The sequence below is a fragment of the Schistocerca nitens genome, unplaced genomic scaffold (genome assembly GCF_023898315.1).
Source record: "Schistocerca nitens isolate TAMUIC-IGC-003100 unplaced genomic scaffold, iqSchNite1.1 HiC_scaffold_465, whole genome shotgun sequence".
In the NCBI taxonomy this organism is placed as follows: domain Eukaryota; kingdom Metazoa; phylum Arthropoda; class Insecta; order Orthoptera; family Acrididae; genus Schistocerca; species Schistocerca nitens.
The window spans coordinates 5,729-1,159,161 of NW_026045998.1; the positions used below are offsets into that span (position 1 = coordinate 5,729).

The window sequence follows — 1,153,433 nt, forward strand, 5'->3', positions numbered from 1 at the left end:
TCCTTATTTATTTATTTATTTATTGTTCGTCTTACTCTTCCGTGCTCTTCAGTCGTGTTGCCTGCAATCTGCTTTCCGTCGTTACATTAAGAAGGTCGAGAAATGTAACCGGCTGACTTACCTCGCCCGCAGGGGTGTTGTGTATGTGCCTCTCTCCGACGGCAGTGTGAGGAGTGAGGCGGATGGAAGCATAATGTTGTGTTTTGCAGGTGTAAATTTACCGGAACAGTGGAAGAAGTCACTTACTTTTTGTAACCGCGCCTTTCGTTTGGCGGCGTGGCGGTTCTCATCGGCACGAGAGACGTTTGCGCCTGCAGAACTGTGGTTTGTGTCTGGTCACACCACAAGGCTTAGTGCAAATTTTCTGGAAGAGTTGTAAGACCTTGGGCCTGCTGCTGTTTCTACAGGTAAAACCGTGAGTATCATTGACGCATTTTCTGTTTAACTGCAAAAGTTGTAAAGACTAGATGGTTAATTCCAGAAAAAAGAAAAAAAAGAGAGAAAAGGGGTATTGTCCTCCTTTGTGTGTGTGTGTGTGTGTGTGTGTGTGTGTGTGTGTGTGTGTGTGTGTGTACCAGATGTCTCAATAAAATATGCGAAAAATCATACATAGTGTTTACATTTAACATCATACCAAGGAGAAAGACCGGATTATTTCTAAACAAGAACTGACACTGCCTCTAGGCAGTGTACGACAGTTTCTCATGTTGACCAAAACTTGGACATTTTTTGTACTTGACTGTGAGATACATTATTTTTTGTATGGCTACTAGTCACATTAATTTTGCTTTAATTTAATACATTGCTATGTGTTTCAGGCATGTTCCGTGCATAATCAAGTCTTCCATTGCATGCACACAAATATACTGTCATCGGCAAAGCTAAAATTTTGTTTCTGCTCCCTGAACTGAACTTGTTGTTCTGAATTCCTGCTTGGTTTCCATTACAGCATGCTGAGTATACAGAATGAATAACATGGGTATAAGCTACAACTCTGTCTCACTCCCTTCTCATCCACAGCTTTCCTTTTATGTACTTTGGCTTTTGTAATTGTAGTTCAGTTTCTGTACAAAATATCCTGTGGATTGTTATTCTTAGTGACTGGGACATTCAGATAGCATTTTCAGTCAACAATATCACACAATATCTATTGTTTTGCTATAATTTAATCGTTAAATTTCTCAACATTCGGTCACATAATCAAAAATTCTCTCATCGGTTGAAGCTCTGTTGATGTCACCAAACTAGGAGTAACACGAAGCTATACGTATGTAGTAGGAGAGTTGGCCAAATTTACAAGGGTTTTCTGTATTCTGCCTGCAAACTGTTTAATGATGGAAAATGCACTTAAAGCTTTTAAATAGCAGCAGAAAGAAGTTTTATGATTGCTGGTGGTAGAAACATTCCGAAAGTTGATGCAATTATGCTCCATCGATTTGGAGCGGCAATATGTGCAATGATTGACATTATTTTCCCCTGCTCCCTTAAACGACATTAAACTTACTCAGAACTATAGAATTGTGGAATGTTTTGCAAATAGGTCCTTATCCGATATCTGGATTGTCGACCATCAGGTTCCTGTAAAATACACTTTCAGAAACTGTTACTACAGTCACAAACTATGACCCAAAGCGCAATAAAATTCTCGTCGAATCTAGTGCCTATTTCATCATATACGAGATAGTCAGCGGGGAGCAGACAATTTGGATTGGCCCTGTGGTGCAATGGCTAACGTGTCTGCCTGCGGGTCAGTAGATTGCAGGTTCGAATCCTGGCAGGGTCGTAGGTTTTTAAAACTGGTACACGATATATGTAAACGGCATTAGCGAGAATTCATTGTGGCAGTTGTTCTGATGGAGGGATAAACTACGTATAGCTTCCCATTAATTTCAATCGGAGAATTCACTTTTACGGAAAGCATTGCTAGTTGTGAAGATAACATCACGAGCCCACAATACGATGATGTGTAGGACGATGAAGTTCTGTACGCCGAGAGATACGAAGCGTGTACAACGTGCAGGTAACACAAACAGTGTGACGTTTGTGAGTAGAAACTGACATTAGTATCTAAAGCAGACTTAAATTGTTCATGTAAGACGATAAAACCGTAAACAAAAAGTGCAACTAGCACTATGTTTCTGATCGTTGTTACGAAGTTTTGTAAATGTAATTTCGTTTTCATACGAGAGGACTGTCGAGTCATTTACAGAAAAGTTAAAATATTATCTGGACCGGACACGAACCGGCGACCTTCGGGTAACTGGACTATAAACTGTAACAGTATACCCCTGTACCGATCCACCTAGCGAACGGTACACGGAACGTCGGATGTAATGACAGTCGATCGTCCCAATTTTCACTGCAAGTTTAATTTTGTCGAACGATGTTGTCCTTTCTCGCGACAGTGGGAAATCGTATATCGGAGACGAATTGACGTCGACTTCAGAGTGCAAGACTTTCGTAATTGTCAGAAAATTTGTTCGTCGATGTGGTGGAATTTTGCCGGTTCTGTGGTAGTGCATTTTATGTATCTTCTCATCCTTTGTAACACTTCGGAACAATTTTACACGAGTTTTTGTATACGCATTTTTATAATGTGAAACTACAAGCTATTTGTAACCCATTTTCTGAAATTTGAAATTTATAAATTCCAAAACGAGACATCGCTGTGAATGAGCTTTACGACAGTCGGAGCAGGAAGCTAGCCAGTGAAGTCTCTGCCAGCACGTGACTCGAATGAAGTGTTTTAGCAGGCTTCCAAATTGTTTGAATTTCATTTTACATCTATCTCGTTTTCTTTCCTGAAACTAAAGATGAGGGGAAAAATTGTTACGAGCATAAAATGACTCGTAGAATTTCAGACGATTTCCACAAAACAGTCAAACGACCTATTCCCGAGACTGCAGAGTGGTTCTGTTCGTCGCAGTACACGAATAATGAATTCGAATGAATTTGTCACTGGCTGCAGAAGTCTAAACACTCTCCCCCTGTGCCTTAGCTGTAACACAAACTATTTCTTCTACACCACAAACATCTAGACAAATAGTTTCAGCTTATTGCATATACAGTGCTAATGTACACAAATTAGGTAGTATTCTATGCTGAGCTATTTTGCATGCACGATATTGTAGTCTTGTAACTTGCTTTTACTTAGTTTCTGCATGTTAGACTGTGCCTTTTAGTAGTTTTTTCACTATGTATGCAGATTGTTAATTTGTACCTTATCATTGTGTACTAATTTATAAAGTTTTATGTTTATATGTAATACGTGTATTTTACTCATACGTATTAGCTAATTTTATTACTATGTATTTTTCAGTGAAATTGTCCACATTGCTATTACTAAGGTGACTGTTGAAAATTTGCACCCGACCGAGACTAAGTATTGGGTTTCCTACTTACGGCGAGCAGTTCGGCTCAACTGTCGGGCTGTCGCAGGATGCCTGTGACTATTACTCGAATTTCCATTGTCGCTTATATCTCTGTCTTTATTTTGGATCTCAACAATCGCAGGGCAAATGGGAATATCATCATTGGGGGGAGAGATTTTGAGGAGGACTGCACCTTACTTCACTACAAGAATACCCGTCACTCGAATTATGCAGTAAAAAGTTTGGGACTGCACAACAATAATACGAGGAGACTGCTACTCGGCGCGTAGAGGAGACGTCGAACGGTAGACAGGCGCTTCGAAAAAAAAAGTGCTTAATAAGCGGTGTTTCGAAAAGAGTGACCCGATTTCAAAACTCCGTATTAGCCTGTGAAAACGTACCACAAACGTGGGACGAATTGCAAGATACTCACAAAATCTTAAATTTTTAGCTATGCTGTGACAAATTATTTGTGCGTCCACCAGATCGACATCTAGATTGATCGTAAACTTTACACAATACAGAACTTACGGCAGCTGTTATTTTGCTCTCCGGTTCTTCCGCGTTGTGAGGTAACGGGGAAATGGACACACTTTCCTTCACGTAGCCTGACGAAAAAAAAAAAAAATCGCACGAGGTAACGTCCGGCCGTCTCGAAGGCCGAACGCGCGTGGCGGTGTGTCGGGGCCCCGTGCGCCGTATCCGGTGTCGAGGCCGAGTCTCGTCGAGAAACTTACGTGTGCCGTGCCGGTGTCGTGGAGATTGATGAAGTCGTCGGAGTGTCCTTCCGAAGTTGAGGAAAAAGCCAGTTCTGCGCATTTGAAGATAGTTCGTTCCAGTCGCAGTGTTTTCGTCTAAAAAGAAGGGACTGTACACTTTTTCACAAGAAGTGGCACAAAAAATTTTCACTTTAGGCTATGTCGGTTTACTCTACTGCTAATACGAAATGTTGCTCTATCTCTGAAAGTCGTAGGTGGTAAAAATTATTGTCTTCGATATCCTCGAGCAGAGCATTGCTGATGTCGGCCCGTTTACTTTACGACTGACCCGAAGAGCTTGCACTGTCTGTAGTCTGTACGGTTTCGAGACAGTTTCAGACATTTGTACGAGGCACTGCCAGTTCTCTGCAGTGAGTAGACTTTTGTGGACTCCGCTCAGATGTCTGCCAAATTCTTTCCGCCGTGTTGTCAGAAGTGGGAGGTCGAACTGAAGCCTTACCTTTGTACGGCATCCTGTCTCGCCAGATTGATGATATCGACGATGAATTTTTTGGGTGTGGGTGGATCCGTGCCGAAACGCCAGCCGGGCCGAAATCGCTCACTTGATCTTTGCAGACTGCTGCACACACAACACCTTCCGTTGAGTGGATATAATATTTCTTCTGACTGACTGCAAACTGAGAAGATGTATCGACTGACGTCTAATGTTGATTTTCTTAAACCCTAGGTCGTGCTCATTCAAACAACACACATTTTCTTGCCAGAATGTCCCATGTTCTGTAATTATTTCCACCCAAAATGGGTCATTCTTTTTTAAATACTTTGTATTCTAAACTATGGAACTAAGCGCCCCCCCCCCCCCATATCTCTCTCTCTCTCTCTCTCTCTCTCTCTCTCTCTCTCTCTCTCTCTCTCTCTCTCACACACACACACACACACACACACACACACACACACACGAAAAAACCATACACCCTGTCATCTCTGGGCACTAAGGCTTGACCAAGACTGTTGTCTCAGGTGAGAAGCAGTTTTTCACTGGTGTGGCTAGCGGGAGTATGGAAGAGGAGTGGCGTGGGGAGGGATAGGGATAACAAAATAAGGGTGGGGTAGTGTTCTAATGCTGCCTGCGTGCGCATGCAGGCATGCAGTAGGGTCAGGATAAGGCTGCTAGCTGCAGCATCAGGAAATTGTGTGGTGGGGGGGGTGGGGTGGCAAAGGGTAGGGGAGAGAAGCAGAGAAGGGGGGAAGGAGTACATAGGTGCGTTGACGGGATGGAAGGTGTGTGTAGGGCTGGAGTGGGAAAACAGAGGAGGACTGCCAAAAGCCAAAAGTTGAGGCTCGGGGAGGGGGGGGGGGGGTGTAAGGGAATGACGTAAGAATCCAGATGTCACAGGCTGTTGTGTAGCAGTCTTCAAAGTTGAGCACGTCGTTTTGGGCAATGCACTTGGCAGCTGGGTGGTCCACATGTGAAAGGGCAGTGTGATATACAGACTTACCTGCAATGGCTGTGCCGCAATCTACGTGGGCGTGAGCACGGGCAAGGTGTGTGTTCTGTACGTGGTCATTGCCAAACTGTGTTAGAGAGAGAGAGAGAGAGAGAGAGAGAGAGAGAGAGAGAGAGAGAGAGAGAGAGAGAGCGCTGCACCACCCAGATTATTTTTGATTATAAAGCTTTACTCACCCTGGAGTTTAATACAATCTGTTCTCACTTATTCTAAACTCGATAAATCAAACTTACTGTCTAGTCCCTCGAGAAAACCTCAGCAGGTTGAAGAAACCGTGTGTGTTTTGGTGCACTGGCGGGGTTGAAGCGATTGCTTCGATAGACTGTCCCACAACACACTATAATTCTAAGTGGTGAAGTGTGTAATACTTTGTAATTCGAACTGTTTTGTCAGTTGCTCAGATAATGATTTCGTCATTCTTCACGATACTTATTTGTTTGAATGACAGTGCGTAACTTGAAACAGTATGTAAATCGCATGTAAAAATGATTAAAAGTGATGTCAAAGGAGCACAACTGGTATGACTTCTGCAGAAAAGTAACTGCCTACTGAAGAAGAAAAAGAATGGAAGTAGTGAAAAGTTTCGGGATTCCATCATCTGCACTGTTGAAATTATCTAGACATAAAAAGATGAGGTTTCGTGTAAACCTATCATAAAGGGGGATGAAGTGCACCCGGCAAGATAAGTTCCCGTGTCTTGCAGAATGCTTACTGAGATAGTGTGGTGTGGTGTGGTGCAGAGGACAAAACATACTTGTCCCTGATTGTCTGGGCACTGAAGGGTTTACAGCTAGTGAGTGGAAGTTCATTAACTTAATAAACAGACGTAACTTTGATTTTCAAGTGATTTGTGGGGAAAATGCGAGCAATGATGACAGTTCATTCAGCACGAAGAATGGATGAAACTGAAGTTTTGTTACATATTCTCAGAAATTTGTACGTGCCTTTCATTTAAACGGTCAGACTGGAACTTTGAATTATTGAGGGTTGACTGTATAGTTTTAGTTATTCAAATCTAAGGTGTAGTCGTGCGTGCTTCGTACAGTGCCGAGGATATATGCGCTCTTCTGTGCTCGAATGCCACAGTCCGTCAAGATTCCGTAATCGCACCAGTATCTCTATGCTACATCCACAATGTCCTGTAAGCGCGGAAGAAGCACGTTGTCCTTGGAATTAATGGACAACTCATTACCCTCAGTAAATTTGCGTTGATTTTATTATTACTTCGTCAGGTGCACATCGACTACCGTTCGGTGGCAGTGAATCGTAATAGATTTGTGCCGCCCGGTTTGTTTAAGACGCGGATCACTATGAAAGATTATGTCATTGAACATGTTCAGATTTAAGAAGAGTGTGAGGAAATACCACAAGCTACAAAATTTATTTCTTTTTTGTAGCAACTCTCTGAACAGTAGAGGTGTTGAGCCGTCAGTACACACACAAGCCAGTGTAGTGGTTAATTAAAAAAGGATAAATGTGAGAAGAGAGACCGTGAAAAAGGGAAAGAATGAAAAGCTAATCGGACTTCGTATTACAGAAAACCTATTGTTGGGGTGGTCCTTGTGGCGTTTTTGAGCAAAAGTTAAACCAATTTCCACTACAAAATTTTTTGAAAAAGAACAGAGAATAACAGAATGTAACTGACAGGGGGAAGTGGCGTAGATAAATCATCCTTTACCAGGTTAACTTGTCTTCTTTCTTGCGGCGTCCAGGTCTTCAAAAATCTCCTTCATTTCTGGGTGAAAAGTCGGCTCCGAAATCTTGCAGTAAGTTTCATTGTCCAGGAATTTCTAATGTACACAAAACCGTCTTGCTATTAAATGCAATTTATTTTAGTTGCTTCTCTCCATCCTCCGAATTTCTCACAACTTCCACAATGTCTACATATTAATAAGTTTTTTTCGTCTTAATCAGCTCACGTCTGCCTTAAGCTTCGGCTATCAAGAGACAATTGAAAACGGAATAAAAAAACAAAAAAGAGTTAACAATTTTCGTATTTTCTCTCTGCCGTCGAGCGCTCATACCGCTGCGACGGGATATTTTTTATCTGAGGGAACGAATGTAGCGCGGCGAAATTCAAAGTCCCGCTACATCGCCCCCTCGACTGTCACGCTAAAACATTTAGCGTGGCAGGCTAGCATACAATAGAATAGATACACCTAAATGTCAATTATACATGTATATTTTCATTGGAAAGGCCACGTGCATCCATAGGGGATAATCTTAACCAACACTTACTTTCTAAACCTATATACTAAATACAATTATTACAGTTTGGATCCTTTTTACACAATTAATATATATATTTACATGCAGTTCGTTTGAAAAAGCTGCTCGCCAGCGCAGTTAATGTTGTGTGCTCCCAGGGTTGGTTTCCCAATGCACCTCTGGCAGCACGCAGTCTTTGCACATGCGCAGTAGCATCACTGAATTTCGCGTGCGGCAGTTTCAAAATTGCTGTGTTATGACAGTCTTCAACAGTATTCACTCTCACATAGTGTTCATTACAAGTTGTTATTCCAGCATAAATGGCGTGTTAAGTCCGGTGACACCATAAGATTGAGCGTGTGCGTGATCTGAAGCAACGTCCATGTCTTCTGTTATGACACAACACTCCAGGTCCTTGTGCGTTTTCATGACTATTGTTCCCGGGGCATATATGGTCGATGTAGTTTTTAGTCTCCACATCGCCTACGACAGGTGCTGAGTTTATTGTCTCTAAAGCATCTGAAGGCCGGCCAGGAACAACGGCGTCGATGTTCGCAAAGGTAGGTGTTTCACCACGTTGTTTACACTTGCCAACAAACGTTCATTTGCAGTGTGAAAATCCTCATTATCGTCGAAGTAAATTGCAGTTTATATCGATTTACAAACAGTTATTTGGTTTATGCACCATAAGTTTCACAAACAACACAAAATTCGTCGTTTATAACGTTCACTGTTTAACACAGTTTGCAACACTTTTTGCCACATTTACATTTTAACAAAGTTCACTTTGTCCATGCATGTTTACATCGTTAATTCTGAAAGCTTACATTTCGTGGTCACATTTCAAAATATGTTGACAATATGCAAAGTTTTTATACATATACAAATACATATAAATTTACAAGAATATGCATGTGAAATATCTATACTAAAAAAAATTATACTAAGTCCCATTGGCTTTCTTTTATTGGGGTATTAATTTTTTTATTCAGGTTTGGGTGTGCCAAGGGATATAAGACTTAATATTTAAAAGCACGGGCTTTCCTTCATTTATTATTTATCTCCTCTTTTTTTTTCCATATCTTGGCTAGTGGTTGACCAGGCTTGTAATGCCATTCTCAATTTTCTTCATTTCTTTTAATTCATACCTGAAAGTTTACTGTCACACAATATATTCTTACATTCCATAAACAAACAATACCCAGCTGCAGGAGGAGGTAGGATAATGGAGAAAGAAAGAAAGATAGACTGGAAGAAACTATTCACTACCTATAAACTACCAAATCCTACAGCTAATACATGAAAAAAGAGAACATAATACATTATAACGTTTGCATCACCTTCAAGGAGTGTTTGAAAGGAGGTGCTTACAATTTACCAAATCATGGGTAAATGTAAGTGTCCTTACGTCAAGTCTGTGTAGTGTAACGTCATGACAGATTCTCTGTTTGTGTTCTGACTGTTCGTATGACTAAGTGTATTATACATTAACAAATCCTTGCATGAGTAAATCACATATCTGCTCAGTACTTCCTCGATATCTCCACTTCTTGTGGATACCGTCTATACAAATGGAAAATATATCTCACAGAGATTGTCTCTCTCATAATGTGTATTATATAATAACATACCAAATTTCCTCTCAAGAGTTCAACCATGAACTTTCTTCTACTTTAGTGAAGGTTAAACATCATGTATGTGGTATATATATATCATTTCTTTGTATAAAACATAAATAAAGAACATAGTATTATAATTGACAGTAAAATGTCTCTTTCTCAGTGTCCGTTGCTCGATGTCGGCTGCACGGGTGGCCACTGCTCCTTTTTACTTACCTTGCATTGCCTGAAAAGGTGGAGGTGTTGTACGAATCGCAAAACGACCTTAATAACTCTATCTTTTGCTTCCTCAGGGTTTTCTGTCTTGTGTAAAAAAAAAAAAAAAATTTCTATACAAATGTATTCACATGAGGGCTGTGTAAAAACTATATTTCAACTTAAGTTCCTTAAAATATCATTCTCCTGTCTGAACACGAACTATAAATGTTTTCTTCCACACAGTGGCTTAACAAAACTTAACAAAAGGTTACCAAGTTACACTTCTGCCATAAATTAAAGCTAATGTGTTTCCAAGCTACGTTCTTATCACACTTATCTCCACAGCTGTAATCATCATTATGTTCACTCTGCTTTTCTTGCATTCATTCATTTTCAAGGGCATTGTAAATAGATTCACATTTAACGTCTTGTACTCACGTGTTCTAACTCATCACAAATTTTTTTCTTTCGAACTGAAATCCTTATGTAATCAGAAGATGTAGACTAGGTAGCACAAATTACCAAAACATTCTCACTCATTCCTTACTCACATATTCATCATAATATATATATTCTTATACATTAAACATATTCCTCATCAAACATTAATATATCACATACGTGGGGCCATTTGGCACTTCCATTCTCTTAAAACTCCAATATCATCTTCCTCAAATAATCTCTTGTCTCCATCAACTACTTCGTAGTAACTTACCTTCTTATATTAACTTAAATATTAACTCATTCATACTGATCACTCATTCTTACGTCCTCATTCATTCTGCTACATACCTATGTCATTACTGATCTCAATAGCTATTATTTCCTCTCATTGTAGTGCCTTGAAATAACTAACTAGTTGTTGATTCACCTTATAATTTACAATTAACAACCAATGTAACCTGCGTAGGTCTCATTCCCATATGAATATCTTTTCTCATTTAGTAAGCGTACTCACCTGGGTTTACCTTCTCTTCATAATTATGTGTACAAGTGTAACTGCAGTATATAATTTCCATAAATTAACGTTTGTGTTTATAGTCTGTAGGCTTAGGCTTGTATTCAATACAAACATTTACGATCTCGTCTTCACAGCAACTTGCTCACGTTCAAATTAGTTGTCATTATATTATGTTGTTTTAGGGCACAAAGGGTTTCAAATGTCTGTGGGGATGCAGCCCCCTCGGCTTGTGAGATAACAGGTATTCTAGGGAGTAACAACCTGGGTGAGGTATGCTTGCTATTCTGAAAGGACCTGAATATAATAGCTGCCATTTTCTGTTCAGTTGTTTTAACTTTGTAGACTTGGGATGTGAACGCAAAAGAAAAAGGTCATCAACCTGATAGGTTTGTGTATTTGTAACATATTTGTCATACTTCTCTTTCCTGATCTTGGCTTTATTGCACAACGTAGTGTATGCCTGTCTTACTTTCTCTTCCAAAGGTGTGTGTGTGTTGTGGATGCGGTTAGCTTTGGAATGGGCATAGCCCACTTGTTCTGTTCAGGTTTGTTTAATAATAATTCCTGTGGTGGGTATCCTGTTGAGGCATGAGGCAAGTTATTTACTATCTGCTCAAAGGGTGCTAAAAATTCGATCCACTTTGTGTGTTTACGAGGTGAATGTATTCTCATAAATTGACCAAACTCTCTAAAAATCCTTTCTACAGGGTTCCCTTCTGGGTGAAATGCTGATGTAAGAATATGTTTGATGTTATGTGTGGCAACAAAAGATTTCCATTTTCTTCCCGTAAAATAGGGTGCGTTATCCGTGATAATGCTGTGGGGTTTGCCAAACCTTGTAAAGTAACTGTTAGTCAAACGTCTAGTAATAGCAGATGCGTTGACAGTGCGGATAGCAAACAATTTTAAGTATTTTGAGAAGACATCAAATACAGCAACGATGTATTTCACACCTCCACGAGCTCTGGGATAAGGTCCGGCGATATCCAACGATACTATCTCCAAAGGTCGGGTTGGTACAATAGGATGTAATTCATTCAAAGATGATCGGTTGGAAAATTTTGCTTTTTGGCAGATGATACATTTACGAACAATTTGCAACACTCTCCGACGCAGATTGGGAAAGTAACAGTACTGTACTATTTTATCAGTGCATTTGGTGACTCCGTAGTGTCCCCAAGTTTTGTGTGTGAACAGAATAAAATCGTCAACATGCGCGTCGGGTAGACAAACACACCAATGGTGCGAGTCCGGGGTACGCCTATGAAAAAGTACATTTTTGTGTATTGTGTAATATTTTTGTAAATGTGAAGAAGGATCTGTACGTAATTTCTTTTTGATATTTGACCACCTGGGGTCGCTGTCCTGAAGTGAAGCAAAGTTCTTGCACATATTGCGGTAGTGTGGGGCGTATGTACCATCATACATAAGTAAGATGTTAAAGTCTGATGTTTGCTCGGAAAGTTCCGAAAAATCCTGTATGCCTTGGGGCAAACGGGACAGGGCATCGGCTACTACGTTTGATTTACCTTTAATGTAAATAATTTCGAAGCTGTATTCTTGGAGTGAAAGGCACCACCGGGTGAGCCGTGAATGAAGCAATTTGCATGATAGCAAGAAAGAAAGGGCTTGGTGGTCTGTGTATATGCGAGTATGTTTACCCCAAAGAAAGTAGCGAAACTTACGGAATGCCCAAATAATGGCAAGAGCCTCCCGTTCCGTCACCGAGTACGACCTCTCGCACTCAGTGAGCGTGCGGCTCGCAAAACTTATCGGTTTGATGACAGATTGTCTTGATTCGGATTGAATTTGAAATAGAAAAGCTCCAAGGCCGTATGATGACGAATCCGTGGCTAGGCAAAAATCTGACGTCATGTCAGGGTGGCAGAGGAGGGGTGCGTTCACCAATGCACCTTTAATAGCTTGAAAATCAGCTTGGCAAAACTCTGTCCATCTCCAAATTGCGTTCTTTTTCAGTAAAGTTAGCAGGTGAGAGCTGTTCAGAAGCTGTTTTGAAACAAACTTCCGAAAGAAAGAAGATAAACCTAAGAATGCTTTCAACTGTTTGCGGTTTTGTGGAGGAGGGAAATTACGAATAGCATCAATCTTCTTAGAATCGGGACGAATACCTTCCGGCGAGACAATATGGCCTAAAAACTTGATTTCACGCCTTCCTACTTTGGACTTAGAAAGATTTACTGTGACTCCAGCTTGTGAAAATTTAAATAAAATTTGCTGTAACAGATCAATATGTTCCTCCCACGTATTTGTTGCCACGACAATATCATCGACGTACGCCGTGACGCGTGACAACAAACACGGGCCGAGAACGGCGTCAAGCGCCTCGATGAACACGCCCGCGCTTACGCGCAAACCAAAAGGCAACACACAAAACTGATAACTGCGTCCTTCACAAAGGAAAGCAGTGTATTTACGACTGTCATTGTGAAGGGACACCTGCCAGTACGATGAGCAGAGGTCAATATTAGTTAGGTATTGTACATTATAAAATTTTAGCAACTGTTCATCCAAGTTGACGGGTCTTGTGTTAACGGGTATAATAATTTTGTTGATTTCACGTGCGTCTAGCACCAATCTGACATTTCCATCTTGCTTGCCTACCGCCAGGATAGGACTGCAATAAGGGGAATGTGATTTTTCTATGACACCCCAGGTCAACATACGCTCGATTTCACGTAAAACTGCAGGTTTCTTCGCCCATGGAATATTATAATGTGTCCTACAATAAGTCTTATGTGGCTTAACATCCATTTTGTAGCTATAACCTTTGATTACACCAGGCCTCTCACTGAAAACTTGTGCATAATCACATAATAATTTGTACAATTCTTCTTGCTGTTGTTTCGTTAAATAGTCAGATTCGACACATTTCTGATACAATAAATCCTGCTCAGTCTCCTGATAGTCTGAATCTTCAGGTGTTAAATTACATACACTAACTATGGTAGGATATATCAATTGAAATTGACTTACTTCGTAATGTTTTTGTCGTGGTTCAATCGTCTTGTTAAGTTCAACATTAATTAGTTGTTCTCCTACAGATAATTGACATATGCCATTACTTAAATCTATGATTGCTTTGTGTTTATTCAAGAAATCCATCCCTAGGATGCAGTGTACGATAAGCTTGTCTACAATCAGAAAATTACACTTGAACTGTGTATTGGAAAATGTGAAGTTAACAAGGGCTTGCATGCGTATGTTCTTAGATTTAGTACCTGTGGCACTAACCACGTGGCAATTCTGTACAGGTAATGTGGGTACGTTTATAATTTGTTTCAATTCCTTATAGAATGCTGTTGACATCACACTTGCAGCAGCACCAGTATCGAATAAAATTTGTACATCATAATCGTTAAACTTAACCCATACCGTAGCTTGTATGAATTCTTTTACACAACTGCCTGATTTAATGTTTATCTCGTCGGTTAATTCCTGTTCTGCTGTCATTTTGTCATCGTACCTGAGGAAACAAACCGTCTCAGCCATTGCGCTCTTACAACACCTCACGGCCGAAGCACGAGCGCTTAGCTCGGTCGGCGACTGTTTTCCGTCGTCTGCTGTGTTTGGCCGGGTTCATTGACCAGCTCCACTATGTTTACATTCTGGCCGGTTGGCGCCCACGCGTCAGCTGATGGCGCGCCGCAATTGTTATTGCTACTTCGTGGCAGGGAGTGCATAACTGTACTAGGGAACGGGGGCGGATTCCGTGGAGGGTTATGATTTGTCATGCGTGAATTTTGTGTGTTCATATTCTGTCGGTGATTGTTGGGATTGCTATTGTTTTGGTGGTAATTATGTCTGTTATATGTCACGTTCCTGTCAAAGTAGCCCGGGTTGTACCGGTTATTCTCACGTCTCCTATTGTTGTTGTACTGTCTGTAATTTTCATTTTGCTTGTAGTTACCATTTTGATATGGGTGATAATTATTGTTGTTATTAATATTATTCCACGAATATCTGCGGTTGTTCCTACCGTCATACACGTTTCCATTTGAATATGTTTCGCGCGCAGGCATCGTATTGTGTCGCGGCGCGGACTGATGGTTCCACCAACCACCGTCACTCCAGTTCCTTTGGGGTGGGTGCTGATTTTGGTTACTAATATGAGTAAAATTTGAATGGCGTGAATCGCCTCTGTAAACTACGTCCATTTGATCTAAGAAGTTTAAAAAAGTCTTAACGTCATTCTCCGGTACTCCTATTAATCTGTCTCTGTATGGAAAGGGTAAGTGGCTCTTTAAAGTGTCAATTATCGCTGGCAAGTCGGCTGGTTTGGACCAGTACAGTGTCTTGTCTAAGTACCTCTCAAAGTATTGTCTTAATGTCTCTTTTTTAGGGTCATAGGTCTCGGGGTTGCACACTTCTCTCCTTAGACTCTGTTGCTCATTCTCGGACCAGAATTCGTCCAAGAAGGCTTGTTCGAACTGTTCAAACGTAAGGCACCGCCGTTTCATAGCGGCACCCCACTTAGCTGCTCGTCCTCTCATGAGATTGGTGACGTATCTGATTTTATCGACTTCTGACCAACTACGTGGAAAAACACCGTCAAATGATCTAATAAACACAATAGGGTGGACTTTGTGCTTGTCCTCACTGGAAAATGTCTGGAAATGCCCATGTCTTACAAACGTGTCATCGGCCATGTCGGTTGGCATAACTGTATTGACGTGGTTTGTGTCACTTGCTACTCTAGGTGTCGTATCGTAATATTGCTCGTTTGGTGGAAAAGAGGGCGGCACATTGTAATTTTGATTGGAAATAGGTGATTTCACAATAGGTGTTCTGTCTGTGTCATTAGCTATGGTTTTAGCTGTTTTGTCGTTTCCTAGCGATGCGTTTGCACCAATCGCCAAACACGGCACAACATTGTCTCGTAATTTTGTCACTTCGTCTTCTGTGTGTTTTGTCTCATCTTTAACATGTGTCTTTGCTTTTGAAAGTATGTCCTGTGTAATTGTTTCAAGTTTTTTGTCCAGATAGTCGTCACAAAATTTACATTCGTGTACAATTCTTTCGGCAATGTCGGTGTCGTTGTTTAGTGACGCGAGGTCCGCTCGTTCTTATAATTTTTCTATCTTTTCTTTGAGGTGGGTTTGTTCGAGAACTACCATTGTGAGTTGTTGGGTAATATTTCCCACTTCTTCAGTCAGCTTTTCTTGGGTGGAGCTAGCTGAAGTGTGGGCCTGAGCTAACTCTTCCACACGAGTGTTCACTTCCTGCTGCACATTAACTATTTGTGTTAACTGATTCTCACATCGAGTGATATTGTTTTTTGTTTCATGTGTGAATGTAACCAAAGTTTCTTCCTGTTTAGTGACTCGATCGGACAATGTCTCAAATCGCTGGCTGTGAGCTGTTGAGTGGTGTTATTCAATTCTGTCATTTGTTTTGTCGACTGTTCAAAATTTTCGGTCATAGTATGGTTTAATATGTCAATTTTCTGACTAACGTCTCGTTTCATGTCTGCAAATAACTCTAATAGTCGGTCCAGTTTGTCAGTTTCCTGTGTCCGATTTGTGTCACATTGCTGAATTTGTCTCATATTCGGTTCTGACATTGATGTTAACAATGGCGCTGACGGTCTAGTCTCGCGTCCATTCCACATTTCGTCATTTAAAGTCGCCATCTGTGTATTATCACAAATGTTGCGAGTTTGAGGCAAAATCATTGCATTGATCTTTGAACTCGTCCATGGAGGGAAACGCGGACTTTCTTGTTGGTTGAAAGATGAATCTACTTCACTTAACTCATCTGCCGAAACTATCTCTACCTTACCGCGTTCCATTGTAATAGGATGTATAATAGTAAGTCAAAAAGGGAATAATATGAGTCTGATTAATAAAGATTTGACTCAAATTTAGGTTGACATATTTCCTTGTCAATGTAAATGATTGCTCTATTGCAAACAATGGTTGAGAAAGATGCAGCAGGGCGGACAAAATTTTTCGTAACAAATGACTGTTTGGCCGTCAAATTTACGATCTTCATATGCAGTTACAACAATACTATAATTACCACAAACTACAATAGAGATAGATAATTTTGGAAAAATCTAGAAGAAAACTACAGGATGTGTGGAAAGGAAAAAATGGATTCTGCAGTTGGCTATTGAATGCTTGAATGAAACATAATTGTGTGACTCACCATTAAATTTTCTGTCCTGCAGCAGCTGGTCAATCATTTCTGCGTAAATCGTATTCGTCAAAATATGGATTTTCTTAATACATCACCATCGGATAATCACCAAAAGGTCTCACAATAACAGTTTTGCATCAATATATGCCATGAAAAGAAAAACAGATTGAATTAGTTACAAAAATTCTTTACAATATTGTTGTATAATCATTTGCTTAGGTACAATAAAGTTGGTGTTTTCGTTACCATTTAAACTTCAGGATTTTTTGTTATTCTCTGTTGGGAAAAAATACAAAGTAAAGTTTCAAATTTGCTCAGAAACGACACATCCGAAAATTGCGTCCTGTCGCGGGAGCCAGTTATAGTGGTTAATTAAAAAAGGATAAATGTGAGAAGAGAGACCGTGAGAAAGGGAAAGAATGAAAAGCTAATCGGACTTCGTATTACAGAAAATCTATTGTTGGGGTGGTCCTTGTGGCGTTTTTGAGCAAAAGTTAAACCAATTTCCACTACAAAATTTTTTGAAAAAGAACAGAGAATAACAGAATGTAACTGACAGGGGGAAGTGGCGTAGATAAATCATCCTTTACCAGGTTAACTTGTCTTCTTTCTTGCGGCGTCCAGGTCTTCAAAAATCTCCTTCATTTCTGGGTGAAAAGTCGGCTCCGAAATCTTGCAGTAAGTTTCATTGTCCAGGAATTTCTAATGTACACAAAACCGTCTTGCTATTAAATGCAATTTATTTTAGTTGCTTCTCTCCATCCTCCGAATTTCTCACAACTTCCACAATGTCTACATATTAATAAGTTTTTTTCGTCTTAATCAGCTCACGTCTGCCTTAAGCTTCGGCTATCAAGAGACAATTGAAAACGGAATAAAAAAACAAAAAAGAGTTAACAATTTTAGTATTTTCTCTCTGCCGTCGAGCGCTCATACCGCTGCGACGGGATATTTTTTATCTGAGGGAACGAATGTAGCGCGGCGAAATTCAAAGTCCCGCTACACCAGACTGAAAACTTTCTAGATTTCTGACAAAAAGTTCTCTAATACATCAACAAAAGTAATACATTTTTGAAAATATAATTGGATAGATAAAGAAATCTGCTCACCAATAGGGATGGGAAAACACGACTGTTTAAGACTGATGCCAGTATTTTAGTTCTGAACAACCAATCAATATCTTTTGATATTTGTGTGGTCTCAATAGTAACGGGTTTTTTACATCTTTACTAATAACCGAGTAAAAAGAAACAGCATATCAGTTTGTCATAACAGCGATGCTAAACATTTTGGTTTTAAAAGGATTTTTTTTTTTTTTTTTTTTTTTTTTTTTTTTTTTATGAAAGATTAATGGTAATCAGTAAAATTCCCATTGTTTTGAACAATTTGATTATTGTGGTAATTGTGAAAAGCGACTTGTGCTATTTTAATAATGAGATTCAAACTCTCGTCTGGCTGCTCAGTTTTAGGTTTAACAGCCACAAAGGGATGTTAAACGCTAATCTCTTCGTCCTATTTTAATAACAAGGCCAACATTTAGAAACTGTCAAAAACACGTGACATAAAAATTGGTACAGGGTTCCTGAGACAACAAAGTACCTGTGGTGAGGCCTGTCGGTTGGGATGCTCGAGTGTGAAATTTGCAAGACTTGGCTTTATGTGGTCTACATCGTAGTTTGTTGCTATCGTTGTCGGATATTGTTTGTATTTCAGAACGGCACCGTCCCTAGTTAGGGAGTATTTTATGAAGTGTCGTACAAGTGGAGTATGATGCTCCATTTGCTTTAAATTATTAAAAACGAGATGAGGCACAACAAGCTGGCAGCATCTTGTAAGGAGAGAACATCCACAGTGTCCGTTGTAAGAGAAGGTAAATTTGATTGACATACCTGTAACTTTATTGACGTGTTGTAAACTTAGGATAATAACAGAACCCTTAACTTTGTGGTTACTGCAGGGTGAAAAAGTGACGCCATCCAAAAGTGGAAAGGCACAAAAATTATCAACTTCTGACCTTTCACTTTCGCTGTCGCCATCTCTGTCTCCTTCACCTTTGCCGTCACTAGACACGGTGAGGCAGATTTCTGCCACAGCCTCAACCTTGTATACATAGATTTCCTACTACTTCACTTTCATTGGAGTTTTTCAGTCTTTGTTTGAAGGCTACGTTTGTTGCTGGAAGTAATAGCAGTAAAGAAACCAAAAAGCAGTTATTTCAGAAACTGGTTATTTTGTGTGGTTTTGACAGTCAGGTTAAAATGTAGAACGGGGGGGGGGGGGGGGGGGCTGGTACAGTGTAATACTTATTATAATCACCATTCCTGTTCACCGAGTGGCGGCAGGAGAAAATGCACGTAAAGGTTAAAGAAATGTCCGAGCTTTAAGAGCCGGTGGCTCCTCCTTTGGGCAGAAGGGTTGAAGGGGGAGGGAGAGAGATAAAAAGGACTGGCAAAATTGAGTCTTTCCCTCTTATTCAGTCCAGGGGTGACATGGGGTTCTGGGTGACTTTTGTGTAAACCTGCCTATTTCCTGAATCTCACCAGTCCTTTGCCTTCATCCGTCTTACTTCGCCTTCAACCCTTCTGTCCAGAGGAGGCACCACTGGCTCCAAAAGTTTGCATGTTTCTCTAACATTTATGTTTTTTGTCCTGCTACCACTTGGTGAGTAGATTTTATCTGTGTTGTTGTACGAGGTTTGTCTGGAAAAAAACATATAAAAGTTGAATAATAACTTTACTTTACAATTATTTAGGTATTACAATACGGTCTCCTTCAAAGTACTCGCCCTGAGATGCTATACACTTCTGCCAACGCCGTTTCCACTGTCGATAACATTGCTGAAAGTCTTCAGTTGTGATGTCGTTCAGTTGCAGTGTCGTTTCCGCCTCGATGGCTTCCCCATCTCCCGAGTGCCGCCCCCGAAGCACCATTTTGCATTTCGGGAATGTGAAGAAGTCACACGGGGCTAAATTGGGTGAATAAGGCGGGTGGTCTGTCACGGGATTGAGCTTCGGGCCAAAAACTCGCGCACAACGAGCGACGTGTGAGCGGGCGCATTGTCGTGACGAAGTATCCACCTGCCCCCTTTTCCCAACTCCGGTCGAACTCGTGCCGCACGAGCTCAGAGACGTGTCAGAACTTCGACGTAAAAATTTCCGTTCAAATCTCCGGCCGGGAGGGACAAATTCCTTGTGAACAGTGCCCCTAGAATCAAAGAAAACAATCACCATTGTCTTCACATTGGACCTCGATTCTCCTGCTAGTTTCCATTCCTCGCTTTGAGATTTGAGCTCCACATCGAATTCGTACTCGTAAAACCGGGACTCGTCTCCAGTGACGACTCTGTCGAGAAAGTCCCCTCGTTCTCTGCTTCCGACCGATCCTCACAGCACTCGACCCTCTCTGCTTTCTGTTCTGGTGTCGAGAGCTTCGGTAAGATTTTCACACACAATTTCTTCATTTCGAGTTGTTGTTGTCAGGATTTCGCGAACGATTGTTTTGGGAATTGACAGCTCGTCAGCAACCATTCTGACTGTCAGTCTACGGTCTTTAAGAACACGAGCCCGAATTCGTTCAACATTTGCGTCGGAACTCGATGTCGACGGGCGTCCCGGGCGAGGGTCACCGTTCACTTCTTCTCGGCTGTCCCGGAACCTTTCTAACCACTCGTTCACGGTCGGTTCCTTCAGAGAATTGTCTCCGTAAACCTGTTTCAGACACTCAAAAATCTCGCGGCCATTCTTGCCTAGCTTTGCTAGAAACTTGATGTTGACGTGCTGTTCCTCAATCGGAGAGAGCTCCGTGCCGACGGCAGGTGAAAAAGGGTGACTGTCGACAAGCTGCCGCACACTCCCACCTTCATGCAGAGTAATCTGACTCGAACTGAGTGTCGATGGGATTGATTACAGCAGTAGTCTCACCTGGCGGTGACGGCAACCTGTAACAAAGACATTATTCAACTTTTATACGTATTTTCCGGACAAACCTCGTATTATAAACCAAGCTAGAGTAGAGGTTGTGTGTGTGTGTGTGTGTGTGTGTGTGTGTGTGTGTGTGTGTGTGTGTGTGTGTGTACACACACAAGAACATCGGAGTCACGACACGGTCTGCCCCTTGCCACAGGTTGTTCGCAGCCATGATGCGGCGGCGGGTGTCGTGCCCGCAGGTGACACAGCAGCTGTGGGACGCCATCGCGACGATCCGCGCCCAGCGCCAGGTGCCCAACATGGACCGCATTTCGCGGTACATGTCGCGCGTGCACCAGATCAACGAAGGTGAGTGCGCCCTTTGCGTACCGCAGAGACCGCCTGCTTGTGCCGCGTTACGCACCGAAGCAGAATTCTGCTGCCGGGCTCTGATAAGTGTGTTACAGTTTATTTTTAAGAAACGACCTTATTTACTTCGTTCTGGAAATACGGATATTGCGGAGACACGGCTCGGCCACAGCTGTGGGAGTATGTTTCCGGAATGAAATTTTTACTCTGCAGCTGAGAGTGTACGGGTAGGAAACCGGGTGGCAGATTTTGTACTAGACAGAGACTCGAACTCGGGACCTTTGCCTTTTGCGAACGAGTGCTCTAGTGAGAGAGCTACCGGAGCAAGACTCGCGACCTGCTCTTACGACTTTACTTCTGCCAGTACGTCGTCTCCTACCTCCTGAACTTGCCAGACTGAAACTACTGGAAGTTCGGAAGGTTGCGTACGAGATACTGGCAGAAGTAAAACTGTGAGGACGGGTTGCGTGTCGTGCTCGTGCGGCTCAGTCGGTAGAGCACTTGCCCGCGAAAGACGGAGGTCCCGAGTGCGAGTCTCGGCCCGGTACACAGTTTTAATCTGTCGAGAAGTTTCGTAATCGGGTTGAACTGCACTGCGGGGTCAGAATTTCATTCTGGATATTTTACAGTCATTTGCAGTGACGACTGCCATCTCTGCCCTCATTTTCTTTCTTTAACTCCTCGTACGTTATCAAATTGGTGTCTTTTTCTCGCCACTCCTCGCGTGCGTCAGTAAATGAGCACACGGGACAGAAAATTGTCGTCCCTAGACATCAGACTAATAGAACATAACTGTGCCTCTGGCCTCGATAACGGGCTCAGTTCGGTGAGGACAATAATCCACGAGTTACTTCAGGATGCCGTATCCAGTTGAAGCCACCGTCGGTGATAACGTCCCGCAGAATTACGAAATTGCAGGGATTTTGATTGCCGTCGCAAATAGTGCGGACATCTTCTATCGGACTAAAATTAGGGGCTTATGCAGGCCAGTCTGTGCATAACAGTGTACAGGGATTGGACGAAAATGCGGAAAAAACCACAAGAAGTACACGCTTGCACCCAAATACAGATGTCAGACGTTCCAGGTTGTGTCGTCGTATGTGACCGTGAACGATACCTGTGCAGTGCCCTCAATATGTTCCGAGTGTTGGAAGACCGTCGTGTGTAGTCACGAGCATATTCTTTCAGAGCTAAGTGAATTCGAACTTGGGCGAAGTGTCGGTGCTCTTACGGTGGCGCTTCTGTAACGGAGGGAGCCGAAGTGGTTTGTGTGCCGAGAGGCACCGTATCGAAGATACGTACCACACGAGGGGAAATCGAAGAAACTTCATCCGTTTTGTCACGGTGTGACCAAAGTGAGTGTCGAGTGATCGTGACGAACGGTCACCGAAGAGGATTGTGACGAAAAATAAAGAGAACATCTGCAGGAGTCACTGCAGAGCGAAATGTCACACTTGCGATATAGCCGGCACCGAAACAACTCGGAGGGAGCTCCGGAAACTTGAAACTCCAGGGCGAGCTGCAATTCCAGAATCGGTCTCGTCAGTGACGCAATGAAACGCAGTGGGGGTTCAGTGACAGTTTGGTCAGCCGTGTCGTACAATTCCGTGGGGCTCGCAATTACTCTGCAAGATCAAATTACTGCCGAGGACGGTGTGACCATTTTGGCCGACGGGGTCCGTCCCGATGTACGACATTCGTTCTCTGAGGGTGATACCCGGATGACAGGGTCTCTGTTCACACGTGTCACATCATTCGGGACTGCTTTTGTGAGCACGAAGACCAATTGACCCACCTTACCTGGCCACCAGTCGGCAGATATCAAAGTTATCGAGCGTTTGTAGTCCTAATACGGAGGGAAGGACGTGTGGTAGCTGTCCACATCCTTCATCGTTACCTGAACTTTCCACTATTTTGCCGCAGAACGGTACGAGATTCCCTCGGAAACCGTACGGGCCGTGTATTTCTCTATTTCGATATGACTGGTATCTGTTTTGAATTGCACTATTTTTCCTACACTGCATGAGCATGGCAAAGTATTACATTTGTGAGGTTCCACCTCAGGTCTGAAATCCATCACCAGACACTGCAGGTCGAATGCCTCACTCGGCCATTGATACACTTCGCAGTTGGCACCTTTCGAAAAGAAGAGGTGAAATGAAGGCTCCGACTACACAACGCGTCCGTGCTACCCCTCTCCCCCACCGCCGCCTCTACTGTCCAGTGTTTCTGTGCTGTTTCTATATTGGCCACGACATCTCGGTAGATGATTGTTGCAGTGTCCGTGTGTTTATGGGTTGCATTTTTTCATGTGACTTGTCAAGCCAGTGGTAGCACGGCATCTCTTGCCGCAATTGTCACGAGTGTATCTGGCTGCTGAGGCAGGAGCAGTGGTAGCATTGCGAAGATTTTTCTGCCTCAATCTAACGAGCCTTTGTCGTGCTTCGACATTCCGGACGATAGATCGTCACGCCACTCTGGTCTCGTGCTAGCCCGTGCCTCCAATCTGTTTGTGTCGATTCCGAAGCTCTCCGTATCTCATTTACAGGAGTCCTCGAACCTCAATACGGGAGGTCCTACAGGTCTTTTGGCTATAGAGATCACTCCGAGCATCACCTCACGTGGTAATCTGTCAGAATCCGTACGGTGGACGTGTCCCAGCCAGCGGAGTCGTCTCTGCTTCGAGATAGCTGAAATACTGTCGCAGTTAGTTTTAGATAGCACTGCTTCGTCGGTCACACGGTCCTTGCACGTTACTCCGAGGACGGATCTCGGGCACCGCATGTGGAAATCATTAAGGCGACGTTCTCGTTTGGCACAGGTAGTCCACGTTTCTGATGCATACAAAAGGATGCTGAGGACGCAAGTTTGACATATGAGAATTTTGGTGGCCAAAGAGAGGTTGTCGTTTTTCCAAACACGTGTAGTGTGTTTGCCGAAAGTTGTCGCAGCTCTTCCAATGCGAGTATCAATTTCCTTGTCAACAGATGTGTTTGATTCTATAGTAGATCCGAGATTGCAGAATTATCTACGACTTGCAGAGTAGTGCCATCTAGTGTGATATTCGGCTTTGTGTTAGCGCCCTGAACCATCATTACGGTCTTACTGCTGTTTACACTCGTCGAGAATAGGTGGCACGCGTGACTAAATCTCGACACTAGCTCTCGCAGCTCTTCTGCGGAGTTCGCAACAATTGCAGCGTCGTCAGCATACGGGAGTTCACGAGCGACTATCTCGTAGCGCTTTGTCTTACTCTTCAGAAGACTGACGTTGAAAAGCCTTCCATCTTTCCTAGTATGCAGATGTACTCCGACATTGCAATTCTCGAAAGCCACTCGGAGCAGACCCGAGAGGAAAATTCCAAAAAGTGTAGGTGCCAACACACAGCCTTGTCTTGCGCCACAGTTCATACTGAACGGTTTAGATGTTCTGCTATTGAAGATTACAGAGCCACGCATATTGTCATGAAAAGATCTTATTAAAGACAGCAAAGTTGAGGGCCATCCAATTTTATCCAGTATGCTGTAGAGTCCCTCCCTACTCACGGTGTCAAAGGCTTTGTCGAGGTCAACAAAAGCCACATATAATGGCATTCCGTGTTCGCGGCAATTCTCTTGTAGTTGGCGCAAGGTGAATATCGTGTCACTCGTGGTGGATCTGGCAGTTCGAAATCCACACTGTGACTCGGGGGTAGATCCGAGCAGCCGAGGTTTCCAGTCTCTTCAGGATTATCGTTGCATACGCTTTCCAGCAATGCCGTTTAGCCCACTTAGTATTTGCAGCTTTGTGTGACATTGTGAGCAGCGGCCTTTTGCGAGGTGCCCGACTTCAGATATCCGTAGTGTGCAGTTCCCTTCGCATTTGATTAGAACTTACAGATGGATCTGTATTCGTTGACAGCAGCAGTTCCTGTCACCTTAGAAACCGTCTGCCACTGACAAGATGTAAAACGATAGCTGCATTCTGACACATCTACACACAAAACTCTATTACTGCACCGATTCCGTACAACTGTCGCACACTCGCCACTTCTCCGCCACAAATTACGTCGGCACTGGAAGGGGAAACGATTGTGCGACACCAATTCTACACGGTCGACAGTACTGTAGGAAACTTGTGTGCTTTTCTAACACTAAAACTGATTTTCTTCCACTAGGGTTAAATTTTTACTACTACTAGCTAGCTCATTTTAAATATATTTGATCTTCTTTTTTTAAGTTTTGATTGGTATCTACTTTTCCTTTCCTTTCTGTGATGTCAGCATTATTGGCAGTTTGAATTTTTGTGCGCGCTTTTGGCAGATGTGACGTCTGTCGAGTGTGGGAGACGTACGACACCCTCGGATGACCTCGGTGCAAATGTAAAAATAGAGTTCTTCTCTGAAGAATTGAAGTCCTGTGTATTAAACTACTTCAAACATCTGATTACTTTACAAAGGAGATAATGTTTTAAATATTTGCCTTTAAGCATGTAACTCAGAAAGAGTTCTGCAGTGTTTGAAACTTTGTAAAGTTTCACATCTACATCTATGTGAGTACTCTGCAAACCTCTGTGAAGTGCATGCCAGAGGGTACATCCCATTGTACCAGTTACTAGGGTTTTTCCCCGTTCCATTTACGTACGATCCACAGGAAACACGTTCGTTTGAATGCCTCTGTGTGTGTGTGCTGTAATTACTCCAATCTTGTCCTCATTAAGCCTATGTGAGTGATATGTGGGGGTTGCAGTGTATTCCTCGAGTCATCATTTAAAGCCGATTCTGGAAACTTTTTAGAAGAATTTCTCAGAATAGTTTCTCTTATCTTCAAGAGTTTGGCAGTTCATTGTCTTCAGTATCACTGTAACACTATCCCATGGGGCAGAGAGACACACAACTATTTGTGCTGCCCTCGCGCGTATATGTTCGATATCACCTGACAGGTCTATTCGTGTGAAGTGACTGAGTGAAGCCCAGGTACTTGTACACTGTCAGTTACGCTGCCTTAAGACGAACTCTCAGTTTCTGACTGTAATACTTGTTTTCCTGTGTCAATGTTTTCACGTGACATTATACCTCTTAATGAGTAGATTTAAATTCGATCAAAAGCTAGACAAAATATTTATTTATTGTAGGAAAGAATATACAGGGTGATTAAACTTTCAAATTGCGTAAAAATAACACCACTGGTCAGAATGACATCAAATTGCAATGGAATGTTGTCTGAGAATGGAAAAACGTATTTAAGAAGAAGAAGAAAAAAGTTACAAAACAGTAATAAATGGTGCTGTTAGCCTAATAATTTAAAATAGTAGACTGCAAAAGACAAATAAATCATACAGCAATGGCTAAGGTGTAAGTTTGATGTCAAACTAACTGTACTACTCTGTGTGTGTGTGTGTGTATACAGACGTGATGACGTGATACTGATAGTTACATAAGCCCATCCACCACAGCAAGGTCATATTTCATCAGATCGCCTTTTAATTGTACTGAAGCAAAAATCAAATCGGATTATTAATTTCCGTGTGACTGGCACTAAACATGTTCAATATGCTGTCCATCATTTTCTGCAACAAATTGAAATTGAGAAACAGCATGTTCCACAGCTGATTGGAGTGTTCGTGAGGTCACGTTCAGAATGTGTAGCGCAACGTGTGCCTTAGGGTGTAGGGAAATGGCGGCTGATAACTGTAGGATTTCCGAAATGGCGCTTCAGCAGCTGCTTAACTGGATTTGATTTGCAATGTGTGGAGGGACCACAGTCTTGCATAAAAATGATCCCATCCAAAAATCCATCCTGTCGGAGAGCTGGAATGACGTGTGAGTGCAGGCTTTCTCAGTGAATTTCACATACGAAGTCTTCACGGGTTGTCAGCTGACAGTCGTCACTCTCGTAATACACCTTTACGAGCAGAGTGCGATCCTGTATCGAGACAGTGGTGGCGAACACGGTAGATGTGAAAGGTGAAAAAGCAGCGTACCTGATGCGTTTATACCAACTTCGGTGGGTCATGTGCGTGACAGGTGTTTTCATTTAAGTATTCTGGCACATACGGCACCATATATTGATCAATTTTCACACAGTTTTTTTCTTCTTATGTCTTCTCTGATAATATTCCATTGCAATTTGATGTCACTCTGATCAGTGTTGATATTTCTGCAGCATTTTGAAAGTTTAAGTTTAATTATAATCACCCCATATATCTCGACAAAGAGTGACGACTGTGCACGTGTCGCTCTGCAAAAGGTGCACGAAGAATTGCCCTAAGATTGGACATACCCGTAAGCAGTTGGCTAGGATCCCACCACCATCGTGCTTATGCCCCAGAAACAGAGGTGAGAGATCACAATAGCACACACACTTCAGCATCATTACATTTGGTGAGACGCTATGTGCTACATGTCTGTACAGCAGTGTGTTGACATCCTTCTATATCACCACGGCTGAAATGCCTAGATTGTCTTCTGTCTGGTTTCAGCAGTTCCACATCTTACGAAGTGTCGTATTCGTGATCTGTGGAACAAGTACTAATCTAATCTAATCGAGCTCGTGGTTGCTCCGTAATGCTGTGGGCTGTACTTAAATGAAATGGACTGGGTCCTACAGTCTGTTCGGCTACTCGGAGACCGTTCGCAGCAGTTTGTGGACTTCGTGTTCCCAAACAGTGATACGATTTGGCAACCTGTCGAACATTTACGGGACGTAATCGAGAGGTCGGTTGCTCGAACTTCTGCACCGGCAACACCTTCGCAATTATGAATGACTCGGAGGCAGCACGGCTCAGTATTTGTGCAGCGGACTTACGACGACTCGTTCGGTCCACGGCACGTCGAGTTGCTGCACTACGCCAGGCAAACCGAGGTCTGGCACGATATTAGGAGGCGTGCTGTGACTTTACTGTGTGTACCGTGTGCATAGTAACATTGTACTTTTGACAAGCAATTTTTCTGAAACAAAGAATTGTGCTATACGTATGAGGGGCATTCGGCAAGTAATGCGACACTTTTCTGAAAGTAGGTTCGTTTTACTCGGGATGGTACAACCTATTGTTTCCCACTCTTTTGGCTAGAAAACCTTATTTTTCAACATACCCTCCATTCACTGTGACGGTTTTACGCTACCTTACTGGCAGGGCCCTTATGCCTGCACGGTATCACTCTAGTGGTAGACATCGTAGCCGACATCTTCTTGTGTCGGTAACCTTCCCGTCGTCCACTTACTGCTTCCTGTGAAGTGAATCCTTCGTCGGACCGAAAGTACAGAACTTGGAAGGTGCGAGATCCGGGCTGTAGGGCGAAGGAGAAAGAACGGTGTAGTTGAGTTTTCTGAGCTGCTCTCGGGTGCCCAGACTTGTTTGAAGCCTTGCATTGTCGTGGAGAAGGAGAGGTTCGTTTGCATTTTTTGTGTCTGTGCATTCCGACACTGTGGGAGTCACAGCTGTGTGTTGCCGGCTGGCACGCAGAGGTCCGACAGGTCTGTACGACCTCATTGCGATCGTAAGACGCCTCGCCCTACGACTCGTCGTGGTGTCGTTTGGTGCCAGATCTTGGTAAAATCTTTTCAAATGCCTATGAATATCTAGTTTTCCTCTAAAAGAAACTCGGTGATAGCTCTCTGCTTAGAACTCTCCTCCGTTAGACACCATTTTGAAAATTGCGTATAGCGCCACCACCTATTGGAATTTGTGGAACTAAAGGGACTGAAGTGGGAATGTTCCACGATGTCCCACAACAAACTCCAAATCTTTACATTCGACATCGGCTGATAAAAAAGGAAGTGTTGCATTATTTATTGAACATACTTCATAATTGGTGTAGGCATAATGGCCTCGCATTGAACAATACAGATGTGTCGTTCAAGAATGAAAAATTGACAGTATTTTTGCTTAATAGCTAATTTCCCACACACATTTACCTCAACTACAGTGTGTTACACAAGTCATGTACAGATCATGGTACTTAGGTTGTGAACTTTCAGCAAAAAAGGCAACAAATGTTGTTTGATGTGTGTATTATAGCAAGTATTTGTGTTTGAAATGTCTCGTAAACAGCTATAAAATGTGGAGGACCAAAAAATCAACTATACTGTTCCAATTACATTAGAATTTATTTTATGCTAGTTTGATGCTTTGTGTACTTTGAACTGGAAGAAGCATATTATTGAGCTTCTCAAATAGTTAAATTCGGCTTCTTTCGCTCTTAAGTATAATCGCTAGTGTTGTTAATAAACAGATTAGCTTCCTAACGTACTTTTCCTATTTCCACTCAATAATGCCTTACGAAATAGTTTTCTGGGGTGACTCACCACTTAGACATAAAGTATTGATTGCAGGAAGGAGAGCAGTGAGAATAATTAGTGGTGTTCACCCAAGGACGTCATGTAGGCACCTATTCAAGGAGTAGGTATTTTAACTGCACCATCAGAGTACATACATTCACTAACAAAATTCGTTATAAATAATCTATCTTAGTTCGCGAAGAACAGTGATGTTCAGACGTGCAACACTAGAGGGAAAAAATGACCTTTCTTATCCATTATTGAAGCTGCCAGTTGCTCAAAAAGGAGTTCATTATTCAGCAACAGAAATCTTTGATCATTTGCCCAACAACAAAGTGTCTGGCAGGCAGCACATAAAGTTTTAAATCTAGCTTAAAATCATTCCTTTTGGACAACTCCTTCTATTCCATGGACGAGTTTCTGTTTCAGAACTGGTTAAAAAAAAACCCACCTCTAAATGTAGTTGCCTGTGTAGAACTAAAAATTTCAGTAATATTAATATTAGCACTATTCGTGTGTGTGTGTGTGTGTGTGTGTGTGTGTGTGTGTGTGTGTGTGTGCGCGCGCGCGCGCGTATCTGGTAATCTGGCTTATTCCACATCATATCAAGAAAATGATCTATGGAACATGACTTAACTAAACTATACACTAAACATTAACTACGAAATGAAATGAAACAATTGAATTTGTTGGTAGAGTTATATGCAATTCTTACTTGGGTGTTTGAACCGTCTGTAGATTAATAAACAACCATCTGTAGACTAACAAAAAACATTAATGCGTGAAGAAATTTAACCTTAAATCATTATCCAGCAACTCCGATAATAAATTTGTTAAAATTAAAACACTGCAGCTCTTTGTTACGTTAAGTCTCAAGATGATTTGATCGATACCCCAAAAATCCATCTTGCTACATCTCTCCCTTCAGTAATAATCCTACGAAGTTCTCATTCCTTCTGCCCTTGGAAAGTTCATCTGAAAACACAAAGCAGTGGCTTATTTAAACGGACGCTTCTGTAAGGTGCACAACACCTCCAGTCTGAACAAAAGTGTGCAAGGGTTGCTACTAGGACAGTGTCAGTCGTATCCCTCGAACGCTGCTGATTCTCTGCAACATTTGGAGCTCAGTACGCTTTTTTTTGGAAGGAGGTGTTGTCTGCTTTTTCGTTCAACAGTGTCAGAGTGCTACCCTATACGGCATGTTTGGCTCTGTTCAAAACTTGGTGTTGGCTACTTTGGTGTCTTAGGGTATTGTCACATACTTATCCCATTATCCAATAAATAATCCTGTTACATTTTTAATAATTATTAATTTCAGCACAAGTATGGGCAGTCATATAAATAAAATAAAAAATTGTGAACACCAGATGGTTTATGTTTAAGTGTGAACTGTTCATTAAACCTATTTGTGAAAACAACATGACAGATAGCCACTTCTTGTTATTATGAAAGCGTTAAGTGTGATTCTCCACATTACTGTTTAGTGCTAAAATTCTTATGTGTAATTGTGGAAGCATCCACAAGTTTGAGACATTGTATTTAAAGGTAATATTCACAAAGGTAACTGTTGAGCATCTGGTCAAAATTTTAAGTGCATCTAGCTATTGAAATACACTGAGGTAACAAAATTCGTGAGATAACTCTAGATATCATATCAGACTTCCTTTTGACCACCGTAGTTCAGCAACGCAATGTGGTACGGGCTCGACAAGTCGTTTGATGACTCCTGCAGAAATAGTGAGCCGTGCTGCCTCTACAGAAGCCCGTAATTGCCAGTGTGTTGCCAGTGCAGGATTTTGTTCACTAACTGACTTCTCTATTATGTCCCGTAAACGTTCGACACTATTAATGTCGGGCAATCTGGGGAGTCAGATCGTTCACTCGAATTCTCCAGAATGTCAAACGAGTCAATCGCAAATGATTGTGTCACGGTGCACTGTCATCCGTAAAAATTTCCCCATTGTTTCGGAACACACAGTCCACAGTCCAGTCAGTGATCGGTTCTCTTGGACCGGAGGGGCCCAGTCCGTTCCGTGTAGACACGGCCCACACCATTACGGAGCCACCACCAGCTCGCACAGTGCCTCGTAGACAACTTGGGTTCGTAGCTTTGAGGGGTGTGTGTCACACTCGAACCCTACCGTCAGCTCTTACCGACCGAAACTGGGACTCGTCCGACCGGGCCACTGTTTTCCAGTCATCCGGGGTCCATTCAAAATGGTCACGAGTCCAGGAGAGCTACTACAGACATCGTCGTGCAGTTAGCAGAGGCACACTATAAAACTTCACAGCAGCCCTAATAATTGTTCATACGATAATTCAACCAGCCAATAGAAGATACTAACTAACAAAGGTGATACGATTTGCCCACCGATTTTGTGTATAACTAGGTGAAGCACTCTCTATGAACAAACCGATTAATTCATTACGTTTGATGGAAAACTTCAAATCTCATATTTTTATCGACATGTACAAATGTTCACCCCCCCGCTCTCTCTCCCCCCCGCTCTCTCTCCCCCCCGCTCTCTCTCCCCCCCGCTCTCTCTCCCCCCCGCTCTCTCTCCCCCCCGCTCTCTCTCCCCCCCGCTCTCTCTCTCCCCCCCGCCCCCCGCTCTCTCTCCCCCCCCCGCTCTCTCCCCCCCCCCCGCTCTCTCTCCCCCCCGCTCTCTCTCCCCCCGCTCTCTCCCCCCCCCCGCTCTCTCTCTCCCCCCCCCGCTCTCTCTCTCTCTCCCCCCCGCTCTCTCTCTCTCTCCCCCCCGCTCTCTCTCTCTCCCCCCCCCCGCTCTCTCTCTCCCCCCCCCGCTCTCTCTCTCCCCCCCCCCGCTCTCTCTCTCTCCCCCCCGCTCTCTCTCTCCCCCCCCCGCTCTCTCTCTCTCCCCCCCGCTCTCTCTCTCTCTCCCCCCCCGCTCTCTCTCTCTCCCCCCCGCTCTCTCTCTCCCCCCCCGCTCTCTCTCTCACCCCCGCTCTCTCTCTCACCCCCCCGCTCTCTCTCTCACCCCCCCGCTCTCTCTCTCCCCCCCCGCTCTCTCTCTCTCTCCCCCCCCCCGCGCTCTCCCCCCCCGCTCTATCCCCCCCGCTCTCTCCCCCCCGCTCTCTCCCCCCCCCGCTCTCCCCCCCCCCGCTCTCTCTCCCCCCCGCTCTCCCCCCCCGCTCTCTCTCCCCCCCCGCTCTCTCCCCCTCCCCGCTCCCCCCCCCCGCGTGAAGAGCAGCACGGTTGGGCCTAGCTATTGTTAGGAAATGTTACCTCAATAACAGCAGTAAATGGTAATCCGTTTACTTAGGAATGAAGACCTGATTAATTTCAAAACAATTGAAAGCCCAGGATGAGAAAGCAGTGAAGTGGAAAGGATAGATTGGTACACACCACATACTAATCGCACACTTCTACTCGACCCCTGAATGGGGGGTGCTGTGAGCGGAAGCTTGCGATCAGTTCGTAGCACGTCGGCTGCCGAGTCGAGCTCTGTCTCCTCCTCCCGGACCGGCGAACTTATAGCTTGTAAAAGAAATGAGCACTTAATGGATTAATGTGTCACCGACGTCAATGGCGAGTCGCTAGAAGGACCGGGTACAGCCTTTTCTCGTATTTCCGTAAGTTATATTAACTATCGCTATGCACACCACACGTGGATCAACAATATGTCACAACAGTTACCTGCTGTTAACAACAACAACAACAACAACAACAACAACAACAACAACAGCGGCAGTAGCCGCTTACATAGTGTTATGGCACACAATACTACTACGTAGTGAAGGTTGGCAACAATCGTAAAGATCGTGGAGTGGTACGGAGACAGCCGACTTCTACTAATCGGAAGGGCTGAGTAAAAGTGTGCAATCAGTTGAGGAGGCATTGAGTGGCTCACAGACACAATGAAAAAGCGTGATAGAAATACTTCAGCTTTTGGACAAAACCCTTCTTCAGAAGTAGAAAACTCCTACACCCAACTCGCACACCCACAGCTTCCGACACCCGTTGGGGGCAGTCTGTCGAGCCATGGTGCCAGGTGACAGACGCTGTGGGTGTGCGAGTTAGGTGTAAGAGTTTTCTTCTTCTGAAGAAGGGTTTTTGATGAAATCTGAAGTACTTCTGGCATACTTTTTCATTGTGCCTGTGAGCCATTCAATGCCCCCTTCTATGTGGTGAGTAGCATTCTGTCCTTCACATATCGTTTATGAACTGATTGCGTTAGTATTTGTTAATGAAAGAGGCACATTTTTGCTGTTGGCAACACAGTCATGTTTTGTACAAAGCTCTCTATTAACCACCCCTTATCCGTGTCTGCTCGCTGCAATGAAAATGGTTTCAATGAACAGTGGCAACATAGCTGAAATAGTTGATAATAGAGACACGCAGGTACACAGAATAAGAGAACAAATTGCCACACTGAGGAAAAAGAGGAAATATTCACTGATATCCCATATGTAAACCCCATTTCACAAAATATTGCTAACCTATTTGGGAAAAAAAAACCCATAACAATTGCTTTCACCATTAACTACAAGTTGGGATACATATTAGTCTACAACGTAAAAACAGTGCCCAAAAAATGCAGCATCAGTGGAGTATACAAAGTTGTCCTGCTTGCTATGTAGGGAAAACAGGCAGAAATTTCAAACATGTATCCAAGAACACATTACTGTCTTCAGTCATTTCACAGCATTTTCTGTAAATGAAAAACATTGTCAACAAGATATGAACCAGATTGGTAATAAAACACAGAGAGGCCAATGCTAATAGCTTAAATCTGTTAAAATAACGTGAAATACACCTCCGTAAAATCAGAGAGATTGAATCAATGTTAAATGAGTAACAGATTTCACTACCAACAGTTATTTTAGTAATTTAAAATACGTATTTAAAATTTCTTTCCTTACATGTTGTTGTTGTGGTCTTCAGTCCAGAGACTGGTTTGATGCAGCTCTCCATGCTACTCTATCCTGTGCAAGCTTCTTCATCTCCAAGTGCCTACTGCAACCTACATCCTTCTGAATCTGCTTAGTGTATTGATCTCTTGGTCTCCCTCTACGATTTTTACCTTCCACGGTGCCCTCCAATACTAAATTGGTGTATCCCTTGATGCCTGAAAACATGTCCTACCAACCGATCCCGTCTTCTAGTCAAGTTGTGCCACAAACTTCTCTTCTCCCCAATCCTATTCAATACCTCCTCATTAGTTACGTGATCTACCCACCTTATCTTCAGCATTCTTCTGTAGCACCACATTTCGAAAGCTTCTATTCTCTTCTTGTCCAAACTGGTTATCGTCCATGTTTCACTTCCATACATGGCTACACTCCATACAAATACTTTCAGAAACGACTTCCTGACACTTAAATCTATACTCTATGTTCACAAATTTCTCTTCTTCGGAAACGATTTCCTTGCCATTGCCAGTCTACATTTTATATCCTCTCTACTTCGACCATCATCTGTTATTTTACTCCCTAAATAGCAGAACTCCTTTACTACTTTAAGTGTCTCATTTCCTAATCTAATCCCCTCAGCATCACCCGACTTAATTCGACTACATTCCATTATCCTCGTTTTGCTTTTGTTGATGTTCATCTTATATCCTCCTTTCAAGACCCTATCCATTCCGTTCAACTGCTCTTCCAAGTCCTTTGCTGTCTCTGACAGAATTACAATGTCATCGGTGAACTTCCAAATTTTTATTTCTTCTCCATGGATTTTAATTCCTACTCCATACTTTTCTTTTGTTTCCTTTATTGCTTGCTCAATATACAGATTGAATAACGTCGGGGATAGGCTACAACCCTGTCTCACTCCCTTCCCAACCACTGCTTCCCTTTCATACCCCTCGACTCTTATAACTGCCATCTGCTTTCTGTACAAATTGTAAATAGCCTTTCGCTCCCTGTATTTTACCCCTGCCACCTTCAGAATTTGAAAGAGAGTATTCCAGTCAACATTGTCAAAAGCTTTCTCTAAGTCTACAAATGCTAGAAACGTAGGTTTGCCTTTTCTTAATCTTTCTTCTAAGATAAGTCGTAAGGTCAGTATTGCCTCACGTGTTCCAACATTTCTACGGAATCCAAACTGATCTTCCCCGAGGTCCGCTTCTACTAGTTTTTCCATTCGTCTGTAAAGAATTCGCGTTAGTATTTTGCAGCTGTGACTTATTAAACTGATAGTTCAGTAATTTTCACATCTGTCAACACCTGCTTTCTTTGGGATTGGAATTATTATATTCTTCTTGAAGTCTGAGGGTATTTCGCCCGTCTCACACATCTTGCTCACCAGATGGTAGAGTTTCGTTAGGCCTGGCTCTCCCAAGGCCGCCAGTAGTTCTAATGGAATGTTGTCTACTCCCGGGGCCTTGTTTCGACGCAGGTCTTTCAGTGCTCTGTCAAACTCTTACGCAGTATCGTATCTCCCATTTCATCTTCATCTACATCCTCTTCCATTTCCATAATATTGTCCTCAAGTACATTGCCCTTTTATAAACCCTCTATATACTCCTTCCACCTTTCTGCCTTCCCTTCTTTGCTTAGAACTGGGTTGCCATCTGAGCTCTTGATATTCATACAAGTGGTTCTCTTTTCTCCAAAGGTCTCTTTAATTTTCCTGTAGGCAGTATCTATCTTACCCCTAGTGAGACAAGCCTCTACATCCTTACATTTGTCCTCTAGCCATTCCTGCTTAGCCATTTTGCACTTCCTGTCGATCTCATTTTTGAGACGTTTGTATTCCTTTTTGCCTGCTTCATTTACTGCATTTTTATATTTTCTCCTTTCATCAATTAAATTCAATATATTTTCTGTTACCCAAGGATTTCTGTTAGCCCTCGTCTTTTTACCTACTTGATCCTCTGCTGCCTTCACTACTTCATCCCTCAGAGCTACCCATTCTTCTTCTACTGTATTTCTTTCCCCCATTCCTGTCAATTGTTCCCTTATGCTCTCCCTGAAACTTTCTACAACCTCTGGTTCTTTCAGTTTATCCAGGTCCCATCTCCTTAAATTCCCATCTTTTTGCAGTTTCTTCAGTTTTAATCTGCAGTTCATAACCAATAGATTGTGGTCAGAATCCACATCTGCCCCTGGAAATGTCTTACAATTTAAAACCTGGTTCCTAAATCTCTGTCTTACCATTATATAATCTATCTGATACCTTTTAGTATCTCCAGGATTCTTCCATGTATACAGCCTCCTTTCATGATTCTTGAACCAAGTGTTAGCTATGATTAAGTTATGCTCTGTGCAAAATTCTGCAAGGCGGCTTCCTCCTTCATTTCTTCCCCCCAATCCATATTCACCTACTATGTTTCCTTCTCTCCCTTTTCCTACTGACGAATTCCAGTCACCCATGACTATTAAATTTTCGTCTCCCTTCACTACCTGAATAATATATGTCGATTTATTTACAACTCTGATGTCTTATACTACATAATTAACTACATCTGGGAAGTGTTTTGAAATGTACAAAAAAGTGTAAGTGTTGAGTGATGTCAATGTGATAAATCAACATCTGCTGACATTAATGTTCTCGGATTTTTTGGCAGTGTCACAGTTTCTCATCGTATCGTCTGTCGTGTGATTCACAAATTTTGGAACGTAACATCTGATGTTCTCACAATAGGAACATATATTTCATATCACTTCACTCGAGATCAGTAGTAAGTGGTGTATTAAAATGATTAGCTCCTGTTCGTGGATACACAGCATCCGACAAGCATTGTCTCCTGAAGGGAAAAAAAAAAGAAATTTTCAGTGACTAAAGGCCTTACTATTCACACTGCCTGTCTATTGAGTACAGTCGTGTCCAGAGGTGCAAAATATTAATAAAACTAGTTTCAATTAAGAATGAGCAAAATATAGTGGGATGGAGGCTGCAAGTGTCACAACACTTGACTTCAGCCAGTCACAAACAGCTGACAGTGGCAAGAGGAAGTGGAAAGAAGGGTCACGCTTTCCCTACACAGAGCTTTGCGCAAGTAGGTCCCCCCCTTGCACCGCCTGCCCTTCTGCTGTTGTAGCTGTGAGGTGCCTCGTATTACATCCTTCGTTCCTAAACTCGACCTAAACAATAAACATCTTTCTATACCTGTTCTTGATTATAATAGGTGGAAACTACTTGTAATACCTCACAATTTTAACTTCTTTTGCGTATTGATTAAAGTGTTACCTGCATGTCGGCTAAATTTTATCATTTTGGTTAACTGTTCGTGTATCTCTTCTAAGAAACATAATAGCATTCTTACCATTGGGAGGGGTGAGGGAGAGAGTAGTCTCGGAAATAAATTTCTGAATGCTATATGAGGATCGATGCACTAATAACCGTGTAGTTAAGCTCCTTTAAAATCACAGTGATCATCATCGTCACAGCATAATCTTAAATATACGAGCCACACATTATAAACACGTACAAGTGAACTGACAGATACGAACTAAACATTGCTTTCAGTGTCACGATGTACGTCTCGTGTTGGAATGAAATTCTTTTCTATTTTGCAGACGAGGTGCGCAGGCAGCTGAATCACTGCGTGCGCGACAACCTGATCCGCATGATCAAGCGCATCGGCTGCAAGGGGTCCAAGATTGGCATTGAGCAGGAGGGCTATGCTCTTCCAAAGGAAGGGGTGAGTGGTAACGTTTTCTCAGTCCGATAGCTGGTTTGGTGCAGCTTTCCACACTATTGTAACCTGTGCAAGCCTATTCCTCTCTGCACTATACTGCAACCTACACCCACTCGAGTCTGCCGACTGTAGTCGAGACGTGGTCTCCCTCTACAGTCTGCACCTTACACACACACACACACACACACACACACACACACCTCCATTACCACATTGACAATTCCTTGATATCTGAACACGTGTCCTACCAGCCGATCCTTTATTTTAATCAAGTTTTACCATAAATTGTTTCCCTATTTACAAAGATGCCGAGTCGCAGATAGCACAACAAAACTTGCTAAGAGTCTTTTTGTCGTGCCTATTTGCAACTGAGCATCTCCGCTACATCGTAAGTAGCAATTATCCTTTTCGTAATGTTCTCAGTACCCCCGTATTAGTTAACTTGATCTACCCATCTGATCTTCAGTATTCTTCTGTGGTTTCACATTTCAGAAGCTACTATTCTCTCGTTGTCTGTATTGCTTATTGTCCGTGCTTCCCTCCAGACAAGTAGATTCAGAAAAGACTACTTAACTCAAATTTATATTGTGTCGAAAAAGCCTTTTTGCATTCTTGTGCTGATATTTCCTTGGGAACTTCCATCCCCAACACATATTTCTTTATATCTAACCGAGAATTGAAATACTAATTTTCATAAATTTAGCTTTAAAAATGTTTTAATTCCCTCGACAGATTGTGTGTTTTTGAAAATGAATAGTAAATTGATTATTTTTTATGGCCAAATGTACAGCATAAGCTGCAGCAAATGTCCAAGTCTTTGATGTGTTACTTACAATCCTTCAATATGTGCACCCTCGGTCACAACACACATTTACACGGTAATCAAATTTGTGCCACAATTGGCGTAGCACTTCCTCTGTGATGGTCTACAGTGTGTGCTTTCTCGCTTTATCCCATCTCACAATGCCTCGAGGGACACGAGCATTGGCAGTACACAAACTCAGTTTTTCACAAATCCCTGCAGGAAGAAATAGCAGTGTGGGTCATTCCATGTCAAGTCACCCGGGCCTTGACACCAACCATGTCAGATTTTGATGAAACTTGGTACAATTACTTCTTTTATCATCCTGAAAGCACTTGTAAAATTTTTTTGCTCTATCTCTTATAGTTTTTTTTTAATAAATTTTTAAAGTTTTTAGATTTGGCGTTGTTTCAGCAGTCGGAAATTGTAACTTAACATGTCCTCACAACTAAAAAAATTTGTATATTAAAGAATACTCAAGATATCAGTATGAAATTTTGGAATAAGTTTGTGTATTATATCTAAATGTTAAAAAAAATTACCATAAAGATATATTAAAATCTTCCAAATGAAAAAAAAAAATTAAAAGTTTTTTATTTTTTTTAGCTAACGGATGTTTAGTTTTACAAAAACTGCAATATCTAGAGTCTCAGACCTGATAGAAAGCTCAAATTTGTTTTAAAATACTCTTAATTGTATAGGCTATTAGATAAAAGAAAAGTTATGTTGGCTTTTTAACCTGTTTAATAGTTATCTAATTTTTAAAATAATATTAATTATATTTTAAAAACAAAAAATACCAAGTGACTTAGACACCGAAAATAAGTTTTTGTCTTCTTGGAGTACCAATGTACACTTGGATTTTGTTTTGTTACTCCTGTGTTTTGAAGTAAAAAATTATTACAGTGTTAAATAGTGCTTGGATAGTATTTTATTAAGTTTATTCGAACTCTCAGTAAGTACTGTTACTTAGTTTACAGAGATTCTTTTCCAATATCCTATAAAAGTAACCAGAACAGTAATCAGACCAAAAGTGAAATCAGTATGTCAGATATTCAAACCTGTAGTGTAGGGTTATTTAAAAAATCTGACTGTTTCCAAACAACCTACACACCTTCAAAAAAGTTACAACCAGTATCAGAATTGAGTGAGGAAGAAAAAGATTTGATCCACTTACGATCTGGAATTAATCTGTGTGAATTTAAGAATATATGTTCACACCACAGCTACTACTTTTTAAATGTTTTTGAAAAGAATCAAACAACATGTGTTGACCCACTAAAAAAACACAAAAAGCCCATCAAAAAATCGTTGAGAAGTGTAGGCTTGGATCTTTCTAAACAATTACTGACAAAAAATATTAGCATAAAACCCGGACAAAAGCTTTGCTCAACATGCCGTAACTTTTGTGAGGAAAAATTAAGAGTTAAAGTCATGAAAGTGAAACAGATGATGAAGTCACGGTTGAATTAGAATCATTGGAATCCAGAAATGAATCCCTCGTACAAACAAACATTGCTCTTGATTATTTAGGTTTAACACCGATAAAGCTTCATGGCTTGTCAGAACAAAGTAAAGGGTCTTATTTTAAAAGGAAGGTTAGCAGTATTGAAAAGACGGCAAAAAAGGCAGTTTCAAAAGTATTAAAATATGATGCACCAAGTTCTGATGATGACGAAGAAGATACAAGTGTGGTTGAGAAAGCAAAGGATTTTGATGTAATGATTTCTCTTATGAAAGAGAAGATTTCATCTGTTGGGAGGTCTAGAAAAATCCAGATTCTGACCTCGGCTCCAGATTCTTGGAGTCGAAATAAAGTGATGAAAGAATTTAATGTAAGTGAGTACATGGTGCGACAAGCTAGAAAGCTAAAATCTGAAAAGGGTATTTTGGAAACTCCTGGTCCGAAAAAAGGTAAAACTCTTTCTGAAAATACAGTAAGACTTTTAACAGATTTTTATGAAAAGGATGAAAGTTCCAGAGTGCTACCTGGAACAAAAGACAAAGTAAGTGTTCAAGAAAATGTGTACATGCAAAAAAGACTCATTTTGTGTAACTTGAGAGAACTCTATTATTATTTCAAATAGGAGAATCCCGAGGTAGAAGTAGGATTTTAAAAATTTTGTTTCTTGAGACCTAAATGGTGTATCCTTGCTGGTGCTGCAGGCACACACACTGTATGTGTATGCAGTATCCACCAGAATGTTAAACTATTACTGGATGCTGTGAAAATGTAAGAATCTTATAAGGACCTAATTAAGATGCTTGTGTGCAACACAGAAAACCAAAACTGCATGCTACACCATTGCAACAGCTGTCCTGCAAATACTGCACTAACAGAGTGCTTAACTGAAAAACTAAGTGAAGATTATGATTTAGAAGAAGAAATTGTAATCAGTCAGTGGGTTAACACAGACAGGGCAGAAATGATCAAACAGTCTATCAGTGTTGAAGACTACATTTCTTTATCGGTTAGGTCATTGGAAAAGCTCACCCCGAACTCGTTTATAGCAAAATCCCAATCAGCAGCTTTTAAAACATTGAAAGAAGACCCACCACCCCAAACAGCAATTATTGTGATGGATTTCAGTGAAAATTATTCCTTTGTTATACAAAATGAGATCCAAAATGACCACTAGAATAGAGATGGTTGTACTCTACACCCAGTTGTAGTTTTTCTAAGAAATGAGGAAAACAATGTTTTTGTTTCCAACCACTGTTTTATTAGTGATGACGAAGAACGTGACACTGGTTTTGTTAACTTTGTACAAAAAGAAATTACAAAGTCGCTGTCATTACATCGTACTGACATTGACTCAGTTCACTACTTTACAGATGGTTGTGCTGGGCAGTACAAAAATAGAAACAGTTTTAAAAATTTGACTGAACACTTGAGAGACTAATTTGAAGGCCCGACACTCTTTTTTTGCAACAAGTCATCGGAAGTCAATTTGTGATGGCCTAGGAGGAACTATTAAAAGAATTTTAAGGAAAGCCAGTCTACAGCTTTCAGACAAAGAACAAATAATGACAGCAATCGATGTGTATAAGTTTTGTGAAAAAAATATTGAAAACATTCATTTTCACTTTATTGACAAAAAAGAAGCTGATTTGCTACGGTTAAAACTAGAAAAACGTTTTTCAGCAACCCGAACCATTCCTGGAACAAGAAGTTTTCATAACTTCAAACCACTTCCAACAAACAACCTTGAAATTAGAAGGACTACAGATAGTGTAAAACCCTCCTTAGTCTTTTCTTTCCATTCTTCTTCTGATTGGGTTTGGGTTGAACCATCCATAAATAGCTATGTGGCTGCAAATTATGATGGTAACTGGTACTTTGGACGGGTAAAAACAATATTCAATGATGAAGAAGATGCAGAAATTCTATTTCTACATCCTTCAGGACCTGCTGCATCATTTTATTGGCCTGAAAGAGAAGATTCCTGCATAGTGCCTTTGGAGCACATAGTCTGTGTAGTAGACGCACCTCAATCGAGCGGCACTGGGAGAATGTATTACTTCAAAAAAGACTGTATCAAAAGAACTGAAAGCTCTTGGATGAAGTGGAAAAACAGTTTGAATCAGCATTAATGTTTATTAAAAAGACAAAATTACTCAAAAAATTCAATGTTTCAAGCAATCAGTTGGGTTATACATAAGTGTCGTAAGTATCTTTGTACATAATTCTAATGTAATCTACTATAATTAATAAACATGTTAAAAAGCCATCATTATTTTTGTTTTATCAAGTAGCCTATATGTTTAAGAGTAAATTAAAACAAATTTGAGCATTCTATCAGGTCTGAGACTCTAGATATTGCAATTCTTATAAAACAAAACATCCGTTAAAAAAAAAAAAAAAGAAAAAAATACATATATATTTTTTTTCATAGAAAATATTAATATATTTTAATAGCATCATTTTTATCTTCAAATATGTATAATAAATAAACTTGCTGCAAAAATTCATGATGTTATCTAAAAGAGTTTTTAAGATAAGCAAATTTAAAGTTTTGAATACAAATTAAATTGACCATTTCCGAAGGTTCAGAAAACGCAAAACATAAAAACTTTAAAAATTTATAAAAAAAAACTGTAAGAGATACAGCAAAAAAAAAATTGCAGGTGTTGTCAGGATGGTATTAGAACCATTTGAGCCAAATTTCATGAAAATCTCAGGAGGTGGGTGTAAAATTTATTTTTTATTGGGTGATTTGATATGGAATGACCCGTGTGTTAAATCTGGCGAAGGTTGCAACTGGGGGAGAACATTATCGTGTGCCGTTGCAGCACATGTGATTCGGCATTGTTGAAGAACACGATTAAGCTATTGCACATTCCTGTGAAAGTGGGATGGGGCACTGTCCAGTTTCAAAATGTAATAATCGTAACTGGTGTTCAGCTGGGCTAACAACGAGGTTTACAATGTGCCCAGAAGTGAGTTGCCCAGTCATATTTTGTTGTTTGAAGAAGAATAAGCCGCGCACTTAACTCGTGCGACACCACACAGGAAATATTCACTTTTGGAGAGTCACGCCGATGCTCTATCGGCGTATGCGGTTTCTTGCTTCCGCTGATACAGACGTCGTGTGTGTTTTCACCTTGCTGCTTGTGTGGAAAGTGTCTCCGTCACAGAAGGTGAATCTATATACGAACCTAGCATTCTCCATTTTTAACTGCAGCTGTTAAGAAAATCACACCTTTTCACTTTGTTTGCCGGTGTAAGGGCATGCACTAATTCCAATTTGTACAGTTTGAAACATATCTGGTTATCCAACACCCTGCAACTGTAATCTTTAGCACAAACAATTCCACACTTGCTCCCTTAAGTGACTTGCGAGGACTGCGGTGAAGCGCCTCGCACACTGTGTCGGCATTTGGATCGGACACGGAAGGTCGAGTGGGACTTGTCACTTTACGAAGGCGTCCAGTTTCCACGAAATGTCGGTACCACCCACCTGCGTCACTCGTGTGTGGTGGGTCATTTCTAAACTGTGCACAAAACTCGCGCTGCTCTGTAACCGCAGATCTGGACACTTAAAACTGAACACGCAGAAAGCCTTTTTGTGTTGTGATGCCATCTCTGAAACAGGCAATATGCCTGCACAGTTAAGCATGACAAATGAACAGCTGGTAGTGCACCAAAAACTTGGACAGTTGCCACTGCTTATGCTGTAAGGTTTGCCCGTACACAATAAGAAGTTGCTTTATTATTAAGCTCGCACCATTCATCTATAAACACACTATATAGACAAGTACACACATAACCGGGAATCCTCATACAGATTAGTCCAAACTTGACTGAATATTGTAGAGGGGCAAGCAGGTGCATGCAGCAATGCTTAAATAATGGAAAGTGAGCACTCTGAATGAAGGCAAGCTATATTACACAGCCATTTTTGAAACTTCCTTCTTCTAAACCAGTCTCTAAACAGTATTCGGAAGGCATCTGAGATGATCCTGGATGTTCATATGTGTAATCACATTTGAAGAAAGCAAATTTAGTCAATTGTTTGAATCTGTTTGCCACTAACTGAAAGTGCACATAACATTATAAACACAAAAGACTTGTTCTCTTTGCCACACTTTAACTGTGGACGATAACAGTATCGTATCTGTAGTAATTCTGAATGGACGGGAAAAGAAAATGTCCTTTGATTGTACAAGCCCAGTACATTTAGCAGGATTACCATTTCAATTCAACATCTGCTGCATCTATCTCATTGTATAGAGCATTGTCGTCATTTGCTGTCAGAGAATCAACTGAAATAATAACTCGACTTCTGCAGTGCGAGTCTGTGCAGGCCTGTTCCAGTAACATTTCTAAGTCCCTTTCTGTCGTGCTTGGTGATTTTCTAGCTTATGCTTTCACAATGGGCAACTAAGGTGTCAAGCTTGCTGGAAATTTCCCACAGTGTTCTGATGCAAGAACAAACGTTTGTGGATGACGAGTGCTATCCATTATAATAGCAGACATTATCACCTATGAATGGGTAGTTGTTGCAACTAGATCCCCACCACCATAAATCGTGTTCACTACCTTAATGGCAGGGGACTCCCAGAACATAACTCTGTAGCAAAGAAAATCTTGACAGATCTAATTAATTATCTGCTCTGGTGTAAAATTAAAATGTGTGAAACGCCTTACTTCCGTAACAAACTCGTCAGCTTTCTTTTCTGCATCAGCAGCAAATCTTCTGCCAACTTTGTGCGATCGTGGGAAAAACGGTCTTGTCTTTTCTCTGGAACCACTGCAGCAACATTTTGGAAGCCTCGAATGTTACGGCATTGTTCGGATCAGTTTGTGCTTCGAAAGACGTCGCCCAGATTTGTAGCCTTCGGTCGTGTATAATTGCACGCTGTATTCGTATTGCAATGTACTGATCACATACCTAATTTTTAGTCATACCGTCTTTTTGAAGTTTTTTAAAAGTATGTTTTTGTGCCATTACGACACAGAATTTGATTCCAGGGGACACGGGTAGGGCGGCTCCAGGAGGGCATTGTTGTGGAGGATCGTTTCCTCGTGGCAGCTTTGTCCGGATTTTGTAAGCATCAGCCAAGTAACCTTCAGGAAATTTTGTTGTATTCTCCTTTGTTGACAGATAATACAAAAATGGTTCAAATGGCTCTGAGCACTATGGGACTTAACATCTGAGGTCATCAGTCCCCTAGAACTTAGAACTACTTAAACCTAACTAACCTAAGGACATGACACACACCAATGCCCGAGGCGGGATTCGAACCTGCGACCGTAGCGGTCTCGCGGTTCCAGACTGAAGTGCCTAGAACTGCAGATAGTACAAGAAACCACTTCCCTCATGACTGTCACATAATGCTGGACCACTTTTTGAAGTCAGCTTATTCTGCATATGTATCACAGGATTGTTCCCAAAATCACTTTTACCACCTTCAGCACTGACTTCCGCATCTACAATAAGAATCCTATACTCTCCCTGTCGAGTAGTCATTTCTAATCTGTTCGAAAACTGTGGTATCTACCCTAGTCGGTCTTTAATCCGAAATACCGAAGAAATCCACTAACAGCTTACTGACTGCAGCAGGTTTCATTGTGTAACAGTCTAAGCATTCACCTCTAGTACGTAACTAGCAGACTGGTTCTGCTCCTGCTCCTACTCCTACTCCTGTCCTCACACTCCGTACTCCCATCTCCCTCCTCCCACTTCCGACCGTCTGTAGCTCGTCAGATTGCACCAAATACCTTTCCTTATTCTCTGACGTACGAGTAAACTGGTCTCGTTCGAAAATCGGCGACGACTGTGCGTACCTTTCCTTGTCACTGTACGTTAAGTAGTGAAATATATCTGCTACAGCAGTAGCGAGAGTGGGAAAAAAGTACTCGTTTCGTGCCGTAGGTGAAGGACGACGGGCACGACTGGTACTGCTTCTCGTGCCACCGCGGCGGCGACGTCATCTGCTGCACGTCGTGCCACCGCGTCTACCACCTGGCGTGCCTGGCTCGCGGCGAGCTGCCGGACGAGGACGTCAAGAACACCTTCGTCTGCTCCGTCTGCAAGGTGAGTGTGTCGAGCGACGTGGCACCCCGTCGTTACGTATTGTATTGAACTGGGGACCTAAAAACGACGGAGAGGGTTCGTCCCGGCTGTAGCAGCCCTCAGTGGTTCACAACAGGCTACAGCAGTCCACTCACCCCTCTGCCGCCCCACACCTAATCCGGGATTATTGTGCGGCATGGCCCCTCGTGGGCCCTTCCCCCCCCCCTCCTGAGAACGTCTCATACCAGACGAGTGTAACCCCAAATGTTTACATCGTAGAGTAATTATGGTGTATGCGTATGTGGAGAAAGTGTTTGCGCAGCAATCACCGACACAGTGTAACTGAGGCGGAATAAGGGGAACCGGCCAGCATTCACCGAGGCAGATGGAAAACCGCCTAAAAACCATCCACAGACTGGCCGGCACACCGGGCCTCGACACCGATCCGCTGGGCGGATTCGTGCCGGGGACCGGCACACCTTCCCGCTCGGGATGCAGTGCATTAGACTGCACGGCTAACCGGTTGGGCACTTGTAGGTTGCCATTTGTACTCGTTCTGCTGATCCTGTAGGTAACTGCCATTAATTTCAGGCTGGCTAAGATCTGTGGATTTGACAAAGTTAGAATTAGTAGTTGTATTTTCTTTCCTTTTTTTGATATTTATTACTTGAAGAGCACTCATTTTTGTATCGATAGCACTGAAACTGGATACACAGGTGAATTAATTCAGTGGAATTTATTACACAAACAGAATTGGAAAAATAATTTCGTTATGTGAGAAACCCATAAAAGAGCATTGCTAAATTTGTGATGCATGAAAGCTGTCCAGAAACTAAGAGATATTTTGAGATAAAAAGTTAATGATATAGAACAACCAAATTTTGATATATATGATTTAAAGGTACAGTCTTAAGCTATTTTTCTACGCAGTCACCATTCCAATTGAGGCACTTACGGTACTGTGGCACGAGTAGAAATGTGGCACTCGCAGTTAAGACCACCGGTTTATACCGGCACGCAGTTCGGTGTCAGTATCGGAGTGCAGTGAGCCGTGTCTTCATTGCCAGGAAGAGGTGGTAATCTCTCGGCACAGAATCTGTTTTGTACGGTGGACGAGGAAACGCCTCCCGTCCGAAACCCCGTAGGAGCTCTCCGGTACAATTTGCTGCACGTGGATGTGTGTCGTCATGAAAAAACGAAACATTTTTGTGCCAAGTTTTCGCTGACACTCGTTTTGTATCGCTCACCCTAATGCTGTCAGTGTTCGACAGTATCTCTACAAGTTTTTGCAAATAAAAACCTAATCGCAGAAAGCACCTCACGAGTGGGATTTTTCTGCTGCAGCACTCAGTTCGACACAGCGCAGAAAACAAAGTAGCAAAGACACAGACCACATGTTGCCACCACTGGATATGCCTACTGATTGTAGGAACATCACTGCACCGAGAGGGGGGCTGTAGCCGTGCCCACTGCTGTCATAGACCAAAACGTGTTACTTTCTTGTAGTTACAGCTACCTCGAATGTAAGCCCCGAGAATGATCGGGTCTTTTGTATATTTTTCAATTTTATGTTAGTCGGCATACATATTTTGTAATTTTTGTTCTTACTGTCAAGGGAATTTATTGTGATATTCATAATTAACCCATTTGCTTATACGCCTACCTCACAGACAGTCGCAGGTTTGAAAGCTCATTATTACGCTACCATCTGTGACACGGGCCGAGCAGATATAGCGTCTTCTTAGTGTTTCTTCTTCTCCGTTAATAGATGGTGTGACATGTTCTATACCAGGAGTTCCCAACAAAATTTTCTCGAGGGCCCCCTCATCGAGCACGATTGGTACCCTGTCGTATCACAATATCGAGTACCTAAAAAAGTCAAATTAAGAGTCCTTTTATATGTTTTCTGTTTTTGGTACTCAGAAAAAACATTGACATATTCATTATTTAAAAAATATTGAGCAGCCAAAACAAAAAAATGTTTTTATATGAAATATATTAAATATATTTTTTATTCCAATAGCATCTTGCGGACCCCTCTGGCATAAGTCGCGGACCCCTGGGGGTCTGCGGACCAGCTGTTGGGAACCACTGGTCTAAACTATCGGAAAGCTATTTAGTGGTTTGTAACACTCAATTTCTTTTAATATTTTGTGAGTTATAAGCAATTGTTTTCAAGTTTTGTTAGGTATTTATTCTCCAATCCCATCAGGAAAACACCCTCCAGAAATTGTCATTTCCAAAGGTAGAAAGAAAAAAAGTGTTGTGGGTGTGAGAAGTGTCTAGTGGTTATGCACATGCTGTATGTTTTTTCTCTCTACCACACCAACAAAAACTTCGGAAACAGTGAATGACCAAGTACACATGCCAAGCAACTCATTATTTACACTAATAGATAAAATAATAGAATAATATATCTAAAAACAAAGATGATGTGACTTACCAAATGAAAGTGCTGGCAGGTCGACAGACACACAAACAAACACAAACATACACACAAAATTCAAGCTTTCGCAACAAACTGTTGCCTCGTCAGGAAAGAGGGAAGGAGAGGGAAAGACAAAAGGATGTGGGTTTTAAGGGAGAGGGTAAGGAGTCATTCCAATCCTGGGAGTGGAAAGACTTACCTTAGGGGGAAAAAAGGACAGGTATACACTCGCGCGCGCGCGCCCACACACACACACACACACACACACACACACACACACACACACACACACACACAGTATAAACATCACAAATAGAAGTTAGTAACGAACATATACGTCATTTGGTTCGCAACAAATTGGTAAACATACCAAAGAAGATGAAATACGTAGTGGAGTCGCAATATTTATGATTTGGAAAGAAGTGTACGACGAAATAGTTGTATCGACTGACAATAGTCCACCACAAAAAAAAAAAAAAAAAGTGAGAAACATGGTGAACAGTGTGTGGAAGGTGAGAACACAAAAGATGTGATTATATGGCAGTGATAAAAGTGGTAGTGCAACCTCCAGACCAGATGTGAGGAAATGCAGATCAGCAAATCCTAAGTAATTACTTTTTTTACAAAAAATTGTGAAGTGAAGTGTTTGATAATCCATAGCTAACAAAACTGTATCGTTATAGGTACCACTATGATGCCTTAGGACAGGAGAAGGCTAAATGCGTATGGGATAAATAAAGTAACTGGCAGCAGGAAAAGGCAGTTTTATTTACAAAACAAGTATGTCACTGCCCGAGTTTCAGTGTAAGACAGCACAGCAGATTTTTTGGTTAGGAGGAAGTTCGTAATGTCTGAGTAATGGTGCACGATTCACTTCCATACAAGGCTACACTCACAGCAAAGACCTTCAAAAGGAATCTCTTAACATTTAAGTTAAGAAATCTGCCCTCCCCCCCCGACCAAAGTTTTCGTACAGTTGCCAACCTGCATTTTATATTTTGTGTATTTTGACAACTGTCGCTTATTTTGCTGCTCAAATAGCGAAAGCCGTCGACTACTGTAAGTGTCCCGTTTCCCAATCTAATTCCCTCAGCATCACCTGATTTCATCTGACTATATTCCATTACTCCTGTTTCACCTAAATTACCATTCCAAATTACTGCTTGCTTTCCGTCACAGCTTGCTCAATATGCGGAGTCAGGAACGTCGGAGATTGGCTACAACCCTCTCTCACTCTCTTCTCAACCTGTGCTTCCCTTTTATGTTTGTTCACGCTTAAAGCTGTAGTCAGATTCCTGTAGGAATTGTAGATAACTTTACAATCACTGTTTTTCTATTGACATCGTTAACAGCTTTCTTGGATTCTGCAATTGCTGTCTTGTTATACAGAAAATTGTATGTTGCCTGACAGCCATGTCTTTCTTTCAGCTTGTTAGTGTTTTGTTCTCAAGACATTGTTTTGTAATGTGAACAGGACATGGGGGTGGAGCGAGACGACAAGAACCGCATGAAGCGTAGCCAGCTTAACCACCTCCTGAGCTTCACCTGCAGCCGGTTGCGTGAACGGGTGAGTGTGTTGTGAATATCTAATTTGTGCTTGTGGGCACCACAGGAAATAGTTTCAATTCAGAATATGATACACCAACTTAAATTATATTTGACACTTAACCGACACGAATCAGGGTGGCTTACTCCACAATCGGGAAGTGTTCAGAGTGAGAGAATACGTCTTTGTCTGTGGTGTTTAAGTTGTTTAATCGAGAGGTTTGTCGTTAAAAATCTCACAGTAGCAGTTTTTTCAAATTTTTCTTACCTTCTGTATCTATTACACAGGGAAAATGTTAACTAACAAATAATTACTGTAATTTTTAATAAAAATATTTATCATTATTTATTACCAATCACTTGAAAATAAATTAAAAATTAATACAGGTATATGAAATGTCTTATTGTAAAAAAAAAAAAAAAAAAAAAATAAAAAAAAAAAAAATAAAAAAAAAAAAAATGTGAACACTACCTGGGGATTAGGTGTCGTGCTCGATTCGACCGGCTGACTGCTACCTACTGCTGCAGTAAGACGAGCAGTCTGCGATTGCGGAACACGAGATCGGCACGTCGTCGATCCGTCCAGTCATTATTGCCGGTGAAGGAATCCTGACGGTGTGGCGCATCTTTCTTCTTGCAGATCCTCGCGTGGCCTCGAGAGGCATAGCGGAGCCCGTCCCGGACCACCTTACCTAAAGCTGTCCTCTCACTCGACGTGAAAACGAACTGGACGAGGAGCTGGCCGTGTGATAGTGTGAAATTCCACATACGAGTACACTGTAAAGTGTGAAATAAAGATTTGAGCGTGTCAGATTTTTGTGTCTCAAACAGGAACTTTGCTAGGGAGATGAGGCATTGTTTTACATTAGAAGTACAACATGGTTGCTGCCGTGTTGTATGGTGTTAAAACATCATATTTGGTGAGTTTTCTTTCTCGTAGAGTACTCGGTACGAATATGAACTGTTTCAAAGCATCCGCAGATTATTGTCACCTGGTTGCGGTGTACAAACTGTAGCGCAGTTCATAGTGTTGTGACTTCTGAAGCTGTGAAGGTAAAGGTAGTAGGTTCCCATCCACCTCCTTCCTTTCCACTCCCAGCCCCCCTCCCCACTACATTTTGTTTTCTAAAAGATTCTGGGTCTATCTTAAGTCATTCAATACAAGTATTACCTCAAAAGTCAAACATATTTATTATAATTCTTCTGGCAAAGGCCAACAAACTGTAATGTTTCCCTGTTGTTGTTGTGGTCTTCAGTCCTGAGACTGGTTTGATGCAGCTCTCCATGCTACTCTATCCTGTGCAATCTTCATCATCTCCCTGTACCTACTGCAACCTACGTCCTTCCGAATCTGCTTAGTGTATTCATCTCTTGGTCTCCCTCTACGATTTTTACCCTCCACGCTGCCCTCCAGTACTAAATTGGTGATCCCTCGATGCCTCAGAACATCTCCTACTAACCGATCCCTTCTTCTAGCCAAGTTGTGCCACAAGCTCCTCTTCTCCCTAATTCTATTCAATACCTCCTCATTAGTTATTTGATCTACCCATCTAATCTTCAGCATTAGTAGCCAGAAATTTTAACGTGACTGCCAGTCTCTGCCTGAAAGTAAACACAAGTTAACGCACTGGAAGTTTTGGCTATCATGAAGCTTTCTGTAAAATATGTGTAACTGTCTCTGGATTTATGGACTGGCTCGTGTTTGTCTCTTGCCAGTGAATATATTTTCCAGTGATAGTGAGCCACTTAGGAAAAATCTCTTCCATTGGATTGAAATAGTGAAATGAATCTTGATCTTGGAATGTATATGATGAAATATGTCATTACAGTGTGTTGGTAGCCAATGCAGCATTGAGAATACGGACATTGTGCACGCACAAACTGTCATTAAACATATACCTTAGCTATATTCACTTTAAAACTGAAAATGGGATGAAAATTCAGTTGAGTTAAGAATAACTGATACCAGTACGTATCTCAGATAATCGTACGACATTATGCAGTGTTCACGTATTAGCAATTTGCCGTTCAATCCGTTGACGTGTCCAGAATCTTCTTCGCAATTTTTTCTGCTCTTATTCGACAGTCACTAACAGAGTTAACACAGCTATTTTACGTGTGTCCATTTTTTGTAAAGAAACTGCACGGTTTGCAAACAGAGTAAAGCCGACAGTGGCCGCCGGAGAGCTCGGACAGCGCGAATCACGTTAGCCAAATCGTCCCGTGTGCCGACTGCACTGTCTCTTCGGTCGCGTGTTCCGTGCGAACCCGCATAATGCTAACTGCCTTTAATTTTCGTTATACTTGTAAATCTAGATTTCGGGTATACGTAGCAATCTTCACAGACTCGCGGACGTTCGTGTGGCCGTATGTTCTTACAGGTGTGTGGACAAAGGGTGTTCTACCCGTACACCTGTAAGAACATACGGCGACACGAACTTCTCAGAGTGTGTGAAGATGGCTACTTATACTCGAAATCTAGATTTGCAAGTATAGTAAAAACTTACGGGATTGCGACAGACCACTGTGTGCCTCTCATTTCTTGCAATCTGCGGTCACTGTGCACAATAGTTCCTGATGGAAGCAAAGCTGCCTTGGCCCTTGTGAGCCTGGCTTAAGGAAAAATCTGAGGAGGAATTTAGAATCAAATGTGAATTCCTTTGCAATGACACTAGTGATTCAGATGCAGAGGCGTTATTGTTATAAGGGGCAGTCAAATGAAGAAAAGAGACAGACGGAACAAGTAAGTAATAACCCTCACCCCCGCCCTCGTAGAGAATTGCTGTAACCGTTAATACATTTCTCCCACTTTGGGACAACATAGTCAATGCCAAAAAAATATTTGCGGTTGCCTGCAGACCCGAGATTGTATCTGAACGTGCACCTCTTCATCCGAAGCAAATCAGTAGCCACAAACGTCTTTCGTCAGGACTCCAAAGTATTGCAATCGCACAGGGAGAGATTGGGATTTTTCGGTGGACGTGTAAGGGCCACCCGACGAAACTTAAGCGAGCCCGTACTTTGCCTCGGACAGTGCCGCAGGAGTTTCTCCGGGAAGCCCTTACACCTACGCTGTGCAGTTCCGGTCTTTCCCTGTGCAGTTTTTATATTTTTAGAGCGGCTTTCGATTTGCAGAAAAATGTCAGAAAGAAACTTTTATTGTAGGATTTCACTATCAAAAATGCACATAATAAGTAAACAATTTTGTAGCAGTCTCTCGCATTCAATGTGGATTTAAAGCAAGTGTTCAAAATTTCCTCCCCGCATTTGAAGGCAAAGATTCGCAAGGGAGTGAACTGCGCAGGTAGCATTCAGTAATTTCACACGCTCATTCCTTACAGACGTCGCGCCATCGAAAATGTGTCTTATCAGTTCTTCTCGTGTTTCCACCTTAACTCTGAACACGACGTCTTTCGTCCACCCGCAGATGCAGTAATCTGGGGATGTTAAATCTGGGGGTCTGGCGGGCCAGACGACAGGGCCCCGTGACCTATCCGTCGACGTGGGAATTGCCGATTGAGATAAGCCGTTACCACACGGTGGAAGTGTGCGGGTCCCCCATTGTGCCGGACGTACGTGTGGCATCTCGTTTACAGAGGGACATCCTCGAGAAGCTGCGGTAAGTCTTCTCGTAAAAAGTTACCGTACATCTGACCGTTCCAGTTTCTCGAGAGAACGAACGGCCCCAGTAACCGGTCACACACGACACCACACCGGACACTGACACTGAATTTGCGTCGAAATCGAGATACTACCGTGGCACGGGGATTTTCATCTGCCCAGACACGCGTGTTACGCGTGTCGTCAATGCCGTCTCTCGTCGAGGTTGCCTCGTCACCGAACACTGTGAAGCGACAGAGCTGCAGATTTCTATTTCAAAAGTGCAAATGGTTGGCACAATCGTGTGGCTGTAAATGGTGAACTTCCTCCATATGAAAAGGATACAGACCATTCTCATGAAGAATCCTGCATACCTTAGATTGAACATTTCACAGTCTGGTAGCTGGGCGTCTCGCGCATGAAAGGGAACTGCGCTCTACCGAATTAAAAATGTTAACCTCGTCTCGAATATCACGATGTCTTGCAGAGTGAATACGAATACTAGGAAGAGTACCAGTTTCTAGCAATGTTCGACTAAACGTTCTGGCACTCGGAATCCTACGATCGGGATACCGACGGTAATATTCGAGAACAGCTTTCGCTTTACCGTCACAAGAGCCCAAAATGTCCACCGTCTCTCCGTACTCCTGCGCTGAAAACTTGTACGGCATTGCAAAGTGCACTGTACGCAGGAGACGGTCACAGTAAACAGTGATCGAAATATCGACAGCTCGGTTGTTACGCTAACGTAACACTCGCCGAATTTGTCTACCTGAGACTGGTCGTGTGTCCTGTGAACACGAGTGTAGCGCTTCATAGACCGTGGCACGTTTCGTGACTGTTGTAGGGATCTGATCACATTACTGTATTTACATTTTTTGCTCCGAATAACCTAAGGAATTACGTCCGGCGGCCGGGGGGAAAACCTCGTGATTCACACTGGTACGTCACTGCCGAGTAACGTAGCTCGGTGACTGAGCGAGGTGGCGCAGTGGTTAGCGGACTGGACTCGCATTCGGGAGGACGGTGGTTCAATCCCGTGTCCGGCTATCCCGATTTAGGTTTTCCGTGATTCCCCTAAATCGCTCCGGACAAATGCCGGAACGGTTCCTTCGAAAGTGCACGGCCGACTTCCTTCCCCGTCCTTCCCTAATCCGACGAGGCCGATGACCTCGCTGTTCGGTCTCTTCCACCAGACGACCCGACCCGTAGCTCAGTGAAACTTTGATCGTAAATAGAAAGAACTCCTACAGTGCAGAAGGTAGCTCAAAGAAATATGCAATGACACGGACAGAAATGACACTTCAGTTGAAAGGCAATAATTACACTGAAGTCGAGGCAATTTGCGGTGGTGGCCTGGACGTTGATCACTGCAGACGGCAGTGTGCGCTCTAAACTGTGCTCCCGTGCTGGCCACAACATCGGTAACGAGTTTTTGTGGTAGCGTGACGTATTCGTCCTCCAGTCCTGTCGACAACTGCCAGACGGTCGATCGTGCGCGAGGACGGTGCCGCGATATGTCTGTCCGATGCATCCCACGTATGCTCGATAGCATTTAAATTGGGGGAAAGTGCAGGCCAGTCCTTTCACTGAATATCCCCCACCTCCACTGTTCCGTGTGGTCGTGGATTGTCATCCGTTTAAATGAAGTGAGACAACTGCATCCCCTGAAATGCTGCACGTGGAGGAGGAGTACAGTGTCACAGTTACGGTTTGCAGGTCAATACGACCGTGTCACATTCTCTCCCCACACCGTAACACCTGGGCCACCAAAACGATCACGTTCGAGAGTGTTCCCACGTCTCGCTATATCAGGGTACGTCCGGCATTGTCATTTTGGTGGTCCAGATGTTCAAGCCATTTCTTCGAATTTGGAAACGTAAAATAATTAGAAAGGGCCGAATCTGGCAAGTAGGGTACACGAAGAAGCAGTTCGAACTTTAACTTGCCGATTTGGGCCGTGGCTAAAGTGCTAACAGTGCAAGTATTTGTGTGATTTATTCAGTGAAATGCTGCAGTAAGTTTATACTGACTGCTTTTCGTTTTTGAAGATAACGGGTGAAAATCGTCCTGTGCGCATTCCGAGAAATTGACGCTGTGACTGTGCGTGTATATCGAACTGTCTTTGCTTTTCTCAGCAGCAGAGTCTCCCCATTTAATCCGCTGTCGTGACTATCTCTTCAATTCAGGTGCGAAGTGACGGATCCGTGTTCCATCCGGGGTTACGAATTGACGTGAAAACTTGGCTTTATTGCAGTAAAACGTCACCACACCTCGAACGAACACAGTCACGGTGCTGTTTTTGTTCTGTTACGAGTAAAAGTGACAATCATCTTGCACACAGACCTCACCTGTTGCGATTTTCAATCGGTACGTGCTGCGTGGTCAACCGATACCAGTCTGTGGGTTTTCTTCACAATTTTGGCATCGTCACCTCGTTTGGTGGACCATTTCGATTTTGATGTCGGCAGCTCGTGCGGCCCGACTTGTACTTCACTACCAAATATTTTACTGTTGTAAACAAAGGAGCAGACTTTCCCTGAGTAGAATCTAGCTCAGTTTTGGTATTAGTTGGACTAAGACCTTTCAGATGAAGGTATTGTATCACATAATTAAGATCAATTTCACTCACGTTTACTGATTTGCTAAAAGCATTTATTATTGATGGGTGCCAAGCAGTTACAAGACAATGTTGTATCGTCAGACTTCGAGCTTGTACTTTATAAGGCGTGTATTTGGTTGGTGCATAAGTGTGTACAGTTTTTCCACAAGTTTAGTAAACTCGGCAGGTACACGTGTATTCTCCTTCACTATTTACAAGTCTGCCGACAGTGGGATAACTTTACGATTCCGTGACTCTAGAAATCTGTGGTTCCAAAGCGAAGAACTTGTCCGTCGAGCTGCGTTCGGAGCGCGTTTTCACCCGGAAAGGAAGTTCCTCAAAGGTTGTTTGACAGATAGAAAAGGTAAAAATCTGAGCACACGAGATGACTTTCCAACTGAATTTCTCTTTAGCGTTTGTCAGTCTAGCAGAATGTGGCCAGGCATTACTGTGCAGTACCCTTCGTGCAGTCATCCCGGTCGTCGTTCTCAGATGGCATCTGCAAGACGTCACAGCTGTTGACCGTAGATGTCAGTAGTGGTGGTTACACCGCAGGGGAGCAATTTGTCACTGTTCCACAGATGCGTAATGTTATCTTATGTGATTGTGCACAGGTCTTTGTATGGGGACTTGCTTTGTTTGGGGATGAACTATTCCTTTCTTTTGCTTAAGGTAGCACGAAGACACCATTTTTTCGTCACCAGTAACGGTACATGAAGGTCAGTGTTATTCACGCGCAGATTGACGATAAGCGAGCAGAGTTGCACGTGTGGCCACTCTCTGATTTTTGTGCGTAGGCTTAGTTTGTGTGGATATCATAATTTTGGAACCTTCCCCATTGCAAGCAAATGTTGCATGATGGTGTAATGATAACAGTTCATCACATTTACCTGTACACTCACATGGATCATGGTGGATTAATATGTTTAAACACTCTTCATCAAACTGTGACTAGCTAATGTCCAAACAATCCTCCTTAAAAAGAGAAAACTATCTCACTCTCTGCCCCCCCCCCCCAAACCGCTCTCCCCCCCTACTTCCTCCCTCTCTCCCCCTCTGCGCCCCCCCCCCACTGCTCTCCCTCCCTCCCTCCCTCCCTCCCTCCCTACTTCCTCCCTCCCTCCCTCCCTCCTCCCTCCCCCCCTCTCTTCATCCCTCCCCCCTTGCTTCCTCCCCCACCTCCCCCTCCCCCTGATTTAGTGGCATTATCCCCAGACATGGTGCAAATATTTCTGGGTGCATCCACTGCTGTCACTTCTCTATTGAACTCAAACACAAGAACACCTCGGAAATGTCCAGATTTCTCCCCTTGTCTCTCCATTTTCTAGTGTCAACAGCTACACTGACTGTTTCCAAATGACAAAATGATGACACATAAACTCAAATAACTACGAACTAACGTACCAACCCAATGCTATGTACGACACACACACACACACACACACACACACACACACACACACACACACACACACACACACACGGGGGGGGGGGGGGGGGGGGTGTAAACAATAACTGTTTATAATGTAGCACAATGCTGTAGGGTAGTTGAAATGGTCTATTGAGCAATTTCAAATTACACTACAGTACATGCGTGCTGCACAAGACCTTTTTTTTTTTTCTGAATTCCCTCCCAGAAAAGGTTAACTTACAGGTGTTAATTAAAGTTGTTGGCATAAGAATAAGCGAGATATTAAAAATCTTTTGCAGCAGGCATGCATCATAACTTAAGTGGCTTTTGCTTGATAGAACAGAAGTGCCCCGTATCGAATTGTTTGTCTTAGTGTCCCCTACATCTCTGTGGTATGTTGTAAACAGTTAATGTTATACCTTATTTATATTTAGAGTGACATTTTTAATTGCATGTGTATTAACAAATAGGAATAATAAGTAACCCCTTGACTGTGCTCGACTGAGTTCTGCCTGCCTGACAGTGCGGAGTTGTGCAGTGGCTCTCGGGCCCACAGTTGGCAGCATCTGGGAGGCTCTAGAAAGTGTATTTAGAATTTCACACTGGCCACAAGGGTCCACTTGGATTTTCACGTCCATTTTCGATGATAGGTTGTTAACAATAATAGTGATTAGTGAGACAAACAAGTATGCTGAACACTTTGTAAGTTCACACGGGTACCAACCGACAACTGAGATTTCTATTCTTTGTTCGCAATTTAATTCTTGCAAGGCATTCTTCAGAAACCTGATTTTTAAATACATCACTTGAGACCCAATTTCGAAATACGAGGGCTATTCAGAAAGTAGAGAACGTTTACGTCTGACACTGCTAGGTGTGCACCTATCGCGTATATTTTGGTATGTGCATGCTCGGAAGCTCAGTCGGCATCCGTCTGTGACAGCGGGAACATCTCTGCGCATCTGGTTTTTTCGATATTCGAATTTGAAATGTGTGTTGCAATCGAAAATCACACCAGTTGTGAGGTGCAGTCTGTGATAAGGTTTTTGTTGGCCACAAACCTAAAACCCATAGAAATGTATCTCGAACTGTGTGAAGTGTACGGAAACAATGCACTGAGTGAAAGTTCTGCCCAGAAATGGCGCATTCGGTTTAAAAATACCCAAACCGGCGTTCACTACGAACAGAAGAGTCGACGCCCGAGCTCTGTGACTGATGAACTTGTTGCAAAAGTTGATGAAACGATTCACTGTAACGGAGCTTTCACTTTCTTTTCCCCAAGTTTTGTGGATTTTGTTGTTTGAAATTGTCGCTCAAAAGCAAGGCTACCACAAATTTTGTGCACTGTGGGTGCCCAAAATGCTTACAGAGCACCATAAAGAACAGCGAATGGGGGCAACGCAGACATTTCTGGAGGCCAACCACAAACATGGTGATTCATTACTGGATCAAATTGTTACTGGTGACGAGACTTGGGTGAAACGTGTCAATTGCGATACACAAGGTCCCCCCTAAAAACTAAGAACATGTTTGCAAACCTTGTCAGCAAGGAAGTTGATGGTGACAGTCTTTTGGGATAGGCAGGGTGTGCTTTTTACTGATTTTCTCGAATGTGGAGCAACCATAAATTCTGCCCAGTTCTGTCAAACTTTGCACAGACTTAGAAGAGCAGTTCAAAACAAACGGCGAGGAAAGCTGACGTCCAAAATTTTGTTTTTGCACGACAGTGCCAGAGCTCACATGGCAAACCACACTAAAGAACTCCATTATTCATTCAAATGGGAAATTTTCCCTCGTCCGCCCTACAGGCCCTATGTCGCACCGAGCAACTTCCACCGGTTTCCCAAGAAGAAGAAATGGCTCGCAACGTAGCGCTTTCATGACGGCACGGAACTCCGGGCGGGCGTGACTCACTGGCTGAAGTCTCAGGCGGCAGAATTTTACGACGGTCTTTCAAAGCTCGTCCACCGCTACGATAAATGCCTCATTGCGTTTGGTGACTATGTTGAAAAGTAGTATGTCAGTTGCTCTTTCAGATGTATATAATAAAATGTATTTCTTGTACTTAGTTTTTTTTATACCAAAACATTCCCTACTTTCTGAATAGCCCTTGTACATCACTCAAGGAATCAGATTCTTGAAACATCTATTTTCCAAAAAGTGTTGTTTGTGTGTTCTCTCCTCCAGTAAAGACTTCCAAGAGACTGGCGGAATAAATCAGTTGTAACGTACTTATTTTCATAGTATACATTTCCGATGCCAGCTTTGAGTTGTTCGCAACTTAAAATTGCAGCAATCACTAGATTTGATAAAAGTGCACCAAAACTTGTCAGATTATGCTGTGCTGCAAGAAAGCGTTGCATGGCACACGAACAGTTACAGGGGCAGGAATGGTAACAGCGTGGGGGGAACAGCCCGATTAAGGGTTAACAAATTTTGAATCGTAATTTTTCAATCAAATTAACATCTTTTATTATGTATTACTAACAACGTGAAATTAAATTTTGATGAAACAATGTGAAAAGCCTGATTACTAAATGGAAAAAAATTACATAAATCAATAATACTGTGCAATCTCTAGAAATGAAAAAGTATTTTCTTTTCTATAGGGTGTTTAGCATTTTGTAACAAATTTTAATATATGGTGAATATTGTCATTTTCCCATGATTAGTAATTAAAAATAAAAATGTTATTTTTATTGAAAAATGATTTAATATTTGTCAATGAACATTAATATTTGTTAATAAATATGGAATTTTAATGTTGCTACTAGTGGCCAAAAGACTGCTACTAATCTCCAAATCCTTGAAGTATGAAGGAAAGGCCAGTCTGTAAGATCCTCTCATGAATAAAACAAAACCTCCAGCTTGCATGGAACCAGTACTACTGGTTATATGTATACATAAACAGACACATTGACTTGACATCGTTTCGGAAGTATCAGGAAAGTGAAGGGAAAAGACTCGAACTCCATCTGCTGCGGGACACAGTTTTAAAGTGGTAGAAAGTTTCAGTATCGTAGTCATATTATTGTACATTATTTTTGCCGTCTGAAGGTTCGAAAAAATAAAACTCGTTCGTATATTGTACACAGCATTCTCCAAAAAATAGTGATTACACGATACGTAACAGAGAAATTCGTGTGCCTGTCGACAGCTCCCGGCGAACCTCTGCGACCGCACGGCAGCGCCGCCTCCGCGGAACCCGTACGCGATCCCCGAGCGCACGTCGGCGGTCGTGCACCACCACCCCGCGGGGTCGCTGCCGGTGGCGCGGACGGACGTGCAGGGGCAGTCGGAGCGGTGGCGTGCCGCTTTCCTCATTTACCGGCCCACGGACCTCAAGACGATGGAGCACAAGGCCAGCGAGGGCAAGTACCGCCTGCTCGAGGAGTTTCGCGCCGACGCCATGACCATCGTGCACAACGTCGTCATCTACCACGGCGGTGAGTAGCCGGCAGTCGCCGCTGCACTGGTGCCCGAAAGTAGACTGTAACTGTGGAATCGGAGCCCGGAGAGGTTGGACATTTCGGGGATGTCGGTTATTGTTCGAATGCTCGGTTTGAAAAGAGTTTATTTTTGAGCACCGAAGCAACCATTTTCAGTACAAAATGAAGTTTCAGACATTGTCGGTCATCTTTGAAACGTGAGACGGGTGCTATAGTTCTCTCTAGAAGGCAAAATGACTGAAACCAGTAATTTATTCATCTACATCTACATCTACATTTACATTTATACCCCACAAGCCACCTTGCGGTGTGTGGCGGAGGGTCTGTATGTGCCATTGTCATTTCCTCCAGTTCCTGTTCCACTCACAAAAGGTTTGCAGGAAGAACTTATCTGTCTCTGTGTGAGCTCAAATTTACCTCTGTGGTCTTTTCGTAAGGTATACAGAGGATTTCGAAATGAAAGTATGGGTTTTCAGCATTTATTACATTCAGCTTAATGCTATAAATAATACTTCAAATGTAAGAGCAACTCAAAATAGTATTGTTTCTGTTGTTGTGCACAAAGAGAGGAGTATGGGACAACAAAGAGTGACTGAAGAATGTTTGAATGGGTGAGAGTCTCCCACTCGTAGGCTAGGCTCGTCTCAAATTTGCAGTTCCCGTGATGTCAGTGCAGAGAATTTTAAGGAGATGCTTGCAACTACATGCTTACTGTTTACTGTTGTTACAAGCTCTGACTACATGCTGGCTTTGCAAATGAGATGTTTCTGCACGACATTGAAGATATCCGGCATCGTATTAAGTGATGAATCGATATTTCATCTAAGTGGTAATGAGAACACCTGTAAGTGTACTTCTGGGGGTCAGCAAATCGCCACAAGATGGTTCAGCTGCAACGAGACTTAACGAAATTCAATGTGAAACTTCCTGGCAGATTAAAACTGTGTGCCGGACCGAGACTCGAACTCGGGACCTTTGCCTTTCGCGGGCAATTGCTCTACTGACTGAGCTACCCTAGCACGACTCACGCCCCGTCCTCACAGCTTTACTTCTGCCAGTACCTCGTCTCCTGCCTTCCAAACTTTACAGAAGCTCTCCTGCGAACCTTGCAGAACTAGCACTCCTGAAAGAAAGGATATGGCGGAAACACAGTTTTAATCTGCCAGGAAGTTTCATATCGGCGCACACTCTGCTGCAGAGTGAAAATCTCATTCTGAAATTCAATGTGTGTTCCAAAATCAACTGTTCACCTATACTACTACTGGTCTGAAATGCTTGTTCCATTTCATACCACTTTCAACATCACACCTAGATATGTGATAATTGTGAGTGAGCCAAGCAGGACTATACTAATACTCTATTAGAACATTATAGGGTTGCTTTTCCTAGTCATCTGCATTAATTTAAATTTTTCTACACATAGAGCAATTCACCATTCATTGCTCCATATAGAAATTCTGTTAAAGTAATCCTGTATCCTCACATACTTGCTCAATGACAGAACTTTACTATACACTGCAGCGTGATCAGAAAATAGTCGTGGATTGGTCCTCACTCCATCTGTCAGATCATTGAAGTGCACAGAGAACAAGAACGGTCCTATCGTACTGCCCAGAGGCACTCGTAATGATGCCCTTATCTACAAAAGTCAGTGTGCGAAGTGTGACACGGGCATATGTGGGCGAAGTCACAGGCATAAAGCTAGGAATAAAAACTTTGCAGTTAAGATGGAAATAAATTTTTGTATTACTTTCACGATACTGTTGTTAGGACAGTGTTCGACCACCTGAAGAACGGTGAAGTTGTCGGCACACGGGACGAGTCTGTTAGTGTCGGTGTGGCTTTTGTAAGAGCTTTGTGACATCACTTCCTTCTGTTTCTCTCTGAGGAGTGATTTTGTCACGTGAAACACGAAATAAGTTGTGTGATATTTCAACGTGCCACGTAAAGCGGAACCACTGAGAAACAAGAACGCACAATCGCAAGCAGGGAGGAAGACGCCATACAGGGAAGACTCTGTACTGTATTTGTCGTGTTCGGTAGAAGCCCGTACTCGGCAGGTTTCTTCTCGTATGTTACACACTGTGAATATACGCTGTTTCTGAGTGCCAGCACATTGACTATCTCGAGAATGAATGGTTGTCAGTACAATTTGTTGTAATAAAATGTTGAGAAACACCGTAGTGCTTCGTTATAGTTAAGTATAACCACATTTCACTGATTAAAATCTTGAGAATATTGTAACAAAAAGTGAGTGGCAGTTGGAAGCTGAGTTCCGACACGGCGTAGGTGGTTGAGGCACCACCATCCGGAACTGATCGTGGCTCAGAAGTGGCTTCACTTCCTGCTGTATTCAATTTTTTTTTTTTTTTACTCCACCTTCGTATTTTCTAAAAGGTAGTTAGAGTTTTCCAGGAAATCGATACATATAATTTCTGCAATATTTCGTGTTATGTAAATGTAAGTGTGCTCTCTATCAGAAGTGAGTTTGTTTGATTCAAAGCACTTTTATAAGCTGATGTGCTTCCCGAGTGGACACGTATCTTTCATTTTTGTCTCATTACACATTCACAGATGCGGAAGTTCTTATATGTGTATTCTGCAGACAGAACGACACGACTAGCACACGGTCGAGAAAGAAAATGTGTGTTTTAATAGATTTACACCTCCCCATTTTCACATATAAACTGTACAGTTTGCTAGTCAAAGAAAGCTGAAAACTGTCACGGGAGAGTGTCAATAGCACGGTCGTGTTAACCGCCTCGTGGCGCGTGCCGCCGGTACTGCATCTCGGGAAGTGCGATACGTGCACACTGGCATTAGCTGCCCCGTCCTGTGTGCTGACAGCTTACGTCTTCACGGTTACTCTGCAATTCACACTCAGTGCCTGGCAGAGGAGTCGTCGAACCATTTTCATACTACTACTCTACCATTCCACTCTCAAATGTCGCTTGAGAAAAACACCTAAATCTTTCCGTTCGAGCTCTGATTGCTCATATTTTATTGTAATGATCATTTCTGCCAACATAGGTGGTTGTCAACAAAATATTTTCCCATTTGGAAGAGAAAGTTGGTGATTGGAATTTCGTAAACAGATCTCGCCGCAAAGAAAACCGCCTTTGTTTCAGTGGCTGCCACCCCAACTCGCGTATCATATCGGTGACACTCTCACAGCTATAGCGCGGATAACACAAAACGGGCTGCCCCTCCTCGCACCCCCTCGATGTCCGCCGTCAGTCCTACCCGGTAAGGATCCCGTACCGCGCACCAGTATTCCGGCAGGGGGCAGACAAGTGTAGTGTTAGGCTGTCTCTTTAGTGGGTTTATTGTATCTTTCAAGTGTTCTGCCAACAGAGCGCAGTCTTTGTTTTGCCTTCCCCACAATATTATCTACGTGGTCTTTCGAATTTAAGTTGCTCCTAATTGTAATTCCTAGGTATTTAGTCAAATTGACAGCCCTTAGATTTGTGCGATTTATCGTATACCCAAAATTTATCGGATTTCTTTTAGTACTTGTGTGAATGACCTTGCACTTTGCTTTGTTTAGTGTGAATTGCCACTTTTTGCTCCATACAGAAATTCTCTCTAGATCATTTTATAATTGGAATTCATGGTCTGCATATGTCGCTATAATTTACTCTCTAGTAAAATCGTCAAACAGTCTAAGGGGGCTGTTCAGGTTATCACCTAGATCATTTATGTAAATCAGGAACAGCAGAGGGCCTAAGACAATACCTTGCGGAACGCCAGATATCACTTCAGTTCTACTCGACGATTTACCATCTATCACTACGAACTGTGACCTCTCTGAGAGGAAATCACAAATCCAGTCACACTACTGAGACGGTAATCCGTATGCGCACAATTTGATCGATAGTCGCTTGTGAGGAACGATGTCAAAAGTCTTCTGGAAATCTAGGAATGTGGAATCGATCTGAGATCCCGTGTCGACAGCACTCATTACTTAATGGGAATAAAGAGCTAGCTGTGTTGCACAAGAAAGATATTTTGTGAATTCGTGTCGGTTATGTATCAATAAGTCATTTTCTTCAACATGATTCATAATGTGCGACTACAGTATATACTCCAAAATCCTATTGCAAATTGAGGTCAGTGATATAGGTCCGTATTTCAGTGGGTTACTCCCTATTTCCTTTCTTGAATATTGGTGTGACCTGTTCTACCGTACCTTCCTTCATCGTCGACGTTGTCATTGTTGCTGTGAAGCACTGTTATACCAAGTGGAAAGGCGCATCTATCTTACAGCATGAGATATGACCACCTTAAGCCACTGACAACACACAACGGTCACGGTAGCACCTGATTCCAGAATAGCTGCAGTAATTAGGATCTACCAACTACCCCCCTCTCGACCAGGTCCCCAAAACTTAACTCGTAACGAGATCCCTTCGAAGCAAATTGTCATAACAATCGTCTATAAAGGCTTCGTACAACGATAAGAAATGTTACAGTTTATGGATACAGATATGACCAAACTGTCTTGATTCTTCTGTTTCATTTAATGTAACTTTGTTGACAGTTTTATTTCACATTCACCACTCATCCACACTCTGATGTGGAGTATATGCGAGTGCCCGAACCCTAACTCCCAAGTGTCATCGAAACCCTTTGACGAACAGTTTTGGTTGCTAGACACCAACAGTCAATGATAATGATACAGTTTTTCTCCTTTTCATAAATTAGAGCCCACTCTCCGCGATATAATAAAACAAACGGTCTCAATACCGCATCCCTCGTAAGATGCGTATAGATTTATCCCGGAATTGACCGCCCTGTAGGTGTAGTCAATTTAATGACCACACTTCGTTATCCGCGATTTCGTGTAACTAAATGTCCTTTTCTTACTCTGATCGTATACTGTAGTTATTTAAAACTCGCCCCTATATTTTTTCACATTGCACAATTAGCACTTCTTTACTTGTTTATTTCTAAGAGTAAACGATAAAAATGATGCCGTATCATCGGCTTTGTTGATATAAATAAAAACACCTCAATATGCCCAATTTGACCTCTTCTTTTAGGATCGGCTACCTTACTCATTAATTTACTACATATTATTTCCAATAACATTAAACAGGTATCGCCGTTATATTTTAATTGTATTCAAAAGCATGTTATTATTATTATGACCGACCAAATCGTAACAAATCGTGTGGTGTGCGTTTTTAATGATAGCTTTATACTCGCCCAGCCTTTATTCAGGCAATATTATATATAAATATACAGACAGGACTGAAAGATCGATCTCTCTACCGTAACCAATAGAGGCAAATACGCTATTCAAGTTCCGTTACATCTATCTTGACTCGGATTGTAACACTGTGCTACTTTCCAGTCTTTAGGAACAGGCCTTTCATCAAGTGGGAGGTTGTATACGATTGCTAAGAAAGGCGTTATCTTGTCTGCATATCCTCCGTAAAGTAAATGTCAGTTGTAAAATGGGAAAAAGAAACGGCCCGACGGTCGGAAACGTTTCGTTCCGACCGACGGTGCCGGGAGGTCGCCGACTCTGTAACGACTGAACGGAGCTGTGCTTTCTCTCGCAGTGCACAGCAGCCTGGCGGACATGGCGCGGCAGATGCTGCGGGACTGCGTCTACGACCTGACGGAGATCCGGCAGTGCCGCGACTGCTACCGGGTCTCCAACGAGAAGAAGGACAAGCACTGGTTCTGCGAGCCCTGCCGCCCGCCCCACCAGCTCGTCTACGCCAAGCAGAAGGGCTTTCCGTACTGGCCGGCTAAGGTACTGCACCGCTCCCGTACTGTCGGAAGGGCGGAGCTGCTGCAGGAGCTCCGGTCGGCAGCTTTAGCTCTTCTCGTGTACAAATTAAGTAATCTGTGGGCATCTGTAACATTCCTCCTGTCGTTAAAATTATTTAATCGGACAGATAAAAAATGTACTCGCCAGAAGAATACACGCGTGAGACGGTTGTGATTGGCGAGCGTTTGGAGCCGGTGGCTCCTCCTTCGCGCAGAAGGGTTGAAGGGGAAGGAAGAAGGGTGCAGGAAAAGAACTGGAGAGGTCTACGAAAAGGGGTAGCTTTTGTGAAAGCCACTCAGAACTGTGGGTCAGGGAAGGGGAGACTTGCCGTACAGGATGAGAAGTAAAGTCCGATTGTTGGGGCTGCGTCGGACGATATTTGAGAACCTGAGAGCTTAAAGGTGGAAGACAGGGTAATATGCAAGACAGAGATTACTGCATAAACATCTTGCACGAGGTAAAAGGAGCGAAAAGCTAAGTGCACTGTACGTAACAGAGGTGGGAGGGGTCGGTGAAAAATAGACGGTGGAGACAATGAAAGATGTAGGAAACTAAAACAGAGTGAAGCAAAGAGTAGTTACAGTGATGAAAAGCTGAGACTGGAGAAATTTACGTAAATTAAGGCCGTGTGGGTGGCGAGAATTAAGGACACGTTGTAGTGCTAGTCTGTTGCAGAGTGTGCGGTACGACGTGACCTCGGAGCCTGTTTCACCACGCGTGCCGTCTGGATTCTTCCCCCAGACACCAGTTTATCAGAACTTAGTACGTGGGAACTAGCAATACAGCACGTCCTCCGTTCCCACCATCCACCTGGCCTTAATTTACGTTAATTCTGCGGTCCCAGCGTTCCATCGCTGTAACTACTCTTTGCTTCACTCTGTTTTAGTTTTCTACATCTTTCATTGTCTCCACCGTCTATTTTTCACCGCCCCCTCCCACCTCTGTTACATACAGTGCACTTTAGCTTTTCGCTCTTATTACCTCATGCAAGATGTTTATGCAGTAATCTCTTGTCTTGCATATTACCCTGTCTTCCACCTTAAAGCTCTCGGGTTCTCAAATATCGTCTGATGCAGCCCCGACAATCGACAATCGGACTTTACTTCTCATCCTGTACGGCAAATCTCCCCTGACCCACAGTTCTGGGTGGCTTTCCCAAAAGCGACCCCTTTTCGTAGGCCTGTCCAGTTCTTTTCCTGCACCCTTCTTCCTTCCCCTTCAACCCTTCTGCCCGAAGGAGGGGCCACCGGCTCCTAAAGCTCGCCAATCACGACAGTCTCACGCGTGTATCCTGCCACTGCTCAGTGAGTAGATACTTTTTTTACCTAGCCAATTAAATAATTCCTTCTGCTGTGATTCACTTGGTATATACAGTATGTTTCAAAATTAGTAAATGTTAGGTTGGTGTGTAAGCTCGTAGTGTTTTTGTTTTGCGTGTTGGTATTAGGGTTGCTGTGGGTTTGTATATTGATTGTAATTTTTTATTGTTGCTCACTGTTGCCAGTTGAGTTCACATATTGCCATTTTGCCATTTGGAGGAAACGAGTGGAGCTGTGGATGCTAGAAAATGGAGTGCCTCGTGCAGAAATCGGAACTTTTGTGACACATTCGTCTGTTTGAGTTTGATAGCAGGGTGGTGGCAGCTGAGGCAGCCAGAAACATTTATGCCGTGTGTGGAGATAATGCCAGTTAGAGCACAGCAAGAAAATGGTTTCCTCATTTCCGGGAGGATCGTTTTGACATTAGTGACTCTCCACATTCACTTTGGGGTTTCGTAAAGATTGTTTAAATGCGTTAATCCACAATGATCCACGACAGTGTACTTGAGAAGTGGTAGATGTGATGAGCTGTTCCAGCATCGTGTGACATTTGGATGCTGCGGGGAAGGTTCAAAAATTGGCACAGCACGGTATAAGCCAAAAATCAGAAAAATCAGTGGGTGCTTCTCTGCTCGCTGGTCATCGACTCGTTAACATTGCCGGCCGTTCCTACGATTTATTGTTACTGGTGACGAGAAATGGTGTGTTTATGCTAACTCGAGGTAAAGAAAGGAATAGTTCAGTTAAAAAAAGAGGCAGCAGTTCCCTGTACAAAGGCCTGTGTGCATCCACAGAAGATCTTGTTCCACATCTGGTGCAACAGCGGGGATGCGGTGTACTACAAATTGCTTCCCCGAGATGTAACTGTCACTGCCGACACTTACTGTTGACGACTGAGACGTCTCGCAGACTCGGTCCGAGAACGGTGTGCGGGAAGACGGTGTGGAGTGACATTAGTCCACAATAACACCCGCACACATTCTGCTAGACTGACAAAAAACACTATACAGGGGTCGGGTTCGGAAGTCATTCCGTACTGACCTCATTCGTCTGATCGTCCGCCCTCAGACAGTCATCTTTTCCGCTCTCTGTCGAACGACCTCGAAGGAACTTCCTTTCGAAATGAAAATATGCTTCAAACACGGATCAATGAGTTGATCGTCTCAAAAGAGAGTGATTTCTACTTTTGCAGAATCAAAAAATTACTCGAGCGATGGCTGACTGTTTTAAATATTGACGGAGAATATATTATTGGAAACTGAAGTCTCTGTTATGTATATCTTTTGTGTTTATTAAACTTTTGGAAAAACATTACAAAATTATGCACCAACCTAACATTTGTAGTGGTATAGACCAAGTATGAAACATTCCACATGACAGTCTAATTTTTATTGTTTACAGACACGCAGTTCTTAGAATGTATCCGAAACAAATGTGCGCAGAAAGTGTTAAGCGAAGACATTTAATAATTTCAAAGTTGTTTCTCATAAATTCCACATCAGACATCAGTGCACTTCCAAATTATCTTGACAACACTGTGTGTAGTTATTCTGAGGCCCTCTTGACCTCAGATTGCTGGCCGTCCTGTCTGCCAGATCATTTGTGGATGTAGAGAACAGTAGCAATCCTGTCACACTTCCGTGGGGCACTCCTGACGATACACTCGTCTCTAGCGAACGTTCGCTGTCGAGGATGGCGTACTGGGTTCTACTACTTAAGAAGTCTTAGAGGCCCTCAGATATCTGTGAACTTATTCCATATGCTTGTCCCATTATTGAACAGCTTGCAGTGGGGCACCGTGTCAAATACTTTTCTGAAAACTCTGATCCGGAATCTGCCTGTTGCTCTTTATCCACGGGTTGCAGAATATCATGTGAGAAAAGGGAAGCCGAGTTTCACGTGAGCGATGATTTTTAAATCTGTACTGATTAGTGGACAAAAGCTTTTCACCCTCAAGGAAATTTACTATACTTAAACTCAGAATATGTTCAATAATCCTGAAAAGAGAGGTTCTGTAAGGGAAAACGTGACAGGCTTAATTATGTACATAGACATACCATCCATCCCGGGAGCTGAGAGTCTCAACAATTTTTGCATGTTCTTGACATTGATACTGGCGAGTTATTGGTCCCTGGAATGTTTTAATTTTAAGTTTGTAGTTGGATAACAAATAATTAAAGAATTTTTTGTGTGATATAAGTACATATTAATCTTGTTCAGATTGTTTTTTCGTTTAGGTGTAGTGCTTCTTGCAAATTTGATGGTTTTAGGTCCGAGGGAAGTACCCTACGAGTGAGTTTTCGAGTATCAAAATATGCGACATAAATGGCCGTATCTTTTGATTGCATTCACTTAGAAGCTTCAGTTTATTCTACCGCCAAGGGATTGTGAACCTTGGTCATCATAATCGTCATCATCTTGGACAGTTTCCAGCCTCTGTCCCGGTCTGTTTGGAACATAGGCCTCTCCATCGTCTTCTGTCTTGCCACCATCTCTCCGTCTTCACCTCGGTCCAGTCTTCTCCTTTCTCCTGGATGCATTCCTCCACTCCTTTCGGCCACCTGTCTGTCTCTGTCTCTTTCCTGCCAATTTCATCTCGTGTATCCTCCTGGGTATTCTTTTCTCCTCCATTCACTTAACGTGTCCGTACCATCTCAGCCTCGATTTCTCTATCTCCTCCTGTAATGGCTCCACCTTCATTAACTCTCTGATCCTCTCATTTCTTAACCCATCTATCTTTGTCACACCAATACTGGTCCTCAAGAATTTCATCTCACTAGATTGTGCTTTGCTTTTCTCTCTCCCTTCCGTAACCCGAGTTTCGGATGCATATGTCACGATCGGGACACAGTATGACCGGACCTCAGTAAGTGGCACGAATTTCAGCTCGATACACCTGCCTGTTCGTGAGGAAAAGGGGTTTTAATAGTCGAACGGACGAGCAGCCGAGTGATCCTGTAAGTGTTCCGTTGCTGATTGAGGTACAGAACCCTAAAAAGGTTATGTAACACCACAGAAAGTACTTCTATTTTATAACTGGGAAGTGATAGATGAGTTTGGATCTCAACTTCACCTGTTATTCTTGTCTGTTTTTATACATCAGTGACAAATGTTTTTATTTGTGTAAATGTATACTAGTTAGAATAAATATTTTTATCAGTCCTTCGTGACTGACAGTAATTTTAATCTGTGTTTGTCGTCTTTTCTCGCCTGTGGTGAGTAGTTGACGCTAACTCTCGCTCACGCTCTCCGCAGGTGATAAAGGTGGAGGGAGACCAGTACGACGTGCGCTTCTTCGGCGGGCAGCACCAGCGCGCGCACATCGAGAAGGTCCACATCCGACCCATCTCCGTCAACATACACACCTTGCAGGTGACATCCCCAAACACTCTCACTATGGTTTGTGAACACGCACTTTTTCGCCGAGGCGCTCTGACGAAATCTTCTCAGGGAATCAGCCGGGTGGAGTCGTGTGCAAGACGTCCCTCTCGTTAACGACTTTTTTTCAGCCGTTCACTTACGAAGATTTTGTCGGACTGTAAGGCAATTATATTGTAAAACTTTTATCTGTTACGGTATTGGAATGCTGCAGCTGTGACATATTAAGAGTTTCAGAACTGACTGCAACCTGTCCCCTTTTGTGCTGTAGAACTTTTATTTTCGTCTTACTGGCTTAGCCGTAAGATTAATCCTGGTGCAAAATCATTTTGTAAAACAGTGTTTATGTTCTATAGTTACTGTTTTACGCAACAGTGCACGTGCTTTGCTGCAGGTAATAACTGCTACATGTTTTACAGGATCTAAATAAACCACTGAGTAACTTCACAAAAGTAATTCTTTGTTTTTTATACACTGTATATATCTTGTATGTATCCTGTAAACCATTTGGGTCTTGTTTCATGCTGCAAAGTGTGTGTAGTGTTGTGTAATTAATATTAATACACTCTGGTGGTGGGGGATGGAAGGCAATTTTTATTCCTATTCTGCCAATGCTATTTTACCCTTTGAATAGGTAGACTTTTCAAAAGAACGATGATGCTGTAACTTACCAAACAAGAAATTGCTGCTATGTTGATAGACACAATAAAAAAACACATACACACAAATATTCAAGCTTTCGCAACCCAAGGTTGCTTCATCAGGAAAGAGTGAAGGAGAAGGAAAGACGAAAGGATGTGGGTTTTAAGGGAGAGGGTAAGGAGTCATTCCAATCCCGGGAGCTGAAAGACGTACCTTAGGGGGGGAAAAAGGGACAGGTATACACACTTGTGCACTCGCGCGTGCCCACACACACACACACACACACACACACACACACACACACACACACACACACACATGTATATATTCATCCGTACATATACAGACACAGGCAGACATATGTAAATGCAAAGAGGGTGGGCAGAGATGTCAGTCGAGGCGGAAGTGAAGAGGCAAAGATGTTGTTGAATGCCAGGTGAGGTATGAGTGGCGGCAACTTGAAATTAGCGGAGATTGAGGCCTGGTGGGTAACGGGAAGAGAGGATATATTGAAGAGCAAGTTCCCATCTCCGAAGTTCGGATAGGTTGGTGTTGGTGGGAAGTATCCAGATAACCCGGACGGTGTAACACTGTGCCAAGATGTGCTGGCCATGCACCGAGGCATGTTTAGCCACAGGGTGATCCTCATTACCGACAAACACTGTCTGCCTGTGTCCGTTCGTGCGAATGGACAGTTTGTTGCTGGTCATTCCCACATAGAAAGCTTCACAGTGTAGGCATGACAGTTGGTAAATCACGTGGGTGCTTTCACACGTGGCTCTGACTTTGATCGTGTACACCTTCTGGGTTACAGGACTGGAGTAGGTGGTGGTGGTGGTGGTGGTGGTGGTGGTGGTAGTAGGGTGCACGGGACAGGTCTTACACTGGGGGCGGTTACAAGGGTAGGAGCCAGAGGGTAGGGAAGGTGGTTTGGGGATTTCATAGGGATGAACCGAGAGGTTACGAAGGTTAGGTGGACGGCAGAAAGACACTCTCAGTGGAGTGGGGAAGATTTCGTGACAGATGGATCTCATTTCGGGGCAGGATTTGAGGAAGTCGTATCCCTGCTAGAGAGCCACATTCAGAGTCTGGTCCAGTCCCGGTAAGTATCCTGTCACAAGTGGAGCACTTTTGTGGTTCTTCTGTGGGAGGTTCTGGGTTTGAGAGGATGAGGAAGTGGCTCTGGTTATTTGCTTCTGTACCAGGTCGGGAGGGTAGTTGTGGGCGTAATAACTTATTACCTTCTGCAGTACCAATTGACCAAATTTCATGTTCCTAACCACATTAGATTATCAAATAATGCTACCTTAAAGTAAAAAAAAAAATGTAGTTTTGAGAAAAATCCATTTAAAGTTTAATATTGCAATTCTAGTATAGTTATTGATGAGAATTACTTACCACTAATAAATATTTTCCTGCACCAAACTGAGCAGCATATGTATCATACTGATGTTCTTTTCTTCTCTTGGTCCCTCTTCTTTTCTGTCTGGCTTCTTTTGTGCATTTTAAATTAGCAATATCTGCTTTACGGATTATCCCTTTATCTATTCGCACCAAGGATTTTCCAGTATTTCGACTAGATTTTATTCCTAATAATTCCAAAACATCCAGTTTTCTAATTACACCATCATTGAAGCATAAAATAGCATCATAAACACCAAATTTGAGGGTTGTAAGCTGAAGAAATAGTTTTTGGTAACCAGTTTCAAATGACAGAATTCACACATTCGTCAAATGAATGAATTTTGGGTTTTCCCATGAAGACATTTCTTCAACAAGGTATCTTTACAAAGGTGTTTAAATATGGGTGTAATTTCATTCATTACTGATGTAGGTAAAGAATGTTTGTGGTCATATCTGGCACTTCTGTACTTTCACCAAGTGTCAGGATCATTCAGGCAAAGACTGTGCACTGGATTTTCATTTGTGGAAAGCTTATGGAAAAAGATAGCCCTTACAGCTTTTTTCGTGCTTTCTATATTCCCTACTTTTCTTCTTATGGCCAAGCCACAATAATTCTGTAATCTATCTATTTCAACATTTGTCAGGCGACCTTTACCACCTATTTTCGTACCGTCTTCCAATACTATTTTTTACTTTTCTTTCAATCATCTTCTGAACCGGGACCCCATTCTCTTCCGGACATGCCCAATGCACTGTAATTTAGAAATTGTGACATTAGGACCATAGGGTAGTTTTGCACATATCTGGTCGTAAGCCTTGCTGTCACAGTCCCCAGATTGCACAGAGCGTCAGGAAAACAGACATCTCACGAAAAAATTATCGTATTTATATAAAACAAAAACTGTTTGACGCACGAAATACCGGGCTTTTCAAATATGCCGAAATCTAAAAATCGAATTTTTGAAGCCCACTCGCCTTCCGTCTCCCCTTAAGACTAAAAAAAACTCGTCGCAAAGGAGTTAGCCGAATGTGACAGAAATTGGTAGATGTGATGTAATACACGGGCAAACAAATGATTACAGTTCCAGAAAAGTTGGGTGACTTATTCAAAAGACGGAGCTTCAGAAATTCCGCAAGTCGATAACACGTCGGTCCCCCCCGTGGCCTTTATGCGAGCAGTTATTTAGCCCGACATCGATTAACAAAGTTGTCGGCTGCCCTTCCGAGGGATACCGTGCCAAATTCTGTCAGACTTGACACGTCAGAGCGTCAGAATCCCGAGCAGGTGGTAGGGCCCTGCCCGCAATGGTCCAAATGTTCTCCGTCGAGGAGAGGGCCGGTGAACTCGCTGACCGAGGTACGGTTTGGCGAGCTCGAAGAAAAGCCGTGTGCTAAGCTCGAAGAAAAGCTGTGCGCGTGTGGGTATCGTCTGGCCTAAATGTAAGCACAGGATAGCTCGCCACGGAGGCCACAAAACGGGACACGGAATATCGAATTATCGGAGACGTACCACTCTGCTGTAAATGTGCTGCGGATGACTACTGAAGGTGTGTTATCGTGAAAAGAAGTGGCACCCCAGACCGTCATTCCCAGATGTCGGGCTCTGTGGCGGGAGACAGTCGGGTCGGTATACCACCGTCGTCTGGTGCGTTCGAGGCGTGTCTTTGGCCCGGAGATGGAGACCTATTGACTGAAGTAGAATTTCTCCAGTGACGAGTCCCGCTTCGAATAGTGTGAAGTGTCCGGAGGTGGCTCGGAAGTGACGGGATAGCTGTCGGACTGTCACTCGCCATACATCCTGACAACCGGGAATGACGATCTGGGGTGCCGTTCTTTTCTGTCGCAGCACCACCGCTCGCAGCACTTCGTAGGCAATATTCGTGCCCCCCTTCGTCGCCTTTCGTGGCGAGCCTCCCCGGGCGTACATTTCGGCAAGGTAATGTCCGCGTGTACTCGGTGAGAGTTTCTGTTGCTCGTCTTCGTGTTTGCAAAACGCTATGTCGGTCAGCAGTGTTACCGGATATCTCCCAATTGTGAACTTTTGGAGCACTGTGGACGGGGCCGTCCGACCGACTCACAATTTTGACGATCCGACGTGCCAGTCGGACAGAATTTGGCAGAGTATCCCTCGGGGAGGACATCAGACTACTCTATTAATCAGTACTGTGCCGAATAACTGCTTGCGTGAGAGACAGGCATGGACCGACGTGTTATTGACGTTCTCAATTTGGAAATCGTCTAAGTTTTCTCAAATTGTAGTCATTTGTCACACCTACCTACTTCCGTCCTATTCGAATAGTTCCTTCGCGGCACATCCCGTTTTTTGTCTTAAGAGTATAATTAATATCAAACAATTTTCTTGGAGATGTGATCTATCTGTGGAACTATACGAAAGGGTATTTGTTTTATACTGTTCACGTTTCACGTCGTGTTTAATTTATGAAGCATCTTCAGTGGCCTGCAATACGTGTTTGTTTTATTTATATAATAATTGTGGCTACATAATGATTCTAGAGTAAAAAAAGAACAGTTTGCAGTTCCCTCCACCCAAAATTCCTCCTGTTTCCCAGAGGAGACTTTACCACATACTATAACGGACATATCTATGTGAACAAATGTTAAACTACACATAGACACTAAACAACAATATCAGATGGGTGAAAAACACAGATAGACCGTTGGCAGTACTGTATACGGTAAACACATTCAGCCGAGACACAGTGAAAGTGAATGTGTTCATAAACGGCAAAAATCCACCGTTCTGGTATACGAAAGCCAGCTAAATACGACCCAAAAAATCGAATACTAATTTTACCTCGTGGAACTTGCACTCAGAAAGCTGTTTCCTCTGTAACAGTATAACAAAAAACTGTATTATAGGTCAATTTTTAGTATCACTGTATGAGGGTCATTCAGAAAGTAAAGAATGTTTTGTTTTGACAAGTGTGATCACTTCTTAGCTGTACAACTTTAAAATGTTTGACAGAATAGACGATCTCGTCACATGTGAGGTGTACTGTATTTTCCACTTTCTAAATGCAGAAAAAGTCTGACCCTTCGAAATATATAGACAGGTAACAAGATTAACGGTAATGTGACGAACAAAGTGTCAGTTCAAAAGTGGCGTATCACGTCTGATGGCGGACGGAAGAATGTTCGTGACAAAAATCACTCTGGGGCCGGCCCTCTGTGGTGAATGACAGACTCAAAGTGAGGATCGAAACAAAAATCCGAGCAGACAGACGTTTCACAGTTAGTGGACTGCAGCGGCCTACTGTCAGACGCCTCAGTGGATTCGCCGAGCCATTAAAAAACGAGCAGTGTGGACTGCTAGCCGGTGAGCCATCCTCCTCCGTTGTAATTCACGCCCACATGCAGCGGGAGTGACACGAGACTTGCTTCAGCAGTTTCGGTGGGAAATGTGTGAACGCCCACTGTACAGTCCCGAGTTAGCCTCAAATGATTCACTCATTCCCCAAATTGAAAGATTGTGTAGTCTACATCACAGTGGAAGTGATCATGAATTTAAGGAAGTTGTTAATCAATTGTTCAAAAATTTGATGGCAACAGAGTATGTAGGAGGCATAGAAAAGCTGCTAAAATGGTATGACGGTGACTATGTAGAAAACTAGCTTAGGTATAGAATTGTATGTAAAATACAGTTTCTTTTAATTACATCAAATAAAAATTTGTGTAAGGAAAAGGTTTTTACTTTCCAAATGACTCTTGTGTAATAAAGTTCTTATACACAATAATTATTATGTGTACATGTGAAACAGACTTGTATTACAGATTAGTGAAAATGCTTTGTAAATAAAAAGAAGTGAATGTGTGTGATATTTAGTAGCACGTGCGGACTGCATCTCTATAAACGTAGTAGCAACTGAGGAATGACAAAATACGTCGACGAAAATCCCTACGAGTCTGTGAAAAATCTTTGAGAACTGTACTATCTGATGAACTGCTAGACGACTTGAAACCAGTGATGGGAAAATTAAAAGTCTACTATAACAAAGGGTGACTGGCTGCTCATTCGTGAAAACGTTTAAATTATTTTGTAATTTAGAATAAGTTAATGTTTTTCTCACATGTCCTGAGGTCAATGTGATGCACTTGCCAGCTATCAGAAGCCCTCTCCATTCCCGCATAACTCGCTCCGTCCCTCACTCCCCGACCTTCCACAATTTTCGGTACTTTGCCTTAATAATAATATTAGATAGGAAACACATCCTAATGTTTTGCAAAATTATATTTATTCGATCACAAACTGTCTTCCGGCTTTGTAGGTCGTCACCAGCTGACAAGTAAATGTCAGTGCGGTCCTAGGCAGTGTGTGCTCTGTATCACTACCGATTATTCCTCTCACTGTTCCACTCACAAATAGTGAGGGGAAAAAGATGGTAAAAAACTCTCCGTATAAGCCCAAATTTCCCCCATCTTACCTTTACGTTCCTTAATGCGAAATGTATATTGGCGGCAACTTACACAGATATTACTTACACGGAGGATACAAAAAAATACGGAAGTTATAACCTTTAGTATGATTGTGTAGGAAAGTAAGACATTTTTTATGCAGCTTGCAAATATATTGCGTGGTAAAAAAAGTGAAGCACCCGGCAGGTGGAGAAGAAGTGAAATGAGCCTGTATGGCTCGAGAGGGCACACTACGTTAATTTGGTGATAGTGAAGTGAAGTGAAATTTAGAAGGAACGTATTTGGTACAAACCCACTCACCAGTATAATGTCAAACCTCTGCCGGTCTAGGTGGATGCGTCGATTCGGTCAGATTCTGTTTTAAAAAGCTGACGCGTCCTCTTACGGGGTGAGTCCGCGAACAGCTGTCGTAACGGGTCCTCGGTATCCCGGATACTGCCACCGGCACTGAGTTGACGCCCGAACCGGTGCCGCACACGTGAAGTCGGAGACAGACGTGGGGATATAGCCGTCCACGGGAGTACTCTGATGTCACGCGGCCGGTCCGTAGCAACGTGTGCACGTGTGGAAAAGCACCGTCCTGTCGAAAAGTGTCACTGCGATAGTATCGCGTTAGAGGTAACGTGCGAGGATGCGAAACGTCCTCTACGTTCCCTCGTACCGTCAGTCTCCCTCGAACACTACCGGCCGTCACCCGAAGTAGTGCCCTACTGCTGCCCACACGTTGTCGCAAGGGGTAATACTTTGTTTCCTCTTCAGTCTGATGGGAGAATGGGATCTCTCCCCAGGTCACTGCCAGACTCACCGACAAGGGTCGTGCGGGATTGTGCGGCGCTGAACACAGTGCCATTCGTCAGTGGTCCAATTTCCCAGTTGTGGCGCAGTTCCATGTGTAGGTATATACACTACTGGCCATTACGGAGTATAAATGTAGATGTAGATGTAAATTTGCTACACCACGAAGATGATGTGCTACAGACACGAAATTTAACCGACAGGAAGAAGATGGTGTGATATGCAAATGATTGGCTTTTCAGAGCATTCACACAAGGTTCGCACTGGTGGCGACACCTACAACGTGCTGACAACAGGAAAGAACTGATTTCTCATACACAAACAGCAGTTGACCAACATTGCCTGGTGGAACGTTGTTGTGATGCCTCGTGTAAGGAGGAGAAATGCGTACCATCACATTTCTGACTGGAACGTTGTTGTGATGCCTCGTGTAAGGAGGAGAAATGCGTACCATCACATTTCTGACTTTGATAAAGATCGGATTGTAGCCTATTGCGATTGTGGTTTATCGTATCGCGACATTGCTACTCGCGTTGATCGAGATCCGATGACTGTTAGCAGAATATGGAATTGGTGGGTTCAGGAGGATAATACGGAACTCCGTGCTGGATCCCGACGGCCTCGTATCACTAGCAGTCGAGATGACAGGCGTCTTACCCGCACCGCTGTAACGGATCGTGGAGCCACATCTCGATCCCTGGGTCAACACATAGGGACGTTTGCGAGACAACAACCGTCTCCACGAACAGTTCGACAATGTTTGCAGCAGCACGGACTATCAGCTCGCAGACCACGGATGCGGTTACCCTTCACGCTGCATCACTGACAGCAGCGCCTGTAACTGTGTACTCGACGACGAAGCTGGGTGCACGAATGGCAAAACGTAATTTTTTCGGATGAATCCAGGTTCTGTTTAAAGCATCACAATGGTCGCATCCACGTTTGGCGACATCGCGGTGAACGCACATTGGAAATGTGTATTCGTCATCGTCATGCTGGCGTATCACGCGGCGTGATGGTAAGGTGTGCTATTGGTTACACGTCTGCCACCTCTTGTTCGCATTGACGGCACTTTGAACAGTGGACGTTACATTTCAGATGTATTACAACGCATGGCTCTACCCTCCATTTGATCCCTGCGAAACCCTACATTTCAGCAGGATAATGCACGACCGGATGTTGCAGGTCGTGTACAGGCCTTTCTGGATACGGAAAATGTTCGACTGCTGCCCTGGCCAGCACATTCTCCAGATCTCTCACCAATTGAAAACGTCTGGTCAATGGTGGCCGAGCAACTGGCTCGTCACAATACGCCAGTCACTTCTCTCGATGAACTGTGGTATCGTGTTGAAGCTGCACGGGCAGCTGTACCTGTACACGCCATCCGAGCTCTGTTTGACTCGATGCCCAGGCGTATCGAGGCCGTTATGGCCAGAGGTGGTTGTTCTGGGTACTGATTTCTCAGGATCTATGCACCCAAATTGCGTGAAAATGTAATCACATGTCGGTTCTAGTATAATATATTTGTCCAATGAATACTCGTTTATCATCTGCATTTTGTCCAATGAATACTTGTTTATCACCTGCATTTCTTCTTGTTTTAGCAACTTTAATGCCCTGTAGTGTATTTTGTATTAACAGCAGTGTTTGTGTGGGGCGGTAATTCCCTAGTTGGGCTGCAGCTGCAGCTGCTTCCCGGTGTTGCTGGATGACACAGATTGTTGCTGGGACTGCATTACTTCTTCTCGGATGGAGCCACAAGTGTGGAGTAGGGCCCAATACGGCACTCCTCCCTCGTGGCGGTCGTCCCCGGTCGACCGGAAACTTCACGAGTGTGCTAAACTCGGTGTTCTCGTGCGGTCCAGTGTCGGGTCACTGTCATGTCCGGATGGCCCGGAAATCTGGGTATCGCTTTACGTGACTGGTAGGCCGAATAGAGACCCACAGTGAGGCTCTGCCAACCTGTGTCTGGTGTCGATAATACTCTCACCGAAGTACGTGGCATCTCTATCGACTGAGGTGCCTCACCTCGGTGCTCGAAGTAAGCATCGGCTGCCCTGCAAAAGCCTGTTATCAACGTTCCGAGAACTGATATTGAATGACAAATCTGGGAATATATTACGACCCCATTGTAGTATACAGAGAAGTTGCAGCATTAGTAAATTGCAGCAAAATGCAGGAAGATCTGCAGCAGATAGGTACTTGGTGCAGGGACTGGCAGCTGGCCCTTAACATAGACAAATATAATGTATTGTGAATACATAGAAAGAAGGAACCTTCATTGTACGATTGTGTGATAGCGGAACAAACACTGGTAGCAGTTACTTCTGTAAAATATCTGGGAGTATGCGTACGGAACGATTTGAAGTGGAATGATCATATAAAATTAATTGTCGGTAAGGCGGGTAGCAGGTTGAGATTCATTAGGAGAGTCCTTAGAAAATGTAGTCCGTCAACAAAGGAGGTGGCTTACAAAAGACTCGTTCGACCTATACTCGAGTATTGCTCATCAGTGTGGGATCCGTACGAGGTCGGGTTGACAGAGGAGATAGAGAAGATCCAAAGAAGAGTGGCGCGTTTCGTCACAGGGTTATTTGGTAAGCGTGACAGCGTTACGGAGATGTTTAGCAAACTCGAGTGGCAGACTCTGCAATAGAGGCGCTCTGCATCGCGGTGTGGCTCGCTGTCCAGGTTTAGAGAGGTTGCGTTTCTGGATGAGGTATCGAATATATTGCTTCTTTGCGTGTGTCAGTTGTGACGAGCTTCTCTAGTGCAAACTGTCCGTGCGATTTTGGTCTGTCTGCATTAGAGTGAGAAGCAGTTCCACCCTGTAGGCATAAAGACGTAACTCCTCAATGGGAGAAGTGACGGAAACAGTAGGCTTTTCAATTCCCTGTCTCAACTCGGGCAAATCGTTAGGTAGTGGTGGAATGTAGACACGATCTTTTATAAATCCCCAAAGGGGGGAAAAAAATAATCACGCGGTGTGAGGTCAGGCGAATGAGGAGGCCAGTGGAAAAGAGCTCTATTGTATTGACCATAACTTCCACTCCAACAGTTACAGACTAACGAGGGGAAGGCTTCAGGCAAAGGCAACCGATTCGGCTCAAATTTGGCACGTCACTTGTGTGCAACCTAAAAGGAGGACTCTTACCGTATTTGAATTTAAACCCCCCACCCCACGTTTTTGTGAAATCACCCCTAAAGTTTATGACGAGCAACTGATCGAAAATTGGCAGGATCGCCAGATAATTGTAAATAGAGCATTCTTCGTCATCCGGTACGGAGTCCACAAATACGTACTTTTCCAGAAATCGAGGAAAGAAACTTTTACAGCTGCCGCTTATTTACTCACACAGTAAACAGTTTTCGGAGAGAATGTCGATAGCGCGACAGTCGAGGTAACTGGCCGGGAAGCGGAGAACCCGTGTTCGAATCTCGAGGAACTGTACGGTTTTCCTATTTTTTAAATTTTAGTTTTTCGTGTGAGAATTTGTAGGGACAGGAGGGTTAATAAGGTAGTACAATATTAAACTTTTCAGCCTCATCACACGAAAACAACTACGAGTAAGAGTGCTGCGAATTCCTCACGAGGGACTACAGCCAGCCGACCACGCGGCGCTCGTTTCCGGCGAGGCACGGGACAGGATGCGTGCGGGTAGAGTGACCTGTCGCAGTTGCCCGTTCGTCGTATCCTAGTTCTGACCTCGAACAGCTAGGGTGCCGACACGAACCTCGTAGAAGTCAGTCGGAAGGAGTTGTTTTCCGTAATTAGGCTGCCGCAAACGTCGAGGATACGTGTAATGATTTTTCGTGATTAATCCGCCAAATAAATAAAATGTGTTTTGTGAAAGAGTACAGTGATCTTCTGTAAATAACGTATGACTTGTACTGTATGTAGCTTGTGATAATTAGCTTTTCTGTTTATCCCGTAGTAACTAGTTATTGTGTTTTGTGTCGTATCTTTCAGTTGCGTAATGTGAATAATCGAGGATGTACACTCTTCGACTCGCGCCGAAATATGTCGTCGGGTGCCTTTCACAGGTGACGGCGAGCGGGAAGCTACAGACGCTGTGTTTTGGTTCGTAAAAGTGTTGGAAGACAGATGTATTATGAATGCACTACCGGAAGCAGGCGGTTCTGTTTCTCAGCGTTTCAGATTTGTAGGAGTGACTATTGTCGAGCGATTTTTGGAGCTGACGAACGAAATGACTTTTGTCGATACCGAATAACTGTACCGTGAAGGTGATCAGTGTAAGATATCACGACCGGTGAATCCCGAAACGATCGTAACACTTTGGAAATGTTTGTGTCGCAAGCAGGGAGTCTGTGCTTCGTCTGTTCCAGATGAATATTACGAACCTGTTACTAAATGATTGAAATAAGACGCCGTACCCCTTGAAGTAAAAGTAAAGGCAGTAGTGCTAGCCAGGAATTGTCCAAATTGCACCCTACAAACACTGCAAAAGAAGGTAGCAACAACAGCCCTGAAAAGGAAGAAGGATCTAAAAATGTGAGAAAATGGTACTGTTCACAGGGAGAAGATACGATAAATAAGTGGACTTACGAACGATTTATCGAATCTCGTCGTCATAACGAGAATACTCCGGCAGTGGGCTGCAGGAGCAGCGCTTCGGTATACTACCGTCGAGGATTTTAAGTTTGCTGCGTCGTTATCCTGGGCAAGGAATTTCAAATCGGAATATAAAATTTGTCAACGGACGTCACTAAATACGTCTCCCACAAGGAGGAAGGAAATATAGAAGATATACAGAAAGTGGCGGCTCTTTTCGGCACGCAAATGGCGTCACTCGTGACCAGTTCTTATTGTGATTACGAGATCGACACCGATCAAACGGGATGCTAGTACCGGGTGAACATTCGACGCCCGTTATCGGGTAAGGGAGAAAAACGAACTCCTGCCGCAGTCGGTAGTAAAACGAAAAACACGTTCGTACGAGGTGCAGTATGCCATCACAGCCTCTGGAAAAGTGTTGCCTAAGGTTTACCTGTGTTTATAAGAAACAAATGTTACATTTAGTCCTCGGGTTGTGTAGAAGAGGTCAGTTGCTTAATTGACTCGTTAAAAAATATTTACATTACTTGCTCCAAATCCGGGAAATTGACAAATGCGATTTACAGAACATTTCTTGAGAATGTTTTAAAACCGTAAGTTGCTGATAACAAGTTGTTTCTAATATTGGATTCCAGGGGTGGACAAACTAATACTCTAATGTATTACACCAAATGTATAGATGACGAGGGTCGACAGACGACCACGGTAAAAGTAATACTGTCAAACTGCGTACCTGCGTGCCAGCCGTACGTGTTCATTTCTATCGCCAGCTTAAAAACTTTATTTCGAGGCTTCACAGTTGCAGTGTGCTTCTGGAAACCGAGTGGGAATTGCGAACCGTACGGATGCAATAACACAGCATAATTCATAACCAACTTTCAGCACCGATTTTTCAGGCAATGATATCGTATGTGTGATACATCACAAAATTAATTCCCAAAAAAGACATATTTTTAAATCCAAACCGAGTTTGTTTTCTACTGACTCTTTGGAAGGAACAGTGTAGCTGTTGAAAGATTGCATTCAGTAGATGTTCTTTGTGCCACTAGTATATTTGTTTCGAATGTTTGTATGACAAGTACCACCCATCTAGTTGTTCGAACAAAAGTGAGGACACGTAACAGTGACTGGAAGAGCCATTGTAAAGTGACCTGGAGTAACGTTTTAGTTGCTTACTATCCCAAGAGGTTTGAGAAATCTATTTGCCTACCTTTTTATCATTTTTATTCAGTTATTTACCTTATTAACCCTCCTATCTCTTATCAATTGAGATACGGAAAAATATACAAATGAGAAGAATAACATCCGCTACGTTTCCTCGAGATTCGAGCTCGGGTTCTCCGCTTTGCAGCCAGTTACCTCGGCATCGTGCTATGTGCGACAAGGCGTAAAAGTTTAATTGTTTACTAATTCACGTCGTTTGGGAAATTAGTTTGCCTACGTTATTACTATTATTATTTTGTTTTGAGTTGCATACCTTATTAACCCTCAATCGCTACGAATTCTGATACTAAAAACTACAGTTTAAAAAAATGAAAACTGTGTAGTTTTCTCGATATTCGAACCCCGGTTCTCAGCTTCCCAGCTAGTTACCTCGGCCGTTTCGCTATCGGCGCTCTCCCTGAAAAGCATTTACCGTGTGGATACATAAACGGCTGTTGTAAAATATTCTTTCCTCGATTTCTGGAAAAGTATACTTTTGTGGACCCCACACCTACTCGTAAAAATTATCTATCGATCCCGCCAATTTTGCATCAATTGCCTGTTGTAACCTTTAGGGGTGATTTTTCTCAAAAACGGGAGGGTGTCAAGCCAAAATATCTCAGAGTCCTTCGTTTTAGGGTGTTCACAAGCGACGTGCCAAATTTGAGTCGAATCGGTCGGCTGTGTCTGAAGCCTTCCCCTTGTAAGACGTTGAACCCGTGTCATACAAAGAGTTGCCAGTGGGGAGGTGCTCCATCTAGTTATCAAATAAAGTTTTCAGCTTCACCTTGTAATTGGGGAAAGAGCCGCTCCTGTCCTGCTACACATTAGTTGAGTAACACCCATTACGGTGGCTTCAGGGGGAAAACACGGTCCATATACATGACGGAACATAGCACAGAAAATGTTTACTTTTGGAGATTCCATTGATGTTGTTTGAGTTCATGAGGACAGTCTGACATTGTGGTTATTTACTTTTCCACTTATATGAAAGTTGCCTTTTCACTGAACATGACACGTTCGAGATGGCCTTCTTACTGCTGGAACACTTTACTTGCAAAGTCACAACATACGCCATACTCGACTGACTTTGAAGTGTGTACCGACCGTAACTCGTACGGACGCCTGTGTAAACATTTTCGTAAAACTTTCCACACTGCCATCTTTGGCAACAGAATTTCAAGACTTGCTGTCTGGACTGACTTTCCTTAGGACTGTGAAGGTAAGATGCTCTGAAATGGTCAACATCTTCACCAGACACTTTTGGTCGTCTCGTTCTTTTCCCTTTACACACACATACTGGATCGGTACATCAGTTCGTAGCGTTTTTCCGCGAGTTTGGTAAACACGACAGATACACGTAACAGGGACTTTAGTCATCGGTAATATTTGTCCTTCACTGTTAACAACTTCATGCTAATGCTGGGGTAACTTTCCAATTCCACAACTGTAGAAATCACACGGTTTTGAGACAAAAAGTCACCGAGCTGTGTTCGGAGTGCATATTGCTCGAAAGAGAGCGGAAAAGGTGAAAATCGGAGTGCACGAGATCAGGTAAACGAGGTACAGTGGTTTTGACAGTCTCGACAGATAGTGGGCAGGCGTTATTGTGGAGTAGCATCGTTTTCGTGCAGTCTTCCTGGTCACTGTTGTGACATTGTGCCTGCAAGACCTGTCGGTTGTTGACAGTAAATGTCAAGGGTGACGGTTAGAACTTGGAGAGGCAATTTGTAGTACACGACACTGTCGCTGCTCCTTCAGGTGCAAAAAATTATCTTTTGTGGCTGCATGCTTGTCTTTGTATGGGGAGTTATTGCTTTGTTGGGGTTAAATGACTCCTTTCCTTTCCTTTCGTTAGCATAGACACACCATTTCTTGTCACCAGTAATGATAAGTGACGAATGTTTGGTGGTGTTTGTGAGCCGATCGATGACAAGCAATCGGAGATGCAAATACGGACACCTGCCGATTTTTGCTGCGCAACCTATACGCCCGATTCTTATATCTTTCCCATTGCGTGCAAATGTCGCGCGATGGTGGAATGACCACAGCTGGACCACTGTGGATGAATGCGTTCAGACAATCTTTATCAAACGCCGAAGGTCTTCTTAAATGTGGAGAGTCACTAATGTTGAAACGGTCCTCTCGGAAATGAGAAAACAATTTTCTTGCCGTGCTCTGCCCAGTGGCATTATCCCCATCACTGTGCAAATGTTTCGGGTAATCACTCTGTTCTACTCAAATAGATGAATATGTCAGAAAAGTTCCAATTTCTCCAATCGGCTCTCCATTTTCCGGCATCTGCAGCTCTACTTGCCATCTCCAAATAACAAAATGGCAGTATGTAAACTCAAATAAGGAACTACTAATAAAAAAAATGAAAATTGATTAATAAACTCGGGGGAACTGGAACAAAAGTGCAACGAACTTGTGCACCAACCAAATATCCGGTTGTTTCAAATCAACTATACCGTCGGCAGATGATTTTCCCACAAGGGGGATTGCAATTAAACATTAGATGGATTGCATGTTGAACTGAAATTACTGTACACTCTCGGCAAACAGCAGAATACAAAATGCTCGATGCTATGGAGTTGCATTTTGTGCATATGGCATTGCAAGTTGGTAAACGACATAGCACCATTAAGTGTGGTTATCTAAAGCTATGGGATTTTAAGATTAACTGTGATCTCAAATCAAAATTGTAAACTGCTCACAATCGATATTATTAAAATTTATAACTCGGACATTCTATTATGCCGACGGCCTGCTGTAGTGGTGACGCAGGCAGGTTCCTGTCAGATCACCAAAGTAAAGTGCCGGTGGCTCGGTTAGCAGACGGGGCGGGGGAGGGGGGGGGGTGCGGGTCTGTCGAGCACTGTCGGCAGGCGAGGTGCACTGGGCCCTCGCGAGGCAAATTGAGGAGCTACTCGAGTGAGGAGTTGCGGCTCCGGCCTCGAAAACTGACAGTGGCCGGGATAGCTCTGTGCCGACCGCGTACCCCTCCCCGACTGCACCGAGTGACGCCTGTCGGCCGAGGACGGCACCGCGGACGGTCGGTGTCGTCGGGCCTTTCGAGGACCGTTTGGATGCAGTAGAGAGTTCTAGGCATTATTTTTGGACATACTGTACTGTGTAACAGACGAATTTGAACTGGCACGACTGTCTCGCTAAATTTTTCCACAAACTCAGGTGAAGCGCACGTCGTCGTGGAACAAGGCGTGCGAGGAGCTGCGCCGCCACCAGGAGCTGCTGAAGAAGCTGGAGAGCAAGGGGCGGCAGGCGTCGTCGAGTGAGGACGAGGACGACGACGAAGACGAGGACGAGGAGTCGAGCGAGGAGGTACGTGCGCTCGCTACGTCTGTTCCCCGTGTACGATAGGAGCTGTAACCCTGCCACGACCTTCAGTATATGCTGCGATCGAATGATAGTGTATGCAACTAATCATTAATTTGGCAGACGGATACACAGCCCTGATGATGGATCAGTATAACATTTTCGTAATTATAAAGATTAATTTGTCATTAGTTGAAGAAACTCCAGTTGAGTAAAATTTTAATTATATAAAGAAATAAGATTGTCGTCAGTCCTAAAGTGGACAGTTAATTCTTGAAAACAGTTGCTCTCCATTGAATTTCAGCCTACGTAACAATTACTAATAAGTGTATGAAGAAACACATTTGTACTGGCAAGTAATCGCGAAAGTTAGTTACTCAAATACGAGAATATGTTACAAACTGTTTAATTCGGACAATGTTTAATGTTCCCGAGTTTGACTGACCGACCCTTCCGAGTATACAATGCTGCAGTGATACTTTCACTATGAATATTTCCATACAGGGGAGACATTTCAGTTGAACGTCGCTCGCCTGGTGTCGGCAGATAAATACCGTATCGCAGTGCCTGTCCTGTTCAGAAGTGTGATGCGATGCCCCTTCAGACGTGCACGCGTGTCCGAAGGAACGGGCACTGCGGCAACTACTCGCCGTTGCAAGTGTGGACAGTTGTCAGGTGTGTAATGGAATGACGGCAATGAAAACTTGTGCCGGACTGGGACGCAAACCGGAATTTCCCGCTTATCACGAGTGGTCGCCTTAGCGTTACGTGCAAGTTTTTGATATGTGGTTGACTCCGTGCAGAAGTTTGGATCCGGCCGTGAGTCGTGCGCGGATAGTCGGAGCGGTTAAGGCTACCACTTGCAGTAAGTGGGAAATTCGGGGCGAAGTCCCAGTCTGGCACAAATTTTCACTGTCGCCATTCCATTATACAACTGTTAATGGTTATCCATATTAGTAACTGCGAATAGATTTTGTGACTTCCAAATATTTGCAAATCACTGTAAAAATATAATAATTAAATACAAATATCGCACAAAGGAAAGGAAATTACAAGGCAGGTCTGGATATGTGAATTTATTAAAAACATAGAAGTGGCTAGTATTTTTTAATAGAGGTTAAAATTCATTCTTTTGCCAGGTTCAGTAATTTCTCAATATTACTTTAAATAATAAAATTGTGGTAGTACAAAATTCATATAATCGCTTTGATTAATCGACAAGGAATGATTTTTCGTGCCGAGAAAGAAATTTAGCTTTACTTTCTGGTGAAGTTAATTTTTTTTTTTTTTTTTTTTTTTTTTTTTTAAATATTACAATATTTCTTTCATTCGTAATGTGCTTCACAATATTTAGGATACTAGGATTCAGACTATATCGTTGACTTCATAGAAACCAACATCTCTGTCATTGCTACTGTTTTTTTTTTTTATGAAATTCGCATAAAAAGTTGTTGCCAATCATTTATAAGAAATTAATATCACAATATTGAAATTGATCATATATGACAGAAAACATTTCAAACGTCAACAGCGTAATGTGGTGATTTTCCGAGTGCTGCTGCTCTGTCATTTATGTATTTCTGAGTGTAGTGCGAGTGTCACTTCACCCACAGAGACAGGGTCGCAGTACGTCCGTCTGTACGTTATTTGACAGCTTACGACACCTGTCCGATTGCAGGATGACGATTCCGAGACAAAATCCCCACCGCCGAAGAAACGCGGTCGGGGCCGCCCCCCGAAGAACCCCGCGGCGGTAGCGGTGGCCGAGGCGAAGAAATTGCAGCGGGCACCTAGGAAGGTGGGGCGGCCGAGGAAGGTGGTGAAGGAGGAGGAAGTGAAAGAGGAGAGTGACGACGACGAAGACGAGGAAGAGGAGGAGCAGGAGGAGGAGGAAGATGATGACGACGACGACGAGGACGAATCGGAAGAGGAGGAGGTGGTGCCTGCCAAGCGACAGTCTGCCCCGGCAGCCGGCACCCGCAGGAAGACGACCACGGCTCTTGCCGCAGCAGCAGGTACGTCTCTCTCTCTCTCTCTCTCTCTCTCTCTCTCTCTCTCTCTCTCTCTCTCTCTCTCTATGAGCTTGTCACATTTTGTAGTTTGCACGAAAAAGGAAGACCTCCAGGGTGTAGAAAGAGTCAAGCTCGAGCTGTGGTGGGTCGACCCAAACTACGCTGACAAAATTTCAAAAGTGGTTCGGGTATAAGAGGACCTTGTGGACTAGCTCTCTCAAATTTTTTGATAATTGTAGTGTTTGAAGATATTCTAAGACATCAGTGTGTAGATTGAATGCATAAAGGCTGTAAAAGGTTGGTCTCGATGAAGTGTAGTCAGTGCTGTTTTGCGATTTACAGTGAGTCTGTAGTGGACAATATACACTCCTGGAAATGGAAAAAAGAACACATTGACACCGGTGTGTCAGACCCACCATACTTGCTCCGGACACTGCGAGAGGGCTGTACAAGCAATGATCACACGCACGGCACAGCGGACACACCAGGAACCGCGGTGTTGGCCGTCGAATGGCGCTAGCTGCGCAGCATTTGTGCACCGCCGCCGTCAGTGTCAGCCAGTTTGCTGTGGCATACGGAGCTCCATCGCAGTCTTTAACACTGGTAGCATGCCGCGACAGCGTGGACGTGAACCGTATGTGCAGTTGACGGACTTTGAGCGAGGGCGTATAGTGGGCATGCGGGAGGCCGGGTGGACGTACCACCGAATTGCTCAACACGTGGGGAGTGAGGTCTCCACAGTACATCGATGTTGTCGCCAGTGGTCGGCGGAAGGTGCACGTGCCCATCGACCTGGGACCGGACCGCAGCGACGCACGGATGCATGCCGAGACCGTAGGATCCTACGCAGTGCCGTAGGGGACCGCACCGCCACTTCCCAGCAAATTAGGGACACTGTTGCTCCTGGGGTATCGGCGAGGACCATTCGCAACCGTCTCCATGAAGCTGGGCTACGGTCCCGCACACCGTTAGGCCGTCTTCCGCTCACGCCCCAACATCGTGCAGCCCGCCTCCAGTGGTGTCGCGACAGGCGTGAATGGAGGGACGAATGGAGACGTGTCGTCTTCAGCGATGAGAGTCGCTTCTGCCTCGGTGCCAATGATGGTCGTATGCGTGTTTGGCGCCGTGCAGGTGAGCGCCACAATCAGGACTGCATACGACCGAGGCACACAGGGCCAACACCCGGCATCACGGTGTGGGGAGCGATCTCCTACACTGGCCGTACACCACTGGTGATCGTCGAGGGGACACTGAATAGTGCACGGTACATCCAAACCGTCATCGAACCCATCGTTCTACCATTCCTAGACCGGCAAGGGAACTTGCTGTTCCAACAGGACAATGCACGTCCGCATGTATCCCGTGCCACCCAACGTGCTCTAGAAGGTGTAAGTCAACTACCCTGGCCAGCAAGATCTCCGGATCTGTCCCCCATTGAGCATGTTTGGGACTGGATGAAGCGTCGTCTCACGCGGTCTGCACGTCCAGCACGAACGCTGGTCCAACTGAGGCGCCAGGTGGAAATGGCATGGCAAGCCGTTCCACAGGACTACATCCAGCATCTCTACGATCGTCTCCATGGGAGAATAGCAGCCTGCATTGCTGCGAAAGGTGGATATACACTGTACTAGTGCCGACATTGTGCATGCTCTGTTGCCTGTGTCTATGTGCCTGTGGTTCTGTCAGTGTGATCATGTGATGTATCTGACCCCAGGAATGTGTCAATAAAGTTTCCCCTTCCTGGGACAATGAATTCACGGTGTTCTTATTTCAATTTCCAGGAGTGTATTTGTAGTAGTTAACTGAACCGAATGTAGTTTACTGTAAATGGAATAGTAAATGGCATTGTTAGATTTTATGTAAATGAGCATTCCTATGAAAGAAGTCTGAGCTTGCTACCTTAAGACCGTAGTGCGAGATTGTATTTTAAGAGACTGGAGACCATATAAAAATAAAAGTAAAATGGGCATTACTTTTGTTGGCATCAAGTACTAAGAGTGATAGTGGAATAAGATGTTTCCCAAGCAAGGTTCAGTGCTTGATTTGTGACGGTATGCAACATCACCTGCTACTGGAAATTGCAACGGGAAGGGGACGAGGGATAAATAAATAAAAAAATATCAGAACTGCAGATCTTGAGAAGTCGTACAATAGAACTTCATTTTTTACCAGTACAAATGTTGTATTCTAATTTTTGAATGTGCAGAGAACTGTTAACAATAACATTTTAAGAAGTCTAAATTTCAGTCCCCCATCTCCACCCCCATCCTCTGGCTCTTGCATCCCCTCCTCCTTGTTGTTTTATTTTCCATTGTTGATAGACTCTAAGGACCCTCCCTATAGTCTTGACGCCCTTTAAGCATGTAAGAAACAAGTCCTTATTAAATGACCTCAGAATACATATGAAAATAAGAAAATAGATACTTTACGAAAATTACTGATAATCTGTTATCTTATACAGATATAAGCTGACTGTACTAAGCTTTGGAGGCTCCACATCAACCGTTGCTAGGCGGTAAGAGAGTATAACAGGTGCAAACTACCTAGATTGCAGGCACTGCAGATCACTACAAATGTAGTTACAATTTATTAATCGACAATGTAAGTAAGAGAGAGTGCTGAATGAGATTTTCACTCTGCTGCGGAGTGTGTGCTGATACGAAACTTCCTGGCAGATTAAAAGTGTGTGCCGGACCGAGACTCGAACTCGGGTCCTTCGCCTTTTGCGGGCAAGTGCTCTACCGACTGAGTTACCCGAGCACGAATCGTGCCCTGTCCCCACAGCCTTACTTCTGCCAGTACCTCGTCTCCTACCTTCCAAAGGTCTCGAGTTCGAGTCTCGGTCCGGCACACAGTTTTAATCTGCTTGGAAGTTTCAAGAGAGAGTGCTACTACTGTTAAGACAACACTTTAAGGTGCAGACTGTCACAATTCAGACGTTTACACATTGGCTTTCGACCACAGCCTTTGTCAGAAACAGAAAGGGAACCACACACACACACACACACACACACACACACACACACACACACACACACACACACAGTAATTCAAACAAGTAAGCACACCTCATATATGCAGGACAGTCATCTCTCTCTCTCTCTCTCTCTCTCTCTCTCTCTCTCTCTCTCCCCATACTCTGTGAATGCACCAATTAATGAACAGAGAAACCATCTCATAGGTGTAGATGTATGACTGCTTCCTGTGATCTTTCACCAGTTCATCCACAGACATGTTAGTGTCAATGTGGCCACAATAAACACAAATGAGGCTCATTACTGAACACCTCAGTAGGCCTCCCAATGTCTTAGCTGACTCTAGCTCTACTCTGTACAAGTATCTGATGTAAGTGATAGGAGATGCACTGCAACTCGATGTCTCGGCTCGGCTTGCAGTAATCTGTATCTCCACTCCGTTTCTGGCCTGGTAAGCTTCTGTGTCGGTCAAAGAAAAGGTATCACCATTTATCTCACATATTTTGCCACTTGCAAACTCGCTGCCCTAAACCTATAAGATATGTCCTGTTGACTTAGACCCGTGAGATATGGTAAGAAGCAAGCCTTCACAGTACAAGTAAAGGAAAAAATTCCAGTATTGTTAAGTTTTTATTATGTCGTGCGGGGAAAAAAAAAAAAAAAAAAAAAAAAAAAAAAAAAAAAAAAAAAAATAATTTGTCAGTAGGTATCTGAGTGACCGTCTGTCTCCTAAGACCCGTCCGTCACCTAAGACAGTTTTTCTGCTGAAGTCTCCTGTTGCCCTCCCCCCCCCCCTCACCCCCCCGGCTAGTCTCCGGAATTAATGTAAAAATTTGGATGCGGTCGTGGAATTCCCAAAACCGAAATCTTGCCAGTACCAATATCGACAAGTCAGTAGTCGTCGAGATTCTCTATTCGCAGGATGCCGAATTGCCTGTGCGCACAAATAAGTTTGTTCGGAACCCTCGGTGCGAGAGTCGTCCTCGCACCTGACGAATTTCTTATTATATTTTACAGCCCCAGCTCACACAAATGCAATCACTGATAGTTTCGACCCATTATCAGTTCGTGATCAGACGATCTATTTAAAAAGAAAAAAATAAAGGCAAACAGTAAAATACAGGGGAACCAAATTGTAAATTGCACCGACACCTGCACACAGCTACATTGACTCGAGTGCCCCCACGAGTACTCTGTGGACTAGACGAGGCGAGAGAGTCACTCGCAGTGCGAACGTGCGTGCTGGTGGTTGGAACTGGAGGCTACAATCAACTGCGTAATAGTACGAAGCTGGTAACGTTCAAACAGAAAATATAAGATTAAAAGTATTCACAAAATACTGTTACAACAATGATAAAGAAATAATTGAACTTTTGTGTTGAATGGAAACGTCCAAAATCTTTAATTCAAAGAAGTAACCTCACTCACAAATCACAAAATTTTGCATTTATTCATTCCAGGTGTAACAGATAAATTAAGAATTTTCCATAGTGATCAATTTCAGTTTGAATGCAAACTATAGTTAAATTCTTTTATCTTGGCGGCTCGCGCATGCCGGCCCAGACGCGGGAGGTAGCTGCGTTGCCAGTTGCACACGACGCACGCACCAATAGAAGCAGCGCCATAGTATAGCATAGTTCGCGAGCTTACGTGTAGGGGGAGGAGCGCGCAGTTTGTGAAGTAAAGCCACCACGGCCGCATTAACCCTTTCGCTGCTACAGAGACGTGCTCTCCGCATTCCGCGCTGTGCACGACTTTGTCATCACTGCACTGCTCGCCTGTACAGACACATCGTGTTCCGACTGCTTTGACACTCTTATCAATCGATTTCACAAAAACTATTTGGCCCAAAAATTAGATCTTTACAAATCTTCTTGACTGATACCTTCCCCCCATAAATGACCTAATTTTGTTTCGATGTTCAATGCAGTTATTGTGCAGCATTAAATGTAGTAAACCATTGCACGAAATTTTGAAGAGTTTGCAGAGGTAAAAGTCCATAGAGTATACTTTCCGTATGGTCGATTTTAGTTGCCACAATGTTGAGAATGAAATGTGGACGAGATACCTAAATTTCATATAAAATTTACTGTATAACAATAGCTTATTTAAGTACCACATAGGTGTCGTATGTAATATTGAGAATATTCCGTCTTTTGTGACTGTACCAAAAGTTTTATTTACACTGAGCACGTTTGGCTTTATTTTAAAGCACTTCAATCAATCAAAAGGAAGTAGACAAAATACATTAAACAAAACTGTGGACTTACAAAAACATTAGGACTTGAATATACCGTCCATCAGTGAAGTGCTCTGAGCTATGTCAAATATAATTTTTGTGTGTGGCACATACAAACATCATTTATTTGCTAAAACACTGATCTGCCAACACAAACGTTGAATATTGTGTTACCGCAGCACAAAACTACGAAAGGTGACTTGGCAATGGAGGAGACAAAATACTGTCCACTGAAGATGCTTCAAAAGAGAGAAACGCGTCTGGTCTAAATAAGCCCCTTATTACAGTTGCAGAAGAGGAATATATTTCAGTACCATTGGTAAAACTGCGACTGTGGAACAAAAACAACAAAGAGAACATGAGTACCATTGTGTATGTGCCATACCTTTCCTTGATTGAAGTGCTTTAAAATAAAGCCAAACGCGTCCGGTGTAAATAATACTTTTATTACAGTCGCGAAAGACGGAATATTTCTCAATATTACATACGACACCTATGTCGTACTTAAATTAAATGAGATATTGTTATACAGTAAATTTTATATGAAATTTAGGTATCTTGTCCACATTTCATTCTCAACATTGTGGCAACTAAAATCGACTGTATGGGAAGTATACGCTATGGACTTTTACCTCTGCCAACTCTTCAAAATTTCGTGCAATGGTTTACTACATTTAATGCTGCATAATAACTGCGTTGAACATCGAAACAAAATTAAGTCATTTATGGGGGGAGGTATCAGTCAAGAAGACGTGTAAAAATCAAATTTTTGGGCCAAATAGTTTTTGTGAAATCGAATGATAAGTGTGTCAAAGCAATGGGAACACCATGTGTCTGCACAGGCGAGCAGTGCAGTGATGACAAAATTGCGCAGAGCGCGGAATGCGGCGAGCACGTGTCTGCAGCAGCGAAAGGGTTAATGAAGAGACAAAGCACTAGAAATTTCAAAAAATTGCATTCAAACGAATATAATTCGTGAAGTAAGGCACTTCGATATTGTTTTTAAATAATGAAAATATTAAGCACCGCACAAGGTTTGAACTCATAACCTTTCACGTAGCAGCCCAACACCTTAACCGTTACGCTAACGCACCTCGTCTGACCACGTAACGCCATGAGGACTCTAACATGTCACGCAAAATATTGACAAACACTGTTGGTATGACTATGAATTACTCACGCTTCGTCGAAGTACAATAGGAAATAAACAATTACCGCTGTTCTTTATTGCGAAAAAGCAGTTCGTGAGAGTGATACAAACATCTTTCCTTGCTATCCCCTGAATTAGGAAGCTTATTGCTTGTTTGGTTTAATTAATTTATAGAATATGAAGCAATTGGTATAAAGAATGCTTTTTCCAAACTTCCTATAAAAAAGTCTGCTATCAAGACATTGCTTTTGTTCAATTATTTTATTTATGACTGAACGTTTCTAAAACTGAAGACACTCGTCTGTGCTCTGCACTGCAGTCGAGCTCTGGCAACGTCGTTCTCTGTTCATTGGCTGACTTTTTTGTGACGTCAGATGCGCAGAACGAACCTAAACTCGGCCACCAACATAAATGACGCGCACTTTAGAGTCCAATCTTCACCATTATAATGCAGCACACAGTACAACAAATATTACATATAACAGTTGGATCTGAACTGTGCTAAGACAATACTGAGCCGTGTGGTCGCAAACACATTTACGGTTGCAACTTTTGACAGTCTACATACTCTCTTCTTGGTTACTGTGTATGTTATAATTATATCTTTCATAATCAAGAAATTTGTAATAGTGTTTTTACTATATGCCGTGTTACTTGGTCTTCTTAACCAACATAACTAAAATTAATTTTTTTTAAATATTAGACCACTATTATTTTCTGACTACATTGCAAAGTCTCCCACTTTTATCTTTTGCTTTTTCCAATTAATAATTTATTATTTGTAAAATTGTGTGACTGAAGTACCGTTAACAATAATATGGTTTGATGTATGCTTGTAAATGGTTGACTTCAACTTCTCCATTTACTGAATAATGAGGTTAAATTAAAGAAAAATTACAAATAAAAAATCAAAATTGAAAAGTGCCAGAGCAGGACTAAAAGGAAATGTAGAGATTAAAAGGTGAAGATAAAGGTAAACCACAAAAATGAAATATAAAAGTGTATCGAGTTAAATTTTAGTTGTGTGTCTTATACTCCAGTACTACACAACATTGGCAGCTATATTACAGCAGGATTTCCTAATCTGTGGCGAAGCAGATAACAATGTAACAATTTTAATACGTCCGTATCAGTACCAGTGTAGTCGAGACCGTTTCTCGTATTCGCACGACGCCGTCCTTCCTCCGCAGATAAGGCGGAGAAGCGCGTGTCGGCTCCCGCGCGCGTCGCCGTGGCGGTTTCCGAAGACGAGGAACACGCGCCGCGCACGCCGGGCTGCGCCACGCCTCCCGCCGAGGCCGAGCCGCCGCCTGCCGCCGCCGCCGCCCCCGCGTCGGCCACGCCCGCGCTCTCGGAGGGCGGCGACAGCTCCATATCCTCCACCGGCAAGGTCAAGGCGGAGGTCCAGGTATGAGGTCTCGGGCCTTGCCTGACAGTGACTTTTGTGACAATTTTGTCATCGTTTACTTAACGGTGCATGAATGTGGGCCATATTTTACAACAGTATTTGGCTGCAATAGCACTGCCATCAGCATTGCTGCAATACGATTGCAATAAATGACAATTTTGAGGTATTGCTGTGTAGTATTCCTGAGGGTGCAGGTATTTGCCGATGTATTGCCAACGGATTACCAGTGTTGTCGACCGAGGAGATTAATATTTCGAATTGCGGGACAGTACGTATCTCTGTCCTCGTCAGTAAATGCTTCTCTCTCGCTCTCATTTCTTACTTCTCTCACCAAAAGTGTTACAGTTGTGTTTGAGTGCATATGTATAGCCACCTGTTTTGTTAGTTGTTAGTTTATTGCACACAGCAGTAGGGAAGTGAGCAAACAAGAGGACAATGAATTTCATTAATACAGTTCGGAAGATGTAGGTCGGTACGGTACTAGACTTTGTTGCCAGCTTCATTGTATTATTTCCATGTGCTGGTGAACAAAAATAAAATATAAATAAATATTTTTTCTTATTTCAGACTTACGTTAATGAAATCCTTCCGTTCTTCAGCCAAAGCACTGCATACTTAGGATTGCAAGTGTTATTGATTAGTAGTGCACTTTAAAGATGTACAGCAAACTACTGAAGGAATCATCTACAGCTGCAAACTGAAAAATGACCACCAGTGTGATTGTAACTGATCCAATCTCTCTCTCTCTCTCTCTCTCTCTCTCTCTCTCTCTCTCACACACACACACACAAAGTTCTGTTGATTTTAGCAATTCTTGGACCATTGACTCGTATGACATATTCGAAATTGTGTAAAATTCTGGAAAAGTTATCTGTTCAGCATCAGTTCATACGATAAATTTTATGAAGCTTTCTACTTGCTTAAAAAAGAATGCCCCACAAAACCCAATTTCTCTTGTTCGTTCCTTGTGTGATGAAAAAGCAGTACGGGTGTGCTCACTTCTACCAGACCATTCTGTGGCACTGTTGTGGTCCCTCGTAAACACCTCTGTCCCGGAAATGTACGGCCGCAAACATTGCTGGGGAATAGTTGGCAGTACATTTGCCTTCAGTTTAAGTGGCCGCAATGTATCCCAGTGACATTGTCAGGATCTGCTGGTGAGAATATGCAGTTTTTATGGCCTTTGTAAATGTACATTTCTACTGGCACCTCACTGAGGTATCCTCCCTTCTCTCGTTTTGTTTCTAGTTGTTCTCCTCCAGTTTTATGTATTCACTATACTTAGTTTTCATTCTTACAACAGGAGCTCCCCAGCGGTGGGATCGACTTCTTCGGAACCGCCAGTACGACGCTGTAGGTTAGGATCCCACGTATTGCACCCTGTAGCCGTTCTCTCCAGTGGACCACTGTCTGCCAGTAATTCACAAAAAAGAATTTCGCGTGACTATCTAGAGTGTTAAAAGTAACGGCGTGATCCGTAGTGATGTCGTGGCGTAGTGATTAGGAGCTGGAAGTTGTGAATTTGAATTCTGTCACACGCTTTTAAATTATTTTTAAATCTCTGTCAAAAAGACTTTTGTCATAGTTTATATTCAGTTAATTGGTGTAAATGTATGTTTTAAATTTATAAATCCTTCGGTGTGTCGTTTTGATAGACATACTTTTTTAAAATTAAACTCTATCTTCTAAATGACACGTATCTCTCTTTAGGGTAGTGTACCTCAGTAACCAAATACAGAACCCTTATTGGATTGCTTTGTCGTGTGTGTGCTGGCGGAAACCCTTTTTCTCGGGGTCAGGTGGATGTATCGAGTTCAAATTTATCACCTACTGAGGTCTGTCCCTTGGCGGTGTAAAAAATTTCTCAGTCAGTGCAGTCAAAAGATGCGGCCATTTGTGTGACATATTTTGATACTCGCAGGCTGACTACCTATAGGGTACTTCCCGTGTAGAATCGTGAAATTTTCCAAGAAGCAAGATTTCTCATTACAAGTAAAGGGGAGAAAATTGTTAATTTGTAATTATATTACACAGAAAAAAATACTTCTTGCATTTGTTATACAACTTCGTAATTAAAATTACAACATTCTCTACAGCCTCGGAAATTGTAGGACTGATATCTTGCCAGTGTTGATGCTCCTAATGGGCAAAAATAATAAAGTTTCCCCGATTCCCAGCACGGATAAACTGTCTGTGTACTTCATTAAGTTTTGTACGGAACGCAAAGTGTGTGTGTCCTGCTCACACCTAGCCAATTTTTTTTGCTTAACCAAAACGTGGAACAATGCCTACGTGCCTGTGTTCCAGTTTATTCCTGTAAACATATTACACGCAGTTGACGTTTGTTTTTCCTATTTTTGGCCTGAACATTACGAGGGGGGACCCAAAAGAAACCGGACTCGGAGGGCGCTGCCACTCGTAGACGTAGTGCAGGGTTCTCACACTGGACGGTGTTAGTAGAGAACTTCGCGAAACAGCTGTGCAGACGGTGTCAGTGTAGAGCTGAACGTGCAAGTGTGGCATTGTGTTTCTCTGACTGTTGGCGGGTTACCTCTGCCAAGTCCTTATGGCAACTTTAAAAGAACAAAGAGTGTGTGTGAAATTTTGTTTCCTGCTTAAAAAAACTGCAACGGAGACACACCAAATGCTTCAGGAAGCTTTCCAGGAGGACGCTATGAGCCGCACACAGGTTTTCGAGTGGTTTGTTTGCTTTAAACGTGGTGAGATGTGTGATAAAGACCGAGCTCGTTCTGGACGCTCTTCAGTATCGCGAAATGAGGAGAACATTGAAAAGGTCCGCCGAAAGATCGACGAGGATCGTCGCCAAACGATCGACCAAATTTCAGCAGAGACAGGAATCAGTTGGAACTCGTGCCAGTGGATTTTGAGTGAGGATATGCACATGAGACGTGTTGCTGCTAAATTTGTTCTGCGCCTTCTCACACAGGAGCAAAAAACCATCCACACGAATATGTGTCAGGACTTGAAAACAGAGATTGCACGTGATCCGACAAAGTCATTACATACAGAATAATACTGCAGCAACAAAACATTAACGAGAGGGGGGGGGGGGGGGGGGAAAACGAAAATTAAAGTTAAGTTGCCAAGGAAATGCGCCATATACAACAACAAAGCAGTGCTCGTACAAGCGTCTGCCAACAGCAAAGCGTGTCAAAGGCTTTAGGAAGACTATGTAATGCTTCATATCAGCAAATTGCCTCCGATGATCGTGATGTGACAACTGTTTAAATTAGATTCGTTTGAGCAGTTGCGGGCGGGCTCTTGCGCATGCGCAGTTGAGTCACGTACGAGTAGTATCTTCTCCCGCTTCTGGTTACAGAAATGTGGCTGGGCGGCACTACTTAATATTCCCCCGGTTCGGAAATATCGTAGATCCGGGGCTGATGCACAGAGCAGTCTGAGTTGTGGTGGAGAGGTGGGTCGTCTCCACGTGACTTGTGTTTATGTTCAGTGATTTTGTTGTTTCCTCTTTGTTTGTTGCTCTCATGTTAAATGAGAACAAACCAGATTTTTGTGTAGTTTGTTAAAATACGTTGGCATAGTTATGGATGGCCAAAATATGTTACTAGTTTCAGATATTATTTCCAGCTTTCTGACAGTCGAGCACTAATCGCCTTGTGGAACATTGAAGTTATTTTTGCTGTTTTGCTAAAGACATTTGGCTTTCATTAATTATTTCTGCTGAGGCAATCAATTTATTTGAAACGAAGTATTTAATTTCATACTATTGGCTAGTTTCAACTGTTCGCTGCATTTCAAGTGCACGTATGGCATTATGCCTAGACTGCACATCTAAAATTCTATCCAAGATCCTACATGAAAGAATCAAGGAGCAATTAGAACAGGAGTTAGGGGAATATCAGGGAGGTTTCAGGCCATGGAGAAGCTGTGCAGAGCAGATAATTGGTTTAAAATTGATTATGGCATACTACAAGAAGCAGAACAAACCTCTGGCAATAACATTTGTAGATTTTAAGAAGGCATATGACCATCTCCACAGACTTTCAGTATTAAAAATTTTAAGAAATCTAGGACTCCATCCAAAACTAATTAAAATAATACAACTCACTCTAACCAACACCAAATCAAAAGTGAAGTTCAGAGGAGAAATTTCGAAACCATTCCTCATAAAGACAAGGTGACTGCCTATCGCCATTACTTTTCAACTGTGCACTGGAATACATAATGAGAGAATGGTACAAAGACAATCCAAAGAGGATAAGAATTGGAAGTGCAAAAGATATTAGCTTAAACTGCTTCGGATTCGCTGATGATCTTGCTCTCCTAGCCAACACCGTTCAAGAAGCCAGGCAACAAGTGAAACCACTACAAGAAATAGCAGAGAAAGTAGGCCTTAGAATATCATTTGAAAAAACGGAGATTACGCTAACTGATCCACCACTTGCAAACAAAATTACAGTAGGAGAACAGGAAATCAAAATTGTTGATAAATTCCACTTGCAAACAAAATTACAGTAGGAGAACAGGAAATCAAAATTGTTGATAAATTTAAATATTTAGGCGAAATAATAACATACAATCTAAATGAGAAGCCATCATGGCAAAATAGAATAAAAAAACTGAACTATGCAAATTACATTACCAAAACTACATACAACAAAAAAGCCTATCTATAGATGCAAAATTAAAACACTATAAAACAGTTACACAACCAGAAATAATGTATGCAGCTGAAACTACCTTCAAAACAACAAATACAGCAGAAATTGACAGAATACTAAAAATAGAAAGAAGAATAATTAGGACATGTATAAACAAACAGTATAAAATAAATGGACATTGGAGAATAGCATTAAATGAAACAGTATATAAGAAAATAGAACCAGTCATGAGCACAATCAGGAAGAAACGCATCTCATTCTTTGGACATCTGATGAGAACTCCAGAAAACAGAATTAGTAAAAAAATAATACAAAAATTGTGGAATAGCAAGAGCAACATTAAATGGATCACAGAAATTAAGGAAGATATAAAAGAACTTCAAATTACAGTAGATGACCTAAAAAACAAGACAGAGAAAACCAGAATACTGCAAGACCCGCAAACCAGACTACAAATGAAAATCAGTAAGAGGAGTACAGGAAGAGTTGTCTCAGATGAAGAAAGAAAGAAAATATCTGAAATAATGAAGAAATATTGGGCAGACAGAATAGCCTCTAACAATTATATTACCTAAATATCATATTAAGTTATTGTCGAACCAAATTGTATCCCTTTGTAACATCTTGTTTAGAACTTTGTATTTTTGACTACAGTGGTCCAATGAAGGACATAAAATAAATAATAAAAAGAGCCAAACACGAGATAATACGGTAACTGGTACTCCAAGAAAATCTACATACGAGTGTGCATTTTAAGCTGAATTATGCATTTTAGTATGGTTCACGAAATTCTGACGCTGTTGAAGTATCCTCTGATGTCTTGTTTCTTTTATGACATAATGTAAGATCTTTTAATGTTTTACACGTACGAACGTGCATATGGGCTTCCTCCGTTATCGTAGCTGCGCAAGCGCGGTGACACCTGTTACCTGGCGCTCTCTTGCTACTGCTGAAATAAACCTGTTTCTAACAGGTTGCGGGAAAATTTTGCGAATGGTGGTTCGAAAACTGTTACATTCAAAGCAAATTTCCTTTCGCGCAAGATGAACTATGTGCGAAAATGTACGATGAATTTCTTAAATCGCAAAGCATTTGACTCTTTGAGGACGACCATTTAGAAGAATTTTCGAGCCCAGAAGGTTATAAATTTACGTCGTTATTAAAAATTTTACTGGCACATTTGTGTGATGTATCTTAAAGTGTAACACGCGCAAAAAAGATCAACATTATATGTGGAAGCTTAACTTTTCTTCCAGCTTATTAATCTTAGAGAACAGTATTATATGTGAATGCTACGTATATTACTTTAAACCATTAACTTTTCTTATTTGTGTGTTCGCGCTACTTAAGAGTATCTTGATATTTGCTGACTATATCACGAGTCCTATGCTGTCATCAGCTGGTGAGATCACGTGACATGAGCTATGACTGGCTTACAGAAGCCCATCGGAAAGTGACATCTGTTGTTTGGCGGAATTCAAATTTGTGCCCTCGTAATTTGAAAATATGCAGCGTACATCTTGCTGGAATACGAAGGTCTTTCAAAACGTATGTACCCCCCCCCCCCCCTCTCCCCCGAGTCTCATTTTCTAAAGTGCCGGGAAATTCTACGTCGGTATATAAAACCATAAACGTTCACAGGATTGATGAGCTTTACAGTGCCGAGGAAGAGTATATTGTCACTTAACATGGAAAAAGTGTATTTTCACCTGGGAGAAAGTGTATTTTTAACCGGGAAATCCAGGAAAAATCCGGGGATTTTTTTTCCTTGTCCACGTATACACCCTGTGTTCCCCCTCCCCCTGACATCCTGTTCCCCCTCCCCCTGACATCCTGTTCCCCCTCCCCCTGACATCCTGTTCCCCCTCCCCCTGACATCCTGTTCCCCCTCCCCCTGACATCCTGTTCCCCCTCCCCCTGACACCCTGTTCCCCCTCCCCCTGACACCCTGTTGCCCCTCCCCCTGACATCCTGTTCCCCCTCCCCCTCATGTCCTCTTTCCTCACATCCTGTGCCCCTCCCCTTCCCCCTCCACTCGTCCTGTGCCCCTCCCCTTCCCCCTCTCCCTTCATTGCTCTCCCATCCCATGCTGTTCTGTCTTCTTCTCCCCTCCCTCCCACTCTTCTCCCCTCCCTCCCACTCTTCTCCCCTCCCTCCCACTCTTCTCCCCTCCCTCCCACTCTTCTCCCCTCCCTCCCACTCTTCTCCCCTCCCTCCCACTCTTCTCCCCTCCCTCCCACTCTTCTCCCCTCCCTCCCACTCTTCTCCCCTCCCTCCCACTCTTCTCCCCTCCCTCCCACTCTTCTCCCCTCCCTCCCACTCTTCTCCCCTCCCTCCCACTCTTCTCCCCTCCCTCCCACTCTTCTCCCCTCCCTCCCACTCTTCTCCCCTCCCTCCCACTCTTCTCCCCTCCCTCACACTCTTCTCCCCTCCCTCACACTCTTCTCCCCTCCCTCACACTCTTCTCCCCTCCCTCACACTCTTCTCCCCTCCCTCACACTCTTCTCCCCTCCCTCACACTCCTCTACGCTTCAGTACCCCCTCCTCAACCCTTCCTCACCTCCTCTCCCTCATTCCCCCTTGCCGTTCCAGCTTTCTGCTCACAGTGTTCCACACGATGATGGTTTTTACCCTATCTAAGTTAAAGTATTTGGTCCCTAACATTGGGTGTTTCCACCTTTTACCTTTATGACAGCTTGAACTTTGCTGGTTATACTATCAGTATGGTGTTCATATATCTATGGAGTAATGTTAACCCATTCTTCCTCAAAAGCTGAAACAAGAATTGGACTGGAGCAAGGCAGCCATTTTATCTCATCCCAAAGGTGCTTCAGTTGGCTCAGGTCAAGGTCCTGGGCAGGTCAGTCCATTTCAACAACATTGTTGTCCACAAAATCTTGCCTTACAGATACTGCTGCTGAAAGGGTGCACTATCGTGCTGACAAATTCATTCTCTCTGAACTGTTCCCCTATTGTACACAGCAAACAGTGCCGTAAAATGTGTTCGTATCTTTCCGCATTTAATGTTTCCTCGAGTGCGACAAGGGGACCACACCGTAACAATGGAAAATGCCCCCGTACTGTAACATCGTCTACTCGGGATGTCTCTGTTGGCACTTCTTGTGATGACAGGTAACTTTCTCCAGGCATTCACCAAACCCGTACCCTTCCAGTTGGAGCACAGCACGAGTCTTCACTATAAATCACTAGCTTCCAGTCGTGCACTGTCCAGTGGTGTCACAGTTTACTCCACTTCGAACACCGTTTAATGTGCCTACAGAGAATGTGTGACACACGAGTAGCTACTTGATCGTCGTACCGCATTCTTTTTATTCCTCGCACACGGTCGTCGTGCTGGCCGGACAGCCGGTAATTCTTCGGAACTCGAGAGTGAGTCCTTCCACTCGATTTCTCGCAGTGTCGTACAACCACCCTCCACAACGCCTTACGATCCCTATCTGTCAGTATGTGAGGTTGCCAGTTCGTAGCTTGCTGTGGTTGTTCCTTCACATTTCCACTCCACACTCACAATACCAGTAGTCGACTGGGACGGAATTAGGAGGATCACTCAGGTTGGTATCGAAGGTCGTATGTCGATAGTGTCAACTGGAGCACAGATTTAGTCTGTGTTGTGTGTTGTCGTCCAGTAGAAGATACGTCATCAGTAATTAAAAGTAACACCAGAACTACAGAGCACAGGTAAAGCGTATCTGTGACAGTCGATTTGAAGATCCTGCATAGGTGAGTTAGTAGAGTGTCAGATCACCGTACCGAGGGTCCTGCATTCAAACTCCATTGATTACAACTTTTTTGAACTGTTTACATGTGAAACTATTATATGGGAGACCATTTTCATGACGCATAAAAGAACTTTTCGGAGTTTGTAGCATTGTTCTTTTGGCAGTTTGCTTTTGCTTCGTTAGTTGAAAGTAGCAACTTTATAGAGTACATTTGTATAGACTGGTGCGGTTTTCTGTCAGACATGTCTATAAAAATGGACTGTATAGGTTTGCTACTTTCAAATAATGAAGCAAAAGAAGACTGCCAAAAGAATATTGCTACAAACTCCGAAAGGTCTTTCGACATGTCAGAGAAATGTTCTTCCGTATAAAGTTTCACACACGAACAGCTAAAAAAAAATTGTAGGAGGGTGGTTTGAAAAAGTTTTCATAGTCACCATGAGAGGTCAGCGCTAGCGCAATGAGTTGTTAACTCGATATTCACTGGACTGTTGCCTGTAAACACACGACACGTCAGTGCTCTTGGAAGAGAGCTGTGGCAGTTTCGTGGCTCTGCTGTTGTTCCCACATACTGATTTGCGAAGGTAGAAAAAATCGAGATTCGAGCAGTGATTAAGTAGTTTGTAAAGAAAGCTATGAAAGCAAAGGACATTCGTGCCGATTTTCAGAGTACACTGGGGGACTCTGCTCCTTCGTATTCAACTGTTGCCAAGTGGACAAATGAATTTAAATTAGGTCAGGAGAGCTTACATGCCGATCCACGCAGTGGTTGGCCGAGATGTGTCACTACTCAAGAAATCGTTGCAAAAGTGCACAAAATGGTCAGGGAGGATCACCGATTGAAAGTGTGTGAAATTACTCCCGCTTGCCAGATGTCATCTGAAAGGGTAAATCATATTTTAACTGAAAAATTAGAAATGGAAAAATTATCTGCGAAGTGGGGTGCCGCGACTCTTGATGCCGGATCGAAAATGCGTGAGAATGGACATACTGGAACAATGTTTGGCCCATTTTAGGAGAAATGAACAATATTTTTGTGCCGGTTTTTGACTACAGATGAAACTTGGCTCCACTACTGTACCCCAGAGACAAAACAACAGTCGAAGCAGTGGAAACGTGCCGATTCTCCACCACCAAAGAAAGCAAAGACAATTCATTTGGAGGGAAAAGTCATGGCATCAGTGTTCTGGGATGCAAAGGCGATTCTGATCGTAGATTCTCCCCACTGGGCAAGCAATTACTGGAGAATGCTACGCTAATGTGCTGGACGAATCGCAACAAAAGATATGGCAAAAAAGGCCAAGTTTACCAAGGAAGAAAGCCATCTTCCATCAAGACAGTGTGCGCCTGCACGTGTGCCGTTGCCACGACCAAATTACACGAACTGAGGTATAAATTGTTACCACACCCGTCTTATTCATCTGATATGACTCCGTCAGACTTCCATCTCTTCCAAAAATTGAAAATTTTTCTTTGTGGACTAAGGTTCACTTCAAATGGAAAATTGATGCCCGGAGTTGACAACTATTTTGCAGGCCAGGACAAAACATTGTGGGACCAAGTGCATTAATCTACAAGGAGACTACATTGAAAAACGAGAAAAGTTTCATTGATGTAAGTACTTTTTTTCTATTTCATTCTGAGAACTTTTCAAACCACCCTCGTAGTCACTGAGGTTAGAGTGTGGGACCTTCAGTGTGGTTAGCCGACGCCTTACCTACTCGTCTGTGCGAGACCTTCCTATCTGTCGCTCACAGATAGGCTTTTCCTGTGCTCTGTAGTTCTGGTGTTACTTTCAATTACTGTTTATGCACGTTCTCGTGGACGACAGCACACAGCTCGAAGTAAATCGGTGTTTTAGTTGGTACTCTTATCGACATACAATAGTTGTACCGTTCTGAGTCTGTCATCGGGAGTCGTGGGTGTGAGCTCTCTCGACTAACCCATTCTGCTGTTGCAGTACTTCCCGCTTCCTTTCATAATGGCAGGTCCGCCTCTCGTGATGTCTCGTACTCATTTCCGCATACTGAAGGGTGGTCTGTATACTTTTCATGAGGTAGTGTGTATTTCTGACTACCACTAACGTGTGTGGGTTCTGCAGACTTCGCAGGTTCTACTGTGACCGCTTGATGGCAGTAGTTGCATCAGTGGAAAAATTCATCATTCTTGAAACCTTTCTTATTGTCGGTTGCTTTGTAGGTGTTAGCTTGTAACATTACACGAGTATGTCCCATACAGTCGGATCTACTTTGTGTCGTGTGAGTGTAGGGGAGTTGAAACCAGTAGTGACCCGTGATGTCGTATCAACTTGAGGATTTTTTTTTAATATGCATTTCATTCATTTCTAAATTTTATTGATTATTTACAGAGTAAAGAATTTAATTATGTACAACATTTAATAGGTAATGAGTTTTAATGAGATAGATATAAATATGTTTTGGTATAGCATATAACCTTGTCGCATTATGCACGATACGTTTTCTCTTTGTAAGAACAAAAACTTCCGTGTTGCTCAAGTAGTCGTCGAGTGCAGATCTGCTTTAACTTTCACGAATGGGCGTAGAATTGTTAATTTACAGCCCGCAGTTATTTAAAAATTATTCTAGGAACCACGACCCGACGTTGGTGCAAACGAATGGCGTGCGAATTCTCAAATATCGGCGTGGAGTGTTAAGATACGCTGCTGGATATCGGACGTTATCGTCGCGTGTGTGATTCGGCAACATTAACCGCAATTTATGGGCATTAGCTTGATAGTAACTATCAAAGACTTGTGTGAGCGGCATAGTAATCGTCGAGATGGTTAAAGCGAGCGAGAAGCGATTTACTGTCTGGATACGACAAATATTAATCATTGCATAGTCAGCTTGTTGATATGTTGTTTAGAAACTGATAAGTGGACAGTGATAGAATTATTGAAATGATCTTTTAAGTATTAATGACCTCTACACACACATCAGAAACTGATTACTCTAACTCTGAGTGACTTCTAGATTGGATGAGTTTTTTTTTTCATTTCAGTTAATTGGGATTTATAAACTTCTTTCAAGGTTGAAACTTCATCAATGGTGTCGCGCTCATTCAGTTTACTAGAATGATAGATAGTACTAGCCATGCTACTGTTTATAGTTTTAAAAGAGGAGAGAGCACGTACCTGTTTTTCTTTAGAGAAATGTTCGGACTTCAGTCGTCAGTCTTCTCAAACCAGAGGCACGAGTGACGCTCCCTCACAGCACTACGATATCGTGAACCACCACGCACGTGTGCCCCCTTCTCACTACATTTCTGCATTGAAAACCCTGAGATATAGCCGCAGTACGAAGAAGGAAGAACGAAGAGGAAAGATCAGTGATAGAAACGGAGCAAAGAGAGAAGGGGAGGACACAAGCTGATGTTAGCACACTGCCTAATACGCTTTCCCTTCCCTGGAGATTAGAAATGCTTGGATCAGATTACACTATGTGAGCATAAGTATTCCGACACCCCCAAAACGTACATTTTTCATATTAGGTGCATTGTGCTGCCAGGTGCTCCATATCACTAACCTCAGTAGTCATTAGACATTGTGAGAGCGGAAGGCGCTCCACAGAACTCAGAGTTTGAACGTGGTCAGGTGATTTGGGTGTCACTTGTGTCATACATCTGTACACGAGATTTCCACACTCCTAAGCATCCGTAGGTGCACTGTTTCCAATTTGATAGTGAAGTGGAAATGTGAAGGGACACGTACGGCACAAAAGCGTACAGGCCGACCTCGTCTGTTGACTGACAGAGATCGCCGAATGTTTAAGAGCACTATGACAGTTAGGTGGGAGGTGAGAAAACTTTGATTTCGTGGTCGAGTTGCTGCTCGTAAGCCACACATCACACCAGTAAATGCCAAATGACACCTCACTCGGTGTAAGGACCGAAAACATTGGACGACTGAACAGTGGAAGAACGTTCTGTGGAGTGACGGTACACAATGTGGCGATCCGATGGCAGGGTCGGGTATGGCAAATGCTCGGTGTACGTCATCTGCCAGTGTGTGCAGCACCAACAGTAAAATTTGGAGACGGTGGTGTCATGAGTGTGGTTTTTCCTGCAGCGGGCTTGCACCCCTTGTTGTTTTGCGTGGCACTATCACAGCACAGGCCTACATTGATGTTTTAAGCACTTTCTTGCCTCCCACTGTTGAAGAGCAATTCAGGGATGGTGATTGCATCTTTCAACACGATTGAGCACCTCTTCGTAATGCACGGTCTGTGGCAGAGTGGTTACACGTCAATAACATCCTTGTGATGGACTGGCCTACACAGAGTCCTGACCTGAATATTATAGAACACCTTTAGTATGTTTTCGAATGCCAATTTCTTGCCAGGCCTCACCGACCGACATCGGTACGTCTCTTCGTTGCAGCACTCCGTGAAGAATGGGCTGCCATTCCCCGAGAAACCTTCCAGCACCCGATTGAACGTATGCCTGCGAGAGTAGAAGCTGTCGTCTAGGCTAAGGGTGGGCCAACACCGTATTGAATTACAGCATTACAGATGGAGGGCGCCACGAACTTGTAAGTCATTTTCAGACAGGTGTCCGGGTACTTTTGATCTCAAAGTGTATGTACAGAGTCCTTGACGAGTGAAGAGGCCGTGAAACTGAAGTAGGATGATTTGGTTTACATGTCATCTGAAAATAGTGGTTAGTCTAGATTTTTTTTGGAGTTGAGTTGCTGAGTACATTTGCTATCTTACTTTCACAGATTGTGTTGTTGGGAATGATATTCCTGCAGGTACATTGCTAAATGAGTCCGAGCTCGTAAGTGTCGTGAATGTAGTTTACTGTTTATCTCTCCAGGCTTCAAGCATACTGTACTTCAATAGGAAATTACTCTGATCCTGTGTTTTGTGTGCGTGTTTGTGATGTAAATTAGCTATATAAGAAGTTGAAACAAAAAGATTTCACAGTTACTTATGTATGTGTTTGATTACTAGAATTTTTCCCCCCTGTAGTGTGTACTACTGCATTGAAGTTTTATCTTTATATTCATTTTCAACACTAGCAATACCAAAATACATTTCTACATACAAGTTCTACCATAATACATTTAACTTGTAACTTCCAAAAGAGGATACGTTTTAGCCAGTCCGCAGGTAATGACAGCTACCAGTGAGACCAGACCAGCATCATAAGTATTAAACAAAACGGAAGGGCCAGTGGACAGCCTGTCGATCCAGTTTGTTAATATCTTTCTCGTTTCACTTCACAGATTTTGTTTATTTGTAATAATATGTTAACAAGTTGTGCTGTAAGAGTGCAAATGTTCTCGGCTCCCATTTGTTATGTCAATGTGGACTTCTCGCAGCAGTCGAATGCCGTCCACGACACTGTATTTCCCGAAAGTTGCTCCCGACAGCTTTATCCGACATTTCCTCAGGTGCGCGAGGAGGAGGAGATGGTGTCCTCGTCGTGCCAGGAGCCGCTGAGCACCGAGACGGTGGGCGTGCAGACACCGCCGCGGCTGGTGCGTGACATGCAGCAGCGGGTGCTCAAGGAGCTGGAGAAGACGCACGCAGACGCCCTCGCCAAGGTATGCTGTACTGGTAGTTATCTATCTCGTTTCTTGGATAACTGAAAAATTGTGGAATCTTACGCGGTATATTGTGGTAGGACCACTCTCACCACGTGTTTTTGAATGAGAATAATACGACTGGTTCCAGCACAATTTCAGCAAGCCTTATTTTTTAGTAGCTGCTGAAAGATTACACACCGCAGATCTCGTTTGTCTGGGGGTTCTCGAAGTTTTGTCTGCAAAATCATCATTCCAACAAGCATGGCCTGGGTTTTCTTCTTGCTTGAAATAAACACTAGCGGAGCTGAAATACTTTCAGCTAAAAATTATACTTATTCCTACTTTTTGTAACTACACCATTTTCACTATGAACATTGATACTCTAAATCCATTATACTGCACTTGTCACATAAACACGTCCATCTCCCTCCAATACAGACAAAGAAGTGGCTGGCAAGCCAACATGTGCCCAGAAGTTGCAGACATGCCTGCATTCTAGATTCTTTGATCTACTGACCTTAATAAACTCTAAAGACACATATAAATAAATACATATAAATATACAGCATTTAACATCTTAAACAAATCCATTATTTATCATAAAAGAAAATATTCACAATTAAATACATTAAACACATTTTCTGGCGACATAATGAAATTACCTTAACTCTTTACTGTGGGCATCATACTTTTCGCATGAGATAAACTTACCTCCGACAGTTAATTACATTACAACGCGCACCGGTTTCTGGCCACTCCGCTTTAGAATATCTCCCCCGCAGCCAAACCCCCCCCCCCCCCCCATTCTCTCTCTCTCTCTCTCTCTCTCTCTCTCTCTCTCTCTCCCCCCCTCCCCCCTCTCTATACTCGACTAGCCACACAATAGCACATGGAAGAGGGTACTTTTAGTACTACTCATTTCCCTATTTTTCTGTTCCAGTCATGTATGGTGCGCAGGAAGAATGACTGTAAGTTAATCTCCATATGAGCTCAATTTCCCCGATTTTCTATTTATGGTGATTCCGTGAGATGTATGTAGTGAGAAGCCATATTGTTGCACAACACTCATCCCTCTCGAGTTTCGACAGAAAACCTCGACCTCTCCATTATGCACAACTCCTTCCTTACAGTGACTGTACTGGGATTTATTGAGCATCTCTGTAACCATCTCACACTGCCTAAGTGACCCTGTGATGAAATATGCCACTCTTGTTCTCGATCTTGTCTGTTCCCCTCTAATAATCCTGCTTGCCGAGGGCCCCAGACGAAGGAAAATGCTCAAAAATCAATCGAAAGTATGTTGTAACTGATTGAGAAAAGCAGTTAACATTTCCTCAGGATTCTCCTACGACTCTCTCTGGCATCTGCTTTTCCTACTAGCGTCGGTATCATTTAGAGTGATGTCACTTTTAACGACGTATTGCCTACAACAGCAGAATCTAGCGGTCCTGTCTGAACCCTATGTGAACGCTAGATTTAAAAAATCGCTTACTGCGACTTATCGTATAAAACGACATATTTTTATTACATTTTTGGATAAATAGATCAGCTATAACGTAGAATGTTCATTTTTGTTTATTATGTATTTGGGGAATATTAACAACACTGTAACAGTTATTTTCGAATTTGTTTTCTGCAGATAGTTGGTTTCAAATCAGAATGCTGAACGCTCTTTTTAAATGAAAAAAGAAAACAAAGATAACTGACAACCTTAATTACATTGCATTACATGTTGCAGAGTAAAGTTGTATCAACCAGTTAAAAAAGTAAATAAGACTGCATTTGCTGCGATTGCAGAAAACTAAAAAATTGAATTCCTTCAAAACACTGAATTGGAATAATAGTATATTCATTATTGTTGTTTTGTGGTTATTTGTGTTAGATATTTTCAGCTTGTTAAGGTACAGTACAACACATTTGCACAACATTTTAAAGGAACATAGGAAAGGTGTAGGCATTTGTCTAATTTATCGATAGACTGCAGTCTCTTCATTTTGCTACTGTTGATTAATTATTGTAATACAGTAACTGCAACAAACTTGTGTCGTTTGTCACTATTATGCTATCCAGCACTTACAGTAAATTTTAAACATTGCTCAACATTTTATTCCATTCATGATCAAACACTGCATCTTAAAGGTTTTTACATTTGTTTAACATTTTATTGCTGTACGTACTGCATAACTATCAGAAAAATTCTCTTCAGTTCCTCTCCAAAAATGCTCTACCGTAAATACAGTAGATTTATTGTATTTGTTACTTTTTGAAGTGTTAACTCTGTGGGAGCCTAAAATTTAAAAATGCAAAATTTCTATCAAGGAAAAAAAGAGCGAAAACCCAATTTGTGTGACTATTGACTAAAACATCAGTAAACAGTCGGCTTATGCCATGCCATTATTATCGGTTTCAGCTGTATTTGCTTTATGCGGTTGTTCCGTGCAGTGTCGTTCGGGATGGTGCGAGCTGACATCCCGAGGATGTTCGGGCTCACATGCGGTTCCCCTTCATTGAAATGTCTAGGGGTTGAACTGTGTGTGTTGCGTAATACACCCTAAATTAGACACTTGTGAGCCTTAGGTTAACTTGTCTGGCTGTTGGCAAGTTTGCTAAATGCAGAGTTAATATAACATACAATAACCGTAATAATAATATTGGGAACCAAATCAACGACCCGTAAATGATGTAGGCCACTCAGTTGCAATTGGGTTAGAATAATGTGTACTCAGAAAGCAAACTGTGAAAGTGGTCGTATTTAGAGTTACTGTTACACTCGAGCGCATATCCATTTGACACAGTTCGATCGTTCAAAATCTCATCGCGAAATACGAGTTATCTACGCCAAAAGTTAGTTCACACCAGGCGCGTGGCTGCTCACTGCTCGGAGACTTAAGTCCTGCGATACCACACAACGCAAAATTTTCTAAGTTATTTCATTTCCTAGATACCTAAAGACTGACAGGCCGCTTTTGCATCTCGATCCGAAATGTACCCTTTGGTGTCTTCAGCCAAAGTGTCCACTTTCGCGTCTGCACCAGCACTGTCCTCTGTCCGTCCCCGGCCGCATTTCCCGCGCGCTGAATATCCTCTCTCAGCTGACTAGGGCAGTTCCCTTTCCTGACGCCGTCCACCTCATTGGCTACAGCGTATTCTACATTATTTTACATTTTAGCATATTTAAATAATCAAATCGTGACCACTTCATGTTCTAATTAAAGTAACAATAATAACCGTTACATAATAATCGTAAAATTCTTTTACGTAAAACCAATACAATTTCCTGCTTAACTTCGAATGTCACGGCCAGAAGCCTTGCACCAATGTGTTGCCTGATAAATAAATAAATAAAGAACAAATGTAACCATTATGCACTAAACTTTACAACAAATATTCTGTTACCTAATGATTCGATAAGGTGTCGTGCTGTCATCGTTCAATGTGTTTTGTGTGGAGAAAATGATGACCAGATGCTTAACTGAAATTACTGATAATTTAAATTTACTATATCTTTTAAACAAATAAAGTTACAGAGTTGATATATACAATGTTTGCCATTTTAATGATGCGTTTTTATATGAAATGTCAATCGTTAAGATCAACCAAAGTGTACAGATTTTAGCATTCCTGTCTTTGCTACAAAACTTGTTAATTTCACTTAAACAATAAATCCTAAACTACTATAGATATGATCAATATTCAAGTTTTATTGGGATCACCAAAAAATTTTTATGTAGGATGGCAGATTAAAATTACTGTGTTTTAATTCCCTGCATTACTACACAATTAAATAGTTTCCATTAATGTTTCCCTTTATAGCCGCGTTCGTAGCTCCACCGTATTTAACACTGCTACGTCTCCTCGGCCAGTAACAGTTTCTACTGGCCTTCCCTATGACGTAGCTCCTCGTCTGTCTCACTCGCACATTACAGCGCGTAGGCCTCAGTGGACAGTAGACGCCTGTGAGTTTCCCCATCTCGTGGTGAATCTGCGCCCTTTTTGACACCCAGTCCTGGACGATAGGATTTGTTTCACAATTCTTGTAGGCTGACTCTTTCGGATATATACTTACACGAGAGCACAATGCTCGTTAATTCACAATGGTTACTCCTGGGTGTTCTGCAGTAGCTGTTATTTCCAGCAATTTGAGACCAACAGTGTAGTTGTGGAGTAGCATATTTCTTCTCCTCTGTATGTGCAATATGTTAGTTTATTTACAACTGCCAGAGCCTGCACCATTCATCAATGCCCTGCAGGTCTTTCTGCAATTTTCTGCAGTGTTCTGTCTCTGTTACTCTCTTACAGGCAACCACGTCATCTGGACACGGCCTCGTGGAGCTTCAGAATGTTGTTCACTGGTTTGTTTATTCGTATTGTAAACAGTAATGGTCCTGTCACACTTCTTTGAGGTACTTATGAAATTACATTTGCATTTGTCAATTTTGTTCCATAGAGAGTGATACGGGGAGTTTCATCTGCAAGAAAGTCTCGAATCCCGTTAACAAATTGGGTCCGATACTCGGTAATTTCGTATTGCTTTTACTAAACGACAGTGCAGAACTCTTATCAGATGCTTGTTACTGTTTCAGGTGGTTGCCCATATTGTAGATTTCTGTGTTTATTTATGCACAGCACATCAAATTTCTTTACATTGAGTGCGAACTGTCAGTTCCTGCACCATTCGTCGATCATTTGCAGACCTTCTGGCAATGCTACCTTCCTCCCGCCAACAGTATTCTACTGTGAGCAGCTTTGAGAAACTTCTGGTGTTATGCACAACTAGTAAACAGTGACGGCCTTGTAAGACCCCTTTTGTATACCCTCCAAATTACCATTACATCTGTCGGCTTTGTTCCATTAGTGAGAATGGAAGCCTGCACCTCTGTCTACGATACAGAATTTCTTAGGTGAACAGAGCGAGCTTAGTTTCGCAAGATCTGTTTTGGTGTTCACATTGATTTTCAAGCTGTTGTGCTCCAGAAAGGTCATAATGTGTGAGCATAAAACGTGCTGGCACAATTCTACGACAAATGTAAGTACACCAATACGTATGTCTGTTTTTCTCGACCGTAGTGCGTACTAATTATGGGCAGAATTGAGAACTTTAAGAATTCTAGTCTCTAGAACGAAAAGGAATCGAATACAGGTCAGAGAAATGCAAGTACAATCCAGAAGTTAGGGGCACCGTACGCTATGCCGCACGACTGGATCGACTCGTAAAATCGAGTGGTGTGGCACATTTGAAAACAATTGGACTCGCATGTGGGACAACGCTGGTTCAGATCCCCATCTGGATTTAGTCTTCCTATTGTTTCCGTAAATTTCTCACAGCCCGTGTTAGATGATGCACCCGAGAGAGCACACTTGTGTAGCAGCATCACAGAATTGCTGACTTATATTGACGTCTCCCAGTTACACAATACGTGCAGAATATTAGTGGCACAAAAACTTGGAATGGAAAATTAAAGTTGCTTTCATTTGTGTGAAACATATCTGCGAGGTCAGTGTTCCTATTTGTTAAGTAATTGTTATTCTATCGTGTACCTATTGCGGAATTGCGTTATTACTGTACTAATCTGTGGGCTCGGCTTTCGTTTTATATCGTGATACTTCTTGGAACGAGTATGTTTTTATCTAAATTTATGTTTATTCAGCATTTTTACAATGGGAGACACAGTTATTTTTGCAGCTGTCGTCCTGACAGTGACCGTAACGACCAAGAGAAAGGCAGATTGATGACGACGAAAAGTCACGTGTAGTTGGGTTTGACCCTGGTTCGGAAGAAGGGACTAAGGCAGGAACGTACAATTCCTGTTAATGAAGAGCCAGAGGCCTATCACGAGCCAAGAACTCTGTGATAATGGAGATTACTTGTTTTGACATCAATACTGTTTCAAGTTCTCTCCACGGTTCTTGAACACTGAAAATTGAGGCTGCCGTGTAGGTAGTTCGGTAAGCCCGGTTTTGGTAGGCCTGTTGTTGTCGTCTTCAGTCAGAAGACTCATGTGGTGCAGCTTGTCTGTCCCGTGCGAGCCTCTTCATCTCTCTATACACACATCAACAAAAATGCCGTACCATCCGGATGCCTTCCAGTGTGTTGCTATTGTCACTGTTCCTGTACTGAATTGTAGGTCACCCCTGACGTATGTAAATACACGTGTGGGGGTAGAATGTCTCGTTAGAGTGGTTTGCAGTATTTCGTTTGAAAGTAAGGCACCGGAAGGTGACCATTAAAGACATCTGTGGAGATATAGAGTGAACATCAGTCTGGCCACGAAGTACAGTCGTAACCAGCGATCGGGTCCACACTGTCACATTATGCACAGAAGGCTTGTGAACCAGGGAAGTTGCTCAACATGCACACCAGATTAAAAGTGACACGGTGCAGACACAAAATTATATCAGATCGAAAGGTAGTGTCGAGGACTTCGACGCAGGCCGTCCACATTCGACAGGCGCACGGACGACCGATATCTACAATTTTTGAATCGAAGGAACTGTGGGCCGAATCCTCCAGAACTGTACTTGTAGTCGGAAGAGACTGCAGGACACCACGTGTCACCTGATCTGTTAGGAGACAATTGCACATTGTGACTGTGGGAAGCACCGTCTAGTACACCACAACATTGTGGACTCCAATATGGAAGGGCAAGAAATCAAGCAGAATGGATGCCTCAGGATTGGAGTCAGTTGCTAAATTCGGATCTATCTGTACACCGATAATAGCAGTGTGTTTGGAGACAACACGGCAATATCGATGTCTCCAGCACTGTGTCCCACATGGGTAAGAAGGCGGTGATAGTGGTGGTGGACTGATGTTCTGGGGTGGCATTACATTGGGCCACTGTGCACCTCTTGGGGTTACTGATAGCAATCTCACTTCTCTAAAGTGTAGGGACGAGATTCTGCAATCAATAGTGGGACCGTATCACCAACATTTTGGTGACAGTATCATCTAGATTTGTGGTAACTCGAGTGCCCGTCGTGCTGTTCTCGTGAACACATCCCTTCGGCACATCAGGATAACCGGAATGGAATGACGTGCTCGTTCCCCGGACACGAACGCGACCGAGCTCGTGTAGGGTCAACTGTTTTTTGGGCACCGACAACTACCGTGCAGTCTGCACGACTTGACGTGGAATTGTCATTGGAGAGTGAGTGTGTGTGGACCGGAGTGGACTCGATGATCTCGTCGGTTCATCGGTGGTATCTCGTGACAGATTAGAGTCTACAGTGGAGCACCTCGTACTGACATTGCTCAGGAGTGCTGTGAAAAACTCCGCTGTCGGAAATGGATAACTTTGTCTCTCTCTCTCTCTCTCTCTCTCTCTCTCTCTCTCTCTCTCGTTTGACACATCACAAATGAGTACACACACATGCCTCAAAGCAAATTTTTGTTTTCCATGCCATGGATTTTGAAATAAAAGGGTGACTCAAAACTTTTGTTGATGTGTAACTGCTGGGACCTACATTCATTTGAACCTGCTTGCTACAGTCAAGCCTTTATCTTCCTTAACTATTTTTACCCCCCTCCCCACCCCACCCTTCTCCCCACCCCACCCTTCTCCCCACCCCACCCTTCTCCCCACTCCACCCTTCTCCCCACCCCACCCTTCTCCCCACTCCACCCTTCTCCCCACTCCACCCTTCTCCCCACTCCACCCTTCTCCCCACTCCACCCTTCTCCCCACTCCACCCTTCTCCCCACCCCACCCTTCTCCCCACCCCCTCCACTTCTCCCCACCCCCTCCACTTCTCCCCACCCCCTCCACTTCTCCCCACCCCCTCCACTTCTCCCCACCCCCTCCACTTCTCCCCACCCCCTCCCCTTCTCCCCACCCCTCCCCTTTTCCCCACCCCCTCCCCTTCTCCCCACCCCCTCCCCTTCTCCCCACCCCCTCCCCTTCTCCCCACACCCTCCCCTTCTCCCCACACCCTCCCCTTCTCCCCACACCCTCCCCTTCTCCCCACACCCTCCCCTTCTCCCCACACCCTCCCCTTCTCCCCACACCCCACCCTTCTCCCCACACCCCACCCTTCTCCACCCCCGCTCCCCCTTAACCCCTCTCCCGTACAAAACTGATGGTTCTTTGATGTTTCAATATGTGTTGCATCAACTGATCCCTTCTTTTAGTGTAGTTATACCAGAAATTACGTTTAATAATTAATTTAGTACCTTAGCAGCTATACGATCTGGCTATATACTGTATTTACTCGAATCTAAGCCGCACTTTTTTCCGGTTTTTGTAACCCAAAAAATCATCTGTGGCTTAGAATCAAGTGCAAAGTAAACGGAAGTTCTGGAAAATGTTAGTAGGTGCCACCACAACTAACTTCTGCCGTCGAATATATGTAGCGCTAAACAGGCATGCTTTGCAGGCACAAAAATAAATACTGGCGCCAAAACCTCTGCGTCAGTAAAAAAAAAAAAAAAAAAAAAAGGTGGAAGACTAGCTTTTTTCTCCGCCCCGAGTTTCGACCACTGCATTTTCATACATTATCCAACGAAGTAAATACAAATTCCGTATTGTTCATCTTCGAATGTAGCAGCATTTGAATGTACTACGAAAATCCGACTGGCAAGACTATTCGGGATGTTTGTCAGTATGGCGAACTCGACGTTCTGAATTTTTTCCTACCTGTGAGAAGAGATGGTTGCTAGTAGGAATGTTTATGAATTGTGAATCACATTCAGTAGGCCTATTCTCTTCACCATAAGAATAGTACGAATATAAACATTTTTCCATGTATCCTTTCATGTTTGCTGCTATCTCATTTAAATCCTGTCCGTGTAATAAACTACGAAGCTAGAGTGAGACAACAGCAAACGCGGAAGAATATACATATCGTGTCATGTTTATATTCGTATTATTTTTATGCCTAATAGTGAGACAGCCAGAAATGAAGCACGGCCATTGACTAGATTTTTAAATCTAAGATGACTCTAATTACTGTCCAGAATGTGTAATGTACTAAAGAGGCGTCTGCAGAGATTTTCAAACTGAGAAAAATTTTCGGTAAAGTCTCATTCAGAACATCTTCTATCATTCGCAGTCTATTATTTGGTTCTTGTTGACAATTATCAAAGAAAGCAGCAGTGTAAGTAACAACAAATAGCAGTCTCTTGCCATTGTTTCGCCAATGAGATGATTCCTCTCTTTTTTTTTTTTTTTTAAATTGTAAGCGGCGGTAGCGCGCACAAAAGCAAGCCATGCCGCGAGCAGCGACAGGCCGTAAACACGCACTATCAATGTGACAAACAATGCACGACACAGTACAGTAATGCATTTTCAGCTTAGTGACATAAACACCTATAACAAAGAGAACAGCACTTATCAGATCAAAGAAAAATATGCAATCAATTCAAACCAGACGAAGCATGTGAAAAAGGAAGGGTACCCGTATAAATACGGACGGAGCGTCTGAGGCATAGCAATGGCTACCTGGTAAAGCTTAACTGCTAACCTTACAACTCGAACCAAACTACTGTAGCTGTATCGTCATTCATTCGACCTAAATTGTGTCTCATATTACAATGGACCAACTTTGTTTAGATTTGGAGGTGCAGCCTAAAACTTTTCTCCCCCCTTGAATTTAGAGTCTCAGATTTCAGGTGGGGCTTGGTAATCTTCAGTATTCTTATGTAGCATTGCAATTCAAAAGCTTTTGTGCTCCTCTTGTCTTCCCATGCACATAAAATGAGCAGACTTCTCTCCAGCTTGTCTGTTTAGCTGACTGAATGCTCTCTCTTGTGTTTTCAGTGATGAGTGTGCCCTTTCTAACCTCCCACTTACTTTATGTAATGTAAAATTACAATTTACAGAAATTGTGATTGGCCATCAAACCTCACACGTGTATTTCTCAATACCTGAAGGCAGAAAGTATGAGAAAAACATTAAATTTTCCTTGACTTTTAAGTTAATTTAACATTTTTGAAAAATTATCTTTTACTTATTAGGTTGTTAATTAGCACTTGTTGTTGTTTGCACAGTTTCCCTAGTGCTTTAATCCAACTTGAAAAAACTATTTCAGGGTTTGGTGTACATCTGTGCACACACATAAATGGAAATGTCACAGGCTATTTGTTTCAGTTTTCCACATTTTATTAATTATTTTTGCTGCTAATCACAATCATATGGCAGGGACAAGCTAGCCACACTACTATTCGTGCCAAAACTTTTTACATCAAAGTACTTCCGTCAAAGACATAAACAAAACTGCTTCTTTCATATTCCACATTTTTTCCATGTTTTATGTCTTCCTTGTTCACAATGCAAGCCTCAGGTTGATAAAGTAGCGATGGGACATCTAGTGTTTATAGAATTTCAATTGTGTTTCTTTAGTTGTCTTTATGTTTGATGTTTTTTCATTTTTCTACAGGGATCCTGTAATTTTTGCAGCTTTATTCTTTATCTCTTTATCATAATTGAAAGAAATGTCATAGCCTAGGTAGTTAGCATAACTTACCTTGATCGATTATTTTGTTTTCTGTCACTCTTGTCGATCACTCTCGTTTTTTCCTTGGAATGCCATTATTTTTGTCATTCTAAAGACATTTTGCAATTATAATTTTGACCAGTTTGGTTTAGTTTAAAAATGTTATTTTGTAGTTGTTCTTCTGAAGTGGCTATTATGGTATGGTTATCAGCACACAAAAATGGTGTTAGGATTCTGTACCACAATCGGTGAAAACAGCACCCTTATACGATAACTTCAATCTCCGTCCATCGGTCTGTGCCTATGTCTGTCCAACCAATTGTCAAAAAAATTTTTCCCAGAAATGGGTAGACATATCAGGTCACTTCGCACTGCAGCAGATGTAAGCCTCTAAGTCAATGCAGTCAAAAGAGACGGTCATTTGGGTGACATAATTCGTTACATACGATCTCATTCATCTCCCATTGGACTACAATCATGAAATTTGACAAGCAGCAAGTCTTCATAGTATAAACAAAGAAAAAAAATTGGAAATTGGTTAACTTGTCATAACAGTGCACAAAAATTTCTTTTGCGACTAGAACTTACAATGGCATCGTCCACCCATCTAAAGCATAAAAGAAAAATTTTACTGCAGTGAAACATAAAATGTAAGTAGTAGTTGTGATTTAGAAAGTAAATAAAACATATTTTATTAAACCTCCTCTCTTTCTGTGTATATAAACTGAAGTCCCATGCTCACTTCTTTTTGTATGTCCGGGCTAATGTGAGAAATTACTGTAGAGATTTTGATAAATTCTTAGATTTCCCAAGACTGATATCTTGCCAGTATCAATATCGATAAAAGGCAAAAGTCATAGCTATGGTATAAATAACCTATCTGTATTTATAATAGTTTGTACTGAACTTTCCAACTTGCACTTGGCCAGTTTTTACATAATAGTCCTTGTCTAGTTTTATTCCTTACTTGTTGTTGTTGTTTTTTTTCATAGTCTCTTTTTTGCAGGGTTTATATCCCCCTGAATATCCATGAAAAATGTGGAAATTTTTTCATCTGGGAAACATTCCGGGAATTTTTCATTGTTTCAGTTTTGCTTTATATTTTTGTAATTTTGATCGGTAAGAACTGATACTCTTAACAAAGAATTTTACTTCATCCCGCTACTGCAGAATAATGCTGTGGCAATAAAACATAAACGAGAGAGTAACACCCAAATAAAACTTGAGTTGCAAAGAAAATGCACCATTTACAACAACAACAAAACGCAACGCACACACAAGCATCTGCTGATGACAAAATGTGCGAAAGGCTTTCGGATGAAGACTGTGCAGTACTTTGTAACAACAAACTGCTTTTATCAAGTGTGACGTCACAACTGTTTACGTCTCTAGCAGGTCACGGGAAAATATTACAAATGGGGGTTTGAGAAGCTTTACTTTCAAAGTAAATTTACTTTTATGCAAGACAAATTATGTTATTTGTGAGAACTTGCAGTGAATTTCTTAAATCATGGATTGTTTGACTCTCACTCAAAACTTACAAGTAACACTTGGAGGGCCAACTACATAGAAAAATTTGGGACTCGGAACACCGGCCACTTATGGCATTATTTGAAATTTTAATGGCACATTCGTGTTTGTTCTATCTTAAAGGTTAACACACACCAAAAAAGAGAAATGTTACATGTGAAAGCTTACCTCTTCTTGCACCTCTACTGTGTATATATATTAATTTAAAGTATTAACTTTTCCTATTTGTGTGTTCGTGCTACTAAACTACGATGTCACTACTGGCTGACGACATCACGTGTCCTATGCTCTGAATATCTGCTGTTATCGGCTGGCAAGATCACGTGATGTGAGCAACAATTGGCTGTCAAAAGCGCACCGTGCTGTGCAATCTCGATTTCAGTGCTTCAAAAGCTACTATGCTATATTTGGTGGAATTCTTATTTTTTCGTAATACTTTTTATGCAGTGTACATGTTGCTGCACATCATAGATCTTTCCAAAATGCACTGTTTTTTGGTGTATTTCGTTTCCAGTAGTGCCAGGAAATTCTACACTGGTGTATAAAACCTTAACCATTCAAAGGATTGGGAAATTTTACAGCTGTAAGGGGAGTTGTATTTTCACTTAACATGGAAAAAAGTGTATTATTGTCACTCAGGAAAAGTGTATGTTTAGTTGGGAAATCCGGATTTAACCCCCCCCCCCCCCTCCCACCCCACCGCAACATTATTTCATTTATGTTAGTTATAATTTCATTATTACTTATTTTGTGTGTAATAATTAATGATGAAAAAAAACCCGCAAAATATGTGTAGTAATTTTTAATAAATATCATGTGAATGTAAATCCAGTTTATATTTGCATTTTATATTGATACATGTGAGAACATCATGTAAGTAATATTCAGGTCATAAATATAGGTATAAAAAAGTACATGGAGTTTTACTGGCTCATGTTGTATGATGTGTAAACAAAAAGTAATGGGAATTTTCGTTTTTTTTAAAGAATCCTTATTTATTCATCATCATCATCTTGTACTACTTTTTCTCCTTCAAAGCAATTCCCCTCAGATATCACACACTTGCAGCAGCCCTTTTTCCAAACTTGGAAGCAGTTCTAGAATTCACTTTTTGTTGTGGTATTCAGCTCATTCAGTATTCTGTTTTTATTTCATCATTGATGGCAAAACAGTTTCCCGTCACGTTTCTCTTCAGCCTCGGGAATAGAAAGTAATCACAGGGGGCAGTGTCTGGCGAATACAGTGGCCGAAGCAGCATAACTGTTTTGTTTTGTGCCAAAAAATCGTGACCAAGTGTTGAGGTGTGAGCAAGAGCATTATCGTGATGCAATTCCCACGAGTGTTTGTGCCACAAATCTGGTCGTTTTCTTCAGGTTGCTGCACGCAAATGATGCATAATTTCTAGGTAGTATTCCTCTGACCATGTGAACATAAGGCAGGAATTCACAATGAGCTATCCCATTGTAATCAAAGGAAACGGTGAGAATAATCTTGACGTATGATTCAACTTGATGATGATAATGATTATTATTATTATTATTATTATTATTATTATTATTATTATTATTCTCTCTCTCTCTCTCTCTCTCTGTCTCTCTCTCTCTCTCTCTCTCTCTCTCTCTCTCTCTGTCTCTCTCTCTCTCTCTCTCTCTCTAGGCAGTTTCCATTGGGACGATTGGGCTTCGGTTTCGACATCGTACGTATACATCAGTATTCGTCACTTGTTATAACCTTTTTTAAAAGTTCTGGATTGTCGTCGACTTCATTCAGCAGTTCCTACGTGATATCGGTATGATGTCATTTTTGGTTGAAATTCGACAGATTTCGGAACAAACATTGCATGTTTTGTGTGCAAAACATCTGAAATAATTACTCAGAATGGGCTGAAGGACGTGCTGACGTCGTCAGCATCCTCTCTGACGGTGATTTGGCAATTTTCCACAACCATTTTCTGTACTTCTTCCACGCTGTTGTCGGTAACTGGAGGGGTAGGAAGTCTAGTGCGGTCGTTATCTTCGATGTCTTCTTGACCCTCTGTGGAATGTTTATTCCACTTTTCGAGCAAAATTCGACGGAAATTCTTCGATCCGTCTTTTTCGAAAGAAAAAATTCACTGAGCTCTCAAAAACACTTACGACCTTTTCGACTGTAGACAGAAAACTAAATATTCGAAACAGCTGAAAAAGCAAATGTGTACCGAACGTGTGTTTCGAGAAGATAAAAAATAATAAATAATTGAAAATTGAATATATAATGCCTGAAAAATTAAAAAATTCCCATTACTTTCTGATCACACCTCGTATATTACGAGTAAATGTTTTTTTGTGTCTGTCAGTAAATATCGAGAGTTTGACCTCGCAGGTGAGGGCGGAGCTGGAGCTGGAGCGGCAGCGCGCCGTGCGGCAGCTGGAGGAGAAGCACGCCGAGGAGCTGCGCGCGCTGGAGGCGCGCCACAAGCAGCAGGTGTCCGAGGTGAAGCGCAAGCAGTGGGTGAGTCCCGGCGGCACTCCCTCCCCGGGTGTCGAGGGTCGCGTACGTCGGCACTGTGCCGGCTTCCGTCCTTCTGCCAGTGTGACGAGTGTGAGGGCGGCACCGTTGCGGTCGCTTCGTACTCGCCAATTCTTTCCGTCTTACTCGAGTGTGTCGTAGCCCAGGGCCGTGAAGAGGCGAGAGAGGCGAGTGCATGACCTCCCCATCGTAAAGTGATGAGGTGAAAAGATAGACTGTCGGGACTAGGTGGCCTCTGATGGGGCTGTGTATCGAGAGATTGTGGAGGATACGAGATGAAAATTAAGGGATCCGGTTTATTCAGTTGCAGGTTTGCTCCATCACAGGAATGCCTGATGTCTGGAAACAGTTTGATGCTATAGTCCGCACTTTAGATTATATATACCAAACGAAAGCGTTGGTATGTTGATAGACATTAACACAAACACACACACACACACACACACACACACACACACACACACACACACACACACACACACAAATTTTCAGCTTTCGCAACCCAAGGTTGCTTCATCAGGAAAGAGGGAAAGACGAAAGGATGTGGGTTTTAGGGGAGAGGGTGTCTGTATATGTGCAGATGGAGGTGCGTGCGCGCGCGCTCTTACCTGTCCCTTTTTCCCCCCTAAGGTAAGTCGCGCGAGTGTATACCTGTCCCTTTTCCCCCCTAAGGTAAGTCTTTCCGCTCCCGGAATTGGAATGACTCCTTACCCTCCCCCTTAAAACCCACATCCTTTCATCTTTCCCTCTCCTTTCCTCTTTCCTGATGAAGCAACCTTGCGTTGCAAAAGATTGAAATTTGTGTGTGTGTGTTTGTGTTTGTTAATGTCTCTTATCAACATACCAATGCTTTCGTTTGGTAAGTTACTGCATCTTTGTTTTTAGATATATTTTTCCCACGTGAAATGTCCCCCCCCCCCTCCCCGCCCTCCTCCAAGCACCATCAGGGAAATTGGGTCGGATTGTTCAAAAAAGAGTTGGCGAATGGACTCATAAATTATATAATTTTTTTATATTTTTTAAATGCATAAACATACAGAGTGTCCATAATGGAAGTTCCAGTTTCCAAACCCTGTGGAAAGAGAACCACTGCTCAGAAAGACGGCAAATTTGAATGGCATATTATTGCCACAGGGGGAAACGATGTGGCGTGGGGGGGAAAGAGAAATTTTGCCAATCAATGGCACTGTAAATGTGTTAACGTAAATGGGATTGGCTGCAAATGACAGCTGAGGTTTGAGTTGCACATTACACAGTCTGTACTGTTCGGCTGCTCGGCCGTATGGGTTTCAGCAGTCGACAGTTGTGGGCCTGTAAGGTAAGCAGCCCACTACAGCAAGATTGTACCACATCAGAGGCGAAAAATCGGTTTTTAATAATTAACTGTCCTGAGGCCAAAAAACACACAAAAAGTAACAGACATCAGTTTTTAATTGTCCTGGAACAAAACTTGCACGAAAAGCTAAATGACATCGGATTTTAATTGTCGTATGGCCAAGAACTGCACAATAAGCAATGTGGCATTTCTTTTGTAATTGGCGTGAGGCTTTTTCAGTACGAAGTCCACTGTTTTCTGCCACAAGTTGAAATTGAGAAACAATGTGTTCAACAACACAGTGGAGTGTCTCAGGGGTCACGTTCGGAATGTGTTGCGTAATGTGTCCCTTCAGTTCAGTGACGTTTTGTAATTTGGTACAGGGATTAGAACCCGCAGGACTCGTCTCCACGAAGCGATACGGCCATGCGATAAACGGTGCCGTGAACCCGCACCTCACAGCCACCTTTACAGAACGAAGTGGTACTGGTCTATGTGCGTGTGGATTTCCTGTTGCCCGTATTCTGCAATTATCTCTATCGGCAGGTCCTCGGAGACGGAAATGGACTTCACGTGACCACAGAGTGTTCCGTGCGAACGAGAAACTCCGGAGTGAACGTTCGTCTCGCCGGCAGGTCGGCAGGAAGCAACTCCCGAACACGGACGATTTTCTGTGCGTAGCGACGCAGTACGTTTAGTTAGGCTCTGTGCTCGCAGGCACGTCTGACATTTGAGCGATTCCCTGTACGCTGCTTGTGTGCACGTTACCACTAGACCTCTCCTGCAGTGCTGTGGCCACATCGTAGACAGATGTCGGATCAACTCCTTCCCTCCCTCAGCCACATTGCACTTCAAAAGACCCCGTCTTTTCAAACTTCGTAATCTGACCCGTAGCAGACACTGGGCCAATATCTTTCTTCATACTCTTGAGTGTCCAGAACTTCTGCAGGGCTACTGGCACACAGTTGACGATCTTGTAAAAGAATTTTACTGCGTCAATAATACGCTGTTCAAATTTGACATCATTCTGAGATTCTGAGCAATGGTTCCCCTTGTAGTGTTTCGGAACTGGAAATTTAATTACGGATACCCGGTAAACGCACAACTACGTAGGCTGGAACTTAAATAGTGGCAACACTGCTGTGGAGACACTGTGCAATCGAATCTACTACTGTCGCCGGTAGCACACGTTGTCGACGTACGTACCTTACCTCCGTCCCACATCACCGGCACACGTGTGATCGAAGGAAACACAGTCACTTGCGAGTGAGCGGTCTTACGTAACGGTGTCGCTATGTTTTCGAAATAGGAACGACGGAGTCGGATCGAGAATGAATGTGCCAGAGGTCGTACGGCACGACAGTTGTCATCGAGGTCATCGAGAGGTGGGCGGGGAATCGGCATTGCCGTACAGAATAGTCTCACTTTGGGTAAAAGCCTTCGACGAAGCTTGGCAAACTGTGTCAGACGTGCATCGGGCGAGTCGTCCTAGCGTCTCTGAAGTAGTAGTGCACGCTGTTGCCGCATTAGCGGACATTGATTGACACTGTAAGATTCGTGAGTTCGCCCACAAAACCAGATTAGCACGTATGACTGTGCTTCGCATCCTGAAGGAACGCCAGGGCGTGCGAAAAATTGCGTCACGACGGGTTCCGCACGAATTGACGGAAATGCAGAAATGGATGCATTACGATGCTGCTCAGACGCACTTGGAGCGCTACGAGCGTGAAGGAGAGGCTTTCTTACGCCGTATTGTAACACTGGATGAGACACGGGCCACATTGTACGAGCCAAAACTGAAACGCCAGTCCAACGAATGGCATAATTATGGGTTGCTGCGAAAGTCGAAAGTGCGTCAGAGCCCCAGTATGGTGAAAGTTACGGTGGTTCTCGTGTACGACTGTGACGGTGTTATCCTAATGCACTACGTTCCTCCACAGCAGACCATAAGTGTACAGTATTACTGTTCGTTTTTGGAGCATCACCTGCGACCAGCTTCGCGAAAGAAGCGGTGACACTTTATGCGCAACCCACCCGTCATTTTGCGCAACAATGCGCGGGCGCGTACGGTGCGAGCTGTGGTTGCTCTGTTCGGTTGTTGGGACTGACTGAGCATTCGCTTCAGAACTCTTCGGAACTGTTCCAGAGATTCTACAGGTAGTAGACCGTTTCACTTCCACCGTCAACAGAACAGGCTCTGCTAATGTTATACTACACCTTCCACATCGCTTGCAACGGATTCTACACAATGCTGGTGACTACTTGGAAGCACAGTAACAGGTGCAAACGTGTAACTGTTTTGTATTGTTTGTGAATAAATAGTTGCCACTATTTAAGTTCTAACCCTCCTATATAGATGAGTGAATGCATCTGCGAGCACGCATGTGTATACATACATATGGTATATACCGAGTGATCAAAAAGTCAGTATAAATTTGAAAACTGAATAAATCACAGAATAATGTAGATAGAAAGGTACAAATTGACACACATGCTTGGAATGACATGCAATTTTATTAGAAACCAAAAAAAAAAATTTTTTTTAAATACAATAGTTCAAAAAATGTCCAACAGATGGCACTTCATCTGATCACAGTAGCAATAACTAGCATAACAAAGTAAGACAAAGCAAAGATGATGCTTTTTACAGGAAATGCTCAATATATCCACCATCATTCCTCAACAATAGCTGTAGTCGAGGAATAATGTTGTGAACAGCACTGTAAAGCATGTCCGGAGTTATGGCTTTGGCGTTGGATGTTGTCTTTCGGCACCCCAACAGATGTCAGTCGATCACGATACACTTGCGACTTCAGGTAACCCCAAAGCCAATAATCGCACGGGCTGAGGTCTAGGGACCTGGGAGACCAAGCGTGACGAAAGTGGCGGTTGAGTACACGATCGTCACCAAACGACGCACGCAAGAGATCTTTCACGCGTCTAGCAATATGGAGTGGAGCACCATCCTGCATAAACATCGTACGTTCCAGCAGGTGTTTATCAGTCAGGCTGGGGATGATGCGATTGTGTAACATATCGGCGTACCTCTCACCCGTCACGGTAGCAGTTACAAAACCACAATCACGCGTTTTCTCGAAGAAAAAAGGCCCGATAACGGTAGATGTGGTAAATCCAACCCATACCGTGACTTCCTCGTCGTGCAGTGGAGTTTCCACGACAGTTCTAGGATTTTCAGGTAGCCCAAATTCTGCAGTTGTGGGCGTTGACAGACCCTCGGAGCGTGAAGTGAGCTTCGTCGCTTCACAACACGTTACTCGACCAGTCGTAATCTTCCGCCATCTTTTGAAACGCCCACACCGCAAATGCCCTCCGCATCACTAAATCACCAGGTAACAGTTCGTGATGCCGATGGATTTTGCACGGATAGCATCGGAGGGTACGCCTAAGTGCCAACCGAACAGTAGTGTACGGAATGCCGGTGCAACGTGCGACTGCACGAGCGCTGACTTCCCCGTCCATAGACGAACCCGCTACAGTCTCCATTTCTTTGTGAACTGTCTCAGCAGCATAACGCCTTGTGCTCGGTCAGCCACTACAGGGTCTATCGTCTAAACAACCCGTGGCTTCGAACTTCGAAATCATTCTCGCCACAGCTGCATTTGTCAACGGATCTTCAAACGTTCGAATCCCCTTCCTGTGGCGATAGGATTGGAACGCTGAACTAGCACATTCCCCATTCTGATAATACAGCTTCACTAAAAGTGCCTTTTCAGGTAACATAAACATGCTGCGACTGCTGGCGCATCTGATTCTCTCTCTCATTACAGCTCCTTTTATACACGATTGTCGTGCGCAGTCACTGACATTTTGCTGTCCAGTGCCATCTGTCGGACATTTTGTGAACTTTTTTTTAAAAACCCATGTCATTCCAAGCATGTGTGTCAATTTTTACCTCTCTATCTACATTATTCCGTTATTTATTAAGTTTTCAAATTTATACTGACCTGAAACTTCAAAGGCGAAGGTCCCGAATTCGAGTCTCGGTCGGGCACACAGTTTTAATCTGCCAGGAAGTTTCATATCAGCGCACACTCCGCTGCAGAGTGAAAATCTCGTTCTTTATACTGACTTTTTGATCGCCCAGTATCAAATTATACCGGTAGATGAGCAAGTGGCCCCCCCCTCCCTCTCTCCCTCTCTCCCTCTCTCCCTCTCTCCCTCTCTCCCTCTCTCCCTCTCTCCCTCTCTCTCTCACACACACACACACACACACACACACACACACACAGAGAGAGAGAGAGAGAGAGAGAGAGAGAGAGAGAGAGAGAGAAGTCAATATGCGTACTTGCTGTCCTTTGTATGCTGGCATAGTCCACTTGCCCTGGACAGCAGACTCGAGTGACGGGTCTTCTGTTAAACAGACAGCTACGGAGACTGGCAAGCCGACTGCTAGTGTGTACGGAGACTGTGTGTTTAAAGGTGATGTCGGAGGATCCACTGGTGGGTTTAAAATGAATTTAGAGACCTCATCTCATTTATTATCTCTAGTTTGGAAACATATGCTCTGACACAAACAGGACACCACTCAATAATTAATAATCTTTCCATATACTTAAGAAATCCTGGGTTCTTCTGTAATGACAAACATACAGCCGAATTCATATTACAGCCATTATTATTGTTTCGAGATTTCTTAAATGTCGGTTGCACGTTAACTTTGTAATATAAATTATAATGTTAAGGAGACTAATAAACAGATGCCGGAAGTACTGAGGTACTGAATCCAGAATTTGATTTTGGTGTGCAGTCACTGTTACAAAAGTTGACAGCTTGCTCAAAATGGTGGTAACGGTTAAAAATACACAAAAGTTGGAACAGCTTCTGTTTTCTTCCCCGTGGAGGTGCAGTAATATGGTGACTACAGTTTTCAGATGATTTGAACTGAGGCAGAATGTGAAACCTATCTCGGCAGAAGACACGATTAGCTCCTGCTCCACGGCAGGTAGTCCCCGGTGCCGGCTCGACGCCACGTTTGGTGTCTGCTCTTTTTTTGGCCTCGTAGGCTAATTAGAGACCGTAAAAGTCCGGAGTACAGCCACCCCTGCCCCATTCTGTTTGCTTCCGTCTGGACTGACGACCGGCTCGCGATGCGGCCGACAAAATTATGCTTTGCTCTCGGCACGTGCTGCCTCAGACGTAGTCACAGTTCGGTTGTTCCTCACTTTGAGCCTTCGTACAGATGTCTATTTTCTCTCGGGGTACTCGTCTCTGCCGAACACCGACGGGACCAGCTGTACGGTAAGAAATCGACCGAAACCTCTCCCTTCGTGACCTCTATCACAATCTCGTGGGTCTGTCTAGGATCTGTTACTGCATCCTCTTCCGAGCACCGAAGTACCGTACTAGGGTCAGTTTAGCTTCAACAATTTACTGTAAAACCTCCTTTTTACACTTTTCAGCGGACTGACCCCCAAAAAAGTGTAAAATACAGGAAAGTGTAGGAAATGCAGCAAGCGAAATGAAGAAACTACTCTTACTGTAATTCTTTTTTATGCTGTTCAAAATATAAGATTAAAACAATTTAAATTCTACTATTTTAAAAAAGCTGAATCATGGAAGCCAAACAATCACATTACTATGAAGTCATTTTACCTGTAATTCCTTAGACATAGGGAGCACAGCAGTGAGAATGCTCCAGTATTTTGTCCACTGTGTGTGTGTGTGTGTGTGTGTGTGTGTGTGTGTGTGTGTGTGTGTGTGTGTGTGTGTGTGTGTGTGTTGGGGGGGGGGGGGGGGGGTTACCAACTTCAGACAATCAGGTAAGTGGAGAACATATTCTCATGTTTTCCCACTGAGAAAGTGTACTATATTTGTAAAACTAAATTGCTCCACATCACAGCAATAGACGTTTTTGTGATTTTGTCTATTTTTACTTGTACTTACAGAATCTGAATATCAGTGGCAAGACATTAAATGGAAATAAATTACAATTAGATACTAAAATGCCTCATTGTTAAAGGAAAAAGTTTATATTAATAATACTGTTAAATATAGGAAAAGATTTTGCTTTCTGTTTCATTATTCACATTTTTATGCAGTTACCAATTGAAAGTAAAAATGTGCTATTCTTATTCAAAGTTATGATTCAGTATTTGTCTATCAACATTCTCATTTGAAAATTAATGTGAAATTAAAAGGAATTTGTTGTTAATTGTTAATGCTGAGAGTCAAACCAGCGATTTTGCCGTTAAAGGACCACACACTCGGCCATTGGGGCTCTGTTAAAAGGCTTGAAATGCATCGTACTTAACAGCGCTCCAAAACTTTTCTTTCTGTGTTAGGGAGGTGGTGTCTATGCATTTACCTTCAAATGCTAAAAGTACGAAGAGAATCTGAAGGCGTCTGTTGAAGATCCGACAGTTTGTCAGACTTTGTGTTTGTCAAATTGTTTGAGAGTTGCCGTTCTGTGTGAGATGTTTGCTGAACATCAGCTGTATTTTGAAATATTGAGGGATATTTTGATTGCCGACCAATTTGACAAACGAGCTTGACCTTTTTAGGCATGTGTTTATTAAATAATAGCTAGTTGCTTGCCAAACTAATATCTGTAACTTTGAGATACCTGGCAACTAGAGCAGATTTCAAGGTTTAAAGTTTATGCCCTGCATTGCACCTCATACAATGCTCACTAGTGTCAAAATAGTTCATGGTGGGATATGTACAGTGTGACAGCTGCTTCAGAAGTGAGGTTAAATTTTACAAATGAGTTGATCATTTACAGAGGCCTTAAGAGGGGCATTTGTAATAGGGATGGTGGTTTTCAGTGGAACAACTGGTTTTCAGTTACACCAGTTATTTTCATCTCCAGTATAACCTAACTGTCACAGTCTCTGAAATAACTGACGTTTTGTTTTTCATTACTATTATTACTTTTGAACAATAAATGTAGACATTGCACAAAGACTGAAAAATTCTATGACCCTCTCAGGCTTTTGCATTCATTATACATTTCAAGATACATAGAATCATAAATCAAATAAAATAGGTAAAAAAAGACTTAGTCCGTCCATCATTTCCTGTTTTTCATGGAAAGTATGAAAAGTATGGAAAGTTTGAATACTACAAAAAATTGACCAGTATTCTACTAATGATTCAAATTTTTTAAATCTCTGTTAAAAATCAGTTGTAATAGAGGATTGTACCACTACTTGGGCGTTGCAAATAGCCAGTGTTAAAGCGTCAAAACTAAGGTTGGAGAAATCTGTTTTTTGTATTAAGTTGTTTCTGGGGGCTACAAGCAGGTGAAGGTATGTTGTATAGGTACAGGCAGCATATGAACTAATTTCTGGTTTTATCATAAATTATTAATTGTTCGTTAAGTTTTCAATTTATTACTCGTCCCACAACATCCTCTTTCTTATTATTTCATAGAAATGGCAGAGAAATAATAAGCTTTTATGTAAAAATAGTAGTGTTCTTTTTCCTTTAACTATTTCAAATGAAACAGCTGTTTTTGTTTTTGTTGTCAAATATGTTATGTATTTTTACTTTTTAATGTGAATATGAATAAAGTGACATTTTGCTGACAAAACCAAAACTGCTCTATTAAAACATTCAAATGAACAGTTTAGATAGTGGCCAAAATATAACAATTTCCAGCCACAATTACATTATAATGGTTAAAATTTCAGTAATGAATGAATGAACCAAACGGCAAATTATTGTCCAGTCTGTTTGTAAATACTCATTCTATAATGTGTTGACCTGTAGGTTGACTCCTTTCACTATCATGCAAAGATGATATCTATCTTTCAGAACTCACAAGGTGCCCTACCAAACTTGTTCTGTGGAGAAAGAAAAATACACTACTGGCCATTAAAATTGCTACAACACGAAGATGACATGCTACAGATGCGAAATTTAACCGACAGGAGGAAGATGCTGTGATATGCAAATGATTAGCTTTTCAGAGCATTCACACAAGGATGGTGCCGGTGGCGACACCTACAACGTGCTGACATGAGGAAAGTTTCCAACAGATTTCTCATACACAAACAGATTTCTCATACACAAACAGCATTGCTTGGTGAAACGTTGTTGTGATGCCTCGTGTAAGGAGGAGAAATGCGTACCATCACGTTTCCGACTTTGATAAAGGTCGGATTGTAGCCTATCGCGATTGCGGTTTATCGTATCGCGACATTGCTGCTCGCGTCAGTCGAGATCCAATGACTGTTGGCAGAACATGGAATTGGTGGGTTCAGGAGGGTAATACGGAACGGCGTGCTGGATCCCAATGGCCTCGTATCACGAGCAGTCGAGATGACAGGCATCTTATCCGCACGGCTGTAACGGATCGTGTAGCCGATCCCCGATCCCCGAGTCAACAGATGGGGACGTTTGCAAGACAACAACCGTCTGCACGAACAGTTTGACAACGTTTGCAGCAGCACGGACTATCAGCTCGGAGACCGTGGCTGCAGTTACCCTTGACGCTGCGTCACAGACAGGAGCGCCTGCGATGGTGTACTCCACGACGAACCTGGGTGCTAGAGTGGCAAAACGTCATTTTTTCGGATGAATCCAGGTTCTGTTTACAGCATCACGATGGTCGCATCGATGTTTGGCAACATCGTGGTGAACGCACATTGGAAGCATGTATTCATCATCGCCGTACTGGCGTGATGGTATGGGGTGCCATCGGTTACGCGTCTCGGTCACCTCTTGTTCGCATTGACGGCACTTTGAACAGTGGACGTTACATTTCAGATGTGTTACGACCCATGGCTCTACCCTTCATTCGATCCCTGCGAAACCCTACATTTCAGCAGGATAATGCACGACCGCATGTTGCAGGTCCTGTACGGGCCTTTCTGGATACAGAAAATGTTCGACTGCTGCCCTGGCCAGCACATTCTCCAGATCTCTCAGCAACTGAAAACTCTGGTCAATGGTGGCCGAGCAACTGGCTCGTCACAATACGCCAGTCACTACTCTCGATGAACTGCGGTGTCGTGTTGAAGTTGCACGGGCAGCTGTACCTGTACACGCCATCCGAGCTCTGTTTGACTCGATGCCCAGGCGTATCGAGGCCGTTATTACGGCCAGAGGTCGTTGTTCTGGGTACTGATTTCTCAGTATCTATGCACCCAAATTGCGTGAAAATGTAGTCACATGTCAGTTCTAGTATAAAATACTCGTTCAGTGAATACCCTTTTATCACCTGCATTTCTTCTTGGTGTAGCAATTTTAATAGCCAGTAGTGTATTTCTAGTAGCAGAGAGCAAGCAAATACCAAAAAATTGCAGTTATCCTGAAGTAAAATACTCGTCGGTCGGTCGGTTTTTCTCGTCCCTAGTCTGTAATGCCCCCTTGTCAAGTGGGAAATGTAAATAGCTAAATTATACTAAACTTCAGTGGACACGTGCGTTTACCGAGCCCCGCACTCCTGTTTCAGTGCTACAATTGCGAGAGCGAGGCCATCTACCACTGCTGCTGGAACACGGCGTACTGCAGCATCGACTGTCAGCAGCTGCACTGGCAGAAGGAGCACAAGCGCTTCTGCCGCCGCAAGCGCTAGACCGCCGCCTGGGCGCGCGGCAGACCCGGACGCGTCGCCTCGGACACTGCTGCAGCTGCTCCGTGTAGTGCGCTCTGGCTGCGGCCGGGCTAGCGATGCGCCGGGGGAGGACCTGCGACCCGAGTGTGCCGCCACTGTGCTCGTACCGAGTACCGAGAAGGGAGTCTGTTTCGGCAGGCGACGTGGCAGTACGCCTCACTCTGGAGCAGTTCGTGTTACCTAAATTTTTATTACAATATTTCCCCGTAACAGGGTGCACGGACTCTGTAGATTGTCAGAGTGACAAATTCTGCCGCATCGGCTGCCGGCGGGTGGGTTAAAGTTTCGGTTTATTTTGTTTCCGTTACTGCACATTTCGGTTAGTAGAGGCTCGGGCAGACTTCACTGTCGATACAGAAGTACAGTGAAAGAGCGTATGTTTGTCATTCTGTGACTTAGAAATTGCTCAAACTTGAGCCGGAGTATCTCAGCTTTGATGAGTTATTGTTATTATTTTTATTATTTCTGTACAGGTCCTGTTGGACCACAGAGTGCAGGTTTTTTCCCGTGTTGTCCAGCAGTTTACCTTTTGGCCGAACAGTTTTGTGTTTACTTCTTCCGTTGCTTCTGTCTGGGCTCTACCTAGGTCCTCTTTAGATTGTCAGATCTGCGGTATATTCTTTAATCTACCTATACGAGTGATATTCTACACGGACCTTTGAAAATGTCTGTCGGAAACAGAAGGGAGGGTGCCCGTTTCTCGGCAGCTGGTCTGGTAGAACATTATCGATCTGATAGTTATTACAGCTCGTCTGAGACTGAACGACACGGTAACCGCAATTTCTTGCTAGTTTCACACATTTTGTAAACCGTGGTGCAGATTCCTTCTCGCAAAGTGGGTACGTCTCGTAAGTTATAAGTACTGCTAACAGGACATTTTTCAATTCCACCGAGTGATTGTGTGGAGCCCAGGTCTGTCGTTATACAGACCAGTAGTCACAGCTATACAGAAAAAATTGAAATTGTGAAATTGAATATGCTTCTTTTCTGGCCAAGGACGGTGTGGAAAATAGTAGCAGATTGTTTACAAATGACACAGTTGTACGGGTACCAAATGAGGGAAACAGGATTTTCCTAGAGTTTTGCGGTGAGCTCGCCATTCGCTCATTTCTGCTTTCTGTCTCCGCTGTATAATTTACCTCTGTGGTAATGTAAATAACACGGTCCCATTTGACACAGTAGGAAATTTAAACTGCTGACGATTGCTGTCGATTAATTACCTTTAGTTGTGCAGATTTAGTAAAATGGCACTTGTTACGTTCTGTGACGTACTGCTCTCAGAGTGCACTGATGTTGTGGTATGTCTGTTGTTGTTATGTTCAAAATGCATTCTGCACACCACCTCTCTGTACATTTTGTCTGTGTGAGTCGGAAAGATAGGAAGAGGATCGCTTCGGCTCCTTTGTCTGTTCACCAGTCATTCACTATTCTCCTAATAAAACTGAGACCTTTTTTCCTTCCACACGATAGCCGACCAGCTCTACGAGCCTGTGACGTGACCCAAAGTTTCCGTAACTGCAACTGTTTTTTGTGTCTAGAACTTGCAACAGTCTTGTCACAGTACACGTGTAGGCATTCCTTACATTTATAAATCCGGTTTCCCTGCAGCAACTCATCCTTCACTGTTTACCTATGTGAGCCAGTTGTGACTGTGTCTTGAATTTAAAACTGTGAGTGACAGTTATACATGGTCAACATGTAGCCACTGACATTTAAAGTGAAGTGTTGTTGTATTACAGGAAGATATTTTGTTTGGACAATGGGCAAGCCCAGGTGTTTATAACAACAATTATTGTATTTCAAAAAGAAACTATAAAGTCAATAAGCAGCATAATTTTTTTATATTAGTCAGGTGTCTTTTTTTTCCAAAGAATATGCATCCGTGTGTATCGATTTGTGCTCTCTCGTATAAGACACTCTCCGCCGCACACCCGGGACGAGTCTGTGCCCCAGAGCAGAGGTCGGTGCATCCCGGCGAGGTGCCGTTTCGGAGGGATGCCTCGGAGGTGCGGGGGTCCAATTGAATCTGTGTAGATATTTATGTAAGTGCAAACTCGTGAATGTGTATATTTATATTTTTTGAAGTGATGTTTGAAAGGAAGAAAGGAGGAGAATTAGTGTTTGCTTAAGAGGAACAATTGTTGTTGCCCCGAGAATGTGACAATTATGTGATGGACAGTGTCACTGTTATTTTTGAAGTTCTATTTTGCTTGGCCAGAACAGTGAGATTTGTGGGTGTTGTCTCCATTAGGTCAGATGATGTCGGTGCTGTTATGCCATGTGGGGCAGTTGTCCGAAATGGGTGGTACCAGATTGTGTTGTGTAGCTACCATCATAGCTATCATCATCACTTCATATGATGATGATGATGATGATGATGATGATGATGATGATAAATCAAGTAGTCCTGTCAAAAAGGTTCCCTAACGAGGTTTTTCCTCCATTTTCAGTTTGCATACTGCCTCATCATTAACATTCATCTTTCCATTCTTGAATAAACAACATGACTGTTCGTATGTGGCACGAATTTTATGATGTAATGTTAACTGCATTGAGATCTTTTGCTACTAAGAGCAGCATTACATAGCAGATTTCACATTCGGCAGGATTTTAAATTGCAGCGCTTATTTTGAAAGGCTACTGTTAGCGAATAAGAAGCGACTTGCCTTTCTCACTGTTGCAGCATAACACACTACACCAAAACAGAGGTTATTTTCTGGATATTCCTTGTTAGTAGAACATCACAGGCAGGAGAGGTAGCAGTGAACGGGTTGTGAGGTTATGGGTTATTAGTAAAAGTTGTATGAAAACTATGAAGAGGAGACAAATGTTAATTGAAATGCAAACTAGTTTCTGCCATATATACTCATCTACTTCGCTTCCATTCTGTTGTAAACTGCTTTTTAAGTGTGGTCCTGTGGTGTTTTTTCAAAACATGTGTCATGGTTATTATTATTATTGTTATTATTACTTTTTAATCTCTTTAATGATGGTGATCTGGAACCATGTAACTACTTTCTTTGTCGTTTCCTATTTCCCCAGTACTCCTTCATCTTCTGTCTCTTGACTTCTTAATACGGTCTTTTGCCCATGTTGTTCTTTTTTCTCATATCTTCTGCTTCTAAATTTACTACGTTATTCTTAAAAAAAGTTTCCCACTGTTATTTGCGAACTGTGATGTTTTTTGTTGTTCTTCTCTCGTTTCTGTAATTATGCTATTGTTGTTCCTTTTTCCATAAATACATCAATATTTTGTTTCATTAGCCAGTTCTCTTTTATTTGGTAGAAGTGTCCAAAAGAAATTAATTTTTGCTTTGCCATTACTTCTCATTTTCCAGCCATGTGTAATTTAAATTGCACTCATTATTTTTATAATTATCCGTCTTTCAAGTACCTCTCTTCTTTCCTGCTTATAGTTCATCATTGTCATTCGTGTGTATATGTTGTTTCCATTTTATGAGGTTGTAGCATCTATTGCAAATTTTTCTAGCCCATTCTGCTGTACGGTTTCTCCAAGATATTTAAATTAACTATTTCTCTTTATTTTACCCGTCTGTTTTTCTGTGTACTTTGGTGCATTTGTTGTAATTGTCATGAATTTGACTTTTTCTGTTGAAATTTTGGAACGACTTTTATTTGCTATTTTTTTTCCAGAAGATTTATTTGAGTAACTGCTTCTGTTGGATTTTCTGAAAGTATTGCAAAATTGTCTGTAAAAGATTGATTAATTCTCTTGGTTCCATTTCTTTTCTCAGAATTATTGATCCAGTTTTGTCCTTTCTTTCCTCCTCCTCCTCCTCCTCCTCCTCCTCCTCCTCCTCTCTTCTTTTAGCTCCAAATTCCACATTCTTACTTTTTTTCTTCTAAAACACACATACACAGTAAAGGTGATAAAACTGTCTCCTTGTCTAACACCAGGTTTTATTTCAAAGGGCTGAGATATTTCTCTCATGAATTTCACTTAAGATAATGTATTTGTTGGAGTTTCACAAATTGTGTTTACTAATCTCACTTCAACACTAATTTCTCTAATGATTTTGTCTATTATTTCTCTGTCTACCGAATCAAATACTTTCTTGAAATATGTAAAAGATATCATAATAAATTTGCTGGTTAACATTCCCTGGCAGATTATTGATTTTAAATTTAAAAACTCTGTTCTGTGTAATACCTTTCCTTTTGAAAGTCTTGATATTCTCCTAGTTGTTTGTCTAAAGTTTATTCAATTCTATTCAGGAGAATTTTTGATAATATTTTATATGCCACAGGAAGAGATGTAATTGTTGACAAGTTGCCTATCTCACCCTCTTTACGCAGCAGATTTATTATTGCTATTTTCCACTCCTATTTTAGTGACTCAACAGTGGTAATCCTGTTAATGACACAACAATGGTAACCCTGTTAACGACACAAAGCAGCATAAGATTTCTGGATCTAAGATTTTTGTTATGATAGTTTATAATCTTTTGCATAATCCCTATCTCCATCAGATGCCTTTCTTCACGGTTTTTTTTCATATCATGCTTTACTTGTGTACTTAGTTACTAAACAATGGGAGCTCCAGGTAGGAATATCAACAATATAGGAAGACAGATTGCTACTTATCGTAAAAAATACACATTAAGTTGCAGACAGGAAAGATGAAGACACTTCCGTAAAATATACTTGGAAGGAGAGACAGTTTATGTGATCGCTCTAAGCTTGTTGACACCAGTGCCTAACAATTTAAATTGTATATTACAGCACTGAGGACGGTCACTGAGTGACCAAAAATCGATTTTGCGGTTAATAAAACAAAAAAATACGACCAGTGCTGTCTCTCCTTCCAAGTATATCCATTATCTGGTCGTGGTGCACAGGACACTCAAAGGAGCCGCCAATCCACTTCCATAAAAAACACACACACACACACACACACACACACACACACACACACACTTACGTTCACTGCTGGTGCTTCCACATATCGGACAATTGTCAGGCAGGGCACTTTGACATTTTCTGAACCTGCAGCAAGGAGATTTTGTAAAAAACGAAATATGGGAAAAAAATGTAACACAATTTCTTTTGTAGTGAGTTGAGGCATAAGTAGTTGTTTTGAACATAGAGTTTAACTGTCATTTTAGGCGTAGTAGAGGGTAGTCACTTATGAAAATATTGTACGTCGGTCATTGTACCTATGATTAGAGGTAGAGAAATATTTATATTCGCCATAGCAGTTTGTGCACAGATTTTGAAAAATTAAAAAAGTAAAAAAAAAAAAAGGGGGGGGAGAGAGAGAGAGAGAGAGAGAGAGAGAGAGAGAGAGAGTGTGTGTGTGTCAGAGGCAGAAGGCAGGGAGGGAATTTGGATTGTTTCAGAAGATGGGAATTTGTTATGAAATTTATAGACTCGGGTGTACACGGCATTGCTGCTTGTTAATTTTTGACTCGTAATTGTGGCATCATTCACTTGGTGACCCGGTGGATGTACGGTTTCGGCAGTGTTCTTCTGACACCTCAGCTGTTTCAGGAATGATTGATAACCAAACAGCAGTAATGTTAGTGTTCGGGAGAATGTCGTGGCATTGCGAGTTCTTGCTGTGCTCCCCACTGTGATATCGAGTGTTCTGCCTGTCTTCGGCTCTTTCCGTGCAACTGTGCTCTCTGGGCCAGTCACCCTTTTTTTTTTTTTTTTTTTTTTTTCTCCCCCTGTTCTCATCTTTTTGTGCGGGAAAAACCTGCTAATTTCCCATGTGGAGAGTGCTGTAGGTACTACTGTGGAGTGCCAGGAAAAAAGATAGACAAGACCTAAAAGAGATTTTATATGAATTAGGAACTATTAAATGGTGAAATGAATGCCAAAATACAGGGAAAAAAAAAGACTGTGGACAACTGAATTAAAAAAAAGTAATATTTTGTGCACTCTATACTGATATTTTCCTGCACCTGTCATTGATCAGAGGAAACTATACTGGTTTTTAAACTAGTTGTAGTCGATATTAAAGCAACGTAGGTATTTATGTCGTATCTTTGTCTACCGAGAATGCTCTCTGGGTTATTTTACTATAGTGATTTCTCGGTTAAATGTTTATGAACTGTAGTTGTGGATAAAATAATATTCGTATATGTGAATTTACTTTCGATGCTGCGTGTGCTCTTTTATCCAGATTAGGCCACAAACTTTTAATTTAATACTGAAGAACAAAATTCGTCCCCGAGCTTAGTAATTTGTCGTAATCTAGTTTCGATGTATTTTCATTTTCTATTGGTGCCACAGATAACATTCTGTATATTAGTGTCTTAAAGAGTGTACTTCCATGTGGATCATCTCAGTCTAAAACAAAAATTAGAGTTTTTAAAAAATATTGGCGAGGCAAATTAATTTTCTCTGTTCTTCGACAATTGCTCCAATTAAACTGTCTTCACTTCAACCTGATGTCATTTCCGGTATTAAAAAAATGTAAGTTATCGTAATTGGTGACGGTCAGATATACAGTACTTCATAAGGAACTGCATTACATAAATTGTAGTGAGTTACTGCCACACTCTACTCTACTGAAACTGAAAAATTGAAATAGCAGCATTCTTTCTAGCAGGTACACTTTTTTAAATAAATATTCACAACTCCATTATATTCATTTTGAAATGTAATCTGTTTCCACCAATTTAATTTCTTCAGCGAATATACGTGATGTTATGCCACACACATAAAATGTACGACGTTATACGATTGTAGGTTGTTGCGGCTGAAGACAAAAAGTGACTTACTCGAAGCTGAAATCCAGATATTCTTTTTCCCCATATCAACAAAATTATTACATTATCAGATAATAAATGCAGCAAAGAACATCCACAGTGATGATGGCTTATTCTTCCGGGGCACGACTGTCTGTGACGTGACAGCGATATCCGGTTCTCCGCGTGCCGGACCCCGGTCGGAAAGCTCGCCAATGTTGTGCCTGCTTCCACTTGTGTACTGAACAATTAAAGACAGGCCAATCGTACAGGCATATTTATCATTACGAATTGATGTTCGTAGAATGAATAACGTGTTCCGTACGTCGTGAATGGGTCTTCGAACCCGGACACGCGGTAATCTCGATATATGTCAGCACGACACGCACTTTGGTTTTTCCTTTTTGTGGGAGACTTGCCGTACAAGTGACATTGCGCCCGGCAGCCTGCTGCTGCTCTGTGACAATGTGGAAAGCATTACTGTGTCTCTGGTTGTCCTTTCTTCTATCCTCTGTATTTTGACTTGTTGCTCGGCACGTCAAAATGCCGTCTTTCATTGTTGATAGTTGACCATTATCGTCTCAGTTTGGACATTTGCTCCGGCTGCTATTGTTTTGATGTCGGTAGCACTGCCGTAGTTTTTGAAAGAAATCTATTTCACAAAGTAACAAGTTGTCCACTGCATGTGATAGTGAGTATTATTGGTTCAGATTGTAAAATCGGTGTTATTTGTTGGTTGTGAGAAGATTTCCTGTCTCTGTGCGTGCTGTTTACTTTTTGGAGCTCTACTAACAACTAAGCTTTCAGGATTGTTACCTAAATTCACACGGATACAATTCGTATATTTACCATTGAACAGTGTGTATGTCCTGTAGTCTTAAATGCCAATGACCAACAGACGTGTGACAGTCACATGACCCCAGTAACTGTAAGTTTTTTTAACGTGCAATGTGTTTGTGAAACAAACTGATGAGAACACACAGAAATACAATTGTGTCTCAAAAATTTAACGCACAGTTACAGAAATAAATATATCTGTTGACAGATTTTATTAAATTTTGCCATAATCCAGTGGGGAACTTTGCATCAGTCACCTTACAGCAAGAAGCTGTTTGTGGAGAGTGACCCGAAAGACTCACCTCTGTACGAGGTGTTCGGTATGTCGTCTTTCTGCGTGTGATTTGCTTCCACTTGGTCCTCTGTTTGACTTGTTCCTTTTTCAGCTAAAATATCTTTCAGTTCTTGTCTTGTTATTTCTCTGGCAGTTTCCGGTTATTTCACCCGATTGTTACAACTGTAGATGCCAAATGTTAATGTCCAATGTTCACACGAGAAGGAAGTAGCAGTTTTGCTTTCCCCTTCTGTCTGAAGTGGAAAATGTGTCGTAACAGAATTAAAAATCTCTCCGTACACTTTGCAACAGTTTCTGCCTCGTTCGTATGAGTTTCAGCTCACGAGAACGTGGCGGATGTCTGTGACCGTACTGCCCTCTGATCTGCCATTCATTAGTACGTGAATCGACACAGTTCTGCCCTCGGTTAATCTCTGACTACTAAATTTGTCTGCCCTAATCTTTATGTAGACTACCCTTTCTCCCGTTACGAGGCAGGCAGAGTAGAGATTTTTGTGTGTCGCTTTCTCGTGTGATTCATTCTAGAACTCGCGCTCGACTCGAGTGAAAGGGTAAAGCTTGCGATCTTAGCACCTGTATCTGATATGTATATATGCACAGTGTTGAATATTGTTGAAATGTTGTAGTGAACTAGTTCCTTCATATGATTTCAGTGGAAAATTTACTTGCGTTAGGTGTTTCCATTTGTTAATCATTTATATACTGAATTGTTAGATTATGTTGTACTGAATAAGGAAAAAGATAGCAGCCATGGCTAATGATTCTTTATGAACATGATGTGCTAGTTGTTTTGTGCTTTTGCTTATCAGCAGTGTGTATTGGTGTGCCCCAAATTTCTGATTCCATAAATATTTGTACTGTATATCTTTTTCTTTTTTGTAATCACACTACCTGGTATGTAACAAATGAATCAATAAAGAGCTATTTGTGTGTTAAATAGACTTATTGTTGTACCACTGCTCTCCTCTTTTCCCCTTTCCAACCTTTGTATTCTGGAGTACCACCCACTGCAGTTCGATACTCCCGATCTATAGTCCCATTAAAATTACTCGATAGTTGACACTTCACACTTTGTAGCTGGTTTCATTCAGGCAGAGCCCGAACTGTTTGCTGTCATAACAATTGGGCAGTTCTCTTCCTATTTCTTATCTAGCATTCTTTCTTGATGTGTTTGGATCCCAAATCATGGGATTGGTACCTTTATTTCCTATTTAATCACAAATGATAACCACACACATGCACACGCACGCACACACAGTGGGTGCATATTAATGTGTTGTGTTGAAGGTAACAGGTTCAAATCTCGTTAAATGCAGCAAAATTATTTTTTGTTTCTAAACCTAATCAAAAGACTTTCATTATTATTTTTATTAAATTAATTAATTGATTGAAATGTAATTTTTTATTTATAATTCTTTGCCTTGTCATTTTCATCACCATACTGACATTTTTATTTGCTCCTATTTTTTTTCTTTTTTCGTTTGTAACCTGTGTGTGCCGCCTATAACCTGGAACCGAGTGCCAACGAGAGCTGCTCGTCATTTGGTGACACGGCAGCTCGTGTAACTGGTGTGAAACTACTTCCAGGTAACCGATGATAGCCAGAGATTACACTTTGTGTTTTAGTGCTGAAACTGAAATTTACCTGTCTCGAGTTTGCTCACGGAGGTTAGCTTTAATCTCTGTGAACTAACTGGTTGCTATTTCAGTTCTGCTGCAGGTTGTTAATTGCCATTTTCTCGGATACATTTTGCGTAATAAGGTTGTGGTTAGGTCAGCACACAAGGTGAAACTCAGGGCTACAAAACACACCATCCACCGCAGTTCACTCGTTGGTCGTTTAAAATATTGTGTGTCTTGAGTGACACGTATAACCTAGTGGGTAGTTGATGTAGCAAGTGACATACATCAGCTATCGTGTAATTGTAATCGGACTTCAGATCTTTTGTACAAACAAAGCTACTGTCATAAACTTTTTTATTGGAAAATAATATTGCAGGTTGGCTGACAGAGGTATATTGTGTGTTTGCATATTAGTTGCAAAAAAAGATGCTAGTTATAAAATTATTAATTATCATGTTAATACATATAATGCTATGATATTTAACCAATTATAAGATGTATTTTTTTTTCTCAATTTTGTTATTCGAAAAATACAGGATTGTCTCGGATTTGCAGATTTATCGCTGCTGAGGTCAACATTTTTACACTGTTTAATACAGTATATAGGTGTTGCCTTATATTTACAGATGAAGTTTTGGCTATAGAGGTCAGGTGCAGATTTATTTGGAAGGGCAGAGCAGGTAAACGATACTCCCATTCGAACGGGCCGGAGATTTCTCGACACGTCAAAGCGTTCGTCCCTGTTCTAATAAGTGTGTCATTTGAGTCGCACGATGCCAGTGCAAAAAAATGTGAGGTTCAAAATGGTTCAAATGGCTCTGAGCGCTATGGGACTTAACATCTGAGGTCATCAGTCCCCTAGAACTTAGAACTACTTAAACCCAACTAACCTAAGGACATCACACACATTCGTGCCCGAGGCAGGATTCAAACCTGCGACCGTAGCACTCGTGCGGTTCCGGACTACAGCGCCTAGAACCGCACGGCCACCGCGTCCGGCAAAAATGTGAGAAACAACAAACTAGTCACTACAACAATCTTTTGCTCTGCTTAAAATTTGACAGTTTTGTGAAACACTGGAGCAAATAGTATTGAACTCTATCAACTTAAAAACTCCAATTGTATTTGAACAGCTCTGTAATAAAACTTTGTACATGTATTTGTGACATATTTTCTAGCGCCCCCCATAACTGGAACCTCAGAAGTCACATCATATTTGGAAGAAATTGCCAAATATTTGTAACATAGAAGATATAAATTTCTGAGCTGCAGTATTAGGAGCAGCATAAAAATGGTCCGAAAATCAATGTATTTTTTTTCTCTGTGTATTATCAAAATGTGGATAATAAATAGAATAAATGTAGAATACGTATATTATTATTTTCTTAGGCAAATACTTTGTCGATAAAATAGTTTGTCGAACAGGAACAATAGTAAAGATCGCAGAATATCTCATTTATTAAAATTACTCGTTTTGGGACATTTAAACGGCTATCTTAAGGTTGTGAGCACTGTAAATAAATTAAAGTGCTCGTTAATTAGGGAAGTCGGCCTTCACGTAACATACAAAAGCTCAGAAATACTGTGGCGTTATGATTACCCGTTTGGCTGCAGCTGACAATGTGACGTCAGTTGCGTGTGGTCAAAGCTGCTAAAGGCTGTTCTGGCACAGGTTAGATAGCATACGAAGGCTCGAGCATTTGCTGCATCATCTCAGCTATAGCCAGTGAGAACAGAACTTAATGTAAAAAATGTTAAAAGTTGTGAATAAAATGTAAAAATAATAGGAGAGTCGTGCACTGCTAAGGCAGAGCCTTAGGACCTCCTACCTAATACCCATTATGTCTATCTTTGGCACAGATATCACAGTGCTCCATCACGGTGTGGGAGCAGTGAGGCCTCGGTAGGGAGCTGCCCCCCCCCCCCCCCCCCCACACACACACACACACACCTAATTCCCGTAAATTGTGAGTCGGAGGGTGATGAGCTCTGACGCCAGGTTCAATTATCCCAAATGTGTTCGACCAGATTGAGATCTGGCGAGCTGGGGGCCACCACTTCAATTGGAACTCGCCACTGCATTCCTCCGGCCACTCTGTCGTGCCCCTGGCCTCGTGACACGGTGCATTATCTAGCTGAAAAATGCCAATGCTGTCGCAAAATGTGACCGTCCCGAAGTGGTTTATGCGGTCTGCGACCGGTGTACGGTACTCCTCGATCGTCACAGTGCCTTTCACGAGCTCCGGTACATCCTCGGAAGCCCACACGAACGTTCCCCGGAGCACGGTGGAGCCGCCGGCAGATTATCTCCGTCCAGCGGTACGGGTGTCGAGGAGCCGTTCCCCCCGGAAGGTGACAGATCGCGCCGTCCCGTCGGCACGGTGAAGGTGGTGTCGCGATTCGTCAGACCGTGCAGTGCTCTGCCACTGTCGCGACGTCTAGCACCGACGGTCACGAGCCCGATTCGGTCGTCGTCGCCGACGTCGCGGTGTCGACGTCGGCACGTGCGCGGGTCTCCAGCTGTGGAGGCCCGTCGTTAACGGTGTTCGGTGCACGGTGCGGTCGGACCCACTCGTACTCTGTCCGGCATTAAAGCCGGATGCCGAGGGCCCGGCCCCACGACTTCTGGACTCGGTTTCGCCACCTGTCGAGGACTGGCCACGGCACACCTCGAAAACTTGACAAGCCGTGCAGTTTCAGAAATGCTCGTGTCGAGCCTCTGGGCCTTCACACTCTACCCTCGGTAAAACTCAGATTGCTTGCACCTTCCGTGTGCTACACGGGGACGGCACATTCACTGATACTAGGTGACACTGCTGTCGCGCGGATGGGTTTATATCGATAGTAGGTCGGTGGTCGTAATATTCTGGCCAGTCGTTGCACGTATACCATTGTACAAATGTAACTGTTCAAACGAGTAATAAAAGTCTTCAATAATTCTGCTATAATTTTATGAAATACTTTAAAATAGAAATGCCGTTAGAAACATTTGTCACGTCATCTTCTACGTTAGATGTGATGCATTTGCCGAAGTATTTTTGGCAATGCGTCTTCAGCTCCACACCGCACGTAATTCGACACGTACTGGAAGCGAGTGCGTTTTTCGGTCACTATAGTGGCATTTACATCTCAATTTTGTTACTGCATAATTTCGAGTACCAGTATTATAAAGGGCGTCATTGCTCTGTGTAAAAGCAAAAGTAGTAACTGTGATGTTAAGTTGAGTTTAACGAGGCAGAGTAGTGCGTATCTTTAATACTTCCCTTTGTTGCAGTACTAGAGCAAAATTTGTTTTTGCATTAAGTGTATTTCCTTAAAATCGTATGAAAGTTTCGAGAGTAAATTATCTTGTAAATTATCTTCATCCAAATGACAACTATCAACTTTAAAGGTTCCTTGAAAAGTCTTAGTGTAAGAAAAGGAAGTTGGTAAATGTCTCGTCAGTTTCGAATCTGGTTCTATTGAGCAAGTTTCAGTTTCGTTAAAACATAATTTAAATAACTGTTTCGAGATGGTTGGCAACTTTACATTCTCAAAATTTGTCCCATCAGCTGAAACACTAGATGGTCTAGTTAACTTTCAGGAGGAAGTTCTCGAGGTAAGTTCAGTCACTGTTCTCGATCCTGTGGTGTATGAAGTCACAGTGTTTAATGGAGGATATAAAATATCGAACCGATAATTCGAGATAGGCAGTAAAGTGCAGTGAATACTTTGTTGCTATGTACAGTGGCCCAATAGTGTGTCTAATAAATGCACTAGAAGATAGCCAAATTAAAATTCAGTCCGGTAAACAATCAGTCGACGTAGTGTTCGAAATGTTAATACTGTTCCGAAAGTATGTGCCGCAGAAGGTAGGTCACGCTGCTTCGGACTATAGTGAATGTGGAAGTAATGAAAACAGTTAATTTGAGAATAGGAAAGAGGGGCTGTTTCTTTGAGTGATCAGTCTTCGGACCGGTCTGATGTGGCATGCCACAAATTTCTCATCTGTCAACCTCTTCATCTCAGAGCAGCACTTGCAACCCACGTCCTCAATTATTTGCCGGACGTATTCCAATCTCTGTCTTCCGTTACAATTTTTACCCTCTACAGCTGCCTCTAGTAACGTGGAAGCTATTCCCAGATGTCTTACCAGACGTCCAGTCGTTCTGTCCCTTCTTCTCGTCACTGTTTTCCAGATACTCCATTCGTCTCTGGTTCTGCATAGGATTTCTTCATTCCTTACCTTATCAGTCCACCTAATTTTCACCATTCTTCTGTAGCACCACATCTCAGATGATTCAATTCTCATCTTTTCCAGTTTTCTCACATTCCGTATTTCACTATCCTACAGTGCTGTGCTCAAAACTTACATTCTGAGAAATTTCTTCCTCAAATTAAGGCCTATATTTGATACTAACAGACATTCTCGTGGACAAGAATGCCCTTTTCTCCAGTGCTAGTGTACTTTTCGTGTCGTTGCTCTGTCTGTCTGCAGTTTATTTTGCTGCCTAGGTAGCAGAATTTCTCAACTTTTCCCCGCTTCGTGGTCTTGTGCGAGTTCCTCACTGTTCCAATTTCTGGTACTCGTCACTGCTTTCGCCTCTGTCTGTATTCTGTACCAGTTAGACTACTCATTCCGTCCAGCAGATCCTGTGATTCTTCTTCACTTCCACCGAGGATAGCACGTCGTCAGTGAATCTTATCCTCGAAATTTAACTCCACTCTGGAACCTTCCTTTTATTTCTATTATTGCTTCCTCAATGTACCGGTCGAACGACAGGAGCGAAAGACTGCATCTCTGCCTTGTACCCTTTTTGATCCGAGCAGTTCGTTCTCGGTCTTCCCCTCCTATTTTTCCCACTCGGCTCTCGTACACATTGTAAAGTCACCAGAGAGGCAGTTCCGATGTTGTGGTCGATAATGGATACGAGACTAAAGAAAAATACACTTGTCAACTTGTAAAAAGAATTCGATAATGTAAAATGGTGCAAGATTTAGAAATCCTGAGAAAAATATGGGTGAGCCACAAGGAGAGATGATATACAATATGTACATGAATGTGGTCCGGTCTACAAATCTGTAGTAGTGGCACACATTGAGATTCTCTCACCACAGGAAGCCGCTCGTGGAGAAAAATGGAACAGCCGATCGATACAGTGGAGTATTGTGCACTAATCAATTTTTGGCAGCAGTAGGAAACTCCGGCTAATAAAATCGTCCGGATCGGTCCGTCTCGGCGGCAATATTTTCACTGTTGCCGAAAATGAATTTTCGCACAATGTTCCGCTTCATCGGTGGACTGCGTCATTGTCATTTGCTTTCTCTGGCCACATGTTACGCTGCTGTGATGTGAAGGTTGCAGTGGGTACCAGGAGTGCAGGCACGTAGCTGTAAACAAATAAATAACTGAAACGTTCCGACAGTAGAAATGTGTGCACGACTGGGACTCGAACCTGGGACCTTTGCATTTTTAGGGCTAGTGCGCTACCGACTGAGGTACCCGAGCTCCACTCACGACCTGCCAGTATGCCAAACTGCGAGCTGCAGATCACCTGTGTCTACACGTACATCTAAATATACGTACATGTTCTGTAAGCCACCAAACAGTGTGTGGCAGAGGGCACTCACTATCACTACTGTTCGTATCGTCTCCTGTTCCACTCCCAAAGAGCGCGAGGGAAAAACGGATGTCTGTATGCCTCCGTATGAGGCGTAATTCCTAATACCGTATCTTTGCAGTACATTGGCGGCAGCAAAATCGTTCGGCAGGTAGCTTCGGTGCGAATTAATGAAGCATTTATCTAATAATTGCTTGATGTTCGAACCTACCGGTAATAACAAATCTGACAGCCCGCCTCTGAATTGCTCCAAAGTCGGAGTGGATCCCAAAGCTCGAGAATAGGTCGCACTACTGTCCTACGTGTGGTATCCTTTACAAATCTACCACGCTTTCCAAAAATTCTCCCAATAAACCAAACTCAGTCATTCACTTTTCCTCTGACAGCATTCACACGCTTGTTCCGTTTCATATTGCTTTGTAAGATTACGCCCAGATTTGTTGTTGTTGTGGTCTTCAGTCCTGAGACTGGTTTGATGCAGCTCTCCATGCTACTCTATCCTGTGCAAGCTTCTTCATCTCCCAGTACCTACTGCAACCTACATCCTGAATCTGCTTAGTGTATTCATCTCTTCGTCTCCCTCTACGATTTTTACCCTCCACGCTGCCCTCCAATGCTAAATTTGTGATCCCTTGATGCCTCAAAACATGTCCTACCAACCGATCCCTTCTTCTGGTCAAGTTGTGCCACAAACTTCTTTTCTCCCCAGTCCTATTCAACACCTCATTAGTTATGTGATCTACCCATCTAATCTTCTGCATTCTTCTGTAGCACCACATTTCGAAAGCTTCTATTCTCTTCTTGTCCAAACTATTTATCATCGACGTTTCACTTCCATACATGGCTACACTCCATACAAATACTTTCAGAAACGACTTCCTGACACTTAAATCTATACTCGATATTAACAAATTTCTCTTCTTCAGAAACGCTTTCCTTGCCATAGCCAGTCTACATTTTATATCCTCTCTACTTCGACCATCATCAGTTATTTTGCTCCCCAAATAACAAAACTCCTTTACTACTTTAAATGTCTCATTTCCTAATCTAATACCCCCAGCATCACCTGACTTAATTCGACTACACTCCATTATCCTCGTTTTGCTTTTGTTGATGTTCATCTTATACCCTCCTTTCAAGACACTCTCCATTCCTCCCAGATTTAAATGATGTAAATGTGTCAAGCAGGACACTAATAATGCTATATTTGAGCATTACATTTTTCTCCCCTACTAATTCACATTAATTTATATTTCTACATTTAGAGCTAGCTGCCATTCATCACATCACCTACAAATTTTGTCTAAGTCGTCTCGTTTCCTCTTACAGTCATTCAGCTTCGACAGCTTACCGTACGCCACAGCATCGTCAGCAGATTTTTGCTCCCCCTATCCGAAAGACCATTGATATGTGTAGAAAATAATAGCGGTCCTATCGCACTAACCCCCCCCCCCCCCATGAACCATGGACCTTGCCGTTGGTGGGGAGGCTTGCGTGCCTCAGCGATACAGATGGCCGTACCGTAGGTGCAACCACAACGGAGGGGTATCTGGTGAGAGGCCAGACAAACATGTGGTTCCTGAAGAGGGGCAGCAGCCTTTTCAGTAGTTGCAGGGGCAACAGTCTGGATGATTGACTGATCTGGCCTTGTAACATTAACCAAAATGGCCTTGCTGTGCTGGTACTGCGAACGGCTGAAAGCAAGGGGAAACTACAGCCGTAATTTTTCCCGAGGACATGCAGCTCTACTGTATGATTAAATGATGATGGCGTCCTCTTGGGTAAAATATTCCGGAGGTAAAATAGTCCCCCATTCGGATCTCCGGGCGGGGACTACTCAAGAGGACGTCGTTATCAGGAGAAAGAAAACTGGCGTTCTATGGATCGGAGCGTGGAATGTCAGATCACTTAATCGGGCAGGTAGGTTAGAAAATTTGAAAAGGGAAATGGATAGGTTAAAGTTAGATATAGTGGGAATTAGTGAAGTTCGGTGGCAGGAGGAACAAGACTTTTGGTCAGGTGATTACAGGGTTATAAATACAAAATCAAATAGAGGTAATGCAGGAGTAGGTTTAATAATGAATAAAAAAATAGGAGTGCGGGTTAGCTACTACAAACAGCATAGTGAACGCATTATTGTGGCCAAGATAGACACAAAGCCCATGCCTACTACAGTAGTACAAGTTTATATGCCAACTAGCTCTGCAGATGATGAAGAAATAGATGAAATGTATGACGAGATAAAAGAAATTATTCAGGTAGTGAAGGGAGACGAAAATTTAATAGTCATGGGTGACTGGAATTCGTCAGTAGGAAAAGGGAGAGAAGGAAACATAGTAGGTGAATATGGATTGGGGGGAAGGAATGAAAGAGGAAGCCGCCTTGTAGAATTTTGCACAGAGCATAACTTAATCATAGCTAACACTTGGTTCAAGAATCATGAAAGGAGGCTGTATACATGGAAGAAGCCAGGAGATACTGACAGGTTTCAGATAGATTATATAATGGTAAGACAGAGATTTAGGAACCAGGTTTTAAATTGTAAGACATTTCCTGGGGCAGATGTGGATTCTGACCACAATCTATTGGTTATGAACTGCAGATTGAAACTGAAGAAACTGCAAAAAGGTGGGAATTTAAGGAGATGGGACCTGGATAAACTGAAAGAACCAGAGGTTGTAGAGAGTTTCAGGGAGAGCATAAGGGAACAATTGACGGGAATGGGGGAAAGAAATACAGTAGAAGAAGAATGGGTAGCTCTGAGGGATGAAGTGGTGAAGGCAGCAGACGATCAAGTAGGTAGAAAGACGATGGCTAATAGAAATCCTTGGGTAACAGAAGAAATATTGAATTTAATTGATGAAAGGAGAAAATATAAAAATGCAGTAAATGAAGCAGGCAAAAAGGAATACAAACGTCTCAAAAATGAAATCGACAGGAAGTGCAAAATGGCTAAGCAGGGATGGCTAGAGGACAAATGTAAGGATGTAGAGGCTTGTCTCACTAGGGGTAAGATAGATACTGCCTACAGGAAAATTAAAGAGACCTTTGGAGAGAAGAGAACCACTTGTATGAATATCAAGAGCTCAGATGGAAACCCAGTTCTAAGCAAAGAAGGGAAGGCAGAAAGGTGGAAGGAGTATATAGAGGGTTTATACAAGGGAGATGTACTTGAGGACAATATAATGGAAATGGAAGAGGATGTAGATGGACGAAATGGGAGATAAGATACTGCGTGAAGAGTTTGACAGAGCACTGAAAGACCTGAGTCGAAACAAGGCCCCGGGAGTGGACAACATTCCACTAGAACTACTGATGGCCTCGGGAGAGCCAGTCATGACAAAACTCTACCATCTGGTGAGCACGATGTATGAGACAGGCGAAATACCCTCAGACTTCAAGAAGAATATAATAATTCCAATCCCAAAGAAAGCAGGTGTTGACAGATGTGAAAATTACCTAACTATCAGTTTAATAAGTCACAGCTGCAAAATACTAACGCGAATTCTTTACAGACGAATGGAAAAACTGGTAGAAGCCGACCGATTCCGTAGAAATGCTGGAACACGTGAGGCAATACTGACCTTACGACTTATCTTGGAAGAAAGATTAAGAAAAGGCAAACCTACGTTTCTAGCATTTGTAGACTTAGCGAAAGCTTTTGACAATGTTGACTGGAACACTCTCTTTCAAATTCTGAAGGTGGCAGGGGTAAAATACAGGGAGCGAAAGGCTATTTACAATTTGTACAGAAACCAGATGGCAGTTATAAGAGTCGAGGGGTATGAAAGGGAAGCAGTGGTTGGGAAGGGAGTGAGATAGGGTTGTAGCCTCTCCCCGATGTTATTCAATCTGTATATTGAGCAAGCAGTAAAGGAAACAAAAGAGAAATTCGGAGTAGATATTAAAATTCATGGAGAAGAAGTAAAAACTTTGAGGTTCGCCGATGACATTGTAATTCTGTCAGAGACAGCAAAGGACTTGGAAGAGCAGTTGAACGGAATGGACAGTGTCTTGAAAGGAGGATATAAGATGAACATCAACAAAAGCAAAACGAGGATAATGGAATGTAGTCAAATTAAGTCGGGTGATGCTGAGGGAATTAGATTAGGAAATGAGACACTTAAAGTAGTAAAGGAGTTTGGCTATCTAGGGAGTAAAATAACCGATGATGGTCGAAGTAGAGAGGATATAAAATGTAGACTGGCAATGGCAAGGAAAGCGTTTCTCAAGAAGAGAAATTTGTTAACATCGAGTATAGATTTAGGTGTCAGGAAGTCGTTTCTGAAAGTATTTGTATGGAGTGTAGCCATGTATGGAAGTGAGACATGGACGATAACTAGTTTGGACAAGAAGAGAATAGAAGCTTTCGAAATGTGGTGCTACAGAAGAATGCTGAAGATAAGGTGGGTAGATCATGTAACTAATGAGGAGGTATTGAATAGGATTGGGGAGAAGAGAAGTTTGTGGCACAACTTGACTAGAAGAAGGGATCGGTTGGTAGGGCATGTTTTGAGGCATCAAGGGATCACAAATTTAGCATTGGAGGGCAGCGTGGAGGGTAAAAATCGTAGAGGGAGACCAAGAGATGAATACACTAAGCAGATTCAGAAGGATGTAGGTTACAGTAGGTACTGGGAGATGAAGAAGCTTGCACAGGATAGAGTAGCATGGAGAGCTGCATCAAACCAGTCTCAGGACTGAAGACCACAACAACAACAACATCGCACTAACCCTTTGGCGCTCCTGGCAGTACCCTCTCATCTCTGACGAACACTCGCCACAGTCGAGGGCAACGCACTCGGTCCTGTACTTAAGAAGCTGTAGATTCACTCACATATGTGGGAACCTGTTCCGTATGCTTGTGCGTTCTTTAACAGCCCGCAGTGGGGCACCGGGTCAAATGGTCAGGTGGTTGAGTGTCGCTTGTGTCGTACGTCTGTACGCGAGATTACCACACTCCTAAACATCCCTAGCTCCACTGTTTCCGATGTGATAGTGAAGTGGAAACGTGAAGGGACACGTACAGCATACAAGCGTACAGGCCGACCTCGTCTGTTGACTGACAGAGACCGCCGACAGTTGAAGAGGTCGTAATGAGTAACAGGCAGACATCTATCCAGACTGTCACACTGGAATTCCAAACTGCATCAGGATCCACTACAAGTACCACGACAGTTAGGTGGGAGGTGAGAGAGCTTGGATTTTGTGGTCGAGCGGCTGCTCATAGCCACACATCACGCCGGTAAATGCCAAACGACGCCTCGCTCGGTGTAAGGTGCGTAAACATTGGACGATTGAACAGTGGAAAAATGTTCTGTGGAGTGACGAATCGCGGTACACAATGTGGCGATCCTATGGCAGGGTGTGGGTATGGCGAATGCCCGGTGAACGTCACCTGCCAGCGTGTGTAGTGGCGACAGTAAAATTCGGAGCCGGTGGTGTTACGGTGTGGTCGTGTTTTTCGTGGAGGGAGCTTGCACGCCTTGTTGTTTTGCATGGCACTATCACAGCACACACCTACATTGATGATTTAAGAACATTCTTGCTTCCCACGGTTGAAGAGCAATTTGAGGATGGCGATTGCATCTTTCAATACGATTGAGCTCCTGTTCATAATGCACGGCCTGTGGCGGAGTGGTTACACGACAATGACATCCCTGTAATGGACTGGCCTGCACAGAGTCGTGACCTGAACCCTACAGAACGCCTTTGGAATGTTTTGGAACGCCGACTTCGTGCCAGGCCTCACCGACCGACACCGATACCTCTCCTCAGTGCAGCACTCCGTGAAGAATGGGCTGCCATTCCCCGAGAAACCTTCCAGCACGTGACTGAACGTATGCCAATGAGAGTGGAAGCTGCCATCAAGGCTAAGGGTGGGCCAACACCATACTGGATTCCAGCATTACCGATGGCAGGCGCCACAAACTTGTAAGTCATTTTCGGCCAGGTGTCCGGATACTTATGACCACGTAGTGTACCTCTGTTACAGAAGCAGCCACCGACAGTTTGCCCTAGGTCAACTTCAGTTACCTCCGACACTGCACTCACGACTACACGGAACACTGTTATGACGACGACTGACATTTCCGACATATTGAGGACACGGCATAGGTGCCATTTGCTGTCAAATACTTTAGAGTGGAAACTAGAGGTTTGGATAGCATCCACATTTATGTTCGAGCACGCATCTCTCGTGGTGTCTCCGTATTTTGGCCAACCCTTGTATTTCTGTCAACTATGACCAGTGGTGTAACAAAATTCCAAGAATTTTTGTCTCAGAAATTTTTCGACAGAGAATCCGTCGATTATCAGGAAAGAGAGGACTGTTCTGTGGACACCTCATTCGCCGTACACAATTTCGAACATTATTCGAGGGCACGTCGAATGTTTCCGTAATCTATTTTATTTCTTACTTTTAGGCAGATTATTGACAGTTCTTCTTTTCTTTTTAAATTTTATTTTAGTCGGACTGATACTCCCAATTTTTCACTTTACGCTTGTCGAATACGTTCCGAGCGGGTACGTAACTCCACTCTGGTTCGCCGCGAGAAGGCAGAGTCTGCGTGAAAATTGTGCTACTGTCTTATGGTTGTGTATGTCACAGTTCATTTAAAATATTGTCTGCAAGAAAAACCGTGAAAAAGGAAATTTAATGGGGTAGTTAGTGCAAGAATACCAATATTCTTAAAAAGTCTCGTACAAGGAGTGCAGTTATCTACTTAGCACAGTAGCCTCGCAGCAAACTTGTGCTAAACAAGCATTTTACTTGCTTAAGTCTCAGTGCTTTATTTTGTGCCGACTCCGTTATCATTCTGTCTTATAACCTGCTGTCCCCTAAGGCATCTGTACACGTGTCCAGGTAGCACCCCACATTCATTGGCAGATCACTAGCTGCCTCCCATAATGTTCTATTTTATTTTTGCACCCTACACTTTTAAGTATTGCGATTCTTTACATACTTATTTTCAGCATGTACCGTAGATATTATGACTCGCTTGATTTACGGTTAAGTAGTTATAACGGGCCTTTCGACTGACTTTTCAAAATTTTATGTAATATGTTACATAGGCGGTCACAAACATAGAGCATGAGCTCATAAATGTTAATCGGTCAGGGTTCGTTAAAGTGTGTAGAGACAAAAGAAAACACTATTCTAGTTATTACTTATGAAATGTTTCTGAAATAACAAAATAGAGGTGATTTGTTGTCAGGTTGCTACGTAAAAACGTACTCAGCTTGTGTACCCCGGTATGGACACACTGACAATTATTAAAATTATTGGAACACGTGAGGCAATACTGACCCTACGACTTATCTTAGAAGCTAGATTAAGAAAAGGCAAACCTACGTTTATAGCATTTGTAGACTTAGAGAAACTCTTTTGACAAGAGAAACCTTTTGACAGTGTCGACTGGAATACTCTCTTTCAAATCCTGAAGGTGGCAGGGGTAACATACAGGGAGCGAAAGGCTATTTACAATTTGTACAGAAACCAGATGGCAGTTATAACAGTCGAGGGACATGAAAGGGAAGCAGAGGTTGGGAAGGGAGTGAGACAGGGTTGTAGCCTATCCCCGATGTTACTCAATCTGTATATTGAGCAAGCAATAAACGAAAAAAAGAAAAATTCGGAGTAGATATTAAAATCCATCGAGAAGAAATAAAAACTTTGAGGTTCGCCGATGACATTGTAATTCTGTCAGAGACAGCAAAGGACTCGGAGGAGCAGTTGAACGGAATGGACAGTCTTGAAAGGAGGATATAAGATGAACATCAACAAAAGCAAAACGAGGATCATGGAATGTAGTCGAATTAAGTCGAGCGATGCTGAGGGAATTAGATTACGAAATGAGACACTTAAAGTAGTAAAGGAGTTTTGCTATTTGGGGAGCAAAAAAAACTGATGATGGTCGAAGTAGAGAGGATATAAAATGTCGACTGGCAATGGCAAGGAAAGCGTTTCTGAAGAAGAGAAATTTGTTAAAATCGAGTATAGATTTAAGTGTCAGGAAGTCGTTTCTGAGAGTATTTGTATGGAGTGTAGCCATGTATGGAAGTGAAACATGGACGATAACCAGTTTGGACAAGAAGAGAATAGAAGCTTGCGAAATGTGGTGCTACAGAAGAATGCTGAAGATTAGATGGGTAGATCACATAACTAATGAGGAAATATTGAATAGGATTGGGGAGATGAGAAATTTGTGGCACAACTTGACTAGAAGAAGGGACCGGTTGGTAGTGCATGTTCTGAGGCATCAAGGGATCACAAATTTAGCATTGGAGGGCAGCGTGGAGGGTAAAAATCGTAGAGGGAGACCGAGAGATGAATACACTAAACAGATTCAGAAGGATGTAGGTTGCAGTAGGTACTGGGAGATGAAGAAGCTTGCACAGGATAGAGTAGCATGGAGAGCTGCATCAAACCAGTCTCAGGACTGAAGACCACAACAACACCACCACTCATGAAATGTTTCTGAAATAACAAAATAGAGGTGATTTGTTGTCAGGTTGCTATGTAAAAATGCACCCCGGTGCAGACACACTGACAATTATTAAAATGTTTGCACAGTATATCCAGATGTTTACCATATTTAGAAAATCCACTATTAATCTTTAGTGTAACTCGTGCCCTCAGGCTGTATTTAATAAAAATCTCTCCATAACGGTGGACAAAATGAAATTTATTTAAACACTCGTATTACGGAGTTATTCGATTTAGGATACTATTTCTGTACAAGTTAAAGGCTTTTGTAATTAACAAGACCTCGTGTATTTCAAACTCACTTATCACTACAATGCTTCGTCTGCTGGTTGTTGACAGTTCTTTGACCTCACAACACTGCACATTCAACCCATTTATGGAGTTGTTTTAAAAAATGGTTGAAATTGCTCTGAGCACTATGGGACTTCACATCTGAGGTCACCAGTCCCTTAGAACCTAGAACTACTTAAACCTAATTAACTTAAGGACACCACACACATCCATGCCCGAGGCAGGATTCAAACCTGCGTCCGTAGCGGTCGCGCAGTTCCAGACTGAAGCGTCGAGAACCGCTCGGCCACACGGCTGGCGAGTTGTTTTATTTAGATATTCCAGCAGATGGTACAATTTGAAAGAAAGTGACAGTATGAACGTTTTCTAAAAACTTCAGGATGGTATCTACACTACTTTGTGAGTCATTGTTTCGGGATTTACACTTCTGTTGTTCGCCGTAAGGCTTATTTTCCTTTAGATTTGCATATAATCGTGCACGAACCTCGATCAGTGTTGTAACTGTCCCACATAAAAATTAAAATTTTTGTATACAAGGCGTGAAAAGTATTACCTATTTTGAGAGGTTGTAGCATGGACGAAAACCAGAAAAAAGTTAGTAAACGAGCTCTGAAAAGCATAACTTACGAGCTGTGACCACTTTTTCATCTTCGCTACTGTGAAACACACCTACTGTAAGCTCTTTGCCAATCCTTACGAACTATCTTTAGAACGAAGTAAACAATTGACACATCCCTCGATTATTGCGCACGGATACGGCCATGCAGTACACTCATTAGTGTCATTACTGTAAACTGTATTCGTGGTTCTCTGTAAGTGCAGCGCGTGTATTAGTTCTAATGGAACGGGTTTGTGTTTCCACTGTGCTGGAAATTCAGAGATGAAATAAAGTGTAAAAGCTTTTCACACACTTATCAAAACACAAACTGGTTTCATTAGACCAGTTGTTCCAATACTTTCTGAGAATTACCGCAAGATGAGATCGTGTAGAACCCAATACCCTCAACAGAGTTTATCAAATAACAAGTCTGGATTGGGAAAACATTTTTTTGACGACCCCTATTTTTAAAATTAATGAGAAATGCATAATATCTCATTAATGTTCTTGATTCTTAATGCTTTTGCTTTGCTGCTCCAATTTTAGTTCCTGCTTTGTCCGTGGGTGACTGGACACAAACTTTTGTGGATCTAACAGCCTTTACATACGACCAGAATTTCTTTGTAAGAAAATGAAACGCCTACCTCCGTCCTTGTGATCTCGGGCCTATTTATTGTGTAGCTACCAGTTTCGGCACTTCTATGTGCCGTCCATCTTCAGGCCTTATGGGTGCTGAAGGGATTATCACAAACCGTGTACAGGTTGACTGCAAATATTTCAAAATGTTATTCTGCAAGCAAAACTAAAGAAAAAATTTCAATAAATATAGCTCCGCAATTGTTTAGTAACGAAGTTATGGCTAATAAAAGATTTTGTCTGAAATTTAGCAACTTCGCTAATGTGAAGCCATCGCAAAACTGTATTTTGTTATTGGTCTGGTGAATCTAATCAAACATGACCCAGAAGTGTATCTGCAGAAGTTTTCCAGAACATTCAGAGAAACAAACACTATTGTAGAAGTAAATTTGTTTAATTTCCGTTAAGAATGTAGAAACGTTTATGTCATTGTTGGGAACAGAGTTGTTTAAGAAGTTTCTCAGTCTGGAAACGAGTAAAGTTTTCTGTATTGTTCAATGAAAGAACATAACAAAAGTGTATTTAAGTGAAACCATATAATAACTGTTGTTTGTCTCGCGTGTGCCATGGTATTGATAAAAGCAGATTATCTGACACATACATACAGTTTCTGTTAACGTTATTGCCATCATTTTTCCAAAATTAAATTCTCTACAGCTTCTGTTGAAAACTTTGTGCAATGGTTTGGAATTTGAAAAGCAGATTGGGCCAAGTAGATAGTGAATTAAAAATTTTACCAAATTACTTTTTTGCTTCTGTGGATGTTCTGGAAAAAGTACTGCAGATACGCGTTTGAGACAGGTTTTATTAGATTCACGAAAACAATAACAACAAAATAAATGGAAATCGTGCTTTACTTGAACCTCGTACAGTTTTGCAACGGCTTCATTTTAGGGAAGTTGCTAAATTTCCGGCAAAAATCTTTTATTAGTCGTAACTTCGTAACTCAACACTTGCGCACCTATGTTTATATGAATTTTTTTTTTTTTTTTTTTTTTTTTTTTAGTGGTAGCCTAACAAATGTTTCCATATCTTCTTCGTGAATCGCCCTCTATACGCTCGCAACAGTGAGTGGCCAACATAACTGGTTTACGCAGACTGTGTGCAACTGTGGTATCACCCATCAGCTACCACGAGTTTTTAGCCAATCAGCAGCACATGTGTAGAGTTAGCTAGCTACCAGTCAATCCCGAGGGCAGCGTTTACGAACAGGCCAAGGAACCGCACCGCACATGTCAGCATTGCCAGGGAAATAGAGAAGTGAAGGAGGTAGTGATGCAATTTGCATTGTAGTACAAGGCGCCGCCGGCAGTCTTCTGCCATCTGAGTAGTGCTAAACACAGACAGACAGATGGCACGGCGCGCAGTGACTCACTTCCTTTACGCCACCTCTTCCAGTGCTCTGCTCTCCTACTACCCGCACCGGCTCGGCGAATTCGTCAGTCATGACAGGTGTTATTATTTATTATTTTTTTCTACCAGTTTAATCTGACCGTTAAAATCGCTTAAAGTAACCAGTTTGTGAAATAACCGAGCTTCGATTTTTGATTCCTATTGTTTCCTGTAAGACACGTAGAAATAGAAAAAATTTTGAAAAAAAAAATTATGGTTCTTTTAGTTTCAAGATACATACAGAAGTATCCAAGTATTAAATTAAATAGGCAAATAAACGAAAATTTAGTCCTCCACCGTTCGCTGCTTTCCTTGAAATGTGACAACGTGTTTGCATAGTACTAAACAAGTATTCGATTGATCCTAATTTTTTGAGACGGTGCTCAAAAATCATATTGTAATTGTGTATCGTACCGTTCTTGGAGCATTACAAATAGTCAGTGCTGAAGGGTGAAAAGTGAAGTCGAACTCTTTATCGTGTTATAAGTTCGAAGGCTTCCACGCCCGGTGTCAATTTGAATAAAATAATGTAGGGTATTCGGCCGCGTCAAGGTAAACAGTTCACGATGACCCAAAATTATTTTATCGAAAATGTTTTTCATGTTAATTTGTCAGTCTGGGCTACGAGCAAACAGAAGGCGTAGTGTATTATGTAGACAACAGTTCAGTTACTTTTCATTTTTAGTGTATACTTTCAATCAGTTGTTGTTAACAATCATTTTTTGATGTTATACAATAATTTTTAAATCAACACACTGCCAATTGTCTGTATTGTTGTTTATTTAGTTAAGACTCAAGTTTCGGCTTTTTATCCAAATTTCAAGCTACTGAGTTTGTCATTAACATATATTGCAGGACATCCGGCCAATTTTGAGCTTCATATCCTGCAATGTACGAGCATGTTAATGACATAAACTCAATTATTTGGGAGTGGCACAAATTTTCACTGTCACCATTCTCGTATACAGCCTAAGGTAGTCCACATTCCTAACTGCAAGCGCATTTCATCAGAAATTATCGTGTTCACGAAGTGTTTCAATTTGTGAAGGACCACTGAGTTGAGACGGGCATTCGTATGGAAAAAAGAAAAAAAAAAAAAATTACGCTTACACAGGCGGCGGCACCAGGAACTGAGAAAAGCGCGCAACAGATGTCAGATAGTTCTGCTGTTTTACAGCCCAGAAATGGAGCTTCCCACGACTGTAAAAAGTTTGGTTGAAGATTTCTGCCAAATGCCAAAGCTCTAAAACAAGTATCTCTTGATTCCACATCCATAATGTTCTTGCAGTTCGTGAATGGATGTGTTTCCCAAATCCGTTCCATCCTCACTGTGGCGTTAAGATTTTTCTTAGCTTTGTTCATTCCGGTAACGTGGCGCGTAACAAAAGTACCTCAATACTCAAACTACGAGGAACGTTCAGCAAGTAATGCAACACTTTTTTTTTCCTGAAACCATGGACCGCAATATGATGCTAAAGTGCACTTGAGGTAATACGAAATAATCGTAAGAAAGAAAAGAAATAGCTCGCAAAATCATTATACACACGGACACAGTTGAAAAAGTCTTCCAGACCATATAATACTGGTTTCGTACGTGTTGCCATACGTATCGCAGAATGGTTAGCTGAAACAGAGCTTCCAGCCATCTGGCGACCATCTAGGGAAACGGGGCAAATAGTTCCTCACGCAGCCGCTGTTGAGCGCTGCATGTATGTGCGTTTTACACCTGATGTGAAAAAAGCTGGAAATTAAACCATAAGCGAGACGTCGCTTTATCAACTTCTCTATGTAGCAGTAATCTTAATTTTAATTGTTTTTAGCGTAATTGATTTTATTACTGACGCCAATCAAGCTGTCAGTGACAGGACGTTCTCACTTTGTGTTTTATCACATCGAAGTAATATTAACCAGAGTGCGCTGTTGACATTATTTTCAGGGTCATCAGGCAAGCACCAGCGCCAGATTAACACCTCCAAAAGCAGCAACATTTTTAAAATTTTTGACAGCATTTCTGGTTTGCCAGTAATGCTCACGTATCAATAAGAATTGTACATCTGGAAGTGATTACTTGAACGGCCATGCACTAGTGATGGGCTGAACTGTGATTTTCCGATTTGAGTGAATTGCGAATGCTAATTTTCAGTATCTGATATTCTTCATCGTGATTTGTCGCAGTTAAGGAACCCAGGCAGCACCCCCTATAGAGGATCCAGGTCGTGTATCCCTCCGCATTCTACCACTGGGATTTCTGTGACACCACCGTATGAAAAAGGTAAATCTGTCCACACAGAAAATTGCATCTCAACAAAACTGTCATTAGTGAGTTTTACGTTTGTTCTTCCGTTGGCTTTAATTTTGTATTAAAGAAACGACTGTGAAAATATTAATAGTGTAATTAATGTGTAAGTAGCCACACAGTACCGTAATAGTTCGTGTTTAGAAAATGAATTCTGACATATTGTTATGTTCAAAGGTACCCGAACTACATTTCAGTCACTCATTGTCAACAGATCTGGAGAAATTGCCACCCTGTAGACTGTCTTCGTCAAACAAGAGATCAGTTTCTAAGTGTTTTGATGAACTCAATTACTTATGTGAGATTGTTCTTGCAAATGTGAAATATACCCCATTGGGTGGCTTTCAATTCAGCGAATATTAGCAATCTACTCTGTCAATTACATTGCTTGTAATTTGTGACAGCAAAAATGTTTGATAATCCTTGTGATTTTGCAGACTCAGTTCTGACTCTGATTACTGGTTACTGTACGTATCTATCCATATCAAGGCTCTTGAGAGAGACTCATGAAGATTCAAGACAGCTCTTAAGAGGATTTGCAGCTTAAAAGTGCCATAATTATGAAATAAGTGTGCAGAATGAGTGATTAAACTGTGTTGTATTGAAGTTGTTATGCGATTTTAAAGGAATGATAAATATTAAATACAGTGAGTGAATAATGAAAATCTCATTTTTCTCATGTTAAGCCGTCCTATACCCGTAAATTTTCCGCCATTTATTTATTGGTAAACACTTGTTGGAGAGTGACATGCCGCCGCCCCCCCCCCCCCCCCCCCCTTTCTCCACAATCTTGGTGTGACACTGACCTGTAACATATCCCGAAGTCTGGAATATGCATTTTGAGGCTGTTGATATGAAAGTGGGAAGTACAGATCTTGCTGTTAAATCAGGAATAGTTTAAGTGCATTACTTGAAAGTAGCACAGAAAAAGCTTTCTTTATGTAGGTGGTGGTAGTGTCAGCAAAAAGTTCTTGTGTGTGAAGTTGCCATGTAGAACACCAGGTGTAAAACTTTTCTGCAGAGACTTCAACTGTGTTAGAACAAAAGTGAGGCGTTCATATGATTCAATACTACTGTTTTCATTTCATTACACTTATGCAGATGTCTGAGTTCTGCTGTGTTAACATTGCAAAGTCCTGTAGGCATGTGGAGTATTAACCAAAACTGTCATATTGGAAGCAGAATCAAACACACTTTTTTAGGTTACTTGATGTTTTCAGGAGAAAAAGGCAGTGTTGCTTGTTGTTATTATATTACATTCAGAGTCACAGCTATGTTTGATCAACCATAACTGATGCTGAATGTGCATGCCGTCATATAATATGAAGGGCTTATTTCAATAGTGGTACAAGTCCATTACCTCCACTTTTCTGTCTATAATGCTTCTGAAATTAATAGGTTAGATTAGATTTACTTTCATTCAAATTGATCCGTAGTGAGGAGGTCCTCCAGGATGTGGAACATGTCAGAAAAACAGCAATACATGACAAATATTTACAACTAAAACAAATAAGCTAATGTACCATTCCACAGGTCCCAAGTGGAATGATTGTCATTTTTTAATGAACACTATATGAAAGAGTAATTTTACAAATTCTAATGCACTGAAATTAAAATAAAGTTTTGTATTTATTTATAATGTAATAAACATGTAATACAACTACTATAATACTTATTTACAATGAACACATTACTGCACTGAAATTGTGCAGAAGTTATATTGTACTTATATACAAATCAGTTGGTTTTACTGAGAAATTCATCAATGGAGTAGAAGGAGTTGGCCACCAATAAATCCTTTAGGCTTCTCTTAAACTGAATTTCATTGGTTGTTAAGCTTTTTATGGCTGCTGGCAAGTTATTGAAAATGTGTGTTCCTGAATAATGCACACCTTTTTGTGCTAGACTAAGTGACTTTAAATCCTTGTGAAGATTATTTTTATTTGTAGTATTGATTCCATGAATTGAGCTGTTGGTTTGAAAAAGTGATATATTTTTGATGACAAATTTCATTAAGGAATAAATATATTGGGAAGCACTAGTTAGTATCCCTAGTTCACTAAACAGGCTTCTGCAGGATGTTCTTGAGTTCACACCACATATAACTCTTACTGCACGTTTTTGTGCCCGGAAAACTTTAGCTTGGCTTGATGAATTACCCCAAAAAATAATCCCATATGACATTATGGAAGGAAAGTAAGCATATTATGCCAGCTTTTTCATTTTTATATCCCCTATGTCTGACAAAATTCGCATTGCAAACAGAGATTTGTTAAGACGCTTCAGCAGTTCTGTGGTGTGCTCCTCCCAGTTGAATTTATTATCGAGCCGTAATCCCAAGAATTTAACACTGTCCACTTCTTCTATCTGCTTGTCATCATATGTTGGCGTATACTCGTGGGACGCCCCTTACAAGTTCTGAACTGCATGTAGTGTGTTTTTTCAAAGTTTAGTGACAAAGAATTGGCTAGGAACCAGTGATTAAAGTGCACAAATATTTTATTGGCTGATCTTTCTAAGACTACACTTGATTTGCTATTTATTGCAATGCTTGTATCATCGGCAAACAAAACAAACTTGGCATCTGGTAATGTTACTGATGAAAGGTCATTGATATACACAAGAAAAAGTAAGGGCCCCAAAATGGAACCTTGTGGGACCCCACATGTAATTAGTTCCCAGTTGGATGATGCTTGATACAAGTCTTTCCTAATAACACCCTTTGTTTCCTGCCAGAGATATAAGATTTGAACAATTTTGCAGCATTTCCTGTTACACTGTAATATTCTAATTTACTTAAAAGGATATTGTGATTTTCACAGTCGAATGCCTTCGGCAGATCACAAAATATACCACTTGCCTGCAATTTTTTGTCTAATGAATTAAGCACATTTTCACTGTAAGTGTAGATAGCCTTCTCAATATCAGAACCTTTTAGAAATCCAAACTGTGACTTTGACAGTGTGTTATTCGAGATAAGATGGTTATAAAGCCGACTGTACATTACTTTTTCGAAAAATTTTGAGAATGCTGGCAACAGTGGCTTAACTTCAGCATATTTCAGCCATTCAGGAAATATTCCTCTGATAAACGACTGGTTACACAGATAGCTTAATATGTTACTTAGCTCAGAATCACATTCTTTAATTAACTTTGTTGATATTTCTTCATACCCACTAAATGTTTTTGATTTTAAAGATTTTATGATGGACATTATTTCTGTTGGGGTAGTGAGGCTCAAATTCATATTATGGAAGTTGCTTGAAATGTCTGGTCTGAGGTATTCCATAGCAGCATCTACCGAACCTGACAACCCCATCTTTTCAGTAACAGTTACAAAATGTTTGTTAAAACGTTCTGCAACACATCTGTCACCAATGTATCATTTACTCTTAAAGCTATTTGTCCCTGTTCATGTCTGGTTCTACCGGTCTCCTCCTTCACTATATCCCATATTGTCTTCATTTTGATATCTGATATGACTATCTTTTCCTTGTAATATATTTACTTTGATGTCCGTATTGCAGTCTTTAATATTTTACAGTATTTCTTATAATGTGCTATAGCATCAACATCGGAAATGTTTCGAATTGACAGATACAGTTTTCTTTTTGTTTTACAAGGTACCCCTATTCTTAGAGTAATCCGTGGCTTCTTTGTAGACTTTGCTCTAACCTTGGTAAGTTTTGGGGGAAAGCAGTGTTCGAATAAGGTAAGCACTTTATTAGCAAAAGTGTTATATTTTTCATTCGTGCCATGAGCACTGTAAACATCAGTCCAGTGAATGTCTCTGAGGAGTGTCCTAAAATAATCAATTTTTGGCTTACTGATTACTCTCTTGAGCTCAGATTTAACAGATTTTATATCCTGTTCAGTATTAACATTTAACAGAAGGAACTGCATGTCATGGTCTGAGACGCCATTGACTATTGGTTTTGTAATATAATTTTGTTCATTGGACTTTTCTATAAAGATATTATCAGTGGCTGTTTGTGAGCAAGTGGCTATCCTAGTGGGGAACTTTACAGTGGGAATTAAGTTGAATGGTAGTGTTACTAACTCAAATAAGTTCTTATTGGGAGAGTCTTTAAGGAAATCTACATTGAAATCACCAGCAACCACTATTTCTTTGTTTTTGGTTGTTAAATGGGCCAGTACAGCTTCAAGGTGGTTTACGAACAGATTAAAGTTACCTGCAGGTACTCGATATACACTTAATATTATGAAGGATTTTTTGTGAAATTCTACTTCTGTTGCACATGCTTCCGTATGCTGTTCTAGGCAAAATGTATGAATGTCTGTGTTCTTAAATTTATGACAGTTCCTGATGAATGTGGCAGCTCCTCCTTTCTCCATTTCTGATCTACAAAATTGAGATGCTAACCTAAACCCTGTAACACTTAAAAGTTCTATAGCAGTGGTCACATGATGTTCAGAGAGGCAGATTATGTCAGCTGGGTTTGAAGACTCTAATTCATCTATGCAGATAGTTAATTCATTAATTTTATCTCTCAGTCCTCGAATATTCTGATGCAAAAAAGATAGCTGACATTTCAGATTGACTGAGTTAAAATTGGGTAGAGTTAAAATATCTGCTGACTGTTGATGATCCAAACAAACAGAATGAAAGGTTCATCTCTAGTAAGAAGCCATAAGCTTGAATATTTCATGTATCTCAACTGCAGATTTTTCAGCGCTCATTTAACTTTAGGACTCTGTATCTCAAAATGAACAAAAGTGGACTTGTACCACTATTGATCTCGTGAGGCACAAGGCTCTCATAACGAAGTACGTACGTCGGTCAACAGATGGCACTAAAAATAAGCCCTTCATATGCGCACACGGCACATCGATCTCGTGAGGCACAAGGCTCTCATAACGAAGTACGTACGTCGGTCAACAGATGGCACTAGGCAACGAATATTAACTGCGCTGTTTAGTTGCTACTTGCGACTTCTAGCCGCGACTTGTCACTGAAATCGTACCTAATTCCATAGAATGTTACCAAGTTTTCAGAAAGCAGTACGAAATTTAGCAACAGATGGTAAATGTGATATCCGTGACTTTTCAATCAGTGTGATTTCTAATAGATACGCGATTTCCTGTCCACCACTACTTGAAAGCTTTCAGTTTCATTTGGTTAGTGGGAGAGTGGAACGATAAATTAATGTTTTAATGTTATGTAATTGCAATAATTGAAGTTTCCTCGGAATCTTAGCTAAATGGACGCCAACGGTTTTTTTAATTCTTGGCATAGGGTGGTAATATAGTGCGTGTGGATTAATTACAGCCGATCACGGATTTCACAGAGCGCGTGAAAGGTATTTTCTGTTTGTTTTAATTGCGATCCCGGGTGACTGTTTGTAAATTGACGAACCCATCGAAGTATTCTCAAGAGGATTATTTTCACACATTCGATGAGTACTTTATGTTCTGCATGTTATTGATGATGTCAATCAGACGAGTGTCGGCAGGTTCAATGTTTCTGCGACTGTAGTTATGTGTATGCCATCATTTCGCAATGATGTCATTAGTGTACTTTTGACTGAATAAAAATTAAATTCGTGAAGTTTTTTCCCAGTTAATGCGACTCTGTGAGTCATAAGAGGAATAAAGGTTAATTTTGAAAATGTTTTGAGCTGTGTTACTGTGCGGCCATCTTTGTTCTGTCACCATAGTATTTATATATGTAGTCGGCTGCGTCGGCGTTATTCATATGACAGGTCAATATTTTTACCTGTTGGTATTTTGGTTCCTGCAGACTGGTGTATTGTTTGTCTTCAGTAGTTGAAATCATGATTTATGTGGCAAGAATTTAATGAAGCATTTAAGGGTTTGCATATGCGAAAGTACAATGACTGCAATGGAACATATTGCATTGTATGCACCTACACAGGATCTGTATTGGTAGTTTATTGTACAGCAGTGGACCGCTCGAGGATCGTATTACAAAAATGGACTTAAAAATTTAAAGCGAGGGAAATGTACTTAATGTAAACAGATTATTTATTAACGTCATTACGATAATTCATCTGTAGGCAATTTTCGCCGTATAGATGCAGTCAGGGCATACAGTTTCAGTTGTATTTATGCGTGTATATAACACAACACTGACATATCTAGTTTAATGAATACTTAAATGTAATCGGCCTTGTACAAATGCGTGATTTCTTTAACGTATGTTGGATGACGTTTCAAAAATGTCATATTACCACCTTGAGCTGCTGGTAAACTGCGTTTGTTGTTTGGCCATCATGAGGTAGGCCCTCATAAAATTATTCACAGAATCATGTTAGACGAAATGTAAAATCATGAATAATAATGCACTATTGTTTCATAACAGAAATTACTGTTCTAGGTTGCGTGCTCATTCATCTTACAACTGTGGTCGATGTTACGACCATTATACAATAGTGTATAATTCATTGTTTTATATTTCGCCTAACACGATGTTGTGAGTACTTTTATGAACCTGGTGATGGTTAGACTGAAACTGGTTGTGTAATAAAGTCTTGCATCAGGAGCTGAAGCCGGTAAGAGCTATGGAGCCACCACCTCCTGAAAATAAGGTGGATGAGATAAAAACATGAAATTTAAGGCCTTAATGTCGACACAAATTGACGCACTTATTTTCACAGTTTTGCACTTCCATCATTTCACTTTTGTAATGTAGGCCTACATCATGCACCCATTAGACTTCTATCTTGCAATCGGGCAGGTTCGCCTTGTCATGCCTCGTCTGTCTACGGTACTCGGAGCAAACAACAGGAACGATCAGCAGCAGGATAATTGGTCTAAATCTTTCACAGTTAACTTGAGTGGCCTGTTATGTAGACAGTAACCTTCCCTATTTCTCATATTCTAATTTTGTATGTGTATTTAAATACACATTACTATATGCTTTTAAGTGCATACTGTTGGGAAATATGGAAGCGTCCGATCCCGCCCGTCTGCTTTGACCCATGACGTCACAAATATGGCGGAAACAAAAACACACACACTTTCCACAAGAAGCCTAATGACACTAACGGGACAAGCGCGGGAAATGGGGTGTTTTGGGGGGGGGGGGGGCAAACTAAATATAAACAAATTTAGCCGCCTTGCGTAGCTACAACGTGTAAGTGAAGACAGCCATGCATGAATACCCACCCACCTACCCAGGGGTCGTAACCCCTGCAACCCATAGAAGATAAAGATGTTTCAGTAGCTGATTAGTGTTTTTTGTCTTTTTTTAAAAAAAAATCTCACGGCATAAAGCGAACAGATCAGAAAGATAAATATAATAAACTAAAACAGAAATTGGAGGAAACATAATTAAAATAAGTAATAAGTGTTTTTAAATTTAAAAAAAAATCCCACGAGATAGAACGAACAGATCAGAAAAGTAAATAAAATAAGATAAAACACAACTGGAGACAGCCTCACACAAACCAAACTCCGCACCGTCATGACGTCACATACGACAACACCCTTACGTCACGGGTCAAAGCCGACGCGTGGGATCGGACGCTTCTGTCGACCCTACTATTGTTGCAAATATATGTAGTGAATGACAGTTATGATATTAAGCTCTCTATATTTGTTGGATTATATTAGGGTCAAATTTGTAACTCATCTAACAGTCTTGTTTCGAAGCACAAATACCGAATAAACTCACATTTATATTCCATTAAAAATTACATGTACCAGTCTTTGCTATTTAAGGTTCCCAAACCAAATATTTCAGTTCTTATTAACTCATTTGCTGAAATTTGTTACTAATAGCAATCATAGTTGATTCGAACAAGCTACAATATCGGTCCATTCTTGTTGCTGATGGAGCTGGAATGACAGACATAATGTGCAGAATGAATGTGCAGGTCCATTATGGTGCATGAAACTGACTAAAACATCATTTTCTTCTTCTGAAACTTCAGACACATTACCAATCCACCATTTTCCGTCATATAGGCAATGTATTGGCCCAGTTGTGTAAGGCTAGAATATTTCTGAATGAAGTTGTTGCTTGACTTTGGTCAACATTTGCCATAAAAAAAATTGTATCATTGGATACTCTTCTAATATAAGCTTGCTTTTCATTTAATGGCACAAAATGGTGATTCTCTCGTGTTCCTGATACTGTGCATTTTTGAACTTTGCTTCCTGCTCAGTTTTTAATGTTTCATTTTCTTCTTTTAAAGCAAAAATCAATTGTATTCCTCTAATATTCTTTGTGCAGTATTTAAACAAATCAGTGGTGTCAAAATCTGGTCTTTGAAGGTTTGCTCTTGCTGCCAGGCACTTTACAGTTCCTCCAATTTCATCACGTGGAGATTTTCCATGGCTTCTAGCAAAAAAGTTCCAAAGTCATTTTGATGGTGGCAGAGATTCAGAAAATTTTTGAAGTTTTTGTACTGCGCTGCTGACCCATCACTGAAGTAGTAAATGTGTGTGATTTTTCCAAGGAGACACTTTAGATCTAATATTAATTTCACTATAAAAGCAAGTACAGCAGTTGTATCATGTTTCAGTCTGTTGCTTATTATACACTAGCTGATGCTGCTGATGTCCAAGTTATTTCTGAAGTACACAAAAAGTGGGTGAAAAGTTGCTTGGCTGTTATTCCAGTGAAAACTTTGAGCTGCATCCTGGGCAATGAAGGAATAATTGTCAGCAAAGTCCATTAATATGTCAGTTCAGTCGGCTTACAGCTTTCTTTTACGCATTTTAGGTGCTTGCTCTGGTGCTTTGAAAACATAATGATAGTGGAAAGTTTGTCAGTTTTTGAAATCAGATCTTCAATAAAATCCTCAGTGGTCATCTGCTCGGTTTCTAATGTATCTTCATCACAGTGCACGCCACTGTCTGAACCCAATCGCATCATCTGGATCACTGTCTTCAAAACTACTTTCTAAAAACTGTTCCAGTAGTTCTTTCCCAGACAGATTTCACAGTGATGAAGCATGCAGTCTGTGGATTCCAAATTACGCACTGTTTTAGCAATTAAAGTGCTTGCGAGCATCAGTTTCACATTTTGGTGTAAAGTGCAAACACAGGTCCCTGCAGCACCCCCCTGTGATGCACCATTTTGGACTCGATTCGCAAAATTTGGAAAATCCAATTTCAGGCCCATGCTGAAGTTGATGTGCAGCAAACATTTCTTTCGAATTATTCAGAAGGTATTTTTGCATCAAAACTTTCCTTCCTTCTATTCTAATTGATACACAGTCCTTTTTTTACCTGGACAAATTCGGCTAAATTCTCCATTCTGAAAAAAATGTTACCAATCTTTCTTTTACAGCATCTTTAATCTTCTTGTGCCACTTATCCTTTGGCAGAGCTAATACACCATTTTCGGCCTGTAGCTTCCTAGCTGCTTTTACCACCCTCTCTGAAACACCCAGCCTTGCAACGACAACGCGTCATTTGCAACTTACTCTTAGACGTCCGGTCGACTGGGCGCAGAAGAGTGGTTTTAAGTTTTCCACCGAGAAGTCCGTATGTGTTCTTTTTCACCGTTCTCGTCGGATTTTAACCTTTCCCGAGTTGAGGATGAGGGACGCTATTCTTACTTTTAAAGACACGGTGAAATTTCTGGGGCTCATTTTTTACTCGAAGCTTATGTGGTTACCTCATCTTAAAGACCTGAAACGACGGTCACTTGAGGCTCTGAGTATTTTAAAATGTCTTAGCCACAGTACACGGGGAGCCGACAGGACTTGTCTGCTCCAGTTTTACAGGGCGTTCGTGCGATCTCGGCTCGATTACGGGTGCACGGTGTGTGGGTCTGCGAGGCTTTCTTACTTAAAGTTGTCGGACGTTGTGCACCACGAAGGGCTTCGGTTGGCCACTGGGGCATTCCGAACTAGTCCCATACCGAGCCTCTGTGCAGAGGCTGGTGAACCGCCACTTCGTATGCGACGACGGCTACTTACAGTGCGCCAGGCGTATAAAACTTTGTCCACACCGTACACCCCTGGGATTCGCACACAGGATTGCCTCGGTGCGATGTCTCTGGCTGGTCTTCGTGTTTTACGTCGCGGTTGGAGCAGATCTCCACCTCGGCTCCTCTGGCGACCCAAACTTATTTTAGATTTGACTACTTTTAAGAAAGATAGCACACCAGATTTTAGATTTGAATCTCTGTTTTTTAACATTTTAGACGTGTATCACAGTTTCACCGTCGTATACACTGATGGCTCCAAACAGGAGAATTTCCTCGGCTGTTCTGTAGTGTTCCACGATCACGTTACCCGGCTTCACCTCCCTGACGAATATACCGTTTTCGCAGCGGAGCTCCGCGCGATCCCGAAGGCACCGGAGCAGACGAATCGTGTTCGGGGTGATCGATTTCTTCTCTGCTCCGATTCTCTTAGTGCCTTACGATCACTGCAGAACCTGTACCCGACTGAGGAAGTGGTCCAGCTGATACGTGACCGACTGTACCTGCTCCGACGGCGGGGTAAGGAGGTGTCCTTCTGCTGGGTTGCTGGTCTTGTAGGAAAATGGGGCAATGAACGGGCCGATCTGGCTGCCGAGGAGGCCCGCAGAGAGCAGGATGTGGCCCAGTCTGTCATCTCTGCACTCCACAGGAAGTGCACGGAGTTGTGGGAGGACGAATGGCTGGCGGTGACGGCCAATAAACTGCGGTCGGTAAAGTCGACCACTCGGCCGCGGCGTTCCTCCTGCCGGTTGCTCAGGTGGGAAGAGGTGGCCCTCACACGTCTTCGGATCGGGCACTGTCCTCTGACGCGTAGCTATTTATTACGGCGGGAGGATCCTCCGTTTTGTGATGCTTGTGGTGTGCACATCTTTGTCTGCCACATTTTAACACACTGCATTTTATACCGTGGTGCGAGGGCGGAAGCACAAGTTGATGGGGATCTGCCCTGTGTTTTAGCTAATGATGAGACGTGTGTGTCTAGGGTTTTAAAGTTTTGTGATGTGTCTGGAGTCTCGCCTAAACTTTTAAGCTGGAGGTTTTAGTGTACTGCAGAGTGGCTGGCTGCTCCCTTTTTTCCCTGCAGTCAGCCAGCCACTTCCATCTGCTACATTGTTTTAGCTCCCTCTACCACTTTCTTCCTGTGTTGTCCGTGTTTTACTGCTGACACCCTGCTTCATCCGACACTTCGGTGTGGGTAGGCACATATTTTTCACACCTTGTTACCTGTGTTTTATGTTCTGTTTTATATTACTGCTCTGAGTTTTTTCTTGACACCCGTCTGACTATGTTACTGAACGGGCGCTGAAGATCCTGCTGTCGTGCGCCAAAAAAACCCTCTACTACTACTACTACTACTACTACTACTACTCTGAAACACCCAATTCTTGCATTGTCTCTTTTACAGTCCAGCTTAGTGGTAATAATGTCAGTATTTGCAGTTTCTCAGGCTACCTTGACAATTGCAACTTCTCTTTCAGTTTTTTAATCAGCTGCTTATAATCTTCACAGTCACGACGTGTCTTGCTCGTACTAGGTGTTTGAAGACCTTTTGGGGCGAATCCTCCAGCACCGGCAATGTTATTCGCAATTTGCTCTCGAGCTTCGCACATTTTTATTTTCCGTAACCTTTCACGTCCCTTTTTGATACGCACTAAAATTTTAGAGCGGACACCCCAAAAGCGTTTACACTTGAATCGATTGATACTTCTGGATACGCTTTATCTTCTGACTACTTTGAAGTTGACTGATTTTTCTGCTTTCTGTGCTAAAAATTGTTTTCTGCAAGTTGGACAGATCTTCTGACCGGGTTTCACATTGCTCTTAGTCACGGCTTGTAATGGTTTTGCTGTATCCACATTGACAATCTGTAAATCCTTTTTAACAGAATGGTTCTTTGCACCAGAAGGATTAAAAGATCTCTCTAGAAAGTCATATTTGTCCACAAGTATTGCTTTGTGATGAAAGCATATTTGTGCATTTCCGGTAAGACATATGTCGCTTCATTGCTTTATTAATTCCTGTTGCTCTACTGAAAATTCTTTGATTGGAATGAAGCCTTGTTGTTGTGTGTCTGTTTTCAGATGACGTGCAGAATTATCTGCAAGGCCAATTACATACGGTACTGAAACCTCGTGGATATCCATTACACTACAATTAAATTTGTGCTTCCAATTGTCATTTGTTTCAATATTAGATAAAGTAGAAGTTGTGTATATTTCCAACTGAAAAATATTAAACATAGATAATGGGAACTTCCTTGAGAATACAACAGAAAAAAATTAAATAACCTGATAAACATTTCTAGAGTGTCACCCCGTACCTTAAAATAATGTTTACTTACCGAAAAAAGATGTTTATCCAGTAATGGCAACACACTTTACATCATTTAAAAAGGCACACACCTCATCTAGATGTTTATCCAGTAATGGCAACACACTTTACATCATTTAAAAAGGCACACACATCATCTGAACACTCTTCGCTGCACAACAGTATGCTTCAGACTGATTGTTGAAGCGTGTTACCAAACTCCATTGTTGACACTAAACTGGTCTGTCTGCAAAATAAAAACAACTTTTTATGATCAGACAAGGTGAGCTCAGATAACTCACTTGTTATTTGTGCAATCCGGGTGCCACTCGCAGAGCTTTGACGTGCTGACAGGTTGCAGATAACTAAAGTATCAGCTTCAGAAAACTATTCTTTCAGTAGATGCTTGGCAATAAAGTATAGTCAAAATATGGTACTGCAAGATTTATGAGCCACTTTGATAGCACACTATGATGAATTTACCGTAGTTTGACCTTTTGTTTTACAGCTAAGATATTGTACCCAAATGTTGAACAGGATCACAAAGTTTCAGCATGGCAGGTCTCTTACATCCCGAGTAATGGTAAATCAAAGTTGATCATTTATTCATTTAAGTCACTACATCGAGAAATGTAGTGTAATGAAAATATAGGTTTATGTGTTCTTACAGGCAAAGTCTCTGAAATAAAAACAACTTTTTCTGATCAAACGAGGTGAGCTCTTTCCAGTGGTGCAGACAAAAATCAAATTTGAGTGACCCCTTTTGAGATATGACCTTTTGAAAGTGAACCAACATTGATTGATTAAATTTTTTTAGCAAACTTTGGACTTCGATAACTCAGTTATTATTTGAGCAATCTGGATGCCACTTGCAGAGCTTTATGACATGCAGGCGGGCTGCAGATAACCAAAGTATTAGCTTGAGAAAGTTACTCTTTCAGTAGATATAATGCAATAAAATATAGCCAAAATTTGATACGACGAGATTTATGAGCAACTTTGATAGCACACTATGATGAATTTACCGTAGTTTGACCTTTTGTACTACAACTGAGCTATTGTACCCAAAAAGTTGAACAGGATCACAAAGTTGATCATTTATTCATTTCAGTCGCAATGTCAAAAACTGAGCCTTTATGAAAAGGTGGCTAGTGGCCCAACCGTACTATGTATGAAGCTGTAATTTGGTAGTGCTTCATGTAAGGTGTATGTGTACATCCTGTAAACATTTCATCGAAACTGGAGATGGTCGAGTGGGGACCCTTACGCCACTTGATATGGAATGACCCCCTAACTTTTTTACTGGTATATGCATACATGCTACATTTCTTTGGACTGTAATGAAATATAAGTGGGAGTAGATGTTGTCATAGTATATTAACTGCATGTCTGTCTATACTGTTCTAAATAGCTCTCTCATGAAGAATGTGTAGTACTTGTTTTTGAACATACTTTGCTGGTATGGTCCTACCATGTCAAGGGTTTATCAACAATAACACCCAGGAATTAGTAATTCCCGGTCTGCCCCCGGTAGCTGAGTGGTCAGCGTGACGGACTGTCAATCCCGAGGGCCCGGGTTCGATTCCCGGCTGGGTCGGAGATTTTCTCCGCTCAGGGACGCGCGAGTCGCCGAAGTGGCGTCAAATTGAAAGACTTGCACCTGGCGAGTGGTCTACCCGACGGGAGGCCCTCGTCACGTGACGTTATTACAGTAATTCCCTATTTCACTGAGATCTGAGTTACATAATTCTAGACATACATTGTTAGTGTTGTAGTTTTATTTGCTTGTAATTGTATCTAATCTAATATTATTTGCACTTACAAAGAAGTTGTTTTGCGATTACTGGAGACTGGGATACCATCTGTCAGCTCTGACCAATAAGTCATCACAGTGCCGAAAACCCCTGTTTCGAGCATATCTGACGTGGCAACCAAAACATAGATCATATCGCCTGCAAATACAAATGCTATGTGAACCAATATGCCGACTAAAGCCAATTAAATTAGTGGGACACCCATGGGAAAAGGTTTTGTGTGGGGACAGACTAAAAATTCAATAATAATAAAACACCATTCGAGACCCGACACAAGCAAACAACGAAATAATCTAAACTGCCAAAAAAAATAAAATCTAACAAAACTATACTAAACACACCATAAGATAATGGTATCCCAATCTCCAGTTCTGCTATATAGCTCAACACTAGAGTGAAAGTGCATTTGCAGTGTCGGTGGCTTTTCTGTTGCATACTGCAGTCAGTAACAGTATGCATGGTGAATGATGGGAAGTGGATGTGACGAGTGATGAGTCAGATAGAACAAAGAAACCCACGAGAAAATAGTTTTGAATAATCTTTGTAATGGGATCAGTGTTTATTAATGATAGTCACATGTTTGATATAGTATTAAGAAACATTGATCCACATACCTTCTCCCATGATTTAAATAAAAAGTGATCCACCTACTCAATGGTGTGCACAATATATCCATTGTGCTACCGTGTAATTTCACACACTTTGGCACACCGTGATGACTGTAGCACACCAAATGACACAATAACATTCCTCACAAACACATCGCTACCACGTAATTAAACTGCTAGAACACACCAGCTTTTCATACACTGTATCATCTACAACATTATTTCACTTCCAATCCGAAACACACACAATGTGACTTGATAATGTCACACAAAACTTCGAATCACGGCACAAGTACGTCAACGGTCAGAGTAGGTGGGTGGTACCTCACAACTAGTATGCCCGCTGTTTTCACTGAAATATTTATAAACCTGCCTCGGATTCTCAGAGATGCTCGATTCCAGGTCTTCTGCTGGGTCACTTTTTCCTGCGGCTGAAGTATTGTATGATGGGGAGCTGTACTGGCCCCGGATCGAATCTGCCTGTCGGATTAATGACGAGGAGCGGTGTGTCGGTCAGCCTGGGTCCCGGGTACGGTTTTTAGGTGGTTCCCCACATCCCACTAGGCTACAACTGATGCTTCGGGCACACGAAACTTGACTGGCCGTAAGTTACGGTATTTGTTTATGGAGTTCCATTTATTTTATGCTTTACTTCTACACACTGCTATCTGTTTTCCACAAATGATGATATCTCATCTGATTTTCCCCTGATACTGTAAGTTTAGTTTGTGTATTTGTCTGTAGTGACACGCACAATCGGTGCCTTTGTAAGGTCCAGGAAAACAACACAGGCTCTTCTTCGCTCATCTAATGCCCCAATAACATAAGCTACAATGTTAGCTGTGACTGTAATGGTAGCCTTACAGCTTCTAAAGCCTGTGCTGTGCCTCATTGATCACGTTACTCTTCTCTATAAAAAGCAATATTGTATTTTATTCTGTTCATCTTATATCGTACATTTTGCAGATAAGCTGATCATATTGTACACAAAGCATGTCGGCTGTTCTCTTATGATGTACATAATTACTTACTTCTCTAATGCATTTTTCGAAGCACAGTTTTCGGTTGAGCACAGTTACATTAAATTGTTTTTCTTATGATGTACCACCACTTAGTGTCTAAATTTCCTGGGCATTAAACATTCACACTGTTCAAATGATCATCCCATTATTCATAAATTCCTCCATTGAATAGTAGCATTTTTCCACCAGAAGATTGTGTGGTTTCCTCTTCAGTGAACCTGTCTCAATGTCCAGTTTTTATTATAGATTTTCATTCTCATGTACTGGTTTTGTGTGTGTGTGTGTGTGTGTGTGTGTGTTTATATTTGTTTGTTTGTTTGTTTTTGGAGTTTCAGGTGGTGTTTTGTAAGCATGAAATCTCCTTTGTGTCCGGTGTTGTACGTATGTTTGAAATGATTCTGCAGCTAGTCTAACTCGTGAATGCTGGTGATTTGACAGGTCAAGGCATGGGCAGGGATTGCACTGTTTCCACCTCCGAGCAAAAGTTGCAGTATGTGCACACACATGCTATGCGCTTGAAGAAAGTGTGCATCCTAAAATTATTTCCTTCACTCGCGTATGTAGAATTTATGACTTAGCACGACAATCGCAGATGACAACTTGCAACAGATGGAATAGAAATTCACCAAATAATGTGCTATGATCACATTTAATGCTTACATTGGCAGTGACATTCACAGCAGATTGCTTTGAACACTATTGAATGCTCTTCGGCTGTGAGAAAATGCTTGACGTATATGCAGAGAACGAGCCTTAAGGGGACCACAGCCTACCTATCTAACCCATGTTAATTTAGGCAAGTATATGACCCATTTCCGAAAAAACTATTTGATGCAGGACCTTAATATTTTTACTGTATGTTACATGATGCTAATAGAGTCAACTGTACTAAAATCTACTTTATTCTTTTTATAGTTTTTAAGAAATACTTTTTTAAATTTATTAACAAAAGATATCAAGTTTTCTCTACAGAAAATATTTTTTTGTGGACTTCCTAATGGAGTAATATTAATGAATGTAGTACCAGAGGTGGCTTTTTATGTTATGCAGAGTCTCTGAAAATTTCATTCATTTGTCTATGATAGTTTCTGATATAATGGGCATATGTACTGAAAATTTTAGTTTGTGGGAAATTCACTTAAAAGAAAAAAACTTTTTAAATTTGTTACTTACAGTTAATTAAAACTGTCCTGTTGCATATGATGGCCCTTCTTTGGCCTCTAGCAGGTCTTCCAGCTTCTTTTTCACCTTCCTCGATGTCTGTCTTGCTTTCTTGGCCATATTAGATGCAGACCTGTCTGCATCGGCTATCCTCATTTTATCACAGTGTTGCAGCCCAGTGATCATATTTTCACCAGGATTAATTCCCAGCTTTTTCAGTACCCAACACTTTCCAATATTACCACAGTTGAATGTAACAACAGCATCATGAACGCCTAGTTTCATTGTATGCATGGCTACAAAATACAGTTTTAGGAAGGCAGTTCCAAATTATGCTGTTGAAACATTCATTTGGGTTCTGTGTCTGCCCATGCAGACATTTCCTTGGAAGGTCAGGATGAGCCAAGTCTATGAAAACAGGTTTAACTGCTCTAATAACAGCAGCAGGAAGAGAATACTGGTGAGAATAAGATTCTCCAGTTGCCTGAGCCCTATTGTATTTGCACCCCGGATTTTCTCCCGATGGACACGATCCGTGACACGGTTTATCATCAGTAGATGACATATGGAAGAATATGACTCAATCATCTCTTTTCATTGCCTCCAGATTTACTTAATTTTTCCTAATTGCCTGCCCCTCGAACAAAACTAACCTCGTGTTTGAAAGCGTGTCGTTTACAAGCAGCAGAAACAAAAGAATACCGACCGTCGCATTCCGAGGATAGCCAACACACTCGGGAACCCCCAACATGTAATGTAGGGGATATAAAGATTTAAAATATATGTAGAAAAGTGGGCGAGGCACATAAACACACGTTGTAGGAAAATACTCTATAAATGCTCGAAAAAAAAATTTTTCAGCATATCCTTTCCAGAGTACTTAAATAAAACCTTAATCTATCGAAATACGATGAAAACTGAAAATAGATTTTTTTCGACCTGAACCACGGTGTGGTCCCCTTAACTCGATCGCCATTGTTCGCTGCTCCAGTTACAGCTGGGAATTACTGTGTAAAAACAATGATCGTCTGAAATACGAACAACACAGATACGTGTAATATTTTTATGTTCTTGAAAATTCGTCTACGGGATGTTTTTAGAGAGATATTACACGTATTTCTAATGATTCTTCTTTGAAGTGGCAGGATTCGTGATGTGACACGAATTCCCCCCAAAAATCAAACCGTATCTAACGATGGCTTCAGAAGTTGGTGTTGTACACCATTTCCTTACTGCAGATAGTATGCACATTGCAAAAACAGGGCTGTCTAATTTAGTAGCTAAATAATGTGTGTGTTTGCCAGCATAGCGTTTTTGTCAAAGTTTAGTCCCCAGGATTTGATGTGATGGACTGAGCTGAGCTGAGCTGAGCTGCTCCCATAACTGGTGTCACTGACCTGTGATTGTTTGGTTTCAAATTGTGTAGAGAGTCTTTGAGGTGTTAAGTTTAAGGTTGTCCTGTTGAAGCTGTGCACTTAGATTGTTTAGTGTGTTTGACACTGTTCAGAATTCCTCCCCCATTTTCTTACTCAATAAGTAATGCGGTATTGTTGGCAAATGTGAGTGGTTGGACAGGTAACTCGTTTCTGTTTGAGGAACAAGATTGGCTCTGAGAGATAGAGCCCTAAGAAACTCTGTGAAATTGTATTCCACTGATTTATAATTGAAGACTTGAAATAAAAAAGGGCTCTAAGTGCCCTTAATCGGGCACGTAGGTTAGAAAATTTAAAAAGGGAAATGGATAGGTTAAAGTTAGATATAGTGGGAATTAGTGAAATTCGGTGGTAGGAGGAACAAGACTTTTGGTCAGGTGATTACAGATTTATAAATACAAAATCAAATAGGGGTAATGCAGGAGTAGGTTTAATAATGAATAAAAAAATAGGAGTGCGGGTTAGCTACTACAAACAGCATAGTGAACGCATTATTGTGGCCAAGATAGACACAAAGCCCATGCCTACTACAGTAGTACAAGTTTATATGCCAACTAGCTCTGCAGATGATGATGAAATTGATGAAATGTATGACGAGATAAAAGAAATTATTCAGGTAGTGAAGGGAGACGAAAATTTAATAGTCATGGGTGACTGGAATTCGTCAGTAGGAAAAGGGAGAGAAGGAAACATAGTAGGTGAATATGGATTGGGGGGAAGAAATAAAAGAGGAAGCCGCCTTGTAGAATTTTGCACAGAGCATAACTTAATCATAGCTAACACTTGGTTCAAGAATCATAAAAGAAGGTCGTATACCTGGAAGAATCCTGGAGATACTAAAAGGTATCAGATAGATTATATAATGGTGAGACAGAGATTTAGGAACCAGGTTTTAAATTGTAAGACATTTCCAGGGGCAGATATGGATTCTGACCACAATCTCTTGGTTATGAGCTGCAGATTGAAACTGAAGAAACTGCAAAAAGGTGGGAATTTGAGGAGATGGGACCTGGATAAACTGAAAGAACGAGAGGTTGTAGAGAGTTTCAGGGAGAGCATAAGGGAACAATTGACAGGAATGGGGGAAAGAAATACAGTAGAAGAAGAATGGGTAGCTCTGAGGGATGAAGTAGTGAAGGCAGCACAGGATCAAGTAGGTAAAAAGACGAGGGCTAATAGAAATCCTTGGGTAACAGAAGAAATATTGATTTTAATTGATGAAAGGAGAAAATATAAAAATGCAGTAAATGAAGCAGGCAAAAAGGAATACAAACGTCTCAAAAATGAAATCGACAGGAAGTGCAAAGTGGCTAAGCAGGGATGGCTAGAGGACAAATGTAAGGATGTAGAGGCTTGTCTCACTAGGGGTAACATAGATACTGCCTACAGGAAAATTAGAGAGACCTTTGGAGAGAAGAGAACCACTCGCATGAATATCAAGAGCTCAGATGGCAACCCAGTTCTAAGCAAAGAAGGGAAGGCAGAAACGTTGAAGGAGTATATAGAGGGTTTATACAAGGGCGATGTACTTGAGGACAATATTATGGAAATGGAAGAGGATGTAGATGAAGATGAAATGGGAGATCCAATACTGCGTGAAGAGTTTGACAGAGCACTGAAAGACCTGAGTCGAAATAAGGCCCCGGGAGTAGACAACATTCCATTAGAACTACTGACGGCCTTGGGAGAGCCAGTCCTGACAAAACTCTACCATCTGGTGAGCAAGATGTATGAGACAGGCGAAATACCCTCAGACTTCAAGAAGAATATAATAATTCCAATCCCAAAGAAAGCAGGTGTTGACAGATGTGAAAATTACCGAACCATCAGTTTAATAAGTCACAGCTGCAAAATACTAACACGAATTCTTTACAGACAAATGGAAAAACTGGTAGAAGCGGACCTCGGGGAAGATCAGTTTGGATTCCGTAGAAATGTTGGAACGCGTGAGGCAATACTAACCTTACGACTTATCTTAGAAGAAAGATTAAGAAAAGACAAACCTATGTTTCTAGCATTTGTAGACTTAGAGAAAGCTTTTGACAACGTTAACTGGAATACTCTCTTTCAAATTCTGAAGGTGGCAGGGGTAAAATACAAGGAGCGAAAGGCTATTTACAATTTGTACAGAAACCAGATGGCAGTTATAAGTGTCGAGGGGCATGAAAGGGAAGCAGTGGTTGGGAAGGGAGTGAGACAGGGTTGTAGCCTCTCCCCGATGTTATTGAACCAGTATATTGAGCAAGCAGTAAAGGAAACAAAAGAAAAATTCAGAGTAGGTATTAAAATTCACGGAGAAGAAGTAAAAACTTTGAGGTTCGCCGATGACATTGTAATTCTGTCAGAGACAGCAAAGGACTTGGAAGAGCAGTTGAACGGAATGGACAGTGACTTGAAAGGAGGATATAAGATGAACATCAACAAAAGCAAAACGAGGATAATGGAATGTAGTCAAATTAAATCGGGTGATGCTGAGGGGATTAGATTAGGAAATGAGACACTTAAAGTAGTAAAGTAGTTTTGCTATTTGGGGAGTAAAATAACTGATGATGGTCGAAATAGAGAGGATATAAAATGTAGACTGGCAATGGCAAGGAAATCGTTTCTGAAGAAGAGAAATTTGTTAACATCGAGTATAGATTTAAGTGTCAGGAAGTCGTTCCTGAAAGTATTTGTATGGAGTGTTGCCATGTATGGAAGTGAAACATGGACGATAAATAGTTTGGACAAGAAGAGAATTGAAGCTTTCGAAATGTGGTGCTACAGAAGAATGCTGAAGATAAGGTGGGTAGATCACGTAACTAATGAGGAGGTATTGAATAGGATTGGGGAGAAGAGAAGTTTGTGGCACAACTTGACTAGAAGAAGGAATCGGTTGGTAGGACATGTTTTGAGGCATCAAGGGATCACAAATTTAGCGTTGGAGGGCAGCGTGGAGGGTAAAAATCGCAGAGGGAGACCAAGAGATGAATTCACTAAGCAGCAGATTCAGAATGATGTAGGTTGCAGTAGGTACTGGGAGATGAAGAAGCTTGCACAGGATAGAGTAGCATGGAGAGCTGCATCAAACCAGTCTCAGGACTGAAGACCACAACAACAACAACAAGTGCCAAAATCATGAATTTGAGGAAAATGAGTTTTAAGTATGCTAGATAATTATTGGTCATAATTGTAATACCTTGTTAATGTATTTTATTTGGAAGTTTAGCGTGATATGGATTTAGTTTCCAAAGGAAGTTACAAACCTTGTATAATAAAAGTATGGAAAAACATTCTGAAAGTAGAAATGCAGTGAGAAGCTCTTAAGTGCCACAGTTCAGTACTCAGCAAAAAGATTGTGAAAGTTCATTTCGATTTTATAAAACAGTGTATGGTAATTATTTGTCAGATGCGGCATCATTTCAATCAAATATTTCTTCTTTTCTCTGCAGATGTGGCTTGTACATCCAGGGCAGGTAGTTCAGTTTTTCGACGTCCTGCACTCGTTCAACTTGTCTCAAAATAGGGATGTCTTCCCGAGCCTCACTTTCACTTGAGCGTCTCCTGGTCTAAACTGCACGTGCCTTATGTTTGTCTAACCACAGCCACTGTACTTTAAATATTTTTAGATTGCTGTGTTTGTGCAATATGCTGCTATCTAGGAATATAAGAAATCAGATTACTTTATTTTACTGACGATAAATGGTATCGTGCTCTTTACGTCTTCTGGAACAATACATTTGTCATCTCGAGAATTAACATCCTGTCCAGTTATTGTCGGTGTAAGTTAGTGATTAATGATGCGACTTACCTCCTGTGCTGTGTGAGCTTTTGCAGCAATACATTTATTACGTTGACTTATGAATTCATTCCATCCCCGATTTTTCACCTTTTTCCTCATTGCTGTGACAGTTCTTTCTCATTTATACATCTTTCCTGCCCACTCAAACTGTTACAAACATCCATTGTCTCTATCATTTTATCTAGCACAGGGGAGTAAACGTGTAGACCGTAGAGCCTGTCATATGTTAAGAGCAGTGGCTGTTAAACCCGTACCATCTGTCGATTGCATTTGGTACTACTTTTTCAATGTGGCAGTGAGCTTTTTATATGTTATTGAGTTTGAAATGTCCCACTTCACACTAAACTTCAAAATCCCTTATTATGGCACTTGGAGCCTGTTATTTAAATTCTTCAATCTGCAGTATCAGATTATATTCGATTAGTGCTTTTCCATAGATCATGAATACGACACTTCGTAATGATGTGGAACGTGTCAGGTTAATAAAAGGTGTCTATACAAGATATTACATTACACAGAATATTACACGACACTTAATATTTAATTTTTTTTTTTTTTTTTTTGTGGGAGTTGGGGAAATTACCCACTTACTATATCCAAAAATTCGTCTAACGAGTAGGAGGATTGCCATTAAGAAATTCTTTTAATATCCTTTTAAATGCTATGTGGCTATTTGTCAGACTTTTGATGCTATTAGTTAAGTGACCAAAGACTTTTCTGGCAGCATAATTCACCTCCTGAGCCAAAGTTAGATTTAACCTCAAGTAGTGAAGATCATCCTTTCTCCTAGTGCTGTGGCCATGTACACTGCTATTACTTTTGAATTCGTTCGGATTGTTAATAAATTTCATAAGTGAATATATATATATATATTATTATTATTATTAGCGAATGTCCCCATGGGAGAACGATAAGCAGGTGATTAACATTTCTTAATGTTCTTCTTATTTTCCCAGTATTTCTTCATTGCCTCCCCAAAGGCCTTCTTCCTTTCTTCGGTCCACTTTGGTCGGAAAGGTTTAGATTCCGTCTCTGGAGTAAACTTCCACTTGTCGATTTTTCTTCTGAATGTATCCCGGTCTGATGTGTTTGTTATGTCAATTTTTGCCTTTTTCAAATCCTTCTTAACTTCAGTTACCCAGGGTATTGTTGCCTTAAGTGATGTCATATAGTCCAATAGACGTTTAGTTAACCTGTTTCCAGGTAATCTGTCTATATGTCCATAAAACTTCATCCGCCTCTTCCTGATATTTGCCTCGATGTTTGATATTTTTTCGGTTGTCTCGGTAGTCTGCAGCCTGTATCCATCTTGTGTGTATCGTGGTCCTAGGATTTTTCTAATAATTTTTCTCTCTACTTTCTTAATTTCGTGTAAATCTAATTTTCTATTCAGGGAGAGTGTTTCACTTGCATATGTGACTGTTGGTTTGATGACTGTGTTGTAGTGTCTGATTTTAGTGCCTTTTGATAGACATTTCTTGTTATATATATTTTGAATAAGTCCGAATGCTTTCTTGATTTTCTGTAATCGGTTTTTTTGTGCTATTTTCTCAAGTCCTGTTGGTTCAATAACTTCACCGAGATACTTAAAGTGCTTGACTCTAGTTATTTCACCATACTTTGTTTTTAGTTTCGAAATATCTAATTTTGAGCAGATGAATTCTGTCTTCTCAAAGGAGATTTGCAGGCCAACCTTCTCAGCACATTCTTTAAGTGTCTCAATTTGTTTTACTGCTGTTTCTTCACTGTCAGTTATAATTGCCAAGTCATCTGCAAACGCTAAATAAGGGATGTTCAATTTTCCTTTACCTCTTCCTAGTTCAATTGGCTTCCACAAGCTTTGTTTCCTTAGTGTTACTTCCCACTCTTTCATAACTTTGTCCAAAACTATATTGAATAATAGTGGTGAGATCCCATCTCCTTGTCTTACTCCTGTTTTAATTGAGAATGGTTCCGAAATTTCCCCTCTGAATTTAATTTTTGATTTGGTTTCTGTTAGTGTTTGTTCAATTAGTTTTCGGGTTTTAGTGTCTAGGCCTCGTTCTTCGAGAATGTGACATAGAGACTGTCTGTCTATGGAATCGTATGCCTTTTTGAAATCAACGAATGTGCAGATTATTGGTTTTGACCTGATTGCTTTAATCTTTAAAATAGTTTTAAGGTTGAATATCTGTTCCGGGCATGATCTATTAGGACGAAAGCCTGCTTGGTAGTCTGAAATTGTATGTTCTAGTTGTTCTTGTGCCCTCTTTAGGAGACATGCAGATAGAATTTTGTAGGTAACTGGTAAAAGTGAAATGCCTCTGTAGTTGTTTACGTCTGATCTCTCTCCCTTTTTGTGCAATGGGTGAATTAGTGCACACTTCCACTCCTCTGGGATATTTTCTGTCTGCCAAATTTCTTGGATGATGCTAGTGATCTCTTTTAACGAATTTGGACCAAGGTTTTTCAGTAGTTCAGCTACAATTCCATCTTCTCCTGATGATTTATTATTTTTGAGTTTTCTAATGTGACTATAAATTTCTTCTTGAGATGGTGGTAGTGAAGTCTCATTCGTGTGTTCTGGTTGTAATCTGGGGAATCTTGTACTTGGTTGTGGGCAATTTAGGAGTTGTGAGAAATATTTAGCTAGTTCTTGGCAATTTTCTTTGTTAGTTAGTGCCAATTTTCCATTCTGTTTCCGGAAGCAGAGGTTTTGTGGAGTGTATCCTTTGATTTGATTTGCGAATATTTTATAAAAATCTTGAGTGTTGTGGTTCTTAAAGTTTTCTTCAATTGTGTTTAGCTGTTCATTAAGGTATTTTCTTTTAGTTTGTCTAAGTATTTTAGCTGTTTGTTTTCTCACTTTGAAAAATGTTTGTTGTGTGGTTTCTGATTTGTCACAATTGTAATTTAAAAAGGCTTGTTGTCTCTCTTCTAATGCGTTATCACAATTCGAATCCCACCATGGATGCTTGGATATTTTCTTTAACGGAATCAAATCTCTTGCTTTCTGTATAATTTTCGTTCGGAAATCTTTCCAGTTGTTTGTTGGTTGTTTATCCCATGCTTCTGTAATTTCTGATTCCTTGATATTTTTCAAGTCAAATTTGGGAATTAGTGGTGATTTCCTTTGGCGTTTCCTTTTTGGAGTGAATTTAATTTTAATATATATATATATATATATATATATATATATATATATATATATATATATATATATATATCCTTTCGTCTTTCCCTCTCCTTCCCTCTTTCCTGATGAGGCAACAGTTTGTTGCGAAAGCTTGAATTTTGTGTGTATGTTTGTGTTCGTTTGTGTGTCTGTCGACCTACCAGCACTTTCATTTGGTAAGTCACATCATCTTTGTTTTAGATATATTTTTCCTACGTGGAATGTTTCCCTCTATTATAACCGTATCATTAATTTGAACCCAACAATTACGTTTGTTATTGTCGCTGTTGCATTTCGAAATCTTTCCTGTCGTCTTATTTTCTCTTTCTGTAAAGCTCTTTGTCTTTAAATATGTCTGCTTGTGAGATGTCTGCTTGTGTCTGTATATGTGTGGATGGATATGTGTGTGTGTGTGCGAGTGTATACCCGTCCTTTTTTCCCCCTAAGGTAAGTCTTTCCGCTCCCGGGATTGGAATGACTCCTTACCTTCTCCCTTAAAACCCACATCCTTTCGTCTTTCCCTCTCCTTCCCTCTTTCCTGATGAGGCAACAGTTTGTTGCGAAAGCTTGAATTTTGTGTGTATGTTTGTGTTCGTTTGTGTGTCTATCGACCTGCCAGCGCTTTCATTTGGTAAGTCACATCATATATATATATATATATATATATATATATATATATATATATATATATATATATATATATATATATATATATATATATATATATATATAGTGAGGCTACAGTGAAGATCTGTAGCTCTTTAAATAAGTGTCTGCAGGATGATCTTGGATGAGCTCCAGCAATTATTCTGATTACATGCTTTTGTGCAATTAACACTCTTTTCCTCAATGATGAGTTACCCCAGAATATGACACCATACGAAAGCAGAGAATGAAAATAGGCGTGGTAAGCTAATTTACCGAGATGTATATTGCCAAAATTTGCAATGACCCCAATAGCATAAGTAGCTGAACTCAAACGTTTCAGCAGATCCTCAGTGTGTTTTTTCCAGTTCAAACCCCCCCATCAGTTAGATGTTATGATTGCCTTTTGCTTCCTGTTTTTCAAATAAGTCCTGAGCCGTTGCTCAGCGCTTTAACTTATGCCGTGTCTGTCTATTTTAAGCAGCATCATGGAGTAATTCACTGAATTGAATATTTTTGTGAGATTGCAGAAGATTCCGGCCAGCCAACTGCTTTTGTCTAGTGATGAGGTGATTTTTTTTTCCAATGAATCTATTAACTGCCTTCAAGGTACTTTTCTCTTTTTGGAATACGAAATAGCTGTTAAGAATAATGTCATGTTTTGAGGGAAAATAAAATGGATAAGACTGGGATGATAGAGATAAGACGGTAATTTCTCATGTCCTCTTTTAATACTTTTTTGTGTAGTGGTTTTACCTCTACATACCAGTGCTTAAAAAGTACATCCAGGAGTTTGGCTTGTTCAGATGATCGATTATTAAATATAGAGGGTGTGCTGTCTTATCATACACAGTTTTAGTTACCTGGATATTTGATTCCTTTTTTCAGCGTTTTTGTTGTTTGACAATGTCTTCAGTTGAAACTACTAAATGTCACAAGGGGACCACTATTCTGGTCTAGGCCAAAGAAATTCTTGCTGTAATCATGTCTATTAGATTTTGCTGGGTTTATAATAAATTTATTTAAGACTGAGGTATTGAAACGGGGTTCACAATAGTGTAGTTGTTTCATTTATTTTTTATGCCACAGATTTATTTTGTGCCCTAAAATCAACTTACTTGTCATTCCTTTGGCAGCTGGTACTTTTAACAACACTTTTTAATTTAACTTTGGAATGTTTCATATGGTTAATCGTCACGGTTTTTGTGTTTCAGCTCTTTATGTAGCTCTTGTTTGCTTGAACTAAATATTCTTAACCCTGGAGTAATCCTGTGTAGTTTACTTTGACTTTTCTTTGCCAGGTACTATGTAGTTGTAATTCATTGAATAACTTTAGAAAGCTTTTTAGAAATTTATCAAAGTTATTGGTGCTTGAAAACACTATTATCTGTGGGCCATTTTAGCTGCATCTATTTTATTACTGTACTATTTTCAGAGAAAGTAAACTACTGCAAGAAATTAAAATAGTTCGGAATGAGAAACAGATGTGCCTATGAATATGTGTTTGGTCTGTATTAGGTCATACATGCTGCACATGAAATGCTGCTAACATATTGAATTATTCTTTAAACTTGGGAAAATTTCTCTATCTGTGTCCAGTCTCGAAAAAATGGATTGTATATAACATACTGTTTCAGCTGCACAACAATGAAATATTCATAACACCCCTTGTATCTCATGAATGGTTTGAGATATTGAAAGGAGATTTTGATAAATTATAGCATGATAAGAGAGAGTATTTTGTCATGTGGTTAATTTGCGAAACATGTTTACCTACCACAGTGTTGAAGTATTTACAGACTTTTTCAATGAAACAATGATTTTTAAGGGCCATTGGTAGGAAGTGAAATGACAGTTGTAGTGGGTTTCGTAACAACATAGGTGAAAGAATTATTAGTTCAATTTTATAACGAGAATGAGCTTTTCATAAATTGATCAGTCTTGTGCCAGCTGCAGATTTATTATTAAATTGTTTCAGGATTCTGTCACAATTACAACTGCACTGAAATGTTAGTGAGATGAATATCTGTAAACCCTAGAATAAGCAAATCAAACATGACATGAAGGGAAGATAGGTAGTAATGAAAATAATGGGACTAATGCAGAACTCTCTCTCTCTCTCTCTCTCTCTCTCTCTCTCTCTCTCTCTCTCTCTCTCTCTCTCTCTTTTTTAGGGGGTTAGCCAAACGTACAACCATCTGCAAATTAATAATATATAAGAACTCTAGCTAAGAAAGTTGAAAAAACACCACCGTTATTTATGGTGTAAATGAGTTAAAATAACCTTTATGCCTCAAAACAACTACCTGATACCATTACGAGATACGAGAAATCAAAATAATCAAAAATATGACTTATTGATGATGATTTGAATTAAACTACATAGCCCAATTCCAAAGAAAGCAGGTGTTGACAGATGTGAAAATTACCGAACTATCAGTTTAATAAGTCACAGCTGCAAAATACTAACGCTTCTTTACAGACAAATGGAAAAAGTGGTAGAAGCTGACCTCGGGGAGGATAAGTTTGGATTCCATAGAAATGTTGGAACACGTGAGGCAATACTGACCTTACGACTTAGCTTAGAAGAAAGATTAAGGAAAGGCAAACCTACGTTTCTAGCATTTGTAGACTTAGAGAAAGCTTTTGACAATGTTGACTGGAATACTCTCTTTCAAATTCTGAAGGTGGCAGGGGTAAAATACAGGGAGCGAAAGGCTATTTACAATTTTTACAGAAACCAGATGGCAGTTATGAGAGTCGAGGGGTATGAAAGGGAAGCAGTGGTTGGGAAGGGAGTGAGACAGGGAGACAGGGTTGTAGCCTCTCCCCGATGCTATTCAATCTGTATATTGAGCAAGCAGTAAAGGAAACGAAAGAAAAATTTGGAGTAGGTATTAAAATCCATGGAGAAGAAATAAAAACTTTGAGGTTCGCCGATGACATTGTAATTCTGTCAGAGACAGCAAAGGACTTGGAAGAGCGGTTGAACGGAATGGACAGTGTATTGGAAGGAGGATATAAGATGAACATCAACAAAAGCAAAACAAGGATAATGGAATGTAGTCAAATTAACTCGGGTTATACTGAGGGAATTAGATTAGGAAATGACACACTGAAAGTAGTAAATGAGTTTTGCTATTTGGGGAGGAAAATAATTGATGATGGTCGAAGTAGAGAGGATATAAAATGTAGACTGGCAATGGCAAGGAAAGCGTTTCTGAAGAAGAGGAATTTGTTAACATCGAGTATAGATTTAAGTGTCAGGAAGTCGTTTCTGAGAGTATTTGTATGGAGTGTAGCCATGTATGGAAGTGAAACGTGGACGATAAATAATTCGGGCAAGTAGAGAATAGAAGCTTTTGAAATGTGGTGCTACAGAAGAATGCTGAAGATTAGATGAGTAGATAACATAACTAATGAGGAGGTATTGAATAGAATTGGGGAGAAGAGGAGTTTGTGGCACAACTTGAGTAGAAGAAGGGATCGGTTGGTAGCACATGTGTTGAGGCATCAAGGGATCACCAATTTAGTATTGGAGGGCAGCGTGGAGGGTAAAAATCGTAGGGGGAGACCAAGAGATGAATACACTAAGCAGATTCAGAAGGATGTAGGCTGCAGTAGGTACTGGGAGATGAAGAAGCTTGCACAGGATAGGGTAGCATGGAGAGCTGCATCAAACCAGTCTGTGGACTGAAGACCACAACAACAACAACAACAACAACCCAATACAACTACTGTCTGATACCAGAACAGATTATTTATGTATTCTTGCCAGTATACATCTGTTCATTGCATTTTTCTACTACAGTTCAGTGCACTTAAACAACCGTACACATTTGTAAGACTCAAAATGCTGTGTGGGCAACACAACAGCTAACGGTATTGTATAAGTCTGCAGCTGCTGTGAAACATTTTGTCAAGTTTTAGAGCATTAAATCTGTTCTTGGAGCATGTACTTACAGCCCACTCATAAACGTAAGTACGCAATTGATTCACAAACTGCATTCGCACTGACAACCTACAGAATTGCACTTTTTCCACATCATTGTAATTTCATTCCCCTAAAGTGGCTAGCAGGTAGGAGCCTCAGATTTTCCCTTTCACAGTAGTGCAATCCGCAAGATGCGTTACAGATGTCTGAGGAGTCCTGTCACTGAGCATCGAGCCCCGTCTCGTGCGTCACGTCAAAATATTACACAGTGGGTCGTGTGAATAAACGTGAGAGTATTATCCAGAAGAGATTCTCGGGGCAAGAGAACATTCTCAGAGTAAGTTTTTAATTTCGTACGAATAAAAAGTTCGGAGCATATTTTCTGACTAGGAGTGCTTCTTCGTTACTGCCCCACCTTTTGAGTCAGTTCTCAGCAAGGTGATTAAAATCTGACCTCTTTGGTTGTCACGTTGTTTACATTTGTATGCCTTAAGTTTGTTGTGATTGTTTGTGAAGTGAAAGTGTGTGTTGTGTTCACAAGTTGGAGGACTCGGAATTGCACTGGTTAGCATAATAAAAGATTATCCAGTTATTGTCCCCAAATCTCAAATGCCTATTGCTAGGAAAAAGGAAAATCTGATAGTTTTACATAAATTCAGTTATGGCACGTGTCAAGTTTTGGAAAAGACATTACAGATAGCCACATATTTTTTTTAAAAAAAAGTGCACAGTATGGAGCATGATTTAAGTGTAAAATGGATTCAAAGAAGACAAGGAATGTGAAATAATATTAAAAAAGTGGGAGGACTTTTTTGATGGGATTGACTGCAACCCTACGATATACCGTTAGCATTCCTGATAAGTTCTTCCCCCCACCCCTCATTTATTATTATGTGCTTAACACATTTTTATTATAAATTAGCAAACTATTTGTTTTTATTCTGCATAAATGAAATGACATTCGGTAAAAGTTGACGATCTGTGATGAGGGTTAAGAATCTGCATCACACCTAATCTTCGAATGCATGGCACTGGAGAGCAAAAGATACAGAGTCTTCGGTACAACTAGACCTGAAGAAATTGTGTCTTAACAAAAAACTGGCAAAGGGGCTCCTTGCACTATTTGAGGGCACTGGTTGGCTTTACTGGATACACAGGGAGCGATACCGCACAATAAACTGAGTTTAAGTGTGGGCAGTGGCGGGTTAGACCTAAGCTGTTTTAGCTTCCCCGTCAAAATCAAATCAAAAGTTGACTATATTTTCAGTAAACCTAGTGCATTGGAGCATGCATAAAATTGGACGGACCCCTCCCATGTTCTGCATAATCCTGCTTGCTACATGTACTCATTTCAAAAAAAGTTGTGACACACTCTACTACTGTTTTCCTTTTTTCTTTGTTTCAGGGGCTTTTGCAGTAGGGGTGTCGTCATCGAAAAGTGTGCCGTACCCTGATGGTAATTTCAAAGTTGTGGTATCCCACAATTCTGATACTATTTTCTTTGATCTGCACTCATTTTTACAAGTGTCACCAATTGTAGTTGAAGATCTGTCAGATGTAGTGGGCTCTGAGGTGACAGCCGTTGCTTTTTCTCCTCTTTTGGCTACAAAATGATGGTTATTAACTACAGAAACTGAGAAACCCAAAAATTTATCAGATGTAGAACTAAAGAGACTGGTTTTGCTCTACCTGGTCGATGTTTTAAGTCGAAAACAATGAAAATTCATGTGAGAGGAAGAAAAAGAGAAATAGTGGTTTTCATTTCCTTATGTAACAAAGAACAATTTTATTTTCTTCACATCTGATATTTTGTTATGTAGTATTTGTAAAATTAAAAATTAATTTTTAAGTTAAATGTTTGTCGTACATCGTCATAAATCCGTATCCTCGTACAGAAACGATTTGAGTTCAAATTTCTTTTCACTGACGCCGTAAGAATAACATGTTCCATACTGAAATGTTAAAAGTTAAATGATTTGTGCTTTTATTTACTGTGATTTCTAACAATTACATTCACCACACCTTTGAAACAATTTATGGTAAAGTAGAACAAAAAGAGTAATATGTTCCCGTGTGAAATATTAAAGGCTAAACAGTTTGTACAATTATTTACTGTAGTATTTGGTAAATACCTTCACCATACCCTTGACACAATTTTTGGTAAAGTAGAACTGTAAGAATAACATGTACCTGTTGGAGATGTTACAGCTTAAACAATTTTTGGTGAAAGTAAAATTAGTGAGAGAGGAGGAAGAAAACACTAAATTGCATATTCTTATGTGAGAGCGGAACACTATTTTTTTATTTCCATGAAAATGGTATTTTGTTGTATTTGAAGAAGTAAAAATTATTTTATTTACAAAAAACACGTGGATTATTTTTATTTGTACAATGTTTGGAACAAACTCCCGCACGCTACAGTTGACATATTACACTAAGAATTTCCAGTTTTCTGTTTGTATTGTGTACATGTATGATTGCTGTTTTCTCTTCTCCCTGTAATGAAAGATTATCTTCACTAAGTGCCTCAGAATTATCATCCCCAGTTTGTTTTGCTACAGTGTGCAAAACAAAACAGGCTATGATCGCTTTGGATTTTTGTTTGGGCAACACTTATTTTGTTTTGCAGACCTGGGAACGCCTTTTCAGCTGTCCAAAGCACCTTTCGATTATCACCCTTCCCGTAGAGTGTAGTCTGTTGTACGCCCTCTCATCAGATGTTTCAGGATTCTGGAATGGTGTCATAAACTGCAGTGCTGCACCATATCCTTCAGCTCCTAAAAGTAAACCATTGCACATTTTCTCATGAGGAATACATCTGAGTTTCTCATTGCCCTAGCATCATATACTGTGTCAGGCCATGAAGCAGCAACACAAGTGAACATTTCACTATAACCACGTGTCACCTGCACATTTATGGAAGGAAAACATTTTCAATTAAGGTGACATTGTATGTCCTATGCCGCCAGTGTTAAGTTATCGAATTTTGTGACCCATTATATTGGAAACTTTTTAAGACACCTACTTACAATTTTCCATAATTATTGAATGCACCTTTCTAGATACACTGAACTAGAATTATTACTAAAATTGTCTCACCGTCTGTGACATGGTTGTGTATACAAACAGTGATCCAATACTGTCAAATGTTTTTTTATTCCAGTCTTTGATCACAATATGAATTCTTTAGACGATGACTGGTTTCAGTCCTTAATGACAATCCTCAGATATTTTTTACACCCTGTCGTAAAGTGATAAGGCCATAATGGCATCGTCAAAACACGTAAATATAATCGGCACGGTATAGTCTCGTAGATCTAAAATAAGGTGTAGAATAGGCCGCATCGTCCACACAGTCATTATTGAACTGCAATAATGACTGTGTGGACGATGCGGCCTATTCTACACCTTATTTTAGATCTGTATGACGATGCCATTATGGCCTTATCACTTTAGGACATGGCGTGAAAAAGATCTGAGGACGGTCATTACGGACTGAAAGCGGTCATCGTCTAAAGATTTCGTATTGTGGTCAAAGACTGGAATAAAAAAAATTTTACTGAAATTGTATTGTGAGGTATGTTATCTTTTTTTCAAACACTCAATTTTTTGACAGAATTTTGTAAATAAATGAACACGAAAACAAAACAACTCGGGATATTTCTATTATTGTAGTTCCATATGTGTTGAATCTCGCACTTGGCATGCTGTGAAAATTTCACGTCTCTACTATCAATACCTTTTTACAAAATAGGTCATATATTGCAAAAAATGTATTTCAGAGATATTGAGCTTTAAAACTCTTTTATTACAAGTTCTTACACAGACGTACATTTCTGCGTCTTTTATGCACTAGAATTGCCCTGGCCCATGGTCTGTACCTCCTCCTTCAGTGTCACAACAGCCCAGTGCTTGCCTCCTCCTCTTCTTCCTTGCTTCTTCTGTCATTTGCTGAGCAGCTAACTCTGTATCGCGTACACGAAGCTCATCCAGTTCCCACAGTCCTTTAGCTGTGTTTTGTCCAATTCTTACCCCTAACTTCTCCACAACCTTTAGTCTTTCATAGCTCCCACCATTTAAATTTATTACAGCATCAGACACTGCTACCTTTAGAGTCACAAGGCCAACAAGTATATTTTTAGGCACATGCCACCATACATTATTGAAGGTCTCATTCACATTCTGTGTCTTCCCATGAAAACACTTGTTTTGTAGCTCAGGATTTGCCAGATATCTGTAAACAGATTTTATTGCCTCCATTACTGCCAAAGGAAGAGAATGTTTGTGTGTAAATTCATGCAGAGTGCCAGAAAATCCAGCTTGCCTGTATTTACATCAAGTGTTTGGTGGAGGTGGACACAAAGCACGACATGGCTTTTCATCGGTTATATTCGATGAAGGAAAGTGCTCCACACAGTTCTTTTCATCTTCTCCGAACTGTCACAGTTATCTCTAATGGCCTTCCCATAATATTCCTGTAATTCCTCAATTACTTTGTCCGTTAGTCTTCCAGCACATTTCACTGTCTTGCCATCAGACAATTTTGTGTTACCCAGCTTGGTTTTTAGGTTAAGCAGACGTGTTCCCATCCTTTCCTTGACATGTTCTACACACTCAAGTTTTTGTACGAGGTGCATTCGAGTTCTAAGGCCTCCGATTTTTTTCTAATTAACTACTCACTCGAAATCGATGAAACAGGCGTTACTTCTCGACGTAATCGCCCTGCAGACGTACACATTTTTCACAACGCTCACGCCGTGATTCCGTGGCAGCGGCGAAGTCTGTTTTGAGCACTGGAAAATCGCTGAGGCAATAGCAGCACGGCTGGTGAATGTGCGGCCACGGAGAGTGTCTTCCATTGTTGGAAAAAGCCAAAAGTCACTAGGAGCCAGGTCAGGTGAGTAGGGAGCACGAGGAATCACTTCAAAGTTGTTATCACGAAGAAACTGTTGCGTAACGTTAGCTCGATGTGCGGGTGCGTTGTCTCGGTGAAACAGCACACGCGCAACCCTTCCCGGACGTTTTTGTTGCAGTGCAGGAAGGAAGTTGTTCTTCAAAACATTTTCGTAGGATGCACCTGTTACCGTAGTGCCCTTTGGAACGCAATGGGTAAGGATTACGCCCTCGCTGTCCCAGAACATGGACACCATCATTTTTTCAGCACTGGCGGTTACCCGAAATTTTTTTGGTGGCGGTGAATCTGTGTGCCTCCATTGAGCTGACTGGCGCTTTGTTTCTGGATTGAAAAATGGCATCCACGTCTCATCCACTGTCACAACCGACGAAAAGAAAGTCCTATTCGTGCTGTCGTTGCGTGTCAACATTGCTCGGCAACGTGCCACACGGGCAGCCGTGTGGTCGTCCGTCAGCATTCGTGGCACCCACCTGGATGACACTTTTCGCATTTTCAGGTCGTCGTGCAGGATTGTGTGCACAGAACCCACAGAAATGCCAACTCTGGAGGCGATCTGTTCGACATTCGGCGATCCCCCAAAACAATTCTCTCCACTTTCTCGATCGTGTCGTCAGACCGGCTTGTGCGAGCCCGAGGTTGTTTCGGTTTGTAGTCACACGATGTTGTGCCTTCATTAAACTGTCGCACCCACGAACGCGCTTTCGACACATCCGTAACTCCATCACCACATCTCTCCTTCAACTGTCGATGAATTTCAATTGGTTTCACACCACGCAAATTCAGAAAACGAATGATTTCACGCTGTTCAAGTAAGGAAAACGTCGCCATTTTAAGTATTTAAAACAGTTCTCATTCTCGCCACTGGCGGTAAAATTCCATCTGCCATACGGTGCTGCCATCTCTGGGACGTATTGACAATGAATGCGGCCTCATTCTAAAACAATGCGCATGTTTCTATCTCTTTCCAGTCCGGAGAAAAAAAGTCAGAGGCCTTAGAACTTGAATGCACCTCGTATAGGAACATCATATGGCTTAGTGTTTTGTACTGCAATGAAAGCCTTGCTGTCTCCATCATCTAAGTAATTCACATATCTGACACCTCTCTCCTTCTGCGAATGCTGGAAAATTTTCACTGCTCCTTGTACCTCCATTCCTCCACTTGTGCCATCGTAATTTATTATACACTGCTGCTTACGAAGTAATCTGTTCTGCTTCACTGTACAACCTTGGCAGTACTTGCTGAGAACTTCAAAATCCAAAACTTTTCCAGTGTCGATACTTACTGCAGATGATTTTTAGAACTAAACCCGTGCTTTTTCCAGGATCCGTCCGCAGCATTGCTGATGTCTGTGTCACCTTCATTTTGTCCAACAGCTTCTGATGTAGCAGCAACCTTCCAGAATCTGTAGTTCCCAAGGTATGACTGCTTAACTGTGGCAGTAGCTGCAAAATTTGACAGTCACACGTCAAATTTCAAAATATTACTTGAAGGTCTCACAATTGTCTGACTTTAATGTATTATATACCAAAATGTTCAGGAAAGTCCAAAGTACATTATGGAGTAGAAAACAGAAAATATCAAATTTCTACGAATTTCACGTACACTGTCCCCTTAATTTATTAACTTCCAAGAGCAGAAGGTTTTATTATTGGTAAGTTTGTGCAATCGAGTGCCCCCACCACCCGTGGAAACTGGTATCTCGACTGCCGCTTAACTTTTGCTGTTTTTAATTCGTTTACGTTTCTCTGAAATTGGATTTGCAACAGGGTTTTTTCTGTTAATTTTGCTGAAGGACTTACGAAAATGTTAGCCACACAGTTGTCTAGTGTGTTCCTAAGTCTTCTACACAAGTCTGAAAGCTCGGGTCTGCTAAATAGCACAAAAATGTTTTCATTTTACATTCATTGGAAAGGCACACCTTTTTTCGTGATTTTCATGTAGAAAGTGATTTGTGAATCGAATTAAGTTTTCACTGTCAAATCTGTATAAACCACAGTTTTTTTCTTCTGTGTTCCTTTGTGCTGCATATATCTTTTTTTTTTTTGCCTTTTGAGCACCATAAAGTTTGCTGTTATCACTAAAAACACTTGGTAACACATAAACAAAACATAACTTACTCAGCTCAAAGTATGCTATGCAACTCACATCAGAAAAATGGAGAATGTTCTCCACTTGTGAGAAACTTTTCTAGTTTTATTCGTACGAAATTGGAGAATGATCTCGATGTTGAGCAACTTCCCCCCCACCCTTTTACTCGAGCTGAGAACATTCTCGGGTGGAGTATATTTGCAGACTCACTTTATTTGTGCAAACCTAAGAATATTCTCTGAAATTCAGAGTATAAAGTATATTCTCTGTTTTATTCGTGTGACCCGATGTATTTCAAGTAGCAGTTTCATAGAAGATTTGGCCGAAAGGAATATAAATTCTTTTTGTCAGAAAGGGTTGTGCAGATCCAATGATACCAGTACAGATTAGTGAAGACTTTTTGTATAATTTCAACTGTTGGCATTGCATGTTTTGGTCCTGAGATTCAAGCACAGAACAGTTGAATGCATTGGAACTTTATTGTGAATTATCGAGTCAGATGAGCTTTGTTTTTTTGTTTTGTTTCTTTCTTTTGTGACTGAGCTGGCTGTGGATTTAAATATCGTCACCTAGAATGTATTTAATGCTGTAGAACGTCTGCAAGTGTTTCATAACAGATTTGTGGAAAATGCTACGTTTATAAACAGCTCGGTGATATTTTACATCCTGTAGGGGAAAGGCCTCGGATACGACCGACCAGTTTGGCTCGTACTTGGCAGGTCACTTGTGCGCAACCTAAAATAGAAGACTCAAAGATATTTTGGCTGAACAGCTGCATTTTTTTTTTTTTTTTTTTTTATTAAAGTGCACTCGGAGTTCGTGATGCGTGATCAACTCAGAATTGACAGGATAAGTAGATAATAGACAACTGAGCATTTTTCATCACCATATACACCGACAGAAAAAGTGTCGCAACACCAAAAAATGTAGAGTAATGAAATTTCAGGAATACATTTGTGTACGTAACATGTGTAAGTGATCAACATTGCGGGAGCACACCTTAATGTAAGCACAATATAAACCACTGTAAATGTGAATTGCTGGTACATTAATAACAGGTTTAACCGCCAAAATTTTGAATGTGAGAATGCAAACGTGCATGTGTCGTGTTGTTCAGGTGCCGGATGTCAATTTGTGGGCTGGAGTTCCACGCCCGTTGCACTCGATCGGTCGATGTAGGGACGGTTTGTGCCAGTTGTCGACCACTCTGGAGTCGTCGTCTGATGACGTCCCATATTTGTTCAATTGGAGACAGATCTGGGGTCGAGCAGGCCGTGGCGACATGCCGACACACTGCAGACTGTGTCGGTGTCGCACACAGCGGTATGTTGGTGATATCGTGTCGGACAACAGCCCCTGGAATGCTGTTCGTGAATGTCTATATCCACATCTATACTCTGCAAGCCACTGTGAGGTGCACGTCAGAGGGTATGTCCCATTGTACTGGTTATTTGGATTTCTCCCTGCTCCATTCATGTATCCTCACGATCCCTGTGTGTGCGATACAAAGAAGTTTGTAGTATATTCCTAGAGTAATAGACTACTGGCCATTAAAATTGCTACACCAACAAGAAATGCAGATGATAAATGGGTTTTCATTGGACAAATATGTGATACTAGAACTGACATGTGATTACATTTTCACGCAATTTGGGTGCACAGATCCTGAGAAATCAGTACCCAGAACAACCACCTCTGGCTGTAATAACGACCTCTATACGCCTGGGCATTGAGTCAAACAGAGCTCGGATAGCGTGTACAGGTACAGCTGCCCGTGCAGCTTCAACACGATACCACAGTACATGAAGAGTAGTGAATGGCGTATTGTGACGAGCCAGTTGCTCGGCCACCGCTGACCAGACGTTTTCAGTTGGTGAGAGATCTGGAGAATGTGCTGGCCAGGGCAGCAGTCGAACATTTTCTGTATCCAGAATGGCCTGTACAGGACCTGCAACGTGCAGTCGTGCATTATCCTGCCGAAATGTAGGGTTTCGCAGGGATCGAATGAAGGGTAGAGTTACGGGTCGCAACACATCTGAAACGTCCACTGTTCAAAGTGCCGTCAATGGGAACAAGAGGTGACCGAGACGTGTAACCGATGGCACCCCATCTATCACGCCGGGTGATACGCCAGTATGGCGATGACGAATACACGCTTCCAATGTGCGTTCACCGCGATGTCACCAAACACGGATGCGACCATCGTGATACTGTAAACAGAACCTGGATTCATCTGAGAAAATGACGTTTTGCCGTTCGTTCACCCAGGTTCGTCTTCGAGTAGACCATCGCAGGTGCTCCTGTCTGTGATGCAGCGTCAGGGGTAACCACAGCCACGGTCTCCGAGCTGATAGTCCGTGCTGCTGCAAACGTCATCGAACTGTTTGTGCAGATGGTTGTTGTCTTGCAAACGTCCCCATCTGTTGACTCTGGGATCGAGACGTGGCTGCACGATCCGTTACAGCCGTGCGGATAAGATGCATGTTATCTCGACTACTAGTGATCTCGACCGACGTGAGCAGCAATGTCGCGATACGATAAACCGCAATCACGATAGGCTACAATCCGACCTTTATCAAAGTTGGAAACGTGATGGTATGCATTTCTCCTCCTTACACGAGTCATCACAATGACGTTTCACCAGGCTACGCCGGTCAACTGCTGTTTGTGTACGAGAAATGGGTTGGAAACTTTCCTCATGTCAGCACGTTGTAGGTCTCGCCACGGGCGCCAACCTTGTTTGAATGCTCTGAAAAGATAATCATTTGCATATCACAGCATCTTCTTCCTGTCGGTTAAATTTCATGTCTGTAGCACATCATCTTCGTGGTGTAGCAATTTTAGTGGCCAGTAGTGTATTTCAAGCCGTTTCTCAAAACTTGGTTAACAGGCTCTCTCGGGATAGTTTGTCTATCTTCAGGGATCTTCCAGTTAAGTTCCCTCAGTATCTCTGTGACACTTTCCCACGGATGAAACAAACCTGTGACTATTCGTTCTGTCCTTCTCTGTATACATTCAATATCCCCCGTTAGTCCTATCTGGTATGGTTCCCACTCATTTCAGCAACATTCTAGAACCACTTGTGCAAGTGATTTGTAAGCAGTCTCCTGTGAAAACTGATTGCCCTTCCACAATATTCTACCAGTAAACCAGAGGCTACCACCTGCTTTTCTCCCGACTGAACCTGTGTGATCATTCAATTTCAAATCCCTACAAAGTGTTTCACACAGGTATTTGTATGGGCTGGCAGATTCAAACAGTGACTCGTCGATATTATAGCCGTAGGATACTACTTTTTTCGTTTTGTGAAGTGCAAAATTTTACATTTCTGCACATTTAGAGCAAGATGCCAATCTCTGCACCACGTTGAAATCTTATCGAGATCTGACTGAATATTTATGCAGCTTCTCTCAGATAGTACTCCATTATAGATAACTGCACGATCTGCAAAAAGCCTGATTATACTGTTAACGTAGTGTGCAGTGTCATTAACACGTAACACGAACAGCAAGTGTCCCAACACGCTACCCTGGGGCGCACTTGAAGTTACTTCATCCGACACTTACACTCCATCCGAGATGACACGCTGCATCCTCCCCACCAAAAACTCCTCAGTCCAGCCACAAATTTCACACGGTATGCCATACGATCGTATTTTTGACAATAAGTATCGGTGTGGTACCGTGTCAAATGCTTTCCAGTAGTCGAGAAATACTGTACCGATGCGGTTGCCGTGAGCCGAAGATTTCAGTGTCACGTGAGAAAAGTGCAACTTGGGATTCACACGATCAGTGTTTTCGAAATCCGTGCTGGTTGCCATTGAGAAGGTATTTCTGTTCGAGATACCTCATTATGTTTGAACTCAGAAAATGTTCCAAGATTGTACAACAAATCGATGTCAAGGACATTGGACAGCAGTTTTGTGGATCACTTCTACCACCCTTCTTGTAGACGGGTGCGACCCTCTTTTGTTTGAGGGATCTACGCCAGATTATATTTAGAAGAGGGCCTAACTGTCCCTGGAGCTTCATTCGAGTTTAACGACTTCGATAGTTCCCCAACACCAGTGACACTAATAGTGAGGGGCCATTCTCCTGGGTTTTGCTTTGTAAAGCAACATTTGAAAACGGAGTTAAACATTTCTCCTTCTGCTTTTGCTTTGCTACCCACAATTTTAGTTCCTGTCTCATTCATAGGGATTGCACACTAAGTTTGGTGCCACTCACAGTTTTTAAGTACGAGTAAAATTGCCCGCCCCGTTAGCCGTGCGGTCTGACGCACTGCTTTCTGCGCGGGGAGGCCGGTCCCCGGCAGAGTAGTGGCGAGGTGCGGTGTGCCGGCCAGTCTGAGGATGGCTTTTGAGGCGGTTTTCCATCTGCCTCGGCAAATGCGGGCCGGTTCCCCTTATTCCGCCTCGGTTACACTATGTCGGCGATTGCTGCGCCAACACTTTCTCCACGTACGCGTACACTGTAATTACTCTACCACGCAAACACTGGGGTTACACTCGTCTGGTGTGAGATGTTCCCGAACCGAACAGTAACCCTGGGTTCGGTGTGGACGGCGGTGGGGTGAGTGGACTGTCGTAGCCTGTCGTGGGTGGGGATGTGAACCGCTGAGGGCTGTGGCAGGGACGAAGCCTCTCCGTCGTTTCTAGGTCCCCAGTTCCATAAAATACAATATAATGACTGGTATTTATTTGGGTTCTGTGAAAGATCACTTGACAGTATTATGCTACGGTAGTTACTGAAAATTTTACACACTGCACTCTTACAGCCAAATGTGTTTCATTTAGCACATCTCTATCTATAGCCCTCTGCTTCCTTTTACACGTATCGTGCAGTAATCTCGGCTTCAGAAGTTTCTTTACAGTGACAGTATACTGTGGAGGTTCCTTCACATTATGAACTCGTCAACTGGGTATATATCTATCCAGTGCACGATCAACTATTCTTTTAAACTTGACCCAGAGCTCCTGTTCTCCGCCGAAAGTTTCAAGTTACACGTTGAAATACGACACTACTGATTTTTTATCTAGTTCAATGACCTATATACCTTTCTGGATCTTGTAGCCATCCTTTGTACTTTGGTAATCATTGTTCCCACAACTGCATCACTGTCACTGATACCAGTTTCGATGTGGACTCCTCGACGAGGGCAGGTCTCCAGAATGAGATTTTCACTCTGCAGCGGAGTGTGCGGCGATATGAAACTTCCCGGCAGATTAAAACTGTGTGCCGGACCGAGACTCTAACTCGGGACCTTTGCCTTTCGCGAGCAAGTGCTCTACCATTTGAGCTACCCGAGCACGACTCACGCCCCGTCCTCACAGCTTTACTTCTGCCAGTACCTCGTCTCCTACCTTCCAAACTTCACAGAAGCTCTCCTGCGAACCTTGCAGGACTGGCACTCCTGGAAGAAAGGATATTGCGGAGACATGGCCTGGCCACAGACCAGGGGGATGTTCCCAGAATGAGATTTTCACTCTGCAGCTGAGTGTGTGCCGATATGAAACTTCCTGGCAGATAAAACTGTGTGCTGGACCGAGACTCGAACTGGGGACCTTCGCTTTTCGTGGGCACGTGCTCTACCACGCACACGCCCGCGAAAGGCAAAGGTCTCGAGTTCGTGTCTCGGTCCGGCACACAGTTTTAATCTGCCAGGAAGTTTCATATGAGGGCAGGTCTATTTATTGCCATTAGATTCAGTATATTTCCATCATAAGTGGGTTCCTATCAGTTCCAGATAGTTTGTGCGAAGGCATTTAGTAATGTTTCACAGAATGTCTTGTCACACCCACCTCTGCCAAAACTGCAGTTTTCCCATGTAATTGTTGGACGATTAAAGTCTCCACCAATGTTTACTGTATGACTGGGGAACTTACGTGCAAGTGAACTGAGCTTCTCTGTAAAGTTTTCGGTTACATCAGAAAATGAATCTATTGAGATATAAGTTTCCAGTTATCATTTTATGGTCACCCATGATACTGAGTCTTGTCCAAACACTTTCACATGTAGCTTCAATTTCTACCTCGGTGGTTTGATTTTCTTGTCTACTGTGACAAATACACCACCTCTATTCCACACCTGCCTATCCTGTCGATATACACTTAAAATTTTCACAAAAATCTCACTGCTGTCAGTTTCAGGATTCAACCAGACGGCAGCACAACAGCTCGAATCATGAGACTGGTGTAGAAATTTGCAGTCGCGGTGTGTGAGATAGCGACGAGAACATTCCAGCTGTCGTACGAAATCGCACCCCGGACCGGGCGTAGGTCCGACGTGTCGAGCAGGCAGACAGGTCGGCTGCAGGCCTTCCCTGACCGACATAGGCTATTACTGACGCCGAGGCAAAACTGGCTCCGATCGGAAAACACGACAGACGCCCTCCCTGCCCTCTAATGGGTTCTTACTCGACGCTACTGAAGTGTAGACAGTGGGTGCGACCACTTCTGACACCAAATCTGTTGGTGGTGGACACGACCACTTCTGACACCTAATCTGTAGGCGCCCCGGTGGTCCCGGTCACCTACGGTGGACTGGATGGCCGAGCCGTGACCTCTCCAGTTGTCAGGATGCTAGGAAATGGCTGTGGAAGCGTCAGAAAAGCCAAAGAAACATTATTAATTCATAACACCTTTATTTCTGCCGAGTACAGTGTGGCTCGGTGATATCGATATCGACGACCTTCCCCGAGTCCTCGCTGACTCGTAGCGACGACACCAGATCCGCGCCGCACCAGTCTCGCTAGCGCAGCGCCGCGTGCCGTGACGTAGCGGAGGAATGTCCTTACTTCGGCCGCGCGCGGCTGGCGGCGCTCGGCTGGCCGGCCCGCTCGGCAGCGGACGGCAGGTGGCTCCGGGTTCGAGTCCCGGTGCTGTCGGCACGAGAGGTGTTCTCGTAGTGCGGAGTGTACTCTACCCCACCCCGTCTTCTTCCCTGATCCTCTCGGTGGCTCGTCCGCTGTGGACGGGCGGAACGGGCCGCAGTCCCCCGGTGTCGTCGGTGTGACGGCGGATGCACGGGGCCTCGGTCCCGCACGATCTCGACGACGGCTCGCCGGTGTGGTCGGCATTGGCGGCGACCGAGTCTGCCGCGATGTCTGCCGATCCCGGGTCGACGATTGACGGCGGCAGCAGAGAGGACCGGAGCCGGTACCGTCCCCTCACGTCTGCTGCCGGATGGACCGCCCTTACTGCAACATCTGCTCAATAAAGATTAACATGTCGATGACCGAGCTGAGTGCTATGCAGCGACCCGGTACACATCTAACTGCAAGTCTGACTGCGAGTGTGAGTGCGAGTGCCTCGTTGCTATCAAAGCTGGCGTATTCAAAGGAAGCACGAGCGACGTCCTGACATCGTGCCGATTCGTCTGTCGTACTCGCCCCTCGGGTGTTCTCGCGACAGAGTTACGTGTCGTTGCGGCAGACTTGTGCGAAGTTGCGAAATGCAGTGCAGCTGACACTATACCTGTCTCACACTCTACGAAAGTCTCCGTCTGACACGAACCCGCGCGCTATCAATTCTCTCTCGCCCGTCGTGCGTAACCGGGCCGTCGCCCCTGCGTGACGACACGTTCCGATATATGTGAAATCCTCCTACCTCTCGGCTAACGTACTGCCTCTGGCTCTCGGCATAGGGAACGAAACTTTGACAGTATTTCACGTTTCCGACTCTTTACTATTCCGCGACACTGCAGAAGTTGTAGACAGTGGCGTTTGATGTCAGTGGGATGCACGCCGCAGGGCATCTGCCCCGGAGCTGACCTCCGAGTAACCGATTTGCGACAGTTCGTTGTGTCACTGTGGTGTCAATTGCTGCTCAGACTACTGACGTAGCTCGAGAACAACACGACAGAGCCGCACGCTGAACACGACGGTCTTTCCTCTCGGTAGTGCCACGTCACCATCTGAGACCCGGTTTTTTGTGACCGTACATTCTCGTAACCACCGCTGCAAGCAGTCGTTACATTGGCTACATTCCTGCCCAAGTCTCACTGCTACATTGCAGAAGGATCGTGCAGCTTCTCGTAGCCCTACTACGCGACCTCGTCCGGACTCGACGGGGTGTCGATAGCGGCATCTTTCTCGTCTTAAAGACATTCTCGACTGACGTGAACTCACCGTGTGCAATATCGGAGGTAACTGACACTTAACAGCTGTTACAGTGTCTATTTGAAGAAACCCGATTTGCACCCTCGTAGTGTCGCTGCTAGCAATACTGTTATACGAATGGTGCAAAATTTGGGCAGACGTGTAGAAACAGGTCCACCGAGCAGAGAAGCTGTTAGATTCTTGGACGTAATTGGCAGTTGTTTTTTTCCCATTTGTGTTTTTTTCCACGTCCAGATGGGTAGTGATAGGAGGGTTAATTGAACAATAAATCAGTGATGACGATGTCGTGCAACGAGGGCTTCCCGTCGGGTAGACCGCTCGCCCGGTGCAAGTCTTTCGATTTCGTGCCACTTCGGCGACTTGCGCGTCGATGGGGATGAGATGATGACGATTAGGACGACACAACACCCAGTCCCTGAGAGGAGAAAATCTCCGACCCGGCCGCGAATCGAACCCGGGCCCTTACGATTGACAGTCTGTCGCGCGGACCACTCGGCTATCAGTAAAGAGTTATAACAAAGTAGACAGCACGAATTAGTGAAGAATTAGAATTTTAAGGCCTATTGTATGAAAACAATTCAGAGTAACGTTTCTGCGAATAGGAGCATTCTGTGTGTATTATCCGCATAAGGGAGAGAATTTAATGGTTGTCACAGTTGTTGGTATACATCAAATAGTGCATTCATTGGAATGTTACCACTGGTATTTGCTGCTGGAAAGTTTTTAACCGGAGTATCTATTCAGTGATCTGCCAGTTGTATGTCTGTAATTACCATCAGATCTTCTCTTTGTGCACTTATGTCACTCCTCGAAGTTGTGGTTCTGCTATGCAGTGAGACTCGTAGCTATATCAAACTTCTTTACCGTCTAAAGGAACGCACTGTGATAATGAAAGATTACGTTTGCTACCCGCTACAAAACCACTTTTCAAAATCCTTACATATTTGACAGTCACAATAATACTCTCAGCATACCAGTTAAACATTCTCATTTGAGCTTTTAATAAGCAGACTTGTCGATAGATAGTTGTTATCCAAAAGTCAAGATGTACATATGTAATTAATTAACTCACTTCAAACCATCTTCTCTGGAACAACAGCCATTGCTTTGTCGACATCCACGGACCGCCAAGTTGCGACGTCAAAGTGTAAACGTCTCCTCCCCACCAGTAAAAGACTCTCCCTCAATTGTGTCTCGTGGCTGTTCGGTGCTCACATTTGCATTTCGTATCTGCGCATAAATAAAAACTGCGTGCACAGTATATGGTGTTTCCTCTGTCACTACTACCGTAAATTAATGTTCCTACACATCTTTTGTGGCACAGTAGAAAGGAAGTGGGACACGTTACTACCTCGAATAGCAGCATATACCACCGCTTCATCCGCGGCACAATGTTCCGTCGCAGCATCCGAAAAATTGTTGTATAAAGTTTTCTTGTGCTTGTAAGAAACTGACGATTAATTTGATCCTCGGCATATTGTATAACTGACTTGCTTAAAAATTGTCAGTTGCTCCAAAATAGTAAACTGACAAATTCAGTATCCTGAGAACATTGTAAACCCATACATTGCTGATAAGGAGTTTTGTCTGATATTGTATACCTGGAGTGGACAGACTAATACTGTGATGTGTGATGGCACGTGGATAGATAACAGAGGTCAACTGTCTCGCACGGTCGAAGGTCGACACTTCAAAACTGCATTCTGCTGTAGGAATTGCACAACTGCACAGCTGCAATGATAATTGGCAGCTTAATTTGTGATCAACTTTCAGCATTGATTTTTCAGACAGCGCACGATAAGCATCAAAATTAATTCTGAAAAAAGAAATATTTTTAAATGTCAACAAAGACTTGTTTTCTGCCAAATCTTTGGAAGGAGCAATGTAGTTGCGTGAAGACTGCAGTCGTTACATATTCTCGGTGCTGCGAGTGTGTTCGATTTACAAGTACTGTCCGCGTAGTTCTTTGAAGGAAACTGAGGACACGTAACGGAGTGAGTAAAAGAGCTGTTGTAAAGAAACCGGGATAAAATTTTTATTTCTTTAGTAATTAAAGTTGTTTGAGAAGTTTATTTGCCTATGTTGTTGTGATTTCTTATTAGATTACTTATGTTGTTAAACCTCCTATTACTACCAGTTTAGAAAGGGGGTGGGGGAACAAAAAGAACCGGCAGCGCACACTGCCGGAAAAAATACCAGTACACGCTTTTAGAGGTTTCAAATTCACTCAAGATTTATTGTTGCAACAGTGCATATTGAGTACATAAAATGGCGACATTTACAGATCAGTAGCACAGCAGTTTTTGCGTACCAGACATTGACCTGTCCCGTGCCGAATCATCGATATTAATACGTGCTGTAGCCTCCGCACGTGGCAATGTAGGTGCCGACTGTGGTGTCCACCCGATGATACAGACGGTGAATACTGTCCTGGGATATGTTATGCCACGCCTGCTCAACCTGTTCGTGTAGTTCAGTAAGAGTTGTCGGTCGACGACTCTCGAGAGTCTACTCTCCCCTCGTTGTACCCCCCACCTGCTCGATTGCAGACGAGTCTGGAGATCGTGCCGGCCAGGGGTGCACGTCGAGTTCCCCGGGCACAGTGTTTTTGCAAGCATTATTCTGGTGGTACGAGATATCACCTTGCTGTTGCGAGAACGGCAAAAGAACGGATCTGACAACATCCTCGTGTGCCGAGTGCCGGTTACCGTCCTCTCTAGGAACGTGAATGTGAACCAGAGTTGTAGCTTACTGAATATTGTGAGATCCACAGTATCAAATGTGTGCCGAGAATACCAAATTTTGGGCATTGCTTCTCACTGCAGACAAGGCAGTGGTCAGCAGCTTTCACTTAACTGAGAGCAGCAGTGTTTATGTAGTTGTCAGCACTAACAGACGAACGATGCTGCGTCAAATGCCCGCAGAAATCCGTGCGGGACGTAGGACGTCGAGGTCTGCGGTGGCCCCGGTGTGTCTCGGACGAATACGCCGTACGACACGACACTGGCCGGGTCTGTGCGGTACGTGCGAACGACCGTCACTCGCTTGCGGGCAGAATACGTTTTTGTCGCCGAAGACCGAGGGGTGCCGTTCCGTCTCCCGAGTGATCCTCTGACGGCAGCTGTGGAGCTGTGCACGTCGACGCTTCGGGACGAGTGGAAGACGGGACAGAGGTGTGCGGGTCCGTAATCTCACTGCTAGTAGACATTTCGCAGCAATTCGTGTCGACTCGTCTGGGCTCGCGAGCTCACTCGTCTCTGTCGCGGTGGCTGTACGGTCTCTCAGTACGACCGTCGTGGCAGGTGTCTCGTGTCGTGCGGATGTCCGGAACCTCGTGTACGGGTGTGAGAATTTCCACGTGACCACCGATACCGGCACCGTTGCACGACTGACGCACCACGTCCGGCTCGTGTCGTAATTCTCCAAAAGGACCATCCCGCTACTCAGAGGGCCACAGTTTGACCCCTTTGAAACTTGCTCGGTCGGCTGTAGTAATCTCGAGTTTGTCTCCGTGGCTAGGTTGCTTCGCACATTTGCACCACACTGAACCTTCTGGGTGTGAGCATTCCCCGTCGAACGGTAGACACAGATAGCGGCCCAGTATGCCGGTATGCTATCTGTCGGCAGATGACGTTCGAACCGTTATCGGTACGTCTACTATCTCCCAGGTGGCATATGCCGTCATTGGAGCAAAATCAATTTTGTATTTCAATCTGTACTATTTCTTTTTTATTTTCAGGGCAGCATATATGTGAAAATCGTATGTGGGTTCTCTGCTCCGTAGCCAGGTGCTTCAGTTGCTACGACAACAGCACTTTCCTTGTACAGTGTGTAACATTACGAGTCAAGACAGCTGTAACGGAACTTGAATAGCGTAAAGTTATCGTTAAAAACGCACGCCGCGTGATTTGTTACGATTTGGTCGGTCATAATAGTAGTAACATGCTTTTGAATACAATTAAAATATAACGGCGATACCTGTTTAGCGTTATTGGAAATAATATGTAGTAAATTAATGAGTAAGGTAGCCGATCCTATAAGGAGAGGTAAAATTGGGCACATTGAGGTGTTTTGCTTTATATCGACGAAGCAAATGATACGGCGTCTTTTTTTCCTTTTTCTCTTAGAAATAAACAAGTAAAGAAGTGCTAATTGTGCGTTGCGAAAAGTATAGGGGCGAGTTTTTAAAGAGCTACGGTGTACAACCAGACTAACAAATGGACATTTAGTTACACGAAATCGCAGATAGCGAAGAGTGGTCATTAAATTGAGTACACCTACAGGGCGGACAATTCCGGGATAAATCTGTACGCATATCACGACGGACGCGGAACTGAGACAGTTGTTTTTTCTTTTTATTATATCGCGGAGAGCAGGCTCCAATTTATGAAAAGGAGAAAAACTACATCATTATCATTGACTGTCGGTGTCAAGCAACCAAAACTGTTCATCCGAGGGCTTCGGTGAAAGAGTGGTGAATGCGAAATAAAACTGTGAACAAAGTTACATTAAATAAAACAGAAGAAACAAGACAGTTTGGTCATATCTGCTATTATTCCATAAACTATAACATTTCTTGTCGTTGTACGAAGCATTTGTAGACGATCGTTGTGACAATTTGCTTCGAAGGGATCTCGTTACAAGTTTTGGGGACCTGGCCGAGAGGGGGTAGTTGGTAGATCCTAACTACTGCAGCTATTCTGGAATCAGGTGCTACCGTGACCGTTGTGTGTTGTCAATGGCTTAAGGTCATCTTGTCTCGTGCTCTAAGATCGACGCGCCTTTCCTCTCGGTATAACGGTGTCTCACGGTAACGACGACAACGCCGACGGCGAAGGAAGATACGGTAGAAGTGTTCACCTTTTGGTTGCATAAGCAGCAGTCATAATAGTTCCTTTTCCTGATTTCTATGGAGATATGTGTATATGTGAAACCTGTATATGATGAAGAATGCTCAGTTTTCAATTATCTATTCGATTCTGTCAATTCTGAGGCGATTGCGTGTGGTGAACTTCAAATGTCGTTTTCTCAAAAATGGGGTGTTGAGCCAAAATACCTTAATCATTCATTTTAGGTCATATACAAGTGACCTGCCAAATAAGAGGCAACTCAGTTGGTGTTGCCTGAAGCCTCACCCTCTCGGAAGTACGTGTGACTGGTCGTACTCAGTCAAATTCGAAACAAAATTATGATAAATCTGTGTCTACTGGCAGTTCGTAGTTATGAAAGCTACGTGATTTGGTTTTAATCTTTGTTACAATATTTAGTTTACTTGCTGTATATGGAGTTGATGATTCAACTGTCTGTTCTTATATCAACAGTCCCTACAAACACGAACCAGTTCTGAGAGGTTGACACCCGTGAACATCAATCATCTGCCCACATGTCGTCTCCACGTGTTCCCGTGAAGGAAGAGCCACTGGACGCTTTCACAGCGGTCGACATGGTGAGACGCATCCCTTTTCTTTACATTTTTTCCCATTCATCCATTATGTTCTGTATCGAGAAGGACAACTTTCAGAGACGTGTAACGCGTCAAAGTACGCAGCAACAAAAGAAGGAACTCGTGGAAACTTAATCTGTGCCTGTATTGCTATAGTGGATTGGACCGCTTTGCATTTTTGAAAGTATATAAACAATATGCATCAGAATACTCATCACAGACTCGTATATTACGTAATATAGAAGGTATCAGATAGATTATATAATGGTAAGACAAAGATTTAGGAACAAAGTTTTAAATTGTAAGACATTTCCAGGGGCAGATGTGGACTCTGACCACAATCTATTGGTTATGAACTGTAGATTAAAACTAAAGAAACTGCAAAAAGGTAGGAATTTAAGGAGATGGGACCTGGATAAACTGAAAGAACCAGAGGTTGTACAGAGTTTCAGAGAGAGCATAAGGGAACAATTGATAGGAATGGGGGAAAGAAATACAGTAGAAGAAGAATGGGTAGCTTTGAGGAATGAAATAGTGAAGGCAGCAGAGGAACAAGTAGCTAAAAAGACGAGGGCTACTAATAATCCTTGGGTAACAGAAGAAATATTGAATTTAATTGATGATAGGAGAAAATATAAAAATGCAGTAAATGAAGCAGGCAAAAAGGAATACAAACGTCTCAAAAATGAGATTGACAGGAAGTGCAAAATGGCTAAGCAGTGATGACTAGAGGACAAATGTAAGGATGTAGAGGCTTATCTCACTAGGGGTAAGATAGATACTGCCTACAGGAATATTAAAGAGACCTTTGGAGAACAGATAACCACTTGTATGAATATCAAGAGCTCAGATGGAAACCCAGTTCTAAGCAAAGAAGGGAAAGCAGAAAGGTGGAAGGAGTATATAGAGGGTCTATACAAGGGCGATGTACTTGAGGACAATATTATGGAAATGGAAGAGGATGTAGATGAAGATCAAATGAGAGATATGATACTGCGTGAGGAGTTCGACAGAGCACTGAAAGACCTGAGTCGAAACAAGGCCCCGGGAGTAGACAACATTCCATTAGAACAACTGACGGCCTTGGGGGAGCCAGTCCTGACAAAACTCTACCATCTGGTGAGCAAGATGTATGAGACAGGCGAAATACCCTCAGACTCCAAGAAGAATATAATAATTCCAATCCCAAAGAAAGCAGGTGTTGACAGATGTGAAAATTACCAAACTATCAGTTTAATAAGTCACGGCTGCAAAATACTAATGCGAATTCTTTGCAGATGAATGGAAAAACTGGTAGAAGCCGACCTCGGCGAAGATCAATTTGGATTCTGTAGAAATGTTGGAACACGTGAGGCAATACTGACCCTACGACTTATTTTAGAAGCTAGATTAAGAAAAGCCAAACCTACGTTTCTAGCATTTGTAGACATGGAGAAAGCTTTTGACAATGTTGACTGGAATACTCTCTCTCAAATTCTGAAGATGGCAGGGGTAAAATACAGGGAGCGAAAGGCTATTTAAAATTTGTACAGAAACCAGTTGGCAGTTATAAGAGTCGAGGGACATGAAAGGGAAGCAGTGGTTGGGAAGGGAGTGAGACAGGGTTGTAGCCTCTCCCCGATGTTATTCAATCTGTATATTGAGCAAGCAGTAAAGGAAACAAAAGAATAATTTGGAGTAGGAATTAAAATCCATGGAGAAGAAATAAAACCTTTGAGGTTCGCCGATGACATTGTAATTCTGTCAGGGACAGCAAAGGACTTGGAAGAGCAGTTGAACGGAATTGACAGTGTCTTGAAAGGAGGATATAAGATGAACATCAACAAAAGCAAAACGAGGATAATGGAATGTAGTAGAATTAAATCGGGTGATGCTGAAGGAATTAGATTAGGAAATGAGACACTTAAAGTAGTAAAGGAGTTTTGCTATTTGGGGAGCAAAATAACTGATGATGGTCAAAGTAGAGAGGATATAAAATGTAGACTGGCAATGGGAAGGAAAGCGTTTCTGAAGAAGAGAAATTTGTTAACATCGAGTATAGGTTTAAGTGTCAGGAAGTTGTTTCTGAAAGTATTTGTATGGAGCGTAGCCATGTATGGAAGTGAAACGTGGACGATAAATAATTTGGACAAGAAGAGAATAGAAGCTTTCGAAATGTGGTGCTACAGAAGAATGCTGAAGATTAGATGGGTAGATGACATAACTAATGTCGAGGTATTGAATAGAATTGGGGAGAAGGGGAGTTTGTGGCACAACTTGACAAGAAGAAGGGATCGGTTGGTAGGACATGTTCTGCGACATCGAGGGATCACAAATTTAGCATTGGAGGGCAGCGTGGAGGGTAAAAATCGTAGAGGGAGACCAAGAGATGAATACACTGAGCAGATTCAGAAGGATGTAGGCTGCAGTAGGTACTGGGAGATGAAGAAGCTTGCACAGGACAGAGTAGCATGGAGAGCTTCATCAAACCAGTCTCAGGACTGAAGACCACAACAACAACAACATAATGTAACAGAAGTTAATAAGTATAAACTACATTGTAAATTACTTACAGAGGTTTTCTCTGTACATAAATTCAATTTTGCCAGAGACCAGATCTCTTGCAGAGAGGTGTCTGCTCTCAAATTTGGTGCTTTATATTAGCTGGTCTCAGGTATATTAGTGACTTCTCAGTTCCAGAAACTAGTTTTATCAGGTTCCATTCCATCTGAATATATTGCATGCACAATCATTTGAATCAGAGTCCTTTTACCTTAAACATTACATGTTACCTATTTATCATATATCGTCCCTCACAATATAATGAACACTTTTTTGCGTAATGTCTTTTGTTCTGGCACGAAATCAGCCAGACTTGCCAAATCCAGGTATACATACAAAATATAGAAAAGACACTAACCAAGATAAATGGCACAAGATACAAATAAGAAAAATCATCGTAGGATAGTCCTCATTCTGACATGTCCTCCTCAGTAATTATGGAGGAGTCAAATCCAGGTATGGTATCAAATATCTAAGTCAACACAATCTCAAAAGCCCAAATTTAAATAGCTTGCTCAACTCATCTCTACCAAAATTTTGTGTAAACGGTACAGACAGTGTAAATGTGGATTTATTATAATCAATGTAGTTAATGTGAGTGTGTATTTAGAACCAATAACCACAACATTGTTCCCAACATGTGTTAAACTTGTTCCTCTAAGGAAATCATTTCCTCTAACTCACAGTATCTCTCGTATGTACTAAGCAAAGTTAAAATCATCTAATCTGAAAACATCATATTTCCTTAAGTTAAAACTACCCACCCCCCCAGCCTGTTGATAAGGGTGGAACAAGATGCAGACTATATATATATACTTACACACACACACACACACACACACACACAAATGAACCAATACTAAAAAAAAAGACCCCCAAGTGATACCCACCAATGTCACCTCAATCTCCCCTATCTGCTGCTGTCCCCCTGGATCGAGTATCAATAATATTCTCAAACCCAAGGCGTAAGAAAGATCAACCCTTCATAATATCATAAAATAACTGTAATATATGCTAAAATATGCATGGAATATGTAACACTCAACAACTCATCTTCACCATAAAGCAGTGTGTTCAAGCAAGCATAGAATCATGAATGTGTTGAAAAGCATCATCCGAGTCAGGTGGATCTACGTAAAGATTTATTATTATTATTATTATTATTATTTCTATTTTTCTCAGACGTTATGTCTGGTTAAAAATGGAAAGTGACGCGGACCTTGATCAAGTGTGACTTCCTTTTAACTGTACGGTATACGTTACATTGCATTTAGAAACTTTCGGGTAATTGAACATGTATCAATAATTACAGATTTCTGTAGTTGTATATATAAGTTTGGATGTAGCTGTATTGCATTGATGTACTGGTGGATATTGTGTGGTATGACTCCTGTAGTTGATAGTATAATTGGTATAATGTCAACTTTATCCTGATGCCACATGTCCTTGACTTCCTCAGCCAGTTGGATGTATTTTTCAATTTTTTCTCCTGTTTTCTTCTGTATATTTGTTGTATTGGGTATGGATATTTCGATTAGTTGTGTTAATTTCTTCTTTTTATTGGTGAGTATGATGTCAGGTTTGGTATGTGGTGTTGTTTTATCTGTTATAATGGTTCTGTTCCAGTATAATTTGTATTCATCGTTCTCCAGTACATTTTGTGGTGCATATTTGTATGTGGGAACGTGTTGTTTTATAAGTTTATGTTGTAAGGCAAGCTGTTGATGTTTTATTTTTGCTACATTGTCATGTCTTCTGGGGTATTCTGTATTTGCTAGTATTGTACATCCACTTGTAAAGTGATCTACCGTTTCTATTTGTTGTTTGCAAAGTCTGCATTTATCTGTTGTGGTATTCGGATCTTTAATAATATGCTTGCTGTAATATCTGGTGTTTATTGTTTGATCCTGTATTGCAATCATGAATCCTTCTGTCTCACTGTATATATTGCCTTTTCTTAGCCACGTGTCGGATGCGTCTCGATCGATGTGTGGCTGTGTTAGATGATACGGGTGCTTGCCGTGTAGTGTTTCCTTTTTCCAATTTACTTTCTTCATATCTGTTGATGTTATGTGATCTAAAGGGTTCTAGAAGTGGTTATGATATTGCAGTGGTGTAGCCGATGTATTTATACGAGTGATTGCTTTGTGTATTTTGCTAGTTTCTGCTCGTTCTAGAAAGAATTTTCTTAAATTTTCTACCTGTCCATAATGTAGGTTTTTTATGCCGATAAATCCCCTTCCTCCTTCCTTTCTGCTTAATGTGAATCTTTCAGTTGCTGAATGTATGTGATGTATTCTATATTTGTGGCATTGTGATCGTGTAAGTGTATTGAGTGCTTCTAGGTCTGTGTTACTCCATTTCACTACTCCAAATGAGTAGGTCAATATTGGTATAGCGTAAGTATTTATAGCTTTTGTCTTGTTTCTTGCTGTCAATTCTGTTTTCAGTATTTTTGTTAGTCTTTGTCTGTATTTTTCTTTTAGTTCTTCTTTAATATTTGTATTATCTATTCCTATTTTTTGTCTGTATCCTAGATATTTATAGGCATCTGTTTTTTCCATCGCTTCTATGCAGTCGCTGTGGTTATCCAATATGTAATCTTCTTGTTTAGTGTGTTTTCCCTTGACTATGCTATTTTTCTTACATTTGTCTGTTCCAAAAGCCATATTTATATGATTGCTGAATACTTCTGTTATCTTTAGTAATTGGTTGAGTTGTTGATTTGTTGCTGCCAGTAGTTTTAGATCATCCATGTATAGCAAATGTGTGATTTTGTGTGGGTATGTTCCAGTAATATTGTATCCATAATTTGTATTATTTAGCATGTTGGATAGTGGGTTCAGAGCAAGACAGAACCAGAAAGGACTTAATGAGTCTCATTGGTATATTCCACGCTTAATCTGTATTGGCTGTGATGTGTGATTATTTGAATTTGTTTGGATATTAAGTGTGGTTTTCCAATTTTTCATTACTATGTTTAGGAACTGTATTAATTTAGGATCTACTTTGTATATTTCCAATATCTGCAGTAACCATGAGTGGGGTACACTATCAAAAGCTTTTCGGTAATCAATGTATGCGTAGTGTAGTGACCTTTGTTTAGTTTTAGCTTGATATGTCACCTCTGCATCTATTATCAGTTGCTCTTTACATCCTCGTGCTCCTTTGCAGCAGCCTTTTTGTTCTTCATTTATAATTTTGTTCTGTGTTGTATGTGTCATTAATTTCTGTGTAATGACTGAAGTTAATATTTTGTATATTGTTGGTAGGCATGTTATGGGGAGATATTTTGCTGGGTTTGCTGTGTCTGCTTGATCTCTAGGTTTCAGATGTTATTATTATTATTATTATTATTATTATTATTATTATTATTGTTATTTACTTGTGTTTCAGTAGTTCAAAGGATAACAACATGCTGTAGTGGAAAGTGAGGTTCATAAAATCATACACCAAGCACGTTGCCTTTCTTGTATCCTTGTTTACTACAAACGTGTGAAGAGTAGTATGTCTTTTTTAAATGTTTTTACTTGGTAATCCACTTCCTCTTCTTAACACATGTTAAAAAATGTATCACCCTGTAGCTTTAATGTAAATGTGACATTACTAAAACACAATACAAGATTGACTCTTCTCTACTAGCACTATCGAGGCTAACATAATTTGTCAGCTGTGACTGTACACAAATGGAAAAAACACTGCTGAGTATTGATAAGATTTTAGAGTGAAGCAAAAACTGGCAATCGGCTTTAAATGTTCAGAAGTGCAAAACTGCTCACTTCACGAAAACTGCTGCCCTGTTTCTACGCTATCAAAGAGACACAGTTGGCACCAGTCAACAGCACAGGTGTTCTGTAAACAGTCTCCTCGCACACCGATTGGATGGCCGTAGTATTCCACCAGTGAACTGATGTGCGCCACAAGCTTTCCCTGTGGCTAATCGTATGTGACAGTTTTACTTCGTATCCCCACAAATTCTTATATCAGGGTGTATACAACCTGGAACAACCGGGAGATCCGGGAAAAACTCGGGAATTTTTTCATCCGGGAGAAAACCTGGAAAAACCCGGGAATTGTTTAGAATTCCGGCAATTTTTCATTGTTTTAGTTTTCATTTAAATTTTTGTGATTTTGACTGGCAAGAACCAATACTTCAACAAAGGATATTAGTGTATCCCACTATTGCAGAATAATGCTGCAGCAACAAAACGTGAACAAGAGGTAAAAAAAAAACGAAAATAAAACTTAAGTTGCAAAGGAAATGCGCTGTATACAACAACAAAACACAGTGTTCATACAAGCGTCTGCCAACAGCAAAGTGTGTCAAAGGCTTTAGCAAACTATGTAATGCTTTATTACGACAAATTGCCTCCGATGAGGGTGACGTGACAATTGTTTTAATTAGATTCGTTTGAGCAGTTGCGGGCGGGCTCTTGCGCATGTGCAGTTGAGCCGCGCATGAGTTTTACCTTCTTTCGCTTCTGGTTACAGAAGTGTGGCTGGGCACCACTACTTAATATTGCCCCTGTTCGGAAACGTAGTAAATCCGGAACTGATGCCCAGAGCAGTCTGAGTTGTGGTGGTGAGGTGGGTCGTCTCCATGTGACCTGTGTTTATTATGTTCACCGATTTTGTTGTTTCCTCTTTGTTTGTTGCTCTCACGTTAATTGATAACAAATGTATTTTTGCGGCCGCGAGTTATCAAATTAATTAAAATACGTTCGCATAATTACGGAAGGCTAAAATATTTTATTAGTTTCAGATTTTATTTCCACCTTCCTGACGGTCGAGTACTAATCACCTTGCAGAACAATGAAGTTATTTTTGTTGGTTTGCTAAAGAGATTTGGGTTTCATTAATCTTTTCTGCTTTATTTGAAATGAAGTGTTTAATTTCACATTATTGCCTAATTTCAATTGTTCGCTGCATTTCAAGTGCATGTATGGCATTATGCCATAATAAAGAACCAAACATGAGATAATACAGTACTGGTACTCCAAGAAAATTTACATACGAATCTGGACATACGAATGTGCATTTTAAGCCGAATTTTGCATTTTAGCATGGTTCACGAAATTCCGATGCTCTTGAAGTATCCTCTGATGTCTTCTTTCTTTTATGACATAATGTAAGATCTTTTAATGTTTTACACGTACGAGCGTATGGGCTTCCTACGTCATCGTAGCTGCGTAAGCGTGGTGACGCCTGTTATCTGGCGCTATCTTCCAACTGCTGAAACGAATCTACACTCCTGGAAATGGAAAAAAGAACACATTGACACCGGTGTGTCAGACCCACCATACTTGCTCCGGACACTGCAAGAGGGCTGTACAAGCAATGATCACACGCACGGCACTGCGGACACACCAGGAACCGCGGTGTTGGCCGTCGAATGGCGCTAGCTGCGCAGCATTTCTGCACCGCCGCCGTCAGTGTCAGCCAGTTTGCCGTGGCATACGGAGCTCCATCGCAGTCTTTAACACTGGTAGCATGCCGCGACAGCGTGGACGTGAACCGTATGTGCAGTTGACGGACTTTGAGCGAGGGCGTATAGTGGGCATGCGGGAGGCCGGGTGGACGTACCGCCGAATTGCTCAACACGTGGGGTGTGAGGTCTCCACAGTACATCGATGTTGTCGCCAGTGGTCGGCGGAAGGTGCACGTGCCCGTCGACCTGGGACCGGACCGCAGCGACGCACGGATGCACGCCGAGACCGTAGGATCCTACGCAGTGCCGTAGGGGACCGCACCGCCACTTCCCAGCAAATTAGGGACACTGTTGCTCCTGGGGTATTGGCGAGGTCCATTCGCAACCGTCTCCATGAAGCTGGGCTACGGTCCCGCACACCGTTAGGCCGTCTTCCGCTCACGCCCCAACATCGTGCAGCCCGCCTCCAGTGGTGTCGCGACAGGCGTGAATGGAGGGACGAATGGAGACGTGTCGTCTTCAGCGATGAGAGTCGCTTCTGCCTCGGTGCCAATGATGGTCGTATGCGTGTTTGGCGCCGTGCAGGTGAGCGCCACAATCGGGACTGCATACGACCGAGGCACACAGGGCCAACACCCGGCATCATGGTGTGGGGAGCGATCTCCTACACTGGCCGTACATCACTGGTGATCGTCGAGGGGACACTGAATAGTGCACGGTACATCCAAACCGTCATCGAACCCATCGTTCTACCATTCCTAGACCGGCAAGGGAACTTGCTGTTCCAACAGGACAATGCACGTCCGCATGTATCCCGTGCCACCCAACGTGCTCTAGAAGGTGTAAGTCAACTACCCTGGCCAGCAAGATCTCCGGATCTGTCCCCCATTGAGCATGTTTGGGACTGGATGAAGCGTCGTCTCACGCGGTCTGCACGTCCAGCACGAACGCTGGTCCAACTGAGGCGCCAGGTGGAAGTGGCATGGCAAGCCGTTCCACAGGACTACATCCAGCATCTCTACGATCGTCTCCATGGGAGAATAGCAGCCTGCATTGCTGCGAAAGGTGGATATACACTGTACTAGTGCCGCCATTGTGCATGCTCTGTTGCCTGTGTCTATGTGCCTGTGGTTCTGTCAGTGTGATCATGTGATGTATCTGACCCCAGGAATGTGTCAATAAAGTTTCCCCTTCCTGGGACAATGAATTCACGGTGTTCTTATTTCAATTTCCAGGAGTGTATTTCTAACAGGTCGCAGGAAAATATTGCGAATGGTGGTCTGAAAAGCGTTATTCAAACCAAATTTCCTTTTACGCAAGATTAACTATGTGCGAGAATGTACGATGAATTTCTTAAATCACAAAGCGTTTGACTCTCATTTAAAAATCAACTCTTTGAGGACGACCATTTAAAAGAATTTTGAGCCCAGAAGATCAGACATTTACGTTGTTATTAAAAAATTTTACTGCCACATTTGTGTGATGTATCTTAAAGTGTAACACGAGCAAAAACATCAACATTATATGTGGAAGTTTAGCTTCTCTTCCAGCTTATTTATCATTGAGACCACTATTATATGTGAATGCTATGTATATTAATTTAAACCATTAACTTTTCTTATTTGTGTGTTCAAAAGCGCATCGCAATCACAATTTCAATGCTTCGGAAAGTGACATGCTGTGTTTGGTGGAATTAAAATTTATACCTTCGTAATACGGAAATATGCAGCGTACATGTTGCTGCACATCAAAGGTCTTTCAAAACGTGTGCCGCCCCCGCCCCCCCTCCCCCCCGCCCCTTAAGTTTCATTTTCTAAAGTGCCGGGAAATTCTACGTCGGTATATAAAACCATAAACATTCAAATAATTGATGAGTTTTACAGTGCCGAGGAAGAGTGTACAGTCAGTTAAGATGGAAAAAGTGTATTTTCACCCGGGAGAAAGTTATTTTTAGCCGGGAAAAATCCGGGAATTTTTTTTTCCTTGTCCACGTATACACCCTGTATATAGATATCTTGGTATTTGTATGAGTTACCCGATTCCAGCTGTGACTCATTGATGTTGTTGCCATAGAATTATATTTTTTTTTCCTTATGTGAAGTGCAAAGTTTCACATTTGTAAACATTCAAAGAAAGTTGACAGTCTTTTCACCACCTTGTAAATTTATCAAGATCAGATGGAACTTTGTGCAGGTTTTTCATACTGTACCTCATTATAGGTAACCGCATCATTTGTAATGAGTCTGAGGTTGCTATTCAATTGATCCACCAGCTCATTAATATACAATACGCACAGTGAGGGTCCCGACACACTTCCCCGGGGCATTACAGAAGTTACTTCACCCATCGATGACACCCCGTGTAAGATAACGTACTGCATTCTTCCTGCCAAGAAATCGTCAATCTAGTCACAAAATTAGAATGATACACTTGCCTACATGAAAGAAGGGTAAAGACAGTTCAGGCTGCAGTATGTTTGGTAGTAGCATTGCTATACGTATCCACTGCTCGACTCCATTTGGAGAAGACATTAATTTTTGCATTGCAGTTTTCAGAGTGTGATTCTTTGTATTGTGTGGTTCTTTACAGCAAAGTAATGTCTTTTGCAGGATCCTGTATGTATCAAAATTGAACCGGGACACGATCAATGTGCAGCTACACTTCCGCTCCCAGAAGCGACAAAAATTAAGGTATGCACCACATTCCTGTTACTGCTTCCTGGCACAGAGAGAGAAAGAAGGTGAAGTGATTGTGACACCACTCTGTTCACATCATTGGTTCCTTAGTGCCTCTCCTCACATATTAAATACTTGCCCTCATTCCAAAACTGCAGTGCCAGATTTCATACGTGCGGCATCTCGACTGTGCCTTTGCCTGTCACCAAATCGTTCTCCAGTTCCTGCATTTCATCTGTGTGGCTGTGCAACAAATTACCCTGTAAAACGTTTCTTACTGAAAGACCTGCACATCCAAGAGGAGGATAAAGCTTGTTTGTCCTCTCACTTTTTGTCCACTTTTACTCACAAATAAATGTATTTTGTTGAAGGTTTTAATCTGGAGTGTGCAGGGGCGTCTGTCTGTCTATATATATATTTTGTAGTTCTCAGTCTAAAGACTTGTCGTCTGCAGCTGTCTGTGATGGTCTCTCTTCATCTCTATGGTTGTGGTCTGTGGTCTACTTGTGCAACCTTTATCCCCCCACCCCCGTCCCCCTTTCCCTTATTAAAGTGACTGCTTGTTGATGTTTCAGATGTGTTGTATCAGCTGATACCTTCTGTTAGGATGTGCCGTAATACACACACCAAAAAGAGTTTTGCATCACCCCGGTTCCCAGAACTCCTGAAGACAGACGTTGACTGTGGATATTGTACCACAGACACAGTCCCTTTGACTATTCAGAGAGGTCACTAAACCTGCCCAAAGATGTAAACAACCAGGCACGAGCAGCGCCTATTAGACGGAGGGGGTCCGACAGCCGATCAGTTCCAGTCATTCCACCAGGAAGGAGGTACACGGCTCGTGTTGTCTGTAGTTCAACCGTGCCCAGACGGCCAATACCGCGGTTCGATCGCGTCCGCATTGTTACTTTGTGCCAGGAAGGGCTCTCAACAAGGGTAGTGTCCAGGCGTCTCGGAGTGAACCAAAGCGATGTTGTTCGGACACGGAGGAGATACAAAGAGACAGGAACTGTCGATGACATGCCTCGCTCAGGCTGCCCGAGGGCTACTACTGCAGTGGATGACCGCTACCTACGGATTATGGCTCGGAGGAACCCTGACAGCAACACCACCACGTTGAATAATGCTACTCGTGAAACCCCAGGACGTCGTGTTACGACTCAAACTGTGCACAATAGGCTGCACGATGCGCAACTTCACTCCCGACGTCCACGGCGAGGTCCATCTTTGCAACCACGACACCGTGCAGTGCAATACAGATGGGCCCGACAACATGCCGAATGGACCGCTTAGGATTGGCATCACGATCTCTTCGCTGATGAGTGTCGCATATGCCTTCAACCGGACAATCGTCGGAGACGTGCTTGACGCAACCCGGTCAGGCTGAACGCCTCAGACCCACTGTCCAGCGAGTGCAGCAAGGCGGAGGTCCCCTGCTGTTTTGGGGTGGCATTATGTGGGGCCGACGTACGCCGCTGGTGGTCACGGAAGGCGCCGTAATGGCAGTACGGTATGTGAATGCCATCCTCTGACCCATAGTGCAACCATATTGGCAGCATAGTGGTGAGGCATTTGTCTTCATGAATGACAATTTGTGCCCTCATCGTGAACAACGTGCTCGACTAGAGTGGCCAGCATGTTCTCCAGACATGAATCCTATTGAACGTGCCCGGGATAGATTGAAAAGGGCTGTTTACGAACGAAGTGACCCACCAATCATTGTGAGAGATCTACGGCGAATCACCATTGAGGAGTGGGACAGTCTGTACCGGCAGTGCGTTGATGAACTTGTGGGCAGTATGCCACGACGAATACAGGCATGCCTCAGTGCAAGAGGATGTGCTACTGGGTATTAGAGGTACCAGTGTGTACAGCAGTCTCGACTACCATCTCTGAAGGTTTCGCTGTATGGTGGTGCAATAAAAGCAATAAAAAGGGCAGAAATAATGTTTATGTTGACCTCTGTTCCAATTTTGCTGTACAGGTTCCGAAACTGAGGTGATGCAAAACTTGTTTTTGACGTGTGTAATTCTGCGTCTCTGTGCACGATAGAAGTTATTTCGTCCGTTGGTGACTCCACATGGAAGATAACATGCTGCATTCTTCCTGCCAAGAAATTGTTAATCTGATCACAAAATCTGAATGATATATGTGTCTACATGAAAGAGGGTTAAAGACATTTCAATATGCAGTATAGTGATAGTCTACACCACCTCATAAGCTATACAATCTGCCCATCCAATCTTCTGAATTCTTCTGTTACACCGCATTTTAAAAGCTTCTGTTCTCGTCTGCTCTGAACTCTTTATCATCGGTGTTTCACTGCTGCAGAAGGCTGGAATTCAGACAAATACCTTCAGGAAAGACTTCCTAATATTTAAATTTATATTAGACATTAATAAATTCCTCTTCTACATGAATGCATGTCTTCTCAGTGTCAGACTGCATTTCACTTCGTATATCCTCTCTACTGTAGCCATTATCAGTTACTTTCCTGCCCGAGTAGGAAAGTTACTCATCTGTAATCTCAGCATCGACTTATTAAATTTGACTGCATTCCACTACCCTCGTCTTACTTTTACATTTAATCGCTTTTCGAGATACTGTCCATTGCGTTCGACTGCTCTTCCAACTATTTCACTCTTTTGCCATTGTAGGCAGAATTACAGTGCCAGGAAACCTTAAGCTGTTTATTTCTTCTTGCTGAACATTGGTCTTCTTCCAGATTTCTCCTTGGTTCTCTCTCTCTCTCTCTCTCTCTCTCTCTCTCTCTCTCTCTCTCTCTCTCTCTCACTCTCTCTCACTCTCTGTTTTCCACACCTTGCTCAATGTACAGATAACACTGAAGATGGGGTACAACCGTGACTCACTCCCTTCTCAAATATAGATTCCCTTCCATGTGCTTTGGACATTATTGTTATTATTATCACTGTATACTGTCCATGTACTATACATGTTGTAATGTTGACTCACTAAAGATATTGGTTAGATGTAAGAGATGGTTTGAAGATGCTAATTGTGCTATGTAAAGTATGAGGGCTGTTTTTTAAGTAAGGGCCGTTGGCGCGTATAGTCCCGTAGTTCGCGCGGACGCCGCAACAAGCCACTGCGCCACTTGCCGGCATCCTTCCCGTTCACACTGATGCAAGTTGCAGCTCTGTAGCTGACGTGTACGCATCGCTGTGCTACTTTATAATGTTTACAATTATTGAATCGCCTGCCGCGTGTGAGATACGGTCAGTGATACGTTTTTTGACCGCGAGAAGCCTATCAGCTGCAGAAATTCATCGTCAGTTAACAGAAGTTTATGGCTGGAATGCAATGAATGAAGGTAAAGTGCGTCAATGGGTTAGAGAGTTTAAAAATGGCTGTCAAAACGTCCGTGACGAAGAACGCTCGGGCCGGCCCACTGTGATCGCAGATGATTTGGTGGCTGCAGTCGAAACAAAGATTCGTGACAAAAGATTCACAATTTCCACTATTTCTTTGGAATTTCCACAAGTTTCGAGATCGGTTTTGTACAAAATTGTGTCTGAAAACCTAAACTTTGAGAAACTGTGTTCTCAGTGGGTACGCAGACTCCTCACAGAGGACCACAAAGGGAAGAGATTTGCCACTTCATTGGACTTTTTGATTCGTTACAAGGAAGAAGGGGATGACATGTCGAGTCAAATTGTCACGGGAGATGAAACGTGGGTATCCCGTATCACTCCAGAAAGCAAGCGACAATCGACGGAATGGCGAAAGATGACCTCACCCGTCAAGGTCAAAGCCAAACAGACACTGTCAAAGCGCAAGATTGTAGCAACTGTGTTCTGGGACCGGCGCGGTGTTTTGCTAGTGGACTTTATGCCACAAGGAACGGCAATCAACTCGGATGCCTACTGTGCAACTCTAAAGAAGCTCCGCAGAGCAATTCAAAACAAAAGGCGCGGCACGCTGACTAAAGGAGTTTTGCTCCTGCACGATAACGCTAGGCCTCACACCTCTCAAAAGACTCTGGATTTGATTGATTCTTTTGGCTGGGAAGTTTTGGACCGTGCACCGTACAGCCCCGATCTGGCTCCTAGCGATTTTCACCTTTTCCCGTACCTGAAACACCATCTTGGCGGGCAGCGCTTCAATGACGACGACGAAGTGAAAGCGGCCGTGAACTCTCGGCTGTCGGAGCAGGCGGCCGAATTCTTTGAAGAGGGAATTAAAAACTTGGTTGTACGGTATGACAAGTGCTTAAATAAACAAGGCAACTATGTAGAAAAATAGGTAAAAGTGTGTAGAATCAGAAAATAAAAGTTTTTTACAAAAGTATTTGTATCTTTTTTTTTAAAAAAAAAACGGCCCTTACTTAAAAAACAACCCTCGTAAATGCATAAATACCTAAATAATAAATGGCTTGTGTTGCAGGTATTTGATTTGGAAGGTTTGAAGAGGGAATGGATTGAAGACAATGTGAAGAAATGTGGCTGGGATGAAGCTCAGGTAGGTCTTCGCACTGTCGAGAGTTACCCGGGTGTTTAGTCTCCCCTCGGTTTAATACAGAATTTCACGGATTCTGTTACAGGTGTGCGAAAAAACAGCTCCAGAGAAAAATGGGGTTAAGTTACACGTGTTTGAGAAAGCAGCTGCAGAGAAAGATGCGGTCCACGCCAAAAGAGGGCCGTGTAAGCTGTGCGTATCAGAGGTAGGCTAGTTGGGAACCTTGTGTTTCCAGGTATTTTCTTGCTGCTATTATTGCTATTATTATTATTATGTGCAACTGAAGCCATATTGGATCACAGTAAATGAAAATTGACATCAACGTTGTGCACGAATTCTGTGCTTAAAATGACAGTGGCTGTGAAATATTAGAAACGCTAAAATACCGAGGAGTTATCTTGTTGTTTATGTGAGCTTCAGTTCGCCTCTGCGTAACTACTGCAACCTGCCACTTCCCTCCATTACGAAATTCATTTTGTTTGTGTACAAAAATTTAAATATCACACAATAATAATAATATGGAAAGTGTAGATTCCGACTCACCACATAAAGGTGCACTGTGTTGCAGACAAATAATGCTAGAAATATGTCAGCTTTTGGACAGTGTCCTCTTCTAGAAGTAGAAAATTGACCACATACACCCAAGAACATTACACACACACACACACACACACACACACACACACACACACACACACACACACACACACACACACACAGGCATTGTCTCGGAGCACTAAGGCGACACCTTCTCGTACGTAGTATGTAGCAATCTATCGTTTCCATATTATACGGTGTCCCACTCAAACCTCTCTGATTTCAAAGACCCTGGAGAGAAAAACCACAGTAGATACGACAATGAAAAATGCACCACATTGTAGAGCATCTCATAGAATTTATTCATTTATCGTCAATACACCTCTGCATGTGAACCGTTTGTAGCACGAATATTGGTATATTCAATTTCTTACCAAGTTCCTTGTAACATTTCGTCTGTTATTGTTGCAATCGCATTAGTGATACTATGTCGCAACGTAGGAATTTCGCCCACTTTGGTCGCAAACGTGCCATCCTTCACGACTCCCCACACGGAGAAATCGAGCGGCGTAATGTCTGCTGAACGTGGTGGCCAGGCATTGGGTCCTCCGCATCCGATCCGACGATTGGAAAATTTCCTATCCGTGAACTTGCAAACAGCTGTTGACTAACACGGTGGAGCTCCATCTTGTTGAAAAATGATGTTGGGTTGCAAGTCTTGTATCTGAGGGTACACAAACTGCTCCAACGTGTCCAGATACACTGACCCATTCACTGTTTGTTGCGCAAAAAAGAACGGTCCAACAATTCCGTCGTGCAATAGCCAGCACCGGACATTAATCTTAGGGCTATCACGAACATGTTCAATGTGCGGATTTTGCAAACCACAAATCCAAACATTATGCCTATTAACCCTTCCTGATAGATGAAAGGTTGCCTCATCTGAGAATAAACATCTTTCCGGGAAGCTGGCATCCCTATCGACACACTGCAGCATATCTGCAGCAAATTGTTGTCGGCGAGGTTTGTCGTTCGGCGTCAGATGTTGCAGAATTTACACTTTGTAAGCACACAGACGGAGATGCTGGTGAACTACACGATGCAATGTTGATGGAGGTACATCAAGTTGCTTAGACGCTTGACGAATTGACTTCCGTTGGCTTCTGAGAAATGTTTGTCTGATGTCCTCCACTGTCTCGTCTGAAACTCCGTAACGTGCACCACCGGAATGTTTCAGAACACTTCCTGTTGCCACAAACTCCCTATACCGTCTGTTAACTGTTTTCACATCAGGTGGATCACATTCGTACACAGGACGATAATTTCTTTGCACAGTAATCGGCAATTTTGTTTCTTCAAACCACACTACTGCTGGCATGCGCTGCTGTGGAGTTGCCATTTTCACTTTGTGCGACCGTGCTGCACTCTGGTGACGATACTTGGCACTTCTGATGTGGGAATATAAATTCTTTGAGATGCTCTACAATGTGGTGCCTTTTTCATTGTCATATCTACTGTGGTTTTTCTCTCCTGGGTCCTTGAAATCAGGAGAGTTTGAGTGGAACACCCTGTATTGTTATTCCATACTGGACTTTCCATAACAAGTAAGTAGATATGATACATAAAAATATTTATATCAATCAAAATAATCAAATTTTGAAAATATAGTGTAGTTGGAGAAATAAAAAATCTGCTCACCAAGCAGTGGCAGTAGAACACACTTAGGTACTTAAATTTGCAAGCTTTTGGATGCAGTGGCTCCTTCTGGCAGATGGGTTGAAGAGGAAAGAAGAAGAGTAAATGAAAAGTAGTGGCAGAGTTTAGGGAATTTTGAGAGTTCGGAATAGCTATCCAGAACCCCAGGTCAGAGAATACTTATCAGACAGGATGAGAAGGAAAGACTGATTGTAGGAAACAGCACTGGATGAGATATGAAAACCTGAGGGCTTAAAGGTGGAAGATAGGAAATATGCAAACCAGACATTACTGCCAAAATGTCATGCATGAGTTAATAAGAGCAGAAAGCAAAGTACATTGTATGTGTGTGTGTGTGTGTGAGAGAGAGAGAGAGAGAGAGAGAGAGAGAGAGAGAGAGAGAGAGAGAGAGAGAGAGAGTGGTGGTGGGGGGGGGGGGGGGGGGATAGACAGAGCATGTTCTGCAACAGGATATTGCGTGTTGCCAAATACACCCTCTGCCTATGCCCATTTGTTGTAGTTGATAGCTTGGTAATAGTCGTGCTGAAGTAAAAGGTGGAATTGCATTTACATAACAATTGGTATATGACGTGTTGTTTCACATTTGATAGGCTATGTTTTGCCACTTACGGGGCTGGTATAGGTGGTGATAGGAGGGTGGTAGGGCAAGTCTTGCAGTAGGGCTGGTCACAGGGGTAGGAGCTGTGGTGTAGACAGATGGCTGGCACGGTATTCGGAATAGGGTGATGTGAAATTTAAGTGGGAGAATGTGCTTATAAATCCCAAAAATTTTTACCGAACAGGCTCACCACGAGTCCATATATCAGAGACATCATCAGTATATCGAAACCGAACCGGGGGCTGAAGGCTGGAGACCTGGAGCCAAACAATCCTCTCTCTTTGTGTATACGTCGGACCGTTTGTCACGTGCCGGGACATGTCCTCGTTTGTGATGCCTCTTTAAGTTCACGTCACAACCGGATGTACCGGTGTTGAAACATTTCCTCACCCAGTAGATAGTGCGCAGTGTTCTCGACCTACCTCGCTTTGCTTATTCGATATTGTCTTCCCGGTGGCTGTGTCCGTCTCACCTAAACACACTGAATTTAAGAAGCCAGGATCCTACATTAAGTTTTCCAAAATCAAATGTCAAGATCGCATTCATTGTCGAACATTTATGTCGACCACTGTCCGATTTATTTGTTATCACTCACACATACAATTTTCGTGTGACCGGGCCTCTTACACTTAATAATCGTCACATTAGGTAGGTCAGAAACTTCCAGTCTTTAACAAAGTTCACAATTACAATTACCAAAAAATTAACCAACTTGCTGCACTTTTGCTCCGAGAGAATCTGACCGAGAATTAACTTAGAACTGCACCAGCTCGGACCTTATATACACGAGCGCTTGAATATTTGACTATTTCTGTTAATAAATTATAGTTTATAATTTCCCAGGGTTAAAATGATCCTTTCTAATTGGTTTTGAAGTTAACTATTGGGTTTTATTATTTAAATAACACGAGTGAGCTGTATCAATTGAAATACGCAGAACTAACTTATGCCTCCGCCGTGGGAATTCACGACTTATAACCGTGGCAGCCCTCTTGAACAATAATTTTTACATATTAAAATTTACTTAATTCTTGATTAATGCACTTACAAAGTTGAGCCCGGAGTCATTTTACGTAGAAAAATAAAGGTAGCAACGTATCGAAGCAGATCTCAGAATTATTCAGTTGTTCGGTCAAAATTGGCACTGAAAGTCATACAGGCTACAGGTTTCAAGTCTTAAGATCTATTTAACTAATAGACTTTAGGTTAATTTAAACACTTTGCTGGAGTCAGTAAAATTTAGGCTTTCTTTTGGATGCAGTCTTATAGCTGAATTCAATCTATTAGCTCACTCGAATTTTACTTAATGTGTATTGCACAACATACGTCATTGTTTATAACTTTTAATAGGATGCATTTCCAATCAAATTAATTAGCTCATTACTTTCGGAATAGACATTAGAATGTACTGAAATAATAGATTTTACTAGGGGAATTTTATTTAAGCTATTTCTGAATTCTGTACTATGAGGCTGAAGGCCACAGAATCTGTAGTCGGAATCTGAGTAGTGAAAATGAAAAAAAATAAAAGTTCATTGCTTAACTAAGTTACTGAAGGAGTGTAAAACCAAAACAGGATAGCAGTGGACAACCCTGCCTCGTTACACGTTTTCCAGTGCTCGTGAAAAGTCATTGTAGTTAGCAGGTGAAGAGGGCAGCCTCGTGCCGTACACGGCTGTCGTGGAGGGTAGTACAACCGTTGTCGTAGTCTTATGTTGTGGCAAGAAAGAAAAAACAGAAAGTGCTGGTGGTATACCTTGCTCCTCCTGTGATGGCGTTTTTTATTAAAAAAAGTCTTGCTGTCAAAGCTGACAGTACTGACAGTACGGAGGCAGATGCCGAGTAAGTGCTCCAGGAGACCAAACAGTGAAGGTCACCGTTCAACCTGCCCCTCGCCACCCTGCCCACCTCTGCCCCCACTCTGCCTGTGTATAGAAAAGAGTGAGGAAGTGTTCTAAATGTTTGTGTAATACACGTTTGCAGTGGAACATGGGAACCGGCCTAGTACTCGCCAAAAACCACCTGAAAACCGCATCCGGGCTGGCTCGCACACTGACCCCTCGTCATTAATTTGCTGGGCGGGAACGTGGGAGATCGGACAATCTGAATGTGGTCAGACATCTGGTCCCACGCTCTCTAAATACGTGTCAAACACTTGTCTGCATTGTATAATAGAATAAGAAATCCGGTGCCCCATCATGTTTTTCACTAATGGTCACGTATGTCACGTGACCTAACACCTGCCTCATTTCCGGTTTATGCTTATTGCATTGTTCCCTAACTCATTGCGCATTTTTGTACCCTAATTTCAATTGAAAGGCTCAGAAGCTTTTGGGTCTATTTTCGGTAACTATCAGCGAGTGGCACACATTAGTGTTCGTGACCGGTACATGTGAAAACCTTGTGTGGCAGACGGGTTCGACTGATTTTCTAACGGTTTTCGAACTACGGGAGGCGGTGTGGTATCGGGTTACGAGGCACAGACGTCTCTCAATTCGGTTAACGTTGTGTGTAGCCGGTCCTCTTCTCGGGGTAATCGGCGACATCGATCTCCCGAAAGCTTCTTCTCCGAAGACTGTAGCTGGTTAAAGGAATTTACTAAAATACTTCTCTATCCGTGGAATAATTTTGGTACTCGTAAAATACTTTCCAGTTCAGTCACCGTATGTTTTCAACTTTCACAGACAATAACTTCTGCGAGCTTTTATTCGTTAAACATTAGACTCATTTACACATATTCCAATAGTATACACGTGTCTTGCTTCGTTCGTAGCCGAGACTTGAAGTAATGCAAAAGTCTGTAGTCTCAAACGAGTACAATACGTCAACGAACATAAAAATCTATATTAGTTTGTTCGTTAGTCTTTTTACAATCGGCAGAGACACTAAAGAGCACAGAGTACTACACAAAGTTTCCTTTTTCTTCTCGACCCGTACACGAAGGCTCCGTGGACTGTACAGCAGGTACTCGGCTTCCACCGTTCGGCTGCCGGGTCCCTCTTTTCCTCGTAACAGTTTTTCTCTACCTGCACGTACAAATAGACGTGTGCAGTAGGGTGTATTCGTTTCTCCCACTCACTTCTAAAATATCGGGTGGTGAAAATGCTGGAAGACAGAGTCGTTCTAGAATTTACTCCGAAATTCTCGAAGCACTACAATTTGGCCTAACCGTATAGGAAATTCGTGGCTGTTCTCAGTGCGTTGTGAAAGTTAGTGCATCTTCCTTACAAAGGGAGGCCACAATGTTTGGAATGCAGATTTACTTCAAACTTTGTACACTCGTAGTACTCGATGAGCACAGCAAAATGTGTAAGCAGTAGCGCGTACTTCTCGAGCGTTATTGAGAAAATCGCAAGATAATTTCGGTCGTCCAATATATGCCTATGCGTGGCCATTTTTAACGTGAAGCGGCGGAAGCCGAGTGGTTTGCGTTCGAGCCCCGTAATTATGGGATCGCTGGATCGAGTCCCGTTCGTCAGTTTATCTTTTATTTTCGACACGGTAATTTTGTTTACTATTTATATTGCAATTGATATAATGGGAAAAATACGTGTAATCGGATGAACTTGTATTAATTTTACAATGTTATTTGGCAGTCTACAATTTTTTTGTTATCACAAATAATATAATATTCGTAACTATCGACTAGTAAACGACCAAACGCATAAAGTGATACTGAAAATGTACGCTTGCCCGTGTCTTCAAAATTGTTCATATTTAATCGAAAGAGAACGACAAATAGCTTTTCCTGAAGACGCTATTAAAATACACTCGACCCTGCACGACCAGTTATCGGCACCTATATTTAAGGAAATACTGCGTTATGCATGGTTTGCTTCCAAATTATCAGCTGAAAGAGACGTTTCTGAAAATGTTAACGAGGTTTGCTTTTCCGTGGAAAACCTCGAAAGACCTTGCGTATGCGGAAACATAGCATTTACTCAGTGCAGCTGGTGCCGTTTAACTTTATGTTTTCCATGTTTTTACGAAAAATAACCTTGTGCAACTTGTACTCGTAATGTCGAAAGCGACTATTAATTGTACATCTTTCGAAAGCCGTCTGTGCCGGTCAAAACTTGGAGGTAACAAGTCGCTACTGGCTCCTTCCAGGTATGAGGGATTTCTCAAATCGTGGACAGGCATACATTTTCAGTATCACTGTATGCGTTTCGTCGTATACTAGTCGCTAGTTATGAATATTATATTATTTGTGATAATATAAATTTGTAGACTGCCAAATAACATTGTAAAATGAATAAAAGTTCATCCGATTACACGTACTTTTCCCATTATATCAATTGCAATATAAAATTACCGTGTTGAAAACAAAAGAAAAACTGGCTAACGGGACTCGATCCAGCAATCCCGCGATAATGGGGCTGGAGCGCATATTTTTTTTATTTTTATTTATTTATTTTTTTATCTAATTTTGTTCATTGTATCTGCTCAGGGCAGACGTGGAAAGACACCCATTTCAGTTCGTTGTTGATCTGTTAACTCAGTTTTTTTATTACAGAGGGCAGCTAACCCTCTGACTGAACACGCCGAGTTACTGTGCTGGCTCCCCTCGGCTGCCGGCGCTTCATGTTGAAAATGGCCACGCACAGGTATATATTTGACGACCGAAATTATCTTGCGATTTTCTCAATAACGCTTTAGAAGTACACGCTACAGCTTACACATTTTGTTGTCCTAATGGAGTACTACGAGTGGACGAAGTTTGAAGTAAATCCACGTTCCAAACGTTGTGGGCTCCCCTTGTTAGTGTTGTACATTTCAGAGCTGTGGAAGGAAGATACTGCAGAAAGATGAAGGGAAAAAAAAAAAAAAAAAAAAAAAAAAAAGATTCAAAAAGTTTTATGTGGAATGATAAATATGTCATTCCTATTACTATTATTTACTTGTGATTTTCCTATGTCCAACAAACATTTTGTAGATATTTCTACAGTTCAAAGAATAATTGCCTCCTGTTAAAAAGTGAAAATTGGCATTCATAAAATCATACACTTTGTTCCAAAAGTAATGGGATACATTCTAATATCGTGTCTAACATCCTTTTGCGTGGCACAGTGCACCGACTCGACGTGCAGAAATATTGAGGCGTGCCGCATCTGAAGCTGTCTGCAGTTGCGAAAGTTTTGGCTGTGCTGTACTTCGTCCACAAACTGACCTGTCGATCGTGCCCCTCAGGCGTCGGACGGTGGCCGTACCGTTTGCTCGAACTGTCCAGATAGTTCTCCCTACTGACTGCAAACAACTGTGGCCCAGTAACACGGTGCACTGTCATCCGCAAAAATTCGATCGTCGACTGGAAATGCGAAGTCCACGAATGCCCGCAACTAGTCCCCGAGTAGCCGACCGTGACGAAGTCGGCCACTCATCGGTTCAGTTGGACCGGAGCCCATTTCATTCAGCTCGGCGCACACCTATATCGAGCCAACACCCACTTGCACAGATCGGATCTGTCGCATTGTGGGATCTGAGCCACACTCGTACCCTGGCGTCTCACACCGATACGGTCAGGAGCAGTGGTTGGGAAGGGAGTGAGACAGGGTTGTAGCCTCTCCCCGATGTTATTCTATCTGTATATTGAGCAAGCAATAAAGGAAACAAAAGAAAAATTCGGAGTAGGCATTAAAATCCACGGAGAAGAAATAAAAACTGTGAGGTTCGCCTGTGGCATTGTAATTCTGTCAGAGACTTCAAAGGACTTGGAAGAGCAGTTGAACGGAATGGACAGTGTCTTGAAAGGAGGATATAAGATGAACATCAACAAAAGCAAAACGAGGATAATGGAATGTAGTCGAATTAAATCGGGTGCTGCTGAGGGGATTAGATTAGGAAATGAGACACTTAAGGTAGTAAAGGAGTTTTCTATTTGGGGAGCAAAATAACTCGAGTATTGATTTAAGTGTCAGGAAGTTGTTTCTGAAAGTATTTGTATGGAGTGTAGCTATGTATGGAAGTGAAACGTGGACAATAAATAGTTTGGACAAGAAGAGAATAGAAGCTTTCGAAATGTGATGCTACAGACGAATGCTGAAGGTTAGATGGGTAGATCACGTAACTAATGAGGAGGTATTGAATAGGATTGGGGAGAAGAGAAGTTTGTGGCACAACTTATTTAGAAGAAGGGATCGGTTGGTAGGACATGTTCTCAGCCATCAAGAGATCACAAATTTAGCATTGGAGGGCAGCGTGGAGGGTAAAAATCGTAGAGGGAGACCAAGAGATGAATACATTGAGCAGATTCAGAAGGATGTAGGTTGCAGTAGGTACTGGGAGTTGAAGCAGCTTGCACAGGATAGAGTAGCATGGAGAGCTGCATCAAACCAGTCTCAGGACTGAAGACCACAACAACAACAACAACAACAACAACGACACTGTCAGGAGCCCGGGAGAGGCACTGCCGGCGACGTCGTGCCGTTAGCAGACACACTCGTGTCGGCCGCCTGCTGCCGTGGCGTGTTAACGCCAAATTTCATCGCACTGTCTTGACGGGTACGGTTGCCGTGTGTCCCAAGTTGATTTCTGCAGTTACTTCACACTACACGGTGAGAGGTAATGCCCGGAATTTCATATTCTCGGCACAGTCTCGACACCGTGGATCTCAGAATATTGAATTCCGTAACGATTTGCGAAGAGGAATGTCCCGTGCGTGTAGGTCCGGCTACCAAGCTATTTGAGATGCTGTTAATTCCCGTAGTGCAGCCGTAATCACACTGGAAGCCTTTTCACAGGAACCACCTGAGTACATAGGACAGCTGTGCCAATGCACTGCCCTTTTATACCTGTTGTACGCCGAACTAATGCCATCTGTATGTGTGCGTATCGCTGTCCCACGGCTTTGGTCACCTCATTCTGTGACGAGAGTGTAAGTGCTGTTATAAATACTGTCTCGTCTATCTTGACCACCACAAATAACTTTATGTCCAGAAATGAAATAAAAAACAATTGTCGAGCAAATACCACTTAGCTGCCAGTAGGTACTGACCGTCACGATTGCCTTTCGTGCATTGTTCTTTGCTACAAATATGTGAACAGCAATACGTCTTTTTTAAATGTTATTATATGGTAATCCGCTTCCTCTCCTAAAGACGTGTACCTTTCGTATAAAAGTGACATTACTAAAAAATGGTACTGAAACAGAGGATGACAGACTAAAGGCTGAAATACTAAATGTCTTTTTCCAAAGCTGTTTCACAGAGGAAGACTGCACTGTAGTTCCTTCTCTAGATTGTCGAACAGATGACAAAATGGTAGATATCGAAATAGACGACAGAGGGATAGAGAAACAATTAAAATCGCTCAAAACAGGAAACACGGCTGGACCTGATCGGATACCAGTTCGATTTTACACAGAGTACGCGAAGGAACTTGCCCCCTTCTTGCAGCGGTGTACCGTAGGTCTCTAGAAGAGCGTAGCGTTCCAAAGAATTGGAAAAGGGCACAGGTCACCCCCACTTTCAAGAAGGGACCTCGAACAGATGTGCGGAACTATAGACCTATATCTCTAACGTCGATCAGTTGTAGAACTTTGGAACACGTATTATGTTCGAGTATAATGACTTTTATGGAGACTAGAAGTCTACTCTGTAGCAATCAGCACAGGTTTCGAAAAAGACGATCGTGTGAAACCCAGCTCGCGCTATTCGTCCACGAGACTCAGAGGGCCATAGACACGGGTTCCCAGGTAGATGCCGTGTTTCTCGACTTCCGCAACGCGTTCGATACAGTTACCCACAGGCGTTTGATGAACAAAGTAAGAGCATACGGACTATCAGACCAATTGTGTGATTGGATTGAAGAGTTCCTATATAACAGACCGCAGCATGTCATTCTCAATGGAGAGACATCTTCTGAAGTAAGAGTGATCTCAGGTGTGCCGCAGGGGAGTGTCGTAGGACCGTTGCTGTTCACAATATACATAAATGACCTTGTGGATGACATCGGAAGTTCACGGAGGTTTTTGCGGATGATGCTGTGGCGTATCAAGAGGTTGTAACAAATGAAAATTGTACTGAAATGCAGGAGGATCTGCAGCGAATTGACGCACGGTGCAGGGAATGACAAGTGAATCTCAATGTAGGCAAGTGTAATGTGCTGCGAATACATAGAAAGAAAGATCCCTTATCATTTAGCTACAATATAGCAGGTCAGCAACTGGAAGCAGGTAATTTCCATAAATTATCTGAGAGTAGGCATTAGGAGTGATTTAAAATGGAATGATCGTATAAAGTTGATCGTCGGTAAAGCAGATGCCAGACTGAGATTAATTGGAAGAATGCTAAGGAAATGCAGTCCGAAAACAAAGGAAGTAGGTTACAGTACACTTGTTCGCCCAATGCTCGAATACTGCTCAGCAGTGTGGGATCCGTACCAGATAGGTTTGATAGAAGAGATAGAGAAGATCCAACGGAGAGCAGCGCGCTTCGTTACAGGATCATTTAGTAATCGCGAAAGCGTTATGGAGATGACAGATAAACTCCAGTGGAAGACTCTGCAGGAGAGACGCTCAGTAGCTCGGTACGGGCTTTTGTCGAAGTTTCGAGAACATACCTTCACCGAGGAGTCGAGCAGTATATTGCTCCCTCCTACGTATATCTCGCGAAGAGACCGTGAGGATAAAATAAGAGAGATTAGAGCCCACACAGAGGCATACCGACAATCTGTCTTTCAACGAACGATACTAGACTGGAATAGAAAGGAGAACCGATAGAGGTACTTGAGGTACCCTCCACCACACACCGTCAGGTGGCTTGCGGAGTATGGACGTAGATGTAGATGTAGACTCTTCTCCGATTGCACTATCCCGGTAGCATAACTCGTCAGCTTGCTAGTGGTGACTGTAAGCGAATGGAAAAATCCTGTTCAGTATTGGTAGGATTTCAAATTGAAGCAAAGACTGACGACTAGCTTCGAGTGTTGAAAAATACAAAATTGCACACTTCACAGAACGTAAAAACCTGGTATCCTGTGACTACAATACCAAATACACACAGTTGGAATTCGTCCACAGCACAAGTGTCGTGTAAACAGACTCCTTCACAGACTGATGGCATCGTCTTAGTTTTCTACCGATGAGCCAAAGTCTGCCACCTGTTGTCCTATGACTGATCCTTGTGTGACGGTTTTACTTCACATCCCCACAAACTGTTACGTCTCAGTATTTGTACGAGTTGCCCGATTCCGTTTGTCACTCATTGATGTTTTTGTCATAGGATGCTATGGATTTCTTTTCTTCTTTTTTTTTCTCTCTTCCTTTTGTGAAGTGCAGATTTTGTGAAGTGCAGAGTTTCATATTTCTAAACATTAAAGGAAATTGACAGTCTTTACACCACTTTTAAATTTTAACAAGATCAGATTGAACATTTGTGCAGCCATTTTGTACTGTACTTTGTTACGGCTAACCACACCATTTGTAATGAGTCTGAGGCTGCTATTGACACAATCTGCCAGCTCATTAGTATAGAGTAGGAACAGCGCAAATGTCTGAACGCACTTCCGGGTGCACGATAGAAGTTACTTCACCCGTCGATGACCCCCCGTGTAAGATAACGCGCTGCATTCTTCCTGCCGAGTAATCGTCAATCTAGTCACAAAATTAGAATTATATACTTGTCTACACGAAAGAAGGGTAAAGACAGTTCAGGCTGCAGTATGTTTGTTAGTAGCATTGCTATACGTATCCACTGCTCGACTCCGTTTGGAGAAGACATTAATTTTTGCATTGCAGTTTTCAGAGTGTGATTTTTTTGTATTGCGTGGTTCTTTACAGCAAAGTAATATCTTTTGCAGGATCCTGTATGTATCAAAATTGAACCGGAACACGATCAATGTGCAGCTACACTTCCGCTCCCAGAAGCGACAAAAATTAAGGTATGCACCACATTCCTGTTACTGCTTCCTGGCACAGAGAGAGAAAGAAGGCAAAAAGTCTTATAACTTGTTTTGTTCAGTCATCTCCTTACTGTGCTGTTAATGGAGCCAATGATCATATGTTAAAGAAAATACACAACACAGAAGGAAATTAATTTTGATATATTCCTATTTATTGCACAGAGTTTTAAACCTAAAACAGTAAGTTACAGTAATTAACAATCATTCACTCGTGTCAGACTAATTTATTTCTCACAATTCTGATAGGACAAATGGGTTCAAAATTTAAACAGTCCAGTAGTGCATGACTAGGAATATGTGAGGTTGTATAGAGTAATGGAGATGTGGAAATTGCAAAAATTAAGTACAAAGAAATTACATAACCTCCCCCCCCCCCTTTCTCTCTCTCTCTCTCTCTCTCTCTCTCTCACACACACACACACACACACACACACACACACACACACACACACACACACACGTGCGCCAATTTACCAAGGCAATCACAAGTAATGTATCCTCACAACCATTGAGAAGAAATATTTTTGAACACAACTACAATAACCTACTATACAAATATTAAAAGATAATTATGAGAGTAGTATTGACAGCAGAAAATAATGTACAAATAATTATACAAATAATTGCAGTAAGATAATAGAACAGTAACAGATGTGTTTCACGAATCAGATGTCAAACTGTACCACGAATATGAGCTGCACTGCAGTCAGGCAGTTGCAGTGTGTGTTTTTTGGTAGATATTTCATTGAAATGTTCTAAATATAATGACTACAGTCGCAGCAATGTACGTCTTGTTATGCACGTATTTAGCTTTTGCTCTACACGAAATAAAATGAACCCATTGATGGTGGTGAATCTCCAACAAAATATGAATGGCTGAAAAAAGAAACAGTCTTATTTGTTCAAGGCAGAATCCTCCTCAAAAGCTTTATTGAGTATCAGTGATGTAGCTCGCTTCTCGAGGTTTTGGAGCTGCCTTCCTTCTGTGTGACAAGAAACTTGCATTCCTGGCATACTGTAAACTATCTGTACTTTTCATATACCTTGCTGTTTTTGTTTTCCTCCTCCTATATCATCAGCTAATCTAAAGCTGTTATTTCTCATTCCTTCTCCGACAAGTCAACTTTTTCATGTCACTGTTCATTCTGTGCTGATGACGCATGTTGGACAGGAATATGATGTGGAAATTTTGTAACACAATGTTTATAAGACAGACATTTCTTAAATTCTGTGTAAGTAGAGGGAAACATTCCACGTGGGAAAAATATATCTAAAAACAAAAAAGCTGTAACTTACGGAACGAAAGCGTTGGTATGTTGATAGAGACAATAAAAAACACACACACAAATTTCAAGCTTTCTCAACCCAAGGATGCTTCATCAGGAAAGAGGGATGGAGAGGGAGAGACGAAAGGATGTGGGTTTTAAGGGAGAGGGTAAGGAGTCATTCCAATCCCGGGAGCGGAAAGACTTATCTTATGGGGAAAAAACGACAGGTATACACTCTCTCTCGCTCGCTCGCTCGCGCGCACGCACGGACACACACACACACACACACACACACACACACACACACAGGTATATATCCATCCGCACATATACAGACACAGGCAGACATATGTAAATGCAACTATATGGAACTAAATCTATGTGTCTGCTCTGATCCCTGTGAGAGCTTAGAGTTTGAAGCATATGCATTTCAGTGCAAATGAATGAATGTTAATGTGATAACTCATGTCTCATGTTTTAATCAATGGTATTTGCGGATCCTATTCCCAATTTACTATATTTTTGGTGTTCAGTATTTTGATTTGATTTACATAATGCCCATGTGATGTCATATCCATATCGCAATTTATTACATTTTGGCACCCAATGTAGGGCGTAATTTAATGTACACAGTAAATTCTTTTTTTTTATTTTTTGTGTTTACTGGATACTTTGTTGTTGTGTGTGACCTGATACTTTGTTGTTTTGTGTGACTTTTACTAAGCTAAGCAACTACTGTTTCTCAGTTTTAGATATATGTGTCTGTATATGTGCGGATGGATATGTGTGTGTGCGCGAGTGTATACCTGTCCCTTTTTGCCCCTAAGGTAAGTCTTTCTGCTCCCGGGATTGGAACGACTCCTTACCCTCTCCCTTAAAACCCACATCCTTTCGTCTTTCCCTCTCCTACCCTCTTTCCTGATGAAGCAACTGCGGGTTGCGAAAGCTTGAAATTTGTGTGTGTGTGTGTGTTTTTTATTGTGTCTATCTACCAGTGTGTGTGTGTAATCATTGTTACTGTTTTCGAGGTGCTCAGTCCAAAGACTCGTTGTTCAGCTCTCCGTGACACTCTGCCGTCCTGTGCGAGCACCTTCACCTCTACAGCTGTGCCCTGTCTCTGCAGTCTTCACACCACATACTTGCCCCTGCCCTTTCCATCAGCAACGTGACTTATTTGTCGACGTCTCGTTACGTGTCGGCATAGACTGACACTTATTGTCAGGATGTGCCCCGATTGTTCCCCCCATCCCACCTCGTTAGTTAATTCATCTACCTGTCCAGTCTTCTGAATTCTTCTATGGGACATTTGAACAACTTCTATTCTAGTCTGGATTTTTTGTTGCCAACGCTTCACTTCTGGACGAGGCTTCAATTCAGACAAATACCTTCAGAAAAGACTTCCTAACATTTAAATTTGAAACAATGGAAAATCCAGGATGGAATGTAACAATACCAGAAATGTAAAGTAGCTACTCACCATATAGTGGAGATGCTGAGTCGCAATAGGCACAATAAAAAGATTCACACAATTAAAGCTTTCGGCCACTAAGGCCTTTGTCAGCAGGACACACACACACACACACACACACACACACACACACACACACACACACACACACACACACACCTGCATCACAGGCTGTGAAGCGGTCAGTAAGATGAACCTGTGCCATACGGATCCTTCCCACCAACACCAGCTTTTCTGAATTGCGCAGGTGGGAACTTTCCCTGCGGTACATCCTACGTTCCCGTAACCCTCCTGGCCTCGATCTTCGTCAGTCACTGTCCTCACCTATCCGGCTCCCTCCCTGTTCCCATTCCGGCACTACACAGCTGTCATTTCACGGTCACACCCAGTCTATTAATTTCTTTTATTTCTCCCCTTTTCGCTACTTACCCCCTCCCACCTCCGCACCTTCTCTCCTGCCCTCCGTCTAAACTGCAACACTCAACTGTCTGACACTCCCGCCGTACTCTCCCTCCCTCTCCCCGCCCCAGCCTCCTCCTCACCCCTACCCAGTCGCCACTCCCACCGTGCACTGGTGCTGCTGTTTGCAGTCTGGTCTCAGCTCTCTGAGACTGCTGAGGTGTGTGTGTGTGTGTGTGTGTGGACTGCTGACAAAGGCGTTAGTGGCCGAAAGCTTTAATTGTGTGAATCTTTTTATTGTGCCTGTCACGACTCGGCATCTCCGCCATATGGTGAGTAGCAACTTTACTTCTCTGGGATTGTAACATTTAAATTTATATTAGACATTAACAAATTTCTCTTTTACAGAAATGTGTACTTGTATACCCTGTCCCACTGTGGCTGTGGTCATTTATTTTGCTGTCCAAATAGCAAAACTCGTGTACTGTTTTGTGTGTCTCATTTCCTTGTCTCAATTTCCTCAGCATTGACTTATTTAATTCCACTACATTCCACTGCCCTCGTTTTATTTTCTGATCATCACCGTATCATCTCTTACCGATACAGTCTCCATTTCGTTCGACTGCTCTTCCGAGTCCTGTGCTATTTTAGACTGAATTGTAACACCGGCAGGCTTCCGAGCTTTGATATTTTATTGTGAGCGTCAATCCTCTTTCCGAATGTGTCCTTGTTTTTTTTTCCACAGTTTCCTCAATCTACAGATAACGTGGGAGACGGATTACAACCCTGCCTCACTCCCTTCTCAGTCGTCGCTTCCCTCTCGTGGACTTTGAAGATCACTGTTATTGTTACCACTGTGTGCTGCCCGTGCACTGTACATATTGGAATGTCGACTCGCAAAAGATATCGGTAGATGTGAGACAGCTCCTAATCTCGCTGTGTAAAGTAAATGCATAAATACGTAAATAATAAATTGTTTGTGTTGCAGCCATTTGATTTGGAAGCTCTGAAGCAGGAATGGAGCGAAGATGATGTGGAGGAAGATTTCTGGGACGTGGCCCAGGTGGGGCTTCACACTATTGAGTGGTACACAGTTACCTAGTCACCCCTCGGTTTAATCCAGAATTTCGTGGAATCTGTTACAGGTACCTGAGAAAGCAGCTGTAGAGAGGGATGGGGTTATGTTAAAGGTGTGTGAGAAAGCGGCTGTAGAGAAAGACGGGGTTCGTGCCGAAACACCCAAAGCGGCACAGTCATCCGAGCAGTGCGTACAGGAGGTAGGGTAACGGGGAACCTTGTGTTTCCGTGTATTTCTTGCCATTATTATTATTATTACTATTACTATTATTACTGCTACTGCAGTACTACTATTGTTATTAGGTACAACTGGAACCTTATTAGATCACAATAAATGGAAATTAACGTCAGCCTTCTGCAGAAAGTTCGTGCCAAAAATGACAGCTGCCATGAAATATAAAATTGCTTAAACACACAGTGGCTATCTTCTTGTTCTTGTGGTTTTCAGTCCAATGCCGGTTAGATGCAGCTCTCTATACTAGTGTGTGTCTTCTGTAAGCCTCTCACCTGTGCATTAATGCCATGACTTACATCCATTTGAACATGCTTCCTACTCAAACCGTGATCTCCAATTACAATCTCCCCCCCCCCTCCCCCCCTCTGTTTCCCTCCATTATGATATTATTGACTTTGTTAATATACAAACACTGGAAAGTCCAGGTTGGAATACAAACAGTATAAGGAAAGGGGAGATTGCTACTCACCGTAAAGATGACATGTCGCGTTTTTTGTGTCACCGTTGCCGCTGTAGAGTCTCGTGTCGTGGGTAGCGAGGAGAGGATGCTGTTCAGTGGCTAATATTCTCTTCCTACAACACAGGGTTCTTTATTCGTAATAATACTGGGTGTATACGACATGGAAAATCCGGCAAAAACCCGAGAATTTTTTCATTCAGGAGAATACCGGGAAAAACTTGGGAATTTTTCGGAATTCCGGAAATTTTTCATTGTTTTACTTTTCAGTTAAATTTTTGTAGTTTTGACTGGTAAGAATTGATTCTCTACCAAAGAATGTTACTGTCACCTGCTACTGGAGAAAGATACTGCAGCAATAAAATATAAATGAGAGGAAAAAAAAAAATAAAACTTTAGTGGCAAAGGAAATGTGCCATTTATTTCGTAACAATAAACTGCTTTCTATGGGTGTGACAACACAACTGTTTACATTAGCAGTGGGTACTAAAAGAAATCCGATAAAATTTTGGGTGTACGATAAATCGCATAAATCTAAGGGCTGTCAGTTCGACTAAATACCTAGGAATTACAATTACGAACAACTTAAATTGGAAAGGCCACATAGATAATATTGTGGGGAAGACGAAACAAAGACTGCGTTTTGTTGGCAGAACACTTGCGAGATGCTACAAACCCACTAAAGAGACAGCCTACAATACACTTGTCCGTCCTCTGCTGGAATATTGCTGCGCGGTGTGGTATCCTTACCAGGTAGGATTGACGGAGGACATTGAAAAAGTGCAAAGAAGGGCAGCCCGTTTCGTGTTATCGCGCAATAGGGGTGAGAGTGTCACCGATAAGATACGCGAGTTCGGGTGGCAGTCACTGAAACAAAGTCAGTTTTTTTTGTGGTGAGATCTATTTATGAAATTTCAATCACCAGCTTTCTCTTCCGAATGCAAAAATATTTTGTTGACGCCCACCTACGCTACGGTCGCAGGTTCGAATCCTGCCTCGGGCATGGATGTTTGTGATGTCCTTAGGTTAGTTAGGTTTAACTAGTTCTAAGTTCTAGGGGACTAATGACCTCAGCAGTTGAGTCCCATAGTGCTCAGAGCCATTTTGACGCCCACCTATGTACGGAGAAATTATTGTCATAATAAAATAAGAGAAATCAGAGCTCAAATGGAAGGATTTAGGTGTTCCTTTTTCCCACGTGCCATTTGAGAGCGGAATGATGGAGAAGTAGTATGAAAATGGTTCGATGAACCCTCTGCCAGGCACTTAAGTGTGAATTGCAGAGTAACCGTGTAGATGTAGATGTAGCAGCAAGCAGCAAAACATCTAGGGCGAGGTTTCAGTAAATTCACTGGCCCGTTTACATATCTACGTGGCTTTCCACGTGGTCGTGTACGCACTCATTGTTGTGGCTGCTCGGGGTGGTCGCGCCCGAGGGGCGACTCGACCCGACAAATTGGGGCCTCGTCAGACTTATTGACCGCTGTGGCACCCGAATCGTATTGCTCTCAGATTTGCTATACTTGAGGAAGTGTTGGATCAGAATACTTTAAGATCTGTTCCTGTATTCTGCTATCTGGGACACTGAATGTTATCGCATCTCTAATCGTTAAATCACTGTAAAAGTTGCCACAACTACACTTAAATTTATGCTCCCTAGTCGTGACCATTAGTTCTCTGTACCACTGGCAGTATGTCTGTTCCGATTTTTTCTGCAAACGAAAAAACTGATATCTGCTTGCAGCTACTCGGAATTACTGATCATTGCACACGGTTAATGTACCAATTACCTCATCGTAACTCGAGTCCGTTGGGAGACGCAGTTGGCAATAGTTTTTGTATTAACCTGAACACTCAAAATCCCCCAATCGAAAGAAAGTATCGTATTCGTACAGTACCTCGAACACAATGAATTTCACAATGTGCTTGGAACTGTGTTAGGTATTTGAGCCATTCCTCTTCTGTGTCATTAACTTTCCGGTACATCGGTATGCTGGTCAACGGCACTTGTCGCTCTGATTTGTCGGTCTGTTGTGCGGCTGACACGGCTCGTGCAGCCACTAGTTGTTGTACCGTCGTCAGTAAGGTAGCAATTTGTCGGTTCTGAAACTGAAAAGCTCGTGTCTGAGCCACCACATTGTCCATCAGCGGCTGTAGCATGGGGGCAGGGGGAGGAGGTGGTGGGGAAGCCACGGTTTACACAAAGACGTTATAGCGAGAAACAGGCGAAGCGTCCGAAAAGAGAAATCTGATTACTTTTGCGGCTCCCCTCGTGGAATACGTGCAAGAATACAACAACAGATTAGGAAAATGATCACCCCTGCAAGTTAAAACACAAGAGAAGCAAGCAAGATCAGTGATCAAGTCGATTAACTCGGATCTGCACCGAATTATCCTCGTCGCCAGTTTTGTGTCGTCGTTGCCCCTGTAGAGTCTCGTACCGTAGGAAGCGAGGAGAGGATGTCGTGTGGTGGCCGGTATCCTCTTTATATAACACAATTGCACATGTGTAAGGGTTCTTTGCTCACAAGAACAAGAAGAAACTTAACTTTAACCGAGCTGTTGTGGTACAAGCTTCATAGCCTCACTGCTGGTGAAGTACAAGTCCTGCTACAAATGGTCACCTAAACTGACAGACGCCAACTAGAACAGTGACCGAGCTAGTAATTGAGCTGACTGCGACTGCCTGTGTCTGAAACTCGGCCGACTGTCTGTGACCGACTCCAACTGACCGGCCGTCCGGTCCTCGGCTGCGATCTAAAATACTGGCGGTCGAGAGGGTGTCGGCGGCGTGTCGCTCGCGAGTCCGCCTTCGACCTCTCTCGGTCCGACGCCTACTGTCGATCTTCTCGCAACCTCTTTGCCGACCGGTGTGCCGGTGGGTGACAGCTTACTCCGGCACGGCATCAAACACGAGCGCGACAAAAAGACAGCTACACATTTAACTTTCGACCGAAGCTTTCTTCAGAAAAGGGAAGACACACATTCGATCACACGACCGAGTACAACTCACGCACACACGGCCACCACTCCGGCAGCTGGGACCGGAATGCCCTGTCGCGTGGAACGAAAGCGGCAATCTGGAGTGGGTGGGTAAGGGGAAGGGATAGCACGGTACAGGTATCTGCCAGAGCGTGCAGGGGCTGGAACGGCAACAGGCGCAGCGTCGGCATGATGGGGGGGGGGCAGGGAGGGGGGGGGGGAAGAGGGGAAAAGGAGAAGAGTGGGGAAGGGAAAGGACGGGCAGGTGAATTGGCAGAGGGCGGCTCACAGTGACGGTTACAGGACGATAATAGGGAGTACGTGACCGTCTACCGTATCTTCCTTCGTCGTCGGCGTTGTTGTTGTTGCCGTGAGGCACCGTTATACCAAGAGGAAAGGTGCGTCGGTCTTCGAGCGACAACACACAACGGTCACGGTAGCACCTGATTCCATAATGGCTGCAGTAGTTAGGATCTACCAACTACCCGCTCTCGACCAGGTCCCCAAAACTTAACTCGTAACGAGATCCCTTCAAAGAAAATTGTCATAAAGATCGTCTATAAAGGCTTCGTACAACGAGAAGAAATGTTGTAGTTTATAGAATAATAACAGATACGACTAAACTGTCTTGTCTCTTCTGTTTCATTTAATGTAACTTTGTTCACAGTTTTATTTCGCATTCACCACTCATTCACACTCTGATGTGGAGTATATGCAAGTGCCCGAACCCTAACTCCCAATTTCCAACAGTTTTGGTTGCTAGATACCAGCAGTCAATGATAATGATACAGTATTTTGTTACTGACTCTTCTAGTTTAGCCACCGCCCTCCAGGAATGTTTGTTAGGCGTAAGACAATTACACACTTTTCTCCCCGGTCCGCTATTATTAAGGGTTCGCATTAAAGTTAACGTTTTTCTCCTTTTCATAAATTGGAGCCCGCTCTCTGTGATATAATAAAACAAACGGACTCGATACCGCGTCCCTCGTGAGATGCGTACAGATTTATCCCGGAATTGACCGCCCTGTAGGTGTACTCGATTTAATGACCACACTTCGCTATCCGCGATTTCGTGTAACTAAATGTCCTATCGTTACTCTGATCGTATACCGTAGTTATTTAAAATTCGCCCCTATATTTTTTCACAACGCACAATTAGCACTTCTTTACTTGTTTATTTCTAAGCGTAAACGGAAAAAATGACGCCGTATCATCGGCTTCATCGATATAAAGCAAAACACCTCAATATGCCCAATTTCACCTCTTCTTATAGGATCTGCTACCTAACTCATTAATTTACTACATATTATTTCTAATAACACTAAACAGGTATCGCCGTTATATTTTAATTGTATTCGTAAGCACGTTATTATTATTACGACCGACCAAATCGTAACAAATCGCGCGGCGAGCGTTTTTAACGATAGCTTTACACTCGCCCAGCCTTTATTCGTGCAATATTATATATAAATATGCAGTCGGGAGCGAAAGACTGATCTCTCTACCGTAACCGATAGAGGCAAATACGCTATTCGAGTTCCGTTACATCTATCTTGACTCGTATTTGTTACAACTGGTGACAGTGGGACGGAAACTGTGGGGTAAGCCAGGTCATCTGGATGCTGCCCTCCACAACCGGGCTTTTCTGAAGTGCACAGATGGGAGTTATCCTCAAAACAGATACTCCACTCCAGAAACTGTCCGAGCCTCGACCTACAGTAACCTACCGTTCCCACTCCCTCCACCCGACAGTTTTCGTCCCCTCTGACGTATCGTCTCCACCCTACTCTCGTCCTCTCGCTCTCGTCGAGTGTCACCCTCTGCCGACGCGCCTCCCCGTCTTTGCCCGCTCCTCTCTTTTTTCGCTCCCCCCCACCCCACCCCCCACCCCTCTCCCCCGCCCACCTCCCTGCCCCACAACCTCCTGACACTGTGCTCGTCAGCATTCTAGTCCTCGCACACTCTGCCGGACAGCGTTCCTCTCCCCACCACCCGTACACCACTGTTTCTTCCCATTCCCCTTCCCGACCCGTCTACATTGCTGCTCCCATCTCAAATGGTAGGTGGATTCTGGCCCGAGGTGCCGGAGTTGGCAGTTGTGTGTGCGTGAGGTGTGCTCGCCTCTGTCAGTGAGTGTGTGTCTCTTCTTTTCTGAAGAAGGTTTGGCAGAGAGCTAAATGTGTAACTGTCGTTTTGTTGTCCTCGCGTGCAATTGACGCGTCATCATTACGGTGAGTAGCGATGTATCTTTTGTTAATATACAAAAATATAAACAATACGCACTGATACGTAACGACACTGTGGAAAGGATGGATTGGTACCTGCCCCATAAGTGACGTGTTAAGTTGCAGACAGACACAGTGAAGGAGAATGTTAGAAATATTTCAGCTTTTGAACCGAATCCTCCTCTAGAAGTAGAAAATTGACACAGATTCGCCCAAGAGCATCTCACACACACATGACCACTGTGTGTCTCTCTCTAGATACTAAGGCTACACATTCTCTATGTGTTGTTGTTGTTGTTGTTGTTGTTGTTGTCTTCAGTCCTGAGACTGGTTTGATGCAGCTCTCCGTGCTACTCTATCCTGTGCAAGCTTCTTCATCTCCCAGTACCTACTGCAGCCTACATCCTTCTGATTCTGCTTAGTGTATTCTTCTCTCGGTCTCCCTCTACGATTTTTACCCTCCACGCTCCCCTCCAGTACTAAATTGGTGATCCCTCGATGTCTCAGAACGTGTCCTACCAACTGGTCCCTTCTTCTTGTCAAGTTGTGCCACAAACTCCTCTTCTTCCCAATTCTATTCAATACCTCCTCATTAGTTATGTGATCTACCCACCTTATCTTCAGCATTCTTCTGTAGCACCACATTTCGAAAGCTTCTATTCTCTTCTTGTCCAAACTATTTATCGTCCCTGTTTCACTTCCGTACATGGCTACACTCCTTACAAATGCTTTCAGAAACGACTTCCTGACACTTAAATCAATACTCGACGTTAACAAATTCCTCTTCTTCAGAAACACTTTCCTTGCCATTGCTAGTCTACATTTTATATCCTCTCTACTTTGACCATCATCAGTTATTTTGCTCCCCAAATATCAAAACTCCTTTACAACTTTCTAAGTGTCTCATTTCCTAATCTAATTCCCTCAGCATCACCCGACTTAATTCGACTACATTCCGTAATCCTCTATGTACTGAATAGTAATCTATCGTTCCCATATTCTTGTAGTTTCATCCTAGACTGTCCGTAACACACCAACAGGTTGTGATACGTATTGATTCGTACATTCTCCCGCTCTCTTCCTTTCTATCTGTCTCTTAGACACAAACTTACAGACCGGCCTTTGTCATACTTACAGGGTTTTCTAACACTAGATGACACAATTTTTAAGGAACCTCGAAAAATTTTCACATTTCTTTTTGTATCAGTAGGGAGCCAGAGATTGTGACAATAACCACATGTAGAAGTACCAGAATGTTTTGTCACTGGTTATCGCACTCTGATAGTGCAGTGCACTGTTGATGTAATTTGTTTGTTTTACAGCCGAGTGTCAGCTAATAACGTTATAAATCTGTTCCAGGGACTGGAGAGTGCAAACACAACAGTGGACACCGTAAGGTAAGAGGAACATTATTTACAACACATACACAATTCTCTTCACAGGAAAAATTTTAGTCCAAACAAAAAATAGATTCTTCATCTTTGTGCAATATTCCTTTTCATCACAAAAACATTAACATTGGACAGAATATTTATCACTCCACTAGAAGAGCCACCTGCTCACTTTGGCGTACAGTAGACGGTGTATAACTGCTGCTGGGTTGTCGTGTGACCCTCCAGAGCTGACAAGTCGTGGCGGGCGAAGCGTTCTGCCTGTGACCGTCAGTTGTACGGAATCGGTGCAGTTAGACGAGTCGACGTGGTCGTGTGGCGGAACGACAGAAAGGGACTGCGCTGTGACCCTGCTTTTTATGTTCCAGAATTAATGTTTTCTAACCGTCCGTGACATTTTTTTATCGCTTTTATCAAAGTTCCTATCTTCACAATGTGAATTTGCACCTGATTTCACATTCACACATTTTTAATTTTCGTGAGACTTATACTTCACGAACCGATGTTTCGGAGAAAAAAACTGACACAAATGATGTTGGTACGGCGTGGGTCTTCGAGTAATGTACGCAAATGTTGTGCGGTAAGTTTGTTGACACCGGAGCACTCTGTTCAGCAGATCTGAATTGGTAAACGTGAGAGCAGTTGGTGCCGCTCCCGAGCTGTACTCGGTGTCGTGGCTGCTGGGAGTGTGAGCTAGGTTCGCTCGAGTAAGGGTGTCGCGACTGATCACAATTGTTTTCGTACCGTCTCTACTGCACACGCCCAGCTTCGTCACTGTTGTGATTTGCATAAACTCGAAGGCTTATTTTGTGTGTTTCAGTGTTCGACCACTTGTAACGCTAGCTCACACCTTTGCTCTCTCTCAGCACTACTCAAATGTTTTTGGTTTCAACTAACCTCCTCTTTGGTTTAAATTGTGAAACACAGCACCAGGTACATATTTTTTCAGACTTGCCAAGATGCATTTCAAGAATTTATTCTCCTTGTTGAATGCAGATATTTACGTAAGTAGTTCTTGTGATGGTTTACACGTGTGTGTGTGTGTGTGTGTGTGTGTGTGTGTGTGTGTGTGTGTGTGTGTAACCTCAGAAAGGTGGCTACTCTTAAAGAGACATAGAACTACACATTTGCAAATATCACAAAAAAATACTTTTGTAAATACTAGTACTCGACAATGGGAGTAAATTCTCTAAATGTGTCATGCCGAGCTTTAAAAAATATGAAACCTCTGTAATGTTTCGTTATTTAAATAATGAATGATTTCCAAAAATAATTGTTTTGATGCATGAAGCTAAGTCAAATGTTCCTAGATCTCAGACAGTGGTCTATTCCAGTTACATCAGCAGCTGAACAATATAAAATTCAGATAATGGAAAATCCAGGATGGAGTAATGATAGTATTATGAAAAGGAATCCAGATCACTGAGTCACCATTTCGCCTCTTTTTGCAAATGGTGTGACGGATCGATAGCGACGATGCCCGGTGAGGCTTTTTGTGTGGTTCAGGCCGGAGGTGGTTGTGTGGTGTTTTTGGGGTGTCTATGCGACAATAAGAAGAGGTTGTAGCAGTGGTTTTTATTACTTATTGAAAAAGTGTTTGTTTAGAGTGTGAATGTTCTTTGCAAACTAAATGAAAAGGCTGATATCGTGTTACTGAAAATTAAAATTTTACTTAACATTATAGAAACATTACTTTTCTTAATGTGACTACTATTTATCTGACCCTTAGAAAATAGTGACTCCGGAGTTTAACTCGCCCCTTTTTATCGTAAACTAGCTGTACGTGGCTGTGTCTGAGGTCTGCTTAAATGGAAAAGAAACGAACGAGGAAGCGCACATTTTTGGAGTACATCCTAATCTCCTCCCCCCTCTCTCTCTCTCTCTCTCTCTCTCTCTCTCTCTCTCTCTCTCTCTCTCTCTCCATCCCCTCCTTCCTGTTTTCTCTGTCACCCCTCTTCCCATCTCCTCTTCACACTCCTCTCTCACCCCGAGTCTCGTTTATTGTTACTGCAAATTCAGATTCTGTAGTAGTATTCTAATCATAAAGCAATAAGCCATAAACGCAACTTTCCTCTTTGCTAACAATGTGAGAAACTGTGAATGTCCATTGAGTGCAAATCTCTGAAAGATTTTGACCAAATGCTGTCAAGTTTTAACACGACATTCTGTTAGAATGGATGTGAGTTAATATGCCTGTTGTTTTTTTTATACAGGATGTACATAAAGTATGGGGACACTTTAAATTATTTATTGCAGAAGAACCAATCATTGTACAGATATCATACATATGTCATTTTGAAGAGGAATCCTGAGTTTCTTTTTCATGTACACCGCCACACCGTAGTTTGGTAATTTCCCGATAGTCAGCGCTAGTCGCAAATGTGGCGAGTTCAAGTGCAGAGTGAGCTTTCTGTGTGTCGGAGTTCGACAAAAGCACCAGATCTCAGTTCGTGTGACTTTTGTACCACCTCTACCACGTGATGTAGCAGAGCTCCGGGAGAGAATACTGGAAGCTGCAGAGTGAAAATCTCATTCTGGAAATATCACCCAGGCTGTGGCTAAGCCATGTCTCCGCAATATCCTTTCTTTCAGGACTGCAAGTTCTGCAAGGTTCGCAGGAGCTTCTGTAAAGTTTGGATGGTAGGAGACGAGGTACTGGCAGAAGTAAAGTTGTGAGGACGGGGCGTGAGTCGTGCTCGAGTAGCTCAGTGGTAGAGTACTTGCCCGCAAAAGGCAATGGTCCCGACTTCGAGTCTCGGTCCGGCACACAGTTTTAATCTGCCAGGAAGTTTCATATGAGCACACACTCTGCTACAGAGTGAAAATCTCATTCTGGAATACGGGAAGTGACTGCCATAGTCAACGAAGAATTTCATTACCGTATTGACGTCTCACTCGTGGTTCGCATATCGAATGTTTAGGGGGGGGGGGGGGGGACTTTCAGAGTTTCTCTTCAAAATGCAATATGTATGACATCTGTACAATGTTTAGTTCTTGTGCAATAAATAATTGGAAGTGTTTCCAAACTTTATGTACACCCTGTATATGCGATTATAATTTTTTATAAATTTAATAGTAGGGAAACATAGTCATATATATATATATATATATATATATATATATATATATATATATATATATATATATATATATATATATATATATACACTCCTGGAAATTGAAATAAGAACACCGTGAATTCATTGTCCCAGGAAGGGGAAACTTTATTGACACATTCCTGGGGTCACATACATCACATGATCACACTGACAGAACCACAGGCACATAGACACAGGCAACAGAGCATGCACAATGTCGGCACTAGTACAGTGTATATCCACCTTTCGCAGCAATGCAGGCTGCTATTCTCCCATGGAGACGATCGTAGAGATGCTGGATGTAGTCCTGTGGAACGGCTTGCCATGCCATTTCCACCTGGCGCCTCAGTTGTACCAGCGTTCGTGCTGGACGTGCAGACCGCGTGAGACGACGCTTCATCCAGTCCCAAACATGCTCAATGGGCGACAGATGCGGAGATCTTGCTGGCCAGGGTAGTTGACTTACACCTTCCAGATCACGTTGGGTGGCACGGGATACATGCGGACGTGCATTGTCCTGTTGGAACAGCAAGTTCCCTTGTCGGTCTAGGAATGGTAGAACGATGGGTTCGATGACGGTTTGAATGTACCGTGCACTATTCAGTGTCCCCTCGACGATCACCAGTGGTGTACGGCCAGTGTAGGAGATCGCTCCCCACACCATGATGCCGGGTGTTGGCCCTGTGTGCCTCGGTCGTATGCAGTCCTGATTGTGGCGCTCACCTGCAAGGCGCCAGACACGCATACGACCATCATTGGCACCAAGGCAGAAGCGACTCTCATCGCTGAAGACGACACGTCTCCATTCGTCCCTCCATTCACGCCTGTCGCGACACCACTGGAGGCGGGCTGCACGATGTTGGGGCGTGAGCGGAAGACGGCCTAACGGTGTGCGGGACCGTAGCCCAGCTTCATGGAGACGGTTGCGAATGGTCCTCGTCGATACCCCAGGAGCAACAGTGTCCCTAATTTGCTGGGAAGTGGCGGTGCGGTCCCCTACGGCACTGCGTAGGATCCTACGGTCTTGGCGTGCATCCGTGCGTCGCTGCGGTCCGGTCCCAGGTCGACGGGCACGTGCACCTTCCGCCGACCACTGGTGACAACATCGATGTACTGTGGAGACCTCACGCCCCACGTGTTGAGCAATTCGGCGGTACGTCCACCCGGCCTTCCGCATGCCCACTATACGCCCTCGCTCAAAGTCCGTCAACTGCACATACGGTTCACGTCCACGCTGTCGCGGCATGCTACCAGTGTTAAAGACTGCGATGGAGCTCCGTATGCCACGGCAAACTGGCTGACACTGACGGCGGCGGTGCACAAATGCTGCGCAGCTAGCGCCATTCGACGGCCAACACCGCGGTTCCTGGTGTGTCCGCTGTGCCGTGCGTGTGATCATTGCTTGTACAGCCCTCTCGCAGTGTCCGAAGCAAGTATGGTGGGTCTGACACACCGGTGTCAATGTGTTCTTTTTTCCATTTCCAGGAGTGTATATATAGACAAACACACACACACACACACACACACACACACACACACACACACACACACACACACACACACACACACACACACAGTTGTGTCAAAATTTCAATGTATTCAGTCAAGAACTTTCAGAGGTACACAATTTTGAACAAACAAATAGTTACATTTTTATTTGTATAGATTTGTAATTTTTGAACATCACAGTCACCATATTTTCACAAAGCTGAAGGCAAAACATTGTGACTTGAAGATTCTCTTCTGCTCAGTTTCGTTGTCACCGATACCTGCAACTTAATCCCTTGTTATTCAATATTTACGCTAGAACTGGAAGTCACGCACAGTAGGTAGGTGCAGTGTAGTGCCCTCCGGGAATATTTAATGCTGGCTTCTGATTGAGAAAAATGTTTTACTATTTATAGACAATTGTGTTGAAAAGGGACCTAATTTGTTGGAACTGGATCGTGTGCAGGCTCAAACTGGCATTGTGTGTGCGTGCATGTATGGATGCTTTCACACTCCAGCAGTACTCCACAAAATGATAAACTTCTCACCTTTTACCACAAGTTCTTCATTTGAAATTCTTACTGTTGCCTAAGAACATTAACTTTTTTTTTTTTTTTTTTTTTTTTTTTTTTTTTTGTACACAAACTTAACACTTACCCTTTAAATAAACTTCTAGGTTTAAAATTTCTGTGCACGAGAGATGTAGTCAAAAAATAACTCTTTCCACAGAGTTTATACGCCGTTTCTCGCAGTCGGGTTTCTTTTTTATTGCTGCTGAAGGTTAAGTGGGAACTGCTATATAAATCAGTTTTCTATTTAACATTTTCGTAATGACACAAACAGACACGTGCTAGCTGCACAGATAATTGTCAGTTACCCAACACAGTTGAGGTAATGCAATGACCCTCGTGGGAACATTTTTAAAAAAGAAAACAACTTTCACTACCACTCAGACTGTTTAGAGACAAGCAAATTTCTTAATGCTGCACAGGAAGCAGTAACAGCAAAAACGATAACGATACTTCAGCAGAGGTAGCACAAATTAACGGACTACCTGTTATGCGAGGTGGACTGGACTAATCGTCTGTTTAACGACAGAACAGCTAGTTTGCCGGAGCGCAGTTATTCTCGATTCTACCCATTTGGACAAGTGTCAAAGGAAAACCGTGGGAAACATTGAAAGAGATTTACCTTGTCCTCTTCAGTTACTAATTTTAGTGAGTAAATGAAATCTTTTGAACATTTCCTAATGCCACAAACAAATGGGTGCCCACCGCACAGCTGATCGGCAGTTACCTGACACAGTTCATCTGTTAGAATGGCCTGAGCCAACTCATTCAGTGTTACTCTGAACTCAAACGGGAAGATTACAAACACTCGGCCACCGATCGCGTTTCCGTTGGCCCACTGCACCAAAAATGGCTCTGAGCACTATGGGACTTAACATCTGAGGTCGTCATCTACCGTGTCTTCTTTCGCCGTCGGCGTTGTCGTGGTTACCGTGAGACACCGTTATACCATGAGGAGAGGCGCGTCGATCTTAGAGCATGATATATGATGACCTTAAGCCACTGACAACACACAACGGTCACGGTAGCACCTGATTCCAGAATAGCTGCAGCACGTAAGATCTACGAACTATCCCCTGTTGACCAGGTCCCCAAAACTTAACTCGTAACGAGATCCCTTCAAAGCAAATTGTCATAACGATCGTCTATAAAGGCTTCGTACAACGAGAAGAAATGTTACAGTTTATGGAATAATAACAGGTACTACCAAACTGTCTTGTCTCTTCTGCTTTATTTAACATAACTTTGTTCACAGTTTCATTTCACATTCACCACTCATTCACCGAAACCCTTTGATGAACAGTTTTGGTTACTTGACACCAACAGTCAATGATAATGATACAGCTTTTCTCGTTTTTTTGTAAATTGAAGCCCGTTCTCCGTGATATAATAAAAAAAAAAACAGTCTCAATATCGCGTCCCTCGTGAGATGCGAATATACTTATTCCGGAATTTACCGCCCTGTAGGTGTACTCAATTTAATGACCACACTTCACTGTCCGCTATTTTACGTAACTGAATGTCCATTTTTTAGTCTGATTATACACTGTAGCTATTTAAAATTCGCCCCTATATTTTCCACAACGCACAATTAGCACATCGTTACTTGTTTTCTTTTTTTTCTTCTAAGAGTAAACGGAAAAAAAAGACGCCGTATCATCGGCTTAGTCGATATAAAGCAAAACACCTTAATATGCCCAATTTTACCTCTTCTTATAGGATCGGCTACCTTACTCATTAATTTATTACATATTTTTTCCAATAACGCTAAACAGGTATCGCCGTTATTTTTTTTAATTGTATTCAAAAGCATGTTACTACTATTATGACCGACCAAATCGTAACAAATCGCGCGGCGTGCGTTTTTAACGATAACTTTACACTATTCAAGTTCTGTTATAGCTGTCTTGACTCGTAATGTTACACGGCCCCCCAGACTGTGATGTCTTGAAGAGGGTTCCAGACAGAACAGGCTTATTTTTTTTTTTTTTTTTTTTTTTTTTTTTTTTTTTTTTTTTTTTTTTTTGTGTACTGTGACAGGAGAGGGTATTTGTTTCGGCGAATACACTCACTCTCAGATTCACTCAACAAGTCAGTACATACATTCTACAATATTTAAGTTGAGTTAATGGGCCTAGACAAAATGCCCTTAACTAAATTCCACATTTGTTTATAGGTTGTCTTAGAAACACTTCGCACTAATCACTTCATATTCACACCACACTTTTTTTTTTTCTTGGATGAAGCCCTCAGTTCTTCAACCGACTGTGCAAGGCAGGGATCACAGCCGGGTTCGACGATTGGCATCCCAGGCCAAAACCCTTATTAGGCCACTTGTTTAACCAGAAAGGATTTGGTCCTTTTCTTTTCCTCTTAATTCCACTTTTAAATCATCCATCCTCGCTGTTCGGTGAGAGGATAAATCGTATTTCAGCGTTGTCATTGTTGTTGATACCAAGAAGGTATCTCATGGAAATCGTCGGTACATTCTTCAATTTTCTTTGTAAGTTAGTATAAGTACGTATTTATCCATTGGTGCTTTTATTTAGTCCACTGAGTGTAGTCTTGGTATCATTCAGTGTTTCTTGAATCTATATTTTGCTCTTTATTGATAATACTTCTTCAGGTCTATGTGAGGGAACAAGCCTTTAATTACATCAGTATCACAATCTGCCAGGAGGTAGCTCCCTTCATGAGGTATTTTCATTATTTTATATGGACCTGTATATAAATATTGCCATTTCTTATTCAGTCTTTTCCTGGTTGATGCTTTTGGGTGATTTCTCAATAAAATTTCTTCCCCTACATCATATGTGACTACTTTCTTCACATTTTTATCAAAACGGGTCTTTCTCAATTGTGCTTGATGCTTCAGGTTTTCGTAGACCTTCTTCACCATATCTTCTTTCTTGGTAATCTTTTGTTCTATCGCAGGTAATTTCTTCATCCATTCTGGCACAATACTTTCACCAAATACTATTTGGTTAGGTGAATAACCTGTCGATAAGTGTGGCAAGTCATTATACACTTTCTCAAATTCATAAATCCAATCGATCCATTTATAATGTTGTTTGGGTATGTACGTCCGTAAAAATCGGTTCAACTCTCGGAAGATTCTTTCAACCGGATTTCCACAAGGGTAAAATCTTGAGATGTAAATGTGCTGGATTCCTTGTTCTTTCATAGTGTCTCTCCATACTTTGCTTGTATAATAAGCAGCGTTGTCTGTCAAGATCATTATAGGTTTGCCAAGCTCAGTTATATAGTTGTTGATAAATTTGCGTAACATGGGTCGAACGTGGAGATTTTTCAAAGGATATAATTTCACATATTTTGAAAAGAGATCATAGAAAGCCAATACATATTTGAACCGTCCACGTGTCACGGGACATGGCCCACAGACATCACATGACACCAACATTAAAGGTTGTTGTGGGATGATAGGATGTAATTCTATCTTCCGACAATAGTTTATGGGTTTCGCCTTCTGACATATTTTGCACTTCTTAATAATATTTGTAGCTATACGTCCCAAATTTGGATGATAGCAGTATTGTGCTATTTTGGCTGTACATTTAGCGGAACCAAAATGACCCCAATTCAAGTGAGTGTACCATACTATTGATTCTAAATATTTATTTGGAACACAAACTTTCCAAACATCTTCTTCATCCTTCCTCCGATACAATATTCCGGATTTTAATTGATACTGTTCTTGAGAGTGACTTAGCGTTTTGCTTTCAACAGCATGCCTAATGGCTTTCCACAACTTATCATCTTCTTGCAGTTGTGGAAGACTTCGAGATAGCTGTGAAATCTGCCTCTCACAATATTGTCTTGATAAATTCATGACTTTAAAGTCAATAGTCCGTTCTTCACACTCGTCATTCTTTCATTTCGGTAGTCTTGAAAGAGCATCGGCTATGATGTTGTCTTTCCCTCTGATGTATTTGAGCGTAATATCATATTCTTGCAGTAGCAAGGCCCACCGGGTTAAACGTGAATGGAACATCCTTCCTGTTAAAATAAAAGATAAAGCTTTGTGGTCGCAGAATACAATGATCTTCTTTCCATATACAAAATAGCGAAACTTCCTAAGGGACCAGACCACGGCCAGTACTTCCAATTCAGTAGTACAATATGCACGTTCACAGCTAGAGAGTGTTCTGCTGGCAAACCCAATTATTTTGATGGTATTGATATCTTCTGGATTGTCCATCTGGAAAAGAGTGGCACCCAATCCTGTTTCAGAAGCATCCGCAGCAATATAAAAATCTTGATCAAGTCTCGGATGATGTAACAGTGGAGCATTAGTCAAAGCATTGCGGATGTTATCAAAAGCTTGCGTGCATTCGGAATTCCACTCCCACATGACATTTTTTCTTAACAGCCGTAACAAACAGTCTTGGCTTCCTAACTGATTGGGTAAGAATCGTCGAAAAAATGAAACTAAGCCGATAAATGACTTTAATTCCGTTCTATTCTTTGGATAAGCACATCTGTTAATCGCATCCATCTTTTTAGGATTTGGTTTTATCCCTTCAGGAGTGATTATATGTCCAAGAAATTTCAATTGGTTATGAGCAAACTTGGATTTTCTCAAATTTACAGTAACTCCGTATTCCAAAAATTTCGCAAAAACTCTTCTTAATAAGTCCAAATGTTCCTCCCAGGTTTCAGAAGCAATTAGCAAATCATCCACATATAAAGTAACGTCATTCAAAAGGTCTCTGCCCAGTACAGTATCTAAGGCCGATATGAAAACACCACCGCTTATTTTCAACCCAAATGGCATGACAGTAAACTGGTAACTTCGGCCCAGAAAAACGAATGCAGTATATTTTCTAGATTCTTTAGATATTCTAGTTTGCCAATATGAACTACGCATATCCAAAGAAGTTAAGAAGCGGGCACCATAAAACTTTTGTACTAACTCTTCTAGGTTCTCCGGTCGCGTTTGTACAGGTATAATGATCTTATTGATCTCTCTGGCATCCAACACCAATCTGATGTCACCATTGGGTTTAATTACCGCCACAAGAGGGTTACAATATTCAGAATCTGAGGGCTCAATAATACCCCATTCTAACATTTTATTGATTTCCTTTCTGACTACTTCTTTCTTTGCCCATGGGATAGAATAGGAAGTACGACAAAAGGGTTTATGTGCATACGTCTTTATATGGTATTCAAAGTCTTTTATTATACCCGGACGTTTACTAAAAATTGACTGATATGCTTCCAACAAGTAGTACAGTTCATCCCTTTGGATAACAGATAAATATTCTGATTCTAACACCTTTTCCTGCAATGATATTTTATCCATCATTTCTTCAGAACATTCAATAAGGCATATATCATACACATTTTCATCATCAATACTGACATATTTTACCACTAGATTCATACACAATTGATTTGGAATTACTCGGCCCTTTCTCAGGGTGGTTGTCAAAACGTTACCATTGGAATTAAATATACATTCACCTTTCTCTAAATTAATTATTGCACCGGTCTCACATAAAAAATCCAAACCCCAGATACATGGTACTGTCATTTTAGGAACAACCAGGAATGTACTTTCTATTTGAGCCCCCTGTATTGTAACGTCAACACGTACCTGTTTCACAACTTTTTGCATTTTTGCGCTGAACGCGCCAGACACGGTACATCCTGTGATAGGAAAAGTGGGCATTTTTACCCCTCGGCTTATCTGTTTTAAACAGTCCAACGTCATGACACTAATAGTTGCTCCAGTATCAATTAATATTTCAACATCAACATTATTTATACTTGTTGGAATTATTGCCTGTAAAATTTGTCCGCATTTATTAGAAACTTCAGGTTTTTCTTTAATTAACTCATTCCTTATATCCTGATCATTATTGTACCTTAATACTCTCACTTCAAATTGATGCCTGCCTTCCTTCTCCTTTCCAGTCATCCTAGGAAGGCATTTGGTGACTGGTATTAGTTTAATCTATCTCGTTGAGTCATCGGTGGGGGTTCATGAACTTCCACAATCCGTACAGTATGATCCGAGTTATGGTATTCACCCCGTCGCACATTGGAGGCTCCTTCGCCCATTGGTATAACTCCTTGTGCTGGATGAGGACTCGAGGCATTTGTTCCATCCTGCCGATGAACATTATGCTTCGAATTATCTTCCCAAGGTCGAATGCAATTGGGTTCATCACTTGGGTACCTGTTACTCTTATTAATATCACTACTATGCACATTCGCGTCACCATATCGAGGTTTACCTCTAGCACAGTAAGTATCTCTTCTATATTTATTATAATCATTGTTTTTATTGCAACCATAGGATGAAGATTGTCCACGTTCCTGTGATGCGGGTTTGACCTGGTTTTCGGTATTATTATTATCATACGTTAAATTATTATTATAATTACTCGTATTACTATGAGTGTGAGTCGACATTTGATTACTACTCATTTGTCTTGCGTCTTCCATAATCATATCTACAGAGTCAATCACCGACAAGAATTGTTCTACATCGTGGTCAGGAACATTTATTAACTTTTCACGTATATTTATGGGCAACCTTCCCTTCAAAATTCTGATCACTTCCTTGTGAGAAATTGGATCACTCCAATAACGTGTCTTATTTATGTACTTTTCAAAATATTGCCTTAAAGTACTCCTTTTACTGTTAAAATACTCAGGTTGGTAAACCTCTTTTCTTAATTTCTCTTGTTTACTCGACGACCAGTATTTAGCCAAAAAATGTTGTTCAAACTCAGCGCAAGTATGGCAACTTTCACTTACTTCGGCGGCCCATAATGCGGCTTCTCCGGTGATTTTGGATACTATAAATTGAAGTCGGTCGTGTTCTGACCAGCTACGTGGAAATATTCTTTTGAAATTATTGATAAAGATTTTCGGATGCAGGTTGTTCTTTTCAGTGGAGAATGTTGGGAATTGTCTACTTTTAAAAATGCTGTTCTCCACCTTTAAAGAAGACAAATATCCTCGCTGACCAAAAGAATCATCATCTTTACCAACCGAATCATCAACTTCCCAATGCAAATTTGCACCACAATTGTACTTCGTATTATCACATGTTCGGTTGTTTTTCGACCTATTCTCCGAACGTTCGTCCTCTGTCAACAAATTTTGTGATGACTTTCGTTCTAACTCCGCCAATTTATGATTGGTTTCCTTTTGCCATTTAGGTAACTCATCAACTATTTTGTCTTTTATTTTCTGAAATTCGCTAGTGAAGAGCTTAATTAATTCATCATTTCTACTTAGGTGATCATTGATATTTTCATTTGGCTGGGATCCAATAGTAGTCTTAACCTTGTCTACAATTTCATTTCCTTTTATTTCTATCCATTCAGATAGATCTTCGTCAAGTCTTTTAGTTTGATCTACTAAATACTTGTCAATCCCCTTACGAGCATCAGACTCAAATTCGACTATTTGTTTCGAAAGCTCTTCTATCTGTGCGCTAGCATTGAAACAGCTGCTTTCACACTTAACCATCCTATTGGACAGGCCATCATAACTCTTCGAAACTACCTCATATTTCTTTTCTACGTCATGAAGTTTTCCCATTAAATTATTATATTGCCTTTCTAAGGTGTTAGAAAACTCTACATCTAGTTCTCCAAATTTCGCATTTAATTGAGTCTCCCAGTCCGTCTTTAATTCTTTCTTAGTATTTTCTAGTTTATAATCAAAGGTGTTCAGTTTGCTTTCCAAAGAATCCATTTTAACTTCTAATGAACCAAATTTGGCCTCAAATTTTTCATTTAACTTTTGATTGTCCTCTTTTAATTGCTTATTATCTCTTTCTAGTGAACCAAATCTTCCATTCATTACACCCATTTGAGTATTTATTGATACCAGCATATCAAATATTTTTTGATTAATATTTCCATTTTGAGGATCAACTTGCTGATCTACTTCCGAAACCTCAAGATCTTTATGTTCTCCCACGCTGCTTACCTTACTTATCATTGTATTTGAATCTCCTAACGGCTCTAAATCAATAACTGTATTATTATCTGTACATGTCTCCTGTCCCACATTGAGCTCATGGGATGCATCATCCCTATCCTCTTCACTTTCCTCTCTCTCTCTACTCATTACTCTACTCAACTGCACATTATCATGTATTCTTTTCGTTCGTTTTGACATGATTATTCTCTACCAAGACATACACTTATTTTCACTATGTATTTATATATATTTATCTACCGAAATCACAAGTCTCAACTTCCTTTTTTTTTATAATTATACAGTTATTTTAATCATACCTGGTAGTATCGCTCACTTTTAGCGATTATTGAAGAATACCTCTTTCATTGGACAGACTCACTGGCTGCTACAATATTTTCCAACTCTAGGGTTCGTGAATCCGGATGACACTCGACTCGATGCAGCAATCCTCCTCGATCGAGCCGCACGTTGTGGCGCCACTTCTACCGTGTCTTCTTTCGCCGTCGGCGTTGTCGTGGTTACCGTGAGACACCGTTATACCATGAGGAGAGGCGCGTCGATCTTAGAGCATGATATATGATGACCTTAAGCCACTGACAACACACAACGGTCACGGTAGCACCTGATTCCAGAATAGCTGCAGCACTTAAGATCTACGAACTATCCCCTGTTGACCAGGTCCCCAAAACTTAACTCGTAACGAGATCCCTTCAAAGCAAATTGTCATAACGATCGTCTATAAAGGCTTCGTACAACGAGAAGAAATGTTACAGTTTATGGAATAATAACAGGTACTACCAAACTGTCTTGTCTCTTCTGCTTTATTTAACATAACTTTGTTCACAGTTTCATTTCACATTCACCACTCATTCACCGAAACCCTTTGATGAACAGTTTTGGTTACTTGACACCAACAGTCAATGATAATGATACAGCTTTTCTCGTTTTTTTGTAAATTGAAGCCCGTTCTCCGTGATATAATAAAAAAAAAACAGTCTCAATATCGCGTCCCTCGTGAGATGCGAATATACTTATTCCGGAATTTACCGCCCTGTAGGTGTACTCAATTTAATGACCACACTTCACTGTCCGCTATTTTACGTAACTGAATGTCCATTTTTTAGTCTGATTATACACTGTAGCTATTTAAAATTCGCCCCTATATTTTCCACAACGCACAATTAGCACATCGTTACTTGTTTTCTTTTTTTTCTTCTAAGAGTAAACGGAAAAAAAAGACGCCGTATCATCGGCTTAGTCGATATAAAGCAAAACACCTTAATATGCCCAATTTTACCTCTTCTTATAGGATCGGCTACCTTACTCATTAATTTATTACATATTTTTTCCAATAACGCTAAACAGGTATCGCCGTTATTTTTTTTAATTGTATTCAAAAGCATGTTACTACTATTATGACCGACCAAATCGTAACAAATCGCGCGGCGTGCGTTTTTAACGATAACTTTACACTATTCAAGTTCTGTTATAGCTGTCTTGACTCGTAATGTTACAGTCAGTCCCCTAAAACTTAGAACTACTTAAACCTAACTAATCTAAGGACATCACACACATCCATGCCCGAGGCAGGATTCGATCCTGCGACCGTAGCGGTAGCGCGGTTCCAGTCTACCGTATCTCCGTATCTTCCTTCATCGTCGGCGTTGTCGTTGTTGCTGTGAGGCACCGTTATACCGAGTGGAAAGGCGCGTCGATCTTAGAGCGTGAGATATAGTAATGTAGTGGTTAATAAAAAAAAAAATAAATGGAAAGAAGAGAGACCGTGGAAAAGGGAAAGAATGAAAAGCTAATCGGACTTCGTATTACAGAAAATCTATTGTTGGGGTGGTCCTTGTGGCGTTTTTGAGCAAAAGTTAAACCAATTTCCACTACAAAATTTTTTGAAAAAGAACAGAGAATAACAGAATGTAACTGACAGGGGGAAGTGGCGTAGATAAATCATCCTTTACCAGGTTAACTTGTCTTCTTTCGGGCGGCGTCCAGGTCTTCAAAAATCTCCTTCATTTCTGTGTGAAAAGTCGGCTCCGAAATCTTGCAATAAGTTTCATTGTCCAGGAATTTCTAATTTATACAAAACCGTCTTGATCTTAAATACAATTTATTTTAGTTGCTTCTCTCCATCCTCTGAATTTCATAATAACTTCCACAATGTCTACACATTACAATCAGACTAGCTATTAAGTTTTTTACGTCAGCATCAGATCACGTCTGCCTTCAGCTTCGGCTAACAAGAGACAATTGAAAACGGAATAAAAAAACAAAATAGAGTTAACAATTTTCGTATTTTCTCTCTGCCGTCGAGCGCTCATACCGCTGCGACGGGATATTTTTATCTGAGGGAACGAATGTAGCGCGGCGAAATTCAAAGTCCCGCTACATCGCCCCCTCGACTGTCACGCTAAAACATTTAGCGTGGCAGGCTAGCATACAATAGAATAGATACACCTAAATGTCAATTATACATATTTTCTTAGGAAAGGCCACGTGCATTCATAGGGGATTATCTTACTTTCTAAATCTATGTACTACATACAATTATTACAGTTTTGATCCTTGTTACACAATTAATATATATTTACATACAGTTTGTTTGAACAAGCTGCTCGCTAGCGCAGTTAATGTCGTGCGCTTGCAGCGTTGGTTTCACAATGCATCTCTGGCAGCACGTAGTCTTTGCGCATGCACAGTAGCATCACTGAATTTCGCGTGCGGCAGTTTCAAAATCGCTGTGTTATGTCAGTCTTGAACAATATTCACTCTCACATAGTGTTCATTACAAGTTGTTATTCCAGCATAATTGGCGTGTTAAGTCCGGTGACACCATAAGATTGAGCGTGTGCGTGATCTGAAGCAACGTCCATGTCTTCTGTTACGACACAACACTCCAGGTCCTTGTGCGTTTTCATGACTATTGTTCCCGGGGCATATATGGTCGATGTAGTTTTTAGTCTCCACATCGCCTACGACAGGTGCTGAGTTTATTGTCTCTAAAGCATCTGAAGGCCGGCCAGGAACAACGGCGTCGATGTTCGCAAAGGTAGGTGTTTCACCACGTTGTTTACACTTGCCAACAAACGTTCATTTGCAGTGTGAAAATCCGCATTATCGTCGAAGTAAATTGCAGTTTATATCGATTTACAAACAGTTATTTGGTTTATGCACCATAAGTTTCACAAATAACACAAAATTCGTCGTTTATAACGTTCACTGTTTAACACAGTTTGCAACACTTTCTTTTTTTTTTTTTGCCATATTTATATTTTAACAAAGTTCACTTTGTCCAAGCATGTTTACATCGTTAATTCTGAAAGCTTACATTTCGTGGTCACATTTCAAAATATGTTGACAATATGCAAAGTTTTTATACATATACAAATACATATAAATTTACAAGAATATGCATGTGAAATATCTATACTAAAAAAATTATACTAAGTCCCATTGGCTTTCTTTTATTGGGGTATTAATTTTTTATTCAGGTTTGGGTGTGCCAAGGGATATAAGACTTAATATTTAAAAGCACGGGCTTTCCTTCATTTATTATTATTTATCCATATCTTGGCTTGTAATGCCATTCTCAATTTTCTTCATTTCTTTTAATTCATACCTGAAAGTTTACTGTCACACAATATATTCTTACATTCCATAAACAAACAATACCCAGCTGCAGGAGGTGGTAGGATAATGGAGAAAGAAAGAAAGATAGACTGGAAGAAACTATTCACTACCTATAAACTACCAAATCCTACAGCTAATACATAAAAAGAGAACACAATACATTATAACGTTTGCATCGCCTTGAGCGTGTGCGAAAGGAGGTGCTTACAATTTACCAAATCATGGGTAAATGTAAGTGTCCTTACGTCAAGTCTGTGTAGTGTAACGTCATGACAGATTCTCTGTTTGTGTTCTGACTGTTCATATGACTAAGTGTATTATACCTTAACAAATCCTTGCATGAGTAAATCACATATCTGCTCAGTACTTCCTCGATATCTCCACTTCTTGTGGATACCGTCTATACAAATGGAAAATATATCTCACAGAGATTGTCTCTCTCATAATGTGTATTATATAATAACATACCAAATTTCCTCTCAAGAGTTCAACCATGAACTTTCTTCTACTTTAGTGAAGGTTAAACATCATGTATGTGGTATATATATATCATTTCTTTGTATAAAACATAAATAAAGAACATAGTATTATAATTGACAGTAAAATGTCTCTTTCTCAGTGTCCGTTGCTCGATGTCGGCTGCACGGGTGGCCACTGCTCCTTTTTACTTACCTTGCATTGCCTGAAAAGGTGGAGGTGTTGTACGAATCGCAAAACGGCCTTAATAACTCTATCTTTTGCTTCCTCAGGGTTTTCTGTCTTGTGTAAAAAAAATTTTTTTTTTCTATACAAATGTATTCACATGAGGGCTGTGTAAAAACTATATTTCAACTTAAGTTCCTTAAAATATCATTCTCCTGTCTGAACACGAACTATAAATGTTTTCTTCCACACTATGGCTTAACAAAACTTAACGGAAGCTTACTGAGTTACACTTCTGAAATAAATTAAGGCTAACGTGTTTCCAAGTTACATTCTTATTACACTTCTTTCCACAGCTGTAATCATCATTATGTTCACTCTGCTTTTCTTGCATTCGTTCATTTTCGAGGGCACTGTAAAGAGATTCACCTTTAACGCCTTGTACTCACGTGTTTTAACTAATCACAAATGTTTTCTCTCAAACTGAAATTCTTATGTAATCTTAAAGATGTAGACTGTTTACTCACTTATCTATGTAGCACAATATTACCAAACATTCTCACTCATTCCTTACTCACATATTCATCATAATATATATATCCTTGTACATTAAACATATTCCTCATCAAACATTAATTTATCACATACGTGGGGCCATTTGGGACTTCCATTCTCTTAAAACTCCAATATCATCTTCCTCAAATAATCTCTTGTCTCCATCAACTACTTCGTAGTAACTTACCTTCTTATATTAACTTAAATATTAACTCATTCATACTGATCACTCATTCTTACGTCCTCATTCATTCTGCTACATACCTATGTCATTACTGATCTCAATAGCTATTATTTCCTCTCATTGTAGTGCCTTGAAATAACTAACTAGTTGTTGATTCACCTTATAATTTACAATTAACAACCAATGTAACCTGCGTAGGTCTCATTCCTATATGAATATCTTTTCTCATTTAGTAAGTGTACTCACCTGGGTTTACCTTCTCTTCATAATTATGTGTACAAGTGTAACTGCAGTATATAATTTCCATAAATGAATGTTTGTGTTCTTAGGCTGTATAACTTAATGTTCGTGTATTCAATACAAATATTTATGATCTCGTTTTCACAGCAACTTGCTCATGTTCAACTTAGTTATCATTATATTATGTTGTTTTAGTGCACAAAGGGTTTCAAATGTCTGTGTGGATGCAGCCCCCTCGGCTTGTGAGATAGTGGGTATTCTAGGGAGTAACAACCTGGGTGAGGTATGCTTGCTATTCTGAAAGGACCTGAATATAATAGCTGCCATTTTCTGTTCAGTTGTTTTAACTTTGTAGACTTGGGATGTGAACGCAAAAGAAAAAGGTCATCAACCTGATAGGTTTGTGTATTTGTAACATATTTGTCATACTTCTCTTTCCTGATCTTGGCTTTATTGCACAACGTAGTGTATGCCTGTCTTACTTTCTCTTCCAAAGGTGTGTGTGTTGTGGATGCGGTTAGCTTTGGAATGGGCATAGCCCACTTGTTCTGTTCAGGTTTGTTTAATAATAATTCCTGTGGTGGGTATCCTGTCGAGGCATGAGGCAAGTTATTTACTATCTGCTCAAAGGGTGCTAAAAATTCGATCCACTTTGTGTGTTTGTGAGGTGACTGTATTCTCATGAATTGACCAAACTCTCTAAAAATCCTTTCTACGGGGTTCCCTTCTGGGTGAAATGCTGATGTAAGAATATGTTTGATGTTGTGTGTGGCAACAAAAGATTTCAATTTTCTTCCCGTAAAATAGGGTGCGTTATCCGTGATAATGCTGTGGGGTTTGCCAAACCTTGTAAAGTAACTGTTAGTCAAACGTCTAGTAATAGCAGATGCGTTGACAGTGCGGATAGCAAACAATTTTAAGTATTTTGAGAAGACATCAAATACAGCAACGATGTATTTCACACCTCCACGAGCTCTGGGATAAGGTCCGGCGATATCCAACGATACTATCTCCAAAGGTCGGGTTGGTACAATAGGATGTAATTCATTCAAAGATGATCGGTTGGAAAATTTTGCTTTTTGGCAGATGATACATTTACGAACAATTTGCAACACTCTCCGACGCAGATTGGGAAAATAACAGTACTGTACTATTTTATCAGTGCATTTGGTGACTCCGTAGTGTCCCCAAGTTTTGTGTGTGAACAGAATAAAATCGTCAACATGCGCGTCGGGTAGACAAACACACCAATGGTGCGAGTCCGGGGTACGCCTATGAAAAAGTACATTTTTGTGTATTGTGTAATATTTTTGTAAATGTGAAGAAGGATCTGTACGTAATTTCTTTTTGATATTTGACCACCTGGGGTCGCTGTCCTGAAGTGAAGCAAAGTTCTTGCACATATTGCGGTAGTATGGGGCGTATGTACCATCATACATAAGTAAGATGTTAAAGTCTGATGTTTGCTCGGAAAGTTCCGAAAAATCCTGTATGCCTTGGGGCAAACGGGACAGGGCATCGGCTACTACGTTTGATTTACCTTTAATGTAAATAATTTCGAAGCTGTATTCTTGGAGTGAAAGGCACCACCGGGTGAGCCGTGAATGAAGCAATTTGCATGATAGCAAGAAAGAAAGGGCTTGGTGGTCTGTGTATATGCGAGTATGTTTACCCCAAAGAAAGTAGCGAAACTTACGGAATGCCCAAATAATGGCAAGAGCCTCCCGTTCCGTCACCGAGTACGACCTCTCGCACTCAGTGAACGTGCGGCTCGCAAAACTTATCGGTTTGATGACAGATTGTCTTGATTCGGATTGAATTTGAAATAGAAAAGCTCCAAGGCCGTATGATGACGAATCCGTGGCTAGGCAAAAATCTGACGTCATGTCAGGGTGGCAGAGGAGGGGTGCGTTCACCAATGCATCTTTAATAGCCTGAAAATCAGCTTGGCAAAACTCTGTCCATCTCCAAATTGCGTTCTTTTTCAGTAAAGTTAGCAGGTGAGAGCTGTTCAGAAGCTGTTTTGAAACAAACTTCCGAAAGAAAGAAGATAAACCTAAGAATGCTTTCAACTGTTTGCGGTTTTGTGGAGGAGGGAAATTACGAATAGCATCAATCTTCTTAGAATCGGGACGAATACCTTCCGGCGAGACAATATGGCCCAAAAACTTGATTTCACGCCTTCCTACTTTGGACTTAGAAAGATTTACTGTGACTCCAGCTTGTGAAAATTTAAATAAAATTTGCTGTAACAGATCAGTATGTTCCTCCCACGTATTTGTTGCCACGACAATATCATCGACGTACGCCGTGACGCGTGACAACAAACACGGGCCGAGAACGGCGTCAAGCGCCTCGATGAACACGCCCGCGCTTACGCGCAAACCAAAAGGCAACACACAAAACTGATAACTGCGTCCTTCACAAAGGAAAGCAGTGTATTTACGACTGTCATTGTGAAGGGACACCTGCCAGTACGATGAGCGGAGGTCAATATTAGTTAGGTATTGTACATTATAAAATTTTAGCAACTGTTCATCCAAGTTGACGGGTCTTGTGTTAACGGGTATAATAATTTTGTTGATTTCACGTGCGTCTAGCACCAATCTGACATTTCCATCTTGCTTGCCTACCGCCAGGATAGGACTGCAATAAGGGGAATGTGATTTTTCTATGACACCCCAGGTCAACATACGCTCGATTTCACGTAAAACTGCAGGTTTCTTCGCCCATGGAATATTATAATGTGTCCTACAATAAGTCTTATGTGGCTTAACATCCATTTTGTAGCTATAACCTTTGATTACACCAGGCCTCTCACTGAAAACTTGTGCATAATCACATAATAATTTGTACAATTCTTCTTGCTGTTGTTTCGTTAAATAGTCAGATTCGACACATTTCTGATACAATAAATCCTGCTCAGTCTCCTGATAGTCTGAATCTTCAGGTGTTAAATTACATACACTAACTATGGTAGGATATATCAATTGAAATTGACTTACTTCGTAATGTTTTTGTCGTGGTTCAATCGTCTTGTTAAGTTCAACATTAATTAGTTGTTCTCCTACGGATAATTTACATATGCCATTACTTAAATCTATGATTGCTTTGTGTTCATTCAAGAAATCCATCCCTAGGATGCAGTGTACGATAAGCTTGTCTACAATCAGAAAATTACACTTGAACTGTGTATTGGAAAATGTGAAGTTAACAAGGGCTTGCATGCGTATGTTCTTAGATTTAGTACCTGTGGCACTAACCACGTGGCAATTCTGTACAGGTAATGTAGGTATGTTTATAATTTGTTTCAATTCCTTATAGAATGCGGTTGACATCACACTTGCAGCAGCACCAGTATCGAATAAAATTTGTACATCATAATCGTTAAACTTAACCCATGCCGTAGCTTGTATGAATTCTTTTACACAACTGCCTGATTTAATGTTTATCTCGTCGGTTAATTCCTGTTCTGCTGTCATTTTGTCATCGTACCTGAGGAAACAAACCGTCTCAGCCATTGCGCTCTTACAACACAGCACGAGCGCTTAGCTCGGTCGGCGACTGTTTTCCGTCGTCTGCTGTGTTTGGCCGGGTTCATTGACCAGCTCCACTATGTTTACATTCCGGCCGGTTGGCGCCCACGCGTCAGCTGATGGCGCGCCGCAATTGTTATTGCTACTTCGTGGCGGGGAGCGCATAACCGTACCGGGGAACGGCGGCGGATTCCGTGGAGGGTTATGATTTGTCATGCGTGAATTTTGTGTGTTCCACATATTCTGTCGGTGATTGTTGGGATTGCTATTATTTTGGTGTTAATTATGTCTGTTATATGTCACGTTCCTGTCAAAGTAGCCCGGGTTGTACCGGTTATTCTCACGTCTCCTATTGTTGTTGCTGTTGTTGTACTGTCTGTAATTTTCATTTTGCTTGTAGTTACCATTTTGATATGGGTGATAATTATTGTTATTGTTATTATTCCACGAATATCTGCGGTTGTTCCTACTGTCATACACGTTTCCATTTGAATATGTTTCGCGCGCAGGCATCGTATTGTGTCGCGGCGCGGACGGATGGTTCCACCAACCACCGTCACTACGGTTCCTTTGGGGTGGGTGCTGATTTTGGTTACTAATATGAATAAAATTTGAATGGCGTGAATCGCCTCTGTAAACTACGTCCATTTGATCTAAGAAGTTTAAGAAAGTCTTAACGTCATTCTCCGGTACTCCTATTAATCTGTCTCGGTATGGAAAGGGTAAGTGGCTCTTTAAAGTGTCAATTATCGCTGGCAAGTCGGCTGGTTTGGACCAGTACAGTGTCTTGTCTAGGTACCTCTCAAAGTATTGTCTTAATGTCTCTTTTTTAGGGTCATAGGTCTCGGGGTTGCACACTTCTCTCCTTAGACTCTGTTGCTCATTCTCGGACCAGAATTCGTCCAAGAAGGCTTGTTCGAACTGTTCAAACGTAAGGCACCGCCGTTTCAAAGCGGCACCCCACTTAGCTGCTCGTCCTCTCATGAGATTGGTGACGTATCTGATTTTATCGACTTCTGACCAACTACGTGGAAAAACACCGTCAAATGATCTAATAAACACAATAGGGTGGACTATGTGCTTGTCCTCACTGGAAAAGTCTGGAAATGCCCATGTCTTACAAACGTGTCATCGGCCATGCCGGTTGGCATAACTGTATTGACGTAGTTTGTGTCACTTGCTACTCTAGGCGTCGTACCGTAATATTGCTCGTTTGCTGGAAAAGAAAGCGGCACATTGTAATTTTGATTGGAAATAGGTGATTTCACAATAGGTGTTCCGTCTGTGTCATTAGCCACGGTTTTAGCTGTTTTGTCGTTTCCTAGCGATGCGTTTGCACCAATCGCCAAACACGGCACAACATTGTCTCGTAATTTTGTCACTTCGTCTTCTGTGTGTTTTGTCTCGTCTTTAACATGTGTCTTTGTTTTTGAAAGTATGTCCTGTGTAATTGTTTCAAGTTTTTTGTCCAGATAGTCGTCACACAATTTACATTCGTGTACAATTCTTTCGGCAATGTCGGTGTCGTTGTTTAGTGACGCGAGGTCCGCTCGGTCTTCTAATTTTTCTATCTTTTCTTTGAGGTGGGTTTGTTCAAGAACTACCATTGTGAGCTGTTGGGTAATATTTCCCACTTCTTCAGTCAGCTTTTCTTGGGTGGAGCTAGCTGAAGTGTGGGCCTGAGCTAACTCTTCCACACGAGTGTTCACTTCCTGCTGCACATTAACTATTTGAGTTAACTGATTCTCACATCGGTTGATATTGTTTTCTGTTTCGTGTGTGAATGTAACCAAAGTTTCTTCCTGTTTAGTGACTCGGTCGGACAATGTCTCAAATCGCTGGTTGAGCTGTTGAGTGGTGGTATTTAATTCTGTCATCTGTTTTGTCGTCCGTTCAAAATTTTCGGTCATAGTATGGTTTAATATGTCAATTTTCTGACTAACGTCTCGTTTCATGTCTGCAAATAACTCTAATAGTCGGTCCAGTTTGTCAGTTTCCTGTGTCCGGTTTGTGTCACATTGCTGAATTTGTCTCATATTCGGTTCTGACATTGATGTTAACAATGGCGCTGACGGTCTAGTCTCGCGTCCATTACACATTTCGTCATTTAAAGTCGCCATCTGTGTATTATCACAAATGTTGCGAGTTTGAGGCAAAATCATTGCATTAATCTGTGAACTCGTCCATGGAGGGAAACGCGGACTTTCTTGTTGGTTGAAAGATGAATCTACTTCACTTAACTCATCTGCTGAAACTATCTCTACCTTACCGCGTTCCATTGTAATAGGATGTATAATAGTAAGTCAAAAAGGGAATAATATGAGTCTGAATAATAAAGATTTGACTCAAATTTAGGTTGAAATATTTCCTCGTCAATGTAAATGATTGCTCTATTGCAAACAATGGTTGAGAAAGATGCAGCAGGGCGGACAAAATTTTTCGTAACAAATGACTGTTTGGCCGTCAAATTTACGATCTTCACATGCAGTTACAACAATACTATAATTACCACAAACTACAATAGAGATAGATAATTTTGGAAAAATCTAGAAGAAAACTACAGGATGCGTGGAAAGGGAAAAATGGATTCTGCAGTTGGCTATTGAATGTTTGAATGAAACATAATTGTGTGACTCACCATTAAATTTTCTGCCTTGCAGCGGCTGGTCAATCACTCTGCGTAAATCGTATTCGTCAAAATATGGATTTTCTTAATACATCTCCATCGGATAATCACCAAAAGGTCTCAAAATAACAATTTTTTGCATCAATATATGCCATGAAAAGAAAAACAGATTGAATTAGTTACAAAAATTCTTTACGATATTGTTGTATAATCATTTGCTTAGGTACAATAAAGTTGGTGTTTTCGATACCATTTAAACTTCAGGATTTTTTGTTATTCTCTGTTGGGAAAAAATACAAAGTAAAGTTTCAAATTTGCTCAAAAACGACACATCCGAAAATTGCGTCCTGTCGCGGGCGCCAATTGTAGTGGTTAATAAAAAAAAAAAAATGGAAAGAAGAGAGACCGTGAAAAAGGGAAAGAATGAAAAGCTAATCGGACTTCGTATTACAGAAAATCTATTGTTGGGGTGGTCCTTGTGGCGTTTTTGAGCAAAAGTTAAACCAATTTCCACTACAAAATTTTTTGAAAAAGAACAGAGAATAACAGAATGTAACTGACAGGGGGAAGTGGCGTAGATAAATCATCCTTTACCAGGTTAACTTGTCTTCTTTCGGGCGGCGTCCAGGTCTTCAAAAATCTCCTTCATTTCTGTGTGAAAAGTCGGCTCCGAAATCTTGCAATAAGTTTCATTGTCCAGGAATTTCTAATTTATACAAAACCGTCTTGATCTTAAATACAATTTATTTTAGTTGCTTCTCTCCATCCTCTGAATTTCATAATAACTTCCACAATGTCTACACATTACAATCAGACTAGCTATTAAGTTTTTTACGTCAGCATCAGATCACGTCTGCCTTCAGCTTCGGCTAACAAGAGACAATTGAAAACGGAATAAAAAAACAAAAAAGAGTTAACAATTTTCGTATTTTCTCTCTGCCGTCGAGCGCTCATACCGCTGCGACGGGATATTTTTATCTGAGGGAACGAATGTAGCGCGGCGAAATTCAAAGTCCCGCTACAGTAACCTTAAGTCATTGACACCACACAATGGTCACGGTAGCACCTGATTCCAGAATAGCTGCAGTGGTTAGGATCTACGAAATACCCCCTCTTGACCAGGTTCCCAAAACTTAACTCGTAACGAGATCCCTTCGAAGCAAATTGTCATAACGATTGTCTATAAATGCAACGATAAGAAATGTTACAGTTTATGGAATAATAGCAAATACGACCAAACTGTCTTGTCTCTTCTGTTTTATTTAACGTAACTTTGTTCACAGTTTTATTTCGCATTTACCACTCACTCACAATCTGATGTGGAGTATATGCGAGTGGGTGAACCCTAACTCGCAAGTTCCATCAAAACCGTTTGACGAACACTTTTGGTTGCTCGACACCAACAGTCAATGATAATGATACAGTATTTTGTAATTGACTCTTCTAGTTAAGCCACCGCTTCCACGAATGTTTGTTGGGCGTAAGACAATTACACACTTCTCTTTCCGATCTGCACTTATTAAGAGCTCGCGTAAAAGTTGACGTTTTTGTCCTTTTCATAAATTGGATCCCGCTCTCCGCGATATATTTAAAAAAAAAAAAAAAAGTCTCAATACCGGCGTCCCTCGTGAGATGCGTATAGATTTATCCCGGAATTGACCGCCCTGTAGGTGTACTCAATGTAATGACCACACTTCGCTATCCGCGATTTCGTGTAACTAAATGTCCTTTTGTTACTCTGATTGTGTACCGTAGTTATTTAAAACTCGCCCCTACATTTTTTCACTACGCAGAATTAGCAATCCTTTACTTGTTTATTTCTAAGAGTAAACCAAAAAAATGACGCCGTATCATCGACTTCGTCGATATAGAGCAAAACAGCTCAATATGCCCAATTTTACCTCTTCTTATAGGATCGGCTACCTTACTCATTACTTCACTACATATTATTTCCAGTAACACTAAACAGGTATCACCGTTATATTTTAATTGTATTCAGAAGCATGTTATTATTATTATGACCGACCAAATTGTAACAAATTGCGCGGCGTGCGTTTTTAACGATAGCTTTACACTAGCCCAGCCTTTGTTCAGGCAATATTATATATAAATATACAGACAGGACCGAAAGATCGATCTCTTTACAGTAACTGATAGAGGCAAATACGCTATTCGAGTTCTGTTACATCTATCTTGACTCGTATTGCTACACCAGACTGAAGCGCCTAGAACCGATCGGCCACTCAGGCCGGCCCCATTGCATCACCTAATCCTAGTGTCGTAGAAAACGCGTGGGAATACTTGGAATGATGGGTGAAACATAGCAATAAACATCCTCAAAATTTGATAGCTGCGTGGGATTCGGTGGTCAGTGAGTATTTTTTGTCGGTTACGGCATACCTTGAAGGCACTCTCTTCTCCGCCAAGTTGAGGCCGTTATCGAGGCTCTCGGTGGTGCTACACAGTACTAGCAGTAAGTCCAGCAGGCAGTGGCTGTTTGTGCAATGCACCACATACAGTATTACAAAAATACATAGATTGTGAACTAAATATTTTGTGTTTCACTACGTTGTCACGAAAAGCGTGACTTAATATTGTTGCGTACTGCCTTTATCTAATGCACTGAGATCGAGTATGTCGTTTATATGTTCACGATTTCTGCTAGGTGTTTGTATTACTGCATCGATATGTCCTAGATCTTTTATGCCCCCGTACCACCACGTCGTTGTCGATTTCACAGTTCAGCCGATCCACCTCTGTGTTGCAAATGTTTTGAGTGAAATGCGCAGTCGATGTGCTGCTGTTTTCACGTCAATTCTACCACCATTGAGAGTTATTTAGTTCTCGGGGATTTGTAAAATTCCCGGATTCGTGTCTCGTCGCTGTGCAGCCTATGGAAAGGATTGCGGAAGACTCCCAAATAAATTCCAAAGTACGGTGCAGTTTTAATACCAATATACAGGGTGATTCAAAAAGAATACCACAACTTTAGGAATTTAAAACTCTGCAACGACAAAAGGCAGAGCTAAGCACTATCTGTCGGCGAATTAAGGGAGCTATAAAGTTTCATTTAGTTGTACATTTGTTCGCTTGAGGCGCTGTTGACTAGGCGTCAGCGTCATTTGATGCTAAGATGGCGACCGCTCAACAGAAAGCTTTTTGTGTTATCGAGTACGGCAGAAGTGAATCGACGACAGTTGTTCAGCGTGCATTTCAAACGAAGTATGGAGTTAAACCTCCTGATAGGTGGTGTATTAAACATTGGTATAAACAGTAACTACCTGAACGTCAACTACCCGAGGCGATGGATCGGCCGCCAGGCAGCCCGTGACAGAGCACTTCATCACTGGCCTCCAAGAAGCCCTGATCTTACCCCCTGCGATTTTTTCTTATGGGGGTATGTTAAGGATATGGTGTTTCGGCCACCTCTCCCAGCCACCATTGATGATTTGAAACGAGAAATAACAGCAGCTATCCAAACTGTTACGCCTGATATGCTACAGAGAGTGTGGAACGAGTTGGAGTATCGGGTTGATATTGCTCGAGTGTCTGGGGGGGGCCATATTGAACATCTCTGAACTTGTTTTTGAGTGAAAAAAAACCTTTTTAAATACTCTTTGTAATGATGTATAACAGAAGGTTATAGTATGTTTCTTTCATTAAATACACATTTTTAAAGTTGTGGTATTCTTTTTGAATCACCCTGTATGTCCGAGCCCGGTGAACTGTACCGGTTACATCAGATGTACCCAAAGTTGACATCAAACGACACAGAGTTCACAACAATCAACAAACCAGTGAGCCTACAATACATTTGCTGGCAACCCTAGCCAAAAAACGAGTGCCCCCCCCCCCCCCCCAAAAGGCGCCTGCCTGACCTCTGTTTATACATTTGTTAATAATTACCTAAAATGAAAATTACAATTTTATGTAAAATCACAATTAAAAGTTAAACCTAATATGAGCTACACATTGCTAAAAATTTACAATCTCAGTGCTGAACAAGGTAAACCTATTTTCAACTTAGTTACGAGTTAATATAGCATTTTCTGACTAATTTTGTTACAGGTAACAATTACATTTCTAAATTTGTTTATAACAAATCAAATAGTGCCTGAATTTTAGTGCTAACACATGTCGGAGATTCAATTAACGTGCTTTATTTACATGTTCTATTTAACTTGCTGTAGTGATTTTATAATTATAGGTTTACTGGTACATCCTGACCGTGTGCTCGATTTCTTTCGATTAGTTACAGTATTAATTTCACATTTATATTGCGTTTCTCACATAAGAACAATGTTAAATGCTTTTGGCACATTCAAAATGCACACGGTGGCTTTTACACGTACGGTTTCAGCAAAGCATCGTTTTCGAATTATATGTATGCTGAAATAGAATATTGTGTCTGCCCAATTCTCCCTTCCACAAATGCTATATTACACATTAGACATTTACATTTATCATGACAGTGTTGTTTTATATATCACGGTGGTTATTTATGTATGTAATTTGGAAACAGGTCACTTTACATTTTGTTCTTTGTGTCGAAATGACTGCATTTGAAACAGTTATTTAGTTATTCACATTGGACAATTATGACTGGTGTTTATCTTTAATGCTTGTTTAGCATTTGAGAAATCTTTCACGCAGGAGGATCGTACGAAAATACCGCCATTTCAGTCTCGTACAGATTTCCGTATGGAGGACATAGTGATAGACATCCCTGGGGTTGTGAAGCAGCTGAATGGGTTGAAAAATAAATAAATCGCCAGGTCCTGATGGGACTCAAATTTGGTTTTACACAGAGTACTCTACTGCAATGGCTCCTTACTTAGCTTGCATTTATCGAGAATCTCTTGCCCGACGTAAAGTCCCGAGCGACTGGAAAAAAGCGCAGGTGACGCCTGTATATAAGAAGGGTAGAAGGACGGATCCTGAAAATTAAAGACCAATATCCTTAACATCGGTTTGTTGCAGGATTCTCGAACATATTCTCAGTTCGAATATAATGAATTTCCTTGAGACAGAGAAGTTGCTGTCCACGCATCAGCATGGCTTTACAAAGCATCGCTCCTGCAAAACGCAACTCGCCCTCTTTTCACACGATATCTTGCGAACCATGGATGAAGGATATCAGACGGATGCATTATTCCTTGACTTCTGGAAACCGTTTGACTCGGTGCCCGACTGCACACTCCTAACAGAGGTACGAGCATATGGGATTGGTTCCCAAGTATGTGAGTGGCTCGAAGACTTCTAAAGTAATTGAAACCAGTACGTTGTCCTCCGTGGTGAGTGTTCATCGGAGGTGAGGGTATCATCTGGAGTGCCCCAGGGAAGTGTGGTAGGTCCGCTGTTGTTTTCTGTCGACATAAATGATCTTTTGGATAGGGTGGATAGCAATGTGCGGCTGTTTGCTGACGATGCTGTGGTGTACGGGAAGGTGTCGTCGTTGAGTGACTGTAGGAGGATACGAGATGACTTGTACAGGATTTGTGATTGCTGTAAAGAATGGCAGCTAACTCTAAATATAGATAAATGTAAATTAATGCAGATGAATAGGAAAAAGAATCCCGTAATGTTTGAATACTCCATTAGTAGTGTAGCTCTTGACACAGTCACGTCGATTAAATATTTGGGCGTAACATTGCAGGGCGATGCAAAGTGGGACAAGCATGTAATGGCAGTTGTGGGAAAGGCGGATAATTGTCTTCGGTTCATTGGTAGAATTTTGGGAAGATGTGGTTCATCTGTAAAGGAGTCTGCTTATAAAACACTAATACGACCTATTCTCGAGTACTGCTCGAGCGTTTGGGATCCCTATCAGGTCGGATTGAGGCAGGACATAGAAGCCATTCAGAGGCGAGCTGCTAGGTTTGTTACTGGTAGGTTTGATTATCACGCGAGTGTTACGGAAATGCTTCAGGAACTCGGGTGGCAGTCTCTGGAGGAAAGGGGGCGTTCTTTTCGTGAATCGCTACTGAAGAAATTTAGAGAACCAGCATTCGAGGCTGACCGCAGTACAATTTTACTGCCGCCAACTTACATTTCGCGGAAAGACCACAAAGATAACATAAGAGAGATTAGGGCTCGTACAGAGGCATATAGGCAGTCATTTTTCCCTCGTTCTGTTTGGGAGAGAAACAGGGAGAGAAGGTGCTAGTTGTGGTACGAGGTACCCTCCGCCACGCATCGTATGGTGGATTGCGGAGTATGTATGTAGATGTATATATATAGATGTAGATGGGTTCTGATAGGTAGCAGCGAGATACAGTAATATTTCAGGTGACACAATGAACTGCTACAAATCGGCTTCTTCGAGATCAGCTTCGAGCCAGACACCCTGTCAGTGGTGTCGAGCGAGAGCTCACTGGAGGTCCGCCGTGTTTTCTGGTGAAAGCTGGATCTGCCTCGGTGCCAGTCGAAGGCCTGCATCCGGCCTGTCCGTGTAATAGACACGCCGGACCTACACCCGGAGTTACGGCCCGGGGTGCGATTTCGTACGACAGCAGGAGCACCCCGGCTGCAGATTTGTACGTCACTCTGGTGATTCGACGTGTCGTTGTGCCATTTGTGAACAGTGTTCCAGGGAGTGTTCAGAATCTAAATGCTGCTTTATTTACCATTAGAACAGTATCTGAAATAAGTGACACTTCAACACGAAAAGTAGTCTACTTCGCATATTTTCATACGCTTATGTCATACGGTATTATTTTTTGGGGTAATTCTTCTGATTCGAAAAGGGTATTTTTGGCTCAAAAACGGTTCGAGAACCTCTTGTCGACCCCTATTCAATAGACTGGGAATTCTGACATTGCCCTCACAGTATATATTTTCTTTAATGTCATTTGTTGTTAGCAATATTAGCTTATTCCCAAGAGTTAGCAGCTTTCACTCGGTTAATACTAGGCAGAAATCAAATCTGCATGTCGAATGCACTTCCGTGACTTTTGTGCAGAAAGGAGTGCAGTATTCTGCTGCATCCGTTTTCAATAAGCTACCACAAGAACTAAAAAGTCTTAGCAGTAGCCCAAACACTTTTAAGTCTAAACTGAAGAGTTTCTTCATTGCTCACTCCTTCTATTCTGTCGAGGAGCACCTGGATGAGCTGAAAAATTAAGCAAATTCCAGTGTTACATTGTTGATGTTCTTTATTTAAACTTACGAATTGTCGCCTGAATATGTTCCTTGCATTTCATTTTATCTGTTTCTACATTCGTGTTATAATTTCATGTATTGACTCGTTCCATGACTGTGCAGACTTCTCCTTAATTTGGTCCCACGGAACAATAAATAAATAAATAAAATACTGCTGTCGTAATCGTACACACTCTGTGGGGTCTCGACATTTCCGTCGGCCTGCTCATTCGCGAGATCTGTCTCCGGTTGAACACGTATCGGACTTCGTCGAGTGACAACTCCGCTGTCATCCGTAGACAGCATTAACTGTAGTATCCTCTACAACACTCTGTTGGCGTACTCGAAAAATTACTTTACATATCTTTCCACTGAGAACCTTGTATCGAGTTCTGTCTGTCGGGAGGTTTCGAATTCGGTCGTAAATCTGGTCCAGTACTCGCTAAGCTTGTATTTTGTTCACCGAACAACAGGAACACTACCGAATGTCTCCCAGGTGTCTAACAGCACGGCTCGAACACACGGCACTCTGGATCGTGTGGACAGACGGAGCTAGTCGAGTTTTGTGAGATCTCTGTTTGCGGAAACTGTTTCGATTTTTATAGAAATTTTCATTCTATGAAGATAAACATAGCCCACGCCTTGCAGACAAACGACAATTACGCGAAGCGAAATGTAATGTGAGGAGGGCCATGCGAGAGGCGTTCAATGAATTCGAAACTAAAGTTCTATGTACTGACTTGGCAGAAAATCCTAAGAAATTTTGGTCTTATGTCAAAGCGGTAGGTGGATCAAAACAAAATGTCCAGACACTCTGTGACCAAAATGGTACTGAAACAGACTAAAGGCCAAAATACTAAATGTCTTTTTCCAAAGCTGTTTCACAGAGGAAGACTGCACTGTAGTTCCTTCTCTAGATTGTCGCACAGATGACAAAATGGTAGATATCAAAATAGACGACAGAGGAATAGAGAAACAATTAAAATCACTCTAAAGAGGAAAGGCCGCTGGACCTGATGGGATACCAGTTCGATTTTACACAGAGTACGCGAAGGAACTTGCCCCCCTTCTTGCAGCGGTGTACCGTAGGTGTCTAGAAGAGCGTAGCGTTCCAAAGGATTGGAAAAGGGCACAGGTCATCCCCGTTTTCAAGAAGGGGCGTCGAACAGATGTGCAGAACTATAGACCTATATCTCTAACGTCGATCAGTTGTAGAATTTTACAACATGTATTATGTTCGAGTGTAATGACTTTTCTGGACACTAGAAATCTACTCTGTAGGAATCAGCATGGGTTTCGAAAAAGACGGTCGTGTGAAACCCAGCTCGCGCTATTCGTCCACGAGACTCAGAGGGCCATAGACACGGGTTCCCAGGTAGATGCCGTGTTTCTTGACTTCCGAAAGGCGTTCGATACAGTTTCCCACAGTCGTTTAATGAACAAAGTAAGAGCATACGGACTATCAGACCAATTGTGTGATTGGGTGTAAGAGTTCCTAGATAAAAGAACGCAACATGTCATTCTCAGTGAAGAGAAGTCTTCCGAAGTAAGAGTGATTTCAGGTTTGCCGCAGGGGAGTGTCGTAGGACCGTTGCTATTCACAATATACATAAATGACCTTGTGGATGACATCGGAAGTTCACTGAGGCTTTTTGCGGACGATGCTGTGGTATATCGAGAGATTGTAACAATGGAAAATTGTACTGAAATGCAGGAGGCTCTGCAACGAATTGACACATGGTGCAGGGAGTGGCAACTGAATCTCAATGTAGACAAGTGTAATGTGCTGCGAATACATAGAAAGAAAGATCCCTTATCATTTAGCTACAATATAGCAGGTCAGCAACTGGAAGCAGTTAATTCCATAAATTATCTGGGAGTACGCATTAGGAGTGATTTAAAATGGAATGTCCGTATAAAGTTGATCGTCGGTAAAGCAGATGCCAGACTGAGATTCATTGGAAGAATCCTAAGGAAATGCAGTCCGAAAACAAAGGAAGTAGGTTACAGTACGCTTGTTCGCCCACTGCTCGAATACTGTTCAGCAGTGTGGGATCCGTACCAGAGGGGGTTGATAGAGAAGATCCAACGGAGAACAGCACGCTTCGTTACAGGATCGTTTAGTAATCGCGAAACCGTTACGGAGATGATAAATAAACTCCAGTGGAAGACTCTGCAGGAGAGACGCTCAGTAGCTCGGTACGGGCTTTTGTAGAAGTTTCGAGAACATACCGTCACCGAGGAGTCGAGCAGTATATTGCTTCCCCCTACGTATATCTCGCGAAGAGACCGTGAGGATAAAATCAGAGAGATCAGAGCCCACACAGAAGCATACCGACAATCCTTCTTTCCACAAACAATACGAGACTGGAATAAAAGGGAGAACCGATAGAGGTACCAAGGTACCCTCCGCCACACACTGTCAGGTGGCTTGAGGAGTATGGATGTAGATGTAGATTTTGTAATGGGTGACAATAAATCACATTCTACTCCAGACTGACGTCTGCGACATACGACTGTAATTATGTGTGTCTTTATTGGAATACTCTTTGAAAATTGAAATTAGCAGCACTTCTGCCCAGATGTTTTTCTCTGTTGCTGTCACCGGTCATTAATCCGAAGACTATTTTGATGCAGCTCTCTGAGTTAATCTATTCTGTGCAAGTTCCTTCATTTTTGCACGACTACTGCAACTTTAATTTCCGTAATGTTCTCGTGGCAAGCTTCTCACTATAATCACTGCTCTTTCTTGGATCTTCTCTGCCTCTCCTGTTAATCTGACTCGGTCAAGGATGCTGCATTTGTCCCGTGGACTGCTCCCTCCGTTGCCAAACTGACAATTCCGTAGGTGCCTCGGGATGGTCCTGTCGAAAAGTAATAGTTTTTGTAACCGCACCAAACCGTTTTTAGATGACAGCTTCTAGCATATCCTGCTTCATCAGAAAATCACTAAAAATTGATCCTTTCGTGAAAAATTAATTCGGAGGGCAATTTACCTGGCCAGACGACGCAAAACACATCGCCACCTGCCGGCAGTGAAGTGGACGATGTCAGATTAATCGTGAAAGACTTCTCGTAACTGTATTGTGTGCTTACTTAATGCTGGCTCGACAGGTCTCGGGTACTTAATTTGTCTCATCCGGACACACTTCCTTCCCAACTTTTATTTTATTATTTGGAGACACAAACCAAAGTTGTAAATGTCAGGCACTGCTGTAGATACATTACCCACTAATATACAAAGTCCGACTCATGTATTGACTGCAACAGTCACTTACTGGTAGTCTCACCCACCCGCCTGTTATTATGATTATGATTATCAGCTTATTATGGTGTATTGTTGTTTAGATTGCTTACCACTGCTACTGTAATTTTACATCAGTTTTGTATTATTTGCTATATGGTAAAATACTCAGTTTTTTTGTTTTTTTGTTTTTTTTTTTTTCTTCCATTTCTTCTTAAGAGTCACAGTTTCTTGTGAAAGAATAGTATTGCTTATAATGAATTTTAAATTTGTTGCGTCACTTAACATTTTCTGGAATATTATAACTTTACCGAGCGAGGTGGTGCAGTGGTTAGCACACTGGACCCGCATTCTGGAGGACGACGGTTCAATCCCGCGTCCGCCCATCTCGATTTAGGTTTTCCGTGATTGCCCTAAATCGTTTCAGGCAAATGCCGGGAGGGTTCCTTTGAAAGGCCACGGCCGACTTCCTGACACGTCCTTTCCTGACCCCGTGAAACCGATGTCCTCGCTGTCTGGTCTCCTCCCCCAAACAACCCAACCCAACCCATTATAACTTATTTCATTACTGTCCAGCTTGTACAGTTACCCACATGATTTTGGTTATTTAACATTGATTGGAACGTGAAAGTAATTTTGTTTTTAATACTAGAGCTAGAGGTTATGCTAAATTTGAAATTTAGTTAGTAATTTAGTTAAAGTAAACAATGGACTGCCCCACGCATCCGTATTTTTACTAGACATTATTATTTTAGTCGATTATTGCATTCGAGATTGTTGTTGTTGTTGTTGTGGTCTTCAGTCCTGAGACTGGTTTGATGCAGCTCTCCGTGCTACTCTATCCTGTGCAAGCTTCTTCATCTCCCAGTACCTACTGCAGCCTACATCCTTCTGAATCTGCTTGGTGTATTCATCGCTTGGTCTCCCTCTACGATTTTTACCCTCCACGCTGCCCCCCAATACTAAATTGGTGATCCCTTGATGCCTCAGAACATGTCCTACCAACCGATCCCATCTTCTAGTCAAGTTGTGCCACAAACTCCTCTTCTCCCCAATTCTGTTCAATACTTCCTGATTAGTTATGTGATCTACCCATCTAACCTTCAGCATTCTTCTGTAGCACCACATTTCGAAACCGTCTATTCTCTTCCTGTCTAACCTATTTATCGTCCTCGTTTCACTTCCATACATGGCTACACTCCACGCAAATACTTTCAGGAACGACTTCCTGACACTTAAATCTATACTCGATGTTAACAAATTTCTCTTCTTCAGAAATGCTTTCCTTGCCATTGCCAGTCTACATTATATATCCCCTCTACTTCGACCATCATCAGTTATTTTGCTCCCCAAATAGCAAAACTCCTTTACTACTTTAAGTGTCTCATTTCCTAATCTATTTCCTTCAGCATGACCCGAATTAATTCAACTACACTCCATTACCCTCGTTTTGCTTTTGTTGATGTTCATCTTATATCCTCCTTTCAAGACACTGTCCATTCCGTTCTTCCAAGTTCTTTGCTGTCTCTGAGAGAATTACAATGTCATCAGCAAACCTCACAGTTTTTACTACTTCTCCATGGATTTTAATACCTACTGCGAACTTTTCTTTTGTTTCCTTTACTGCTTGCTCAATATACAGATTGAATAACATCGGGCAAAGGCTACAACCCTGTCTCACTCCCTTCCCAACCACTGCTTCCCTTTCGTCTCCCTCGACTCTTATAACTGCCATCTGGTGTCTGTACAAATTTTAAATAGCCTTTCGCTCCCTGTATTTTACCCCTGCCACCTTCAGAATTTGAAAGAGAGTATTCCAGTCAACATTGTCAAATGCTTTCTCTAAGTCTACAAACTATCTATGTAAAATTGAAAGACAATGCAAAGCATGAGGAATTAAATTATGAATATGAAATACTGTATATGTATCAGATTGTATATTAGCTTTGCATATCCTGTTGCATTACTACTACTACTTCACATTGCAAGTTACGTTACAAGCAAAAATATGAAATATGCACGTGTTACCAGATTTTCTAATGGACTTTCTCCGTAATTTTGCAGGTTTATCGTGCAAGGCCAGGATAGGCCTCCTCCTATCGACAAATGTACCTCGGTACGGACCAGAATTGACGGGACTGCAGGCACACGAGGGATCGGTGGCGGCCAGCAGGTACGCGAGAGGAACGAAAGGAACACGCGCGTACTGTTGGTAAAGGTAGTGTTCGCACAGAAGCGGGGTCGAGTCGATACCCCCGAGGAGACCCGTCCCGCACCGAGTGCCGCAGTAAGTGACGGGAGGCGCGGGGAGGTGTCCGAAACCAGTCGCGGCCGCTGTCCGGTCGACGGCGGCCGCGAGGTACCGTCCCGGTCGGAGAGAGACGCGGTTCCGCCTGCCGGACGCGAGACGTACACGTGCACCGACGAGGTGGTCCCGAGTACGCCCCCTACGCCCACGCGGAGGCACCGGTGGACCTGCGAGACGTGCCACGCGCCCTGCCGCAGCCTCCACGAACTCAGGGTGCACTGCTGGAAACACGAGGGGAAGCAGGTCTATGGCTGCGACCACTGCACCAGGAAGTTCGCACGCCGCAACAGCCTGAAGCGGCACTCGCTGCAGCACATGCTGCTGTGGCCCTACGAGTGCGGCGTGTGCTACAGGCGGTTCGTCAACAACACCCACCTGGCACACCACTCGCTCGCGCACGAGGGGAGCCGCCCCTACCAGTGCGACTCCTGCGGCAGGACGTTCTCGCGGAGCAGAGACTGCAAAATTCACTACCGCGCGTGCGTCGGGGAGCGGATCTACTGCTGCGACGTCTGCGGCAAGAAGTTTGCCAGCGAGAGCGGCCTCCGGCACCACGGGCGCCTCCACTCGCTACGGCAGTGTTGAGACCGCCTCTCCGGTCTCTCTGCACGGTCGGGAAGGCGACCGTCGGGGGGAGTCTGGCATTCTGCCGACGGTGCGAAAATGCGCGCTCGTAAACCTGCCGTGTGTGTTCGCACTGTAACGTTCCCTTTCGTATAGCCGTTGTTGTAATAATATTTCTGTAGTAAAGTCAGATTGTACCGAACTAATGAATTACTTCGACAGAAATAATCAATTTTTGAAAATATCGTGCAATCGGTTATATAAAATAATTTCGCCGAGCGGCAGCAGGCGAACACGCCGTATAAAAAGTATTACAGTTTGCGAGCTTTAAGAGCTAGTGACTCCTTCTGCAGAGGGGTTGAAGGGGAACCGAGAGGGGTGAAGGAAACGGACCTGTGAGGTTTAGGAAAAGGGGCAGTGTTTGGAAAAGTTGCCCGGACCGACGGATTCTGAACAGATGGGATGAGTAGGAAAGACTGATTGTTGGGGACTGTCAGTACTAGAAAAGATGTAGGAGCAACCTGTCTGTTAATATAGGTGGTACAGACAAATAAACGAGTGGACTAGCACGTAATGTAGAAAACAGACAACAGAGACAGACGAGAGGGTTACATATAGGAGGAACGGTGGCCACACGGGCTAATATATCGACGGAAATAATCAATTTTTGAAAATACAGTGTAATTGGATAGATGAAATACTCTTCGAGCAGTGGCGGGAAACTAAAACTAAATATAAGTCCGCCCGAACGGGCCACGAAGACCCGACGGTACCGACCGGCCGCCGTGTCGTCTTCGGTCCCCAGGTGTATTTGGATGCAGATACAGAGGGGCACGTGGTCGGCACACCACTCTCCCCGGCCATACGTCAATTTACGATATCGGTTTCGCTATTTCTCAGTCGAGTAGCTCCTCAGTTTGCGTCACGAGGGCCGAGTGTAACTCTGCTCGCCGACAGCCTTCCGCAGACCGCACGGTCGCCCATCCGAGAGGTAGCCCAGCCCGGCGATCTGTCTGGAAACGGTATTACTACTGCAGCGAGGCCGTTGGTGGTGGCAGGAAACACACGTTTAAAAAGTATTCCAGTTTGCGAGCTTTTGGAGCCAGTGGCTCCTTCTTCTGGCAGAAGGGTTTAAGGGGGGGTAGGACGTCAAATGGGCCGACTTGGAGCAGGAGAGGCCCCACAGGATGTTTTAATTTCCACTATCTATACTTTTACAAGTAAATTCCTAAAACTTTGCCAGCATGACCAGGAAGGATTCAGGATTCACACTCATAGCAGCGGAAGTTCAAAAAAAAAAGTTTTTTTTTTTACATGTGAAATTTCATCATTTTTTTCACTTACTATTGGCTGCATTTGTTGCTATAGGTACACTTTTCTTCATAAGTAAGAGACACTGTTCGATGAATTTTGCACGACATACAAACCCTACTTACAGGTGTCCGAAACTCTAGAATTTATTTAATTTATGAAAAAATGAATGAGCTGTTACGTTTTAAACTTTATGTTTAGAAAAAACACAAATTTGGTAGTTAATTACCTCAATTTTTCCTACAGTTTTTAATAGATTTGGAAAATTCTAGAGTTTCATTCACCTGTAAGTATGGTTTGTATGCTGTGCAAAATTCATCAAAGAATCTCTGTTACTTGTAAAGAAAAATGTACCTATAGCAACAAATGCAGCAAATAGTAAGCGAAAAAATGATGAAATGCCACATGTAAAAAATGTATTTCGTTATGTTTTTGAACTTCCACTGCTATGAGTGTGAATCCTGAATCCTTCCTGGCCGTGCTGACAAAGTTTTATGAATTCATTTGTAAAAAAAAGTATAGAGAGTGGAAAGTAAAATGTCCTGTGGTGCCTCCCCTGCTCCAAGTCGGCCCGTTTGACGTCCTACCCCCCTTAAGGTGAAGAAAGAGTCTCTCCTTCTCATCCTGTTTGCCAAGTCTCCCCTGAAACGGGGTTCTAGCCAACATTTCTGAATTCTGCCCCTTTTCCTAAACCCTCTCCAGACCTCTTCCTTCACTCCTCTTCCCCCTCGACCAGAACAAGGAGCTTGCAAACTGAAATGCCTTTTAAATGCGTGTTGTCCTGTCACCATTTGGTGAGTAGATTTTTTATCTATCCAATTACAAATTAATGAATCGTAATTCGTGTGAAATACAAAGCTTATTTGCAAGTTTAAATTTTTTTTAGAACTAGAGATGTCACACTGTGATCAAAACCACTTTGCTTTGTATGTTCAGGTGTGTAATAATGTTGATGATCACATCTGCTCATTGTTAAAAAGTAAAGTCCTAAGTTCTTTCTGTTTGGAGCATTTAAGTTTGCACTACCTATGCACCCGGAAGACACGAACAGCACTTTAAAATTCACTTCTACACAGACTGACTGACATACTGTGTCTGTCCCGTAATGATACGAACTGAACTGCCGGTCTGCATTGTACTTTATTGGCTGTCAGTCTGCAGCTCGCGCTGTAGCGCTAGAGGTGCCACCTCTAAACCGTGGGGTCCAGGGCTCGATTCCCTGCCGGGTCAGAGATTTTCTTTGCGCAGAGTCTGGGTGTATCTGACGTCTTAATCATTTCCTCACAGAGATGCACAATTTGCCGTCACGGCGTAAAATAGAACAACTCGCACCGGGCATTCGAACGACCCCAGACGAGATCTCGAGGCTGGCAGTGTTGTGCTGTCATTTTATTTCAGTTCATCTGGTCGGTGGACACAGCGTACCAGTTTGACAGGCAGACGTGCATTATTACAGGGTGTATACGCCCCAGGACAACCGGTAAATCTGGGAAAAACCCAGTGATTTTGTCATCCAGGAAATACCTGGGAATTTTTCGTTGTTTTAGTTCCCAGTCAAATTTTTGTAATGTTGACTGGTAGGTAATGTTACATAAATGAGAGAATAACACAAAAGGAAAACTTCAAATGCAAGGAAAATGCGCCATTCACAACAGAAAAACACAGTACATACACAAGTGTCTGCCGACAGCACAATGTGTCAAAGACTGTGCAGTACTTCGTAACAACAGACTGCTTACGATGAGTGTGACGTCACAACTGCTTACATTTTGAACAGGTCACTTTTAAGATGTTGCAAATCGTTTTTTTTGAGGGGTGTTACTTTGAAAGTAAATTTCTGTTTACACAAGATGAATTACATTACATGTGAGAATGTGGGATGAATTTCTTAAATCGTGGAGTGTTTGATTCTCATTCAAAACGTAACACTTCGAAGACCGGCCACTTAGAAATTTCGAGCCCGGAAGACCAGCTATTTGTGCCGTTATTTAAAAGATTGCTGCCGCATTTGTGTTTGATATATCTTAAAGGGTGACACGTGCTAAGAAAGACCAAGTTTCAAGATTAGTTTTCCATTTTTATTTTAGTTCTTCCATAGGTTACAAATTATGCAATACTGATAGCAAAAAGTATAATTATCCTACAAAAAACAGCGCAAAGTGAGTTCTCGAGCAGCTTCACCCGTAATTGGCTTTTCTATGGAAAAGACGCTGCCGTGGTCTTGCGGTAGCGTTCTCGCTTCCCAAGCACAGAGTCGTGGGTTCGATTCCTGGCGGGGTCAGGGATTTTCACCTGCCTCGAGATGACTGGGTGTTGTTGTATCATCATCATCATCATCATCATCATCATCAGTCATCCCCGTTACAGTCGGAGGAAGGCAATGGCAAACCACCTCCACTAGGACCTCTCCTGCATCGTTCCCCTACGCTCCGTCACGGAGTATGGGACTTCATCATCATCATCATCATCATCATGGAAAAGTCAAAGTGCTCGAAAGAACTTATATTCAGCCAGGTAACACACACAATTTTTGGTGCACAGTAGTGAAATTTATAATTGTGCTTGTCAGAAAAATTCAGCTGCTGCAGTTCAAGCTGTACTCCAAGGATCCTGCCTAACTACACTCTCAGAAAAAAAAACAGCAAAAAATTAAGTGTTGCCACACATTAAAGATTTTTCCAAAATGGGATATTTTTGCTGCTTCTCATTTCTCAAAGTGTGTAAAACCTTCACCATTAAAAGGATTGGCAAGTTTTACAGTTCCAATGGAAAGTACATTGTCACTTACTTTGGAAAAAGGTACTTTCACCGGGGGTATAGTGTACTTTTGCCCAAGAAAAAGTGTATCTATATCTGGGATCTGCGGGAATAATCCGTGATTTTTTTTTTCCCTGTCCGTGTATACACCCTGTATTAACAATAACATTTTAATGATTTCCAGTTACAAGTAGTAGTTATAAAGTCATCTAAATGCTGCATGACAAAATATAATTGCAATTTATGGCAAAATATAACTGTAATTTATGTACTAGAGTTTAATAAATTTCCATGCCTTCAAATTGTAAGTGTAAACAATTAATTTTACAAAAGTTAATTTTAAACATAAATTATAATTTCACTTCTCTCCAAGTATAATGATTTCTTATGATGGTTCACATTATTTTATATAAATTACTTTGTTTCACTTTGTACTGAAGATAATGTGATAGCTGTTTACATAATAAGCAATTATACATGACCTTTTACAAAATTTGGTTGGTTATAGATTCAATTAAAGAATTTCTGTGTGGAGCTATAAATATCAATAATAATAATAATTAGTGAAAAATTGAAAATGTAGAAATACAACTAATGTGTACTGGAAGTGAATGAGATCGTGATGCGTACTCAACTGATGTATCGTATACTACAATACCTGTCTCAATATGTTACGTTGCAATACGAGTGAGCACTCGGACGGAGCTCACGTTATTGAGTGCAGTGTTACAGAATAATTGGTGATCGGTTTGTTCCCATATTAGGATTCATTTGATTTTACAGATTTTTTCTAGAAGTTTTGAGAATAAAGTTTTCCAATGAACCAGAACGGTTGAAGTGACGTTTCCAGAGCGAACTGTGAAGAGGGGTCTCGGATAACACAAAACGAGACGGTTGCCATCTGTGCGGGTGACACCACCACCGTAGGGCGCAATCGGAAGCCGTCTAACGCGAACTCACGACTACAGGTAGAATTCGGAACTGCCGAGCCTCGGTCGGAACGGTGGTGTATTGAGGGAAAAGTCAAGAATTGTGAAGTAGTTCTCTTAACCTGTAGACTGAAGCAACTACAGAAACACCGCCACTGCAGACATATGACATTACACACATACCAAATACATTTCTGTGAGAAAGTCAGTTACATAGGCGTCCGGCTGCACCAGAAATATATTGCCGACAGAGCACGTGCGATGCTCCGACAACTATACCTGATACTTAAGAGGCAAAGCACACCGAATAAGAGGGTGTCGGAGTCCGTGTACGTTACACTAATTAGACCGCTGATGACGTGTGCAGCTCCAGTCTGGAAAGACACGGCTCCAACACGCCTGCAGTTCGTACAGAACGAAGTGCCAGGTATCGTAAGCCACGCTCCACGATACGAGCACACCGTGGACCTCCACGACGAATACCACCTCGTGACTGTCACTGAGGTATTCGAGAAACACGCCACGTGACTGTATTGGAACTTAGAGACACTCGAACGACGCATCCGTCCGAAAGCGGGGAAACCTCAGTCGCTGCTGGAGGTGGAAATGTAAGCGCCCAAAGGAGCTCCTTACTAGGGACGTTTAACGACCTACGGCAAGCTAAAGAAACACAAACGGTGCACATACTGGCGAACCCCTGAACTCGGCAAAGTTGACTGGAACTACTGGATGAAAGAACACAGCCGGACAACCTGCAACAGCAGGAAAGCAAATTTGCACTCTAAAAATAAAGAAAACCCACACAGCCTTCACACTGTTTACGACCTATCGGCCACTCGAATGACGACTGTGGCACGTTCGTTTCAGCTACTGCCCGGAGGCAACGGAGCCGAGACGTCGGAGCCCCTCCGAGTCCACACAATCACAGTGGCCGCCATGCTTCATGTGAGCATTTCCGAGAGGCAACAATACCTTGCATGTCGCATAATACTTGGCAGCCAGTTGGGACCCGTGCTGGGATTCGATAGACGTACACGACAGCCCGACACGAAAACTAACTTGCTCCGTATGAAAGTTAGCCTTTTGTATATGTGGATCCGTAGCTGCAGTGAATTTCATGATGGAAATCATTTTTCTGTGTAGGCTGCCGTTTTATTTTCAAAATAAAGACTTTATTTCATACTGTAGGAATTAATCTTGTCCGTTTGTGCATTATCTATCAACTTATTTATTTTTTGAGTCATCAGTCTTCTGATTAGTTTGAAGTGACACACAACGAATTCCTTTCCTGTGCTAACCTCTTCATCTCAGAGTAGCACTTGCAACCTACGTCCTCAACTATTTGCAGGATGTATTCCAGTCTCTGTCTTCCTCTACAGCTCCCTGTAGTACCACGGAAGTCATTCCCTGATGTCTTAACGGATGTCCTACCATTCTGTCCCCTTCTCCTTATCAGTGTTTTCCACACATTCCTTTCCTCTCCGATTCTGCCCAGAATCTCCTCATTCCTTACTTTTATCAGTCCACCTAATTTTCAACATTCTGCTGTAACTCTACATCTCAAATGCTTCAATTCTATTTTGCTCCAGTTTTCCCACCATCTGTGTTTCGCTGCCATACAATGCTGTACTCCAGATGTACATTCTCAGAAATTTCTTCCTCAAATCAAGGCCGATATTTGATATTAGTAGACTTCTACTGTCAAGGAATGCCCTTTTTGCCATCGCTAGTCTGATTTTGATGTCCTCCTCCCTCCGTCCGTCATTGGTTATTGTACTGCCTACGTAGCAGAATTCCTTGATATCATCTACTTTGTGACCATCAATCCTGATGTTAAGTTTCTCGCTGTTCTCATTTCTACTACTTCTCATTAACTTCGTCTTTTTTCGATTTACTCTCAAAATCATTTTCTGTACTTACTAGACTGTTCATTCCATTGAGCAGATTGCATATTTCTTCTTCACTTTCACTCAGGATAGCAATGACATCAGCAAATCTTATCACCGATACCCTTTCACCTCGAATTTTAATTCCACTCTCGAACCTTTCTTTTATTTCCACCATTGATTCTTCGTTGTATAGATTGAACACTAGGGCTAAGAGAGTACATCCCTGTCTTACAGCCTTTTTAATCCGAGCACGTCGTTCTCGGTCTTCCACTCTTATTGTTCCCTCTCGACGCTTGTACATGTTGTATATTACCCACCTACCCCCTACTTTCCTCAGAATCTTGAAAAGCATGGCTGTACTTTTCCCATTTTTACATACACAGTTCATAAATGGGATAGCGTGCCAGTAGATAATCTGGGTGTGTAAAACACTTTATTAGGGATTGTATCACATGCTATTCTGTGCACACCAATGTGATAAGGACTATATCGTGCTGTTAACAAATAATTTGTTCTGTGATACTGCTCGATAATGCCCGAGGAGTTAAAATCGGCTAATTGCTAAACTATGTAATGCAGTGTTTCCTCTCAAAATAGAGCAAAAGCCTACACAGGAAAATGACTTCACTCGAGAAATTCCAAAGTCGCTATTCACGGTTCGTCCGCAACTGTTCTTCATTGTCAGTGATAAAACCCATTACAGGTGTAAAAATTATTTATTTCTGAAAAGTTGGAAGGAAGAAAAAAAAGGGGGGGGGGCTTTGGGTGTGTTGTACAGGTCTGATGGGTTTCTACGAAGCAATGTGTTCGAAAGCCCGTGAACTGTCTACTTGTGGATCCGCGTGTGGTGCGTCTCCGACCCTGGACCGTTGCCCTCCTCTGCAAGAAGCTTTCTGGCAGGCCGAGTACTGAAGAGGATATTCTCTTGTGTGGAATGTACCGGGGATATGCACTGTTTTAACCTTAGTTTTGCATCCTTTTGGTCTCACATTTTAATATGCTCCTGAAGATGGAACATATGACTTAAAACTGGATAGTGCTTTTCTTTCTAGAAATAAATAATTTTTACAACTGTAGCAGATTTTAACATTGAGTCTAAAGTTAGCCAATATCTTTAATCACAACTGAAAATAGCAGTCTGATACAAAAATTCACTTTCAAAAATATTTGTCTCTAATCACAAAATGGAACGCAGCGTAACAGTTAGTACCGTACCGTCGACAAGAATAAAAAAATAAATACGGAAATAAAAATGCACATTTAAACAGAAAATGGAATATGGCAAAGCACAACAAAAAATACAGTGCAAACAGTATTTAGTTAAGTCCATACACTACTGAGAGAGTATCCAGTACACAACACTCATCTGCCAGGAAGTTTCACGATATTCATCATTGGCTAAGTTTGTAAATGGAATATGACAAAGTACGTGCCACTTTTAGAGGGAGCAGCACACTATCTTCCGTAATATTGTCGGTGTTCCGACCCGGTTTCTCCGTTGACACATTTAATCGAGTATGAAGTTGCTGTATTGGCAAGTGTTTGGAAGTTGTGACATCCTTTTTTATGCAAATAGTTTGACAATTTATGCAGAAGATGCGATTCTCTCACTGTGACATTTGTTCGAGTAAGGTAATTACTACGGATTGCAGTGTTACCGGAGCAGTCAGATGTTGTGGTAGGCAGTGACCGGGTGCGACAGACCCGAGGATGAGGTTCGGAAGACGACATCGTAAGCTGTGGGATGACCTATCTTAATGATCGGGTTACATGAAACAGTTGTAAAGTGGAATTACTACTATGTAAAGCATTACCTATACAGGTCACACTGAAAGAAATACTTGTAAAGACACAAGCAAAATATTTACATAATTATAAATAACAAGTTATAACTTTAAAGTACTGGATGGATACGTGTTTAGCACGGGGAGGCGGAGAATGGTTCACATTTTATTTTTTAAAGCATTTAAAGTCCATTCCGCAGTGATTTAAACTACTAAAGAGTATGATGAATGAGTTTATTAGAGAAAAATCACTTTCGAAACATGTTCTCAACATGCACAGTGTGTGTGTGTGTGTGTGTGTGTGTGTGTGTGTGTGCGCGCGTCTGCTGGTCAAGTTTTATTCTTTTAAACAAATAGTTCAGTTCAATAATGACGGTGTGATGAGCATTTGTAGCGGCAAACAGGACTTGCTTTCTGCCTCGTAGGACAGTTGGAACATGCCAATGTACCATACACTTAACTCGCGTCAAAATTGTGAACTCTTTAGCTTGAGGATTTGTAAAGTGTGTGTGAAACAGGCGTCAATTTCGCCTCTGCACCACATCAGGAGCGGTTAGCGTTTTGGTGAGTTCGTTCCGAGGTAAGTGCAAAATTCACTGTAGTGTGTGTGCTGGCATTTTAGTTTTGAAGTGTATATCAGCATGCTGCAAGGTTTCCTTACAAAATAATACTAATAATAATGATAATAATAATATTTGTACGGTCTTTAAGGTAACTGAAACTGGCTAGGATCAAATACTTTAAAGTCAATTATTGCACTGAACTTTAGTGGTTCCTTTTCATCCTTTTCCCTGCACCTACCTGTCAACTCGTCACAGCAGATTGCCGGTAGGAAAGCCGAGCAGAAACCTACAGTACTGTGACTCGCACCAGGCTGTGTACGACGTAACTATCCTAAAAACCGGGAAAAGGTCTTAATCTTGAGTGAAAGGTGGAAATACTGGCAAAACTTTGGTGTAGTCTGAAGTTGAGAGTTACAAATTCAATGCCAAACCCGTGCCAATACTAACTCGGTCACGCACAATCTCTTACTGGATTACCTTCGTATAATGCTGTAATAAAAAAATTCTGGAAGCTATCCAGTTAAATATTATGAGTATCTGCACAGAATGAAGAGGCAGTTGAACATATACTGAGTATGCTGTTACGGAAATGTAAGTCCAAATCTGGGTATAAAAACAGCTGACCAGTACGTGTGATACAAATTTACACAATCGGAATCCCAGCGGCATAAACATTTCTTTGAAACTTTTCTGTGAGCAAAAGATAGGTTGTAAGTTTCTAAATTGGGACAAAGTTTCAAGACACACTGGTGCACAAAACATTAAGTATTACATCAGATGTATTTTACTTTCTCAACTAATTCAGGTGCACCGGTACAAATCTTAGCCCTTCAAGACAGAAAGAAATAAGCTTCGACATTTCCAGTTTACCAATATGATACAAAATTGAAAGGCAGTGACGACAGTATTTAAGACAAAATAAAGTACGATTAGTGGTAATGTTTTGCATAAACAGGTCTACAAGTCATAATGCAATAATACACTTACAAATAGTAAGTAAGGATTTCACAAAATAATACATTATGTATGCAGTTCCTCAGTTGCTAATTAGATTTCAGGTAATATATGCCACTGTAGCTCAATTGACAAGACATTTCAATATGCTAACAAATACAAATGTCAATCGTAAAATAAATTATTCATAGTAACGCAGTTTTCATAACGTGACACAGGTAATTTGTCCTGACACAAATGAAAGCAGTAGTTCAATTACTGTAGCCAAAATAACACTATTTTTACTCACTAATTATGATTCCCTTTCTGTACTCATTTTTGAATCTTTGGAGTCTGACGAGGCAAAACTTCTAACTATGACTTTAGTCACTGGTCATCTGTAACATTTAATTAGGCCTATACATCATTTGTCCACACATTTATGAAGTGTATTTTTCATCTGCACAATGTATATTCATCCTCCATGTAACGGTACTTTGACTACCGTGCCTCCGCCACAGCAAAGATGTCATTTACGATCACGCGTGCAGAAGACTGCTGCGCCAGCGACAGATTTTCATAAGTAAATATAATTTTTTTTTTTTTTTTTTTTTTTTTTTTTTTTTTTTTTTTTTTTTTGCGTAGGTGCTTGTTTTAACAACTAGTTCATTACTCTCCTGTTATCTTGTCTCCATACGTTTAAGACGTGTATTTTTTGGCGCTGATGTTAAAGAATGATTTTAAGTGGAAATTAAAACTACATTATAAAACGAACACACGGTGTCTTCACGTTATTTCAGTAGTGATTTGCAATGGTTATCCTCAAATTTATAAATTAATCCAGACAGTGAGAACATCAAGAAATTTTCATCACACGGAGAACAAGAGGACCAGCGAACAATAAAAAAAAGAACATCCTGCAAGAAAATAGAGAAGTATTCCAGATGCAGCCGCGAAGACTATATTATAATAGATACTACGTTTGACGGAATTATAAGGTAAATTGCAACTGATGCTATTTCCTTACAGTCGCTTTTTGTAGTGTAACCGATCCGATCTGCCATTCACGGTCAAATTACAGCACTCAGTAATACGAAGTCCGCCTTATCCGTAACTTATTCCATCTTAATTCAAAACCCAATCAGATTTTCTATTTTGTATTTTCACGGCAGAACCCCGAGGAAAGGAAACACTACATCAAGTATAATTGCTGAACTAAATATTACATACTAAAACACGTTATATCCTAATAGTATCTTCTTCAAAGTGATGCTGTTGCATAATACACTATGTGATCAAAAGTATCCGGACACCCTCAAAAATGTATGTTTTCCATATTAGGTGCATTGTGCTGCCACCTACTGCCAGGAACTCCATATCAGCGACCTCAGTAGTCATCAGACATCCTGAGAGAGCAGAATCGGGCGCTCCGCCGAACTCACTGACTTTGAACGTGGTCAGGTGATTGGTTGTCACTTGTGACAGACGTCTGTACGCGAGATTTCCACACTCCTAAACATCCCTAGGTCCACTGTTTCTGATGTCACAGTGAAGTGGAAACCTGAAGGGACTCGACAGCACACAAGCGTACAGGCCGACCTCGTCTGTTTACTGACAGAGACCGCCGACAGTTGAAGAGGGTTGTAATATGTAATAGGCAGACATCTATCCAGACCGTCACACAGGAATTCCAAACTGCATGTGATCCACTGCAAGTACTATGACAGTTAGGCGGGAAGTGAGAAAACTTGGATTTCACGGTCGAGTGGCTGCTCATAAACCACAAATCATACAAGTAAATTTAAAATGATACCTCGTTTGTTGTAAGGAGTGTAAACATTGGACGATTGAACAGTGGAAAAACATTAAGTGGAGTGACAAATCACTGTATACAACATGGCGGTCCAATGGCGGGGTGAATGCCCGGTGAATGTCATCTGCCAGCGTGTGAAGTGCCGACAGTAAAATTCGGAGGCGGTGGTATTTTGGTGTGGTGGTGTTTTTCATGGAGGGGGCTTGAACCCCTTGTTATTTTGCATGGCAGTATCACAACACAGGGGTACATTGACATTTTAAGCACCTTCTTCTGTTGAAGATTAATTCGGAGATGCCAGTTGCATCTTTCAACACAATCGAGCATCTGTTCATAATGCACAGCCTGCGGTGGAGTGGTTACACGACAATAACATCCCTGTAATGGACTGGCCTGCACAGATACACAGAACACTTCTGGGCTGTTTTGGAACGCCGACTTCGTGCCAGGCCTCGCCGACCGACATCGATACCTCTCCTCAGTGCAGCACTCCGTGAAGAATGGGCTGCCATTCCCCGAGAAACCTTCCAGCACCTGATTGAACGTATGCCTGCGAGAGTGCAAGCTGTCATCGAGTCTAAGGGTGGGCCTACACCATACTGAATTTCAGCATTACCGATGGAGGGTGCCACGAACTTGTAAGTCATTTTCAGCCAGGTGTCCGGATACTTTTGATCACATAATGTATATCCCTTTTAAATTTAAATCAACTTTTTCCGATCATGGGCAAAATTCAAATATTTCCCTACTTCTATTATTCTGATCATTATTTCTGGTCAGACATGGCTTAGGTCAAATCAAACTTCACTTCTTTCAGTATTTTACTTTCATCATAGTCACAATCTCAATCAGTACAGAGACAGAGTGTATTCATTCACACTCTGGTGCAACGACAAATGTAGAAGTGCAATGACATGTTTTAGTCAAGTTTGAATTTAGCAAGAAAATATCAACGTAGACATCGGAGCGTACACGCAGTCCACACTAGTAGTATTAACCTTACAGCAATCCTACCATGGCAAGTAAACATAAAATCATATGACTTTTTAAACATTTATGCAAATAATGTTGCAATTTCTCAATCCAGTATTTCATTTTCAACTCGCAATTGTGTAAAATTGCTAAATACAACTCATGTGTGCACACCAGCAAGTATGATTCTTGTGTGTAATATGTAAAAGCAAGATGGGAATGTTAATAAATTCTTGTATGTAATGAAGGTTGGTTGGTTTAAAGGGGGGGGGGGGTACCAAACTATGAGGTCATCAGTTCCTTGTTCCTAATAAAACAATGCCACAAGTGTGAGAATAAAACAGATCAGGCATATAACACAAAATGGAAAGAAAGGGAAGACTACAAGAATGAAGGAAAGGAGACATACACTAAAAGGAACAAAAGAGGACAAGAAAACAACAGATTCAAGAAACAGAAGAGAGTAAAACAAAGAAGCAGATTACAGTGGCTGGCCGACCACGAAAATAAAAAGGAAAAGCCAGCCACCCTGCAACACATTAAAACCTCCACCCTAAAAGCACTAGGGTGAAGGACACAGAGGGACAAAAGACATGTGCTAAAACTAAGATTGAATTATAAAAAACACCCCGACGAATCAAATGCAAAACCAAATCAGCCAGTGAGGCATCGTCTGCTAAAATCGGGTGTGGCCGATGCGGAGCCGGAAGACGACAACAGAGTCTGCGCAAGAGGCCCCTGTCGAGGACTTCCGTACCTTCGTGGTCCCCTAAATGGCTCGCAGTTTGTCGTGTGTACTGAGATTTTGCCATTCCGTCTCCCAAAGCTGAAAAACCTCGTCACATAATAACGAACACAGGTCATTTGCGGGGATGCCGTTCTCCAGAAGTGGTTTCCGTGTGGCCCGTTTGGCCAGCCTGTCGACAATTCATTTTCCTGGGATTCCGACGTGACCAGCGGGTCCAGCCAAAGACCAGTGAACGACTGGACCATTCCGGGGCACAAATAGAGTCCCGGGTGGACACTACCGGAGGATGGCGAGGGTAGCACTGGTCGGTAGCTTTCAGGCTGCTCGAGGAGTACATAAAAGGAAAGACTCCCCACGGCACGAACGGAGGTACCGAAGTGCACGAGAGGTGGCCACCAGCTCTGCAGTGTATACGCTGCTGCCATCGGGTAAGGCATACTGTTCAATGCGGCCACCGCGAGCGTACGCAAAGCCGACACGACCGTCAGCCGTCGAGCCGTCAGTGTAAACCTCTTCGCAGCCCCGGAACACGTCGAGATTCGAGAGGAAGTGACAGCGGAGAGCCACGGGGTTAATGCAGTCCTCAGGGCCACGTGAAAGGTCCAGACGAAGCTGCAGCCGAGGCGTACACCGTGGAGGCGTACGTGAACGGACCGCAAGGAGAGGTGGTAAAGGGAGGGACGCCAGTTCGGAGAGAAGGGACCGCAGTCGTCAGCCCCGACCCGGATCGCCGACGCGGGAGACGGACTGCCACGGGTGGGAAAAGGAGACGGTAGTTCAGATACTCGGGAGAACTGCAAGTGGGTGCTGCATAACTGGCGAGCAGTTGGGCACGTCTGATATGCAACGGAGGGACCCCAGCCTCCACCAGTACGCCGGTCACCGGACTCTTCCTAAAAGTTCCTGTCACTACTCGAACCCGACAGTGGTGTACAGGGTCGAGAAAATGTAACGGAGAGGGCGCTACCAAACCGTAAACCACACTCCTGTAGTCAATTCGGGATTGGACGAGGGCTCTGAAGAGCTGCTGCAACGTAGAGCGATCTGCACCCCAGTTGGTGTTGCTCAGGCAACGGAGGGCATTGAGGTGCTGCCAGCACTCCCGCATAAGCTGACGAAGGTGAGGGAGCAGAGTCAATCGAGTGTCAGAAACCAGTTGTAAGAATCGATACGTCTCCACTACAGTGAACGGATCGTCACGAAGGTAAAAGTTCTGGGTCCGGACAAACGGTACGACACCGACAGAAGTGCCCGATGCGCAACTTTGCGACCGACAACCGGAAACTGCGGGCTTTGTGGACGACTCCCCGTAGGCGACACTCGGCGACACCGGTACCGGAGCAGCAGTAAGAAATGCAGAACTCGTCTGCATAAAGAGAGGGTGAGACAGGGCGGCCCGACAGATGCTGCTAGACCGTTAATGGCCACTAAAAATAGAGAGACACTCGATACGGAGCCCTTCGGGACTCCGTTCTCCCGGATACGGACGGAACTGTGGGGGGCCACCAACTTTGACACGGAAAGTACGGAGCGACAGGAAGTTTAGGGTAAAAATCTGGACTGGGCCCCCGAGACCCCACTCGTACAATGTGGCGAGGATATGATGTCGCCAGGTCGTGTCGTATACTTTACAGAAGTCGAGAAAGACGGCAACCGGGTGTTGCCGTCTGGAAAAGGCTGTTCGTATGGCAGACTCGAGGGACGCAAGATTATCAGCGGTAGAGCGACCCTGGAGGAAGCCGCCCTGACGCGGAGCCAGTAGGCCTCGTGACTCCGGGACCTAAACCGACGGCCGACATACCGTACCGGCAGCTTACAAAGAACGTCGGTGAGGCTGATAGGCTGATAGCTATCTACATCGAGAGGGTTTTTGCCAGATTTGAGCAGCGGACCCACGGTGTTCTCCTGCCATTACGACGGAAAAACGCCATCGTACCAGATCCGGTTGAAGACGACGAGGAGATGTTGCTCGTAGTCAGATGAGAGACGTTTAATCGTCTGCCTGTGGATCCGATCAGGCGCAGGAGCTGTCTCGGGGCAACGTGCGAGGGCACTGAGGAGCTCCCACTCTGTAAACGGGGTGTTACAGGATTCACTGTGGTGTGTAGTGAGCGAGACGACAGTCGCTTCCAGCTGCCGGTCGAGAGTGCGGGGGTAATTCTCCGACGCAGGGGCTCTAGCAAAGTACTCGGCAAAGTGTTCGGCAATCGCATTTGCGTCGGTAGATAACACACCGTTTACGGTAACACCGGGAACACCTGCCGGGGTTCTCGTACCCAAAAAGACGTCTGATCTTTGCAGAGACTCGGGAAGGTGACACACGACAGCCAACGGTCGAGACGTATCTCTCCCGACACTCCCGCTTCTGTCGTCTGATAAGTTGGCGAACACGGGCACGGAGCCGTTACGGGCTGTGAGGTGCTGCAGGGAAGGTTGCCGCTGTAGAGCTCGCCGACGCTCCTCAATTGCTTCAGCGACCACCGAGGGACCGCCTTACGCCTCGGGCACCCTAAAGAGCGAGGGATCGCGTTTACTGCTGCAGAACGATTGTTGTAGCCACCTGCTCGACCGTCACATTGACTTCACCTTGTGGCGGAGATTCAGTGGTGACAGCAGAGGTGGAAGTTTCCCAGTCCGCCTTGTTCAAAGCCCATCCGGGCAGGCGTCCGTGGGCCTGACGCCGGGGCAGTGACAGGAAGGTGGGGAAGTGGTAACTACCACACAGGTCGTCATGTGCTCTCCAGTGGATAGGCGGGAGAAGTCCTGGGCTGGAAACTGATAAATCAATGACCGAGTAACTACCACGAGCCACACTGAAACGTGTGGCGGACCGGTATTTAAGAGGCAGATGTCGAATTGAGACACAAGAGTTTCGACATCTCTGTCTCGGCCAGTAAGCACGGTGCCACCCCACGAGGGGTTATGGGTGTTAAAATCTCCAAAAAGTAGGAAAGGTTTAGGGAGTCGATCAATCAGTGCAGCTAATACATTCAGGGGTATTGTACCATCTGGAGGAAGATACACATTACAGACAGTTATTTTCTGTGTTGACCTTATTCTGACAGCCACAGCTTCAAGAGGGGTTTGAAGGGGTACAGGTTCACTACATACATAAACACAAACTTCACCTGACACTCGATTATAGTCGCACAGTTCCTGTAATATACCTTATAGCTGCGGAGGGCAGGGTTCTGTATTACCAGGAACCAGGCTTCCTGGAGGGCAATGCATATAGCAGGTGTAAAGCTTAACGGTTGCCGTAGCTCAGGCAGGCGGTGGAAGAAACCGCCGCAATTCCGCTGGAGGGTGACATCATCGTGAGACTGGGAAGCCACGGAACATTCGATGAGGTAGTTTACGCCTCAGAGTCACCTGTTGCCACTGACTTTTTGCCCGAGCAGTCTATATCCGTCGTGTCTGAGGGTCTGGCGAGATCTAGGTCCTCAGCGGACGCCAGAATCTCCACCTCATCCTCAGCCGCAGAGCTTGTAGGTAGCGGTGGTGTGGGTGCCACTGCAATTTCCTCGCTCTTAGCGGTTTTCTTCTGAGATTTCTCTCTCTGTTCCTTGTGTGTCCCTGGCAGGGAGGACTTCACTGGCTCAGTCTCCGGGACTGAGGACGACTACGACCACCTGCTTTTGGGGTCTTCAGCCACTGACGGGTGTCATCTTTCCCACTGGCAGAAACGTGGGAAAGGAGTGACTCGAAAGACCCCTTCCTAGCAAGAGAAGCCAAAGAAGACTTACGCTTCTCCGGCTTAGAAGTGGGGACAGACGTCGCCGATGGTTGGGGGGCAGTGTTCCCGAAGTAGGTGGTGCACGGGCAACAGGGAGGCAAATGACCCCCACCACCAAGTGGGCAGGTGGCGTCTTCCGGCTCTGAGAGGTTACTGGGATTGGCGGAACTGACGGTGCCGGAACTGTCGTGGCGGCGGCGTAAGACGATATCGTATGCACGGGATGCGGGCATTCAAATTTTCTCCTAGCCTCAGTGTAGGTCAGTCAGTCCAGGTTCTTATACTCCACGATTTTCCTTTCTTTCTGGAGAATCCTGCAGTCTGGTGAGCAAGGCAAATGGTGCTCTCTGCATTTGACACAGATGAGAGGCGAGGCACGTGGAGTTTTGGGACGTGACGGGTGTCCGCAATTTCGACACGTGATGCTGGAAGTACAGAGGGAAGACATATGACCGAACTTACAGCACTTAAAGCACCGCATCGGGGGAGGGATATAGGATTAGATTAGATTAGTTATTCATTCCGTAGATCCATAAAAGAGGGAATCCTCCTAGGTGGGGAACATGTCAGATAAACACATTACAAAAATGTAATTAGAAAAGCTTGAGTTTCATTAATTTTAATGATCCTCAGTCAATAAACAGTAAAATTATGTACACGAATTAAATTTAAACCTCTAATATTTGCAGGTTTAATACTTACATCTGCTTTCATTACATCTATCATTCAGACATTTGCTAGTTTCTTGGCCGTTACAACCAAGTATTATCAAAAATTAAAGTATAATAAATTTTCATTAAAATGGTCTACTGCACTTGTTGAGAAACTCATGGATGAAACAGGAGGAGTTGGCCACCAAAAATTCTTTTAAATTATGTTTAAACTGTGCCTCGTCTGAAACTAAACTCTTAATGGGTGCTGGTAACTTATTGAAAATATGCGTTGCTGAATACTGGACTCCTTTGTGGGCAAGAGTAAGTGATTTTAAATCTTTATGTACATTGTTCTTATTCCCAGTGTTGATAGTGTGTACTAAGCTGTGGGGCTTGACATCATAGCAGTAGACCATCACCTCGGCCTTCGAGTGTGATACGTCGCCTGAGAAGACGAATGCACCGGTGGCAACCCGATTATCCCTCAGACGCCAGTGGACACGCCCGACAAAATGTCCCCCTCGCCGCTCTAAATTGGCGCGCAGCTCACTGTCAGACTGCAAAAGAAGGTCCTTGTGAAGTACGATACCCTGGACCGTATTTAATCTCTTGTGGGGCGTGACGGTTACAGATACATCCCCCAGCATGTCACAATCTAGTAACGCCCGTGGCTGGGCAGAGGGTTGGGTTCTTTGGGAGAAGAGACCAAACAGCGAGGTCACCGATCTCATCGGATTAGGGAAGGACGGGGAAGGAAGTCGGCCGTGCCCTTTCAAAGGAACCGTCCTGGCATTTGCCGGGAGCGATTTAGGAAAATCACGGAAAACCTAAATCGGGACGCGGGATTGAACCGCCGTCCTCCCGAACGTGGGTCCAGTGTGATAACCACTGCGCCACCTCGCTCGGTCACTGGGCAGAGAATGCCGTTTCGATCGAGACTGACCGAGATCTCATTTTGGACGAGCCCTCCACCTCCTCAAACTTGTACCTCTAAATGCTCGACAAAAAACTAAAGCTCTATCGTCACGAAAGATTCCCCGTCAGCTCCCAAACGTACGAGGTAGCGGGGCGAATACATCCCGCTGTTATTCGTAGCCTTTCATTCCTCCCACGGTGTGGCCAGGGAGGCGAACGATTTGGGGTCATACATCTTTGCATTAAAGTGAGCCCTCAAATGCTTATAGACTGCTGGTGGTTGGCCGCCAGCAAGAGAACGTGTGCCACACTTCATTGCGTCTCACCTACTCCGACCGAAGGCACTTCCTGCGGGTGCCACTCGGCCGCAGCGAGGGCCACCTGGCAGGACGGCCACTGCCGGGAGTCCCGATGCCCCGGGGAGACGGGCATCTACCCCTCGGCACACGTGGGGAGTTAACGGCACCAGTTCCGTGTGGCTTTTCGTGGATGATGCTGTAGTAAACAGAGAAACTGCAGCGATAGAAAATTGCAGCGAAATGCAGGAAGATCCGCAGCGGATAGGCACTTGGTGCAGGAATTGGCAACTGACCCTTAACATAGACAAATGTAATGTATTGCGAATACATAGAAAGAAGGATCCTTTATTGTATATATGATAGCGGAACAAACACTGGTAGCAGTTACTTCTGTAAAATATCTGGGAGTATGCGTATCGAACGATTTGAAGTGGAATGATCGTATAAAATTAATTGTCGGTAAGGCGGGTGCCAGGTTGAGATTCATTGGGAGAGTCCTTAGAAAATGTAGTCCCTCAACAAAGGAGGTGGCTTAAAAAACACTCATTCGACCTATACTCGAGTATTGCTCATCAGTGTGGGATCCGTACCAGGTCGGGTTGACGGAGGAGATAGAGAAGATCCAAAGAAGAGGCGCGCGTTTCGTCACAGGGCTATTTGGTAACCGTGATAGCGCTACGGAGATGTTTAGCAAACTCGAGTGGCAGACTCTGCAAGAGAGGTGCTCTGCATCGTGGTGTGGCTTGCTGTCCAGGTTTCTAGAGCGTGCATTTCTGGATGAGCTATCGAGTATGTTGCTTCCCCCTACTTATACCTCCCGAAGAGATAACGAATGTAAAATTGGAGTGACTCGAGCGCGCACAGAGGCTTTCCGGCAGTCGCTCTTCCAGCGAACCGTACGCGACTGGAACAGGAAAGGGAGGTAATGACAGTGGCACGTAAAGTGCCCTCCACCACACACCGTTGGGCGGCTTGCGGAATATAAATGTAGATGTAGAGCGATCCCTGTGTGGTCAGGGGGCTACAGCCGACAGGGTACATGGTGGCCCCACCACAACGGACTGGCTACCGTGCTGGATATGAGGTGCAAAGAAGTCCACGGTCATCGTCTATGCAGAAAGTGAAACTGCATATTTCATGGTGGAAAACACACCCTGCAAGGTGTACTCGCACAAGAGATGGAGAATGGGTGGGACTGCAATGCAACAATGAGAAAGTGGGCTAAAGATCTCAATGCATGATGGACACGATGCACCGTGTAAGGCACCCTTCCCCAATTGGCTTGTGCTCTTCGTGAAAATTTTGAAGAATGGAGATCAAACCGTACATGGGACCATCACGTAAAGGCCCAAACGTGTGAAACTCCTTTTAGTCGCCTCTTACGACGGGCAGGAATACGTTGGGCCTATTCTTACCCCCGGACCCATAGGGGGTTGCAATGAAGGTGGCAAAAGCCCATTCATAAAGGTAATCAACATTCCACTTGAGCCCAATTTTATATCATTCAAGTAAATATCCCTGCACTGTAACAAATGTAAGTTTTTGCAAGTAGGTTCATAATTAACAGGGACACTAGGACAAACAGCAAGTGTAGGTTCATATAAGCTACCCAAATGAGAAATGTAGGTCTGACTAACCAAGAATGTAAACTAAACAACATGGGTAAGTTCTCATAAGCTTGTGAATAATAAGAAAATTGCTACTGAACTGAAATGAAATGTTGTGTGGCTATGGCCCTCCATCGTGTAGACCAGTCGCCTGGTGCAAGTCTTTCGGGTCGATGCCAGTTCGGCGACTTGCAAGTCGATGGGGATGAGATGATGATGATGATGATGATGATGATGATCGTGTGGACAACACAACCCCCAGTCCCTGAACAGAGAAAATCTCCAGTCCAGCCGGCCATCAAACACAGGCCCCTTTGCACAGCATTCCATTGCGTCGATCACTCGGCTATCGGGGTGCACATTACTGAATTCATTTAACCACATAAACTGACTAACAATAGGCAAAGTGCCAAGTGTTGGTTCCTAAAGACAATGTAAAGAATAAGCAAAGTACTGTTGAATCCATACAACCACACTTACAATAAATAATGAGTGACAATAAGCAAAGCGGCCAGTGTAAATTTATATAAGCATGTGATGAATTGATGTTGCAAACTGTTTACCAGACACTTAGGTCGGTAAGTATAAATGGTTTATTGTAAGTTTTCTCATGTCTAAAGGGAAATACATCAGGAATTTTCTTCCTTCTTGACACAAACAGCATACCAGCAGTTTACATCCAAAGGAATACAGAGTTTGGTGTAATAAGTAGGCTGATAGTATAGGTGGGAAATGAATGTTAGGAGTTTCAAATAGGTATGTACATGACAAAATATGTGTATGTAAATCGTATATTGCAAGTTTTGTATGCGATGTGAACTGTTTGTGTATAGAAAGGCTATAAAGAAAAGAATAGAGGAATGTGACATCAGAAACTGTGTTTATGTTGAAGAAAATGTCACATGGGTAGAGTCCTGCTCTTGCCACACACAATGCATAAAGAGTATGCATCTCCCTGAATGTACTTTTTCCATTCTCTACAGGGTGCATGTAATTATCAAATGTGCCTGAAACAAATTTCAAATTGGTATAATGTTTGAATAAACAAATTGGAGAGTAAATAGCATCAGCCTAGTCTGAATTCCTGTATTCAAAAATTTCGACAGGCCCAATGCAAATACAAAAAAATATCTTAATTTCACTATTTGCTGCTTTAGATTTAATATAACGTTTTGCTAGAACTAAATCTCCAATTTTAAATTGTGTGCCCCTGCTTTCTCCTATAATACTGTTTTATAGTTTCTCTTACAATATCATCTCTCAGTGAAATGCTTCTGCATGCTGGGAATTCAGCGAGTTCACTGAGATAAACAGGTTTCTTGTTATACAAAAGTTCACAGGGTGAGAATCCTTTTGTGGTATCTTGTAAGCTATTTAACACGTCACATTCTAACCGATTTGAATGACCCTTGCTGAGTAGGTTCTACACAAACGGTTTATTTCTCTCACGTATTGCTCAGCTGGATTACAACTTGGTAGGTACAAATGATATTTTATGCTGTAGTGTTCAAAAAATTCTTTACATAATTTTGATGTGAACTGCCTCCCATTATGAGAAAAATATCTTTCGGTATGCCTACTGCGTGAAAATAGCCCTTTGCGATTTTAGTAACAATTTTCTTGCTGGCTGCTTTCTTCATAGGCTATAGTTTTACACATTTTGAAAATTAGTCTACCATGGCAAATATGAGGTCTGTTCAAAAAAATCCAGAAAATTTGTAATTTCACAGCTACGGTTTGTCGGAGCGAAATGCAATTGGCATCCCTGCACACGCCTGTATTTAATACGTAGCTGCCGGAAGTTTTACAGTCGTATACCTGTTAGTTATTGTTTTGTTTTTTTGATGGAACATTGTGATTCAGTTTGTGAATTTTGAAATGGTAAGAGTTAGAAGAGCAACGTGTCTGCAGTAAATTTTGAGTGGATCTCGAGAAAGCCTTTACAAAGACGCACCAAATGATGCAGGAAGCCTACGGCGGTGAGTGCTTAAGCCGTACTCAGTGTTACAAATGGTTCACACGGTTTAAAAATTGCTGGACCTAAGTTAAAGATCACCCACATTCGAGAGGGCCTTAGACATCTAGTGATGACACTCGTGTCAGGAATGTCAGTGGCTGTCTGACTGGCAGAGACGGCAGCAGAGACTAACATTTCAGCACTGCCTGCCGTGTCCTGGGGCGTCTGCCGCCAGTTGTCCCTTACTTCGACACCGGCACCCGACTCCGGCTGTCAGTTCACGGCCACGGTGCCGCCACCTTTTGCCGTCCCGTGCAGTGCAGTGAAGCCATTTTCACAACGGCTGTCGACATTTATTCCCCGCGCCAGGATCTCGAGAAGTTCGGCCACGTTCTCGCGCTCTGCAGCTTCCCGCGTCCACTTCTCGGCAGCGCGCTCCTTTGCGGCACTGTGGCAAAAATTGGGATTTATTATTTTCCACAGAAATTTACTACCACAGTAGATAATCACAAAATCAGTAACTACACCGACTGAGTAATATAAACTTCAACGATTAGCGTGCAATGTGTATGTAAGGCTTACAGTTTGTTCCAGTAATGGGAAGGAGATTTTGAGGTTACACAGAATTATTTTACAACATTTTCAGAAAAGAATCATCAGAGGGTGGTGTACTACATTAGATCTGACACGGGAAGCACGCGTGCGACAGGTCACTAATTTTGTCGAAGTTTTGCACTGACTTAGTCTGTAGAAATGTGACAAATATCCCTCCAGTAGAAAATACTGCTCGAGCAATTTTTAGAAATTGACATTCAAAATTTCACCAGCCAGTCAGGTACAGTACAAGAAAGTCAGCCGTCTGACAGTCATATTAGCACACCCAGTTATGGCAGCATTTCCTCATACTGCACATCAGCCTAGTCCTTTTTTATGCTACTCTTCCACCAAACATATTCCTACAATGAATGAAGTTTCACGTTCAACCTGGGAGGAGGCACACCTACGTACAAAGTGCGCCAACCGTAAACGACACTGTCTTTTACCGTTCGGTCGGCGTTTATAATGGCAAGCCCGTATCTACACTCCTGGAAATGGAAAAAAGAACACATTGACACCGGTGTGTCAGACCCACCATACTTGCTCCGGACACTGCGAGAGGGCTGTACAAGCAATGATCACACGCACGGCACAGCAGGCACACCAGGAACCGCGGTGTTGGCCGTCGAATGGCGCTAGCTGCGCAGCATTTGTGCACCGCCGCCGTCAGTGTCAGCCAGTTTGCCGTGGCATACGGAGCTCCATCGCAGTCTTTAACACTGGTAGCATGCCGTGACAGCGTGGACGTGAACCGTATGTGCAGTTGACGGACTTTGAGTGAGGGCGTATAGTGGGCATGCGGGAGGCCGGGTGGACGTACCGCCGAATTGCTCGACACGTGGGGCGTGAGGTCTCCACAGTACATCGATGTTGTCGCCAGTGGTCGGCGGAAGGTGCACGTGCCCGTCGACCTGGGACCGGACCGCAGCTACGCACGGATGCACGCCGAGACTGTAGGATCCTACGCAGTGCCGTAGGGGACCGCACCGCCACTTCCCAGCAAATTAGGGACACTGTTGCTCCTGGGGTATCGGCGAGGACCATTCGAAACCGTCTCCGTGAAGCTGGGCTACGGTCCCGCACACCGTTAGGCCGTCTTCCGCTCACGCCCCGACATCGTGCAGCCCGCCTCCAGTGGTGTCGCGACAGGTGTGAATGGAGGGACGAATGGAGACGTGTCGTCTTCAGCGATGAGAGTCGCTTCTGCCTCGGTGCCAATGATGGTCGTATGCGTGTTTGGCGCCGTGCAGGTGAGCGCCACAATCAGGACTGCATACGACCGAGGCACACAGGGCCAACACCCGGCATCGTGGTGTGGGGAGCGATCTCCTACACTGGCCGTACACCACTGGTGATGGTCGAGGGGACACTGAATAGTGCACGGTACATCCAAACCGTCATCGAACCCATCGTTCTACCATTCCTAGACCGGCAAGGGAACTTGCTGTTCCAACAGGACAATGCACGTCCGCATGTATCCCGTGCCACCCGACGTGCTCTAGAAGGTGTAAGTCAACTACCCTGGCCAGCAAGATCTCCGGATCTGTCCCCCATTGAGCATGTTTGGGACTGGATGAAGCGTCGTCCCACGCGGTCTGCACGTCCAGCACGAACGCTGGTCCAACTGAGGCGCCAGGTGGAAATGGCATGGCAAGCCGTTCCACAGGACTACATCCAGCATCTCTACGATCGTCTCCATGGGAGAATAGCAGCCTGCATTGCTGCGAAAGGTGGATATACACTGTACTAGTGCCGACATTGTGCATGCTCTGTTGCCTGTGTCTATGTGCCTGTGGTTCTGTCAGTGTGATCATGTGATGTATCTGACCCCAGGAATGTGTCAATAAAGTTTCCCCTTCCTGGGATAATGAATTCACGGTGTTCTTATTTCAATTTCCAGGAGTGTATTTCTCAATTATTGCTTCACCTAACGCAGTGGTAAGTTGTGTTGTCTTATGTCCAAGTGAGCAGTAGTAATGAACCAGGTGAGAAAACATTTAGGAACTGTTCGAGAAAATTTCTCAGATTCTGAGCTAACAACACAATAACACAACGAGTAAGTTGTGTATGAGGTAATAAGTAATCAAATAAGTTCTTGGCTGCAATCTGATGCAACTGCACTGTTTAATGGTTCGAGTGGTTCATTTTCACTACAGTGGGGCAACACTTGTACATGGTAACAGTGTTATATCATGAATCTCTATTTTATCATTGTTTGATTAAATTAAGACTGAACGGTGATTGCGCTCATGCACGTTTATCTTGTACTATATGAAGAGGCATTATTTACATGTAAACAAAGTATGCCACATGCCTGCTCACGTTATGAATGTCTGCGTGCCACCTCGAGGGTTAAGTGATCACAGTAATGAATGAGTCGCCCTGGGGGAGTTTCTGTTTCCCTAGCAGGCAGTTAGGGGAAGGCTCTGCAGATATGCAAGGTAGGTGGCGAGTCATTCCGTGTCAAAACACAATTTTCTATGGAAATATACCTTAACATCTCAAATTTTGATGAAACATTTTATACCTAGTGCCCCTACATAGTTATTAATGAAAACCATGAAAAAATTTTTCGCAATTTAATTAAATATTTATTAAGCCACGAATTTTCAAATTTTTGTTAAAAATTGCTACACCCTCGAGTAGTAGAATGCCATTTTCTCAGGAACCAGATGAAATACAGACCTGGCAAATGTGTGATTTTAAATCACTCTAGATAGCCTTGCATTTGGTATGCATCTTTGTGTTTAAAAATTAGTTCTCTGAAAAATTTAAATTTTATATCTGACTTTTCTAATAAAGCCATATTTTTAAAATTTTGAAAAATCACACAATTTCCTTGGCCTATACTCTTACAGCTCCGAAAGTTTCATTTTCGGATCATGGGATCACTTCATCTACTATGTTAACGCCTGCCTCAGTCTCGTCAGGTTTGTTTGATTTATTGATCGATTGATTTCTTTATTAATCCATGTTACAATTTACATTGTGTGGATTTCGTCAGCAAAATCATGTACAATGTACCTACAATTTATACACATAAAATTAATATTTAGAAACATTTTTAAAGTATGAATAAAATAGATAGAAACATTCCACATGGGAAAAATATATCTAAAAACAAAGATGATGTGACTTATCAAACAAAATCCCTGGCAGGTTGATAGACACACAAACAAACACACACACACACACACAAAATTCAAGCTTTCTCAACCCAAGGTTGCTTCATCAGGGAAGAGGGAAGGAGAGGGGAAAGACGAAAGGATGTGAGTTTTAAGGGAGAGGGTAAGGAGTCATTCCAATCCCGGGAGCGGAAAGAGTTACCTTGGCCTTACCCTCTCCCTTAAAACCCACATCCTTTCGTCTTTCCCTCTCCTTCCCTCTTTCCTGACGAGGCAACCGTAGGTTGCGAAAGCTAGAATTTCGTGTGTATGTTTGCGTTTGTTTGTGTGTGTATCGACCTGCCAGCACTTTCGTTCGGTAAGTCACATCATCTTTGTTTTTAGATATATATGCGAGAAATGTGGAATGTTTTCCTCTATTATATTCGCACACTATTTATGTGTTTCACAAACTAAGGCACTTGGCTCCCTGAAACAGTAATCATACCAAACTGTCTTATTTGTTTCAAAGCTTTTGAGAAAAATTTAAATTTTGGATGCAGTGAGAAAAATGTTTTTGTTTTCTTGAAGTGTTCAGGGTTTAATATTTGATTTAGTAAGCACTGAAAACCAGTTGATTGACTATTTTGAACTACAGATATCTGACATGATGTCACTCACAACTTATTTCCACATTTGTTTTATTCAAATGTCTTTAATAGTTAGAAGAATTTTACTGAGTCAATAAAAGTATATCCTTACAGAATTTATTTCTTATTGATTACCTTATCCATTTTACTTAATTGAAATTACCCACTGGAAATATGAAAGGGTACCATTGAAATCTCATCACTTGATAAGTATTTGTTTGTGAAATGGTCATCCTAGCGATGTTACGTAATGATATACTTCCCACAAATGGTCCCAGCTCTCAACCATCACAAAAATCTGACTGTTTTATAATGTGCTGCCTGTATCCTTCTCAGTACCTAGGGCTGCCCAAGTTGTGAACTAGTGTTGGCAACTGTCAGTGCTATTTCACGAGTTCTATGTTGTACGTACTTCTTCACGTGCAGTTTTACACTGAATGCCCAAGATGATTTCATCACAAGGATTCTTTCTGGCTAATCAAAAATGTACCGCAGTGTGAAAGAACTTTCAAAATTGAAATCGAACAACGGATAATCCAGGATGGAATAACAGTTTCAGGGTGTCCGAAAAGTCTTTCCCTGATTACATAAATTGATAACTCAGGCTAGAAGTTAAGATACAAACTATCAAAGTTTTTTTCACACATCAGTAAACTTCTACATGAGCACCTTTGGTAGCATGTAGCACATCTAGGCGATATTCAATTTCCGTCCACACATTAGCCAACTTCACTGGAGGGATCGATTCGACGACTGTGGTTATCCGTTGCCGCAGGGTTTCGAGACCTGGTACACGTGTTCGGTAGAGCTCGTCCTTGACATAATCCCCATATAAAGAAGTCTGATGGGGTTATGTCAGGAGAGCGTGGAGGCCAAACCGTTGGCCCATCACGACCAACCCGTCACCCAGGAAAGGTCGTATCGAGACAGGCGCGGACGTCCAAACGCCAATGAGGCGGTGCACCGTCTTGCTGAAACAAGACATCGGGCAGCTGAGGAACAGCATACAGCTGCAACATGTCCAGATACACTGCAGATGTGACGGTAGCCTCAGCAAAGAAGAATGGCCCGATAATTCGATCGTGCAATAGTGCGCACCAAACATTCACCTTTGGACTGCCTCTGGTGCACTCCGTGACCTCGCCAGGGGGCTGTGAACCCCAAATGCGCACATTATGGCGATTCACTACTCCACTGACAAAAAAGGTCGCTTCGTCGGAAAAGGCAATTCGTCTGATAAAACCATCATCGTCCTCAATACGTGATAGGCGACCGCAAAGTCATGTCGACGTGTACTGTCACTGGGCAACAATGGAAGTGGAAGTTTACTGATGTGGGGAAAAAAACTTTGATAGTTTGTAAACAATTAGACACCAGTTTCATATTTGTATCTTTCTTCTAGCCTGAGTTTTGAATTTATGCAATCAAGGAAAGACTTTTCGGACACCCTGTATAAACTGGCGGAATACGGCGTTGCGATCGGCAACGCCTACACAGGGTGCATCACAATTAATGGCGTAAACGCCAATAATTGCCTAAAACATGCTGTAACATCCAACAAATAAGGTAGCATGAAAGTATCAATAGAAAACTGTATTTCAAAAGACGAATTGTAAAAATTTAATAATGTTTTACTGTGTTTGTACAACCATGCCAAATCCTGCATATCTTGTATATGAAGAATATAAATATTTACAAAATGGACTCATTCGTCATACGATTTGTTTACTTCACTAAATGGAAACAAACACTTCAAGTGTCAGTGAGTACTCTGTATAGTATAGCATTTAGTATTGCAGTTGTGGGCAACCTGTTTTTCCAGTTGGAAAGGAAGTTGCTACGGGCCTTTCTGGATACAGAAAATGTTCGACTGCTGCCCTGGCCAGCACATTCTCCAGGTCTCTCACCAATTGAAAACATCTGTTCAGTGGCGACCGAGCACCTGGCTCGTCACAATAGGCCAGTCACTACTCTCGATGAACTGTGATATACTGTTGAAGCTGCACGGGCAGCTGTAGCTGTACACGGCATCCGAGCTCTGTCTGACTCAATGCCCAGGCGTATCGAGGCTGTTATTACGGCTAGAGGTGGTTGTTCTGCGTACTGATTTCTCAGGATGTATGCACCCAAATTGCTTGAAAATGTAATCAAAAAATGGCTCTGAGCACTATGGGAGAAAATGTAATCACATGTCAGTTCTAGTATAATATATTTGTCCAATGAATGCTCGTTTATCATCTGCATTTCTTCTTGGTGCAGCAATTTTAATGGCCAGTAGTGTATGTGCCTCCCAGAATGTGAATGTATGTAACATTTCTTATTCTCTCTCCAACAATTTTGCTTTCCACTTTTCGTCTCTTAGAAATCGGTTCAGTACAAAGCCTATTGCTGTGTTACTACTACAGTTCAACGCTGCATCAACATATCTTGACGAGAACAATAACAAAGATAGATCTTTCTGCCCGCCAAAAATGTCGTCTTCAAAGATAATACTCACGACGCCTTCTACCGGATGTGGTAACTCCTGTGAACAACGTCACTTCCCGTGTTTTATTGCCGCCAGCCTTGTCAAAGACTCTACATCTACGGTTATGTACATACTCCGAAAGCTACTGTAGAGTGTGTAGCGGGGGTTACCCTGTACCACTACTAGCCATGTCCTTCCCTGTCCCACTCACAAATGGAATGAAGGAAAAGCCGCTGTCTATATGCCTCTGTAGGAGCCCTATTGTCTCTAATCTTATCCTCGTGCTCCTTATGGGAAATGTATGTGGGCAGAACTAGAATCTTTCGGCAGTCAGCCTCGAGTGCCGGTGCTTAAATTTTCTCAACAGTTAACCAAAGTCGTCGATTCGCCTTCCCACCTACAGTTCACACACGCTCGTTCCATTCCATACTGCCTTATGCCCAGATATTTAAAGGACTGTGTCAAGCGGAACACTATTAATTCTGTGTCCGAACATGAAGGGTTTCTTCTTCCTACCCATCGCCTAATCTACTGCTCAGGGTACGCTGACTTCAACATAGGCTTTTTTTTTTTTTAATTCTTACTGTGCAGTATTGTTATGTAGCAATTCCCATCAGGTTCATGTCTATGCAACGCTACAGAAAGCTAGTAAGAAAGATTACGAATTTCTAGCAAAAATTAAAAATGTAATAAGGCAGTTGCTCATGTATATCAGATCTAAGAATAATAAGTTATTTATGACAGATTGGCAGGGAGGGGGCTAGACGTTGGCATATGAGAGTATTATTGATATCTTCGAAGATAAATGGCGACTTGTAAGTAGTCATAAACGGTTCCAGTTACTGCCGTGTTAATAAACCTGCACAATACCGACTTTTAGATCATTTTCATGACAGAAATTCACCTGACTACGCTATGTCCCCCCCCCCCTCCCCCCCTTCATTGTATTTCAGTTCCCCATCGGGGCGGGCTGGCAGCAGCATATGCGCTGCTCTTCAGCCGAAAGGCAAGAACAAACGATAGAAGACATTTAAAAAAACAAAGGAGAAAAGATGGTGAACATAGATATAAAAAAGGGGGAACATCATGGATGACAATAGACAAAACAGGGGCGACTGTAAAATGGAGATAAAAACCGTAAAAGAATAGCGCACACAAAAAACCACACACTGGGACAATTAAAAGAACACAAGGCACAGTATGACCGGCGCGTAGTGGATCCCCCTCTATGGGTATCAATATAAAGCCATGTGAGGAGCTACAATGGTAAAAAAAACGTGTGCTGCCAGTCCGTATTTTGCCAAGGAATAGCATTCGGTAAATTTCACCTCAGCTCTGCGCATGCGCGTGGAACCGCCGGCGACTGCTTAAAAGAACCTAAAACCGTACGCCGCCAATAACTCGTTTTCGGCCAATCAGGAACCGTAGACGGCGATAAGAGACGGGGCTGAAAGGATCACCACATTATCTGAGGCAGCGTCTTTGGCTGACATCTGTTGGCAACACCGAACAACACTACAGTATTGAAGCGCTGCATATTTTACTTCGAATCGACTAGTGTAACACGAAAACATTGGAATTAACATACATTTTTGCAGGTATATCACTTGCTTGTTTGTAGTTTGCTAACAAAATAGCAATAAGCGCCCACGTATTTTTATTATCTGTGAACAATATACTTCATACCCACAAAGTTTCTTGGTAAGGTGTGCCTTAGATACGGTAACTGGCGCGAAAATGTTCACTCTTTTCCTCGTCGCCAATTTATGAAATATTTGGACGGCTCTGATAATGAAATCGGAGCCTGTTAGTATAATGTAAACTTTGGCGTGATGGAGGTCCCCGTGCATCAAAAGCACAGCATGGGGTGACATTAGTTACAGCAGTGGAATTGCCGTACGCATAATTTTCCGTTCGCTACCCGTACTTAGCAGTGTATCCAGGAACTTCCTCGGTTGATCTACGTGCTTGGTTACACACTTTTTTGGCTTAGTTTTTTGTATCGAATTTCGAGCATACTTTCCAACTTGATTCTTCCTTCGACTGTACTTCAGGTTTCTGTGGACTACATGTAAACAGCGCAATGACGTCAGTCAAAGCAGGGTGCCTCACGTAAAAATTCTTCCCACGTTTCGTCTTACCCAGTGGAACTCTCGAATTAAATGCCAACAAATCTGCTTTGGTACTATCTGGGTTGGGATTAGTCTTCCCTCTCTCCATTATTGATATGACAATTTTTTCGTTCGCCTAGGGCGTCAGACTGTTCGTTGCGCTCAGCACTTTCCTTTTTTTTTTTTTTTTTTTTCAGGTTAGCGTGAACGCCATCGCGACTTTCAAAAATTGTGAGCCAGAAGGTCGCGCTTTTTTTGTAATTTATTTATTTATTAACACTACAAATAACATTTTTACAACAATACATGAACAGAAATGTAATTGTGAGTGCAGGCCATATTATACAGAATCGAAATCCCTTAAAGAAAACAGAAATAAAGACAATTGTAAACTGTGACAAATTATTCACAGAGTACTTTTGGTAACAGTCCTAAAGATACGTGTATGAGTTGTGAAATTTAAACGAATTGAAGTAAGTGTATCATATAGTAAAGTAAAGAGAAAATGGACAACTCTAATGAGAAATGGGAAACAAAATGGATACTTTGGAAATCCAAGCAAGCAGAAGACGGCAGGAGGTGTATGGAGGAGATTCGAACCCATCCGGCTGCACGTAGTGTACAAGAGTGACGCGAGAGAGCAGCAGCTGGGCGCAGTGGAGAGTAGCCGGACTCGAGTAGTACGGACTGCCACCGACAGATGGTAGGCGCGAGCTACAGAGCATGAATCTCTGTATAGGCAGGGAAAGTATGGCCGCCTGCTGATACATTGACTGCTGCAGAGTATTTAGCCGTGGCCCGTGTTTATTAAAGAAGTACACTTAGCTCTCTAATGCAGTGCTAAAACTGATCAGTGGCTTCAAACGGAACATGTCGGATATTTTGCAACAAAAAATCTCAACAAATTAAAGCTAAATGAGTCGAAAAGCATTTGTTGTGGTGAGCATAACAGCTTTTTTTGCCTGCTATTCTTTATTAATAGCGAATGCAGAATTCGCAGTTCGTGATCCGGTATCGAGTTGTAACACCTGTTTTCGTAATTAGCGTTAAATTGGCCCTATCCAATAGTCGGGACAAAAGGGAACCAATATTAGGTCGCAAGTGCAGGGTAAAATCAATCACTAATTTAAAGCTCTATATCAACTTACTTCTTGTTCCTGCTACTCCGTAGTACGAAAATTCGCCCAATGTCTCGTTTGTTATACGAAATAAAGCATTGCATATTACGCATGCCTGCCTCACAAAATATTTTCTGCATTTCCTTCATGTCATTAGGAGAATGATTACGAAAGTATCAGAGAATACAATATGTTTAAAATGTGTTCAAATAAAACTAGTCCTATGATTAAAAGTTGGCTGTAGGAAACAGTAACAACTCTACTCTTATTAGTATACTACAGATCTTCGGCAACGTTGCACCACAAATAATAGTCTCCCAGTAACGTTAATGTTCACTGAATGTAAGGTTGTACTTGCATAAATTTTTTTTTTTTTTTTACTTTATATTGTGTTGAAGAAAGTACAATTTATTGCTGTGAGCATCCTAAATCTACGTTTAAACAATAATCTACACTCAGTCAGGTTATATTTTTACCAGTCATTACAACTTTGTACGGTCCCACTCACTATTTTTGTTTTATCTGCTAGCAGAGGCAATTTTGTCTCTAAGACTTCTATTTTGTTTTTAAATTATTATTAAACCATCCTATTACCTCTTCTGACTTTTCTTTGCTGTTCAAATGGATTGGAAAACAAGTAACAGAAATGTAAAAGAAGACAAAAGGACAGAAATGACTAAAATTAACTGAATGGTTAAGTCGAGTTCCTGCAATCTTTCCCATTGGGACCAAGATAAACCCAAAACCAAGAAAATGTATAAAAACTCTAGCTGCAGTGTTCAGACATTGAAATTGAAATACTGAGCCTGGAGATGCTCCTGACAGTAGCATGAAATTAGCTGAATTAGATATAAACAGCAGTCTGATGCTCATGGTCACAGGGAACTTATAAACATCATTTCTGTCACTACCAATAAGGGAACATGGTTCTAGGCTTGCTGATAGATTTGTTCATTATATTTACATTTATCTTTGAATGTAGCTTCCAAATAAATGATTTGTCATTAGACTGTATGAAGGTAAATCGTAAGCTGGAGAAGTCACTGTAGCAGATATTTAATGCAAGTATATCTCATTTAAAATAAGTTGCAATTGCAGGATCAAGAAAGGGGAAAAGAAATAGGTTTTGGCTTCAAAGCTAAGGTGGAGTCTTGTACTGTAAAGACAGTGTATTAACAGAAAAGCTGAATCTCGCCCAATACCTGTTAACAGAAAGGGGCGTGGTCCATAATAGCAGTGAACATCTACGCTAAATATCTGAAAATGTTTGACGGAATGTATTTAATATATGGTATTACTTAAAGTGTTGTTCTACTTTGAAGACAATGTGTGCACTATTATTTGTAACACGTGTTATCAAAAATATCCTTAACGAATGTGTTATTTTTACATTTACAACCCCTTAGCCTAAAAACTGTTAATAACAGATCTATATAAATATCTTTAAATTTCAAAGTAAACCTGCATTACTGAAGTAGAACAATTTATTTAGGCTTCTTATTAACCACCGATTTACTTTTGGAATGGCTTAAAATTACCCAGAGTATTTTATGTAGGTAAAATAATGTGTTGCCCAAGACTGACATAAACTTAGCCAGAATAGCAGAGCAACTTTATCAGTATAAATATTAAAATATTACAGCAGACAGTCAATTTGTCTATATTTTACTATCAGAAATGCTCAGTAACTGTAACTACAACATGTGTTGCAACAAGTAACATATTTTGTGGGCAGTATTTTCAAAAAATGGTCTAAAGTGGGGCAAAGTAACCCCAGTTGACTGCATTTTCATTCACATATTCCCGGTCTTCAACATAAAATGCTAAATTTTGATAATAAATAAAAATAGCAGTTACAATACAAAATATGCACGACATTTACTTGTAATGACATTTACTTTTTACCGTGATTGGAAACAAGTATTCTTCAAAAAATAATCTTCTTCAGCAGATTTTGCATATGTGCTATTTCATTCTGAACTAGAAAAGAGTATAGAGGACAAGCTAATGTTCTTACTGAGTGAATGTATACTTTTTTCCTCTCTACAATATTATATAAAATATAGGTACATTGTATGTATAAAAAGCTATTAAAATCCAGAGAAAAAAATAAACGACATAAATGAAGCACACGGAAGAAACAAAGTTGGTGGCAAAGCACAGAAGTCAAATATGTACACAGGTCGAAAGGTGAAGTTTTTATTTTTATATGCATCAATCTGAAACCTGGAGAGCAACATAGTTTACTTGCAAATAATATACGAATTAATAAAAACACTCCATACCTAGAAAGAAACATGGAACAAAAATTTATAAAAATCACTGTGATTTAAACAAAAAATGAGACCACTTGAAGAGAAAATGGCAACCAAATGAAGTTTGGATGTAAATTTTTCAAATCATTTACTAAAGAGTGATTTTGGAAATCACAGTTTCTGCAATAACTTTGTCATGGCCTGCTTCTACTGCCTTGTGTCACTACACCCTGATATCTTTTATTTCCCTCCCTTGGAACCAGATGAATTCTTGTTGCCAGGAAACTGAATTATTTTCTCCTGTACACTGTGGCAGGCTGGGAAAACTACTTTCTCCTTCACTGATGCAGGCACGGCAGTGGCTACATCAGAGAGCAACAATTCACTTGAGAGTAATTTCTTCTTGTTGCTTCTCAAACACATCTCTGCCTTTTGCAACACACTGAAAAACCTCACTTGATGGCTCAATAAGTGAGGTATCTGAAGGACTTCAGACGTAAAAGCACGTTCACACACGTACAGAGATTTTCTTTGCACGCTATTAGGCGCCCCTCGCAAAATTTGCAAAGTGCATGACACTTGATAACCTGCCTGACAGCGTGACCACACACCATGTTACAGGGTGGCTCACCAACTTCCTCAGCACACACATCCCCATCTTCACTTACAGATTCCCCCAGTAGTTCTGCCTGGAAACTACTGCCTTCATTTCCATAATTATCAGTGGCAGTATTAAAGAACTGAGAAAGAGTAATAACCCTCAGTGCCGATTTCTATTCTCGTGGTGTTGGTACTGGATGTTTGTAGCGGACAATTGAAATCAGATTTTCTAAGCCATCTTGCATAAATCTACTTGTCAGCAGAAATTTAAATTTCTTCTCATTCAGGAATGTGTCCTGCGACTCCAAAATACCTCCAGCTGTCAAAACTACACCAGCCGGGGTGGCCGAGCGGTTCTAGGCGCTGGGGTCTGGAACTGCGGGACCGCCACGGTCGCAGTTTCGAATCCTGCCTCGGGCACGGATGTGTGTGATGTCCTTAGGTTAGTTAGGTTTAAGTAGTTCTAGGTGACTGATGACCTCAGAAGTTAAGTCCCATAGTGCTCAGAGCCATTTTTGTCAAAACTACACCAGGCACCCTTCAGCCCAATTTTCAAGTTTTGAAATAAACACAGAGTGTCCTTAAGATGACAGAGAGCCTCGCCGCATGTTTGTTCATCAGAACGACTCGGAATCATACTTAAAGCTCTGTATGTTACGAGGCACAACCACTTATGAACATGCTTTAGAAACCGTGCTGTGGTTAAAGTATTTTTCTGCAGTTTCTCTGTCTTGACACCATACTCACTGGCTGCTGCAGTCTGGCTGTTAATTAGGGCAGTAGACGAGCCAACTTTCATTTTCTCGTAATGGTTTGGAATCAAACGCTTCTCACGCAGTTGTGGTGCCAGTTAAAGACTTAAACCACTGTCCACCTCAAGCAACTGTTCTACACGATTTATTTGTACCTCATTGCGAGGCAGATCACGTTCCTTGACAACATTTTGTCGAAGGAAGACTCATTGCCCATTGAATAAGTGGTTCCTCATGTTTTTCAAAATGTGTGGTGTATCTGCGAGGAAAATTAGTTTCCTATTATCATTGATTGATTTTTATTGTTGTAGAGAAATCAGAGATCATCTGAGGCATTACAAAAGTCAATAGTACACAGTATAAATGTTACACAAATAATTACAAAAACAAGAAAAATATTACACAATATAAATATTACACAAATAATTATGGTACCTTCACACAAATACAAAACAGAGAAACTTCTGGTACAAATTGATATTGCATAGTAAATTTAACCAATTACAGAGTTACTCATGTATAGAAGCACATGAAAACTGATCACAAAGTGTAGTCATAGCCTATTCTTTGCCTCCCTTAAAAATTCATCAGTTTCATAAATGCTGAGCTCAAGAAGAAATGCTTTTACTTTTTTTTTTTTTTTTTTTTTTGAATTGTTGAATTGGAAGATCCCTGATATGTTGGGGTATGGCATTAAAAATTTTGATGGACTTGTATAAGAAGCACTTTTGTGTTTTTTATAGTTACAAGTCCATAAAATTTTTTAATGCCATATCACAAGATATCAGGGATCTTCCAATTCAACAGTTCAAAAAAAAGGATACTGGTAGAAACTAAATTTGAAAACCTTTCGACAACAATTCCAAATTCTCGCCACTCAGCTCAATTTTGCCCAGCCGTATCTGACACGATGCAGTGAACATTGTTCGAGTGCCCGAGATTCTCTAATAATTTTTATAATGATGTCTTTGACATGAGAACTGGAAAAAAGATGGCCATGTGTAATGGTAAAATGACTCAAAGCACTATGTGACCTAACATCTGAGGTAATGGTAACCTATGATTTGTTTCCATCTTGAGGTGGTACCACCCAGCATAAAAACTAATACATGAGAAGCTATAGTAGTTGCAAAGGCAAGATTTGATGGAGGTGTGTCATATCATTACCAATGAAGCAGCAATTGCTTCAATCGTATTCGAATGGGAGCACGATGTTTCTCCACCGGTAACATGAGGGCAAGCTCGACTTTCAAGGAACTCATTAGCTCCTCCAGCACACCAGGTCTACATTTTACATTCAGTAGTGAACTTCTCAGGGTTCTGTCTGAAGGAAATGGAAATTTATTTTCCAGCAGGACTTTGTACCCCATACCACCACAAACTAGTCTAATATTTAGTCCTCTCTGCAGTGTTTCCACTGACCATTTGCTACCTTTACGTGCCCCCTTTGTTCACACTGCAAACTGTTCTGCACCAAATAAACCGTGCACACTGGCGAGGAGGTTGTCTTTTTCTGAACACACTCCTCTCTCCCTTTTCTGAGAGAGGTTGAGTTTTCTCTTTAAAGCTTCAATTGCAGCCTGAAGCTGTTGTACTAGGTTCTTCAGGGTGGTGACTTCATCTTCTGTTGTGTCCAAGTTCTTTGCAGGACTGATGTCATTGGGCACATTTGAAGGCTCTCCAACCTCTGGAACACAAATTTGTAAAATTACAATCTTCAAAAATAAAAAAGTATTTAATACTATAATATGGTTATAAGTTGCCAGTGATTGATTCTCAGTAGGTTGTGTATGTGATTGAAAGATTCATAAGATGCCAAAATCGTAGTTTCAAGGGACAGAAGCAAATCCATGACAATCTGAGTGGTAATATTCCAGGTATGCTCTTAATACTATGAAAGGGAAAAGTAATGCCATATACTAAACTGAAATTGTAGGTGGCCAATTATATTTAATTCCCAACAAACACTACTATAGTGTTTCAAAAAATCTGTAAGATCTTTGCTAGGCACCACAGAAATCTGACTGCAATAGAATGTAACACAGCTTCACCGTGCAACACTTCAATAGCAGTGGAGCACGTGAGGCTCGAATACTTGAATCACAAGAGCTGTGAGACCAGTGGTACTTACCGATGTGGGTAGTAGTGTGAGTTATTTTTAAGTGCAAATAAATATTACTTACAATAAAAGATTAAATAATCACGACCAAACCTAACCGCAACATTAGACGTATTAGCACCTGTTGTACCACATATTGCCAACAAATCCAAAGCTCTGTATGCAGAGTTTTAAAAACATAAATGGTACGGGAAAGCCACAGGCTTTGAAGTAAACTTCAAGCAGCTGTGGTAACAAATCAAAGTATCTATTTTCTCAGATAGGTATAATGTTTAACTGCAAATTAGAATACGGTATACACAGTGTCCAATGGCAAGCAGTAGAAACGATGTAGCTGAAAGGTATGAGAAAAGACATTGGTTTTTATTTCCATCAGATACCAATACAAGTGAACTGTGTGTGTAAGAGATTGAGCCGTTTCTGGCTCGTGTTATGCTTTGCATTAAACCTCGGTCGCTATTCTGTCATTAGTCTCCCGCCGTTATTGAGATTGTGGTGTTATCCCCTCTCTCCGCAAAGTGGCAGCAGCAGCGTGTACCGATATTCGCACCCTCGTAATATCTTTGGCCCCGCGCTTACAGTTTCCGACTGGGCCACGTGCGGGAATCGGTCGGTTGGCGTGGAGCATCGAGGAAGTCTCCGTGGCGCGTGGTTCGGCCGGGGCCGCTGGCGGTGTCCACAGTGTGGGGGGCTGCTCCAACTCCCACGAGGTCCGTGGCTCACCGATCCCGGACACGAAAGTTGAGTCTTTACTTAATTTACCAGCCAGCCCCAACTGTTCACCTTGTGTCGCTTGAATTTCATTGTGGGCTGTTGGACCATTTGCGTGAGCAACAGTTTTCGAGTTGGCAAAATTCTAGCCCATCCTTCTGTGGAGTTTAACTTAACTCGATTATTTTGAATCGAAGTGCACTATCGGAATCTTCTGCATTGTGCCCGTTAACGTTCCGGTTACCTGCCCTGGCCGTAGACGTAAATTCGGGCAGTGCATTTTCCTCGTCGTGTCGTGGCTGTCCAGCACGGCGTGTAGTTTGACAGCTGAATGTGTAATTCGTTGTGGGCGCCGATACCTTCGGCGTTGTTCCACTGAACTCCTCGTCGTGTGCTGGTCGGGTGGAGTGTAAGTTATCCCAACACTTGGTCCATTGACTGTCTGTCGGTTGGGTTGCCGTCAGTTTGAGAGTTGTTGGGCCGACTGCCTGCCTCACCTAAGCGAGTGTTAGTGTTTGAATTCCATGCTAGCCCTTGGAAACTTCCGAGTGCTGTTCGATGTACTGTCTTTTCTTATTTGTCCTTGTTGTTTGTTTCCGTATGGCTCCCAGCCCATTTTAAGTTAAAGTTGTTTGCCCTTAAGGCGTGACATTGTTTGGGCATTCAGCCTGATTTTAAGAAATGCTGTAAGATAAGGCCTTCTGCCTTTTAAATTCAAATTCCTGTTTTGGGTTTTAAGTTATTGGCCTTCAGTTAGTTTTAAATTAGCTTTCCCCTGAGGGGATTGAATGGTGCATTTAGTCAGGAATTAAGTTCTAAAATAAATGTTTGGCTTGGTTTGTTTTTAATGTTTTCTTTACTCTTGTAATGTTTGTCAAATGAATAAAGTACTATGTTTGAGTGCAAACTGACAGCCATTCATTTTGGCCCCTTTCCACAAATTAAACTATCTGTCCTGTCCTGAGGGTATAGCAGAGGATTTCAGAGATGTGGTCCCATTCGCTAAATTACCGTGTGACAAAGTATTTTGTTCCCACCGTCAACAGACCCTGGACATGTCAGTTTGAAAAATATACAGCTGTTATAAATGAAATGTTTGAGTCTGCTTCTGTACACAACTGATTGTTAGAATGGGAGTATGATATATGATTTCTAAAGAAGAAACTCTAAGCTAAATGTTTAGAACACCTTTTAAAAGTATATGCTTATTGTACTCAATTGACAAAGTAGATCCTACGACAACTTCTACGTTACAAGTAAGCCGACTGTTTGCAAGAATAGTGCTCTGAAGGGAAACTCTGTGTGTCCTACTGATGAAAACAATAAATGTGAACTGTTAGCAGTCACACAAGATTTTCAAAGTGTGATAATTCAGCAGCAAGTGACAGCTTACCGCATGTAGAAATCTGTTGAAGCAGGGAACCTTATTTTCCAGTTACATTCCAGTACGTTTCTCTAGTAGGCCAACAGTTTTCCTCTCAGCAGGACCTTTATGTACCACTGGTGGCTTGTGATCACCAAAAATGGTTGGCACAGCATTTGGTTTGCGTTTTACCACTCCACCAGCTCTGTTGGTTTCAAACTGGTCTGGAGTGAAGTCATTCTGGTAAACAGAAACAGTACTATCAGTCAATTTATCTACAAACTTCCTTATTTAAGCAATATAAAAACTTCAAAACTATACATTATAACAATATATTATAATATAAAATATGTTGTTGTTGTGGTCTTCAGTCCAGAGACTGGTTTGATGCAGCTCTCCATGCTACTCTATCCTGTGCAAGCTTCATCATCTCCCAGTGCCTACTCCAACCTACATCGTTCTGAATCTGCTTAGTGTATTCATCTCTTGGTCTCCCTCTACGATTTTTACCCTCCACGCTGCCCTCAAATACTAAATTGGTGATCCCTTGATGCCTCAGAACATGTCCTGCCAACCGGTCCCTTCTTCTTGTCAAGTTGTGCCACAAACTCCTGTTCTCCCCAATTCTATTCAGTACCTCATTAGTTATCTGATCTACCCATCTAATCTTCAGCATTCTTCTGTATCACCACATTTCGAAAGCTTCTATTGTCTTCTTGTCCAAACTATTTATCGTCCACGTTTCACTTCCATACATGGCTACACTCCATACAAATACTTTCAGAAACGACTTCCTGACACTTAAATCTATACTCGATGTTAACAAATTTCTCTTCTTCATAAACACTTTCCTTGCCATTGCCAGTCTGCATTTTATATCCTCTCTACTTCAACCATCATCAGTTATTTTGCTCACCAAATAGCAAAACTCCTTTACTACTTCAACTGTCTCATTTCTTAATCTAGTTCCGGCAGCATCACCTAATTTAATTCAACCACATTTCATTATCCTCGTATCCTCGTTTTGCTATATATATAAAATATATGCAATATCAATAGAACTGAGTGCATGCTACTCATAACTACATACAGTGCAAGAAGCTCAGAGACCTATGAATTAGGTACTGTAGCTATATACAAACATTGTAACACTCAGCTTTTAGCTGCAAACTAACTGAAAAGTTTAATTTTACATGACACAACTAACATCTTTTAGGTAATGTATCTTTATACAAGTTTAATTTTCATTAGGTTTAGGTTTCCTGTGTAACAACATAACCTAGTCCTACCTACACTATGTGATAAAAAGTATCCAGACACCGCCAAAAATATACGTTTTTCATATTAGGTGCATTGTGCTGCCACCTACTGCCAGGTACTCCATATCAGCGACCTCAGTAGTCATTACACATCTATAAGAGAGCAGAATGGGGCGCTCTGCGGAACTCACAGACTTCGAATGTGGTCAGGTGATTGGGTGTCACTTGTGTCATACGACTGTACGCGATATTTCCACACTCCTAAACATCCCCAGGTCCACTGCTTCTGATGTGACAGTGAAGTGGAAACGTGAAGGGACACGTACAGCACGAACGCGTACAGGCCGACCTCATCTAGAATTCACTGCAAGTACTATGACAGTTAGATGGGAGGTGAGGAAACTTGGATTTCAAGGTCGAGCAGTTGTTCGTAAGCCACACATCACGCCTGTAAATGCCAAACGACGCCTCGCTCGGTGTAAGGAGCGTAAACATTGGACGATTGAACAGTGGAAAAATGTTGCGTGGAGTGACAAATCGCGATGCACAATGTGGCGATCCGATAGCAGGGTGTGGGTACGGCGAATGCCCGGTGAAAGTCATCTGCCAGCGTGTGTAGTGCCGACAGTAAAACTCGGAGGAGGTGGTGCTACAGTGTGGTCGTGTTTTCCGTAGAGGCGACTTGCACCCCTCGTATTGTGTGGCTGTATCACAGCAGAGGCCTACATTGATGTTTTAAGCACCTTCTCGCTTCCCACTGTCGAAGAGCAATTCGGGGATGGCGATTGCGTCTTTCAACACGATCGAGCACCTGTTCATATTGCACGGTCTAACAACCCTACCACAACAAAGGTCAAAGTTTAATGATTGTGGTGTTGCTCACACTGCTAAATATTGCATTTTTGGGCAACAGCAGTCCTATTATGTGGCAGGTGTCATTAGAGCACAGTTAATAAAGTCATTTCATGTAATAATCAAAAAACTAGGCACTCATCTTTTTGTGTTTCCCAAGCCGGTCTCGTCGTAAAATCGTGGCTCAATCATTGAAAATCTAGGTGGTTACGATTCCAAGCTCGGATGCAAAGAGGCCTAGGTTTTATAGTGCTATATTCAAAAGTTTTGTAGATGTTCTTCACAAACCGTTCTTGAAGAGTACACTTTTGCTGGACAATGGTGATGTAAAAAAATAATCAGCACTCCGAAATTAAGTTCCACTTCCTTTTAATTGCTTTTATTGCAATATCACGTGACACACTAACATCGCTTCACAATACAAAACATACTGGAAAACATCTTCCTCACAGTCACTGTTAAAGTTCACATTTTATAAGCGGACGACAATATTCGCCTTTCCAACATGACGTCCACGACTTTACTTTCTCAAGGTCCGACTCTCTAACAAGTTAACAACCAACTAACAATCACTTACGCACCCAAAAATCAGAGTTAAAAGTACGTCAAAGATCATAGTGACAAAAGAAAGAATACACATAAGAATAATATCATTGCAATATAAACATATCGATGTATCAAAAGTGAAACGAAATCTGAATGTTGTCTCAGAAATATGTTAAGTAGTTAACAGAAATACAGTAGAAAATTACTGGTATCGAGAGGTTCAGGTGAGGTACCATAATGGTTACATAATTCAAGTACCATTACAACGGCCTGTGGCAGAGTGGTTGCACGACAATAGCATCCCTGTAATGGTCTGGCCTGCACAGAGTGCTGACCTGAACCCCCCCCCCCCTTTGCAGTGCACCCCTCCTGTGTGTCCGTACTCCCTGCTGACTTGCCCTCCCTCTCCATCTCCCACCCCACCCTTCTCCTGCCCCTCAGGGCGCCCCCACCCCCTTTTCATTTCACCCCCACTCCTCCCCCCTCCCCATTGCACCTTCCTCTCCCCTCTTTTCACCTCCTCTCAAAACTCCTTCTCCTCAGCAGGTACATCTCGGCAGTTTTTATTCTTCGTCGTGTGCGCTCTCTCCCTTACAGTGGTTTTTTAAGTGTCTCCCCCATTTTGGAGTGTTTTTATACTGTGGCCAACTTTTAAACTTGTGCGCGCGACTGCAATGTACTTTATGTGCTCCGTGAATCGCCAACTGTGTTTTTAACTCTATGTCGACTTTTATAACTGTCCCACAATGAACATCTTCGTGTCAGTGTATATTTTCCCCCCATCGCCTCCACTTGTTATGTTTTTATGTCCCCCTTTCTAGCCCCTTTTCTGTGTATAGTTTCCTCTTTTTTAACTGTAATGTCACTCGGCTGAAGAGTGGCAGATTGTGCCACTGAGCCCTCCCCTGCTCGTACGGGGTAGGGGAATGAAATCACTTTCCCTGTCCCTAGGGGAGGTTAATGAGGTAGTGCGGGTGGGGGTGATTTGCTTGGAAGAGAAAGAACCCTCAGGGGTGCTCTCTTTGCAATTGAAGGAAAAAGACCTTCAAAAACTACTGTTTTAAGCTGGTTGGATATTCAAAAAAAACCAAACAATTACAAAAATATGTCTTATTTTAGACAAAAAAAGTTTCAAATTTCCTGTATCATACAGAAAACAAATGTAGTTAATGCGTATCTTTGGTCAGAAGAAATTAGATTCAGTAATTCTCATCAGGTACCGTATCCTGTCATTCGGTTGGCTACGAGTGTCATTAATGACTTGACCGTAATAGGCATGCGACGAATGAATTCCTGACACTGTGAGAGCACTTTAGCTGAGACAAATGCTGAAATATGATACTGCACTGCCTGTGTTATTCTGACGACAATGCACTGTGGTGACTACAGCCTTTATGAAATACATCAGATGAATTTGTAATTGCAAATAATGACTGCCATCAACTGCAGAATGTAATGGCGACAATGAAAATTTGTTCAGGTCCGGGACTCGAACCCGGACTTCCCACGAGTGGTCGCCTCATCGTTTGGCTATCCGTGCACGACTCGCGGCCGGACCCGAACTTCCGTACGTCGTCGACCGTCCGTCTACGATCTGTACTCACACGTCCGTTATGTGCGGGAAGTTCGGGTTAAAGTGCCAGTCTGGCACAAATTTTCATTGCCATCATTCCATTCTACAGCTGACAGTAGTCATTATTCGCAATTGCGAATTCGTCTGATGTAAAGGCTAAAATGGTTCCACCGTCGAGTGGGAAGAAGCGGTGGAAGCTAATACAAACTGAACTTGAGATTTCAACTACAACTGCTCTACAATTATTTGTGGAACTCTGTTCTAAATGGTCGTTTCATTATGTGCTAGCCGGTGCATCGTGAGCAAACTGTGCTGAATGTTTTTTTTCCGTAAGTTATTGCCCAGCACTGACATATACCACGGTCATCCAACTGGCACATTATTTTAATGAAACAATCAGGATGCTATGTCTGGGTTCGTACCCTGAATATCAGATCCTGTAAATGTCAATGTTATCTGCAAACCAGAACTGTATTATTTAGCATGTCGGATTGTGTATAATCTTACAAGTGTTTGTAAGTCAGTCACACACATTAAATCACTTCCAGTGACCCATCCCTGTGAGCGAACTTGAGCTGTAAGGAAAGTGTGCTTCTGCATCCTACTTAGTGTGCTTTTACCATTGTGTGTCACAATGAAGAGCTCTTTCAGAAATATGAACTGTTAAAGCATAATTCAAATATGCATTGAATGAAAATTTCTTAGTGCTGTTGAATGCGTGAACTGCCCTTTCAGTCCGGTTCATAAGATTTTTCTCTCTGTCAGGCTGCATATTTTTGCTGAAGATTTAAATGTACATTTCAGTGACGAAAAACCTATGCCAGTAGAAGTCCATACAACACAGATTTGTCAGATTTTAGTTAAAGGATGTAATTAAAGTTTTCATGTGGTATCAACTTTCTTACTGTTTAGTTTGTATTACATGTAAATGAGTGGACGAATAAATGGGCAGGTACAATACTTTTAAGTTTAGTGGAGTAGCAAAACGAATTTTAGACTTTTTTACTGCCACAGTTGCTATTACATGAGTGTATGTACCATATACAGCATTACTTTAGTGCTATTGTAATTTAGTGCAGCTCACTTACAGTCTCCTTATTTATGTCACACAGATCATCTCATCAGTTGATTCAGTTAACTGTTGTTTATTTCCTTTTTCTTTTTTTCATTGTCACTATGCATTTTTCAGCATGTTCTCATATTTTTGTTTTGGAATAATGTACATTCTTCATATGTGGCATTTAGCTTCAGGATGTCAACTTCTGTTTCTTATTGTTGGCACTAATTTTTGTGATGAAAATGGATTTCTACTTTTAATCACAAATTTTGCAAAATATTTTTATTGAGGCTCGTCTGCTGCAGGTTTCCATACTTGTGAGGAACTGCTGTTTTCTGTTAAAAGTGAAATTCAGTTCCATCCATGAATTGTTATTAAAGAACTCTGTAAATAATATTTACTTTGCTTCTGTAATTTAGTTGTAAAGCTATAATGTACAGTTTTGAAAAAACAATATGTAATGCAATAAAGGTTTTTACAAATTTTTGAAAATTTGTGTGAACCGAAACTTGGCCCATATCATTGGTGTTGTAACTAGGTGTAAGTATGGCATGAGCAGTAGACTGAAGTTTAACTTTATTTCATGAAAACAGTATCTAAGTAACATTCAGCAGGAAACAATTACGTACACAAAGAGCTGTAGCAGCACACATAGAGAACTGTTTGTGACTTGGAAACAATTAAAGCTGCATACCTAGGATATTTCCATTCGTCTATCAGATTTGGCATCATATTTTGGGATAACCAGTCGTGAACAAACAACCCCAGATGCTCTTGCAGGAACTTATTCAAACAGCTCAGTATCCTCACCTACATTTTTTTCAATAATGTGTTTAAAGAAACAGTGAATATCATGGTCATGATACAAAAAGTAAACACGATCTTCACAAAGATATAAAAAATCTGAGCATGGTGAACAAAAGTGTACATTATTCAAGCATAAGAGTATACAAAAAACTTTCATTTTATGTTAAATCTCCCATTAGTGATATTACTAAATTAAAAAGCCAGCTGAAACTTTATCTTTTAAATAGTTCTTTCTATTCTTTACAGGAATTCTTGGAAAGTGTGTAACAATTAGTACAATGTATTTAATTTTAAGCATTCCTATAAGAACCGATTATGTATCACTGCCATATTAAATGATGACAATGCTTTTTATATGTATTAGAATAGAAGACTCATAATTTTTTGTGTAATCATTATTACTGCTATAACCTGTGACACTTGAACCTCATGCATCTGTGTATATATGATTTATTTTGTGAGCCTCATTACCATTTCAGATATGGTTATTACTGTAATAATCTGACACGTTTTATATTCTATCAAGGATCTATGAAACATGAAAATAAAAGAATGAATGAGACTAAGCACAGCTCGGCTAGCCTCGAATAGACTGAGGCCCGTAGTGGACTCTGACGGTGATCCACTCCCACACGTACGAGGCGTCCTCTGCGGATGACACAGCACTGCTGCACGGTTCAGGTGACACGTTGCAGTGGTAGTGTACAGCCTGAAGTGATTCGGGTGTGGACACATTCCGTGTCAAACTGTACGGCAATCCCGGTGCTGTCTCCGTGTCGACCTCACGCGTCGGCTCCAGTCACAGTGTTTACGGCGCTCGGCAACAGTCGACACGACTCCCCGACTGTGGTGTATTAAGCGATAGAGGAACTTCCGGTACAGCCACTGAGAATATTTGCTCTCGCTCACGCAGAATTGGAGAATCGTTCGCAGCAGGTGATGTGACACCCGAAGTGGATGGGATCGGAGTGTGACGTCAGGGGGCACCCGGCCCTCCGTGAAGCCGACTGCAGTGCCTCGAGCAGAGGCCGTCCTCTGCACGGGTGTCACAGAGACGCCACCCCCGGCACCTGACGATGGCAGCTGGAATCCGTTTAGGGCGACGCCTGAAACCACGTGCCGAGACGGCCGTAGTAGTGGAGGAGCTCTGCCCGACTCTTATCGCCAAAGAGTGTGGAACGCCACGAGGAGAGAAACCGATCTGAGGGTCGAGTTCTTCGGGGAAGGAAATCGGCCGTGCCCTTTCCGAGGAACCGTCCCGACATTTGCCCGGAGCGATTTAGGGAAATCGCGGAAATCGTACGTCTGAGAAAGGTCATCTACAGTGGCAAACAGTAGGTGACGTTATAACAGAAAAAGAAGTAACAGCTCGTATTAATGTTTTCAGTGTCACAGTCACATCAAAATTAAGTCTGCTGGTACTGATGGTTTGCAAATAAGTTATAGTTGCAAACTGCTATAGAAGTTGGCCAGCAGATATTGGAAATAAATTATGCTGAAACGCTGCATAGATAGACACTAGACTTTATTTTTTCCTATTTTGATATGAGCCAGCTGAGCCTGCCTCACAAGGCACAGCCTGCACCTCAAGTGGGGGTGGGCAGAGTTTACAGGTGACACTATGGGGCGGGGGAGATCACTCACTGTACAATTCCTGCAGCAGTTTGTATTAGAGCTGCCCTTTTGTAGACTGAACTCAGCTATAGGCATCCCTGTTTAAGGGAAAACTCTTGCAAAGGGGCCACCTTCAAAAAAGGCCGGGTATCCAAGTAATGAAGAAATTAGCATATTCCACCAAAATATAGGATGTAGTAGAGGTGAAGTTAGTGAACTGCTTGATGACTTTGATTAAACAATTCGACAATTCAGAGGCTGAATGAGATTTTCACTCTGCAGCGGAGTGTGCGCTGATACGAAACTTCCTGGCAGATTAAAACTGTGTGCCGGACCGAGACTCGAACTCGGGACCTCTGCCTTTCTCGGGCACACTCAGCTGCAGAGTGAAAATCAAATTCTGGAAACATCCCCAAAGCTGTGGCTAAGCCGTGTCTCCGCAATATCCTTTCTTTCAGGAGTGCTAGTTCTGCAAGGTATGCAGGAGAGCTTCTGTAAAGTTTGGAAGCTAGGAGACGAGGTACTGGCAAAAGTAAAGCTGTGAGGACGCGGCGTGAGTCGTGCTCGGGTTACTAGCTCAGTTGGTAGAGCACTTGCCCGCAAAAGGCAAAGGTCCCGAGTTCGAGTCTCGGTCCGGCACACAGTTTTAATCTGCCAGGAGGTTTCAATTCAGAGGCTTTCCATACCAGGGGATTCATTAGCTATTTTTCAAGGAGCACTTGGCAGCATGGGGGGAGAGGCCGTGCACATGAAAAATTGTATTCCATTTGAATTTATTGACGTATCAAACACTGCAGTCAACAATTCATTGAATATTATGCAGAAGTAGTTGAATATAGTAAAACTACACTTTTGGTTATAGTTGTCTATAGATCCTGTAGCTGTAGTTTCAGGACATTTCTGTTTAAGCCAGAGAGAGTTCCAGTTTCACTTTATAGAAAGTACCAAAAATTAATGAATGTGGCTACTTCAGCGTTAATTTTGTAAGTGGTTATGCAAGGAAAAGAATGTTGGAAGATCTCCTAAATTCACATTTGATACAGAATGTATTCTTTCCATCCACAGAGCAGGGCAACAGAAGGACAACTATAGACAATATTTTCATGAATTCTTCCTTGCTAGAGGGGAACTCTGTTCATAAAAGGGCTTCAGACCATAATCCACAAGTTTTAACACTAAAAGGAATTTTTATACTCTTTCATGGTTCATATAATTACAAGCTATTTACAACTGTTAATCCAATGGCAACAGAACGTGTTTTAAGCCTTATTAAAGAAGATGAATGGTGGTAAGTTTATTGTGCAGGTAACACAGAAAATATATATAATGCTTTCTCCCACAAATATCTCACACTCTTTCAAACTTGCTTTCCATTAGAACGTTTAGAACAGGGTACAGGCACTAACAAGTAACCTGGGTGGCTGACTGAGGAGACAAAGATATAATGGAGAACAACACTAGTGATAGTAAAAATCGAGATGCAGTAGTCCAATTCAAGAAGTACTGTAGGTGCATAAAGATGTCATCAGGAAGGCAAAAAGCATGTGGTAGCAGTATGCAGATACAATAACCAGTTCTCAGGATAAAATTAAAACCAAATGGTCAGTCATATTGGGAGTGTCTGGTAAACAGCTTAAGTAATTACACAGTAAACGTATTTTTTGTTTACTTGTTTAACAATCTCTGAATAAAGCATGTGAATTAAATAAAAACTTAAGTTTCTACAGGTAACCACATAAATCTGTTAGAAAATGGCTTCCCAAGGCTGCTATCTGAAGTACATTTCAGTGGTACTGACATGGGGGAGACTGAGTGAATAATTAAATTGTTCAAGACTCTCATCGGATACGAGGTGTCGAAGATAAGTGACTCTAGATTGATACGAGATGACCTACACAAAATTTCTAGTTGGTGCAATGAATGGCAGCTGGCTCTTAATGTAGAAAAATGTAAGTTAATGTGTATGAGTGGGAAGAACAAACCAGTGATGTTTGGATACAGTATTACTAGAGTCCTGCTTGACACTGTCAAGTGGTTTAAATGTGTTGGCAGAACATTTTGAAGCAATATGGAATGGAACAATCCTGTGCGGATTATGGTAGGTTAGGCAGAAGCTCAACTTCGTTTTATTGGCAGAATTTCAGGAAAGTATAGTTCATCTGCAAAGGAGCCTCTAGTATAAATTGCATTTTTTATATATGTGTGGCATTTATACGTGATGATGATGAAATATTATATATTGCTGATAATCTCAAGAATACAATTTACACTAGATTCCATACTCACGGCAATTGTTTTACTGATTTTGGTATGGGTCGGAGAGAGAGAAAAAGCAGACGATCTGCGTCATGTCGGGTCTCGATTGTGTTCAGGAGGAATACAGCTCAATTACGCGAAGGTGGTTTGAACCTGACATTTAATCCGGATTGCCTTCACGCAATTTGAATCTCTGATGGAAATACCTAAGGGACCTAACTGAATATTAAAAAAGGAAATGAATGCACGAAAGTGGATTTTTGGTATTGGTTATCAAGTCTGGGGTTGGACACATTAGTCACCTCCCGAAAACAATCAAGATGCCACTATAAAGAGCTGACCTGTAATGTAGCTTACATACATCGGAAAGCCACTGAGGTTATTTAAAGAAAAGAATAGAAAGAAGAAGATTTCATTATGACATCAACATATTCTTAAAGAGGTACAAATATTCGAGAAACATGAAACTTACATCACGATGTTCAACAATGTCTTCTCTTGTCTGTCCAATAGTTCTTAAAATTAAATGTACTGGCACGTGCGTGAGTATTTCATTATGTCACACGTTTTTTGAAGCGTCTGTTCAATGATTTACATTTTTCAGTACTCAAAATAAAATATAACTCGTGGGGATACTACACAGCGCTTCTTAACATGTCGGGGACCAAACAGTAAAAGGTAATTGAGTCTCTAGAACTAAACATAACTATGTATACAAATTTTCATCATTCGTACATTTCACATCTTATTAGGATCGAGCGTTGCAGCAATGATTTAAATATCGGTGCCCAGCAGATCATAGTGTGCATTTGAAGTAGTTTCTGCTGGACAGACGTCTTAGTGTAGACGTACGTTACAAAAATGTAACATTTTACCAACTACAGCTCAATGGCTGTTCTTCTCTTTTATGACAAATATTCCATAAACAGAGCATCGGAAACCCAATAATATTACAGACCGCATATAGGATGCTAATGCAACCTATTCTTGAGTACTGCTCAAGTGTTTGGGATACACAGCAGGTCAGAATGGAAAAAAAAACATTGAAGCAAGTCAGCCACAATCTGCTAGATTTGTCACCAGTAGGTTTGATCAGCATGCTCGGTAACTCAAGAGCCGTTTCCCTGGAGACATTCATTTTGATGAACACTACTGAGAAAGTTTAGGGAACCAGCATTTTAGGCAGACTGCAGGACAATCCTGTTACCACCAGCGTACATCTCGCATAGGGATCGTGAAGATAAGATATGAGAAACTAGGGCTCATAAGGAGTCATTATTCCCTTACTCTACCTGCAAGTGGAATAAGAAAGAAATGACTATTGTCGTACACGGTACCCTCTGTCACGTACCGTACAGTGACTTGTGGAATATGTATGTAGATGTACATGTAGACAATGGAGTATGATACTAATGTGCCATGCTGCATGTGCCCAGCACTTAGTCAAATTTGTTAATTTTGCCTTTGGGAATGGTCAGCATCTTGAATGATGGTAGGGACAATGTAGACAATTTTAGACCTACTCCTATGCCTTCAGTGCTTGCAAAAGTTGCTGAAAAGAGAGTATATCAGAGAATTGTTCATTTCAGTTCGCATAATTTGCTGTCAAACATATAGTTTGGTTTCAGAAGTAGTTTAACAACCCGAAAATGCTGTATTGTCTTTTCTCAGTGAGGCATCTTTGGTTTAACCAAGGTGTATGCCTTTATCACAGAACATTTCTACAAAAGATGGACCATTATGGAATACAAGGAGTCACTCCTCTCATACTTTAAGAACTGACAGCAAAATGTCCTCCTCCACAGCAATGACGTGGAGTCTGATGAGGGTACAGTGAAGTAGGGTGTGCCTTGGGGGTCAGTGCTGTTTCTTTATACCATCTAATCGCTTTGCTGACGGCACTAGCTTGGTAGTGAAGGATGCTGAGTGCAACATAGTCAGTGTATGAGATAATTAATTGCAACACATATGAGTTCATGACTAGTACCAAATAAATTGATTCTAAATCACAGTGGAAAATACAGGATGGAATGTAGCAATACTGTGAAAAGGAAAGTTGTTACTCACCATACAGTGGAAATGTTGAGACGCAGATAGGCACGACAACCAAACTGTCCCAAGTTTACATTATATTTTACTTTTCTAAGTTACAGCTACACGTGTACATAAAATAATACGTGTAACACAATCCCTGTGTTCAGACTGTGAAGCCGTCCTCAACGAATTCGTCGACAGAATAATAACACTTTTCCACCGGAAGAGTAAAGAGCAATCTTTTGAGTGAACCAATCTCCATTTTAAATATATTACTGCCTTTTATTTTATTGAAAATTTTTAACCCCATATACTCTGGCGTTTGGGCATAAAGTTTTAAACGATGTGTTGGAAGTTTGGAGTTGTCTCTGTGGCGAGTGCTGTAGATGTGGTCAAAAAGGAAAGTGTCTAGTGTATGTTGATTTTTATATAGGAACACCACCATCCCATATATGTAAAGTGAGGGGATAGATAGCATTTTTAAATTTTTTAACAGTGGTCTACAGGATTCCCGTTTTTTATTTTTTTTGCTGAAGAGGGGCAGCAGCCTTTTCAGTAGTTGCAGGGGCAACAGTCTGGATGATTGACTGATCTGGCCTTGTAACATTAACCAAAACGGCCTTGCTGTGCTGGTACTGCGAACGGCTGAAAGCGAGGGGAAACTACAGCCGTAATTTTTCCCGAGGACATGCAGCTCTACTGTATGATTAAATGATGATGGCGTCCTCTTGGGTAAAATATTCCGGAGGTAAAATAGTCTCCCATTCGGATCTCCAGGCGGGGACTACTCGAGTGGACGTCGTTATCAGAAGAAAGAAAACCGGCGTTCTACGGATCGGAGCGTGGAACGTCAGATCACTTAATCAGGCAGGTAGGTTAGAAAATGTGAAAAGGGAAATGGATAGGTTAAAGTTAGATATAGTGGGAATTAGTGAAGTTCGGCGGCAGGAGGAACAAGACTTTTGGTCAGGTGATTACAGGGTTATAAATACAAAATCAATTAGGGCTAATGCAGGAGTAGGTTTAATAATGAATAGGAAAATAGGAACGCGGGTAAGCTACTACCAACAGCTTAGTGAACACATTATTGTGGCCAAGATAGACACGAAGCCCACACCTACTACAGTACTACAAGCATATATGCCAACTAGCTCTGCAGATGATGAAGAAATAGATGAAATGTATGACGAGATAAAAGAAATTATTCAGGTAGTGAAGGGAGACGAAAATTTAATAGTCATGGGTGACTGGAATTCGTCAGTAGGAAAAGGGAGAGAAGGAAACATAGTAGGTGAATATGGATTGGGGGGAAGAAATGAAAGAGGAAGCCGACTTGTAGAATTTTGCACAGAGCATAATTTAATCATAGCTAACACTTGGTTCAAGAATCATAAAAGAAGGTTGTATACCTGGAAGAATCCTGGAGATACTAAAAGGTATCAGATAGAGTATATAATGGTAAGACAGAGATTTAGGAACCAGGTCTTAAATTGTAAGACATTTCCAGGGGCAGATGTGGATTCTGACCACAATCTATTGGTTATGAACTGCAGATTGAAACTGAAGAAACTGCAAAAAGGTGGGAATTTAAGGAGATGGGACCTGGATAAACTGAAAGAACCAGAGGTTGTAGAGAGTTTCAGGGAGAGCATAAGGGAACAATTGACAGGAATAGGGGAAAGAAATACGGTAGAAGAAGAATGGGTACCTCTGAGGGATGAAGTGGTGAAGGCAGCAGATGATCAAGTAGGTAAAAAGACGAGGGCTAATAGAAATCCTTGGGTAACAGAAGAAATATTGAATTTAATTGATGAAAGGAGAAAATATAAAAATGCAGTAAATGAAGCAGGCAAAAAGGAATACAAACGTCTCAAAAATGAGATCGACAGGAAGTGCCAAATGGCTAAGCAGGGATGGCTAGAGGACAAATGTAAGGATGTAGAGGCTTGTCTCACTAGGGGTAAGATAGATGCTGCCTACAGGAAAATTAGAGAGACCTTGGGAGAAAAGAGGACCACTTGTATGAATATCAAGAGCTCAAATGGAAACCCAGTTCTAGGCAAAGAAGGGAAAGCAGAAAGGTGGAAGGAGTATATAGAGGGTCTATACAAGGGCGATTTACTTCAGGGCAATATTATGGAAATGGAAGAGGATGTAGATGAAGATGAAATGGGAGATACGATACTGCGTGAAGAGTTTGACAGAGCACTGAAAGACCTGAGTCGAAACAAGGCCCCCGGAGTAAACAACATTCCATTGGAACTACTGATGGCCTTGGGAGAGCCAGTCATGACAAAACTCTACCATCTGGTGAGCACAATGTACGAGACAGGCGAAATACCCTCAGACTTCAAGAAGAATATAATATAATTCCAATCCCAAAGAAAGCAGGTGTTGACAGATGTGAAAATTACCAAACTATCAGTTTAAAAAGTCACAGCTGCAAAATACTAACGCGAATTCTTTACAGACAAATGGAAAAACTGGTAGAAGCCGACCTCGGGGAAGATCAGTTTGGATTCCGTAGAAATGTTGGAACACGTGAGGCAATACTGACCTTACGACTTATCTTAGAAGAAAGATTAAGAAAAGGCAAACCTACGTTTCTAGCAATTGTAGACTTAGAGAAAGCTTTTGACAATGTTGACTGGAATACTCACTTTCAAATTCTGAAGGTGGCAGGGCTATTGAAAGGCTATTTACAATTTGTACAGAAACCAGATGGCAGTTATAAGAGTCGAGGGGCATGAAAGGGAAGCAGTGGTTGGGAAAGGAGTGAGACAGGGTTGTAGCCTCTCCCCGATGTTATTCAATCTGTATATTGAGCAAGCAGTAAAGGAAACAAGAGAAAAATTCGGAGTATGTATTAAAATTCATGGAGAAGAAGTAAAAACTTTGAGGTTCGCCGATGACATTGTAATTCTGTCAGAGACAGTAAGGGACTTGGAAGACCAGTTGAACGGAATGGACAGTGTCTTGAAAGGAGGGTATAAGATGAACATCAACAAAAGCAAAACGAGGATAATGGAATGTAGTCTAATTAAATCGGGTGACGCTGAGGGAATTAGATTAGGAAATGAGACACTTAAAGTAGTAAAGGAGTTTTGCTATTAATGAGTAAAATAACTGATGATGGTCAAAGTAGAGAGGATATAAAATGTAGACTGGCAATGGCAAGGAAAGCGTTTCTCAAGAAGAGAAATTTGTTAACATCGAGTATAGATTTAAGTGTCAGGAAGTCGTTTCTGAAAGTATTTGTATGGAGTGTAGCCATGTATGGAAGTGAAACTAGGACGGTAAATAGTTTGGATAAGAAGAGAATAGAAGCTTTCGAAATGTGGTGCTGCAGAAGAATGTTGAAGATAAGGTGGGTAGATCACGTAACTAATGAGGAGGTATTGAATAGGATTGGGGAGAAGAGAAGTTTGTGGCACAACTTGACAAGAAGAAGGGACCGGTTGGCAGGACATGTTATGAGGCATCAAGGGATCACCAATTTAGTATTTGAGGGCAGCGTGGAGGGTAAAAATCGTAGAGGGAGACCAAGAGATGAATACACTAAGGAGATTCAGAAGGATGTAGGTTGCAGTAGGTACTGGGAGATGAAGAAGCTTGCACAGGATAGAGTAGCATGGAGAGCTGCATCAAAACAGTCTCAGGACTGAAGACCACAACAACAACAACAACAACATTTTTTTTGCAACACACGTTTCCAATTACTTTCTTTTGTAATACTAGAAGCCTAGTGACATTTGCTGAATTTCCCCAGAAGATTATGCCACAACGAATAACTGACTCAAAGTAGCAGTGATAAACTATTTTTCTGGTAACCATGTTTGTGGCACCTGAAAATACACCTTGCAAATAGTAAGTTGTTCAGTTTATTTGCTAAGTAATCTATGTGTACCCTCCAATTTAAATTTTTGTCAAGATTTAGGCCTAAGAATTTCACATGGTTTGCCTCTGTGATATCCTGATCATTGCAAATTATCTGTATTTCTCTCCTTTTCTACTGATTTAGCTTCAAATTGCATCTTTTTGGTTTTAGTTACATTTAGTTTTAGTCCATTTTGATAGAACCAAGATTCAAGTTTTTCTAAAGTATTTTTGGCTTTTTCTTGAATATTTTCAAATATCTCATTTTCAATTAGAACTGATGTATCATCAACAAATAAGACTGAATGAACATCAATAGCAAGTAGTAGGTCATTCACGTAAAAAAGAAACAGACAGGGACCCAATATCGAACCTTTTGGGACTCACAGTAAGACTCAGTTTTTATAGTTTCTAATACATAGTTAACTAAAACTGACTTTTTCATTACTCATAATGGGTAAAAGATTAGGGAGTCTTGAACAGTTCAAGTAGCTAGGTGTTCATATAGATAGTTATCTGTTAAAGGAAGCTCATGTTCAGGACCTTGTTAAAAGGTGAACACTGCTGTATTTACCATTATAATCAGCATATTTATCTGCAAGTGATAGTCCAACACAAAAATTAGTCCAATTATCTTTTTTCAAGCAATGTTAGGTCCAGGATGGAATAATGACAATATTTTGAGGAGGATAGATTGCTACTCACCATTTAGTGGAGATGTTTAGTAGGAGCCAGGCACAACAAAAAGACTGCTAGATGTGTAAGCTTTGGGCCAAAAGGATCCCCCCCCCCTCTCTCTCTCTCTCTCCCTCCCTCCCTCCCTCCCTCCCGCCACCCCCCCCCCCCCACCCGGCTGTTGAGTTTTTTTTTTTTTCAGTTGTTTAGGACTTTGTATGGTAATGCACTGTGTGGTAAGTCTTCCCATATACAAAGGGTATTTTTGGCTCAGGAACAGACGATTTGAGCAATATGTGGTATAGGTTTAGGAATCTCTTGTTCGGAATCCGAGAATTCTTACAATGACCTCTCAACATATAAAACATTAAATGTTGTTTGTTAATAATATGAGCATATCCCAAAGAATTAGCAGCCTTCACTCAGTTCATACTAGGCAGAAATTCAGTGAATGTGGAACTCACCTCCTTGACTCCTAAGCAGAAAGGAGTGCAGTATTCTGCTGCATCCATTTTGAATAAGCTGCCTCAAGAATTTAAGAAAAAAAATCTTAGCAGTAATCCTTACACTTTCATTTCCTTATGGCTCACTGCTCCTATTCTGTTGAGTTTCTTGGGGGGGGGGGGGGGGGGGGGAGCTAATTCCTCTATTATATTGTCAAATATGCTAATATATACTCAGAGCTGTCATCTACATAAAATTCACGTACATTTTATTTTATTTACCATTACTTTTTTGAAAATTTAGAGATATTTGCTTCAGTTTTACTAATAATTATTTATTCAAACCATGACCACTTTTGGGATTTTAAAATTCAGCTGTATGAAATTATTGTCTTTGGTAACACACAAAATGCAGTCCACGCTAGTTAGGATTCCTGCCGTGTGGCGTTTTTGCGCCTTCTTGCTAGAGCCGGCAGTGTTATTCAGCAGCCTCTGCCAGTGCTACGAATTGAATGTTTACGTACTTGTAACATTCAGCCGCTATCATGTAAAAAAAAAGTCTACAATTATTTTGAGGGGAATTGCACAACGATCTCCAAATTCCGTGATGGTTTTCTCAACTTTAATATCTGTCATTCTGGCTGTTTACATAGCTACTCGGATGGAACATTGCTTCATCAGAGTAGAAAACACAATACAGTACCCAAACATTGTTGCGAATAAAATGCAGACACTACAGAAGTAATGTCTTTCTCCTCTTATCAGGTTCTCAAAGCTCATGCACAATTTGAATGCCACACGGATGGTGTTTGAGGTGCTTTGTAGCTCTGAAAAAACACCCAAGAGAGATTCCAGTTTGCTGACACAGTTTTAATATTAAGTTTCTTTGTGAACCTACCGAGCGAGGTGGCGCAGTGGTTAGCACACTGGACTCGCATTCGGGAGGACGACGGTCCAATCCCGTCTCCGGCCATCCTGATTTAGGTTTTCCGTGATTTTCCTAAATCGTTTCAGGCAAATGGCAGGATGGTTCCTTTGAAAGGGCACGGCCGATTTCCTTCCCAATACTCCCCTAACCCGAGCTTGCGCTCCGTCTCTAATGACTTCGTTGTCGACGGGACGTTGAACACTAACCACCACCACCACCACCACCACCATCTTTGTGAACATAGCAGTGCTGCACAGACATTTTCCAATGAAGCATCACTCAACACTGAAGTCGGCTGGAACGATCACATCCATTCCCACCAGTTTTTCTGAAATGTTGCAACTATCCATCAAGTCTGAGTTGTTAGGCACCCTTCTTTCAGGAAAAACTAGCCTAAAGTCTTCCTGAGGTTTTAAGAAAAATTTCGATTTGAAGTAACTTTGAAGAATGAACATATGTCGAGCAAGAGAAAACTGCACATTTGTTGGCAGACAGCTAACTCTACTGACATCAAAAGAAGTAGTAGTAGTTTTATTCATCTGTAGATCTGTTTTTACAAGAATATAGGATATGTCAATGTACTTAAAAGTTTAGCACAATTTAAAATAAGGTAATTCATATACACATCCTTTCGTCTTTCCCTCTCCTTCCCTCTTTCCTGACAAGGCAACCGTTGGTTGCGAAATCTAGAATTTTGTGTGTATGTTTGTGTGTCTATTGACGTGCCAGCGATTTCGTTTGGTAAGTCACATCATCTTTGTTTATATATATATATATATATATATATATATATATATATATATATATAATGTGACGTACCAAATGAAAGTGCTGGCAGGTCGACAGACACACAAACGAACACAAACATACACACAAAATTCAAGCTTCCGCAACAAACTGTTGCCTCATCAGGAAAGAGGGAAGGAGAGGGAAAGACGAAAGGATGTGGGTTTTAAGGGAGAGGGTAAGGAGTCATTCCAATCCCGTGAGCGGAAAGACTTACCTTAGGGGGAAAAACGGGCGGGTATACACTCGCACACACACACGCACATATCCATCCACATATACACTCCTGGAAATGGAAAAAAGAACGCATTGACACCGGTGTGTCAGACCCACCATACTTGCTCCGGACACTGCGAGAGGGCTGTACAAGCAATGATCACACGCACGGCACAGCGGACACACCAGGAACCGCAGTGTTGGCCGTCGAATGGCGCTAGCTGCACAGCATTTGTGCACCGCCGCCGTCAGTGTCAGCCAGTTTGCCGTGGCATACGGAGCTCCATCGCAGTCTTTAACACTGGTAGCATGCCGCGACAGCGTGGACGTGAACCGTATGTGCAGTTGACGGACTTTGAGCGAGGGCGTATAGTGGGCATGCGGGAGGCCGGGTGGACGTACCGCCGAATTGCTCAACACGTGGGGCGTGAGGTCTCCACAGTACATCGATGTTGTCGCCAGTGGTCGGCGGAAGGTGCACGTGCCCGTCGACCTGGGACCGGACCGCAGCGACGCACGGATGCACGCCGAGACCGTAGGATCCTACGCAGTGCCATAGGGGACCGCACCGCCACTTCCCAGCAAATTAGGGACACTGTTGCTCCTGGGGTATCGGCGAGGACAATTCGCAACCGTCTCCGTGAAGCTGGGCTACGGTCCCGCACACCGTTAGGCCGTCTTCCGCTCACGCCCCAACATCGTGCAGCCCGCCTGCAGTGGTGTCGCGACAGGCGTGAATGGAGGGACGAATGGAGATGTGTCGTCTTCAGCGATGAGAGTCGCTTCTGCCTCGGTGCCAATGATGGTCGTATGCGTGTTTGGCGCCGTGCAAGTGAGCGCCACAATCAGGACTGCATACGACCGAGGCACACAGGGCCAACACCCGGCATCATGGTGTGGGGAGCGATCTCCTACACTGGTCGTACACCACTGGTGATCGTCGAGGGGACACTGAATAGTGCACGGTACATCCAAACCGTCATCGAACCCATCGTTCTACCATTCCTAGACCGGCAAGGGAACTTGCTGTTCCAACAGGACAATGCACGTCCGCATGTATCCCGTGCCACCCAACGTGCTCTAGAAGGTGTAAGTCAACTACCCTGGCCAGCAAGATCTCCGGATCTGTCCCCCATTGAGCATGTTTGGGACTGGATGAAGCGTCGTCTCACGCGGTCTGCACGTCCAGCACGAACGCTGGTCCAACTGAGGCGCCAGGTGGAAATGGCATGGCAAGCCGTTCCACAGGACTACATCCAGCATCTCTACGATCGTCTCCATGGGAGAATAGCAGCCTGCATTGCTGCGAAAGGTGGATATACACTGTACTAGTGCCGACATTGTGCATGCTCTGTTGCCTGTGTCTATGTGCCTGTGGTTCTGTCAGTGTGATCATGTGATGTATCTGACCCCAGGAATGTGTCAATAAAGTTTCCCCTTCCTGGGACAATGAATTCACGGTGTTCTTATTTCAATTTCCAGGAGTGTATAAAGACACAAGCAGATATATATATATATGTATATAACTCAGTCAGCATCCCTCTGTAATGTGAGATGTTGAGCTCAGAAAGACGAAGAGTTGTTAGTATTGTGCTATGCATGGGGATAAGTTTTTCTAGAAAAGGAAAAAAGAAAAATCAAAACACAGTGTGAAGGTTTATGTGGAATGTTTTATAATCATTGTCAGTATTTATTTGTATAACATTTTTTTTTAGCAAACCCATACTCTCTTTCATCTAAGTAATCTTTTAATGTATAAAATGTATTGCATAACAGGTACAAGGGTAATCCCAAAAGTAAGTTCTATTCTTTTATAAGTCTATAGACCTGTTTATTTCTACAATGGTTTACAACAGTTTAGAGCTTGAACATTTACCTATTTTTCGACATAATGACCATTTCTGTCGATGCAGTTTTGTAGACGCTGTGGCAGTTTTTGTATGCCAAAGTCATACCAGCTCGCCGGCCGCCATGCTGTTCAGAAAATTATGAACCTCTTCTTTCACCTTGTCGTCGGAGCTCAATGGCTTTCCAGCAAAATGTTCTTTTAACTTAGGGAACAGGTGATAGTCACTGGGTGCCAAGTCAGGACTATAGGGTTGGTGGGGGATTACGTTCCACTGAAACTGTTGCAGGAGAGCAACGGTTTGCTGAGCGATGTGTGGGCGAGCGTCGTCACGGAGAATGTGTACGACCTCGGTCAATATTCCTCTTCTCCGGTTCTAAATTGCTCGTTTGAGTTTTTTCAGAGTCTCACAGTACCTGTCAGCGTTAATTGTGGCCCCAACGATTCAGCTCCGACGACGAGGTGAAAGAAGAGATTTATAACTTTCTAAACAGCATGGCAGTGAGCTGGTATGACATGGGCATACAAAAACTGCCACAGCATCTACAACAATGCTGTGACAGAAATGGTGATAATGTCAAAAAATAGCTAAATGTTCTAGCTGTAAACTGATGTAAACCATTGTAGAAATAAACAGGTCTATGTACTTATAAAGAAATAGGGGACCTTACTTTTGGGATTACACTCATATTTTTTTGCTGCCTTTTTAAATAAGTGTATTTTTGTAATTTCTTTAATGTCTTTTGGTAACTTATTGTACAGTTTTATTCCTTGGTAGAAAATGCTGTTCTGAGTTTTATGTTTATTTTTTTCTTGGTAAATGTTGAGTGTAGCTCTTGTTCCATGGACAGAGTTATTTCTTCAGTAATTATCAATGTTATTTTTGATGTATACAACTGACTGCTAAATGTACACACACAGAGCAGTCAAAATCTCCAGTGTTTTGAACAGATCTTTACAATGAGCTCTACTACTATTTTTGGTTATTGTTCTTATGGTTCTTTTTCTATAGTTTGAAAATTGTGTTTATATTTTGTACATTTGTTCCCCAAAAAAGACGGCTAAGAACTGAGTGTACATACGAATAGTATCTAACTAAAAGACATTTCGTGTTACACACTGATGATAGGATTGTAAGAGCATTACCTGCTAATGAGATTCTGTTTGAAAGTACCTTTGTGTGCTCACACCACTTCAACTGAGAATCAATATTCATTCCTGGGAAGTTTGCATTTGTTATACAGTTTATAGAGGTGCTGTCTACCTTTAATTTAACACTGTTATTTTCCCTCTTCAAACAAACTCACGACATTAGTTTTCTTTATGTTAAATGTCACTTTATTGCTTATTGACCAATCGTAAACTTCCTTCAGAGTTTCATTTGCTTTCTCTGCAAGGTGTTCTCTCATTTTCTCAGTGACTATAACATTGGTGTCATCAGCGAAGAGAATTTTTTCGCCACGAGTAATACTACTGGGAAAGTCATTGATGCATATCAGGAATAGTACTGGTCCTAATATGCTATCTTGCAGAACCCTAGATTAATGTATTTTGGTTCTGATAAGTGTTTTACTAAATGTTTAGATCTATTTGAAGTATGTGTTATCTCTACTGTTTGTACCCTATTCGTTAGGTATGATCGAAACCAGTCATTAGCTACCCCTCTTACTCTTGATGCTTCTAATTGTATTTAATAGAATCTTGTGGTCGACTGTATCAAATACCTTAGAAAGATCCAAAAATATGGCTATGACACACTCATCTTTGTTAAGAGCATCAAGTACAACTTTTGTGAATTCTACTATGGCTGACTACATATTTTTGCCACTTCAGAAACAAAACTGATTCGCTTAAAAGATTGTACTTATTCAGGTAATTCATTAATCTATCTTTCATACTTGCTTCTATTTTTTTTGTGAATGGTGACAGCAGAGAAATGGGCCACTAATTTTCTGTGTGTTCTGCTTTATCTTTCTTAAGCAAAGGTACAACTCTTGCCTGTTTTAACTGCTCTGGAAATGTCCCTGATGTGAAGGATTCATTTATTATAAATTTGGACCAAGGCTGGGAATTTTACTCAAGTCTGCTCCTTACTAGGGTACATGAGATCAGTAAAGTCTCTGAAATTGTGTCACATCACTTTTATAAGAACCTGCACCTCAGGTTCAGGCTGGATCACCCATTTACATTCGATGCTGAGGAGCTTTTCCAGAACGTGGATAGCCTCGGCAATTCTATTTGTGTGTAGGGGGGAATTTAAAGTAGACTGAAGTAGCAGTGAGAATTTTGATTGAGGGGGGGGGGGCATGCCAGGGTGACCTGTGCAGTTTTGTGACCTGCTGTCCCAACGTGGCTTAGTCGCTAACATGCCCGGCTAGTAAGCAGGACTCCCGGGTTCGATTCCCGGGCTCGGTACAAATTTTCACTCGCTGCTTCTGTCTGTATACGTAAATTTCACAAACATTCCTACTGATAAGAAGCTCAATTTCCCCACCCCATTATGTTTTTGAACTTAGGGTTATGTACCTTCTGGCTCTCCCTGTTTGTGACCTGTTTCCTGTACTACACATGTCTATAAAAAGGCACGGCAACAACAGCCTGAGTGAACAGACATTACACAATCTACCTCTCTTTATGTAAATTCCAGTGCAGTTCGTGCTATGTAGTCTAAATGTAACCGACATGTAATTTTCAGTAGCATTTAGTAGTCTACACGTGTATATCTACATGAGTAAGTTAGAGCTGAACTGTTAAAAAAGGAGTTATTACGTCTCTCCGAGTTGTGTAACGCGGTACGTTAAACTGTCACCCGTGAACTGTGTGAATGTTTTCTAATTGGCACAACTTACTGATCTGACTTAGTTTTTCAGGCTAGGAAATGCCAAACTGCAGCCAAACATAGTCACTACGATCCCATCATCTGCTGACAGTGTGTGTAGTGTTAAGAGAGGACTGTGTGCCATGACGGAGTGAGAAATAAATGAACAGTGTAGCACCAGCCTCTCACGCTATTAAAAAACGTCTTCACAAACAGTAACGTACACAGTTCGTAAACTATTAGAGGCGGCACTGTTTTACACAGAGTGGCCCCGTGTTTGGGAATGTGGAGGCTGCCGTCTCCATCCAGCCGTCCCGATTTCTGTGGCTCTGCTAAGTTACCTCGGACGAGTTTTAAGATTGTAAGTGAAGGCATCGAGGAGTTACGGGCGTTTATGCAGCGTGTTTTGAAACACGAAGAGCGCAGACGCGCCGCGCCGCCCGGCCCAGTAAGCGTAGTTTGCTTTGATATAGGACCGTTTGGCGACGTAAAAAAATACTAGTTTTCCACAGTGGAATGAAAGGAGAGTAACGGAAAGTGTTTAATATGTAATTAAATGTGACGAAAAAGTAGCTTTCGCGCGAGTTTGTGTAATCCGTTTTTCTTTTTGGTTTGTATTTGCGTCTTTGAGTCTCAGGACTGAAGAGCACAACAACAACAACATGTTTTGTGAAGTTGCCCTGCTGTTTTAGTTTTATGACAAAATGTTAAATATTAAGGCACACAGTGTGGTGTATGAAGTCACGGGATACCTCCTAATGTTGTGTTGGACGTCCCGTTTCCCCGTGTAGTGCAGGAACTTGACACGGCACGGACTGAACGAGTCCTGCAGAAATATTGATGCACGGTGCCTCTATACGTCTGTAATTGCGGAAGTATTGCGGGTCCAGGATTTTGTGCACCGACTGACCTCTGAATTATGTCCCGTAAAGGTTCGGTGGGGTTTGTGTCGGGCAATGTGGGTGGCTAAATCGTTCACTCGAATTGTTCGGAATGCTCTTCAAAACAACTGCAAACAATTGTGGCCTGGTGGCCCATTGTCGTGGGAATGTGAGGTCCGTGAATGGCTGCAAATGGTCTCCGAGCAGCTGAACGTAACCGTTCACAGTCAGTCGTCGGCTCAGTTGGACCACAGGTTACAGTCCATTCGATGTAAACTCAGCCCATACTATTATGGAGCCACCACCAGCTCGCACCGAGCTTCGCAGACAGCTGGTGTCCACGGCTTCACGCGGTCCGCGCCACATTCCGGCCCTACCGTCGGCACTTACCGACTGGAATCGGGACTCCTCTGACGGGCCACGGTTTTCCGGTCGTCCGGAGTACGGCCGGTGCGCTTCACGAGCCCAGGAGAGGCGTCTGCTGCAATAGCCCATTATTAAGGCTAAATTTCACCACACTGTCGTAGTGGATACATTCGATTTACGACGCACATTGATTTATGCAGTTATTTCACACCGTGTCACCTCTTTGTCAGCACTGACGACTCTTTGCAGCTGCCGCTGCTCTCAATTGTCGAGCGAAGTCAGTCGGTTCCTATGTTGCTCGAACAGTCCACGGGTGTACTGCCAGTTCACAGTGTCCGACGGGCACAACATTTCGGCGATCAGACACGTCGCCGTCGTCAGGTGCGCTGACAAACTGAGCTCCGACGCTCCGACAGATTCCGATGCCCACGTCTTTGCGACGCGGCCGTGGACGGCGAAGAGAGCGGCTCGCGTGGGGAGGGGATTAAATTGGCCGCCCGCCCTCAGGACCTCTGTTCGTCAGCGCACCTGACGACGGCGACGTGTCTGATCGCCGAAATGTTGTGCCCGTCGGACACTGTGAACTGGCAGTATACCCGTGGACTGTTCGAGCGACAAATACGCCCAGAGAAACTGAAGGTTCCTGTGTTGTCCGTGGTGAGAGGTAATGGTATTCTTGGCATAGTCTTGAGACTGTGGATTCAGAATATTTAATTACCTGACGATTTCTGAAATGGAATGTCCTATGCGTCTAGCTCCAACTACTCCTGTCGTGCAGCCATAATTGTGTCGGAGACCTTTTTGACGGATCACTTGATTACAAATGACAGCTCCCCCAACGCACTGCCGTTTCATAACTTGCGTACCTGATACTACCGCTGTCAGTGTGCATATCGGTATCCCGTGTCTGTCACCTCAGTATATTACAGACCAGTCTGTTACCGTAGCTTATGTTCCACATGCACATTCGTCGGTTGTGCCGTCTCGGAACCACATTATCAGCATACAACCTAAACTAGATCTTGGACTATGTTACAGGTAAGTCTGTCACCACAACCAGCATATCGAGGGGGCAGGCAGGGGAGGGGGGCCAGGGGGGGGGGGCAATATCACACTGTAGTCCCAATATTTCTTAATTCTAATCACAGTTATGGCATCTAAATTTAATCGAGGAAATTAAAAAGTTTAATATCTCCTTAGGAGAAAAGTCTGAAACATATTAAGTAGCTAAAATTCTAGAACACTCAACGAGTTGCATGTAGCTTTTTTATTTTTTTGATGTTTCAGTCGAGCAGCATGAGCGTCTTCAGAAATTATACAGCCGAGGGTGACACGTTACGAGTATTGGGCCGTGTGCAGTGCCGCTGTCATACATAAAATTATAAAAAACTAGTAATATAATGAATGAAACTTGAAACTTCCTGGCAGATTAAAACTGTGTGCCGGGCCGAGACTCGAACTCGGGACCTTTGCCTTTCGCGGGCAAGTGCTCTACCGACTGAGCTACCCGAGCACGACTCATGCCCCGTCCTCACAGCTTTACTTCTGCCAGTACCTCGTCTCCTACCTTCAAAACTTTACAGAAGCTCTGCTGCGAACCTTGCAGAACCAGAACTCCTGAAAGAAAGGATCTTTCGGAGACATGGCTTAGCCACAGCCTGGGGGATGTTTCCAGAATGAGATTTTCGGTCTGCAGGTAGAGAACTTGCCTGCGAAAGGCAAAGGTCCCGAGTTTGAGTCTCGGTCCGGCACACAGTTTTAATCTGCCAGGAAGTTTCGTATCGGCGCACACTCAGTTGCAGAGTGAAAATCTCATTCTGGAAATATAATAAATATTTGTAACATGTGGCCCTGAGCTACTTAATTTCTGACGATGCTCACACTGGTATTTATTTATTCCATGTGATCTGATGGTACACAGTGTGTTGCAAATGTCGGAAAATGTCATTTAACATTGTTAACATATATTGACGTAGGCCTATAGTATCTAATGTATTATATTGCTCAGTGTTTTCAATTTAACTCAAACAGCAAGATTACTGATCTAAGTATTCATTTACAGAGTAAAAACAGTGACACAACAAATATGACTTCACAGCTTTGCTAAAATTTATGTTGTCTTTGAGGGACTTAATACTAGTGGGAAGATTGTTGAACAGTTGGAGGCCCATGTGGAAAGCTCCCTTTTTATACAGTTGAGTGTTTGTACGTATAACATACAGGTTTACGTTTTTCCAGGTGTTGTGTTCATGTATTTCATTATTTTTCACGACTCTGGGGTCAGTTGGCACTATGTGGTTTCTGAAAAATTTTAGAGTCTCAAGAATGTAGAGGCAAGGCGGTGTAAGGATTTCCAACTTTCTGAAGATAGGTTTGCAGGAGTCTCTTGGTTTGCTACCAGTAATAATCCTCATTACTCTCTTCTGGATTCTGAATGTGCTCAGAACAGTTGGAGAATTTCCCCAGAATATTACACCATATTTTAGGTGGGCTTGTATGTAAACATAGTACACACTGGTTAATGTTTTCAGGCTAGCACATGTTTCCAGTACACTCAATGCATAACAGCCAGAACAAATCCTGGCATTTACCTTTCCTGTATGTGTATTCCATTTGAGGTTATCTTGAACCCACATACCTAGGAATTTGAAAACAGTGTCAGTATCTATTGACTGGTTATTTATAGTGACAAATGGCTGAGAGGAATTTGCATTTTGTCTTGTGTGAAAGTTCATGGAAGCTGTCTTTTTGGTGTTGATAGTTAATCTGTTGATTTTTGCCCAGTTGCTGAGTTGTTCAGTGGCCAAGTTCACAGCTTTCTGCACAGCCTCTGTATTCATGTTAAAATAAAGTAAAAGTTACATGTAACCTGTGGTTGCTCCAGAATATTAATTTGTAATGGTTGCTGTTCCCCTGGATACAAATGCTTTCATTTGGTATATTACCATATTTACCCAAGTATAAGATGATGCCCCCCCCCCTCCCAAATTTCTTTTCTTTTTTCTTTTCCTTTTTTCAGTAAATTGGGTCTTTGATAAAATTTATTTTTTAACAATTCTTACTAATCAAAATTACAAACTCTTATTGATGTAAGAGGTCTGTCTGAAAAGTTAACGTTATACGTATTCTAAGTTTATTTCTTTTATTAATTCACTGCATTTTGATAATACAAAGGGAAATAAAATAAACAAAAAGGAATAGTGTACATTAAATTTAATCTTCACTTCCTTCTTTATTTGCTTAGTATGTTGTCTCTGATGTCACTATTTGTTATCATTGTCGTTCTAGGAGAACAGCTGTGAAGCAGATATTTGGCTGTTTCTTCTGAATATGTTGCAATTTCTGAGGTTGTAGTTACTGCAGGGCATGAGAACAGCTGTTTTTTTTTTGTGAGCACATAGCTGACACGAGAGTGTTACGGTGTGTCTCGCTTCCAAACGTATCTTCTGCCCACCTCTCTCTCACTGGCTGTGTAGGACCAGCAGCTGATATACCCCCTCAGTCATTCCCATCACACGTTACGGCGAGTGTCGACAACATTGCTGCACGAAACACCTAAGTACGCCACTGTCGCATTTGTCCAATTTTAAAGTCAGTTCGATTCAGAGTGCAAATGGATTCAAGAAAACAGCAGTTTAAACGTGTTGAATGTTCATAAAAACCCACAGTACACAGTATACGTTCCCACAGTTGGCTGTCCAACGAAATTTCTGCCTGTGCTCGACACTCTCCGCCCCGCACTCCTAGCTCTCAGTCGAGATGCCGCCACTGTAACCCCCCACCCCTCCAATTTTCCATAGTGTTGTGCTTCAGCAACAGTGAAACGTGGACGGCAATACCTTCTAGGGTTCAGGTCGTATGTGTAAACAGTGACTAATGTATAAAAAAGATCGCAATCACTATTCAGTCCAATTCTCAAACTTTTGCTCATCCTGTGATTTAGCAAAGTGTGTTCGTACTATCTTGACGGTGGTACTTTCCAATATATTGTATTCCCGTGACAATGATTACAGTCAGTTTAATATGATTTATGTTGTTTGTTAGACATTTCATTGTGGATTAATTCTTCTCGTTTCATCGGAATGTCATATATTGTTCTAAAGCTGATTAAAAGCTCATAACAGTCTGGCATTGTAATAGGTGTACTGCAAGCAAATTTCTCACTTGCAACCCACTCGGTAAATCGTTAGTTTCTTATAACCGAACAAGATATTGACTCGGGTTCAGAATCAAGTAATGATTATCGAAGAACAAGATTTTCGCATGCGGGTGTTACTTTTACTTAAAAAGCTACTTAAGTGTGTGTATCAGTATCCGTACATCTGTGAGAAGTTTTATTGCAGACCTGTTCAAATACAATAAAACTTTGTAAGTCGATAGAATGTTATGTTATTTCCTACTGTGTTCCAAAAATTTGTATCGAGCTCTTCGTTGTACTGGGAAATCCCGAGCTTATCCGAACACAAATATTGTTTGATTGTGCCCATCTCTTCAGGGTTGTTCAAAATAAATTTGTACAAAATCTTCAAAGCTTCGTCTGCAAATGTAATACGACCCCTGTATTAATCTATTAAACAATGTAAAAACGTTGACCTCGACAGCAATAGTTTAGTCGCCAAATGTTGGACAAAAACCTCGTCTTTTAATTGGGTAAATCCGGTAAATAGTTGATGCATATTTCTTATTGGTAGTTTAATGTTTACCTGAATGTACTGATATTTTTTGAAGAAAATAGCTGCTTACAAATTTAAATACAGAGTCGTATTTACAGTACATACCGCCACTACTTAAATCATTTTCTTTGATGAAACCCATTATGTCAGTAGCTGGACTTCTGTAGTCTATCAGGATATGCAGTGGCAACTTAGCACGTTGCAGATTCGAGACTTTGTCTCTGTCGAGACATCAGTTTGTGTCGGGATGGTCGACTGACAGTCATTTTTTTCTCACTTGTGCAAAGTTCAGATGCGCATTTGTCCATCTCGTCAGTTTGTGCGTGTAATTCATTCTGTGTAAATACAGGAACTGTGACAATTGCCACAAAAAGCTCTCCGGCTTCTAGGTATTTTGTAATATCGAAATACCACGGCATCCGTTTTTGCCAGAAGACTCTGTCTGTGATGCGGCAGTGTTTCAGCATTGCCACTCACCTGGAAGCCAGAGCCCTTTGTGTCAGTAGTGTATGCTGTTAAAGTCTGCATATGTGAGTGTGCAGGAAGTGGTACTCCCCACCGTATCTGTTACTAGGGATTATCCCGTTGCATTTGTGTACTGAGTGTGGGAATAATGCCTGTTTAAGTGTCTGTGTGTGGAATGTGTAAGTTTCATTTTGTCTTCGCAGTGCTTACAGGAATAATATGTAGGGGGTTGTAGTGTACTGATAACCGAGTGTGTCAATGTAAACCAGATTCACTGTGCCTCTTTCTTATTTGTTTCCTGCCCGAGGCTCTCATTTTGAAAGAAATTAGTCTTCGAGTCGCAAGTGCACTGCCTCGTTGTTGCAACACAGTAAAAACAGTAGCTACAAATAATGAATTTAAATCCAAAATTACAGACGTGTTCAAATTATTAAACTGAAGACATTTTTTCCAAAACTTTACGTTTACTACACATTTGCATCCACATACAATTCGGGAGGACAACGGTTCAATCCCATCTCTGGCCATCCAGATTTAGGTTTTCCGTGATTTCCCTAAATCGCTTCAGGCAAATGCCGGGATGGTTCCTTTGAAACGGCAGCCGATTTCCTTCCCCACCCTTCCCTCACCCGAGCTTGCGCTCCGTCTCTAATGACCTCGTTGTCGACGGGACGTTAAACACTAACCTCCTCCTCCTCCTCCACATGCAGATTATGTTTGAACATTCAATACTTTGTATGCGTGCCTTTGTTCTTAATCAACGTTTTGATCCTGTTTGGCATAGTTTTTACTAACTTTTCACATGACATTTTAATATCATTGTCATGGTACCAGATTTCCTCTAGTTTCTCCATGAGATCCTGTTTGGTGGTTATTGTAAATTTCCTTGTCCTCAGTTTCACAATAGCCCATAAATTTGCAATTGGGTTCATATCAGAGCTATTCCCTGGCCAGGGCAACACTTCCAGTTGCTTTCCTTCCCAGTACTTGGAACCGCTTTTGGCTTTGTGTCAAGGTGCCCCATCAAGCATAAAAATGGCATCTTTATTAGGAAACCACTCATTTATTTGGGGGAAAAGTTCCGTGTCATGGATTTCTGTACATTGTTCTTGCCTCATTGTCCCTTCAACAGTGTGTAATCTGCCAGGACCTTTTGCCAACATCACACTCCAGACCATAACGGAAGTCGGATGCTTCACACATTGCTGCACACACTCAGCTCTGAACTGTTCTCCAGGTCTGCAACGAACATACTGGCTGCTGTCTTCCATCACAGTGAATACAGACCCATCACTCAAGCATACCTGAAGCATGTGTACAAAATTGCAAGTTGGAGAAGCTGGGAATAGTAGTATAGGAGACCTCAACAGTCCCAAAATTCAGATGTGCATTCCTTCAATATCAATACAAGATCATAATTTCAACCCAAAATTTCTATCTTCAGAGATAAGGACCACTTAATTTGCCATATCATTGCACATACTTAGCCCAGTCCTCATTTGTCCACTCCCGAAGTTGTTTAGCCCACTGCAATCTTTCGGTTTTCATCGTAGGTGTGATTTTCTGTTCTTTCCTTGGTCGGCGCACCTTTAAACTACATTCAAACAGCCTCCTCCTCACTGTCATAGGTGAAACTTCAACTCCCAAACCTTTCAGCTGATGGCTCATGTCTGTAGAAGTAAGTTGACGGTTCACTACTGCCATGTTTGTAAGCTTCTCATTGTTCTAGGACTGATTTTTCTGTTACGTCCACATTTTCCTTTCCTGTTTCGCTTGTATTCACCATCTTTCTGCACTGAAAGTTTGAGTCTTCTGACAGTTCTTTGTGATATTCTCATTCTGTCAGCAATTTCTTGCTGTGTATAGCGATTTTCAGCAAAAAGTATTAGCACAGCCGAAACTTTCCGAAGTGAAACATCATTTGTCTTCCACGTAACCTCACTTTATTTGAAAAGTCCACGATTTATTGCTATAGCTAAAAAACGTGCAATTTCACAAGCTGTATAACACCTTGTTAATGTAGCAAGAAGTTGATAGAATAAATAACAACCTGAAGTACACCACAGAAACATAAAACATTAGTGTAAACACAATTTCAAACCGTGTACAGACACAACTAACACCAACACGATTTGGAGTGAAAATGACAAATGCTACCAACTGTGAAAAATTCAGTGATCTGTGAGTTGCTCAGAACGGAACCATTAAAACCGATCAATTAAGAGTATCAAAAATAATCGTTTAGTCTAATAATTTGAACACATCTGTATAGTGAACACACTTTTTAAAAAAATCTGAAGGAGCAAGTCAGATTCAAAGACAGACCAAAAGGGAAACTGTGCAGTTAGTTGTAGTTGTAGTAAGTGCGTCGGACGTGACTGGTATGACAAATAGAGAACAGTGAAAATAACATAATTCACGTACCGGATGTCTCCCCTACGGGTCGTCAGGCGTATTTTCCCTGGTGTTACGACAGGTATTTGCAGTTTCATTTTGGCAGTGTATGGCCGAAGCTGGCCCAAACGAATCCCATTCGTCGTGTCTTAGGAAAGACGCCGAGCGTCGAAGGAAAGTGTCAGTTTGTTTCCCATTTCAAATGAGGTGATTTTTAAAGCAGAATTTTACGTGCCCAATTAACAGTGCGCTTCCAAATTTGTTTACTGCGTTATTTGTTTTGTTGTTGTTGTTGTTGTTGTTGTTGTTGTTGTGGTCTTCAGTGCTGAGACTGGTTTGATGCAGCTCTCCATGCTACTCTATCCTGTGCAAGCTTCTTCATCTCCCAGTACCTACTGCAACCTACATTCATCTCTTGGTCTCCCTCTACGATTTTTACCCTCCACGCTGCCCTCCAATACTAAATTGGTGATCCCTTGATGGCTCAGAACATGTCCTACCGACCGATCCCTTCTTCTAGTCAAGTTGTGCCACAAACTCATCTTCTCCCCAATTCTATTCAATACCTCCTCATTAGTTATGTGATCTACACATCTAATCTTCAGCATTCTTCTGTAGCACCACATTTCGAAAGCTTCTATTCTCTTCTTGTCCAAACTATTTATCGTCCATGTTTCACTTCCATACATGGGTACACTCCATACAAGTACTTTCAGAAACGACTCCCTGATACATAAATCTCTATACTAGATGTTAACAAATTTCTCTTCTTCAGAAACGCTTTCCTTGCCATTGCCAGTCTACATTTTATAGCCTCCCTATTTTGACCATCATCAGTTATTTTGCTCCCCAAATAGGAAAACTCCTTTACTACTTTAAGCGTCTCATTTCCTAATCTAATTCCCTCAGCATCACCCGACTTAATTTGACTACATTGCATTTTGTTTTATCGACACGTATTAACAGGATCAGGAAAACACAGAGGATCACGAGCACTCCAGCGGCGACTGCTGCACAGTGGTAGCGGTCAGTGCGGTACTGTCGCCGGAGTACTGATCGTCCTTCGTGTTTCACTGTTCCCGTTAATAAACGTTGATAAAACTAATATCTCACGAGACTAATTTTTGATTCGAATAAATGATTCTAGCTTCGTCATAGGTTGCGCTGAGAAGTATCCATTTCTTATTTCCTGACGGTGACTGGTGTCGGAGACCTGTGTCCGTTTGCAAACCGTCCTACAAAGAAGATTACAGCTGACACTACAATCTCATAGAAATGAGGCACATATTTGTAATACTATTGTAGAACACTAATATCTGTGAAAGTTATAGAAATTTGTCACGGTTCTGTTTTATAAGTTGCCTTACCAGTTACGTACCGTGCTGTAAGTATGACCGACACGGGTCCCTGGCCCTGCAGTAATCAAAGCAGTATACGGCTGACTTCAGGGGAGGTTCAAAAAATTGATTTTTTTAAAATTGCGTTTTTGGATCCATAAAAGTGTTTACAATCCACCCCTGAAATGGTTTTTCCGGATACGGAACGGAAATGTTTGTTACTCGTGGTCGAACAAAAAAATGCACCTGCCTGAAATCGGCCTTTTTCACGCACCAGTTTTTTTCTTTCGGAAGACAAGTTATTGTACCGGTGCTTGGGAGGAAAAAAAAGGACTCCGTCGTCGGGCCACGAGTGGCCTACCGGGACCATCCGACAGCCGTGTCATCCCCAGTGGAGGATGCGGATAGGAGGGGTGTGGGGTCAGCACACCGCTCTCCCGGTCGTTATGTTGGTATTCTTGACCGAAGCCACTACTATTCGGTCGGGTAGCTCCTCAATTGGCACCACAAGGCTGAGTGCACCCCGAAAAATGGCAACAGCGCGTAGCGGCCCGGACGGTCACCCATCCGAGTGCCGGCCATGCCCGACAGCGCTTAACTTCGGTGATCTCAGGGGAACCGGTGTATCCACTGCAGCAAGGACATTGCCCACTTGGGAGGAAACACACAAAAATTCAAATGAAATTTTGAACGGGTGTGTTTGGAAGTTAGCCCCCAAGCATTTGCATTCTGGTGCGAAGACTGTGGAGATCGCAACTTTCCCGGCAGTGAGCAGCTTCGACGAAGGGTATTCAGCAAATCTGAAGACCGTGACAACAACGGACGTCACCCTGGGACTCTATTCGAGGCAGTTCGCCGAGCATTCGGACAACCACCGGATTCGAGCGGCCAAGAACTGCTTGTCACCGACCGTACGAGCGGCTCTGGAACAGCGCAGGATGGCCCAGATCGAGCAGAACACCTTCTGTGAGGAAGAGGAAGGACTAGTTTATCGACCTGGAATAGCAGATTCAACGTGCGTTGCATAATATTGCATTTATGTGTAGTCAAAACTTCAAACGTGTTTTTCTTGAAATGACCTTTTTTTTTTGTCACGCGTTATGGTAACTTCAAATCTACTGAACTGATTGGCACGATTCTGTTTCTGACGAAGCTAACTAAATTGTCTAGGAGTTGTACCACTTTTATTCCGACCCATCAACTATAAATATTTTTACTTGACCGATGAAATCAGAAAATCGATGAAAAAAACTTTTTTTCCCAAATGGCCGCCATTTTGTTTCCTATCATCCAAATAACTTAAGCGAGGTATAACTGCTAAAGAATCTTACATACTTCGCTAATGTCAACTCAATTTCAATTTCAGACGAACCGGCTGATCTGTGACATACCGCGCTTGGAGGTCTACATCAAAATTTTGTTTCGTTGCGATGGCACTTCCGCCCTTGCTCTTCGACATTTCCGGTTGAAAAAATTCCGGTTTGTAGAGGAAATATCAATAAACATTTTGACCCAATTTGACATTGATATCTATGACACATCCCGAGAAAAACATTCTCAAAGAACATGCTTTTTTCGGGACAAAGATAGTAAACCTCGCATTAACGACAGCTAATTGCGCCACTCGGGATGTACGTTAGGGAACTGGCTTGCACACACACCGGTGGTTGCCACATAAAACTCTACACCTACATCTACATCTACATTTATACTCCGCAATCCAGCCACACAGCCGGTCTGACATTCCGTAGGCTCTTACTTTGTTTATCAGGCGACAGTGCGGAACTGTATCGAACGCCTTCCGGAAGTCGAGGAAAATGGCATCTACCTGGGAGCCTGTATCTAATATGTTCTGGGTCTCATGAACAAATAAAGCGAGTTGGATCTCACATGACCGCAATTTCCAGAATCCATGTTGATTCCTACAGAGTTTCCAGAAACGACATGATACGACGCTGACAGTGGTGTGCGTCAAGTATAAAATATTTGCTGATTGAACACTACATTATTTTTCTTTTTATGAACTTAATATAGATTTTAAGATCCTACAGTACCAAAAATTCTTTATTATACGACCACTCGTCAGTCCCCGTCGAGTCGAATCGCACCGAACTCGTGTGTGTTACGTCACTTGGAGGTGCTGCAGTTGCCTGAGCTATGCTGGGTAGTTATACTGTTACACATAATGTGTCCAGACCCTAAAAAACTACATGTCTGCATTACAACCCAAAACCAAAAAAATGCAGCAGCCCCCACTCCAAAAATAAATAAATCAACCTGCCAGTCTACAAGAAGACCGATCACCGCCACAGTAATTCGTGGTATTGCGGAGTGAATAAGTGCCGTCATTTGTGCCACGTACACGGCAGTTTGGGTTGGCCTTTAAGTGTCTTTTCTGTAAGCAAATTAGCTGCTGTTAAGTTGGCCATATACCTCTTGATCAGTGCAGGGTAGTTTCTGTGCACGGGCTATCACCTGTATTTGCAGCAGTTAAAGCACGGTTTGTAAATGGTTAGACAACGTGTAAAACAGATCCAGGACAAATTTGTATACCTTACACGTACATCTACATCTACATCCATACTCCGCAAGCCACCTGACGGTGTGTGGCGGAGGGTACCTTGAGTACCTCTATCGGTTCTCCCTTCTATTCCAGTCTCGTATTGTTCGTGGAAAGAAGGATTGTCGGTATGCCTCTGTGTGGGCTCTAATCTCTCTGATTTTATCCTCATGGTCTCTTCGCGAGATATACGTAGGAGGGAGCAATATACTGCTCGACTCCTCGGTGAAGGTATGTTCTCGAAACTTCAACGAAAGCCCGTACCGAGCTACTGAGCATTTCTCCTGCAGAGTCTTCCACTGCAGTTTATCTATCATCTCCGTAATGTTTCGCGATTACTAAGTGATCCTGTAACGAAGCGCGCTGCTCTCCGTTGGATCTTCTCTATCTCTTCTATCAACCCAATCTGGTACAGATCCCACACTGCTGAGCAGTATTCGAGCAGCGGGCGAACAAGCGTACTGTAACCTACTTCCTTTGTTTCGGATTGTGTTTCCTTAGGAATTTTCCAATGAATCTCAGTCTGGCATCTGCTTTACCGACGATCAACTTTATATGATCATTCCATTTTAAATCACTCCTAATGCATACTCCCAGATAATTTATGGCATTAACTACTTCCAGTTGCTGACCTGCTATATTGTAGCTAAATGATAAAGGATCATTTTTTCTACGTATTTGCAGCACGTTACACTTGTCTACATTGAGATTCAATTGCCATTCCTTGCACCGTGTGTCAATCCGTTGCAGATCATCCTCCATTTTAGTACAATTTTCCATTGTTACAACCTCTCGATATACCACAGCATCATCTGCAAAAAGCCTCAGTGAACTTCCAATGTCATCCACAAGGTCATTTATGTATATTGTGAACAGCAACGGTCCTACGACACTCCCCTGTGGCACACCTGAAATCACTCTTACTTCGGAAGACTTCTCTCCGTTGGGAATGACATGCTGCGTTCTGTTATCTAGGAACTCCTCAATCCAATCACACAATTGGTCCGATAGTCCACATGCTCTTACTTTGTGCATTAAACGACTGTGGGGAACTGTATCGAACGCCTTGCGGAAGTCGAGAAACACGGCATCTACCTGGGAACCCGTGTCTATGGCCCTCTGAGTCTCGTGGACGAATAGCACGAGGTGGGTTTCACACGATCGTCTTTTTCAAAATCCCTGCTGATTCCTACAGAGTAGGTTTCTAGTCTCCAGAAAAGTCATTATACTCGAACATAATACATGTTCCAAAATTCTACAACTGATCGACATTAGAGATATAGGTGTACAGTTCTGCACATCTGTTCGACGTCCCTCCTTGAAAACGGGGATGACATGTGCCCATTTCCAATCCTTCGGAACGCTATGCTCTTCTAGAGACCTACTGTACACCGCTGCAAGAAGGGGGGCAAGTTCCTTTGCGTACTCTGTGTAAAATCGAATTGGTATCCCATCAGGTCCAGAGGCCTTTCCTCTTTTGAGTGATTTTAATTGTTTCTCTATCCCTCTGTCGTCTATTTCGATATCTACCATTTTGTCATCTGTGCGACAATCTAGAGGAGGAACTACAGTGCAGTCTTCCTCTGTGAAACAGCTTTGGAAAAAGACAATTTAGTATTTCGGCCTTTACTCTGTCATCCTCTGTTTCAGTACCAGTTTGATCATAGAGTGTCTGGACATTTTGTTTTGATCCCCCTTCCGCTTTGACATAAGACCAAAATTTCTTAGGATTTTCTGCCAAGTCAGTACATAAAACTTTACTTTTGAATTCATTGAACGCCTCTCGCATATTAGTGTAGATTGATTATCAATCTATTCGGAATTACACAGTTGCTGTTTCGCAGCCATGTCTAAGATTTTGGTATAGTACTGTATTAGTTAGTTACGTGTTCCATTGATCAATCTCACCGTAACCGTGTGGAATGTGTCAGGTGTGTAAGAAAGGCACACATGATTCAAGGGTTTTTTAAGCTTAAAATTTGTATTACCTACCATATTCCCTTAAATGGCACAAAATGCATATATTATACCTATAGATTTATTTATTCCTATTCAAGAATTCATCTATGGTATATAAGGAGTTGTCAAGGAGATATAATTTCAGTTTATTTTTGAAACTATTACTGCTGTCTGTCAGACATTTTATTTCATGTGGTAATTTATTGAAAAGTTTTATAGCAGCATATTTTACCCCTTTCTGTGCCAAAGATAGGTTAAGTAGAGGATAGTGTAAGTCTTTCTTTCTTCTGGTATTATAGTCCGCCCCCGGTAGCTGAGTGGTCAGTACGACGGACTGTCAATCCTAAGGGCCCGGGTTCGATTCCTGGCTGGGTTGGAGATTTTTCTCCGCTCAGGGACTGGGTGTCGTGTTGTCCTAATCATCATCATTTCATCCCCATCGACGCGCAAGTCGCCAAAGTGGCGTCAACTCGAAAGACTTGCACCAGGCAAGCGGTCTACCCGACGGGAGGCCCTCGTCACACGACATTATTATTATTATCTGGTATCGTAATCATGAATGTCACTGTTGTTTGTAAACTTGTCCATATTGTTGCAAACAAATTTCATTGCTGAGTAAATGTACTGTGAGGCTGTTGTAAGAATTTCTAACATGTTAAACAGGTGCCTACAAGATATGCAACTACGAGGCCAGCACGTCATTCTAAACACTTTCTTTTGAGTTGTGGATACTTTTTGCCTGAGTGTTGAGTTACCTCAAAATATTATTTCATGTGACATCAGAGAGTGAAAGTATGTAAAGTATGTCAGCAGGCTAATTTCTATATCTTCAAAATTAGCAAAGTCACTTTAGGAGATCCAAAATATGAATTTTCCAATTAAGATTCTCATCTGCGTGTACACCCAGAAACTTAGTTGCTCTTCCCTGGCCACTCACTTCTGTTGATGTGTTATATTTATTGTAGTGCAGTAGAAAATTGGATTACTGTGTCTTTTCAAAGTTCAGAGCAAGCCCATTTGCAGAAAACCAATCAAGAACTTTTCCAAAGACATTATTTGCATCATTTTCTATTGGAGTCTCTTTTACTGGATTAATAATGATGCTTGTATCATCAGCAAACAGTGTCAGTTTAGGTTCTTGTTTGAGATAAGAAGGGAGGTCATTCACATGTATCAAGAACAGAAGGGGACCCATGATTGAACCCTGTGGAACACCTAATGTAATTTCACCCCAGCTAGATGAAGTGGGAAACATCCTTAACTCACTAAAAGCATATAAAGAAACTTTTTGCTTCCTGTTCTGTAGATATGACTTAAACCACTCATACGCTGTTCCATTTATACTGTAGATTTGTAATTTCCGTGATATAATGTCACGGTTCACACAGTCAAATGCTTTGGATAAGTCACAGAAAATTCCTGTTGGTGACATTTTACTATTTAAAGGCTCTATTATGTGCAGTGAAACTGTATATTGCTATTTCAGGAGAACAGCGTTTTCGTGGTCCAAACTGTGATTTACTAAGTATCCCATTACTGTTGAGATGGCTAACCTCTTTTGAATACATTACTTTCTTGACGATTTTTGAAAATGTTGTAGGCAAGGGCACTGGCCAGTAATTATTGACATCTGTGGTGTCCCATTTTTTGTAGAGACGCTTGACAATGGCATATTTTAACCTGTCTGGGAAAATACCTTGAGTTAGTGATGCATTACATATGTGGCTCAGAACATCACCTGTGACTGCTCCACATTATTTTAATATCTTGTTAGAGATGTCATCTACTCCAACAGAACATTTATTTATCAAAGATTTGTTTGATGAAAATTAATCTGACAAGGATTTCCCAAAACTGAGTCTTCCATGTACTGCCTGGCTTTTCTTTTAACTATTCTCACCAATTTTTTCATGTACACTTAAGAAATGGTTGTTAACTACATTAGCTACTTGTGTACTGTTGGCTAAGATGGTCTCATTCTCTTTAATAGTAATACTACCTACCCCAGTTGTTACTTTTCCTGTGACTCTTCTAACAACGTTCCATATTGATTTGATTTTATTACCCGAGTTGTTAATTTCATCTGTATATTACATTTTTTTTTCTGACAACTTTTCTCAGTATGTTACAATAGTTATTATAGTGTAAAATTACTTTTGAGTCTTTACTAATTCTTGCTGACTCATACAATTTTCTTTTTCTTTCTGAAGACACTGTAACACCCGTAGTAATACAAGGTTTCTTTCAAAACTGTTCGGTGTTAGATTTAGTAATTTTTCTGGGGTAACAATGTTCAAAAAGGGGTATAAATTTGTGAAGAAATATGTTGCATTTATCATTAGCTTTTGGATCATTATGTACATCTCCCCAATTAAACTATCTCTGAAGTACTCTATGGATACCGTGTTGACCAGCCTTACACTTTTACTTAATGGTTTCTGAGCTGTGCCCACTGCTAGGTTTTGTAAGTTAATCAATTGTGCATCATGGTCTCATAATCCATTTGTCACAGGGAAAGCATGTACTAGTTTTACATCCTCCTGTGGTACAAATACATTATCTACACTTCTGGAAATTGAAATAAGAACACCATGAATTCATTGTCCCAGGAAGGGGAAACTTTATTGACACATTCCTGGCGTCAGATACATCACATGATCACACTGACAGAACCACAGGCACATAGACACAGGCAACAGAGCATGCACAATGTCGGCACTAGTACAGTGTATATCCACCTTTCGCAGCAATGCAGGCTGCTATTCTCCCATGGAGATGATCGTAGAGATGCTGGATGTAGTCCTGTGGAACGGCTTGCCATGCCATTTCCACCTGGCGCCTCAGTTGGACCAGCGTTCGTGCTGGACGTGCAGACCGCGTGAGACGACGCTTCATCCAGTCCCAAACATGCTCAATGGGGGACAGATCCGGAGATCTTGCTGGCCAGGGTAGTTGACTTACACCTTCTAGAGCACGTTGGGTGGCACAGGATACATGCGGACGTGCATTGTCCTGTTGGAACAGCAAGTTCCCTTGCCGGTCTAGGAATGGTAGAACGATGGGTTCGATGACGGTTTGGATGTACCGTGCACTATTCAGTGTCCCCTCGACGATCACCAGTGGTGTACGGCCAGTGTAGGAGATCGCTCCCCACACCATGATGCCGGGTGTTGGCCCTGTGTGCCTCGGTCGTATGCAGTCCTGATTGTGGCACTCACCTGCACGGCGCCAAACACGCATACGACCATCATTGGCACCGAGGCAGAAGCAACTCTCATCGCTGAAGACGACACGTCTCCATTCGTCCCTCCATTCACGCCTGTCGCGACACCACTGGAGGCGGGCTGCACGATGTTGGGGCGTGAGCGGAAGACGGCCTAACGGTGTGCGGGACCGTAGCCCAGCTTCATGGAGACGGTTGCGAATGGTCCTCGCCGATACCCCAGGAGCAACAGTGTCCCTAATTTGCTGGGAAGTGGCGGTGCGGTCCCCTACGGCACTGCGCAGGATCCTACGGTCTCGGCGTGCATCCGTGCGTCGCTGCGGTCCGGTCCCAGGTCGACGGGCACGTGCACCTTCCGCTGACCATTGGCGACAACATCGATGTACTGTGGAGACCTCACGCCCCACGTGTTGAGCAATTCGGCGGTACGTCCACCCCGCCTCCCGCATGCCCACTATACGCCCTCGCTCAAAGTCCGTCAACTGCACATACAGTTCACGTCCACGCTGTCGCGGCATGCTACCAGTGTTAAAGACTGCGATGGAGCTCCGTATGCCACGGCAAACTGGCTGACACTGACGGCGGCGGTGCACAAATGCTGCGCAGCTAGCGCCATTCGACGGCCAACACCGCGGTTCCTGGTGTGTCCGCTGTGCCGTGCGTGTGATCATTGCTTGTACAGCCCTCTCGCAGTGTCCGGAGCAAGTATGGTGGGTCTGACACACCGGTGTCAATGTGTTCTTTTTTCCATTTCCAGGAGTGTATTAAGAGTGCTACTGTCTTGAGATATAAGTGTAAGGAAGTTGATCATTGATTCTAAGTTATATGTCATTAATAACACTTCTAGTTCACTTTTCCTTTCAGAATTGTTTAGAAAGTTTACATTGAAATCACCACAGATTAATAACTTCTTCTTTTTGTCTGACAGACAGTGTAGTAGGGGATGAAACTTTTTTATGAATAGCTCCCAATCTCCTAATGGGGACCTGTACCTCTTGCTAATATCAACACTATGTTATCTATCTGTAGTTCACACGCACAAACATCAAAGTGCTGATCGACACAAAATTTGCTTACTTCTACAGTTTTGCACTCATACCCTTGTTTTGTGTAAAGGGGAACTCCTCCTTTACCCATGCTACATCTGCCAGTATAAGATGCTAAATTATACCCATTTATACTGACATTTTCCATCCCCACAATTACATGGTGTTCAGACAGACAAAGTATATCAATCTCATTCTTATTTTTGAGATCGTCTAAACAAACTGACAGCTCATCTACTATATTTTTTATTCCTCTGATATTTTGATGAAGTAAATTGATACTGTCTCTATTTAGTGTTCATGAACTTCTTTTATTCTATTTTTCTTGAATGTGGTCTGTCTGGACTTCAGCTTTTGCTTTAACCTTAAAAAGCTGTCTTACTGGTCCCATAAACCACAAGGATCATCCCTTGTGTGACGGTGGCCCCGCTTACATTATCTGCTAATAGAGAAGCTAATTTATCTTTCCCCTTCCTATTTAGGTGCAGGCCGTGTGTAATGTACTGCCACCTACCAATAGCCTCGACTGGAACAGTGCTTAACTATATCTTGGATTCATTGACAGGCTGTTTCCTGCTAACTCCCGTAGCCTACCTGATCTTCTGTCTCAAAGTCTGTGCATAGCTGACCTAAGTTTTCTATCACATAGCTAAGACTCGCTCTTGGTTTCACAAAACTTGTGGCCTGGTACCCTGCACCTAATTTCTCCTGAAGCTGCTGGCCTACACACCTCCCATGACTGCTGCCTAGGAGCAGAATTCTTCTATTCCTATCCTGATTTGAATCTGACCTGTCTTTTTATTCTTTAAGCTAATATTCTGCTTCAAACTACATCTGGATGAGGCCCTTCCGCCACTTCTTCAGATAGCAAGTCAAACTGATTTACTAACTGAGTTTCTAAAGTTTTTTCAACAGTTTCCCTTTTTTGCCCTTTGCTTGCTGCCTTTTCCCAGCACCCTGCCTCTTCGTTGCCCCGTAGCCTACATAATTCCAAATCGTATTCTCTAATTCAGCCTTAAGGACACAAATTTTTGCCTCCTGTTCAGCAATTTTTCTGTCCTTTCTACATAACCTACACTGCCACTCTATCCTGTTCAAGCTTCTTCATCTCCCAGTACCTACTGCAACCTACATCCTTCTGAATCTGCTTAGTGTATTCATCTCTTGGTCTGCCTCTACGATTTTTACCCTCCACGTTGCCCTCAAGTACTAAATTGGTGATCCCTCCATGTCTCAGAACATGTCGAAAGCTTCTATTCTCTTCTTGTCCAAACTATTTATAATCCATGTTTCACTTCCATACATGGCTACACTCCATACAAATACTTTCAGACTAAACACTAATGTAAACAAACTTTCAAACTTACTTTCGAAAGTTTTAATCATCTACCTCAATTCTATATGACAGACACGAATTAATTTAGCTTTGAACCACTAAGACTAGTAAAGATACATATATATGTTTGTGTTTGTTTGTGTGTGTATCGACCTGCCAGCGCTTTTCCACGTGGAAAAAATATATCTAAAAAGAAAGATGATGAGACTTACCAAACAAAAGCGCTGGCAGGTCGATAGACACACAAAAAACACAAACATACACACAAAATTCTAGCTTTCGCAACAAACGGTTGCTTCATCAGGAAAGAGGGAAGGAGAGGGAAAGATGAAAGGAAGTGGGTTTTAAGGGAGAGGGTAAGGAGTCATTCCAATCCCGGGAGCGGAAAGACTTACCTTAGGGGGGAAAAAAGGACGGGTATACACTCGCGCGCACACACACACACACACACACACACACACATATCCATCCGCATATATATATCCTTCCCTCTTTCCTGATGAGGCAACAGTTTGTTGCGAAAGCTTGAATTTTTGTGTGTATGTTTGTGTTTGTTTGTGTGTCTTTCGACCTGCCAGCGCTTTTGTTTGGTAAGTCTCATCATCTTTCTTTTTAGATATATTTTTTTCCACGTGGAATGTTTCCCTCTGTTATATATATATATATATATATATATATATATATATATATATATATATATATATATATATATATATATATATATATATATATATATATATATATATTATCTTACCTTAGGGGGAAAAAAGGAAGGGTATACACTTGCACACACACACATATCCATCCACACATACACAGAAGTCTTTCCGCTCCCGGGATTGGAATGACTCCTTACCCTCTCCCTTAAAACCCACATCCTTTCGTCTTTCCCTCTCCTTCCCTCTTTCCTGATGAGGCAACAGTTTGTTGCGAAAGCTTGAATTTTGTGTGTATGTTTGTGTTCGTTTGTGTGTGTCTGTCGACCTGCCAGCACTTTCATTTGGTAAGTCACATCATCTTTGTTTTTAGATATATTTTTCCTACGTGGAATGTTTCCCTCTATTATAACTATATATATAAAAAGAAAGATGATGAGACTTACTGAACAAAAGCGCTGGCAGGTCGATAGACACACAAACAAACACAAACATACACACAAAATTCAAGCTTTCGCAACCAACGGTTGCCTCGTCAGGAAAGAGGTTGGGAGAGGGAAAGACGAAAGGATTTGGGTTTTAAGGGAGAGGGTAAGGAGTCATTCCAATCCCGGGAGCGGAAAGACTTACCTTAAGGGGAAAAAAGGACGGGTATACACTCGCACACACACACATATCCATCCACACATATACAGACACAAGCAGACATATTTAAAGACAAAGAGTTTGGGCAGAGATGTTAGTCGGGGCAGAGGCAAAGATGTTGTTGAATGACAGGTGAGGTATGAGTGGCGGCAACTTGAAATTAGCGGAGATTGAGGCCTGGTGGGTAACGGGAAGAGAGGATATATTGAAGAGAAAGTTCCCATCTCCGGAGTTCGGATAGGTTGGTGTTAGTGGAAAGTATCCAGATAACCCGGACGGTGTAACACTGCGCCAAGATGTGCTGGCCGTGCACCGAGGCATGTTTAGCCACAGGGTGATCCTCATTACCAACAAACACTGTCTGCCTGTGTCCATTCATGCGAATCGACAGTTTGTTGCTGGTCATTCCCACATAGAATGCATCACAGTGTAGGCAGGTCAGTTGGTAGATCACGTGGGTGCTTTCACACGTGGCTCTGCCTTTGATCGTGTACACCTTCCGGGTTACAGGACTGGAGTAGGTGGTGGTGGGAGGGTGCATGGGACAGGTTTTACACCGGGGGCGGTTACAAGGGTAGGAGCCAGAGGGAAGGGAAGGTGGTTTGGGGATTTCATAGGGATGAACTAAGAGGTTACGAAGGTTAGGTGGACAGCGGAAAGACACTCTAGGTGGAGTGGGGAGGATTTCATGAAGGATGGATCTCATTTCAGGGCAGGATTTGAGGAAGTCGTATCCCTGCTGGAGAGCCACATTCAGAATCTGATCCAGTCCCGGAAAGTATCCTGTCGCAAGTGGGGCACTTTTGGGGTTCTTCTGTGGAAGGTTCCAGGTTTGAGGAGATGAGGAAGTGGCTCTGGTTATTTGCTTCTGTACCAGGTCGGGAGGGTAGTTACGGGATGCGAAAGCTGTTTTCAGGTTGTTGGTGTAATGGTTCAAGGATTCCGGACTGGAGCAGATTCGTTTGCCACGAAGACCTAGGCTGTAGGGAAGGGACCGTTTGATGTGGAATGGGTGGCAGCTGTCATAATGGAGGTACTGTTGCTTGTTGGTGGGTTTGATGTGGACGGACGTGTGAAGCTGGCCATTGGACAGGTGGAGGTCAACGTCAAGGAAAGTGGCATGGGATTTAGAGTAGGACCAGGTGAATCTGATGGAACCAAAGGAGTTGAGGTTGGAGAGGAAATTCTGGAGTTCTTCTTCACTGTGAGTCCAGATCATGAAAATGTCATCAATAAATCTGTACCAAACTTTGGGTTGGCAGGCCTGGGTAACCAAGAAGGCTTCCTCTAAGCAACCCATGAATAGGTTGGCGTACGAGGGGGCCATCCTGGTACCCATGGCTGTTCCCTTTAATTGTTGGTATGTCTGGCCTTCAAAAGTGAAGAAGTTGTGGGTCAGGATGAAGCTTGCTAAGGTAATGAGGAAAGAGGTTTTAGGTAGGGTGGCAGGTGATCGGCGTGAAAGGAAGTGCTCCATCGCAGCGAGGCCCTGGACATGAGGAATATTTGTGTATAAGGAAGTTGCATCAATGGTTACAAGGATGGTTTCCGGGGGTAACAGACTGGGTAGGGATTCCAGGCGTTCGAGAAAGTGGTTGGTGTCTTTGATGAAGGATGGGAGACTGCATGTGATGGGTTGAAGGTGTTGATCTACGTAGGCAGAGATGCGTTCTGTGGGGGCTTGGTAACCAGCTGCAGTGGGACGGCCGGGATGATTGGGTTTGTGAATTTTAGGGAGAAGGTAGAAGGTAGGGGTGCGGGGTGTTGGTGGGGTCAGGAGCTTGATGGAGTCAGGTGAAAGGTTTTGTAGGGGGCCTAAGATTCTGAGGATTCCTTGAAGCTCCGCCTGGACATCAGGAATGGGATTACCTTGACAAACTTTGTAAGTGGTGTTGTCTGAAAGCTGACGCAGTCCCTCAGCCACATACTCCCGACGATCAAGTACCACAGTCGTGGAACCCTTGTCAGCCGGAAGAATGACGATGGATTGGTCAGCCTTCAGATCCCGGATAGCCTGGGCTTCAGCAGTGGTGATGTTGGGAGTAGGATTAAGGTTTTTTAAGAAGGATTGAGAAGCAAGGCTGGAAGTCAGAAATTCCTGGAAGGTTAGGAGAGGGTGATTTTGAGGAAGAGGAGGTGGGTCCCGCTGTGACGGAGGACGGAATGTTTCCCTCTGTTATATATATATATATATATATATATATATATATATATATATATATATATATATATATATATATATATATATATCCTCTCTTCCCGTTATCCACCAGGCCTCAATCTCCGCTAATTTCAAGTTGCCGCCAGTCATACCTCACCTGTCATTCAACAACATCTTTGCCTCTGCACTTCCGCCTCAACTAACATCTCTGCCCAAACTCTTTGTCTTTAAATATGTCTGCTGTGTCTGTGTATGTGTGGATGGATATGTGTGTGTGTGCGAGTGTATACCCTTCCTTTTTTCCCCCTAAGGTAAGTCTTTCCGCTCCCGGGATTGGAATGACTCCTTACCCTCTCCCTTAAAACCCACATCCTTTCGTCTTTCCCTCTCCTTCCCTCTTTCCTGATGAGGCAACAGTTTGTTGCGAAAGCTTGAATTTTGTGTGTATGTTTGTGTTCGTTTGTGTGTCTGTCGACCTGCCAGCACTTTCATTTGGTAAGTCACATCATCTTTGTTTTTATATATATATATATATATATATATATATATATATATATATATATATATATATATATATATATATATATATATATATATACACACACTTACTTACTTACTTATCGCGAATGGACCCAGAAGGATCACGCAAAGCTTTCTGACGTCGTTTCTTCCATACTTCTTTCATTCGTTCTCCATGTTTTTTTTTTTTTTTTTGCTGGTCTCTTTAGTGCTTCCTTCTCCGACAATACAATCCACTTTTCCACCTTATTTCTAAACGTTTTTCTATCTTTGACATCGTTAAGTTCAATATTTGATTTTTGTAAATCTAATTTTACTTGGCTAATCCATGGTGTTGTTGATTTGACTTTTTCTATGTAAGTAAGGATTCTGTTGGTGAGTCGTGTGGGGGGAAGTCTAGTGACATGTCCATAAAATTTTAATCTTCGCCTTCTTATGTCTGCTGCCAGGTTTGATATAGTTTCTGTGGTTCTTCTTGATTGTATCCGGTATCCTTCTTCTGTTAATTTTGGACCTAAAATCTTTCTCATAATTTTGCATTCTTCTTTTAGTATATTTTCTAAATCACATTTTGTGTGGAGTGTGAGCGTTTCACTAGCATATAGTGCTGCTGGCTTAATTACTGCGCAGTAGTGTCTGATTTTTGTGTTCAAGGAGATGCATTTTTTATTGTATATTTCATGTGTCATACCATATGCTCTCTTCATTTTCTGTTGTCTGATCTTCTGTGCAACTTTCTCTCCTCGGGTTGGCTCCAAAATTTCACCTAGGTATTTAAAATGTTTTACTCTATTTATTTTTCCATATTTTGTTCAAACTGTGTATATGGAATTTCGTACAGAAAAATTCTGTCTTTTGAAACGAAATTTGTAAACCTACTTTATCCGCTCATTCCTTAAGGATCTCTATTTGTTTGGCGGCGATTTCTTCATCATCTGCAAGTATGGCCAAGTCGTCCGCGAATGCTAAACAAGATATCTCCACGTTGTCTTTGGTTCTACCAAGATGGATTGGTTTCCAGTAGGATTGATTTTTTAATTCTTTTTCCCATTCCTTAATGACTTTATCCAGGACTATATTAAACAGAAGTGGAGATAGCCCGTCACCTTGACGTACTCCAGTTTTTATGAGAAAAGGTTCAGAGATTTCTCCCCTGAATTTAACTTTAGATACAGTGTCTGTCAGTGATTCTTTGATAAGCCTTAGTGTTTTGGAGTCAAGTCCAAGTTCCTCTAAAATGTTAAACAAAGATTGCCGGTCAATTGAGTCATAGGCTTTCTTAAAATCTACAAATGTACAAATTATGGGGGCATTTCTAATTGCTTTGTGTTTTAATATTGTCTTTAAATTAAATATTTGTTCTATGCATGAGCGACCGGGGCGGAAGCCTGCTTGATAATCACCAACTTGGCGTTCCAGCTGCTCTTGTGTTCTTTTCAGCAGGCATGTTGAGAGAATTTTATAGGTGACTTGTAAAAGTGAGATTCCCCTGTAGTTATTGACATTTGTTCTGTCTCCTTTTTTATGTAACGGGTGAATAAGGGCACATTTACAATCCTCTGGTAATTTTTCTGTTTCCCATATTTTTGTTATTATTTTTGTGAGCTCTTGCAACGTCTTTGGTCCTAGGTTTTTTAATAGCTCTGCAACAATGCCATCTTCGCCAGATGTTCTATTATTTTTTAAGTTTTTAATGTGACATTTGATTTCTTCCTGTGTTGGTGGTAATGAATCCGGTTGAGCGTTGGCACTGATTTCTTTGGGAAACCTTAAACTAGGTTCTGGGCAATTTAGTAGGTTAGAAAAATATTGAGCCAATACTTGACAGTTTTCCTGGTTTGTTAGGGCTAATTTACCATCTAGTTTTCTGAAACATAAATTTTGAGGGATATATCCTCGTATTTTATCTGCGAAAGTTCTGTAGAAGTCTCTTGTATTATAGTTTTGGAAATTTTCTTCTATGGCATCCAGTTGTGCCTTTGTGTACTTCCTTTTTGCTTGCCTAATAGATTTTGAAACCTGTTTTCTAACCTCGTTAAATAAATGTAGACTTTCTTGTGATTTTTTACTGTTACATTCTTGAAATGCCTTTTTTCTCCTTTCCAATGCATTTTCACAGTCTGAATCCCACCAAGGGTGTTTGAATATCTTTTTCAAGGGAATAGTTTCCTTAGCTATTCGCGTGATTTTAGAATGAAATTCTTCCCATGTGTTTGCCTTTTCCTTCTCCCATTCTTCTTTTACTTTAGATTCTTTAATCTTCTTGGTGTCATATTTCTGTATTTCTGTTTTCTTCTGATGACTTCTTCGTGCTGTAAACTTGATTTTAATTCTAGTTAGGTAATGGTCTGAATCAATGTTTGCTCCTCTGCGTACTTGGACGTCGTAAATTTCTTTTTGTACTGGGTATGAAATCGCCACATGATCTATTTGAAACTCGCCAATTTGTTGTATAGGAGATCTCCATGTCTTTTGCTTTCTTGGACATTTTCTTAGAGATGTTGACATTATCTTCAGGTTATTCTGCTTACATAGTTCGACGAGCCTTGTACCATTTTTATTGGTAAATTTATGTGCAGGATATTTGCCTACGGTTTTTAGGTGGATTTTCTCTCTACCAATTTGGGCATTAAAATCGCCGAGTAGAACTTTTGTATCATCTTTTGGAATCTTGGCCATTATATTCTCCAAATTTTCCCAGAACTTTTCTGTTTCTATGGGGTTTTTCTTGTTGTCTCCGTTTGTGGGAGCATGAACATTAACCATTGTGTATGTTTTGTTGGCACATTGTAAGCGCATCGTCATTATCCTATTATTTACGGGAGTAACTTCCTTGATGGAGCTGAGCACGCTCTTGTGTATGATAAACGCCATCCCGAGATGGGGGGCTCCTCTTCCAATTCGTTTATCCGTCTTGCTCTTAAAGATGCGATAGTTGCCATAATCTGATGTTTCTTCATCTGTAAAACGTGTCTCCCGTAAAGCTAGTATTACTATCTTTTGCTTTTCAAGTTCTGTTGTAAGGTTTAGAAGTTTTCCTGGTTGGATTAATGTATTTATGTTAAAGGTTCCAATGTATGTAGGTGTTTTAAGTGGAAGTTTGCCAGAGAGCTCCGACTTTCTCTGATGTAATCGTGTAAGTCCAGGTTCCCCAGAATCCGAATTCCTGGTTGCCATCTGTTGATGGGTGGATTGGTTACCACCTGGGGTAATGTTGTTATTACTTGCACGAGTCATACTTGCTTGTAATCAAGTTGGTCCAGTGTTTCCACTGGGTGTTTAGAACCAGGGATTGTTAGTTCCTGGCGCATTATGACCAGCCGCACATTGCGTGAACAGACGCTGACCAGGATGCCGATGGTTCCCACTTCAGACGCGTCCTGGATTTGGGTGTTGACAGTGCTTATTGTAATGGCGGCACTTACTCGCCATGACACAGCAACGTCTTCGGGTTCTGTGGTTTTTGAATGAGTGTGACCCTTGCCAAGAGTCACCCTCCCACACCCTCGTGATGCTGCCGCCTCGGTCCGGGACTGCTTATTTGGGTTTCCCCTTATTCGCAGCTGTCCACCATATCTGATGGATCATTCGCTATCCGCCACCTGCGACCCGCCCTGTACCTGAGGCTTGGCTAGGGTGTGTATATATATATATATATATATATATATATATATATATATATATATATATATATATATATATATATATATATATATATTTCTAAAAACAAAGATGATGATGTGACTTACCAAATGAAAGTGCTGGCAGGTCGACAGACACACAAACATACACACAAAATTCAAGCTTTCGCAACAAACTGTTACCTCATCAGGAAAGAGGGAAGGAGAGAGAAAGACGAAAGGATGTGGGTTTTAAGGGAGAGGGTAAGGGGTCATTCCAATCCCGGGAGCGGAAAGACTTACCTTAGGGGGAAAAAAGGACGGGTATACACTCGCACACACACACATATCCATCCGCATATACACAGTCCGCTCCCGGGACTGGAATGACTCCTTACCCTCTCCCTTAAAACCCACATCCTTTCGTCTTTCCCTCTCCTTCCCTCTTTCCTGATGCGGATGGATATGTGTGTGTGTGCGAGTGTATACCCGTCCTTTATTCCCCCTAAGGTAAGTCTTTCCGCTCCCGGGACTGGAATGACTCCTTACCCTCTCCCTTAAAACCCACATCCTTTCGTCTTTCCCTATCCTTCCCTCTTTCCCGATGAGGCAACAATTTGTTGCGAAAGCTTGAATTTTGTGTGTATGTTTGTGTTTGTTTGTGTGTCTGTCGACCTGCCAGCACTTTCATTTGGTAAGTCACATCATCTTTATATATATATATATATATATATATATATATATATATATATATATATATATATATATATATATATATATATATATATATATATATATAAACATTCCAAGCAGGAAAAATATATCTAAAAGCAAAGATGATGTGACTTACCAAATGAAAGTGCTGGCAGGTCGACAGACACACAAACATACACACAAAATTCAAGCTTTCGCAACAAACTGTTGCCTCATCAGGAAAGAGGGAAGGAGAGGGAAAGACGAAAGGATGTGGGTTTTATGGGAGAGGGTAAGGAGTCATTCCAATCCTGGGAGCGGAAAAACTTACCTTAGGGGGAAAAAAGGACGGGTATACACTCGCGCGCACACACACATATCCATCCACACATATACAGACACAAGCAGACATATTCAAAGACAGAGATGTCAGTCGAGGCGGAAGTGCAGAGGTAAAGATGTTGTTGAATGACAGGTGAGGTATGAGTGGCGGCAACTTGAAATTAGCGGAGATTGAGGCCTGGTGGGTAACGGGAAGAGAGGATATATTGAAGAGCAAGTTCTCATCTCCGGAGTTCTGACAGGTTGGAGTCAGTGGGAAGTATCCAGATAACCCGGACGGTGTAACAGTGCCGAGATGTGCTGGCCGTGCACCGAGGCACGTTTAGCCACAGGGTGATCCGACACGGACACAGGCAGACAGTGTTTGTCGGTAATGAGGATCACCCTGTGGCTAAACATGCCTCGGTGCACGGCTAGCACATCTCGGCACTTCCTCTTCTTAAGACATGTTAAAAAACGTATCACCCTGTAGCATTAACGTAAACGTGACATTACTGAAACACAATACAAGATTGACTCTTCTCTCCTTGCACTATTGAGGCTAACATAATTCGTCAGCTGGTTGGAAGTGACTGAACACAAATGGAAAAACACTGCTGAGTATTGATAAGATTTCAGAGTGAAGCAAAGACTGGCAACCAGCTTTAAACCTTCAGAAATGCAAAACTGCTCACTTCATGAAAACTGCTGCCCTGCGACTACGCTATCAAAGAGACACAGTTGGCACCAGTCAACAGCACACGTGTTTTGTAAACAGTCTCCTCGCAGGCTGATCGGATGGCCTCAGTATTCCACCAGTGAACCAATGTATGCCACCAGCTTTCCCTCTGGCTAATCGTATGTGACGGTTTTACTTTGTATCCCCACAAATTCTTATACAGATATCTCGGTATTTGTGTGAGTTACCCGATTCCGGTCGTGACTCGTCGATGTTGTCGGCATAGAATTCATTTTTTTTTTTTTTTTTCTGAAGTGCAAAGTTTCACATTTGTAAATATTCGAAGAAAGTTGACAGTCTTTTCACCACCTTGTGCATTTATCAAGATCAGATGGAACATTTGTGCATGTTTTTCATACTGTACTTCATTATAGGTAACCACATCATTTGTAATGAGTCTGAGGTTGCTATTCAATTGATCCACTGGCTCATTAATGTACAATACGAACAGCGATGGTCCTGACACACACTTCCCCGGCGCATTACAGGAGTTACTTCTCCTGTCGATGACTCCCCGTTGTAGTGTTACCTTTTATTATCTTCTTCTCATTAGCTATTGAAACAACATCGCTTTGTAATGTAATTTTAATTTTCACCAAAAGCACATTCAACACATCGCGGAAAAATACACGTCTTTCGTATCAACACAAGAGAGAGAGAGAGACATCCATTAGTTCTTAAAAACAAAAAAAAAACACGCAAAAAAAGAACAAAATTATTTATAAAATCGGTCGCTGGCGCAGCTCTCTTCTGCGTGCGCGATCGTAAATTATAACTTTGCGGAAGTCAAAGTACCATTACAATGCCTCCTCTACTGACACGCTCCGCAAGCGAGCGTGGCAGTATAGAATAAATAAATAAATATATATATATATATATATATATATATATATATATATATATATGAGAAAATAAGAAATTTACATATTACAAAAAATATTTCTGTGCACAATGCTCTTTGCATATCAGTCTTTGTATAGAGTCTTTTTGGTGTGTATCTTCTTTAGGAGTCGTAACATGAATGTCTTTGAATTACAGCGTATTATCGTTGCTTGGCACAGCGTTTGAATGCAGTTCACATGATTCGTGTTTACAATGGAATTAATTCGAAGAATAAATGTTTCTATTATATTGCTCCAATGTCTTTAAACGTAGTATCGGATTCTGAGTGTGTGTGTACTGCCTGGATCTCTTGCGTGTGACTTGAAGAAAATCCAAAGTTTGTTCAATGTGTCAACACGAAATTGTGATCTCCAGCAGTCGAATTTTGGTGGCGTCTACCGGGGTATAAATGGTCAATGAGGGCACAGGAAACACCTCACTGCCTACGACAGGTGATGAGCTTGTCTTTTACACCAACCTGAAGACCTGCCGGCTTCAACAACATCATACACTTCAAAGCATATTGACACTACGTTAATATTGCTTGACCAGTGTTCCATCACGTTGGTTTCTTCTTTGCATTTTCAGTTCCATTTATATGAATCATGTGCTACATGCACAAGTCCTTTGCAGCTCATTAACATCTCCTTAAAATACATTTCTTGATGTAGTAAGTACATAAATATACAACTATTTACAATTAATCATTACATGAGATAGTTACATTGTTGTCACATACTACATATACAGAGTTAAATGAGAAAATATAGTAATTTTTTTTTTTTTTTTTTTTTTTTTTTTTTTTTTTTTTTTTTTTTTTTTTTTACATTCAATATCATTGTGCTGACATGTGAATTACATTACATTCAGATTGAATTATACATTTTATTTGTTAGCTTTTTTTTCCGTTACAGTTGCAACATTTGAAGATAATTGTGGCAACTCGCTAGAATATTCAACTTAAAATTCATCCTGCACCCTGGAATAAAATTTACACATATTTCAAGCTTCAAGACAACCCTCTGTAGGAGGATAGGTTCATGGGATGGTTGCTGACGACTTCATAAATACTAGTAAAGTCATCCCCTACAATGGACTACACAAAATAAAATATGATAAATAAAATACATGTTAACTTAATATAACGTAGAAGTTCCTATACCTAATACCATTTCTAAGTGTGGTGTCCCCACTATTGCTATTTTAGGATCCTACAAGTATATACATCAGTGTGGTAAGTATATATATATATATTGCTGCTGCGTTCCATGCTGTATATCCATTCCGTATTTACCTTGTGGTACCTGTAAAATTCTATTCATAAATAAATATATGTGTATGTCTCTCCATACTGTCAGATAATCACGAATTATATAATGTCCAATATTTCATCAACATGTATAAATTTTTCTAAGGGAGGGATGAGAGTATGAGCCGCAACAGAGGACTGACGTTTTGTTTTCTCCTTTCTATTTAATGGTGCATCAGTTCAGTTCAGTAGATGAGCTTTAATTATGTCATTAGATGACAGCTAAATATGTTCTCTTAAATAATTCTTCCAATCTGAAGTGTCAAGCCTACATAGCTCCAAAAATTTCATTACAAGTTCCCATTAGATTAGTGTTAAAGTGTTATAGATTTAAATCTTCTGGTATATTTCCAACAGTGGCTGCTGTAAATAATTCTTTCCACATAAATCTATACTTTCACCTTTAGTTATGACACCACATAAGTTATTATCTCAGGCATACCAATCTTTCAATAAATAATATTCTTTCCACTACTTTCATTCTGTATTCCATGAGTATATATATATATATATATATATATATATATATATATATATATATATATATATATATATATATATATATATATATATATATAGTTTAAGTCAATCATGTTCCTATAAAGTTTGTGTAGTTCATCTCCTTCCTTTCATGAGTATCAAGCAATATAAATAAATCTTTTACGTCTTATATTCCATTTACCTCTCTCCATATTACTATTTATCCTCTTATTAAACTAAAATTACATTCACTCATCTCATTCAGTCACTCACATCACTCATATCAACATTACTATTATCACATGCCTCCTCAAGAAAATAATTCTGTTCAGTTCTCTGCCTCCTCTAATGTGTATATGCCTCAATAGCAACTCCTCTTATAACCAAATATCTTATTAGCTATTGGATGTTCACATTGCTTTCTAGACTTACCTGCATTCATCAGATTGTAAGTACAGTGAAACCTCTTTATAACGTTCCTCCATATAATGTTTTCCTCTATGTTACGTCTGTTTTCTTCGGTCCTGACTAAAAGCCCATTTAAACAATGTTAAATTTTCCTCTTTACTGCGTTTCCTCTATATTACAATTTTCTCCATGTAATGCTCATATTTTTGTAACTCTGGTCAATTATTTACCTCTTTATAATGTTTAAGTGACTGGATGTAGACGCATCGTTTTCTGTTCTGTGGATCACAGTTTGCACTGGCTCAGAAAGCCCGCGTTTAGCGTGTTTCATATGTCAGCAGCAGAACCCGGTCACGTGACATGTGACACACAATCTGCTTGTGATCTTTTTGGCGCCATTTCAGTCAATGCTTTGTATTCGTAGTGTACTGTGTGAGCTGAGCAGCAGACAGTTAGTATGTCTAGTAAGAGTGTGTCTTCGATATAACTTTATTTAAGGTTTCATCAGTGGACATGAGTGAAAAGTGGAAGAACATTTCTCTGGAAGAGAAGGTTTCTGTTATTAAAAAAGTGGAGGCATCTCCTCGTGAGTTGTGTGAAGCTAGCGAAGCAATTTGAACTGGCCACCCTCAACACACAACACTATTACGAGAAACAGATTGTCGATAATGGAAGGGTTTGGCAATTGTGGAAATTCGAAACGTATGCATTTGAAACCATAGACTTGATTTGCAAGAATTTCAGGAATTAATAGGCAGTGATTCTGTCACTTTAGAGGACTTTGTGGGTGTGGATGACAATATGGCAACCATAGGAGTACAAAGTATTGAGGACTGGCTCATATTCTATAATTGGGTCAACTGAAGAACAGGATACCACCTGTCAACTTTGGACAATGATGTCATATCTTAAGAATCTGTTATAACTTTTTACAGTACAAACTGATCCATTTACTTTCAGCCATCCACCTACCAGGCCCCATGTTTTAATTACAAAAAACTAATCATTTGATACATTGATCATTTGCAATGAGTATCATATTACAGTGTTATGAAAATTTAAAATGTCATCTATGGCACCATTTGTCAAAGCTGATTAGTGGTATCCCGATCTTCAGTAATGCCCTATAATTATTATTTGGAAGCCTTCCTCTTTATAGTGTTTTCCTCTATACAGTGTTCAGAATTTGTGGTCCCTTGAAAAACGTTATATAGAGGTTTCACTGTATCTGTATAACTTAAATGTAGGCTCATCATAACTGTATATCATATTAATTATCTTCTCCTCATTAGCTAACATTTTACTGTATGTATTTTTTCAAATGTATGTGTGGATGTAGACCTCTGGGTTTATGTGTTAATGGATATTCTAATGAATAACAGCCAGGGTGTGGAATATTTGCAATTCGGTATGGTCCAGAGTATAAGATCTGCCATTTCCTGTTTAAATGTTTCAGTTTTGTGGGTTTAGGATGTGTTCTTAGTAAAACTAACTCACCAACTTGAAATGTTTGTGCTTTCCTGACACCTCTGTCATATTTCTGCTTTCTTTCCTTAGCTTTGTCACATAATGTTGTGTAAGCTTGTCTTACCTTTTCTTCTGAACTAACATGATTTGTTGTTGCTGTAAATTTAGGTAGAGGGTCTGTCCATTCATTTCTTTCTGTTTTATCCATAACTAATTCAGTTGGTGTGTATCCAGTAGAAATGTGAGTTAAATTGTTCACTATTTGTTCAAATGGTGCTAGGTATTCTACCCATTTTGTGTGCTTCTCTGGTGTGTGTGTTCTCATAAACTGTCCAAATTCACGAAATGTTCTTTCTACTGGGTTACCTGCTGCGTGAAATCTTGAAATTGAAATATGTTTAACATTCTGTTTTTCAATAAATGTCTTCCATTTTAAACTGGTAAAATATGCTGCATTATCCGTGATCATAACTTCAGGTTTTCCTATTCTTACAAAATAATCTGTTAATAGACGTCTGGTAATAGCAGTGGTAGAAACTGAACGTAAAGCATATAATTTTAAATACTTTGTGAAAACATCTAACACAGCAAGGATGTATTTCATTCCTCCACGTGCTTGTGGATAGGGTCCTGCAATATCTAAAGAAATTAGCTGTAATGGCCTCTTAGGTATGATTGGGTGCAATTCATTCATGCTTGTGCGATTAGAATATTTGGCTTTCTGACATATGATGCATTTCCTAATATTACTCAATACTCTTCGCCTTAAATTTGGAAAATAGCAATATTGTATAATCTTGTCTGTACATTTGGTTACACCATAGTGTCCCCAAGTTCTGTGTGTAAATAAAATAAAATCATCAACATGAGCTTCAGGTAAGCAAACACACTAATGCTGTGATTCAGGGTTTCGTCGGTGAAATAATACTTCTTTGTGTAACGTGTAATATTTTTCAAGATGTGGGTCTGTTCCTGCACGTAATTTATTCTTTATCTGGATCCACCTGGGATCATTGTCCTGCAATATGGCTAACTTCTTGCACATGTTTTTGTAGTACGGTGCAAATGTACCATCATACATGAGTAAAATTTTAAAATCTGATGTTTGTTCTGTCACATCTGAAAATTCTTGTAGGCCTTGTGGCAAACGAGATAGAGCATCGGCTATAATGTTGGATTCTCCTTTTACTTGTTCCTTTGTCTTATCTAAAATGATCTGTGTCATTGTCTCAAACTTCTCATCTAAATAATCATCACATAATTTGCATTCATGTACAAGTTTTTCTGCTAGAGTTGTGTCATTCTTTAAAGATGCTACATCTGCTCTGTCTTCAAGCTTTTCTAACTTTTCCTGTAAGGATTTCTGCTCCAATGTTACATCATTTAATCTGTCTGAAAGGTCTGTAATAGTCAGGTCTAAGTGTTCTTGGTTTTTTTTTACGGAATTGTGTGACTGTCGTAATTCGTCAACTTGGGTACTGGTTTTCTGTTGTTCAAAAACTACTGTTAACAATTTCTCATTACATCGTTGTAAGTAATTTTTTGTCTCGTCACTGAATTCCACAAACACCTTTTCTTGTCTCGTAACCTTGTCTGATAAGTCAGTAAATTTCCTTCCAAGACTACTGGTGGTTTCTGTCAAGTCGGCAATTTGTCTCGATTGTTTTTCAAAATTTTGTTTTATGTCCCGTGTCAGTTCATCGAATTTAGTGTCAAATTTCCCAATGTCACATTTTAATTGTCATTTTTCTCGTCTACAACGTCAAATCTTTTGTCTAAAGTGTCAAATTTTCTGTTTTGGTCACCAAGTAACTTCAGAATCTGGTTGAGCATGTCAGAGTCCTGTGTCTTAGTTTCGTCATCTTTTCGTGTCTGATTGATGTCTGGTTCTGAAGTTGACGTTGTCAATGTCACGTTTTGTCGCGTAGTACTCACTCTCCATTCGCCTGTATATCTGTTTAAATATAGGGGTTGTTGTCTTAATCGATCCGGTAAAATTATGTCTTGAACATCCTCCCTATTAAGTTCAATATTCATTTGACTGTCGGACATGTTTTGCAATGTGTCACTTTCACTAAGCTCGTCCGCGGAAACAATTTCTACGCGTCTAGCGTCCATCTTGCGATTTTCATAATTAATTGCAAATAAAATTTTCCAATGGTAAAAAAAAATTTTTTAAATATGATATGTTGAAATCTGAAATTTCTCTTATGGAAATGGATATTTCTATATGATTTCTAATTAGAAATAGAATTATTAAATTGGCACTGAAATTTCCCTCTCACAAATAAATGACTGTGAATATGCTCTTCACTTATCATTTGCAATAATAGTAGTAAATCAATTTTAACTACAATTTGAAAAAATAATTTCGAAATAAATGGATCGGAATAAAGGAAGTACAGATGGCTGCTTGAAACTGGAAAAAATGTAAATTTTTGTACTCACCATTTTTTTTTTCAGCCTTATGTTGCACATGGAGCGTCAAATATACTGTTTTCAATCCAAAATTTTTCTTTCGCGTCCGTGCAAATTATTTTATGGAACGTTATCCTTTTCCCTTTTCTTTTTACCAAATTAATTTCCTCAACATGAAAATGAAAATTAACACAAATTAATAACAGGGAAAACAATATTGTTGTCAATTTCATGCACGTAACATTACATTTGAAATGAATGAGACTTAGTCCAAATTCATTTTCTGATGCTATTAAGTGGTTAAAATTAGATAAAATGTCCAAAATTTATAATAACTGCACTTGTATCAAATCCAAACTGCACTTGTATCAAATCCAAACTGCACTTGTATCAAATCCGAAGATTGCAAGTCCTGTCACCAGGACGCCAATTGTAGTATTACCTTTTATTATCTTCTTCTCATTAGCTATTGAAACAACATCGCTTTGTAATGTAATTTTAATTTTCACCAAAAGCACATTCAACACATCGCGGAAAAATACACATCTTTCGTATCAAGACAAGAGAGAGAGAGACATCCATTAGTTCTTAAAAACAAAAACAAAAAACCACGCAAAAAAAAAAGAACAAAATTATTTATAAAATCGGTCCCTGGCGCAGCGCTCTTCTGCGTGCGCGATCGTAAATTATAACTTTGCGGAAGTCAAAGTACCATTACTCCGTGTAAGATAACGTACTGCATTCTTCCTGCCAAGAAATCGTCAATCTAGTCACAAAATTAGAATTATATACTTGTCTACATGAAAGACGGGTAAAGACAGTTCAGGCTGCAGTATGTTTGTTAGTAGCATTGCTATACGTATCCACTGCTCGACTCTGTTTGGAGAAGACATTAATTTTTGCATTGCAGTTTAGAGTGTGATTTTTTGTATTGTGTGGTTCTTTACAGCAAAGTAATATCTTTTGCAGGATCCTGTATGCATCAAAATTGAACCGGAACACGATCAATGTGCAGCTACACTTCCAGTCCCAGAAGCGACAAAAATTAAGGTATGCACCACATTCCTGTTACTGCTTCTGTCATGAACCCGCCCTACTGTGCAGGAAAAGTTATCTCCATATGGACACCATTACGGTGTGGTTAATGGCTGTATAGTACTTTAGTAGAGCTGGCCATGATGTCTCCTTTGTTGATGCTGCCGAGTCTGCGTTGTCCATGTGGCTTCTCGTTGTCTAGGCGATGATTCCTTTGCTGCCCTGAGTCCAAGAAACTGTGCGGGTTCTTTAATTATCACTGGACTATCGAAAAATGATGCAGTATTCCACGGTTTCTTTGTATCAAAAACACATTTATTGCCAAAACTAGATACACAACTACACTCAACCGCGGCCAACACTCAAGTGGCCGAAAACCCGTTGTAGACCAAAGTTCACGGTCATAAGCTACAAAGAACATACAATTCCAATATCGATTATTGATCGCAACACCTAACTTAGTATTATCTTAAGCAAAAGCTTTTTTAACATTTTTTAACACGACTTTAGTGTATAATATAACAAAATGATGTCTATTTGTCAGTTCCATTACACTTCCTGGCACGGAGAGAGAAAGAATGTGAAGTGATTTTCACACCACTCTGTTCACATCATTGGTTCCTTAGTGCCTCTCCTCACATATGAAATACTTGCCCTCATTCTAAAACTGCAGTGCCAGATTTCATATGTGCGGCATCTCGACTGTGCCTTTGCCTGTCACCAAATTGTTCTCCAGTTGCTGCATTTCTTCCGTGTAGCTGTGCAACAAATTACCCTGTAAAATGTGTCTTACTCAAAGACCTGCACATCCAAGAGGAGGATAAAGCCTATTTGTCCTCTCACTTTTTGTCCACTTTTACTCACAAATAAATGTATTTTGTTGAAGGTTTTAATCTGTAGTCCTCAGTCTAAAGACTTGTCGTCTGCAGCTGTCTGTGTTGGTCTCTCTTCATCTCTATGGTTGTGGGTTGTGGTTTGTGGTCTACTTGTGCAACCTTTATCCCACACGCCCCCCCCCCCCCCCTTTTCCCTGATTAAAGTGACTGTTTGTTGATGTTTCAAGATGTGTTGTACCAGCTGATACCTTCTGTTAGTATGTGCTGTAATTCTTCCCATGCCCCCCCCCCCCCCCCCCCCAACACCTTCAACTGATACCTTCTGTTAGGATGTGCCATAATATACACATCAAAAAAAGTTTTGCATGATACTGTATCACAGGCACAGTCCCTTTCACTGTTCAGAGATGTCACTAAACCCGCCCAAAGAAGTAAACAACCATGCATGAGCAGCGCCTATTAGACGGAGGGGGTCCGACAGCCGATCAGTTCCAGTCATGCCACCAGGAAGGAGGTACACGCCAAGTGTTGTCTGGAGTTCAGCCACGCCTTTGAGGTCAATACCGCGGTTCGATCACGTCCGCATTGTTAGTTTGTGCCAGTAAGGGCTCTCAACAAGGTAACTGTCCAGGCGTCTCGGTGTGAACCAAAGCGATGTTGTTGGGACATGGAGGAGATACAGAGAGACAGGAACTGTCGATGACATGCCTCGCTCAGGCCACCCGAGGACTACTACTGCAGTGGATGACCGCTGCCTGCAGATTATGGCACAGAGAAACCCTGACAGCAACGCCATCATGTTGAATAATGCTTTTCGTGCAGCCACAGGATGTCGTCGTTATGACTCAAAGTGTGCGCAATAGGCTGCATCATGCGCAACTTCACTCCCGACGTCGGTCGCGAGGTCTATCTTTGCAACCACGACACCACACAGTGCGGTATAGATGGGCCCAACAACATGCCGAATGGACCGCTCAGGATTGGTATCACGTTCTCTCCACCAACGAGTGTCGCACATGGCTTCAATCGGACAATCGTCGGAGACGTGTTTGGAGGCAACCCGGTCAGGCTGAACACCTTAGACACACTGTCCAGCGAGTGCAGCATGGTGGACGTTCCCTGCTGCTTTGGGGTGGCATTATGTGGGGCCGACGTACGCTGCTGGTGGTCACAGAAGGCGCGTAATGGCTGTACGTTATCTGAATCCCATCCTCTTTCCAATAGTGCAACGATATCGGCAGGATACTGGCGAGGCATTCGTCTTCATGGACGACAATTCGTGCCCCCATCGTGCACATCTTGTGAATGACTTCCTTCAGGATAACAACGTGCTCGACTAGAGTGGCCAGCATGTTCTGCAGACATGAACTCTATCGAACATGCCCGGGATGGATTGAAAAGGGGTGTTTATGGACGACGTGACCCACAAACCATTCTGAGAGATCTACGGCACATCACCGTTGAGGAGTGGGACAATCTGGACCGACATTGCCTTGATGAAATTGTGGATAGTATGCCACGACGAATACAGGCGTGCATCAATGCAAGAGACGTGCTACTGGGTATTAGAGGTAGTGGTGTGTACAGCAATCTGGACCACCACCTCTGAAGGTCTCGCTGTATGGTGGTGCAATAAAAGCAGTAAAAAGGGCGGAAATAATGTTTATGTTGATCTCTGTTCCAATTTTCTGTACAGGTTCTAGAACCGAGGTGATGCAAAGCTTGTTTTGATGGATGTAATTCTGCCTTCCGGTGCCCGGTAGAAGTTATTACATCCGTCAATGACTCCACGTGTAAAATAACATGCTGCATTCTTCCAGGCAAGAAATTCCTAATCTGATCACAAAATCTGTGTCTACATGAAAGAGGGTTAAAGACATTTCAGCCTGCTGCATAGTGATAGTCTACACCTCCTGATAAGCTATACAATCTACCCATCCAATCTTCTGTTACACCGCATTTTAAAAGCTTCTGTTCTCTTCTACTCTGAACTCTTTATCATCAATGTTTCACTGCTGTAGAAGGCTGGAATTCAGACAAAGACTTCCTAATTTTTAAATTTATATTAGACATTAATAAATTCCTCTTCTACACGAATGCATATCTTCTCAGTGTCAGAGTGCATTTCACTTCGTAGATCCTCTCTACTGTAGCCATTATCAGTTACTTTCCTGCCCGAGTAGGAAAGTTACTCTGAACTCTTTATCATCAATGTTTCACTGCTGTAGAAGGCTGGAATTCAGACAAAGACTTCCTAATTTTTAAATTTATATTAGACATTAATAAATTCCTCTTCTACACGAATGCATATCTTCTCAGTGTCAGAGTGCATTTCACTTCGTAGATCCTCTCTACTGTAGCCATTATCAGTTACTTTCCTGCCCGAGTAGGAAAGTTACTCATCTGTAATGTCAGCATAGACTTATTAAATTCGACTGCATTCCACTACCCTCGTCTTACTTTTACATTTAATCGCTTTTCGAGATGCTGTCCATTGCGTCCGACTGCTCTTGCAACTCTTTAACTCTTTTACCATTGTAGGCAGAATTACAGTGCCGGGAAACCTTAAGCTTATTATTTCTTCTTGCAGAAGATTGGCCCTCTTCCAGATTTCTCCTTGGTTCTCTCTCTCTCTCTCTCTCTCTCTCTCTCTCTCTCTCTCTCTCTCTCTCTCTCTCTCTCTCTTCCACACCTTGCTCATGTACATATAACACTGAAGATGGGGTACAACTGTGACTCACTCCCTTCTCAAATATAGATTCCCTTTCATGTGCTTTGGACATTATTGTTATTATTATCACTGTATACTGCCCATGTACTGTACATATTGTAATGTTGACTCACTAAAGACATTGGTTAGATGTAAGAGATGGTTTGAAGATCCCAATCGTCCTATGTAAAGTAAATGCATAAATACCTAAATAATAAATGGTTTGTGTTGCAGGTATTTCATTTGGAAGGTTTGAAGAGGGAATGGATTGAAGACAATGTGAAGAAATGTGGCTGGGATGGAGCTCAGGTCGGTCTTCGCACTGTCGAGAGTTACCCGGGTGTTTAGTCTCCCCTCGGTTTAATACAGAATTTCACGGATTCTGTTACAGGTGTGTGAAAAAACAGCTGCAGAGACAGATGGGGTTAAGTTACACGTGTTTGAGAAAGCAGCTGCAGAGAAAGATGTGGTTCACGCCAAAAGAGGGCCGTGTAAGCTGTGCGTATCAGAGGTAGGCTAGTTGGGAACCTTGTGTTTCCAAGTATTTTCTTGTATTTTCTAACTATTATTATTATTATTATGTGCAACTGAAACGATATTGGATCACAGTAAATGAAAATTGACATCAACATTGTGCACAAATTCTGTGCTTAAAATGACAGTGGCCGTGAAATATTAAAAATTCTAAAATACCGAGGAGCTATCTTGTTGTTTTTGTGATCTTCAGTTTGCCTCTGCGTAACTACTGCAACCTGCCACTTCTCTCCATTACGAAATTCACTTTGTTTGTGTACAAAAATGTAAATAACACACAACAGTAATATAGAAAGGGTAGATTCCTACTCGCCACATAAAGGTGCACTGACTTGCAGACAGGCACAGTGAGAAATAATGCTAGAAATACGTCAGCTTTTGGACAGTGCCCTCTTCTAGAAGTAGAAAATTTACCACATACACCCAAGAACATTACACACACACACACACACAGGCATTGTCTCTGAGCACTAAGGCCACACCTTCTCGTGCGTAGTATGTAGCAATCTATCATTTCCATATTATACGGTGTCCCACTCAAACCTCCCTGATTTCAAAGACCGTGGAGAGAAAAACCACAGTAGATACGACAGTGAAAAATGCACCACATTTTAGAGCATCTCGTAGAATTTATTCATTTATCATCAATACACCTCTGCATGTGAACTGTTTGTAGCACGAAGAATATTGGTATATTCAATTTGTTGCCAAGTTCTTTGCAACATTTCGTCTGTTATTGTTGCAATCGCATTAGTGATAATATGTCGCAACGTAGGAATATCGCCCACTTTGGTTGCGAACGTGCGATCCTTCACGACTCTCCACATGAAGAAATCGAGCAGCGCAATGTCGGCTGAATGTGGTGGCCGGGCGACGGGTCCTCCACGTCCGATTCTACGATTAGAAAATTTCCTATCCGGGAACTTGCAAACAGCTGTTGACTAACACGGTGGAGCTCCATGTTGTTGAAAAATGGTGTTGGGTTGCAAGTCTTGTATCTGAGGGTACACAAACTCCTCCAACATGTCCAGATACGCTGACCCATTCACTGTTTGTTGCGCAAAGAACTGTCCTATAGTCCCGCCGTGCATTAGCCCGCACCGGACATTAAACTTAGGGCTATCACAAACATGTTCAATGACAATGTGCAGATTTTGCAAACCACAAATCCAAACATTATGCCTATTAACCCTTCCTGATAGATGAAAGGTTGCCTCATCTGAGAATAAACGTCTTTCCAGGAAGCTGGCATCCGTATCGATACGCTGCAGCGTATCCGCAGCAAATTGTTGTCGGCGTGGTTTGTCGTTCGGCATCAGATGTTTCAGAATGTGCACTTCGTAAGCACACACACGAAGATGCTGGTGAACTACACGATGCAATGTTGACGGAGGGACATCAAATTGCTTAGATGCTTGACGAATTGACGTTTTTTGGCTTCTGAGATATGTTTGTCTGATGTCATCCACTGTCTCTTCTGAAACTCCATAATGTTTCAGAACACTTCCCGTTGCCAGAAATTCCCTATACCACCCCTTAACTGTTTTCACGTCAGGTGGATCACATTCATACACAGGACTATAATTTCTTTGCACAGTAATCAGCAATTTTGTCTTGCTGTCAAAGCTGACAGAGTACTGACAGTATGGAGACAGATGCTGAGTAAGTGCTTAAGGAGACTAAACAGAGAAAGTCATCGGTCAACCTGCCCCTCGCCACACCTGCCCACATCTCCCCCCAGTCTGCCTGTGTATAGAAAAGAGTGAGAAAGTGTTCTAAATGTTTGTGTAGTACATGTTTCCAGTGGAACATGGGAACCGGCCTAGTACTCACCAAAAACCACCTAAAAACCCCATCCAGGGTGGCTCGCACACTGACCCTTCGTCATTAATTTACTGGGCGGGAACATGGGAGGTTGGACAATCTGAATGTGGTCGGACATCTGGTCCCACACGCTCTAAATATGTGTCAAACACTTGTCTGCATTCTATAATAGAATAAGAAATCCAGTGCCCTATCATTTTTTTCATTAATGGTCATGTAAATCACATGACCTAACACCCGCCTCATTTCCGTTTTATGCTTATTGCTGGTCCCCCCCCTTATCCTTTATGAGTAGGCCTCATGGTTCATTTCCCTAGTATACATCTTTATGAACACTATAATTAAATGTTTTCTGGTAAAGTTACAAATCTATTTTACACCTCAACTCCACTTCTCGATACTTCATTTAGTCCCCGCAGTCCTCCCCTACTTTTTTACTTATACATACTTGATATATTCTATGTCTCTATACACCATTCAATATATAGTATGTTTACTTAGGTTATTAGAGTCCCACTATCCTACAAATCATCAGAATATTTATTAGACAAACATTCCTTAATAACTATCACAATTAGTTCCTCCCTGACTTATGCTCATTAGTTATGCTCCTTATCAACATGATAGTTTTTTTTTCCAAGTACCTAGACGATGTAGAACCGTCACAATGAACAACGATAAGTGTGTATTTCTCTATGTGCAGTATGGCCTTGATATCAATGACTTGCAGTAGCCTTTGCTTGTCGGCCAAGTAAAGACGAGGATGCAGAAGCAAGAGAAAACTGATCAACTTATATGTCTCTCTAAAGGTGGATAATAGGATAGTGTAAGAATTCAAGAATAGATTACAGAATAGTTTAAGATTTGAAGGGAATTCGGTGCAGGAAAAATAGTACAGAAGAAACACCGAAATCAACTAGGGATCTGACGGTCGTCACTCCACCTGTTAAGACAGAACATTAACGTCCCTGGGAGACAGATGTGACTCCACCCGGATCCCACGGATCTAACGTTAACCTCACTCGATTACTTACACACCAATACTTCTCGTTAAATTTGGTGTGAAAGTCCCCCTACAACAAAACAATTACCACTTTACTAGAAAACACAACATTAAGTTTTCTACCCTGTCACGGACAAGTTTGAGTTCTTCGCACAAGTCGTCCGTAACCTTGCTAGCATCACTAAGTTCAGAAAAAGCAATTGACGAAATGTTTCCGGAGATTATACTCTCGGTAACTTCCCAATCTTTAATTAGTTCAAATGGTTCTGCCAAACTACATACATTTATAATATCAGAGCTGGATATATTCTCTTTGAAATTGTGTCCTGCATTATCTACTCGTGAACTGACAAGTCGGTACTGACACGTGTAATTTGCAATTGAACAATTGACATTAACCGCACAGGCTGATTTACACTCTCTTTCAAAGCATTCAGTTCCTGTCTTACATTATTGTATTTAACGTTACACACATTTTCACAAGATTCTAACTTTTCATTAAGATCGGGTTCTTTATTATTTTATTTGACGTCGCATTCAACCTCCAAACTAACTACGCTTTCGCATCAATTACTAGATTCTTTGTTTTCGGCGTGTATTTTGACGGGCCGTAAACCTATACTTGTCTTTTGGATAACTGAGGTTTCATTCTGAGCCTTTAATTTAGAATTCATTGTGTTTATTAAGTGTAGGTTTTTTTTTTAACATCTCACCTCGAGCATTCAATTTAGAATTTATTGAATTCATCAAGTCTAGGTTTTTCTCGAATTTATCGTCTAATGTTTTATTCGAGGCCACGAAGCGATCGTCTAAATCTTTCCTAAAAGCATTAAAAAACTCATTATGGGCTTTGAATTTGGCATCTGGTTCCTTTCTTAAAGAAGCATTTTCAGCATTTGACTCTGTTCTCTGGCCATCTTCCTTAGCATCTAATCTAGAATGTACTGAGCCTATCTCCTTTCTTAAAGCGGCAATTAGAGTGTTTACAGCTTCGGAATCCGCTCGCTGGGCTTTAATTAAATTCACTAATTCAGACAGGTCTTGCATTTCCCTAGTCACTTTAATAGCTGTGACTCGTTCTGCTAGTTGCTGTTTTTGATCCGTATTTGTTTTACTATTAGCTCTGGTGATCATTAAAAAAAAATTCACCTCTATGTATAATAACTGTACTAACAGTTTATCATGCAACAGTTCCCTCAACTTTACCAAATAATTATTGTTTTTCGGTGTCGGTGGCTGGTTACTGCGTCGGTGTCAGCACGATGTACGTGTGTGAAGACTGCTTACTGTCCACACTCAGTTGAAAGGCTGAGGTCTTCTCCCCAGTTTTTTGCCGCTATCACCTTCTCTCGTCTTTTACTGTGGTGCACTTCGCGACTTTCTTCCGTTGGTTTATTGGACTCGATACAATTACTGGAAACAGTTCTCGTATCATGTTAGGCCCGGTTGCTATGGCAACTCATAATATCTTTTTCCCGTTTCTGTCTTAAAATTCCCATTTTCTTTGGGTCCTGTCGCTACGGTTGCCACATTCTAACATTTTTCAGCGACAGAAAATAGTATCTGCTTATTTCTGTAATCTATTGATCACGTATATGAACTGTAGTGTCAACGTACTTGTCGATTAACGATGTACTAGAACTGCTATGCTGAACAAAATTATCTTCTTAGATATATAAATATCTTCGTCGCCTCACTCGTGTCTCGAGCTTTAGAAATAATTAAGTACATTGAGACACACGAGTTGGTTTAAAAACCGTATGAAAACATGAAAGTGCGTCTTCACTCCTCCGAGTCCAGGACGTGAAGTTAGTTAAAAGTCTCTAGTCTCAAAAGAGTCCAGTACATGAACGAACATGAAAATCTATATTCAGTTGTTCATTAGTCTTTTTACAATCAACAGAGACACTAAAGAGCACAGAATACTACATAAAGTTTCCTCGTTCTTCTCGACCTGTACACGGAGATTCCGTGGACCGTACAGCAGATACTCGGCTTCCACCGTTCGGCTGCTGGGTCCATCTTTTCCTCGTAATTGTTTTTTTCTACCTGCACATACAAATAGACGATGCGCAGTAGGGCGTACTCGTTTCTCCCACTCACTTCTAACATATCGGGTGTTCAAAATGCTGGAAGGCAGATGGTTCTAGAATTTACTCCGAAATTCTCGAAGCATTACAATTTGGCTTAACCTGATAGGAAATTCATTGTTGTTCTCAGTGCGTTGTGAAAGTTAGTGCATCTTTCTTACCAAAGGGGGGCCGCAATGTTTGGAATGCAGATTTACTTCAAACTTTGTACACTCGTAGTACTCCGTGAGGACAACAAAATGTGTAAGCAGTAGCGCGTACTTCTCAAGCGTTATTGAGAAAATCGCAAGATAATTTCGGTCGTCCAATATATGCCTATGCGTGGCCATTTTTAATATGAAGCGGCGGAAGCCGAGTTGTTAGCGTTCGAGCCCCATCATTGTGGGATCGCTGGATCGAGTCCCGTTCGTCAGTTTATTTTTTATTTTCGACACGGTAATTTTCTTTACTATTTATATTGCAATTGATATAATGGGAAAAATACATGTAATCGGATGAACTTGTATTAATTTTACAATGTTATTTGGCAGTCTACAAATTTTTTGTTATCACAAATAATATAATATTCATAACTATCGACTAGTAAACGACCAAACGCATAAAGTGATACTGAAAATGTATGCTTGCCCGTGTCTTCAAAATCGTTCATATTTAATCGAAAGAGAACGAGAAATTGCTTCTCGTGAAGACGCTATTAAAATACACTCGACCCTGCACGACCAATTCTCAGCACCTATATTTAAGGAAATACTGCATTACGCATGGTTTGCTTCCAAATTATCAGCTTAAAGAGACTTTTTTGAAAATGTTAACGAGGTTTGTTTTTCCATGGAAAACCTCGAAAGACCTTGCGTATGCGGAAACATAGCAGTGCAGCTGGTGCCGTTTAACTTTGTTTTCCATGTTTTTACGAAAAATAACCTTGTGCAACTTGTACTCGTAATGTCGAAAGCGACAATTAATTGTACATCTTTCGAAAGCCGTCTGTGCCGGTAAAAACTTGGAGGTAACAAGTCGCTACGGGCTCCTTCCAGGTATGAGGGATTTCTCAAATCGTGGACAGGCATACATTTTCAGTATCACTATATGCGTTTCGTCGTATACTAGTCGGTAGTTATGAATATTATATTATTTGTGATAATATAAATTTGTAGACTGCCAAATAACATTGTAAAATTAATAAAAGTTCATGCGATTACACGTATTTTTCCCATTATATCAATTGCAATATAAAATTACCGTGTTGAAAACAAAAGAAAAACTGACTAACGGGACTCGATCCAGCAATCCCGCGAAAATGGGGCTTGAGCGCATATTTTTTTTATTTTTTATTTTTTATTTATTTATTATTATTTTTTTAAATCTAATTTTGTTCATTGTATCTGCTCGGGGCGGACGTGGAAAGACACCCATTTCAGTTCGTTGTTGATCTATTAACTCAGTTTTTCTAATACAGAGGGCAGCTAACCCTCTGACTGAACACGCTGAGTTACTGTGCTGGCTCCCCTTGCCTGCCGCCGCTTCATGTTAAAAATGGCCACGCACAGGTATATATTTGACGACCGAAATTATCTTGCGATTTTCTCAATAACGCTTGACAAGTACACTCTACTGCTTACACATTTTGTTGTCCTCATGGAGTACTACGAGTGTATGAAGTTTGAAGTAAATCCATGTTCCAAATGTTGTGGGCTCCCCTTGTTAGTGTTGTACATCTCAGAGCTGTGGAAGGAAGATTCTGCAGAAAGAGGAAAAAAAAAATTCTAAAGTTTTATGTGAAATGATAGATATATCATTGCTATTACTATTATTTACTTGTGCTTTTCCTATGTCCACAAACATTTTGTAGATATTTCTACAGTTCAAAGAATAATTACCTCCTGTTAAAAAGTGAAAATTGGCATTCGTAAGATCATACACTTTGTTCCAAAAGTAATGGGATACATTCTAATATCGTGTCTAACATCCTTTTGCGTGGCATAGAGCACCGACTCGACGTGCAGAAATATTGAGGCGTGCTGCATCTAAAGCTGTCTGCAATTGCGAAAGTTTTGGCTGTGCTGTACTTTGTCCACAAACTGACCTGTCGATTGTGCCCCTCAGGTGTCGGATGGTGGCCGTATCGTTTGCTCGAACTGTCCAGATAGTTCTGCCTACTGACTGCAAACAACTGTGGCCCAGTAACACTATGCCCTGTCATCCGCAAAAATTCGATCGTCGACTGGAAATGTGAAGTCCACGAATGCCTGCAACTAGTCCCCGAGTAGTCGAACGTGACGAAGTCGGCCACTGATTGGTTCAGTTGGACCAGAGCCCATTTCATTCAGCTCGGCGCACACCTATATCGAGCCAACACCCACTTGCACAGATCGGATCTGTCGCATTGTGGGACCTGAGCCACACTCGAACCCTGCCGTCTCACACCGATACGGTCAGGAGCAGTGGTTGGGAAGGGAGTGAGACAGGGTTGTAGCCTATCCTCGATGTTATTCTATCTGTATACTGAGCAAGCAGTAAAGGAAACAAAAGAAAAATTCGGAGTAGGCATTAAAATCCATGGAGAAGAAATAAAAACTGTGAGGTTCGCCTATGGCATTGTAATTCTGTCAGAGACTTCAAAGGACTTGGAAGAGCAGTTGAACGGAATGGACAGTGTCTTGAAAGGAGGATATAAGATGAACATCAACAAAAGCAAAACGAGGACAATGGAATGTAGTCAAATTAAATCGGGTGCTGCTGAGGGGATTAGATTAGGAAATGAGACACTTAAAGTAGTAAAGGAGTTTTGTTATTTGGGGAGCAAAAAAACTCGAGTATTGATTTAAGTGTCAGGAAGTTGTTTCTGAAAGTATTTGTATGGAGTGTAGCCATGTATGGAAGTGAAACGTGGACAATAAATAGTTTGGACAAGAAGAGAATAGAAGCTTTCGAAATGTGATGCTACAGACGAATGCTGAAGGTTAGATGGGTAGATCACGTAACTAATGAGGAGGTATTGAATAGGATTGGGGAGAAGAGAAGTTTGTGGCACAACTTATTTAGAAGAAGGGATCGGTTGGTAGGACATGTTCTCAGCCATCAAGGGATCACAAATTTAGCATTGGAGGGCAGCGTGGAGGGTAAAAATCGTAGAGGGAGACCGAGAGATGAATACATTGAGCAGATTCAGAAGGATGTAGGTTGCAGTAGGTACTGGGAGTTGAAGCAGCTTGCACAGGATACAGTAGCATGGAGAGCTGCATCAAACCAGTCTCAGGACTGAAGGCAACAACAACAAGACGGTCAGGAGCCCGGGAGAGGCGCTGCCGGCTACGTCGTGCCGTTAGCAGAGACACTTGTGTCGGTCGCCTGCTGCCGTGGCCTGTTGGCGCCAAATTTCATTGCACTGTCCTGACGGGTATGGTTGCCGTGTGTCCCAAATTGATTTCTGCAGTTATTTCACACTACACGGTGAGAGGTAATGCCCGGAATTTCATATTCTCGGCACAGTCTCGACACCGTGGATCTCGGAATATTGAATTCCGTAACGATTTGCGAAGAGGAATGTCCCGTGCGTGTAGGTCCGGCTACCAAGCTATTTGAGATGCTGTTAATTCCCGTAGTGCAGCCGTAATCACACTGGAAGCCTTTTCACAGGAACCACCTGAGTACATAGGACAGCTGTGCCAATGCACTGCCCTTTTATACCTGTTGTACGCCGAACTAATGCCATCTGTATGTGTGCGTATCGCTGTCCCACGGCTTTGGTCACCTCATTCTGTGACGAGAGTGTAAGTGCTGTTATAAATACTGTCTCGTCTATCTTGACCACCACAAATAACTTTATGTCCAGAAACGAAATTAAAAAAATGTGTGGAGCAAATACCTCTTAGCTGTCAGTAGGTACTGACCGTCACGATTGCCTTTCTTGTATTGTTATTTGCTACAAATATGTGAACAGCAATACGTCTTTTTTAAATGTTATTATTTGGTAATCCACTTCCTCTCCTAAAGACATGTACCTTTCATATAAAAGTGACATTACTAAAAAATGGTACTGAAACAGACGATGACAGACTAAAGGCTGAAATACTAAATGTCTTTTTCCAAAGCTGTTTCACAGAGGAAGACTGCACTGTAGTTCCTTCTCTAGATTGTCGCACAGATGACAAAATGGTAGATATCAAAATAGATGACAGAGGGATAGAGAAACAATTAAAATCGCTCAAAAGAGGAAAGGCCGCTGGACCTGATGCAATACCAGTTCGATTTTACACAGAGTACGCGAAGGAACTTGCCCCCCTTCTTGCAGTGATGTACCGTAGATCTCTAGACGAGCATAGCGTTCCAAAGGATTGGAAAAGGGCACAGGTCATCCCCGTTTTCAAGAGGGGACGTTGAACAGATGTGTGGAACTATAGACCTATATCTCTAACGTTGATCAGTTGTAGAATTTTGGAACACGTATTATGTTCAAGTATAATGACTTTTATGGAGACTAGAAATCTACTCTGTAGGAACAGCATGGGTTTCGAAAAAGACGATCGTGAGAAACCCGGCTTGCGCTATTCGTCCACGAGACTCAGAGGGCCATAGACACGGGTACCCAGGTAGATGCCGTGTTTCTCAACTTACGCAACGCGTTCGATACAGTTACCCACAGACGTTTAATGAACAAAGTAAGAGCATACGGACTATCAGACCAATTGTGTGATTGGATTGAAGAGTTCCTAGATAACAGAAAGCAGCATGTCATTCTCAATGGAGAGAAGTCTTCCGAAGTAAGAGTGATTTCAGGTGTGCCGCAGGGAGTGTCGTAGGACCGTTGCTATTCACAATATACATAAATGACCTTGTGGATGACATCGGAAGTTCACTGAGGCTTTTTGCGGAAGATTCAGTGGTATATCGAGAGGTTGTAACAATTGAAAATTGTACTGAAATGCAGGAGGATCTGCAGCAAATTGACGCGTGGTGCAGGGAATGGCAATTGAATCTCAATGTAGACAAGTGTAATGTGTTGCAAGTACATAGAAAGAAAGATCCTTTATCATTTAGCTACAATACAGCAGGTCAACAACTGGAAGCAGTTAATTCCATAAATTATCTGGGAGTAAGCGTTAGGAGTGATTTAAAATGGAATGATCATATAATGTTGATTGTCGGTAAAGCAGATGCCAGATTGAGATTAATTGGAAGAATCTTAAGGAAATGCAATCCGAAAACAAAGGAAGTAGGTTACAGTACGCTATTTCGCCCACTGCTCGAATACTGCTCACCGGTGTGGGATCCGTACCAGATAGGGTTGATAGAAGAGAGAGAGAAGATCCAACGGAGAGCAGCGCACTTCGTTACAGGATCATTTAGTAATCGCGAAAGCGTTACGGAGATGATAGATAAACTCCAGTGGAAGACTCGGCAAGAGAGATGCTCAGTACGGGCTTTTGTTGAAGTTTCGAGAACATACCTTCACCGAGGAGTCGAGCAGTATATTGCTCCCTCCTATGTACATCTTGCGAAAAGACCGTGAGGATAAGATCAGAGAGATTAGAGCCCACACAGAGGCATACAGACAATCTCTCTTTCAACGAACGATACTAGACTGGAATAGAAAGGAGAACCAATAGAGGTACTCGAGGTACCCTCCGCCACACACCGTCAAGTGGCTTGCGGGGTATGGATGTAGATGTAGATGTAGACTCTTCTCTGATTGCACTATCCCGGTAGCATAACTCGTGAGCTTGCTAGTGGTGACTGTAAGCAAATGGAAAAATCCTGTTCAGTATTGGTAGGATTTCAAATTGAAGCAAAGACTGACGACTAGCTTCGAGGGTTCAGAAATACAAAATTGCACACTTCACAAAACGTAAAAACCTGGTATCCTGTGACTACAATATCAAAGACACACAGTCGGAATTCGTCCACAGCAGAAGTGTCGTGTAAACAGACTCCTTCACAGACTGATGGCATCGTCTTAGTTTTCTACCGATGAGCCAGTCTGCCACCTGTTGTCGTATGACTGACCCTCGTGTGACGGTTTTACTTCACATCCCCACAAACTGTTACGTCTCAGTATTTGCACGAGTTGCCCGATTCCATTTGTCACTCATTGATGTTTTTGTCATAGGATGCTATGGATTTCTTTTCTTCTTTTTTTTCTCTCTTCCTTTTGTGAAGTGCGGAGTTTCATATTTCTAAACATTAAAGGAAATTGACAGTCTTTACACCACTTTTAAATCTTAACAAGATCAGATTGAACATTTGTGCAGCCATTTTGTACTGTACTTTGTTACGGCTAACCACATCGTTTGTAATGAGTCTGAGGTTGCTATTGACACGATCTGCCAGCTCATTAGTATAGAGTAGGAACAGCGCAAATGTCTGAATGCACTTCCCGGTGCACGACAGAAGTTACTTCACCCGTCGATGACCCCCCGTGTAAGATAACGTGCTGCATTCTTCCTGCCGAGAAATCGTCAGTCTAGTCACAAAATTAGAATTATATACTTGTCTACGTGAAAGAAGAGTAAAGACAGTTCAGGCTGCAGTATGTTTGTTAGTAGCATTGCTATGTGTATCCACTGCTCGACTCTGTTTGGAGAAGACATTGATTTTTGCATTGCAGTTTTCAGAGTGTGATTTTTTGTACTGTGTGGTTCTTTACAGCAAAGTAATATCTTTTGCAGGATCCTGTATGCATCAAAATTGAACCGGAACACTATCAGTGTGCAGCTACACTTCCGGTCCCAGAAGCGACAAAAATTAAGGTATGCACCAAATTCCTGTTACTGCTTCCTGGCACAGAGAGAGAAAGAAGGCAAAAAGTCTTATAACTTGTTTTGTTCAGTCACACTCCTTACTGTGCTGTTAATAGTGCCAATGAACGTATGTTAAAGAAAATACACAACACAGAAGGAAATTAATTTTGATATATTCCTATTTATTGCACAGAGTTTTAAACATAAAACAGTAAGTTACAGTAATTAACAATCATTCACTCGTGTCAGAGTAACGTATTTCTCACATTTCTGATAGGACAAATGGGTTCAAAATTTAAACAGTCCAGTGGTGCATGACTAGGAATATGTGAGGTTGTATAGAGTAATGAAGATGTGGAAATTGCAAAAATTAAGTACAAAGAAATTACATAACCCTCCCCCTCCCCCCTTTCTCTCTCTCTCTCTCTCTCTCTCTCTCTCTCTCTCTCTCTCTCTCTCTCTCTCACACACACACACACACACACACACACACACACACACACACACACACATGCGCCAATTTACCAAGGCAATCACAAGTAATGTGTCCTCACAACCATTGAGAAGAAATATTTTTGAACACAACTACAATAACCTACTATACAAATATTAAAAGATAATTATGAGAGTAGTATTGACAGCAGAAAGTAATATACAAATAATTATACAAATAATTGCAGTAAGATAATAGAACAGTAACAGATGTATTTCACGAATCAGATGTCAAACTGTACCACGAATATGAGCTGCACTGCAGACAGACAGTTGCAGTGTGTGTTTTTTGGTAGATATTTCATTAAAATGTTCTAAATATAATGACTACAGTCACAGCAATGTACGTCTTGTTATGCATGTATTTAGCATTTGCTCTACACAAAATAAAATGAACCCATTGATGGTGGTGAATCTTCAACAAAATATGAATGGCTGAAAAAAGAAACAGTCTTATTTGTTCAAGGCAGAATCCTCCACAAAAGCTTTATTGCGTATCAGTGATGTAGCTCGCTTCTCGAGGTTTTGGAGCTGCCTTCCTTCTGTGTGACAAGAAACTTGCATTCCTGGCATACTGTAATCTATCTGTACTTTTCATATGCCTTGCTGTTTTTGTTTTCCTCCTCCTATATCATCAGCTAATCTAAAGCTGTTATTTCTCATTCCTTCTCCGACAAGTCAACTTTTTCATGTCACTGTTCATTCTGTGCTGATGACGCATGTTGGACAGGAATATGATGTGGAAATTTTGTAACACAATGTTTATAAGATAGACATTTCTTAAATTCTGTGTAAGTAGAGGGAAACATTCCACGTGGGAAAAATATATCTAAAAACAAAGATGCTGTAACTTATGAAACGAAAGCGTTGGTATGTTGATAGAGACAATAAAAAAAAAACACACACACAAATTTCAAGCTTTCTCAACCCAAGGTTGCTTCATCAGGGAAGAGGGAAGGAGAGGGAAAGACGAAAGGATGTGGGTTTTAAGGGAGAGGGTAAGGAGTCATTCCAATTCCGGGAGCGGAAAGACTTATCTTAGGGGGAAAAAACAACAGGTATACACTCGAGCGCCCCCCCCCCCCCCCCCCCCCACACACACACAGATATATATCCCTCTGCACATATACAGACACAGGCAGACATATGTAAATGCAACTATATGGAACTAAATCTATGTGTCTACTCTGATCCCTGTGAGAGCTTGGAGTTTGAAGCATATGCATTTCAGTGCAAATGAATGAATGTTAATGTGATAACTCATGTCTCATGTTTTAATCAATGGTATTTGCAGATCCTATTCCCAATTTACTATATTTTTGGGGTTCAGTATTTTGATTTGATTTACATAATACCCATGTGATGTCATATCCATATCCCAATTTATTACATTTTGGCACCCAATGTAGGGCGTAATTTAATGTACACAGTAAGTTCTTTTTTTTATTTTTTGTGTTTACTGGATACTTTGTTGTTTTGTGTGACCTGATACTTTGTTGTTTTGTGTGACCTGATACTTTGTTGTTTTCTGTGACTTTTACTAAGCTAAGCAAATACTGTTTTTCAGTTTTAGATATATGTGTCTGTATATGTGCGGATGGATATGTGTGTGTGCGCGAGTGTATACCTGTCCCTTTTTGCCCCTGGTAAGTCTTTCTGCTCCCGGGATTGGAACGACTCCTTACCCTCTCCCTTAAAACCCACATCCTTTCGTCTTTCCCTCTCCTACCCTCTTTCCTGACGAAGCAACTGCGGGTTGCGAAAGCTTGAAATTTGTGTGTTTGTGTGTTTTTTATTGTGTCTATCTACCAGTGTGTGTGTAATCATTGTTACTGTTTTCGAGGTGCTCAGTCCAAAGACCTGTTCTGCAGCTCTCCGTGACACTCTGCCGTCCTGTGCGAGCACCTTCACCTCTACAGCTGTGCTCTCTCTCTGCAATCTTTACACCACATACTTGCCCCTGCCCTTTCCATCAGCAACGTGACTTATTTGTCGACGTCTCGTTACGTGTCGGTATCGACTGACACTTTTTATCAGGATGTGCCCTGATTGTTCCCCCATCCCACCTCATTAGTTAATTCATCTACCCGTCCAATCTTCTTAATTCTTCTATGGAACATTCGAACAACTTCTATTCTAGTCTGGATTTTTTGTTGCCAACGCTTCACTTCTGGACGAGGCTTCAATTCAGACAAATACCTTCGAAAAATACTTCCTAACATTTAAATTTGAAACAATGGAAAATCCGGGATGGAATGTAACAATACCAGAAAAGGAAAGTAGCTACTCACCATATAGTGGAGATGCTGAGTCGCGATAGGCACAATAAAAAGATTCACACAATTAAAGCTTTTGGCCATTCAGGCCTTTGTCAACACACACACACACACACAAATATGCAACTTGCACACGCATCTCCATCACAGGCTGTGAAGCAGTCAGTAAGATGAGCCTGTGCCGTACGGATCCTTCCCACCAACACCAGCTTTTCTGAATTGCGCAGGTGGGAACTTTCCCTGCAGTACATCCTACGTTCCCGTAACCCTCCTGGCCTCGACCTTCGTCAGTCACTGTCCTCACCTATCCGGCCCTCTCCCTGTTCCCATTCCGGCACTACACAGCCGTCAGTTCACGGTCACACCCAGTCTATTAATTTCTTTTATTTCTCCCCTTTTCGCTACTTACCCCGTCCCACCTCCGCACCTTCTCTCCTGCCCTCCATCTTAACTGCAACACTCGACTGTCCGACACTCCCGCCGTACTGTCCCTCCCCCTCCCCGCCTCAGCCTTCTCCTCACCCCCAGCCAGTCGCCACTCCCATCGTGCACTGGTGCTGCTGTTCGCAGTCAGCTCTCTGAGACTGCTGAGGTGTGTGTGTGTACTGCTTACAAAGGCCTCAATGGCCGAAAGCTTTAATTGTGTGAATCTTTTTATTGTGCCTGTCGCGACTCAGCATCTCCGCCATATGGTGAGTAGCAACTTTCCTTCTCTGGTATTGTAACATTTAAATTTATATTAGACATTAACAAATTTCCCTTTTACAGAAATGTGTACTTGTATACCCTGTCCACTGTGGCTGTGGTCATTTATTTTGCTGTCCAAATAGCAAAACTCGTGTACTGTTTTGTGTGTCTCATTTCCTTGTCTCAATTTCCTCAGCATTGACTTATTTAATTCCACTACATTCCACTGCCCGTGTTTTATTTTCTGATCATCATCGTATCATCTCTTATCGAGACAGTCTCCATTTCATTCGACTTCTCTTCCGAGTCCTGTGCTATTTTAGACTGAATTATAACACCGGCAGGCTTCCGAGCTTTGATATTTTGTCGTGAGCGTTAATCCTCTTTCCGAACGTGTCCTTGTTTTTTTTTCCACAGTTTCCTCAATCTACAGATAACGTGCAAGATGGATTACAACCCTGCCTCACTCCCTTCTCAGTCATCGCTTCCCTCTCGTGGACTTTGAAGATCATTGTTATTGTTACCACTGTGTGCTGCCCGTGCACTACACATATTGGAATGTCGACTCACAAAAGATATCGGTAGATGTAACACAGATCCTAATCTCGCTGTGTAAAGTAAATGCATAAATACGTAAATAATAAATTGTTTGTGTTGCAGCCATTTGATTTGGAAGCTCTGAAGCAGGAATGGAGCGAAGATGATGTGGAGGAAGATTTCTGGGACGTGGCTCAGGTGGGGCTTCAGACTATTGAGAGGTACACAGGTGCCTGGTCACCCCTCGGTTTAATCCAGAATTTCATGGAATCTGTTACAGGTGCCTGAGAAAGCAGCTGTAGAGAGGGATGGGGTTATGTTAAAGGTGTGTGAGAAAGCGGCTGTAGAGAAAGACAGGGTTCGTGCCGAAACACCCAAAGCAGCACAGTCATCTGAGCAGTGCGTACAGGAGGTAGGGTAACGGGGAACCTTGTGTTTCCATTATTATTATTATTATTATTATTATTACTATTATTACTGCTACTACAGTACTACTATTGTTATTAGGTACAACTGGAACCTTATTAGATCACAATAAATGGAAATTAACGTCAGCCTTCTGCAGAAATTTCGTGCCAAAAATGACAGCTGCCATGAAATATAAAAATGCTTAAACACACAGTGACTATCTTTTTGTTCTTGTGGTTTTCAGTCCAATGCCAGTTAGATGCAGCTCTCTATACTAGTGTGTCTTCTGTAAGCCTCTCACCTGTGCATTAATGCCATGACTTACATCCATTTGAACATGCTTCCTACTCAAACCGTGATCTCCAATTACAATCTCCTTCCCCCCTCTCCCCCCTGTTTCCCTCCATTATGAAATTATTGACTTTGTTAATATACAAACACTGGAAAGTCCAGGTTGGAATATAAACAGTATAAGGAAAGGGGAGATTGCTACTCACCGTAAAGATGACATGTCGTGTTTTTTGTGTCATCGTTGCCGCTGCAGAGTCTCGTGTCGTGGGTAGCGAGGAGAGGATGCTGTTCGGTGGCCGATATTCTCTTCCTACAACACAGGGTTCTTTATTCGTAATAATACTGGGCATATACGACATGGAAAATCCGGCAAAAACCCGGGAATTTTTTCATTCAGGAGAATACCGGGAAAAACTTGGGAATTTTTCGGAATTCCGGGAATTTTTCATTGTTTTAGCTTTCAGTTAAATTTTTGTAGTTTTGACTGGTAAGAATTGATTCTCTACCAAAGAATGTTACTGTCACCTGCTACTGGAGAAAGATACTGCAGCAATAATATATAAATGAAAGGAAAAAAAATAAAACTTTAGTGGCAAAGAAAATGTGCCATTTATTTTGTAACAATAAACTGCTTTCTATGGGTGTGACAACACAACTGTTTACATTAGCAGTGGGTACTAAAAGAAATCCGATAAAATTTCGGGTGTACGATAAATCGCATAAATCTAAGGGCTGTCAGTTCGACTAAATACCTAGGAATTACAATTACGAGCAATTTAAACTGGAAAGGCCACATAGATAATATTGTGGGGAAGATGAAACAAAGACTGCGTTTTGTTGGCAGAACACTTACGAGATGCGACAAACCCACTAAAGAGACAGCCTACAATACACTTGTCCGTCCTCTGCTGGAATATTGCTGCACGGTGTGGTATCCCTACCAGGTAGGATTGACGGAGGACATCGAAAAAGTGCAAAGAAGGGCAGCTCGTTTCGTGTTATCGCGCAATAGGGGTGAGAGTGTCACTGATATGATACGCGAATTGTGGTGGCAGTCACTGAAACAAAGGCGGTTTTCTTTGTGGTGAGATCTATTTACGAAATTTCAATCACCAGCTTTCTCTTCCGAATGCGAAAATATTTTGTTGACGCCCACCTATGTAGGGAGAAATTATCGTCATAATAAAATAAGAGAAATCAGAGTTCAAACGGAAGGATTTAGGTGTTCCTTTTTCCCACGTGCCATTTGAGAGTGGAATGATGGAGTAGTAGTATGAAAATGGTTCGATGAACCCTCTGCCAGGCACTTAAGTGTGAATTGCAGAGTAACCATGTAGATGTAGATGTAGCAGCAAGCAGCAAAACATCTAGGGCGAGGTTTCAGTAAATTCACTGGCCCGTTTACATATCTACGTGGCTTTCCACGTGGCCGTGTACGCACTCATTGCTGTGGCTGCTCGAGGTGGTCGCGACCGAGGGGCGACTCGACCCGACAAATTGGGGCCTCGTCAGACTTATCGGCCGCTGTGGCACCCGAATCGTATTGCTCTCAGATTTGCTATACTTGAGGAAGTGTTGGATCAGAATACTTTAAGATCTGTTCCTGTATTCTGCTATCTGGGACACTGAATGTTATCGCATCTCTAATCGTTAAATCACTGTAAAAGTTGCCGCAACTACACTTAAATTTATGCTCCCTAGTCGTGGCCATTAGTTCTCTGTACCATTGGCAGTATGTCTGTTCCGACTGATATCTGCTTGCAGCTACTTGGAATTACTGATCATTGCACACGGTTAATGTACCGATTACCTCATCGTAACTGGAGTCCGTTGGGAGACGCAGTTGGCAATAGTTTTTGTATTAACCTGAACACTCAAAATCCCCCAATCGAAAGAAAGTATTGTATCCGTACAGTACCTCGAACACAATGAATTTCACAATGTGCTTGGAACTGTGTTAGGTATTTGAGCCGTTCCTCTTCTGTGTCATTAACTTTCCGGTACATCGGTACGCTGGTCAGTGGCACTTGTCGCGCCGATTTGAGGAAGTGGGGAAAAGGAGAAGAGTGGGGAAGGGAAAGGACGGGCAGGTGAATTGGCAGAGGGTGGCTCACAGTGACGGTTACAGGACGAGAATAGGGAGTACGTGACTGTCTACCGTATCTTCCTTCGTCGTCGGCGTTGTCGTTGTTACTGTGAGGCACCGTTACACCAACTGGAAAGGCGCATCGATCTTAGAGCATGAGATACGATGACCTTAAGTCACTGACACCACACAACGGTCACGGTAGCACCTGATTCCAGAATAGCTGCAGTAATTAGGATCTACCAACTACCCCCTCTTGACCAGGTCCCCAAAACTTGTAACGAGATCCCTTCAAAGCAAATTGTCATAACAGTCGTCTATAAAGGCTTCGTACAACGACAAGAAACGTTACAGTTTATGGAATAACAACAGATACGACCAAACTGTCTTGTTTCTTCTGTTTTATTTAACGTAACTTTGTTCACAGTTTTATTTCGCATTCACCACTCATTCACACTCTGATGTGCAGTATATGCGAGTGCCTGAACCCTAACTCCCAAGTTCCAACAGTTTTCGTTGCTAGACACCAACAGTCAATGATAATGATACAGTATTTTGTAATTGACTCTTCTAGTTTAGCCACCACCCTCCACGAATGTTTGTTAGGCGTAAGACAATTACACACTTTTCTCTCCGATCCGCAATTATTAAGAGTTTGCGTAAAAGTTAACGTTTTTCTCCTTTTCATAAATTGGAGCCCGCTCTCCGCTGCGTATAGATTTATCGTGGAATTGACCGCCCCGTAGGTGTACTCAATTTAATGACCACACTTCGCTATCCGCGATTTCGTGTAACTAAATGTCCTTTTGTTACTCTGATTGTATACTGTAGTTATTTAATACTCGCCCCTATATTTTTCACAATGCACAATTAGCACTTCTTTACTTGTTTATTTCTAAGCGTAAACAAAAAAAAAAGACATGATATCATCGGCTTCGTCGACATAAAGCAAAACACCTCAATGTGCCCAATTTTACCTCTCCTTATAGGATTGGCTACTTTACTCATTAATTTACTACATATTATTTCCAATAACACTAAACAGGTATCGCCGTTATATTTTAATTGTATTCAAAATCATATTGTTATTATTATTATTATTATTATTATTATTATTATTATTATTTATTATTATTTATTATTATGTGCGATTGGACCCATACGGATCACGCAAAGCTTTTCCGATTCAATTTTTTAATTCTCCAAACTTCTCTCATTCTTTCCCCATGAATTCTCTTTCTTTCCCCTGTCCATTTTGTCCCCTGTCTTTTGCAAACTTCATTCTCGGGTTGTACTTTCCAACTATTGATTTTTTGCCTGTATACATTTGTTTATAACTTCTGAAGAATTTATTTGTGCATTTCCTAGATCTGTTTTGGTTTCTTTTATCCAGGGTATGGTTTTCAATTTTTCAATGTATATTAAAATTTTGTGGGGGAGTCTGGGTATTGGGAGTCTGTGGATATGACCGTAAAATTTTAGTCTTCTTTTCCGGATGTCTGCGGCGAGGTTAGATAATTTTTCTGTAGTTTTCCGAGACTGTAGCCTGTATCCAGTTCTTTTTGGGCCAAGAATCTTTCTGATAATTTTGCGTTCCTCTTTCAGGATGCCTTCCAGGTCGCCTTTTCTATGGAGTGTGAGTGTTTCGCTGGCATATAGTGCTTTGGGCTTGATTACTGTATTGTAGTGTCGTATTTTTGAGTGAATGGAGAGACACTTTTTATTGTAGATGTTGTGGGTTTTCCAGTATGCTCTTTTCAGTTTTTGCAGTCGAACTTTTTGTGCAGTTTTCTCTCCCCCTGTGGGTTCTAGGACGTCGCCTAAGTATTTAAAGAATGGAACTCACTCAATTTGTCCATATTTTGTAGTCAGTTTTTGAGTTTCAAATTTTGAGCAGATGAATTTGGTTTTTTGGAAGGAAATTTGTAGCCCAACTTTTTCGGTGCATTCTTTGAGAATGTCTATCTGTTTAATTAATAATAATAATAATAATAATAATAATTATTATTATTATTATTATTATTATTATTATTATTATTATTAAGAACGACCAAATCGTAACAAATCGCGTGGCGTGCATTTTAACGATAGCTTTACACTCGCCCAGCCTTTATTCGTGCAATATTATATATAAATATACAGACAGGACCGAAAGATCGAGCTCTCTAGCGTAACCAATAGAGGCAAATACGCTATTCGAGTTGTGTTACATCTATCTTGACTCGTACTGTTACTCTGGTCAGAGGGGGCGGAAACTGTGGGGTAACCCGGATCGTCTGGATCCTCCCCTCCACAGCTGGGCATTTCTGAAGTGCACAGACGGGAGTTATCCTCAAAACAAACACTCCACTCCCGAAACCGTCCCAGCCTCGACCTACTGTGACCTACTGTCCCCACTGCCTCCACCCGACAGTTTTCGTCCCCTCTGACGTTTCGTCTCCACCCTGTTCTCGTCCTCTCACCCTCTGCCGACACCCCTGCCCGTCTTTGCCCGCCCCTCTCCTTTTTCGCTCCTTTCCCACCCACCTCCTCGCCCCACGACCTCCTTGACACTGTGCTCGTCGGCATTCTAGTCCTCGTACACTATGCCGGACAGCATTCCTCTACCCCCAACCTGTACACCACTATTTATTCCAATTCCCCTTCCCATGCCGCTACATTGCTGCTCCCATCCCAAGCGATAGGAGGATTTTGGCCCGTGGTGCCGGAGTCGGCGGTTGTGTGTGCGCGAGGTGTGCTCGTGTCTGTCAGTGAGTGTGTGTCTTTCCTTTTCTGAAGAAGGTTTGGCAGAGAGCTAAATGTGTAACTGTCTTTTGTTTGTGCTCGTGTGCAATTGACGCGTCATCATTACGGTGAGTAGCGATGTATCTTTTGTCGATATACAAGAATGTAAACAATACGTAATGATGCGTAACAACAGTACGGAAAGGATGGATTGCTACTTGCCCCATAAGTGAGGTGTTAAGTTGCAGACAGACACAGTGAAGGAGAATGTTAGAAATATTTCAGCTTTTGAACCGAATCCTCCTCTAGAAGTAGAAAATTGACACACATTCGCCCAAGAGCAACTCACACACACATGACCACTGTGTCTGTGTCTCTGTCTCTAGGTACGAAGGCTACACATCCTCTATGTGTTGTTGTTGTGGTCTTCAGTCCTGAGACTGGTTTGATGCAGCTCTCCATGCTACTCTATCCTGTGCAAGCTTCATCATCTCCCAGTACCTACTGCAGCCTACATCTGCTTAGTGTATTCATCTCTTCGTCTCCCTCTACGATTTTTACCCTCCACGCTGCCCTCCAGTACTAAATTGGTGATCCCTTGATGTCTCAGAACATGTCCTACCAACTGATCCCTTCTTTTTGTCAAGTTGTACCACAAACTCCTCTTCTATTCAATACCTCCTCATTAGTTATGTGATCTACCCATCTAATCTTCAGCATTCTTCTGTACTACCACATTTCAAAAGCTTCTATTCTCTTCTTGTCCAAACTATTTATCGTCCACGTTTCACTTCCATACATGGCTACACTCCATACAAATACTCTCAGAAACGACTTCCTGATACTTAAATCTATGCTCGATGTTAACAAATTTCTCTTCTTCAGTAACGCTTTCCTTGCCATTGCCAGTCTACACTTTATATCCTCTCTACTTTGACCATCATCAGTTATTTTGCTCCCCAAATAGCAAAACTTCTTTACAACTTTAAGTGTCTCATTTTCTAATCTAATTCCCTCAGCATCACCCGACTTAATTCGACTACATTCCATAATCCTCTATGTACTGAATAGTAATCTATCATCCCCATATTCTTGTCGTTTCATCCTGGATTGTCCGTAACACACCAACAGGTTGTGATACATATAAATTCCTACATTCTCTCGCTCTCTTTCTTTCTATCTGTTACTTACGCACAAAGTTACAGACTGGCCTTCGTCATACTTACAGGGTTTTCTAACACTAGATGACACAATTCTTAAGGAAACTTGAAAAATTTTCACATTTCTTTTTGTATCAGTAGGGAGCCAGAGATTGTGACAATAGCCACATGTAGAAGTACCAGAATGCTTTGTCGGTGGTTACCACACTCTGATAGTGCAGTGCACTCTTGATGTAATTTGTTTGTTTTACGGCTCAGTGTCAGCTAATAACGTTATAAATCTGTTCCAGGGACTGGAGAGCGCAAACACAGCAGTGGACACTGTCAGGTAAGAGGAACATTATTTACAACACACACAGGAAAACTTTTAGTCCAAACAAAAAATAGATTCTTCATCTTTGTGCAGTATTCATTTTCATCACAAAAAAATCACATCGGACAAAATACTTACCACTCCACTAAAAGAGCCACCTGCTCCCTTTGGCGCACAGTAGACGGTGTACAACTGCTGCCGGGTCGTCGTGTGACCCTCCAGAGCTGACAAGTCGTGGCAGGCGAAGCGTTCTGCCTGTGACCGTCAGTTGTACAGAATCGGTGCAGTTAGACGAGTCGACGTGGTCGTGTGGTGGAACGACAGAAAGGGACTGCGCTGTGACCCTGCTTTTTATGCCCCAGAATTAATGTTTTCTAACCGTCCGTGACATTTTTTTATCGCTTCTATCAAAGTTCCTATGTTCGCAATGTCAGTTTGCACCTGATGTCGCATTTACACATTTATAATTTTCCTGCGACTGACGCTTCACGAACCGATGTTTGCGGAGGAAAAAACACACAAATGTTGCCGGTACGGCGCGGGTCTTCGAGTAATGTACGCAAATGTTGTGCGGTAAGTTTGTTAACACCGGAGCACTCTGTTCAGCAGATCTGAATTGGTAAAAGTGAGAACAGTTGGTGCTGCTCCCGAGCTGTACTCGGTGTCGTGGCTGCTGGGAGTGTGAGCTAGGTCCACTCGAGTAAGGGTGTCGCGACTGATCACAATTGTTTTCATACCGTCTCTACTGCACATGCACAGCTTCGTCACTGTTGTGATTTGCATAAACTCGAAGGCTTATTTTGTGTGTTTCAGTGTTCGACCACTTGTAACGCTAGCTCACACCTTTGCTCTCTCTCAGCACTGCTCAAATGTTTTTGGTTTCAACTAACCTCCTCTTTGGTTTAAATTGTGAAACACAGCACCAGGTACATATTTTTTCAGACTTGCCAAGATGCATTTCAAGAATTTATTCTCCTTGTCGAATGCAGATATTTACGAAGTAGTTCTTGTGATGGTTTACACGTGTGTGTGTGTGTGTGTGTGTGTGTGTGTGTGTGTGTGTGTGTGTGTGTAACCTCAGAAAGGTGGCTACTCTTAAAGAGACATAGAACTACACATTTGCAAATATCACAAAAAAATACTTTTGTAAATACTAGTACTCGACAATGGGAGTAAATTCTCTAAATGTGTCATGCCGAGCTTTAAAAAATATGAAACCTCTGTAATGTTTCATTATTTAAATAATGAATGATTTCCAAAAATAACTGTTTTGATGTATGAAGCTAAGTCAAATGTTCCTAGATCTCAGACAGTGGTCTATTCCAGTTACATCAGCAGCTGAACAATACAAAATTCAGATAATGGAAAATCCAGGATGGAGTAATGATAGTATTATGAAAAGGAATCCAGATCACTGAGTCGCCATTTCGCCTCTTTTTGCAAATGGTGTGACGGATCGATAGCGACGATGCCCGGTGAGGCTTTTTGTGTGGTTCAGGCCGGAGGTGGTCGTGTGGTGTTTTTGGGGTGTCTATGCGACAATAAGAAGAGGTTGTAGCAGCGGTTTTTATTACTCATTGAAAAAGTGTTTGTTTAGAGTGTGTAATTTAAATGTTCTTTGCAAACTAAATGAAAAGGCTGATATCGTGTTACTGAAAATTAAAATTTTACTTAACATTATAGAAACATTAGTTTTCTTAATGTGACTACTATTTATCTGACCCTTAGAAAAGAGTGACTCCAGAGTTTAACTCGCTCCTTTTTATCGTAAACTAGCTGTACGTGGCTGTGTCTGAGGTCTGCTTAAATGGAAAAGAAACGAACGAGGAAGCGCACATTTTTGGAGTACATCCTAATCTCGTCCCCTCTCCCCTCTCTCTCTCTCCATCCCCTCCTTCCTGTTTTCTCTGTCACCCCTCTTCCCATCTCCTCTTCCCATACCTCTCTCACCCCGAGTCTCGTTTATTGTTACTGCAAATTCAGATTCTGTAGTAGTATTCTAATCGTAAAGCAATAAGCCATAAACGCAACTTTCCTCTTTGCTAACAATGTGAGAAACTGTGAATGTCCGTTAAGTGCAAATCTCTGAAAGATTTTGACCAAATGCTGTCAAGTTTTAACACGACATTCCGTTAGGATGGATGTGAGTTAATATGCCTGTTGTTTTTTTATACAGGATGTCCATAAAGTCTGGGGACACTTTAAATTATTTATTGCAGAAGAACCAATCATTGTACAGATATCATACATATGTCATTTTGAAGAGAAACCCTGAGTTTCTTTTTCACGTATACCGCCACACCGTAGTTTGGTAATTTCTCGATAGTCAGCGCTAGTCGCAAATGTGGCGAGTTCAGGTGCAGAGTGAGCTTTCTGCGTGTTGGAGTTCGACAAAAACACCAGATCTCAGTTCGTGTGACTTTTGTACCACCTCTACCGTGTGATGTAGCAGAGCTCCGGGAGAGAATACTGGAAGCTGCAGAGTGAAAATCTCATTCTGGAAATATCACCCAGGCTGTGGCTAAGCCATGTCTCCACAATATCCTTTCTTTCAGGAGTGCTAGTTCTGCAAGGTTCGCAGGAGAGCTTCTGTTAACTTTGGAAGGTAGGAGTCTAGGTACTGGCAGAAATAAAGCTGTGAGTACCGGGCGCGAGTCGTGCTCGGGTAGCTCAGTGGTAGAGTACTTGCCCGCAAAAGGCAAAGGTCCCGACTTCGAGTCTCGGTCCGGCACACAGTTTTAATCTGCCAGGAAGTTTCAAAGGAGCACACACTCCGCTGCAGAGTGAAAATCTCATTCTGGAATACGGGAAGCGACTGCCATAGTCAACGAAGGACAGGTATGGCAAGAATTTGATTACCGTATTGACGTCTCACTCGTGGTTCGCATATCGTAGTTCGGGGGGGGGGGGGGTGGGAGGCGGGGGGAGGACTTTCAGAGTTTCTCTTCAATATGCAATATGTATGACATCTGTACAATGTTTAGTTCTTGTGCAATAAATAATTGGAAGTGTTCCCAGACTTTATGTACACCCTGTATATGCGATTATATTTTTTTATAAATTTAATAGTAGGGAAACATATATATATATATATATATATATATATATATATATATATATATATATAAAAAGAAAGATGATGAGACTTACCAAACAAAAGCGCTGGCAGGTCGATAGACACACAAACAAACACAAATATACACACAAAATTCAAGCTTTCGCAACAAACTGTTGCCTCATCAGGAAAGAGGGAAGGAGAGGGAAAGACGAAAGGATGTGGGTTTTAAGGGAGAGGGTAAGGAGTCATTCCAATCCCGGGAGCGGAAAGACTTACCTTAGGGGGAAAAAAGGACAGGTATACAGTCGCACACACACACATATCCATCCACACATACAGACACAAGCAGACATATTCCGGGAATATATATATATATAGACAGACACACACACACACACACACACACACACACACACACACACACACACACACACACACACACACACACACACACACGGTTGCGCCAAAATTTCAATGTATTCAGTCAAGAACTCTCAGAGGTACACAATTTTGAACAAACAAATAGTTACATTTTTATTTGTATAGATTTGTAATTTTTGAACATCACAGTCACCATATTTTCACAAAGCTGAAGGCAAAACATTGTGGAACTTGAAGATTCTCTTCTGCTCAGTTTCGTTCTCACCGATACCTGCAACTTAATCCCTCGTTATGCAATGTTTACACTAGAACTGGAAATCACGCACAGTAGGTAGGTGCAGTGTAGTGCCCTCCGGGAATATTTAATGCTGGCTTCTGATTGAGAAAAAAGTTTTACTATTTATAGACAATTTTGTTGAAAAGGGACCTAATTTGTTGGAACTGGATCGTGTGCAGGCTTAAACTGGCATTGTGTGTGCATGCATTTATGGATGCTTTCACATTCCAGCAGTATTCCACAAAATGATAAGTTTCTCACCTTTTAACACAAGTTCTTCATTTGAAATTTTTACTGTTGTCTAAGAACATTAACTTTCTTTTTTTTGTACACAAGCTTAACACTTACCCTTTAAATAAACTTCTAGGCGTAAAATTTCTGTGGACAAGAGATGTAGTCAAAAAATAACTCTTTGTACCACGGAGTTTATACGCCGTTTCTCGCAGTCGACAAAATTCGGCTGACTTTTGAACGGGTTTCTTTTTTATTGCTGCTGCAGGTTAAGTGGGAACTGCTATATAAATCACTTTTCTATTTAACATTTTCGTAATGACACAAACAGACACGTGCTAGCTGCACAGATAATTGTCAGTTACCCAACACAGTTGAGGTAATGCAATGACCCTCGTGGGAACATTTTTAAAAAAGAAAACAACTTTCATTACCACTCAGACTGTTTAGAGACAAGCAAATTTCTTAATGCTGCACAGGAAGCAGTAACAGCAAAAACGATTACGATACTTTAGCAGAGGTAGCACAAATTAACGGACTACCTGTTATGCGAGGTCGACTGGACTAATCGTCTGTTTAACGACAGAACAGCTAGTTCGCCGGAGCGCAGTTATTCTCGATTCTACCCATTTGGGCAAGTGTCGAAGGAAAACCGTGGGAAACACTGAAAGAGATTCACCGACCTTGTGCTTGTCCTCTTCAGTTACTAATTTTAGTGAGTAAATGAAATCTTTTGAACATTTCCTAATGCCACAAACAAATAGGTGCCCACCGCACAGCTGATCGGCAGTTACCCGACACGGTTGAATTGTTAGAATGGCCTGAGCCAACTCATTCAGTGGTACTCTGAACTCAAACGGGAAAATTACAAACACTCGGCCACTGATCGCGTTTCCATTGGCCCACTGCATCAAAAATGGCTCTGAGCACTATGGGAGTTAACATCTGAGGTCGTCAGTCCCCTAAAACTTAGAACTACTTAAACCTAACTAATCTAAGGACATCACACACATCCATGCCGGAGGCAGGATTCGAACCTGCGACCGTAGCGGTAGCGCAGTTCCAGTCTTCCGTATCTCCGTATCTTCCTTCATCGTCGGCGTTGTCGTTGTTACTGTGAGGCACGGTTACACCAAGTGGAAAGGCGCGCCGATCTTAGAGCACGACATGTGGTAACCTTAAGTCACTGACAATACACAACGGTCACGGTAGCACCTGATTCCAGAATAGCTGCAGTAGTTAGGATCTACCAACTACCCCCTCTTGTCCAGGTCCCCAAAACTTAACTCGTAACGAGATCCCTTCGAAGCAAATTGTCATAACGATGGTCTATAAAGGCTTCTTACAACGACAAGAAATGTTACAGTTTATGGAATAATAGCAGATACGACCAAACTGTCTTGTTTCTTCTGTTTTATTTAACATAACTTTGTTCACAGTTTTATTTCGCATTCACCACTTACTCACAATCTGATGTGGAGTATATGCGAGTGCGTGAACCCTAACTCCCAATTTCCATCAAAATCCTTTGACGAACACTTTCGGTTGCTCAACACCAACAGTCAATGATAATGATACAGTATTTTGTAATTGACTCTTCTAGTTTAGCCACCGCCCTCCACGAATGTTTGTTAGGCGTAAGACAATTACGCACTTTTCTCTCCGATCCGCAATTATTAAGAGTTCTCGTTAAAAAAAAAAAAAAACACGGTCCCAATACCGCGTCCCTCGTGAGATGCGTATAGATTTATCCCAGAATTGACCGCCCTGTAGGTGTACTCAATTTAATGACCACACTTCACTATCCGCGATTTCGTGTAACTAAATGTCCTTTTGTTACTCTGATTGTTTACCGTAGTTATTTAAAACTCGTCCCTACATTTTTTCACTACGCACAATTAGCACTTCTTTACTTGTTTATTTCTAAGAGTAAACGAAAAAAAATGACGCCGTATCATTGGCTTCATCGATATAAAGCAAAACGCCTCAGTATGCCCAATTTTACCTCTTCTTATAAGATCGGCTACCTTACTCATTAATTTACTACGTATTATTTCCAGTAACACTAAACAGGTGTTTCTGTTATATTTTAATTGTATTCAAAAACATGTTATTATTATTATGACCGACCAAATCGTAACAAATTGCGCGGCGTGCGTTTTTAACGATAGCTTTACACTAGCCCAGCCTTTATTCAGGCAATATTATATATAAATATACAGACAGGACCGAAAGATCGATCTCTTTACAGTAACCGATAGAGGCAAATATGCTATTCAAGTTCTGTTACATCTATCTTGACTCGTATTGCTACACCAGACTGAAGCGCCTAGAACCGATCGGCCACCCAGGCTGGCCCCATTGCGTCACCTAATCCTAGTGTCGTAGAAAACGCGTGGGAATACTTGGAATGGTGGGTGAAACATAGCAATAAAAATCCTCAAAATTTGATAGCTGCGTGGGATTCGGTGGTCAGTGAGTATTTTTAGTCGGTTACGGCATACCTTGAAGGCACTCTCTTCTCCGCCAAGTTGAGGCCGTTATCGAGGCTCTCGGTGGTGCTACACAGTACTAGCAGTAAGTCCAGCAGGCAGTGGCTGTTTGTGCAATGCACCACATACAGTATTACAAAAATACATAGATTGTGAACTGAATATTTTGCGTTTCGCTACGTTGTCACGAAAAGCGTGACTTAATATTGTTGCGTACTGCCTTTATCTAATGCACTGAGATCGAGTATGTCGTTTATATGTTCACGATTTCTCTTAAGTGTTTGTATTACTGCATCGATATGTCCTAGATCTCTTATGCCCCTGTACCACCACGTCGTTGTCGATTTCACAGTTCAGCCGATCCACCTCTGTGTTGCAAATGTTTTGAGTGAAATGCGCAGTCGATGTGCTGCTGTTATCACGTCAATTCTACCACCATTGAGAGTTATTTAGTTCTCGGGGATTTGTAAAATACCCGGATTCGTGTCTCGTCGCTGTGCAGCCTGTGAAAAGGATTGTGGGAGACTCCCAGATAAATTCCAAAGCACAGTGCAGTTTTAATACCGATATATTTCCGGGACTCTTGCCTGGTGAACCGTACCGGTTACGTCACGTGTACACAAAAGTTGACATCAAATGACACAGAGTTCACGCCACAAAAGTCAGCAAACGAGTGAGCCTACAATACGTGCGATCACAGCCGTAGCCAAAAAACGAACGAGTGCCCCCCAAGAGGCGCCTGCGTGACCTCTATTTATACATTTGTTAACAATTACATACAATGAAAATTACAATTTTATGTAAAATCACAATTAAAAGTTAAACAGAATATGAGATACACATTGCTAAAAATTTACAATCTCAGTGCTGAACAAGGTGAACCTATTTTCAACTTAGTTACGAGTTAATATAACATTATCTGACCAATTATGTTACAGGTAACAATTACATTTCTAAATTAGTTTATAACAAATCAACTAGTGCCCGAATTTTAGTGCTAACATATACCGGAGATTCAATTAACGTGCTTTATTTGTATGTTCTATTTAACTTGCTGTAGTGATTTTATAATTATAGGTTTACTGGTACATCCTGACCGTGTGCTCGATTTCTTTCGATTAGTTACAGTATTAATTTCACATTTATATTGCGTTTCTCACATAAGAACAATGTTAAATGCTTTTGGCACATTCAAAATGCACACGGTGGCTTTTACACGTACGGTTTCAGCAAAGCATCGTTTTCGAATTACATGTATGCTGAAATAGAATATTGTGTCTGGCCAATTCTCCCTTCCACAAATGCTATATTACACATTAGACATTTACATTTATCATGACAGCATTGTTTTGTATATCACGGTGGTTATTTATGTATGTAATTTGGAAACAGGTCACTTTACATTTTGTTCTTTATGTCGAAATGACTGCATTTGAAACAGTTATTTAGTTATTCACATTGGACAATTACGACTGGTGTTTATCTTTAATGCTTGTTTAGCATTTGAGAAATCTTTCACGCAGAAGGATCGTACAAAAATACCGCCATTTCAGTCTCGTACAGATTCCCGTATGGAGGACATAGTGATAGACATCCCTAAGGTGGTGAAGCAGCTGAATGGGTTGAAAATAAATAAATCCCCAGGTCCTGATGGGATTCCGATTCGGTTTTACTGAGAGTACTCTACTGCATTGGCTCCTTACTTAACTTGCATTTATCGCGAATCTCTTGCCCGACGAAAAGTCCCGAGCGACTGGGAGAAAGTGCAGGTGACGCCTGTATATAAGAAGGGCAGAAGGATGGATCCTCAAAAATTACAGGCCGATATCCTTAACATCGGTTTGTTGCAGGATTCTCGAACATATTCTCAGTTCGAATATAATGAATTTCCTTGAGACAGAGAAGTTGCTGTCCACGCATCAGCACTGCTTTAGAAAGCATTGCTCCTGCAAAATGCAACTCGCCCTTTTTTCACATGACATGTTGTGAACCACGGATGAAGGGTATCAGACAGATGCCATATTCCTCGACTTCCGGATAGCGTATTTGGGCGTAACAGTGCAGAGCGAAATGAAGTGGGACGAGCACGTAATGGCAGTTGTGGGGAAGGCAGATAGTCGTCTTACGACCTATTCTCGAGTACTGCTCGAGCGTTTGGGATCCCTATCAGGTCGGATTGAGGGAGGACATAGAAGCAGTTCAGAGGCGGGCTGCTAGATTTGTTACTGGTAGGTTTGATCAACACGCGAGTGTTACGGAAATGCTTCAGGGACTCGGGTGGGAGTCTGTAGAGGAAAGGAGGCGTTCTTTTTGTGAATCGCTACTGAGGAAATTTAGAGAACCAGCATCTGAGGCTGACTGCAGTACAATTTTACTACCGCAAACTTACATTTCGTGGAAAGACCACAAAGATAAGATAAGAGGGATTAGGGCTCGTACAGAGGCATATATGCAGTCATTTTTCCCTCGTTCTGTTCGGGAGTGGAACAGGGAGAGAAGATGCTAGTTGTGGTACGAGGTACCCTCCGCCACGCACTGTATGGTGGATTGCGGAGTATGTATGTAGATGTAGATGTAGATGGGTTGTGATAGGTAGCAGCGAGATACAGTAATATTTCAAGTGACACAATGAACTGTTACAAATCGGGTACTTCGAGATCAGCTTCGAGCCGGACACCCTGTCGTAGCTCGCATTCCGTCGACAGCTGACCGCCACCGTTGGCGACTTGAGTGGTGTCGAGCGAGAGCTGACTGGAGGCCAGGGTGGAGGTCCGCCGTGTTTTCTGACGACAGCTGGATCTGCCTCGGTGCCAGTCGAAGGCCTGCAGCCGGAGTTACGGCCCGGGTTGCGACTTCGTACGACAGCAGGAGCACCCCGGCTGCAGATTTGTGCGTCACTCTGGTGATTCGACCTGCCGTTGTGCCACTTGTGAACAGTGTTCCAGGGAGTGTTTTCGAATGCTCGCCAACATACGAAGGCTTTTGACTGTGTTGGCCACAAAATATTACTGCAGAAGTTGGACCATTATGGAGTAAGGGGAGTAGCTTACAATTGGTTTGCCTCTTACTTTAAGAACAGAAAGCAGAAGGTAATTCTCTGCAATATTGAGAGTGGTAGTGATGTTCAGTCCCAGTGGGGCACTGTTAAGTGGGGCGTTCCCCGAGGGTCGGTGCTGGGGCCACTGCTGTTTCTTATTTATATAAATTATATGCCTTATAATATTACAGGCGATTCAAAAATATTTCTGTTTGCTGATGATACCAGCTTGGTAGTGAAGGATCTTGTGTGTAATATTGAAACATTATCAAATAATGTAGTTCATGAAATAAGTTCGTGGCTTGTGGAAAAGAATTCGTTGCTAAATCACAGTAAGACTCAGTTTTTACAGTTTCTAACTCACAATTCAACAAGAACTGATGTTTTGATCAGACAGAATGGGCATATTATAAGCAAGACGGAACAGTTCAAGTTCCTAGGCGTTCGGATAGATAGTAAGCTGTTGTGGAAAGCCCGTGTTCAGGATCTTGTTCAGAAACTAAATGCCGCTTTATTTACCATTAGAACAGTATCTGAAATAAGTGACATTTCAACACGAAAAGTAGTCTACTTCGCATATTTTCGTACGCTTATGTCGTATGGTATTATTTTTTGGGGTAATTCTTCTGATCCAAATAGGGTAATTTTGGCTAAAAAAAACGGGCTGTTCGAGCTATGTGTGGTGTAAGTTCGAGAACCTCTTTTCGACCCCTATTCAATAGTCTGGGAATTTTGACATTGCCCTCACAGTATATATTTTCTTTAATGTCGTTTGTTGTCAGCAATATTAGCTTATTCCCAAGAGTTAGCAGCTTTCACTCAGTTAATACTAGGCAGAAATCAAATCTGCATGTGGAATGCACTTCCTTGACTCTTGTGCAGAAAGGAGTGCAGTATTCTGCTGCATCCATTTTCAATAAGCTACCACAAGAACTCAAAAATCTTAGCAGTAGCCCAAACACTTTTAAGTCTAAACTGAAGAGTTTCCTCACGGCTCACTCCTTCTATTCTGTCGAGGAGCTCCTGGAAGAGCTGAAAAATTAAGCAAATTCCAGTGTTACATTGTTGATTTTCTCTATTTAAACTTACGAATTGTCGCCTGAATATGTTACTTACATTTCATTTTATCTGTTTCTACTATTGTGTTATAATTTCATGTACTGACTCGTTCCATGACCATGGAGACTTCTCCTTAATTTGGTTCCACGGAACAATAAACAAATAAATAAAAATAATGCTCTCGTAATCCTACACGCTCTACGGGGTCTCGACATTTCCGTCGGCCTGCTCCTTCGCGAGATCTGTCTCCGGTTTAACACGTATTGGACTTCGTCGAGTGACAACTCCACTGTCATCTGTAGACAGCATTAACTTTCCCCGTATTGACCGACCGAGTGCAATATTCAATCCCACAAACTGACATCTGTACAACAAAATGCATGCACGTTTGCATTCTCGCACTTAACATTCTCAAAGTTGCACCAGTTATCATTGTACCGGCATTTCACATTTCCAGCGGCTTTTCTCGTGCTTACATTAGCATGTGATCTTGCAGTGTTAATCAGTTAACTGTGTTACCTAGACAAATTTATTCCTAAAATTTCATTACTGTACATTAATTATCTTTTGGTGTTGTAATCCCCCTCCCACCTGTCAGTGTATCTGCGTTCGAGGTGAACCGACAGTCTCTCTACAACTCGTCGATTGTCCACTAGTATTCCTGTCTGGTAGTTCTGAAGTCTTCCAGTAGACAGCAGCGTCTTCTGCAAAAAGCCTTCTGGAGCCTCCAACAGGCCAGTAATAATTTGTAAATGATAGTATCCTCTACAACACTCTGTTGGCGTACTTGAAAAATTACTTTACATCTCATTCCATTGAGAACGTCGTATCGAGTTCTGTCTGTCGAGAGGTTTCAAATTCCGTCATAAATCTGGTCCAGTACTCGCTAAGCTTGTATTTTGTTCACTGAACAACAGGAACACTAGCGAATGCCTCCCAGGTGTCTAGCAGCACGGCTTGAACACACGGCACTCTGGATCGTGTGGACAGACGGAGCTAGCCGAGTTTTGCAAGATCTCTGTTTGCGGAAACTGTGTCGATTTTCATAGAAATTTTCATTCTATGAAGATAAACATAGCCAACGCCTTGCAGACAAACGACAATTACGCGAAGTGAAATTTAATGTGAGGAGGGCCGTGCGAGAGGCGTTCAATGAATTCGAAAGTAAAGTTCTACGTACTGACTTGGCAGAAAATCCTAAGAAATTTTAGTCTTGTGTCAAAGCGGTAGGTGGATCAAAACAAAATGTCCAGACACTCTGCGACCAAAATGGTACTGGAACAGAGGATGACAGACTAAAGGCTGAAATACTAAATGTCTTTTTTCAAAGCTGTTTCACAGAGGAAGACTGCACTGTAGTTCCTTCTCTAGATTGTCGCACAGATGACAAAATGGTAGATATCGAAATAGATGACAGAGGGATAGAAAAAAAAATTAAAATCGCTCAAAACAGGAAACACCACTGGACCTGACGGGATACCAGTTCGATTTTACACAGAGTACGCGAAGGAACTTGCAGCGGTGTACCGTAGGTCTCTAGAAGGACGTAGCGTTCCAAAGGATTGGAAAAGGGCACAGGTCATCCCCGTTTTCAAGAAGGGACGTCGAACAGACGTGCAGAACTATAGACCTATATCTCTAACGTCTATCAGTTGTAGAGTTTTGGGACACGTATTGTGTTCGAGTATAATGACTTTTCTGGAGACTAGAAACCTACTCTGTAGGAATCAGCACGGGCTTCGAAAAAGACGATCGTGTGAAACCCAGCTCGCGCTATTCGTCCACGAGACTCAGAGGGCCATAGACACGGGTTCACAGGTAGATGCCGTTTTTCTTGACTTCCGCAAGGCGTTCGATACACTTCCCCACAGTCGTTTAATGAACAAAGTAGGAGCATATGGACTATCACACCAATTGTGTGATTGGATTGAAGAGTTCCTAGATAACAGAACGCAGCATGTCATTCTCAATGGAGAGAAGTCTTCCGAAGTAAGAGTGATTTCAGGTGTGCCGCAGGGGAGTGTCGTAGGACCATTGCTATTCACAATATACATAAATGACCTTGTGGATGACATCGGAAGTTCACTGAGACTTTTTGCGGATGATGCTGTGGTATATCGAGAGGTATCTCAATGTAGACAAGTGTAATGTGCTGCCAACCATAGAAAGAAAGATCCCTTATCATTTAGCTACAATATAGCAGGTCAGCAACTGGAAGCAGTTAATTCCATAAATTATCTGGGATATGCATTAGGAGTGATTTAAAATGGAATGATCATATAAAGTTGATCGTCGGTAAAACAGATGCCGGACTGAGATTCGTTGGAAGAGTCCTAAGGAAATGCAATCCGAAAACAAAGGAAGTAGGTTACAGTACGCTTGTTCGCCCACTGCTCGAATACTGCTCAGCAGTGTGGGATCCGTACCAGATAGGGTTGATAGAAGAGGCAGAGAAGATCCAACGGTGAGCAGCGCACTTCGTTACAGGATCATTTAGTAATCGCGAAAGCGTTACGGAGGTGATACATAAACTCCAGTGGAAGACTCTGCAGGAGAGACGCTCAGTAGCTCGGTACGGGCTTTTGTTGAAGTTTCGAGAACATACCTTCACCGAGGAGTGAAGCAGTATATTGCTCCCTCCTAATCTCGCGAAGAGACCGTGAGGATAAAATCAGAGAGATCCCGACAATCCTTCTTTCCACGAACAATACGAGACTGGAATAGAAGGGAGAACCGATAGAGGTACTCAAGGTACCCTCCGCCACACACCATCAGGTGGCTTGCGGAGTATGGATGTAGATGTAGATGTAGATTTCGTAATGGGTGACAATAAATCACGTTCTACTCCAGACTGACATCTGTGACATACTATTGAATTACGTCTGTCTTTATTGCAGTACTCTTTGAAAATTGAAATTAGCAGCACTTCTGTCCAGATGTTTTTCTCTGTTGCTGTCACCGGTCATTAATCCGAAGACTATTTTGATGCAGCTGTCTGAGTTAATCTATTCTGTGCAAGTTCCTTCGTTTTGGCACGACCACTGCAACTTTAATTTCTGTAATGTTCTCGTGGCAAGCCTCTCACTAAATACACTGCTCTTTCTCGGATCTTCTCTGTCTCTCCCGTTAATCCGACTCGATCAGGGATGCTGCATTCGTCCCGTGGACTCCTCTACGATGCTCCCTCTGTTGCCAAACTGACAATTCCGTAGATGCCTCGCGATGGTCCTGTCAAAAAGTAATAGTTTTTGTAACCGCGCCAAATCATTTTTAGATGACAGCTTCTAGCATATCCTGCTTCATCAGAAAATCACCAAAAATTGATTCTTTCATGAAAAATTAATTCGGAGGGCAATTTACCTGGCCAGATGACACAAAACACATCGCCACCTGCCGGCAGTGAAGTGGACGATGTCAGATCAATCGTGAAAGACTTCTTGTAACTGTATTGTATACTTACTTAATGCTGGCTCGACAGGCCTCGGGTACTTAATTTGTTTCATCCGGACGCTACTTTTATTTTATTTTTTGGAGACAGAAAACAAAGTTGTAAATATCAGCCACGCTGTAGATACATTGCCCACTAGTATACAAAGTCCGACTCGTGTATTAACTGCAACACTCACTTCCTGGTAGTCTCGCCCACCTACCTGTTTATAAAAATCTAACTATCAGCTTATTATGGTGTATTGTTGTTTAGATTGTGTGCCATTGCTTCTGTAATTTTACATCAGTTTTGTATTATTTGCTATATGGTAAAATACTCAGTTTTTTTCATTTTTTCTTAAGAGTCAGTTACTTGTGACACAATAGTATTGCTTATAATGAATTTTAAATTTGTTGCGTCACTTAACATTTTCTGGAATATTACAACTTTACCGAGCAAGGTGGCGCAGTGGTTGGCACACTGGACTCGCATTCGGGAGGACGACAGTTCAATCCTGCATCCGGCCATCCCGATTTAGGTTATCCGTGATTTCCCTAAATCGCTCCAGGCAAATGCCCGGATGGTTCCTTTGAAAGGGCACGGCCGACTTCGTTCCCATCCTTCCCTAACCCCGAGAGACCGACGACCTCGCAGTTTGGTCTCTTCCCCCAAACAACCGAACCCAACCCATTATAACTTATTTCATTACTGTCCGGCTTCTACAGTTACTCACATGATTTTGGCTATTTAACGTTGATTGGAACGTGAAAGTAACTTTGTATTTAATACTAGAGCTAGAGTTTATGCTACATTTGAAATTTAGTTAAAGTAAGCAATGGACTGCCCCACGCATCCGTATTTTTACCAGACGTTATTATTTTAGTCGATTATTGCATTCGAGAGTAAAATGACAAAAAACTTTTATGAAGAATAATCAGAAGTGATAACTGTTGTTGTTGTCGTCTTCAGTCCTGAGACTGGTTTGATGCAGCTCTCCATGCTACTCTATCCTGTGCAAGCTTCTTCATCTCCCAGTACCTACTGCAACCTACGTCCTTCTGAATATGTTTAGTGTATTCATCTCTTGGTCTCCCTCTACGATTTTTACCCTCCACGCTGCCCTCCAGTACTAAATTGGTGATCCCTTGATGTCTCAGAACATGTCCTACCAAACGATCCCTTCTTTTTGTCAAGTTGTGCCACAAACTCCTCTTCTCCCGTATTCAATACCTCCTCATTAGTTATGTGATCTACCCATCTAATTTTCAGCATTCTTCTGTAGCTTCTATTCTCTTCTTGTCCAAACTATTTATCGTCCACGTTTCACTTCCATACATGGCTACACTAGGTACAAATACTTTCAGAAATGACTTCCTGACACTTAAATCTATACTCGATGTTAACAAATTTTTCTTCTTCAGAAACGCTTTCCTTGCCATTGCCAGTCTACATTTTATATCCTCTCTACTTTGACCATCATCAGTTATTTTGCTCCCCAAATAGCAAAACTCCTTTACTATTTTAAGCATCTCATTTCTTAATCTAATTCCCTCAGCATCACCCGACTTAATTCGTCTACATTCCATTATCATGGTTTTGCTTTTGTTGATGTTCATCTTATATCATCCTTTCAAGACACTATCTATTCTGTTCAACTGCTCTTCCAAGTCCTTTGCTGTCTCTGATAGAATTACAATGTCAGCAGCAAACCTCACAGTTTTTATTACTTCTCCATGGATTTTAATACCTACTCCAAATTTTTCTTTTCTTTCCCTTACTGCTTGATCAATATGCAGGTTGAATAACTTCGGGGATAGGATACAACCCTGTCTCACCCCCTTCCCAACCTCTGCTTCCCTTTCATGTCCCTCGACTCTTATAACTGCCATCTGGTTTCTGTACAAATTGTAAATAGCCTTTCGCTCCCTGTATTTTACCCCTGCCACCTTCAGAATTTGAAAGAGAGTATTCCAGTCAACATTGTCAAACGCTTTCTCTAAGTCTACAAACTGTCTATGTAAAATTGAAAGACAATGCAAACGATGAGGAATTAAATTATGAATATGAAATACTGTATATGTATCAGATTGTATATTAGCTTTGCATATCCTGTTCCATTATTACTACTACTACTACTACTACTACTACTACTACAACTTCACATTGCAATTACGTTACAAGCAGAAATATGAAACATGCACCTGTTACCAGATTTTCTAATGGACTTTCTCCGTAATTTTGCAGGTTTATTGTGCAAGGCCAGGATAGGCCTCCTCCTATCGACAAATGTACCTCGGTACGCACCAGAATTGACGGGACTGCAGGCACACGAGGGATCGGTGGCGGCCAGCAGGGACGCGAGTGGAACAAAAGGAACACGCGCGTACTGTCGGTAAAGGTAGTGTTCGCACAGAGGCGAGGTCGAGTCGATACCCCCGAGGAGACCCGTCCCGCACCGAGCGCCGCGGTAAGTGACGGGAGGCGCGGGGAGGAGTCCGACAGCGGTGGCGGCTGCGACCCGGTCGACGGCGGTCGCGAGGTACCGTCCCGGTCGGAGGGCGACGCGGTTCCGCCTGCCGGACGCGAGACGTACACGTGCGACGACGGGGAGCCCCCGAGTACGCCCGCACGGCAGCACCGGTGGACCTGCGAGACGTGCCACGCGCCCTGCCGCAGCTACCACGAAGTCAGGGTGCACTGCTGGAAACACGAGGGGAAGCAGGTCTACGGCTGCGACCACTGCACCAGGAAGTTCGCCCGCCGCAACACCCTGAAGCGCCACGCGCTCCAGCACATGCTGCTGTGGCCCTACGAGTGCGGCGTGTGCTACAAGCGGTTCGTCAACAACACCCACCTGGCGCACCACTCGCTCGTGCACGAGGGCAGCCGCCCCTACCAGTGCGACTCCTGCGGCAGGACGTTCTCGCGGAGCAGAGACTGCAAAATGCACTACCGCGCGTGTGTCGGCGAGCGGATCTACTGCTGCGACGTCTGCGGCAAGAAGTTTGCCAGCGAGAGCGGCCTCCGGCTCCACGGGCGCCTCCACTCGCTACGGCAGTATTGAGACCTTCTCTCTGCACCGTCGGGAAGGCGACTGGGGGGGATTCTGCCGACGGTGCGAAAATGCGCCCTCGTAAACCTGCCGTGCGTGTTCGCACTGTAACGTTCCCTTTCGTATAATCACTGTTGTAACGATAAGTCTGTAGTAAAGTCAAATTGTACCGAACTGATGAACTACTTCGACAGAAATAATCGATTTTTGAAAATACGATGCCATCGGTTATATAAAATAATCTTGCCGAGTGGCAGTGGCAGCGTATAAAAAGTATTACAGTTTGCGAGCTTTAAGAGCCAGTGACTCCTTCTGCAGCAGCGTTGAAGGGGAAGCGAGAGGGGTGAAGGAAAGGGACCTGTGAGGTTTCGGAAAAGGGGCAGTGTTTGGAAAAGTTGCCCGGACCGGCGGATTCTTAACAGGTGGGATGAGAAGGGAAGACTCATTTTTGGGGACTGCCAGCACTAAAAAAGATGTAGGAGCAAGCTGTCAGTTAATATAGGTGGTACAGACAAATAAATGAGTGGAGTAGCTCATAATGTAGAAAACAGACAGCAAAGACAGACAAGAGGGTTACATGATGGAGGAACGGTGGCCACACGGGCTAATATGTATCGACGTAAATAATCAATTTTTGAAAATACAGTGTAATTGGATAGATGAAATACTCATAGAGCAGTGGCGAGGAACTAAAATTAAATTGAGGTCCGCCCGAACGGGCCACAAAGGCACCGACCGGCCACCGTGTCGTCCTCGGCCCGCAGGTGTATTCGTATGCAGATACGGAGGGGCACGTGGTCAGCACACGACTCTCCCCTGGCCGTGTGTCAGTTTACGAGACCGGAGCCGCTATTTCTCAGTCGAGTAGCTCCACAGTTTGTCTCACGAGTGCCGAGTGCACTCCGCTTGCCGACAGCCCTCTGCAGACCGGACGGTCCCCCGTCCGAATGCTATTCCGGCCCGCCGATCTGTCTGGAAGCGGTATTACTATTGCAGCGAGGCCGTCGGCTGTGGCAGGGAACACACGTATAAAAACTATTACAGTTTGCAAGCTTTTGGAGCCACTGGCTCCTTCTTCTGGCAGAAGGGTTTAAGGTGAAGAAAGAGCCTTTCCTTCTCATCCTGTTTGCCAAGTCTCCCCTGACACGGGGTTCTGGCCAACTCTTCTGAATTCTGCCCCTTTTCCTAAACCCTCACCAGTCCTTTTCCTCGACTCCTCTTGCCCCTCGACCAGAACAAGGAGCCACTGGCTCTGAAAGCTCGCAAACTGAAATGCCTTTTAAATGCGTGTTCTCCTGTTGCGACTTGGCGAGTAGATTTTTTATCTATCCAATTACAAGTTAATGAATCATAATTCGTGTGAAATACAAAGCTTATTTGCAAGTTTAAATTTTTTTAGTACTAGAGATGTCACACTGTGATCAAAACCACTTTGCTTTGTATGTTCAGGTGTGTAATAATGTTGATGATCTCATCTGCTCGTTGTTAAAAAGTAAAGTCCTAAGTTCTTTCTGTTTGGAGCATCTAAGTTTGCACCCGCAAGACTCGAACAGCACTTAAATATTCACTTCTACACAGACTGACTGATATACTGCGTCTGTCCTGTAATGACACGAACTGAACTGCCGGTCTGCAGTGTACTTTATTGGCCGTCAGTCTGCAGCTCGTGCTGTAGCGGTAGTGGTGCCACCTCTAAACCGTGGGGTCCAGGGTTCGATTCCCTGCCGGGTCAGAGATTTTCTTTGCGCAGAGACTGGGTGTATCTGACGTCTTAATCGTTTCCTCTCGCATTCCTCACACAGATGCACAATTTGCCGTCATGGCGTAAAATGGAACAACTCGCACCGGGCAGTCGAACGACCCCAGACGAGATCTCGAGGCTGGCAGTGTTGTGCTGTCATTTTATTTCAGTTCATCTGGTCGGTGGACACAGCGTACCGGTTCGACAGGCAGATGTGCATTATTACAGGGTGTATACGCCCCAGGACAACCGGTAAATCTGGGAAAAACCCAGTGATTTTGTCATCCAGGAAATACCTGGGAATTTTTCATTGTTTTAGTTCCCAGTCAAATTTTTGTAATGTTGACTGGTAGGTAATGTTACATAAATGAGAGAATAACACCAAAGGAAAACTTCAAATGCAAAGAAAATGCGCCATTCACAACAGCAAAACACAGTGCGTACACAAGTGTCTGCCGACAGCAAAATGTGTCAAAGGCTGTGCAGTACTTCGTAACAACAGACTGCTTAGGATGAGCGTGACGTCACGACTGCTTACATTTTGAACAGGTCACTTTTAAGATGTTGCAAATCGTTTTTTGAGGAGTGTTCCTTTGAAAGTAAATTTCCGTTTATACAAGATGAATTACGTTACATGTGTGAATGTGGGATTAATTTCTTAAATCACGGAGTGTTCGATTCTCATTCAAAACGTAACACTTTGAGGACCAGCCACTTAGAAATTTCGAGCCCAGAAGACCAGCTATTTATGCCGGTATTTAAAAGATTACTGGCACATTTGTGTTTGATATATCTTAAAGGTTGCTGCGTGCTAAGAAAGACCGAGTTTCGAGATTAGTTTTCCATTTTTATTTTAGTTCTTCCATAGGTTACAAATTATGCAATAATGATAGCAAAAAGTGTAATTATCCTACAAAAAAACAGCACAAAGTGACTTCTCGAGGAGTTTCACCTGTAATTGGCTTTTCTGTGGAAAACTTATATTTGGCCAGGTAACACACACAATTTTTGGTGCACAGTAGTGAAATTTATAATTCTGCTTGTTGGAAAGATTCAGCTGCTGCAGTTCAAGCTGTGCTCCAAGGATCCTGCCTAACTACACTCTCGGAGAAATACAGCAAAAAATTAAGTGTTGCCGCACATTAAAGATTTATCCAAAACGGGATATTTTTGCTGCTTTTCATTTCTCAAAGTGTGTAAAACCTTCACCATTCAAAGGATTGACAAGTTTTACAGTTCCAATGGAAAGTACATTCTCACTTACTTCGGAAAAAAGTACTTTCACCAGGGGTATAGTGTACTTTCGACCAGGAAAAAGTATCTATATCTGGGATATGCGGGAAAAATCCGTGATTTTTTTTCCTGTCCGTGTATACACCCTGTATTAACAATAACATTTTAATGATTTACAGTTACAAGTCGTAGTTCTAATGTCATATAAATGCTGCATGACAAAATGTAATTGCAATTTATGTACTAGAGTTTAATAAATTTGCATGCCTTCAAATCATAAGTGTTAACAATTAATTTTACAAAAGTTATAATTTCACTTCTCTCCAAATATAATGATTTCTTATGATGCTTCACATTATTTTATATAAATTACTTTGTTTCACTTTGTACTGAACATAATGTGATAGCTGTTTACATTACATGCAATTATACATGTCCTTTTACAAAATTTGGTTGGTTATAGATTCAATTAAAGAATTTCTATGTGGAGCTATAAATATCAATAATAATAATAATAATAATAATAATAATTAGTGAAAAATTGAAAATGTAGAAATACAACTATTGTGTACTGGAAGTGAATGAGATCGTGATGCGTACTCAACTGATGTATCGTATACTACAATACCTGTCTCAATCTGTTACGTTGCAATACGAGTGAGCACTCGGACGGAGCTCACGTTATTGAGTGCAGTGTTACAGAATAATCAGCGATTGGTTTGTTCCCATATTAGGATTCATTTGAATGTACAGGTTTTTTCTAGAAGTTTCGAGAATAAAGTTTTCCAGTGAACCAGAATGGTTAAAGTGACGTTTCCAGAGCGAACTGTGAAGAGTGGTCTCGGATAACACAAAACGAGACGGTTGCCATCTGTGCGGGTGACACCACCACCGTAGGGCGCAATCGGAAGCCGTCTAACGCGAACTCACGACTACAGGTAGAATTCGGAACTGCCGAGCCTCGGTCGGAACGGTGGTGTATTGAGGGAAAAGTCAAGAATTGTGAAGTAGTTCTCTTAACCTGTAGACTGAAGCAACTACAGAAACACCGCCACTGCAGACATATGACATTACACACATACCAAATACATTTCTGTGAGAAAGTCAGTTACATAGGCGTCCGGCTGCACCAGAAATATATTGCCGACAGAGCACGTGCGATGCTCCGACAACTATACCTGATACTTAAGAGGCAAAGCACACCGAATAAGAGGGTGTCGGAGTCCGTGTACGTTACACTAATTAGACCGCTGATGACGTGTGCAGCTCCAGTCTGGAAAGACATGGCTCCAACACGCCTGCAGTTCGTACAGAACGAAGTGCCAGGTATCGTAAGCCACGCTCCACGATACGAGCACACCGTGGACCTCCACGACGAATACCACCTCGAGACTCTCACCGAGGTATTCGAGAAACACGCCACGTGACTGTATTGGAACTTAGAGACACTCGAACGACGCATCCGTCCGAAAGCGGGGAAACCTCAGTCGCTGCTGGAGGTGGAAATGTAAGCGCCCAAAGGAGCTCCTTACTAGGGACGTTTAACGACCTACGGCAAGCTAAAGAAACACAAACGGTGCACATACTGGCGAACCCCTGAACTCGGCAAAGTTGACTGGAACTACTGGATGAAAGAACACAGCCGGACAACCTGCAACAGCAGGAAAGCAAATTTGCACTCTAAAAATAAAGAAAACCCACACAGCCTTCACACTGTTTACGACCTATCGGCCACTCGAATGACGACTGTGGCACGTTCGTTTCAGCTACTGCCCGGAGGCAACGGAGCCGAGACGTCGGAGCCCCTCCGAGTCCACACAATCACAGTGGCTGCCATGCTTCGTGTGAGCATTTCCGAGAGGCAACAATACCTTGCATGTCGCATAATACTTGGCAGCCAGTTGGGACCCGTGCTGGGATTCGATAGACGTACACGACAGCCCGACACGAAAACTAACTTGCTCCGTATGAAAGTTAGCCTTTTGTATATGTGGATCCGTAGCTGCAGTGAATTTCATGATGGAAATCATTTTTCTGTGTAGGCTGCCGTTTTATTTTCAAAATAAAGACTTTATTTCATACTGTAGGAATTAATCTTGTCCGTTTGTGCATTATCTATCAACTTATTTATTTTTTGAGTCATCAGTCTTCTGATTAGTTTGAAGTGACACACAACGAATTCCTTTCCTGTGCTAACCTCTTCATCTCAGAGTAGCACTTGCAACCTACGTCCTCAACTATTTGCAGGATGTATTCCAGTCTCTGTCTTCCTCTACAGCTCCCTGTAGTACCACGGAAGTCATTCCCTGATGTCTTAACGGATGTCCTACCATTCTGTCCCCTTCTCCTTATCAGTGTTTTCCACACATTCCTTTCCTCTCCGATTCTGCCCAGAATCTCCTCATTCCTTACTTTTATCAGTCCACCTAATTTTCAACATTCTGCTGTAACTCTACATCTCAAATGCTTCAATTCTATTTTGCTCCAGTTTTCCCACCATCTGTGTTTCGCTGCCATACAATGCTGTACTCCAGATGTACATTCTCAGAAATTTCTTCCTCAAATCAAGGCCGATATTTGATATTAGTAGACTTCTACTGTCAAGGAATGCCCTTTTTGCCATCGCTAGTCTGATTTTGATGTCCTCCTCCCTCCGTCCGTCATTGGTTATTGTACTGCCTACGTAGCAGAATTCCTTGATATCATCTACTTTGTGACCATCAATCCTGATGTTAAGTTTCTCGCTGTTCTCATTTCTACTACTTCTCATTAACTTCGTCTTTGTTCGATTTACTCTCAAAATCATTTTCTGTACTTACTAGACTGTTCATTCCATTGAGCAGATTGCATATTTCTTCTTCACTTTCACTCAGGATAGCAATGACATCAGCAAATCTTATCACCGATACCCTTTCACCTCGAATTTTAATTCCACTCTCGAACCTTTCTTTTATTTCCACCATTGATTCTTCGTTGTATAGATTGAACACTAGGGCTAAGAGAGTACATCCCTGTCTTACAGCCTTTTTAATCCGAGCACGTCGTTCTCGGTCTTCCACTCTTATTGTTCCCTCTCGACGCTTGTACATGTTGTATATTACCCACCTACCCCCTACTTTCCTCAGAATCTTGAAAAGCATGGCTGCACTTTTTTCATTTTTACATACACAGTTCATAAATGGGATAGCGTGCCAGTAGATAATCTGGGTGTGTAAAACACTTTATTAGGGATTGTATCACATGCTATTCTGTGCACACCAATGTGATAAGGACTATATCGTGCTGTTAACAAATAATTTGTTCTGTGATACTGCTCGATAATGCCCGAGGAGTTAAAATCGGCTAATTGCTAAACTATGTAATGCAGTGTTTCGTCTCAAAATAGAGCAAAAGCCTACACAGGAAAATGACTTCACTCGAGAAATTCCAAAGTCGCTATTCACGGTTCGTCCGCAACTGTTCTTTATTGTCAGTGATAAAATCCATTACAGGTGTAAAAATTATTTATTTCTGAAAAGTTGGAAGGAAGAAAAAAAAAGGGAGGGGGGGCTTTGGGTGTGTCGTACAGGTCTGATGAGTTTCTATGAAGCAATGTGTTCGAAAGACCGCTGATCTGTCTACTTGTGGATCCGCGTGTGGTGCGTCTCCGACCCTGGACTGTTGTCCTCCTCTGCAAGAAGCTTTCTGGCAGGCCGAGTACTGAAGAGGATATTCTCTTGCGTGGAATGTACTGGGGATATGCATCCTTGTGGTCTCACATTTTAATATGCTCCTGAAGATGGAACATATGCCCTAAAACTGGATTGTGCTTTTCTTTCTAGAAATAAATAATTTTTACAACTGTAGCAGATTTTATCATTGAGTCTAAAGTTAGCCAATATCTTTAATCACAACTGAAAATAGCAGTCTGATACAAAAATTCACTTTCAAAAATATTTGTCTCTAATCACAAAATGGAACACAGCGTAACAGTTAGTACCGTACCGTCGACAAGAATAAAAAAATAAATACGGAAATAAAAATGCACATTTAAACAGGAAATGGAATATGGCAAAGCACAACAAAAAATACAGTGCAAACAGTATTTAGTTAAGTCCATACACTACTGAGAGAGTGTCCAGTACACAACATTCATCTGCCAGAAAGTTTCACGATATTCATCGTTGGCTGTGTAGCAGCCACTAAGTTTGTAAATGGAATATGACAAAGTACGTGTCACTTTTAGAGGGAGCACCACTCTATCTTCCGTAATATTGTCGGTATTCCGACCCGGTTTCTCCATTGTCACTTTTAATCGAGTATGAAGTTGCTGTATTGGCAAGTGTTTGGAAGTTGTGACATCCTTTTTTATGCAAATAGTTTGACAATTTATGCAGAAGATGCGATTCTCTCACTGTGACATTTGTTGGAATAAGGTAATTACTACGGATTGCAGTGTTACCGGAGCGGTCAGATGTTGCGGTAGGCAGTGACCGGGTGCGACAGACGCGAGGACGAGGTTCGGAAGACGACATCGTAAGCTGTGGGACGACCTATCTTGATGATCAGGTTACATGAAACAGTTGTAAAGTGGAATTACTACTATGCAAAGCATTACCTATACAGGTCATACTGAAAGAAATACTTGTAAAGACACAAGCAAAATATTTACATAATTATAAATAACAAGTTATAACTTTAAAGTACTGGATGGATCCGTGTTAAGCACGGGGAGGCGGAGATCGCTTCACATTTTATTTTTTAAAGCATTTAAAGTCCATTCCGCAGTGATTTAAACTACTAAAGAGTATGATGAATGAGTTTATTAGAGAAAAATCACTTTCGAAACTGATGTTCTCAACATGCACAGTGTGTGTGTGTGTGTGTGTGTGTGTGTGTGTGTGTGTGTGTGTGTGTGTGTGTGTGTGTGTGTGTGTGTGTGTGTGTGTGTGTGTGTGTGTGTGTGTCTGCTGCTGGTCAAGTTTTATTCTTTTAAACAAATAGTTCAGTTCAATAACGACGGTGTGATGAGCATTTGTAGCGGCAAACAGGACTTGCATTCTGCCTCATAGGACAGTTGGAACATGCCAATGTACCATACATACACTTAACTCGCGTCAAAATTGTGAACTCTTTAGCTTGAGGATTTGTAAAGTGTGTGTGAAACAGGTGTCAATTTCACACCCTGATAACTTCGTCACCCTACACCACACCAGGAGCAGTTAGCGTTTTGGCAAGTTCGTCCCGAGATAAGTGCAAAATTCACTGTAGTCGGTGTGCTAGCATTTTAGTTTTGAAGTGTATATCAGCATGCTGCAAGGTTTCCTTACAAAATAATACTAATAATAACGATAATAATAATATTTGTACGGTATTTAAGGTAACTGATTCAAATGGCTCTGAGCACCATGGGACTCAACTGCTGAGGTCATCAGTCCCCTAGAACTTACAACTACTTAAACCTAACTAACCTAAGGACATCACACACATCCATACCCGAGGCAGGATTCGAACCCGCGGCCGCAGCGGTCTTGCGGTTCCAGACTGCAGCGCCTTTAACCGCACGGCCACTTCGGCCGGCTTAAGGTAACTGAAACTGGCTAGGATCAAATACTTGAAAGTCAATTATTGCACTGAACTTTAGTGGTTCCTTTTCCCTGCACCTACCTGTGAACTCTTCACAGCAGATTTCTGGTAGGAAAGCCGAGCAGAAACCTACAGTACTGTGACTCGCACCAGGCTGTGTACGATGTAACTACCCTAAAAATTGGGAAAAGGTCTTAATTTTGAATGAAAGGTGGAAATACTGGCAAAACTTTGGTGTAGTCTGAAGTTGAGAGTTACAAATTCAATGCCAAGCCCATGCTAATACTAACTCAGTCACGCAGAATCTATTACTGGATTACCTTCGTATAATGCTGTAATAAAAAAATTCTGGAAGCTATCCAGTTAAATATTATGAGTATCTGCACAGAATGAAGAGGCAGTTGAACATATACTGAGTATGCTGTTACGGAAATGTAAGTCCAAATCTGGGTATAAAAACAGCTGACCAGTACGTGTGATACAAATTTACACAATCGGAATCCCAGCGGCATAAACATTTCTTTGAAACTTTTCTGTGAGCAAAAGATAGGTTGTAAGTTTCTAAATTGGGACAAAGTTTCAAGACACACTGGTGCACAAAACATTAAGTATTACATCAGATGTATTTTACTTTCTCAACTAATTCAGGTGCACCGGTACAAATCTTAGCCCTTCAAGACAGAAAGAAATAAGCTTCGACATTTCCAGTTTACCAATATGATACAAAATTGAAAGGCAGTGACGACAGTATTTAAGACAAAATAAAGTACGATTAGTGGTAATGTTTTGCATAAACAGGTCTACAAGTCATAATGCAATAATACACTTACAAATAGTAAGTAAGGATTTCACAAAATAATACATTATGTATGCAGTTCCTCAGTTGCTAATTAGATTTCAGGTAATATATGCCACTGTAGCTCAATTGACAAGACATTTCAATATGCTAACAAATACAAATGTCAATCGTAAAATAAATTATTCATAGTAATGCAGTTTTCATAACATGACACAGGTAATTTGTCCTGACACAAATGAAAGCAGTAGTTCAATTACTGTAGCCAAAATAACACTATTTTTACTCACTAATTATGATTCCCTTTCTGTACTCATTTTTGAATCTTTGGAGTCTGACGAGGCAAAACTTCTAACTATGACTTTAGTCACTGGTCATCTGTAACATTTAATTAGGCCTATACATCATTTGTCCACACATTTATGAAGTGTATTTTTCATCTGCACAATGTATATTCATCCTCCATGTAACGGTACTTTGACTACCGTGCCTCCGCCACAGCAAAGATGTCATTTACGATTTACGATCACGCGTGCAGAAGACTGCTGCGCCAGCGACAGATTTTCATAAGTAAATATAATTTTTTTTTTTTTTTTTTTTGCGTAGGTGCTTGTTTTAACAACTAGTTCATTACTCTCCTGTTATCTTGTCTCCATATGTTTAAGACGTGTATTTTTTGGCGCTGATGTTAAAGAATGATTTTAAGTGGAAATTAAAACTACATTATAAAACGAACACACGGTGTCTTCACGTTATTTCAGTAGTGATTTGCAATGGTTATCCTCAAATTTATAAATTAATCCAGACAGTGAGAACATCAAGAAATTTTCATCACACGGAGAACAAGAGGACCAGCGAACAATAAAAAAAAGAACATCCTACAAGAAAATCGAGAAGTATTCCAGATGCAGCCGCGAAGACTATATTATAATAGATACTACGTTTGACGGAATTATAAGGTAAATTGCAACTTATTTCTGATGCTATTTCCTTACAGTCGCTTTTTGTAGTGTTACCGACCCGGTATGCCATTCACGGTCAAATTACAGCACTCAGTAATACGAAGTCCGCCTTACCCGTAACTTATTCCATCAAAATTCAAAACCCAATCAGATTTTCTATTTTGCATTTTCACGGCAGAACCCCGAAGAAAGGAAACACTACATCCAGTGTAATTGCTGAACTAAATATTACATACTTAAACAGGTAGGTTTTCACGTTATATCCTAATAGTATCTTCTTCAAAGTGATGCTGTTGCATAATACACTATGTGATCAAAAGTATCCGGACACCCTCAAAAACGTATGTTTTCCATATTAGGTGCATTGTGCTGCCACCTACTGCCAGGAACTCCATATCAGCGACCTCAGTAGTCATCAGACATCGTGAGAGAGCAGAATGGGGCGCTCCGCGGAACTCACGGACTTCGAACGTGGTCAGGTGATTGGTTGTCACTTGTGTCATAGGTCTGTACGCAAGATTTCCACACTCCTAAACATCCCTTAAGTCCACTATTTCCGATGTGATAGTGAAGTGGAAACGTGAAGGGACACGTGCAGCACAAAAGCGTACAGGCCGACCTCGTCTGTTGACTGACAGACACCGCAGACAGTTGAAGAGCGTCGTAATGTGTAATAGGCAGACATCTATCCAGACCGTCACACAGGAATTCCAAACTGCACCAGGATCCACTGCAAGTACTATGACAGTTAGGCGGGAGGTGAGGAAACTTGGATTTCACGGTCGAGCGGCTGCTCATAAGCCACACATCACACCGGTAATTGCCAAACGACGCTTAACTTGGTGTAAGGAGCGTAAACATTGGACGATTGAACAGTGGGAAAACGTTAAGTGGAGTGACAAATCACTGTATACAACATGGCGGGGTGAATGCCCGGTGAATGTCATCTGCCAGCGTGTGTAGTGCCAACAGTAAAATTCGGAGGTGGTGGTGTTTTGGTGTGGTGGTGTTTTTCATGGGGGGGGGGGGGGGCTTGAACCCCTTGTTATTTTGCATGGCACTATCACACAACACAGGCGTACATTGACATTTTAAGCACCTTCTTCTGTTGAAGATTAATTCGGAGATGCCAGTTGCATCTTTCAACACAATCGAGCATCTGTTCATAACGCACAGCATGTGGTGGAGTGGTTACACGACAATAACATCCTGTAATGGACTGGCCTGCACAGAGTCCTGACCTGAATCGTATAGAGCACTTTTGGGCTGTTTTGAAATGCCGAATTCGTGCCAGACCTCACTGACCGACATCGATACCTCTGCTCAGCGAAGCACTCTGTGAAGAATGGGCTACCATTTTCCAAGAAACCTTCCACTACACCATACTGAATTCCAGCATTACCGATGGAGAGTGCCACGAACTTGTCATTTTCAGCCAGGTGTCCGCATACTTTTGATCACATAATGTGTATCCCTTTTAAATTTAAATCAACTTTTTCCGATCATGGGCAAACTTCAAATATTTCCCTACTTCTATTATTCTGGTCAGACATGGCTTAGGTCAAATCAAACTTCACTTCCTTCACTATTTTACTTTCATCATAGTCACAATCTCAATCAGTACAGACACAGAGTGTATTCATTCACACTCTCCTGGTGCAACGACAAATGTAGAAGTGCAATGACACGTTTTAGTCAAGTTTGAATTTAGCAAGAAAATATCAACGTAGACATCGGAGCGTACACGCAGTCCACACCAGTAATATTAACCTTAAGGCAATCCTACCGTGGCAAGTAAACATAAAATCATATGACTTTTTAAACATTTATGCAAATAATGTTGCAATTTCTCAATCCAGTATTTCATTTTCAACTCGCAATTGTGTAAAATTGCTAAATACAACTCATGTGTGCACACCAGCAAGTATGATTCTTGTGTGTAATATGTAAAAGCAAGATGGGAATGTTAATAAATTCTTGTATGTAATGAAGGTTGGTTGGTTTAAAGGGGGTGGGGGTACCAAACTATGAGGTCATCAGTTCCTTGTTCCTAATAAAACAATGCCACAAGTGTGAGAATAAAACAGATGTGACATATAACACAAAATGGAAAGAAAGGGAAGACCACAAGAACGAAGGAAAGGAGACGTACACTAAAAGGAACAAAAGAGGGCAAGAAAACAACAGATTCAAGAAACAGAAGAGAGTAAAACAAAGAAGCAGATTACAGTGGCTGGCCGACCATGAAAATAAAAAGGAAAAGCCGGCCACCCTGCAACACATTAAAACCTCCACCCTAAAAGCACTAGGGTGAAGGATACAGAGGGACAAAAGACACGTGCTAAAACTAAGATTGAGTTATAAAACCCACCCTGACGGATGAAATGCAAAACCAAATCAGCCGGTGAGGCGGCGTCTGCTAAAATCAATGACGACGAGTCCGGCAACCGAAGATGAATTCGCAGGGCGACCAGAGGAGGACAGAGCAGAAGAATACGGGCCACTGTGAACCGGGAGCCGCGCCAACACTAAGGTGGGTCTTCACGACGCAGGAGGGACCCACGGGTCACCCGGGCGTGGCCGATGCGGAGCCGGCAGAGTCCCCGCAAGAGGCCCTCGTCGAAGACTTCCGTACATTAGTGGTCCCCTAAACGGCTCGCAGTTTGTCGTGTGTACTGAGATTTACCCCCCATGAACCGTGGACCTTGCCGTTGGTGGGGAGGCTTGTGTGCCTCAGCGATACAGATGACCGTACCGTAGGTGCAACCACAACGGAGGGGTATCTGTTGAGAGGACAGACAAACATGTGGTTCCTGAAGAGGGGCAGCAGCCTTTTCAGTAGTTGCAGGGGCAACAGTCTGGAAGATTGACTGGTCTGGCCTTGTAACATTAACCAAAACGGCTTTGCTGTTCTGGTACTCCGAACGGCTGAAAGCGAGGGGAAACTACAGCCGTAATTTTTCCCGAGGGCATGCAGCTTTACTATATGCTTAAATGATGATGGCGTCCTCTGGGGTAAAATATTCCAGAGGTAAAATAGTCCCCCATTCGGATCTCTGGGCGGGGACTACTCAGGAGGACGTCGTTATCAGGAGAAAGAAAACTGGAGTTCTACGGATCGGAGCGTGGAATGTCAGATCCCTTAATCGGGCACGTAGATTAGAAAATTTAAAAAGGGAAATGGATAGGTTAAAGTTAGATATAGTGGGAATTAGTGAAGTTCGGTGGCAGGAGGAACAAGACTTTTGGTCAGGTGATTACAGGGTTATAAATACAAAATCAAATAGGGGTAATGCAGGAGTAGGTTTAATAATGAATAAAAAATAGGAGTGCGGGTAAGCTACTACAAACAGCATAGTGAACGCATTATTGTGGCCAAGATAGACACAAAGCCCATGCCTACTAAAGTAGTACAAGTTTATATGCCAACTAGCTCTGCACATGATGAAGAAATTGATGAAATGTATCACGAGATAAAAGAAATTATTCAGGTAGTGAAGGGAGACGAAAATTTAATAGTCATGGGTGACTGGAATTCGAGAGTAGGAAAAGGGAGAGAAGGAAACATAGTAGGTGAATATGGATTGGGAGGAAGGAATGAAAGAGGAAGCAGCCTTGTAGAATTTTACTAACACTTGGTTCAAGAATCATAAAAGAAGGTTGTATACCTGGAAGAATCCTGGAGATACTAAAATGTATCAGATAGATTATATAATGGTAAGACAGAGATTTAGGAACCAGGTTTTAAATTGTAAGACATTTCCAGGGGCAGATGTGAACTCTGACCACAATCTATTGGTTATGAACTGTAGATTAAAACTGCAAAAAGGTGGGAATTTAAGGAGATGGGACTTGGATAAACTGACTAAACCAGAGGTTGTAGAGAGTTTCAGGGACAGCATAAGGGAACAAGTGACAGGAATGGGGGAAAGAAATACAGTAGAAGACGAATGGGTAGCTTTGAGAGATGAAGTAGTGAAGGCAGCAGCGGATCAAGTAGGTAAAAAGATGAGGGCTAGTAGAAACCGTTGGGTAACAGAAGAAATATTGAATTTAATTGATGAAAGGAGAAAATATAAAAATGCAGTAAATGAAGCAGGCAAAAAGGAATACAAACGACTCAAAAATGAGATCGACAGGAAGTGCCAAATGGCTAAGCAGGGATGGCTAGAGGACAAATGTAAGGATGTAGAGGCTTATCTCACTAGGGGTAACATAGATACTGCCTACAGGAAAATTAAAAAGACCTTTGGAGAAAAGAGAATCACTTGTATGAATATCAAGAGCTCAAATGGAAACCCAGTTCTAAGGAAAGAAGGGAAAGCAGAAAGGTCGAAGGAGTATATAGAGGGTCTATACAAGGGCGATGTACTTGAGGGCAATATTATGAAAATCGAAGAGGATGTAGATGAAGATGAAATGGGAGATAAGATACTGCGTGAAGAGTTTGACAGAGCACTGAATAACCTGAGACCAAACAAGGCCCCGGGGGTAGACAACATTCCATTAGAACTACTGACAGCCTTGGGTGAGCCAGTCCTGACAAAACTCTACCATCTGGTGAGCAAGATGTATGAGACAAGCGAAATACCCTCAGACTTCAAGAAGAATATAATAATTCCAATCCCAAAGAAAGCAGGTGTTGACAGATGTGAAAATTACCAAACTATCAGTTTAATAAGTCACTGCTGCAAAAAACTAATGCCAATTCTTTACCGACGATTGGAGAAACTGGTAGAAGCCGACCTCGGCGAAGTTCAATTTGGATTCTGCGGAAATGTTGGAACATGTGAGGCAATACTGACCCTACGACTTATCTTAGAAGAAAGATTAAGAAAAGGCAAACCTACGTTTCTGGCATTTGTAGACTTAGAGAAAGCTTTTGACAATGTTGATTGGAATACTCTCTTTCAAATTCTGAAGGTGGCAGGGGTAAAATACAGGGAGCGAAATGCTATTTACAATTTGTACAGAAACCAGAGGGCAGTTATAAGAGTCGAGGGGCATGAAAGGGAAGCAGTGGTTGGGAAAGGAGTGAGACAGGGTTGTAGCCTCTCCCCGATGTTATTCAATCTGTATATTGAGCAAGCAGTAAAGGAAACAGAAGAAAAATTGGGAGTAGGTATTAAAATTCATGGAGAAGAAGTAAAAACTTTGAGGTTCGCCCATGACATTGTAATTCTGTCAGAGACAGCAAAGAACTTGGAAGAGCAGTTGAACAGGATTGAACAGTGTCTTGAAAGGAGGATATAAGATGAACATCAACAAAAGGAAAACGAGAATAATGGAATGTAGTCGAATTAAGTCGGGTGATGCTGAGGGAATTAGATTAGGAAATGACACTTTAAGTAGTAAAGGAGTTTTTCTATTTAGGGAGTAAAATAACTGATGATGGTCGAAGTAGAGAGGATATAAAATGTAGACTGGCAATGGCAAGGAAAGCGTTTCTGAAGAAGAGAAATTTGTCAACATCGAGTATAGATTTAAGTGTCAGGAAGTCGTTTCTGAGAGTATTTGTATGGAGTGTAGCCATGTATGGAAGTGAAACGTGGACGATAACTAGTTTGGACAAGAAGAGAATAGAAGCCTACGAAATGTGGTGCTACAGAAGAATGCTGAAGATAAGGTGGGTAGATCACATAACTAATGAGGTGGTATTGAATAGGATTGGTGAGGAGAGGAGTTTGTGGCACAACTTGACTAGAAGAAGGGATCGGTTGGTAGGGCATGTTTTGAGGCATCAAGGGATCACAAATTTAGCATTGGAGGGCAGCGTGGAGGGTAAAAATCGCAGAGGGAGACCAAGAGATGAATACACTAAGCAGATTCAGAAGGATGTAGGTTGCAGTAGGTACTGGGAGATGAAGAAGCTTGCACAGGATAGAGTAGCATGGAGAGCTGCATCAAACCAGTCTCAGGACTGAAGACCACAACAACAACAAACTGAGATTTTGTCATTCCGTCTCCCAAAGGTGAAAAACCTTGTGGCATAATAACGAACACAGGTCATTTGCGGGGATGCCGATCTCCAGAAGTGGTTTCCGTGTGGCCCGTTTGGCCGGCCTGTCGGCAAGTTCATTTTCCTGGGATTCCGACGTGACCTGGGGGTCCAGGCAAAGACCAGTGAACGACTGGACCGTTCCGGGGCAGAAATAGACTCCCGGGTGGACACTACCGGAGGGTGGCGAGGGTAGCACCGGCCGGTAGCTTTCAGGGTGCTCGAGGAGAAAAGACTCCCCACGGCACGAACGGAGGTACTGAAGTGCACGACAGATGGCCACCAGCTCTGCAGTGTATACACTGCTGCCATCAGGTAAGGCATACTGTTCAATACGGCCACCGCGAGCGTACGCAAAGCCGACGTGACCGTCAGCCGTCGAGCCGTCAGTGTAAACCTCTTCGGAGCCCCGGAACACGTCGAGAATCGAGAGGAAGTGACAGTGGAGAGCCACGGGGTTAATGCAGTCCTCAGGGCCACGTGAAAGGTGCAGACGAAGCTGCGGCCGAGGCGTGCACCGTGGAGGCGTACGTGAACGGAGCGCAAGGAGAGGTGGTAAAGGGAGGGACGCCAGTTCGGAGAGAATGGACCGCAGGCGAACCGCAATCGTCAGCCCCGACCTGGATCGCCGACGTGGGAAACGGACTGCCGCGGGTGGGAAAATGAAACAGTAATTCAGATACTCGGGAGAACTACGTATGTGTGCTGCGTAACTGGTGAGCAGTTGCGCACGTGTGATCTGCAACAGAGGGACCCCAGCCTCCATCAGTACGCCGGTCACCGGACTCGCCCTAAAAGCCCCTGTCACTACTCGAACCCGACAGTGGTGTACAGGGTCGAGAAAATGTAACGCAGAGGGCGCTACCAAACCGTAAACCACACTCCTGTAGTCAATTCGGGATTGGACGAGGGCCCTGAAGAGCTGCTGCAACGTAGAGCGATCTGCACCCCAGTTGGTGTTGCTCAGGCAACGGAGGGCATTGAGGTACTGCCAGCACTCCCGCGTAAGCTGACGAAGGTGAGGTAGCCGAGTCAATCGAGTGTCAGAAACCAGTTGTAAGAATCGATACGTCTCCACTACAGTGAGCGGATCGTCACGAAGGTAAAGTTCTGGGTCCGGACGAACGGTACGACACCGACAGAAGTGCCCGATGCGCAACTTTGCGACCGACAACTGGAAACTGTGGGCTTTGAGGACGACTCCCCGTAGGTGACGCTCGGCGACACCGGTACCGGAGCAGCAGTAGGAAAACACAACTCGTCTGCATAAAGAGAGGGTGAGACGGGGCGGCCCGACAGCTGCTGCTAGACCGTTAATGGCCACTAAAAATAGAGAGACACTCGATACGGAGCCCTTCGGGACTCCATTCTCCCGTATACGGATGGAACTGTGGGGGCCACCAACTTCGACACGGAAAGTACGGAGCGACAGGAAGTTTCGGATCAAAATCTAAAGTGGGCCCCCGAGACCCCACTCGTACAATGTGGCGAGGATATGATGTCGTGTCGTATACTTTACAGAAGTCGAGAAAGACGGCAACCGGGTGTTGCCGTCTGGAAAAGGCTGTTCGTATGGCACACTCGAGAGACGCAAAATTATCAGTGGTAGAGCGACCCTGGAGGAAGCCGCCCCGACGCGGATCCAGTAGGCCACGTGACCCCGGGACCTAAACCGACCGCCGACATACCGTACCAGCAGCTTACAAAGAACGTCGGTGTGGCCGATAGGCTGACAGCTATCTACATCGAGAGGGTTTTTTCCGGATTTGAGCACCAGACCCACGGTGTTCTCCTGCCATTACGACGGAAAGACGCCATCGCACGAGATCCGGTTGAAGACGACGAGGAGATGTTGCTTGTAGTAAGACGAGAGACGTTTAATCGTCTGCCTGTGGATCCGATCAGGCGCAGGAGCTGTCTCGGGGCAATGTGCGAGGGCACTGAGGAGCTCCCACTCTGTAAATGGGGTGTTACAGGATTCACTGTGGTGAGTAGTGAACGAGAGGACAGTCGCTTCCAGCTGCCGGTCGAGAGCGCGGGGGTAATTCTCCGACGCAGGGGCTCTAGCAAAGTACTCGGCAAAGTGTTCGGCAATCGTGTTTGCGTCGGTAGATAACACACCATTTACGGTAACACCGGGAACATCTGTCGGGGTTCTCGTACCCAAAAAGACGTCTGATCCTTGCAGAGACTCGGGAAGGTGACATACGACAGCCAACGGTCGAGACGTATCTCTCCCGACACTCCCGCTTCTGTCGTCTGATAAGTTGGCGAACACGGGCACGGAGCCGCTACGGGCTGTGAGGTGCTGCAGGGAAGGTTGCCGCTGTAGAGCTCGCCGACGCTCCTCAATTGCTTCAGCGACCACCGAGGGACCGCCTTACGCCTCGGGCACCCTAAAGAGCGAGGGATCGCGTTTACTGCCGCAGAACGATTGTTGTAGCCACCTGCTCGACCGTCACATTCACTTTACCTCGTGGCGGAGATTCAGTGGTGACAGCAGAGGTGGAAGTTTCCCAGTCCGCCTCGTTCAAAGCCCATCTGGGCAGGCGTCCGTGGGCCTGACGCCGGGGCAGTGACAGGAAGGTGGGGAAGTGGTCACTACCACACAGGTCGTCATGTGCCCTCCAGTGGATAGGCGGGAGAAGTCCTGGGCTGGAAACTGATAAACCGATGACCGAGTAACTACCACGAGCCACTCTGAAACGTGTGGCGGCCCGGTATTTAAGAGGCAGAGGTCGAACTGAGACACTAGAGTTTCGGACATCTCTGTCTCGGCCAGTAAGCACGGTGCCACCCCACGAGGGGTTATGGGTGTTAAAATCTCCAAAAAGTAGGAAAGGTTTAGGGAGTTGGTCAATCAGTGCAGCTAATGGATTCAGGGGTATTTCACCATCTGGAGGAAGATACACATTACAGACAGTTATTTTCTGTGTTGACCTTATTCTGACAGCCACAGCTTCAAGAGGGGTTTGAAGGGGTACAGGTTCACTACAGACTGAGTTTAGGACATAAACGCAAACTTCACCTGACACTCGATTATAGTCGCACAGTTCCTGTAATATCCCTTATAGCTGCGGAGTGCAGGGTTCTGTATTACCAGGAACCAGGTTTCCTGGAGGGCAATGCAGATAGCAGGTGTAAAGCTTAACGGTTGCCGTAGCTCAGGCAGGCGGTGGAAGAAACCGCCGCAATTCCGCTGGAGGATGACATCATCGTGAGACTGGGAAGCCACGGAACATTCGATGAGGTAGTTTACGCCTCAGAGTCACCTGCTGCCACTGACTTTTTGCCCGAGCAGTCTATATCCGTCGTGTCTGATGGTCTGGCGAGATCTAGGTCCTCAACGGACGCCAGAATCTCCACCTCATCCTCAGCTGCAGAGCTTGTAGGTAGCGGTGGTGTGGGTGCCACTGCAATTTCCTCGCTCTTAGCGGTTTTCTTCTTGGATTTCTCTCTCTGTTCCTTGGGTGTCCCTGGCAGGGAGGACTTCACTGGCTCAGTCTCCGGGACTGAGGACGACTACGACCACCTGCTTTTGGGGTCTTCAGCCACTGACGGGTGTCATCTTTCCCACTGGCAGAAACGTGGGAAAGGAGTGACTCGAAAGACCCCTTCCTAGCAAGAGAAGCCAAAGAAGACTTACGCTTCTCCGGCTTAGAAGTGGGGACAGACGTCCCCGATGGTTGGGGGGCAGTGTTCCCGAAGTAGGTGGTGCACGGGCAACAGGGAGGCAAATGACCCCCACCACCAAGTGGGCGGGTGGCGTCTTCCGGCTCTGAGAGGTTACTGGGATTGGCGGAACTGACGGTGCCGGAACTGTCGTGGCGGCGGCGTAAGACGATATCGTATGCACGGGATGCGGGCATTCAAATTTTCTCCTAGCCTCAGTGTAGGTCAGTCGGTCCAGGTTCTTATACTCCACGATTTTCCTTTCTTTCTGGAGAATCCTGCAGTCTGGTAAGCAAGGCAAATGGTGCTCTCTGCATTTGACACAGATGAGAGGCGAGGCACGTGGAGTTTTGGGACGTGACGGGTGTCCGCAATTTCGACACGTGATGCTGGAAGTACAGAGGGAAGACATATGACCGAACTTACAGCACTTAAAGCACCGCATCGGGGGAGGGATATAGGATTAGATTAGATTAGTTATTCATTCCGTAGATCCATAAAAGAGGGAATCCTCCTAGGTGGGGAACATGTCAGATAAACACATTACAAAAATGTAATTAGAAAAGCTTGAGTTTCATTAATTTTAATGATCCTCAGTCAATAAACAGTAAAATTATGTACACGAATTAAATTTAAACCTCTAATATTTGCAGGTTTAATACTTACATCTGCTTTCATTACATCTATCATTCAGACATTTGCTAGTTTCTTGGCCGTTACAACCAAGTATTATCAAAAATTAAAGTATAATAAATTTTCATTAAAATGGTCTACTGCACTTGTTGAGAAACTCATGGATGAAACAGGAGGAGTTGGCCACCAAAAATTCTTTTAAATTATGTTTAAACTGTGCCTCGTCTGAAACTAAACTCTTAATGGGTGCTGGTAACTTATTGAAAATATGCGTTGCTGAATACTGGACTCCTTTGTGGGCAAGAGTAAGTGATTTTAAATCTTTATGTACATTGTTCTTATTCCCAGTGTTGATAGTGTGTACTAAGCTGTGGGGCTTGACATCATAGCAGTAGACCATCACCTCGGCCTTCGAGTGTGATACGTCGCCTGAGAAGACGAATGCACCGGTGGCAACCCGATTATCCCTCAGACGCCAGTGGACACGCCCGACAAAATGTCCCCCTCGCCGCTCTAAATTGGCGCGCAGCTCACTGTCAGACTGCAAAAGAAGGTCCTTGTGAAGTACGATACCCTGGACCGTATTTAATCTCTTGTGGGGCGTGACGGTTACAGATACATCCCCCAGCATGTCACAATCTAGTAACGCCCGTGGCTGGGCAGAGGGTTGGGTTCTTTGGGAGAAGAGACCAAACAGCGAGGTCACCGATCTCATCGGATTAGGGAAGGACGGGGAAGGAAGTCGGCCGTGCCCTTTCAAAGGAACCGTCCTGGCATTTGCCGGGAGCGATTTAGGAAAATCACGGAAAACCTAAATCGGGACGCGGGATTGAACCGCCGTCCTCCCGAGCGTGAGTCCAGTGTGATAACCACTGCGCCACCTCGCTCGGTCACTGGGCAGAGAATGCCGTTTCGATCGAGACTGACCGAGATCTCATTTTGGACGAGCCCTCCACCTCCTCAAACTTGTACCTCTAAATGCTCGACAAAAAACTAAAGCTCTATCGTCACGAAAGATTCCCCGTCAGCTCCCAAACGTACGAGGTAGCGGGGCGAATACATCCCGCTGTTATTCGTAGCCTTTCATTCCTCCCACGGTGTGGCCAGGGAGGCGAACGATTTGGGGTCATACATCTTTGCATTAAAGTGAGCCCTCAAATGCTTATAGACTGCTGGTGGTTGGCCGCCAGCAAGAGAACGTGTGCCACACTTCATTGCGTCTCACCTACTCCGACCGAAGGCACTTCCTGCGGGTGCCACTCGGCCGCAGCGAGGGCCACCTGGCAGGACGGCCACTGCCGGGAGTCCCGATGCCCCGGGGAGACGGGCATCTACCCCTCGGCACACGTGGGGAGTTAACGGCACCAGTTCCGTGTGGCTTTTCGTGGATGATGCTGTAGTAAACAGAGAAACTGCAGCGATAGAAAATTGCAGCGAAATGCAGGAAGATCCGCAGCGGATAGGCACTTGGTGCAGGAATTGGCAACTGACCCTTAACATAGACAAATGTAATGTATTGCGAATACATAGAAAGAAGGATCCTTTATTGTATATATGATAGCGGAACAAACACTGGTAGCAGTTACTTCTGTAAAATATCTGGGAGTATGCGTATCGAACGATTTGAAGTGGAATGATCGTATAAAATTAATTGTCGGTAAGGCGGGTGCCAGGTTGAGATTCATTGGGAGAGTCCTTAGAAAATGTAGTCCCTCAACAAAGGAGGTGGCTTAAAAAACACTCATTCGACCTATACTCGAGTATTGCTCATCAGTGTGGGATCCGTACCAGGTCGGGTTGACGGAGGAGATAGAGAAGATCCAAAGAAGAGGCGCGCGTTTCGTCACAGGGCTATTTGGTAACCGTGATAGCGCTACGGAGATGTTTAGCAAACTCGAGTGGCAGACTCTGCAAGAGAGGTGCTCTGCATCGTGGTGTGGCTTGCTGTCCAGGTTTCTAGAGCGTGCATTTCTGGATGAGCTATCGAGTATGTTGCTTCCCCCTACTTATACCTCCCGAAGAGATAACGAATGTAAAATTGGAGTGACTCGAGCGCGCACAGAGGCTTTCCGGCAGTCGCTCTTCCAGCGAACCGTACGCGACTGGAACAGGAAAGGGAGGTAATGACAGTGGCACGTAAAGTGCCCTCCACCACACACCGTTGGGCGGCTTGCGGAATATAAATGTAGATGTAGAGCGATCCCTGTGTGGTCAGGGGGCTACAGCCGACAGGGTACATGGTGGCCCCACCACAACGGACTGGCTACCGTGCTGGATATGAGGTGCAAAGAAGTCCACGGTCATCGTCTATGCAGAAAGTGAAACTGCATATTTCATGGTGGAAAACACACCCTGCAAGGTGTACTCGCACAAGAGATGGAGAATGGGTGGGACTGCAATGCAACAATGAGAAAGTGGGCTAAAGATCTCAATGCATGATGGACACGATGCACCGTGTAAGGCACCCTTCCCCAATTGGCTTGTGCTCTTCGTGAAAATTTTGAAGAATGGAGATCAAACCCTACATGGGACCATCACGTAAAGGCCCAAACGTGTGAAACTCCTTTTAGTCGCCTCTTACGACGGGCAGGAATACGTTGGGCCTATTCTTACCCCCGGACCCATAGGGGGTTGCAATGAAGGTGGCAAAAGCCCATTCATAAAGGTAATCAACATTCCACTTGAGCCCAATTTTATATCATTCAAGTAAATATCCCTGCACTGTAACAAATGTAAGTTTTTGCAAGTAATTGTGAATAATAAGAAAATTGCTACTGAACTGAAATGAAATGTTGTGTGGCTATGGCCCTCCATCGTGTAGACCAGTCGCCTGGTGCAAGTGTTTCGGGTCGATGCCAGTTCGGCGACTTGCAAGTCGATGGGGATGAGATGATGATGATGATGATGATGATGATGATCGTGTGGACAACACAACCCCCAGTCCCTGAACAGAGAAAATCTCCAGTCCAGCCGGCCATCAAACACAGGCCCCTTTGCACAGCATTCCATTGCGTCGATCACTCGGCTATCGGGGTGCACATTACTGAATTCATTTAACCACATAAACTGACTAACAATAGGCAAAGTGCCAAGTGTTGGTTCCTAAAGACAATGTAAAGAATAAGCAAAGTACTGTTGAATCCATACAACCACACTTACAATAAATAATGAGTGACAATAAGCAAAGCGGCCAGTGTAAATTTATATAAGCATGTGATCAATTGATGTTGCAAACTGTTTACCAGACACTTAGGTCGGTAAGTATAAATGGTTTATTGTAAGTTTTCTCATGTCTAAAGGGAAATACATCAGGAATTTTCTTCATTCTTGACACAAACAGCATACCAGCAGTTTACATCCAAAGGAATACAGAGTTTGGTGTAATAAGTAGGCTGATAGTATAGGTGGGAAATGAATGTTAGGAGTTTCAAATAGGTATGTACATGACAAAATATGTGTATGTAAATCGTATATTGCAAGTTTTGTATGCGATGTGAACTGTTTGTGTATAGAAAGGCTATAAAGAAAAGAATAGAGGAATGTGACATCAGAAACTGTGTTTATGTTGAAGAAAATGTCACATGGGTAGAGTCCTGCTCTTGCCACACACAATGCATAAAGAGTATGCATCTCCCTGAATGTACTTTTTCCATTCTCTACAGGGTGCATGTAATTATCAAATGTGCCTGAAACAAATTTCAAATTGGTATAATGTTTGAATAAACAAATTGGAGAGTAAATAGCATCAGCCTAGTCTGAATTCCTGTATTCAAAAATTTCGACAGGCCCAATGCAAATACAAAAAAAATATCTTAATTTCACTATTTGCTGCTTTAGATTTAATATAACGTTTTGCTAGAACTAAATCTCCAATTTTAAATTGTGTGCCCCTGCTTTCTCCTATAATACTGTTTTATAGTTTCTCTTACAATATCATCTCTCAGTGAAATGCTTCTGCATGCTGGGAATTCAGCGAGTTCACTGAGATAAACAGGTTTCTTGTTATACAAAAGTTCACAGGGTGAGAATCCTTTTGTGGTATCTTGTAAGCTATTTAACACGTCACATTCTAACCGATTTGAATGACCCTTGCTGAGTAGGTTCTACACAAACGGTTTATTTCTCTCACGTATTGCTCAGCTGGATTACAACTTGGTAGGTACAAATGATATTTTATGCTGTAGTGTTCAAAAAATTCTTTACATAATTTTGATGTGAACTGCCTCCCATTATGAGAAAAATATCTTTCGGTATGCCTACTGCGTGAAAATAGCCCTTTGCGATTTTAGTAACAATTTTCTTGCTGGCTGCTTTCTTCATAGGCTATAGTTTTACACATTTTGAAAATTAGTCTACCATGGCAAATATGAGGTCTGTTCAAAAAAATCCAGAAAATTTGTAATTTCACAGCTACGGTTTGTCGGAGCGAAATGCAATTGGCATCCCTGCACACGCCTGTATTTAATACGTAGCTGCCGGAAGTTTTACAGTCGTATACCTGTTAGTTATTGTTTTGTTTTTTTGATGGAACATTGTGATTCAGTTTGTGAATTTTGAAATGGTAAGAGTTAGAAGAGCAACGTGTCTGCAGTAAATTTTGAGTGGATCTCGAGAAAGCCTTTACAAAGACGCACCAAATGATGCAGGAAGCCTACGGCGGTGAGTGCTTAAGCCGTACTCAGAGTTACAAATGGTTCACACGGTTTAAAAATTGCTGGACCTAAGTTAAAGATCACCCACATTCGAGAGGGCCTTAGACATCTAGTGACGACACTCGTGTCAGGAATGTCAGTGGCTGTCTGACTGGCAGAGACGGCAGCAGAGACTAACATTTCAGCACTGCCTGCCGTGTCCTGGGGCGTCTGCCGCCAGTTGTCCCTTACTTCGACACCGGCACCCGACTCCGGCTGTCAGTTCACGGCCACGGTGCCGCCACCTTTTGCCGTCCCGTGCAGTGCAGTGAAGCCATTTTCACAACGGCTGTCGACATTTATTCCCCGCGCCAGGATCTCGAGAAGTTCGGCCACGTTCTCGCACTCTGCAGCTTCCCGCGTCCACTTCTCGGCAGCGCGCTCCTTTGCGGCACTGTGGCAAAAATTGGGATTTATTATTTTCCACAGAAATTTACTACCACAGTAGATAATCACAAAATCAGTAACTACACCGACTGAGTAATATAAACTTCAACGATTAGCGTGCAATGTGTATGTAAGGCTTACAGTTTGTTCCAGTAATGGGAAGGAGATTTTGAGGTTACGCAGAATTATTTTACAACATTTTCAGAAAAGAATCATCAGAGGGTGGTGTACTACATTAGATCTGACACGGGAAGCACGCGTGCGACAGGTCACTAATTTTGTCGAAGTTTTGCACTGACTTAGTCTGTAGAAATGTGACAAATATCCCTCCAGTAGAAAATACTGCTCGAGCAATTTTTAGAAATTGACATTCAAAATTTCACCAGCCAGTCAGGTACAGTACAAGAAAGTCAGCCGTCTGACAGTCATATTAGCACACCCAGTTATGGCAGCATTTCCTCATACTGCACATCAGCCTAGTCCTTTTTTATGCTACTCTTCCACCAAACATATTCCTACAATGAATGAAGTTTCACGTTCAACCTGGGAGGAGGCACACCTACGTACAAAGTGCGCCAACCGTAAACGACACTGTCTTTTACCGTTCGGTCGGCGTTTATAATGGCAAGCCCGTATCTACACTCCTGGAAATGGAAAAAAGAACACATTGACACCGGTGTGTCAGACCCACCATACTTGCTCCGGACACTGCGAGAGGGCTGTACAAGCAATGATCACACGCACGGCACAGCAGGCACACCAGGAACCGCGGTGTTGGCCGTCGAATGGCGCTAGCTGCGCAGCATTTGTGCACCGCCGCCGTCAGTGTCAGCCAGTTTGCCGTGGCATACGGAGCTCCATCGCAGCCTTTAACACTGGTAGCATGCCGCGACAGCGTGGACGTGAACCGTATGTGCAGTTGATGGACTTTGAGTGAGGGCGTATAGTGGGCATGCGGGAGGCCGGGTGGACGTACCGCCGAATTGCTCGACACGTGGGGCGTGAGGTCTCCACAGTACATCGATGTTGTCGCCAGTGGTCGGCGGAAGGTGCACGTGCCCGTCGACCTGGGACCGGACCGCAGCTACGCACGGATGCACGCCGAGACTGTAGGATCCTACGCAGTGCCGTAGGGGACCGCACCACCACTTCCCAGCAAATTAGGGACACTGTTGCTCCTGGGGTATCGGCGAGGACCATTCGAAACCGTCTCCGTGAAGCTGGGCTACGGTCCCGCACACCGTTAGGCCGTCTTCCGCTCACGCCCCGACATCGTGCAGCCCGCCTCCAGTGGTGTCGCGACAGGCGTGAATGGAGGGACGAATGGAGACGTGTCGTCTTCAGCGATGAGAGTCGCTTCTGCCTCGGTGCCAATGATGGTCGTATGCGTGTTTGGCGCCGTGCAGGTGAGCGCCACAATCGGGACTGCATACGACCGAGGCACACAGGGCCAACACCCGGCATCGTGGTGTGGGGAGCGATCTCCTACACTGGCCGTACACCACTGGTGATGGTCGAGGGGACAGTGAATAGTGCACGGTACATCCAAACCGTCATCGAACCCATCGTTCTACCATTCCTAGACCGGCAAGGGAACTTGCTGTTCCAACAGGACAATGCACGTCCGCATGTATCCCGTGCCACCCGACGTGCTCTAGAAGGTGTAAGTCAACTACCCTGGCCAGCAAGATCTCCGGATCTGTCCCCCATTGAGCATGTTTGGGACTGGATGAAGCGTCGTCTCACGCGGTCTGCACGTCCAGCACGAACGCTGGTCCAACTGAGGCGCCAGGTGGAAATGGCATGGCAAGCCGTTCCACAGGACTACATCCAGCATCTCTACGATCGTCTCCATGGGAGAATAGCAGCCTGCATTGCTGCGAAAGGTGGATATACACTGTACTAGTGCCGACATTGTGCATGCTCTGTTGCCTGTGTCTATGTGCCTGTGGTTCTGTCAGTGTGATCATGTGATGTATCTGACCCCAGGAATGTGTCAATAAAGTTTCCCCTTCCTGGGATAATGAATTCACGGTGTTCTTATTTCAATTTCCAGGAGTGTATTTCTCAATTATTGCTTCACCTAACGCAGTGGTAAGTTGTGTTGTCTTATGTCCAAGTGAGCAGTAGTAATGAACCAGGTGAGAAAACATTTAGGAACTGTTCGAGAAAATTTCTCAGATTCTGAGCTAACAACACAATAACACAACGAGTAAGTTGTGTATGAGGTAATAAGTAATCAAATAAGTTCTTGGCTGCAATCTGATGCAACTGCACTGTTTAATGGTTCGAGTGGTTCATTTTCACTACAGTGGGGCAACACTTGTACATGGTAACAGTGTTATATCATGAATCTCTATTTTATCATTGTTTGATTAAATTAAGACTGAACGGTGATTGCGCTCATGCACGTTTATCTTGTACTATATGAAGAGGCATTATTTACATGTAAACAAAGTATGCCACATGCCTGCTCACGTTATGAATGTCTGCGTGCCACCTCGAGGGTTAAGTGATCACAGTAATGAATGAGTCGCCCTGGGGGAGTTTCTGTTTCCCTAGCAGGCAGTTAGGGGAAGGCTCTGCAGATATGCAAGGTAGGTGGCGAGTCATTCCGTGTCAAAACACAATTTTCTATGGAAATATACCTTAACATCTCAAATTTTGATGAAACATTTTATACCTAGTGCCCCTACATAGTTATTAATGAAAACCATGAAAAAATTTTTCGCAATTTAATTAAATATTTATTAAGCCACGAATTTTCAAATTTTTGTTAAAAATTGCTACACCCTCGAGTAGTAGAATGCCATTTTCTCAGGAACCAGATGAAATACAGACCTGGCAAATGTGTGATTTTAAATCACTCTAGATAGCCTTGCATTTGGTATGCATCTTTGTGTTTAAAAATTAGTTCTCTGAAAAATTTAAATTTTATATCTGACTTTTCTAATAAAGCCATATTTTTAAAATTTTGAAAAATCACACAATTTCCTTGGCCTATACTCTTACAGCTCCGAAAGTTTCATTTTCGGATCATGGGATCACTTCATACAAGGAGTAAATCTACTATGTTAACGCCTGCCTCAGTCTCGTCAGGTTTGTTTGATTTATTGATCGATTGATTTCTTTATTAATCCATGTTACAATTTACATTGTGTGGATTTCGTCAGCAAAATCATGTACAATGTACCTACAATTTATACACATAAAATTAATATTTAGAAACATTTTTAAAGTATGAATAAAATAGATAGAAACATTCCACATGGGAAAAATATATCTAAAAACAAAGATGATGTGACTTATCAAACAAAATCCCTGGCAGGTTGATAGACACACAAACAAACACACACACACACACACAAAATTCAAGCTTTCTCAACCCAAGGTTGCTTCATCAGGGAAGAGGGAAGGAGAGGGGAAAGACAAAAGGATGTGAGTTTTAAGGGAGAGGGTAAGGAGTCATTCCAGTCCCGGGAGCGGAAAGAGTTACCTTGGCCTTACCCTCTCCCTTAAAACCCACATCCTTTCGTCTTTCCCTCTCCTTCCCTCTTTCCTGACGAGGCAACCGTAGGTTGCGAAAGCTAGAATTTCGTGTGTATGTTTGCGTTTGTTTGTGTGTGTATCGACCTGCCAGCACTTTCGTTCGGTAAGTCACATCATCTTTGTTTTTAGATATATATGCGAGAAATGTGGAATGTTTTCCTCTATTATATTCGCACACTATTTATGTGTTTCACAAACTAAGGCACTTGGCTCCCTGAAACAGTAATCATACCAAACTGTCTTATTTGTTTCAAAGCTTTTGAGAAAAATTTAAATTTTGGATGCAGTGAGAAAAATGTTTTTGTTTTCTTGAAGTGTTCAGGGTTTAATATTTGATTTAGTAAGCACTGAAAACCAGTTGATTGACTATTTTGAACTACAGATATCTGACATGATGTCACTCACAACTTATTTCCACATTTGTTTTATTCAAATGTCTTTAATAGTTAGAAGAATTTTACTGAGTCAATAAAAGTATATCCTTACAGAATTTATTTCTTATTGATTACCTTATCCATTTTACTTAATTGAAATTACCCACTGGAAATATGAAAGGGTACCATTGAAATCTCATCACTTGATAAGTATTTGTTTGTGAAATGGTCATCCTAGCGATGTTACGTAATGATATACTTCCCACAAATGGTCCCAGCTCTCAACCATCACAAAAATCTGACTGTTTTATAATGTGCTGCCTGTATCCTTCTCAGTACCTAGGGCTGCCCAAGTTGTGAACTAGTGTTGGCAACTGTCAGTGCTATTTCACGAGTTCTATGTTGTACGTACTTCTTCACGTGCAGTTTTACACTGAATGCCCAAGATGATTTCATCACAAGGATTCTTTCTGGCTAATCAAAAATGTACCGCAGTGTGAAAGAACTTTCAAAATTGAAATCGAACAACGGATAATCCAGGATGGAATAACAGTTTCAGGGTGTCCGAAAAGTCTTTCCCTGATTACATAAATTGATAACTCAGGCTAGAAGTTAAGATACAAACTATCAAAGTTTTTTTTCACACATCAGTAAACTTCTACATGAGCACCTTTGGTAGCATGTAGCACATCTAGGCGATATTCAATTTCCGTCCACACATTAGCCAACTTCACTGGAGGGATCGATTCGACGACTGTGGTTATCCGTTGCCGCAGGGTTTCGAGACCTGGTACACGTGTTCGGTAGAGCTCGTCCTTGACATAATCCCCATATAAAGAAGTCTGATGGGGTTATGTCAGGAGAGCGTGGAGGCCAAACCGTTGGCCCATCACGACCAACCCGTCACCCAGGAAAGGTCGTATCGAGACAGGCGCGGACGTCCAAACGCCAATGAGGCGGTGCACCGTCTTGCTGAAACAAGACATCGGGCAGCTGAGGAACAGCATACAGCTGCAACATGTCCAGATACACTGCAGATGTGACGGTAGCCTCAGCGAAGAAGAATGGCCCGATAATTCGATCGTGCAATAGTGCGCACCAAACATTCACCTTTGGACTGCCTCTGGTGCACTCCGTGACCTCGCCAGGGGGCTGTGAACCCCAAATGCGCACATTATGGCGATTCACTACTCCACTGACAAAAAAGGTTGCTTCGTCGGAAAAGGCAATTCGTCTGATATAACCATCATCGTCCTCAATACGTGATAGGCGACCGCAAAGTCATGTCGACGTGTACTGTCACTGGGCAACAATGGAAGTGGAAGTTTACTGATGTGGGGAAAAAAACTTTGATAGTTTGTAAACAATTAGACACCAGTTTCATATTTGTATCTTTCTTCTAGCCTGAGTTTTGAATTTATGCAATCAAGGAAAGACTTTTCGGACACCCTGTATAAACTGGCGGAATACGGCGTTGCGATCGGCAACGCCTACACAGGGTGCATCACAATTAATGGCGTAAACGCCAATAATTGCCTAAAACATGCTGTAACATCCAACAAATAAGGTAGCATGAAAGTATCAATAGAAAACTGTATTTCAAAAGACGAATTGTAAAAATTTAATAATGTTTTACTGTGTTTGTACAACCATGCCAAATCCTGCATATCTTGTATATGAAGAATATAAATATTTACAAAATGGACTCATTCGTCATACGATTTGTTTACTTCACTAAATGGAAACAAACACTTCAAGTGTCAGTGAGTACTCTGTATAGTATAGCATTTAGTATTGCAGTTGTGGGCAACCTGTTTTTCCAGTTGGAAAGGAAGTTGCTACGGGCCTTTCTGGATACAGAAAATGTTCGACTGCTGCCCTGGCCAGCACATTCTCCAGGTCTCTCACCAATTGAAAACATCTGTTCAGTGGCGACCGAGCACCTGGCTCGTCACAATAGGCCAGTCACTACTCTCGATGAACTGTGATATACTGTTGAAGCTGCACGGGCAGCTGTAGCTGTACACGGCATCCGAGCTCTGTCTGACTCAATGCCCAGGCGTATCGAGGCTGTTATTACGGCTAGAGGTGGTTGTTCTGGGTACTGATTTCTCAGGATGTATGCACCCAAATTGCTTGAAAATGTAATCAAAAAATGGCTCTGAGCACTATGGGAGAAAATGTAATCACATGTCAGTTCTAGTATAATATATTTGTCCAATGAATGCTCGTTTATCATCTGCATTTCTTCTTGGTGCAGCAATTTTAATGGCCAGTAGTGTATGTGCCTCCCAGAATGTGAATGTATGTAACATTTCTTATTCTCTCTCCAACAATTTTGCTTTCCACTTTTCGTCTCTTAGAAATCGGTTCAGTACAAAGCCTATTGCTGTGTTACTACTACAGTTCAACGCTGCATCAACATATCTTGACGAGAACAATAACAAAGATAGATCTTTCTGCCCGCCAAAAATTTCGTCTTCAAAGATAATACTCACGACGCCTTCTACCGGATGTGGTAACTCCTGTGAACAACGTCACTTCCCGTGTTTTATTGCCGCCAGCCTTGTCAAAGACTCTACATCTACGGTTATGTACATACTCCGAAAGCTACTGTAGAGTGTGTAGCGGGGGTTCCCTGTACCACTACTAGCCATGTCCTTCCCTGTCCCACTCACAAATGGAATGAAGGAAAAGCCGCTGTCTATATGCCTCTGTAGGAGCCCTATTGTCTCTAATCTTATCCTCGTGCTCCTTATGGGAAATGTATGTGGGCAGAACTAGAATCTTTCGGCAGTCAGCCTCGAGTGCCGGTGCTTAAATTTTCTCAACAGTTAACCAAAGTCGTCGATTCGCCTTCCCACCTACAGTTCACACACGCTCGTTCCATTCCATACTGCCTTATGCCCAGATATTTAAAGGACTGTGTCAAGCGGAACACTATTAATTCTGTGTCCGAACATGAAGGGTTTCTTCTTCCTACCCATCGCCTAATCTACTGCTCAGGGTACGCTGACTTCAACATAGGCTTTTTTTTTTTTTAATTCTTACTGTGCAGTATTGTTATGTAGCAATTCCCATCAGGTTCATGTCTATGCAACGCTACAGAAAGCTAGTAAGAAAGATTACGAATTTCTAGCAAAAATTAAAAATGTAATAAGGCAGTTGCTCATGTATATCAGATCTAAGAATAATAAGTTATTTATGACAGATTGGCAGGGAGGGGGCTAGACGTTGGCATATGAGAGTATTATTGATATCTTCGAAGATAAATGACGACTTGTAAGTAGTCATAAACGGTTCCAGTTACTGCCGTGTTAATAAACCTGCACAATACCGACTTTTAGATCATTTTCATGACAGAAATTCACCTGACTACGCTATGTCCCCCCCCCCTCCCCCCCTTCATTGTATTTCAGTTCCCCATCGGGGCGGGCTGGCAGCAGCATATGCGCTGCTCTTCAGCCGAAAGGCAAGAACAAACGATAGAAGACATTTAAAAAAACAAAGGAGAAAAGATGGTGAACATAGATATAAAAAAGGGGGAACATCATGGATGACAATAGACAAAACAGGGGCGACTGTAAAATGGAGATAAAAACCGTAAAAGAATAGCGCACACAAAAAACCACACACTGGGACAATTAAAAGAACACAAGGCACAGTATGACCGGCGCGTAGTGGATCCCCCTCTATGGGTATCAATATAAAGCCATGTGAGGAGCTACAATGGTAAAAAAAACGTGTGCTGCCAGTCCGTATTTTGCCAAGGAATAGCATTCGGTAAATTTCACCTCAGCTCTGCGCATGCGCGTGGAACCGCCGGCGACTGCTTAAAAGAACCTAAAACCGTACGCCGCCAATAACTCGTTTTCGGCCAATCAGGAACCGTAGACGGCGATAAGAGACGGGGCTGAAAGGATCACCACATTATCTGAGGCAGCGTCTTTGGCTGACATCTGTTGGCAACACCGAACAACACTACAGTATTGAAGCGCTGCATATTTTACTTCGAATCGACTAGTGTAACACGAAAACATTGGAATTAACATACATTTTTGCAGGTATATCACTTGCTTGTTTGTAGTTTGCTAACAAAATAGCAATAAGCGCCCACGTATTTTTATTATCTGTGAACAATATACTTCATACCCACAAAGTTTCTTGGTAAGGTGTGCCTTAGATACGGTAACTGGCGCGAAAATGTTCACTCTTTTCCTCGTCGCCAATTTATGAAATATTTGGACGGCTCTGATAATGAAATCGGAGCCTGTTAGTATAATGTAAACTTTGGCGTGATGGAGGTCCCCGTGCATCAAAAGCACAGCATGGGGTGACATTAGTTACAGCAGTGGAATTGCCGTACGCATAATTTTCCGTTCGCTACCCGTACTTAGCAGTGTATCCAGGAACTTCCTCGGTTGATCTACGTGCTTGGTTACACACTTTTTTGGCTTAGTTTTTTGTATCGAATTTCGAGCATACTTTCCAACTTGATTCTTCCTTCGACTGTACTTCAGGTTTCTGTGGACTACATGTAAACAGCGCAATGACGTCAGTCAAAGCAGGGTGCCTCACGTAAAAATTCTTCCCACGTTTCGTCTTACCCAGTGGAACTCTCGAATTAAATGCCAACAAATCTGCTTTGGTACTATCTGGGTTGGGATTAGTCTTCCCTCTCTCCATTATTGATATGACAATTTTTTCGTTCGCCTAGGGCGTCAGACTTCGTTGCGCTCAGCACTTTCCTTTTTTTTTTTTTTTTTTTCAGGTTAGCGTGAACGCCATCGCGACTTTCAAAAATTGTGAGCCAGAAGGTCGCGCTTTTTTTGTAATTTATTTATTTATTAACACTACAAATAACATTTTTACAACAATACATGAACAGAAATGTAATTGTGAGTGCAGGCCATATTATACAGAATCGAAATCCCTTAAAGAAAACAGAAATAAAGACAATTGTAAACTGTGACAAATTATTCACAGAGTGCTTTTGGTAACAGTCCTAAAGATACGTGTATGAGTTGTGAAATTTAAACGAATTGAAGTAAGTGTATCATATAGTAAAGTAAAGAGAAAATGGACAACTCTAATGAGAAATGGGAAACAAAATGGATACTTTGGAAATCCAAGCAAGCAGAAGACGGCAGGAGGTGTATGAAGGAGATTCGAACCCATCCGGCTGCACGTAGTGTACAAGAGTGACGCGAGAGAGCAGCAGCTGGGCGCAGTGGAGAGTAGCCGGACTCGAGTAGTACGGACTGCCACCGACAGATGGTAGGCGCGAGCTACAGAGCATGAATCTCTGTATAGGCAGGGAAAGTATGGCCGCCTGCTGATACATTGACTGCTGCAGAGTATTTAGCCGTGGCCCGTGTTTATTAAAGAAGTACACTTAGCTCTCTAATGCAGTGCTAAAACTGATCAGTGGCTTCAAACGGAACATGTCGGATATTTTGCAACAAAAAATCTCAACAAATTAAAGCTAAATGAGTCGAAAAGCATTTGTTGTGGTGAGCATAACAGCTTTTTTTGCCTGCTATTCTTTATTAATAGCGAATGCAGAATTCGCAGTTCGTGATCCGGTATCGAGTTGTAACACCTGTTTTCGTAATTAGCGTTAAATTGGCCCTATCCAATAGTCGGGACAAAAGGGAACCAATATTAGGTCGCAAGTGCAGGGTAAAATCAATCACTAATTTAAAGCTCTATATCAACTTACTTCTTGTTCCTGCTACTCCGTAGTACGAAAATTCGCCCAATGTCTCGTTTGTTATACGAAATAAAGCATTGCATATTACGCATGCCTGCCTCACAAAATATTTTCTGCATTTCCTTCATGGCATTAGGAGAATGATTACGAAAGTATCAGAGAATACAATATGTTTAAAATGTGTTCAAATAAAACTAGTCCTATGATTAAAAGTTGGCTGTAGGAAACAGTAACAACTCTACTCTTATTAGTATACTACAGATCTTCGGCAACGTTGCACCACAAATAATAGTCTCCCAGTAACGTTAATGTTCACTGAATGTAAGGTTGTACTTGCATAATTTTTTTTTTTTTTTTTACTTTATATTGTGTTGAAGAAAGTACAATTTATTGCTGTGAGCATCCTAAATCTACGTTTAAACAATAATCTACACTCAGTCAGGTTATATTTTTACCAGTCATTACAACTTTGTACGGTCCCACTCACTATTTTTGTTTTATCTGCTAGCAGAGGCAATTTTGTCTCTAAGACTTCTATTTTGTTTTTAAATTATTATTAAACCATCCTATTACCTCTTCTGACTTTTCTTTGCTGTTCAAATGGATTGGAAAACAAGTAACAGAAATGTAAAAGAAGACAAAAGGACAGAAATGACTAAAATTAACTGAATGGTTAAGTCGAGTTCCTGCAATCTTTCCCATTGGGACCAAGATAAACCCAAAACCAAGAAAATGTATAAAAACTCTAGCTGCAGTGTTCAGACATTGAAATTGAAATACTGAGCCTGGAGATGCTCCTGACAGTAGCATGAAATTAGCTGAATTAGATATAAACAGCAGTCTGATGCTCATGGTCACAGGGAACTTATAAACATCATTTCTGTCACTACCAATAAGGGAACATGGTTCTAGGCTTGCTGATAGATTTGTTCATTATATTTACATTTATCTTTGAATGTAGCTTCCAAATAAATGATTTGTCATTAGACTGTATGAAGGTAAATCGTAAGCTGGAGAAGTCACTGTAGCAGATATTTAATGCAAGTATATCTCATTTAAAATAAGTTGCAATTGCAGGATCAAGAAAGGGGAAAAGAAATAGGTTTTGGCTTCAAAGCTAAGGTGGAGTCTTGTACTGTAAAGACAGTGTATTAACAGAAAAGCTGAATCTCGCCCAATACCTGTTAACATAAAGGGGCGTGGTCCATAATAGCAGTGAACATCTACGCTAAATATCTGAAAATGTTTGACGGAATGTATTTAATATATGGTATTACTTAAAGTGTTGTTCTACTTTGAAGACAATGTGTGCACTATTATTTGTAACACGTGTTATCAAAAATATCCTTAACGAATGTGTTATTTTTACATTTACAACCCCTTAGCCTAAAAACTGTTAATAACAGATCTATATAAATATCTTTAAATTTCAAAGTAAACCTGCATTACTGAAGTAGAACAATTTATTTAGGCTTCTTATTAACCACCGATTTACTTTTGGAATGGCTTAAAATTACCCAGAGTATTTTATGTAGGTAAAATAATGTGTTGCCCAAGACTGACATAAACTTAGCCAGAATAGCAGAGCAACTTTATCAGTATAAATATTAAAATATTACAGCAGACAGTCAATTTGTCTATATTTTACTATCAGAAATGCTCAGTAACTGTAACTACAACATGTGTTGCAACAAGTAACATATTTTGTGGGCAGTATTTTCAAAAAATGGTCTAAAGTGGGGCAAAGTAACCCCAGTTGACTGCATTTTCATTCACATATTCCCGGTCTTCAACATAAAATGCTAAATTTTGATAATAAATAAAAATAGCAGTTACAATACAAAATATGCACGACATTTACTTGTAATGACATTTACTTTTTACCGTGATTGGAAACAAGTATTCTTCAAAAAATAATCTTCTTCAGCAGATTTTGCATATGTGCTATTTCATTCTGAACTAGAAAAGAGTATAGAGGACAAGCTAATGTTCTTACTGAGTGAATGTATACTTTTTTCCTCTCTACAATATTATATAAAATATAGGTACATTGTATGTATAAAAAGCTATTAAAATCCAGAGAAAAAAATAAACGACATAAATGAAGCACACGGAAGAAACAAAGTTGGTGGCAAAGCACAGAAGTCAAATATGTACACAGGTCGAAAGGTGAAGTTTTTATTTTTATATGCATCAATCTGAAACCTGGAGAGCAACATAGTTTACTTGCAAATAATATACGAATTAATAAAAACACTCCATACCTAGAAAGAAACATGGAACAAAAATTTATAAAAATCACTGTGATTTAAACAAAAAATGAGACCACTTGAAGAGAAAATGGCAACCAAATGAAGTTTGGATGTAAATTTTTCAAATCATTTACTAAAGAGTGATTTTGGAAATCACAGTTTCTGCAATAACTTTGTCATGGCCTGCTTCTACTGCCTTGTGTCACTACACCCTGATATCTTTTATTTCCCTCCCTTGGAACCAGATGAATTCTTGTTGCCAGGAAACTGAATTATTTTCTCCTGTACACTGTGGCAGGCTGGGAAAACTACTTTCTCCTTCACTGATGCAGGCACGGCAGTGGCTACATCAGAGAGCAACAATTCACTTGAGAGTAATTTCTTCTTGTTGCTTCTCAAACACATCTCTGCCTTTTGCAACACACTGAAAAACCTCACTTGATGGCTCAATAAGTGAGGTATCTGAAGGACTTCAGACGTAAAAGCACGTTCACACACGTACAGAGATTTTCTTTGCACGCTATTAGGCGCCCCTCGCAAAATTTGCAAAGTGCATGACACTTGATAACCTGCCTGACAGCGTGACCACACACCATGTTACAGGGTGGCTCACCAACTTCCTCAGCACACACATCCCCATCTTCACTTACAGATTCCCCCAGTAGTTCTGCCTGGAAACTACTGCCTTCATTTCCATAATTATCAGTGGCAGTATTAAAGAACTGAGAAAGAGTAATAACCCTCAGTGCCGATTTCTATTCTCGTGGTGTTGGTACTGGATGTTTGTAGCGGACAATTGAAATCAGATTTTCTAAGCCATCTTGCATAAATCTACTTGTCAGCAGAAATTTAAATTTCTTCTCATTCAGGAATGTGTCCTGCGACTCCAAAATACCTCCAGCTGTCAAAACTACACCAGCCGGGGTGGCCGAGCGGTTCTAGGCGCTGGGGTCTGGAACTGCGGGACCGCCACGGTCGCAGTTTCGAATCCTGCCTCGGGCACGGATGTGTGTGATGTCCTTAGGTTAGTTAGGTTTAAGTAGTTCTAGGTGACTGATGACCTCAGAAGTTAAGTCCCATAGTGCTCAGAGCCATTTTTGTCAAAACTACACCAGGCACCCTTCAGCCCAATTTTCAAGTTTTGAAATAAACACAGAGTGTCCTTAAGATGACAGAGAGCCTCGCCGCATGTTTGTTCATCAGAACGACTCGGAATCATACTTAAAGCTCTGTATGTTACGAGGCACAACCACTTATGAACATGCTTTAGAAACCGTGCTGTGGTTAAAGTATTTTTCTGCAGTTTCTCTGTCTTGACACCATACTCACTGGCTGCTGCAGTCTGGCTGTTAATTAGGGCAGTAGACGAGCCAACTTTCATTTTCTCGTAATGGTTTGGAATCAAACGCTTCTCACGCAGTTGTGGTGCCAGTTAAAGACTTAAACCACTGTCCACCTCAAGCAACTGTTCTACACGATTTATTTGTACCTCATTGCGAGGCAGATCACGTTCCTTGACAACATTTTGTCGAAGGAAGACTCATTGCCCATTGAATAAGTGGTTCCTCATGTTTTTCAAAATGTGTGGTGTATCTGCGAGGAAAATTAGTTTCCTATTATCATTGATTGATTTTTATTGTTGTAGAGAAATCAGAGATCATCTGAGGCATTACAAAAGTCAATAGTACACAGTATAAATGTTACACAAATAATTACAAAAACAAGAAAAATATTACACAATATAAATATTACACAAATAATTATGGTACCTTCACACAAATACAAAACAGAGAAACTTCTGGTACAAATTGATATTGCATAGTAAATTTAACCAATTACAGAGTTACTCATGTATAGAAGCACATGAAAACTGATCACAAAGTGTAGTCATAGCCTATTCTTTGCCTCCCTTAAAAATTCATCAGTTTCATAAATGCTGAGCTCAAGAAGAAATGCTTTTACTTTTTTTTTTTTTTTTTTTGAATTGTTGAATTGGAAGATCCCTGATATGTTGGGGTATGGCATTAAAAATTTTGATGGACTTGTATAAGAAGCACTTTTGTGTTTTTTATAGTTACAAGTCCATAAAATTTTTTAATGCCATATCACAAGATATCAGGGATCTTCCAATTCAACAGTTCAAAAAAAAGGATACTGGTAGAAACTAAATTTGAAAACCTTTCGACAACAATTCCAAATTCTCGCCACTCAGCTCAATTTTGCCCAGCCGTATCTGACACGATGCAGTGAACATTGTTCGAGTGCCCGAGATTCTCTAATAATGTTTATAATGATGTCTTTGACATGAGAACTGGAAAAAAGATGGCCATGTGTAATGGTAAAATGACTCAAAGCACTATGTGACCTAACATCTGAGGTAATGGTAACCTATGATTTGTTTCCATCTTGAGGTGGTACCACCCAGCATAAAAACTAATACATGAGAAGCTATAGTAGTTGCAAAGGCAAGATTTGATGGAGGTGTGTCATATCATTACCAATGAAGCAGCAATTGCTTCAATCGTATTCGAATGGGAGCACGATGTTTCTCCACCGGTAACATGAGGGCAAGCTCGACTTTCAAGGAACTCATTAGCTCCTCCAGCACACCAGGTCTACATTTTACATTCAGTAGTGAACTTCTCAGGGTTCTGTCTGAAGGAAATGGAAATTTATTTTCCAGCAGGACTTTGTACCCCATACCACCACAAACTAGTCTAATATTTAGTCCTCTCTGCAGTGTTTCCACTGACCATTTGCTACCTTTACGTGCCCCCTTTGTTCACACTGCAAACTGTTCTGCACCAAATAAACCGTGCACACTGGCGAGGAGGTTGTCTTTTTCTGAACACACTCCTCTCTCCCTTTTCTGAGAGAGGTTGAGTTTTCTCTTTAAAGCTTCAATTGCAGCCTGAAGCTGTTGTACTAGGTTCTTCAGGGTGGTGACTTCATCTTCTGTTGTGTCCAAGTTCTTTGCAGGACTGATGTCATTGGGCACATTTGAAGGCTCTCCAACCTCTGGAACACAAATTTGTAAAATTACAATCTTCAAAAATAAAAAAGTATTTAATACTATAATATGGTTATAAGTTGCCAGTGATTGATTCTCAGTAGGTTGTGTATGTGATTGAAAGATTCATAAGATGCCAAAATCGTAGTTTCAAGGGACAGAAGCAAATCCATGACAATCTGAGTGGTAATATTCCAGGTATGCTCTTAATACTATGAAAGGGAAAAGTAATGCCATATACTAAACTGAAATTGTAGGTGGCCAATTATATTTAATTCCCAACAAACACTACTATAGTGTTTCAAAAAATCTGTAAGATCTTTGCTAGGCACCACAGAAATCTGACTACAATAGAATGTAACACAGCTTCACCGTGCAACACTTCAATAGCAGTGGAGCACGTGAGGCTCGAATACTTGAATCACAAGAGCTGTGAGACCAGTGGTACTTACCGATGTGGGTAGTAGTGTGAGTTATTTTTAAGTGCAAATAAATATTACTTACAATAAAAGATTAAATAATCACGACCAAACCTAACCGCAACATTAGACGTATTAGCACCTGTTGTACCACATATTGCCAACAAATCCAAAGCTCTGTATGCAGAGTTTTAAAAACATAAATGGTACGGGAAAGCCACAGGCTTTGAAGTAAACTTCAAGCAGCTGTGGTAACAAATCAAAGTATCTATTTTCTCAGATAGGTATAATGTTTAACTGCAAATTAGAATACGGTATACACAGTGTCCAATGGCAAGCAGTAGAAACGATGTAGCTGAAAGGTATGAGAAAAGACATTGGTTTTTATTTCCATCAGATACCAATACAAGTGAACTGTGTGTGTAAGAGATTGAGCCGTTTCTGGCTCGTGTTATGCTTTGCATTAAACCTCGGTCGCTATTCTGTCATTAGTCTCCCGCCGTTATTGAGATTGTGGTGTTATCCCCTCTCTCCGCAAAGTGGCAGCAGCAGCGTGTACCGATATTCGCACCCTCGTAATATCTTTGGCCCCGCGCTTACAGTTTCCGACTGGGCCACGTGCGGGAATCGGTCGGTTGGCGTGGAGCATCGAGGAAGTCTCCGTGGCGCGTGGTTCGGCCGGGGCCGCTGGCGGTGTCCACAGTGTGGGGGGCTGCTCCAACTCCCACGAGGTCCGTGGCTCACCGATCCCGGACACGAAAGTTGAGTCTTTACTTAATTTACCAGCCAGCCCCAACTGTTCACCTTGTGTCGCTTGAATTTCATTGTGGGCTGTTGGACCATTTGCGTGAGCAACAGTTTTCGAGTTGGCAAAATTCTAGCCCATCCTTCTGTGGAGTTTAACTTAACTCGATTATTTTGAATCGAAGTGCACTATCGGAATCTTCTGCATTGTGCCCGTTAACGTTCCGGTTACCTGCCCTGGCCGTAGACGTAAATTCGGGCAGTGCATTTTCCTCGTCGTGTCGTGGCTGTCCAGCACGGCGTGTAGTTTGACAGCTGAATGTGTAATTCGTTGTGGGCGCCGATACCTTCGGCGTTGTTCCACTGAACTCCTCGTCGTGTGCTGGTCGGGTGGAGTGTAAGTTATCCCAACACTTGGTCCATTGACTGTCTGTCGGTTGGGTTGCCGTCAGTTTGAGAGTTGTTGGGCCGACTGCCTGCCTCACCTAAGCGAGTGTTAGTGTTTGAATTCCATGCTAGCCCTTGGAAACTTCCGAGTGCTGTTCGATGTACTGTCTTTTCTTATTTGTCCTTGTTGTTTGTTTCCGTATGGCTCCCAGCCCATTTTAAGTTAAAGTTGTTTGCCCTTAAGGCGTGACATTGTTTGGGCATTCAGCCTGATTTTAAGAAATGCTGTAAGATAAGGCCTTCTGCCTTTTAAATTCAAATTCCTGTTTTGGGTTTTAAGTTATTGGCCTTCAGTTAGTTTTAAATTAGCTTTCCCCTGAGGGGATTGAATGGTGCATTTAGTCAGGAATTAAGTTCTAAAATAAATGTTTGGCTTGGTTTGTTTTTAATGTTTTCTTTACTCTTGTAATGTTTGTCAAATGAATAAAGTACTATGTTTGAGTGCAAACTGACAGCCATTCATTTTGGCCCCTTTCCACAAATTAAACTATCTGTCCTGTCCTGAGGGTATAGCAGAGGATTTCAGAGATGTGGTCCCATTCGCTAAATTACCGTGTGACAAAGTATTTTGTTCCCACCGTCAACAGACCCTGGACATGTCAGTTTGAAAAATATACAGCTGTTATAAATGAAATGTTTGAGTCTGCTTCTGTACACAACTGATTGTTAGAATGGGAGTATGATATATGATTTCTAAAGAAGAAACTCTAAGCTAAATGTTTAGAACACCTTTTAAAAGTATATGCTTATTGTACTCAATTGACAAAGTAGATCCTACGACAACTTCTACGTTACAAGTAAGCCGACTGTTTGCAAGAATAGTGCTCTGAAGGGAAACTCTGTGTGTCCTACTGATGAAAACAATAAATGTGAACTGTTAGCAGTCACACAAGATTTTCAAAGTGTGATAATTCAGCAGCAAGTGCCAGCATACCGCATGTAGAAATCTGTTGAAGCAGGGAACCTTATTTTCCAGTTACATTCCAGTACGTTTCTCTAGTAGGCCAACAGTTTTCCTCTCAGCAGGACCTTTATGTACCACTGGTGGCTTGTGATCACCAAAAATGGTTGGCACAGCATTTGGTTTGCGTTTTACCACTCCACCAGCTCTGTTGGTTTCAAACTGGTCTGGAGTGAAGTCATTCTGGTAAACAGAAACAGTACTATCAGTCAATTTATCTACAAACTTCCTTATTTAAGCAATATAAAAACTTCAAAACTATACATTATAACAATATATTATAATATAAAATATGTTGTTGTTGTGGTCTTCAGTCCAGAGACTGGTTTGATGCAGCTCTCCATGCTACTCTATCCTGTGCAAGCTTCATCATCTCCCAGTGCCTACTCCAACCTACATCGTTCTGAATCTGCTTAGTGTATTCATCTCTTGGTCTCCCTCTACGATTTTTACCCTCCACGCTGCCCTCAAATACTAAATTGGTGATCCCTTGATGCCTCAGAACATGTCCTGCCAACCGGTCCCTTCTTCTTGTCAAGTTGTGCCACAAACTCCTGTTCTCCCCAATTCTATTCAGTACCTCATTAGTTATCTGATCTACCCATCTAATCTTCAGCATTCTTCTGTAGCACCACATTTCGAAAGCTTCTATTGTCTTCTTGTCCAAACTATTTATCATCCATGTTCCACTTCCACACATGGCTACACTCCATACAAATACTTTCAGAAACGACTTCCTGACACTTAAATCTATACTCGATGTTAACAAATTTCCCTTCTTCATAAACACTTTCCTTGCCATTGCCAGTCTGCATTTTATATCCTCTCTACTTCAACCATCATCAGTTATTTTGCTCCCTAACTAGCAAAACTCCTTTACTACTTCAACTGTCTCATTTCCTAATCTAGTTCCGGCAGCATCACCTGATTTAATTCAACTACATTCCATTATCCTCGTTTTGCTATATATATAAAATATATGCAATATCAATAGAACTGAGTGCATGCTACTCATAACTACATACAGTGCAAGAAGCTCAGAGACCTATGAATTAGGTACTGTAGCTAGATACAAACATTGTAACACTCAGCTTTTAGCTGCAAACTAACTGAAAAGTTTAATTTTACATGACATAACTAACATCTTTTAGGTAATGTATCTTTATCCAAGTTTAATTTTCATTAGGTTTAGGTTCCCTGTGTAACAACAATTACTCTGTGATGCACATAACCTAGTCCTACCTACACTATGTGATAAAAAGTATCCAGACACCGCCAAAAATATACGTTTTTCATATTAGGTGCATTGTGCTGCCACCTACTGCCAGGTACTCCATATCAGCGACCTCAGTAGTCATTACACATCTATAAGAGAGCAGAATGGGGCGCTCTGCGGAACTCACAGACTTCGAATGTGGTCAGGTGATTGGGTGTCACTTGTGTCATACGACTGTACGCGATATTTCCACACTCCTAAACATCCCCAGGTCCACTGCTTCTGATGTGACAGTGAAGTGGAAACGTGAAGGGACACGTACAGCACGAAAGCGTACAGGCCGACCTCGTCTAGAATTCACTGCAAGTACTATGACAGTTAGGTGGGAGGTGAGGAAACTTGGATTTCGAGGTCGAGCAGTTGTTCGTAAGCCACACATCACGCCTGTAAATGCCAAACGACGCCTCGCTCGGTGTAAGGAGCGTAAACATTGGACGATTGAACAGTGGAAAAATGTTGCGTGGAGTGACAAATCGCGATGCACAATGTGGCGATCCGATAGCAGGGTGTGGGTACGGCGAATGCCCGGTGAAAGTCATCTGCCATCGTGTGTAGTGCCGACAGTAAAACTCGGAGGAGGTGGTGCTACAGTGTGGTCGTCTTTTCCGTAGAGGCGACTTGCACCCCTCGTATTGTGTGGCTGTATCACAGCAGAGGCCTACATTGATGTTTTAAGCACCTTCTCGCTTCCCACTGTCGAAGAGCAATTCGGGGATGGCTATTGCGTCTTTCGACACGATCGAGCACCTGTTCATATTGCACGGTCTAACAACCCTACCACAACAAAGGTCAAAGTTTAATGATTGTGGTGTTGCTCACACTGATAAATATTGCATTTTCGGGCAACAGCAGTCCTATTATGTGGCAGGTGTCATTAGAGCACAGCTAATAAAGTCATTTCATGTAATAATCAAAAAACTAGGCACTCATCTTTTTGTGTTTCCCAAGCCGGTCTCGTCGTAAAATCGTGGCTCAATCATTGAAAATCTAGGTGGTTACGATTCCAAGCTCGGATGCAAAGAGGCCTAGGTTTTATAGTGCTATATTCAAAAGTTTTGTAGATGCGCTCTCACAAACCGTTCTTGAAGAGTACACTTTTGCTGGACAATGGTGATGTAAAAAAATAATCAGCACTCCGAAATTAAGTTCCACTTCCTTTTAATTGCTTTTATTGCAATATCACGTGACACACTAACATCGCTTCACAATACAAAACATACTGGAAAACATCTTCCTCACAGTCACTGTTAAAGTTCACATTTTATAAGCGGACGACAATATTCGCCTTTCCAACATGACGTCCACGACTTTACTTTCTCAAGGTCCGACTCTCTAACAAGTTAACAACCAACTAACAATCACTTACGCGCCCAAAAATCAGAGTTAAAAGTACGTCAAAGATCATAGTGACAAAAGAAAGAAAACACATAAGAATAATATCATTGCAATATAAACATATCGATGTATCAAAAGTGAAATGAAATCTGAATGTTGTCTCAGAAATATGTTAAGTAGTTAACAGAAATACAGTAAATATTACTGGTATCGAGAGGTTCAGGTGAGGTACCATTATGGTTACGTAATTCAAGTACCATTACAACGGCCTGTGGCAGAGTGGTTGCACGACAATAGCATCCCTGTAATGGTCTGGCCTGCACAGAGTGCTGACCTGAACCCCCCCCCCCCTTTCCAGTGCACCCCTCCTGTGTGTCCGTACTCCCTGATAACTTGCCCTCCCTCTCCATCTCCCACTCCACCCTTCTCCTGCCCCTCAGTGCGCCCCCACCCCCTTTTCATTTCACCCCCCCTCCCTCTCCCCATTGCACATCCTCTCCCCTCTTTTCACCTCCTCTCAAACCTCCTTCTCCTCAGCAGGTACATCTCGGCAGTTTTTATTCTTCGTCGTGTGCGCTCTCTCCCTTACAGTGGTTTTTTAAGTATCTCCCCCATTTTGGAGTGTTTTTATACTGTGGCCAACTTTTAAACTTGTGCACGTGACTGCAATGTACTTTATGTGCTCCGTGAATCGCCAACTGTGTTTTTAACTCTATGTCGACTTTTATAACTGTCCCACAATGAACATCTTCGTGTCAGTGTATATTTTCCCCCCATCGCCTCCACTTGTTATGTTTTTATGTCCCCCTTTCTAGCCCCTTTTCTGTGTATAGTTTCCTCTTTAACTGTAATGTCACTCGGCTGAAGAGTGGCAGATTGTGCCACTGAGCCCTCCCCTGCTCGTACGGGGTAGGGGAATGAAATCACTTTCCCTGTCCCTAGGGGAGGTTAACGAGGTAGTGCGGGTGGGGGTGATTTGCTTGGAAGAGAAAGAACCCTCAGGGGTGCTCTCTTTACAATTGAAGGAAAAAGACCTTCAAAAACTACTGTTTTAAGCTGGTTGGATATTCAAAAAATACCAAACAATTACAAAAATATGTCTTATTTTAGACAAAAAAAGTTTCAAATTTCCTGTATCATACAGAAAACAAATGTAGTTAATTCGTATCTTTGGTCAGAAGAAATTAGATTCAGTAATTCTCATCAGGTACCGTATCCTGTCATTCGGTTGGCTACGAGTGTCATTAATGACTTGACCATAATAGGCATGCGACGAATGAATTCCTGACACTGTAAGAGCACTTTAGCTGAGACAAATGCTGAAATACGATACTGCACTGCCTGTGTTATTCTGACGACAATGCACTGCGGTGACTACAGCCTTAATGAAATACATCAGATGCATTTGTAATTGCAAATAATGACTGCCATCAACTGCAGAATGTAATGGCGACAATGAAAATTTGTTCAGGTCCGGGACTCGAACCCGGATTTCTCACGAGTGGTCGCCTTATCGTTTGGCTATCCGTGCACGACTCGCGGCCGGACCCGAACTTCCGTACGTCGTCGACCGTCCGTCTACGATCTGTACTCGCACGTCCGTTATGTGTGGGAAGTTCGGGTTAAAGTGCCAGTCTGGCACAAATTTTCATTGGCATCATTCCATTCTACAGCTGACAGTAGTCATTCGCAATTGCGAATTCGTCTGATGTAAAAGCTAAAATGGTTCCACCGTCGAGTGGGAAGAAGCGGTGGAAGCCAATAAAAACTGAACTTGAGCTTTCAACTACAACTGCTCTACAATTATTTGTGGAACTCTGTTCTAAATGGTCGTTTCATTATGTGCTAGCCGGTGCACCGTGAGCAAACTGTGCTGAATGTTTTTTTTCCGTAAGTTATTGCCCAGCACTGACATATACCACAGTCATCCAACTGGCACATTATTTTAATGAAACAATCAGGATGCTATGTCTGGGTTCGTACCCTGAATATCAGATCCTGTAAATGTCAATGTTATCTGCAAACCAGAACTGTATTATTTAGCATGTCGGATTGTGTATAATCTTACAAGTGTTTGTAAGTCAGTCACACGCATTAAATCACTTCCAGTGACCCATCCCTGTGAGCGAACTTGAGCCGTAAGGAAAGTGCGCTTGTGCATCCTACTTAGTGTGCTTTTACCATTATGTGTCACAATGAAGAGCTCTTTCAGAAATATGAACTGTTAAAGCATAATTCAAATATGCATTGAATGAAAATTTCTTAGTGCTGTTGAATGCGTGAACTGCGCTTTCAGTCCGGTTCATAAGATTTTTCTCTCTGTGAGGCTGCATATTTTTGCTGAAGATTTAAATGTACATTTCAGTGACGAAAAACCTATGCCAGTAGAAGTCCATACAACACAGATTTGTCAGATTTTAGTTAAAGGATGTAATTAAAGTTTTCATGTGGTATCAACTTTCTTACTGTTTAGTTTGTATTACACGTAAATGAGTGGACGAATAAATGGGCAGGTACAATACTTTTAAGTTTAGTGGAGTAGCAAAACGAATTTTAGACTTTTTTACTGCCACAGTTGCTATTAGATGAGTGTATGTACCATATACGGCATTACTTTAGTGCTATTGTAATTTATTGCAGCTCACTTACAGTCTCCTTATTTATGTCACACAGATCATCTCATCAGTTGATTCAGTTAACTGTTGTTTATTTCCTTTTTCTTTTTTCCATTGTCACTATGCATTTTTCAGCATGTTCTCATATTTTTGTTTTGGAATAATGTACATTCTTCATATGTGGCATTTTGCTTCAGGATGTCAACTTCTGTTTCTTATTGTTGGCACTAATTTTTGTGATGAAAATGGATTTCTACTTTTAATCACAAATTTTGCAAAATATTTTTATTGAGGCTCGTCTGCTGCAGGTTTCCATACTTGTGAGGAACTGCTGTTTTCTGTTAAAAGTGAAATTCAGTTCCATCCATGAATTGTTATTAAAGAACTCTGTAAATAATATTTACTTTGTTTCTGTAACTTTAGTTGTAAAGCTATAATGTAGAGTTTTGAAAAAACAATATGCAATGCAATAAAGGTTTTTACAAATCTTTGAAAATTTGTGTGAACCGAAACTTGGCCCATATCATTGGTGTTGTAACTAGGTGTAAGTATGGCATGAGCAGTAGACTGAAGTTTAACTTTATTTCATGAAAACAGTATCTAAGTAACATTCAGCAGGAAACAATTACGTACACAAAGAGCTGTAGCAGCACACATAGAGAACTGTTTGTGACTTGGAAACAATTAAAGCTGCATACCTAGGATATTTCCATTCGTCTGTCAGATATGACATCATATTTTGGGATAACCAGTCGTGAACAAACAACCCCAGATGCTCTTGCAGGAACTTATTCAAACAGCTCAGTATCCTCACCTACATTTTTTTCAATAATGTGTTTAAAAAAACAGTGAATATCACGGTCATGATACAAAAAGTAAACACGATCTTCACAAAGATATAAAAAATCTGAGCATGGTGAACAAAGGTGTACATTATTCAAGCATAAGAGTATACAAAAAACTTTCATTTTTTGTTAAATCTGCCATTAGTGATATGACTAAATTAAAAAGCCAGCTGAAACTTTATCTTTTAAATAGTTCTTTCTATTCTTTACAGGAATTCTTGGAAAGTGTGTAACAATTTGTACAATGTATTTAATTTTAAGCATTCCTATAAGAACCGATTATGTATCGCTGCCGTATGAAATGATGACAATGCTTTTTATATGTATTAGAATGTAAGACTCGTAATTTTTTGTGTAATCATTATTACTACTATAACCTGTGACACTTGAACCTCATGTATCTCTGTATATATGATTTATTTTGTGAGCCTCATTACCATTTCAGATATGGTTATTACTGTAATAATCTGACACGTTTTATATTCTATCAAGGATCTATGAAACACGAAAATAAAAGAATGAATGAGACTAAGCACAGCTCGGCTAGCCTCGAATAGACTGAGGCCCGTAGTGGACTCTGACGGTGATCCACTCCCAGTCCCACACGTACGAGGCGTCCTCTGCGGATGACACGGCACTGCTGCACGGTTCAGGTGACACGTTGCAATGGTAGTGTACAGCCTGAAGTGCTTCGGGTGTGGACACATTCCGTGTCAAACTGTACGGCAATCCCGGTGCTGTCTCCGTGTCGACCTCACGCATCGGCTCCAGTCACAGTGTTTACGGCGCTCGGCAACAGTCGACACGACTCCCCGACTGTGGTGTATTAAGCGATAGAGGAACTTCCGGTACAGCCACTGAGAATATTTGCTCTCGCTCACGCAGAAGTGGAGAATCGTTAGCAGCAGGTGATGTGACACCCGAAGTGGATGGGCTCGGAGTGTGACGTCAGGGGGCACCCGGCCCTCCGTGAAGCCGACTGTAGTGCCTCGAGCAGAGGCCGTCCTCTGCACGGGTGTCACAGAGACGCCACCCCCGGCACCTGACGACGGCAGCTGGAATCCGTTTAGGGCGACGCCTGAAACCACGTGCCCAGACGGCCGTACCGGACTACAAGAGTCACGGCGGCTGCACGAATCGATTCGCAGGTGGAGGACGCGGGACGCGTAGTAGTGGCCCGAGTGGAGGAGCTCTGCCGGTCTCTTTATCGCCGAAGAGTGTGGAACTCCACGAGGAGAGAAACCGATCTGAGGGTCGAGTTCTTCGGGGAAGGAAATCGGCCGTGCCCTTTCCGAGGAACCGTCCCGACATTTGCCCGGAGCGATTTAGGGAAATCGCGGAAATCGTACGTCTGAGAAAGGTCATCTACAGTGGCAAACAGTAGGTGACGTTATAACAGAAAAAGAAGTAACAGCTCGTATTAATGTTTTCAGTTTCACAGTCACATCAAAATTAAGTCTGCTGGTACTGATGGTTTGCAAATAAGTTATAGCAGCAAACTGCTACAGAAGTTGGCCAGCAGATATTGGAAATAAATTATGCTGATATGCTGGATAGATAAACTCTAGACTTTATTTTTCCTATTTTGATATGAGGCAGAGGAGCCAGCTGAGCCTGCCTTTAGGTTGAGCCTCACAAGGCACAGCCTGCACCTCAAGTGGGGGTGGGCAGAGTTTACAGGTGACACTATGGGGCGGGGGAGATCACTCACCGTACAATTCCTGTAGCAGTTTGTATTAGAGCTGCCCTTTTTAGACTGAAGTCAGCTATAGGTATCCCTGTTTAAGGGAAAACTCTTGCAAAGGGGCCACACTCAAAAAAGGCCGGGTATCTAAGTAATGAAGAAATTAGCGTATTCCACCAAAATATAGGATGTAGTAGAGGTGAAGTTAGTGAACTGCTTGATGACTTTGATTAAACAATTTGACAATTCAGAGGCTGAATGAGATTGTCACTCTGCAGCGGAGTGTGTGCTGATACGAAACTTCCTGGCAGATTAAAACTGTGTGCCAGACCGAGACTCGAACTCGGGACCTTTGCCTTTCGCGGGCAAGTGCTCTACCGACTGAGCTACCCGAGCACGACTCACGCCCCGTCCTCACAGCTTTACTTCTGCCAGTATCTCGTCTCCTACCTTCCAAACTTTACAGAAGCTCTCCTGCGAACCTTGCAGAACTAGCACTCCTGAAAGAAAGGATACTGCGGAGATATGGCTTAGCCACAGCCTGGAGGACGTTCCCAGAATGAGAGTTTCCACTCTGCAGCGGAGTGTGCGCTGATACGAAACTTCCTGGCAGATTAAAACTGTGTGCCGGGCCCAGACGAGGTACTGGCAGAAGTAAAGCTGTGAGGACGGGGCGTGAGTCGTGCTCGGGTAGCTCAGTCGGTAGAGCACTTGCCCGCGAAAGGCAAAGGTACCGAGTTCGAGTCTCGGTCTGGCACACAGTTTTAATCTGCCAGCAAGTTTCAATTCAGAGGCTTTCTGTACCAGGGGATTCATTAGCTATTTTTCAAGGAGCACTTGGCAGCATGGGGGGAGAGGCCATGCACATGAAAAATTGTATTCCATTTGAATTTATTGACGTATCAAACACTGCAGTCAACAGTTCATTGAATATTACACAGAAGTAGTTGAATATAGTAACACTACACTTTTGGTTATAGTTCTCTATAGATCCTGTAGCTGTAGTTTCAGGACGTTTCTGCTTAAGCCAGAGAGAGTTCCAGTTTCACTTTCTAGAAAGTACCAAAAATTAATGTGTGTGGCTACTTCAGCATTAATTTTGTAAGTGGTTATGCAAGGAAAAGAATGTTGGAAGATCTCCTAAATTCACATTTGATACGGAATGTATTCTTTCCATCCACAGAGCAGGGCAACAGAAGGACAACTATAGACAATATTTTCATGAATTCTTCCTTGCTAGAGGGGAACTCTGTTCATAAAAGGGTAAACGGGCTTCACACCATAATCCACAAATTTTAACACTAAAAGGAATTTTTATACTCTTTCATGGTTCATATAATTACAAGCTATTTACAACTGTTAATCCAATGGCAACAGAACGTGTTTTAAGCCTCATTAAAGAAGATGAAGGGTGGTAAGTTTATTGTGCAGGTAACACAGAAAATATATATAATGCTTTCTCCAACACATATCTCACACTCTTTGAAACTTGCTTTCCATTAGAACGTTTAGAACAGGGTACAGGCACTAACAAGCAACCTGGGTGGCTGACTGAGGAGACAAAGATATAATGGAGAACAACACTAGTCATAGTAAAAATCGAGATGCAGTAGTCCAATTCAAGAAGTACTGTAGGTGCATAAAGATGTCATCAGGAAGGCAAAAAGCATGTGGTAGCAGTATGCAGATACAATAACCAGTTCTCAGGATAAAATTAAAACCAAATGGTCAGTCATATTGGGAGTGTCTGGTAAACAGCTTAAGTAATTACACAGTAAAAGTATTTTTTATTTACTTGTTTAACAATCTCTGAATAAAGCACGTGAATTAAATAAAAACTGAAGTTTCTACAGTTAACCACATAACTGTGTTAGAAAATGGCTTCCCAAGGCTGCTATCTGAAGTACATTTCAGTGGTACTGACATGGGGGAGACCGAGTCAAAAATTAAATTGTTAAAGACTCTCATCGGATACGAGGTGTCGAAGATAAGTGACTCTAGATTGATACGAGATGACCTACACAAAATTTCTAGTTGGTGCAATGAATGGCAGCTGGCTCTTAATGTAGAAAAATGTAAGTTAATGTGGATGAGTGGGAAGAACAAACCAGTGATGTTTGGATACAGTATTACTAGAGTCCTGCTTCACACTATCAAGTGGTTTAAATGTGTGGGTAGAACATTTTGAAGCAATATGGAATGGAACAATCCTGTGCGGATTATGGTAGGTTAGGCAGAAGCTCAACTTCGTTTTATTGGCAGAATTTCAGGAAAGTATAGTTCATCTGCAAAGGAGACCTCTAGTATAAATTGCATTTTTTATATATGTGTGGCATTTATACGTGATGATGATGAGATATTATATATTGCTGATAATCTCAAGAATACAATTTACACTAGATTCCATACTCACGGCAATTGTTTTACTGATTTTGGTACGGGTCGGAGAGAGAGAAAAAGCAGACGATCTGCGTCATGTCGGGTCTCGATTGTGTTCAGGAGGAATACAGCTCAATTACGCGAAGGTGGTTTGAACCTGACATTTAATCCGGATTGCCTTCACGCAATTTGAATCTCTGATGGAAATACCTAAGGGACCTAACTGAATATTAAAAAAGGAAATGAATGCACGAAAGTGGATTTTTGGTATTGGTTATCAAGTCTGGGGTTGGACACATTAGTCACCTCCCGAAAACAATCAAGATGCCAGTATAAAGAACTGACCTGTAACGTAGCTTACATACATCGGAAAGCCACTGAGGTTATTTAAAGAAAAGAATAGAAAGAAGAAGATTTCATTATGACATCAACATATTCTTAAAGAGGTACAAATATTCGAGAAACATGAAACTTACATCACGATGTTCAACAATGTCTTCTCTTGTCTGTCCAATAGTTCTTAAAATTAAATGTACTGGCACGTGCGTGAGTATTTCATTATGTCACACGTTTTTTGAAGCGTCTGTTCAATGATTTACATTTTTCAGTACTCAAAATAAAATATAACTCGTGGGGATACTACACAGCGCTTCTTAACATGTCGGGGACCAAACAGTAAAAGGTAATTGAGTCTCTAGAACTAAACATAACTATGTATACAAATTTTCATCATTCGTACATTTCACATCTTATTAGGATCGAGCGTTGCAGCAATGATTTAAATATCGGTGCCCAGCAGATCATAGTGTGCATTTGAAGTAGTTTCTGCTGGACAGACGTCTTAGTGTAGACGTACGTTACAAAAATGTAACATTTTACCAACTACAGCTCAATGGCTGTTCTTCTCTTTTATGACAAATATTCCATAAACAGAGCATCGGAAACCCAATAATATTACAGACCGCATATAGGATGCTAATGCAACCTATTCTTGAGTACTGCTCAAGTGTTTGGGATACACAGCAGGTCAGAATGGAAAAAAAAACATTGAAGCAAGTCAGCCACAATCTGCTAGATTTGTCACCAGTAGGTTTGATCAGCATGCTCGGTAACTCAAGAGCCGTTTCCCTGGAGACATTCATTTTGATGAACACTACTGAGAAAGTTTAGGGAACCAGCATTTTAGGCAGACTGCAGGACAATCCTGTTACCACCAGCGTACATCTCGCATAGGGATCGTGAAGATAAGACATGAGGAACTAGGGCTCATAAGGAGTCATTTTTCCCTTACTCTACCTGCAAGTGGAATAAGAAAGAAATGACTATTGTCGTACACGGTACCCTCTGTCACGTACCGTACAGTGACTTGTGGAATATGTATGTAGATGTACATGTAGACAATGGAGTATGATACTAATGTGCCATGCTGCATGTGCCCAGCACTTAGTCAAATTTGTTAATTTTGCCTTTGGGAATGGTCAGCATCTTGAATGATGGTAGGGACAATGTAGACAATTTTAGACCTACTCCTATGCCTTCAGTGCTTGCAAAAGTTGCTGAAAAGAGAGTATATCAGAGAATTGTTCATTTCAGTTCGCATAATTTGCTGTCAAACATATAGTTTGGTTTCAGAAGTAGTTTAACAACCCGAAAATGCTGTATTGTCTTTTCTCAGTGAGGCATCTTTGGTTTAACCAAGGTGTATGCCTTTATCACAGAACATTTCTACAAAAGATGGACCATTATGGAATACAAGGAGTCACTCCTCTCATACTTTAAGAACTGACAGCAAAATGTCCTCCTCCACAGCAATGACGTGGAGTCTGATGAGGGTACAGTGAAGTAGGGTGTGCCTTGGGGGTCAGTGCTGTTTCTTTATACCATCTAATCGCTTTGCTGACGGCACTAGCTTGGTAGTGAAGGATGCTGAGTGCAACATAGTCAGTGTATGAGATAATTAATTGCAACACATATGAGTTCATGACTAGTACCAAATAAATTGATTCTAAATCACAGTGGAAAATACAGGATGGAATGTAGCAATACTGTGAAAAGGAAAGTTGTTACTCACCATACAGTGGAAATGTTGAGACGCAGATAGGCACGACAACCAAACTGTCCCAAGTTTACATTATATTTTACTTTTCTAAGTTACAGCTACACGTGTACATAAAATAATACGTGTAACACAATCCCTGTGTTCAGACTGTGAAGCCGTCCTCAACGAATTCGTCGACAGAATAATAACACTTTTCCACCGGAAGAGTAAAGAGCAATCTTTTGAGTGAACCAATCTCCATTTTAAATATATTACTGCCTTTTATTTTATTGAAAATTTTTAACCCCATATACTCTGGCGTTTGGGCATAAAGTTTTAAACGATGTGTTGGAAGTTTGGAGTTGTCTCTGTGGCGAGTGCTGTAGATGTGGTCAAAAAGGAAAGTGTCTAGTGTATGTTGATTTTTATATAGGAACACCACCATCCCATATATGTAAAGTGAGGGGATAGATAGCATTTTTAAATTTTTTAACAGTGGTCTACAGGATTCCCGTTTTTTATTTTTTTTGCTGAAGAGGGGCAGCAGCCTTTTCAGTAGTTGCAGGGGCAACAGTCTGGATGATTGACTGATCTGGCCTTGTAACATTAACCAAAACGGCCTTGCTGTGCTGGTACTGCGAACGGCTGAAAGCGAGGGGAAACTACAGCCGTAATTTTTCCCGAGGACATGCAGCTCTACTGTATGATTAAATGATGATGGCGTCCTCTTGGGTAAAATATTCCGGAGGTAAAATAGTCCCCCATTTGGATCTCCGGGCGGGGACTACTCGAGAGGACGTCATTATCAGGAGAAAGAAAACCGGCGTTCTACGGATCGGAGCGTGGAACGTCAGATCACTTAATCAGGCAGGTAGGTTAGAAAATTTGAAAAGGGAAATGGATAGGTTAAAGTTAGATATAGTGGGAATTAGTGAAGTTCGGTGGCAGGAGGAACAAGACTTTTGGTCAGGTGATTACAGGGTTATAAATACAAAATCAGTTAGGGGTAATGCAGGAGTAGGTTTAATAATGAATAAAAAAATAGGAATGCGGGTTAGCTACTACAAACAGCATAGTGAACGCATTATTGTGGCCAAGACAGACACGAAGCCCACGCCTACTACAGTAGTACAAGTTTATATGTCAACTAGCTCTGCAGATGAGGAAGAAATTAAAGAAATGTGTGACGAAATAAAAGAAATATATTCAGGTAGTGAAGGGAGACGAAAATTTAACAGTCATGAGTGACTGGAATTCGAGAGTAGGAAAAGGGAGAGAAGGAAACATAGTAGGTGAATATGGATTGGGGCTAAGAAATGACAGAGAAAGCCGCCTGGTAGAATTTTGCACAGAGCATAACTTAATCATAGCTAACACTTGGTTCAAGAATCATGAAAGGAGGCTGTATACATGGAAGAAGCCTGGAGATACTGACAGGTTTCAGATAGATTATATAATGGTAAGACAGAGATTTAGGAACCAGGTTTTAAATTGTAAGACATTTCCTGGGGCAGATGTGGATTCTGACCACAATCTATTGGTTATGAACTGCAGATTGTAACTGAAGAAACTGCAAAAAGGTGGGAATTTAAGGAGATGGGACCTGGATAAACTGAAAGAACCAGAGGTTGTATAGAGTTTCAGGGAGAGCATAAGGGAACAATTGACAGGAATAGGGGAAAGAAATACAGTAGAAGAAGAATGGGTAGCTCTGAGGGATGAAGTGGTGAAGGCAGCAGATGATCAAGTAGGTAAAAAGACGATGGCTAATAGAAATCCTTGGGTAACAGAAGAAATTTTGAATTTAATTGATGAAAGGAGAAAATATATAAATGCAGTAAATGAAGCAGGCAAAAAGGAATACAAACGTCTCAAAAATGAAATCGACAGGAAGTGCAAAATGGCTAAGCAGGGATGGCTAGAGGACAAATGTAAGGATGTAGAGGCTTATCTCACTAGGGGTAACATAGATACTGCCTACAGGAAAATTAAAGAGACCTTTGGAGAGAAGAGAACCACTAGCATGAATATCAAGAGCTCAGATGGAAACCCAGTTCTAAGCAAAGAAGGGAAGGCAGAAAGGTGGAAGGAGTATATAGAGGGTTTATACAAGGGCGATGTACTTGAGGAGAATATTATGGAAATGGAAGAGGATGTAGATGAAGATGAAATGGGAGATAAGATACTGCGTGAAGAGTTTGACAGAGCACTGAAAGACCTGAGTCGAAACAAGGCCCCGGGAGTAGACAACATTCCATTAGAACTACTGATGGCCTTGGGAGAGCCAGTCATGACAAAACTCTACCATCTGGTGAGCACAATGTATGAGACAGCCGAAATACCCTCATACTTCAAGAAGAATATAATATAATTCCAATCCTAAAGAAAGCAGGTGTTGACAGATGTCAAAATTACTGAACTATCAGTTTAATAAGTCACAGCTGCAAAATACTAACGCGAATTCTTTACAGACAAATGGAAAAACTGGTAGAAGCCGACCTCGGGGAAGATCAGTTTGGATTCCATAGAAATGTTGGAACACGTGAGGCAATACTGACCTTACGACTTATCTTGGAAGAAAGATTAAGAAAAGGCAAACCTACGTTTCTAGCATTTGTAGACTTAGAGAAAGCTTTTGACAATGTTGACTGGAATACTCTCTTTCAAATTCTGAAGGTGGCAGGGGTAAAATACAGGGAGTGAAAGCCTATTTACAATTTGCACAGAAACCAGATGGCAGTTATAAGAGTCGAGGGGCATGAAAGGGAAGCAGTGGTTGGGAAAGGAGTGAGACAGGGTTGTAGCCTCTCCCCGATGTTATTCAATCTGTATATTGAGCAAGCAGTAAAGGAAACAAGAGAAAAATTCGGAGTAGGTATTAAAATTCATGGAGAAGAAGTAAAAACTTTGAGGTTCGCCGATGACATTGTAATTCTGTCAGAGACAGCAAGGGACTTGGAAGAGCAGTTGAACGGAATGGACAGTGTCTTGAAAGGAGGGTATAAGATGAACATTAACAAAAGCAAAACGAGGATAATGGAATGTAGTCAAATTAAGTCGGGTGATGCTGAGGGAATTAGATTAGGAAATGAGACACTTAAAGTAGTAAAGGAGTTTTGCTATTTAGGGAGTAAAATAACTGATGATGGTCGAAGTAGAGAGGATATAAAATGTAGATTGGCAATGGCAAGGAAAGTGTTTCTCAAGAAGAGAAATTTGTTAACATCGAGTATAGATTTAGGTGTCAGGAAGTCGTTTCTGAAAGTATTTGTATGGAGTGTAGCCATGTATGGAAGTGAAACTAGGACGGTAAATAGTTTGGATAAGAAGAGAATAGAAGCTTTCGAAATGTGGTGCTACAGAAGAATGCTGAAGATAAGGTGGGTAGATCACGTAACTAATGAGGAGGTATTGAATAGGATTGGGGAGAAGAGAAGTTTGTGGCACAACTTGACTAGAAGAAGGGATAGGTTGTTAGGACATGTTTTGAGGCATCAGGGGATCACAAATTTAGCATTGGAGGGCAGCGTGGAGGGTAAAAATCGTAGAGGGAGACCAAGAGATGAATACACTGAGCAGATTCAGAAGGATGTAGGTTGCAGTAGGTACTGGGAGATGAAGAAGCTTGCACAGGATAGAGTAGCATGGAGAGCTGCATCAAACCAGTCTCAGGACTGAAGACCACAACAACAACAACAACAACAACATTTTTTTGCAACACACGTTTCCAATTACTTTCTTTTGTAATACTAGGAGCCTAGTGACATTTGCTGAATTTCCCCAGAAGATTATGCCACAACGAATAACTGACTCAAAGTAGCAGTGATAAACTATCTTTCTGGTAACCATGTTTGTGGCACCTGAAAATACACCTTGCAAATAGTAAGTTGTTCAGTTTATTTGCTAAATAATCTATGTGTACCTTCCAATTTAAATTTTTGTCAAGATTTAGGCCTAAGAATTTCACATGGTTTGGTTCTGTGATATCCTGATCATTGCAAATTATCTGTATTTCTCTCCTTTTCTACTGATTTAGCTTCAAATTGCATCATTTTGGTTTTAGTTACATTTAGTTTTAGTCCATTTTGATAGAACAAAGATTCAAGTTTTTCTAAAGTATTTTTGGCTTTTTCTTGAATAGTTTCAGATATCTCATTTTCAATTAGAACTGATGTATCATCAACAAATAAGACTGAAGGAACATCAATAGCAAGTAGTAGGTCATTCACGTAAAAAAGAAACAGATAGGGACCCAATATCGAACCTTTTGGGACTCACAGTAAGACTCAGTTTTTATACTTTCTAATACATAGTTAACTAAAACTGACTTTTTCATTACTCATAATGGGTAAAAGATTAGGGAGTCTTGAACAGTTCAAGTAGCTAGGTGTTCATATAGATAGTTATCTGTTAAAGGAAGCTCATGTTCAGGACCTTGTTAAAAAGTGAACACTGCTGTATTCACCATTATAATCAGCATATTTATCTGCAAGTGATAGTCCAACACAAAAATTAGTCCAATTATCTTTTTTCAAGCAATGTTAGGTCCAGGATGGAATAATGACAATATTTTGAAGAGGATAGATTGCTACTCACCATTTAGTGGAGATGTTTAGTAGGAGCCAGGCACAACAAAAAGACTGCTAGATGTGTAAGCTTTGGGCCAAAAGGACCCCCCCACTCTCTCTCTCTCTCCCTCCCTCGCTCCCTCCCTCCCGCCCCCCCCCCCCCCCCCCACCCGGCTGTTGAGGGTTTTTTTTTTTTTTTTCAGTTGTTTAGGACTGTGTATGGTAATGCACTGTGTGGTAAGTCTTCCCATATACAAAGGGTATTTTTGGCTCAGGAACAGACGGTTTGAGCAATATGTGGTATAGGTTTAGGAATCTCTTGTTCGGAATCCGAGAATTCTGACAATGACCTCTCAACATATAAAACATTAAATGTTGTTTGTTAATAATATGAGCATATCCCAAAGAATTAGCAGCCTTCACTCAGTTCATACTAGGCAGAAATTCAGTGAATGTGGAACTCACCTCCTTGACTCCTAAGCAGAAAGGAGTGCAGTATTCTGCTGCATCCATTTTGAATAAGCTGCCACAAGAATTTAAGAAAAAAAATCTTAGCAGTAATCCTTACACTTTCATTTCCTTATGGCTCACTGCTCCTATTCTGTTGAGTTTCTTGGGGGGGGGGGGGGGGGAGCTAATTCCTCTATTATATTGTCAAATATGCTAATATATACTCAGAGCTGTCATCTACATAAAATTCACGTACATTTTATTTTATTTACCATTACTTTTTTGAAAATTTAGAGATATTTGCTTCAGTTTTACTAATAATTATTTATTCAAACCATGACCACTTTTGGGATTTTAAAATTCAGCTGTATGAAATTATTGTCTTTGGTAACACACAAAATGCAGTCCACGCTAGTTAGGATTCCTGCCGTGTGGCGTTTTTGCGCCTTCTTGCTAGAGCCGGCAGTGTTATTCAGCAGCCTCTGCCAGTGCTACAAATTGAATGTTTACGTACTTGTAACATTCAGCCCCTATCATGTAAAAAAAAAAGTCTACAATTATTTTGAGGGGAATTGCACAACGATCTCCAAATTCCGTGATGGTTTTCTCAACTTTAATATCTGTCATTCTGGCTGTTTACGTAGCTACTCGGATGGAACATTGCTTCATCAGAGTAGAACACACAATACAGTACCCAAACATTGTTGCGAATAAAATGCAGACACTACAGAAGTAATGTAGTCTTTCTCCTCTTATCAGGTTCTCAAAGCTCATGCACAATTTGAATGCCACACGGATGATGTTTGAGGTGCTTTGTAGCTCTGAAAAAACACCCAAGAGAGATTCCAGTTTTCTGACACAGTTTTAATATTAAGTTTCTTTGTGAACCTACCGAGCGAGGTGGCGCAGTGGTTAGCACACTGGACTCGCATTCGGGAGGACGACGGTCCAATCCCGTCTCCGGCCGTCCTGATTTAGGTTTTCCGTGATTTTCCTAAATAGTTTCAGGCAAATGCCAGGATGGTTCCTTTGAAAGGGCGCGACCAACTTCCTTCCCAATACTTCCCTAACCCGAGCTTGCGCTCCGTCTCTAATGACTTCGTTGTCGACGGGACGTTAAACACTAACCACCACCACCACCATCTTTGTGAACATAGCAGTGCTGCACAGACATTTTCCAATGAAGCATCACTCAACACTGAAGTCGGCTGGAACGATCACATCCATTCCCACCAGTTTTTCTGAAATGTTGCAACTATCCATCAAGTCTGAGTTGTTAGCCACCCTTCTTTCAGGAAAAACTAGCTTAAAGTCTTCCTGAGGTTTTAAGAAAAATTTCGATTTGAAGTAACTTTGAAGAATGAACATACACTCCTGGAAATGGAAAAAAGAACACATTGACACCGGTGTGTCAGACCCTTGCTCCGGACACTGCGAGAGGGCTGTACAAGCAATGATCACACGCACGGCACAGCGGACACACCAGGAACCGCGGTGTTGGCCGTCGAATGGCGCTAGCTGCGCAGCATTTGTGCACCGCCGCCGTCAGTGTCAGCCAGTTTGCCATGGCATACGGAGCTCCATCGCAGTCTTTAACACTGGTAGCATGCCGCGACAGCGTGGACGTGAACCGTATGTGCAGTTGACGGACCTTGAGCGAGGGCGTATAGTGGGCATGCGGGAGGCCGGGTGGACGTACCGCCGAATTGCTCAACACGTGGGGCGTGAGGTCTCCACAGTACATCGATGTTGTCGCCAGTGGTCGGCGGAAGGTGCACGTGCCCGTCGACCTGGGACCGGACCGCAGCGACGCACGGATGCACGCCGAGACCGTAGGATCCTACGCAGTGCCGTAGGGGACCGCACCGCCACTTCCCAGCAAATTAGGGACACTGTTGCTCCTGGGGTATCGGCGAGGACCATTCGCAACCGTCTCCGTGAAGCTGGGCTACGGTCCCGCACACCGTTAGGCCGTCTTCCGCTCACGCCCCAACATCGTGCAGCCCGCCTCCAGTGGTGTCGCGACAGGCGTGAATGGAGGGACGAATGGAGACGTGTCGTCTTCAGCGATGAGAGTCGCTTCTGCCTTGGTGCCAATGATGGTCGTATGCGTGTTTGGCGCCGTGCAGGTGAGCGCCACAATCAGGACTGCATACGACCGAGGCACACAGGGCCAACACCCGGCATCATGGTGTGGGGAGCGATCTCCTACACTGGCCGTACACCACTGGTGATCGTCGAGGGGACACTGAATAGTGCACGGTACATCCAAACCGTCATCGAACCCATCGTTCTACCATTCCTAGACCGGCAAGGGAACTTGCTGTTCCAACAGGACAATGCACGTCCGCATGTATCCCGTGCCACCCAACGTGCTCTAGAAGGTGTAAGTCAACTACCCTGGCCAGCAAGATCTCCGGATCTGTCCCCCATTGAGCATGTTTGGGACTGGATGAAGTGTCGTCTCACGCAGTCTGCACGTCCAGCACAAACGCTGGTCCAACTGAGGCGCCAGGTGGAAATGGCATGGCAAGCCGTTCCACAGGACTACATCCAGCATCTCTACGATCGTCTCCATGGGAGAATAGCAGCCTGCATTGCTGCGAAAGGTGGATATACACTGTACTAGTGCCGACATTGTGCATGCTCTGTTGCCTGTGTCTATGTGCCTGTGGTTCTGTCAGTGTGATCATGTGATGTATCTGACCCCAGGAATGTGTCAATAAAGTTTCCCCTTCCTGGGACAATGAATTCACGGTGTTCTTATTTCAATTTCCAGGAGTGTATAAAGACACAAGCAGATATATATATATATGTATATAACTCAGTCAGCATCCCTCTGTAATGTGAGATGTTGAGCTCAGAAAGACGAAGAGTTGTTAGTATTGTGCTATGCATGGGGATAAGTTTTTCTAGAAAAGGAAAAAAGAAAAATCAAAACACAGTGTGAAGGTTTATGTGGAATGTTTTATAATCATTGTCAGTATTTATTTGTTTAACATTTTTTTTAGCAAACCCATACTCTCTTTCATCTAAGTAATCTTTTAATGTATAAAATGTATTGCATAACAGGTACAAGGGTAATCCCAAAAGTAAGTTCTATTCTTTTATAAGTCTATAGACCTGTTTATTTCTACAATGGTTTACAACAGTTTAGAGCTTGAACATTTACCTATTTTTCGACATAATGACCATTTCTGTCAATGCAGTTTTGTAGACGCTGTGGCAGTTTTTGTATGCCAAAGTCATACCAGCTCGCCGGCCGCCATGCTGTTCAGAAAATTATGAACCTCTGTCACCTTGTCGTCGGAGCTCAATGGCTTTCCGGCAAAATGTTCTTTTAACCTAGGGAACAGGTGATAGTCGCCGGGCGCCAAGTCAGGACTATAGGGGGTTGGTGGGTGATTATGTTCCACTGAAACTGTTGCAGGAGAGCAACGGTTTGCCGAGCGATGTGTGGGCGAGCGTTGTCACGGAGAATGTGTACGCCCTCGGTCAACATTCCTCTTCTCCGGCTCTAAATTGCTCGTTTGAGTTTTTTCAGAGTCTCACAATACCTGTCAGCGTGGCCCCAACGATTCAGCTCCGACGACGAGGTGAAAGAAGAGATTTATAACTTTCTAAACAGCATGGCAGTGAGCTGGTATGACATGGGCATACAAAAACTGCCACAGCAACTACAAAAATGTTGTGACAGAAATGGTGATAATGTCAAAAAATAGCTAAATGTTCTAGCTGTAAACTGATGTAAACCACTGTAGAAATAAACAGGTCTATGTACTTATACAGAAATAGGAGACCTTACTTTTGGGATTACACTCATACTTCTTTGCTGCCTTTTTAAATAGGTGTATTTTTGTAATTTCTTTAATGTCTTTTGGTAACTTATTGTACAGTTTTATTCCTTGGTAGAAAATGCTGTTTTGAGTTTTATGTTTATTTTTTCTTGGTAAATGTTGAGTGTAGCTCTTGTTCCATGGTCATGGACGGAGCTATTTGTGCAGTAATTACCAATGTTATTTTTGATGTATACAACTGACTGGTAAATGTACACACACAGAGCAGTCAAAATCTCCAGTGTTTTGAACAGATCTTTACAATGAGCTCTACTACTATTTTTGGTTATTATTCTTATGGTTCTTTTTCTATAGTTTGAAAATTGTGTTTATATTTTGTACATTTGTTCCCCAAAAAAGACGGCTAAGAACTGAATGTACATACGAATAGTATCTAACTAAAAAACATTGCGTGTTACACACTGATGATAGGATTGTAAGGGCATAACATGCTGATGACATTCTGTTTGAAAGTACCTTTGTATGTTCACACCACTTCAACTGAGAATCAATATTCATTCCTGGGAAGTTTGCATTTATTACACAGTTTATAGAGGTGCTGTCTACCTTTAATTTAACACTGTTATTTTCCCTCTTCAAACAAACTCACGGCATTAGTTTTCTTTATGTTAAATGTCACTTTATTGCTTATTGACCAATCGTAAACTTCCTTTAGAGTTTCATTTGCTTTCTCTGCAAGGAGTTCTCTCATTTTCTTAGTGACTATAATATTGGTGTCATCAGCGAAGAGAAATTCTTTGCCACGAGTAATACTACTGGGAAAGTCATTGATGCATATCAGGAATAGTACTGGTCCTAATATGCTATCTTGCAGAACCCTCGATTAATATATTTTGGTTCTGATAAGTGTTTTACTAAATGTTTAGATCTATTTGAAGTATGTCTTATCTCTACTGTTTGTACCCTATTTGTTAGGTATGATCGAAACCAGTCATTAGCTACCCCTCTTACTCCTGATGCTTCTAATTTATTTAATAAAACTTGTGGTCGACTGTATCAAATACCTTAGAAAGATCCAAAAATATGACTATGACACACTCATCTTTGTTAATAGCATCAAGTACAACTTTTGTGAATTCTACTATGGCAGACTACATATTTTTGCTACTTCAGAAACCAAACTGATTCGCTTAAAAGATTGTATTTATTCAGGAAATTCATTAATCTATCTTTCATAATTGCTTCTGTTTTTTTGTGAATGGAGACAGCAGGGAAATGGGCCGCTAATTTTCTGCGTGTTCTGCTTTATCTTTCTTAAGCAAAGGTACAACTCTTGCCTGTTTTAACTGCTCTGGAAATGTCCCTGATGTGAAGGATTCATTTATTATATTTGTTAAGGGGCGGTGAACTGCTTGGATGCCACAAGCTGTACATCTATCCCCAAAGTTGTGTGTTGCCAACACACACACACACACACACACACACACACACACACACACACACACACACACATTCATAAACATACAAATGAAATGACGCAATTTCAGAGACTTCACTGGTCTCTGACAGGTATGATTTTATGTATACAGACCGAAGTGGTGAGTGGAAATTTGGACCAAGGCAGGGAATTTTACTCAAGTCTGCTCCTTACTAGGGTACATGAGATCAGTAAAGTCTCTGAAATTGTGTCACATCACTTTTATAAGAACCTGCACCTCAGGTTCAGGCTGGATCACCCATTTACATTCGATGGTGAGGAGCTTTTCCAGAACGTGGATAGCCTCGGCAATTCTGTTTGTGTGTAGGGGGGAATTTAAAGCAGACTGAACTAGCAGTGAGAATTTTGATTGAGGAGGGGGGGGGGCATGCCAGGGTGACCTGTGCAGTTTTGTGGCCTGCTGTCCCAACGTGGCTTAGTCGCTAACATGCCCGGCTAGTAAGCAGGACTCCCGGGTTCGATTCCCGGGCTCGGTACAAATTTTCACTCGCTGCCTCTGTCTGTATACATAAATTTAACAAACATTCCTACTGATAAGAAGCTAAATTTCCCCACCCCATTATGTTTTCGAACTTAGGGTTATGTACCTCCTGGCTCTCCCTGTTTGTGACCTGTTTCCTGTACTACACATGTCTATAAAAAGGCACGGCAACAACAGCCCGAGTGAACAGACATTACACAATCTACCTCTCTTTATGTAACTTCCAGTGCAGTTCGTGCTATGTAGTCTAAATGTAACCGACATGTAATTTTCAGTAGCGTTTAGTAGTCTACACGTGTATATCTACGTGAGTAAGTTAGAGCTGAACTGTTAAAAAAGGAGTTACTACGTCTCTCCGAGTTGTGTAACGCGGTACATTAAACTGTCACCTGTGAACTGTGAGAATGTTTTCTAATTGGCACAACTTACTGATCTGACTTAGTTTTTCAGGCTAGGAAATGCCAAATTGCAGCCAAACATCGTCACTACGATCCCATCATCTGCTGGCAGTGTGTGTAGTGTTAAGAGAGGACTGCGTGCCACGACGGAGTGAGAAATAAATGAACAGTGTAGCACCAGCCTCTCACGCTATTAAAGAACGTCTTCACAAACAGTAACGTACACAGTTCGTAAACTATTAGAGGCGGCACTGTTTTACGCAGAGTGGCCCCGTGTTTGGGAGTGTGGAGGCTGCCGTCTCCATCCGGCCGTCCCAATTTCTGTGGCTCTGCTGAGTTACCTCGGACGAGTGCCGGCACGGTTCCCCTGACGAGGCGCAGCCCACTGCCTATCCCACCCTTGTCGTACTAGGCGTGTACAAAAAGTTTCACTTCGACAGCTTATAGCTATGGTGATCACAAATTCACACAAAAAATGAGACTGCATTTCTTTAAACCCTGCTAATTCCCTGCAGTAATGTGGGTTGAGAGTGTGTGTGGGTTGGGCTGTATGTTACAGGTTAGTATTTATACAGGGTGATTTTGCTGAATGGGAAGAGACTACAAGAAACGGTTGCCGAGAGAATAATGAGCAAAAGAGGTCCTACGGAGATACGGTCAGAATTGCACTTCCAGTGAGGTACACCCACATGAAGGTGGACCACACACGAGAGCAGACCGGGCAACTGGAAATGTACTGTTTGTATCAGTGACCCACAAGGGTACTAATACTGTCCGACTCGTGTGACCAGTCGTCCCCGCAAAAGGCCTATGGGGGCCACTGCAAACACCTCGTCTAATGGCAGTCTCCTAACAGCGTGTTGTGTGCTGCACTGTTACTGTGCAGGTATGATTAATTAATAAATACCTTGTAGTGCAGACACCGTGCATTTCCAACCTCAAGTTGTCCTCGGCAGTGAGTGTTTGTCAGAGGCAAAGGTATCATCAGGAGTGCCCAAGGAAAGTGTGATGGAGCTGCTATTATTTTCTACATACATAAATGATTGACGACAGGGTGGGCAGCGACCTGTGGTCATTTGCTGACGATGCTGTGGGGTACGGTAAGGTGTGAAAGTTGAGTGACTGTAGGAAGATGTAAGGGGACTTTGACAAAATTCTAGTTGGTGTGATGGATGGCAGATGGCTCTAAATGTAGAAAAATTTGTGTTATGTGGATGAGTATGGGGAATAAACATGCAACACTCAGCTACAGCATTAGTAGTCCCATTTGGGACAATCAATTAATTTAAATATGTGGGTGTAATGCCGTAGTGTGATATGAAACGGAATGACCGTGTGAGTATTGCAGTAGGGACCGTGAATGGTCAACTTCAGTTTATTGGGAGGATTTTGGGGAGTGCAGTTCATCAGTACATAAAGGATGCTAGTGCAACCTATTCTTCAGTACTGCTCGAGTGTTTGGGATCCGTACCAGGTGGCATTAAAAACACTGAAGGAATTCGAAGGCAGGCTGCTAGATTTGTTACGTTAGGTTCAAACGACACGAGGCATCGGGAACTCGAATGGGAATCCCTGGCGGGAAGGCGACATTCTTTTCGTGCAACGCTATTGAGAAAATTTAGAGAACTGACATCTGAAGCTGACAGCAGCACTATTCTACTGCAAACCGACATATTTTGCATAAGTGCCACAAGGACAAGATTCAAGAAATTAGAGCCATACGGAGGTATACAGACAGTCTTTTTCCCTCGCGCTATTTGCGAGTGGAACAGGAAAGGAAATGACTAGTAGTACACAATACATTCCGCTGTATGGTGGCTTGCAGAGTATGTATGTAGATGTACATATGTTCATATGACGTTTTTTCTCCATATTCTCTCAGGGATCATTTCCTCCAGTTCGTCACCATTTAGCAAAACCACCCTGTACAGTGGCATGTCACTATCATTACAAATGTGCACATTGCAGGTATTCTATGAAGTCTCAAACATACATACATACATGACTTGTGTCTTCTATGAACCAGAAGGTATCAGTACTCTATGCTATTCAGTCTTAGCACATGGCACAGATATGCAATATGATCAAGTCAACTACCCCTCACCTATTCAATGCAGCAGTTGCAAAATGCTGTATTTTGAAAGAAATTTGTTAATATTTAATAACCTTCAAACTTTTTTATTTTACTAATAAAGTTCTTACGAGTTGATGGGATTCACATTGTATGAAAACTCTTCAAACTGCTTTAGCTGTTGTTTAGCCCTTTATTGGGAACACTGCTGGTTTCATACTATTACAGATGGCAGCTGTCCAAGTGAGGCATTGCTGGTGGTTGGTAGGTTTGATGTGGACAGAGGCACTGGGTTGACTAGGGCCAGGTGATGCAGATGGGGCAGAAGTTGTTGACGTTCTGGAGGAATGCGGATAGGGCGTCCTCACCCTCGATCCAGATGGCAAAGATGTCATCAGTGAATCTGAATGAAGTGAGGGATTTACGATTCAACCCCTTACCTCATGGCTCATACCCCTGTAATAGACATAGATGCAAGGCCTGTCCCATACATCCTCCCACCACCACCACCACCACCACCACCACCACCACCACCACCACCACCACCTACTCCAGTCCATCACAAACATCACCTATCCCATTAAAGGCAGGGCTACCTGTGGAACCAGTCCTGTGATCTAGAATCTAAGCTGCATTCTATGTGGGCACGACAACCGACAAGCTGTCTGTCTGCACGAACGGCCACCGACAGACTGTGGCCGAGAAACGAGTGGACCACCCTGTTGCTGAGCGTGCTGCCAAACACGATATCCTTCATTTCGATGACTGCTTCACCGTCTGTGCCATACAGATCCTTCCCACCGACACCAGCTTTTCCGAATTTCGCAGGTGGTAACTTTCCCTGTAATACATCGTAGATTCCCATAATACTCCTGGCCGCAACCTTCGTCAGTCGTCGTCCTCTCCCATCCCCCCTTCCACCATCACATCCAGTTCTTTTACTTCTCTCCCCTGTCCTCCGTCTAACCTGCAGCACTTCACTATCCACCACCCCACCATACAATCCCTCCCCCTCCCCCTCCCTGTATCACGGTATAAGTGTATATGTGGATGTGTGTGTCTGGGTGCACTTTATCATGGGATAATTATATATTTTTATAATTATGTATTTTATGATTTTGGTTTGGGTTGGCTTTAAATACTGTGGGCTAGCATGAGACTTAATTAACTTACACCGCAATAGCACTCTTACGGACATCGGCTGCCCTGAAGTACATATGTCATAATATTTTTTTAAACACGGCACACAACTCACCGCCTTCTAATAAATAGTTTGCGTGTGCGCTGCTATTTAGAAAAGAAAATATGTGTATTCTTACGCAGACTGTAATTATTAATATGGGTCTCAGGGGTACTGGTTATTTATGTACCAAATTACATAAAGATTAACTGAGATATTGCGGAATGTAATGATTTTCAGTATTTATTGTTCATTATTTGCAAGGCAAAACTGGAGAGAATCTCGTCTGCCGTTAGGCGGCCAAAATGGAACACATTGAACTCATTCAGAGCTGTGAATTTTTGTAACCGAAATTAATTTTAACTTCGAAATTAATGGAAGATCAAAATTGAGAAGTCTCTCGTATTTTCATTTAATAACACGAATCGTCAGCGTAATGGCCGACTAAATCCTGCTAGGGCAGATGAGCTCCCTGCAGTACGAAGTTCTGTAAAAACTTTGTTAATTATAATTAATGGTTGCGATCATGAGAGGTGACAAAGTCAATAATACACACTTCTAACAACAATTTCTATTATATTTTTCAAAAATACATATACAACTTACGTCAATTATCAGACAGCACTAGAATGGTGGCCTACTGCCAGACGAAACAAAACAGAGCTAGTTCAATCAAAGCATTTTCTCTGATCTTCATGTCTTATGTTACACAGAGATTATACCAGAAAAACTGTTTTGTTAATTACATCAATTAATATTTGTGTTTTGATAACAACTTACATTATTATTTGTTATACACCGCACACACGTACACAGTCTTGAAAATTTATAGTCCACACGTCTCATAACAAAAACTTCCTTTCCCTTTATCCAAATGTCCATTAATGTGACGTACCGTCACACCTGCCCTAGCCTCCTCCTTACTCTCCCCCCCCCTCCCTCCCCTCCCCCCCATCACCGCTCCCATCATACACTGGTGCTGCTGCTGCTGGCAGTGTGGTTTCTGCGCGCGCGCGTGCGTGCGTGTGTGTGCGTGTGTGTGTGCGTGTGTGCGTGTGTGCGTGTGTGCGTGTGTGTGTGTGTGTTTTTTTTTTTGACAAAGGCCTTACTGGGCGAAAGCTTTGTGACAGTTTTTTTTTGTTGTGCCTCTCTGCGACTCAGCATCTCTGCTATATGGTGAGTAACAACTTTCCTTTTCGTAATACTGTTACATTCCATCCTGGATTTTTCATTGTTTGAGTAAGTTCTCGTAAGCCTGTGAAAAATAAGAAAATTGCTAGTGAATTCATTTAACCACAGGTGTAATAAATTGGCTAACAGTAAGCAAAGTGGCAAGTGTTGGTTCATACAGACAATGTAAGGAATACACAGTGTTGAATCTGTACAGCCATGCTTGTAATAAATTGACTGACAATAAACAAAGTGACCAGTGTAAATTTATGTAAGCATGTGCGCAATAGATGTTGCAAACTGTTTACCAGACACTCAGATAAGTAAGTATAAATGATTTATTGTAAGTTTTCTTATGTCTAAAGGGAAATACATCAGGAATTGTTTTCATTCTTGACACAAACAGCATACCAGCAGTTTACATCCAACAGGAATACATAGTTTGGTGCAATAATAGGCTGATAGTATAGGTGCAAAATGAATATTAGGAGTTTCAAATACGTATGTGAATGATAAAAATAAGTGTATGTAAATCATATATTGCAAGTTTTGTACACAATGTGTACAGTTTGTGTATAGAAAAGCTATAAAGAAAAGAATAGAGGAATGTGACATCAGAAACCGTGTTTATGTTGAAGACAATGTCACATGGCTAGAGTCCTGCTCTTGCCACAAACAATCCATAAAGAGCGTGCATCTCCCTGAAAGTACTTTTTTCCTTTCTCTACAGCGTGTATGTAATTATCGTATGTGCCTGAAACCAATTTCAACTTGGTATAATGTCTGAATAAACAAATTGGTGAGTAAATAGTATCAGCCTAGTCTGAATTCCTGTATGGTTTCCATTGTGTTACATTTCTGAGCCCATAAAGTTTCTTTGATTTGACGTAAATGATCCAGTAGCAGTAGGGTGGGGGGTATTCAAAAATTTTGAAAGGCCCTATGTAAATATAAAAAAAAATTCTTAATCTCACTATTTACTGTCCTTGCTAGAACTAAAACTCCAATTTCAAACCGTGTGCCTTTTACTTTCCTGTCAGGTCCCTGCTTTCTCCTGTAACATTGTTTCATAGTTTCTCTTACAATATCATCTCTAAGTGACACCTGCTTTTGCATGCAGGGAGTTCAAGCAGTTCACTAATGAGGTAAGCAGGTTTCTTGTTGTACAAAAGTTCACATGGTGAGCTATTTAACACATCTTCAAAACTACTGATACATTCTAACGCATCTGAACGATCCTTGCTGCAGTATATTCTACACAAACGGCTTATTTCTCTCATTTATCACTCAGTTGGATTACAGCGTGATAAGTACAAATGGTTTTTTATGTTGTAGCCTTCAAAAAATTCTTTACATATTTTTGATATGAATTGCCTTCCAGTATGAGAAAAATATCTTTTTGTATGCCTACAGCATGAAATCAGCCCTTTGTGATTTAGTAACTATTTTCTTGCTGGCTGCATTCTTCAAAGGATATAGTTTTATACATTTTGAAAACGAGTCTATCATGGCAAATACGAGATCTGTTCAAAAATTCCAGAACATTTCTAATTTCGCAGCTACGGTTTGTTGGAGCAAAATGCGATTGGCATCCCTGAAAATGCCTGCGTTTAAAATCTAAGTGTTGGAAGTTTTGTCGCTGTATACCTGGTTAGTTTCTTTTTTCGTGCTTTATTGAGTAGAACATTGTCTCTCTCTTTGTGAATTTTGAGATGGCAGAGTTAGAAGAGCATTGTGCCTGCATTAAATTTTGAAACTTCAGCAAACCTTTACAGAAACACAACAAATAATGCAGGAAGCCTACAATGATGAGCGCTTAAGCCATACTCAGTGTTACAAATGGTTCACACGGTTTAAAAACGGCCGGATGGAAGTTAGAGGTGAGCCACGTTAAGGAGGCCTTCAACACCTAGTGACAGCATTCGTGTCGGGAACCTCGGCGAAACTGTGCGTGCCAATCAATGAGTGACTCAGATAGAGATTGCAGAAGAATGTAACATTTCGGTTTGTTTTATCTATTTTTTTATTTTTATTTATTTATTTGCCTGTAGACAACTGTTGTGTTGTATAGGCATCATCAGACGGTTACAGAAATGATTATACATTAGGTCAGTAGTTACATATTTGTTCAGATTGTGGTACAAATGATTACACAAAAGGTCAGTATGGTTGTATGACATAAATTACAGTTCCTTTGATCACAATCACATATATAATAATAGAGAATCATTTTTTCATTATGTAGGAATTCACTTATGCTATAGAATGCTCTCTCTTTCAACCATGTCCCTACCACCATTTTAAATCTATTCTCGTGCAATTCCCTCGTTCCATGTGATGTATTGTTGTAAAATGTTTTGCCAGCATGTAAACAATTATTTTGGATTTTACTCAAACGTGTCCAAGGAATGTCTAAGTTCCTATTTCTGGTTTCATATGAGTGCACATCTGACCTGCTTTCATACATGTGGGCTTTCTATTTGGCATGCATAAGTGCTTTAAGTATGTATAGACTGGGAACTGTAAGAATTTTGTGCTCAATGAAGTACTGTCTGCAGGAAGTTAAATTGCTCACACCAAAAATACATCTAATGGCTTTCTTCTGCCAGAGGAAAACATCTTTTGCCCCAGCAGAGTTTCCCCAAAAGAAGTATTCCATAATGCAGATGAGTATGAAAATAGGCATGGTATGCCATAAGTATGCACTCCTTACTGACACAATGCTTCAGTTTCCTAAGGAGATATAGAAATCTTGCCAACCTACTGCACAGCTTTTCTGTGTGAGTATTCCAGCACCATTTGGTATCGAGATAAATGCCTAGCAATTTTACTGAATGTCTGATTTCATTAGGTCCATCATTAATATCTCTAAGGGAAGAAAGGATGTGTTCAGTTTTATTTTTATTTAATGACAGCCTATTTTCATGGAACCAGTGAGCTGCCTTTTTCATCATGGATTTGTTCATTTGTTTGACAACATTCACATCATTATGTGACGTGATAAAAGTTGTGTCATTAGCATACATGACAGCTTTATATGGTAATGTGTTGGGCACGTTATTCACATACACAGTGAATAAGAAAGGTTCCAGTGGGACTCTGTATTTTACCTTGAGAAGGTCAGATTTGTTGTTTGAATTTATATAGACCATTTGGTACCTGTTTGTCAAATATGATTTCAGCAGTAATAGTTCTGTTTCAGTTATTCCATATTTTTCTAGTTTCTTAATTAAAATGCTATGTGACGCAGTGTCAAATGCCTTGGTTAAATCAACTAAAGTTGTATAGGTATGTTCCCTATTTTCAAAACCTTGTAATATTGATAAGACAACTTCCTGAACTGCTTTTATTGTTGATAGCCCAGTTCGGAATCCATACTGAGCCTTATAGAGAAGGTTGTGACACCCAAAAAAAATCGTTTAATTGGACTTTCAATAATTTTAGATAGTTTTGGTATTATTGCTATAGGTCTGTAATTTTGGGGTGAATTTCTGCCTCCCTTTTTGTATATGGGCAATACAATTGTCAGTTTAAGGCAGTCTGGAAATGTCCCCTCTGTAAACATCCTATTGATTAATCAAGACAGTGGAATGCATATATAGTGTCTTATTTTCTTTGTGGTAAAATTAGAAAAACCATGGATGTCCTCAGTTCTGGAATTGCTTAGTGATCTGACTACATCCAGTATATCCTTAAGATAAATGGTTCTCCAATCAAATTTTGGCAAGTCTCCTGTCAACTCTGTTTCCTGAAATTTGGAAAGTCTGTCCTCACTATCATCTAAATTACTTTCATCTGTCATAGCTAATTCTCCAGAATTTATGAAACTATTATTTAGTTCAACTGCACTTAGAGGAACAGGTAAATTTTCTGACATTAGCCCTGTTTCTGTTTTAACTATTTTCCATTCTGCTTTATATTTGTTGCTAGACTGATAAATATAGTTTTCATTAGCTTTTTTCTTTGCAGAAATGATTTCTTTTCTGTACAGCTGTTTTGAATTGGCATATGAGTGTGTATACTCATTATTCGAGCAAGATTTATCATAGTAAATTCTTAACAGAATCCTTAAGTTATTTAAGTAAGGTGTATACCAGTAAGTTACTTTTCTTTTCTGTTTTCTCCTTGCATTTAGTCTATTGTGTTTAATGATGAGGGGGCAATATTCATTTAAGATAGCAGTAATGGTGTGTAAGAAATAATCAAAAGCAACACTTAATGACTCATTTTCCATGACAGCATTACACCAGTCCATGATCATTAAGTCTTTGTGTGAGATTTGTTATATTTGATGGGTTGAACTACTTCCTGTCCTGGGTTCTATTGGTTGAGCCTGTTCTTTTTTGAATGCCATTAATTTTAGGAAAATTCCATCATGGTCAGAGAGCATCGGTTTAACAACATTTAAGATTACATCATCTTTGCAAATGTTTGATATCACATTATCTAGGCAGGCATTCTGCCTGGTAGGCTCATAGTTAAGGCAAGCATAACTGTATGACTTGAGGGTATCTAGCAGCAATCTACTTTTAGGATTTTGCACCAACACATTAGTACTGACGTCACCAAATATTAAAATTTTATGCTTCTTATATCTAACTAAGTACATTAAGAGATTATCTACATGCTGGACAAAAACTTTGGCACCAGTCTTGGGGGCACAGTACATGGATACTACAACAATCTTGCATTTTCAGGGAAGTGAATGGCAGCAATTTCAATTTCTCCTTCGTGGACTAAGTGCTTGAGATCTATTATCTTAACTGTTTGGTTTAGTTCACTTTTCATTAGTATTGACACTCTTCCATTTTCCATAGCTGATCTAAAATAGCCAGTTAAAAATTGTAAACCAACAGGAGTATACATCTTGGATTCATGTTCTTTAAGCCAGTGCTCATTTAGGCACAGAATATCACAATGCAAGTCTTCTAATAGCAGTTCAAATTAATGAAGTTCATTTCTCACTGACTGTATGTTTATATGAAAGAAGGACAGATAATCACAATCTTTAACTTTCGATTTTAGCACAGAGTTACAATCATTTGACTTTGTAGTTAATGGTGGTGGTTGCAGTTTAATAGGCCTAGACCAAGACTTGTAAGGGCAGGTCTTGGTCATCACTGCAAGTTTCCCTGATGGAGACATTTATATTCAAGACTGGATTGTTTTCAGCAGTTTTATCTTATCAATGACAACTTCTTCAATAGCCTGCCATAAAGGTAATTTACCAGAGTAATTTAAGTGCTGCCCATGTTTTGTATAACGATCCCTTTTGAAAGTGCTTACATTTATTAGTGTCACGTTATTGAAATGATCACAGATTTGTTTACATCTATTATTCGTATTTAATACTTCCTTGTTTACACATGAAGCTTCTGTCAAGTCATGTCGATGTGGTATGTTCACTATGATAGTATTTGTATGTGTGAGGCTTGCAGTTGGATCATGTCATGAAATTCTGACAGCATCTTTGAATGCATCGTGTTGCCGCCAAGATCGTTTTTACGTGGCTCATGGACCAAGACCACGAAGACTTTTGCCTCGCAATCTGTGAAGAGCTTTTGGATCACGCAAATGAGTACACGATGTTCTTTAAGATAATCGTAACTAGTGATGAGACATGGGTCTACAGTTGTTGTTGTTGTTGTTGTTGTTGTTGTTGTTGTCGTCGTCTTCAGTCCTGACACTGGTTTGATGCAGCTCTCCATGCTACTCTATCCTGTGCAAGCTTCTTCATCTACCAGTACCTACTGCAACCTACATCCGTCTGAATCTGCTTAGTGTATTCATCTCTTGGTCTCCCTCTACGATTTTTATCCTCCATGCTACCCTCCAATACTAAATTGGTGATCCCTTGATGCCTCAGAACATGTCCTACCAACCGATCCCTTCTTCTAGTCAAGTTGTGCCACAAACTCCTCTTCTCACCAATCCTATTCAATTCCTCCTCATTAGTCATATGATCTACCCATCTAATCTTCAGCATTCTTCTGTAGCACCACATTTCGAAAGCTTCTATTCTCTTCTTGTCCAAACTATTTATCGTCCACGTTTCACTTCAGTACATGGCTACACTCCATACAAATACTTTCAGAAACGACTTCCTGACACTTAAATCTATACTCTATGTCAACAAATTTCTCTTCTTCAGAAACGCTTTCCTTGCCATTGCCAGTCTACATTTTATATCCTCTCTAATTCGACCATCATCAGTTATTTTGCTCCCCAAATAGCAAAGCTCCTTTACTACTTTAAGTGTCTCATTTCCTAATCTAATTCCCTCAGCATCACCTGACTTAATTCAACTACATTCCATTATCCTCGTTTTGCTTTTGTTGATGTTCATCTTATATCCTCCTTTCAAGACACTGTCCATTCCATTCAACTGCTCTTCCAAGTCCTTTGCTGTCTCCTGACATATTTACAATGTCATTGGCGACCCTCAAAGTTTTTATTTCTTCTCCATGGATTTTAATACCTACTCTGAACTTTTCTTTTGTTCCCTTAAAACTACTTGCTGAATATACAGATTGAATAACATCGGGGATAGGCTACAACCCTGTCTCACTCCCTTCTCAACCGCTGCTTCCCTTTCATGCCCCTCGACTCTTATAACTGCCATCTGGTTTCTGTGCAAATTGTAAATAGCCTTTCGCTCCCTGTATTTTACCCCTGCCACCTTTAGAATTTGAAAGAGAGTATTCCAGTCAACACTGTCAAAAGCTTTCTCTAAGTCTACAAATGCTAGAAAAATAGGTTTGCGTTTCCTTAATCTTTCTTCTAAGACAAGTCGTAAGGGCAGTATTGCCTCACGTGTTCCAATATTTCTACGGAATCCAAACTGATCTTCCCTGAGGTCGGCTTCTACCAGTTTTTCCATTTGTCTGTAAAGAATTCGCGTTAGTATTTTGCAGCAGTGACTTATTAAACTGATAGTTCGGTAATTTTCACATCTGTCAACACCTGCTTTCCTTGGGATTGGAATTATTATATTCTTCTTGAAGTCTGAGGGTATTTCGCCTGTTTCATACATCTTGCTCACCAGATGGTAGAGTTTTGTCAGGACTGGCTCTCCCAAGGCTGTCAGTAGTTCTAATGGAATGTTGTCTACTCCCGGGGCCTTGTTTGGTCTCAGGTCTTTCAGTGCTATGTCAAACTCTTCACACAGTATCATATCTCCCATTTCATCTTCATCTACATCCTCTTCCATTTCCATAATATTGCCCTGAAGTACATCGCCCTTGTATAGACCCTCTATATACTCCTTCCACCTTTCTGCTTTCCCTTCTTTGCCTAGAACTGGGTTTCCATTTGAGCTCTTGATATCATACAAGTGATTCTCTTTTCTCCAAAGGTCTTTTTAATTTTCCTGTAGGCAGTATCTATCTTACCGATAGTGAGACAAGCCTCTACATCCTTACATTTGTCCTCTAGCCATCCCTGCTTAGCCATTTGGCACTTCCTGTCGATCTCATTTTTGAGACATCTGTGTTCCTTTTTCCCTGCTTCATTTACTGCATTTTTATATTTTCTCCTTTCCTCAATTAAATTCAGTATTTCTTCTGTTACCCAAGGATTTCTATTAGCCCTCGTCTTTTTACCTACTTGATCCTCTGCTGCCTTCACTACTTCATCCCTCAGAGCTACCCATTCTTCTTCTACTGTACTTCTTTCCCCCATTCCTGTCAATTGTTCCCTTATGCTCTCCCTGAAACCCTGTACAACCTCTGGTTCTTTCAGTTTGTCCAGGTCCCATCTCCTTAAATTCCCACCTTTTTGCTGTTTCGTCAGTTTTAATCTACAGTTCATAACCAATAGATTGTGGTCAGAGTCCACATCTGCCCCTGGAAATGTCTTACAATTTGAAGCCTGGTTCCTAAATCTGTCTTACCATTATATAATCTATCTGATACCTTCTAGTATCTCCAGGATTCTTCCATGTATACAACCTTCTTTCATGATTCTTGAGCCAAGTGTTAGCTATGATTAAGTTATGCTCTGTGCAAAATTCTACCAGGCGGCTTCCTCTGTCATTTCTTAGCCCCAATCCATATTCACCTACTATGTTTCCTTCTCTCCCTTTTCCTACTCTCGAATTCCAGTCACCCATGACTGTTAAATTTTCGTCTCCCTTCACTACCTGAATAATTTCTTTTATCTCATCATACATTTCATCAATTTCTATGTCATCTGCAGAGCTAGTTGGCATATAAACTTTTAGTACTGTAGTAGGTGTGGGCTTCGTATCTATCTTGGCCACAATAATGCGTTCACTAAGCTGTTTGTAGTAGCTTACCCGCGTTCCTATTTTCCTATTCATTATTAAACCTACTCCTGCATTACCCCTAATTGATTTTGTATTTATAACCCTGTAATCACCTGACCAAAAGTCTTGTTCCTCCTGCCACCGAACTTCGCTAATTCCCACTATATCTAACTTTAACCTATCCATTTCCCTTTTCAAATTTTCTAATCTACCTGCCCAGTTAAGGGATCTGACATTCCACACTCCAATCCGTAGAATGCCAGTTTTCTTTTTCCTAATAACGACGTCCTTTTGAGTAGTCCCCGCCCGGAGATCCGAATGGGGGACTATTTTACCTCCAGAATATTTTACCCAAGAGGACGCCATCATTTATCCATAGGTCTACAGTTATGATGTGGATATTCAATCTTCACAGTGGATTGGGAAATTTTCTCCGAGATCAAAAAGAGCTTGTCACGTCAGGTCAAATGTCAAAGCCATGCTGACAGATTTCTCTGACATTTTTGGGGAGGAGAATGTGGTGTAGGACTTTTTAAAATGACTTCAAATATTAATTATTGCTGCTCTACAGCACTAGTTTGCAAGACCTATCCTGGAGCAGACTAGGGCAGTGACCATATCATGCTGTATATGAAAATGAAGATTAAACAAAGTGACCAAAAAGGAAAGAGTAAGGCAGATTCGTCTCACAGATAAAACTAGTCTCAACGAATTTGGAGAAAGAATAAGACCCAAATTCCAAAAACTAACAGAGCAGTAGCTCCCAAAATATGGGACAAAATGAAAGAAATCATCAGTTCATCTCTCCCTGAACAGGTTACAAAGACCTCTCAAGCAAAGAATCCCTGGATTTCGAACAATACTCTACTGCTCATTGAAGAACGGAGCACACTAGAACGTAGCATACAAACCGCTGAAGATAAATAAGCATACAAAGAACTTTGCCGCAAAATACAGCGCAGCTGCCAAACTGACGAGACACGGTATCTCACCAGTATTTGTGATGACGTAGAACAACATCAAAAATTAAATGAAATGCATGACCTATTCAAGAAGATAAACAGCATCACCCGAGAGTTCAAGTCACGCACGTGGATGGTAGAAAATATAGATGGCACTATTATTAGTGACAAGCAATTAGCAATAGCTAGATAGAAACAACACTGTGAAACACTGTATTGCAACGGAAACAACAGAGAAGAAGAGAACATTTGTACGGAATCAAATAAAGAACCTGATATTCTATACAGTCAAACCTAAAATGCCATCAAGCACCTAAAACACAACAAATCCCCAGGTATAGATGGTATTTCGAGAGAAAAATGGCCTTAAGACTGGACTACATCTGTCCTAACTCCTCTGCACAAATAAGGATCAGTTAGGGACAGCTCCAAGTATAGTACCGTAGCATTAAATCAACACCTAAAAATTTTTCTGCAGTCTCAGATTTCTGCAGAACAAGCAGGTTTCTTGTCGGGTAAAGGTACTCGAGAGGCAGTCTTGAATTTAAGGCAGATAATTGAAAAATGTTACGAGTTCTGTGTCCCTGCCTACATCTGCTTCCTAGATTATAGAAAGGCCTTCGATTGTGTCATGTGGGACAAGTTGTGGCATGTGCTCAGCCAGTCTGTGGTTCCAAAACACCTGGTATCCTTACTGAAAGGTCTTTAGAATAGCCATACTGAAACCATAAAAGTAGACGGTGAATACTCTGAATTTTTCGACGTAACAAACGGCGTCAGACGAGGTTGTGTACCGTCACCTCAGCTCTACAATATCTATGCAGAGTGTGTAATCAGGAAAGTGCCGGATGGCTGGGACGGTGGGATTTCTATCGGCGGCAGGAAAATCGACAATTTATGCTTGGCAGATGATACTACAGTCATAGAAGGAAGTAAGGAAGAACTTGGTAACCTGTTCTCAAGAGTAGAAGATATTAGTCTAAACCTTGGCCTAGAGATAAACATGAAAAAACCAAGCTAATGGTTATAAATTGCCAAGGCATCCATCAAAACCAGCTTACAGGATGCTTAAGGAATCTGGAGATAGTGATTATTTATATCTAGGCTCTCTGATCAATATCACAGGAAAATATGATAGAGATAAGAGAAATTATTCTTGGCTGAGCCACAATGGTCAAAGTCACTAAGGTATGGCAGAATCGGGCAATAACTGAGACAACGAAGATGCACTCGGTAGAAGCATCCTGTATTCTTATACAGATGCGAGATCTGAACCGTGAATGGTAACGGTAAGAGCCAAACCGATGCCTTTGAGACGTGGTGTTGGTGGAGGATGCTACGTGTACCGTGGACACAAAAAGAACAAATAGTTCAATAACAGAATAACTTAAAATCACAAGAAGGTTATCTTCTCGTGTCAGCCAAAGACACCTTCAGTTGCTCGGGCACGTCTCGAGAGGGGATAATTTAGAGAAGACCATCGCAAAGGGAAAAATTGAGGGCAGAAGATAACGTGGGAGAGCAGCAAACAGATGGTCGGATTAAGAGAAGAAGATTGCCAGCCTGCCTCTTCACACCATATTAAGAAAGGCTAAAGATCGCTGTGGACGGAGACAGCTGTCTGAATTTTCAACTACGTAAGAACGAATGAGGAAATGAGGACGACAACAGCGCTTTCAATAAAGTTCTGCACTCTTCTGCCAGCCAATCACCGGACGTATTGCCAGCAGGCTAAGTGTGAAGACGAACTACTATTGCAAAGGTCAAAGAACTTGTGAACAAAGTTGAAGGCAGTGGTCTCACAAGCAGAAGGGAGACCAATATTATGAGGAGGAGGAACATGGAGGGAGTAAATAGTTGAGTAATTTTCTGGCACTTGTTTTGAGGTATACCAGGATTTTATATCGGTTTATTTTTGTATGACAGGCCCACGTTACATGGGACAAATTCCTCTCAGTATGTCTACGACCTGTAATGGTACTTTAATTACGTAGCCATTACGGCAGCTCACCGGAACCTCTCGGTACCAGCAACATTTTACTGTCTTTCTGTGAAGTAGTTAGCATATTTCTGAGACAACATTCAGATTTGATTTGATTAATGTAGAGGTACTTTGATTTAGCGATATGTTTATATTGCAATGATATTATTCTTACGTATATTCTTTCTTTTGTTATTATGATCTTTGACGTACTTGTAACTCTGATTTTTGGGCGCGTAAGTGATTATTAGTTAGAGTCGATCCTTGGAAACGTCAAGTCTTGAACGTCATGTGGGAAAGACGCATAACATAGTCAGCTTATAAAATGTGAACTTTAACAGCGAGGGAGATGTTTTCAAGTATGTTTTGTATTGTGAAGTGACGCTTTGTGTGTTACGCAATACTGCAACAAACGCAATAAAAAGGAAGTGTAACTTAAATTTGGAGTGCTGATTATTTTTTTTTTATATCACCATTGTGCTAACTTTCAAAGGTTTAATCATCAAGAATGGCTTGTGAAATGCATCTACAAAACTTTTGAATATAGCTTAGTAAAACCTAGGCCTCTTTGCATCCGAGCTCGGAATCACCACCACCTAGATTTTCGACGATTGAGCCACGAGTTCACAACGAGACCAGCGTGGGAAACATGAAAAGATGAGTGCCTAGTTTATTCATTGTTATACGAAATGACTTTATTAACTGTGCTCTAATGACACCTGCCACATAATATAACTTTGTTGTTGCCCGAAAATGCAGTATTTAGCAGCGTGAGCAATACCACAATCTTTATTAAATTTTGACCTTTGTTGTGGTAGGGTTGTTAGAGACCAATGTCCTGTTGTAGGCCAGGCCGAGCTCGAGGGGTGTTCTGCCGTAGCCGGCGCCAGACCGGTCCGCCCCCACACACAAAAGCAGGTTCGCCACAGCCGCTTCGCCACACGCTGCAGCGACGTGCAGAGCTGTCTGCCCACCGCCACCCCACACCACAGGACAGCGGCACCCCGCCTGCCGTATCCTGCCGCCGTGTGGAGGGGCGTCTGCTGCCAGTCGAAGTCGGCACCCGCCTCTGGCCACGGTGTCGCCACCCTTTGTAGCCCCGTGCAATGCGGTGCAGCTATTTTCGCACCGGCTGTCGACGTGTATTCCCCGGGCCGGGATCTCGTAAAGTTCGGAAACATTTCCGCGCTCGGCACTTTCCCGGGTCCACTTCTCGGCAGCGCACTCCTTCGAGGCACTGTGGCGAGCGTAGAGATTTATTATTTTCCACAGAAATTTACCGCCACAGTAGATAAACACAAAATCATTAACTGTTGTTGTTGTTGTTGTGGTCTTCAGTCCTGAGACTGGTTTGATGCAGCTCTCCATGCTACTCTATCCTGTGCAAGCTTCTTCATCTCCCAGTACCTACTGCAACCTACATCCTTCTGAATCTGCTTAGTGTATTGATCTCTTGGTCTCCCTCTACGATTTTTACCCTCCACGCTGCCCTCCAATGCTAAATTTGTGATCCCTTGATGCCTCAAAACATGTCCTACCAACCGATCCCTTCTTCTAGTCAAGTTGTGCCACAAACTTCTCTTCTCCCCAATCCTATTTAGTACCTCCTCATTAGTTACGTGATCTACCCACCTTATCTTCAGCATTCTTCTGTAGCACCACATTTCGAAAGCTTCTATTCTCTTCTTGTCCAAACTGGTTATCGTCCATGTTTCACTTCCATACATGGCTACACTCCATACAAATACTTTCATAAACGACTTCCTGACACTTAAATCTATACTCGATGTTAACAAATTTCTCTTCTTCAGAAACGATTTCCTTGCCATTGCCAGTCTACATTTTATATCCTCTCTACTTCGACCATCATCAGTTATTTTACTCCCTAAATAGCAAAACTCCTTTACTACTTTAAGTGTCTCATTTCCTAATCTAATCCCCTCAGCGTCACCCGATTTAATTAGACTACATTCCATTATCCTCGTTTTGCTTTTGTTGATGTTCATCTTATATCCTCCTTTCAAGACACTGTCCATTCCGTTCAACTGCTCTTCCAAGTCCTTTGCTGTCTCTGACAGAATTACAACGTCATCGGCGAACCTCAAAGTTTTTACTTCTTCTCCATGAATTTTAATACCTACTCCGAATTTTTCTTTCGTTTCCTTTACTGCTTGCTCAATATACAGATTGAATAACATCGGGGAGAGGCTACAACCCTGTCTCACTCCTTTCCCAACCACTGCTTCCCTTTCATGCCCCTCGACTCTTATAACTGCCATCTGCTTTCTGTACAAATTGTATTTTACCCCTGCCACGTTTAGAATTTGAAAGAGAATATTCCAGTCAACATTGTCAAAAGCTTTCTCTAAGTCTACAAATGCTACAAATATAGGTTTGCCATTCCTTAATCTTTCTTCTAAGATAAGTCGTAGGGTCAGTATTGCCTCACGTGTTCCAACATTTCCGCGGAATCCAAATTGATCTTCGCCGAGGTCGGCTTCTACCAGTTTCTCCATTCGTCGGTAAAGAATTGGCATTAGTTTTTTGCAGCAGTGACTTATTAAACTGATAGTTTGGTAATTTTCACATCTGTCAACACCTGCTTTCTTTGGGATTGGAATTATTATATTCTTCTTGAAGTCTGAGGGTGTTTCGCCTGTCTCATACATCTTGCTCACCAGATGGTAGAGTTTTGTCAGGACTGGCTCACCCAAGGCTGTCAGTAGTTCTAATGGAATGTTGTCTACTCCCGGGGCCTTGTTTGGTCTCAGGTTATTCAGTGCTCTGTCAAACTCGTCACGCAGTATATTATCTCCCATTTCATCTTCATCTACATCCTCTTCGATTTTCATAATATTGTCCTCAAGTACATCGCCCTTGTATAGACCCTCTATATACTCTTTCGACCTTTCCGCTTTCCCTTCTTTCCTTAAAACTGGGTTTCCATTTGAGCTCTTGATATTCTTACAAGTGATTCTCTTTTCTCCAAAGGTCTTTTTAATTTTCCTGTAGGCAGTATCTATCTTACCCGTAGTGAGACAAGCCTCTACATCCTTACATTTGTCCTCTAGCCATCCCTGCTTAGCCATTTGGCACATCCTGTCGATCTCATTTTTGAGACGTTTGTATTCCCTTTTACCTGCTTCATTTACTGCATTTTTATATTTTCTCCTTTCATCAATTAAATTCAATATTTCTTCTGTTACCCAAGGATTTCTATTAGCCCTCGTCTTTTTACCTACTTGATCCTCTGCTGCCTTCACTACTTCATCCCTCAGAGCTACCCATTCTTCTTCTACTGTATTTCTTTCCCCCATTCCTGTCAATTGTTCCCTTATGCTCTCCCTGAAACGCTCTACAACCTCTGGTTCTTTCAGTTTATCCAGGTCCCATCTCCTTAAATTCCCACCTTTTTGCAGTTTCTTCAGTTTCAATCTGCAGTTCATAACCAATAGATTGTGGTCAGAATCCACATCTGCCCCTGGAAATGTCTTACAATTTAAAACCTGGTTCCTAAATCACTGTCTTACCATTATATAATCTATCTGAAACCTGTCAGTATCTCCAGGCTTCTTCCATGTATACAGCCTCCTTTCATGATTCTTGAACCAAGTGTTAGCTATGATTATGTTATGCTCTGTGCAAAATTCTACAAGGCGGCTTCCTCTTTCATTTCTTCCCCCCAATCCATATTCACCTACTATGTTTCCTTCTCTCCCTTTTCCTACTGATGAATTCCAGTCACCCATCACTATTAAATTTTCGTCTCCCTTCACTACCTGAATAATTTCTTTTATCTCGTGATACATTTCATCAATTTCTTCATCATCTGCAGAGCTATTTGGCATATAAACTTGTACTACTGTAGTAGGCATGGGCTTTGTGTCTATCTTGGCCACAATAATGCGTTCACTATGCTGTTTGTAGTAGCTAACCCGCACACCTATTTTTTTATTCATTATTAAACCTACTCCTGCATTACCCCTATTTGATTTTGTATTTATAACCCTGTAATCACCTGACCAAAAGTCTTGTTCCTCCTGCCACTGAACTTCACTAATTAACTACACCAGTTGAATGTAATAAACCTAAATGATTAGTAAGAAATGTGTAACTAAGACTTGACAGTTGTTCCAGTAAGGGGGAGGAGATTTTGAGGTTACACACAATTACTTGACTACATTTTTACAAACGAAAATCGTCAGAGGGTGGTGTACTACATTAGATCTGACATGGGAAGCACACATTGTAACACCTCCATTCAGTTTACAGTGATAAAAGCTATAGAAAGAATAATTTAAAATTAAGAATAGTATAGGTGAAAATAGTGTAGAATCAGAGTTCGGTAATTGCAGATCAAAATTATAGTATATCAGCAAGTAGTTTAACGACTAAGTAAAGCAAAGCCACGCAGCTCCATCACTGATATATATATATATATATATATATATATATATATATATATATATATATATATATATATATATATATATATATATATATATTTTTTATTTTTTTTTTATTGGGTTTAAGGGCGCTCAACTACTGAGGTCATTAGCGCCCAGTCACTGTTGTTAGAGCACATGGAATCTAGTAAAACTCAAGGGGGACACCAGAAAGACCTGACAAAGATGCAGATAAAATAAGTAAAAAGGTTAGATGTCTTTGGACAAGCCAGTCAAAGTTATAAAACGCAGAACACGAGCAGCTGCTCGAGCGTCATCAGCTAAAATATCCGGTAAGGTAGACGGCAGGGACAGGACAACACGAAATTGACTAAAACGGGGACACGACAATAAAACATGGCGCACTGTTAAGGCCTGTCCACAAGGGCACTGCGGGGCTGGGTCACCGGAGAGCAGGTAGCGGTGGCTAAACTGGCAATGCCCAATTCTCAACCTGGTCAGAAGGACCTCCTCGCGCCGAGATGGTCGGGAGGATGTTGTCCACGGAGTTGGGAGCGGTTTTACTGCCCGGAGCTTGTTTCCTTGGAGGGATGACCAAGCATCCCACCACAACGACACAAGCCTCTTACATACATCCCCCCGAACGTCCGATGACGGGACACAATGGGAGGCTGGCCGAGGCAGGAGGACTGCAGCCTTGGCTGCAGCATCCGCAGCCTCATTCCCAGGCACTCCTACATGTCCGGGAACCCACAGAAAGCTGACAGAACCACCATTACCAGCGAAAGAATGGAGGGACTGCTGTATCCGTTGAATCGAGGGATGGACCGGATAGGGAGCTCCAAGGCTCTGAAGAGCACTGAGTGAGTCAGAGCAGAGTACATACGATGAATGGCGGTGGCGGCGGGCATACTGAACGGCCTGATGGAGAGCAAAAAGCTCGGCCGTAAAGCTGGAACATTGGTCGAGGAGCCGGTATTTGAAGGTGGCGGCCCCGACGACAAAGGCACAGCCGACACCATCGTCAGTTTTGGAGCCATCGGTGTAAATAAAGGTGTGTCCGGCAAGTCGAGCACGAAGTTCGACAAACCGGGAGCAATACACTACAGCCGGAGTACCCTCCTTCGGGAGTGAGCTGAGGTCGAGATAAAGATGAACCGGAGCCTGGAGCCAAGGTGGTGTCGGGCTCTCACCCTCTCTAAAGGTGGTAGGGAGGGCAAAATCCAATTGTCGAAGCAAGCGACGGAAGCGGACTCCGGGGGGCAGCAGGGCAGACACATACAACCCGTACTGACGATCGAGAGAATCGGCGAAGAAGGACTGGTAAGAGGGGTGGTCGGGCATAGACAACAGCCGGCAGGCATACCGACACAGCAGTACATCGCGCCGGTAGGTCAATGGTAACTCGGCAGCTTCAGCATAAAGACTCTCGACAGGACTAGTGTAGAAGGCTCCGGTCGCAAGACGTAACCCCCGATGGTGGATGGAGTTGAGCCGGCGTAAGAGGGACGGCCGAGCGGACGAGTAGACGAAGCTCCCATAATCCAGCTTCGATCGGACTATGGACCGATACAAGCGAAGCAGGACAGTGCGATCCGCTCCCCAAGATGAACCACTAAGAACTCTGAGGACATTAAGGGAACGTGTACAACGGGCCGCCAAATAAGTGACATGTGGAGACCAACACAGTTTCCTGTCCAACGTGAGCCCTAGAAACTTAGTTGTGTCCACGAATGGGAGAACTACGGGACCGAGATGTAAGGATGGCGGAAGGAACGCTTTATATCGCCAAAAGTTGATACAAACCGTCTTCTCTTCAGAGAACCGGAAGCCATTTGCCACGCTCCATGAGTAGAGGCTGTCGAGACAACGCTGAAGGCAGCGCTCCAGGAGGCATGTTCTCTGGGCACTGCAGTAGATCGCGAAGTCATCGACAAAGAGAGAGCCTGAGACATTAGGTGGAATGCAATCCATAATTGGATTGATCGCGATGGCAAAAAGGGCTACGCTCAAGACGGAGCCCTGAGGCACTCCGTTCTCCTGGAGGAAGACGTCGGACAATACGGAACCCACACGTACCCTAAACGTTCGATCCGTTAAAAAGGAATCAATAAAAAGGGGCAGGCGACCGCGTAGGCCCCACCTGTGCATAGTGCGGAGGATACCTCCCCTCCAACAGGTATCATAAGCCTTTTCCAAGTCGAAGAACACGGCTACCGTTTGGCGCCTTCGCAAAAAGTTGTTCATGATGAATGTCGACAAGGTCACAAGGTGGTCAACAGCGGAGCGGCGGCGACGAAAGCCGCATTGGACATTAGTAAGTAGTCGTCGAGATTCAAGAATCCGGACTAACCGAGCATTAACCATGCGCTCCATCACCTTACAGACACAGCTTGTAAGAGAAATGGGGCGGTAACTAGAAGGAAGGTGTCTATCCTTCCCGGGTTTGGGTATAGGAACAACAACGGTGTCACGCCAACGCATGGGGACTTGACCTTCGGTCCAGACGCGATTGTAGGTACGAAGAAGGAAGCTTTTGCCCGCCGGAGAAAGGTGTGCCAGCATCTGAACGTGAATGGCATCTGGCCCCGGAGCAGAGGACCGGGACAGTGCAAGCGCACGTTCGAGTTCCCGCATAGTAAAGGGGGCATTATAAGTTTCCAGATTCAGCGAGTGGAAGGAAGGTCGCCGAGCCTCTTCTGCCTCTTTCCTGGGAAGGAAGGCAGGATGGTAATGGGCGGAGCTTGAAACCTCCGCGAAAAAGCGGCCAAAGGCGTTGGAGACAGCCACAGGATCAACATGGACCTCATTACCTGAGGTCAGGCCAGGTACCGAGGAGTGGGCCTTAATGCCCGACAGCCGGCGCAGGCTACCCCAAACGACGGAAGAGGGAGTAAAACTGTTAAAGGAGCTGGTGAAAGAGGCCCAACAAGCTTTTTTGCTGTCTTTGACGACTCGACGGCATTGCGCTCGGAGTCGTTTGTATTCAATACAATTCGCCAACGTAGGATGGCGGCGAAAGGTGCGTAAAGCACGTCGCCGAGCACGGATAGCGTCCCTACAAGCCTCGTTCCACCAGGGGACGGAAACGCGACGCGAAGAAGAAGTTGTACGAGGAATGGAACGTTCGGCAGCATTGATGATAACGGCCGTGAGGTATTCGACCTGACTGTCACAACTAGGAAAATCGTGGTCCGGAAAGGTCGCCAGGGAGGAGTAAAGTCCCCAGTCAGCTTTCAGCATGTTCCAGCTCGAAGGACGTGGGGATGGGGTGTGGTGCAGGAGACGAACGACACAGGGGAAGTGGTCGCTCGAATAGGTGTCAGAAAGGACATACCACTCGAACCGACGGGCAAGAGTGGTAGAACAGATCGAGAGGTCCAAGTGGGAGTAGGTATGAGTAGAGTCCGAGAGGAAAGTCGGGGCGCCGGTATTGAGGCAGACAAGATTGAGATGGTTGAAGACATCCGCCAAGAGTGAGCCTCATTGACAGGATGCAGGAGAGCCCCAAAGGGGATGATGGGCATTGAAGTCGCCAAACAATAAGAACGGCGGGGGGAGCTGAACGATCAGGTGCATCATGTCAGCCCGACTAACAACAGATGATGGTGGAGTGTAGATGGTACAAACTGAAAAAGTAAAAGCAGAAAGAGTAATGCGGACAGCTATTGCTTGGAGTGTGGTGGCCAATGGGATGGGATGGTAATAGACATCGTCCCGAACGAGCAACATGACCCCAACATGAGCTGGAATACCGTCCGCAGGGGTGAGGTCATACCGCTCCGAGGTATAGTGGGTAAAGGCAATACGGTCAGTCGGGCGCAACTTGGTTTCCTGGAGACCAAGGACGAGCAGACAGTGCAGGCGGAGGAGCAGTTGTAATTCCTCCTGAGTAGATCGAATACCTCTTATGTTCCAGTGTAACAAGGCCATCGCTAGTCAAAAAAGAGGGGGAAGAGCTGGTCACCTCGATGGCCGCGGAGGGCCAGGTTTCGAGGGAACAACGCTACAACCGGCGGGAGGCGGATCCTGTTCCATCGAGTCGTCGCCAGCTGCGGCCGCTGTCCCGGGTTGTGTAGTTTGGGCAGCTGCATTTGCCGGCGAGGGGCCAGCTGAGCGCCTGGCAGCTGAGCGTCCCGGCGAAACTGAGGATGGCCGGGAGCGGCGACTTACGGATGGAGCGTCAGACGAAACGCGCCGGGATGGAGATGGGGTAGAGATTTCTTCTTGGAGGCCTTCTTGGAAGGCCGAGGAGGCACAGGGATGGTGGGCTGGACCCGAAGAAGGTCCTCACGCGCGGGGTCCGTTTTGGAACGCCGGACCTCGGAAGCTGGGGTCCGGGACGTTTCCCCGATGGACGCCTGAGAAGAGGAACGCTTCTCAGGTGGCGTGGGGGGAGGACGAGGAGGAAGGGTGGCCCCTGGGGCAGAGGGGGTGGGGGCCACGGGGGAGGAGGATTTGGAAGGGAGGGAGTTGGGAGGCGGAGGCGGAGCCCCCTGATGAGCGGAGGAGGCGTAGGGGGGACTGGATAGGGGTGAGGATACCGCGGAAGGAGTGGACACAACTGAGGCAAAAGAAGTAGTCAATGGCACAGGATGGAGACGGTCATACTTCTTCTTGGCCTCAGTATAGGAGAGCCGATCCAAAGTTTTGATTTCTTGTATCTTCTTCTCCTTCTGATAGGCAGGGCAGTCTGAGGATCTAGGCGAGTGGACGCCAGGACAATTAATGCACCGAGGTGGTGGGGTGCATGTATGTTCCTCACGAAGAGGGCGGCCACAATCGCCACAAAGGGGCTCAGCCTCACACCGTGACGACATGTGCCCAAAACGCAAACACCTAAAACATCGCATAGGAGGCGGGACGTAGGGTCGCACGTCACACCGGTAGCACATCACCTTTACCTTCTCTGGGAGAACGTCCCCCTCGAAGGCGAGGATAAAGGCCCCAGTGTCAATGCGACAGTCTTTGGGGCCGCGCTGGACTCGCCGGACGAAATGCACGCCTCGGCGCTCCAGGTTGGCCCTGAGCTCCTCATCAGATTGTAGCAGGAGGTCACGATGAAAAATCACCCCCTGCGTCCTATTTAGTGCCAGATGTGGGACAATGGATACTGGGATGTCCCCTAGGCGGTCGCACGCCTGGAGCGCCGCCGACTGTGTGGCGGAGGTGGTCTTGATAAGTACGGACCCGGAACGCATCTTGCTGAGAGCCTCGATTTCCCCAAAGACGTCCTCAATGTGCTGAACAAAGAACATCGGCTTGGAGGTGGCGAATGTCCCCCCATCGGTTCGAGAACAGACCAAATAGCGGGGGAAGTACTTCGCCCCAAGCCGGCGGGCCTGTCCCTCCTCCCATGGAGTGGCCAAGGGGGAAAGGGCAGGAGAACCAGGACTTGAAATGGTACCTTTTCTTTTGAAAGACTCGGCCGCAGAGCGACCTGATACGTGTTGACGTTTCATCTGCGAAACGTCCGCCCCGATACCACCCACTCCGACCAGGGGCTCTCCCCACGGGCGCCACCCAGCCGCAGCAAGGGCCACCTGGCAGGATGACCGTTGCCGGGAGTCCCGATGCCCCGAGGAGACGGGCATCTACTCCTTGGCCGACGTGGGGAGGGTGCAGCTCAGGTATCGGCAGTACGATCCCTGTGTTGTCAGGGGGCTACAACCTAGAGGGTACATGACGACCCCACCACAACGGGCTGGCTACCGTGCTGGATTTCTGGTGCCACGGAAAGTCCATCATGATCGCTGGTGCAGATGGAGATGCACTACGGGCGTAACTTGGACAACCCATCAGGCGTTTAGGCCCAATTGGAGGAATAGTGGGTATGGGTACAACGCCGGTGCAATACTGAGTGCCAAGGTCTGAGAGCACTTAGGACCAGTGGTACACCACGTAAGGTGTCCTTCCCCAAAAGGCTCGTATTTCAGAAGAATTTTGAAAAATGTAGGTCAAACCCCGAGGGGGACCATCACATGAAAGGCCGAAACGGTTGAAACTCCTTTTAGTCGCCTCTTACGACAGGCAGGAATACCTCGGGCCTATTCTTACCCCGGACCCGCAGGGGGGAGCTCCATCACTGAGGAGGCAGTGACGTTAAACTCTTGTGATGAAAAACCAATAAAAAAGGCCCGATCGTCACTATTGCCGCCTTTTTTTTCCTCGATTGTTTTGTTAAAGGGCGGGGAACCCGTGTCAGTCGGCGAGACAATAATTAGATTGGACTTTATCGTGTTAAGATTCACGATAAACTGTTAGAATGTTACGGAGATTAAAAGTGATGTAGTGTACGATCTCTAACTATCGGTAGCAATGGAGTATTAAGGGGATTTTAGGACTTTAGTGCTAGACTGGAACTTTACGGACATATGGATGACAGAAACTCAAATTATCTGCTGATACGAGTGAATTCAGAGGTACCGGTATTTAGATATTAACGTGTGGACTTTTGAAAGTGTCGTGTGCCGTTAGTTGCGATTCTGGACGTAGAGCGGGTGGATATAGGCATTTGCCGACTATTTAGATTCCTCCAGGCTAGGAACCTTTTAAATAGACCATCATCCATCACCATCTTAATCCTCGAATATAGAGTGAAAGTGAAATACAACAGTGTTGTACTTATTCCATTTACCTAGTGTTAATCAGTGAAGGTTTTACGCAACCAAAGCTATTCAGCAGTAAGTCAGCAGCGTCTAGCGGAAAGCGTAGGCATTAACTAACACGCTAACTGAAGTGAATGTTTACGTGTTTTACGGACTGCTTAAAACGAACTTGTGACTCTTTGGCATCCCCACTCCCTCCGAAAGGTGGCGCAGTCTGTCAATCGTAAAAGGGGAGAGTTATAGCCGGGCAAATTACTAAACAAAAGCGATATTTACAAGACTCGCAGTAATAGCAAAACACGAGGCCCGCACCTCATCAGAGAGTCGTCGCTGTCACGTCGGGAAGTGAAGACGGAAAACCTACCGACGATACATATCTACAAGCAGACGTCGTCGTGGAGTACCTAAAAAGGGAACCACAAGAGAGTTGGGGATCCTCTGTTATGCCAGCGTTGCCTGGATCTCCGCCCCCACCCGCTTTTACAAGGCCCTCCAAATCCTTGAACGCCATGCGCTCCGCCTTGCCTTCCGTATCCGCCTTCCTTCCCCCACACGGCTCCTGTATGAACTGATCCCCTTCCCCCACCTCCTCCTGTTCCTCCAACATCACCGCATCCTTTACATTGTTCACAGGCTTGATCCCCCCCACCCTCTGGTTTCCTCCATCCTCTCCAGCCCCCGCCCGTTGCTGCGCCTCTATCGCTGTATCCCTCCCTCTCTCCACCTCCACACCCTCCATCTCCTTCATCAGGGCAATTTCCAATGCCTCCCCCTCCCAGATGACGAACTTCGCCAGGACATCTACCCTTCCTTCCAACTATAACCTGGCCTTGTTCTCCCCCCCCCCCTGCCCAGGGCCCCCTTTTCCTCTTTCCTCCTCCTCCTAGAGCGGATTTTCCTCCGTCCCCCCCTCCCGAGACTCTGCACCCCATACTTGCCTCTCTCCTTCCCACATCCCTCCTTACCTGGCCCTCCTCAGCGCGCCCCCCGCTTTTCTCCCCCATCTCTTCCCCTCCTTCCCTTCTTCCGGTCTCCCTCATCTCCTTGCGCCTGGTAGATCCTCTGTTTCGATCATTGTCTGTGTGCCACATCAGTGTTGTGTTTAGTGCCGTTTCTCCTGTGCGTCAAGAGGTGTGATTTTAATTGTGTACTGCCTTGAGGTTCGCCGTCAGTGTTTGTTATGTGCTACGCCATCCGTCGATACCTTTTATGCTCCAGTCATACTGTGCCTTGTGTTCTTTTAACTGTCGCAGTGTGTGGCTTTTCGTGTGTGCTACTTTTAAACAGCTTTTTATCTCCATTTTACAGTCACCCCGTTTTTTTTTCTATTGCCTTCCATGATGTTCCCCCTTTTTTTATCTACGTCCCCATATTCTCTCCTTTGTTATTTTTAAATGTCTTCTATTGTTTGTTCTATGTCTTTCAGCTGAAGAGCAGCGCATATGCTGCTGCCAGCCCGCCCCGATAGGGGGGGGGGGGGGGGGGGGGGGGGGAAAGAAGAGAGAGAGAGAGAGAGTTGAGGATGTTTCAACATGCAACAGGTCACTAATTTTATCGAACTTCTGCACTGACTTAGTCCATATAGATGTGACAAATGTTCCTGAAGTAGAAAGTGCTGCTCAAGCATTTTTTAGAAATTGACATTCAAAATTTCACCAGCCAGTCAGGTACAGTACAAGAAAGTCAGCCGTCTGACAGTCATATTAGCACAACCAGTTATGGCAGCATTTCCTCATACTGCACATCAGCCTAGTCCTTTTTTATGCTACTCTTTCACCAAACACATTGCTACAATGAATGAAGTTTCACGTTCACCTGGGAGAAGGCAGACCTACATACAAAGTGCGCCAACCGTAAACGACACTATCTTTTACCGTTCGGTCGGCATTTATAACTGCGAGCCCATACCTATTTCTCAATTATTGCTTCACCTGACTAAGTGTGTTGTTGCACGTCCAAGTGAGCAGCAGTAATATTACATAAATTGTGAACTAGGTGAGAAAAAAATAGGATCTGTGCAAGAAAATGTCCCAGATTCTGAGCTAACAGCACAACACCACAATGAGGACGTTGTCCATGAGGTAATTAGTAATCAAATAAGTTCTTGGCTGCAATCTGATGCAACTGCACTGTTTAATTCTTCAAGTGGTTCATTTCCACTACAGTGGGGCAACTCTTTCACATGGCAACAGAGTTATATAATGAAAGTTTATTTTATCATTGTTTGAATAAATTAAGATTAACTGTGACTCTGCTCATGCATGTTTATCTTGTACTACACAGAGTATTACGAGTATTTACATGTATACAAAGTACGCAACATGTCCACTCACGTTATCAAGATTGGAGTGCTACCTCAACACACAATAATAAACAGTCACCGAGGGAGAGTTTCTGTTCCCCTGCCGGGAAGGTAGGCGAAGGCTCTGCAGATATGCAGGTGGCGAGTCATTCCGTGTCAAAACACAATTTTGAATGGAAATTTACCTTAAGCTCTCAGATTTTGATGAAACTTTTTATACCTAGTGCCTCTACATAGTTATTAATGAAAACCATCGAGACTGTTTTTGGGTGTAGAATCGTGATAAATGTAAAATCCAACTTCTGCTGTAATTATTTAATTTTTTCTCGAAATCCCTGGTGTTGCTGATTTAAGACATTAACATAAAAAGAGGGACAAATGTGATGTGTAATTTGCAGTGTTTCAATTCCTTGGGAACAGTGAACCATAGTTGGCAGACAAAAGGACTGAGAAATGTTTCCGAATGAATGTGTACACTTTTTCCTGAAATGCCAAAAGTTGCAAAAGTTTGTGACAGCCGTAGGAAAAAAAACTTGTATACTTTGAAAATAACAGGAGGCTACAATAGATGCTGACCACAATATGATGTCAGACTCAAATCAGATCCCATTTTTACTTCTCAGGCACAGGTTTTGCAGCCCCTTAAAACATGTCTTCAAGAGGTAGGAGAGTCTACTGCACATGTGAAAGAGATATCGTCTAAGAGACATTCTGCAGGAAAGAGAAACAGAATTGATTCTGCTACGAAAAGGAATCTATCAGCAATGTCTTCTGAAAGTGACACTGCGGTGTGAAAGAATGCAGTTTTAAACAATCTGAGACCGATTTAAGCAGCAGGAAGGAGAAAATCATAATTTTAACTTGCCTGCCTGAACCAAAGTGTAAGGGAGAGAACACAGCGTGTTCAATACCCCAAACTACATGGTTCGTTAAGTGATGCAGCTATTATAGAACATAGGTATTTTGGAAAATCCAGATCAAATACCAGGGAAAAGACCAATCCATTTGGTCATTTTATGAGTGTGGCGGCATAAACAGGGCCATGTCTAGAATAGAAGATTGTGTTCAATGAAGGACAGAGGTGATCAGAAAATTGAAGTTTCAAAGAGACTTGTTCTTTGTAATTTAAATGAGGCATACAGAGTGTTTAAAGAAAATTTTCCTAAAATGCATGTTAGTTTTTCCAAATTTGCAGAGTTGAGGCATAGAACCTGTGTGACAAACGAGATACATAAGTGGCATTCGCCGAAATTTGAAACTTACAACTGAAAATGCAAGGCTAAACTCCGTAACAAGTGGAGAAATAAGACATATAAACATTGTCTTGCAAACATTCTGTGCAAGCCACCATCAATAGTCTGTCAGTTGGGAGACTAACTCGTGCCCTGGGAATAAGGAAATCGAGACCATACTTGAGAAGGCATTGGAAGAAATGTGGATAGATAATGTCACCTTCTGACAGAATTTCTGTGGACAGGTCTAAATTGGAAACATTCAAAAATCAACTACAGACATCATCAATTTATTTTGCAATAAGCTGTCTATGTTGGTCCTCATGATTTATCGCAAAAACAACAAAGTTCATTTATGAAACATTACAGACAGCCTACACGATTCACAGTTTGCTGTGTACTGTGATTTTTCAGAGAACTACTCATTTTTGATGCAGGATGAGGTCCAAGTCAGCAAGCCACTGTTCACCCATTTGTTGTGTACTACACAGGAGAAACAGAGTGTGTCAGTTATGTCGTTATTCCAGACTGTGGCCATCAACAGCTACCAGAAAAAGCTCACTGAATCCTTGAGAAAGCACTCTGAACCCAAAGAAATATACTATTACTATTCTGTTAGTGCCAATCAATACAAAACAAGAAAAACTTTAGATCTATATTTCCATCAATATGATTTTGGCATAGAAGCTGAATGACATTTTTCACCAACAGCTCACAGAAAAGGGCCTTGCGATGGAGTTCGTGGCACAGTCAGGAGGTTGGCAGGATGAGAAAGTTTGCAACATTTGTATGAAATTCTTACAGCCCAGCAGCTTTTCAACTTGGCAGTGGAAAACATCTCTGGACTACATTTTACATTTGTAACTCAGGATGAATACACAGACAGCCACATTTCTAAACAGCCACTTCAGCAAAGCGTTAACGATTCCAGGGACTCCAACGTTTCACGGATTCACCTCTGTAGTTCCAGATACGACAAAAATCTCTGTTGAGATATTCACATATGCTCAAAGTTCATTACAACAACTGACCATCAAACCTCAAGATACGCTGCCACTGACAGTTATAAATAGGTACATGACTACAGTGTACAACAGGTGGTGGCTTGCACACATTTTTGGAAAAAGACAAACAAGATTAAATAAATGTGACATTCCTTGCTCCGTGTGGCCCATCTCCTCCTCTTGTATAACCAGAGAAGCCAGACGCTATGTGGATTCGTGTGGTGGATGTTCTGTGTGTGGAGAACCCAGTGACTCCAACAAGGCAAATATTCACCTTGCCTAGAAACGGCATGGTCAAAACCGACACAGCCTTTACAGTTTATTCCAATCTATAAGAAGTTGTGAGAGACAGCTGCTCATAAATGTCATGTTGTAACTCATTTTTTTAAATTAATTTGATGATTTCTTCATGTAGAACTGCTATGAAAGTCATGTTTCACACAACACATGGAACTTGAAAATTTTGCAACATGTGATGCCATGATGATCCCAAAATGAAACTTTCAGAGGTGTGAGAGTATAGTGCAAGAAAACGGATTTTTTCAAAATTTTAAGAATATTGCTTTTTAGAAAATTAAAATATATTTAATTTTTAAAATTAAAATATATTCAATTTTTAAAAGAAATAATTTTTATATGCCATCATGTTTTATATCAAATGAAAGCTCATCTAAAGAGCCTTAAAATGCCTTTTCCAGGTCTGTATCTTATCTGGTTCCTGAGAAAATAGCAATTTACTACTTCAGGGTGTAGCAATTTTTAACTAAAATTTGAAAATTCTAGGCTTAGTAAACTTTTAATTAAATCACGAAAATTGTTGTTGTTTTCCTAACTATGTATGGACACTAGGTACACAATTTCACCAAAATCTGGGAACGTCACACTTAATTAGCTTGTGCATTTGACACGGAATGACCCTTGAAAATAAAATACCACCCACAGACCAACACAAGAATCCAAAGATGGCCTTTGACCAGCTCTGACAATAGGAGCCACCCCATAATATTATTAATTATGGAAGAAAGTGATGTGAAACAGATTAGTCAAGGTGGACAATCCACTGCACCACAGTGTGCAACCAGACAATCTGATTCTGGGGCGTCTGCAGCTTTATCAGACAGAGATGAGTCAGACATCTTGGAAGCTTAAGCAAGATGAAGCATAGAAGACCAGGTTACACAGCTAATTTCAGTGTAAATAATCTACTAAAAACCGGAAAATTAAAGTGTCTTACAGAAACCCTCAGAACCACAAAATTCTTGTAATGGTCCTACAAGAAACCAGATTCCTGAATGATAACTTTGATCTGGAGGTTTCAGAATATAGAAATGAGAGGTATGCAAAAAAATTTGAAAAACACATTGTACTTTGGGAACTCACTTCATAATAGACAAAAATATTTTGGACTCCATTATCAACTTGGAAACACAATCCTAAAGACTCTCCACACTTTACTTTTAAAACTGCTAACAAAATATACACCATAGTGAATGCACATGCCCCCATAAATGAAGAGAATTGAAAGGACAATGAAAAGGTAGAATGTTTCTGGGACCAATTCATTGGTGATGTGCAAAAATCCCAGAGGGGGGAGGGGGGAAGGAAAAAAGGTCCTACTTATGGTAGACTTCAATGCCCAGAGGCAAGAAATACAGCAAAATTGTTGGAAACTACCCAGCACATAACAGAACTAATCAAAATGCCATAAGACAGATAAAATTACACTAAGCACACAACATGAACCCGAAATCCATAGCATCTAGAAAGCTACCTCAAAAACAGAAAACATGGATCTTACCAAACCACCACATATGTGAATTTCAACTTTATCATGTGGCAATCAAACTAGAGTTCCATGAAAAAATGTTAAAGTCCTCAGAGGTGACAGCCCACCTACCTTTCCCAGAAAGGAAAAACAGAACCAACAATCCCAAAAGAAGAAACATAACTTGTCGGAGATTCACAAAGCCAAAAAGCATGAGCCCACTAGGGTACTCAATGGTCAAAGCGATTTTGTGCCCAACGCCTACTCTGCTTTGTTTGATAATGTACTACGATAACCAAATAATGCCTCGCATATTTATACCTAGCCTTACTTGATGATTTATGTCGAGAACAGTAGGCATTTGCCTTACTTGCATACATTAGTCCCTCTAATCCTGTAACTGATTATGTGCTACCTATTCATGGAATGTATAGCCAGACTATATAATTTTATTTCTTGACTGTTAATATGTTGTTTAAACGTTTTCTGTGGGAGACATAACACGACATGCGTCAAGCCCTCTAGTGGTTAAGTTCTGGCCGACCCAACAGAGGGCGCTGATCATTGATCTGTCTTTCCTTCAGCTGTCATATAGACATTTTATCTTTCATAGGCAAGTTATAGTTTGCTACAGGCAATGTATTACGTATATTGTTGACCGTAAATTCACCATAAAAAGGGTCGGACCTATCCTCTTCGTGTATTTCCTTTTAATAATTTTATATGGGTAACTGTATTCATCTTGTAATGTATCACAATTGATTTCTATGATAGTTATCAGTTTTAAAAGTCTGCTACATGTATTTTACCTAATGCGTTTTTATCAGATTATGTTTTTTGTGCAAATGATGACTACATCTAAGCCAACAGTAGTGACATCTAGGGAAGATGTAGGTAAACAGATTCTGGTGGCTACTGCACTTCAGCAGCCAGTTGCAATAATGACTGTGTGGACGACATGGCCTATTCTACACATTATTTTAGATCTATGTGACGATGCTGTGCTGATTATATTTACATGTTTTGACGATGCCGTTATGGCCTTACCACTTTAGGACATTGTGTAAAAAATGAACGTTTTACCGTATTTTATCTGTACATTTCCCTGGTTGTATGATAGTATATTGTGATACGTATTGCTGTATTATGTTGAAAGACACTGCTCACTACGTGTATATATTTGTATATTGTAGATTGTAGATCTGAGGATGGTCATTACGGACTGAAAGCTATCATCGTCTAGAGAACTGATATTGTGATCAAAGACTGGAATAAAAAAACATTTAAAGAAATAAAACGCAGAAAGGTAACAAACCACATGGAGTTTCCCCTTGCAACTGAAGACCTGTAAAACCAAACCTAGGATCAAATATAAGAAAGCTTAGTAAGTAAAATCAAACAGTAAGCTCCCATAACAAAAGGAAAAAAAAAAAAAAAAAAAAAAAACATCTCACCTGGTGAACAGAGGAACTGAGAAGAGAAGCATGGAAACAATGTCAGTCACAGAGAAATGAACATAACAGACAAACATGCGAGCAAAAATATCAAAAGAATAAAGAAAGCACAAGAAGCCCAGATCCTCTTTCAAATCAATGAAGAATTCATCAAAAACAAAGATCTTTTACAATACTTTTAAACAAAAAATAATCAAATACAGCCCACTGGCCCTACAGCTCTAAGACAAAAACAGAAATATTTCCCATAACAGCAGGACAGAATATTTCAGGAACCACAACTGTGAATAACCCATAGAAAAAAATGGACTATCAAGACCTCAACAACAATAACCAACACAAAATCTGAACCACCCTCCATTCACGAATTACAGTCATTCATTTCAAGTCTCGATAACAATAGAGCCTTGGGAGAAAACCAAATCACAGCTCAACTTTGGAGCAAATAAAAAAACTGCCATACGCACTCTCCAAATTATCTTAGAAGAAATATGGACAAATGGAAGCATCCCACATGAATGGAAGACAGCTCTCATCCACCCAGTCCATAAGAGAACCATGACTACAGAGGGATTGCACTCCTAGACAACACACAAGATATTCTCTACAGTACCATTAAACAGGGCAGAACCAACTAGTCCATGAATTAAACCTAGACAACAAAACCACTAAATCAGACAATCCCACGTCCAGCCATCCTCATTTAGGTTTTCCACGATTTCCGTAAATCGCTCCAGGCAAATGCCGGGATGGTTCTTTTCAAAAGGCACAGCCAACTTCCTTCCCCCTCCTTCCCTAATCCGATGAGACCGATGACCTCTCTGTCTGGTCTCCTCCCCCAAAACAACCAACCAACCAACCACTAATTTGGAGAAATCCTTACAAACTTAATCTGCAGCCAAATTCTTGGGAGAATTCTGACCCTTTTGAAATAAAAGCTGGTGTACGGAAAGGAGAAGGGCTCTCTCCAAAGCTCTGTAACTGTGCCCTTGAAGTAGAGTGCGGAAAACTAAGATCCATAGTAGAATCCAACTAGGAACAAACAGCAAAGTCAAAGTCAACTGTCTAGCTTTTGCAGGTGATATGGCCCTACTAAGCAGAGACCTGGAAAGAAGCTGAAGAACTGACCCTCAAACTACAAAAAAGGTCTTTAAATCTCCTTTGTAAAGCTCAGGATAATGAAAAACCCCACCAAGAAGGAGAATGAAAAAAAATAGAGATTGTCAAAGAATACAAGTATCTTTGAGAACGGATCATCTGGAATGCCCTCGAGGGAAAGGCAATGGAAGCTAGAAGAAGTAAAGCTGAACTGGCCTTCCAAATCACCAAGAACACATAACAAAAAGTCCCTCTCATGGAATCCAAATGTAAGACATTACAATGCAATAATCAAATGAAGAGCCCTTTGTGGAGCTGAAACATTGTCCATCACCAACCACGGCCAGTTGAAAGTCTGGAGATCAAAGAAGGGAGATCTCACACAATAAAAAAAAAAGAAATTATGTTTATGGACACATCCTCACAATGAACCCAAACAGATTAACATAGAAATTTTTTTGACTACTTCTGCAGGGGAAAAAACAACCAAACTGGTTTAAGGAAACGAAGGAGGACTTAAGAGATATCCAAATCAAAATATGCTCATAGACGAAACTGCAAAAAAGTAATCAAACACAAGGAAAAAGTTCCACGTCAAAATAAAAACCAAAACAATCAATCCAAATCTCTGAAGAAGGAAGTAAAGCAAGATCAGAAATAATGAAACAATACTGGGCTAATAGAATGGCACAGAACATTAAAAAGTGACTAGTAACAATGAAATCATCGTCGTCGTCGTCGTCGTCTTCATCGTCATCATCGAGGTACATATGTGGAAAGGTACAATCAAGGTCTAAAAAGGCATTGTGACAAAATTATCGTTTCTCTCTCAATACACCCTTGAGCATATCACAGTGAAGTTATACCTGACTATATAATGTATAGATAAACAAATATTTGTATATCTCAACCCAACATACCACAATGACTGTAGGTACAATATTTGTTCCTTTCCAAAGAAATGTGAATCGTAGTAATGCAAGACATTCATGAAAGCTCAGAAAAAACTAAATATATCAGGCTTGTTGGCTGCCACCTTCTCTACTTGTGCTAATACTGCTCCTCGTGAAACCTGGCAAACTATTTCTTGAAAATGCTGAAAAATGAAGAGAATCAGTGTACCATTTGGTGTATCCAACTGTAGTGGCCAATCTTCCCCAACTACAGACATCAAAGGTAACCAGCCTGCATAAAGCAACAGGAATTGTGAAAGGGAACAAATCATTCTCTCAGGTTGATTTTATATGGAGGCATTCTTTAAATAGCCAAACCTTTGTAACCTTTATAGACCACTACTAATTTGGGCTAACATTATCCAAAATTAAATCCCAGCCACAAACACAGTGGACTTTTACACAATGTTTTCTATGAAAAATGTTAAACCATTTTAAATTGCTACATTCAGTTAATATACAGAAATGAAAAAACAATGAATGTGCAAGATAAATTACCACCCATAGCAGTCAGATTAAGGCTACAGTAGAGCCCAAACAATTTGAGCTAATTGGGGCTTAGCCTACCTTGAATTACAAAAATCTCAGATAGTATGGAAATTCCACTAAATACAATGGGTAAATCATGAATAAATGTTTAACGAGAACAATAACTGTTAAAAATAAATAAAATACACTACTGGCCATTAAAAGTGCTACACCACGAAGATGACGTGCTAGAGACGTGAAATTTAACCAACAGGAAGAAGTTGCTGTGATATGCAAATGATTAGTTTTCCAGTGTGCTGACATGAGGAAAGTTTCCAACCGATTTCTCATACACAAACAGCAGTTGACCGGCGTTGCCTCCTCAAATGTTGTTGTGATGCCTCGCGTAAGGAGGAGAAATGCGTACCATCATGTTTCCGACTTTGATAAAGGTCAGATTGTAGCTAATAGCGATTGCGGTTTATCGTATGGGACATTGCTGCTCACATTGGTCGAGATCCGATGACTGTTGGCAGAATATGGAATCTGTGGGTTCAGGAGGGTAATACGGAACGCCGTGCTGGATCCCAACGGCCTCGTATCACCAGCAGTCGAGATGACAGGCATCTTATCCGCACAGCTGTAACTGATCGTGCAGCCACGTCTCGATCCCTGAGTCAACAGATGGGGATGTTTGCAAGACGACAAACCATCTGCACGAACAGTTTGACGATGTTTGCAGCAGCACGGACTATCAGCTCGGAGACCACGGCTGCGGTTTACCCTTGACACTGCATCACAGGCAGGAGTGCCTGCGATGGTGTACTCGACGACGAATGTGGGTGCACAAATGGCAAAATGTCATTTTTCGGATGAATCTACATTCTGTTTACAGCATCATGATGGTCGCGTCCGTGTTTGGTGACATCACGGTGAACGCACATTGGAAGCGTGTATTCGTCATCGTCATACTGGCGTATCATCCGGCGTGATGGTATGGGGTGCCATTGGCTACACGTCTCTCATCTCTTGTCTGCATCGACGGCACTTTGAACAGTGGACGTTACATTTCAGATGTGTTATGACCCGTGGCTCTACCCTTATTCGATCCCTGTGAAACCCTACATTTCAGCAGGATAATGCATGACAGCACGTTGCAGGTCCTGTACGGGCCTTTCTGGATACAGAAAATGTTCGACTGCTGCCCTGTCGAGCACATTCTCCAAATCTCTCACCAATTGGAAACGCTTGGTCAATGGTGGACGAGCAACTGGCTCGTCACAATACGCCAGTCAGTACTCTCGATGAACTGTGGTATCGTGTTGAAGCTGCACGGGCAGCTGTACCTGTACACGCCATCCGAGCTCTGTTTGACTCAATACCCAGGCGTATCGAGGCCTTTATTACGGCCAGAGGTGGTTGTTCCGGGTACCGATTTCTCAGGATCTATGCACCCAAATTGCATGAAAATGAGATCACATGTCAGTTCTAGTATGATATATTTGTCCAATGAATACCATTTTATCATCTGCATTTCTTCTTGGTGTAGCAATTTTAATGGGCTGTGGTGTATAAGTACATATCTGTCATGTACATATATGGGCATGAATTTTCAAGTTGCAAAAACCCAAGTTACATTTTAAAGAAACTATCCATAGTCCTTTATTTTAAAATAGAACCTCTTCTTAGCGGCAATGTTGCGCCATCATCTAAGAAGCACTGTGTCAGTTGGAGAAGCTTCCACCTGCTGTATGATATAACAATGTAAAATCTAGCATTGCCAAATCCTTGGTGTGAGTGATCAGTGGTACAATTTCTTCAGGCATTTCCTTGTCAGTGTCTTCACTGGAGCCACTAATCATTTAAACTGCAAGATCAGTCATTTAGCAATGTTCATCCATTCTGAAACAACACCTGTATTTGCATTTTCACATCCAGCACACTTTCATCAGTTCTTCCCATGACAGACGACGACCACCACCACCACCACCACCACCACCACCACAAGTACTGGAGGAATCTATTTCATTCCGTAAAATCTGGTACCAAGAATTTTAGTGTCTCCTTTATTTCAGGCCATGATTTGGCTATCAATAAATTATGTCTTTTACTGTATTTTTTTTTTTTTGAGTTCTTTGATGGTTCCTTCACCTGTTGATTGTAGAAGTGTCTGAAGCAAACAACATCAATGCCTCTCTTTCCAAGTGTTGTAAAATGTCTCCATCCATAGCTGTATTAAGCTCATTATTTCAGGGGGTAAGAACAATGCACAAATATGGCCACACTGTAATTCTTCCTCATCAGGGTGTGATCCAGCGTTAAGCCTTAAGACTGTGTTGGAAGGCGAGCACTTTTTCCTTCAGGTATCTTTTGGTCTCTGGAACAAAATCTTCAAGAAACCACTTCTTAAAAATATTTTTGTGCACCTAAGCAGATTTTTGGTGGACATATGTAACAGGCCATGCAGGAGCAGTTATATTTTTTAAAGCTCTACACTCAGCATACTTCCCTATTATGAGCAGCTTCAGTTTATGCTGACCACTCTTCCTGAGTAGACAATAGGGGTAACAATAAGGATGGTGTCCCAATTAGTGACCTAGAAAGAGCAAGAGCACTCCTCAGAACATAATGGTACCTGTCCATCAATAATTTACAAACAACCTGGTAGGTAGGACTCTCACTCTCTCCTGGAAGCACGATTTATATCCCGTATTTATATTAAACTGTCTCCATAACTGACTGTAGATCACAGGACCGCCTTCTAAAATACAGCAAAAGGGTATGAAAGTTTCACTGTATCTTCAAAGCAGAGAAATGCTGATAAAGTGTTTCCTTACTGAAAATGTGTTGTTTTAGGGTGCAAAAACAACAAGGGCCACATGCGGCCTTGTCAGAAGCGGACAACACGGAGAGGGGGTGGGGGGTGAGAGAGAGAGAGAGAGAGAGAGAGAGAGAGAGAGTGAGTTATAAGCAACTACACATTAAGCCTAATCAATAGAAAAAAAAAGAACTAAAAACAGCTACTTGGAGAAAGGTCCATAAAATGAAACAAACCATAGAGAAACAGAGGTCCTGAACTAAAGATTAAACATCCTTCACCAAATTGCTACGACAGATAAGAAGTAAAAAGCAATCGACGGCCCACGCAAGTTTGTTGACACCGGAGCACTCTGTTCAGCAGATCTGAATTGGTAAAAGTGAGAGCAGTTGGTGCTGCTCCCGAGCTGTACTCTGTGTCGTGGCTGCTGGGAGTGTGAGCTAGGTTCGCTCGAGTAAGGGTGTCGCGACTGATCACAATTGTTTTCATACCGTCTCTACTGCACACGCACAGCTTCGTCACTGTTGTGATTTGCATAAAATCGAAGGCTTATTTTGTGTGTTTCAGTGTTCGACCACGTGTAACACTAGCTTACACCTTTGCTCTCTCTCAGCACTGCTCAAATGTTTTTGGTTTCAACTAACCTCCTCTTTGGTTTAAATTGTGAAACACAGCACCAGGTACATATTTTTTCAGACTTGCCAAGATGCATTTCAAGAATTTATTCTCCTTGTTGAATGCAGATATTTACGTAAGTAGTTCTTGTGATGGTTTACACGTGTGTTTGTGTGTGTGTGTGTGTGTGTGTGTGTGTGTGTGTGTGAGTAACCTCAGAAAGATGGCTACTGTTAAAGAGACATAGAACTACACATTTGCAAATATCACAAAAAAATACTTGTGTAAATACTAGTACTCGACAATGGGAGTAAATTCTCTAAATGTGTCATGCCGAGCTGTAAAAAATATGAAACCTCTGTAATGTTTCGTTATTTAAATAATGAATGATTTCCAAAAAAATAACTGTTTTGATGTATGAAGCTAAGTCAAATGTTCCTAGATCTCAGACAGTGGTCTATTCCAGTTACATCAGCAGCTGAACAATACAAAATTCAGATAATGGAAAATCCAGGATGGAGTAATGATAGTATTATGAAAAGGAATCCAGATCACTGAGTCGCCATTTCGCCTCTTTTTGCAAATGGTGTGACGGATCGATAGCGACGATGCCCCGTGAGGCTTTCTGTGTGGTTCAGGCCGGAGGTGGTTGTGTGGTGTTTTTGGGGTGTCTGTGCGACAATAAGAAGAGGTTGTAGCAGTGGTTTTTATTACTTATTGAAAAAGTGTTTGTTTAGAGTGTGTAATTTAAATGTTCTTTGCAAACTAAATGAAAAGGCTGATATCGTGTTACTGAAAATTAAAATTTTACTTAACATTATAGAAACATTAGTTTTCTTAATGTGACTACTATTTATCTGACCCTTAGAAAAGAGTGACTCCGGAGTTTAACTCGCCCCTTTTTATCGTAAACTAGCTGTACGTGGCTGTGTCTGAGGTCTGCTTAAATGGAAAAGAAACGAACGATGAAGCGCACATTTTTGGAGTACATCCTAATCTCCTCCCCTCTCCCCTCTCTCTCTCCATCCCCTCCTTCCTGTTTTCTCTGTCACCCCTCTTCCCATCTCCTCTTCACACTCCTCTCTCACCCCGAGTCTCGTTTATTGTTACTGCAAATTCAGATTCTGTAGTAGTATTCTAATCATAAAGCAATAAGCCATAAACGCAACTTTCCTCTTTGCTAACAATGTGAGAAACTGTGAATGTCCGTTGAGTGCAAATCTCTGAACGATTTTGACCAAATACTGTCAAGTTTTAACACGACATTCCATTACAATGGATGTGAGTTAATATGCCTGCTGTTTTTTTTTATACAGAATGTACATAAAGTCTGGGGACACTTTAAATTATTTATTGCAGAACAACCAATCATTGTACAGATATCATACATATGTCATTTTGAAGAGAAACCCTGAGTTTCTTTTTCGTGTATACCGCCACACCGTAGTTTGGTAATTTCTCGATAGTCAGCGCTAGTCGCAAATGTGGCGAGTTCAGGTGCGGAGTGAGCTTTCTGTGTGTTGGAGTTCAACAAAAACACCAGATCTCAGTTCGTGTGACTTTTGTACCACCTCTACCACGTGACGTAGCAGAGCTCCGGGAGAGAATACTGGAAGCTGCAGAGTGAAAACCTCACTCTGGAAATATTCCCCAGGCTGTGGCTAAGCCATGTCTCCGCAATATCCTTTCTGTCAGGAGTGCTAGTTCTGCAAGGTTCACAGTAGAGCTTCTGTAAAGTTTGGAAGGTAGGAGACGAGGTACTGGCAGAAGTAAAGCTGTGAGGATGGGGCGAGAGTCGTGCTCGGGTGGCTCAGTCGGTAGAGCACTTGCCCGCGACAGGCAAAGGTCCCGAGTTCGAGTCTCGGTCCGGCACGCAGTTTTAATCTGCCAGGAAGTTTCATATCAGCGCACACTCCGCTGCAGAGTGAAAATCTCATTCTGGAAACATTCCCCAGGCTGTAGCTATGCCATGTCTCCGCAATATCCTTTCTTTCAGGAGTGCTAGTTCTGCAAGGTTCGCAGGAGAGCTTCTGTTAACTTTGGAATGTAGCAGACGAGGTACTGGCAGAAATAAAGCTGTGAGCATGGGGCGTGAGTTGTGCTCGGGTGGCTCGGTCGGTAGAGCACTTGCCCGCGAGAGGCAAAGGTCCTGAGTTCGAGTCTCGGTCCGGCACGCAGTTTTAATCTGCCAGGAAGTTTCATATGAGCACACACTTCACTGCAGAGTGAAAATCTCATTCTGGAATACGGGAAGCGACTGCCATAGTCAACGAAGGACAGGTATGGCAAGAATTTGATTACCGTATTGACGTCTCACTCGTGGTTCGCATATCGTAGTTTGGGGGGGGGGGGTGGGAGGCGGGGGGAGGACTTTCAGAGTTTCTCTTCAATATGCAATATGTACGACATCTGTACAATGTTTAGTTCTTGTGCAATAAATAATTGGAAGTGTTCCCAGACTTTATGTACACCCTGTATATGCGATTATATTTTTTTATAAATTTAATAGTAGGGAAACATAGTTATATATATATATATATAGACACACACACACACACACACACACACGCACACACAGTTGTGTCACAATTTCAGTGTATTCAGTCAAGAACTTTCAGAGGTACACAATTTTGAACAAACAAGTAGTTACATTTTTATTTGTATAGATTTGTAATTTTTGAACATCACACTCACCATATTTCCACCAAGCTGAAGGCAAAACATTCTGAAACTTGAAGATTCTCTTCTGCTCAGTTTTGTTGTCACTGATACCTGCAACTTGATCCCTTGTTATTCAGTGTTTACGCTAGAACTGGAAGTCACGCACAGTAGGTAGGTGCAGTGTAGTGGCCTCCGGGAATATTTAATGCTGGCTTCTGATTGAGAAAAAAGTTTTACTATTTATAGACAATTGTGTTGAAAAGGGATCTAATTTGTTGGAACTGGATCGTGTGCAGGCTCAAACTGGCATTGTGTGTGCGTGCATGTATGGATGCTTTCACACTCCAGCAGTACTCCACAAAATGATAAGTTTCTCACCTTTTAACACAAGTTCTTCATTTGAAATTCTTACTGTTGTCTAAGAACATTAAGTGTGTACACAAACTTAACACTTACCCTTTAAATAAACTTCTAGGCGTAAAATTTCTGTGCACGAGAGATATAGTCAAAATATAACTCTTTGTACCACGGAGTTTATACGCCGTTTCTCGCAGTCGACAAAATTCGGCTGACTTTTGAACGGGTTTCTTGTTTATTGCTGCTGCAGGTTAAGTGGGAACTGCTATATAAATCACTTTTCTATTTAACATTTTCTTAATGACACAAACAGACACGTGCTAGCTGCACAGATAATTATCAGTTACCCAACACAGTTGAGCTAATGCAATGACCCTCGTGGGAATATTTTTAAAAAAGAAAACAACTTTCATTACCACTCAGACTGTTTAGAGACAAGCAAATTTCTTAATGCTGCACAGGAAGCAGTAACAGCAAAAACCATTACGATACTTTAGCAGAGGTAGCACAAATTAACGGACTACCTGTTATTCGAGGTCGACTGGACTGATCGTCTGTTTAACGACAGAACAGCTAGTTCGCCGGAGCGCAGTTATTCTCGATTCTACCCATTTGGGCAAGTGTCGAAGGAAAACCGTGGTTTGGGCAAGTGTCGAAGGAAAACCGTGGGAAACACTGAAAGAGATTCACCGACCTTGTGCTTGTCCTCTTCAGTTACTAATTTTAGTGAGTAAATGAAATCTTTCAAACATTTCCTAATGCCACAAACAAGTAGGTGCCCACCGCACACCTGATCCGCAGTTACCCGACACAGTTGAGCTGTTAGAATGGCCTGAGCCAACTCATTCAGTGTTGCTCTGAACTCAAACAGGAAGATTACAAACACTTGGCCACCGATCGCGTTTCCGTCGGCCCACTGCATCAAAAATGGCTCTGAGCACTATGGGACTTAACATCTGAGGTTGTCAGTCCCCTAAAACTTAGAACTACTTAAACCTAACTAATCTAAGGACATCACACACATCCATGTCCGAGGCAGGATTCGAACCTGCGACCGTAGGGTTATACCAAGTGGAAAGGCGCGCCGATCTTAGAGCACGACATGTGCTAACCCTAAGCCACTGACAACACACAACGGTCACGGTAGCACCTGAGTCCAGAATAGCTGCAGTGGTTAGGATCTACGAAATACCCCCTCTTGACCAGGTTCCCAAAACTTAACTCATAACGAGATCCCTTCGAAGCAAATTATCATAACGATTGTCTACAAATGCAACGATAAGAAATGTTACAGTTTATGGAATAATAGCAGATACGACCAAACTGTCTTGTTTCTTCTGTTTTATTTAACGTAACTTTGTTCACAGTTTTATTTCGCATTTACCACTCACTCACAATCTGATGTGGAGTATATGCGAGTGCGTGAACCCTAACTCCCAATTTCCATCAAAACCCTTTGATGAACACTTTTGGTTGCTCAACACCAACAGTCAATGATAATGATACAGTTTTTCTCCTTTTCATAAATGAGAACCCACTCTCCGCAATATAATAAAACAAACGGTCTCAATACCGCGTCCCTCTTGAGATGCGTATAGATTTATCCCGGAAATTGACCGCCGTGTAGGTGTACTCAATTTAATGACCACACTTTGCTATCCGCGATTTCGTGTAACTAAATGTCCTTTTGTTACTCTGATTGTATACCGTAGTTATTTAAAACTCGCCTCTATTTTTTTTCCCCTCCGCACAATTAACACTTCTTTACTTGTTTATTTCTAAGAGTAAACGAAAAAATGACGCCGTATCATCGGCTTCGTCGATATAAAGCAAAACACCTCAATGTGCCCAATTTTACCTCTCCTTATAGGATCGGCTACCTTACTCATTAATTCACTACATATTATTTCCAATAACACTAAACAGGTATCGCCGTTATGTTTTAATTGTATTCAAAAGCACGTTATTATTATGACCGACCAAATCGTAACAAATCGCGCGGCGTGCGTTTTTAACGATAGCTTTACACTAGCCCAACCTTTATTCAGGCGATATTATATATATGGTTATAATAGAGGGAAACATTCCACGTAGGAAAAATTATTCTAAAAACAAAGATGATGCGACCCACCAAACGAAAGCGCCGGCAGGTCGACAGACACACAAACAAACACAAACACACACACAAAATTCCAGCCCTCGCAACCAACGGCCACCCCGCCAGGAAAGAGGGAAGGAGAGGGAAAGACGAAAGGATGTCGGTTCCAAGGCAGAGGGCAAGGAGCCACTCCAATCCCGGGAGCGGAAAGACCCACCCTAGGGGGAAAAAAGGACGGGTACACACACACACACACACACACACACACACACACACACACACACACACACACACACACACACACACACACACACACACACACACACAAACACACACACACACATCCATCCACACACAGACACAAGCAGACATCTTTAAAAACAAAGCTTTGTTTTTAAAGATGTCTGCTTGTGTCTGTGTGTGTGTGTGTGTGTGTGTGTGTGTGTGTGTGTGTGTGTGTGTATACCCGTCCTTTTTTCCCCCTAGGGTGGGTCTTTCCGCTCCCGGGATTGGAGTGGCTCCTTGCCCTCTCCCTTGGAACCCACATCCTTTTGTCTTTCCCTCTCCTTCCTTCTTTCCTGGCGGGGCGGCCGTTGGTTGCGAGGGCTGGAATTTTGTGTGTGTGTTTGTGTTTGTTTGTGTGTCTGTCGACCTGCCGGTGCTTTCGTTTGGTGGGTCGCATCATCTTTGTTTTTAGAACAATATTATATATAAATATACAGACAGGACCGAAAGATCGATCTCTTTACAGTAACCGATAGAGGCAAATACGCTATTCGAGTTCTGTTACATCTATCTTGACTCGTATTGCTACACCAGACTGAAGCGCCTAGAACCGATCGGCCACCCAGGCTGGCCCCATTGCGTCACCTAATCCTAGTGTCGTAGAAAACGCGTGGGAATACTTGGAATGGTGGGTGAAACATAGCAATAAACATCCTCAAAATTTGATAGCTGCGTGGGATTCGGTGGTCAGTGAGTATTTTTAGTCGGTTACGGCATACCTTGAAGGCACTTTCTTCTCCGCCAAGTTGAGGCCGTTATCGAGGCTCTCGGTGGTGCTACACAGTATTAGTGGGAAGTCCAGCAGGCAGTGGCTGTTTGTTCAATGCACCACATACACTATTACAAAAATAAATAGATTGTGAACTGAATATTTTGTGTTTCACTACGTTGTCACGAAAAGCGTGACTTAATATTGTTGCGTACTGCCTTTATCTAATGCACTGAGATCGAGTATGTCGTTTATATGTTCACGATTTCTGCTAAGTGTTTGTATTACTGCATCGATATGTCCTAGATCTCTTATGCCCCTGTACCACCACGTCGTTGTCGATTTCACAGTTCAGCCGATCCACCTCTGTGTTGCAAATGTTTTGAGTGAAATGCGCAGTCGATGTGCTGCTGTTTTCACGTCAATTCTACCACCATTGAGAGTTATTTAGTTCTCGGGGATTTGTAAAATACCCGGATTCGTGTCTCGTCGCTGTGCAGCCTGTGAAAAGGATTGTGGGAGACTCCCAGATAAATTCCAAAGCACAGTGCAGTTTTAATACAGATATATTTCCGGGACTCTGGTGTCGGAGCCCTGTGAACTGTACCGGTTACGTCACGTGTACACAAAAGTTGACATAAAACGACACAGAGTTCACGCCACAAAAGTCAGGAAACGAGTGAGCCTACAATACGTGCGATCGCAGCCGTAGCCAAAAAACGAACGAGTGCCCCCCCCCCCCCCCCCCCCAAGAGGCGCCTGCGCGACCCCTATTTATACTTTTGTTAACAATTACCTACAATGAAAATTACAATTTTATGTAAAATCACAATTAAAAGTTAAACAGAATATGAGATACACATTGCTAAAAATTTACAATCTCAGTGCTGAACAAGGTGAACCTATTTTCAACTTAGTTACGAGTTAATATAACATTATCCGACCAATTATGTTACAGGCAACAATTACATTTCTAAATTAGTTTATAACAAATCAACTAGTGCCCGAATTTTAGTGCTAACATATACCGGAGATTCAATTAACGTGCTTTATTTGTATGTTCTATTTAACTTGCTGTAGTGATTTTATAATTATAGGTTTACTGGTACATCCTGACCGTGTGCTCGATTTCTTTCGATTAGTTACAGTATTAATTTCACATTTATATTGCGTTTCTCACATAAGAACAATGTTAAATGCTTTTGGCACATTCAAAATGCACACGGTGGCTTTTACACGTACGGTTTCAGCAAAGCATCGTTTTCGAATTACATGTATGCTGAATATTGTGTCTGGCCAATTCTCCCTTCCACAAATGCTATATTACACATTAGACATTTACATTTATCATGACAGCATTGTTTTGTATATCACGGTGGTTATTTATGTATGTAATTTGGAAACAGGTCACTTTACATTTTGTTCTTTATGTCGAAATGACTGCATTTGAAACAGTTATTTAGTTATTCACATTAGACAATTACGACTGGTGTTTATCTTTAATGCTTGTTTAGCATTTGAGAAATCTTTCACGCAGGAGGATCGTACAAAAATACCGCCATTTCAGTCTCGTACAGATTCCCGTATGGAGGACATAGTGATTGACATCCCTGGGGTTGTGAAGCAGCTGAATGGGTTGAAAATAAATAAATCGGCAGGTCCTGATGGGGTTCCAGTTAGGTTTTACAGAGACTACTCTACTGCATTGGCTCCTTACTTAGCTTGCATTTATCGCGAATCTCTTGCCCGACGTAAAGTCCCGAGCGACTGGGAGAAAGCGCAGGTGACGCCTGTATATAAGAAGGGCAGAAGGACGGATGCTCAAAAATTACAGGCCGATATCCTTAACATCGGTTTGTTGCAGTATTCTCGAACATATTCTCAGTTCGAATATAATGAATTTCCTTGAGACAGAGAAGTTGCTGTCCACGCATCAGCATGGCTTTACAAAGCATCGCTCCTGCAAAATGCAACTCGCCCTTTTTTCACACGACATGTTGTGAACCACGGATGAAGGGTATCAGACAGATGCCATATTCCTCGACTTCCGGATAGCGTATTTGGGCGTAACAGTGCAGAGCGATATGAAGTGGGACGAGCATGTAATGGCAGTTGTGGGGAAGGCAGATAGTCGTCTTACGACCTATTCTCGAGTACTGCTCGAGCGTTTGTGATCCCTATCAGGTCGGATTGAAGGAGGACATAGAAGCAATTCAGAGGCGGGCTGCTAGATTTGTTACTGGTAGGTTTGATCATCACGCGAGTGTTACGGAAATGCTTCAGGAACTCGGGTGGGAGTCTCCGGAGGAAAGGAGGCGTTCTTTTCGTGAATCGCTACTGAGGAAATTTAGAGAACCAGCATTTGAGGCTGACTGCAGTACAATTTTACTGCCGCCAACTTATATTTCGCGGAAAGACCACAGAGATAAGATAAGAGAGATTAAGGCTCGTACAGAGGCATATAGGCAGTCATTTTTCCGTCATTCTGTTTGGGAGTGCAACAGGGAGAGAAGGTGCTAGTTGTGGTACGAGGTACCCTCCGCCACGCACCGTATGGTGGATTGCGGAGTATGTATGTAGATGTATATGTAGATGTAGATGGGTTGTGATAGGTAGCAGCGAGATACAGTAATATTTCAAGTGACACAATGAACTGTTACAAATCGGGTACTTCGAGATCAGCTTCGAGCCGGACACCCTGTCGTAGCTCGCATTCCGTCGACAGCTGACCGCCACCGTTGGCGACTTGAGTGGTGTCGAGCGAGAGCTGACTGGAGGCCAGGGTGGAGGTCCGCCGTGTTTTCTGACGACAGCTGGATCTGCCTCGGTGCCAGTCGAAGGCCTGCAGCCGGAGTTACGGCCCGGGTTGCGACTTCGTACGACAGCAGGAGCACCCCGGCTGCAGATTTGTGCGTCACTCTGGTGATTCGACCTGCCGTTGTGCCACTTGTGAACAGTGTTCCAGGGAGTGTTTTCGAATGCTCGCCAACATACGAAGGCTTTTGACTGTGTTGGCCACAAAATATTACTGCAGAAGTTGGACCATTATGGAGTAAGGGGAGTAGCTTACAATTGGTTCGCCTGTTACTTTAAGAACAGAAAGCAGAAGGTAATTCTCCGCAATATTTAGAGTGATAGTGATGTTCAGTTCCAATGGGGCTCTGTTAAGTGGGGCGTTCCCCAAGGGTGGGTGCTGGGGCCACTGCTGTTTCTTATTTATATAAATGATATGCCTTCTAGTATTACAGGTGATTCAAAAATATTTCTGTTTGCTGGCGACACCAGCTTGGTAGTGAAGGATCTTGCATGTAATATTGAAACAGTATCAAATAATGTAGTTCATGAAATAAGTTCGTGGTTGTGGAAAATAATTTAATGCTAAATCACAGTAAGACTCAGTCTTTACAGTTTCCAACTCACAGTTCAACAAGAACCGATATTTTGATCAGACAGAATGGGCATATTATAAGCGAGAGGAACAGTTCAAGTTCCTAGGAGTTCGGATAGATAATAGTGAGCTGTCGTGGAAAGCCCGTGTTCAGGATCTTGTTCAGAAACTAAATGCTGCTTTATTTACCATTAGAACAGTATCTGAAATAAGTGACAGTTCAACACGAAAAGTAGTCTACTTCGCATATTTTCATACGCTTATGTCGTATGGTATTATTTTTTGGGGTAATTCTTCTGATCCAGATAGGGTATTTTTGGCTCAAAAACGGGCTGTTCGAGCTATGTGTGGTGTAAGTTCGAGAACCTCTTGTCGACCCCTATTCACTAGTCCGGGAATTCTGACATTGCCCACGCAGTATATATTTTCTTTAACGTCGTTTGTTGTTAGCAATATTAGCTTATTCGCAAGAGTTAGCAGCTTTCACTCAGTTAACACTAGGCAGAAATCAAATCTGCATGTGGAATGCACTTCCTTGACTCTTGTGCAGAAAGGAGTGCAGTATTCTGCTGCATCCATTTTCAATAAGCTACCACAAGAACTCAAAAATCTTAGCAGTAGCCCAAACACTTTTAAGTCTAAACTGAAGAGTTTCCTCACGGCTCACTCCTTCTATTCTGTCGAGGAGCTCCTGGAAGAGCTGAAAAATTAAGCAAATTCCAGTGTTACATTGTTGATTTTCTCTATTTAAACTTACGAATTGTCGCCTGAATATGTTACTTACATTTCATTTTATCTGTTTCTACTATTGTGTTATAATTTCATGTACTGACTCGTTCCATGACCATGGAGACTTCTCCTTAATTTGGTTCCACGGAACAATAAACAAATAAATAAAAATAATGCTCTCGTAATCCTACACGCTCTACGGGGTCTCGACATTTCCGTCGGCCTGCTCCTTCGCGAGATCTGTCTCCGGTTTAACACGTATTGGACTTCGTCGAGTGACAACTCCACTGTCATCTGTAGACAGCATTAACTTTCCCCGTATTGACCGACCGAGTGCAATATTCAATCCCACAAACTGACATCTGTACAACAAAATGCATGCACGTTTGCATTCTCGCACTTAACATTCTCAAAGTTGCACCAGTTATCATTGTACCGGCATTTCACATTTCCAGCGGCTTTTCTCGTGCTTACATTAGCATGTGATCTTGCAGTGTTAATCAGTTAACTGTGTTACCTAGACAAATTTATTCCTAAAATTTCATTACTGTACATTAATTATCTTTTGGTGTTGTAATCCCCCTCCCACCTGTCAGTGTATCTGCGTTCGAGGTGAACCGACAGTCTCTCTACAACTCGTCGATTGTCCACTAGTATTCCTGTCTGGTAGTTCTGAAGTCTTCCAGTAGACAGCAGCGTCTTCTGCAAAAAGCCTTCTGGAGCCTCCAACAGGCCAGTAATAATTTGTAAATGATAGTATCCTCTACAACACTCTGTTGGCGTACTTGAAAAATTACTTTACATCTCATTCCATTGAGAACGTCGTATCGAGTTCTGTCTGTCGAGAGGTTTCAAATTCCGTCATAAATCTGGTCCAGTACTCGCTAAGCTTGTATTTTGTTCACTGAACAACAGGAACACTAGCGAATGCCTCCCAGGTGTCTAGCAGCACGGCTTGAACACACGGCACTCTGGATCGTGTGGACAGACGGAGCTAGCCGAGTTTTGCAAGATCTCTGTTTGCGGAAACTGTGTCGATTTTCATAGAAATTTTCATTCTATGAAGATAAACATAGCCAACGCCTTGCAGACAAACGACAATTACGCGAAGTGAAATTTAATGTGAGGAGGGCCGTGCGAGAGGCGTTCAATGAATTCGAAAGTAAAGTTCTACGTACTGACTTGGCAGAAAATCCTAAGAAATTTTAGTCTTGTGTCAAAGCGGTAGGTGGATCAAAACAAAATGTCCAGACACTCTGCGACCAAAATGGTACTGGAACAGAGGATGACAGACTAAAGGCTGAAATACTAAATGTCTTTTTTCAAAGCTGTTTCACAGAGGAAGACTGCACTGTAGTTCCTTCTCTAGATTGTCGCACAGATGACAAAATGGTAGATATCGAAATAGATGACAGAGGGATAGAAAAAAAAATTAAAATCGCTCAAAACAGGAAACACCACTGGACCTGACGGGATACCAGTTCGATTTTACACAGAGTACGCGAAGGAACTTGCAGCGGTGTACCGTAGGTCTCTAGAAGGACGTAGCGTTCCAAAGGATTGGAAAAGGGCACAGGTCATCCCCGTTTTCAAGAAGGGACGTCGAACAGACGTGCAGAACTATAGACCTATATCTCTAACGTCTATCAGTTGTAGAGTTTTGGGACACGTATTGTGTTCGAGTATAATGACTTTTCTGGAGACTAGAAACCTACTCTGTAGGAATCAGCACGGGCTTCGAAAAAGACGATCGTGTGAAACCCAGCTCGCGCTATTCGTCCACGAGACTCAGAGGGCCATAGACACGGGTTCACAGGTAGATGCCGTTTTTCTTGACTTCCGCAAGGCGTTCGATACACTTCCCCACAGTCGTTTAATGAACAAAGTAGGAGCATATGGACTATCACACCAATTGTGTGATTGGATTGAAGAGTTCCTAGATAACAGAACGCAGCATGTCATTCTCAATGGAGAGAAGTCTTCCGAAGTAAGAGTGATTTCAGGTGTGCCGCAGGGGAGTGTCGTAGGACCATTGCTATTCACAATATACATAAATGACCTTGTGGATGACATCGGAAGTTCACTGAGACTTTTTGCGGATGATGCTGTGGTATATCGAGAGGTATCTCAATGTAGACAAGTGTAATGTGCTGCCAACCATAGAAAGAAAGATCCCTTATCATTTAGCTACAATATAGCAGGTCAGCAACTGGAAGCAGTTAATTCCATAAATTATCTGGGATATGCATTAGGAGTGATTTAAAATGGAATGATCATATAAAGTTGATCGTCGGTAAAACAGATGCCGGACTGAGATTCGTTGGAAGAGTCCTAAGGAAATGCAATCCGAAAACAAAGGAAGTAGGTTACAGTACGCTTGTTCGCCCACTGCTCGAATACTGCTCAGCAGTGTGGGATCCGTACCAGATAGGGTTGATAGAAGAGGCAGAGAAGATCCAACGGTGAGCAGCGCACTTCGTTACAGGATCATTTAGTAATCGCGAAAGCGTTACGGAGGTGATACATAAACTCCAGTGGAAGACTCTGCAGGAGAGACGCTCAGTAGCTCGGTACGGGCTTTTGTTGAAGTTTCGAGAACATACCTTCACCGAGGAGTGAAGCAGTATATTGCTCCCTCCTAATCTCGCGAAGAGACCGTGAGGATAAAATCAGAGAGATCCCGACAATCCTTCTTTCCACGAACAATACGAGACTGGAATAGAAGGGAGAACCGATAGAGGTACTCAAGGTACCCTCCGCCACACACCATCAGGTGGCTTGCGGAGTATGGATGTAGATGTAGATGTAGATTTCGTAATGGGTGACAATAAATCACGTTCTACTCCAGACTGACATCTGTGACATACTATTGAATTACGTCTGTCTTTATTGCAGTACTCTTTGAAAATTGAAATTAGCAGCACTTCTGTCCAGATGTTTTTCTCTGTTGCTGTCACCGGTCATTAATCCGAAGACTATTTTGATGCAGCTGTCTGAGTTAATCTATTCTGTGCAAGTTCCTTCGTTTTGGCACGACCACTGCAACTTTAATTTCTGTAATGTTCTCGTGGCAAGCCTCTCACTAAATACACTGCTCTTTCTCGGATCTTCTCTGTCTCTCCCGTTAATCCGACTCGATCAGGGATGCTGCATTCGTCCCGTGGACTCCTCTACGATGCTCCCTCTGTTGCCAAACTGACAATTCCGTAGATGCCTCGCGATGGTCCTGTCAAAAAGTAATAGTTTTTGTAACCGCGCCAAATCATTTTTAGATGACAGCTTCTAGCATATCCTGCTTCATCAGAAAATCACCAAAAATTGATTCTTTCATGAAAAATTAATTCGGAGGGCAATTTACCTGGCCAGATGACACAAAACACATCGCCACCTGCCGGCAGTGAAGTGGACGATGTCAGATCAATCGTGAAAGACTTCTTGTAACTGTATTGTATACTTACTTAATGCTGGCTCGACAGGCCTCGGGTACTTAATTTGTTTCATCCGGACGCTACTTTTATTTTATTTTTTGGAGACAGAAAACAAAGTTGTAAATATCAGCCACGCTGTAGATACATTGCCCACTAGTATACAAAGTCCGACTCGTGTATTAACTGCAACACTCACTTCCTGGTAGTCTCGCCCACCTACCTGTTTATAAAAATCTAACTATCAGCTTATTATGGTGTATTGTTGTTTAGATTGTGTGCCATTGCTTCTGTAATTTTACATCAGTTTTGTATTATTTGCTATATGGTAAAATACTCAGTTTTTTTCATTTTTTCTTAAGAGTCAGTTACTTGTGACACAATAGTATTGCTTATAATGAATTTTAAATTTGTTGCGTCACTTAACATTTTCTGGAATATTACAACTTTACCGAGCAAGGTGGCGCAGTGGTTGGCACACTGGACTCGCATTCGGGAGGACGACAGTTCAATCCTGCATCCGGCCATCCCGATTTAGGTTATCCGTGATTTCCCTAAATCGCTCCAGGCAAATGCCCGGATGGTTCCTTTGAAAGGGCACGGCCGACTTCGTTCCCATCCTTCCCTAACCCCGAGAGACCGACGACCTCGCAGTTTGGTCTCTTCCCCCAAACAACCGAACCCAACCCATTATAACTTATTTCATTACTGTCCGGCTTCTACAGTTACTCACATGATTTTGGCTATTTAACGTTGATTGGAACGTGAAAGTAACTTTGTATTTAATACTAGAGCTAGAGTTTATGCTACATTTGAAATTTAGTTAAAGTAAGCAATGGACTGCCCCACGCATCCGTATTTTTACCAGACGTTATTATTTTAGTCGATTATTGCATTCGAGAGTAAAATGACAAAAAACTTTTATGAAGAATAATCAGAAGTGATAACTGTTGTTGTTGTCGTCTTCAGTCCTGAGACTGGTTTGATGCAGCTCTCCATGCTACTCTATCCTGTGCAAGCTTCTTCATCTCCCAGTACCTACTGCAACCTACGTCCTTCTGAATATGTTTAGTGTATTCATCTCTTGGTCTCCCTCTACGATTTTTACCCTCCACGCTGCCCTCCAGTACTAAATTGGTGATCCCTTGATGTCTCAGAACATGTCCTACCAAACGATCCCTTCTTTTTGTCAAGTTGTGCCACAAACTCCTCTTCTCCCGTATTCAATACCTCCTCATTAGTTATGTGATCTACCCATCTAATTTTCAGCATTCTTCTGTAGCTTCTATTCTCTTCTTGTCCAAACTATTTATCGTCCACGTTTCACTTCCATACATGGCTACACTAGGTACAAATACTTTCAGAAATGACTTCCTGACACTTAAATCTATACTCGATGTTAACAAATTTTTCTTCTTCAGAAACGCTTTCCTTGCCATTGCCAGTCTACATTTTATATCCTCTCTACTTTGACCATCATCAGTTATTTTGCTCCCCAAATAGCAAAACTCCTTTACTATTTTAAGCATCTCATTTCTTAATCTAATTCCCTCAGCATCACCCGACTTAATTCGTCTACATTCCATTATCATGGTTTTGCTTTTGTTGATGTTCATCTTATATCATCCTTTCAAGACACTATCTATTCTGTTCAACTGCTCTTCCAAGTCCTTTGCTGTCTCTGATAGAATTACAATGTCAGCAGCAAACCTCACAGTTTTTATTACTTCTCCATGGATTTTAATACCTACTCCAAATTTTTCTTTTCTTTCCCTTACTGCTTGATCAATATGCAGGTTGAATAACTTCGGGGATAGGATACAACCCTGTCTCACCCCCTTCCCAACCTCTGCTTCCCTTTCATGTCCCTCGACTCTTATAACTGCCATCTGGTTTCTGTACAAATTGTAAATAGCCTTTCGCTCCCTGTATTTTACCCCTGCCACCTTCAGAATTTGAAAGAGAGTATTCCAGTCAACATTGTCAAACGCTTTCTCTAAGTCTACAAACTGTCTATGTAAAATTGAAAGACAATGCAAACGATGAGGAATTAAATTATGAATATGAAATACTGTATATGTATCAGATTGTATATTAGCTTTGCATATCCTGTTCCATTATTACTACTACTACTACTACTACTACTACTACTACAACTTCACATTGCAATTACGTTACAAGCAGAAATATGAAACATGCACCTGTTACCAGATTTTCTAATGGACTTTCTCCGTAATTTTGCAGGTTTATTGTGCAAGGCCAGGATAGGCCTCCTCCTATCGACAAATGTACCTCGGTACGCACCAGAATTGACGGGACTGCAGGCACACGAGGGATCGGTGGCGGCCAGCAGGGACGCGAGTGGAACAAAAGGAACACGCGCGTACTGTCGGTAAAGGTAGTGTTCGCACAGAGGCGAGGTCGAGTCGATACCCCCGAGGAGACCCGTCCCGCACCGAGCGCCGCGGTAAGTGACGGGAGGCGCGGGGAGGAGTCCGACAGCGGTGGCGGCTGCGACCCGGTCGACGGCGGTCGCGAGGTACCGTCCCGGTCGGAGGGCGACGCGGTTCCGCCTGCCGGACGCGAGACGTACACGTGCGACGACGGGGAGCCCCCGAGTACGCCCGCACGGCAGCACCGGTGGACCTGCGAGACGTGCCACGCGCCCTGCCGCAGCTACCACGAAGTCAGGGTGCACTGCTGGAAACACGAGGGGAAGCAGGTCTACGGCTGCGACCACTGCACCAGGAAGTTCGCCCGCCGCAACACCCTGAAGCGCCACGCGCTCCAGCACATGCTGCTGTGGCCCTACGAGTGCGGCGTGTGCTACAAGCGGTTCGTCAACAACACCCACCTGGCGCACCACTCGCTCGTGCACGAGGGCAGCCGCCCCTACCAGTGCGACTCCTGCGGCAGGACGTTCTCGCGGAGCAGAGACTGCAAAATGCACTACCGCGCGTGTGTCGGCGAGCGGATCTACTGCTGCGACGTCTGCGGCAAGAAGTTTGCCAGCGAGAGCGGCCTCCGGCTCCACGGGCGCCTCCACTCGCTACGGCAGTATTGAGACCTTCTCTCTGCACCGTCGGGAAGGCGACTGGGGGGGATTCTGCCGACGGTGCGAAAATGCGCCCTCGTAAACCTGCCGTGCGTGTTCGCACTGTAACGTTCCCTTTCGTATAATCACTGTTGTAACGATAAGTCTGTAGTAAAGTCAAATTGTACCGAACTGATGAACTACTTCGACAGAAATAATCGATTTTTGAAAATACGATGCCATCGGTTATATAAAATAATCTTGCCGAGTGGCAGTGGCAGCGTATAAAAAGTATTACAGTTTGCGAGCTTTAAGAGCCAGTGACTCCTTCTGCAGCAGCGTTGAAGGGGAAGCGAGAGGGGTGAAGGAAAGGGACCTGTGAGGTTTCGGAAAAGGGGCAGTGTTTGGAAAAGTTGCCCGGACCGGCGGATTCTTAACAGGTGGGATGAGAAGGGAAGACTCATTTTTGGGGACTGCCAGCACTAAAAAAGATGTAGGAGCAAGCTGTCAGTTAATATAGGTGGTACAGACAAATAAATGAGTGGAGTAGCTCATAATGTAGAAAACAGACAGCAAAGACAGACAAGAGGGTTACATGATGGAGGAACGGTGGCCACACGGGCTAATATGTATCGACGTAAATAATCAATTTTTGAAAATACAGTGTAATTGGATAGATGAAATACTCATAGAGCAGTGGCGAGGAACTAAAATTAAATTGAGGTCCGCCCGAACGGGCCACAAAGGCACCGACCGGCCACCGTGTCGTCCTCGGCCCGCAGGTGTATTCGTATGCAGATACGGAGGGGCACGTGGTCAGCACACGACTCTCCCCTGGCCGTGTGTCAGTTTACGAGACCGGAGCCGCTATTTCTCAGTCGAGTAGCTCCACAGTTTGTCTCACGAGTGCCGAGTGCACTCCGCTTGCCGACAGCCCTCTGCAGACCGGACGGTCCCCCGTCCGAATGCTATTCCGGCCCGCCGATCTGTCTGGAAGCGGTATTACTATTGCAGCGAGGCCGTCGGCTGTGGCAGGGAACACACGTATAAAAACTATTACAGTTTGCAAGCTTTTGGAGCCACTGGCTCCTTCTTCTGGCAGAAGGGTTTAAGGTGAAGAAAGAGCCTTTCCTTCTCATCCTGTTTGCCAAGTCTCCCCTGACACGGGGTTCTGGCCAACTCTTCTGAATTCTGCCCCTTTTCCTAAACCCTCACCAGTCCTTTTCCTCGACTCCTCTTCCCCCTCGACCAGAACAAGGAGCCACTGGCTCTGAAAGCTCGCAAACTGAAATGCCTTTTAAATGCGTGTTCTCCTGTTGCGACTTGGCGAGTAGATTTTTTATCTATCCAATTACAAGTTAATGAATCATAATTCGTGTGAAATACAAAGCTTATTTGCAAGTTTAAATTTTTTTAGTACTAGAGATGTCACACTGTGATCAAAACCACTTTGCTTTGTATGTTCAGGTGTGTAATAATGTTGATGATCTCATCTGCTCGTTGTTAAAAAGTAAAGTCCTAAGTTCTTTCTGTTTGGAGCATCTAAGTTTGCACCCGCAAGACTCGAACAGCACTTAAATATTCACTTCTACACAGACTGACTGATATACTGCGTCTGTCCTGTAATGACACGAACTGAACTGCCGGTCTGCAGTGTACTTTATTGGCCGTCAGTCTGCAGCTCGTGCTGTAGCGGTAGTGGTGCCACCTCTAAACCGTGGGGTCCAGGGTTCGATTCCCTGCCGGGTCAGAGATTTTCTTTGCGCAGAGACTGGGTGTATCTGACGTCTTAATCGTTTCCTCTCGCATTCCTCACAGAGATGCACAATTTGCCGTCATGGCGTAAAATGGAACAACTCGCACCGGGCAGTCGAACGACCCCAGACGAGATCTCGAGGCTGGCAGTGTTGTGCTGTCATTTTATTTCAGTTCATCTGGTCGGTGGACACAGCGTACCGGTTCGACAGGCAGATGTGCATTATTACAGGGTGTATACGCCCCAGGACAACCGGTAAATCTGGGAAAAACCCAGTGATTTTGTCATCCAGGAAATACCTGGGAATTTTTCATTGTTTTAGTTCCCAGTCAAATTTTTGTAATGTTGACTGGTAGGTAATGTTACATAAATGAGAGAATAACACCAAAGGAAAACTTCAAATGCAAAGAAAATGCGCCATTCACAACAGCAAAACACAGTGCGTACACAAGTGTCTGCCGACAGCAAAATGTGTCAAAGGCTGTGCAGTACTTCGTAACAACAGACTGCTTAGGATGAGCGTGACGTCACGACTGCTTACATTTTGAACAGGTCACTTTTAAGATGTTGCAAATCGTTTTTTGAGGAGTGTTCCTTTGAAAGTAAATTTCCGTTTATACAAGATGAATTACGTTACATGTGTGAATGTGGGATTAATTTCTTAAATCACGGAGTGTTCGATTCTCATTCAAAACGTAACACTTTGAGGACCAGCCACTTAGAAATTTCGAGCCCAGAAGACCAGCTATTTATGCCGGTATTTAAAAGATTACTGGCACATTTGTGTTTGATATATCTTAAAGGTTGCTGCGTGCTAAGAAAGACCGAGTTTCGAGATTAGTTTTCCATTTTTATTTTAGTTCTTCCATAGGTTACAAATTATGCAATAATGATAGCAAAAAGTGTAATTATCCTACAAAAAAACAGCACAAAGTGACTTCTCGAGGAGTTTCACCTGTAATTGGCTTTTCTGTGGAAAACTTATATTTGGCCAGGTAACACACACAATTTTTGGTGCACAGTAGTGAAATTTATAATTCTGCTTGTTGGAAAGATTCAGCTGCTGCAGTTCAAGCTGTGCTCCAAGGATCCTGCCTAACTACACTCTCGGAGAAATACAGCAAAAAATTAAGTGTTGCCGCACATTAAAGATTTATCCAAAACGGGATATTTTTGCTGCTTTTCATTTCTCAAAGTGTGTAAAACCTTCACCATTCAAAGGATTGACAAGTTTTACAGTTCCAATGGAAAGTACATTCTCACTTACTTCGGAAAAAAGTACTTTCACCAGGGGTATAGTGTACTTTCGACCAGGAAAAAGTATCTATATCTGGGATATGCGGGAAAAATCCGTGATTTTTTTTCCTGTCCGTGTATACACCCTGTATTAACAATAACATTTTAATGATTTACAGTTACAAGTCGTAGTTCTAATGTCATATAAATGCTGCATGACAAAATGTAATTGCAATTTATGTACTAGAGTTTAATAAATTTGCATGCCTTCAAATCATAAGTGTTAACAATTAATTTTACAAAAGTTATAATTTCACTTCTCTCCAAATATAATGATTTCTTATGATGCTTCACATTATTTTATATAAATTACTTTGTTTCACTTTGTACTGAACATAATGTGATAGCTGTTTACATTACATGCAATTATACATGTCCTTTTACAAAATTTGGTTGGTTATAGATTCAATTAAAGAATTTCTATGTGGAGCTATAAATATCAATAATAATAATAATAATAATAATAATTAGTGAAAAATTGAAAATGTAGAAATACAACTATTGTGTACTGGAAGTGAATGAGATCGTGATGCGTACTCAACTGATGTATCGTATACTACAATACCTGTCTCAATCTGTTACGTTGCAATACGAGTGAGCACTCGGACGGAGCTCACGTTATTGAGTGCAGTGTTACAGAATAATCAGCGATTGGTTTGTTCCCATATTAGGATTCATTTGAATGTACAGGTTTTTTCTAGAAGTTTCGAGAATAAAGTTTTCCAGTGAACCAGAATGGTTAAAGTGACGTTTCCAGAGCGAACTGTGAAGAGTGGTCTCAGATAACACAAAATGAGACGGTTGCCATCTGTGCGGGTGACACCACCACCGTAGTGCGCAATCGGAAGCCGTCGAACACGAACTCACGACTACAGGTAGAATTCGGAACTGCCGAACCTCGGTCGGAACGGTGGTGTATTGAGGTAAAAGTCAAGAATTGTGAAGTAGTTCTCTTAACCTGTAGACTGAAGCAACTACAGAAACACTGCCACTGCAGACATATGACATTACACACATACCAAATACATTTCTGTGAGAAAGTCAGTTACCTAGGTGTCCGGCTGCACCAGAAATATATTGCCGACAGAGCACGTGCGATGCTCCGACAACTTTACCTGATACTTAACAGGCAAAGCACACCGAATAAAAGGGTGTCGGAGTCCGTTTACGTTACACTAATTAGACCGCTGATGACGTGTGCAGCTCCAGTCTGGAAAGACGCGGCTCCAACACGCCTGCAGTTCGTACAGAACGAAGTGCCAGGTATCGTAAGCCACGCTCCACGATACGAGCACACCGTGGACCTCCACGACGAATACCACCTCGAGACTCTCACCGAGGTATTCGAGAAACACGCCACGTGACTGTACTGGAACTTGGAGACACTCGAACGACCCATCCGTCCGAAAGCGGGGAAACCTCAGTCGCTGCTGTAGGTGCAAATGTAAGCGCCCAAAGGAGCTCCTTACTAGGGACGCTTAACCACCTACGGCAAGCTAAAGAAACACAAATGGTGCAAATACTGGCGAACCCCTGAACTTGGCAAAGTTGACTGGAACTACTGGGTGAAAGAACACAGCCAGACAACTGGCAACAGCAGGAAAGCAAATTTGCACTCTAAAAATAAAGAAAACCCACACAGCCTTCACACTGTTTACGACCTATCGGCCACTCGAATGACGACTGTGGCACGTTCGTTACAGCTACGCAGATGCTGCAGCTGGCCCAGGAGACGGAGTCGGTGCCCGGTGTGAGCAGTCTCTCTCATCGATTCGGACCGATACTCTTTATGACGAACCTAAGATGTGACATTGGTACCGAGCTCACACGACTCCCAATAATAAACCGTAACCTTACCCTCGCACGACCTCTTGCATCGAACTAGAAAACACATCCCATTGAGACTGCAGTGGAGGTTTTTGTAGCGGGACTTTGAATTTCGCCGCGCTACTCTCGTTCCCTCAGATGCAGCTCTACTGTATGATTAAATGATGATGGCGTCCTCTTGGGTAAAATATTCCGGAGGTAAAATAGTCCCCCATTCGGATCTCTGGGCGGGGACTACTCAGGAGGACGTCGTTATCAGGAGAAAGAAAACTGGAGTTCTACGGATCGGAGCGTGGAATGTCAGATCCCTTAATCGGGCAGGTAGGTTAGAAAATTTAAAAAGGGAAATGGATAGGTTAAAGTTAGATATAGTGGGAATTAGTGAAGTTCGGTGGCAGGAGGAACAAGACTTTTGGTCAGGTGATTACAGGGTTATAAATACAAAATCAAATAGGGGTAATGCAGGAGTAGGTTTAATAATGAATAAAAAATAGGAGTGCGGGTAAGCTACTACAAACAGCATAGTGAACGCATTATTGTGGCCAAGATAGACACAAAGCTCATGCCTACTAAAGTAGTACAAGTTTATATGCCAACTAGCTCTGCACATGATGAAGAAATTGATGAAATGTATCACGAGATAAAAGAAATTATTCAGGTAGTGAAGGGAGACGAAAATTTAATAGTCATGGGTGACTGGAATTCGAGAGTAGGAAAAGGGAGAGAAGGAAACATAGTAGGTGAATATGGATTGGGAGGAAGGAATGAAAGAGGAAGCAGCCTTGTAGAATTTTACTAACACTTGGTTCAAGAATCATAAAAGAAGGTTGTATACCTGGAAGAATCCTGGAGATACTAAAATGTATCAGATAGATTATATAATGGTAAGACAGAGATTTAGGAACCAGGTTTTAAATTGTAAGACATTTCCAGGGGCAGATGTGAACTCTGACCACAATCTATTGGTTATGAACTGTAGATTAAAACTGCAAAAAGGTGGGAATTTAAGGAGATGGGACTTGGATAAACTGACTAAACCAGAGGTTGTAGAGAGTTTCAGGGACAGCATAAGGGAACAAGTGACAGGAATGGGGGAAAGAAATACAGTAGAAGACGAATGGGTAGCTTTGAGAGATGAAGTAGTGAAGGCAGCAGCGGATCAAGTAGGTAAAAAGATGAGGGCTAGTAGAAACCGTTGGGTAACAGAAGAAATATTGAATTTAATTGATGAAAGGAGAAAATATAAAAATGCAGTAAATGAAGCAGGCAAAAAGGAATACAAACGACTCAAAAATGAGATCGACAGGAAGTGCCAAATGGCTAAGCAGGGATGGCTAGAGGACAAATGTAAGGATGTAGAGGCTTATCTCACTAGGGGTAACATAGATACTCCCTACAGGAAAATTAAAAAGACCTTTGGAGAAAAGAGAATCACTTGTATGAATATCAAGAGCTCAAATGGAAACCCAGTTCTAAGGAAAGAAGGGAAAGCAGAAAGGTCGAAGGAGTATATAGAGGGTCTATACAAGGGCGATGTACTTGAGGGCAATATTATGAAAATCGAAGAGGATGTAGATGAAGATGAAATGGGAGATAAGATACTGCGTGAAGACTTTGACAGAGCACTGAATAACCTGAGACCAAACAAGGCCCCGGGAGTAGACAACATTCCATTAGAACTACTGACAGCCTTGGGTGAGCCAGTCCTGACAAAACTCTACCATCTGGTGAGCAAGATGTATGAGACAAGCGAAATACCCTCAGACTTCAAGAAGAATATAATAATTCCAATCCCAAAGAAAGCAGGTGTTGACAGATGTGAAAATTACCAAACTATCAGTTTAATAAGTCACTGCTGCAAAAAACTAATGCCAATTCTTTACCGACGATTGGAGAAACTGGTAGAAGCCGACCTCGGCGAAGTTCAATTTGGATTCTGCGGAAATGTTGGAACATGTGAGGCAATACTGACCCTACGACTTATCTTAGAAGAAAGATTAAGAAAAGGCAAACCTACGTTTCTGGCATTTGTAGACTTAGAGAAAGCTTTTGACAATGTTGATTGGAATACTCTCTTTCAAATTCTGAAGGTGGCAGGGGTAAAATACAGGGAGCGAAATGCTATTTACAATTTGTACAGAAACCAGAGGGCAGTTATAAGAGTCGAGGGGCATGAAAGGGAAGCAGTGGTTGGGAAAGGAGTGAGACAGGGTTGTAGCCTCTCCCCGATGTTATTCAATCTGTATATTGAGCAAGCAGTAAAGGAAACAGAAGAAAAATTGGGAGTAGGTATTAAAATTCATGGAGAAGAAGTAAAAACTTTGAGGTTCGCCCATGACATTGTAATTCTGTCAGAGACAGCAAAGAACTTGGAAGAGCAGTTGAACAGGATTGAACAGTGTCTTGAAAGGAGGATATAACATGAACATCAACAAAAGGAAAACGAGAATAATGGAATGTAGTCGAATTAAGTCGGGTGATGCTGAGGGAATTAGATTAGGAAATGACACTTTAAGTAGTAAAGGAGTTTTTCTATTTAGGGAGTAAAATAACTGATGATGGTCGAAGTAGAGAGGATATAAAATGTAGACTGGCAATGGCAAGGAAAGCGTTTCTGAAGAAGAGAAATTTGTCAACATCGAGTATAGATTTAAGTGTCAGGAAGTCGTTTCTGAGAGTATTTGTATGGAGTGTAGCCATGTATGGAAGTGAAACGTGGACGATAACTAGTTTGGACAAGAAGAGAATAGAAGCTTTCGAAATGTGGTGCTACAGAAGAATGCTGAAGATAAGGTGGGTAGATCACATAACTAATGAGGTGGTATTGAATAGGATTGGTGAGGAGAGGAGTTTGTGGCACAACTTGACTAGAAGAAGGGATCGGTTGGTAGGGCATGTTTTGAGGCATCAAGGGATCACAAATTTAGCATTGGAGGGCAGCGTGGAGGGTAAAAATCGCAGAGGGAGACCAAGAGATGAATACACTAAGCAGATTCAGAAGGATGTAGGTTGCAGTAGGTACTGGGAGATGAAGAAGCTTGCACAGGATAGAGTAGCATGGAGAGCTGCATCAAACCAGTCTCAGGACTGAAGACCACAACAACAACAAACTGAGATTTTGTCATTCCGTCTCCCAAAGGTGAAAAACCTTGTGGCATAATAACGAACACAGGTCATTTGCGGGGATGCCGATCTCCAGAAGTGGTTTCCGTGTGGCCCGTTTGGCCGGCCTGTCGGCAAGTTCATTTTCCTGGGATTCCGACGTGACCTGGGGGTCCAGGCAAAGACCAGTGAACGACTGGACCGTTCCGGGGCAGAAATAGACTCCCGGGTGGACACTACCGGAGGGTGGCGAGGGTAGCACCGGCCGGTAGCTTTCAGGGTGCTCGAGGAGAAAAGACTCCCCACGGCACGAACGGAGGTACTGAAGTGCACGACAGATGGCCACCAGCTCTGCAGTGTATACACTGCTGCCATCAGGTAAGGCATACTGTTCAATACGGCCACCGCGAGCGTACGCAAAGCCGACGTGACCGTCAGCCGTCGAGCCGTCAGTGTAAACCTCTTCGGAGCCCCGGAACACGTCGAGAATCGAGAGGAAGTGACAGTGGAGAGCCACGGGGTTAATGCAGTCCTCAGGGCCACGTGAAAGGTGCAGACGAAGCTGCGGCCGAGGCGTGCACCGTGGAGGCGTACGTGAACGGAGCGCAAGGAGAGGTGGTAAAGGGAGGGACGCCAGTTCGGAGAGAATGGACCGCAGGCGAACCGCAATCGTCAGCCCCGACCTGGATCGCCGACGTGGGAAACGGACTGCCGCGGGTGGGAAAATGAAACAGTAATTCAGATACTCGGGAGAACTACGTATGTGTGCTGCGTAACTGGTGAGCAGTTGCGCACGTGTGATCTGCAACAGAGGGACCCCAGCCTCCATCAGTACGCCGGTCACCGGACTCGCCCTAAAAGCCCCTGTCACTACTCGAACCCGACAGTGGTGTACAGGGTCGAGAAAATGTAACGCAGAGGGCGCTACCAAACCGTAAACCACACTCCTGTAGTCAATTCGGGATTGGACGAGGGCCCTGAAGAGCTGCTGCAACGTAGAGCGATCTGCACCCCAGTTGGTGTTGCTCAGGCAACGGAGGGCATTGAGGTACTGCCAGCACTCCCGCGTAAGCTGACGAAGGTGAGGTAGCCGAGTCAATCGAGTGTCAGAAACCAGTTGTAAGAATCGATACGTCTCCACTACAGTGAGCGGATCGTCACGAAGGTAAAGTTCTGGGTCCGGACGAACGGTACGACACCGACAGAAGTGCCCGATGCGCAACTTTGCGACCGACAACTGGAAACTGTGGGCTTTGAGGACGACTCCCCGTAGGTGACGCTCGGCGACACCGGTACCGGAGCAGCAGTAGGAAAACACAACTCGTCTGCATAAAGAGAGGGTGAGACGGGGCGGCCCGACAGCTGCTGCTAGACCGTTAATGGCCACTAAAAATAGAGAGACACTCGATACGGAGCCCTTCGGGACTCCATTCTCCCGTATACGGATGGAACTGTGGGGGCCACCAACTTCGACACGGAAAGTACGGAGCGACAGGAAGTTTCGGATCAAAATCTAAAGTGGGCCCCCGAGACCCCACTCGTACAATGTGGCGAGGATATGATGTCGTGTCGTATACTTTACAGAAGTCGAGAAAGACGGCAACCGGGTGTTGCCGTCTGGAAAAGGCTGTTCGTATGGCACACTCGAGAGACGCAAAATTATCAGTGGTAGAGCGACCCTGGAGGAAGCCGCCCCGACGCGGATCCAGTAGGCCACGTGACCCCGGGACCTAAACCGACCGCCGACATACCGTACCAGCAGCTTACAAAGAACGTCGGTGTGGCCGATAGGCTGACAGCTATCTACATCGAGAGGGTTTTTTCCGGATTTGAGCACCAGACCCACGGTGTTCTCCTGCCATTACGACGGAAAGACGCCATCGCACGAGATCCGGTTGAAGACGACGAGGAGATGTTGCTTGTAGTAAGACGAGAGACGTTTAATCGTCTGCCTGTGGATCCGATCAGGCGCAGGAGCTGTCTCGGGGCAATGTGCGAGGGCACTGAGGAGCTCCCACTCTGTAAATGGGGTGTTACAGGATTCACTGTGGTGAGTAGTGAACGAGAGGACAGTCGCTTCCAGCTGCCGGTCGAGAGCGCGGGGGTAATTCTCCGACGCAGGGGCTCTAGCAAAGTACTCGGCAAAGTGTTCGGCAATCGTGTTTGCGTCGGTAGATAACACACCATTTACGGTAACACCGGGAACATCTGTCGGGGTTCTCGTACCCAAAAAGACGTCTGATCCTTGCAGAGACTCGGGAAGGTGACATACGACAGCCAACGGTCGAGACGTATCTCTCCCGACACTCCCGCTTCTGTCGTCTGATAAGTTGGCGAACACGGGCACGGAGCCGCTACGGGCTGTGAGGTGCTGCAGGGAAGGTTGCCGCTGTAGAGCTCGCCGACGCTCCTCAATTGCTTCAGCGACCACCGAGGGACCGCCTTACGCCTCGGGCACCCTAAAGAGCGAGGGATCGCGTTTACTGCTGCAGAACGATTGTTGTAGCCACCTGCTCGACCGTCACATTGACTTCACCTTGTGGCGGAGATTCAGTGGTGACAGCAGAGGTGGAAGTTTCCCAGTCCGCCTCGTTCAAAGCCCATCCGGGCAGGCGTCCGTGGGCCTGACGCCGGGGCAGTGACAGGAAGGTGGGGAAGTGGTAACTACCACACAGGTCGTCATGTGCTCTCCAGTGGATAGGCGGGAGAAGTCCTGGGCTGGAAACTGATAAATCAATGACCGAGTAACTACCACGAGCCACACTGAAACGTGTGGCGGACCGGTATTTAAGAGGCAGATGTCGAATTGAGACACAAGAGTTTCGACATCTCTGTCTCGGCCAGTAAGCACGGTGCCACCCCACGAGGGGTTATGGGTGTTAAAATCTCCAAAAAGTAGGAAAGGTTTAGGGAGTCGATCAATCAGTGCAGCTAATACATTCAGGGGTATTGTACCATCTGGAGGAAGATACACATTACAGACAGTTATTTTCTGTGTTGACCTTATTCTGACAGCCACAGCTTCAAGAGGGGTTTGAAGGGGTACAGGTTCACTACATACATAAACACAAACTTCACCTGACACTCGATTATAGTCGCACAGTTCCTGTAATATACCTTATAGCTGCGGAGGGCAGGGTTCTGTATTACCAGGAACCAGGCTTCCTGGAGGGCAATGCATATAGCAGGTGTAAAGCTTAACGGTTGCCGTAGCTCAGGCAGGCGGTGGAAGAAACCGCCGCAATTCCGCTGGAGGGTGACATCATCGTGAGACTGGGAAGCCACGGAACATTCGATGAGGTAGTTTACGCCTCAGAGTCACCTGTTGCCACTGACTTTTTGCCCGAGCAGTCTATATCCGTCGTGTCTGAGGGTCTGGCGAGATCTAGGTCCTCAGCGGACGCCAGAATCTCCACCTCATCCTCAGCCGCAGAGCTTGTAGGTAGCGGTGGTGTGGGTGCACTGCAATTTCCTCGCTCTTAGCGGTTTTGTTCTGAGATTTCTCTCTCTGTTCCTTGTGTGTCCCTGGCAGGGAGGACTTCACTGGCTCAGTCTCCGGGACTGAGGACGACTACGACCACCTGCTTTTGGGGTCTTCAGCCACTGACGGGTGTCATCTTTCCCACTGGCAGAAACGTGGGAAAGGAGTGACTCGAAAGACCCCTTCCTAGCAAGAGAAGCCAAAGAAGACTTACGCTTCTCCGGCTTAGAAGTGGGGACAGACGTCCCCGATGGTTGGGGGGCAGTGTTCCCGAAGTAGGTGGTGCACGGGCAACAGGGAGGCAAATGACCCCCACCACCAAGTGGGCGGGTGGCGTCTTCCGGCTCTGAGAGGTTACTGGGATTGGCGGAACTGACGGTGCCGGAACTGTCGTGGCGGCGGCGTAAGACGATATCGTATGCACGGGATGCGGGCATTCAAATTTTCTCCTAGCCTCAGTGTAGGTCAGTCAGTCCAGGTTCTTATACTCCACGATTTTCCTTTCTTTCTGGAGAATCCTGCAGTCTGGTAAGCAAGGCAAATGGTGCTCTCTGCATTTGACACAGATGAGAGGCGAGGCACGTGGAGTTTTGGGACGTGACGGGTGTCCGCAATTTCGGCACGTGATGCTGGAAGTACAGAGGGAAGACATATGACCGAACTTACAGCACTTAAAGCACCGCATCGGGGGAGGGATATAGGATTAGATTAGATTAGTTATTCATTCCGTAGATCCATAAAAGAGGGAATCCTCCTAGGTGGGGAACATGTCAGATAAACACATTACAAAAATGTAATTAGAAAAGCTTGAGTTTCATTAATTTTAATGATCCTCAGTCAATAAACAGTAAAATTATGTACACGAATTAAATTTAAACCTCTAATATTTGCAGGTTTAATACTTACATCTGCTTTCATTAAATCTATCATTCAGACATTTGCTAGTTTCTTGGCCATTACAACCAAGTATTATCAAAAATTAAAGTATAATAAATTTTCATTAAAATGGTCTACTGCACTTGTTGAGAAACTCATGGATGAAACAGGAGGAGTTGGCCACCAAAAATTCTTTTAAATTATGTTTAAACTGTGCCTCGTCTGAAACTAAACTCTTAATGGGTGCTGGTAACTTATTGAAAATATGCGTTGCTGAATACTGGACTCCTTTGTGGGCAAGAGTAAGTGATTTTAAATCTTTATGTACATTGTTCTTATTCCCAGTGTTGATAGTGTGTACTAAGCTGTGGGGCTTGACATCATAGCAGTAGACCATCACCTCGGCCTTCGAGTGTGATACGTCGCCTGAGAAGACGAATGCACCGGTGGCAACCCGATTATCCCTCAGACGCCAGTGGACACGCCCGACAAAATGTCCCCCTCGCCGCTCTAAATTGGCGCGCAGCTCACTGTCAGACTGCAAAAGAAGGTCCTTGTGAAGTACGATACCCTGGACCGTATTTAATCTCTTGTGGGGCGTGACGGTTACAGATACATCCCCCAGCATGTCACAATCTAGTAACGCCCGTGGCTGGGCAGAGGGTTGGGTTCTTTGGGAGAAGAGACCAAACAGCGAGGTCACCGATCTCATCGGATTAGGGAAGGACGGGGAAGGAAGTCGGCCGTGCCCTTTCAAAGGAACCGTCCTGGCATTTGCCGGGAGCGATTTAGGAAAATCACGGAAAACCTAAATCGGGACGCGGGATTGAACCGCCGTCCTCCCGAGCGTGGGTCCAGTGTGATAACCACTGCGCCACCTCGCTCGGTCACTGGGCAGAGAATGCCGTTTCGATCGAGACTGACCGAGATCTCATTTTGGACGAGCCCTCCACCTCCTCAAACTTGTACCTCTAAATGCTCGACAAAAAACTAAAGCTCTATCGTCACGAAAGATTCCCCGTCAGCTCCCAAACGTACGAGGTAGCGGGGCGAATACATCCCGCTGTTATTCGTAGCCTTTCATTCCTCCCACGGTGTGGCCAGGGAGGCGAACGATTTGGGGTCATACATCTTTGCATTAAAGTGAGCCCTCAAATGCTTATAGACTGCTGGTGGTTGGCCGCCAGCAAGAGAACGTGTGCCACACTTCATTGCGTCTCACCTACTCCGACCGAAGGCACTTCCTGCGGGTGCCACTCGGCCGCAGCGAGGGCCACCTGGCAGGACGGCCACTGCCGGGAGTCCCGATGCCCCGGGGAGACGGGCATCTACCCCTCGGCACACGTGGGGAGTTAACGGCACCAGTTCCGTGTGGCTTTTCGTGGATGATGCTGTAGTAAACAGAGAAACTGCAGCGATAGAAAATTGCAGCGAAATGCAGGAAGATCCGCAGCGGATAGGCACTTGGTGCAGGAATTGGCAACTGACCCTTAACATAGACAAATGTAATGTATTGCGAATACATAGAAAGAAGGATCCTTTATTGTATATATGATAGCGGAACAAACACTGGTAGCAGTTACTTCTGTAAAATATCTGGGAGTATGCGTATCGAACGATTTGAAGTGGAATGATCGTATAAAATTAATTGTCGGTAAGGCGGGTGCCAGGTTGAGATTCATTGGGAGAGTCCTTAGAAAATGTAGTCCCTCAACAAAGGAGGTGGCTTAAAAAACACTCATTCGACCTATACTCGAGTATTGCTCATCAGTGTGGGATCCGTACCAGGTCGGGTTGACGGAGGAGATAGAGAAGATCCAAAGAAGAGGCGCGCGTTTCGTCACAGGGCTATTTGGTAACCGTGATAGCGCTACGGAGATGTTTAGCAAACTCGAGTGGCAGACTCTGCAAGAGAGGTGCTCTGCATCGTGGTGTGGCTTGCTGTCCAGGTTTCTAGAGCGTGCATTTCTGGATGAGCTATCGAGTATGTTGCTTCCCCCTACTTATACCTCCCGAAGAGATAACGAATGTAAAATTGGAGTGACTCGAGCGCGCACAGAGGCTTTCCGGCAGTCGCTCTTCCAGCGAACCGTACGCGACTGGAACAGGAAAGGGAGGTAATGACAGTGGCACGTAAAGTGCCCTCCACCACACACCGTTGGGCGGCTTGCGGAATATAAATGTAGATGTAGAGCGATCCCTGTGTGGTCAGGGGGCTACAGCCGACAGGGTACATGGTGGCCCCACCACAACGGACTGGCTACCGTGCTGGATATGAGGTGCAAAGAAGTCCACGGTCATCGTCTATGCAGAAAGTGAAACTGCATATTTCATGGTGGAAAACACACCCTGCAAGGTGTACTCGCACAAGAGATGGAGAATGGGTGGGACTGCAATGCAACAATGAGAAAGTGGGCTAAAGATCTCAATGCATGATGGACACGATGCACCGTGTAAGGCACCCTTCCCCAATTGGCTTGTGCTCTTCGTGAAAATTTTGAAGAATGGAGATCAAACCCTACATGGGACCATCACATAAAGGCCCAAACGTGTGAAACTCCTTTTAGTCGCCTCTTACGACGGGCAGGAATACGTTGGGCCTATTCTTACCCCCGGACCCATAGGGGGTTGCAATGAAGGTGGCAAAAGCCCATTCATAAAGGTAATCAACATTCCACTTGAGCCCAATTTTATATCATTCAAGTAAATATCCCTGCACTGTAACAAATGTAAGTTTTTGCAAGTAGGTTCATAATTAACAGGGACACTAGGACAAACAGCAAGTGTAGGTTCATATAAGCTACCCAAATGAGAAATGTAGGTCTGACTAACCAAGAATGTAAACTAAACAACATGGGTAAGTTCTCATAAGCTTGTGAATAATAAGAAAATTGCTACTGAACTGAAATGAAATGTTGTGTGGCTATGGCCCTCCATCGTGTAGACCAGTCGCCTGGTGCAAGTGTTTCGGGTCGATGCCAGTTCGGCGACTTGCAAGTCGATGGGGATGAGATGATGATGATGATGATGATGATGATGATCGTGTGGACAACACAACCCCCAGTCCCTGAACAGAGAAAATCTCCAGTCCAGCCGGCCATCAAACACAGGCCCCTTTGCACAGCATTCCATTGCGTCGATCACTCGGCTATCGGGGTGCACATTACTGAATTCATTTAACCACATAAACTGACTAACAATAGGCAAAGTGCCAAGTGTTGGTTCCTAAAGACAATGTAAAGAATAAGCAAAGTACTGTTGAATCCATACAACCACACTTACAATAAATAATGAGTGACAATAAGCAAAGCGGCCAGTGTAAATTTATATAAGCATGTGATCAATTGATGTTGCAAACTGTTTACCAGACACTTAGGTCGGTAAGTATAAATGGTTTATTGTAAGTTTTCTCATGTCTAAAGGGAAATACATCAGGAATTTTCTTCATTCTTGACACAAACAGCATACCAGCAGTTTACATCCAAAGGAATACAGAGTTTGGTGTAATAAGTAGGCTGATAGTATAGGTGGGAAATGAATGTTAGGAGTTTCAAATAGGTATGTACATGACAAAATATGTGTATGTAAATCGTATATTGCAAGTTTTGTATGCGATGTGAACTGTTTGTGTATAGAAAGGCTATAAAGAAAAGAATAGAGGAATGTGACATCAGAAACTGTGTTTATGTTGAAGAAAATGTCACATGGGTAGAGTCCTGCTCTTGCCACACACAATGCATAAAGAGTATGCATCTCCCTGAATGTACTTTTTCCATTCTCTACAGGGTGCATGTAATTATCAAATGTGCCTGAAACAAATTTCAAATTGGTATAATGTTTGAATAAACAAATTGGAGAGTAAATAGCATCAGCCTAGTCTGAATTCCTGTATTCAAAAATTTCGACAGGCCCAATGCAAATACAAAAAAAATATCTTAATTTCACTATTTGCTGCTTTAGATTTAATATAACGTTTTGCTAGAACTAAATCTCCAATTTTAAATTGTGTGCCCCTGCTTTCTCCTATAATACTGTTTTATAGTTTCTCTTACAATATCATCTCTCAGTGAAATGCTTCTGCATGCTGGGAATTCAGCGAGTTCACTGAGATAAACAGGTTTCTTGTTATACAAAAGTTCACAGGGTGAGAATCCTTTTGTGGTATCTTGTAAGCTATTTAACACGTCACATTCTAACCGATTTGAATGACCCTTGCTGAGTAGGTTCTACACAAACGGTTTATTTCTCTCACGTATTGCTCAGCTGGATTACAACTTGGTAGGTACAAATGATATTTTATGCTGTAGTGTTCAAAAAATTCTTTACATAATTTTGATGTGAACTGCCTCCCATTATGAGAAAAATATCTTTCGGTATGCCTACTGCGTGAAAATAGCCCTTTGCGATTTTAGTAACAATTTTCTTGCTGGCTGCTTTCTTCATAGGCTATAGTTTTACACATTTTGAAAATTAGTCTACCATGGCAAATATGAGGTCTGTTCAAAAAAATCCAGAAAATTTGTAATTTCACAGCTACGGTTTGTCGGAGCGAAATGCAATTGGCATCCCTGCACACGCCTGTATTTAATACGTAGCTGCCGGAAGTTTTACAGTCGTATACCTGTTAGTTATTGTTTTGTTTTTTTGATGGAACATTGTGATTCAGTTTGTGAATTTTGAAATGGTAAGAGTTAGAAGAGCAACGTGTCTGCAGTAAATTTTGAGTGGATCTCGAGAAAGCCTTTACAAAGACGCACCAAATGATGCAGGAAGCCTACGGCGGTGAGTGCTTAAGCCGTACTCAGAGTTACAAATGGTTCACACGGTTTAAAAATTGCTGGACCTAAGTTAAAGATCACCCACATTCGAGAGGGCCTTAGACATCTAGTGACGACACTCGTGTCAGGAATGTCAGTGGCTGTCTGACTGGCAGAGACGGCAGCAGAGACTAACATTTCAGCACTGCCTGCCGTGTCCTGGGGCGTCTGCCGCCAGTTGTCCCTTACTTCGACACCGGCACCCGACTCCGGCTGTCAGTTCACGGCCACGGTGCTGCCACCTTTTGCCGTCCCGTGCAGTGCAGTGAAGCCATTTTCACAACGGCTGTCGACATTTATTCCCCGCGCCAGGATCTCGAGAAGTTCGGCCACGTTCTCGCGCTCTGCAGCTTCCCGCGTCCACTTCTCGGCAGCGCGCTCCTTTGCGGCACTGTGGCAAAAATTGGGATTTATTATTTTCCACAGAAATTTACTACCACAGTAGATAATCACAAAATCAGTAACTACACCGACTGAGTAATATAAACTTCAACGATTAGCGTGCAATGTGTATGTAAGGCTTACAGTTTGTTCCAGTAATGGGAAGGAGATTTTGAGGTTACACAGAATTATTTTACAACATTTTCAGAAAAGAATCATCAGAGGGTGGTGTACTACATTAGATCTGACACGGGAAGCACGCGTGCGACAGGTCACTAATTTTGTCGAAGTTTTGCACTGACTTAGTCTGTAGAAATGTGACAAATATCCCTCCAGTAGAAAATACTGCTCGAACAATTTTTAGAAATTGACATTCAAAATTTCACCAGCCTGTCAGGTACAGTACAAGAAAGTCAGCCACCTGACAGTCATATTAGCACAACCAGTCGTGGCAGCATTTCCTCATACTGCATATCAGCCTAGTCCTTTTTTATGCTACTCTTCCACCAAACATATTCCTATAATGAATGAAGTTTCACGTTCAACCTGGAAAAGGCACACCTACGTACGAAGTGCGCCAACCGTAAACGACACTGTCTTTTACCGTTCGGTCGGCATTTATAATGGCAAGCCCGTATCTATTTCTCAATTATTGCTTCACCTAACGCAGTGGTAAGTTGTGTTGTCTTATGTCCAAGTGAGCAGTAGTAATATTACACAAACGGTGAACCAGGTGAGAAAACATTTAGGAACTGTTCGAGAAAATTTCTCAGATTCTGAGCTAACAACACAATAACACAATGAGTAAGTTGTGTATGAGGTAATACGTAATCAAATAAGTCCTCAATCTTTCCTCTCCCACATCCACACCGGCTATTCAGAGCATCCTCCTACAGGCCAACCGTAAATTAGAACAGCATGCCACCCTTCACCTCAAAAAACTATCCAGTCTCCTGGTTTCCCACCTCCAGAAAGGCAACTCACTCACCCTTCACAACCTTTCCAGCAAACCTCAACCACCTCTCATTGCACACAAACCCAGTCTCTCCCATCTACTCAATCTCCCACTTCCAGCTCCACTCCCTCCAAAACCTCAAAATTCCAATCAACACAATCTGGTACCACAACACCGTAATTCAGTAGTTAACCTTTCCTCCAAACCTCTCTCCCAATCCGAAACCTCTGTCCTATCCAAATGCCTCACCTTCAGCCCCACTCCCAGATTCAACCAAACAGCCCTCGTCAAAGATTTACTGTCCTACACTCGTACTCTCTGCTGGAAGTATCACTTTGCCACGAAGAAATATGATCCTAATCCTACCCCTAATGATCCACCTCCCCAACACACTATCCAAACTGAACCCTGCCTGGAACAGTTCTGTCCTCCGTCACAGCGGGACCCACCTCCTCTTCCTCAAAATCACCCTTTCCAAACCTTCCAGGAATTTCTGACTTCCAGCCTTGCCTCTCAATCCTTCTTAAAAAACCTTAATCCTACTCCCAACATCACCACTGCTGAAGCCCAGACTATCCGTGATCTGAAGGCTGACCGGTCCATCGTCATTCTTCCGGCGGACAAGGGTTCCACGACCGTGGTACTTGATCGTCGGGAGTAGGTGGCTGAGGGACTGCGTCAGCTTTCGGACAATACCACATACAAAGCCTGCCAAGGTAATCCCATTCCTGATGTCCAGACGGAGCTTCAAGGAATCCTCAGAACCTTATGCCCCCTGCAAAACATTTCACCTGACTCCATCAACCTCCTGACCCCACCGACACCCCGCACCCCTACCTTCTACCTTCTTCCTAAAATCCACAAACCCAAACATCCCGGCCGCCCCATTGTAGCTGGTTACCAAGCCCCCAAGAACGTATCTCTGCCTACGTAGATCAACACCTTCAACCCATTACATGCAGTCTCCCATCCTTCATCAAAGACACCAACCACTTTCTCAAACGCCTGGAATCCTTACCCAATCTGTTACCCCCGGAAACCATCCTTGTAACCATTGATGCCACTTCCTTATACACAAATATTCCGCACGTCCAGGGCCTCGCTGCGATGGAGCATTTCCTTTCACGCCGATCACCTACCACCCTACCTAAAACCTCTTTCCTCATTACCTTAACCAGCTTCATCCTGACCCACAACTTCTTCACTTTTGAAGGCCAGACATACCAACAATTAAAGGGAACAGCCATGGGTACCAGGATGGCCCCTCGTACGCCAACCTGTTCATGGGTCGCTTAGAGGAAGCCGCCTTGGTTACCCAAGCCTGCCAACCCAAAATTTGGTACAGATTTATTGATGACATCTTCATGATCTGGACTCACAGTGAAGAAGAACTCTAGAATTTCCTCTCCAACCTCAACTCCTTTGGTTCCATCAGATTCACCTGGTCCTACTCCAAATCCCATGCCACTTTCCTTGATGTTGACCTCCACCTGTCCAATGGCCAGCTTCACACGTCCGTCCAGATCAAACCCACCAACAAGCAACAGTACCTCCATTACAACAGCTGCCACCCATTCCACATCAAACGGTCCCTTCCCTACAGCCTAGGTCTTCGTGGCAAACGAATCTGCTCCAGTCCGGAATCCCTGAACCATTACACCAACAACCTGACAACAGCTTTCGCATCCCGCAACTACCCTCCCGACCTGGTACAGAAGCAAATAACCAGAGCCACTTCCTCATCCTCTCAAACCCAGAACCTCCCACAGAAGAACCGCAAAAGTGCCCCACTTGTGACAGGATACTTTCTGGGACTGGATCAGATTCTGAATGTGGCTCTCCAGCAGGGATACGACTTCCTCAAATCCTGCCCCGAAATGAGATCCATCCTTCATTAAATCCTCCCCACTCCACCAAGAGTGTCTTTCCGCCGTCCACCTAAACTTCGTAACCTCTTAGTTCATCCCTATGAAATCCCCAAACCACCTTCCCTACCCTCTGGCTCCTACCCTTGTAACCGCCCCCGGTGTAAAACCTGTCCCATGCACCCTCCCACCACCACCTACTCCAGTCCTGTAACCCGGAAGGTGTACACGATCAAAGGCAGAGCCACGTGTGAAATCACCCACGTGATCTACCAACTGACCTGCCTACACTGTGACGCATTCTATGTGGGAATGACCAGCAACAAACTGTCCATTCGCATGAATGGACACAGGCAGACAGTGTTTGTTGGTAATGAGGATCACCCTGTGGCTAAACATGCCTTGGTGCACGGCCAGCACATCTTGGCACAGTGTTACACCGTCCGGGTTATCTGGATACTTCCCACTAACACCAACCTATCCGAACTCCGGAGATGGGAACTTGCTCTTCAACATATCCTCTCTTCCCGTTATCCACCAGGCCTCAATCTCCGCTAATTTCAAGTTGCCGCCACTCATACCTCACCTGTCATTCAACATCAACTTTGCCTCTGCACTTCCGCCTCGACTGACATCTCTGCCCAAACTCTTTGTCTTTAAATATGTCTGCTTGTGTCTGGATATGTGTGGATGGATATGTGTGTGTGTGCGAGTGTATACCCGTCCTTTTTTCCCCCTAAGGTAAGTCTTTCCGCTCCCGGGATTGGAATGACTCCTTACCCTCTCCCTTAAAACCCACATCCTTTCGTCTTTCCCTCTCTTCCCTCTTTCCTGATGAGGCAACAGTTTGTTGCGAAAGCTTGAATTTTGTGTGTATGTTTGTGTTCGTTTGTGTGCCTGTCGACCTGCCAGCACTTTCATTTGGTAAGTCACATCATCTTTGTTTTAAGATACATTTTTCCTACGTGGAATGTTTCCCTCTATTATAACTATATATATATATATATATATATATATATATATATATATTTTCCATTCCATTCCAATCCCGGGAGCGGAAAGACTTACCTTGGCCTTACCCTCTCCCTTAAAACCCACATCCTTTTGTCTTTCCCTCTCCTTCCCTCTTTCCTGACGAGGCAACCGTTGGTTGCGAAAGCTAGAATTTCGTGTGTATATTTGCGTTTGTTTGTGTGTGTATCAACCTGCCAGCACTTTCGTTCGGTAAGTCACATCATCTTTGTTTTTAGATATATATGGGAGAAATGTGGAATGTTTTCCTCTATTATATTCGCACGCTATTATATGTGTTTCACAAACTAAGGCACTTGGCTCCCTGAAACAGTAATCATACCAAACTGTCTTATTTGTTTCAAAGCTTTTGAGAAAAATTTAAATTTTGGATTCAGTGAGAAAAATGTTTTTGTTTCTTGAAGTGTTCAGGGTTTAATATTTGATTTAGTAAGCACTGAAAACCAGTTGATTGACTATTTTGAATTAGATATATCTGACAGGAGTTCACTCACAACTTATTTCCACATTTGTTTTATTCAAATGTCTTTAATAGTTAGAAGAATTTTACTGAGTCAATAAAAGTATATCCTTACAGAATTTATTTCTTATTGATTACCTTACCCATTTTACTTAATTGAAATTATCCACTGGAAATATGAAGGGGTACCATTGAAATCTTATCACTTGATAAATATTTGTTTGTGAAATGGTCATCCTAGCAATGTTACGTAATGATATACTTCTCGCAAATGGTCCCAGCTCTCAACCATCACAAAAATCTGACTGTTTTATAATGCGCTGCCTGTATCCTTCTCAGTACCTAGGGCTGCCCAAGTTGTGAACTAGTGTTGGCAACTGTCAGTGCTATTTCATGAGTTCTATGTTGTACATACTTCTTCACGTGCAGTTTTACACTGAATGCCCAAGATGATTTCATCACAAGGATTCTTTCTGGCTAATCAAAAATGTACCGCAGTGTGAAAGAACTCTCAAAATTGAAATCGAACAATGGATAATCCAGGATGGAAAACAGTTACAGGGTGTCCGAAAAGTCTTTCCCTGATTACATAAATTGATAACTCAGGCTAGAAGTTAAGATACAAATATGAAACTGGTGTCTAATTGTTTACAAAGTTTTTTTCACACATCAGTAAACTTCTACATGAGCACCCTCGGTAGCACGTACCACATCTAGGCGATATTCGATTTCCGTCCACACACTAGCCAACATCACTGGAGGGATCGATTCGACGACTGTGGTTATCCGTTTCCGCAGGGTTTCGAGATCTGGTACACGTGTTCGGTAGACCTCATCCTTGACATAACCCCCATATGAAGAAGTCTAATGGGGTTATGTCAGGAGAGCGTGAAGGCCAAACCGTTGGCCCATCACGACGAATCCGTCGCCCGGGAAAGGTCATATTGAAATAGGCACGGACGTCCAAACGCCAATGAGGCGGTGTACCGTCTTGCTGAAACGAGACATCGGGGTGGTACTGAAGCAGCTGAGGAACAACGTACAGTTGCAACACCTCCAGATACACTGCAGATGTGACGGTAGCCTCAGCGAAGAAGAATGGCCAGATAATTCGATCGTGCAATAGCGCGCACCCAAACATTCACCTCTGGACTGCCTCTGCTGCACTCCGTGGCCTCGCCAGGGGGCTGTGAACCCCAAATGCGCACATTATGGCGATTCACTACTCCACTGACAAAAAAGGTCGCTTCGTCGCAAAAGGCAATTCGTCTGAGATAACCGTCATCGTCCTCAATACGTGATAGCATTTCGATTGCAAAGTCATATCGACGTGTACTGTCACTGGGCAACAATGGAAGTGGAAGTTTACTGATGTGTGAAAAAAAACTTTGATAGTTTGTAAACAATTAGACACCAGTTTCATATTTGTATCTTTCTTCTAGCCTGAGTTATCAATTTATGCAATCAGGGAAAGACTTTTCGGACACCCTGTATAAACTGGCGGAATACGGCGTTGCGATCGGCAACGCCTACACAGGGTGCATCACAATTAATGGCGTAAATGCCAATAATTGCCTAAAACATGCTGTAACATCCAACAAATAAGGTAGCATAAAGTATCAATAGAAAACTGTATTTCAAAAGACGAATTGTAAAAATTTAATAATGTTTTACTGTGTTTGTACAACTATGCCAAATCCTGCATATCTTGTATATGAAGAATATAAATATTTACAAAATGGACTCATTCCTCATATGATTTGTTTACTTCACTAAATGGAAAGAAACACTTCAAGTGTCAATGAGCACTCTGTATAGTATAGCATTTAGTATTGCAGTTCTGGGCAACCTGTTTTTCCAGTTGGAAAGGGAGTTGCTACGGGCCTTTCTGGATACAGAAAATGTTTGACTGCTGCCCTGGCCAGCACATTCTCCAGGTCTCTCACCAATTGAAAACATCTGTTCAGTGGCGACCGAGCAACTGGCTCGTCACAATACGCCAGTCACTACTCTTGATAAACTGTGATATACTGTTGAAGCTGCATGGGCAGCTGTAGCTGTACACGGCATCCGAGCTGTGTTTGACTCAATGCCCAGGCGTTATTACGGCCAGAGGTGGTTGTTCAGGGTACTGATTTCTCAGGATGTATGCACCCTAATTGCTTGAAAATGTAATCAAAAAATGGCTCTGAGCACTATGGGAGAAAATGTAATCACATGTCAGTTCTAGTATAATATATTTGTCCAATGAATGCTCGTTTATCATCTGCATTTCTTCTTGGTGCAGCAATTTTAATGGCCAGTAGTGTATGTGCCTCCCAGAATGTGAATGTATGTAACATTTCTTATTCTCTCTCCAACAATTTTGCGTTGCGTTTTTCGTCTCTTAGAAATCGGTACAGTACAAAGCCTGTTGCTGTGTTACTACTACAGTTTAATGCTGCATCAACTTATCTCGACGAGAACAATAACAAACATTGATCTTTCTGCCCGCCAAAAATTTCGTCTTCAAAGATAATACTCACGACGCCTTCTACGGGATGTGGTAACTCCTGTGAACAACGTCACTTCCCGTGTTTTATTGCCTTGTCAAAGACTCTACGTCTACGTTTATGTACATACTCCGAAAGCTGCTGTAGACTGTGTAGCAGGGGGTACCCTGTACCACTACTAGCCATGTCCTTCCCTGTCCCACTCACAAATGGAATGAAGGAAAAGCGGCTGTCTATATGCCTCTGTACGAGCCCTATTGTCTCTAATCTTATCCTCGTGCTCCTTATAGGAAATGTATGTGGGCAGAACTAGAATCTTTCGGCAGTCAGTCTCAAGTGCCGGTACTTAAATTTTCTCAACGGTGCTCTCAAAAAGAACATCGCCTTCCCTCCAATTATTCCTGTTTACTTTCCTGAAGCATCTGCACAACACTTGCACGTCGTTCGAACACACCGGTAACAAATCTAGCAACCCGCCTCCGAGTTGGTTAGAAGTCTTCCTTTAATCTGACCTTGTACGGATCCCAAACACACGAACAGTACTCGAGAACTGGTCTCCTTTACAGATGAACCACATTTTCCTAAAATTCTCCCTGTTAACCAAAGTTGTCGATTCGCCTTCCCACCTACAGTTCACACATGCTCCTTCCATTCCATACCATCTTATGCCCAGATATGTCAACGACTGTGTCAAGCAGGGCACTATTAATTCTGTGTCCGAACATTAAGGGTTTCTTCTTCCTACTCATCGCCTAATCTACTGTTCAGGATATGTTAGCTTCAAGATAGGTTGTCTTTTTTAAAAAATTCTTACTGTGTAGTACTGTTACGTAGCAATTCCCATCAGCTTCACGAATATGCAACGCTACAGAAAGCTAGTAGGAAGGATTACGAATTTCTAGCAAAAATTAAAAATGTAATAAGGAGATTGGCGTGGAGGGGGCTAGACGTTGGCATATGAGAGTATTATTGATATCTTCGAAGATAAATGACGACTTGTAAGTAGTCATAAACGGTTCCAGTTACTGCCGTGTTAATAAACCTGCACAATACCGACTTTTAGATCATTTTCATGACAGAAATTCACCTGACTACGCTATGTCCCCCCCCTCCCCCCTTCATTGTATTTCAGTTCCCCATCGGGGTGGGCTGGCAGCATCATATGCGCTGCTCTTCAGCCGAAAGACATAGAACAAACAATAGAAGACATTTAAAAAAACAAAGGAGAAAAAATACGGTGAACATAGATATAAAAAAGGGGGAACATCATGGAAGACAATAGACAAAAAAGGGGCGACTGTAAAATGGAGATAAAAACCGTAAAAGAATAGCGCACACAAAAAACCACACACTGGGACAATTAAAAGAACACAAGGCACCTATGACCAGCGCGTAGTGGATCCCCCCTTTTTTTTTTCTTTATTGATTTTCAATTCCCCCCAAAGGGGGCGGGCTGCAGCAGCTTACTACGCTGCTCTACAGCCTACAGACTTTTTTAAAATAAAGGAAGAAGAAAGAAACAAGGAAAAACAGGCGATAAAATGGTGATTTAAAGAGTAAAATGGCGTAAAATTGCGGAAAGTTAAAACAGAAAGCAAAAGGGGTTGGTAATGTAGATAAAATACACAGGAATCAGACAAGTAACATAGTAGACACACAATTAAAAAACATGGCAACAGTCTGGTTTCTGTTCGCAAGAGATAAAAGGCACACCCAGCGACAGTATGATGGCCATTCGCAACAAATCCAAAAAAAAAAAACACAACACGGAAAACGCACTGTAAAACACGCACTGTAGAGCACTGCACGCAAGTGGCAGCACAAAGACGACACTCCCGAGCCAAAAGCAGATGGGGGGGGGGACCTTCAGGAGGGGGAAAAACAAGGAGGGAGGAGAGGAAAAAAAAACGAAAAGGAGGGGGGGGGGAACCAGGGAGGGAGAGGACTAATAAAGGGGGAGAACGGCAGACCCGAGAGGGAACGAGAGGAGGCAGAGGAGGGAAATGTAAAAGGACGCGGGGTAGAGAAGGGGGCAAAGAGTGGTGAGGTGGGGTGGAAAGAGGAGGGAAGGGGGATGGATCCCCCTCTATGGGTATCAATATAAAGCCATGTGAGGAGCTACAATGGTAAAAAAAAAAACGTGTGCTGCCAGTCCGTATTTTGCCAAGGAATAGCATTCTGTAAATTTCACCTCAGCTCTGCGCAATCGCGTGGAACCGCCGGCGACTGCTTAAGGGGCTCCGGAAAGGCTCAAAATCATGAAAAGTTCAATTTGTACTTTTTTGCGTTTTCTGAATCTGCAGACTATTACCTTTTAATAGATATATAATTTATTCAATTCCGAAGACTACAACTATTTTTAAATTTTTTTTGAAATGTGTTCTACATGAGCGTGACCCACTGTGGCGCTGTTAAACTGCTGTCAAATGGTGTTATTATTAACGTCCTTGTTCATCAGGTACATTTTAGTGATGTGAGATAAAGTATGTGTTGTGGCTAACCTGTGATGGTTCAATATATATCGCTGGTGTGATTGTTGATTGTTTCATCATTCATGTTTATTTACTCTGTCGTTATCTCGAAAATATTCGTAATTAATTCTGTTTCTTGAGTCTCTGTTTTGTTGAAGTATAATAATGAGTAAAAGTAAAGTTATTAGAAATCCTCTGAAAGCTTTTAAGAAAAGGAGAAATGTTGGAAAGCCAAAGGTATGTGTTATTACTGTAAACAATAAAGACGATAACCAAGAGAGTGAACCTAACCTCTCAAGTACACCTGCCCATAGCAAAGTAGGAAAGAAAATACTTCACTGAAGAAGCTTGGTTCAATGAGTGAAAACTATGAATGTTTTATGGGCGAATCGGATGTGAATGAAATATTTGATATGTCGGTTCTCAAAGGAATTTTTTCAAACTGTGTAAGATGTATTCATTGTAGTGAAGTTGGTCTGGAACTCTCCATAATAAAGCACGTAGGACTTGCTAGTGAAATACAACTGAAATGTGATAAGTGTTCATACATGACCACCTTTTGGAACAGTGTTGCAGTAACTGCAACTGAAGAAAATGGTAGCAAAATCTACGAACACAACAACGATCGATGCTTGCTTTAGACAAGGAACGCCTTCGGGCTGCAGACAGGGCTGTAAAGAGTCTAGAAATACAAGCAAGAGTAAACAGGAGGAGGAACAAGAGGAAGCTGGAGGAGGAGTTTGCAGAGGATGAAGATAATCCATCCCATGGACCTGGAATGCACTAAAAAGTTAATCCAATCTTTGTCGCTCGATTCCCAAAACTTTTATTTTCTCATACTAATTACATGTTTTCTAAGGATCTTCCAAACATATTTGTTTCCAACTTTCAGTAAATGTTACACAGTACCTTCTTCATAATTTAACACAGCCTTTTTCCAAAAAACTGTATATTTTTGAATATATAAATAAAAAATTGCAAAAAAATGTTGTGAATTTTCATTACAATTGAAAAAAAAAATCATCTTTAATAACTGAACTAAAATTTTGTAAAATCCCTGTGTTAAGTTGTAGCCCATATGCCAATAAATAATCTGTAAAAAGTTCAACTTCCTACCTCAAATACTTTGTGGGGATAGATGTAATTTATAAGCGTTATTTTAACATTGCAAGTATAGGGCGTTCCGTAGCCCCTTAAACGAACCTAAAACCGTACGCCGCCAACAACTCGTTTTCGGCCAATCACGAACCGTAGACGGCGATAAGAGACGGGGCTGAAAGGATCACCACATTATCTGAGGCAGCGTCTTTGGCTGACATCTGTTGGCAACACCGTACAACACTACAGTATTGAAGCGCTACATATTTTACTTCGAATCGACAAGTTTAACACGAAAACATTCGAATTAACATACACTTTTGGAGGTATATCACTTGCTTATTTGTAGTTTGCTAACAAAATAGCAATAAGCACCCACGTATTTTTATTATCTGTGAACAATATACTTCATACCCACAAAGTTTCTTGGTGAAGTGTGCTCTAAATACGGTAACTTGCGCATGTGTAATCGCAAAACGTTGAAGCCTTAAAAAGAGTTCAATTTTTGGACGGCTCTGATATTGTTATCGGAGCTCTTTAATTTAATTTAATCGTTAGTGGTGAATTGACTTCAGTCAAAGGAGGATGCTTCACGTAAATATTCTTCCCACGTTTCGTCTTACCCAGTGGAACTCTCGAATTAAATGCCAACAAATGTGCTTTGGTACCATCTGGGTCGGGATTAGTCTTCCCTCTCTCCATTATTGTTATGACAATTTTTTCGTTCGCCTAGGGCGTCAGACTGTTCGTTGCGCTCAGCATTTTTTTTTTTTTTTTTTTTTTTTCAGGTTAGCGTGAACGCCATCGCGACTTGCAAAAATTGTGAGCCAGAAGGTCGCGATTTTTTTGTAATTTATTTATTTATTAACACTACAAATAACATCTTTACAACAATACATGAACAGAAATGTAATTGTGAGTGCAGGCCATATTATACAGAATCGAAATCCCTTAAAAAAAAACAGAAATAAAGACTATTGTAAACGGTGACAAATTATTCACAGAGTACTTTTGGTAACAGTCCTAAAGATACGTGTATGAGTTGTGAAATTTAAACGAATTGAAATAAGTGTATCATATAGTAAAGAGAAAATGGACAACTCTAATGAAAAATGGGAAACAAAATGGATACTTGGAAAATCCAAGCAAGCAGAAGACGGCAGGAGGTGTAATGGCGGAGATTCGAACCCGTCCAGCTGCACGTAGTGTACAGGATTGACGCGAGAGAGCAGCAGAGTAGGCGGACCCGCGTAGCACAGACTGCCACCGACAGATGGTAGGCGCGAGCCTCAGAGCTTGAATCTCCGTATAGGGAAAGTACGGCTGCCTGGTGATACATTGACTGCTGCAGTGTTTATTAAAGAAGTACACTTAGCTCTCTAATGTAGTGCTAAAACTGATCAGTGGCTTCAAACGGAACATGTCGGATATTTTGCGTCAAAAAATCTCAACAAATTAAAGCTAAATGAGTCGAAAAGCATTTGTTGTGGTGAGCATAACAGCTTCTTTTGCCTGCTATTCTTTATTAATAGCGAATGCAGATTTCGCAGTTCGTGATCCGGTATTGAGTTGTAACACATGTTTTCGTAATTAGCGTTAAATTGGTCCTATCCAATAGTCGGGACAAAAGGGAACCAATATTAGGTCGCAAGTGCAGGGTAAAATCAATCGCTAATTTAAAGCTCTATATCAACTTACTTCTTGTTCCTGCTACTCCGTAGTACGAAAATTCGCCCAATGTCTCTTTTGTTATACGAAATAAAGCATTGCATATTACGCATGCCTGCCTCACAAAATATTTTCTGCATATTCTTCATGGCATTAGGAGAATGATTACGAAAGTATCAGAGAATACAATATGTTTAAAATGTGTTCAAATAAAACTAGTCCTATGATTAAAAGTTGGCTGTAGGAAACAGTAACAACTCTACTCTTCTTAGTATACTACAGATCTTCGGCAACGCTGCACCACAAATAATAGTCTCCCAGTAACGTTAATGTTCACTGAATGTAAGGTTGTACTTGCATCTTGCATAATTTCTTTTTTTTTTACTTTATATTGTGTTGAAGAAAGTACAATTTATTGCTGTGAGCATCCTAAATCTACGTTTAAACAATAATCTACAGTCAATCAGGTCAAATTTTTACCACTCATTACAACTTTGTACGGTCCCACTCACTATTTTTGTTTTATCTGCTAGCAGAGGCAGTTTTGTCTCTAAGACTTCTATTTTGTTTTTAAATTATTATTAAACCATCCTATTACCTCTTCTGACTTTCCTTTGCTGTTCAATTTTTTTTATTTTTTTTATTTATTTATTCTTTGCCCATGGACTCCAGCTGAAAATCCAGCTGAGAGTATTGGGTGTGTCATACAATAGCCTATTAACATCAAACTTGATTTCAATAAATATATAAATGAAACAAATGATTAAATCCAAATGGATTGGAAAACAAGTAACAGAAATGTAAAAGAAGACAAAAGGCCAGAAATGACTAAAATTAACTGAATGGTTAAGTCGAGTTCCTGCAATCTTTCCCATTGGGATAAAGATAAACCCAAAACCAAGAAAATGTATAAAAACTCAAGCTGCAGTCTTCAGACATTGAAATTAAAATAATGAGCCTGGAGATGCTCCTGATAGTAGCATGAAATTAGCCGAATTAGGTGTAAATAGCAGTCTCACAGGGAACTTATAAACGTCATTTCTGTCACTACCAATAAGGGAACATGGTTCTAGGCTTGCTGATAGATTTGTTCGTTATATTTACATTTATCTTTGAATGTAGCTTCCAAATAAATGATTTGTCATTAGACTGTATGAAGGTAAATCATAAGCTGGAGAAGTCACTGCAGCAGATATTTAAGGCAAGTATATCACATTTAAAATAAGTTGCAATTGCAGGACTAAGAAAGTAAAAAAGTAATAGGTTTTGGCTTGAGAGCTAACATGGAGTGTTGTACTGTAAAGACAGTGTATTAATAGAAAAGCTGAATCTCGCCCAATACCTGTTAACAGAAAGGGGCATGGTCCATAATAGCAGTGAACATCTACACTCAATCTCTGAAAATGTTTGACGGAATGTATTTAATACATGGTATTACTGAAAGTGTTGTTCTACTTTGAAGACAATGTGTGCACTATTATTTGTAATATGTGTCATTAAAAACATCCTGAAGGAATGTGTTATTTTACATTTATACCCCATTAGCTTAATAACTGTTAATAACAGGCCTATATAGATATCTTTAAATTTCAATGTAAACCTGCATTACTGAAATAGAACAATTTATTTAGGCTTCTTATTAACCACTGATGTACTCTGGGAATGACTTAAAATTACCCAGAGCATTTTATGTAAGTAAAATAATGCGTTGTCCACAACTGACCTAAACTTAGCCAGAATGGCACTGTAACTTTATCAGAATAAATATTAAAATATTACAGCAAAAGGTCAGTTTGTTTATATTTTTACTATCAAAAGCACTCAGTAACTTTAACTACAACACGTGTTGCAACAAGTAACATATTTTGTGGGCAGTATTTTCAAAAAATGGTCTAAAGTGGTTCCAAGTTACCCCAGTTGACTGCATTTCCATTAGATTTTCATGGTTTTCTACATAAATTGCTAGATTATGAAGATAAATAAAAATAGCAGTTACAATACAAACTGTGCATGACATTTACTTGAAATGACCTTTACATTTTACCTTGTTTGGAAACAAGTATTCTTCAGCAGATTTTGCATATGTGCTATTTCATTCTGAGCTAGAAAAGGGTATAGAGTACAAGCTAATGTTCTTCCTGGAAAAATGTATGCTGTTTTTCCTCTCTACAATATTATATAAAATGTAGGTACATCATATGTATAAAAAGCTATTAAAATCCAGAGAAAAAATGAAGAACGCAAATGAAGCACAAAGAAGAAACAAAGGTGGTGGCAAAGCACAAAAGTAAAATACACACACGTCGATGGATGAAGTTTTTATTTATATATGCATCATTCTGAACTCTGGAGAGGGACATAGTTTACTTGCAAATATTATACGAGATTGCAAATATTATACAATGCTTGCAAATATTATACACTCAAGACTCGGAAAGAAACATAGAACAACAATTTATAAAAATCACTGTAATTAAAACAAAAATGAGACCATTTGAAAAGAATAAGGCAACCAAAAGAAGTTTAAATGTCAATTTTTCAAATCATTTACTAAAGAGTGATTTTGGAACTCACAGTTTCTGCAATAACTTTGTCATGGCCTGCTTCTACTGCCTTGTGTCACTACACCCTGATATCTTTTATTTCCCTCCCTTGGAACCAGATGAATTCTTGTTGCCAGGAAACTGAATTATTTTCTCCTGTACACTGTGGCAGGCTGGGAAAACTACTTTCTCCTTCACTGATGCAGGCACGGCAGTGGCTACATCACAGAGCAACAATTCACCTGTGAGTAATTTCTTCTTGTTGCTTCTCAAACACATCTCTGCCTTTTGCAACACACTGAAAACCTCACTTGATGGCTCAATAAGTGAGGTATCTGTGAAGGACTTCAGATGTAAAAGCACGTTCATACACGTACAGAGATTTTCTTTGCACGCTATTAGGCGCTCCTCGAAAAATTTGCAAAGTGCGTGACGCTTCATAACCTGCCTGACAGTGTGGCCACACAAATAGTATTGAGACTGCTGCTCTTCATCACACACCATGTTACAAAGTGGCTCACCAACTTCCTCACCACACTTATCATCTTCACTTACAGATTCCCCCAGTAGTTCTGCCTACAAACTACTGCCTTCATTTTCATAATTATCAGTGGCAATATTAAAGAACTGAGAAAGAGTAATAACCCTCAGTGCTGATTTCTATTCTCGTGGTGTTGGTACTGGATGTTTGTAGCGGACAATTGAAAACAGATTTTCTGAGCCATCTTGCATAAATCTACTTGTCAGCAGAAATTTAAATTTCTTCTCATTCAGGAATGTGTCCTGCTACTCCAAAATACCTCCATCTGTCAAAACTACACCAGCCGGGGTGGCCGAGCGGTTCTAGGCGCTGGGGTCTGGAACTGCGCGACCGCCACGGTCGCAGTTTCGAATCCTGCCTCGGGCACGGATGTGTGTGATGTCCTTAGGTTAGTTAGGTTTAAGTAGTTCTAAGTTCTAGGTGACTGATGACCTCAGAAGTTACGTCCCATAGTGCTCAGAGCCATTTTTGTCAAAACTACACCAGGCACCCTTCAGCACAATTTTCAAGTTTTGAAATAATCACAGAGTGTCGTAAAAATGACAGAGAGCCTCACTGTATGTTTGTTCATCAGAACGACTCGGAATCATACTTAAAGCTCTGTATGTTACGAGGCACAACCACTTATGAACGTGCTTCAGAAACCGTGCTGTGGTTAAAGTATTTTTCTGCAGTTTCTCTGTCTTGACACCATACTCACTGGCTGCTGCAGTCTGGCTGTTAATTAGGGCAGTAGACGAGCCAACTTTCATTTCTCGTAATGGTTTGGAATCAAACGCTTCTCACACAGTTGTGGTGCCAGTTAAAGACTTAAACCACTGTCCACCTCAAGCAACTATTCTACACGATTTATTTGTACCTCATTACGAGGCAGATCACGTTCCTCGACAACATTTTGTCAAAGGAAGACTCATTGCCCATTGAATAAGTGGTTCCTCATGTTTTTCAAAATGTGTGGTGTATCTGCGAGGAAAATTAGTTTCCTATTATCATTGATTGATTTTTATTGTTGTAGAGACCTTAGAAATCATCTGAGGCATTACAAAAGTCAATATTACACAGTATAAATGTTACACAGATAATTACAAAAACAAGAAAAATATTACACAATATAAATGTTACACAAATAATTATGGTACCTTCACACAAATACAAAACAGAGAAACTTCTGGTACAAATTGATATTGCACAGTAAATTTAGCCAATGACAAACTTACTCTTATATAGAAGCATATAAAAACTGACCACAAAGTGTAGTCATACCCTATTCTTTGCCTCCCTTACAAATTCATCAGTTTCATAAATGTTGAGCTCAAGAAGAAATTCTTTTACTTTTTTTTTTAATTGTTGAATTGGAATATCCCTGATATGTTGGGGTATGGCATTAAAAATTTTTATGGACTTGTATAAGAAGCACTTTTGTATTTTTTTTAGAGTTACAAGTCCATAAAATTTTTTAATGCCATACCACAAGATATCAGGGATCTTCCAATTCAACAATTCAAAAAAAAAAGGATACTGGTAGAAACTAATTTTGAAAACCTCTCGACAACAATTCCAAATTCTCGCCACTCAGCTCGATTTTGCCCTGCCGTATCTGACACGATGCAGTCAACATTTTTTGAGTGCCCGAGATTCTCTAATAATGTTTATAATGATGTCTTTGACATGAGAACTGGAAAAAATATGACCACGTGTAATGGTAAAATGGCTCTAAGCACTGTGTGACCTAACATCTGAGGTAATGGTAACCTATGATTTATTTCCATCTTGAGGTGATACCACCCAGCATAAGAACTAATACATGAGAAGCTATAGTAGTTGGAAGGGCAAGATTTGATGGAGGTGTGTCATATCATTACCAATGAAGCAGCCATTGCTTCAATCGTATTCGAATGGGAGCACGATGCTTCTCCGCCGGTAACATGAGGGCAAGGTCGACTTTCAGGGAACTCATTAGCTCCTTCAGCACACCAGGTCTAAATTTTACATTCAGTAGTGAACTTCTCAGGGTTCTGTCTGAAGGAAATGGAAATTTATTTTCCAGCAGGACTTTGTACCCCATACTACCACAAGCTAGTCTAATATTTAGCCCTTTCTGCAGTGTTTCCAGTGACCATTTGCTACCTTTACGTGTCCCCTTTGTTCATACTGCAAACTGTTCTGCACCGAATAAACCGTGCACACTGGCGAGGAGGTTGTCTTTTCCTGAACACACTCCTCTCTCCCTTTTCTGAGAGAGGACGGGTTTTCTCTTTAAAGCTTCAATTCCAGCCCGAAGCTGTTGTGCTGTTGTTCTTCAGGATGCTGACCTCATCTTCTGTTGTGTCCAAGTTCTCTGCAGGACTGATGTCATTGGGCACATTTGAAGGCTGTCCAACATCTGGAACATAAATCCGCAATATTGCAATCTTCAAAAATAAAAAGCATTTAATACTATGTTTTTAAGTAGCCAGTAATTGATTCTCAGTAGGCTGTGGTATACGACTTGAAGATTCATAAGGTGCCAAAACTTAGTTTCGAAGGACAGAAGCAAATTATGAAAATCTGAGTGGTAATATTCCAGGTGTCCTCTTACTACGCTGTAATGGAAAGTAATGCCATATACTAAACTGAAATTGTAGGTGGCCAATTATATTTAATTCCCAACAAACACTACTATAGTGTTTCAAAAAATCTGTAAGATCTTTGCTAGGCACCACAGAAATCTGACTGCAATAGAATGTAACACAGCTTCACCATACAACACTTCAATAGCAATGGAGCACGTGAGGCTCGAATACTTGAATCACAAGAGCTGTGAGACCAGTGGTACTTACCAATGTGGGTAGTAGTGCGAGTTATGTTTAAGTGCAAATAAATATTACTCACAATAAAAGATTAAATAATCACGACCAAACCTAACCGCAACATTAGACGTATTAGCACCTGTTGTACCACATATTGCCAACAAATCCAAAGCCCTGTATGCAGAGTTTTAAAAACATAAATGGTACAGAAAAGCCACAGGCTTTGAAGTAAACTTCAAACAGCTGTGGTAACAAATCAAAGTATCTATTTTCTCAGATAGGTATAATGTTTAACTGAAAATTAAAATACGGTATACACAGTGTCCAATGGCAAGCAGTAGAAACGATGTAGCCGAAAGGTATGAGAAAAGACATTGGTTTTTATTTCCATCAGATACCAAAACAAGTGAACTGTGTATGTAAGAGATTGAGCCGTTTCTGGCTCGTGTTATGCTTTGCGTTAAACCTCGGTCGCTATTCTGTGATTAGTCTCCCGCCGTTATTGAGATTGTGGTGTTATCCCCTCTCTCCGCAAAGTGGCAGCAGCAGCGTGTACCAATATTCTCACCCTCTTAATATCTTCGGCCCCGCGCTTACAGCTTCTGACTGGCCCATGTGCAGCAGTCGGTCGGTTGGCGTGGAGCGTCGAGGAAGTCTCCGTGGCGCGTGGTTTCGGCCAGGGCCACTGGCGGTGTGCACATTGTGAGGGGCTGCTCCAGTTGCTACGAGGTCCGTGGCTCACCGATCCCGGACACGAAAGTTGAGTCTTTACTTAATTTACCAGCCAGCCCCAACTGTTCACATTGTGATGCTCAAATTTCGTTGTGAGTTGTTGGGAGATTCCCACGAGCAACAGCGTGTGTTTTGAAGCTGCCGACATTCTAGCCATCCTACTGTGGAGTTTAACTTAACTCGATTATTTTGAATCGAAGTGCACCAGCGGAATCTTCTGCATTGTGGCCGTTAACGTTCCAGTTACCTGCCCTGGCCGTAGACGTTAATTCGGGCAGTGCATTTTCCTCGTCGTGTCGTGGCTGTCCAGCACGGTGTGCAGTTTGACAGCTGAATGTGTAATTCGTTGTGGGTGCCGATACCTTCTGCGTTGTTCCACTGAACTCCTCGTCGTGTGCTGGTCGTGTGGAGTGTAAGTTATCCTAACACTTGGTCGATTGACTGTCTGTCGGTTGGGTTGCCGTCAGATTGAGAATTGTTGGGCCGACTGCCTATCTCCCCTAAGCGAGCGTCAGTGTTTGAATTCCATGCCAGCCCTTGGAAACTTGTGAGTGCTGTTTGATGTACTGTCTTTTCTTATTTGTCCTTGTTCTTTGTTTCTCTATGGCTCCTCGCCCATTTTAAGTTAAAGTTGTTTGCCCTTAAGGCGTGACATTGTTTGGGCCTTCAGCCTGATTTTAAGAAATGCTTTAAGATAAGGCCTTCTGCCTTTTAAATTCAAATTCCTGTTTTGAGTTTTAAGTTATTGGCCTTCAGTTTAAATTAAAGTTGTCTTTCCCCTGAGGGGATTGAATGGCGCATTTAGTCAGGAATTAACTTCTAAAATAAATGTTTGGCTTGGTCTGTTTTTAATGTTTTCTTTACTCTTGTAATGTTGTCAAATGAATAAAGTACTATGTTTGAGTGCAACTGACAGCCATTCATTTTGGCACCTTTCCACAAATTAAACTATCTGTCCTGCCCTGAGGGTATAGCAGAGGATTTCAGAGATGTGGTCCCATTAGCTAAATTACCGTGTGACAAAGTATTTTGTTCCCACCGTCAACAGACCCCGGACATGTCAGTTTGAAAAATATACAGCTGTTATAAATGAAATGTTTGAGTCTGCTTCTGTACACAACTGATGGTTAGAATGGGAGTATGATATATAATTTCTAAAGAAGAAACTCTAAGCTACATATTTAGAACAACTTTTAAAAAGTATTTGCTTATTGTACTCAATTGACAAATTAGATCCTACGACAACTTCTGCGTTACAAGTAAGTCCACTGTTGGCAAGAATAGTGCTCTGAAGGGAAATTCTGTGTGTCCTACTGATGAAAACAATAAATGTGAACTGTTAGCAGTCACACAAGATGTTCAAAGTGTCGTAATTCAGCAGCAAGTGACGGCATACCACATGTAGAAATCTGTTGAAGTAGGGAACCTATTTTCCAGTTTCATTCCAGTATGTTTTTCTAGTAGGCCAACAGGTTTCCTCTCAGCAGGACCTTTACGTACCACCGGTGGCTTGTGATCACCAAAAATGGTCAGCACAGCATTTGGTTTGCGTTTTACCAGTCCACCAGCTCTGTTGGTTTCATACTGGTCTGGAGTGAATTCATGAATTCAATTCAATTCAATTTGTCCTTGTAGTACATCATCGAAATGACATAGGACTTGTCAATAAACATTACAATTTAAAATACATATACATGAAAATTTATAATTGAATTTACTTGTCACTTAGACATTACAATTTTAATAGAACTTTTAGAACATTAACATAAAAATATACAAGTAGGATAACAACGTACAAAAACAAAAAAAACAAAAAAAAGTTATTCTCACATCAAAGATTATTTACATTCTTACATTAACACTGTTTCACACTTTCATAGAAACAGCAAGTATTTAAATGTGAGCAATTACACATATTTATTATGTCAGGGAAATATTAACTGCGCTTTTATTGTCAACGATTCATAAACTCTTCAATACTGTAAAAACTATTGCTCAATAACATGTTTTTTAATTCTCTTTTAAATATGTACAGTTTTGGTATTATTTTTAGTTCTTTGGGGAGAGCACTGTAGAGGATTTTGGGTTGGTATAGTACACTTTTGTGATACATAGCTGTTTTATGAATTTCTCTGTGGAAATCATTCCTATTCCTTGTTTCGTAGTTGTGAAATTCTCTGTTTAATGTAGAAAATTCCTCGTGTTCTTTTAAGAAGCAAATGCTTTCATATATGTATAAAGATGGTAGTGTCATGATTTTTAGTTCTTTGAAAGCTTGCCTACAAGAGTCTCTATATCCTATACCTTTTATTATTCTGACTGCCTTCTTTTGTAGTCTAAATGAGTGTTTTGTTAGACTGATGTTCCCCCAGAACTGTACGCCATATCTTAATAAACTGTGCATGAATGAGAAATAAACACATAACACTGTTTTAATATTACATGAGCTTTTAAGCATTCTAAGTATATAACATGTTTGACTTAATTTTTTGTTCAATGATATTACATGCTTTTCCCATCTTAAGTGTTCATCAAACCATACTCCCAAGAATTTAGTGTATGATGCTTGTTCAATCTTACACTTACCCAGTTCTACTGTAAGGTTAGTTTTTATTTTATTTGTAATATGTCTGAAGTTGATCCACATTGTTTTTTTGGCATTCACAATGAGTCTGTTTTCATTAAACCATCTGTCTGCTTCGTCTGTTGCTAATGTGACTTTTTCCTGTAAGTCAGCTTCACTATTTGCTTTAACAAGCAAACTTGTATCATCAGCAAACAGTACTGCCTCTGCTTCAGATAGTTGACTTGGTAGGTCATTGATAAATATTAAAAACAGTAATGGCCCTAATACAGATCCCTGGGGTACTCCATACAAAACTCTCTCGAATCTTGATGAATATGTCCTATCTGCCTGGCTTATCTCCACCTTCTGATACCTGTCTGACAGATATGATTCAAACCATTTGTGGGCAACTCCACGTATCCCATAGGCATATAACTTCCTAAGCAGTAACTTATGGTCGATGACATCAAAGGCCTTTGATAAGTCTAAAAACAATCCACAATTTAATTCCTTTCTGTTTATGGAATTTAGAACAAGTTGCAAAAAATTGAAGATAGCTGTTTCAGTTGATTTCTTTTTACGGAAACCATTTTGCGCATTAACCAATATTCTATTCTTAATAAGAAATTTGTATAGTCTCTGATACATTATCCTTTCTATTATTTTTGAGAAACCTGACAACATTGATAAAGGCCTAAAGTTACTAACATCATATTTATCACCATTCTTGTAAAGTGGCTTTATAGTAGACATTTTAAGTTTTGATGGAAACACCCGTCTTAAAAGATTCATTTATAATTTCAGTGAGATGCGAGGCTATGTTTCTTGCACTTTGCTTAATGACTTTGTCAGGAATCCCATCACACCCACATGACATTTTATTTTTTAACTTATTTATAGCATTTAGTACCTCTGAATCAGTTACTGGATAAAGGAACATTGTCATGTCATTCATGAGGATTTTTTCCTTGCTATTGGAATTGCATTTAGTTTTAATTAAATTTATGGCTATATTTGTGAAATGTTCATTAAATATGTTGGCAATCTGAAGTGGGTCCTTAACAGTTTTACCCCCACTTTTAATGACAAAGCTGTTATCTTTTCTTTTGTGTCTACCTATATTTTTATTTATTACCTCCCAAGTTGACTTCATTTTGTTGTTACCTTTCTCAATATAGGTATCATTATCAAGCTTCTTAGCTGCAATTATTACTTTCTTGTACAGGCTTCTATAACATTTCACATGTGCTTTCAGTACTACATTCTTCCTGGCTGATTTATTTAACTATCTGAGAGTGTCTGATGACTTTCTAATCCCCTGTGTAACCCATGTTTTGGTTTTATGTTTAGTTTTGACTCTTTTTATAGGAAAGGCAACATCGAAGCAGTGTTTGTAGCTTTCAAGGAATGAGTCAAACTTTCTGTTGACATTACCACTTGATTCACTACCCCAGTTGTTATTTTCCAGAATGTAATTAAAAATTCTTATGCTGTCATCATTTATAAATCTCCTTTCTCTGTAATTGTTATTGATAACAGGGTCCTTGTAAGATGTGACATCTAAACTCAATTTGATACCCTTGTGATCTGAGAAACCAGTGTCAATTACTTCAGTGTTATATTCACACTTGTCTTTGTTTATAAATACTTGATCTATTATAGTTTCAGACATATTTCCACATCTGGTAACTTCATTTACAGTTGCCATCATATTATGACACAAAAACAGATTGCACAGTTGCTGTTGTTTACTACAATCATTCTTAAAGTTAACATTAAAATCACCAAGAACAATTACATTTTGTTTAAGTTCATTCAGCAGTCCCTCAAGGTTTTCCATAAAAATGGCAAAGTTGCCCAGTGGTGATCGGTACAAACACACAATAGTAATTTTTAATTTGGTTAGCTCACATATACTGTATTCAAAATCTTTTTCTATGCATTTTAGTTTACATTTAATTTCTTTTGATTCTACCCCTGTCCTAACATAAATACATGTCCCACCCCCTTTATGGTTGATTCTACAAAATTTGCTAATCATTTCAAAATTTGGAATAATTATGCTAGACGCTTGCATTTCTTTTATCCAGTGCTCACTTATGCATAGTATGTTAATGTCTTTTAGATAGTCAGTTAATAGAACTTCTATTTCAGCTAATTTACTTTCTAGTCCTTGCACATTTTGGTATACAACTGTTAAAGTTTCATGTAGTGGATTTGCTGCACTATTTACCTTTGTACTTTCTTGTTGCTGACACTGTAAAGATTCTGCCTTTTCTTCTTCTTCAAATTGCGAAGGTCCCATAAAAAATAGTCACTACGCACAGCAGCTCTTCTTATCCTGAGGCTCTTCCTTTGAGATGTCTGCAGAGCAGCTGATGAGTTTCTGGATCTAATTGAATGGTTCTTGGCTGTTGGTGTGGTTGCAGTCTTAGTTACAAGTGAGCATGAAGCATTAAGTGTGTCAAATGTGCTGACAGCTTCATCCTTGGAGGTTTCAGGTGCACATGAGTTTACACTAGGTTTGTAGGCTTTCTCATCTGAAGAAATTGTTTCCTCTTCAACTCTGCTGAATGTTCCTGACATTTCTGCTGGTACCCCATATTCTACCACCCCTTCAGATACTGGTACCGGTATGTTAGGTATCTCTCTCATCTTAGACGTTTCCTTGCAAATTTCCATTTGCTCAGTTACTGCTATGGCGAGGATACCAGGCAGTTTGTGTTGATCATTGAAATTATTTATTGTTTTCATAATTTGAGCACAGACATACAGTTGTCCTGCTCTATTTAGGAGATCTCCACTGTTTATGAAATGTTGTTTTCTGAAATCTAGCTGGACAAATGTTGAATTTGGGTAGCACTTTGTTATTTTGTGAAGCAGTCTGTTAGTTTTTTTTATTTCTTCGTTAACACGAGATTTCTTTAAAAAATCGTATGGAATGCTGGTTACCATCACATGTACATTTTTGAGCTTTTCGAGCGTCTCTCTTAGCGCTCGTCTTGCTGATAATACATCATTGCAGCGGACGTCTACTCTGCCCCCTAGGATTAGAACACAATTATTTTTCTTTATCTTGATACTCAGATTTTCGCAGTTGTCGACGATCTCTTTAAGTGGAGCATCAGGTTTTATTACGCTAGTAACACTGCATCCTGAGTTATATAGGGTTTCTGCCAGTCTTTTTCCGAGACTGTCGGCAAGTATATGTACAGTAAAAGCATTATTTGTTGTGCTCAAGTCTTCTGAAGTTTTGCAGTCTACTATACGATCTTCTTTCTTTTCACAGTCTCTATGTATTACATTATTAACAGATTTTAACGTTTTTAGCACATTATGGGCTGAGTTGTTAAGTTTTCGCTCGAGGTTTCTGTTAACAGTTGCTTGTATGTTAGGTGTAACAAGCTTTTCGGAGGCTTGTTTACTTTCAGTTCTCACGACACTTACTGCTTCCACTCTCTCTCCGCAAGATTTTATTTCGTCACATATTTCCCGAGCATTGAAATGATTCTTGTAAACAGAAACAGTACTATCAGTCAATTTAGTTACAAACTTCCTTATTTAAGCAATATAAAAACTTCAAAACTATACATTATAACTATACATTACAATATAAAATATGTTGTTGTTGTGGTCTTCAGTCCAGAGACTGGTTTGATGCAGCTCTCCACGCTACTCTATCCTGTGCAAGCTTCATCATCTCCCAGTACCTAATGCAACCTACATCCTTCTGAATCTACTCAGTGTATTCATCTCTTGGTCTCCCTCTACGATTTTTACCCTACACGCTGCCCTCCAGTACTAAATTGGTGATCCCTTGATGCCTCAGAACATGTCCTACCAACCGATCCCTTCTTCTAGTCAAGTTGTGCCACAAATTTCTCTTCTCTCCAATTCTATTCAATACCTCCTCATTAGTTATGTGATCTACCATCTAATCTTCCACATTCTTCTGTTGCACCACATTTCACAAGCTTCCATTCTCTTCTTGTCCAAACTATTTATCGTCCATGTTTCACTTCCATACACAGCTACACTCCATACAAATACTTTCAGAAACGACTTCCTGACACTTAAATCTAAACTCGATGTTAACAAATTTCTCTTCCTCAGGAACGCTTTCCTTGCCATTGCCAGTCTACATTTTATATCCTCTCTACTTCGACCATCATCAGTTACTTTGGTCCCCAAATAGCAAAACTCCTTCACTACTTTAAGTGTCTCATTTCCTAATCTAATTCCCTCAGCATCACCCGACTTAATTCGACTACATTCCATTATCCTTGTTTTGCTATATATAAAATATATTGCATATCAATAGAACTGAGCACATGCTACTCGTAACTACGTACAGTGCAAGAAGCTCAGAGACCCATGAATTAGGTACTGTAGCTATGCACAAACATTGTAACACTCAGCTTTTATCTGCAAACTAACTGAAAAAATTTCATTTTACATGACATAACTAACATCTTTTAGGTAATGTATCCTTATACAAGTTTAATTTTCATTAGGTTTAGGTTTCCTGTGTAACAACAAATATTGTGTGATGCACGTAATTAGGCCTACCTACACTATGTGATCAAAAGTATCCAGACACTGCCAAAAATATATGTTTTTCATATTAGGTGAATTGTGCTGCTGCCTACTGCCAGGTACTCCATATCAGCGACCTGAGTAGTCATTACACATCGTGAGAGAGCGGAATGGGGCGCTCCGTGGACCTCACAGGCTTCGAATGTGGTCAGGTAGTAAAGTGGAAATGTAAAGGGACACGTACAGAACAAAAGCGTACAGGCTGACCTCGTCTGTCGACTGACAGAGACCGCCGACAGTTGAAGAAGGTCGTGATGTGTAATAGGCAGACATCTATGCAGACCGTCACACAGGAATTACAAACTGTATCAGAATCCAATGCAAGTACAATGACAGTTAGGCGGGAGGTGAGGAAACTTGGATTTCAAGGTCGAGCAGTTGTTCCTAAGCCACACATCACACCTGTAAATGCCAAACGATGCCTCGGTCGGTGTAAGGAGCGTAAACATTGGAGGATTGAACAGTGGAAAAATGTTGTGTGGAGTGACGAATCGCGATGCACAATGTGGCGATCAGATAGCAGGGTGTGAGTACGGCGAATGCCCGGTGAACGTCTTCTGCGAGCGTGTGTAGTGCCGACAGTAAAACTCGGAGGCGGTGGTGTTACGGTGTGGTCGTGTTTTCCGTGGAGGCGACGTGCACCCCTCGTATTGTGTGGCGCTATCACAGCACAGGCCTACACTGATGTTTTAAGCACCTTCTCGCTTCCCACTGTCGAAGAGCAATTCGGGAATGGATTTTCACCACTGGAGGGTACACCTTCAAACCTCACACTCCAGACCTAAGCAAATGATAGCACGTCTCACCATTTGAACACCGCACGACTCATTTTGCACACCGGACACAAAATGCGACGATGACAATCTGTGGAGTTCAGGATTGAAGCAGTTGCTTCCTACGACAGTAAAACTCGACCAGGGATGCAGTACTGTGGGTGTGTCTATTTACTCGAATCTAAGCCGCACCTGAAATTTGAGACTCGAAATTCAAGGGTAGAGAAAAGTTTTAGGCCACACATCCAAATCGAAACAAAGTTGGTCCATTGTAATATGAGATACAATTTTGGTCGAATGAATGACGATACAGCTACAGTAGTTTGGTTCGAGTCGTAAACTTAGCACTTAAGCTATACCAGGTAGCCATTGCTATGCCTCAGACGCTCCGTCTGTATTTATACGGGTACCCTTCCTTTTTCACGTGCTTCGTCCGGTTTGAATCGATTGCTTATTTTGCTTTGATCTGATAAGTGCCGTTCTCTTTGTTATAGGTGTTTACGTCACTCTAAGCTGAAAATGCATTACTGTACTGTGTCATGCATTGTGTGTCGCATTCTGATAGTGCGTGTTTACGGTCTGTCGCCGCTCGCAGCATGGCTTGCTTTTGTGCGCGCTACCGCCGCTTACAATAAAAAAAAAGAGAGGAATCGTCTCATTAGTGAAACAATGGCAAGAGACTGCTATTTGTTGTTACTTACACTGCTGCTTACTTTGATAATGATCAACAAGAACCAAATAATAGACTGTGTATGATAGAACGTTCTGAACGAGAGTTAGGTGAAAATTTTTCTCCGTTTGAAAATCTTTGCAGACGCCTCTTTAGTACATAAAATTCTGCACAGAAGTTAGAGTCATCCCAGATTTAAAAATCTAGTCAGTTGCCGTGCTTCATTCCTGACTGTATCACTATTAGGCATAAGAATAATACGAATATAAACACGACACGATACGTATATTATTCCACATTTGCTGTTGTCTCACTCTAGTTTTGTAGTTTATTAGGTAGACAGGATTTAAATGAGATAGCAGCAAACACGAAAGAATGCATGGCAAAATGTTTATGTTTGTATTAGTCTTATGGTGAAGAGAATACTGCAGGTGATTCACATTTCATCAGGGTCCTATTAGCAACCATCTCTTCTCACAGGTAGGAAAAAATTCAGAACGTAGAGTTGGCCATATTGACAAACATCCCGAACAGTCTTGCCAGTTGGATTTTGTAGTACATCAAAATTCTGCTACATTCAAAGATGAACAATATGGAATTTACATTTACTTCGTTGGATAATGTATGAAAATGCAGTGGTCGAAACTCGGGCGGAGAAAAAAAGCTCGTCTTCCACCTTTTTTAAAAAATTTATTTACTGACGCAGAGGTTTTGGCGCCAATATTTATCTTTGTGCCTACAAAGCATGCCTGTGTAGCGCTACATTTATTCGATGGCAGAAGTTAGTTGTGGCAGCACGTACTAACATTTTTCAGAACTTCTGCTTGCTTTGCACTCGATTCTAAGCCGCAGGCGGTTTTTTGGATTACAAAAACAGGGAAAAAAAGTGCAGCTTAGATTCGAGTAAATACGGTACATTACTATTCTGAAAGATGTTCACACATTTGGTCAAACGTTAAAGAAGACAGATCCTGCAGAGGGGCGAGTTGACACAGGACTCGATACATCCACATTCGTCCTCGGCCGTATCATCAAAAGGAACGAGGCACGATGTGAAATAGAATCGGTAATCCCAAAAGCTTTGAAGTGTTGTTGCAGAAGTTTCTCTCACGTGTCCCATTCCTCCACAGACTTGTCGTATGTAGAAAATTGAGGTGGATTAGCCGTGCGGTACACGCAGGGCGAAACAGGGTGACGAGCGTCCCGACTAGACAAAACAGAAGCCAGTGACTGAACTACCCGAATTTGATTCTTTACTGCCCGAGATTGACGGTGTTACATCACGGCGAACGATTCTCGCCGTTCGACCGACCTGACGTAAAATGTCCTCCGTGACACCGTCAGCCGTCACGAGAATTTACAGTTGAACTTCATTTTTTTAGAAATATCTTGGAAATGTATCTCCTATAAGTGTTGCCCTTTCATAAACGTAAACGCAAAAACAGGAAGACTTCAGTAGCAATATGTACAATATTTAAAACTTTATCCTGGTGCTGCAGCAAATGTGGGTATTCTTAACAAAGTTTTGCACGATCTTCTCAAAGTAAATTGCCAATATGAGCTTACCATACAGAACACACGTCAAGTTGCAGACATGCACGATTAAAAGACACTCGAGTGTAGCTTTTGGCTGTACATTTGTGTGTGTGTTTACTGAAGAAGGCTGTGGCCGAAAGCTATACGTGAGTGTCTTTTAATCGTACCTGTTTGCAACTTGACGTATCTTCTTTACGGTACGTAGCAATCTATCTTTTCCTACATTGTTGATACTCACCAGGAGTTTCTATTGTCTAAATTATCAATATTAGATGTGTGTCCTCTGCTGCAGCCCCCCATATGTCAACTCCATAAAGAATACTCACTGCTTGTGTCCAGACCGCTGTATAAAGACCGAGGCCCCACAAACTCCAAAGTGGTCTGCTGTGAACAGCACACAAACTGAATAGGCTCTCGGTGGCCACTGTGTTGGTAAACTTATGCACAAACTTTGAATGTATTTACAGTATATTTGATTCTATCACAAACAAAGTGTCTCATTTAAGTACACAGCTACAACACAGTTGTTTAATTTATGAATAAACAGAAAGCAGTCATGGTTTATCAATGTATTTTATGTGGTACAATAAATTCACAAAAACTGTGTCCCCAACTAAATACAGCTTACTACGTTAGCACGAGTAGGAATTGTAGCATTTTAATATTTACTTCTCCAAATTTATGAAGCAAAATGTATTTTGCATCACATTATTCCTCTGGTATACTACATTACAACCATTTTGTGCCATATGTTAAAAGCTGGTGAATGCTGTGTGCAAATGTACGAATTTCGGGAGGTACAAAGTTCAGTCTATACCTGACTGTAGTGGATGATGCACATTTCAGTCTTTACTTGACGTTGATATTTCCAACAATATGTTGACTACCAGCACCACATAATAAAATCTTTTGAGACTCATATCCATCAGTACTGCCAGAGAACAGATATATTTTTTTTTTTTTTTAAAGAAGAAGTTGTGTGAAGTACCCTTCTGAAAAGGTAAGTGCTAAGAAGTAAAGTTCCTAATATAGTCTTACTTTACAGCATGTTGAATAATTTACACTTTCTGTTATCCACAAACCAGAATAACAGCTACTTCCCTATGAAGGCTAGATTTACAGTATGTAAAGTAGTTTTTACCTTCTATTATCCGTGAACAGGAATACATACCACCCATCCAGGCTATCGAACTTAAGCTTGTTAAACAGTATCTTCTTTTCTTAACTGCATTATTGTATCACTTACTTAGGTCTAAGAAAGGTCATCTAAAGTGGCAAACAGTAGGTGACGTTATAACAGAAAAAGAAGTAACAGCTCTTATCAAAGTTTTCAGTTTCACAGTCACATCAAAATTAAGTCTGCTGGTACTGCTGATTTGGAAGTAAGTTATAGTAGCAAACTGCTATAGAAGTTGGCCAGCAGATATTGGAAATAAATTATGCTGAAATGCTGCATAGATAGACACTAGAATTTATTTTTTCCTATTTTGATATGAGGCAGAGGAGCCAGCTGAGCCTGCCTTTAGGTCGAGCCTCACAAGGCACAGCCTGCACCTCAAGTGGGGGTGGGCAAAGTTTACAGGTGACACTATGGGGCGGGGGAGATCACTCACCGTACAATTCCTGTAGCAGTTTGTATTAGAGCTGCCCTTTTTTAGACTGAAGTCAGCTATAGGTAGCCCTGTTTAAGGGAAAACTCTTGCAAAGGGGCCACCTTCAAAAAAGGCCGGGTATCTGAGTAATGAAGAAATTAGCGTGTTCCGTCAAAAGTAGTAGAGGTGAAGTTAGTGAACTGCTTGATGACTTTGATTAAACAATTCGACAATTCAGAGCCTGAATGAGATTGTCACTCTGCAGCGGAGTGTGCGCTGATACCAAACTTCCTGGCAGATTAAAACTGTGTGCCAGACCGAGACTCGAACTCGGGACCTTTGCCTTTCGCGGGCAAGTGCTCTACCGACTGAGCTACCCGAGCACGACTCACGCCCCGTCCTCACAGCTTTACTTCTGCCAGTACCTCATCTCCTACCTTCCAAACTTTGCACAAGCTCTCCTGCGAACCTCGCAGAACTAGCACTCCTGAAAGAACGGATATTGCGGAGACGTGGCTTAGCCACAGCCTGGAGGACGTTCCCAGAACGAGATTTCCACTCTGCAGCGCAGTGTGCGCTGATACCAAACTTCCTGGCAGATTAAAACTGTGTGCCGGGCCGAGACGAGGTACTGGCAGAAGTAAAGCTGTGAGGACGGGGCGTGAGTCGTGCTCGGGTAGCTCAGATGGTACAGCACTTGCCCGCAAAAGGCAAAGGTCCCAAGTTTGAGTCTCGGTCCAGCACACAGTTTTAATCTGCCAGGAAGTTTCAATTCAGAGGCTTTCTATACCAGGGGATTCATTAGCTATTTTTCAAGGAGCACTTGGCAGCATGGGGGGAGAGGCCGTGCACATGAAAAATTGTATTCCATTTGAATTTATTGACGTATCAAACACTGCAGTCAACAATTTATTGAATATTATGCAGAAGTAGTTGAATATAGTAAAACTACACTTTTGGTTATAGTTGTCTATAGATCCTGTAGCTGTAGTTTCAGGACGTTTCTGCTTAAGCCAGAGAGAGTTCCAGTTTCACTTTCTAGAAAGTACCAAAAATTAATGAATGTGGCTACTTCAGCATTAATTTTGTAAGTGGTTATGCAAGGAAAAGAATGTTGGAAGATCTCCTAAATTCACATTTGATACAATGTATTCTTTCCATCCACAGAGCAGGGCAACAGAAGGACAACTATAGACATTATTTTCATGAATTCTTCCTTGCTAGAGGGGAACTCTGTTCATAAAAGGGCTTCAGACCATAATCCACAAATTTTAACACTAAAAGGAATTTTTATACTCTTTCATGGTTCATATAATTACAAGCTATTTACAAATGTTAATCCAATGGCAACAGAACTTGTTTTAAGCCTCATTAAAGAAGATGAACGGTGGTAAGTTTATTGTGCAGGTAACACAGAAAATATATATAATGCTTTCTCCAACACATATCTCACACTCTTTGAAACTTGCTTTCAGTTAGAACGTTTAGAACAGGGTACAGGCACTAACAAGCAACCTGGGTGGCTGACTGAGGAGACAAAGATATAATGGAGAACAACATTAGTGATAGCAAAAATCGAGATGCAGTAGTCCAATTCAAGAAGTACTGTAGGTGCATAAAGATGTCATCAGGAAGGCAAAAAGCATGTGGTACCAGTATGCAGATACAATAACCAGTTCTCAGGATAAAATTAAAACCAAATGGTCAGTCATATTGGGAGTGTCTGGTAAACAGCTTAAGTAATTACACAGTAAACGTATTTTTTGTTTACTTGTTTAACAATCTCTGAATAAAGCATGTGAATTAAATAAAAACTGAAGTTTCTACAGGTAACCACATAAATCTGTTAGAAAATGGCTTCCCAAGGCTGCTATCTGAAGTACATTTCAGTGGTACTGACATGGGGGAGACTGAGTGAATAATTAAGTTGTTCAAGACTCTCATCGGATACGAGGTGTCGAAGATAAGTGACTCTAGATTGATACGAGATGACCTACACAAAATTTCTAGTTGGTGCAATGAATGGCAGCTGGCTCTTAATGTAGAAAAATGTAAGTTAATGTGTATGAGTGGGAAGAACAAACCAGTGATGTTTGGATACAGTATTACTAGAGTCCTGCTTGACACTGTCAAGTGGTTTAAATGTGTTGGCAGAACATTTTGAAGCAATATGGAATGGAACAATCCTGTGAGGATTATGGTAGGTTAGGCAGAAGCTCAACTTCGTTTTATTGGCAGAATTTCAGGAAAGTATAGTTCATCTGCAAAGGAGACCTCTAGTATAAATTGCATTTTTTATATATGTGTGGCATTTATACGTGATGAGGAGATATTATATATTGCTGATAATCTCAAGAATACAATTTACACTAGATTCCATACTCACAGCAATTGTTTTACTGATTTTGGTATGGGTCAGAGAGAGAGAGAGAGAGAGAGAGAGAAAGCAGATGATCTGTGTCATGTCGGGTCTCGATTGTGTTCAGGAGGAATACAGCTCGATTACGCGAAGGTGGTTTGAACCTGACATTTAACCCGGATTGCCTTCACGCAATCTGAATCTCTGATGCAAATATCTAAGCGACCTAACTGAATATTAAAAAAGGAAATGAATGCACGAAAGTGGATTTTTGGTATTGGTTATCAAATCTGGGGTTGAACACATTAGTCACCTCCCGAAAACAATCAAGATGCCACTATAAAGAGCTGACCTGTAACGTAGCTTACATACATTGGAAAGCCACTGAGGTTATTTAAAGAAAAGAATAGAAAGAAGAAGATTTCATTATGACATCAATATATTCTTAAAGAGGTACAAATATTCAAGAAACATGAAACTTACATCACGATGTTCAACAATGTCTTCTCTTGTCTGTCCAATAGTTCTTAAAATTAAATGTACTGGCACGTGCGTGAGTATTTCATTATGTCACACGTTTTTTGAAGCGTCTGTTCAATGATTTACGTTTTTCAGTACTCAAAATAAAATATAACTCGTGGGCATACTACACAGCGCTTTTTAACATGTCGGCAACCAAACAGTAAAAGGTAATTGAGTCTCTAGAAGTAAACATAACTATGTATACAAATTTTCATCATTCATACGTTTCACATCTTGTTAGGATCAAGCACTGCAGCAATGATTTAAATATTGGTGCCCAGCAGATCATAGTGTGTATTTGAAGTAGTTTATGCTGGACACGCGTCTTAGTGTAGATGCACGTTACAAAAATGTAACATTTTACCAACTACAGCTCAATAGCTGTTCTTCTCTTTTATGACAAATATTCCATAAACAGAGCATCGGAAACCCAATAATATTACAGACCGCATATAGGATGCTAGTGCAACCTATTCTTGAATACTGCTCAAGTGTTTGGGATCCACAGGAGGTCAGAATGGAAAAAAAAAAAAACATTGAAGCAAGTCAGCCACAATCTGCTAGGTTTGTCACCAGTAGGTTTGATCAGCATGCTGGTAACTCAAGAGCCGTTTCCCTGGAGACATTCATTTTTATTGAACACTACTGAGAAAGTTTAGGGAACCAGCATTTTAGGCAGACTGCAGGACAATCCTGTTACCACCAGCGTACATCTCGCATAGGGATCGTGAAGATAGGATATGAGAAACTAGGGCTCATAAGGAGACATTATTCCCTTACTCTACCTGCAAGTGGGACAAGAAAGAAATGACTATTGTCGTACACGGTACCCTCTGTCATGCATCGTACAGTTAAGAACTGACAGCAAAATGTCCTCCTCCACAGCAATGACGTGGAGTCTGATGAGGGTACAGTGAAGTAGGGTGTGCCTTGGGGGTCAGTGCTGTTTCTTTATACCATCTAATCGCTTTGCTGACGGCACTAGCTTGGTAGTGAAGGATGATGAGTGCAACATAGTCAGTGTATGAGACAATTAATTGCAACACATATGAGTTCATGACTAGTACCAAATAAATTGATTCTAAATCACAGTGGAAAATACAGGATGGAATGTAGCAACACTGTGAAAAGGAAAGTTGTTACTCACCATATAGTGGAAATGTTGAGACGCAGATAGGCACGACAACCAAACTGTCACAAGTTTACATTATATTTTACTTTTCAAACTTACAACTACATGTGTACATAAAATAATACATGTAACACAATCCCTGTGTTCAGACTGTGAAGCCGTCCTCAATGAATTCGTCGACAGAATAATAACACTTTTCCACCAGAAGAGTAAAGAGCAATCTTTTGAGTGAACCAATCTCCATTTTAAATATATTACTGCCTTTTATTTTATTGAAAATTTTTAAGCCCATATACTTTGGCATTTGGGCATAAAGTTTTAAACGATGTGTTGGAAGTTTGGAGTTGTCTCTGTGGCGAGTGCTGTAGTTGTGGTCAAAATGGGAAGTGTCTAGTGTATGTTGATTTTTATATAGGAACACCACCATCTCATATATGTAAAGTGAGGGGATAGATAGCATTTTAAAATTTTTTAACAGTGGTCGACAGGATTCCCGTTTTTTTTTTTTTTTTTTTTTTTAACACACATGTTTCCAATTACTTTCTTTTGTATTACTAGGAGCCTAGTGACATTTGCTGAATTTCCCCAGAAGATTATGCCACAACGAATAACTGACTCAAAGTAGCAGTGATAAACTATCTTTCTGGTAACCATGTTTGTGGCACCTGAAAATACACCTTGCAAATAGTAAGTTATTCAGTTTATTTGCTAAGTAATCTATGTGTACCTTCCAATTTAAATTTTTGTCAAGATTTAGGCCTAAGAATTTCATGTGGTTTGCTTCTGTGATATCCTGATCATTGCAAGTTATCTTTATTTCTCTCCTTTTCTACTGATTTTGCTTCAAATTGCATCATTTTGGTTTTAGTTACATTTAGTTTTAGTCCATTTTGATAGAACCAAGAATCAAGTTTTTCTAAAGTATTTTTGGCTTTTTCTTGAATATTTTCAGATACCTCATTTTCAATTAGAACTGATGTATCATCAGCAAATAAGACTGAATGAACATCAATAGCAAGTGGTAGGTCATTTACGTAAAAAAGAAACAGATAGGGACCCAATATCGAACGTTTTGGGACTCACAGTAAGACTCAGTTTTTATAGTTTCTAATACATAGTTAACTAAAACTGACTTTTTCATTACTCATAATGGGTAAAAGATTAGGGAGTCTTGAACAGTTCAAGTAGCTAGGTGTTCATATAGATAGTTATCTGTTAAAGGAAGCTCATATTCAGGACCTTGTTAAAAAGTGAACATTGCTGTATTCACCATTATAATCAGCATATTTATCTGCAAGTGATAGTCCAACACAAAAATTAGTCCAATTATCTTTTTTCAAGCAATGTTAGGTCCAGGATGGAATAATGACAATATTTTGAAGAGGATAGATTGCTACTCACCATTTAGTGCAGATGTTTAGTAGGAGCCAGGCACAACAAAAAGACTGCTAGATGTATAAGCTTTGGGCCAAAAGGCCGCCCCCCCCCCCCCCCCAGTTGTTTATGACGTATGGTAATGTACTGTGTGGTAAGTCTTCCCATTTACAAAGGGTATTTTTGGCTCAGAAACAGACGATTTGAGCAATATGTGGTATAGGTTTAGGAATCTCTTGTTCGGAATCCGAGAATTCTGACAATGACCTCTCAACATATAAAACATTAAATGTTTTTTGTTAATAATATGAGCATATCCCAAAGAATCAGCAGCCTTCACTCAGTTCATACTAGGCAGAAATTCAGTGAATGTGGATCTCACCTCCTTGACTCCTAAGCAGAAAGGAGTGCAGTATTCTGCTGCATCCATTTTGAATAAGTTGCCACAAGAATTTAAGAAAAAAAAATCTTAGCAGTAATCCTTACACTTTCATTTCCTTATGGCTCACTGCTCCTATTCTGTTGAGTTTCTGGGGGGGGGGGGGGGGGGGGGGAAGCTAATTCCTCTATTATATTGTCGAATATGCTAATATATACTCAGAGCTGTCATCTGCATAAAATTCACGTACATTTTATTTTATTTACCATTACTTTTTTGAAAATTTAGAGATATTTGCTTCAGTTTTACTAATAATTATTTATTCAAACCATGACCACTTTTGGGATTTTAAAATTCAGCTGTATGAAATTATTGTCTTTGGTAACACACAAAATGCAGTCCACGCTAGTTAGGATTCCTGCCGTGTGGCGTTGTTGCGCCTTCTTGCTAGAGCCGGCAGTGTTATTCAGCAGCCTCTGCCAGTGCTACGAATTGAACGTTTACGTACTTGTAACATTCAGCCCCTATCATGTAAAAAAAAAGTCTACAATTATTTTGAGTGGAATTGCACAACAATCTCCAAATTCCGTGAATGTTGAAAGTGATGGTTTTCTCAACTTAAATATCTGTCATTCTGGCTGTTTACGTAGCTACTTGGATGGAACATTGCTTCATCAGACTAGAAAACACAATACAGTACCCAAACATTGTAGCAAATAAAATGCAGACACTACAGAAGTAATGTAGTCTTTCTCCTCTTATAAGGTTCTCAAAGCTCATGCACAATTTGAATGCCACACGGATGGTGTTTGAAGTGCTTTGTAGCTCTGAAAAAACACCCAAGAGAGATTCCAGTTTGCTGACACAGTTTTCATATTAAGTTTCTTTGTGAACATAGCAGTGCTGTACAGATGTTTTCCAATGAAGCATCACTCAACACTGAAGGTCGGTTGGAACGATCACATCCATTCACACCAATTTTTCTGAAATGTTGCAACTATCCATCTTATCTGTGTTGTTAGGCACCCTTCTTTCAAGAAAAACTAGCCTAAAGACTTCCTGACGTTTTAAGAAAAATTTCAATTTGAAGTAACTTTGAAGAATGAACATATGTCGAGCAGGAGAAAACTGCACATTTGTTGGCAGACAGCTAACTCTACTGACATCAAAAGAAGTAGTAGTAGTTTTATTCATCTGTAGATCTGTTTTTACAAGAATATAGGACATGTCAATGTATTTAAAAGTTTATTACAATTTAAAATAAGGTAATTCATACACACATACATCTGCAGACTTCTAGTTAGAGACAATCATCAAATTTACTGCTGGTATACAATACTTTCCTTACAAACAACTTATTAAGTAATGTAATGCCACACTGTTGCCACATACTATACACACATTGTTTCATAACACTTCACTCACTCACTCACTCACTCACTCACTCACTCACTCACTAAGAGGTTACGAAGGTTAGGTGGACGGCGGAAAGGCACTCTTGGTGGAGTGGGGAGGATTTCATGAAGGATGGATCTCATGAACCTCTTGGTTCATCCCTATGAAATCCCCAAACCACCTTCCCTACCCTCTGGCTCCTACCCTTGTAACCGCCCCCGGTGTTAGACCTGTCCCGTGCACCCTGCCACCACCACCTACTCCAGTCCTGTAACCCGGAAGGTGTACACGATCAAAGGCAGAGCCACGTGTGAAAGCACCCACGTGATCTACCAACTGACCTGCCTACACTGTGACGCATTCTATGTGGGAATGACCGGCAACAAACTGTCCATTCGCATGAACGGACACAGGCAGACAGTGTTTGTTGGTAATGAGGATCACCCTGTGGCTAAACGTGCCTCGGTGCACGGCCAGCACATCTCGGCACAGTGTTACACCGTCCGGGTTATCCGGATACTTCCCACCGACACCAACCTATCCGAACTCCGGAGATGGGAACTTGCTCTTCAACATATCCTCTCTTCCCGTTATCCGCCAGGCCTCAACCTCCGCTAATTTCAAGTTGCCGCCGCTCATACCTCACCTGTCTTTCAACATCTTTGCCTTTGTACTTCCGCCGTGACTGACATCTCTGCCCAAACTCTTTGCCTTTACAAATGTCTGCTTGTGTCTGTGTATGTGCGGATGGATATGTGTGTGTATGTGAGTGTATACCTGTCCTTTTTTCCCCCTAAGGTAAGTCTTTCCGCTCCCGGGATTGGAATGACTCCTTACCCTCTCCCTTAAAACCCACATCCTTTCGTCTTTCCCTCTCCTTCCCTCTTTCCTGATGAGGCAACAGTTTGTTGCGAAAGCTTGAATTTTGTGTGTATATTTGTGTTTGTTTGTGTGTCTATCGACCTGCCAGCGCTTTTGTTTGGTAAGTCTCATCATCTTTCTTTATATATATATATATATATATATATATATATATATATATATATATATATATATATATATATATATATATATATATATATATATATATATATAGAGGTAAACATTGTTTGTGTGTCTGTTATATATATATATATATATATATAAAGGGAAACATTCCACGTGGGAAAAATTTTATAAAAACAAAGATGAAAGACTAAAAGTCTTTCCGGCAAAATGTTCTTTTAACCTAGGAAACAGGTGATAGTCGCTGGGCGCCAAGTCAGGACTATAGGGTTGGTGGGTGGTTATGTTGCACTGAAACTGTTGCAGGAGAGCAACGGTTTGCCGAGTGATGTGTGGGTGAGCGTCGTCACGGAGAATGTGTACGCGCTCGGTCAACATTCCTCTTCTCCGGTTCTAAATTGCTCGTTGGAGTTTTTTCAGAGTCTCACAGTACCTGTCAGCGTTAATTGTGGCCCCAACGATTCAGCTCCGACGATGAGGTGAAAGAAGAGATTTATAACTTTCTAAACGGCATGGCAGTGAGCTGGTATGACATGGGCATACAAAAACTGCCACATCAGCTACAAAAATTCTGTGACAGAAATGGTGATTATGTCAAAAAATAGCTAAATGTTCTAGCTGTAAACTGATGTAAACCATTGCAGAAATAAACAGGTCTATGTACTTATACAGAAATAGGAGACCTTATTTTGGGATTACTCTCATACTTTTTTGCTGCCTTTTTAAATAAGTGTATTTTTGTAATTTCTTTAATGTCTTTTGGTAACTTATTGTACAGTTTTATTCCTTGGTAGAAAATGCTGTTTTGAGTTTTATGTTTATTTTTTCTTGGTAAATGTTGAGTGTAGCTCTTGTTCCATGGTCATGGACGGAGCTATTTGTGCAGTAATTACCAATGTTATTTTTGATGTATACAACTGACTGGTAAATGTACTCACACAGAGCAGTCAAAATCTCCAGCGTTTTGAACAGATCTTTACAATGAGCTTTACTACTATTTTTGGTTATTATTCTTATGGTTCTTTTTCTATAGTTTGAAAATTGTGTTTATATTTTGTACATTTGTTCCCCAAAAAAGACGGCTAAGAACTGAGTGTACATACGAATAGTATCTAACTAAAAGACATTGCGTGTTACACACTGATGATAGGATTGTAAGGGCATAACATGCTGATGACATTCTGTTTGAAAGTACCTTTGTGTGTTCACACCACTTCAACTGAGAATCAATATTCATTCCTGGGAAGTTTGCATTTGTTACACAGTTTATAGAGGTGCTGTCTACCTTTAATTTAACACTGTTATTTTCCCTCTTCAAACAAACTCACGGCATTAGTTTTCTTTATCTTAAATGTCACTTTATTGCTTATTGACCAATCGTAAACTTCCTTTAGAGTTTCATTTGCTTTGTCTCCAAGGAGTTCTCTCGTTTTCTCAGCGACTATAATATTGGTGTCATCAGCGAAGAGAATTTTTTCGCCACGAGTAATACTACTGGGAAAGTCATTGATGCGTATCAGGAATAGTATTGGTCCTAATATGCTACACTGCGGAATCCCTGTATTAATGTATTTTGGTTCTGATAAGTGTTTTACTAAATGGTTAGATCTATTTGAAGTATGTGTTATCTCTACTGTTTGTACCCTATTTGTTAGGTATGATCGAAACCAGTCATTAGCTACCCCTCTTACTCCTGATGCTTCTAATTTATTTAATAGAATCTTGTGGTCGACTGTATCAAATACCTTAGAAAGATCCAAAAATATGGCTATGACACACTCATCTTTATTAATAGCATCAAGTACAACTTTTGTGAATTCTACTATGGCAGACTACATATTTTTGTTACTTCAGAAACCAAACTGTTTCGCTTAAAAGATTGTATTTATTCAGGTAATTCTTTAATCTATCTTTCATAATTGCTTCTGTTTTTTTGTGAATGGAGACAGCAGGGAAATGGGCCGCTAATTTTCTGCGTGTTCTGCTTTATCTTTCCTAAGCAAAGGTACAACCCTTGCCTGTTTTAACTGCTCTGGAAATGTCACTGATGTGCAGGATTCATTTATTATATTTGTTAATGGGTGGTGAACTGCTTGGATGCCACAAGCTGTACATCTATCCCCAAAGTTATCTGTTGCCAACACACACACATTCATCAACATACAAATGAAATGACGCAATTTCAGAGACTTCACTGGTCTCTGACAGGTATGATTTTATGTATACAGACCGAAGTGGTGAGTGAAAATTTGGACCAAGGCTGGGAATTTTACTCAAGTCTGCTCCTTACTAGGGTACATGAGACCAGTAAAGTCTCTGAAATTGTGTCACATCATTTTTATAAGTACCTGCATCTCAGTTTCAGGCTGGATCACCCATTTACATTTGATGCTGAGGAGCTTTTCCAGAACGTGGATAGCCTCGGCAATTCTGTTTGTGTGTAGGGGGGAATTTAAAGTAGACTGAAGTAGCAGTGAGAATTTGGATTGAGGAGAGGGTGACCTGTGCAGTTTTGTGGCCTGCTGTCCCAACGTGGCTCAGTCGCTAACATGCCCGGCTAGTAAGCAGGACTCCCGGGTTCGATTCCCGGGCTCGGTACAAATTTTCACTCGCTGCCTCTGTCTGTATACATAAATTTCACCAACATTCCTACTGATAAGAAGCTCAATTTCCCCACCCCATTATGTTTTCGAACTTAGGGTTATGTACCTTCTGGCTCTCCCTGTTTGTGACCTGTTTCCTGTACTACACATGTCTATAGAAAGGCATGGCAACAACAGCCTGAGTGAGCAGACATTACACAATCTACCTCTCTTTATGTAACTTCTAGTGCAGTTCGTGCTATGTAGTCTAAACGTAACCGACATGTAATTTTCAGTAGCGTTTAGTAGTCTACACGTGTATATCTACGTTATTAAGTTAGAGCTGAACTGTTAAAAAGGAGTTACTACGTCTCTCCGAGTTGTGTAACGCGGTACGTTAAACTGTCACCCGTGAACTGTGTGAATGTTTTCTAACTGGCACAACTTACTGATCTGACATAGTTTTTCAGGCTAGGAAATGCCAAACTGCAGCAAAACATAGTCACTAAGATCCCATCATCTGCTGACAGTGTGTGTAGTGTTAAGAGAGGACTGTGTGCCATGACTGAGTGAGAAATAAATGAACAGTGTAGCACCAGCCTCTCACGCTATTAAAGAACGTCTTCACAAACAGTAACGTACACAGTTCGTAAACTGTAAGAGGCGGCACTGTTTTACGCAGAGTGGCCCCGTGTTTGGGAATGTGGAGGCTGCCGTCTCCATCCAGCCGTCCCGAATTCTGTGGCTCGGCTAAGTTACCTCGGACGAGTGCCGGCACGGTTCCCCTGACGAGGGCGCAGCCCACTGCCTATCCCACCCTTGTCGTACTAGGCGTGTACAAAAAAGTTTCACTTCGACAGCTTATAGCTATGGTGATCACAAATTCACACAAAAAATGAGACTGCATTTGTTTAAACCCTGCTAATTCCCTGCAGTAATATGGGTTGAGAGTGTGTGTGGGTTGGGCTGTATGTTACAGATTAGTATTAATACAGGATGATTTTGCCGAATGGGAAGAGACTACAAGAAACTGTTGCCGAGAGAATAATGAGCAAAAGAGGTTCTACGGAGATACAGTCAGAATTGCACTTCGAGTGAGGTACACCCACATGAAGGTGGACCACACACGAGAGCAGACCGGGCAACTGGCAATGTACTGTTTGTATCAGTGACCCACAAGGGTACTAATACTGTCCGACTCGTGTGACCAGTCGTCCCCCCAAAAGGCCTCACAAGCGAGGCACATCTGCTTTTCCTACAGGAAAGCCTGACCCCCCCCCCTTCCCCTTCTGGAAGATATGCCTTTTGTAGTATGAATGGTAATGTGGCTACTGCGTGATCTCGAGCCTTTGAATTTCTACCGGTGGGGCTACCTGAAAGAAGTTGTGTACGTGGAGCCCATTTTAGACGTGCAGACACTGGAACAATGCGTTTTTGCTGCCTGTGATGCCATTTGTTTGCAAGAGGGCACATTTGAGAACGTTTGTCACTCGCCACTGCACTGTGTTCACACAAGCTAAGAGGCCTATGGGGGCCACTGCAAACACCTCGTCTAATGGCAGTCTCCTAACAGCGTGTTGTGTGCTGCACTGTTACTGTGCAGGTACGATTAATTAATAAATACCTTGTAGTGCAGACACCGTGCATTTCCAACCTCAAGTTGTCCTCAGCAGTGAGTGTTTGTCAGAAGCAAAGGTATCATCAGGAGCGCCCAAGGAAAGTGTGATGGGGCTGCTATTATTTTCTATATACATAAATGATTGACGACAGTGTGGGCAGCGACCTGTGGTCATTTGCCGACGATGCTGTGGGGTAAGGTGTAAAAGTTGAGTGACTGTAGGAAGATGTAAGGGGACTTTGACAAAATTCTAGTTGGTGTGATGGATGGCAGATGGCTCTAAATGTAGAAAAATTTGTGTTATGTGGACGAGTATGGGGAATAAACCTGCAACACTCAGCTACAGCATTAGTAGTCCCATTTGGGACAATCAATTAATTTAAATATGTGGGTGTAATGCCGTAGTGTGATATGAAACGGAATGACCGTGTGAGTATTGCAGTAGGGACCGTGAATCGTCAACTTCAGTTTATTGGGAGGATTGTGGGAAGTGCAGTTCATCAGTACATAAAGGATGCTAGTGCAACCTATTCTTCAGTACTGCTCGAGTGTTTGGGATCCGTACCAGGTGGCATTAAAAACACTGAAGGAATTCGAAGGCAGGCTGCTGGATTTGTTACGGTAGGTTCAAACGACACGAGGCATCGGGAACTCGAATGGGAATCCCTGGCGGGAAGGCGACATTCTTTTCGTGCAATGCTATTGAGAAAATTTAGAGAACTGACATATGAAGCTGACAGCAGCACTATTCTACTGCAAACCGACATATTTTGCACAAGTGCCACAAGGACAAGATTCAAGAAATTAGAGCCATACGGAGGTATACAGACAGTCTTTTTTCCCCTCGCTCTATTTGCGAGTGGAACAGGAAAGGAAATGACTAGTAGTACAGGATACATTCCGCTGTATGGTGGCTTGCAGAGTATGTATGTAGATGTACAAATGTTCGTGTGACGTTTTTTCTCCATATTCTCTCAGGGATCATTTCCTCCAGTTCGTCATCATTTAGCAAAACCACCCTGTACAGTGGCATGTCACTATCATTACAAATGTGCACATTGCAGGTATTCTATGAAGTCTCAAACATACATACATACATGACTTGTGTCTTCTATGAACCAGAAGGTATCAGTACTCTATGCTATTCAGTCTTAGCACATGGCACAGATATGCAGTATGATCAAGTCAACTACCCCACACCTATTCAAGGCAGCTGTTGCAAAATGCTGTATTTTGAAAGAAATTTGTTAATATTTAATAACCTTCAAACCTTTTTCTTTTACTAATAAAGTTCTTACGAGTTGATGGGATTCACATTGTATGAAAACTCTTCAAACTGCTTTAGCTGTTGTTTAGCCCTTTATTGGGAACACTGCTGGTTTCATACTATTACAGGTGGTAGCTGTCCAAGTGAGGCACTTCTGGTGGTTGGTAGGTTTGATGTGGACAGAGGCACTGGGTTGACTAGGGCCAGGTGATGCAGATGGGGCAGAAGTTGTTGACGTTCTGGAGGAATGGGGATAGGGCGTCCTCACCGTCGATCCAGATGGTAGAGATGTCATCAGTGAATCTGAATGAAGTGAGGGATTTAGGATTCGACCCCTTACCTCGACATAGATGCAAGGCCTGTCCCATTCATCTTCCCACCACCACCACCACCACCACCACCACCACCACCACCACCACCACCTACTCCAGTCCGTCACAAACATCACCTATCCCATTAAAGGCAGGGCTACCTGTGGAACCAGTCCTGTGATCTAGAATCTAAGCTGCAACCACTGTGCTGCATTCTATGTGGGCACGACAACCGACAAGCTGTCTGTCTGCACGAACGGCCACCGATAAACTGTGGCCGAGAAACGAGTGGACCACCCTGTTGCTGAGCGTGCTGCCAAACACGATATCCTTCATTTCGATGACTGCTTCACCGTCTGTGCCATACAGATCCTTCCCACCGACACCAGCTTTTCCGAATTTCGCAGGTGGTAACTTTCCCTGTAATACATCGTACATTCCCATAATACTCCTGGCCGCAACCTTCGTCAGTCGTCGTCCTCTCCCATCCCCCCTTCCACCATCACATCCAGTTCTTTTACTTCTCTCCCCTGTCCTCCGTCTAACCTGCAGCACTTCACTATCCACCACCCCACCATACAATCCCTCCCCCTCCCCCTCCCTGTATCACGGTATAAGTGTATATGTGGATGTGTGTGTGTCTGGGTGCACTTTATCATGGGATAATTATATATTTTTATAATTATGTATTTTATGATTTTGGTTTGGGTTGGCTTTAAATACCGTGGGCTAGCATGAGACTTAATTAACTTACACCGCAATAACACTCTTACGGACATCGGCTGCCCTGAAGTACGTATGTCATAATATTTTTTTAAACACAGCACACAACTCACCGCCTTCTAATAAATAGTTTGCGTGTGCGCTGCTATTTAGAAAAGAAAATATGCGTATTCTTACGCAGACTGTAATTATTAATATGGGTCTCGGGGGTACTGGTTATTGATGTACCAAATTACATAAAGATTAACTGAAATATTGCGGAATGTAATGATTTTCAGTATTTCTTGTTCATTATTTGCAAGGCAAAACCGGAGAGAATCTCGTCTGCCGTTAGGCGGCCAAAATGGAACACATTGAACTCATTCAGAGCTGTGAATTTTGGTAACTTCTAAATTAATGAAAGTTCAAAATTGAGAAGTCTCTCGCATTTACATTTAATAACATGAATCATCAGAGTAATGGACGAATAAATCCTGCTTAGGGCAGATGACCTCTCTGCACTACAAAGTTCTGTAAAAACTTTGTTAATTATAATGAGTGGTTGCGATCATGAGAGGTGACAACAAAGTCAATAATACTCACTTTCTAATTACAATTTCTATCATATTTTTCAAAAATACAGATACAACTTACGTCAATTATCAGACAGCACTAGAATGGTGGCCTACTGCCAGACGAAACAAAACTGAGAGCTAGTTCAATCAAAGCATTTTCTCTGATCTTCATGTCTTATGTTACACAGAGATTATACCAGAAAAACTGTTTTGTTAATTACATCAATTAATATTTGTGTTTTGATAACAACTTACATTATTATTTGTTATACATCGCACACACGTACACAGTCTTGAAAATTTATAGTTCACACGTCTCATAACAAAAACTTCCTTTCCCTTTCTCCAAATGTCCATTAATGTGACGTACCGTCACACCTGCCCTAGCCTCCTCCTTACTCCTCCCTCCCCGTCGCCACTCCCATCATACACTGGTGCTGCTGCTGCTGGCAGAGAGAGAGAGAGAGAGAGAGAGAGAGAGAGAGAGAGAGAGAGAGAGAGAGAGAGAGAGAGAGAGAGAGAGTGTGTGTGTGTGTGTTTTTTGGCCGAAAGCTTTGTGACAGTTTTTTTTTTTTTTTGTTGTGCCTCTCTGCGACTCAGCATCTCTGCTATAAGGTAACAACTTTCCTTTTTGTAATACTGTTACATTCCATCCTGGATTTTTCATTGTTTGAGTAAGTTCTCGTAAGCCTGTGAAAAATAAGAAAATAGCTAGTGAATTCATTTAACCACAGGTGTAATAAATTGACTAACAATAAGCAAAGTGGCAAGTGTTGGTTCATACAGACAATGTAAGGAATACGCAGTGTTGAATCCGTACAGCCATGCTTGTAATAAATTGACTGACAATAAACAAAGTGACCAGTGTAAATTTATATAAGCATGTGAGCAACAGATGTCGCAAACTGTTTACCAGACACTCAGATAGGTAAGTATAAATGATTTATTGTAAGTTTTCTTATGTCTAAAGGGAAATACATCAGGAATTGTTTTCATTCTTGACACAAACAGCATACCAGCAGTTTACATCCAACAGGAATACATAGTTTGGTGCAATAATAGGTTGATAGTATAGGTGCAAAACGAATATTAGGAGTTTCAAATACGTATGTGAATGATAAAAATAAGTGTATGTAAATCATATATTGCAAGTTTTGTACACAATGTGTACAGTTTGTGTATAGAAAAGCTATAAAGAAAAGAATAGAGGAATGTGACATCATAAACCGTGTTTATGTTGAAGACAATGTCACATGGCTAGAGTTCTGCTCTTGCCACACACAATCCATAAAGAGCGTGCATCTCCCTGAAAGTACTTTTTTCCTTTCTCTCCAGGGTGTATGTAATTATCATATGTGCCTGAAACCAATTTCAAATTTGTATAATGTCTGAATAAACAAATTGGTGAGTAAATAGTATCAGCCTAGTCTGAATTCCTGTATGGTTTCCATTGTGTTACATTTCTGAGCCCATAAAGTTTCTTTGATTTGACGTAAATGATCCAGTAGCAGTAGGGTGGGGGTATTCAAAAATTTTGAAAGGCCCTATGTAAATATATAAAAAAAATTCTTAATCTCACTATTTACTGTCCTTGCTAGAACTAAAACTCCAATTTTAAACCATGTGGCTTTTACTTTCCTGTCAGGTCCCTGCTTTCTCCTGTAACATTGTTTCATAGTTTCTCTTACAATATCATCTCTCAGTGACACCTGCTTTTGCATGCAGGGAGTTCAAGCAGTTCACTAATGAGGTAAGCAGGTTTCTTGTTGTACAAAAGTTCACATAGTGAGCTATTTAACACATCTTCAAAACTACTGATACATTCTAACCCATCTGAATGATCCTTGCTGCAGTATATTCTACACAAACGGCTTATTTCTCTCATTTATCACTCAGTTGGATTACAGCGTGATAAGTACAAATGGTTTTTTCTGTTGTAGCCTTCAAAAAATTCTTTACATATTTTTGATGTGAATTGCCTTCCAGTATGAGAAAAATATCTTTTTGTATGCCTACAGCATGAAATCAGCCCTTTGTGATTTAGTAACTATTTTCTTGCTGGCTGCATTTTTCAAAGGATATAGTTTTATACCAGTCTATCATGGCAAATACGAGATATGTTCAAAAATTCCAGAACATTTGTAATTTCGCAGCTATGGCTTGTTGGAGCAAAATGCGATTGGCATCCCTGAACATGCCTGCGTTTAAAAATCTAAGTGTTGGAAGTTTTGTCACTGTATACCTGATTAGTTTCTTTCTTCGTGCTTTATTGAGTAGAACATTGTCTCTCTCTTTGTGAATTTTGAGATGGCAGAGTTAGAAGAGCATTGTGCCTGCATTAAATTTTGAAACTTGAGCAAACCTTTACAGAAAAACAACAAATAATGCAGGAAGCCTACAATGATGAGCGCTTAAGCCATACTCGGTGTTACAAATGGTTCACACGGTTTAAAAATGGCCGGATGGAAGTTAGAGATGACCCACATTAAGGAGGCCTTCAACACCTAGTGACAGCATTCGTGTCAGGAACCTCGGCGAAACTGTGCGTGCCAATCGATGAATGACTGTGATAGAGATTGCAGAAGAATGTAACATTTCAGTTTATTTTATCTATTTTTTATTTTTATTTATTTATTTGCCTGTAGACAACTGTTGTGTTGTATAGGCATCGTCAGATGGTTATATAAATGATTATACATAAGGTCAGTAGTTACATAGTTATACAGATTGTGGTACAAATGATTACACAAATGTTAACATATGGTATATGATTATACAAAAGGTCAGTATGGTTGTATGACAAATTACAGTTCCTTTGATCGCAATCACATTTATAATAATAGAGGATCATTTTTTCATTATGTAGGAATTCACTTATGCTATAGAATGCTCTCTCTTTCAACCATGTCCCTACCACCATTTTAAATCTATTCTCATGCAATTCCCTCGTTCCATGTGATGTATTGTTGTAAAATGTTTTGCCAGCATGTAAAAAATTATTTTGGATTTTACTCAAACGTGTCCAAGGAATGTCTAATAAGTTCCTATGTCTGGTTTCATATGAGTGCACATCTGACCTGCTTTCATACATGTGGGCTTTCTATTTGGCATGCATAAGTGCTTTAAGTATGTATAGACTGGGAACTGTAAGAATTTTGTGCTCAATGAAGTACTGTCTGCAGGAAGTTAAATTGCTCACACCAAAAATACATCTAATGGCTTTCTTCTGCCAGAGGAAAACATCTTTTGCCCCAGCAGAGTTTCCCCAAAGAAGTATTCCATAATGCAGATGAGTATGAAAATAGGCATGGTATGCCATAAGTATGCACTCCTTACTGACACAATGCTTCAGTTTCCTAAGGAGATATAGAACTCTTGCCAACCTACTGCACAGCTTTTCTGTGTGAGTATTCCAGCACAATTTGGTATCAAGACAAATGCCTAGCAATTTTACTGAATGTGAGTTCATTAGGTCCATCATTAATATCTCTAAGGGAAAAAGAGGATGTGTTCAGTTTTATTTTTATTTAATGACAGCCTATTTTCATGGAACCACTGAGCCGCCTTTTCCATCATGGATTTGTCCATTTGTTTGACAACATTCACATCATTTTGTGGCGTGATAAAAGTTTTGTCATCAGCATACATGACAGATTTATATGGTAATGTGTTGGGCACGTTATTCACATCCACAGTAAATAAGAAATGTTCCAGTACAGATCCTTGTGGGACTCCATATTTTACCTTGAGAAGGTCAGATTTGTTGTTTGAATTTATCTAGACCATTTGGTTTCTGTTTGTCAAATATGATTTCAGCAGTAATAGTTCTGTTTCAGTTATTCCATATTTTTCTAGTTTCTTAATTAAAATGCTATGTGACGCAGTGTCAAATGCCTTGGTTAAATCAACTAAAGTTGTATAGGTATGTTCCCTATTTTCAAAACCTTGTAATATTGATAAGACAATTTCCTGAACTGCTTTTATTGTTGATAGCCCAGTTCGGAATCCATACTGAGCCTTATAGAGAAGGTTGTGACACTCAAAAAAAATCGTTTAATTGGACTTTCAACAATTTTAGATAGTGTTGGTACTATTGCTATAGGTCTGTAATTTTGGGGGTGAATTTCTGCCTCCCTTTTTGTATATGGGCAATACAATTGTCAGTTTAAGGCAGTCTGGAAATGTTCCCTCTGTAAACATCCTATTGATTAAGTAAGACAGTGGAATGCATATAGTGTCTTATTTTCTTTATGGTAAAATTAGAAAAAACATGGATGTCCTCAGTTCTGGAATTGCTTAGTGATCTGACTACATCCAGTATATCCTTAAGATAAATGGTTCTCCATTGAAATTTTGGCAAGTCTCCTGTCAACTCTGTTTCCTGCAATTTGGGAAGTCTGTCCTCACTATTATCTAAATTACTTTCATCTGTCATAGCTAATTCTCCAGAATTTATGAAACTATTATTTAGTCCAACTGCACTTAGAGGAACAGGTAAATTTTCTGCAATTAGCCCTGTTTCTGCTTTAACTATTTTCCATGCTGCTTTATATTTGTTGCTGGACTGATAAATATAGTTTTCATTAGCTTTTTTCTTTGCAGAAATGATATCTTTTCTGTACAGCTGTTTTGAATTGGCATATGAGTGTCTATACTCATTATTCGAGCAAGATTTATCATAGTAAATTCTTGACAGAATCCTTAAGTTATTTAAGTAAGGTTTATACCAGTAAGTTACTTTTCTGTTTTCTCCATGCATTTAGTCTATTGTGTTTAATGATGAGGGGGGCAATATTCATTTAAGATAGCAGTAATGGTGTCTAAGAAATAATCAAAAGCAACACTTAATGACTCATTTTCCATGACAGCATTACACCAGTCCACGATCATTAAGTCTTTGTGTGAGATTTGTTATATTTGATGGGTTTAACTGCCTCACTGCCCTGGCTTCTATTGGTTGAGCCTGTTCTTTTTTGAATGGCATTAATTTTTGGAAAATTCCATCATGGTCAGAGAGCATTGGTTTAACAACATTATAGATTACATCATCTTTGCAAATGTTTGGTATCACATTGTCTAGGCAGGCATGCTGCCTGGTAGGCTCATAGTTAAGGCAAGCACAATTGTATGACTTGAGGGTATCTAGCAGCAATCTACTTTTAGGATTTTGCACCAACACATCAGTACTGATGTCACCAAATATTAAAATTTTATGCTTCTTATATCTAACTAAGTACATTAAGAGATTATCTACATGCTGGACAAAAACTTTGGCACCAGTCTTGGGGGCACAGTACATGGATACTACAACAATCTTGCATTTTCAGGGAAGTGAATGGCAGCAATTTCAATTTCTCCTTCGTGGACTAAGTGCTTGAGATCTATTATCTTAACTGTATGGTTTAGTTCACTTTTCATTAGTATTGACACTCTTCCATTTTCCATAGCTGATTTAAAATAGCCAGTTAAAAATTGTAAACGAACAGGAGTATTCATCTTGGATTCATGTTCTTTAAGCCAGTGCTCATGTAGGCACAGAATAACACAATGCAAGTCTTCTAATAGCAGTTCAAGTTCATGTATTTCTCACTGACTGTATCTTTATATGAAAGAAGGACACATAATCCCAATCTTTAACTTTCGATTTTAGCACAGAGTTACAATCATCTGACTTTGTAGTTAATGGTGGTGGTTGCAGTTTAATAGGCATGTCTTGGTCATCACTGCAAGTTTCCCTGCTGGAGATATTTATATTCAAGACTGTGGATTGTTTTCAGCAGTTTTATCTTATCAATGACAACTTCTTCAATAGCCTGGCATAAAGCTAATTTACCAGAGTAATTTAAGTGCTGCCCATGTATTGTATAACGATCCCTTTTGAAAGTGCTTACATTTATTTGTGTCACGTTATTGAAATGATCACAGATTTGTTTACACCTATTACACTTGTTTACACATGAAGCTTCTGTCAAGTCATGTCGATGTGGTATGTTCACTACGATAGTATTTGTATGTGTGAGGCTTGCAGTTGGATCATGTCATGAAATTCTGACAGCATCTTTGAATGCATCGTGTTGCCGCCAAGTTCGTTACGTGGCTCATGAGCCAAGATCACAAAGACCTTCGCCTCGCAATCTGTGAAGAGCTTTTGGATCAAGCAAATGAGTATACGATGTTCTTTAAGATAATCATAACTAGTGATGAGACATGGGTCTACAGTTGTAGTTGTTGTTGTTGTTGTCGTCTTCAGTCCTGAGACTGGTTTGATGCAGCTCTCCATGCTACTCTATCCTGTGCAAGCTTCTTCATCTCCCAGTACCTACTGCAGCCTACATCCTTCTGAATCTGCTTAGTGTATTCATCTCTTGGTCTCCCTCTACGATTTTTACCCTCCACGCTGCCCTACAATACTAAATTTGTGATCCCTTGATGCCTCAGAACATGTCCTACCAACCGATCCCTTCTTCTTGTCAAGTTGTGCCACAAACTCCTCTTCTCCCCAATACTATTCAATACCTCCTCATTAGTTATGTGATCTACCCATCTAATCTTCAACATTCTTCTGTAGCACCACATTTCGAAAGCTTCTATTCTCTTCTTGTCCAAACTATTTATCGTCCATGTTTCACTTCCATACATGGCTACACTCCATACAAATACTTTCAGAAACGACTTCCTGACACTTAAATCTATACTCGACGTTAACAAATTTCTCTTCTTCAGAAACGCTTTCCTTGCCATTGCCAGTCTACATTTTATATCATCTCTACTTCGACCATCATCAGTTATTTTGCTCCCCAAATAGCAAAGCTCCTTTACTACTTTAAGTGTCTCATTTCCTAATCTAATTCCCTCAACATCACCCGACTTAATTCGACTACATTCCATTATCCTCGTTTTGCTTTTGTTGATGTTCATCTTATACCCTCCTTTCAAGACACTGTCCATTCCGTTCAACTGCTCTTGCCAGTCCTTCGCTGTCTCTGATAGAATTACAATGTCATCGGCGAACCTCAAAGTTTTTATTTCTTCTCCATGGATTTTAATACCTACTCCGAATTTTTCTTTTGTTTCCTTTACTGCTTGCTCAATATACAGATTGAATAACATCGGCGAGAGGCTACAACCCTGTCTCACTCCCTTCCCAACCACTTCTTCCCTTTCGTGCCCCTCGACTCATAACTGCTGTCTGGTTTCTGTACAAATTGTAAATAGCCTTTCGCTCCCTGTATTTTACCCCTGCCACCTTTAGAATTTAGAGTATTCCAGTCAACATTGTCACAAGCTTTCTCTAAGTCTACGAATGCTAGAAACATAGATTTGCCTTTCCTTAATCTTTCTTCTAAGATAAGTCGTAAGGTCAGTATTGCCTCACATGTTCCAATATTTCTACGGAATCCAAACTGATCTTCCCCGAGGTCGGCTTCTACCAGTTTTTCCATTTGTCTGTAAAGAATTCGCGTTAGTATTTTGCAGCAGTGACTTATTAAACTGATAGTTCGGTGATTTTCACTTCTGTCAACACCTGCTTTCTTTGGGATTGGAATTATTATATTCTTCTTGAAGTTTGAGGGTATTTTGCCTGTCTCATACATCTTGCTCACCAGATGGTAGAGTTTTGTCAGGATTGGCTCTCCCAGGGCCATCAGTAGTTCTAATGGAATGTTTCCTACTCCCGGGGACCTGTTTCCAGGTCTTTCAGTGCTTTGTCAAACTCTTCACGCAGTATCGTATCTCCCATTTCATCTTCATCTACATCCTCTTCCATTTCCATAATATTGTCCTCAAGTACATCGCCCTTGTATAGACCCTCTACATACTCCCTCCACCTTTCTGCTTGCCCTTCTTTGCTTAGAACTGGGTTTCCATCTGAGCTCTTGATATTCATACAAGTGATTCTCTTTTCTCCAAAGGTCTTTTTAATTTTCCTGTAGGCAGTATCTATCTTACCCCTAGTGAGATAAGCCTCTACATCCTTACATTTGCCCTCTAGCCATGCCTGCTTAGCCATTTTGCACTTCCTGTCGATCTCATTTTTGAGACGTCTGTATTCCTTTTTCCCCGCTTCATTTACTGCATTTTTATATTTTCTCCTTTCCTCAATTAAATTCAATATTTCTTCTGTTACCCAAGGATTTCTACCAGCCCTCGCCTTTTTACCTACTTGATCCTCTGCTGCCTTCACTACTTGATCCCTCAGAGCTACCCATTCTTCTTCTTCTGTATTTCTTTCCCCCATTCCTGTCAATTGTCCTCTTATGTTCTCCCTGAAACTCTGTACAACCTCTGGTTTAGTCAGTTTATCCAGGTCCCATCTCCTTAAATTCCCACCTTTTTGCTGTTTCTTCAGTTTAATCTACAGTTCATAACCAATAGATTGTGGTGAGAGTCCATATCTGCCCCTGGAAATGTCTTACAATTTAAAACCTGGTTCCTAAATCTCTGTCTTACCATTATATAATCTATCTGATATCTTCTAGTATCTCCAGGATTCTTCCATGTATACTGTGGTGTCACCGCCAGACACCACACTTGCTAGGTGGTACCCTTTAAATCGGCCGCAGTCCATTAGTATACGTCGGACCTGCGTGTCGCCACTATCAGTGATTGCAGACTGAGCGCCGCCACACGGCAGGTCTAGAGACACTTCCTAGCACTCGGCCCCAGTTGTACAGCCGACTTTGCTAGCGATGGTTCACTGACAAAATACGCTCTCATTTGCCGAGACGATAGTTAGCATAGCCTTCAGCTACGTCATTTGCTACGACCTAGCAAGGCGCCATTACCAGTTACTATTGATGCTGTAAAACATGTACCATCAAGAGCGATGTTCACCAATTATGGATTAAAGTTAAGTATTCCAGCAGCTACGTACGTTTTTTGCTAGTCTCATTTCCTTGACCTGTTCCAACCTCACGCCAGCCTGCGTGAGCTTAAACGTATGCCTTTCGGCTTCCTCTCATAGTGGGTTGGCTGTCTTGCCAATCCACAACATATACAACCTTCTTTCATGTTTCTTAAACCAAGTGTTAGCTATGATTAAGTTGTGCTCTGCGCAAAATTCTACCAGGCGGCTTCCTCTTTCATTTCTTAGCCCCAATCCATATTCGCCTACTATGTTTCCTTCTCTCCGTTTTCCTACTACCAAATTCCAGTCACCCATGACTATTAAATTTTCGTCTCCCTTCACTACCTGAATAATTTCTTTTATCTCGTCATACCTTTCATCAATTTCTTCATCATCTGCAGAGCTAGTTGGTATATAAACTTGTACTACTTTAGTAGGTGTGGGCTTCGTGTCTATCTTTGCCACAATAATGCGTTCACTATGCTGTTTGTAGTAGCTTACCCGCATTCCTATTTTCCTATTCATTATTAAACCTACTCCTGCATTACTCCTAATTGATTTTGTATTTATAACCCTGTATTCACCTGACCAAAGGTCTTGTTCCTCCTGCCACCGAACTTTGCTAATTCCCACTATGTCTAACTTTAACCTATCCATTTCCCTTTTCAAATTTTCTGATCTACCTGCCCGGTTAAGGGCAGGTAGACATTCCACATTCCGATCCGCAGAATGCCAGTTTTCTTTTCCTGATAACGACGTCCTTCTGAGTGGTCCCCGCCCGGAGATCCGAATGGGGGACTATTTTACCCAAGAGGATGCCATCATCATTTATCCATAGGTCTACAGTTATGATGTGGATATTCAATCTTCACAGTGGATTGGGAAATTTTCTCCGAGGCCAAAAAGAGCTTGTCATGTCAGGTCAAATGTCAAAGCCATGCTGACAAACTTCTCTGACATTTTTGGGGAGGAGAATGTGGTGTAGGACTTTTTAAAATGACTTCAAATGTTAATTATTGCTACTCTACAGCACTAGTTTGCAAGACCTATCCTGGAGCAGACTTTGCCAGAGACCATAACATGCTGCATATGAAAATGAACATAAAACTGAAAGTGACGAAAAAGAAAAGAGTATGGCAGATTTGTCTCACAGATAAAACTAGTCTCAAAGAATCTGGAGAAAGAATAAGACCCAAATTCCAAAAACTAACAGAGCAGTAGCTCCCAAAATATGGTACAAAATGAAAGAAATCTTCAGTTCATCTCTTCCTGAACAGGTTACAAAGACCCCTCAAACAAAGAATCCCTGGATTTCGAACAATACTCTACTGCTCATTGAAGAACGGAAGCACACTAGAACGTGGATACAAACCGCTGAAGACGAATAAGCATACAAAGAACTTTGTCACAAAATACAGCGCAGCTGCGAAACTGACGAGACACAGTATCTCACCAGTATTTGTGATGACGTAGAACAACATCAAAAATTAAATGAAATGCATGACCTACTCAAGAAGATAAACAGCATCACCCGAGAGTTCAAGCCACGGACGTGGATGGTAGAAGATATAGATGGCACTATTATTAGTGACAAGCAATTAGCAATAGCTAGATGGAAACAACACTGTGAAACACTGTATTGCAACGGAAACAACATCGAAGAAGAGTACATTTGTACGGAATCAAATAAAGAACCTCATATTCTATACAGTCAAACCTAAAATGCCATCAAGCACCTAAAACACAACAAATCCCCAGGTATAGATGGTACTTCCAGAGAAATGATGACTGCGGTGGGAGAGGAAAGCATGCATGCCCTACATTTAATATGTAGTAAGGTATGTAAAACGGGTGAATGGCCTTAAGACTGGACTACATCTGTCCTAATTCCTCTGCACAAATAAGGATCAGTTAGGGATTGCTCCAACTATAGTACCATAGCATTAATATCACGTGCTAGTAAAGTCCTCCTGCACATAATAAATCAACACCTAAAAAACTTTCTGCAGTCTCAGATTTCTGCAGAACAAGCAGGTTTCGTGTCAGGTAAAGGTACTCGAGAGGCAGTCTTTAATTTAAGGCAGATAATTGAAAATTGTTACGAGTTCTGTGTCCCTGTCTACATCTGCTTCCTAGATTATAAAAAGGCCTTCGATTGTGTCATGTGGGACAAGTTGTGGCATGTGCTCAGCCAGTCTGTGGTTCCAAAACACCTGGTATCCTTACTAAAAGGTCTTTATAATAGCCATACTGAGACCATAAAAGTAGACGGCGAATACTCTGAATTTTTCGACGTAACAAACGGCGTCAGACGAGGTTGTGTACTGTCACCTCAGCTCTACAATATCTATGCAGAGTGTGTAATCAGGAAAGTGCCGGACGGCTGGGACGGTGGGATTTCAATCGGCGGCAGGAAAATCGACAATTTATGCTTCGCAGATGATACTACAGTCATAGAAGGAAGTAAGGAAGAACTTTGTAACCTGTTCTCAAGAGTAGAAGGTATTAGTCTAAACCTTGGCCTAGAGATAAACATGAAAAAAACCAAACTAATGGTTATAAATTGCCAAGGCATCCATCAAAACCAGCTTACAGGATGCTTAAGGAATCTGGAGATAGTGATTATGTATATCTAGGCTCTCTGATCAATATCACAGGAAAATGTGATAAAGAGATAAGACGACAAATTATTCTCGGCTGACCCGCAATGGTCAAAGTCACTAAGGTATGGCAGAATCGGGCAATATCCGAGACAACGAAGATGCACCCGTTAGAAGCACTGGTGTTTCCTGTATTCTTATACAGATGCGAGATCTGGACCGTGAATGGTAACGGTAAGAGCCGCACCGATGCTTTCGAGACGTGGTGTCGGTGGAGGATGCTACGTGTACCGTGGACACAAAAAAGAACAAATATTTCAATAACAGAATAACTTAAAATCACAAGAAGGTTATCTTCTCGTGTCAGCTAAAGATACCTTCAGTTCCTCGGGCACGTCTCGAGAGGGAATGGGGATAATTTAGAGAAGACCATCGCAAAGGGAAAAATTGAGGGCAGAAAACCAAGTGGGAGAGCAGCAAACACACGGTTGGATTAAGAGAAGAAGAGTGCCAGCCTGCCTCTTCACACCATATTAAGAAAGGCTAAAGATCACTGTGGACGGAGACAGCTGTCTGAACTTTCAACTACGTAAGAACGAATGAGGAAATGAGGACGACGACAGTGCTTTCAATAAAGTTCCGCACTACTCTGCCGGCCAATCACCGGACGTATTGCCAGCAGGCTAAGTGTGAAGACGAACTACTATTGCAAAGGTCAAAGAACTTGTGAAGGGAGACCAATATTATGAGGAGGAGGAGAAACATGGAGGGAGTAAATAGTTGAGTAATTTGCTGGCACTTATTTTGAGGTATACCAGGATTTTATATCTGTTTATTTTTGTATGACAGGCCCACGTTACATGGGACAAATTCCTCTCAGTATGTCTACGTCCTGTAATGGTACTTTAATTACGTAGCCATTACGGCAGCTCACCGGAACCTCTCGATACCAGCAATATTGTACTGTGTTTCTGTAGAGTGGTTAACATATTTCTGAGACAACATTCAGATTTGATTTGATTAATGTACAGGTACTTTGATTCATCGATATGTTTATATTGCAATGATATTATTCTTATGTATATTCTTTCTTTTGTTATTATGATCTTTGACGTACTTTTAACTCTGATTTTTGGGCGCATAAGTGATTATTAGTTAGAGTCGATCCTTGGAAACATCACGTCTTGAACGTCATGTGGGAAAGACGCATAACATAGTCAGCTTATAAAATGTGAACTTTAACAGTGAGGAAGATGTTTTCAAGTATGTTTTGTATTGTGAAGTGATGTGTGTGTTACGCAATACTGCAACAAAGGCAATAAAAAGGAAGTGTAACTTAAATTCGGAGTGAAGATTTAATTTTTTTTTTATGTATCACCATTGTGCTAACTTTCAAAGGTTTAATCATCAAGAATGGTTTGTGAAGCGCATCTACAAAACTTTTGAATATAGATTAATAAAACCTAGGCCTCTTTGCATCTGAGCTCGGAATCAGCACCACCTAGATTTTCGACGATTGAGTCACGAGTGCACAACGAGACCAGCGTGGGAAACACGAAAAGATGAGTGCCTGGTTTATTCATTATTATATGAAATGACTTTATTAACTCTGCTCTAATGACACCTGCCACATAATAACTTTGTTGTTGCCCGACAAATGCAGTATGTAGCAGCGTGAGCAACACCACAATCTTTATTAAATTTTGACCTTTGTTGTGGTAGGGTTGTCAGAGACCACTGTCCTGTTGTAGGCCAGGCCAAGCTCGAGAGGTGTTCTGCCGTAGCCGGCGCCGGACCGGTCCGCCCCCACAAACAAAAGCAGGTTCGCCACAGCCGCTTTGCCACACGCTGCAGCGACGTGCAGAGCTGTCTGCCCACTGCCACCCCGCACCACACCACAGGACAGCGGCACCCCGCCTGCCGAATCCTGCCGCTGTGTGGAGGGGCGTCTGCTGCCAGTTGTTCCTTACATTTACATCTAAATCTACATCCATACTCCGCAAGCCACCTGACGGTGTGTGGCGGAGGGTACCTTGAGTACCTCTATCGGTTCTCCCTTCTATTCCAGTCTCGTATTGTTCGTGGAAAGAAGGATTGTCGGTATGCTTCTGTGTGGGCTCTGATCTCTCTCATTTTATCCTCACGGTCTCTTCGCGAGATATACGTAGGAGGGAGCAATATACTGCTTGACTCTTCGGTGAAGGTATGTTCTCGAAACTTCGACAAAAGCCCATACCGAGCTACTGAGCGTCTCTCCTGCAGAGTCTTCCACTGGAGTTTATCTATCATCTCCGTAACGCTTTCGCGATTACTAAATGATCCTGTAACGAAGCGCGCTGCTCTCCGTTGGATCTTCTGTATATCTTCTATCAACCCTATCTGGTACGGATCCCACACCGGTGAGCAATATTCGAGCAGTGGGCAAACAAGTGTACTGTAACCTACTTCCTTTGTTTTCGGATTGCATTTCCTTAGGATTCTTCCAATGAATCTCAGTCTGGCATCTGCTTTACCGACAATCAACTTTATATGATCATTCCATTTTAAATCACTCCTAATGCGTACTCCCAGATAATTTATGGAAGAAACTGCTTCCAGTTGCTGACCTGCTATTTTGTAGCTAAATGACAAGGGATCTATCTTTCTATGTATTCGCAGCACATTACACTTGTCTACAATGAGATTCAATTGCCATTCCCTGCACCATGCGTAAATTCGCTGCAGATCCTCCTGCATTTCAGTACAATTTTCCATTGTTCCAACCTCTCGATACACCACAGCATCATCTGCAAAAAGCCTCAGTGAACTTCCGATGTTATCCACCAGGTCATTTATGTATATTGTGAATAGCAACGGTCCTACGACACTCCCCTGCGGCACACCTGAAATCACTCTTACTTCGGAAGACTTCTCTCCATTGAGAATGACATGCTGCGTTCTGTTATCTAGGAACTCTTCAATCCAATCACACAATTGGTCTGATAGTCCACATGCTCTTACTTTGTTCATTAAACGACTGTGGCGAACTGTATCGAACGCCTTGCGGAAGTCGAGAAACACGGCATCTACCTGGGAACCCTTGTCTATGGCCCTCTGAGTCTCGTGGACGAATAGCGCGAGCTGGGTTTCACACGACCGTCTTTTTCGAAACCCATGCTGATTCCTACAGAGTAGATTTCTAGTCTCCAGAAAAGTCATTATACTCTAACATAATACGTGTTCCAAAATTCTACAACTGATCGACGTTAGAGATATAGGTCTATAGTTCTGCACATCTGTTCGACGTCCCTTCTTGAGAATGGGGATGACCTGTGCCCTTTTCCAATCCTTTGGAACGCTACGCTCTTCTAGAGACCTACAGTACATCGCTGCAAGAAGGGGGGCAAGTTCCTTCGCGTACTCTGTGTAAAATCGAACTGGTATCCCATCAGGTCCAGCGGCCTTTCCTCTTTTGAGCGATTTTAATTGTTTCTCTATCCCTCTGTCGTCTATTTCGATATCTACCATTTTGTCATCTGTGCGACAATCTAGAGAAGGAACTACAGTGCAGTCTTCCTCTGTGAAACAACTTTGGAAAAAGACATTTAGTATTTCGGCCTTTATTCTGTCATCCTCTGTTTCAGTACCATTTTGGTCACAGAGTGTCTGGACATTTTGTTTTGATCCACCTACCGCTTTGACATAAGACCAAAATTTCTTAGGATTTTCTGCCAAGTCAGTACATAGAACTTTACTTTCGAATTCATTGAACGCCTCTCGCATAGCCCTCCTCACACTTCATTTGGATTCGCGTAATTTTTGTTTGTGTGCAAGGCTTTGGCTATGTTTATGTTTGCTGTGAAGTTCCCTTTGCTTCCGCAGCAGTTTTCTAACTCAGTTGTTGTACCACGGTGGCTCTTTTCCTTCTCTTACGATCTTGCTTGGCACATACTCATCTAACGCATATTGTACAATGGTTTTGAACTTTGTCCACTGATCCTCAACACTATCTGTACTTGAGACAAAACTTTTGTGTTGAGCCGTCAGGTACTCTGAAATCTGCTTTTTGTCACTTTTGCTAAACAGAAAAATCTTTCTACCCTTTTTAATATTTCTATTTACGGCTGAAATCATCGATGCCGTAACCGCTTTATGATCGCTGATTCCCTGTTCTGCGTTAACTGTTTCAAATAGTTCGGGTCTGTTTGTCACTAGAAGGTCTAATATGTTATCGCCACGAGTCGGTGCTCTGTTTAACTGCTCAAGGTAGTTTTCAGATAAAGCACTTTAAAAAATTTCACTGGATTCTTTGTCCCTGCCACCCGTTATGAACGTCTGAGTCTCCCAGTCTATATCCGGCAAATTAAAATCTCCACCCAGAACTATAACATGGTGGGGAAATCTACTAGATATATTTTCCAAATTATCCTTCAGGTGCTCAGCCACAACAGCTGCTGAGCCAGGGGGCCTATAGAGACATGCAATTACCATGTCTGAGCCTGCTTTAACCGTGACCTTCACCCAAATCATTTCACATTTCGGATCTCCGTCAATTTCCTTCGATAGTATTGCACTTCTTATCGCTATAAACACGCCTCCCCCTTCACTGTCCAGCCTGTCTCTGCGGTATACGTTCCAATCCGAGTTTAGGATTTCATTACTGTTTACGTCTGGTTTCAGCCAACTTTCTGTCCCTAGTACTATATGGGCGTTGTGACCGTTTATTAATGAGAGTAGTTCTGGGACCTTTCTATAGACGCTCCTGCAGTTTACTATTAGCAAATTAATATTGTTATTCCCTGTTGCATTTTGCCTACTCCTACCTTGTCGCGTCTCAGGAGGCGTCTTGTCGGGCCTAGGGAGGGGATTCCCTAACCTAAAAAACCCCCATGTGCACTCCACACGTACTCCGCTACCCTTGTAGCCGCTTCCGGCATGTAGTGCACGCCTGACCTATTCAGGGGGACCCTACATTTCTCCACCCGATAGTGGAGGTCGAGAAATTTGCACCCCAGATCTCCGCAGAATCGTCTGAGCCTCTGGTTTAAGCCTTCCACTCGGCTCCAAACCAGAGGACCGCGATCGGTTCTGGGAACAATACTACAAATAGTTAGCTCTGATTCCACCCTGCGAGCGAGGCTTTCCGCCTTCGCCAATTCCGCCAACCGCCTGTACAAACTGAAGATGACCTCTGAACCCAGACGGCAGGAGTCATTGGTGCCGACATGAGCAACAATTTGCAGTCGGGTGCTGCCAGTGCTCTCTATCGCCGCCGGTAGCGCCGCCTCCACATCTCGGATGAGACCCCCGGCAAGCAGACAGAGTGAACACTGGCCTTCTTCCCCGACCTTTCCGCTATTTCCCTAAGGGGCTCCATCACCCGCCTAACGTTGGAGCTCCCAATAACTAATAAACCCCTCCCCCCGTGTGCCTGCTTGGACCTTGCTAAAAGAGCAGCCACATGTCCACTCACAGGCAGAGCGGGTGATGCCACACGGCCAGCCTCCACATTGACCCTCCACCTCGTGCGCTGCGAACGCCGCTGAACCCGCCACTCCCCTCGGGGAGAGGGTGGCCCAACCGCGCCCGGTACCCGCGAAGATGTCTCGACAGCAGGGACAGTGGGTGAAGCATGTAACACTTGGGGTGTACCTTGCAACGCACCAGACTCCCCACTGCCACTACACTCCGAGGTAGCAGCCCGAAGACGGCTGACCGCGGCCATGTTTACAAATGCAGAGTTGGCAGATGCCCATTTGATGTATGGATTAGCACGGGGCAATAGCCGTGGTGCGGTACGTTTGTATCGAGACAGATTTCCAGAACGAAGTTGTTCCGACAGGAAGACGTTCGAAGCAATTGATCGGCGTCTTAGGGAGCACGGAACATTCCAGCCTATGACTCGCATCAACACACTCAGCTGTTCGCGAACAGTGGCCAGCTCCTGCTGCGTCCGTACACAGCAGTCACACATCCTATCCATCCTACGGAATCAATTTACTGAAGGCATTGGCACCCGCCTCCGGCAGGTAGTTCACGGCCACGGTGTCGCCACCCTTTGCAACCCCGTGCAGTGCGGTGCAGCTATTTTCGCACCGGCTGTCGACGTGTTTTCCCCGCGCCAGGATCTCGTAAAGTTCGGCAACATTTCCGCGCTCGGCACTTTCCCGTGTCCACTTCTCGGCAGCGCACTCCTTGGAGGCACTGTGGCGAGCGTAGAGATTTATTATTTTCCACAGAAATTTACCGCCACAGTAGATAAACACACAATCATTAACTACACCAGTTGAATGTAATAAACCTCAATGATTAGTAAGAAATGTGTAGCTAAGACTTGACAGTTGCTCCAGTAAGGGGGAGGACATTTTGAGGTTACACACAATTACTTGACAACATTTTTACAAACAAAAATCGTCAGAGCGTGGTGTACTACATTAGATCTGACATGGGAAGCACACATTGTAACACCTCGATTCAGTTTACAGTGATAAAAGCTATAGAAAGAATAATTTAAAATTAAGAATAGAATAGGTGAAAATAGTGTAGAATCAGAGTTCGGTAATTGCAGATCAAAATTATAGTATATCAGCAACCAGTTTAACGATTAAGTAAAGCAAAGCCACGCAGCTCCATCACTGAGGAGGCAGTGACGTTAAACTCTTGTGATGAAAAACCAATAAAAAAGGCCCGATCGTCATTATTGCCGCCTTTTTTTCCTCGATTGTTTTGTTAAAGGGCGGGGAACCCGTGTCAGTCTGTGAGACAATAATTAGATTGGACTTTATCGTGTTAAGATTCACAATAAACTGTTAGAATGTTACGGAGATTAAAAGTGATGTAGTGTACGATCTCTGACTGTCGGTAGGAACAGAGTATTAAGGGGATTTTAGGACTTTAGTGTTAGACTGGAACTTTACGGACATATGGATGACAGAAACTCAAATTATCTGCCGATACGAGTGAATTCAGAGGTACCGGTATTCAGATATTAACGTGTGGAGTTTTGAAAGTGTCGTGTGTCGTTAGTTGCGAATCTGGACGTAGAGCGCGTGCATATCGGCATTTGCGGACTATTTAGATTCCTCCAGGCTTGGAACCTTTTAAATAGGCCATCATCCATCACCATCTTAATCCTCGAATATAGAGTGAAAGTGAAATACAAGAGTGTTGAACTTATTTCATTTACCTAGTGCTAATCAGTGAAGGTTTTACGGAACCAAAGCTATACAGCAGTAAGTCAGCACCATCTAGTGGAAAGCGTAGGCGTTAACTAACACGCCAACCGTTTACGTATTTTACAGACTGCTTAATATGAACTTTTGTGACTCTCTGACGTCTCCACTCCCTCCGAAAGGTGGCGCAGGCTGTCTTAATCTTAAGAGGGGAGAGTTTTAGCCGGGCAAATTACTAAACAAACGCGATATTTACAAGACTCGCAGTAATAACAAAACACGAGGCCCGCACCTCATCGGAGAGTCGTCGCCATCACGTCAGGAAGTAAAGCCGGAAAACCTACCGGCGATACGTGTCTACGAGCAGACGTCGACGTGGAGTACCTAAAAAGGGAACCACAAGAGAGCTGGGGGCTCTAGAGGGTTGGATCCCCTCCTTCGAAAGCGTCAGATTGCAAAGCCTGGGTTACTCTCAGGGTGGAATCTCCGTCTTCGAAGCTTGTGTTTGTCTGTCTGTCTGGCTGTCTGCCTGCCCGCTGCTGTCGCTGTTCGTTTGTCCGTCCATCCGCCTGCCTGCTCGCTGTCCATCACCGTCGTCGTAACCGCTGCCGCCGCCGCCGCCCATCGCGACGCCGACTGCTGTTCGTCTGTTCGCCGCCGACCATCGCCGACGCCGCCTCCTGTTTCATCCGTCTGTTCGCCGCTGCACATCGCCGCCGCCGCCTGCAGCACGTCCGTCTGTTCGCCGCTGCACATCGCCGACGCCGCCTGCTGCACGTCCGTCTGTCCGTCGCCGTTCGTCAGCAATGAGTACTCCCACCCCCACCGTCATCTACACCTCCCCCTCCCCCTCTCCCACAGTCACTTCCTGGAGTGCCGCCCCTGGCCTCCCTCCTTCCCCCTCCCCTTCCCTTCCCCCACTTACCCATCCCCCTATCTCCTCCCCTGCTGTATACCCCCACCTCTACACCCTTCCTCCAGCCTCCACACCATCAACGGCTCCCACTACTACCCCCGCCCTGACGTACGCCTCTGTTGCCGCCTCTGCTGCCGCCCCTCAGATGGTTGGCTTCCCCTCTCTCGCCGACCCCGCCGCTTCGTCTTCTGCATCTCCCGCACGCATCACATCGCGCCGAGCCACCATCGCCACCACTGAACCAGCTGCTTCTCCCAGTGCCTCCACTACGCCACAGGGATCTGCCACCCGCCACCTCCCTCTCCTCCCCGTCCCTCTCCCCTCCTCCCAGCCTCCAGTCTCCAAAAAACCCCAAAAGCACGTCCTTACCGACTCTACTCCCGCCACTTCCCACAAAAAATCAACACCACCTCCCCCTCCCCCTGCCGTCACCATGGACACCACCCCTCCTCCTGCCGCCCCTACCTTGGCCTCTACCCTCCACACCTTTGTCCTGTCAACTCCCGATCCTAAGTTCCTCGACGCTCGTACCCTCACCGAGGAAATACGAAAGTACTTACCTGGTGCTCCCATCTCCCAACTCATTCCCCGCAGGGACTCAGTCCTTATCGAGTCCCCGTCCCCATCCTTTCACACAGACCTCCTGCGAAAACTCCCACGAGTTATGTTTGGCCCCCACGCCTCTCTGACACCCTTCCTTTCCGCTTCCACTCCTCGTCAGCCCCAGCCTCCCGGTCGCCCCCCCCCCCCACCTACACCGCTGTGATCACCAAGCTCAGCCCGGTGATCACAGAGGATGAAGTGTTGGTAGAACTGAACTCCCACCCGGACTTAGACATCCGCTCTGCCCTCCGTATCCACAATGGCTCTGGTCCCACCTACCTCATGCGGGTATTCTCCGAGTCCGCCCCATCCATAGACCATCTCCTCACCCAGGGTGCCCCGATATACCACCGTCGCCACCCTGTCGAATCCTCCAAATCCCCTCCCCAATCCTACCGTTGCCAGCGGTGCCTGATGTACAATGACCACCTGACTCCCAACTGCAAAAACCCCCCGACCTGTCCCCATTGCAAGGCCTCCCACTTTCTTAAGAACTGCCCCAACCTCGATGCTCCTCCTTCCTGTAATACCTGCAACGGCCCCCATCCCACATACTCCCACAAGTGTAAGGCTAAACCCCCTCCAGCCACCCCTGAACTTACGGTCCCAGTTCGTCCCGTCGATCCCCCTGTCCATACCAACAATTCCCTCCGTCCACCCCCCCACAGCCGAGGACGTCATCCGGTTCATTACCGTTGTACTCCAAAACATTCACCCTTTTCAGCGCCCCCACACCTTCCAACAAATATCCCTTGCTGCTCGATCTGTTTTCCACCTCAACACCTTCGCCACTTACTCCCACAACCAAGCCCACTTCACCTTCACCCGCCTCGACACCCTAGTTTAAGTCTCTTCCCTTCCCTCTCTTCCCCCCCTCCTTCCCGTCACGGCGCGGCACGAGTCTCGCATCCTCTTCCAGAACATTCGCTCCTTCCGCTCCAACAAATACCTCCTCGTGCACACCCTCTCCCACCACCGGGTCGACACCTTCCTCTTGAACGAAACCTTTCTCCAGCCTCACCATTCTATCCGCACCTCCCCCTATATCCTCCACCGCACTGACGCTCCTGGTCCTCGTGCGCAAGGTGGAGTCGCAATTGGTCACCTTAAGCATATCCCTGTCCGGCCGCAACCTCTCCTCAATGACCCCACTTAACACCTTATCCTTAGCGTCTTCTTCCCCTCCCTCGCCATTACCTGTGCCACCATCTATGTCCGCTCCACTGCTCCTCTTCCTTATGACTTCATCTCACACATTGATCACACCTTCTCCACCTATGTGATTGCTGCCGACCTCAATATCCATAGCCGCACTCCTGCTGCCCTTCAGCGGTGGCATCAGTTCCTCTCCACCCTCCAAGGTGACCTTGTTCCTCTTCCCCAGCACACCCGACCTGAAAGTAACACCACCCCCGATGTTGTTATTGCCTCCGCCAACCTCCTTGGGCGTATCACTGTCGCCGTCCTTGACCCCACAGGTAGCGATCACCTCCCTGTCCTTCTCACCATAACGTCTGCACAACGCCCCCCTCCGGCTCCGCACCCTGCACCCCCTCCCAAGGTCGTCCATGACTATCGCCGTGCCAACTGGGATGCCTGCCGGGACTCCATATCCGCCCAGGTCGAAAGCCACCCTCTTACCTATCGCCATCCTGACGACATCAACCACGCCTCGTCCTTCCTTCAGCAGGTAATTACTGACGCCGTGGAGGCCCATGTTCCTACTAAAACCATCCACCCACACCGTCCCACTCTCCCTCCGTGGGCTGTCCTCCTCCTCCGTGAATCCCGCCGCCTATATCGCTCCTTCCTACGCACTCGTGACAGGGATACACTCCAACGCCACCGGCAACTACAGCGACACGTACGGAACCTTATTACAGCAACGAAACGCCGAGACTGGCGCCAGACCTGCACACGACTCAACGCCACCCTTCCTATCAACTCCTCCGAGTACTGGTCCGCCTTCCATCGTCTTACTGGTTCCCTTTCCGCTCCCCTCTACCCCCTTCTCCATAACGATCGCCCCCTTCCTGACAACCTCAGTAAGGCTAACCACTTCGCTTCCCACCTTTCCGAGGTCTTCTCCATCCCCGATGATCCCCACTTTGATTATTCTCTTTTCCCCACGGTCATGGAACGTGCCGATACCTCGGTCGCTCCACTTGCTCCTAGTCTGCAGTACTTGGGGCAGTTGCCCCCCTCCGACGTAAACACTCCCATCACAGCACAAGACATTAAACTTATCCTCCGGTCCAAACGCAACACGGCCCCTGGTCACGACTGTGTCACCTACCGTCACCTTCGCGAAAGCCCCTATTCCTTCCTGACTGTCCTCGCCCATCTCTATAATGTCGTCCTCTCTACTGGCTTCTACCCTGACCTGTGGAAGACCTCCCGTGTCCTCTTATTCCTCAAACCCGACAAACCCCCTTCTGCCGCCTCTTCCTATCGTCCCATCTGCCTCACCTCCGTCTTCAGTAAGGTCTTTGAATCCATCCTCTCCCGCCGTATCCATCAGCACCTTGCTCAACACCACCTCCTCCCCCTTACCCAGTGTGGCTTCCGACCCTCCTTCTCTGCTGACGACCAACTCCTCAACCTTGTTCACCTTCTGTCCCTCCAGCTCAACTCCCGTCGCTCCGTCATTTTTGTTTCCCTTGACCTCCAAAATGCCTATGACCGTGTACGGCATCCCGGTCTCCTCTTTAAACTCCAAACCTACGCCCTGCCTATCAATTTTGTCCGTCTGGTCACTTCCTTCCTCTCGCACCGTCCTTCCTATGTCACCCTCCACAACACCAACTCCCGTATCTTTTATCCCACGGCTGGCGTCCCCCAGGGTTCTGTCCTCTCCCCTCTCCTTTATCTCTTGTATACAGCTGATATGCCCAAGCCACCCCCACCAGTCCACCTTCTCCAGTATGCTGATGACACCGCCTTCCTGGCTCTCTATCCTACCCTTCAACGGTCTCAACGTACCCTCCAAACCCACCTTAACCAGTTCACCACTTGGTGTAACCAGTGGTTCCTCCGTCTCAACCCCTCCAAAACCCAGGCAATCATCATAGGCCGCACCACTCGCTCCTTTCGCCTCCATGATTTCTACCTCACCCTTTATGGTCGTCCTATCCAACTCACCCCCACCCTGAAATACCTTGGTCTCACCCTTGACCGACACCTCACCTGGACCCCTCATCTCCTGACCATCCAGCAGAAAGCCCATTCCCGCCTCCGCCTTCTGAAACTCCTGTCTGGGCGGACATGGGGATTGCATCCTTCTACCATCCTCCACACCTACAAATCCCTCATCCGTCCAATCCTCTGTTATGCCAGCGTTGTCTGGATCTCCGCCCCCACCCGCTTTTACAAGGCCCTCCAAATCCTTGAACGCCATGCGCTCCGCCTTGCCTTCCGTATCCGCCTTCCTTCCCCCACACGGCTCCTGTATGAACTGATCCCCTTCCCCCACCTCCTCCTGTTCCTCCAACATCTCCGCATCCTTTACATTGTTCGCAGGCTCGATCCCCCCCACCCTCTGGTTTCCTCCTTCCTCTCCACCCCCCGCCCATTGCCGCGCCTCTATTGCTGTATCCCTCTCTCTCTCCACCTCCACACCCTTCATCTCCTTCGTCAGGGCAATTTCCAACGCCTCCCCCTCCCGGATGACGAACTTCGCCGTGACATCTACCCTTCCTTCCAACTATAACCTGGCCTTGTTCCCCCCCTCCCCAGGGCCCCCTTTTTCCTCTTCCCTCCTCCTCCCAGAGCGGATTTTCCTCCATCCCCCCCCCCCTTCCCTGAGACCCTGCACCCCATACTTGCCTCTTTCCTTCCCACATCCCTCCCTACCTGGCCTTCTTCAGCGCGCCGCCCGCTCATCTCCCCCATCCCTTCCCCTCCCTCCCTTCTTCTGGTCTCCCTCATCTCCTAGCGCCTGGCAGGTCCTCTGTATTCATCATCATCAGTGTGCCACATCAGTGTTGTGTCTAGTGCTGTTTCTCCTGTGCGTCAAGAGGTGTGATTTTAATTGTGTACTGCCTTGAGGTTCGCCGTCAGTGTTACGTTAATGTGCTGTGCCTTGTGTTCTTTTAATCGTCGCAGTGTGTGGCTTTTTGTGTGTGCTACATTTAACCAGTTTTTTTATCTCCATTTTACAGTCGCCCCGTTGTTTGTCTATTGCCTTCCATGTTGTTCCCCCTTTTTTATATCTATGTTCACCTTATTCTCTCCTTTGCTCTTTTGTTTTGTTCTGTCTTTCGGCTGAAGAGCAGCGCATATGCTGCTGCCAGCCCGCCCCAATGGGGAATTGAAAAAAAAAAAAAAAAAAAAAAAAAAAAAAGAGCTGGGGATGTTTCAACACGCGCTGAATTTCTGCACTGACTTAGTTCATATAGATGTGACAAATGTTCCTGAAGTAGAAGTGCTGCTCAAGCATTTTTTAGAAACTGACATTCAAAATTTCACCAGCCAGTCAGGTACAGTACAAGAAAGTCAGCCGTCTGACAGTCATATTAGCACACCCAGTTATGGCAGCATTTCCTCATACTGCACATCAGCCTAGTCCTTTTTTATGCTACTCTTCCACCAAACACATTGCTACAACGAATGAAGTTTCACGTTCACCTGGGAGAAGGCACACCTACGTACGAAGTGCGCCAACCGTTAACGACACTATCTTTTACCGTTCGGTCGGCATTTATAACTGCGAGCCCATACCTATTTCTCAATTATTGCTTCACCTGACGGAGTGTGTTGTTGCACGTCCAAGTGAGCAGCAGTAATATTACATAAATTGTGAACTAGGTGAGAAAAAATTTAGGATCTGTGCAAGAAAATGTCCCAGATTCTGAGCTAACAGCACAATACCACAATGAGGACATTGTCTATGAGGTAATTAGTAATCAAATAAGTTCTTGGCTGCAATCTGATGCAACTGCACTGTTTAATTCTTCGAGTTGTTCATTTTCACTACAGTGGGGCAACACTTTCACGTGGCAACAGAGTTATATAATGAAAGTTTATTTTATCATTGTTTGAATAAATTAAGATTAACTGTGACTCTGCTCATTCATGTTTATCTTGTACTACACAGAGTATTACGAGTATTTACATGTATACAAAGTACGCCACATGTCCACTCACGTTATCAAGATTGGAGTGCTACCTCAACACACAATAATAAACAGTCACCGAGGGAGAGTTTCTGTTCCCCTGCCGGGAAGGTAGGCGAAGGCTCTGCAGATATGCAGGGTAGGTGGCGAGTCATTCCGTGTCAAAACACAATTTTGAATGGAAATTTACCTTAAGCTATCAGATTTTTATGAAACTTTTTATACCTGGTGCCTCTACATAGTTATTAATGAAAACCATCAAGACCATTTTTGGATGTAGAATCATGATAAATGTAAAATCTGGAAGTGTAAAATCCAACTTCTGCTGTAATTATTTAATTATTTCTCGAAATCCCTGGTGTTGCTGATTTAAGACATTAACATAACAAGAGGGATAAATGTGATGTGTAATTTGCAGTGTTTCAATCCCTTGGGAATAGTGAACCATAGTTGGCAGACAAAAGTACTGAGAAATGTTTCCGAATGAATGTGTACACTTTCTCCTGAAATGCCAAAAGTTGCAAAAGTTTGTGACAGCCGTAGGAAAAAAACTTGTATACTTTGAAAAGAACAGGAGGCTACAATAGATGCTGACCACAATATGATGTCAGACTCAAATCAGATCCCATTTTTACTTCTCATGCACAGGTTTTGCAAAGGTTTCTGAACAGCCACTTCAGCAAAGCGTTAACGATTCCAGGGACTCCAACGTTTCATGGATTCACTTCTGTAGTTCCAGATGCGACAAAAATCTCTGTCAAGATATTCTCATATTCTCAAAGTTCATTACAACAATTGACCATCAAACCTCAAGGTACGCTACCACTGACAGTTATAAATAGGTACATGACTACAGTGTACATCAGGTGGTGGCTTGCACACATTTTCGGAAAAAGACGAACAAGATTAAATAAATGTGACATTTCTTCCTCTGTGTGGCCCATCTCCTCCTCTTTTATACCCAGAGAAGCCAGACGCTATGTGGATTTGTGTGGTGGATGTTCTGTGTGTGGAGAACCCAGTGACTCCAACAAGGCAAATATTCACCTTGCCTGGAAATGGCATGGTCAAAACCAACAGAGCCCAATCTATTAGAAGTTGTGAGAGACAGCTGCTCATAAATGTCATGTTGTAACTAATTTTTTTAAATTAATTTGATGATTTCTTCATGTAGAACCGCTATGAAAGTCATGTTTCACACAACACAGGGAACTTGAAAATTTTGCAACATGTGATGCCATGATGATCCCAAAATGAAACTTTCAGAGGTGTGAGAGTATAGTGCAAGAAAACTGATTTTTTTCAAAATTTTAAGAATATTGCTTTTTAGAAAATTAAAATATATTTAATTTAAAAAAAAAATTAAATGTCATCATGTTTTATATCAAATGAAAGCTCATCTAAAGAGCCTTAAAATGCCTTATCCAGGTCTGTATCTTATCTGGTTCCTGAGAAAATAGCAATTTACTACTCCAGGGTGTAGCAACTTTTAACTAAAAATTTGAAAATCCAAGGCTTAGTAAACTTTTAATTAAAATCACGAAAATTTTTGTTGTTTTCCTAACTGTGTATGGACACTAGGTACACAATTTCACCAAAATCTGTTAACGTCAAACTTAATCAGCTTGTGCATTTGGCACGGAATGACCCTTGAAAATAAAATACCACCCACAGACCAACACAAGAATCCAAAGATGGCCTTTGACCAGCTCGAACAATAGGAGCCACCCCATAATATTATTAATTATGGAAGAATGTGATGTGAAAAAGATTACTCAAGGTGGACAATCCACTGCACCACAGTGTGCAACCAGACAATCAGATTCTGGGGAGTCTGCAGCTTTATCAGACAGAGATGAGCCAGAGCATCTTGGAAGCTTAAGCAAGATGAAGCATAGAAGACCAGTTTACACAACTAATTTCAATGTAAATCCTCTACTAAAAACCAGAAAATTAAAGTGTCTTACAGAAACCCTCAGAACCACAAAATTCTTGTAATGGTCCTACAAGAAACCAGATTCATTAATGATAACTTTCATCTGGAGGTTTCAGAATATACAAATGAGAGGTATGGAAAAAAATTTGAAAATCACATTGTACCTTGGAACTCACTTCATAATAGACAAAAATATTTGGGACTATTATCAACTTTGAATCACAATCCCAAAGACTCTCCACACTTTACCTTTAAAACTGCTAACAAAATATACACCATAGTGAATGCACATGCCCCCATAAATGAAGAGAATTGAAAGGACAACGAAAAGGTAGAATGTTTCTGGGACCAATTCAATGGTGATGTGCAAAAATCCCAGAGGTGTGGAGGGGGGGGGGGTAAAAAAGTCCTACTTATGGTAGACTTCAATGCACAGAGGCAAGAAATACAGCAAAATTGTTGGAAACTACCCAGCACATAACAGAACTAATCAAAATGCCATAAGACTGATAAAATTACACTAAGCACACAACATGAACCCGAAATCCATAACATCTAGAAAGCTACCTCAAAAACAGAAAACATGGATCTTACCAAACCGCCACATATGTGAATTTCAACTTTATCATGTGGCAATCAAACTAGAGTTCCATGAAGAAATGTTAAAGTCCTCAGAGGTGACAACCCACCTACCTTTCCCAGAAAGGAAAAACAGAACCAACAATCCCAAAAGAAGAAATATAACTTGTCGGAGATTCACAAAGCCAAAAAGCACGAGCCCACTAGGGTACTCAATGGTCAAAGCGATTTTGTGCCCAACGCCTACTCTGCTTTGTTTGATAATGTACTACGATAACCAAAGAATGCCTCGCGTATTTATACCTAGCCTTACTTGATGATTTATGTCGAGAACAGTAGGCATTTGCCTTACTTGCATACATTAGTCCCTCTAATCCTGTAACTGATTATGTCCTACCTATTCATGGAATGTATAGCCAGACTATATAATTTTATTTATTGACTGTTAATATGTTGTTTAAACGTTTTCTGTGGGAGACATAACACGATGTATGTCAAGCCCTCTAGTGGTTAAGTTCTGGTGGCCGACCCAACAGAGGGCGCTGATCATTGATCTGTCTTTCCTTCAGCTGTCATATAGACTTTATCTTTCATAGGCAAGTTATAGGTTGCTACAGGCAATGTATTACGTATATTGTTGACCGTAAATTCACCACAAAAAGGGTCGGACCTATCCTCTTCGTGTATTTCCTTTTAATAATTTTATATGGGTAACTGTATTCATCTTGTAATGTATCACAATTGATTTCTATGATAGTATCAATTTTAAAAGTCTGCTACATGTATTTTACACAATGTGTTTTTATCAGATTATGTTTTTTACATAAATGATGACTACATCTAACACAACAGTAGTGACATCTAGGGAAGATGTAGGTTAACAGATTCTGGTGGCTACTGCACTTCAGCAGCCAGTTGCAATAATGACTGTGTGGACGACGTGGCCTATTCTACACCTTATTTTAGATCTATGTGACGATGCTGTGCTGATTATATTTATATGTTTTGACGATGCCATTATGGCCTTATCACTTTAGGACATGGTGTAAAAAGTATTTTTTGCCGTATTTTATCTGTACATTTCCTTAGTTCTATGATAGTATATTGTTATACGTATTGCTGTATCATGTTTAAAGATACACTGCTCACTAGGTGTATATTGTAGATCTGAGGATGGTCATAACGCACTGAAACTGATCATTGTCTAAAGAATTGATATTGTGATCGAAGACTGGAATGAAAACATTTGAACAAATAAAACCCAGAAAGGTAACAAACCCCATGGAGTTTCCCCTTGCAACTGAAGACCTGTAAAACCAAACTTAGGATCAAATATAAAAAAGCCTAATAAGTGAAATCAAACACTTAGCTCCCGTAACAAAAGCCAAAAAACACACTTCACCTGTGGACAGAGAAACTGGAAGAGAAGCATGGAAACAGTGTCAGTCACACAGAAATGAACATAGCACACAAAACTTCTCAAACATGCAAAAATATCAAAAGAATAAAGAAAGCACAAGAAGCCCAGATCCTCTTTCAAATCAATGAAGAATTCATCAAAAATGAAGATCTTTTACAAGACTTTTAAACACAAAATAACCAAATACAGCCCACTGGCTCTACAGCTCCAAGACAAAAACAGAAATATTTCCCATAACAGCAGGACAATATTTCAGGAACCACCTCAACTGTGAATAACCCACAGAAAAAAATGGACTATTAAGACCTCAACAACAATAACCAATACAAACTCTGAACCACCCTCCACTGAGGAATTACAGTCATTCGATTCAAGTCTCGATAACTATAGAGCCTCGAGAGAAGACCAAATCACAGCTCAACTTTGGAGCAAATGAAAAAACTGCCATACACTCTCTCCAAATTATCTTTTGAGAAATATTGACAAATGGAAGCATCCCACACGAATGGAACACAGCTCTCATCCACCCAATCCAGAAGAGAACTAGAACGACTACAGAGGGATTGGATTCCTAGACAACATACAAGATATTCTCTACAGTACCATTAAACAGGGCAGAACCCCAACTAGTCCATCAACTTTGATAATACCAAGCACGTTCTGAGATCCTCCCCAGAACAAATCCTAAATCTAAAAAACCTCATGGCCTATCAGAAAACAAACAACTCAAATAAATCAGGAATCCCTTATCACTGTACTAAAAGAATTAAACCTAGACAACAAAATCACTAAATCAGAGAAATCCTTACAAACGTAATCCGTGGCCAAATTCTCAGGAGAACTCTGACCCTTTAGAAATAAAAGCAGGTGTACGGAAAGGAGAAGGACTCTCTCCAAACCTATTTAACTGCGCCCTTGAAGAAGTAGTGTGTGGAAAACTAACATCCATAGTAGAATCCAACTAGGAACAAACAGCAAAGTCATCAAAGTCAACTGTCTAGCTTTTGCAGGTGATATGGCCCTACTAAGCAGAGACCTGGAAAGAAGCTGAAGAACTGACCCTCAAACTACAAAAACAAGCTAAAAATAGGTCTCAAAATCTCATTTGAAAAGCTCCGGATAATAACAAACCCCACCAAGAAGGAGAATGAAAAAAATTGAGATTGTCAAAGAATACAAATATCTTTGAGAATGGATCGTCTGGAATGCCCAACTGGCCTTCCAACTCACCAAGAACACGTAACAAAAAGTCTCTCTCATGGAATCCAAATGCAAGACATTACAATACAATAATCAAATGTAAAGCCCTTTGTGGAGCCAAACATTGTCCAACACTAACCATGCCCAGCTGAAAGTCTGGAGATAAAGAAAGGGAGAAGTCTCACACAATAAAAAAAAAGAAAGAAGAAAGCAATGTTTATGGACACATCCTCACAATGAAACCAAACAGATTAAAATAGAATTTTTTTGACTACTACTGCAGGAAAAAAAAACAACCAAATTGGTTTAAGGAAATGAAGGAGGTCTTAAAAGACATCTAAATCACAAATTGCAAAAAAGTAATCAAACACAAGAAAGAAGTTCCAAGTCAAAATAAAAACCAAAACAATCAATCCAAATCTCTGAAGAAGAAAGTAAAGCAAGATTAGAAAGAATGAAACAATACTGAGCTAATAGAATGGCACAGAACATTAAGTGACTGACTTTTTATACCCCAAAGTAGGGTGTAAAAATACTAATAACAATAACGATGTGATCACACCCACCACCACCACCACCACCACCACCACCACCACCACCACCACCACACCACGTAATATCATCGAGGTACATATGTGGAAAGGTTCAATCAAGATCTAATAAAACATTGTGACAAAAGTATCGTTTATGTCTCAAACACCCTTGAGCATATTGCAGTGAAGTTATACGTGACTATATATTGTATAGATAAACAAATATTCGTACATCTCCCCCCAACATACCACAATGATTGTAGGTACCATGTTTGTTCCTTTCCAAAGAAATGTGAATCGTAGTAATGCAAGACATTCATGAAAGCTCAGAAAAAAACTAAAAAATGTCAGGCTTGTCGGCTGCCACCTTCTCTAATTGTGCCAATACTGCTCCTCGTGAAACCTGGCAAACTATTTCTTGAAAATGCTGGAAGATGAACAGAATCAGTGTACCATTTGGTGTATGCAACTGTAGTGGGCAATCTTCCCCCAACTACAGACATCAGAGGTAACCAGCCTGCATAAAGCAACAGGAATTGTGAAAGGGAACAAATCATTCTCTCAGGTTGATTTTATATGGAGGCATTCTTTACATATCCAAACCTTTGCAAGCTTTTTAGAGCATTGTTAATTTGGGCTAAGATCAGTCACAAATCTCAATTACAAACACAGTGAACTTTTGCACAATGTTTTCTATGAAAAATGTTAAACCATTTTCAATTGCTAAATTCAGTTAAAACACAGAAATGGAAAAACAGTGAACGTGCAAGATATATTACCACCCATAGCAGTCAGATTAAGGCTAGGGTAGAGCCCAAATAATTGGAGCTAATTGGGGCTTAGCCTACCTTGAATTACAAAAATCTCATAATATGGAAATTCCACTAAATCAATGGGTAAATCATGAATAAATCTTTAATGAGAACAATAATTGTTAAAAATAAATAAAATATATAGTACATATCTGTGATGTACATATAAGGGGAAGGATTTCCAAGTTGCAAAAATACAACCTACATTTTAAAAAAACCATTCATAGTCCTTTATTTTTAAAACAGAACCTCTTTTCTTAGCAGCAATGTTGTGCCATCATCTAAGAAGCATCGTGTCAGTTGGAGAAGCTTCCACCTTCTGTTCAAAATAAGAAGTCACGTCTTGGTTTAAGTGATCAGTGGTACAATTTCTTCAGGCATTTCCTTGTCAGTGTCTTCACTGGAGCCACTAATCATTTCAGCTGCAAGATCAGTCATTTCTAAATGTTCATCCATTCTGAAACAACAGTTATTTGCATTTTCATATCCAGCGCACTTTCATCAGTTCTTCCCATGACAGACGACCACCACCACCACCACCACCACCACCACCACCACCTTTTTTTAATTCTTTGATGGTTCCTTCACCTGTTTGTAAAAGTGTCTGAAGCAAACAACATCAATGCCTTTTTTTTCAAGTGTTGTAAAATGTCTGTCCATTGGCTGTATTAAGCTCAGGGGGTAAGAACAACACACAAATACCATCACACTTTGTGATCAGGGTATGATCCAGAGTTAAGCCTTAAGACTGCTTTGGAAGGGAAGAACTTTCTTAAGGTATCTTTTGGTCTCTGGAACAAAATCTTCAAGAAACCACTTCTTAAAAATATTTTTGTGCACCTAAGCAGATTTTTGGTGGACATATATAACAGGCTGTGCAGGAGTAATTATATTTTTTAAAGCTCTACACTCAGCATACTTCCCTATTATGAGCAGCTTCAGTTTATGCTGACCACTCTTCCTGAGTAGACAACAATACGGGTAACAATAAGGATGGTGTCCCAATTAGTGACCTAGAAAGAACAAGAGCACTCCTCAGAACCTAATGGTACCTGTCCATCTATAATTTACAAAGAACCTGGTAGGTAGGTCTCTCTCTCTCTCTCTCTCTCTCTCTCTCTCTCTCTCTCTCTCTCTCTCCCCCTCTCTCTCTCTCTCTCTCTCTCTCTCTCTCTCTCTCTCTCTCTCTCTCTCTCCCCTGGAAGCACGATTTATATCCCATGTCTATATTAAACTGTCTCCATAACTGACTGTAGATCACAGGACTGCCTTCTAAAATACAGCTAAAGGATATGAAAGTTTCACTGTATCTTCAAAGCAGAGAAATGCTGATAAAGTGTTTCCTTACTGAAAATGTGTTGTTTTAAGGTGCAAAAACAACAAGGGCCATATGCGCCCATGTCAGAAGCGGAGAACACGGAGGGGTGGGGGGGTGGGGGGTGGGGGTGAGAGAGAGAGAGAGAGAGAGAGAGAGAGAGAGAGAGAGAGAGAGAGAGAGAGAGAGTGTTATAAGCAACCACACATTAAGCCTAAGCAATAGAAAAAAAAGAACTAAAAACATGTACTTGGAGAAAGGTCCATAAAATGAAATGAAACATAGAGAAACAGAGGTCTTGAACTAAAGATTAAACATCCCTCACCAAATTGCTACGACAGATAAGAAGTAAAAAGCAATCTACAGCCCACGTGTCGTTCGCTGAAACAGCCGATAACTCAGGTGGTAAAAATAAATTGGAAGGAAAGTGGTTAAAAAAAGGCATTCCGTCAGGAAATAGCGGACCGTCAAAGGTTGGCAACGAATGCACAGTGGTGTGTAAGTACCACTTAAACAGCGATGGCTAAAAACACCGTACTCGATACACAACCTAGCTAAAATGACGATCTCACAGCAAGAGGGCCTCGAGCAGGTCGTTCGAGCTGCTGCGAGAGGCTCAATTTCCTAGAGCTCGTCCCCACGAAGGGGAGACCAGTGGTGACGCCGAAGTGATATCACCTGCCGCGACACGGCAACACAGACATCTGAGGGAACGTAAGAACTGGCGGGCCGAGGTACGACGACTGCAGCAGCGTCGTCAGCAGCCTCGTTTCCCGTCAGACCGACACGACCCGAAACCCACATACAGCGCCGTGGCTCCACCGAAACCGAGCGAGCGACAGCTTTCCCCGACCCGTTACGACGAGGGACAGACTGTGTACGGCACACTGAGGCTCCGAAGGGCAGAGTGTCGGAGCAGAAGATGCAATCAAAAAGCCCGTCTCTACATGTACTGCGTGGCCCCAAACGGGGCAAAGAGCTCTGCTGTACATACAGGGCAGTGTTTCAGACACCGATACTGAGAAACGTCTGTGCCAATGACGAAGGCACACCCGACACCAGTCAGAGCCACCAGTGTACGCAAAGGTACTATTGAGAAGTTACTCGCAAAGGCCGTGAAACTGAAGGCGGTAGAGCAAGGCTGGAGTAGTGTCTTTAGGAAGCGAACAAACACGAGCCACCGCACGAAGCGAAGGTGGTGAAGGGTTTACACCCACCGGGAAAATTGCGCATAGCGTGTAGTTAAGCTGCCGGAGCAAGAGTCACAAGTGAACTCCAGGAGGTAACGGAAGAGGGACGCACCCCATACTGGCGATCAAAGGAGTCACCAAAGAAGGAAGCACAGGTCAGGTCGCTACGAATGGCAGACAAACGGCACGCGTATCTGCCGAAGAGGAAGTCACGGCAGTAGTTTGGCAGCTTCTGCGTACGGACTCTCACCTGGACTAGTGTAAAACATGCCAGTGGCCCAACATGTGCCACGATGGTGGATTGTATTGAGACGACTTAAGATGAACAGACGTGCAGATGCATAAATGAGACACTCTTAGTCTAGTTTCGAATGGACAAGGAAGCTGTACAAATGGAGGAGGGCAGTTCGATCCGCTCCTCGGGAAGTACCACCGAAGACACGTAGGGCACTCAGGGCCGAGGTATAGCAGGTGGACAGGTAAGACGTGAGGGAGGACCGACGAGGTTTCCTATCGAGCACGAGCCCCGGGAATTTCGTAGTTCCGACGAACGGAAGAGCGACAGGCCCGAGACGTAAAGATGGAGGAAGAAACCAATTGCACTGCCAGAAATTTATACGAACGGGTTTGTCGGCGGAAAAGCGAAAGACATTATTGACGCTCCACGAGTCGAGACAATCGAGATGTCGCACGAGACGCTGCTCGAGAAGAAAAGTCCGTGGAGAACTGCGACCGACACCCAGTGGGAGACAGCTCACAATAGGGGTAATGGGAAATAGCAAAGAGAAAGAGGCTCAGATCACACCACTGAGGCATAACGTTTTCCTGGATAAAGGTGTGACAAGGCAAAACCCACACGTACCTCAAAAACTGTCTTAAAAATTCCTGAAGGAAATGTGGCATGCGAGCAAAGAAGCCCCATTTGTAGAGTGAACGGAGGATACCAGTGCTCCGGCAGGTGTCGTACACCTTCTCCAAACTGGTGTCTCGGATTTGCACAGAATACCATTCACGACACGGGTGGACAAAGTGACGAGACGGTCAACTGCAGAACGACACACTCAAAATCCACACTGTGAGAGGTCGGTAAATTGCGAGACTCGAGCCACCGTACCATCCGCGCACGAAACGTACGTTCTGTCACCTCGCAAATACAGCTGGTGAGAGAAACGGGGCAGTAGCAAGGAGGACAGTGTTTGTCCTCACCGGGCTCTGGTATGGGTACGATAGTGCCTTCACACCAGTGACTGGGAAATGTGCCATCTGCCCAGATGCAGTTGTACGTAGTAAGCAGAAAGTACTTGCCGCAACAGAAAGCTGCTCCCACATCCGAATGTTAACAGTGTCTGGCCCTCGGGCGGAGGATCGGGACGAAGTGGGAGAATTCTCTAGCTCTCTCACAGTAAGGCGGCATTTTAACACTCACGATTCTGAGGAGAGAAGGGTATCACTCGAGCCGCCACCTCTGCTCGTTTCCGACGGAGAAAGACGAAAGGGAAGAGCTCAAAATTTCCGCAAAATGGCGGCCCGAGGTGTCGGAGACAGCAATAGGGTCCACAATGACATCGTCTGCTACTGTCACGTCAGAAATTGGGAAACGGATCTCGGTCCCAGAGAGGTCGGCTTACACGACAGGAGCGGGGGGTGGGGGGAGTGGGGGAAATGTTGAAAGAACTAGTGAATGGAACACTGCTATCTTTTCTGCTATCCTGAAGAACGCGACGATACTGTGCGTGCATTAGTATATAATGAATGCAGTTTGCCATCGTAGGGTGACAGTTAACCTGTCAAGTGGGTAGTTTGCGCGTGCACACGCGCCTCTCCCACACTGGGTAATATACGTCACCGTGCCCGTTTCACGGTGGTGCCGGGCACTGTTCTCACGTTTTCCTTCACGTTTTCATTGTCGAATTTAAATTTATATTGGGTGGAAATGAATAAAATAAATTGCAGAAGTTAACAGAACAGTATTTTCACAATATTACATATCATTTTCTGTGTGAAACGTTTTAAAACAAGGTGCTGCAGACAAGGAAACTTTGCATTCTGCGCATCAGTATGAAGTCTGTTTGCGAAGGCCTTTTCTCGTACACACCACACACCTCCTTGTTGGTCTTTTCTTCATTGTGGGTGGCAGAAGGTCTGGAAAATGCCCGGCTGTAAGGCGTGTCGCTTTTGGTGTTCGAGGTGGGCGTCCTACTGGTGTTCCCTGATGTGGTGAAGACACGGTATAGTGTTCACCGAGACTAATCACGAAGCTCATTCTACTTTGCTTGCCACCGTGCTTCTTGTACAGAAGGTATGCATTGTAGCACGCAATGTCCGACAAGTGGCGGAAAGGCTTCTGATAGTAATTTTTCAGCCTGATTCTGGCCACCTGGTAGCTTTGTAACTGAGAATTGCACCTATCCACGCCCCCTATATTCTTGTTGTAGTCAACGACAACTTGTGGCTTTCGAACGATTCCCTTCTTCGAGTTTACATTTACAAATGTATAGTCGTGGAAGGTGCTGACCGTAACGACGTCTCTCGTCTTTCCATTTCATTACCACCTGCTTGCCTTTGTACCCTGTTATGTACTCCCTTTCTTCAGTTTTTCCTGTTTTACAAAGTCAGGGAACCCCTTCCTGTCTCACTGCATTGTGCCGACAACATCGGTGTTATTGCTGGTTAGTTTGTCCACCAAATCTGTACTGGTGTACCACTTGTCAAGACAAATACAGTGGCCTTTCCTGAGTAGAACGTGTGGAAGCTCCAAAACAATTCGAGAGGTTATTTTTTCGTCTGGATAGTGGCTACCACAATTAGTGTCCTTTCCAGTGTAAACAATAAAGTCCCATACATACCCGGAACTGCTTTTACAGAGTTCTTACAATTTGATGCCAAATCTGCTACGCTTTGATGGAATATATTGCTTCCATCCGAGCCGTCCTTTCCAGAGCACCAACGATTCGCCAAAGGTTTAGTTCCTTTCTGGCATGTAAACTGATCTGAATTTATGTCGCAGATGCTCCATAGTGCGGTGAATTTTGAATACTTTTCTGCTGATAGTGCCTAGTGGATCATATGAGGTATTGTCAGCAAAGTGGAGGAATTTCAATAGAAGATGAAACCGCTTTTCACTCATCACTTTCCTGAAAAAAAGTGCGTCAACTGATTCCCTCTTTGAAAAGTTAACTTTGTGGTCTCGTTTGTGAAGAATTCCTTGAAGTACAAGCATTCCAATGAGTGTTTTTACCTCATCGCGTGTAGTATTCTGCCAACTGTGCTGCTAAATTGGGATGAGAAGCTATGAACTGTTCTGCATACAAGTTCGTCTGTTCAGCTATCATTGTGCACAAAGCATCATCCACAAAACACACAAAACAACTCATCACATTGTTTTGTTTTAGAGGCACAACTGTACCACTATAACCACTGAACAAATATTGAATACGAACTGAACTAGCACGCACAAATTCACTACGTACTGTCTGCTGCAATAGTGTCTCGTCGTCAGATGTTTCTGAATCGAAGTCACTTTCACTAGCCTCAACATCCGTATCCTGAAAACTTCCAGAACTGTCACTGAAATTATCATCACTTTCTAAAAGCAGCTTCTCAATCTCCGAATCTGATAAACTACTTCTTTCCACCATTGCAAAAGATCACTCACTAACGCTGCGGTAAACACAGACGAAAAAGGCACGCTTTTGCGGCTGCTTCACAGGACGCATTTTCTCGATGCGCGCTCGGGTGGACAATGTTATAACTAGCCTAGAACATGCTGCGTTGCGTGACAAGAGCTGCCATCTAGTGGACGAAGCTCGACTAATACCACGGTGTCAACGGCAGGGCAATAACTCGTCATGCCCACTAGCTACTAGCCACAGAACGCAGTGGACCGATATATCTGTCGAACCCACTGTGCAATAGCAGAGTACGGACGGATATATCCGTCATGCCCACTTAAAAGGTTAAAAATAGGGAGAGCACCTCTCCGCGCACGAATTGCAATGCGACATGCCTCAGTCCACCGAGGTACTGGGACACGGAGCAGTAAAGAAAAAGTGTGAGGAATGGAACATTCTGCAGTGGTAAGGATAAAGTTTGCACAATATTCTACCCGGTCATCACAACTGGAGAAACGTGGTATGTCGAGCGTTGCCAGGGAGGAATAAAGTCTCCAGTTGGCCTCAGAAAGCTGCCATTTGGGTGTGCATGTAGGTGGGGTAGGAGTCAGCAAACGGGTAGCACACGAGAAACGGTTGTTCGAGTATGCGTCAGAGCGAATGGACCACTCTCGATTGATGACGGGCAAGCTGGGCCGTGCAGGAGGAGAGGTCCAAATGGGAATAGGTGTGCGTGGAGGCTGAAAGGAATGTGGGTGCTCCTAGCATTTCTTTTTTCTCTGATCTTGCTACAGCTTGACACACCGCGCTTTCCTTTCTGTGACAGAATCTATTACCTCATCGAAGTTCGTCAAACGCTTTGCTACACGAAAAATCAAAATATCGCTGTCTAATACTGCGTAACCTGTTAATACATATAGTACCCGAGACTGGTGTGGTTTCTCGATCTGATTACATCTCTTGTCACTGTCTGCTACGTAAAACAAAATAGGCTTTTCTAACACACACCAAACAAACGAGACCCTTTTGGCACAAATTGTCATTTTTATAACACGGCAGAATATAATTCACGAATACTGACATAAAATGCCTATTACGCCTAAGACAAGCAAAAAATAGTTTCGTATTTCATTTATACGCTCCAGTTTCTCGAGCGCGAGACCGAAAAAGTAGTAGTACGAGATTTTTATACGAATTTGGAATTGCCATATTCTTTCCTAATTTGTGTGATGTCCCCGTTTCTTCTCCTCCCTCGTTCTAACAAACGATCTTGTCAGCACTAATTTTGGAACTATTCCTGCCGTTGTCAAAACTTATTCGCCGGTGAACTTACTAAGCCTGCCAGAATCACCAGTTTAGTTATCTCCGATTATTCTCGGGTTACGTGTCATTATGTGTTCGTACCACGCGTTTTCCGTGCAAACCTCGACACATCGCCTGAGACCACACGGCTACTCCATGTGGCATATGATTCAGTCAGAAATCCACTTACAGAGTATTCAAAAACCCGACAGGGATGCGCACCAAAATCGAATGAGTAAATCGATAGACCAACATGCGCTGGATGCTAGGCACTTTGTGAAACAAGTTGCTCTCCTCCACAATATGAATTTGGCGTCCCCCCCTCCCTCCCACATACAGCTGGGCCCGCTGCGCGTGTGTGAATCTGGCAGGTTGGGCACGGCAGTAAAATTTTTCCCAGTAGCATCTAGCTGCTCGCTGCAACTGCTTACACAGCTGACAGCCACATTTCTGTAGCCAGAAATGGGAGAAGGTGCTACTCGTACGCCACTCAACTGCACGTGCGCAAGGAGCCCACTCTTAACTGCTAAAACGAATCTAATGTAAACAGCCGTGACGTCACCTCGTCAGAGGCAATTTGTTATGAAGCATTGCATAGACTTTCTAAAGCCTTTGACACATTTTGCTGTTGGCAAACACTCATATGAGCACTGTGTTCTGTTGTATATGGCACGTTTCCTTTGCAATTTATGTTTTATTTCCCTTTTTTTCTCATTCACGTTTATTGTTGCAGTATTATTCTGCAGTAGCTGGATACGGCAATATCCTTTGTTAGAGTATAGATTCATACCAGGCAAAAATAACAAAAATTTAACTGAAAACTGAAACAACAAAAATTTCCCGGGTTTATCCCGGATCTTCCGGGTCGTATACACCCTGCTACATGTGAACCCCACCTGTCAACCCAGGGTTTGGAATTATGCATTACGCAATCACATGTTACGTGTCAGACTTCAGGAGTGCACAGGGATGAACAAGAAAAAGCAGAGTCTCAAACACCGAAGTGAAGGAAGGACAGAAGGTGAACGAAGAAAGGAAAAGGGAACGAAAAACAGTAGTGAGACTGCGCTTATGTCAGGTATGGACAATGAGGAACATTCCCGTAAACACCCCAGACATGTTCCCCAAAGGAGGGGACAAGGAACAACAAGAGGACAGACACGCAGAACGGAAGGGAAAAGATGCTGCAATGGCTGGGGCCCACTGGTAACCAAGCACGAACCCGCTAAAGAGTCGCGAGCTCCACGAGGTGTAATGTAACTGACTACTGAAACTACCGATACCACCGGCTGGCGACGTGTGTGGTGCTGTCAATCGACTTGAAGGAGCAAGTGAACTTTAACTACATAAACATAAAGCGAAATAATATTTTGTTACAAAACTGTTGTTTTTTTTTTGGGAAGGAGACCAGACAGCGAGGTCATCGGTCTTATCAGATTAGGGAAGGAAGTCGGCTGTGCCCTTTTAGAGGAACCATTCCGGAATTTGCCTGGAGTGATTTAGGGAAATCACAGAAAACCTAAATCAGGATGGCCGGACGCAGGATTTAACCGTCGTCTTCCCGAATGTGAGTCCAGTGACAAAACTGTTAATATGACGACAATAATGAGGTATATGGCCACAGAACTATATTACAAACACTTAATTCTTCATACCATGTTTTTCATATATGTATACGTGCGATATACAACCGAGGCTGGCAGTACTGCACAGTTTGTAAGCTCTGTGAACAGGAGCCAGTGGTTGACGGGTGTAGAGACAATGGGCAGTTGGCGTAGAGACGTCTTAATACGCGTGCTTTGAGAAGGTCAAGGATAGAGGGAACGAAATGATGTATTGGAAAAGCTGTTACATTGAAAATTATTGAATATCATCACAATCAGCATTTATAAAATAAAAGTTGGAAGTTTAACTATGTGCCAGTTCTTACACAGCCGAATACACACCCTGGACCTCAAATTGATTTAACAAACAGCGGATGGCGAGATTCGTCACTGGACGACGACGACGTGCAACACCGACCAATAAAGGTAAGAAAGTTATATTACTCTAAATTCAAATTGTGATTATACACCTATCTTTCTCCACGTCTTCAACCCTGTATGTACTCTGAGTGAGCAGCGTGACGGGGACTTGTGGTCGACTAGGCACGCCAGGGAGACCACACAGGTTTAAAATGATAATTTGTAGCTTAATATACTACTACTGATAATTAATATTTGTCCCCCAGAGAAAGAGGTCCATTACAGAGGGAATTTATGGATTGTGCGAGACGTGTGAGATTTACATTAGTAAAATATCGATGGAAGGAAGCCTCAATGTTTTATCAAACTATTACTTAACAGAAGTGTTTGAAAGGTGCTACTTACAAGGAGATAAGAAAGTAGAACTGTATGCTAACCTGATTTTTGTTTCCACTAACTGGAACACCTCTGCCACAATCTGTGGGCAGCTGGCCACCCCGTCTCACCAGTCTTTCATCCTCCACACATCCAGAGAGTCCCGCGAGATCAGATCAAATTACATTCATTGTTCATTCTGTAGACCCATAAAAGAGGGAATCCTCCTGGGTGTGGAACATGTCAGATAAACACATTACAAAAATGTAATTAGAAAAACTTGAGTTCTATTAATTTTAATGATCCTCAGTCAATAAACAGTAAAGTTATGTACATGAATTCAATTTAAACTTCTAATATTTGCAGGTTTAATACTTACATCTGCTTTCATTAAATCCATCATTCAGACATTTGCTAGTTTGTTGGCCATTACAACCAAGTACTGTCAAAAATTAAAATAAAATATTCATTTCAGTGATCCACAGTTAAGAACAGTCAGATTATGTACAAGATTTAAAATTAAACTTCCACTATTTACAGACTTAAGACTTACATCTGCTTTCCACACATCCATCATTCACACAGTAGGTAGTAACTTGGCTATTACAAACAAGTATTGTCAAAAATTAAAGTATAATAAATTTTCATTAAAATGGTCTACTGCACTTGTTGAGAAACTCACAGATGGAAAAGGAGGAGTTGGCCACCAAAAATTCTTTTAAATTATGTTTACATTGTGCCTTGTCTGAAACTAAACTCCTTATGGTTGCTGGTAAGTTACTCAAAATATGCGTTGCTGAATACTGGACTGCTTTCTGGGCAAGAGTAAGTGATTTTAAATCTTTATGTATATTGTTCTTATACCTAGTATTTATGCTGTGAACTGAGCAGTTGGTTGGAAAAAGTGATGTATTATTTACAACAAACTTCATTAAGGAATAAATATACTGAGAAGCTGTGGTTAATATGCCCAATTCTTTGAATAGCTTTCGACATGATGCTCTTGTATTTACACAACTAATTACTCTTATTACACACTCCTGTACTCTAAAAATTTTTTTCTGTTTGTGGAGATACCCCAAAATATGATACCATATGACATAATGGAGTGAAAATAAGCAAAATATGCCCGTATTTTTATATTGATATCTCCTATGTCTGACATCATTCGCATTGCAAACACAGACTTGTTTAGGCACTTTAGCAGTTTGTTAGTATGTTGCTCCCAATTGAATTTATTATCAAGTTGTAATCCCAAGAATTTTACACTCTCAACTTCTATTTCCATGTTGTCATATTTTATACACACACCAGAAGGAAATCTCTCTTAAGTTCTTAACTGCATATAGGGGGTCTTTTCAAAGTTTAATGACAGTGAATTGGCTATGAACCACTTATTAATGTCAGTAAAAATTTGATTAGCTGCCCTTTCTAAATTTATATTTGATTTACTATTTATTGCAATGTTTGTATCATCTGCAAATAAGACAAACTTGGCATCTGGTAATGTAACAGATGACAGGTCATTGATATACACAAGAAACGGTAGTGGACCTAGTATGGAACCTTGGAGAACACCACATGTAATTTCTTCCCAGTCAGATTATGTCTGATTGCCTACTGCTGAAGTAATGACGCCCTTTGTTTTCTATTAGTAAGATATGACTGAAACCACTTTGCAGCACTACCAGTGACGCCATAATATTTTAATTTACTTAAAAGAATGCTGCGATTCACACAGTCAAACGCCTTTGACAGGTCACGGAATATGCCAGTTGTCTCCAATTTGTTGTCCAATGAACTAAGGACATTTTTGCTGTAAGTGTAAATAGCTTTCTCAATATCAGAACCCTTAAGAAACCCAAACTGTGACTGACAGTGTGTTATTTTCGCTAAGGTGCTTAAGTAGACACTTTAACATAACCTTTTCAAAGTCTTTTGAAAAAGCTGGCAGAAGTGAGATCGGTCAGTAATTTGACGGCATTTCTTTGTCCACTTTCTTGTGGAGAGGTATAACTTCAGCATATTTAAGCCATTCTGGAATGTTCCTGTGATAAGTGATTGATTACACAAATAACTTGAGATATGACTAAGCTCACATGAATGCACTTATTAACTTTGTTAATACGTTATCATAACCACTAGAATGCTCTGATTTCAAAGACTTTATGATGGATTCTATTTCTTTGGGTGAAGTAAGTGTCAATTCCATTTTACTGAGATTGCTTGTGTGCACTGGTCTCATATTCCTTTGCATTATTTAATGAACCTGACAACCCTATGCTATCAGTAACAGAGACAAAGTACTTGTTTAGATGGTTTGCAACACAACATGCGTATGTTACCAGAGTTTCATTTATTTTTTGGGCTATTTGTTCCTTCTTATTTCTGGTTCTACCTGTCTCTGACTTAACTATATCCCATATTGTTTTTATTTTATTGCTGGATGTATTTATCTTCTTCTCATAATGCAGGTGTTTAGATTTTGGGATAACCTTCAGTATTTTGCAGTAATTTTTGTAATGAGCTATAATGCTAGTGTCAAATGTGTCCCTACGTATCAGAGTTTGCTTTTTGTCTCACATATCTTTATCCCTTGTGTGATCCATGGTTTCTTATTAGACGTCTGCTTAATTTGAGTTACCTTCAGGAGAAAACAATTTTCAAATAAGGTGCTAACTTTATTAATGAATGTTTTGTATTTTCCATTTGTGTCTTGGATGCTGTAAAAATCCATCAAATTAATTTCTTTGAGTAATCTCTTAAATTTCTCAGTTTTTGACTGTTTTGTTGGCCTTCTGTACTCAGTTTAGATAGATGTTTTACCCTGACAATTTTCAAAATTTAATGTTACATGTAGCATGTCATGGTCAGATAGCCCATTTACTACAGGTTTTGTAATGTGGCTTAGTTGGCTACAATTGTCTATAAATATATTATCAATGGCAGTCTTAGAACATTTGTACACCCTAGTTGGGAAATTTACAGTAGAAATTAAACTGAATGACAATGTAACTGATTTCAGTAACTGTTCACTGACAGTGTCTTTCAGAACACCTATATTAGGATCACCAGCAACCACAAGTTCTTTGCTTTTCAATTTTAGATGAGATAATAAATCTTCAAGACCATTTATAAACAGGTTGAAATTTCATGAAGGTGCTCTGTATATGGCTACTATTATAAAGAACATATTATGAAATTCTATCTCTGTTGCACATGCTTCTAAGTGCTGCTCTAAACAAAATTTATTAACATCAATATTCTTAAATTTAAAACTTTTTAACAAATGTGGCAACTCCTCCTTTCTCCATCTTTTGTCTACAGAAGTAGGAGGCTAACTTAAATTCTGTAAGGTTTAACATATCTATACCAGTGGTCACACAATGTTCAGAGAGGCAGATTATATCAACAAGGCAATAGGCACTTTCCTAAATATGAGTAAAACCTTTGATACTGTGAATCATACAGTTTTTCTGTGTAAGCTAGAAGAGTACGGGTTGACAGGACTAGCCTTGGAACTACTTACCTCCTATTTGAAAGACAGGAAACAGTGTGTAAAGCTAACTTATCAAAATGATCAGATCCTAACAACCAAAGCAAACTTCAGGACACTTCACTTCAATGTGGCTAGCCTCGAGGAAGCTGGTCCTCGTATATGTAAATAACTTATTTGAACCCCAAAATTGCACGGTTGTAAGCTATGCCGATGCCATATCCTTCATCAGCTGTGGCAGTGATATGCAGTCTGCAGCTAACAGTAGCGAGATCAGTTTCAATACTCTGTCCGCATACCTTACAGCAAACAAGCTTCTTGTAAATAAAGACAAAACTGTGATAATGAAGTTCATCCTCAGTTATAATGCTGCCATAACTGATACTGTATTTACATCCCCATTGGGTCTTGCAAATGCAAATTCACATAAATTTTTGGGCATCGTTGTTGATGAACACTTATCATGGGAAGACCATGTAGATAATATTTGCAAGAAAATCAGTAGAAATGTATCTACTGAAACGGGTCTCAGCCTTCTTGGACCATGATACCTTAAGGCAAATATATTTTGGGTTCATTCATCCGCACCTTCAGTATGGTATTGAGATATGGGGTGGGGCATCAGCAGTTCATATAAATAGACTTTTTAGATTACAAAAAAGGAAGTAAGAATGGTATCCAAGGTAAAGAAGAGAGAGCCTTGTAGAGACATCTTTAGAAAATATAAAATTCTTACGGTGTACTATATGTATATACTGCAGACAGTCATGTTCGTGAAACAAAATCCCGAATTTAATATGAGAAACAGTGATGTACACAACTACACAGGGAAGGGAAAATTTTCATAGAATTGTGACAAATAAAAAGACAACTGACCACAGCCCACACAGAATGGGAGCAATTTTCTACAATGCACTACCCTGTGAACTCAAGAAAGTAAATTTAAATATGCTAAAGAGTAGACTGAAGCAATTATTAATAGAGAAGTGTTGTTACTCTATAGAGGACTAAGCTGTAGTGCCATCTTGGAAAACAGTGTATATGGACAATGTCTCCGATCTATCAGTGGTATAAAAGAATGTAATTGTACACTGTATTACGTGTACTGTACTATTATAAATATAAGCTAAATTGTGTTACACTATAGAAGAATCTACTTGTCATGCCCTTTTGAAAAATAATGTGTACAGACATGTGTCTGATCCATATGTTGTTATGAAAGAATGTAAATATTTTACTGTATATGTGTAATGTAATCTAAATTTTCCTGACAATGTCCGAAAACTGTTATATGGACAGAAAACAAATAAAAAAATAAAAAATTGGGTTTGATGACTAATTCATCAATGCACATAAGTAGTTCATTAATCTTACTTCAAAGCCCTCAAATATTTTGATGCACTAAAGGTAGTTGGCATTTCATATTTGTTGTTGTTGTTGTTGTTGTTGTTGTTGTGGTCTTCAGTCCTGAGACTGGTTTGATGCAGCTCTCCATGCTACTCTATCCTGTGCAAGCTTCTTCATCTCCCAGTACCTACTGCAACCTACATCCTTCTGAATCTGCTTAGTGTATTCATCTCTTGGTCTCCGTCTACGATTTTTACCCTCCACGCTGCCCTCCAATGCTAAATTTGTGATCCCTTGATGCCTCAAAACATGTCCTACCAACCGATCCCTTCTTCTAGTCAAGTTGTGCCACAAACTTCTCTTCTCCCCAATCCTATTCAATACCTCCTCATTAGTTACGTGATCTACCCACCTTATCTTCATATTTACCGAGACGAAATCGGGTGCAAATAAAATTTCTGCCGATCGCTGTAAATTTTTAACCGACAGCTGTGCTCACTGATCCAATGTGCCAGGATTATGCTGTTCGATTTCTTTATCAAACTGAAGGTTTGTTTCAATCTTAGCTTCTCTCAAAACTTTACTCCATTCCGTCCCGCCAGCAGCTCGACGGCAGCGTCCGGCAGGCACGAGCAGCACTGCCGCACACCCCACCACATTCTCCAGTGTCAGTTCCTGTACCAACCTGTCTTTACGAGGCTCCTTAAGGAGATGGAGGTCATATTTGTCTGCAGCTGCCAATAGTTGTACCACAGACACGTAACGGACAAGGTGGTTCACAGCGGTGGTCTCTATGTCCAGTATGTGGACACAGTCACTGGCAGTTTCTGCTGCGTCATGCGACACCAGCACAGCTGTGACAACAGGGTTTCTGGCAGCCAGTATTACACCGTGTGCCTCTATTTTACCACCTCCGGTACACAGCATTAACATCGGCACCTGTGCTCCACGCGAGGAGCTCCGACACCGCACCGATCGAGTTCCCTTTCCTCTCTGCCACACTCAGGCACCTGAAATTACAAAAGGAAAAAGAAAAAAAAAAAACACATTAAAAGCTGCCCAATTTCCGATACAGTCACTTCACACTACTCGGTAGAGCCACCGACTTTATTTACGATGATTACACTTCAATTTTACACGTATGATATTCTTCATACAAGTAAAATTAAAGTCACAAAGCAAATTACACAGGTCCTGATGATTCTGGAGCTAGATGACAATCCACTGTAAAGACCACTGTCACCACAAATCTAAAAATCCTCCAGTTTTACAAGAAAGGTAAATGTACATACCATATTCAACATGTATAATTCTCCGGCTTAAGGCACAAGCCGTTCAGAACGTTATTAAACAAGAAATGGAAACAGAAAAGCTAATAAAACTGACACAAAGACAATAGCTCGGCCAAAAACAGTGAAAATTCAAATGACTGGCCAAAAAAGACACGATTACTTCAACATGGTGGCAAGCAATGGACGCAGTAATAAACTGACAATTGCAGATGTGTTGATGCATTAGTTTTACTTTTGACACAGGGCATGCACTGTCAACAGTTAATCTCAAAATTACATTGAGCAACTAAAGTATTGAAATTCTGACGGTCGTAATGGGGTTCGTAGCAGATTTAAAATGTTGTGGAGGTTGCTAGGACTAATACTAAGGTGTGTCAGACAATTTCCACAGAGGCTGTGCCTGTTTCTAATGTTCACAGTGCAGTTATGTACTGTGCAGAAAGACCTCAGACACACTCCCATCACACAAAGCAATCTGGAATCCCTACCGGTTCAGACGAACACCAGATACGTGCCTCGTCACTCTTCACACAAATTACCCAATTATCTAGAGTCAGGGACTGGAAGGTTCTGTTAGCTACACGGCAAGTAGCAGTGTTCACTGTAAACCTTCTCAACCAGTGACAACATATTGTGGAAAGGACTGTTTACTGATACAGGTACATACTTACTTCAATGAATACCATTGTAATGAAGTAAATACTAAGCCGCCAACAGCACACGAATGGCTGCTATTTAACGGAAGTGAGCAGACAGCAGTAGCAGCTTTCTGTCCAGTTCACTCATTCATATTTAGTCGGCATACTGCGAACAGTGAGTGTTACCTGCCAGGATAGCCGAGAGCGCTAACTCGCTGCTTCCTCGGCTCGGGAAGGCGCGCCGGCCCCGGATCGAATCCACCCGGCAGATTAACGACGACGGCCGGTGTGCAGGCCAGCCCGGATGTGGTTTTTAGGCGGGTTTCCACATCCTCCTAGGTGAATACCGGGCCAGTCCCCACGTCCCCCCTCAGTTACACGACCCGCAGACATTTGAAACATTCACACTATTTCGTGATTTACACTAGAAGCAGACAGCTGAGGTCCACTACTTCCGTCCTGGGCGGTACGGGGTGGCGGCAAGGGGGGGGGGGGGGGGCACCCGGCCACCCCTTAACCGTGCCAAATCCGTACTTAACCCTGCCGACTGGTAGAGAAAGAAAGAAGAAAGACTGCAAATAGTGAGTGTGCAGTACACACTCAACTTTCTATTATTTGCTTGTCTCATTACTGTATACAATGCGAATTGACAGACTTTGAATGTGGAGGGGTAGTCAGATCTAGAGAGCCTGTCTGTATAGGGAGAGAGTGGCCAACCGGACGATACGGCGGCCACGTTTCTGCCAAACTGCGCGCGGGACTTTTGAATGGCCAGTAGTGGAATAGTGGAGTACACGCTCACCAAATCAAAAACACAAGACAAAGACAATATGGCGAAATCATTCGTTAAATGCCTTTCTTTACAGCTATAATGTACTCTTAGTAGCCAACTACGTACAGCACAGGAAAATTTGATACAGTGGCTGTAAAAATTATTTGTTACTTGCATTTATCTCATTTAAAATTCGTTTACTAGACATATTGCAATGAAAGTAACGTAAATAAAAAAATATAGTGTATAGCATTTGTTTTGTATTGGAACTGCATAACGCTAACTATTTAATTTACCTGTATTACGGGAGATGAATGAAAGTCGTAAGCAGTTGTTTACTTGTGACATGCAAAAAGTGTGAGTCGTATTAGTACTTCTTGTCACGTCTTCAAACTTTTTGCATGTCACAAGTGAACAACTGGAATACCTCTCTTAGATAACAAACGAAAAAGATTACAAAAATCAGGTAATGTTAAATGTAGGCTACTGTAATAACGACCGAATATAATATAACAAGAAAACTACCGTATCCCTTCTACCCCACAGTAAGTAGGCCTATTAAAAATTATCTTCAAGAGTACCTAAAATTATTTATCACGAATAATGTTTCAGCAACCACGACTACTGTGGAAAACGTGCTTACAACTTGCCTGCATCAAAAGGTCAGGCAATAATACTGAATCCAAAATATAGCCTAGTGTTCTGATTCGGAACGAAATAAAGTTTGACACTATAAAGTCTAATGAGCACGGCACAACAGTTACAGGAACTTTCCGTTTCCAGCAAGGACTGTCAGATATTGGCTTCAGAAAAGCTTGTGATGCTACCAGTATGCACGCAAACGCTAATTACGTACTCACGAGTTCCTTTGCTGACAGCGTGACGTCGCCTGCAGCACTTCTGCTGGGCTCGTGACCGTATCGGTTGGACCCTAGACTGGCGGACTAGCCTGGTCAGACGGGTCCAGCTTTCTGTTGGTAAAAGCTGACGGTAGGGTTCGAATGTGGTACACACCCCACGAAGCCGTGGACCCGAGCAACCCGGTGGTGGCTGCATAGTGGTGTGGGCTGTATTTTCATAAGATGGAAACCGATCATTAAAAATACTTACGTTTGGCTACTTAGATCATTGCAGCCATTTGTGGACTTCAGAGTTGCCGCAAGTGAAATTCCCTGATATTTCCGCGACTTCCACACAAGTTTTAGCATTTACCCCTGACAAATTCTGAGATCTCAATGGTAAGTAAAGACCTAAGTTGACAAAAAGTTTAAGGACTTCTGTATTTCTCCTGCAAAAATCTTAAGTACTAACACAAAAATCTTTTGTAATGAACTACTTTTAGATGCAGAAAGCAAGCCAAATGGTATGCGTGTTTCATTAAGACCACTTATTTTATTTCAATAACATGAAATACATTTGGTGAGAAAAATAGGCATTTCCTTGGAATTGCAAGATAGATTTAAAATACCTTCACTGATTTCAGAAAGAACCTCATGTGTCTAAAGAAGTGTATAACATGGGGAAGAGTTGTGTAAACCAATAATTGTCAGTTATTACGCACTGTTATGTCTATTATTTTACAGGGATTGTGTGATTTTTTCGAGAAATAAATGAGTAAATAGCATACAAACTTCCAGTCACTGCCACATTTTCTTTTTCTTACCATCCATATTTTCTAATATTTAAACTACTTTTGAGGTGCCAAAATGTACTATAATAAATAAAATATCTACGAAACACTGCACTGTACAATGCACTCAGGGTGAGAGAGCCTCAATTCCCGAACTCCATCGCCCGCGGCCTCCGGCCTGCCGAGGAGCACCGCAGTTCTAGGTCCACGGATCAACCACGAAAATCCACCACATTGTGCCACACACGAACAGACCCAGCCTGTGCGTAGCTCGGTGAGACCAGATCCGACAGGCAGGGCTCACACATTACGGGGAAACGGTGGGCTTCAGAGTGGCAGCCCCGATCCGTTAGAGATACCCGCAGAAACGGCCTGCAGTTTTGGCCCGTTGTCAAAGTCCACTCGTGTGGCCAACTATTCACACGTCACAGACACCGTGTCGAAGTGAGACTGCAGTGAACAACCCGTGCAGCAGAACTTGCACAAATACTCAGAATCAGTACTAATGAGGATAGGGAGAACTCACCGTACAGACGATTGCCGAGCTGCAGAGAGGCCAGTAGAAAAGACAACCGCACTCTCTCAACTAAATTTCTGACCATATACTTTGTCAGAAACGAGAGCGTGCACACATTCAGGCAACTCGTGCACGCACGACCGCCGTCTCTGGCCGCCGCGTCGACAATCTCTGAGTATCGGATCCAAACGAAGCACTCCTCACGCTTCCCTGCCTCTCGTCAGCAGCTGCTAGGCTAGTGGCAAGAAGGGGTGCAAGCACTGACTGCAAGCCAAGGGGAGTGGTAAGAAGGGGAGAAGCCGTAAGAACTAGGGAGAAGGGAAGTGGCACCCAGCCAGTGACAATGCTTGATATCTCAGTAAACAAATCATTTCATCTACTGAGACAAAAACTAAATTTTCCACTGTTTTTTTTTTTCAGATTTAACTCATTTTCCTGACATTTGAAATTCTCTGATTTCCAGAACTTGTGGTAACCCTGTTGACAGTCCCAAACAATGGTGGAATTTTTATGGATGACAATGCATCACGTCATCAGGCTACAATTGTTATGGACAATCCGAGGAAATAATTTGACCGTTCAAACTGTCCAGTATGAATCCCATCAGAGATTTATGGAATCTAATCGAGAGGTCAGTTCGTGCACAATCCAGCAACAAAAACACTTTCACAATAATGGACAGCAATAGAGGCAGCACGGTTCAATATTTCCACAGGGGACTTTGAACAACTTGTCGAGACAACGCCGCTTCGAGTTGCTGCAACTGTGCTCGGCAAAAGGTCCGACACGATATTAGGAGGTCTCCCACGACCGGCCTCCGTATATGCTTTCACTAATGTTACATCTCCCAAAGTTTTCCATCTTGGTAAATTATTCAAACCACACATGCATGAATTCCATTTATAATACAATTTGCATTACAAATAAACTGCACAATACAAGTAAATTATATTAGATATAAGACAAGTCCCTGTAGAATATTTTGATTCCTGTCAAACACACACAGCTCAACATCGAACTATACAACATACTTGAGATGTCTACAAAGCTCTACGCCTAACTGGTACTGGAGAGGAGAATACTGTATCTCACCTCACACAAACTAGTCGGTAGTAAAACTTAACATCCGGTCTGTCAATCTTGAATAACAACTCAGAATGGAATGAAATTTTAACAGTTACAGGTAACTTAATTGTATCAGATTCGACTGATATATCCCGAATATTATAAAAGGAGCACAACCAACATGTTTAAGAGAGCCATATTCTCAACCAGCAAGCACATAAATTGTTCTAACAAAGTGAACATAAAGTCAATAAAATGTCCTCTTGTACCTCGGACCCAGTAAAACCTCTCAATACTCCCGCAACTGAAGTGATGCGATGTACTACAGTAGACAGTGACAAATTGTATTTGTATAGACCAGTAGCAAACAGGGAGATGTGAAGAAACATTGCCTGCAAAAAGTGGGAATGACCTCCACAGATAGACAGCAGCCTGCGCCAGAGACTACCTGGTTTGTGTTTGCAGTACACAGTGGATAAATGAACATAGGGGGGTACTGAATTTAATTCACGAAAGGAAAAACACAGAAATAAAGCATATGAAAGGGGTAAAAAAGACAGAAAATGCCAAACAACTAAGAAGGAATGGCCAGAGGACAGATGCAATTGTGCAGAAACATGCTTGTCTAGGGAAATGATAAATTACACCTACAGAAATCTTAAAGACCCCAAAATTGTGAAAAGAGAAGCATCTGTATAAATATTAAGAGCTCAGACGGTAAATCACTACCAGTCAAAGAGGGGAAGACTGGTCAGTGCAGGGCATATATACACAGTTTACGTCAGGAGACAAAACTACAAGATAATACTGTTAACCCAAAAGAGGAAGTAGGTAAGCATGAAGGAGGAACCTTGATACTTCAAGAATTTCACAGAGCACTGGAAGACCTAGGCTGAAGTAAGTGCACAGGAGTAGATCACGTCCCCTCTGAATTACTGGCAGCCTTAGGAAAACCAGTGAGAGATAGCAAACTGCAACGAAAATGGTTCAAATGGCTCTCAGCACTATGGGACTCGACTTCTGAGGTCATCAGTCCCCTAGACTTAGAACTACTTAAAGCTAACTAACCTAAGGACATCGTAAACATCCGTGCCCGAGGCAGAATTCGAACCTGCGACCGTAGCAGTCGCGCAGTTACAGACTGAAGTGCCTAGAACCACTTGGCCACAGAGGCCAGTAGCAAGCTGGAACAATTCCATCTGTTATGACTTCAGCTCCTGAAAATATCTGGATTTTCCCCCCTTTGTGAATTTCTCAAATTTTGTACTTTCTCTAAATAGTATACATGTGGAAGGTGTTCGGATTCTCCAAAACATCAAATCATTTACCTCTTAGATTGATTGTTCAAGATAATATTTTCAATGTGCTTATTCTAATACTGGTCATAGCTTTACTGAGACCTCAGTTAAACACAGACGAAAATTCTAATACATAACATAAGAAAAACAAACTAATGTATTCCTGGGTACAGTGATAACATTAGGTTTAAGGACTAGCAGTTCAACTTCTAAGTAGGCCTAACGTTTCCCATATTCTGTTAGACTCATTAATTTACAAGATATTCAATATCAGAAATAGCTGCATCTTCACTAGCAGACATTGCCTCGGGGCTTATAAAACTCCAACCTCTGTCTTCATTTCTTTAGGCCAGAATTTTATGCACTAGTTCACATACTTCATTAATTGATACATTAAGATCCCTAAATTGCCATATTTTTCATAATTTAAACTGCTGTCAGTTGTTATAGCCCATTGTTTTCTTCAATCCAAAGATTGGTTTGATGCAGCTCTCCATGCTACTCTATCCTGTGCAAGCCTCTCCATCTCTGAGTAATTACTACAACCTACATTATTCTCAATCTGCTTAATGTATTTGTCACTGTCTCCCTCCACAATTTTTACCCTCCATGCTTCCCTTCAGTAGTAAATTGGTGATCCCTTGATGCCTCAGAATGTTCATACCAACTTATCCCTTCTTCTAGTCAATTTGTGCCACAAATTCCTCTTCTCCCCAATTCTATTCAGTACCTCCTCATTAGTTATGTGATCTACCCATCTAATCTTCAACATTCTTCTGTAGCATAACATTTCGAAAGCTTCTTTCTCTTCTTGTCTATACTGTTTATCGTCCATGTTTCACATCCATACATGGCTACACTCCATACAAATACTTTCAGAGAGCACTTCCTGACAAATCTAAACTCGTTAACAAATTTTGATTTTTTTGTCCTCAAATGGGCAGAAATGGAGCACTAAGCAACAAAAATAACTGCTACTAGTTCCTCTGCTATCAGCAGATTTTCATAATCATTAGATATTTAATGTAATTGTGTCAAACAACAATATGCGTACACACATAGTAGTATGTATAAAAAAAAATTATGCATCAGTAGGCAACAGGAACAACATTGCAACTTTCACGCATTCACCCCATAACACTGTTTACAGTGCCTGGGTTGTTGACAGTAAAGCCGGATTCACATGCAACACAAGTATTGAGACAGCTAGTGGCATACTGCAGTTGCAAGTGGAAACTCCCACCTTCTGTGGTGTAACTTTTCTTGTGCCACAAAAGTTCAACTGGGTTGTATATTGTTACCCCAACTTCCTTCTACCACTGCTCCCTGGTGGCTGTACTTCGAAACACAAGCTTTGTCACAGTTTGCATGGAGCAATTATGAAGTACTTCATTTGACTTCAATGTGTTCCCATTTTATTACTGAAAAAAAAAAAAAAAAAAAAGTTAGAGAACAGTGGCCAGTAGGTTCTGGAACAAGAACAGTAGGACAGAACTGTGTGTGTGGGCACGTGCATAGAGGGGAGGCATCTGCAATATTTGCAAACCAATAACGTAGGCCTATCCCACAATCTTCAAAGATGCTGGGTGGATAAATAAAGTTAATTTGTAGCCAAAAAAGTGAGTCATATAAACTGAGACCAGCCACTGGATAAGTTGTGGATTATTTGTGTGAAATAGCTGCTGTTAAACTAAAGATTAATTATTTTAAATGCTCACATCAACAAATGAAATGAGATCCTAAACTCTTGGAAGAGTGCCAACGTCTGCAGATGATATTTACATACCAGCTGTTCATTATGTTGCCACAGCAGACAGAATTCTAATTTTCGAGCATTATTCCTTTTATAAAAAATGTGTTTGGGGCTCCTGACTTATTTCTGGATCTAACATTTGGGTTTGTGTTCCATGTATTTACCATAAATTGTCACAACTATAATGTCATAACATGCACTGTAAGTTTAATATCGATCCATATGATTTCAGTTTGCAACAGTAATATTTTGAATCAAGTTTACACATTCAAAGCATCAATGCGAGAAGTACACTAAGAAGGATCACAAATTTCTTGCAAAAATAATAAAATACAATTATTTGTATCCACCAGAACTAGACAATAAGTTACTTCAGGACAATTTCAAAATTTATAAAAAAAATTGGTAAGAATCTGCGAAGCCAAGAATATGCACAACTGGCAATTTAAATTTATTTCTGGAGAAGAATACTAAGGCATGTGATAAATCACTGCCAATCTATAAATAACCAACAAACACCATTCTGTACATATAATACAAAGACAAACCTAGAAATAGCATGAAGCCTAGAGAAGGTGCCAGATAGGTGTGGAAATGTCTTGTCATAGAAAAACATTGTTTTTCACAGAAAGCAGATCAGTAAAAGAACCATTTATTCTGCTAAAGCTGTCAACAAATTTGAAGAAAAAATATATTTTTGCACTGCTGATCACATTCAACTGTTTACTCATCCTCAAAGGACACTAACGTGTTCATATGTTTAGTATTACACGGTCTTACAAAGCACCATAAAAAAAAAAAAAAATCAAATCACAAAATACTGAAAGCATCAATTTTATAAACCACACTAAAAAACCATTCAGCCTGACGTGGACATTCTGATTTCTAGATTCACACTGAAGAACAGTTCATTTTACCTGATTAATAAAAACTGAATATCTTTAGCTAACAGACAAAATTAACTTTAATGTTCTGCAAGATGGTTAATGTTTGATTTGCAAATAAGGTGGAAATAAAACGAAACCAGAAAACAAACTAGTAGTCAAGCACAATTACCCCAGTCACAGAAGACCATTGTTTTCATATGAAGTGAAGCTCTACAGAAAATAAAAACAGAAAACAGCAACATCACAAAATCAAGATAGGCCCGAGCTCACTTGCTCACTCAACTCAGCAGACAAACTGCATTTCTACATCTGTTAACTTTTAACTAGGCACGTACATACAAACGAGAATTGCACTGTACATAATGTATGCGCCACAGCCCGTCTTTCTCTTAGGCCTTGATGTATGTAAATTACATTACTGGCCAGTAGCAGCCTTACGTCTTTTCAGATGTACGATATTGGTGAAGTGCTTGTTACATTTAAACATTTGTTTGGTGTTAGCTGACACAGGACATGGGATGTTAGGATAGACTAGCACGAAGTCTATGGATCTGAAGACATACATCTCGCTCCAGCAGTTAATGCAGCACATTTTACATCATCACAGACTGCCATAGCTATGGGATAACACTTGCTGAACTGACACACATCACATATTCGCCTATAATTCTCGAATCGAGAACTTCGCAACATATCTGCTACACTTTGGCACAATCACCATAAATCCAACCCCCGTTCCCTATCTCAATGTTTGTTGTGGTCTTCAGTCCTGAGACTGGTTTGATGCAGCTCTCCATGCTACTCTATCCTGTGCAAGCTTCTTCATCTCCCAGTACCTACTGCAACCTACATCCTTCTGAATCTGCTTAGTGTATTGATCTCTTGGTCTCCCTCTACGATTTTTACCCTCCACACTGCCCTCCAATGCTAAATTTGTGAGCCCTTGATGCCTCAAAACATGTCCTACCAACCGATCCCTTCTTCTAGTCAAGTTGTGCCACAAACTTCTCTTCTCCCCAATCCTATTCAATACCTCCTCATTAGTTACGTGATCTACCCACCTTATCTTCAGCATTCTTCTGTAGCACCACATTTCGAAAGTTTTTCCATTCGTCTGTAAAGAATTCGCGTTAGTATTTTGCAGCTGTGACTTATTAAACTGATAGTTCGGTAATTTTCACATCTGTCAACACCTGCTTTCTTTGGGATTGGAATTATTATATTCTTCTTGAAGTCTGAGGGTATTTCGCCTGTCTCATACATCGTGCTCACCAGATGGTAGAGTTTTGTCATGACTGGCTCTCCCGAGGCCATCAGTAGTTCTAATGGAATGTTGTCTACTCCCGGGGCCTTGTTTCGACTCAGGTCTTTCAGTGCTCTGTCAAACTCTTCACGCAGTATCTTATCTCCCATTTCGTCTTCATCTACATCCTCTTCCATTTCCATAATATTGTCCTCAAGTACATCTCCCTTGTATAAACCCTCTATATACTCCTTCCACCTTTCTGCCTTCCCTTCCTTGCTTAGAACTGGGTTTCCATCTGAGCTCTTGATATTCATACAAGTGGTTCTCTTTTCTCCGAACGTCTCTTTAATTTTCCTGTAGGCAGTATCTATCTTACCCCTAGTGAGACAAGCCTCTACATCCTTACATTTGTCCTCTAGCCATCCCTGCTTAGCCATTTTGCACTTCCTGTCGATTTCATTTTTGAGACGTTTGTATTCCTTTTTGCCTGCTTCATTTACTGCATTTTTATATTTTCTCCTTTCATCAATTAAATTCAATATTTCTTCTGTTACCCAAGGATTTCTATTAGCCCTCGTCTTTTTACCTACTTGATCGTCTGCTGCCTTCACCACTTCATCCCTCAGAGCTACCCATTCTTCTTCTACTGTATTTCTTTCCCCCATTCCTGTCAATTGTTCCCTTATGCTCTCTCTGAAACTCTCTACAACCTCTGGTTCTTTCAGTTTATCCAGGTCCCATCTCCTTAAATTCCCACCTTTTTGCAGTTTCTTCAGTTTCAATCTGCAGTTCATAACCAATAGATTGTGGTCAGAATCCACGTCTGCCCCAGGAAATGTCTTACAATTTAAAACCTGGTTCCTAAATCTCTGTCTTACCATTATATAATCTATCTGAAACCTGTCAGTATCTCCAGGCTTCTTCCATGTATACAGCCTCCTTTCATGATTCTTGAACCAAGTGTTAGCTATGATTAAGTTATGCTCTGTGCAAAATTCTACAAGGCGGCTTCCTCTTTCATTCCTTCCCCCCAATCCATATTCACCTACTATGTTTCCTTCTCTCCCTTTTCCTACTGACGAATTCCAGTCACCCATGACTATTAAATTTTCGTCTCCCTTCACTACCTGAATAATTTCTTTTATCTTGTCATACATTTCATCTATTTCTTCATCATCTGCAGAGCTAGTTGGCATATAAACTTGTACTACTGTAGTAGGCATGGGCTTTGTGTCTATCTTGGCCACAATAATGCGTTCACTATGCTGTTTGTAGTAGCTAACCCGCACTCCTATTTTTTTATTCATTATTAAACCTACTCCTGCATTACCCCTATTTCATTTTGTATTTATAACCCTGTAATCACCTGACCAAAAGTCTTGTTCCTCCTGCCACCGAACTTCACTAATTCCCACTATATCTAACTTTAACCTATCCATTTCCCTTTTCAAATTTTCTAACCTACCTGCCCGATTAAGTGATCTGACATTCCACGCTCCGATCCGTAGAACGCCAGTTTTCTTTCTCCTGATAACGACATCCTCTTGAGTAGTCCCCGCCCGGAGATCCGAATGGGGGACTATTTTACCCAAGAGGACGCCATCATCATTTAATCATACAGTAGAGCTGCATGTCCTCGGGAAAAATTACGGCTGTAGTTTCCCCTTGCTTTCAGCCGTTCGCAGTACCAGCACAGCAAGGCCGTTTTGGTTAATGTTACAAGGCCAGATCAGTCAATCATCCAGACTGTTGCCCCTGCAACTACTGAAAAGGCTGCTGCCCCTCTTCAGGAACCACATGTTTGTCTGGCCTCTCAACAGATACCCCTCCGTTGTGGTTACACCTACGGTACGGCCATCTGTATCGCTGAGGCACGCAAGCCTCCCCACCAACGGCAAGGTCCATGGTTCATGGGGGGGGCCCTATCTCAAATAGCACAATTTACTACAATCACCAAAAATTTAAATCGTCTAAAAAGCAGATGTAACAGTGGACAAGGAATGTTATACCATATCCTGCACTACAGCGCATTTAAAATTAGTTGCAGCTTGACGTTTGGCTGACCAGAGGGGGACACGACGCCGTTTTCCAGGTAACACCAATGGCGAGGCGGCTTTCCCTGCCGTGCCGGCAGCAGTCTGGCTGGTAAAGTGCCCCAGTTGCCAAAGCACAAGTAAAAAGTATTGAATGGCATCACACAGTAGATTCAGCAGTGTCAGCTCTTATTAAGTCTTATTTTATGGCACTGAAATGTTGTGTAGTCCTGTATTCTGAAGAAGTGTTTTGTATGTAAATTATAATAAATAGACACCCTAGCTGCAAAGAGGCGTTGATATATTTCATTGGGGACATGTTCAAAAATGTGTGCCCCGACCGGGACTCGAACCCGGGATCTCCCGCTTACATGGCAGACCCGGTAGTGTGGACATGTTGTGAATGTGGGTCTCCTGAGGAGCGTGCAAGGGATAAGTCCCTGCAGGTGCACTATCCTCTGTGCCCTCAGTGGCTCAGGTGGATAGAGCGTCCGCCATGTAAGCAGAAGATACCGGGTTCGAGTCCCGGTCGGGGCACACATTTTTCAACATGTCCCCAATGAAGTATGTGAACGCCTCTTTGCAGCTAGGGTGTCCATTTAATCATCATTTCATTCTAGCAAAGCTGCAAGGTCATCAACGGTAACTGTTCTTTCGGGAACAGATACTAGCATCATATATATGTTTTGTATTCGTGTTTTATTAACAGCAGCAGTGCAACACATCTGAATAAGAGATTCGCAACAAAAGTGTCGTCCAGGGTCACTGTTCCCGGCTAGGAAACATTGTGCTGTAAAACATTCCTCAGAATTTGAAAATAGTAATGGGCAGAATGCCATACCACACTGTTGTGTTGCATCCCCAGTGTCAAACTGGCTAAACGTGAAGGGCGTAGTTTAATCATGCACCCTCCATATCGTGCCCATTTAAATCCGACAGAGTATATGGGCCTAGGTGAAAAGTACACTGGCAAAAAGCAACAGGAAGTGTACGCTCACTGAGATTGAAATGCTGACAAAAGAAGCCACTGCAAATGTTACACAACAGGACTGGTCTTGAGATGTCAGCCATACCAAGGAGGTAGTTGAGGGAACACTGATTCATGAAGGACTGTGGCAAGCTTCGAGGAATATGTAACTTCTCTTGTTGCCCTGTTAAAATCTGCTTCTTTTGTCAAAACATACCAGAGTGTAGAAATATTCATGTCACTAACTTTCAAATGCATTTGAAATTGTTACAGAATCCTGAGGCAGTGGATTATTAAATTAACAACTGAGTGCGCGTCAGGTCAATAGTTAATGAAACAGCCCATCCTCAGTATAAAAATAAACAGTAACCTCTTCAGCTATACAGTTGCAAAAACCACAGCAGTTCTCGTTTCACCAGCTATTGGGGGCCCTAAGTAATTACATTAAATCACTGAAAAATCTGTAGTCACTTTAATATCGTGGTAGATATGGATGTTTGCATATTAATCATATGGCAAAACACTCATCTTTGCGTGCTGTCATTTGCCAAAATCTTGTTTCGATATCTCAAACTATTTATGAGATACGAGGAATTTGTGAATATTTCATTCTACTTTTTTCCACCGACACCCGAGTTCGTGACTGAGTACTTTACATACATTGCATTTCCAGACAGCTTTCCTTCAAAATATAAGAAATAATTCAACATATTGTCAACATTTAATACATAGCAACACACAACCTAACACACACAAAAAACAATTTCATTGCGGCACCTATTTTTCGCTGCAAACTAAGGATTTCTCTCTGGAGTTTACCTACTATGGATATAGCACAATAATTATGCCACCAACAAAATGATAGGGGGTTCACCATGAAGCCGACAAATTAAACTACAAGATATGCGAGAATCAGTTTTTTGTTACAGAATAGTTTCTTTAAAGTAATTTTAGAAAAATCGCAGACCCATCGGTTTGCTGTTCACACAGTCAAGCGAGTGTGCCAGGTTCCACACTGAGAAGGCCTGACAATATACTGTCGTCACCTGTCGATGCGCCCCGCACATGCTGGCAAATGCGGCTCCCTCCACTCACTCTGTACTGAACTGTCAAAAGCTGCAACTCATTTTAAACGCACTATAACTCTTCCCCAGATAACAACAAACTGACTGCAGACAATCACTTAACAGCCTCACACCAGCAACACAATGCTAGCAGCTGGTATCACCTGCAATCTGTCAATGTCTCAGCTCCAACAAATGAGCCATTTACCAACCAATTTCAATAAGTATTTCTACCAACACCATTACATCGAGGTCTACAGTGAACAGCTACATTGACCAATAGGGGCAATGGCAGTTGATCTATGGATATCAAACAATGACAAAAGGGTGAAATTTACTAATCTTATTCTGAGACACAGATCCTGCTAACTAAATATCGGCTATATTAGGGAACACATTTTTGATTAATTCCAAATGTTTTACATATATGTGTCCTCAATTCTTGTTACATTACAATTCCTGCTTAACTTCAAGTAGGACCTACTTACATTTGCACTTTCCAATCTGTTACCTCATTTGTTACTGTATCAATAGCAGAACATAGCAGGGACATTTGGTTCCCACAAGAGTTGTGAATCGTAGTAGAGTGAGATTATATCAGGCGAAAAGGGATTCGAGTAGACTGTAGCCTACCTGTAGAATATGTACCATTTTTATACTACCTGAATAACTACGAATTTCAACAAAGTTCTCACTACAAGTAACATACTGAAACAAAACCTAGCACATATGGGTGATTTGTCAAACTGCTTCTGAATTACGAGAGAATACAGATCCATCGTTGCAAACTGTATCCAATCATACAATGCCATCATGTGTCAGCTGCTTCAATACAGTATGCAAATAATGATGCAGAGCTTTCAGCATGTGAGCTACAGTGTGACACTGCCGCCTCCTGCCGCCGCCGCCCCCCCCCCCCCCCCACACACACACACACACACACACACACACACACACACACACAAAATGTTTTTCTTCGTGCCATATTTAACACATTTTTCATTACAAAAGAGTAAATTGTAAATTCAGAAAACCCATATTAAACACTGGATACGGCCTGACGAATATTTTTACGCATAACACGTACACACACTGCACAAACTACAAAAATTCAAGGGAGCCCATTATTATTACTATTATTATTACTATTATTGTCTGTTTTATGAAACCAAAACTATTTATGAAAGCAATGCCTTACTGCAAACGCATTAAAGCTAACTTCATTCTGTACATGAATAAATGAATTCTTAATCTTTACGAAAATCCGCCTAGTTCACATATTCAACCTCATCTCCGCTTAAGCGAATTTGAAGACCACAAACTGTTCGAAACCACTTGGCTGTAAAATTAATGCTGCCGATTACAAGTTTGCAAGGAAGGCCAACAAAATAACTATTGTTACCTACAAAAAATTTGCATCAATATTACCTTTTCCGTATCCTACTATTAGGACGCACAACTTCCTTGAGCTGACATACATCACATCATCTATAGTAACTACTACGAACTACAAAGCGCAAACACACTGTCTCGTTAACGTACCATAATCTTGCAGCGGACGAATCTATAATGTATTTCATGCAGAATACTAAAGTAAGTTCTCGCATCAGAGAAAAATCCTTCGTAGTTCGACTACAAAAATTAGGATTTAACAGTTTCAATGGCTGACGAACTCAACCACCAGATAAATGAACGGCAAACAGTAGCTTCTTTTCCGCTACTCAAACCGAGTACCAGAAGACAAATGAACACCGATGACTACGAAATGACAGCAGTGCCCTGCAGCACCGCGAATTGCTAGCAACTTTTCCCGGTATGGTCGAACTTATAGGTACATCTTTGGTTCTTTGTTGCGGCAAATATAAAGGCCCGTCCACACGTTACGATCTGTCTGCGCAAATGTCTGCGCACATCACATCTGCGCAGACAGATCGTTGCGTGTGGACAGAAGATTTGCACCAACCTGAGGTGTGTGCAAACATGGAAGTTGGAGTTGGAGGTTTGAGCGAAACCTCTCAAATCTGTGGGTTCAAACCACATCTGCGCAGACAAGTTGGAGCGTGTGGACAGGAGATCGCCGCAAATCTGGCGCGAAACAGCTGTTTGCTCAGTCTAGTGTTTGTGTGCACAGGGCATTAAATTGGCTGATACTCGTCAGTGTTCTCGAGAGTTTGTAAGTGAATTCATTGAAATATGTAGAAACCACCCATGTTTGTGGAAGATTAAAAGTAAAGAATATAGTGACTGAGACAAAAAGAAGCAGCATACAAAGCTCTAATTGAGTTATCCAAAGTTCAGAAATCTAGATCTGGTGTAGGAGTAGATCAAGTACACCAGCCAACGTTATGGTATTTTGATCTGCTTGACTTTCTTAGTGATCAAGAACCGCCAAGACCAAGCAGGAGTACAATTGAAGATGCTATTGGAGTGTCAACGCTACCGCCAGCCATTCATGAGGAGAAATTGCCCTTCTCATACAAATATTTTTTCTCATAATATGAAGGGTTACAAGCTTTAAGAGATGATTATAAGTTTCGACATCCATCTGCAAATAATTTCGCCAGTCGTTAGGTTAGTCCTGCAACTCTCTCAGTAAATTTACGTGAGAAAACTGCTTTCGCTTTAGCAGCCACTGTCTAGTCCATTTTGCCCGCTGTCTCTGTTTCCTGCGGTTGGTCTGAATGTTTTTTGCAACACAAGTTGCGAACACAGACCACAACAGAACTTCCTCCATTTCTATATTTGAAAATAACTGAATTAAGTGTTTGACGTTTACGGGGAGCGTAGTCGCTTGCCACTGATATTTCTTTTCTACACCGACAGATGGCGGGCGAGTAGTAGATTGGGGTTTGTGTCGTGTGAACACACCACATTTGCAGCGATCTTTTGCATGTACAGACATCTGCACCGATGTCTGCGCAGACAGATCGTTGCGTGTGGACCGGGCTTAAGGGCAGACACACTCCGACAGCTGTAATATACATATATATATTTTTAATTATTAATTTGGCCAGCTATGGACCGCATACAACTTAAGACTTATGGTGTTTCTTTTTCTTCCGTTCTTCCCAGTACTTCTTCATTTTCTCGCCAACTGCTCGTCTCTGCTCATCTGTCCACACTCTCTTGGGTCGAGGGTTTGGCGCATCTTCTTCATAGTTTGCGTTTTCTATAAGTAGCCTAAAGTTATTCCTGTCACGTATTATTTCTTCTGTAACACCTATTTTGTTGGCGTCTTTCTTTACTGCTTCTATATATATATATATATATATATATATATATATATATATATATATATATATATATATATATATATATATATATATACGGGAAATGTACAATCATAGAAAACAGAACTACACTTAACAGGCACATAACAGGTTATTAAATACTTTCAGTTACAATATAGCCTCGAAGATTTAGTTCCATTTTAGCTACTTCCACATGTTACAGACATTTCACATTTTTTTCATAACTGATTTCAGTTGCTTATTAAAGAGTATTTTGACTGCTCCACCAGGTACACTCATCGTTGGTTTCACATTCATCTGTCTAGTGCAATAATTTCTTTATTAGGACCCATAGTACCGAGATATCCAATTTATAAATGGAAACGTATTTTTCTTGCTGCAATCTTTATTTGCCTATACTCCACTACAGTTTCGCCTTTTAAGGAATCTTCAGTGGATTTATTCTGGAACTACACAGTTTTGCTTTTATACACGATACTGGTTGATCAGAAAATAGTATGCAACACAATTTTTACATTAATGAATTACTGCTTACAGTTGTACGTATTTCCAGCCGATATCTACTCTCCTGTCATCTGGTCACACTCAGTGAAGTGATTGTTCCCCTAATGTATAACGAGGGCAGAGAAAATCCAGATTTTTGGCTGGAAAACAAATTTGTTGGTGTGTGTATAATCCACAACAAATATATACTTATTTGTCTTAGAAGTTAGAAAGTCTTTTTCTTGCGGTATCTACGTATATTTATGTTTAGACGCGTTTTACATGAATACATATTTTTGTGTCATATTTGCCACTGTAGAGTCTTGTACCATGGGAAGCAAGGAGAGGATGTTGCTTGGTAGCTGGTATCCTCTTTCTATAACACAACTGCACACATATTTTAACAAGGTTCTTTATTCATAAGAAGAAGGAGCTACTTATCTTTAACCAAGTTGTTGTGGTACAAGCTCTTCTGTAATAATCCACATTAGCCTCACTGCTGGTGAAATACAAGTTCCACTATAAATGGTAATGTAAAACGGCAGACGCGAACCAGGATAGTGACTGAGCTGACTGTGACTGACCGACTTGGTTGACCGTCTGTGACTGACTGGGCGCGGCGGCGATCTAAATACTGACGGTCGAGAGGACTTCGGCGGCGCATTGCTTGCGAGTCTGTTTTTCCCCTCTCTTCTGATAAGTGCGCTTGATTCATCGCCTATTATCGGTCCTCTTGCACTCTCTTTGCCGATCGGTGTGCTGGCGACAGCTTATGCCAGCAACACATAGTGTGTATGTTGTCAGAATACGGTGCTGGAACAAGACTGTGGCACCCTCAGTGACAAGGTCTTTCTAATGATAAGTGAGATGATAGATAATTCATCACTGTAGCAGTATATGACAACAACGTCTGACCAAATAAAACACATATATCACAGTAAAATGTGCCCAAACAGTCGCATCAATACATGCACTATGTGATCAAAAGTATCCGGACACCTGGCGCCCTCCATCGGCAATGCTGGAATTCAGTATGGAGTTGGCCCACTCTTAGCCTTGATGAGAGCTTCTACTCTCGCAGTCATACGTTCAGTCAGGTGCTGTAAGGTCTCTTGGGGAACTGCAGCCTATTCTTCATGGACTGCTCCACTGAGGAGAGGTATAGATGTTGGTGGATGAGGTCTGGCACAGAGCCGGCATTCCAACACATCCCAAAAGTGTCTATAGGATTCACGTCAGGACTCTATGCGGGCCAGTCCATTACAGGGCTGTTACTGTCATGTAAGCACTCCGTCACAGTTTGTGCTTATGAACAGTTGCTTTATTGTGTTGAAAGATGCAATTGCCATCCCAGAATTGATCTTCAACAGTGGGAAGCAAGAAGGTGCTTAAAACATCAGTATAGGCCAGTGCTGTGATAGTGCCACGCAAAGTAACAAGGAGTGCAAGCCCCCTCTTTGAAAAACATGACCACACCACTACACCACCGCCTCCAAAACTTACTGTTGGCACTACACACGCTGGCAGATAATGTTCACTGGGCATTCGCCATACCCACACCCTGCCATCGGATCGCCCCATTGTGTACCGTGATTTGTCACTCCACTCAACATTTTTTCACTGTTCAGTCGTCCAATGTTTATGCTCCTTACGCCAAGCAAGGCGTCATTTGGCATTTACCCGTTTGATGTGTGGCTTATGAGCAGCCGCTAGGCCATGAAATCCAAGTGTTCTCACTTCCTACTTAAGTGTCATAGTACTTGCAGTGGATGCTGATGCAGTTTGGAATTCCTGTGTGATGGTCTGTGTACGTGTCTGCCTATTACACATCACGACCCTCTTCAACTGTCGGCGGTCTCTGTCAGTCAGCAGACGAGGTCAGCCTGTACGCTTTTGTGCTGTACGTGTCCCTTCACGTTTCCATTTCACTATCACATTGGAAACAGAGGACCTAGGGATGGGCCGCGGTGGTCTAGCGGTTCTAGGCGCGCAGTCCGGAACCGCGCGACTGCTACGGTCGCAGGTTCGAATCCTGCCTCGGGCATGGATGTGTGTGATGTCCTTAGGTTAGTTAGGTTTAAGTAGTTCTAAGTTCTAGGGGACTGATGACCACAGATGTTAAGTCCCATAGTGCTCAGAGCCACCTAGGGATGCTTCGGAGTGTGGCAATCTCGCGTACAGACATATGACACTGGTGACACCCAATCGCCTGACCACGTTCGAAGTCCGTGAGTTCTACAGAGAGCCCCATTCTGCTCTCTCATGATGTCTAATGACTACTGAGGTCGCTGATATGGAGCACCTGGCAGTAGTTGGCAGCACAATGCAACTAATATGAAAATCGTATGTTTTTGGGGGTGCCCTGATACTTTTGATCAAATGGTGTACTGTACCCCTACTTGGTGAATGCACAGACGTGTACTCTTGAGTCCAAACTATCATAAAGGTGCCAAGTGATGTCCTGTGATAAACTGTGCTGAGTATCTTTTGCCTTTTGTTGTAATCTGGCAATGGTTCTTCCAGGCTCTGGAGAATGAGTAAGTTATTGCAATTGACTAGAGATGAGGGCAGTTGATGCACATGACGAAGAGCACATTGCACCAAAGCACCCATACATTATCCTGCTAAAAAGCATATCACCTTCCTGTCGAAGAAATTGTCTGTGCCTGTGCAATGTATTGGGCACTGGTTACTTTATCTTTCAGAAACACCAGATATGACCACTAACTTAAGTGATTGCCTCTCTCCCACCACTACCATCAACTCTGGAATGAGACGTATGTGTCATAGGTGACTGCACTCTAGAATAGGCAGTTCATCAGGTGTACAGCAGAAGCATGTCCATCACTTGCATATAGACAGAACCTACTCTCTAACCACTGAAGACAACAGCTCCATTCCACTCTACAGTCAACACTTTAACGACACCAGAGTGCTGGTAGCCATGATTAGTGGTGTCATGGAGGCTGTGGTATGGTGGCCAAAGATGCATGTGATCTTAATCCTGCTGCAAGCTGATGGTACCCAATTATCCCGGACGACACAGCAGATGCAACATGAGCCCTGATTTCGATCCTTCATGATGTTCGGCTGGCCACCACTCTTCACTCAATGCGTCGACATTGACATTCATCTGTACTAAGTCGAAGTCCAGAACATGGTCTACAGACGTGGAAACGTTCCACAGCCCACTGATGAAAGCAGCGACGCATTACGAATACATTGTGCCCAACATGTGTAGCAATCTGTCCATCCATCTTCCTGCTGGCTGTAACTGTTCAGCAAGAGTATGCCCTCTTTGGTGAGGTACGGTTGTACGCCAGAATGAATGTTTCAAACACTTTTCACCTCTAAACTCGACACAGTTATTGCATGCTTAGTCAGAACCTAGGGTCCTCAAATAGCCCTACTGAGCATCAAGAATCTCTAACACTACAGCCCCTCAGAATGCACATCTTATACGCTGTGTGTCTGAACACAGTTCTTGAGAGTATCGGATTTTGTTTTCTGGCAGTGTATTATGCTGCACAAAGCCTTCCGTACATGTTCATCTGTGCCATATTCTTTACAATTGCCTCACTACTCTTTTATGAACTACAAATATTCTGTTTTAATTAGGCAACATGTAGACTGCACTGTATATTAACCGAAGAGAATAGTTTGGTAAACATATGTCCACAGAACATTTTTCAGATAGCTTTGTCATCAACACACAGGCACGCTTGTCTAACACGTTTTTCAGAATATTGATTTAGTTCAATCATCAAATCACTGACTAGTGTAGTGACATCGACGTAACACTGTTGCTAATTGGAAAAAAAAGTAGATCATCCACTTTCAAACTGTTAGACGTATCAGTGGACGTATTAACACAGCCCATGGATGCTTCTGTTACAGGTACTATTCTTGTAGTTGATGCAATGATAGCATACTCGTTCTGAAGTACTTGTGCAGCGTTCTCTGCCTCTTGAAATGTCCTGAAACAAGTTTTTAAACCTAGGGTGTAATAACGTCACCAGCATATTAACAGTCAATGTGTTAAATGATTTCACTCTTTCATCGACTAATCAAGGAATCCAGAACACTTTGTCCTTCATTACTTGTTAAGTTGCTTTACAAGTCCGAAAATTTTGCAGCGACACCTCATATAAGAGGTATAATTAAAGAAGCAGTGATGTATGACTTCCCCGAGATTGTTGTTGCTGCTATTTCAAAAGGTTCAAAAAGATCTATTATCTCTTGTATAGCTAGGTAATTTTCTGCTGTGAGGGCAGTGCTTTTGAACTTTCATTTCTCACAATGCCAAGCTCACTTCGTACTTCCAAAATTCTTTTGAGCATGTGGCATGAGCTGTTCCATCAAATCAGCTTCTTTTTTGTTTGCCCTTTTTGAACGTTGCACAGTTTGTCACTGGCTAGTTTAGAGCTATGGAGGAAAGTCACAATAGCCTTTATTTTCAATAAAACTTTGGAAAATGTTACTGCTTAGAAACAATCTTCACTGTTACATCTACATCTACATCTACCTCCATACCCCGTAAGCCACCTGACGGAGGGTACCTTGAGTACCTCTATCGGTTCTCCGTTCTATTCCAGTCTCCTATTGTTGTTGAAAGAAGGAATGTCGGTATGCCTCTGTGAGGGCTCTAATCTCTCTGATTTTATCCTCATGGTCTCTTCGCGAGATACACATAGGAGGGAGCAATATACTGCTTGACTCCTCGGTGAATGTATGTTCTCGAAACTTCAGAAAAAGCCCGTACCGAGCTACTGAGCGTCTCGCTTGCAAAGTCTTCCAATGGAGTGTGTCTATCATCTCCGTAACGCTTTCGCGATTACTGAATGATCCTGTAACGAAGTGTGCTGCTGTCTGTCGGATCTTCTCTCTCTCTTCTATCAAGTCTATCTGGTACAGATCCCACATCGGTGAGCAGTATTCGAGCAGTGGGCGAACAATCGTACTGTAACCTACTTCCTTTGTTTTCGGACTGCAATTCCTTAGGATTCTTCCAAGGAATCTCAGTCTGGCATCTGCTTTACCGACGATTAATTTTATATGGTCCTTCTATTTTAAATCACTCCTAATGCCTACTCCCAGATAATTTATGGAATTAACTGCTTCCCGTTGCTGACCTGCTATATTGTAGCTAAAAGATGAAGGATCTTTCTTTCTATGTATTCGCAGCACATTACACTTGCCTACATTGAGGTTCAATTGTTATTCCCTGCATGATGCCTCAATTCGTTACAGATCCTCCTACATTTCAGTACAATTTTCCGTTGTTACAACCTCTCGATATACTACAGCATCATCCACAAAAAGCCTCAGTGAACTTCCGATGTTATCCACAAGGCCACTTACATATACTGTGAACAGCAACGGTCCTAAGACACTCCCCTGCGGCACAACGGAAACCACTCTTACTTCGGAAGACTTCTCTTCATTGAGAATGACATGCTGCGTTCTGTTATCTAGGAACTCTTCAATCCAATCACACAATTGGTCTGATAGTCCATGTGCTCTTACTTTGTTCATTTAACGTCTGTGGGGAACTATATCAAACTCCTTGCGGAAATCAAGAAACACAGCATCTACCTGGGAAGCCGTGTCTATGGATCTCTGAGTCTCGTGGACGAATAGCGCGAGCTCAGTTTGACATGATAGTTTTTTTCGAAACCCATGCTACAGCGTAGATTTCTAGTCTCCATAAAAGTCATTATACTCGAACATAATACGTGTCCCAAAATTCTACAACTGATCGACGTTAGAGATACAGGTCTATAGTTCTGCACATCTGTTCGACGTCCATTCTTGGAAACGGGAATGACCTGTGGCCTTTCCCAATCTTTTGGAACGCTACGCTCTTCTAGTGACCTACGGTACACTGCTGCAAGAAGGGGGGCATGTTCCTTGGTGTACTCTGTGTAAAATCGAACTGGTATCCCGTCAGGTCCAGCAGCCTTTCCTCTTTTGAGCGATTTTAATTGTTTTTCTATCCCTCTGTCATCTATTTCGATATCTACCATTTGTCATCTGTGGGACAATCTAGAGAAGGAACTATGATGCGGTCTTTCTCTGTGAAACAACTTTGGAAAAAGACATTTAGTACTTCTGCCTTTAGTCTGTCATCCTCTGTTTCAGTACCATTTTGGTCACAGAGTGTCTGGACATTTTGTTTTGATCTTCCTACCTCTTCGAAGTAAGGATTTTCTGCCAAGTCAGTACATAGAACTCTACATTTAAGTTGATGCAGTGGGCAAAACAGGGTGAATGTCGAATCCTTAACATTTAGACAGCTTTTTCGTAATTGCAGTGTTGTCTGTAACCACAACTACTGTCTTATCACGGGTATTGTGTTCTAGTAAGATTTGATCTGAAAATATGTAATGTTAATGTAACCTGCAAAAATGTCCGAAATTTTGCATAATATTGTCAAAAAATTTATTTCTTTAGCGTCTTGTTATCTGAAAAATTACTTTCATACGTAAAAAATAATTCACATAAAAATTTGGCCAATATATTATTTGTCGATGTTACATCGAGCTTCAGAGTCTTAGAAGCATGGGGAAAACAGGAAGAGCAAGAGGAAGAAGAAGGTGGTCGTAAGGAATAGGGATGTGAGAGGGGAAATGTTCACCGTTCAGCTACGCAGTGTTGCTATCTTAGGTGTGCATGCTTGCTCATGAACTGCAGCAGTTATGGTATAAACTGGACATTGGAATAACAAGGCTGAAACTGGGTTGAAGAGATCAAGGGTGGCTCCCTCACTCATGTTTTTTCTCGGTTGAGTTGACACTCAGTACGAAACAAAAGGGCCATCACTCTACTGCAGTGCTACAGCCGCTATATCACAGAGATCGGCAGCACTTGTGATCTTAGTGCAGTTGACATAAAGTGTGTAGCTTGTAGAAGTTTTGTTGGGTGTTTTGCCTTTCGTCAGGGGGAAACACACGGAGCCGTATAAAGAGCACGGTATTAATGAAGGATAAGGTAAGGTGCAGTGAGAGACCGATGTATTCCTATAATATACCCACGTTGCTCGAATTATGCACTTGACAGAACCTGAGAGATAGCGTTTCGTCAGCTTCACTGCAGGGGCGATACGACAGCTTCCATTACTCAATAGCTGAGAGTTTTCCATCACCACCGGAAAGTTTCGATTCGTTAGTAAGGCTTATTTTTACAACTTGCTATGGTTAGTCTTTTTTGGCAAATATATGTGTAAATTTTTGATGCCATTTTATAAGCACCGAAAGTTTTAATTCTTTCCAATTCGCTGACATAAGGGAAACACTTCCACATAAATCGCCACAAAAGCAAGTTGTTTATATACTCAGAAGACAGCAACATTGTAATTGTAATGCCACTGCAGCTGATTTTTCTATGCTATATTAACTTTGGTTCAGATCGTGTTGGGGTTACCATTCATTTCTCACTTGTTAGTCTGTTATTGCACGAACCCTCAAGAGAAAACTATGGGCGTGGAAGTAACAATATTTTGAGAAAGCGCATTACAGAGACATCTATGTTCAAATGTGTTGTTTATTTGTAGTAATGAATAAGAAAATATACCATGCCTGTTGTAACACAATTACTCAATGATCTGTTGCAGCTGGAAGTGTCTAAACAGAACACAAATACACGATAACTTCAGATTTCTATCGACAAGATTGGTGAGTGTAGTGGGGGCGGGAAGGGGAGGGGTGAAACTGCCAAGAAATACCTTACAAGCTACGCCGACTTGACTTATACCGACATGTACCGATCACAAGAACGAAACGAAACTCAGCATGGCATTGGCAAGTTAAAGGAGGAAACGTTTTTAAAAAATGTTAGTTGCATGTGCATAGATTATGCATTGTGTGGCCTGTAGTTTTTGTCACTTTTAATATGGGTGAAACTAATTTTTCGTTTATTATAGAGTGGCAAGTCAATGGCAGTATGAGTTATTTGTGTCGCTTTTCCACATGTCTGTTATAACACTAAAAAATTACATTTTGTAAGGGCTTACTCCGATTTATTTTTTATCGCTTCTTATAGTTTTGAGATCGGTAAACATTTAAGTGTGGTTTTTATCCGCTGTCTAAGGCACAACCAATTTTTTTCAAACATTGATGGTCGGAAGTTGTGTATGGCAGAATGTAGATACCAGTCATTTGTGCATAAAGAGAACCAAGTTCTTTTTTTTACATTTGAACTGGCATCGTACAACTGTCTTGTGTTAAAATAATTGGTTGTAGAGGTTTTCGATGTTTTTGGTTGCACCTCTTGCACTTGATCTAGCTCACAACTCGATCCCTTCCCTTTCGCTTCTATTGCTAATTCATGGTTCCTAGTTTTCACCATGATTTCTTTTTAGTGGTCTCTTAAATTAGTCCTATTCGCTGATCATGTTTATTATCTCAAATGCAGTTGGTACACTTTACAAACTGACTATTATCCCTCGCTTTCTTGAAAAAATTCCACATGGATTATTGATTTTTACGGTTCATTTTCAGAACAATAAGACGCAGCTCTTACATAAACAAAAGCGCGGAATTTCCTCAGCCAACAGAGACTGTCGCTGGCATGCAAAAAGTACTGATCGCTTCATGTCAGCACCATTCGGAACACTTCTTCGCTACTGTGCTCTTTGTCTCACTGCTGCCGACAGAGGTTGAACAGTTGTGGCACTATAGTTGCATGATCAATAATAATGTTGTGTGGCGTTTAAATAACGAAGTGAATGACGAAGAAGCGATTGTTGGCATATTGTGGTCGCCCCCTATGGTACCTCGTAGAGCGAGAAGCTTAAGCGATAGAATTCTTTCTCGTGACGTTCGAAAAATTATTCATCAGGTTGCAGAAAGATGTAAACGCGAAAAATGAAAAAAAAAATGGTGAGCTTATTCACCTGCTGCACAAATTTCAAACAAGGGGTTTCAGCATTAACGAGCAAGAGCTTAAGAAATATATACAGGATTTGGAGCTTTGCAAAAACAGCCGTGGACATTCAGTCAACTCTTGGCAAGAAGTGATTAGTTTTATCTCACATCCACTAAAACATTCACATTTCGCCCGAATTACTTATGAATACGCCCTACAATGCTGTGAAAGCATATAGCATGTAAATACAGCTGTATATTTTAATGTTTATGTCCAGCCATCACTTTACGTATTAATATGTACAACTGAAAACACTTGTAAGTGCAATGAGGACTCAGAAACAGAAGAGGGCAGTAGCAGGTGTGTTTACTTGATAACGACAATAATTGTATTTATTTTAAAATGCATTACTCGTTACAATCAGAAATACTTAAAAAATCTTTAAAATGTCATATTTTCCTCTACTAACTGCGTTGTATTACAACAGCATTATTTACATTTGTATTCCATTTTACAAGTAAGTAAGCCCACACATTTGAAGATGAAAATCAGTATAACGCACATTCACGATTACGTGTTATTTAGCTGTGTAGTTTTCGCCATAAGCATCTGATCGGTACGAGACACACGACCATGAGTTGTCATCATTGGAAGACAAACAAGAAAATTAAAATTCCCTTTTTCACGAACCCCTCTCCCACAGCGAACAATCCATTAACAACATAGCTTATAAACAACTTAGACTGGCTTAGGCGCCACCGTATTTGTTGTTGATTAAATACCACCATACAGTCTACATTTCCTCTGCACTCCAAACGCCATGGAGGTAATAGGAACCAACAATTTTTCAGGCGCCAATTACATTATAAAAGATAGGACTAACGATAGTTAAATCAGACTACCGATAGCGCATATACTATCGATTAATCGATAGTCTGACGATGTAAGTAACACTGTCGAATCTTAAGATCATTCCCACCAGGATATTATGAAGGTATTCGTTACTCATTAGCTTGTTGTCGAAACGAACGGATAGGATTGTCGCAGACATAGGTAATTCATCTTTGGTCGCAAGTCCCCGTGGGATGGAAAGAAATGAATTAAATGTTATCAAGGCAACAGAAGAGTGGAAATTTAATTATTCTTTTTCTTGTGCCGCGGTATCTTTGTACACGTATGTTTGCGACAGGACCAAATGTGCATTTAAATGCATGCTTGTAGAATGTATTTAATGCGGAACTCTTAAAACTTGCCCACAAAAAGTCCAGGTCTAGTTTAGCAGGGGATACAACCCGTCGGCTTTGACCAATGGCTTCGGAATTGGCCAGAAATCATGTATTATAAAGATGAAAGAGCTGAGAAGAATGTTCAGAAACAAAGGAATGCAAGACAGAAAGACTGTACTTCACATATATAAGGGCCAGTAGTATTTTCACGTTAATGATATCGCGTGTTTGTATCTTAGTATTTCTCCGCAAAATACAATGGAAATACATGAATGAAATATATTACTAGCAAAGAAGACATCAAGTTACATGTACGTCAGTTGTATGTCGAAACTCTTTCGAACTGTATTGCTTAAGTGCAGTACGGGATACAAATTTAGCGTATGTCGATTTCTTAATTTCAACTAGCATTGCTGTCCTGTTGTTCACTTGAACTATGTATCCCCTGCTTCACTAACCATAAATGAAAAACCCGATACAAATTAAAAGCTCATCGGAAGTGTGTTGCTTAAGTACAGTACGGAATACGAGTTTGTCATAAGTCGATTTCCTCGTTTTCACTAGCATTACTGTCCTGTTCTTCACTTGAACGATGTATCCTCCGCTTCAGTAAACCCTAAGTGGAATACAGGATACAAATTGTAGATGTGTTGTTTATTTAGTCTATTACTAACAGTCTTTTCTTATGTACATATCAGTACCACTGATGACAGAAGGACCTACGTATGTAATATATGTATACCAGACTTCCGTTGACCTCTATATATGTACACTGGTGACGAAACGGTGGAAATAGACGTACGCTACATTCGCAACTGTACCTCAATTGTACTACACGGAGACAAGAAGACGACACATGTACAATTTGTATCCCGTACTTCACTTTGGGGTACAGTTTCCTTGTTGCCTTGGAAGCTAATGGTATCCCATTCGTTACTTGAGCTATATAGCTATATGCAACATTTGTATCTTGCTCGCCAATTGACATATATAGTGTCAGTTAAAGGCGAAGTGAAGGATGGGATACAAATTTTCGTTGTGTCGTCAGTGTTAATGCGAAGTGAAGGACATGATAGAAATTTTAGTTGTGCCGGGGGTTTCGCCTGTAATATAGCAAGTACACATTCGAAAATGTCGTACTGATACTAGTGCTGGGAAACGAAAGAAGATCGACAGCTGAGAAATTTCTATTACGTACTTTACAACACGAAAATACACATATTGGTGGAATAAAACAGTGAAATATGTCAAAATAGTGAAATACAGTGAAAGAAGCAAATGGAAAAGTGAACTTACCACACGGAAATATCGAGGAATAACCGAAGCTCACCTAGACAGACAGTAACGAAAGTTCCATACCCACAAAGAAACAAATCCATTCCTATAAACGAAAATAAGACACTAAAAATTTTTCTACAATAACAAACTAATACTCCAAATTACCTCAATATCATTACGAATAATTATTTTAATGTACAATGATAGCGCTTATCCGGGACACAGAACTGTTTTATTATCTATGCCTCGAAGTGAAGACATTACTATCTCTGACTAATGCATGACGATTGACGTTATTGGTCAAAGCCGACAGATTATAATATATTCCCTGCTTCACTAGACCAGATGTGCTACGCTTGTGACCGGCTTGACGATAAATTACGTCTTGCAAGCGTGTGTGGTAGGATGTGCTCGATAAAATTCAAAACAAAATTGTGATACTTAAATGTCTACTGGCAATTTATAGTTACGGCAGTTAGATGAATTGGTAAGAATCGTGAATGATTTGTCATAACACACTAATTTGTGTTAAAATGTTCAGTTTACTTGGTGTATGTGGTAATGAAGATTCTAGTGCCTCTTCTTATGTCAACAGTTCCTGTGAACACGACTCTATTCCAGGAAGTGAACATTGGTGAACGTTAATTATTAGCCCATTTGTCGCTTCCTCGTGTTGCCGGGAAGGAAGACCCACTGGTTGATTTCGCTCCTGTTTATAAGGTGAGAACGCGTCCCTTTTCATTCGTTATTTTTTTCAACGTGTTCCCTAGCTCCCATCGAAAATGAGTTCCATCAGGGATGCAGAATGGACGAGATATATGGAACAAAAGCATGAGAAACGTAGAAACTGTCTGTATACAGTATTAACAGTAAGCTAACAATATTTGAATGCTGTTCACACATATGAGATCAAAACTTAGTCGAGTAAACTAGTAAGTGACTAGTGCCTATATACCAGTACTGTGAGCAAATCAGCAAATTCCTTAAGCTTATCAAGTAGTTCACTGCATATTTTATATTGCTAGTTTAGTATTTGCGTGACAACACAGGAAGATAATCGTTGGCTTACAAATTTAGTTATCAAGTCACATTTTTGCAGTAGGGCAATTCCATAGTTACGGGTGTTACATGTACACACCTTAAAATCAGGAAAAATAATGTAAGGAATAATATTTGTTGAATTTAATAATGAAAACTTTTAAGGCTTACATTATATTTCATGTGACAAATGTTGATACTGGAATTGTTTTATTATTCTCCTGGTTATTAATCAAAAAAGTAGTGTTACGGGTGTTACCAAAAGTAGACGTGGCCCCTGTTATGAGTTAGGGAATTCTCTAATTTCTGCAAACTTGATGAAGCTTTTATTCTTGTAAAACAACTGTTAAGAGATATTGCCCCAAATTTTATTTTGAAATATAAATTTTTATTTTTTTGGACATCATAACTCAGTATATATATATTTTTTTCTGTTACGGGTGTTACATTAAATGTTATGGGTGTTACATAGATGCATCAGATTTGATTCTTGAGGAATAAATTTACCTCTTACAATTGCATCAAAATAAAACAAGTACTGTAGTTTATTTGGAATAAAAGTATGTACTTAAGGAAACATATTTGAAGGATAAAGCTATTTATCACACAAAAAATTTTGTTACAATTTTATAGTACAACTAGGCCAAGATATCATTGCTTACATTTACCTAATTTTGTAGGCCTAATAAATTTGACAAAAATGTTTTCTTATTATTGATAGGTTTAAAAACTTCATTTAATAATCTTTTTCAGCAACATCCAACTCAAAATTGAACTCAAAGTACGAACGGTTACCTTGTTGTTTGATTTCTGGTGTTACCTTAGATAGTACTTGACTGAATTTCACAAAACAAACATCAGTTTCATCTAATTTAAAAAGTGTTTTACTTTTTCCTACTGACTTCAGAAACATTATTTTCACATCCTCCTCTTCATCAACCTCACTCTGGCAGACTCCCAAGTAACAGTATTGACTTTTGGATAGGGTTGGCTTCTTTTTATCACTTGCAATGTCAACCAAGACAAATAACCCAAATTTTAAATCAGACTTTTCAATTTTATTAGTTAGGCTTAACTCACAAGCACTTCCAATATTGTCTTGTGATTCAGATAGTGAAGCAGTCTCCTGATCAGAATCATCAGAACTGCACACTTCATAGAAGTTTATGCATCTTTTTGCATGTAATGTTTTAACTTTGGCGTTGTCAGAAATAAATAATGACACCCTTGTCATTAATGACTCTGCTGTTTTTGAAACGAGCAAATCAGTTGTGTTATAAGGCCAAAAGTGATGTCAGCCCTGGATTTGAAGAATCGCTTGTAAATTTTTCCACCTTTCATCCAAAATAGGAATGTTATGCTCCTGAACTCTTACAACTTGGCTGCGATGGTTACCTGGCCCACTAGAGTTACAGAAAATTGCAAGAGCCTTCTAGATAATATTTTCATTGACAAGAATAGAGTCAACAGTGCTAGTGTGAGCAAAGTAATTTATGGCCTGTCTGACCATGATGGACAACTTCTGAAAGTAAATAACATCAGTTTGTGCAATAAAATCTCCCACACCTATAGGTCCTATAGATGTATAAACACTGAAACTGTGTCTGCCTTTAATGACTATTTGTCACAGATAGATTGGGAGCCAGTGTACAGCACATCAGATGTTAATGATAAATTTAACCTTTTTTTAAATGAATTTATATCTGTATTTGAAATGGCTTTCCCAAAAAAAACTGTCAGAAAGAACAATGAGGTTTCTTCCAGTAAACCATGGATTACTGGAGGTATAAAAATTTCTTGCAGGACTAAGAGGGAGTTACATGCCTCACTAAGAGTATCAAATGATCCCCTTGAAAGGTCTCATTTTAAGTTATATTGTAAAATTTTAAAAAGGGTGATAAACAAATCCAAGAGCCTGTATATTAAGTCTGAAATTGATAAATCTGAGAACAAAATAAAAGCAGTTTGGAATGTTATAAAGAGAGAGTGTGGCAAGAGTAACAAGAATGTTAATACCACAGAGATAAGCTATAAGGATGAGGTTATTCATAATCCTGTAACAGTTTCCAACATATTCAACAATCACTTCATAACTGCAGCAGAACAAGTAGGTTGTAACGGTTCCTTAAATGCTGCTACGCATTTATTACACAGAGCTAACCCTAACACGTATGACCCAATTTGTATTGCCCCAGTTACTATTACTGAAGTTAAAAATACCATCAAGGCCTTAAAAAATAAAAATTCCACTGGTATTGACAACATTTCACCAAAAATACTGAAGCATTGTAGTGACCACATATGTCAAGTCCTGTGTCACATTTTTAATGAGTCTATCCAGCAAGGTGTTGTCCCAGAGAGACTAAAGCTTGCCGTTGTGAAACCACTTTTCAAGAAGGGTGACAAAACTAATTTATCTAACTACCGTCCAATATCACTACTAAGTAGTTTCTCAAAAGTATTAGAGAAACTAATGTATACAAGAATTGTAGAACATCTTAACAGCCACAACATACTCAACAGAAACCAGTTTGGTTTCCAAAAAGGTAGATCAACTGAGCAGGCTATTTTTTCTCTCACAAATGAAATTTTAGAGTCAATAAATAATAAAATGTCACCTATTGGAATTTTTTGTGACTTGTCTAAGGCCTTTGACTGTGTGGACCACAACATTCTCTTACATAAGGCTAATTTTTATGGCTTGCGAGGTAGCATTGGTAGATGGATAGAATCATATCTGCAAAACAGAAAACAGAAAGTGCTAATTAATGGTGCCAATGATAGTCCCATTTCTTCTGATTGGGGCACATTAAAGTGTGGTGTGCCTCAGGGGTCCATCCTAGGACCTTTGCTTTTCCTTATCTTCATCAATGATCTCCCACTTTGCACAGACACCGAGTGTAAATTTACTCTTTTTGCCGATGACACCACTATTCTGCTTGAAAGTCGAACTAACAGTGACCTAGAAAATAAATGTAATGCTGTACTCGTTGACATCCTACACTGGTTTAAGTGCAACGGACTAACTCTAAACATTCAGAAAACTCAGTATATGCAATTTCACACATCTCAACAAGAAAATGAAGTATGCCACTTAAACTGTGGTAACCAAAATATACTACACTGTGAATCATCTAAGTTCTTGGGCATTCTAATTGATGGCAAGCTGAACTGGTCTGAGCATATCTTAGACCTACATAGAAGGCTCAGTGTGGCAACTTATGCTCTGCGTGTAATCACCCCCATTGGTGATGAGGACGCTACTAAAGCTGCCTACTTTGGTTATTTTCATTCTATCATGTCGTATGGCATAATATTTTGGGGCAACAAGCCTTTAGCCAAAAAAATATTTACTGCACAGAAGAGAGCTGTTAGAATCATGAGTGGTGTTCATCCAAGATATTCTTGCAGAAGTCTGTTTCATAAGTTACAAATATTAACACTTACCTCTCAATTCATATTTTCTTTGATGATTTTTGTTTCTAACAACCTATCTCTTTTTAAAACTAATAGTGAATGTCATGATCATAATACTAGGTCTAAAAATGATCTACACAGGGATCTGAAACATTTAAGTCTTGTTCAGAAAGGTGTTCATTATTCAGCCACAAAAATTTTCAACTCCCTTCCATCAGGTATTAAAGATCACATTAATGTCTTACCTACTTTTAAAAGTAAATTGAGAGAATACCTAATGGTAAATTCCTTCTATTCTCTTGATGAGTATCTACAGATAAAGCAATGATTTTTTATACTGATAAAAATTTGTTTGCTATAGATCACATTAACTGTTTAATTTGGAAAATGTACTATATTTCCTTTTTAGGTATTGTTTTATATTACTTGAGCTATACCTTTGATTTGATTTTAACCTACAAACTTATTCATAATCTTATGGTACATTTTTGTCATTTTTTATATGTGTATTATATCTGTTGTATGTAATCATGACTCATTCCACATCCTTGTGATTTATCACAATACAGATTAATGGAATACGAAATAAATAAAATAAAATAAAAAATAATATCTTATCAACCCATAGTACCGTAAATTTAGAAAAATTCTTCAGAGTGTAGTCATAAAACTCAATTGTGTTGTTAATAATAATTTTCCTAGATCTAACAGCATGTCCACATGCTCCTCTTCAGGGCACCTCCAATGCCATCCATGGCTCCTTTACCATGTGAACTGGCAAAAAAATTCCACTCAACTGTCAATCCAAAGTCTCTCTCAAAATAACATAGCTTGGACAAAGTATATTTATTTTTGAACTGCCCAGCACAGTACATTGTTAAACATAGGCTCTTATGAATGACTAGAATTTTTACTGGGCCTATATAAAGTTTAAAACTGAGGTTATAAATATTGTTGTTCTTGGAAAAGTTAGAATGGAAAGCATAAACTATATGTAAAGAATTTTGGGCTTAATTAACTTTTTAGGAGAAGATCAGTTGAGTCAGGGTAATGCTCTAATTAACTTTTATAATGTAGGTGTAGTGCTTAAAAAATGTATGCAGAGGAATAAAAATTTTAGTTTTCATGCTTAAAACTGTTTTCATATGTAATAAACATAGTTAAAAACTTTTTTCATTCATAATAATACCCTTTGGTTATAATTTAAATGTAGGGCCTAGGCCTACTAAAGATGAAGGTGGCATTAAACCTTCAAATTCAAGTTATGGGTGTTACGCATGTGTTAAGTAACACCCGAAACGAAAATTAGTAACACCCGTAACAGCTCTAAGTGTTAAATAAGATTTCAAAATGCCATGTAATGGTATATTGTAAAACATGTGCATAACCTTACTTTTACAGAAAGGTATTGTACAGAACAAATTTACTAGATTACAAATTAAACTTTAGTATCTTTTTTGTTATGGGTGTTACAAGCTGCATATATGTTATAAAACTAACAAAATAAAGAAATGCAATTAGCTTACTTCAACAAAACGAATTATTATGAGCTATAACAATGTTGACTTCAATATTCTTTGCAACAATAGAACAATCAGCCATAGATAACACAACTAATACTCATCTGGAAATAGCATAAAACATAACTCTTTGTGAGTAGTGCACTTTAAACGCTTAGTGAAGGTAGAAATTTATTTTTTTCATATTCATGATTATTTTGCAATGAACAAATGTACTTTTAACTTGGCATTTTTAAGGTTATATTTGTAATATTGTCATTTTAATTTGTTTGTCACAAAGTCTCTTTAACATGGAATGACCCAGTACATTATTACCAACACTCCGATGAAATATGTGATAGAATACGCAAGTCCAACTATTGCTATCAGGACGGGCAGTATCATCTTGGTACATAACAACTTCAAAGAGTTTGTATTTGTCATACATCCGTTTGACTTAAAATTAGATGAGAAATTAACAAGAATGTTTCTTAGTTATGCAAAGTTCATACACATTTTCCTGTTTCCAGTCACTTTCTGTTGCAAGAGAAAAGTGACAAGTGTCGTGAAAACCTCTCAGGTTTCTGGTCATTTGGAAATATTTAAATACCATGGCTTTTTGTCGTTGCTAGAAGACATTCTTTGAAACAGTGTATTGTCTCAGCATTGACACTCACCAGTAAGGTGGAGCTCTTTCTGTCACTAGTATACACAGGTGCATGGCAGAGGGTACCTCCTACCTTACCAGGTATCAGGCCTTCTTCCTATTCCAGTTGTGATTGTGGGAAGAATGCCTGTTTAAACACCTCTGTATGCACTGTAATTGATGGGCTTCTCTCTTTGCTGTCCCTAAAAAAGCTGATGCAGTTTGTGCTCTAGTACATTTCTCATATTCTGATAACTGGTTGTTAACTAAGCTTGCGTGTGCCTAATTCTTTATTTCCTCCCAAAGTCCACTTGCCTCGAGTGTATTGTGAAATGGTCCACTGTGAAAAAGGTAGCTAAAAATAATTAACATAACCCAACATTATGGTGAACATTGTTTGTTTTATTTATTGGTGGATTATTGTTGCAAGGGTGTTGTACACGTACAGCAGTGCAATTTAAGAACAACACCGTATAGGTTAGAGAGGCAGTTACATTCTTACTGGTCTAGTTTCACAAGGATGGGGCAGGTGACTGGCCTTAGCCTCATAGTAGGAAACATCCTGAAATTGACTTTGAGATAATTTAGGGAAATGACACAAACCTAAATGGGCCATTCCGTGCCAAGTGGTCTAATATCGAGAAATGTTCCCACATGACCATCATGGATTTTGATGAAATTTTGTATGAACATTCACACATGTTCTCAATGAACACTGGTAAAGTTTCAGTTTCAGAAATTCAATACTTTCGGAGATACAGTCACTTGTTTAAGACCATAGCACAGCTTTCTATAGTGCGTCCTTGAATTTGCAGCAACTTTGAGATGAGATATCTCTGTAAGTATTTGCATGAAAGAAACAAAACTTGGCCATCTTATACAACTTTTAGAGCTCTTTAAAGGAAAATATTAAGAAAAGGATATCTGAGCAATTTTCATATAGATAATTTGAAGCAAAGTTGGGCAAAAAATAGCTGTTTAAAAAAAATGCGAACTTTAGTTTTTTACATCTCCAAAAGTAATTGTGGGATGTACATGAAACTTTGCACACCATAACTCGCCAACCCAAGGTCTTAGGATATAAAATGTCATTCTCCTATTGCTTTCCATTATTTCACAAATCTAGGGTAAAGTTGACAATTTTTCAAAAAGTGCTAAAAATGGGTATTTTTAGACAAAATTTTTGAAAAAAGTGTTTTCTCCAAACTCTTATAAACTATGGTCATTAGAAAGAGCATATTCTAAACTATCTAGAAAAGTGGATTTGGTTTTGCAATGCAAGCATATAAGGCCCTAAAAAGTAGCATCATCAAAGAGGTGCACTGGAAGTTTGAACACATCTTTCTGGCACTCAAATTATACCTGAAACCTTTTATTATGCCTAATAAATGTTTATTAGTGCCTTGAATAATTGAAATAAAGAGTCTGGTAAATAGGCAATGAGACTGTCAGAAAAACTTGAAAACTATGAGAAGTAGCCCTTCTGCTTTTATTGTAAGTGTTCATCTGCATAAAACTCTTGCCATTTGTAGTAAATTTTCTAATCAGTATTGCAGAGATGTTAATACCTAGGTGTTGTAAACTGTGAATTTTCGTCTTAAAGTTATTAGGGAAACTGTGAAATTGGTTGGTTAAATATCTGAGTTTTAATTTTATATTTAATCACACTTAAATGTAGCTTACTGCCTTGGTAAATACGTAACCACTAGCTTCACAGAGAAAATCACAAGACTCACTGTTTATAGAAAATATAATGGCAACAATTACTTTAACAATCAGATTGTTTCATTATTGTGAGCCTTGTTTGAACAATCAGTATTTCAGTGGTGTGTTTGCAGCATAGTGAGTGGGTTCTCTCAACTGAGTGTGGCTTGTTAAGTGATTCGTAAGACCATCAAAGTTTGTAATCTAATTTACAAAAAATTGGTTTTGATTGTGTCTTTTATAGCATATATCTCTTATTAGATTTTTTTCATTGGTATTATACATTGTGTATAACTTCATTCAGTAGCAATTTGTCTGAAATTTAAGCAGATTATAATTTGCACTTAGAGGCCAAATACATAATTTAGTTGCTGATTAGAGACGGATGCGGAAGGGAACAGCATACCTTCCTGCTCAATTGGGCAAGGAGATAGTGGAACAAAGTGTCATTTCACTTTCTTTGCCAAAAAAGCTGCTTTAAAATGGTTTGCGGATTTTAGTGATGAGGAAAAAGAGTTGTTGTTCCGACGTTCTGAAGCAAAGCTGGACAGTACCTCTCAAGTTTGCCTACACCATGAAGCCTTGTTATTGACACAATATGAGAGGTTACAAAAAAAATGCTTCAATCCCTTTGGGAAGGTGAACCATAATGTTAAGGCAGGAATTCACACTCTTGATGCTGAAACAGCTAATAAGGCTTCTTCTATGTTGAAGCAGCAGCTTGTTAATAACATAAAGCCAGGTTAGAAAATTTGTCCAGCTTGCAGGACTACCTTAAATAAACGCTTGGACGAAGCTTTATCAGCCTCATCACATTCTGATGAGGACTTTACACCAAAAGAAGAATTAAATAGTAGCTTATTGTCTATCGGCATTTCACCCCTGAAGAGAACAGTAAGCTACAGAGATAAGCCCCAATATGTGAAGAAGAAAATTCAAAAGGCTCAAAACGTGATTAAAAACAGAATTGTAAATGCAATGGGAGTAAACCGACAAATTGAAGAACTAGTGAAATTAAGGAATGTGGAAACTGTGCCGATGATGCACATTTGCTGACTGAACTGAAAGCCAAGATGCAGAATGCAATTCATAAAGAACAGAGGCAAATTTTAACCTTGGCACCTGTAAGTTGGACAGTCATACAGCAGCTCAGTTCGGCGTGTCCGAAAGAATGGTGAAGAATGCTCGGAAGCTTAAGGCAGAGAAGGGCATTCTGGCACTTCCCGAAAATAGGCAAAGCAGGAAATTGCCAGCAGACATTGCTAGTAGAGTGCGAAATTTTTTTGAAGATGAGTATAGTAGAGTGTACCCTGGAAAAGAAGATAGTATTTCAGTTAGACTTAAATAGAAAGACATTCATGCAGAAAAGATTGTTACTTTGCAATTTACGGGAAATGTATGTTATCTATAAGAATATAAATGGTCCAGAAATGGGTTTCTCAAAGTTTTGTGAACTTAGACCCAAATGGTGTGTAACAGCAGGATCAGGTGGAATGCATGCATTTTGCATCTGTGCAATTCACCAAAATGTTAAGCTTATGCTTAACAGAGCTGGTATATGTGAAAATTATAAGGAGATTCTCAGCAAGGCAGTTTGCAGTTTGACCTCTAAACAGTGCGTGCTACATCCCTGTGAAAGGTGTCCTGGGCCCGAAGCTATAGCATCTGAAATTGCCAGCTATTTCCTAGGTCATGAGCCACAGGAAGTTATTGTGTTTAAGCAACGGATACATACCGATCGGGCCACACTGGACACGAAGCAAATGGTAGTGGATGAATTTATTGAAGATGTAAAAAATAAAATATGGAGTCTGTCATGCCATCATTACATTGCCAAGCATCAAAGCTTGCATCTTAAAGGCCTTAAATGTCATCTGAAAGACGAAGACCTTGTTGTCCTAATGGATTTTGCAGAAAATTATTTTTTTATCATTCAGGATGCTGTGCAAGGCTTCCACTGGGACAATAGTCAAGCAACAATTCATCCATTTGTTATCTACTTTCGTCAAAATGAGAAAATAGAATCTTTGAGTTTTTGCATTATCAGTGATTGTTTGCGGCACGACACTATTACAGTTCACGTTTTTATCAAGCAGCTCATCAAATATATAAAAGCACGGTTTGCACAGATATCCCACATTCATTATTTCAGTGATGGCTCCAGTGCTCAATAGAAAAATTTCAAGAATTTCCTAAATTTGTGCTATCATAAGACTGATTTTGGAATGACAGCCGAATGGAATCTTTTTGCTACTATCACAGGAAATCACCTTGTGATGGGATTGGAGGTACAACAAAGTGGTTAGCACCAAGAGCAAACTTGCAACGTTCACTTAATGGACAAATTCTTACTCTCCTAGATCTGTTTCACTTCTGCTCTGAAAACATTAATGGAATTAAAATTGTTTTCATCAATAAAGATGAAATTGAAAAAAATATTGTCACAAGAAGAGAGGTTTAAATTTGGACAAACTGTAGCAGGCACTAGAGAAAATAATCACTTTGTACCTATTGTTCATCTTTTCTAGCTAAAATGGGTCACAGTAATGGAAGAGGCATATTAATGTCTGCTCTCCAGCCAGGACAATATGTTGCATGCATCTATGAAAATGAAAATGTGTGGTGGATCGGGAATATCTGTGAGACCTCCACAGAGCAAAGGGATGCATTAATAAACTTTATGCACCCACATGGTCCAGCAAATTCGTTTTATTGGCCACCAAGAAGTGATAAGTGCTGGGTTCCGGTACACAACATTATTCAGTTATTCCAGCTCCATCAGTAAATTCGTCTGGCCGGCAATACACCATTCCTCTTGATATTCATAAGAAAATTTATGTAGCATATCAAAAATTGAAATAGTTTAGAGGAAACAATCTAAGGAACACGAGTGCCTTCTAATTTTACACAGGGCACTTAAATAATTTTACTATCAGGCTTGGGATCCTGTGGTAAAGAAACCGACCCGTGGCTGGTGTTGCTAAGTTATCGGGCGGTGCCCCTATGGAAATGGGAATGCTGGTTTTCTCAGGTGAAATGAAACTAGCAGTGGTTAAGCCACCATGGACCATAGCAACTCATTTATACACTTCTTTTCCATCAGTAAGCTGGTGTTGTTCATTAAACAGGCAACTAATAATTAGATGATTATGCAAATAAATTTTACGATTTACATTCATTCTTAATAATACTTGTGTGTGTGTGTGTGTGTGTGTGTGTGTGTGTGTGTGTGTGTGTGTGTGTGTGTGGGTAGATTTCGGGTATAATTTGAGTGCCAGAAAAATGTGTTCAAACTTCCAGTGTGCCTCTTTGATGATGCTACTTTTTAGGGCCTTATATGCTTGCATTGCAAAACCAAATCCACTTTTCTAGATAGTTTAGAATATGCTCTTTCTAATGACCATAGTTTATAAGAGTTTGGAGAAAACACTTTTTCAAAAATTTTGTCTAAAAATACCCATTTTTAGCACTTTTTGAGAAATCGTCAACTTTACCCTAGATTTGTGAAATAATGGAAAGCAATAGGAGAATGACATTTTATATTCTAAGACCTTGGGTTGGTGAGTTATGGTGTGCAAAGTTTCATGTACATCTCACAATTACTTTTGGAGATGTAAAAAACTAAAGTTCGCATTTTTTTTTAAACAGCTATTTTTTTGCCCAACTTTGCTTCAAATTATCTATATGAAAATTGCTCAGATATCCTTTTCTTAATATTTTCCTTTAAAGAGCTCTAAAAGTTGTATAAGATTGCCAAGTTTTGTTTCTTTCATGCAAATACTTAGAGATATCTCATCTCAAAGTTGCTGCAAATTCAAGGACGCACTATAGAAAGCTGTGCTATGGTCTTAAACAAGTGACTGTATCTCCGAAAGTATTGAATTTCTGAAACTGAAACTTTACCAGTGTTCATTGAGAACATGTGTGAATGTTCATACAAAATTTCATCAAAATCCATGATGGGTCATGTGGGAGCCTCTAGACCACTTGGCATGGAATGACCCAAATCTGGATGGTCAGATGGAGATGGGAACCTCCACCCACGCAAATACACGGTCAGTCCACTTAAAACAGCAAGACCTCATTTGGTTCACCCCTACCGTGCAGGGGTTTGTTTGCAAAGAAGTAAAAGGCTGGTGCTTCACTGTTTAGTCATACCTCACTACCAGTCCATGTTCACATTATGCACAAGACTTCATAATGTAGTAATACTACAGGTTATCAACTGACATCTCAACTGCAGTGGCATTATTTGGTTTCCATTTTGTGAACTGCAGCTTTCCATTTGCTACTTTGGAGAAGGAGAAGGAGAAGAAGAAGAAGAAGAAGGGGGGGGGGAGGTGGCTCACCATCCATCTGTAATGAGGGATATGTTGGGCTTAGAGATGGTAAAGTGTTAAGGTAGAAGAAACAGCCCTTTACATTTATCTCAGTTTCGATTAGTAGTAGAGACAGTAGGACCATTCTCTGTGGTGTGGATGTGAAAGTCTAATGCCTTACGGTGTGGCAAAATTGTAGGTTAGCAGGTCCTCAACACAGCTTTGTTCTAGTGGAAGAGTAAACTATGAAGTGATTGTTGGTGTTCTGAGACCAGTTTTCAATATTTTTGCAAAGGCAAATGTTACGTCAACTGAAGAATGGTGCAAAACTTACTAGCTTTGACCTGTGATGTCATATTTAACTCATAGATGATATTTTATTTTTGAGTCATAGAGAGGAGCACACATATCTGCAAATGTCACAGCTCAATGGCTGTTGGAAAGTGAACTTCTTATAAATCTCAAGACTATGTATGTAGTGTTTAAAAACAAGCAGGCTGTAGACGTGGATTTAGAGGTTGATGGAACAAGGCTGGAAGAACTAGAATCTACTAGATTCTTAGGTATTAGTGTGGCTAATGAACTAAAATGGAAAAAAATATATTAATAATGTCTGTAAGAAACTGAGCTCTGTCATATTCTTAATGATGCAGCCTTCACAGTATTAAGACAAGATTCTTCTGTGCGGTGTATCATGGACTTTTCAAACCATACTTACTGTATGGAGTGACTGTGTGGGAAAACTAAAAAGAGACAAAAAGAGTGTTCACATTACAAAAAAAAGCAATTAGGACCATTTTAAGAAGAAAGACCTCTGAAACGTGCAGAAACTGTTTCAAGAAGTTAGCTATCTTAACTATTTCATTGTTGTATATATACAAAACAATAATGCACATGACAAAATATAGTGAGGACTGGATTACAAATGCTAGGGTACACACCCACAATACAAGAAGGAAGAATTAAGTACGGAGCATACTCCGACTGGCAATGCTAGAAAAAGGACCCCAGTACTCTCGTATCAGACTACTAAGAAGTCTGCCTAAAAACGTGCAACGTAGTGTACTTGACAATTTTCCGAAGAAACGTAGACTCTCTCATTGCAAAATAGTTTGTTATTCATTATCAATTATGTAAAAAAAAAGCTAAAGGGGTAGAAAAAAGTGATAATGAATGTTACTACTTTGACATGTCCTATATTAAACGTACATTTACTGTACACAATGCAATCTTACAGGATCAGATAAAATTCAGTTCAATTCAGTAGTAAATTGGATAGCTTGGGAAACTGAAGTGTCAAGTTGAATGAATGAATGAATGTACCCTTAAAAGAAAGGAAGAAAGAGTGTGTGTGTGTGTGTGTGTTTGTTGTTTAAAGGAATTTGTGTACACGTTTACTTTACCACGGTCTCTTAATGAATAAGACACTTATGTCAGGTTTGTCATTCTTTTTGCTGGGGGTAACACTAATATCATATTTTTCAGTTGACCTGTATAGGATACCAGTGTTAGAGGTGTCATTTTCTGCCCATCAGTTAATATACATGTGACCTGAAATGAGATACCGTGGTTGCTGTTTCCTCCACAACAGGTAATGTCAGCTCACCTACAGGATACCAATGGAAGACTTACAGTTTTCTTCGCAATACTTAATTCGTAGATGAACTGAAGTACACAATACCAGTGTTAGGTATGTTGTTATTTTGGCTGTTGGTAATACCAGTGTTTGGTTGCTTGCTTGCTTTTTCCTTCATGGCTAACACTGGTATTTTCTTTCTCAGTTGAACAACACAATATCAGTGTTCAGCTTGGATTAGATTAGATTAGATTGGTACTTGTTCCATAGATCATGAATACGACACTTCGTAATGATGTGGAACGTATCAGATTAATAAAAGGTATCTATAAAAGATATTAAATTACACAAAATATTACATGACACTTAATCTTTTTATTTATTTTTTGTGGCTTTTGGGGAAATTCCCCACTTACTATATATCCAAAAATTCACCTAATAAATAGGAGTTGCCATTAAGAAATTCTTTTAATTTCCTTTTAAATGCTATATGGCTATCTGTCAGACTTCCGATGCTATTAGGTAAGTGACCAAAGACTTTTGTGGCTGCATAATTTACCCCCTTCTGAGCCAAAGTTAGATTTAACCTTGAGTAGTGAAGATCATCCTTTCTCCTAGTGTTGTAGCCATGTACACTGCTATTACTTTTGAATTCGTTCGGATTGTTGATACCAAATCTCATAAGTGAATATATATATTGTGAGGCCACAGTGAAGATCTGTAGCTCTTTAAATACGTGTCTGCAGGATGATCTTGGATGAGCTCCAGCAATTATTCTGATTACACGCTTTTGTGCAATGAACACTCTTCTACTCAATGATGAGTTACCCCAGAATATGATGCCACACGAAAGCAGAGAATGAAAATAGGCGTGGTAAGCTAATTTACTGAGATGTATATCGCCAAAATTTGCAATGTTCCTAATAGCATAACTAGCTCAACTCAAACGTTTCAGCAGATCCTCGGTGTGTTTTTTCCAGTTCAACCCCTCTACAATGCTTGCACCTAGAAATTTTGAATATTCTTCCTTAGCTACAGATTTCTGATCGAAGTCTATATTTATAAATGGTGTCATTCCATTTACTGTGTGGAACTGTACATACTGTGTTTTGCCAAAGTTTAATGAGAGCCCATTTGCAGAGAACCACTTAATGATTTTCTGAAAAACTATGTTTACAATTTCACCAGTTAATTCTTGTCTGTTGGGTGTGATAGCTACACTTGTATCATCTGCAAAAAGTACCAGCTTTGCATCTTCGTGAATGTAGAATGGCATGTCATTAATGTATATTAAGAACAGAAGAGGACCCAAGACCGAACCTTGTGGCACCTCATTCTTGATTGTTCCCAAATTTGAGAAATCGCTAGTTTTTTGCCTATTATGTGAACTGCTTATTTCGACTTTCTGCACTCTTCCAGTTAGGTATGATTTAAACCATTTGAGCGCTATCCCATTCATACCACAGTACTTGATCTTATGTAGAAGTATTCCACGATGTCATATTTTTCATGTGGCATAGTATGTTTCCTGATAATTTGGTTTCTATTTTCTTTTGTGGTAATTTTTGTGGTTCTGCTTTTAGGTTGTGCCCACCCGGATCCCCCTAATTCTCATGTCAGTCTTGTTAATTTCATCTATTCTATAGATTTTGATGAGTCGTGCTTTCTAATTTTGTTTCTTTACACAAGATTCTTTTACATTTATGGGGCACATGATGTGCATGTATGATATGTTCTCTGTGTGACATTACTTTTTTCTGAACATTCATTCATGCTTTCAAATGTTTGTCACCTATCATCTGTGGCTGACCTATGTCATTGGTCGAAGCTGACAAGGTGTATCCCATACTTCAGTATTCCCTGAATGTTAAGCTAAGGCTGCCCTTGAATTGACAATGTGTAACATTATAAGCTAAATTTGGTACACAATAGTGCTATACTGGACTGACCCCTGATATTTTTGGAAGTAAAGCAACTCTTTAAAAATATCATCATTTCCATCTGTTAATTTTAAGGTAAGGTGTAGAAGACTGTTGCATAATTTTGTCATGGTCCAGTCTTTCATACCACCTAACAGTGACTGGCTCCAGGGTCTTATTTATGGTTTGAGTTCAAAACATATGTGACCAAAATTAATTACATTAAGAATTGCTCTTGGAAATTTATGTTTGTGAATTTGGGTTCCAATGTCTGGTGTGGTCAGCAACTGGAGCACCTTTTTCCAGGAATGAGAACCAATAGAAATGACAGGCCCAAATAAAGGGCAAAAGCCATAGAACCTGTCCTGGCAGGCAACTTAATGGCTGCCACAGCCAAACAACTTAGTGTGCCAAGGGTTGGTTAACGGAAATGTCAGATTCCACCCATCTGCTTTGACCAATGACGTCACCAATATGGCAGAAACGACCATTCACAACTACTCCCATATCGCGACCATGACATAACATAAACATAACAAACACAAAAAATAGAGCAAAAAATGATCAAATACATATTCCTCCAAAAATATAGTGAAACTAAAGGGACAAGCGAGGGAACTTGGGGGTTTTTGGGCGGGGGCAAACTAAAAATAAACACACGCCGCTAAACCAAAACAATAAAATAAAACCACGACAACCTTCCCAAAATCAACTAAAAACACTGGAATCGAACACTTCCCTTGACCTATATAGGTCAACAGCAACTACTGATACCACTTAAGTCTCAGTACTTTCACCACCACCACACTTAACCCTAAAAAAAATGCCTAGAAAATCAAAATGAGAATCGACCAATTCTCTTGACCTGTTATCCTGAAGACATCACCACATATAGCTGTCCCTTATCCGAGACACCAGAACTTTAGTTAGCCTGATTTCTGCACGACACACTGAACACTTCGCAACTTGAGCCAACAGGCCGAATAGCTGAAGTAGTTTTATTAGAGACAACGCTCTGTCCCCCATCATCGACGACAACCGAAAACTGTTCACCTTGTCAGTCATATCAACACCTAGCAAAGACATAAACAAAGCGATTTACATAAATTCACACACGACGAACAGAAAAAAACTACAATAACGTCGACATAACAAAACCAAAATCGTTAACTCACTGAAAAATATTCCGCTGGAAGCACAGTCACTACCGATACCACACACGTGCAATGCTACCATGCAAATGAACCCCATACGCCTCATAAAACACTAACTGTAAACACACCACCAGAGAGAACCACCGACCACAACAATATGCTGCCTATAAACATGCCACATACACAAACTAAACCAAAAGCATGACCTAATACACAACACATAAACACACCACCAGAGAGCATCACCGACCATATCAAAACGACACACATGCGAACACGCCACTCTCACAGACTAAACTCCGTGCCATCGTAACTTCACACACAACAGCTTTACGTCACGGGTCAAAGCTGACAGGTGGAATCGGACGCTTCGGTTAACCCCCAAGGGTGACAGTGCATTACGAAGTGGCAAAAGTACCAAATCACGAGGCATCAGTCCTTATGTTGTACTGACTGGGGATCAAGAGAATATTGGTGTCAAGTGGCTTCTGTAAACAGCAATAGTGCGCTACCTGGTAAGAAAATAAATGTTCTTTGGGCAGTTTCAGCAAATTATAAGTAAAGGGAACACACACAATCTGCCATCAGTCACTGTTTGAGGTGGTTTATTTAAATCAGGACCAGTTTTGTACGTATGCTGATCTTCAAATGACTGTACATTCAGTTTCATGTTGTGACATTCGATTAGAGTTAATTGTTCACTGTTAGATGGAATATCCGTATCACAATTGAGCATTTCTCACCAAAGTATTCACTTGCACCGCCATATTCGGATTTCCACACATTAATGCCACTTAAAATGTTGTTACCTGCAGACGAGACATGAACTCACACATTCAAAATGCTTACTAAATTTGAAAACAGAATTTATAACATTTAAGGTATGATTACTTAAAGATAGGCGTAAGACTGAAAATGGTTGTGATCTAAATAACCCACCTCTGATTGTGGCTGGCAGCAGATTTTATTCAACATGAGCTGTGCCCAGCATGCATTGCGATGGCTCTTTTTCTTTTGAAGTATGTACATTCATGTGAAGTGATCACATTTGCATGTCCAAAATAATGAAAGACAATGATTCTTTGTGCAGTAATTAAATTTGAAGTTTATTTGTATACTTTTGAGCACAGAGTATTTTTGTCTTTCTGTCTTTTGCGATAACAATTTTTTTGGCACACGCTCTTGAGCGTGCGACATATAATTGACTGTTCGAAAAGCCTACACGTACCTAAAACGTCTGACTTGGCATTCGATGGTCATTATGAATGCAAGATGAATAGGGAGCTCTAGTCTTCTGAAATCAAATGGCACGTTTCCTTTTGACTTGCCATTCAGAATTGTTGCTTCGATGACATTTGGGATCGGTGTTTTGACAATGAGCCTGGTTCCACTGCACAACTGTGTCATCTCTTCTCTCTCCAAAACCCTCGGTGAAGGTTTGCTAGGGGTATTGTGTTACTGCCACAATTTTTCCAGGTAACAAGCAATAAAATTACCAATCTCGATAGATGTTCCTTCAGGTGCTAGAGATACATCAGTGGTAGGCAACAAGAACCTCATAAGTCTCTTTCTTTAAATTTTACAGATAATGTGAATATTAAGTGAAATCAAATAATGGAAACTCCAGGTAGGAGTATCAACAGTATCGAAAGAGATAGATTGCTACTTACCGTAAAGATAACACACTAAGTTGCAGACAGGCACATTTAATGGGAGTTATAATGTTGTTAATAACAAATTTCATAAGTGATATATATATTGTGAGGCCACAGTGAAGATCTGCAGCTCTTTAAATAAGTGTCTGCAGGATGATCTTGGATGAGCTCCAGCAATTATTCTGATTACACGCTTTTGTGCAATGAAAGTGAAAAGAGTGTGGACTGGAAAACCAGAAGACTTATAAACTCATTATACCTTAATCAAAAAGTTTCAGTTAAAGTGAGAGTAGAAAGTACAAATTGCATCAGACTAGGGAAAGGAGTAAGACAAGGATGCTGTTTATCACCTACTCTTTTCAACCTGTACTTGGAAAATATTATTGACCAATGCTCATTAGATGACAAAGAAGTAGAAATTGGAGGAAGAAGAGTAGGGTGTTTGAGATTTGCTGATGACATGGTCCTTCTAGCCACAGGGGAAAAAGAATTACATGATTTGGTGGACACCATTGCAACTAATGGAAAAAAATATGGAATGAAAATTAACACAAATAAAACAAAAGTATTGGCAATAGGAGGAAATAAGGAAATAAAAATTGTGCTGAATGGAGAAACACTAGAACAGGTGCAAAATTTTAAGTATCTTGGAAGCAGGATAGACACCGACTGGAAGTGCACCAGAGAAATTAAAACAAGGATAGCCATGGCAAAAGAGGCGTTTTATAAGAAAAGGAGAATCTTCTGCACCGGTCTGGACAGAGAACTCAGAAAGAGACTCATAAAATGTCTTGTATGGAGTGTTCTTCTATACGGCGCTGAAACATGGACTATGAGGAAAAAATAGAGAGAAAGGCTGGAGGCTTTTGAGATCTGGAATTGGCGGAAGATGGAAAGAATAAGTTGGATGGACAGAGTAAGAAATGAAGAGGTACTGAGAAGAGTGGGAGAGAAAAGACAGTTACTAGATGTAATAAAGAGAAGAAAAAGAATGACGGACTGATAAAAACAGTTTTAGGTTACGTAGAAGGGAAAAGGAAGCGAGGAAGGAAGAGATTCCAGATACTGGATGACATGATGGACGGTACAACATACAGCAGCCTTAAGATGGAAGGAATGGATTGCAGAAAGTGGAGAGGCAAAGGACCTGCTAATATAGCAGATAACTGATGATGATAATGATGATAATGGAAAAAGAAAATTTTCCCAGATTTTCAGATTTTTCTCTCTTTATAAAATTTGCAATTTTCTGAATAAAATGATGTATGTATCACTTATAAACTCACATGGGAAGTATTTTCTTTTCTAAATATAATGTACACCAGTTGAAAATGTTAAAATTTTTACTTGTATTACTTCAAGATGTAATAAAATCGGTAATTTTTTTATATGGAAAGCTATGGATTGCTGTGTTATAAAGGTCATGTCCAGAAGAGGATGGGCACCAAGTTGAAGTTGAAACAAAGTTTGAGAGACAAGGAATTTTGAGATGGTAAAACCAGTAAAACCATAACAGGCAGGCTGACAGTGATTAACTACAGCAGTATTATGGGATGACCATTAAAATTAATACTGAGGATTTGTTGAAAATGGAGCAGGCAGTATGCCACCTCTGCTCTCCTGGACCCGATTCATGGCACAGTTGCCACAGTGCTTCATGGCGCAGTTACCACAATGCCCAGTACACTCAATTCATACAGCCATAAATATTCCATACCAGCAGCAGTCATGGATATCATAAAACCTACTTAGAGACCTGGTAAATCCTGAATTACTGGTCAGACTCAAAATCCCGAGTCGTTCAATAATCTTACATGGACTCGCTAACCAAAAAATGTTTGTTTTTAAATGAAGAAAGTGGGGGGTCATTGATGCTGTTATTGCTTTTAATGATGGCAGCATTTGTGGGGTGAAAGTGCTGTAGCATATGGGAATAAATCCTGGAGCAAACTGCATCAGAGAACTTGAATTGATGGACAAGGTTCACATTGATAAAGCAGAGGTGCAGCACAGTTGGCCACTAAGGAGTCCAGAGAGCAGAAAAGAAGAAAAAAACTTTGAGAAAGATCAAAAGGATGATATTCAGTATGGTGCAGGGTGCTTCAGTGAGACTAAAAATAAAAAAAATTAAGCATTTATTGAGTTAGTCTTTTGAAACTTTAGAGACCGTTCCTGAAACTTTACATTTTCTGTTGCATTTTTCCATAAATCTCAGAAAGCATGTCGAGTAGAGGATCCAAATTTTCAGGGAGTAGTAACATACGTATCCTGAATCTACTGAACTAAAAGGACATAATGTCACGTATAATTAAAATTATTTGGGATAACATACAAAAACAGTACACAAATTTTTAACTGCGTAATTAAAAAATTGTATTTCTGAAAGCGTTGGCTGAAATGCAATTATTATAGTTCAGTAGAATCAGAACATACATTTTAATGTCCTGTAAAAGTTTCATGCCAATGACTGCAGTGGTTCCTGAAATACAGGGAAGCCAAGTCACTAAATTTGACATTGTTGGGAAAGGGTGTTCAAACTCCCCTTAAGAAACTCGCACTCGAGCTTTCGGCCGTGGCCTACATCGGAAGAGATAAACGGAGATACGCACAGTTCATTCTTAAAAGCGAGCACACCTTACCCTCATGTGGCCACCGACTCTGGGAGCTCTGGCCACAGTGTGACTGTCACGTGGTATGGTAACAGCAACCTGTAGGAGGTGGGAAAGGCGGAGGGGGATAGCAGTGTACGGGTGGGGGAGAGAGAGAGAGAAATGCCGTCTGGCGGAGTGCGCAGGGACCACAGTGTCAGTGGGGACAGCGTCCGGAGGCCGTGAGGTGAGGTGGTGAGGAAAACAGAGCGGAAAAGGAGGAGAGTGGGGGGGAAAGCTAGGTGGGTGCATTGGCAGTGGGCGGCAAACGAGAATGGAGAGGAGATGATAGGACAGAGGGGGTGGGGACAGTATGTTAACATAGGTTGAGGCCGGGAGCAGAGAATGTGTTGTGAACGTAACTCCTGTCTGCTCAATATATCAGAGAGGTGACCCAGAAATCATTGAAAATTATAGACCAGTCGTGTTACTGTCATCCTTTTCAAACGTCAGAGACCGTAATGAAAAACAGGCTCATGGGGTTCAATGTCCTGAGTAAAGGGCAATTTGGTTTCTGGGCTGGCGAAAGCACAAATTCAGCTGTAGCTCATTTCTCAAATGTTGTCCTCAAAGCACTAGACAAAGGAGGCCACAAAACAGGGATCTTCCTTGACTTGACCAAAGCATTTGACACAGTAGACCACACAATTTTCCTAAACAAACTAAATGCACTGGGAGTAAGAGGAGTAACTGACTTGAGGTTTCGTTGATACCTGCATACCTCTCAAACCCAAAATAAAATATAGGAGTCCCCCAAGGAAGTGTACTGTGCCCAATCCTCTTTCTAATATACATCAACGATTTTCTACAAAGTGTCAAATGTGGTGAATCAGTACTGTTTGCTGATGACAATCACATCTTAATCGAAGCTGAGTTGGCAGGTGTACTCAGTGGAAAAGCTGAGGAAACACTTAACCATGTATTCCAGTGGATAGAGGCTAATAAATTAACCCTAACTGTAAAAACAAAAACAGTATTAGTTTCCACCTAAACAGAAAACTGAACAGTACCGAGCTAAAAGTTGATGACGAGCACATAGAATGTGTACCGTCAACAAAATTTTTAGACACGCATGTTGACTCTCGACTAAATTGGACCCAGCACACTGTGGAACTTGGAAAGTGAATAGCTTCAGCATGCTATGCACTTAGTATAATAAACTCGGTTTGTAGTAACTCGTGTACTAGAACTGCATATTTTGCTTATGTCCATTCTCTAATTAGTTATGGCATATCCTTCTGGGGATCAACGGAGCAGAAAGACAAACAATATTTAAGTTGCAAGAAAGGGCTGTACGAATCGCAACGAAAAGTAGCAATAGATCCCATTGCACGGAGTTATTAAAATCTTTCGGTATATTTAAAATTCTGTGTGAATACATTTTGCAGTCCGTAATATACATAAAAAAAAACGCGTTGACCAGTTCCCAATAAACAGTTCCATACGTGCACATGAAACCAGACACAGACAAGTTACACCTCTACAGGAAAAAAAATCAAAAACTCAAAATAGTATGTTATATAATGGAATTAAATTGTACAACAAACTTCCACAAGGGATCAAAGCACTCCGTCTGTAGGCCACAGGTGGCCCACCGGGACCAGTCGACCGCCGTGTCATCCTCAGCTGAGGATGCAGATAGGAGGGGCGTGTGGTCAGCACACGGCTCTCCCAGCCGTTATGATGGTTTTCTTTGACCGGAGCCGCTACTATTCGGTCGAGTAGCTCCTCAATTGGCATCATGAGGCTGAGTGCACCCCAAAAAATGGCAACAGCGCGTGACGGCCCGGGTGGTCACCCGTCCGAGTGCCGGCCACGCCCAACAGCGCTTAACTTCGGTGATCTGGCAGGGGTGTATCCGCTGTGGCAAGGCAGTTGCCTACAAGGGTTCAAAGACATGAGCAAAATAGGGATTTGCTAAAAAAATATTTCTTGGAAAAGCATTTTTATACTTCAAAGGATTACTTTAATGATGTAAATATATAGTTATTTGTAAAGATTATCAACTGTGTTATTAAGTGGTTTAATGATGTATCTTTGTTACAATGTTCATGAATATAGTTTGTGATACTTATAAATTTGCCTAACTATTGAATATACTTATGTTGACATCATCGATTGCTCTGAACACAGCGACAAATCAGCATGCGCGTCATGCAAACTAATAGGGTATGTGAGTTCTGCCTCCACAACATACCCTACATGAGAATCGGCGGCCATACCCCCCCCCCCCCCCCCCTGATTTTTCCACTTCATCCCGTGCATTCATCTTCGGACAGCCATGTAAACTCGTCAATCGGCAGCGATTGCATCATAGCGTGCCCGTATAAATTATTGATGTCTAGATACATTATGTAACTTGAATCAAGGGATGCTTTGAACCTGTCATCCATCCGTGGGTTATTTGCTTTCACGTGTCTATGAAGACATTGGCAAAGCCCCCCACGGATCCCCTGCTCGAAGACAAGAAGCATGTCAGAATCGGTCAATAATTCGATGCTGCGGTTCGTTTTCTTGAGCATCGCATCCCAAGACAACCCAGGTGCCATGTAATAAAAGGCGGGGTGCAGAGAATATGTGGTCAAACATAGACTCCGCAACTTCTCGAAAACGTCCGCAAGCAAGCGCATGTCTGTGTACTCTCCTAAATTAGGAATATTGAATTCCCGCCAGACATTCACAGCATGTTCATACTCTGCATTCGTTACTGTGTCGCCTGTGAGGTTGCTGGAGAATGCAGTTATGTCGGTAGACTGGTTTTGTCGAGTTTGGCCATGCTATCCACATACTCGTATGGGAAAACCCCTTTCCTAGTCACAAGTTGAAACTTTTCCTCATCGGGAAACGCAGCTCGAGTGATATGCATTTCTCCCTGAGCTAGAGTCTCAACAAGTTTCTATAGTGGTGCCTGCATAAAACGTAGTGTATCGAGGAAGCACAGCGTAATTCTCGGCGTCATTCGTTTGGAGAATGAAATACACTTCTCAACGCTCTCAGCTGGGACACTGACCTGATCTTTCTCCAAACCGAAATCGTCCAAGTGCTCAACTAGAAAGTGAGTGTCATACCCACTTAAATTATGGAAGAAAACTGGTATGTGCGTAGGTGATTGGTACTTCAAATTGTATGCATTGTGAGCTGCACCGCGGAATTTCCCTGTAAGGTGACAGTGATCCCTACGAGGAGTTTCCGCTTTTCTGTCTAAAGGCAGCCCACAAATATGACACTCGGTGGCGTTATTATACAAATCTTCATTCTCCTTCGATTTGGTAATGGGAACGTTGCCGCTGTACAGTGTATCAACTTCCAGTAAAAATTTTTCGAGCTGAGAGAGCAACCAAATCGATGGATTATCCCCGACGTAAGATTTGTATCGGTTAAGGTTGGTGTCATATGACGATACAATTTGGTACGCTGCAGTATATGGTACGTGTTTCTCTGTAAAGGTAGTGTGTGAGGTCGTAGGATCGCCTTCACAGCGAGTCACAGGAGCGAGGAGGCACTCAGTCGGCGTACACAACAAATAGACACCGCTCATGGTGGTTTGTTTTCCTCGCTAGGCATGATAACCCGTACCGCATCCTTGGAGGTACAGTCTACTAGATGCGTAGTTAATAACTGTTCAGATGAGAAATACTGAAGGCACCTTAAACAAATATGTTTTACACAACAATCAGGTGATAGTTGGGAGGAAAGGAGCTGGGACATGTCCTTGATCCAGACATAGTGATAATTGTCACCTTAAGAAAAGAGAAGCATATTTACATGCTCACTCTCAAATTTTGAGAAATGGAGGGGGCTCATCTGACTTGCTTTCCTTCTCCAGGCCATAAACGTGTACCCATATTCCAGGATTTTGTGCCTCGAATTTAGGTATGTCCTGGACCTTGACGGGGAACTCAATACCATTAAAGTTATAATATGTGTTAATATCGCTGACTTTGTATGTACCTGGATGATGAGGGCAATCTCTGTAATTATACTTTCTTTCGCAAGCCAGGATTGACCATGCAAAACAAGCGTGATCTTTATTTTGGACATAAATGCATGCATGTTTATTTGGTATATGTTTAGGGAGCTTGATATAGCTACACCCTCCATTTAACGGATCATGGACGCGTGTATGGATGTCCATGTGTAGAACTCTGCTGAGTGCCTTAGCTGAGCCATTGACTTCCATCTCGGAAAACCGGCCCAATATGACACTCGAGGTGAATTTATGAAACCATTCGGCGATTGATGTGCTCTACGTTATCACGTCATTATCCCCCCAAAGATGATGGATGCTGGTCTCTCCATCAGCAGACTGAACTTTGAGGGGGAGGGGGTGATAACTCAATGCAGAGCACTGCACTGCACTTAACAGCGGGATAACGCGGATTTTGGACGACCTCGAGAAGCTCAGTTTCTAGGACAGGGAGGCACAGGTTTTCAGAGTCCTACAGGATCGCCGTACCCCCCTGCCCGGTTTTCGATCCTAGTGATCGAGATTCGCTCCTCGAAGGCGTCCGCAATCGCAGAGTACTGCAGCTGAGGTACGGTATCGCCGACCGGACCTACTTCTGTAAAAGGGCGGTAGAGAGGACTGCCACTAGCGACAGGATCACTAACGCTAGAGCTATAACCAGGTGAGGCGTGCTGTAGCTCACACGATGGTGGTGGTGCACGTGCTGGCTGCTGTGAGGGACCAGTCTGAGCAGGCGGGGTCGTGCTCTGTGACCTTGGTAGCGGCTGGAGGCGCAGGTGATGCGCGTGGCGGCCGGCAGGCGCCAGGCTGCGTGACCTCGGCGACGGCAGATGCAGCTCTGCGCGCAGTGGCGGGGGTCGTTTTAGCCGGAGAGGTACGTCCCCGCGAGCGTTGTTGACGGTCCAGTTTGGCCACGACAGGCACGCGCGCGACTGCCCAGCTGGGAGTCGACCGCTGTAGAGATAAAATTAAATAAGTACACTGTCTATGGCGATTAATTCTAACGAACACAAACGTGGTTGTAACGAGAGTGAGTAATTACCTTTCTGGCACTGACTCCAGGGCACGAATAATTGATCTGGGCAGTCTATTGCCCCCTCAAAAAATTCATCGAGTCCATCATCCGATAAGGACTTAGTCACCTAGAACAAAAAACGAACGATGCGGCCGACGATGGACGAGTGAGAAAGATGAGCAGGGGGTGGCTCCTTACGTGAATGAGTTCACTAACAACTCTGGTGGCTGAAAGCTGAACTACGCAGATGCTTCCAGCACATGGGGGAGGGCTGAGCATTTTATAAAATTATAGAAAAGTAATTCATCGTATTTAGAATGGAGAGTGAATTGAGGACTTGAGATCATAAAGAGTGTTGGGATGGGTGATTTATTATTAAAAGTATGTTATATAGGTGTAACTGGATGTTCACGGTATCAAGAAGGGCGTTAGTAAGGCTGAAGGACACGATTTAAAAAGTATGGAGATGATTATCGTTAGCTATTTTTTTTTCTTCGTAAAGGGAAGGTTAAGTATTTATATAAAATTTTGTTTAGTCCTCATTTTGTGTAGATATGGATCTGAGTTGCGAACTTCGCGTTAGATCGACTTCCGGAGGGGATTAGCTACGAGCGCGCGATGGATTGCAGTATTTCGCGGTAAAGTAGCGAGCGATGTTCTCGTCTTAGGTACTGGAGGGCGTGCTCCGGCCATGTTCTAGATCGCGTGGATTGAACAACAGTATTCAGTTCGTAGTTAGAATATTTACGGAGGAGTATGTCAGACAAGAGTACAAAGGTGGCGACTGTGACGTGGGCGGCCTCGCGCTTGTGGCACGAGAGAGAGAAGCAAAGGTGACTTAGGTTAGCGGCTTTGTTTGCTAGAAGTGGAGTGCACATTAGTACATGTTAGCGAATAAACATGGATCGGTAAAGGGACGTAGTGGTCAGTAGAGAGCTTAACTACTTCATTCGTCCAGGTGGACGAAAATTGATTTGAGGTCGAGGTGGACTTTGCATTTTCGGACGAGAGACGTTAATTAAGTGGTCGATTCAATTAAATAGTGATGGGCACTTTATGTTATACTAAATTGATTGTGCACACGACTAGGGACATGCAATCGCTCTTGTATACAGGAGTGTGTTGCTAATGAAAGGATATTGTTTGGATAATGAGAATAGGGTGATTAGTTAAGTTAGGGCCGAACACACACGCTGTTGTGGAAGCTTCCAGTCTTAAGGAAATAGCTTTTGGCGCAAAAAGCGTGGCAGGGCATTCTTTGTCCGAGAAATACACGTGGTAGATGGTGAACGGTTGGTCTTGGCAGGTACTAACTTGTTCGGGAAAAACAATTTTGGCGGGAAACGTGTAGGCAACGGACAGTTGGAACGTCAGCAAGTGTGAGTAAAACAAGTTTTTACAAGGGCAGTCGTGAGGTAGGTGTGGACAGGGAGCAACGTGTCCTGCAGAAAGAAAATTGGCGGGAAACGTGTGGCATGGCTTTCTTTCTTTCTTTCCTAGAGATGTGCAGGTTTCAACATGCTGCTTTGGGCAGGGGGTAGACTCTCCTGTCTGGGATAATATGTTGTTGTTGTTGTTGACGAGAACGCTGGACCGGCCGTAACGTGGGGGTACGCGGTCGCTCCCTTACCTGTGGCGACCGTGGCAGGTAGGAGTAGGACCCTCTGCTGCCGACGATTTCAACTAAACCAGTTCTCGTGTGAATATCGCGGTGAGCGCACTGGGTGCAGCTGCCATCTCCAAGATGTGTGTACTAAGTGAGATGGAGAACAAGTGACGACCGTACTTATTGAAATGAAGACTTGCATCATCCTTTCCTGCCAATTCACAGGAGGTGACTTATGTTAGTACAAGTGCCATTTATTATTATTATTATTATTATTATTATTATTATTATTATTATTATTATTATTATTATTATTTGACATGGTTACGATAGGCAAGCAGTGAAAAAAAATATGAGTGGGAATGTGGGCTATTTCGTACATGTGATAGATTATGGTGTTGGAATTTGAAGTTGGGACAGATTTTTGTTGTGAGTGTAAAGGAAATGATTTTCTGACTGCAGATATTGGACATTTTGATTCTATGTTAGTGGAGGCAGGCAAATAATAATAATAATAAATGATAAATAATAATAAAGGCCAGTACGGTTTTGCATGCATTATCCTGTTGGAATTTGAATTTCGCGCCTATTTTTTCTGGAGACTTAGGTTAGTGGACGTAGCCCAATTGGTCTATTTTCCCGCCAAAATTCAAAATTCCCGCCATTTTTTCTGGAGGTTACGTTAGTGGACATAGCACAGTTGGCCTATTTTCCCGCCAAAATCGGCCATCTTGGATGATGTCATCGCCGCCATCTTGAATAAATTTGGCAACAATACAGCGTGTCGTAGCACATAGTTTGATATTCCGTGAGGAGAAAATTTATTTTAGATTCTTTATAGGTATTTTGTATGAAGCCCTTGCCGACACACAGTATGTAAGCGACAACATTTCGTAACATACATTTAGAAGCGTATGTGGATTAATTGATGCATCAGAAATGAGCGATTTGTGTTGTGGAATGGTTTTGGACAAAGGTATTTCACATAACCCCTGGAAAAGAAATGAGTCGGTGTCAGGGCCAGAACTGTAGCGGGCAGGGAACGCAGTGCCGTCGTGGCAAGGACGACGGATTCAACGATTTGGGAGGTGCTGATTCTAAAGTGTGCAGCGGCTTCGGATTCGCAGCTCTTGCATAACGATGGAAATTCTGAAGTTAATTTTACATTGTCTGTACTGGTAAGTGTTAGCTGCAGTCACGTGTCACCGCTGTAGTGATTTTGGGTTGGCCCGTACGGTGGGCCCCAAACTGTACGGTCTCGGTCCGTGTCGCTGGCCTCGCACGCCCTGCATTATAACGCCCACAGCCGCGCTGTCGCAACCGGGACTCAGTTTGGAGCACAAACAGGATTTCAGCTGACCGCAGACCTCTAACCGCCTGCGGTCACAGCTGGGATATGACGTCAGTACTCGTGTCCGCTGTTCCAAGACACACACGTAAACACGTGGAGCTTCCCGGCGCACATCCGCAATGATGTCGGTACGCAAATACGCGTTCCTGCGACAGTGGCTTTCCGCTAAAGGCGAAACATACCCTTAAATGGCAAGTACGTGTATACTGGATGGAGGCCACGTCTGCGACAGGTCGTGTCACTTAACACTAGCCTTAAAATGGTTATGCAGGTTCTTAGCTAGGACTTCAAAGTGTCAGGAAAAACATTCACAAGCTCCACTGACACACGTGTGAAGAATGTGAAATATGCATTTGAGAATAATTAGTCCACGATATTTTTCAGTTAACCGAGTAGCAACAGAGTTTCTCAATCGCATCATATAACTGGCCATCACGAGAAGCAAATCTTATAATACTGTTTTCAGAAACATTGTATTCAGAAAATGAAAGCATTAGATTAGAAAAAGGTTTTTACTTCTTGCACCTTCGTTTCCCTTATCATATTCACCATGTTTTGAAATTTCACAAAGGTTGCAAAATATACTTTCAATTTTATTTGTGTCGTTAACAAAATATCAAACCAGAACACACGACGTTTTAACAGATTCTACTTTTGTTTACTCATCAGTGAGAACAGTGAATTTCGTGTGTCTCAGTTTTCCTGCAAGTTCGTTCTACGTTGTTATGGCTCTCTGCTATCACATTATTTATGATCTGGAGAGATTTAGTCCAACGCAGTTAGCCGCGTGGCCTGAGGCGCGTTACCACGGTTCGGGCGGCTACCCCCCGCCGGAGGTTAGAGTCTTCCCTCGGGCATGGCTGTATGTGTTATCCTTAACATAAGTTAGTTTAACTTAGATTAAGTAGTGTCTAAGCCTAGGGACCAATAACATCAGCAATTTGTTTCGATAGGAAGGTATCACAAATTTCCTTTTCAACGCAATTGTGTAGCGTCACAAATTTTAGAATCAGGAAAGCGACTCTGAACTACACCCGCCAGGTGATTTTGCAAGAATGAAACGAAGGCTGTTCTGCCACGAATCCTGCCAAGTCAAGGTGGGCATGATTATTTAAAGACACATCATTTGTTGCTCGTGTACTCAAAATTGTCTACCTTTTATATGACGCCACCTCAATTTTTTTGACATTATTTTCAGTTATAAAATGTATTTTGACACACATCAATTCAGTCACAACATTTACGTTACAGGTGCTACATACAGCCCTTTCTGAGTACGATTCAATAGCGCCGAACCAACCTTTACAGTCACGAGGCGTTTCCCACACTTTCCGTATTTTTGTTTTTCAATCTTACATTTAAACAAGGCCGCTGTACATTTCTTGGGAGTACTAGAACCTCTGTCGCTGTCTTCTATTTCCACTGAGATCGTTTTGCACTACTTAACACCTTATAAATCGCTCACTGTCTTCACCTGAACCAGTCACTTAACCGTAATGGATTTCACTCCCGTAAGAGCGAGCCAGTGCGCACAATGCGAGGCAGTCACTGCATTCAATTCCCCAGCGGATTCACCACGGGGAATGACCTAAATTTACTTACGCAGCTGTAGCATAAGGAAATTGGGTAATGCCACGACCAGACAGACTGACATGTAGGTTGCTCAGAATCGTATTTGTGAAATAAACTGCCATAAATTAAAGAAATCGTAAAAACTAAAATAATAAAGATGAAATCTTGTCAAAAGTAAGCGTTTAAAGAGCATGATCCGAAGGGTGGGTCGTAACGTCCGTGCGCCATCGTAAAGTATCGTACATGCGCGATCCAGATCGTACGGCTCGAAAAATTGCGCGCCAGCCGAAAATTCCAATTGTCGCCGGACTTTTGTTAATAAATGTTTCAAATGGCTCTGAGCACTATGGGACTTAACAACTGAGGTCATAAGTCCCCTAGAACTTAGAACTACTTAAACCTAACTAACCCTAAGGACATCACACACATCCATGCCCGAGGCAGGATTCGAACCTGCGACTGTAGCGATCGCGCAGTTCCAGACTGAAACGCCTAGAACCGCTCGGCCACCGTGGCCGGCCGCACTGTACATTATTGATAATATAAAATGTACACGCTCATAAGCTTACGACGAAACAAGAGATCCGGCCACCTGATATTCGTGTGAACTCAAAAACTCCTAAGTCTTGCAGATAAGCAAATTATTCTGCAAACAGGGAACAAACATCCAACTTTGTCCGAATGTGTATAAAGTCAAATTATTCCTACGCTATGAACAATTTCCAAGCCTTTCCCTTGATAAAATACGACAGAGTGATGGGTGGTTGTGGGGTGAGACCACGAAGACAACACAATGTGTGTGCTCTGCGAGTGTCCCAAGGAAATCTTATTAGCTGGTCAACTTTGTGTCACTCACGTCATGTTGGTGAGGGACAAGCCCGTGCCAAAGACTTCACTGTGATTAACTGTACATTTAATGCAAGTGTTTTTGTCGAATAAGAAAGAGGAATGTACCTATCAACATCTCTTACCGGTGTGTAAAGGCTGAATGACTACTCACAACGGAGCTACGCATTGTATCGTAGTTATTCAGGGGGCATTGTAACACCCCACATTCAAAGTAACTGTGTTTTTTTCCAGAACCTTTGTATTAAGATTGTGACCACAGAGTCGAAGTTTTTCCTTGTATTATCTGTGTAATAAAAGACGGCGCGGCCTTCAAATTTTTTGAGACCAGCTAGGAGAAGCCAGTGTGTTCACACGTGCCTTTCTGCTGACCAGCTTCCATGATATGAGCAACAGGGACTGTAATTGTAGTAATATTACAACATACTAGCTTGTCTTGAGTTACTTAAGTGCTGTTTTATTATAAATAATCCAGTTCACGTGTTTAATTTCATCATTCACTGTGTAACAACTTCAATTTTCAGCGTATCTAGCAGGGAAGTCGCAACATTTCTATGTGTTACTGATCCGTCACTGGCGTGATTTTATTGCTAATTTAAAATGTTCTTTCTTATTGATTACATGTGCGGCTCCTGCAAATGTTAAAAAAAAAGTTTGTGTTTTCCCAAACCAATCATACACCATAGAACGACTACCGAACCGCGATATGCAAATTACGTGTACTAAAATTCGGTCTGTCTACATCCTCTTTTGTGCTGCGCCAAACACTAATCTCAGACGACATTCTTCATTCTGATAGCACAATTCTGAAATAGCTCATTTGGCGAAAGTAGAAACGCCAACTTACATTTTCATAACAGTTTGTGATTCTGATACTGTATTCAGCCCTCTCCTCTGCATTTAACACTGCAATCCCCAGTGCACTCTTAATTCTACCACCCTTCCTTTTAATATAACCGAAAGTTGTCTTGACTTTTCTATTTGCTGAGTAAGTCCTTCTGACATTTATATATCACTTTTTCGATTTATTCACATTTAATGCAGCCATTCTGCCTTAGTTTTCATGCTTTTCCCGTTTACTTCATTCCTAAATGATTTCTATATCTTTATTCCTCAATTTCACTGCACGTTTTTGTACTTCCTCCTTTCGCCAATCAGCTGAAGTATTTCTTCTGTTACCTTCTCTGTGTTTCCTCAGTTACCTACTTTTTATCTATGTTTCTCTTTCCAAATTGTGTAGTTCCTCTTTCTATTAATGTCCATTCCTCTTCAATTGAATCTTTATTTCTTAGCATTTGTGTATCCCAGTTCTTGGCGCATTATTTCTTCCTGACCAACTGTTAAACTTCAGTCTAGTCTTCGTCGTTACTAAATTGTGATATGAGTCTACATCAGCTTCTGCGTGTACTTGATTCCAGTACTGGATCCCATGTCTCCTCTGATTTCGGAATCTCTGCCTGGCCATGATGTCATCTAACTGGACACACCCCACATCACCCAATCTTTTCCAAATACATGCCTACCTCTACCACTCGTAAATACTGAACAGAGCACTCGCAATTGCTACCTGCAAGCTATTGAAGAACACAATTAGTCTTTCTCCTCTCTCATTATTACTGCCAAGCCCATATTGTCCCGTAAGATTATCTTCTACTCCTTCCCCTAAAACACATTCCTGTTCCTCATGACTATTAGATTTTTACCTCCCTTCCATACTTAATTACCCGTTCAATACACTCACATACTTGCTCTATATCTTCGTCTTCTGCTTGCGACATCGGCGAGTATACCTGAACTATCGTCGTAGGTATCGGTTTGCTGCCGATTCTGACGAGGAAAACCATATCAATGACTATTCACACTAGCTCACTCCGTGGCCTGTCTTCCTATTCATAACCTGTTATACAACTCCTCTACTGCTACACTCGCCAGACCATAAACCCTTGTCTTCCTTCCATTTCACTTCACTTTTTTGTTCGTGTTAAGGGCACGAATTACAAGGGAATTAACAGAAATTAATAGTTATAAAACGTGTAAGTAGACCATGGACATTAACATGTAAACATGAAAAGGAGAAAGAGATGTATAATTAACTTGCTTTTGCCCAAAAGTCAGCTACGTTCAAAGCATTACAGTTAGCATACTGTTAGAAGTAATTGTGCATAAATGAAAATTCATAAATATACTTAAGTATGGAATAACAGACACGAATTAAATTGTTTTCGCCCAAAGCGTTAGAATTGGCCAGCATTAAATCTTCTTCAGTGCATGACGACGGGTACAGACGTCAGTTTCGCAGACATCATCTCCTCCTCTCCACACTCACAAGGTGAGGCTCCTCTAGCGTATCCCCATTTTTCAAGAGTTTCTTTACGCCGCCCAACACCAGCTCGTAATCTGTTGAGGGACTTCCAGGTACACCAGCTCCCATTATCACCGAGAGGTTGTCTCCAGTCTAGAGGAGCAGTCTCTGCTCTCTTTCTCCACGTGTCTAGCCTTTGGTTTTTGTTGTTGTTGTTTACATAGACCCTTACAAAACTTGAAGAGAGACGGTGCTGGCTGAGTGTCAGATGCCAAGGCTCTAAGTCACTTCACTCACCCGCACTATATCTGTACTGAGCCTTAGGATTTCATTTTTGAGTCTGCTGACGTTCAACGCACCGACTCGTAGAATATTACCCTTTCACTGCATAATCAGTCTCTTTCTCATGGTCTCCTCACCCTAGGCAGTCCCTCCCCCCCCCCCCTCCCCCAAGAGATCCGAATGGCGGATTAGTTTGAAATATTTTGCCAATGCAGAGACAGTCATGACACTTTTTCAGTTACATGCCACATTTCCTGTTGATACACTTTGTGTCTTTAATGCAGTGGTTCTCATTACCTTCTGCATCCTCATACTGTTGATAACTGCTGATTCTTCCGCCTTATAGGGGCACTTTCCCACCCCTAGGCTAAGAGAGGGTCCTGAACCACCGGCTGTCCACAGTCTTCCGTCTTTGACAAGGCCATTGGAGAAACGAGGCTGACTTGACTTCTTATGCCAGAAGTCTTCAGCTGCAATTGCTGTTGATTTTTATTCAAAAATTAAGCAGAGCCGAGGTCAGAACCAGCGACACAGGACGTTTTTATTACTAATAGAAGACCCTAACCCACTTTATTGTAATTTTATTACGGGAGGTTTTAAAGTGCTTAGTAAACTAAGGGATCGAGCACCTACTGCTTATTTTTCTTTTTTTTTTAACAGACTGGAAAAAAATTATACAGGCGGGATTAGATCCTGTGATCCTACGATTCGTAGCTAGACGGTCTACCACTTTTACTTTTTTTTTAATTTCATTACACATTTTCTATTCCAAAGAGAATAAAACAATATCGTAGTTAGCTGGACACGGTACTGTCACTCTCCGTTTCCAGACGTATTTCTTATTTTTTTAAATTGAAACGAGACCAAGAATGTCAAAAGATTTGATAAACTGTGAATTAACATACCTGAAAACGGGCCATGACGAGAGTACAACAAGGACTGGCTAACTCAACCGATACCTTGACGACAAAATGCAAGGCTCAACATATTGGCAAGTATGTCGCTATGCCGCGCAGGCGCAGACACTTCCAGTATGCAGTGCTCATGAAATGGTAGAAGGCAAGTGCTTCCACACGGACTCTTCATCTACACTGTACTGAACATAGTGTATTTGACTTTGCCCTTGGCAAGTAGGAGGAGGCTGAATGCAAGAGAATATCACCCAAAATGGCAGTCTCACCAGATAAGGTTGGGGATGCTTATAGTTTTTCAAGCCAGTTCGATTCGTGACCGTAACAGGTAAATCTATCTTGTAGCGTGTCTACTGCAGGAAAGCGACTGCCCTGGTCAGTGACTCTAAATCCATTACGGAATTGACGCTCATCGGCGAACAGAAGGCCACGCACAACGTGCTACCACAAGGACGCCACCGCCACCGTAGAACTGGAAGGCTAAGACGAAGCAACACCGTCTTTCAAGAAGACTGCTGCGATGACTGTTCACCAGCTGCCATAAAGTCAGTCCTCCACGTCACATTAACAAAAATGTGGTAGAGCGACGCTGCTTCTGTAGAATCTGAGCCCCGAAATGTCTAACAGCAATATAAAATTCAACGGTCACGTTCTAACTGGAAATTCAATAGACCAACATCTACAGGCATACCTAGACTCCCAGGCCAACATTTTTAGGCTAATAGCGCATTCAGACGAACGCCGAATGAGGAGTCCTGAACTCTTCAATTACATTAGAAGATAATTTATCTCAAAGATTGATCCGAAATACGAGGGCCGTTCAGAAAGTAACCTCCGGTTGATTTAAAAAAAATACACCAAGTTAAATAAAAATGTTTTAATATATACATCTTACAACTACATCTTCGCACTATTTTTCTACATAGTCTCCATAGCTATTGAGGCACTTATCGTATCTCTTCACAAGCTTTGAAATTCCTTCTGCATAAAAATCACCCGCTTGTGCCTGGAGCCAGCCTGTGACCGCATCTTTGAGCTCTTCGTCGTCATCAAACCGCTGTGACCCGAGCCATTTCTTCAAATGCATGAAGAGGTGATGATCACTTGGCGCCAGGTCTGGGCTGTAAGGTGGATGGTTGATAACGTCCCACTTGAAGGACTCGAGAAGGGCCGTTGTTCTGCGAGCAGAGTCAGGACGGGCGTTATCGTGCAAAAAAACGATACCGGAAGTCAGCATACCACGGCGTTTGTTCTGTATAGCCCGTCGTAACTTTTTTATTGTTTCACAGTACACGTCTCGATTAATGGACGTACCACGTTCCACGAATTCAACCAACAACACCCCTTTGGCATCCCAAAACACCGTTGCCATCAGTTTTCTGGCAGAAAAATCTTGCGAGGCTTTTCTTGGTTTGGTAGGCGAATTTGAATGTGCCCACATCTTTGATTGTTCTTTTGTCTCAGGGTTCACGTACTTAATCCAGGTTTCGTCACCGGTCACGATTCTGTTTAACAATGGTTCTCCTTCGTCCTCATAACGTGACAGAAAGTCTGATGCAGAGGCCATTCTTTGAGTTTTGTGGTGGTCGGTAAGAATTTTGGGCACCCATCGTGCACAGAACTTAGGGTAACCCAATCTTGCTGTCACTATCTCGTACCAGTAGACAACTCCGACATTGAGAAACGTCGATTTTCACGAACTTTTGCATCAACTGTCTGAACGAGTTCGTCAGTCACCAATGATGGTCTATCACTCCTCTCTTCATCACGAACGTTTTCTCGTCCACTTTTAAATAAACGTACCCATTCACGGACAACTCCTTCACTCGTAACTCTCGGTCCGTACACGGCACAAAGCTCACGATGAATAGCTGCTGCAGAATATCCTTTGGCTGTAAAAAACCTTATGACAGCACGCACTTCACATTTGGCGGGGTTTTCTATTGCAGCACACATTTCAAACTGCCACAAAAACTAAACTAGCGCAGGTACGACGTTCACTCGACCACGGCTTGATGCCGACTGACCTGTTGAGTGCGTGAACGCACAGATGGCGTCGCTACTCCCCCCGCAACCCGCACTGTGACCAATCGGAGGTTACTTTCTGAACCGCCCTCGTATTATAATCCATCCACTGCTACCATACTGTGTTTATGCTGTAGAAAGCTTGCTATCAAATTTTATTACACACTTACGTCCTACTTACACTTCTTGTCGATACATTACACACATTAAATTTGCATGGTGAAACCTGAAGCATAAATGTTACCACCGGTCACACATGTACACACAACTCAAATGGCGGTCACAAAGACAGACCCGATAACAATCGTTACAATATGAACATATAAAATAGACAGAACACTACCGCTTGTTACTGTTCTCACCCTATGCGACGTATTAATTTTCAGCGCTGCAGTAGTCATTGTGTTATTACGCAGTGAGAAGATAATTCCTTCTTCTTTTCTTTGTCGCTGTGTTGTGCTTCTATCGCCGGCCAAAGTCGCCGTGCGGTTCTAGGCGCTACAGTCTGGAACCGCGAGACTGCTACGGTCGCAGGTTCGAATCCTGCCTCGGGCATGGATGTTTGTGCTGTCCTTAGGTTAGTTAGGTTTAACTAGTTCTAAGTTCTAGGGGACTAATGACATCAGAAGTTGAGTCCCATAGTGCTCAGAGCCATTTTTTTGTGCTTCTATCGAAATGCAGAGTGTACACCGCTCTACTGTCTGCTGTTGTCATCTGAACGAACGAACGTGGAATGCCACATTCACGCTGAGGAGAAAGTGGAACAGGGAAAGAAATGAAAAGAAAATGTAAAGTTTGACTCACCAACCAATACAGGAAAAAATACCAGTGTTCTACCACCTATTTAATTGACATTCAAACACTTATGTGACGAAATGGCGCATAAAACCATGCCCATTAGCGTAAATTCACTTGCTTTTCTTCATCACTGGACCCCGACTTGGCTATGTCTTCAACCGTGTGTCTGCTATCCCTGCACTCGTACATACGTTGTGTATATTCCCGTACAGGGGAGACATGTTTACTGACAGTCGCTTGCCCGGTATCGACGGATAAATGCGATGCTGCAGTGCCTGTGTTGTTCAGAAATACGATGCGTTGTTTCTTCGGACATGTAAGCGTGCATATATGTATGCATGTCCGAAAGAACATTGCACTGTACTTCTGAAGAACACAGAATAGTTTGGGACTGACCGAAGAAAATCTCTATCTCGAAGCAAAACGTTGACCATTATTTTAGTAACACTCTTTGCACAGTCGTTCGTAATCTAAAGGAGTGGATATCATGGGCAATGTGTCTCAAATTGCCCTGCGAATCAGTATTAAACCTATGGATGCTAATATCTGTTAGTAGTGTTTTCAGTTGTAGCTAATGACGTAAAGAATTCCTGATAGCTCCAACCATTCACTGTTCTGCTTCTTCACGTTTTCTGTACTACCACACACTTTGTTCCGTTACCTGACTAACGATTCCTTGATACTTGAAGACGTTTGCTGTCAGTAGATTCCTTCTATATGTTTCATCCATTCAATTATGTAACTTTTCGTTAAGAACTGAATTTACCCATCTTGTTATTGTTGTTGTGGTCTTCAGTCCTGAGACTGGTTTGATGCAGATCTCCGTTCCACCCTATCCTGTGCAAGTTTCTTCATCTCCCAGTACTTACTGTAACCCACATCCTTCTGAATCTGCTTAGTGTATTCTTCTCTTGGTCTCCCTCTACGATTCTTACGTTCCACGCTGCCCTCCAATACTAAATTGCTGATCCCTTGATGCCTCAGAACATGTCCTACCAACCGATCCCTTCTTCTAGTCAAGTTGTGCCACAAACTCCTCTTCTCCCCAATTCTATTCAATACTTCATCATTAGTTATGTGATCTACCCATCTAATCTTCAGCATTCTTCTGTAACACCACATTTCGAAAGCTTCTATTCTCTTCTTTTCCAAACTATTTATCGTCCATGTTTCACTTCCATACGTGGCTACACTCCGAACAAATACTTTCAGAAACATCTTCCTGACACTTAAATCTATACTCGATGTTAACAAATTTCTCTTCTTCAGAAACGCTTTCCTTGCTATTGCCAGTCTACATTTTATATCCTCTCTACTTCGACCATCATCAGTTATTTTGCTCCCCAAATAGCAAACCTCCTTTACTACTTTAAGTGTCTCATTTCCTAATCTAATTCCCTCAGCATCACCCGACTTAATTCACTACATTCCACTATTCTCGTTTTGCTTTTGTTGATGCTCATCTTATATCCTCCTTTAAAGACACTGTCCATTCCGTTCAACTGCTCTTCCAATTTCTTTGCTGTCTCTGATAGAATTACAATGTCATCGGCGAACCTCAAAGTTTTTGTTTCTTCTCCACGGATTTTAATACCTACTCCGAATTTTTCTTTTGTTTTCTTTGCTGCTTGCTCAATATACAGATTGAATAACATCGGGGATAGGCTACAACCCTGTCTCACTCCCTTCCCAACCACTGCTTCCATTTCATGCCCCTCGACTCTTAAAACTGCCATCTGGTTTCTGTACAAATTGTAAATAGCCTTTCGCTTCCTGTATTTTACCCCTGCCACCTTCAGAATTTGAAAGAGAGTATTCCAGTTAACATTGTCAAAAGCTTTCTCTAAGTCTACAAATGCTAGAAACGTAGGTTTGCCTTTCCTTAATCTTTCTTCTAAGATAAGTCGTAAGGTCAGTATTGCCTCATGTGTTCCAATATTTCTACGGAATCCAAACTGATCTTCCCCGAGGTCGGCTTCTACCAGTTTTTCCATTCGTCTGTAAAGAATTCGGGTTAGTATTTTGAAGCTGTGACTTATTAAACTGATAGTTCGGTAATTTTCACATCTGTCAACACCTGCTTTCTTTGGGATTGGAATTATTATATTCTTCTTGAAGTCTGAGGGTATTTCGCCTGTCTCATACATCTTGCTGACCAGATGGTAGAGTTTTGTCAGAACTGGCTCTCCCAAGGCCATCAGTAGTTCTAATGGAATGTTGTCTACTCCCGGGGCCTTGTTTCGACTCAGGTCTTTCAGTGCTCTGTCAAACTCTTCACGCAGTATCGTATCTCCCATTTCATCTTCATCTACATCCTCTTCCATTTCCATAATATTGTCCTCAAGTACATCGCCCTTGTATAGACCCTCTATATACTCCTTCCACCTTTCTGCTTTCCCTTCTTTGCTTAGAACTGGGTTTCCATCTGAGCTGTTGATGTTCATACAAGTGGTTCTCTTATCTCCAAAGGTCTCTTTAATTTTCCTGTAGGCAGTATCTATCTTACCCCTAGTGAGATAAGCCTCTACATCCTTACATTTGTCCTCTAGCCATCCCTGCTTAGCCATTTTGCACTTCCTGTCCGTCTCATTTTTGAGACGTCTGTATTCCTTTTTGCCTGCTTCATTTACTGCATTTTTATATTTTCTCCTTTCGTCACTTAAGTTCAATATTTCTTCTGTTACCCAAGTGTTTCTACTAGCCCTCGTCTTTTTACCTACTTGATCCTCTGCTGCCTTCACTGTTTCATCCCTCAGAGCTACCCATTCTTCTTCTACTGTATTTCTTTCCCCCATTCGTGTCGGTTGTTCCCTCATACTCTCCCTGAAACTCTGTACAACCTCTGGTTCTTTCAGTTTGTCCAGGTCCCATCTCCGTAAATTCCCACCTTTTTGCAGTTTCTTCAGTTTTAATCTACAGTTCATCACCAATAGATTGTGGTCAGTCCACATCTGCCCCTGGAAATGTCTTACAATTTAAAACCTGGTTCCTAAATCTCTGTCTTACCATTATATAATCTATCTGATACCTTTTAGTATCTCCAGGATTCTTCCATGTATACAACCTTCTTTTATGATTCTTGAACCAAGTGTTAGCTATGATTAAGTTATGCTCTGTGCAAAACTCTACCAGGCGGCTTCCTCTTTCATTTCTTAGCCCCAATCCATATTCACCTACTATGTTTTCTTCTCTCCCTTTTCCTACTCTCGAATTCCACTCACCCATGACTATTAAATTTTCATCTTCCTTCACTACCTGAATAATTTCTTTTAACTCATCATACATTTCATCCATTTCTTCATCTGCAGAGCTAGTAGGCATATAAACTTGTAGTACTGTAGTAGGCATGGGCTTCGTATCTATCTTGGCCACAATAATGCGTTCACTATGCTGTTCGTAGTAGCTTACCCGCGCTCCTATTTTCCTATTCATTATTAAACCTACTCCTGCATTACCCCTATTTGACTTTGTGTTTATAACCCTGTAGTCACCTGACCAGACGTCTTGTTCCTCCTGCCACCGAACTTCACTAATTCCCACTATATCTAACTTTAACCTATCCATCTCCCTTTTTAAATTTTCTAACCTACCTGCCCGATTAAGGGATCTGACATTCCACGCTCCGATCCGTAGAACGCCAGTTTTCTTTCTCCTGATAACGACGTCCTCTTGAGTAGTCCCCGCCCGGAGATCCGAATGGGGGACTATTTTACCTCCGGAATATTGTACCCAAGAGGATGCCATCATCATTTGTCCATACAGTAAAGCTGCATGCCCTCGGGAAAAATTACGGCTGTAGTTTCCCATTGCTTTCAGCCGTTCGCAGTACCAGCACAGCAAGGCCGTTTTGGTTAATGTTACAAGGCCAGATCAGTCAATCATCCAGACTGTTGCCCCTGCAACTACTGAAAAGGCTGCTGCCCCTCTTCAGGAACCACACGTTTGTCTGGCCTCTCAACAGATACCCCTCCGTTGTGGTTGCACCTACGGTACGGCGATCTGTATCGCTCAGGCACGGAAGCCTCCCCACCAACGGCAAGGTCCATGGTTCATGGGGAAGGTTACCCACCTTACCTTCACCATTATTCTGTATAGGCTGCTGCCCCTCTACGGGAACCATATGTTGGTGTGGCTCCTGCACAGACGCCCCTTCCACGTTGTTGGATCTGCAGTACGGCTGTGTGCATCACTGAGGCACGCACGCCACCCCACGGCGGCGAGGGTCTTTCCGCCAAACAGTGTAGGTGGAGGAGGGATTGGAGTACTTTAGTGTACATTGTCGGATATTTCACTTCGTACATAAACGACATGAGGGTACCACAGATTCTCTGTATTCTCTGTATTCTCCGTTGTACTGATAATCACCCGGTAAAATTTGCTACTTTGATATCTATATGCCTACTTAATCGATTTAATCTTCTCCTTATATTCTTATATAAAATTTATAAATCAGTTATTTATATCTTTAAAACTTAATGAAACAGTTACCAATGGGTGTAGCTATTCGAAACGGACGAAATTTATTTTAAATTCTTTGTAGGTATTTGGCATGAAGCCATGGTGAGACTCGCATCATGTAAAAGACATAGCGTATCAGGCCATACATTTAGGTTCAAAATGGCTCTGAGCACTATGGGACTTAACACCTGAGGTCATCAGTCCCCTAGAACTTAGAACTACTTAAAGCTAACTAACCTAAGGACAGCACACCCATCCATGCCCGAGGCAGGATTCTAACATGCGACCGCAGCAGTCGCGCAGTTCCAGACTGAAACGCCTGGAACCGCTCGGCGACACCGGCCGGCCATAGATTTAGGTCTAGATGGCAGAGAGCGCAGTGGCGCCATGGCAAGGACGACGGATTCCGCGTTTTGGAAGGTGCCGATTCAAAAGTGTGGAGCGCCTTCCAATTCACTGCTCCTGCACAACGATGGAAATTCTGAATTCCATTTTTCGTTTTCTGTACTGCTTCCTTCACTAATACAGTAAGGAAATAAGGTGAAAATAATACTGAATTGAGGCATCAACCCCGTAGTGGGACTAAATATCTGAACAGCTATCATTTCTTTCCTTTTGGAACTTAGAATCAGTCAGATATAAATGCCCTTCCGCCGCGTACTTTTAAACTTTGCAAGATTGTATCGACGCTGTTCACTTGATGAAACTTACTCAACACCGAATTCAGTACCTGTGAAAGACAGAAAGGACAGACTAATGCTCTTCAAGTAAACAAAACGAATATTTTCATTACAATGTTCATACGACAAATCAGGGTCAAATATTTTCGTTATGGAGTCGAAATGTTTCCTCTAGAGTCAGCCTTGAATCTAACTAGTCAGCTAGATAATTTCTACCTGACTGTCTGTTGACTATCTCTTGCTTTTTTTACCAGACCAGGATGTTTCGTAATATTAACCAACCAAAAATCTTATATTCTTTTCACAAAACTCAAATTATCCCTGATCATATTCATAACTATTTCATATATTAGTACACCTGGAAGGGGCCAAATTGTCGTCCTTTTACAGAACTGCCGCATAAGCTGCACGTGCTGCGCCACTCTGTGATGCTGTCAGTGGTCACGTGATCACTCTCGCACTCGCAGACGCCCTGACGCCCGCCAGAATCGTCTTAGTCCAGGGGCAGCGGCGACAGGGCGTACAGCTACCACAGCACAGGTAACGCAGCTCGTGAGACCAGACACCTCAACACAAACTGTTGCGAACCACCTATTAGCAGTGAGACAGTGGGCACCCACACTTCTAGCTCGTCTCCCCCCCCCTCCCACCCTCCCACCCTCTCTCCCCCCCCCCCCCCCCGCCCGTACACGACAGCATCGGCTGGTGCCGCCAGCGCTTCCTTCACCTGGAAGAAGGAATGGCGCGCCCTGGTCTTCAGCGACGCCAGCAGATACTGCCTGCATCCAAGTGGCGGTCGTTTGTGCATGCGAAGAAGAGCTGGTGAGTGCTGCCTCAAAGAGGGTACACACTGGCCTTACTGTGCCGTTCCTGGAGAGGACATGCAGAATGTTGTTACACCTGCTCTTTTGCTTTTCTTGTAACAGAAAGATGGCGCGTTGTTCCAAGAGGATAATGCTCGTCCACATACTGCTCATCAAACTCAATGGCCGTGCAAGACGTGTGGCAACTTCCCTGGCTGGCAAGATCTCTGTACTCCTCTGCAGTCGAGCAGGTGTGGGGTATGATGGGACGACAAGTGACAGGTGCGACGTGTCAAGCGAGGACTCTTACACAACGACGTGACATCACGTATCCCAGGGCTGTATTCGCCACCCATACTATCGACTCGATGACAGAGTCAGCGCCTGTGTTGCCGCCCGTAGGAGCTACGCCACGTGCTAGTATGGATGTCTCAGGTTGGGTCGATGCCTGGTTCGTCCAACCGTGTGTGCTATTCGTCCGTATGTGTTACCACTTCACGTACTGCATATGCACCATTGCAACAATAAATCTTGAGTGACCTATTAACCTCCAAAAGCACCAATTTTCTTTTCTGGCAGTGTATTAGCATCCATGAGTTGCAACATTTGGAGACAATAATCCTATACTATGAGATCATCAGCGTCCATCTTCCACCTCTAGTCCACGCTCGCCATCGACATTAAATCACGAGTAACTTTTAATTAAAATAGATAACTTCACACAGAAATGTCCGTGGAAGCCCTGTAGGCTTGTTCTAGCTCTACTACTGATGTGGCGACAATGGCTTGCAACTCACACAGGGTGTGGGGTTACAAGCTCAGACGTCTAGGTTATAATTAATATGTATTAAGGAAGAATATTTAGAAAATGGCAGTTCAAATTTGCCGAAACTAGTCATCACTGTACGATCAATTGCGATTTCGGCAAATATAGTTTTCGAATCACAACACTTCATCATTTAAAGCTACAAGACTCTCTCTGTGCCAGGTAATCCAATAGATGTGACTTTAATTATAACGAATGTAATCGAAATAGACATGTACAGGGCGAGACAAAAAGGAATTTGCAACTTTAGAATGATATAGAAATGTATTGAGACAACTTATAGAATCGGTAGGTGTATGATTATGCATGTACTTCAGTCCATCAGTGCCCCATTCCACCACCAGGAACGGCAGCGTTGTGCACAGTTAGGATGGCTGCTTTCACTGGTGTGGAGCGTGCGCGCTGTGTGTCCTGGTACCATGAAACGAACTCTGCAATAACTGTTCGGCGATTTCATTAAAGACCGTGCCTATGTTCCTCCCATTGCAAACAATTTGGCCGACCCGAAAATCGAATCTACGCTGCTGTTGCACAAGTTTGGCCAGTTTTGCCACAGTGAATGTGGGAAGCGGAAATTGACTACCAGTGGAATGTGTCCCACATCATAATTGGTATTTACATCGAAACGAAATGACACTTTTAGGTGAAACTTGATGTTCTTTGCTACAAACTAACACGTCAATCGACTCTGCAAGATATCTCAATATATTTCTGTATTTCTAAAGCTACAAAGTCCTTTTTGACACACTCTTTATTGTTAGCGTCTTCAGTGTGCAGTTTTCTAGAATTCTACTGCTGACCAAAGATAAGTTCCTTCCAAACGCAACATCTTTGAACCTTAGCCTCAACCACACTCTTTGGTTTGTCTACACCCAGTGGAACAAGTGGGTGTTGCTGGCTGTGGCAAAGTTTGTGTATTGCTGTGTGATCAGTCCAACTGGAGAACATGAACTACGTTCTCCAGTGTGGCTTGTGAGCAATGGGTAAATTGGTGGATGTTAATTACTGCAAGTAATACCATCAAGCTGACCTTGCACAGTAATTCTGGATACCTCGCCACATTCTGTGCTTCTTTCTATCGTCTTTCGTGTCCTTCCTTGGACTACATTTAGACATTAGAACAGTTATGCGAGGGATGACTGCTCCCGTGACATTCGAGGCGTGAAATATCTCATGTGGTAAACAAATAATGGGAGGTGCCGCCCAGGGAGGTCGGGCTCGAGGACACGGTCCGAGACCGCGTTCCTCAGCAGCGTTGTTGAGGCCACAACTACCAATCATTCCCACTTTGCTTTTTTTTTCTTCTCAAGAATTAAAAATGTTATAATTTTCGATCTGTAAATTTCATGTATTATAATTTCGAGAAGTGATTACAGCTGTATGTTATACAAAAAATCACAAAATACCTCCACGCGGCAGTGCACAGGCAACGCTGCCGCAGAAAGTTATCAGATGGCGGACCCTGGCTGTGCAAATGCAGGCTCGGAAAAGAAAGAAAATGCAGCCTTTGCTGGAGTCACTCGCGCCGGTCTTCCAGGACGCTTAGCACGATGCTGCCTCGGCAGTGAGCGCTCAGCCCCCACTGCCTGAGAGGACAGCGCCGGCCGCCACCGTCAGCTGCCGTCAGCCTCCGAGGCTCCCACTCGGCCGCCCACTACGTGTTTTCACGCGGCTGCACAGACAAGTTGTTGCACTGCATTTGCGGCATTCTTAGTGGCCTTCCCTGCACCGAAAGCGAGCTGCCAGTAGCTCGTACCGCTCAGAAGCCGGTAAGTCGACTTCTGGCGCCAACCAGCTTTTCAGATGCTTTTTTACAGAACAGCCAGCAACCAAGTAGATCTATCGGACTTCCTTGATTGTAACTACCTCCGCGATTTTCCATGGCCAATTTCTAGAGATCGATTATAAGCGAGACATAAACATGGAGCTACCTTTGGCGCCATAAGTTATGTAATTTCTTCTGATAATCCGATAGGACATTGACCTGTGCCTCAAACAAGACTATTTAAGGGTATGGAGACAACCTCATGAATACATGTCAGCAGGAGACCGACCGTTCGAGGGGCTGGAGGCTCAGGAATGGTGTGGAGCGTTTTCGGTTGCAGTGACATGGGACTCCTGATATGTCTATATACAATTGTGATAGCTGACACGTACATAAGCATCCTGTTTCATCATCTGCATCCAATCGTGTCCATTGTAAAGTCCGACTGGTTCGGGCAATTCCAGCGGGGCAATACGGCAACCCACATGTCCAGAATTATTACAGAGTGACTCCAGGAACTTTCTTCTGAATTTAAAAACTTCCGCTAGCCACCAAACTCCCCAGATGTGAGCATTATTGAGCATATCTTGAACGCCTTGCAACGTGCTGTTCAGAAGAGATCTCCACCCTCTGGTTCCCTTATGGATTTACGGACAGTCCTGCAGGATTGAAGGTGTCAGCTCCCTCCAGCACTACTTCAGACATTAGTCAATTCTGTGCCACATGAACCAATTTCTTTTACTCTTCAGTGCCTACAAGTGTGCACGTGTATATGTGTGGTTCTTTTTTCACCTACGCATATTATGTACAGGCAAAAACAAATTAGAAACGAAAAAGTGGTTGACTGGGAAAACAGAGTGCTTATTATTAGTTTTCAATTTGTACATGGAATTAAATGCAAATATGGCACATAATTAAACGGAAAAAGCAGATAGTTTATTAATTTAAAAATGTATATGGAATTAAATGTGAAATTATATATGTGATTAAATGGTGTAAATGGTTCAAATGGCTCTGAGCACTATGGGACTCAACATCTGAGGACGTCAGTCCCCTAGAGCTTAGAACTATCTAAACCTAACTAACCCTAAGGACATCACACACATCCATGCCCTAGGCAGGACTCGAACCTGCGATCCTAGCGGTCGCGCTTTTTCAGACTGAAGCACCAGAACCGCTCGGCCACACCGGCTGGCTTAAATGGTATAGAAAATGAATATATTAAAAAATACACATCGATCATTTTTTTTACAAAAAAGATTCTCAACAATATCATTGTTATTTCATAGAAAAGAACCTAATCACTACAAATGACTAGCCAGATGTAAAGGATGAAAAAGGAGGATTTCCTTAAATCAATATTGTAAGATGTGGCTAGTTATTTACAGTGTGCTGCATTACACATGTATTTTCTTCTATAATAGACACCTTTACCTATAAAGCATAAAGTGTGTTCAGTAGCAAACTTCAAAGTAAAGAAGTAGCAATTAATAATATTATCTACAGTCACAGCAGCTTCGTGAAACACTGCCGCTCAGTTACAGTAACTACACGTAATTCAGCATTAACATTAAAGTGGTGACTGCTGCCGGCCACTCTCTGTGGCGTGCCACCCCTCTGGCTGCCATCCCGCGTGCACCACCAGCTGCGGCGCCAGCACTGCTGTGGAGGCCGTGGCTGGCTGGCTGGGTGCGGAGCTGGCTGCTGGCTGCGGCCCCGCCTCTGCAGGTCTCCCCTAGAGATGGGGGATCCGCTCTTGAACTAATTCATAGAGTTGAATCTTTCAAAGGAGTGAACAATCAGTGATTCAGAAAAAAAGAACGGTAGCTCCAAACGTTTCCCAGGCAGAGAGAGAGAGAGAGAGAGAGAGAGAGAGAGAGAGAGACGGAGCATATCAGCAGCGCCTCTGCTGGTCAGAGCACAGTGCACGCCACACAACACAGCCAGCGCCGGCCTCTGCCCTGCTTCTGCCTTGGCTGCCTGCATTGTGCAGTGCCCCATTGGATTTTGTGTTTCACATATGCCGTGCCCTCTCTGTGCGTCGTCTGTCGTGTGCAGTGTCTGGCGCAGCTTAACTTCGCATCGCACTCTGTCGGCGATCGTTTGAGTCGCACGTCCTGCCCTCTGGGCAGTTGATGCAAGCAACAGGACAGAGAGCCACCTAGCGGATAACATAGGAACTACTTGCAACAACCTGCTCGCAAGGGAGCGGACGATTTGTCTCGGAGCGGGTGAGTTCACCGCTCCCCCCACCCTCGGAACTCGCCCGCTCAACGCTCACCCCACCGTCTCGACTCTAGCCAGAGCGTTGAGCAAAGCGACTCAGGTGTCACTCTGGTGTCACTCTGGTGTCTGCGTCTCAGCTCACGCAGTAATAAAGCTCGCGGCTCGACCTGCTCGACTCAGCGCCTCTGCATCGGAGTTCGTCCCCACTGGATATTGTTCTTCGTAGTAATACCGCTATGTATATTACATTATTATGTTATGTATACATCAATCGTTTTTATTTTATTTTTATTTGTTTAAACTGATTAGATTAGGTTCCTGATGACTCCTCTTACCATAGGATTTTTATTATGGACACTCGAATTTACGCTTTAATTACGAGCGAACCGATAAACGTATCGCAAAATGTGATACACCAATATTTTCCTTGTTTTATTCTGCGTAAGGCTATATGCAGCACTTTCGTTTTACAGTCAAATTTTTTTTTCTTATTCTGGTACGGATTTTGCGATTTTAGGCGTCTTCGGAAGGAAACGTTCACTTTAAAAAGATATGGCTTGCGATGTATTTGTATGAGGTTAATGAAATTTTAATACATTATAGCCAAATATATTGTTAATGTAGATCTCAAGTTACAACATTTTCCGATCACCCAAAAAACCACGATAGTGCAAAATAAATCATTAATCAAAAACTTTGTCATATCGTGGAAATTTCAATAAACAATACAAAATTCTTACTCATAATCTGTGTTACTTCAAAATAGGATAAAATAAGATCAAAATACAGGTACAGTACTGGAATAAACCAAGTTTAAAGGGCAATGTGCCTTCCATTTATTTCCTATTGTAAATGAGTGGTGAGTCATGAAAAAGAGCTAATTCATTTCAGGGAGTGAACAGTTCTGATCCAATCTCTGAAAAGAACAGTTTTGCCCATCTCTAGTCTCCCCTGGAGGCGGCCTGGCGGCTCCCCACCCAGCCAGTGGCCACGTGGGGCCCGCGGCGGCAGCTCGCCACAGCACTGCCCGGCCGACACGTGCGCCGCTGCCCCACAGAGGCGTCTCGCGCACAGTGCTGCAGACTCCCGAGTAAGCACCGGCTCATGGGACGTTTATGTGCAGTACAATGGTGCGGACTGGGATGCGGTGGGACAGAGACAACAATTTATTTTGTATTTTCTTTATTTACATTTACACATTCGATACTCGTTGTGTTGAGCATTGTTTTCCGGGAAATTGCTTTATATTAGCGTTAAATTCAGCTTGTACAGTGTTCAGCCCAGAAAGTAGCACATATATGAGTAGATATACCATCCCTAAATTCTGCTTCAATGGACTTGATACTAATGGCCTCTCTCCTGGCACAGGGAGAGTACATCAAGTTATAACCTGCTGCTCCTACATTCAGATACCAGCATGTTAGCCCGTCTGTAGCAGTCGCTAACAGGTATTATAAAGCACCCAAATTCCCCACACCCAAATGTTTTATTTAAATTCGCATATCCCCTGAAGTTAATTCAATCATAGCTTCCTATTATATATCCACTATTAAAACTCTCCTCCCATACATTTCAATGTCGGTTGGTGATTTAAATGCACCACACTCTGTTGTCATCTACTTCTTTGAATACTCCCTCATGCTACACAGATAGTCCTTTCGTGCCAAAAACACTTCGAAAGTTTTGTACTTCTACAGCCATCCCAAAGTCACTGCCGGGTTCTGGATCTACATTCACGGGTTTAGATAGACTAACAGTCAAATTATATGTGTTGGTGAAAAGCGAAACAGTTCTACAACTTAACTGAGACTTAGTGAGTTGAGGAAGCTGTAATGTCTGAGTATAATAATAGAAAGACTGCCGGCCGCTGTGGCCGAGCGGTTCTAGCTAATAGTCTTAGGCATAGTATAGGAGATGTTAAAAACAAGATGCTTCCTAAATCAGGAATTTATAAATTGACTTGTAAAGACTGTAGCAAAATTTACATCGGGGAAACAGGGAGAAGTTTTAATACCAGATTTAAAGAACATACTACTGGAACAGCACGTAATAAATCACTCTTTGGACAGCATTTAGATATGGAAAAACGTGCAGAAATAAATATAAGGGATAATCTGAAGATACTGCATGTAACTCAAAAAGGACCTATGAAGGATATCCTAGAGAGCCTGGAAATTTTTATACATAATAAACGGAATCCGGCAGCGATGCTGAAAGAAAAAATAGAGCCACGATAAAAAAAATTTCGAGCTATTCCAAAATAGTATTTGTACACAAAGATGCTACTTTTCCTTTTATTATTTCAATAATTTAATTCCTTTGATGGGTACTACAAACGTGTGATAAACTTTTATCCTATCTTTAGATTTTTTAGGTTATCCTTGATTGTCGATATTTCCATAATCTCAAATAGGTGACAACTTCTCTGTGAATGAAGAGCCATGACATACCGCTACCACGGCAACGGACGCCGTGACCAGGGCAAAGATAACACCATATTTTCACACCAGCTGCTACCATGACGACGGCGTCCTCGCTGCACAGACTAGAGGGCGCCTGATATACGCTTTGTAATCCATGGCAACGGCGTCCTCACCACAAGGAGTAGAGGGCTCTGTAGTCCATCCGTATTAGCCGTTTTAGTAATTGACTCAAATGTTTTCTACGCACATCTACGAATAGATATAATACAAGACGACACCAGTTTTTGTGTGTCACAAATTGTTTTACTTTATATTATGGCACATAATGTAATATACTTTTACGAATTTTACGAGTTGACTACTGAACATATGTTATTATTTTATGATTAACAGTATAACTGTAACTCTTTTTAAATGGAATGGTTCCGTTTTCCGTTATTTACTGTCACATTTATGTTAAACCAAGGTGACTAGTATGTACATATAATAAACTGTATTTATTGCCGTTGATCGCCGCTGGGGCTGTTACCATCTATTCGCGTGATCTCAGCACGCTATTTAAGTCCATACGAAGGGTTAGTCTCGCATAGTTTCCTCAGTTATGTAGACAGGAGTGACACCACCAGCAGTCGACCAATGGGTAACATGTTTAAAATTTACGTAATTTCAGCTGTTGTGTAATGGAGTCTTTGTGACGGATATCTATAATTTCCCGGTGTAGACGCCCAGAAGATGACCCCTACGTCGGCTTGAAACCGGTTGGCGATATAATAATGATAAATGCGATTAAGACTGTTTTTGAATAATTGCTTCAGTCTGGAATCGCGCGACCGCAGGTTCGAATCCTGCCTCGGGCATGGATGTGTGTGATCTCCTTAGGTTAATTAGGTTTCAGTAATTTTAAGTTCTAGGAGATTGATGACCTCAGATGTTAAGTCCCATAGTACCCAGAGCCATTTGAACCATTTTGAATAGAAAGACTGCAGGTCTGATAAATCTGGAAGGTAGTCTGTGGCCTGCTGATACATTTCAGCTGGAGTTTGCTACCCTGCTGAAGAAAGACATAGGTATAATCGAATATATTTGGTTTTTGGCCCATCTCTGATGATAGCACTTCGCAACGTTCTTTTCACTACTGTATACAGACCTGAAGCGATCCTTAATGGGGCGAGAGCAGTGAGGCGGAGGGGAATGGAGGGGGAGGGAAGGGTGAGCGCACGTCTGCTGTAATACGACACCGGAAGAAAACTACTGACAGATCCTGAGGCAGCGATTTGGCTCGCAGTCCACAGTGATTAAGTGCTAAGGTGCCTCAGTACAGTTTGTTAACGAATGGACGAGCGTATACAATAGGTTTCTAGATATGTGAGTGGTAGAAAAATTTCTTAATAACAGAACCGCTTACATTGCACTCGAGAGAGCTTGGCGTGCTGCAGAACATAATCTGACAGACAGGATGAACGGATGATGCTGTGGTGTCCGGGGAGACGTAATTCTTGAGTGACTGTGCTACGGTACAAGTTGACTTACACAAAATTTCTAGATGATGAGATGAATGGCAGTTGGATGTAAACGTAGAAATACTGGAATACAGCATTAGCAGTCACATCGATGAAATATCTCTGTGTAAGGTTGCAAAGCGATATGAAATGGAATGAGTATTTAAGAATAAGGTGAATGCACGACTTCGAGTGGGGGAATTTTAGGAAACGTAGGGTTAATCTGTAGAAGACAGAATATAGGACAATAGTACAACCCATTCTTGAGTGCTGCTTGAGTGTTTTGGATCCGCACCAGGTCGTATTAAAGAAAGACATCGAAGCAATTGAGAGGTGTGCAGCTAGATTTGTTACCTGTAGATTCGAACAACACGTTGTAGAGATGGTTTGTGAACCCAAATAGGGACCCCTGTAAGGAAGACAATGTTATTTTCGAGGAACACTGCAGAAAAAAATTTAGAGAACCGATATTCGTAGCTGACTGCAGAATGATTTCACGGGCATCAACGTCCATTTGGCGCAAGAAGCACTGTACAGAGAAATTATGGTGTCCGTGGGGGCAAATATAGTCGTTTTTCCCTTGCCGTATTTAAGAGCGTAACAGGAGAGGAAATGACTAGTAGTGGTGGAAGGCAGCTTCCGCCATGCACCATATTGTGACTTATTGTGAGTATAGGGAGATGTTCATGTATATCTACAACAATGCTCAGCATGCCAGCAAGCGGTGTGTGACGGAGCGTGCTTCTAGCACCCCTAGCTGACAGTCCCTTTAGTGGACTTGTTGCATCTTCTAGGTGTCCTGCAAACAAAACACAGACTTTGGCTCGTCTTCCACTCAAGATTTTCTGCTTGATCGTTCCTATTTGTTGGCCCTAATTCTAATCCCTTGGCATTAGCTGAAATGGCTCCCTTTGAATTGTGTGACTCATCGAGCAAAAGAAATATAACGGAGTCCTTCTAGTTCGTATGTGGGTGACAAAAGACTTTTCATTGTTTAGAATCAGCTGCCACTGCCGCGCGGGGTTGCTGCACGGTCTGTGGCGCCTTGTCACGGTTCGCGCGGCTCCCCCTGTCGGAGGTTCGAGTCCTCCCTCGGGCATTGGGGTGTGTGTGTGTGTGTGTGTGTGTGTGTGTGTGTGTGTGTGTGTGTGTGTGTGTGTGTGTGTGTGTGTTGTCCTTATCATGAGTTGGTTTAAGTTGGGTTAAGTAGTTTGTAAACTTAGGGACCGATGACGTCAGCGGTTTGATCGCACAAGCTATTACCACAAATTTAATTAAAAAAAATTAATGTTCAACTGCCTCTTTGCGTACCGCACCGATAAATCCTCTAAATCATTTTGCCATTGCTTTGATCTTCTGATGACTTTACTAGATGCTAAAAGACAGCATCATCTGCAAACAATGGCTGCTCAGATTGCCTCCTAAATCGTTTTTATAGATTAGGAACAGCACAATGACTATAACACTTCCTTGTTTTACTCGACGACTTTCGCGAGCTCTCACCAGGCAAACAGGAATACGGCGGTCATCCGGATGGGAGGCGTCACGCTTCCCGTGGTTTGGCCGTCCTGCGGCAGACTTCCGCTGCGCCCGCCGTCATATTGAGCGCGCGCTCCCTGCGGCGCGCACTGCTTCTGTTTGCTCCCCGGTGTCGACAGCGGACAATGCAGCCGGCGGGCGTATTTGCCACAGTGGCAGCTCTGCTTGCAGCAAACGGGACGTCGGTGCTGGACTGCGTCTGCAGCCACCTCAAATCTGGCACATTCTCTCAAAGTTTCCGTCTAGCTCTCATAGTAAGGGGCTACTGTGTTCATGAAGGTAAGTGCTTTTTCTTGCAGTACAGACTGAAAAGACGTTATGCACAGTGCAGTTTTCACTCACGCACAGGCGCCTTGGCTTACATATACTCGTATCAAAGATTGTACGTTTTCTCCCTGACAGTGAAGGACTGCATTGGGGACAAACTGCACTTCATTCTCACCCTTTTCGGTCAATGTACTTTGTAACACCCATTTGCAAGTGAAAAAATATCGTACAGTACGATTTGGAAAGACGGTAAATTAAGCATCTATATTTCCGAACTGAGCCCAAAATGTTTTTCATAGGTGTGAGAATAGATGGAAGTAAGATGCTGCGAAATACAACGAGTAGATTCTTTAAAACCTAAGCACCTTCGTGCAGAATTTCTGACGTACCTCGTAATAATAGCACCCTTTCCGTATTTTCCGTAGTTCTGTATTCTACATAATCGTGGACATTGATATTACAATAAAAAACAATTCACAATGAACATAGTGATGTCAAATGGCTCTTAACTACTTAACGTACAGTGATACATCGATAAGAAAGAGAATGAAATACAAACCAAGAACAAAATTTCGATCGTTGCTAAGCACAATGAAGAGTGGAAAGTTCCGAGTGATAAGAGAAAATGGTGGACTGTATTCTGCGCTTCAGAAATTAACATTCGTTGTGTCATCGCGGTGCAGAGGACGTATCCTTAGCGGTACAGCACAGACATCGGTGGCTGATGCCTCAAGTGGCTGCGACGGACTTCACTACCTTCACTGCACTGTACAACTTACCTTTCCCAACCGTTTAGTTTCCTAAATTAAGTAAAATATTTTTGTAGCTCTAAAATTACCTTGCAATGAGCCTGACAACGTTCGTAGGGTTGAATCGCCTGTAGACGTAAAGAAAAAGTCCATCCTCCTTTCCTTTTTCCTGATGAATCTATGACTCCGTCGTTGAAATTTGGAAACCTGTGAATCGTTTTCTTTGCAATAGATAGCATGGCAAGACGAGACAGCCTATCTTCATCTCTGGTACTTCTAAGAAACTGTTTGATCCGCGACAACGTGCGGAAACACGTCTCTGCTTCACAGCTTCTCATGGGACAGCAGCCGCTAATTTCTGCAGATTCCTGACGTCGCCAAAAGGTTCTTGCAGATTATTTTCAATGACAAACTTTATAAGGGCTCCTGCGGTTTTTTTTCTTGAAACCTATTTCGAGAATAAATGGTCTGTAGCTCTGTTTTTAACTCAGTTTTACTTAAAAAATTGATAGGGCTGTGTAACAGCAGATAGCACATTTTCGGGACACTAATTTTTCAACGAAAGAAAGAAGCGGTGTTTGAGTAAATTAGAGGGCAACAAGTGGCTGCAGAATTCAAACGTCTGTTTCTTCTGTGATATCATTAACATTGTGTCTAATTTTAAAAATTTCGTTTCGGAATGATGCTGCTGCTTGCTTTATTGAGACGCGACCAGTGGTATACTTTTGAAATTGGCTGTACTAGATGTTCACGTAGGGCATACATACATATTATAAAAATGGATATATGTGTGTGTGTGTGTGTGTGTGTGTGTGGTTTGCACATGTACCACATCCCCTCCTGAACCGATTTCAACCAAACTTGCTACATACATCCCTAACTGCCAGCAATGAATTGCTGTGGGGGTAATAACTACTCATCTATCATAGTTCAGGACACATAACGTCATAAACAGTGAGATGCACGACAAATTGCCTCATAGTGCATGACGTCTAAATTTACTGCTTCTTCCCTACCACCTCTGTTCGCAGCACATTCTGCACACAGCACCGACGTACACCAGGGAATGTACCTGCAAAGTCGTGTCATTGCATGACGCAAGGCCCAGGAAATGTGGCGTCACGAGTGATGAGCTGTGTGAAGAAATGCCGCGTCATGTATGAATTTTTAATGCATTTATTCGCTAGAGCTGAGACACACACAGAGTCGAGTCCGCTTAAGAGAAATCCCCGATACCTGGCAGAGCTTTCAACATCTTTCAGCTGCGAAGCGCAAACGGCTGTAGGCGAGAACATTAGCCACCTGTAGGGCTGTGAAGAGTCTGTGCAGACGTTTACAGAATCGCGGTCTAGACATGAAAATAAGCTGTGCTTACACTTCTGGAAATTATGCATATTTCGTTTCGTAGTTTTAAGTGTTTTCACGTATAAATGAAATTTTTTCCATATTACAGAAAAACACAGTTCAATTTTTGTTTTCATTTCTCACAGAAAATTGCCAAATGAATACCTGTACATTGCTGGGTTTGTCAGCTAGTTATTTTTATAAGATGTCCCTAACCGAAAGGAAAATTTTGTGTGATAGAGTTTTATCCTTAGACCATATGTTTGAATCACATTTGTTGTCTGGCTGCTGGTATCTTCAATGTGTTTAAGACATTCTGGAGTGGCCTCTCTGTTCTCATTAACTGTGAGCGCTTTCCACGATTTAAACTTCCCTGTAATGGCTGATCCGTGTGGGATTGTTTGTTTCACAACTGCATCTGGAACAGCCACTTTTCGAGGTGAATGACAGAAAAGTATTGCTACCTCTGCAGTAGTTCCGAAAAACTGTTTCATTTGTTTGTTTCGACTTGTCGCTTGGGCAAAAATTAAGTTCAGTGAGTGTTCATAACGATGTACGTAATACACGAAATTATGCGCTTATATTACAGTTGATTGGATTTCTGTATGATGGTCACGCATGACGCTGGAGCCATCATAAATTTGAAATATTACGTTTTCTCTCGTTTCTTGGACAACATGGGCGAGTACATCTTTAATTGAATCAGCCAAGGAGGTACCACTGATAAGCGATTGATTTGAAAACATGCGAAATGTTTCAACCGGCTCTTCAGCAGATAAGAGAAAACGAAATACTACCAGTAACTGAAATTTAGAAGCTACATCAGATGTTTCATCTGCTAACAGAGACACAAAAACTGTCTTCGCTAGTTCTGCATTATCTTCGTCCTGCCACACATGTAACGTACAGTCCAATAAATTCTTCTGTATACCACTGGGTGCATGCACCTAAAAGACAGCAGCATTGCTCACGTGCTCTTTCACATCCGCAGATGACGCGGAAGTGAAGTTTACCCGTTCCCTAAGTATTCTAGGACTGTTAGATTCTACTGTTTCATCATGTACACGTAGCGCATGTTCAGACTCACTGCAGAACTTTATCTTGGAAAGAACATAGCGAGTTTGTCTTATATCGCCGTTCTGTCTTCCTGTATTTCGCCTGAAAGCTAAGATGTTGCATAATTTCTGTTTTTCCAACGACTGATAAAGCTAAAAAAGCATTCTTGTGTCTAATAGATTTCCCACGCTTCTTAACCTTCTCTGTTAGATGATTTACAAGGAAACTGTTAAGTGCGACGTCGCAGGAACAGTCTTTAGTAAGGCTTACAGTGGAGCTTACCGTGAAACTGGCTGTCCTTTAAGGCGTTGATGCAGATAGTGCAATAATATGTTCTATACGCACGGAAAAGACAAACATGTGGAGGTTGAATTAATCTGGTGGTTCCAGGTGGTATGAACTGCAATGTCACACACTTTCCAGGAGCGATAGTTTGTTCTTTAGGAGTATGACTTTTATACGCAGACTACGAATGAAACAAAAGCAACTTATTTTGACGAGCTATTAGCCAAATGCAGTGTTCATACCATAGTTGCAGTTATCTAACGCCCGTTCTCCCACTCTTGCTTGCTATGATGTTAAAAAATGGTTCAAATGGCTCTGAGCACTATGGGACTCAACTGCTGTGGTCATCAGTCCCCTAGAACTTAGAACTACTTAAACCTAACTAACGTAAGGACAACACACACATCCATGCCCGAGGCAGGATTCGAACCTGCGACCGTAGCAGTCGCACGGTTCCGGACTGCGCGCCTAGAACCGCGAGACCACCGCGGCCGGCGCTTGCTATGATGTAAATATCCCCTACTGTCCTTGCCAAAATCACTCACATGAGAAAGAATCAAGGGGCGCAAAGCACCTCTTAGTTCTTGCACAGCAATGAATAGCGTTCCAGCATATTTACCATCTGGTTAAAGAGTCAGTTAATTGTATACGAATTGATATTCCATGATCTTGAGAGAATTCTCTTGATACTTTTAATTTCCAGGGTCCCTTTCATATGTGTTTCCTCTTCAAATGCAGATTGGTTGCAGTTGAAAACAAATTCCTTGCTCAACAATAGGATAAGTTTGAATATCTCCCCCACAAATTTCTGGGCCGATTCCGTAGTATGCTGTGCATCGTCAAGCTTCGTTCGAAATTTCATTGTCCTACAATTCTGTAGCACAGTCTGACGTTAAGCAAGCATCCAACGCTTCTCTTGAAATCACTATATGTATGTCGGGCGCAGTTTGATGTGGATGACGTAGTAGGTCACCATCATCTACATCCCGTAAATTGTATCGAGCATCCTTGAAACGCGAAAACATCAGTTTTTGTGACAAGTGCGTCTTGTCTGTTCAATAATCGTAGTTTTTCTTATGCACTAACGGTCATATTTCTGCGAACTTCTTCAGAATACACTACTGGCCATTAAAATTTCTACACCGCGAAGATGACGTGCTACAGACGCGAAATTTAACCGACAGGAAGACGATGCTGTGATATGCAAATGATTAGCTTTACACAGCATTCACACAAGGTTGGCGCCGGTGGCGACACCTACAACATGCTGACATGAGGAAAGTTTCCAACCGATTTTCATACACAAACAGCAGTTGACCGGCGTTGCGTGGTGAAACGTTGTTGTGATGCCTCGTGTAAGGAGCAGAAATGCGTACCATCACGTTTTAGACTTTGATAAAGGTCGGATTGTAGCCTACCGCGATTGCGCTTTATGGTATCGCGACACTGTTGCTCGCGTCGGTCGATATCCAATGACTGTTAGGAGAATATGGAATTGGTGGGTTCACTAGAGTAATACGGAACGCCGTGCTGGATTCCAACGGCCTCGTATGACTAGCAGTCGAGATGACAGGCATCTTATCCGCACGGCTGTAACGGATCGTGCAGCCACGTCTCGATCCCTGAGTCAACAGGTGGGGACGTTTGCAATACAACAACGATCTGCACGAACAGATCGACGACGTTTGCAGCAGCATGGCAAAACGTCATTTTTTCGGATGAATCCAGGTTCTGTTTACAGCATCATGATGGTCGCATACGTGTTTGGCGACATCGCGGTGAACGCACATTGGAAGCGTGTATTCGTCCGCCATACTGGCGTATCACCCGGCGTGATGGTATGGGGAGCCACCGGTTACACGTCTCGGTCACCTCTTGTTCGCATTGATGGCGCTTTGAACAGTGGACGTTACATTTCAGATGTGTTACGACCCGTGGCTCTACCCTTCATTCGATGCCTGTGAAACCCTACATTTCAGCAGGATAATGCACGAGCGCATGTTGCAGGTCCTGTACGGGCCTTTCTGGATACAGAAAATGTTCGACGCTGCACTGGCCAGCACATTCTCCAGATCTCTCACCAACTGAAAATGTCTGGTCAATGGTAGCCGAGCAACTGGCTCGTCACAATACGCCAGTCACTACTCTCGATGAACTGTGGTATCGTGTTGAAGCTGCATGGGCAGCTGTACCTGTACACGCCATCGACGCTCTGTTTGACTCAATGCCCAGGCGTATCAAGGCCGTTATTACGGCCAGTGGTGGTTGTTCTGGGTACTGATTTCTCAGGATCTGTGCACCCAAACTGCGTGAAAATGTAATCACTGTCAGTTCTAGTATAATGTATTTGTCCAATGAATATCCGTTTATCATCTGCATTTCTTCTTGGTGTAGCAATTTTAATGGCCAGTAGTGTATATTCGTAATTGTTGTTTTGCTATGCCACGGATGATTTTCCAAATACAAAATTACGTTTAGTACCAACTCCTAGGACAGCGACTGTCCTTCAGTACGTTTCACTGGAAACGGGAACTGGGGCACCCTGTCCGACAGCGTCGATGAAGTGCCCCACACCTGTCTCAGTAACACTTTCTTTCTATTGCCGTGCACGTGTCACCACCACTATACGCCTTTTGTACATTGTTCGCACGACACCACCCATTCCACTGACTCATTTGCAGAATGGCTAATCCTTCATCCGCCACTTCTTTCTCACTCAGCAAAATTTCTTGGGATTCTTTCTGACGGAATCTCAACTTCGGCTACTGTTACTGAAGATATCGTTGCCATTGCTCTGCTTTGTATCAACACCATTAGCACTGTAGCACTATCGTGAGTTACTCGTCGACTAAACAGTTCAGTTACGCTCCGTAGCCTCGTGCTGTCGACAGCATTTGATACCTTCAGTCCCACCCCCTGTTGGCATCTGCAGCCAGTGTTGTGTTAGCACGGTAGGCAAAATGTGGGGCGTCGAATGACGTTAGATCTGACATGCCTACCCTTAGCTAAGAGCAAACACGGAACACAAAATGGGCTATTGGTAGGAGTGAAGCAGGAAATGCAAATGTTGCTTTTACGTCCATTTACATTAACACACCTGGAGGATGCCTTACCTCGGCTTCTTTACGCTTGCCTTTAACTCGAGCTGAGGCGGCGGCCTCTGAATTTCATAGTTCCCTTCGAAGCTTTAAGGTGTTTCATCTAGAGAGATACTTTTTGTGTGTCCAGAGACCATGCCGCAAAGTTTCTGGCAGGTGAGAACAGATCAGCGCTTTTTAGTGCAAAGCCACTCTCTGCCACTCAGTGCCTTCATTGCTGCTTTATTTACGGCGAGGAACCGTATGTCCACCGTACTTGCATATCGGTCGACAATTTCAGTTCGATTATTTCTAAAATGATGTCAACATCTGATGAGTACTTAGCTATTACATTTGTTTTCTGCCTGTTCCGTAAGCGCTGAACGTTCCTACACAAGTACAAAGGGACAGAAGTGCAACTACTGCCTCGGAAGTGTACAGAACAACGAATGGCAGCGCCTCTGCTGCTTACCTAACGAGATACCCTGGGTAAACACGGCTACAGCTAAGAGGAAAATACAGCTCAGAGGCGGATCCCAGAGATTAAAGCGAGAGGAGAGTGGTGTGCCGATTACATAATTGGGAATTCCAGCTTTTCTGGCTGCAGTTATTTGACTGTGACGCAGTACTTGGCAGGTAGACTGTGATGAGACAGGCTAAGTATGCGGCGCTCCAGGAGAGGAGAGTACAGAATGCCCGGGGTCGTGATTCACGGCCCAGCCTGGACTGGAGCTCTGAAGTCACCAGGAAAGGCTCCCACCGGCTGCCGCTCCAGTCTGGAGCGCCCTGCCGCCTGCAGCCCAGCTGCCTCTCGGCCAGCCTGGAGTCTCCTCTCCAGCCCCGCACTGCCAGCTCTGACACCAACGTGAGACTGTATCTGCTCTGGCGTTCTGCAAAGATCTATGAGCACGGGTCCATATGTCTTATTCCCAATCTCGCCAATCAAACAAGTTAACGATAAGTGTGATTTTCACTTAAATATTACTGTATGCGCCTAGCCAGGTACATCGCACGTTCCTGTGGTAGCGGTGCTAACTCTGTCAAGCTGGGGCAGAACAGCATGGCTGACATGCGACATTAAATTATTTTGTTGAAAGGACAAGGGGAGCCGCAGCAGTGGCCGCCGTGCTGACAGTCGGCTGACTTGTTGACCTTTTGCTTGTAGAAGTGTGCAGCACACCTCACGCCGTGTCCATTATCGTTCGCTGCAGCTCTCTTAGTGTTTCACTTTCAGTAGCTGCTAGTAGTGATGAGCATATGAGTAGCCCGTGGAAGCTCGTGAGTCAGAGTCCAGACCTCGAGGTGACTGAAGAGCGTTTTGCAGATTGGTCACTGGGGCTCGGACCGTGCGGCACCGCGGAGGAGCCGCTCCCCGCGTGGTCAGCTGCGCGACGCCTGGCAGTCCGCCTCTGGGACTCCGAACTGCCGCCGCCGCCAGCAGGTGGAGCGGAGGAGGGAGGGGGTTGCGCCGGCGCCCTGGCGCAGATCCGCCGCCTCACGTGGAACGAAACCTTCGAACTCCTCGTGGACCTCGACTGCCGGATCGCTGACGACTGTATCGACTCCCGCTGTGTACCGACGTATGTAGACCACTCGACGCCATTACTACTAACCGTACAACTAATTCTTTCCTTAAATTTATTCTCAATGCTGTCACCTACTTTTCCTATTTTGCGATACTAACTATCTGTCAATAAGGGCACATTTGTGAGACCCAAAAAGGAAGCGCGCTAATACCTTCTGCCGCCGCCTCTTCTCTTGACACTTCCCAGCGAGCAGTCAACGGAACGTGCCTCGTGGCATACGTCTCTCTCCGCTCGCTGTCTCCGCATATCGCTAGAGCAGACAGTAAATCATCTGGTGATGACAATGAAAGACTGAAAGCGGCAACTGACAACAAAAGCTTTTGCGATCGAGACTGCTAGCCTTACTAAAATTGAATTTATATCCCTATTTCCCAACCGTATTATCAAAAATCAATAAAAGTACAGCGTCGTTTGAGATGACAACAGCAGTAGCTCGATGTCGTTGTTAGTTGTAAATCAGTTCAAAAGTGAACAATAAACACTCCAAGTGGGTAAATTAATTACTTTTTCGAAAGAAGCAATTATAGAGTCAACACCCTCCACCACCAGATTACAACATTTGCTGTATATACGTAATTAAAATCTCTAACATGGCAGCAGTCAGCAACAGTAAAATTATGGAAGCCACAGGAATCGTACAGCCAACCAATGGCACGTCAGATGTTTATTCACTCTTTTACCTTGCTTTACTCTTCATTAAGCCACGTGGCTATACCTTAGCATTTATATGGGTCATTTTAATGTTGACTGAGCTTTATGACCTGTTTTCTCTTTTCACACAATAAGTTTACACACGTTACTACTTCTTGCAAGGAAGAAAGGTTTATATCTGTTTAAACCTAGGTAAGGATTCGAATAAACTTGTGAAGTACAACTAGCTGGTGCACGATTCCCATTCTTTCCATACATCATTAACTTATAGCAAGACAGTCACATGCAAGCCAACTTTTGCTCCAAGCATCATGAAATGGTATCACGGTATTACCGTCTCTAGCCTCGAAGACTTCGTCAGCTCGGCGGGAAAGATAGTTCCGAAAGTTTCTTCAGATACGCAGCACCTGCCCGAGGCCTCCCACTGCTGCATCAGATCCCGCAGAGCTGCCAGTGTGTGGGGATGTCGGCTGCCACGTCTCAGCCGCTGTTCCAGACAGTACCGTACAACGCCTGCGGCTCTGAGACCGGGTTGTCTAGTGGTCGCCTCGAGGTGCTGTAGGGCGCCTGAGTGTTCGTGAAACCGGGAGTGTATGCACGCAGCCCTGGGAACACGACTGTGTGTCTCATCTTCTACAACGCAAGTGTCCAGAGAATGGGGCAACACTTCGTCACCGACAATGTTGAAATAAACGTGCTGGTTCAGGTTCACATTAACCTCGGTGACTGAATCCAAGTCACGGCGACAGAAACACCCGTATGACACCGTGCAACCACCAGTGGCTCGAACTGCATCCTCTATAGGCCGTCGCTCCCATCGCCACCTCCATAATTTCAGAAGAGGCGAAATCGCGCGGCTCGTGTGACGCACCTCCACCCAGCCACTGTCCGTCTCTGTGTGGCGCAGCTGTGTGTGTCTGTGTGAACGACGGCCGCCGACTCCAAATGTCGAGTCTGTGCAGCCGCCTTCCGAACGATTGCTAGGCAGCTGGTTCAGATGGAGCTGCTTTGCCAGGCATTGGCAATTTGCGTCTGGTTTGAAAGTGATCGCCAGTCACTTGGAGTGACACTCGTCAACAGCCCTGTCGGCTAGGATCTTTTTACGCCACTGCCTCACATCACTACGAGTGGTTCACCATTCGTTGCAGATACTTGGACAGTCCACATTGATAGACCGACATATCGTGTAACTTTACTAGTGGTGTGGTCGTGGACACGTCGAAACGCAAAAATTCCTTTCTGCCAATTCTCGACATCTCCACGTCGACGCAGGTGACCGCCCTGATCCCACGCGATCGACTGGCACGTACACACCGGATTGTCACCTCACCGTCACCACTGACGTCAACGGTGGAGCGTCACGTGACCGCCTGGTTCCTCACCTGCACCGCGGCATCCAGCCCTCCAAAGCGACCTCTGTGCTCAATTAAGTGGAGGCATAGCATTTCGTCTGATGACATTAGTTCATGCTTTCTAGAAGGTCTGCGTTTTGTACACTTTTAGCCAACACTTAATTCGTCTATGATAGGCATCAGGTGGGAAATAACTTTGTAGTTGGCGACTTCAAGCACACTTTGTTCGTTTTTAATAGTTTTACGATCGCCACCCAAGTGTTGTTATTGCTGTTAGAGGCATATGTGTACTGTTCACTGAACATACACAAATTTCCAGTCTTAGTTCCTCATTTGCATATAATGCCATTTTAATATCATAAAGGAAAACGTTCCTGATGTTCTGCAACTACTATTTACACAATCACGGACTAGGATTCATGTTCTTATGCTGAGATATGATGGGTTGTGATTAAATTCGTAACATCTGCACAACATTGGGAAAATGTTTCCGTTGTGATATTATTTTCGTGCTCTGTCGATGATCGAACGATAATTCATTTACTTAGTTTCATTTTCTGTCAAATATGGTTATGTCTCCCTCATACAAACATGAAAAAAGTTTTGCATCACCCCGGTTCCCAGAACTGCGAAAGACAGACGTTGACTGTGGATATTGTACCAAAGACGGAGTCCCTTTGACTGTTCAGAGATGTCACTAAACCCGCCCAAAGACGTAAACAACCGTGCATGAGCAGCGCTTATTAGACGGAAGGGATCCGACAGTTCCAGTCGTTCCACCAGGAAGGAGGTACACGGCTGGTGTTGTCTGTAGTTCAACCAGGCCTAGACGGTCAATGCCGCGGTTCGGTCGCGTCCGCATTGTTACTTTGTGCCAGGAAGGGCTCTGAACAGGAGAAGTGTCCAGGCCTCTTGGAGTGAACCAAGGCGATGTTGTTCGGACATGGAGGAGATACAGAGAGACAGGAACTGCAAATCACATGCCTCGCTCAGGCCGCCCAAGGGCTACTACTACTTCAATGGATAACCGCTACCTACGGATTATGGCTCGGAGAAACCCTGACAGCAACGCCACCATGTTGAATAACGCTTTTCGTGCAGCCACAGGACGTCCTGTTACAACTGAAACAGTGCGCAATCGGCTGCATAATGCGCAACTTCACCCCCGACGTCTGTGGCGAAGTCCATCTTTGCAACCACGACACCGTGCAGCGCGGTACGTGACCCACCAACCAATGTGAGGGATCTACGCCGATTCGCCGTTGAGGAGTGAGACAATCTGGACCAACAGTGCCTTGAAGAACTTGTGGATAGCACGCCACGACGAATACAGGCATGTATCAATGTCAGAGGACGTGCCGCTGGGTATTAGAGGTACCGGTGTGTACAGCATCTGGACCACCACCTCTGAAGGTCTCGCTGTATGGTGGAACAGCGTGCAACGTGTGGTTTTCTTGACCAATAAAAAGGGCGGAAATGATGTTTATGTTGATATCTATTTCAATTTTCTGTACAGGTTCCGGAACTCTCGGAACCGAGGTGATGCAAACTATTTTTTGATGTGTGTATTAAGTAGTGAAATGCATCTCAACATATCCATATCTTACAAAGCGAGCTAATAAGACTCCTGAAACGTTGACCTGTCACATTCAAAAGGGTAATTAGATTAGGAAGGAAGACTCTAAAGCAGTAGATGAGTTGTCCTATTCAGGCAGCAACATAATTGTTTGCAGACGAAGTAGACAGGACATAAAATACAGACTCGCTAGGGCTTGGAAAACATCTCTGGAAAAGAGTAATTATTCTACTGTTAAACATAAATTTGACCTTTACGCTGTCATTTCTTAAGGTACTTGTCACGAGTGTAGTCTTGTATGGAAGTGAAACATGGATGGTAAGCAGCTGACACAAGAAGAGAATATGAGGTACTGAGATGTAGTGCTAGAGCAAACTGCTGAAGAATTAATTATGAGAAGATACTGAATCGAATTAGAGACAGTAAAAAATATGCCACAAGTTGACTGAAAGAAGGGATCAGTTGACAGAACACCTCCTGGGACGTCAGCGAATCGTCCGTTTGGTAATGGAGAAGTAGTGTGGAGAGAAAAAACTTGTAGAGGGACACCGAGTGATGAGTACAGCAAACAGGTTCAGACGAATGCAGGCTGCAGTAGTGGAGGGGCTCGCACAGGATACTGTAGCATGGAGAGCGGCATCAGACCGGTCTCCGAACTAACAATGACAGCGACAAATAACTACGACAATTGTAATGATAACAGAAATAACGTTATTTCTCACTAATCTGAAACCTGAATCTTGCTGACAGACGGAAACTGCGTGTCAGGCTGGCACTCAAACCCAGTCCTCCTCCTTCTGCGGACACCTCTCACACCAACTGTAGTACCGAGGTATGAACAACAATGTGGGCATTGTCGGTCCGCCTTTGTGCAAAATATTTTTGTTGTTCATTTATTTATTTATTCATTGCCCATGTTAGTTTCAGAGACAAATATCGCCATCAATGTAAAACATGCAGAAAATAGCACAGTTATAAAACGGTGTAAAACCTTATTACATGTCTACTGTTCGTTTTTTAAATACTGTGTTCTGTGGGTACTTTAATAATACCTTATTTATTATACATTACAGCGTGGTTTTAAGATTGTTGTTGGTGTTTGGGGCATATTTTCTGTGTTTTTCTGTTGCCGTTTTTCTCAACATAAATCATGTCATTTGCAACTGTGTGAGCGACTATTAGTAAACAAATACGAAAACGTGAACTTACGTATGTCAGCGTTATGCGGTTGGGACTACGGTAGTGTTGTGGATACAGTTTTGGTGTGTACTAGGTTGTTACATAGTTTCTCTGTACTCATGTTCGCTGGACGGCTTGCAGCTAGTTCTATACACAGAAAAACATAACTGTCGCACTTCTTTCATAATGCATAACGTTACGCCAACTTGCCGCTGGCGTGTCTCGTGAGAAATGTATCACACGTTGCTAGAAGGTTATGAAAATTTAAGCGCGAGTTCTGACGACTTCCGTTCCTCATTTATGTGTCTCTGTCTGATGGTGTGGTTCTTTTGCAAGTGTGTGCTTTCTGTTGTGTGTCGTGCGTCAGTTCTCTCAGAGCAGTGAAGATTGTGTCGATGAAAAGTGTTGTTTCTTCGTTTATTACGTTTTTCCCTTCCACTATTGCTTTTTGTATATAATAATTTTCTTCTGTTGTTGTTGGTATAAACAAAAAAACTTCTGGGATAGAATAAAATGACCAACCTAAGTGATTATCCAACACAAAGATATCAAAGGAACCCAGAGACATTAATAAAAAGCATCACACGCATAATCACGCAGTACCACACAAAAAGAATGATACAAAGGAGTCCTAAAGCTCCACTCTTAACAGGCCTCCCAGAGGTCCACAAACTTCTCATTCTAGTCAGGCCAGTGGTGGACTTCAGAGAGACACATGTACACATTCCTAGAGAAAACATACAGATACACAAACAACACAAGCTTCAAAACGCCAGAAGACATAATAGAGAAAATTAAGAACATCCCCCCAACAGCAAAACTTGTATCTTCTGACATTACATCCATGTACACACACATACTCACAGAAGAAACTATAAACACTATAGAACAACAGCTAAAGTAAAAGAAATTCCCAGAAAGACAAATAAATGAAATCTCATCCATTCTTAGTCTAATCACTGAACAAAACTATTTCACTTTCAGCAACAACTTCTGTTTGCAAAAAGAGGGGTTATCCATGGGATATCCCCTCAGTGGGAAATTAGTAGGCATATTCTTGGATCGTATAGAGAACACAATATTCAACAACTTTCTAAAACAAGATGAGTACAAAATAATTGACTGGTACCGATACGACAATGACATAATTGTCTTATAGATGAAACACAAAACAGTTGAAGAGCTACACAGTAACATCAACACAGTACCACCTCAGTCCCACTTCACAAAGGAAAGAGAAAAAAAACAAGAATCTAAATTTCTTGAATCTTACAGTTACAAGAAACAAGCACCAGCATTATTTTTCCATCTTCAGAAAACCCACATCCACAACCACTGCTACCAATATCTCATCCAACCACTATACATTCAGTAAATATGCCAGCTTTGCACCCATGCTCCACAGGATAAACAGAACACGTCTTAAACTGAAGAGTACACACAGGAACTAAATATAATCAAACACAGCAGGCCGGAGCGGCCGAGCGGTTCTAGGCGCTACAGTCTGGAACCACGCGACCGCTACGGTCGCACGTTCGAATCCTGCATCGGGCATGGATATGTGTGATGTCCTTAGGTTAGTTAGGTTTAAGTAGTTCTAAGTTCTAGGGGACTGATGATCACAGCAGTTAAGTCCCATAGTGCTCAGAGCCATTTGAACCATTTATAATCAAACAAATTGCTGTTGAAAATGACTACAAAACAGATATCATAAACAAGCTCAACAGCAAGGTAAATATGAAACATAAAAATAGTGGCCACCCACTCAAAAGCACAAGCAAAGAATCTGAAAACCCACAGGCCAAACACACATACAACACAGCAGACCACATCACTTCAGGAAACGGAAACATACGGTACACACTCACATACAGTAATAAAATATCACATAGAACTGGAAACATCTTGAAAAAGCAAGGGATCCCAATAACATTCTAAACAAACAACATAGTTCATAAAAGGCTAAGACCAGACAAAAGAATCTCAGAAAAATTCAGCATGCTGGAATATACCAGCTCACATGTAACTGCTATCACGCCTAACCCATAGGAGAAACAATCAAAAATATCCGAAGTGCACAGTCCTAAAAAGTGACAGCACACATTCCACTTTCGCAAGACACCCAATGAACAAAAACTGTACCTCTACTAATATTGAAAGTGATCTACACATAACAGAATGCACACACACGCAAAAAGACGTAAACGAACAGAACTTCCGCTACAATTTTCATAGCGTCCTTGTAACATGCGATACATTTCTCGCGACACTTGCTAATGGCTAGATGGCGTAATGTTTTGGATTATGAACGAAGTGCGAAACTTAAGTTTTTCTGTGTGTAAAATTAGCTGAAAGCCTTGGCGCGAACGTAAGTACACGCGAAACTATGTAACAACCGAGTACACATCAAAACTGTATCCACAACACTACGGCAATCCCAACTGTATAACGCTGACATACATAAACATACAAAAACATTTTGTATTTTTTTAGTAATAGCCGCTCATACAGTTGCAGATGACATAACCTGTGCCGCGAAAAACGGCAACAGAGGCACACAGAAAATATGCCCCAAACACCAACAACAGTCTTAAAACCATGCCGTACTGTATAATAAGGTATTATGAAAGTACTCACGGAAAACAGTACTTATAAAACAAACAGTACACATATAATAATGTTTTACAGTGTTTTATAACTATGCTATTATCTGCATGTTTTAGATATAAAGACCCCATGACCCATTAATGATGGCGACATTTGTCGCTGAAACTAGATTGGGGAATAAATAACTCACCTCTCAAAAAATCTCCGGGACTTGGTGGCCTCCCTGTGGATTTTTATGCCCGCTACTGGTCTATAATTGGGGACAAAATCACTTCCATGGCGAATGAGGTCCTGACCGGAAAAGCGGTCCCTGCAGAGTTTATGGAAAGTAAAATAGTACTGATTCCTAAGAGTAAAGGCAAAACCAACTTAAACAATTATCGGCCTATTTCGCTACTAAATTCTGATTACAAAATAATTTCGCGTATTATCAACAAAAGACTCCGTGCCTTTTCCAACAAAATATATTGAGTCATCATTAATCTTGTTCTCCAATCAGAACGATATTCGAAAGTCTATCTGCATACAGATACGTCATTGCAATTACGTCAGTGGCAAGTATAAAATGTGCTTCAATCTTTATAGATTTCAACAAAGCTTTTGTCAACATGCTAATAAATATTGCAACAGGTATAAATGCGAAAATAGCAATCAATGGCCAAACATCTAAACCCATACAGATACGGCGAGGGGTTCCACAGGGCAGTCCCTTATCTATGTTTTTATTTTCCGTACCTTTAGAGCCTTTTCTCCGCACTGTCCACGCAAGATTAACAGGCATAACATTGAGTGGTGAGAAAACCGTCATACGAGCTTATGCTGATGACGTGGGTGTTTTAATAAGGAATAAGGAGGAGACAGTTACACTGGAAAGAGAAATCCAAAAGTATTGTCTAGCGTCGGGAGCGACAACCAATGAAAACAAAAGTAAAATATAGAATCTGCGGGGCCTAGATCACCTCCGACTGGCATGGGCAAAACAAGACAACAAACACAAGACTTTGGGAATAACCTCAATGGCATGTCCGATGAGGATGGCTGCTTTTAACTGGACGGAAGCTAGGAGGAAAGTTCATGGTGCTGTAATGGAGAACATCCATCGAACTGTGGACCAGGTGCGAAAAGTCATTCATGAACTCCTGCATTTTGTCTAAAGCGTATTTCACTGCACAGGTATTTGCAATCCCCAAACTAGTAGCGAAAGGCATCGTGTCCACTGTTACCAATTATTTATGGCGAGGAGACATATTCAGGGTCGGTGCGACTACCGTTATACTGGATGTCAGAAACGGGGGCCTCGGTTCGGTGGACATTCGAAATAAAGCGTCTGCTCTGTTCCTCAAACGGACTTCCCATGTACTCCGAGAGCTTACACAATGTATAACCGCAAAGCTCTTTGAGGCTGTGACACCCCATAGCCTGCAAGCACCGATTGATGTGCGAAGGATTAATGTCCGTCTGCAGTATGTGAGCAACTTTTTCCTCGAAGCAAGTTACCTTAGTGACGAAATCAGAAGCAACACACGTATCACCGCGCGCGACATCATACTTGAAAGGAAGTTAAATGAGGGGCAGAAACAAAATTGAAAAGAAATTCCCTAATTGTGACTGGAAAGCTGTATGGCGGAACATCAACTATGCCGGGCTATCTGCAGACGCTATTTCCGCATGGTACAAAACAGTTAACAATGTCATCAGCACCAACGAGAGACTGTATGGGATCGGTTTAAACCAGACACACCTTTGTGGAAAATGCAGTCTGGAGGATACACTCATCCACAGATTCACCTGTGGCGGCAGTGTGAATAACTGGAATTGGATCAGGCAACAAATCGCCTTTCTCGCCAGATCCTCCGCCGAGTATATAACGCAATCGCTCCTCCTGAGACCAGACATGACATACTTTCCGAAGTTAAAAACCAACGCCATTAGCTGGTTACTGGGAAAATATGTTAGTTATGTCATCAACAAACTTGGGTCGGACAACGAGATAGAATTCCGCGTTTACATGAAGTGTGAAGACGCAAAAATCAGCACGTATCGCAACCACAAGAAGCACTACGGCAACATGCTGGAGATCATTTTTGAAAGAATGGGTGTCGGTTAAATATGTGGCACCACTACAACACCTTGAACGAGAACGAACAGAAGAAAATTAAAAGTCACTTCTGTTCTTATTATTATTTACTATTACCTTGCTTCCGAAACTTCTATGTTACACGAAGAGTTTTCTCAAAACATTTTGTTCAGAATTACTCGTGCTCGACTTCCAAAGTATTTGTGTGATTCAAGAAGAATTGTTAAGTTTTTATAAGTGTTCAGTTCCTACTCAGAGAAGAGGTTTCTTTGTTTTTCTTACATCGGAGAATGGGAATTTTGTGTTAAGATTTCTGCACACTTAGTGCTATGACCCAACTGGGGACATGAGAAAAGGGGTGGGAGGGGTTTGGGCCCCGACGCACCGGCAGTGCCGTGAAGAGACTCCACTGCTAGTGCGGCGTGTACCACGACCTGTGACCTTCCTAAAAAAAAAAAAATAAAAAAAAAATTGTTAGCGCGCGGGAATAGGATACGGAAGCTCATGGGTTCGCGCCTGGGTGGATGCGAAAAATTTTCTTTTCCTCTTCATAAAGAAAGAAAATAAAAAAAAAAGTTGGTAGAGCACTTGCCCGCAAAAGGAAAAAGTCTTGAGTTCGAGTCTCGGTGCGGCACACAGTTTTAATCTGCCAGGAAGTTTCATATCAGCGCACACTCCGCTGTAGAGAGAACATTTCATTCTAGAAAGAATATATTGTTACAATGGGAAACGTATAATTTTAGAATTGTACATTTGCATTCAAAACGCACTCAGAAAGATGTATGCGTTAATGGCACATGCTGTTGCTGATCTCCATGTCTGCTATTTCCAGTTTGGCTGGTATCTCGGTATTGCAGATGACGTGCAGCGACATGAACAACGGCATGTGTTACTATGGTATACATGTCTGTTATAACGTTCTGAGCAAAAATAACACATTCCCAAAAATATGCGTATCCCAATGCGACAGTTTACTCTTTACTCTGCAGAAGAATAAAGGAAACCCGCTGGTGATAATGAAATATGGCCGAAATACGTGTCGGCAAAAAGAGAAGAAACCGTGTTTGTTCAAGGTTGAATCTTTTCAAATTTTTGTTCTTAAATCAAAGACGAGATAAAAAAAGTGAGATTTCATGTCGAGAAATCACCTCAAGATGAATACCTACTCACAACATTCCAAGAAGCTGTATGAAGCGAAGAATCTGAGAATACAAGACGGACGCCTGGCTGTCGCTCTCGTAGGGCCGGCAAAGACGAGGTCGCACTAATTACAGGGCGCACAGGAGCGAAGTGGCCGGGGAGACGGCCCAGTGCGTGCTACTGCAGGAAAAACCCTCTACCACGCACTTCGCAGGGGTTTGTGGAGTATGGAAGTGGAAGTTGATTTAGATATTACCAACATGTTATTTTTACAGCCTTATGACTGAATATTTACTTTCGCACAGGAAAAAATAAATTTCACGAGCTAGGTGACTGACGCAAAAGCGGTAGTGCATGATATAGAAAAATATACTGTCGCAAATAATATATGATCTCAAGCACACTGCGTAATTACTGGTTCCGTTTCCTTGCAGTTTGCATCCTTCAGCTTTACCTTTAGTTGCCAACATTAAAAATGGTGTTACAAGCAATTTGAGTGAGTGAGGCGCAGGAGTTTGAACTTTCTTCGACGTACAAGACTTTATTGTTTAAACGTTTGCAAATCCCGTTAACGTTGGTAACGTCTTCACACTACGACATTCAGTAAACAGATAACAGAAGATTTCCGCTGCTCGTCTGGCATTGTCCTCGTTATATACCAGCGTAATTTGATGTTATTTTGAGATATGTACATACTACTCTCACAGCTGATACTATCAGCTGGTCTAATGACATTTCTCAAAATATTGCAGTGTTCTCTGTAATTATCTCTAGTTGATGGCTCTTGATACTGCTGTATTCCTTGGTAATATTAAGCTTTTAATATTTGTTATTCTGGTGCGTTGTGTTTTACACGGTTGCTGTTTGTCACTTTTAAAAATGGACATCTTTTTCCTGGAATATATGAAACGAACACACGTGAAGTATTACATCTTACATCCGACCTGTGGCCACCGGTGACGCCTCAGGAGTTGACTGAACGACTTCGCCGCAGCTGGGTAGGGGCTCGTAATGACGGCCGGCCGCGCCGTGCCACAAGTCACGCGTGCAGCGTGTCTGGGCCACGGGCCCGGCCTGCCTGCCGCTCGCCTCCGCTCGGTCCTTCTCGGAGGCGCCCGGAAGAGCGCGGCGCTTCACCCGGCGTCGCGGTGCTGCGTCTTCCGGCCGGCACGAGTCTCTCGAGTTCGGCAGACTCGCGCTGTCAGCGCTGTCTACCCTTCGCTGTGTGATCTCGGTACGGTGGAGGTCCACTGGGCCAGTGGCTGTTTGCACGAAGGAGGCAGTCGAGCGGTCTACCGTCGCGATTCTTTAAAATGAGTGGCAGTGACAGAAGAGAGCGAAGAGGTTTCTCAATTCATATACGTTACAGGTAGTGCATATCCACTGTGAAACGACATTAGATGTACATGTATATGGATGCTCTGCAGATCACACCTAAGTGCCTGGCGGAAGGTTCATCGAATGACCTTCACAACAATTCTCGATTATTCCAATATCGAACAGTGCGAGGAAAAAACGAATGCCTATACTTTTCGCCGATAGCTCCCGTTTCCTTTATTTTATTACGACGATCGTTTCTCCCTAAGTATGTCTGCGTTAGCAAAATATTTTCGCATTCGAAGGAGAAAGTTGGTGACTGAAATTTCGTGACATGATTCTGCCGCAATGAAAAACGCCTTTTTGATGTCCACCACAAATTCTGTATCATGTCAGTAACACTGTTTCCACTATTTCGGGGTAATACAGAACGTGCTGCTCTTCTTTGAACTTTCTCAATGTACTCCATTAACCCTATCTGGTGAGGATCCCACACTGTGCAGCGGTACTCCAAAAGAGGGCATACAAGCGTAGCGTAGGCAGTCTCTTTGGTAGATCTGTTACATTTTCTAAATATTCTGCTAATGAATCGCAGTCTTTGGGTTGCCTCCCCCTCAACATTTTGTGTTCTTCCCAGTTTAAGTGGCTCGTAATTGTAATTCCTATGGTTTTAGCTGAATTTGCGGGCTTTAGATTTAGTGATTTATCGTGTAACCGAAGTTCAACAGATTCCTTTTAGCACTCATATGGAGGACTTCATTATGTAAGATCAATTGCCACTTTCCAAAATATACAGGTATACATGAACTGGTCACACAAATGTGGTGTCTGTGGAGGTCTTTCAGCGCCGTGTTCGGTCCTGCGTAAACACTGCTGCAAGGCGTGTTAACACTCTGGCTTGCTATCTGAACTAGTGGAGGAACGGGATGTTCCAGATACCGCCAAAACCTCACATATGCGACGTTCCTGTTGACACTCCTCGTAGGTGAGGATACACTACGCATGGCCTGCACCGAAATAGGAAGGGGAAAGATAAGTCAGCTTCTCTATTAGCAGATACTTTAAGGGGGAGCCTCAGCCACACGAGGGTGGCCCCTGTGGTTAATGGGACCAGGTAGACTGGTTTTTTATGTCAAGGTCAAAGTCCAAACAGATAACACTCAAGAAAAATAGAATAACAGAAGCTTCATGTACAGTAAATAGGGATGAAGCTAAGGGTAGTATCAACTTACTTCATCAGAATATCAGGGGAATAAAAAATAAAGTAGATGATCTGTTAGTATGTGTAGATGACCTCACAAATAACAATGAGATTGATATACTTTGTCTGAACACCATGTAACTGTGGTGATGGATAGTCTCAGTACAAATTAGTATAATTTAGCCTCTTACACTTCCAGATATAGCATGGATAAAGGAGTGGTTGCCGTTTACAAAAACAAGGATATAAATACAAAACTGGAGAAGTAAGCAAATTCTGCATTGATCAGCACTTTGAAGTTTGTGCATATAAACTACAGCCTTAGGAGATTGGGAGCTACTCATAAAAAAGTTTGACTACCTATTACGCTATCAGACAAAAACAGGAAGTTATTAATCTGTGATGATTCCTATGTAAACTTTCTAACCAGTTCAGATGGGAAAACTGTAAGTGTTATTAATTACATATAGCATCAGCTATCAATTTCCCTACACGTATAGCTCAAGACAGTAGCGCTCTAATAGATTATGTATTTGTGCAGCAAGAGGGTGTAAAACTAACACATGCTTTCCCATTGATAAATGGATTATCAGCCCATGATGTACAATTGATTAAATTAGAAAACACAGCAAGGTGTACAGTTCAGAAACCATGAAATAAAACTGTAAGGTTGCTCGGCCCAGTGTTTATTGAACACTTCAGAGAAAATTTAAGAAATGTTAATTGGGGAGATGTGTATAATGAGCCAAATGCACTTGTGCCCGGGCATGGCCCGTGAGCTGATGTCTTGGCCACCTCTTCTCTAAGGATTTCTCCCATTTCTACACTCCTCATTTCTTTCGTGATTCCTACAAACACTAACACATGTACTCGTACTGATAAATAATTAAAATACAAACTACTGGTCAATTTTGATTAATGGGTATTAGGCCACGTTCCATAGCGTATTTCTGTGCCAAAGACTTGGTCCCCTAAATCTGGAGGCAGCACCAGAGACACTACCAGAGGCAATAAGCACTGAGACATCAGTACCTTAACGAAACGTGAAAAGAAACCTGTCCGAGATTTCAATTTTTATGTATTCTAGAGCTTCCAGCAGATAAGGGCATTGCTACAATGCTAATGAAATAACGAACCTACTGCAGTATAACTGGCGTTGTATAACAACCAGGAAGGTACAGGGAGTTCAAAAGCAATCCTCCAACAGCAATACTTTGGGAAATTCATCAGCTAGTGAAAGCCTCCTCGATTTCTCCCACAGACTATAAATGTCTTTTTAAATCAGATCTGGTCCCACCAAGATTGTGTGGTGCACCAAAAATTCACAAACCCATCATTCCATTAACACCAGTTGTTAGCGCTATGGACTGTTCGAGAAGCACGGCTGCCAAACACTTAGCAAGTCTTCTACAGTCCTCTGTAGCAAGAAAAGACATATAAAAGGCTTAGTTCATTTATGCAAAAAATAGAATCCTTCATGCTAAGCCCATCACATATTAGCCTATTTAGACATTCTATCACTGCTTACTAGAAGAAGGGATCGGTTGGCAGGACATATTCTGAGGCATCAAGGGATCACCAGTTTAGTGTTGGAGGGCAGCGAGGAGGGTAAAAATCGTAGAGGGAGCACGATGTCACATATAGAAATTACACTCTTAGACAAAAAAAAGGGAACTATCTGAAAGGTCCAGAAACTAATAGATGTTCCGTACATGAACAGACAAACAAGTGGATGACTTATTCGAGAGAGAAGCTTCACAGATTAAGCAAGTCAATAATGCGCCCTTATGTAAGCAATGCATCCTGATGTAAGCAATTTTTCAGCTTCGCATTGATTGACAGAGTTGTTGGATGTCTCCCTGAGGAACATCATGCCATATTTTGTCCAAATGGTGCGTTAGATCCTCAGAATCTCGACCTCGTTGGAGGTCCCTGTCTATTTGCTCCAATTATTCTCAATTGGGGAGAGGTCTGGCAAAGTTATTGGCCAATGTAGGGTTTGGCAAGTCCAAAGACAAATAGTAGAAACTCTCTCTATGTGTGAGTGGGCGTTATCTTGGAAAAAAGTTAGCCAACGATGGCTAACGTAGAAGGGCAGCACAATAGGGTGTAGAACACCATAGGCGAACTGGTGTGCTGTAAGGGTGCCACAGATGACAACCAAAGAGGTCCTGCTGTGAAGACAAATGACACCGCTGAGCATCAATCCAGGTGGTCAGACCATATAGCGGACGACAGTAAGATTGGTATCCTACGACCATCTGGGGCATCTCCAGACGCGACTTCGGCCAGGAATCTCATTGACTGTAACAATGATGAGCCTCACTTCTAATTGAGCCCCAATGTCCAGCAAAGATGTGTCTGGAGATGCCTTGGAGACTGGGGGGTATCAACCTGACTGTCGCCCACCATAAGTCCCAACAACCGGGAGTGATGGTCTGGGGTGCCGTTCACTTTCATAGCAGGACCACTTTAGTAGTCACCCACAGAGCAGAGCGATATGTCCACGTCCAGTTATGTTGCCCGTCATGGCAAGCCATACTGGCCTTACATATCAGCAAGGCAATGCCCGCCCACACACACAATGAGTGTTTCTATTGCTCGCCAAACATACCTTGACTAGGAAGGGCGCCAAACCTCTCCCGAACTGACAACGTTTGGGGCATACCGGGCAGGGCACTCCAACCATCTCGGGGTTTTCATGACTTAACCTGCCAGCTGGAGGACATTCAACAGCTCTGCCAATAGATGCGAAGCCGAATAACTGAGGCGGACCAAAGCGTTACTGACTTCGCTCAGTTTGTGAGGCTCTGGAATAAATCATCCAGTTTTCTGAAACTGTATTCATTACAACATTACAGGAAACACACTCAGCACAGTTACAACGGAGTTCTATATGTAAAACTGGAAGGAACAGCTCATCAGCCCAGCAAGAAAAATCACTATCGTTGGTTTTGTTATATTGATGATACTCACACTTCGTTATATAGCCTCATGGACAAAAAGAACACAGAATTTCTAAACTTTCCGAATGATATTAGTTATAATATAAAATCCAGTCTAGAAAAAGAGAAAGAAGTTGAAATATTTTAAAATGTACAGCTACTTAGAAAATCCACAGATGTTAGGCACAGAAGGTCTGCAAAAACCTCACTCATTCACAAAAATTCCAGTCATTGTCCCTAACTGAAAAGAGCGGTAATGAGAACATTAGTCGGCTTCACTTAAATAATGTGTCACCAGAGTAGTTGGAGGAACGCTCCGACCATTTAAACACTACTTTAAGAAGAAATCATTAATCTGAGAAAGAGATAAATAGGGCAATAAGTCCATAAAGGTATGGAGCTTCTCATGAAGAAGAAACAAAGATTTACTCTCATTCGTAAAAGCAGTCACGGTTCACATGATCAGAGTACGAGGAATACATAGTATTGATGCAGTGTTTATACCAATTACGAAGGAGCGTGAATGTTTCGAACACTGTAAAGAAAGTACGGCCAGCACTTGCCACCGGAGGAATATATAAATTGTCTTGCACACACAGTGAAGCACACACGTGTAGTACAAACAGAAGTACTCATTTCTTGCTTAAGGAACAGAAGAGCAGTTGTCATTTGAGAAATAGCAATAAATCGGCAGTTGCAGAATATCCACTCGGACCAGGGAAACTAAAAATTCGTCTCTGCAATACAGAACCAATATTACTCTGCTTGAATTTACAGAGAGGGCATTCAAATACCAAAGCACGAAAGCAACTTTAACGGAAAGAAGAATGAGAGAAATTAGACTAGTTGCTGACCTCAGTGCTGAATACAGAAACCAGCGCCAAGTGTTCCCCAGCAGAAGCTCGACAACACACGCACTCGTGACTCTGCGCTCTTAAGCAACCGTCAGACGACATCACAGCCCGACTGTGGCAGGGATCCGAACAAACAGTTCAGCTTGTAGAGTTTATAGAAGTTCCAAACTGCTGCCTGAGCCTTTATAGCCTCTGAAGATGTCTCCAGCATTTGGAGACGAAACGTTAGAGACCTTTCCATTTTTTTTTATTTTTATTTTTTTTTTGAGCCATCTGTCTTCTCATTCGTTTGATGTGGTCCACTACAAATTCCTCTCCTATGCCAACCTCTTCACCTCAGAGCAGCACTTGCGACCTACGTCCTCAATTATTTGCTGGATGTATTCTCCAATTTCGTACCATGGAAGTCATTACCTGATGTCTTAGCAGATGTCCTATCATCGCGTCCCTTCCACATATTCCTTTCCTCTTCCATTCTGCGCAGAACCTCCTCATTCCTTACTTTGTAAGTTGACCTAATTTTCAGCATTCGTCTGTAGTACATCATCTCAAATGCTTTGATTCTCTCCTGTTCCGGTTTTCCCACAATCCATGTTTCACTACCATTCAAGGTTCTGCTCCAAACGTACATTCTCAGAAAATTCTTCCTAAAATTAAGGCCTATCTTTGATACTAATAGACTTCTCTTGGTCAGGAATGCCTTTTTTGCCGGTGCTAATCTGCTTTCGATGTCCTCCTTGCTCCATCTGTCATTGGTTATTTTGCTGCCTAGGTAGTAGAATTCCTTAATTTGATATACTTCGTGACAATTAATCCTGATGTTATGTTTATCTCTGTTCTCATTTCTCCTACTTCCAATTCCTTTCGTCTTTCTTCGATTTATTCTCAACCCATATGTTGTACTCATTACTGTCCATTCCATTCAGCGCATCATGTAATTCTTCTTCACTTTCACTTTCAGGATAGCAATGTCATCAGCGAATCGTATCATTCATGCCCTTTCAACTTGAATTTTAATCCCACTCCTGAACCTTTCTTGTATTTCCATCATTGCTTCATCGATGTACATACTGAAAATACGGGTGAAACACTACATCCCTGCCTACATCCTTCTTAATCCGAGCACTTCATTCTTGGTCATCCACTCTTATTGTTTCCCTCTTGGCTTTTGTACATATTGTGTATTACCTGTCTCTTTCTACAGCTTACCCCTGTTTGTCTCAGAATTTCTAACACTTTGCGCCATTTTACATTGCTCAACATCTTTTCCAGGTCGACAAATCCTATAAACGTAACTTTATTGTTATTTAGTCTTGCTTCTATCACCGACAGCAACGTCGGAATGGCCTCTCTGTTGCATCTACCTTTCCTAAGGCCAAATTGATAGTCATCTAACTCATCCTCAATTTTCTTTTCCATTCTCCAATATGTTATTCTTGTCAGCTATTTGGATGCATGAGCTGTTAAGCAGACTGTTGGATAATTGTCGCACTTGTCAGCTCTTGCAGTCTTAGGAATTGTGTGGATGATATTTTTTCGAAAGCTAGATGGTATGTCGGCGGACTCATATATTTTACACACCAACATGAATAGTCGCTATGTCGCCAGTTCCCCCCAATGGTTTTAGACATCCTGATGGAAAGTTATCTACCCCTTCTGCTTTATTTGGTCTTAAGTCCTCCAAAGCTCTTTTAAATTCTGATTCTATTACTGGATCTCCTATCTCTTCCAAATCGACTCTTCTTTCTTCTTCTATCACATCAGACAAATCTTCCCTCCTCATGGAGGCCTTCAATGTACTCATTCCATATATCCACTTCCTCCTCCTTTTTTGACGGTGAAATTCCCACTGCACTCTTAATATTACCACCCTTTGCTAACAATTTCACTCAAGGTTGCTTTGAATTTCTTATGCGTTGACTCAGTCCTTCCAACAATCATTTCTTTTTCGATTTCTTCACATTTTTCAGGCAGCCACTTCGTCTTAGCTTTCCTACCCATCCTGTCTATTTCATCCCTCAGTGACTAGCATTTCTGTATTCCTGAATTTCCCTGAACATTTTTGAACTTCCTTCTTTCATCATGGGTAATAAAAGAAATACTTCAGTTATTTATTTTATTTCCCATGGTTTCTTCGCAGTTACTTTCTTTGTATCTATATTTTTCTTTCCAACTTCTATTATTGTCCTTTTCAGAGATATCCATTCCTCTTCAAGTGGACTGCCTACTGGATTATTCCTTGTTGCTGTATCCATAGCCTTGCAGATCTTCAAGAATATCTCGTCATTCCGTAGTACTTCTGTAACTGACACATTTGCGTATCGATTCTTTCTGACTTATCTCTTAACCTTCAACGTACTGTTTATCATTACTACATTGTGATATGAGTCTATATCTGCTCCTGCGTATGCCTTACAATCCACTATATCTTTTCAGAATCTCTGTCGGACCATGATGTAATCTAACTGTTGTTCCCCATATCACCCAGCCTTTTCCAATTATACATACTCCTCTTGTGATTAAGAGTATTCGCTATTACTAGCCGAAATTTATTACAGGACTGAGTTAGTCTTCCTTATCTCTCATTCCCTATCCCAACCCCACATTCTCCAGTAACCATTTCTTCCACGTTTACCCCTACAACTGCATTCCAGTCTCCCGTGAGTATTGGAGTTTCATCTCCCTTTACGTACTGTATTACCCTTTCAATACCTTCATATACTTTTTCTGTCATCTTAAGCTTCCGACGTCGGCATGTACTATCTGAACTATCGTTGTCGGTGTTGGTTTGCTGTCGATTGTGATAAGCGTAACTGTATCACTGAACTGTTCACTGTAACACACTCTCTGCTCTACCTTCCTAAAGAATCCTACTCCCGTTATACTGTTTCCTGCTACTGTTGATATTACAATAATAGAAGCCCAAAATACGACCGTCCCGCCCCACAGCAGAACCCATGGATGGAGACCTGCACCGGTGCCTGGTCACCTACACAGCCTTGTACGACGATCCCCAGTCGACAATCGAAACCTGTACTCGCCGGTGAACACAAGCCCACTCCACTGATCCAGGTTCCGTTTCACGTGTCCCCTTAGGCAATTTCTTCGCACTCCAAGGTCCCAGGTAGTTTTTTATTGCTGTTCGTAGTGGTCGCCTAGTGACCAAATTCATCGAGTGAAACTGGCTACTTACTGACTGTGTCGACGAGCCTCCGAGTTGACACCAAACTGAGGGAGTACTTTTACAGATAGAGACTCCTGCAAAACACAAGCGGAACTGAGCCCACAGAGGCACACAGGCAGTCATGTGTGTCCCTGGATAGGACCAAAATTTCCTGCAGCTACTTCCTTAATTACCTTGGTGTCTCCCTCTTCCTGTCACTGTCATTTATGCAGCACTGCGCGGACCTGTGAAAGTCGTTTGGTTCTATTCTAAATCAACTGCACTACATTCCTGCAAAAAAACTGGGGAGCAAATGGAGACAAACAAAACAACACTGCAATTTCCATTGGTTATTGAGCTGTTGTATATTGTGCTAAAGCGTTAAGGAGCCATGTTGACTCTTAATGACATTGCTACAACAGCTCCCACTTAGGGGTTGCATGTTCTGTCCAATTTTGTCCCTGCTAATCTCACAATCGAGGATGCCAATGTGCTAATTCCTAAGACAGAGTGCTATAAGAATTCAGTCCAGCTGAGTAAGGTAGCGCAGTATGGTCTTTCTTGTCACGAAAGACCAAGATTCAACCTCATCCAAATGGCACAAGAGAGACATGGCAACGTCTTGAAAACGTGGTATTACAGTGGAAGTGCCGCTCGTGACTATGGCGCCAAGGAGCAGACGGTGAGCCATGTTGTGGGGGAGCGCCCACTCCATGCCTTTGAACGCGGTCTGCCGTGCTTGTCCAATCAGAGTTCTGGCTCCATGTTTGTATGTGAATTCTTGTATTTCATCAGAAATTATCAGTTCACCAGAATATGTTAGCAGACTCGCATACCAGCCGTAATGTACACAACAGTTCCTGTCTGACACCTCGATTCGTCTCTAATGGGCTGGCGACCTCTATCAATGGGAAACTTAAAAGCTGGAGAAGGGCAGGTTGACTTTAGTTTTCACTATTCTAGTCTACAAAATACAGTCAAGTTTCAGAATATCATCTGTCACATAAGCTGACTCCATTTTATTTTGAAAGGTTGAACAACATGGAATGGAACATGACAGCGCTGCAAACGGATGATCTGAGGCATCATATCGTGTCCCAGTCAGCGCATGCTGTTCGACGCATCACAAGAGCCACGTTCAGCAGGGTGAGATGTGAGGCGCGGCGTCATGTTCAGTTTAAGTGGAGGAATAAACCTGGTGAGTATATTATTTGGAAGTTCGTTATTGTTAAATAAAGTGTAATGTGCTCATTTAGGTATTCTATAAAAACTCTCGTCGATGCTTATGAACACATGATGATGGAGTTGCACCACATTTGAAAATTCAGTCCTAATAACAGTGCATAGAAATAAAAACATCAGAAGTAAATAATAATCACACTGGAGAAAAGAAACAGTTATCTAATCACAACCGATTGCATCTAACAAGAGATGATCGCCAAGCTGGTCTCACATACAAAACGCACACTTGCAAGGTGTGAGCCCCAGCTGTCTATGTCGCGCGGAGATTTGCGCCACGATTATGACTGTACGCAGTTAAGACCTTCTGACCACATAGGTTTTTAACGCTCGTGTACCACTTGTTTGTGGCACGCTCCGCTGCGTTCGTCCATTGTCGGAGCTCGAACTACTGTACGGTACGGTGAGTAAGAGGTTTGCGTTTATAGTGCCGGTAAACCGACAAGCGACAGTGTGGCAGCTCCAGGAGCAGTATACAGCGACGGTCAAATTGCCACGTTCAAACGTCAAAGCTCGCGACAGTTGTGACCGGTAAGCGTCGTTATATGTGGCTATTCGACTAACTCTTACACGAGGCAAAATAAACTCTATGAGCGTTTCTTTGTGCTACTATTTGTACCTTGCGATTTAGTTGCGGCAGCCATAGAGAAGACCCGTTAAATGGAGAGAAGAATAGTTGATTGACGTTAGACTATTCTTTATGAGAGGATGGTGGTGACAATCATGACGATACCCTTTCACCGCGATCATTTTCGTCAAACAACTTCATTGGCACAATGCGACGGAGGCGTAAAATCACGAACTGACTGTTTAGGAAGCTTGCTTTGAAGAGGTAATATTGTTAGATTTCACGTTGCCTCTGTCTGTAACAGAGATCTGTGTGTGTGTGCGTGTGTGCGTGCGTGTGTTTTATGAAAAACTGCTGCAGAATATGTCCTAAAATATTGGTAAACAGTGTTGACCATATATGCGCATGGCATTGAAATACTATCTGCTCATATTGCTTACCCGTTTTTCATGTTAAATAACATGTGTTCTAGTTGAAGAACAAAGTTTCGAAACACATGGGGCAGACGTGACCGGCTCCACGCACGTCTTCCCACACTTGCGACATGAAGCGGGTATGAGGGCTCTGGACGTCACCCCGCTGCACAGTACTCTGCACAGATAGGGTTGATAGAAGAGACAGAGAAGATCCAACGGAGAGCAGCGCGCTTCGTTACAGGATCATTTAGTAATCGCGAAAGCGTTATGGAGATGACAGATAAACTCCAGTGGAAGACTGCAGGAGAGACGCTCAGTAGCTCGGTACGGGCTTTTGTTGAAGTTTCGAGAACATACCTTCACTGAAGAGTCAAGCAGTATATTGCTTCCTCCTACGTATATTTCGCGAAGAGACCGTGAGAATAAAATCAGAGAGATTATAGCCCACACAGGGGCACACCGACAATCCTTCTTTCCACGAACAATACGAGACTGGAATAGAAGGGAGAACCGATAGAGGTACTCAGGGTACCCTCCGCCACACACCGTCAGGTGGCTTGCGGAGTATGGATGTAGATGTAGATGTAGATCAGGCAGCTGCAGTGGGGCGGAGCCAGTGGCAGGCAACCTGCACCTACAGAACTTTAAAAACTCTGCATTCAAGACGTCTAAAATGAGTATTATCATAAGTATGGCCCTTTATTTTAAGAGAGGGCGGGTGTTTGGTATCTAGGGTTGAGATCTCGCAAGTGTACGTTTTTCTCCTTACAAAACAAGGTCGAGTTAATTATGTTTATGTGGAAGGTTACAAGTAATAAACATGAAGGTTGAGGACAGATTTCATTCGATGTCAGATAAGGAGAGATCATGCTGACACAGGAGTAGAGCACACCGCCTCTAGCCTCGACAAGGGCCCGAGTTGGCCGACAAAGAGAGTCCACGAGTCTCTCCAGTTGTGTCGTGTTCAGCTGACGTCACTCAACAGGTCCCGTAGAGCCGCCAGACCGCAGCGACGTTGAGACCGCCGCTGTCCACACGCTGGAGCCAGACATTTGCTGTGAGGCTGAGACCGGGTGGCTTAGCGGGCATGTCGGGATGCGGCAGGACGGCTGAGTGGTCGTCCAGCCAGGAGCGTGTCCACGCGGCCTGTGAACACGGCTGCTGTCTTGGGAGCGTCCCCAGGGCACTCAGCACGAAGGTAGCGCACAGGTCCGGATTAAAAAATCACTATGCGATGTGATGCGATCTAGACTGCTCGCTCACTGAACTTCAGCACAGATCTCTGACACGTGACGTTTTAAGACTCCCGTTCATTGTCATTGCGATAAAAGTGACAATGCAGGAACGTACTGCAACTTTTACGAAATTTTTAGACCTTTAATGCCACACGCTACAGAGCGTACGGGGATCCACTACACGATGCCAACCCCAGCAGAACAGACACTAAGAGTCGCAAGAAACGACAGAGCCCGTGTCCGTAGAAATAGTGTAATGTGCGTTATAAAAAGTGGCGGAATTTGGCACATTGTGTACATTTATTTACTTCTTTATGCGTTTATGCCACCTGATAAAATTAAGGCATTCGTGCACTCTTTTATATATAACCTGACATCTCAATGGGTCAACATTATGACATGCTTAGGACACGGGCAGCTTACGGTGGTGATAATTATACTACTTCTGCTAACAACAACAACAACAACACTGGAGACACATAAGAACACACGTTTCTCTTGATGGGACATGCACAACTGTTGATACACATCCCAGTGATAAAATCAACTGCTGATGTACAATTTTGCAACTGTAGCAGGTATTATCACTGATGACAGAAATTAATGTATGGGGTTTCATAAATTCCACATGTTATGCTTCATATCAGAATACACATACTACAAAAATTGCAGCTCTGCATCTTCAAGTTGAGTTAGATGTAAAACAGTGTAACTGTTTCAAACTGTGGATGCATTACTTTTACATGTTTGTTCGCCTTTCTTTTAACAAATTACACAATGATAAAAATATCAAAACTTCACGTACTGCAATTACATAACATTATGGCTTCAGTACAAACAGTCATGATTGCACACGACGTTTGGCCTTGGAGCGGAGTGGAAGAGAGGGGAGTCGCTTTCTCTCTCCTTCTGTCGCTCTTTGTTTTAACTCGCAACCGTCGGTAGCTACAGAAAACTCTCGCTTCCCCACGGGAGGTATGCTTCGAAAAGGATCGAGGCACAGGAAAGTTCCATCTGAGGTTACGTCCTGGCGAGACTCTTCTTAATACTCGCACATCTGTATTTATGGGAAGAATTGTCCGATTATCTATGTCTAGAAGTCGAAATCTATCGTTTTCTAAATCCTGCTCTTCGATTGTGTGGCACACCTAGGGCCAGATATAAGCTCAGATGTCAGTTGAATTGCGATGAAGGGTGGATTGAAGTTTAAGAGAATGGTCTGGAAGAACAAAATGCGGAAAGGAGTGGGACACAAAAGTGCAAAGCAATCACGAACTTCATTTGAATTTCTCTTGGGCTGTAGATATTACGTTGATGAATACCACACAGGCAGTTCATTTGAACAGAAATGGACACCTATGAAAAGGGCATCGTAGGAATTGGACAAACAAAGATAGATATAAGGAGCTAACGGAAAAGAAACCTTGGGAAACAGAAAAAAACACAGCAATTGATCAGCAAATCATTGGCGAAAGTGTCAACCAAGAATTATTGAAGTTGGCGTCTAGAATACACGAGAATGGCGCTATAGCATTAGATACAACCCTGAAGATATAAGCAGATAGTTGCGAGGCCTACCGCACAATGAGCATAACACCTCATGTATGGAATTTGACGACAGGAATAATATATACAGAGGAATGGAAAAGATAATAGAGGATATGATAGATGACGATCATTTTGACTGTCAGAAGGCTAATAGCACAAGAGGGCGGCACGTCTGACATTGTAACTGATGCGGGAAGCAAAACTTGGAAAATAAAATGGACACATTCATAGGCCCTGAAAGGAAAAGCATCCGGAAATGTAAAATTCTGCAAAATGTTCGGAATATTGAGAAAAATAAGAATAAGTTGCAAAGAAAGACGGGTAATACGTACAAGAACCAAGAGGAAACAATAAGGTTGCATGACCAACAACAAAATACTGTCCCATCTTCCTACCAAAGCGTTTGGTATGTTTCATTCTTCACCGATACTCCTGAGAACCTAATCATTTTTTCTTTTATCAGTCCATCTAATTTTCGACATTCTTCTCTAGCACCACATCTCAAACGCTTCGATTCTCTTCCGTCCCGGTTTTCCCACTGTCCATGTTTCACTTTCACAGAATACTGTGCTCAAAACTTAAGGGGTAGATTTTGGGAAAGTCACCCAGAACTGTGGGTCAGGGGAAACTTACTGTAAGAGATGAGAAGGGAAGACTAATTGTTAAAGGACTGCATCGGACGAGATTTGAAAACCTAAGAGCTTAAGACAAGGTGATATGCACGACAGAGATTACTGCTAAAACATTGATCACAAGTTATTAAGAGTGAGAAGGTAAGCACATCGTACATAACAGAGATGGGATGGGGCGGTGAAAAATAGTTGGGAATGACAATGAAAGATGCAGGAAACTGAAACGGAGTGAAGCAAAGAGTAGTTACAGTGATAGAAAGCTGGATGGCGAGAACCAAGGACACGTAGAGTTAGTTCTCACCTACGGAGTCCTGAGATACTGGTGCCTGGGGGAGGAATCCAGGTGGTGAAACAGGCGCTGGTGTCACGAGTGTCATGTTGTAGAGCACGCTCTGCCACAGGATATTGTGAGTTACCAGTATATACCCTCACCCTATACCCATGCATGCTAATTGATAATGTGATGGTACTCATGCCTATGTAGAAGGCTAAACAGTGTTTACGCAGTAGCTGGAATATGACTTGTATCTTTTCGCAGCTGGCTCTCCCTTTGATAGAATATGTTCTGCCAGTTACAGGGCTATTATAGGAGGACACATTCTTGTTAACTCGAGATCAATGTTTTAGCAGTAATCTCTGTCTTGTATATTACCCTATCTTCCACCTTTAAGCTCCCTGGATGCGGTCCCCAACATTCCTTCTCATCTTGTACGGTAAGTCTCCTCTGACCCGCGGTTCTGGGTGACTTTCCCAAAATCTACCCCTTTTCCCCCTTTCCCTAGACCTGTCCAGTCCTTTTCCTTAACCCTTGTCCCTTACGTTTCAAACCTTTTACCTGCAGAAGGAGCCACTGGCTCCGAAAGCTTGCCAATGACAACAGTTTCTATGTGTGTTCTGCCGCTGCTTCGTGAATCGATTCTTTTATCTATCCTATAAAATAATTTTATCAATGATTGTTTGATTTCGTTGTTACAAAACTGACAGTTGATGTTAGTTGACTTCGTTTGGCCGTAAACATCCTCTTTGAATGTTCTTCTCTACTCTTCATGTTCTCTTTCATTTTTCCATTAAGAGTTAGTTTTTCCTTGGTTAAAATGGCTCTGAGCACTATGGGACTCAACTTCTGAGGTCATTAGTCTCCTAGAACTTAGAACTAGTTAAACCTAACCAACCTAAGGACATCACACAGATCCATGCCCGAGGCAGGATTCGAACCTGCGACCGTAGCAGTCTCGCGGTTCCAGACTGCACCGCCTAGAACTGCACGGCCACTTCAGCCGGCTACTTTGTCCTCAAGGTAGCAGAATTCTTTCAGTTCGTCTTGATCCTCGTCTACAATTCTGACAAGTTGAACACTGATCTGATTTCTGCTAGACCTAATTAATTTAATCTTTCTTTGGTTTAGTCTTAATTCATAGAGTCTACCCATTAGATTGTTCATTCTACTCAACATCTCCTACTGTTACCTCTGACTTCCATTGAGAACAGCAATGACATCAGCTATTCCTGTCACTGATAACCTTTCGACATGAATTTTAATTCCATTTCTGAACCCCATTTTTAATTCCGTCATTGCTTCTTCGATGTACAGATTGAATCGTAGGGGCGATTAGATGTATGTCTTTTACCTTTCCTAACCCAATCTGTTTGTTGTTGGTCTTCCTACTTTATCCTCTTGTTTGATGCACAAATTGCACGTAACCCTTCTTTCCCTAGACGTTACACCCATTTTCCTTAGAGTTTCGGAAATCCTGCAACATTTTCAATTATCGTAGGATTTTTATCTAACTACAAATCCTACGGACGCTTCTAGATTTGTCCTTAAGTCTCGCTTTAATCATCAATCGCCAACCCAGAAGTCCTTCTCTGATGCCTTTACCTTTCCTAAAACCAAATTGATCGTAATCTAGCACTTCCTCAATCTTCTTTTTCCTCTTATACACATATTCTTGTCAGCAACTTGAGTGTGAGAGCTCTTTAGGTAATTGTGCAGATGTCCTCGCACTTATGTGCCCTTGCAACATACAGAACTACGTGAGTGATATTTTCCAGAGATACTGATTGTTTATCCCGAGAACCAATTTGAATAATAATTTGGCTTCCAAATTTCTCAAGAATTTTCGAAATTCCTAAGAACTGTTCCACATGCCTTCCACATGATTTGATCGCGAGTCTTTCTAACCCCTGTTTGTTTCTGTGGGCTGGAGAGGTAGCCATCTCGACGACCGCTGCTTCCCGTGACGTCTCACGAGGCCACCTGAGGACAGAGCAGCGTCGACCTGACCACCACAGGCAAAAGCGACTCCCGCCGCTGAACACCACAGAACGCCCTACACTATGCTGCTTGTGGTGTGGTATCAGTGGTAGCCACAGATCTCAACCCAGGTTACATCGGTTTGTCTGTGATGGCTGGTGAACTTCTCCCAACCCGTGGCTATACATTCTGCAGTCGTTGCCCTACAGCCAGATGCCAGTGTAATGTGTCGGTACGATGCTCTCGAGTCCCTCATGCCGAAGATTCGTTTTTTTTACAAAGTCATTAAGATGCACGTTCTTTGGACTTTCTCTTTTGCGATTTGCACTGAGTAATTCCAATAGCATTAGGAACAGAACAAACATCGTGTACACACATCATTCTCCATCTGTAGCAATGTCTTTTTTGTACTGAAAGTAGGCTCGCATAAGAACGAAATGCCAAAAATCTGGCACAGGCATAAAAATAATGAAGTATTTTTCTTAAAGACGTTGTGTCTTCCATTAACTGTAACATTATTTGTTTTCACGACTACATTTTCGATCCTGTGCCCTTCATACACGTATACAGCAATAACCGAAAAGTGAAGTGCAGATGGCATGTATAGAACGCCACTATCCTCCCATACATGAGGCAGTTATATTACAAAAAATGCTAAAAACAGCACGTCACTTGCATCGGGCCACTGGAGGTGTCAAAATTTACAAATCTTCTGACGTGTGTATATCTCACTGTTGTCTCTGTATGTTGAGCCTCCTAACTCCGAGTGTACATCAACTTTAGATGAGCGTAAGGATCATAGCAATGGCATAAGGTAAATTTATTGTTACTGATGTTAACATCACTAACATGAATCTCCTCAAATCACTGTTCATGATGTTTATACGACAACTGAGGCAGTTGGTGGGGAACATATTCACAAGTCGTTTCTTCTTTGCCCTTAGCAGTGATTGTACATGCCACAGTAAACGTTTTATACCAGAGTATCTTAATATCGTGTTTACATTTGTTAACAAAATTTGGCATTCTGTTTACGATACAAGCATTTGGCGTAAAGAAAAAAGATAAGACATTTCTTTATTGTGATAGTGCGTAATAGTACGTATGGTATCCATCGTCAAAGGCTTACAGTAGCTTGGCTGCTCATAAAAACATGGCAGTAATAATTATATATCACAAAAGTATAAATCGCATTCACAACTCTCGTACATGAATTGATCCGGTGGACAAATAAAAAGAAAAAGGAGTACAAAAAGTGAGATAAAAACATGTGATGGGATACTTGTCACAAATTACAGAACGTTATGTGTATCATCATGTAATTGTAAAATGTACTGTTAGTATGTAAGGTACTGTACCAGTACAAATGTAGTCATACATTTCCATGGTCCTTAGAAAGTTTAGGCCGAGAATGGCTTCTTCAGCTACACTTGCAAAACACCTTATTCAATTTTTTACTGAATTACTAAAATATATTACTTATGTTAAAATAAATACATCCTAAATATAAAAACGTTTATGAGTAGACGTAATTCTTCCTCATTTCCATACATATCATACAACTCACGGGAAACGTTGTAAAGACTACTCATATTATGAAACCAGCATAGACACGATTCTGTGCAAATCGTTACGTCCTATGCTTGTCAGTACGTCAAGGTGAAATAGCCAAACTATACATTCTTATTTGTGTTACTTTCTATTATTAGCACATAAAACTGACTGGAATTTATCTCGAGGTCTCTTATTTCTTAAATCTGTCTCATTGCTGGGCCAGTCGTGTGGGTGATTTTTAAAATAGTTGTATATTTCCACTTCTTCGGATATTTTGATACTTCTACCCTTAGGCAATGTATCAAGAATTTTTATGACTGGATTTACGTTAGGTGATGGTACTCCTCTCTCTTTGCCAGATATCCTTTTTAAATTTGTCGCTGGAATATGAGCTTTGTAACGTCCGGTCAAGATGTCCATGCTGTAACTCATACGATTACTGACATTGTATATTGATCTAGTTTCAAAAGGTAAATGCTACCTGCATACACTTTGTGGGGGAGAAAGTGAAAGCTGTGCTTCTACACAAATCTGATCCACTGGCTTGTTCACCAGTCCGTCGTCTCCCGTCTTGTGCAGAGCTGCAGGCCCAGGCGGCTGTTTTCCGGGAACGACTCTCCAGCTACAGGCGGGACTTGGCGCAGCTGCTCTCACTCGGTGTGACGCACGCCTCACAGCTGTTGGTTCCCCTCGCATTCGAACGTATGGTAAGTGGAGTTTTTCCCTCTTATAAACTGTATTATACGTACAGGGGGTGAGAAAATGACACACACCACCTGGCCAGTTCTTGGGGAGTGTTTCCCAGTTTACCTTCTTCACACCGTAGCTATCTTTGGCTCTCCAGTTCTAATACTAACCTTCTGGAAGAATTCTGAACCAACCTCTACTTCTGTGAGCCTTTTGGGGCTATGATACAGGGAGGCTAAGCTCGGAATTGTTAGAGATCGAAGAAAATCGTCTGTATCTTTCTTTTCTCGTATTTGCTAGCTACTTCTTTAACAGATTCAGATAACTTTGTATCCAATCCTGCTTTACAAGCTGAAGCATGTTAGCTTCATATTTAGTGCAGAGTGGTCTAGAGTCTCAGTTTGGCATTTCAAGTTTCCATCAGCATCTTCTCTTCCTAAGAATCTCTACTCCATATGGAAGGCCTATAAAATTACTTCTCTGAACATGGAGGTTCGTCAGCTTCAAATCTCGTAATGAACCTGTATACATACCACATAATTTATACAGTTCGTTACAACTGCTCAAACTCTTCCCACCTTAACATTCACGTGGCCATTTCCCACGACTCCATGACAAGACGATAGCGCAGCTGACACTTGTGGCTCGACACCATTGGTGTATGTGCTCACCACTGCCAGCCAGCACTGTCCGTGTGACACGGCAATGCCCCAGCCGCCGCAGCCACAGAGGACGCGCGTCAATAACGAAAACCTGCAGCTGGGGTCCACGAGTTAGCGCGTGTTGCGTCAGCGAGTGGCTTTGTTAAAGGCACTGTGCTACTACAGTCACAAACGGAATATCTATTGAATGTGTCAAGGCCAATGAAAATCTGTGCCAGACTAACGTGAAACCAGATGCTGCTTTCTGAGAGCATTCATCTCAGTCGTTATCCTTTCTGCACGTGTCTCGTGGCCTAACTCGAACCATTATCGAGTCTGAATTCTCTGTCTATGATTTATGAACACTACCACCAGTGATTTTCCCACTACCGGGAATAAAAGCTATGTGGTCTTAACACATACACTGGACTCGCATTCGGGAGGACGACGGTTCAATCCCGTGTCCGGCCATTCTGATTTAGGGCACGGCCCGACTTCGTTCCCCATCCTTCCCTAATCCGATCAGACCGATGACCTCGCTCTCTGGTCTCCTTCCCCAAACAACCCAACCTTAACACATAGAATGGCCACTGTGCATTATGACTGTTTGGATTCTGACAGTAGTATACATGGAAAGCAAAAGGACGCAGTATGATCTGTGTCTTTGTGTAACTTTTTGTGGCGTATGTAGCAACGTGCCAGTCCCTAAAGTGTCGTGTGAGCCTCATTTTGGATCATTTGAGAAGAGAATTAGGCGATACCTGTTTTAGTGAACTGAAAAGGTTCTGGGTAGATTAAATCTTTTTCCTATAAATATTACGGACGTTTGCTGGATGGTAATTTCAACGATTGATAGTAGCGGGTTCCGTATTTAAGCATGATTTCTGCCGACATCGTATCATGTCCTGTCATTGCATCTTGTTTTCGTTACCATCATCCAAGCATTTCACTGCAGCAAAGGCAATTTACCTGATACGTATCCAATATTTTGTATAGTACCTCACAGCTTGCGAGAATGTTTAAAGGACGACTTCTTTATTACATTTGCGGTGCAGATACGCTTCGTTGATCATACACTGCACCTGCTTAGGAAAAGTGTAATTGCGAAAAGTTATTCCGTGAAACCAATGTTGTACAGATAGTTTCGATTTAAAGACACACTTTGCTTTCTGAATGAAACTTAAGTCTTCAGACAGCTGCAGCAGTCTTGAGGTATTCGTATTCGAGATAATTCCTCTCGTGGTTCTTCACTACAGCCCTGCAGAGTAGTACGGCAGGGCGTGCTGTGGCCCAGGTAGCGACGCAGCTTACGATTTTGACCCTGTGCCCCTGGTAACTGGGCTCTCACATAATACTGTGTGCAAATATGTATGTATGTATGTATATATGTTCAGAATAGTTCAAATGGCTCTGAGCACTATGGGACTTATCAGGTCATCAGTCCCCTAGAACTTGGAACTACTTAAACCTAACTAACCTAAGGACATCACACACATCCATGCCAGAGGCAGGATTCGAACCTGCGACCGTAGCAGTCGTGCGGTTCCAGACTGAAGCGTTTAGACCCGCTCGGCCACACCAGCCGGCATGGATTAGGTCTAGATGGCAGAAAGCGCAGTGGCGCCATGGCAAGGACGACGGATTCAACGTTTTGCAAGGTGCCGATTCAAAAGTGTGCAGAACCTTCCAATTCACTGCTCCTGCACAACGATGGAAATTCTGAATTTTATTTTTCGTTTTCTGTACTGCTTATCGACGTACGGGTAAGAGTCGACTGCAGCCACGTGTCACCACTACAGTGATTTTAGGTTCGTCCGTACGCCGGGCCTGCTACTGTGTGGACTCGGCCCGTGTCGCTCGCTGGCCTCCCTCGCCCTGTGTTTCTGTGACGCCCACAGCCGGGCTGGCGGAAGCGCGAAGCGGCTCAGACTGCAAACGGGATGTTAGCTGCCCGGTGACCGCTAACCGCACGCTGTCACAGCGAGGACGTGACGCACTTGAGAGACACACACACACACACACACACGTAAACGCGTGCAGTATTCCTGGCGCACATCCGCAAAGCTCTACTCACGCAAATACGAATTCGAGGCGATAAATCGCGATCCCGCCTAGAACCGGTCGGCCATGTATGTATGTATATAAATTTAAAAAATATAGTATTCGAAAAGGATTTCTTTTTTCTCTGGCTCCTGCCATCAATATAAAACTGATAAGGGAGGTATTTCATTTAAAAAATATGAAAAAGAACAACAACTGTATTGTGAAAACTGAAAGCTTTTTAATTTCCATTTTTTCTCGTATTTGTTATATACGTAACAGTTTTGTTATTTCGTAATTGATTCATTACAATATACACATTCTTTTGTGAATAAGGTAATTTTTTAATTTCCAATGTCTATTAAACACTTATTAGTAACTCAGAGATAGATAGATAGAGAGAGAGAGAGAGAGAGAGAGAGAGAGAAGTTTTCAGTGTGTACATACTTAGAACAGCAAAAGCAATGGCAGCTCAAAAACAACACACACACACACACACACACACACACACACACACACACACACACACACACACACGGACGCACGTAGTGTGCAATGAAACATTCATCATCTCAAACATGCAGTCAGAACTATGACAAACAGTTCATCAAACTATTCCACACACACCCAGTCAAGTGGAACACCTTTTTACTAACAAATAAACCCACCCAGACACATCAGTAAATAGTGTGGGTGCAGCAGATTTCCACACCTATGCCCCCCGATGAACCACTTGTGATCGTGGTAGGACACCCCTGCTTCCAGCTGGAATTGCAGTATACACCTCAGTATATAACCTCAGTCGGAAGGTCTCCTGATAAGCATTTGTGGTGCAGCGCCAATGCCCTAGAGGAGGCACCTGTTGAAGTCCCTGAACGTCTTTCAGGCTGTGCAAATCACCGTGTTTGTCATGCAGACTTGTGGGACAGTCCAGCTCTACCTCTCGGACACATCCCTCAACAGCATCTGCAGCCACATATTTGATCTCTTTCCTCAGTCTGGTCATTTCCCCTTTGGACATCCATGAGAGCCCTTGAAAAGGGAGACTTTGTTGCATGGTTTGCCTTTAGAGACAGTTTACATCCAGGTACAGGATGAAACTGAAATCGTCAGACAACCTGTACTGCCCCTCGATTATTTGCAAGTTATTTGCCTTGGCATACCTGTGCACACATTGGCAAAGTCACTCGTGGACCGCATGTTCCAGGAAGACATGCATCTCAACGTTGGTCAAGAATTCCCTGCTGGCTTGTGTCTTTCTTAACATGGGATCCCACGAAATCTCAGCCATATGCTACAGAACTTCTCGAAGATGTTGCCGTGTTCATCATTTTACATGTTCTGATAAATCAGAGATGCCGAAGTCGTGCTGTTCATTCACCAAGTGCCCGTTCTTTCCATTCATTATGGAAATGCCTCTTAGTTTACTAGAGAGTCCAGATATTCGTATGGAAAGACCCCTTCTCCGTCACAAGTTGAAACTCTTGAAACTCTACATCATCGAGATAAGTGGCTCCCTTTGCTGAGAATATCTTCAGGACGCGTTGGTTCAGCAAATTTCTAAAGAGACGTCAGCATGAAGCGTTGTGCATCCAGGAAGTGGTGTGATCCTCTTTGAAGCGGCATGTATCTGTCAACGGTGTCAGCAATGACAATGATCTTATCATCCTACTACCCAGACTCGTCAAAGTGCTGAACTAGAAAGTGGCCATCATGCTCACTGAAATTGTGGAAAAGATGGCTGTGTGCTGTGGCAGTTGGTACTTAAAGTTACATGGGTTTTCAGCTGCACTCTGGGACTTCCCCGTTACGTGGCAACAGTCTCTACAGGGAGCTTCCTCACCTCTGTCCAGTCACAGTCCCCAGGTATAACGATCAGCTGCCTGCTTGTACAGTGCATCATCATTCTCCTTCACGTTGGTCATGAGGACGTTTTCACTATAAATGTTATAAACATCCCGTACAAGACTTTCAAGCTCAGTGAGCAGCCATCTCGCACTATTCCCTTGACATACGATTTTAATTTTAGTGCGCAGAACTTGATGGGTAGCCACATATCGTATGCATCATTTTGTGACAGTGATACGGGAGGCAGAGGCACCACGTTCACACTGTACCTCAGGAGCTAGGAGGCGCTCTAAATCGACGTAAACGACGAAGGGACAGAAGTGTTGGTGAGAGGTATTCTTAAACTTCGAGAACCGTTTATCCTTGATAAGCATTTCCACACCTATTGTTTCCTGGCTCTAGCAGTCAATCAGGTGTCTTTCAAGATACATGCTGTCGGTAAACGACTTGAGACATCTACAGCAAAAATATCTTGCACCTTTTTTGTTTTCATTTCAGAGGAACGTAGGTGGGACATGTATTTTATCCAAACGTTGTGTTGCTTATCGCCTTCAGAGATTAGCAGCAGGTCTACACTTTTTGGATGTTTCTCGGCTAATATGGACAAGAAGAGGGGACCACCTAATTTACGCTCGACTTCTTTGTCGATGTGCCACACAGCGTGTTAATGTTTGTCTTCTTCTTATGGCTTTCCTACATTCGTCCATAAACGAGAAATTAGAACGTCAGTGGACATCTGGTGTTTGTTGTGTATCTGTATGCCCTGTATTTTTTGGTTAATTTCTATCAGTAGTGAGAAGCAACCGTGGAAATCACTTTAAATTCCTCTCGTCATGATTCTGGGCATTAGGACATGATTTTTGTTAGCAGTATATACTGTACTTTTGAAGAGAGATGTGACTGGACCCCACAATAAGTTGATCAAAATCTTATGAACATAAATCAAGGCAGAGCATACAGCTGAGTGTCTTACAGGACTCCCTTTCCTGCACCTCAGAAAAGTGACTCAGTACGACCGCTCTGGTACCGACTCACCCCATGACGTCACGACAGCTCTCCCCCTAACCTGGACAAAGCTCTTCCCCTCAACAACACGTCCAACTCCTAATAACTCTGGACACGAGAAGGAGAAAGAGACGCAGTTGATAAGTGTCTAAGGAAGGGGAAATAGAAATCCGTATTCGTATAATAATAAATTCTGAGTACTTACACGTAAAACTGTTGTTGTCTTCATTATTGGAATACACTTCCAGCAACTCATCACCAGTGGGCATGTTTGTCATTATGGGCATATCCAGCATGGGTACTAGAGGAGGTGTATGACGTCGGTAGGTGAATGTGTCTAAGAGAATATGAACAAACCCAAACGAAAACACAGGTGCAAAAGAACTAGTAGCTGGTAGTTGTGTCACAACACCGATATTCGCATTGAGCACATCTACAAACAAGAGCATCTCAAAAGTAACAACAACAAATTTAATACTGTAGAATAAGCGATATCTGCCTCTGAACAATCGAAGTCGTTCCCCAGAGATCATCATCATCGTCATCATCATTATCAGCTGCTGGGTTCAGCTCCCACAGCGAGTGACGCCAGGTCGTACCTAGAAAAGAAGAAGTAGAACCCATAAGAATCACTTACACTACTAGCCATTAAAATTGCTACACCAAGAGGAAATGCAGATGATAAACGGGTATTCATTGGACAAATATATTATTCTAGAACTGACAGTGATTACATTTTCATGGAATTTCGGTGCGTAGATCCTGAGAAATCAGTACCCAGAACAACCACCTCTGGCCGTAATAACGGCCCTGATACGCCTGGGCATTTAGTCAAACAGAGCTTTGATGGCGTGTACAGGTACAGCTGCCCATGCAGCCTCAACACGATACCACAGTTCATCAAGAGTAGTGACTGGCGTATTGTGACGAGCCAGTTGAGAGATCTGGAGAATGTGCTGGCCAGGGCAGCAGGCGAACATTTTCTGTATCGAGAAAGGCCCGTACAGGACCTGGAACATGCGGTCAGGAATTGTCCTGCTGAAATGTAGGATTTCGCAGGGATCGAATGAAGGTAGAGCCACGGGTCGTAAGTCATCTGCAATGTAACGTCCACTGTTCAAAGTGCCGTCATTGCGAACAAGAGGTGACAGAGACGTGTAACCAATGGCACCCCATACCATCACGCCGGGTGATACGCCAGTATGGCGATGACGAATACACGCTTCCAATGTGCGTTCACCGCGATGTCGCCAAACACGGATGCGACCATCATGATGCTGAAAACAAAACCTGGATTCATCCGAAAAAATGACGTTTTGCCATTCGTGCACCCAGGTTTGTCGTTGACTACACCATAGCAGGCGCTCCTGTCTGTGATGCAGCATCAAGGGTAACCGCAGCCACGGTGTCCGAGCTGATAGTCCGTGCTGCTGCAAACGTCGTCGAACTGTTCGTGCAGACGGTTGTTGTCTTGCAAACGTCCCCATCTGGACATGGCTGCACGATCCGTTACAGCCGTGCGGATAAGATGCCTGTCATCTCGACTGCTAGTGATACGGGGCCTTTGGGATACAGCACGGCGTTCCGTATTACCTTGCTGAACCCACCGATTCCGTATTCTGCTAACATTCATTGGATCTCGACCAACGTGAGCAGCAATGCTGCGATACGATAAACCGCAATCGCGATAGGCTACGATCCGACCTTTATCAAAGTCGGAAACGTGATGGTGCGCATTTCTCCTCCTTACACGAGGCATATTAACAACGTTTCACCAGGCAACGCCGGTCAACTGCTGTTTGTGTATGAGAAATCGGTTGGAAACTTTCCTCATGTCAGCACGTTGTGGGTGTCGCCACCGGCGTCAACATTGTGTGAATGCTGTGAAAAGCTAATCATTTGCATATCACAGCATCTTCTTCCTGTCGGTCAAATTTCGCGTCTGTAGCACGCCATCTTCGTGGTGTAGCTATTTTAATGGCCAGTAGTGTATAAACAAAAACACTATAGAAAATATGTATACTTGCTTTCATCCTCAGCCAAGGTGACCACGATGAATGACGTCATACCGTCGTCGGTAAACAGTGACAACAGTGCGGCGTCATCATTGTTGTCCAACGTGTGTGGCCATGACTGCAGTCACCATCGTTGTCACGGATACCGCACGAGCGCTTGACTCCGGTATCAGGGCTGGCTGGCAGTCGGAGAGAGAGTAAGGCTCGGGTCGCCCTCCGCAGGGCTGTTTACAAACCCCTTCAGCCACGCAGTGTGTGCTGATCAGCAATTCAAATCGCAATCCATCACGCTTCTTCTCTCACCACTAACATTACTTACATATAGCGCATTGCGACAGTGCCCAGCGTGTTGGTACACATTTGAACATGCCTCTCTCAACTTGCTACTACCCTCATTACTTACCAAGTGTGGACGCAAGGCAGCACAAACGGGTTTATTTCTCGTAAGAAGAAGAACTTCCACATATTAAACGAGTGGGATTCTGCTGTGACAGAAATGCACGAAATGGAATATGCTGGCTGCAAGTAGCTGCTGATCGGTTACGTTTTGAGTGACACATTGTAGAAACTTGGGAAATCATCTCGACAGTTCTCCAAAAAGAGTGTAGATGTCACCTGGTAAATAAACATAGCTGACAAAAGAATTGTACAAAATGAGCTCGGAGTATCAAAATAAGTACAAAAATTTTATTAAGAAAATAATATTTGCACATATCTGCAACACAAGTAAATCCGTTTTTCTCTCCACCACCGTACACTTGCCTAAGGTGTCGGACTGACATACAGTTGAATGATTCCAAATTCAGGATGGCAGTGTTCTTGAAAATATCCCACATTCTTGCCACCACCTCACGACCTTTGACGTGCATGACGCTCTCTCTGTGATCACAGTTTCGGAGTGACGTCAGCATATCCTCACAGGTCATTCCTGTATCGTGGCGGCTACTGCGATAGTGGAATCGAGTCAATCAGGCTACTGTCTTCCAAGACATGTAACACTTCGTTGTTCTGAGCAGCTGGGCAGAAGTGACGACTGTGTAGAAACTTGTTGAAACACAGACTGAGTCGATGCGTGTGACAACAGCTACATCTTCAATCATCTTTAAACATGAAGCGGCCGCACTCGTCGTGGAGGCCTCGCCCGTGAGCAACAATGTTGTACCAGGAGACAGGCAGCTTGGACCCTGGCAAGCAGGTCTTCAGCTGTATCTACAGGTGTTTCGTACACCTACATCTTGGCATAACCTCAGAGAATGCAGTCGATGGTTGTAAGATCCAGCGATCGCAATGGCCATCAGAGAGGACCCCCCTTTCCAGTCCTACAATGAGTGTGAGTATTCTTCAGGTGCTTGGTGCTTGCAAACATTAACATCAAAGTGGAATGATCTTGGATAATGCCCTAAAATACCTTGACTGAGAATCTTTGCTGTTGGCCTCCGATATGGGTGGTGTGGGTGTTGTCCTCATTCTAGATCTGCCTGTTTGGCTTTTGAAAACATCACGCTTGAATGAGGCCTCATCCACAAACAATACAAACTGTATGAAGTTGGACAGTACAGCGCTGTGAACGATACTGGATTGACACAAGCAGACTTAGGGCTCAAAATCCGTTTGTCCCAGTGCTTGCACATTTCATCTTTGATTACTCATTGTGCACTGTACACAGCAACACACCTCACCATGAACACGACACAAGCTATCTGATGCAATGGACAGCTGACAGCAGGGTCATTGGTGTGCTTGCGGCACAGGTTAATGCGCCACTGCGATGCTTGAGTGCTACGAGCCTAGTTGTGTACAGTAGGTCCGTTTGGTGGTCAGGTGTGTACACTGTTTATCAGCTGCTACTGTTAGAGTGCACAACGGACACCCGAGATCTTTGCCAGAGTGTGAAGAACTGCAGGCATCATTGCAGTACATGCATTCATTCAGACTGACAGTCGTTGCTCTGAAGAATTACTATGAGCTACATTGTTGTTAGGTGGTGTATGCTGTGTATGTCCTTAACACAATAAATATGCACTTTCGAGTGTTGGTTCCCTATCTCAATATAATCTATTGTGCAACCAGTCACCTGTTTCAGTGTGACCCAAAAGGATTGGGGACCCCACGTACAGAGAACAAGAGCAGTTCTGTCCCACTTCCCTCAGACTCTCCCGACGGCACCCATGTCTGTGGTGAGCACTCACCTTCCACAACAACATACTGGGTGATGCTAGGGTAGATAGAAGAAAGGAAAACAGAATGGGAAAGTGCGAGAGGGACCCACGCACTAAGGGTTCTGTACAAACTCCCCATCCTGGGAATCGAGATTCCCAATACTTTTTGCCTGTTATCGACGCTTTGTAACTTTACTGGCAAGATACTGGTCCCAGGAATACCAAGATCGGTTCAAAAATTCTACGTTATTTCCTCAGCTCCCAGGAATACCAAGATCGGTTCAAAAATTCTACATTATTTCTTCAGCCCAGCCCAAACAAACAAGAACAAGCAAGCAGAGGACTTTAGTTTATGTATGTAGGGAGAGAAGATTTAATAACACATTTCTGTTTACGTACTAAATCATGAATACAACATACATTTTATCTTTGGATGCAGTAATGTTCGTATGTTATACTTTCAACAGGTGATGAATACAATGTATGTCCAAATCGAAAACGACATTTTTGTGTGATATAATTACAAGTTAACAAGTTTCAGATTTTTTGCTTTACTTGCACCGGAAAACTTAGTTGTTGCCAAATCTCATGATTCCAAGTCAATGGAGGGCACCCTATAGGTTTCGATGAGTGAGTTTTCGATTGTAAAACACGAGACATAAACAGCCATATCTGTTGACTGGAGTCAGTTACAAGCTTACAATTTTTACGCCGCCAAGGGTCCGTATACCTTTGTATGTGACATAATTTGAACATGATACCCAGAACTGATCCAGAGAAAAAGATTCCCAACAGATGGACAGACAAATAGACAGACTGATAAAAAATAATAAGTATTTTCTAGAGTTAAATAGTTACCAATTATGGATTTTAAGATTTTTTCTTTTATTTGCACTGTGAAATCTGGCTTCTTCCAAAATGTCATGATTCTAAATCAACAGGGAGCATCTTATAGATCTTTGTGAGTGATTTTTCAAGTATGAAAATGTGTAATTAAATGGCCATATCTTTACTGCATTGACTTAGAAGCCTACAATTTGTACAACGCCAAAGGAGCATAGACCTTAATGTGTGACATAAATGTGAACTTCGTACCCGAAAATGGTCCAGAAAAAATGATCTTAACACTCGGACAGTCAATACATTCCTTCAAATCTGCAATATTCGAGACGTGTTCAGATACAGACGACATCGTGTTAGATGACGAGCAACAAACGCAAATTTTCGGCAAAAGCGATCAGCCAGGCAACAGACAAACGCTACAACATTTTGAGTCAAACTGACATTTCGTGTGTGCACAACTACCTCAGATAATGTTTCAGATATGGAGCGGCTGATGTCTATCGTTGCATTTGTAGAAGGTCATAACATGTGTTCAGGTTTCTCACAGCGTTGGTAACGAGTAGGATTTTGACGGATTTGTCAACAGTCTGGCCATTCTATTTTCGAAAATCGTTCAAAAGTTTGAACAGAATCTCGTCAGAGTTCCAGCCACGCCATGTGGCTTTACACGTAGGAACTCGACGCTGCTGGCAGCTCCAGAACATTTCAGTTGGATACATCGTCACGGGAGTATACATTCATACATTCAGACATCTGTAATGTCAACTAGCAAGAAATATCTGCACCTCTCTTATCGGATGTCACAGTTTGAGAAATGTATTTATTTAATAAAACCCCACTAGGCATCTGCTGTGCATTAATGTTTTTATGCCTGTACAAAACTGAATGTGCTACACTCATGCGCTGGCAGTAATTTCAGTGTCATGTAATAGTGCTACACGTAACTGTATATTAAAGACAGGCTGCTGCTTGTGGATGTTACGAAAGTAATTTGAACTATTTTCTGTGTGTCTCAGGGTAACCACGCAAGTGATCAGCAACTCCACGGTTGGATTAAGGACATGAAACGTGTGAAAGACATGCTGCGCACGAAATTAACCAGATGGTTACAGGACTTGCAATTCTCCAGCAAACAGGTGGAGCACTACGAGGTGGAAGAAGAGAAGGACAGGCGATGGCACTTGATACTCAGGTATAAACCAGTGTACACTGAAATGTCTGTCGTACTCACTATGGTTTATTGGAGTTTATCTCACTTTTATCCATGGAAGTATTCATTAAAGTTATAGAAAACACAGGGATCATTTAATTCAAAATGGAGTAAAGAACTAGCATTAATAGACAGTAGTGAAGGACATGGTTACAGAAACTCGTGATTTACAAAGGTTTTTGACTCCGTTTAGCCTTCGATTTTTTTATTCGCATTGTGCCTTAAAATGTGCCACGTATTACGTAACAGACCAGCGGAGAAAACTGACACAATAAACGGATGTTACTGCATTTACTAGAGAAAGTATTGATGGTTACAGACACTTCCGAAGTTTTCATAATTTGTGGAAACAATGATGTGGAACCTGACACGAAAAGTGAGCGTGTCCTCGTCTTATTCGGGACAAAAAACTTCGGGAGAAATTACGGTAATACCATGTAGTAGCGACTCTAGTCCAGATACTGGCATCCAGTCGGTGAGGAAAGGAGGCCACAAGTCATGTTCATCTCAATACATGGAGGAAAAATGTAAACAGCGATGAGGGAAGGAAGCGGATAGCCATCGTTCTTATATTTTGTCCTGTGGTTGGTGTGTTTAAATCAGTCCGTAGCATAGAGCGTAAATACTGGAGGTTGTGAGCGGGAGGAAAGCGGAATAGTCTCTCGAGTGGTTGACATATGGGGCCGTGGAATGGAGTATTGTAGGAGATATGTTGGCACTATGGAGGGTGACCAGGTGGCTTCCTGTGTGGGAATGGGCAAGCTGCCAGCAGGCACCCCAGGTCTTGTGGCGGTGTTGTTGGATTCTTTTAGGTGGCTTATTGTGAGGTAGCTATGGAGGTGGAGAACATGGATTAGGATGGACAATTAGACTAAGTCGTGATTACTATCAATAGGATGAAAGACGTTTGCAGTTGTATCTGAAGATGTCGGTAGGGGAGCTACTTTGGGATGAGTGTGTCTGGGAAATGGACTAGGTCTTCTGAAACGAAGGTAATCAACCGACATCCACAGTTAAGTTCATCATGAGAATTGATGTGGGTAAACAGCTGTGGAGAGGCAGTGGTCAGTGTGAGGAACGAAATTATGTGCTATAGGATGATGACAGAGACAGGCAGTGGCACAGATCACGGTCAGGGTGGTAAAATACACACTCAGGATAAAGTATTGTGCAGGATGATTGAATATGATTTGTAGCCAACTGGAGCTGTTTTCGAGGAACTGTATTGCTACTACACAACGTTTATTGTTTGGGGATTTTTGGTTTGCTACTCCACATCTGTCATCAGAACTGTGAGTGGGTTACCGGTTCACTGTGTACGGACACATGCAGATAGTGTGGCGGGATAAAACCATCGATATTGTGTCAGGCAGTGGGAATGAAGGTAACAGTGGTTGGGAAGGTGAACTGAAAATCGGAGATGGGTAGATTTGAAGACACGGGTGCACTACACAAAGGAAGCAGCTAATCGGATAGCAGAGTACTTGTGGAGTGCACATGGGGGGTTTCAGGCTGGCCAGTAGTTTGAGGTACTCTCATGAACAATCGCCAGTTGGTACACCTTTAGGGAAATCAGATAGCTTTCAGGGTAAAGTTAGTTCGACTCTGAAACTTTTATCAGTCAACTGTAGAAGTATTTGTAACATAGTTCCCAAATTTGCTCTCCTCCATGAACGTTCTCAGCCTCAAATTATTCTTGAATTGAGAGCTGGCTAAGACCCAAAGTAAAAAAACTCTGAGATATTTAGCGAGTCTTGGAATGTTTATCGGAAAGACATATTCGACGCCGTAGGAGGGGAAGTGTTTATTGCAGTTGACAAAAAATATTCTCTTTACTGAGGTTGAATTTGAGTGCAATAGTGAAGTTACGTCGTCGCACATAGCAGGACTAGGTGAAACCGTATCAGTTGTTGGATGTTTTTACCACCCACCCGACTCCGCTGGGACAGATGTGGAGCCATTCAAAGAATCAGCATTGCATAAATATCCAGATCACGCGACACTAGCTGGCGGTGACCTTAACCTACAGAGTATAGGCTGGGACGTCTATGGATTCACTGCAGGTCGTGCAGACAGACAGTCTTGTGAAGGACTTTTGAACACATTTTCCGAAAACTGTGTCGAGCAGCTAGTTCGGCAGCCAGCACAAACAGGCACGACCTTATCGATGGCGTCACCATAGAGATGGGGATTAGTGATCGTGATGTCATCATAGCGACTATGGTTACGAAAGTCAGTAAATCAGTCGAGAACGCTAGGAGAGTTGATATGCAGTTGTCAGCGTCTCACTTAGACAGTAAAATACAATCATTTAATTCCAGAATTATGGCCATAGAGGAATTATGGCTAAAGTTTAAAGAGATTGTAAATCGTGATCGGGAAAAGTATGCGCCTACTAAGTGGATCAAGGGCGGAAAAGACTCATCGTGCTTTAATAACAAAATTCGGAAAATGCTGAGGAACGAAAGGCTGTTACATTCTCGGTTCAAAAGAGAACGCGCAAATGAGGACAGCAGGGTTTGTAGATATTCGTGCGTCTGTGAAAAGATCTGTGCGCGAATCATACAACAGCTACCACCGGAGAACCGGAAAAAGTTTTGGTCCTCTGCAAAATCGTTAAGCGGATCTAACGCTTCTATTCAGTCACACGTTGACCAGTCTGCTTTGGCGCTAGAATATTCCAAAAGGAAGGCTGAAGTTAAAAATTCCTCGTTTAAGAAATCGTTCACGCAGGAGAATGGTACAAACGTGCCGTCGCTTGACCGTCGCAAAGAGTCCCGTTTGGAAATCATAGTAATGAGTACCCCTGGCGTAGAGAAACAGCTGAAAATAAATAAGTGGCAATGCCTAGGTGGAATGCCAGTTTGGTTTTACAAAGAGTAGTGTACGGCATTGGCCCCTTACTTAGCTTGCATTTACCGCGAATCTTGTGATCAGCTCTAAGAACCAAGCGAATGGAAAAAAGTGCAAGTGACTCTAGTGTATAATAAAGGTAAAAGAACGGACCCACAAAATTACAGACCAATATCCCTAACACTTGTTTGCTGCAGAATGCTTGAACATATTCTCAGTTTGAACATAATCAACTTTCTTCAGACTAAGGAGCTTATGTGCACAAATCAACACGGTTTTGGTAAGCATCGCTTCTGTGAAACTCACCTTTTCCTTTTCTCGCATGATGCACTGAGAGCTATGGATGAAGGGCAACAGGCAGATTCCATATTTCTAGATTTCTCGAAAGCATTTGTCACGGTGTCCCATTGCGGGGTGATAACGGAAGAGCGAGCATATGGAATAAGTTGAGTGACTGCAGGGTGACTCAAGATGACCTAATTTCTAGTTGGTGTGATGAATGGCAGGTGGCCCTTGCTGTAGAAGAAAGCGGATGAGTAGCAAAAACGAACCCGTAATATCCGGATACAGCATTCCAAGTGTCCTGCTTACCACAGTCGCTTCGTTGAAATATCTGGCCGTAATGTTGCGAAGCGAGATGAAATTGAATAAACGTGTGAGGATTCTGGTAGGAAAGGTGAACGGTCGACTTGGGTTTATTGGGAGAGTTTTGTGAAAGTGTGGTTCGTATGTAAGGGAGACCCCGTGTAGGACGCCAGAGCGACTTCTTGTTCAGCATTGCTCGAGTGTTTGGGATCTGCTCCAGGTCAGATAGAAAGAAGACATCGAAACAATTCAGGGGGAGCAGGTAGATTTCTTACCGGAGTTTCGATCAGCATGCAAGTGTTACGTATATGCTTCTGGAGCTCAGCAGGGACGAAGACACTCATTTCGAAGAAAACAACAGAGAAAATGTAGAGAACCTGGCTGCAGAACGATCCTAATGACGCCAGCATACATTTCTGGTAGGGACCACGAAGACAAGATACGAGGTATTACGGCTCCTAAGGAGGCATATAGACAGGCGTCTGCCCCTCGCTCTGTCAGCAAGCGGAACAGGAAAGGAAACTACTAGTTGTGGAACAGGGTACCCTCCGCCACGCACCGCACGGTGGCTTGCGGATCATGTATGTAGATGTAGATACAAAAGACGATAGTTGAGAGGAATTGTTGGTTTCATGTCCGTAAATTTAGTGAAATCATTTTTGGCTTTATTTCATTTGAAATCGTGAGGTTTTATCTATTCTATTTCATTTGTTTGGTCTTATGACTGCATGCATGAGGGTTGTGGTGTAATAGGTGGCCCCAGTTGTGTGTAGATAAGGACATTGACAGGAGTTTACGACGGCGTTGACAAAGCTACAGTGGTGGTGGATGTGGTTGGAACTTCTGGCTCCGGCAGTGGTGGGGGCGATGGGGCGGGCCGCGGTTTGGGGCTGGCGACGGTGTTGGCGACAGAGCCAGCGACGCTGCTGGCGAAGGAGTCGACGGTGGCGCAGGTGGCAGCGACGATGGTGGAGCATTTGACGGAGGCAGTGGCGAAGGGGCTGCCAGACTACGGCTCTCTGTGAGTGGTGAAGCAATGAAGACGACGACGAAGGGTGGGAGATGATCGGCGAAGAACCACTGGGAGAGTCCAGGTGAGAGCTGAGGTGCTGGCCAAGTATAGTGGGGCGTGTCAGTAAAACGGAGGATATACTTCATACTGGAAATTTTGGGAGGACATTTTGAGGTTCACATGAGTAAAGCGAGTCAGAATATACTCCAGCCGAGATAGTGCTCATCGCGAGTAAAAGGGTGAGGGATGTTGCTCAAAACAAAGAACGTTCTCAGATTTCGTGTGAACAAAACTAGAGGAGCTTCTCACAACCGGAAAATATTGAAGCGAGATCTGTAGCAGTCTTCGGGCTGAGTAAGTTCTGTTAAGTTGTACCTACATTTTGGCAATGATGGCAGAATTCATATTGCTCGAGAGGCAAAAAAAGAAATATACAGCCCAACGAAGTGCTGAATTGAGGAGCTGTAGAAGTTTATATAGCTTTGGCGATAATAACATTATCTGCGGACTACCTCTCAAAAGAAGTGAAAATTGAAACATTTTTATTGCTATTTAGTAGACCCAAGTTTTCAGACTGACGTACGAGAACATTTAGGTGTAGGCCTACACCAAACAACCGTGTCGCTGACTGTGTTGCAACGCGCTTGCTCCTAAACTGAATATGGCAGTCAGTGTTGTATCATTATAGCTGTGTAGTACATTCGCAACTGTCCAGAAGTTTCGAGATTTTCTTTAGAGCTTGTTTCAGTGGATATTGTTTGTTCACTTCTTTGCTGCATTTCAATCCGTTCTTTCGTTGCCTTATGGAATGAACGGCTCCATTGTGTTAAAAACAGCCCTTTCCTGAAATTCTTCCCCAACCAAATGTTTATTCAGATCATTGTCAGTATGCACGTACATCCTCCATCTGGGGCGTAGAAATGATGACTTCAATCACGGCACGGATTCTGAGTCCCAGCTTGTCAGTGGAGTAGGTGTGGTACTGTTCCTCCAAGCAGAACAGCGTGCTGGTGTACGTGGCGTGGAAATGATTTGCGAGCCTTAGCACCATGGCATCACATGTCGTATGGGAGGGACTGCTTTCCGGTCAAACTGGGGACCCAGACATCACACGGAACTCATTATGATGCAGCTTCATGCTTTAATTGGCAACGTCGTTGTCAAGTAACAGTGATAACCGAGGGCCATACTACAAGGAGTAGAGGGAGTACGGATTGTTCTGCATTGTATCTGGCAGTATGGAAACTTTCCATCGTTGATGGGCTATAGGGAATGCAGTCGTAGATTAATCAGGAAAAAATTGTCTCACACCCGATTCTGAGGGCTCCATTCTCATCACAACATGTACCCGACACATATGTATCGAATCGATGTACGGAACACTGACCTTAGGACAGAGTTTTACGGCCAATAATTTCTATATGATAATTTTCACTGCCAAACGAGAGACCCGCACCAACCACTCACGAAGCGAGTCCGAGCGAATTCTTCAGAGCCAAGTAATCAAACATTTTTATGCAATAGTGAAGCGTCATTTTGTCAAGTTTTACGTCAGCAGACATGTACTTCTGCACGTCAAGCATAGCAGTGCGAGGTGGTGGGATGCACACTGCCGGATGTAAGTGGAAACATTATAAAAATGCCACAACTGATAAGGGTATAATGAGTAAAATGAAAGACCTATTGTGAAATAAAAACACATGTTTGGTATTTGCAAAGACGGATTTGAAATAGTTTAAGTCATCGTATCGCGCTGTCCTTAGCCGTTGGATTGGCTGAAAGGGACTGAATAAGTGGACCTGCTTGACGGTACATTCACGTTTGTCCACTGAACTCATCTTCCTGTGTCATACAGTCTTTACGGAAAATTATCGCAGATGTCACATCACCTAATGCAGATAGGAAACTCCCTGGCAGGTCAGAGCCGTGTGTCGGATCCCCGACGTTTCAAGTGACTGCACTCTCCACTGCAGAGTGAGGATTCGTCCAGGAAGCAACTCCCGAGGCCTCTGGTCACTGCAGTGCCCATCCTTCCGGGAGCGCTGGTCCCACCAGCCGTGCAGGGGAGCTTCTGTGACAGCTGGAAGGCAGCGGCTGAGGTACTGGCGGAAGTAAGGCTGTGACGGTGGCTCTCAGTTCGTGCCTGGCTAGCTCTATGTCTATCTTTTTAAGGGCGGCATATTCACCATTGACTTTAAAAATTATTTGTTTTAATATTGCAAGAAAAATTCGGAGTAGGTATTAAAATTCAGGGAGAAGTAGTAAAATCTTTGAGGTTCGCCGATGACATTGTAATTCTGTCAGAGGCAGCAAAGGACTTGGAAGAGCAGTTGAACGGAATGGACAGTGTCTTGAAAGGAGGATATAAGATGAACATCAACAAAAGCAAAACGAGGCTAATGGAATGTAGTCAAATTAAATCGGGTGATGCTGAGGGAATTAGATTAGGAAATGAGACACTTAAAGCAGTAAAGGAGTTTTGCTATTTGGGGAGTAAAATAACTGATGATGGTCTAAGTAGAGAGGATATAAAATGTAGACTGGCAATGGCAAGGAAAGCGTTTCTGAAGAAGAGAAATTTGTTAACATCGAGTATAGATTTAAGTGTCAGGAAGTCGTTTCTGAAAGTATTTGTATGGACTGTAGCCATGTATGGAAGTGAAACATGGACGATAAATAGTTTGGAAAAGAAGAGAATAGAAGCTTTCGAAATGTGGTGTTACAGAAGAATGCTGAAGATTAGATGGGTAGATCACATAACTAATGAGGAGGTACTGAATAGGATTGGGGAGAAGAGGAGTTTGTGGCACAACTTGACTAGAAGAAGAGATCGGTTGGTAGGACATGTCCTGAGGCGTCAAGGGATCACAAATTTAGCATTGGAGGGCAGCGTGGAGGGTAAAAATCGTAGAGGGAGACCAAGAGATGAATACACTAAGCAGATTCAGAAGGATGTAGGTTGCAGTAGGTACTGGGAGATGAAGCTTGCACATGATAGAGTAGCATGGAGAGAGCTGCATCAAACCAGTCTCAGGACTGAAGACCACAACAACAACATTGCAGTTTCGGCCTTTTGAGCCATTTTCAAGTGGTAATGTGGAAGATTTTGCTTCAGCTCATGACAGACATGTCTACATGTCAGCGTCTAAAATCATCTATAACAAATTTGAACAAGTCATTCATATCCTTAACATAAATATCACATGTTCACTCTCTTGCAATGCATACGAAATTCTTCTTTGAAGAAAAGAGGTATTCTGCGGGAAGCGCTGCAGTTCTGCTGTTTGATGTGGATGATCTGCAAGAAATAGTTACAATCGGTATATCACTCAAGTATTCTGAAATCTAAAGTTGAAACCTCGATGCGCTAAAATGCTAAAAAGACCAATGGGTTTGCGATTGTTTGCTGTGTTTCTATGCATCCTTTAAAGAATGAGAAAGTTCCAGGTTTGTGTCCCAGTCTCGAACACAGTACTGACCTGCCAGGAAGTTTCTAATCCACTGCTGAGTGGAAATCCGTTCTGAATACTTGTACGTTCTTGCATAAACTATACATGCTAGGTTTTTAACTTTTAACCTCGCACCTTGTGTGCTACAGGCGGCCGCTGTTGAGTGAACGCCTGCTGCGGTATCAGCCGTGGAGACTCTCCTCTGACGACTACTTCAGTGCGCTGTGCAAGGAGCGGCAGCCAGAGGCGTCGCAAATGTTCAGCCTTGCTGACGATCTGTACGCTTTCCATCGTGTCCACTGGGTCACTACAGCTGAGTACATCGATACATTCTACAAAGATGTTTTCAAGATTGTAGGTAAGTTTAATACTGGGACCCGGCCACTTCACGGTTATGCGCTGACAACTGTTCAGTTGTTCGAGGAATGAGATTCAAATATGCTTCTGAACATGTAGTTTTAGCTCTTGCGTGATTTTGCACGCCATGCAAGATAATCTCCGGTGCTCTTTCCAAAGTCAGTTTTTAGATTCCTCGGCAACTCTCCGTCTGGGTCCATGACAAGCTAACTACTTCATTTCGATGTATTAGTGACTTCTTCATTATACAGGGACTAAAAAAAGACTACGTACAGAAGATTAAAAAAAAAAAAAAATTTTATGTGACACAAATGTCACAGGTGTACCCTCCACCTGCACGTGACCCATGAAGGTTTCGACGCCAGTTATGTACAGAGGCTGTGTGATGTTTTAGAGACGTTAGTGAATATTCAGCTGGGCACTAACACACTCGAAACAAGTGGGTGTCTCACAAATAATGTTTGCAGCCTCAGCCTGAGAGGCAACCACCTCACCTGGGGTGTCTGCCAGTGTCTGGTACACTGAACAACTCGTCTCCCTCCCGTAGGAGGCACGCAGCACCTCTAAAACAGTGCCCATCCCACAGCACTTTGAACACCGTCTCTGAGCGCCAGTGAAGATAAGACCTTCATACGTGTGCGACACGTGCCTCATATAAAAAAGTGTTCCTCTTTATCTTCTAGTAACACTCTAAAATTCTGTACATGTAGTTTTTTTCAGACCTAGTCCAAGGCTTTTTAAAAATGGCGAATGGTCTCTGCAGCATAACGGCTACAGACAAGCTAATTTTCTGTCAATACTGTAACTGGTGTAGTGATCTACATTTCTCATGTGTGATCCTAGCACGATACTGTTCGTATTCACTAATTTTCTTTGACGAACAATATTTCGATCTGTAACTGAACAGTTAATTGTATGAGGTACACTGTTAATATTATCCTTAGAAGTGTTAATACTATGAACTGTAGTAGGGCTAAGGAAACACAGCTATCGCACCTGTCTGCTAAACAACTCTATTTGTTCGAATCACTACATTTTTTAAATTTATTATTTTATTCTCGTTGTTGGACTTTATCTCTTACTCGATCATCTATCTATCGTGCACCAGACATGAAACGAGTTCTAATCGTTTGATTCTCTCTTTGTACCTCCCTGATAGCTACTTGTTCGGTAGGGAGTAACTCCATTTAAATGAGAGGAAGGGAGGACAGTGGGCTTGTGCTCTCTCAGCGGAAAAATTATTTATGCCTGCCGTTATCACTCTTGACCGCTTCAGGCAATCGAACTTGCAGGATTCTAATTGGTAGTAAGCCGACTAATTAAGAAACTAAGGTGGTCGAAAAGGGTTACAACACATAAAGAAGTAAGTTATCATAAGAATATGCGTATATTAGAACCAGGGGCTGTAATACTGCGAAGAACGGTCTTTCCAAAATTTCGGCTGCAGCCGATAATTTACTGCAGACACTCATACAAATAATACTGGCACATAAAAGGAAATACGCATTGTTAGCAAGTTACTAAACAAGCAGACTCTTACCCCATCTGTTGCCAGACTGAGCTGCACTCTGCAGCAAGTCTACGAGGTGTGGCTAGAAAAAAACCGGACTAGTACTGGTGAAACAATAAAACGAATGCAATAAGGCTGAAAGTCGCGTGGCCTGTCACGTGACTCTCGCTCCGCCTACTGCTCGAGTTTCATCTGCCTATCTGCCTCCTGCACTCAGTCTGCCCGTGGCGTCTGTTTTAAGTAGTTGACGTTTTGTCTGTGCGTCGGAAAATGTTGAGTGTACAGAAAGAACAGCGTGTTAACATCAAATTTTGTTTCAAACTAGGAAAATCTGCAAGTGAAACGTTTGTAATGTTACAACAAGTGTACGGCGATGATTGTTTATCGCGAACACAAGTGTTTGAGTGGTTTAAACGATTTAAAGATGACCGCGAAGACACCAGTGATGACACTCGCACTGGCAGACCATTGTCAGCAAAAACTGATGCAAACATTGAAAAAAATCGGTAAACTTGTTCGACAAGATTGCCGTTTAACAATCAGAGCAGTGTCTGAGTTAACAGGAGTTGACAAGGAAAGTGTTAGGCAGATTCTTCATGAATGTTTCAACACGAACAAAGTGTGTTCAAAAATGGTTCCAAAGTGTCTCACAATTGAACAGAAGGAACGCCGAAGAATGATTTGTTCTGACGTCCTGGAAAACATTGAAAGTGATCCCACCTTCTTACAAAATGTTATTACTTGTGATGAATCGTGGTTTTTTACTTACGATCCCGAAACTAAACGCCAATCGATGCATTGGAAAACTCCTGGTTCTCCACGACAAAAAAAAAGCACGAATGTCAAAATCTAAATTCAAGGCAATGATTGTTCTTTTTGACATCAAAGGGATTGTGCACATTGATTGGGTACCAGAGGGACAAACAGTGAATCAGCATTACTACATTAGCGTCCTGGCTACCCTACGTGAGCGAGTACGGAGAAAACGGAACGATTTGTGGAGAAAAAAGTCACGGATCCTTCACCAAGACAATGCCCCAGCTCACAGTGCGTTGTCAGTGAAGACGTTTTTGGCAAAACACAACATTCCCATCTTAGATCATCCGCCCTACTCACCTGATTTGGCCCCCTGTGACTTTTTTCTTTTCCCTAAAGTCAGGTCAGCTTTGAAAGGAACTAGATTTGAGACTGTTGAAGCAGTAAAAGAAAAAGCGACGGAAGTAATGTATGGACTTACCGAAAATGATTTGCAGCATTGCTATGAATAGTGGAAAATTCGTATGGAGCGGTGTAGAGACCGAGGAGGAGAGTACAATTGAAGGAGATAACATGAAATTGTAAATAATTGTAAATAAATGTTTTTTCCAGCATCAGTCCGGTTTTTTTCTAGCCGCACCTCGTACATTTGAAAGCGTCGCGTTAACAGTTACGACAGGAAAAATACCAGCTGCTAATGACCCACCACGTGCATGAAGAGGGCGACAGAAAACGAATGTCTGGGAGCAGGAGAGATCGACCTTCTGTCGGATGTATGTATTACACTTCACAAAATAGACATCGTCGACATTCGAGAAATGTTGGAAATATACCATTCACTTGCACCCTGAACACGGAATGAAAAACGACGCGTCACAGTGATCACGAAGGTTCGCACCATCGAGATCGAAGTCCTTGGGAGTTACAAACCGCGGAGGGCGTTCAGCTAGATATCCACTCCTTTCAAAAAAAAAATGCATATACGAGGTGCATTCAAGTTCTAAGGTCTCCGATTTTTTTTTCTAATTAACTACTCACCCGAAATCGATGAAACTGGCGTTACTTCTCGACGTAATCGCCCTGCAGACGTACACATTTTTCACAACGCTGACGCCACGATTCCATGGCAGCGGCGAAGGCTTCTTTAGGAGTCTGTTTCGACCACTGGAAAATCGCTGAGGCAATAGCAGCACGGCTGGTGAATGTGCGGCCACGGAGTGTGTCTCTCATTGTTGGAAAAAGCCAAAAGTCACTAGGAGCCAGGTCAGGTGAGTAGGGAGCATGAGGAATCACTTCAAAGTTGTTATCACGAAGAAACTGTTGCGTAACGTTAGCTTGACGTGCGGGTGCGTTGTCTCGGTGAAACAGCACCCGCGCAGCCATTCCCGGACGTTTTTGTTGCAGTGCAGGAAGGAATTTGTTCTTCAAAACATTTTCGTAGGATGCACCTGTTACCGAAGTGCCCTTTGGAACGCAACGGGTAAGGATTACGCCCTCGCTGTCCCAGAACACGGACACCGTCAATTTTTCAGCACTGGCCGTTACCCTAAATTTTTTTGGTGGCGGTGAATCTGTGTGCTTCCATTGAGCTGACTGGCGCTTTGTTTCTGGATTGAAAAATGGCATCCACGTCTCATCCATTGTCACAACCGACGAAAAGAAAGTCCCATTCATGCTGTCGTTGCGTGTCAACATTGCTCGGCAACGTGCCACGCGGGCAGCCGTGTGGTCGTCCGCCAGCATTCGCGGCACCCACCTGGATGACACTTTTCGCATTTTCAGGTCGTCGTGCAGGATTGTGTGCACAGAACCCACAGAAATGCCAACTCTGGAGGCGATCTGTTCGACAGTCATTCGGCGATCCTCCAAAACAGTTCTCTCCACTTTCTCGGTCATGTTGTCAGACGGGCTTGTGCGAGCCCGAGGTTGTTTCGGTTTGTTGTCACGCGATGTTCTGCCTTCATTAAACTGTCGCACCCACGAACGCACTTTCGACACATCCGTAATTCCATCACCACGTGTCTCCTTCAACTGTCGATGAATTTCAATTGGTTTCACACCACGCAAATTCAGAAAACGAATGATTGCACGCTGTTCAAGTAAGGAAAACGTCGCCATTTTAAGTATTTAAAACAGTTCTCATTCTCGCCGCTGGTGGTAAAATTCCATCTGCCGTACGGTGCAGCCATCTCTGGAACGTATTGACAATGAACGCGGCCTCATTTTAAAACAATGCGCATGTTTCTATCTCTTTCCAGGCTGGAGGAAAAAAATCGGAGGCCTTAGAACTTGAATGCACCTCGTACAATCATATTGGAGTAACGGGCTGATGAGAAATGGTGATATGAGAAACAATCTGTCTTGGAGTGGGGGGGGGAGGAAAGAAGAAACTGGTGCGAATCTCTTCTGAGCACGTGGCGATGTTCGAAATGGTTTGCACCATCCAGCAGGCTGCTACAACGGCCCTGTCTGAAAGAGTTGCCCTCGCCACTATTAAAACCGTGGCGCTTCTCTGCCGGCTGTTTTACGCATCACTGTCCAGCAGAACTAGATGCTTGCCCACAACAGACCAAAGTATCAAAGGAACTGAGCCCTGATCTGTTGTCGCTGCCATTGTGTAAAATCACCTAAATCGCAAATCCAAGCCTACACATCTCACAAATACTTCCTGTGTGACGACTATCTGACCCAGTATCGCAGAACCACCTGACCTATCCCAATTACAAACAAGACCACCCATCAGTAGGACGAAAAACCCGTCCAAGTTGCAAATTTTTATTTTTTATTCATTCGATGATTTGTTTCGGACAGAGACCCATTTTCAAATCACCATAACATAGTCGAAAATGGCATTTCCGAAGATGTCAAAAATGTGCAATGAACATTTACAGTGCATACAGGTAACTCATTGAATGAACAAAACCTTGGGACGGTTTTTCGTTCACTGATTACCAAAAGTTGCTGACCCAAACTACTGCAGCATACTGGAAGTTCGTAAAACCACCCATGTTAACTATGCCAAATGTACAATCCTAGCACAATTGTATCATCTACACAGCCTCAACTCGAATGATCTAATAAATATAAAGTAAACGCATTATTCACGACACTAAACTTACATTCCGCATCCCAACAACTACATGCACTGCATCCTCACCATCAAAGATATTGAGTTCAGATCCACAGTTTTCTACACCGTCAGTCGAGCTCACAGTCATCATCCCAACAGTTTTTTGTGTCGCGTCCCTAACATGAAAGACATCCAGTTTAGAACCACTGTTTTCCACAACATTCACTCTCTTTCAACGTCCACATATCGTCCAACAGATGACGATAACAGCCACAGTCACCTTCCATTTTAACATCCAAGTCACTTATTCCAAAAAGCAATCCAACTTTATCTTCAGCCACACCAAAACATCAGCTTAAAACCTATACCTAACCTTGTTTCGCCACATAAGACATCAAGACAAAGCAGCAGCATAGCATTCCATCCATATGTCTGTTCCATCAAATCAAAGAGATCTTCATCACTCACATGTTATCTCAATGCTACAACTATACTTCAATGAAAATTGTTACAGTCACGTAACACAGTCCCAGTCATTCTACACTCTACAAAGCACAGATAATTGCTACAACACACAATCAGATGGTATTGCCAATGGGTGCTTGTGAGACATCCTGATACCAGCACCTCATTCTGCAGATCAGAAACCCTGGGATTGCTGATACACATGAACAAAAACACTGCCACATTTTACATAAACTGAACAATCTATTGAAAAAGGATTCATTCTCCACTCATCCACAACAACCACACGTTACCAAACAACCTCAACAAGCCAGACTCAGTGTTTATATCTTAAAGATATACTCACTGTATCTAATGACTGCTCGGCAATTCGGTACATACAATGTCACACAAATACGACCACCATATCTCTTGGGCCCAGTTTAAAATACCTGTCTATAACGCCACAAAACGAATTAAATATAGCATTTACAACACAAGACTATAAAGCCACACATTTTGTGAGCGTGTGGGTTGGTGCTATTCTGTCATTCTGCGCAACAGATTTATCTGAGATTTACCCTTTGGCCCCTGCAAGATGCAATTTCCACCCCCACACTACTACAGAAGTCAGACACACTCCTAACGTTCTAAAGAGAAATGCCTGAAAAACTTTCAGCAATAAATACCTTCTGGAGTTGTCGACTGTAAAGAAATGACACAAAAATTCACAAAATTTCTTATGTAACTAGTGGGATACTTGGGTACTGGAGTAGTGCTAGTTAGTGTAAGAAAAACAGGAAAGTAACGAAAATTATTATTCATTTTGCAAAAATTCTGAGAAATCACAATAGCACTTTTATTTATGAATTGAACACGTTATCTGCGGGTTCTTTTCAGAATGTGAAGTTACCTCTTAAGGATAGGATTCGCTAATGAAATTTCTATACAAAGTTTAAGATTGTTATTGACTTGGCAGAATGGCTGAGAGCCGCACCTACTCAACTTGAATAATTATCGGTTAGAATGTTGCTAGGTACAGTCGAGTCTGTCACGTGTGATATGCAGTGAAGGGTACTGTTGTGGAGGAAATGTGGGGGTGGCAAGAGCTGTAGCTGTGATGACTGCTGTCTGCGCCGCTCGCTGCCGACAAATAAGATAACTCTCGTTCTATCTGGATTGACCTTAGCCAATCAAACTCTCCCTACGCCTTGATGACGTCAAGGACTCCTATTCACCCCTAGTCTATTGGCGTGCGACAGAGGTGCTCTCCCAGTGAAGTACTGAGGAGAGACTTGTTCCTCACTCTTTGAGTACACGTACGAGCGCACACGCTCTCGTTACGTGTTCTCGCTCCAAGAGCGACAACGGAATGGCCCCTCTGCACGCCAGACGTGAAGGAGTATATCTTTCGATCTCTTCCATTACTCCTTCAGCTCAAGGCGTCAGAAATATCGTCTGCCAATCAACATTGCTCTTCTAAAACGGGAGAATGACGTTTTGTTTAAGGTGACCAATCCGGAAATCTGTAGTATGGGTGTTTGGCGTTTGCTGTCTCCCTGTGAAAATCTCTGAAAGTGCGTGCTATGTGTAAAGAATGCGTAGGCTGGCCGCTCCCACACAATGTAGCGGAAATTGCTTTTAAGCCAAACACGGGGTTGTCCTTTCACTCGGGCAAACGCTGTCTGCTCTACAGGCGGTCACTGGCCGACGTAGATAGCTTGGGGACCGGCCTCCTGGGGTGTAGTTGCCTCTCTCCAGCTAGAAGCTCCTGTGACCGTCGTGTCTGGAATGTATGTGTGTACGCCAGCCTCGAGTATTTCAACCACAGTGCGCACTTGCGATTTATTAGTTATTTGCATATCGTTTACATATATTCATACAATACTGACTTTATCTTATCGAGTTTGGGCTCGAATGAAGCATATTGATGTGCAGAATATGATTGTGAGGGCGGAATATGTAAGCAATGAAGGAGACCACGACGCCTTACAATTTCAGGAAATTCTTATGAGAGGCTGCTCATGACTCCGTTACTTTCGACCTAATAAAAAAAAATAAAATTAAAAAAAAATAAAAAAAACATCTTATTTCCTACTAGCTCTAGTCAAGTTGTGTGATATCACACTGTATGCAAGTTTATATCCCACGGCTCACCTATGATTTAAGGGTAGTGTCCTTGTATACTAATCAAAACGTCATGGAACCCAGGTTCAAACCTCGCTACTGCTTAAATTTAGAACAAAAATTGTCAGTAATGATGGATGGGCGGATAGAGCTTCAAGGCACTTTTTTCCCCTGCTCCTAAAACCCTGAAGAGTCAGCAGTGCTCAAAGGCATGAGAATGCAGAAGGTAATAGGAACCACTGGTGTCTGTCCACAGGACATGTGGCCTATAATTGAAAAGTGGTATGATGACTCCTCCATTAGCGAAATATTCCGCACTAGTCGCACATTCGGATCTCCGGTAGGAAACTGGCAAGGGCCAGGTGTCCCAATGAATTATGTTTCCTGTATAGCTCCTTGTCTGGCACACCATGCTTCTTTTGTCACTGTAAATCTTACTCAACAGCATATCTCCATCTGCCTCGATAACTTCACCTCTTGGTGTAGCCTCTACTACATCAAAATCACTTATGTTAAAAACCCAAGGAATTATTACAATAAACACCACCAATCATTTCTCTCTCCCTAACTTCCACCATGGCACACATAAACATGACTGTGTGGTGGTACTCTCTTCAAAGGTAAACTGATTCGAATCCAGGTGATGGAAGAAATTTGCATTGCTGGTATTTCCCCAGTAATGGGAGGGGGAATTGAAGCACAAAGTTTCTCATCACCAGACCTCGTGTCAGTGTTCTACAGTACATTACCTCTCCTCAATGTATCATGATACACTGACGAGGCCTGTGACACTGTTGAGGGTGACATGTGGTGTCGACGATAATCGCCTGCAGCAAATTGTCAATCGACCACCGCAGAGATGCTGTACACCTAAGCAGCATCGCCACCGCCTATGAGAAACAAGTAGTAAGCCACTCCTCCTGTAGCTTCGAGGCGCCACACACGACAAGTATTTCCAGCTCTGCCAGTGCCTGGTACGAGTTCTGCCAGAGTCCAGCCTGAGTTCGGTTCTGTCTACGAGGGTATCAACAGTTCCATGACGACTGCAGAGAAGCGACGAATTTCTGCCTTCAGAGTGCAGTGTCGGCGTAACGTCACTCAGTCAAGCCTAGGCCAAGCATGCACGTACAGAGAGTCGAGGGCCAACAACAGACACATATTTGGCACAGTTGTAGTAAACGTTCAGTGCTCATCATGTGCAGACTTGCACTGTAATGCCGCTCAGTGTTTCCAGCAGCTCCTGTGTATTTGGACCCCAATTAATACCACACGTGCTCGCACAGCCACAGCGACGAGGAGCTAAAGATAAGTGTATTGCTTTCCAAACAATAAGGCGCTCTGATCATTGACTGTTTCATCTATCTACTTGTAAATTTATTAAAAGCATGATACAACAACGTGTGTCAGATGTGGATGTTAAGCTCTTAACGCATCCATTACAGTCATGTACACTCAACAGATAACTCCGGGTCACAGTTCTCTCACAATGCAAGGACAGTGTCCAATTACGTGGAGGAAGATAAGCGCCTGCAGTAAGGCGGTGGACCTGCTGCTCCATTCCTCTCTGCTGACATGGGCAGAGGACTCTCACTTTCTCATATCTTGGACTAATCACGCATCCCCAGCTTACAACAAACTCAAATTAAGAAGACAGGAAACTCGACAATGTGGGGATTCCATCATTCAGCCATCCTCTGTACTTGGGTAAAACCCACTGAACGAGGCGATGCTGTGGTAAGCTGTTGGCTCCAAACTTGATTTTCGACCATATTTAGTTTCTCTGCGATGTCCCTACACAGCTTAAGGTGAATGACATGACGGTTCCTATGGATGGACGCAGCTGTCCTGCTTCCCCGTTCTTCCTAATTCTGGGTTATGCTGTAATTGCTGTTTCACCAACAGGACGTTAACCCCTGATCTTGTTTCTTCCTTCGTCTTTCCAAAAGCCTTAGTGGCCCCAGTGTTACTTTCGCCAATATGGCTTGGATCTCAGCACTCTAAAAAATTTACCATCCCTTACAGTCTTAGAACACCTTGCACTCTGTATCATATTTGCCGTCTCAGACGCAACCTCTACCAGCTGATTACATTGCCCTCTCTTCTGAAGTTCCTCAGACTGTCACAAATTGTAAACGTCCCATAAACGTGGGGAACAAAAGCAATTTTTCTTGCCTATCCTCTGGATACCTAGGCTTCTGGTGCGCCCTTCTGTATTCTTTTCGAGCGGAACTTCAGCTGGTTGGTTCTTCCTGTTCCAGAATAGTATGTAGACACTTACTCCTCCAACCAGCTACAATCCTAGCGTATATGCCTCTTCAGTATGTAGATGACCCCGCTTCCAGCCTCCTGACCACTGTCATCCCTCCCTCACACCTCCCTCTACCCACATCAACTTGTCAATCATACTTCCCAGCCCACTCCAACACCTTGAATACATACACCCTTTCTGGCCGGCACCTGCATCATACTGTATTACCCTCGTAGTAGTTAGTGGGAACTGACTGCCAGTGACTTGCCAGAAGCAAGAGCCTTATCTTCACCATAGCGCCATCATCAACTTCAATGTACATGTGTTTATGCAGAGACGCTATGGCTTTTATTTTTTTGAAACCTATCATTTTATTCATTCTCCCCAAAAAGCAGCAAAGTGTCCGAACCTTGCGCACCACACGATAATGTGGTGGGAGTGGAATGAATAACAAAGAAAATGGAGTGTTTACGACAAAGTCGTGCATTCGGCTTTTCACAGACTGTGCCTGTGTATAAGAATCTTTCAGAACTTATTCGTCATACTGGGTATACATTTGCACTCAACACGCCAATGAGGTATACATTGGATGACGTGTAGCTTATCAGTATCACTCTCCTTTGATTTGTACTCTGAACAGGAATAGTGCTCGAGGAAAACGACCATCAGGACTTCTCAGAATGCAGTAGGTAAAGCCGTCATCAAGCTGAAGCCTGGTTTGGTCACCACAGTGCTTCGCGAGCCACTGTCCTACTGCAGGTTGTGGTCACTCGCCGTCTTCCTACTTCTGAACTAACTTACCCAGTTAATAATTGTGGGACAGTTAATTATTGGGTCTCCGAACAATTCTACAGTTCCAACATTTTCGATTTCCATAAATCAATGTCAGAGGTGAAAGAAGAGATAAGTGACAGAAGGAATCTCGGGAGCAATGCCTGAATCCCAAATCTCTGTCTGCATCTCGTGGTCGTGCGGTAGCGTTCTCGCTTCCCACACCCGGGTTCCCGGGTTCGATTCCCGGCGGGGTCAGGGATTTTCTCTGCCTCGTGATGGCTGGGTGTTGTGTGCTGTCCTTAGGTTAGTTAGGTTTAAGTAGTTCTAAGTTCTAGGGGACTTATGACCACAGCAGTTGAGTCCCATAGTGCTCAGAGCCACCCAAATCTCTGGAGTTGTAATGCCACATTCATCCACTCAGCAGCTGAGACATATATGTCCCAATCACATTTATTGCTGCATTATTATCATTACACTAGGTACAAGTGAGGTGAAGTAATTACACTTTTCTGCGTGTTTTTGAATGTATGCAAACAGAGTATTAACAGTAAATCGTTCATTGTGGTAAAGGTACTTCCAAAATCGTCAGTTACTGTATTTTGTTGTGCTTTTTCTCGACAATCTCGTGCTAACGAAACAAACTGGTGACAAATATGCTCCATCACTTTTTTTTACGCTGCGTGATGGGGTCACTAAGTTCACGGAGGAAAGTGAAATATCACAAAGACGAGAATTCAGCCTGCATCCTATTTCTTTGTACAGGACGCCTATGGAGTTATGTCAAAAGAGTATATTCTATATGGACGTAGTTAGATATATATATAAAAAAAATACGTATCCAACGGATCAGTGTATGGACGATCACACCTTCCTCAGATATCTGTGTGTCTCGTTGTCCCCCTTGCTTTATTGCGGATCGTTCTAGTAATTCTGTTTAGAAAGACTTCCTCAACACTTGTGTCAATTTTCCATTAATCTTTCAACGTTGAGCCACATGCGGCTTTATTATTCTTCATATTCAGTTATTTGCGCGGTAAGATCAAAAGTTTGTCATGACGATTTCAAAAGGTTGTTGAGGTGGTAATGTTGGGATTTCGTGGTAACCATTTTAATGTGGCTTTAAATGCTGCAGAACCAAATACAATCCGAGAATAAGTTGTTCATTAAGAAACCCACACATCTGAACAACAAAACGAGACTCAAGCTCCTTCCTTCTACAACCACACAAGATCCGTGACTGCCTTGTCACGGAGCTGAGATACTGAAAACTTCTGTTGTACAGAGAAATGGAAGTTCCCATTCGTGTAAGTTTCAAAAGAATGTGGTCCTAAGAGGTATTCTGATCACACAATGGCCCACAAAGGTGAGGTAGGTTCCTTTCCAACTCTTGCTGATAATGGGTACTTCCCTTAGACAAGAAAACAATATTTTTCCTGAGCAGACAGTGGTACATGGCACATTTATACGTAAACAACACTCTTGAGCGAGACATGGCAGAAGTCGCCACAACGAAGTACGGTAGGTTACAAATCGTTGCTCCACACCATTGTCAGATAATTCAGTAACAAACATGGGCCTAAATCCTTTCGCATTCATATTTTTTCAATATGGTCGTGCATTCTTGAACAAGATGCTTGAAGTCGAACCGCTCTTTTGCAAATGGTTTTCATTGGAGACTGCTCATCTGATTAAGAGTGGGTGACACACGTTTCCTGTCACTTTTTATTGCTTCCAATATGTGGTCTGGCTTTGAGACAGCCTAAAAATACAGGACATTTATCACAATCAGGCATGGCTACTTTACGAGGGGGACTGAGGCAAATGGTCTCATCATACCTTACATAGTTTTTCCTATCTGCGGATGTTCATGCACCCACGAATCCTCCACTAATCTCTCCTTTACAAGATAACTGTTGGTCCATGGATTCGGAACTCAAAGACTGCAGTGGTGAAACAAAAATATAATTCTGATAACATTGTTTTTTTTTCCATCTCCAATGCAGGAATATCAATAAAACCTATTTACTTCCTCATTTTTACTATGCCAAGAGCGATGCAGGGACTTCTTGGACACCCTGTAGATGAAATAGATGTGAATTTTAACAATATCTGTCTTTGTTAATACTCTTACTTTGTGTTGACATGCCGCCTTACATAGTTCTGGATAACTGAACCTGGATAATGTGGGTAAACGACGCCCAGGCTCGTCAGCCAGAGAAGACTTTGGATTCAGCTGCCTGCAGTGCACGGGCACCACCTACTTGCTGTCGTTTTCTTGCAGACGAGGAGTGGCAGCTGGAGGACAGAAGCCACGCTACGCTCTCTGTGAACACTGACTGCGTGCAGCTGTTGGTGAACGCCCTGGACCACCCCACGTGTCCGCTGGAAGACCTGCCACTGGAAGCCGTGAAGCAGCGCGAGCGGTGCCGCGTGCAGCTGTGGGACGACGTGGTGCAGAGGTCGCCCCACATACCCGTCACCAGCTACCTGGCCTACACGCAGAGGGTAAACGTCAACCTCTGCCTGCTGGCCTGGATGGCTGTCAACTCGTACGGCATTTGTCAGGACGTGCCGTTCAGTATGACACAGTCCGTGCACGATGCTCGCTGCTATTTCAATAGTCCTGATGATCAATCGTGTCTGCAGTCGAACGCTACAGACGCCATCTGCTCTGTTTCCAGAGCTATTCTGTTGCTAAAGTGTCGCGACTTCTCCTCCATTAGGACATCCCATAATTGTAAGTTCGCTAGTTTCGCATTTGGATTATTGCTTAGTAGTAGGAGTGTACTGTATGAAAAACTAACAGAAGAAACAGTGAACTACAAAAACAGTTTAACCGACGCCACCTTGAAATACAAGGATTTCAAAATAGACAGCTTGAAGCCTTTAGAAATCTCATTTATATCGGTAAATATCATTTTCCGTTTTTCGACTGCCGGAGTATACTTGTATCTTCCCCAGTTACGTAACTTGCCTGGAAAGATATTCTTGTCCTTTCAGATCACGTGCATAACCCAGATCCTGTGTTCTGAGGTCGTGTATCGTATGGCAGGCGTCCCTGACTTACCTACAGCAGTGCTGATAGACAGCGCCCTCACACTTCTCAGCTGTATCTGGCTGAACTCATTCTGCTACCAGATGTATGCTTGTGTTCGCCATCTCAGGCTTCCTGACCAGCTTCTACCTGCTGAAGTAAGCCAGTTATTCTGTCGTGAGGTGCTGTGTGTGCTTATACCGTGGAGTATAGTATGTGTGGCAACTGTTGCTTTGGAAAAGACGAGTAAATATCACCTGATCCACAGTCGCATAGTAGTCCTTGCAGGGATTTCAGTGTCTGTGGCATTCAATTTGGTTTGTCTCGGACTGCTTGGATACATGTACCTACGTACTCGGTGCTCCATGCGGCGACTCAAAATTGTTGATAACAAGAAATTTGCCACAAAGAAGCAATGTCTTTTTATGTCAGTTAAGGCCATTATATTAAGTGGAACAGGAATTATTATTAGAATTGGGTTCCACCAAGCTCAGGGAATAGCGCAGTTAGTGTACTATACACATCTAGTTACGATGGTGCAAGGACCAGTGCTCTTCGTCTGTTTCGTTTGCAATGGAACGACGCTCCCCGTACTCAAGAACAGGATACTTCTTTGGTGGAACCCAACCAACATCCCTGCAGGTCTAGAGCTGTGTTCAGCAGCCGAGAGGAATCTGGCCAGGAGAAACAATGAACAGTCTCCCTTTTCAGAATCCTCGCTGTAGCCTCCTTCAGTATTTTTCGCAAATAACTGTCTCCACACTACACTGCATTAAGCCCAGCAATAAAAATGGACTCTACCTGGTATGACAATATTAAATGTCATTAAATCTGATATCGTACAGCCAGTACTTTTCCTTCCTAACGTCTCCTTCATTTATAACTGTGTGCTTATTTGTGAGTGGTAGCCTCTGTCTGCCTATTCTAATGCACTGAGACTACTCACTAAAATTGTTGGGATATGCTTTGTGTATACAATAGGCTGCGTCAATCACACGGCCTGTTATATACAAGGAAAACGCAGCACGTTGTCGGAGGAATTCCCGTTCGTCAGTGTCATCTACCGTGGCGTTGGTGCATTTCTTGACACATGTTCGTATGACGTCTTTTCTCCGTTTTCCGTCGAGGGTCTGTCTTTGCAGTTTGTCGATTTTATTAATGTATAATGTATGATATTAGTATATATCATATTATGTCTGAAACAAAGAAATTTTCCATATGTGTGTGAAAGATGTACTTTTACATGATTTGTAATTCAAGTACCATGACAAGAGACATTCAGATACTTATAAAATCAAAAGAGAGGGGTCAATGACTGAAGTGGTGTGTGCATGAAAGTGTAAATGGGTTTGTTGAGCTTATTAGTGGTTCGATTACATAGAGTGGCTCAAACAGGTATAGTAATAAAGTAACACATGACTTGTGTGAAATGTGGCTCGAAGTGAACGCAAAGTGTCGAATGGCAGAGTTATATGAGATTAGCATTATTGGGTTTGTGAGACAAGATGGTGATTTGTTAAGCTAGAGGTTTGTAAGGGTACTATGGCAGATGTTAAAAGTTAATGTTCCATGTGCCACTCTTGAGCAAGGAAGAACATTACTTAAAGGCGTATTTACAGAAACAGTACTGTGGAAGGATAAACTTGTGCAAGTACTGTGAGTCCTGGAAAACATGTGCCATAGTAGCTTCACTAGAAGCACACAGTACGCCGAAATTGTTGTGATTCGTAATCAATAGACGATCTCCCATTTGTTCAAATAAAACCTGAGTGAGCAAAGTAAAGGAGTGTCTGTGTGAATTTAGTATCCAGCCCAACGGAAAATCCTGTGATAAATAGTACTACGTGGAGTGATTTTCGTGAATTGTGAAAGTACACCCATCATCGCGCACTTAGCAGGCACCCGCAGTGTTAACCGCGATTTCCGTACTGGACGCAGTGGAACCAGAGGGAGGCAAGGTGCCGGGTGCAGCCCGCCTGGCCACAGGGGGGCACCGGCAGCTCAACACATTCTGTAAAACCGTTTGACGAAGATTTGCAGGCCGTGCACCTCGATTCTTTCAGCGCAGCACCAAGCCAACCCTGGCCCGCTCTGCATGACGCCACGAGAGCGCGCCGCGGCCTTCTCTTTAGGTGGCGGCGGCCAGAGCCGACACGGGGCCCACCCAGACAAGCGTCCTGCGCCACTGGGACACGCGTAAAGCCAGTCCGACACAGTGGTCGCCTGCCGAGCCTCGACCCGCTGGAAAGTATCGAACCTCATCGCTCGAAAGCCAGTAGTTAACGGCCCTCGTGCTACCTACTTACCCCCAGGCAAGATCCCGAGTTCCGACTGCAGTACTGGGGACATTCACAGCCGAGTCCAGGAAATTACTTTCGACTGGCTGTACGAAATACACAGTTCAAACTCAACAGGAAGACGGTCACTCAAAAAACATTACTCCCAGATTTGGATAACAAACTGAGATTATCGCTATCCAATTACCCCAGCCAAGTCAGTCATTTGAGTCGGAGCACCACTGCCACTTAGCTAACATCACCGAGTTTTCCCTGAGCTACAATTCGCCGTGAACGCCCACACTAATTACTATGCAACATTCGCAGATAACGACAGGAAAGTTCTTAAGCGGTAATGGAAGCGCGCAAACGAGAACGCGTTTGGAAACTCGAGAACACTGTGCGTCGCGACACAGAACTCCGCTCCAGAGCACCCGCGACCCACCACGTCGGCCACACGGGCGCCGACGGCCAGCTTTCGATTCCCCGAGCTCCGGGCCTCTCCACCAAATCCTTCTACACTTGGGCCTTTCAGCCAATCAGGAGCAGCAGAGGACTGCAAGCCCCACCACTGGCCACTCCCTGCTGCTGCTTACAGCCGCTGCTGTCACGTTCTGATCTTCAAAAAGGCGAACCAGCGAGCAGATATGGGTGGTCAGGGAATCACCTGTTACAACCCTTTCACTCGTGGGGTATCAAGCATTAACTTCTGCAACCGACATACCTATTAAGGGCTTTCCTCTGATATATCTGGAGACAAGCATTCTCGCAGCCGAAACTGCTTGAACTGTTGTTACATGTACGTCGTTGTTAAACAGCACACGTGTTACTCAAACGATGTCCCCTGCAAAGTGCATCATGCGTAACTCGCGCCACTGTCGTCAAATGCAGCATTGTCAGAGCGACTCAGACTTGGGATCAGCAGTCTGCACAACCGCCACACTTTGGAACAGGGACGAACAACTCGCATCTGCTGAGGCTAAAGGCACAGAACTCAACGCTGACTGCGAGCGTTCTCAAGCAGGGCGTCCTGTTTCCGATATGCAACAACAGTTTTCAGCGCACCAGACTGAAGCAGAGAACTCTGTCTCCAGCAGATCTCCAGAAACGCAACGCTACGCGAACTAGCCGAAAACCCGGACAAGAAACCCGAAGTAAACAGGCAAAGCCGCCACAAACACGATACCCCAATTACAAAAAGTTTACACTCATCCAAATACATCTGACGAAGAACAAGGTTTACAACTGGTTGGGTGCAGATGGAATTAAAGCACATCTAACACAACTTATGGCACTTTTGCAAACCCTACAATAAACTATAAACTAAGAAGGTGGCAAAGAAACCGCCAAATCGTTGTAACCTGCACTAAAACAGTTGCCTGGGCCAACAAGTCGTTCACAAAAAAATCCGAAAAAATTTGCCAACATCACAACACATCCATAAGATATCTAAACCCGAGAGAACAGTTTGAGTTACTTACCGATGTGAAGCAACAGTAACAGAAATCACACCGCACGCCAAACACTAAGCAAAAGAGAAACCACACAGACTCATGCTCGCCTTTGTGATAACCAATTTTGACCGTGATACAACAAACTAAGAAACTGAAGGGGACCTAAAGGTACCGGGAAACTAAATCAGAATTCCCCGCTATTCCTTCCGGTCATCTATAGTTACAAAGAACCAACTAACAAGCTACTCGTTCACCATTTCAGAATGCACTGTGTACCTCACAAGGTTGGACTATTCAAACACTACCTCCTCAATAACAGCAACGTCGATATTGCAACACTTTCCAATAAGCCACGAAAAGCTGCGATATAAATTGAAATGTGAAGAACGGAGTCGAGCACAGCCTATCTCAACAAACAAAACTGAAAACATTAAGCGCATTTATCAAACTATCACGGTCTTCGTCCAAGAATGACACGAAAACAATCAAACGGAAAACATACTCTTGAGTCTTCACTACAGCCCTTCCCAACATGATATTTGAAAGAAGGGAAATAATAACAGCAGCTTCTAAAAAGCTCCTACTACGTTCTTTGGTGAACACGGATCCACATCTATATCGCCATATTGATAGACAAGGAGGCCTATGCCCAACCTAGCCTGAGACACCAGGAAACAAGAATTAACCTTCACATTCAAGCCTAAGAAAGATATTGCCACTATCTGCATTGTCAACACACTAGGTTTCTGCTCTAAAAACAAACTCACTAAAGGCATAGTAAGAGAAAAAGAAGTTGGTATTATAGTCGCAGCACGTACCTCATGAGCAGGTAGAGAAATCAATCTAGGTAACTGTCACGCAAACCAGACCGTAGTAGAATCTGAGATAGATGCTTCAGAGTCTTTCATATAAAACACCACAATGATGTATCCTGCCAAGGAACTGCCAACTGATCTCGTTAATTATATACCCTCATTTTGCCCAGCTAAAGGAACAGGAGGCTCAGTACTAGATCTGCGATATTTGCTAAAAAATTGAACAAGAAAAATATTAAACTTGTTGTAGCCATTTTGAATCACGCAAGACTCAGAAATGACTCTCCGCCTTTTATCAATCACTATGGCACTTCTATCTTAGAACATATACCACGTACAACATAGCTACCCAGATTCTGAAGCTACACTGAATTTGGCGACTGCATAGCAAACGAATACCTCACATTTATTATGCTGTGAACCACAAAAACTAGGAAAAAATTTAAAACGATCATAAACTCACGAAATCGGATAGTCGAAAAATTCAGATTGATACGTTTTAACACAAAACCTAACAAATCAACTATTCAAACCACTCCTTATAACATATTGTAATCACCAAATACAAGTGGAAGCAATACAACCTGCTATACCTAAAACTACCCTAAGAATAAAATAACATAACAAAGAGAGAGACTCCTGACGTACATAAGAAACAAAATTAAACAGTAGGGAAATTCTATAGACCATACGGCACTAACCAAATGGATATTCTACGATTGGCTTGAACGTTTTCAATGACCTAATAAGAGAAACCCACCAAATGATGCGCGAGGTAATCACAAGAATTAGGTCCCACAATAGAAGTAGTTTTTGGAAAAAAGTTCCAACAGGTCATAGCACACCATTTGCGAACAGCCATCCTTAATAGCAGATGAGAATGTCATTCATTACTGACGACCTCAAGAAAGTTCCTCAAAGTGCTACAAAAACATTCACAGTCATCTATGGTATCCAAAATTCGATGAAACCGACGAAGAAATAATACTCGAAAATCCGAATTCAACTGCTTAACATCCACTACTTTTTAAGATTGACGAATATGAAATGGAAAGAAAGCACCTCAGAGACTGGAAGATAACAAAATAAATCACTCCTTTCACAAGACACCTGCCTCAAACACATCAGACGTTTCTTCATCGCGGCCATGAAACTGAAAATAGTCTCTCTAAAATAGAAGCAAGCTAAAATCGATGATTTCCCAACCCGAAAGACCAAAAAACAACACCAAATCATAGGTTACCGTGCTCTCAGTGACAGGGAAAGCTTTCGAGACAGACTAAAATTATTCAAGGAATAGAGCAACATAATCGCACAAGAACAAGCCGGGTTCAGCGGCAACCACAGCACAGGCGACCCGGTCCCAGGACTGAGCAGCAGAGCGACGCAGGCTGAACGCAACACGGCAGGCGCGACGCCAGCTCGCTTTCTCGTGGACGGCGAACGCGCCTTGCATTGGTTGTGGCATGCTGGGCTGCTCTTTGAAACGTTGCTTTTGAACTTCGCATGCCAAAGTGTGCAGCTTACTAAAAACGTTGCTGGAAACAGGTAAGTACAAGCGCTGCTTGGTGATCACCATTCGACAAGTAAGCCAGCCGTAGAGACGTCACGTGGGACAGTCACGTCTGCACTGCTACACACCAACAACACGGCTGACATCGCTAAAGGTCGAGGATCGAAACAACAGCCCTGTACACAGATGACACTGCGTACTGTTGTCGCGGCCCGACATGCGGCAGAATTAATGAGCAGGTCAGCCCCTTCACAAACAAGCAGGAATCATCGCTAAGCAAGTCGAGTAGATTAAAATACAGTGGATCCACAAAATCTATCCTTCATCACCAACCGGTGATATAGAACTACCCCCTACTTTAAATAAATATGTATTCCTCACGTCATCTTCAGAGGTACTCTGACAGTCAGTTATAAACAATGAAGAAATACACCAACTGGAAAATAAGATGTTATAACAGACAGATGTTGTTGCGCTCCTTAGTGTGAAGAGTGGTTTAAAAAATAGCTCTCCATTCTACTGTATAACTTGCAGGCCTCTTCATCTCCAAGTACATACTGCAGCCCACATCCATCCCAATCTCCTTACTGTATTCAGCACTTGGTCTTCCTCTACGATTTTTACCCTCCACACTTCACTTCAAAACTAAATTGGTTACCTGTCGACGTCTCGGAACGTGTCCTACCAACCGACCCTCCATTTGGTCAGGTTGCGCCTCGCATGTTGCCATGTTTCTCGGGAATCCAAACTTATCTTCCCTGAGGTCGGCGTCTACCAGTTTTTACATTCTTCTGTAAATAATTTTAAATAATTTGTGTTGGTATTTTACAACAACGAGTTATTAAACCGATAGTTCAGTAATTTTCACACCTGCCAGTAACTGCTTTCTTTGGAACTGATAACATTACATTCTTCTTAAGGTCTGTGGGTACTTCGCCTGTCTCATACGCCGGGCAAAACAGATGGGAGAGCTCCGCCGTGGCCGGCTCTCCCGAGGCTGCCTGTAATCCTGCCAGAAGACTGTTTACTCCCTGGGTCTCGTTTCGACTTAGATATTTCAGAACACTGTCAAATTTGATCTCGCACTGTTACATCTCCCACCTCATTTACATCCATGACAGATTCACTCATGCGGATGCAAACTGTAACTCCACCACAGCAGATAGGTGAATGAAAGTATTGGGACACCCTTCGTTCTGGCACGAAGTACCGTTATCCCAGACGGCGGCGATGACGTGATCAACTGACGTCAGCTGATGACGTTATCCAAGATGGCGTCTGTCACGTCAGTTGTTGACGTCATCCAAGGTGGCAGCTGTGTCGTCACCCAACCAAAGGCAGTTTCTGTGCCAAAGTACCGATGGCAGGAAAGTGCCACGCCCTCCCCCTGGTGGGAAATTCAAATTTCATCAAGAGAATGCAACCTCAACTAACCTAAGAAAATCGTCGGAAGATAAGTCACTTGGGCTATCTCCACTAACCTATGTTACCCGACCGCCACCTCAGCCTAGGAATTGCTGGGAAAAGGACTCAGTGTGCACTGGGATGATGGAGAGAGGAAGGAGTGTACTTTATTTATTTATTTTGAAGCAGTTTATTTAGGGATGCGGTATATTTATCACAATGATACAGAACATGTTGTGGATTGGCAAGACAGCCAATCCACTATGAGAGGAAGCCGAAAGGCACGCGTTTTAGCTCACGCAGGCTGGCGTGAGGTCTGGAACAGGTCAAGGAAATTATACTAGCAAAAAACGTACGTAGCTGCTGGAATACTTAACTGTAATCCATAATTGGTGAACATCGCTCTTGACGGTACATGTTTTACAGCATCAATAGTAACTGGTAATGGCGCCATGCTAGGTCGTAGCAAATGACGTAGCTCAAGGCTATGCTAACTATCGTCTCGGCAAATGAGAGCGTATTTTGTCAGTGAACCATCGCTAGCAAAGTCGGCTGTACAACTGGGGCGAGTGCTACGAAGTGTCTCTAGACCTGCCGTGTGGTGGCGCTCGGTCTGCAATCACTGATAGTTGCGGCATGCGGGTCCGACATATACTAACAGACCGCGGCCGATTTAAAGGCTACCACCTAGCAAGTGTGGTGTCTGGCGGTGACACCATATTCCTCCCCCGCAAATCGGCGGACGGTTGTGGCATAAGGCTTCCGCCCGCCGTGGGGAGGACACCATGTATGCGACGAGGTGGGGAGCCTAACGACAGGCGAGGCTGTGCCACCCGCACCCTGCCATTCGGACCGAGGGGAGCTAGGAAACGCCTGAAAACCTGCTCCAGGGTGCACGCCAACATGCGGTGTATGCGCCCATAGAGAGACGGGAGGGGCCGAAGGGTCGACCTCCATCGGGCCGGGGCACCCGACGGGCGAAGACGACATATGCTCCGGAGTGGGCAAGAGTTCCATGGCGGAGGACAACTGGGCATGGGAAGCGATCGGCGGCACGTGACTCAGGGAGGCGCCCGGCGGTTGCAGCGAAGCGCCCACTGCGGGCGTCGCCGGCGGGAGAACAGGCGGCGTCGCGTCGCCATGGGGCAAATGGGAAGGCAGCGTCGGTAACACCTGGGGCTGAGGCGAGCCAGTAGATGGGTCCCCAGGGCACTGATCGGACGGCACCGTCGCTGAAAGCGGACGGGGAGCGGCAGATCCCGTGCGACGACCGAGGCGCAGCTGATTGAGATGCCGACGCACCTCACCAGAGGCCCCCAAAACCAGATACATTGCGCGGCCGAGGCAGCGAAGAATGCGCCCTACGAGCCAACGCTGTGAACCTTGATAGTTGCGATACTAGACAACGTCGCCTGGGGCAAAAGCAGGTGTCTGCCGCTGCACAAGAACCTGATGCGGCGGATGTAGCAAAGACATCAAGGTTCGATGAGGGCGACCGTGGAGCAACTCAGCTGGCGAGCGACCATCTCGGGGCTGAGAGCTATACGAGGACAAAAAGAGCAATAACGCGTCCTCCCGAGAATGCGACTCTTTCAACTTCAACATCTGTGACTTGAAAGTCCTGACCAATTGGTCAGCGGCACCGTTTGACTGTGGCGAAAACGGCGCGGACGTCAGATGTTGAATACCATTGGCCTTGCAGAATGACTGAAATTCTGCGGACATGAATTGTGGGCCATTGTCGGAAACAATAGTCTGTGGAAGACCTTCAATGCAAAAGATAGCAGATAACACTTGGATGGTGGCAGATGACATCGTGGAAGACATCCGGACAACAAAAGGAAAATTACTGAATGAATCTACCAAAACCAACCATCGAGCATTCCAGAATGGACCAGCAAAATCGATGTGTAAGCGTTGCCAAGGGGAACTGGCTTTTGGCCATGCAAAGAATTTCCGCGGTGGTGCTGATTGTTGTTCGGCACACACCATGCAAGAAGAGCACATTTTCGTAATCGTGGCATCGATTCCGAACCAAGTACAGTGCTGACGAGCAAGTTGTTTCGTTCTCACTATACCCCAATGTCCTTGGTGGAGAAGCCGTAAGAAAGAGGACTGTAACGAACGTGGGACCACGACCCTGGACTGATCATTATCAGAACGCAACAGCACAACACCACGTCATACAGAAAGTCTCTCCTTGTGAGCAAAAAATCGGCGAACCAACGGATCCCCGATCTATGACTTTGACAAGGGCCATTGCGTAGGAACGAAATGCAGAATGGTAGCCAGGACAGGGTCGGCAGCTGTGGCTGCAGCTACATGACGAAAATCAATCGGAAACGATTCGACCACATCATCGGTTTCCGAATCAATGAACATGCAAGCAAGTTCGGAAGAATCGAATGCTCTATCCTCAGCAACAGGCAAACGGGACAATGCATCGGCGTTTCCGTGCTTAGCAGTGGACCGATACAAGATATCGTAGCGGTACTGGGAGAGGAAAATTGACCAGCGAATGAATTTCTGCGCTGTACGTGGAGGTACAGGCTTGTTCGGATGAAAAAGCGATGTCAAAGGTTTGTGGTCTGTGATGATGGTAAAGGGACGACCATACAAGAAATCGTGAAACTTTGTAACACCAAAGACGACAGCCAAAGCTTCTTTCTCGATCTGTGAATAATTTCTTTGCGCAGACGAGAGCAATTTGGACGCAAAGGCAATAGGGCGATCATGCGATCCATCTTTGTGCGCAAGCACAGCACCGATCCCGAAATCCGATGCATCTACCATAAACAAAAGGGGTTTCTGGGGATCGAAGGGCGTAAGGCAAGTAGTGGAAAGCAACGCCGATTTCAACTGGCGAAAAGCGCGTTCGCATTCCGTCGTCCAGACGAATGGAACACCTTTACAGCGTAAGCGATGAAGCGGAGCTGAAATGGAAGAGGCATGTGGAACAAATTTATTATAATAATTAATTTTTCCCAGCACACACTGTAGCTGCTCTGGACTCGGATGTATGCCTTGTGCATTGATTACATGTCCCAAACATGGTAAGTCACGAGCAAAAAACACACATTTGTCCTTCCGCAAGCGAAGACCATTTTGTCGCAAGACCTGAAATAATGTGCGGAGATTGGCTAAATGTTCTTCTTCCGTCTTTCCGGAGATCACAATATCGTCCAGACAGTTTGCTGCAGTAGGGACCGACGCACAAACAGTTTGCAGATATTGCTGAAACAATGCAGGGGCGGATGCACACCCGAATGGCAGTCTCTTGAATCGATACAAACCAAGATGCGTGTTAACCACCAAGACGCGCTGGGATTCGTCGTCCACTGGTATTTGCAAGTACGCATCTGCTAGGTCCAACTTCGAAAAATATTTACCCGGGCACAGTTTGTCAAAAAGATCTTCCGGGCGGGGTAAAGGATAAGTTGCAATCACTAGTTGTGGATTCACCGTTGCCTTGAAGTCCACACGAAGTCTCAATTTTCCGGAAGGTTTTGGCAAAATTACTAAGGGTGAGGCCCAGAGAGAAGCTTGCACACGTTCAATCACACCTTGTGATTCCAAATCGTGTAACGTTCGTGAGACCTCATCACGCAATGCGTGGGGAACATTGCGTGCTCTGAAAAATTTCGGTTGCGCATTTACTTTCAGTTCCAAATGTGCTTTATAGTTCTTAGCGCAACCTAGGCCCGGTGCAAAAATGTCTGCAAATTCTTCACATAGACGAGAAACACTGGCTGAAGGCACAGTCTGGTTCACTGATAGGACCTGACTGACTATAGACAAGTTAAACAACTCAAATAAATCTAAACCAAACTAGTTCACTGCAGCAGAAAAACGAAGTACGTAAAATGACACAAGTTTTGTTTGTCCCTTATATGTTGCAAGAAGGCTGCACTGTCCTAACACGGGGATCTTGTGACCTGAATAGGTAGTTAGCGTAACATTTGCAGCACGCAAGGGAGGTGTGCCCAGTTTTTTGTACGTGTCTTTATTGATCAAGGAAACTGCAGCTCCGGTATCGAGCTGGAATGGTATCACGTTGCCATTTATTCTACAAAAAGTTTATTGTCCTGCTGACGACAAGAGCGACTGTCTCGTGCAACGTGAACTGACACTGGTACAGAAGCACTTGCGACTTTATGTGATTTCAGTCTATGTCGACGCACACTTTTTGTGGGACGAACACAGTCACTGTTAGAGAGATTGGCACTGGGCGGAGTGGAATGAACTACATGAATGTCCATGGGCGAAGGTTCACGAGCCCGAGTATTCTCGGTTCGATTCCGGCGTGAAGCAAAGGGCCTGGAACGGTTTTGAGTGTCCAATCTAAGCTTTTTCTGGCAAACACTCTGAACATGTCCTGTTTCATTACAGAAAAAGCAAATAGCTTGGCATAACGGGCAATTCTCACGCGAATGTCTAGTTGCACACCGCGGGCATGACTTAAGCACTGCATTTGCGTGCTTGCGTGGCAAACGTAGTGGAGAGCTCGGCGGCAGTTGCGCGGACGAGCGAGAGGGCTGTTTACTGTTCCGTGCAGAGCGCCCGGCGGGCTGGTTAACGTGACACGGCTGGCGAAGTTGCAAATGATGCCTGAGCAAAGTCAAGTGTGTCTTGCCTATCCAATATGTCTATCACTTGTTGAAGGGAGGGATTGACGAGTTTCAAAATCTGTTCCCTTATACGAACATCAGAAACGTTCTGTGCAATTGCATCACGCACCATAGTATCTGAATAAGGGAGACCACATTCACACTCAAAATCACAATCCCTAGTAAGGCCTTGCAAAGTTGCAACCCACTCCGTATTAGTCTGACCGGCCGTACGTTTTGTACGAAAGAAAGTTTTCCTTTTTGCAACTACATTGACTAATTCTTTGAAATATGCATCTAATGCAGACAAAATTTCTTCTTAGGACAGAGTTTCTACGTCGCGTCGGGGAAACAATTTCACTATCACATGGTACGTGTGCACGCCGACACACGATAATAAGTGAGGCTGCCGCTCATTACCTTGAATTCTGTAGGCGGCGAGATGGAATCCAAATTGGCGTGACCACTCTGTCCAGCTTTCCATGGCCGCATCAAAATGCCGAAAAGGGGTGCAACTGCGTGTTGTGGCTGCGTGAGTGGTGAGGCGGCAGCTGCCGCATCGTTTTGCATTGCACGTTGACCCTGGACGAGCTGTCCAAGGGCATCCAATAACGCCTGCGTCTGCTGATTCTGCAAGCGATAAAATTCGGACAGTACATCTGGAGAATGTGGCGAAGCCATGACAAGCAATGTAAGCAAGGATATAGTTGGGAACCAAATATCCTCGGCGCCAAAAACGTTGTGTCTAGACAAGACAGCCTAGACACAATGAGAGGAAGCCGAAAGGGACGCGCTTAAACTCACGCAGGCTGGCGTGAGGTCCGAAACAGGATACGTAATGAATGCTATAAAGAAAAGTACGTAGCTTCTGTAATACTTAACTTTAATCCATAATTGTAGAACATCGCTCTTGATGATACATGCTTCATATAATAAATATCAATTGAATACGGCGCCTTGCTAGGTCGTAGCAATTGACTTAGCTGAAGGCTATGCTAACAATCTTCTTCGCAAATGAGAGAGTCTTCGTCAGTGTCTGTTGCTAGCTACGTCGGCTGTACAACTGGGGCGAGTGCTAGTACGTCTCTCTAGACCTGCCGTGTGGTGGCTTCGGTCTGCAATTACTGACAGTGGCGACACGCGAGTCCGGCGTATACTAATGGACCGCGGCCGATTTAAAGGCTACCACCTAGCAAGTGTGGTGTCTGGCGGTGACACCACACAAGCCACCATCAATAGACTGTCAGTTGGGAGATTAATTCATGCCCTGAGAATGAGGAAATTGAGACCATACTTCAGAAGGCATTCGAAGAAAAGTGGATAGATAATGTCAACTTCTGGCAGTGAATTTCTGTGGACAGGTGTAAATTGGAAACATTCAAAAATTAACTACAGTAATCATCAATTTATTTTGCAATAAGCTGTCTATGTTGGTCCTCATGACTTTATTGCAAAAACAACGAAGTTCATTTATGAAACATTACAGACAGCCTACACGATTCACAGTTTGCTGTGTACTGTGATTTTTCAGAGAACTACTCATTTTTGATGTAGGATGAGATACAAGTCAACAAGGCACTGTTCACCCATTTGTTGTGTACTACACAAGAGAAACAGAGTGTGTCAGTTATGTCGTTATTTCAGACTGTGGCCATCAACAGCTACCAGAAAAAGCTCACTGAATCCTTGAGAAAGCACTCTGAACCCAAAGAAATATACTACTACTATTCTGTTACCGCCAATCAATACAAAACAAGAAAAACTTTAAATCTATGTTTCCATCAAGATGATTTTGGCATAGAAGCTGAATGACATTTTTCACCAACAGCTCACAGAAAAGGGCCTTGCGATGGAGTTTGTGACACAGTCAAGAGGTTGGCAGGATGAGAAAGTTTGCAACATTTGTATGACAAATTCTTACAGCCCAGCAGCTTTTCAACTTGGCACTGGAAAACGTCTCTGGACTACATTTTACATTTGTAATTCAGGATGAATACAGAGACAGCCACATTTCTGAACAGCCACTTCAGCAAAGCGTTAACGATTCCAGGGACTCTAACGTTTCATGGATTCACTTCTGTAGTTCCAGATACGACAAAAATCTTTGTCGAGATATTCTCATATGCTCAAAGTTCATTACAACAACTGACCATCAAACCTCAAGATACGCTGCCACTGACAGTTATAAATAGGTACATGACTACAGTGTACATCAGGTGGTGGCTTACACACATTTTCGGAAAAAGACAAACAAGATTAAATAAATGTGACGTTTCTTCCTCTGTGTGGCCCATCTCCTCCTCTTTTATACCCAGAGAAGCCAGACGCTATGTGGATTCGTGTGGTGGATGTTCTGTGTTGAGAACCCAGTGACTCCAACAAGCCAAATATTCACCTTGCCTTGAAATGGCATGGTCAAAACCAACAGAGCCTTTACAGTTTATTCCAATCTATTAGAAGTTGTGAGAGACAGCTGCTCATAAATGTCATGTAGTAACTAATTTTTTTAAATTGATTTGATGATTTCTTCATCTAGAACCGCTATGAAAGTCATGTTTCACACAACACATGGAACTTGAAAATTTTGCAACATGTGATGCCATGATGATCCCAAAATGAAACTTTCAGAGGTGTGAGAGTAAACAAAACTGATTTTTTCAAAATTTTATGAATATTGCTTTTTAGAAAATTAAAATATATTTAATTTTTTTAAAAAAAATTTAAATGTCATCATGTTTTATATAAAATGAAAGCTCATCTAAAGAGCCTTAAAATGCCTTTTCCAGGTCTGTATCTTATCTGGTTCCTGAGAAAATAGCAATTTACTACTCCAGGGTGTAGCAATTTTTAACTAAAAATTTGAAAATCCAAGGCTTAGTAAACTTTTAATTAAAATCACGAAAATTTTTGTTGTTTTCCTAACTGTGTATGGACACTAGGTACACAATTTCACCAAAATCTGAGAACGTCAAACTTAATCAGCTTGTGAATTTGACACGGAATGACCCTTGAAAATAAAATACCACCCACAGACCAACACAAGAATCCAAAGATCGCCTTTGACCAGCTCGAACAATAGGAGCCACCCCATAATATTATTAATTATGGAAGAATGTGATGTGAAACAGATTACTCAACGTGGACAATCCACAGCACCACAGTGTGCAACCAGACAATCAGATTCTGGGGAGTCTGCAGCTTTATCAGACAGAGATGAGCCAGAGCATCTTGGAAGCTTAAGCAAGATGAAGCATAGAAGACCAGGTTACACAGCTAATTTCAATGTAAATCCTCTACTAAAAACCAGAAAATTAAAGTGTCTTACAGAAACCCTCAGAACCACAAAATTCTTGTAATGGTCCTACAAGAAACCAGATTCATTAATGATAACTTTCATCTGGAGGTTTCAGAATATACAAATGAGAGGCATGCAAAAAAAATTTGAAAAACACATTGTACCTTGGAACTCACTTCATAACAGACAAAAATATTTGGGACTCTATTATCAACTTTGAATCACAATCCTAAAGACTCTCCACACTTTACCTTTAAAACTGCTAACAAAATATACACCATAGTGAATGCACATGCCCCATGAATGAAGAGAATTGAAAGGACAACAAAAACGTAGAATGTTTCTGGGACCAATTCAATGGTGATGTGCAAAAACCCCAGAGTAAAAAGAAAATCCTACTTATGGTAGACTTCAATGCCCAAAGGCAAGAAATACAGCAAAATTGTTGGAAACTACCCAGCACATAACAGAACTAATCAAAATGCCATAAGACTGATAAAATTACACTAAGCACACAACATGAACCCGAAATCCATAGCATCTAGAAAGCTACCTCAGAAACAGAAAACATGGATCTTACCAAACCAGCACATATGTGAATTTCAACTTTATCATGTGGCAATCAAACTAGAGTTCCATCAAGAAATGATAAAGTCCTCAGAGGTGACAACCCACCTACCTTTCCCAGAATGGAAAAACAGAACCAACAATCCCAAAAGAAGAAATATAACTTGTCGGAGATTCACAAAGCCAAAAAGCACGAGCCCACTAGGGTACTCAATGGTCAAAGCGATTTTGTGTCCAACGCCTACTCTGCTTTGTTTGATAATGTACTACGATAACCAAAGAATGCCTCGCGTATTTATACCTAGCCTTACTTGATGATTTATGTCGAGAACAGTAGGCATTTGCCTTACTTGCATACATTAGTCCCTCTAATCCTGTAACTGATTATGTCCTACCTATTCATGGAATGTATAGCCAGACTATATAATTTTATTTATTGACTGTTAATATGTTGTTTAAACGTTTTCTGTGGGAGACATAACACGATGTATGTCAAGCCCTCTAGTGGTTAAGTTCTGGTGGCCGACCCAACAGAGGGCGCTGATCATTGATCTGTCTTTCCTTCAGCTGTCATATAGACTTTATCTTTCATAGGCAAGTTATAGGTTGCTACAGGCAATGTATTACGTATATTGTTGACCGTAAATTCACCATAAAAAGGGTCGGACCTATCCTCTTCGTGTATTTCCTTTTAATAATTTTATATGGGTAACTGTATTCATCTTGTAATGTATCACAATTGATTTCTATGATAGTATCAATTTTAAAAGTCTGCTACATGTATTTTACACAATGTGTTTTTATCAGATTATGTTTTTTACATAAATGATGACTACATCTAACACAACAGTAGTGACATCTAGGGAGGATGTAGGTAAACAGATTCTGGTGGCTACTGCACTTCAGTAGCCAGTTGCAATAGTGACTGAGTGGACTATTCTACACCTTATTTTAGATCTATGTGACGATGCTGTGCTGATTATATTTACATCTTTTGATGATGCCATTATGGCCTTATCACTTTAGGACATGGTGTAAAAAGTATTTTTTGCCGTATTTTATCTGTACATTTCCTTGGTTCTATGATAGAATATTGTGATACGTATTGCTGTATCATGTTTAAAGATACACTGCTCACTAGGTGTATATCTATGTATATTGTAGATCTGAGGATGGTCATAACGCACTGAAACCGATCATTGTCTAAAGAATTGATATTGTGATCTAAGACTGCAATGAAAACATTTGAACAAATAAAACCCAGAAAGGTAACAAACCCCATGGAGTTTCCCCTCGCAACTGAAGACCTGTAAAACCAAACTTAGGATCAAATATAAAAAAGCCTAATAAGTGAAATAAAACACTTAGCTCCCGTAACAAAAGCCAAAAAACACACTTCACCTGTGGACAGAGAAACTGGAAGAGAAGCATGGAAACAGTGTCAGTCACACAGAAATGAACGTAGCACACAAAACTTCTCAAACATGCGAAAATTAGTGAGCAAAAATATCAAAAGAATAAAGAAAGCACAAGAAGCCCAGATCCTCTTTCAAATCAATGAAGAATTCATCAAAAACGAAGATCTTTTACAAGACTTTTAAACAAAAAATAACCAAATACAGCCCACTGGCTCTACAGCTCCAAGACAAAAACAGAAATATTTCCCATAACACCAGGACAATATTTCAGGAACCACCTCAACTGTGAATAACCCGCAGAAAAAAATGGACTATTAAGACCTCAACAACAATAACCAATACAAACTCTGAACCACCCTCCACTGAGGAATTACAGTCATTCGATTCAAGTCTCGATAACTATAGAGCCTCGAGAGAAGACCAAATCACAGCTCAACTTTGGAGCAAATGAAAAAACTGCCATACACTCTCTCCAAATTATCTTTTAAGAAATATTGACAAATGGAAGCATCCCACACGAATGGAACACAGCTCTCATCCACCCAATCCAGAAGAGAACTAGAACGACTACAGAGGGATTGGATTCCTAGACAACATACAAGATATTCTCTACAGTACCATTAAACAGGGCAGAACCCCAACTAGTCCATCAACTTTGATAATACCAAGCATGTTCTGAGATCCTCCCCAGAACAAATCCTAAATCTAAAAAACCTCATGGCCTATCAGAAAACACACAACTCAAATAAATCAGGAATCCCTTATCACTCTACCAAAAGAATTAAACCTAGACAACAAAATCACCAAATCAGAGAAATCCTTACAAACGTAATCCGTGGCCAAATTATCACGAGAACTCTGACCCTTTAGAAATAAAAGCAGGTGTACGGAAAGGAGAAGGACTCTCTCCAAACCTATTTAACTGTGCCCTTGAAGAAGTAGTGTGTGGAAAACTAACATCCATAGTAGAATCCAACTAGGAACAAACAGCAAAGTCAAAGTCAACTGTCTAGGTTTTGCAGGTGATATGGCCCTACTAAGCAGAGACCTGGAAAGAAGCTGAAGAACTGACCCTCAAACTACAAAAACAAGCTAAAAATAGGTCTCAAAATCTCATTTGAAAAGCTCCAGATAATAACAAACCCCACCAAGAAGGAGAATGAAAAAAATTGAGATTGTCAAAGAATACAAATACCTTTGAGAATGGATCGTCTGGAATGCCCTCGAGGGAAAGGCAATGGAAGCTAGAAGAAGTAAAGCTGAACTGGCCTTCCAACTCACCAAGAACACGTAACAAAAAGTCTCTCTCATGGAATCCAAATGCAAGACATTACAATACAATAATCAAATGAAGAGCCCTTTGTGGAGCCAAACATTGTCCAACACTAACCATGCCCAGCTGAAAGTATGGAGATCAAAGAAAGGGAGAAGTCTCACACAATTTAAAAAAAAAAAAAAAAAAAAAAAAAAAAAAAAAAAAAAAAAAAAAGAGAGAGAGAGAGAGAAGAAGAAGAAGAAGAAGAAAGCAATGTTTATGGACACATCCTCACAATGAAACCGAAAGCAATGTTTATGGACACATCCTCACAATGAAACCAAACAGATTAAAATAGAATTTTTTGACTACTACTGCAGGAAAAAAACAACCAAATTGGTTTAAGGAAATGAAGGAGGTCTTAAAAGACATCTAAATCACAAATTGCAAAAATGTAATCAAACACAAGAAAGACGTTCAAAGTCAAAATAAAAACCAAAACAATCAATCCAAATCTCTGAAGAAGAAAGTAAAGCAAGATTAGAAAGAATGAAACAATACTGAGCTAATAGAATGGCACAGAACATTAAAAAGTGACTGACTTTTTATACCCCAAAGTAGGGTGTAAAAATACTAATAACAATAACGATGTGATCACCACCACCACCACGTAATATCATCGAGGTACATATGTGGAAAGGTTCAATCAAGATCTAATAAAACATTGTGACAAAACTATCGTTTACGTCTCAATACACCCTTGAGCATATCGCAGTGAAGTAATACTTGACTATATAATGTATAGATAAACAAATATTCGTACATCTCCCCCCAACATACCACAATGATTGTAGGTACCATGTTTGTTCCTTTCCAAAGAAATGTGAATCATAGTAATGCAAGACATTCATGAAAGCTCAGAAAAAAACTAAAAAATGTCAGGCTTGTCGGCTGCCACCTTCTCTACTTGTGCTAATACTGCTCCTCGTGAAACTTTCAAACTATTTCTTGAAAATGCTGAAAGATGAACAGAATCAGTGTACCATCTGGTGTATCCGACTGTACTGGGCAATCTTCCCCCAACTACAGACATCAAAGGTAACCAGCCTGCATAAAGCAGCAGGAATTGTGAAAGGGAACAAGTCATTCTCTCAGGTTGATTTTATATGGAGGCATTCTTTACATATCCAAACCTTTGCAAGAGAGCATTCTTAATTTGGGCTAAGATCAGTCACAAATCTCAATTACAAACACAGTGAACTTTTGCACAATGTTTTCTGTGAAAAATGTTAAACCATTTTAAATTGCTGAATTCAGTTAAAACACAGAAATGGAAAAACAGTGAACGTGCAAGATATATTACCACCCATAGCAGTCAGATTAAGGCTAGGGTAGAGCCCAAATAATTTGAGCTAATTGGGGCTTAGCCTACCTTGAATTACAAAAATCTCATATAATATGGAAATTCCACTAAATCAATGGGTAAATCATGAATAAATCTTTAATGAGAACAATAATTGTTAAAAATAAATAAAATATATAGTACATATCTGTGATGTACATATAAGGGGAAGGATTTCCAAGTTGCAAAAATACAACCTACATTTTAAAAAAACCATTCATAGTCCTTTATTTTTAAAACAGAACCTCTTTTCTTAGCAGCAATGTTGTGCCATCATCTAAGAAGCATCGTGTCAGTTGGAGAAGCTTCCACCTGCTATATGATATAACAATGTAACATCTAGCATTGCCAAACCCTTGGTTTAAGTGATCAGTGGTACAACTTCTTCAGGCATTTCCTTGTCACTTTCTCCATTAGAGTCACTAATCATTTCAACTGCAAGATCAGTCATTTCTAAATGTTCATCCATTCTGAAACAACACTTATTTGCATTTTCACATCCAGCACAGTTTCATCAGTGACGACGACCACCACCACCACTTTTAAATTCTTTGATGGTTCCTTCACTTGTTTGTAAAAGTGTCTGAAGCAAACAACATCAATACCTTTTTTTCCAAGTGTTGTAAAATGTCTGTCCATTGGCTGTATTAAGCTCAGGGGGTAAGAACAACACACAAATACCATCACACTTCCTGATCAGGGTATGATCCAGAGTTAAGCCTTAAGACTGCTTTGGAAGGGAAGCACTTTCTTAAGGTATCTTTTGGTCCGTGGAACAAAATCTTCAAGAAACCACTTCTTAAAAATATTTTTGTGCATCTAAGCAGATTTTTGGTGGATATATGTAACAGGCCGTGCAGGAGCAGTTATATTTTTTAAAGCTCTACTCTCAGCATACTTCCCTATTATGAGCAGCTTCAGTTTATGCTGACCACTCTTTCTGAGTAGACAACAATAAGGATGGTGTCCCAATTAGTGACGTAGAAAGAGCAAGAGCACTCCTCAGAACCTAATGGTACCTGTCCATCTATAATTTACAAAGAACCTGGTAGGTAGGACTCTCACTCTCTCCTGGAACCACGATTTATATCCCGTATCTATATTAAACTGTCTCCATAACTGACTGTAGATCACAGGACCGCCTTCTAAAATACAGTAAAAGGATATGAAAGTTTCACTGTATCTTCAAAGCAGAGAAATGCTGATAAAGTGTTTCCTTACTGAAGATGTGTTTTAACGTGCAAAAACAACAAGGGCCACATGCGCCCATGTCAGAAGCGGAGAACACGCAGAGGGGGTGGGGGGTGAGAGAGAGAGAGAGAGAGAGAGAGAGAGAGAGAGAGAGAGAGAGAGAGAGAGAGAGAGAGAGAGAGAGAGATAAGCAACTACGCATTAAGCCCAATCAATAGAAAAAAAAAAAAACTAAAAACAGGTACTTGGAGAAAGGTCCATAAAATGAAACGAACCATAGAGAAACAGAGGTCTTGAACTAAAGATTAAACATCCTTCACCAAATTGCTACGACAGATAAGAAGTAAAAAGCAATCAACAGCCCATGCGTCGCTTGCTGCACAGCCGATAACTCAGGTGGTAAAAATAAATTGGAACGAAAGTGGTTAAGAAAAGGCATTCCGTCAGGAAATAGCGGACCGTCAAACGTTGAGGGCAACGAATGCACAGTGGTGTGTAAGTACCACTTAAACAGCGACGGCTAAAAACACCATGCTCGATACACAACCTAGCTAAAATGACGATCTCACAGCAAGAGGGCCTCGAGCAGGTCGTTCGAGCTGCTGCGAGAGGCTCAATTTCCTAGAGCTCGTCCCCATGAAGGGGAGACCAGTGGTGACGGCGAAGTGACAGCACCTGCCGTGACACGGCAACACAGACATCTGAGGGAACGCAAGAACTGGCGGGCCGAGGTACGACGACTGCAGCGTCGTCAGCAGCCTCGTTTCCCGTCAGACCGACACGACCTGAAACCCACAAACACCGCCGTGACTCCACCGAGACCGAGCGAGCGACAGCTTTCCCCGACCCGTTACGACGAGGGACAGACTGTGTACGGCACACGGATGCTCCGAAGGGCAGAGTGTCGGAGCAGAAGACACAATCGAAAAGCCCGTCTCTAGCTGTACTGCGTGGCCCAAAACAGGGCAAAGAGCTCTGCTGTACATACAGGGCAGTGTTTCAGACACCGATACTGAGAAACGTCTGTGCCAATGACGAAGGCACACCCGACACCAGTCAGAGCCACCAGTGTACGCAAAGGTACTATTGAGAAGTTACTCACAAAGGCCGTGAAAGTGGAGGCGGTAGAGCAAGGCCGGAGTAGTGTCTTTAGCCATCCTACGAAGCCGAGGTGGTTAAGGGTTTACACCCACCGGGAAAGTTGCAGGTAGCGTGTAGTTAAGCTGCCAGAGCAAGAGTCACAAGTGAACTCCAGGAGGTAACGGAAGAGGGACGCACCCCATACTGGTGATCAAAGGAGTCACCAAAGAAGGCAGCAAAGGACAGGTCGCTATAAATGGCAGACAAACGGCACACGTATCTGCCGAGGAGGAAGTCGAGGAAGTCACGGCAGTAGTTTGGCAGCTTCTGCGTACAGACTCTCACCTGGACTAGTGTAAAAGATGCCAGTGGACAAACGGACGCCACAATGGCGGATTGTATCGAGATGACGTAAGATGAACAGACGTGCAGATGCATAAATGAGACACTCTTAGTCTAGTTTCGAACGGACAAGGAAGCTGTACAAATGGAGGAGGGCAGTTCGATCCGCTCCTCGGAAAGTACCACCGAAGACACGTAGGGCACTGAGGGCCGAGGTATAGCAGGTGGACAGGTAAGGCACGCGGGAGGACGAACGAGGTTTCCTATCGAGCACGAGCCCCGGGAATTTCGTAGTTCCGACAAACGGAAGAGCGACAGGCCCGAGACGTAAAGATGGAGGAAGAAACCAATTGCACTGCCAGAAATTTATATGAACGGGTTTGTCGGAGGAAAAGCGAAAGACATTATCGACGCTCCACGACTCGAGACAGTCGAGATGTCGCACAAGACGCTGCTCGAGAAGAAAAGTCCGTGGAGAACTGCGACCGACACCCAGTGGGAGACAGCTCACAATAGGGGTAATGGGAAATAGCAAAGAGAAAGAGGCTCAGATCAGACCACTGAGGCATAATGTTTTCCCGGATAAAGGTGTCTGACCACGCAAAACCCACACGTACCTCGAAAACTGTCTTAAAAATTCCTGAAGGAAATGTGGCACGCGAGCACAGAAGCCCCATTTGTAGAGTGACCGGAGGATACCAGAGCTCCGGCAGGTGTCGTACGCCTTCTCCAAACCGGTGTCTCTGATTTGCACAGTATACCATTCACGACACGGGTGGAGAAAGTGACGAGACGGTCAACTGCAGAACGACGCACTCAAAATCCGCACTGTGAGAGGTCGGTAAATTGCGAGACTCGAGCCACCGTACCGGCCGGGCACGAACCGTACGTTCTGTCACCTCGCAAATACAGCTGGTGAGAGAAATGGGGCAGCAGCAAGGAGGACAGTGTTTGTCCTCACCGGGCTCTGGTATGGGTACGATAGTGCCTTCACACCAGTGACTGGGAAATGTGCCATCTGCCCAGATGCAGTTGTACGTAGTAAGCAGAAAGTACTTGCCGCAACAGAAAGCTGCTCCCACATCCGAATGTTAACAGTGTCTGGCCCTCGGGCGGAGGATCGGGACGAAGTTGGAGAATTATCTAGCTCTCTCACAGTAAGGCGGCATTTTAACACTCACGATTCTGAGGAGAGAAGGGTATCACTCGAGCCGCCACCTCTGCTCGTTTCCGATGGAGAAAGACGAAAGGGAAGAGCTCAAAATTTCCGCAAAATGGCGGCCCGAGGTGTCTGAGATAGCAATAGGGTCCACGGTGACATCGTCTGCTACTGTCACGTCAGAAATTGGGAAATGGATGTTGCTCCCAGAGAGGTCGGCTTACACAACAGGAGCTGGGGTTAGGAGGGGGTAAATGTTAAAAAAACTAGTGAATAAAACACCACTATCTTTTCTGCTATCCTGAAGAACGCGGCGGTACTGTGCGTGCATTTGTATATAATGAATGCAGTTTGCCATCGTAGGATGACAGTTAACCTGTCAAGTGGGTAGTTTGCGCGTGCACACGTGCCTCTCCCACACTGGGTAATATACGTCGGCACGCCAGTTCGCGGTGGTGCTGGGCACTGTTCTCACGTTTTCCTTCGCGTTTTCATTGTTGAATTTAAATTGATATTGGGTGGAAATGAATAAAATAAATTGCAGAAGTTAACAGAACAGTATTTTCACAATATTACATATCGTTTTCAGTGTGAAACGTTTTAAAACAAGGTGCTGCAGACAAGGAAACTTCGCATTCTGCGCATCAGTATGAAGTCTCTTTGCGAAGGCCTTTTCTCGTACACACCACACACCCCCTTGTCGGTCTTTTCTTCATTGTGGGTGGCAGAAGGTCTGGAAAATGCCTGGCTGTAAGGTGTGTCACTATTGGTGTTCGAGGTGGGCGTCCTACTGGTGTCCCTCGATGTGGTGAAGATACGGTATAGTGTTCACCGAGACTAACCACGAAGCTCATTCTACTCTGTTCGCCACCGTGCTTCTTGTACAGAAGGTATGCATTGTAGCAAGCAATGTCCGACAAGTGGCGGAAAAGCTTCTGATAGTATTTTTTCAGCCTGCTTCTGGCCATCTGGTAGCTTTGTAACTGAGAATTGCACCTATCCACGCCCCCCATATTCTTGTTGTAGTCAATGACAAATTGTGACCTTTGAGCGATTCCCTTCTTCGAGTTTACATTTACAAATGTATAGTCGTGGAAGGTGCTGACCATAACAACGTCAGCTGTCTTTCCATTTCATTACGATCTGCTTGCCTTTGTACCCTGTTATGTACTCCCTTTCTTCAGTTTTTCCTGTTTTACAAAGTCAGGGAACCCCTTCCTGTCTCGCCACATTGTGCCGACAACATCGGTGTTATTGCTGGTTAGTTTGTCCACCAAATCTGTACTGGTGTACCAGTTGTCAAGATAAATACAGTGGCCTTTCCCGAGTAGATCGTGTGCAAGCTCCAAAACAATTCCAGAGATTTTTTTCATCTGGATAGTGGCTACCACAATTAGTGTTCTTTCCAGTGTAAACAATAAAGTCCCATACATACCCGGAACTGCTTTTACAGAGTTCGTACAATTTGATGCCAAATCTGCTACGCTTTAATGGAATATATTGCTTCCATCTGAGCCGTCCTTTCCAGAGCATCAACGATTCGTCAACGGTTAAGTTCCTTTCTGGCATGTAAACTGATCTGAATTTACGTCGCAGATGCTCCATAGTGGGGTGAATTTTGAATACTTTTCTGCTGATAGTGCCTAGTGGATCATATGGGGTATTGTCAGCAAAGTGGAGGAATTTCAATAGAATATGAAACCACTTTTAACTCATCACTTTCCTGAAGAAAGGTGTGTCAACTGATTCCCACTTTGAAAAGTACATTTTGTGGTCTGGTTTGTGAAGAATTCCTTGAAGTACAGGCATTCCCATAAATGTTTTTACCTCATCGCGTGTAGTATTCTGCCAACTGTGAACCCTGGAGCGTGCTGCTATATTGGGATGAGAAGCTATGAACTGTTCTGCATACAAGTTTGTCTGTTCAGCTATCATTGTGCACAAAGCATCATCCACAAAACACATAGAACAACTCATCACATCGTCTTGTTTTAGAGGCACAACTGCACCACTATTACCACTGAACAAATATTGAATACGAACTGAACTAGCACGCACAAATTCACTACGTACCGTCTGCTGCAATAGTGTCTCGTCGTCAGATGTTTCTGAATTGAAGTCACTTTCACTAGCCTCAACATCAGTATCTTGAAAACTTTCAGAACTGTCACTGAAATTATCATCACTTTCTAAAAGCAGCTTCTCAATCTCCGAATCTGATAAACGACTTCTTTCCACCATTGCAAAAGATCACTCACTAACGCTGCGGTAAACACAGACGAAAAAGGCACGCTTTTGCAGCCGCTTCACAGGACGCATTTTCTCGACGCGCGCTCAGGTGGACAATGTTATAACTAGCCTAGAACATGATGCGTTACGTGACAAGGGCTGCCATCTAGTGGACGAAGCTCAACTAATACCACGGTGTCAACAGCAGGCCAATAACTCGTCATGCCCACTAGCTACTAGCCACAGAACGCAGTGGACCGATATATCTGTCGAACCCACTGTGCAATAGCAGAGTACCGACGGATGTATCCGTCATGCCCACTAAAAAGGTTAAAAATGGGGAGAGCACCTCTCCGCGCACGAATTGCAATGCGACATGCCTCAGTCCACCGAGGTACTGGGACACGGAGCAGTAAAGAAAAAGTGTGAGGAATGGAACATTCTGCAGTGGTAAGGATAATGTTTGCACAATATTCTACCCGGTCATCACAACTGGAGAAACGTGTTTTGTCGAATGTCGCCAGGGAGGAATAAAGTCTCCAGTTGGCCTCAGAAAGCTGCCATTTGGGTGTGCACGTAGGTGGGGTAGGAGTCAGCAAACGGGTAGCACACGAGAAATGTGTTGTTCGAGTACATATCAGAGCGAATGGACCACTCGTGATGATGGGCAAGCTGGGCCGTGCACAAGGAGAGGTCCAAATGGGAATAGGTGTGCGTGGAGGCTGAAAGGAATGTGGGAGCTCCTAGCATTTTTTTCTCTCTCTAATCTTGCTACAGCTTTACACGCCGTGCTTTCCTTTCTGCGACAGAATCTATTATCTCATCAAAGTTCGTCAAACGCATTGCTACATGAAAAATCAAAATATCGTCGTCTAATACTGCGTAGCCTGTTAATACAAATAGTACCCGAGACTCGTGTGGTTTCTCGATATGATTACGTCTCTTTTGTCACTGTCTGCTACGTGAAACAAAATAGGCCTTTCTAACACTGCAGAAATTGTAACACACACCAAACAAACGAGACCGTTTTGGCACAAATGGTCATTTTTACAACACAGCAGAATATAATTCACGAAGACCGACATAAAATGCCTATTACGCCTACGACAAGCAAAAAATAGTTTCGTATTTCCATTTATATGCTCCAGTTTCTCGAGCGCGAGATCGAAAAGTAGTAGTAAGAGATTTTTATACGAATTTGGAATTGCCATATTCTTTCCTAATTTGTGTGATGTCCCCGTTTCTTCTCCTCCATCGTTCTAACAAACAATCTTGTCATCACTAATTCTGGAACTATTCCTGCCGTTGTCAAAACTTATTCGCCGGTGAACTTCACTAAGCCTGCCAGAATCACCAGTTTAGTTACCCCCGATTATTCTCGGGTTAGGTGTCACTACGTGTTCGTACCACACGTTTTCCATGCAAACCTCGACACATCGCCTGAGACCGCACGGCTACCCCATGCGGCGTACGATTCGGTCAGAAATCAACTTACAGAGTATTCAAAAACCCGACAGGGATGCGCATCAAAATCCAATGAGTAAATCGATAGACCAACGTGCGCTGGATGCTAGGTGCTTTGTGAAACAAGTTGTTCTCCTCCACAATATGAATTTGGGGTCCCCCTCCTCCCTCCCACAGAGCTGGGTCCACTGCGCGTGTGAGAATCTGGCAGGTTGGGCGCGGCAGTAAAATTTTTGCCAGTAGCATGTAGCTGCTCGCTGCAACTGCTTACACAGCCGACAGCCACATTTCTGTAGCCAGAAACGGGAGAAGGTGCTACTTGTACGCCACTCAACTGCACGTGCGCATGGAGCCCAATCTTAACTGTTAAAACGAATCTAATGTAAACAGTCGTGACGTCACCTCGTCGGAGGCAATTTGTTATGAAGCATTGCATAGACTTCCTAAAGCCTTTGACACATTTTGCTGTTGGCAAACGCTCGTATGAGCACTGTGTTTTGTTGTATATGGCACGTTTCCTTTGCAATTTATGTTTTATTTCCCTTTTTTATCCATTCACATTTATTGGTGCAGTATTATTCTGCAGTAGCGGAATACAGTAATATCCTTTGTTAGAGTATCGATTCATACCAGCCAAAATTACAAAAATTTAACTGAAAACTGAAAGAACGAAAAGTTCCCGGGTTTTTCCCGGATGAAAAATTTCCCGGGTTTAGCCCGGATCTCCCAGGTCGTATACACCCTGCTACATGTGAACCCCACCAGTCAACCCAGGGTTTGGAATTACACATTACGCGATCACCTGTTACGTGTCTGACTTCAGGATTGCACAGGGAGGAAGAAGAAAAAGCGGAGCCTCAAACACCAAAGCGGAGGAAGGATAGAAGGTGAACGAAGAAAGGAAAAGGGAACGAAAAACAGTGGTGAGACTGCGCTTATGTCAGGTACGGACAATGAGGAACATTCCCATAAACACCCCAGACATGTTCCCCAAAGGAGGGGACAAGAAACAACAAGAGGACAGACATGCAGAACGGAAGGGAAAAGATGCTGCAAAGGCTGGGGCCCACTGGTAACCAAGCACGAACCCGCTAAAGAGTGGCGAGCTCCACGAGGTGTAATGTAACGGACTACTGAAACTACCGATACCAACGGCTGGCGAGGTGTGTGGTGCTGTCAATCAACTTGAAGGAGCAAGTGAACTATGTAAACATCAAGTGAAATAATATTTTGTTACGAAACTGTTGTTGTTTTTATTTTTTGGGGAAGGAGACCAGACAGTGAGGTCATCGGTCTTATTGGATTAGGGAAGGATGGGGAAGGAAGTCGGCCATGCCCTTTTAGAGGAACCATTCCGGCATTTGCCTGGAGTGATTTAGGGAAATCACAGAAAACCTAAATCAGGATGGCCGGACGCAGGATTGAACCTCCTTCTTCCCGAATGTGAGTCCAGTGACAAAACTTAATATGAGGACAATAATGAGGTATATTGCCACAGAACTATATTACAAACACTTAATTTTTCATACCATGTTTTTCATATATGTATACGTGTGATATACAGCCGAGGTTGGCAGTACTGCACAGTTTGTAAGCTCTGAACAGGAGCCGGTGGTTGGCGGGTGCAGAGACAATGGGCAGTTGGCGTCGAGACGTCTTTTAATACACTTGCTTTGAGAAGGTCAAGGATAGAGGGAACGAAATGATGTATTGGAAAAGGTGTTACATTGAAAATTATTGAATATCGTCACAATCAGCATTTATAAAATAAAAGTCGTAAGTTTAACTATGTGTCAGTTCTTACGCAGCAAAATACACACCCTGGACCTCAAATTGATTTAACAAACAGCGGATGGCGAGATTCGTCACTGGACGATAACGTGCAACACCGACCAATAAAGGTAACAAAGTTATATTACTCTAAATTCAAACTGTGATGATACCTATCTTTCTCCATGTCTTCAACCCTGTATGTACTCTGTTAGAGTCAACAGCGTGACGGGAACTTGTGGTCGACTAGGCACACCAGGGAGACCACACAGGTTTAAAATTATAATTTGTAGCTTAATGTACTACTACTGATAATCATTAATATTTGTCCCCCGGCGAAAGAGGTCCATTATAGAGGGAATTTATGGATCGTGCGAGACATGTGAGATTTACATTAGTAAAATATCGATGGAAGGAAGCCTCAATGTTGTATCAAACCATTACTTAACAGAAGTGTTAGAGAGGTGCTACTTACAAGGAGATAAGAAAGTAGAACTTTATGCTAACCTGATTTTTTGCTTCCACTAACTAACACCTCTGCCACAATCTGTGGGCAGCTGGCCACCCCATCTCACCAGTCTCATCCTCCACGCATCCAGAGAGTCCCGTGAGATCAGATCAGATTACGTTAATTGTTCATTCCGTAGACCCATAAAAGAGGAAATCATCCTGGGTGTGGATCATGTCAGATAAACACACTACAAAATCTTAATTAGAAAAACTTGAGTTTCATTAATTTTAATGATCCTCAGCCAATAAACAGTAAAGTTATGTACATGAATTAAATTTAGACTTCTAATATTTGCTAGTTTGTTGGCCATTACAACCAAGTACTGTCAAAAATTAAAATAAATTATTCATTTCAGTAATCCTCAGTTAAGAACAGTCAGATTATGTACAAGATTTAAAATTAAACTTCCACTATTTACAGACTTAAATACTTACATCTGCTTTCCATACATCCATCATTCACACAGTAGGTAGTTACTCAGCTATTACAACCAAGTATTGTCAAAATATAAAGTATAATAAATTTTCATTTAAATGGTCTACTGCACTTGTTGAGAAACTCACAGATGGAAAAGGAGTTAGCCACCAAAAATTCTTTTAAATTATGTTTAAATTATTGTCTGAAACTAAACTCTTAATGGTTGCTGGTAACTTATTGAAAATGTGCATTGCTGAATGCTGGACTCATTTCTGGGCAAAAGTAAGTTATTTTAAATCTTTGTGTATATTGTTCTTATTCCTAGTATTGATGCTGTGTACTGAGCAGTTGGTTGTAAAAAGTGATGTATTATTTACAACCAACTTCAGTAAGGAATAAATATACTGAGAAGCTGTGGTTAATATGCCCAATTCTTTGAATAGGTTTTGACATGATGCTCTTGTATTTACACAACTAATTACTCTTATTATACACTCCTGTACTCTAAAAAATTTTTTTCTCTGTTTGTGGAGTTACCCCAAAATATGATACCATATGACATAATGGAGCGAAAATAAGCAAAATATGTCAATTTTTTTATATTTATAACTCCTATGTCTGACATCATTCGCATTGCAAACACAGACATGTTTAGGGGCTTTAGCAGTTAGTATATTGCTCCCAACTGAATTTATTATCAAGTTGTAATCCCAAGAATTTTACACTCTCAACTTCTCCTATTTCCATGTCATCATATTTTATACACACACCAGAAGGAAATCTCGAGGAAGTTCTTAACTGCATATAGTGGGTCTTTTCAAAGTTTAATTACAGTGAATTGGCTATGAACCACTTATTAATGTCAGTAAAAATTTGATTAGCTGCCCTTTCTAAATTTATGTTTAATTTACTATTTACTGCAATGTTTGTATCATCTGCAAATAAGACAAACTTGGCATCTGGTAATGTAACAGATGGCAGGTCATTGATATACACAAGAAACAGTAGTGGACCTAGTATGGAAGCTTTGAGAACACCACATGTAATTTCTTCCCAGTCAGATGTCTGATTGCCTACTGCTGAAGTGTTACATAATGACACCCTTTGTTTTCTATTAGTAAGATATGACAAACCACTTTGCAGCACTACCAGTGACGCCATAATATTTTAATTTACTTAAAAGAATGCTGCGATTCACACAGTCAAACGCCTTTGACAGGTAACGGAATATGCCAGTTGCCTCTACTTTGTTGTCCAATGAATTTAGGTTGTAAGTGTAAATAGCTTTCTCAATACCAGAACCCTTAAGAAACCCAAACTGTGACTTTGACAGTATGTTATTTTCACTAAGGTGCTTAAGTAGACACTTGAACATAACATTTTCAAAGTCTTTTGAAAAAGCTGCAAAAAGTGAGATCGGTCAGTAATTTGACAGCATTTCTTTGTCCACTTTCTTGTGGAGAGGTATAACTTCAGCATATTTAAGCCAGTCCGGGAATGTTCCTGTGATAAGTGATTGATTACACGAATAACTTAAGATATGACTAAGCTCACATGAACACACTTATTAACTTTGTTAATACGTTATCATAACCACTAGAATGCTTTGATTTCAAGAACTTTATGATGGATTCTATTTCTTTGGGTGAAGTAAGTGTCAATTCCCTTTCACTGAGATTGCTTGTGTGCACTGGTCTCAGATATTCCATTGTTTATCAGGGTTTCATTTATTTTTAGAGCTATTTGTTTCTCCTCATTTTTGGTCCTACCTGTCTCTGACTTAACTATATCCCATATTGTTTTTATTTTATTGCTGGGTGTATTTATCTTCTTCTCATAATGCAGGTGTTTAGATTTCGGGATAACCTTCAATATTTTGCAGTCATTTTTGTAATGAGCTATAATGCTAGTATCAAAGGTGTCCCTACGTATCAGAGTTTCCTTTTTGTCTCACATGATATCTTTATCCCTTGTGTGATACATGGTTTCTTATTAGACTTCTGCTTAATTTGAGTTACCTTCAGGAGAAAACAATTTTCAAATAAGGTGCTAACTTTATTAATGAATGTTTTATATTTTCCATTTGTGTCTTGGATGCTGTAAAAATCAATGAAATTAATTTCTTTGAGCAATCTCCTAAATTTATCAGTTTTTGACTATTTTATTGGCCCTCTGTACTCTGTTCTGATAGATGTTTTACCCTGACAATTTTCAAAATTTAATGTTAGGTGTTGCATGTCATGGTCAGATAGCCCATTTACTACTGGTTTTGTAATGTGGCTTAGTTGGCTAGAATTGTCTATAAATATATTATCAATGGCAGTCTTAGAACATTTGTATACCCTAGTCGGGAAATTTACAGTAGAAATTAAACTGAATGACAATGTAACTGATATCAGCAACTGTTCACTGACAGTTTTTTTCAGAACATCTATATTAAAATCACCAGCAACCACAAGTTCTTTGTTTTTAAATTTTAGATGAGATAATAAACCTTCAAGACCATTTATAAACAGGTTGAAATTCCATGAAGGTGCTCTGTATATGGCTACTATTATAAAGGACATATTATGAAATTATATCTCTGTTGCACATGCTTCTAAGTGCTGCTCTAAGCAAAATTTATTAATGTTAGTATTCTTAAATTTAAAACTGTTTTTAACAAATGTGGCAACTCCTCCTTTCCCCATCTTTTGTCTACAGAAGTAGGAGGCTAACTTAAATTCTGTAAGGTTTAACATATCTATACCAGTGGTCACACGACGTTCAGAGGGGCAGATTATATGAACTCGGTTCGATGACTAATTCATCAGTGTACAGAAGTAGTTCATTAACTTTACTTCTAAGCCCTCAAATATTTTGATGCACTAAAGATAGTTGGCATTTCACACTTACCCAGACAAAAATCAGGTGGAAATAAAATTTCTGCCGATCGCTGTAAATTTTTAACCGACAGCTGTGTTCGCTGATCCAATGTGCCAGGATTATGCTGTTCGATTTCTTTATCAAACATGAAGGTTTGTTTCAATGTTAACTTCTCCACTGTCAGCTCCTGTACCAACCTGTCTTTACGAGGCTCCTTTAGGAGATGGGGGTCATATTTGTCTGCAGCTGCCAATAGTTGTACCACAGACACGTAACGGACAAGGTGGTTCACAGCGGTGGTCTATGTCCAGTATGTGGACACAGTCACTGGCAGTTTCTGCTGTGTCATGCCACACCAGCACAGCTGTGACAACAGGGTTTCTGGCAGCCAGTATTACACCGTGTGCCTCTATTTTACCACCCCCGGTACACAGCACTAACATCGGCACCTGTGCCCCACACGAGGAGCTCCGACACCGCACCGATCGAGTTCCCTTTCCTCTCGGCCACACTCGGGCACCTGAAATTAGAAGGGGCAAAGAAAAAACACATTAAAAGCTGCCCAACTTCCGATACAGTCACTTCACACTACTCGGTACAGCCACCGACTATTTACGATGATTACACTTCAATTTTACCTGCAGCACATATGGTATTCTTCGTACGAGTAAAATTAAAGTCACAAAGCAAATTACGCAGGTCCTGATGATTCTGGAGCTAGAAGACATTCCACTGTAAAGTCCACTGTCACCACAAATCTAAAAATCCTCCAGTTGTACAAGAAAGGTAAATGTACATACCATATTCAACATGTATAATTCTCCAGCTTAAGGCACAAGCAGTTCAGAATGTTATTAAACAAGAAATGGAAACAGCAAAGCAAATAAAACTGACACAAAGAAAATAGCTCGGCCAAAAACAGTGAAAATTCAAATGACTGGCCAAAAAAGACACGATTACTTCAACATGGTGGCAAGCAATGGACCCAGTAATAAACTGACAATTGCAGATGTGTTGGTGCATTAGCTTTACTTTTGACACAGGGTATGCACTGTCAACAGTTAATTTGAAAATGACATTGAGCAACTAAAGTATTGCAATTCTGACAGTCGTAATGGGGTTCGTAGCAGATTTAAAATGTTGTGGAGGTTGGTAGGACTAATGCTAAGGTGTGTCCAGTATGACTGTAGGCATAACTAACAGGCCATAGTATCATGTAATGACAGCCACCTGTAAGTCTTTTGAAAAGATTGTTCGAGAACGGCCTGCGATAGAACACGCACTCATTCACCGAGTAGAAACTTAACTGTCTGGCTCTCGTACAGCATTCTTCACACCCATTCGTAATGGGTCTACACGGAAAATAAATGTTACACTAACAACTTATCGTATTTCGTGTAAATCAATGTGTCAAGAAATTAAGAATCAGAAACAGGGTCCCCAACATTCCTTGTGAGCTAAGCAAGTCTATTTTATGGCAACAGCATTGCAGGTCTACACTGATCTGGAGTCTGCACAAACTTACCAAGCACTTTTGTACAGGCTGTTCCAAACTTAGATACATCTCTGTTCCCATCACATTTACTCCGTAATGCTGTTTGTTACCACTGACAGTAAGTTTCTGCTTAACGATGATGGTCGAAATCACAGTGCAAGACAATTTCCACAGAGGCTGTGCCTGTTTCTAATGTTCACAGTGCAGTTATGTACTGTGCAGAATGACCTCAGACACACTCCCATCACACACAAAGCGAGCGATCTGGAATACCTACCGGTTCAGACGAACACCAGATACGTGCCTCGTCACTCTTCACACAAATTACCCAAATATCTAGAGTGAGGGACTGGAAAGTTCTGTTAGCTGCACGGCAAGTAGCAGTGTTCACTGTAAACCTTCTCAACCAGTGACAACATATTGTGGAAAGGACTGTTTACTGATACAGGTACATACTTCAATGAATACCATTGTAATGAAGTAAATACTAAGCCGCCAACAGCACATGGAATGGCTGCTATTTAACGGAAGTGAGCAGACAGCAGTAGCAGCTTTCTGTCCAGTTCACTCATTCAAATTGAGTCGGCATACTGCGAACAGTGAGTGTTACCCGCCAGGATAGCCGAGAGCGCTAACTCGCTGCTTCCTGGGCTCAGGAAGGCACGCCGGCCCCGGATCGAATCCGCCCGGCGGATTGACGACGACGGCCGGTGTGCCGGCCAGCCCTCCTAGGTGAATACCGGGCTGGTCCCCACGTCCCGCCTCAGTTACACGACCCGCAGACATTTGAAACATTCACACTATTTCACGATTTACACTAGAAGCAGACAGCTGTGGTACTCTAATTCCGTCCCGGGCGGTATGGGGTGGCAGCAGGGAGGGCATCCGGCCACCCCTTAACCGTGCCAAATCCGTACTTAACCCTGCCGACAGGTACAGAAAGAAAGAAGAAAGACTGCGAATAGTGAGTGTTATTAATGCAGTACACACTCAACTTTCTATGATTTGCTTGTCTTATTACTGTATACAATGGGAATTGACAGACTTTGAATGTGGAGAGGTAGTCAGAGCTAGAGAGCCTGTCTGTATATGGAGACAGTGGCCAACCGGACGATACGGCAGCCATTTTTCTGCCAAACTGCAGGCGGGACTTTTGAATGGCCAGTAGTGGAGTACACACTCACTGAATCAAAAGCACAAGACAAAGACAATATGGTGAAATCATTCGTTAAATGCCTTTCTTTACAGCTGTAACATACTATGTAGAGCACAGGAAAATTTGATACAGTGGATGTAAAAATTATTCGTTACTCGCATTTATCTCCTTTAAAATTCGTTTACTAGACATATTGCAATGAAAGTAACGTAAATAAAAAAATATAGTGTATAGCATGTGTTTTGTATCTGAAGTGCATAACGCTAACGATTTAACGTACCTGTATTACGCCAGATGAATGAAAGTCGTAAGCAGTTGTTTACTTCTGACATGCAAAAAGTGTGAGACGTATTAGTACTTCTTGTCACGTCTTCGACCTTTTTGCACAAGTAAACAACCGGAATACCTCTCTTAGGTAACAAACGAAAAAGATTACAAAAATCAGGTAATGTTAAATGTAGGCTACTGTAATAACGACCAAATGTAATATAACAAGAAAACTACCGTATCCCTTCTACCCCACAGTAAGTAGGCCTATTAAAAAATTGTCTTCAAGAGTACCTACAATTATTTATCACGAATAATGTTTCAGCAACCACGACTACTGTGGAAAACGTGCTTACAACTTGCCTGCATCAAAAGGTCAGGCAATAATGATGAATCCAAAATATAGCCTAGTGTTCTGATTCGGAACGAAATAAAGTTTGACGCTATAAAGTCTAATGAGCATGGCACAACAATTACAGGAACTTTCCGTTTCCAGCAAGAACTGTCAGATATTGGCTTCAGAAAAGCTTGTGATGCTAGCAGTATGCACGCAAATGCTAATTATGTACTAAAAACGATATACAACTAAATCGAACATGCATGCACAACGCATAACAAGTCTAAATGGTTCAAATGGCTCTGAGCACTATGGGACTTAACATCTATGGTCATCAGTCCCCTAGAACTTAGAACTACTTAAACCTAACTAACCTAAGGACAGCACACAACACCCAGTCATCACGAGGCAGAGAAAATCCCTGGCCCCACTGGGAATCGCATAACAAGTCTCTCAATAATTCAAATACCTTTTAATCATAGCTCCGTAGCGGTGTGGAGTTTATTTTCCGAAGATGGAACCGATCATTAAACATACTTATGTTTGGCTACTTAGATCATTGCAGCCATTTGTGGACTTCATCAGAGTTGCCCCAAGTGAAATTCCCTGATATTTCCCCGACTTCCACACAACTTTTAGCATTTTCCCAACAAATTTTGAGATCTCAATGGTAAGTAAAGACATGTTGACAAAAAGTTTAAGGACTTCTGTATTTCTCCTGCAAAAATCTTAAGTTTGTTGTTGTTGTTATCGTCTTCAGTCCTGAGACTGGTTTGATGCAGCTCTCCATGCTACTCTATCCTGTGCAAGCTTCTTCATCTCCCAGTACCTACTGCAACCTACATCCTTCTGAATCTGCTTAGTGTATTCATCTCTTGGTCTCCCTCTACGATTTTTACCCTCCACGCTGCCCTCCAATACTAAATTGGTGATCCCTTGATGCCTCAGAACATGTCCTACCAACCGATCCCTTCTTCTGGTCAAGCTGTGCCACAAACTCCCCTTCTCCCCAATCCTATTCAGTACCTCCTCATTAGTTATGTGATCTACCCATCTAATCTTCAGCATTCTTCTGTAGCACCACATTTCGAAAGCTTCTATTCTCTTCTTGTCCAAACTAGTTATCGTCCATGTTTCACTTCCATACATGGCTACACTCCATACAAATACTTTCAGAAACGACTTCCTGACACTTAAATCTATACTCGATGTTAACAAATTTCTCTTCTTCAGAAACGCTTTCCTTGCCATTGCCAGTCTAGATGTTATATCCTCTCTACTTTGACCACCATCAGTTATTTTGCTCCCCAAGTAGCAAAACTCCTTTACCGCTTTAAGTATCTCATTTCCTAATACAATTCCCTCAGCATCACCCGATTTAATTCGACTACATTCCATTATCCTCATTTTGCTTTTGTTGATTTTCATCTTATATCCTCCTTTCAAGACACTGTCCATTCCGTTCAACTGCTCTTCCAAGTAATTTGCTGTCTGACAGAATTACAATGTCATCGGCGAACCTCAATGTTTTTAAATAGACACCCTAGCTGCAACAGGCGTTGATATACTTCACTGGGGACTTGTTGAAAATGTGTGCCCCGACCGGGACTCTAACCCGGGATCTCCTGCTTACATGGTAGACGCTCCATCCATCTGAGCCACCGAGGGCACAGAGGATACTGCGTCTGCAGGGACTTATCCCTTCCACGCTCCCCGTGAGATCCACATTCCCAACATGTCCACACCACTACATTCGTAGTGCGCCTATTTAATTATCATTTCATTTCTAGCAAAGCTGCATGGTCATCCACGGTATGTGTTCTTTCGGGAACAGATACTACCGTCATATATATCTCAATGTTTTTATTTCTTCTCCATGGATTTTAATACCTACTCTGAACTTTTCTTTTGTTTCCTTCACTGCTTGCTCAATATACAGATTGAATAACATCGGGGACAGGGTACAACCCTCTCTCACTCCCTTCCCAACCACTGCTTCCCTTTCATGCCCCTCGACTCATAACTGCCATTTGGTTTCTGTACAAATTGTAAATAGCCTTTCGCTCCCTGTATTTTACCCCTGCCACCTATAGAATTTGAAAGAGTATTCCAGTCAACATTGTCAAAAGCTTTCTGTAAGTCTACAAATGCTAGAAATGTAGGTCTGCCTTCCCTTAATCTATTTTCTAAGATAAGTCATAGGGTCAGTATTGCCTCACGTGTTCCAACATTTCTGCGGAATCCAAACTGATCTTCTACCAGTTTTTCCATTCGACTGTAAAGCATTCGCGTTAGAATTTTGCAGCAGTGACTTATTAAACTGATAGTTCGGTAATTTTCACATCTGTCAGCACCTGCTTTCCTTGGGATTGGAATTATTATATTCTTCTTGAAGTCTGAGGGTATTTCGCCTGTCTCATACATCTTGTTCACCAGATGGTAGAGTTTTGTCAGGACTGGCTCTCTCAAGGCCGTCAGTAGTTCTAATGGAATGTTGTCTACTCCCGGGGCCTTGTTTCGACTCAGGTCTTTCAGTGCTCTGTCAAACTCTTCACGCAGTATCGTATCTCCTATTTCATCTTCTTCCACATCCTCTTCCATTTCCATAATATTGTCCTCAAGTACATCACCCTTGTATATCCCCTCTATATACTCCTTTCACCTTTCTGCTTTCCCTTCTTTGCTTAGAACTGTGTTTCCATCTGAGCTCTTGATATTCATACAAGTGGCTCTCTTTTCTCCAAAGGTCTATAATTTTCCTGTAGGCAGTATCTATCTTACCCCTAGTGAGATAAGCCTCTACATCCTTACATTTGTCCTCTAGCCATCCCTGCTTAGCCATTTTGCACTTTCTGCCAATCTCATTTTTGAGACGTTTGTATTCCTATTTGCCTGCTTCATTTACTGCGTTTTTACATTTTCTCCTTTCATCAATTAAATTCAATATTTCTTCTGCTATCCAAGGATTTCTACTAGCCCTCGTCTTTTTACCTACTTGATCCTCTGCTGCCTTCACTACTTCATCCCTCAGAGCTACCCATTCTTCTTCTACTGTATTTCTTTCCCCCATTCCTGTCAATTGTTCCCTTATGCTCTCCCTGAAACTCTACAACCTCTGGTTCTTTCAGTTTATCCAGGCCCCATCTCCTTAAATTCCCACCTTTTTGCAGTTTCTTCAGTTTAAGCTACAGTTTATAGCCAATAGACTGTGGTCAGAGTCCACATCTGCCCCTGGAAATGTCTTACAATTTAAAACCTGGTTCCTAAATCTCTGCCTTACCATTATATAATATATCTGAAACCTTCTAGTATCTCCAAGATTCTTCCATGTATACAACCTTCTTTTATGATTCTTGAAAAAAGTGTTAGCTATAATTAAGTTATGCTCTGTGCAAAATTCTACCAGACGGCTTCCTCTTTCATTTCTCTCCCCCCATCCATATTCACCCACTATGTTTCCTTCTCTCCCTTTTCCTACTCTCGAATTCCAGTCACCCATGACTATTAAATTTTCATCTCCCTTGACTATCTGAATAATTTCTTTTACCTCATCATACAATTCATCAATTTCATCATCATCTGCAGAGCTAGTTGGCATATAAACTTTTACTACTGTAGTGGGCATGGGCTTCGTGTATCTTGGCCACAATAATGCATTCACTATGCTGTTGGTAGTAGCTTACCCGCACTCCTATTTTTTGTATTCATTATTAAACCTACTCCTACATTACCCCTATTTTATTTTGTATTTATAACCCTGTATTCACCTGACCCCAAGTCTTGTTCCTCCTGCCATCGAACTTCACTAATTCCCACTATATCTAACTTCAACCTATCCATTTCCCTTTGTAAATTTTCTAACCTACCTGCCCGATTAAGGGATCGGGCATTCCACACTCCAATCCGTAGAATGCCAGTTTTCTTTCTCCTGATAACGACGTCCTCCTGAGTAGTCCCCGCCCGGAGATCCGAATGGGGGACTATTTTACCTCCGGAATATTTTACCCAAGAGGACGCCATCATCATTCAACCATACAGTAAAGCTGCATGTCCTCAGGAAAAATTAGGGCTGTAGTTTCCCCTTGCTTTCAGCCGTTCGCAGTACCAGCACAGCAAGGCCGTTTTGGTTAGTGTTACAAGGCCAGATCAGTCAATCATCCAGACTGTTGTCCCTGCAACTACTGGAAAGGCTGCTGCCCCTCTTCAGGAACCACATGTTTGTCTGGCCTCTCAACAGATACCCCTCCGTTGTGGTTGCACCTACAGTACGGCCATCTGTATCGCTGAGGCACGCAAGCCTCCCCACGAACGGCAAGGTCCATGGTTCATGGGTAAGTACTAACATCAAAATCTTTTGTAATGAACTAGTTTTAGATGCAGAAAGCAAGCCAAATGGTATGTGTGTTTCATTAAGACCACTATTATTTTATTTCAGTAACATGAAATACATTTGGTGACAAAAATAAGCATTTCCTTGGAATTGCAAGACAGTTTTAAAATACCTTCATTGATTTCAGAAAGAACCTCATGTGTCTGAAGAAGTGTATAAGATGGAGAAGAGTTGTGTAAACTAACAATTGTCAGTTATTACACACTGTTATGTCTATTATTTTACAGGGATTGTGCAATTCTTGTTTTGAGAAATAAATGAGTAAATAGCATACAAACTTCCAGTGACTGCCACAATTTTCTTTTTCTTACCATCCATATTTTCTAATATTTAAACTACTTTTGAGGTGCCAAAATGTACTATAGTAAATAAAATATCTACGAAACACTGCACTGTACAATGCACTCAGGGTGAGAGAGCCTCAATTCCCGAAATGCCTGCCGAGGAGCACTGCAGTTCTAGGTCCACAGATGAACCACGAAAATCCACCACATTGTGCCACACACGGACAGACCCAGCCTGTGCGTAGCTCGGCGAGACCAGATCCGACAGGAAGGGCTCGCACATTACGGGGAAACGGTGGGCTTCAGAGCGGCAGCCCCGATCCGTTAGAGATACCCGCAGAAACGGCCTGCAGTTTTGGCCCATTGTGAAAGTCCACTCGTGTGGCCAACTATTCACACGTCACAGACACCGTGTCGAAGTGAGACTGCAGTGAACAACCCGTGCAGCATAACTTGCACAAATACTCAGAATCAGAACTAATGAGGATAGGGGGAACTCACCGTAAAGACGACTGATGAGCCGCTTACAGTCACGTAGAAAAGACAACCACACCCTCTCAATTAAATTTTTAACCATATACTTTTTCAGAAACGAGAGCACACACACACATTCAGACTATCACTCAGACAACTCGTGCACACACAACCATCTTACCTGGCCACTGAATCGACAATCTGAAAATCAGATTGAAACAAAGCACTTCTCATGCTTCCCTGCCTCTCATTGGCAGCTGCTAGGCTAGTGGCAACAAGTGGTGCAATCACCGATTGCAAACCGAGGGGAGTGGTAAGAAGGGAAGAAGCTGTAAGAAGGGAAGAAGCTGTAAGAAGGGAAGAAGCTGTAAGAATGAGGGAGAAGGGAAGTGGCACCCAGGCAGTGACAATGCTTGATATCTCAGTAAACAAATCATTTCATCTACTGAGACAAACTAAATTTTCCCACTTTTTTTTTTTTTTTCCTCTCCTCAAATTTCACTGATTTTCCTGACATTTGAAATTCCCCGCTTTCTAGAACTTGTGGTAACCCTGTTCATAATCCCCAACAGTGGAATTTTTATGGATGACAATGCGTCATTGTTCTGGACAATACGAGAAAGTAATTTGACCATTCAGACTGTCCAGTATGAATCCCATCAGACATTTATGGAATCTAATCGAGGGGTCAGTTCGTGCACAATCCTGCAACGACAACACTTTCCGAGTTGCTGCAACTGTGCTCGGCAAAAGGTCCGACACAATATTAGGAGGTGTCCCACGACCGGCCTACGTATATGCTTTCACTATTGTTACATCTCCGAAGGTTTTCCATCTCGGTGAAATACACAAACCACACGTGGATGAATTCCATTTATAATACAATTTACATTACAAATAACTGCACAATACTAGTAAATTGTATTACATATTAGACAAGTCCCTGTAGAATATTTTGATTCCTGTCAAACACACACAGCTCAACAACAAACTATACAACATACTTGGGATGTCTACAAAGCTGTACTCCTAACTGGTACTGGAGAGGAGAATACTGTACCTCACCTCACACAAACTAGTTGGTAGTAAAACAACATCCGGTCTGTCAATCTTGAATAACACAACTCAGAATGGAATGAAATTTTAACAGTTACAGGTAACTTACTTTTATCAGATTGAACTGATATTTTATCAGATTGAACTGATATATCCCGAATATTATAAAAGGAGCATAACCAACATGTTTAAGAGAGCCATATTCTCAACCAGCAAGCACATAATTTGTTCTAACAAAGTGAACATAAAGTCAATAAAATGTCCTCTTGTACCTTGGACCCAGTAAAAACCTCTCAGTACTCGTGTAACTGAAGTGATGCGATGTACTACAGTAGACTGTGACAAATTGTATTTGTATAGACCAGTAGCCAACAGGGAGATGTGAAGAAACATTGCCTGCAGAAAGTGGGAATGACTTCCACAAACAGCCAGTAGCCCGCACCAGGGACTACCTGGTTTGTGTTAACGGTACACAGTGGATAACTGAATAACATAGGGGGTACTGAATTTAATTCACAAAAGGAAAAACACATAGAAATAGAGCACATGAAAGGGAAAAAAGACAGAAAATGCAAAACAACTAAGAAGGAATGGCTAGAGGACAGATGCAATTGTGTAGAAACATGCTTGTCTAGGGAAATGATAAATTACACCTACAGAAATCTTAAAGATCCCAAAATTGTGAAAAGAGAAGCATCTGTATAAATATTAAGAGCTCAGATGGCAAATCATTACCAGTCAAAGAGGGGAAGACTGGACAGTGCAGGGCATATATATACACAGTTTATGTCAGGAGACAAAACTACAGGATAATATTGTTAATCAAAACAAGGAAGTAGGTGAGCATGAAGGAGGAACCTTGATACTTCAAGAATTTCACAGAGTACTGGAAGACATAAGCTGAAGTAAGTGCACTGGAGTAGATCATGTCCCCTCTGAATTATTGGCAGCCTTAAGAAAACCAGTGAGAGATAGCAAACTGCAACAAAAATGGTTCAAATGGCTCTCAGCACTATGGGACTTTACTTCTGAGGTCATCAGTCCCCTAGACTTAGAACTACCTAAACCTAACTAACCTAAGGACATCGTACGCATCCGTGCCCGAGGCAGGATTCGAACCTGCGACCGTAGCAGCAGCGCGGTTTCGGACTGAAGCTGTTGTGTCGATTCCCTAAGGTCTCGACACAATGAGTTGCTAGAAGCACGCGAAACTAACGCAGACGGGCGTAAATTCTGAAACAGGAGACTGGATGAAAAACTATAAAGAAAAGAAGAGAGATTGTCATATACTTAACTTTTAATGATGTTCTTCTTGTTGAAATACATCTCTTGCATAGTAGTAAGCTATTAGCACTGATACAACTGGCGCCTTGCTAGATAGTAGCTATGGAATAAGCTGAAGGCTATTCTATCAGTCTCTCGGCAATTGAGAGGAATACTAGGTAGGTCTAGTCGCAAGCTATGTCGTCCGTACAACTGGGGCGAGGTCAAGTCCGTGTCTTGTGACCTGCCATGTGGTGGCGCTAGGTTTGCGATTACATAGTGGCGACACGCGGGTCCGACATGTACTACAGGACCGCGGCCGATTTAAGTTACCACCTAGCAAGTGTGGTGTCTAGCGGTGACACCACAGAAGCACCTAGAACTGCTTGGCCACAGCAGCCGGCTAGCAAGCTGGAACAATTCCATCTGTTATGACTTCAGCTCATGAGAATATCTGGATTTTCCCCCCTTTGTGTATTTCTCAAATTTTGTACTTTCTCTAAATAGTATACATGTGCAAGGTGTTCAGATTCTCCAAAACATCATATCATTTACCTCTTAGATTCATTGTTAAAAATATTATTTACAATGTGCTTATTCTAATACTGGTCATAGCTTTACTGAGACCTCAGTTAAACACAGATGAAAATTCTAATACATAACATAAGAAAACAAACTAACGTATTCCTGGGCACAGTGATAACATTATGTTTAAGGACTAGTGGTTCAACTTCTAAATAATGTTTTCCATATTCTGATAGACTCGTTAATTCACAAGATATTTTATCTCAGAAATAGCTGCATCTTGACTTGCAGACATTGCCTCGGGACTTATAAAACTCCAACCTCTGTCGCCAGTTCTTTAGGCCAGAATTTTATGCACCGGATCACATACTTCATTAATTGATACATTAAGATCCCTAAACTGCCATATTTTTCATAATTTAAACTGCTGTCAGTTGTTATAACCCATTGTTTTCTACAATCTAAAGATTGGTTTGATGCAGCTCTCCATGCTACTCTATCCTGTGCAAGCCTCTCCATCTCTGAGTAATTACTAAACCCTACATTATTTTCAATCTGCTTAATGTATTTGTCACTGTCTCCCTCCACAATTTTTACCCTCCATGCTTCCCTTCAGTACTAAATTGGTGATCCCTTGATGCCTCAGAATGTTCATACCAACTTATCCCTTCTTCTAGTCAATTTGTGCCACAAATTCTTCTTCTCCCCAATTCTATTCAGTACCTCCTCATTAGTTATGTGATCTAATCATCTAATCTTCAACATTCTTCTGTAGCATAACATTACGAAAGCTGCTTTCTCTTCTTGTCTAAACTGTTTATCGTCAATGTTTCACATCCATACATGGCTACAGTCCATACAAATACTTTCAGAGAGCACTTCCTGACAAATCTAAACTCGTTAAATTTTGATTCTTCAGAAACGCTTTCCTTGCTATCACCAGTCAACATTTTAAATCCTCTCTACTTCAAACATCAGTTATTTTACTGCCCAAATCATTTCCTAATCTAATTCCCTCAGCATCACCTGATTTAATTGAACTACATTCCATTATCCTCATTTTGCTTTCAAGCCTCTGTCCATTCCGTTCAACTGCTCTTCCAAGTCCTTTGCTGTCCCTGACAGAATTACTATGTCATTGGCAAACCTCAATGTTTTTATTTGTTTCCCCGGATTTTTATTCCTACTCCAATTTGTTTGTTCCTTTACTGCTTTTCTAATGTACAGATTGAACAACATTGGTGATAGTCTACAACCCTGTCTGACTCCCTTCTCAACCACTGCTACCCTTTCGCTCCTTGTATTTTACCCTTGCCACCTTCAGAATTTTAAAGAATGTATTCCAGTCAGCATTGTCAAAAGCTTCCTCTAAGTCTGCAAATGCTAGAGACATAGGTTTGGCTTCCCTTAACCTAACTCCTACAGTAAGTCATGGCGTCAGTATTGCCTCATGTTCCTACATTCCTATAGAATCCAAACTGATCTTCCCAGAGGTCAGCCTCTATCAGTTTTTCCATTTGTCTAAAGAATTCATGTTAGCATTTTTCAACCGTGACTTATTAAACTGATAATTCATTACTTTTCACACCTTTCAGCACTTGCTTTCTTTAGAATTTGAATTACAGTTTTTTTGAATGGTTCAAATGGCTCTGAGCACTATGGGACTCAACATCTTAGGTCATAAGTCCCCTAGAACTTAGAACTACTTAAACCTAACTAACCTAAGGACATCACACACACCCATGCCCGAGGCAGGATTCGAACCTGCGACCGTAGCAGTCCCGCGGTTCCGGACTGCAGCGCCAGAACCGCACGGCCACCGCAGCCGGCAGTTTTCTTGAAGTCTGAGGGTATTTCGTCTGTCTCATACATCTTGCCCACCACATGGAAGAGTCTGGTCATCGCTGGCTCTCCCAAGGCTATCAATAGTTCTAGTGGAATTTTGTCTCCTCCCAGTGCCCAGGGAAGAATGGCTGTTTAAATGACAGTGTGGTGCAATTAGATGTCTTCACTGTCCCCACAGCATGGATAAGCAGGGGGCTGAGGAATCTATATTCTCAGTTTAGGACCCGTTAATGAGACACTGTTTCCAAAGTTAGTCATTTTTCTACTGCTGTGGTGTTTAGATTTTAATATTTAGGTTAAAAATTACTTGAACTTTTCGGGTCTATGTGCGTTTTACTGAACAAAGTCACTTCAGCATTAGAGCACAAAACAATTCCTCTTGCATACACACAAAATACTATAATTTTGTGCTTTCTTCCAAAAGCTGAAAAACATTAAGGAAGTTTAGACCTTCAAATATTCTCAGAAAACTATGCAGAAAATGTAGAGTTTCTCTGTGTAGCAGACCACTAGTTCACAGATGAAGTTGCCTACTTTTCCCTTCCAGGCTGCCGCTGTGTTAATTATTTTTGCTGAACTACCAAAAAGGGAGGTTGGTGACTAATAACTGAAGATTTACACCTCAAAGTATCGTAATATTTTTCTATGTGGTGACTTAGCAGATTTTTTTTGTCCTCAAATGGGCAGAAACGGAGCACTAAGCAACAAAAATAACTGCTACTAGTTCCTCTGTTATCAGCAGATTTTCATAATAGTTAGATATTTAATGTAATTTTGTCAAACAACAATATGCGGACACACATACTAGTATGTATAAAAAAAAATTATGCATCAGTAGGCAACAGGATCAATATTGCAACTTTCACACATTCACCCCATAACACTTTACAGTACCTGGGCTGTTGACAGTAAAGCCGGATTCACATGCAACACAAGTGTTGAGACAGCTAGTGACATATTGCACTTGCAAGTGGAAACTCCCACTTTGTGGTGCAACTTTTCTTGTGCCACAAAAATTTCAACTTGGTTGTACATTGTTACCCCAACTTCCTTCTACCACTGGTCCCTGGAGACTGTACTTTGAAACACAAGCTTTGTCACAGTTTTCATGGAACAATTTTGAAGTACTTCATTTGACTTCAATGTTTTCCCATTTTATTACTGAAAAAAAAAAAAAATGTTATAGAACAGTGGCCAGTAGGTTCACTTTCACAGCTTCTGGAACAAGAACAGTGGATTATTTGTGTGAAATAGCTGCTGTTAAACTAAAGATTAATTATTTTAAATGCTCACATCAACAAATGAAATGAGATCCGAAACTCTTGGAAGAGTGCCAACGTCTGCAGATGATATTTACATACCAGCTGTTCATTATGTTGCCACAGCAGACAGAATTCTAATTTTCGAGCATTATTCCTTTTATAAAAAATGTGTTTGGGGCTCCTGACTTATTTCTGGATCTAACATTTGGGTTTGTGTTCCATGTATTTACCATAAATTGTCACAACTATAATGTCATAACATGCACTGTAAGTTTAATATCGATCCATATGATTTCAGTTTGCAACAGTAATATTTTGAATCAAGTTTACACATTCAAAGCATCAATGCGAGAAGTACACTAAGAAGGATCACAAATTTCTTGCAAAAATAATAAAATACAATTATTTGTATCCACCAGAACTAGACAATAAGTTACTTCAGGACAATTTCAAAATTTATAAAAAAAATGGTAAGAATCTGCAAAGCCAAGAATATGCACAACTGGAAATTTAAATTTATTTCTGGAGAAGAATACTAAGTCATGTGATAAACCACTGCCAATCTATAAATAACCAACAAACACCATTCTGTAAATATAACAAAAACAAACCTAGAAATAGCATAAAGCCTAGAGAGAAGGTGCCAGATAGGTGCGGAAATGTCTTGTCATAGAAAAACATTGTTTTCCACAGAAAGCAGATCAGTAAAAAACCATTTATTCTGCTAAAGCTGTCAACAAATTTGAATAAAAAATGTATCTTTGCACTGTTGTTGTTGTTGTGGTCTTCAGTCCTGAGACTGGTTTGATGCAGCTCTCCATGCTACTCTATCCTGTGCAAGCTTCTTCATCTCCCAGTACCTACTGCAACCTACATCCTTCTGAATCTGCTTAGTGTATTCATCTCTTGGTCTCCCTCTACGATTTTTACCCTCCACGCTGCCCTCCAATGCTAAATTTGTGATCCCTTGATGCCTCAAAACATGTCCTACCAAACGATCCCTTCTTCTAGTCAAGTTATGCCACAAACTTCTCTTCTCCCCAATCCTATTCAATACCTCCTCATTAGTTACGTGATCTACCCACCTTATCTTCAGCATTCTTCTGTAACACCACATTTCGAAAGCTTCTATTCTCTTCTTGTCCAAACTGGTTATCGTCCATGTTTCACTTCCATACATGGCTACACTCCATACAAATACTTTCAGAAACGACTTCCTGACACTTAAATCTATACTCGATGTTAACAAATTTCTCTTCTTCAGAAACGATTTCCTTGCCATTGCCAGTCTACATTTTATATCCTCTCTACTTCGACCGTCATCAGTTATTTTACTCCCTAAATAGCAATACTCCTTTACTACTTTAAGTGTCTCATTTCCTAATCTAATCCCCTCAGCATCACCCGATTTAATTTGACTACATTCCATTATCCTCGTTTTGCTTTTGTTGATGTTCATCTTATATCCTCCTTTCAAGACACTGTCCATTCCGTTCAACTGCTCTTCCAACTCCTCTGCTGTCTCTGACAGAATCACAATGTCATCAGCGAACCTCAAAGTTTTTACTTCTTCTCCATGAATTTTAATACCTACTCCGAATTTTTCTTTTGTTTCCTTTACTGCTTGCTCAATATACAGATTGAATAACATCGGGGAGAGGCTACAACCCTGTCTCACTCCTTTCCCAACCACTGCTTCCCTTTCATGCCCCTCGACTCTTATAACTGCCATCTGGTTTCTGTACAAATTGTAAATAGCCTTTCGCTCCCTGTATTTTACCCCTGCTACCTTCAGAATTTGAAAGAGAGTATTCCAGTTAACGTTGTCAAAAGCTTTCTCTAAGTCTACAAATGCTAGAAACGTAGGTTTGCCTTTTCTTAATCTTTCTTCTAAGATAAGCCGTAAGGTTAGTATTGCCTCACGTGTTCCAACATTTCTACAGAATCCAAACTGATCTTCCCCGAGGTCTGCTTCTACCAGTTTTTCCATTCGTCTGTAAAGAATTCGCGTTAGTATTTTGCAGCTGTGACTTATTAAGCTGATAGTTCGGTAATTTTCACATCTGTCAACACCTGCTTTCTTTGGTATTGGAATTATTATATTCTTCTTGAAGTCTGTGGGTATTTCGCCAGTCTCATACATCTTGCTCACCAGATGGTAGAGTTTTGTCATGACTGGCTCTCCCAAGGCCATCAGTAGTTCTAATGGAATGTTGTCTACTCCCGGGGCCTTGTTTCGACTCAGGTCTTTCAGTGCTCTGTCAAACTCTTCACGCAGTATCTTATCTCCCATTTCATCTTCATCTACATCCTCTTCCACTTCCATAATACTGTCCTCAAGTACATCGCCCTTGTATAAACCCTCTATATACTCCTTCCACCTTTCTGCCTTCCCTTCTTTGCTTAGAACTGGGTTGCCATCTGAGCTCTTGATATTCATACAAGTGGTTCTCTTCTCTCCAAAGGTCTCTTTAATTTTCCTGTAGGCAGTATCTATCTTACCCCTAGTGAGACAAGCCTCTACATCCTTACATTTGTCCTCTAGCCATCCCTGCTTAGCCATTTTGCACTTTCTGTCGATCTCATTTTTGAGACGTTTGTATTCCCTTTGGCCTGCTTCATTTACTGCATTTTTATATTTTCTCCTTTCATCAATTAAATTCAATATTTCTTCTGTTACCCAAGGTTTTCTATTAGCCCTCGTCTTTTTACCTACTTGATCCTCTGCTGCCTTCACTACTTCATCCCTCAGAGCTACCCATTCTTCTTCTACTGTATTTCTTTCCCCCATTCCTGTCAATTGTTCCCTTATGCTCTCCCTGAAATTCTCTACAACCTCTGGTTCTTTCAGTTTATCCAGGTCCCATCTCCTTAAATTCCCACCTTTTTGCAGTTTCTTCAGTTTCAATCTGCAGTTCATAACCAATAGATTGTGGTCAGAATCCACATCTGCCCCTGGAAATGTCTTACAGTTTAAAACCTGGTTCCTAAATCTCTGTCTTACCATTATATAATCTATCTGATACCTATTAGTATCTCCAGGATTCTTCCAGGTATACAACCTTCTTTTATGATCTTTGCACTGCTGATCACATTCAACTGTTTACTCATCCTCAAATGGACACTAACATGTGTTCACATGTTTAGTATTATACAGTCTTACAATGCACCATAAAAATAAATGAGACATCACAGAACACTGAAAGCATAAATTTTATAAACCACACTAAAAAACCATTCAGCCTGACGTGGACATTCTTATTTCTAGATTAACACTGAAGAACGGTTCATTTTACCTGATTAATAAAAACCGAATTTCTTTAGCAGACAGACAAAATTAACTTCATTGTTCCCCAAGATGATTAATGTTTGATTTGCAAATATGGTGGAAATAAAATAAAACCACTAAACAAATTAGTCAAGCACGATTACCCCAGTCACAGGAGACCATTGTTTTTATTTGAAGTGAAGCTCTACAGAAAATAAAAACAGAAAACAGCAACATCACAAAATCAAGGTAGGCCCGAGCTCACCCGCTCACGCAACTCAGCAGACAAACTGCAATTCTTTATCTGTTAACTCTTAACTAGGCACGTACATACAAACGAGAATTGCACTGTACAAAATGTATGCGCCACAGCCCGTCTTTCTCTTAGGCCTCGATGTATGTAAATTACATTACTGGCCAGTAGCAGCCTTACGTATTTTCAGATGTACGATATTGGTGAAGTGCTTGTTACATTTAAACATTTGTTTGGTGTTAGCTGACACAGGACATGGGATGTTAGGATAGACTGGCATGCAGAGTTTCATCAAACCAGTCTATGGATCTGAAGACACACATCTCGCTCCAGCAGTTAATGCAGCACATTTTACATCATCACAGACTGCCATAGCTATGGGATAACACTTGCTGAACTGACACACATCACATATTCGCCTATAATTCTCGAATCGAGAACTTCACAACATATCTGCTACACTTTGGCACAATCACCATAAATCCAACCCCCGTTCCCTATCTCAAATAGCACAATTTACTACAATCACCAAAAATTTAAATCGTCTAACAAGTAGACTTAACGGTGGACAAGGAATGTTATACCATATCCTGCACTATAGTGCATTTAAAATTAGTTGCAGCTTGACGTTTGGCTGACCAGAGGGGTACACGACGCCGTTGTCCAGGTAACACCAATGACGAGGCAGCTTTCCCTGCCGTGCCAACAGCAGTGGCTGGTAAAGTGCCCCGGTTGCCAAAGCACAAGTAAAAAGTACTGCATGGCATCACACAGTAAATGCAGCAGTGTCAGCTATTATTAAGTTTTATTTTATGGCACTGAAATGTTCTGTAGTCATGTATTCTGAAGAAGTGTTCTGTATTTAAATGATTGATAAATGGACACCCTAGCTGCAAAGAGGTGTTGATGTATTTCATTGGGGACATGTTCAAAAATGTGTGCCCCGACCGGGACTCGAACCCGGGATCTCCCGCTTACATGGCAGACCCAGTAGTGTGGACATGTTGTGAATGTGGGTCTCCTGAGGAGCGTGCAAGGGATAAGTCCCTGCAGGTGCACTATCCTCTGTGCCCTCAGTGGCTCAGGTGGATAGAGCGTCCGCCATGTAAGCAGAAGATACCGGGTTCGAGTCCCGGTCGGGGCACACATTTTTCAACATGTCCCCAATGAAGTATGTGAACGCCTCTTTGCAGCTAGGGTGTCCATTTAATCATCATTTCATTCTAGCAAAGCTGCAAGGTCATCAACGGTAACTGTTCTTTCGGGAACAGATACTAGCATCATATATATGTTTTGTATTCGTGTTTTATTAACAGCAGCAGTGCAACACATCTGAATAAGAGATTCGCAACAAAAGTGTCGTCCAGGGTCACTGTTCCCGGCTAGGAAACATTGTGCTGTAAAACATTCCTCAGAATTTGAAAATAGTAATGGGCAGAATGCCATACCACACTGTTGTGTTGCATCCCCAGTGCCAAACTGGCTAAACGTGAAGGGCGTAGTTTAATCATGCACCCTCCGTATCGTGCCCATTTAAATCCGACAGAGTATATGGGCCTAGGTGAAAAGTACACTGGCAAAAAGCAACAGGAAGTGTACGCTCACTGAGATTGGAATGCTGACAAAAGAACCCACTGCAAATGTTACACAACAGGACTGGTCTTGAGATGTCAGCCATACCAAGGAGGTAGTTGAGGGAACACTGATTCATGAAGGACTGTGGCAAGCTTCGAGGAATATGTAACTTCTCTTGTTGCCCTGTTAAAATCTGCTTCTTTTGTCAAAACATACCAGAGTGTAGAAATATTCATGTCACTAACTTTCAAATGCATTTGAAATTGTGACAGAATCCTGAGGTAGTGAATTATTAAACTAACAACTGAGAGCGCGTCAGGTCAATAGTTAATGAAACAGCCCATCCTCAGTATAAAAATAAACAGTAACCTCTTCAGCTATACTGTTGCAAAAACCACAGCAGTTCTCGTTTCACCAGCTATCGGGGGCCCTAAGTAATTACATTAAATCACTGAAAAATCTGTAGTCGCTTTAATATCGTGGTAGATATGGATGTTTCGCATATTAATCATATGGCAAAACACTCATCTTTGCGTGCTGTCATTTGCCAAAATCTTGTTTCGATATCTCAAACTATTTATGAGATACGAGGAAGTTGTGAATATTTCATTCTACTTTTTTCCACCGACACCCGAGTTCGTGACTGAGTACTTTACATACATTGCATTTCCAGACAGCTTTCCTTCAAAATATAAGAAATAATTCAACATATTGTCAACATTTAATACGTAGCAACACGCAACCTAACACACACAAAAAACAATTTCATTGCGGCACCTATTTTTCGCTGCAAACTCAGGATTTCTCTCTGGAGTTTACCTACTATGGATATAGCACAATAATTATGCCACCAACAAAATGATAGGGGGTTCACCGTGAAGCCGAGAAATTAAACTACAAGATATGCGAGAATCAGTTTTTTGTTACAGAATAGTTTCTTTAAAGTAATTTTAGAAAAATATCAGATCCATCGGTTTGCTGTTCACACAGTCAAGCGAGTGTGCCAGGTTCCACACTGAGAAGGCCTGACAATATACTGTCGTCACCTGTCGATGCACATGCTGACAAATGCGCCTCCCTCCACTCACTCTGTACTGAACTGTCAAAAGCCGCAACTCATTTTAAACACACTATAACTCCTCCATCCCCCCCCCCCCCCCCATGTAACAAACTGACTGCAGACAGTCACTTAACAGCCTCATACCAGCAACACAATGCCAGCAGCTGGTATCACCTGCAATCTGTCAATGTCTCAGCTCCAACAAATGAGCCATTTACCAACCAATTTCAATCAGTATTTCTACCAACACCATTACATCGAGGTCTACAGTGAACAGCTACATTGACCAATAGGGGCAATGGCAGTTGATCTGTGGATATCAAACAATGACAAAAGGGTGAAATTTACTAATATCATTCTGAGACACAGATCCTGCTAACTAAATATCGGCTATATTAGGGAATACATTTTTGATTAATTCCAAATGTTTTTCATGTATGTGTCCTCAATTCTTGTTACATTACAATTCCTGCTTAACTTCAAGTAGGACCTACTTACATTTGCACTTTCCAATCTGTTACCTCATATGTTAGTGTATCAATAGGAGAACATAGCATAGCAGGGACATTTGGTTCCCACAAGAGTTGTGAATCGTAGTAGAGTGAGATTATATCAGGTGAAAATGGATTCAAGTAGCCTGTAGCCTACCGGTTGAATATGTGCCATTTTTATACTACCTGAATAACTACAAATTTCAACAAACTTCTCACTACAAGTAACCATACTGAAACAAAACCTAGCACACATGGGTGATTTGTCAAACTGCTTCTGAATTACGAGAGAATACAGATCCGTCGTTGCAAACTGTATCCAATTATACAATGCCATCATGTGTCAGCTGCTTCAATACAGTCTGCAAATAATGATGCAGAGCTTTCAGCATGTGAGCTACAGTGTGACACTGCCACAGCCGCCTCCTGCCCCCCCCCCCCCTCCCCAAATCCAGAAACACCGCACCCAGAAATATTCGTAGTAGTAATAGTACTAGTAGTGACAGACTAATCTGTAGTCTGGCCAAAAGTTTTTCTTCGTGCTATATTTAACACATTTTTCATTACAAAAGAGTAAATTGTAAATTCAGAAAACCCATATTAAATACTGGATACGGCCTCACGAATATTTTTACGCATAACACGTACACACACTGCACAAACTACAAAAATTCAAGGGAGTCCATTACATAACATTTACTATTATTGTCTGTTTTATGAAACCAAAGCTATTTATGAAAGCAATGCCTTACTGTAAACGCATTACAGCTAACTTCATTCTGTACATGAATAAATGAATTCTTGATATTTACGAAAATCCACCTAATTCACATATTCAACCTCATCTCCGCTTAGGGGAATTTGAAGACCACATGCTGTTCGAAACCAGTTGGCTGCAAAATTAGTGCTGCCGATTACAAGTTTGCAAGGAAGGCCAACAAAATAACTATTGTTACTTACAAAAAAAAAAAAAATTGCATCAATATTACCTTTTCCATATCCTACTATTAGGACGCACAACTTCCTTGAGCTGACATACATCACATCATCTATAGTAACCACTACGAGCTACAAAGCGCAAACACAGTCTCGTTAACGTACCATAATCTTGCAGCGGACGAATCTATAATGTACTTCATGCAGAATACTAAAGTAAGTTCTCGCATCAGAGGAAAATCCTTTGTAGTACGACTACAAAAATTAGGACTTCACAGTTTCAATGGCTCACGAACTCAACCACCAGATAAATGAACGGCAAACAGTAGCTACTTTTCGGCTACTCAAACCGAGTACCAGAAAACAAATGAATACCGATGACTACGAGATGATCGCAGTGCCTGCAGCACCGCGAATTGCTACGAACTTTTTTCCAGTATGGTCGAACGTATAGGTACATCTTTAGTTCTTTGTTGAGGCCCAACTCTTAGTTTTCCAGTGAGAGTATTGGATGCATCATACAAATTTAAGGGCAGACACACTCAGACAGCTGTAATACATGTCTCCTGACAGTATTTACCCTGCAATATTAAATCAAATATATATATATATCAGGGGAAATTTACAATCATAGAAAACATAACTACACTTAACAGGCACATAACAGGTTATTAAATACTTTCAGTTACAATATAGCCTCGAAGATTTACTTCCATTTCAGCTACTTCCACATGTTACAGACATTTCACATTTTTTTCACAACTGATTTCAGTTGCTTATTAAAGAGTATTTTGACTGCTTCACCAGGTACACTCATCGTTGGTTTCACGTTCATCTGTCTAGTGCAATAATTTCTTTATTAGGAGCCATATTACTGAGATATCCAATTTATAAATGGAGACGTATTTTTCTTGCTGCAATCTTTATTTGCCTATACTCCACTACAGTTTCGCCTTTTAAGGAATCTTCAGTGGATTTATTCTGGAACTACACAGTTTTGCTTTTATACACGACACTGGTTGATCAGAAAATAGTATGCAACACAATTTTTACATTAATGAATTACTGCTTACAGTTGTACGTATTTCCAGCCGATATCTACGTCTCCTGTCATCTGATCACACTAAGTGAAGTGATTGTTCCCCTAACGTATAACGAGGGCAGAGAAAATCCAGATTTTTGGCTGGAAAACAAATTTGTTGGTGTGTCTATAATCCACAACAAATATATACTTATTTATCTTAGAAGTTAGAAAGTCTTTTTCTTGCGGTATCTACGTATATTTATGTTTAGACGCGTTTTACATGAATACATATTTTTGTGTCATATTTGCCACTGTAGAGTCTTGTACCATGGGAAGCAAGGAGAGGATATTGTTTGGTAGCTGGTATCCTCTTTCTATAACACAACAGCACACACATTTTAACAAGGTTCTTCATTCATAAGAACAAGAAGCTACTTATCTTTAACCAAGTTGTTGTGGTACAAGCTCTTCTGTAATAATCCACATTAGCCTCACTGCTGGTGAAATACAAGTCCCACTATAAATGGTAATGTAAAACGGCAGACGCGAACCAGGCTAGTGACTGAGCTAGTAACTGAGCTGACTGTGACTGACCGACTTGGTTGACCGTCTGTGACTGACTGGGCGCGGCGGCGATCTAAATACTGACGGTCGAGAGGACTTTGGCGGCGCATTGCTTGCGAGTCTGTTTTTCCCCTCTCTTCTGATAAGTGCGTTTGATTCATCGCCTATTATCGATCTTCTTGCAAACTCTTTGCCGATCGGTGTGCTGGCGACAGCTTATGCCGGCAACACATAGTGTGTATGTTGTCAGAATTCGGTGCTGGAACAAGACTGCGGCCCCCTCAGTGACAAGGTCTTTTTAATGATAATTGAGATGATAGATAATTCATCACTGTAGCAGGATATGACAACAACTTCTGACCAAATAAAACACATATATCACAGTAAAATGTGCCCAAAGAGTCGCATCAATACATACACTATGTGATCAAAAGTATCCGGACACCTGGCGCCTTCCATTGGCAATGCTGGAATTCAGTATGGTGTTGGCCCACTCTTAGCCTTGATGAGAGCTTCTACTCTCGCAGTCATACGTTCAATCAGGTGCTGGAAGGTTTCTTGGGGAATGGCAGCCCATTCTTCATGGACTGCTCCACTGAGGAAAGGTATCGATGTTGGTGGATGAGGTCTGGCACAAAGCCGGCGTTCCAACACATCCCAAAAGTGTCTATAGGATTCACGTCAGGACTCTATGCGGGGCAGTCCATTACAGGGCTGTTATTGTCATGTAAGCACTCCGTCACAGGTCGTGCTTATGAGCAGTTGCTTTATTGTGTTGAAAGATGCAATTGCCATCCCAGAATTGATCTTCAACAGTGGGAAGCAAGAAGGTGCTTAAAACATCAGTATAGGCCAGTGCTGTGATAGTGCCACGCAAAATAACAAGGAGTGCAAGCCCCCTCTTTGAAAAACATGACCACACCACTACACCACTGCCTCCAAAATTTACTGTTGACACTACACACGCTGGCAGATAATGTTCACTGGGCATTCGCCATACCCACACCCTGCCATCGGATCGCCCCATTGTGTACCGTGATTTGTCACTTCACTCAACATTTTTTCACTGTTCAGTCGTCCAATGTTTATGCTCCTTACACCAAGCAAGGCGTCATTTGGCATTTGCCCGTTTGATGTGTGGCTTATGAGCAGCCGCTAGGCCATGAAATCCAAGTTTTCTCATCTCCTACTTAACTGTCATAGTACTTGCGGTGGATCCTGATGCAGTTTGGGATTCCTGTGTGATGGTCTGTATAGGTGTCTGCCTATTACACATCACGACCCTCTTCAACTGTCGGCGGTCTCTGTCAGTCAACAGATGAGGTCAGCCTGTACACTTTTGTGCTGTACGTGTCCCTTCACGTTTCCATTTCACTATCACATTGGAAACAGAGGACCTAGGGATGCTTCAGAGTGTGAAAATCTCTCGTACAGACATATGACACCGGTGACACCCAATCGCCTGACCACGTTAGAAGTCCATGAGTTCAACAGAGAGCCCCATTCTGCTCTCTCATGATGTCTAATGACTACTGAGGTCGCTGATATGGTGGCAGCACAATGCACCTAATATGAAAATCGTATGTTTTAGGGGGTGCCCAGATACTTTTGATCAAATGGTGTACTGTACCGCTACCTGGTGAATGCACAGACATGTACTCTTGAGTCCAAACCATCATAAAGGTGCCAAGTGATGTTCTGTGATAAACTGTGCTGAGCATCTTTTGCCTTTCGTTGTAATCTGGCAATGGTTCTTCCAGGCTCTGGAGAATGAGTAAGTTATTGCAATTGTCTAGAGATGAGGGCAGTAGATGCACATGACGAAGAGCAGATTGCACCAAAGCACTCATACATTATCCTGCTAAAAATGCACATCACCTTCCTGTCGAAGAAATGGTCTATGCCTGTGCAATGTATTGGGCACTGGTTACTTTATCTTGCAGAAACACCAGATATGACCACTAACTTAAGTGATTGCCTCTCTCCCACCACTACCATCAACTCTGGAATGAGACGTATGTGTCACAGATGAATGCACTCTAGAATAGGCAGTTCATCAGGTGTACAGCAGAAGTATGTCCATCGCTTGCATATGGACAGAACCTACTCTCAAATCACTGAAGACAACAGCTCCATTCCACTCTACAGTCAACACTTTAACGACACCAGAGTGCTGGTAGCCATGATTAGTGGTGTTATGGAGGCTGTGGTATCCTGGCCAAAGATGCATGTGACCTTAATGCTGCTGCAAGCTGATGGTTCCCAATTATCCCTCACGACACAGCAGATACAACATGAGCCCAGATTTCGATCCTTCATGACGTTCAGCTGGCCACCACTCTTCACTCAATGGGTCGACATTGACATTCATCTGTACTAAGTCAAAGTCCAGAACATGGTCTACAGACGTGGAAATGTTCCACAGTCCACTGATGAAAGCAGCGACGCATTACCAATACATTGTGCCCAACAGATTAGATTAGATTAGATCAGATTAATACTAGTTCCATGGATCATGAATACGATATTTCGTAATGATGTGGAATGAGTCGAATTTTCCAATACATGACATAATTAGGTTAATTTAACAACACACTTAAGTTAATATAACAACTTTATTTTTTGTGTGTTTTTTGTTTTTATTTTATTTTTTCTTTTTCTTTTTTATTTTTTTTATTTTTATTTTTTTAAATATTTTTTTTTCCTAATTTATATCTAAAAATTCCTCTATGGAGTAGAAGGAGTTGTCATTCAGAAATTCTTTTAATTTCTTCTTAAATACTTGTTGGTTATCTGTCAGACTTTTGATACTATTTGGTAAGTGACCAAAGACTTTAGTGCCAGTATAATTCACCCCTTTCTGTGCCAAAGTTAGATTTAATCTTGAATAGTGAAGATCATCCTTTCTCCTAGTATTGTAGTTATGCACACTGCTATTACTTTTGAATTGGGTTTGGTTGTTAATAACAAATTTCATAAGAGAGTATATATACTGAGAAGCTACTGTGAATATCCCTAGATCCTTAAATAAATGTCTGCAGGATGACATGTGTAGCAATCTGTCCATCCATCTTCCTGCTGGCTGTAGCTGTTCAGCAAGAGTATGCCCTCTTTGGTGAGTTATGGTTTTACGCCAAAATGAATGTTTCAAAAACTTTTCACCTCTAAACTCGACACAGTTATTGCATGCAATGTCAGAACCCAGAGTCCTCAAATAGCCCTACTGAGCATCAAGAATCTCTAACACTACAGCCCCTCAGAATGCACATCTTATACGCTGTGTGTCTGAACACACTCCTTGAGAGTGTCGGATTTTGTTTTCTGGCAGTGTATTATGCTGCACAAAGCCTTCCGTACATGACCATCTGTGCCATATTCTTTACAATTGCCTCACTGCTCTTTTATGAACTACAAATATTCTGTTTTAATTAGGCAACATGTAGACTGCACTGTATATTAACTGAAGAGAATAGTTTGGGAAACATATGTCCACAGAACATTTTTCAGATAGCTTTGTCATCAACACACAGGCACGCTTGTCTAACAAGTTTTTCAAAATATTGATTTAGTTCAGTTATCAAATCACTGACTAGTGTAGCGACATCGACGTTACACTGTTGCTAATTGGAAAAAAAGTAGATCATCCACTTTCAAACTGTTAGACGTATCAGTGGACGTATTAACACAGCCCATGGATGCTTCTGTTACAGGTACTATTCTTGTAGTTGATGCAATGATAGCATACTCGTTCTGAAGTACTTGTGCAGCGTTCTCTGCCTCTTGAAATGTCCTGAAACAAGTTTTTAAGCCTACGGTCTAATAACGTCACCAGCATATTAACAGTCAATGTGTTAAATCATTTCACTCTTTCACTGACTAATCAAGGAATCCAGAACACTTTTTCCTTCATTACTTGTCTAGTTGCTTTACAAGTCCGAAAATTTTGCAGCGACACCTCATATAAGAGGTAAAATTAAAGAAGCAGTGATGTATCACTACCCCGAGATTGTTGTTGCTGCTATTTCAAAAGGTTCAAAAAGATCTATTATCTCTTGTATAGCTAGGTAATTTTCTGCTGTGAGGGCAGTGCTTTTGAACTTTCATTGCTCACAATGCCAAGCTCACTTCGTACTTCCAAAATTCTTTTGAGCATGTGGCATGAGCTGTTCCATCGAATCAGCACCTCTTGCATCAGTCTCGCTTCATTTTTGTTTGCTCTTTTTTGAACGTTGCACAGTTTGTCACTGGCTAGTTTAGAGCTATGAAGGAAAGTCACAATAGCCTTTATTTTCAATAAAATTTTGGAAAAAGAAACAATCTTGACTGTTAGATCTACATCTACGTCCATACTCCGCAAGCCACCTGACGGTGTGTGGCGGAGGGTACCTTGAGTACCTCTATCGGTTCTTTCTATTCCAGTCTCGTATCGTTCGTGGAAAGAAAGATTGTCGGTATGCCTCTGTGTGGGCTCTAATCTCTCTGATTTTATCCTCATCATCTCTTCGCGAGATACACGTAGGAGGGAGCAATATACTATTCGACTCCTCGGTGAAGGTATGTTCTCGAAACTTCAGAAAAAGCCCGTTCCAAGCTACTGAGCGTCTCTCTTGCAGAGTCTTCCACTGGAGTGTATCTATCATCTCCGTAACGCTTTCGCGATTACTGAATGATCCTGTAGCGAAGTGTGCTGCTGTCTGTCGGATCTTCTCTCTCTCTTCTATCAAGCCTATCTGGTACAGATCCCACATCGGTGAGCAGTATTCGAGCAGTGGGCGAACAATCGTACTGTAACCTACTTCCTTTGTTTTCGGACTGCAGTTCCTTAGGATTCTTCCAAGGAATCTCAGTCTGGCATCTGCTTTACCGACGATTAATTTTATATGGTCACTCTATTTTAAATCACTCCTAATGCCTACTCCCAGATAATTTATGGAATTAACTGCTTCCAGTTGCTGATCTGCTATATTGTAGCTAAATGATAAGGGATCTTTCTGTCTATGTATTCGCAGCACATTACACTTGCCTACATTGAGGTTCAATTGCTATTCCCTGCACGATGCGTCAATTCGTTACAGATCCTCCTGCATTTCAGTACAATTTTCCATTGTTACAACCTCTCGATATACTACAGAATCATCCGCAAAAAGCACCAGTGAACTTCCGATGTTATCCACAAGGCCACTTACATATACTGTGAACAGCAACGGTCCTACGACACTCCCCTGCGGCACACCTGAAATCACTCTTACTTCGGAAGACTTCTCTCCATTGAGAATGACATGCTGCGTTCTGTTACCTAGGAACTCTTCAATCCAATCACACAATTGGCCTCATAGTCCATGTGCTCTTACTTTGTTCATTTAACGTCTGTGGGGAACTAAATCAAACTCCTTGCGGAAATCAAGAAACACAGCATCTACCTGGGAACCCGTGTCTATGGATCTCTGAGTCTCGTGGACGAATAGCGCAAGCTGGGTTTCACATGATAGTTTTTTTCGAAACCCATGCTACAGCGTAGATTTCTAGTCTCCATAAAAGTCATTATACTCGAATATAATACGTGTCCCAAAATTCTACAATTGATCAACGTTAGAGATACAGGTCTATAGTTCTGCACATCTGTTCGACGTCCCTTCTTGGAAACAGGAATGACCTGTGCCTTTTTCCAATCTTTTGGAACGCTACGCTCTTCTAGTGACCTACGGTACACTGCTGCAAGAAGGGGGGCATGTTCCTTGGTGTACTCTGTGTAAAATCGAACTGGTGTCCCGTCAGGTCCAGCGGCCTTTCCTCTTTTGACCGATTTTAATTGTTTTTCTATCCCTCTGTCATCTATTTCGATATCTACCATTTGTCATCTGTGGGACAATCTAGAGAAGGAACTATGATGCAGTCTTTCTCTGAGAAACAGCTTTGGAAAAAGACATTTAGTACTTCGGCCTTTAGTCTGTCATCCTCTGTTTCAGTACCATTTTGGTCACAGAGTGTCTGGACATTTTGTTTTGATCTTCCTACCTCTTCGAAGTAAGGATTTTCTGCCAAGTCAGTACACAGAACTCTACATTTAAGTTGATGCAGTGGGCAAAACAGGGTGAATGTCGAATCCTTAAAATTTAGACAGCTTTTTCGTAATTGCAGTGTTGTCTGTAACCACTACTACTGTCTTATCATGGGTATTGTGTTCTAGTAAGATATGATCTGAAAATATGTAATGTTAATGTAACCTGCAAGTATGTCCGAAATTTTGCATAATATTGTCAAAAAAATTCTTTCTTTAGCGTCTTGTTATCTGAAAAATTACTTTCATATGTAAAAAATAATTCACATAAAAATTTGGCCAATATATTATTTGTCGATGTTACATCGAGCTTCAGAGTCTTAGAAGCATTGGGAAAACAGGAAGAGCAAGAGGAAGAAGAAGGTGGTCGTAAGGAATAGGGATGTGAGAGGGGAAATGTTCACCGTTCAGCTACGCAGTGTTGCTATCTTAGGTGTGCATGCTTGCTCATGAACTGTAGCAGTTATGGTATAAACTGGACATTGGAATAACAAGGCTGAAACTGGGTTGAAGAGATCAAGGGTGGCTCCTTCACTCATGTTTTTTCTCGGTTGAGTAGACACTCAGTACGAAACAAAAGGGCCATCACTCTACTGCAGTGCTACAGCCACTACATCACAGAGATCGGTAGCACTTCTGATCTTAGTGCAGTTGACATAAAACGTGTAGCTTGTAGAAGTTTTGTTGGGTGTTTTGCCTTTCGTCAGGGGGAAACACACGGAGCAGTATAAAGAGCACGGTATTAATGAAGGATAAGGTAAGGTGCAGTGAGAGACCGATGTATTCCTATAATATACCCGTGTTGCTCGAATTATACACTTGACAGAACCTGAGAGATAGCGTTTCGTCAGCTTCATTGTAGTGGCGATACGACAGCTTCCATTACTCAATAGCTGAGTTTTCCATTACCACTGGAAAGTTTCTATTCGTTAGTAAGGCTTATATTTACAACTTGCTAGGGTTAGTCTTTTTTGGCAAATACGTGCGTTAATTTTTGATGCCATTTTATAAGCACCGAAAGTTTTAATTCTTTCCAATTCGCTGACATAAGGGAAACACTTCCACATAAATCGCCACAAAAGCAAGTTGTTTATATACTCAGAAGACAGCAACACAGTAATTGTAATGCCACTGCAGCTGATTTTTCTATGCTACACTCCTGGAAATGGAAAAAAGAACACATTGACACCGGTGTGTCAGACCCACCATACTTGCTCTGGACACTGCGAGAGGGCTGTACAAGCAATGATCACACGCACGGCACAGCGGACACACCAGGAACCGCGGTGTTGGCCGTCAAATGGCGCTAGCTGCGCAGCATTTGTGCACCGCCGCCGTCAGTGTCAGCCAGTTTGCCGTGGCATACGGAGCTCCATCGCAGTCTTTAACACTGGTAGCATGCCGCGACAGCGTGGATGTGAACCGTATGTGCAGTTGACGGACTTTGAGCGAGGGCGTATAGTGGGCATGCGGGAGGCCGGGTGGACGTACCGCCGAATTGCTCAACACGTGGGGCGTGAGGTCTCCACAGTACATCGATGTTGTCGCCAGTGGTCGGCGGAAGGTGCACGTGCCCGTCGACCTGGGACCGGACCGCAGCGACGCACGGATGCACGCCGAGACCGTAGGATCCTACGCAGTGCCGTAGGGGACCGCACCGCCACTTCCCAGCAAATTAGGGACACTGTTGCTCCTGGGGTATCGGCGAGGACCATTCGCAACCGTCTCCATGAAGCTGGGCTACGGTCCCGCACACCGTTAGGCCGTCTTCCGCTCACGCCCCAACATCGTGCAGCCCGCCTCCAGTGGTGTCGCGACAGGCGTGAATGGAGGGACGAATGGAGACGTGTCGTCTTCAGCGATGAGAGTCGCTTCTGCCTTGGTACCAATGATGGTCGTATGCGTGTTTGGCGCCGTGCAGGTGAGCGCCACAATCAGGACTGCATACGACCGAGGCACACAGGGCCAACACCCGGCATCATGGTGTGGGGAGCGATCTCCTACACTGGCCGTACACCACTGGTGATCGTCGAGGGGACACTGAATAGTGCACGGTACATCCAAACCGTCATCGAACCCATCGTTCTACCATTCCTAGACCGGCAAGGGAACTTGCTGTTCCAACAGGACAATGCACGTCCGCATGTATCCCGTGCCACCCAACGTGCTCTAGAAGGTGTAAGTCAACTACCCTGGCCAGCAAGATCTCCGGATCTGTCCCCCATTGAGCATGTTTGGGACTGGATGAAGCGTCGTCTCACGCGGTCTGCACGTCCAGCACGAACGCTGGTCCAACTGAGGCGCCAGGTGGAAATGGCATGGCAAGTCGTTCCACAGGACTACATCCAGCATCTCTACGATCGTCTCCATGGGAGAATAGCAGCCTGCATTGCTGCGAAAGGTGGATATACACTGTACTAGTGCCGACATTGTGCATGCTCTGTTGCCTGTGTCTATGTGCCTGTGGTTCTGTCAGTGTGATCATGTGATGTATCTGACCCCAGGAATGTGTCAATAAAGTTTCCCCTTCCTGGGACAATGAATTCACGGTGTTCTTATTTCAATTTCCAGGAGTGTATATTAACTTTGGTTCAGATCGTGTTGGGGTTACCATTCATTTCTCACTTGTTAGTCTGCTATCGCACGAACTCTCAAGAGAAAACTATGGGCATGGATGTAACAATATTTTGAGAATGCGCATTACAGAGACATCTATATTCAAATGTGTTGCTTATTTGTAGTAATGAATAAGAAAATATATTAAGCCTGTTGTAACACAATTACTCAATGATCTGTTGCAGCTGGCAGTGTCTAAACAGAACACAAATACACGATAACGTCAGATTTCTATCGACAAGATTGACGAGTGTAGTGGGGGCGGGAAGGGGACGGGTGAAACTGCCAAGAAATACCTTACAAGTTACGCCGACTTGACTTATACCGACATGTACCGATCACAAGAACGAAACGAAACTCAGCATGGTATTGACAAGTTGAAGGAGGAAATATTGTTAAAAAATGTTAGTTGCATGTGCATAGATTATGCATTGTGTGGCCTGCAGTTTTTGTCACTTTTAATATGGGTGAAACTAATTTTTCGTTTATTATAGAGTGGCAAGTCAATGGCAGTATGAGTTATTTGTGTTGCTTTTCCACATGTCTGTTATAACACTAAAAAATTACATTTTGTAAGGGCTTTCTCCGATTTATTTTTTATCGCTTCTTATAGTTTTGAGATCGGTAAACATTTAAGTGTGGTTTTATCTGGCAACTTATATCTGCTGTCTAAGGCACAAACAAATTTTTTCAAACAGTGATGGTCAGAAGTTGTGTATGGCAGCACGTAGATAGCAGTCATTTGTGCATAAAGAGAACCAAGTTCTTTTTGTACGTTTGAACTGGCAGCGTACAACCTTCTTGTGTTAAAATAATTGGTTGTAGAGGTTCTCGATTTGTTTTTGGTTGCACCTCTTGCACTTGATCTAGCTCACAACTTGATCCCTTCCCTTTCGCTTCTATTGTTAATTCATGGTTCATAGTTTTCACCATGATTTCTTTTTAGTGGTCTCTTAAATTAGTCCTATTCGCTGATCATGTTTATTATCTCAAATGCAGATGGTACACTTTACAAACTGACTATTATCCCTCGCTTTCTTGAAAAAATTCCACATGGATTATTGATTTTTACGGTTCATTTTCAGAACAATAAGACGCAGCTCTTACATAAACAAAAGCGCGGAATTTCCTCAGCCAACAGAGACTGTCGCTGGCTTGCAAAAAGTACTGATCGCTTCATGTCAGCACCATTCGGAAAACTTCTTCGCTACTGTGCTCTTTGTCTCACTGCTGCCGACAGAGGTTGAACAGTTGTGGCACTATAGTTGCATGATCAATAATAATGTTGTGTGGCGTTTAAATAACGAAGTGAGTGACGAAGAAGCGATTGTTGGCATATTGTGGTCGCCTCCTATGGTACCTCGTAGAGCGAGAAGCTTAAGGGATAGAATTCTTTCTCGTGACGTTCGAAAAATTATTCATCAGGTTGCAGAAAGATGTAAACACGAAAAATGAAAAAAATGGTGAGCTTATTCACCTGCTGCACAAATTTCAAACAAGGGGTTTCAGCATTAACGAGCAAGAGCTTAAGAAATATATACAGGATTTGGAGCTTTGCAAAAACAGCCGTGGACATTCACAGTCAACTCTTGGCAAGAAGTGATTAGTTTTGTCTCACATCCACTAAAACATTCACATTTCGCCCGAATTACCTATGAATACGCCCTGCAATGCTGTGAAAGCATATAGCATGTAAATACAGCTGTATATTTTAATGTTTATGTCCAGCCATCACTTTACGTATTAACATGTACAACTGAAAACACTTGTAGGTGCAATGAGGACTCAGAAACAGAAGAGGGCAGTAGCAGGTGTGTTTACTTGATAACGACAATAATTGTATTTATTTTAAAATGCATTACACGTTACAATCAGAAACACTTAAAAAATCTTTAAAATGTCATATTTTCCTCCACTAACTGCGTTGTATTACAACAGCATTATTTACATTTGTATTCCATTTTACAAGTAAGTAAGCCCACACATTTGAAGATGAAAATCAGTATAACGCACATTCACGAATACGTGTTATTTAGCTGTGTAGTTTTCACCATAAGCATCTGATCGGTACGAGACACACGACCATGAGTTGTCATCATTGGAAGACAAACAAGAAAATTAAAATTCCCTTTTTCACGAACCCCTCTCCCACAGCGAACAATCCATTAACAACATAGCTTATAAACAACTTAGACTGGCTTAGGCGCCACCGTATTTGTTGTTGATTAAATACCACCATACAGTCTACTTTTCCTCTGCACTCCAAACGCCATGGAGGTAATAGGAACCAACAATTTTTCAGGCGCCAATTAAAAAAGAATTACATTATAAAAGATAGGACTAACGATAGTTAAACCAGACTACCGATAGCGCATATACTATCGATTAATCGATAGTCTAACGAAGTAAGAAACACTGTCGAATGTTAAGATCATTCCCACCAGGATATTATGAAGGTATTCGTTACTCGTTAGCTTGTCTTCGAAATGAACGGATAGGATTGTCGCAGACATATGTAATTCATCTTTGGTCGCAAGTCCCCATGGGATGGAAAGAAATGAATTAAATGTTATCAAGGCAACAGAAGAGTGGAAATTTGATTACTCTTTTTCTTGTGCCGCGGTATCTTTGTACACGTATGTTTGCGACAGGACCAAATGTGCATTTAAATGCATGCTTGTAGAATGTATTTAATGGGGAACTCTTAAAACTTGCCCACAAAAGGTCCAGGTCTAGTTTAGCAGGGGATACAACCCGTCGGCTTTGACCAATGGCGTCGGAATTGGCCAGAAATCATGTATTATAAAGATGAAAGAGCTGAGGAGAATGTTCAGAAACGAAGGAATGCAAGACAGAAAGACTGTACTTCACATATATAAGGGCCAGTAGTATTTTCACGTTAATGATATCGCGTGTTTGTATCTTAGTATTTCTCCGCAAAATACAATGGAAAGAAATGAATGAAATATATTACTAGCAAAGAATACATCAAGTTACATGTACATCAGTTGTATGTCGAAACTCTTTCGAACTGTATTGCTTAAGTGCAGTACGGGATACAAATTCAGCGTACGTCGATTTCCTAATTTCAACTAGCATTGCTGTCCTGTTGTTCACTTGAACTATGTATCCCCTGCTTCACTAACCATAAATGAAAAACCCGATACAAATTAAAAGCTCATCCGAAGTGTGTTGCTTAAGTACAGTACGGAATACGAGTTTGTCGTAAGTCGATTTCTTCGTTTTCACTAGCATTACTGTCCTGTTCTTCACTTGAACGATGTATCCTCCGCTTCAGTAAACCCTAAGTGGAATACAGGATACAAATTGTAGATGTGTTGTTTATTTAGTCTCCGCTATTACTAACAGTCTTTTCTTATGTACATATCAGTACCACTGATGACAGAAGGACCTACGTATGTAATATATGTATACCAGACTTCCGTTGACTTCTATATATGTACACTGGTGACGAAACGGTGGAAATAGACGTACGCTACATTCGCAACTGTACCTCAATTGTACTACACGGAGACAAGAAGACGACACATGTACAATTTGTATCCTGTACTTCACTATGGGGTACAGTTTCCTTGTTGCCTTGGACGCTAATGGTATCCCATTCGTTACTTGAGCTATATAGCTATACGCAACATTTGTATCTTGCTCGCCAATTGACATATATAGTGTCAGTTAAAGGCGAAGTGAAGGATGGGATACAAATTTTCGTTGTGTCGTCAGTGTAAATGCGAAGTGAAGGACGTGATAGAAATTTTAGTTGTGCCGGGGGTTTCGCCTGTAATGTAGCAAGTACACATTCGAAAATGTCGTACTGATACTAGTGCTGGGAAACGAAAGAAGATCGACAGCTGAGAAATTTCTATTACGTACTTTACAACACGAAAATAGACATATTGGTGGAATAAAACAGTTAACTATGTCAAAATAGTGAAATACAGTGAAAGAAGCAAATGGAAAAGAGAACTTACCACACGGAAATATCGAGGAATAACCGAAGCTCGCCTAGACCGACGGTAACGAAAGTTCCGTACCCACAAACAAACAAATCCATTCCTATAAACGAAAATAAGACACTAAAAATTTTTCTACAATAACAAACTAATACTCCCAATTACCTCAATATCATTACGAATAATTATTTTAATGTACAATGATAGCGCTTATCCGGGACACAGAACTGTATTATCTATGCCTCGAAGTGAAGACATTACTATCTCTGACTAATGCATGACGATTGACGTTATTGGTCAAAGCCGACGGGTTGTATCCCCTGCTTCACTAGAGATTCTATGTTCTTGACTAGAGCAGAACAGAAGTGCGACGCTTGTGACCGGCTTGACGATAAATTACGTCTCGCAAGTGTGTGTGGTCGGATGTGCTCGATAAAATTCAAAACAAAATTGTGATGCTTACATGTCTACTGGCAATTTATAGTTACGGCAGTTACATGAATTGGTAAGAACCGTGAATGATTTGTCATAACACACTAATTTGTGTTAAAATGTTCAGTTTACTTGGTGTATGTGGTAATGAAGATTCTAGTGCCTCTTCTTATGTCAACAGTTCCTGTGAACACGACTCTATTCCAGGAAGTGAACATTGGTGAACGTTAATTATTAGCCCATTTGTCGCTTCCTCGTGTTGCCGGGAAGGAAGACACACTGGTTGATTTCGCTCCTGTTTATAAGGTGAGAACGCGTCCCTTTTCATTCATTATTTTTTTCATCGTGTTACCTAGGTCCCATCGAAAATGATTTCCATCAGGGATGCAGAATGGACGAGATATATGGAACAAAAGCATGAGAAACCTAGAAATTGTCTGTATACAGTATTAACAGTAAGCTGACGTAATATTTGAATGCTATTGACACACATGACATCAAAACTTAGTCGAGTAAATTAGAAAGTGACTAGTGCCTATATACAGGTACTGTGAGCAAATCGGCAACTTCCTTAAGCTTATCAAGTAGTTCACTGCATATTTCATATTGCTAGTTTAATATTTGCGTGACAACACAGGAAGAAAATCGTTGGCTTACAAATTTAGTTATCAAGTCACATTTTTGCAGTAAATTATTACCAACACTACGATGAAATATGTGATAGCAGTAGTTGGTCTTGCGTATTCTATCAGGACGGGCAGTATCATCTTGGTACATTACAATTTTAAAGAGTTTGTATTTGTCAAGACATCCGTTTGACTTAAAATTAGATGAGAAATTAACAAGAATGTTTCTTAGTTATGCAAAGTTCATATACATTTTCCTGTTTCCAGTCACTTTCTGTTGCTAGAGAAAAGTGACAAGTGTCGTGAAAACCTCTCAGGTTTCTGGTCATTTGGAAATATTTCAATACCATGGCTTTTTGTCGTTGCTAGAAGACATTCTTTGAAACGGTGTATTGTCTCCGCATTGACACTTGCCAGTAAGGTGGAGCTCTTTCTGTCACTAGTATACACAGGGGGAGTCTGCAGCCGTACGCTACAAACCCCAAGTGCATGGCAGAGGGTACCTCCTACCTTATCAGTTATCAGGCTTTCTTCCTATTCCAGTTGTGATTGTGGGAAGAATGCCTGTTTAAACATCTCTGTATGCACTGTAGTTGATGCGCTCCTCTTTGCTGTCCCTAAAAAAGCTGACTTGCGTGTGCCTAATTCTTTCTTATTTCCTCTACAAGTCCACCTGCCTCGAGTGTAATGTGAAATGGTCCACTGTGGAAAAGGTAGCTAAAAGTAATGAACATAACCCAACATTATGGTGAACATTCTTTGTTTTATTTATTGGTGGATTATTGTTGCAAGGGTGTTGTACATGTACAACATTACAATTTAAGAACAACACCGTATAGCTTAGAGAGGCAGTTACATTCTTACTGGTCTAGTTTCACAAGGATGGGGCAGGTGACTGGCCTTTTCCTCATAGTGGGAAACATCCTGAAATTGACTTGGAGGTAATTTAGGGAAATGACACAAACCTAAATCTGGATGGTCAGATGGAGATGGGAACCTCCACCCACGCAAATACAAGGTCAGTCCACTTAAAACAGCAAGACCTCATTTGGTTCACCCCTAGCGTGCAGGGGTTTGTTTGCAAAGAAGTAAAAGGCTGGTGCTTCACTGTTCAGTCATACCTCACTACCAGTCCATGTTCACATTATGCACAAGATTTCATAATGTGGTCATACTACAGATTATCAACTGACATCTCAACTGCAGCAACATTATATGGTTTCCATTTTGTGAACTGCACCTTTCCATTTGCTACTTTGAAGAAGAAGAAGAAGAAGAAGGGGGGGGGGGGGGAAGGTGGTTCACCATCCGTCTTTAATGAGGGATATGTTGGGCTTAGAGACAGTAAAGGGTTAAGGTAGAAGAAACAGCCCTTTACATTTATCTCAGTTTTGGTTTGTAGTAGAGAAAGTAGGACCATTCTCTGTGGCATGGAGGTGAAAGTCTAATGCCTTACTATGTGGCAAAATTGTGGGTTAGCAGGTCCTCAACACAGCTTTGTTCTAGTGGAAGAGTAAACTACGAAGTGATTGTTGGTGTTCTGAGACCAGTTTTCAATATTTTTGCAAAGGCAAATGTTACGTCAACTGAAGAATGGTGCAAAACTTATTAGCTTTGACCAGTGATGTCATATTTAATTCATAGATGATATTTTATTTTTGAGTCATAGAGCAGAGCATACACATCTGCAAATGTCACAGCTCAATGGCTGTTGGAAAATGAACTTGTTATAAATCTAAAAAGACTGTGTATGCAGTGTTTAAAAACAAGAAGGCTGTAGACATGGATTTAGAGGTTGATGGAACAAGGCTGGAAGAACTAGAATCTGCTAGATTCTTAGGTATTCTTGTGGATAATGAACTGAAATGGAAAAAACATATTAATAATGTCTGTAAGAAACTGAGATCTGTCATTCTTAATGATGCAGCCATCACAGTATTAAGACAAGAACCTTCTGTGTACAGTGAATCATGGACTTTTCAAATCATATTTACAGTATGGAGTGACTGTGTGGGGAAACTCAAACAAACAAGAGACAAAACAAGGTTCACATAACAAAAAAAAAACAAAAAAAAGCAATTAGAACCATTTTCAGAAGAAAGACCTCTGAAACGTGCAGAAACTGTTTCAAGAAGTTAGGTATCTTAACTTTTTCATTGTCGTATATATACAAAACAATAATGCACATCACAAAAGGTAGTGAGGACTGGATTACAAATGCTAGTGTACACAACCATAATACAAGAAGGAAGAATGAAGTACAGAGCATACTCCGACTGGCAATGCTAGAAAAAGGACCCCAGTACTCTGGTATCAGACTACTAAGAAGTCTGCCTAAAAACGTGCAACGTAGTGCACTTGACAATGACTTTCCGAAGAAACTTAGACTATCTCGTTGAAAAAGAGTTTCACAGTGTTGCTGAATACTTGTTACGATTGTTATTCATTATCAATTATGTAGAAAAATAAGTGATAATGAATGTTACTACTTTCACATGTCCTATATTACACGTACATTTACTGTACACAATGTAATCTTACAGGACTCAGATAAAATTGAGTTCAATTTGGTAGTAAATTGGATAGCTTGGGAAATGAAGTGACAAGTTGAATGAATGTACCCTTAAAAGAAAGGAAGAAAGTGTGTGTGTGTGTGTGTGTGTGTGTGTGTGTGTGTGTGTGTGTGTGTGTGTGTGTGTGTGATTGTTGTTTAAAGGAATTTGTGTACACGTTTACATTACCACGGTCTCTTAATGAATAAGACACTTGTCAGGTTTGTCATTCTTTTTGCTGGGGGTAACACTAATATCCTATTTTTCAGTTGATCTGTATAGGATACCAGTGTTAGGTGTCATTTTCTGCCCATCAGTTAATATACATGTGACCTGAAATAAGATACCGTGGTTGCGGTTTCCTCCAAAACAGGTAATGTCAGCTCACCTACAGGATACCAATGGAAGACTTAGTTTTCTTCGCAATACTTAATTCGTAGATGAACTGAAGTACACGATACCGGTGTTAGGTTTGTTTTTCTTTTGGTTGTTGGTAATACAGTGTTTGGCTGCTTGCTTGCTTTTTCCTTCATGGTTAACACTGGTATCGTCTTCCTCAGTTGAACAACAGGATATCAGTGTTCAGCTTGGATTAGATTAGATTAGATTGGTACTTGTTCCATAGATCATGAATACAACACTTCGTAATGATGTGGAAAGTGTCAGGTTAATAAAAGGTGTCTATACAAGATATTACATTACACAAAATATTACAGGACACTTAATCTTTTTATTTATTCATTTATTGTGGCTGTTGGGGAAATTACACACTTACTATATCCAAAATTCATCTAATGAGTAGGAGTTGTCATTAAGAAATTCTTTTAATTTCCTTTTAAATGCTATATGGCTATCTGTCAGACTTTTGATGCTATTAGGTAAGTGACCAAAGACTTTTGTGGCAGCATAATTTACCCCCTTCTGAGCCAAAGTTAGATTTAAGCTTGAGTAGTGAAGGTCATGCTTTCTCCTAGTGTTGTAGCCATGTACACTGCTATTACTTTTGAATTCGTTCGGATTGTTAATAACAAATTTCATAAGTGAATATATATATATTGTGAGGCCGCAGTGAAGATCTGTAGCTCTTTAAATAAGTGTCTGCAGGATGATCTTGGATGAGCTCCAGCAATTATTCTGATTACACGCTTTTGTGCAATGAACACCCTTTTGCTCAATGATGAGTTACCCCAGAATATGATGCCATACGAAAGCAGAGAATGAAAATAGGTGTGGTAAGCTAATTTACTAAGATGTATATCGCCAAAATTTGCAATGATCCTAATAGCATAAGTAGCTGAACGCAAACGCTTCAGCAGATCCTCAGTGTGTTTTTTCCAGTTCAACCCCTCATCAATGCATACACCTCGAAATTTTGAATATTCTACCTTAGCTACCAATTTCTAATCGAAGTCTGTAGTTATTAATGATGTCATTCCATTTACTGTGTGGAACTGTATGTATTGTGTTTTCTCAAAGTTTAATGAGAGCCCATTTGCAGAGAACCACTTAATGATTTTATGAGAAACATCATTTACAATTTCACCAGTTAATTCTGGTCTGTTGGGTGTGATAACTATAGTTTATCATCGGCAAAAAGTTCCAGCTTTGCATCTTCATGAATATAGAATGGCAAGTCATTAATGTATATTAAGAACAGAAGAGTACCCAAGACTGAACCTTGCAGCACCTCATTCTTGATTGTTCCCCAATTTGAGAAATCACCAGTTTTTTTGCATATTATGTGAACTGCTTACTTCAACTTTCTGCACTCTTCCAGTTAGGTATGATTTAAACCATTTGAGTGCTGTCCCATTCATACCCGCAGTACTTTAGCTTATCTAGAAGTATTCCACGATGTCATATTTTTCATGTGGCATAGTATGTTTCCTGATTATTTGGTTTCTATTTTCTTTTGTGGTAATTTTTGTGGTTCTGCTTTTAGGTTGTGCCCACTTGGAACCCTCTAATTTGCATGTCAGTCCTGTTAATTTCATCTAGTCTATAGATTTTGGTGAGCCATGCTTTCTAATTTTGTTTCTTTACACGAGATTATTTTACATTTATGGGTCCACATGATGTGCATGTATGATGTGTCCTGTGCTACATTACATTCATGCTTTCAAATGCTTGTCACCTATCATCTGTGGCTGACCTATAATGTCATTGGTCGAAGCTGACAAGGTGTATCCCGTACTTCAGTATTCCCCGAATGTTAAGCTAAGGCTGCCCTTGAATTGACAATGTGTAACATTATAAACTAAATTTGGTACACAATAGTGCTATACTGGACTGACCCCTGATATTTTTGGAAGTAAAGCAACTCTTTAAAAATATCATCATTCCCATCTGTTAATTTTAAGGTAAGGTATAGAAGACTCGTAATACTTGTCATGGTCCAGTCTTTCATACCACCTAACAGTGACTGGCTCCAGGGTCTTATTTATGGTTTGAGTTCAAAACATAGGTGACCAAAATTAATTACATTAAGAATTCCTATTGGAATTTTATGCTTGTGGATTTGGGTTCCAGTGTCTGGTGTGGTCAGTAACCGGAGCACCTTCTTCCAGGAATGAGAACCAATAGACATTACAGGCCCAAATAAAGGGCAAAAGCTATTGAACCTGTCCAGGCAGGCAACTTTATGGCTGCCACAGCCAAACAACTTTGTGTGCCAAGGGTTGGTTAACGGAAATGGCAGATTCCACCCATCTGCTTTCACCAATGACGTCGCCAATATGGCAGAAATGACCATTCACGACAACTCCCATATCGCGACCATGACGTCATAACATAAACATGACAACAAACACAAAAATAGATCAAAAAACCATCAAATACATATTCCTCCAAAAACATAATGAAACTAACAGGACAAGTGAGGGAACTTCGGGGTTTTTGGGTGGGGGCAAACTAAAAATAAACACACGCCGCTAAACCGGATGACAAAAACAATAAAATAAAACAACCACAACCTTCCAAAATCAACTAAAAACACTGGAAGCGAACACTTCCCTTGACCAATATAGGTCAACAGCAACTACTGATACCACATAAGTCTCAAAACTTTCACCACCACCACACTTAATCCTAAAAAACTAGAAAATCAAAATTAGAATCGACCAATTCTCTTGTCCTGTTATCCTTAAGACATCTCCACATACAGCTGTCCCTTATCTGAGACAACAGAACTTTAGTAAGCCTGATCTCTTCAGGAGACACTGAACACTTCACGACTTCAGCCAACAGGCCGAATAGCTGAAGAAGTTTTATTAGAGACAACTCACTGTCCCCCATCATCGACGACAACCGAAAACTGTTCACCTTGTCAGTCATTTCCACACCTACCAGAGACATAAACAAAGTGTTTTACAAAAATTCACACATGATGAACAGAACAAAACTACAATAACGTCGACATAACAAAACCAAAATCGTTAACTCACTGAAAAATATTCTGCTGAAAGCACAGTCACAACCGATACCACACGTATGCAATGCTACCATGCAAATGAACCCCGTGGCAAAAGTACGAAATCACGAAGCATCAGTCCTTATGTTGTACTGACTGGGGATCAAGAGAAACTGGTGTCAAGTGGCTTCTGTAAACAGCAATAGTGCGCTACCTGGTAAGAAAATAAATGTTCTTTGGGCAGTTTCAGCAAATAAGGGAACACACAAAATCTGTCATCAGTCACTGTTTGAGGTGGTTTATTTAAATCAGGACCAGTTTTGTACGTATGCTGATCTTCAAATGACTGTACATTCAGTTTCATGTTGTGACGTTCGATTAGAGTTAATTGTTCACTGTTAGATGGAATATCCGTATCACAATTGAGCATTTCTCACCAAAGTATTCACTTGCACCGTCATATTCAGATTTCCACACATTAATGCCACTTAAAATGTTGTTACCTGCAGACGAGACATGAACTCGTACATTCAAAATGTTTACTACATTTGAAAACAGAATTTATAACATATAAGGTATGATTACTTAAAGATAGGCGTAAGACTGAAAATGGCTGTGATCTAAATAACCCACCTCTGATTGTGGCTGGCAGCAGATTTTATTCAACATGAGCTGTGCCCAGCACGCGTTGCAATGGCTCTTTTTATTTTGGAGTATGTATACACATGTGAAGCATACACACATTTGCGTGTGCAAAATAATGAAAGACGAGGATTCTTTGTGCAGTAATTAAATTTGAAGTTTATTGGTATACTTTTGAACACGGAGCATTTTTGTCTTTCGCAATAACAATTCCTTTGGCAGACACTTTTGAGCGTGCGACAAATAATTGACTGTTCGAAAAGCCTACACGTACCTAAAACAACTGACTTGGGATTCGATGGTCATTACGACTGCAAGATGAATAGGGAGCTCCAGTCTTTTGAAATCAAATGGCTTTGATGACGTTTGGGATTGGTATTTTGACAATAAGCCTGGTTCCACTACACAACTGTCATTTCTTCTCTCTCCAAAACCCTCGGTGAAGGTTTGCTAGGGGTATTGTGTTACTGCCACAATTTTTCCAGGCAGCAAGCGATAAAATTACCAATCTTGATAGATGGTCCTTCAGGTGCTATAGATACATCAGTGGTAGGCAACAAGAACCTCATAATTCTGTTTCTTTAAATTTTACAGATGATGTGAATATTAAGTGAAATCAAACAATGGAGGAAACTCCAGGTAGGAATATAAACAGTCTCGGAAGAGATAGATTGCTACTTACCATAAAGATAACACACTAAGTTGCAGACAGGCACATTTAAGGGGAGGTATAATGAAAAAAAAATTGTTCCCCCATTTTCAGATTTTTATCTCTTTATAAAATTTGCAATTTTCTGAATAAAATGATTTATGTATCACTTATAAATTCACATGGGAAGTATTTTATTTTCTAAATATAATGTACACTAGTTAAAATGTTTACGTGTATTACTTCAAGATGTAACAAAATCGGGAATTTTTTTTTTATGTGGAAGGCTACTGGATTGCTGTTATAAAGGTCATGTCCAGAAGAGGATGGGCACCAAGTTGAGAAAGTTGAAACAAAGTTTGCGAGACAAGAAATTTTCAGATGGTAAAACCATAACAGGCAGGCTGCCAGACAAAATGATTGATGAACTACAGCAGTATTATGGGATGGCCATTACAATTAATACTGAGGATTTGTTGAAAATGAAGCCGGCAGTATGCCACTTTTGCCCTCCTGGACCCCATTCGTGGTGCAATTTCCACAATGCCCAGTACACAAATTCATACAGCCATAAATATTCCATCCCAGCAGCAGTCATGGATATCATAAAACCTTTTTACAGAGACCTGGTAAATCCTGAATTACTGGTCAGACTCAAAATCCCAACGAGTCGTTCAATAATCTTATATGGGCTTGCCAACCAAAAAATGTTTTTGTTGAAATGAAGAAAGTGGGGGTCAGTGACGCTGTTGTTGCTTTTAATGATGGCAGCATTTGTGGGGTGAAAGTGCTATAGCATATGGGAATTAATCCTGGAGCAAACTGCATCAGAGAACTTGAATGGATGGACAAGGTTCACATTAATAAAGCAGAGATGCAGCACAGTTGGCCACTAATGAGTCCAGAAGGAAGAAAAGAAGAAAAAGACTTGGAAAAAGATCAAAAGGATGATTTTCAGTACGGTGCAGGGTGCTTCGGAGTGATTAAAAATAAAAAGTTAAGCATATATTGAGATACAGCCTTTTGAAACCTTGTAGACCATTCCTGAAACTTTACGTTCTCTGTTGCATTTTTTCCATAAATCTCAGAAAGCACGTCGAGTAGAGGATCCAAATTTTCAGGGAGTAGTAACATATGCATCCTGAATCTACTGAACTAAAAGGACATAATGTTACGTATAATTAAAATTATTTGGGATAACATACAAAAACAGTACACAAATTTTTAACTGCGTAATTAAAAAATTGTATTTCTGAAAGCACTGGCTGAAATGCAATTGTTGTAGTTCAGTAGAGTCAGAGCACACATTTTACTGTCCTGTAAAAGTTTCATGCCAATGGCTACAATGGCTCCTTAAATACAGGGAAGCCAAGTCGCTAAATTTGACACTGTCGGGATAGGGTGTTCAGACTCCCCTTAAGAAACTCACACTCGAGCTTTCGGCCGTGGCCTCCATTGGAAGAGATAAACGGAGATACTCAGAGTTCATTCTTGAAAGCGAGCACACCTTACCCTCACGTGGTCACCGACTCTGGCAGCTCGGGCCACAGTGTGACTGTCACGTGGTATGGTAACAGCAACCTGGATGAGGTGGGAAAGGGGAGGGAGAGAGAGAGAGAGAGAGAGAGAGAGAGAGAGAGAGAGAGAGAGAGAGAGAGAGAGAGAGAAACGCCGTCTGGCGGAGTGCGCAGGGACCACAGTGTCAGCGGGGACAGCGTCCGGAGGCCGTGAGGTGAGGTGGTGAGGAAAACAGAGCGGTAAAGGGGGAGAGTGGGGAAGGCTAGGTGGGCGCATTGGCAGTGGGCGGCAAACGAGAATGGGGAGGAGATGATAGGACAGAGGGGGTGGGGACAGTATGTTACCGTAGGTCGAGGCTGGGAGCAGAGAACGTGTTGTGAAGGTAACTCGTGTCTGCTCAATATATGAGAGAGGTGACCCAGAAATCATTGAAAATTATACACCAATCTTGGTACTGTCATCCTTTTCAAACATCAGAGACTGTAATGAAAAACAGGCTCATGGGGTTCAATCTCCTGAGTAAAGAGCAATTTGGTTTCCGGGCTGGTGAAAGCACAAATGCAGCTGTAGCTCATTTCTCAAATGTTGTCCTCAAAGCACTAGACAAAGGAGTCCTCAAAACAGTGATCTTCCTTGATTTGACCAAAGCATTTGACACAGTAGACCACACAATTTTCCTAAACAAACTAAATGCACTGGGAGTAAGAGGAGTAACTAACTTGCGGTTTCGTTGATACCTGCGAAACAGGGTCCAACAGGTGGAGATCACGCAAACTCCAATCATACCTTCCAAACCCAAAATACAATATAGGAGTCCCCCAAGGAAGTGTGCTGGGCCCAATCCTCTTTCTAATATACGATAACGGTTTTCTACAAAGTGTCAAATGTGGTGAATCGGTACTGTTTCCTGATGACAATAGCATCTTAATCGAAGCTGAGCTGCCAAGTGTACTCAGTGGAAAAGCTGAGGAAACACTTAACCATGTATTCCAGTGGATAGAGGCTAATAAATTAACCCTAACTGTAAAAACAAAAACAGTATTAGTTTCCACCTAAACAGAAAACGAAACAGTACCGAGCTAAAAGTTAATGAGGAGCACATAGAATGTGTACCGTCAACAAAATTTTTTGGCACGCATGTCGACTCTCGACTAAATTGGACCCAGCACACTGCAGAACTTGGAAAGGGAATAGCTTCAGCATGCTCTGCACTTAGGATAATAAACTCGGTTTGTAGTAACTGTTGTACTATAACTGCATATTTTGCATATGTCAACTCTGTAATTAGTTATGGCATATTCTTCTGGGGATCAACGGAGCAGAAAGACAAACAATATTTAAGTTGCAAGAAAGGTCTGTACGAATCATAACGAAAAGTAGCAGTAGATCCCATTGCCCAGAGTTATTCGGTCCGCGCACGGGGTCCCGGGTTCGATTCCCGGTGGGGCCGGGGATTTTCTCTGCCTCGTGATGACTGGATGTCGTGTGTCTTTCGTAATCATTTCATCCCCATCGACACGCAAGTCGCCGAAGTGGCGTCAACTCGAAAGACTCGCACCAGGCGAACGGTCTACCCGATGGGAGGCCCTAGCCACACGGCATTTCCACAGAGTTATTCAAATCTTTGGGTATATTCTGTGTGAATACATTTTGAAATCAGTAATATACATAAACACCTTGACCAGTTCCCAATAAACCAGACACAGACAACAGTTACACCTCTACAGGAAAAACAAATCAAAAACTCAAAATAGCATGTTATATAATGGAATTAAATTGTACAACAAACTTCCACAAGGGATCAAAGCACTCAGTCTGTAGGCCACAGGTGGCCCACCGGGACCGTCCGACCGCCGTGTCATCCTCAGCTGAGGATGCAGATAGGAGGGGCGTGTGGTCAGCACACCGCTCTCCCTGCCGTTACGATACTTTTCTTTGACCGGAGCCGCTACTATTCGGTCGAGTAGCTCCTCGATCGGCATCACGAGGCTGAGTGCACCCCGAAAAATGGCAACAGCGCGTGGCGGCCCGGGTGGTCACGCGCTACGGTCGCAGGTTCGAATCCTGCCTCGGGCATGGATGTGTGTGATGTCCTTAGGTTAGTTAGGTTTAACTAGTTCTAAGTTCTAGGGGACTAATGACCACAGATGTTAAGTCCCATAGTGCTCAGAGCCATTTTCGGGTGGTCACGCGTCCGAGTGCCGGCCACGCCAGACAGCGCTTAACTTCGGTGATCTGGCGGGTGTATCCGCTGTGGCAAGGGTGTTGCCTACAAGGGGTCAAAGACATAAGCAAAATATGGATTCGCTAAAAAATATCTCTTGTAAAAGTGTTTTTATACTTTCAAGGATTACTTGGAATGATGTAAATATATAGTTATTTGTAAAGATTATCAACTGTGTTATTAAGTGGTTTAATGATGTGTCTTTATGTTACAATGTTCATGAATTCAGATTGTGATAATTATAAATTTGCCTAGCTATTGAATATACTTATGTTGACAACATCGATACAATCGTGATTGTTTAGGGCTGGAGAAATGGATAAATAAGCAGTTCAGAAAAGCTCGTGATGGGGGGGGAGGGGCCAGATGGCTCGGGTAGTGAAGCAGCCAATGAAATAAAGTGTGTTAAGTTCAGCTGCACGGTGTGCCACAGGGAGGTCTACTCTGCTCTCGGCCACAGTTTGGGGGTGGCCGTTCGTCCCGGTGGACAGCTTGTCGGTAGTCGTAGCAATATAAAACACTGTGCAGTGGTTGCAGCAGAGCTGGTAAATGGCACAGCTCCTTTCACAGGTGGCCCGGTCCCTGGTGGGGCAGGATAAATGTGTGGCAGGACACGAATAGGGAGTGCAGGGTCGGTCGATTGGGCAGCTCTCACACCTGCGTCTTGCAGGTGGATATTTATTTATTTATTTATTTATTTATTTATTTAATTGAGGAGCAAACCTCCAAGGTCTTGGAACATATCAGTACATGAAATTACAACAGATAAAAATAAAATGTTTCTGAAACCGAAAAAGTCAATCCATAAGTTTAAGTAAATGCTATCAGCAATACAATAGGAATCAGCTTAATTTTTCAAGAAACTCCTCGACAGGATAGGAGTGACCCATGAGGAAACTCTTCAGTTTCGATTTGAAAGTGCGTGGATTACTGCTAAGATTTTTTAATTCGAGTGACAGCTTATTGAAAATGGATGCAGCAGTATACTGCACACCTTTTCGCACAAGAGTTAAGGAAGTCCGATCCAAATGGAGGTTTGATTTCTGCCGAGTATTAACCGAGTGAAAGCTGCTTTTTCTTGGGAATAAAGTAATATTGGTAACAAGAAACAACAATAAGGAATATACATATTGAGAGGCCAGTGTCAAAATACCCATACTCGTGAACAGAGGTCAACAAGAGGTTCGTGATATCGGACCACTTATTGCCCGAATTGCCCGTTTCTGAGCCAAAAATATCCTTGTAGAATGGAAAGAGTTACCCCAAAATATAATACCGTACGACATAGGTGAATGAAAATTAGCGAAGTAGACTAATTTACGTGTCGAAGTATCACTCACTTCTTATATCGTTCGAATAGTAAAAATGGCAGTATTAAGTCTTTGAACGAGATCCTGAATGTGGGCTTTCCACGACAGCTTAGAAATATGAACTGTTCAGTTTCACTAGTCATATGCCTTTCCGTGAAATTAAAACGTCAGGTTTTGTTGAATTGTGTGTTAGAAACTGTAAAAACAGAGTCTTACTGTGATTTAACGTTAATTTATATTCTACAAGCCATGAACTGAGGTCATGTACTGCACTACTTGAAACAGTCAATGTTGCACACAACATCCTTTACGCCCAAGCTAGTGTCATCAGGAAACAGAAATATTTTAGAGTTACCCGTAATACTAGAGGGCATATCATTTACATAAATAAGGAACAGGAGCAGCCCCTGCACAGAACCCTGGGGCACCTTCCCCCCCCCCCCCCCCTCCATCTCCCACTTGTCAGTACCCCACTCAGATCCCACATCACAGCCGTTATCAACATTGTGAATAATGATGCTGATGATGATCAACATTGTGAATACGATACTTCTGGCAAGGGGTTGGGATTGGGATTGGGAGTGGCATAGGGACGGAATACGATGTTTGGGTGGGCGACAGATCACCACTATACGAAGGCTAGGAAGGATCTCGGGTCAGATGTCACTCGTTTCAGGGCACGACTGTAGGTAATGAAAGTCCCGGCAGAGGATGCGGTCCGGTTGTTCCAGTGTGGGGTGTTACTGGGTGACGAGGGGGACACCCCTTTGTGGCTGGTTCTCGGGGGTGGTGGGAGGATTAGGGGTGTGAGGGAACACGGGAGATGTGTTTGCAGACTAGGTCTGCGAGATAGTGCCCATCTGTGAAGGCATCGGTGAGACCTCAGCGTACTGGGCAAAGGCAATTCGTGTCACGGCATATATGCCGTCCCCGGGTAGACGGGCTGTACGGGAGGGATTTTTTGGCGTGAAAGGGAATACAGCTGTCGAAATGCGGGTGCTTTTGGTGGTCGGTGGGTTTAATGTAGACAGAGGTGCGGATGGAGCCATCAAAGAGGAGGTGGTCAATGTCTAAGATGGCGGCATGCTGCATTGAGGAGGACCAGGCGAAGCGTATGGGAGAGGAGGTGTTGATGTGAAGAAATAAAGCTAGGGTGTCTCAGCCCTGAGTCCAGATGACGACACTCTGTTACCTTCCCCCGTGATAGCTGCATAGTGCTCAGAGCTACTGGAGTTGCTATTCATGTATGCCTGAGGTATCCTTGTTTGTGAGAATGCCTCTGCATCTATGCTCAACAGTGCAAACAGTCATGAGGTGCATGGCAGAGGGTACGTACCATTGTATTAGTTATTAGGTTTTCTTCCTGTTCCGTTCCCATATCGAGTGTGGGAACAATGATTGTTCGAATGCATCTGTGCGTGCAGTGTTGTTCTAATCTTATCCTCAGTATCCCTGTGTGAGCAATTGTTGCACATTGTAGTACATCCTTAGATTAATCATTTAGTCCTTACCTACATAAACAGTTTGGGAGGCAATCTGAGCAGCCGTCTTTGGTTGTTTGCAGATGACGCTGTCATTTATTGACTAATTAAATCCTCAGAAGATCAAAACAAATTGCAAAAAGATTTAGAATAGAGATGTGAATGGCGCGAAAATTGGCAGTTAACAGTAAATAACGAAAAATGTGAGGTTATCCACAAGGAATTTAAGCTTTGGTTACACAATAAATCAGTGTAATCTAAAGACCATAAATTCAACTAAATACCTAGGAATGACAGTTGCGAACAACTTAATTTGGAAGGAACGTACAGGAAATTTTGTGGGGAAGGCTAACCAGAGGCTGCGTTTTATTGGCAGGACGCCTACAGATCTACTAAGGAGACCGCCTACACGACGCTTCTCCATCCTCTTAGAATACTGCTGCGCGCCGTGGGATTCTTACCAGATAGGACTGACGGAGTGCATCAAAAAAGTTCAAACAAGGGCGCCACATTTTGTATTATTGCGAAATATGGGAGTGTGTGTCACGGAAATGATACAGGATTTGGGCTGGACATCATTAAAAGAAAGGCGTTTTTCGTTGTGACGGAATCTTCTCACGAAATTCCAGTTACATAGGGAGAAAATATCACCACGATAAAGTAAGGGAAAACAGAGCTCATATGGAAATATATAGCTATTTGTTCTTTCTGCACACTATACGAGATTGGAATCGTAGAGAGTTGTGAAGGTGGTTCGATGAGCCCTCTGCCAGGCACTTAAATGTGATTCGCAGAGTACCCAGGTAGATGCAGCTGTAATGCCGGTTCTTGAAACTTCAAGAGGCTTTCTTGGGATAGTTTTTCTTCAAGAGTCTGCCATTTCAGTTCCTTCAGTATCTCTGTGACTCACTCTCACAGATAAAATAAACCTGTGACCATTTGTGCTGTCCTTTCCCTTATCTGTTCAGTATCCCCTGTTAGCCAGAATGAGATTTTCACTCTGCAGTGGAGTGTGCGCTGATATGAAACTTACTGGCAGATCAAAACTGTGTGCCAGACCGAGACTCGAACTCGGGACCTTTGCCTTTTACGGGCAAGTGCTCTACCGACTGAGCTACCCAAGCACGTCTCACGCCCCGTCCTCACAGCTTTACTTCTGCCAGTACCTCGTCTCCTGCCTTCCAAACTTAACAGAAGCTCTCCTGCGAACCTTGCAGAACTAGCACTCCTGAAAGGAAGGATATTTTGGAGGCAGGGCTTTGACACAGCTTGTGGGATGTTTCCAGAATGAAAATTTTTGTAGAGCACTTGCCTGCGAAAGGCAAAGGTCCCGAGTTCGAGTGTTGGTCCGGCACACAGTTTTAATCTGCCAGGAAATTTCATCCCGTTAGTCCTATCTGGTATGGGGTCCCACACACTTAAGCACTGGTCTGTAAGCAATCTCTTTTTGTTGACTGATTGCATTTCCCCAGTATTCAACCAATAAACTGAAGTCTACCACCCGCTTTACCCACAACTGGACCTATGTGTTCTTCCATTTCATGTCCCTACAGAGTGGTACACCCAGGTATTTGTATGAGTTAGCCAACATTTTCCTACATTGATAGTATAAAGTGATACAGATAAAGTTGATACATGTTTAACTACGTAGCAGAAGCTTAGTTATTGAGCAGTTAGAGAAATCCGTGTAGTTTCAAGTCTCTTTGATTATGGATTGCTGGTTACTGGAATCAAGGTTCTCATAGACAGATGGTGTTAAAAGGTTTTCATTGCCTATTGCCATTGCCATATGCTGATGCATCGCTGTCTTTGGATCCCTGCCTCCTCCCATTCCCATGAAGCCAACTCTAGGAGTGAAACATCTTGACTGACACCAATAAGTCCCATGACTATGAAAGTTACGTATTTGATATGGATGCAATCCCAAAGAAAGCGAGTGTTGACAGATGTGAAAATTACCGAACTATCAGTTTAATAAGTCACAGCTGCAAAATACTAACACGAATTCTTTACAGACGAATGGAAAAACTGGTAGAAGCCGACCTCGGGGAAGATCATTTTGGATTGAGCAGAAATGTTGGAACACGTGAGGCAATACTGACCCTACGACTTACCTTAGAAGAAAGATTAAGGAAAGGCAAACCTACATTTCTAGCATTTGTAGACTTAGAGATAGCTTTTGACAATGTTGACTGGAATACTCTCTTTCAAATTCTGAAGGTGGCAGGGGTAAAATACAGGGAGCGAAAGGCTATTTACAATTTGTACAGAAACCAGATGGCAGTTATAAGAGTCGAGGGACATGAAAGGGAAGCAGTGGTTGAGAAGGGAATGAGACGGTTGTAGGCTATCGCTGATATTACTCAATCTGTATATTGAGCAAGCAGTAAAGGAAACAAAAGAAAAATTCGGAGTAGGTATTAAAATCCATGGAGAAGAAATAAAATCTTTGAGGGTCTCCGATGACATTGTAATTCTGTCAGAGACAGCAAAGGACCTGGAAGAGCAGTTGAATGGAATAGGCAGGGTCTTGAAAGGAGGGTATAAGATGAACATCAACAAAAGCAAAACGAGGATAATGGAATGTAGTCGAACTAAGTCGGGTGATGCTGAGGGAATTAGATTAGGAAATGAGACACTTAAAGTAGTAAAGGAGTTTCGCTATTTGGGGAGCAAAATAACTGATGATGGTCGAAGTAGAGAGGATATAAAATGTAGACTGGCAATGGCAAGGAAAGTGTTTCTGAAGAAGAGAAATTTGTTAATATCGAGTGTAGGTTTGTCAGGAAGTCGTTTCTGAAAGTATTTGTATGGAGTGTAGCCATGTATGGAAGTGAAACGTGGACGATAAATAGTTCGGACAAGAAGAGAATAGAAGCTTTTGAAATGTGGTGCTACAGAAGAATGCTAAAGATTAGATGGGTAGATCATATAACTAATGATGAAGTATTGAATAGAATAGAAAAGGGTCGGCATAACACATTTGAGCTAGAATGTGATAGTGGAACCCACATCCTCCAAAAAGTTGGTTAGTGGGACAGGTTTAACTGTAGCAGTCAGTCTACATTAGTTTAAAAAGTGATGATTTTGTTGTCAGTTGCGGAACTCGGTGAATGCAAAATAGATTGCGGTAACACTGACGTGTGGCATAGCCTAATAAATACACTTGTGCCATAATTAAATGCACTTTGCCATATTTAATGCAGTTTTCTTGTTTTGATGCCTTTATACACATGTATATTATCAAAAGAATAGTTGCTACTCACCATATTGAAGAGATGCCGATTCGCGGATAGGCACAGCAAAAAGACTGTCAAACAAGTAACCTTACACACACACACACACACACACACACACACACACTCTCTCTCTCTCTCTCTCTCTCTCTCTCTCTCTCTCTCTCTCTCTCTCTCTCTCTGTGATCAAAAATATCCGGACCCCCAAAAAGTGGAAGAACGTTTTGTGGAGCGACGAATCACGGAAGGCAATCTGATGGCAGGGTGCGGATACAGCAAATGCCCATTGAACATCATCTGGCAGCATGTGTAGTGCCAACAGTAAAATTTGGAGGTGGTGTGGTATGGTATGGTGTGGTCGTTTTTTTTTTTCATGGAGGGGTCTTGCACTCCTTGTTGTTTGTCATGGCAATATCACAGCACAAACCTACATTGATGCTTTAAGGGGAGATGGAAGGCAGTTTTTATCCCTATTCTGCCAATGCTATTTTACCCTTTGAATAGGTAGAGTTTTCAAAAGAACGATAAGTGATAAAACAATGAAATTTTTACTGTGTGTGTGTTTATATATTTCAATATACAAGTAAAATGAACATAATACCTCGTATGGTTTCGAAGGAAAAAAAATTATTCTTTTACTAGTAAAATTTAACTTTTTTGTACATTAATTATTATAAAACAGTTTCTGATTGTTTGGTGGTTCTCAATTCACTTGTAATAACTTACTACCATCTGCCGTGCAAATTGACCAAATTTCATGTTTCTAATCCCATTAGTTTATCAAATAATGGTACCTGAAAGTAAAAAATGTAGTTTTGTGAAAAATCCATTTAAAGTTTAATATTGCAATTCTAGTATAGTTATTGATGAGAATTACTTACCACTAATAAATATTTTCTTGCACCAAACTGAGCATCATCTGTATCATACTGGTCTTCTTTTCTTCTCTTAACCCTGTTCTTTTCAGTCTGGCTTATTTTGTGCATTTTACAGTAGCCATATGTTTTGCGGATTCTCTTTATCTATTTGCACCATGGATATTGCAGTATTTCCACTAGATTTTATGACCAATAATTCCAAAACATTCAGTTTCTAATTAAACCATCATAAACACCAATTTTGAGGGTTGTAAGCTGAACGAATACAGTTTTCAGGAACCGGTTCCAAATGACATAATTCACACATTCATTTAAATTTTGGGATTTCCTGTGAAGACATTTCTTCAACAAGGCATCTTTACAAAATAAATATGGGTTTAATTTAATTTCATTTAATTAAATGCTGTGCATTATCTCTGCATGGCGCAAAAAGAAAGGTGTGGCATTTCAGTGCCGGATTGCACAGAGCGTCAGGAAAACAGTCACGTCTCACAAAAAATTGTCATATTTATATGAAATAAAAACTGTTTCACGCAGGGAAGACCAGGCATTTCAAATATGCTAAAATCTAAAAACCAAATTTTTGAAGCCCACTTGCCTTCCGTCTCCCCTTAAGCACCTTCTTACTTCCCACTGTCGAAGAGCAGTTCGGGGATGGCGGTTGCATCTTTCAGCACGATTGAGCACCTGTTCGTAAGGCACGTCCTGTGACATAGTAGTTACATCTACATCCATACTCCGCAAGCCACCTGACGGTGTGTGGCAGAGGGTACCTTGAGTACCTCTATCGGTTCTCCCTTCTATTCCAGTCTCGTATTGTTCGTGGAAAGAAAGATTGTCGGTATGCCTCTGTGTGGGCTCTAATCTCTCTGATTTTATCCTCACGGTCTCTTCGTGAGATATATGTAGGAGGGAGCAATATACTGCTTGACTCCTCAGTGAAGGTATGTTCTCGAAACTTCAGAAAAAGCCCGTACCGAGCTACTGAGCGTCTCCCTTGCAGAGTCTTCCACTGTAGTTTATCTATCATCTCCGTAACGCTTTCGCAATTACTAAATGATCCTGTAACGAAGCGCGCTGCTCTCTATCGGATCTTCTCTATCTCTTCTATCGACCCTATCTGGTACGGATCCCACACTGCTGAGCAGTATTCGAGCAGTGGGCGAACAAGCGTACTGTAACCTACTTCCTTTGTTTTTGGATTGCATTTGCTTAGGATTCTTCCAATAAATCTTAGTCTGGCATCTGCTTTACCGACGATTAATTTTATATGGTCATTCCATTTAAATCACTCCTAACGCGTACTCCCAGATAATTTATGGAATTAACTGCTTGCAGTTGCTGACCTGCTATATTGTAGGTAAATGATAAGGGATCTTTCTATGTCTCGTGGATGAATAGCGAGAGCTGGGTTTCACACAATCGTCTTTTTCGAAACCCGTTCTGATTCCTACACAGTAGATTTCTAGTCTCCACAAAAGTCATTATACTCGAACATAATACGTGTTTCAAAATTCCGCAACTGATCGAAGTTAGAGATAAAGGTCTATAGTTCTGCACATCTGTTCGACGCCCCTTCTTGAAAACGGGGATGACCTGTGCCCTTTTCCAATCCTTTGGAACGCTACGCTCTTCTAGAGACCTACGGTACACCGCTGCAAGAAGGGGGGCAAGTTCGTTCGCGTACGCTGTGTAAAATCGAACTGGTATCCCATCAGGTCCAGCGGCCTTTCCTCTTTTGAACGATTCTAATTGTTTCTCTATCCCTCTGTCATCTATTTCGATATCTACCATTTTGTCATCTGTGCGACAATCTAGAGAGGGAACACGACAATAACATCCCTGTAATAGACTGGCCTGCACAGAGTCCCGACCTGAATGCTGTAGGACACCCTCGGGATGGTTTGGAACGCTAAATTCGTGCCAGACCTCACCGATCGACATGGGTACCTCTCCTCAGTGCAGCACTCTGAAGAACGGGCTGCTATTCCCCGAGAAACTTGCCCACACCTGATTGAATTTATACCTGTGACAGTGGAAAGTGTCGTCAAGGCTGAGAGTGGGTTAACACCGTACGGAATTCCAGCTTTACCGATTGAGGGCGCTACGAACTTGTAAGTCATTTTCAGCCGTGTGCCCAGACGCTTTTGCTCACACAGTGTACGTGACCACGGTCTCTGGCCAGCAGGGCCAGACTGCGAGCAGCAGTACACGGTGGGAGAAGCCCCACAGGACGTTCTTCACTTCGGTGACTGCCTCACAGGCTGTGCTGTGTGGACCCTCCCCACTGACACAAGTTTTTCTGTATTGCAAAAGTGGGGAATCTCCCTGTAATATATCCTATGTTCCCGTAACCCCCCTCATCTTGACCTCAGTCATCATTCTTTTTCCCATCTGTCCCCTTCCTGGTGTCCATTCCGGCACTACACAGCACTCTATTGCATCAAAACACACAGTGCTTTCACTTCTCTCCTTTTGCTTTACCTCCCTCTCTTCCATCCTCTGTCTAACCTCCCGACGGCACCTAGTTGCCCCACTCTCCCCCCACCTCGTCCCTCCCACAATGTGGCTTTGGCAGCCATACAGTGGTGTGTGTGTGTGTGTGTGTGTGTGTGTGTGTGTGTGTGTGTGTTCCTATGATTGCCATTTTGGCTGAAAGCTTTCTTTGTTTGACAGCATTTTTGTTGGGCCTATCTGTGATTCAACTCCATTATGAGGTTTGTCCGGAAAATACGTATAAAAGTTGAATAATGTCTTTGTTAAAAGTTGCATTCACCACCAGGTGGGACTACTGCTGTAATCAATCCCATCGACGCTCAGTCAGAGTCGGAGCACTCTGCGTGTGCGGCAGCTTGTCGACAGTCACCCTTTTCCACCTGCCGTCGGCACGGAGCTCTCCGAGAAACAGCGCGTCAACATCAAGTTTCTTGCAAAGAAGCTAGGCAAAAATGGCTGAGGTTTTTGAGTGTCTGAAAAAAGTTTACGGAGACAATTCTCTGAAGGAACCGACCGTGAACGAGTGGTTAAAAAGGTTCCGAGATGGCCGAGAAGTAGTGAACGGTGGCCCTCGCCCGGGACGCCCGTCGGCATAGAGTTCCGATGCAAATGTCGAACGAATTCGGGCTCGTGTTCTTAAAGACCGTAGATTGACAGTCAGAATGATTGCTGACGAGCTGTCAAGCCCCAAAACAATCGTTCACGAAATTCTGACACAAAAACTTGAAATGAAGAAATTGTGCGCGAAAATCGTACCGAAGCTCTCGATGCCAGAACAGAAAGCGAAGGGGGTAGAGTGCTGTGAGGATCAGTTGCAAGCAGAGGAACGAGGGGACTTTCTCGACCGAGTCATCACTGGGGACGAGTCCTGGTTTACAAATTCGATGTGGAGCTCAAATCTCAAAGCGAGGAATGGAAACGAGCTGGAGAACCGAGAACAAAAAAGTCGCAAAAATCGAGGTCCAATGTGAAAACAATGTTGATTGTTTCCTTTGATTCTAGGGGCATTGTTCACAAGGAATGTGTTCCTCCTGGCCAGAGAGTGAACAGAAATTTTAACGTCGACGTTCTGACACGTCTCAGAGCTCGTGCGGCCCGAGTTTGACCGGAGTTGGCAAAAGGGGGCATCACGACAATGCACCCGCTCACACGTCGCTCGTTGTGCGCGAGTTTATACGTATTTTTCGGACAAACCTCGTACGTGGCGAGTAGCGACTATCCTTTCCACAATGCCAATTTTCCGTCCTGGATTCTCCATTGTTCATACATATCATACATAAACTGCAACAAAATTGCAAGGACCATACCACCATCTCATTTTTCTGCATTGCTACGGTGCAGTGAACGTAAAGGCAAATTTGTAGTCAAGTGCCACAAATGTCAGAGTGTAGTTAAATTAGTAAGCATCACTTTAGATGTTGGAAAAATTGACACACATTGTAATGATAGCATAAATTGTGTTCTTTGCTGTAAATCACTCTGCCATTCTGTTAATAATTCATAGCTGCTTCATTGGCTTCGATCAATTACCCAACACTCTAGTCTGTGACTACGTTAACGATTAACCTGTGCCCAAGATTGAGATTGTTCGTGTTCGAGCCTGATTTCTACATTAAATTCTCGTAACCGAAGCTCTCTCCTGCAATCTGTATTGTCTCGACAGCTGTGGGCAGGACTGTATTTGAAGGCCTTGGTCAACAGGTGAGTGACCTCATTTGTGTCGACAGATCTCTTTGTGGGCCGAGTCACCGGGCAGTTCTGTGACACTTTTGGCTACTCTGATGACATAATGAACCAGTTCTCTGACATCCCACAGAGACGAGACTGTATCGGTGGCAGTCCGTACCGACCTCTGCTGGCAGCTTTCACCACCTTGTGTTACTTTTGCGTGCCGTGTAGATCTGATCAGATGCAGAATCCTGGCCGCCTCCTACGGTGTTCTGACCGCCCGGCCCCCCATTGTGAAACGTGAGGAAGATTCACAGCAAACTTACTTGGCAGTTTGTGTGACTGCTTCCCATCTTCTACCTGGCTCGCTTGTAGAAGTTTCGTATATTCTCCCTGAAGGTTCTGGAGCAATAAGAGTACATGAATGCTACCTGCACTGTCCAATAATGCACCCTGTACGGCATCTGACACCACGGCCTGCAAGACGGGAAGCCACAGAGAACGCCAGTTAACGTGAGACACGAAACAGAATGTCGAGGTTTGGAGTCTTTCTCAAACTACTGAGTAAAACCGATTGATTCTCTCTCGTCTAATAGCCTCATTCGGCAGGTTCGTAATGAAGTAACGTCTATCATTTTGTTAAAAAACCAGAATTATTGTGATGTTTTCATGTTAAGTAAACTATTGCAAAAAATTGAATAGTTTGGATAGGAAAACAAGGATTGCTGTGAATTTGCGTTTTATTTGTGTTGCATACTTTCTGCATATGAAAACGCAGCTAATGTATTGAACTAGTCTGTAAACTTGACAAAATGGACTGTATGAAATGGACTTGGTTCAGATTGTGCCACATCATCTCATCTGTATCTTACAAATGGTTTGGGATATAGAAACAAAATTTTGGCAAATGATAGCATGCAAAGAGAAGAGTATTTTTCCATATAGTTAAAATGCAAAACTTCCTTATCTTCATGATATTTAAATAACTACAGATTTTTCAATAAAATAATATAAATTTTTAAGGGACGTTGGTAGGTGGGGAGAAGTGAATTGTTGTGGGGTTTTCCAACAACGTAAATAAAGAAATTAAATGTTTCATGATGGACTGTTGTAAGCTCTGCTGTTTTTTGGTAAAAGGAGGAAAAGAAGTTAGGTACTGTCAAAACCAGCTGTCATATTTTCCCTGCCATGACAGTACAAACAAGAAGATGTGTTGACATTATCTTAGAAGACGAGTCATTGAGGATTGTGCCTTATCTGGTACATTACATCAGTGGCAGACAAGGGGAGGAGGCTGCAAGTGGAGGGGGCCGGGTTGTCTCTGTTTGTGGATGGAGGGAGGGGGTGTCCAGATATTTTTAATAAAGTCCCAGACAAGTCCAAATATGTTGAGTATATAAGAGACAGTGTTTAGTTAGTGCGTGACAATTGTCAGCAGGTCTGTTGACAATTTTTAGAATATTTGGGAAACACGGCTTGGAACTTAAAAGCTGCAGTGTGAGAAGTGATTATACTGCTGCCAACATAATTCTGCGTAAGAAAGACAAAGATGAGGGATATTAGGGCTTGTGTGGTGGCCTGTATAGGTGATCTTTCCCTCCCTCTGTTTACGAGGAGGGGAGGGGTTCAGTAAGTAATGCAACACTTTTTTCTGAAAGCAGGTTGATTTTATTCAGAATTCTAGTACACCATATTATTCCCCACTTGCTCAGCTGCAAAACACTATTATTCAACACGATCTCCATTCAGTGTGACAACCTCGTGTCACCTTACTGGAAGGGCTTATAAGCCCGCACGGTACAACTCTACTCGTCGACATCGGAGCCATTGCCTCGCTACATCCGTGTACCGCTTCCTGTGAAGTGAAGTGCGTCCCCAATCGGACGAAACAGACGGGAGTCGGAAGGTGCGAGATACGGACTGTAGGGCGGGTGAGGAAGAACAGTCGAACGAAGTTTCGAGAGTTTCTCTCAGGTGTGTGGGCTTGCGTGAGGCCTCGTGTTATCGTGGAGAAGGAAAAGTTGATTTGCATTATTGTGGCAGTGAACATGCTAAATTAATTTCTTTAAAGTGTGCAGCCAGGTCAGCACACAGTAGGTCGGACAGGTTTGTGCGACCTCATTGCGATGAGGACAGATACCTAGCTCAGTGGCTCACGTGGTTTTGTTCACTGCCAGGTCTCTGTAGACATTCTGCAAGCACCAAGGAGTGTGTGCGCGCTGCTCTGGTTTTGCACCAAAAGAAGCTCGATGACAGCTCTCTGCTCGGAATGCATGTCCGTTACAGATGCCATTTTGACGGCTACATGTAGTGCTGCCAGCTATTGGAACTTCGTGAAAATATAGGGACTGAAATTCTGTGATGTCCTTCAACAAATTCTGAATTCTTTCCAACTGATATTGACTGAGCAAGTGTTGCATTACTTATTGAACACCCCTTGTATGAGTGGAACAGAAAAGGAAATGATTAGTAGTGGTACAAGATAAGCTCTGTCATACGCCATACCGTGTCTTGTGGCGTATGTATGTCAATGTAGATAATGAGCTGGATGCAGCTATTCTGCAGGAAACATTTTGATGACTGTACCATCTACACAGGTTTACTGTAATTACAGTTAAGTCAGTATAGAAGACATGATTGTGGAAGTTGTGGAACCCATTTTAGCTTTTTATCTATGTTGGGAAAAACTGCAGAGGATATATGAAAATATATTCAACAGCACCTGGGAAAAGATGGGCTGGATATTGCAGTGAACGGATGAAGGTTAACATGATGCCATGTCTGTCTGATGTACATGGAGAAGTAAAACAAACAATTCAGAAAAGTCAATCCACAAGCTGTGTTCAGTCTCTGTGTCAATCGTTTCTTAAATATCTGTGGAGTTTCTGCACTCGTGTCTATTCCTGTTTTGGAATTGTAGAGAATTTGTCATTCTTTTTGTCATGTACTTATAGATTGTAATTACTTGTAGGAAAAAAAAAAAAAAAAAACCGACAGTTTGAAATAATTGCCTGGTATTTGCTGGAGTGCTCAATACTATTCCCAGTCATAATAGGGAAAGGGGAAAATAATTGTAAGCCGTTTGGAAGGTATGAAAGATCCATCTATGGCAAACCTTAATAGACGTGCAACAAGCTTGCTCTTTCCAGCTGCATGCGATTTTTATCTTTATGACCTACACCAACTTTAGCTGTACAGCACTGGAGGAAGTAAATTTAGTCCGACAATATGTGCAGTAGCCAAAAATGACTTTGGATTAAAGACTTGGCAAATTTAAAACCCCAGTTGAGTTTTTAGTGATGGAAGGAACTGTTACACACAATGCTGTTAACTTTCAAAAAATTACTTGAGAATGTGCTTATAATGTTAATGTAATGAAAGTTAGGTGATGTTATTTCTACTGAAGAAGACACCTGTAGTGACACTGAAACCCAGTCATTGCTTATTACAATAAACTTTATGTAACCAATTTGCTGTAAACATCATTTGTTGCAAGTTTATACACACTTGGTGCTGTCAGCCGTGTTTAAAATTGTGACAGTTCTGTCACTTTTTGCTTCAAAAAATGCAATGATATGGACATTGACAAAGAAGGAAGGGGGAGGGTAAATAAAACAATGCCATGTGAACTAGCGTCATGATGCTAGACACAGGTCGGCGATATAAAGTCAGTTCGTAGTAAAAGCATGTCTGTTACTGATAAATCGGATATATGCACAGTATGTGACAACTATTTTATGAGCATTGCTGGTGAATTAAATAAAAATATATTTTCTGCAGGGAGTCGTATAACACTCTTGGCAAATGCCTTTCTGAGATTGATTATCTGAAATACTGTGATACAGACAAGGGGAGATTGAGTCAATAGTTAAATCCCTGAACACGAAGGACTCATGGTTATCATGGAGTGCCTAGCAGAATATTAAAGTACCGTGCTGCACATTTTAGCCCTGTACTTAGCCATATTTGTAATTTTTCCTTTAGGAATCATCAGTTTTCTGAACGATTAAGGTACTCGTAGTAAAGCCACTTTATGAAAAGGAGAAAGGAATAATGTAGAAAATTTTGGACCCATTTCTATGCCATCAGTGTTTGCTAAAGTTATTGAAAAGGCTGTGTATGTAAGGATAATAGATCATTTTTATCACACAGTTTGCTACCAAATGTATGGTTCGGCTTCAGTAGTCCTTTAACAACTGAAAATGCTATATTCTCTTTTCTCTGAGGTGCTGGATGGGGTAAACAAAAGGTTTCAGATGCTAGGCATATTTTTTGATTTAACTAAGGCATTTGATTGTGTTGATCACAAAATATTGCTCCAGAAGTTGGACCATTGCGGAATACGGGGAGTAGCTCACAATTGGTTCACCTCTTACTTTAGCAACAGGCAGCAAAAGGTCATTATTCACAATGTTGATAACGGCTGTGATTTGGGATCTGAGTGGGGTACGGTGAAGTGGGGGTTGCCCCAGGGATCAGTGTTGGGGCCACTCCTATTACTTATTTATATAAATGATATGCCCTTTAGTATTAAGGGTAACTAAAATATTTGTTTGCTGAGTACACTAGCTTGGTAGTAAGGGATGTTGTGTGCAACACTGTCGTAGTTTCAAATAGTGCAGTTCATGACATAAGTTCATGGCTTGTAGAAAATAAACTAATGCTAAATCACAGTAAGACTCAGTTTGTACAGTTTCCAACACAACATTCAACAAATTCTGATGTTTTAATTTCACAGTATGGACATACGATAAGTGAAACTGAACAGTTCAAATTTCTGAGTGTTCAGATAGATAGTAAACTTTTGTGGAAAGCCCACATTCAGGATCTTGTTCAAAGACTTAATGCTTCAATTTTTACTATTGAAATGGTATCCAAAGTAAGTGAGCATTCAACACGAAAATTAGTCTACTTTGCTTATTTTCATTCGCTTATGTTGTATGGTATTATATTTTGGAGTAACTCTTCCCATTCTTCTTGTTAACAATATTACCTTATTCCCAAGAATAAGCAGCTTTAACTCTATTAATACTCGGCAAAAATAAAACCTGCATTTGCATTGGACTTCCTTAACTCTTGTGCGGAAATGTGTGCAGTATACTGCTGCACCCATTTTCAATAAGCTACCACAAGAATTAAAAAATCTTAGCAGTAATGCACATGTATTAAAGTCGAAACGTGAAGTTTCCTCATGCGTCACTCCTTCTATTCTGTTTAGGTTTTCCTTGAAAGCTTAAGCTGATTCTTGTTGTATTGTTGATTGCATTTACGTAAACTTACGGATTGACTTTTTTCGGTTTCAGAAACATTTTACTTTTATGCATTATTACTTTTATGTTGTAATTTCATGTACTGATATGTTCCATGACCTTGGAGATTTGCTCCTCAATTTGGTCCTATGGAACTTGACTTGTAAATAAAAATAAATAAATGCTGGATTATCAATTCAGGAAGTTCGTCAATCATCGATTAAATGCATTGACAGAATTATAAAGAAAATGTTGCAATGCTATTTAACCATGAAAAAATGGCCAAACTGTTCCAAATGGTTGAAACTAAATTTATGCTTGAAGCTGCTGATGTTCTGGCTGTAGCACTGGAGTATTTGGTAGAAATGTAAGAGATTGATAAGGAGCATGTGCTGAAAGAAATAAAGAGATTTTAGGCATCTCTGTACAAATCGATAAGTGTGTGGAAGTTGCTCTTAGGTTGATGGCCTGGGAAACCTTCAAATTTATAATTAGATGGGACTTCCACGAATCATTACTCTGTGTGTCACTTACAGTGCAATACTTCTGGACCATTTATCTCTGTCGCATCATCCGAGACCAGTTTCTCTGAAACTAATGATGAATCTAGAATGACTAGCCAGTCGAGCCATTTTATCAATTGAAAGGAGATGAATTTAAATGACATAATTGAGAATGTTGTTAAAATGAAGGCACAAACATACGTACAATAGCAATATTTATAACAACTAGTGTCTTGTACTGTGGTTACCAAACTGATACTGTAATTTTACAGGCTTTGTTTTCAGGCATCAAAATAAATGGTAATTTTCTTATTTTGTTGCTCTCTACCTGATAATTGCTGTGCTAAATGCTGATATACACTGAAAGTTTCGACCGATATCTTTGAGTATGTATATTACTGTTCAGGCCAGTTCAGTTCAATTACGGTTACATAAATATGTGGATGCTGGATACCACATTTGTATGGAAATGACATCTGTTGGACTCAAATGGTTTTCAGCTTGCAGGGATAGCTTGTATATTAGAGAAAGAAGAGAGAAGTGTGAAACAGTGCAGTGGGTCCAAAAAATGTTATTACGTGGTACAGAGGGGGATTTCTCACTCTACAAAGAGCCCGAGGAAGAGGAATCTGCATTTTTTAAATATTTTAGAAAGTTGAAACACAATTTTTTGTTAAAACAGACTGTTGTGACCTGCCATCACACCCTGTGAGAAACAATTTGTTCAAGGTTAAGTTTAGTTACTGGTTCGGTGCAAATTTTTGTGCAATAGTGATATTGTCCTCAATACCTTTCCCTTAAAGATTTAGAAATTTTCTTTACATTGTGTCTTTGGCTTTTAATAGTTAAACTGCATTGCAGTGAACTAGTGAAACCACGTAAATGTTGACCACTGATGCTTCCAAAACTGTTTCACACACAGTCCAGAGTGCTATTTTACAGTAAATAAGCCTGCCACAAATATGTATGTAAACAAGACTCTGATACATTAGTTGTTGTTATTGTGGTCTTCAGTCCTGAGACTGGTTTGATGCAGCTCTCCATGCTACCCTGTCCTGTGCAACCTTCATCTCACTTTACGTACTGCAACCTACATCCTACTGAATCTGCTTAGTGTATTCATCTCTTGGTCTCCCTCTACGATTTTTACCCTCCACGCTGCCCTCTGGTACTAAATTGGTGATCCCTTGATGCCTCAGAACATGTCCTACCAACTGATCCCTTCTTCTAGTCAAGTTGTGCCACAAACTCCTCTTCTCGCCAATTCTATTCAATACTTCATCATTAGTTATGTGATCTACCCATCTAATCCTCAGCATACTTCTGTGGCACTTCTTGTCCAAACTATTTATCGTCCATGTTTCACTTCCATACATGGCTACACTCCATACAAATACTTTCAGAAACAACTTCCTGACATTTAAATCTATACTCGATGTTAACAAATTTCTCTTCTTCAGAAACACTTTCCTTGCCATTGCCAGTTCACATTTTATATCCTCTTTACTTCGACCATCATCAGTTATTTTGCTCGCCAAATAGCTAAACTCCTTTACTGCTTTAAGTGTCTCATTTCCTAATCTAATTACCTTGGCATAACCCGACTCAATTCCACTACTTTCCATTATCCTCGTTTTGCTTTTGTTGATGTTTATCTTATATGCTGCTTTCAAGACACTGTCCATTCCGTTCAACTGCTCTTCCAAGTCCTTTGCTGTCTCTGACAGAATTACAATGTCATCGGCGAACCTCAAAGTTTTTACTTCTTCTCCATGAATTTTAATACCTACTCCGAATTTTTCTTTTGTTTCCTTTACTGCTTGCTCAATATACAGATTGAATAACATTGGGGAGAGGCTACAACCCTGCCTCACTCCTTTCCCAACCACTGCTTCCCTTTCGTGCACCTCGACTCTCATAACTGCCATCTGGTTTCTGTACAAATTGTAAATAGCCTTTCGCTCCCTGTATGTTACCCCTGCCACCTTCAGAATTTGAAAGAGAGTATTCCAGACAACATTGTCAAAAGCTTTCTCTAAGTCTACAAATGCTAGAAACGTAGGTTTGCCTTTCCTTAATCTAGCTTCTAAGATAAGTCATAGGGTCAGTATTGCCTCACGTGTTCCAATATTTCTACGGAATCCAAACTGATCTTCCCCGAGGTCGGCTTCTACCAGTTTTTCCATTCGTCTGTAAAGAATTCGCTTCAGTATTTTGCAGCTGTGATTTATTAAACTGATAGTTCGGTAATTTGCACATCTGTCGACACCTGCTTTCTTTGGGATTGGAATTATTATATTCTTCTAGTACACACAAAATACTTTGCCATTGTTGCAGCCAAAATGCTGCCTCACTGTGAATGTTGTTCTCCAACATGGAATGAATTGGCTGACATTCATACGCAGCTGGAAATCGTCCAGAGTATTGTCAAAAGATAGGCAGTTGCTGCGAAGCGGTGCGTCGGGAGAGCTGCCGAGAGCTGTGTACCTCCTGTACTGGTACCGGAGGTACCTCGAGTACCGTCCTCTCCTGTGAGTCGAGTCTCCTCTGCAGAAAGTACAGGAGCTGCCATTACTCGTCCACTCAAATGTGAGTGGCACGTCAGTCGTAGATCCGGGCCTGCCGTACAACGTGGAAGGGGACCGGGGAGGACTCGGGGTGTCGTACCGATCCCCGTAACCGACGAGTTGGAGTTGAAGTTTTTCACTGAAACTGGAACTGACTCTGTGGGACTCACTTCACCTGTTTGTGGGGAAACCTGTTTTATCCGAGTCAGGAGGAGCCAAACGCAAAAGTGTAGGGGTCTACTAATTGTAGGCAGTTCGAACATACGGCGAATGATGGTACCACTTGGAGAAATGGCTGCAAGAATCGGGAAAGGACACCGGGAGCCCTCAGTGTGTCTGCCCGAGGGTGTTACTCAATATGCTGAAGAGCCTATTCCAGCAGCCATTGAAGGGACGGCATCCAACAGACTGCACGTTATCCCACACTTTAGAACAAATGCCTGTCCGGGCTCTGAGGTCATTCTTGGGTCATTCCAGTGACTGGAATAGACAGCTGAGAAGACCCGACTTGTGCTTAGTTTGTAATGGAGCTCACCAATAGAGCCCATTTTTTTGTGAGACATTATACGATAATTAAAGTAGTTTTCGAAAACTGATCACTTAGTATGATCGTAAGGTAGGTCTTGCGATCAATTCAAATTTGGAAGTATATTTAAATTGAAACTTTTATTATTTCTAAAAGTTTGACTTGCATTATTTATATGTACAATTTTCTCACTCGTATTATTATTGTCACTGAATGATCCTTTATGCTATTTGATATTTCACGCAACTTCAAAATGTAGTATCAATAATCGATACAGAAATTGTAAGTTCTTTGTCGATATAACTCTGAGGTCATTGGTCAGCAACGTGATTTCGGCCACTCGCGTTTTGGCTGCGGTCGAGAGTTGTTGTTTCTCTGTGTGTTTCTCGATAAATATGTGGTATCCACAGCGTACGTGGTACTTTATTTTTGTGATCAGAGATTTTCTAAACAAAAATCGTGGACTCCTGCTTCGTGATTTCGGTCGGTCTAGTAATAGTCAAAACCCACACCTTTTTCATCTGGAGCAGCAAAGGAATCGATCGTCGCCTAGACGACGAAGCCACGTGCACGGTGGCTATTCGGCATCGTCGAGATAAGTGACATCGTGATTATCTCTACAGATTACTTTACATCTGTCAGCCACATCGTGACGGTGTCTTTACGGGAATAACTTTGCACCGTAGTAGTGAGGGTCCGTGATAAGTTTTAACGAAGCTCACAATTTGCGGCACTGTTCGCAGAACTGATCGTGGCCGCTCGTTTCCGAGTCGAGTGGAGGACTGAACCGGAGACTCTGAAGATTGTGTGACAAGCTAGGCTGTCACTTCCTGGACCTGTGCTGTAGGGCTGAGAACTGCAGGGTCCCCTTAAAGGAGTGAGGTGTGGCCTACACGGCAGAGGGCGGTAGGTAGCAGACTGTGTGTGGGGTGCGATTTTTAGATTAGACGGCTCTCCGTCCAGTCCAGACAGTGATACTTGTACGATACGGGGAAGTATCAGTGTAAGATAGAAAGAAATGTCTCCCGCAGGTGAGAGTATTAAAATCTTAACGGTTAACTCTCGAAGCATTCGCAACAGAGTGCCAGAGTTGGAAGTGCTCGTGAAAAGTGGTGAAGCTCGCGTAACACTAGGTACAGAAAGTTGGTTGAAAACTGAAATTGATGGCAGTGAGATTTTTGGGAAAAATTTGAGTGTATATTGACAGGATAGGCAGATGCGGAATGGAGGTGGTGTATTTGTTGCTGTAGAAGAGAGTCGTATCCACTGAGATAGAAATTGAAACTTCATATTGTTGGAGCGAGGCGCAGTATCGAGGGTGGGTGTAAAATACTTTTATCCATCTGTCGCCCACCAGACTCGTCTCCTGATGTAACAGAAACCTCCAGAGAAAGCTTCGGTTCACTTGCACGTCAGAGTTCCCCGATCGTACTGTAATCGTCGGTGGAGACTTTAATCGTCCGACAGTTAATTGGGAAAATTAGTTCTGTTTCTGGTGGGCACGATAAGACGAGCTGTGAAAATTTACTAAATGCCTTAACTGAAAACTACTAGAACAAATAGTTAGGGGCACCACTCGTGATGGAAATGTGTTGGATCTAATGGGAACAAGCAGATCTGACTTCTTCGAGGATGTCAGCATCGAAACTAGTATCGGTGAGCGTGATGCAGTTGTGGCGACAGTGAGTACCAAAGTAAAAAGGACAACTAAAACTAGCAGAAACTACATAAAAAATCAGTCGTGTCATCTCACTGAAGAACTTCAAACTTCCAGCACAGTGCAGGAGTGTGTACAGGAACTACGGGTAAAGTTTAAAAGAACAGCTGACCATGTGCTGGATGGATATGTACCCAGTAGAACAGCTAATAATGAGAGAGAACCTCCACAGTATACAGCTACTGTGGAGAAACTTGTAAAGAAACGGAGTTTACTATGTAATAGGCATAAAACAAAGCATCAGTCTATAGATAGATGCCAAATGAAATGTGTCAGCTGTTAAGAGCAATGTGTGATGCCTTCAGTGACTGACAGCAGAATGTTGTAGCGTGATATTTCACAAAACCCAAAGAAATTCTGGTCATATGTAAAGGCTGACACCAAAGTTGTGTCCAGCCCCTAGCAAAAGAGCCAGGGACTGTAATTGAGGGCAGCAAAGCAAAAGCTGAAATGCTTAACTTCATTTTCAAATGTTCTTTCACAAAGGGAAATCCAGGAGAATTACCCCAATTTAATACTTATAACACAGAAAAGGTGAATGGAAGCAAGTATTAATGGTGTTGAGAAAAAAATCTGAAATCCTTAAAATTGGACAGCTCTAGTGCCCTATGGAATCTTTCTGATTCTATACTGAATTTGCTGCTGAGTTAGCCCTCTTCTTACTATAATCTATTGTACACTCCTGGAAATGGAAAAAAGAACACATTGACACCGGTGTGTCAGACCCACCATACTTGCTCCGGACACTGCGAGAGGGCTGTACAAGCAATGATCACACGCACGGCACAGCGGACACACCAGGAACCGCGGTGTTGGCCGTCGAATGGCGCTAGCTGCGCAGCATTTGTGCACCGCCGCCGTCAGTGTCAGCCAGTTTGCCGTGGCATACGGAGCTCCATCGCAGTCTTTAACACTGGTAGCATGCCGCGACAGCGTGGACGTGAACCGTATGTGCAGTTGACGGACTTTGAGCGAGGGCGTATAGTGGGCATGCGGGAGGCCGGGTGGACGTACCGCCGAATTGCTCAACACGTGGGGCGTGAGGTCTCCACAGTACATTGATGTTGTCGCCAGTGGTCGGTGGAAGGTGCACGTGCCCGTCGACCTGGGACCGGACCGCAGCGACGCACGGATGCACGCCAAGACCGTAGGATCCTACGCAGTGCCGTAGGGGACCGCACCGCCACTTCCCAGCAAATTAGGGACACTGTTGCTCCTGGGGTATCGGCGAGGACCATTCGCAACCGTCTCCATGAAGCTGGGCTACGGTCCCGCACACCGTTAGGCCGTCTTCCGCTCACGCCCCAACATCGTGCAGCCCGCCTCCAGTGGTGTTGCGACAGGCGTGAATGGAGGGACGAATGGAGATGTGTCGCCTTCAGCGATGAGAGTCGCTTCTGCCTTGGTGCCAATGATGGTCGTATGCGTGTTTGGCGCCGTGCAGGTGAGCGCCACAATCAGGACTGCATACGACCGAGGCACACTGGGCCAACACCCGGCATCACGGTGTGGGGAGCGATCTCCTACACTGGCCGTACACCACTGGTGATCGTCGAGGGGACACTGAATAGTGCACGGTACATCCAAACCGTCATCGAACCCATCGTTCTACCATTCCTAGACCGGCAAGGGAACTTGCTGTTCCAACAGGACAATGCACGTCCGCATGTATCCCGTGCCACCCAACGTGCTCTAGAAGGTGTAAGTCAACTACCCTGGCCAGCAAGATCTCCGGATCTGTCCCCCATTGAGCATGTTTGGGACTGGATGAAGCGTCGTCTCACGCGGTCTGCACGTCCAGCACGAACGCTGGTCCAACTGAGGCGCCAGGTGGAAATGGCATGCAAGCCGTTCCACAGGACTACATCCAGCATCTCTACGATCGTCTCCATGGGAGAATAGCAGCCTGAATTGCTGCGAAAGGTGGATATACACTGTACTAGTGCCGACATTGTGCATGCTCTGTTGCCTGTGTCTATGTGCCTGTGGTTCTGTCAGTGTGATCATGTGATGTATCTGACCCCAGGAATGTGTCAATAAAGTTTCCCCTTCCTGGGACAATGCATTCACGGTGTTCTTATTTCAATTTCCAGGAGTGTAGATCTCTTGAACAAAAGAACTCTGCCCAGTTCTAGGAAAAAAGCACAGGCCACACCCGTGTACAAGAAGGGTAGAAGTGATCCACAAAACAACCGTCCAATATCGTTGACGTAAGTTTGTTGTAGAATCTTAGAATGTATCCTGAGTTCAAACATTATGAGGTATTGTGAACAGTGTGACCACCTCAATGCCAGGCAGCACGGATCCTGAAAATGTCAGTCACGAGTAACCCAACTCGCACTTCTCTCGCAGACGTACTGAAAACTTTTCATCGAGGTAATCGGGTAGTTGCAGTATTTCTCCACTTGTGAAAAGCATTTGACTCGGTACCACAGCTCAGGGGTGTAAAGTGAAATTTGTCACCGAATTGGGGACCTTTTCGTGTGGAGGACACAGTGTGTTATCTTGGGTGGAGAGTTGTCATCTGATGTAGATTTACTTCAGGGAAATGTGTTGGGACCACTGCTGTTCATGTTGTGTATTAATAACCGTACAGACAATGTTAATAGTAAAATCAGACTTTCTGCAGCTGATGCAGTTATCTACAATTAAGTACTATCTAAGAGAAGCTGCATATTGATTTATTCAGTAAGATCCTGAGAAGATTTCAAAGTGGTGCAAAAATTGTAAACTTGCTTTAAATGCTCAGAAATGTAAAATTTTGCAGTTCACATAACGAAAAAAATAGTAGTACCCTATGACTATAATATCAGTGTCTCACAGCTGGAATCGGCCTACTCATACAAATACCTAGGTTTAACACTTTGTAGGAATATGAAATGGAAAGATCACATAGGATCAGTTGTAGGCAAAGCAGGTGGTGGACTTCAGTTCATTGGTAGATTACTGGGGAAGTGCAGTCGGTCTACAGGCGAGACTGCCTACAAACCACTCATCCGACTGGTTCTAGAATATTGCTCAGTACTGTGGGACTCATACCAAATACGATTAGCAGGGTATGTCGAACGTGTACAGGCCAGCACAAATGGTTTCAGGTTTGTTTGATTCGTGGTAGTGTGTCGCAGAGACTGGAGGAACCGAACTTGGAGACTCTGGAAGACCGATGTGAAATATGCCGAGAAAGTCTACGGACAAAGTTTCGAGGACTCACTTTAAATGATGACCCTAGGAATATACGACAACCCCCTACGTATCGCTCAAATAGCGATCGTGAGGATAAGATTAAAATAATTACTGTAGGTACAGAGGCATTCGATCGTCTCGCACTGTGTACGTGAATGAAATGGGAAGAAACCCTAATACTGGTACAGTGGGACGTACACTCTGCCATGCACCTCACAGTGGTTTGCTGATGCGATGCCTGAAGGTTTCAGTCCATTTCTTTATCGAACATTATAAATGCCTGACCACTTCCAGATATATTCCACTTAATTCCGGTACTCTGGTTTTAACCATAGTATCTCTTCCACTTAAAGTTGCATGCATACTGCCATCCATTTCATTGTAAAATATTAAATAATATAGCGGTATGTATAGAAGTCCACTTTAGAAATGTAGTATAGAGCAAGTAATTAAGTACACTCGTGTTCTACAATTCGTAAGCTGCCTCATTGCTTCAATTAATCTTTTGTCATTCATTATAGAATTAAACATTTTAACAAAATAAACAACAAAATGGAACAAATTATAGCAAATAACAAAAATAATTATAGCAATAACACAAAATGTGTGACAAAACAAAGTTAGGAGATCCGTGTGTCACTGTATATCGGAAGGAAGTGCGTTTCGGGATCGTGTGATAAATGCGTGATGTCAGGCATCAAAGCTTTCTTCCTGAGAAACCTCGACGGTGATGCGACGGCCGGTGCGGACGCCGCCATTTGAAATGCATTGTGGAATGTTTAGACACGACATGACATAAGGTGACGTGATGGGCAGTGAAAACTGACCTTCATTAGAGCATAGACTACATACATTATCAATACTTCACTCTTTTCTGAAGCATCCGACTCATTTTGTACAGAGTGGACAAAAGTCCGACTGGGGACCTCGTTTAGTTTTGTTACCCTAGGCCTGCAGTAGTTTAACTTGCCACTGCATCTCAAAAAAACCTTGAACTAATGGCAGTTTTCATACCAAGTGTTGATGGAAAAGCACATCAGCCTCACACTGTCAAAATTAACAGATCCAGTGATGTTTCTAGAGATTATTGAACATTTCTTGTCACTTCAGATTTTGGTGATGCCTGCTTTGGTCCAGACTGCCCCAAGCAGATAATACTTGAATGTAGTGTGGCACTGTAAATGATTGACTTTTGCTTATCCTTTGTGTAGCTGCCTCATTATCATATGTATGCGATTGGACTGTGTGTGGATTTAAATACATATTACTAAAATGTATTCAGTGTTGTAGAACTGCCGTTACTGCGACACAGTGGGTGCAGATGCGTAGAAAATGCTGTGCGTGTACTTCGCTTGACAATATTTTATATCTTAGAAGCATGTCCAGTTGTTTGTGCTCAATAAAAACAGAAAACAAAAAATGTGATAATTACATGTTTACTGACAATTCATAGTTAAGACAGCTATGTAAATTAGTGTGAATCTGTGTGTGAATGATAATTAATGTGAAATTAATCTGTGTTAAAATGTTCAATTCGCTGTTAAGGTGTTAATGATCCAAATATCTGTTTATGAACAGTTCCCTGCAGCACAAACCAAATCGGAGAAGTTGACGCCTATTTGTTGCCGCAATGGAAGAATCGCTGGACGCTTCGTTGCCGGTTGACACGGTAAGAATGGATCCCTTTTTATTTCGTTCTTTATTTCATTAATTTGTCCATTGTGATCCGTAGATTTCCTCGAGGCCAAATTCCAGGTCGTTGTATACACCAACAAACTCAATTGGTACCCTGATGCATTTTTCATAATTTATGTGCAACATACGTGAGTAATACAAGGTGTAAAACTTTGCTTCTGCCATTTTTTTCCCCCTGCATTTGAGGCTTTAATGAAACAAATTGGTTACACACGTATCATTCGAAGTATTTTCCATCACTGGCCACTACGTTCTCCCATCTTCCGGGCAGTGTACGAATCCCACGTCGAAAAAATGGTTCATCTTTTGAAGTGATCCACGAATTGATCCAATTTGTGACTTCTTTGTGAGATCTGAAGTGTTGGTTAGCCAGGCCGTGCGCCATTGATCTAAACAGGTGATAGTCAGAGGGAGCAATGTCAGGACACTACGGCAGGTGGGGTAGGACTTCCCATTTTAACGTTTCAAAGTACGTTTTGACCCTTTTGCAATGTGGGGTCGAGTGTTGTCATACTGCAAAATCACTTTATCGTACCTCCCACTGTATTGTGGCCGTTTCTCTTTGGAACGCTCTGCTCAAACATATTGTGTTCGATAACGAGCACCTGTGATTGTTCAACTTGGTTTTGACACCTCATAGTACACGACACCGAGCTGGTCCCAACAAATGCAGAACACGATCTTGGAGCTATGAATATTCGGTTTGCCCCGGTCACAATGCGATGCAGAAATCCTTTCAGTTTTTTGCCTCTGCAACTGTTCACAAACGCCATTCAGTCTTTCTCGGTTTCAGCTCACACGGGACCCCAAGTTCCTTCTTTCTGAATCGTGCCCATAGCCTCGAGACGTTTTGAAATGGCTCGCTGTGTCACTCCCACTAATCGTGCCAATTCTACCAGAGTTTGACACGAGTGTTCACTCGGCAGTGTCTCCAATTCCGCATCTTCGAAAACATTCTCTCTTCCACCGCTATGCCGGTCTGTGAAGTTAAAATCACTCGAGACACGTTCTTTCACTAATACCGTACGTAATAGAGAGCGTTCGATGAGACTAACCTGCAGTTTTCTTCATATTGAAACTAAACAGTAACATCTCCCGCAAATGACTAGAATTAGGCTCATAAACTGACATTTTCAGTCGAGAAAAACTTTATGGTGCAGACACAAATCGACTAATGTTTGAACGAGGTTATGTTGACCGAGGTCTGAGCTAACTGTCTGACATCTGCGATCTGTTTCTTTCGACCACTACTTCCCATTGTCGCCACCTATCGGCAGAAGCAAAGTTGTACACCTAGTACGTATTGGAATACGCGTCTCAGACGTGTCTGTTATGATACAGCTTTCCTGAATTTACTTTGCAGTTTCAGTTTTTATGATGAAAAGTGCATTTAATGTGTGTGTGTGTGTGTGTGTGTGTGTGTGTGTGTGTGTGTGTGTGTGTGTAAAAGTTAGGTTATGCCACAGATCACTCCTGTTACCACACACTATATCCCGTATTCACGTTCGTTGGCTTCGTTAACTTCATAGTCAGATTATTACTACTACCTAACCTAGACCTTGTGCTATGCAACAGATCAGTCTGTGCACACCACCGAAAAACACCTAAAGGTTCAACTGTTAATGACTGATATTCGAGAGGTGTGAACACGAACTTCTGTCCGGAAAGCCCGAGAGATTTTTGAACAAAGTCAAAGGCAGTAGTTGAGGAAGTCTCACGTGTGAAAGGAAGACAGTATGAGGAGGAGAAAGGGTGGGTGTGGAAGGGGGGGAAGACGAGTGGATACATATTTCAGTAATTTGGTGGCACTTGATGTGTGGCATACCAGTCTTTTGTTTTACTTACAGCATCGTATCGCAGGCCTGCGTTACATGGCACGAATCCCCCTCAGAGTGTGAATTACTACCTTCCTGTTGCAGGCTGTGGCGAGCTCGAGAGGTCTTCAGCAGCAGCAGCAGCAGCAGCAGCAGCAGTCACCGGCGGCCGCGGACTCGACCACACCCACCCGCAGCGTCACTCCCACCGCGGCCGCTTCACCACGCGCCGCAGCGGTCTGCAGAACTGCCTGCCTCTCGCTGTCCCTCACATCTCTGTCCACTCTGGGGACGGGCAGGAGCTTTGCGGCACCCTGTCTGCTGTATCCTGCCGCTATGTGGAGGCCGCCCTGCTGCCACTTGTTCTGCACGTTGACGTCGGCCCCCGACTGCGGCAGAATTCCGCTGTACAGTGCGGTGGAGTGTAGCCGCGTTCGCGCCGGTTGTTCGCGTCTGTTCCCCTGGCAGAGACCTCGAGGACTTTGGCTGCGTCTCCGTTCTCTGTGCATTTTGAATCTGCTTCTCGACGCCTTGCTCCTTTGCGGTATTATTTTCCACGGAAATGTGTTGCCGCAGTGGAAAATCTGAAAGTCTTTATAACCGTGCCAATTACGTGCTAAAAAACCAGTACTGTGAGCAGCGTGTAAGACTTGACAACTTGGTCCAGTATGGGGAAGGACATTTTGAGGCTACACAGAATTACTTGTCAACATTTTTAGAACTGAAAGTAATGTCAGAGGGTGGTGTTCCACATTACATCTGATTTGGGAAACACCCTACAAAATCCCCTGTTCAGGGTTACCTTTCCTAACCCAGAAAACTAATTTTTGCCAGGCCACATATTCGAGGCATATCCTGTGATTTTAATGTGCGGAATTTCAAATTGAACTGTGGCCTCGGGCGTAGATCATTAAGTGGGGATTTGCATATTATTTAATGTGATTGAAGATATCGGAGTAAAACAAATTTTCATTTCGACACGTAAATGTATTCACTAAAACCATCTATTAACTTCACGTACAAAAATTGACTGTCAAAACTGTTAACAAGTCTGTTGGTGTTGAAATTCTGTTTGACTGAGTGTATAGCAGTGTTACTGGTTCACCTGTGAATTTACACACTGATAAACCACAGTGAAAACTGAAACTTTGAGATGGGATCAAAAAATACCTGGAATGGTGCAGTTGGGTGTGCACACTTTGTTGTTACGTGTTGTGGTACTAGGTGGTGTCGGTTAGGGGTATTCCACGTTGCTCAGGAAGCTGGCATCAGTTGGAGTTCAGTGGTTTGTTTGTTGTGCTCTGTTGTTAGTGTTTCTGTTCGCTTCCTTTGGCATTTAATGACACGGTTGACACCGAGCAGAGAGTCTGCGTGAAATTTTGTTTCCTGTCGGGGAAAACTGCAGCAGAGACTATTGGGATGCTTCGGCAAGCCTTTAGTGACGATGCTTTGGAGAAATCGCAGGGCTAAGAGTGGTTCTGGCTACTAAACTCCGTACGTGACGCGGGGTCTCATTCCTGTAAGTGTTGCACAATCTGCAACTTACAGGGATGGAAGTCTAATTTGTGCAGTATTCTCTGTAAGCTTCGTCGCTTAATCCCTAGCGAAGATGCGTGCTGTCGAACAGAGCGGCGAGGACTTCTCTCGATTGTAGCTCTAGCAGCTGCAATATTCTCTGGGGGTGCGTACCCTTGGAATGCCACCTGGAGGTTTCCTTTCCAGGCAGATCCTGTTCCTTCAAAATTACGCACCCACGTTGTAATCGCGTGTGCAGATGGGACACGTCCGTGACGTCAGAGCTGGTAGGGCTGTCGGAATGTTCTCTGCGCGGCAGTCGCACTGTCACCATTTTTGTAAAACGCCCTCACAGCTACTGCACGTTCCGCACCAGTCTAGTTCTCCACGATTACTAAATGGCAATGCGTTCACATCAATTGTGCAAAGTTTCGAACATCTGCCGGCGCTACAGTGCTGCCAACTGTAACGTTCAAAATTTCCCGTTCCCCTGCGCCACCCTGTACAAACATAAAAACAGTGCATGTGCGAGATATACCTAGTGGCGACGTTAGTCAGTTTAGGAATATTAGTGTCTCTAGAAGGAAGCACAATGCTTCACGTTCGGATTTTGTCGGTGGAACTGACAGTCTCTCTCTACATGTCTATCCCTTTTCAGCATTAAGTCACCACCACAATGGGTTGTAAATCACGAGACTGACTTCAAAAATATTGCACGAGGATATGAAAATTTCAAAATACCTTCAAAGAAGAAATCCTTTACGGAGTGTGTCTGTCGAGAAAATACACGTGTATTGACGGTGCCGATTGTGGACCGTGTGAGATTTACATTACTGCATTACGGATGGAAGGAAACTTGAGGGTCGTCTCAAACCGTTACTTCGAAAGTGTGAATTTTATGCAAACTCGATTATTTTTCTTCGACCGACTGCGAAACTAGTGCCGTCGGCTGTGGGCAGCTAGCCGCCCCGTCTCGTCAGTCTTCCGTTCTCCAGACGTCCGGGGAGGCCCCGGGAGATCGGCTCGACGGGGGTGTCCGGCAGGCGAGAGTACGCGTGCCGTGAGGCCGGCACTGCACGGTCTGCCACGTCCTCCGGTGTCGAACCCCGGACCGATTAGTCTTGACGAGCCTCCTTGTGGAGAGGGAGCTCACAGTTGTCTGCAGCTGGCAGTAGTTTCGCCCACTCCCACTCCCCTCCCCCTTCCCCTGCGGCAGCTCGCCCGTGTACACTTCACGGAGGAGATGGTGCCTGACGACAACCTCAGTGTCCAGTATGTGGTCACAGTTTCTGGCGAATTGTGAGGCACTGGTCTGCAGCCGCACGAGTGCGAAGACGGGGCTGTTAATGACAAGCGGTGCTCTTATCTTGCCGTATCTGGTAATCATTTTATGGAACGTAACATAAAACTGCTGAATTTCAGGTGGAATTTTATTAAATTAAATCAGATACAGAGTAAGGAAATAAACATTTGAATTTATTACATTCTTACACGTTCGAATGAATGTTGGAGGTTGGCTTCGTGTGAAACCACTGTGGCAAATCTTAGAGATATACACAGTGAATAGAAAAACATAAATCACAGCCTGGATAGACTCAAAATAACTAATTATGGAAAGGAATGAAACCGGTGTTGTCAGGTGACAAGCATAATTATACATAGTGTTTTAAGTGTTTTTTCATACCACAGTTTGCACGACATTTTAGAGGCCCCTGCTGCAGTGTGTGTGTGTGTGTGTGTGTGTGTGTGTGTGTGTGTGTGTGTGTGTGTGTGTGTGTCGCTTCTGACTTTTCCTTTTCTGTCGGCACCTGTCGTTTGAATCTGTCTGGATGTGATGTATTACGTGGTAAACCTGTCACATTTCTGGTACGTATTTAACCAGTTAAAACATTAACTCTAAATTCCTAGTCGTAATCTCCTACCGGTATATATCGCAACTGATAAATGGACAAAATACAGAAACAATTCTTAATCGCGGCCTTCACGATTTTCTGTCAGTTGTATAGAACGGTGTCAGCTTTCAGTGCATCCTGAATTTGCACGATGTGTGTTAGCTGTGTCAGGATAAGAAATTTGCTTCATGCTGCCGTCAGTCTCGTTTCTGTTCACGACAGAAACGTCATGTGGAGAATTGATCGTAGTTAAAAAATTCTCCTTCCATTGTTATACAGGATGTACCATCATTCCTTACTGGCCAATTAGATTCCGTTCTGCTGAGTTCTTAATACTTCATTTGTGCCAAACCTTTGTGGTCACACATGAAGGTACCACAACTGTGTATCCCATGTTTTAGCTTTCTGCTAGTGGCAAACTTGTAAGGCAGTTGTCAGAAATCGTGTGGTAACCTTCCCCTTCCAGACCCTAGCACAAGTCAGGTACAGCTCTTTGCCCTAAATTATCCTCAGCTGTATCTATTTTTGCGGTGTACACTTAAAAATCACTAAAACTATTCATCGGCCTGAAGCCTTACTGTAAATGCGCTTCTGGTGGGTTTTTTGGGCACGTATTATTTATAAATAATACTACCTTTGAATGTCGCCTTGCATTCAACTGCTTGATGTGGTCAAACGTAGCTCTTACTTTATAAAAGTATACCATAATTTGGAGACTCTCTTCATGGCGTCATGTTGTCGTTGTTGAAATGGATGTGTGTTAGTAGCCCTCCAAAACTTTTTAGGGGCACGAGTGAACTTGTACAGTTGTCCCTCAACTCTTTACAGCAAGACCAAGTGTCACAGTAACTAAGGGGGCATTTTATTCCCACGACAATATTATTTGCTAGAAAAACACTTTGTTTTTGGTTACACGTGTGGCTTTTTAGGTGGCATGCAAGTTAGTTTGAAGTGTTAAATGTTCAATCAAATCATAACCGAAAAACAGAAAGCAAATTATGCTGTGCCATGTTGCTACCTTCATCTTCCAATTTGCCCGTTACACCAACATAAACATTGAAGTTGGGACACTTTGTACTACCACAATAAATTTTGCTCCATGTATTAGTGGCAAGAGAAGACAAAGGCAAGCCATCACCACTGCTAAAACTATGATGATCATAATCACTTCACTCTCAGAAATGATTAGGTCTCCCATTTTTATATTTTGTCTGATCAGTTTTACAATGATTTTAGGTGTGTTATGTTGCAAATTTATACAGAAAGAAACAAATTTCTTGCAAATTTGTCATTTGACACATGAAATAATGCTGTAGTAATGTTTACTGATAATATTTTTGTTTGGTGATATATGATAGCCTGTGTTCATTTACACAGCAGTCTAGCACACATAGGGAAAATCTACAATCTAATTGTTGTTGTTTTCTGACATACTGATGATGATAATAATAATAATAATAATAATAATAATACATGTAGAACAACTGAAGACTTTTTTAGTTCATCTATGTTAAACTCGCTGCATAGAAAAATTAGGAAATTTATACATTATTGCAATTCTGCATCTTAGTCTGCATGTTTTCTTCTGTATTTTCAGCACTACACTTAGTTTTATTTTTCCTTCTTTCAGGAAAATTAGACATTCCAACTAGTCTTGCGCATAACAGTTTGCGACTGGGAATGTTCAGTTTAGCTCAGTTCTGTTGTGAACTAGGTCGCTCTTTTAGTTCATTAGCTCCCATCTCGATTTCTGGAAAGACAGTTCGCTCGCTTTGCTACCGCTGCTGCACACGCTCTTTTATTTGTTATGCTAGTCTTTTAAATAATGACCAGTGTTACCAATGCCTGTATTATTACAGTTTTATGTCGAGTAATTAGACTTCGAAAGGGCAAATAAACCAGTTCCTTATACAAATGGGTAAAATTGGGTAGTAAACTACTTTACTTTACATACAGTGTACTTTTAGTATTTTAATTTTCAAATATATTTATTTATTTATTTATTTATTTATTTATTAGTTCAGTGTAGGAATATTACTTACAGAATATGCTAAATGCTTTTTTAAATAAAAATACACTTTCATAAATTGACTTTTTTAAAGTTTTGGAAATAACCAACAAAAAATATTTCTGCTCTAGGTACAGGTTAAGTACTATATGGCACAAGCAATAATACTTTTATCATTAACAGAAGAAACACTAACACTTATAATTTGCTACCAAACAATTAGACATAGAAAAAATAACTATGACCCCTGAGTGAGATCGTATTCTAAAGCATACATTTTGTGCTTTGCATTATCATTCTTTAAATAATCAGTCTTCTAATTTTCAAGTGAAATATTACAAAAATTTACATATTATGTAAAAACATTAATTTGGAAACTTTGTTCATTGATAATGTTATTCGTTCATTAAGGACTTGTCCCATCGCCGAAAAAACGCGTTCACAGGGCACTGATGTTACTATTATGCAAAATCTCTCTAACACACATGCATGTACATGAGGATGTAACTGAAGACGCTCGTGCCACCACTCGAGCGGATCTTCTTTTCGATCTAAATACTCTTCGTTGAGGTATTTATAGAGTTTGCGAATACCGGCAGCAAGTTGGTTATCTGGTCAAGTGATTTTTCGTATTTCTTGGTCATACTCGTCCCATATAGTCTTTTTTATTTTCATTACTGCTGCTACTAGAACAAGACGCCAAAGGGTCACTAGCAGTAGGATCGGCCACTAAAATATCTCGATTCTCCCTCTGAAGTAACTGCACTCTGCCAACTTTATTCTTGATTTCTAAGCACGTGATTTTTTTTTTAAAGCCAACTGCGGGCTCTCTCTCCGTCTCGCTGTTGTCCGTCGGTCTTCGGAAAAGAGCAAACGAACTAAGGAGCTAGGTTATCCGTGAACTGTTTCGTGTACTTCACCTGTGGGAGTGCTCTCCCGAACTAGTTCGTTTGCGAACTACACGAGACTAATTCCAAATAACATTTGTCCTGCTGATTTGTCAGCAAGTACTGTTTAACCTTATACCAGCATTCAGAGGTGAGGTGTCCCTTGAGTTTTCTTTTGAACATGTTTAGTTCCTTGATGCTCTTGATACTAGGTGGTAGTCTCTCTGTTTAGAGGTGCTGTACACTTTACCATTAGGAGAAGTATTCTCTCATATATGTACAGACTTGGTACAGTTAATATTTTAAATTCCTCGAATTTGTTTTTGCAGGATTCTCGAGGCATTAGTTTAGCTGTGCATGTAATGGCTTTCTTTTGAAGCTTTAGGATTTTTTTAACTCGTGGACATCTGCTGCACCACCCCATGTTGGGTACAGTAAAATACGTGTGAGAAGGAAAGTTCATAGTACATATTAAGCAAGGTTTCTGTGTCCACTGTACAGCAATTTCTTTTTTCATTACAAATATATTTGTACTTATTTTGGAACAGATCCTGTCAGTGTGGTTTCCACATGAGACATTTGTCCACATCTACACCCAGAAAACTGTTACAGTCCACTGATTCTAAGTGTACACCCCAATACACTCTGTAAATTCCTCTGATCTGTTGGTTTTGTTTGTTTCAAAATTTGTAAACATAGTTGTCTTCCTGTTGACCAATAAGTCAGTATCTGTAAAATATCTTTCTGCCATTTGTAAGTTTTTACTGGCTCTTTTTTCCAACTCCTTCACGGAGTCACTACGTACTAGTGAAGTTGTCATTGGCATGCATGATCACTTTATTTACAGCAGTGGGCATATCATTGATATAAAGAGCAGAGATTGTTGTACTGAATCCTGACCTACTGCACAATTTACCTGCAGAAAATCAGAGTAAACATTTCTCTCTGTATTTCCAGATTTTTATTTTATTTCAGTACACTGTTGTCTGTTTTCAGCAGCTTTCTCTCTTGTGCCGTAGCAGTCCAGTTTCTGGAAGAGTTTAATGGCAGACACAATCAAAGGCTTTTGAATGGTCTAAATAGACACTAGATACTTTCTTTTGATGATCCATTGCCTCACTGATGTGTGTTACGAAGTTTGTCATCTGTAATCACTGCTTTTACCATTTAGACAAAACAGGTGCGACGGTTATGGGCCCACAGTTTCCGCTGTCTCTTATATCCCCTCCTTTGAACACTGGCACAACTTAACTTCAAACATTGTGGGAATACTCGTTGCTTCATTACTAAATGTATCAGGAATGCTATAGGTTTAGCAACATATCTAGCACAGTGTGTGACTGTTTTTTCTGAAATGGCATCCACAAGTCCTGTATTTTTATTTTTCAGTGCTACAATTTTTTCAAGGTTCATCTGTAGGAAGGACATATCAAGTCTCAGCCACATTTTTAGGACTTCCCAATCTTTTTGGTGCTGATATGTTTTGTTTTAGAAGTTTCTCCAGTATAGCTATATAGTGCTGGTTGAAAATATTGCACACTATTTGTGGATAGGTCACTTATTTCCCTTCTCTTGTCAACTATATTTGTATTTTTCAAGGCATCCGATTCTTTTCTGTTTCCATTTATATACTTGCAGACTGTTTTAGAGATGTTAGATTGTATTTTAGATTTTTTGTGGCTTGCCTTTGCTTATCTTATCCCAGTGTATGCTTCGTTCTTATACTTGTAAGCCTCAAGACTGACCTGACCTTTTCCTTTCTGATATGTTTCAAAGAGTTAAATCAGTTCATCTCTTGCTTTTTAATTTTTGTAGTAAACATTTTTTTTGGTGTGGTCTAACCCTAGTAGTTCTGTATATTTTAGGACAATCTGTCCCTATGTAGTGTCGTAATTCGAGATTCCCAGCTCTTTTTTGCACTCCGTTCTATGTACACATCGTACCACGCTATTCTTCTAGCAAAAATTCTAGCCTGCTCAGATTTCTAAGGTTAGTTTGTCTAAATTCAGCCACTTCCTTTTTCCTCTGTTTTTATGTGATCTCGCAGTTAAATTGTTTGTCCAAAATGGTCTGCAACAACAGTAGTAATAACCTGTCTGTAGGTGTATTTGACAGATCGTGGTCTATTAATGTGCCAGATGTGTCTGTAAGCCTTGATGGATTTGTCACATGAAACTGGAGGGTGTCTGTCCTTACGATGTCTTGAAAACTCCTCGGGTAGCCACTGACTTTAAGGATATCTACAGGGTTGAGTCACTAACTGTTGCCACAGTAACAACTCAAAGTATGATAGGAGCTGAAAAGTTTGTGGGACAAAAGTTGCCCGGGGCAATGGGGGCCACAATATGACGTCGGTTTTTTGTTGCTAGGTGGAGTTGTCATAGATATGAAGGTCAACTTTGCCATTTCAAATGGGATGCTATAGTTCGGTACTTATTTTCTGATAGTGGCTTTAGAGACAAATTCAATGGTGTGGAACAGTAAGGTCTTTGGAGATCAATGAAGGTCACAAAGTTGGTACGAACGTCCATTTACAGAAGGTGTTCAAAGCGATGACCGTCGGTATCGATGCAGTGCTACAATCTTCGTATCGTGGACCGAGTGGTATTCCTTATCACACAGTCACAGGGGTTCGAGCACATTGTCGGCCGCTGTCGAGCACTCGGAACACGTGGAAAGTTCGTACTCGACGTAAAATGTTCGAATTCAAAGTTTTGTGCGCGAAAAACGTTGTGTTGTTACGGAACACCGGCACACGACGCCCGAATCACGTACAATAACTGTAAGTTACTGTTCGTACCTGATGCCGGCATTTGTGGCTGTGGGAATGCAGATGCACTCTCCTGTCGAATACTGCCAGTAGGTGTGTGCGGGAACTGCGTCGAACTATTGCGAACACGACGTGGATAGTTGGAAAACTGTGCCGAGGCATCCGTTGGCCAACTTAGTTGGCACGTGTGTGGTGTAATGGGCGGCAAGCGATCCACTGTGTACTGCTCGACGGTACAAAAGTTTGTTGTAGCTCTCGCGGACAAAATTCGGGGTCACCAGTCTGGGTTTTAGCGTTGTAAGACTGCCGAATCCAATGGTGCACACTATACCACGTGTAATAAACACTATTTTATTAATCAGAAGTGCACACATACAGTAGATACATTCGTGATTCTCTGTCCACGTGTGTAAACTTCCGCGCCCGGCAACAGACTGCCGCAAAGAGCTTGGCGAAACGAAGATATTACACGCGACTCGGTCGATACTTGCCACACGTCTCTCTCCGTAAGAGTCGGAGATAATGAACTGGCGACAGGGTAGCCAACTTATGGGAACACGGTGGCCACAAATGTAACCACTGCCCATTACAGGACCTCGTTTCCATCAATATATTCAGCATAAGGTTAATCGCCACATATGTGCAAATATCCCTGGAGAGGTGAAAAAAACAAAGTTTAGCTTGATATCTCTGACGTGATCCCACCTAGCAACGAGAAACCGACATCATATAATTGCCCCCGTTGACCCGTGCAACATTTGTCACACCAACTTTTCGGCTACTATCATCTTTCAGGAGTTACTCTAGGTGGCAATACTTAGTGACTCGCCCTGTATATTTAAGTCACTAGCTAGTATTACATAAGTGTATTGATTCGTGACTTTGAGCAGTAGCACGTCAATTTCCAGTAAAAATCTTTCAGTGCATGAGGTAGGTGGTGGATATATTCCTATTACAAGGCATCTTTCCCCGAGATCTTTATTCGAAGCAAGATTCTGTGCAGTTTATCTTCCAGGGAGTGTAATTGCTCTACTGTGCTCTCTACATACATTGCTACTCCCACACTTCCATGTGCAGTTCTGCAGTAATATGCTACATTTATATATACTGTTACACTGAAGACCTATAGTTCATTCTCCTTAAAACCGTGTGCAGTCATTATGAAAATGTTGGGCACTTCAGCAGGTAATAACACTTCTAATTCTTCCGATTTGTTAGATGCACATTTAACATTTTGATGCAGTATTTTTAAATTGAATTTCTTTGATTCTATTGTTCTACTTGTTACACTGGTTTTTCCCTACCTTTGGGAATAAAAATTTTTGGGCCTTTTGTGAGGGCTTCCTGTTCTCCGTGGTTCTTAACATGGATCCAGGTGCTACTGCTGCTGTCAGAAGATCTGCAGCTGATGTTTGCACTGCTTTTGCTGTTGATGTTGGAAATACTACTTCCCTGGACACTGGTGTGATGGCCGTGTAGTATATAATGTGTGTAAATGCAAAGAGGTTGGGCAGAGATGTCAGTCTGCCTGTGTCTGTATATGTGCGGATGGATGTGTGTGTGTGTGTGTGTGTGTGTGTGTGTATATATATCTGTCCTTTTTTCTCCCTAAGGTAAGTCTTTCAGCTCCCGGGATTGGAATGACTCCTTACCCTCTCCCTTAAAACCCACATCCTTTCGTCTTTCCCTCTCCTTCCCTCTTTCCTGATGAAGCAACAGTTTGTTGGGAAAGCTTGAATTTCGTGTGTATGTTTGAGTTTGTTTGTGTGTCTATCGACCTGCCAGCATTTTCGTTCGGTAAGTCACATCATCTTTGTTTTTAGATATATATATAGTACAAGGTCATCACACCAGTGTCCAGGGAAGTAGTATTTCCAACATCAACAGCAAAAGCAGTGCAAACATTAGCTGCAGATCTTCTGACAAATCTTGCTTGTGATCTAGGGCGACACATCCTTTACTTTGCTACGTTTGTAGAACAGTTCACTTGACTGCGAAAGTAGCTTAACCTTCCTTTTCCGTTTAGGTGCAGGCCACGGCTTGTTTAATTACCACGGTTCATTTCCCTAAAGTCTACCGATTGTACGTAGTTAAATTTGTCGCACAATTTTTTAGCTCGGGATTGTACAATTTCACTTCATTTACACAGGACCATATTGGCAGATCATGTCGCACTGGAACAGTTGTGATGACGACATTTGTATTAAACAATTTCGGCAATATGTTACGGAAACATTGCAGGGCAGTCTTGCTTACGTTTGTATATACATCGTTTCCGCCACCAATAATTAAGAAGTGATAACGTTTTTTGTTGGCTTGCATCTGTTCCAATATTTTTGACCATTACATATAACTTGGCACCAGGCTTTACTGCCACCGAATGTTTTGAATGTGTTACTCACGCATAAGCATGTAGAGAGGTCTTTTGTGTGACGATCAGTGTACGTTAGGAGACCTTTGGCGCATTTTTGCATCGAAGTTCATTTTTGAATTTTTTCGGACTATTTCCGTTTTTTCTGATTTTTCTGCGCTGGTTTTATCATCGTAGTCAACGTAAAGTGCTGAAAATTTGTTTTTCAGTGCTATCACTGGAACTGTACTTATGTGCTGAAATTCTTTTCACATTCTGCTGAGCACATGCCACTCTCTCTGTGTAGAGTAACCGGAAACAGTAACATTTTCTTGTGACAAGTGGTGTTTCTTAGAGTGTGCGTAATATTTCATGTCCCGCTCTTGATACTTCGTCTGAAGTCCGATTGTGTCCAGATCTAGTGTTAAGACACTTTCAATTTTTTCTTTTGAGATTAGTGCGTCCATTACTTCATTTTTTACGGGACTTACTAGGCATTGGCAGGACGTGCACTCGTGTTCGTCTTGTATATATTTCAGGTCCAGGTACACACACGTCCTGATACCAGCCCTTGCAGTCAACACACAGTGTACCTCTTTTCCCTTTCTCGACACGTTTTACACACATTACTACCGCATTTTCAAGTTACTGAGACATCACTACGTGAATGACTTTCACTGGACCATCTTGCTCATACACTCAGTGATGCCTTATCAGTGTCTCTTTCTTCAGCAGTAATATCCAGAACAGGATCAGGATTGGCATTGAGGCTACTTTCATCACTTCTTATTAGAGTTCAGATGTAATGTCGTCCAAAAGACTAAAATTACTTCCACAGATCGTGATTTCCCAGTCATCTTGTTCTGGGGAGGAAAAGACCCAGCAACACAACACTAAAACCAATGACACCGAGCTTTGTCAGCCATTTTGCCTGGGGCATTATCAGTAACCTTACACGATTTCGGTACATTCATTTCCTGTACGTTGAATCGGAAGGCACTCCTTAGCTCACCAAAAATCATTAGTCAAAGTATGGATGCCTATAACTTGTTGACGGATGTAACCACTGAAATAAGTAGTCATGGTGATCACTAATACAATACCAGAAGAAATTTTTACATGCGGCGTTGTCAAATGGGTTGACATTGTCAGCAAATGGTTCTGAACCTTAAGACAGATTGTTTAAATATGGTTTCCATTAGACCACCTGTAAATCAGACAGCTGTGCAAGTACATTTTTTGATCAGTTTGGAACCTGACAAAAGGAGATTCTAGATTGAAATCTAGTTACAGTAATACAGGAGTGCATAGTTTCACGGCAATATGTAGTAATGGAAGTTCCTCAGGCTTCCAGGCGCATCAAGTGGTTTAAAATCCACGAGCTTTTGGTCGAGTTCTCCTCGGCCATTGTCGAGTGGTGACTGTCTTTCGGTTGCTGCTGCCGTCCTTAAATAGCCACACTGCCTTCTGTGACGTCACAGCTACCTGCTCCGGCACCGTATACGGTATGCGCTTAGCTGCAGGCCGCCGTCTCCATTGAGCGTGTTTTTAATTTGATCGCTTCTTTCACTGTGCTATCCCAAAAGCGTCTAGTCCGTGTGATAATTGATGCCTTGTCGAATGCAATACGATGACCGTTTTATAGTGCGTGCTCTGGTACCGCCGATTTGTCTGGCTACCGTCGACGTAAACAACTTTAGTGTTCTACACAGTGCCGTTCAATGGTACGCACAGTCTGTCCGTTACATTACTGTCCACACCCACGTGGTATTTTATACGCTCCTGTCAGGCCTACGTCATCTTTCACAGGCCTCAAGATTTCTTGGATTTTTGCTGCAGCCCTGAAGACCGAATCGATTTTATGCCTCTTTAGGAGTTGGCTCGTCTTTCCTGTTATTGAGTCACAGAACGGCAAGAACGCGACCTTCTCGGAGTCCTCCTCAGAGTAGTCTTTCTGCTTACACATTTTCAGAAAGATAGCTTGCGCAATCTGGCGGTTGTTGCAGCTGTTTTCCTTGAATACTTCTCGCAAGTGGCTCAGTTCCTTCCGCAAGATTTTCAGAATCAGAGACAGCCACCAATTGACAATGGCAGAGGAGTATTCGGCCGAAAGCTCGTGGCTTTGACGCAGCTGGAAGCCCGAGAAACTTTTATTACTATTTCCAGTAGTCACCCTTCACATCAGACACTGTGTGGCAACAGTTGTTTTTTTCCAATGGTTTTGTTCCGTGGTGCACAATGCGAAAATTTAAGATTGCTAAACTACTTAGAAAGCTGAAAAGGAAGCTTTTGCTTTCACCAAGAACACCTGTCACTGCTTTCTCTGCAAGACCCAGACTTGTCAGTACCTTCTCATAGATTTACCGAACAAGATTTCTCCTTACAAGAAATCAGTCAGCATTGCACAAGTTGCCTCCCACTCTGGTGTACGCTGATGGGCTACAGTAACAAGACACCTAAGAATAGGGACGTCTGTGCCGATATGAAAATGCACACACCAATTTCAAAGTGCTGGGCAGTCCTGGGAAGAGAATGTGGTGTAGGAGTCCTGAAAATGGCTTTAAAGTATACCACACTCGAAGTTTGTTGAAAATGATCGTGTCTATTTGGAACGTAGTGAAGTTTGAACGTTAACGATTGCTACTGCGGAGCAGTTTCAACAGAGCTCGGCACTCCTGTGCCAGTCAAACATTTGATCAACTACCGGCAGACTAAGTGTAAGAAACTACCGTTTCGAAAGCTCGAGGCAGTTGACGGTAGTAGTTCAGAAAGTCTCACCTGTGGAAGGAAGATGAGTATGAGGAGAAGAAAGAAGGGGAGGGAGATTTGAATAATTCGACGACACGTATTTCACAGTGTCTCGGAGTTTTACTTGCTTCGTCTCCAAACGGTAGGACAGGTCCGTGTTACACGGGACAAATCTCACTCGGTATATCTACGACTGCGACCCCCCGTTGTACGCCGGGGCCAGCTCGAGGGGCTTCCTACCGTATCGGGTAAAGACCGCTCCGCCACCGACCGCAACGGCAGGTTCGCGACTGCCGTTTCGCCACGTGCGGCGACTCGGCAGAGCTGTCTGCCCGCTGCCGTCCCGCGCGTCCTCGTCCGCACTGTAGAACAGCGGGACAGTCGCGGCGCCCCGTCTGCTGTATCCTGCCGCTGTCAGGAGGGGCGTCTGTCACCGGTTGTTCCGCACACTGACTTCGTCACCCGACTCCGGCAGGCAGTTTGCGACGATGTTGTTGCCGTCCTGTGAAATGCGGTGTAGCTGTTTTCACACTGGCTGTTAGCGTCCGTTCCCTGTGCCAGGATGTCTGAGCAGTTCGGCCACGTTTCCGTATTCTGCAACTTCGACCATCCACTTCTCCGTGGTGTGCTCCTTTGCGGCACTGTGGCAAGAGTGGAGATTTATTACTTTCCACAGAAAGCTATTTCCACAGTGAAAAGCGGCAAAAATCATCAACTACACTAATTGACTACTATAAACCCAGTTGATCAGTGAGCAGTGTGTAAGGCTTGACAACTTGTTCTAGCGTGAGCAAGGAGGTTGAGGTTACACAGAATTACTTGACAATGTCTTCAGGACTGAAAGTAATGTCAGAGGATGGTGTTGCACATTAGATCTGACGTGGGAAGCACACGCCCTTCAAAATCTCGTTCGGTATTACTTCCCCTTAGCCATAAAACTAATTTTTGTCAAGCACAGTCTTTACGACCCTTCTTTAACTTTAATGTTCAGAATTTAAAGTTGAACTATGGCCTCTGGCATAGATCCTTAAGCGGGGATTTGCACACGACTTAATGTGATTGAAGGTATGTGAGTAAAACAGTTTCATTTAAATACTTAAATTTATTCACTAAAACCATCTATTAACTCTGAATATGAATATTGGCTGCCAAAACCATTAATAATCCAGTTGGTGGTGAAATTCTATTTAATGAGTAAATGTATATTCAGCATTACAGGCTCGCCTATGAATTTACACACTGATAAAGCACCGTGACAACTGAAACTTTATTTACAAGAGGAGACCCAAAAATAACCAGAATCAAACCATTGTGTGTGCACGCTTTGTAAGTACACATTGTGCCGCCAGGTGGTGTCGGGTCGGGATCTCCCGCGTGGCTCAGTTAGCTGTCGGCAGTCGTAATTGGGAGGTTTGTTTCTGGCGCTCTGTTTGCGTTCCTGTTCCGACCCTTTGGTGTTTAATGATGTGGTTCACAAGGTGTAGAGTGTCTGAGTGAAATTCTGTTTCCTTTCGGGCAAAACCATAGCCGAAACTGTTGGGATGCTTCGGCAAGCCTTTAACGGTGCCGCTTTGCGGAAGTAGCAGGTTTGAGGGTGTTTTGCTCGTTTCAAATCTGACAGCGTGTCAACTGAAAATATCGCGTACCGTGGTCATTATTTTGACAGGAAGAAATGACAATAACATTGGCACAATCAAACGTGCAATTGATGAAGACCGTGGAAGGACCGTTGACCAAATTTCTGAGGAAACAAGTGTCACACAGCACGTCCAGCAAATTTTAACTGTATATTTCCACGTGAGCTGGGATCTGCAAAATTTGTTCCTTACTCGCTCACAAATGACGGAAGAGAAAACAGTGTGAATTTCTCTTACAGGTTCTTATCACTGATCATTTGCTGATTTGTAGAGTGGCTGCAGTTTGCTCCACCACTTTATCCAAATAAGTGGACGTGCTCCTGCATCCCTCTCTCTCAAAATACTCCCTCGCATAACATGCGAATACTCAAGACTGACTGCGTGTAATCGTGCCACGTTAGACATGTTTTGAAAAGTGTCCTAGAAGCGTGCAGTCTGTCTGCCTTTCTTTAGACTACTTTCTGAAAGCAGGTTAATTTATTCAGGATACCAATTCACTATATTATTCCCCACTTTTTTGCCTACGAGACCCTATTTTTCAACATACCCTCTATTCAGTGTGCCAGCCTTACACGACCTTACTGGGAGGATCTGTATGCCTCCATTCCACTGGCAACATACAAGCCTACAACTTGCTGTGTCAATATTTGTATTGCTTCCCATGTGTAACGTGCCGGGCTGAATCCTTGTATTAGTGCCACTTAAAGTTCACGTCACAACCGCATGTAGTGAAACATTTCCTCACCCAGTAGATAGTGCGCAGTGTTTCTGACCTACCTTGCTTTGCTTATTCAATATCGTCTTCTCGGTAGCTGCGTCCATCTCACCTAAATCCCACTGCAATTAAGAAGCCAGGATCCCAGATTATGTTTTCCAACATCAAAAGTGAAGACCGTATTCATTGTCGAACACTTATGACAACCATAGTGCGATTTATTTGTTATCACACACACGCACAATATTCGTGTGACGGGGCCTCTTACACTTAATAATCGTCATATTAGATAGGGCAAAAACTTCCAGTCTTTAACAGTGTTCACAATACACGTTAAATGTTCAAAGCCGAATAGTTACAAATTTTGCTACCGACCGGGTCTGTGTAGATGTTCCCCGAGTGCCTGTGAATATCTGCGATCCTCTGGTTTTCACCAAAAGTGACTCGATGACAGATCTCTGCTCGGAGCACGCCTCCATTACGGACGCCATTTTGAAGGCTGTGTTAAGTGCCACCACCTATCGGATCTTCGTGCAACTATGGGGACTCAAGTGGGAATATTCCACAGTTTCCCATAACAGAGTCAGCACTTTTTCAACTGAAATTGGCCGAGAAAAAAATGTTGCATTACTTACTTAATGCCCCTTGTATAAAATACAGGTGTGCCTAATGGATTAATACAAGATACTAAAGTAGTTACGAAAATGCACCGCTTCTCCACAGTATAAGTAATATATTAAAACATTTTTAGGCCATAAATATTAGTTATCCTAAAGATTCTACTTTACAAATATTTTTCCAAATATAATTTTTCATGAAGTAATCAGAATAATATTGTTATGTTTCAAAAATGTGTTTAGCTTTTTCATAAAGATATCTATAGTTTTTACAAACTAAGTGTACACTGTCATTTACTCATGGCATATTTCGAAATTATTAAATTTTCCTAACTATGTAAGCATCTTTTGTTTATGTTATGTTTCAAAAGTTTGTAATCATAAAAATGTAAGTTCATTTAGATTTATCTGTACTCCTAAAAGCAGAAACTGCTCTATTTATGTTTAATGACTAAGAAGTTTGTTGACACTTTTGGAATGAACATGGTTTAACTTTTGAGTTTTGTGTCAAAAACAACACTTTAGTACACTCTTCTTGTGAGCTTTTTCTAATACTGCTAATAAACTGCGCATTTTGTGTTAGTTTCCCCATATGCACCTTCATAGAAAACACTCTTCAATTCTAGGAGATGAACAATTTAAATTTTTATTGTTGTAATAAATCAGCATGTGCAATACACCTTGTGCAATGGTAGTGTGAAGGATTTTCACTTTGTTATTTAAGAGCCAAAGAAAATACAATAAGCCTGAATCGTGGACAGCACGTATACAATCATTTGTAACATTGTTATTCATCAAACTTTTATTTAACATTGACCAGGACAGGTGTGCACTGAAATAGCAGTGACAAATGCTAGAAGAGTACAATATTAAAATACCAAACTCCAAGAATGATTTTTACGTAATACTGGAAAGACCGACATTAAAAGTATGATCAAACAGTGCCAGTTCAGTGTCCAACGGACATGTGACAAAGCAATCTGGGATCTTTTTATTTCCTCTCTTGTTTTCCCATCTGCCTCCTTAAATTCATTTTTGACTAATTACTATTGATATATATATCAGAATAATCTTCGTCGATCCATTATGGATCGTGGGACAACAGCTGGCGTGAACTTCTTGGTAAAATAATTTACCAACAGCAGTGTGTATTGTAGAAACTTATTTTATTTTATGAACTTGTATGTGCCACCAGTTTTGGCATTATATTGATGCCATCTTCAGGCCCCACTCGTCATAGTCGTAAAATTTCTATACACGGAAGGAGCCATATAACTGGATCCGTGAATCAATTTGTCCTGCAACAGCTCTTGATCGCCATGCAACACAGCACCAGATCTAATTTTGTGCTTAGTTTTGCATATGTTATCAATTCCCTAATTTATTTCGACCATTTAATATCTTTTGTTATAGGGGGAAATCAGTAATTGTTCCTTGACTTAGACTATGTTGTCGACTTATAAACAAATATAAATTCTATACTAATTATAAAACATTTGGAAGACAGACCACTGGCATTCCTAAAGTATTTATTTGGCTCCATTTGAAAACCTGCTATCAAAGCCAGCCCTTATTTATTTCCAAAATAATTACCAGGTTTGTCAAAAGTATTGTTTGTATAACTATATCCGTTAATTTCATTATTTAAACAATGAAGTAGGGCTAGTAGAAGAAACTGTTAAAAAGAAAGAATTTAGATATATTCAGTTAATTGAATGAGTTATGTTTGAATTGTAATTTCTGTAACCTAAACATCGAACAGTGTTTAGTTTCAGCTCCTATTATTGTGAGGATATATTAAGGCCCAATTTTTGGTCCAGAGACAGTAGGTCCACAGCCTCTTAGAATATTGGACAAAATGACTGAGTATTTTTAGGTGCTAATGTTGGAAATGGCATTTTTGTTTGTCTACCTAGGGGTATAGTGCTGCTGCCTCCGTTACACAGAATGTCACCCGTGTGCAAATTATCACTTTCACTGTTTTACTGAACAAAACAATCTACAGAGATACTATGGTTCCACCGAGTTGTTAGTGTTTTTGATTACATTGCACAGCCTATACAGAGTTGTCAGTTAAAAATCTTATTTTAGCTCTAATAACTACAGAATTATGCATCAAAGTTTATGTGTCTGTGGAAATACATATTTATAAAAAATAGTTGTCATATGAACAAGAAAGAGTGACCTTTTTTTCTTCCTAAGGTAAGTCTTTCCACTCCCGGGATTGGAATGACTCCTTACCCTCTCCCTTAAAAACCACATCCTTTCGTCTTTCCCTCTCCTTCCCTCTTTCCTGATGAAGCAACCTTGGGTTGCAAAAGCTTGAAATTTGTGTGTGTGTGTGTGTGTGTGTGTGTGTGTGTGTGTGTGTGTGTGTGTGTGTGTGTGTGTGTGTGTGTGTGTTTTTATTGTCTCTATCAACATACCAACAAAATCTAGAGCTGCAGTAAAAACAATTATGACTGATGCTGACCACCTTTCTGTCCTGTGTCATATATGTCAGAAGTAAGTTTGGTGTAGAATGTTTGGAACAATATTTCCTGTCACACTAATGGCATGTCACATTTGTGTTCCCACATCTCATAGTCTCCCAGTGGAGCTGACGAGAATATTGAGAACTCCAGTCGACTGTTCAGTGTGTTCACATAAGCTAATAAATGCAGCTGTGCCTCGATGTAGAAAAGGAACGAGCGTGTGTGGACCGAAGTTCCAGCATTAAAAAGCTGCAGCAGCCAGTCACATAACTGACACTAAACAACAGTGTGTGAATGGCCGGTCGCTCTGTAAGGTTTCAGTATGAGCCAGTACTGCCGACCCAAAGCCCGGAACAAATGACGCTGTGACTTCTCCCTCCCTACTCACCTAGTTTGTCAGTTAGAACTGGTACACATTCCACGGCATACGACCAGTAAGATTGTAATTGGTCTTCAAAAAATAAAATGTTGGAGCAAATTAATCATTTTAAACATAAGGTGCTACATCACATAGGAATACATCCACAATGTTAATGAAATATTAAATCAATTTCCATATGTGGAACAACTGTTAAAAAATTTCAGAAGAAAGCTGGGAAACAGATGCAGCTGCAGATTTACAGAAAGAAACCACTGAATATAGTAAATATAGAAAAGGTCAGTAGATTGTCCTTCCTGTTCTAAACCTCAACTGTTTTCACATCATATCTGTGGAGCCCCCTTCCCACGTACAAGTGATCTTTGTGTGTGATTTGAATGACATCCAAGGTGCACTCCAGTTAACTTGTAAATAGTTCTCTCCCTAACTCCTGTTAAATAAACTTTCATTTCCATTCCTGTTCAACACATTATTATGCTGGAGTAATTACCCGTATGATTCTGCTGGACTGGTTCCTCCAGTCACATCAGTGTAGGCATTTATATCAGTACGTACAAATCCAAAATTCCCATCATCGTGATCTGTGTGCTGGCAGTGACATACACAGCAATTCTGTTACATTTTGTCAGTCACTTCTTGTCCCACTTGAAAACCGTGTTGATCTCAATGATTTCTACTCGTAACTGAGAGTTCTGTTTTATCCCTGTTGTTGTTGAAACTCTGCTCGTAGTATTCATTTAAACTTAACTGGTCAATGCAATGTATGAGTGTGTAATATCACCTAGCCTGTATTAGCAACAGTTCTATAAAGTAATTTTTATTTGCAGTATCAAAATTAAGTTGCAAAACATAGTATAATGGTTACATAAAATGCTGTTAATACAGTTTACTGTTGCAAAAATGGTTAGACTTGTTCACTACCAAAAAAGAGATAATTGACAAACACTGAATCGTTTTGTGAACAAATGACTAATTGAAACCCTCAGCTGTCGACAGGTGTTCTCGGTAGCTCAGATAGGAGCGTCTGCCACGTAAGCAGGAGATCCCGGAATTGCGTCCTGGTCGGGGCACATTTTCAGCTGTCCACATCGAGGTATATCAACAACACCTGTCGGCAGCTGAGGGTTTCAGTTAGTCATCATTTATGACAGGGAAAAGCTGCAGAGTCATCTACAGTATCTGTTCTTTCGAGGACAGTTATTGTCTTCATGTATATAGTTAAAAGGCTACCCAGTCATTGACCTTCATCTGTGTGAATGCGCACAGGTTGCCCAAACTCTTACAGGAATTGCCAAAGCATGTGCGAGTAATGAGTGAATGGGCAAATGTCTATAAGGTACATTACGTAGGTAGAATTGTGGACAGTTGGGAATGTGAGTCTCACGGGAAGCGTGCAAGGGATAAGTCCCTGCAGTCGCGCTATTCATCTGTGTCCTCGATGGCTCAGATGGATAGAGCGTCTGCCATGTAAGCAGGAGATCCCGGGTTCGAGTGCCAGTCGGGGCAAACATTTTCAGCTGTCCACTTCGAGGTTTCAACACCACCAGTCGGCAGCTGAGGGTTTCAGTTAGTCATCATTTATTCCAGGGAAAAAAAGCTGCACGGTCATCTACAGTATCTGTTCTTTCAAGGACAGTTACTGTCTTCATGTATATAGTTTTGTGAACAGTCGGAATGACACAAAATTGGAAACTGCCAAAACACTAATTCATAACTTAATTGAAACTTCACCAGTGTTGAGAAATATTTTTCATTATTTAACAGAGGTGCTCATCAGATCCAACTACACCAATTTTATTAGGCTGACCAGAGATCCTGCTGCCCCGAGAAAATCATTTGGGATACAATTGTCCTGGTTTTTAACTGAGAAACAAAATGAGTGCAATAATTTATTTCTCACTTAAGCACTCGTGAAAACGAGTTTCCTACTACTAGAACATTATAGAAATGTATATTTTCACAATATATAGGCCTACCACATTTAACTAGTCTTATGCCTGAAGATAGAGTAAGAGATGCTCAAAACAAAAGTGGGTTCTACCTACCCTAATATCTAACTTACTGACCGTCCACTTTATGATCATCAAAAACAAGTAAAAGTAAACTCAAAGGAGATCAATTAAACTATTTGTGCTAATGGAACTGCAGCCATACGGAAGTTAATATTGAGTGATGCAGTGTGTGTTAGCAGTGCTTTTCGAATATCATTTAGCACGTCCGCACGCTCGCCTCGACCGTCCGCAGTCAGACGATATGTTAAATTTTTGTAAGAAGTACATAAGGTAAACATAACCGTAGTACTGAAGTTACATATAAACCCAAGTGTCCCGGATTTCTCTTAGAAAACTGATTATCCTAAATGTTACTGGAGATGGAAAATGCACCAACAGCACTGCAGCAGTACCGAGCCTCGGCTACAGAGGCGAGGCACGAGTGGTGGCGACACAGGCGGGACGTCCGGGCAGTGCCGGTCCACCCGTGTGGCTGTCCAGGAATAAATAACCCAAATGGAGGAACACTTACACCGTGTGGGTAGACAGAGGTCCCAGCAAATGCTCAAAATTATAAATGCCCTGGGAGAAGTGTTGGGGAGTCATACCACCCCGAGTGCAGTGGAAGACAATTTGCCTAATACACGAAACAAACTAGAGCAACCACCACCACCGATACGTCACCTGCCAGTGCCGCCCGAGCAGCACGCGGCGGCCACAGCCGACCTGCGGCATCGGTGGCTCCCCGCAGTCCAAATGTCGGCACTTGTCGTACAGGAAAATACCCCGTGTGTAAGTCTAGTACGTATGGCTCCTCTGATCTCTACTTGCTGTGAGACAATAGACTAATCTGCATTGTGGGGTAGATGCGATATTTTTTATATTCCAATTTTAACTTGCATGTTGGTTTTGGCACGTGTGCAGAGCAGCAAATAGTGACACCTTTCCATTAACTGTAATTTACTTTTCAATTCCTAAACATTTCGCTAGACTGTTTAAAGAAATTGTGAGACAAGTCTCGTCCAGTGTCCATCCTTCCACAATTTCCAATTTAAGCCAATAATAACTTGCAAGGAGTTTTATGATACCTTTAAAACCATTACAATTACACATGCAGTTCTTGACACAAGGAATAACTGTACATTATTGAAATATTCGTAAATATAATAAAATGTCTGATGCAGCTTTCCACAATCTTTTGATTTTAAAGCTTTTATTGCATTTCTGTCTCCAGTAATATTGATGTACTTGAGCCCCAATAGTACCTCTGTTAAATAATGAGAAATGCAGAGAAAGTTCTATTCGACAATGGTCAAGTTGCAGTTTAAGGTATGAATTACTGCACATTTCTGTAATTATCAACTTTGTTACTTCACTTTTCACAGCTCAGTTGTTTGTAATTTCTCTCTTTTTGGCAATTGTGAGCAAATCTAAACCTTTTTTGCAGCAGTATATATTGTTTTAACAACATTTTATGTACCAGTTATACTATCTTTTGTAAGTTAAATTTTTCATAATAGAACTGTTGTTGAATAACTTCTATTTGTGACCAATGTTGGCCAAGTGCCAAAACTATGTACTCATTCATTTTGTTGATCAATTACCTTTAAATGAATATTATGAGCAAAGTATCACTAACAGGTAAGAAACTGAAAATGTCTATTAGCCATGAATGGAAATCACTGAGACAGGATTGTCATTTCATGTCTCACATGAAAACTGACACACAGTAATGGTGTTGCAGTTGTAAGTTACTGTCATCATACAAATGACTAGGATGGGGATTTAGTATTTTTTTTGTACTGATGTAAGTGTGCAAACTTGTTACTCTGATTATTAATGACTTTAGATGTTAGATTTTCAGAAATAGTTTATGATTTATTCCACAAGTCTATACAGAAGGTCCAGGTGAGAGATGAGGTAGGAGCTCTTGCGAACAAAGATTAGTCGACGAACGGAGAGACTCTGCAGTCTACGGGGTGGGCCTTAACACTGTAGCTGGAAAATCTTCCAGGAGACGTGAGTAACAGGGCTGACTGTGTAGCGAGCCCATCTGCAGCATTCAGCATTCCTTCTAAGCCCGTAATGTTTTAACTGAAACCTTTATTCATTAATAAAATAAGTAGTTGATACAATTTGTCTCTCACCAGCCACTTCAGGATTTACTAGACCCCTTCCTCTTAACAATCCATTTCCATTCAATTAACACAACAGAAAGACTATTGCCCAGTTAATAACTCTTCATGACCCATCTCTATTGAGATGATAGAAAACATGAAAACTCCCAGTTCCATACACGGATGTCTCCCAATACATAATACCAAACAATAACCAGCACACAGTGTCCATTAGAGTTATGAGTCAATTGTTGGCAACCAGTTGCACACTGCCAATATATTTTATTAACCCAGTTAATAGTCCAGGTGAGAAAATGTGTACCATACACTGATGTAGATGTTTAAGATTTTTCTGCAATCTGATAGAATCCTACAGGTAAAAACTCAGGGCATAGTAATGGTGTGGGACAGGGAAATGGAAATAAAAGTTCAGTGGAGAGAGGTTACGGAGAGAGCTATTTACAAGTTACAGTAGTATACCTTCTAATTCAAAGCATACCCACTCATTTGTGGGAATGACACTCCATAGAGATAATCTGAAAGCAGCCAAGACTAAAAAGGACAATCCTCTGACTATTTCTATGCTGGAATGTAACTGGTTTCCTTTTCTGCATTGGCTACTAAAAGTACTGATAGTGTTAATGGGGTACATTGAGAGAGGTCACAGAAAAACAGCATGTTTTGTATTATCACAAAATGGGGGATTGTGTCAGACATTACACAGGATTTGGGATGGACACTGTAAAAACGGCATTTTTTGTTGCAGCAGTATCTTCTCACAAAATTTCAATCACTAGCTTCTTGCCCAAAAGCAAAAATATTTTGTCGCCAACGTACACAGGAAAAAACTGTCACAATAAAATGAGTGAACTCTGAACTCGCATAGAAAGATAGGCGTTAATTTTTTCTGTGCACTGTTGGAGAGCGGAGTAAGTTAAGTGTCATTTGCAGAGCATCCACGTAGGTACAGATTTATAAGATAGAAGCATTGCATTATTTATGTAGTTTAAATACTCATATTTAACATTCAAATAAATGTTTCTTTCCCAAAACTGAAGATTTGAAAAAAAGTCACTAATTGCTCCAATCAAACAAGAGTAAAGAGATTTGGCGCAGTGCTTAATCTGAAGGCCACTCCCATTTGTAAGACCTATTGTTATGCATGTGCGGCATATGTTCCACATTCACATCTTGCTGAATTCCTGCCAAATTACTAAATTTAGAAATTTATGGCTGTAGAGGTATCAAATGATTACATTATTTTCCCATATCTAAATGAGTGGTGACTATTCTTAGCTTGACATTTTTTATTTCCACTGTTTCGTTTCATGTGTGTTACTGCTCTGTGATAAATCCACAAGGTTTAAACATCAACAGTTTGTCGTCGGTCTTGTGTTGATGTGGCTTATAGAAGTAGAATTGTAAATATTATCATGCTGTTTAGACCGTTCATTCCCATGAAGCCTTAAGTGACAACAGTCTCGAAGCAATAGACATAATGACCCGAGTCAGACAACTCACCGTTTCAATAATATTCATGTTGTGTGCAGTTAGTAAGCAAGTGGAGCTTCCACAAATGTATCTGTCCCAATAAATACTCAAGTCATTGTTGTTGTTGTTGTTGTTCTTGTTGTTGTCCTCAGTCCTGAGACTGGTTTGATGCAGCTCTCCATGCTACTCTAGCCTGTGCAAGCTTCTTCATCTCCCAGTACTTACTGCAACCTACATCCTTCTGAATCTGCTTAGTGTATTCATCTCTTGGTCTCCCTCTACGATTTTTACCCTCCACGCTGCCCTCCAGTACTAAATTGGTGAGCCCTTGATGCCTCAAAACCTGTCCTACCAACCGATCCCTTCTTCTAGTCAAGTTGTGCCACAAACTCCTCCCCAATTCTATTCAGTACCTCCTCATTAGTTATGTGATCTACCCATCTAATCTTCAGCGTTCTTCTGTAGCACCACATTTCAAAAGCTTCTATTCTCTTCTAGTCCAAATTATTTATCGTCCATGTTTCACTTCCATACATGTCTACACTTCATACAAATACTTTCAGAAACGGCTTCCTGACACTTAAATCAATACTCGATGTTAACAAATTTCTCTTCTTCAGAAACGTTTTCTTTATGATAGCCAGTCTACATTTTGTATCGTCTTTACTTTGACCATCATCAGTTATTTTGCTCCCCAAATACCAAAACTCAATTACTACCTTAAGTGACTAATTTCTTAATCTTAATTCCCTCAGCATCACCAGATTTAATTCCACTAAATTCCATTATCCTCGTTTTGCTTTTGATGATGATCATCTTATACCCTCCTTTCAAGACCCTGTCCATTCCGTTCAACTGCTCTTCCGAGTCCTTTGCTGTCTGTGACAGAATTACAATGTCATTGGCGGACCTCAAAGTTTTCATTTCTTCTCCGTGGGTTTCAATACATACTCCGAATTTTTCTTTTGTTTCCTTTACTGCTTGCTCAATATACAGATTGAACAACATCAGGGAGAGGCTACAACGCTGTCTCACTCCCTTCCCCAACCACTGCTTCCCTTTCATACCCCTCGACTCTTATGACTGCTATCTGCTTTCTGTACAAATTGTAAATAGCCTTTCGCTCCCTGTATTTTACCCCTGCCATCTTGAGAATTTGAAAGAGAGTATTGCAATCAACATTATCAAAAGCTTTCTCTAAGTTTACAAATGCTGGAAATTGTAGGTTTGCCTTTCCTTAATCATTCTTCTAAGATAAGCTGTAAGGTCAGTATTGTCTCACGTGTTCCAACATTTCTACGGAATCCAAACTGATCTTCTCCGAGGTTGGCTTCCACCAGCTTTTCCATTCGTCTGTAAAGTCCTTGAGGGAAAATATTGTTTCCCCCCAAAAGACTCAGTTGCACAGATTTTCCCATTAGGAAATGGACACACCTGCCCTGCCAGTCTGGCAAGTGAAGAAACCGCTACCCGGTGCCACCGTATTTCACATCTCGACGGCACGTCGTGCCCGCTGTATCTCTGCTTTGACAACTGCCAGCACTGGCTACAGATGTGACACTGCAGTTCCTTTTCTAACCTGTACACCGCGCTCTCAGCACCAGTCTCCTCCTCTTACACGCGAAGCTGGCTTAACCCTCAAACCGATACATCGGTCTCTCGTACCCGTCACTCGTTGCGAACATCGACTGTCTCTGCACTGCGAGAAACGAAAATCTTTCAGAGTCTTCATTTTAATGTAATGTGCCATATGTAAAGTAACATTCAACAATTAGCTCAACTTTGTAATTTTAGTGATAAAGTATATTGCTCGGAAGGCAGTGTGAAATATTGTGCCTATTAACGTTTTGCTTTTAGCTGTGTTCTTTCGGATTTTCTTATTTTATAGCATTGTTTTATGTGCAAGAAACTTATTTTTGGCTATAGCACGGAGTGGCTTTCTAAGACAAATAAGACTTCTTCAGTTTATCCAAATTCTGAAGCTCAGGTGCAAATCAGTTACGATGTAGGTGAAGTGGAACACTGGAATGATGACATTTTTGACAATTCCGATTCTGTGGCGGCTGATGGTCACCACGAAACACAGGGATACTAGCAGAGAAAACGGTTTGTTGGTAAAAGGGGCTGTTGTGACCTGAAACTTCCTGGCAGATCAACACAGGGTGTCGGTCCAGTGCTAACTCGGGAGCACTATCAATATCAGAAACAAAGCCACCACCATCAGCTGATTCAGCACAGCAGTCACCAGTGGCAGAAAAACCAGCGTCGGCTGAAGCGAGACAATCCTCATCAACAGCAACAGTAGGCATAGTCACAACATTAGCTGACAATCCACCATCAGTCATGGCAGAACCACCTCCACCACCACCAGCAGCAGATGAATCAGCATCGTCACTAACCCCAGTAACGAGACCAAATACTAACAGGGTGAGTAAACGGAAAACAGTGCTTCCCTCCCATCTAAATGATTTTTTAGTGGTAGGCCGAAGGGGGAGGAAGATCTCGAGGTAAACAGACTCGGGCACAGATCAGACAATTTTAATGTCCTTCACTGGAATGTACAGTGTTTATCTAACAAGTTGGAAGTAGTGGAAGGTGTCATAGAGACTTATCACTTAGACGCAGTCTGCCTCGTAGAACGCTGGTTAAAGCGTGATGAAATAGATCTACACTGCCCTGAGGGCTACACCCTAGCTGACAAATATTGTAGAGCTAATAAAAATCGTGGTGGGTGTGTTATATTTCTAAAAGAAGGGATTAAATATGAACCAATAGCAAAAGTTAAAGCATTCTCTCTAGAAATGTTATGTGAAATTGCAGCTGTTAGGTTAACAGATTTAAATGTAATAGTTGTAGCTTTGAACTCAACTAAGACTGGAGGCAATTCAACAGATGATTTTGTTAACAAGTTGGTGTCTTTATGTGAGACAGTCTGTAAGTATAAGTGTAGGATACTAATCTGTGGAGATTTCAATTTGAATTTTCAGTTGTCCACTATCTATAACTCATATGTAAATAATTTATTAAATTCTTTTGGTCTTTTATATTACAACCACTGAAATAACAAGGCCACGTTGTAAAGGTACCGGTAGCTGTATTGACAATATAGTTGTATCAAATTAGTAAATGCATCTCAAGTCAGAGGTAATTAAGGTCGACTGATTGATTGATTGAAATCAATCGATCGACCTTTGCCTTCTGTGGTAAAGGGCTGTACTGACTGAGCTAACCTGTGCTCCTCACAGATTTACTTCCGCCAGCATCTCGTCTCCTACCTTCCCAACTTCTGGCAGAGCCAGTTTGTCAGTTGGCTGGATTCAGGAGTACTACTCTTGCATTTGTCTCGAGAGAGCTTCTGTGAAGTTTGGAAGGCAGGAGACGAGGTACTGGCAGACGTAAAGGCAAAGGTCTCTAGTTCGAGTCTCGGTCTGGCACACACTTAATCTGACACGAGGTTTCGTACGGCACACTCTCCACTGCAGAGAGTGATAATTTCATTCTGATAGGACCAGTTCCATAGATAATTACTCTTAGCAGGGACAGTCTTTCATAGCAAAAATAATTTGAAGTGAAAACATTCAGAACTGTTTTGTAAGAGCAAGAAAAAACACAACACAACATTTTCAAAGGAGGAATGCTTGGACTACAAGGAAAAGTTGAATTTTGGTACAGATGCCATCCAAATCTCAAATATAGAGGAATCATGCAAAGACATGTATGTATACCAACTGACAGAATGGAAAAGAGTAAGTGTATGAGGTACTGTGCATAATAGGAAAGGAAATCACCAACCGAGGTCAGACAATTTGTGTGAAATGTAGTAAAAAGATGGGTGTCCACTGTGCAAAAGTTGTGCAAATTAAAACCTTCAGATAATTTGATTTTACTTACATTTACACTTTCTGCATTCTTTCATTTAATTCTACACCTACATATATACTTGGCAAACCACCATGAGGTGCATTGCAGAGGGTACATCCCAATGTACCAGTTATTGGGTTTCTTCACTCTATTGATGCATGGAGTGCAGGAAGAATGATCCAGTGCCTTTGTGCACACAGTAATTTTTCTGATTTTATCGTCATGATTCACATGTGAGTGATACATAGTGGATTGCAGTATATTAAGTCATTTCAAGACTAGTACTAAGTGATTACACTCACAGTGATTCATATACATGTCGATTAATGTGAACAACGAAGTCTTTACACAGGGTTGCCACAACTTTCCCGAAGTGAAATTTCCTGATTTCTAGAGAAGTTGTTGTGTTTTTCTCTGATATATTCTGACATCTCAAGGGTAACTAAAGACATAAGTTGAGAAAAAAGTAAGCACTTCTGTATTTCTCTCCTGTCTGAGCAAAAATCTGAAGTACTGACATCAACATCTCTTGTAATGAACTGTTTTTAGATGCAGAAAGCAACCCAAATGGTATGTGTGTTCCATTAAGACCATTTATTTTATTTCAATAAAACATTTGGCAACAAAAATACACATTTCCTTGGAGTCGCATGACAAGATTTAAAATACCTTCACTGATTTCAAAAATAATCTCAGAAAAATGTAGGCCTTTAGAAAGAAGGGTAAAGTGGGGAAGAGGTGTGTAAATCAACAGTACAGGGTGCTCGCCGAAAAGATGTCGGTTGTACTATATTTTTTGTTATCACTTATCACCACAGTGTCATATCTTACTTTATAGGTATCGTGTAATCTTTCTTCGAGATACCTGACTACATAGCATACAAACCACCAGCGACTGCCACAATTTTCTCATCGTTCATACTTTCTAATATATTAAACTACTTTCGTGGTGGCAAAATACATTATAATTAAAAAAAAAGGCTATAAAACACTGCACCGTACAATGTACTTGCGGTGAGACAGTCGAAATCCGTCGTGTGGGGCCCCTGACCCACCGAGGAGCCCCAGTCCTAGGTCCACGGATAAACCACAAAAATCTGCCCCACTACAGCACACCCGGACCCGTGGCTACGTCGGCGAGACTAGATCCGACGGGCAGAGCTCGCACGTCGGTGGGAAATGACTCGCTTCGTATCGGCAGGCCCGATCCGTGAGAGATGACCGGCAGAAACGGCCCGCGCTTTTAGCCCGTCCCGGAAGTCCACTGGTCGGGCCAGCTGTTCACTCGGACACCGTGTCGACGAAATGAGACCGCAGTGACCAGTCCGCGCAACAGATAGCGTGCGCAAAGACTCTGAGAGTCGGTACTGGTGGGGACAGGTAGCAACTCACTGCGGAGATAATCACCGAGGTGCAGGCAGGCACGCAGTAAGGACAACCGCACACTGTCAACTAAATTTCCGGCCGTATTCCTCGTCAGAAAACGCGAGCGCACACACAATCACTCGGAGAACTCGCGCACACGTGACCACCACCTCCGACCGCCGTGTCGACAGCCTCCGAGAATCGGATCCGAACGAACCACTGCTCACGCCTGCCTGCCTCTCGTTAGCAGCTGCTGGGTTGGCAGCACTGACTGCCTCCTGAGGGAAGTGGTAGGAGGGGGGAGGAAGGGGAGAAGCAGTAAGAGTGAGGGGGTACGGAAGAGGCATGCCATCCCACTAAACAAACCATTTCATCTACTGAGACAGAGGCGAGAGGTCTATTCCCCCCGACACATTTGAAATTCCTGATTTCCAGAACTTGTGGCAAACCTGTTATAAGTGCTAAATAGCATTTCATCTGCTCTTAATAGTTTACTATTCAACTAATGTATCAGCTTATGTACTTATCTGATAAAAGTACCGGGTGATCAAAAAGTCAGTATAAATTTGAAAACTGAATAAATCACGGAATAATGTAGATAGAGAGGCACAAATTGACACATATGCTTGGAATGACATGGGGTTTTATTAGAACCAAAAAAATACAAAAGTTCAAAAAATGTCCGATAGATGGCTCTTCGTCTGATCAGAATAGCAATAGTTAGCATATAACAAAGTAAGACAAAGCAAAGATGATCTTTACAGGAAATGCTCAATATGTCCACCATCATTCCTCAACAATAGCTGTAATCGAGGAATAATGTTGTGAACAGCAGTGTAAAGCATGTCCGGAGTTACGGTGAGGCATTGGCGTCAGATGTTGTCTTTCAGCGTCCCTAGAGATGTCGGTCGAACACGATACACTTGCGACTTCAGGTAACCCCGAAGCCAATAGTCACAAGGACAGATGTCTGGGGACCTGGGAGGCCGAGCGTGACGAAAGTGGCGGCTGAATGCGCGATCGTCACCAAACGACGCACGCAAGAGATCTTTCACGCGTCTAGCAGTATGGGGTGGAGCACCATCCCGCATAAACATCGTACGTTCCAGCAGGTGTTTATCAGCCAGGCTGGGGATGATGCGACTCTGTAACATATCGGCGTACCTCTCACCCGTCACGGTAGCAGTTTTGCTGTCCAGTGCCATCTCTCGGACATTTTGTGACCTTTGTTTTTTTTTTTTTTTTTTTTTTTTTTGTTTTAACGAAACCCCATGTCATTCCAAGCATGTGTGTCAACTTTAACCTCTCTATCTACATTATTGATCACCCGGTATTAAGAGGATTGTGAGATGACTCATCTTTCTACTTACACACATTTAAGAGATGTTTTGCACGAGTGTTAAAATTGCATTCAGTTCATATGGTCCTTACTTCGATAGACCTGTCAGATTCAGTGATATTAGGGATGTCTTCGAGTGCGTAATGTGATGTTGCAGTGTCTGCAGTTCACAGAAAAATTTAAACATTCATATTCACTCACTTCGAAGATTTGCTAGAGCGCCAGGTCCTGCTCGTGTCAGAACCTTACGAGCAATCGAACATTGATTTCTGCACTACGATTTGCAGTCTTACAATCGTATCGTTATAACAGCTCTGGAATTTGGCATGTTATCTTCATTATGCTAGTTGTCAAAATGTATTTAGTATGTTAAGCAAGTTGGCAAACTGATTCACATTTCACAATTATTTCTGTCCGGTGTTTGAGAATAATTTTCATGACGTCTGTAACTTCCAGTAACTGAACTGTTTGTGGTTGGCCATTACTCATCTCTCGATATCGAATATAATGATCGATTGAAGAATGTGTTATGTCCAATCTGTCGATTAACCTTCCAGCGACAGTCACAATATCCCACGACAGTACGCTTTGTCAGCCGTATTTACATTTACTGTTACAAAATTAGATCAACAAACCAGGCAGCCTGGGGCATTGTCAGTAACCTGGCGTAGTTCCAGTAGATTAGTGTCCTATATGCTGAAGTTTGCAGCAACTCCATATCTCGTAAGAAAGTGTTGACAAAAGTACGGGTACCTGTATCCTCTTCACTAACCGTCGGATTAATAGTCACGGTGTTCACAAATACAAACAGTTACACGCAACGTTGCCAAGTGACTTCACGTTCAATGTCTACAACTAGTTCTGAACCTTACAGAGAGCCGGCCAGTACGGCCGTGCGGTTCTAGGCGCTTCAGTCTGGAACCGCGTGACAGGTTCGAATCCTGCCTCGGGCACGGATGTCCTTAGGTTAGTTAGGTTTAAGTAGTTCTAAGTTCTAGGGGACTGACGACCACAGATGTTAAGTCCCATAGTGCTCAGAACCATTTGAACCTTACACAGATTGTAAAATACGTTTTCCTTTAGGCCACCTGTAAATCGGACAATCGTGCAAGTTGTTTCTGATCAATTTGGAACTCGATCAAATGAAATTGTAAATTGAAACTTAGTGTGTGATATGTGGTTAGTCTCCCTTCACAACAAACTATATGCGAGGCAAGTCACTTTCCTTTTTGTGACAAATCCAAGACCAATAATTTTTTCAGCTGTTTTGTTCCATGCCGCACAGCATAAAACTTTATTTACCATTGCTAAAATTTTTTGAACAGTTGGAAAGGAAGCTTTTCCTTTCGACAGGAATATCTGTCACTGCTTCATGTGCAAGACCCAGACTGGTTAATACCTTCTCACAGGTTTACCAAACAAGATTTCTCCTTACAGGGAATCAGTTAACATTGCCAACTGGTAAGTGGAGTACGCACTCTGGTGCACGCTGCTTCACCGGTGGTAACCTGACCACGTACTCCCCAGCTGTCTCTCGCACTGGTGTAAGCTGACGGGCAACAGTAATTCGCCACCTAAGAGCAGGGATGTGTGTGCCGACATGAAAATGCACACACAAATGTCGGGCTGTGTTAACACAAGTGCTGGACACTTCTGGGAAGAGTATGTGGATAAAGAGTCTGGAAGCTGGCTTCAGAGTATACCACACTGGAAATTTATTGAAAATGATGTGTATTTGGAACACAGTGAAGATCGAATGTTAATGACTGCTACTCTGGAACAGTTTCAATAACGCTCTGCTCTCCTGCACCAGTCAAACATTTGATCTACTGCCTGCGGAAGGAAGACGAGTATGAAGAGAAGAAAGAAGGGGGGGAGGAAGAGCAGGTAAATATTTGAATAATCCAATGACGCACGTTTCACAGTGTAATGCACCTCTTTCACCGTGGGACAAATATTAATTATTATCAGTAGTAGTATATTAAGCTACAAATTATCATTTTAAACCTGTGTGGTCTCCCTGGCATGCCTAGTCGACCACAAGTCCCCGTCACGCTGTTGACTCTAACAGAGTACATACAGGGTTGAAGTCATGGACAAAGATAGGTATCATCACAATTTGAATTTAGAGTAATATAACTTTGTTACCTCTATTGGTCGCTGTTGCACGCTTGTCGTCCAGTGACGAATCTCGCCATCCGCTGTTTGTTAAATCAATTTGAGGTCCAGCTTTGTGTATTCTGCTACGTAAGAACTGACACACACTTAAACTTCCAACTTTTATTTTCTAAATGCTGATCACGACAATATTCAATAATTTTCAATGTTACAGCTTTTCCAATACATCATTTCGTTCCGTCTGTCATTGACCATCTCAAAGCACGCGTATTACAAGACGTCTCCGCACCGACTGCCCATTGTCTCTACACCCGCCAACCACCGGCTCCTGTTCACAGAACTTACAAACTGTGCAGTACTGCCAACCTCGGTTGTATATCGATTTTTTACACATCACACGTATACATATATGAAAAACATAGTATGAAAAATGAAAAGTGTTTTAACAGTTTTGTAACAAAATAATAATATTTCACTTCATGTTTACGCGGTTAAAGTTCACCTGCTCCTTCGAGTCGATTGACGGCACCGCACACCTCGCCAGTCGGTGGTATCGGTAGTTTCAGTAGTCCGTTACATTACAACAGATTTTACTTGCTTCAGTCTCCAAACGGTAGGACAGGCCCGTGTTACACGGCACTAATCCTGCTCAGTATGTCTACGACTGCCCTCCTATTATATGCCAGGGCAAGTTTGAGAGGTGTCCTAGCGTAGACGGCAGCACACCGTTCCGCCTCCAGCCGCAACAGCAGGTTCACGACAGCCGCTTCACCACACGTGGCGGCAATCTGCAGGGCCGCCTGCCCGCTGCCGTCCCATGCGTCCTTGTCCACACCGTAAAACGGCAGGACTCCCGTCTGCCGTGCCCTGCCGCTACGTTGCCAGTTGTTCCGCGCACTGACGTCGCCACCCCACTCCAGGAGGAAGTTAGGGTCCAGACGTCGCCACCTTTTGCCATCCAGTGAAGTGCGGTGTTGCCGTTTTCACACTGGCTGTTGACGTCCATTCCCTGCGCCAGGATCTCAACCAGTTCGGCCACATTTCCGTACTCGGCAGCTTCGTGTATCTGCTTCCTCGTGGCACGCTCCTTTGCGGCACTGGCAAACATGTTGTTGTTGTTGTTGTTGTTGTTTTTGCGGTCTTCAGTCCTGACACTCGTTTGATGCAGCTCTCCATGATACTCTATCCTGTACAAGTTTCTTCATCTCCCAGTACCTACTGCAACCTACATCCTTCTGAATCTGCTTAGTGTATTCATCTCTTCGTCTCCCCCTACGATTTTTACCCTCCACACTGCCCTCCAGTACTAAATTGGTGATCCCTCCATGTCTTAGAACATGTCCTACCAACCGATCCTTTCTTCTAGTCAAGTTGTGCCACAAACGCCTCTTCTCCCCAATTCTATTCAATACCTCCTCATTAGTTATGTGATCTACCCATCTAATCTTCAGCATTCTTCTGTAGCACCACACTTCGAAAGCTTCTATTCTCTTCTTGTCTAAACTATTTATCGTCCATGTTTCACTTCCATACATGGCTACACTCCATACAAATACTTTCAGAAACAGATTTCCTGACATTTAAATCTATACCCCATGTTAACAAATTTCTCTTCTTCGGAAACGCTTTCCTTGCCATTGCCAGTCTACGTTTTATATCCTCTCTACTTCGACCATCATCAGTTATTTAGGTCCCCAAATAGCAAAACTCCTTTACTACTTTAGGTGTCTCATTTCCTAATGTATTTCCCTCAGCATCACCCGACTTAATTCGACTACATTCCATTATCCTTGTTTTGCTTTTGTTGATGTTCATATTATACCCTCCTTTCAAGACACTGTCCATTCCGTTCAGCTGCTCTTTCAAGTCCTTTCCTGTCTCTGATAGACTTACAATGTCTTCGGCGAACCTCAAAGTTTTTATTTCTTCTCCGTGGATTTTAATCCTTACTCCCAACTTTTCTTTTGTTTCCTTTACTGTTTGCTCAATATACAGATTAAATAACATCGGGGACAGGCTACAACCCTGTCTCACTCCCTTCCCAACCACTGCTTCCCTTTCATGCCCCTCGACTCTTATAACTGCAACCTGGTTTCTGTACAAATTGTAAATAGCCTTTCACTCCCTGTATTTTACCCCTGCCACCTTCAGAATTTGAAAGAGAGTATTCCAGTCAACATTGTCAAAAGATTTCTCTATGCTAGAAATGTCATAGAGATTAGTTATTTTCCACATAAATTTATCATCACAGTAGACAATGGCAAAATCGTCAGCTACACGAATTGAATGCTATAAACCGACACGATCAGTGATAAATGTGTATTAAGGTTTGAAAGTATGCTCCAGGGTGGGGAAGGAGATTGTGAGGTTACACAGAATTACTTGACACTTTTAGAACTCTAAGAAACGTCTGACGGTGGTGTACCACATTAGACCTGGCACAGGAAGGATAAACCGCACATATATACAGATTTGGCAACCACTCCTCTGGTACAAAGTGCTCTCTGAATTTCACCAGCCTGTCGGGTAGCGTACGAGAAAGCCAGCCATCTAAAAGCCACAGTAACACTACCAATTACGGCAGTGTGCCATCGTACTCCTTGTCAGTCTTGTACTTCGTGCAACCCTTACCCCGAAAACTCGTTGCTATGACAGATGATGATGAATCTTAAATAATAGTGAAAATACACCTGTGGGGAGGTACTGTCAAGTTCTACTGAGGAGACGTGACAAAGTTATCATTTTTCTCTCGAAACACCTGAGCAAATCGTGCTCAAGTTATACCTCAGTACACGATTTATAGATAAATATTCATTCCATTGTGATCTATTAGGTCAACTATACATGTCTACAAATATACCACAAGTAGCTGACTCAGCGAACTCTGTTCCGCCTTAAAGCCAATAAATAATCAGATTTTGGATGTCAAGTTCAATTTTTTATTAGGAAATACATATAAAAAATTAAGTATTTTAATGATTCTTTCTTTTTGGTGCATAGCTTCCACTCTTCAATTAGGTACCTTGTGACACGCGACATTTTTTGTTTTATAATCAGGCGCAAGAACATACAATGCAGATGGTCTTCCGACCCGTGAACGTGCCACATATAACTGACTGTGTGAAAGACGTGGATATTCCAGATTTAAACCGCAACGTCCATTGGCCCAATGCAAATGCAAGGATACAAGCAGTAATCAGTGCTGCAGTCGTACCTAAATGCTGCTCGATTCAAATCATCACGTGGTAAATCCCTTCTTGTGCGTCGAAAATTATCTGCATGTCGATCTCTGTTGTTCGCTCGACGATTTTGCGCATTGCCAACCGAGCCGCTTAACGGGCTGCCTCACTTTGCTCTCGTGATTGAGAAGCACCAAGTCGAGCCGTACTAACGCGACACTCTTCATGGGCAATTTGTTGTACTTCTCCAGTCCTTTCATTCGCAATGTTTTGTATCCTTCCTGCATTACGGCTTTGTCGAGAAATATTCGATCGTCTCGGTCGCGGAATTGCTAATGATGATTCAAAGAAAATACAAATTATTTCTTTAAATTTTATAATTAGTGATATATACTGATACTTAACCATAGACGTTTAGCTGTCACTTGGGGACTTATGACCTCAGCAGTTGAGTCCCATGGTGCTCAGAGCCAGCCATTAGCTGTCACTTGCGTTTTGTTATTCCATGCCAGGTCCGTTTTTGTTATACCACGTTTTATAGCAGTCGAACGGGATAAAAAGTATCCTATGTCCTTCTTCTGGTTTTGGAGGGGTATCAATTGAGAGGCCAGACAAACGTGTGGTTCCATTTCAGTAGTCACAGGGGCAACAGTCTGGATGATTGACTGATCTGGCCTTGTAACACTAACCAAAACGGCCTTGCTGTGCTGGTACTCCAAAAGCAAGGGGAAACTACAGCCATAATTTTTCCCGAGGACATGCAGCTTTAGTGTATGATCAAATGATGATGGCATCCTCTTGGGTAAAATATTCCAGAGGTAAAAAGAGTCCCCCATTCGGGTCTCCGGGCGGGGAGAAAGAAAACTGACGTTCTACAGATCGGAGCGTGGAATGTCAGATCACTTAATCGGGCAGGTAGGTTAGAAAATTTGAAAAGGGAAATGGATAGGTTAAAGTTAGATATAGTGGGTATTAGTGAAGTTCAGTGGCAGGAGGAAAAGACTTTTCGTCAGGTGAATACAGGGTTATAAATACAAAATCAAATAGGGGTTATGCAGGAGTAGGTTTAGTAATGAATAAAAAAAAAAAAGTGTGGGTAAGCTACTCTGGACTCTGACCACAATCTATTGGTTATGAATTGCAGATTAAAACTGAAGAAACTTCAAAAAGGTGGGAATTTAAGGACATGGGACCTGGATAAACTGAAAGAACCAGAGGTTGTACAGAGTTTCAGGGAGAGCATAAGGAAACAATTGACAGGAATGGGGGAAAGAAATACAGTAGAAGAAGAATTGGCAGCTTTGAGGGATGAAGTAGTGAAGGCAGCAGAGGATCAAGTAGGTAAAAAGACGAGGGCTTGTAAAAAATATTTGGGTAACAGAAGAAATATTGAATTTAATTGATGAAAGGAGAAAATATAAAAACGCACTAAATGAAGCAGGCAAAAAGGAATTCAAACGTCTCAAAAATGAGATCGACAGGAAGTGCAAAATGGATAAGCAGGCATGGCTAGAGGACAAATGTAAGGATGAAGAGGCTTATCTCACTAGGGGTAAGATAGATGCTGCCTACAGGAAAATTAAAGAGACCTTTGGAGAGAAGAGAACCACTTCTATGAATATCAAGAGCTCAGATGGAAACCCAGTTCTAAGCAAAGAAGGGAAAGCAGAAAGGTGGAAGGAGTATATAGAGGGTCTATACAGGGTTGATGTTCTTGAGGACAGTATTATGGAAATGGAAGAGGATATAGATGAAGATGAAATGAGAGATACGCTACTGCGTGAAGAGTTTAACAGAGCACTGAAAGAACTGAGTCGAAACAAGGCCCCTGGAGTAGACAACATTCCATTAGAACTACTGACAGACTCGGGAGAGCCAGTCCTGACAAAACTCTACCATCTGGTGAGCAAGATGTATGAGACAGGCGAAATACCCAGAGACTTCAAGAAGAATATAATAATTCCAATCCCAAAGAAAGCAGGTGTTGACAGATGTGAAAATTACCGAACTATCACTTTAATAAGTCACAGCTGCAAAATAATGACGCGAATTCTTTACAGACGAATGGAAAAACTGGTAGAAGCCGACCTCGGGGAAGATAAGTTTGGATTCCGTAGAAATGTTGGAACACGTGAGGCAATACTGACCCTACGACTTATCTTAGAAGCTGGATTGAGGAAAGTCAAACCTACGTTTCTAGCATTTGTAGACTTAGAGAAAGCTTTTGACAATGTTGACTGGAATACTCACTTTCAAATTCTGAAGGTGGCAGGGCTATTTGAAAGGCTATTTACAATTTGTACAGAAATCAGATGGCAGTTATAAGAGTCGAGGGACATGAAAGGGAAGCAGTGGTTGGGAAGGAAGTGAGACAGTGTGGTAGCCTATCCTCGATGCTATTCAATCTGTATATTGAGCAAGCACAAAAGGAAACAAAAGAAAAGTTCGGAGTAGGTATTAAAATCCATGGAGAAGAAATAAAAACTTTGAGGTTCACCGATGACATTGTAATTCTGTCAGAGACAGCAAAGGACTGGGAAGAGCAGTTGAACGGAATGGACAGTGTCTTGAAATGAGAATATAAGATGAACATCAACAAAAGCAAAACAAGGATAATGGAATGTAAGTCGGGCGATGCTGAGGGAATTAGATTAGGAAATGAGACATTTAAAGTAGTAAAGGAGTTTTGCTATTTGGGGAGCAAAATAACTGATGATGGTCGAAGTAAAGAGGATATAAAATGTAGACCGGCAATGGCAAGGAAAGCGTTTCTGAAGAAGAGAACTTTGTTAACATCGAGTATAGATTTAAGTGTCAGGAAGTCGTTTCTGAAAGTATTTGTATGGAGTGTAGCCATGTATGGAAGTGAAATGTGGACGATAAATAATTTGGACAAGACGAGAATAGAAGCTTTCGAAATGTGGTGCTAGAGAAGAATGCTGAAGATTAGATGGGTAGATCAGATAACTAATGACGAGGTATTGAATAGACTTGGGGAGAAGAGAAGTTTGTGGCACAACTTGACAAGAAGAAGGGACCAGTTGGTAGGACATGTTCTGAGGCATCAAGCAATCACAAATTTAGCATTGGAGGGCAGCGTGGAGGGTAAAAATCGTAGAGGGAGACCAAGAGATGAATACACTAAGCAGATTCAGAAGGATGTATGTTGCAGTAGGTACTGGGAGATGAAGAAGCTTGCCTAGGATAGAGTAGCATGGAGAGCTGCATCAAACCAGTCTCAGAACTGAAGACCACAACAACAACAACAACAACAACATTTCTGCCACGTCCATTTGCTGCACCAGCGTGTTGTTCAGAGGCGACGTGTGGAGTCACTGTATTTAGGGCAGCTGTTTCATCACATGCAATACGGTTCAGGAATACTAAATAAGGAAGCGTTTCTGGGTATAATATTCAATTCAAATCTAAACTCTACATCTACATTTATGTAGATACTCCGAAAGCTATTGAGCAGTGTGTAGCAGAGGGTACCCTGTACCACTACTAGCCATGTCCTTTGCTGTTCCACTCGCAAATGGAACAAAGGAAAAACGGCTGTCTATATGCCTCTGTGCGAGCCCCTCTAATCTTATCCTCGTGCTCCTTATGTGAAATGTATGTGGGCAGAACTAGAACCTTTCGTCAGCCGGTACTTAAATTTTCTCAGCAGTGCTCTCAAAAAGAACATCCGCTTCGTTCGAGTGGTTCCTATTTGGTTTCCTGAAGCATCTGCATAACGTTTGCGCATCGTTCGAACCCACCGGTAACAAATCTAGCAGCCCGCCTTTGAGTCGCTTACAAGTCTTCCTTTTTATTTTTATTTATTTTTTTTTAAACAATTTCGTCAGGTTGGCGCGAACGCAATCCCAGCTTCCAAAAATTATGCGCCTGAAGAACACTTCATTTTGTTTACATTTATTTATTTATTAACTTTACATCATTACAAAAATACATGAGAGAAATGTAATAGTGAGTAGCAGGTGAATATTATACAGAATCGAAATCCTTTAAAGAAAACGGAATGAAAACAAAAACAAATGAAATGTGTGACAAGTTATTCACAGAGTTCTTTTGGCAACAATCCTAAAAGAAATGTGTATTAGTTGTAGAGATGGGCAAACTGAAACACGTAACTGTTTCGAAACAAATGAAACAGTACAATGTAATGTTTCGATAAGCTGTTTCGAAACAGTGAAACAGTTTGTGTTTTGTTATCTAATAAATCTACACATTTTATCATCTTGAATGTCTACTGTGTAAGTATGGACATACTTATGCAGTATATAAACACAAATGAGGTGCGCGAGCGCTAATCATATCGCAGAAAGTATGAAACTATCACTTGGGCGTCTTGGCAGTTTCGTATTTCCTGCAGCCAATACGCTGCTTTCGTGTCGTGTGACTTTCATACTTTTCGATTTTGTCTTTCTAGGTGTTTCGAACCGTTACTATAAATTCACCATGCTTGGCAGCCCTTCCCGTTCACCATTACACTATCAGTGATATGTCAAACAGATTGCTTGCAATTATACCTACATCAAATTTATGTGTATGTCTAATAACTGTCACTCTACGCCTTTTTTTATTCGAAATGTTGTAGGCTTACTTGCGTTTCTTAATATGATTACTGTACATGAACAGAGAAGCGTATGTTACAAAAAAAGTGTCATTTAACTGAATGATTTTCACTTATTTATTATTTTGAATGTGAATAGTATGCGTAGTTTTGTTGTTTGGTTAGTGTTTATAAAGCAGATGTTACGCCATTTCGGAATAGGACAGTCAGCCAGAAACGAAGCTTTATTTTCGGATATCTTAAGCTTCATGCTATTGCTTGTCAAAAAGATTTCGACACTCTTGAAAGTGTTTCACGAAGTGGTATGTTGTGTTTCAGTACCTGTGCCGAGCCCGAATCTCGCCCGACACAGAGCGGAATGAAACATCACTGTTTCGATACAATTAGTCCTTTCCAAGCACAAGTGGACTGAAACAGCCTTATTTTGAAACAACGATACAGTTTCTGTGTCTGGCTCGAGATCGAATCTGGTCCGGTTATCCGAGACAGGGGCGGAATGAAACACCACTGTTTCGAAACAGTGAACCACAGCCGTTCCGAAACACTGAAACAGTTCCACGTATCGATACACTGTATCGAAACATAGAAACAGTGGCCGAGTCTAATTAGTTGTGAATTTTAAACAATTTAAAAAAGTGTATCATGTAAAAAACCAAAAGAAAATGGAAAAATCTAATGAAAAAGGGAAATAAATGGGTATTTCTAACAAGGATATCACTGTAACTGGAACATCCTCTGATGAACATACAGTAACGCAACAGATAAACATACAATAACGCAACAGATAAACTGTTTGGAAAACGTTTGCTGTACTTCGGTGAATGGTTCAGCCGTTGCAAACTCTGGGAGGTTGTAAGAGACATCAAAACAAATATTTTTCCCTAAAGTCATTTTTTCATACGAGGAGTATTTAAGGCAGTAGAAGAAGATTTCTCTGGCGTCAAATTAATTAAACCAACAAACACTTTTCCATTTTTTATGACCAAGAGACAACAACTAGGTAGCAGATGCGGCCCAATTAAACAATCCCCAACAACACCGACCCACACATTAACGAAGAACCGCACTTGATGAGCGCTAGTAACTGTGGCATGTGGGTTATCCTCACTCCAAACATGCGAACTGTGCATCTTGAAGACTACATCACTCTCGAACGTTGCTTCATCGGTAAACAACACAGAGGATGGAAATGTATGACGCATTTCACACTGTTCCAGATACCACTGCGAAAACTGTGCTCTGGGTGGATAATCAACTGGTTGCAGGTTGTGGACACGCTGTAAGTGAAATGGACGTAACAATTGCTCTCGAAGGACTGTTCTTACATTGGTCTGATTCGTCCCCGTGTTACGTGCAATTGCACGAGTGTGGATTGAATGATCCCGCTCCACATGCTGCAAGACAGCTTCCTCAACTTGCAGCGTTCTTACCGTGCGACGGCGTCCCTGTCCAGGTAATCTGCTAAGTGACCCGGTCTCACGCAGACGTCGGTACACAGCAGCAAAGGTCGTATGATGCGGGATACGTCGATTAGGATATTGTTGTTGATAAACCCGCTGTGCAGCTCGTCCGTTGTGGTGCGCTACGTAGTACGCACCAACCGTAACAATGTACTCGCTCCAGGTGTATCGCTCCATTAGTAAACAGAGACAATGCACTACTACACTGGTGGACAGCAGTTGCCTACAACTGAAGAGCGTAATACGCCCTCTAACAACTGAAGATAGTAATACCGCCTCTAACAACTGAAGAGTATAATACGGCCTCCACCGATTTAAATAATCCTGATAGGAAAAAATGACATTAGGGAAAAATATTTGTTTCGATGTCCCCTACAACCTCCCAGAGTTTGTCGGTTTAAATACATTTCACTCTGTTGTTAAATCAAAAACAGCGTAGGCACTGTGTCCCTGTAGCCAGGCCGCGGCGTTGCTCTTCGCTCTTGGGTACAGTTTAAAATTTTAATCTGATGACGGACGCTCGAGCAGTACTCGAGAACTGGTCGCACCAGTGTCCTATATGCGGTCTCCTTTGTAGATGAACCACACTCTCCTAAAATTCTCCCAATCGACCAAAGTCGGCCAGTCGCCTCGCCTACCACATCTAACACGCTCGTTCCATTCCATATCGTTTTACGCCCAGATATTTAAACAACTTGACTGTGTCAAGCAGGACACTATTAATCCTGTATCCGATCATTGCCTGTTTCTTCTTCCTACTCATTGCCTGCTCTACTGCTCAGGCTACACTAGTATTTTGCTTTTTGCTGACTTTAACGTAGCCTTTTTCTTTAAATTCTTACTGTGCAGTTCTCTTATGTAGCAATTCCGGTCAGGTTCATATACATGCAACACTGCAAAAAGCTAGCAAGAAGGAATACGAAATTCTAGAAAAAAAAAAAAAAAAACAGTTACTCATGTGTACCAGAACTAAGAACAATAAGCTATTACATGGCCATTTTAAACTGCATAAAAAATGAACAAGGTTATTTGAGAAGCTGGGAAACTGTAGAACTGGCGCTTTGTATTCTTTTCTAGGGATAACAGAGGCCATATGACAGTTTGGTGGGAGAGCAGGGCTCTACACCTTGGCGTATGGAATATTTTTAATATCCTGGAAGATAGACGGTGACTTCTAAGAAGCCATAAAAAGTTCCAGTTACTGTTCTGTTAATAAACCTGCATAATACCGACTTTTAAATCATTTTCTTGAAAGAAATGCACCTGACTGCGCTATATTTTTAATTCTTCCCCTGACAGCTATTGGACGGGGGACCTGACCCCGAGTATGGATCCCCTTCTGTAGGTATCAAGAGAAAGCCATGTGAGAAGCTACAACCATAAAAAAAAAATAAAATAAACGGTGTGCTGCCAGTCCGTAATTTGCCAAGCAGTAGCTTTCTGTAAATTTCGCCTCAGCTCTGCGCATGCACGTGTGGTCGCCACGAATGCTTAAACGAACCTAACCGTACACCGCCAATGCGACTCGTTTTCTGCCAGTCACGAACTGTATATGGCGATTAGAGACGGGGCTAAAAGCAAAGCCGTATCTTGAGGCAGCGTCTTGTGCTGACATCTGTTGGCAACACCGAGCAACACTGCACTATTCGAGCGCTGTTTATTTTACTTCGCATTAACAAGTTTAGCAGGAAAATATTGGAAGTAACAAACATCATCGCAGGTATATCATTTAGTTATTTCTAGTTTGCTAACAAAATAGCAATAAGCCCCCATGTCTTTTAATTATCTATAAAGGATGTACTTCACACCCATAAAGTTTCGTGGTAATGTGCTCTTTAGATAAGACAACGTCGCAAATTTGTTGGCCGTTCGTCGCCGTGTCTACTTCTTACAATTTTTGAGGGGCTCGGATGAAATAATCCGTGCCTAAGGAATACAATAATAATAATAATAAAGGTTTCGTTGTCTGATATGAATCGTGGTGGGTTAGGTACACAGCGAGGAGTGATGTACTCATAATTTTCCATTTCAAATGCAGCCAGGAACTTTCTCGGTCGATCTATCGTCCACGGCTTGCTACACATATATATCCTTCTTGCAACACATCTTTATCACAGCCGCAAATTGCGTCTTTCGCATTGTTGCATCTTGTTTAATTTTTTGTATCGAATTTTAAAGCATACTTTCAAACTTGCTATTTTAGATCCTTACTGCGACTATCCTCCAGGTTTATGTGAACTAGATGTAAACAAAGTGAAAACGTATTACGAGTGCCACTAAAAAACAGTTTCAATGTTTTAGATACAGACAAAAGACCAGAAGATATTTATGCAAATGAAAACACAACAAAGAGTGCGTCTGTTATTACGACGAGAAAAAAATGAAAGAAATTTCCTGATGTAAACATACACCCAGAAAATGACACTAGTGGACTCCCAAACACTTTACGTTAAGAACATGGTGTAAATACATGTAGTTATGTGCAGCGAAGAATTAAACATCGAAATCAAAAGTAGATCACACAAGGAACCTAAAATGTTTGTTTTGGCAGATAGTCATGGCAGGGGTATCGTAAATATACTAAGAAGCATACAACCAGACACAGAAATAACCGGTATCATTAAGCCTGGAACACCTCTCTGTGCAGTTGTAAGATCTTGCGAAAAAACAGTGACGCCTGGCAGTAACTGTGTTATAATTGGTGGCTCAAATGACTTGTATCATAATGAAAGCGAGCATGCAACGAGAGCTCTGAAGGAAGAAATACAAAAACTACCTCTTGTAAACTTTTATGTGGTCAGCCTCCCATTGAGACATGATTTAATACCAAAGTCATATGTAAAGACGGAGTTAACAGCCACAAACAGAAAGTTTGGGAAGATCTGTAAAAACTTCCCAAATGCTATCTTTATAGACATAAACAGTGATGTGAGGGAGTGTTTCCCAAGACATGGTCTCCATAGAAACACCAGAGGAAAGAGGGAAATGTGTTCGGAGATACTGAGGAAGATAAAAGGTGAAACTGCTGTGAAGAAAGCCACAATCTCACTTCCTGCAAAAACCGAATCAGTACAAAACAGGACACTGTCAAACTCAGACTTAATATCGACAGAGATAGCTAAACCACTGCAGTCAGTGGAAATCAGTGTGGGCCTATCTTCCCCAACAGGACCTGTGGGAGATGCTGTCACAATTAATAGTGAAGTGAACACAGATGCAAAAGCAAATGGCAGTTTTACAGTCACAGATAAAATATTAAAAACAAAAACTTCAGCAGAAACAAGATCACCACCTGAAAAAGGAGCAGTGTAGTGGTTAATAAAAAAAGATAAATGTGAGAAGAGAGACCGTAAAAAGGGAAAGAATGAAAAGCAAATCGGACTTTGTATTACAGAAAAGCTATCGGACTTCGTTATTCGGAAAAGCTATTGTTGGGGTGGTCCTTGTGGCGTTTTTGAGCAAAAGTTAAACAAATTTTCACTAAAAAAGTTATTGAAAAGAAACAGAGTATAACAGAATGTAACTGACAGGGGGAAGTGGCGTAGATGAGAGATCATCCTTTACCAGGTTAACTTATCTTCTTTCGGGCGGCGTCCACGTCTTCAAAAATCTCCTTCATTTAAGCGTGAAAAATCTGCTCCGAAATCTTGCAATAGGCCAGGGATCACTAATTTATACCAATTAAAATCATCTTGATACTGTATGCAATTTAATTCACTTTGCTACTTCCATCCACCGAATTTCTTAATAACTTCCACAATGTCTACACATTACAATCAGATCAAGATTAGCCATTAAGTTTTTACGTCAGCATCCGATCACCCCTGCCTTAAGCTACCGCTATCAAGAGACAATTGAAACGGAATAAAAAACAAAAAAGAGTTAACAATTTTAGTATTTTCTCTCTGCCGTCGAGCGCTCATACCGCTGCGACGGGATATTTTTATCTGAGGGAACGAATGTAGCGCGGCGAAATTCAAAGTCCCGCTACAGCAGCAACAGGCAGCCAAAAAATGTCTTTAAGGTCAAGAAGAGCAGCAATGCAGGAAAAGGACTTCCTGTGGTGTTGTCGCAGAACAATGAGAGTGTCTTCCCAAAATCAAACTGCAAAAACACCACCTACTAGGAACACAAAGCAGCCAAATCACCAGAAGGATTTTTTATTAACAAGAGGAAGCATGCAACACGTAAGCAGAAGGCCACCGCATCGGTGTCCGAGTTACCTGCAGTCACATCAAATGACAAAGACTCAAATATCGCACAAAAAACAGTGAACAAGGAAAATTGCAAGATAAACAGCCAATCGTGGGTAAATACATCTGCTAATAGGTATACTAACGTGTTAAAACTCTTACACCACAATGTTCAATCTCCAGAAAATAAGTTATTTCTGTTTGAATTAGTAAATCTTGAACTAAAAATTCATATTCTATGTGTAACTGAACACTCGTTAGACAAAGACCAGATTATGTCAACTATGATTCCGGGTTACAAGCTTGCCAGTTATTATTGTAGAAGCAATAGTAAATGTGGTGGAGCAGCTATTTCTGTAAAAGATTATTTAAAATTTACTGCAGTAGAAAGTTATCAGAGCTTGGCAAGAGACAAAGCCTTTGAGCTGTGTGTTGTGGATTTGACAGATGTTAATATTTTTGTTGTAACACTATATAGGTCTGGGGACTGGGAAATTTTCATTAAAAATTTTGAAAGGCTGCTAAATTTTATAAAGAGTGAGAGAATGAAAGTGGTTATTTGTGGAGATGTAAATGTAGACGTTTTACAAGATTCAAATTATAGAAATGAAATGTTAAATATAGTCAATAGTTTTGGTTTTAAACACACAGTCAATTCCCCAACTAGAATTACTGCCGATAGTAAAACTGCAGTTGACCAAGTTTTTATAAGACTATGTGACCTAAATTATAGCACTAATGTTATAAATATGGGTTACAGTGACGATGAAGCTCATCTCCTGTCTATTGAACTGAAATCAGACACTAAGTGTGGACTAGAAGCTAAAATAGTGGAACAAAGAGACTTCAGTGATGACAACATTAGAGTGTTTAATTTTATGCTGTCAGGGGAAACATGGGACGATGTCTTTAGTAAAACTGAAGTAAATAGCATCATGTTCGACAGTTTCCATAATATATACCCTCACTACTTTCATATAGCGTTTCCAGTGAAAAAAAGGAGGATTAAGATAGTAAAAAATAAATGTTGGCTAACGAAAGGCATTATAACTTCCAGTAGAAAGAAAAAAATACTTCACTGTCTTATTAAGCACAGAAATACTACTCCAGAATTCAGAAATTATGTGAAAAAATACAACCAAATATCCAGCAAGGTAATAAAAGAAGCCAAAAAACGAAAGAAATGATGAGTACTTCTCAAATGCAAACAATAAAATGAAAGCTGTATGGAAGGTTATTAGAGCAGAAACTGGTACAGAACAGTCAACTTTACAAAATATCTCTCCTCCAATTGAAAATAACAGACACTCAGATCCAAAACAGGTAGCTGAAAAGTTAAACATGTACTTTACTAATATAGCAAAGCAGTTAATCGAAAATCAGTATGACGATGGACCTGCGTGCCTACCAAATTATTTAAATGCTAGTGTTAAGTCTATGTTCCTTCAAACAGTCACGGAAACAGAGGTGAAACAAATAATAAGGTCACTCAAAATCAAATATTCATGTGAACTGGATGGTGTGCCAGACTATGTCTTTTAAAAGTAATCTGATAAGGTATTAAAACCTCTAATATATATATCCCCCCCCCATGAACCATGGACCTTGCCGTTGGTGGGGAGGCTTGCGTGCCTCAGCGATACAGATGGCCGTACCGTAGGTGCAACCACAACGGAGGGGTATCTGTTGAGAGGCCAGACAAACGTGTGGTTCCTGAAGAGGGGCAGCAGCCTTTTCAGTAGTTGCAGGGGCAACAGTCTGGATGATTGACTGATCTGGCCTTGTAACACTAACCAAAATGGCCTTGCTGTGCTGGTACTGCGAACGGCTGAAGGCAAGGGGAAACTACGGCTGTAATTTTTCCCGAGGGCATGCAGCTTTACTGTATGATTAAATGATGATGGCGTCCTCTTGGGTAAAATATTCCGGAGGTAAAATAGTCCCCCATTCGGATCTCCGGGCGGGGACTACGCAAGAGCACATCGTTATCAGGAGAAAGAAAACTGGCGTTCTACGGATCGGAGCGTGGAATGTCAGATCCCTTAATCGGGCAGGTAGGTTAGAAAATTTGAAAAGGGAAATGGATAGGTTAAAGTTAGATATAGTGGGAATTAGCGAAGTTCGGTGGCAGGAGGAACAAGACTTTTGGTCAGGTGACTACAGGGTTATAAACACAAAGTCAAATAGGGGTAATGCAGGAGTAGGTTTAATAATGAATAGGAAAATAGGAATGCGGGTAAGCTACTACAAACAGCATAGTGAACGCATTATTGTGGCCAAGATAGATACGAAGCCCACACCTACTACAGTAGTACAAGTTTATATGCCAACTAGCTCTGCAGATGACGAAGAAATTGAAGAAATGTATGATGAAATAAAAGAAATTATTCAGATAGTGAAGGGAGACAAAAATTTAATAGTCATGGGTGACTGGAATTCGAGTGTAGGAAAAGGGAGAGAAGGAAACGTAGTAGGTGAATATGGATTGGGGGGAAGGAATGAAAGAGGAAGCCGCCTGGTAGAATTTTGCATGAAGGTCTCTACAATGCAATTTTTGTAAGGTGTGGTTGGTCAAACCACGTCATATGTTGTAGATGAAAATGTATTGCAATTGTGCGCATCACATATCGTGGAACAATGCGAGGGTGTTTCTCACTGTCTATGAATGCGCGAAAGATCTTGAAAAGTCATAACTGCTAATCGTAGTGCTCCCTAACTTCCTTTTTCGCACAAATCGGAGGCTCAGTATACTCGCTTAGTGTTGGAAACTCTGCCGAGTAGGCCAGATTTTCACTCTCCTAATTATTTCATTCCCTGTCCATGCAGTCGATAATCATTATCTTCAGTTCCCACAAATGAAAAAAGTCATTGTTGTGATGTTTAAAGCTTTCCCGGCGTACTGATTGTTCCATAAAAACACGGGAGAACTGCCGGATATCAGTAACTTCCTGCCACGATATTTCGGCGCAGAGTCTTCTGGCCATCTTTAGGTGAATGCCACTGTAGTAGTACTGGCGAATACGCGCTGAGCTCCGCTATTTAAAGCCTTCTGAGGTGACACTGCGCATGCGCAGCTCAGCTTGCGCGTTCATAACGGCTCCGTGCGCTGCGCCTCATGCCCTCCACTGTGAAAGCCTGGCGTATCGGTGTCAGGTCGATTTCCATCTTTATGCAGATAACTACGTCGACTACGAAGTTTCTCTATAACAGGATTCCAAGCAGAGTTCAGCTGATAACCGCTATCTCGATTGATGAGAGTCTCGTTGTCAGACAAAGTTATTTCCACAGCTTCATTGATAATCGAGCTCCAAAAGTTTGATGTATGGGCCAAAATTTTTGTGTCGTCGTAATTCATGGAATGGTCTGTGGAAATACAATGTTCGGCGATTGCGGACTTGGTGGGTTGGAGAAGGCGAGTATGCCGTTGGTGTTCCACAATGCGTTCCTGCACAGTTCGTGTTGTTTGCCCTATATATGATTTGCCGCATTCACACGGAATTTTGTAAACACCTGGTTTACGCAGGCCCAGGTCGTCTTTAACGGATCCCACCAGTGATGAAATTTTGGAAGGAGGACGAAAGATGACTCTCAGTCGATACTTTCTCAATATTCTGCCTATCTGTGAAGAAATATTCCCAATAAATGGAAGATAAACAGTCGACCTGAAGGCCTCTTCCTCTTCCTTGTTCCGTTGTTTGTAGGTCTTCATCACTGTGTTCACCTGCCTAGGCGAAAAGCCATTCTTCAAAAATACTTTTTGCAGGTGTTCCAGTTCCGCTTGAAGACTGTCGGCGTCAGAGATAGTATGGGCACGGTGGACCAAGGTTTTGAGAACGCCCATTGTTTGTGCTGGATGGTGGCAACTAGTAGCTTGTAGATACAGGTCTGTATGAGAGGGCTTTCTGTACACCGAGTGACCAAGTGTGCCGTCACTCTTCCGTCGCACCAAGACGTCTAAAAATGGCAGAAAACCATCTCTCTCTATCTCCATGGTAAACTTTATGTTTTCATGTATGGAGTTCATGTGACGTAAAAATTCTTGGAGACGGTCCAGGCCATGAGGCCACACTATAAAAGTGTCGTCAACGTACCGCCAAAATACTGTCGGTTTAAAAGTGGCAGAGTCGAGTGCTCTCTCCTCAAAATCCTCCATAAAAAGATTGGCTACCAGGGGAGACAAAGGACTCCCCATGGCGACACCATCAGATTGTTCATAAAATTCGTTGTTAAATATAAAATATGTAGAAGAGAGAGTGTGCTCAAACAACGCTGTAATGTCTGCACCAAACATATTGCCAATGAGGTGTAGTGAGTCCACCAGAGGCACCTTTGTGAACAGTGAAACCACATCAAAACTGACCAATAAATCACTACTTTGCAGTTGTAGTGACTGAAGTCGACTGATAAAATCACCAGAATTCTTTATGTGATGTGCACACTTGCCTATTAAGAATCCACAACCTGGATGGTGCATAAATAACTCAAGAGTTCATGCATGCAATTAACTCGCAAAAAATGCGAGGGCAAAGCCGTTTCAGTAGGTTAAACATAGTAACTTATAAACTGGAATTATGTTAAATAATTGTTAATGAAGTTGAATTCCTATTTAGATGTAAGTAATGCTCTTTTTGAAATTAAAGTTCTGATGGTAGCGTACAGCCAGCGCAAACAGTTGAAAATAATTAGCACCTAATAGCACAAGGGCAAGAATTTATTTGGAGACTGCTGTAGGATATACTATCAAGTTCTGTATGTGGGTTGTTTATAATGCAAAAGGTGAACGTTGAATCCTTACAGAATCTGTTCCACATACAAGTGTCGTACTATCTTCTCACTTGTGAAACTTTGCTGATCTATCCGATTGCACGATTGAAGGTTTTAAACACACGTCCCCGTTCTTCCACGAGGAAGCCGTTTTGCTAGCAAGTCCAAAGTTGGCAGCAGTGCAAGTCGAGATGCACTCCACTTTGCAGCGCTGGAGTCGTGGCGTGTTTACCAGGGCAGTACAGCCTCGTATAAAGGGAAGTACGGCCATCGTATTCTGCTGCGTTCGCCGCCATCCACAGTTGGCTGAAATCACATCGTGTAACATTAGCAGCCGTCGTGGGCCCAAGCATTGTGTGAGAAGCATGGGCAGTGTTGTGTATTTTCAAAGTTCTAAGTAGAATACTACCTCAGTGCTGTGCTTTTCGCTTTTTGTTCTGAGGCAGAATGGGAGGTAAACTGTACAGAATTCCTTCTGAAGGTAGAGATGCAGCAAGAAGGAGAATATGACCGATGAAAACCAGCAGAGCCAACTGGCAGCCCACATGAGACTCTCGCTTGTGTATGGAAAGTACAGTTTTCATTCATTAGTGCAAATAATCTTAAGGTTTAACATTCGCTGTCTAACAGACTTGCTGTATTTCGACTCGCTTAGTGATCAGATTTGGTGTGTCATTACATGTGGTTCGTCTCAAACCGTTCACATTTGTTTGTAAAAGGTACGCTGTGTGCAAGTCCGTTTTTTTGGACAAACCATAGTGAAAGCTACACGTCTCTGGTTAATCTGTAATGTACTGACTGCTATAGAGGCATATTTTTGGCAACACGAAAGGTGTAATAGGTAAACACGGTATTTCGTTTCGTATTCAGTGTGTAGGCCCAATTGTTGAAGATGGGAAGTACAGTATTTGGATGTTTTAATGTATGTTGTTGGCAATGGCTATGTGTACTTCAAAGATCAATTAACAGTGCCTCATTTTCAGTAAATTTTGTGAAAATAATTGGCGTGATACTGACGTGCCTCTGTAAAATACCTGTTACTTGCATTTAATAGTGTAGGCCTACCGTTTCGACAAACGTTGAAATAAATAAAAAGAATAGCATAGTTGAATTGTATCGTCAGTCGTAACAGTACAGTATATTTATAATTAACTCTTTTAATACGGCATCTTGTATATTCAACAGTCTCAGATACAAATACTACACTATGTGATCAAACGTATCCGAACACGTGCCTGAAAATGACTTAGAAGTTCCTGGCGCCCACTCTTAGCCTTGATGACAGCTTCCACTCTCGCTTGCATACGTTCAATGAGGTGCTGGAAGTTTTCTCGGGGAATGGCAGCCCATTCTTCACGGAGTGCTGCACTGAGGAGGGGTATCGATGTCGGTCGGTGAGGCCTGGCACAAAGTCCGCATTCCGAAACGTGCCAAAGATGTTCCCTAGGATTCAGGTCAGGACTCTGTGGCAGGCCAGTCCATTACAGGGATGTTATTGTCGTGTAACCACTCCGTCACAGGCCGTGCAATACAAACAGGTGCTCGATCGTGTTGAAAAATGCAATCACCATCCCCGACTTGCTCTTCAACAGTGGAAAGCAAGAAGGTGCTTAAAACATCAATGTAGGCGTGTGATACTGCCACGCAAAACAACAAGGGGTGGAAGCCCAGTCCATGGAAAACACGACCACAGCATATAACACCGCTGCCTCTGAATTTTGCTGTTGACACTACATATGCTGACAGATGACGTGCACCGGGCATTCGGAATACCCACACTCTGCCTTCGGATCGCCACATTGTGTACCGTGATTTGTCTCTCCACACAACGTTTCTCCGCTGTTCAATCGTCCAGTGTTTACACTCATTGCACCGTGCGCTCAACCTTGAAATCCAGTATTTACTGTCAAAAACAGTCTTGATCACAATTTATTTATTACGGTGAGTACTGATTGCTGGTAGTGATTTACCACCAAAAGGAGGTTCTTACTCATTGCTCTAAAGATGACCACAGTAGTGGTCGAAACCGGACACCGCAATAAATAAATCGTGATCGAGACTGTTTTTGATAGTAAATATTTGTAACACATTGACCACTGTTCACTCCCATAATGTACTTAAAAGTAACTTGAAATCAAAGTTCCCAAGTGTCATAGTACTTGCATTGGATTCTGATTCTGATGCAGTTTGGAATTCCTGCGTGACGGTTTGGACAGACCCTCTTCAACTGTCGGCGGTCTCTGCCAGTTGACACAAGAGGTCGACCTGTACGCTTTTGTGCTGTACGTGTCCCTTCACGTTTCCACTTCACCATCACATCGGAAACAGTGGCAGTAGGTGGCAGGACTATGCACCTAATATGAAAAACTGATATTTTTAGTGGTTTTTAGTGGTGTCTGGATACTTTTGATCACACAGTGTAGGCAGGCGTAGACAACGTGCATCGTACAATATTTGTTGTTACACAGGAAACCTAAACCTAATGAAAATTAAACTTCAATGAAGATACATTCCCTAAAAGATGTTAGTCGTATCATGTAAAATGAAATTGTTTCAGTTAGTTTGTAGATAGAATCTGAGTGTTACAATGTTTGTGTATAGCTACTGTACCTAACTCATACGTCTCTTGATTTCTTGCACTGTATGTAGTTACGAGTAGCATGCGATGAGTTCTATTGATATTACAGATTCATATATTTTATGTTACAAAATATAGTTATAACGTATAGTCTTGAAATTTTTATATCGCTTAAATAACGAAGTTGGTAACTAAACTGACTGATAGCACTGTTTGTGTTTACCAGAATCACTTTACTCCAGACCAGTTTGAACCGACAGACTTGGAGTGGTAAAACGTAAACCAAATGCTGTGCCAAAAATTTTTGGTGATCGTAAGGCTCCTGCCGAGAGGAAACCTGTTGGCCTACTGGAGAAACGTACTGAGGATACAGGTAACTGGAAAATAAAGCTCACAGCTTCAATTGCTATCGGCATACGAGATGCTGTCACTTGCTCTTGAATTATGACACTCTGAAAATCTCGTGTGACTGCTAACAGCACAGATTTGGTGTTTCGATCAGTAGGACACACAGAATTTCCCTTCACAGCATTATGCTTGCAGAAAGTAGGCTTACTTGTATCGTAGTAATTGTCGTACGAAACACTTTTGTCAGTTGAGTACAGTAAGCATATACCTTTTCAAAGTTGTTGTAAATGTGTTGCTTAGAGTTCCTTCTTTAGAAGTTATATTTTGTACACTCATTTTAACCCTGAGTTGTGTACAAAAGAAGACTAAAACATTTCATTTGCAACAGCTGTATATTTTTGAAACTGACATGTCCAGGGTCTGTTGATGGAAGGAACAAAATACTTCACCACAAGGTAATTTAGTGAACAGGACCACATCTCTCACACACACAGTCCACTTGTATTGGTATCTGATGAAATATAAAGTAATGTAATTTCTCGTACCTTTGTGCTATATCGTTTCTACTGCTTGCCATTGGATACTGTATATACCGTATTTCTAATTTACAGTTAAATGTTATACACAAATGGGAAAACTGATGCTTTGATTTGTTACCACAGCTGGCTAAAGTTTCCTTAAAAGCCTGTGGTGTTTCCCATACCATTTGTGTTTTTCAGACTCTATATACAGAGCTTTGCCTTTATTGGTAGTATGTAGCACAATAGGTGCTAAGGTGTCCAATGTTGTGGTTGGGTCTGGTCCTCATTATTTAATCTTTTATTGTAAATAATAATTACTTGCCCTTAAAGGTAATCTCCACTAAAACCCACATCAGGAAGTAACACTTGCCGCACAGCTCTTGTAATTTAAGTATTCAGTTCTCACGTGCTGCGTTATTATTGAAGTGTTGTATAGTGAAGCTCTTTTACATTCTATTGCCGTCAGGTTCCTGTGATGCCTAGCAAAGAGCCTACAGGTTTTTGGAAACACTATAGTAGCGTTTGTTGAGAATTAAATACAATTGGTCAACTACAATTGCACTGTAGGATATGACATTACTTTACCATTTCATAGTATTAAGAGCATACTGGGAATATTACCACTCAGATTGTCATAGACTTGCTTCAGTCCTTTGAAACTAAGATTTTGGCATCTTACGAATCTTTAAATTACATACCACAGCCTACTGAGAAACAATTACTGGTTACCTAAAAACATATTACAGTATTAAATGCTTTTTATGTTTGCAGATTGTAATATTGCAAATATGTGTTCCAGAGGTCGGAGAGCCTTCGAATGTGACCAGTGACATCCGTCCTGCAGAGAACTTGGACACAACAGAAGATGAAGTCACCACCGTGAAGAACCTAGCTTCAGGCTGGAATTGAAGCTTTCAAGAGAAAACTCACCCTCTCTCAGAAAAGGGAGAGAAGAGTGTCTTTAGAAAAAGACAGCCTCTTTGCGAGTCTGCACTGTTTATTCGGTGCAGATCAGTTTGTAGTATGAGTGAAGGGGACACGTGAAGGTAGCAAATGGTCAGTGGAAAGGGCTAAAAATTCGACCACCTTGTAGTAGTAAGGGGTACAAAGTCCTGCTGGAAAATAAATTACCATTTCCTTCAGATAGAACCCCAATATGTTCGCTACAGAGCATAAAAGTTAGACCTGGTGTGCCGAGGGAGCTCGTGAGTTCCCTGAAAGTCAAGCTTGCCCTCATGTTACCAGTGGAGATGCATGCTGTTCTCCTGATGGATGAGGTTAGTATCACTCACCATTGGAATGTGGTTGAGCATTGGCTGCACCATTGATAATGATACGACACCTCCACCAGATCTCGCCCTTGCAAAAACTATAGCTTCTAATGCATCAGTTGTTATGCTGGGTGGTATTACCTCAAGATGGAAACAAACAATAGGTTACCATTACACAGGGCCATCTTTTTCCAGTTCTCACGCCAGACATTACTATAAGCTTTATTAGGGAATCTTAGGCACTCGTACAATGTTCACTGCATCGCGTCAGTGACGGGGAGGGCAGAATTGAGCTGTATGGCGAGAATTTGGAATTGTTGTCGAAAGGTTTTCAAAATTAGTTTCTGTCAGTGTCTTTGTGATGATAATTGGAAACTAATTTTCCTCACAGATACACCACACATTTTGAAAAACGAGGATTCACTTAGTCAATGGGCAATCGGTCTTCCTCTGACGAAATGTTGTCGAGGGACGTGATCTGCCTTGTAATGAGGTACATATAAATCGTGTATAACAGTGGCTTGAGGTAGACAGTGGTTTAAGTCTTAAACTGACACCAAAACTGTGTGAGGGATGTCTGAGGCCAAACCATTACGAGAAAATGAAAGTTGGCTCGGCTACTGCCCTAATTAACAGCCAGACTGCAGCAGCCAGTGAGTATGCTGTCAAGACAGAGAAACTGCAAAAAAATACTTTAACCACAGCACGGTTTCTAAAGCACGTTCATGAGTGGTCTTGCCTCATGACATCCAGAGCTCCAGTTATGCCTCTGAGTCGTTCTGATGAACAAACATAAAGTGAGGCTCTCTGTCATCTTCAGGACACTCTGTGATTATTTGGAAACTTGAAAATTGGGCTGAACAGTGCCTGGAAACCAGTTCAGTGTGGTGTAGTTTTGACAGCTGGAGGTATTTTGGAATTGCAGAACACATTCCTGAATGAGAAGAAATTTAAATTTTTGCTAATAAGTAGATATACACAAGATACCTTGGAAAATCTGTCAGCAATGCTCCACTTCCAAAATCCAGTAGCAACACTACGAGAAGTAAAATCTTCACTGAGGGTTATTACTCTTTCTCAGTCCTTTAATACTGCCACTGATAATTATGAAAATGAAGGCAGTAGTTTGCAGGCAGAACTAGTGAAGATGGGGATGTCTGTGCTGAGGAAGTTGGTGAGCCACTTTGTAACACTGTGTGTGATGAAGAGCAGCAGTCGCAATACTATTTGTGTGGTCACACTGTCAGGCAGGTTATGAAGTGTCATGCACTTTGCAAATTTTGCGAGGAGAGTCTAATAGCACCTGAAGAAAATATCTGTAAGCCTGTGAACGTGCTTTTACATCTAAAGTCCTTTATAGAGACCTCACTTATTCAGCCATCAAGCGAGGTTTTCAGTGTGTTGCAAAAGGCAGAGATGTGTTTGAGAAGCAACAAGAAGAAATTACTCACAGGTGAATTGTTGCTCTCTGATGTAGCCACTGCCGTGCCTGCATCAGTGAAGGAGAAAGTAGTTTTCCCAGCCTGCCACAGTGTACAGGAGAAAATAATTCAGTTTCCTGGCAACAAGAATTCATCTGGTTCCAAGGGAGGGAAATAAAAGATACCAGGGTGTAGTGACACAAGGCAGTAGAAGCAGGCCATGAGAAAGTTACTGCAGAAACTGTGATTTCCAAAATCACTCTTTAGTAAATGATTTGAAAAATTGACATTAAAACTTCATTTGGTTGCCATTTTCTCTTAAAGTGATCTCATTATTGTTTCAATCACAGTGATTTTTATAAATTTTTGTTCTATGTTTCTTTCTGAGTATGGAGTATTTTTATTATATCATATATTATTTGCAAGTAAACTATGTTGCTCTCCAGGTTTCAGATTGAGGCATATATAAATAAAAACTTCACCCTTCCGACCAGTGTACATATTTGACTTCTGTGCTTTGCCACCAACTTTGTGTCTTCCTTGTGCTTCATTTATGTCGTTTATTTTTTTCTCTGCATTTTAATAGCTTTTTATACATACAATGTACCCATATTTTATATAATATTGTAGAGAGGAAAAAAGTATACATTCACTCAGTAAGAACATTAGCTTGTACTCTGTACTCTTTTCTAGCCTCAGAAAGAAATAGCACATATGCAAAATCTGCTGAACAATACTTTTTGAAGAATACTTGTTTCCAAACACGGTAAAAAGTAAATGTCATTACAAGTAAATGTCGTGCATATTTTGTATTGTAACTGCTATTTTTATTTATTATCAAAATTTAGCATTTTATGTTGAAGATTGGGAATATGTGAATGGAAATGCAGTCAACTGGGGAACTTTGCCCCCCATGAGACCATTTTTTGAAAATACTGCCCACAAAATATGTTACTTGTTGCAACACATGTTGTAGTTACAGTTACTGAGCATTTTTATAGTAAAAATATAGACAAATTGACTGTTTGCTGTAATATTTTAATATTTATACTGATAAAGTTGCTCTGCTATTCTGGTTAAGTTTATGTCAGTCTTGGACAACACATTATTTTACCTACATAAAATACTCTGGGTAATTTTAAGCCATTCCAAAAGTAAATCGGTGGTTAATAAGAAGCCTAAATAAATTGTTCTATTTCAGTAACACGTTTACTTTGAAATTTAAAGATATTTATATAGACCTGTTATTAACAGTGTTTAGGCTAAGGGGTTGTAAATGTAAAAATAACACATTCGTTAAGGATATTTTTGATAACACGTATTACAAATAATAGAGCACACATTGTCTTCAAAGTAGAACAACACTTTCAGTAATACCATATATTAAATACATTCCATCAAACATTTTCAGATATTAAGCGTAAATGTTCACTGCTATTATGGACCACGCCCCTTTCTGGTAACAGGTATTGGGCGAGATTAAGCTTTTCTGTTAATACACTGTCTTTACAGTACAAGACTCCACCTTAGCTTTGAAGCCAAAACCTATTTCTTTTCCCCTTTCTTGATCCTGCAATTGCAACTTATTTTAAACGAGATATACTTGCATTACATATCTGCTACAGTGACATTTCCAGCGTATGATTTACCTTCATACAGTGTAATGACATATTTATGTGAAAGCCATACTCAAAGATAAATGTAAATTTAACGAACAAATCTATCAGCAAGCCTAGAACCATGTTCCCTTATTGGTAGTGACAGAAATGATGATTATAAGTTCCCTGTGAGACTGCTGTTTACACCTAATTCAGCTAATTTCATGCTACTATCAGCAGCATCTCCAGGCTCATTATTTTAATTTCAATTTCTGAACACTGCAGCTAGAGTTTTTATACATTTACTTGGTTTTGGGTTTATCTTGGTCCCAATGGGAAAGGTTGCAGGAACTTGATTTAACCATTCAGTTAATTTCATTCATTTCTGGTCTTTTGTCTTATTTTACATTTATGTTACTTAGTTTCCAATCCATCTGAACAGCAAAGAAAAGTCAGAAGAGGTAATAGGATGGTTTAAAGGTAGTCCAATTACAAAATAGAAATCTTAGAGACAAAACTGCCTCTGTTAGCAGATAAAACGAAAAATAGTGAGTGGTGGTGTACAAAGTTATAATGACTGGTAAAAAAATTTGACCTGGTTGACTGTAGAGTATGGTTTAAATGTATATTTAGGATGCTCACGACAAGAAATTGTTTTTGTTCAACACATTGTAACGTAAAAAAAAAAAAAATGCACGATGCACGTACGGAACCTACAACCTTATATTCAGTGAATATTGACGTTACTGGCAGACTATTATTTCTGATGGAACCTGGCCAAAAATTTGTAGTATACTAATAAGAGTACAGTTGTTACAGTTCCCTACAGCCTACTTTTGATCATACGACTAGTTTTACCTCAACACATTTGAAACATATTGTATTCTCCTGTACTTTCGTCATCATTCTCCTAATGCTATGAAGAATTTGCAGAAAAAATTTTGTGGGAAAGGCCTGACAAAGATATAAAGCATGCCTAATCATAAAGCCTCGTTTGTCAATTCTATTTACTAGGGTACCGCGCATATATATGTGAATGCAATGCTTCATTTCATATAACAAGAGACATTGGGCGAATTTTCGTACTACGAAGTAGCAGGAACAAGAGGTAAGCTGATATAGAGCTTTAAATTAGCGACTTCTACTTCCCTGCACTTGCGACCTAACATTGGTCTTACTAACAGTTGGATAGGACCGATTTAATGCTAATTACGAAAACAGGTGTTCAAACTCGATACCGCATCAAGAACTGCGATATCTGCTTTCGCTACTAATAAAGAATAGCAGGCAAAAAACTGTTGTGCTCCCAGCAGCAAATGCTTTTCGACTCATTTAGCTTTAATTTGTTGATTTTTTGTTGCAAAATATCCGACATGTTCCGTTTGTAGCCACTGATTAGTCTTAGCAGTGTATTGGAGAGCTGAGTGTACTCCTTCAGTAAACACTGCTAAATACGCTGCAGCAGTTAATGTATCACCATCGGCGCAGTCGTTCGAAAATGGCGCCCAATTTCAAGTTGGCCATAATTTCTCTTTACAGAGATTTATGCACTGCAGTTCGCACCTGCCATCTGTCGGTGGCAGTCCATACTATGCGTGTCCGGCTACGCTGCTGCTCTCTCGCGTCACTCCTCTACACTACGTGCAGCTGGCTGGGTTAGCATCGCCATTACATCTCCTGCCGTCTTCTGCTTGCCTGGACTTCCACTGGGTAATACGAAACGTGGGAAGAATTTTTACGTGAAGCACCCTGCTTTGGCTCACGGCATTGTGCTGTTTACATCTAGTCCACATAAACCTGGAGACACTCGAAGTAAGACCCTATAACAGCAAGTTGGAAAGTATGCTTGAAATTCGATACAAAAACTTAACTAATATGCAGCGAACAAATCGATAAAGTTGCGGGTTGGGCAGAGAAGAAAATTAAACGGGAAAATAAAAGTAACCTGGGCTGCTTTACTGTAAACTCGATATAGGTTTCCCATAACGAAATTTCCTGCTGTTTCGAAAGGCGAAGTTAAGAAATGTTAACCTTTTTCAGTTTCGTGTATGTATTGTGTGTGTGTAGCCAAGCACATAGATGATAGATCATTTATCGACCGAGGAAGTTCCAGGCTGTAGTCGCAAGTACGGCTAACGAATGGAAAATTATGGGTACAGCAATTCCGATGATGTGTCAAATCCCACTGCGCGCTGTGCTGTTAGAACACGAGCCCTTACGCCGCCAATACTATTGCATTTAGAGCATGTGCTCGGATAATATTATCCGAGCCTCCCAAAAATTGATTCCACGTTCTAAATAAGCAAACATCAATCATTAAACATCATACCAAGTTATCATATCTAAAGAACGCCTTACCAAGAAACTTTGTGGGCATGAAGTATACCCTTCACAAATAATGAAGATGTTGGCACTTATTCCTATTTTGTTAGCAAACTGTAAATAAGAAATTGATATACCTGCAAAGATATGTCTTACTTCCAACGTTTTCGTGCTAAACTTGCCAATGCGAAGTAAAATACGCAGCGCTTGAGTACTGTAGTGTTGCTCGGTGTTGCCAACAGATGTCAGCTCAACACGCTGCCTCAGAACTGGGCTAGTTCGTTCGGGCGAAAACAAGGTCTCCCATCTTTTACCGCCATCTACAGTTCGTGATTGGCTGAAAACTTGTTGGATTGGCGGCGTACGGTTAGGTTCGTTCGAGCAGTCGCTGGCGGTCCCACGCTCTAGCGCAGAGCTGAGGTGAAATTTACAGAATGCTATTCTTTGTTAAACTACGGACTAGCAGCACACCGATTTTTTTTTGTCATTTTAGCTCCTCACATGAGTTTACGTTGATACCTACAGAAGGAGATACATATTCGGGGAAATATAACGTAGTCGCGTGCATTTCTTTCATGAAGATCATTTAAAAGGCGTTATTGTGCAGGTTTATTTACAGGACAGTGAGTGCAACCCTTTATGGCTACTTACAAGACGCCATTTATATTCGAAGATACTAAAAGTACTCCATACGCCGAGGTCTAGCCCCCTCCCCCCAAACTGTCATAAATAACTTATTATCCTTAGTTTTGGTATACATAGGCAACTGCTTTATTACATTTTCAATTATTGCTAGAATTTCGTATTCCTTCTTACTAGATTTTTGTAGCGTTGCATAGACATCAACCTGACGGGTATTGCTACATAACAGTACTACACATACACAGTAAGAATTAAAAAAAAAAAGTCTATGTTAAAGTGAGCACAAAGCAAAATACTAGCGTACCCTGAGCATTAGAGTAGGCGGTGAATAGGAAGAAGAAACACGTAATACTCGGAAACAGAATTAATAGCGTCCTGCTTGACACAGTCAAATCGTTTAAATGTTGTTGTTGTGGTCTTTAGTCCTGAGACTGGTTTGATGCAGCTCTCCATGCTACTCTATCCTGTGCAAGCTTCTTCATCTCCCAGTACCTACTGCAACCTACATCCTTATTTTATTTATTGTTCTGTGGGACCACATTTAGGAGAAGTCTCCAGGGTCATGGAACGAATCAATACATGAAATTATAACACGATTGTAGAAACAGATGAAATGAAATATAAGAAACATATTCAGGTGACAAGCCGTTAGTTTAAATAAAGAAAATCAAGAATGTAACACTGGAATTTGCTTAATTTTTTAGCTCTTCCAGGAGCTCCTCGACAGAATAGGAGTGGGCCATGAGGAAACTCTTCAGTTTAGACTTAAAAGTGTTTGGGCTACTGCTAAGATTTTTGAGTTCTTGTGGTAGCTTATTAAAAATGGATGCAGCAGAATACTGCACTCCTTTCTGCACAAGAGTCAAGGAAGTGCATTCCACATGCAGATTTGATTTCTGCCTAGTATTAACTGAGTGAAAGCTGCTAACTCTTGGGAATAAGCTAATATTGCTAACAACAAACGACATCAAAGAAAATACATACTGTGAGGGCAATGTCAAAATTCCAAGACTATTGAAAGGGGTGGACAAGAGGTTTTAGAACTTACACCATACATAGCTCGAACAGCCCGTTTTTGAGCCAAAAATACCCTTTTTGAATCAGAAGAATTACCCCAAAAAATAATCTGCTTAGTGTATTCATCTCTTGGTCTCCCTCTACGATTTTTACCCTCCACACTGCCCTCCAATGCTAAATTTGTGATCCCTTGATGCCTCAAAACATGTCCTACCAACCGATCCCTTCTTCTAGTCAAGTTGTGCCACAAACTTCTCTTCTCCCCAATCCTATTCAATACCTCCTCATTAGTTACGTGATCTACCCACCTTATCTTCAGCATTCTTCTCTAGCACCACATTTCGAAAGCTTCTATTCTCTTCTTGTCCAAACTAGTTATCGTCCATGTTTCACTTCCATACATGGCTACACTCCATACAAATACTTTCAGAAACGACTTCCTGACACTTACATCTATACTCGATGTTAACAAATTTCTCTTCTTCAGAAACGATTTCCTTGCCATTGCCAGTCTACATTTTATATCCTCTTTACTTCGACCATCATCAGTTATTTTACTCCCCAAATAGCAAAACTCCTTTACTGCTTTAAGTGTCTCATTTCCTAATCTAATTCCCTCAGCATCACCTGATTTAATTTGACTACATTCCATTTTCCTCGTTTTGCTTTTGTTGATGTTCATCTTATACCCTCCTTTCAAGACACTGTCCATTCCGTTCAACTGGTCTTCCAAGTCCTTTGCTGTCTCTGACAGAATTACAATGTCATCGGCGAACCTCAAAGTTTTAACTTCTTCTCCATGAATTTTAATACCTACTCCGAATTTTTCTTTTGTTTCCTTTACCGCTTGCTCAATATACAGATTGAATAACATCGGGGAGAGGCTACAACCCTGTCTCACTCCTTTCCCAACCACTGCTTCCCTTTCATACCCCTCAACTCTTATAACTGCCATCTGGTTTCTGTACAAATTGTAAATAGCCTTTCACTCCCTGTATTTTACCCCTGCCACCTTCAGAATTTGAAAGAGAATATTCTAGTTAACATTGTCAAAAACTTTCTCTAAGTCTACAAATGCTAGAAACGTAGGTTTGCCTTTTCTTAATCTGTCTTCTAAGATAACTCGTAGGGTAAGTATGGCGTCACGTGTTCAAACATTTCTACGGAATCCAAACTGATCTTCCCCGAGGTCCGCTTCTACCAGTTTTTCCATTCGTCTGTAAAGAATTCGCGTTAGTATTTTGCAGCTGTGACTTATTAAACTGATAGTTCGGTAATTTTCACATCTGTCAACACATGCTTTCTTTGGGATTGGAATTATTATATTCTTCTTGAAGTCTCTGGGTATTTCGCCTGTCTCATACATCTTGCTCACCAGATGGTAGAGTTTTGTCATGACTGGCTCTCCCAAGGCCATCAGTAGTTCTAATGGAATGTTGTCTACTCCCGGGGCCTTGTTTCGACTCAGGTCTTTCAGTGCTCTGTCAAACTCTTCACGCAGTATCTTATCTCCCATTTCGTCTTCATCTACATCCTCTTCCATTTCCATAATATTGTCCTCAAGTACATCGCCCTTGTATAAACCCTCTATATACTCCTTCAACGTTTCTGCCTTCCCTTCTTTGCTTAGAACTGGGTTGCCATCTGAGCTCTTGATATTCATACAAGTGGTTCTCTTCTCTCCAAAGGTCTCTTTAATTTTCCTGTAGGCAGTATCTATCTTACCCCTAGTGTGACAAGCCTCTACATCCTTAAATTTGTCCTCTAGCCATCCCTGCTTAGCCATTTTGCACTTCCTGTCGATCTCATTTTTGAGACTTTTGTATTCCTTTTTGCCTGCTTCATTTACTGAATTTTTATATTTTCTCCTTTTATCAATTAAATTCAATATTTCGTCTGTTACCCAAGGATTTCTATTAGCCCTCGTCTTTTTACCTGCTTGATTGTCTGCTGCCTTCACTACTTCATCCCTCAGAGCTACCCATTCTTCTTCTACTGTATTTCTTTCCCCCATTCCTGCCATTTGTTCCCTTATGCTCTCCCTGAAACTCTGTACAACCTCTGGTTTAGTCAGTTTATCTAGGTCCCATCTCCTTAAATTCCCACCTTTTTGCAGTTTCTTCAGTTTTAATCTACAGTTCATGACCAATAAATTGTGGTCAGAGTCCACATCTGCCCCTGGAAATGTCTTACAATTTAAGACCTGGTTCCTAAATCTCTGTCTTACCATTATATAATCTATCCGATACCTTTTAGTATCTCCGGGATTCTTCCATGTATACAACCTTCTTTTATGATTCTTGAACCAAGTGTTAGCTATGATTAAATTATGCTCTGTGCAATATTCTACAAGCCGGCTTCCTCTTTCATTTCTTCCCCCCAATCCATATTGACCTACTATGTTTCCTTCTCTCCCTTTTCCTACCGACGAATTTCAGTCACCCATGACTATTAAATTTTCGTCTCCTTCACTACCTGAATAATTTATTTTATCTCATCATACATTTCATCTATTTCTTCATCATCTGCAGAGCTAGTTGGCATATAAACCTGTACTACTGTAGTAGGCATGGGCTTTGTGTCTATCTTGGCCACAATAATGCGTTCACTATGCTGTTTGTAGTAGCTAACCCGCACTCCTATTTTTTTTATTCATTATTGAACCTACTCCTGCATTACCCATATTTGATTTTGTATTTATAACCCTGTAATCACCAGACCAAAAGTCTTGTTCCTCCTGCCACCGAACTTCACTAATTCCCACTATATCTAACTTTAACCTATCCATTTCCCTTTTTAAATTTTCTAACCTACCTGCCCGATTAAGGGATCTGACATTCCACGCTCCGATCCGTAGAACGCCAGTTTTCTTTCTCCTGATAACGACGTCCTCTTGAGTAGTCCCCGCCTGGAGATCCGAATGGGGGACTATTTTACGTCCGGAATATTTTACCCAAGAGGACGCCATCATCATTTAATCATACAGTAAAGCTGCATGTCCTCGGGAAGAAATACAGCTGTAGTTTCCCCTCGCTTTCAGCCGTTCGCAGTACCAGCACAGCAAGGCCGTTTTGGTTAATGTTACAAGGCCAGATCAGTCAATCATCCAGACTGTTGCCCCTGCAACTACTGAAAAAGCTGCTGCCCCTCTTCAGGAACCACACGTTTGTCTGGCCTCTCAACAGATACCCCTCCATTGTGGTTGCACCTACGGTACGGCCATCTGTATCGCTGAGGCACGCAAGCCTCCCCACCAACGACAAGGTCCATGGTTCATGGGCCTCGTCTTTTTACCTCTTGGTTCAAGAATCATGAAAGAAGGTTGTATACCTGGAAGAATCCTGGAGATACTAAAAGGTATCAGATAGATTATATAATGGTAATACAGAGATTTAGGAACCAGGTCTTAAATTGTAAGACATTTCCAGGGGCAGATGTGGACACTGACCACAATTTATTGGTCATGAACTGTAGATTAACTGTATAGTACTGCTTTAAAGAGTGTGCAAGGCTTCTTGAAAGTTAACTCTCATTTAAACATTCTGACTTGTTAAGCCAGTTCTTGAACTTCATTTACAAAGTATTTAATGATGAAACTCGCCAACAGCAGAAGGAGACATGCGGCAGAACTGAAGATACTGTGGGAAATTTGCATTTGCAAATCAAGATGCTGAAGAAATAGCAGGTATGTCTTCATGCGAATGTCTCGACTGACATTATGAAAATTCGCAAATAAAATCAGTGTGTACTAAACGCACACCTTATTATTAACCACGATTACGATTAGGGAGTAAATGGTTTAGGGTGTAAGTATAACAATTTCAGTGTTAGAATGTACAATTTTATATCCTAGCTGTGGCACATAAAGAGAAAATGCTGCAGGACAGATTGAATAAAATTATGCTGTGAGTCCTGTTTGTGGGCCAGTACAGTGAGAAAGATTTCCAAGTGCAAAGCAGCCAGTACTGATATTCTTGGATTGTACCAAAAGACTCACACTCTGAACAAAAGTTCCAACAGCATTTAAGCTTCATGCTAGATAATTTGTTCCTGTTTTCTTGCCAATTGGCAGTCATTGTCACCATTTACTATCTGGTGATAACGTAAGGTTATTCGCACTCGGTCGGGTCCGATGCTACACCCGTCTGCTTAGGCCCGTGACATAACTGTGATGTGGTGTGTGATGTCATGGTGGGGTTTGATGTTTTTGTCTCTGTGTTTGTAGATGGTGTGCTGTAGCATTTGGTGGCCCTCTCTTGAGTTGGATGTTGGTTAGTGAATTGGTTGACATGAATTGAATGTTTCAGGCTGCTATTGGAAGAATTTGTGCTGGTTTACTGGTGAGATACTTTGAATTTACATATTATAGCTGATGGATTAATTTTTATGTTTGGAACAATCAGTGATATGTGTTTCTTATGTTCGGAGATTTAATATTAATTTTCTTTGTGTTTATGGTTACATACCAGCTTCTTACAGATTACTGGATGGGTCCGGTGCTATTTTTCTTGCAAGGTTCTCTGCATGTTACCTGCGTTGGCCAATCATGATACGTTTCGTTTGTGACGTCAGACGCGGAAAGCTTGAGCTGGAAGCCTTTGTTCGTAGTTGCTTTTCTGCTGTTGTGAGGTGCGGTAGGAAGTTATTATAATTATTAAATAATGGCACCGCAGTGGTCCAAGGAAGCGACTGAAACTTTGATATGTGCTTATAGGGAAGAACAGTGTCTGTACGTCGTGAAAAGCGCAAACTATTACAATAAACACTTGCGTGCAGAAGCACTCGAAAAAGTTGCAAGTGCCGTGTGTCTTGTTCGACCATACACGACGAGCAAGGAGTGCTACAGCAAAGTGCACAATCTACGAACTCAATTTAAAGTGGAGCACGCCAAAGTAAAATCGACGAAAAGCAGTGGCGCTGGGATGAACGACATAAGTACAAAACTATGAATTTTGTGTTGAATGTAGAAACCTACTACTTGCAAACATCGGACACATTTAAGACTATTTCCTAGAAATATCACACTGAATATTTACCCGATTTTTGAAAGCACATAATCTTGAATGGTAATGGATTACAATGTAGCTTTCCCACGTACATTTTACTATGTTAATATGAACTTACAATTTTTCAGATATACAAACCATCTTTATGGTATTACGAGAAGTTAATGTTTTTGGCGGATCATTGCTTGCCACGAAAGAGCACAGCCATAGGCCTGACTCAACATTCCATGACTGAGTACAATGAAAGTGAAGAGGTAAGTTACCTATTTACTTAAGACAAAAACTGAATTTCATGGGTCTTAGACACATTACAAATGCAATTAGAATACTGTGCTCCACTGTCGTAGTTATTCATACAAAATCATGTAGTGGGTAGTAGTTTTGTAAAATTACTTTTGAAAATGAGGTTATTCTGTTCGAAGCTATTTAAGAACCATAGTAAACCCTGAAGGAATTATTTTTTTAAATTTTTTAACCTTTTAAAAACTGGAGCAAAGTAGCCCTAGTGTGGATTAGGCCTAATTTGCTTGTGGATAGGTGTCAGTTTTCTCTGTGGCTTTGATATGGTTTTATTTCTTCTGTACGATTCCCAGTCTTCATCTGAATTTCCTCATCTGCAATTTGTTCTTATGATAGGTCTTCATCACTAGAATAATCAAGCACTGCCTGGTTTCTTCCTTCTATCAGGTTGTTTACTAGTACCTTTTACTGATTCACAAGCATTTTGTGACATTTTTAGCAAATGTTCCATTTGTTATGGATTACTGGAATTCTTTCAGATTTTGTGTGCATTGTAATTTGCATATTGGTGTGCTCTTGGCTTTTGTTTGCATTCATACCCACTGTAATAACACTAATCTCTTAAGCAGTATTCCTTTCAATGTGTTAAGTTCATCCCAAGTTGCTTCAGGTATGAAAGACAGCAATGAAAATATTGTGGAGCTATTTTGATCAAATTTGTCAGAGGGAAAAAGTTGCCTCAGTTTCCCTGAAATTGGGGCAAAGAACACCCCCCCCCCACTTTTATAATAACAAAATGTAATTTAAATAGAAGTTACCCCTTATGTAGTAACTGTCTTACACTATTTACAAAACTTCAGTATGCTCAACTGTTCACTGGTATGTTATGCATTTCATTCAGTTACAGTACTGGAGCCGGCCGCGGTGGTCTCGCGGTTCTAGGCGCGCAGTCCGGAACCGTGCGACTGCTACGGTCGCAGGTTCGAATCCTTTCTCGGGCATGGATGTGTGTGATGTCCTTAGGTTAGTTAGGTTTAAGTAGTTCTAAGTTCTAGGGGACTGATAACCACAGCAGTTGAGTCCCATAGTGCTCAGAGCCATTTGAACCATTTTTTTACAGTACTGGAATAAATTTCAGAACGTTTTGCAATTTACAGACATGCAGTCTCTCTTCTCAAAGTGTGGATATACAACCATCACCACATCAAAACATCGAAGGCTGTTATAGTCTTGATGTGGATGTGCTGAACGATGTATGCATTGGGGAACAATGTGAAGAAGCAGCAGCAGCAGCACCACCACCACCACCACCACCACCACCACCACCTACCCATGCCACTCAAAGCAAGGATGGAAGAAGATCATTGGTAACCTTGCAAAGGAAATCAAGAGCAGTGAAATCAAAATGCAGTTAATAAGGGACCTCGTTAATGTAACAACAGAAGCAAAACTGAAAGATCTACAGATACAAATGCAGAACTCGAGTGAAAGTGGAATTGTGTAAGTTCGTGACTTTCATGATGTACAGAAAATAAATGGTATTTAAAATTATTTACTTTATTCCTTTCTTCCAAGTTCCCTTTAATTTCCACTAACATCTTGGCCAACAATATCTTTATTTGTTGTGCAACATACAGTAAAGAAATATACCAGTCATTGAATTACTTCATTGATGTCATTTACTTATAGCACATCATTCCACTGCCATATGAAATATTGATAAAATAAACGTTTTTTCCCTGCTGTAAGACTTCTATTTATCTCGAACCTGAAATTTTATGAAAGGCTTAAGAGAGAAAATTTTAATTGTCTCTGATAAACAAATTTCAGCCTTTTTTTCAGCAATGGTATGAGTAGTTACAAATAATTAATCTTCTACTAATGACATAAATTCTATTGAGGTGGATTGATGTAGATATTTGTATAGTCCTTCTGAGATTTTATTTATACATATGTTTACAATGCTTTGTTGAACTGCTTTGAGAAGTCTATTTTAAGGGTAATGAGAAACAAATGCGAGAAGTGTTATAAGGTCCTTTGTCCACTTACTGCACTTAACATGAAAATGAAGCTTCAAATTTAAAGGTAATATTCCTGCTAATTGAATCAGAAATCAGTTGTTTAGCAAGATCATTTTTATGATTTATGTGCATATCCTCATGGAGCTGAACAGCAACTTTACCAACAGTAAATGCACTCTCAAACATTTAATGGAAATTAATGGTAAAAGTCTAATGACAGATGCAAAAAGGGAAATGTAGATAAAGAAAGCTGTAGTGTTGACTCATGAAGTTCCTAATTATCCTAATGCAAGCTGTACTACCAACATATTTCATATTAAAACATTTTTTCAGTTTTGAAAGCAATTTTCCAGGAAGGTAAATTAAATGCAATACTAAGAAATCAAACCTTTGTTCATGAAGTATTAGCATCTTCACAATAAGAAAGTGATGTATAAGAAATAGCTAGAACAATTATCAATACCAATTTCGAAATTAAACCGCTAATATTGTTACATTCGCTGCCATGGGGTTCCACTAGCCGAGGCAGAGCCTTGGCTATTTCTGCTAGTGGCCACATTGCAGTCAACATAAGAGACTGCCAAAGAAACCATATAAGCTATGTCTAGTAAGGAGAATTGTAAAATAGTTCAAAGAGTAAGTAAAACAGTACACTGATGCAGGAAAGAGGACATTTATTGAAATAGAACTTTCTCATTGTCTGAAAGGAATGAGTAAAGTAAAATCCCTGTAACGTAATTATATACTAGCAAACCCAGGAATGCTGGACAATTGTAAAATATGTGTGGGAATTGGATACACATCTTTAGCACCCCTCTCTCCCCATCCTTATCTTACCACTGTATGATCTTGAGCCTTGATTGGAATGTCTCAATATGAGTAAGTGCATCCATTGAGATAACTGGTATACAGGGTATTCTAAAGACTTCTGCTACTGAATTTTTGAGGACAATAATTTCAATGACATTTCACAATTTTAATCTGCACAGGAATAGGATTACAAAGTTTTCTAATCATAACCCACAAGTGCAACTGGCCTCTTTCCTGTAAATATGATTGCTATGATGAAAACTTAGCAGCACATTTTGTATACAATTTGATTATACATAAGTAGGAAGAATTATGATAGGGGAAACAACTTGAATAACTGTAGACATGCCAGACTATGTTGGTTGAAACAGTGTGTGAATAGGTTAAGCTGTACATTTTCACAGCATAGCAATTTCTTTCTTGCAGTAACTTTATGCAGAAAACCTTAAGACATTTATAAAAAAGAGAAAAAATAGCCTATATCAATATGAATGAGAGTATCAGATAAAAATACAAAACATATTGGTAAAGATCTTGCTATAGACTTTTGGTAACACCCCCACCCCCTATCTATGCAGATGTTCATTAGACAGTGTAAAAATTTGAAGCAAATGACCCAAGTACTTCGAGATATTAGGTAACAACATTATGCAGACTTGCCTATGTAGTAGCATAGCCTGCATGAAAGCTTTGCACTCAACTGTACATTTAGATCAGGCTGTTTCACGAGAACAAATTAAAATATGCCGTTTTGAATCCACTCGATAGTAAGGATTTCTAAATCTCTGAGTAGGTAAATTACTTCAAGAGTATCACCCATAAATGCAGTAGTTGAGATTTGTAGCCAATCATAGTATGAATTCCAAAAGAAGCATGTACTTATGTGACAAATAATAGCAGTTGGAATCTTGTGATATCTAATGATATAATTGTATTTAAGAAATTGAATACAGTTACAATATCCTGGGATATTTAAATAATACACAGAGATACAAGTCGTCTGCATGATAAGTAATTACAATAGGAATTTAACATGATAGGAAACAGGAGTAAAATAAGCAGTAACATTTTAACCAGTTCTGTTTATGCATTGTATTTGCCTATTAAAATTTAACAACTGTATCAGAGAAATACATAATGTGACACTCGTGAATGAAGTCGGCCGTGGCATTTTAGACACATCATCCCGGTATTCACCTTAGCGACAAGGGGAAACCACGAAAACCCAAGTCAGGATGGCTTGATATTTACTTAATAAACAAATAATCCCATAACATATATAATGGCTACAGTTAGCTCAATCCCAACAAACAACACACACACACACACACACACACACACACACACACACACACACACACACACACACACACACACACACACACACACACACACACACACACACACACACACACACACACACAGTAAAAATGTCTTTTTACATGGCTGCTTTGTTCTGTACACTTTTTAAATATGGACACATGAACTGCAACAGTATTTTCTTCAGAACACTTCACAAGCATTCTTGAATGTGAATCCTATCACGTAGTTGGTGTATCGGCAGCTGCATCTGGAACAGAAAACCAGAAACGAACAGCAGAAAATCTCTTACACACAAAAACAGACACCTATTGTCTGAATAGAAATATAGACAATATTCTTGAATACATGCATACTGATTAAGAAAGTTTTATGCAACTGATAAAAAAATGCACATACTTTGTAGCAGCCATCTATGACAACATTGAGACCTCATAAATGCCTAAATATATTCTCAGAGTTGTACATAGTTCTCTTAACCATATATTGCTTCATTATTCTCTTTGCAGTTTCAAACATACATCAAAATTAATAGAAAGTAGGTAATAGTTCTTACATTGCTAAAGGAGGCTAGTGATAGTGTGCCTGAAAACAGGAAGCAAAATTTAAGGCTGTTCAGACCACAAAAATTTTCAGTTAGCCTTCAGTGTAGCACTCCCCTTTCAGTGATGTGAGGAGCTGCCAAAAATGACATGTCCCATCTTGATAACAGTATTAGATTTGGAATATGCAAGTTGCCAAAGTGGCATCACATCAAAAGAAAGGCACTTTGCCATTGTGCCACACAAATTATTATTATTATTATTATTATTCAGTTCTCACGCAGAACAGTAGCAAAGTGGTGTCTTCTAGTTACTGGTATTTCAAACGCAAGGAGTCTAAAAATCAAGTGGCTTACGAACAGGAGTACAATGAACCAATTTTAACATGTTGTTCTGAGACTACCACCATCATTCTATAAAAAAAAGAGGTTATCAAAAAGTAGTAGCAACAAAAATTAATGTGCATGGGTAGTAGCTAATATCTGACTCCATGCAGAAACATTGTTTCACACACAAAGGTTGGGAATCACTGATAAAGTGTTAATGGAAGTGGTTAATAGTAATATGGGATAACATCATCATCCCGACACCGTAAAATACTGTAATCCTATGCCAATATCTGAAGTGAATGACAGGGGATGAAGACTCGGGACAGAGGTGGGAATAGAAGTATGTCTACCAGTGTGGAGCCAGTTTTCCAAGCAGACTAAAGTTAGAGCACGGTGTAAAGCAGCAAATTTGTGATCCAGAGTTATCACTAAATGCTGTTCCGTGTCCAAAAGTGAACAGTAAAACCACATTTGTATTATAAGTTATCTGGAACAGACAGTACTTAAATCAAAGAACATTGTACAATAGGGGCTAAACAGATGAGCCAATCCAACTGTTAAAATAGTAACCTCATATTTTAGAGGTTGGAGCAGGCCCTATTTGGCCATCCTGATTTATGTTACCCCTCATCAAGGTTGTGTCAAGGCCACAACCAACCAGCTGTCCTATCCCAAAAGCATACTTATATGTACACATATATGTATATTTACAAACTATGTCTTTCCATTGTATTATGGTGACAAATACCAGATAATTGTTAGATGATCCTTCAATGAATGAATAAATAAATAAGTAAAATAAAAATAAGCATATACATCCAAGTGCTATCAATCAGAAAAAAATATTGTGCAGTACCTTACTACCACAAATACAGTCAGCACAAAATTATCTTCCAAAACTGTTAATTTGGGATACATAAATGTTTAGTAGGTCTTTCCATACCTTCTTCATAACCATCAAAGAAAAATAATATTTCATAATAGTGGCTCTCTACATGTCCCAGGTAATTAATTGTGGAGCTGTTATACAAAATAAGATCAGATTTTTGCAAGGTCTTGCACAGGTTCCAATCATTGCTTGAGATACATATAAATTTATATATCTCTCTCTCTCTCTCTCTCTCTATATATATATATATATATATATATATATAATATATATATATATATCACACACAAAATCATTGTCAATATGCGAAAGGACTGAAAATGAAACAATGAATAAGGTAATGTTTCAGAAACATAGTAAACCATTATCTGTTACCTTCCTGAACACACCTTTCCTGCCATGGAACTCTGCCAACAGTATTGAAATACCATGTCAGATGTTGTCTCACTTCTCTTGCACTGGCTGCACTATGATTTGCACCCTGAGTAGCAATGCCAGGAAGACATGGTAATTCATCTACATTTGGAGGGATATATCCTTGAGAGTTTCTGGCAAGTACAAAATTATGTAGCAAGCAACACACTTTTGTAATGAGCTCTACTTTGGAAACAGATAGTGGAATAGTCTGCAGCAAAATTCTGAATTTGTTTGACATTATGCCAAAGGCATTTTCCACAACTCTACGTGCTCTACAAATTCTGTAGTTAAAAATTCTTTTTTCAGGTGTCATGTCACGTTCAGGATATGGTTTCATTAAATTTTCCTTTAACGCAAAAGCATCATCTGCCACAAACATGTAGGGAACACAGATGTCACTACCTGGAAGTGGAGACTTGGTGGCAAATTTAATGAACCATCCATGAGTTTCATGAACAAGGCACTCTCTCTGAATATTGCACCATCATTCATTCTTCCATTTCTGCCAATGTCCACAAACAAAAATTTATTATTAGCATCTACTAGAGCTAAAAGAACTATGCTGTCGTGACCTTTGTAGTTTCTGAATGATGAACCATCAGAGCGCAGAGGCCTAAACTTGACATGTTTCCCATCAAGTGCTCCAATGCAATGCGGGAATTGCCAGAGGCTGTGGAACCCATCTTCTATTACTTTCCACTCGGCAGGATCACGTGGACACTGCAAATTACATTTTACTTCACAGTCGTGCCGTACCAAGTAGAAAATCGTAGCAAATACTTATAGCATTTATCTTGAGCTTACCTGTGTCGCATTATCTCCTAACACGCTTGCTATGGCCGTCAAAGTCTCTGGTATCATACGGGAGAGCGTGTTGTTTGCTATTTGTGTAGAATGGCCAAATCTTTGTAAGTGTTTCCGGTCGCTAGGAAACGCAGTGTGACAGCAAGCCTAGAGACGCATATTAAACATGTCTCAGATTGATCGTAAAATTACAATGGATTATAAATAAAAATTAACTTTCTGTTTCGAACATATAATAATGCACTTACCTTTCCCGCGCCGTAATTGCCTGACGCATTACAGTGTCTTTCTTCTGAATCAAAGGCGAAACCATTCGAAGCAGTTCTTCAAATGCCAATACATCCATTCGAATAAAATTTGCAAAGGATGTGCGATCTTCTATCCTATAAAATAAAGTCGTATATAACAGTCATTATTTGTATATTTATAAAGTCAAACAGTAATGAAATGGTGATATTTTTCAAAGGAAAGTAGGTATTATGCGAACTAACCTCAACTCTTTATGAAGCATGGAGAGCACACCTTTCCCAGCGTTTCTCCTCTTCATCCAGTTTTTCGTCCATTCTTCCTTTCTTCTTCTCTCAGTAGCATGTATTTCTGCATCGTTTAGCACCAAAAGAGCTAATAATGCCAGTTTGCTCAGAACATCTGTACCTGAAGCAGCCATCTTCGTTCGATACAACACAACTAGCAGCCGATCTTGCACCGTGGGAGAGCTTCGGCATGGAATATTGCCGGCTCCCTTGCCTGCAAGCCGGCAGGCATGCACGCCATCTCGCAAACTTGCGGCGAACCTTGCTCCGTGTGAGACGGGCTTTACCGTTCCTTAACCTAGCTTCTAAGGTAAGTAGTGAGGTCAGAATTGGCTCGCGTGTTCCTACATTTGAACAGAACCCAAACTGATCTTCCTGAGGCCATCTTCTACCAGTTTTTTCATTTGTCTGATTTGCAATGGTGACTTATTAAAACGATAGTTTGGTGGTTCACACACCTGTCAGCACCTGCTTTCTATGGATACGGAATTATTATATTGTTCTTGAAGTCTGAGGATACTTCGCCTGTCTCATACGTCTTGCTCGCCAGATGGTAGAGTTTTGTCAGGGCTGGCTCTCCCAAGGGTATCAGTAGCTCTAACGGAATGATGTCTACTTGCGGTGCCTTGTTTCTACTTAGGTGTTTCAGTGCTCTCACCAATTCTTCACACAGTGTCATATCTCCTACCTCATCTTCATCTACGTCCTCTTCCATTTCCATAATAATGTCCCCGAGTACATCGCCCTTGTATAGACCCTCTATATACTCCTTCCACCTTTCTGTTTTCCTTTCTTTGCTTAGAACTGGGTTTCCATCTGAGATCTTGATATTCATACAAGTGGTTCTCCTTTCACCAAAGGTCTCTTTAATTTTCCTGTAGGCAGTATCTATCTTACCCCTAGTGAGATAAGCCTCTACATCCTTACATTTGTCCTCTAGCCATCCCTGCTTAGCCATTTTGCACTTCCTGTCGATCTCATTTTTGAGACTTTTGTATTCCCTTTTGCCTGCTTCATTTACTGCGTTTTTATATTTTCTCCTTTCATGAATTAAATTCAATATTTCTTCTGTTACCCAAGGATTTCTACTAGCCCTCGTCTTTTTTTACCTACTTGATCCTCTCCTGCCTTCACTATTTCATCCCTCTAAGCTACCCATTCTCCTTCTACTGTATTCCATTCCCCTTTTATTGTCCTCTAATGCTCTCTCTGAAACACTCTACAACCTCTGATTTTTTCAGATTATCCAGCTCCCAACTCCTGAAATTCCTACCATTTTGTAATTTCTTCATTTTTAATATATAGTCCATAACCAGTAAATTGCGTACAGAGTCCACATCTGCCCCTGGAATATGTCATAGAACTTAAAACCTGTTTCCCAAATCTGTCTTACCACCATACAGGGTGTTACAAAAACGTTCCTCACACACAAATAAAGAAAATATGTTATGTGGACATGTGTCCGGAAACGCTTACTTTCCATGTTAGAGCTCATTTTATTACTTCTCTTCAAATCACATTAATCGTGGAATGGAAACACACAGCAACAGAACGTACCAGCGTGACTTCAAACACTTTGTCACAGGAAATGTTCAAAATGTCCTCCGTTAGCGAGGATACACGCATCCACCCTCCGTCGCACGGAATCCCTGATGCGCTGATGCAGCCCTGGAGAATGGCGTATTGTATCACAGCCGTCCACAATACGAGCACAAAGAGTCTACATTTGGTACCGGGGTTGCGTATACAAGAGCTTTCAAATGCCCCCATAAATGAAAGTCGAGAGGGTTGAGGTCAGTAGAGCGAGCAGGCCACGGAATTGGTCCGCCTCTACCAATCCATCGGTCACCGAATCTGTCGTCGAGAAGCGTACGAACACTTGGACTGAAATGTGCAGGAGCTCCATCGTGCACGAACCACATGTTGTGTCGTACTTGTAAAGGCACATGTTCTAGCAGCACAGGGAGAGTATCCCGTATGAAATCATAACTGCTCCATTGAGCGTAGGTGGAAGAACATGGGGCCCAATCGAGACATCACCGACAATGCCTGCCCAAACGTTCACAGAAAATCTGTGTCGATGACGTAATTGCACAATTGCGTGCGGATTCTCGTCAGCCCGTACCTGTTGACTGTGAAAATTTACAATTTGATGACGTCGGAATGATGCCTCACCCGTAAAGAGAACATTTGCACTCAAATGAGGATTGACACATTGTCGGATGAACCGTTCGCAGAAGTGTACCCGTGGAGGCCAATCAGCTGCAGATAGTGCCTGCACACGCTGTACACGGTACGGAAACGACTGGTTCTCCCGTAGCACTCTCCATACAGTGACGTGGTCAACGTTACCTTGTACAGCAGCAACTTCTCTGACACTGACATTAGGGTTATCATCAACTGCACGAAGAATTGCCTCGTCCGTTGCAGGTGTCCTCGTCGTTTTAGGTCTTCCCCAGTTGCGAATCGTAGGCTGGAATGTTCCGTGCTCCCTAAGACGCCGATCGATTGCTTCGAACGTCTTCCTGTCGGGACACCTTCGTTCTGGAAATTTGTCTCGATACAAACGTACCGCGCCACGGCTATTGCCCCGTGCTAATCCGTACATCAAATGGGCATCTGCCAACTCCGCATTTGTAAACGTTGCACTGACTGCAAAACCACGTTCGTGATGAACACTAACCTGTTGATGCTACGTACTGATGTGCTCGATGCTAGTACTGTAGAGCAATGAGTCGCATGTCAACACAAGCACCGAAGTCAAAATTACCTTCCTTCGTTTGGGCCAACTGGCGGTGAATCGAGGAATTACAGTGCATACTGACGAAACTAAAAGGAGCTCTAACATGGAAATTAAGCGTTTCCGGGCACATGTCCATACAAAATCTTTTCTTTATTTGTGTGTGAGGAATGTTTCCTGAAAGTTTGGTCGTACCTTTTTGTAATGCCCTGTATAATCAATCTGAAATCTCTTGGTGTCTCCAGGTCTCTTCCACAGATACAACCTTCTTTCATGATTCTTAAACCTCCATATTCACCTACTACTTTTCCTTCTCCTCCTTTTCCTACTACTGAATTCCAGTCCCCAATGAGTATTACATTTTTTTCTCCCTTAACTATGTGAATAATTTCTTTTATCTCATTATATATTTCTTCAATGCATCATGTGCAGAGCTAGTTTGCATATTAACCTGTACTACTGTGCAAAAGCTTTCACCCTGCTGTTTGTAGTAGCTTATCCGCATTCCTAATTTTCATTCATTATTAAACCTACCCCTGCATTACCCCTATCTGATTCTGTATTTATGACCCTGTATTCACCTGACCAGAAGTTCAGTTTCTCCTGCCAATCAACTAACTAGTTCCCATTATATCTAACGTTAACCTATCCATTTCCATTTTTAAATTTTCCAACCTATCTGCCCAGTTAAGGGGTCTGACATTCAACGCTCCAATCCATAAAACCCCTGTTCTGTTTCTCCTGATAATGATGTTCTCCTGAGCAGTCCCTGATCGGAAATCCAATTCAGGAAGTATTATACCTCTGTAGTGTTTTACCCGAGAGGATGTCATCATTATTTAACCGTACAGCAAAGCTGTATGCCCCCAGGAAAACTTATGGCTGTAGTTTCCCCTTGCTTTCAGCTGTTTGCAGTACAAGCACAGAAAGACAATTTTGCGTGATGTTACAAGGCCAGTTGAGTCAATTGCCCAGACTGTTGCCCATTGCAACTACTGAAAAGGCTACTGCTCTTCTTCAGGAACCACACGTTTGTCTGACCTCTCAACAGATACCCCTCTTTTGTGGGTGTGCACCTACAGTATGTTGCTTGATACAGATGCAAGGTCCAAGGTTCACGTGGGGGGGGGGGGGGGGTTAGTAGTGCAGAGCTACATAATTACAATAGCTGACAGGAGTCATTTTGAACACAGCCGAGGGTCATGTGAAAACACTCACATTCAGTTCTCTCAGGAAGTAATAAGGGTTTAGTTTATTTCCAAGACAGCAATCAAATTTTGTTTAAATAGTGTGCATACGGGTAACACACACAGTTTATTGATGTGCTACAGTGGTCTTGCTCTATGCCTTCTAATTGATTTCACAAACTGATGGCAGATATTTTATGAAACTGCCCACATTACCATTCTCATTTTGTTTCAAGGTATCTGCGCAAGTAGTTACGCTGCACGAAAATAGCGATCTTCAGTCTCCTTAGATTTTGTTGGTGTGGATTGGTGTAGCAATTCCTCCTGATTCCACGTCGCTTGTGGTGGCCATAGCTGTTCCATTATTCAGTCTGATTCACCCAGAAGCCTCCACGTCATTTCCCTCCTGCAGCACTATTGGTGGAAACTGCTACAGCATCACTTTCTTGTCACGAGGTTGCATCTCTCTCAAATGTACAAAATAATGATTGGATCAAAAGCTCAGATTAGCAAAGGATGTTAAAGGAAGTAAGGCCTTGCACTTTGATAGGAACCATCCCGGCATTTCGCTGAAGTGATTTAGAGAAATAACGGAACATCTGAAATGGGATGTCTGGACGCGGGTTTGAACCACTGTCTTTCTGAATACGATTCCATTGTGCTATCCACTGCTCCACCTCGTTCAGCATAATTTAGATGTAGTAGCCAGTTTGGTCTTGTGGGTAGTGACGAAAAAAAAAATTAGTTACGTAGTATCTGCACGTCACAATAAATGCACACATAAAGTTCTGATATCTATGGTTCTATAACTTGTAGCTGCAGCAGTAGATTTAGCAGTAGTACTAGCAGTTGCAAAAATTGCATTTCTGTAAATTATATTTAGCCTTAACAGCAACAAACTAAGATACTGAGATGTTTAATTGAATTGAGTAATCTGTACATTCCTGCTGCTGGTAATTATGAAAATCAGTGCTCAAACATACTGCCATCAATTAAAGATTGTATTTACTTATTAGGTCACGAAGAGACATACACAAATATGAAAACTTACCTGAGAAATACAGATACTGTGGCAACAGAAGTGAAGAGACATACAAAGTTTTCACTTTGACACACAAAGTGCTGATTCAGATAGCAAGGTTGGATGGGATTTCTGGATGAATTATATTTTTACAGAATGACACTCCCATCTTGAATTAAGGTCATGAAGTATCTCATTTATGTGTTACATACAAGCCTTGCAAAGCACTAATTCCAAAAGCTGCAAAGAATCCACAACCTGGATGGTGCATAAATAACTGAAGAGTTCATGCATGCAATTAACTCGCAAAAAATGCGAGGGCAAAGCCGTTTCAGTAGGTTAAACATAGTAACTTATAAACTGGAATTATGTTAAATAATTGTTAATGAAGTTGAATTCCTATTTAGATGTAAGTAATGCTCTTTTTGAAATTAAAGTTCTGATGGTAGCGTACAGCCAGCGCAAACAGTTGGAAATAATTAGCACCTAATAGCACAAGGGCGAGAATTTATTTGGAGACTGCTGTAGGATACACTATCAAGTACTGTATGTGGGTTGTTTATAATGCAAAAGGTGAACGTTGAAACCTTACAGAATCTGTTCCACCTACACGTGTCGTACTATCTTCTCACTTGTGAAACTTTGCTGATCTATCCGATTGCACGATTGAAGGTTTTAAACACACGTCCCCGTTCTTCCACGAGGAAGTCGTTTTGCTAGCAAGTCCAAAGTTGGCAGCAGTGCAAGTCGAGATGCACTCCACTTTGCAGCGCTGGAGTCGTGGCGTGTTTACCAGGGCAGTACAGCCTCGTATAAAGGGAAGTACGGACATCGTATTCTGCTGCGTTGGCCGCCATCCACAGTTGGCTGAAATCACATCGTGTAACATTAGCAGCCGTCGTGGGCCCAAGCATTGTGTGAGAAGCATGGGCAGTGTTGTGTATTTTCAAAGTTCTAAGTAGAATACTACCTCAGTGCTGTGCTTTTCGCTTTTTGTTCTGAGGCAGAAAGGGAGGTAAACTGTACAGAATTCCTTCTGAAGGTAGAGATGCAGCAAGAAGGAGAATATGACCGATGAAAACCAGCAGAGCCAACTGGCAGCCCACGTGAGACTCTCGCTTGTGTATGGGAAGTACAGTTTTCATTCATTAGTGCAAATAATCTTAAGGTTTAACATTCGCTGTCTAACAGACTTGCTGTATTTCGACTCGCTTAGTGATCAGATTTGGTGTGTCATTACATGTGGTTCGTCTCAAACCGTTCACATTTGTTTGTAAAAGGTACGCTGTGTGCAAGTCCGTTTTTTTGGACAAACCATAGTGAAAGCTACACGTCTCTGGTTAATCTGTAATGTACTGACTGCTATAGAGGCATATTTTTGGCAACACGAAAGGTGTAATAGGTAAACACGGTATTTCGTTTCGTATTCAGTGTGTAGGCCCAATTGTTGAAGATGGGAAGTACAGTATTTGGATGTTTTAATGTATGTTGTTGGCAATGGCTATGTGTACTTCAAAGATCAATTAACAGTGCCTCATTTTCAGTAAATTTTGTGAAAATAACTGGCGTGATAATGACGTACCTCTGTAAAGTACCTGTTACTTGCATTTAATAGTGTACGCCTACCGTTTCGACAAACGTTGAAATAAATAAAAAGAATAGCATAGTTGAATTGTATCGTCAGTCGTAACAGTACAGTATATTTATAATTAACTCTTTTAATACGGCATCTTGTATATTCAACAGTCTCAGATACAAATACTACACTATGTGATGAAAAGTATCCGGACACATGCCTGAAAATGACTTAGAAGTTCCTGGCGCCCACTCTTAGCCTTGATGACAGCTTCCACTCTCGCTTGCATACGTTCAATGAGGTGCTGGAAGTTTTCTCGGGGAATGGCAGCCCATTCTTCACGGAGTGCTGCACTGAGGAGGGGTATCGATGTCGGTCGGTGAGGCCTGGCACGAAGTCTGCATTCCGAAACGTGCCAAAGATGTTCCCTAGGATTCAGGTCAGGACTCTGTGGCAGGCCAGTCCATTACAGGGATGTTATTGTCGTGTAACCACTCCGTCACAGGCCGTGCATTATGAACAGGTGCTCGATCGTGTTGAAAAATGCAATCACCATCCCCGACTTGCTCTTCAACAGTGGAAAGCAAGAAGGTGCTTAAAACATCAATGTAGGCATGTGATACTGCCACGCAAAACAACAAGGGGTGGAAGCCCACTCCATGGAAAACACGACCACACCATATAACACCGCTGCCTCAGAATTTTGCTGTTGACACTACATATGCTGGCAGATGACGTGCACCGGGAATTCGGAATACCCACACCCTGCCTTCGGATCGCCACATTGTGTACCGTGATTTGTCTGTCCACGCAACGTTTCTCCGCTGTTCAATCGTCCAATGTTTACACTCGTTGCACCGTGCGCTCAACCTTGAAATCCAGTATTTACTGTCAAAAACAGTCTTGATCACAATTTGTTTATTACGGTGAGTACCGATTGGTGGTAGTGATTTACCACCAGAAGGAGGTTCTTACTCATTGCTCTAAAGATGACCACAGTAGTGGTCGAAACCAGTCACCGTAATAAATAAATCGTGATCGAGACTGTTTTTGATAGTAAATATTTGTAACACATTGACCACTGTTCACTCCCATAATGTACTTAAAAGTAACTTGAAATCAAAGTTCCCAAGTGTCATAGTACTTGCATTGGATTGTGATGCAGTTTGGAATTCCTGCGTGACAGTTTGGACAGACCCTCTTCAACTGTCGGCGGTCTCTGCCAGTCAACATAAGAGGTCGGCCTGTACGCTTTTGTGCTGTACGTGTCCCTTCACGTTTCCACTTCACCATCACATCGGAAACAGTGGCAGTAGGTGGCAGGACTATGCACCTAATATGAAAAACTGATATTTTTGGTGGTGTCCGGATACTTTTGATCACACAGTGTAGGCAGGCGTAGACAACGTGCATCGTACAATATTTGTTGTTACACAGGAAACCTAAACCTAATGAAAATTAAACTTCAATGAAGATACATTCCCTAAAAGATGTTAGACGTATCGTGTAAAATGAAATTTTTTCAGTTAGTTTGTAGATAGAATCTGAGTGTTACAATGTTTGTGTATAGCTACTGTACCTAACTCATAGGTCTCTGACTTCTTGCACTTTATGTAGTTATGAGTAGCATGTACTGAGTTCTATTGATATTACACATTCATATATTTTATGTTACAAAATATAGTTATAAAGTACAGTCTTGAAATTTTTATATCGCTTAAATAACGAAGTTGGTAACTAAATTCACTGATAGTACTGTTTGTGTTTACCAGAATCACTTTGCTCCAGACCAGTTTGAACCGACAGACTGGGTGGAGTGGTAAAACGTAAACCAAATGCTGTGCCAACCATTTTTGGTGATCGTAAAGCTCCTGCCGAGAGGAAACCTGTTGGCCTACTAGAGAAACGGACTGAGAATACAGGTAACTGGAACATAACATTCACAGCTTCAATTGGTATATGCATACATCATGCTTTCACTTGCTCCTGAATTATGACACTGAAAATCTCGTGTGACTGCTAACAGCACACATTTGTTGTTTCGGTCAGTAGGACACACAGAATTTCCCTTCACAGCATTATGCTTGCAGAAAGTAGGCTTACTAGTATCGTAGTAATTGTCGTAGGAAACTCTTTGTCAGTTGAGTACATTAAGCATATACCTTTTTAAAGTTGTTGTAAATGTGTTGCTTAGAGTTCCTTCTTTAGTAGTTATATATTGTACACTCATTTAAACCCTGAGTTGTGTACAGAAGAAGCCTAAAACATTTCATTTGCAGGAGCTGTATATTTTTGAAACTGACATGTGCAGGGTCTGTTGATGGGGGGAACAAAATACTTCACCACAAGGTAATTTAGTGAACAAGACCACATCTCTCACACACACAGTCCACTTGTATTGGTATCTGATGAAATATAAAGTAATGTAATTTCTCATACCTTTATGCTATATCGTTTCTACTGCTTGCCATTGGACACTGTATATACCGTATTTCTAATTTACAGTTAAATGTTATACACAAATGGGAAAACTGATGCTTTGATTTGTTACCACAGCTGGTTAAAGTTTCCTTAAAAGCCTGTGGTGTTTCCAATACCATTTGTGTTTTTCAGACTCTGTATACAGAGCTTTGCCTTTGTTGGTAATATGTAGCACAACAGGTGCTAAGGTGTCCAATGTTGTGGTTAGGTCTGGTCCTGATTATTTAGTCTTTTATTGTAAATAATAATTACTTGCACTGAAAGGTAATCTCCACTAAAACCCACATCAGGAAGTAACACTTGCCTCACAGCTCTTGTAATTTAAGTATTCAGTTCTCACGTACTGCGTTATTATTGAAGTGTTGTAAAGTGAAGCTCTTTTACATTCTATTCATGTCAGATTCCTGTGGTGCCTAACAAAGAGCCTACAGATTTTTGGAAACACTACAGTAGTGTTTGTTGAGAATTAAATACAATTGGTCAACTACAATTGCACTTTAGGATATGACATTACTTTACCATTTCATAGTATTAAGAGCATACTTGGAATATTACCACTCAGATTGTCATAGACTTGCTTCAGTCCTTTGAAAGTAAGATTTTGGCATCTTACGAATCTTTAAATTACATACCACAGCCTACTGAGAAACAATTACTGACTACCTAAAAACATATTACAGTATTAAATGCTTTTTATGTTTGCAGATTGTAATATTGCAAATATGTGTTCCACAGGTTGGAGAGCCTTCGAATGTGACCAGTGACATCCGTCCTGCAGAGAACTTGGACACAACAGAAGATGAAGTCACCACCCTGAAGAACCTAGCTTCAGGCTGGAATTGAAGCTTTCAAGAGAAAACTCATCCTCTCTCAGAAAAGTGAGAGAGGAGTGGGTTTAGAAAAAGACAGCCTCTTTGCGAGTCTGCGCTGTTTATTCGGTGCAGATCAGTTTGCAGTATGAGTGAAGGGGACACGTAAAGGTAGCAAATGGTCAGTGGAAAGGGCTAAAAATTAAACCACCTTGTAGTAGTATGGGGTACAAAGTCCTGCTGGAAAATAAATTACCATTTCCTTCAGATAGAACCCCAATATGTTCGCTACAGAGCATAAAATTTAGACCTGGTGTGCTGAGGGAGCTTGTGAGTTCCCTGAAAGACAAGCTTGACTCATTTTACCAGTGGAGAAACATGCTGTTCTGATGATGGATGATGTTAGTATCACTCCATCATTCGAAGATGATTGAGCATTGGCTGCACCATTGGTAATGATACGACACCTCCACCAGATCTCGCCCTTGCAAAAACTATAGCTTCTAATGCATTAGTTGTTATGCTGGGTGGTATTACCTCAACATGGAAACAAACAATAGGTTACCATTACACAGGGCCATCTTTTTCCAGTTCTCACGCCAGACATCATTATAAGCTTTATTAGGGAATCTTAGGCACTCGTACAATGTTCGCTGCATCGCGTCAGTGACGGGTAGGGCAAAATTGAGCTGTATGGCGAGAATTTTCAATTGTTGTCGAAAGGTTTTCAAAATTAGTTTCTGCCAGTGTCTTTGTGATGATAATTGGAAACTAATTTTCCTCACAGATACACCACACATTTTGAAAAACGAGGATTCACTTAGTCAATGGGCAATCGGTCTTCCTCTGACGAAATGTTGTCGAGGGACGTGATCTGCCTTGTAATGAGGTACATATAAATCGTGTATAGCAGTGGCTTGAGGTAGACAGTGGTTTAAGTCTTAAACTGGCACCAAAACTGTGTGAGTGAAGTCTGATGCCAAACCATTACGAGAAAATGAAAGTTGGCTCGGCTACTGCCATAATTAACAGCGAGACTGCAGCAGCCAGTGAGTATGCTGTCAAGACAGAGAAACTGCAGAGAAATACTTTAACCACAGCATGGTTGCTAAAGCACGTTCATGAGTGGTCTTGCCTCATGACATCCAGAGCTCTGAATCGTTCTGATGAACAAACATACAGTGAGGCTCTCTGTCATCTTCAGGACACTCTGTGATTATTTGGAAACTTGAAAATTGGGCTGAACAGTGCCTGGAAACCAGTTCAGTGTGGTGTAGTTTTGACAGCTGGAGGTATTTTGGAATTGCAGAACACATTCCTGAATGAGAAGAAATTTAAATTTTTGCTAATAAGTAGATATACACGAGATACCTTGAAAAATCTGTCAGCAATGCTCCACTTCAAAAATCCAGTAGCAACACTACGAGAAGTAAAATCGGCATTGAGGGTTATTACTCTTTCTCAGTTCTTTAATACTGCCACTGATAATTATGAAAATGAAGGCAGTAGTTTGCAGGCAGAACTAGTGAAGATGGGGATGTCTGTGCTGAGGAAGTTGGTGAGCCACTTTGTAACACTGTGTGTGATGAAGAGCAGCAGTCTCAATACTATTTGTGTGGTCACACTGTGCAAAGAAAATCTCTGTACGTGTGTGAACGTGCTTTTACATCTAAAGTCCTTCACAGATACCTCACTTATTGAGCCATCAAGTGAGGTTTTCAGTGTGTTGCAAAAGGCAGAGATGTGTTTGAGAAGCAACAAGAAGAAATTACTCGCAGGTGAATTGTTGCTCTCTGATGTAGCCACTGCCGTGCCTGCATCAGTGAAGGAGAAAGTAGTTTTCCCAGCCTGCCACAGTGTACAGGAGAAAATAATTCACAGTTTCCTGGCAACAAGAATTCATCTGGTTCCAAGGGAGGGAAATAAAAGATACCAGGGTGTAGTGACACAAGGCAGTAGAAGCAGGCCATGAGAAAGTTACTGCAGAAACTGTGATTTCAAAAATCACTCTTTAGTAAATGATTTGAAAAATTGACATTCAAACTTGATTTGGTTGCCATTTTCTCTTAAAGTGGTCTCATTTTTGTTTAAATTATAGTGGTTTTTATAAATTTTTGTTCTACGTTTCTTTCTAGGTATGGAGTTTTTTTATTATATCATATATTATTTGCAAGTAAACTATGTCGCTCTCCAGGTTTCAGATTGATGCATATATAAATAAAAACTTCACCCTTCTGACCTGTGTACATATTTGACTTCTGTGCTTTGCCACCAACTTTGTGTCTTCCTTGTGCTTCATTTATGTCGTTTATTTTTTTCTCTGGATTTTAATAGCTTTTTATACGTACAGTGTACCCATATTTTATATAATATTGTAGAGAGGAAAAAACTATACATTCACTCAGTAAGAACATTAGCTTGTACTCTGTACTCTTTTCTAGCCTCAGAATGAAATAGCACATATGCAAAATCTGCTGAAGAATACTTTTTGAACAATACTTGTTTCCAAACACGGTAAAAAGTAAACGTCATTACAAGTAAATGTAGTGCATATTTTGTATTGTAACTGCTATTTTTATTTATTATCAAAATTTAGCATTTTAAGTTGAAGACCGGGAATATGTGAATGGAAATGCAGTCAACTGGGGGAACTTTGCCCCACTTTAGACCATTTTTTGAAAATACTGCCCACAAAATATCTTACTTGTTGCAACACATGTTGTAGTTACAGTTACTGAGCATTTTTTATAGTAAAAATATAGACAAATTGACTGTTTGCTGTAATATTTTAATATTTATACTGATAAAGTTGCTCTGCTATTCTGGCTAAGTTTATGTCAGTTTTGGACAACACATTATTTTACCTACATAAAATACTCTGTGTAATTTTAAGCCATTCCAAAAGTAAATCGGTGGTTAATAAGAAGCCTAAATAAATTGTTCTACTTCAGTAATGCAGGTTTACTTTGAAATTTAAAGATATTTATATAGACCTGTTATTAACAGTTTTTAGGCTAAGGGGTTGTAAATGTAAAAATAACACATTCGTTAAGGATATTTTTGATAACACGTGTTACAAATAATAGTGCACACATTGTCTTCAAAGTAGAACAACACTTTCAGTAATACCATATATTAAATACATTCCATCAAACATTTTCAGATATTTAGCGTAGATGTTCACTGCTTTCTGTTAACAGGTATTGGGCGAGATTCAGCTTTTCTGTTAATACACTGTCTTTACAGTACAAGACTCCACCTTAGCTTTGAAGCCAAAACCTATTTCTTTTCACCTTTCTTGATCCTGCAATTGCAACTTATTTTAAATGAGATATACTTGCATTACATATCTGCTGCAGTGACTTCTCCAGCGTATGATTTACCTTCATACAGTGTAATGACATATTTATGTGAAAGCCATACTCGAAGATAAATGTAAATTTAGTGAAGAATTCTATCAGCAAGCCTAGAACCATGTTCCCTTATTGGTAGTGACAGAAATGATGATTATAAGTTCCCTGTGAGACTGCTGTTCACACCTAATTCAGCTAATTTCATGCTACTATCAGCAGCATCTCCAGGCTCAGTATTTCAATTTCGATGTCTGAAGACTGCAGCATGCGTTACACATTTTATTGTTTTTGCGTTTATCTTGGTCCCAATGGGAAAGGTTGCAGGAACTTGATTTAACCATTCAGTTAATTTCATTCATTTCTGGTCTTTTGTCTTATTTTACATTTCTGTTACTTAGTTTCCAATCCATCTGAACAGCAAAGAAAAGTCAGAAGAGGTAATAGGACGTTTTAAAGGTAATCTAATTACAAAATAGAAATCTTAGAGACAAAACTGCCTCTGTTAGCAGATAAAACGAAAAATAGTGAGTGGTGGTGTACAAAGTTATAATGACTGGTAAAAAAATTTGACCTGGTTGACTGTAGAGTATGGTTTAAATGTATATTTAGGATGCTCACGACAATAAATTGTTTTTGTTCAACACATTATAATGTAAAAAAAAATTATGCACGGTGCACGTACCGAACCTACAACCTTATATTCAGTGAATATTGATGTTACTGGCAGACTATTATTTCTGATCCCCCCCATGAACCATGGACCTTGCCGTTGGTGGGGAGGCTTGCGTACATCAGCGATACAGATGGCCGTACCGTAGGTGCAACCACAACGGAGGGGTATCTGTTGAGAGGCCAGACAAACGTGTGGTTCCTGAAGAGGGGCAGCAGCCTTTTCAGTAGTTGCAGGGGCAACAGTCTGGATGATTGACTGATCTGGCCTTGTAACATTAACCAAAACGGCCTTGCTGTGCTGGTACTGCGAACGGCTGAAAGCAAGGGGAAACTACAGCCGTAATTTTTCCCGAGGACATGCAGCTTTACTGTATGATTAAATGATGATGGCGTCCTCTTGGGTAAAATATTCCGGAGGTAAAATAGTCCCCCATTCAGATCTCTGGGCGGGGACTACTCAAGAGGACGTCGTTATCAGGAGAAAGAAAAATGGCGTTCTACGGATCGGAGCGTGGAATGTCAGATCCCTTAATCGGGCAGGTAGGTTAGAAAATTTAAAAAGGGAAATGGATAGGTTAAAGTTAGATATAGTGGGAATTAGTGAAGTTCGGTGGCAGGAGGAACAAGACTTTTGGTCAGGTGATTACAGGGTTATAAATACAAAATCAAATAGGGGTAATGCAGGAGTAGGTTTAATAATGAATAAAAAAATAGGAGTGCGGGTTAGCTACTACAAACAGCATAGTGAACGCATTATTGTGGCCAAGATAGACACAAAGCCCATGCCTACTACTGTAGTACAAGTTTATATGCCAACTAGCTCTGCAGATGATGAAGAAATAGATGAAATGTATGACGAGATAAAAGAAATTATTCAGGTAGTGAAGGGAGACGAAAATTTAATAGTCATGGGTGACTGGAATTCGTCAGTAGGAAAAGGGAGAGAAGGAAACATAGTAGGTGAATATGGATTGGGAGGAAGGAATGAAAGAGGAAGCAGCCTTGTAGAATTTTACTAACACTTGGTTCAAGAATCATAAAAGAAGGTTGTATACCTGGAAGAATCCTGGAGATACTAAAAGGTATCAGATAGATTATATAATGGTAAGACAGAGATTTAGGAACCAGGTTTTAAATTATAAGACATTTCCAGGGGCAGATGCGGATTCTGACCACAATCTGTTGGTTATGAACTGCAGATTGAAACTGAAGAAACTGCAAAAAGGTGGGAATTTAAGGAGATGGGACCTGGATAAACTGAAAGAACCAGAGGTTGTAGAGAGTTTCAGGGAGAGCATAAGGGAACAATTGACAGGAATGGGGGAAAGAAATACAGTAGAAGAAGAATGGGTAGCTCTGAGGGATGAAGTAGTGATTGCAGCAGAGGATCAAGTAGGTAAAAAGACGAGGGCTAGTAGAAATCCATGGGTAACAGAAGAAATATTCAATTTAATTGACGAAAGGAGAAAATATAAAAATGCAGTAAATGAAGCAGTCAAAAAGGAATACAAACGTCTCAAAAATGAGATTGACAGGAAGTGCAAAATGGCTAAGCAGGGATGACTAGAGGACAAATGTAAGGATGTAGAGGCTTGTCTCACTAGGGGTAAGATAGATACTGCCTACAGGAAAATTAAAGAGACCTTTGGAGAGAAGAGAACCACTTGTATGAATATCAAGAGCTCAGATGGAAACCCAGTTCTAAGCAAAGAAGGGAATGCAGAAAGGTGGAAGGAGTATATAGAGGATTTATACGAGGGCGATGTACTTGAGGACAATATTATGGAAATGGAAGAGGATGTAGATGAAGACGAAATGGGAGATAAGATACTGCGTGAAGAGTTTGACAGAGCACTGAAAGACCTGAGTCGAAACAAGGCCCCCGGAGTAGACAACATTCCATTAGAACTACTGATGGCCTTGGGAGAGCCAGTCATGACAAAACTCTACCATCTGGTGAGCAAGATGTATGAGACAGGCGAAGTACCCTCAGACTTCAAGAAGAATATAATAATTCCAATCCCAAAGAAAGTAGGTGTTGACAGATGTGAAAATTTCCGAACTATCAGTTTAATAAGTCACAGCTGCAAAATACTAACACGAATTCTTTACAGACGAATGGAAAAACTGGTAGAAGCGGACCTCGGGGAAGATCAGTTTGGATTCCGTAGAAATGTTGGGACACGTGAGGCAATACTAACCTTAAGACTTATCTTAGAAGAAAGATTAAGAAAAGGCAAACCTACATTTCTAGCATTTGTAGACTTAGAGAAAGCTTTTGACAATGTTAACTGGACTACTCTCTTTCAAATTCTAAAGGTGGCAGGGGTAAAATACAGGGAGCGAAAGGCTATTTACAATTTGAACAGAAACCAGATGGCAGTTATAAGAGTCGCGGGGCATGAAAGGGAAGCAGTGGTTGGGAAAGGAGTGACACAGGGTTGTAACCTCTCCCTGATGTTATTCAATCTGTATATTGAGCAAGCAATAAAGGAAACAAAAGAAAAATTCGGAGTAGGTATTAAAATTCATGGAGAAGAAGTGAAAACTTTGAGGTTCGCCGATGACATTGTAATTCTGTCAGAGACAGCAAAGGACTTGGAAGAGCAGTTGAATGGAATGGATAGCGTCTTGAAAGGAGGATATAAGATGAACATCAACATAAGCAAAACGAGGATAATGGAATGTAGTCAAATTAAATCGGGTGATGCTGAGGGAATTACATTAGGAAATGAGACACTTAAAGTAGTAAAGGAGTTTTGCTATTTGGGGCCCAAAATAACTGATGATGGTCGAAGTAGAGAGGATATAAAATGTAGACTGGCAATGGCAAGGAAATCGTTTCTGAAGAAGAGAAATTTGTTAACATCGAGTATAGATTTAAGTGTCAGGAAGTCGTTTCTCAAAGTATTTGTATGGAGTGTAGCCATGTATGGAAGTGAAACATGTACAATAAATAGTTTGGACAAGAAGAGAATAGAAGCTTTCAAAATGTGGTGCTACAGAAGAATGCTGAAGATAAGGTGGGTAGATCACACAACTAATGAGGTATTGAATAGGATTGGGGAGAAGAGAAGTTTGTGGCACAACTTGACTAGAAGAAGGGATCGGTTGGTAGGACATGTTTTGAGACATCATGGGATCACAAATTTAGCCTCGGAGGGCAGCGTGGAGGGTAAAAATCGTAGAGGGAGACCAAGAGATGAATACACTAAGCAGATTCAGAAGGATGTAGGTTGCAGTAGGTACTGGGAGATGAAGAAGCTTGCACAGGGTAGAGTAGCATGGAGAGCTGCATCAAACCGGTCTCGGGACTGAAGACCACAACAACAACAACAACATTATTTCTGATGGAACCTGGCCAAAAATTTGTAGTATACTAATAAGAGTACAGTTGTTACAGTTCCCTACAGCCTACTTTTGATCATACGACTAGTTTTACCTCAACACATTGGAAACAAATTGTATTCTCTTGTACTTTTGTAATCATTCTCCTAATGCCATGAAGAATTTGCAGAAAAAATTTTGTGGGATAGGGCTGACAAAGATATAAAGCATGCCTAATCATAAAGCCACGTTTGTCAATTCTATTTACTAGGGTACCGCGCAATGCTTCATTTCATATAACAAAAGAGACATTGGGTGAATTTTCGTACTACGAAGTAGCAGAAACAAGAGGTAAGCTGATATAGAGCTTTAAATTAGCGACTTCTTTTTCCCTGCACTTGCGACCTAGTATTGGACTTACTAACAGTTGGATAGGACCGATTTAATGCTAATTACGAAACAGGTGTTCAAACTCGATACCGCATCAAGAACTGCGATATCTGCTTTCGCTACTAATAAAGAATAGCAGGCAAAAAACTGTTGTGCTCCCAGCAACAAATGCTTTTCGACTCATTTAGCTTTAATTTGTTGAGATTTTTTGTTGCAAAATATCCGACATGTTCCTTTTGCAGCCACTGATTAGTCTTAGCAGTGCAATGGAGAGCTAAGTGTACTCCTTCAGTAAACACGCTGCAGCAGTTAATGTATCGCAACTCCTGACTTGACCCGGGGTCTACCATTCCGTCTGAGCGCCAAGCTAGCGACCAATGAGTGTTCAGAAGTGGGCGAAACCGAGTATCCAATCAGATAGCGCCTTATAAAAGCTGTATTGCCGGGCTGGGAACAGCTGATGTTTGTTGTAGCCTAGTAGGAAAGTACATACAAAGGCGTGGATATTTATATTTAGTTGTGAAAACTTGTTTTTTTTTTTTTCTGTGAAAGTTATATTTCTTCGTGGAAATTGTAGGTGCTTCTTTATGAATAGTGTGCTAAGATTACAAGTACGAATATGTTGTGCCTTAGTGATGATTATCCGCCGTAAAATCGGAGAACTGTCGATTTATTGCGTAGAACGTAAAGCTTTTGGTGTGGTTGTTACTATAAACTTTGAATGTAATTTACTCTTAATTTTGTATTAACACAGTGAAATATAATAATCATTCTACTATAGAACAATAAAACTGTCAGCTTAAGAAAACGTGACAAATCACAAATTTTGTTCCGCTAAGAGTTTGTTTATAAATAACTAAGCTACCAGTCACAATTTTTTCTGTTCTTTATATTTTGCACGAAGCGTTGTGCTAAATAATAACCATTATCAATTGCATTCTTCACCATCCTGTGCCATTTTTTCGTGGTGTTTTCGCTTGTAACCATATATGTGCGTTTGTTATTTTTTTTACGTATGCCTGTATTGTGCTCAGAAAATTGGACCACAGAATAATTTAAGGACAACAGAAGAACCAGAACCCCACACAAACACCACGAAAAAATGGCATAGTATACAGAACAATGCACTTCAAAATGAGAATTATTTCTCGAAACGCGTCGTGAAAAATATAAATAAAAGTAAAAATCGTGTGGTAGCAGTTATCTATAAACAAAGCCATTGTTTCCACAGTCGTTGCTGGCTTTCACAAGCCATGTCTAACGCATAAAATCAAATTATTGCGGTATTTTTATTAATTTTTAAAATTTATGTGTCCACAGAGAAATATTAATTAAATGGTACGTGTTTATTTTTTAAATTACACATACACTCCTGGAAATTGAAATAAGAACACCCTGAATTCATTGTCCCAGGAAGGGGAAACTTTATTGACACATTCCTGGGGTCAGATACATCACATGATCACACTGACAGAACCACAGGCACATAGACACAGGCAACAGAGCATGCACAATGTCGGCACTAGTACAGTGTATATCCACCTTTCGCAGCAATGCAGGCTGCTATTCTCCCATGGAGACGATCGTAGAGATGCTGGATGTAGTCCTGTGGAACGGCTTGCCATGCCATTTCCACCTGGCGCCTCAGTTGGACCAGCGTTCGTGCTGGACGTGCAGACCGCGTGAGACGACGCTTCATCCAGTCCCAAACATGCTCAATGGGGGACAGATCCGGAGATCTTGCTGGCCAGGGTAGTTGACTTACACCTTCTAGAGCACGTTGGGTGGCACGGGATACATGCGGACGTGCATTGTCTTGTTGGAACAGCAAGTTCCCTTGCCGGTCTAGGAATGGTAGAACGATGGGTTCGATGACGGTTTGGATGTACCGTGCACTATTCAGTGTCCCCTCGACGATCACCAGTGGTGTACGGCCAGTGTAGGAGATCGCTCCCCACACCATGATGCCGGGTGTTGGCCCTGTGTGCCTCGGTCGTATGCAGTCCTGATTATGGCGCTCACCTGCACGGCGCCAAACATGCATACGACCATCATTGGCACCGAGGCAGAAGCGACTCTCATCACTGAAGACGACACGTCTCCATTCGTCCCTCCATTCACGCCTGTCGCGACACCACTGGAGGCGGGCTGCACGATGTTGGGGCGTGAGCGGAAGACGGCCTAACGGTGTGCGGGACCGTAGCCCAGCTTCATGGAGACGGTTGCGAATGGTCCTCGCCGATACCCCAGGAGCAACAGTGTCCCTAATTTGCTGGGAAGTGGCGGTGCGGTCCCCTACGGCACTGCGTAGGATCCTACGGTCTCGGCGTGCATCCGTGCGTCGCTGCGGTCCGGTCCCAGGTCGACGGGCACGTGCACCTTCCGCCGACCACTGGCGACAACATCGATGTACTGTGGAGACCTCACGCCCCACGTGTTGAGCAATTCAGCGGTACGTCCACCCGGCCTCCCGCATGCCCACTATACGCCCTCGCTCAAAGTCCGTCAACTGCACATACGGTTCACGTCCACGCTGTCGCGGCATGCTACCAGTGTTAAAGACTGCGATGGAGCTCCGTATGCCACGGCAAACTGGCTGACACTGACGGCGGCAGTGCACAAATGCTGCGCAGCTAGCGCCATTCGACGGCCAACACCGCGGTTCCTGGTGTGTCCGCTGTGCCGTGCGTGTGATCATTGCTTGTACAGCCCTCTCGCAGTGTCCGGAGCAAGTATGGTGGGTCTGACACACCGGTGTCAATGTGTTCTTTTTTCCATTTCCAGGAGTGTAGATTACTAGTTTTGAGTCTATAAGAGTGCAAAGGATGCCACAGAACATTATTGGTGTAAATGATTCCCACACATTTGGTCAAAGGTATACAACAAATTTATTAACTAACATTAGGGCTACTGCACTGAAAATGAGTATTTGAAATACCTGTGGACAACCACATATTCATCAGTACTATGTAACAACATGTGCCATAATCAGGAATGCCAGCCTAATTACAGAAAACCGCAAACTGTAAGAAACTAGAGGTCAATGGAAGTGTCCGATCCCACCTGTGCGCCTTCACTCGCAACATAAGGGTGTTGTGGTGTGACACGTCATTATGGCACAGAGTTATGAGCTGGTTTATTATGAGAAAACTGAGACATCTGGATCTATAAGAACATCATTCTATTGTCAGACATTTATGAAATATGGTCAAAGTTTTCTTAAATTTACTTTCTTTTTTTTAGGTGCCCATTTAAAAAAGTATTTTTCGAAGTTGCGTTTGTATTGCAGATGTTTTGATCTTATGACTCAACTTTTTACTGTGCAAAAGTAATCTCTTCAGAAAAGACTGACCAAGGCTCAATAAAACCATACATAGAGTTTCACAGCTGCTGACCAGTATTTTGGTGTATTACTCATACATTTATTATTATTATTATTATTATGAATTTGGCCAGTTATGGGCCGCATACAACTTAAGACTTATGGTGTTTCTTTTTCTTCCGTTCTTCCCAGTACTTCTTCATTTTCTCGCCAACTGCTCGTCTCTGCTCATCTGTCCACACTCTCTTGGGTCGAGGTTTTGGCGCATCTTCTTTATAGCTTGCGTTTTCTATAAGTGGCCTAAAGTTATTCCTGTCATGTATTATTTCTTCTGTAACACCTATTTTGTTGGTGTCTTTCTTTACTGCTTCTATCCATCCTACACAAAAAAAAAAATTTTCCGAAGCACACACAACATATGTATGAGAGGTCAACATATGTAAGTATGCAACAGTACCTATGGGGATTTTTGGGGCATTATCCTGGATAAAAACGAGTAGAATATAATACAATACTTTTTATCCCAATTTTGCTAAAAATGATTCCATGGCAGCATCTAATTAGTGTATTGCTCTTTCATGACCTTTTTACAGTATTAAATGTTACTATTTAACTGACTCTTTCCTCTTTAATTGTTTCTAGGACTGTACATCATTTTCATGCACGTAGGATGAAACATGGACACATTAACAAATGACGTAATCTTCCAGTTTGTTAATATATCTGTTTGCCCCAATAGAAGTTGAATGTAGCACAGTCAGCCATGATACATTAGGTAAATTGCCAGTACCAGACCTCAAAGGCTTTTAAGGCACAGTAAAATATGCTTACTATACGCGTGTTGTGATGGAATCATTATAAAGAAGCGTAGAATGTACTTACCTTCAATACATTTTTTTTAGTCGAATCAGAAAATAAGATGTGCTCATGTAATAGTTCAGGCTAAGCTCATAAAACTACATTCATACGGGTCCAAAAGTCTTACTTGTGTTATTTTTATACAAATTAAAGAATTTTACTAAATTAGTTTAAGTGTAAAGAAACTTGTTACGATAACACCAGTTACGTTGGATCTTAGCAAAACAAAATAGGCTAAGACTTTTCAAATGGTAACAACTTTCAGATTTAAAAATAAATATGCCAGACAGTGTGCAGTACAGATTAAGGTGTTGGGTGTCAGCTTTTTTTTATACCCCATTGCTGTTAAATGATATGGAGGTTTTACATTTGTCCATCTTTTGTCTTCCACTTTCTATTTTTACCTCAACTTTGAATCTAAAAATGGACCCTAATATTTGTTTTAACTGTATTATACTACATATAATTTTAAGAACGACAGAAAATGTGGAAATATACTTTCAGTTGCTTGTTCCACATATTGTCTCAGATTTAAAAATTACATCTATCTGGAAAAATTTGTCTAGTATTACTCCATACAGTTAAAGATTTTTCTGTGGGCAGTAGTGCTTTTTTCTGTTTGTGTATGCCTTGAAGACAATCTATACATTCCAAGCTCTGGTATCCTAAAATATTATCACATAACTGATGTTTGAATGTTTGTTTACAAAGTAGATCACTTTGAGAATTCTCAGAGTAGTGTAACATGTGCTCTGCTAAAATGTTCACATGTTCTCCTTGTTCCAGCTGGCAACACATTAATGCCCACAAATTTACTCTCACTTGTTTTAATCGATCTTTGTTAACTATTAGTCAAACCTCACTATGGTTTTTATTTGAATGGAAGTTCATACAGTTAGTTTTCTTTATGTTTAGGGCCACTTTGTGTTTATGTGATGAATTTTAACCATCTTTGAGACATTTATTTGATTTCTCTGTCAGCTGGCTTGGATTTTTATTTGGGATTACTTAGTACCATCGTTAGTGAATGGAATTTATCCTCCATGCATGATAGTTTGTGGGAAACATTCATGAAGAAAAAGACTTTGTATAATATGGTCCCCTGAGTGACCCACACCTATTTAGGTTATGATAAATGTTTTACTAAGTTTTTTTGAAGTGAGATATCTCAACAGCTTGAAGCACCCTGTTTGACAAGTGTGGTGGAGGAGTTTCATTAGGAAGACAATGACCGAGATGCATTTTCCTGGGCAAACTGGCATACCTGCCCTGTTGTAACTCATTCCAGTTTCTTTCCTGATACATACTGTTGTTTCCTGTGCACCTTAATGTCACAAGATAATGACTGAAGATTGTATATGTATATACATAAAGGAAATACAGTGCGTCACTTACCTGAAAGCTGATATCTGGCAGTGGTGGATGAGCATGATCTCCTCCTCAGATATGGATCACACAAACACCATGCAATCCGTAAATGTGTGGTGTGCATCTCTCTCTCTCTCTCTCTCTCTCTCTCTCTCTCTCTCTCTCTCTCTCTCTCTCTGTCTCTGTGCGTGTGTGTAATTGCAAAATTAGAAAATCAAAGTTACTTAGACATTACATGGTTCAGTTTTTAGTCCTTAATAGGCAATCTCTATGAAAAGAGCAAGATTTTACTATGCTGAAGTCCTAAAGGACTATCTTGTGAACTAAATAGCCTGTCAGTTCATTAGTAATATGTTCCAGGGATTACTTTGCATTATACATTGTAGTGATGTGCAACAAATCACAAATTAATTTGGACATATGATTGCATTCTCTGCATTTTTGTTGATGGTAATACCACTAAAGTTGAACATAACTCCACTAGTCAAATGGCAGTGAGAGATGTATGTATAAGCTTGCTGGCAATTTGAAGGCAGCACTGAGTGGGGTTTTAAGAGCACCAGACATCTAGGTCTAAGTGAGCTTGGTATGGGTTAGGACAGAAACACTACAGTACATTACATGAAATCCCAATTAGTTTAAATAACACAACAGTCTGTATAGCAATACAGTATCATTTTTTTAAAATGCTGTAATGTGAATAACCCCAAATTGTGTTTTACTGTCAGTGTTTGTTTTGTGGCAGTTGTGTACAAATTGTAATCATTATAGTCAATACCTTTCTTAAATTGGTTTCTTGAATTTAGTAAATGTGTGCCAGTGCTATATCCATATTCTTAGTCTTTGTCATCGATGCATGCAGTTGGACATTAATACATATACAAAATTAAACAAATCATTACTCTCTCCTGTCCAGTTAATAGCTCTCTGTAGACCAGGCAGTGATTTGAAACACACAGTTAAATTACAAGAATCAGTCTTTCATCCACCTACTCATGCCAACCCTCTTCTGCAGGTTGTTTACCACACAATCATAGGTCCCTTTGGACCCTGATTCTGTCTTATTACTTACTCACATATCTCACAATTTTTCCACACTCCTTTGCTTTTCCCCTTTGTCTTCACTTACCAGAAGCAGAACATTGCGTCACCAAAAGCTGAACGTAAACATTAATGGCGAGTACACTTACCTAGTTCAGCTTTCTATCTGCTATTCAAATAAAAGTTTAAAGAGATTCATTGTCCTTTCATTTTCAGAATGAAGTCACAAACTGTGATATGAAGACATGCAGTCTGACTAGTTGGCTGGGCATTTAATGAAAAAATTAAGTTTTTTACAACATTAATGCATTTTTTGTTTGGTTTAGGATGGTTGCCTGAAAGTGTGTTCTCCCAGCAAAAGAATAATTTACTTCCCTTTTAGTTAATTTGAGATGGAAAATTTTTGTTCAGACTCTACATGCCAGAGGAAGCTATCATCATAAGCAATTCCTTTATGCCAACCTTGGTGTAAATGGGGGCAATCTGTTCATAATTCCTATTTAAATGTAATGCTTATATTAACACTGCAAAATGTCTTCACTTAATCTTCTAAAATAAAGTTTTAATACCAATTAATAAAATAACAGTTCGTTCCTGCCAATATTACAGTATATTATTGCCAATATATATTAAAATGCAGGAAACATTTTTCATTATCAGCTGACAGAACTACTTCAGAAAGCAGACATAATATGACAAATTAAATAAGCTACATGTAACCTGAAGGAACAGATGTAAATAAAGTCATATGCAGAATATAAAATGTAGTTTACATTTTAAGAAAAGATAATTCACATTTCCCAGAAACTTGTGCAACATACACAATAAGTATCCACATTGTTGGGATATCCCAATTTAAAGAAGAACTTCTATATTTCAATAGTAAGTTTGGTCTGAGCTGTAACAAAAAACTTATTTCAATAATCGGATTAAAAAATGGCTCTGAGCACTACGGGACTTAACATCTATGGTCATCAGTCCCCTAGAACTCAGAACTACTTAAACCTAACTAACCCAAGGACATCACAGAACACCCAGTCATCACGAGGCAGAGAAAATCCCTGACCCCGCCGGGAATAATCGGGTCAGACCCTAGCTACAACAAAAAAACTTAATATATTTCAGCAGTCAGGCTAGGCCTGAGCTTTAAGAAAAAACTTACTACAATCATTCCCTTAATAGTTCCATTACGTTGGATCTCAGATTAAGAAAATCCTACACACTATGCTGCAGTAAACAGTCGCGCACCTTCAAAAGTCTGAAGCTGACTGGGACGACTGCGTAGCTGGTGGTGGAAAGGTAGCCTGAAAAGAAATTAAAATCCACATTAACATTACTGAAAACCTTTATTTCTAAATTATGGGTTACTAAGTTTGTTGCACTAATACTGGGTTAATGTTGGGGAAAAATGTTTATGTAACATGGCTTTTCTTATCCATTTCTGTACCGAAATATTCAATGACGGAAGGAAACTCAAAGTGGCTCCACATTTGTGTGTATTTACATCTTTATATTGTAATTAGCTACTTAAAGTCATAATATGTATATGCCACACCTTAAAAAACACTTAGATAACTAATAATAAAAAATATAGGCCTAGTTAATTGTTACAATTAAGATGTCATGTAATGAGAATTTTACTGTACGTGCAAGACATACTGGACCAAAGAAACGAAATGCCATGATGTTAATAACCTAACATCTAAACAAGATTAGCAAACAGTTTGAACGTGAGTATATTAATATGGGTGATAATACCAGATGTAATTTTTCTGCCTAGATGGTGTTATAGTCAGGACTGAGATTTTAAGCTAATGGGGAACTTGAGGCAACTGCCAATCAGGAAGTTGTGTTAACACGAGATATGAGCACTTTTACCCATCAGCAATTATTCCATAATGTACTAATGCCACTGCTTTGGAACAAGACGTGTTGTGAACTATGTTGGAACATTCACATTTGCATGAGAAAGTCACAAGCCAATGGAAATATGCAACGCTGCTTGCACAGAAGGGAACATCCTGTGCACACATCAATTTTTTTTCTGAATGAAACAGAATGTGTGAACACTTTATGACTGATTTGCAGTGTATCATTCAGCTGGCTTGCTGTGTAATGGAATTATCCACACCAAGTTCAAGGTGTGGAGTGACTTCAGTTTTTTCAATAGCAATGTCTACAAATTATTCCACGTGACAGTCACATCAAATCATAATTAAGTATTTTCTTTTTCTTTAATTATACTAACAGAGCTACCATCAGATAAAATAAGAATTACTTTAAAGATGGTGCCAGAAACTTGCATGCCATAGCCTTTATCAATACTGGATGTGAGGTCAGTCTGGAGGCAGTTTTCAGTTGCAATTTCTTATTTCTTTTGTGGATTGTTTCGGTCTTTACGCCACCATCAGCACACAGTATTAAATTTATGCAAGTTAGCCAATAGCACTGTATGTCCAGCAGTGCTCCCTCAAACTTAAAAATGTTAAATAAATAATTATTACTTTATTCCTTAATATGCCCTTTGGGGAAAGGAAAGTTGCTAGATAAATTTCAAAATGCCATACATGACTTTAGAAATGTAATACTTACCATTTCAGAAATTTCTACTGTCTTTACAAATTCCTCGCTTTGCTTAGAGTGTGGTCTTTGTCTTCCCCCCGGATGACATCTGCGACCTGCCAACTTGTTTTTTCTTCTGCTTATTGCAGTGGACTGAACGGGAATATAGTTACCGCGATTTTTTCTAGATTTTCCTGTAACAAAAATTAGAATTCATACAATATTGAATTACTTGCCATAACATTTATATAAAAGTATGTTTTACTTACCTTCACCAAAATTTGCCAAATAAGATGCAAGCTTTCTCAATTTTTCGCACATGACTTCAAGGCCTTTCCTCATTTCCTCAGGGGATTTATTTGAAAAATCTATGAGACGAGCTTTTATCTCGTCGATTAAATCATTATTTGTATTGTCTGGAACTGTCTCCGGGTGAAGTGTCTCTGGCATCTCTGCTTGGCTTTCACAGAGCAAACCTGTGTCCATTTGCTCCAAACGTTCCGAAGAACTCGAAGCCCCTGCATTCTGAGAGCAATACAGAGGCTCTAGCCACCCTTGAGGAGGCTCCTCATCTGTAGCGATAAAATAATACAGTCTACGTACACTGTCACTATCCGTCACCTCCCTGTAGTTCCCCAGTCTATATGTTTGCAGATCTTCCCTGTATTGCCTTGGCAACAAGTGCAAACAGGAACAGCCATATTAACAATGTAATAATGATTCTGCCTTTCTTCACTGGGAACGAGCAGAACATCCTCATTGACTTGTCTGATTTTTGCTAGAATCTCCTGTGAAGGAGCCTTTGTAGGCCTACAGAAAGACTTAGGACTTGCTCCATTAGCAGCATCAAGAAGTCTCCTCTGAAAATACAAATTCACCTTTGTGAGAAAAAAGTCCACCATCTGAACCATATTGAAGGCACGCACCCTCTCAAAAATCCTGTCCTTTAAAATTCTCGTGAAGGCCCCAGTTATATTATTTGTGTTGTGCCCTTCTACAAGCATACCTCGCCGACGTGAAAGGGTCCACAGTCCTCTCCTATCCCAATACCCTTCCAAGTATTTCAATAAATTTTGATTATTTTCACCGATGTTCGCTCTTGTTACATTATAGTTTACCACTGCTTCATTTTTTGTTTGCGCAAACATTATTTTTTTGAAATTCTGGAAGAACTCGCACTGTTTTTGCTGTGGTATAGCATTTTTTGCTTTGAGAAGCCAGCGCCACACTGCCTGCAGGACGTGGAATATACACGACAAAGCTTTTGTGTTTGGGAAGCACCTTCTAATTGCATTTTGTTCTGACTGGCTGTCGTCAGTCGGAAACACACTTGGGCCATTGATGTTTCCCCCAAAATATTTTCCCCCACTATCTCTTTCAGCAACTCTAGTCCCATTTCTATAACTCCGCAGCTTTCTGAAGACACAATCAGAACTCCTAGTGGTAAACCTCCACACTCACTGTGAGTAAGTAAAACGAACACTCTGCTGCTGTCGTGATCCAGAGAACCGGTGGAATCCATAAATACAAGTTTGGAAGCAGCTTTTACACGAGTATGGACTTTTCGCATCAGTGGTGAGCAAATGCTGAAAAACAATTATACAAATATTAATAGTAGCTAAATGTATATGCATAAAGTTTTCATCACACTACAAATTTGTAAATATACTCTTACCATACTATATAATCATCATCTTACTGAATCATCTTGGCACACACAGCTCCAACTTCACTGTTGTATTCCTCTAACCTCTGTTGTAACAGCTGCTTTCCTTCTTTGTTCAAGTCTGTTGGCCCATAATTTGCCTTAAAAACTTTGTTGAACAAATAGTGGCAAAAGTTGTAATCAGGACACCTGCTTCTGTCTGCAAGGACTAAATGGTAATCTGAACAATTCAGCTGTATTTCAACCTTTATTGACTCAAGAGCAGTGGCTGGTGAATGACCTCTTTCAAACAGGGATATTAATTTTTCTTTGACATCACTTGGTGGTTGTCTAAATCTTAAAGCAGCAGCAAGCACTCTCAACACTGTGGTTATGACCCAACACCAAGTTAACCTCACACGGCATTTCCTTGTAGAGCATTGCTTTCTCTACAGACTTACCTCTGGATCTATCATGCACGGCATGAATTGTCACTGTCACTTTTGACGGACAGTCAGTGTTTTTTGTTGCCCTTTGCACTGAACCGTGAACTTTTATACTGTGAGTATTGTGGTGACAGACCAGCCTTTGTTTGCAAACAACATACTTTCCTGATGCAGGTTCAGTGCACCTTATTGTACAAGTTGTTTTTGTTATGTTTTCAAACTGTGCCAACCACTGTCCAAACTCCTCCCTTGATTTAACATCAACGAGGATGTTTAAAGATTTAATTTCTTGCACATTACAATCATTTCTGTGCAGCTCCAACACACGTGTTTTCCACTGCGGGAGAATTTCCTGTTAAGAGAGAAGAGCATGTATTACTATCACTTCTGTACTTGCCTTCATTTAAATTATGTCAGAATTTTCCTCCCTACAGTAACATACATTTGATATAAGAAGTGCAGCAGGTATGTAGACACATGGTAGACCAGACCACAATTTCATAAAAACCACCAACAAGTACACATTTTACCTTGGGTAGGGAGGGGTAAAAACAAAATAATATTTAAACTTTCGAAATTTTGGGTGAAAAGCTTTTGTACTCGTCAGAATATGGTTAAAAATGTTTCATATTCACACAAACATTTCACTGAAAAAAGAAAAAATACTTGGGGGGCACAAAAAAAGACCTAGTGACTAAATTGAAGAAAGTGCCTACACAGGTGACAGGACAATAAAAGTATGAGGCAAGATAAAAAGAATTCATATAATGGTCTATTAGACATATCTATGTCAAACAAATTAATGTAGTATAAGCTTTGAGGAAAAGGGTAGATTTTTATACATAGGAAATATTAACTATGTCCATTAATGTTACAAACAGTATTTAAACTAATAGTTTTGGCCTAAACAAATTTTTCTAGACACTTCAGTCTGATAGTTCCAATTCCAAATCTTAAGGGAAATGTTTTTAAGGGAAAGACAAATGGACATGTTGGTGTGCTCCTATAGATTATTTAAAATTTCTGAAGTTTCTGGGTGATTAGAGCTGGGTGTTTGGTAAAATCTGAAAAGCAATCCTTACTGGCAAAACTTCTTTTCACTGGTAAATATGCTTTCTGTAGTACCTGAACAAACTCAGCAACAAACTGTTTTACCTTGAATGAAGTTACAGGAAGGCCCATGTAGCCAAGCAAGTATATTCATCTTTACTGAGAACAGATCTTTGTGTATTCAGAACTTTTTAGTATTACTCTCAGATACCAGTGGTATGTTTAAATTACAGTTGAGTAACAGCTTTTTTTACACCTGGCATTAATTTTAAACTACCACAGCATACTCTGTGTCTTTCTCTTGAAGGTTGCAGTTTAATGTAATTTCTAGGCATTCAACACTACTGACAGTCTAATGATTTCCAAATTGAAATACAGAGAGTAAACAAAAAAGTTACTAATTTAAAAAAAAAGCAAACACTATTTGTAATTAATCTGAACTTAGGACGCAGTCAGCTGCTCAAGATATGATTGCCTTCTGTTTACTCCACTTTTCCTCCACCTTTCCAAACAATGGAAAAAAAACAACTCACAGTTTCGTATACAAATGTGTTTTATAATTCCAGTACACAATGTTAATAAGTTTTAGCTGATTATGAAACTTCTTACACATACACATGTTTCACATATATGTGAAACATAAAGAAAAAATGGCCTACGAAAAAAGCCTTCTTTTAAAGGATCATTAAAAGTCTATGTGGGTAACAAGAAACATAACAACCAAATTCGTACAGAAACATGTATTAAATGGTAATTTTCCAGTACCGAGAAATGAAAATCTGTCAAAATAGGTATACCGCTGTTTTATATTAGGATTTGCGCACGCTGTTTCATACAGTTATTAAATCTCCTGCTTACTATCACACCATTTAAATTACTGGAGTCCACAGCAAGATTTTTAAATGAGGATTTCTGATCAGGTAAACAAGTTGGCTGTACCTTCATCTTATTTCCTTCCATAATGTACTCTAGTAATAGCTATTTTTACCCGATCGTGCTTATTTTATTTTTACCCTACCAATACCCTTATCTTTAATGTATTATTTGATCCCCATAATTCTATAATCTTAAGTAGCCAACATTACCAAGTTGCCAATAACAACTGTCTAGTGAGCAGTCTGGATTAATAGCTTCAAAAAGCAAGCAGAGAATACACCCACTTGAGAAATAGTATTAACTATTTCACTCTGCCTTTCGTTCGCCGACAGCATTATCATTGAAAGCAATGAGTTTCAACGCTTAAAAAAAACATTAAGTGCAGAAAATTCATATTAAATATGGTACTTACAAATACTTCAGCCTTTCGCTTGTACACAACACTATCTTCGAACGAAATCATTTCCAAAATACAGTACGGAGGACACGCTGACGCAGGAAACGCATACACATACAAACCGAGGGCAACGGGCTCGTTGGCCTCGATACAAACACAATAGTGAGTAGTGACTAACACAAAATTTCGCGCGCGCGCGCCTGATGCACAGCACTTTTTCATTGGTAGTCGTCTGGTGGCTCCTTATTGGTCGCTAGCTACAGTGCTCAGACAGTGTGGAGGGGAGATGTCTTGACCCCGGGTCAAGTCAGTACTCGCTTAATGTATCACCATCGGCGCAGTCGTTCGAAAATGTCGCTCACTGGCAAGTTGGCCATAATTTCCCTTTACATAGATTTATGCACTGCAGTTCGCACCTGTCATCTGTCGGTGGTAGTCCGTACTACGCGGGTCCGGCTACTCTGCTGCCCTCTCGCGTCACGACTCTACACTACGTGCAGCTGGCTGGGTTAGCATCGCCATTACATCTCTTGCCGTCTTCTGCTTGCCTGGACTTCCACTGGGTAATACGAAACGTGGGAAGAGTTTTTACGTGAAGCACATAAACCTGGAGACACTCGAAGTAAGACCCTATAACAGTAAGTTGGAAAGTATGCTTGAAATTCGACACAAAAACTCAGCTAATATGCAGCGAACAAATCGATAAAGTTGCGGGTTGGGCAGAGAAGAAATGTAAACGGGAAAATGGGCTGCTTTACTGTAAACTCGATATAGGTTTTCCATAACGGATTTTCCTGCTGCTTCGAAAGGCGAAGTTAAGAAATGTTAACCGTTTTGAGTTTCGTGTATGTATGTGTGTGTGTAGCCAAGCACATAGATGATAGATGATTTATCGACCGAGGAAGTTCCAGGCTGTAGTCGCAAGTACGGCTAACGAATGGAAAATTATGGGCACAGCAATTCCGGTGACGTATCAATTCCAACTGCGCGCTGTGCTGTTAAAACACGAACCCTTACGCCGCCGATACTATTGCATTTAGAGCATGTGCTCGGAGAATACTTCTCCGAGCCACTCAAAAATTGATTCCATCTCTTACCCAAATGATAATACACATTTTTTTTTTCTTTATTGTAATTTTAATCACCTATACAGGCGGGCTGTCAGCAGCATAGTACACTGCTCTTCAGCCTTAAGTGGAACAATGACATGACAGAGGTGATACAGAGAATACAAAAAACGGCGGGCAAAAAATGGAGATACAAAAAACAATAAACAAGAAGCCGTTCACATTGGACGATAAAAATGCTAACACTTGTAGACACGGCGCACAAAACACGGAGAACGGTGACGGCACATGTGAACAGTTGAGGTGTAACTGCACGAAACACAAAACGAAGCACACACACTAGACTCTGATGGCGATGATCTCCGGCGCGCGAATGTTCACTGAGCGTGTACGAGTCCGGGGACCTGCCAAGAGAGGAGGTGGAGGAGGAGGAAGGGGAAATGGGAGAGGGGAGAGCAGAGATGCCACGGGCAAAGGAGAGAGGGGGAGGGAGGAAGGGGGAGGGGAAGCCCGGGGGAGTGGGTAGGAGGGAGGGGGGAAAGGAAAGGGAAGGGAAGGGAAAGGGGGGGAGGGAGGGTGCCTAAATGAAAGGACACAGGAGGTGGGGGGGAGAGGATCAAAGTCGATAGGAGGGGTAGATGCAGGGGAGGAGGACATCATCAGGGAGGGGGAGCTGGCGGAAGCCACCTTGGGAGAGGGTAAGGAGGGTTGAGAGATGGAGACCGGGTGGGACGTGGGAATACAGGCGCGGCAGCGGGCGGGGGTGGGTGAGGATCGGGGAGACGAGTGGGTGAGGAGGGTCGAGTTTACGGGAGGTGTACAGGATCCGTATCCTTTCAAGGAAAAGGAGGAGGTGGGGGAAGGGGATGGGATCATACAGGATCCGCGTGGGGGAGGGGAGACGGATGCGATAGGCGAGGCGGAGAGCATGGCGTTCAAGGATTTGGAGGGATTTATAAAAGGGAGGGGGGGCGGAGATCCAAGCCGGATGGGCATAACAAAGGATAGGGCGGATGAGGGATTTATAGGTGTGGAGGATGGTGGAGGGGTCTAGACCCCACGTACGGCCGGAGAGGAGCTTGAGGAGACAGTCGGGAGCGTGCCTTGGCTTGGATTGTCCGGAGGTGGGGAGTCCAGGAGAGGCGACGGTCGAGGGTGACGCCAAGGTACTTAAGGGTGGGAGTGAGAGCGATAGGACGGCCATAGATGGTGATACACATTTTTTTTTTTTTTATTGAATTTCAATTCCCCCCCGAAGGGGGCGGGCTGGCAGCAGCTTAGTATGCCGCTCTTCAGCCGACAGATTTTGTGACAAAGATCAAGAGAACAAATAATAACAAAACAGGTGATAAAATTGGAGACTTAGAGAGTAACAAGGCGAAAAGAAATCGTGGAACTTAAAACAACAACAGAGGGATGATGATGCTAATAAAAATACATACGAAGCAGACAGGGAAAAACAAGAGACAATTAAAAAACACGGCGACAGTCTGGATCCTGTTCGCAAAAGACATAAAATTCACACCTAGCGACAGCATGGTTTCTGTTCGCAACACGAGAAAGACAAACAACACTGAATAGTCACTGGAACACTGCACTAAAAAGTTGGCAGATGTGACACCACAGTCGAGAGCAGGTGGGGGGAAACTGGACAGAAGATGGGAAAACAAAAAAAAGGGGGGGAAAGGAGAGTAAAAGCAAAGGGGGGAACCGGGAAAGGAGCTGATGGAGGATAAGGACCCAGAACAGGGGTGGGGGGAAGACGCGACAGGGAGTGGGGTAGGCAGAGGAGGGGAATACAAAAGGACTGGGGGGGGGAGAAGGGAGGTAGGGAGAGGTTTAGTGGGGAGAAAACAGGACGGAAGGGGGGGGGGGAAGAGGGAGCCCAGGGAAAGGACAGAGGAAAGGAGGGGGAGTGAGGATCAGAGTTGATAGGAAGGATAAATGGAGGGAGAGAGGGCATCATCAGGGAGGGGGAGTTGACGGAAGCCACCTTGGGAAAGGAGATGGAGGGTGTAGAGATGGAGGGTAGGGGGGACACAACGGTGAAGACGTGGCAGGGGGCGGGGATGGGAGAGGAGAGGAGCAACCAGGGGGTGAGGGGGTTCAAGACGGCGGGAGGTGTAGAGGATGCGGATATGTTCGAGGAATAGGAGGAGATGGGGGAAAGGAATGAGATCATAGAGGATCCTCGTGGGGGACGGGAGGCGGATACGGAAGGCGAGGCGGAGTGCATGACGCTCAAGGATCTGGAGGGACTGATAGAATTTGGGGGGGGGGGCAGATATCCAGGCAGGACTGGCGTAACAGAGGATGGGACGGATTAAGGATTTGTAGGTGTGGAGGATGGTAGAGGGGTGCAACCCCCACGTCCGGCCAGAGAGGAGTTTGAGGAGTCGGAGGCGGTTGCGGGCTTTGGATTGGATGGAGCGGAGATGAGGTATCCAGGTGAGGTGACGGTCAATGGTGAGGCCAAGGTAGGTGAGGGTGGGGGTGAGGCGGACAGGACGTGCGCAGACAGTAAGGGAGAAATCCAGGAGCCGGAAGGAGCGAGTGGTACGATCAACGATGATTGCCTGGGTCTTGGAAGGATTGAGTTTCAGGAGCCATTGGTTACACCATGCAGCAAAAAGGTCAAGGTGATTCTGGAGAAGGCGTTGGGACCGTTGGAGGGTAGGAGCGAGGGCGACGAATGCGGTGTCATCAGCATATTGCAAGAGGTGTACTGGAGGGGGGGGGGGGGCTGGGACATATCTGCCATGTACAGAAGGTAGAGGATAGGGGAGAGGACAGAGCCCTGGGGCACACCGGCAGAGGGGTAGAAGGTGTGGGAAGTGGCATTATGGATGGTAACATAGGATGGGCGGTGGGAGAGGAAGCAGGCCACCAGACGGATGTAGTTGATAGGAAGGGCGTAGGTGTGGAATTTAAACAGGGGACCGGGATGCCAGAAACGGTCGTAGGCCTTTTCGAGGTCAAGTGAGACAAAAATGGCGGAGCGACGGGAGTTAAGCTGGAGGGAGAGGAGATGAGTGAGGCGGAGGAGTTGGTCATCAGCAGAGAAGGAAGGTCGAAAGCCACATTGGGTGTTTGGGAGGAGGTGGTTTTGGTGGAGGTGGAGATCGATGCGCCGGGAAAGGATGGATTCCAAGAGCTTGCTGAACACCGATGTGAGACAGATAGGACGATAGGAAGAGGCATCAGATGGAGGCTTATTGGGTTTGGAGAACATCAGGATACGGGAGGTTTTCCACAGGTCGGGATAGAAGCCAGTGGCAAGGATGACATTGTAGAGGGTGGCAAGGAGGGAAAGGAAGGAGGGAGGGCAGTGTTTGAGGTGGCGGTAGGTAACGCAGGACTAAAGGGTAATCCTTTAGTGCGGAGACACATCATTCCAAGTTATCATATCTAAAGAACGCCTTACCAAGAAACTTTGTGGGTATGAAGTATATCCTTCACAAATAATGAAAAGACGTTGGCACTTATTCCTATTTTGCTAGCAAACTGTAAATAAGAAATTGATATACCTGCAAAGATGTGTCTTACTTCCAACGTTTTCGTGCTAAACTTGCCAATGCGAAGTAAAATACGCAGCGCTTGAGTAATGTAGTGTTGCTCGGTGTTGCCAACACATGTCAGCTCAACACGCTGCCTCAGAACTGGGCTAGTTCGTTCGGGCGAAAACAAGGACTCCCATCCTCACAGCTTAACTTCTGCCAGTACCTCGTCTCCTACCTTCCAAAGTTAACAGAAGCTCTCCTGCGAACCTTGCAGAACTAGCACTCCTGAAAGAAGTGATATTGCGGAGACATGGCATAGCCACAGCCTGGGGAATGTTTCCAGAATGAGATTTTCACTCTGTAGCGGAGTGTGCGCTGATATGAAACTTCCTGGCAGATTAAAACTGCGTGCCGGATCGAGACTCGAACTCGGGACCTTTGCCTCTCGCGGGCAAGTGCTCTACCAACTGAGCCACCCAAGCACGACTCACGGCCCGTCCTCACAGCTTTGGAAGGTAGGAGACGAGGTACTGGCAGAAGTAAAGCTGTGAGGACAGGGCGTGAGTCGTGCTTGGGTGGCTCAGTTGGTAGAGCACTTGCCCCCGAGAGGCAAAGGTCCCGAGTTCGAGTCTCGGTTCGGCACGCAGTTTTAATCTGCCAGGAAGTTTCATATCAGCGCACACTCCGCTGCAGAGTGAAAATCTCATTCTGGAAACATTCCCCAGGCTGTGGCTATGCCATGTCTCCGCAATATCACTTCTTTCAGGAGTGCTAGTTCTGCAAGGTTCGCAGGAGAGCTTCTGTTAACTTTGGAAGGTAGGAGACGAGGTACTGGCAGAAGTAAAGCTGTGAGGATGGGGCGTGAGTCGTGATTCTTTACTTTTTCATGGATTTGTCTATGCATTTATAGTGGTAACAGTAAATATGACAAGACAGCAAAATAATATAATACTCAAATTCTTATATTAAGCATAAAATGTAAACAAAAAGTGACATATTAAACTCATGTAATAATACCAGTTAGACATTCTCAACTATTTATCATGAAACAAAGTAGAATTATTTATTGTATGTGGTTAAAAGGCAGTATACCATTCGCCCACTGCATTTTTTGTAGTTACGTACAATATATGTTATGCACAAATGAGGTACATGTCTTTTATCCTGTATGTGCTTTCTGAATTTACCTTGCAGTTCGTTTTTGTAACAAAAAGTGCACTAAACGGGGCACGAACATAGACATCATGCTACTCTACACATCACTATGTTACATCTAGCTCAAAATAACTCGGCACCCACATACGACCAGCCTTGTTCTCAGCTCCAGGTGTGTCTACCTTTTTGTTCCAAAGGAGTGACCATCTCAGTCTGCAGTAATCTGCTGATCAGTGTACTGCATCCACTGTCAGCAGTTGTGTTAATTGTTAAGGCGGTGATTTCCTTATTAGGCACTCCGGTTGTAACACCGAAAATGCAGGATGCATGGCACCTGATACCGTTATATAATTTTTTTTGCTGAATTGTGTGTAAATATTTGTAATTTAAATGCTTTCTTTTAATCAGTAAGAAAGTATGGTTCATCTGTAAAGGAGACCACATATAGGACACTGGCGCAACCAGAATTAGTTAAAAACTATGGAACTGTGTACAAAGAAACACATCAAAATTACTGGGTCAGAAGATATGAAATTTTACTTTTCCCATACATTATTGTAGCTGGTTCTACAGTTTCGGTTAATCTTTACGTGTTTCGTTGTGTGTTGTCTACCCGATGTTTCACACTGTGTCGTTAATCACATACGCGTGTTATTTTACGCAAGTGCTCTGGTTGACAGAAAGAGTCATCCAGTTTGTGTGCAATTTTTCAAGGATTAACAATAAATGACATATGATATGATAGAGGAGACAATTAGCTTCTACAGTGCGAGAAAAGAAACTGTGTGAGTGAGAAATCATATAGTCCAAAATTACAAGTCCTGGATGTATAAAATATATTTTTATTCACAGAATACATGTGGCAGTAAGATGCTGATTACCAGGTAACTATGTAGGCAGTACAGTTTACTATGTATCCTCTGTATTCGCTTATGCTCAGGAAACCTTATTTTTTACCTTTATATTTATTCTCATTACCAGTTCTCCATTTCGTGAATAGACCGGTGACACACAATAATATTTGAAAGTGTTGATGTGTAAGAGAAAACATTAGAAAGGGTATCACGCACATTGATACCACAACTCTCTGCTCATTTGTGGCAAGATTCCAATTTACAAAATAATTATTATGTTAGGACCAGTAATCTTTCATTCTAGATGATATAATATCTAAATGATTATGAAACAGTAACACATCAAACACATAAAAATCGATAAGTTAGTAGAAGCATCTGAAACTGTTACATTGTCTTGTAATTAGCATATACTAAAACTCCATTGTGGCACATTGCTCTGTTTTGCTGTTACCCAAAACTGAATGTCTGAAAATAATAAGAGGGAAAATTGACTTTTGATCATTTTTAATTGTAATATCTAAATAGAGCAATACTATCAAACAACTGTTTGAAAACATATATAACAGGTGGGGTTGAGGTTCGCACTGTTCACTGTTGATCTGACATTTGCAAAGGACCGTCTGTGTATCTTTGAGTAGTAAAAATTTGATATCTATAAAAGCATATACTGTTTACTCTATTCACTTACTATGCTGACTGGATCTTAGATTCATATCCTATTCTTGTCAAAAATTTCGGGAAAATGAGAAAGAAAAGACAATTACTTGAGTTGCACCAGATATCTGCCAGCCAGCCATCTGAAGTGTTTACATTTCATCGAATTATAAATTCAGTAAGCTTACATCATTTTCACAGTCAAGAAATGAAAAGCATTTAGTACCAAGATTTTCTTTGTATCGTCAATAGATGGCTTAATGTGTAGAGTGGCCCCGCACCAGCAGTCCATGAGAAATGTGGGACTGGAGCAGTGCAAAATAGGTCAATCTTAAATATTCTATAGTACATAAATCTCTCAGTTTCCATTATAGATGTGATACCTTCGACAATTTTTTGCAGATGTGAATAATGTGTTCTTCCCAGGTCAACTTGGAGTCAATATGGACTCCTAAAAGTTTAACTGTTCAATTTCCTATATCTTTAGATAGTTCTGACAGAAAATGCTGGTTCTTGTCAGGTTTAGACAGAAGTTTGTTAGAGGAGAACTGTTTTCTGCAGCATCTAGTGATTACAGCCACATTTGTTGTACTACTGAAGTGTCTTGATGAGTTGCAATAGCACATTACAGATTGGGGAATATGATGTGGCAATTGATATGCCAATTCAAAAAAGCTGTACAGAAAAGAAATCATTTCTGCAAAGAAAAAAGCTAATGATAACTATAGTTATCAGTCCAGCAACAAATATAAAGAAGCATGGAAAACAGTTAAAGCAGAAACAGGGCTAACTACAGAAAATTTACCTGTTCCTCTAAGTGCAGTTGAACTAAATAATAGTTTCATAAATTCTGGAGAATTAGCTATGACAGATGAAAGTAATTTAGATGATAGTGAGGACAGACTTCCCAAATTGCAGGAAACAGAGTTAACAGGCAACTTGCCAAAATTTGAATGGAGAACAATTTATCTTAAGGATATGCTGGATGTAGTCAGATCACTAAACAACTCCACAACTGAGGACATCCATGGTTTTTCTAATTTTACCATAAAGAAAATATGACACTATATGCATTCCACTGTCTTACTTAATCAATAGGATGTTTACTGAGGAAACATTTCCAGACTGCCTTAAACTGACAATTGTATTGCCCATATACAAAAAGGGAGACAGAAATTCACACCAAAATTACAGACCTATAGCAATAGTACCAATATTATCTAAAATTACTGAAAGTCCAATTAAACGATTTTTTTGAGTGTCACAACCGTCTCAATAAGGCTCAGTATGGATTCCGAACTGGGCTATCAACAATAAAAGCAGTTCAGGAAGTTGTCTTATCAATATTACAAGGTTTTGAAAAAAGGGAACATACCTATACAACTTTATTTGATTTAACTATATATGACAGTAGTATCTGTTCCCGAAAGAACAGTTACCGTGGATGACCATGCAGCTTTGCTAGAAATGAAATGATATTTAAATGGACACACTAGCTGCAAACAGGCGTTGATGTACTTCATTGGGGACATGTTGCAGCTAGGGTGTCCATTTAATTATCATTTCATTTCTAGCAAAGCTGCATGGTCATCCACGGTAACTGTTCTTTCGGGAACAGATACTACTGTCATATATAGTTAAAAAAATATGGCTTCCCGGCCATTGACCTTCTTGTGCGAACGCACACGCTATGCCTGAACTCGTACGGGACTTGGTAGATTAATCTGCCACGAGTAATGAGTATGATGGGCAAACATCTATTAGGCGCACTACGAATGTAGTGGTGTGGACATGTTGGGAATGTGCATCTCACGGGGAGCGTGCAAGGGATAAGTGCCTGCAGATGCACTATCCTCTGTGCCCGCGGTGGCTCAGATGGATAGAGCGTCTGCCATGTAAGCGGGAGATCCCGGGTTCGAGTCCCGGTCGGCGCACACAATTTCAACATGTCCCCAATGAAGTACATCAACGCCTGTTTGCAGCTAGGGTGTCCATTTAATTGTCATTTTATTTGATTTAACCAAGGCATTTGACACTGCCTCACATAGCATTTTAATTAAGAAACTAGAAAAATATGGAATAACTGAAACAGAACTATTACTGCTGAAATCATATTTGACAAACACAAACCAAATGATCTATATAAATTCAAACAACAAATCTGACCTTCTCAAGGTAAAATATGGAGTCCCACAAGGGTCTGTACTGGGACCTTTCTTATTCATTGTGTATGTGAATGACTTGCCCAACACATTACCATATTAATCTGTAATGTATGCTGATGACACAACTTTTATCATGTCACATAATGATGTGGATGTTGTCAAACAAATGAACAAATCTATGAAGGAAATGGCAGCTCACTTGTTCCATGAAAATAGACTGTCGTTAAATAGAGATATTAATGATGTACCTAATGAAATCAGACATTCAGTAAAATTGCTAGGCACTTGTCTTGATACCAAATTGTGCTGGAATACTCACACAGAAAAGCTGTGCAGTAGGTTGGAAAGATTTCTGTATCTCCTTAGGAAACTGAAGCATTGTGTCAGTAAGGAGTGCATACTTATGGCATACCATGCCTATTTTCATACTCATCTGCATTATGGAATAATTCTTTGGGGAAACTCTGCTGGGGCAAAAGATGTTTTCCTCTGGCAGAAGAAAGCCATTAGATGTATTTTTGGTGTGAGCAATTTAACTTCTTGCGGACAGTGCTTCATTGAGCACAAAATTCTTTCAGTTCCCAGTCTATACATACTTAAAGCACTTATGCATGCCAAAGAGAATTCCCACATGTAGGAAAGCAGGTCAGATGTGCGCTCATATGAAACCAGACATAGGAACTTATTAGACATTCCTTGGACACGTTTGAGTTAAATCCAAAATAATTTTTTAAATGCTGGCAAAACATTTTACAAAAATACATCACATGGAATGAGGGAATTGCATGAGAATAGATTTAAAATGGTAGTAGAGACATGGTTGAAAGAGAAAGCATTCTATAGCATAAGTGAATTCCTACATGATGAAAAAATATGATTCTCTATTATTATAAATGTGATTGTGATCAAAGGAACTGTAATTTATGTCATACAACCACACTGACCTTTTGTATAATCATATACCATATGTTAACTTTTGTGTAATCTTTAGTACCACAATCTGTATAACTATGTAACTACTGACCTTATGTATAATCATTTGTATAACCATCTGACGATGCCTACACAACACAACAGTTGTCTAAAGGCAAATAAATAAAATAAATAATCACATTTAAGTTTCTTAATGACTGCATATGAGCAGTAACCACTTATGTAGTGGAGTACAGGCCACACATACTCATCCAATTCCTGTATATCAACATCTTCCACAACTACATTTAACTCTTCATTATATGTCACTCCTGGAAGGTCATGTATGTCTGTCTCAGTAGAAAAAATTTCATCCTTGGCAATTACAACACCACCCATTTTTGGGACTTTAATATTAATGATACATAGCTTCATACCCTCAGTTTCTTTCTGTCTCAAAAATCTGTCTAATTGACACATGGTAATTACCACCACTCATCTGATAAAATTTACCAAACCTGCTTTCCAGGTCATCAGTTTGAACCTTGCCTGTTAGAATGTTTTGCCTCTTTTTCTCATTGAGCCAATACCTAGGCAGATCCACCTATGTGAGAATGGTATGCCCAAGAGCTAAATGTGTTTGTCTGCTAAGACCAATTAAACCCTGAGAATTTTCCTTTATTAACCAATTTGCAAACTGATGTAGGAACTCCAGTATGTGCTTAGAATTCCTGGTTATTGGCTGTTGAATCATATTTAATAACCTTTGACCTTTTAATAATGTTTTTACATTAACTGCATCCACCACTTGCAAATGATCTCAATGAAAGTTGCAGTATTCAATATTGTGTTTAGAGCCTAATTCTCTGAGAGCAATAGCTGTTGTATGGTCAAAAATATGGAGAGCAAGTTTTACATTCTGCCTTTCTATGGTTCAGGGATACAGTGATTTAAGACATAGCTTGTTTGCAAATGTCAATAAATTTGCCTTTTCCAGCAAATGAAGAGATTTCAAGCTGTTGAAAGACGCAAAACCATCACCCAGCTCATAATTAAAATCCGGAAGCTCTATAATCTCTTCTTTCCGATTCAGCCAGTTGTTTCTTATGCATTTTGATAGCTGCACACTATCGATTAGAAAATAAAATGGCCTCCTTCCAGCACCTGGAGAAGGGTGTCGGTACTTAATTTTAAGTTCGGGTTGGTCACTGGAGTAAGATACAGCTTTCTTATTGATGGTATTATTATGAGATACAATACCAACAACTTCAAACTCCATGCTTTCTAACTTCGATACAATATCTTTAAGGAAGGTGAAAAGAGCAGGGGCGTGCAAGACTTTGACCGGCAGAATATGAGCTACATCGGTGTACTGTGTATCCAAACCACGCACCACGAATACGTAGGCTGCAGATGCAAATTCACTACTATTGTAGGCCTGGCCAACTATGTTTCCCCCTTTGTGACTTTAAATGGATTTCATGCACCGAGAGGAGACTGCCCAGTCTTCTTCAGTTAAAAATCTCACTGTCCTAGTTATATATCCCAGAAAATGTGCAGGAACTTGTTCAAGAGCAGTATTACTAGCAAATCCACCACATATTCTAGTCAGAGTAGCAGGGTTAGACATAGTTGTTATACCACTGCTTCTTAAAAACTTGTAACACTGAGGAGAAATAGAATGAACTAATGACCACAAAACTAAAATATCCCACGAATATCTTGCAATTTTCTTCTTGCATTTTAGCAATGGACTCTGTTCTTCCATAACGTTTACAATTTCATGTTTATCTGGCAAGTTTTCAGATAAATTATTCAAAATAGTGGTTATGAAATCAATACTCTCATTAGGTTCCTGATCTTCTCTGTTGCTAAATTTTAACTCGACAATATTAAGAATATTAGCTAACTGTGTTTTGGTACTTACGGTTACTAGAAACTTTATGTTCCCTATTTGACCAAGCTGTTAATCATTGACATGGACAGTGAAAGTGAGATTTGCGTTAATTGTAACATACCACAGAACTCTCAAAAATGGCATTTCACTAATTAAAAGAAAATACACACTACTCAACTTTTTGACACAGGTCCACTCATTTGAATGGCTACTATTAATTTTATCACATAATACCTTCAACGAAAAGAATGATATTTTCCTTCTTGTGGTGTAGTTAAATAATCAGGACATTCTGGCAATAGTGCTGGTATTGCACCTATAAACAAATATTAATTCTCAGTACCTTACCATATAAACCAAGAGTGTAAGAGATTCATCCAATAATTATATAACCTAACTCAAAGTCCGTAAACGACCAACTAACCTTTCCTTAAACGTGGACGATCAAGAGGCGTGTAATTAATCTTCCAGTCTTAGCATCATATGACGATGTACTTCTTTCTATTTCGTGTGCATGGAAATGCAGCTCACAAATCTGTTAAAAATAATGGATTACGTTACGTTAATATGAGAAAAGTTTGGCCTATGTATACAGGTTATGTTTACAAATCACAATTAACACTCAGACTAAACAGAACCATTTCATAGGTTTATTTACTAAAGCTGCTACTTACCACAGAGTGATCTGAAGGGATGAAATTATCACGGTGAACTGCTCTTATCCATTCTCTCCATGCATCTTCATCACGAGGGAAATGGAATGTACTGACTATTTCCCGAGCAGTATAATTGCCTCTACAAGCAGGCATAAAGTCTTCTTTTTTCCTTTACTGCATTTCGATCCCCCCCCCCCCCCCTTCACCGTCGTACACTGCTCTGCAGCCTACAGACGTTAAAAACGTAAGAAGAAGAGAAACAAGAAAAACAGGTGATAAAATGGTGACTTAAATTGTAAAACGGCGGAAAATTGTGGAAAGTAGGCATACAGCATCTACGTGGCACGTTTATATGTTGAATTCTGTAAGTCCCTCCAGATCCTTGAGCGTCGTGGTGCACTCCACCTCGCCTTCCGTATACACCTCACGTCCCCCACAACAACAACAACAGGCTGTAGAGTAGCGTACTAAGCTGCTGCCAGCCCACCCCCTTCGGGAGGAATTGAAAATCAATAAAGGAAAAAAAAATATGCGTGGGGAACGAAATAAATAGGAGAGCGAAAATAACCTGGCCTACTCGGCAGTGTTTCCATCACTAATCGAATATACTGAGCCTCCGATTTGTACGAAAAAGTAAGTTAGGAGGCACTACGATTACTGCTTATGACTTTTAGTATCGAGATATGCCGGTCTACGTTAACTGCGAGAACTGGTCAGGAGGTGAAAGTTGGTCTCACAGCAATGTGGAGATCCGCACTGTCAGCTGCTGTACTAAAACAGGGAGCTGCAGAAATTACGCATAGCTGCACATTCAAATCCAATACGCTAGATATTTCGCGCATTCACTAACACATCTACATAGTGCTACTGAGTGCAATGTGCCATGTTTCGGCTACATCGTTTGACGCGGTTTCTTAAACCACGCCGTTCAAAAATTGGAATTAGAACATTGTTGTAATTAGAACATTGTTGTAATGTGTACAGTCACTACTGGAGTTGACCGAATATGTAGAATACACTACCAAACTTGTACCTGGGTGTAAGAAATTCTCGCCACAAACCTTGTACAGACAGGGGCACGTACAGCAGTTTTATTAGTAAAAAAGCTATAACTAAACATTAGGACACACCAAGCAATTGTTTATTACCTCTAAGAGTTTCCTGTCAAAGTTCTAAATTGGAAATGAGGCGAAGAAATACGAGTGATGCTCCCGAGTGCACTGTTGCTCATCGTCGCCGATAGATGGCACACCGGCATGCTGCCCTGGTAAACACACCGCAAACGCAGTGCCGCAGAGCGGAGAGCATCTCAACTCACTGTGCTGGCAACACGGCTGCTTCATGGAAAACGAATAAACGAGCTTTTTAACACTAAACTTTTTGGCGTGAGGCATTACACACTGTGGTTAATATTCATAAGGCATTGCATGCTGTGCTAATTCTTTGTCCAAGTATGCTGATGTGTTAACACCATTTTAATAGTTGATCGACATGGATACCTAAGAATTATGTGCCAGCTACACAGTCTATGGTTTCACCACATTCTTTAAGTTTTGTTATATTATCTTTTGTATTTGTGTAGAAGTTTATTGTTATCTGACCAGTTACACAACGACTTAATTCCTTTTCATTTTTTACTTCTAATATTTCTGGTGTCCTATCTGTAATTACTATAATGCTGTCAGCAGCAAGTAACACAGTTTATCCTAGTGTGACCAACAGTGGGAAGTCATGATGGAAATGAGAAACAGTGTTTGGCCTGACACACTCTCTTGTTGACATATTGGTGATCTGAAAGGTGTTTCACCATATAATTAGGGTCACTTGAGATCTGGGATATCTCTGTACTCTGTCTGCTAGGTAAGACCAAATCATTCATTAATCGCTAGTGTTTCAATTTTACCTTGAAGTATTTCATGATCAATCGTGTCAAATGCTTCACTGAGGTCTAGGAAAATATCTGTTACTTGTTCTCCTTTACCTAGAGCTAGCTATCACTTTTGTAAATTTTGCTATAGCTTCTAGTGTTCACTCTCCAGACCTCAAGCCAAATTGTTCTTTGCACCCAAGTTACCACTTATGAAAATAACCCATAAGTCTGTTTTTCATAATAATTTCTATCATTTTCTTGAAAAGTAAGACAGCAATAAAACTGGTCTGTTGTCACCTATGTTTTCTGTATCACCTTTTTTATGCACGGGAAGGACTTTTGCTTACGTCAGGCAATCGGGGAGACAACCTAATGACAACTCATTTATTATGTCTGTTAAGGGTGTTTTTGCGCTTCTAATGCAGGGGGACACCAAGAGTCTCTTTTCTGTGCCATATACATCACAATTAACTAGCAATGAGTTATCTAATTGTTCAGCACCCCACATAAAGGTATTAAGTTCACAGTTGAGGACAAAGTAGGCACCATTGTAAACTTACTAGACCTGACCATTAGAATAACAAGTAGTAGACATAAAATTGAAATTTATTGGAAGTCTACAACAGCATTCCGCCATCCACAACTCCTCTTGTCATCCCACAGCCCCAGAATGGCAGCATTCTGGTATGTTGTTAAGAGGAACAGCAACCCAACTGCAACACACTGAAGATAAATGTAAACAATCCCTGAAAAACACAAATAGTTGCAAAAGAATCGCAGCACACAAAACAAACGTAAAATAAGACCACCTATACTGTACCATTTGTGGGTAGTATTTGGTACCAGACTGCCAATGTCTTGATACGTAAAGGCATAAACATGTCACATGCAATGCGATTGCGCAGAAAATAGTGCATCCTTGAACCACCGCAGATGTACAAATATCAAACAAAGCAGACTGTGTCCATCCTAATTGACAACATATACCAAAGTGTTTGTCATCTCTGGTCTTAACAGCAGCCTGCACCATTAGATTTGCAATGCACATGTCCAATCTCTCTCTCTCTCTCTCTCTCTCTCTCTCTCGTATCACATACACTACGTTTTTGCCCCACTTCATATTTACTACGAATTTCGTAATTTGTGTTTCATTAATATTTTCTAAATGAACATTTGACTAGCGTACTCCCAGTACTCATTAGATCTACTTAAAATGACAGTACAGTATGGATCATTGTCAATATAGTTGGTTATAACATGCAACAGATGGAAGCTTAGCAAACCCATACCTCTGGGACGACCAAAATTTCGCTCTTCTTCTGTCACTCCTTTCATCCTCTATCTCTGAATCCCAAACCGAATTGTTATTTATGTGTAATTATATCATTTCTAGCAATATAATTATCACATTTCATGTTTTCAACAGGTCACCTGAACACACAAATGAATACAACGTTTGAGTTATGTAAACTTAAAAGAAGTCATGTTCAATTTTAAATACTTAATATCTATTCATGTGCTCAACCACAGATATGCACAATACTTTAAGACTTACTCAGACATAATGGTCTGTTTTACTATATGTTCTTAGTATTTTGAAGTAGTGTTTCTGCTGTATGTTGTTTGTATCTACCACTTTCCAAATATCGTCTTTGTTTAGAAAGTGTGTCAGTTTATTGTGCTGTATATGATGCACAAACTAGCCTGTGAAGACCAGAGGTATTCTATTGTAAGTGTTTTATTTGTACATTTAGATTTACGTCCACATTTTAGTCGGAGATCTCCACAGAGCCGTGTTCCAAATAGTGATTTGTTTCCCTACAGGCAGTGCCTCAGGTTAGCCAAAAATCATAACATAATACAAACATCATATTAATACAAACAACCCACCTGGTAATGGAGGTTTAAATCTTTGAAACATGGCGAGGAAATAAATTAAACAGTGTCTGGTAACAGTAAACACATTGCTTCAGTTGAATTAATATAGTTACTTGAAGTGTCTTCAGAAGTATTGGGGTGAAGGGCTTAACTGAATCACTCAGCATGTCTTGTAGGACTCCGAATGCAAGTAAACAGAAACCACAGGAAAATGTAAAACAAGGTAAAGGGTTGTAGTCAAATTACAGCAGATAATGCGCAAGGGATTAAGAGTGGGAAATGGCACACTTCTAGGACTGGACGAATTTTGCTATTTTGGCAGCAATGCCCAAACTAGAGAGCATGAAAACTGCAGTGCGGCAGTGAAAAAACTGAGATGTTTACATCACGTAATTGTAAATATGAGTAGTGGAAAGTATTTTTTTAAAGAATTTTTGTGGAGTTTTACTAGGTATGGAAGTTAACTGTGGACAACAAATACCATAGACAGGAGGAGAAAGGTAGTTGCTTAAATGTGGTGCTACAGAAGAAAGCTGAAGATCAGATGTGTAGACTGGATAACCCATGAAGAGGTATTTGTTTTTGAATACGAGTCCCACAGGAATCAAAATGGTTCAAATGGCTCTGAGCACTATGGGACTCAACTGCTGAGGTCATTAGTCCCCTAGAACTTAGAACTAGTTAAACCTAACTAACCTAAGGACATCACAAACATCCATGCCCGAGGCAGGATTCGAACCTGCGACCGTAGCGGTCTTGCGGTTCCAGACTGCAGCGCCTTTAACCGCACGGCCACTTCGGCCGGCCCCCACAGGAATCCTCATATCCATATTTTCACCGTGTGTCTTCGAATGCGAGATAACCTTCCTTGATAAATCAACCGTTGATTCCCTTGGGTACATGCCCTGCCCATCTGTAACACATTCCCATTATAGCTGTAATTATGTCCATCCCGTCGGTCTGCTTCCTCGCCCATTTTTACTCTTCTGTATATTCAAGCTGTACTCTGAGGTCCAATAGTCCAAAAACTTTCCATCTCAGAGATTGGAAATATATTTTGTACTCACTTAACTTGAGAGAATTCAGAAGACATGATGGTTATATGAGGTGCCTACAGCACTGAGTGATATTTTAATTAACAAAACACACAATGCTCGTTTAACTATTATTTAAGTTAGATTCTCTGCATGCTATTCAAAACTGCACATGCTCAACCGTAGGATGCTTACAACTAGTATAAAGACCTCACTTATCTGTACAAATATATCGAGAGGCAAAAATTTGTTTCTTTGACTGCCTGGGAAGAAATTTTGTTTGTTATGACTTTAACTTACAAATGATTCACTGAAATGTTTATATTGTTATCAATATTTGTAGCCACAAATTGTAAACTCGTTCTTTCCGTGTCTCCACAGATGACAACTCATCAGTCATGTATACAATGAAGTGGATGATGATAGATGAAATGTTTTGAAATCGCTACTTATATTTACCACAAATATGTCATTGTACCTATAACTACAGATATCACATGCTAATATATCTGAATCACAAACACATCCTTAAGGATGCCAACTGTTTGCAGCAAATTTGGAGGCCACAGTTCAAAATCCAGAGTTGTCTTGGCTTTATAAAAAGATAAACCTCTTGACTGGCAGGTTTTACTCAATTAATGAATAATAAAATTGTCAACCACCTCGAGTCACACATATAGGTAATAAACAAAGTTATGTATCGTCTTGGTGAGCACGGGGCATGCAACTATTGACACCAGTGCAAGAAAAAGTTTCCACTTCTAAACTATTGTTTGAAACTCTTGGGTTTTATGCCGCACATGAGCTAACTTTCCTCTCACTCTTACCAAAACAGGGTGGGTGAGGGCGCCACATTTCACGCAAATGATGGTAAAATGTCTATAAACTGTTGTCCCCTGTCAAATAGTGGAATTTGATTTCACTATGAATGATTTCCAGTGACAGAAAGCAGACTTGAGTACTACAGTGGTACAGACTTTTTTAAGATGGACTCAAAAGAAGGAAAGTCAGTGAGGATTACCTTTGTAACATACGTTAGTGCAAAGAACGTGCAAGGTAGTGTTAAAATCATATACGTGTGTGTCACAGAACTGCAGTATTCTCATCTCAGACTGAAGGCTGCTGAAGTCACAAAGTCAGTAACAAGGCAGGAGGCCATTGCAATACTGCCACGTAACTCGATTGACAAAGGTGGCAGTTGTTATTGTCGTTTATTCCAAAAGACGTTTTGGCAGTGAACGGATCTTCCCTCCTATCGTAGTACTCGGATGACTCCATCCATCTTCCCACATATTCCCAGGCACAGGCACACACCGTCCCGACACGTAACCGACTGCTCACATATTCCCACACACCGGCACACAACATCCCGACACGTAACCGACTGCTCACATATTCCCACACACCGGCAAAACACCATCCCGATACGTAACCGACTGCTCACATATTCCCACACACCGGCACACACCGTCCCGACACGTAACCAACTGCTCACATATTCCCACACACAGGCACACACCGTTCCGACACATAACCGACTGCTCACATATTCCCACACACCGGCACACACCGTCCCGACACGTAACCGACTGCTCACATATTCCCACACACCGGCACACACCGTCCCGACACGTAACCTACTGCTCACATATTCCCACACACAGGCAAACACCGTCCCGACACGTAACCGACCACTCACATATTCCCACACACCGGCACACACCGCCCGACACGTAACCGACTGCTCACATATTCCCACACACCGGCACACACCATCCCACACGTAACCGACTGCTCACATATTCCCACACACCGGCACACAACATCCCGACAAGGAACCGACTGCTCACATATTCCCACACACAGGCACACACCGTCCTGACACGTAACCGACTGCTCACATATTCCCACACACAGGCACACACCGTCTCGACACGTAACCGACTGCTCACATATTAGCACACACCGTCCCGACACGTAACTGAATGCTCACATATTCCCACACACCAGCACACACCGTCCCGACACGTAACCGACTGCTCACATATTCCCACACACAGGCACACACCGTCCCGACACATAACCGACTGCTCACATATTCCCACACACCGGCACACACCGTCCCGACACGTAACCGACTGCTCACATATTCCCACACACCGGCACACAACATCCCGACACGTAACCGACTGCTCACATTTTCCCACACACAGGCACACACCGTCCTGACACGTAACCGACTGCTCACATATTCCCACACACAGGCACACACCGTCTCGACACGTAACCGACTGCTCACATATTACCACACACCGTCCCGACACGTAACTGAATGCTCACATATTCCCACACACCAGCACACACCGTCCCGACACGTAACCGACTGCTCACATATTCCCACACACAGGCACACACCGTCCCGACACATAACCGACTGCTCACATATTCCCACACACAGGCACACACCGTCCCGACACGTAACCGACTGCTCACATATTCCCACACACCGGCACACACCGTCCCGACACGTAACCGACTGCTCACATATTCCCACAATCCGGCACACACCATCCCGACACGTAACCAACTGCTCACATATTCCCACACACCGGCACACACCGTCCCGACACGTAACCGACTGCTCACATATTCCCACACACAGGCACACACCGTCCCGACACGTAACCGACAGCTCACATCTTCCCACACACTGGCACACACCGTCCCGACACATAACCGACTGCTTACATATCCCCACACACAGGCACACACCGTCCCGACACGTAACCGACTACTCACATATTCCCACACACAGACACACACCGTCCCAACACGTAACCGACTGCTCACATATTCCCACACACAGGCACACACCGTCCCGACACGTAACCGACTGCTCACATATTCCCACACACTAGCACACACCATCCCGACACGTAACCGACTGCTCACATATTCCCACTCACAGGCACACACCGTCTCGACACGTAACCAACTGCTCACATATTCCCACAATCCGGCACACGCCGTCCCGACACATAACCAACTGCTCACATATTCCCACACACAGGCACACACCGTCCCGACACGTAACCGACTGCTGACATATTCCCACACACAGGCACACACCGTCCCGACACGTAACCGACTGCTCACATATTCCCACACACAGGCACACACGGTCCCGACACGTAACCGACTGCTCACATACTCCCACACACGGGCACACACCGTCCCGACACGTAAGCAACTGCTCACATATTCCCACACACAGGCACACACCGTCACGACACGTAACTGACTGGCTACATTTTCCCACACACAGGCACACACCGTCCCGACACGTAACCGACTGCTCACATATTCCCACACACAGGCACACACAGTCCCGACACGTAACCGACTGCCCACATATTCCCACACACCGGCACACACCGTCCCGACACGTAACCGACTGCTCACATATTACCACACACAGGCACACACCGTCCCGACACGTAACCGACTGCTCACATATTCCCACACACAGGCACACACCGTCCCGACACGTAACCGACTGCTCACATATTCCCACACACAGGCACACACCGTCCCGACACATAACCGACTGCTCACATATTCCCACACACCGGCACACACCATCCCAATTCGTAACCGATTGCTCACATATTCCCACACACCGGCAAACACCGTCCCGACACGTAACCGACGGCTCACATATTCCCACACACCGGCACACACCGTCCCGACACGTAACCGTCTGCTCACATATTCCCACACATAGGCACACAGCTTCCTGACACGTAACCGACTGCTCACATATTCCTACACACAGGCACACTCCGTCCCGACACGTAACCGATTGCTCACATATTCCCACACACCGGCACACACCGTCCTGACACGTAACCGACTGCTCACATATTCCCACACACCGGCACACACCATCCCAATTCGTAACTGATTGCTCACATATTCCCACACACCGGCACACACCGTCCCGACACGTAACCGACGGCTCACATATTCCCACACACAGGCACACACCGTCCCGATACGTAACCGACTGCTCACATATTCCCACACACCGGCACACACTGTCCCGACACGTAACCGACTGCTCACATATTCCCACACACCTTCCCGACACGTAACTGACTGCTCACATATTCCCACACACCGGCACACACTACCCCGACATGTAACCGACTGCTCACATATTCCCACACACAGGCACACAAGGTCCCGACACGTAACCGACTGCTCACATATTCCCACACACAGGCACACACCGTCCCGACACGTAACTGACTGCTCACATATTCCCACACACTGGCACACACTGTCCCGACACATAACCGACTGCTCACATATTCCCACACACAGGCACACAACGTCCCAACACGTAAACGACTGCTCACATATTCCCACACACAGGCACACACCGTCCCGACACGTAACCGACTGCTCACATATTCCCACACACAGTCACACACCGTCCCGACACGTAACCGACTGCACACATATTCCCACACACAAGCACACACCATCCCGACACGTAACCGACTGCTCACATATTCCCACACACAGGCACACACCATCCCGACACGTAACCGACTGCTCACATATTCCCACACACAGGCACACACCGTCCCGTCACGTAACCGACTGCTCACATATTCCCACACACAAGCACACACCGTCCCGTCATGTAACTGACTGCTCACATATTCCCACACACAGGCACACAACGTCCCGACACGTAACTGACTGCTCACATATTCCCACACACAGGCACACACCGTCCCGACACGTAACCTACTGTTCACATATTCCCACACACAGGCACACACCGTCCCGACACGTAACCGACTGCTCACATATTCCCACACACCGGCACACACCGCCCGACACGTAACCGACTGCTCACATATTCCCACACACCGGCACACACCGTCCCGACACGTAACCGACTGCTCACATATTCCCACACACCGGCACACAACATCCCGACACGTAACCGACTGCTCACATATTCCCACACACAGGCACACACCGTCCCGACACGTAACCGACTGCTCACATTTTCCCACATACCGGCACACACCGTCCCGACACGTAACCGACTGCTCACATATTCCCACACAACGGTACACACCGGCCCGACACGTAACCGACTGCTCACATATGTCCACAAACCGGCACACACCATCCCGACACGTAACCGACTGCTCACATATTCCCACACACCGGCACACACCGTCCTGACACGTAACCGACTGCTCACATATTCTCACACACAGGCACACACCGTCTCGACACGTAACCGACTGCTCACATATTACCACACACCGTCCCGACACGTATCTGAATGCTCACATATTCCCACACACCAGCACACACCGTCCCGACACCTAACCGACTGCTCACATATTGCCACACACCGGCACGCACACAACATCCCGACACGTAACCGACTGCTCATATATTCCCACACACAGGCACACACCGTCCCGACACGTAACCGACTGCTCACGTATTCCCACACACCGGCACACACCGTCCCGACACGTAACCGACTGCTCACATATTCCCACAAACCGGCACACACCATCCCGACACGTAACCAACTGCTCACATATTCCCACACACCGGCACACACCGTCCCGACACATAACCGACTGCTCACATATTCCCACAGACAGGCACACACCGTCCCGACACGTAACCGACAGCTCACATCTTCCCACACACTGGCACACACCGTCCCGACACGTAACAGACTGCTCTCATAATCCCACACACAGGCACACACGGTCCCGACACATAACCGACTGCTCACATACTCCCACACACGGGCACACACCGTCCCGACACGTAACCAACTGCTCACATATTCCCACACACAGGCACACACCGTCAAGACACATAACCGACTGCTCACATATTCCCACACACAGGCACACACCATCCCGACACATAACCGACTGCTCACATATTCCCACACACAGGCACACACCACCCGACACGTAACCGACTGCTCACATATTCCCACACACCGGCACACACCATCCCAATTCGTAACCGATTGCTCACATATTCCCACACGCCGGCACACACAGTCCCGACACGTAACCGACGGCTCACATATTCCCACACACCGGCACACACCATCCCGACACGTAACCGTCTGCTCACATATTCCCACACATAGGCACACTCCTTCCTGACACGTAACCGACTGCTCACATATTCCCACACACAGGCACACACCGTCCCACCACATAACCGACTGCTCACATTTTCCCACACTCCGGCACACACCGTCCCGACACGTAACCGACTGCTCACATATTCCCACACACAGGCTCACACTGTCCCGACACATAACCGACAGCTCACATATTCGCACACACCGGCACACACCATCCCGACACGTAACCGACTGCTCACATATTCCCACACACCGGCACACACCGTCCCGACATGTAACCGACTGCTCACATATTCCCACACACCGGCACACACCTTCCCGACACGTAACCGACTGCTCATATATTCCCACACACAGGCACACACCGTCCCAGCACGTAACCGACTGCTCACATAATCCCACACACCGTCCCGACACGTAACTAACAGCTCACATATTCCCACAGACCGGCTCACACCGTCCCGACACGTAACCGACTGCTCACATATTCCCACTCACGGGCACACAAGGTCCCGACACGTAACCGACTGCTCACATATTCCCAGACACTGGCACACACCGTCCCGACACGTAACCGGCTGCTCACATATTCCCACACACAGGATCACACCATCCCGAAACGTAACCCACTGCTCACATATTCCCACACACAGGCACACCGTCCCGACACGTAACCGACTGCTCACATATTCCCACACACAGGCACACACCGTCCTGACACGTAACCAGCTGCTCACATATTCCCACACACAGGCACACACCATCCCGACACGTAACCAACTGCTCATATATTCCCACACACTGGCACACACCGTCCCGACACGTAACCGACTGCTCACATATTCCCACACACAGGCACACACCGTCCCGACACATAACCGACTGCTCACATATTCCCACACACAGGCACACACCGTCCCGACAGGTAACCGACTGCTCACATATTCCCACACACAGGCACACACCGTCCCGACACGTAACCGACTACTGACATATTCCCACACTCAGGCACACACCGTCCCGACACGTAAACGACTGCTCACATATTCCCACACACAGGCCACACCGTCCCGACACGTAACCGACTGCTCATATATTCCCACACACTAGCACACACCATCCCGACACGTAACCGACTGCTCACATATTCCCACTCACAGGCACACACTGTCCCGACACGTAACCAACTGCTCACATATTCCCACACACAGGCACACACTGTCCCGACACGTAACCGACTGCTCACATATTCCCACACACAGGCACACACCGTCCCGAAACATAACCGTCTGCTCACGTATTCCCACACACAGGCACACACGGTCCCGACACGTAACCGACTGCTCACATACTCCCACACACGGGCACACACCGTCCCGACACGTAACCAACTGCTCACATATTCCCACACACAGGCACACATCGTCACGACACGTAACCGACTGCCAACATATTCCCACACACAGGCACACACCGTCCCGACACGTAACCGACTTCTCACATATTCCCACACACAGGCACACACCGTCCCGACACGTAACCGACTGCCCACATATTCCCACACACCGGCACACACCGTCCCGACACGTAACCGACTGCTCACATATTCCCACACACAGGCACACACCGTCCCGACACGTAACCGACTGCTCACATATTCCCACACACAGGCACACACCGTCCCGACACGTAACCGACTGCTCACATATTCCCACACACAGGCACACACAGTCCCGACACGTAACCGACTGCCCACATATTCCCACACACCGGCACACACCGTCCCGACACGTAACCGACTGCTCACATATTACCACACACAGGCACACACCGTCCCGACACGTAACCGACTGCTCACATATTCCCACACACAGGCACACACCGTCCCGACACGTAACCGACTGCTCACATATTCCCACACACAGGCACACACCATCCCGACACATAACCGACTGCTCACATATTCCCACACACAGGCACACACCACCCGACACATAACCGACTGCTCACATATTCCCACACACCGGCACACACCATCCCAATTCGTAACCGATTGCTCACATATTCCCACACACCGGCACACACCGTCCCGACACGTAACCGACGGCTCACATATTGCCACACACCGACACACACCGTCCTGACACGTAACCGTCTGCTCACATATTCCCACACATAAGCACACACCTTCCTGACACGTAACCGACTGCTCACATATTCCCACACACCTTCCCGACACGTAACTGACTGCTCACATATTCCCACACACCGGCACACACTATCCCGACATGTAACCGACTGCTCACATATTCCCACACACAGGCACACAAGGTCCCGACACGTAACCGACTGCTCACATATTCCCACACACAGGCACACACCGTCCCGACACGTAACTGACTGCTCACATATTCCCACACACTGGCACACACTGTCCCGACACATAACCGACTGCTCACATATTCCCACACACAGGCACACACCGTCCCGACACGTAACCGACTGCTCACATATTCCCACACACAGGAACACACCGTCCCGACACGTAACCGACTGCTCACATATTCCCACACACAGTCACACACTGCCCCGACACGTAACCGACTGCACACATATTCCCACACACAAGCACACACCATCCCGACACGTAACCGACTGCTCACATATTGCCACAGACAGGCACACACCGTCCCGACACGTAACCAACTGCTCACATATTCCCACACACAGGCACACACCGTCCCGACACGTAACCGACTGCTCACATATTCCCACACACAAGCACAAACCGTCGCGACATGTAACTGACTGCTCACATATTCCCACACACAGGCACACACCGTCCCGACACGTAACTGACTGCTCACATACTCCCACACACAGGCACACACCGTCCCGACACGTAACCGACTGCTCACATATTCCCACACACCGGCACACACCGCCCGACACGTAACCGACTGCTCACTTATTCCCACACACCGGCACACACCATCCCGACACGTAACCGACTGCTCACATATTCCCACACACCGGCACACAACATCCCGACACGTAACCGACTGCTAACATATACACACACACAGGCACACACTGTCCCGACATGTAACCGACTGCTCACATTTTCCCACATACCGGCACACACCGTCCCGACACGTAACCGACTGCTCACATATTCGCACACACCGGTACACACCGGCCCGACACGTAACCGACTGCTCACATATGTCCACAAACCGGCACACACCATCCCGACACGTAACCAACTGCTCACATATTCCCACACACCGGCACACACCGTCCTGACACGTAACCGACTGCTCACATATTCCCACACAGAGGCACACACCGTCTCGACACGTAACCGACTGCTCACATATTACCACACACCGTCCCGACACGTATCTGAATGCTCACATATTCCCACACACCAGCACACACCGTCCCGACACCTAACCGACTGCTCACATATTGCCACACACCGGCACGCACACAACATCCCGACACGTAACCGACTGCTCATATATTCCCACACACAGGCACACACCGTCCCGACACGTAACCGACTTCTCACATATTCCCGCACACCGGCACACACCGTTCCGACACGTAACCGACTGCTCACATATTCCCACACACCGGCACACACCGTCCCGACACGTAACCGACTGCTCACATATTCCCACAAACCGGCACACACCATCCCGACACGTAACCGACTGCTCAAATATTCCCACACACAGGCACACACCGTCCCGACACGTAACCGACAGCTCACATCTTCCCACACACTGGCACACACCGTCCCGACACGTAACAGACTGCTCACATATTCCCACACACAGGCACACACGGTCCCGACACATAACCGACTGCTCACATACTCCCACACACGGGCACACACCGTCCCGACACGTAACCAACTGCTCACATATTCCCACACACAGGCACACACCGTCACGACACGTAACCGACTGCCCACATATTCCCACACACAGGCACACACCGTCCCGACACGTAACCGACTGCTCACATATTCCCACACACAGGCACACACCGTCCCGACACGTAACCGACTGCCCACATATTCCCACACACCGGCACACACCGTCCCGACACGTAACCGACTGCTCACATATTCCCACACACCGGCACACACCGTCCCGACACGTAACCGACTGCTCACATATTCCCACACACAGGCACACACCGTCCCGACACATAACCGACAGCTCACATATTTGCACACACCGGCACACACCATCCCGACACGTAACCGACTGCTCACATATTCCCACACACCGGCACACACCGTCCCGACATGTAACCGACTGCTCACATATTCCCACACACAGGCACACACCTTCCCGACACGTAACCGACTGCTCATATATTCCCACACACAGGCACACACCGTCCCAGCACGTAACCGACTGCTCACATATTCCCACACACCGTCCCGACACGTAACTAACAGCTCACATATTCCCACAGACCGGCTCACACCGTCCCGACACGTAACCGACTGCTCACATATTCCCACTCACGGGCACACAAGGTCCCGACATGTAACCGACTGCTCACATATTCCCACACACTGGCACACACCGTCCCGACACGTAACCGGCTGCTCACATATTCCCACACACAGGCTCACACCTTCCCGAAACGTAACCCACTGCTCACATATTCCCACACACAGGCACACCGTCCCGACACGTAAGTGACTGCTCACATATTCCCACACACAGGCACACACCGTCCTGACACGTAACCAGCTGCTCACATATTCCCACACACAGGCACACACCATCCCGACACGTAACCAACTGCTCATATATTCCCACACACTGGCACACACCGTCCCGACACGTAACCGACTGCTCACATATTCCCACACACAGTCACACACCGTCCCGACACATAACCGACTGCTCACATATTCCCACACACAGGCACACACCGTCCCGACAGGTAACCGACTGCTCACATATTCCCACACACAGGCACACACCGTCCCGACACGTAACCGACTACTGACATATTCCCACACACAGGCACACACCGTCCCGACACGTAAACGACTGCTCACATATACCCACACACTAGCACACACCATCCCGACACGTAACCGACTGCTCACATATTCCCACTCACAGGCACACACCGTCCCGACACTTAACCAACTGCTCACATATTCCCACACACAGGCACACACTGTCCCGACACGTAACCGACTGCTCACATATTCCCACACACAGGCTCACACCGTCCCGACACGTAACCGACTGCTCACATATTCCCACACACAGGCACACACCGTCCCGACACGTAACCGACTGCTCACATACTCCCACACACGGGCACACACCGTCCCGACACGTAACCGACTGCTCACATATTCCCACACACAGGCACACACCGTCACGACACGTAACCGACTGCCAACATATTCCCACACACAGGCACACACCGTCCCGACATGTAACCGACTGCTCACATATTCCCACACACAGGCACACACCGTCCCGACACGTATCCGACTGCCCACATATTCCCACACACCGGCACGCACCGTCCCGACACGTAACCGACTGCTCACATATTCCCACACACAGGCACACACCATCCCGACACGTAACCGACTGCTCACATATTCCCACACACAGGCACACACCGTCCCGACACGTAACCGACTGCTCACATATTCCCACACACAGGCACACACCGTCCCGACACATAACCGACTGCTCACATATTCCCACACACAGGCACACACCGTCCCGACACATAACCGACTGCTCACATATTCCCACACACAGTCACACACCGTCCCGACACGTAACCGACTGCTCACATATTCCCACACACCGGCACGCTCCGTCCCGACACGTAACCGTCTGCTCACATATTCCCACACATAGGCACACACCTTCTTGACACGTAACCGACTTCTCACATATTCCCACACACAGGCACACACCGTCCCGACACGTAACCGACTGCTCACATATTCCCACACACAGGCACACACCACCCGACACGTAACCGACTGCTCACATATTCCCACACACCGGCACACACCATCCCAACTCGTAACCGACTGCTCACATATTCCCACACACCGTCCCGACACGTAACTAACTGCTCACATATTCCCACAGACCGGCACACACCGTCCCGACACGTAACCGACTGCTCACATATTCCCACTCATGGGCACACAAGGTCCCGACACGTAACCGACTGCTCACATATTCCCACACACAGGCAAACACCGTCCCGACACGTAATCAAATGCTCATATATTCCCACACACTGGCACACACCGTCCCGACACGTAACCGACTGCTCACATATTCCCACACACAGGCACACACCGTCCCGACACGTAACCCACTGCTCACATATTCCCACACACAGGCACACACCGTCCCGACACGTAACCGACTGCTCCCATATTCCCACATACAGGCACACACCGTCCGACACGTAACCAACTGCTCACATATTCCCACACACAGGCACACACCATCCCGACACGTAACCAACTGCTCATATATTCCCACACACTGGCACACACCGTCCCGACACATAACCGACTGCTCACATATTCCCACACACAGGCACACACCGTCCCGACACGTAACTCACTGCTCACATATTCCCACACACAGGCACACACCGTCCCGACACGTAACCGACTGCTCACATATTCCCACACACAGGCACACACCGTCCCGACACGTAACTAACTGCTCACATATTCCCACACACAGGCACACACCATCCCTACACGTAACCGACTGCTCACATATTCCCACACACAGGCACACACCGTCCCGGCACGTAACCGACTGCTCACATAGTCCCACACACAGGCACACACCGTCCCGACACGTAACCGACTGCCCACATATTCCCACACTCAGGCACACACCGTCCCAACACGTAACCGACTGCTCACATATTCCCACACACAGGCACACACCGTCCCGGCATGTAACCGACTGCTCACATATTCCCACACACAGGCACACACCGTCCCGACACGTAACCGACTGCCCACATACTCCCACACACAGGCCCACACCTTCCCGACACGTAACCGAGTGCTTACATAATCCCACACATCGGCACACACCGTCCCGACACGTAACCGACTGCTCACATATTCCCACACACAGGCACACACCGTCCCGGCACGTAACCGGCTGCTCACATATTGCCACTCACAGGCACTCACCGTCCCGGCACGTAAACGACTGCTCACATATTCCAGCACACCGGCACACACTGTCCCGACACGTAACCGACTGCTCACATATTCCCACACACCGGCACACACCATCCCGACACGTAACCGACTGCTCACATATTCCCACACACCGGCACACACCGTCCCGACACGTAACCAATTGCTCATTTGCAGACGACATCAGTCCAGCACGGACCACAGCTCCACTGCCAGTGCTGCCAACAGTGCTGACCGTTCCACGTATCTCACAGTTGCAGCAGCCAGCTGCTCCACTTCCAGCATCGTCATGACTACGTCTGGGTTCGGAAGCAGCTTCCCAGCATCCTCCCACCTACTCCAGCAACAACAGACCGACACCTACAAGCTGTGCCACAATTGTTACCGCACTGGCTCCGTCTGCATTGGCCTGAACCCACCTGCTAAAGGTAGTAAAAGTAAGAAAAGGCATTCAAAATCTTGTCCCACTGCACAGTCAATATCCTCTGACACCGCAGCCTCAAACGATGCCAGTAACCCACCTAAGAGAGGTACCCCACCTATCAGCGACACCCACCACAATTGCCCCCCCCCCCCACACCCGAACCTATGCGGTCAAATCCCATCCCAGTCCACACGTCTCCTACATCACATTCCTTAATCCTCTCACACTCTGATTTCGGATTCCCCAGTGCTAAAACACTTTTCCTCAAAAACAAAAAAAAAAAAAACAAAGATAGTCCCAGGCAACATATCACAACTCATACCCTGCAAAGACTCGGTAATCGTAAAATCCACCGATTCTGATTCCCAGACCCGCCTCCTGCAATGTCTACCAGCCATCACCTTAGGTCCACATGCCTCCCTCCTCAAAAACAATCCACTGTGACCGAGCTGACCCCGACGCCCCACCTCCTGCTGACTCATTTTTGCGATTGACAGTGGTGGACCCCGAGATCACAGTGGGGGCAGTTGTGTGGAAGCCGAGTCCAAATCCTGACACGCAGATCCAAAAAGCCCACTGAATTGTCACAATTCTGGCCCTATATTCCTCATTCGCATCTTTTCTGATGACCCCTCAACCGTAGATCGCCACCTTCGGACTGCGGTGCTCGTCTCTTACCAGAACACAAAGTAGAGCCTTCCTCATACCTAGTCAGAGACTGTCATTACCACAGATTCATCATCTACAATGATCATTTAACTCCCAACTGCGAAAACCCTCCTACGTGTTCCCTTCTTGCCCTATTGGTTGGGGAATTGTAGGACGCCCCTAGATAGGTCAGGGGTGCTCTACACAAAGGAAGCGGCTACTCGGGTAGCAGAGTAATTGCGGCGTGCACAGGGTTTTTTTTTTTTTAGGATAGGCAGCAGTGCGAGGTGTCCCGATGAACACTCACCAGTCGACGTGCGGGCAGGGAAATCGGGACGCGCTCACTTTAAATACACTCCAGCTATCAAGATATTAGCAGTAAATTTTCAGAGTGTTCGGAATAAAGTTCCCGAATTTACTGCCCTCCAGGAAGCGTGTGGCGCGCAAATTATTCTCGGGACTGAGGCCTGGCTGAACCCTGAGATAGGAAGCTCTGAAATATTTAGTGAGGGTTGGAATGTTTATCGGAAAGACAGATTAGACAGCGTAGGAGGTGGTGTCTTCATTCCGGTTGACAAAAATATTGTGTCTACTGAGGTCAAAGTAGAGTGTGATTGTGAAGTTATCTGGACACATCTAACGGGGCAAGGAGAAATAAAGTTAATTGTTGGGTGTTATTACCAGCCACGAGGTTCCACCGTGACAGTTCTAGAATCATTCAGAGGGAGTCTACACTCTGTATCGCAGAAGTACGTGGATCGTGCTATATTAGTCGGAGGTGACTTCAACCTACCTAGTATAGACTGGGATGTCTATGGATTCATTACAGGTGGTACAGACAAGCTGTGGTGTGAATTACTTTGGAACACATTATCCGAAAACTGTCTTGAGCAGCTAAATCGACAGCCAATGCGTAATGGAAATATTTTAGATCTGGTAGCCACGAACAGACCAGACATCATCGATGGTGTCAGTGTTGAGACAGGGGTTAATGATCCTGATGTTGTCATTACGACTATGGTTACGAAAGTTAAAAAGTCGGTCAAGGAGTCTAGGAGAGTGTTCTTACTACAAAGTGCGGATAAGCAGTTGTTAGCATCCCACTTAGTAAATGAATCGACTTCATTTACTTCCGGTACGATGGACGTGGAAGAATTATGGGCAAATTTTAAACACATTGTAAATCACACATTGGACAAATATGTGCGGAAAAAGTGGGTTATGGGCGGAAAAGACCCACCTTGGTTTAACAGTGCAATTGGGAGAATGCTCAGGAAGCAAAGACAGTTGCACTCGCGGTACAAGAAAGATCGGGAGAATGAGGACAGGCAAAAGTTAGTTAGTAGAGATTCGTGTTGCTGTAAAAAGAGCGATGCGCAAAGCATACAACCACTACCACCGTTGTACCTTAGCAAAAGATCTTGCTGAAAACCCAAGGAAATTCTGGTCTTACGTAAAATCGGTAAGCGGGTCGAAGGCTTCCATCCAGTCACTCACTCATCAGTCTGGCCTGGCAACGGTGACAGCAGAACGAAAGCTGAAATTTTAAATTTAGCATTTGAGAAATCTTTCACGCAAGAGGATCGTACAAACATACCGCCGTTTGAGTCTCGTACAAATTCCCGTATGGAGGACGTAGTGATAGACATCCCTGGGGTTGTGAAGCAGCTGAATCGGTTGAAAATAAATAAATTGCCAGGTCCTGATGGGATCCCAAGAGAACTCTAATGCATTGGCTTCTTACTTAGCTTTCATTTATCGCGAATCTCTTGCCCAACTGGAAAAAGTGCAGGTGACGTCTGTATATAAAAAGGCAAGAAGGATGCATCCTCAAAATTACAGACCAATATCCTTAACATCAGTTTGTTGCAGGATTCTCGAACATATTCTCGGTTCGAATATAATGGATTTCCTTGAGACAGAGAAGTTGCTGTCCATGCATCAGCACGGCTTTCGAAAGCATCGCTCCTGCGAAAGGCAACTCTCCGTTGTTTCACACAATACCTTGCGAACCGTGGATGAAGGAAATCAGACGGATGCCTTATTCCTTGACTTCTGGAAACCGTTTGACTCTGTGCCCCACTGCAGACTCCTAACTAAGGTACGAGCATATGGGATTGGTCCCCAAATATGAGAGTGGCTCGAAGATTTCTTAAGTAATAGAACCCAGTACATTGTCCTCGATGGTGAGTGTTCATCGGAGGTGAGGGTATCATCTGGGGTGCCCCAGGGAAGTGTGGTAGGTCCGCTGTTGTTTTCTGACTACATAAATGATCTTTAGGATAGGGTGGATAGCAATGTGCGGCTGTTTGCTGATGGTGCTGTGGTGTACGGGAAGGTGTCGTTGAGTGACGTTTGGAGGATACAAGATGACTTGGAGAGGATTTGTGATTGGTGTAAAGAATTGCAGCTAACTCTAAATATAGATAAATGTAAATTAATGCAGACGAATAGGAAAAAGAATCCCGTAATGTTTGAATACTCCATTAGTGGTGTAGCGCTTGACACAGTTACGTCGATTAAATATTTGGGTGGAACATTGCAGAGCGATATGAAGTGGGACAAGCAAGTAATGGCAGTTGTGGGGAAGGCGGATAGTCGTCTTCGGTTCATTGGTAGAATTTTGGGAAGATGTGGTTCATCTGTAAAACAGACCGCTTATAAAACACTAATACGACCTATTCTCGAGTACTGCTCGAGCGTTTGGGATCCCTATCAGGTCGGATTGGGGGAGGACATAGAAGCAATTCAGAGGCGGGCTGCTAGGTTTGTTACGGGTAGGTTGGATTGACACGCGAGTGTTACGGAAATGCTTCAGGAACTCGGGTGGGAGTCTCTAGAGGAAAGCAGGCGTTCTTTTCGTGAATCGCTACTGAGGGAATTTAGAGAACCAGCATTTGAGGCTGACTGCAGTACAATTTTACTGCCGCCAACTTATATTTCGCAGAAAGACCACAGAGTTAAGATAACAGAGATTACGGCTCGTACAGAGGCATATAGGCAGTCATTTTTCCCTCGTTCTGTTTGGGAGTGGAACAGGGAGAGAAGATGGTAGTTGTGGTACGAGGTAGCCTCCGCCACGCACCGTATGGTGGATTGCAGAGTATGTATGTAGATATAGAATATAATAGTGCTTACTAGTCATTATTTTTGTACATATAGCATTCTCATTTATTTGCTGTTACACTTGCCGGTAGCAACGGTAGCCTCGTTAACAGTAACAACAGTTCGTTGTCGGTGGCTACAGAGATGACAGCTGAATTTCATACAGTAACACTGTGTAATGATGTTGCTCATGTGTCATACACTTTACTAAATGTAGGAGATTCGTTTTGAGGTCCACAGTAATCACCAATCAATTCAGGCCTTCTTTTGTGGAGCTGTAATAAGAACGTGGCTGTGAAATGTGAACCAGCTACACATCCCTCTAAGAGTCAAGCGGCAACTAACAAATTAACTGAACTGCCTTTCAAAATCTGCACTGAAAGCCAGAGCAGTGGTGCATGTACACACAAAGCACACAGCTGTGTTTTATTTCACTTGTGCATTCCTAAAATCTGGTTCCCGTAGAGTTACTCAGATCTACAAATAATGCAGCGTTTCTGGACACGTGTAGCATACAGCACTTCACCGTGCACTAATACAAGAGAGTGTAACCTGATAGTTGTACCCTTAAATGTGCGCCATGTCACACAGTCTTCTGGCGGGCCACATATGTTGTGATTTGGTAGTACAGAGGTGTTGTTGTTGTGATCTTCAGTCCAAAGACTGGTTTGATGCAACTCTCCGTGCTACTCTATCCTGTGCAAACCTTTTCATCTCAGAGTAACTGCTGCGACCGACATCCTCCTGCATTCATCTCTTGGTCTCAATCTACAATTTGTACCCTGCACGCTTCCCTCCAGTACTAAGTAGGTGATTGTCGATCCCTCAGAATGTTCCTACCGACTTACCTCTTCTTCTAGCCAAGTTGTGCCACAAAGCTACAGCCCTGTCTCACTCCCTTCTCAATCACTGCTGCCCTTTCATGCCCCTCGACTCCTATAACTGCCATCTGGTTTCTGTACAAATTGTAAATAGCCTTTCGCTCCCTGTATTTATCACGAGAATTTGAAAGAGCTTGTTCCAGTCAACATTGTCAAAAGCTCTCTGTGCCTACAAATGTTGTAAATGTAGGTTTACCGTTCCTTAACCTAGCTTCTAAGGTAAGTAGTGGGGTCAGAATTGGCTCGTGTGTTCCTACATTTGAACAGAACCCAAACTGATCTTCCTGAGGCCATCTTCTACCAGTTTTTTCATTTGTCTGTTTTGCAATGGTGACTTATTAAAACGATAGTTTGGTGGTTCACACACCTGTCAGCACCTCCTTTCTATGGATATGGAGTTCTTTTATTCTTCTTGAAGTCCGAGGATACTTCGCCTGTCTCATACGTCTTGCTCGCCAGATGGTAGAGTTTTGTCAGGGCTGGCTCTCCCAAGGGTATCAGTAGCTCCAACGGAATGTTGTCTACTTGCGGTGCCTTGTTTCTACTTAAGTGTTTCAGTGCTCTGACCAATTCTTCACGCAGTGTCATATCTCCTACCTCATCTTCATCTACATCCTCTTCCATTTCCATAATAATGCCCCCGAGTACATCACCCTTGTACAGACCCTCTATATATTCCTTCCACCTTCCTGCTCCTCCTTTTATGCTTAGGCCTGGTTTTCCATCTGAACTCTTGATATTCATACAGGTGGTTCCCTTTTCTCCAAAGGTCTCTTTAATTTCTTGTAGGCAGTACCTGTCTTGTCCCTAGTGATATGTGCCTCAACATCCTTCCACCTCTGCTTAGCCATTTTGCACTTCCTGTCGATCTCATTTTTGAGAAATTTGTATTCCATTTTGTCTGCTTCATTTGCTGCATTTTTATGTTTTCTCCTTTCATCAGTTACATTCAGTGTCTCTCTTTTGTTCTCAAGGATTTCTACTAGACCTCGTCTTTCTACCTACTGGATCCTCTGCTGTCTACACTATTTCATCTCTCAAGGTTACCCATTCTCCTTTCACTGTATTCTATTCCCCTGTTATTGTCAATTGTCCTCTAATGCTCTCTCTGAAACACTCTACAACCTCTGTTTTTTTTTCAGTTTATCCAGGACCCATCTCCTGAAATTCTTATCTTTTTGCAATTTCTTCATTTTTAATATATAGTCCATAACCAGTAAATTGTGTACAGAGTCCACATCTGCCCCTGGAAATGTCATATAACTTGAAACCTGGTTCCCAAATCTCTCTCATAACACTATGTAATGAATCTGAAATCTTTTGGTATCTCCAGGTCTCTTCCACACATACAACCTTCTTTCATGATTCTTAAACCTCCATATTCACCTACTACTTTTTCTTCTCCTCCTTTTCCTACTACTGAATTCCAGTCCCCAATGAGTACTAAATTTTTTTCTCCCTTAACTATGCGAATAATTTCTTTTATCTCATCATACATTTCTTCAGTGCATCATGTGCAGAGCTAATTGGCATATAAACCTGTACTAATGTGCAAAAGCGTTCACCATGCTGTTTTTAGTAGCTTATCCGCATTCCTAATTTTCATTCATTATTAAACCTACCCCTGCATTACCCCTATCTGATTCTGTATTTATGACCCTGTATTCACCTGACCAGAAGTTCAGTTTCTCCTGCCAATCAACTAACTAATTCCCATTATATCTAACGTTAACCTATCCATTTCCATTTTTAAATTTTCCAACCTATCTGCCCAGTTAAGGGGTCTGACATTCAACGCTCCAATCCATAAAACCCCTGTTCTGTTTCTCCTGATAATGATGTTCTCCTGAGCAGTCCCTGATCGGAAATCCAATTCAGGAAGTATTATACCTCTGTAGTGTTTTACCCGAGAGGATGTCATCATTATTTAACCGTACAGCAAAGCTGTATGCCCCCAGGAAAACTTATGGCTGTAGTTTCCCCTTGCTTTCAGCTGTTTGCAGTACAAGCACAGAAAGACAATTTTGCGTGATGTTACAAGGCCAGTTCAGTCAATTGCCCAGACTGTTGCCCATTGCAACTACTGAAAAGGCTACTGCTCTTCTTCAGGAACCACACGTTTGTCTGACCTCTCAACAGATACCCCTGTGTTCTGGGTGCACCTACAGTATGGTTATCTGCATCTGTATCACGCAAGCCTTCCCATTAACGGCAAGGTCCAAGGTTCACGGAGGGGGTGGGGAGGGGGTAGTAGTGCAGAGCTACATAATTACAATAGTTGACAGCAGTCATTTTGAACACAGCCGAGGGTCATGTGAAAACACTCACATTCAGTTCTCTCAGGAAGTAATAAGGGTTTAGTTTATTTCCAAGACAGCAATCAAATTTTGTTTAAACAGTGTGCATACACGTAACACACACAGTTATTGATGTGCTACAGTGGTCTTGCTCTATGCCTTCTAATTGATTGCACAAACTGATGCCAGATATTTTATGAAACTGCCCACATTACCATTCTCATATTGTTTCAAAGTATCTGCGCAAGTAGTTGCACTGCACGAAAATAGCAATCTTCGGTCTCCTTAGATTTTGTTGGTGTGGAAGATGTGGGTGTAGCACATCCTCCTGATTCCATGTCGCTTGTGGTGGCCATAGCTGTTCCACTATTCAGTCTGATTCACCCAGAAGCCTCCATGTCATTTCCTTCTGCAGCACTATTGGTGGAAGCTGATACAGCATCACTTTCTTGTCACGAGGTTGCATCTCTCTGAAATGTACAAAATAATGATTGGATCAAAAGCTCAGATTAGCAAAGGATGTTAAAGGAAGTAAGGCCTTGCACTTTGAAAGGAACCATCCCGGCATTTCGCTGAAGTGAATTTCAGAAATAACGGAACCTCTAAAATGGGATGCCTGGACGCGGGTTTGAACCACTGTCTTTCTGAATACGATTCCATTGTGCTATCCACTGCTCCACCTCGTTCAGCATAATTTAGATGTAGTAGCCAGTTTGGTCTTGTGGGTAGTGAAGAAAAAAAAAATTAGTTACGTAGTATCTGCACATCACAATAAATGCACACATAAAGTTCTGATGTCTGTGGTTCTATAACTTGTAGCTGCAGCAGTAGATTTAGCAGTAGTACTAGCAGTTGCAAAAATTGCATTTCTGTAAATTATATTTAGCCTTGACAGCAATAAACTAGGATATTGAGATGTTTAATTGAATTGAGTAATCTGTACATTCCTGCTGCTGGTAATTATTAAAATCAGTGCTCAAACATACTGCCATCAATTAAAGATTGTATTTACTTAGTAGGTCACAAAGAGACATACACAAAGATGAAAACTTACCTGAGGAACACAGATACTGTGGCAGCAGAAGTGAAGAGACATACAAAGTTTTCACTTTGACACACAAAGTGCTGATTCAGATAGCAAGGTTGGATGGGATTTCTGGATGAATAATATTTTTACATAATGACACTCCCATCTTGAATTAAGGTCATGAAGTATCTCATTTATGTGTTACATACAAGCCTTGCAAAGCACTAATTCCAAAAGCTGCAAAGAATCCACAACCTGGATGGTGCATAAATAACTCAAGAGTTCATGCATGCAATTAACTCGCAAAAAATGCGAGGGCAAAGCCGTTTCAGTAGGTTAAACATAGTGACTTATAAACTGGAATTATGTTAAATAATTGTTAATGAAGTTGAATTCCTATTTAGATGTAAGTAATGCTCTGTTTGAAATTAAAGTTCTGATGGTAGCGTACAGCCAGCGCAAACAGTTGAAAATAATTAGCACCTAATAGCACAAGGGCAAGAATTTATTTGGAGACTGCTGTAGGATATACTATCAAGTTCTGTATGTGGGTTGTTTATAATGCAAAAGGTGAACGTTGAATCCTTACAGAATCTGTTCCACATACAAGTGTCGTACTATCTTCTCACTTGTGAAACTTTGCTGATCTATCCGATTGCACGATTGAAGGTTTTAAACACACATCCCCGTTCTTCCACGAGGAAGCCATTTTGCTAGCAAGTCCAAAGTTGGCAGCAGTGCAAGTCGAGATGCACTCCACTTTGCAGCGCTGGAGTCGTGGCGTGTTTACCAGGGCAGTACAGCCTAGTGTAAAGAGAAGTACAGCCATCGTATTCTGCTGCGTTCGCGGCCATCCACAGTTGGCTGAAATCACATCTTGTAACATTAGCAGCCGTTGTGGGCCCAAGCATTGTGTGTGAGGCATGGGCAGTGTTGTGTAGTTTCAAAGTTCTAAGTAGAATACTGTCTCAGTGCTGTGCTTTTCGCTTTTTGTTCTGAGGCAGAAAGGGAGGTAAACTGTACAGAATTCCTTCTGAAAGTAGAGATGCAGCAAGAAGGAGAATATGGCCGATGAAAATCAGCAGAGCCAACTGGCAGCCCACATGAGACTCTCGCTTCTGTATGGAAAGTACAGTTGTCATTCATTAGTGCAAATAATCTTAAGGTTTAACATTCGCTGTGTAACAGACTTGCTGTATTTCGACTCGCTTAGTGATCAGATTTGGTGTGTCATTACATGTGGTTCGTCTCAAACCGGTCACATTTGTTTGTAAAAGGTACGTTGTGTGCAAGTCCGTTTTTTTGGACAAACCATAGTGAAAGCTACACGTCTCTGGTTAATCTGTAATGTACTGACTGCTGTAAAGACATATTTTTTGCAACACGAAAGGTGTAATAGGTAAACACGGTTTTTCGTTTAGTATTCAGTGTGTAGGTCCAATTGTTGAAGATGGGAAGTACAGTATTTGGATGTTTTAATGTATGTTGTTGGCAATGGCTATGTGTACTTCAAAGATCAATTAACAGTGCCTCATTTTCAGTAAATTTTGTGAAAATAATTGGCGTGATAATGACGTGCCCCTGTAAAGTACCTGTTACTTGCATTTAATAGTGTAGGCCTACCGCCGGCCGCGGTGGTCTAGCGGTTCTGGCGCTGCAGTCCGGAACCGCAGGACTGCTACGTTCGCAGGTTCGAATCCTGCCTCTGGCATGGGTGTGTCTGATGTCCTTAGGTTAGTTAGGTTTAAGTAGTTCTAAGTTCTAGGGGACTTATGACCTAAGATGTTGAGTCCCATAGTGCTCAGAGCCATTTGAACCATTTTTTTTTGTAGGCCTACCGTTTCGACAAACATTGAAATAAATAAAAAGAATAGCATAGTTGAATTGTATCGTCAGTCGTAACAGTACAGTATATTTATAATTAACTCTTTTAATACGGCATCTTGTATATTCAACAGTCTCAGATACAAATACTACACTATGTGATCAAACGTATCCGAACACGTGCCTGAAAATGACTTAGAAGTTCCTGGCGCCCACTCTTAGCCTTGATGACAGCTTCCACTCTCGCTTGCATACGTTCAATGAGGTGCTGGAAGTTTTCTCGGGGAATGGCAGCCCATTCTTCACGGAGTGCTGCACTGAGGAGGGGTATCGATGTCGGTCGGTGAGGCCTGGCACAAAGTCCGCATTCCAAAACGTGCCAAAGATGTTCCCTAGGATTCAGGTCAGGACTCTGTGCAGGCCAGTCCATTACAGGGATGTTATTGTCGTGTAACCACTCCGTCGCAGGCCGTGCAATACAAACAGGTGCTCGATCGTGTTGAAAAATGCAATCACCATCCCCGAATTGCTCTTCAACAGTGGAAAGCAAGAAGGTGCTTAAAACATCAATGTAGGCCTGTGATAGTGCCACGCAAAACAACAAGGGGTGGAAGCCAACTCCATGGGAAACACGACCACACCATATAACACCGCTGCCTCTGAATTTTGCTGTTGACACTACATATGCTGACAGATGACGTGCACCGGGCATTCGTAATACCCACACCCTGCCTTCGGATCGCCACATTGTGTACCGTGATTTGTCACTCCACACAACGTTTCTCCGCTGTTCAATCGTCCAATGTTTACACTCGCTGCACCGTGCGCTCAACCTTGAAATCCAGTATTTAGTGTCAAAAACAGTCTTGATCACAATTTGTTTATTACGGTGAGTACCGATTGGTGGTAGTGATTTACCACCAGAAGGAGGTTCTTACTCATTGCTCTTAAGATGACCACAGTAATGGTCGAAACCGGTCACTGTAATAAATAAATCGTGATCGAGGCTGTTTTTGATAGTAAATATTTGTAACACATTGACCACTGTTCACTCCCGTAATGCACTTAAAAGTAACTTGAAATCAAAGTTCCCAAGTGGTAAACCAAATGCTGTGCCAACCATTTTTGGTGATCGTAAGGCTCTTGCCGAGAGGAAACCTGTTGGCCTACTAGAGAAACGAACTGAGGATACAGGTAACTGGAAAATAACACTCACAGCTTCAGTTGCTATATGCATACGTCATGCTTTCACTTGCTCCTGAATTATGACACTCTGAAAATCTCGTGTGACTGCTAACAGCACACATTTGTTGTTTCGGTCAGTAGGACACACAGAATTTCCCTTCACAGCATTATGCTTGCAGAAAGTAGGCTTACTAGTATCGTAGTAATTGTCGTAGGAAACACTTTGTCAGTTGAGTACAGTAAGCATATACCTTTTTAAAGTTGTTGTAAATGTGTTGCTTAGAGTTCCTTCTTTAGAAGTTATATTTTGTACACTCATTTTAACCCTGAGTTGTGTACAGAAGAAGACTAAAACATTTCATTTGCAACAGCTGTATATTTTTGAAACTGACATGTCCAGGGTCTGTTGATGGAGGGAACAAAATACTTCACCACAAGGTAATTTAGTGAACAGGACCACATGTCTCAGACACACAGTCCACTTGTATTGGTATCTGATGGAATATAAAGTAATGTGATTTCTCATACCTTTATGCTATATCGTTTCTGCTGCTTGCCATTGGACACTGTATATACCGTATTTCTAATTTACAGTTAAATGTTATACACAAATGGGAAAACTGATGCTTTGATTTGTTACCACAGCTGGTTAAAGTTTCCTTAAAAGCCTGTGATGTTTCCCATACCATTTGTGTTTTTCAGACTCTGTATACAGAGCTTTGCCTTTATTGGTAATATGTAGCACAACAGGTGCTAAGGTGTCCAATATTGTGGTTAGGTCTGGTCCTGATTATTTAATCTTTTATTCTAAATAATAATTACTTGCACTTAAAGGTAATCTCCACTAAAACCCACATCAGGAAGTAACACTTGCCTCACAGCTCTTGTAATTTAAGTATTCAGTTCTCACGTGCTGCGGTATTATTGAAGTGTTGTAAAGTGAAGCTCTTTTACAATCTATTGCTGTCAGGTTCCTGTGATGCCTAGCAAAGAGCCTACAGATTTTTGGAAACACTATAGTAGTGTTTGTTGAGAATTAAATATAATTGGTCATCTACAATTGCACTTTAGGATATGACATTACGTTACCATTTCATAGTATTAAGAGCATACTTGGAATATTACCACTCAGACTGTCATAGACTTGCTTCAGTCCTTTGAAAGTAAGATTTTGGCATCTTACGAATCTTTAAATTACGTACCACAGCCTACTGAGAAAGAATTACTGGCTACCTAAAAACATATTACAGTATTAAATGCTTTTTATGTTTGAAGATTGTAATATTGCAAATATGTGTTCCAGAGGTTGGAGAGCCTTCGAATGTGACCAATGACATCAGTCCTGCAGCGAACTTGGACACAACAGAAGATGCAGTGACCACCCTGAAGAACCTAGCTTCAGGCTGGAATTGAAGCTTTCAAGAGAAAACTCATCCTCTCTCAGAAAAGTGAGAGAGGAGTGGGTTTAGAAAAAGACAGCCTCTTTGCGAGTCTGCGCTGTTTATTCGGTGCAGATCAGTTTGCAGTATGAGTGAAGGGGACACGTAAAGGTAGCAAATGGTCAGTGGAAAGGGCTAAAAATTAAACCACCTTGTAGTAGTATGGGGTACAAAGTCCTGCTGGAAAATAAATTACCATTTCCTTCAGATAGAACCCCAATATGTTCGCTACAGAGCATAAAATTTAGACCTGGTGTGCTGAGGGAGCTTGTGAGTTCCCTGAAAGACAAGCTTGACTCATTTTACCAGTGGAGAAACATGCTGTTCTGATGATGGATGATGTTAGTATCACTCCATCATTCGAAGATGATTGAGCATTGGCTGCACCATTGGTAATGATACGACACCTCCACCAGATCTCGCCCTTGCAAAAACTATAGCTTCTAATGCATTAGTTGTTATGCTGGGTGGTATTACCTCAAGATGGAAACAAACAATTGGTTACCATTACACAGGGCCATCTTTTTCCAGTTCTCACGCCAGACATCATTATAAGCTTTATTAGGGAATCTTAGGCACTTGTACAATGTTCGCTGCATCGCGTCAGTGACGGGAGGGCAAAATTGAGCTGTATGGCGAGAATTTTCAATTGTTGTCGAAAGGTTTTCAAAATTAGTTTCTGCCAGTGTCTTTGTGATGATAATTGGAAACTAATTTTCCTCAAAGATACACCACACATTTTGAAAAACGAGGATTCACTTAGTCAATGGGCAATCGGTCTTCCTCTGACGAAATGTTGTCGAGGGACGTGATCTGCCTTGTAATGAGGTACATATAAATCGTGTATAACAGTGGCTTGAGGTAGACAGTGGTTTAAGTCTTAAACTGACACCAAAACTGTGTGAGGGATTTCTGAGGCCAAAACATTACAAGAAAATGAAAGTTGGCTCGTCTACTGCCCTAATTAACAGCCAGACTGCAGCAGCCAGTGAGTACGCTGTCAAGACAGAGAAACTGCACAGAAATACTTTAACCACAGCACGGTTTCTAAAGCACGTTCGTGAGTGGTCTTGCCTCATGACATCCAGAGCTCCAGTTATGCCTCTGAGTCGTTCTGATGAACAAACATACAGTGAGGCTCTCTGTCATCTTTACGACACTCTGTGATTATTTGGAAACTTGAAAATTGGGCTGAACAGTGCCTGGAAACCAGTTCAGTGTGGTGTAGTTTTGACAGCTGGAGGTATTTTGGAATTGCAGAACACATTCCTGAATGAGAAGAAATTTAAATTTTTGCTAATAAGTAGATTTACACAAGATACCTTGGAAAATCTGTCAGCAATGCTCCACTTCAAAAATCCAGTACCAACGCTACGAGAAGTAAAATCGGCATTGAGGGTTATTACTCTTTCTCAGTTCTTTAATACTGCCACTGATAATAATGAAAATGAAGGCAGTAGTTTCCAGGCAGAACTAGTGAAGATGGGGATGTCTGTGCTGAGGAAGTTGGTGAGCCACTTTGTAACACTGTGTGTGACGAAGAGCAGCAGTCCCAATACTATTTGTGTGGTCACACTGTGCAAAGAAAATCTCTGTACCTGTGTGAACGTGCTTTTACGTCTGAAGTCCTTCACAGATAACTCACTTATTGAGCCATCAAGTGAGGTTTTCAGTGTGTTGCAAAAGGCACAGGCGTGTTTGAGAAGCAACAAGAAGAAATTACTCACAGGTGAATTGTTGCTCTCTGATACAGCCACATCCGTGGTTCATCAGTCGAGGAGAAAGTAGTTTTCCCAGCCTGCCACAGTGCTCAGGAGAAAATAATTCACAGTTTCCTGGCAACAAGAATTCATCTGGTTCCAAGGGAGGGAAATAAAAGATACCAGGGTGTAGTGACACAAGGCAGTAGAAGCAGGCCATGAGAAAGTTACTGCAGAAACTGTGATTTCCAAAATCACTCTTTAGTAAATGATTTGAAAAATTGACATCCAAACTTCATTTGGTTGCCAATTTCTCTTCAAGTGGTCTCATTTTTGTTTAAATCACAGTGATTTTTATAAATTTTTGTTCTATGTTTCTTGCTGAGTATGGAGTATTTTTGTTATATCATATATTATTTGCAAGTAAACTATGTTGCTCTCCAGGTTTCAGATTGAGGCATGTATAAATAAAAACTTCACCCTTCCGACCTGTGTACATATTTGACTTCTGTGCTTTGCCACCAACTTTGTGTCTTCCTTGTGCTTCATTTATGCCGTTTATTTTTTTCTCTGCATTTTAATAGCTTTTTATACATACAATGTACCCATATTTTATATAATATTGTAGAGAGGACAAAAGTATACATTCACTCAGTAAGAACATTAGCTTGTACTCTATACTATTTTCTAGTTCAGAATGAAATAGCACATATGCAAAATCTGCTGAAGAATACTTTTTGAAGAATACTTGTTTCCAAACACGGTAAAAAGTAAATGTCATTACAAGTAAATGTCGTGCATAATTTGTATTGTAACTGCTATTTTTATTTATTATCCAAATTTAGCATTTTATGTTGAAGACCGGGAACATGTGAATGGAAATGCAGTCAACTGGGGGAACTTTGCCCACTTTAGACCATTTTTTGAAAATACTGCCCACAAAATATGTTACTTATTGCAACACATGTTGTAGTTACAGTTACTGAGCATTTTTTATAGTAAAAATATAGACAAATTGACTGTTTGCTGTAATATTTTAATATTTATACTGATAAAGTTGCTCTGCTATTCTGGCTAAGTTTCTGTCAGTCTTGGACAACACATTATTTTACCTACATAAAATACTCTGGGTAATTTTAAGCCATTCCAAAAGTAAATCGGTGGTTAATAAGAAGCCTAAATAAATTGTTCTATTTCTGTAACACGTTTACTTTGAAATTTAAAGATATTTATATAGACCTGTTATTAACAGTTTTTAGGCTAAGGGGTTGTAAATGTAAAAATAACACATTCGTTAAGGATATTTTTGATAACACGTGTTACAGATAATAGTGCACACATTGTCTTCAGAGTAGAACAACACTTTCAGTAATACCATATATTAAATACATTCCGTCAAACATTTTCAGATATTTAGCGTAGATGTTCACTGCTTTCTGTTAACAGGTATTGGGCGAGATTCAGCTTTTCTGTAAATACACTGTCTTTACAGTACAAGACTCCACCTTAGCTTTTAAGCCAAAACCTATTTCTTTTCCCCTTTCTTGATCCTGCAATTGCAACTTATTTTAAATGAGATATACTTGCATTACATATCTGCTGCAGTGACTTCTCCAGCGTATGATTTACCTTCATACAGTGTAATGACATATTTATGTGAAAGCCATACTCAAAGATAAATGTAAATTTAACGAACAAATCTATCAGCAAGCCTAGAACCATGTTCCCTTATTGGTAGTGACAGACATGACGTTTATAAGTTCCCTGTGGGACTGCTGTTTACACCTAATTCAGCTGATTTCATGCTACTATCTGGAGCATCTCCAGGCTCATTATTTCAGTTTGTGTGTCTGAACACTGCAGCTTGAGTTCTTACACATTTTATTGTTTTTGCGTTTATCTCGGTCCCAATGGGAAAGGTTGCAGGAACTGATTTAACTATTCAGTTAATTTCATTCATTTCTGGTCTTTTGTCTTATTTTACATTTCTGTTACTTAGTTTCCAATCCATCTGAACAGCAAAGAAAAGTCAGAAGAGGTAATAGGACGTTTTAAAGGTAATCTAATTACAAAATAGAAATCTTAGAGACAAAACTGCCTGTTAGCAGATACAACGAAAAATAGTGAGTGGTAGTGTACAAAGTTATAATGACGTAAAAATATTTGACCTGATTGACTGTAGAGTATGATTTAAATGTATATTTAGGATGCTCACGACAATAAATTGTTTTTGTTCAACACATTATAATGTAAAAAAAAAAATAAAAAATATGCACGATGCACGTACCAAACCTACAACCTTATATTCAGTAAATATTGATGTTACTGGCAGACTATTATTTCTGATCCCCCCCATGAACCATGGACCTTGCCGTTGGTGGGGAGGCTTGCGTGCCTCAGCAATACAGATGGCCGTACCGTAGGTGCAACCACAACGGAGGGGTATCTGTTGAGAGGCCAGACAAACGTGTGGCTCCTGAAGAGGGGCAGCAGCCTTTTCAGTAGTTGCAGGGGCAACAGTCTGGATGATTGACTGATCTGGCCTTGTAACAATAACCAAAACGGCCTTGCTGTGCTGGTACTGTGAACGGCTGAAAGCAAGGGGAAACTACAGCCGTAATTTTTCCCGAGGACATGCAGCTTTACTGTATGATTAAATGATGATGGCGTCCTCTTGGGTAAAATATTCCGGAGGTAAAATAGTCCCCCATTCGGATCTCTGGGCGGAGACTACCCAAGAGGACGTCTTTATCAGGAGAAAGAAAAATGGCGTTCTACGGATCGGAGCGTCGAATGTCAGATCCCTTAATCGGGCAGGTAGGTTAGAAAATTTAAAAATGGAAATGGATAGGTTAAAGTTAGATATAGTGGGAATTAGTGAAGTTCGGTGGCAGGAGGAACAAGACTTTTGGTCAGGTGATTACAGGGTTATAAATACAAAATCAAATAGGGGTAATGCAGGAGTAGGTTTAATAATGAATAAAAAAATAGGAGTGCGGGTTAGCTACTACAAACAGCATAGTGAACGCATTATTGTGGCCAAGATAGACACAAAGTCCATGCCTACTACAGTAGTACAAGTTTATATGCCAACTAGCTCTGCAGATGATGAAGAAATAGATTAAATGTATGACGAGATAAAAGAAATTATTCAAGTAGTGAAGGGAGACGAAAATTTAATAGTCATGGGTGACTGGAATTCGTCAGTAGGAAAAGGGAGAGAAGGAAACATAGTAGGTGAATATGGATTGGGATGAAGGAATGAAAGAGGAAGCAGCCTTGTAGAATTTTACTAACACTTGGTTCAAGAATCATAAAAGAAGGTTGTATACATGGAAGAATCCTGGAGATACTAAAAGGTATCAGATAGATTATATAATGGTAAGACAGAGATTTAGGAACCAGGTTTTAAATTGTTAGACATTTCCAGGGGCAGATGCAGATTCTGACCACAATCTGTGGGTTATGAACTGCAGATTGAAACTGAAGAAACTGCAAAAAGGTGGGAATTTAAGGAGATGGGACCTGGATAAACTGAAAGAACCAGAGGTTGTAGAGAGTTTCAGGGAGAGCATAAGGGAACAATTGACAGGAATGGGGGAAAGAAATACAGTAGAAGAAGAATGGGTAGCTCTGAGGGATGAAGTAGTGAAGGCAGCAGAGGATCAAGTAGGTAAAAAGACGAGGGCTAGTAGAAATCCATGGGTAACAGAAGAAATGTTTCAATTTAATTGACGAAAGGAGAAAATATAAAAATGCAGTAAATGAAGCAGGCAAAAAGGAATACAAACGTCTCAAAAATGAGTTCGACAGGAAGTGCAAAATGGCTAAGCAGGGATGGCTAGAGGACAAATGTAAGGATGTAGAGGCTTGTCTCACTAGGGGTAAGATAGATACTGCCTACAGGAAAATTAAAGAGACCTTTGGAGAGAAGAGAACCACTTCTATGAATATCAAGAGCTCAGATGGAAACCCAGTTGTAAGCAAAGAAGGGAAGGCAGAAAGGTGGAAGGAGTATATAGAGGGTTTATACAAGGGCGATGTACTTGAGGACAATATTATGGAAATGGAAGAGGATGTAGATGAAGATGAAATGGGAGATAAGATACTGCGTGAAGAGTTTGACAGAGCACTGAAAGACCTGAGTCGAAACAAGGCCCCCGGAGTAGACAACATTCCATTAGAACTACTGATGGCTTTGGGAGAGCCAGTCATGACAAAACTCTACCATCTGGTGAGCAAGATGTATGAGACAGGCGAAGTACCCTCAGACTTCAAGAAGAATATAATAATTCCAATCCCAAAGAAAGTAGGTGTTGACAGATGTGAAAATTTCCGAACTATAAGTCACAGCTGCAAAATACTAACACGAATTCTTTACAGACGAATGGAAAAACTGGTAGAAGCGGACCTCGGGGAAGATCAGTTTGGATTCCGTAGAAATGTTGGAACACGTGAGGCAATACTAACCTTACGACTTATCTTAGAAGAAAGATTAAGAAAAGGCAAACCTACATTTCTAGCATTTGTAGACTTAGAGAAAGCTTTTGACAATGTTAACTGGACTACTCTGTTTCAAATTCTAAAGGTGGCAGGGGTAAAATACAGGGAGCGAAAGGCTATTTACAATTTGAACAGAAACCAGATGGCAGTTATAAGAGTCGCGGGGCATGAAAGGGAAGCAGTGGTTGGGAAAGGAGTGACACAGGGTTGTAACCTCTCCCTGATGTTATTCAATCTGTATATTGAGCAAGCAATAAAGGAAACAAAAGAAAAATTCGGAGTAGGTATTAAAATTCATGGAGAAGAAGTGAAAACTTTGAGGTTCGCCGATGACATTGTAATTCTGTGCCTATGACCGCGTATGGCATTCCGGTCTCCTCTTCAAGCTCCAAACCTTTGCCCTTCCCATTAACTACGTCCGTCTGATCGGCTCCTTTCTCTCCCGCCGTCCTTCCTATGTCACCATCCATAACGCTGATTCCTACACCTTTTTCCCCTCTGCCGGTGTGCCCCAAGGCTCCGTCCTCTCCCCCCTTCTGTACCTTTTGTATATGGCGGACATGCCGCCGCCAACACCCCCCTACACCTTCTCCAGTTTGCCGATGAAACCGCCTTCCTTGCCCTCGACCCCACACTGCAGTGTTTCAACACCTTCTCCAATCCCATCTTGACTGGTTCACCGCTTGGTCAACCCAGTGGTTGCTTAAGGCCAATCCCTTCAAATCCCAGGCGATCATTGTAGGCAAAACCACCCCTTGCTTCCGCCTCCTCGGTTTATATCTAACCATCTATGGTGGTCGTATGGCCCTCACCCCCACCCTTAAGTACCTTGGCGTCACCCTCGACCGTCGCCTCTCCTGGACCCCCCATCTCTGGACAATCCATGCCAAGGCACACTCCCGACTCCGTCTCCTCAAGCTCCTTTCCGGCCATACGTGGGGTCTGGACCCCTCCACCATCCTCTACACCTAGAAATCCGTCATTCGCCCTATCCTCAGTTACGCCCACCCGGCCTGAATCTCCACCCTCCCTACCTTTTACAAATCCCTTCAGATCCTTGAACACCATGCTCTCCGCCTTGCCTATCGCATCCGTCTCCCCTCCCCCACACGGATCCTGTACGACCTAATTCCGTTCCCCCACCTCCTCCTTTTCCTCGAACGGATACAGATCCTCCACCCCTCTTCCCCCAGGCTTCCCCTCCCCCTCCTCCCTTACTTCCTCCCCCACATCTCCGCTGCCCTTGGCATCTCTGCTCTCCCCTCTCCCTCTCCCAGCCCCCTCCTCCTCTCTTGGCATGTCCCCGGACTCGTACACGCTCAGTGGACATTCGCGCTCCGTAGATCATCTCGTTTGTGTGCCTTTGTGTTTGTGTTTAGTGTTCTTTCGCCGTCACGCCACCACCGTTCACCTGTGCCGTCGCAGTCGTCTGTGTTTCGTGCGCCGTGTCAACAGGATTTAGTGTTTTTTCTTTTCTAGTGTGAATGGCTTCGAGTATATTGTTTTCCGTGTCTACAGTTTTTGTCCGCCATTTTTATTGTATTATCTGTACCTCCTTTATGTCATATATTGTGTCACTCATGGCTGAAGAGCAGCGTACTATGCTGCTGACAACCCACCTTTGTACAAGGTGTTTAAAATAACAATAGCGAAAAAAAGAATTCTTTGTTGCAAAATATGTATCATGTTCCGTATGAAGCCACTGATCAGTTTTAGCAGTGCATTAGACGGTTGAGTGTACTTCTTTATTAGACATGGTAAATGTACAGCGGAAGTCAATGCATTATCAGCTCGCAGTGGGCCGAAATTTGGCTTTACTCTACCTACACAGAGATTTATTCTCTGCAGCTCTCGCCTGCCATCTGTCGGCGACAATCCGTACTACTCGAGTCCGGCTTTTCTCCATAGCAGGCGGCTGCTGCTCTCTCGCGTCACTCCTCTACACTATGTGCAGCTGGCCGAGTTAGAATCACAGTCTTCTGCCTGGCTGGATTTCCAAAGCTGAGCTCAACGAACAGACTGGCGCCGTAGGCGAAAGAAAAAATTGTCATTTCAGTACAGGAGCGAGGGAAGACTAATACGGACCCAGTTGGTACGAAAGCTGATATTCTTGGCATTTCCGCGGAATTTTGAGTCATAATTCGATAGTTCCATTGGATGAGACGAAACGCGGGAATGCCCGCATCTCGTGGTCGTGCGGTAGCGTTCTCGCTTCCCACGCCCGGGTTCCCGGGTTCGATTCCCGGCGGGGTCAGGGATTTTCTCTGCCTCGTGATGGCTGGGTGTTGTGTGCTGTCCTTAGGTTAGTTAGGTTTAAGTAGTTCTAAGTTCTAGGGGACTTATGACCACAGCAGTTGAGTCCCATAGTGCTCAGAGCCATTTGAACCATTTGAAACGCGGGAATAATTTTTGAGTGAATCCCCCTGCTTGGGCTGACAGCATCGTGCTGTTTACATATAGTCCACCTAAACCTGGAGAATAGTCGAAGTAAGGATCTAAAATAGCAAGTTTGAAAGTATGCTTGAAATTCGATACAAAAAAATAAACAAGATGCAACAATTCGCTTGTTTGCGGCAATTTGCGGCTGTGATGGAGATGCGTTGCAAGAAGGATATGTATGTGTAGCCAAGCCGTGGTCGATAGATCGACCTAGAAAGTTCCTGGCTGTAGTTGAAAATACGGAAAACTATGAGTACATCTCTCCACGCTGTGTACTTCACCCGCAATGACTCAGAAGGCGAAACTATTCGTATTGACCAATTCGCAGGCACGAATTAATGTGTCCGAGCCCTCGAAAAATAATAAGATAAGAAAGTTAGATAGTCTGTGCCGCTAGTAACTAGACTTTTTTTTTTTCTTTATTGTTGTTTTCAAACCCGTACAAACAGGCAGGCTGTCAGCAGCATGGTACGCCGCTCTTCAGCCGTAGAGGAGATAAAGAAAGAACAGAAAGAATACACAAATGTGACATAACGGTGGGTAATAAAACAGTAGACACATAAAGACAAACACGGAGCCGTTCACACTCGACGATAATTCACTACAAACTGTTGTCACGACGCACTAACACTGAAGATGGCGATGGCACAGGTGAACGATGGAGTGTGACGGGAACACTGAACACTAAACATGACGGCACTCACTAGACACTGATGGCGATGATCTCCGGCGCGCGAATGTCCACTCAGCGTGTACGAGTCCGGGGACCTGCCAAGAGAGGAGGTGGAGGAGGAGGAAGGGGAAATGGGAGAGGGGAGAGCAGAGATGCCATGGGCAAAGGAGAGAGGGGGAGGGAGGAAGGGGGAGGGAAGCCCGGAGGAGAGGGTAGGAGGGAGGGGGGAAAGGAAAGAGAAGGGAAGGGAAAAGGGGGGGAGGGAGGGTGCCTGAAGGAAAGGAAACAGGAGGTGGGGGGAGGATCAAAGTTGATAGGAGGGGTAGATGCAGGGGAGGAGGACATCATCAGGGAGGGGGAGCTGGCGGAAGCCACCTTGGGAGAGGGTAAGGAGGGTGGAGAGATGGAGACCGGGTGGGACGTGGGAATACAGGCGCGGCAGCGGGCGGGGGTGGGAGAGGATCGGGGACACGAGCGGGTGAGGAGGATCAAGTTTACGGGAGGTGTACAGGATCCGTATCCTTTCAAGGAAAAGGAGGAGGTGGGGGAAGGGGATGAGATCATACAGGATCCGCGTGGGGGAGGGGAGACGGATGCGATAGGCGAGGCGGAGAGCATGGCGTTCAAGGATTTGGAGGGATTTATAAAAGGGAGGAGGGGCGGAGATCCAAGCCGGATGGGCATAACAAAGGATAGGGCGGATGAGGGATTTATAGGTGTGGAGGATGGTGGAGGGGTCCAGACCCCACGTACGGCCGGAGAGGAGCTTGAGGAGGCTGAGTCGGGAGCGTGCCTTGGCTTGGATTGTCCGGAGGTGGGGAGTCCAGGAGAGGCGACGGTCGAGGGTGACACCAAGGTACTTAAGGGTGGGAGTGAGGGCGATAGGACGGCCATAGATGGTGATGTAGAAATCAAGGAGGCGGAAGGAAGGGGTGGTTTTGCCTACAATGATCGCCTGGGTTTTGGAGGGATTGACCTTGAGCAACCACTGGTTACACCAAGTGGTGAACCGGTCAAGATGGGATTGGAGAAGGTGTTGGGAGTGCTGCAGGGTGGGGGCAAGGGCAAGGAAGGCGGTGTCATCGGCAAACTGGAGAAGGTGGACGGGGGCTGGCGGCGGCGGCATGTCCGCCGTGTACAAAAGGTACAGAAGGGGGGAGAGGACGGAGCCTTGGGGCACACCGGCAGAGGGGAAAAAGGTGTAGGAATCAGCGTTATGGATGGTGACATAGGAAGGACGGCGGGAGAGAAAGGAGCCGATCAGACGGACGTAGTTAATGGGAAGGGCAAAGGTTTGGAGCTTGAAGAGGAGACCGGAATGCCATACGCGGTCATAGGCACGTTCGAGGTCCAGGGAGAGGAAGATTGCGGAGCGATGGGAATTAAGCTGTTCGGAGAGGAGATGAGTGAGGTGAAGGAGAAGGTCGTCGGAAGAGAAGGACGGCCGAAAGCCACACTGGGTAATGGGAAGGAGGCGGTGCTGGCGGAGATGCTGGTGCATGCGGCGGGTGAGGATAGATTCCAGGACCTTGCTGAAGACCGAGGTAAGGCAGATGGGGCGGTAGGAGGAGACGGCTGACGGCGGTTTGCCAGGTTTAAGGAACATGAGGATACGGGAGGTTTTCCACAGGTCGGGGTAGTAACCGGTGGACAGGACTACATTGTAGAGTCTGGCCAGGGTGGAGAGGAAAGAGACAGGAGCTTCACGAAGGTGACGGTAGGTGACACGATCGTGGCCAGGAGCGGTGTTGTGTTTCGTGCGGAGTGTAGCAATGAGATCCTGTGGAGTGATAGGGGCATTGAGTTCCGTGTGTGCAATGTTGTCCAAGTACTGGAAACCAGGAGCGAGGGGAGGGACAGATGTGTCAGTTCGATCGCGGATATCCGGGAAGAGGGAGTAATCGAACTGCGGATCATCGGGAATGGAAAATACATCGGAGAGGTAGGAGGCAAAGTGGTTGGCCTTACTAAGGGAGTCAGGGAAAGGGTGATCATCATGGAGAAGAGGATAATAAGGGGAGGGCTTAGTTCCAGTAAGGCGACGGAAGGCCGACCAGAACTTGGACGAGTTTATTGGTAGGGTAGCATTTAAACGGGTGCATGTCTGTCGCCAGTCCCGGCGTTTCTTAGCCGTGAGCAAATTACGAATGTGTCGCTGGAGTTGCCGGTGGCGGCGTAGTGTGTCCGGGTCACGCGTGCGGAGGAAGGCACGGTAGAGACGACGGGATTCACGGAGGAGGAGGACGGCCTGTGGGGGTAATGTAGGACGGTGGGGGTGGACGGCGACAGTAGGGACGTGGGCCTCCACGGCCTCAGACAAGGTCTGCTGGAGAAAGGAAGCGGCATGGGTAACATCGGCAGGGTGGTGGTAGGTGAAGGGGTGGCTATCGACCTGGGTGGAAAGGGTATCCCGGTAGGCATTCCAGTCGGCACGGGAGTAGTCATGGACATACTGAGGGGGAGGGTCATTACGAGGGTCGGGGCGGGGGCGACGACCGTCTGAAATGGTGAGGAGGACAGGGAGATGGTCGCTACCAATAGGGTCCAGGACATCCACCGTTATGCGGCCAAGGAGGTTGGGGGAGGAGAGGATAACATCAGGAGTGGAGTTGGATTCGGGACGGGTGTGCTGGGGGATGGGAATGAGGTCGCCTTGAAGGGAGGAGAGGAACCGATGCCACCGCCGTAACTGGGCGGCGGTACGACTATGGATGTTGAGGTCGGCGGCGATCACGTAGGAGGAAAAGGTACGATCGACGTGGGAGAGGAAGTCGAAGGGAATAGGAGCGTTGGGGCGGACATAGATGGTGGCGCAGGTAACGGTAAGGCCGGGGAAGAAGAGACTAAGGATCAGGTGTTCGGTGGGGTCGGGAAGGAGAGGTTGGAGCCGAACGGGGATCTGGCGGTGGTGACCAATGGCAACTCCGCCACGCGCAATTGGGAGGGGATTATCGGAACGGTGGAGGAGGTAGGGCGAAGTGTGAATGGTGTGGTGGGGTTGGAGGAAGGTTTCATTAAGGAGGAAGGCATCCACGCGGTGGGTGGCAAGGGTGTGCAGGAAGAGGTTCCTGTTAGCGGGTAGGGAGCGGATGTTGTTGAAAAGGAGACGTTGCTGTCGCACCATGATCGGGATTTAGACGAGGGTGTCAAGGCGGGAGAAGGTGAAATGGGCCTGGTTGTTGGAGTAGGTGGCGTACATCTTGAGTTGGAATACGGAACGGGCGGCAAGGGAGATCTGCTGGAGGGTGTGGGGGCGCTGAAAGGGATGAACATTCTGGAGGACGATGGTTAGGAACCTGATGATGTCCTCAGCGGTGGGGGGGGGGACGAAGGGAATTGCCAGGAGGGGTGGGGGCGTCCAGGGGACGGACAGGGACGGTGAGTTCAGGAGTGGTTGGAGGGGGTCGGGCTTTACACTTTTGGGAGTAGGTGGGATGGGGGAGATTGCAGGTATTGCAGGAAGGAGGGGATTGGAGGTTCGGGCACTGCCGGAGGAAGTGCGCTTGCCGACAATGCGGGCAGGTGGGGGCCTCGCGGCACTCAGCTGTGGGGTGCGCGTTATAGCGCAGACACCTCTGGCAGCGCAGGGATTGAGGAGGGGAACGGGAGGGGTCGACCTTGTACCGCTGGTTAAAAAGGAGGGCACCCTCCTTCAGGAGACGGTCAATGGAGGGGGCATGCTCAGAAAAAACCCGCATAAGGCGGGTGGGGCCGGCAGCGTTATGTATGCGGCGAACCGCACGCACCTCCAAATGGGGATGCGCCTTGAGCTCCGCCAACACCTCCTCCTCCGTGATCACTGGACTAAGCCGAGTGATCACGGCGGTGAGAGTTGGCGGGCGACGCGGAGGTTGGGGTTGGCGGGAGGGAGGTGGGGAAGGAGCAGGGGTGAGAGAGGCATGAGGGCCAAAGCGGGTGACAGGGATGCGGGAAAGGCGGCCTTGTCCCTAGATGGCCATGCTAAAAGGAAAGCCATATCTTCTGTAGCAGCATCTTGGGCTGACATCTGTTGGCGACACCGAGCAACACTGCAGTATTCAAGCGCTGCTAATTTTACTTCGCATTGGCAAGTTTAGCAGGAAAATATTGGAAGTAACATACATTATCGCAGGTATATCATTTAGTTATTTTTAATTTTCTAACAGAATTGCAATAAGTGGCCACATCTTTTGATTGTTTGTAAATGATGTACTTCATACCCATCAAGTTTTGTGGTAAGGTGCTCTTTAGATATGGTAACGTTACAGATCTACAGGGTGTTTCAAAAATGACCGGTATATTTGAAACGGCAATAAAAACTAAACGAGCAGCGATAGAAATACACCGTTTGTTGCAATATGCTTGGGACAACAGTACATTTTCAGGCGGACAAACTTTCGAAATTACGGTAGTTACAATTTTCAACAACAGATGGCGCTGCACGTGATGTGAAAGATATAGAAGACAACGCAGTCTGTGGGTGCGCCATTCTGTACGTCGTCTGTCTGCTGTAAGTGTGTGCTGTTCACAACGTGCAAGTGTGCTGTAGACAACATGGTTTATTCCTTAGAACAGAGGATTTTTCTGGTGTTGGAATTCCACCGCCTAGAACACAGTGTTGTTGCAACAAGACGAAGGTTTCAACGGAGGTTTAATGTAACCAAAGGACCGAAAAGCGATACAATAAAGGATCTGTTTGAAAAATTTCAACGGACTGGGAACGTGACGGATGAATGTGCTGGAAAAGTAGGGCGACCGCGTACGGCAACCACAGAGGGCAACGCGCAGCTAGTGCAGCAGGTGTTCCAACAGCGGCCTCGGGTTTCCGTTCGCCGTGTTGCAGCTGCGGTCCAAATGACGCCAACGTCCACGTATCGTCTCATGCGCCAGAGTTTACACCTCTATCCATACAAAATTCGAACGCGGCAACCCCTCAGCGCCGCTACCATTGCTGCACGAGAGACATTCGCTAACGATATAGTGCACAGGATTGATGACGGCGATATGCATGTGGGCAGCATTTGGTTTACTGACGAAGCTTATTTTTACCTGGACGGCTTCGTCAATAAACAGAACTGGCGCATATGGGGAACCGAAAAGCCCCATGTTGCAGTCCCATCGTCCCTGCATCCTCAAAAAGTACTGGTCTGGGCCGCCATTTCTTCCAAAGGAATCATTGACCCATTTTTCAGATCCGAAACGATTACTGCATCACGCTATCTGGACATTCTTCGTGAATTTGTGGCGGTACAAACTGCCTTAGACGACACTGCGAACACCTCGTGGTTTATACAAGATGGTGCCCGGCCACATCGCACGGCCGACGTCTTTAATTTCCTGAATGAATATTTCGATGATCGTGTGATTGCTTTGGGCTATCCGAAACATACAGGAGGCGGCGTGGATTGGCCTCCCTATTCGCCAGACATGAACCCCTGTGACTTCTTTCTGTGGGGACACTTGAAAGACCAGGTGTACCGCCAGAATCCAGAAACAATTGAACAGCTGAAGCAGTACATCTCATCTGCATGTGAAGCCATTCCGCCAGACACGTTGTCAAAGGTTTCGGGTAATTTCATTCAGAGACTACGCCATATTATTGCTACGCATGGTGGATATATGGAAAATATCGTACTATAGAGTTTCCCAGACCGCAGCGCCATCTGTTGTTGAAAATTGTAACTACTGTAATTTCGAAAGTTTGTCTGCCTGAAAATGTACTGTTGTCCCAAGCATATTGCAACAAACGGTGTATTTCTATCGCTGCTCGTTTAGTTTTTATTGCCATTTCAAATATACCGGTCATTTTTGAAACACCCTGTAGTTGCTAGAGCGGCACTCACGGCCTTAACGTGAAATTTTTGGAGGGCTCGGATACATTAATTCGTGCCTAAGAATTGGTCAATACGAATAGTTTCGCCATCTGAGTCATTGCGGGTGGGGTGAAGTACACAGCGTGGAGAGATGTACTCATAGTTTTCCGTATTTTTCCGTATTTTCAACTACAGCCAGGAACTTTCTAGGTCGATCTATCGACCACGGCTTGGCTACACATACATATCCTTCTTGCAACGCATCTCACGGCCTTAACGTGAAATTTTTGGAGGGTTCGGATACATTAATTCGTGCCTAAGAATTGGTCAATACGAATAGTTTCGCCATCTGAGTCATTGCGGGTGGGGTGAAGTACACAGCGTGGAGAGATGTACTCATAGTTTTCCGTATTTTTCCGTATTTTCAACTACAGCCAGGAACTTTCTAGGTCGATCTATCGACCACGGCTTGGCTACACATACATATCCTTCTTGCAACGCATCTCCATCACAGCCGCAAATTGCGTCTTTCGCTTGTTGCATCTCGTTTATTTTTTTGTATCGAATTTCAAGCATACTTTCAAACTTTTAGATCCTTACTTCGACTATTCTCCAGGTTTAGGTGGACTATATGTAAACAGCACGATGCTGTCAGCCCAAGCAGGGGGATTCACTCAAAAATTATTCCCGCATTTCGTCTCATCCAGTGGAACTTTCGAATTATGACTCAAAATTCCGCGGGAATGCCAAGAATATCAGCTTTCGTACCAACTGGGTCTTCCCTCACTCCTGTACTGAAATGACAATTTCTTCTTTCGCCTACGGCGCCAGTCTGTTGAGCTCAGCTTTGGAAATCCAGCCAGGCAGAAGACTGTGATTCTAACTCGGCCAGCTGCACGTAGTGTAGAGGAGTGACGCGAGAGAGCAGCAGCCGCCTGCTATGGAGAAAAGCCGGACTCGAGTAGTACGGATTGTCGCCGACAGATGGCAGGCGAGAGCTGCAGAGAATAAATCTCTGTGTAGGTAAAGCCAAATTTCGGCCCACTGCGAGCTGATAATGCATTGACTTCCGCAGTACATTTGCCGTGTCTAATAAAGAAGTACACTCAACCGTCTAATGCGCTGCTAAAACTGATCAATGGCTTCATACGGAACATGCAACATACTTTGCAACAAAGAATTCTTTTTTTCTTTATTGTTATTTTAAACACCTTGTACAAAGGTGGGTTGTCAGCAGCATAGTACGCTGCTCTTCAGCCATGAGTGATACAATATATGACATAAAGGAGGTACAGATAATACAATAAAAATGGCGGACAAAAACTGTAGACACAGAAAACAATATACTCGAAGCCATTCACACTAGAAAAGAAAAAACACTAAATCCTGTTGACACGGCGCACGAAACACAGACGACTGCGACGGCACAGGTGGACGGTGGTGGCGTGACGGCGAAAGAACACTAAACACAAACACAAAGGCACACAAACGAGATGATCTACGGCGCGCGAATGTCCACTGAGCGTGTACGAGTCCGGGGACCTGCCAAGAGAGGAGGAGGGGGCTGGGAGAGGGAGAGGGGAGAGCAGAGATGCCAAGGGCAGCGGAGATGTGGGGGAGGAAGTAAGGGAGGAGGGGGAGGGGAAGCCCGGGGGAAGAGGGGTGGAGGATCTGTATCCGTTCGAGGAAAAGGAGGAGGTGGGGGAACGGAATTAGGTCGTACAGGATCCGTGTGGGGGAGGGGAGACGGATGCGATAGGCAAGGCGGAGAGCATGGTGTTCAAGGATCTGAAGGGATTTGTAAAAGGTAGGGAGGGTGGAGATTCAGGCCGGGTGGGCATAACAGAGGATAGGGCGAATGACGGATTTCTAGGTGTGGAGGATGGTGGAGGGGTCCAGACCCCACGTATGGCCGGAAAGGAGCTTGAGGAGACGGAGTCGGGAGCGTGCCTTGGCATGGATTGTCCAGAGATGGGGGGTCCAGGAGAGGCGACGGTCGAGGGTGACGCCAAGATACTTAAGGGTGGGGGTGAGGGCCATACGACCGCCATAGATGGTTAGATATAAACCGAGGAGGCGGAAGCAAGGGGTGGTTTTGCTACAATGATTGCCTGGGATTTGGAGGGATTGGCCTTAAGCAACCACTGGGTTGACCAAGCGGTGAACCAGTCAAGATGGGATTGGAGAAGGTGTTGAAACACTGCAGTGTGGGGTCGAGGGCAAGGAAGGCGGTTTCATCGGCAAACTGGAGAAGGTGTAGGAGGGTGTTGGCGGTGGCATGTCCGCCATATACAAAAGGTACAGAAGGGGGAGAGGACGGAGCCTTGGGGCACACCAGCAGAGGGAGAAAAGGTGTAGGAATATGTGTTATGGATGGTGACATAGGAAGGACAGTGGGAGAGAAAGGAGCCGATCAGACGGACGTAGTTAATGGGAAGTGTGAAGGGTTGGAGCTTGAAGAGGAGACTGGAATGCCATACGCGGTCAAAGGCACGTTCGAGGTCCAGGGAGAGGAAGATTGTGGAGCGACGGGAATTAAGCTGTTTGGAAAGGAGACGAGTGAGGTGAAGGAGAAGGTCATCGGAAGAAAAGGACGGCCGAAAGCCACACTGGGTAACGGGAAGGAGGCGGTACTGGCGGAGATGCTGGTGGATGTGTCGAGTGAGGATAGATTCCAGGACCTTGCTGAAGACCGAGGTAAGGCTGATGGGACGGTAGGAGGAGATGGCGGACAGCGGTTTGCCAGGTTTAAGGAACATCAGGATACAGGAGGTTTTCCACAGGTCGGGGTAGTAACCGGTGGACAGGAGTAAGGAGTACATTGTAGAGCCTGGCCAGGATGGAGAGAAAAGAGACAGGAGCTTCACGAAGGTGGAGGAAGGTGACACGACCGTGACCAGGAGCGGTGTTGCATTTTGTGCGGAGTGTAGCAATGAGATCCTGTGTAGTGATAGGAGCATTGAGTTCTGTGTGTGCAATGTTGTCCAAGTACTGGAAACCAGGTGCGAGGGGAGGGACACAGGTGTCACTTCGATCGCGGACATCTGGTAAGAGGGAGTAATCGAACAGGGAATCATCGGGGATGGAAAAGTCTTTGGGGAGGTAGGAGGCAAAGTGATTGGCCTTACTAAGGGTGTCAGGGAAGGTGTGATCATCATGGAGAAGAGAATAGTAGGGGGAGGGTTTATTTCCAGTAAGGCGACGGAAGGCTGACCAGAACTTGGACGAGTTTATAGGAAGGGTAGCATTTAAACAGGTGGATGCCTGTCCCCAGTCCCGGCATTTCTACGCCGCGAGCAAGTTACGGATGTGTCGCTGGAGTTGCCGGTGGCTGCGTAGTGTGTCCGGGTCACGTGGGTGGCCGAAGGCATGGTAGAGATGGCGGGATTCACGGAGGAGGAGGACGGCCTGTGGGGGTAAGGTAGGACGGTGGGGGTGGATGGGGACAGTAGGGACATGGGCCTCCATGGTCTCAGACAAGGTCTGCTGGGGAAAGGAGGCAGCATCGGTAACGTCGTCAGGGTGGTGGTAGGTGAAAGGGTGGCTATCGACCTGGGTGGAGAGGGTATCCCAGCAGACATTACAGTCAGCACGGGAATAACCATTGACGTACTTTGGGGGAGGGTCATTACGAGCGTCGGGGCGGGGGCGATGACCGTCTGAAACGGTGAGGACAGGGAGATGGTCACTACCAATGGGGTCCAGGACATCCACCGCTATGCGGCCAAGGAGGTTAGGGGAGGATTGGAGTTGGATTTGGGGCGGGTGTTTTGGGGAATGGAGATGACATCGCCTTTGAGGTAGGAGAGGAACCGATGCCACCGCCATAACTGGGCGGTGGAACGACTATGGATGTTGAGGTCAGCGGCGATCACGTAGGAGGAGAAGGTACGGTCAATGTGGGAGAGGAAGTCGAAAGAAATAGGGGCGTTAGGGGGGACATAGATGGTGGCGCAGGTAACGGTAAGGCCGGGGAAGAAGAGCCTAAGGATCAGGTGTTCGGTGGGGTCGGGAAGGAGAGGTTGGAGCCGAATGGGGATCTGGCGGTGGTGACCAATGGCAACTCCACCACGCGCAATCGGAAGGGGATTATCGGAGCATTGAAGGAGGTAGGGCGAAGTGTGGATGGTGTGGTGGGGTTGGAGGAAGGTTTCATTTAGGAGGAAGGCACCCACGTGGTGGGTGGCAAGGGTGTGCAGGAAGAGGTTCTTGTTGGGAGGAAGGGAGCAGATGTTGTCGAACAGGATACGGTGCTGTCACGCTATGACAAGGATTTAAACGAGGGTGTCGAGACGGGAAAAGGTGAAATGGGCCTGGTTGCGGGAGTAGGTGGCATACATTTTTAGGTGGAAGACGGAAGAGGCGGCAAGGGATATCTGTTGGAGGGTGTGGGGGTGCTGGAAAGGGTGAACATTTTGGAGGACGATGGTAAGGAATCTGATGATGTCCTCAGAGGTAAGGGGGGGGGGTGAAGGGAATTGCCAGGAGGGGTGAGGGCGTCCAGAGGGCAGACAGGGACTGTGAGTTCAGGAGTGGCAGGAGGGGGTCGGGCCTTACATTTTTGGGAGTACGTAGGATGAGGGAGGTTACAGGTGTTACAGGAGGGAGGGGACTGAAGGTTAGGGCACTGCCGTAGGAAGTGTGCTTGCTTACAGTGCAGGCAGGTGGGGGCCTGGCGGCACTCAAATGTCGGTTGTGCATTATACCACAAGCACCTTCGGCAGCAGAGGGATCGAGGAGGGGAACGGGAGGGGCCAACTTTGTAATGTTGGTTAAAGAGGAGGGCACCCTCCTTCAGGAGATGGTCTATGGAGGGGGCGTGTTTGGAAAAAACACACATAAGGCAGGTGGGGCCAGCGGATTTGTGAATGCGCCGAAGTGCACCCACATCCACACGGGGATGCGCCTCGAGCTCCGCGAACATCTCCTCCTCTGTGATCGTCGGACGGAGCCGAGTCATCACGGCGGTGAGGGTCGGCGGGAGGGAGGTGGGGAAGGGGCAGGGGTGAGGGAGGCATTAGGGCCAAAGCGGGTGACGGGGATGCGGGAAAGGATATCGGTGTGAAGGGTAGGGCTGGAGGAGGAGATAAGGACCGAGTCACGGTGAGGAGTGAGGAGGGAGATGGGGGCACCAGGAAAATGTTGGCGAATGAAGAGGGTGAGGTTCTGGGCCTCAAGAAGGGAGGGATCAGGACGGGAGAGTAGGTAGTGGTAGGAGGAGGGGGTAGAGGAGGAAGAGGAGGGGGCAGGGACAGGCGGAGAGACACGCATGGCATCATGGGCTCGGGACGGGGATGGGGCGGAGACTTTTTAGGTGCAGAGGAGGCAGGGGTGGCACTGGGGCGTTTGATGACGTAGATGACGAAGAGGGCGAAGGGGAGAGTGGAGCACGGGCCGTAGCCCGCCGGGCGACCACCCTGGCGGGGGCCGCAGAAACGGAAGGAGAAGAGGGAGGGAGTGGAGGGGAGGGATCAGAGCGGGCGCGGGAAGGAGGAGCTGGGGATGGGGGGACAAAAAGTGAGGGAAATGGGAGAGTGAGGAGTGGGGGGATGGACTGAGGGGGGAGTGATGCGGCACATCACGTGATAGTGGCGGCGGCGGCGGTGGCGGAGGGGGTTGTCTAGATGATGGCAGTGGTGGTGGCTGTTGTAGTGGTGGTGGGTGTCGACATTGTGACGAGGAGAAAGACACAGGACAGGAAAAAGAACAGTGGCGAACAAGGGACGGGTAAGCGGACGAAAAACAGAAGGAAAAGGACGGAGAGGCGACGAAGAAGACTGGGGTCAAAGCCCCACTCTGCTGCTGCTGGCTGGCTGGCACCTGCAAAACCTATCGCTTCGATTAGTGAACCGAATGTCACAATCGAAGGGAGGTATTCTTTCGTATTACCGGAGGAGATGCAACAAAGAATCTGAACAAATTAGGGTAAATGAGTCGAAAAGCATTTGTTGTGGCGAGCATGAAACATAGTTCTTCACGTGCTCTCCTTTATTAATAGCGAAAGGAGATTTCAAAGTTCTTGATGCAGTATTGAGTTTGGACACCTTTTTTCGTAATTAGCATTAAATTGGTCCTATCCAATAGTCAGCAGGACAAGAAGGAACCAATATTAGTTCGCAAGTGAAGAGAAAAATCAGTCAATAATTTAAAGCTTTATATCGGCTTACTTCTTGTTCCTGCTTGTCGATACTACGAAAATTCGCCCAATGCCTCATTTGTTATAGAAAATAAAGTATTGCAGTTCAATTATATATACGCAGTCTCTTAGTGGCCTGCGGCTCTAGGTGCTGCAGTCTGGAACCGCGAGACCGCTAAGGTCGCAGGTTCGAATCCTGCCTTGGACATGGATGTGTGTGATGTCCTTAGGTTAGTTAGGTTTGACAAAGTTCTAAGCTCTAGGGGACTAATGATCTCAGAAGTTGAGTCCCATAGTGCTCAGAGCCAGTATCTTAGTAAATAGAACTGATAAACTTGCCTATACGATTACGCATGCTTTATATTTTTTGTCAAGTCTATCCCATAAACTTTTTCTGCAAATTCTTCCATGGCATTAGGAGAATGATTACGAAAGTACAAGACTACACAATATGTTTAAAATGTGTTAAAATAAAATATTGTGTGGAACAAAGCAGAATTTATTATTGTGAGCATCCTAAGTATAACTTCTCTGCACAGTCAATCAGGTCAAAGTTCTTAACAGTCATGATAATTTTGTACTGTACCACTCACTATTTTTCGTTTTATGTGGTAACAGTGGCAGTTTTGTTTCTAAGATTTCTCATCCTATTAGCTCTTCTGACTTGTTGCCGTTTAAATGGATTGGAAACTAAGTAACAGAACTGTAAAAAAAATTAAAAAAACGACAAAGGGGCAGAAATGAATAAAATTAACTGAATGGTTAAGTCGAGTTCCTGCAACCTTTCCATTGCGATCAAGATAAATCCAAAAACAAGGAATTATAAACATCATTTCTGTCTCTACCAATAAGGGAACATGGTTCTAGGTTTGCTAATGGATTTGTCAACAAATTTACATTAATTTTTGAATATAGCTTTCAAATAAATATGTCATTACACTGTGTGAAGGTAAATCATATGCTACAGAAGTCACTGCAGGAGGTACATAAGGCAAGTACATCTCATTTAAAATAAGTTGCAATTACAGGACCAGGAAAGGAAAAAAGAAATAGGTTTTGGCTTGAAAGCTAACACGGAGTTTTGTACTGTGAAGACAGTATAATAATACAAAAGATGAATCTTTCCCAATATTTGTTAACAGAAAGAGGCATGGTCCATAACAGCAGTGTACATCTGCACTCAAGATTTGAAAATGTTCGAGGGAATGTATTTACTATATGGTACTACTGAAACTGTTGTTGTACTTGAAGACAATATGTGCACTATTATTTGTAATACGTTTTATTAAGAATATCCAGAAGGAATCTCTTATTGTTCATTTACACCCTCTTAGCTTAAAAACTGTTAATCTCAGGTCTATATAAATATCTTTCAATTTCAAAGTAAACCTGCGTTTCTGAACTAGATCAATTTTTTAGGCTTCTTATGATCCACTGATTTACTTTTGGAATGGATAAAAGTTACCAAGAGCATTCTGTGTAGGTAAAATCGTGTGTTGTCTACGACTGACCTAAACTTAGACAGAATGGCAGTGTAACTTTATCAGTTTAAATATTAAAATATTATAGCAAAAGGTCAATTTGCATATATTTTTACTGTCAAGAGCACTGAGTAACTCTAACTACAATATGTACCCCAGTTGACTGCATTTCCATTCACATATTCATGGTTTTCAATATAAATTCTTAGAGTATGAAGAGAATTACAAATAGCAGTTACAGTACAAAATGTGCATGACATTTCCATGAAATTACCCTCACATACCGATGACACTGTAATTCGGTCAGAGACAGAAAAGGACTTGGAAGAGCAGCTGAACAGAATGAACAGTGTCTTGAAAGGAGGATAAGATGAACATCAACAAAAGCAAAACGAGGATAATGGAATGTAGTCGAATTAAATCGGGTGATGCTGAGGGAATTAGATTAGGAAATAAGACACTTAAAGTAGTAAAGGAGTTTTGCTATTTGGGGAGCAAAATAAGTGATGATGGTCGAATTAGAGAGGATATAAAATGTAGACTGGCAATGGCAAGGAAAACGTTTCTGAAGAAGAGATATTTCTTAACATAGAGTATAGATTTAAGTGTCAGGAAGTCGTTTCTGAAAGTATTTGTATGGAGTGTAGCCATGTATGGGAATCGAAGCTTCCAAAATGTGGTGCTACAGAAGAATGCTGAAATTAGATGGGTAAATCACGCAACTAATGAGGAGGTATTGAACAGAATTGGGGAGAAGAGGAGTTTGTAGCACAACTTGACAAGAAGAAGGGACCGGTTCTTAGGACATGTTCTGAGGCATCAAGGGATCGCAAATGTAGCACTGGAGGTCAGTGTGGGGGTAAAAATCGTAGAGGGAGACCAAGAGATGATTACACTAAGCAGATTCAGAAGGATGTAGGTTGCAGTAAGTGCTGGGAGATGAAGAAGCTTGCACAGGATAGAGTAGCATGGAGAGCTGCATCAAACCAGATTCAGGACTGAAGACCACAACAACAACAATAACAACAACAACCTTCACATTTAACCATGTCTGAACAGAAGTATTCCTCAAAAAGCGTTGGCCTACCTGTCAATCACCACCAGATTTTGTATATGAGCTATTTCAGTCTGAACTAGGAAAGAGTATAGAGTACAAGCTAATGTTCTTCCTGGAAGAATAAATACTTTATCCCTCTATGCAATATTAAATGAAATGTAGATACACCATGCGTATAAAAAATATTATAATCCTGAGAAAGAAATTAAAGAAAGCAAATGAAGCACAAGGAAGAGACAAGGTGATGGCAAATCACAAAAATCAAATATGGATACAGGCTGAAGGAGAACTTTTTATTTATATATTCATCATTCTGAACCCTTGACAGGGACATAATGTACTTGCAAAATGTAACAAATATTACATGAGATAATAAAAACACTCCACACTCGGAAAAAGAAACATTGAACAAAAGTATTATAAAAATCATTGTAAGTACAACAAAAATGAGGCCATTTGAAGAGAAAGTGTTAACACAGATTTTGTGTCTCAAGACGTTACTGATAACGAAAAAGGTTTGAATGTCAATTTTTCAAATCATTTACTGAGAAGTGATTTCGGAAGTCACAGTTTCTGCACTAATTTTCTCGTGGCCATGCTTCTACTGCCTTGTGTCACTACACCTTGATATCTTTTATTTCCTCCCTTAGAAGCAGGTGAACTGTTGTTGCCAAGAAACCGAATTATTTTCTCCTTTACACTGTGGCAGGCTGAGAAAACGCCGCTGTGGCCGAGCGGTTCTAGGCGCTTTAGTCCGGAACCGCGCCGCTGCTACAGTCGCAGGTTCGAATCCTGCCTCGGGCATGGACGTGTGTGATGTCCTTAGGTTAGTTAGAGTTAAGTAGTTCTAAATCTAGGGGACTTATGACCTCACATGTCAAGTCCCATAGTGCTTAGAACCATTTGAACCATTTTTTTGAACAATTCACCTTTGAGTAATTTCTCCTTGTTGCTCCTCAAATACGAAAGTGGTTTGAAAAGTTCTCGGAATGGAATGGAAAGTAAGTAGTTACATCAGTGACACTTTTTTTTTATTTTTCCGTGTAGTCTCCTTGTAGACTAATGCACTTGATTCAACAATGTTCCAGTGCTCTGATCCTATCTCGAAAATGTGTTTCCTCCAGGCTTGCAAAATAGTTGTCAACTCCAGCTATCACTTCTTCGTTTGAAGATTCGTCCACTGAGAAAAATTTTCGGTTTGGGGAAGAGATGGAAGTCTGATGGAGCCATATCAGGTGGATAAGGTAGGTGTGGCAACAATTCATGCCTCGGTTCGTGTAATTTTGCCACGGCGACGGCACACGTGTGGGGGCGCGCGTTGACTTGATGAAAGATGACTTTCTTCCTTGCTAAACCTGGGCTTTTTCAGCGTATCTTTTGTTGCAATTTGTCCAGGAGGTTAGTATAGTATTTTCCAGTAATAGTTTGCCCTGTGGGGTGATGATCTACAAACAGAATCCCCTTTGCATCCCAGAACACTGATGCTATAACCTTCTTCCGCCGAAGGAACTGTCTTTACTTTCTTTGGTGATGGAGTATCGGCATGTTTCCACTGCTTTGACTGTTCTTTTGTCTCTGTGGTATAGTATAGCACCCAAGTTTCATCTGTGGTCATAAGCCATTGCAAAAAAATCTTGTTCGTTTCTCCTAAAACGGGCCAAACATTGTCCCGATATGTCCATTCTCGTGCATTTTAGATAGAGCGTCAAGAGTCGTGGCACTCGTCTTCCAGATATTTTTTTCATTTCTAGTACTTCAGTTAAAATGTGATATACCCTTTCAGATGACATCTGGCAAGTGTGAGCTATTTCACACACTTTCCGTTGGTGATCCTCCGTGACAATTTTCTGCACTTTTGCAATGATTTCTGGAGTAGTGACACATCTTGGCCGACCATCACTAAGCTCTGCCTACCAAATTTAAATTCATCTGTCCACTTGGCAACAGCTGAAAGTGAAGGGGCAGAGTCCGCCAGTGTATTCTGGAAATGGGCACGAATGTGTTTTGCATTCATAGCTTTCTTTTCGAAGTACTTAATCACTGCTCGAATCCCGATTTTTTCCATCTTCGCAAATCACTACATGGGAACAACGACACAGCCACGTCACCGCCACAGCTCTCTTCCAAGAGCGATGACGTGACACGTGTTTACAGCCAACAGTCCAACAAATATCACGTGACCAACTCGTGGCCCTAGCACTGACCTCTCGTCGTGATTCCGATAACTTTTCAAACCACCCTCGTACACCTCTGCCCTTTGCAACACACTGAAAACCTCACTTGATCGCTCATTAAGTGAGGTCTCTGTAAAAGACTTCAGATGTAAAAGCAAGCTCACAGACAAACAGACATTTTCTCTGCACGCTATTGGGCTCTCTAAGAAAAATTTGCAAAGTGCATGATGTTTCATAACTTGCCTAACAGTGTGGCCAGGTAAATAGTATAGAGACTGGTGCTCATCACCACCTCACACAGTGTTACTTCCTCAGCACACTTATCCTCGTCTTCCCCATCAATGTTGCCAGGAAACTGCTGTCTTCATTTTCATTATTATCAGTGGCAGTAGTATAGAACTGAGAAAGAGTCGTAACCCAGACTGCTGATTTCAATTCTCGTGGTGTTGGTACGGGATTTTTGAAGCTGACCATTGAAAACAGATTTTCTAAGGCATCTTACGTAAATCGACGTGTCAGCAAAAATTTAAATTGCTTCTAATTCAGGAATGTGTGCTAAAATTGCAAAATACCTACAGTAGTCAAAACTACACCAAACTGAATTGGTTTCCAGACACTGTTCAGGCCAGTTTTCATGTTTTGAAATAATCACAGAGTGTCGTAAAAATGAAAGAGAGCCTCACTGTATGTTTGTTCATCAGAACGATTCAGAGCTCTGGATGTCATGAGGCAACACCACTCATGAACGTGCTTTAGAAACCGTGCTGTGGTTAAAGTATTTCTCTGCAGTCTCTCTGTCTTGACAGCATACTCACTGGCTGCTGCAGTCTGGCTGTTAATTAGGGCAGCAGATGAGACAACTTTCATTTTCTCGTAATGGTTTGGTATCAAACGCTTCTCACGCAGTTGTGGTGCCAGTTAAAAACTTAAAACCACTGCCTACGTCAAGCCACTGTTCTACACGATTTATCTGTACCCCACTACAAGGCAGATCACGTTCCTCGACAACATTTTCTCAAAGGAAGACTGACTGCCCATTGAATAAACGGTTCCTCATATTTTTCAAAATGTGTGGTGTATCTGCGAGGAAAATTATTTTCCTATTATCATTGACTGATTGATTGATTTTTATTGTTGTAGAGACCTCAGAGATCATCTGAGGCGTTACAAAAGTCAATATCACGCAGTATAAATGTTACACAAATAATTACAAAAACAAGAAATATATTACACAATATAAATATTACACAAATAATTATGGTACCTTCACACAAATACAAAACAGAGAAACTTCTGGTACAAACTGATATTGCACAGTAAATTTAGCCAATGACAAACTTACTCATGTATAGAAGCATATAAAAACTGATCACAAAGTGTAGTCATACCATATTCTTTGCCTCCCTTAAAAATTCATCAGTTTCATAAATGCTGAGCTCAAGAAGAAATTCTTTTACTTTTTTTTTTTTTGAATTGTTGAATTGGAAGATCCCTGATATGTTGGGGTATGGCATTAAAAATATTTATGGACTTGTATAAGAAGCACTTTTGTATTTTTTTTTACAGTTACAAGTCCATAAATTTTTTTAATGCCATACCACAAGATATCAGGGATCTTCCAATTCAACAATTCAAAAAAAAGGATACTGGTAGAAACTAATTTTGAAAACCTCTCGACAACAATTCCAAATTCTCGCCACTCAGCTCGATTTTGCCCTGCCATAGTGTGGTCATTAAATTGAGTACACCTACAGGGCGGTCAATTCTGGGATAAATCTGTACGCATCTCACGAGGGACGCGGAATTGAGACCGGTTTTTTTTAATTATATCGCGGAGAGCGGGGACCAATTTATGAAAAGGAGAAAAACGTTAACTTTCACGCGAACTCTTAATAATAGCGGATCGGAGAGAAAAGTGTGTAATTGTCTTACGCCCAACAAACATTCGTGGAAGGCGGTGGCTAACCTAGAAGACTCAGTTACAAAATACTGTATCATTATCATTGACGGTTGGTGTGCAGCAACCAAAACTGTTGGAACTTGGGAGTTAGGGTTCAGGCACTCGCATATACTCCACGTCAGAGTGTGGATGAGTGGTGAATGCGAAATAGAACTGTGAACAAAGTTACGTTAAATAAAACAGAAGAAACGAGACAGTTTGGTCGTATCTGTTATTATTCCATAAACTGTAACATTTCTTATCGTTGTACGAAGCCTTTATGGATGATCTTTATGACAATCTCGTTACAAGTTAAGTTTTGGAGACCTGGTCAAGAGCGGGTAGTTGGTAGATCCCAATTACTGCAGCTATTCTGGAATCAGATGCTACCGTGACCGTTGTGTGTTGTCAGTGTCAAGGTTACCACATGTCGTGCTCTAAGATCGGCGCGCCTTTCCACTTGGTGTAACGGTGCCTCACAGTAACAACGACAACGCCGACGATGAGGGAAGATACGGTAGACTACTCTACAATACATTACTTCTTCAAGAATTTTGGATAAGGCAGTCAGAAGAGAGATTGGGCGGTAGTTGTTGGCATCAGACGTAGCCCATTTTTTATGCAGTCCTATACTTCAGTCTATCTGCGAAAATACCCTGCTATTACATATGTGGCTAAGAATCTCACTTATTTCTTGGGAACAAGCTTTTATTATCCTGCTGCAAATGCCATCAATTCCATGTGAGCTTTTATTCCTGAGAAAGTTTATTATCTTCCTAATTTCAGAAGGAGAGGTTGGTTTAATTTCAATTGTATCAAATGGTGTGGGTACGACCTCTTTTCTCTACAACATTTAAAAATTAAATATTCAACATGTTTTCGGCTTCCAGCTTGTTGTTTATCAAGTTTCCATTCTCTTTGATGGTGATGCCATCATCCTGTACTCTTGGTTGCCCTGTCTCCCTTGTAATAATATTCCAAATTTTTTTGATTTTGTTATCAAAGGTATTAGTCTCAGACATGATGCACATGCTTCTGGACTTTTTAATAACTTTTCTTGATGTAGCACAGTAGTTTTTATAATATTTTGCTGTTTCTGGGTCATTACTCTTTCTTGTTGTTAGATACAGTTCCCTTTTGTGGTTACAAGATATTTTTATTCCTTTAGTAAGCCAAGGTTTTTTGCATGGTTTCTTACAATTACATTTAACTACTTCCTTGGGGAAACAGTTTTCAAATCCTCTTACAAGTGTATCATGAAATAAGTTATATTTTAAATTAGCATCGGGTTCCTTGTACACCTCATCCCAGTCTAACTGCCGAAGATTTTGTCTGAAATTTCTAATTGTTGAGTCATTCATTGAACGCACACCTTTGGAGGGCAGTTTTGAATTACTGAATGGAGCTATGTCATATACTGTAACTAGCTGAGCATCAAGATCAGAAAGGCCATTCTCAACACGACAATAATTTATGTTTTTAAACATATCTTGGTCTAAAAAATTGTTATCTATCAATGTGCTGCTGTCCTTTACTACCCAAGTGGGAATATTAATGACAGATGTCAAATTGAAAGAACCGAGCAAGACTACCAGGTCATTCTTCCTATTACACTCTTTCAGTGAATCAACATTGAAGTCCCCACAAATAATAATTTACTTTTCCGTACCTGATTGATAGCATGACAAGGCATCCAAGTTTTCCAGGAATAAATGAAAGTTTCCTGAATGGGACCTATATACTGTTACAATTATAAAAGAGCCCTCCTTCAGTTTAAGTTGACAGGCACGTGCTTCTATATGTTGCTCTAGACAAAACTCATTTGTATCTAAGCTTTCTACACAGTGATAACTTTTGACATATGTGGCCAACCCTCCTCCCACCTGGTTCTCTCTACTCATATGTGCAGCTAGTTTATAACCACTGATATTTACCTTTACCATATCAGACACAATGTGATGCTCAGACAGGCATTGTATATCTGTTACATTATCAGATCGAATGTCGTCTAAACAAACCAGGAGCTCATCTACTTTATTCTTCAATCCCGGGTTATTTTCGTGAAAAATGGTAACATTACTGTTTACTTTACTTTTGTGAGAATCTGCTTTTTTCTTTACTCTACCAATATTTTGGTTAAATATGGTAACATCATTATTTATGTTCCTGTTGTGAGAATTTTGTGTGTTTTGGACCTCTTTAGCACCTGCCTGCCTGAACTCCTCATTGACACTGATATTAGTCTAAAAAAGAGGTACATCCATGAGTACTAGTGTCCCCCCTTATGGATTTTGCAAACAACCCTGCCAGTTTACTCTTCCCTTTCCTATTGAGTGTTGGCCATGCCTCGAGGAATCCCCCCTTATCGATAGCCTCGACAGGAACCATTCTGATGTCTGACAGAGTGGCCACCCTACGCAACTGATCCGACTCCATATTTACCCTCCTGACGGAGCGGTTCAACTGGGACCGATCGTGCCGAATGAAAGCAGCCACCGGCCCAACATTGGTACGGGTCGTTGCCGAGGCTGTTTTCACCAGGTCACACTCGATACTGTATCTCTGATCCCTATCGACACTGTTTCCCACTCCACCCACTATCATCACACGATCCTGCTTTGTGAATCCCTTGCACAAGGAACCTATATCCTCTACCACCTGGCTAAGACTTACACTTGGCTTGAAAAAGTTTGTGGCCTGGTACCTGTCACCTAATTTTCCCTGCAAAATCTGGCCCACACCTCTTCCATGGCTGCTACCTAGCAACAGAACTTTCCTATTACTTTGTACTTTTTTTTTCTTAGTGAGATTCTGTTGCATCCTAACTACATCTACTTCTACTGGAGCCTCTTCCTTACTTCTGTGGCAGCAAGGCAAATCTATCGGTTGTGCCAATTGGGAAACTGTCAGACACTCTCCTCTTTCTGTAGCCCCTGTTCCCAGCTACCACTTCCCACCGCTGTTTACCCTCCTCCCCCCTTAACCTCTTCAGTTCCAGCCCTTGCTCTGTCCAAATCAGCCTGAAGGGCTCTAATTTATCCTCCTGTTCAGCTATAAGCCTATCTCTTGAGCAAACGCTGCAAAAGAATGGAAGAGTCTCGTTTGCTTCCCCAATTCCCACGCCGCTACAATTTCCCCAATGAAACCACCAATACTCGGTGCGGAATCTTAAATTTTCTAATCCACGTTAATGCTTGAAAATTGCACTTACGTTACATAAAAGCAGTTGCTTTTCTATTCTGCCAGTTTGCTCTGCAGATGTTCATCAGCCGTATTATTCTTCATGCTGCATCCCTCTCTTCTTGCCTTCAAAAGTACAACTAAAAGCACAGCATTGTTGGTTCATTCAAGACGAAAATACCCAATATCTCCTACTTTAAACGAACATGTCACGAACTGCAGTCAGCTCTAACCTGTGCAGATGTGATGACGGCCATACTTTTGCTGGCAGCGACTCGACCTGCCATCTGTCTGCGGCAGTTGGTACTGCGGCCGGCAACTCCTGCCATCTCGCGCCTCTCCGGTACACTACGTGCAGCCGGCCAAGTGTCTTTTCCGCCATTACACCTCGTGCCGTCTTCTCCAGACCTGGTCCCGCAACGTACCAAATTCGGAAGATTAACTTATCATAAGACCAATTAAAGGATATTGATTGTTAGAACTGTTTCCCAAATCAATTACACATCAAAATGTGCTTCAGATTCAAATAGAGCAACTCTACAGTTATGCACAAGCAACAAACAAATAACACTCATTGAACCTAAGGATGAGTTTTTTCATTTGTGGGATTTGAAGATAATGACTATCGACTGGATGGGCGGGACCGCCTCCGACTCCTCAAACTCCTCTCTGGCCGGACATGGGGGTTGCCCGCCTCTACCATCCTCCACACCTACAAATCCTTAATCAGTCCCATCCTCTGCTATGCCAGTCCTGCCTGGATATCTGCCCCCAAATTCTATAAGTCCCTCCAGATCCTTGAGCGTCATGCACTCCACCTCGCCTTCCATATACACCTCACGTCCCCCACAACAACAACAACAACAGGCTGTAGAGCAGCGTACTAAGCTGCTGCCAGCCCACCCCCTTCGGGAGGAATTGAAAATCAATAAAGGAAAAAAAAATATGCGTGGGGAACGAAATAAATAGGAGAGCGAAAATAACCTGGCCTACTAGGCAGTGTTTCCATGACTAATCGAATATACTGAGCCTCCGATTTGTACGAGAAAGTAAGTTAGGAGGCACTACGATTACTGCTTATGACTTGTAGTATCGAGATATGCCGGTCTACGTTAACTGCGAGAACTGGTCAGGAGGTGAAAGTTGGTCTCACAGCAATGTGGAGATGCGCACTGTCAGCTGCTGTACTAAAACAGGGAACTGCAGGAATTACGCATAGCTGCACATTCAAATCCAAAGCTAGATGTTTCGCGCATTCACAAACACATCTGCATTGTGCTACTGAGTGCAGTGTGCCAAGTTTCGGCTACATCGTTTGACGCGGTTTCTTAAACCACGCCGTTCAAAAATTGGAATTAGAAGAGTATTGTATAAGGTACAACATTACTTGAGTTGACCGAATATGTAGAATACACTACCAAACTTGTACCTGGGTGTAAGAAATTCTCGCCACAAACCTTGTACAGATAGGGGCACGTACAGCAGTTTTATTAGTAAAAAAGCTATAACTAAACATTAGGACACACCAAGCAATTGTTTATTACCTCTAAGAGTTTCCTGTCAAAGTTCTAAATTGGAAATGAGGCGAAGAAATACGAGTGATGCTCCCGAGTGCACTGTTGCTGATCGTCGCCGATAGATGGCACACCGGCATGCTGCCCTGGTAAACACAACGCAAACGCAGCGCCGCAGAGCGGAGAGCATCTCAACTCACTGTGCTGGCAACACGGCTGCTTCATGGAAAACGAATAAACGAGCTTTTTAACACTAAACTTTTTGGCGTGAGCCATTACACACTGTGGTTAATATTCATAAGGCTTTGCATGCTGTGCTAATTCTTGGTCCTAGTATGCGGATATGTTAACACCATTTTAATAGTTGATCGACATGGATACCTAAGAATTATGTGCCAGCTACACAGTCTATGGTTTCACCACATTCTTTAAGTTTTGTTATATTATCTTTCGTATTTGTGTAGAAGTTTATTGTTATCTGACCAGTTACACAATGACTCAAGTCCTTTTCATTTTTTACTCCTAATATTTCTGTCGTCCTATCTGTAATTACTATAATGCTGTCAGCAGCAAGTAACACAGTTTATCCTAGTGTGACCAACAGTGGGAAGTCATAATGGAAATGACAAACAGTGTTTGGCCTGACACACTCTCTTGTTGACATATTGGTGATCTGAAAGGTGTTTCACCATATAATTAGGGCCACTTGAGATCTGGGATATCTCTGCACTCTGTCTGCTAGGTAAGACCAAATCATTCATTAATCGCTAGTGTTTCAATTTTACCTTGAAGTATTTCATGATCAATCGTGTCAAATGCTTCACTGAGGTCTAGGAAAATATCTGTTACTTGTTCTCCTTTACCTAGAGCTAGCTATCACTTTTGTAAATTTTGCTATAGCTTCTAGTGTTCACTCTCCAGACCTCAAGCCAAATTGTTCTTTGCACCCAAGTTACCACTTATGAAAATAACCCATAAGTCTGTTTTTCATAATAATTTCTATCATTTTCTTGAAAAGTAAGACAGCAATAATACTGGTCTGTTGTCACCTATGTTTTCTGTATCACCTTTTTTATTCACGGGAAGGACTTTTGCTTACGTCAGGCAATCGGGGAGACAACCTGATGAGAACTCATTTATTATGTCTGTTAAGGGTGTTTTTGTGCTTCTAATGCAGGGGGACGCCAAGAGTCTCCTTTCTGTGCCATATACATCACAATTAACTAGCAATGAGTTATCTAATTGTTCAGCACCCCACATAAAGGTATTAAGTTCACAGTTGAGGACAAAGTAGGCACCATTGTAAACTTACTAGACCTGACCATTAGAATAACAAGTAGTAGACATAAAATTGAAATTTATTGGAAGTCTACAACAGCATTCCGCCATCCACAACTCCTCTTGTCATCCCACAGCCCCAGAATGGCAGCATTCTGGTATGTTGTTAAGAGGAACAGCAACCCAACTGCAACACACTGAAGATAAATGTAAACAAGAGATTGAAATAAACACCAGAGTAGCAGAATCCCTGAAAAACACAAATAGTTGCAAAAGAATCACAGCACACAAAACAAACATAAAATAAGACCACCTATACTGTACCATTTGTGGGTAGTATTTGGTATCAGACTGCCAATGTCTTGATACGTAAAGGCATAAACATGTCACATGCAATGCGATTGCGCAGAAAATAGTGCATCCTTGAACCACCGCAGATGTACAAATATCAAAGAAAACAGACTGTGTCCATCCTAATTGACAACATATACCAAAGTGTTTGTCATCTCTGGTCTTAACAGCAGCCTGCACCATTAGATTTGCAATGCACATGTCCAATCTCTCTCTCTCTCTCTCTCTCTCTCTCTCTCTCTCGTATCACATACACTACGTTTTTGCCCCACTTCATATTTACTACGAATTTCGTAATTTGTGTTTCATTAATATTTTCTAAATGAACATTTGACTAGCGTACTCCCAGTACTCATTAGATCTACTTAAAATGACAGTACAGTATGGATCATTGTCAATATAGTTGGTTATAACATGCAACAGATGGAAGCTTAGCAAACCCATACCTCTGGGACGACCAAAATTTCGCTCTTCTTCTGTCACTCCTTTCATCCTCTATCTCTGAATCCCAAACCGAATTGTTATTTATGTGTAATTATATCATTTCTAGCAATATAATTATCACATTTCATGTTTTCAACAGGTCACCTGAACACACAAATGAATACAACGTTTGAGTTATGTAAACTTAAAAGAAGTCATGTTCAATTTTAAATACTTAATATCTATTCATGTGCTCAACCACAGATATGCACAATACTTTAAGACTTACTCAGACATAATGGTCTGTTTTACTATATGTTCTTAGTATTTTGAAGTAGTGTTTCTGCTGTATGTTGTTTGTATCTACCACTTTCCAAATATCGTCTTTGTTTAGAAAGTGTGTCAGTTTATTGTGCTGTATATGATGCACAAACTAGCCTGTGAAGACCAGAGGTATTCTATTGTAAGTGTTTTATTTGTACATTTAGATTTACGTCCACGTTTTAGTCGGAGATCTCCACAGAGCCGTGTTCCAAATAGTGATTTGTTTCCCTACAGGCAGTGCCTCAGGTTAGCCAAAAATCATAACAGAATACAAACATCATATTAATACAAACAACCCACCTGGTAATGGAGGTTTAAATCTTTGAAACATGGCGAGGAAATAAATTAAACAGTGTCTGGTAACAGTAAACACATTGCTTCAGTTGAATTAATATAGTTACTTGCAGTGTCTTCAGAAGTATTGGGGTGAAGGGCTTAACTGAATCACTCAGCATGTCTTGTAGGACTCCGAATGCAAGTAAACAGAAACCACAGGAAAATGTAAAACAAGGTAAAGGGTTGTAGTCAAATTACAGCAGATAATGCGCAAGGGATTAAGAGTGGGAAATGGCACACTTCTAGGACTGGACGAATTTTGCTATTTTGGCAGCAATGCCCAAACTAGAGAGCATGAAAACTGCAGTGCGGCAGTGAAAAAACTGAGATGTTTACATCACGTAATTGTAAATATGAGTAGTGGAAAGTATTTTTTTAAAGAATTTTTGTGGAGTTTTACTAGGTATGGAAGTTAACTGTGGACAACAAATACCATAGACAGGAGGAGAAAGGTAGTTGCTTAAATGTGGTGCTACAGAAGAAAGCTGAAGATCAGATGTGTAGACTGGATAACCCATGAAGAGGTATTTGTTTTTGAATACGAGTCCCACAGGAATCAAAATGGTTCAAATGGCTCTGAGCACTATGGGACTCAACTGCTGAGGTCATTAGTCCCCTAGAACTTAGAACTAGTTAAACCTAACTAACCTAAGGACATCACAAACATCCATGCCCGAGGCAGGATTCGAACCTGCGACCGTAGCGGTCTTGCGGTTCCAGACTGCAGCGCCTTTAACCGCACGGCCACTTCGGCCGGCCCCCACAGGAATCCTCATATCCATATTTTCACCGTGTGTCTTCGAATGCGAGATAACCTTCCTTGATAAATCAACCGTTGATTCCCTTGGGTACATGCCCTGCCCATCTGTAACACATTCCCATTATAGCTGTAATTATGTCCATCCCGTCGGTCTGCTTCCTCGCCCATTTTTACTCTTCTGTATATTCAAGCTGTACTCTGAGGTCCAATAGTCCAAAAACTTTCCATCTCAGAGATTGGAAATATATTTTGTACTCACTTAACTTGAGAGAATTCAGAAGACATGATGGTTATATGAGGTGCCTACAGCACTGAGTGATATTTTAATTAACAAAACACACAATGCTCGTTTAACTATTATTTAAGTTAGATTCTCTGCATGCTATTCAAAACTGCACATGCTCAACCGTAGGATGCTTACAACTAGTATAAAGACCTCACTTATCTGTACAAATATATCGAGAGGCAAAAATTTGTTTCTTTGACTGCCTGGGAAGAAATTTTGTTTGTTATGACTTTAACTTACAAATGATTCACTGAAATGTTTATATTGTTATCAATATTTGTAGCCACAAATTGTAAACTCGTTCTTTCCGTGTCTCCACAGATGACAACTCATCAGTCATGTATACAATGAAGTGGATGATGATAGATGAAATGTTTTGAAATCGCTACTTATATTTACCACAAATATGTCATTGTACCTATAACTACAGATATCACATGCTAATATATCTGAATCACAAACACATCCTTAAGGATGCCAACTGTTTGCAGCAAATTTGGAGGCCACAGTTCAAAATCCAGAGTTGTCTTGGCTTTATAAAAAGATAAACCTCTTGACTGGCAGGTTTTACTCAATTAATGAATAATAAAATTGTCAACCACCTCGAGTCACACATATAGGTAATAAACAAAGTTATGTATCGTCTTGGTGAGCACGGGGCATGCAACTATTGACACCAGTGCAAGAAAAAGTTTCCACTTCTAAACTATTGTTTGAAACTCTTGGGTTTTATGCCGCACATGAGCTAACTTTCCTCTCACTCTTACCAAAACAGGGTGGGTGAGGGCGCCACATTTCACGCAAATGATGGTAAAATGTCTATAAACTGTTGTCCCCTGTCAAATAGTGGAATTTGATTTCACTATGAATGATTTCCAGTGACAGAAAGCAGACTTGAGTACTACAGTGGTACAGACTTTTTTAAGTTGGACTCAAAAGAAGGAAAGTCAGTGAGGATTACCTTTGTAACATACGTTAGTGCAAAGAACGTGCAAGGTAGTGTTAAAATCATATACGTGTGTGTCACAGAACTGCAGTATTCTCATCTCAGACTGAAGGCTGCTGAAGTCACAAAGTCAGTAACAAGGCAGGAGGCCATTGCAATACTGCCACGTAACTCGATTGACAAAGGTGGCAGTTGTTATTGTCGTTTATTCCAAAAGACGTTTTGGCAGTGAACGGATCTTCCCTCCTATCGTAGTACTCGGATGACTCCATCCATCTTCCCACATATTCCCAGGCACAGGCACACACCGTCCCGACACGTAACCGACTGCTCACATATTCCCACACACCGGCACACAACGTCCCGACACGTAACCGACTGCTCACATATTCCCACACACCGGCAAAACACCATCCCGATACGTAACCGACTGCTCACATATTCCCACACACCGGCACACACCGTCCCGACACGTAACCAACTGCTCACATATTCCCACACACAGGCACACACCGTTCCGACACATAACCGACTGCTCACATATTCCCACACACCGGCACACACCTTCCCGACACGTAACCGACTGCTCACATATTCCCACACACCGGCACACACCGTCCCGACACGTAACCTACTGCTCACATATTCCCACACAAAGGCAAACACCGTCCCGACACGTAACCGACCACTCACATATTCCCACACACCGGCACACACCGCCCGACACGTAACCGACTGCTCACATATTCCCACACACCGGCACACACCATCCCGACACGTAACCGACTGCTCACATATTCCCACACACCGGCACACAACATCCCGACAAGGAACCGACTGCTCACATATTCCCACACACAGGCACACACCGTCCTGACACGTAACCGACTGCTCACATATTCCCACACACAGGCACACACCGTCTCGACACGTAACCGACTGCTCACATATTACCACACACCGTCCCGACACGTAACTGAATGCTCACATATTCCCACACACCAGCACACACCGTCCCGACACGTAACCGACTGCTCACATATTCCCACACACAGGCACACACCGTCCCGACACATAACCGACTGCTCACATATTCCCACACACCGGCACACACCGTCCCGACACGTAACCGACTGCTCACATATTCCCACACACCGGCACACAACATCCCGACACGTAACCGACTGCTCACATTTTCCCACACACAGGCACACACCGTCCTGACACGTAACCGACTGCTCACATATTCCCACACACAGGCACACACCGTCTCGACACGTAACCGACTGCTCACATATTACCACACACCGTCCCGACACGTAACTGAATGCTCACATATTCCCACACACCAGCACACACCGTCCCGACACGTAACCGACTGCTCACATATTCCCACACACAGGCACACACCGTCCCGACACATAACCGACTGCTCACATATTCCCACACACCGGCACACACCGTCCCGACACGTAACCGACTGCTCACATATTCCCACACACCGGCACACACCGTCCCGACACGTAACCGACTGCTCACATATTCCCACAATCCGGCACACACCATCCCGACACGTAACCAACTGCTCACATATTCCCACACACCGGCACACACCGTCCCGACACGTAACCGACTGCTCACATATTCCCACACACAGGCACACACCGTCCCGACACGTAACCGACAGCTCACATCTTCCCACACACTGGCACACACCGTCCCGACACGTAACCGACTGCTTACATATTCCCACACACAGACACACACCGTCCCAACACGTAACCGACTACTCACATATTCCCACACACAGACACACACCGTCCCGACACGTAACCGACTGCTCACATATTCCCACACACAGGCACACACCGTCCCGACACGTAACCGACTGCTCACATATTCCCACACACTAGCACACACCATCCCGACACGTAACCGACTGCTCACATATTCCCACTCACAGGCACACACCGTCTCGACACGTAACCAACTGCTCACATATTCCCACAATCCGGCACACGCCGTCCCGACACGTAACCAACTGCTCACATATTCCCACACACAGGCACACACCGTCCCGACACGTAACCGACTGCTGACATATTCCCACACACAGGCACACACCGTCCCGACACGTAACCGACTGCTCACATATTCCCACACACAGGCACACACGGTCCCGACACGTAACCGACTGCTCACATACTCCCACACACGGGCACACACCGTCCCGACACGTAACCAACTGCTCACATATTCCCACACACAGGCACACACCGTCACGACACGTAACCGACTGGCTACATTTTCCCACACACAGGCACACACCGTCCCGACACGTAACCGACTGCTCACATATTCCCACACACAGGCACACACAGTCCCGACACGTAACCGACTGCCCACATATTCCCACACACCGGCACACACCGTCCCGACACGTAACCGACTGCTCACATATTACCACACACAGGCACACACCGTCCCGACACGTAACCGACTGCTCACATATTCCCACACACAGGCACACACCGTCCCGACACGTAACCGACTGCTCACATATTCCCACACACAGGCACACACCGTCCCGACACATAACCGACTGCTCACATATTCCCACACACAGGCACACACCACCCGACACGTAACCGACTGCTCACATATTCCCACACACCGGCACACACCATCCCAATTCGTAACCGATTGCTCACATATTCCCACACACCGGCAAACACCGTCCCGACACGTAACCGACGGCTCACATATTCCCACACACCGGCACACACCGTCCCGACACGTAACCGTCTGCTCACATATTCCCACACATAGGCACACAGCTTCCTGACACGTAACCGACTGCTCACATATTCCTACACACAGGCACACTCCGTCCCGACACGTAACCGATTGCTCACATATTCCCACACACCGGCACACACCGTTCTGACACGTAACCGACTGCTCACATATTCCCACACACCGGCACAAACCATCCCAATTCGTAACCGATTGCTCACATATTCCCACACACCGGCACACACCGTCCCGACACGTAACCGACGGCTCACATATTCCCACACACAGGCACACACCGTCCCGATACGTAACCGACTGCTCACATATTCCCACACACCGGCACACACTGTCCCGACACGTAACCGACTGCTCACATATTCCCACACACCTTCCCGACACGTAACTGACTGCTCACATATTCCCACACACCGGCACACACTACCCCGACATGTAACCGACTGCTCACATATTCCCACACACAGGCACACAAGGTCCCGACACGTAACCGACTGCTCACATATTCCCACACACAGGCACACACCGTCCCGACACGTAACTGACTGCTCACATATTCCCACACACTGGCACACACTGTCCCGACACATAACCGACTGCTCACATATTCCCACACACAGGCACACACCGTCCCAACACGTAACCGACTGCTCACATATTCCCACACACAGGCACACACCGTCCCGACACGTAACCGACTGCTCACATATTCCCACACACAGTCACACACCGTCCCGACACGTAACCGACTGCACACATATTCCCACACACAAGCACACACCATCCCGACACGTAACCGACTGCTCACATATTCCCACACACAGGCACACACCATCCCAACACGTAACCGACTGCTCACATATTCCCACACACAGGCACACACCGTCCCGACACGTAACCGACTGCTCACATATTCCCACACACAAGCACACACCGTCCCGTCATGTAACTGACTGCTCACATATTCCCACACACAGGCACACACCGTCCCGACACGTAACTGACTGCTCACATATTCCCACACACAGGCACACACCGTCCCGACACGTAACCTACTGTTCACATATTCCCACACACAGGCACACACCGTCCCGACACGTAACCGACTGCTCACATATTCCCACACACCAGCACACACCGCCCGACACGTAACCGACTGCTCACATATTCCCACACACCGGCACACACCGTCCCGACACGTAACCGACTGCTCACATATTCCCACACACCGGCACACAACATCCCGACATTTAACCGACTGCTCACATATTCCCACACACAGGCACACACCGTCCCGACACGTAACCGACTGCTCACATTTTCCCACATACCGGCACACACCGTCCCGACACGTAACCGACTGCTCACATATTCCCACACACCGGTACACACCGGCCCGACACGTAACCGACTGCTCACATATGTCCACAAACCGGCACACACCATCCCGACACGTAACCGACTGCTCACATATTCCCACACACCGGCACACACCGTCCTGACACGTAACCGACTGCTCACATATTCTCACACACAGGCACACACCGTCTCGACACGTAACCGACTGCTCACATATTACCACACACCGTCCCGACACGTATCTGAATGCTCACATATTCCCACACACCAGCACACACCGTCCCGACACCTAACCGACTGCTCACATATTGCCACACACCGGCACGCACACAACATCCCGACACGTAACCGACTGCTCATATATTCCCACACACAGGCACACACCGTCCCGACACGTAACTGACTGCTCACGTATTCCCACACACCGGCACACACCGTCCCGACACGTAACCGACTGCTCACATATTCCCACAAACCGGCACACACCATCCCGACACGTAACCAACTGCTCACATATTCCCACACACCGGCACACACCGTCCCGACACATAACCGACTGCTCACATATTCCCACAGACAGGCACACACCATCCCGACACGTAACCGACAGCTCACATCTTCCCACACACTGGCACACACCGTCCCGACACGTAACAGACTGCTCACATAATCCCACACACAGGCACACACGGTCCCGACACATAACCGACTGCTCACATACTCCCACACACGGGCACACACCGTCCCGACACGTAACCAACTGCTCACATATTCCCACACACAGGCACTCACCGTCACGACACATAACCGACTGCTCACATATTCCCACACACAGGCACACACCGTCCCGACACGTAACCGACTGCTCACATATTCCCACACACAGGCACACACCGTCCCGACACATAACCGACTGCTCACATATTCCCACACACAGGCACACACCACCCGACACGTAACCGACTGCTCACATATTCCCACACACCGGCACACACCATCCCAATTCGTAACCGATTGCTCACATATTCCCACACGCCGGCACACACAGTCCCGACACGTAACCGACGGCTCACATATTCCCACACACCGGCACACACCGTCCCGACACGTAACCGTCTGCTCACATATTCCCACAGATAGGCACACTCCTTCCTGACACGTAACCGACTGCTCACATATTCCCACACACAGGCACACACCGTCCCACCACATAACCGACTGCTCACATTTTCCCACACACCGGCACACACCGTCCCGACACGTAACCGACTGCTCATATATTCCCACACACAGGCTCACACTGTCCCGACACATAACCGACAGCTCACATATTCGCACACACCGGCACACACCATCCCGACACGTAACCGACTGCTCACATATTCCCACACACCGGCACACACCGTCCCGACATGTAACCGACTGCTCACATATTCCCACACACCGGCACACACCTTCCCGACACGTAACCGACTGCTCATATATTCCCACACACAGGCACACACCGTCCCAGCACGTAACCGACTGCTCACATATTCCCACACACCGTCCCGACACGTAACTAACAGCTCACATATTCCCACAGACCGGCTCACACCGTCCCGACACGTAACCGACTGCTCACATATTCCCACTCACGGGCACACAAGGTCCCGACACGTAACCGACTGCTCACATATTCCCAGACACTGGCACACACCGTCCCGACACGTAACCGGCTGCTCACATATTCCCACACACAGGATCACACCATCCCGAAACGTAACCCACTGCTCACATATTCCCACACACAGGCACACCGTCCCGACACGTAACCGACTACTCACATATTCCCACACACAGGCACACACCGTCCTGACACGTAACCAGCTGCTCACATATTCCCACACACAGGCACACACCATCCCGACACGTAACCAACTGCTCATATATTCCCACACACTGGCACACACCGTCCCGACACGTAACCGACTGCTCACATATTCCCACACACAGGCACACACCGTCCCGACACATAACCGACTGCTCACATATTCCCACACACAGGCACACACCGTCCCGACAGGTAACCGACTGCTCACATATTCCCACACACAGGCACACACCGTCCCGACACGTAAACGACTACTGACATATTCCCACACTCAGGCACACACCGTCCCGACACGTAAACGACTGCTCACATATTCCCACACACAGGCACACACCGTCCCGACACGTAACCGACTGCTCATATATTCCCACACACTAGCACACACCATCCCGACACGTAACCGACTGCTCACATATTCCCACTCACAGGCACACACCGTCCCGACACGTAACCAACTGCTCACATATTCCCACACACAGGCACACACTGTCCCGACACGTAACCGACTGCTCACATATTCCCACACACAGGCACACACCGTCCCGACACATAACCGTCTGCTCACGTATTCCCACACACAGGCACACACGGTCCCGACACGTAACCGACTGCTCACATACTCCCACACACGGGCACACACCGTCCCGACACGTTACCAACTGCTCACATATTCCCACACACAGGCACACATCGTCACGACACGTAACCGACTGCCAACATATTCCCACACACAGGCACACACCGTCCCGACACGTAACCGACTTCTCACATATTCCCACACACAGGCACACACCGTCCCGACACGTAACCGACTGCCCACATATTCCCACACACCGGCACACACCGTCCCGACACGTAACCGACTGCTCACATATTCCCACACGCAGGCACACACCGTCCCGACACGTAACCGACTGCTCACATATTCCCACACACAGGCACACACCGTCCCGACACGTAACCGACTGCTCACATATTCCCACACACAGGCACACACAGTCCCGACACGTAATCGACTGCCCACATATTCCCACACACCGGCACACACCGTCCCGACACGTAACCGACTGCTCACATATTACCACACACAGGCACACACCGTCCCGACACGTAACCGACTGCTCACATATTCCCACACACACGCACACTACGTCCCGACACGTAACCGACTGCTCACATATTCCCACACACAGGCACACACCATCCCGACACATAACCGACTGCTCACATATTCCCACACACAGGCACACACCACCCGACACGTAACCGACTCCTCACATATTCCCACACACCGGCACACACCATCCCAATTCGTAACCGATTGCTCACATATTCCCACACACCGGCACACACCGTCCCGACACGTAACCGACGGCTCACATATTGCCACACACCGACACACACCGTCCCGACACGTAACCGTCTGCTCACATATTCCCACACATAGGCACACACCTTCCTGACACGTAACCGACTGCTCACATATTCTCACACACCTTCCCGACACGTAACTGACTGCTCACATATTCCCACACACCGGCACACACTATCCCGACATGTAACCGACTGCTCACATATTCCCACACACAGGCACACAAGGTCCCGACACGTAACCGACTGCTCACATATTCCCACACACAGGCACACACCGTCCCGACACGTAACTGACTGCTCACATATTCCCACACACTGGCACACACTGTCCCGACACATAACCGACTGCTCACATATTCCCACACACAGGCACACACCGTCCCGACACGTAACCGACTGCTCACATATTCCCACACACAGGCACACGCCGTCCCGACACGTAACCGACTGCTCACATATTCCCACACACAGTCACACACTGTCCCGACACGTAACCGACTGCACACATATTCCCACACACAAGCACACACCATCCCGACACGTAACCGACTGCTCACATATTGCCACAGACAGGCACACACCGTCCCGACACGTAACCAACTGCTCACATATTCCCACACACAGGCACACACCGTCCCGACACGTAACCGACTGCTCACATATTCCCACACACAAGCACAAACCGTCGCGACATGTAACTGACTGCTCACATATTCCCACACACAGGCACACACCGTCCCGACACGTAACTGACTGCTCACATACTCCCACACACAGGCACACGCCGTCCCGACACGTAACCGACTGCTCACATATTCCCACACACCGGCACACACCGCCCGACACGTAACCGACTGCTCACATATTCCCACACACCGGCACACACCATCCCGACACGTAACCGACTGCTCACATATTCCCACACACCGGCACACAACATCCCGACACGTAACCGACTGCTAACATATACACACACACAGGCACACACCGTCCCGACATGTAACCGACTGCTCACATTTTCCCACATACCGGCACACACCGTCCCGACACGTAACCGACTGCTCACATATTCGCACACACCGGTACACACCGGCCCGACACGTAACCGACTGCTCACATATGTCCACAAACCGGCACACACCATCCCGACACGTAACCAACTGCTCACATATTCCCACACACCGGCACACACCGTCCTGACACGTAACCGACTGCTCACATATTCCCACACAGAGGCACACACCGTCTCGACACGTAACCGACTGCTCACATATTACCACACACCGTCCCGACACGTATCTGAATGCTCACATATTCCCACACACCAGCACACACCGTCCCGACACCTAACCGACTGCTCACATATTGCCACACACCGGCACGCACACAACATCCCGACACGTAACCGACGGCTCACATATTGCCACACACCGACACACACCGTCCCGACACGTAACCGTCTGCTCACATATTCCCACACATAGGCACACACCTTCCTGACACGTAACCGACTGCTCACATATTCCCACACACCTTCCCGACACGTAACTGACTGCTCACATATTCCCACACACTGGCACACACTATCCCGACATGTAACCGACTGCTCACATATTCCCACACACAGGCACACAAGGTCCCGACACGTAACCGACTGCTCACATATTCCCACACACAGGCACACACCGTCCCGACACGTAACTGACTGCTCACATATTCCCACACACTGGCACACACTGTCCCGACACATAACCGACTGCTCACATATTCCCACACACAGGCACACACCGTCCCGACACGTAACCGACTGCTCACATATTCCCACACACAGGCACACGCCGTCCCGACACGTAACCGACTGCTCACATATTCCCACACACAGTCACACACTGTCCCGACACGTAACCGACTGCACACATATTCCCACACACAAGCACACACCATCCTGACACGTAACCGACTGCTCACATATTGCCACAGACAGGCACACACCGTCCCGACACGTAACCAACTGCTCACATATTCCCACACACAGGCACACACCGTCCCGACACGTAACCGACTGCTCACATATTCCCACACACAAGCACAAACCGTCGCGACATGTAACTGACTGCTCACATATTCCCACACACAGGCACACACCGTCCCGACACGTAACCGACTGCTCACATATTCCCACACACCGGCACACACCGCCCGACACGTAACCGACTGCTCACATATTCCCACACACCGGCACACACCATCCCGACACGTAACCGACTGCTCACATATTCCCACACACCGGCACACAACATCCCGACACGTAACCGACTGCTAACATATACACACACACAGGCACACACCGTCCCGACATGTAACCGACTGCTCACATTTTCCCACATACCGGCACACACCGTCCCGACACGTAACCGACTGCTCACATATTCGCACACACCGGTACACACCGGCCCGACACGTAACCGACTGCTCACATATGTCCACAAACCGGCACACACCATCCCGACACGTAACCAACTGCTCACATATTCCCACACACCGGCACACACCGTCCTGACACGTAACCGACTGCTCACATATTCCCACACAGAGGCACACACCGTCTCGACACGTAACCGACTGCTCACATATTACCACACACCGTCCCGACACGTATCTGAATGCTCACATATTCCCACACACCAGCACACACCGTCCCGACACCTAACCGACTGCTCACATATTGCCACACACCGGCACGCACACAACATCCCGACACGTAACCGACTGCTCATATATTCCCACACACAGGCACACACCGTCCCGACACGTAACCGACTGCTCACATATTCCCGCACACCGGCACACACCGTCCCGACACGTAACCGACTGCTCACATATTCCCACACACCGGCACACACCGTCCCGACACGTAACCGACTGCTCACATATTCCCACAAACCGGCACACACCATCCCGACACGTAACCGACTGCTCAAATATTCCCACACACAGGCACACACCGTCCCGACACGTAACCGACAGCTCACATCTTCCCACACACTGGCACACACCGTCCCGACACGTAACAGACTGCTCACATATTCCCACACACAGGCACACACGGTCCCGACACATAACCGACTGCTCACATACTCCCACACACGGGCACACACCGTCCCGACACGTAACCAACTGCTCACATATTCCCACACACAGGCACACACCGTCACGACACGTAACCGACTGCCCACATATTCCCACACACAGGCACACACCGTCCCGACACGTAACCGACTGCTCACATATTCCCACACACAGGCACACACCGTCCCGACACGTAACCGACTGCCCACATATTCCCACACACCGGCACACACCGTCCCGACACGTAACCGACTGCTCACATATTCCCACACACCGGCACACACCGTCCCGACACGTAACCGACTGCTCACATATTCCCACACACAGGCACACACCGTCCCGACACATAACCGACAGCTCACATATTTGCACACACCGGCACACACCATCCCGACACGTAACCGACTGCTCACATATTCCCACACACCGGCACACACCGTCCCGACATGTAGCCGACTGCTCACATATTCCCACAGACCGGCACACACCTTCCCGACACGTAACCGACTGCTCATATATTCCCACACACAGGCACACACCGTCCCAGCACGTAACCGACTGCTCACATATTCCCACACACCGTCCCGACACGTAACTAACAGCTCACATATTCCCACAGACCGGCTCACACCGTCCCGACACGTAACCGACTGCTCACATATTCCCACTCACGGGCACACAAGGTCCCGACATGTAACCGACTGCTCACATATTCCCACACACTGGCACACACCGTCCCGACACGTAACCGGCTGCTCACATATTCCCACACACAGGCTCACACCTTCCCGAAACGTAACCCACTGCTCACATATTCCCACACACAGGCACACCGTCCCGACACGTAAGTGACTGCTCACATATTCCCACACACAGGCACACACCGTCCTGACACGTAACCAGCTGCTCACATATTCCCACACACAGGCACACACCATCCCGACACGTAACCAACTGCTCATATATTCCCACACACTGGCACACACCGTCCCGACACGTAACCGACTGCTCACATATTCCCACACACAGTCACACACCGTCCCGACACATAACCGACTGCTCACATATTCCCACACACAGGCACACACCGTCCCGACAGGTAACCGACTGCTCACATATTCCCACACACAGGCACACACCGTCCCGACACGTAACCGACTACTGACATATTCCCACACACAGGCACACACCGTCCCGACACGTAAACGACTGCTCACATATACCCACACACTAGCACACACCATCCCGACACGTAACTGACTGCTCACATATTCCCACTCACAGGCACACACCGTCCCGACACTTAACCAACTGCTCACATATTCCCACACACAGGCACACACTGTCCCGACACGTAACCGACTGCTCACATATTCCCACACACAGGCACACACCGTCCCGACACGTAACCGACTGCTCACATATTCCCACACACAGGCACACACCGTCCCGACACGTAACCGACTGCTCACATACTCCCACACACGGGCACACACCGTCCCGACACGTAACCGACTGCTCACATATTCCCACACACAGGCACACACCGTCACGACACGTAACCGACTGCCAACATATTCCCACACACAGGCACACACCGTCCCGACACGTAACCGACTGCTCACATATTCCCACACACAGGCACACACCGTCCCGACACGTATCCGACTGCCCACATATTCCCACACACCGGCACACACCGTCCCGACACGTAACCGAATGCTCACATATTCCCACACACAGGCACACACCGTCCCGACACGTAACCGACTGCTCACATATTCCCACACACAGGCACACACCGTCCCGACACGTAACCGACTGCTCACATATTCCCACACACAGGCACACACCGTCCCGACACATAACCGACTGCTCACATATTCCCACACACAGGCACACACCGTCCCGACACATAACCTACTGCTCACATATTCCCACACACAGGCACACACCGTCCCGACACGTAACCGACTGCTCACATATTCCCACACACCGGCACGCTCCGTCCCGACACGTAACCGTCTGCTCACATATTCCCACACATAGGCACACACCTTCTTGACACGTAACCGACTTCTCACATATTCCCACACACAGGCACACACCGTCCCGACACGTAACCGACTGCTCACATATTCCCACACACAGGCACACACCACCCGACACGTAACCGACTGCTCACATATTCCCACACACCGGCACACACCATCCCAACTCGTAACCGACTGCTCACATATTCCCACACACCGTCCCGACACGTAACTAACTGCTCACATATTCCCACAGACCGGCACACACCGTCCCGACACGTAACCGACTGCTCACATATTCCCACTCATGGGCACACAAGGTCCCGACACGTAACCGACTGCTCACATATTCCCACACACAGGCAAACACCGTCCCGACACGTAATCAAATGCTCATATATTCCCACACACTGGCACACACCGTCCCGACACGTAACCGACTGCTCACATATTCCCACACACAGGCACACACCGTCCCGACACGTAACCCACTGCTCACATATTCCCACACACAGGCACACACCGTCCCGACACGTAACCGACTGCTCCCATATTCCCACATACAGGCACACACCGTCCGACACGTAACCAACTGCTCACATATTCCCACACACAGGCACACACCATCCCGACACGTAACCAACTGCTCATATATTCCCACACACTGGCACACACCGTCCCGACACGTAACCGACTGCTCACATTTTGCCACACACAGGCACACACCGTCCCGACACGTAACTCACTGCTCACATATTCCCACACACAGGCACACACCGTCCCGACACGTAACCGACTGCTCACATATTCCCACACACAGGCACACACCGTCCCGACACGTAACTAACTGCTCACATATTCCCACACACAGGCACACACCATCCCTACACGTAACCGACTGCTCACATATTCCCACACACAGGCACACACCGTCCCGGCACGTAACCGACTGCTCACATAGTCCCACACACAGGCACACACCGTCCCGACACGTAACCGACTGCCCACATATTCCCACACTCAGGCACACACCGTCCCAACACGTAACCGACTGCTCACATATTCCCACACACAGGCACACACCGTCCCGGCATGTAACCGACTGCTCACATATTCCCACACACAGGCACAAACCGTCCCGACACGTAACCGACTGCCCACATACTCCCACACACAGGCCCACACCTTCCCGACACGTAACCGAGTGCTTACATAATCCCACACATCGGCACACACCGTCCCGACACGTAACCGACTGCTCACATATTCCCACACACAGGCACACACCGTCCCGGCACGTAACCGGCTGCTCACATATTGCCACTCACAGGCACTCACCGTCCCGGCACGTAAACGACTGCTCACATATTCCAGCACACCGGCACACACCGTCCCGACACGTAACCGACTGCTCACATATTCCCACACACCGGCACACACCATCCCGACACGTAACCGACTGCTCACATATTCCCACACACCGGCACACACCATCCCGACACGTAACCAATTGCTCATTTGCAGACGACATCAGTCCAGCACGGACCACAGCTCCACTGCCAGTGCTGCCAACAGTGCTGACCGTGCCACGTATCTCACAGTTGCAGCAGCCAGCTGCTCCACTTCCAGCATCGTCATGACTACGTCTGGGTTCGGAAGCAGCTTCCCAGCATCCTCCCACCTACTCCAGCAACAACAGACCGACACCTACAAGCTGTGCCACAATTGTTACCGCACTGGCTCCGTCTGCATTGGCCTGAACCCACCTGCTAAAGGTAGTAAAAGTAAGAAAAGGCATTCAAAATCTTGTCCCACTGCACAGTCAATATCCTCTGACACCGCAGCCTCAAACGATGCCAGTAACCCACCTAAGAGAGGTACCCCACCTATCAGCGACACCCACCACAATTGCCCCCCCCCCCCCACACCCGAACCTATGCGGTCAAATCCCATCCCAGTCCACACGTCTCCTACATCACATTCCTTAATCCTCTCACACTCTGATTTCGGATTCCCCAGTGCTAAAACACTTTTCCTCAAAAACAAAAAAAAAAAAACAAAGATAGTCCCAGGCAACATATCACAACTCATACCCTGCAAAGACTCGGTAATCGTAAAATCCACCGATTCTGATTCCCAGACCCGCCTCCTGCAATGTCTACCAGCCATCACCTTAGGTCCACATGCCTCCCTCCTCAAAAACAATCCACTGTGACCGAGCTGACCCCGACGCCCCACCTCCTGCTGACTCATTTTTGCGATTGACAGTGGTGGACCCCGAGATCACAGTGGGGGCAGTTGTGTGGAAGCCGAGTCCAAATCCTGACACGCAGATCCAAAAAGCCCACTGAATTGTCACAATTCTGGCCCTATATTCCTCATTCGCATCTTTTCTGATGACCCCTCAACCGTAGATCGCCACCTTCGGACTGCGGTGCTCGTCTCTTACCAGAACACAAAGTAGAGCCTTCCTCATACCTAGTCAGAGACTGTCATTACCACAGATTCATCATCTACAATGATCATTTAACTCCCAACTGCGAAAACCCTCCTACGTGTTCCCTTCTTGCCCTATTGGTTGGGGAATTGTAGGACGCCCCTAGATAGGTCAGGGGTGCTCTACACAAAGGAAGCGGCTACTCGGGTAGCAGAGTAATTGCGGCGTGCACAGGGTTTTTTTTTTTTAGGATAGGCAGCAGTGCGAGGTGTCCCGATGAACACTCACCAGTCGACGTGCGGGCAGGGAAATCGGGACGCGCTCACTTTAAATACACTCCAGCTATCAAGATATTAGCAGTAAATTTTCAGAGTGTTCGGAATAAAGTTCCCGAATTTACTGCCCTCCAGGAAGCGTGTGGCGCGCAAATTATTCTCGGGACTGAGGCCTGGCTGAACCCTGAGATAGGAAGCTCTGAAATATTTAGTGAGGGTTGGAATGTTTATCGGAAAGACAGATTAGACAGCGTAGGAGGTGGTGTCTTCATTCCGGTTGACAAAAATATTGTGTCTACTGAGGTCAAAGTAGAGTGTGATTGTGAAGTTATCTGGACACATCTAACGGGGCAAGGAGAAATAAAGTTAATTGTTGGGTGTTATTACCAGCCACGAGGTTCCACCGTGACAGTTCTAGAATCATTCAGAGGGATTCTACACTCTGTATCGCAGAAGTACGTGGATCGTGCTATATTAGTCGGAGGTGACTTCAACCTACCTAGTATAGACTGGGATGTCTATGGATTCATTACAGGTGGTACAGACAAGCTGTGGTGTGAATTACTTTGGAACACATTATCCGAAAACTGTCTTGAGCAGCTAAATCGACAGCCAATGCGTAATGGAAATATTTTAGATCTGGTAGCCACGAACAGACCAGACATCATCGATGGTGTCAGTGTTGAGACAGGGGTTAATGATCCTGATGTTGTCATTACGACTATGGTTACGAAAGTTAAAAAGTCGGTCAAGGAGTCTAGGAGAGTGTTCTTACTACAAAGTGCGGATAAGCAGTTGTTAGCATCCCACTTAGTAAATGAATCGACTTCATTTACTTCCGGTACGATGGACGTGGAAGAATTATGGGCAAATTTTAAACACATTGTAAATCACACATTGGACAAATATGTGCGGAAAAAGTGGGTTACGGGCGGAAAAGACCCACCTTGGTTTAACAGTGCAATTGGGAGAATGCTCAGGAAGCAAAGACAGTTGCACTCGCGGTACAAGAAAGATCGGGAGAATGAGGACAGGCAAAAGTTAGTAGAGATTCGTGTTGCTGTAAAAAGAGCGATGCGCAAAGCATACAACCACTACCACCGTTGTACCTTAGCAAAAGATCTTGCTGAAAACCCAAGGAAATTCTGGTCTTACGTAAAATCGGTAAGCGGGTCGAAGGCTTCCATCCAGTCACTCACTCATCAGTCTGGCCTGGCAACGGTGACAGCAGAACGAAAGCTGAAATTTTAAATTTAGCATTTGAGAAATCTTTCACGCAAGAGGATCGTACAAACATACCGCCGTTTGAGTCTCGTACAAATTCCCGTATGGAGGACGTAGTGATAGACATCCCTGGGGTTGTGAAGCAGCTGAATCGGTTGAAAATAAATAAATTGCCAGGTCCTGATGGGATCCCAAGAGAACTCTAATGCATTGGCTTCTTACTTAGCTTTCATTTATCGCGAATCTCTTGCCCAACTGGAAAAAGTGCAGGTGACGTCTGTATATAAAAAGGCAAGAAGGATGCATCCTCAAAATTACAGACCAATATCCTTAACATCAGTTTGTTGCAGGATTCTCGAACATATTCTCGGTTCGAATATAATGGATTTCCTTGAGACAGAGAAGTTGCTGTCCATGCATCAGCACGGCTTTCGAAAGCATCGCTCCTGCGAAAGGCAACTCTCCGTTGTTTCACACAATACCTTGCGAACCGTGGATGAAGGAAATCAGACGGATGCCTTATTCCTTGACTTCTGGAAACCGTTTGACTCTGTGCCCCACTGCAGACTCCTAACTAAGGTACGAGCATATGGGATTGGTCCCCAAATATGAGAGTGGCTCGAAGATTTCTTAAGTAATAGAACCCAGTACATTGTCCTCGATGGTGAGTGTTCATCGGAGGTGAGGGTATCATCTGGAGTGCCCCAGGGAAGTGTGGTAGGTCCGCTGTTGTTTTCTGACTACATAAATGATCTTTAGGATAGGGTGGATAGCAATGTGCGGCTGTTTGCTGATGGTGCTGTGGTGTACGGGAAGGTGTCGTTGAGTGACGTTTGGAGGATACAAGATGACTTGGAGAGGATTTGTGATTGGTGTAAAGAATTGCAGCTAACTCTAAATATAGATAAATGTAAATTAATGCAGACGAATAGGAAAAAGAATCCCGTAATGTTTGAATACTCCATTAGTGGTGTAGCGCTTGACACAGTTACGTCGATTAAATATTTGGGTGGAACATTGCAGAGCGATATGAAGTGGGACAAGCAAGTAATGGCAGTTGTGGGGAAGGCGGATAGTCGTCTTCGGTTCATTGGTAGAATTTTGGGAAGATGTGGTTCATCTGTAAAACAGACCGCTTATAAAACACTAATACGACCTATTCTCGAGTACTGCTCGAGCGTTTGGGATCCCTATCAGGTCGGATTGGGGGAGGACATAGAAGCAATTCAGAGGCGGGCTGCTAGGTTTGTTACGGGTAGGTTGGATTGACACGCGAGTGTTACGGAAATGCTTCAGGAACTCGGGTGGGAGTCTCTAGAGGAAAGCAGGCGTTCTTTTCGTGAATCGCTACTGAGGGAATTTAGAGAACCAGCATTTGAGGCTGACTGCAGTACAATTTTACTGCCGCCAACTTATATTTCGCAGAAAGACCACAGAGTTAAGATAAGAGAGATTACGGCTCGTACAGAGGCATATAGGCAGTCATTTTTCCCTCGTTCTGTTTGGGAGTGGAACAGGGAGAGAAGATGGTAGTTGTGGTACGAGGTAGCCTCCGCCACGCACCGTATGGTGGATTGCAGAGTATGTATGTAGATATAGAATATAATAGTGCTTACTAGTCATTATTTTTGTACATATAGCATTCTCATTTATTTGCTGTTACACTTGCCGGTAGCAACGGTAGCCTCGTTAACAGTAACAACAGTTCGTTGTCGGTGGCTACAGAGATGACAGCTGAATTTCATACAGTAACACTGTGTAATGATGTTGCTCATGTGTCATACACTTTACTAAATGTAGGAGATTCGTTTTGAGGTCCACAGTAATCACCAATCAATTCAGGCCTTCTTTTGTGGAGCTGTAATAAGAACGTGGCTGTGAAATGTGAACCAGCTACACATCCCTCTAAGAGTCAAGCGGCAACTAACAAATTAACTGAACTGCCTTTCAAAATCTGCACTGAAAGCCAGAGCAGTGGTGCATGTACACACAAAGCACACAGCTGTGTTTTATTTCACTTGTGCATTCCTAAAATCTGGTTCCCGTAGAGTTACTCAGATCTACAAATAATGCAGCGTTTCTGGACACGTGTAGCATACAGCACTTCACCGTGCACTAATACAAGAGAGTGTAACCTGATAGTTGTACCCTTAAATGTGCGCCATGTCACACAGTCTTCTGGCGGGCCACATATGTTGTGATTTGGTAGTACAGAGGTGTTGTTGTTGTGATCTTCAGTCCAAAGACTGGTTTGATGCAACTCTCCGTGCTACTCTATCCTGTGCAAACCTTTTCATCTCAGAGTAACTGCTGCGACCGACATCCTCCTGCATTCATCTCTTGGTCTCAATCTACAATTTGTACCCTGCACGCTTCCCTCCAGTACTAAGTAGGTGATTGTCGATCCCTCAGAATGTTCCTACCGACTTGCCTCTTCTTCTAGCCAAGTTGTGCCACAAAGCTACAGCCCTGTCTCACTCCCTTCTCAATCACTGCTGCCCTTTCATTCCCCTCGACTCCTATAACTGCCATCTGGTTTCTGTACAAATTGTAAATAGCCTTTCGCTCCCTGTATTTATCACGAGAATTTGAAAGAGCTTGTTCCAGTCAACATTGTCAAAAGCTCTCTGTGCCTACAAATGTTGTAAATGTAGGTTTACCGTTCCTTAACCTAGCTTCTAAGGTAAGTAGTGGGGTCAGAATTGGCTCGTGTGTTCCTACATTTGAACAGAACCCAAACTGATCTTCCTGAGGCCATCTTCTACCAGTTTTTTCATTTGTCTGTTTTGCAATGGTGACTTATTAAAACGATAGTTTGGTGGTTCACACACCTGTCAGCACCTCCTTTCTATGGATATGGAGTTCTTTTATTCTTCTTGAAGTCCGAGGATACTTCGCCTGTCTCATACGTCTTGCTCGCCAGATGGTAGAGTTTTGTCAGGGCTGGCTCTCCCAAGGGTATCAGTAGCTCCAACGGAATGTTGTCTACTTGCGGTGCCTTGTTTCTACTTAAGTGTTTCAGTGCTCTGACCAATTCTTCACGCAGTGTCATATCTCCTACCTCATCTTCATCTACATCCTCTTCCATTTCCATAATAATGCCCCCGAGTACATCACCCTTGTACAGACCCTCTATATATTCCTTCCACCTTCCTGCTCCTCCTTTTATGCTTAGGCCTGGTTTTCCATCTGAACTCTTGATATTCATACAGGTGGTTCCCTTTTCTCCAAAGGTCTCTTTAATTTCTTGTAGGCAGTACCTGTCTTGTCCCTAGTGATATGTGCCTCAACATCCTTCCACCTCTGCTTAGCCATTTTGCACTTCCTGTCGATCTCATTTTTGAGAAATTTGTATTCCATTTTGTCTGCTTCATTTGCTGCATTTTTATGTTTTCTCCTTTCATCAGTTAAATTCAGTGTCTCTCTTTTGTTCTCAAGGATTTCTACTAGACCTCGTCTTTCTACCTACTGGATCCTCTGCTGTCTACACTATTTCATCTCTCAAGGTTACCCATTCTCCTTTCACTGTATTCTATTCCCCTGTTATTGTCAATTGTCCTCTAATGCTCTCTCTGAAACACTCTACAACCTCTGTTTTTTTTTTCAGTTTATCCAGGACCCATCTCCTGAAATTCTTACCTTTTTGCAATTTCTTCATTTTTAATATATAGTCCATAACCAGTAAATTGTGTACAGAGTCCACATCTGCCCCTGGAAATGTCATATAACTTGAAACCTGGTTCCCAAATCTCTCTCATAACACTATGTAATGAATCTGAAATCTTTTGGTATCTCCAGGTCTCTTCCACACATACAACCTTCTTTCATGATTCTTAAACCTCCATATTCACCTACTACTTTTTCTTCTCCTCCTTTTCCTACTACTGAATTCCAGTCCCCAATGAGTACTAAATTTTTTTCTCCCTTAACTATGCGAATAATTTCTTTTATCTCATCATACATTTCTTCAGTGCATCATGTGCAGAGCTAATTGGCATATAAACCTGTACTAATGTGCAAAAGCGTTCACCATGCTGTTTTTAGTAGCTTATCCGCATTCCTAATTTTCATTCATTATTAAACCTACCCCTGCATTACCCCTATCTGATTCTGTATTTATGACCCTGTATTCACCTGACCAGAAGTTCAGTTTCTCCTGCCAATCAACTAACTAATTCCCATTATATCTAACGTTAACCTATCCATTTCCATTTTTAAATTTTCCAACCTATCTGCCCAGTTAAGGGGTCTGACATTCAACGCTCCAATCCATAAAACCCCTGTTCTGTTTCTCCTGATAATGATGTTCTCCTGAGCAGTCCCTGATCGGAAATCCAATTGAGGAAGTATTATACCTCTGTAGTGTTTTACCCGAGAGGATGTCATCATTATTTAACCGTACAGCAAAGCTGTATGCCCCCAGGAAAACTTATGGCTGTAGTTTCCCCTTGCTTTCAGCTGTTTGCAGTACAAGCACAGAAAGACAATTTTGCGTGATGTTACAAGGCCAGTTCAGTCAATTGCCCAGACTGTTGCCCATTGCAACTACTGAAAAGGCTACTGCTCTTCTTCAGGAACCACACGTTTGTCTGACCTCTCAACAGATACCCCTGTGTTCTGGGTGCACCTACAGTATGGTTATCTGTATCTGTATCACGCAAGCCTTCCCATTAACGGCAAGGTCCAAGGTTCACGGAGGGGGTGGGGAGGGGGTAGTAGTGCAGAGCTACATAATTACAATAGTTGACAGCAGTCATTTTGAACACAGCCGAGGGTCATGTGAAAACACTCACATTCAGTTCTCTCAGGAAGTAATAAGGGTTTAGTTTATTTCCAAGACAGCAATCAAATTTTGTTTAAACAGTGTGCATACACGTAACACACACAGTTATTGATGTGCTACAGTGGTCTTGCTCTATGCCTTCTAATTGATTGCACAAACTGATGCCAGATATTTTATGAAACTGCCCACATTACCATTCTCATTTTGTTTCAAAGTATCTGCGCAAGTAGTTGCACTGCACGAAAATAGCAATCTTCGGTCTCCTTAGATTTTGTTGGTGTGGAAGATGTGGGTGTAGCACATCCTCCTGATTCCATGTCGCTTGTGGTGGCCATAGCTGTTCCACTATTCAGTCTGATTCACCCAGAAGCCTCCATGTCATTTCCTTCTGCAGCACTATTGGTGGAAGCTGATACAGCATCACTTTCTTGTCATGAGGTTGCATCTCTCTGAAATGTACAAAATAATGATTGGATCAAAAGCTCAGATTAGCAAAGGATGTTAAAGGAAGTAAGGCCTTGCACTTTGAAAGGAACCATCCCGGCATTTCGCTGAAGTGAATTTCAGAAATAACGGAACCTCTAAAATGGGATGCCTGGACGCGGGTTTGAACCACTGTCTTTCTGAATACGATTCCATTGTGCTATCCACTGCTCCACCTCGTTCAGCATAATTTAGATGTAGTAGCCAGTTTGGTCTTGTGGGTAGTGAAGAAAAAAAAAATTAGTTACGTAGTATCTGCACGTCACAATAAATGCACACATAAAGTTCTGATGTCTGTGGTTCTATAACTTGTAGCTGCAGCAGTAGATTTAGCAGTAGTACTAGCAGTTGCAAAAATTGCATTTCTGTAAATTATATTTAGCCTTGACAGCAATAAACTAGGATATTGAGATGTTTAATTGAATTGAGTAATCTGTACATTCCTGCTGCTGGTAATTATTAAAATCAGTGCTCAAACATACTGCCATCAATTAAAGATTGTATTTACTTAGTAGGTCACAAAGAGACATACACAAAGATGAAAACTTACCTGAGGAACACAGATACTGTGGCAGCAGAAGTGAAGAGACATACAAAGTTTTCACTTTGACACACAAAGTGCTGATTCAGATAGCAAGGTTGGATGGGATTTCTGGATGAATAATATTTTTACATAATGACACTCCCATCTTGAATTAAGGTCATGAAGTATCTCATTTATGTGTTACATACAAGCCTTGCAAAGCACTAATTCCAAAAGCTGCAAAGAATCCACAACCTGGATGGTGCATAAATAACTCAAGAGTTCATGCATGCAATTAACTCGCAAAAAATGCGAGGGCAAAGCCGTTTCAGTAGGTTAAACATAGTGACTTATAAACTGGAATTATGTTAAATAATTGTTAATGAAGTTGAATTCCTATTTAGATGTAAGTAATGCTCTGTTTGAAATTAAAGTTCTGATGGTAGCGTACAGCCAGCGCAAACAGTTGAAAATAATTAGCACCTAATAGCACAAGGGCAAGAATTTATTTGGAGACTGCTGTAGGATATACTATCAAGTTCTGTATGTGGGTTGTTTATAATGCAAAAGGTGAACGTTGAATCCTTACAGAATCTGTTCCACATACAAGTGTCGTACTATCTTCTCACTTGTGAAACTTTGCTGATCTATCCGATTGCACGATTGAAGGTTTTAAACACACATCCCCGTTCTTCCACGAGGAAGCCATTTTGCTAGCAAGTCCAAAGTTGGCAGCAGTGCAAGTCGAGATGCACTCCACTTTGCAGCGCTGGAGTCGTGGCGTGTTTACCAGGGCAGTACAGCCTAGTGTAAAGAGAAGTACAGCCATCGTATTCTGCTGCGTTCGCGGCCATCCACAGTTGGCTGAAATCACATCTTGTAACATTAGCAGCCGTTGTGGGCCCAAGCATTGTGTGTGAGGCATGGGCAGTGTTGTGTAGTTTCAAAGTTCTAAGTAGAATACTGTCTCAGTGCTGTGCTTTTCGCTTTTTGTTCTGAGGCAGAAAGGGAGGTAAACTGTACAGAATTCCTTCTGAAAGTAGAGATGCAGCAAGAAGGAGAATATGGCCGATGAAAATCAGCAGAGCCAACTGGCAGCCCACATGAGACTCTCGCTTCTGTATGGAAAGTACAGTTGTCATTCATTAGTGCAAATAATCTTAAGGTTTAACATTCGCTGTGTAACAGACTTGCTGTATTTCGACTCGCTTAGTGATCAGATTTGGTGTGTCATTACATGTGGTTCGTCTCAAACCGGTCACATTTGTTTGTAAAAGGTACGTTGTGTGCAAGTCCGTTTTTTTGGACAAACCATAGTGAAAGCTACACGTCTCTGGTTAATCTGTAATGTACTGACTGCTGTAAAGACATATTTTTTGCAACACGAAAGGTGTAATAGGTAAACACGGTTTTTCGTTTAGTATTCAGTGTGTAGGTCCAATTGTTGAAGATGGGAAGTACAGTATTTGGATGTTTTAATGTATGTTGTTGGCAATGGCTATGTGTACTTCAAAGATCAATTAACAGTGCCTCATTTTCAGTAAATTTTGTGAAAATAATTGGCGTGATAATGACGTGCCCCTGTAAAGTACCTGTTACTTGCATTTAATAGTGTAGGCCTACCGCCGGCCGCGGTGGTCTAGCGGTTCTGGCGCTGCAGTCCGGAACCGCAGGACTGCTACGTTCGCAGGTTCGAATCCTGCCTCTGGCATGGGTGTGTCTGATGTCCTTAGGTTAGTTATGTTTAAGTAGTTCTAAGTTCTAGGGGACTTATGACCTAAGATGTTGAGTCCCATAGTGCTCAGAGCCATTTGAACCATTTTTTTTTGTAGGCCTACCGTTTCGACAAACATTGAAATAAATAAAAAGAATAGCATAGTTGAATTGTATCGTCAGTCGTAACAGTACAGTATATTTATAATTAACTCTTTTAATACGGCATCTTGTATATTCAACAGTCTCAGATACAAATACTACACTATGTGATCAAACGTATCCGAACACGTGCCTGAAAATGACTTAGAAGTTCCTGGCGCCCACTCTTAGCCTTGATGACAGCTTCCACTCTCGCTTGCATACGTTCAATGAGGTGCTGGAAGTTTTCTCGGGGAATGGCAGCCCATTCTTCACGGAGTGCTGCACTGAGGAGGGGTATCGATGTCGGTCGGTGAGGCCTGGCACAAAGTCCGCATTCCAAAACGTGCCAAAGATGTTCCCTAGGATTCAGGTCAGGACTCTGTGCAGGCCAGTCCATTACAGGGATGTTATTGTCGTGTAACCACTCCGTCGCAGGCCGTGCAATACAAACAGGTGCTCGATCGTGTTGAAAAATGCAATCACCATCCCCGAATTGCTCTTCAACAGTGGAAAGCAAGAAGGTGCTTAAAACATCAATGTAGGCCTGTGATAGTGCCACGCAAAACAACAAGGGGTGGAAGCCAACTCCATGGGAAACACGACCACACCATATAACACCGCTGCCTCTGAATTTTGCTGTTGACACTACATATGCTGACAGATGACGTGCACCGGGCATTCGTAATACCCACACCCTGCCTTCGGATCGCCACATTGTGTACCGTGATTTGTCACTCCACACAACGTTTCTCCGCTGTTCAATCGTCCAATGTTTACACTCGCTGCACCGTGCGCTCAACCTTGAAATCCAGTATTTAGTGTCAAAAACAGTCTTGATCACAATTTGTTTATTACGGTGAGTACCGATTGGTGGTAGTGATTTACCACCAGAAGG

The 1,153,433-nt window shown here is 42.4% G+C and overlaps 6 protein-coding genes, 4 long non-coding RNA genes and 2 other non-coding genes across 19 annotated transcripts; 7 read left to right on the forward strand and 5 right to left on the reverse strand.

The window, feature by feature from the left end:
- The first annotated feature begins 226 nt into the window (after positions 1-226).
- On the forward strand, positions 227-140,338 carry LOC126232167 (zinc finger MYND domain-containing protein 11-like). Its single transcript, XM_049942468.1, has 14 exons — positions 227-415; positions 20,866-21,017; positions 37,757-37,881; positions 46,060-46,221; positions 50,103-50,195; positions 60,944-61,232; positions 66,803-66,999; positions 71,592-71,708; positions 87,961-88,110; positions 89,783-90,119; positions 97,671-97,888; positions 111,685-111,837; positions 126,142-126,270; positions 137,022-140,338. The coding sequence occupies exons 2-14, from the start codon at positions 20,879-20,881 to the stop codon at positions 137,142-137,144; spliced, it is 2,232 nt and encodes a 743-aa protein (XP_049798425.1). The 5' UTR covers positions 227-415; positions 20,866-20,878; the 3' UTR covers positions 137,145-140,338.
- Positions 140,339-171,642: 31,304 nt separating this feature from the next.
- On the forward strand, positions 171,643-565,880 carry LOC126232157 (zinc finger protein with KRAB and SCAN domains 3-like). The gene is made up of 11 exons (XM_049942463.1): positions 171,643-171,698; positions 197,145-197,195; positions 216,183-216,307; positions 226,883-226,963; positions 231,356-231,430; positions 231,513-231,632; positions 244,077-244,157; positions 248,302-248,376; positions 248,459-248,590; positions 255,649-255,686; positions 561,856-565,880. The coding sequence occupies exons 3-11, from the start codon at positions 216,245-216,247 to the stop codon at positions 562,673-562,675; spliced, it is 1,485 nt and encodes a 494-aa protein (XP_049798420.1). The 5' UTR covers positions 171,643-171,698; positions 197,145-197,195; positions 216,183-216,244; the 3' UTR covers positions 562,676-565,880.
- Positions 326,046-442,312, forward strand: LOC126232158 (zinc finger protein 418-like). Its single transcript, XM_049942464.1, has 9 exons — positions 326,046-326,215; positions 395,308-395,388; positions 399,154-399,228; positions 399,311-399,430; positions 411,036-411,116; positions 415,223-415,297; positions 415,380-415,511; positions 422,059-422,096; positions 438,288-442,312. Exons 1-9 carry the CDS (start codon positions 326,192-326,194, stop codon positions 439,105-439,107), a joined length of 1,446 nt encoding a protein of 481 aa, XP_049798421.1. The 5' UTR covers positions 326,046-326,191; the 3' UTR covers positions 439,108-442,312.
- Trnas-cga (transfer RNA serine (anticodon CGA)) lies at positions 360,467-360,541 on the reverse strand. The gene has a single exon. It is a non-coding gene; the product is annotated as a tRNA-Ser (tRNA).
- LOC126232160 (uncharacterized) lies at positions 510,056-673,093 on the reverse strand. 2 transcript variants are annotated; one of them, XR_007544670.1, is made up of 4 exons: positions 672,779-673,093; positions 667,630-667,692; positions 667,313-667,477; positions 510,056-510,112 (listed from the first exon to the last, which is right to left on the reverse strand). It is a non-coding gene; the product is annotated as an uncharacterized LOC126232160 (long non-coding RNA). The 2 variants fall into 2 exon arrangements; XR_007544669.1 differs by lacking the exon at positions 510,056-510,112 and adding an exon at positions 626,147-626,471.
- Positions 673,094-702,630: 29,537 nt separating this feature from the next.
- Positions 702,631-939,923, forward strand: LOC126232159 (uncharacterized). 3 transcript variants are annotated; one of them, XM_049942465.1, is made up of 4 exons: positions 702,631-702,845; positions 702,954-703,078; positions 937,015-937,105; positions 939,051-939,923. In XM_049942465.1, the coding sequence occupies exons 3-4, from the start codon at positions 937,067-937,069 to the stop codon at positions 939,531-939,533; spliced, it is 522 nt and encodes a 173-aa protein (XP_049798422.1). In that variant the 5' UTR covers positions 702,631-702,845; positions 702,954-703,078; positions 937,015-937,066; the 3' UTR covers positions 939,534-939,923. The 3 variants fall into 3 exon arrangements, 2 of the variants coding, with proteins under 2 accessions (XP_049798422.1, XP_049798423.1); XM_049942466.1 differs by lacking the exons at positions 702,631-702,845; positions 702,954-703,078 and adding exons at positions 898,863-899,075; positions 899,184-899,308; XR_007544668.1 differs by lacking the exons at positions 937,015-937,105; positions 939,051-939,923 and adding an exon at positions 746,137-746,360.
- On the forward strand, positions 756,000-831,149 carry LOC126232155 (uncharacterized). 3 transcript variants are annotated; one of them, XM_049942460.1, is made up of 7 exons: positions 756,000-757,106; positions 764,930-765,185; positions 786,285-786,451; positions 795,255-795,406; positions 806,954-807,129; positions 815,196-815,404; positions 828,614-831,149. In XM_049942460.1, the coding sequence occupies exons 1-7, from the start codon at positions 756,953-756,955 to the stop codon at positions 830,089-830,091; spliced, it is 2,592 nt and encodes an 863-aa protein (XP_049798417.1). In that variant the 5' UTR covers positions 756,000-756,952; the 3' UTR covers positions 830,092-831,149. The 3 variants fall into 3 exon arrangements, with proteins under 3 accessions (XP_049798417.1, XP_049798418.1, XP_049798419.1); XM_049942461.1 differs by having other exon boundaries at positions 756,501-757,106; positions 795,279-795,406; XM_049942462.1 differs by lacking the exon at positions 764,930-765,185 and having other exon boundaries at positions 757,021-757,106.
- Positions 939,924-994,221: 54,298 nt separating the features above from the next.
- LOC126232164 (uncharacterized) lies at positions 994,222-1,026,836 on the forward strand. Its single transcript, XR_007544674.1, has 3 exons — positions 994,222-994,342; positions 995,638-996,436; positions 1,026,558-1,026,836. It is a non-coding gene; the product is annotated as an uncharacterized LOC126232164 (long non-coding RNA).
- On the reverse strand, positions 1,014,566-1,016,113 carry LOC126232165 (uncharacterized). The gene is made up of 4 exons (XR_007544675.1): positions 1,015,979-1,016,113; positions 1,015,736-1,015,870; positions 1,015,488-1,015,634; positions 1,014,566-1,015,403 (listed from the first exon to the last, which is right to left on the reverse strand). It is a non-coding gene; the product is annotated as an uncharacterized LOC126232165 (long non-coding RNA).
- Positions 1,026,837-1,040,957: 14,121 nt separating the features above from the next.
- LOC126232162 (uncharacterized) lies at positions 1,040,958-1,044,264 on the reverse strand. Of its 2 annotated transcripts, none has more exons than XR_007544671.1 (4): positions 1,042,997-1,044,264; positions 1,042,758-1,042,921; positions 1,041,328-1,041,469; positions 1,040,958-1,041,063 (listed from the first exon to the last, which is right to left on the reverse strand). XR_007544671.1 is itself a non-coding variant. In XM_049942467.1 (4 exons), the coding sequence occupies exons 1-3, from the start codon at positions 1,043,211-1,043,213 to the stop codon at positions 1,041,416-1,041,418; spliced, it is 435 nt and encodes a 144-aa protein (XP_049798424.1). In that variant the 5' UTR covers positions 1,043,214-1,044,264; the 3' UTR covers positions 1,040,965-1,041,063; positions 1,041,414-1,041,415. The 2 variants fall into 2 exon arrangements, 1 of the variants encoding a protein (XP_049798424.1); XM_049942467.1 differs by having other exon boundaries at positions 1,040,965-1,041,063; positions 1,041,414-1,041,469.
- A 741-nt stretch (positions 1,044,265-1,045,005) lies between these two features.
- LOC126232163 (uncharacterized) lies at positions 1,045,006-1,060,183 on the reverse strand. Of its 2 annotated transcripts, none has more exons than XR_007544673.1 (3): positions 1,060,023-1,060,183; positions 1,059,773-1,059,883; positions 1,045,006-1,045,170 (listed from the first exon to the last, which is right to left on the reverse strand). It is a non-coding gene; the product is annotated as an uncharacterized LOC126232163 (long non-coding RNA). The 2 variants fall into 2 exon arrangements; XR_007544672.1 differs by lacking the exon at positions 1,045,006-1,045,170 and adding an exon at positions 1,059,584-1,059,664.
- On the forward strand, positions 1,052,278-1,052,354 carry Trnas-cga (transfer RNA serine (anticodon CGA)). Its single transcript has one exon. It is a non-coding gene; the product is annotated as a tRNA-Ser (tRNA).
- Positions 1,060,184-1,153,433: the final 93,250 nt, after the last annotated feature.

Excerpts from the sequence above, each read along its gene's own strand:
- LOC126232167 (XM_049942468.1), top strand. The coding sequence starts at position 20,879 with ATGATGCGGCGGCGGGTGTCGTGCCCGCAGGTGACACAGCAGCTGTGG. Across the intron at positions 50,196-60,943 it reads GCAGCCGGTTGCGTGAACGG|CTCCCGGCGAACCTCTGCGA; the intron begins GTGAGTGTGTTG and ends GCCTGTCGACAG. Across the intron at positions 126,271-137,021 it reads AGGTGAAGCGCAAGCAGTGG|TGCTACAATTGCGAGAGCGA; the intron begins GTGAGTCCCGGC and ends CTCCTGTTTCAG.
- LOC126232157 (XM_049942463.1), top strand. The coding sequence starts at position 216,245 with ATGTCGTCTCCACGTGTTCCCGTGAAGGAAGAGCCACTGGACGCTTTC. Across the intron at positions 244,158-248,301 it reads CAGAAGCGACAAAAATTAAG|CCATTTGATTTGGAAGCTCT; the intron begins GTATGCACCACA and ends TTTGTGTTGCAG. Across the intron at positions 248,377-248,458 it reads ATTTCTGGGACGTGGCCCAG|GTACCTGAGAAAGCAGCTGT; the intron begins GTGGGGCTTCAC and ends AATCTGTTACAG.
- LOC126232158 (XM_049942464.1), top strand. The coding sequence starts at position 326,192 with ATGAGTCGAAAAGCATTTGTTGTG. Across the intron at positions 395,389-399,153 it reads CAGAAGCGACAAAAATTAAG|GTATTTCATTTGGAAGGTTT; the intron begins GTATGCACCACA and ends TTTGTGTTGCAG. Across the intron at positions 415,298-415,379 it reads ATTTCTGGGACGTGGCTCAG|GTGCCTGAGAAAGCAGCTGT; the intron begins GTGGGGCTTCAG and ends AATCTGTTACAG.
- LOC126232155 (XM_049942460.1), top strand. The coding sequence starts at position 756,953 with ATGCAGCCGGCGGGCGTATTTGCCACAGTGGCAGCTCTGCTTGCAGCA. Across the intron at positions 757,107-764,929 it reads GGGCTACTGTGTTCATGAAG|ATTGGTCACTGGGGCTCGGA; the intron begins GTAAGTGCTTTT and ends AGCGTTTTGCAG. Across the intron at positions 795,407-806,953 it reads CCCTCGCATTCGAACGTATG|GGTAACCACGCAAGTGATCA; the intron begins GTAAGTGGAGTT and ends TGTGTGTCTCAG.
- LOC126232159 (XM_049942465.1), top strand. The coding sequence starts at position 937,067 with ATGGAAGAATCGCTGGACGCTTCGTTGCCGGTTGACACG. Across the intron at positions 937,106-939,050 it reads CTTCGTTGCCGGTTGACACG|GCTGTGGCGAGCTCGAGAGG; the intron begins GTAAGAATGGAT and ends TTCCTGTTGCAG.
- LOC126232162 (XM_049942467.1), bottom strand. The coding sequence starts at position 1,043,213 with ATGGACACAGGTTTGCTCTGTGAAAGCCAAGCAGAGATGCCAGAGACA. Across the intron at positions 1,042,922-1,042,996 it reads TTTGGCAAATTTTGGTGAAG|GAAAATCTAGAAAAAATCGC; the intron begins GTAAGTAAAACA and ends TTTTTGTTACAG. Across the intron at positions 1,041,470-1,042,757 it reads CAGTAGAAATTTCTGAAATG|GCTACCTTTCCACCACCAGC; the intron begins GTAAGTATTACA and ends ATTTCTTTTCAG.